At 38.4% G+C, this 980,146-nt stretch overlaps 23 protein-coding genes, 2 long non-coding RNA genes and 7 other non-coding genes across 63 annotated transcripts; 6 read left to right on the top strand and 26 right to left on the bottom strand.

Moving 5' to 3' along the window:
* Window positions 1-6,403: 6,403 nt before the first annotated feature.
* Window positions 6,404-8,641, bottom strand: ccl44 (chemokine (C-C motif) ligand 44). The gene is made up of 5 exons (XM_028445049.1): window positions 8,485-8,641; window positions 7,508-7,637; window positions 6,959-7,103; window positions 6,782-6,860; window positions 6,404-6,699 (listed from the first exon to the last, which is right to left on the bottom strand). Exons 1-4 carry the CDS (start codon window positions 8,546-8,548, stop codon window positions 6,822-6,824), a joined length of 378 nt encoding a protein of 125 aa, XP_028300850.1. The 5' UTR covers window positions 8,549-8,641; the 3' UTR covers window positions 6,404-6,699; window positions 6,782-6,821.
* Window positions 8,642-21,972: 13,331 nt separating this feature from the next.
* pole4 (polymerase (DNA-directed), epsilon 4, accessory subunit) lies at window positions 21,973-24,553 on the bottom strand. The gene is made up of 4 exons (XM_028445048.1): window positions 24,196-24,553; window positions 23,088-23,172; window positions 22,411-22,452; window positions 21,973-22,227 (listed from the first exon to the last, which is right to left on the bottom strand). Exons 1-4 carry the CDS (start codon window positions 24,436-24,438, stop codon window positions 22,214-22,216), a joined length of 384 nt encoding a protein of 127 aa, XP_028300849.1. The 5' UTR covers window positions 24,439-24,553; the 3' UTR covers window positions 21,973-22,213.
* A 3,223-nt stretch (window positions 24,554-27,776) lies between these two features.
* LOC114462311 (serine/threonine-protein kinase NIM1) lies at window positions 27,777-33,098 on the top strand. Its single transcript, XM_028445046.1, has 4 exons — window positions 27,777-27,849; window positions 29,368-29,670; window positions 30,673-30,941; window positions 32,255-33,098. Exons 1-4 carry the CDS (start codon window positions 27,828-27,830, stop codon window positions 33,005-33,007), a joined length of 1,347 nt encoding a protein of 448 aa, XP_028300847.1. The 5' UTR covers window positions 27,777-27,827; the 3' UTR covers window positions 33,008-33,098.
* Window positions 33,099-43,669: 10,571 nt separating this feature from the next.
* On the bottom strand, window positions 43,670-46,029 carry ccl25b (chemokine (C-C motif) ligand 25b). Its single transcript, XM_028444731.1, has 5 exons — window positions 45,956-46,029; window positions 45,658-45,739; window positions 44,520-44,637; window positions 44,284-44,393; window positions 43,670-44,195 (listed from the first exon to the last, which is right to left on the bottom strand). The coding sequence occupies exons 2-5, from the start codon at window positions 45,719-45,721 to the stop codon at window positions 44,188-44,190; spliced, it is 300 nt and encodes a 99-aa protein (XP_028300532.1). The 5' UTR covers window positions 45,722-45,739; window positions 45,956-46,029; the 3' UTR covers window positions 43,670-44,187.
* A 7,877-nt stretch (window positions 46,030-53,906) lies between these two features.
* gclm (glutamate-cysteine ligase, modifier subunit) lies at window positions 53,907-63,077 on the top strand. Of its 2 annotated transcripts, XR_003673900.1 has the most exons (8): window positions 53,907-54,274; window positions 55,362-55,424; window positions 57,363-57,447; window positions 57,680-57,736; window positions 57,831-58,033; window positions 59,908-60,022; window positions 61,978-62,711; window positions 62,789-63,077. XR_003673900.1 is itself a non-coding variant. In XM_028444429.1 (7 exons), the coding sequence occupies exons 1-7, from the start codon at window positions 54,131-54,133 to the stop codon at window positions 62,145-62,147; spliced, it is 837 nt and encodes a 278-aa protein (XP_028300230.1). In that variant the 5' UTR covers window positions 53,907-54,130; the 3' UTR covers window positions 62,148-63,077. The 2 variants fall into 2 exon arrangements, 1 of the variants encoding a protein (XP_028300230.1); XM_028444429.1 differs by having other exon boundaries at window positions 61,978-63,077.
* An 892-nt stretch (window positions 63,078-63,969) lies between these two features.
* Window positions 63,970-74,091, top strand: dnttip2 (deoxynucleotidyltransferase, terminal, interacting protein 2). Its single transcript, XM_028445433.1, has 7 exons — window positions 63,970-64,082; window positions 66,132-68,419; window positions 70,079-70,211; window positions 70,418-70,513; window positions 73,220-73,384; window positions 73,581-73,690; window positions 73,788-74,091. The coding sequence occupies exons 1-7, from the start codon at window positions 64,008-64,010 to the stop codon at window positions 73,882-73,884; spliced, it is 2,964 nt and encodes a 987-aa protein (XP_028301234.1). The 5' UTR covers window positions 63,970-64,007; the 3' UTR covers window positions 73,885-74,091.
* Window positions 74,092-75,939: 1,848 nt separating this feature from the next.
* Window positions 75,940-100,573, bottom strand: spata6 (spermatogenesis associated 6). 3 transcript variants are annotated; one of them, XR_003673921.1, is made up of 13 exons: window positions 100,283-100,573; window positions 100,122-100,216; window positions 97,547-97,684; window positions 97,184-97,232; window positions 96,634-96,675; window positions 96,415-96,527; window positions 93,488-93,568; window positions 83,554-83,994; window positions 82,339-82,441; window positions 81,423-81,463; window positions 80,938-81,068; window positions 77,185-77,340; window positions 75,940-76,628 (listed from the first exon to the last, which is right to left on the bottom strand). XR_003673921.1 is itself a non-coding variant. In XM_028444947.1 (12 exons), exons 2-12 carry the CDS (start codon window positions 100,206-100,208, stop codon window positions 76,532-76,534), a joined length of 1,323 nt encoding a protein of 440 aa, XP_028300748.1. In that variant the 5' UTR covers window positions 100,209-100,237; window positions 100,283-100,573; the 3' UTR covers window positions 75,945-76,531. The 3 variants fall into 3 exon arrangements, 2 of the variants coding, with proteins under 2 accessions (XP_028300748.1, XP_028300747.1); XM_028444947.1 differs by lacking the exon at window positions 77,185-77,340 and having other exon boundaries at window positions 75,945-76,628; window positions 100,122-100,237; XM_028444946.1 differs by lacking the exon at window positions 77,185-77,340 and having other exon boundaries at window positions 75,946-76,628.
* A 1,730-nt stretch (window positions 100,574-102,303) lies between these two features.
* Window positions 102,304-438,928, bottom strand: agbl4 (AGBL carboxypeptidase 4). Its single transcript, XM_028443884.1, has 13 exons — window positions 438,817-438,928; window positions 436,673-436,795; window positions 406,835-406,959; window positions 314,699-314,793; window positions 266,877-267,093; window positions 221,853-221,892; window positions 137,199-137,288; window positions 136,005-136,119; window positions 130,522-130,633; window positions 116,960-117,112; window positions 112,230-112,392; window positions 102,937-103,030; window positions 102,304-102,795 (listed from the first exon to the last, which is right to left on the bottom strand). Exons 1-13 carry the CDS (start codon window positions 438,863-438,865, stop codon window positions 102,666-102,668), a joined length of 1,506 nt encoding a protein of 501 aa, XP_028299685.1. The 5' UTR covers window positions 438,866-438,928; the 3' UTR covers window positions 102,304-102,665.
* On the bottom strand, window positions 182,865-199,985 carry bend5 (BEN domain containing 5). 2 transcript variants are annotated; one of them, XM_028443885.1, is made up of 6 exons: window positions 199,660-199,985; window positions 198,627-198,757; window positions 197,298-197,766; window positions 192,039-192,187; window positions 189,346-189,559; window positions 182,865-189,231 (listed from the first exon to the last, which is right to left on the bottom strand). In XM_028443885.1, exons 1-6 carry the CDS (start codon window positions 199,841-199,843, stop codon window positions 189,035-189,037), a joined length of 1,344 nt encoding a protein of 447 aa, XP_028299686.1. In that variant the 5' UTR covers window positions 199,844-199,985; the 3' UTR covers window positions 182,865-189,034. The 2 variants fall into 2 exon arrangements, with proteins under 2 accessions (XP_028299686.1, XP_028299687.1); XM_028443886.1 differs by lacking the exon at window positions 199,660-199,985 and adding an exon at window positions 199,507-199,614.
* Window positions 391,571-405,007, top strand: LOC114461646 (uncharacterized). Its single transcript, XR_003673858.1, has 3 exons — window positions 391,571-391,659; window positions 394,709-394,711; window positions 404,998-405,007. It is a non-coding gene; the product is annotated as an uncharacterized LOC114461646 (long non-coding RNA).
* An 8,076-nt stretch (window positions 438,929-447,004) lies between the features above and the next one.
* Window positions 447,005-553,880, top strand: elavl4 (ELAV like neuron-specific RNA binding protein 4). 4 transcript variants are annotated; one of them, XM_028443638.1, is made up of 9 exons: window positions 447,005-447,049; window positions 447,350-447,490; window positions 488,068-488,154; window positions 492,562-492,808; window positions 518,776-518,879; window positions 523,402-523,555; window positions 540,882-541,107; window positions 546,634-546,672; window positions 549,361-553,880. In XM_028443638.1, exons 2-9 carry the CDS (start codon window positions 447,365-447,367, stop codon window positions 549,686-549,688), a joined length of 1,311 nt encoding a protein of 436 aa, XP_028299439.1. In that variant the 5' UTR covers window positions 447,005-447,049; window positions 447,350-447,364; the 3' UTR covers window positions 549,689-553,880. The 4 variants fall into 4 exon arrangements, with proteins under 4 accessions (XP_028299439.1, XP_028299442.1, XP_028299440.1 ...); XM_028443639.1 differs by lacking the exons at window positions 447,005-447,049; window positions 447,350-447,490 and adding exons at window positions 447,840-448,467; window positions 494,444-494,503 and having other exon boundaries at window positions 540,873-541,107; XM_028443640.1 differs by lacking the exons at window positions 447,005-447,049; window positions 447,350-447,490 and adding exons at window positions 465,823-466,129; window positions 494,444-494,503 and having other exon boundaries at window positions 540,873-541,107.
* Window positions 553,881-638,191: 84,311 nt separating this feature from the next.
* Window positions 638,192-640,599, bottom strand: dmrta2 (DMRT-like family A2). Its single transcript, XM_028444691.1, has 2 exons — window positions 639,908-640,599; window positions 638,192-639,235 (listed from the first exon to the last, which is right to left on the bottom strand). The coding sequence occupies exons 1-2, from the start codon at window positions 640,350-640,352 to the stop codon at window positions 638,337-638,339; spliced, it is 1,344 nt and encodes a 447-aa protein (XP_028300492.1). The 5' UTR covers window positions 640,353-640,599; the 3' UTR covers window positions 638,192-638,336.
* A 15,641-nt stretch (window positions 640,600-656,240) lies between these two features.
* faf1 (Fas (TNFRSF6) associated factor 1) lies at window positions 656,241-719,754 on the bottom strand. The gene is made up of 19 exons (XM_028445439.1): window positions 719,413-719,754; window positions 715,786-715,854; window positions 713,827-713,873; window positions 711,949-712,214; window positions 711,742-711,833; window positions 711,062-711,153; window positions 703,263-703,368; window positions 698,775-698,861; window positions 689,088-689,177; window positions 688,308-688,431; window positions 688,129-688,192; window positions 687,956-688,037; window positions 683,211-683,365; window positions 677,287-677,423; window positions 677,035-677,123; window positions 669,738-669,818; window positions 669,184-669,261; window positions 665,329-665,544; window positions 656,241-656,459 (listed from the first exon to the last, which is right to left on the bottom strand). Exons 1-19 carry the CDS (start codon window positions 719,470-719,472, stop codon window positions 656,376-656,378), a joined length of 2,019 nt encoding a protein of 672 aa, XP_028301240.1. The 5' UTR covers window positions 719,473-719,754; the 3' UTR covers window positions 656,241-656,375.
* Window positions 719,755-725,002: 5,248 nt separating this feature from the next.
* LOC114462300 (aquaporin-9-like) lies at window positions 725,003-746,011 on the bottom strand. 4 transcript variants are annotated; one of them, XM_028445030.1, is made up of 10 exons: window positions 745,542-746,011; window positions 745,320-745,422; window positions 744,921-745,064; window positions 730,661-730,753; window positions 729,706-729,815; window positions 729,456-729,591; window positions 728,415-728,552; window positions 728,218-728,333; window positions 725,918-726,135; window positions 725,003-725,308 (listed from the first exon to the last, which is right to left on the bottom strand). In XM_028445030.1, exons 5-10 carry the CDS (start codon window positions 729,772-729,774, stop codon window positions 725,209-725,211), a joined length of 777 nt encoding a protein of 258 aa, XP_028300831.1. In that variant the 5' UTR covers window positions 729,775-729,815; window positions 730,661-730,753; window positions 744,921-745,064; window positions 745,320-745,422; window positions 745,542-746,011; the 3' UTR covers window positions 725,003-725,208. The 4 variants fall into 4 exon arrangements, with proteins under 4 accessions (XP_028300831.1, XP_028300829.1, XP_028300832.1 ...); XM_028445028.1 differs by having other exon boundaries at window positions 729,706-729,926; window positions 745,542-746,010; XM_028445031.1 differs by lacking the exon at window positions 730,661-730,753.
* On the top strand, window positions 735,857-741,778 carry cdkn2c (cyclin-dependent kinase inhibitor 2C (p18, inhibits CDK4)). 2 transcript variants are annotated; one of them, XM_028445034.1, is made up of 4 exons: window positions 735,857-735,992; window positions 737,350-737,484; window positions 739,240-739,534; window positions 741,371-741,778. In XM_028445034.1, exons 2-3 carry the CDS (start codon window positions 737,350-737,352, stop codon window positions 739,501-739,503), a joined length of 399 nt encoding a protein of 132 aa, XP_028300835.1. In that variant the 5' UTR covers window positions 735,857-735,992; the 3' UTR covers window positions 739,504-739,534; window positions 741,371-741,778. The 2 variants fall into 2 exon arrangements, with proteins under 2 accessions (XP_028300835.1, XP_028300836.1); XM_028445035.1 differs by having other exon boundaries at window positions 735,930-736,028.
* A 1,659-nt stretch (window positions 746,012-747,670) lies between the features above and the next one.
* rnf11b (ring finger protein 11b) lies at window positions 747,671-768,085 on the bottom strand. Of its 2 annotated transcripts, none has more exons than XM_028445033.1 (3): window positions 767,549-768,085; window positions 748,725-748,894; window positions 747,671-747,898 (listed from the first exon to the last, which is right to left on the bottom strand). In XM_028445033.1, the coding sequence occupies exons 1-3, from the start codon at window positions 767,669-767,671 to the stop codon at window positions 747,727-747,729; spliced, it is 465 nt and encodes a 154-aa protein (XP_028300834.1). In that variant the 5' UTR covers window positions 767,672-768,085; the 3' UTR covers window positions 747,671-747,726. The 2 variants fall into 2 exon arrangements, with proteins under 2 accessions (XP_028300834.1, XP_028300833.1); XM_028445032.1 differs by lacking the exon at window positions 767,549-768,085 and adding an exon at window positions 757,780-757,929.
* A 502-nt stretch (window positions 768,086-768,587) lies between these two features.
* On the bottom strand, window positions 768,588-808,625 carry ttc39a (tetratricopeptide repeat domain 39A). 2 transcript variants are annotated; one of them, XM_028444124.1, is made up of 21 exons: window positions 808,424-808,625; window positions 804,240-804,290; window positions 803,886-803,936; window positions 802,852-802,905; window positions 794,830-794,934; window positions 788,478-788,609; window positions 786,491-786,531; window positions 786,287-786,354; window positions 786,145-786,209; window positions 785,253-785,352; window positions 781,565-781,630; window positions 780,946-781,054; window positions 780,784-780,851; window positions 780,644-780,703; window positions 780,043-780,204; window positions 779,623-779,714; window positions 778,522-778,642; window positions 777,363-777,474; window positions 777,073-777,187; window positions 776,833-776,949; window positions 768,588-770,676 (listed from the first exon to the last, which is right to left on the bottom strand). In XM_028444124.1, exons 1-21 carry the CDS (start codon window positions 808,471-808,473, stop codon window positions 770,559-770,561), a joined length of 1,857 nt encoding a protein of 618 aa, XP_028299925.1. In that variant the 5' UTR covers window positions 808,474-808,625; the 3' UTR covers window positions 768,588-770,558. The 2 variants fall into 2 exon arrangements, with proteins under 2 accessions (XP_028299925.1, XP_028299926.1); XM_028444125.1 differs by lacking the exons at window positions 802,852-802,905; window positions 803,886-803,936; window positions 804,240-804,290; window positions 808,424-808,625 and adding an exon at window positions 798,766-799,125.
* Window positions 808,626-812,826: 4,201 nt separating this feature from the next.
* On the bottom strand, window positions 812,827-840,752 carry eps15 (epidermal growth factor receptor pathway substrate 15). Of its 4 annotated transcripts, none has more exons than XM_028445410.1 (25): window positions 840,594-840,752; window positions 833,796-833,837; window positions 833,139-833,228; window positions 833,004-833,051; window positions 832,814-832,909; window positions 832,622-832,684; window positions 831,451-831,576; window positions 831,243-831,302; window positions 830,104-830,334; window positions 829,688-829,833; window positions 828,994-829,150; window positions 828,291-828,373; window positions 824,640-824,712; window positions 823,662-823,823; window positions 823,338-823,535; window positions 822,368-822,799; window positions 821,087-821,200; window positions 819,973-820,135; window positions 819,791-819,835; window positions 819,329-819,705; window positions 818,989-819,058; window positions 818,836-818,906; window positions 817,040-817,175; window positions 816,734-816,936; window positions 812,827-814,099 (listed from the first exon to the last, which is right to left on the bottom strand). In XM_028445410.1, the coding sequence occupies exons 1-25, from the start codon at window positions 840,639-840,641 to the stop codon at window positions 813,959-813,961; spliced, it is 3,375 nt and encodes a 1,124-aa protein (XP_028301211.1). In that variant the 5' UTR covers window positions 840,642-840,752; the 3' UTR covers window positions 812,827-813,958. The 4 variants fall into 4 exon arrangements, with proteins under 4 accessions (XP_028301211.1, XP_028301212.1, XP_028301210.1 ...); XM_028445411.1 differs by lacking the exon at window positions 840,594-840,752 and adding an exon at window positions 840,150-840,515 and having other exon boundaries at window positions 823,338-823,520; XM_028445409.1 differs by lacking the exon at window positions 840,594-840,752 and adding an exon at window positions 840,150-840,513.
* Window positions 840,753-843,354: 2,602 nt separating this feature from the next.
* LOC114462517 (calreticulin-like) lies at window positions 843,355-850,189 on the bottom strand. The gene is made up of 9 exons (XM_028445413.1): window positions 849,919-850,189; window positions 848,564-848,665; window positions 846,371-846,574; window positions 845,367-845,461; window positions 845,059-845,268; window positions 844,863-844,976; window positions 844,540-844,683; window positions 843,969-844,061; window positions 843,355-843,865 (listed from the first exon to the last, which is right to left on the bottom strand). The coding sequence occupies exons 1-9, from the start codon at window positions 850,010-850,012 to the stop codon at window positions 843,644-843,646; spliced, it is 1,278 nt and encodes a 425-aa protein (XP_028301214.1). The 5' UTR covers window positions 850,013-850,189; the 3' UTR covers window positions 843,355-843,643.
* A 1,255-nt stretch (window positions 850,190-851,444) lies between these two features.
* tor3a (torsin family 3, member A) lies at window positions 851,445-858,129 on the bottom strand. Its single transcript, XM_028444465.1, has 6 exons — window positions 857,813-858,129; window positions 857,567-857,689; window positions 855,533-855,798; window positions 855,216-855,391; window positions 854,177-854,301; window positions 851,445-852,534 (listed from the first exon to the last, which is right to left on the bottom strand). The coding sequence occupies exons 1-6, from the start codon at window positions 857,976-857,978 to the stop codon at window positions 852,287-852,289; spliced, it is 1,104 nt and encodes a 367-aa protein (XP_028300266.1). The 5' UTR covers window positions 857,979-858,129; the 3' UTR covers window positions 851,445-852,286.
* An 839-nt stretch (window positions 858,130-858,968) lies between these two features.
* On the bottom strand, window positions 858,969-863,313 carry LOC114462190 (uncharacterized). Its single transcript, XR_003673920.1, has 12 exons — window positions 863,279-863,313; window positions 862,854-862,895; window positions 861,850-861,900; window positions 861,636-861,674; window positions 860,591-860,629; window positions 860,371-860,414; window positions 860,173-860,197; window positions 859,948-859,987; window positions 859,729-859,780; window positions 859,530-859,559; window positions 859,306-859,330; window positions 858,969-859,125 (listed from the first exon to the last, which is right to left on the bottom strand). It is a non-coding gene; the product is annotated as an uncharacterized LOC114462190 (long non-coding RNA).
* On the bottom strand, window positions 859,197-859,267 carry LOC114462713 (small nucleolar RNA SNORD47). The gene has a single exon (XR_003674018.1). It is a non-coding gene; the product is annotated as a small nucleolar RNA SNORD47 (small nucleolar RNA).
* Window positions 859,409-859,490, bottom strand: LOC114462718 (small nucleolar RNA SNORD78). Its single transcript, XR_003674023.1, has one exon. It is a non-coding gene; the product is annotated as a small nucleolar RNA SNORD78 (small nucleolar RNA).
* On the bottom strand, window positions 860,054-860,129 carry LOC114462716 (small nucleolar RNA snR60/Z15/Z230/Z193/J17). Its single transcript, XR_003674021.1, has one exon. It is a non-coding gene; the product is annotated as a small nucleolar RNA snR60/Z15/Z230/Z193/J17 (small nucleolar RNA).
* Window positions 860,258-860,336, bottom strand: LOC114462715 (small nucleolar RNA snR60/Z15/Z230/Z193/J17). The gene has a single exon (XR_003674020.1). It is a non-coding gene; the product is annotated as a small nucleolar RNA snR60/Z15/Z230/Z193/J17 (small nucleolar RNA).
* LOC114462709 (small nucleolar RNA SNORD79) lies at window positions 860,479-860,556 on the bottom strand. Its single transcript, XR_003674015.1, has one exon. It is a non-coding gene; the product is annotated as a small nucleolar RNA SNORD79 (small nucleolar RNA).
* Window positions 861,739-861,808, bottom strand: LOC114462719 (small nucleolar RNA SNORD75). The gene has a single exon (XR_003674024.1). It is a non-coding gene; the product is annotated as a small nucleolar RNA SNORD75 (small nucleolar RNA).
* On the bottom strand, window positions 862,974-863,055 carry LOC114462714 (small nucleolar RNA SNORD74). Its single transcript, XR_003674019.1, has one exon. It is a non-coding gene; the product is annotated as a small nucleolar RNA SNORD74 (small nucleolar RNA).
* A 3,743-nt stretch (window positions 863,314-867,056) lies between the features above and the next one.
* On the bottom strand, window positions 867,057-904,689 carry osbpl9 (oxysterol binding protein-like 9). 3 transcript variants are annotated; one of them, XM_028444163.1, is made up of 24 exons: window positions 904,535-904,689; window positions 901,521-901,571; window positions 895,263-895,341; window positions 887,551-887,627; window positions 884,613-884,708; window positions 883,584-883,631; window positions 882,395-882,424; window positions 882,264-882,314; window positions 881,680-881,718; window positions 876,953-877,046; window positions 875,977-876,081; window positions 874,245-874,404; window positions 873,907-874,019; window positions 872,910-873,028; window positions 872,659-872,744; window positions 872,364-872,544; window positions 872,132-872,216; window positions 871,073-871,183; window positions 870,918-870,981; window positions 870,697-870,837; window positions 870,523-870,601; window positions 870,336-870,427; window positions 870,112-870,247; window positions 867,057-867,348 (listed from the first exon to the last, which is right to left on the bottom strand). In XM_028444163.1, the coding sequence occupies exons 1-24, from the start codon at window positions 904,643-904,645 to the stop codon at window positions 867,274-867,276; spliced, it is 2,223 nt and encodes a 740-aa protein (XP_028299964.1). In that variant the 5' UTR covers window positions 904,646-904,689; the 3' UTR covers window positions 867,057-867,273. The 3 variants fall into 3 exon arrangements, with proteins under 3 accessions (XP_028299964.1, XP_028299965.1, XP_028299966.1); XM_028444164.1 differs by lacking the exon at window positions 881,680-881,718; XM_028444165.1 differs by lacking the exons at window positions 887,551-887,627; window positions 895,263-895,341; window positions 901,521-901,571; window positions 904,535-904,689 and adding an exon at window positions 886,308-886,753.
* A 2,920-nt stretch (window positions 904,690-907,609) lies between these two features.
* abl2 (c-abl oncogene 2, non-receptor tyrosine kinase) lies at window positions 907,610-934,491 on the bottom strand. Of its 4 annotated transcripts, none has more exons than XM_028444273.1 (11): window positions 934,189-934,491; window positions 917,083-917,214; window positions 915,117-915,412; window positions 914,749-915,021; window positions 914,477-914,561; window positions 914,200-914,377; window positions 913,919-914,103; window positions 913,675-913,827; window positions 913,459-913,548; window positions 912,749-912,931; window positions 907,610-911,217 (listed from the first exon to the last, which is right to left on the bottom strand). In XM_028444273.1, the coding sequence occupies exons 1-11, from the start codon at window positions 934,403-934,405 to the stop codon at window positions 909,440-909,442; spliced, it is 3,570 nt and encodes a 1,189-aa protein (XP_028300074.1). In that variant the 5' UTR covers window positions 934,406-934,491; the 3' UTR covers window positions 907,610-909,439. The 4 variants fall into 4 exon arrangements, with proteins under 4 accessions (XP_028300074.1, XP_028300075.1, XP_028300077.1 ...); XM_028444274.1 differs by having other exon boundaries at window positions 917,083-917,211; XM_028444276.1 differs by lacking the exon at window positions 934,189-934,491 and adding an exon at window positions 917,468-917,694 and having other exon boundaries at window positions 917,083-917,211.
* A 1,785-nt stretch (window positions 934,492-936,276) lies between these two features.
* soat1 (sterol O-acyltransferase 1) lies at window positions 936,277-946,745 on the bottom strand. Of its 4 annotated transcripts, none has more exons than XM_028444501.1 (16): window positions 946,620-946,745; window positions 943,704-943,849; window positions 942,465-942,523; window positions 941,199-941,347; window positions 939,968-940,027; window positions 939,706-939,813; window positions 939,334-939,619; window positions 939,108-939,186; window positions 938,934-939,039; window positions 938,784-938,829; window positions 938,577-938,706; window positions 938,399-938,496; window positions 938,213-938,311; window positions 937,908-938,043; window positions 937,644-937,789; window positions 936,277-937,561 (listed from the first exon to the last, which is right to left on the bottom strand). In XM_028444501.1, coding segments are annotated over exons 1-16 (1,719 nt in total). In that variant the 5' UTR covers window positions 946,622-946,745; the 3' UTR covers window positions 936,277-937,492. The 4 variants fall into 4 exon arrangements, with proteins under 4 accessions (XP_028300302.1, XP_028300303.1, XP_028300304.1 ...); XM_028444502.1 differs by having other exon boundaries at window positions 938,934-939,036; XM_028444503.1 differs by having other exon boundaries at window positions 938,934-939,018.
* A 2,146-nt stretch (window positions 946,746-948,891) lies between these two features.
* Window positions 948,892-976,832, bottom strand: LOC114462472 (collagen alpha-1(III) chain). Of its 8 annotated transcripts, XM_028445333.1 has the most exons (65): window positions 976,746-976,832; window positions 973,049-973,147; window positions 970,959-971,922; window positions 970,789-970,866; window positions 969,619-969,681; window positions 968,829-968,948; window positions 968,122-968,160; window positions 967,355-967,408; window positions 966,716-966,769; window positions 966,416-966,523; window positions 966,276-966,329; window positions 965,858-965,911; window positions 965,732-965,776; window positions 965,483-965,536; window positions 965,345-965,389; window positions 965,194-965,247; window positions 965,083-965,127; window positions 964,460-964,513; window positions 963,192-963,236; window positions 963,039-963,092; window positions 962,546-962,590; window positions 962,297-962,350; window positions 962,104-962,211; window positions 961,978-962,031; window positions 961,819-961,872; window positions 961,376-961,420; window positions 961,233-961,286; window positions 960,800-960,844; window positions 960,626-960,679; window positions 960,398-960,451; window positions 960,259-960,312; window positions 960,107-960,160; window positions 959,942-959,995; window positions 959,793-959,837; window positions 959,632-959,676; window positions 959,277-959,384; window positions 959,143-959,196; window positions 958,992-959,045; window positions 958,747-958,800; window positions 958,523-958,630; window positions 956,480-956,533; window positions 956,293-956,400; window positions 956,071-956,121; window positions 955,738-955,791; window positions 955,410-955,463; window positions 955,258-955,311; window positions 955,032-955,139; window positions 954,899-954,952; window positions 953,967-954,020; window positions 953,747-953,800; window positions 953,609-953,662; window positions 953,478-953,531; window positions 953,237-953,290; window positions 953,092-953,145; window positions 952,900-952,953; window positions 952,766-952,819; window positions 952,631-952,684; window positions 952,492-952,509; window positions 951,415-951,477; window positions 951,013-951,180; window positions 950,748-950,883; window positions 950,534-950,640; window positions 949,742-949,822; window positions 949,441-949,647; window positions 948,892-949,222 (listed from the first exon to the last, which is right to left on the bottom strand). In XM_028445333.1, the coding sequence occupies exons 3-65, from the start codon at window positions 970,992-970,994 to the stop codon at window positions 949,070-949,072; spliced, it is 4,209 nt and encodes a 1,402-aa protein (XP_028301134.1). In that variant the 5' UTR covers window positions 970,995-971,922; window positions 973,049-973,147; window positions 976,746-976,832; the 3' UTR covers window positions 948,892-949,069. The 8 variants fall into 8 exon arrangements, 6 of the variants coding, with proteins under 6 accessions (XP_028301134.1, XP_028301130.1, XP_028301131.1 ...); XM_028445329.1 differs by having other exon boundaries at window positions 970,789-971,922; XM_028445330.1 differs by lacking the exon at window positions 973,049-973,147 and having other exon boundaries at window positions 970,789-971,922; window positions 976,746-976,824.
* Window positions 976,833-980,146: the final 3,314 nt, after the last annotated feature.

Raw genomic sequence — 980,146 nt, 5'->3', positions numbered from 1 at the left:
CTTTAGGGTCACTTTGGGTTTTACAGATTTGCCGACATCCTGTCATTGTGAAACCTTAATAATCTTTGACTGTTTAACACTGGAAAAGAATGACACAGTCTTTTACTGGTTATTATTATTGTTTTTATCATTAGGTGAATTTATTCAAGTGTGATTTTTTTTAAAACTAATTGCTTTCTATTAGATATCTGTGTGCACTTGTATTTATTTGGTAGTTCTGATTGTAAATCTGAACTGCAGCACAGTACATATCAAAAATACTACCAACAACTAAATTTCCTCTTCCCCTTTTGGCTGAAAATCACATGTGTTACACTTTACACTATATATTGTTTTTGAGATTTTAACTCTGACTGGATGTAAATTGATGGAGATGGTTATTAGTAGTATATTGGTGGCTGGCTTCTTGTTAGTTTACAATGGTTTTGTTATAATAACAAAAAAAAGTGCTGTAAAAGAAGTTTGTGAGTGTTTAAAGAACAGTGTTGTGCATAGATTTGAAGGTAAACATGTATGTACAAACTGTGCCCCATTGTTAGGGATTTTTTTTTTAGCTTAATTTTGAGTTATTTTAGTAAAAATATATACTTTTTTTCCTCCCATGCAAAGCAACTAGACAATGGAAATGTGATGAATAAATGTCTCAGGAAGTGAACCGTGATCCTCATTTTTGTGTGTGTGGCTACCCCTTGTGGAGAATATTCTCCTGTTCAGAAAAATCATTTCCACAAAAATACTTTTAAACAGTTAGTCTGTCTTTAAACATGTGAGCTCCTCTGTTGAATTTTGAATAATTGTGAAAGGTGACCTGAAATGTGTGTCAAATCTAGCCTCTACATAATGTTTAAAAATGTCAACAAAAGTATTGAATTTATTTCCCTTTATAAAGTGGTACTAGTGTCCATGGTATCCATCCATCCATCCATCCATCCATCCAACAGCTCTCAGCAGTTCCTTTCAGTTTGATCACTTTTATTCCCTTAGGTCAGAGACAAATGCTCTCTCTTTTTTAATGTAATGTTTGTCTTTTTTTAACTTCTGGTACCACATGGTTCCTCCTGTTCTCGACAAGGGAAACATTTTATATTTGCATAGCTGCCAGTCATTAGATTAAAGATAGACAACTTCCTCTTGAATAAATATTGCAGGGACAGTGCATACACACACGCACACACATGTAAAGATCTCTTAATGGACGTGCTTTTGGACTGTTTAACAAAAACAAAGTTTTTAGGGAACTTTGCATTGAAAAGTTTAATTTGAACCAAAGGCCTTGAAGCAGGGATGCCATGGTTCCCGGTCCGATTGTACATCACATCCGGCCTGTGGTTGGCGGGAAATAATTTTTTCCCTTTTTTTTTAATCTAATGTTTGTTTGTTTTTGTGTGTCCACCAGCACACAAAATGTGAAATAAAACCATCCAGTCGTTTGTTTGTGGTCTGTGTAAGTCATATAACAGAGAAATTTCTTCCGTTTCAAATCTTCTACATTTGTGACATCACACGTGAAATTGGGAATCAGTGTTGCCAGATAAGAGGGACCATTTCCAGCCCAATCACATCTTAAAACAACCCAAACACGAACCGCGAATCTGGCAACACTGTGTTGTGACACAATGCGACACAGCGGTTCGGACAAAACAGCGTTCTATCACCTTGAATGGACTATTCCTGGAATCTCTACATGAGATGATGACAAGAAAGCAACGTAGCAGCTCCGGTAAGTGTTTGAAGCAGCTGACTCAGCTGCTTTTGCTGTTGAAGCGGCTGTTGCTGCACGACGACGCACACACTTCATCAAACAGTGTTTTTCTGACTCACAATCACAATATCTGCTTAAATAGTCATGTGTTTTACTGCAATGTGCAGTTTTTTTGGCTGGAAATAACAACAGGAGTGTGTGAATAGCAGAAGAAAGTCGCTAGTGAACAATTGTTGTGTGAAGTCATTACGTGGAGTCCGCGTCTATAGACACGCCCACTTACACAGGAATTGGTCAGAAAGTGACTTTTCAGAGGCTAAAACTCCAGAAAACAGGCGGGTTTGGGAAAATAAACCTCAAATACTATATTGTCGGGATTCTTATAGCGTAATATGCCCCCTTTAATTTTGATGGAATCCGTCAGTTGGTCTGTTGCTGCTTGAGCTGCAGCTGAGCTAAGCTGGTGCTTGTTTCCACATATATCATGATCCTGTGTGATATGTTCCCACTACAGGGGGAGCTTTTTTTATTCATCAAATATATCTGATTGGCTATCGTAACTGTTTGTGTCCATTCACTGACAGTGGAGGGGAGTCTGCTCCATAGATATAATACACTGTGGTGTAATTGTTTTACATTTGTGCTATTGAACGTACCCTAGAGCTGTTGATAGGATCAGCCAATAGAATGTGTCTTTTTTTACTTTTTATTTTAGAATTTGTATGTCTATGACCTGCTCTGTTCAGTCAAATGACATCACTCACATTGCTGCATCGACAAAGCGAGAGTGCTAAATTCAGATGGAGAGCAGGAAACTTCAGAATCTGCCGTCTGAAATCATCAAAATGCCCATGTTTTGTGGAGTTTACGGCTGCTCCAATCGTTCTAACCGAGTACCGAAAATTGTCGCTCACAAAGGTAAAAAGCCCACAGAACAACGCCGTAAAAAGTGGATTTTAAACCTACGTCTGCGGTCGGGAGGAGCAGAGTCTGCTGACGCCCATGTCTGTAGCGACCACTTCGTCAGAGGTATGTTAGCGAGCTAACTTTGTTTTTGTGGCTGTGTTTATATAGCATTAGGTTGTCGTTGAATGCTCATTTACTATATTACTTGCCTTCTTTTGTTGCAGGGTTGTGCCCCCTGCAGTTTTTTTTAATGCCGCCCCATTTAATACCGCCTGGCACCGTCTCTGGGTTGACTGATGTAGGCTGTACAGTAGGCTAGTGCCATAGGCATGGGTGTGTGGAAATGTGGGTTGGAGTTTACTGGCGATGACTGGCAAAGTTAATGTACCATCTGTTATTGAGCTAATGTAATGTTTTGTGATAGGTCATATTTGGCTCTTTTTTTTCCAAGAACCTTTTTGTTTTACTAATTCCTACTGGATATTCAGTCACTTGGTCTATTGTTGGATTACTTTATTCTGGCACTTACTTTCTGTGACTTGTTTAGGCCTACTTGGCCTGGCCTTCTTTTGATTGGCTTTATTATGCATTGGCATGCTTTTATGTGCAAGCTTTCAATAAATATGATGAAAGTAATTTACAGTTGACACTTATGTTATTTATAGAAAATGTGTTTTGTCAATGTTGTTGCATTTCTAATTTATAAATGTAGGCTACTTGCATGGATAGGACAATGTTAAGTTTTTAGAGGGCAACTTGCTTTAGGCTGCTATGTAATTGTAAGTCTCATTGTGAGGCTATTGTGGTGCCAATAGAGGTGTACCAATCCGATATCGGATATCGATTCGATATTAACCTGAAAACGAATATCGGATATCAGATTAAAAATTCCGGATTTACGATATTTATTTTATTCTTATTTTATTCAATTATAGAATACTGTAGATATTATGTTAAAGGATAAAATGTATGTAACCAATTGGTTAATAATAAATGGGTCAGTTTTTCTCATACCTACTGTTGCTGACTATTGTTCTCTGTTTGAGTGACATCACTTGATCAAGCCTTTTCTAACATTCCACACTACAAAATAAGTAATTATTATTTTTTTATTAAAGAAAAAATGTTTTATTATTCATTACTGCTTTCATCTCAGTAAAATGCTTAATATTTCCTGACTTTAGAGCATGAAACAGGCTAATTTGTCCCATAATATCAAGTGATACAGAAGATATACACAGAATAAAGAGAGTTTCCAGGTAAAGAAGCAGTAATCCCCAGACTGCAGGAAACAGATCCAACTGGATGTAAGAAGGATCAGTGTCTGAGATAATAATTGATGAGCTACTTATTTTAAAATAAATGCCTTATTTGGTGACCGTAGGCAATCAGAAGAGATGGAGAGAGGTAGAAGATCCTCAAAGATGTCAATAGTTATCAGGTGCAGGATACAGAAATTCTGTGAAGATTTCCTAACTGATATAGTTTCAATAGGGATGTAACGATTTACTCAACTCCCGATACGATTCAATTCATGACACTGGGTTCACGATACGATTCTCTCACGATTTATTTTACAAAATAGGACTGTAGACAAATAATGATTGAAAAATATTCCTTTATTTTTTTTGGGAAAAAAACTTAAAAATACTGTACTATTTTCCTTTTATTTTTCATTGTCAAAAGAATCCCTTGATAAACTATTCAGAATAATCCAATTTAACTAAAAATAAATCTAAATCTAAATAAATAAAGGAATAATACAAATGAATTAATTTAAATTCTGGTTCTATAGTAAACAATGTAAAACTGCATAATAGTTCTTTTTCTTTTTAAAAGTGCAACTGAAAATGTATTTTGTGCCTTAACAATTGGACTTTAAAAAAAACCAGTCTGCACTGTATTCACGTCAGATATTTGTTTGAACCAGCAGAGGGCGCTGGTAACCCAGTGGTCAGTTGGCATGCAGCTAATCAGTGAAGAAGAGATGCTATGCTAGCAGACAGAGCTAATAGAAAAACGTGACTTTTACAGATATTCACGTAATATTACAGATATTCTTTCGGTGCGAAAGGGGTAAGGAATCATTTATGAACATGTTTAAGAGTAGAAGGTGGCCAGAAAGAAAGTAGTAGCAGATTCCGCCCGCCGCCTACACTTCTGAATAGCGCCCTCTGCTGGTTGAAAAAGTACTGCAATTCAATTTTCGGAAAATCAATATCAACCGTGATACCTATGAATCGATTTTTCACTGCCTTACGATTAATCATTACATCCCTAATTTTCAATATTAGCTTGCTTTCTTTACATTTGAGACACATTCATTTCAAAGAATGTGTTGCATGTAATTGTCAACAATATGTTTATATGAAGAGTTCTCAGTTTTTATAAATTTTCAGTAAAGAGCTTGAGTCATTCAAAGTTGAGGCTTTGACCAGGGAGAGGATAAGTCAGTAGCCACTCTGATTTGATACTGCATATATATATTAGTGGTAAGGGGAAAATTATGCTTTGTTTCACAATATATAGCATTTTTTTGTGACGATATTGAAAATCAATATTTCTCCACAGAATCAATTCTTTAATTTAAAGATTTATGTATTTTTTTATTCAATTATGTATTTTATCTTTTTTTTTTACCATGTCTGCATATGTCATAATAAGGTAACAGTAGGCCTACATGTAGTGTAGTGCACTCTTATGTACAGTAGACATAAATGTCAGACCGACTGACTGACTTGTGCATTGTTTTGGGGGGCTGTGACTCATCAGATATTGTTTTTAAAAGTATGTAAATTACCTTTTGTTTTTGGATAAGTAAAAAAAGGAAATTAAAATTGCGTAAATCATTAATAATGAATTGCAATGTCAACAAAATCAGCACCGCAGCTTCAGATTTGTTCAAAAGCATATCTTCCCAGCTCTAATACTGTAGATATGTGTGAGTGTGTTTGTGTGCATACATACATATATACATACACACATACGCAAATATATAAGTGAGGAAAAATAAGCTAAATGCAAAGAAAGTGGGCTATATAATTAAACTATATTAGCTAAAAAATCATTACGGAATTTTTACAATTGACACCTCATAGGAGAGACTTTCATTTGACAGTAGATGCAACCTTAAATACTTGATTTAAAAACATATTCCGTTTCCAAGAATGCCATTTTTTAAACACTGCATTATGGGATTCACATAAACACGTGCAAACATGCATGCAACCACACGCACAGAAAAAGAGACGCTCACGGTGTCATTTCAGATCTATTTATAAAATAATTCACTTGTGTAGCTGTGTGTTGATATACAGTCGTTTTTTGAACACACGATATGTGTCCATTCCTTACACACAATTAAGCCCTCTAAGTTTTAACAGCCTGGCCATTCAATGCAAACAATACTTTGGCTTTGTTTAACGTGGGTTCACTGGTGATAGTCATCAGGATCTATTATTAACAGTCGTACTCGGATTTGATACATAGCTCACATAAATCTGATATACCGAGCGAAGAAGTAGTTCACAATATTTTGCTCTTAACGCGGTAAAGAAGATCAAATTCAGGTGAAATCTTTCCTCCGATCTCCACCTTGATTTCATAAACAGTCAACAACAGCCTGAAGAAGGATTTTAAAACGTTGTTACAGCTTCAACTAAAACTGGAAAACAAGATGCCAACAAACATTTAGAGACATTCTGCTACAAAACCTTTACCATGTGAAATGTCAATACACATATAAGGTATACAAAGTCACAAATAAGCATGAGATACCTCAGAGATATACAATAATAGTATCACTGCTTGTTTTATTGTGCCTGACCTACAGCATCTGGTGCTGAGACCCTTTCAGGCAAATAACAGTACAAAGCCATCAAAGAAATATCTTACAAATTAAGTTACACTCGCCAGTCAAGACTCGTCCTGCCACATGTTTCAACCATCAAATGATGTTTAAAATATCTGAAGCTTTTATGTATTGCTGCGCCGGTCCCCAGGAAACGTGGGGTCGAAGGTGAGAGAAGATGACAGGAGAGTCAGCGAGCTTCACTGTGTGAATGAGAGGAGCTGCTGAAAGTGTACTTGGCCTGGAAACATGTGAGAGAGACATGAAACATGTAAGAAAGGCATGTTTAACAGGTGAATTGGACTTCTGTCAAAGAGCCTTACTTATGACTACGAGTTACTCTCCATATTTGCAGACATCGCTTCACTCCACATTGAGAATGGCCCAGTAGTCTTTCTTGTCCTGATAACAGAAACAAAAAAGATCATTAAAGTCACAAACCTTTACCATTGACAGCATCACTGGAAACACTGTTTGTGGCCTAGAGCAGCACGTCTCACCTCTGACATTACAGGCAGGTTATCATGAGGAAGGAGCCAGTTGATTCGGTTCTTGGTTCTCTGTCTCTGGAGGAGCTTCCTCAGCAGCCTCTTCACCTTCCTGTCCCTTGGGTCGGCACATTTCACTGCCTTTTTAGTGTAGAGACTGCAAAGAAGAATAGATAACAGACTTTGATAAACGTATACTGATCTACAGTGAAGGAGAAGGACATAAAGTCTACATTTGTCAATGAAGATGCAAAGAATCCAGAATGTGAGTTGGAATAATCAGACAAACAAACGGTGACTCTCTGAACCCATCATGTCTACAGTATGCTACAGTTTACTTAACGAAACCCTGCTGCTCTGCTGGATCACACAGCGTGTTCACATGGACTGTTATTCCCACATATTTCCTTTCCTACTTCCCCACGATTACCGCTCCAAGCCCGGCCATAACAACATGACCTGGAAAGATGACAATGGCTCTTCCCTCCTTCTAACAAGAGGCATATTTTCCATGCCTGCAGATTGCTGATTTAGCTCCAAGAAGTGAGTTGGAGTACTTGCATGATGGCTTGTATACTGCAGTCGGGCCCCTCTGTTTGCACCTCAAACCGCAGCACATCCTTGGTGCGCACCTTGCCCTGGGAATACAGCATGCAGCACTGAACGTCCCTCTGCATCTGCACGCCATTAGCTTTAAAACAGGGAACACAAACAAACAGAGAAAGTTTGAGCTATCTTTGTCTGTCAGATTATTCTGAGTCACTGCCTCCTGTTTCCCAGCTGCTATACACCGTTACAAAAGTTTTAGACCCAATCAAGCCAAAGTGCAGCTGCTGAAACACACTTCGGTTTGTGAGAAACATAATTTGAAACAGAAAGAAAACTTATATAAACACATGGATTGCCCCTGCAAAAACATTGTCATACCATGAAGTTATAGACACAAATACACACCTGCCTACACACACACGCACACGAGAATATCAGAGGAATTACAATGGCATCCCATTGGGTTGGAAAACACATTCTGGTGCCAAGAAAAATGAGAGAAAGTGGGAGAAAGAAAAGGGGGAGGAGTGCGTGCGTGCATGTGCAAGGCTTGTTGTGATGCAGTTTGATCCAAAGCAAATCTGTAAACAAATCAAAGTGTGACATGAAGCAGCAGGAGCTGAAAAATAGGACAGTGCTGCTTTGTTGTGCCTCCAATGTATCTGAATCCAAAAGCACTTTCAGGGCTTTCACCACAGTATCACACAGCCTCTGTTCATGTGAGAGTGTGTATGTGTGTGTGATTTCAGATGCTCCAGCCTTCTGCCCCTCTGTTTACATCCATGCCTCCCTCCCTGCTGTCTGCTGCTGCTGCTGCTACCTCTCTGTCCCTATTCTGTCTTCGCCATCGCTCTCCATGCTTCACTGTCCACCTGCAGAGAGAATGAAAGCCACACAAAACACACACACACACACACACACAAACACATGCACACAAACACGTGCACACATGCACTTGCACGTAGCCAAAGTGTGGCTGTGTGCCCTACCTTCCACAGATGCCAAGAAGATGACAGTGAGAGAAAGGACAGTGAACATCTGCAGCATGAGCATGATGAGGCCTGGATGAGAGGAGGATGACCGACTCTGTCACTTCTCCCTATGGCTGCCTCTCTTATATCACTCCCTCCCTCTCTTTATACCTCCCTGCCCATCTCTAACTCACTCACTTCCACCACCTCTCTTTTTTTCTGTCACACCGTCCTTCCCTCCCACCCTCGGTTGATCCGTTTGCAGTCATTCTCACGCTCAGCAGAACTCCTCCTCTATATTTTCCAGTTTCTTTCTCATCCATCTCACCTCTCACTCATTTCTCCCTCTTGTCTCCTCAGTCATGATGCCAAGCCTCATTTGTCTCTCATGAGGGTTTAAATTCCTACTTCATCGCCTTAATTCTCCTTTCAAAAGATGATTTTTCTCATTTAAGTCTGGGGAAGATCAAAGTATTGATAGCAAGAAGTTTACATCAATTCCCATGACCTTTCCGCTTTTAGGTGACACTGTTATTTCAAATGTTGTTTCAAATGAACAACATCATATGTTTAAACTTGGTGTGCAGGCTTGTGATTATAATGGGGCAACAGAAGCATCAGATATGGGCCGTTCTTCAACCCTCAGAAAAAGAGTCCAACAGAAGTTTACAAAGTGAAGTTGTGGCATTGGCACAAAAAGTTCAGTAATCTGTAAGTAATCAATGCATTTCCTAAAACCGGTCTAACATGACTGTTTGATTTGAAATACAGTTCATTTTTAAGGCATGTAGAAGTAAACTGTAATGTGTGTGATGATAACAAGTTTCCTACACTTTCGATGTCGCTGGTCCTCAAAAGTTTAAAAAAAAAACTCAAAAATAGTGGCATTGTTAGATTTCAGACAAAGGAAGGCACAACAATAAACTGCCCTGTTGTTACATCTATCCATCCTCTATACCACAGGTTCTCACCTTATAAGGTGGAACCTTTTCAAGGACCCCCACATAGCCCTTGCATCAATAAAACACAATTTACTGCCATTTGTATCCCTAAGGTCCATAGGAATGATCTAATCTTTGAACATTTCAACTTAAGTAGAAATTCACTTCAAAAGTTCCTGTACTGGTTTTACATATAGTGTGAATTCTGTTTATTGTATTATCAATAAACAATATATTTGCACATTCATTTGAAATAAAAACAAAGTATTTTTCAGCTTTTTAAATTATTTCACAGAACCCCAAGCTATAGCTCCAGGACCCCTGGCGGTCCTCGGCCCCCAGTTTGAGAATCAGGTGTGGGCAAAATCTGGCATCCAGTTCAGCCTGATTTTGTTTGCAGTAAGAATTACAGCAAAAACATGAATTAAGTCAAATGAAAAAATTATTGTCATCCTCAAGGCTTTTCATCACTTTATCAGGCCTTTCAGGTGCTTCATTTGTGCTCAGTATTTCCAGGACTGGTGTCATGTGATGAGTCTCCATGGAGGAGAAGGGAGGGACAGAGGTGGGCGTGTGCAGGATGCAGTGACGTGCCGTGAGCACTAGGGTTGGGTAGGCAGGGCGTTGCAAATCGAGACGACCAATGAAAATTCCATATGTTTCTGCTGGCAAGTGTTAATTCAATTCAATTCAACTTTATTTGTATAGCGCAATTTACAAAAAAGTCATCTCAATGTGCTTATCAAAATATGAAATTCATAATAAGAAAGAAAAAAAACCCAACAAGATCCACATGAACAAGTATTTAACCATCTAACAAAATCAACATCATAAACACCATTAAAGAAACATAAACAATTATTTAATATAGCCTCCATACTCTCCCAACAAGATATATCTCATGACACAGCAGCACATCCGTTGATTGTGTTGGAAACACAGAAACACGGAGAAAATGACAACTCAGCCTCTGTGAGGCGCATCCACAAAGCCAATCCTTCCTTTTGTTCCATTCACTGTAGAAAGTATGAAACATGTTCTGACCTTACCTTTGCTGAAGCTCTGGTAGCTCAGGTGTTGGTCTCCATCTTTTAAAATCTGTCGTTTTTCCTCAAAAAAAAGTTTCTCTATCGTCTCTAGCGCTGTCATCCTGACTGTAGTGTTATCCCGCCCACTAGCTAGGGAACGTAGCAGCAGTGGTCACGTGATATCAATTCACTAATGCACTGTGAACGTACGTATAGCATTTAGCATAGCACGGTTACGTCCAAACGCAGCGTAGAGAGCTGCCTTTTTACGTAAATGGTTGTCATCTTGGGGAACTGACTGCGCATGCACAAACACATAAAAACACGCTATGGGAACAGACGCAGAGCAGCAATGTGCTTTTGGGAGTGGGTGTGGCCTCCTTCTGGCTCCTCCTCCTGCCTTACAGCAGAGTGAGACTGTGCAGCGTCTCTGTCGTACCAGGAAATAGAGATGTTTAGTAATATGGGCTATGAAATGCACAAAATGCTGACACTTTAAAACTTACAGGTACTGTAGGCTATCGGAAATGGAAAAATTAATCATTTATAATTATATCATAATTAAAACAAATAATCAAAATATCAATTCCGCCTTGGGTAGGGACTGATTATCTTGCCTACTGCACGTCACTGGCAGGATGAGACATAAAGGCATTTGATTGGTTCTTTCTATCCTGAACGAATGGCAGGGATTGGTCAGAGGTCTAACTCTTCATTCCATTTTCTGAATACATAATGTATTGACGATTTTACCCAGAATATAACTAAGTGTTTCTGGACAGTATTGTGGGCTCCACCTTTAAGTACACATTAGTTTAATTAAAAGCTGGAAAATGGACTACTTTAGATCATCAAATCCAAATAAAAGTGGATGTTTTGTGGCTTTTTTCATTGTGTTTTACAAAATGAAGATGATGGCAATCATTTCAACGTGGAATGAGATCCAAGTTTTGAAGTTTCATGTTACAATAATGAATAGTACATAGTGTAAATCTATATAAAAAACAAAAGTGTACCACTTATAATAAGACACATGACATCTCGTCTTCATGACTATAACCTAACCCAACAAGAAGGAGCTGAATTCCAAACATTTGGCTCACAATGTGACTCCACAGACATAATCTGTATCTTGACTTGTATCTTGATTTTTAAAATAAACATCTCTGGAACAGATATTTGCAAATGTTTTATTCCAAATATTTCTTTGATCTGATCTTAAGGAAGAATTACAAGCACAGATACTGAAACAAAGCAGCCGTCAATGACAGCGAATGCAGAGAATCTTCAAAGGAAAAAGCAATAAATACACTCACAGATGTTCCCATATTGAGGAGAATCACTGAATTTCAGCTCATCGACACTTGGAGTGTTCTGTTTGCTAATGAAAATATTTGTTTCATCGTTGTTTGATATGTATTAGAAGGAGATGCACTTTTATTTATTATTGGAAACACAATAACACTTTTTAACATGTTTTAGTAATGAGTCAGATAGACACTTTGTGTGTGTGTGTGTGTGTGTGTGTGTGTGTGTGTGTGTGTGTCCTGTCTCTTCCGTGTCTTGTACTCTGTTGGCAGGGAAATATTTAACATCCCACAATCCCTGTGTGAGCCGCTGTTGAAAATAGAGGCTTTAGTGGTTTCCTCTGTAGCAGTGATTCAAAATGTACCGTATATACAAATACAGCATGTTTTCACTATGTTACTCATGATCATTCACACTTTAAAGGCCTGGAATATATGCATATCCCCCATTAATAACTGTACAATAGGTCCAAATATAAGGGCACCCTCAATTGTTATGAAAGGTTGTGATTAAATGTGCAGGGCTTATTATTGACATACATCTAACATAACTGAGTCATATTTCATAAAGATCAGTCAATTATCAACCAAGATATGCAATGATTGATTTTTTTTTAACTGATCAATAATCATTGCATTGATCTGGATCCCCTCCAAAGTTGAATGGAATCTTCCATGGCCTAAGGTCTATCTTATATGTTAAGCACTTTAGATGTAATCCTGCTAAAAGACAAACAAATGAATAAAATGCCTGTGAAAATTAGACCTCCCTGGCAAAGGTAAAAACATTAGAGGATGTGTACGACTTCTATGGACATTCTCAGTCACCCAATAACAGGAGTTCTACACTTTTAAATTAACTTGGTTGTCTAGTTTTGAGGTAGTTTGTCCTCGTATAATCCATAACTAAAACAGCATTTTATCTGTAATCGTAATTCTGGGAACCAAAGCCTGCTTTACTCCTCCTTTGAATACATCACATTTCTCATCCAAGAGGCTCTCTGAGTTCTATCACATCTAATGTGCTGCATACTTCTATCACCCCTGAACTTATAACATTTGGCTGACCATCAAAGTCTGACATTTATAGCAGCTTTAAGCCTTTAACATGTGTATTGTTATTTATGCTTTGCTGTTTTGTTGTACGGAGGGCCTGTATAAATCACCAAATAAAGCTGACACAGGAATGTCTGATACATCCTTAAAAGAGGGGTTTTTATATCGTATTTGACAGAAATAAAAAAAATCTCTGCAAAGCTGCAATGGTGGATCCACAGTGAAGCTTTGCATGGGTTAGAAACACAACACAAAATAGACCCTAAAAGACCAAATCACACATTGTTAAAAAATAAATGCTCTGCACAAAATGTACTATGGAGGCAGAATACAAAAAATATTCAGAAACATGAGTCATGATGTGGGACTTGTGTCAGGCTTATTATGGCAGGTTACATCCAAAAAGGCTTTGTCAAAGATCCTGTGGTCGAACAAATCATGACATTAAACAAGTTATTCTTTGGCTTCTGCAAACACACAGGATAAAATGAAGTATTCAGAGAACAAGGCAATGTGTGTGTGTGTGTGTGTGTGTGTGTGCTCATGTGTGTGTATTGGGGGGTGGGTTTGACTGTTGAAGAATGTGACCCGAGAAGTCAGGTTGGAATCTCAGCTGCAAAAACATACCTTCTACATGACCACAGGTCTGCTGGTGAGCCAGATACATTTTGCGCATAACTCTGCAGTGATTAAAATATCTCCTGTCAAGGTGTACGGACCCAAAGACACATGGGAATTTTTTCTCTACAAAAGCAGGGAATGGTGGAAAAAATGCCGGGGAATGTCTTGGAGTTTGGTGGGGGTGAGAAGCTGGAGATGTTTGGATGGTATGGCCTCCTGGAGTTGACGGAGTGCTTCACTCACAAACACTGGACACGATGTCTGAGAGCAGATGAAGCCTACTGTACCTGAGAGGGATTTGTGAGAGATGACATGCAGGGGGTAAATACTTGAAATAATTCTATAAAGTAGGTAAACAGAGGCTCAGGAAACAGTCACGATGCTATGTGGAGAGAATTTTACTGAGACACGCATGCTATAGGCTTTGAATAGTGTCTGTGCTGAAAAAAATAAACAGTTTACATTTTACATTTCTCATGCTGAGGACAAGCTACTAACATAAGGATATATTAATACTGCTATGCATTTGATAGGCATTAACACATTTAACATATGTGCTGACTCCTCCCTGTCAGTAGGTGGCAGTAGGCAGAAAAATAAAGTGACAAATGTAGGGGCCATAAAGACTTCTAATAATAGCAATATTTGAATATTGAGATTTTTTAGAATGACAAGTTTAAGTGTTTCATAATTCATGTGTTTTATATTAGTTTAAAATGCATAATTTAGGGATGTGCTTACTTGTTAAAAATGTTTTTATATTTGCTGACTGTGTTATGACGTCACTCCTAATTCTTTACGGTGATTAGATGCACTGTAACTTACGTCAATGATATTTTGTTAAGCCAAATATGTGATGGAAGCAACACAGTTTTTTGACCGCGCTTCAGACATTGTAACTTTCTTCTATTTTTGCAAGTCAAAAGTTTAAAGACTAGGGATGTAACGATTCACTCAACTCCCGATACGATTCGATTCACGATACTGGGTTCACGATACGATTCTCTCACGATTTATTTTACAAAATGGGACTGTAGACAAATTTTTTTTTTTTGGGGAAAAAAACTAGAAAATACTGTATTATTTTCCTTTTATTTTTCATTGTCAAAAGAATTCCTTGATAAACTATTCAAAACAATGCAATTTAGCTAAAAATAAATCTTCAATGAAATAAATAAAAGAATAATACAAATGAAAATGAAGCCTATTAATTTAAATTCTGGTTCTATAATAAACAATGCAAAACTGCATAATAGTTATTTTTCTTTTAAAAGTGCAACTGAAAATGTATTTTGTGCCTTAACAATTGGACTTCAAAAAAAAAAAAAAAAAAACCGTGATTACACTGATTTACGTCATATTTGTTTGGACCAGCAGAGGGCGCTGGTAACACAGTGGTCGGTTGGCATGCAGATATCTTGCAGTGAAGAAGAGAAGCTATGCTAGCAGACAGAGCTAATAGAAAAACGTGACTTTTACAGATATTCAAGTAATATTACAGATATTCCTTCGGTGCTAAAGGGGTAATGAATCATTTATTAACATATTTAAGAGTAGAAGGCAGCCAGAAAGAAAGTATTAGCAGACTCCGCCCGCCGCCTACACTTGTGGATAGCGCCCTCTGCTGGTTAAAAAAAGTACTGCGATTCAATTTTCAGAAAATCGATATCAACCGTGATACCTATGAATCGATTTTTAACTGCCTTACGATTAATCGTTACATCCCTATTAAAGACAGAAGGAGGTTGTCATGTCTTGTTGCTCGTGTCTGAGACGTGGTGTTAAAGATTCGGTTTACACGGTGTCTTACCAGGGAACTCCGGGGAACTCCCGCTAACACGGGCTGTATTATAAAGTGCTACACAAATGTTCATTGTTGGTGTGTTGATAATGTCATGGACATCGTAGACATTGCATACGTAGACGCCCCATTGCCTGTGCGCAATGTTGTGTTGGGGTTACCTGAGGTAATAATGCTTGTAAAGCAACAGAGATAAGAGGCACTCAACAATCTCAAATTAGAATTATTCACTGAATTTATGGCAGTTTCGAAAAGTTAGATTTTTTAAAATCTTCATATCACAACGACACTGAATCCTCTGATCTTGAATAAAAAATGCCATTTTTTTTATCTTCAAATACAAAATTTACTTGTTCTCTTCTGAAACAAGTTTGGATAAACTACGGCCAGGTCCGCGGAACGTCTCCGCACTGATTAGCACGTACCATGTTCCCGAGAATTCAGTCAAATGACTTGGTTCCATCGAGTAAAACGAGCATTAATGGAGGAGTAGTCATTTAAAAAATGGGGGCCCACTGGCGCCCCCGTGGCACATACGAAGTAATGGGCCCCATTCATATATTGGTATCATTCAGTACCACCAACTGTCGCAATATTTGACTCACAAGTAAATGAGAAAACGACTTTATTGGAAATTGACGAAAATTGGGGGTTCAAATTAAATGAACTTTGAAACAATGTATCACACGACTATGTTCCTATAAATAAGGAAATTACCGGAAATAGGGAGTGGGCCCCCAGGTCCATTTTAAAAAAAGTGCTGGAGTATTCACACCATACTGCATCCCGATCTAACTAGAACTAACGGAGTAGTAGTCATTTTAAAAATAGGGCCCCCGTGACATGTATGGGGTAATGGGCCCCATTTATATATTGGTATGTCTCAATGATTCAGTACCACCAACCGTCGTAATATTTGACTCGCAAATAAATGAGAAATTGACTTTCATTTTTTTTCGAAAATTGGGCTCCGAGCGTCGATGCGTACACATCCATAGATTATACCTACCAAATTTCAGCCCAATCTGTTTAAGAATAACAGAGGAGTAGAGATTTTAACTAGTGTACACAACAACAAGAAGAACAAGAACAAAGTGAGTGGCGTTTTGAGTCCGGTAGCCCAGCCTAAAAACACAGAAATAGATGGCGTTTCAATCAATTGAGCACAACTAGATCCCGTGGAATCACCTTTCACAGGTAGGAATAATGCGGAGTGATCAGGTTCTTCTAGTGTAAAATCAATATAGACAGGAAGAACAAGGCTGCTCTGGATGGAAGCAATCATGATGTATGGCTGTTTTAGGGTTTCCGTAGCTCTGCGTCGAGGTTCTAGCCTTAAAATTGATAGTTGACGTAAAGTATAGCAGCGCTTACTGGTGAAATAGTGAAACTAGTCATGACTCTAAATAAACATTTTCTTGGTTGTTCAGGTTGTCAGTCTGTCTTCCATGTCTGATGTTTGTAACAAACAACTTACGTTAATATATTTCGACCAATGGGTGATTTATGAGCATTTTAATAGGTAATTTATCCATAGACATAATGCACATAATGCAGCATGTAGCTCCGGAGCAAAATGGCGCCACTTAAGCACATTGGCTCCATTCAACAGCATCGGTCAATGAGTTGTCAATGATGTCTATAATGTCCATAATGGACACAAACTGCACTAGCTGTACTGTAATCATTTCACCTGTTTACATTTCTGCTGATGTAGTTTCATGCAGCTTATGGAAAAATCCTCTGAAAAATGAACTGAATCTGATTGATGTCATGTGGGTCCCAGCTGTCGAACATGCTAAACCAGTGGTTCCCAACCCTTTTTCGGGTTGTGACCCCATTTTGATTACACAAATGTCCAGCGACCCCAGAGACGTTTTTTGTTAACCAATTACTAGACATTTCAGGCAACCCCATTTTAATTACAGGTGACCCCACAAAGGGTCTCGACCCCAAGAATGAAAAACTGTGCTGGTGACATGCTGTATCAGTAATAATGTTTATATTGCAATTTTGGCCTGTAGTTAGCTTTCAAAAGCAATGCAGGGCAGCAGTGTAACACAAACACCATTAGTGTAGATGCAGAATATACTGTAGTCATTATCATATTCCTTTGTTCAGCACATCCATCCATCCATCCATCCAAACGACATCCATCCATCCATCCATCCATCCACCTCCTCTTCTGCTGAATCAAATAGCAATTACATGGGAATCAGCTCCTTTGGTTAAGCTCATCACCCTCCGTCATGTTGCTTCATAATGACAATACAGACATAGAAACCAATCCGTCTTCCGTCCTCATCATTAGGCAAGCGAAGGCAACTCATTTTTCACTTTGTCTTCTTTGAGGTTCAAATACAAAGCAGGCACGATTTTCTTTTCCTTTTTTAGCTGCTCTAAATGTTCTAACAGATTTTTCCATTCTGTGTGAAACAGTTTAGCAGTAAAGCAAATTTTTCCAGCATAGTTTCGCAAGTAAAAATTCAACATCAAAGACTTTCTCTCTACAAGTATTTCTTCATCGTGATAAAGCAGAGCATTTGTGCCATCCACTCTCCTCAGCTATTCACTTCATGTTCTGGATGGGAGAACACTCCGCATTTTCTTTTGTCATGAGTTTTCCCTAACGGAATGTCTTTATTGACTGTGGAAACAAAACGATGTCCAATCCATCGGCGTTTGATTGTATTTTATTAAAAAGGAGTACTGCGTGTTCCCCTGTGCCAGTGAGGCATTCCTCAGCAGGGAGTTGACTGGTGCTCCTCTAGAACCAAACATGTGTGCTTCCCACAGCTCGGTTTCATTACCCCCGAAACACTAAACCCAGAAAATCTACTTAAACACACTCAAGAATTTATTTTGAAAATCCCCACTACAAAAACTCAAGGGGTCTCGCTGGAGCCGAGGGTGTGAAACTGAAGCCTTTGGATGTGTTTAACAAATGCTGCCAGGAAGAACAACACACATCCCAGGCTTTCAGAGATTCAGATACATTACTAATGCAAACTCAAAGCGCTGTGTGATTTTTCTTAGTGTCACTGTGTTGAGCAAGAAGGCTGACCTTCAACATTTCACCACTGACTTAAATTGCACTTTTGGTATGTCAAAAATGTGCATCTGCAGCAGCAAAATGGAGTATTATTAAAAACGTGATAACATGACACTGATCCTTTCACCACTTTTCAAGACACTCGCTGGTGGTGAAAAAGAGAAAATAAATGAATATACCGTGCACGTTGTGCATAACTGACCACATTCGGCCACCTGTCAATCGTTTTCTTTGTCTCGACCGAACAACCAAAACAATGTGGGCAGAACTAACGTTACATGTAACCACCAAGAATTCAGACTACACGGAGAATTTGGCAAGTCTGTGGTGTCATTGGGGTATTCATCCCTCTTCTGTTCCTATTAATCCTGCATTCCCTTCATACACAGGTCATTACCCTTAAAACTATCAAACACATGCATATTTTTAGACCAAGTGAGGAAAAAAATGGTACCCATTAAACATGTGTGAAACTGAGTTGCTTTTACTGGCACTTATACTTGTCATTTTACGTGAACATTTTAAAATAAGTGAAGTCATTTCTACACCCAACCGTTACTGAGTAAATTATTGTTTTATTTTTGTTTTAAATGATCATCGTACATTGTGAAACTACAAAAAATGAAGGCAGTGGCTATCCGTACGGGGTACGCAGCACCCATATTTGGCCAGTTTAGGTCATGTGATAGGTCAGTCATTGGTCAGTTTAGGTTGCGTGACTAAGACTAAACCTAACTCTAACCCTAACCCTAAAAATTGTTGCGATATTGGGTTATAACCTAACCCTAAACCTAATCCTAAAACGCTACGAACGTGTACACCGGGGGTTGTCCGTACGACAACTGTACAAATAGACACTTTCAAAAATGAAAGTACAAGACAATAATCAAATGCATCACATCATAACCGACCAACCAGATTAAACATAAAGCACGGCGCCAAAACAGCATTGAATGAAGGTTGTTTTCATAAATGTGGCTCTAATTAGAGCCTGAGAATTTATTTAAATTTTGAATTAAATTTATTGGTGTTATTTTATTTAAAACAAAAAAAATTAAAGAAAAGTACATTTTGACAAACTTTTTATTTTATACAGATGCCTTCATGGAAAATAAATTAATTTCAAATTGGGCAAGATTTGGTCTCTTCCTTTTTAGGTTTATTTATGAGATGTTAACTGTATACATGAGAACCGTGGCAAAATGTATTACAAAAATAAATATGGTGGTTGAAATTAACTAGTTTTACTTTGAGTGCTATTGAACTGAGCTACTTTTTACTTGTACTTAAGTATTTTTTGTACTTGTACTTAGTACAATTTTAATAAAGTAACAGTACTTCTACTTGAGTAGTATATATCAGTATTCTTTACACCTGTGATTAAATTACATCAAGATTTTAGTCGACTAAATCTATTGCAGATACAGTCGACTAAAATACACAGCACAACAGTTTATGCATTCTTTTAAAGATTCAGTTACCATTGATCAACCTGATATGAGATAGTATTAATGTTTGTAAAATTAACTACATACAGATTTGATGTGAACAATGCATAAAACCACATGAATTCTGATTGGATTTCATCCCATGAGACAAAATTTTAGTTTTGTTTTTATTAGTCGAAGATAATATAAAAATGTTTCGATGTAGTTTTTGTTAATGTGGTTTTTTTTTTTTATTAGTTTCATAGTCTAGTTACTGTCTATTTAAACAGGAATTTTAATGTTTGGAAGCAGTGTTGAGGACTGATCTGTGACAGAAGTGAACCATGTATGTCACGTGTGTCAAACTCAAGGCCCGGGGGCCAAAACCGGCACTTTAGAGCATCCAATTTGGCCCGTAGGAGAAAGATTGTTTAAACATCTCTCCATTTTTATAAAATCCTTCTATTTTTCTTAAAATTATTCCACAAAAACATCCCCAAACTAAACACAAATTAGTCATAAAATTAAAGAAGTTTAAAAGAGAACATCCTGCAGGGACTTATATCTGTCATTTATTGCTTGAATAATATTTGTGCCTCACATACTTTATTATTTAAATGTCATTTATATGTAGAAGTGCAAACTAGGGCACATTGATGTTGAAATTTCTCTTTTTTTCCATGGAAATTCTGCAGCTCACTTAAAATCAACAGTATTTGGCCTCTGAACTAAAACGAGTTCGACTCCCCCGATGGAGATTGAAGGAAGGTGCAATCTTTAATAAATAAATACAAGCAGATTAATATATATTCTTTAAATAATCACTGTGTAGGACACTGAGTGGACAAATATGCACATGTAAACAAGGAAAACACCTTCATTTGAAATAAGAGTAACTAAAGCCCTGGAAAAAGATGTGAATAAATAACATTTGCATCATTTACTACCATTATAGGACATCACATTGTGTGGTGTCAAACATAAAACTTAAATGTATTACAATTTTATTTAGGACAGTATATTTTTGATTGGTGCATGCCACTCACACCTCCAGCAGAAGAACAGAATTTACCAGCATGCTTTGCTTTAGGCGTCTGTTAATGTGATTATGTAACAATAAACCTGTTAAAATAAATCACTTAGAACTATTTATCCTACCTCTATGAAAACAACCACAAGAACATCATCGCACCAACGTCCAGTAGGAAATGAGTGTGGTCAAAGACGGTACGCTGGACAGCTCTGATGTGTCATGATTAGAAATAAGTGGATTGTTGAAACTAGATTTAACCTTTACTGTGAGGGTGGCCCGTGTGTGAATGTGAGGTTTTATCACTTGCACATCCAAACTAAGTTGTTACCTGGTAACATCTGCAGTTTGTTTCTGTACTCACTGCCACAGCTGCAGGTAAATCGTAAATTATAATAAACTGAACTCAAGGTCGACCGATATGGGATTGTAAAAGATGCAGATAACGATTTATTTATTTCTTTTTTTTTATTTCAGCCGATGGCCAATATCTAAAGCCGATATACTTTTTTTTCTACAGCACATCGATTATGAAAGACAATTGAAACACTCATGTTATAAATGTATATATTAGAAATTAAATTAAATACACCAATGGAACTCAACATTTATTGAACTTTAAATATACCCGTACACAACCATGTAAATCAAATATCTTTATTCTATTATTGATATAATAGGATAAGGATATTTGATCAGGCACCATTATATTATATCCTATTATATTGGCTTTTTATTTGTAAGCCTATTGGCTTCTACCTCTCCCATGCACATGCTATTACTTTTCTTTTTGTATATTCATACATCCAAATTGATGTTTATGTTCTTTTTTTTGCTTTAATGACTGCTCTAAAATGCCAAATAACAAAAATTGATGGCAATATTGAAAAAAGTCCATATATCGGCCCGATCCCTAGTCTAAACTGATCCACTCATTATTATTATTTCCTGCTGTGGGAAACTCCTCATCGCTCCACCGGACACACTGTTTAGTCTGTAGACAAAAATGACTTTGTCTCCAAGTGATTATTTATTCAGAGGTGAACCAGGTCAGGAGACTCAACACGGCTGCTTGTGAACGTATGGTGAACCATCAGCTTCATTTTTTTAAGACGGCTGTCCGTGACGTTCATGATGAAAAATGTGAACATTGTTTTGAACGTGATCCTGTTTGTCACGGTCGGATCAATGCTGACAAACTGAGAAGGATGGAGTGTTGCAGTGGTTTCATGACATCAAGACCTTTTCTAAAATGTACATTTATTTCATTTTACAGGTATATTTGACATTTATTTACATCAACTGTACACTCACTGCGTTTTTTAAAAGTTTGTATGAAAAACTGAAAAGTTAAACTGTATAAAACTTATAAAGATTCCATTTAGAAGTTTACGTGAAAGAGTAGCCATAATGAAGCCCTGATGGAATAATCCTGGTAGCGCAGCAGTTCAGTTCAGTGATTGGTCTCCTCAAGCAGGGATTCATTAATCCAGAGTACCTGCGGAAAAACAGAGAGACTCAATTATGTTCAATTTTAAAACAAAAAGTCCTTGAATAAAAAAAAAAAAAAACTTAAGTAAATCATGCAAATAAGAGCTAAATATTAACTCAAAACAAGGAGAAACTACGGCAACGGAAACAAGTGTTTATCAAACACTGATACTGGTTCTTATCCTCTTACCTTCAAGAAATGCAAACTCATCAATGGCCTCGATTGCATTGTCTGTGGAGGGAAGAATAAAAATGTATTAGGTTAAAACTTATTAGCATAATCAAAGTGAGTTACATCTAATCAGCGCCGTCTCTGTGGGGGGAAAACCTCCAGCTGAAAATGTGTCAAATTAAAGAAATAGTTGGCAAAACAAACGAGCCAACAAAACACACACAACACAAACTTCCACTTCGAGCCTTTCACAATAAAATTCCTGGATGTATAATTTAGAGTAAATTAATCAACAGCCATGTCTGTGTGTGTGTATATATATATATATATATATATATATATATATATATATATATATATATATATATATATCCTTTATGCTCTAGCTATCCTTTATTTATCCCTCATCCTTTATATTTATCATTATTATTATTATTGTTGCTGGGTTGTTCTTTGTTTTTCGTTTCATGCACCAACTACCACTACCAAGACAAATTCCTTGTTCTGTCCTTAAAACTGTACTTAAAACTTTGTTTTTTTTTTTAACTTGTATTTGTTTTCATTTAAAAAAAAAATTTTTTAAATAAATAAAATGAAAACCTTTTGTTAAACATATTTCTTAGCCAAGAAACTTTGCCAAGACATTTCATTGTTTTCGGACCTTCTATTAAAATGTTGAATGATCGCACTCTTACCTAAATCTTTCCTTTGCAACGTTTTCCTCTTCCCTTGTTGAGCGTATATTAGGGAGTCTTTAGCGATCATCTCAACAAACAACTCCTAAAAAAAGAGACACAGAATCCAAAAACAGATCCTTAATACAAACACTTGGAGCAATGCCGAAAAAACAGTAAGAAAGCCATTCAATTCTGACCCAGATAACAAAATAATAATCATTTTGCCATCAAAACCCTGGTCTCAGTGTTGTTTTATAGAAGGAAACCAATGTTGAGGATCAGTTTCAGTCACTGACAGGTTTTTTCAGAAAAAGCCTTTTTTTTCAGCCTTTTTGTCAGAAACTGGCAATTTGTGTGAAACTTGCCTCTATTCAACTGCTGTTTACGGAAGAACGAAACGAACGTCAGTCTGCCCCAGGGCAGCTGTGGCTACAACAGTAGCTTACCACCACTAAGTGTGGAGTGAAAGAATACTCCCTTAATTCTATAAAGTGACTTTGAGTGTCCAAAAAAGCGCTATATGAAATTGATGCATTATTATTATTATTATTATTATTATTATTAAGCTTTAAAAAAAATAAAAAATTAAATTCTGATCAAAGTAGACTAATCTTTTAGAATCTGGTTTCAGATTGTCATAGTACAAATTATTCTGTGGGTCTTTTAAAAATCAGACACAATGTTGTAAAATGGCTGGCAGTGAATGAGTTAAGTAAAGCTACATTTTATATATGTGTAAAACAGAAAGAAAAAAAAATCACTTAACAAAACCAACATTTTTTTTTATTATTTTCTTAAATATATTTTTTTTATTTATTATATGCCTATTTTGTAGAAAAAAATGCACTACATGGGGTGTTGTCTATATATATATATAATTTAATAAAAAAATAAACGAGGCTTCAAAGCAGCGAAAATCAATCGATTTTTTTTTTTTTTTTTTAATAATCAGAATTACTTTATTTATTTATCCCAGGAGAAAATAACTTACGTCACAAAGGCTCAAGAAATATTACAAATAAAAATCCAGTAAGCAGGCTGAGGTCTGACGTCATAGACTGTTTTTTTGATGATGCTCACATCACTACAGTACACACAGTATGAGATCTACTCTTTAAGGTCCTACCGTGGCTTTAGCGATGATAAACACTGACTCCTGGCTGGCCAGCGCTACGTCTGGGTCGGTCTTCATGAGAGCTTTGATGCGGGAAAGCGGCAGCTTGGAGATCCGGTTGTGGCTCCCTCCGGTCCCGGCCTGGCCTCCGGGCTGCAGAGCTCCATCCTCCGGCCCGCGGCTCTCCTCCTCCCCAGCGGCCCGCTCTGACTCCTGCTCGGTCGCCACCACAGGCGCTGCTACAGCGGCGGCCATTCTCCTGGTTTCTATTCAAACCTCTGATAATAAACAGGATTTATCTGGTGTTACATTAGCAACATGTCGCACATCAACACCAGCGCGCCAACATGTGCTTCCGGTCGGTCAGCGCACGCCCCGCCAACAAATCCTCGCAACTGATTGGATGATTGATAAACACGGCATTCCTATTGGTCAGAGTGAAACGTCACTCAAATTAAGACCCTGTCTACATGACAGACAGGGGTTTTAGCAGAATAGACAGCAGTATTACACATTAAATATATTTATTATTTTAATATAATTATTAATGTAGAAAGTAATTATTTTATAGGCTATTCATTAGTTATTAGTTGGTTATTATGTGCCAGATTATAATGTAATAACCTGTAAAACCACAAGATGGAGATAAAACATCAAAACCATCCAGAAGGACAAATTGTTGGAGTGGAAACGTTGAACTTATATTTACAAAGACTACCAGAGGTGGCAAAAGTATTACTCAAGTAAAAGTATAGATACTTGAACAAAAATGACTGATAAAAGTAAAAGTATTAAAGTTGCTCCTTTACTTGAGTAAAAGTAAAAAAATAAAAATAAAAAAAATAAATAAATACTTGCTACTGAATGTAAAACAAATGTCCCTTTAAGAATATGACAGGGTTTTTAAACCACCAAATTCCATATCTTTTTTATTTATTTATTTTTTAAAGAACTTGCAGAATACTGGTACATGGAAGCAAGGTAAATGTGTTACCTTTGATCACCTGGAGAATTTAGTACTCATAATAAATACAATTTGTAAATAAAATGTGTCAAGAAAAAACAAAAAGTACAAATGCTCAAGAAAACCCAGAGCAGCTTTGGTAAATATCCTCCAGCTTTGTGGTTGTTGGTTTGCGTCTTTATACGCTGTGACGTCATCTTCGAGGGTCTTAAAATTAACATGCTCAAAAGTGTAAAAGTGGCAAAAAAAAATTTTTTTTTTTAAATACAGTAAACACTCAAGTAAAGTACAGATACCACAAAAACTACTTAAGTACAGTAACAGAGTATTTGTACTACAATATATTGATACTGTCAGATTATGGTCACTGAGTTTAGGAGCTAAGGTTCAGTATTGGTAAAATGTTAGCTTATATGTATATACTTAGTAGTTAATTTAGGATGACTTTTTTGAGGGGACGTAGTGTTAGTTTGTAAATGCTTTGATACACAGCTTCACTGAGGGGGTCGACAGAGGTCACAGGAGATAACGCTATGAAATACCACAGGCCCTGAAAATGACCATCATCCTGCCAGTTAATCATTTAGAGGAAGACCAACCAACAGGAGACGAGTAGCCCTAGCCCACCCCACACCCCTGGACTCAGAAGTGTGGATGGAAACACTATAAAACAAGATGGAGTCAGAGCAGAGAATCTGGAGCTTTACATGTATCGGGTTATTGATTATGTTAATAAATCCAGTCAACGAGGTGATGAAAGAAAGAAACTGACTGTTGTTTAGGTCATTTGAAGCACTAGCTGAAAAATACGGATGCGATTTTATGCGATTTTTTTATCAGTAATGTGCCCACAATGAGAAGTATCTGGGGCAGCACAGATGGACAAATGTGTCGGATCCCCTAGAGATGGCAGCAATGCATCAGGTTTTATAGATACAAGCCATACTACCTTACATGTGAGTGAGCGAGTGAGTGACCGTGTGAGGTGTGAGGGGTTATGGAATAAAGGTTAGGGGTTAGGTGTTAGGAGTTAGGGAATAGGGGTTAGGGTTAAGGTTTAGGACCCCTTTATTCTCGAATTAGCCATTTAGTCTAATCTCATTTGGATTAAAATCCTCACGGTGCCAAAAAAATATGTTCACAATTGAAAAAATACAATTAACAATACAATTTTTGTACAGTTAAAACAATATCTAATAATTTTACGAGTTAATGGATTTGAAGGGCTACAAAAAAATTACTCGAATTTGATAACACATGATCATGTCGGCCAACACATGCTAAAATGCTCATTTCTTGCAACATATCAAGCATGCATGTTGGCAGTTAAATACATCTTCCCCCACATAAATACAATCTGTATTTTTTTCCAGAACAATCTTTTTGTTAGTTATCTTACCAGGGACTTAAAACTTAAGGTTAGCCACAGGTGCAAGGAGGTGAAGTAGGAAGCTGGTAGGGTTATTTGAACAATGTGATTTATGTTTAGTTTGTTCTATTTTATCATAATTTTATTTGAAGTTCATGTCATTAATCATCAATACCCTCTGTCAGAAATAACAATTCATTATTTTCATTTTTATTTTAAAGCTATAGGGAGCCATTGCAAAAGAGTCAAAGAGCCACATGGAGCTCTAGAGCCGCAGGTTGCAGATCCCTGGTTTAGGGGTGAGGTGTTAGATTACAGCCTGTGTAGTAAAGCACCAAAGTTGTTCAAATATCGCAGAGCCATAGTTGTCATGAGCTACTTACAGACTACAAAGGACAGGTCGGAAAGTCATAGATTGATTCACATGCACAAGCGAACCGTTCGAACTTAGAATGTATATATGTATATGTATATGTATATATATATATGTATATATATGTATATATGCATGTATGAATGTCAGAAATTTAGCTCGTTATCACGGGAAAACAGACCAAATACAAATATTAATACCTGAAAATCAATCAATCAATTAACGTTTATTGTCATTTTCATTCAAAAAAAGAACGACAACAAAATTTTGTTGGAGCATACAACAGTATATGGTATGTTGTAAGTATTACCTCGTTATCATAGGAAATACAAATATTAATACCTGAAAATTATCTTGTTATCTCAGTGAAACAAACCAAAAAAATATGACTGCATGGCCGCTTAGGGCATCCGTAAATATTAATCCATTAATGTGTTATTAATATATTTGTTTTAACTGATAGAAAAGTGAATGCATTTCATACAATGAAATGAAATCAACAAAAAGAAATGATGCAGTGGGAAGAAAAGCAAACATACAGTCGTGCCCTTTCTTCTGTTCTCCAATAAGAAACCATATCTACTGTAAATCATCCACCATCACACATTGATAAGATATTAAAGTTACATTTACAGACAAAGGTTATTTTATTTCAAGGAAAAACAGATCAATTATACAGTTTTGTTTCACGTCGCACCCAAAGATCATTTTTTAGCACAATAATGGTCAATAGTGCAACTTTATATTTGAATGCTTGATTTGTTTGTAATTGAACTTTTTTTAAAAAATTATTATTGGATTATAGTGTTATTCAATGTTCTGCAGTGTTTGCAGCTTTAACATGGAGTCAGTGTGTCCCTAGGGAAAGGAAAAGCCTACTAATACTGTGTTAATAGGATTTAGAGGAGCTGTACAGTCGACTTCTGAGAGGGACCGACATGAAGGAGCCACATCTAGCAGGTAAAATCCTCAAACTCTTCCCTCTATATCAATAATATTGGGTTTCAGACTCTCTCTATTTATAATATGATGTGATCATTGTTTTTAGTTTTTAGTTCTTTGTTTTTTGCCTTGACAAAAACTTTGTGTTGAAAACCTTTGGCATTACCTGTGATTGTTTTTATTATACAGTTTAAACATGTAATCTATACACATCAAATAACTTATTTTAAGAATAATTTTATAATGTTTTATATCTTACGTATAAGAACAGTTTTCACATTTACTTTATTTATTTTCAATTAGCAAACTTAGATTATTGATACTTTAGTGTGTTTTTTCTGTATTTAATTTATTCTAAATAAATCTGATATCATGTGTTAATTAACATTGGATTTGGTTAATGTTGGATAAACCTATAAATAATTACGAGGCGCTAAAGGCAGTGTTTGGCCAATGCTACCAAGGCACATTCATGTAAATCATTGTTTTTTTTTTTAATCTCAAGTACACATTTCTTTAATTCTACGTTCCACGAGTTGACTTATCCTTCAGTAGTAAACTATAAAAAGATCCCTAAGACTTCAGAAGAAGCAGGTAATCTGGCCATTTCCATGAGGATTAAAGCACACATTGAGCTAAATTTAACACCAGTCTACATGGAAGTGTTGTGGCCTTATATGACTGTGGTTTTACACAAGTTCAACATCAACCTTTCAAAGCAACAGTTCATTTATAATTACACTGTAACTTTTATAACCCACGCGTGCACATAATATATCACAGACGTAATAGTTTATACTTTATTGGACACTGAGTGATGAACACATTTACTGTTCAACATTTGACTCCAATTAATATTTGTTCTTATGGAATGCTGAGATTTTGATCAACGGCGTTGGCCAAAACAGAAGAAGCACCGCTAATGATGAAGTAAAGCACGCATCATTGCTTTGAAGGGAAAAAGTCCAAATATAGTCATTTAAAACATGCAGTTCCATATGAAGCTCATTGGTACAATTTTCCAGAGCAGATTGAAATAGAAAAGGCCATTTTTTTTTTCTGATTAACAACAATTAAAACAAGCGTAATGAAAGTGATTGGATCTTGTCCAGGTTTTTAGCAAAAACAGAAGCTTGAACATTGCTGAAGGGGTCGGGTTTGTTTCATTAAAGAGAAATCTTTAAGATATTTCATAGAAAAACAAAATTCAAAAGCCTTTTTGTATCTCTTTGAAAAACAAAATCAAATTTACAGTGATTAGGACATACTTTAAATCTTAAATCCACACACTAAGTTAATCATGATATTAATCTATCTCCAACCTCTGCATGATTCTAATCAATTATTAACAATAACTATGATCTTAAAGGATACATTCATATCTTTAAGATCAAATGGGATCTCTTCTACAAGCCAGGCTCCACATAGAGTCCAATCTCTGTATTTGTGATAGATCTTGCCTTCTTGCTCCATTTCCTTTGTTCTCTTCACTTGAAACCTGTTATGCTCAAATGCTGTATTCTGAATTTCTTAAAGCCATCAAAACACGCTTGTTTCCAAAGCCGAAGAAGAGCGCAAAACCTAGAGATGACACACCAAAGGTTGAAAAACCAGCCAAGCCTCAGATCCCTGCAGTGACACAGGCTTTTCCTAAGGTGACTGAGATGGAGAGGATGAAGCAATCTCCCTTTGAGAGAGTCGTCTATGACATGGCGCACGATGAAAAGGTCGTCAGTGAGCTGATGGTTGGGAAAAGGGTCGGGTTCTACGAGCTGCGTGGAGAAATCGGGCAAGGGAACTTCTCTACGGTCAAACTGGGAGTCCATGCTCTGACAAATGGTCAGGAACACACACAGTTTGGGAGGTTTTCATTGTTTTTTGTTGCTGTTTGAAAAACCAACATATACATTTTTTTTCTGATGGTTAGTATTTGTGTATGAGAACATGGTTAAAGAGTACTAATATATCCTACTCAAGTAGAAGTACTGTTACTTGATTGAATTTGTAGTCAAGTTCAAGTACAAGTAAATCATACATAAAATACCCAAGTACAAGTAAAAAGTTGCTCCATTAAATAGTACTCAAGGTAACAGTTACTAGTTACTTTCACCTCACACGTTTAGTTTTGGTGATAAATCTTGCCACGGTTTCCTTGCATACAGTAAATATTTCATGTATAAAAAATGTAGAGACCAAATCTTGATTTATTTTCCACAAATATATGTATGAAATAAAAGGTTTGTCAAAATGTACAATTATCTTTTAAATAAAATAACAATTAATTCAATTTGAAATAAAACATATCTCAGTCTCTAAGTATAGCTACATTTATGAGCTCTAAAACTGAGAAAATAACCTCCATTTAATGCTGTTTTGGCGCGGTACATTACGTTTAATCTGATTGGTCGGCTATGGTGTGATGCATTTGATTGTTGTTGATAGTTATTTAGTTTTTAGTAGATTCACAATGTACGTTGATCATTTTAAAACTAAAAATAATAATTTACTCAGTAACGGTTGAGTGTAGAAATGTCCTGAATTACTTAAGTACAAATAAAATGACTGATTTAGAAATATACTCAAAAAAGTACAAGTACCCATAAAAGCAACTCAATGACAGTAACGTTGTAATATGTTACTTTCACCTCAAAAGTTCACGAATGAATCAGGAAGTCTTTGTTCCAATGCATCAGATTAGCAGATGGTGGAAATGTATTCTGTACATTTGCTACAGTGCATCAGTATTTTCTGTAAATCCATCTCTAAATGTTTTCCTATCATTTATTTTCCTTCTTCCTTCACCTTATCTGACTCACAACTTTCCCCCTCTTTCCTTCCCAGAGAGAGTAGCTGTTAAAATTGTGGACAAGCTGCGCCTGGACAAGAAGAGCAAGCCTTTGACCTCTACAGAGATCAGCTGCATGGAGAAGCTGAGTCACCCCAACATAGTGCGTCTGTACGAGGTGATTGAGACCAGCAGGAGGCTGTATCTGGTGATGGAGTATGGAAGTGGAGGAGACCTGTTTACTAGGATCACTACGAGGGGAAAGCTCCATGACGTGGAAACCAAGCTGGTGTTTGCACAAATCCTCTCTGCCATCCAACACATGGTGAGTCTCAGTAAGGGCTGGGCTCAATTGCATTTTTCTGTTACAATTACATTTTCAATTATCCATGTTCTATTACAATTCAATTATGATTACAGTGACCAGCGTTTTTTTTTCCTTTCCCAATTACAATTAAATTACAATTAATTTTTCATCCTCAAAAAGTCAATTACAATTATGTTCTCAATGACCAAAGTTCAATTACAATTAATCGCAATTACTAATAAAAGTTCCTCTTGTGATAGCTTTCTGTTAGCATCTTTTATGATAACATGTCATAAACCAGCTGTAAAATACACTAAAAACCAATATCTATCATCTCATTTCTTTCCTATCTATTGGTCACATTGTTAGACTTCCTTATTAATGAAAATATAGGTTTTAATATTTACGGTGTGGGCGTCTGAGCCTTTTGTCTGTCGGTAAAATGTGGTAAGGCTTGATATGAAACATTATATTATAATAATTAACTACAAATGTGTAGAACTGTACATAGAACTGTAATATGGTTCCCCAGTTTAGCATTAAATTATAAATGACAATTGTTGTAGTATTTTCATGGTAATTTCAATTACAAAGTCAATTATCTAAACTCAATTACAATTGAATTAGGATTGCGGCAGCAAATGACTTTTGAAATTCCAATTATAATTACGCCATAATTGTAATTAATTATCAATTACGCGATTATAATCATAATTGTAACCCTGGTCACAGCAGGAGTCGCTGCCCTGTGTCCGAAACAAACTGAGCTTGTCATCCAAAGCTGTCCTAGATACTGTATATATCCCTGTTAAATTACAGTAACCAGCTTCCAGTGATAATCTCTTATTTTACAGTACATCTACTGTAATGTATCACAACAATATATTACTGTAAAAGAAATGTTTTAAAGAAATGTAGCTTTACAGTGTAACAGTGTTTTGTTTTATTGCATTATGCTGTTATTTTATTGTGCCTACTGTAATATCCAAACATAGTTTATTGGTGTAAAATTAATTTAGGTACTGCAAAATGTGAGCTTTACAGTTCAACGCTGCTAAAACGTAATGATTTAAACATTTTGTTTATCAAAATCAAACAAGAGACGGCCTTACAGTCAGCTTTTATTAACTATTGTCTTTACAAATAAATTCAACCATTTACATTCTGTAAAAACACTATAAAATGTTGAACAGGTTTTAAATTTGCATTTCTCATTGAGAACTTTAAAGACCACAAAAACCACATACATATCTCTTTTCCATTGTGTACTATATATTTCTTGACGTTCAATCCGCTCCTGGTAAAACTTGCCTCTTCCTGTGATATTTCAGCACAACAGCAACATCGTCCACAGAGACCTCAAGGCAGAGAACGTCTTCTACACCACCACTTACTCCATCAAGGTTGGAGACTTTGGCTTTGGTGCTGAGAGCGCTCCCACTGACCTCCTCACCAACTTCTGTGGCTCCCCTCCTTACGTTGCTCCTGAAATCTTTAAAGACCAAGGTTACTGTGGGCGTCATTCAGACATCTGGGCGTTGGGTATACTCCTCTACTTCACAGTGACGGCGACTTTACCATTTCACGGCGACAGCCTGGGGAAGTTGAAGCGCTGCATCCTTCAGGGAGCCTTCAGTATCCCTGCGTTTGTGCCCGATTCATGTCAGATGGTGATCAAGAGCATGCTGAGGCCTGTTCCTGCTGACCGCTCCTCCCTCACACAGGTCATCAACAGCACATGGATGAGAGGGACCGATATCCCACAGCCATTCACCCTGTTGCCACTGTGTCCTGCACACTTTGTTCAGGGGAGCCAGACGTTGTCACAGGAGGAGAGAAAGGTGAAAGACCTGCTTTCAGAGCTGGGAGTCATCGCCATTCATCTCCAAAGTAACCCCTGCTTTGACTCTAGGAGCCCCCTGACAGGGACTTACAGGATCCTCCTCCATCAGGTACAGAAGAGGAATTCAGTGGATGATGCAGGTTATTCTTTACTTAATCCTCAGGATAACTCCAGTTCTTACAAGACGTCAGCAGCGTCTGTAGACAGATACAACCCCTCGGCTGTCTGTGCCATTCTGTAAGGACAATGACTGGCCGTCACTGTGGGATGTTGAGCAAGTCCCTTAACCCCGAACTGCTCCCCAGGCGCCGCAAAATGGCTGCCCACTGCTCCTCAGGGATGGGTTAAATGCAGAGGACGAATTCCATTAATGTACTAACAGTACATGGCCAATTAAAGGCGAAAGCCCCGATTTAATCTTAATCTTAATCTACACCTCACATGCATCAGAAAAGTCCATATTCTGGACAGAATCAAACATATTTAGGGATTCTGGGTATTTTCACCCCGAGGACATTTACGGAACACGTACATGACAAAATCTAAATATTGTTAGTATCCTAATACAATATATTGTCTTCATGAAGTCTATTGGGCCCGTATTTGACCAGATATGGTGCATATCAAAAAAATTCCGGATATGCATCAGAAAAGTCCGTAAAACCGGATATTTTCGATTCTTGCCCTTTTCTCGGTGTCACTCAGCTGGACTGACTCTGACTCTGAGTCCACATCTGCTCATAAAGTTGGAACAAAGTCATTTATTTTGCTTTTTCGTTTAATTTGAAGAAGTGAAAATATTTAACAATCAATCTCTATAGATTAATACCCAAGTAATAATCCCATAAACCCAAATATAGAATCATGGTATGACTTGCTTAGCAGCAAACCTTTTACATTTGCTGTTTGAGTGCTCTGTGTGCCTTAAAGCCAATGACTGGATTCAGAAATATCGTGTCCAGCTGCCTTCAAACGTTTTCCCACAAATTTGTGAAAAATTTTCTACAAGACGAGAAGATTGTTGAATTGCTCATTAGCTCAGGTCTACAGAGTCACTGTAGGAGAAAACCAGTTGGCTGCGAACATGGATGGCAGGGTTGGGGTCAGTTATAATTGTAATCACATAATTGATAATTAACTACAATTATGGCGTAATTGTAATTTGAAAAATATTTTCCTGTCACAATTGTAATTAAATTGTTGTTGAGTTTAGATCATTGTTGACTTTGTAATTGTAATTGCCATGAAAACTCTATAAAAATGGTCAATTATAATTTACCGCAAAACTGGGGAACCAAGTTACAGTTCTATGTACAGTTCAAATTATTCAAATATGTTTCATATCAAGCTTTCCCACATTTTATCATTAAAAAAGAAATTAAAAAATGAAATCAAGGGGTTTACTGACACAAAAAAGCTTAGATGCCCACACCAAAAAAATAAAACCTATATTTTCATTGATTAAAAATCCTAACAAGGTAACCAATAGATATAAATAAATATATATAGATATTTGTTTTTATTGTATTTTACAGTTGATTTAGGAGCCGTTATCATAAGAGATGCTAACAGAAAGCTAACACAGGAAGAAGGTTAACTTTTATTAGGTTATTATTTATTGAGATCCATTGTTGTCTCCCCTCCACCCTCGACACCCACCAATTTGCATATCGGACTAATAGATCTACAGAGGATGCCATCGCCATAGCCCTCCATTCTGCACTCAGCCACCTGGAACACCAGCAGAGCTATGTGAGGATGCTCTTTGTGGACTATAGCTCAGCATTTAACACGATCATCCCAGACATTTTGATCACCAAGCTGAACACCCTGGGCCTCCCCCCTCTCACATGTGCCTGGATAAGAGACTTTCTGACCAACCGGCCCCAGACTGTGAGACTTGGACCCCACCTCTCCTCCACCCGCACACTGAGTACTGGCTCTCCACAGGGCTGCGTGCTGAGTCCCCTCCTGTACTGTCTCTACACCTACGACTGCAGGCCAACCCATGAGAGCAACATCACTGTGAAATTTGCTGATGACACCACAGTGGTTGGTCTGATCTCAAGGGGGGACGAGTCAGCCTACAGAGAGGAGGTCCTGAAGCTGACAGCGTGGTGCTCTGCCAACAACCTGCAGCTTAACATCACAAAGACCAAGGAGTTTGTCGTGGACTTCCGGAGGCACAGAGCAGACCCTGCCCCCCTCTACATCAACGGTGAGTGTGTGGAAAGGGTCCACACCTTCAGGTTCCTCGGTGTCCTCATCTCTGCGGACCTCTCCTGGTCAAACAACATCTCTGCGGTTACCAAGAAGGCCCAACAGAGACTACATTTCCTGAGAGTCCTCAGGAAGCACAACCTGGACTCAAAACTGCTGCTGACCTTTTACCGCTCGACCATCGAGAGCCTGCTCACGTACTGCATAACTGTATGGTACGGGAGCTGCACTGAGGCAGATAGGAGGAGGCTTCAGAGGGTAATAAAAATGGCTCAAAGGATTATTGGCTGCCCTCTCCCCTCCCTGACGGACATCTACACCTCACGCTGCCTCAACAGAGCACATAGCATCATCAAGGACAGTTCACACCCTGGTTTCCACATGTTCAACCTGTTGCCCTCTGGTAGGCGCTACAGATGTATCAAAGCTAGAACAAACAGACTCAAGAACAGTTTCTTTCCGAAAAGCATAACCACTCTGAACTCTCATATGCACTAAATCTACAATACCATTCACTGTTATGCAATATTATTATCTGACGGGTGCAATATACTGGGCAATGTGCAATAGTTCTATGCAATACGCTGGCACAGTATTATGTTAATACTGATGAGTGTATGTGAACTTTTTTTAAAATCTATTTATATTGTATATACATTGTTTATTCTTATGTTTGTATTTTTATGGGGAGCTCTATCTCATTACATGTTATGTAATGACAATAAAAGGCTATTCTATTCTATTCTATTCTATTCTATTGTAATTGAACTTTAGTAATTGAGAACGAAATTGTAATTAACTTTCTGAGGATAAAAAAATTATTGTAATTGAATTGTATTTGGAAAAATTGCGGCTCACTGTAATCCTAGTTTAATTGTGATTGGACATGGGTAATTGAAAACGTAACTGTAATTGAAAAATGTAATTGACCCATACCCTAATCGATGGAGAAGCTTCAGGAAAATTACAAATTAGAAACCTATCATTAGATCATTTATTCACGATATGTTTTATGAATTGATGGGATGTACGGTAATAGATTGGATCTACCTGTTCATGGTAATGTTATGCTGACCCGCCTGATATGAAAGAGCAAGTAAAGCAGCTAAACTGTTTACCTGTGTCTTCAATCATTACATCACTGACAGTAAGCCGACTGACGCATGACATTCATCAATCACTGGATGTTATTAGCATCTTTCAATCCCACTTAGTCAGCACTTTAATCTGCTGAGCTAATCCCAGCCTATGGATAATCCTACAGATGCAGAAACCGAGACCACGACGGTGCAAACTTAAAAATAGCAACATAAAGACGTAGGAGTTCCGATGTTGATCACATTGGTCACAATGTAAAAACAAACAGTGGGTTGAATTAGCTTCTTTTGAACACATTGGGTGGTTTCTACGCCATCACCGGACATGGTAGATTAAACAAAATGTTTGTATGTCTTAGGAAGATAAATATTTAACAAGACTATTTCGACTGATCACCACTGCATACTTTCACCAATGATTGAGGCAAATTACAATAAAATGTTACGTTATTGAGGCTATTTCCTGTTTAGAACGCGTTACGATCACATGATAACTTTATATTTTTCCGTGAACATACACATTTAACTGTTTACAGAGATGTATAAAATGAGATTAAAGCATGTCTTGTTTACCTAATAACTTTGTTTGGCCGTTTGTGATTTTGGTCTCTCTTCAACCCCTTCTGGTAAAACGTGATTGTGAAATTGGAAAACTCCGTGTTTGTTTGTTTTTAGTTTAGTATGTGACACTTCAATTAATCAGAACCAGCTTTGCCTCACATAAAGGCCCCTCAGTTTGCTTGGTTATGTAACATTACCCTGAAGCGGTGCACAGTCTATGAACATCATGATTTTCCTGTGGTTGGCATTTTAATGCCAATCCCATCAACCTGTGCAGGCATCTGCAGGTTTCTGATCAGAGCCTAAGACTAATGAAGTAATGTAGCTTGTTCACACAGGACAGTGAACACATTGTTGTGAAGCCAAGATGTCTCAACTTGTTGTTTACTTAACAGTTAAAGTGTTGTCCCGCTTCATAGCACAGATGAAAAAAATCTTCTTTATACTTCCGCAAGATAAGTTGTTTGAACTCTGTAAGTCAGTGCAAGTGTTTGTTTGAACAAATAGTCTCCAATCTCAAGAGCAGAGACTGCCGTTTGTAGCTGAATCACAATTTCAGTTTATTAATTGTCTGAAATTTTAACATTGAAGCTAAACAAATAATCGTGTCATTTTCCATCCCAATAAACTGCTTTGTACAACAGTGTGAAATAAATCCACCTCACAGAGGCCTCCGCAGTGTGATAGACGAGGAGTTATTTTCCACATACAGGAGCTTCAAAGAAAAAAGTCTCAAAGTAATGAATTAATCCTGAGGACAAGGAGATGGTAGTGAGTGGGTGTATTATGCTCTGATTAGCGGTTCCTTATGGACAAGGCTGGTTTGGTAAAGGATTGCCTGGTAAGGGTTAGTTTTTCAGTTCTCACAAATTGCAGTATTTCATCCCTTTGAATAAGAAAATCATCAAAGGACATTTGATAAAACTTAACCTAATATGTAAAGATTTCGGGCAATGGCTTTTGCACTAAATATACTATAATATAATAGTGCTTAATCACTAACCGTAAAGACGAAGAAGAAGGTATCCCACATTGCTTTGATGTAGGGCTACATCAAAGTAATCATCTCTGAGAAAGACTGGCAGTTGACTCTCAAAACATGTCAGGACATCAAATTTCCTGGAAAAAAAGTTGTCTGAATAAATGAAACCTTAACATATAAGAAGAAGAAGGTATCCCACATTGCTTTGATGTAGGGATACATCAAAGCAATCACCTCTGAGGAAGACTGGCAGTTGACTGTCAAAACATGTCAGTTGTCTGAATAAATGAAACCTTAAAATATGAGAGTAGTCAACACAGTAGCTTCTGTTCTTTATGTAATCTCTGTTTAACTGTCTGAGTACATTTCTTCATGCTTGGATCAACACGACAATCCAAGCTATTAACTGAACAAACAAGCCAGCAGTTGTTTGTAATTGCATCTGGCTGTGAAGAAGCAGCCTTCAGCTCTGGATGGATGACAAGTACTTGCAGCTTATCATAACATGGTGAAGGTGATTGTGAAATAAGGATTTGAATGCACTTATATAGACAAGTAACAGGGAGGAACTTGAAGGTGAAAAGTGCAATCCTGCATGATAGGATCACTGAACCTCCTCCGTGTGGGTGCTTGTGGTAAGGTCATGGTTTATCTGTCACCGAGGGGAAATTAAAGGTGTGTATAGTCATATACAAGCAGGAACCTAATCACATACAGGGATAGGCTACTTTAATGTTAATAATGCTAACTACTTTTTTTTCTTTGTTTCTTTTTTTCAGCACAAAAACATTCCACATCTTGAACTAAGATCAGATTCATCCCCGAGGACAAGAAAACATGAGACATAGTCCACAAACTGGGAGGTAAACACTGGCCGGACATTTCTCTACACACACACAATCAGGGTTTAACAGCCCTTCGCACTCTAATATTGTCCGTCTGCATTTTTCTTTGTGTGATGTAAAAATCTTCAACTCAGTGAGTGACAAATCAGAATGAATTCCCAATAACCTTAACCACTCATTCCTTCCCTTTGTTCACTGTCTATACTGAACTGATTACACAACCCAACAAGCACAATATGCACAACTATAATCATATCTCATTCTCACTATAAAGCAGTTAACTCTTCCCCACCCTTTCAATTTCCTACCCTGACTCCCTCTTCCCTGTTCCCTTCCCCCTCACCGAGGTGTAACACTGCCCTCTCTTTTTATATCCTCCATATAATAAAGTGTTTCTTACCCTTACTTAGGGAGGGCTGGTGATGGTCACAATAATGCAATAAAATAAATTCATCTATCTATAAAGCAAATAATGTCTGTGTGTCGTGTGTGCGTGCGTGGAGCAAATATCTCCCCGACGTGGTGCCTGTTCGACCTGAAACTTTGTCAACGACTTCCATGTTCATCTGTTATATTGATCGACGTGTGTCTGTTACACACGCACACACGTCGATCAGGTGCGCTTCACTATCAATCACCGTCTACGTGACATGCGTGTGAGTGTTGAGCATTTAGTCCGGTTACAGTCTGTGTCATGACATCTGTTCATAGGGTGGTAGTGACTGTAGTGTTACGCTCTGAGTCAGATCTAAGTGTTTACATGTTACGTAGACGGTGCGACATAGTGAAGGTCCACTGATTACTGCAGCTTCACTCACGACACACCTGCCACTACACCTAACTACTGAAAATAGATCAGTTTAGTGAAAGTTAGGCAGGCAGGTACACGTGGATGTACAAAAAAAATATGAAATTTACTCAAAATACACAAAACTAAATATTTATACAAAAATACACAAAAGACAACAGAAATGCAAAAAAACTACACTAAAAAAAGATACAAAATGACTCCAGAATCACACTACTTAAGGCAACAAAAAACAATAATTATATAAAAAAAATGCACGAAATGACGTAAAACAAAAAATTAACAATATTTATATACAGAGTACACCAAACGACAACAAAAATGACTCAAAATGCACTAAACTAAATATTTATACAAAAAATACACGAAACTAAATATTTATACAAAAAATACACTATAATGACAACAGAAATGCACAAAACTACACCAAAAAAAATAAAAAAATAAAATACACAAAATGACTCCAGAATCACACTACAATGGCAACAAAAAACTATTATACAAAAAATGCACAAAAAGACAACAGAAAGATACAAAAATACACATAATGACTCCAAAAAAACATACATTACAGAAAAATACACCAAACAAAAAAAACCAACACATTCATCATGTGCATGTCTCATAGAATTAAACCAGGGAAATCGCACATGCTATTTTACTTTGCACCTGCAAATTTACCCCTTTATAACTACAGAGTATGTTGTTGTTATTATGCCCATAACTGGCAACTCCACATAAGCGCCCACTATATGAATACATACTTCCGACTGTACTAGTTTATTTAATTGCAATACCAAAACATGCATTGTTGTCTTTAAAATATTGCACTTCTTGTAGTGAAGAATTAATTTGTGCAAACCCCCAACATATCAAAATCATGACCTAATGAATTCATATGTTTTTTTAGAGTCCTTTTTAACTTTAATGAACACAAACTGCTGCTGTTATCAAAAATGAAATATAACAAAAAAGAAAACGGCAAATATTGTAGAGGTTGGATAACTGCCAGCATGTATCCAAAGAAGAATTGTAAATTCTATGAAGATATACTCGCTCAACAAGTGCGACATTAGATACATTTGCCGTTATGTGGACTTCACCTGTCATTTTTTCAGTGTATTTCACAACAAACCACAAAGTGCACCTGTTTTAAGGCTTCCAAGTTGGACTATGAAGTCTATGTGGATCTGTTAAGTCCGCTGGGTCCATTAACTCTTTACCCACTCGAGGAAAAGGCATTTTCTTTTGTTACTTCAGAGTGAAAAAGCCTCTGTGTAAGTAGTGCTGTCATCAACATAACTACATAAAGCTTAAAACTGAAAGCCATCATTTGAGGTTCATGTTTAAAAATGTTGAGCAATTACGATGTCGCAGCTGTCGAGAGAGAAAGCAAGTTGCAACATATCTTTATGTGATTATTTTCTCACACCAAATGAGCCTCAGATTTTACGCAAGAGTGATATGATTTCGTAACAGTCCCCTCACCTGCAGGATTTCATTCAGCTCCTGCATCTTAATGTGTCTGTGAGGGTTCTCAGTTATCCTGGTCATTTTACAGACAGGGTTACATTGGAAAGGGCCAAAACCATAGGCAGAGTTTGAGATTCTTGCCAGTGGGAGCAGCAATAAAAATATATATATATATATATATATATATATATATAGAGAGAGAGAGAGAGAGAGAGAGAGAGAGAGAGAAAGAGAGAGATTGTCTCGAGTTTCGCATCACAAATAAGGAATGAAAACAAATTTACCAATCTTACTGTTTTTATTATTGTCATTTCTGTAACATAACTGTATTATGGACCTGCCGAAATAAATCCAAAATGCAGTTTGAAATGTTCAGCCCCCACTGTAACTTACAGAAGGAGAGAGTAAAGTTGCTCAAATTAAGCAATGTTATTATTTATTATGTTCTACATGATATGTCATACAACACTGGATACATGTGCTTTAATATTGGAGATACACTTTAACATGAATTGAGAGACTTGCTGGCAGTTGTAAATCACTAAGTGAAACAACAGGTAGGAGAGAATAAAAGGATCTACATGGATTAAAAGCATTTAAAAGTCCGACAACATAGGTTATGGCATTCAAAGTCTCTAACAATCAGTCTACATTCGCTGATTGTCTATGTGCTTCCGCGGCCGGTCGATGCCGATTTTGTCGAGGGGAGGCGGGCGAGTAGATTATCACAATAACCGCTCAATCTACCGCTCTATATCTATTTTTTTTTTTACCGCTCTATATCTAGACACTGAGCGCAGGGTTTGCTTGTTCTCTGTTCCAGCCAGCTTGTTTTCTCAGTGCATCACTACAAACGACAGACGAGTGAGTCTATGGAGCACTCGTGGTATCTCCCATGTTGTAAACAAAGCTCTGAGCTGCTACGGGAAGCAGGAGGGTCAAATGTCATCAGCTGCTTTGAACTTTATATCGCTGTTTTTGTTATTTACTAGTCACTGTGTCTTTTGGCACTTATTAAATTTTTTGTATATTGTGTAAGTTATATTAAAAATTGGGAAAACTCAGCGTATGGCCAAAACATCTTCAAAGGAACCTGCAAGTGAGCTCAGCTGCCTTTTCTGAGTTTAGCAGATGTAGCTCATTGTGCGTCAGCCTCACTCCATTGACCTGAATCAAAAGAACAATTAACCATGCGTCCCTGGTAACAGCTCTGCCCTGTGATAAACAAGGACCCCTGTGGTGAGGAGTTTTTAACGATCTGTCTTATTGTTCTGGCTTGGATGAGGATTACTTAACCACTGAAGTATGTGACCACATCTGAACCCACTGATTCACAGCGGGACGATACCAACATCCTGGTTGTTAAACATTTGAAACCCTCACAACAGAAAAAATCATGAAGTGCAGGCTTTAACATGTCAGACATACAACAGTCATTTGCGGGCAGAGAATAATCTGTCAAATAGTGGTACATGAAGGACCTGCATAAACAAATACCCCAGATTGATTTTCACATAAATCACAATAGTAATCATAGTAGACATTGAATTTCTTCACGTTCAATGCCCAAATTTGTTTCATCAATGTTTAATAGTTGATTAAAAAGAAAACGTGTTCAATGAAAGAGCCAGGAAACCTTACATTTACCTGGTAAACAGTGTGTTCATCTGACTGTAGTAGTGTGTGATGTTGATGTGGCTTCAAACACACACAAAAAATAGATATTTTAATGCACTTTTGAAACTTTTTGAAAGTGTAAAGTGTGAGAGGGATAACAAAGGGCTCTTGTGCACACAGGTCAGGTATCTGCATTGCACTATTATTGTTTACATCTTTCCAATGACGTTCTAGAACATTACTGTAATGCATTAGTCTCTAACGACTTACATACTGTATTTCTACTTCAAACCAGTCTGTGGCGTTTGCTAACAATTCTTGAACTCCAAAGGTCCCTAAAGCCTGCACTCACCCAGTCCCTCATCAATAATCTGTCTGAAACCCATTTTCTTTTTTTTCTTCAAACAACCGATTGTGAGTGATGGATGATGATCACTGAGATTTGACAAAATAATTCAAACACAACTTTCTGAGGTAATGACCTTCTGCAATCATGATGTTTTCTGTTGTTTACAAGAGTATGATCTTCATCCAGGCTGCTTGTTCTGAAAGGATCGAAGTGGAAGGTTCTGTTTAGCAGAAGCTTTACTGTTTAATCTAATGGAGCCAGTTTCTTTGCTTCATTTCATTTATTTATTTATTTTTTTAATGCAGGATGTTGCGTTTGTAATAAGAATCAGGAGCTTATATTTAGTGGCAGTGAGGATACTGTGTAGCTTGAGTTGACAGGTTGAAAACTGCAGATGAAACACTTTAAAACTCACATTCCTCTGACAGTTATTCTGTAAACACAGATTAAACTGTTCAGAAACAATGCAGTAAGAGGTGGATTTCTTGTCAACGTGTTGGCTTCAGGGTGAACCTTTCTCCAAGAGCTCCACTAAACAAATATGTTGACCTCAACTGTTTAAGAGTCACAAATGAATCATGTCATAAATCAAAAACAAAGTTTGAGACGGCTGAGTTAATCTGCTTTCTTTCTTTGCTATCTGATATCAAACATGTGCTCTGCAGCTCATGCTTTAGTGACTTTAGACTCATATTTTGTAGCTGCTTAACATGATCAGATTCGCAGGATGCTGGAGCCAACCACCTCAATCAGTGTCAATGTAACAACTCCAATTTCAATTTGACCAAATATATCACATGTACGACTGGTCTGTGGGAGAAAAACCCTACACAGCTGAGGAGAACATGCACACTCCTCAGAGAGAATCAAGGCGAGTCAAACCCAAAATCTGTCTTCCTCGCAGCATCAATATCCTTTAATGTTTGTTGTAAATAACACAACTAAACACAGTTTATTTGCTTGTTTTTGGTTTATTTATTCTTATGGAGCAACAGTAATGACATTGGCAGCGCTGACACAAATATGACAAAATATATGTCATAGAAATGCCAAATCAGCTCTTGTATTACAGTTTCTGCATTTGTATATCAGACACACATACATATACATGCACATACACACACATGCACATTCACACACACGCACGCACGCACACACGCACACACGCACACACGCACACACGCACACACACACACACACACACACACACACACACACACACACCTTCATATTAAGAAGCTGCCAGAGAGTGGCTCATTGCTGACAGGGGCTGAACGCAGCAGATGAACAATTTGGCTCTTGCATATGAATAGTGCCAAACTGGCTTTAGTGGGAAGCTTGTGTCATAAAAAAAAACTGGCTACATGATCTACATTCTCTGTCAACAACAGGAAATACACTTCATGGAGGTTAGGGTGATAAATGTTGAAGTGAAGCTGCAGCTCTGCTCTTCGCCTGTATCTTTGTGTTTAGTGGCCTAGACAGATTCACAAAGACAAACATGCAGTGAGCTCATCAGACTTTCAATCGCTGACAGAGAATGTAATGTAAGAGTTTTACCTAACCCTGGTTCCTCCTGTCCACCCTCCTCATTGCCACCTGGACCCAAGGGTCATTTTCATTGGCGCAGACCGTCCTCTGTTTTTTCTGGAAGCGTCTCTTCTTCATGTAAAACCTTCACACATCAGATGTGATCAGTCAGTGTTACCAAAAGCCTTCCAGCCTGCAGCAGGAGCTCCAAACAACACGGGAGAACTGGAATGGCGCAAAGTGAGGGAAATGCACGATTGTTGTTACTCACACAACAGCTCTGATGTTGCAATCTCCATCTGCTTCCTGTATGGTGTAGTTCACAATGTTTCTCTTCGCCTGGATTGGGATGCTGACGACATGCGAGAGGCAACAGTTTCCGTACGAGCCTGAGAGACAAAGTGTTGGTGACACACTGACTTTCCTTTTCTACACAGTGACTTTGACAACATGGCGGCTAAAAATCATCATCTGGTTATCCATTACTACCTTGTGTGAACAACACTTTAATCAAAGAGAAGTAGTAAGATATTGTACTGATGATACTGACATCTGCAAGTCTGTTTCGTCAATTTTTGTGAAGGTTCATTAAAACCCATGAGATTTTAACCCTTAAATACAATCCCTAAAACCCTCTGAAATTCTGAATACACAGAAATACAATAATATTATATTGCCTTTGAATTTGACGTAACTGTTTTGATTTAATTAGTGCTTTCGCAACCCTGAAAAAATGAGCAAGCTGGTTGGAAATTGGCGTGATGGAAATTGATTTAGATGTTTTTTTAATAAGATTTTTTCAGATTTTTTTTTTACCTGATAGTTGCAAAAAAACACCTTCATCGTCATCATAATTTTTTGGACGAGGTGTTATTATTATTTTTATTATTGTGCACATTTGATGCATTAAATTCAATCATATTTCCACCCTCTATATCTTGCAGATTAACCTGTCCTGTAATTCAGTTTGATTTGTTCTAACAACGAGAACAATACAACAAGCAGCCATTAGTCTCTTTTGACTCTGTCAGTATATCATGACTCTTACTATTGTGAAATTACAAAATGAACTCATTGACTCTGACTCTTGCTGATGGAAAAACCCTAAAAATCCTTTAATAAAAACTTTCTTCAATGTTTTTTCAAAACACAAAAAAATGGCCAATAAATCCTGCCAAATAAAAAGTGCGTTAACTTAAGACAGATGTTTGAAACCTTAGTTTTGAAAGAGCAACTACCGCAGAAACCCTGATTTTTTGAAAGCATGAACACGTATTTTTTTCTTTGTAACATCAAAAAAGAAAAAGTTCAATTAAAAATCCTTTTTTTTTTTTTTTTCACCTCATTACCTTTAATGTAAAAATGCTAAAACATCAAGTGAAGACATCTCTGAATCTGTTTCCACTCACCTTGTGCGAGGCTCACATACATGCAGGTGAAGAACAAAATGAAGACAACAGCCTGAAACTTCATCTCTGCTACTTCTGTTCGCTGCAAACAAACCAACAGAGTAAATCAACCATAGAGAGTCACACGTCCCCATCACCCACATGCACCCTACTCTGCCCTGTGCATATTGGACAAAGAAGAAATGTAGTTCTGACAGAAATGACCATTTTTTTTTCTCCTCCTTCATTAAGTTTTCTGACTCCTCTGAAGACACTGACAAAATAAGAGACAAAAAAGGGGGAATTGTTAGAAACCTACCTGATCACATTCAGTATTTCACAAGCTGTCGTGGTGGAAAGTGGTTTGTCCTGTGCAGCTCGTGGTGGCTCCAAACTCTTATAGTACATGAAGCGCCCCCCCATCCCCCCACCCCCCCACCAACCCACAACACACACACACCTCCCACATTGGAGCAATTCCAGATTTATGAACCCTCAGTCAAAGTGAAACTTGATGACTGAATCCCACAGAGGCTGTTTTTGGGGGGGATTTAAGAAAAGTGGGGGAGGATTACAGATAAAGTACTGCAGACTTTGTATATTTATTTTACATTAATAATGTTGCACAACTATCAGATAATGGATGTGGACACATTGACTCAGGTTTGAAGCCTTCCTATAGATTTAGGAATTCAAGTGTCCTGTTTCTGGGGGGGGGGGGTTGGTCACGGTCATTTGATTTCCAGTAACATGCGGTTTGTGTTATTTGAGAGTTAATGTAAACCAGTGCACCTCCATGAAGGAAGACGATCACCGTTGAACTGGTTCTGGATCAGCTTCTCACACAGAGACTAATCCAATAAAAATGTAGTGAAGCCATCCAGATGTGTGTCATCCTTCCAAAGTCTATTTAATCAAAGTCTTGTATTGATCGCACTCATCACTCGTCCTTCCAGCTGCAGCCACTTACAAGACCGTCATCATCGTCAGGAAGGGCTTGAAACTTTAAACATGCGTCCTGTTTCTAATTTGGTTTGTGCCTCCTTCAGTTTACTTTTCTTAGCACACGCGTGAAATTTTATCACAAACTTGTCTCTGATGGGAAATGTGTTTACCAAACTGAGACTGTTTAGTTTGGCATGTCTCGACTGCTGTGGTGAGGTTTCTCGTCCAAAGAAATGTGCTGATAAACAAGCTTTAAAAGTAGAGGTCGTGCTCCCTTTGGCCCCTGAAGGGTTGACGAACTCTTCTTACCTTCTGCATAAACTATTTCACGCTGTTTCCAAGACTTCCTCTAAAGGGGGACGGATTTCTCAGACTGTAGTGATCAGTACTTCCACCACGCTTACTGATATTCATCTTGTTTATCCCTAATCTCTCGTGGCTAAATAACGAGTTGTGAAAACCAAAAACCAATACTTACTCAAAGTTGTATACATAAGGCTGTCATTACGCTGTCATTATCTGTCATTAGCATGAATAAGGTGTCATGAAGGCTGTCATTAAGTGTCGTTCGCTAAATTATGATGCCTTTGAAACTATGTTGGCATTTTTTTGGAGTTAGGTGGAGGAATCTATTGGGGTTAAGTAGAGTTAGGGCTAGGGGTTAGGGTTACGTGGGGTTAGGGTCATGAAAAAAACATAAAACAAACTCTACTCACTGACCTCACTTTGTGCATGAAAACATTCTCATTCTGAAACCAAAACGGACAAAAAAGCAGCCTTACACTCAGTTTAAAACTGTTGGTTAATCCAATTAACAACAGATAAATAAGCTATTTTGATATCAAGCTGTAAACAAGACATTAAAGAGATTTGTATATGTCCATAATCAGTGGGACGTGTGTCTCCCGCTAATACCTGATCACCTTAGAGTCAACAAGACAACTCAAACCTCCACCAAGAGCCAAATTACCTCTGACGGTCATCTAAGAACAAACCCAACATAACTCATAAATCACATTTCATTTAAATTTTTGTATAATTCTTTTGAAATGCAAAAAAATACCTAACTAGTCTTTTACCATGGTCTTCTGCCGGTGGTCATTCATATATCTTAATGTATATAAGTCCCGCCTTCGTCCTATAGACCCCTATACAAATGCAAGAAAGTACCGACTTCACCCAGCCAATAGGCTTCGACTTCCTGGAGCGGGCCACTGTCAATCAAAGTGAATGCACGTGCTCCGTCACAACAGCAAATAGGTATCACTGAGCAGCGGCGCGTCATAGAGGAGCGCTCAGAAACTCCAGTTACCCATTCCACGATTGCCAACGTATAAAGCTTCTACTCAAAAAGAAAAGTCAAGGTAAAAAGCTTGTGGATAAACGTCTTCGTGACCGCAACAGAATTTCTCTCAGAGCTGCTTTTCAAAGGTGGAGAGACTTTCTGCTTTTAAAAGGATTTTAAACGGACCAGGATTTGGAGACATTTTTCATCGACAGGTAATAAACATGTTTTAATCAAAAGTTATGGCACTCTGACAATAAATGTGTAGTTTTTGTAGTTATGTTATATTTTGCATTGTGCGTGCACAAACGTAGAGGCGTAGTTTCTGGTAGATTGGCAGAGGCAGGGGAGGAAGTAGAGCTGTTGAGGGCGGGACATCGAGACGTTCTCTCAGAAACTACAGATAACAGCTTTAAGATCAGTCATGACTAACTGATGTATGAATTTGTAAAATTGTGACAAAGACGAGAGACTGGGATTTTTTAAATCATGAAAACTGATCCAGAATCAGCATATTGTTCCGGATCCCCACCAAAGTGTAATGGAATCTTCCATGGTGTAAGGTCTGTCTTTGGTTAAAGTTTTGTCAAAACCTGTTCAGTACTTTTGACGTTATCGTGTAGAAAAACATACTAAACGTCTGTCACGGTATTATCGCCTTGATGGAGGTAATAAATTGAACCAAGTCTTGTGCATGTTGTAATTCCATAGGTTTTACATGCCTTGAGCCCTACCAGGCTTTCTGCAGAGCTGCATAACAACACCATCATCCGCATCAATCTACAGTAATTTGATTCAACTTTATTCAGGTGTGTTGGAACAAGAAGATGTTGAAATCCTGCAGGATCGTGGCCCTCCAGAACCAAGTTATTTGTAAAATAATCAGTAAACTAATTTCTGAATTCATATAGGTTGCAGTTTTTGTGGATTACATGTTCTTTTCTACAATGGAGAAGAGCTTGTCTCAAATTCTAGAGCAGGGGTCACCAACCTTTTTGAAACCAAGAGCTACTTCTTGGGTACTGATTAATGCGAAGGGCTACCAGTTTGATACACACTTAAATAATAATTAGGGAGATTTTCAAAAGAGCGGGGGGGGGAGTTGTTTGCTTTTTAAAGAGAAAATGAAATAATTCAATTTCACAGTGTTATTTTATTTGAAAAACACATATAAAGTAAAGAACAAATTCCACAATACCCGTGCAAATGGTAAATGGTGGTAGTAGTAGAATAAATAAAATAAATAACATAAAATTAAACAAAAAAGGCAGACATTGCATAAATTATCCATCAATCTATGCAATGTATGCTTGAAATAAAAATAATCAACAAAAGGAAAATTAAACATAGCCTATACAACAACGGCTATAACCATAACAGAAACACTTCCCTACACATGGTTGGATTTGATTTTCTCCCGCTTTCCTCACTGACATTGTCCGGGCGGACCATCCTTCACTGAGCGTCGTTTCCGGCCGGACAATAATAACGATTACACCTCTTCTTATGCGGTGTAATCGTTATTATTATTACAACAATATTATTATTACAATAATATAATTACACCGCATAAGAAGAGGAAGAAGAGTCTTCTTCCTCTTCTTATGCGGTGTAATCGTTATTATTGTCCGGCTGGAAACGACGCTCAGTGAAGGATGGTCCGCCCGGACAATGTCGGGCAGAAATCAGGAGAAAATCGGGAGGGTTGGCAAGTATGTATTAAACACAAAAAACACTTTACATTTTAAGTGTTTATATATTTGTATTGTCATTTCTAAGTTACATGTAAGTGTGATTTAAACAAGAATAGCTAAATAAATAAATCTATATATATAAAAGCTCACTGGTAAGTGCTGCTATTTGAGCTATTTTTAGAACAGGCCAGCGGGCGACTCATCTGGTCCTTACGGGCGACCTGGTGCCCGCGGGCACCGTGTTGGTGACCCCTGTTCTAGAGCAAGAAGGATCCAATTCAGACGACAGGATGATTTTACTAAAAGTAAATATCACAGGAAATATATGAATCACAAGGTAAATTGCAATCATGATTAATGTCAGATATATGTAGTAGGGCTCGGAGATTTGGACCAAAACTCATATCTCAATATTTTTTTCAAAATGACAATATAATTTTATGAATAAAAAAATTTAAAAAAAAGAAATGTAAATCTCGATATTTTTAAGTCAATAAAGTCTGGCCGTGACCAGAGAGACAGTTCTGGGTTAAATTAGCTGATGTAAAATGCCACACAGGCACATTTATTAACAAAAACCTCCACAATATGTTCCACTTTTGCTTTTTGTCCTCTAAGGGACAGCACGTGTGAGTGAGTTCTGTAGTGTGGCTTGTTTAAGGGAAGGTCTGGGTTAGGATGCACTCAGAAATCCATCAAACTGTGTTTTTCATGCTGTTCTGAGAAGTAGTGAAAGCAGCCACTCCTAAAACAAGAATTTTAATATATATATATATATATATATGTAATTTTCTGTATTGGCAAAATAGAAAACTTGATGTATCCAGCCCTAATATGTAACTGATTTTATTACACCTAAACCAGTGATTTAAAAACTGATTTTTACATGGTATGCGCAACTTTTACAAACGGCGCCTCATAGTGGAAGTGTTAAGAAACATGGTCATTTTGAAAGTGTACTTTATTATATTTAAGATGCCAGTTATTGTCCATTTATTCATTTATTTTTACTCCAACTATCTTGAGCTTTTCCCGGATTGTATCTGACCCTAAAATTGGGCTCAGAAATCCACTTTTCGAAACATGATTACACAGAAAAATAAATAAATAATTTTTTTTTTTTTACTTCCACTGCATCAGATCTTTTCAACTACTTCAGACTTATCCATAGATATAAAATGCATTATAATTTTCAAACTGTTTTTTATGTTTGTATGGACTTTTTTTTATCATGAGAACCCCTGATTTAGTAAACAGCAAAAACACCAAATATGCAAAATCTCCAAAAATAAGGCTTAAAGTGAAATATTTTTTGATGAGTATATTACAGCCTAAACCATGACAATAATTGATAGCAGAATTGATTCGAATGCATTATTATTTTTGGCACAAGGACAGTTTTAAAGAAAAAATAACATTTGTACTCTTCATATACACAAACTGTCCATCTCATAAAAGTGCAATAAAAATATACTCCATGAATATTTTTTTTACTTCCACTGCATTAGATATCTTCAACTACCTCAGACTTATTCAAATATATAAAATGTATTGTAATTGTCAAACTGTTTATATGCTTGTATGGACTTTTTATCATGAGAACCTCTGATTTTTCAACAGGAAAAACATTGAACATGCAGTATTTCAAAAATGAGGTGCAAAGTGAAATATATGAAATGTTATTATTACAGCCTTTACCATGACAATAATTGATAGCAGAATTAATTTGAATGCATTATTATTTTTTTGGCACAAGGAGAATTTTAAAAATAACTTACACTCTTTCTCCATGTGTACGCAAACAGTCCATCTCATAGAGGAGCAATGAAAAGGTAAAGACATTGTTCCTTCTCTTTGGCACATAGAACACAGTGGTCTTATTGTGTGTGAAGGCAAACAGAGGAAAGCACCTCCCTACATGTGTTTAGTGTTGAGCAGCTGCATGGACAGCTCAGGTTTGCTGGACCTCAGTGGTCCGACCAGGGCCATCCTCCTCTTCTGCAGCTCATCAGCCAGAGGAACAGATGTAAAGAAGTTGTGTGTAGGGACATGGTGGCCCTCAAGCTCATCCATCAGCTTCAGTACAACGTGCATTTTCTGGTTGCTGAGGCAGATCTCCCCAAATAAACTTGGATTGTCTATACATAGGAGGTCTGAACGTCACACAGAGCCCAAATGTTCAGGCCATAGTTCCCTGGTTTGGAGGGCATGTATTGCCTGAATGAACAGCAAAAAGACTAAAAAGGCCCATTCAGGACTCCTGATCCAGGCCAAAGTGTAGTGAATTAGTGGTATAGGGTCAAAATTGTAGGCTAAAAAAAAAAAAACAGCAGTCGTTTCATGTGAGGGAGACCTCAAGATTTCTCCATTTGGTGACCTCCATTGAGAGGTGTCATATATAGTCCACTGCCTCTACTTCTACCTCCTCCTCCTTCAGGTCATAACACCTGTTCCCCTTTATTTTGAAGGCCTGGGCTTAGATTTGTTCGGTATTAATTGAAAAAGCATGACAATGTGTCATGATTACAGTGTATGGAAAATGTGTGGTTACAATGGGAGTCAAGGGGGAAAATTTGGTCAAGAGGTTACAAGTGTCAGTATGATGCATACAGTATCTCCTTTTCTATACACTTCCAATACACAGGGTTTTGGAATTAAGCAAATAAACATGAAAGAACAATTGTGGAAAATTTTCAAACAGCTAGCCTATAAAATGACCAGAATATTGAGAGGCAAAAAAATAAATACACAAGATATAAATGTATATGTGTATATATATAAAAGCAAATAAGAATAAATAAAGTAATAATAATAATGACAAAAAAAAGCGAAACAACAAAATTATATCAGACAAACAGGTAAACAAAGATAAAATAAAACCAGTGTAAACACATAGATATAATATACTGTACTGTACATATTTAGATATACAAAGGAATTGCGGTGTGTTCCAAGTTGGCCTGTACAAGCCATGAATGTCCTGTTACACAGAACCGTCAAATGTACACTAGTCTTCTAAAGACGACATACTTTTACTAAGGAGAGAAAAGGGCCTGAACAACCTCTTACTGTATATATGGAGGTGGATTTCTGTCTTTTTTGTTCAATCAAAATAAATAAAATAAAGACCTTTTTAATGAAAAAAAAGTTTACTTCAATCAAAAATAAATATTTTCAGAGACAACCATCAACATCCAAACATCACCAATAATAAAACAATCCAGATATTATTAATGTAGACCAGCAATGAGCACAGGCTGGTGTCCTGTTACATCATTGTATGGAATGAGTAGAGCAGAGGTTCTCAACCTTAGGGTTAGGACCCCATTTGTGCTCGCGAGACACTGGGAGAAGGTCGCCAGATGTCTTCAAGGAACTAAGCTTATTTTTGACCCTTTTTTCTGCAACGACACCAAACTTGCCATATTTTAAACTATTTTCGTCATGTTTTCTTGCAATATTTTTGCCCCTTTTAATGCATTTTGCTACATTACTCTCATTTCTGCCACTTCTCCATCAAATTTCAATGCCTTTTCTGCAGACTTTTTTGGTACTTACAAACAATTTCCACTACTGGTACCACCTAATGTCGCATATGTTGACCCATTATTGTCACTTTTAACCATATTTTTTGCCAATTGAACTACATTTACGATTTGTCATGCCCATTATTTGCCAGTTTAAACTAATTGTTTGTACTTTTTGCCACTTTTAAGCCAATATTGACACTCTGAACCCTTCCTACCACTTTTTCTGTGTGTTTTGGCCACTAATTTGCAACATTTAACCAATTTCGCCATTTTTGGTAATTTTTAAGTTTATTTTATTTTGCAGGTTTTGTTTTCATTGAAAGCACACACACGTAGGTGACTGGTGACCAGCAGTTAAATTTTGATGCTCTAAAAAAATTTTTTTAAAGTAATTACTTAAAACACCAAAAAAAAAAAAAAAAAAAAAAAAAACAGATCAATCTCATACCGCACAACCACAAATACACAAAACCCAAGTTACTCAATTAAAAAAAAAAAAAAAAAAAAACTCAATTTTTTTGATTGATTGTTTGAAATGTTTTATTTTTTGAATGAATAATACAACCCAGATCTGGCCTACACACAAAAAATAAAAAAGCCTTTTCAATCAAAGAAAAAAAGTGTCCAAATGCAATTATTTGGGTCTCAAATATTTATTTTTTTTCCTTTTTTATTTGATCTAAAATATATTTTTTTTGATTGAAAAGGTTTTTTGATGAAAGTGATTTTTTTAAATTGAAATACTACACCGCCATCTAGTGGACATCTGTGCCACAGTCCGGTCCAGGGTTTGTAAAGGAACCAGATCCGTAGGTTCCTGACCAGCTTTCATTGATAGCCGGAGTGGGTTTGGCCTGTGGTTTCCCTCCACACACGGTCACTCATCAGCAGCATCAACCCAGCAACCAGTCAGGCTCAGAGTGCAAGTCATCCTGACTCACTGTTTTCTGCTGAGCAGCCCGGACAGCAGACCCACAGACAGCGGCCCTCTGCCCACACCACCACCCTGTTCACTCGAAAACTAGCCTCGGTAAAGCCACATGGAGCCTGCGGACCTCACCAAGAGCACCGGGGCTGGGGAACTGCTACAACACGCCGCCAAGCTCACCTTGCGGCTGCACTACAGGAACCTGGTGAACCGAAGCCGGCTGAAGAAGAAGTGTCCCGGTTCCCCCGGAGAGGAGGTGAGACCCCCCCGACCCCGAGGCAGTCCCTCTGAGAACAGACACGTGTTGCTACTCACCTACTGTGTAGCATGTTAGCTTAGCACAGGAAGTAAACATTAGACAGCCTGATAAACAGAAACACCTCCAACTAACAGCAAATGTTATGTTATGTTTATTTTTTTTATGTCAGCAGAGCAGTTTAAGTCCAAACTAATGAAACCAATACTATAAAAATATTGAATGGTTCACCGTCATTTAACATACTATTCAAATAAGAAGACAAAATGAATCTAACTGGAACTAAGTTTTATTTCACTTCTTTAATCATCTGCTATTTTCCTCAAAAGGACCCACAATGTTCCTTTAACTGTATGTTGTTTCTACATGTTGTAACTTGTAGAGGTTTTAACTTACAATAGGGTGAATAGTTCAATTGAGCAAATCTTTTCACACACCTTGTGTCTACATTCCTGTCGTCATGGATTTTGCAAAGTCATTGTCACACTTTCATTTGTATAAGTAGTTACTGTGTAACTATATACTTATTGTTGCTTTATTAAATCCTTTAGCTTCCTTTTTAACCCATTATTTTATAATGTGTGGAGGTTTTCCATGAATTTTGCCCAAAAGTCACATTTCTAACATTTTTTAGAAGTTATACGTTTTTAAGAAATATTGTTTTTTCAAAACAAACATGATTGCGTTAGTACTCATTGTATATTTGTGTCGTTGACAAGCTTCTCATCCTGCACTCAGATCTCATTGCATTGCTTCAATACGTGCTGAAAGGATGGATTGTTATTCCCATTTCAGTTATTTATTGACTTCTGCTGTCACGTGCTCTTTATGCCTTTCTATCTAACCCCTGAACAAACTTAAGAATAAAATGTTTCTTGGTCTCCGACTCTTGTGGATTTTGAGTTCATTTACAACTTGATCTTTGCAAAGTCTAACTCATATTCTTTGTAATGTATAATCCACTGCAGCTCTGTGTCTGTCTTTAAAGTTTATCTTTCAGCACCAGCAGTGGTGTCACCAATCTACAGCTTTAAAATCACTTTGTCTCATCAACATTCTCTGACTGTTAATCTGTTTGATTTGTCAGCTCAGAGACTGCATTGAAGCCACGCTGAGCGATTGGTTTTCCAAGCCGAGGCCCCCAACTGAGGTAAAGATTATTTTTATTTCAAAGGAGCATTGGAGAAGGATTTAAAGATCAGACTCCATAGTGACACCACGTTGGTTAGTGTAACTGCAGCCATCAGCCAAGCCACCACGGGTGCACAGCTGATACTGTGGATAGAGGATGGACACCCGACAGAACCCGGGCGGGTCGGGTTCTGTCATATTTTCAGAACTGGTGATCGGGTTCATTCACATAGTGTCGTTTGCGCTGGAGCGTTCTTCCTTTCCTGCTGCAGGAATTCAGACTCTGAAAAGCACTACAAAATGTATCACACAATCTTTTTTAGACAATAGGTAGAAATATGTGTTTACTCATTCTCTTTGGTTTAGAGCGCTTCATCACCTATTAGCATTAAAAAAAAACTTAAATGAATGTTTATTTTTTTCTCAAATCCTAAAATCTTTGTCGTTCTCCTAAATTTGGAATGTGGTAGTTGTGATGTGGAGCAACCTGCATAGCAGCCATTGCTCCCAGAGGCTTATGACAAGGAATTCAGTGAGAAAAATGTGGAGATAAACATCAAAGGGAGATGGTATTCTGAGTGAAAGAAGCTGTCAGTTTGGATGATCACACAATACAGGCAAACAAAGGCTTTGTACCCGAGGGCTCCAGCGTCTTCTGACGCTAGGCGGACAGATGGGAGCGTAAAGTATTCAGGGAGGAAGTTTTGCATGAAGAATATTAAACCGTTGTTTGTTTTATTTGTCTCAGGGAGATTCACTGAGAGCTACTCGGCACAGTTTATTTGATCGTTTTATGTCACTCAGCAAATCTGTTTTATAACTCTACTTACTTACCACATTAAGGCGTGGAGCTCTTAGCTTATTATTTACAAGTTGAAGCAACAAGGCCAACACAAAAATGCAAAACAATTCAGCAATAAGTTTGGTCTGTGGGTTTCTTTTGGAATTTCTCTAAATTGCCTGGTCGAAGTAAACAAAGCAGCATAAGATCATTTAAGCAGTTTTCTGACCTTATTTTCATTAACACCTAAAACCTCAAATTTAATTGCAACTTTATTTGCTTGTGCAGCACATAAGGGTGTAAGAAAAAACGATTTAGTGGGAAGATCGCGATATTGCACTGCACGAATATCGTATTAATCCAAAAAATGTCCAAATTGATTTTTTGAATCTAGTTTTTTAATGGAAAAAACATTTATTTGCGCAAATATATACACACCACGTAAACGCCTGGTCACTAGTTGTTAGTGAACCACATCAGAACTTGTTAAACTACCTCACTCCAATACATTTTAGCTTGGAAGTTGATTGCACATCATCCATTCATTTTCTGGCCTGCTTATTCCTGTTTTCGGGGTTGCAGGGGTTTGCCGATTCCTATCTCCGGCTCACACTGGGCGCTAGGCGGGAGTACACACTGGGCAGGATGCCAGTCCATCACAGGGCAACACATACAGACGACCACTCACACTCACATTCACTCCTACGGACAATTTAGAGACTCAAATTAACCTATAGTCATGTTTTTGGATTGCCGGAAACCCACGCAGCACGGAGAGAACATGCAAACTCCACACAGAAAGGACCCAAGTGATGGACTTTATTTTCATAAAACATACTGGGCTTTTTTATTGATGTGGTTACTGTTTTTAAGAACTTAAGAGTCAGAATTTGTTGTAGAATCAAAGGTTCAACTATTTTGAAAAAAGTAATTTCACAGTTTGGTAAACATACCACTTGTTTTTGATATTGGTACTTGAATTAGTTACCACTTTATTTGTTCTTGCAAGTTTAAGAAAAATGAAATAAATGGTACTTCATACCATTTTATACTTGTAAAGATGAAATTTGTAATTATTGATATTTGCAATGTTTATCATATTGTTTATTATCGGGCGCACCCCTAGTTGCATATTATTTATTTATTCTGATGTTATTTTCTTGTCATGTCATGCAGCACTATCCAGAGACGGTTGACTTCTTCATTGATGAGGCAACAGATGCCATCACACCTGAGGAGAGGGAGGAGCTAAAGGTTTCAGGTGGGTTAGGTTTACTTCTGCTTGCATGAGTGCAATCCTTTTGTACAACATCAGCCTTCCTGCTAGGAAGTCACATTATCTGATTATTTTATCCTAATTTACCAAATGGGATTTCTTTATGAGCCTGAAGATGTTCAGTCCAATGTATTTTTGATTCCAGATGTTTGTAATGCAGGTTATTGAACAACCAAATTAATGAGGATAAAAACATTATTTTGTTTTGTTTTCACAGTGAAACTCTTCCTTTGTGAGTCGAGTCAGTCTTCTATCAGAGATGCTGTGCAGTTGGGTAAGTTTGACGTTCAAACTTAAACATTGGATTAATTGTTGTACATCTGGACTAACTCTGTGATTTGTGACGTGATTGTTTCTCTCGTCATCAGCCTGCCACACTCTGGCCGTGTCTCAGCTAGACTCTGTGATCATAGCACCTCCTGGGCCTCAGGAGGGAGAAAGCCAAACTTTGGCAAACCTTCAGCCCTTCTGGGAACAGCTGGAGTCATTGGTCAGAAATCAGCAGATCGCTGCCATCGGAACCTCAGACCTGGACAAAGATCTGCTGGAGCAGCTTTACAACTGGGCTCAGGTCAGAATGCAGACGAGGATCTTTAATATACTGTAGAAGAGTCATGACTTATGATGTTAGCATTTGAGATATATTGGGGAGCCACTCCTGACAAAATGAGAATGAATTAAAACTTTATGAATGTGTTTATTCAGGTAATTCATAAGCCTTGAATAAAGGAGAGGGGTTTGTTTCTAATAATAATAATAATAATACATTTTATTTGATGCCAAACCTGAAAGTGCTACATGATTAAAACAATACAACACAACATACCGGTATATTAAAAAACAGGACTAAAAAGAGGCATTAACTCTTAAAATAAGTTTCTGTAAAAAGATGATATTTAAGTTTTTCTTAAAAGTGTCCACTGTTTGCGGGGCCCTGAGGTGGTCTGGGAGGGCGTTCCACAGGCAGGGGACAGCAGCTTCAAAGGCCCTGTCGCCCATTGTTTTGAGCTGTGTCCTGGGCGTGACCAGACGGTGCTGTTGGCCTGACCGGGTCCTGTTGAGGTGTGTGGTGTGAGCAGATCTTATATTCTATGCGGGACTGAATGGGTAGCCAGTGCAGTGTACGGAGGATGGGGGTGATGTGCTCGTGTTTTTGCACCCTCCTCAGGATCCTGACAGCACTGTTCTGAACATACTGGAGCTTTTGGAGGCTCCTGCCAGGGATCCCTATGAGGAGTGCATTACAGTAGTCCAGCCTGGAGGCGACAAAGCTTCTCTGTAGCAGGAAGGGGGGGGGGGGGGGGGCGCAGTTTGGAAATAATATGGAGGTGAAAGAATGATGAAGCTTGCAGATGGAGGTGACATGACTGTCGAAGGAAAGGTGGGGGTCAAATTTAACCCCCAGGTTTGTGTGAGAGGGAGAAAAAGGAATGGTGTGTCCAGAAAATAAAACACAGGTGATTGGGGAGGAGCAGAGTTGATGAGAGGTTCCAGTTTGAATGGCTTCTGTTTTTGAGCCATTTAGCTGCAGGAAGTTATGACTCCTCCAGGCATGGAGCCGTGGCAGAGGGGGAGCAGGGGGTAGTGACTTTAAGATATAGTTGTGTGTCATCAGCATAGCAATGGAAATTAATTCCATGCCTGCTTACGACACGACCCAGGGAGATCATGTAAATGGTGAAGAGGGTTGGACCGAGTATGGAGCCCTGGGGGACCCCACAGGTGACAGTGTGGTGTCTAGATTTTGCATCCCCCAGAGCTACGCACTCGGCTCTGTCAGTGATGTAGGAGCGAAACCATTGAAGGGCTGTGTTTCTTTTTGTAAACCATCAGTCACCTTTTAAAATGTGTTACATTAAACATGCGGCCAGTGTTGAAGCTGCACAATTACGGCCAAAAATGATAATCGCGATCATTTTGATCAATATTGTAATTGCGACTATAATCACAATTATCATATTAGGGAAAGATCTGTGGTTTTTTTGCGTTGCTTTTCAACAAACAATATGTGTACAGTTTACAGTGCAATGTTAAGCTTTAAAAAAGAATTGTAAATTAAAAATAAACTCTAAGAAAATAGACCCAAAAATGAGTTGGGATGGACTGTTGATCTGTCCAGGGTGTACTCTCGCCTAACGCCCAATGAGAGATGGCGATAGGCACCAGCAGAGCCCCGCAACCCTGAAAAAAGGAACAAACGGGTCAGAAAATTGATGGATGGAACCCAATATTTAAAAATGTACCAAAGGCTAACTGAATAAATACACTATTACAGCTTGCGGAGCCCGTATTTTAAATGTAAATATTGCCGACGATTTGGTTAATTTAATTGTGACAACCAAAAATGTGATCACGATTAAAATTTGATTAATTGTGCAGCCTTAGCCAGTGTAGAAGGGTGAGCTATTAGTTTTATAATACTGTCTGTGTTGTGTGTTGGAGCAGGTGAAGCCCAGCAGTAACCAGGTGAACTTGGCCTCCTGCTGTGTGATGCCTCCTGACCTCACAGCCTTCGCTAAAGAGTTTGACATTCAGCTCCTCACACACAACGACCCGAAAGGTAGAAGTCTCATCTTCTTTGCAGTTGGTCAAGCTCACATTTGTTCTGCATTCATGTTTTCAAGAGGGTAAAGTGCACAATACACAACAAAAGCCTCAATGACTTCAATCCTACAAACATATTAGCATTTTAAAACGTCTCTGTTTACTCTGAATCAGTGATGTAAGGGTTTATTTGTTAGTGTGTATTAATGTTAATGTGTCGCTCAGAGTCTGACTCTCATCCCATCTCAGCCTCTTCAGATAGAAACTGAACAGAAATCATTCACTGAGTTAATCTTCATTTGTATTAATTTTACTGGTACAAAACATTCCTTTCAGCCTTTAGGTTTGTGCAGGGTATTGGGGATCGGTAATGAAATATTTATATTCAGTACTGATAACTGGCAATGATGCTTTTGAAGCCATCAGTTGAAACTGAAATATGCTTTTCTGATTCAAAATAGATGCAGACGTCCTTAAAACAGCTGATTTACCAAAGATGCACACATTGATCTGTCAATGCTCAGCCCCATGTGTGAGAATGTGTGGGTTTCTTTAACGTGAATGAAGTTCAATGTTTGTCTTTTATGCTGTTTATGGGTTGATTACTAGAATTTTATTTGAAATAAAATCTTAAACAGGGGCTTTGAAACCTATAATTCAGACGTTTTATTACATTTTCACATCATTGAAATCCTGTTTTATTTTTATCGTTGTTAGAAATGGATTCATAAAAACCTTTTGATCCCATGAAGATTTTTAATTTCTTGCTTTAATCCCATTAAAGGGAGCTGTTTAAATGGCATCAAAGAGAAGATCTTTGATTTATGCAGCTTTCAATGGCAGGGGCCCCAGAAGTATTTTGATCTTGGTTTAAGATTAGAAATCACATCTCCTTTTGGTCACGAGCAAAGATGTGATGGTGTTCATCACCACAGGAATGATTAGATACGAACACTTAAGTTTATCAAACTATCGAGCAGCTACACAAACACCATCAGAATGTTGCAATGTGGAAGAAAACTTTGAGAGCAGCTCATCTTAGTCTGGTTTTTCCCCGCTGTCCGGTAATCCCCACCAGTTGCGTTTTAAGTGCGCCACGGTGCACTCCGGTTGGACGACTGTGACGTCACGAGACAGAGGAGTTCTCACGATATCTGGCAGAGGACACCGATAGACTGGGATGGAACCCCCGACCTCTTGATCAGAAGACGACCCCTCTACCACCTGAGCCATGGTCACCCAACATTAAAAATACAGGGTTTTATTGTTTTTTTTTAAATGATGATGGAAATGATCTTTATTAGAACATACAAAGATAAAAAAAAAATACAAAGTTCAGTTTTGGTCCAACATCAGGTGGGAGAGGAGCAGAAATGATTAAAAACTGTAGAAATAAATCCATTCAAGAGGCACTAAATAATGTTTCTTTCCACGTATTTACAAATTGAGATTCTTTAAAATGTGTTGTCACTCATTCCATCATTATGCTTAATAGTTGTTTGTGCATAGTATTCTGAGCAAATTGTTGTAGTCGGAGTCAGACAAAGGGGGTACATGGATGGATTCAGAAATTGGAGAAAGGGGGTACTTGAGTCTAAAAACTTTGAGAACCTCTGCAATAGACCATGAAAACTTTAAAAAAAAAAAAGTCCTTCTTTAATAAAGCGGGCAGCTTCTTGTCCATAACATTGTGGATGATATAATATGAGTCAGTAAATCCTGCCAAGCCTCACAGAGAACGTCTCTTCATAAATCATTATGATGGCATGTGAAGGTTCTCAGTCATGTTGATATTTGTAGCATAGTTAGGGCAACATAACCTGAAGTACTCAACAGAGCTACATCCTATTTATTTTTTCAATTGCATAGTAGTCTGAAGAAAATAATTTTTCATTTGAAGATCTAATGTGTCAATCTATGGTTTCTTAGGTTTGTATTCAAACGTCCTTTCTCTGTTACGGTTTCTTACAGAGCTGATGTCGGCAGCCACGTTCCAGGAGGTGCTGCAGGAAGGAGTGCAGGACCCGAACATCGGCGACTGGAGGTTAGACTGGGTCCTACGCTATTCTGTCATCGTCGAGAGCCGAGGCATCATCAAGTCAAAGGGCTACCTCGTCAGTGCAGGGAAAGCCAGCCCTTAGCACCAAAAGGAGAGACACGCAGGACACGGCCATTTCTCAAGGATTACTTTCTCATTCACACAATGTCAAATCAACAGATCTACCTTCCTGTTAAGGAAAAGTCTTTCTTGAAGCAGAAAATAAATTAAATTAATTATTATAGTATAATTTACTGAAGTCTTACTGAGCTCAACAGTAAGTAATGGAAAAACTGACCTCTGTTTCAAACACTGGCACATTAATGGGTTAACTAACCTGGTTTAGGGAATGTTAAACCTCGTATGATTGGCTTTTTAAATGTTTTGTACAGTCCCCAGATATGAAGTGCCTCTTCTGGCTCCTTTCTACAGCTATCCTGTCTACTTTTATACCACAGTGTTTGATAGGGTGTCAGTAAGGAAGAGGAATTGAGCAACATTATTGTAGAGAATTTTTTTTTTTGTGTTGAGGAGGAGGTGAAGAAAATCTTGAAAGATGACTTCGATCTTCCTGGTTCATACACATTCCTTACTTTAGAAGAACAATTCACTTCAAAACCAAACATGTTTGATTGTTGCCGACTGAGTTAGACGTTTCCAGATTCAGGTAAAAAAAAATATATGTGAAATCAAAGTGACTGTAACAGCAACAAACTCATCTTCTTACTCGTGTTTCTTTTACAGCACTGGAAACTCCACACTGATTTCTAAGTGGACTTTATTTTCCAAACAGGGTACTGCAAGCCCCCAAATGATCTGCAATGTACACATATTTATGCTTTCATACTATATCTGTATATTATGAATTGGCTTAATTAAAAACCCTATTTTTTTGTCATTACTGGTGTGAAAAGCTGTTTATTAAAATATTAGCAAAGAAGGCAGGCAGTGTAGAGAATAAGTGACAAAATGTTAAACTTATTACTGCTTTGTGTGTGTGTGATGCCATATTAATACATATATTCTATTTTTATTACAGTTTATATCTCGTGCTTTCTAAAATATTTTGAATGATTCCTTCATGTATTATCCATGTGTTCGCATTCCTATTCTTACAAAAGCAGTGTACAGAGTATATTAGTCAGGCCATTACAATGCTTACACACATGCACTCCTATCTCCCAATAAGAGACTCCAGTTAACCCAGCATATAGATTTAAAAAAAAAACTGGAGTACAAATAGTAGAAAGATCAGATAAGACTAGGCTAGTGACACATCAGATATTACCATGAACTAGGAAAATCATTGTAAAGTGGTAACTCCACTACTGAATATAAAGTCGTCTGTACTTTAATATCCATTGTAGTACCTTCAGGAATGAGGTGTAATTAACAAGTACTCGTGTGCAGGAAACCGTATACAATTAAAGCATTATTGGCTGATTTAAAGGTGGTTCGAGTTTTTCTTTTCTTTTAATGTCAGTCAGAGCTTTACATTCTATTCAGTTGACAATAGCCAGATGTAATCATATCTTATGATAGAAACAAGACTTAAATAATTAGTTTTTTTTATATATGTATTTACTAAAAAGTCAATAGTAGTAATAGTATTACTACAATAGTATTTTGAGTATGTGACCGAGGCAGCACAAGAGAAACTTAATTGCGCATGCGCAATTAAAACCCAAGAAATCGTGAAAAACATTAGATTCCTTTTCTGAAGATATCCTTTGGTGTACGGATACATGTGTCTTTATTTTTATTTATCTTATCTTTGATAATGATCGGTGTTTCTAATGCACCATGTTGTTGTTTGCCAACCGCCAAAAAAACTCCACATAGAGAAGAAGAAGATCGGTGTTTCTGTTCGGTGATCGATTGCTCAAACTGCGCCTCGACACTTCCATTGATTAGTTCCGCCTGTAGACCGGAAGTGGAGGTGAATGAAGACGCGGAGTGCACGATGGTGGCCACGAGGAGAGGAGCTCGCACAACATCCTCGGGTAAAGGGACCCCGGACCGGAGCTCAGAGGTGCAGGTAGGACTACAGAGTCGTCCGGTAGTTCCCTATGATCCAGTGAACGTAGACCGGCTCTTAGATCGCGTGTGTGATCAGGCGTCACGTGGACCTCAGCCTCACGCTCTCAGTTTGTAAACGTGTCCCGAAACAAACAAATCAGTAAAAATACAAGATACTTGTGTATTTACATTAAGGAATACAGACAAATATCATCTAAATCAAAGCGCGTTCTCCTGTTCGTGCTCTGATGGCGCAAACCACAACTGCTAAAAGTTCTGTTTAAACTTACTGTATAATTTTAAATCTTTTTAGCTTGTCTTGGGTTGTTTTTTTTAAAAAATACGTACCCTCCCTCTCTCAAAAATTAAACCTAAGATAATAAACTATCTTTATTGATTAGGGATCACCAGCGTTTCTGAAGCTTCTTCAAAAGTACTAAATAATCCGAAGTGCTACCAGTTTAAAATACACCTCAGAAATACTCAAATCTGTACAATATTTAAACACATTTTACCACAATGTTTCAGTGAAAATGAACATTTAAACATGTTTAATTTTATACAAAAACGTATCAAATGCAGAAATGACTACATTTGTCCTCTGTATCCATCTTTAAGCTTGAAGCCTGGCAACAAATCCATATTTCAGTGACTAGTGCTCCTAATGCTGTGGTATCTGATGTTTACAGTCAAACAACTTCTATAGATGGGAATGTTTATGCATTTGTAACATGGTCCACTCACAGTATATGATTAAATAGTTCCTACTTAACATTTTCAATGATGTCACATAAACCTTTACTCCAACATTGTTCACTGTTACCTGCATCTAACCATTGTTAACACACTAAACCATTTATTAACCATACAAGGTCTTAAATGGAACCTTTAAGGTAGTGGTTCCTCAACCTTTTTGGGGCCGTGACCCCATTTTGATATAAAAAGTTTCTAGCGACCCCGCATTTTTCACACAGAGTAGCTGGGAATAGTTAATTTTATTTGAACTACATTTATATTTGAGAAAGTTTATGTATAGAATTAGGGCTGGGCGATTTTTCCTTTAAAAAAAAAAAAAAAAACAATCTCAGATTTTTTCAATTAAAAAATGATTTGATTTTCGATTTTTTTTTTTTTTATTTTATTTTTTTTTTTAACACACTTAAAAATGACTGCAGACATTAGATTTATTGTCCAAAGTGCAACTTTATTGCTGTGATTATCCTCAAGAGTTAAAATGCATAGAACAATCCCTAAATAAAAAAGTAAATAAGGCTCTGTCATTCAACAATTTCAAGCTTTAACCCAGGTTTAAGCAAAAGTGCAACCAAATCAGATAACTACATATTCTATAACATATAACATTACAATTAAAAAAATACTAAAATTTTCCCTTAGCATCTCAGCATAGTGAGAATAAAAAATTAAACATGCCTGTGGCACACACAGCCTACTCAAAGGGTAAACACATGTAAACAAAGAGGGGCTGGCTCACATCGGAACACGAAAAAGTCAGAAAAAACTGTGGTGGAAAAAATTAATTAAATAAAATTCAATTGTATTTTTTTTTTTTTTTTTTTAAATTTGAATTTGCAAAATAAAAATAGTTTTTATCTACAAATTCGATTAATCAATTAAATCAATTTTTTTGCCCAGCCCTTCATAGAATAGTTATTTATTATGTGGGATGTAATTTGAAAAATATGACAATTTAAAAATATAGTTTTAATCTGTCATTTTTTTTTTTTTTTAAATTACTAGACCTTTCAGTTGATTCGATGGTTGAAATCCCTGCTTTAAGGGATTCTTGTGCAATTGGATCATTTTCTAAGCTGTTATTTTTGGCTTTAAAATAGTTCATTGTCACAGTTTGCATAATTGTATTTTAGTGTCAAATTAAAACTCAATCTGTTCCATTTAGACATTAGTCTGAACGTACTGAGATCTAGAAATCAAAGCAAGTGCACAGATCAGCAAAAATTCTCATATTTGATCCTATATATATATATATATTTATTTTTAGGGGGAATAACAAGTTATTCATGAACTGTGTTTGGTTTATATTCCACAGGCCACTCCCTCTACTCCTCGGCGGTCAAGAAGAGCTGTGAACCAATCGGAGAGCCGCTCCCAGCAGGTCCCTCCAGAGACGTGCTGCCATGTTGAGGAAGCACAGTTAGGATCTCCCTCCAGGAGGAGATGCACCCGAGCCTCCAGACTCCACAGTCCAGAGCAGCCGTCCACACCCATTGGATCCACCCACGATGGCGATGTGTCAGACCTGGAGTCCTGCAGCTCAGTGGTTTCAGCCAACGAAGCTTTACTGACTCGCAGCCGAAGGAAAAGAACGCAGCTTCAGCCTGAAATTCAGGAGAACGAGGAGGTGTCCGAGGTAGAATCCTGCTCTTCTGTATTATCTGCATCAAAAAATAACCAAAGCATCCGCCGGAGCACAAGGAGGAGAGCAGTTGTTAACATTTTTGATGCATCTAATGCTGACTCGGCTGATGGGAAAAAAGAAGCAGAGCATGAGACGGAGTTTGAACTCAAGAGAGTCACCAGGAGTCAGCGTAGACCTCCAAGATCAAGCACAAAGCCACTGGCTGAAGAGTCTGAGCTCTCAGATGCTGACAGCTGTGCTTCCAGCGTCTCAGGAGCTGATGTGTCCAAGTCTGCATCCCATCGAATCACAAGGTCCAGAAGGATGATTTGTCCAATTCCCATTCAGCTGGACGAGCTGACGGAAGGATGTTCTCCTCCTCCCGTCACCACAAGTCGACAAACCAAATCCCCGAGGAGAAAAGCAGCAGCTGTGGATGTCACCGAAACCCAGTCTTGTGACTCTGATGGTTACGAGTCAGGGCCCGCATACCCTGGGGGTCCCCGAAGAAGTGTCCGCACCCGAGCTACAGCTTCTAAAGCTGTGGACTCTGAGTCTCAGTTGTTTGAGGTGCACTCGCCCGTCTCCATGCGGAGCAGAGCGACTCCCTGCAGCAGCCGCACAGGCAGCAGCAGCAGCCGCAACGCCCCCACCTCCACACAGACAGCTGTGTCTGTGGAACCAGCTGAGGAGGAGGACTCTTTCAATGAGTCCAGGTTAGAAACCACAGTGATTGATGATGCAGACTGCACGCTGCAGGAGGAAGAAAAGAGTCACGTGGCAGAAGAACCAGGAGAATATGTAGGAACCACTGATGTAGAGAATGGAGATGATGTCACAACTGAAGTCATCTCCCATGATGAACCTCCTTCAGAGAGAGTAGTTTGTAGCACAGAGGAACCTGCAGTGACCAGCCATCACCAGCAGGAGGAGCCACCTGCAGAAGAGAAATCCTCAGAGGTGGAGAAGCTGCAGGAAAATGTTGAATCATCAGAGCCGGCAAAGCTCTGCCAATCAGTGACGGTAACAAAGTGTGAGGAGGAATCTGAAGTGTTTGAGGAATCAGAGGAGAAGCAGGAGGTCCTTCATCTTGCATTGGAGAAGGAAGAAAAGGAGGAGGCTGTCAATTCTGGGCCCAGGGAGGAGGAGGAGAAGATGGATGTGAGTGTGTGTGGAGTAGACGTTCAGCAGCAGGAGGAGGAGGAGTCCACCGAGGCCTCATCGAGCCAACAAGAAGCCACAGAAGAGCCTGATTCTGACCAACATCCCAAACAAGAAAAGACAATCAGCCTGCTAGACAGCACTGACGATGAAGATGAGGAGGAGGAGGACAAGATGGAGGTGACTGTGTGTGGAGCAGCTGTCCAGCAGGATGAGGAGGAGGAGGAGTCCACCGAGGCCTCTTCGAGCCAACGAGAAGTCACAGAAGAGCCTGATGCAGACCAACATCCCAAACAAGAAAAGACCATCAGCCTGCTAGGTGGCACTGATGATGAAGATGATGAGGAGAAGATGGAGGCGAGTGTGTGTGGAGCAGATGTCCAGCAGGAGGAGGAGGAGTCCAACCAGGCTTCATCCAGCCAGGAAGACGTCACTGAAGAGCCTGATTCTGACCAACATTCCAAACAAGAAAAGACCATCAGCCTGCTGGACAGCACTGACGATGAAGATGATGATCAGGAGGAGGAAAGTGGTGAAGAAGAGCAGGAGGTTCCTGAAGAGGAACCGCAAGGAGAATCTTCTAAACGATCGGATGCAGCTTCATCCGTTGACGGGCTGTTTATGATCGACACCCGACCTGGACAGGAAGCTGATAAGCAGTATTACAAAGAACTGAACCAGGAGGAGACGACGGGTGAGGAAGTGGAGCGACAGAAGAAGAAAGAAGAGGAGGAGGATGAAGAGTTTGTGGACGAGGAAGCTGATGACGATGAGGATGAAGACGCCAACGTCCTGTTCTCGGGGAGAATCCCTCACTTGTAAGTATCTAAAGGCGAACGAGGGAAAAAGAGGATTCAGTCACACACAGTGTAAATAACTTCTGCATTAATGAGGAGAAAAATATTTGCTGTGATATAAATTCCTTTATTAACTCAAGCCAATAGAGCATTTTCACTGTCAGTATCACTGGATCTAGGGCTGAACGATTTTGGGAAATCTAATTGCGTTTTTTTTTTTTTTCAACATTGCGATTTAATATGCAATTATTTTTTCAAGAGTGTCTTGTCATGTATTTTTCAATGAACACAAGTAATAAATCAATTGGTTTCATAATAAAGAGTTTCAGATTTATTTAAACTTTAAATAAATATGAAATGTAAATTTTAAAGCACAGATTACAACAATAAAGCAAACAAATCTGTGGCTTTACCTCTTCAACATTAGGGATGGGTATACTACTATTCTTATCGATACCCTTAGGTGACGTGATGGGTCCACCACGTTACTTAAAGTTCCGTCAGTTTTATTTTAGCTCATTTGTTTTTAGCTACCCCGCTAACCCTTTTATTTTAGCTCTAACTCAGGAAATACCCTAAAATGTTACATTTTTTTGTTAATGTATTTTTAAAGGTGGAATTTGCTGTGTAAAATATGTTAAAATGAAAAAAATATTTTTGACAAAAGTGGGTTTCGAACCCACGTTAGCGGAAAGAAGGATCCTTGAGTGCGGTGCCTTAGACCATTCGGCCATAATGGCATTACGCTTATGTAGAAAAGGTCTGGAAAACGTACGTTTCCGGGCTGTTGATACGTTTCCGTATCAGTAGACACTTCGTTTCATTAAAGAATATACTCAATTGTCGTCTAAAGCAATTTAATTTACAAGAATGAGCAGCAGTCACATGCTAATGTTGGAATGAGTTGCTGATTTTAGGGCTCTCTCATTGCAGACAATTTCATAGATTACCTTCAAGAATTAAATAACGAAATCCCAAAACTACCTTTTTCTGCTGAATACAAATGTATTTGGGTATGACGTAGTGCTGGTTATTGATCCTGGTTCAGCTCTCAACATTTTAGTCAAAGTATTTCAGTTTGGCATATTTTGTTGTAAAATGTCAGTGACTGCCCTCTATGGGTTGAAACCCAGCTATTACAATTGATTTTTGTCATTGGCTGAGAACAAGAACATGTGACGTTTTGGGACCATTTTGCATCACAAACCAGCACTGTTAGCCCCACCCCTTTTATTAAAACTATCACCTGTGGGCTATACGATCTGTGGTGAGTAGGTTGGATGGAGAGAACATTGAATAGAAAGGTATAGTGAGTAATCAGTAGCTAGTTAATATAGCATAGATTGTTCATTGAATATTTTATAGTAAAGACTGGGCGTGTCTTAACTGCTCCAGGAGCCCCGCCCATAATCAGGGCAATTTTTGAATTTCCCTCCTAGTGGCAGGTCAGGAGAAAGCAGGGGTTTAGTTACTTTTTAAGTGCTTTAAAAAGTAAATCTAATATTGCAATAAGGAAGAAAACTTTGCAAATGCTTTAAAATGTAAGATGTGATTGTTGTAGTCCAGGGAAACCAATGAACAGAGCAGTGTTAAACAAGTTTTAATAGGAGTAATTGTTTAATTTGTATTCTAATGTTGAGAGTGAAAGCCCTGCAGCTGCTCATTGTCCTGTTTATTTAGGAAAGACTTGTCCAGTCGCATCGACCCCGGCATCAGCGTGAAGCAGCTCGGAGGCTTATACATCAGCTTTGATGGCAGCAAATCAAAAATCGCTTCGCTGCAAAAACAAAAGGAAAAGAAGATCCAAGAGCAGGTAACAGTGATTGATTGGTTTCTTCTGTGAAGGTGATGTTGCCAGATGAATAATTCACTTCCTAGTTATGCAAGGACGAGTAAATCCAATAACACCTGAGAGTTCTTCATGGATTCCCTGTACTTTCTGCTGACTTTGACCTCTCCGAAGTGCTCCTAAAGTTTGCAGCTGTTCACTGTTATAGTTTGTGCTGTTATTGTCTGCAGCTGATGAAAAAGAGTGTGATTGGACCAGACTTTGAGAAGAAGGATGCGGTTCCTCCGTACAGCGAATCCAAAAGGGCCTTGAAGTTGAAACGGAAGGTACATTTTACAAATGTGGCTTTGATTTGCAGATTCTTTGCTTTTCTTTACATAATTTCTGTCTGTGTTAACTTTATTTATGGCGTTAGTGTGAGTTTCCAGAATCAGACATGATGTTTTCAGCATAGCTACAGAAGGAAGCTTGGCGTTTGTTGCGATGATTAAAGGGACTCGTTGCGTATTAAACTTCAGTAAGCAATAAATAATACAAAACATTGTAATCAGTAACTTACCATCAAAGTAGTGCAATCTTTTCACTGCTTTCTTTCTCAGAATCATTGTCCCATATCACTTCTAGAACTAAAGTGTTAAAATGTAAAAACCAACTGATCTTGTGCCAGTTATCCATGTAACATTAAATATGACTTAAAGCTGCAATGTGTAGAATCGTGAGGCACTCCTCACTCCCCCCTCCCCTCCTGAAGAACTCACCGGTCTTCTGGGGAACGCTTGCGTGCACGCGCACAACTGTGGAACTCTTTGCGACTGTTTTCTCCATAGAGACTAGTAAACTAATGGACTTTATCTGGTATTACTGGAGAGTTTTCTGATGTTTTAGAGACATGAACGCACGTATCATTCACTGCTGTGAGGACAGTAAGAGGCTCAGAGCCGCTCCTCCTCCTGATCCCAGCTGATCAGAGCAGATACACACTCCATACTGCAAATGAAACGTTTCTGTTCTGTCTCTACCTTAGATAATGTTTCTCTTAGTTTTACAAGCGATTTATTCCATCAGTTATCACCATCGCTGTTTGACTCGGCACAGTCCGCCGCATACCGAGTCAGAGGAACCTCCCCGGATTCCGTTCCTCCTGAACACGTTTGTGCCTTTATTCTGTTGCTTCTCCACCTCGGTCTTCCTTTGCCAAAAGCCACATTAGAGACTTCAGCTTGAATATAAGGCCATGGGACTGTCACTACGCTCAGATCATGAACGCGCATCGACTTTTGATGAGCAGCCAATAGTAACACTTAAAACAGTTCATGGGCTCACCCTGTTGCTAGAAAGATATCTGATTGGCTGAAGTCCAGTGTCACGCTCCTGTATAGGGCTGAACAATTTTGGAAAATAATCCAATTGCGATTTTTTTTTTTTTCTTAATATTGCGATTGCAATTTAATATGAAATAATTTTTTCAAGGGCCTCTTGACATGTATTTTTCAATGAACACAAGCAATAAATTCATCTGTTTCATAATAAACAATTTCAGATTATTTAAACTTTAAATAAATATAAAATATACATTTTAAAGCACAGATTTCAACAATAAAGCAAACAAATCTGTGACTTTATCTCTTCAACATATAGAAAGAAAAAAATAAGAAATTGCAGCCTTTGCGATTAGAAAATCGCGTTTTGATATCGCCATAATATCGCAAATGCAATGAATCGTTCAGGCCTCCTCCTGCATTTCTAAAGCTCATTTAGAGGACCAGAGATTCACTGTCCACTCGTAACACTTTGGATTACAATATGCAATATAATATGATGATTATGGATTTTTGACCAAATAAAACAAAAATAAAACCAACATATTGCAGCTTTAAGGCAGTAGCGTCAAATACAAAGCAGTTTTATCTCAAGTGGGCCAAATGTTTTTCGCTTTCAGTTTTGACAATTCCATTTTATACGAAACAATCGTTTTTTTCAGAAAATGTTAGTTTTTATCTCCTGTGAGGAAACAAAAACAAGTACTAATTTAAAAAAAAAAACAAAAAAAAACTTATTAACTCGGTGCCATTGACAAGATAACTCGTCATTTCAAATCCAAACGCTCAGTGCCATTGACGTTTACAGCAGCGCAAACTCGACCAGAGCATGTGTGGAACTCATGGATAGTGTGGCGATGGTGAGATAAAACAATAAAAAAAAACGGGGAACGCAGTGCGGGAGAAAGAGGAAGTTGCGTGTGTGCAGACTGACGGGAGAGAAAGTTGGAGGAATGCCAAAATACAGTAAAATCTATTCAACTCTGACCCAGATAGCAAAATAATAATAATTTTGCCATCAAAAGCCTGGTCTGTGTTTTTTTTTTTTTTTTTTTTTTTGTTTTAATATAAGGAAACAATGTTCAGATGTTAGAGTTGTCGCTAAAGCAAAAAAATTGCTTTGAAGTCATTGACAGTTTTTTTTTTTTAGAAAAAGGCTTTTTTCTCAGCTTTTTGCTCTGAAACTGAAGATTTGTGTAAAACTTGCTCTATTCAACGACTGATAACAAAACGAGCCAGAAACAACTTCTTTTTTTTTTTTGATGAAAGTAGAGGCTTCAATCTTTCAGAATCTGGTGTCATAGTAGAAAATATTTTGTGGGTCTTTAAAAATCAGTTAAAATGCTCAAAAACAGCTGGCACTGAGGGGGGTAGAAAATCTGAAAATGGTTGGCACTGAATGAGTTAAACACAAAAAGCTGTCATTTTTACTTTCTGTTTCTAAATGTATTTTTGTTGTAAATACTAAACATTTGACTTTACTTAAACAATCTGCTTTGCTCTGTCTTTGGTGCTTTAACTGAGTGCAAAGGCACACAGTAACACCTAAATAAACATGAGTTTTATTTAGATAAATGTACTTTTTAATTTGCTATCAAACCTGCTTCAGGCTGGATGTGAAATCAGCATCAACTGTAAGGCTATTTAAAGTGTTTTGTTTCCCCAGCCTGTCGCTGCTTTGCTTCCAAACTCATTGAAGTGTGTTTTTGTCAGACGGAGAGAGAGAAATCAACTGGAGACGCTTGGTTCGATATGAAGGCACCAGAGATGACACAGGAGCTGAAAGGAGACCTTCAAGTCCTGAAGATGAGAGGATCACTGGATCCCAAGAGGTTCTACAAGAAGAACGACAGGGACGGCTTCCCCAAATACTTTCAGGTCTCTTTGCTCAAACAGTTCACTGCAGTAAACAAGCGCTCATACATATTTACAGTCCACTTCATGAATATCTTTAAACTCATCAGGTGTTTTTTGGCGTGTGCAGCATGGGGTTACTGCATAGTCAGCACTTCTCAAAGAATTTATACATTCAGGTCAACAATATTGATTGTGTGTGCATGTGTGTGTGTTACAGGTTGGAACAGTGGTGGATAATCCGGTGGACTTCTATCATTCCCGTATGCCCAAGAAAGCGAGGAAGAGGACGATGGTTGAGGAGCTGCTTTCTGATGCTGATTTCAGACAGTGAGTCACAGCCGTTTAACGCACTTTTTAACATGATTTTGATCAGCAGAAGCTTTGAAGGCACCTGTGTCTAAACTGTAACTACTTTCCTCTCTAGGAAAAACAAAAGGAAGTACATGGACATTATGGCAGAGAAGGCAGCACAGTCAGCTGGGAAGAGGAGGTTTAAGAAGAATACGTTTAATAAAAAGTGACTCCAATGATGTGATATTTTTTAACAGACTGAGAGCCTTTTTTAAAAACACAATAATGATAGAAATGACTGGACATCAGGCAGATATTGTATACATGCTTATATTTATTTATAGGTGAAACAAATCTATTTTGAACCCATCGTTTAACAAAACATAAATATGACTTATGCTAACCTGTTTGCTCATAACGAGAAATAAAAGCTTGGCCTTTGGTAACATCAAACAACTTTTGTCTTTGTGTCCCTAAAACGATCAGTTTAGAAATGGATCAAAGATTGATTTTAAAATACAGACGGTCTTTATAAACATGAAAGTGGGTTGAAATGTCAGCATTGCTTTTTGGGGTTGTTTGGGAGCTCGAAACTAAAGAGGATGAAGTCATAATGTTCACCCTCAGCTAAGTTCACATCAATAATTCATATTCCAGTGAAAAAAATTGAAAACATAATTTACTAAACTCTGACAGGTAAGCAACGGCTTATGCCCTGATCATCTAGAAATAAATATGTTTAAAGCCCACACCTGCTTGTTAGGCTATCTGCACTACATTAATCTAATCTAACCGAAAAGCACAATATACAAGCATTAGTAATCTTATACGACCACACAAACTGATGCACACGTCTGTAATTACATAAAACACAAAGCCTTATTTACATGTGTGCTTGCTACATTAATTTGATAGAAAAAAAATAGTGTGATAACTGACTATAATTACCTACCATTTTTTTATGGTCAGACAATTAACAGTCATTGCCACTAGAATTGAACCCAGTATAAATTATGTTTAGGTTTACCCATTATTGGTAATCTGACACTGGATGGACAGTACGCAGCTAATACCGTGGTTCAGTGGTAGCATGGGTTGTCCAGTAACTGAAGGGTTGGAGGTTCGGATCCCGCTCTATCCAAGTCGTCGTCGTGTCCTTGGGCAAGGCACTTTACCCACATTGCCTTGTATGAATTGTGCATGAATGTTGGTGGTGGTCAGAGGGGCTGGAGGCACAAAATGGCAACCACACCTCTGTCAGTTTGTGGCTACATTGTAGCTTAGCACCACCGGTATGACTGTGTGAATGTATAATGGTTTCTGTCTCTTAAAAAAAGTGCTGTATAAATCCAAGCCATTATTATTAAAGTACCCCGACTACTGGAGAGTCAGAATGTTCTGGTTGTGCTTTACCTTCTAAATTAGGTTTTATATGTATTTTTTTATGAATACTTGAACCTGATTTTAAGAAGTGTTTCCCAGCATTTTGTGAGCAAAGATCAGAATACCCAAATATTTACTAATACTGACAGAGTCGTTGTATACACACTACAGAAATTGATCACTCGGATACTGATTAATCACCAAATGGAAATCAAAGCTAAAAAAAAAACATTTGTAATTAAGTCTAAAGTTTTGTATTTATATTGTGACTAAACAGTCCAATGAGGAGGGGTCATTTTGGACCCATAAGACAACAGAACAGAGCAGCTCTGAGAAAACAAACCTCATTTCTGCTACAACTTCTCCATGTCTCTCTTTAGTTCCTCTGCTCTGTTGATCAGATCTCAGTCTCGGGGGGTTCCTGGCTCAGATCGGCAGCTCTTGGCTACCTTCTTGTCTCTCTATTGTGTTGTGAGAGATGAGCCCTTAACAGCTGCGACTTACATCTACTTCCCACACGGGGAAAATATTGCTTCAGTACTCCCGAGCCAATTTCACACACAGCTTTGCAGCAATACTGGGTTCATCTGAGACATTTTAAAAATGCAGCCCAGCCCGTACGGCATATGGGTGAAGACTCGAGTATAGGTTGAAGTTAAAGTTAGTGTAGAAGATGCTGCAGGTTAAGGTTCACAGTAATCTATGAAGCTAAAGAATGACAAGTTTTTTCTTTATGTCACAATTGGCTTTTTTTTTTTTTTTTTTTCATGCCAGTCACATCAGTATTAGACGAACAAAAACTTTATGAAACGTGTTTGTTTATTCTTTGTTTTGGCTGATGTCACTGTAAGCCTACCAGATGCTGCTGGATGGACACAGTATTGATCTTTTAAAGCAGAAGTACATTAGTTTGTATGTATTATTTGTAAAATAAATTGTGTATATTTCCCTGAGTGAAGCTTCACTACATCCCAAATGGCTCACTGGCATGTTCATTAGGCTTTCAATTATTATATAGGACAGTTTTTTGTGCGTCAGTGAAACAGTATATTGCTTAAACGAGGGTGAGTGAGTTTATTTTAAATGTCCTTTAACTTTATGATGTTAAAGAAGCATTAGTATTATGTCATTTTTCTTAGTGTTATCTAATGTGTTTTACTATGACACAAGTAGATTATAATACAAGTAGTTTCCCCCCTGGGATAAATAAAGGACTTCTCATTCTGATTTAATGATGTATTTGGATGCCAAACACTTTAAAGCTTCGCATTCAACCTTCATTTTGAAACACACTTATAATTAATATTCAGTGAATACTATATCGGCTGTCAGAAATCACCAATATTCATGCTTTTTAACCCACATATTTCATGTGGATTCAGTGGTTTCTTCATCAGTAGCTACTGTTATTGACCAGTAAACAAGTTCTAAGTAAAAGTGGTTTGTAGTGCAGGTCAGTAACTGTGTTTGGTCTCCTTTTCCCTCAAAGCCCAGTCAGTGACCAAGGCTGGTTTTGTGAGTCTGCAGTACTCTTTGGACTCTACTGTGGATCTGCTCCCAGTAAGATGGGCTGGGCTGAAGGCTCTGGATTCTGAGGGAGAGACAAACGGTTATAGCAGATCAATCTCACACATTAATAATGGCAGGTTTAGTGAATACAATGTAGATATAATCACATATTTTGTCAAAGAAAACATTTCTTTAACCCCTAGGTTCCTAAAGTGGGGTACGTGAGTAAAAATAAAAAACAATGTGACAACATTGGGAACTAGCATATAAATAGATGAGCAGTCAGGAGCCTCCATGCATTGCCACAAATTACATATTGGCCTCTGTACGTCGTGACGGAAAACACACAAATAAGAAGAGAGCTACGTTGCTTTGCGCTAGCCAAACGTGCTTGACGCCTTCTGCCACCACGTACTTATGTGGATTTTCAGCTTTGACAAACATGAAAAAACAAAATACAGAAAAAGACTTTGCGTGTAGAACGATTTAAGACTCAGACTCTGTCAAATTCAGCCAAACATTGCAGAGTTCTGTGTCCATCCTCTCAACTTCACGCTTCTCCTTAAAGTTGCAGCGAGTTGTATTTTACAGTTTCAGGGTGATGAATATGTTGTTACTGCGATATAGGCATGTCTCACCTGTGGGGGGTGCGACGCCCTCACTTTCAGAAAAACAAAAAATCATCCCCCTCACTGTTTTCAGAGAGATTTATTGTTGAAATCATATTGTTCCAGTTAGATTATTTGAATGGTGATCAAGCCAATCACAGCCAGCCATTTGACGAAGCTGCCTTTCTGAGAAGGTAAACAAAGAGTTAACAGCAATGAGTGAAGTTTAAGTAAAGTGGCAAAAAAGTGTGAAAAACAAGGTAAGGAAAAGAGGGAAAAGTGACTCAAATGCACCAAAAGCAGTAAAGACTGGCAAAAAGAAAATGACAAAAGAAGTAATGGGTGGACTGTAATGGCCAAAGATAGCTAAATTGTGGCAAACAATAGTGAAAAATGGCAAATTGTGGAACAAAAAGAGGCAAAATGTAGGGAAAAAAGGAAACAAGTGTTATTTATTGGGCAAAAGGTAGCTTCTTTTGATCAAAGGTGGCAAAACAGGGTTAAAGAATTAATAAAAATTGGATAAAAGTGTGAAAAGTCTCAACATACCAAATGTTTGATAGATTTCTTTAAAAAAAAGTTGATTGTTTCTTACTGAAAATACCAGTTGGCTAATTATAAAAATAAATCTAATAATTCTGAATTAGATCTTTTATTGTGTGCCTACAAATTATTATTATTATTTTTAATCATATTATTCCTCAACAGAATTGGTAAAATTCAGAGAAAATTTTTATCACAAAATGTTTGTTGTATTAATGTGCAGGAGTATGGGGTACATGGCTCTAGGGTAAATGTCTGAAGGGGTACGGGACTGTGATGTGTTTGGGAACCACTGCTCTAACTGTTGCTGCACAGGATGTGTTCACAGGTATGACTAGTGTCCACTAGTCTGCGCTCCAACCACACACAACGCTGGGCTGTGTTTAAGGAGCGTCTGCACAATAGAGCTTCCTCCTCCATCCTGGCAATCATTCTTATTCCACCTTCTTTAATTTAATCTTTTTGTTCGAAAAATGTAATTTCACAAGTGTGAGCGATTCCTCTTTGAAGTGGGAGTGTAAATGTGCTTCATCAGGGTTGTATAAATGTGTCTGCCGTGAGGCTGCAGGCGGTTATGAAACAACAGATTGCTGGGACCAATATAAATTCCTGTATTTCCTCTCATCCTGGTCTATTTGGACGGAAAATGAAGCGGTGATGAGTGACAGGCGTCTTGGCCGGGCTTGCAGTATAGGGGAACAGACGCTTTTTCATCTGTAATCAGATAAACTCACTACCTGCTTCAAAAAGTCATCAAGGACAAATCATTGGGGGACATGAATAGACTCAGACTCCGGGGCTTAGGGGGCAAACGCTGCCACTGGCCTCTGTCATTTTCTTTACAGATCAAAGACTGTGGCAAGACGTGACGTTGGCTCTGTCAGAGGGAATCTACAAAGGCCCGCTCTAATCTCTAACCCAACAAAACCAACGCGTTTCCAATCCAAAGGAAAGTATCATTCATTTCCTGCAATTCACTTTTTTCAGTTGAAGATTGTTCATTGATTTTAATGTTTACTCGTGGACTGAGCAGAAGAGGAAGCCGGAACGAACAAACAAACCAACAAACAAAGCGGAACATCGGCCCCGTAGGCGTGTTCAACGCGCAGCTGCCGTGATCGATGACAAGGTCCCTGTGAATGTATTAAAGTGTGCATCAGGTCAAATGCATCAGTCTCAAGCTCAAACACCAATCAATACCATTTTCCTCTTTGTTTTGCCTCCGCTGTCTGTAATGAACAAACATGACAAGACATAAGCTCCTGTAATTTAAAAGATGGAGGGGAATTTATCCTGCATGTCGAGTGTGATTAAAATTAAAGATTGGATGTGTATGCAGACACACACACACACACACAGAGATATATATGGTCAACCCCTCCTTGGGTTTGCGTATATTTGCTATAAACTCATACAGGTATCTCTTTGGATTTTGAGATCTTTTGGGCAAATAAATGAACGACGCAGATGGAGGAGGATCAATTCTGTGCAAACACCCAATAATAGAGGCTTATGTTTGCTGGTGCTGTAGCGTTAAAGTGAGGAGCACAAAGTGTTTTCTGGGAAAAAAAAAAAAAAAGGAGCAGTTTCAGGAAGCAGAGGTGAGCTGAAGCAGATCTAATAAAACCTAGAAAAACACTGATACTTTCTGTTTCTTCTTCCTCTAATACATTTAATACAAATGTCGACCAGTGGATTTCAACCTTTTCCTATGTTTTTGACCGCTCTCTAAAACCAATAATGTGTGATTTATGTGTCAGCAGATGTCAAACGGTAACAAGGCTTTAAAGCAATTCACTCATATTTTCCTTTTAGGCATTTTGGTGTTTTGGTCTCACCTTTAATTTGTCAAAACACAGCTGTGTCACAGACATTATCAGCCAAGTGGAAAGAACAGCAAAAATAAGACTGTAATATATGATCTCCTCAAGTGCTCATGTACCCTTCTTGGTACGCGTACCGATGATTGGGAATCATTGGTGCAAATGTCCATTTGCCTCAAGTCGTAGTACTATAGAATCTCTCTTCTATGGAATCAGATTTGTGTCAAATAGAAACAAACAAAAATTTGTGAATTGCAAACAAAAACATGACTTTGCAAAAGAAAAAAAAAAATGCTAAAATAAAACGTATTACTTACTATTAAATATTCTACCTTAATCAGAGCTTTATTGTTTCCACTTCCTGCCGTTTTGCTTGTGCTTCCTTAAAGCTGATATCTGGAGTTTCTGAGAATGTACGATGTGTGTATGTACGATTCTTTTGAAATGCGAAAAAATACCAAACTAGTTTTTTTACTATGGTCTACTGCCGTTGGTCATTCATATACATTAATGTACTGTATATAAGTCCCTCCTTCTTCCTATAGACCCTTATGTAAACGAGTGCCGTGATCGTTAAAGCTGACTTCCTGTAACGAACTCTGTCAATCAAAGTGAATGCGGAACTGTGCACGGAAACAAGCAGCGAAACAGGTAAATGTGATTTTGGCTCTTACTTCAGAAATGTCCATCGCCAAAACACTATAAACCTATATCAATGTGACCAGATGTGACCTTGTTATGTTCCGCAATGCGCGTGCAGAAAAGTAGAGGCGTGGCTTCTGGTAGATTGGCAGAGGTAGTGGGAGGAAGTGAGGCTTTTAAGGGCGGGACATCAAGACGATTCTCAGAAACTCCGGAGAGCAGCTTTAATTACTCACTCCTAATAAACTCAGTCCACACGAGACATTTGTGTCAAGAATCGCAAGCAAAAGGTAAGGAAGCACAAGCAAAACGGCAGGAAGTGGAAACAATAAAGCTGTGATTAAGGATATTTAATGTACGTAATACGTTTTATTTTTGGCTGTCATATTTTTTGTTTGGAATTCACACATTTTTTGTTTGTTTCTTTTAGACACAAATCTGATTCTATACATTTACTAGTATTTGTAGCGGCTCACTTGAAACGTTTTCTTAACTCTCGTATTATGTTGTGTTGACATTCAAATTCAAATGCAATCAGGATGTTTTTTCATGTTCTACGTGTGTAAATTTACATTTAATGTACTGTATTCTTAGTACATAGCTTCTCTTTTACAATGTGTTTTATGAGATCAGTGACGTCAATATTCTTCATGTACGTTCACAGATTTTTACAGATGTATATTAGGTAAATGAAGTGTGTAGATTTAGGCGATGCATAGTTAAGAATCTGTTTATCTTTGCAGGCTCGTTTGGTTATGAAATACTATAGTTTTACCTTTCTCTGAGAGAGCAGCTGCTGACTTCTAAAGGACTTCCAGGTTTGGACTGAGCTGAGACAGAAGTTCTCACAGCGCTGTGATGTGCAGGACGACACATTTTGTCTGGAGAACCTGATATGGATTCATTCTAGAAAAGACCAAAAAAAGAGCAAAGTAGAAAAGTAGCACAAGTGTGTATTTTTAACAGTGTAAGTACACACACACAAACACAGAGGAGTGTGAAAAAAAAAAATCCTAAAGAAGATTTTGAAGAGTTTTGTGCACAAACAAACGTGTGTTTCCTTCAAATGATCCCACTGTCACTCAGATGACAAGAATACAACCAAATGAGCCAAAACATTCCCTCTATAAGTGTGTGATTCCTTTGTTGCTCTGACTTTGTGTTGAAGCAATCACAATATAACACAATAACCTCTGCTGCACTGATGTGATGTCACATCAAAATCAATTTTCTGGTTGGAATGATTATAATCAGACTTACTCTGGTTTTTGTTGGTCTGTAGCTTCCAAGCAGAGAAGAATCTATAAAAAATCAAATGAAACAATATATATTACTGCTAAGCAGATCAATAATAGTTCATTACCATTAGTAAATAAGTGTCGATTAAACCTGATAATCATGTTTCAGCTGTGCATAAATTAAACATCACTGCAGCTAAAAAAATGGGAGGGGGCTGGGGTTGTCCTATCTGTGTGCAGATTGCATGTTCTCCCTGTGCTTGTGTGGATTTTCTCCCAAACTCCCACAAACATGTCTGTTAGATTGATTTGATTATTATTTCATTTGTTTATTGAAACACATCGAAAAACAACGTTAAACGTACAAGGATGGAACGAAGCCCAAGGGGCTTGTATAAAAGCTCCACCCCTTTCAACAAACACAAACAATTCAAAATAAAGGCTAACAAATTAACACTTAAAAAATCGTGAGACAAAATGCACAATTCAACTTTGATATATGAGGAAGAATAATTTACAAACACAGTACACAAAAATCAATATCGATAGACAAATGAAAATATTGAACAAAAAAATAATTGAAAATCAAAAAAGAAATACAAACTTAAAACATATATACATACACACATACATATTAGAAAGTGTCCATTTGTACGGTTGGCGTACGGACAACACCCGGTGCTATTGGTACGGTTACCAAAGTGCACGTACTGTACGTAGCGTTATAGGGTTAGTGTTAGCTTATAACCCAATATCGCAACAATTTTTAGGGTTAGGGTTAAGTTTAGGGTAAGGTTTAGTCTGAGTCACAAGACCTAAACTGGGCAAATTGGGGCACTGCGTACGGATAGAATGTCGGTATATTGGTACGGCAACCGTACGGATAGCCACTGCCTATATATTACATATGATTGTGTGTGTGTGTGTGTGTGTCTTGCCTGTGTGACCGCTGGACCTTCTGACAGAGCGTTGATGCCTGCTACTGTTTAAAGTGGGGGAGGGAAGAGTTTCCATCTCAAAGGTGTTACTGCGGCGAGAGACCTGCCATAACAGACACAAACTACTGATGTTTACACAAAACACACATACAAGTCCAGCTCTGTGTAGTTTAAATAGATTATTGCTCCCACCCTGTATGTTTAAAATCACACTCTCTTCTTCACTATCCTTGATCACATGTTCAGCTGCGAAGTGCTGAGAATTTCTCGCATTACAATAAAAACAGAAAGGTTTATATTGCTATATTTTTTGTTGATCAAACAAACATCTGGAATCAAAAACACACATTTCTCTCCGCTTGTGAATAATTTAAAAAAAAAAAAAAAAACACCCCCCCCACCCCTTATTTTTAAACCACCCAGCTGAAAGAAGTAGTTTATTTAAGAAGTGAATTTGTCTGTGGAGGCTGTGAAACGTGTGCTGATGATGCATTCACCAGGGGCCTCAACTACTTCATTAACTGCCTATTTGTTAATTGCAGCTTGACTCTCAATTACTAAGGTTAATTAACTGAAAGAAGATTCCCAGAGGACAGCACGCTCCTGGCTCCGACAAAATACTCATTGTATTCTGCTAAACTCTATTTATGTGTTTGACAAAAACAAACATGGAACCCAGTCATGTTCCATAACAAAAGCTCTCCATGGTTTGTGAGATTCACAGTTGTTGATGTAAATTGAGCAGCGGTGGAGGGAGGATGAAGGCGTGTGTTCTTGTCCGTCGACGGTAAACACTCCCCAGGGAGGTCTGATCAGATAATCACTGCCTTTTATATGCAAATGTAGGACAGTCGTGATATGACAATAATTAAAGTGTTAATGACTGTCTGTGTCCCAGCTTTACCACAGGATGTGTGCTATTATAGAGGACAATATTCCACACACACACACATTTTTTCTGACGTCAAAATCCATTAGTGGCTCAGGTAAAGAGATTAACTGTTCTTTTATTATACCCGCCACTTAATCTGCACAGTAGATTAACTAAAAATTTGGGAAGCTCCCATCGAGGTTTGAAGTGCATCAACTCAGGATCCCATTACTCTCAGATCCCCCTGTGCCTGAACACGTGTATTTTTGGCATTAAACAAATCATCGAACCATTAGGAAGTCAGCTGTTTCCAGCTCAGAGGGACACCAGTTAATTTTACCAACCAAGAAAGGCGGCGATCTTTCTTCCGTTTCCTTCCTGAAGTGGTGTGGTCCCAGCTGGAGGTGGCTCAGCCTCTGCCTGGCGTCCTGGGAGAGCTGGCACATCTTACGGTGGGTATACGGAGACAAGGCTCGTGCCCTTGAAGAAACCGTGGGCTGCTGGTAACCCAAGGCATCAGACGCTGTGCTCACACAGCGTTTCTCCTCCTGCTTGTTTCTCTGTCGGCTGCAGCCATTTTGTGACAAAGGAGGTGAGTGTTTGGAAGCTGATGATGGTGCAGAGTTTTTATCTCTGGCCTCAGTGTTGAGCTTTCCCTTTCTATCTTTTAAGGAGACAAAGTTCCTATTATCTCCTTTGGATACATGCCCAGTGAATGTCAGAGACTTTTTTGCTGAACTTTGTCGTGATTGGACTTTGGGTGTCGCAGGCCGAAAACGGCAGATCTGGAGAGAAAAGAGAAAAATGTTGATAAACTTTTTTTTAACACAACTATTTTCCTTATCCTTCTTTTTTAGCTGACACACAACATTTCAGCAGCTTTGATTTTTTTCTTCTTCTGGAGATCCCAATGTGATCCTCTAAAGAAACAATTTCAGCTGTTAGAGCAGCTGCTCTCACTCCCGACATAGACACACTCTCAGTGGACAAAACCATTAAACCATTAGCTAAATTGTTTGGCTTAAGTGATACACCAACAACAGCATTTGCCACAGAGACAAGCACAACAGAATTACTCCAATAACTCTAATGGCTAGTAACATTATTCTCCCGTGCAATATCCCACTTCCTGCTGGTAATGCCAGCCAGGGATAAATAAGTTTAGGTAAAATGTTAATTGCATTTGATGGCCATCTCCAGTCTAATACGATAAAGAGGCATTGCCTGGCTGAAACACAAAGATAATCTAAATGCTAATTAGGGAAACCACAAAACACGAAAAGAATTTTAAAGGAGAAAAAAAAAGATGATGAATAAATCCTTGTAAAAGCCGCCATTTGACAGTGATCTTATTTAATGACATTAGAAGGCAAGTCTTCATTCACCAATCCCCTGTCTTCTCTGACTACTTTAGTTTAGTTTGCATCTTTGAAGGACAGCAGTATTAACCCTCATTACTCAAAACCTCAAGCTTGAATAGTTCACTATCACAACTTTTCACAACTTATCACATTATTAAATACAAATTCAATGGAATAGTTTGGTGTGTTTTGCAGCTTTTCCTTTTCATAAGTGCTGCAATATACATATAATTGAGTTGCAATTGTGATTTTTCTGATACAAGGCTATAGTTAAGCATAAAAAATATATTTTTTATGAGATGAGGTTTTAATAAGGCATAAAAATGGAGGAAAAAGTTTTTTTTTTCTGAGACAAGGCTATAGTAAGACATAAAATTTATGTTTTTGTGTCCATACCAGCCTGTGATTGTCTGATCTCATCAGGTCTCAGAAGCTAAACAAGACTAGGCCTGTATAATACTTGGATGGGGGACCACTGAGAATTCCAGGTTCCTCAGTGGGGCTAAGGCATAAAAATGAAAAAAGAAATTCTGAGATAAGGCTATAGTAAGACACAATTTGAATTTTTTTCTGAGGTAAGGCATAAAAATGAAAAAAAAAAAAAATCTAAATTTATTTACTGAGATAAGGCTATATTAAGGCATACAAAGGGGAAAAAAAAGATTTTATTTTCTGAGATAAGGTAATCATAAGACCCTAAAAACTACTGCAAATATGATGAGCATAAAAGGCTTTAATAAGAAAAATATTGTTTCCCAAGGTAAGGCATAACAATGGAAAAAAGTATTTTTTTCTGATATAAGGCTATAGTAAGACTAAGACATAAAAATTGAATTTTTTTTTCTGAGATAAGGCTTTAAAAGGGAATAAAAATTGAAAAAAATTTTTTTTTCTGAGATAAGGCTTTAAAAAGTAATAAAAATTGAAAAACCTTTTTTTTTCTGAGGTAGGGCTATAATAAGGCATCAAAATGGAAAACCTTTTGATTTTTTTTTTTTGATATAAGGGTATAGTAGGGCATAAAAATTGACACATTTAGATTTTTTTTCTAAGGTAAAACATGAAAATGGAAAAAAAAATATAAGGCTATAGTAAGACATAAAAATTTCAAATAACATTTTTTTCTGAGACCAGGCTTTACTAAGGCATAAAAATGGAATGAAATGTTTTTTTCTGAGATAAGGTTATCACAAGACCTTAAAAAAAGTGTGTATATATACACACCAGCCTGTGATTGTCTGATCTCATCAGAAACTAAGCAACGCTAGGCCTGGACAGTACTTGGATGGGAGACCACTTAGAATTCTAGGTTCCTCAGTGGGGCTTAGGCATAAAATTGAAACATTTGGATTTTTTTTCTGAGATAAGGCATGAAAATGGAAAAAAAAAATAGCATTTTCTGATATAATGGTTATAGTAAGAAATAAAATTGACATTTTTTTTCTGAGGCGTAAAAATGTAAATTCTTTTTTTTTCTGAGATAAGGCAATAGTAAGGGATACAATTTACATTTTTTTTTCTGCGGTAAAGCATACAAATGAAATAAGAAGACATAAAATTTGGATTTTGTTTCCCAAGGAAAGGCATAAAAATGGAAAAAATTTATATATTTTTTTCTGATATAAGGCTATATATAGTAAGGCATACAAATGGAAAACGTTTTGAATTTTTTTTTGATATAAGGCTATAGTATAGCATAAAAAGTGAAACACTTTAGATTTTTTTTCTGAGATGACGCTTTAATAAGGCATAAAAATGGAAATTCCCGAGGCAAGGCATAAAGATTGATTTTTTTTTTCTAAGATAAGAAAAAAGGGATAATTTTTTTTTTTTCCTGAGGTAAGGCATAAAAATGAAAAAAGAAATTCTGAGATAAGGCTATAGTAAGACACAATTTGAATTTTTTTCTGAGGTAAGGCATAAAAATGAAAAACAAAAACTCTGAGATAAGTCTATAGCAAAGCATACAAATTGAAACATTTTGGATTTTTTTTCTGAGGTAGGGCATATAAATTGAATAAAATGATTGTTTTCTGAGATAAGGCTACCATAAGACCCTAAAAAAATATGCAAAGGTGCAAACGCAGTAAGGTGATTGTCTGATCTCATCAGATCTCAGAAGCTATGCAAGGCGAGGCCTGGGTAATGCATGGATGGGAGATCAATGAGAATTCCATGGTCCTCAGTGGGGCTGTTTTCTGAGATAAGGCTATAGTAAAACATAAAAAAATTATTATATTTTTTACAAGATAACGATATATATATATATATATATATATAAAAGAATTATTATTGTTTCTTTCTGAGATAAGGCCATCATAAGACCCTAAAAAGTGGTGCAAATATGACGAGCATAAAAGGCTTTATGGCATAAAAATGGGATTTTTTTTTTCTGAGATAAGACTTCAATAAGGTATAAAAATGGAAACATTTCTGAATTTTTTCTGAGATAAGGCTTATGCTTAAGGCATACAACTAAAAAAGATTTTTTTTAATGAGGTAAGGCATAAAAATAGAAAAAACATTTTTTTTCCTGATATAAGGCTATAGTAAGACAAAAAATGTAGATTTATTTTCTGAAGTAAGGCTTAAAAATGGAAAAAAACAATAATTCTGAAAAAGGGCTATAGTACGGAGCCCCTAAAGGGGCTATGGTAAGGCATGAAAATTGAAAAATATCTTTTTCTGTGATAAGGCTATAGTAATACATAAAATTTTGATTTTTTTTTTGTTGAGGTAAGGCATAAAAATGGAAAGAAAATAATTTTCTGAGATAGGCTATAGTAAAACAAAATTTTGATTTTTTTCTAAGGGAAGGCATGAAAATGAAAAAAAAAAATTCAGAGATAAGGCTAAATGAAAGCATAAAAATTGAAACATTTTGGATTTTTTTTCCTGAGGTAAGGCATAAAAATGGAAAAAATGATTGTTTTCTGAGATAAGGCTATAGAAAGGCATAAAAATAGAAAAATACATTCTGAAAAAAGGCTATAGTAAGATATAAAATTTCATTTTTTTTCTGAGGTAAGGCTATAGTAAGACAAAATTTAGACTTTTTTCTGAGGGAAGGCATGAAAATGAAAAAAAAAAAAATTCGGAGATAAGGCTAAATTAAAGCATAAAAATTGAAACATTTTGGATTTTCTTTCCTGCGGTAAGGCATACAAATGGAAAAAAATGATTGTTTTCTGAGATAAGGCATAAAAGTAGAAAAATACATTCTGAAATAAGGCTATAGTAAGATATAAAATTTCATTTTTTTTCTGAGGTAAGGCTAAAGTAAGACATAAAAAATAGGGGGAAAAAATTCATAAAAATTGAAAAATATATTTTTTTCTGAGATAAGGCTATAGTAAGACAGTAAGACAAAATTTGGATTTTTTTTCTGAAGTAAGGCATACAAATGGAAAAAAAATATTAATTTCTGAGATAAGGCTATAGAAAAGCATAAAAATAGAAAAATACATTCTGAAATAAGGCTATGGTAAGGCATAAAAATTGAAAATATATTTTTTTTCTGAGCTAAGGCTATAGTAAGAAATACGATTTAGTTTCTTTTCTGAGGTAAGGCATACAAATGGAAAAAAGACTATTCTGAAATAAGGCTACAGTAAGGCATCAAAATTGAAAAAAAAAAAAATCTGAGTTAAGGCTATAGTAAGGCATACAAATGGAATCTTTTTTTTCTGAGGAAAGGCATAAAAATTAAAAAAGAAACTCTGAGATAAGGCTATAGTAAGACATGAAATTTAGATTTTTTCTTTGAGGTAAGGCATACAAATGGATTTTTTTTTTTTTTCTGATATAAGGCTATAGTAAGACATCAAATTTAGTTTTCTGAAAAAATCTGAAATAAGGCTATGGTAAGACATGAAAATTGAAAAATATTTTTTTCTGTGATAAGGCTATAGGAAGGCATAAAAATAGAAAAATACATTCTGAAATAAGGCTATGGTAAGGCATAAAAATTGAAAATATAATTTTTTCTGAAATAAGGTTATAGTAAGACGTAAAATTGAGTTTCTTTTCTAAGGTAAGGCATAAAAATGAAAAAAAGACTATTCTGAAATAAGACTATAGTAAGGCATAAAAATTAAAAAAGGAACTCTGAGATCTGGCTATAGTACAGCATGAAAATGGAAAAAATATATATTTTGTTCCTGAAGTAAAGCATAAAAAAAATAATTAAAAAAAAAATCTGAAATAAGGCTATGGTAAGACATGAAAATTTAAAAATATCTTTTTCTGTGATAAGGCTAAAGTAAGACATAAAATTTAATTTTTTTTGTTGAGGTAAGGCATAAAAATAAAAAATAAAAATCTGAGATAGGGCTACATACAGTAAGGAATAAATATTGAAAAACATTTTTTCTTACAGTAGATAAGGCTATAGTCAGGCATAAAAATTAAAAAATATTTTTTTCTGAAATAAGGCTATGGTAAGGCATAAAAATTGAAAATATTTTTTTTCTAAGATAAGGCTATAGTAAGACAAAATTTAGATTTTTTTCTGAGGGAAGGCATGAAAATAAAAAAAAAATAAAAAATCGGAGATAAGGCTAAATTAAAGCATAAAAAATGAAACATTTTGGATTTTTTTTCCTGAGGTAAGGCATACAAATGGAAAAAAAATATTGTTTTCTGAGATAAGGCTATAGAAAGGCATAAAAATAGAAAAATACATTCTGAAAAAAGGCTATAGGACGATATAAAATTTCATTCTTTTTCTGAGGTAAGGCTAAAGTAAGACATAAAAAATAGGGGAAAAAAAGGCATAAAAATTGAAAAATATATATTTTTCTGAGATAAGGCTATAGTAAGACAGTAAGACAAAATTTGGATTTTTTTTTCTGAGGTAAGGCATACAAATGGAAAAGAAATATTAATTTCTGAGATAAGGCTATAGGAAGGCATAAAAATAGAAAAATACATTCTGAAATAAGGCTATGGTAAGGCATAAAAATTGAAAATATATTTTTTTTCTGAGCTAAGGCTATAGTAAGAAATACGATTTAGTTTCTTTTCTGAGGTAAGGCATACAAATGGAAAAAAGACTATTCTGAAATAAGGCTACAGTAAGGCATCAAAATTGAAAAAAAAATTTTCTGAGTTAAGGCTATAGTAAGGCATACAAATGGAATCTTTTTTTTCTGAGGAAAGGCATAAAAATTAAAAAAGAAACTCTGAGATAAGGCTATAGTAAGACATGAAATTTAGATTTTTTCTTTGAGGTAAGGCATACAAATGGATTTTTTTTTTTTGATATAAGACATCAAATTTAGTTTTCTGAAAAAATCTGAAATAAGGCTATGGTAAGACATGAAAATTGAAAAATATTTTTTTCTGTGATAAGGCTATAGTAAGGCATAAAAATAGAAAAATACATTCTGAAATAAGGCTATGGTAAAGCAAAAAAAAAATTAAATAATTTTTTTTCTGAGATAAGGCTATAGTAAGACATGAAATTTGGATATGTTTTTCTGAGGTAAGGCATAAAAATGGAAAAAACATTTTTTTTTCGTGATGTAAGGCATAAAAATGCAATAATTTCGGATATAAGGCTATAGTAAGACATAAAATTTAGATTTTTTTTGAGGTAAGGCATACAAATGGAATTTTTTTTTTTCTGATATAAGGCTATAGTAAGACATCAAATTTAGTTTTCTGAAAAAATCTGAAATAAGGCTATGGTAAGACATGAAAATTGAAAAATATTTTTTTTCTGTGATAAGGCTATAGTAAGACATAAAATTAATTTTTTTTTGTTGAGGTAAGGATAAACATGGAAAAATACCAGATTTTTTCCTGGGATAAAAAGCATAACAATAGAGGTAAGGCATCCTGAGGTAAGGCATCAAATTTTTTTTTTAAAAATGATTTTTTTTCTGATTTAATCAATATACCGGTACGGCAGTAAATAAAAAATGAATATCATAATGAAAATATATACCGGTATTAGGTATGAACTGGTATACCACCAAACCCCTATAATGGTAATAAATATACATATATATCCAAGTCCTCATTGGGAGATAACGTCCAATTCCGATCGAGTCTGAAACCATGTGATCGGGCCCGATTTCTGATCACATGATCAGATCGGGACATCCTTAGTGTCCATACCAGCCTGTGATTGTCTGATCTCATCAGATCTCAGAAACTAAGCAAAGCCAGGCCTCGTTAGAACTTGGATGGAGGACCACTAAGAATTCCAGGTTCCTCAGTGAGGTGGCAGTGCTTAGTGAGGCTCTAGTAAAGTATGGAAAAGGAATAAAACATTTGAAAAAAGCATATTTCAAGCCTCATGACCAAAGATATTAATATAAGCCTTACATATCACCTAGCTGTTTAGCAGGCTGAAGCCTTTTTTGATAAAAAACAACAAAGAAACAGAAATAAACACAAGTAACACAATTTCATGTTATTTACTGGGTGTGATCTCATGAGAGGTTGTCATGGTTTCCTATATTTAACCTTATAGGACAGACAGCTGGGTGGACAGGTGTTAGTGAGGGACATCCTGAGTCTGAGGAGCTATTATGAGAAGAAAATAGAGAATTTATCTGGTGCAACAGCATCAGAGCAGCGCTCTGATCCAGACGTCCTGAGGGACCAGGAGAACTGTCTGACAATCTGCTTCACTGTCACCGACATCCCATTTAAACAAATTGCTAAGCTTAAGTTACTGCACCTGGGAAATGCACAATGGTGTTTTCTGCTCAACAAACCAAAGGCAGTGATAGATCAGGTGTCACCCACAGCAGCTTTTCTTATCCTTATCATGAGAGATGCTCTCACACATTTACACGGGTGAACTTCTCCTTTAACAGCTGTGACATGGCATGGGTAAATAATACCAATTTTGATATTTGTAAAAAAAAATTAAATAAATAAAAAAGAAAGAAAGCTGATTATTGACGAGTCACAATGAAATATTCATAAATGTTTTTGTTGTAATGTGGTTGTTAATACATATACAGGATATTGTTACCAGTAGAAATAAACATTTTGATGACAGATTTTTAATCTATTCCAAGCTAGGCTTTTTGGTTTAAAGGTTAGCCTCTCACACTGGGAGACAATTGGCAGGTTGGTACTTGAAAAACAGAACATATCTGAGTTGTAAACTTACAACTTCTGGTTTTTTTTTGTAAATTATCATGAATCAAGAACTGAGGAATAAAATCTGACTAATTGTCTGAATACATTTTATCTTTAAAAGGGTACTCAACCCAAAGTACAAAGATTAGCTCAACTGAAAGACTATTATATGTAATTTACTATCGGCGATTTAGAATCAGCTGATGCAATAAAAAGCATATTAGACAAACTGATTACTCAATATTTATGTAACGCCAACTGATTTCATGAGGTTAAAGGCAGTGGAGACTTTCCTGTTTTAGGGTGACTTTCTTGTTCCGCTGGAATCATTAGGATCTGTGGATCTATAGTAAGATGGCTGATAGTGGCATCCAAGCGCTGCGCAAACCAACATTTTTAAAGTCCCATTTCTCCTTTCCAGGTAAAAGTAAAATCTTCTTCTTCTTCTTCTTCTTAATAATACTGTCATAACATCCAAGAAACTCAATGGCACCTAACTAAACCGCTAAGAGTGAAGATGTCGGATTTAGTTCACCATAGAGATATATTGATCCAGAAATACATAGGAGTACATATAACATGATATGTAAACACTGATTGGCTCAAATCACCATAATGTTAACGCCCACATATAAAGGGATATTACTAGGTGTATTTGAAAGCTAAAAATTGATTAAAAAAAATGACTCCAAAGACAAATTAGAAACAAAGTTGTATTGTTAAGCTTTACACCAGGGATGGGAAACTGTTCTCACAGAGGGGTTACTAAAATGTGATTGTCTGATCCGAGCCCCACATTATCAACGTTCATGCAAGTATTAAAAATAACGACCAATTTGTTGTCATTTTGTGTGTGTTTGGAGTCATTTTGTGTATTTATTTGTCATTTTGGGAATTTCTGCTGGCATTCTACAAGTCATTATGTGTGTTTTGTTATTTTTCTCTTGTGTTATGTTTTCATTTTGTTTATAGCCAATCAGTTCCCTTTTGTGGTTTTTTAGTGTTTATTGTATCATATGCAGTTGTGTGTTTCTTTAGTGTGAATTTGTATTACGTGCCATTGTTTTGGAAGTTTAGGTGCATTATGAGTCCTTTGTGTGTATTTTTGGATTTATTGTTGCTTTGTGTATTTTTTCCAATGTTTCGTTTGTTTTTGGAGTTTTTTGTATGTGGGCTTCATATTATTTCAAATTTCTTGAATTATAATATTTGGTGGATTTGTACAGAATTGGGCAGCCGCCAGTTGCCTATGTCTGCTTTAGACCGTTTAATCTAAAGTTTATTCCTGTGATGGGTTGCTCATCGCTTTAAGATCCACAACAAAAGACTGTGGGAAAAAGTCAAACGTTTGGTAAGATCTTCTCATCATGGTACCGCAGCAAAATTTACAGATTTGCTTGAAACACAAACAGTATAGAGAAATGAATGTCGTATCCATGGCAACAATAGAGAATGGGTATTCAAGGGGGAAAGAGGGAAATGTGATAGTGAAGGCGACGATGCCACTCTTTGGAGCTAATGTGAGATAAATCATCATCGATGTCTGTGGCCTGATCCCAGTCTGATGATAAGAGTAAAACTGTTTCAAATCCACGTTTTTAGCTTCCTGGGATGTGTTTACACATCAACAACAGACATGTCATCAAAACAAGAGCAAGGGATGAAACATGCAAAGTGACATTTAATACATTATTTGGTGTGTGTGTGTGCGTGCGTGTGTGTGTGTGTGTGTGTGTGTGTGTGTGTGTGTGTGTGTGTGTGTGTGTGTGTGTGTGTGTGTGTGTGTGTGTGTGTGTGTGTGTGTGTGTGTACTTACAGGTGAGACTTCTTGGTCGTCTTCTCCATCACTCTCCTCTATGACGGATGTTGTGGTAAACTCTATTTTAGGGAAAATTCCCTGAAGGGGAGAAGCAAAAAAACACAGACACATCAGCTTTAGTGGAGAAATGAGAACAAAAGACAGATAACGGTTCTGCCTCCAACACCAATTCACAAGCACAAATCTTCAATCTGAGTCTCAGATAAAAGGTCCAGCGATGTTTATATACTAAAGCATTTGGGACAGGCAGTTAAACTGATGTATAGGCCTCAAAAACAAGCACATAGTAGAAACAGTGAGGGTGTTTTGTGCCTAAAGACGTTTGAATATGTCAATTTGATGCACAAAAAAGAGAAGACAAGCCACGGTCAAAAAGACAAGATCAGGAATGACACGACAGTCAGCAGTTTGTTTTCCTTCCCTGTAATACCAATATATACTACGCACACAAAAGGAAAAGTTCATGTACTTTTGTCTGAAGTGATTACTATTGGTGCACTGATACACACTGTTTCCCTTCTAATAAAATTGACAGGGGGGTCAGACACATTTGTCTTTGTTACATGTGAAGTGTGGGAATAGCCACTGGGCTTTCAAAAAAAAAAAAAAAAGGCCAAATTCGATTTCAGGAGTGTTTGTAAAAACTGAAATTGAACAACTTAAAAAAGCTTTGCCAAAGTTGTAAGAAAGCCTTTACTTTCTTCTCTGTGATTGAACCGTAGCCAGTACATGAAGATGAATAGCCTGACATCCACCAACCAGAAACATCTATCAAAATAAAGCCTTACACGAAGAAAAGCGAATGATCGATAGATAAAACACAAAAAACACAAGGCAGAAAAAGTACATCTCAAAGAAGTTAAAATTAATAAAGCTACAATCTGAGATCAATTTTAATGTTTGAATATTGTAATTGCTAAGAATAAGAAGCAGATTAAGGTGTTTTACAGAGGTAATGTGACCACAGTTGCCTATCAAACACCCAGAGGGTGTTTTATTGTCTGTACAACAGCAATAAGCTAGATTTACGTCAATTTAACATTCACCAAATAAAAGTAAATCTGAGAATCCCAACCAGGCTGAGATGGTAATGGTTGTTAATGCAATCAAAACATCATAAAGTATTTATTACCTCTGCCAAGGAGGTCATATTTTCACTGCCGTTTATTTGTTTGTTTGTCTATTAAGGTATGAACAGATTTTGACAAATTTTTAACCAAAGAAAGACCTTACACCATGGAAGATTCCATTACATTTTGAGAGGATCTAGATTAATACTGGTTTAAAAATCCCTGTCCCTCAATAATAAAAAAAATTAAATTAATATCTCGGTTCTTAATTGATTGTGAAATTTGATTCCGTTATGTTGGGTTGGTTCCTCGATTACCCCACTGCGTTTTCTAACAAATACTTACTGTATTGTTATAATGGGGATAGAAATTTTGTTCAAGCCTTTAAAGCAGAACTAAGTAACTTTTTCACCTTAATAAATCCTTCTCGTAGTCCCTGTGAGGGTAATACAAGTGTTTATGGAGTGATTGGGGGGGTCTGTTATCTGGGGGGTGCTGTCTCTGGCCAGAAAACCACAACTTTCCTGCCTCCGACCCGGTGGTATGACGTACTGCTTTACGGCAGCTCAATACAAACTAATGCTAGATTATGACCAGCCCCGTGGTCACACTGAGTTGTGGCAACATGGGCACGCACACACACTCACAACCCTGCGCTCCATCAGGCAGCACACACACAAATATGATATATTCATCCATCCATCCATTTTCAGAGCCGCTTTGTCAGTACACGAACAAACACATCACACACATTTCCACACTCCCTTCCATATTGCTCCCACATCATTCATTTATTTTACTTGTTTCTCTTCCTCATACTGTTCACATGGTCACATGGGACTATATGTGTGAAAGCACCCTTAGTGTCACTGTTGTATTAGGATTTTTCAGTGACTGGTTGCTACTGTCTTGGGAGAGCAAAGGTGTGCATGTAGCTGTGGGGTGGGGCAGGTAGTGGAGTGTGTGGAGTTTTTACAACAGTGACATAACCAAAAGGGACCTTTAGGGGGAGCACTAGCGCAAGTTACTGAGTTCTGCTTTAAAGCAATGTTGGGGTCACCTGGAATTTAAATGGGGTAACCTGACATGTCTAGTAAGTGATAAAAATAAAAAAAAACTAAACTAAACTAACTAACTGACTAAAATTTATTTTATTTTTACATTAATATTGTTATTCAATTATTATTATTATTATTATTATTATTATTATTATTATTATTATTATTCTTTTCAATTATTTTTAAAATAAAAACACAACAAACAATCTTAAACAACTGTATTCTATACGTTCAGTTTTTCAAATATAATACTAGCTCAAATAAAATGCTGTATGAAAATATCTGAGATAGCACAATTTGTCACTAACTCTTTATTTGTAACACTGTAACAAACATGATAAAAAAACAAATCATGGGAAAAAAAATGTTGTTGGGGTAGTCAGAAAATTGTGATATCAAAATGGGGTCAAGATCCAAAAAAGGTTGGGAACCATTGCTTTAAAGTGTGAATGATCATGTACCATGATCAGGATCATTGATCCACATAACTAATATCTGGCAAAGAAGATATTTGGCGCTTGGTGGAAATTTATGATCCGAGTGCTCGTGTTAGGAATGTAACAAAGCATTGCAGTGACATACTGAGGAGTAAAGATGATTTGAAACTCCTAGGCACAGACAGCCTGACTGTATATACAGTACCTTCCTTCTATACATGAAAGCAATCCTGGGATCCTTGTTAGCTGAATTTTATAAAGAGAAATGTTTATGTCTGCCTGCACTCACTGCACAAAAAAAGTAGGTCAGGTGTAGAAAGTGGGAATCAAATCAAAGTGATAAACAGCAAGCAGCTTACTGGAAAGGAAGAGGATCTTTTCATCAGGATTTCTCCTTCAGCAGCTTCTTCAGAAGAACCAGGGTACAGGAAACTTCTGGTGTTTTCCTTCATGGTGGCTAAAATATCGCCGTCTTAAAAAGCATAAACAAAATAACTTAGTCCAAGCCCAAAACAGAAGACTCAGTCCAATTTAAATTTACAGTATAGTAATAAAGCGGCAAAGAAAAAAGTGCTTACCTGGAGGCACAGCCTGGATCAGCTCAAATGATGTTGTGTCAGCTTAAAAAATGAAAAAAAAAAACAAAACAAAATGAAAGCAGGATCAGACAGTGGCTTAAATATGATTCTAATTTATAATAGGGTTAAGGAGCACAAAGAACAATGTTCATCACTAAGAAATGGAAATTAAAGAGTACAAATATCAAGCAATTTAAAAGAAAATAGCTTTACATTGTATGACAGTTGTGAAAAGTGTGTATTGTGTTTTTGTGTGTGTGTATTTAATCAAAATCATATAAAGATGAAACTAAATTAATTGAATAACAGCAGCAAAGGTTGTAAAACAGGACGCTGACAATATATTATGTGTTACTGTAACGTAGGAAAAGGGGTGGAACTAATACGTTTATACTTCTACTCACTCCCTTTCGAATACAAAAAGTGTAGATCTGAAGCCTGCATCAAATGCAAATGTAATAATTGTTTGAAATAAAACAGTATATCTATCTATCTATCTATCTATCTATCTATCTATCTATCTATCTATCTATCTATCTATCTGACCTACCTTCTAGGAGGTGGGCTACATCAGCAGGGTCCACAGCATTGGAGAAGGTCTGGAAAACAACATTTTTCAGATAATATAGAACAGACAGACAGGGAAGCATCTAAAGCTACTTTGAGAACAATCAGATTTGTTCACATCTACAATAGAGTGGACCCAGTAAAGCAGTCCAACAACCTGTTGTCTATGATTACAAACAGGAGCTCAACTGAGCACATTTAAAATACATGTGATAATGTAATGTACTCGTACTATGAAATGCGATTTGATAAAAACAAGTTCCAATGTCACATCCACCGACTAAAGGAGTTATTGTGTCCGAGCTATCGAGCACCCTATTTCTATGATAAATTGTGTTTTTCTCACCCTGACAAAAAACATTTTGTGATGGAACATTAAAGGGAAGGCTGCAGGCAAACAGGGAGTCTTCTTGAATTGGCCCATGATGCACACAGTGAGGTAGATATCGTTCTTCTTAGTAAGCAGCACTCCTGGGCATGTGACCTGCACACACACACACACACACACACACACACAAAGGATAGGTTGAGCCTCCTGCTGCTTCAGTCCTTTCAAAGATTTTACAATAACTTTTAAAAATATTTTTTTCTCATGCACTTCTCAAAAAAACATTTTCCATCCACCTCTGACCTACACGATCACGCCCCCAAATCACCTTTTTCTGCTGAAAACAAATAGGGATGTCCCGAAACAACTTTTTCACTTCCGATACGATACAGATATTGCAGCCTTGTGTATTGGCCGATACCGATATCAATCTGATACGACATCAGCACAAATCATACCTACTTTTATGACTTAATTAATAGATGTGTCCCAATCCGATATTGATATCGGTCCAATATCAGCCACAAAACGAATATTGGATTTTATCGGACTGCATCTAAAATCACCAATATAAGCACATCAATAAATATTTCCACTCCAGCACTTCTACCCATAGGTGACTGTGATTCACACTCTAACAAAGTAACCTACTGTTGCTGACTATTGTTCTCTGTTTGAGTAACATCACTTGATCAAGCCTTTACTAACATTCCACACTACAAAATAAGTCATAAAAGTATGTATGGTTCGTGCTGATATCGTATCGTATCAATATCGGCCGATACGCAAGGCTGCAATATCGGTATCGTATCAGAAGTGAAAAGTTGTATCACAACATCCGTTTTACTTATTTTGTAGTGTGGAATGTAAGAAAAGGTTAGATCAAGTGATGTTACTCAGAGAACAATATTCAGCAACAGTAGGTATGAGAAAAACTGACCCATTTATTATTAACCAATTGGTTACATACATTTTAACCTTCAACATAATATCTACAGTATTTTATTGAATCAAAGTATTTCAACTTGGTGTATTTTGTTGTAAAAATGTAAGAGTGACTGCTTTCTAAGAGTAGAAACCTGGCTATTAAACTCAACTTTTACTATTGGACAAGAATGGAGGTTTGTTATGTTTTGGAGGCGTCATACTTCAGTGTTAGCCCCGCCCCTCCTATAAAAACTCCAGAGTCTGCAATCTGTGGTGAGTAGGTTGAACTGAGATAATTGTAAACAGAGATAAAATGAGTATTGAGAAGCTAGTTAACATAGGTTGCTCTTCTGAGATTTTATAGTATGGACTGGGTGTGTCTTAACTGCTTCAGGAGCCCCGCCCATAACCAAGGCATTATTTGAATTTCCAGCCTAAACGCACAACATCCAAAAACCTTAGGGTTTAGTTAGTCTTTAATGAGACTTAATTAAACCCACATGTAAAACAACTGGATTACGCTAAGCAGGAAAAAAAAAACATGCTAGGGCCGAACATCAACACATCTGCAATATTCTGGATTAAAGGCAAAGTTGCAAACCACCCACCATCAATCTACTATGAATATTATCCGATTACATCCTTATATTTATAGCCTCTTCACTAACTGATCTCTATATAATTAAAAGTATATATACCAAAAAAAACAAAAACACCTGCAAACAATTATTCTTATAATAAAAATGCAATCAATCTCTTTAAAGCCCTTTTTAAATAGAGTTCAGTATAACAAAAGGTTTTTTAAGGTTATCATTACAATTACATACATTTTGCCATTTTATGTGCGACCGTAAGTAACAATAACTAGTTAATAAAGAAGCACTGTTAAGCTGTTCATATCAAAATAAGGCTATAAAAAAAGAGGTAAAATAATGATCATTTTCATTGATTTAGGATAGAAGTCTTCAGATGAGCCAGACTGGGTCCACAACAATCATTAAAGGTGGGAAAAGATATCGAAAAAATAAAACATCACAAGAAGATAAAAGAAAAAAAAAAACAAATAAAAAATCCACACGATCTACAAAACACTAGATTGGTTCTTTTTTATCTTTTAAATTCCTAATGAGTTGACAGGTTCATACCCAGAGTAAAGTTATGCACACGTCTACAGTTAAAATCAAATAATAAGAATGTTTTCCAACTTTAACTTCCTTTGTCTTTTTCTTTTCAAATATATCCTATCATATTGTTATTGCGAGCTTATTATCGTTTGTGTATCTTACCATGATCCATCTCTACTATGCATAGATTGGTATCTCCCAGAAAGGAGGATGGTCGAAAATTGTTTCTGATTTTCTTTATGTGCAGATATTGCAGGTTCTCCCTTAGCATGTTGGTGTTTACTTACAATCCAAAGCATATGGTTGAAGTAACTAAACAATAACATGCTTTAGGAGTAAAAGAGTGTATTTGTGGTACTGTGTGTTGGCCTCTCGTCCAGCTATGACTTCAACCCCGTTGATGGAACATTAAACGCCGGGTAACTACGTGTATATGAAAGCATTTCTAAACATATTCACAGAGTTATATCTCAGTATAATATGAATATCTTATATATATATGCAGTGTTAAACACTAACAGCCCAGCTGATATAAAACTTACTTTAAGGATGTCCAGATAAACGGTGCATTTAAAAGTCCTTCGTCGTGTCTGAGAGACCACCGTGTTCTTCTTCCGTCGAGAAGCCATTCAGACACCTGTAATAGAGTTTTTAAAAACTGTAAAAGCTTTATAAGTTATGACTTTTACAGCTTTTTACCCACCCAGAGCGCTTGTTGCTACCGAGCCGTTACCAGGCGGATGTAGGGTCATGTGACCAGGAGCGAATCAGCGCGAGTCTGTACAATCATAGCGAAACTCTTCACGATTTATTTACGTTTTAAACTTGAATGTTTTTTGTTATTGTTGTCGTCCTGTAGTCTAAAACATACATGTCAGAGCCATACATTTTTATTAAATTGACTGTAGTTGATAACAAATATTTATTCTGTCTGGATGTTTTTGCCCTTTAATAAATAGTCTCCCCAAAACCTTACACACTGTGACCCAGGGTACCAGGATGTGGGGAAGTTTATTTATTTATTTATTTTGCTCTACTATCTTCGAAAAAAAAAATCAATTTTGTCATGGAATGTATTTGTGTAAAAATTATAAACAAAATTCACAAACAAAACAAAACAAAACAAAACAAAAAAAAAAAAAAAAACTTTGTAAATCCAAAAAAACAGGTGAGCTGCAGAGCTTCTTGAATAGGGATTTAAACATGCTTGAAGTGAATAGTTAGCTTTCTCTCTAGCAGGAGAAACACTGTGATGTTCCTACTAAAGTATAGGTACAAACTCTATAATTACAATGATGAGAAAGAAAACAATTACAACATACATGGTGATTCCGTTGGTGAAATGTTTTAATGGCTGCAGTAGGCTACAAATTAACCCAGTAACACCGTCAAAGTCTTTAAAGTGAGGAAGCAGACATTGTTTTCTAAAATGTACTAGTGTAGTGCCTGTAGGAAGTACGTGTTGCTATAGAAAAGTGGGAGGTTATGTAGCTTTTTCATGGATGGTTTACATGGGAGCCTTAATTCCTCTTTAATTCAACGCACGCACGCACGCACGCACACACACACACACACACACACACACACACACACACACACACACACACACACACACACACACACACACACACACACACACACACACACACACACACACATCCTGAGTTACCATGACTACCTGTCAACATTGAGCTATTCTGCAAAGTTGCAGATGACTGCCACCTCTAAGCCTGGTTCTGCCAGAGATTTCTTCCTGTTATATAAAAAAATAAAATAAGGGCATTATTTCTTCCCACTGTCGCTAAATGCTTGTTCATACTTATTATGAATTTTATATTGTTAAGCACTTTGAGGTAAGTTTGTTGTATTTTGCGCTATATAAATAAAGTTGAATTGAATTTAAGACAATTTTATGAAATAATTTATGAACCGAATCATTGCAGTCCAAACAAATCCAACGTTGCACACCCTTGCACCAAGCAGCAGCCATGTTGAAAGTCTCAGCTCAATCTGAGCCTGATTCGCAGAGATATTTGAGGAACAGACAGACAGACAGACAGAGATTCCTTGCTAGTGCAGTGCCTGTAAGTAGTATGTACAGAATATATTTAGCACTGTAATATAGGCTAGCATACATCTGCAGCTTGCTGAGCGAGAGAGAGTGATAGAGAGAGAGAGAGAGAGAGAGAGAGAGAGAGAGAGAGAGACTTAGAACTACAAATGAACTTTCTTCTGTTGATTCTTGTTTTTTATTTTTTTATTTTGCCAATAAAAGAGGCCATTACGTCGCAAAATAACTTCACTAATCAATCGATCTTTATTTGTATAGCGCCAATTCACACGTTATCGAAAGACACTTCACAGAAAGCAGGTAAAAGACCTTACTGTTTGTTATCTAATTACGTCATTACATTGATGCTTTAGACCCACATTACATAATTATGTATTTATTTTTGTTAAATATTAGAATATCAAATTTAATTAAAAGACTGTTGTGTGGGGTGGAATTGCTAGCTAATACATCCAACCCTCCTCCATTATTTGTGCTTGAGACTCTGAAAAAACCTATGACATCATCATCAGCAAAGGAACTTGCTTTATTCAAGAGAACTTGTGACATCATCAACAATTTCTTAACATTGAGCTATTCTGCAAAGCTGCATTTAAGAAATAATTTATTAACAATATCTTTACAGTCCAAACAAATCCAACGTTGTACACCCTTGAACCAAGCAGCAGCCATGTTGAAAGTCTCAGCTCTGTTTCGTAGTGGAACTGCAGAGATATTTAAGCCACAGACAGACACACTGACATAGATTCCTTGCTTTATAGATAGAAGATAGACATGAGCAGATGTTAAACTCAGATGAAAATCCAGGTGATAACCCTATTTCTCTGACATTTGAAGATAAATGGTTTTCTCGTTACTCTGCAGCCCAGGTGGGAATCTGTTCTGAATTCAGTCCTGCAAGCACAATTCATCCCATCGTTGCAAATCTGTGAAATAACTCTTTAAAAGTGGGGAGACTTGAAGCTTTTAAATGCAATGAGGTGTGAAGCAGCATCCTGCCACGGTGCTCTGCATTTTATGCATGCTCAGTCTGTGTCAATCTGTCAGTCTGCCTGATGTTCTGGCTTCTCTCCTCTGTGTCTGTGTCTGTGACAATGCTGTTGCCCTTTGCAGAACTGCCGCTTGTCCGAAACGTCACCTCAGAACTGTAAACAAAAACATTACCATGGATGACTAAGCAGGAGAGTTAGAGATCTGAAAACAACAAAGCAAAAATATCTCTTGTGCTAAAAACTATTATATTAGGATACACATTTATATACGTAGGTATTAAGACAGCATTTTACCTTTGAATATGTGTTGGTCCTTTACATTTGACCAGGTAATTCAGTTTGTAGTAATCCAGAAACGTTCTGGCCACATTCCTGCCCAGCTTCATGTCTGAAAGGACACAGTTAAGATTGGCCAACATGGGTGGAAATATTAGCAGAAAAATTGTTCAGTCCAACACAATTACAAAAAAAGTAATCAATCACAGTGAATGTACAGTATACGTATATAAAAGGGAACAGAAGCAGCTAAACCTAGGCTTTACTCAAAAAGAGGAAGCTTGTGTAGAGCTCCAAGCTGAGGACTCTCTCTGGTTTCCTGCTATGGATGATGATGCAATCATAACAAAAATAGGCGATAAACAGTCCAGGGATCATGTGGTGGCTCTCTGGAGCAGTTTGGATAATGGTGCAGATCTTATTATTTTTCAACAGACAAAAAAAAATATAAGTACTGTTATTAAACTAAGATTATTCAGGTGTCAGTAAAGGAAATGCTCGCGTGATACAGTGTCTGCAAGAAAAAAAAAAATCAGTAAAAGTAAAAAAAAAAAAAGTCAATGTAAACCTTTTTTGTTTATCGAAATTTGATAAACAAAGTCCGTGAGCCGGAAAAAAATCTGTGACCGCAGGGGGCGAAAGTTCCAACTCTGCTGTTTCGTAGGCGGCATGAAGAAGAAAAGAAGAGCTCTGGTTGCATGTAAATGCAGGCAACCACGATCAAACTGCTGCTCTGAGCGCTTGGCGTGACACCATCACTTAGACTGATTTTTAGAGCAACCCAAAGCAGCACAAATGTTGTCATTCTGACTGAAAAAGCTGCTAAATAGCCCTGAATGCCTTCACTTCTATAAAACTCAATGGACTGAAGGGGCGATTTGCGCCATCAATGACGTCATTTCAACATGGCGGTGCACAGACTCGAAAACGATAAAGTAGTCCCATTTTAAACAGTTAATAAAACGAATACGGTTTCGTTGGGCATAGATCTTCTAATGAGGACATTTCAAAGGTTTTAGGCCACATTTGTAAAAACAGTGGAGGATTCCTTTAAAGCAACTTCATTGTAAAAAGATTACACACCTTATAAATTCATTTGCTCCATATCATTGACATAGGATACAATATCTCTGTTTGTTTTCAACACATAGATGTTTAAAAAGCTTCGATAATCACCAATATACCAGAGGGATTACAATAAACAATGTTGAATGCATGATGGATGCATGAATAACATGCATGAATAACAAGCAGTCATTACCTAAACACAGAGGCCTTGATTATATTCAGAGGTGAGTGCAGCCATCACCCTTCTGTCCCTCATCACATTACTGACAATTCAATAATTGCACAGCTTTTACACATTGGATGAGCGTCAAAGAGTGCTGTGGTTAAACCAGCAATCATTAGGCCAAGGCGAGTAATAATGTCAATCAGGTTTGGATGATTAATCATCAACAGTAAACCACTGAAAATCAATCTGAAAGAAGGACATTTAATCGGGGCACCGCAATGAGGACATTAGAAAACATCTGCTAATTTGTCTTTTCCCTCCTAGAGACATATATCTCGCTCCTTCCGTTATCCTTCATCGATACATTCATGTTCACAACGGATGAATCTGGACTCAAAAAATCAAACAGATTCATTTAGGGTTTCCCTCCTTATGGGAATGACGTCCATTCTTCACCAGGCTGATGGAGCAACACACGGCCATAATCTGTCTCTTCCCCCCCCGTCGTTGACACTCAGATACCACCTGTCACCTGCAGAGTGATTTGTCACTGTATTGTGTTTGAAACAACTGACACACGAAATGAAGAATTAAAATAAACAAAGAGAATTGGATATTTGGTCATTTCCCCCTTATGTTGTTTTTCCTTATGATAAAAAATTGCCTTTTGCAATAATCGTCTTTGCTATAAATGTGAAAGGCAATTGGCCAAAAGCTGTTAACTTGTAAACCATCCATCCATGATTTCAGCAGGCAGTCGGGTTGGGGGTGTGTACACCTCTGGCTTTGTAGGCTGTCATTCATCAGGTAACAGACATGCACACACTTCCGTCTTCGGCTGTAAATATGCAAGTAAGCCCCTCTACGGAGAGGGTTTTACCTTTGATGGAGAGATACTGAGTTTAATCAGAAGTGTCATCCTTCACCTTGTAGGCTGATGGCAACAGTCTCCACATGGCTCCAGACTTTCTGTTTAAAGCCCATCTGGTTGTTTGTCTGGGAGTCCCACATTAGGCCATATTGAGTAATACCACCAGTGTATATGAATGTGTGTCTCTCTTTATTTTATAATGACTAAAGTAAATATTTGGCTCTCTTATTCATTTGGGATCCGTGTGATCAAACTGATGTTTAGTTTCACCACCAAGATTCAGCTCCTTTAAAAATCCCTGATCTAATATGTCAGCTCATCAGCTGTGAGATATCAAATGACACGTTTTACGTGTTTATATTACCATGTTATCATCCAGAGCAGAGGGTCACAACTCATGGGTCAGCACCCAAAAGTGGGTCACAACAATTTTAGTGAGTTTCTCAAAACCTATTGTGCTTCTTTTTTGTAGGAAGTGAATAGGCAATAAAACTGAAAATGACACACCATCAATCCTTGTTTTTAATATAAATACTGTTAAATTAGTTACATTTTCTTTTAGAATACAGACAGTTTAAAAATGTCTTAGTTAAATATATTTTCGAATTTAAACATTTACCTGAATTTATGTCACGGCTTTTTCTTCATCAGTTTAGAACCATTGGTCTCAATTGTTTTAAATCTAATTAAATTTGGAGTGGGAAACGGATGTATTTAGTGTGAAAACCTTATTTATGCATTATTTACAACACTGCAAGCCAGAAGCCAGATGAGTGTCTCACTCTGCCCCCTTATAATAGCTTTGTGATCAACATATCTACTTAGACTTGTCTTTGTCTAAGGTCATGTCTTTTTTTTTGTGCTAATGTCAAAATAACATTGCATTCATTTTCATGTTATTTTGCTTGTGTAGAAGCAACTCACCAATCAGACAAGAATACTAATAGTCTCCTACTCACTATGAGCTGCTTTAATGAATAAAAATGGTCCACATGAGTCTATTCTCAGCAGCTATTGGTTATAGTGGGAGATTCATCATTTTTAGAGTCAATTACTGAGGGAGCTTATCACATTAGGGAACATTGTATTGTATTACTGTATTATATATCCTAAAGTTTGGATGCACATCCGTACATCAATGTCATTATGACCTCTAGAAAGTTTTTGGTGTCTTTCATCAGCATTTCTCAGTGCCTGTCCTGAGCTCTTTGGCCTGGCAGGATCAGCGACAGAAATACCTGATAAACCCCATCGCGCAGATGGCTGCTCAGCTTGGCTTGTCACGACTCATCCTCTCTTACATAAAGTTTTGTGATGGACAGCCAGGTCCAGAAGCAGAGTGTATACTGAAGGGTATATAGTTAGAGACAGAGGATATCCTGACTGTCGGCCCAGAAAAAAACCTTTGGCTACCAAGGCAGCAGAAAGTAGCTTGGATTAAAATTTGGTTGGATTTCTGTTGAATTTGGACACAGTATATTGCATAAAAGGTAACACTTTACTTGAAGTTATATATACAGTTTATAAAGGCTGACATAACGCTGTAATCTCTCTATAAAAGCAAGGAATCTCTGTCTGTCTGTGTGTGTGTGTGTGTGTGTGTGTGTGTGTGTGTGTGTGTGTGTGTGTGTGTGTGTTCCTCAAATATCTCTGCTCAAACTGTCCTGAGAGTTTCAACATGGCTGCTGCTTGGTTCAAGGGTGTTCGACGTCGGATTTGTTTGGACTGCAATGATACCGTTAATAAATTATTTTGTAAAGCATTTATGAAATACTTTATTAACGGTATCATTCTCCACAGTGATGATGTCATCAGTCCTACCTCTACAGTGATGATGTCATCAGTCCTACCTCTACAGTGATGATGTCATCAGTCCTACCTCTACAGTGATGATAACATCAATCCTACCCAGAGCCCACCTCCACGCCCCACTCAGTGCCGTTTACAGAGAGAATTATGACATCTCCGTTCAAGTTATTGTTTTGTGTATAAATTATATTATATATACTGTATAGATATAGTTCCTGTCCCCTTCATATTTCTCTATTATTAACTTGTTATTGACTCTTCCCCTCACCCTGTGCAATACCAATATTATAATTATTATATCACATACACACATGCACCCACCCACACAAACACACACACACCACACATGCACGCACACTTTACTGTATACAATTTGTAAATACTGTCTATGCTAACCTGTCAGCATTTTTTCCGTAATTGTCTCTGTCTTTGTGTTTGTATGTGGCAAAAAAAGCATGAATAAATTGTCATGAAGGCTGTCATTAAGTGTTGTCCTAACTCTAACCCTTTGTGACCCTAACCCTAACCCCACTAGATCCCTCCACCTAACCCTAAAAATGCCAACATAGCTCCAAAGGTGTCATAATTTAGCAAACGACACTTAATGACAGCCTTCATTAGCTTGTCTGCTGATGACAGATAAAGACAGCCTAATGTCAGCCTTATGTATAAGACTTCAAGTAAAGTGTTACCGCATAATATCACCAACTGACCGTGGCTCAGAGTTTTACCGTGATGGTTGTGTTGTGTGATGGCTATTCATCTTATAGAGGTCACCAGTGTGTGTGCACGTGTGTGTGTGTACGGCCTTTCACGATCCTGGCTCACTGCAAGGTGTTTTAACATCTCGGTACACACAATGGTCTTGTCTGATCAATAGCAGGTCATTGTCACGGCTCAAGGGCAGGTCGACTTATACGCTGATGAGATATGGGACATATGTGAGACAATGGGGTCTCATGACTTGTTTACTGCAGCCCTATGTTGTCAGCGCTGCATTTAGCGACGTTCACCACCACGTCTCTTGTGACTGGCCCTGACAGACACACAGACAAGGTGACAAACAGACAACAAGGGTCCCAGAGGCAGAACCACCAAGACAATAATGCAGTCTAGATCAGACAGGAGTTAACAAGGAGACAAGCAAGGGGACATTCAAGTCATCAATACAGGCCACTGACAGAGCCTGTCACTGCACTGACACTAAGGGACCTCATTATCAATGCTAATTAAGAGGTCAGTAAACAACAGCAATGCAGAGAGGGACATTTTTGTCCCAATAGCACATCAGCAAACTCAAAGACATGGCGTCCTGTCGCCCAAAGGGAGGAAAGGAAGCTGATTTGAATCCCAGACAAGATGAACTGTCACCGTGAGGGACACGAGCTCTGAAACTTTAGCAGTAAAATGAAATAAACTACAAAAAATGTCTTATATGTGAAGCTTCTTACAGTATAACTAGGTATGAGATGATCCTGGAAAACAATAAAAAAAGATACAATTTTTATGTACTAGTCATTACGCTTTGTGGGGAAAAATTGTTCTCTGTTGAGAAACAATTTGTTTCTAAATCTTTAAAGTAAAAAGTCAAAGTCAATAATAAAAATAAACACAAAAAGTCTCTGTGGTTTTATAGTTCCACATCTATCTTTATGTTCCTTTTTAGGGCCATTGTTATTCTAGTTATTTTATTTGTTTCAGTCTAATGACAAACAAAGAAAAATAAAACTAACTCAATGCCACAAAACAAAGAAAAGAAACAATATGTGTTTGCTTTGTGGCAGATTTGTCACATTTTTAAACAATGAACTCTTCACCTGATTATGTCAGTCATTATTAAGAAGACTAAACACAAATATCAACTAATGACAGCTTGCATTGATTATCTGAAAGTTTTTCGTTATGTGAATTTAGCATGCATTTTAGATTATTCTTGATCATTAAAATAATTAATGTACATAGTATAAGGTCAATACATTATTTATGTATTCTCAAAGTCTAAAGTAAAACAAGCTAAAATATCCACACACTTTCCAAAGGCCAATTTTGTGCTTTATTGTATAAATGAACATTATCTCCACTTTCTGAACGTGTCAATTGGTTTACGAATGGTTTACCCACACTTACAGCCATACTTGGATATGTTCGCTCCATTTTTAACTCAATCTTAAACTGTCTGTTTGGTCCATGTTTAAGTTCCATCTGTTTGTGTTTTGATGGTCACCTCCGCTCCTCTCAGCACATCAAACACTCTGAGATCACATCTTTGACTAAAGCTACGGTCTACATTCAATCTCTCCCAGGCTTCTGTGAACATCAGCCTTATCAACATCCACAAAAACCCCCCTCAACACAGTTGGCGTGCATGTTTGTGGATGCTCACGTGATAACTGTTGTTCATCAGAGCATGACGACAACGTTTCCACCATCAACTGTGTGCACATAATGAGTCGGTGATGAGATGTGAGCACTTGCCAATCTGGGCCTACCTGTGTGATATGACGTGCATGAGGTGAGGAAGTAAAACACATTTGCCTCCGAGCATTCTCATTTGCATGCTTGTCAGAAGCTCGTCCAATGGGTTTGTGTGTCATTGGGTACAGACAGCAGCTCTGGTGGTATTCATGGTGTCCCACTGCTTTGCTGAGACGCAGGAGCTGTTGCTCTGTCAGAGACACATCACGTGTAGATGAAAAGACTGAGGAGTGTCTATCATTGGGGTGAGCAGTGTTTCCACACACACACACACACACGCACACGCACACACACACACACACACACACACACACACACACACACACACACACACACACACACACACACACACAATCCTGCTGAATCACCCAACAGTGTTGCACTTGATTAGATTGTCACTGACTAGCTTTGATGGGAACACTATCAAATGGATTTCTTTGCGAATCTGTGCACTGACAGGAGGCAGCAGAATGTTTAAAGTAAAAAAAATAAATTAAAAAAAAACAGATTTAAAAATCTTTGTGTGCTGGACTGCGACAGGAAAAACTCAACGCAGGAATAACCTGACCGACATCATCCAGGGAAAGAGGCTCAAAGTCATAAAGGTCATTGTAGCTCCACAATAAAAAAAACACACACGTAAGCTATAAAAACACAGATTCTATACACATGCACGCAAGTAGACACACATACACACACACGTCCGCACACACACTAAGTGTCAAGCTGTGTTTTGAACGAGATCCCAGATTCTCTCAACTATGATTCATCCTGCTTCCTGGTAATAATTTCAGAGCCAAAACTGTAAATCAGTGATGTTTTAACCAAATGTACAAAAAACAAACACACTCTTCTTTGCTTCAGAATGTTGTAAGTGATCAATATTGTTTAAGCTCATCTTGCTTTTGTTCAATTGTCATTGATTCATTCATCCTCTGATCCGCTCATTCCTGTACAGGGTCTTGGGGGCTCTGCTGATGCATATCTCCAGCTCTCAATGGGTGTTAGACAGCTTAACACCCTGGACAGGACACCAGTCCATTGCAGATGCCAATTGTCATTTGCCTTTTATAAAAGCAGAGTCCAAAACATTTACAAAGCTTGTGTCAAACTGCTGTGAGGTTTTAGAGAAGACGGAAGAGTAAAGTGATCCAGTGTGGACTTGCTTATTTGCATTATTTGTGAAAGATCATGGTGTTGCCAGAAATTCTTCAACTGCAATAGCATTTAACATTTAAAATAAGATTTACGCAGGTACACATTAGATAGAGACACAGGTGTTGACCGATCAGAGGACAAAAAGTAGAGAGGAACACAAGAGAGGTTGTCCCTGCTGTTTCACAGAAGATGATTCTCAGCTTGACTAGATGATATAATGAGCCGTTATGGTCTGTGATGAGATGAGAGGAAAGGACGGAGCAGAGGACGAAAGCGAGAAGAGAGGAATCACAAACCAAAGGCGACACACACACACACACACACACACACACACACTTTTACACAGCTTAAATTGAGTAATTTTCTATAAGCACTGTGACTAAAGTCATTGCTGTAGGTTAAGATTCTTGATTTAGCGACATTGGCCCACAGCAGTGCAGTGTGGAGAAGGATAATGACTACGGTGTTTTTGAAAGCTGAGACAAGTTAGTGCTCAGGTCATTGTTTATTTGTGATGTATTAGTTTAGAGGACAGAGTATGTGTCAGGTGAGATAAGTGAAAAGAGTGGCAGGTGGATGCCAAAGGTCTCTGTTGATGATTTGCACGCTCCATTGAGTCGACCACTGGGGCGTGAAAACTGACACATTGTGTTTCTTCAACCTGCCTGACCCCAATCACCGCTCTACAGCAGGTCCCAGTGCTGCCCGATTCACCCTGCGGAGCTCCTCCCCTTCAGACTCCTCCCTTATCAAGAGTGCAGCACGCCGACAAACTGTTGGCAAGCAAACAAGAGTCCTTCCAAACCTTTGCTTGCCTTTCTCACTTTGCCTTGAACACAGTTTCACAACCTTCAAGTATAAACAAACATGTGTAGAACTTAAAATAATTCAAAGTTATGTCAAGTGCATCACATACAACCTCAACTTGAAAGTAATAATAGCTTGTAAGCCAAATGTTTTCATGCAATAATGAATGAACACATGGGATACCCTTGGCAAAGCAGAAAGTACCAGCTCGTGGCACTAGAGGGCAGTAGGGCCACATCATCTTTGATTGGCCACCCCTTCACCTGCTATCAGTAGAAGAGCTCACACTTTTCATATGTAGGGTCCTTATCGCTCTCTCTAGATCTCTCAACCTTCCTATTCTCACTCACTCTATCGCCAAGATCAGACCGCCACCACCGGCTCTCAGGAGCCAAGAGGAGGTCATTGGAAGAAAAACCTCCTCACACCCGCCTCCATTAAGTCACCTGTGACCTTCTGTTTCAATGATGTGTGTGTGTGTGTGTGTGAGAGAGACACAGGTATCTTATTTCCATTGTTTCATTCACAAATCAAAGCATCAACTACACACACACACACACACACACACACACACACACACACACACACACACACAAAGTGCACATGCCAACACAAGCCCCCCTTTTGTCCGCTCTCCTTTGTAAATGAAATCAATAGAGGCTGTTATCACATCCAGATTCTGTCACTGCACATCTGTCGCAACAAGAGGCAACAAAAGAGCAACATGTTTTTTTAGTGGGTATGCATGATCTGACACACACAAACAATTATGTGCACACATAAGCAAGTATTTCAACAATGGCTGCAATGATTACTCAATGGTCGGGCTAGATTTAGCCGAGACATCATTGATGCAAGAAGCTGTGAATGTTTTTAGAGCAGTTTAAATGAAGACCTATAACTTCAGAAGCTCTCAACATTTAGTTTTATAGATACTTCCCACACAGTAAAGGATACAGGTCTCCTCGGTGTAGGGCACAGGGGCGGTGCTGCCAGCTGTCATGTAGCTGTAGAAGGACACCTCCAGAGTGTAGCAGTAGGACGTGTCATCAAGGAGACCGCCAAGGAAACGTCGACCTGTCCCAGCCTTCACTACGTCACGGTTAAAGGAAGTGTTGGACTAGAGACACACACAGGGACAACTTGTGAGGGCTTTGTCTGTGTTATATCATGGGAGTTTCTCTTTAAATATGAATATGTAACTGGATGATTGCCGGTTGAAATCCAAATAGATTAAGTTGCTCAACCCTAACTGTTTCTAGGTCGTCATTGCAAATGAGAACTTGTTCTCAATGACTAATCTGTATAAATAAAGGTCAAATGAAAAGAAAATTATAATATTTTATATTATATTCATAATTTAAATTGCATGTATTGTTGTCTTGTGGTTGGCTAAAACCCCGTCACTTTTAAGTAAAGCTTTACATGACCTCACAGCCCACTCTCACAAAGTTTGTGACACTGACTCTATATTGACTGATTAATTTTTCATGTGCACCAACACAATTTCCTCGTATTTCGTATGCGGCAGAGAATGTTATGTATTTGTGATGCGCAGCACGCAATGTTGTGGCATTTGTGATGCATTTCAATGGGAGTTAACACCTTAACCATAAACTTTCTTACCATAACCCTAACCCTAAATGAAGAGTTATAATAAGATGCAACTGCTCAAAATAACTTCGAATCCAATTACGTTGGGTTTGAAAATCGTGTCACGCAGCAACGAAAAAAATGCAGAGATCGCGTTGGACCTCGTCACCTCACTGTGACATGAAACATACACCTCATCAAATAGATTGGGTTAAAGCGAGGGTACGTGATTTCTCCAGATACACTTTTTAAGTTCTTGGTTGAAATTGTCTTTATGTCCTGACAGAAATTAAGATCTTATGTGTTCTGAAAAAGGAACGAAGGACATCTGTCATCTGTAGCAGCTGTAAACCTGTAATAACTTAGACCAATGGAAAAAAACAAACCTTATTTTAAACCAATCACGTCTCCCTGCCTCCCTGCTCGTTCTCGATCCCTCGCATGCATGAGCTCACACTGAAAGCGCGTCACCACTGACAGAGTTCAAACAGTTTTTGATCATGTCTTGAACGTATATAATGGTAAAGTTTATTGTTCACTTACTGCTGAATGAGACATGAGACAACAACGTTTCTACACAATACAAGCGATGAGCTGAGCTCCTCTTCTGCAGCAGCTGTGCGCATGCATGTGAGTGAGACGGAGCACAGAGAGGAGGGGCGAGGGGGGTAAAGGCGGAGCCGTCAGGGAGGCTACACTCAAAATGATGTTAGCTTTTGAAAATCTCCAACCCTTAAATGAAAATTGCATCAAAAGTGTCCATCCATCCATCCATCCATCTATCCATTCATCCATCCATCGTCACCAGTTCAATACAAGGCTAACACACCAAGTCAGACAATTACAGACAGATATATATTCACTAAGACGGTTAAGAGTTTGTTCCCCAAATAGATGGTAACTATAAAATCCACTGTCAGAAGGAATGCCTAAACTCCTTACAGACACCTTAATCGTATAAAAATCACCTTACAGTGTCTACTGTGTCTTTATGTATGACATAATGATTTGCATCCATCATAAGAACAATGCATAGTACATAACATTGTTTTTCTTTTTAAATATCTTAAACTTTTTAAGGAAAATTTGTAAGTGCAATTCTCATTTGCATTGAATCTAAAAACAAAAACCAAATAAAAAACTTGAAGGTTGTGAGTATGAGTCCCTTTCTGAGTTACATTGCAAGCGGGCACTGATTTGGATAAAGTTTAAATCTATTCAAGGTTCAGTAAGGATTCATGAAATAAAACAAATAAAAAGGGCAGACCAGAACAGATTAATATTAGGTCGTAAATCTTGGCTGCACATGTACAATTCATATTTCTTTTAAGAAGAAAGAACAAATGACTATGAGTAATGCAATGTTGGTTATAGTAATAAACCCAACACTGCACTGCTCCTCGCTCCACAAAGCTTTACAACCTTTCTGATCTTTCTGCTGAATGTTATGTTTCCCTACTTTGGTTCACTATCACAACACTGATCAGCATTGTTTACAACCAAAAAAGCTTTTAAAACAAACTTTATGCAACCTGTCAATCATCACATTTAGCTCACAGACCCACAGGGACATTAAGCAGCTAATGATGCTGCTTAAATGATCAGAAAATAAATGCAAATGTAGGTTCAAATGGGCTCGTGTTTAAGACATCAGTCAAATGAACTTTTGTTAAGCTCACGTTAATAAAAAAAAAAAACTGTCGATTTCAACACCCCAAATTTGACCCAAAATAAATGAGTGTTGATGAGTTCTTCTGTTAAGCCAAATAACGAAGCAATATCTATTTTTAATGATCTTTCCAAAACACGTAATTCTCGATCTCAATTGTAGGTTGAAGGAAAATCAACAAAATGACAAGAATATATTTTTTAAAGAATTACACAAAGTACAAAAAAATTGCACACGGCCCTCCCAACTACATTTACACTTCAAAAATTCAAGCCAGACATACACAGTTATCATAAAAACAACATAAGGTACAGGAATAATGTTAGCTAATGTGGCTTTCTTTGATTTTGATCCAAAGAAAAAGAAAAGCTTGATGTGCAAAATCACAGTCTGCAACATTAACTGGTAAACTAAAGGGGTGTGTGTGTGTGTGCGCGCTTTTTAACACTTTGTCATTAGAGGTGTTTGATCTCTTCCGGAAGAAATGTAGAGTTTAGTGTTTTTCTTAGACAGTTTACCTGGTAAAGGGACACAGGCCTGTTCTGGATTCATGACTTAAAAACTCACAGCACAGCGGAACATTACAAGCTGTAAAGCATGTCTCTTAGAAAAACAAGCTGGTCAAAGCAGAACTATTTTCTTGTGTAGGTCCACTGATCTACCCAAATGTTTCACTGCCTTGGGATGGGAAAGTTTCCATCCACTGTCACTCCACTCTGCGTCTGTGAGACTAAGTTTGCTGAAATGCAGACTTGGTGGTCACCAGTGGGACTCTGCTATGATTGTGTTGTACTGCTGCACTGCGCTCTTGGTAGTGCTGAATGGGCAGAGGGACAAAAGCACAGGGAAGGAGATGACCCCTGGGTTGGGCTGTCAAACAAAAAATACAGAGAAAATAGAGCGATTCGCCTGAAATAGTGTTTTTTACTCACTGTACGCAAAGCACGGCGTATGAACAGGGACAATAAATGACATTTCCATACATGTGAGCAGGAACATCTGCCTGCCTTGACTATTCACTGCATCCAGCGTGTCAATGGCCAATAAAGGTTACTCTTTATGATGTGTGTAAGTGACTGTGCTATGAAATGTCACCATGAGTGAGAAAATGAAGGTCAACACAAGGTACACACAACTGAGAGGAAACAGCTCGGTGGATAATGTGTCTGTATGAAAAGACGTTATTAGTGTCAGCATGTGTGGCTGAGGGGCACCGCAGACAAAGACTGGATATCCACTTCCACACCTTGCTCTCTTCTGTTCCTTTTCTATGTCCTCTGTTCTTTTCCAACACTTTATTTCCTTTTCTGTTTCCCCTCGGTGTCCCCTTCGGGTTACACAATCCTTCCTGTCCAAACAAACCCAGATTTAGCCACAGAGGAGAGGACGACGCCTGAGCAGAACACCTGCCGCGTCCATCCAGAATATATCCCAGCCTACTTTTTTAGTTGTCTGTTTCATCACAACACTTTACTTCTATTCAGTGCAAATCTACACAGCAAATTGATTTTTATGATCACTTAAAGGAGAAGTTTCACCAAAAAAAAGTTTTTTTTCCGTTTACGTAACTACTCATGATTGGGATTTTTGCTGATTGAATGGTGATAATAATAATAATGGCTTGGATTTATATAGCACTTTGTTTGTGGAGACTCAAAGCATGTTACAGAAACCATTATTTATTCACACCAGTCATTCACATCAGTCATACTAGTGGGGGTAAGCTACAATGTAGCCACAGTTGCCCCAGGGCATATTGACTGAAGCGTGGCTGCCATTTTGTGCCTACATTGACCACTACCAACATTCATGCACAATTCATACCCATTCATACGAGGCAATGTGGGCAAAGCCTTGACCAAGGACACAAAAAGCAGGATGCGAAGGGTTGGGGGTTTGAATTTGTTATATCTTCACCTTCATTCAGTCATTCATTCATTCCTCTTTTATCTGTTTACCGTCAAGGGATTGTATCCCAGTGGAGTAACTAAAAGCACTGATTTCAAATATTATAATGAAAAAACTATTAATTAAATTGGGGTTATTAGCAGTGTAGATGCTCCACATGAATGGTTTCAAACTTCACCTAAGGAGGTCCACACATACAGTATGTACTGTATGTTTTAGATACCTGCTCTATCAGGTCTTCTGCAAAGCATGTTAACACATTTAATGTATCCTAGTGTGTTTAAGCAGAGAGACATCTTGATTATTAAGGATCATAGGATGTAACCATTTCAACCTAGTTGTTCATTTGAACAAGTTCAGTTCATTACATGTCAGTTCACGTAGTGCAATCTACAACAGAGTCATAACATGACATGGTGTATCTTCAGAAAAACCATTTTCTACAGAAAGAGCATTTAATGTTCTTCTTCACTGAACCCAGAGCACTAAGACCAACTCACTGTCAAGTGTAACTTACAAGAGAGAAGTCGGGAGCGTTTTGGCACAGCAGCCTGGGAAAGACAGCCTGTCTCTGAACACGCTCTTCATTCTCAAACACGTTGCCGTACATAAAGCCGTTCAGCATGGTGGAGTGGGCATGGACATCAATGTAGAACTCCAAGCTTCCTCTCTAATTGAAGAAAGGGATGAAGAAAAGAGAGACACAAACACAAAGAGAACATTTAAAACCAGTTGGAGATCATTTTTCTGTTATCCCACACCAGTTTCTCTACTGAGAAACATCTTTGTTCCCAAAGGGAACGGTGTGAGTCTGAAACCTCCACATACAGAGAGGAGGAAGTTTGTATCAGAAATGAGCAAACCGAGCAGTCGGGCTGTCCTTCAGAAGGTCACACACACACACACACATACACACACACACGCACACACACACACACACACACACACATTCACGCAGTCCTTGTAGATAATCCAGATTCATTACATCCATCAAACTTGTGTTGGAGGTTAATATCGACTTCATATGGAGTGTGTAATGTCTTTTCTCTTAAGCCTATTCCGTGCAAAATGGATTTCATGAGATCCGTATCTCTGGATCGACTCTGCTATGGCTCCCTGTCCTCATCCATACCTTCATCGTGTGGTAAAAATAATTGAAATCAAAGCAGGATTCTGGCTTAGAGAAGAGTAACAGGGTGTTGGACTACTTTCTTCTTTCTCTAAGTTTTATCCTTCCTTTTTCTCATCTCATTCCCTCCCTTCGATACCATCTGCTCATTGATGATTCTGCACCACACCTTGCTCTCCATGGGTCATAAAGTGGAGAAGAGGGTGGGAAAGATGAGAGGACGGGTAATGAGAGGGAGAGATAGTCGGAGAAGAAGGAAGGGGGGAGAGGACGAAGGAACAACAAAGACGGATAAAGGAAAAAAAAGAAAGACCATCACACATTTGTGGTTCTGTGGGTGTGAAAACAGAGTTGGTGATGCAGAAAAGAGAGAAAAGAGGAGAATTAGTGCGTAACAACAAACAGAGAAGAAGGGGAACCCAAAAAAGAGAACATAGAGATGTGTTTGGAGAGATTGGCAGGAGAGAGAGAAGGAGGCAGCGCTTGTGCGAACGCAGCGACGCAGTGTGCTTGTGTTTGAAATTCTGCTCACAGCCAAAGCAATTTCCTGGCCGTGGCTGTGCTGTCAGCTGCTTGGCTGGCTGGCGGTGAAATATGGTGGCTGGGAGTCGGCCGCTAGCAGCCCCCGACAACCTGATGGATGGAGCCCCAGAGGAGAGGAACAGTAGCAAGAGATGGTGGGGAAGGGAGAGAGGAGCTGGAGAAACACCAGGAAAACATGAGAAAAAAGAGCAACATGAGCAACAAAAGAAAAGCTAAATGCAGCCAAGTGAAACATGGCAGAGTGCGGGGGAGAAATACATACTGAGGGAGAAAAAAGGAAAAAAAGAGAGAAAGTGACACTAAAAGAGGCAACAAAAAAAAAAAAACAGGCAGGGTACCGCCAAGGGAAAGCAGCCTAATAATCACCTGGGTCTCCCCCCTCTGGTGGAGATGAATGATGGGAGGATGCATCAGGATAAAGGGGGGAGGAGAGAGAATGGGAAGTAGAAAGACTGTCAGCTGATCAAAAGGGCATCGTGAGAGGGGTTTGATATGAAATCAAATTTACCAGTGTTTTTATTTACACCAAAACTTTAACTCAATAGAAGAAAAAAAAATGACAAAGGTTTCAGCAAAGTAAGCAATAAAAAGTAGAACTGACATTTACTGGGGTTGGAATTAAGTCCTGTCTGTACCTAAGAATACCCTAATTTACCCAAGTGTGGCATTGTACAAAAAAATGGCAACCTTGAGCATACAATCAACAACTGTTTCCATAGCAGCAGGTTGTTTAGCTAGAATGCATGCGTGGATTAGTAGTAAAATGGCCAATGATCTGTATTAAATGCTGCACCGACATTTTTAAATTGTGCTTTCTCATTTCCATCAAAATCTGTTAAGTTTATAATCTTCTTAGCAATAACGGCATAACAACTAAGAAAGCACTTAAACATTGAATTAAAACGCTATTCCCTTATAGATATAGTAAATATGACATGACGACAACAAGATATCCAAATGCTGAAAAGTTGAAATAACCTCAAAGTTATTTCTGACATGGAATAGTAATAAAGTTTTATTATTCTGCTTTAGACCTATCATCTAAAGTGTATTACTGTGATGGGTTGCATTTCATTTTAAGGCTTGGAGGCCAAAATTGGCCTAATAAAGTCTCCCATTCTGAATAAGAATTACATGGAAAGCAATGATAAAAAGGAAGACATCTTATTGTAAAGAGTTCTATATTTGGTCCTAAATGTTTTGGACATAACTTGATTGGAAGCATGATTAATAAAAGAAGTCCATTATCTTTAAATGAGATTATCAGATTTCTACCGGAAAACATCAATTATTTCATCCCAAAGCATCAATGTCACATTGATTCAACAAAAAAGAAATATAGTAGTTGTTTAGGAAGGATGAGACTTAGTAAGGGTCTTATTAACAGTAGGGCACAAAGCCATTGTCCAAAGGTCTCAATTGCTTCCGGAAAACATAGATATGTTTATATTGTTAAAAATAAACTTGTCTATATATGAAATATTTGCTGCGTAAAATGTTCTAGTTATAAAAAACTTATTTTTCCAGTTTCCTAGCCCAGTATCGTCTATCATTATAACTCATGAATATTGTATATCGTCCCACCACTCTTTTTTAGCCGAAGTAAACAATCAGAAGGAGGTTCATGCTTATAATTCTATTTCAATAAAATAATCATTTCCTTTTTCGTTTTTCCCAGTAAACCTTTTTTAAAATGAAATTATTTTAAAACATGTTAAAAAGGGTCTGTTGTATATTTTCTGAATTTTTTGAAAGTCCGACCTTTCAGCACAATGGAAACTAGGTTCAGATTTGATCTTGTTCTGCCCACAGGAAGCTGTGAAGGTCTCCTTCAAGGACGCGAGTGGCTCAGCAGTAACAGGCGTGGAGCAGACACAATGTCATGTTCAGACTGACAACATCGCACCGTTAATGCTCTGTCAATCACACAGAGATGGTTCTGGAGGCCCAACCTCTGTGATTGATGCTTCAATTACCAACCCCGCTCTCGCATCTAGAATTGTTCATTTGAAATTGTAATTAAGCAATTAGGTACAATTAAGAAACAGGGACTGCATGCTGAATGAAAGTCAGAAGATAATTTGACTGAGCGAGAGAGAAAAAGGGAGGTCCAAACTGAACCTCCGTGATGAAAACAAATTCGCAGTAACCCCTGGTTACTCTCAACTTGTGGTGAACTTGCAGTGGCTGCAAACAGTTTAGTGTAAAACTGAGAAGGTCAAACGAATGAATTTTGTCAGACAAGTACTTATCTGCTGCATATTAATTAGAGCAGGGTGCGGTAGGGCGGAGAGAGAGCCATAAACGCTAGGCTTATCTGTACATGGAAAGGAAAAAGGAGTTGATTGAAGCAGGATTACAAGCTCCTGAATAAAGCTTCTTGTATCAGCTGCACACCTTTAAAGTCGAAGGAGAATTGGTGCTTGTTCAGGAATAAAAGTGGAGCCTACTTTTCATATCATGCAACATTAAACACATAAAACATCTAGGATTGTGATAGGTGCTTAAATGTGAGAAATCGTTTTAAAGCAGGCAGTATTATTCTGTTTGAGAGAAAGTTCTCCCGGTGCAGGGAAGTCAAACGACCTCTGCTTGTCAGACCGTTAGGCACATAAAAGGGTCTTGAAATATTAGTTTCATGTTAAAAGAAGGCCAAATATTTACTATTAACGTCTTGAAAAAAAATGTTGGATTGTCGGACAAAAACTGCACTTTACTTTCACAGCTGTGAAAGTAGCTTTTCACAGCTATGTTCACAGCTGATAAGAGAAAAAAAAACTAAAACCATCTGCAGAACAAGACCCATGACAAACATTATGGTATTCTAGACTCTGGTAAACACAACACAATATGAAAATAGCAAACTGCAGCTGTTCACTATCGTTGAGGTTAATAAAGCATATAAGCAAAGCCATTGACTGCAATATTGTCATCATAGAACTTCAAACTCTTCTACGATACAAACAGTGCTGGGACTAACGTGTTACAAGATCACGTGTTACAGTAACGCGTACTGTTACGTAGTGTATGCCATAGACCTCTATTATACCGGACGAAGTTTCCACAGCGTTTCCGTAGTTTGTGCAGTATTTAAAGAATGGGAAACACAGCTGTGTGTGTGAAAAAGATGAAATGTGTTGAAACGTAACAATTCCAGCAAGTTTATTTTGTGTTCTTTTTTGAAATAATAGATTATGGTTTTGTTTATTCTGGCAATTCTATTCAGGAAATTTACTTTGAAATTTACTTTGATCTCCTGACCGTCAGTTTTCTTCAGAGGCATCTACTGATCGCTTTCATGAGCCCTTATTGTGTTATTTCTGGGCGTGGCCAACTTGAGAGTTCTCTCAGACTGGCAACACCCCATTGTCGCCCGATGGTCTCGGGAGAAGACGGACCAATAAACGCCGGATCAAAGAAGCCATGTAGATCAGGAAGTGGAGCTTCAACAGGGATGAAGGAACATTTTTACTCTCACAAACCATATAAATTTATTTTATTTCATTTATTTATTTGCCACATGTTCATAAAACAACATTTAAGATGCAAGGAGGGAACGAAGTCCAAGAGCTCCACCCCTTTCAGTAAACACAAACAATATAAAATAAATGCTAATAAACAAACTCATGACACAAAATGCACAAATGATCTTTGATATATGAGGAAAACTAATAAATGAACCAAGTTCACAAAAAATAATATCAAAAGACAAATGAAGATAATGAACAAAATATTAATTGAAGATCAAAAGAGAAATACAAACTTAAAACATATATACAGTACATATATTCATACACATGCAAATACAAACATACATATTACACGTGGATTGTAATTATAGTGGATGTGAGTTAAATGAGAGAGGGCAAGAAGTAATTAGATGCAATGTGGAAGATTCATGAATGGATGTTTTTTTAACTGCCTTTTAAAGAGTGAGTAGGAGGATATGGATCTTATTTGGGGAGGTAAACTATTCCAAAGCACAGGGCCTCTATAGGATATTCCTTAATCTATTCCTTATTTTTTACAAAACCCAACCAGTGGACACACATTATTCCAACCCTCTAATTCCAACATTAAATGTACAATTCCCAACTGTGCCAAAGGTACTTCGGGAAACAAATTAAACTGAAAATGTATCCCAATTAAAGGCAAGAACTCCAGTTTTCTTCTGCACAACACCGTCTACGTTAGGCTAATTCAAGTTTCTAAAAATGGCCATATTAGTGTTTTTTTAAATTGCTTGTCTAGAATGTAACCTGTCAAGTCTTCTTCTATTACAAGCTTTGTAACCACTAGTTGCCAAACCTTGTATCTTTCGTCTGAGACACATAGGTACCAGTGAAGTCAGTAAAACTTCTGAGTTAATAATAATCCTTTAGCTAAAGAACCATGCTCGGCTAATGAGATACAAGCTCACTGACCCTTCAATGTTGTACCAGAGCCACAGCTTGGCAGATGGTTTGACCTGCTTCATGGATGCCAGTAAATGACACCAAACTCTGCCTCATCTACTTGAGCCTCTCTCTCTCTTTATCCCAGTCTCTGAAATTGATGGTGGTATTTGTCTGTTTATGAACACAGAGGTGACTTGTAATCAAGCTGAACGGATGCAGGCAGCCCTCTGCTTTGGTTGGGTTAATGTTGCACAGTCTGCCACATCTGTGAGAAGGGTTTTTATTGGATTGTGAGAAGAAGAGGGCGATGAGCACAGAGAGGAAGATAAGACAAAAATACAGCAAAAAGAATTTAGGGAGAAACAGTTATGTAAAAAAAAAAAAAATTAGGATAAGAGCCTTTGAACTAAGTTGAGGAAAATGGCATAGAAATTGCCAGAGCATGAGAGTTTCTTGTGAAAAGCAGACAATTTAGCTTCCAATGGAGGGAGAATAAAGAGAGGGATGATAGAAGGATTGAAACGATGCAGGGATGATGGGGAAAAATTGGCCGTAAATCTCAGAAATGGATCAGAAATGGTTGGCTGACACCAGAGGACATTTTAATGAACACAGAGAGAGGCAGGAGATGATGGGAATGCGGAGAAAAAGACTAAAATACCCACAAAAACCACAAGTACAGAGGCTGCCAACTTCACACACAAGGCAAATCTGACCATTGAACAAGAAACGCAGACAGAAAAAGAGAGGAACTGTGGTGTAACACTGTGGAAGCTACACCAGGAGGGCATTAGAGAGGATTTCAAGGTGCAAAATTCATCTATACTGTGGCAGGGTCCAAAATTAATTTTCTAATATATTAAAAAGATTAAATATAAGCCAGGGAAAAATTGACCTCTTTGTCATCCCTAACAAATTATCCAAAACGGCAGTGTCAGATTGGTGGAGATACATCAGCCGGTGATGAATGCCTTTAGTAATCATCCAATCAAAAGGAATTCTTCTTCTGCGTTTGATAAATGAGCTGGAAAAGCAGCGATTTAGGAAGAAGATGGGTCCATTTGTTTCTTTGGTCTCTTTTTTTTTTCTCCTCACTTTTCCATTTCTCTCTTTTCAAAACAAACAACAGGGTAGCTTGGGAACAGATTATGGCTCCTTGCATCACTGACTCTTTCAGCTATTTTCCCTGCTGACCAATGTTCAGCCTGCAGATGGTAAATGATGGAATTCTATAAAACTGTTTGAGCGGCCTCGCCTTCACAATGACAGAGAACAATTCGACATTCTCACAATGGCAGCAGCTCAGTCCCACTTTTTCAATAAGGAGTTCTTAAAAGCCCATTTTAAATTAGGGAGGGATTTAAACACAATACATGTATAGACATAACCATTCCAGAATTAACTACAAGTTGGACTGATCGGCAACCAAAAACTAACATTTAGCCATTTTGAGCCATTGTGAGTATTACATATTGCAAATGAGCTCATTATAATAGTACTGACGCTTGGGTCATCATCTGCTGTAAAATTCATTCATTCATTCATTCATTCATTCATTCATTCATTCATCCATTCATTGTCTGACCCGTTTGTTCCCAAAGGGTGCTTCGCGGAGTGTACACCCTGGAAAGGGCATCAGTCCCTCACAGCTGGTAAAATCAGTGTTTTCCAATCATTTGGTCCAAAAGTGAGTCAATGACTTGTTTGGGTCATGAGATGATGAAGGGAATTACTGTCTACTACATTTCTATATCAAAATGATACGCTAAAGTGTCGACAAATCAATTATTATTATTATTATCAACAACAACAACAACAACAATAATATAAATAATAATAATAATAATTAGCACTCCAGGGCACTGTCCAGTTATCAAACAATGATACATCAAATTATTGTAAAATAGGGGATAAAAGATCATTACAGTATTACAAAATTAAATAAAATGAACAGAGCAGTTAAAGAAAGAATGAGAAAGAACAGAGGTAGAGATTTGGCGCTGTGGATGTTTTTCCGTGGTGGCGAGCGGCGAGGACCATGCGGTGGATGGAGGAAGATGATCTGAGGGATCGGGTGGAAATGGCGATGTGGAGGAGATCAGAAAGGGAGGGGCGAGGTCTTGGCGGGCGTTAATGCATATACAAGAGGTTTTAAAATTCAATGTAGTGTTTAATTGGTCGCCAGTGTGGTTTGTGATGACATTATGTGGTGAAAGGAAGGGGTTTTGGTAATGATGCGTAAAGTGGAGTTCTAAACCAGTTGAAGCTTATGGAGAGATTTATGAGGAAGAGCAAATAGGAGTGAGTTACAGTGATGTATGCGGGAGGTGACAAGGCTGTGCACAAGGATGGAGGTGGTGAGGAAGGGGCGCAGATGGTTCATGTTGCATAGATGGAAGTATGCAGACAGGGTTATTTATAATTTTCTTCGATACAACTAAATCAAATACATGATGTGTTGCATTCCTTATTAATGGTTCATAAATGTAATGATGTTACATTTTAAAACTCAGCTGTCAACAAATTTAGCCATCTTTCATCCTTTTGTTGCATTTATGGGTAAATTACTCTTGTTTTTAGATGATTTATCTTCTATTTCTAGTTTGACAGCAGTCACAATGTAAGTGCTCAATGACTTGGCCAGAAGTTCTCTGAAAACTCCACATTTTGGAGGGGGGGGGGGGGGGGGGTGTTCCTACCCTCCAGTGGTCAGTATAAAGAAGTCCAAGGAAAAGCAGTGGACCTTCAACAAGGTCATTAGTGGTCAAAGCTGAATAATGATCAAAGAGCGTACTCTGTGGACCGTTTGAACAGATGAGCTACTGTAGCTCCGACTCCTGGGGAAATTAATAGCAGTTCTGACAATACGACTACCTCATTTTTATGACACATTTTAGCACTGGGCGACTCAAAGGGCTTTATGCTACTAAACATTAGAAAACTCTGCAAAGACTAAGGTTAGACAGGTATCAACTTGCCAACCTAAACACTTTACTTTAATTTATTGCAAAAATCAATTTTTACTCAATGCAAGCATACTGGTACTGCATCACTATGGATTATCCTACCCTCAGTTTATTTTTTTGAGGCCTAAATATATAATTTTTCCAATAATTTTGTGAAAAAAAAAAATCGAATGACAAACAAGATGGAAACCACACAATCTGATACTAAAAAAAAGAAGTAAAAATAAAGAGATGACGCATCTAACATTGAAAAATGTAGAAATGTACAAGATTAAATATTTGCCTTGTGGGGAAAAAAAGAGAATTAAGATTTCATAGGAAAAATGGTGTCAAAAAGCTGTTGTGTGGTTTTTGTGAGAGCGTAATTGTTTTCTTTGGCTGATAAAGTAGCCATCGGCCTTAAAAACTGTAGATAGGTTGATACAAACCTACAGTCCTGACACAAAACTAAAATGGATCAGGATTGATGGATCCAACTTTGATGTGGCTTTATATGAGATCTAAATTCAAATGCAAATAATTTGTCTAAATCATTTATCAGATTTATAAGTTACAGGGTCTTGAAGTGTAGACTCTAATGCTAATTCTTTCTTGAAAATTTAATTTATTTGTCAGTTAAACGTGTTACAAACTGCAGAAATGTCTTAAAGCAAAGAATAATTCTCCTTTAACGTGTTTGTTTTATTCATAGAAGGCAGCCACACAATGCAGGCAGCCCGTGAAGGGACCACAAATGGTAGCTGTGCTGAACAGCTCTGCCGTGACTCCTGCTGATCTCTGGTTAATGGAGTCCTCCAGCAGAGCTCTCTGTCCCTGGTTGCCTCATTAGACTCCATGCTCGCTGTGTGAGTGGACCATGAATGGAGGGCAGCAGCACAGTTGGCATTGGAACTGGCATCTGGGAGCCCAAGACACGAGCGGTGTGTCTGATGGGATTAACTGGTGAGAGACAGACTGACTAGGTAAGGTTGCCCAAGCCTCTGAATTAACTCTGCAGGACTAAAGGCAATAATCAGGCGCAACAACAGGCAAAAAGCTGCTGGATTGGTTCAGCAGGTGGAGAGGAGGGGAGGGGGGGAGGGCCTCGGACCAGCAGGAGCACAAACATATGGTCCAACATTGTGCTGACTGGGAGCTGCAAGCTCTCTGCCAGACAAGTCAAACTCACTCCAGTGGCACTTTGGGCATTTTATTGGACTGTAAAACAATATTGTAAAAATGCTGCCATTAATTAAACCAACTTGTGTAAATGCAGTGAATGAGTGATCCCCAGCCTCTTTCTCACACATCACCTCTCCATATAGAGCAGTGAGGATTCATAAAATGTGTCTTTTAATATTGAGATTTTAGTTTAAGATGCTCGTAACTTTTAACTTTTGAGAAAAACACTACAATAATAAATACATGAATTGTTTACACTCAGTATGTAAAACAGACATTGTAGATCTTTAATGTTGCACAAAAAAAAAAGAAAAAAATGAAGTTGGTGACAGAATACAATCACTGACACATTATATATCAGGAAGCTTCTGAGTGGGCTGCCTTTGAGCTTCACTCTATCGATTATTGTGTGTTTGTTAATGCTCAACAGCTCTGTGTTATTGATATTGGTAATGAAAATGGCATTCAGGATTCTTATTCGGATGAAATACAAACTCACTTCATTGATCTAGTGAGCCCATGTAGTGCATCTTAGCATTAACTCATATCTCATGGCAATGCAGTGCATTCCTGCCACTTTCACCATGACCTTGTTTGTCACTATGGAAATGTCTCAATTTCTCTCATGTGTACTTTCAACCCGAACTTAAGGGAGAATGTGAAAGTGTCACAAAAATGAAAGTATCAATTGTTCTGTGTGTGACAGCACATTTCAGCATGTTTGTCGTGCTGTAAGACGCTTTTACGTGGTGGAACAAGCGAGTCGTCGTACAAGTACATCGTTGCATGCAAGCGTAGATGTCGCAGTGGTTATGGCGTCTGTGGGCATGTCAACCAAATTCCAACTGAAGTGTATTTTCGTGCCCAGCAGTACGTAAAATCTGAGAAAATCTTGTTTGGAATGTATGAAACAATACATTAAATTATGTATCAATGTCACAAAATTTAGTAAGATTGGGTTGTTATTTTCAATGGGGGAAAACTTAATTGTTGGAAGTCCAACCAATGCAAGGGAGAAACCAGCTCTGTCCTAGAATCAAAGTTAGACCTCTGTGGAGGAATGCGGACACAAAAACTCTTAAAATACTAAGACATTAACATAGATCTGAATGATAAGCTTTCATTGCATGTTTAGGACCAAGAAAACTCCTCTCTGGTTGCAACATGTAAACAAGCAACTACAAACAAAATGGTTTCGTATTCTTTATTATTTCTTTGCTCGGACACTAATGACTAAACCATTTTTATTTATTTTTTGCTACATTTGAAGTTCTTCTAATAGAAAGTTCAAATTACATATTATTTCTGCTAATTATATTTTGGGATGGACTAGTTTCTCAACAGAAGAGGGTTATGGAAACCATGCTGAGTGGAGTTTGCATGCTCGTTTTGTAATAGCGTGGTACTTAGTTGTCCCCAAACCAAAAAAAAAAAAAACATATACAGTATGCTCAACTAACTGCAGTATCCAAGTTGCCCGTAGGCGTGAGTGGGTGTGTAATGTGCTTGGCTGTCTCTAAGTGTTGGCCTGTGACAGACTAGCTTCCTGTCCAATGCCAACAACAGACTCCCATGACACTGTAGAGGAAAATGGCATTGAAAGATAAATTAATTAATGAATAAAATACAAACTAACAACCTCACTCAGAGTGATGCATCTATTGAATGGCTTGTTTGAAAGATGCAGGGTGTAATCTGACAACCAGCACTTAGTCAGTAGGGTGGAGCTTAAGAAATAAGAAAAAATATATATACTGTGTATATTTGTGAAGTTCTTAACCCCTAATTTGTTCCTTATGACACAAATACACTGTATGCAAAGTTTGAACACTTAATCTTTATTTCTAGGGGTAGCTGAAAGTAGCCGCAAAGTTTACAAAAGTTATAAAAATGCAACACATTACACAACATTTATGAGGATCTCTCAATTTTATTTTAAACAACGCAGTAATCAATCTAACAATGTCCAGCCAAGACAGAGTCCATTTCCTGCTATCAGGATACAATCTGCGATGGTCCTCAACAACTTTCAGAAGGAATTGTAGCTGTGTTTCATCACAGGTTATCAATGCACTGTACTCCACGTTCAGCATGGTCATTCACAACTTTAAAAGACTTGACTGCTTCAGTAGCCTGCTTGTAATTAAGTCCGGATCAACCATGATAAATCCATCATGAAGATCCATCATTTGGATCAGTTTCATTGACTTCGCAGTGACAAAGTCTCCTAAGTTCCTGTCCTTGAATGAATACAGAGCAATGGTTATTGGCTTGGAATGATTGTGCTCTTGGTCTTCTTCATTCTGCATGGCACTAACCATCCGTCTCTAGGTTGACGAACTGACGCGACTCTCTCGCCAGTCTGCTGTGGGCATGCCCAGGAGGGCTTCAAACTCAGCCTCCATAGCCACAGTGTAGTGGTCCTGGAGGATGAGCACGGTGGTGTGATCCCAGTTTTTAGCATTCCCAGTAATTCATGTTTGTGTTTTATTACAGGGGCTGGCAGGTTTAAAAAAGGTGGATAAATGATTAGTCAGCCTCTGAATTGTGGGAGGGGGCTTCGAGGTTGAAACATTCTTTAAATGGTGGCCCAGTTTTATTATATTATAAATAACACGCACTTTTACCACAAAGTATGGGTCATCAGACTGGCGTTTATTATCCCTGGTGTTGCGGGGTGTGTGTGTGGTACTTGATGCGCGTGGAGCAGCGCCGTGGCTGCGCGTGTCCGCATTGGCGGCGCACTGTGCGCTCATTAGAGTGATATTTCGGGGCTACAAAGTAGTTCCACAGGTCAAAAAATTGTGGCTAAAAGCCTGGCTCTCTGTAGTCGTGTGTAGAGCGGCGGCCCCCGGTCCGTGTGACAGTCTCATAGGTGCGCCGCTTGCGACGGTTATAGAAGCGGTCTGAGGAGCACGGCGGTGTTTGTCACGGTCCTGAAGGAAGTAGAACATCGTCCACCTGCCCTCCTACCCCGTCTATCCATAACAGGTCCTTAAAAGGACCTTCTTCAGGCAAGGTTGCTTGCTAATACACAAGTAAAAACGTGCAGGAACAGAGTGTAATAGATACATCTCTTGTGAAATATGAGCATGGAGTGAGGAACCATAATCTTTGATTTGAGGGAGAAAGACATTTATTTGAGGGGCGCTGCCCCCTCTTGCCCCTGTATATAGCCGGCCCTGCTGACAACCCCATTTTTGCATGTCCTGCTTTATGAGAGTTTGTATACTTAGGATGTGTGTGTGCCTTTGTGTTTCAGTGCGGGCGGGTTTGTGTGTGAATGACAGCCATGAGTGGATCACCCTGCCATGACAGAATCTATCGATCAGAGTGTCAGCGTCAGAGGAAAAGGTTAATCTGCCCAATGCCAGCCCAGCGTCTCACCCCGTCTCTGGCCTGCCCTGCATCCCACCCCAGCCCGCTCTCTCTCTTATCAGGATTAGAGGAGTGTACAAAAGGGCAGAGTATTCCCAGGACACACACTGACCTTCAGTAATCCCACCAACCTGCCGCTCTGCTTATAATTAACATCAGGAACAAAGAAGGAGAACAACCTATCTGCTTATGGAGCGTTCCTCTGCCTGAGGTCTAAGAGGAGGGAGGAAGTTACAGTAGACCTGACGACCTAAGGCAGGGTGTGCTGAGTGATATGCTTGGCATAGTCAGGAGGAGAAACGAGCTGATCGTCTTAAGGTGCTGATAAACCTCAGCAGTGAGTGTTCAAAGTGCTCACATCATAAACATAGATTGGAGAAACATGCTGAACCAAGCAGAGAGAAGTAGACCAGGGACCAACAAACCATACTGAAGTTTGCAGCACAGCGCAGGGATTAAGTGTGTGTATGTGCATGCGTGCGTGAGTGTGTGTGTTTGTGCTCACCGGGTCTTGGCTCATCTGCACTATGAGCTGCTTAACAGCGTGTAGTGTTGGGTGGGCCCAAGGAGAGGGATCCTGCCAGTGACGATTCAGGTCGAAGCCCATCAGAGAACACCTGTACACACACACACACACACAAAAACTGTAACTCCAGTTATCAAATATTTATTTTAACAGTAGCATCTTAAACTGCTGGTTCTCTTACTGTGAAGTTTGCATGTTCTCCCTGAGCCTACCTGTAAATTATTAAGGTTTTGTTGATGATTTGAATTTTTTTTTTTTTTTTTATTTTGCCGACTTTAATGTTCTTATAGAATTTAGGCTGTTGAATGTTTTCTGTTATACTTTTTGATCATAAAAAGCACATTGCGTTGCCTTGTGTATGAAATGCGCTATACAAGTAAATTTGCCTTGCCTTTCATTCCACAGTACACAGTCTGTAAATTGGGTTCACTGTGGATGTGTGTGTGTGTGACTGCGTGTGTGTTGCCCTGTGATGGACTGGAGTCCCGTCCAGGGTGTACCCCACCTTGTGTCAAAGGTAAACGGTATTGGCTACAAACACCAACACAACTCAGAACAGGAGAAGCTTTTATAGAAGAAAAACTAGTGGGTATACTGTATGTATATTAATGCAGCTCCATGGCACACAGGGTAGACACTGTCTGACAGCATGATTATAGTCCAGCCATGTTCAGGTCTTTCAGTGGGAAATTTACATGTTCTCCCTTGTGGCTTTTATTATTTCTCTGGTTTCTTTGTTTTGTGCACAAAAACAAAACACTGAAGTTACTTGGAGTTACTATTCGAGTAATTTGGGAGTCTGTCTTTGTGTCTGAGCTCTGTGATTGACTGTTGTTCACATACCTTTCTATCTTTTAACTGGGATGTTCTTTAGCCCTGTGATCATGATAAGCAGGTATGCACTCCATGTATGGATGGGTATTAGTATTAGTGTTGATAGCTTTAAGAACCATGCAATGTCCAGGTTTTGGAATTTACATAAGTTTACCTTGTGAATTCCACAATACACCTGTTATTGTTGAGAGCTCAAAATGTTTTTCATATGCAGGTTTGTCTTTTTCCCAATTGTATTTTATTCTGTAAAACTTGTGTACGATACAATTGTGGTGAGCTCAAAATAAACAGATGACCAAATTATTGATATTGTTGCATCAGTTTTATGCTCAGAGGTAAAACTTTACACCGACAAAAAGTCGCAGCAGGAAATGTGACCTATAAAAAGCACACCCTCCATGGACAGATAGGTTTCTTTTTCCCCGTACAAGTTTTTCAAAGGCACTTCACACACTCTACACTTCCGACTCTTAAGTGCAACAATGGAGGATAAATATAATGCCCTACATAGCTGATAGGGACTGAATTTAGGACAATGCCAATGTAGGTCACAAATGTTTCGCAAATATGTCCCCTGCAGACATTTCACAAGTAGAATATACCTTTGGTGGTGGTAGATATTATATACAAGTATGTACAGTATTTGTTGTCTTCAGGGTTGGGGTCAATTATAATTGTAATTGCGTAATTAGTAATTAATTACAATTATGATGTAATCATAATTGTAATCGTAATTGAAAAAACATGTTGCTGTTGTAATCGTCAATGAATTGTAATTGACTTTGTAGTTGTAATCGGCATGAACATTCTATAGAAACTGTCAATTGCAATATAATTAAAAACCAAACTAGGGAACCATGTTACATATAATTATTAAAACATCAAGTGTAACTGTTGTTTATCTTGAGGATCATTTCACTATTTAAAAATAAGTTAAAATCAAAGGGTTTTATGACAATATTAATACAAATATTTTCAATGATAAGGAAGCTTAACAAGGTGAACAAGAGTTGAAAACCAATTCAATGATAGATACTGTAATTGTTTTACTGTATTTTACAGCTGATCTAAGGCATGGGTCAAAACTGACCCATTATCATAAGAGATGCTAACAAAAAGCTAACTCAAGAGGAAGGTTAATCAGAATCAGAATCAGAAGTACTTTGTTTTTTTTGGTTTTTTTTACTTGTCTGCACATGCTGTCAAAGGTCAACACTACAAGAAGTGCAATCATTATGAGACAGCAATGCATATTTTGTTAATTGTGACCATCATCAGCCCTCCCTAAGGAAGTTTAAGAAATATTTTATTATAGGGAGGATATAAAAAGGGAGAGCAGTGTTACTCCTAGGTGTGGGGGGGAGCAGGGAGGAGAGACTCAAGGTAGGTGAGGAAGAATAGATTATTTTACAGTGAGGGTGAGATGTGAAGTTGTAGAACATATTGTGATTATTATTTTTGTGTAATCAAGCCAGTATAGTGACAAGTGTGAAGCTTAGCTATAATGGTGGTGGCTGTGAACAGGGGGAATGAGTGAGTGGTAGTACCTAAAGCAGGTATTTGGGATTAACGTGCCTAAAGTTAAGCCCAGTATGAGTTTTGTCCCACATCCCAAGGCGTGCCAGTGCATCGTAGACCAGTATATGTGCAATAACTGCTACCGCAAACCGAGGAACTGCCCCAGGCCCGCAGATGCAGCCAGGCCAGGAGAAAGAGCCGGGGCCAGGGAGCCCCAGGCCACCCCCCCGAGCAGCCCCCCAGATGCCCCCAAGATCCCAGGCCGAGTGGCAGCCACCGCCCCCCACACACACATCCGAAGAAGCCCCAAGCAGCCAAGCCCCAAGCAGCCGAGCACCCAGCGCATCCCGCCACCATTCTTACCATGTCATGATCTGAGTTTACATCGTACTGAGATCGATGAGCATATAAGCGCATGCGCACTACCGGAAAAAAAAAAATAATTCAGTTTTGTTTATTTTTGTTTTCAAAGTGAACGAACTCGTGTTTTATAAGTTTATTGGATTAGGTTAAGGTTAAGGTTATGGTTGCATGCGCGCGCATGCACATATATGCTTATAATCAATTCCAGTATGAGGTAAACTCAGACCGTCAGGCTTAGTAATAGTGATTAATTGTAATTGAACTTTAGTAATTGACTTTCAGGAGAAAAACAATAATAGTAATTGTAATTGGAAATAAAGGCAGGTCAACGTAATTGAGATAATTGAAGACATAATTGTAATATAAAAATGTAATTGACCCCAACCCTGGATGTCTTACACAGCTGCACAGAAAGAAAAGAACTGTGTTCATGGAAAGATGAAATGTTAAACAAAAACAAGGTATGGATGTGGAGCTGTTGAATCATGTGACCCAACATTAGACACCAGGTGACCCAGCATGTTGCAGGTCACCTTCAAATGCCACATGTGGCTCTTAACATGTGGAGATGGACCCTGATCTACCATATTTGTTGTAATGAGTGCCTTTGACATTTACTAAGGCAGTTGGTAATGATACAGTCACTGATACAGCAGGACATTGGAGCAGATCGGCCAGCCATGAACAGAGTGCTCATCACAGGTTAACTGCCATTGATTGTTGGCTCTCAATGCTCCCATTTCAGCCTGTTCTCCACTGTGTCTCACAGAAACAGCAGTGTGCGTGCATGTGTGTGCGTGCGTGCATGTGTGTGCGTGTGTGTGTGTGTGAGAAGTGAAGACTATCACTATTCACCCTCTGTCAATATGCAACTCATCACTAGTCAATAATAAAGCAAGCTAATAAAAATAACCTTTAAACAACAACCAATCACTGTTGGTAAGTTCCCTGCAGTAGAGTTTTTGAGGCAGTGGAGAAGCACAGTCGCTAGATGGCGTTCACTAATGGAGGCTGAGCTGGTTGCTGACGCTTATCAGTGTGTGCATTAGTATTCTGTACGCTGAGCTTATTAAGTAAAAGGCAATTATGAAGGAGGGAAAGAGAAGAGAGGAACACGGAGAAGAGGAGGATTCCTACAGAGCTTCAGCCAGTGTTTAAAGACAGTGTAGAGGAGGAAGCATGGACACTAGAGAACAGCAGCCACATATTATCTTTAAAAAACATGCTGCTGTGAGAGATGAAAACCATTTAAGAAGAGGGAATAATGCTACGATTTAAAGCTACACAACTGGCTGCTCATATATTTAAGTGAACAGTTTACAAGTAAGGAATGTCTGAATCAGAATGTGTATCAAATTAAGAGTTTATAAGAATGTCTGTTTATCATATGAACAGTCATAATAATAATAATAATAATAAGTAGAATATTTGCATTTCCTGAAGAAAATGCAAGAGAGGATGCAGGTGCATCATACTGCATTAGCTTAGCATTAACATTAGCATTAACTGGCATTCACATTAACTTCAACATCTGCAATAGCTGGCATTAGTTAATATTATCATTAACATTAGCATTAACTAGCATTAGCATTAATTAGCATTAGCATTAGGGTTAACTTTAACATCAGGATTAGCTAGCATTAGTAAGCATTATCATCAACAATAGCATTAGCTAGCAATATCATTAGCATTAACTAACATTAGCATTAATTAGCATTAGCATTAACTTTAACATCAGCATTAGCCATCATTAACATTAGCTCATTAGCAATATAATTAGCATTAGCTAGTATTAGCATTAAACTAATACAATACAATAGCATTAACTAGCATTAGCTAGCAATATCATTAGCATTAACTAACATTAGCATTAATTAGCATTAGCATTAACTTTAATATCAGCATTAGCCAGCATTAGCTAGCAATATCATTAGCATTAACTAACATTAGCATTAATTAGCATTAACATTAACTTTAACATCAGCATTAGCCATCATTAGCATTAGCTAGTATTAGCATTAAACTAATACAATACAATAGCATTAACTAGCATTAGCTAGCAATATCATTAGCATTAGCTAGTATTAGCATTAAACTAATACAATACATTAGCATTAATTAGCATTAGCATTAACTTTAACATCAGCATTAGCCAGCATTAGCTCATTAACATTAGCTCATTAGCAATATCATTAGCATTAGCTAGTATTAGCATTAAGCTAGATTTACCATTAGCCTAGCAATAGTATTAACCTAGTGTTAGCACGAACCTAGCATTGGCATTAGCAATGCAACTTTAACTGGCTAATTCATTTCAGTGAACAGTTTACAGGTGCTGAATCATAGGAATGTGTGTATCAAATTAAGAATTCATGGGAATGTCTGTTTATCACATAAACAGTTATAATAATAATAATAATAATAATAATAATAATAATAATAATAATAATAATAATAATAATTTATTGTCATATTATACTGTACATATAACACAGCCATTCCTGGGGAGCAGTGAGCAGCCACACTAAAGTATAAAAGAGTCTTTTGCTGTTAAGCGCCTTGCTTACTGGCCCACAGTGATGAAGATCAGGATGGGATTCAAACCTGCAACACTCTGACATCCTTTTGTGTAAGCATTCTTAGCCCCCACCCCCCACCGCACCCACTGCTGTGATTTATTGTGTGTATCAAATAAGAAAACTGTACAGTGTGTGCATAAAAGGAATCATTAGCAGGAGCGTCTGTACCTGTAGTTGCCCAGATAGACTCCATCAGGATTCAGCATTGGGACAATTTTGAAGATCACATGATCTCTTAGAATTTGAGCCACAGGGTGCTGGCTTACCAGGAAGTCAATGACACCTGTCAAACACACACACACACACACACGCACGCATGCACAAAAATAGGCTTAAAAGAGAAACCAAAGCTTGCAGTTAATTGAGTTTTGAAACGAAAAAAGAAGAAAGGACAGCAAGGGGGCATCATCAGAGTCAGAGAGGAACAGGAGACATCCAGCATGGATCGATACAAATGAAAGAAAGCTGACGTTGCTGGAAGAACAGACAGCACACAGTTATCTGAGAGCCAACTTATCTAATTCACGATGCACAAACACAGACGGATGAACAAAGAGATAAACAGATTCGGACCATTCGTTAATTAGTTTTTAGGATGTAACGTGTTCATGTCAGTGAAGGTTTTGTTAAATTAAAACAACCTTCCAATAAGTGAATAATCTATTTTTGAGACCTGAGGTTACTGTGGTTTAAGATCAGATGTGCAATGTTTTGCCAATATCTATATTGTGCCAAACTAGATTTACTGTTATAACCAATGCATATTTTCACATTTGTCACATTTATCCTTTCTAATTTTAGGTTACATAATATATCTCTTTATGGAAATAACAGGTAAGGCTACTTTTAATACAATGCCCCTCTGAATGTTTTCTACAAATGAACTTTATCTGTGCAAAATAAGAATAATTATTTAACTTCAGGGATGGAAAAAGTGCCATATTTGTATTTATTATGTCGTCTCAAACAACAGCAAGTATCAGACTTTCAAGATCTGTGGAAAAACCAATTCCAATCTAGAACGGGGTAATATCAGCTGATAATATTGCCCATCTCTATTTAAAAGACCTGGAATGTCAAACCCACGAGGATTGTGTCTAATATGTTGTGCATTTATGAATAGTGTGTTGATAATTCAAAAATAACACAATAAATAATACAATAAATCTAAATTCTTGTAAAAAATATCTTATTGATCAAAACATTATTAAGTATTTGTATATGTAAATCTGAATCATTAAAATTCAAAATAAATGTTGTAATTCAGAATACATATGAATAAGTATGAGCAGTATGTGGTGCGTGAGGGAAATCAGATTTCATTCAGTGTAACAGGCGGTGACCTGAAAACCGAACCTTTACCTTGGCACACAAACGAAGCCGGAGACTCTCCAGGGTGAACACGAGCCGTGAGGAAAACCAGCTTCTTCTCCTTCTCAGGACTGAGGTGGTCTGTGGAGGAAAGGAGCAAAGATGTGAGCGCAGGCTTCAAAGGGAGAGACGACTGTTGTTGATCCATCAAGCGTCGGTAAACAGAAAGTCATCCTAAAACCTCACACTTACTTGGTGGTATTAAGTTATGAGCTTTATACACACACATCCAAGACATGGCTTTCAATTTTTAGTCAGACACACATGAATCAAACATCAAACCAACAGCTTGCGTCGAATATTCACCAGACAGGGTGAATTATACATCTGCAGGCTCAGGACCAGCATGCAATAGGTGAGGCAGAGGACCTCTTTGAGCTGCGTCTTCAAACCTGACAGAGGTCTGTGTGCTGAGCACGTCTACATCTTTGAGAAAGGTGACGGACAGTTGGGTCCCTCTTCCCATCACATCAACAACCATAAAACAAACACATGCCAAACATTATAATATATAATACTAAATGTTGAAATGGTTTGATTTGCTGGATATAAATAAAATAACAAAGTGCTTGTGATAACTCACATTCATGGGTGTAAAGAGTACTAATATATCCTACTCAAGTAGAAGTACTATTACTTGATTGAAATTGTACTCAAATTCAAGTACAAGTAAGTCATACATAAAATACTCAAGTACAAATAAAAAGTAGCTTAATTAAATAGTAATCACAGTAAAAGTAACAAGTTACTTTCACCCCACCACGTATTTTTAGTAATAAATCTTTCCACGGTTCCCTTGCATACAGTAAATACCTCATGTATAAACTTAAAAAGGAACAGACCAAACCTTAATTTATTTTCCACAAATGCATCTGTATGAAATAAAAGGTTTGTGAAAAATGTACAATCATCTAAAAAAAATAAAATAAATAAATAACACCAATTAATTCAATTCAAAATGTAATACATGCTCATGCTGTAAGTAGAGCTACTTTTTATAAACTCTAAAACAGTGCCATGCCAAATGTGCCGTGTTGGTAACAACATAATAGGTAGAAACCTCAACCTCAACCCAAAACAGTGGCTGGGCGTTGATCAGAAATGACACAACTAAAAATAACCAACATTCAATGCTGTTTTGGTGCGGTGCATTACCTTTGATCTGATTGGTCGACTATGATGTGATGCATTTGATTGTTGTCTGGTCATTTCATTTTTGGATCATTTAAAAAAAAAAAAAACAATAAAAAGGTATTTAGTAACGGTTGGGTGTAGAAATGTAACAAATTACTTTACATCTTTTAAAATGTACTAAGTACCCATAAATGCAACTCAATTGCAGTAATGTGAGTACACACATGGTTTATGGTGCATTTGAGGTCAGCACCCACAAAGAACCATGAAACAATGTAAAGAATAAGACTCTGGATCATCCAAAGACTTTCTCATGATTATTTTGGCATTCAAGCTCATATTTAAACACTTCACATTAAAGGGACTGAATACCAGGAAAACACTTTCCTTTCCCAGGCCTGTTGAGATCCATGAAGGTCAAAGTTTTGCTGTTTTCTTGGCCCCGGTTTCTCCACTAATCTGCTGTTGCTAATGGGTGTAAGTGATTGTGTGCCTCATTGCTAAACACAAACTTAATATCTTATTGATTCCTTCAGCCTCTTCTGCTGAGCAGAGAAAATGCTAATTATAGGCTACGCACCTCTCCTCCCCCTTATTTCCAAGTTAACTTAAAGAATAAGAGTGTGTTTTGCGTGTGCGTGTGTGTGCATGTGTGTGTATGCTGCAGTTAAATAGAAGTGAGTTTTTGTTTAAGCGTACATACAGTAAGTAGTTAGGGGGTCGGAAATAAACAACAAAAAAAAAACAACCATTGTTCCATTTTAGCTAGTCTGTCTGTGATTTTATTTGCTTTTCCCTCGCTCTGCCCTTCACAGAGACAAATGGCCGTGCCATTCAGGAGTCTCCATGGAGCGGGGGGCGGCCGTTTGTTGTAAATGTGACTGCTTGCGGTTTGGCTGGTCGCTGTGTGCTCACTGGCTGTGAAATTCCATCACTTATAATTTCTACGCTGGCCTCGACCCCGGGCCAACACACAAGCTCCAGAACAGCACCATGACACACACACACACACGCACACGCACACGCACACACACACACACACACACACACACACACACACACACACACACACACACACACACACACACACACACACACACACAGAGAGAGAATAAAAAAGCTGCACATACAAAGCCACCTCCTCTCCAGAAAGTTGAAAAGCAAATCAGAGGCTGCTAATAAGGTCTGAACTGTTGGAGTGTTCAACCATCAAAGTCATGCTACATTTAATCCCAGTGCTAGTGCAGCTCCATCGTAATAAAATCTTTTCCAGCACATTGTTCTTTGTGAGTCTTTGTGACGATGTCTCCTCGGGGCTTTCACAAACGCTCCCAAAGTTATGTTTATGCATCTATATCTCTAAATTCCTCTCTATAAAGTGCAGCCAAGTATTGCTGCAAAAAATCAGACCCCCAGTATCCAACGTGCAGCCCAGTGAGCACTGGGAAGCTGCAGAGAACCAGTTCAACGGCCATAGGCCATAGATCATGTTTCTTTGACTACATAAAGGTGAGGGTCAACAATGGTGCAGCAGCAGTTCCTGACCTCATGGTGTCACTAGAGCTCAGCAGCAAAGGGGCTGTAGAGAGAGTCACAGCCATATAACAAAGGGAGGAAAAGGAGAGGACGTGTCACTAAGGATGGAAGTAAAGAAAATAATACAGAATTAAACACAAAGGTAGCTTTGTAGAGCAACCTTACACAATAAACTGTTCATTTGTCTTTGCTGATCATTTTCACAAAACATAACCACAGGTCAGGAAAACAAGAAACAATACTTTATATACAGTATGAAACGATAAATAAACGTGATTCCTCCAAGATTGACTTGATACTTTTCATCAATAATAAATAACAACATATTTAAGCTTTGTATGATTAGATTTCCAACCTGCAGATCTATCCAACATTAGAAACCTACAAATATTAAATTAATGATAAAATTCTGGCATTTAAAAAGTTGAATCAATAAAAGGTTAACAAAAATAAGGTGAGTATACTAACACCAGGGGGGAAAACAGAAAAAAAATGTAATTGCCAAACTAAATGTTAAAGCATTATGTGATCAGTTTCAAAGGTAAAGGTTGTGAATGGGGCAAAAATTGACACAATAATTACATTTTCTACCTAACCATATATTTATATCATGGAATAAATAATGAAAGCTTCAGTCACAGAAGTTAAAAAAAAAAGAAACTCAGTTGATTAATTCAGTAGTTGTAATAGATTGTAATACAAATATAATATCTAATAACAAACAGATGTCAGCCTGTTTATCTTATGCACATGATAGCGACTCATTGTATATTCACTGCATGGCATAATGGTCAGCATTTTAATCATTCTAAGGGTAAAACTAGGGGGACATACCATATGATAATATGGTATCATCCCTATATGCACTGTAATTGGGGGGTGTCATGTCATCCCATCCACCCCTCTGAGTCAGCTGTCTGTTTATGCAGCAATTCAACATATTGATTCAACATCATGGTGAAAAATATAGGATAATGTTAATATATCCCTCCTTTTTTTTCTTTACAAAACACTTTTTACACTTTACACTTTTTACACAATTTGGGCACTCAATTAACAAAGCTTTGCACATTTAAGAAAGTAATTACGTGCATTAAAAAAAAAAAAAAAAAATCAAGGATAAACCAAAAAAGTAAAAAATAACAGTAACAATGATAGTAATAGTAGAAATAATAGCAACAATAATGTTGAATAATAGTCAAGCAGCACAATAGATATTAGATAGCCATGTAATTAAAAAGAAGACAAAAAAGAGGTCACACAAAATAAGAATGTACATATATATGTATCAATAAAGTAAACAAAATTAAAAAAATAAATAAAATACATAGAATAAAAATTAAACACAGTGTACTGATATTTAAAATAAAAAATAATAAAATTTAAATGATATAATTTAAAAAATGAAATGATAATAAATAATTTAATTAAATTACATTTTGGATAGGTCATTTGGTAAAGAGAGGTTCATCAGCAACCAAACCAGTCATAATGTACCAATGTGTGCAAAGTTACAAAATAATACATACGATACACATCAATCAAAACATATTAATAAGAACAACTTAAACATCAAAACACGGTCTTCCAAGAGGCACCACGACAGATAGAAAGCTCCAGACACTCAAAGGGCTTAAAAAATAAAGAAGAAAAGAAAAAAAACTATAGTACACTCTGAAACTGCAAATTAGTAACAAGATTAAATAAGAATATAGCCTTCATATTAGTAATAATATTACTTTTTGTATCACCAAAAAGAAAAGAAAGAGGAACAAAATGATAATAAATAAGTCATTAAAGTGATGTCCAAGATGAACCACAGAGAGTAAAAGCAGAGGAAGAGGACTGAGTGTGGATGGGAGGGTACGTATAGCTGACAATGAGTGAATGAAAGCAGCAGAGGCAAAATTTATGCCTGTGCTTCCAAATCAAAATGCTCCCTCAGCATATTTTCCTCCTGCCAAAGTCACGCGCTGCACTGAACGGCACATTACTGCTTGTTGTCTCCACTGCTCACCAAACAGCAAATAAAAAAATTAAAGGGTGTCAAACTCCGATCAGCTCTGATAAATATGTAAATGAGCGTGGAGAGGGAGAGCGCCTGTGATAAAAACAACATAAATCTAATAGATTCTGAAGGTCAGCGCTGACTCTGCTGGTCAGCTCTTTCTTTCACTGCAACACTGAGCAACTCTGAGTTCAAGCTCATATGTTGAAACTTGATCTAATTAACTGAGCTCTTCCTCATCATTCTTCTTCTGGAGCTATGAAGGAAGTCTTGTCAAAACCTTTTGAAAGGTGTGGCATACGATTTAAATACATTTAACCACTTTAATAAAGATAGAGATGTGTGCTTCACTTTGGATTAAGTCTCCCAACCTTAAGATGTGGATGACATCCATATCTGTTGAAATACACAACTATTAATACATGACATGCACAATACAACAATTATATTACATTACAGTGCACTGGGACGGTGTTTTGTTATTCATTGATTTAATTCAGTTTGTAAAGATTTAAAAAAAAAATATATATATATATATATATATATATCAACGCTTTTGGACGTGCATTAAAAAACATTTAGGTTTCAACAATGACAGAAGCAGAAATATCTGTATGCCAAAGAGCAAGGCTACATCTTTCTCATAAACACACAGCATTAACACATGCTAAGACGACAACATGTCATAGTTCCTCTGCTAAGCTTGCATGTAGCGTTGGAACATTAATGCTACTTGAAGCACAAGCGTATAGAGTTTTTGTTAAGTACATTAGAGAAAGGCAAATAAGGTGTTTACAATGTCAGAAAGGATAGGAATGATAAATATTATCATTCCTATTACTTCTGACATTGCATTGAGCTTTTACTTTTTTTTTTGTCTACACATGCTGTCAAAGGTCAACACCTTAGGGAGTGCAAATTTTTCGCGAGAGCATTGCATGTTTTTAAAAATGTTTTTTTTATTGCAATTAAATAAATGAAAAAAATCATAATTGTGCTCGTCACCAGCCCCCCCTAAGGAAGGGTAAGATAAACTTAATTTAAGGGAAAATATAAAAAGAGAGGGCAGTGATACACCCGAGGAGGAAGAGAACAGGGAAGAGGGAGTCAGGGTAGGCAGTGGAAGGGGTGGGGAAGAGTTGACTATTTTAAGGTAAGAGTGCAATGTGATGTTATTGAGCTTATACCTTTTATTAGCTGTTAGCTAGGTCTTAGTCAGGAAGCTTCTCTCTATTCACTGGTTAACTGGACATTTTGCAATTCATACCCAGATCAACACAGAGACTTCTGTCCTCATAGCCTATATCACGTCACACAATCAGCACACTTGTGCCTGTGCACCCTGTCCTCTATTCTTACTTATTACTTTACCCCGTTAAACTATGATGTACTCTGCCTCTTTCCCCTGAAACACCTCACAGTAACATCTGAAGTTGTCCAATTTTATTCCTTTTGGGTATTTTAGCTAACTGACAACAATTGTTCCTGTTTTTAACATTTTAACCTGTTCAGCTTGGCTCATTGACTTTGATTAGATTCTGCTGCACTGAGCTAGACTGTCATTAAGTGCTTGGATAAAACAGTCCGATATTGAGAATGACACCTTGTTTTCTTAATGATAGTATCCATATAAATAAAGGTTATTATCTCTTTCTGAATATTCTTTTTATGGACAAAAAGTAATTATATTAGGTCAACAAAAATGATATTTGTCTGAAATACTGAATTATTCTGTCTTTTAGGCAATTTTCTGAGCATATTTTGTGAACCTGACCTCTGCATCTGCGTGGACAAATGTTGAAACATTTGAAAAATAACAACATCCAGTCTATGAATCAGCAACAAATAAATGAATGAAAACTTCACCATATTCCCAGTTTAATACATTACAGCCAGAGTCCCACACCAAGGCCTCACACTATCTCGGCTTAGTCCCTCTCTTTGCTCTGTGAATTTAACACAGCAATAAATTAGTCTTGCTTTGGCGAGATGGCAACAAGACACGCTTGACGCTCTGCTCAGTGCGTCATATCGAGGATGGGCGTAAACTGTAAATTGTAACTGGCATCGAATTTACACGGAGCCTTGAGACTAGATGCAGTGTGGTGTGTTGCCGAACCAACTGAACCCCAATACGCATCGAACACACGCATGCACACACACACACACACACACACACACACACACTTGCCACTTCAAGGACAAAAAAAAGTCGGGGATCAAAAAGCTGAGAAAGAGAAGCTGTGGGTGTGAGCTGAGAGGAGGTGGGTGTGATGGGGGCAGGGGTTTGGTGGGATGGGGTGTAAAGAGGTTTACGATGCCGTTTTCTTCGACCAAGAATCCCCGACTTAAATTTTCCGCGGTGCGTCTGTAGGTGCTGAAGAGCCCGTGGCCTGTTTCAGATTTATTAAGTTCATCTTATTGTGAGGGACACGACCAAGGCCTCCGCACACATTCATAAAGCATCCTCTGTCACTTCTCTCACCACACATTACACAAGCTGAACGCTCAGAGCAATGAGAAGAGGGAACAGCAGGTTGAACACATATTATTCCAGTATATACTCAACACTGATTGTTATAAAATACCACCCTGGTGTTTTCTCTGAATACAATAATCAAAATCTGATGATTAACGTCAGATGTAAAAACAGACTTTAGAGAAATATCTGGTGTTAATAAAAGCAGAGGAGAACAAAATGAAGGCGGTGGGACAAACACTGAGGTATAAAGTGAAGTGGGAGGAAAGAAACGCAGAACATGTCAAATGTCTCGTTTGAAATTGGGGAGTAGCTACTGCTGCATTTTACATATTATTTAATGTTTAATTACAGGTAGTATTTAATCCAAAGCCATATGTTTACATGTTTGGAGTAATCCCTGGGCAGGTCTAGCTCTCATATACTCATACAACATACTCTGATAACATAGCCTCAACCAATTACATTTTGTCAATTAAAAAGCTTGACTGTGAAATACGTTAAGGTTAGAAAGAGGGACAACACAATGGTACATATATATTAGAAGGTCCATGGAGTGTACATGTACATATTTACTCTGAGCCTTGACCTTGACAACTCAATAGGAAAATGAAAAAAATAAAAACAAATCAAAAGAATCTGGTCTGATGTGTGTGTGTAAAATATAATTTCTCTCCTGAAAATTGTAGTAACTAAACTTTGTAAAACCTAAAATATTAACCCAATCGGTGACAAAAACATGAACCAAAAAAAGCAAATGTAGAACCGTTATTTCAATACGGTGAGCGTCATTCCAACATTCCTCTGCACTTTTTAACAGCCGTCTCTCCCATTCTCCTTCAATTTCTCTCGGTTTCTTCAGCCATCATCATCATCATCATCATCATCAAGGTGGTGCAAGAAGCTCAAGAGCACAATCAAAGGCAGAGATAAAGTGGTCAGAGAGGTGTGTGTGTGTGTGTGTGTGTGAGAGAGAGAGAGAGAGAGAGAGAGAGAGAGAGAGGGAGCGGGAGTGGGTGTGTGTTGGGTAATGATTACAATGACCATGTTAAGACACTCCGATTGGCATCACATCCAGACAGAAAGGGCAGAGACAGAGAAAAGACAATTGGTGGAGTCATAAAAAAATGAAGGTTAGACAGAGAAAGAGACTGAGAAAGAGAGAGAGAGAAAACAACAGAAGAAGCAAAGGGTGCAGAGGAAACCCTTGAGAAGACAGCATGTAAATATGCCAACAGCAGTCCTCTTAAGTGGAGATGAAGAAGCGGCAGGATAAAAAGCTCTGAGCACTGTGTGATTACGGATCAATTTACCGCAATCAAGCCCCTTTACGGCTGGTCCCTGTGAAATCGAGAGATTTCTGTTCCTCAAGGGCGACCGTGATGACAGTGGAGGTCACAGACGATGTGAGGAAGAAAAGCATTGAGTAGGTGGGGAAAGGTACAAGAAGTTAGCTCGGCTTCACGTTAAAACCGGACATGAAGGGATTCCTATAATATTAAGAGGAATGTGGTGAGCAAGACTATAGGTTATTTACATAACCCTGGTTCTCTGAGGAATATGAGTGTGATGTCTCACTATGGGATATACACCTCCGTGTCAAATCTCAAAAGCCTTATCTCATTACGCCAATCCTGATTGGCTGGTGAAATGAATTTATTCGCCGCAGATAGTCCTGCCTACTATAAAAGAGTAGGCGGGGAACACAGCGCCATTCAAATAAGAGACATCTCACTTATATTACTCAGAGAACCGGGGTTATGCAAATAACCTATTGTTCTCTTTCATTTGTTTTGATGTCTCACTATGGGATATAGAAGCTCCTGCATTGCAGACAAGCTTATCAAGCATTACACCAGCCCACAGGCAGGACAGGAGAATCGCTCATGCCCCACACAGAGCGGAGACATCCAGTCGGTAAATCCGGACAAAAGTGAGAGGCGAGGACCAATTCGCCGCCGCGCAAATATCCTGAACAGACACTCCCCTCAACAAGGCCCAGGATGTGGCTAAACCCTGAGTCGAATGTGCACGCAAGCCAACAGGCAGCTGCAGACCCTGACTGGTATAAGCCAAAGCAATCGCCTCCACCATCTGATGTGACAGACGTTGTTTAGTAACAGGCTTCCATCTACGGGGCGGAGCCCAGGAGACGAAGAGCTGATCGCTCTTCCTGAAGCTCCCTGTCATATCCACGTAAGTGCGGACAACAAATGAGGCCGCTGCTTACCCTGTGAGGCAGAGAAGGCCATGAGGTCAATAGAAGAACTTGAGCCCAACAATTTTTGCAAAAACACCGGGTTGGGCTTCAGCACCATCCTCACATTGCTCGGGGAGAACTGAGCACACGATGAGTGAACTGACAGAGCATGGATGTCACTGACACGCTGAGCTGACGCCAAAACCTGCAGCAACACTGCTTTCAGGAACACAAACTTCAAGTTTGCATGTCCCGTCGGTTCAAAAGAAGGACATTTAAGTCCCTCCAGAACCACAGCCAAATCCCACAGCGGCACCAGCAGCCTGGACACAGGGAGGAGTCTGCATGCTCCTTTCATAAAACGAATGATCAGCGGATGCTGACTCGCAGTTTTATCCCCAAAGCCCACGTGATAGGCAGCAATAGCTTCCAGATACACAGCTCCAGCAGGAATGATAAAATCCCTCCCACAGAACAGTGAAAGGGGGTGTGTCCTGTCCGGTGACACCAGTCCTCAAACACCCTCCACTTACAATCGTACAATGACCTAGTGAAAGAAACCTGAGCACTCTGTACGGTGGAAATCACACACTGTGAGAGTCCCACAGCTGACAGACTACGCCACCCAGGGGCCAGGATGAAAAATCTAGCCCCCCGCCTATGACAGTAAGTCCTTCCGCAACAGGAGTCACCAGGGGGAGCACACAGCAGCTGGTAAATCTCTGCCAGCCAGTGCATGGCCAGTCAATGTGGAGCCACAAGGATCAGAGTGTGGACGTGCTCCCTCACCCTGGTAAGGGTGGCAAGTGTCAAGGCCAGCGGGAGGAAGGCGTAGAGCAGCACACGTGTGCTGACGCATCTACCCCGAAGGGAGCCCCCGAGCTGTGAAGGGAGTAAAACAGCACACACTGTGCGTTGTCTTCTGTGGCGAACAGATCCAGATACTCTGCCCCTCTCTACAAGGGCCCAGTTTGGTTTTTGCCTTTTTTACATCTTCTTCTTACCCATTGTTTCATATTTCTCATCTAAGAAACGGAGCGCTGCTCTTGTGGCTGCTCCCCAGTACTCCTGTACCTGACCACCATGTGATGTGTTATTATTTTTCATGTTTTTTGGTCGGGATGTAACTGGAACTGAATTGCCCCTATGGGACAAATAAAATTTTCTGAATCTGAATCCCAGTGACCTCTCACAAACAGCCCTCGTGCACCTCGCTCTTGCTCATCAGGCTGGGGTCTATGGTGACCACTTTCCTGGACTTGGTGGTGCCCATAGGTACCGCTTGTGTCAGGAAATCGGGGTGCGCCAGCGGCACAGAGCTCCAGCACACTCTGGTGTGACCATGACGCACGAGGTTCTCTGGTGTGATCACCATTCTGCGTCATGACGGGGCAGATTACGAGAATGGCAAGCGCCACCCGTTCGAGTAACCGAGGACATAATCTGAATTAAACATATTTTCCCGGTTGGAAAAGCACAAGGCGTCCCCAAAAAAGCTTTCACCCGCCCGCTAAGAGGCGTCACGTAAAAAGCACCAAATGCAGGGTGTACCCAGCATGATTATATCCTGCGGGGGACAACATGCTCTATTCCACATTTATCACAAAACACACTGCCAGACAGGTGACATAACAAAATATGAATGTGCGCTCCAGACGCATGACCAAGCAGATGTCCCGCTGACCCAGCAGGCTGTCATCACTTACGCACAGGTTTCTTTGGAGGATAAATTCAGGATGTGGAAAAAATATACGCCCTACATACCGCAGCATGCTCAAGCATCCTGAACCTCTATTTTCTGAGATAGCTGTTCAGAGCTCATCAAACCAGGATAGGGTAAATCCCGGACCCCCCCCCCCTTTTCTTTTTCGTTTGGGGACCAGCAAATACCTGGAGTGGAAACCGCTCCGATACAGTTTGGGAGATATGACAGAGATTGCCCCTTTGTTTAACTGTGAGAGGATGGGCTCATTCTCCCATGGCCAGTGATGCCAGCAAAACGAGGAAAGACAGCGGCGAATTGCAGCCTTTGGCTTGGGTGCGACAGTGGGGCACACTGAAAACGAGTGTGTGTACATGCTTATGGACAATTTTTAGAGGGGCAACAGCCAAAACCTCCATTGAAAACGCCCGTTCCTCCCGGTAGCCTTCAGGCTGAGCCATGGTTTTAGGGAGGCGGGGATTGGGAGACCCTCAGGTGAATGCTCAAAAGCAAAACAGGTGGAGCTGGAGGACAGAGAACATTCAGCTGCGTCACCGGAGAAGGCGAGAGGAGCGCGTCGGGCTGCTCACCTCTTTTTCATGACCTGGGTGTGCTGCATGGGCTATTCCAGTGAAGCTGCAGCCAAGGCTGAAAACGGAGCTTCCAGCCGCGACACTGGAGGAGAGAGGAGCGATCCGGTCGTTCTTATTTTCTCCCTGACCTGGGTGTGCTACGCGGGGCACACCCGGAGCTGCAGCTGAGGTCAAAGCCTTCCTCGACCAGCCGGACCGACCATGTTAAGACGCCGGGCCGGGCCGTAGCACAGATAGTTTATGCATCTTTAAACTGCAAGTCCTGGGAAGCAACCTTCGTGAACGCTTTTCTTTCTTGGCGCTGCTCAGGTGGGGATGGAGCTGGGATTTTATGAGGGAGACAGAGGCAGAGAGCCTCGTCGTTTTTCTTTTTGGCTCCCATCAATCTCCCTGTGGACTGGATCGCGCGGTGTTGGACATGGAGACACGGGTCGATAACAACCGTCATCTCCACCATCATGGCCGGGTCCGAAGTCGGCCCAAAAACCACGTACAGCTCAGCCTAATAGGCTGTGAGTGGGGGGAGGATTTTGAGCGCTCTGACGATAAATGTTGCCGCCTTGTCAGTCAGGGCTGACCGGAGATGGTCAGACATGGATGGCAGGCTCTGGGAGGTAAGAAAAATATTAGTGGAATACAAAAATAATAATAAATGATAACTGATGGGCGGCAGTTTGTCATTAATTTGAGAAAGAGAAAGAAGAGTAAAAAAGTTAAAACTAAAATCACAGGTCAAGATCTTTCTGTGTAATGTCTTTTGTCTAAATAAGAATCTTTATTTTTTGCCTTTTCTTCTGTTTTGTCAACACTATTTTGATATTCTTGGTGCCTTAGTGAAGAGGTTTGTATCTCGCACAGTCACACATTGTTTTATGAAAGGCCACTAAGTGCTGACAGCAAGTGTGAGAGACAGTTGGTCGAGAGGGCGAGACAGATTTAGTCAGACAGAGACAAAGAGACAGCTCTGTCAAGTATCAAAAGCAATGGGCCCCTTTTAGCCATGTGATACGAACGTTAGCCGCAAAGCCAGAGGCGGAGACCGCTTATGGTTTCAAGGCATTGGTCACAGGCCTTTTTTGAAACCCTGACTTCTCCTCTCTTGCCTTCAGAAAATGATGACAGGGGAAGAGGAACATGAAAAGAAGCAATAGCTGGTCTGTGCGCGGCATGATACTGAATCAGAGGCAGCCAGTAATGGCCTTTTTTGAAGAACGTGTCACTGAACTTTAAGGGGCGTCTTACTTGAAACGACCAGTTACAAATAGGGAGAAAGGCGAGGGAGAAATAATGTCCCAGGGAAGAACCTCCTACTGTGTTGCCCTATCGCTGCCACTACAGGAGTGGGTCGCTGTGCATGTGTGTGTGTACTGTACGTGGTGTGTTTGGAGCACGCACCAATATGCAAAAGCAGAAAGAAGCAATAGTCCATAGACTGTAAGTGTTGTTTATCTTGCATGTGGAGGAGACGGACAGTCTGATGTGAAATTTTTTATTACTTCTTCTCTTCCTGCCTATCAATAATTTCTGACCCACAACAATAACCATCATAGTGCACCATAAGTTTAATAACAGCCGTCATGCCCCTAAGCTATACCACTAGTTGTTTTCTTTCCTCATCACTGCTGTTCCACTGTTTTTCTCACCTTCTTTTTTTTCATAAGACATTAAATATTATCTTTTTTTTTTCACTTGTCTGCACATGCTGTCAAAGGTCAACACTACAAGAAGTGCCATCATTATTAGACAGCAATGCATGTTTTGTTATTGCAATAAAATAAATTGATTTATTTTATTGCTTAATTGTGACAATGTCTAGTAAGTGCAGACCACCACCTAGTGTTACACCTAGGTAGTACCTAAAGCACAGGTATTTGGGATTAACGTGTCTAAAGTTAAGCCCAGTATGAGTTTTATCCCACATCCCAAGGCGTGCCAGTGCATCGTAGACCAGTATATGTGCAAAAGCCGCTACCGCAAACCCAGGAACTTCCCCGGGCCCGCAGATGCAGCCAGGCCAGAAGAAAGAGCGGGGGCCAAGGAGCCCCATGCCACCCCGCCACGGCCGAGCAGCCCCCCAGACGCCCCCGCCCCCCACACACACATCCGAGGAAACCCCAAGCAGCCGAGCACCCAGGGCATTCTGCCACCGACCCCAACAACCAACCCCAAGGCCCCCCGCCAGCATCCTGCCCCACACCCACCCACCCAACCCCCGGGGGGAGGGCCCAGAGAGCCCCCCGTCCGAGACCCCAGCAGAGAAGCCAAAGCCCACGCCCAGCAGACGGCCAGAGCCGCGCCGAATGGGCCCAGAGCCAGCAGGGACCGGACCCCAGGCCAGAAGGACCCGGAACGGAAGCAGCACCAAGAGCAGCGCCCCCAGGGACGACGACCATGCCCATAGTCGCCGTGGGCACCAAGGGGATGCTGCAAGTCACCCCGCCGGCCCCCAGGCGCACCAACCGAGCACCCCAGAGCGCGCCAGATCGCCTTTCCCTGATGCATTAAATATTATCTTGATTTCAGCAACTGTAAGTTAGTCAGGGTTGGGTTCAATTACATTTTCAATTACAATCATTTCTTCAATTATCGATGTTCAATAATTGTTTTTTCCACTGAAAGTCAATTACAATTAGGTTCTCAATTACCAACATTTACAGCTTTCTGTTAGCATCTCTTATGATAACGGGTCAGTTTGACCCACATCTTAAATTAGCTGTAAAATACAATAAAAAATATGATCTTTCATCCAGTTCTTTTTTCATCTCTTGGTTACCTTGTGAAGCTTCCTTATTCATAAAAAATTTGGTATTAATGTCTTTGGTGTGGGTATCAGAGCCTTTTTTTCTGTCACTATACCCCTCGATTTCAATTTACTAAAAAAAAGACAAAATGATACTCAGGAGAACTGAAAGTGGGGAAAACGTTATATAAATGTTTAAATATATTGTAACATTTACAACATAACAATTAAAAAGTCAATCAGCTGAACTCAATTACAATTCAATTATGATTACAACAGTAACATGTGTTTTCAATTACAGTTACAGTTATAACTATGCCATATTTGTAATTATTAATCAATCACGAGATTACAATTGTTATTGACCTCTTCCTTGATGTTAGTCTTACCAAGTACATAAACCATCTCCGCTTTTAAATATTGTTGGGTTTAAACAACTTTCTCGTGTATGTGTGGCTGTGGGATCATGTTCGCTCTGACGGCTTCAGCTCTGCTTGACGGCGGCATCAGTGTCATCCAGCAGTTTAGTAACAGACCATTACCTTGTTAATACCAGTCTAATGGGCAGTCTGTTATTTTCAAAACACAGTCAGGCCGGTCCCATTAACAATCACTTAGCGTTCGACTGAAATCAACAGGCCACTGGGACGCACCAAAACAATAACACAGTGACAAACTCAACACAGCGAGGTCAATCTTTTTGTTAACACAGAGGGCAACTTTGCTTTAGTTTTCTTCTTCCGCACATGATACAGTTTCCTCCTTTGGTTATAGAAAACAGCATTAACTTACTAACGGTTTTTGGCAACAGCTGGTTGAGAAAACATAGATTGACATGTTTATGTGTTGTGTGAAACAGTCAGTGTGTGTTTATACATCGGATTTTCAGTTTAGAAAAATATATTAAAAAACTAAAAATGATTGGTTAATTGATTTAAATGTCTACATTTTTAAATCAAGATTTAAAGGCACACCGCAGACTTTTTGACCTAAAGAGGTGACCCATATGAGTTATTTTAAGTGATTCCACAGGCCAATAAACAGCACTTGACAAATCAATATTCCAAGCGGGGCTTCCCTCTTCAAATACCGCCCATGTAAGTCTGGAGAAGACGGACCATCTTTGGCCAGGTCATATGACCTGGAGAATGCCTGGAGAACGTATCACTTTACAGCAGTCACGTGACCACAGGCTCAGATATACTCATTGGGCTAAGGCTTTTGCCAGTATTTTTCCACCTCTTCGACTCCTGGTTATGGCCGAGGCAAGCAAAAAGTTTGAAACTGCTTCTGAAGAGGCTAAAAAGACGCCACCGAGATATGGCCGACCCGCCTTCCTGGGCCGCCGTGCCAACCCCCAGTGAAGGGGGCCAACGACGGCGGCGAGGCCAGGGAGTAGGGGGGAGCGCCACCGACGCGGCGAGGAGGGCCAAGCGCCGGGCCTCCGGCAGCGGGAAGAGGAGGGTGGCGACGACGACGGCTCAGCCGCAGCCCCGAGCCCAGCCCCGCTTCGCACACCAGCTCGACCGACCCAGCCCTTAGAGCCAATTCTAATCCCGAAGTTACAGGTCAACTACTGTCTGCATACACAATCAAAAGACAAGGGAGGCTGGCCCAACTGACTGAAGTGCTGCTGCGCATGTGGCCACTAGCGGCGCTTGACGTGAAAGTTACAGGTCTAGCACCCCTAGTGGCCAAAAATTACACAGTGTGCCTTTAAATTCAAGGTATTTTTTTCTATCAGGGTCAAGAAAGAATAAAAAAAAAGGTAACATTTTACTTGAAGTTTTATACATAGGCTGGCATTGCGCTGTCATTATTTGTCATTACATAAATAAAGTGTCATGAAGGCTGTCATCAAGTGTCCTTTGCTAAAATATCACACCTTTGGAGCTATGTTGGGATTTTTTGGGTTAGGTGGAGGGTTCTAGTGGGGTTAAGGTCAGGGTTTGGGGTTAGGGTAACGAAGGGTTAGGGTAGCGAATGACACTTAATTACTTAATGACACCTTATTCATGCTAATAACGGGTGTCATGTCATAATAATGACAGCGTAATGACAGCCTTTATGTATAAAACTTCAAGTAAACCAAAAAAAGTAATAAAAAAAAACAGTTGACTTTCATTTTCTGTTTCCCTTCTCGATTGTTAAAAAGCGCTTTGAATTTCAGCTGTTTAATAATATCCTTTTCTGAACCAAAAATCAAAACAAAGACCAAAACATACACTGACATGACTGACACTCAAGGTCATTTTGTTGTTTGTTTGCGTTATCAATTATTGGACGTTTCTGTGTTATGTTTTCAATAGTAGCAACACAGCCCTGTTTCCATTTTTCCAGGTAACTTAAGAACGATGTGGCTCTCGAGGAGTCATTAGCTGTGTGTACATGCAAGAAGGAATGTATGATCCAATCTCCAGTGGCTACAATTAAAACAGAAGCTGCTATGATGTATGTTGGAAATAAAATGCTATAAAGGGTGAAGGGTTTTTTATATTGGGTTAAGGTAAAAAAAAGATTCAATGTTCCTTTTTAAGTAAATACTGTGAAAACACAGTGTGAAATGCTTGAAGCCAACAAACAAGCTATTTTTCTTAACTTGGGGAAATGTTTTGGTGCCTGGAGCGATTCATGTGGATGTGCGTAATAAAAACTAACCTGCAGTCTCCTTCTTTTTTAGTCTTTACCTTTGGCTGTTGTTTCTGCTTCTACTGCAATATAGTCTGTTATTTTAACATGGATAGAATATATAATATAATAATGATTAGATTGGAGTTTTGCATCTAATGTTTAAATGAAATTGTAGTCATTTACATTTAAATAATCCATGCTTATAGCAGTCCTTTATTGTCACACAGATTGAGCCGTTTTTTTTGTCATTTAAGATCACAACACTTTGACTTTTATACATTTTCTGCAGGCACCTGTTATATTATACCGCACCATAAATCACATTCAGAAGGGGAGTGAGTTTTTGTGTCTCAAATGCAGGTTTTGTTCTTGCAGCTTCAATGTCGGGCATTTTTTTTTTTGGTCCCTGACAGTTATGTGTCCCATTTTAGAGTTGCCGTCTGCTCTCCTTGGCTGGTTGATGCCTTTCATATAAAAAGGACCAGTAAGGCAGACAGGCGGTCCAGTTTAACAGAGCTTTAATGCTTTGCTAGGACTCCTCAGATGAAGTATCCTGGCTACTAAAACAAAAGAAAAGGGTTCACCCAATCTTACCAAGTAGGGGTGAAATAATATTTAGTTTTTATATAGAGGCCACTAAAGATTATATTTCCTGGTCGGTTTGACATATAGTTCAGCTCCCATGTCTACTATCTTGACAGGCTCCTTTGTTATCTATTCTTTACACGAGGTGTTAATCTGTTTACACAAAACAAATCCGTGTTTTGTGAACATTTTCTAACACCCACTGTGTATAAAGTCAGATATTTCATTAAACTGTAACTATTGCTCCTTTCTCTTGAATTACCGACAACACCTTAAAGGTAAAAACTGTTTGGACTGAGGACCTTTGTTTTCAACAATCGCACATTTGTCAGCTTAGATACAGCTAGCCTACAGCTAATCTTTGATTTATGCCTGTTCAGTTTCACAGATATTGTGAAAAATATTGTTTCTGAAAAGAAGCACCAATAAGCAGAAATTGCAGATGAGGACTGCATCGAGATTTATTTTGTGTTTGATAGAGAAATGCATTAAAATCCCATCAACAATCCTTGATGTATAATTTTCACATCTCCGGCTTGGTTATTTAAATTAGTGCAGCAAACACAACAAACTCTTGCCTGCAGGTTTTTCTGATTTCATTTTACCATCTCAAAGAGAATCAGCTTTCTATCAGCATCAGCTGCGTCTCTCTGATGTCTGAGAAGAAGTGCCGGCAAGAAGTCCTATAACACAGGCGCGCACCATTTCGGTGCATCAATCGAAAACAGGCTTTGAACTCAGTCGTGGGTATGTTCGGCTCTTTAGTGTTTTCCAAAGCTTTCAGCTAAATATCAGCTCAGGTAATGGACATTTCGTTATTCAGTTTTTTTTTTCCCAGAGGAAAATAAACTCAAGCGGCTGAAATGAGTTTCCTCCGCAGGTGGCCAGGGCTCAGCCTTAGAGATAGGGTGAGGAGCTCGGTCATCCAGGAGAGACTCGGAGTAGAGCCGCTACTCCTCCATGTTGAGAGCAAATGGTAAAGAATGGAAGAGAATAAACGCTTTCCTGTTAAACCACTTTGGTATGCTCAAAACACATGGTATACATTTTAGCTTTCTGAATCTCTTTCTTACGACTATTAGGCTATATGCGTATAGTTTTTCTTTCCTTAGTCACAGTAATCAAGAACAAAAACAGATTTTCCTACTCCCACCCGTAGCTCAAATTTCCAATCCATTACATGGATTTTTAGAGCATCATTTTATTAAGAAAAAAAAATCTAAAAACACAGTTTTGCTCTTTTCATATCAGCACCTGAGGCAGGTTTAGGCTTATTATTGACTTTGTGATATCAGAGATATGATAGTCAGGGGCGATGGTGAGATCAATCAAGCTTTTGCCATTTGTCTAAAGTTTTTTTCTTGTTTTTTTTTTTTTAATCTGTGAGGATGTAAATTTAAAAGCAAAATGTATTTTCTTCTTACAACTGAGAAAATAAATACATTTTGCACTGATGCAACAAAACCTTCCTTTTGTTTGTCTTTCATGGTTCCTGCTTGCTTATATAAACTGATTGCTAAAGCAAAATTACAATTATTGACTGCTGCTGTGTCACAGAAGTGGTGTTAACAGACGTTAGAAAACTATATCGACTAACCCTGCTTCATTTACACATGGGGTAACCAAAATCCACCTTTGTCCATTTTCCTATAATTGCAAAAGCAAAGCGGATGCGTTCAGCTTCAATCTATAGATAAACAATTAGCAACAGAATAATTGAAGGGCTAACTTTGTACAGTAGAAAGCAAGTGCTGACTTCAGCTAAATCTTATCATGGTTAAATTGCACTAATAATTAATTTTACAGTCGAATAAATGCTGAAGTATTGAAAGAAAACAATTGAGTCTACCTTCAGTCCATATATACATTATTTGCCTAGTTTCAATGAATACAGTGTATAAAGTTACACACATTCCTATTCACGCTGAGTTAGCGTTAAAGCATTGTAATGCATGAAGACAGAGGCTTTAATTTGGTTCCAGACTCAGATAATATCTCTGCTTACCTTACTGGAAAAAACTGACTTTTAGACTACTACTGAAAATGTTGAAATTGCTATAAAAATGCTAAAAGATGAGCAGATGGGTAGGGAAGTGTGTTTTCTGTTACTGCTCATAGGCTGGTCGGATTCACCATGGTTGGTATAAAATGAACATGGCGATCATGAAAATCAGTGGAAAACTGTGAGAATCGATACATGCGTGTGTGTGTGTGTGTGTGTGTGTGTGTGTGTGTGTGTGTGTGTGTGTGTGTGTGCAAACTGTGTTTGAAGTGGCAGGCTTTCTCAACTGCTTTGATCAGGAAAGTGTTTGTAGTGGGGCTAAACCTGGAGAACAAACAGGACTTCAGACGTGCATGCGCACACGCACACGCATTGACGAGTAGTCAGTTTTATACTCACATATATAGCACACGTTTCATCAGTTACGGAAGTCATAGGAGTTCTACCTTGACATTCTTCTGTTTCACTCTCTCTACTATATTTCACTCCATCGCTGTTCAAGAAACACATCAAGACAAAAGGTTCAGAGAACAGTCACATGTTCATGTGCCGCTGCGAGTGAGTGAGTTACTTAATTCATGCCAGAAATATCTTTGGAGTCGTTTACGTCAACTTTTAGCCTCAAACACACATAATATCTCTTTTTTAGATTTCAGCTAATCAGCTTTAGCATATCATGATGTTGTCAATTCAGGACTACGCTTCATATTTTAAGTCTCAAAGTTACTTAGTAATGTTCAAAATAACATTGTATTCCTACCTTTTAGTAGAAGTGTGCCAATACAACATATTATATTTATCGTGACCATTCAGAAATGATTCATAAATATTAAAAATTAATTATTTTTCGTAATAACTAAATGACAAATGACTGCTTGTGGAATGAAAATTAAGGTGGCGCATGCCGCCTGGACAGCTAAAGGAACAGACCAGGTGAAGAAGGCATTGAAAAATTGTGATAATTGTTAATATCGCAATTACCGTTGATTAATCGAATCGTAGCACCTTGAATCGTAATCGAATCGTGAGGTTCCTTGGATGGCACACCCCTACCTTTAGCAGTTGTTTATGTGTCATCCTCATTCCTCAGACATTCTGATGTTATTCCTAAGAATAATTTTATAGTAGAGAGGTTTTAATAATAATAATAATAATGCATCAATTTTATATAGCGCTTTACAGAATTCAGGGATTATTTTTTCACTCCACACTTAGTGGTGGTAAACTACTATTGTAGCCACAGCTGCCATGGCGAGGCTGCCATCAACACTCACTCACACACACACGACATTCATACTAGGCAATGTGGGTGAAGTGCCTTGCCCAAGGACACAATGACAGATACCACTGGGGTGACTGCCACCCCACTCATGTTGCAATTACCAGGACGTGAGAAAAGGAACTATGAAATGTCGGTGGGCGTGGCATTTGAAACCATTTGAAATCAGCCATCTTACTGCAGATCCACACATGCCTTCCAGCTGAACAGGAAAGACACCTTAAAACGGGTAAGTCCACACAATCATTAGAACCATTGGACGCATTCAACCTCTTAAAACCAGTTTGAGTTACATGAATAAAACACCTCCCTGGGTAACCACTGCATCAAAGTTTGTAAAACATGTCGACCTCCACAAGCGTGAAGTGCTTTCTATTGCATGTGTAGCTCCTAAATGGCCTCTCATTGCGATTAGTGAAGGTTACATAGAATAGTGCTTGTCATTTGGGTTGGGGACTCCTTTAACTTGTGTCTATCACTGTTTGATAAACGCATAAATGAAAACAGGTATAGTTTGGTTTGCATTGTGTTAAAGTGAAAAAATGAACGGCAAAAACAGCCTCCGATCCTAGAAATGAAAAGTGCATTCACACTAAAGAATCCCAGAGCGTTTAAAACACTTGTGTTTAGGGAGGACGTCTGTTTACACAAATATGGCATTTTAACCGAGAGCAGGGCGATATTTACCCTGCGCCGCGTTTCAGACAGCACCCTTTTCAACGTTGCACTTCTAAATAGAAAGGTAAACAGTAGCGCTCTGGTGTTAGTTACAGTGTAAATCATACGTGTAATGGATCAGAAAGACACAATTGAAAGCTCTGCGTGCCCATGCGTCTGCCACAGGAGAACAACAATCACGGACATGGAGGCACGGTTAGCTTAGCATGATGGCAGTTCGGCAGTAATACATAAAAAAAGAGAGCAAAGGTTTCGCAATTTGCAATTCCAATAATGCGGAAATAAGTCCTGGTGGAGCTGCAAACAAAACGCTACTTTATTCACCATAAGAAACCACCACACCACTGAGTACGCAGCATTTAAAGCTAGAAATCCAGCTAATGCTAAAGCTAAGCTAGCATGAAAAAGAGCCATTGGGCTGCTGTTGCAAACTTGTATTACTACTAGTGTGGAATTATTTTACAATATTCACTCATCATGACAGTAAAATAGACCATCCTAATTCAATCTACTGCAGTCATTCATCTCTCAACCAGTAGAAAATGCTGTCAATACCCGATTATGCATGAAAAAATAAACCGTGAAACTGTTAGAATTTTGAAAAATACCATGATATACATTATTGGTCATACTTCCCAGCCCTATTTTAACCCAATACATTTTAACATTTGATATATTTTATACCTGTCAAGTTTTGGATTTGAAAATAAGGGAAATTTTCTGGCACCCACTACAAGCCAACCCACCCGCTCAACCAAGCTACACTATCCCTTATATTTTAAGATCGATGTACTGTACAAGAAATCTGAAATAGCCACTTGTCAACCACTTACTAAATACGATTATGTGATTAGAATCTGGTCGGTCGAACTTTATTAACATTGAAATGCTGTGAACATTCCTACTAGGACTGGGCATATCTCAATATATTTTCTCAAAATGGTAACGTATGATATAAATCTAGATTATTTTATCAAATAAAGTCTGACCAGAATGACAATTCTGGGTTAAATTTGCTGATGCAAAATGCGACACAGACACATTTATTATAACAGCTGATCAATATGTGCACTCAGAAATCCATCTAACTGAGCTTTACATGTTGTTCTGAGAAGTAAAAGCAGTGACTCCTAAAACTAGTTTTTTGATACATAATAAGCTATAATATATACATATATAGATATATGAAATGTTATCGTTTTCTATATCGCCAAAATAGAAAACTCAATACATCTTGAATCTCGATGTATTGCCCAGCCCCAATTCCAAAATTATAAAACAGCCTAAATTAAAAACATAAATGGATATATTAAGCATATCTTCATTCATCCATCTTTCTTCTGAGTTATTTCCAGGTTTGTTGCCGCTGTTGGCACTAATCTCGCGATAATAGCCACTCAGGCCGTTTCAGGTGGCAGTTCTCGCGAGGCTAGTGACGGCGTTCAGTTTAGTAAGCCATCTTTTAATTATTATTACATTAAAATACAGGATATTTATGGGAAAATACTAATACGGGAAGATGGTGGGAAAGAGGGTTAAAATACGGGAGTTTCCCGGCCAAAACGGGATACTTGACAGGTATGATTTTTTATTCTCGAGTGAAAATAGCTGTCAAATGACTAAACTCTAATATTTGATGTTGACAGAAGAATCGGTGCGTTTCACAGCGATGTTATGACAGATCAAGGTGAGAAAGTAAATACTTGTGCCTAAATTTATGGCTACTCTTTCAACAACTGTGGAAACACTTCTCGTCCAAGCACAGGTACAGCCCTCATGATGGTGCTGAAAGAAACTTTATAGCATCACCAAAGGGAGCGGGCGACAGAATGCCACATTAAAAATGTCACAGCGATCTAACCAATGACTGTTGAAACCTTTTATTCTGACCTGTGGTGGTGGACTGGCCACAAGGCTGTCATTACGATTTGTGAAGTTATGCTGTAAGACTGAAAATCTCAAGTACAAGTTCTACATCACCTCTAATACCACAGGGACTGTAATACTTTGACTTCATGTGAAACCCATCACAAATGAGATCCAGGAATCATTAGCTCAATATGTATAATTATGTTTACCGGTACCTGAAAACCAATTTTAAACTAATATGCATGTCTTTTACCACCTTGATGCCTTTTGTTCCTTGTCAGAATAGAAGTGTGAGTGAGGTCAGGCAACAGTGGCCCAATCAAACCCTCAGAAATGGTCCTGAGAGAGGCCGCCATGAAAACGGCAATGCAATATTAATTTGTGATGGTGCGTGCCAGGGAGTGCAGGGTTGTCTGGGGTTTGTCTCTCTGAGGACAGTCTGTCAGGAGCGGACAGAGAAGGCCGGGTTCAGTCCCTGACCTTGTCTGTCAGCTGCTGGAGCAGAAGAGTGCTGGGACACTCAGATCAACACTACTGCCAGTCTACAGCAAGCCTGCTGGGACACACCCAGACAGATAGAATGAATGTCATCTTCACCACAGGCCAAAACATAAGAAACATGCTGAACTTTTCTGAGATGACAAAAAGAGTCACAGAGCAGTCAGAGAGCAGCATGGAGCAACAAGGCAACCGTCACTAGAATGCGCTTTAGATGATTGATGATAAAGCTGAATAATAAAAATATGTAACTAATTCATGTTAGAAATGTCTGAGGAGTTATTTCTATCAACATTGAACCTCAAACACATTTTAGAAAATTCTGCCAATCAGAATTTACATATTGTTACTCTGTGGTAAAATAGTACGTTTTAGTGTTTTGTTGCGTGTCCTCCAGTTCCTTTGACGTTATGATGTTATTCCTAAAAAGATCAGAAAGATTACAGTGGACAAGTTTAGACCTTAAACTTACAAGTGAAAGAAAAATGGGAATTTAAAACATCAAACTACACAGGACATGTATGGACAATAAGGGAGATTACTCGCCCGGACTCAAATCATCAAATTTTTAAAATTATTATTATCATTAGGGTCCGAAGGTCAGGACTATTTCCCTAATGTAATTGCTTTTATTATTATTATTTCACACTTTGTCTTTGACTAATTTATGCCACATACTGTATATTACTGACCCCAAGATGAGCAAAGTACAGGGGCTTCATCCGATTCGTTTCAAACTCGGCCAGAACACTTAGCACCCACTAAAGGAAAAAAAGAATTTGTGTATCTCTAACAGTTTGACCGTGGCGCTGCCGCAAAGTTGCAATGCTAATTTTTGTTAGCATGCCACAATTTTAAAATCCCTATAACTCTGACAAATAAAGTTCAATCAGCCTCAAATTTCATTTGCCTAAGCCTATTCATGACTGTCTTGAAACATTTCCCATCATGCCTTGTGTTTTCGACTGGCGCCATTTACGGTCATGTTTACTGTTAGCAGCTATAAAATGCCATAATAGAAAAATGCATATAACTCCAATATATAAAGTTCAAACTGCCTCATTTTTGATACACATGATGACTAAAAAATAGTTTATCAAAAATATATTTTAATAACATATTTAATAACAAAGAAAGAAAGAAAGCCAAGGAAAATAATATTAGATTCCTCCTACCATTGGTACAATCGTCAAAATGTACTTGAATTGAAAAAAAAAAACCCACTGAATTCGTGCAAACTGTCATTAGATGTGTACAAACATCAATAGTAATTCCAACAAAAACAAGCACTTTGACTGTGTTCGACCAGGGTGACACACTTTTTGGTCCTGAACAACCAATTCAAAACCTCTGTTTTAAAGTCTCCCCTTGTTCCTTTAATCCAATCAAAAATGGATTAAAACACACGTGCGTGCACATATGTACGCATAAGTAAAAGGCTGAAGTGAAACAATGTTACAGCTGAGGCACTGAGATACAGAAACAGGGTGATGTGGGTGTGAGCTGAGAGCGTGAACGATGCAGCACGAGCATATGGGTGAGAGCCTCATGTCATTCCGGGACACACAAAGACCCGACACATGTCAGCTTCAATTAACCCTCATCCATCTGTCTGTCTCCATCTCACTCTGTGTTCCACTGCAGTCAATCTCATTTAGGTCATGCAGTGCATCAAAGCTCTATGTACAGTACACAGTTCTACAAATAACCCTGTTCCTGCTGAATGACAAACAGTCATCTTGTTTCCACTTGAAGTGAATATTTTTTTTCATACATTTCAATGAATCATCCTGAAAAACAAACACTGTGTTCAATAAACACTTTTTAAATTCAGCGTTCTTGTTGTCGTGTTGCTGGCTGACGGTGTTATGGCGCTCTCTGACACTTTGCGAAGTGATTCCAAAGAAGGCCAAAGTGTTTCTGCTCTGCAGGGAAACACAGGCTCATCCAACATGCCACATAGTTGATGATAACCAATACACATGTAGAGCAGAGGTGTTTAAAGTACTAGTCTTCAGTACTCAAGTAAAAGTACAGATATTGTACTTGAATAAGCAAGTTCTGATGAACTACGGCCGGGCCCGCGGAACGTCTCCGCGCCTAATAGCACGTACCACGTTCCCGAGAATTCAGGGAAATGACTCAGTTCCACCGAGTAAACAAATGAAATTGTGTGACATAAAATGGTAATCTACGTTGAATTGTGTCAATGATTCGGTACCACCAACTGTCGCAATATTTGACTCACAAATAAATGAGAAAAGAACTTTAATGGAAAATGCCTAAAAAAGGGGGTGGGCCCCCTGGCCCCTAATCAAATTGTGCAAGGCATAATAGTAATCTATGTTGAATTACCTTTAAAACGATATATCACATGACTATGTTCCCATAAATTTGGAAATTACCGGAAAAGAGGGGTGGGCCCCCTCAGTAGAATTCAGTAATGCAAAGATTGATAAAGTCTTGTTATTGTTTCAAATAGGAATTCTTTAAAAAATAAACGTAACTTTTTAAGTTCTGGAAATTTTTGACTTTAAAGTTAATCAACAAAAAAAATGAGGCAATCGATTGCCTCAGATTTTTTTTAGTTCTGGTAACTTATTCGGGTTTACAGTGCACTGTATCTCTACTTACAGTTGAATCTCTGCTGATGGTGAACCAACAGACATGTGACACTTTAAATGTGTGTCTAACATTACCGTAAACCATCCTGTATCCTGGAGTAGGAGCTTGTTGACACGAACGTGAAAGACAGAGGAAAACATCTCAACGCGACCTTATTTTATTGAGGCAGCGGCTGCATTCTGGTGTCAGCACTTAACCATGAACGACCCAATCCAATCAGCTTCCCCAACCCGTCTGTCACATGACTTTTCCTTCCATTTGAGGCATGCCACACACTGCCGAGACACGTAAACAGGAATTATGTGTCACAGTTACACCACCTTTCAGAGTTCACATCCTGTGTTCCTCCCCTAGTCTTCTCTAATCCATCCCAAACACTTGGGTGCATCCTTCCCTCTCCTTCCTCATCCGCCTGTCTGCTCACCCTCCTCTTCTTCATCTGAGATCAACACCTTAGCTGTGTGCAGGTGCAAGGCTGCTGGCAAACTGTCAGCTCCAGTCTTCTAAACACACGCCGCCTCCACCCCTCTCTGTGAATCGGTCTCCACACAGCGAGCTAGATTACACTCTCACTGTCAACACAAGAAGGGAGCCTAACAGCGAGTGTGCTAAAGGTTGGAAAACCCTGTTGACAGAGCGCGGAAATAACATGAGAAAGAGGGGAGATAATTGATGTTTGTGTTGTAGCAAAAAAAAATATATATATAAATATAATATTATTATTTCACTGTTGCAGTTAGTAAATAAACAACATTTTGCTCAATTATAATCAGCCCAATTCTGTATAACCTGCATGAAAGAGAAAGCAAATATAACCATGTTTTTTTTAAATCATTCAATGAACATTTTGGGATAGCCCAAACAAACGCCAAAAAACATAGTCCATAAGTAAGGTTTAAATTGAGATAAATGTTTAAAATCAAACTACTAAAGATCAGAGAATAAACATACATTGATATTATGGTATATTATGACTGGCATTCCTATCAACTAGCTCTGATCTCTAGATCTACTGTATGTGAACACTACTCAGCTATCACTGTGTGACCTGAGGTCATCTAACAACTCTAAACAAGAGTCTTATTAACACAATGCCATTAAGAGCATCGGCAGATTGTCTCTGTCTGTGTGTGTGTGTGTGTGTGTGTGTGTGTGTGTGTGTGTGTGTGTGTGTGTGTGTGTGTGTGTGTGTGTGTGTGTGTGTGTGTGTGTGTGTGTGTGTGTGAGACGATGATTAGGATAGACAAGCGTCAGTTCCGTCTTCAGCTCATCCGACGGTAGAGCCACCTGAGAGTTTCTGTGCTGTAGGATGAAGGCGAGCAGACACTCAATTGTATTTTTTGTTGTAAATGTGACGATGATCTGTTTTTATTGATATATTAGGCCGTTTTTTAAATGTATTTTTATGGTGTACAGCACCAGCAACTTTGGTTGTTGTAAAGCGCTTTAGAAATAAAACTTGATTGATTGATTTATTGATTGACACACAGAAACCTCAAAGTTTCTGATTCTTTCTAACTGGTGATGATGCTTAAAAGTTAACGTTCAGACAGCAGGTTTCAATCTACAACTTAGATTTATTGAAGAAATCCAACGTTTTTTGTGTGTGCTCGTTCATATCACGTATGAAATGTGACTTCTATCAGTTTAGATCAGCGATTCTCACTGGTGGGTCGGGACCCAAAAGTGGGTCACGGACCTGTACTGGGTGGGTTGCGGACAGTTGGTCAAAAATTAATACTTAATTTCTCATGTTGGACTTGTTGTTTATTTTGAAAGAAACTTTTGTATTGACAGGAATGCCGTGAGATGCATGTTGCACAGGAAAATATATAGATTTATATAGATTTAACAGCTATTTTTGAAAAACTACATTTGGTTGGTTGAATTCTAAAAAAAAGTGGGTCCCGATTTAATGACCGAGGGGAAATGTGGCCCTGATTTAGATTATGAACGGAATACGACCCTGAAGTGACCCACATGTGCAAAAGAGGTTCCTAAGGAAATACGCACTGTGTTTACAGAAGTAAATATGGTATGTGTGTGGTACTGATATTATGTATAATATATAAATATTTATTCATTCTAAGACCAGACTATTTCCACTGTCCGCTTTCCACTCCGTCCTCTGTCATGGCTGTTTTTTCCAACTGTAACCAAAATTGTGACGTTTATCGGATTTCAATGATGTAAATGTTGGATAAATGTGACCTGGCCTTTACGACAGCAGTTGGATTACAAAATGTCAGATATGTATCTGATTTAGGGCCACAGACTGTATGAAAGTGACCTGGATTGGATTTAAAAAAATCTGATTTATGCTGTTCAAACTGGCTTTAACCAATCGGTTGCATATGGGCAAAAAAACTAAAAACCCAGAGTTGGGTCTACAGTCTGAAGGTAGCCTTAATCTAATCTAAGTTGTTCGAGGTCTGTATTTTTTCCAGTGACTAATAAAACCCCCGTCAGTTCGATGACAGGAAAGTGCTTTCATAGTCAATCACACAATACGAACACTTAACAACAGAAACACTTGGACTGAAATGAACTGATTTTATTTTTTTATTTATTTATTTTTTGCTTGATGTAAGCTCCTTAGCTGCTTTTATGCTCAAAGAGCCATCATTTTGTTTGTGAAGCATAACGGGAGGCTGTTGGAAAAAAACAGAACAAAGCTATTCCTTCAACTATCGGTGACACAACATGAGCTCTAGGAACAGTAAAAATATTTTAGGTGAACAACATATTGTCTCCTGAAAGTTTCCATGTGACATTTAACGTATGTAAAGTTGAATCTGGTATCACTGATATAAATGAGTATATAAAATGCCAAAATAAACACATTTATTGATGCATTTGCACTCAGTTTTCTGCTTTCAACCTGTTTGTGTCAGTGTGTATTGATGTGGCATTTACTCAACACAACCTAAGGGTAACAGTCTGATGACCTTCCAGGTTTGAACACCCACGATATTTCTAAACGCTTCATAATTTTCCAAACTTGAACATAAACTAGCAATTACACAATCATCTTAAAGGTTACATGTATCACACGAACCTGTTCTCTCCGTCCCTGAGTCGAGAGACTTTTTCCATTTTAGCACTTCATGTGAATATCATTTTTGTATCATGAGAATATGACTTTGTTTGCTCACTTTTCATTTTCTGATTGTAGCATTCCCTGATAGCACACATACATCTCGCCGACGTCGGCACGATGAATGAAGTTGCATCGGCGAGACGTATTATGGAGAGCGTTTGCTCATTGGGCAGACGTCGCAGAGACATCGACGTTTGGACGATGTTTGGACGATGGATTAAAGATGCTCAGCGCGGCCTCTGTACAGCTTATATTAACCTTTATTTAGCTCGGATCATTCAATTTGTATAAATATCTCCATATCCATAGTCGAGTATTTACTTAAATCTGATAGGAACGCTATGTGATTCCCAAAGTCTCCCAATCTATGTACCTTGGACTTCTATCATACTCAGCTATACGATCTGAGGATTTGTACCTCTACAAAGTTATGTTGATGGTCAGCAAAAAAAACCATAACAAGAAACTGGCTGAAAAGTCTCACTTTCAGTTTGTCACAATGGGAAGAAATAATGGCAAAAATCTATGCGATGGAAAAAAATCACTCACTACACAAGACTGAACTCTGCTAATTTTGACCAGAAATGTAAGAAATGGACAAGACCCATGTGTGAAAGTGAATCTTTGTAATAATAATAACCTGCTGTTTTGTTCTGTTTTGTTTGATGTACTTGTAAATTGCATAAATAGAGTAAAAAAAAATAAAAAATCTGTTAGGAATATGGCAATATTACAACAACAACAATAACAAAAACAATATACTACCACTAAATAGCGTATTGTGTGGACAAAATAAAAAGAGACACAGTTCATGATCATATGTATTTTCAGCAGCATAGTCAAAAGAGCCTCAGCACAAAAACAGCTTCATAGAAGTGACATTACACAGTTCTACAATTTCATAAGTGGTATCACCGATTTGGGGGAAAAACACACACAAAATGACGCATTAGGAGTAGAATGAATCCGACATCGGTGAGACGTATGCGTGCTATCTGGGTCGTGTGTCTGAGCGTTCTGCATGAGAAAAAAAAAACACCAAGTACACATTGATAGGAAGGTGTAACGCTAAAAAGCTATAATTTATCACTCCTGTTTAATTGTGGTCCGACACAGCGACGACTAATCCTTGTCGCTCAATCAGTTTCAGACTCTCTTTGTCAAACAGCAGGAGAAACACTTTGATGAACTCCCACAGCCTGAAAACACTGCGGCTTATTTTGAAGCTGCTCTCTCGTCTCACTCTGATTCGTCATGCCTGTTTAGCCGGCTTCACATTACCATTTAAATAAAAAGTCTGGCTAAATGACCAATGCCACAATATAAAAAAAGAATCCAAATTGTTTTTCTTACTCAAGGCACTTTATTCCCGTCTCTTTCTAGCTCGAGCTCCGCGTCATTTTTAATTTGTTTAGTCTGAGCGTGGATGGTTGATAAAAAAAAAAAAAATGTGCAGAAGAATCCGAATGCAAAGTGAGCCATTTATCTTTGATTACAAGGCAAGTCTAATCTTTTTAATGGATAACAATTACTCACAAAGCTAAGCAGACTTGAAACAACACAGGTATGTTAATTTCTTGAGAGGAATTGATTATGCAAATGTGAAGAAACAACAATAAGAAAATGGCATGAACGAGCGTGAGGAAGGAAGCTGATTTTAACAAGAACCTGCGGATGAAAATGAAGAGAGAAGAACTACAATAGCACAAAAATCCACTGTATGTGGACGTCATCTCACAACAGTGTGGATAAACAATATGTACTGCTATCTTAAAGACTTTCAGCCTCCATTGGATATAGAAGATAATAAATTAGATATTTGCTTGAAGCTAAAGCAGGAAACTTTTTAGATATGAGGTTGTTCTGCATCTGTGAGCAGAGTGCACTCTGATAAAACAAAATACAGTATGTCCTAATTCTTACATAAAGGTAACTGGCCCAGGAGTTTATGAATCTGAAAGTCTTGTTTATCTATACAGAGAGAAAATGTAGGGGGAATTTCACAAAATCAGGTGGTGCTCACCATACATTGAATGATAACAATAAGCAGATCCGTCTCTGGCTATATGCAGACTATGCAATAGTATGGGGCCCCCATAAAACTTTGCCCTCATTCTCATCTAAGGAGAATGAAATTGATCTGTCGTTATTAATGAAATATAATGCAAAGTAACATAAACTGCTATCGTAAGCTGTGGATAGAGTTTTTTAGTTGTGTTGTTGCTGCTCTTAGAATTTTAAAAACACATTTTATAAAACACTCACAATCAGTTTTGTTCACAAACAGAGGATCAATGTTTTCTTTGTACTGTTATTTTGATCACTTATCTTATTTAAGTGGCTCAATGTAAGATGTGCCCTGTGATAGAATGGTGGCCCTGAAAAGGATCGAGGCTGGTTTGGAAAATAAATGGAATTTAAAGGGCCCATGTTAAGCTAAATCGACTTTTCTGTGCTTTAAACATGATAAAAGTGCTTTATAGGCTTCATACACATGCCTAAAGTGTTTTTTCATTGATTCCCTCAATCGATAGTTAGAGGGTGATTTGCTCCTTTCTTACTGCAGGGTGAGTCCAAACACCTCGCTCCAATTTGATGACGCGTTCCCACTTTGATGACGAATTTGACGCGGCACTGAGCTGGAGAAGCCACGCCTCCAGGAAGCTCTCTGCTGTGATTGACATGTAAACAGACACGCCCTCGAAGGTGAACATGTCAGCGTCCTTCTCACAGTGCTATGTATGTATTTTCTACAGTCTATGTATGTACCGGTGAACGCCCCGCCCCCACGCTCTGTCTCGTGTTCATAAAGCAGCATGAGCTCTGCTAAGGAGTGGGTGGGAGGAGGGCGGGCCGTCCTCTGGCCCTACGTCACCGTGCGGGGAAGAGGAAGTCAGTGTCCCGTCTATAGACACGCCCACTCATGAATATGCATAAGTAGGCCGCAAATCAGCCTGTTTGTGTAGAGTTGCTCAGAAAGTGACTTTTCAGAAGCTAAAACTCTGGAAAACAGAGAAAATAAAACTCAAATACTATGTTTTTGGCGTTCTTAGAACAAACTGAGATGGGTGAAAAATAGCATGACATGTTACCTTTAAGGATGCTTAAAGCTGCTACTCACGGAAAAATAATTATTAGATACATTCATAGTGTAGGCCACATAGATCAATAAATTGAAGATCATTTGCTCAAAAGGTAGAAATTGTTGCTTGACAGTTCAATTTTCATCTACACCTTAAACACTTGGTTTGTTGACTATTTCACGCATTGCATTGTGGGATGTGGAGTCGCAGATACAGGCGCATAACAGTGTTTTTACTTCATTCATTCTGATATCACGGGCAATACTGAGAACAAACTAAAAAAATGTATTGAGTGAATTCCTGTCTTTGTTGTCTGGCAAAAAAACAGAAGAAATCACAATAATTGATTGGGAAACCTCAATTTTTTTGAATCTGGATGACACTTGGTGAGATATGCATTTTTGAAATTTGAAAAATACAGAGATGGAGATTTTTGGCAATGCAATGGAATCTTCCAAGGCGTAAGGTCATTTTCTGGTGAATATTTTGTCAGACTCTGTTAAAGTACTTTTGACATAATGCTGCTAACAGTCAAACAAACAAATAAATAAATGCCAGTGAAAATATGACCTCCTTAGTGGAAGTAATAAATAAACATGTTGAAAGAAAACAAAATGAGCTTTTTTCCATTTTTTTTTTTTTTTTTTAACTCTACTTAAAAATTCAGCTGAAAGAGGAAGAACTAGAACCTTTGTTTTTTGTTTTCTTTTTTTTAAGTTTTTGCATTTTCGTGTTCTATGTAGAAAAACAAAAACGACTGGCATTCAGATGTCTTGGATGTCCTGTTGGGATAAATACATTACGTGCTGTGGGTTTCCCGTCCACAGATGTCATTAGAGTTCCCATGGGTGAAAACACGCTGTTGACACCCCACGCCCGTCATCAAGGAGGTGAGCAGATTGTATCGGACACAGATTGATTGCCCTTGAAATTCAACAAAATTGCTTAGCTTGTAACAAGCTTTATTTACTACATTAAATTATCATTAAAATGCTATTAGAGCAATTAGTTGATTTCCATTATGATTTCTGTGGCAAGGAGGCATTCAAGAAGGGGGGCGGGGGGGGGGGGGGGGGGGGGGGGGGGGGGGGGGGGATATAATAGAAGTGTAGACGGATGAGAGGAAGGAAAAGGGACGGATGAAGAAGGAGAGGTAAGTCAAGGCGAGCAGTGAAAGAGGAATAATAAGCAGCAGCAGTGATTAGGGTGACACTGTGACAGTGACATTGGCTGCCATTGACAGAGGCTGACACGGTGATTCACTGGAACCTGCCTCATTTGGGCTGTAATTAGCTTAAATGTTCAGAGAATGAAAAATTCATCATCACTCTGAATCTTGATAATTGGAGGAGTCATCTGCATTAATAGAGGCCATTTAAATGCTCCGTGTGTGTGTGTGTGTGCATCCACAGGTATGGGGGAAGGCACAGTTTTGCTTCCACTTTCCAGAGGTGGTGACAGGCGCCAAACTTCTACCCTTTTTTTTTTTTTTTTTTTTTTAAATCGTTAAAGCAACAGACTAAGTTCCTTAAACACGATGAGCAAAACCCGAGCGTCGCTGGAAGCAGAAAGGTGTTTGACTACTGGAGACTCCTCTGCATATCAGACTGGACGGTTAACTGACAATGCATGACAACAGGACTGGGTGAGGGTACGCCTGCAACCAGTAATAATAAGAAGAAGAATCAGAGGGAAAGAACTGTCTAACCCTGCAGTTGTTATGATATTCTGGGGACAGAATACATATACAAATGTAATGTGGATAATTTAAACCCACTCAGAGGAGAAAACAGAAACAAGTGTGATTTTGTCCAAATGCAGACGCAGCATGAAGATTAAATTAAGATACAATTTTTCCTCTTTTCGAGTCGTTTCCAATAATGAGTGAGCTTTCTGTGCCTTCAGGGAAATGTCATATTGATAATACACGTTCACCAACCAGTGTTCTGCTTTCAGCTTACTTTACTGCTCACAATGGGTCAGATCAACAGAAGAATTGAGAGAAAAAGAAAATAGGAACTTATTTTTGCTCTTTTGTTGGTTTTGGTTTTAACCACCATAGCATTAGAGTGTTGGAAAAACAAAAAGAATTACATACATAAATACAGGCTATTATTAAATTTAAATAAAACTCCATTTTTGGTTTTTGGAAACAAAATTAAAAAGGAAGTGAAATTGTCTATTGATGGTGCTGAGATTGAGTTTATATTCCTTGAAGTTATTTTGGATGATATATATAAATATATATATAGACGGCTTTTTTGTCGTCGTTAACGTTTTTATTCTTTTATTTTTATCTTTGTTAACGTTTTTATTCTTTTATTTTTGTCTTTGTTAACGTTTTTATTTTTTTTATTTGTGATGTACCCCTGGGATTAATAAAGGAATTCTGATTCTGATTATTGACATCATACATAATCTACAATGTAATTAAAGGACAACTCTGGTGGTGCAAGAGTACAGGTATAAAGAAAAAATAAAAATAAAAACATGTATGAATGTATTTATAGGAGCTAGTAAAAAATGAAATAAAAATAAAATAAAATAAATACAATGTACAATTGGAGAGCATGGTAGCAGCAATGGGAATAAATACGTCGCACAGTGAAGTGTGATTGAAACATTTGAACAGGATGTGATTACTGTGTGTTCATTACCCTGATTGCACTCAGATAAAAAGTCTTAATGAATCTGGAAGTGCTGGCCTTGATGGACCTGTACGTCTTCTCTGAAGGCAGCAGTGAGAACAGGGTGTGCCTGGATCAACTGTCATGGAAAGCTCATATATCATATGTAATATATATATAATAGCAATATTTTACCATTGATTTTGTTACAAAAAAGAATGATCCGAGTTATTTACAAAGTTGGTTTCAGAGATCATACAAATCAAACTTTATTTATTCATAAAATCAGGATTAATGAAATTTAAAGATATAATTGACCTGCAAAAATTAGTTTTTATGTTTAAAGCCAAAAGCAGAACACTGCCAGAGTGTATTCAAAGTATAGCTCGAACTACTTTAAGACTAATGTGCTTGTCTGTTGTCGGTGTAACATTGTGGAATGTTGAACAACAGGATTTGAAGGTTGGTACAAATATTAATAACAAATAAATAAATAAATTATAGTCAGGCCAAACATATTAGACATCAGATTGGATTCACTCCTTCCCAGATGTAATATTCCTTGAATGGAACAACTGTCAAGAATAAGGATGAGAAAAAGATATTACAAACATTCAGTAGCAATAAAGATGGCTACATTATTTAATGGCACACTTTGTAACTTTTGGCCACTAGGGGCACTAGACCTGTAACTTTCACGTCAATTGCCCCTAGTGGCCACAAGCGCTGTAGCACTGTCGCAAAAATCAACAGTCAGTCAGTCGTTCCAGCCTCCCTTGTCTTTTGATTATGCATGCAGACGTTCACATGTAACTTCAGGATAAGGTTAGGCTCTAAGGCAGGGTTGTCCAATTCCGGTCCTCGAGGGCCACTATCCAGCATGTTTTAGATGTTTCCCTCTTCCAACACACCTGATTCAAATGATTAGGATCGTTATCAGGCTTCTGCAGAGCTGGATGAGGAGTTGATCATTTGAATCAGGTGTGTTGGAAGAGGGAAACATCTAAAACATGCTGGATAGTGGCCCTCGAGGACCGGAATTGGACACCCCTGCTCTAAGGGCTGGGTCGGTCGGGCTGGGGTGCGAAGCGGGGCTGGGCTCGCGGCGTGACTGGAGGAGCAGCCGCCGCCACTCTCCTCTCCTCGACTCGACGCTCGGCCCTCCTCACCGCGCCCTACTCCCTGGCCTCGCTGCCGTTGTCGGCCCCCTTTGCCGGGGGTCGGTGTGGTGGCCGGGGTGGACGGGGGACCCAGAGTGTGCGGGGCGGTGTATGGCGCCAGGTGGAAGGTAGGTCGGCGGAGGGGGCCGCATCTCTGCTGCATCTTTTTAGCCTCCTCAGAAGCAGTTTTAAACTTTTTGCTTGCCTCGGCCATAACCAGGAGTCGAACAAACAGAAAAATACTAACAAAAGCTTTAGCCCAATGAGTATATTCAATCTTGTGGTCACGTGACTGCGGTTAAGTGAAACCTTCTCCAGGCATTCTCCAGGTCACATGAACTTACATAGTCGGTATTTCAAGAGGGAAGCCCCGCTCAGAGCATTGCTACTGTCAAACACTGTATATTGGTCTGAGGAATCATTTAAAATAACTCGTATGGTCAACTCTTTAGGTCAAAAAGTCTGTGGTGTGCCTTTAAGCAAAACTTCCTCCCATTAGCGTGAGTCACTTCATAGATGGTATGGAACGTTTCTTTTCCAACATAAAGCTTGACAATGTACATTAAAGGTTTACATAACTTCACCTCCGAGTTGCTCCTCAGCATGCTATCATTCATGCTCACATTCTAGATCTGATCATCTTGGAGGGCTGTGGCCACCAGTTACTGGGAGTCCTTCCAGTAACTGGTGGCCACAGCCATCTCAACTCCTTTTATTAAAGTTTCGTTGTACCTGATGTTGATTTTAAAGTACAATTTATCACCACTGGCAATCATCACAGTCTCACAGGATGTGGGCTCATCTTTGGGGGAGTTTAGATCCATTTTAGATGTTCCTGCAGCTTTAGTATTTGGTATAATGTACAGGCTCCAATAATAAGTCCTTAAAGCCTGATCAATGTTTGCTTTGGGTAAGTCTGAGTTAGTAACAGACTAAAGTAAACACTGATGACAGCTGCCCTGCGGTGTAGTCGATGTCGTGCTGCAAATACAGGCTGTTATATACTGGTTATTTAATGTGAGTCTTTCAATTTCCTGCTGGCTTCCTGATAAGGCAGAATACAATAAAAACAGGACCTGTGTGAATCGTTTGTGTTTGTGTGAGGTGCTGCAAGCTGGAGCTGAGATTATTACCTATTAACCATGAACAGTGAAGAAAACAGGCAAGTGTGAAGACCTGTAATCAAGTTCTCCCCGATAGGTTCTAACATTAGTTTAGTGGCAAGTGTGAGATTAGGGTTAGTTTAGCCTGCGGCTAACTTACTACGTTCTGTGTGATAAATCTATTGCACTATCACAACGTGTCCTATAAACCTTGAGTGTGTGTGTGGGTCTGTGTGGTCTAGGAAACGTATTACTACAAAACTATCAATTTTACAAAAAAGAAGTGTTTCTCAAAGTGTCCACAGTCAAGTCCCAAACTATGTCAATTCTATTTAAAATCCAAATGTTAAGCTATTTAATGAGGGTTTAAAAGTACGGTCAACTGAAGATGGATCGGTGGCTCAGGACAGGGTCTGTTTTAAGAAAAATAAATAAGAACTCTGACACAACGGGAAAAGTTCTTCGTCCTGATGCATGTGATTCAGACGTCTCAAGTGGTTTCACCACAGCAACGAGTGATTCAATGCGCACTGAAACTCAAGCGAACGGTTCGTTGGTGAGCGACAACGTTGTGAAACGTGACATTAACACGGAAAGACCAGCGCTACAGTGAATACTATAGCGACCACATCAAATTTGGATTCCTTTAGACTGGGTATGAGAAAGACCCCAAAATAATCTTCTAAACTAAACAGTATTTTGAGACGTGTATATTTTATTTATATAATTACTAATGATATGATTATTAATATGTATTGTATTATTTTGTAGTATGTTGGAGCAGTTAACAGATTTGTGCAGTTTATTTTATTGGTTAAGTGGTTGTTGGTCTGAAGAAGTTTGAGAAACTCATCACTCTGTCTCCTACACTGCAAATATAAAGACAACATCACTGACATGCACACATCCTGAATTTGTCCATGTTTTAAATCTTATGTTGCCAATTTGGGTTGTTTGGGTGTTTGACATGGAAGTGTGTGTTATACCAATAATAACACCAACAATAATAATACACACAAAACAGCAGAAATATACAAAACAACAACAAAAACACATAAAAATATAACCGCAAGCTGCGATAAATGGCCCTCTTCTTCGCTGTGCCACTATCGATGCACTGCGTCAAGTTCATACAAAGACATAATATAACAGTAAATTTTATACTATCAATGCACTATTTGTCATGATGGGGTTTTATTTTGGAGGGCAGGCAGGAGATCTTGGCCTCCCTCCCAGCAGCCTTCTCCTGCTGATTGGTCTCGAGCTGCAACTGATTAACTGCTGGGTATAAATGGGGAGGCTTTGCTTCAGGAGTGCTGGGACATTACTTTTGTTGCATTCTACTTTCGTTCTGATACCACTTGTGAACTGGGCTCGGTTTTCATGCCAGTAACTCCTGGATCGACAAGTGTTTTTCCCCTGAAGTTAGACATTCTTACCCTCGCTCTGTGTTCTTGGTTTGTGTTTTTGATTTCCTCTGCCTCCCTGGACTGATCATGCCTCAGAAAACAATAAATATCGGAATTATGCACCTGAGCTCCGCCTCCGTCCCTGCATTTGGGTCTGCACCTACACCTGCACGACACTATTATTGATTTGTTTAGACAGAAATGTACTACTGAGATATAAACTTAGACATATTTATGATTTTTGTTGTTGTACTAACACATCAAAGAACATTGGTGGTGGAGTTGTAGTAGAAGTAGTAATACATTACAATTATTAGCCCCCTTTGTTAAATTACAGTAAATAGCTCCGCCCCCTGCATGTTATGTTACAGGAATTAGCTCCGCCCCTTGTGTTATGTTACAGTTATTAGCTCCACCCCTTGTAATATGTTACAATTAATAGCTCCGCCCCAGTGTTAGGTTACAGTAATTAGCTCCGCCCCTTGTGTTATGTTACAATTATTAGCTCCGCCCCCTTATAATGTTACAATTATTAGCTCAGCCCCCTGTATTAAGTTACAGTTAATAGCTCCTCCCCTTGTGTGATGTTACAATTAATAGCTCCGTCCCTTGTGTTACGTTACAGTTATTAGCTCCGCCCCGTGTGTTCTGTTACAATTATTAGCCCCGCCCCGTGTTACGTTACAGTTATTAGCTCCACCTTTTGTTTTACAATACAGTAATTAGCTACGCCTCTTCCGTTATGTTATGTTGGTTATTATCTTTGCCCTTTGTGTTATGTTAGTTATTAGCTCCGCCCTTTGTGTTATATAAAAATTCCAAAGTTTTCAGATTTTTTTTCCCCCCCACATTAAATTCTAAAGTCTTCACTCTGAACGTGGCAATTTCCGTATTTCCACATTGAGCTGGTTTAGGGCCGAGAGTTTAACTGATTTACATTTGATGCAAATCAACGTTTATATGTGCAAATAAGAGCATTTTTTTTAAAAATTGAATTTTCAAAATGTTTTGGCAAAAAGTTATCAAAAATCTATAGATAACTTTTGATGTCTCACTTTTCTAGAGAATCTCCAGTGATTTTAAGCCCGTCAGTGAAACGCCCTAGGAGGAGCGCTTTAAAATAGGACATTTGTGCCATAGTAAATTCTTTTCACTCTGTAGGGGGCGCTAATGCGCCAATGTCCGTTTTTCCACATTGAGCTGGTTTAGGGCCGGGGGTTTAACAACTGATTCACATTTGACGCAAATCAGAGTTTGAATGTGCAAATCTCGTAATGCATTGCTGGCATACTTGGGGGCGCTGGCGCGTCAGATTTTTGCATTTTTTAAATCGGAAATAGCCAGAAATTAGAGAAGCGCACGATTCAATTTTGTTTGAATTTTTGAGACTCTACATAATGGTTCAGTGGGTGAAAAGTAGGTGAGTTGGTTCTGACACCGGGAGGGAAAGAAAGAAAGAAGTACCGTGAACTATACATTTTTGGAAAGCGCGACATGACAAGGGTCCCTGGTCACTGACAGGCACGAAATGTTCGCATAGGCTCCGCCCCTTCCCTCGTAGTGGGCCACTACGAGAGCACTCGTAGCGCTCGGATAAGAATAAACACACCAAAACTACACAAACCTTTGCTGACATTAATGTTTATAATGTGTAGCCACAGTTGTGATAAAAGTCTGTTTCATGTCGGAACAGATTTTTTTCCCAAATATTTATTTTGGGTTTAAAATGAAAGGTTCAATAACATACTGTAGGTGAAAAAACATCCTCATGGATGACAGTCCTGAGGTTTTCTCTAAGGTAATGTATGCTGCAGCCCTCACTCCCAAAAACATCCCCATCAGACAATAACAGTGGTGGCTGTATTGTGCATTCTCCCATTCAAAACACTAACAATGTCACAAGTAGAATTCATTACTGCCACGTATTATGCGTCGCTGCAGTGTGTCGTGTCTGCATGCGTCTCAAAAGGTGAACAAGATATAACAACAGTGTTCCAAGAATCCCCATAAAATCCCTTAAATGACCATATTCATTATGCTGCGACTGTGTGTGAGTGTGTGTGTGACAGAGAGACCGGTGTAGACTATTTTTCCCAATACACTGCGGCGCAGGGAGGACACAGTGTTTATGCGACAGACAGCCAGGCTGCAGCGAGCCTAGACCAGCACGACCCGGCCCAGCTCAGACCAGCTCGACTCAGGCGCTGCTAATAAATCATCAGCAGCACTGAATCATGGCGCTGCCAATAACGGCAGGCAGCAATACATTACAGACATGTGGCAGGCTTTAGCGATAATGACATTGAGAAGTTCCCCTTGGGCGGTAGGAAAAGCCTGACACACTTGCTTACAGAGGCAATAATATATGGAAATGTTTCAGTATGTCGTGTAAGGGAGGGCAAAGAGGGAGTGACACAAGATCAACTTGTTCATGGCAAAAAGCTGTTACCGGCGTTTTAGAACAGTTTCCAATGAGCATCCACATAATCTAACACACACTAATAAAGCTTGTTGTGATCTCTGGTTCTGCAACTAAATCATCCCAAATCCAACATAGATGTGTTACTTTAATCTAAACAATGGGGTTCCCAGAGTGGGGTACGCAACTTGTCATAGGAGGCATGTGAATAGATATTAAAAACATAAAAAAATATAAATAGAGCAGCAGTCAGGAGCCTCCGTGCATTGCCACAAGTTACACATTGGTCTCTAAACTTACCCTCTCGCAGCGACAGGAAAAACAATCTCATTAAAAAGCGTAAATATAACGAGAGCTACATTGCTCTGCGCTAGCCAAATGTGCTTGATGCCCTTTGCTACTACGTACTGGTGTCAAAGGAATTTTCACTTTTGGCAAACATGAAAACACAAGACAGAACAAGACTTTTTGTTGAAAACGATATAAGACTCAGACTCAAATTCAGCCAAATATTCTCTCAACCTTCTCAGTAAAGTTGTATTTCACATTTTCAGTGTGATATGTTATATTACTGCTATATATCAACACATTTTTGATAGATTTCTTTTTCCAAAACAAAGAGATTTGTTCTCACTGAAAATGCCAGGAGGCTAATAATTCTGAACAAGATGTTTTCTTGTGTGCTTTCAGATTGTGAATCTTTTTTTAATTGTATATTATTTCTGAACAGGATAGGTATAAATCAGAGACAAATTTCATTGTAGGGCTACATTGTATCAGACATTACATTATTATGTTTTTTAAGCGTGCAGGAGTAGTGGATACATGGCTTCAGGTTAAATGTCTGAAGAGGTACGGGACTAAAAAGTTTGGGCACATCTGGGCTCTGTGATATCAAATTCTTATTTTCTTGCAAGGTTACTTCTGAGTTTGTCAGCAGAATGGAGGACTCCTGGTAGCTAAGCCAGTTCAGTCAGTTCTACAACCTGTGTTACAGGTTCTGTCACAGTCTGTGAGTTATTTAAAGACACTGGTGTTCTTTGACGTCACTGCGTCTAATGTGTCCTGATGAGTTCCTTTTCTTTAGGTATCTTTTCTTTTCTCCGCCTCCATGTGCCTGGGCAAACCACTGTCGGGTTGGCCTCATTGTGTCACATGTGTCTTGTTTTTTTAGCCCCTTTCTGCTAAATCAGTCGTGTCCATCTGTTTCTCTCAGTGTTCATTTTAGGAGCAAATTAGGGTTTAGACTTCATTTTAGTCTTCCCACAAAATACTTCTTTGGTTTAGGCCTTAATTTAGTCAAAATGTAGAACTTGGATTTAGGATCTACACTAAGTTTAAAGGGCCCATGTTACGCTAAATCAACTGTTCTGTGGTTTAAACGTCATAAAATTGCTATTTGGGCTTCATACAAAGTGGGTTTTTTTCATTGATTCCCTCAATCGTTAGTTAGAGGTTGATTTGCTCCTTTCTTACTGCAGGGTGAGCCCAAACACCTCGCTCCAGTTTGATGCCGCGTTCCCACTTTGATGACGAATTTGACGCGGCACTGAGCTGGAGAAGCCGCGCCTCCAGGAAGCTCTCAGCCTGTTTGTGTAGAGTTGCTCAGAAAGTGACTTTTCAGAGGCTAAAACTCTAGAAAACAGGCGAGTTTGGGGAAAATAAACCTCAAATACTATGTTTTTAGAGTTCTTAGAACAAATGGAGATGGGTGAAAAATAGCATGACATGGGACCTTTAAATGGTAAATGCCTTGACCTAATTTATATAGCGCTTTATTTACCAATGAAATAGTCCCAAAGCACTTCACAATATCAGCTCATTCACCCATTCACGCGCCAGTAGAAACACACCTGCCATGCAAGGCACTAATCTACCAATGGGGACACTTTAGAGGGTTTAGTGTATTGCCCAAGGACACTTTGACACATGGACATTTATACCCCTGGAATCAAACCACCAAGCTCTTGATCGGAGATGACCCCTTCATCTCCTGAGGCACAGTCTCACAGTGGCGACTAAAATCTAAAATGACTTCTATTGATATTTACATCTTGTTTCTGGACGACCACAAAAACTCTGTGTCTAACTTTCCAAACCAACATTACTTCAGAATAGCTCCTCTACCATCATGTCCCACACAAACACATTAGCCTTACTTTACTTCACTTCTTCTTCATTTCACTTACGTTTAAAGACGAAATATAAACTATTATAAACTGATTGGATGATATTGTTGTTTTTATATTCATCTGTTTTCACCTGCTATGTAGATTTGGTCATTTTTATTCTCATGGTGTTGCACAGTTTCAAGCTTTAAACAAACTCCAACAAACACATCCATGAAATTAGTTCCTATCTTAAGTTCAGAATAAAATTGATTTCCACACCAATGATACCTGGTATCTTTTGTTAAATTCAATGTGTTCTAATATTAGAGAGGAAACACTGTCGTTAGTGAACCCATGCATTTCAAAGCATATTGTGGGTTAATTCAGGTGAAAGCCCATCATTGATTAAAGCTTCCTGAAACTTCAGCAAAAGAAAACTTATCTGTTCAATCGGCATGAAACGAAGTGATACATAAAATGTCTGTGTGACGTTACCCAACAGGCTGTGATGTGCTTTCTAAAAAAAATTAACATGATAATATAATACATAATACATAATAGTCACGTAGCCATGTCAGTGCTGCAATGCTTATGCCAACTTTTACTGCTGAGAGGGTTTTTAATGAATGTGACCACTTGTCAGACGCGACCGAACCACAGGACGAGATGTCATTTTGTTGCGTTGCTTTTCATATCTAGAGCTATTACACTTACATAAGTAACTATGTGCTACTTTATCAGTTTTTGACAGATTGCAGTAAGAAATCAACTGGACAAGGCAGGGGCTGTCCTTCATGTTGGAGTACCTGTTTAATCTTTAGTGTTAAAATTCCCAATCAATTTATGACAACAGATTAGACCAGACACAATACAACCATTATCACAATCATGGATTCATAGCCCAAAAAAATGTATCCTTTAAAAAAAAAAAAAAAAGCAACATTATACAGCTGATAATAGCTTGTTTGAAAAGAGAGCTTGTGTCATAATGCATAATGGTTAAACCAAACTCAATATTAGCTATAAGTGTGAATGTCAAAGTCAAAATTACTATTCTCTCTCGCCCCACACGTTTACAAACACAAAACCACAACAATGTAGAATAAATAAATTCTAAAGACAGGACAACACATTCTTTTTTTTTTTTACAATATTTAGTGAGTGCAGATGTGAATATGAAAATAAATATATATAAATATAACTGATATATTACAGTAGTGCAGAGCAGTCTGATGATGCATAAAGCGGCTGGTGTAAACGTGAGTTCAATTGGAGAGTATGTCTGAATTAACCAAATCTGACATCAGAGCAGTTAGAGAAATCTACCTAATGCCCCTCAGTTACTGTATCTATTGTTCTACTCATTGGTGAAATATAGTCACTCTGCAAACGTAGGACAAAAAAAAACTATTCCAACTTTTTAGTTTTTTCAAGTTTACTAAATTTCTTTGGGTAAGAACATTTGCATTAGCCCGCAGGTCATAACATTTTCTGAGACTCATTCAAAGCTCATCGCCACTAGATTAAAACTACAAACTCCTCCTGAATCACTTAATCTTCTCCCGTGCAAAATTGACACAACGCAATTTACCAGTCAGATGTAACCCTGATTTAGTCATTTTGAATTTTACAGATTGAGGTTAAAATGGCACCGGTGAAAGGGAAGTCAGTGCTCACTTGTAAAATTTCTGATTTGCAAAGTCTTTAAGCAAACAACGGAATGTGACACTGTTCATTTGTAGTATTCGAAGCAGTAGAGAAATTGAAATTGTTGCTTCCAGCAAACTGTGGCGATGCTTTGATGCTGAGCATTCCAAAGAAAGTTTGAAATAAAAACACAAGCCCTTTGTTTTGCTTGCAGGAACAAATGATTGTCAGGGGATCACCAAAAGTCTGTGGGATTTTTCCTTCGAGGCCAATAAATGTCTCTTGAATGTTTGGTGTGATATTTTAGTGCGGACCACAGCGGTGGAAAAACTTCCCATTGTTGCATCCTTTGGGGGCAACTGAGCAGAACCAAGACCAAACAATCCACAGGTGAGAAAACACAGTGTTCATGAAAGAATTGACAAAGAAAAACAAGAAGTTTTTGCTGATAGAATAAAAGTCTCAATTTATTTTTGTTCGTCTATACATTAAACAGGTGTTCCTGAATGCAGCAAGAGAAAACACATAACAGGATGCGAAGCATCAGAGTTGCTCGCATAGCAGAGGTGTGGCCGGTTCAGCAAAGACATGTACACTGTCACATAGAACATCGTCTGCAGATGGAGGGTTACCCTCTGAGAGGTTAAAGTAGGGCGAGGAGTGTTTTCTGCAATGATCTTGAAAGTCTTTTCACATTAATTGGAAATGCTCCATAGTGTATTAACCCTGTATTTCCCTAAAGAGCATTGCAATGCATTTCTAACCAGTGCTGACAGGTATTTATACCCAAGCAGCTCTGCGGAGCACAGTCTTACTGATGCTTATACTTGACGAGTATGAAAGTGTAGCAAAATTTTTGCACAGATATGTCATATCGCCATTGTCCCCATTCAATCTCAAAGCTGTGCAGATAACATTCACCTCCCTCTGTTATTCATCTCCATGGATGGCCTGACATTAAACAGTGATGTAGTACCAGGTTAGAAACTCAACTCCTGCATAGGAACTCAGTTGCACACAAACCCTGCAGGGTCGATTCCCTCGACTGGGAAAAAAGCGTATAGAGTTGAACTGTTTGAAAACAGCCCAGTGAATGGCTTCAGTGCTTCCACGAAAACCCACTGCTGTGTATCTGAACACACGCCTCACAGTAGAGAGGTACCAGCACATTTCATTTCCACAAACACAGCTAAAGTAAATGAACCAGAACAAGAACAACAAATTCATCGACCATCCAAACTAAACACAAACACGACTTTGAACACTTTGGCGCAACAAAGATTCCATTGGTGTTGGCGAACTGAAAGACAAACATAAAGCACTTTTCGTAAAAGCCAAGCTCACAGTAAGTTAATTAACAGATTGCTACACTAAAGGAAATTCAGCATTGGAAGATGACCTTTGATTTACTCAAAGTATCTTGGAGTAACTGAAAGAAACAAATAAGGATTCAAGGACTGAAGGAGGTGTAACGACTACAGTAAATCTGCCCTAATGAAAGTACTTGAAACGCTAAAGGCGGGCATACACTGCAATTTTTTTCAATCGTTGTACTCAGCTTCAGCTCAAATTGTGACTCAATTGCCCTCTGAATGTTCTCACATTCTAATGCAACTTGACTGCTCACACTGTACGTCCATACGCGACAGGTCAGGATCTTGTTTCTGGAAATGCAATGTAAAAATGAAAACAAGTATAAGAACTCTGAAGCGTCGCCATTAAAACAGAGAAAGAAGAATAAAAACCTGGAAATGGATAGACACTCGTAAACCGCAGCAAAAAGAGCTTCAAAAAAGAAAGGGTGGCAATGTGTTGGACCAGGAACTGGCTGGACAGATGTGGGAAGTAGGTTCCGTCAATCCTACAGTGGTCCAAAAGTGTTGGCACATGCGCAGTGTGACAGTTTGAGGTAAGCTAGTTTGTAGCATTGCTTCAACAATGCGATACCCTCACAAGGAGTGACCAGGACTTCAAACAAGTTTGATTTTCTTGCGACCATATTATTGCTGACCGGGAGCTGGTCATGAGGTGTTAATTTCTTCTCATGGCCCCATGTATACTACACAATGTACGACACACGATTTAGCAGAGACTCGACCCGATCCCAAAAATAGACGCACAAGTGAAAAATCGAGTCGAAATGGGCCAAAAATTGCAGTGTATGCCTGCCTTTAGTGAGCTCCAGACTTCAGCAGGACTACTGCTGATGGCTGCTAATGACATCGCTCTCCTACTCAACAGATCGTGATGGAGCCTCTTCTCTTAAACTCATTTCATTTATGACAATCTGGCAGGTAACCAGTGTACAGTGGCATCATTTGATCCAATAGTATTCTTCATGTCTGAACCAACAACATAACCTGATCTAACTAGTAAAAATGCATAATTCTGAAAATACACTGCAAATATTTAAATTAATGACTGGTGCAAGAAGCAGATGCATCCACCTAAAATTGATCACTTCTGAGGTACTTCTGAGACACACAGCTGAGGTTATAATCACTATCTACAATATTTGGATGGATAGCATACAAGTTGATACAGTAAAAGCAGGGTTACTTGTTTTGCGCGATACTGTATTTTGGCTTAGAATTTTATAGTTAACTGAGGGAAAAGTGGCGGTTGACGTACCTGAATAAAACATAGCAATGTGACAATAAAAACATAGAAAAACAGCACCGTTTGAGGTCCGATAGATCAGTTTTGAACTGTTTGCTGGTAACATCGTCAACCAGTAAAAAATCTCAGAATGCAATACAGAGATGAAGCACAACCACTGATCAACTGCACAACATAGCAAAGAGCGAAGATATACATATTCAGAGACGAGCCCCTCACACAGACGACCCCCTTTACAGCAGCATCTTTAAGCAGGTAATAAAACAGATTTATCCTAAGAATGATATTTGTGTACCGAGGTGTTTTACAAGTTTTATATGCTATACATGTTGAGATTAACCAGGTATACCGTTTCCTATAGATTATTTTTTTCCCCCAATATACGCACAAGATTTACAGTCACTGACAAACAAACAATGAGGTAGGACGGTGAAGTTACATGAAGTAGAACTGGTTTTGTGGATTGTATACAAAGTTGTGGATATTTTCTGTTAATAAAAATAGACCTAAATGTATTTTTCCCGTTTTTCTCATATTGAAGTGAGGTTACCATTGCATCTTTAAAGTATACCGTTCATATGTCCTGTGCACATATGGCTCTGAAAACTGTAGCAAATTGGTGCTGTCGTTCTTTTTTCACACAGTGAAGGAAAAATAAAAAATAAAAGAGCTGCAGAAAGCTCTTATGAAGCTTCAACATGTGTTGGCAACAAAAGCCTGAACGGCAGGGGGCATGTAGAGGCAGGGATTTAGCTATTATCTGGCAAAAAGTAACATTTTTAAACCCAGTTGGCTTTAAACTTGTCAAGTAAAGATCTAGACTGCTCAAAGGAGAACGACAAATATTGGATCAATGAGCAGAAAAGGTGGCATTTCCTGCTACTTTGAAGTGTGACTGCAGGACTACTGGGAGGTCAAGGTGTCAAAGTCCCAGACTAACCCAAAACATACATCGATGGCTCTGCCCAACTTACTGAATGGTGTTTGCTGCTATTACTGGTGCCTTAGTACTTCCAACACTGACGACTGAGACAGCAGTAACAGAAACAAACAGTGCTTTCATCCAGTGAACACAGTTTTAGTGAAAGGTTTAGTCTTATTCTCACACCAAAAAACCTGCCTTTAAAAACAAGGTAATATCTGAAAAGACAAAATGGCTCCAATACGCTTTTTTTTTTTTTTTAAACCCCCCCTTTTGGCATCAAACAACACAAACAACACACAACAATCTGTCTGAATTCCAGCAAAGTCGCTTTTGCAAAGCATTCATCTTTTCCTTTAAATCACATGTATTTTCAATACACCCCACAACACAAAACCTCACACATTTGTACAAGGAGAGAAAAAAAATGAAAATAAACTATCAACTGATATTTTTCACAGGGATTAACCCTCTAAAACTCTACTTGTGAGTTAAGATTCACTAAGCTCTGTCACCGTGGCATTGGCCTTTTTTTGTGCAAACCCTCAGACAGCATCGTCACGCTTTAGTTTGAACTTAGCATTCAATACTTTGGCTTAGCATTATCACCCTTTTGTAAAAACACACCATTACACCACGTGTTATTCATATATAACCAGCATCTTGCACATTAAGTTAAAGCACATATTCCAGTCAGTTTGCACATTGGTAGAACTGTTTGAAAGGGTAATCATGTCATTTACTGAGTAACTGTTTTGTTGCTTGTAGTTATGCTAAAGTATTTGTTCACTCTTTAATATGTTGAGTTTTAGAATCCAGATTCAGCATAAATAACTTTAAATGATGATTTTATGCATTAATAGCTTGTTTTAAAGTGCTGGCATGTCAAGGACAAATCTGACAGACAGAACAAACCGAGAAGTTCTAAGGTGCTTCATATAAATGTGAGTTTTAGGTTTTACTTTTTGGAGAAACTTATTACAAATACCACATATACATTTAAGATTGACAAAACTGCCCAAAATATTAAAGTGCATTAAATGTGTATAGTCTGCATTCAATCTATTGCATTACAACCGTCATAGCGCATTAAGTTCACCATTGGAGATTATTTACAAACTCCTAAAGTGAAGTCGATCGAATGTTCCACGAGAATGTGAATGTAATGCATGAGACTGAAATCCACCTTTTTTGGGACCATCCTTAAGCCTTGTTGCACAGAGATGACTTTGGCCGAAGTGAATTATGGTTTTTGTAAAACACTAAGCTTAAAGCCAGCAATTCTTATAGTAAAAAAGTCAAAGTAAAAATACACAAAAAGAAACCGTTAACATGGAATTATAACATCAATGATCTAAATTGACATTTTAACAGTACCTTAAACAATAACGTGACAAATAACAATATTTTCATGTTTGATGAAGCAACAAAAAAAGGGATGTCGTTTTGTGTACAATGAAAAATATAACAGAACATTAAATAGCTTAAGAAAAGACTGGTCTGAATGTTTGATATATCAGAGTGAAACCCTGATGGATAAATGGAGTTGCAAGGAGGAGAAGGCTTGATGGGCAGCTATGCAGCAGATTCACAGTCGGCCACAGCTCGGTCACAGTTGAGATTTCTATCTGCAGCATTTAGTTCCAGCCAGCAGACTGCCACACAAACCATTTCAGACCAAAAACAACAAAACGGAAAAAACAAAAACCATACAAGGGACAATTTCCAAAGTTTTGATGGCATAGCTCTAAGGTAGGTGTCACTGGAACAACCTTGTAGTTCCCCACTGGTGTGGCCTGAACTAGAGGGGGTTATTATGGGGTTTCAGCAGGACAATAGGGTTTCCAGACAGCTTTACCCACAGCTAACAGCGCTCCCACAAAAAGACGATCTCAACCGTGCAAAGCTCTGCCTCGATTTTTTATCCCAGCAGCAATCAAACTCACTCAAGCCGATGGAGTGAACGCACAAAGACTTCTCACATTCTCACAGCAAAGTGCAGGTGAAGCTTTATCACTTTAGCTTCCTATACATCTACAATCACAGCTTACTAGAAAACCCAGGGCTGTAGCAGTCCCTGGTGATTGCCAAATCCGTTTAAGGCCGTTCAAGGCATAGAAATGCCCGTAACAGAGATAAGTCAAGGTAAGATTTCCAAGCGTGACTCTCATTGATTAAGAGAAGCGTGTGAACATTCCATCCAAACCCTTCAAGGGCTCGCTTGATGATGGCGAACGGACAGTACCAAAATCACATTTAAACAAATAAAGCTTCGTACAGACCAAACATCAGTCAGGCTTTCTAATAAAGCTCTACAAGTGCATTTTTTAAATAAACTGATGCGTTTGATTTACCAACAGAAAACACACATTCACTGACACACACAAATACACTCAGTTCCTCTCTTTGAGTCACTGAATCGCTGCTGCAAATTCCAATATAGCTGTTACTCATTAAGACTTGTGCATTTGAGAGCCTGCTGTGATTATTGCGCAATGCTTTCTAACAGCAAACATTTAAGACGCCCAGACTACAAGCTGATGGTCAACAAAAACAGTCAAAATCTTAAACACCATATTTCTTCAGCACCATCCTCATCTGTTGGACAGCATCAAAGTGCTTAACAAGGGAACAACCTCCTACTTTGTAAAAGTTCAAAAATTCTGAATTGTGTTCTGACGCAGAACAATAAAATAAATAAAACTCATATCTAATTTGTTTTTTGACATATATGCACAAACCTTAAAACTCTGTTCCAACACCATGGTAAAGCTTATAAAAACACTCACCAGTTCATATCAAACTAACTCCTGTGTACGTTTCTAACCGGTGGGTAAAGCTGTCTGTCAGCCAATCATAACACAGGGGCGGTGGGACAAGGAAGGGTCTTTCTATAGTGGGGAGGGGTGTGAGGATGAGTTTGGTCGGTTTCAAAAACCAACCATCCAATGAGTCAGAGAACTATGCTCGCTCCTAAAACACCGCCATCATCGTCTTCCAGCTTCACGGTAAAGTTGGCTCAGTTTCCTGCAGACCACATGGGCAGCAGGAACAATGACCTATGAGCTCTATATGCCATCGTAGGTAAAGTTCTCCATCTTGACTGTTTGTCTGAAGAGCAGCTTTGACTCTCGCCGTTCCTCGTTCTTGATGGACTTGTTGATGTCCATGATTTTTTCACAAATGTATTTGTTCACTTTGGACAATCTCTGCGTAATCTCTGCACTGTCTGCCGTCTCCTGAGACACTCTGTCGTAGAGACATTCTGGGGGAAAACAACGAGTGTAATTACAATCAGACCTTATATTTTCCATCTGATATTAACTAAGAAAACGCCTTTTTGGATAAAATCTTTAAGTAAATGAAATATTTCTCTCACCTCTGACAATTTTCAGCTTGCTGGGTGACAGCGGAGGTTTGGGTAGGGCATCTTTCTTCTTTTTCGTGGCCACTCCGGTGACACTGCGGTTTTTGAGGGTCTCTGTGCCCCATATCATCACAGCAAGGTTCTTTGTGAACTTGGAGTCTCCCTGGGTTCGCTGTAGCTGATACCACTTCTCCTCCTCCACCCAGATCCCAGCCCCGAGGTGTACCTGCAAATGTAAAACTAACTGTGAATCTAATTTATCATTTAAAACACTGTCAATATTTCACTAGGAAATAGTTATAGAATTTGTGGAAATCTGGAAAGATTAGATAAACCAATAGTATGATTTTTGATCACTGAAAAGTGACGCAGATGCCTGAATTTTATCAGTTTATATTTGATCAACTTCACATCCTCATGGAGATCACAGACATTTGGATTACAGGTAAAGACAACTACTTCAATCAGCCACAGGCAAAGCAGAAGAACAGTGATAAACTGAAGAATGGACAGCAACAACATTTAAAGTTGATGCCAGTTTGATGAATACATGGAAATATTTATTTCTCCTTTTGTATAACAATAGAATTCTGCTCTTTGCAAGCTGGAAGATTTATGTTTAGAACACTTTGAAACAGCAAAAACAAGAAGATAATTTAGTGGCATGAAAATGTATTAATCAGCCCAGTAGCTTATTTCCCGAATGTCCTAAAAGTGGTCTACTTAGATGAGTTTCAGTCAAAGATCCAAGAAGTAAACAAGGCCAAATGACAAAAACTATGCACAAAACATAAATTATTTCTGAAAAATGACAGTAGCTGCACTGAGCTGTTTACAACTTTAACATTTTTAAATTTAAAAGGCTTTCTCTTTGCCAAAGGGCTTGAGAGTGATCCACTGGCTCTCTGCAGTAAACAGCGAAGCAATGGCAAATATTCAATGTAAGATTTTGGCTGTGTCAGAAAATATAGATTTGGTCGACGACATGCTTATAAAATGTTGAACGTCACCAGATGGTTTGACTGGTGCCAAAGTTATTCTGTTGCAGAACTACAACCTTCAACATCTTACAAATACCCTTAAGAATATTATTCAGCCTTAATAAGAACATTAAGGCCTGTAAAGGATGGGTGTGGCCTCCATAAAACCCTGACCACAACATAATAGGTTTAGTTAAAAAAAAATAAAGAATGGGAGGGCTATAACTATGTAAGATATTTTAAAAAATAACTTTTGTATAGGCGAGTGTAAATATAGTATCTTGAAAGCGAAGAGTAGTTTGAAGGTTTATAGGTTTATTTATCACAACATGTGGACCATTACCGTTTTGCCTGTTAAGAAAATAGACACTGAGCTTTTTCGTCAATGCAGCAAATCCAGACCCTCAGAATGCTAGGCGCATCACACCAGCTACTTCCTCACTAGGTAATTTGTCTAAAGGAAAGTGTCACTATAAGCCAACACAGTGCCAGGAAATGTGTTTTCCAGCTCTCACTAAGAGCAAAAGGCAACTCCAAAGATCCACTTTCACCACCAAGCATACTAAAAGCCACTCACTGCTTGAAGCTTGGATTGCCTTCATTATGATCTTAGCCTGTAGTGCTCTACAACACGTCACCTTGCATTGCATAAGCACCCAACACTCCAAGCAGTCTGCCCTGATCTTCTGGCTGGTGCAACAGGAGGCATATGTGTCTGTCTTTTGCTCTTCTATTCTCTTATCTCACCAAAGTCTTTAGGCGAGCATCCAAAAGGCTTTTCCCAGTGCAGCTAATATGATTTAGGCCCTCAGCCAGCAGACAAAGCTTTTACGGCCCTCAAGTACAAAAAAGCGGCTCCTGTTCTCTATCCGTCTTGCTCTCGTTTACATCTTTTATCTCTTCCTCCTCTTCTTTTTCTCCTCCCACCATCATGCTCTCACTGGGGCTAACCTGTCAGTCACTTTAAATTCCTCTCGTGCAAATAATTAATATGGGCTCTCTGATGTAGGAGAGCTCTAATTTGCAAGTGTTCTTCACGCTTCAAGTGGCAGCGGGCCCCAGAGCTTGTAGTACCAATTCCCCCCTTGTCATCAGAGACAGGACGCTGGTTGAGTTACAGCGATGAATAGAGTAAAGAACCCCAACAGGCTAATAAACACTCATGATGCTAGCTAGGCTTGAAGGAACAATAATAATCTTCTCAACCTTGTTTACTTGACCGGGCAGAGAAGAAAAAAAGGAATATAACTGTTTAACTATGACGGCAGGTTCCCAGGTTAGTGAGTGCTCAGAGGAAATAAAGCAGTGCCTAATAAACCAGACTACTACTTTCCACAGTCACATATGATGACACAAACATGAGGATTGGGTACACTTTATAGATTATTAGCTTATTTATCACATAAACCTCTGGTTAAGTCAAATTTATGGTTAAGTAAAATTGTAATTCATTGAAATGATGAAGAAATCAAAAGATAATAATGAAAAAAGCATTTTATGTCAACAGACTATTGACGTAAAACTGAGACGTGTCAATAATTTCGCGGAACTTACTAAACGTTTATTGTAATGAGGGACTTTGGTTTTAAGAAATTAAGTCCAATAATAATTAGAGCATAGTATCTATATATATATATAAATATTTTTTTTTTAATTATTATTATTATTATTTTTTTTTTTTTAAAGCAATAGTATTCAGGCGAGTTAAAGTTGGGCCTCCCATACCTTGCCGTCGTTGCAGGTGTAAACTGTTCTGGGTGAGGGCGAGTAACTGGAGCTGGTGTTGGCTTCTTCTCTGCAAGTCTCCTGGGCATCAACAATTGGTTCAACCACTTCAGCCTTGATTGTCTGAGTGCCATTGTCATGCATTGGCTCTAAAAAACAAAAAGAAATGTTACCATTTCTGACTTACATTAAACAATGTTAACTCACTGCAACAGTAAACAGCCTGTTACTTGTAATGGATTGCCACAACCTCTGATCCCTACAGTACTGCTGTGTGGTATATCGTGTTGTCAACACTGGACTGACGCCCATCAACTTGTTTGCTTGCTTCCCACCTTGAGCCTTGGATTCCCATATGCCCTGTAACCAGTGGTTATTTTAGCCCAGTAGCTAAGCTGGCTTGGTGGCCGGCCACACTAAGCTCCACTGCAGCTGATGAGTTTTAATACCGGTCATTGCGCTCCATCCTATGCCTGACAGCACCCCAGGGTGCTCTAATCTTTAGCCAGTCCATTAAATGGTCTCGCCAGTGGTCAGGCGCCTCTGTTCAGCTGCACCAGGGGAGCTGAAGTTAACATTAGCATCTGGCAAAGCTTGAATTTGAATGATATTGCAGAATGGGATGACATCACTTTTAATTGCACACAAAGCCTGAATATCTTCTTTTAAAGTAAATCATCAATGCCCTATAGATGATAGGTCTAAAGCTGAATAATAAAACATGTTACTAATTTGTGTAAGAAATGTCTTTGGAGTCATTAATATCAACTTTTAGCCTTCACATCATAGCCATTCAACATTTCAGCCAATTAGTATTCCCATATGTTCTTGCCAAGTCACAATTACTCCTACGTATTTTGAGTTCAACATTACCCTATGGTGACATAGCATTTTAAACTGATATTTTAGTGCTTAGTTACACATTATCCAGTTCCTTGGACATTATGACGTTATTCCTAAAAAGACCATGAACATTACGGTAGACGGATTTTGATGTTCTTCTAGGAAATGAGAAATGGGACTTAGAAAATGCCAGTGGGCGGAGCATTTGAATACTTATATTAACCATCTTACTACAGAGCAACACAGGTCTTCCAGCTAAACAGGGAAGATACCTTAAAACAGGGAAGTCTATGGAACCATGGAACCATTTGGAGTTACATGAAAGAAGCATTTCCTTGACTGCTCACTATGTCACACTTTGTCAAATACATCAACCTACACGTGTAATTAAGATGCTTTTTTTGTATATGCAGTTTATAAATAACTTCTAATTCCAACTCGTAAAGTTTTCATTTAATAATCCTTCAGTTGAGTCGTCTTTGTGATTTTGGTCGAGCATCCCTTTAAGTTTGTGTTTTGGCAGCTCTGTCCCACTGGTGTGTGAATGTGAGAGTGAACAGATAAATGTGCTGATAATAATAGTTTGGAACTACTTCGGTGGTATTTAAAGTAATCGACAATCCCATATTACCAGTTTTTATTCACTAAATTATAGTTTATAAGGATTTTCTTTCATGTTTTGGAACACAAATCTGGGTGTAAAACCCTTTCAGTGTTTCTTATTGCCAAGTACCAGGTAGTCGTGTTTTTGCTTTCCCCGCTCTTATATTCATTTACCTTTTAATATTATTTACTTTTTCTTATATTGACACTCATCTGAACAGCTACAAGATAATCTTGCATAGGTCCAGTTCATGTCTCTTAACAGATTTAAACTGTTGACGAATGAACCCTTTGGACCACTAAAGGGAATCTGACATAAGCAGCAGATCCTTTAAGTCCTATGAAGTGAAAGGTGTGCTCCATCTGACATCTTTGTTACAAACGCTCAATCAGATTAACAACTGGGGTTATTGGAACCAAACACTTTGGACTTTTTGTCCAAAGTGTTTTCCTTTGGGCAGTTTTACAACATTTTACCAAACTGGAGCACTTGATCTCATTAAACACTGAATTTAACAGAATGATAATACGTAAGTCAAGGTGAATGTGTAAAAACAAGAGATGAAAGTTTGACAGATTTACTTTCAGTGCCACTTGTTAACCTTCTGTCTATGGAGCTACTTCCTCTTTAGAAAAACAATGCATAGACCTTTACCTGTCAACGTGATGAAAACATAATACGAAGCATCAGAACGATTTACCTTTATCCACGATTTGACAGCCCAGGCAGTCACAGCCATTTTAGCTGCTTCATTTCACAGGGTGGCACAAGCATGGGTACCTTGATCAGCCACAGCTTATTAAGACAGTACGACCCAACGTAGCTGGTGATATTCATTCATAAGCCTTGAACCCAATTACAGTTTTGCTTTATCTAGAAAGCAGCTTGGTCGGTACATAATGTATATAGTAATATTCTACAGAGGCAAACTGCTCTAGAAATGTGATGACCCTGAAATTTAGCCCTCATAATTTAGGCCTTCAAAAAGATGATTGTTCCAAAGCTATTTTAAATGACACACCGTTATTCTCTCTTAGAAGGTTTACTGTTTTGTGAAAAGTAGTCAGTTTTTAAAAATAACGTATCTATTCATTTTTTAAATTATTACGTAGACTTACGTCTTCTAAGTTATTCCTATTCATTATCATTGAACTAGCCCTAAAATGATTTTTTTTTTAGACAGTAATAATTTGATATTTTTATTAATACTCTATCAGATTTTTTAAATGTTACTTTTCTATGGATTTTCTTTTAATCCCATTCTTATAATTCACCAGGTTTTGCCATAGAAAAAAATATTTAAAAAGTGAGTTTCATTCCCTCAACTTATTCACTCATGTATGCTGACCAGTGTGACTTGGATGATTGCAAAGCTTGATAAAAAGAAAATTTAATATAATACTTGTTTTTTTCCCCTTTAACCTTAAATCTTATCGCGTTTTCTAAAAACAACTATTCCCTGTTATTGTCATTTTTAATTTCTGGGATATCAATTTCACATTTCATAAAAGCCCTTATCTAACCTAGACTTTGTAATGATTAGAAATAGCCCAATCTATAGTAAACTGTCTACTTTATCTGAGCAGGACCTGGGTCCTCATTTATAAACGCTGTGCACATAAAAAAGAAAGCGTACGCCACTCATAAGCAATGTTTGTGGCTTATAAAAAAAAAACCTGGTGAGATAATGTGTGCACCTCCACGGTAGCTCTGACTCTGCCGTACGCACAAAATCATGAAAAACTGGAAAATCCGACCCCAACAGGAGAAGAATTAAATTATAAACAGCTCTGTGAAATTGATACATTTGTGTGAAATAATAGAACATTGCACATTTCAAAACACATCATATATGAAGAATATAAAAATTATACTGATGCCCCAGGGAGTGAGTGACGTGCGTGTGCCTACAAATACAGTTTTAATGATAATAAATGCAATCAATGTTACATGATCATTGCACAAAACTGCTGATCAATTGGCTGCAACACCTGTAGCTGTTATAAAAAGGAACGCACTTATCATGTGTAAAGACGCACAGTGGCTTATCTAGCACTGCTGGAGGACGAGGCGCACGGGACACTCCGGAGGGAGAGGATCTTCAGAGATCAGCGAGATATATAAGCAGGACTCCCCCATGGAGGACGAGGTGCTGCGGAGCCCCCATCCTCTCTCACCAGTAAACACCCTGGGACTGATGAAAAATAAGGTTTTACTTGAAATTATATATTTTGAATTACGTATAGTTCCAAAGGCATTTTACTACCTGTTTATCTTCATAATTTCAAACAAGGAAATACAATTTAAACTCATGCTTCTTGCACATATGGTCATCTGTGTCCCCTCCACCTCCATTACAACACAGAGGGATTCCCAATTGATCCTCCAGCTTTTTGTCTGATGCTGAGCTACGCTGCACTCTTTCCTCCACCTGTTGAACAAACCAGTGGGTGTGCACTGTTCCCACTCAATGTTCTTGATTCCAAAATACAGTGCTTAGGGACGCTTCCATCTTACAAATTTGACATCATTTGGAGCCAGAGTCTGCGCAGTAGGGTCCGGCGGGAGGAGCCCTGGTAACACACCCCGCCCATTTAGCGTACTGCCCTGATGACTTACGCAAGCCGAGTTATGTCAAGAACATAAGTATCTTTCCCACTGGAAATTCTACCAACAGCTTGTTCAGATCATAGAGGTTAGTACAAAACCATGATATATTTCAACTCAAATATCTAGGTAAATGGTCTCAACTTTCCTTCACAACATAACTGCTGTTCACAAAGAGAGCTACGCAAGATCCGTGGCTGTCAATCATCGTCATATATGACGTAAAATCCTGTTTTTCAACCTTAAATAACTTATTTAAAACGAACTTCACAGAAAAATGAGCACTTGAACACAATGTAGGGTGCCAATAACTAATGATCAGCAGAGTTTAGGTTTGAAAAAAAATTATGTGACGAGTATTTTAACTTTACAGTCTGACCCACATCCCATCCGTTATCATTGAGGAGGCGGGGTTTATGACCTATACTGCAGCCAGTCAGTAGGGGGAGCTCTAAAAATAAACGCTTCACTCTCCGGGAGCTTGTCCCATCCATTCTTTTTAGAGTCTATGGAACAGACGCTCTTCCTATGGAGAGTGATACACATTTTCTCCTCCGCTTCTTTGTCTGACCATTTCTTTTTCACCTCAGTCACAGTCTGACGCTCTGAGGCAACGCGATCTGCCTTCAATCATTTGTAATGCGCACTGTCACCAAATTATGCTCTCCTGTGTGTGTCCTCCTCAACAATTAATAGCTCCACCTTGCATTGAATGAAATTTGTTTTATTTGCTCGTTTTCCCCCTCAGCCCAACGTGAAATTCGTATTCGTGAATATTCAATAAGGGCGTACACCGGACCATTTATAGGCACAGTATGGGCGGAGCAAGGTGTTTCCTCACGTGCGACAACTTTCAAGTTGATTGTGATTCAAAACGGAAACAGGCGCGGGACGAGCGTGCGCCGAGCGAGTCTTCGAGTTTTTTTTGCGTATGCACTCCCTGGTTTTTAGCGTACGCCAGCTGAAGTGTGCTTACCTAGGCACACTTTTATAAATGACGCCCCTGGACTAAACCAATGAGGAAAACATGGTTTGTGTTTCTGTATATATTTCAACTGCGATGTGGATCATGATAAATTAAATAGGTTTTGAAGACAAATCCCATTTTTTAGAAATCATCTTGTTGTAAGTTAAAGCTTTTGATCAACTATGTGGCATGTGCAATTCTGCTGTTTGTGATGGTGTGTAAGCTCCTGCTCTCTCACCACTGCCCAGTCTCATCAGTAGGACATCCTGCAATCGTCTGTTGAAGTCTCTTAGTTCTTTGACTTCTGTCAGCAAGCTGCCATATTCTTTAAGCTTCTTGGCCTGCTGCACAAGTTGCCTGCGAGTTCTCTCAAGCTCCTGCTGCAGCCTCCTCATCTCCTCCTCCTGTTGCCTGTAGCTGTGAACCAGCTCTTCGTAAAGAACTCGAGGAACTACGGCCGCAGCCACCTCGGACACACAATCTGAGTCCACCGCCAAATGTTGCTGGTGATGATGTCGCTGATGTTCTGCCTCCATATCATCATATTCGTCATCCGCATCCTCTCCCTCCTCAGCTAGCCGGTCTTCATCTAGGTTCTCTTCGCCCTCCATGTAGGAGCTAGCAGCGTTTCGCTCCAAGCGAGCTACGACTGCCGCCAGGCTTTTAGAGGAGTTCGATAGAGGGCGCCCATGATCCTGAGACAGAGCCTAAAAAACATTTGACAGGAGAATGTGAAACTTTCCATCTACTAGTAAAGTTGTATTTTAATACCAAATTTGAAGCATCAGTTGCATTTTTGAAATGACTAAATCTAGTTTAACACAGAGAAAAGCAGATGTAATGTGATGTGTGTGTTTGTTGTGACTGTGTGGATCTGGTCAGGAACTGGGAAGAGAGAAGTCAGTGAGTTCTTTGATGAGCCGCTCAGAGGATTTGTCTGGGAAAGGGCAGCTGTCCAGAGTGCTGAATTTGTGTTAATCCAGCATATGGTAAAAATAGCACGGGGGCTTTCGGGTATCGGCTAGGTTTATGAAAATGTAATTCATTACGAATAACGTTAGGGTAACAGCTATTATTGTCTCTTTTTATCTATCTATCTAGCTGCCAAGGGGTTGGGGGTTCAGTACCAACTTTATCCCAGTTATTATTGTGTGCATACAAATGTCACTTTGCCCACATTTCCTTATATATATATATATGTATATATACAGGTACATATGAATGTTTTCGGTGGTATTTAAAGGGGCGTATATGTGCAGATTGATAGCTCCACCAGACTACCTCAGGAATCTGTAGCTACAGATATAGTTTACCTCAAACCATACAAATAAAAGGTGTTCTTTCATTCCACACACTTTATTAAGGTCCTCTAATTAGCTGTAGTTCATTCAAGACCTTTGTTAAAAACTATTTACGAAAACATAGCTGAGCTATTGGCAGAAAAAAGAATAATATTAAATATACACAACACAGAATGTGATGATTTAAAGAAAAATCATGAATCATCCTGAGGGACAGCGTGTCATTGCAACGCTGCACAGCCCCAGTTTACCTGAGGTCATCCTACCTTTTTATGTCTAAGAGGCATTCTCTCCTCTCCAAAACAGTTTCCAATCGAGTATCCTGCATTCTTGATGGACATCTTGGGAATTTTCATCTTCTTTTGTGTTATGCTGATTTCAAATTCCTCTACTGTGTCTGTAAAGCCAAAAAATAAAGTCAGGAGGAAAGGCATTTAAGTTCCTGAACAGTCACATGAAACTGACATTAAATATTATGGCATTATCTAGAAACTAAAGAGATTTGTGCTATTCTGTCACTGGTTTTAAACCCTGGGGAGTCATGCTTCCCATAGAGCTGCGGTGCACACCGTCCTATAGCAGTGAGTGAAGGTGTCGGCTCCATTGTGTGGATCAGACGGCTCAGACTGGGAGATTAGTGCTGCCGCAGCTCGTCATACGTTGACAAAACTATACCTTGTTTATGCCGTGCTTTGCGAACATACTACATGCATGTTCACTATAGCGTACACATTAGAGAAAGCGCACTGTCATGAAGCAGCCATGACGTTGGCATGTTCCAGACAAGCCGGCTGCTGCCGTACGTGCTGTCTGCAACACCGCGCCGACCGCAGACACACACCATAATAACAAATCCAAACCACAGAAGATAAATCTGAATTACAACTCCGATCCGTCCTAACACAATAGCGCCACCAACACGGACTGTCATGTATGTTTACATTATGTACAGCGAAGTGTAGGCGTTAGCATGCTAACGCAGAACAGGCTAGCAAGCGTTAGCATGCCGTTGTAAACAAGCGACGCGATGTCGCCTGCTACGTATGAAGCTAAACACGAGAGACGGCAACACAGTGGGAGGAAAACAACTTAAAAACACACGGTTGACACTGGGAGGACTTTTAGCTACACTGACAAAAATCATACCTCATCTGCATATGTGGCTAACCGTAGCGGAGGACGAGTCCTGCTGAGCACGTCCACACAGCGGACACAAACACAGGCTGCAACGGCTCCCACTTCCACTGCACTCGGTCACACAAACGGAGAAAACCAGTGCTATGAAGACAAAACACTTACCTGCCAGGGCGAGGATGTGCGCCTGACACGGCGGGCCTGCGCTGCCATTCCGCTGGGCTCTGTAAACCAGATACACCTTCTTATGATCGAAATCTGTCCTGTGCAGAGGTCTGAAATCCTCCACCTCTGATACTGGCAACGCGTAGCACATGTCGTCTTCAAAAAACCTAACAAAAGCATACATTATTTACGCCTCTCTGCGCCCGCACTTTGGATATGGTTGGCAGTTTTCCTGACAAAGTATAAAAAAAAATATACACATAGCATGAGGGGGCTGGGGATTGTGTCTGCGCTCGGCTACTCTTGCCTGGTCCACATCAGCAGGGCAAATCATCAAGGCAGAAGTAATAGACCTCACATGAACTTTGCTGTGAGGATAAAACCTGCTGCAGTCTGCGTGTCAACACCAGACCACGTTATTTGTCTGAAACGCTCATAAATCACAACAATTACTAATTACACAGTAATGTTATTTGTTGTTGTTGAGAATTAATCTGGGTTTTGTAGGAGTTGTATAAAATTATAAAACGTCAATACAGCTTGCAATCTATATATATATATATATATTTTTTTTTCATTTGCAAATATAAAGTCTTAACAAATACATTAGTGATGCTTGTTTTTGTAATAAATCCCAAACTTTTTGAGTGGAAACAATTACAAAAACTAAACACATTTTGCCACATGCATACAAATCAACAACAACAACAAAATTGAACCAATTTCCTTTAATAACTGTAGTCAGTGCAGCATTAAAGAAAAACTTCCTTTATATGGGATTTTTTTTTTTTTTTTTTTTCCCTTGTTACAGTTAGAGCTGGTACAAACATTGTTCAATGGCCCTGTTCAAGTCCCCAACCATAGACTGTAGGCTAATTGTTGATGATGATAGTCCTACAATTGCGGGGGTAATAGACCTGATTAATTCACGCTGTCCTGGTGGTCCACCACATTATCAGGGGCTAATTGAACGGTAATATAGGTGGTAATTAACAAAAAAAAAAGGTGTCATGGGACACTGTCTGGTAATAACACACGTGTGAGAAATTATCATTGAATAATAACTCCTAAACAATAAATACTTCCAATGAGTAATTTCTGCATAAACCCCAATGCAACTGTTGTTTCGAGGAGATTGGACAGGTTCACCTTTATTGTGAACGCCCCCAATTAATCTGTCATTCATTTTTGAATGCATATTAAACATTTCACACCCAAAAGTGCACATGTTCAACATATATGGCACAGCATACAACAGTTAGAAAAAAGAAAATGGCGTCAATTTTATTTTTTAATTGTGTGTGTGTGTGTGTGTGTGTGTGTGTGTGTGTGTGTGTGTGTGTGTGTGTGCACCACTTTAAAGCACCACTTTAGAACTTTCCACACATGTTGGTAGAGGTTTCTATAAAATATTTTAGCATCTGAACAAGTTCTTGTCTGGATTATTGTCATCATTTTTGTCCAATGGCTGCTCTGTTGTCAGACATGGGGTTGTCATCATAAAGTTGCCCTGTTTCCTGATTTATTCATTTTTATCCTTATAGAGACACAACCATATATATTTGTCACATTACATTGAGGTTGTTCTGGTAATGGGACACATTTTGAATGACATTACTGATGAAGTTGGCTGGTTGCAAAAAGTGTAAATATAAACCTCACGCAATCAAGCACACTACAGAGAAAAGATTTTGACTAAGCGTTCATTCCTAAAGACCTGGGATTGGGGCGTGGTAACCTGTTATATTACCTTACCTTTTAACAACACCTAATACACCATTGGAATGGGAACTTGACATTCAAGCTTTTTCCATGGAGTTTTTTTCTCCCATTCTTACTTCATCCCTAAAGGCAACAAGTGCTTTAGTTAGTTGCTGCAGAGAGAGGCACCCAAACTCTTTAGAAAAACCTTGCGTGTACATTACAACTGTGCGTAACAACATAATCTGGTCGTATAAAATCGCATTTTATAACGTTTGCACTCAAGGATGAGAGAAATATTTTCTCAGGGGTGCAGGATTTTGGTTGGGAGGGGCAGAGGAAGTACACACACACTTATCATTGATTAAGAATTTGATTTGATGATTTTATGGTAGCATGCAGTTACAAGTTTGTTTTGTTGTTAACAAAAATGAAATTTTGATAATAATAAATCAAGCCACAGTTTTGTTTCATACCACTTACAATGAAAATATGCTTCGGATGAAAAAAACTCACCTTGGAAATTAAACCCAAGCTGGTAATGCAAAAGACTAGAGGCCTTGACCACTGGACAAACTGGAGTTGAAGACAGTGGTGTGGAACAGCTAATAAAACATGGGTTGGTATTTCATATCACATCAAAAGCTCTACTACACATTCATTATTTGAAAGAGATATATGTAAGTCAGACAAATTTAGTTCATTAACTCTGTTTCTTTGTTATTTTTTTAAAGTGTAATGCAATGGATAGGGACTGGGAGGCTGATGGGGTATGGTGGACGGATGGGGGATGGTGTAATGTAATAAAAATTCCTTGTTGATGTAATGCAGCAAGAATTTAAGTCATTTCTGGTGGCAAAAAGGGGCCAAGGGCTACTTATGAAGTGGGTAACTAAAGGTGGATCTATTTATCGTGCGACAAGATATAAAATGCAACAAGATGTATCATCGAGGGTACGAGTGGTATCGCAAAGAGGGTTAGATAAAAAAAAAAATCCACACCAGATTGTTATAATTAGTTTTTATTTTTTATATTCCTATTGAGTTGAAAATGTCATATCTACTGTAAGCATGTCATTTATTATGTTTTTTTGGTATCACTTTAGATTAGGGAACACCTATTAACCATTAATTAGTTGCTCATTAGCATTAGTAACATATTGGCTCTTAATTAGTCATTATTAAGTACTTATTAATGCCTTATTATACACTTAATGGCAGTGTAGCAGTCCAAACAGGGTGAGGGTTAGCGTTAGGGTTAACATTAACTCTAACTCTAGCATATTGAGAACAACTTCCTTACTTACTACTAATAAGTAATAATTCTGTGGTTATTGAGCGAAAACTCTTAGTTAATGGCTTATTGGTTGTATAATAAGGCCATGCAGAATAAGGCATTAATAAGTACTTAATAATGATTAATCAGGAGTCAATATGTTACAAATGTGCATGCTAATGAGCAACTAATTAATGGTTATAGTTAATAAACTAAAGTGTTACCGGTTTTTTTTTCCCTTTCTAAAAACATTGTATCTTATTGTTGTGTTGAGTCCATTATCGTCTATCGTATCATATCGTATCGTGAACTCAGTATATCGTCCAACACCCCATGGGTAACAAAGAGGAGTCTGTGCGCAGCATAGAAAAGTTATGATTATGCTAATTTGGGCATATTATTTTCTTCCAAATCAAAATAGAATATTAAAATGATTAGTAAAACAATTAAAATAAGAAATATGACAAAAATGACCTATAATAGAACCGTTGATGATGATTGTTAGTTTCCTTTTTGCACACACACACACACACGTTAGTAACAGTGTTATGTTTTTGGCCATATGTGCCTGTTTTTGTCTCCCTCTTGTGGCTCTTTGTTTTTCTTTTAGGCTTGGTCCTGGTGGGGTGAGGACTCCGAGCAGGCACACCTGGTTCCAATTACTCATCACTGCAATACAAAAGCCTCAGACTCACCTCCACTCATCGTTGGATTGTTCCATCTATGCTGCGGTACTTCTGCTCTAGAGATATCCTGAAGTCTATGCCTTTTGCCAAGTTTTATTTTTGATTCTGGACTTTTATTCCCCTAGTACCCGAGCCTGCTCTGGAGCCACTCCCAGGATCAAGCCAAGCCAAGAGGACACTTTTTGTTAAATAAATTCACGTCGACCCACACTTTGGGTGTAGTGTTTGTTTATGGGTCCAACTTAACAACCCTAACAGAACAATCCAACCACTATGGATCCAACCGACCCAGCATCCATTGTCAAGGTCCTTACTGTGCATGGACAGACTCTTGGACGCCATGACCAGGGATTGAAGGAGGTGATTGATGCGTTAGGAGAACTTTCCACGCAAGTAACGCAAGTGCAAACCCAGCTGATCCAAGTCACTGCTCATTTGGCCTCACCTGCTGCCACACCGACCACCTCTAATCCACCTGCTCAGGCCTCTGACTCACCTCAACCTGCTACTCTCCGAACAGCACGTGAGCCATATATTCCTACACCTCAACCATACTCTGGGGAACTTGGTTCCTGTGGGAGCTTTTTGTTAAAGTGTGATCTAGTCTTCGAACAGCAGCACCAGACCAATGCTTCTGACATGCGTGACATGCTGAACAAATTCATTTTTGTATACATCGATGACATACTCATATTCTCCCGGGACATCCAGGAGCACATTCAGCATGTCCGTCTTGTTCTGAGAAGACTTTTGGAGAACAAATTATTTGTCAAAGCGGAGAAGTGTGAGTTTCACAGACCCACTGTTAGTTTTCTGGGCTTCATTATCGAACAGGGCAAATTGAGAGCGGATCCAGCCAAGATTTAGGCTGTGGCTGGGTGGCCTACCCCCACACCCCGAAAGAACTTACAAAGATTCTTGGGCTTTGCTAATTTTTACAGGCGATTTATCAAGGATTTCAGCAGAGTTGCCGCCCCACTCACTCGCCTTACCTCGAGCTCCATTCCCTTCATCTGGACCTCTGATGCTCAGAGTGCGTTTGACCTGCTCAAACGGAGGTTCACCACTGCACCTGTACTCATCCATCCAGACCCCAGTCGACAGTTTGTTGTGGAGGTGGATGCATCCGATCTAGGTGTGGGTGCCATTCTGTCCCAACGCTCTGCTGAGACCAACAAGCACCCATGTGCTTTTTTTTCGAAGAGGCTTTCTGAGGCGGAGAGAAACTATGACATAGGTAACCGTGAGCTATTGGCTGTAGTTTCAACCCTCCAAGAATGGAGACACTGGTTGGAGGGGGCGCAGCAATCTTTTATCATTTGGACTGACCACAAGAACCTTTCTTACCTCCAGTCAGCACAAAGGCTCAACCCCCGCCAAGCACGTTGGGCCCTTTTTTTAAGCAGGTTCAACTTTACTTTGACCTACCGACCAGGCTCAAAGAACGGCAAGCCTGATGCCTTGTCCCGGCAATACACTTCTGACCCTGTTGAATCTGTTCCAGGCACCATACTGCCCCCTTCCTGTGTGGTTGCTGCTGCCCACTGGGAGATTGAAGACACAGTCATGGAGGCCCAACGCTCGGAGCCGGATCCCGGTCAGGGTCCGCCTAATCGCCTTTTTGTCCCAGCCTCAGTTCGTTCTCCAGTGGGGCCACTCCTCCAAGCTCTGCTGCCACCCAGGTATCCAACGCACTATGACCTTCATTAAACAGAGATTTTGGTGGCCCTCTATGGGTTCTGACGTCCGTGAGTTTGTGTCTGCTTGTGATATCTGTGCCCGTAGCAAGTCATCTCACTTGCCTCCTGCCGGTTTGCTGCATCCTCTTCCGGTGCCCTCACGACCCTGGTCTAATATTGCGGTGGACTTTGTTACCGGCCTGCCCCAATCCGAAGGTAATTCAGTTATCCTAACCATTATCGATCGTTTCTCCAAGGAAGTCCATTTTGTCCCCCTTCCCAAACTCCCATCTGCCTTGGAGACGGCTAACTTGTTAGTCCAACATGTTTTTCGTTTACACGGGATCCCTGTGGACATCGTACCGGATCGTGGACCTCAATTCTCTTCACAAGTATGGAGAGCATTCTGTCAGGCCATTGGAGCATCAGCCAGCCTTTCCTCAGATTTTCATCCACAGTTAAACGGTCAGGCAGAGAGGGCAAACCAATGTCTCGAAACTGCCCTTCGTTGTGTGACAGCCCGCCATCCTACTGCTTGGTCCACTTTTCTTCCTTGGGTTGAATATGCACACAATTCCATGTCAAGTTCTGCTACTGGACTCTCTCCTTTCATGGCTTCTCTTGGTTTCCAGCCGCCTCTGTTTCCTGCACAAGAACGGGAGGTGGCTGTCCCATATGTTCAGGCCCATCTTCGTCGGTGCTGAGCCGTTTGGAATACCGTCCGTTCTGTCCTGACACGTTCTGCAGCTCATAGCCAGCAAACTGCCTACCGCCGTCGCACGGCAGCACCGGTCTACCAAACGGGACAGAGGGTGTGGCTCTCTTCCCGTGATCTGCCCCTCCAAGTGGACTGCAAGAAACTGGCTCCGAGGTATGTGGGACCATACGAGATTGAGAAGAGTGTGAACCCCGTCTCTGTCAAACTTAAATTGCCCGCTGCTCTACGAGTTCATCCTGTGTTCCACATTTCCTTGATCAAGCCCGTCATGTCCAGTCCTTTGTGCCCTCCAGCCGTCCCCCCGCCTCCCTCCCGGCTTGTTGAGGGTCACCCTGCCTTCACGGTTAGTCGGATCCTGGATGTGCGCTGCCGGGGGCGTGGTTTCCAATTTCTTGTTGATTGGGAGGGTTATGGCCCTGAGGAGCGGTCATGGGTTTCTCGTCGCCTTATCCTGGACCCTGGTCTACTGAGGGACATCTATCGCCGGTTCCCTGACAGGCCTGGTAGGAGCCCAGGAGGCGTCCGTTGAGGGGGGGTCCTGTTATGTTTTTGGCCATATTTGCCTGTTTTTGTCTCCCTCTTGTGGCTCTTTGTTTTTCTTTTAGGCTTGGTCCTGGTGGGGCGTGGACTCCGAGCAGGCACACCTGGTTCCAATTACTCATCACTGCAATACAAAAGCCTCAGACTCACCTCCACTCATCGTTGGATTGTTCCGTCTATGCTGCGGTACTTCTGCTCTAGAGATATCCTGAAGTCTATGCCTTTTGCCAAGTTTTATTTTTGATTCTGGACTTTTATTCCTCTAGTACCCGAGCCTGCTCTGGAGCCACTCCCTGGATCAAGCCAAGCCAAGAGGACACTTTTTGTTAAATAAATAAATTCACGTCAACCCAAACTTTGGGTGTTGTGTTTGTTTATGGGTCCAACTTAACAACCCTAACAAACAGACTTTTATTAGGTAAAATGAAGCCAGTAATTATTTTTTTTCGCAGTCAAAATCCTATTAAATGAAAACATTTAAGCTGCAGTTGAATGCTGTGCTCATTCTTCAGGGATTAACATTTACAACTGCTATTTTTTAAATCTGAATGGATATTCTATCAGTGATTAGCTCAGCACACAATTTACACTGTGATCCCAAAACTATCAGCATGCTGCCAATGACACTATGGAATCATATTTTAGTCATATCTTCTTTGTGGGGGGAAGTCGATCAGCGAACAATTCTAGCCAGGACAGAAGCCAGACATCATGTCCTACCCATTAGCTCCACACTGCCAGGCTCATCTATCTTTATTGGTCATCCATTAGCCTGCATTAAAGGGAGACACGGGATAATAGCAGTAATGATGCTGATGATGGAATTAGACTGCGGGTACACACATCATCGTTGCAGCGTGCACCTAGAATTATAAAGAGCTCTTGCCGACAAACCAACAGATGAAAAGTCAGTCGAAGTTAAAAACCCTGATCTGTCCAAGTGTGGGAAAGCCACATGCTCTAAAGGGGGGGGGTTGTTGAGAAAAGCATTTTAGAGGTGTTTGTGATGGTGGTCCTGCACAAAATTAGAATACTGATGTTGAGCCTCAAAATGGCGGATTCAGGGCGGCATAAATGTCTATTATGATCAATATGTTTCTGCAATCAATCATTGTGTTTACTGTTTGGGGGGATGGGGGGGGGGGGGGGGGGGGTGAAATTGCATCTCTATTTCATTCCAAGCTCCTCAAAACGATTTCTCACATTATACCTCTTATTTAGCTCTGTGTGAATTACTAATCAACCATGAAGAAGGCATTCACCAATTTAAAAAGTGATAGTCCATGAAATAAACAGTGCTGCCTCATAGAAGCACATCAATTGCAAACCCTCCGGGGCCTGAAAACAGACCTTTGGCTGAATGAGAGACAGAAGGAGGAACAATAACGCACAAACACCCACAGCAGCAAACCTCCATGTGAATAAAATCTTCATTAAGTATTTAAATGAACACATGATCACTACACTGTTTTTACTCACTGATCCACCCTGGAGACATTGATCTTCTTCATAAAAAATATAATGACCACTACAGAAATACTGATCATATTTCTGCACCAGTCAATTCAGTTCATTAGGCTGCTGTGCCTCCTGTTGTGGCTTTGTATTGATCTTACCAGTGTCACCAGGCTGTAATTCTCTGCTAACCTGAAAGGCAACTCACAAATCTGTTATTTATGCAGTTCCACCAGTGAGTTGAACAATAGACCAGAGAGGAAAACACAAATAAAACAATATGAAAGTGTAAAGATTGCCCCAGTGTGTAATAAAAGCATGGACCGTCTGTCTGAATGCCCTTTCTGCTCTGCATCAAATGTCAGACACAACACATGAAATCCTAAAAGTATCAAGGCCGTCCCTGGGTTTTAGAGAAAAAAAAATTCCTCTATATCTAATTCCTTTTCCACCGTCTCCCCTAATCTCCACTTATCTGGCAGCCAGGTGAGCCACAGCACATGGCTGGTGGGCAGGCTTTGGTCTGACGGAAAACAGCTCATCTTAATGGTATTTTTCTCCCTTTTCCCTCTCTTCCCTGTTCTTCCCTTTCCTCTTTCCTCCCGGGCAGCTGTCAGACGGATATGGTGGCAGCTAGAGAACTTCTCATTGCTGCGGTAGCGACAGCAGGGAGCCTCTGGGATTGCACGAGCGACCGCAGCTGCACGTCATGCAGAGGGGCAGCCAGGCTCGCAGGTGCACAGCATCTGACAGATAATAGCAGATAAAACCCAGGCCAAGCAGCGGTATGCGCTCATCACCAGGGGAAGGAAGGCAAGTTTGTTGAGGGGCAAGGTGCTTTGACAACTTACGGCCATTATTTTACCTCCAACCAGCCAGACAGAGACCCACCACCACCACCACCACCACCACCACCACCACCACACGGCAGTGAAGGACAGACAAGGTCACTGATCTTAAATCCTTCTGCAGCGTCTCTGCAACAGCTCTCTGTAAACATGGTGGTTAGAATTGATACTCAGCTACTTACGCAACACATCAACTGCCAATGGCTTCTTTTTTTGTTTTAACGTTGCTGTTTATATTTCATATATTCATTACACTTAATAAAACACCAAATGAAAGAGCAGCAATCTGTTTAAGCTAAAATAAGGTCTAAAATAAGAGATGAATTTATTCATAATCCTTTTGAGGAACACTTTCTCTCAAAGCTGCTGGACGCAATCATTGTTTTATTAGATAAAAACACAGTGTAGGCCTCATAGATCAATAAATCGAAGGTTATTCATTTCATTTTTTATTTGGCACAGTTTAAAAGACAATAAAACGTGATAATATCAACAGCGGACAGACATTAACAAAAGTCAATACACTTTAGAGGCATGCCAGGGAAAACCCAAAAAACCCTCAAGAGGCTCAAAGAACAGGTCTACCGATATAACATTTAAACTTTAACTAAAGAGAAAAAAATAAATAATGATAAAATAAAGTCAAGACATAATAAAAGAATGTCAAGACACCAAAAACATTGAAATGGAGCAAAAAACAGGAAAAACAAAAGTATTAACATCAAAATCAATGGCTCAAAAAAGGTTGTAAAAGGTTGAACTTGTCGCACAAAAGTTTGCTTTTATTCCACTTTAAACATCAGTCTCTTATTGAAATTTTCAGAAAAGTTTCTGACATTGCATTGTGGGATGTGGAGTCCCGTAGAGGGATGTATAGACTACAGAAGTGTTTTTGCTTCATTTTTTAATCAGGATTTCTTGTGTTTCTTTAACAGACACCAGAAATGTGTTGGAAAGCCACTTTGGCGGAAAACACAAGAAATCACAACAATAATGAAGCAATTTCAACCTTTAAACATTTTTGTTCAAGCAAATTATCTATGATGCCTACACTATGTATTTATTTGATTAAAAAAAAAAAAATATATATATATCGTCTCTAGCAGCTTTAAGTACAAACCAATTTTCGGTATCATTTGCATGCCATAAACTTTATATGTGATGAGCTAGTTCATCATACATCATCAACGAGGCCAAAATCCAATTCATTTGCTGGGAACAATTGGCTTTGTGCAAAAATTGACTTAAAACAAAGCAATAAATCAGTCCTTGTGTTACTCAGCCAACACAAAAGCTTAAGAGATGTGAGGAAGAGCATCAGACTCCAGGTATTTCTTTACATCATGACGCCAGCTGACGTCACAGTGGATTTGTACCAACAGCCAATGTGAGTTTCAGCATCAGTGGCTGCCTGGTCTAAAACAGTCAGGCTGACAACACTGGACAACAAATCATTGGACTAGTGTGATGGATGAATATCCATCAGTCACTCACTCAATCTGCAGTATTTCTTATCCCAGCTCACTGAGGGCTGAAAATAGGGTTTTTTTTTTTTGTTTTTTTTGTTGCAAAAATGAGAAAACAGATGAGCAAACTCCAATCAGTAAGAATGGGACTACAATAGTCCAGCTGTGTGACAGCATTGATAAATGTGCTTTTTCTGCTTTGAACCTCAGTGTTGAACACAAAATCCTTCCATCAATTGTCTATAACTGCTAATGTACTTCCTGCACTCTGGGACTGCTGGTGCTTATCTCCAACTCACATCGGACGTAAGGTGAGGACAATGGATTCCATCAACCATTCACACACTTATTCCCTGCTATCAGCAATTCCGAGACTCCAATTAACTAACATAATGGTGTTCAATTGTGAAAGGAAGCAGAAGTACCCAAAGAGAACCCATGCATGGCCAAGGATGTTTCCCCTACCTTGGAATGAACCCAGACATCCTTACTTTAGAAGCTCTGGTCCATGACAAAATACTACAGAAGAGACTCAGCACATCCCATTTTAGCATGTATCTAACGCTAGCTGGGTTTCCATTACCCTTGGAAATGCACAAAATGTTAATAGCACAATATTAACTGGTAATGAAAACACAGGAATTTCGAGAAAACATTCAAATATTGCTAAAAAGTTTTTACGCTTTTTTAAGGAGGAATTTCAGACATTTTGAGATTGAAATGTATTGCAAAAGCCCATTTTCCTAATCTGACTCCCTCTTCCAAATATTCCCTCCCCCCTCACCTAGGTGTAACACTGCCCTCTCTTTTTATATTCTCCCTTTAATAAAATGCTTGTTACGCTTCCTTAGGGAGAGTTGGTGATGGTCACAATTATGCAATAAAATACATTTATTTATTTTATTGCAATAACAAAACATGCGTTGCTGTCTTAAAAAGATTTCACTTCTTGTAGTGTTGACCATCAACAGCATGTACAGACAAAGGAGAAAAAAAATAGAAACACTTTTTCCACAAATGCACGTCACAGAATGTGACGTACCTGGTCACATGACCACTTCTCTCCCAGCAAATATGGCGCAGTATGTGTGGCTCCAAAAACAACCTTCAATGGAAACATTTTCAAAGCGCAATTATATGTCAACATTTAGAAATATAGCTTTTATTTTTCAAAAATCTATAATGCAAAAACAGCTAGTGTCCCTCATTGCCTGTTCCAGATATGATCACCATTATCATTTCCTGTTGCTCCCTAAACATGTGTTTTTATCATGGTGACCTTTTGCTGTAAACAATGTGTGTGCTATCAAAGAGGGTTCTCTCTCTCCAAAAACATGCATGTTAGGCTCACTGGTGTGTCCAAGTTGACCGTAGGGGTGGATGAGTGTGTTTGTGTGTGCTATAGGCTGGTTTGTTGACAAGCAATTGAACCTGTATGGATTTATTTGTAACATTCCTTCTTGGTTTCCAATAAAGGTCATTACAAAGTCATTCACATTGACACGCCGTGAAGTGTGTTAGCTTTGTGGCTTTGCAACGTAAGTGTGAAATGTTTATATTGTGACACCGTAGCGGTTTTTAGAAGCAATGCATGCACACAGACAGACACGCACACACACACACACAGACAGACACGCACACATACACAGTGGAAGAACTCAATCCACCAACTATAACACAGAGACAGAGTGGCATCAACCTCTATTATCTGGTCCCTATGCTGCTAACACAAAAGGCTCCCTGGAACAAAAATCCAATCAATCCTCTCTGGGAGGATTTGCTCCACAGCAGTGCTCTGCAACACTGCTGGTGACAAAGAAATAATCTCAGAGCCCACAGACCACAGACTGTTTACTGCCTCGTCGCGTTGTCCTTTTAGTGGGAGGATAGACGGAGACTTCAATGTTGTCATTTTAGTGTCCGCTGAATCTCTTTCTCTCCTCCTCTGCATGCAGAAACATGAAACACATAACCGACTGTGTGCACTGTGCATGTGAGTCTGGTATTTGGTATTTCGGCATTCCTAATACAGCTATGGTTTAAAAAAGACGCATGCGACAGGTGGTAAATGATTATTTAATGTCATTCATTTTCAAAATATTTTTAAAAAGAGTGCTGCTTTCGTCGCCCCAGCCACATTCCTCCCATCTTTGTCTGGTAAATTATCGCACTCATTTTTTATTTATTAGCAGTCTGCTGCTTAGTTAGCTACGCTGCTGAGAAGCCTTCAACAAAATCAAATGGAAAATACTCTGAAAAAAATGTCAGGCAGCCAGTGCTCCCCTCCTCTCATTTATCCTCCTCTCTTCTTGGTTTAAGCATTTTGTAACCACATCAAAGTTGAAGCATAGTCCCTCATTATGAATAGAAGTAAGATTAAATATGCAAATTCACAAACAAAAAAAGAATATAATTAGGGCTATGAAAGAACATGTTGTTTGCACAGCTGCTCATTTTCACAAAGTCTAATGGTATTTTGGAAGATGATTTTTCACCCCCACCTTTTTTTATGTTTTTTTTTTTTTTTTTTTACTTTTTCATCTCTTTCTTATTTCAAGGAAGGCACATAATCTAGTATCCTATTGAGAGGAATCCAAAATATTTTACTAAGATTCAATCTACCCAGCAGACATCGAATTACTGTTCAATCAACTCAGCTACAATCCAGCAGGTGGTTGCATACATGCAGTCCAAGGACTGTCAGTATGTAAACAAGACTATAGTCAGAGTGAAAACTACAAACCTGAGTAACTGTCAAAAGAGAATGTCACATCCTCATGTTTACTAAACTATTACCAACGAAAAGAGAAATATATGAACATGGTGCGAAACATTATAAAACCTACAATTATTCATTACATTGATCATGTACCTGTTAAAGTTTGTCCTGTTGTGACTTCCAATAAAAATTAGAAATTTTGCAATTCCTAAAGAAAATGCAAGTAAGAATGCATAGGTGAAACACACCACTATTTGGCTGCTGGAGGGAAAAAAAACTGATGTCATCCATTTATCAGAGGCGAGCATTTCACTCTGCTGGCTCCTGATTGGCTGGTGACAAACATCATAGGACCCAGGACCAATTTCTTGTGTAATAAAGCGGATGGCAAAAATGAAAAAGTCGAATAATTCTAAAATTCTAAAATTTATAAAACAGTCAAAACAGCATGATGTCCAGAAATGATCTGCAAGTTTTGATACCTTACTTATCCAAATCGGTTGAAAACTGCGAGACGAGCTAAAGTAAGATGGAAATAGAATAATAATTTGTTCTGGGTTTGTGGTTCATTTTAGGATTTCTGGTTCGAATGAACCGTGGGTTCAAACCTCGAACAAGCCACAAACTAACTGCGTACCACGAAGCATGAATGAAGCATGAAAAAAAAGCACAAACCCTAAACAAAGCACAAACGTACAATGAACAACAAAAAAACCACGAAGCACCAACAAACCACAAATGTACTACAAAGCATGAACGAAGCATGAAAAAGCACGAACCCTGAGTGAAACACAAACCAACCATGAACCACAAACGAATCATGAACCACAAACGAACTGCGAACCCCAAACGAACCTTAAAGCATGAACGAAGCATGAAAAAGCACAAACCCTGAAAGAAACACAAACAAGCAAAGAACCACAAACAAACCACAAAGCACGAACGAACCACAAACACACAAGCGAATCGCAAACCCCCGAAGAGAACCACAAAGCATGAACGAAACACAAACAAACTACGAAGAATGAACGAAGCACAAACGAACCATGAACCACAAAGCACAAACCTCAAACAAACCACAAAACCCGAACGAAGCATGAATCCCGTATTTTACTGCACAAGCCGACATTTCCCTTCACCTTACTTTCAGCTCAAGCACATTTTCTCATGAATATGATTGACCTTTTTTCCACTCTAATGCTGAGAGTGCATAAAAGGGAAAGGTGAAACTAAACAGAGGCTAGGCTAGAGTTAATTTAGAGCAACACATGATTGGTGGCTGAACGCAGATATGGAAAAGGACAATCTAATCAATAAACAACAAAACATTGACAATAGCCTCTCAAATCAATGTCTGGAACTCACTTTCTCACAGGGAAGACAAAGCCTTCAGTGCAGCCGTTTGTGTTGTTCTGTCTTTTGCACCTGCACAGTGTGCACACGTGTGTATTGTGAGAGATTGAGTAGTGGTGGTGGTGGTGGGGGGGGTGTTTTATGTGTACGAGCTCATGAGCATATGTGTGCACCTGGATGCTGTTGCTGATGCTGATGCTGAACAGTTGCCAGGGCTAATTATTATTTAGTTGTGGCGGGCTGTAAAGGTCAGCAATCTGAAATGTCAGGCTGTGTTCAACAGGAGCCTGATGCAGTCGTGCACTGCTCAAGTGTCCAATTAAAGAGGGCCGAGTGAGGCTTGAGTAGGTATGTGTGCGGGAAAAGAGCTTTTCTTATTGCATTTTCCCCTAATGTCTGCAGGTCTTTTGAAATTATGAATATGCTCAAATACTGAAATTGAAACTGGGGGAGTCTTTTAATTGTACCTTCCTTTATATGTACATTATATACAGTGAGTTGCTATGGAATCTGCTTTTTGACCCAATCTGATGAAATAAAATAATAAGATCGTAATATAACAGTAAAATATTTATTTGTGTGTGATGGGCAAAATAAATACACAGAGATGGTGAGTTTGGTGAGTTGACACAGGGATCTGAATATTACATGGTTAACAGTGAAGAAATAAAATGTATGGATTTAATGTAGACTTTTCATGACTTCTAATGGAAGATGTTGTCTAAATGGCAAAACTGTAGGTTTTACCGTTCCAAAAGAAAAGCTGTTAAAAATATCCTTGGGTAAAAAAAAAAAAAAGCTAGATTCTGGATAAGATTTAAAATTCTAATAATCTAATTAATCACATAGTTTTCTAATCCACCAGGATTGTCTTTTTAAATGGCTTTGATTTTGTGACCATTTGTTTAATATGGGGGAATGCTTTTGGCATCATTTGAGGAAAATTGCAGGATTTTTGAAAAAATTAGTCCTTGCAACAATGTGAGCTTTTATTTTGGTTTAAAGAAACGAAATTAAAAACATGTTTTTACAACAAAATGTATCGAAAAGCAACCAAAAAATGAATAGGCTGAAGCCCCAAGGCTTACTAACCTGTACCATCATAGGATTAACTTAATAATTCACAGTAGTAGTACATCGTTACAAAACACAAAATAGGTTAAACTGAACAATCAAAATCAATCAAATTAAATTGTGAACTTTGATAATTTAAAATTTTAAGGTCTTAAAAACTAACGTAGAATTACATGGTTTAGTCCATTCCATCATTTTACACCCAAAAATGAAACATCTGTACCTGGGATTTGTTCTGACTTTGTAAGTGTCAAACATCCGTAATCCCCTTAGGTTATAAATCCCCTGCCGTAGCTTAAACATATTTTGAATACAAACAGGAATTTTCTTATTTACCACTGGAAACATAATTTCTAATGTTTTTGAATATCCTGAAATTTTAAAGTGTGTGATCTTATGAAAAGCTGATTAGAATCACAGTATCCCACAACTGTGGAGTAATTATTGAATTTGTGAATTAGTTGGTAGTTTATACATGATGAATGTTTCCTCTGTCATTTGTACTTTCTCCTGTGGGCCAAAGTGAGCATTAGATTATCTACAGTATGTAGTATCAGTTCAAAAAGCCAACAGATACTCAATGATTTCCTGACTAAAATGAAAATGAGTCCAATCCAGTAAGATTTGGACAGTCTCTTTGCAAAAATGAAGATAATATAAATAATCACATCAATGAAATGATGAAATCTATCGACATAAAAAACATAACTGTTGCATTTAAAAGAGCCCTTTTTCTTACAGTTAAAGACGAGGTGAGATGAGGTGAACACTGAAGGATTTACAAAAAAACAGAACGTTAAAAGTCTCAAGAATTTCAAAGATTTGATCCCATCTTTGTATTTCATTACAATGGTGAGCTAGCGTAGATTTAGGCGTGAATCATTCTTCACAGAAGCTAATGAACACCATTAGAAACAGAGGCCAACAGAGCAGCAGGGCATAAACCTCATCAAATCTTTTTCTGTCTTTCAGACACAGCACGTGATGAAGCTGCTCCAACCTATTAGTTGTTCACACCCTGTGATTACCCCTGCTGTCTGTGCCGTTATGATGTGAGCGAAGGATACGGAGAGCAGGAAGAATTAAAACAAAAAGGGCAAAAGTAACATCAACTGTGCTGATGTCATAAAACAAAATCACTAATAAAATATAGTTGGTAAAAAAGTGCATTAAAGTCAAACTGAAAGGAGGAGGTTAGGGTGAAACATGAGCAGCAGAGATGTAGACAGGGAAGTGACAGGGTTACGATCAATTATAAATGTAATTGCGTAATTGATATATAACAATTATGGCATAATTATAATTGTAACTGTAATTGAAAAAATCTGTTGCTGTTGTAATCAAAATTGAATTGTATTTGAGTTCAGATAATTGACTTTGTAATTGTAATTGGCATGGAAATTCTATAAAAAAACTGCAGTTTAATAAAACACAAAAATGTGTGATCATGTTAGAGTTCTATGGCTTACACATACAGTATGTACAGTATTTAGCAATCAATACAATATGTTTCATATCAAGTGTACCGACTACCTGTCAGTTCTCATGAGTATATACTGTATACATTTTTTTATAATTAAATCGAGGTGTATATTGACAAGAAAAAGGCTCAGACACTCACATCAAATACCAATATTTTCATGGATAAATAAGCCTAACAAGGAAACCAATAAAGGAGAAAGAAATTGGATGAAAAATAAAATGTTTTAGTGTCTTTTATCGGTGATTTAAGACATGGGTGAAAACTCACCCGTTGTCATAAAAGATGGTAACAGAAAGGCTCGCTAACACAAGAGGAAGAATATGTTTTATGCACTGGTGCATTTTTCTCCAGGGGGGGCTACAACTCCGAAATAGTCATACACCAACAACAGTGTTTATGCATAGCTTTGACCAAATAAATAAGGGAAATTGCAGTCAGAATTGCTTTCAAACTAACTAAATGTATTGCCACAGAACCAATAAACAAACAAGAACAAAGTTAGTTTATACAATGGAGGGAGTGAGTGTGTGTACTTTTGAAATGTAATTTGTTTTCAGATTTTTTTTCAAAGTTATTTAACAAGTAATTAAATAAAAATGGGGCTGACAAAGGAGGTGGTAAATGAACATACATGATTTAAGACCAGATCTTTTTCAAGATTTGAAATCATCAAATTTAGTTTGTTCCTAGTTTGTTCATTTATCTTTGCCTTTTCTGAAAAGTGCTTTAAATGTTTAAATGGGTCATACCTGTTTTAATCCATGCTGGGTCTGATCCTGACTTATGAAAAATGTTTTAATTTCTTAATTTTGCTTCTGTCCTTTCGTCTCCAACTCCCACAGCTTCACCTGTTAATCAGCCCCTTTGTGACGGACGACTGTGATTTCGGCCCCTCCCATTGCGGGAGGCGGTGTTGTGTAAGTTATCGGCTGCATTCAACTGTGGATGCAAAAATTTGCGCCCTGAGACAGTCCATTGGCTTGTATTGAAGAGGAGTTACTGCGCATGTACAACTTTCAACGAGCGTTTATGGTAAAGATTAGTGCGCCCCAAAGTGGAAACACGTCACCAATCAGACACAGATAAACAAAACAACTTTACTCATAATCATTATCTACAGTATATAACCATTATTCTGATTATCTAAATACAGATTTACATTTATTTCAAAGTATTTTTAATTCATTATTATCAATTATTATTTTTATATGTCTTAAACAAACATGGTGAGAGGTGGGGCGGTGCCCTAGCGCCCTCTATTGGCCAGCTGCCACTGGTTTTATGGGGTTATTTAATAATTTGTGAATCATTCGTTCATTTGTTTTTCATTATGTAACAAAAACATGAAAAAAAAAAAAAAAAAACAGTCATTATTTGATATTTGTTCCCAAAACCAAAATGAAAAATGGAAAACGCCTTGTTTTTCAAATTCAAGCGAATTCAAAACGAATGATACACAGATTTTTAATAAAGGCTCAGTAATTGTGATTAATTAAATTTGAACTTTAGTAATTGAGAAAGTAATTGTAATTGACTTTCATGGGTAAAATAATGATTGTAATTTTAATTGTAAAAAAAAATGCAGTTCCCTGTCATCATAATCGAGTCGTAATTGTACATGAATCACTGAAGATGTAATTGTAATTGACAAATGTAATTGACTCCGACCCAGGTAAGTGATGACAGTGAGAGGAGGAGCGAATGCAGAGGAAACTCCTTTAATCTGAGGGTGTCCTGTCTGTGTCTCCCTATCAGAGCCACTCATCTGAAAGCAGCACTTGATCTTCACACAGCTTTCATAATAACCTTCACTGTGTTCAGTGTGTGCACACGTCCATTCACCCACTGTGAATAGTAATAAGCAGCAGGGCAGGATAAAATATGTCTACCAAGTTAAGATTATAATAGAATTACCTTCAAGGCCAACAAAAACAACCTGAGCGATGACTGGTGATTATTTATTCAGAGCACTGAGCGCTGCACTGGTCAAGAGATTTGTCAGTGAGGAATAATTGAAATCTGATTCAGTGTGGTGTCCCTTTGTGGGTGTAGACTGACCCTCAAAGAAAGTCTGACCAACACTAGAAGTCCATTAAATAAAGGAGAGCAGGAGGCTCTTTTTTGGATGAAATGGAATGACAGAGCCTGGATATGCTCAACAGGATATTTTAGTGTCACTAGAGTAAAAATTTTATTGCAACATTTACGAGTGAATCCTGTCTTTTTATGATGGTTTAGGATGTGACATGGTGCTTGAGTTAGAAGTTGTAAAGCATCCTTTGGTTTTTCGTGTGAATATTTATGGTGGACATTTCTAGCAGTGAAAGGATCCTGCTTACCAGCAAGTACTAAACAAAATCAACTAATAACTGATTTAAGTTCACGTCAACATATTGAGTTGCTCTCAGTCAACTACAACAGGGCTTTTCAACCATTGTTATTAATTAATCAATTACACCAAACTGCTCTAAAAAATATTTTTGAAACCTAATTGAATATTGTCTGCAAATATGCCATTGTAATATATTTACATATTATTATATAAATATAATATATATCAAAAATACATTACATAAAAAAATAATGATACACAGAATAACATTCATTTGTAGTTTTAATTATATTTAATGTTTTACAAACTTTTATCCCTCCCACGATGTGTGTCAAGTATGAAAAATATGAAAGATGACATACATATTTTTTTTTCATTTGTTTTGTATTCAAGACACTTTGATAAGAAATACATACAAATTGTAATTTGCACTTTTTATTTGAAAAAAAAATGTGAAAAACTATAATATATTTTTGTTGTTGTTGATTTGATTCCTATTAAAAACACTTATCAGAATGATTGCAGATTGTTAATTGCACTTTTTTATCAGAACAATTGTACATTGTTAATATTGGCTACAGCGTTTCATTTTTTTTTTATTTATTTTTTTTTTATGAAAAGATGGCTCAAAAACGGTTGAAATACAGTGAACGAGAGCACTCTGAACACAAATACCCATGATCTGGACAGTGACGTGCCGTGACCACTAGGGTTGGGTAGGCACGTTGCAAATGGAGACCACCAATGACAATTTCATATGTTTCTGCTGTCAAGTGTTAATTCAATTCAAATCATTTTTATTTGTATAAAGCAATTTCCAACAAAGTCATCTCAATGCGCTTATCAAAATATAAAATTCATAATAAAAAAAGAAAAAACCCAACAAGATCCACATGAACAAGTATTTAACCATCTGACAAAATCAACATCATAAACACCATTAAAGAAACATAAACAATTAATTAATATAGCCTCCATACTCTCCCAACAAGATATATCTCATGACATATCTCAGCACATCCATTGTTTGTGTTAGAAACACAGAAACACGGAGAAAATGACAACAACAACAACTCAGAACAGCCTCAGTGAGGAGCATCCACAAAGTCAATCCTTCCTTTTGTACCATTCACTGTGAAAGGTATGAAACATGTTCTGACCTTACCTTTGCTGAAGCTCTGGTAGCTCAGGTGTTGGTCTCCCATCTTTTAAAAGCTGTCGTTCTTCCTCAAAGCAAAGTTTCTCTATTGTCTCTAGCGCTGTCATCATGACTGTAGTGTTATCCCGCCCACTAGCTAGAGAACGTAGCAGCAGCGGTCACGTGTCATCTATTCACTAATGTACTGTGAACTTACGTATAGCATTTGGCATAGCGCGGTTACGTGCAAAGGCAGCGTAGAGAGCTGCCTTTTTACGTAAATGGTTGTCATCTTGGGGACCTGACTGTGCATGCGCAAACACGTAAAAACACACAATGGGAACGGCGGCAGAAGAGCAACTGCCTCTGGGAGGGGGCGTGGCCTCCCTCTGCCTTACAGCGGAGTGAAAAAAAAAAAAAGACTGTGCAGCTGTTCCAGGAAATAGCACTGTTTAGTAATTTGGGCTATGAAACACACAAAATGCGGACACTTTCAAACTTCTAGGTACTGTAGGCTATTGGAAATGGAAAAATAAATAATTTATAATTATATGATAATTAAAAAATAATAATAATAATTAAAACAAATAATCAAAATATCAATTCACCCTTGGGTAGGCACTGCCTACCTTGCTTAACCTGACAGCATGTCACTGGATCTGGATCACGGTACCACTTTAAAAGTCACTGGCGGGAGGTGCTTTAGAACCAGCTCAAAGACCTAAACATACCGTATAGGGAATCATTGATTTTTGTAACTGATCTAGAATCAGTATTGATCCGAATCCCCTCCAAAATGTGATCACTTGTTCCATATCCCATTTCTGATATTTTCTAAAAATTCCATAAAAATCCGTCCATTAGTTTTGGAATTAGACTGTTCACAGACTAACAAAAAACAAACATAAATAAACACAGGCAAAAACATATTCTCCTTAGCGGAGGTAAAAATTTAAGGCTAGGATGAATGTCTCCTCTGTCTGAGAACATCTCTAAGGTAAACCTGTTAAATATGCATCACTTTAATCAAAGCATTATCAGATCACCCTGATACTTACACATATGGGTCTTACACAACATTTCAGTAGATCTCGCTCTTAAACAGCTGCATCTCCAAGCCACATGTGCTTTTATTCACCACAGGAAAAAACGGAAAATGTGGATATCTTGTAGTGACAGGAAGTTAAATTAAAAGCCTGTAAATTAACTGCAACTTTAGAAAATTCACTTCTCCCTAATGTCGTAGACACCAACAATTTCACTGCCCAGAAGCCCTGCGTTTAGATGGTAATTTGTATGTGAAATCCATTGTACCATAAAGTAGATTTACTGGTAATTGGTTATGGACTGGTGGTTGGAAATGCACTTCAAATGACACGCAGCACACAAAGAAAGAATTTGCATTCCTGCTTCAATTAAAGTCATTTGAACACACTACAAAAGCATCAAAGACATTCACCTCTAACACATCAGTCAACAACAACAACATTCATTTACACATGCTTCAGTAAGTGGCCTGCAGCCATCAAATCACCACCGGGTCTGCTGCAAGGGTTTGTGACAGTTTGGTCCCAGTTTGCCACTGCTTAACATGCAACGGCAGCACCCACAGAACACAATACATGTTTAACATCAAGTCGCATAAGGAGAAACTCACATGTTGCACTCATGGTTTAATTCCTCAACCTGAGAACAGTGAGTTGAATTCCTTTACCAGGCACTTACCAGTGTTGGTGATGGTCAACAGGTCCAGCTGTCTTTGTTGCTGTAACAAAAAATAAACAAAAAAATACAGATTATTCTCATCAATCACATCCCTAGTAAACTAAATATGAACCTGTAAGACACATGTGTCAAACTCAAGGCCCGGGGGCCAAATCCAGCCCGTCATTCTCAACCATAGGGCTGCAGCCCATTTGTGGGCCACGGGTGCCATCTACTGGGCTGCGAAAAACTTTCAGTTCTGCACCTGTGGGCCTCGAGGGCCGTGGGGTTGATGTGCAGCTTCTCACCACTTGTTGGCAGTGAGGCGTCATTCAGTTTTTGAACACGCTCCATTAAGCATCAGCAGAAGACGAAGACAGGCGCAAACTTTTGGCTGAAGTTATGGAAAAGTTTTTAAAATGAAAAAGTGAAGATGAAAGTGATGCCACCAACTCCTCAAAGGCAAAATGTATCCGCAAGTACAACCGTGACTTTATTAGGTTTGGCTTTGTGAACGGTGGCAGTGAGGCAGAGCTGAGAGCCCAGTGTGTTGAGTGTGGGATAATAACGCGAGCCAACGAAGCACTGAAGCCTGTGAAATTCATCAGCAGGTTAATATTTTCAATTGCACTTTATTTAAATTCTAATTACAGTTTATTTGTTTAATTTAATACTTTTAATTTTAATGTATTTATTTTATTTCCAAATATGTGTAATTATCAGAATTTTTCTTCAAGTTTTTGTGTATCTAAATCAAAATATTTTGTGATTTCTGTTTTTTTTTGTTAATAATATTGATCCTTTATATTTGTTTTTGTAGCAACTTGATTTGTTCTAATTGCTCACCTGTTCAGTGTTGTTTACATACACAATAAAAAGAAATGTCTTAGATGATCACAGTGTAATCATATCATTTATTTGACCAGGTTTTAGCTTGTTCAACTGTAAGTGGATCAATTGAAATGAAAGTGTTAATATTTAAATGGACCCCAGGCCACTTTGTATTCTGAAAATTGGGTACCGAGGTCAAAAAGGTTCAGAACCCCTGCTTTAGAGCATCTAATTCGGGCCGTGGGAGAAATTTAACCCATGACTTAGCACCACTGACACGTCAATTATATTTAACCACCAAAAAAATTCCCACAATTAAAAAAAAACTTCCTGTCTCTTCAAACACTGCTTTGCTTGCTGTGCACCCCTGTGATGGGCTTCCACACTTTCTAAAGTATTAATAATAATAATAATAATAATAATAATAATAATTTACTCACAATAAAAGATATGATATGAGCAACGGGTGCAGCGATGGAATATATTTAGCTCCACGTTCACTACAGATGCAAAAGCCTTTCCAGTTTTTAAATGACAAAAAAAAATTTTTTAAAAAAATATTCAATTAATTAACAAATGTAATGACAGTGATTAGTGTAAATTGAAGGTTGGTTAAAACCATTCAATTGACACAGAAGTTATCAGTCAAATGAGAAAGTGTAAAAATGTTGGCATGAAGAAAACCAAATACTGTAGTTTTCTGCATCGTTGGAAAGAACTGTTTGAATAAATAATGGTTTATTTTAAGCTTTTTAAAAGTCTAGAAAGGTGAGATAATAATAATTCATTTAAATTCAGTCAGTACTGTTAGTCAGTACTGTTAGTCAGTACTTTTAGTCATTACTCAAACGTTCACGTCCTACACACATTTCTCAGTATACTATAGAACTAGAACATGTGTTTATTCTATCAGACTATAGTGCAAACAACTAAATATGTTATTTTTTTAATCAGAGCTGCAATCAAAAAGTTAGGAATTTCAGCTTTGTAAACGATACATTAAAATAGTGCTTTATAACCACCGAGTTCCAAAGTGCTTAACAATATGAGCTCATTCACACACCAATGGGACAGAGCTGCAATGCAATGCAGATACTGTATATAGCCTGGGATCAAACCCAAACCTGTCAAGTGTCCCGTTTTGGCCGTGAAACTCCCGTATTTTACCCCTCTTTCCCACCATCTTCTTGTATTAGTATTTTCCTGTAAATATCCCGTATTTTAATGTAATAATAATTCAAAGATGCCTTACTAAACTGAACGCCATCACTAGCCTCGCGAGAACTGAAACCTGAAATGGCCTGGCTTGGTGGCAGTTCTCACGAGATCAGTGCCGACAGCGGCAACAAACCCAGAAACAACTCAAAAGAGATGAATGAATGAAGACGTTCTGGCGAAAAAAACAAAGAACTGGTGTAAATACGTTATAAAATGAGACAGAGTTAATCTTCCTAAAGAGCAGCAGGATGGGACACAGTTACACGTTCTGTTAGATTAATAACTGAGATTTTCACATCTACCACGGGGGAAGGAACCACGTAAGTCACCATGAAAAATCACAAGCGCCACAAATATACACTGCTTTAAAAAGTGTTAAATGATGTAAAGTCTGTAACAAATGTGTCTAATAAGTCATTAATGAATACCAGAGAACCACATGAGTGAGCATGAGAAATTAAAAGAAAATATGTAATGAAAATAAAATGTTAATGTCTAACTTAAAGACAAGCAACGTGAAATTAACAGTAAATATGCAACTTGTTGACTTGTATATAAACTTTAAGTATATTAAATAAACACGTGTGCTTCATTTACTCATTTATGTTTTTATTTAGGCTGTTTTATAAATTAGGAATTAGAGCTGGGCGATACATCGAGATTCAAGATGTATCAAGTTTTCTATTTTGGCGATACAGAAAACTATAATATTGCATATATATATATATATATATATGCAATATTATAGTTGTAGCTTATTTGTATAAAAAACTAGTTTTAGGAGTCGCTGCATTTACTTCTCAGAACAACATGTAAAGCTTAGTTAGATGGATTAATGAGTGTTTCCCATAACAAGCTACACTACAGAAGTCACTCACACGTGCTGTCCCTTACAGGTGAAAAAGCCAAAAGTAGCACATATTGATCAGCAATGTTTGTTAATAAATGAGCCTGTGTGGCAACTCAGAATTGTCTTTCTAGTCAGACTTCATTTGAAATAAAATTATCGAGATTCATATCGTATTTCATCATTTTGAGAAAATCTATATTGAGATATGAGTTTTGGTTCATATTGCCCAGCCCTAGTAGGAATGTTCACAGCATTTCAATGTTAATAAAGGTCGACCTACCAGATTCTAATCACATAATTGTATTTAGTAAGAGGTTGATAAGTGGCTATTTTAGATTTATTGTACACCTATATTAAAATATAAGGGATACTGTCTTGGTTGGGGGGTTGGGGGTTATGATCAAACCCCAAGCTCTCCACCAGAAGACGACCCCTCTACCGCTAAATTGTTTAGCATAGATTTTTTTTTTTTTTGTCATTTTGATCATTCAGTCATTTGTTTAAAACCCTCACATGTCCTTCTTACAGGGAGTGAATGGAACAATACCAGTTACAAAGCTCTTTGTGTAAAGGGCGGATCACTGATGCTGTGATCGGTGACTATGCATGCAGTAGAGGTCACTGTGACAACATGAGCCGAGCTGAGATCATATCCTCCACCACTAAATACACACGCACATGCACACAGACACACAACACTGTGAACCACCACCTGCAGAGAACAAAGGGTCACACACTCAGATATAGAGCTGGATTTAGAGAAACATTTATTCATCTAGCTTTATTTCTTATTCTGTAACACATAAATACTACACGATGAACACAAAATATAACATTAATGTATGCTTTTTTTTTTACCCAGAGGTGAATACAGTAACACGTAAATGTACTTTATCTTAAGTCACAAACCACCACGATTGGCCTCGCCCCACCATGGAAAACTAGCACTTGTGTAATCTCACCCCCAACACCCCTCCCCCAGGCTCAACACTCACCGGGCGTGTCTTACTGCATCAGAGGTAACGCCCATAATCAAGGCATTTTTTGACTTACCCCCTAGTGGCAGGTCAGCAGAAAACAGGGGTTTAAATACTTTTTAAAGTCTGTGTAAAGCAGAAATACGTTTGTCACACCACAGAAACATGTCATTGACCACTGAGCCAAATTTGAAAGATGAAAAAAAATCACTAAGTATATGAAATTAGAATTTATTCCAAAATCATGGAAAAACAAGTATTTCTCTTTGCTTTGAGACACTGGGGGCGTGTCAGTAACCACGCCTATGTGCGGGAAGGTGCCGCCTCTGTGTACTGTGTCTATGGCAGAGAGCAATGTGAAAGTGGCTCCAGGGTCGATAGTGCTTCCAAAAGTGCTCGGATCGCACCAAGGTGTCAGCGGAAAGGTCCGAATATGTGCATCTCTCCCGGGTAGAGTCAAAACTGTGCCCGCTAGAAGTGAAAAACAAAACCACGGTGTAAAAAAAGTGCTCATTTCATGGAAAATGTGGCATCGGCGGACGTGTTTTATTCCCCCGAGTCCGAATATGTGGTTTGTTTTCGAGCAGCAGGGACGAGTTTATGCTAATGAGGGCTCCGTTACGTAACGCAGCTATTTCTGACCCGCCCATTAAAACCTGAAAATAGAAATGTCAAACAGTTTGTGACATTCTAAATGGTTGAATGGCTTTGTACATGTTTTAAGGAATACACTGACAACCTATTTAATGTGTTTAGAAGAAAATGTCAGAATTTGCTTTACACGGTCTTTAAGCAGTTTTTTAATGACGCTTTGTATTTACTTTTAATCGAGTACAATTACAAATGTACTTTTACTTTGTCTCTTCAACAGAGCAACCCTCGTTACTTTTCACTATGAAAACATTTTAATATCCAATGATCGTCTGGAATGGGCGTGGTCAAGGAACAATGATGCCCTTGCGATATTAAACAAGAGGTGGATGTGCTACTATGTTGAGCTACATTGCCAATCGTCCCGAAAAAAAAAACTGAAGTCCTACTTGATTTGTTATTTGAACACAGAAATAGCCATCCCTTATTTAACTGGGACCCATTTTGTCCAGTATTCCTTTGAAAAATAAAATAGAATGTAAAAAAAAAAAAGTGTAGATCATTACAAATCAATGTATATGTCTAGGTTTTCCACCTAATGTGTTACCGCTACACTTTAAATTATTGTATGTCCATCTAAATCTGCCGTATATATTGGAAGAAATCCAACAGTTTCTGAAAGCTAAGATGTTGTAATTTATGGTAGAAATGATGTCATCGCTGTAAATTCACCCACACATGTGGAGAAAACCCTTGAAACAGCGGCTTTGTGTGGCGAGTGGCAACAGAACACTGAGAAGATAACAGCAGATTTTGATCAATAATGGCATCAGAAAAATCTGAGTGAGAGGATAGCTGCTTATTTATCTACTATACTGTATATTCATATTACAACACATGTTCTCAAAGAGCTTGGGGCCCAAAATAGGGACACAAATCAATTTTCAGTGGGTCACAGGCAATAACCTAAAAAGTTCAGTTTTATAAACTAATAATAAGAAATTCTGATTTGTATTCACATTTAAATAGTTTATTTTTTTATTTATCTTATATCTTTTTTTAATTGCACCTTTTGATTCATTTATTTAGAATTTAATAAACAGGCATATTCTTTCATTTATTTGGGGGGTTTGTTTAAATTTTAGGGAAATTAGTCTAGTTATGATCGTTATGATAGTGTGACAATCCTTTTTTCTGTTGCCCTGCTGTGATGTTCTTTATTATCTCAGCTATAAATTGCTCCATATTTTCATTTATTCCCATTCAAGTTTTTCCTCAGTTTTTTTTTTGTTGAAGGAAATAGGTAGTTGACAATCACTGTATTATTACATGGTATATTTACTTCACTCTAGGCTTACAAAAACCAATGTAATCAGTTCTGTCAATTCTGAAATGGATACTGGTTAAAGTAAAAGTGAACAGAAGGGACCACTCAATTATCACTGAGGATGATCATTGTGTATCACTCTCTACTGGCACTTTACATTATTGCAGGTGAAACTAAGTCTTGTCTAATAATATGTGACCACATTTATTTTTCGATTTATAATTGAGAAACCATAACCACACTCTTAAGTTCTACCTATTTGCACCAGTAAATCAGAAGTGTGAGGCTTTGTTCTGCCAGCCAGCATTTGAAAAGACAAAGCTTAAGTGCTTCATGCTTTTGTTAGTCCTCAACATGGATGAGCTGCTTGGTTTTTCCATTGGATGGAGAAACAGTGAGTCAGCCGTATTACAGCAAATGCATCAACACCAAACATGATCACAGGTTGGAGGATCAAACACTTGCAAGTCACTCTGTGTCAAACCACACGCACGCACGCACGCACACACACACATACACACACTGCAGATCAATAAACGTAATGTCACTCATTGACCGATTGATTTCATCCTGCTCGCCTGTGTCTATCTCTGTGCTAAGGTAGAAGGAATACAGACGGAAAAAAACTAATTTGTGCTTAAAATATTATCAATTCAAAATCTGACCACACCAGACATAGCAAAACTGATATATTTGATTAAAATATGCATTATTTAATAAAAGCGATCGACTTGAAAGTATGATACATTCACAATAGGTGGATATTCCTAAAACTTGCAATTTAAAGTGGTGTTAAGGCAGATAATGAGGAGAAAAGTGGGAGCCGACAGTAAAAAAAAAACCACTTCAGAAGTCATTGTGTTTGAGAAGAAGATACAAATATACGGATGTGGAATGAGAAGAAAAGGCCCACAAACTGTGATACAACAAAACGCCTCTGTGTTATTCTAGAATGTTTTATGACTGTGGCTCTTAAAAAAGTTTGATCTTACTGCAAAGCGAATTTGATAAGCTCACTAAAAGACAAAACGACACTTGGAAAGAGTTGGACTTACCAAAATAACTGATAACTACATGTTTATTACGTACAGACTTGGACAAACATTTCAGAGTTTTCAAAAAGATTTGATTAAAACATAAGTGGTAGCTTTTAAAATGTATAACATCCCAACATGAGAAGCCTAAATGTCTGAAACACATACAGATAATTAAAATATATCTAACTGTATAAATGACATTTAAAAAACAGCAGGAGGACGTAAAAACCTATGGTATCATGATTAGTAAAAATATGGTCAACAACCAGGAGGGCAAGGGCATCTAAGGAATAAAGAGAAACAGTTGTGAGGAAACCATTCATGTTCTAAACCCATATTTTATGGTTAAATTAAATATTCATGCACAATCTGTCTGAAGCCAATTCCTCCAAAATTTACCGGTACTTTGTTATTAGTTGATTAACAGAAGAAAAAGAGGCAAAAAGGAGGCGGGACTAAAATGTCAGCCATCAGTTTGTAGCTCAATTTAAATTATTCTAAAGTCAATACTGCTAAATCATTCGGACTCAGCTCCAGAGAAACTAATCATACAGACCATTTATCAGAAAACAGCAATGAAATGTACAATCTGGATCAGATCTAGATGAAAGTTGTGGGTTCGAACTTCACAAATATCAGTCAATTACAAACAAAGATAAGAATTTTTGAAATTTCGCCAATGATGAGAAACAGGGATTATTTTATTTTTTAAAGTGATGCAGAATCAGTATATTGTGATGGAATCTTTGATGGCATAAGGCCAGGTGTGGACTGGACATCTGGCATATACCGGGCAATGCCCAGTGGGCCTTCAACCAGAAGTGGGCCGGTGTCATGTACTGAGTGCGCAGCGTACTGAGATTGTATATGTGCATGAGCGCACATGCGCACAACGAATAGAAAGAAATAATAATTCATTTTTGTTTGCAATGTGAACGGACATGTTTTATTTGTTTATTGGATTAGGTTAGGATTAGGATTATGGTTATAATCTCAGTACGGAAGTAAACTCAGTCTGTGACACCGATTTGGTGCGCTACGTTTTTTTTTAATGATTATTTTGAAATGACCCATCAGGCAGCATATGTGGGGCAGTGCAAGTTTCTTCATTTTCTAAATTCCATCCTATTGGGCCACTCATCACTGGCTAGCAGTGTGTGGCCAGAGACCATCAACACATTATTGGTCCATTGTTTGTCATTGTCAACCAATCATTGGCTCAGAGAGCCCTGACAGTGATGTCAATCACTACATGAGCCAGGCGGGGACGGGATCTAATGGGCGCTATGGGCAAACTGTCTGCTAATTTTACCTAGTAGTCAGGAAAAAATGAACCGGAGAAAAAACGTGCGGGGCAACACTGAGAAACAGTGGGCTAAAAAGATAAAGTCACTAAAGTCCCCACCCGGCACTGCTGCTGACGACGCTGCCAGGCAGCACTACTGCTACTGGGCTGAGAGACAAGCGAGGATGGACTGACTCAGCAACGGAGGCTAATGGTGATAAAGTCCGTGACCGGCAATGAGTAAAGTGTAAGTAAAGTGGCAAAAAATAAGTAACAGGTGGCATAAAATGGTCCAAAAGTATCGGTACATTAATCGTATCGTCAGATGCTAGGCAATACACACCCCATTATAGTATAATTTTACATGGATAAATACCGTGGGCACAATTGTGTATTTGAATAAACAGTATATTTCATTAAACACTGAAAAAAACATCTCTCGCAGTGTTCCTTTGACATCCAATTTCAATTCAAGATGGGAATTGTGACACTGTGGTCAGCTCTCCCAAGATAAGCATCTTTATAGTATTGAAATAGCATATGAAACTTTTAACTGGTTACTCTTTTCCATATAGGCTGCTACATCTTATTTTCATTTTTGAAACAATACAATGTGCAGATATATCTTCTTGTATGTTGTGTGCTTTCGCGTATTGTATGGTGGTGGGCCACTATGGCCAAAAATGCCAGGGCCATTTTTTGGTCCCAGTCCAGCCCCGCGTAAGGCCTATCCTTGGTTAATATTTTGGCAAAAATACAAACAGATAATCAATCAATCAATCAATCAATCAATCCATCAATCCATCAATCAATCAATCACTCAATCAATCAATATTTATTTATAAAAACATCCTTAAACTATAAAAACAGCATAAGAATAAGGTAAGATACAATACCAAAATTTAACAAAGTACAATACAATACAATAAATAGAATAAAAAGTCAATAAAAATAATGAAAAATGAAATAAATAATTAATTTAAAGCTAAATTGAACAGGTGGGTCTTGAGTCTGTTCTTAAATAATGAGCGTTCTCTGCAGGTCATAATACCTGTTTTGGAGCGACCATATTATTTATGGTTGTAGTAGTTGTAGTCATAGTAGTAGAAGTAGCCATGGTATCATTATTAGAAGTAGTGGTAGTGGTAGCAATGGGAGTTGTACTTGTGGTAGTAGCAGAATTAAACGTAAAGTCAGTAGTATCAGTAGTAATAAAAATTAGACGTATTAGTAGTAGTAGTAGTTATGGGTTACGTTCTAAAAATAACACGCAATAGGCGAAATCCTTGAAGTAGTCAGCTTTATTTTTTACAATTATTATACATGTTTTAAGGCTGTAAAACCCCTCAATACACACTTTATACACTTTTCTCAAACAGGAATTAACATTTCTCTCTTGTTTAAACACTCTCAAAGTTCAAACCTTTGTAGATTTTAAAACATAAACCTGTTTTCAAACATACAGCACTTCAGAGTCACACTGCAAGTGATTAGACACATTCAGAGTCTTTGTTTGACGATGACTTCACGTCAACACGGACCCCGGTCTGTTCACCCATTCAACCATGGAGTAGAAGCTGTGTGCGACCACCTGGAGCAGTATGACACGGTCTTTATAACCGGGACTGGACTAGGAAGGATTTGGCGTGGAGGAGAATAAGCGAGGAGGTGGCAGTAGCAGGTAAAAGTTATCTCTGTAGCACTGAGCTAGGATAGTATTAGCCGCTAATCACACAGGCTTTTTTCACTGGTGGTTTATGTTTATGAGAGCGGAAAAAGGAGCGCAGCTCCTCGCTTCAGCAGCCAGCGAAATTCACCGAGTTGGATGAGTCGCTGGTGGGTGTACGAGGACGCAGAACACAATGCGAAACACCGGGGCCGTGAAAGGTGAACCGCAATATAGCGAGGGACTACTGTACTACTAGTAGTAGCAATCGGAGATGTACTTGTGGTAGTAGTAGAATTAGACGTAAAGGTAGTAGTAGTAGCAGTAGCATCAGTAGTAATAAGAATTAAAAGTATTAGTTTTAGTAGTAGTAGTAGCATCAGTAGTAGTAAGAATTAGATGTATTAGTAGTAGTAGTAGTAGTAGTAGTGGTAGCATCAGTAGTAGTAAGAATTAGATGTATTAGTAGTAGTAGTAGTAGTACTACTAGTAGTAGTAGTAGTAGTAGTAGTAGTGGTGGTAGCATCAGTAGTAGTAAGAATTAGATGTATTAGTAGTAGTAGTAGTACTACTACTACTAGTAGTAGTAGTAGTAGTAGTAGTAGTAGTAGTAGTAGCATCAGTAGTAGTAAGAATTAGATGTATTAGTAGTAGTAGTAGTAGTAGTAGTAAGAATTAGATGTATTAGTAGTAGTAGAGTAGTAGTAGTAGTAGTAGTAGTAGCATCAGTAGTAGTAAGAATTAGATGTATTAGTAGTAGTAGTACTAGTAGTAGTAGTAGTAGTAAGAATTAGATGTATTAGTAGTAGTAGTACTAGTAGTAGTAGTAGTAGCATCAGTAGTAGTAAGAATTAGATGTATTAGTAGTAGTAGTAGTAGTAGTAGTAGTAGCAGCATCAGTAGTAGTAAGAATTAGATGTAGTCGTAGTAGTAGTAGCAGCAGAATTGGATGTAGTAGGAGTAGTAGTAATAGTAATAGTAGTAATGGTATCAATTCAATAGTAGTATTTGTACCCTATCATCAGTACTGTACTGGTATCTGTAGTAGTAGTAGTAGAAGAGGATGTAGTTGTATCAATAGTAAGACTCAAATCAATAGTACTAGTAGTAGCAGTAGTAGTAACAGAAGTAGTACAATTTTTGCTATTACACTGCCACCCTAGCCTCACCCAAAATCTGGCTGCTTTTCTGAGGTCAAATGCAATAGACAGTTACTTGCACACAACCCACACAGACCAATCCCGTTATTATACATCCAGTGTCAGAATTAATGTTGATGGGTTTGTGAGTGAGAAAATCTACGTCAGGAGCCTCAGTAATCTTCTATCTCCCTCTAGTGCTCTCATCCCAACTCTGCCCTGTTTACCTCATCTGGTGAAACAGCTCCATCACCTCATCTGAGTCACTTTTTTTCCCGTCTGTGCTCACACCAACCTTCACTGGCATGAGGTACTTTAAAGGCAAAAGGGGAACCTGATGGTGCTCCTGTCTGTGTGTTACACTACATCTTACTCATAGCCCCTGAGTATCAAAGAGTGGAGGTGAGGTAAGAATGAGAAAAGAGCGAGAGCTTTTAAAGTTATGTTTGGGTGTGGCTTTCTTGCTCTCAAGGGTATTATGCCGCAAAAGGAATACAAATATTGAGGAGATATGACCCCAATGTATTCAGAACGGCAACACACTGTTGGAGATCATATTTATTCATGAAAATATAAAAAAACAACTTTAAAAGGCTTTTTGTCTCGGCAAGAAAACACATTCCTATTAGTTTGTTTTTTCAGATAAATGCTACTTGACAGTAGAAATTAGATGATGGCTTCACTTGCATGACAGGAGCAGAGAATGTGTGCTGTGAGAGAAGACGGGTGCAGAGGGGATAGAAGGCAGGGCTTTGTTGCGTGACCAGAAGTACCCTGGTTAAAAATACAACAAACCAAATAAAAGATTTATTCCTTCTGAGAGTGGAGAGCAGCTTCCTCCTGAAGGGAAGCAGAGGACAGCTGTGGCCACCTGAACACGGTACACGGTCCTCCTCCACGCTGCCTACTGTGGACCGCCATAATCTGATAATATGCACCGCAGATGGCATGCACATGTAACACATGCTGACATGTGAGGACACTTAAATGCAAGCACATACTGTTAAGTACGGCACATCCTGAATACATCGAATGGTCGTACAGAAATAGGCACAACTTCTGTTGAAAACATGACTCACTTCCATCTCGGTCAATAAATATTAATGAGGAACGATTAAAAGAGCAGCTAAGCTAGCTGTGACAACTACAACCATCACCTCTACATATGCCCTCTATCAGATGAACAGACCTCTTTATTAAGGAGTTTTAACCATGTTTAACTAAGCATGACAATTACCAAATGTATAAATCGGAGCATCTGATTGAAAGAAAAAACCCATTCCTTAATTAATAAAAAACCAAGTTGCGAGATCCATTTGCAAACAGACAACAAAAAACATACTGAAAGTAGCAATGATACATAGGACTAAGTAAGTATAAGACACCATGGAATCTTTCTGCATATCTACTACTTCTAGGAAGTATGCATTTTCTACATACACTATATGTTATTCAACTGTTCAAATTATTTAAACAACATGCACAAAAAGTGGTGTGGATAGTATCTAATGATCAAGACAAAACCAGTGACAAATACACGTTTTAGTGGTTGTTGTTTAATTGTACAATATTTAAAGTCTTGTGCACCTACTTTGTCTACAGATTCATTGAGAAGAGATGCAACAGACACCATAAACTTGGAAATTATGTAGTTCTGATAGAGAAGCCAGTCGACATTGTTAGTCATTTCCCTATTCACCAAAGCTTTATTCATCCAAAGTTTTCTATAATGACTAGCTTTCAACCCCTCCACTTTTTCAGCAAAACATTTTTTCTTGACATATTATTCAGCTATCCATTACTTTACCGTGTATGGTAAGACAAAGACTTTTATTTGAAACTCCAAAGTTTTTATTGTTTTAATTGTTATTTTTCTTTAACTCTGTTTTCTAAATGCTGCACATTAATCATGTATTGCACATTGAATTGCCTTGTACAGTATATGAAATTACAGTTACACAAATAAATTGGCTTCGTTTTGCCTTGCCTAAAGACCCCAAAGATAAAACATCTAATTTGTGTAATCCTGACAGAGTAAAGAAATGACTGATGGACTTATCAAGTCACATTTCAATGGTGCTTCCTAAACTCATGGACAGAAGAACAAATGCAAAGATGGTGGTATGCAGTGAATTGCAGTCAGGGTAGGCAAGGTAGGCAGTGCCTACCCAAGGGTGAATTGATATTTTGATTAATTGTTTTAATTATAATATAATCATAAATGATTTATTTTTCCATTTCCGATAGCCTACAGTACCTATGAGTTTGAAAGTGTCAGCATTTTGTGCTTTTCATAGCCCAAATTACTAAACATTGCTTTTTCCTGGTACGGCTGCACAGTCTCACTCCGCTGTAAGGCAGGAGGCCACGCCCTCTCCCAAAAGCACATTGCTGCTCTGCCTCTGTTCCCATGGCATTTTTTTGTGTGTTTGCGCATTGGCAGTCAGTACCCCAAGATGAAAACCATTTACTTAAAAAGGCAGCTCTCTACGCTGCCTTTGGACGTAACCGCGTAATGCTAATTGCTATACGTAAGTTCAAAGTACAGTGCATTAGTGAATTGATATCACGTGACCGCTGCTGCTATGTTCTCTAGCTAGTGGGCGGGATAACACTACAGGCAGGATGACAGCGCTAGAGACGATAGAGAAACTTTCTTTTGAGGAAAAACAACAGCTTTTAAAAAATGGGAGACCAACACCTGAGCTACCAGACCTTCAGCAAAGGTAAGGTCAGAACATTGTTCATATTATCCACAGTGAAAGGAAGGATTGGCTTTGTGGATGCACCTCACTGTTGTTGTTGTTGTTGTTGTTGTTGTTGTTGTTGTTGTTGTTGTTGTTGTTGTTGTTGTTGTTGTTGTTGTTGTTGTTGTTGTTGTTGTTGTTGTTGTTGTTGTTGTTGTTGTTGTTGTTTTCTCCGTGTTTCTGTGTTTCCAACACAAACAACGGATGTGCTGCCGTGTCATGAGATATATCTTGTTGGGAGAGTATGGAGGCTATATTAAATAATTGTTTATGTTTCTTTAATAGTGTTTTACGATTTTGATTTTGTAAATACTTGTCCATGTGGATCTTGTGGACCTCTTTTTTCTTTCTTATTATGAATTTTATATATTGATAAGCGCATTGAGATTACTTTGTGGTAAATTGCGCTATACAAATAAAGTTGAATTGAATTGAATTAACACTTGCCAGCAGAAACATATGAAATTGTCATTGGTGTTGACATTGGTGGTCTCGATTTGCAACACCCTGCCTACCCAACCCTAGTGCTCACGGCACGTCACTGGTGGTATGCCCCTTGGGCTCACACCTTAGCTAATCCACATTTACCATAATCAGACCAGAAATGGACATATCTGGTAAACCAAATATCCGCGAGTAAGGAAATCATGTTTGCTCTTAAGATCTAGAGTTTTCTAATAATCAGGAAATCGATTGCTAATTAACACTTGGTCAAATAAGCATTTGACAAATAATAGTATTTCACAACAAGCTTGCACCCAGATGCCTCAATCAGATGGACTTCCTTCCTTAGTCATTTTTCTGTTGGACAATGATTGACCCCTTTCTGGGGGAGTAACAACTTAGTATTAACTATAGAACACTGAATCAATGGCCCCCGTCACACATGAGAAAAATAGCTAAACCTTCACTTGGACTTAGTAATGCTCGGACATACCAATGATCTAATAAAACAATTATGGTAAATTGATCTACTTCATCTAATGAACTATTTTTTACATATTTATATTTAACTTAAATTGTGTTTCTGTGCTAATGTTAGGATGTAAAATACTAAATAAAAGTGGTCTGTTCAGCAGTGACCACAGCACAATGCCACAGTCTCCTTCATCAGACATTTCATTCATTTCTCTTACATTATGGTGTGCTGCGTGTTAAAACAATGATATCTTCAGAAAACACTCCAGTGCCAAGTGTGTAGTAGAAAATGCAACTATCTTTCATTATCCTTTTGTTCCCATACTTTTTTTAAGTTCTTCAGTTTGGGAGAGGAAAATGGAGATGGGATTCTCCCAATGGTCTCAGAGCCTAAGCCCTAAGAAACATTAGCCAATTTTTTTCTTTTTACCTCAAACAAAAACTTGTGTCCTCACAACAGTGAACTAAAAATATTGACTTGCTCCTTCCAAACCTACTGCAGTATCAATAGACAAGATGTAAGGTTGAAAAGTTCAGCCATCTCCTGTCTGGGGCATAATTGGACATGAAGGTCAAGAGACCTGTAGGTTTCCATTGGTTTATTGCCTTCATGGATCCAACAAAATGGGTGAATGTTTATGTGGCTCGAGACAATTCAGCTTTTTTTGTTTCCTGTTGCTTTTATTAGTTTCAAACCTAGCTATTTCCTATTTTTCATGATATACCCCCAAACAAATTCAAATAGCTGTTATCTTCAAGCCACCAGACAGTGGGAGACATATTCGAAATAAAATGTTGTGTGACTAAAGCGTTTTCTCCACAACTTGTATATTTAGGATGTTCAATCGTGAATTGTTGAATCAGAATTGAGGGCTGAATAGTTCTTTAAAGCTGATGCAGTCTCGAATGATGTGTTACTGGTAATTATGCAGGACAATAATTAGCTTCGAGCAGAGAACACAAAGGGAGGGGATGGAGTTTGATGGAGATTCACTGAGACACATATACAAGCAAACAAAAACAATACATGCACACACACTTCTGTGTGTCTTCTCCACATGTCAAAACAGCCAACACCCTCTCCAGATGTTAGTGAGTGTAGCAGATGGAGGCATTGTTTGATGTCTAGTAACTTCTAATCATAGCTTCAAGAGAGACTAGGTTTTAGAGAAAGTTGGAGCATGACAATTTAAAAAAACACCCTTTGGATGAAAATGAGAAAGTCGAAAGAAGAAAGGAGAGTTGAAATTCACAAGCAATATAAACATTTGCTGTGCAGTTAGCCTCCCGCCCTCTGTTTGTTCTGTTTGCCACAGGAAATGGCCAACTGCTGTCTACTTTATGCAACTTTAAGACTAGAAATCTCAACTTGTCTCATTATCTGCACCCACTTTTTCCTGTACAGGGTAGCAGGGGATGCTGGAGCCTATCCTAGTGGACATAGGACTTAGACTAGAAATCTATTTATGATATACTAAGTGTCTCGACTAGTGGCGAGCCTCTAGCCATCTCCATTAGCTCTATGAGTTGTGTGCAAAATGAGTGGGTAAAGAATATGGCTGTTGTAAAGCCTGTCTGATCTGTCACTGTGGAATCTGCCCTGCAATAAACCAGAATAGGGACAACAGCCAAAGACAAGCCTGTAGAACGACAGAATGAAGATACTTGGGAAGGATGCATGTGCACACACACACAGACATGCCCACACACACACAGAGTAACTGACGTCATTGGGCTGGGTACATAAAAATGATGGCCCCATGGGATGGGCGCACTAAGCAACTATGAATTGATGGTAATGGCAATGACAGAGGGACACACAAGGCACTTTAGAGTAGTATGTGTATATGTATGACTTATTCTGTAGATGGTGGCATAGGTTGCTGGACCCTATTTCAGCTGACTCAAACCAAGTGTCTGTGACCTCTTTCTAACAAAGTGAGAGCAACCCACTATGTACCATTGGTACCATAGGAAACCAACTTATGGCTGAAATAAGCTGATCGTGGCCAACCAGAAGCAGGTAAGCTCCAGATTAATAAAGGCAACGATCTACCACAGGAGGAAACAACCCAGATGCAAACTCCTGAGACAACAGCTGATTGTAAGATAGTGGTGGCAACACGTCCATGGAGCTCCATAACCAGGTAGTGATCACAGTGTACAAGAACATCTGTGCACATCTGTGAAGTGGAGGTCCCCTGTTCCAGATGGGAAAACCTCCAACATGCATGTGGTGTTTAAGAATTATGTTACTATTTTAGCTGCTTCAATGTACACTATATACATTTATTATGAAGATAAATATTAGTTAGGTGTCACAAATAACTTGCATTTTAATTAAATGCATAAGTTAAAAATATAATTAAATAAATAAATAAAATAAAATAAACATATTTGTACTAATGATTGGGTTTTACTGATGTCAGGATCTGCATTGGGTCTTGGAAGAAATTTGACGCATCTAAAATCACCTTAGCAATGGCCACTGGAAGTGGGGGCTGTTCATTTGCCATGCTTTTAATTTGTTTTCACAGCAGTTTCGAGCAAATTGAATTTGTTAATTAAAAGAGCAAAATGAAATGCTGAGCATTATTGACGAGATGCTAATTGGGTTAGTGTGAAAATTGAAAGTTGAGGTGAAAAAAAGGAAGGTCGTCTAACAAGGTGGTTGAGCGAGAAGAGTTGGGTGTTTTAGGGTATCGATTGTCAGGGGTCAGAACCTAACACTTAAATAAAAAAAGAAAAGCCCACACCAGGTAGATCCATGTTGCTTGTATTATAGTCTGTGTGTGAGAGAGATACATCTCTTCAACCCACAAGTTATGATACAAAAATATTAACTACTTTATGGTTATGTAAAAGTACACAGTGTGGCAAAAAAAGTATTTAGGCAGCCACCAATTGTGCAAGTACTCCCACTTAAAAAGATGAGAGAGGCCTGTAATTTTCATCATAGGTATACCTCAATCTATGAGAGACAAAATGAGAAAAAAAATCCAGAAAATCACATTGTAGGATTTTTAATGAAACAATTGGTAAATCCCTTGGTAAAATAAGTATTTGGTCACCTACAAAAAAGCCAGATTTCTGGCTCTCACAGACCTGTAACTTCTTCTTTAAGATGCTCCTCTGTCCTCCACTCGTTACCTGTATTAATGGCACCTGTTTGAACTTGTTATCAGAATAAAAGACACTTGTCGACAACTTCAAACAGTCACATTCAAAACTCCACAATGGCCAAGACCAAAGAGCTGTCAAAGGACACCAGAAACACAATTGTAGACCTGCACCAGGCTGGGAAGACAATCTGCAATAGGTAAACAGCTTAGTGTGAAGAAATCAACTGTAGGAGCAATTATTAGAAAATGGAAGACATACAAGACCACTGATAATCTCCCTCGATCTGGGGCTCCACGCAAGATATCACCCCGTGGGGTCAAAATGATCACAAGAACAACGAGCAAAAATCCCAGAACCACACGGGGGACCTAGTGAATAACCTGCAGAGAGCTGGTACCAAAGTAACAAAGGCTAGCATCAGTAACACACTACGCCACCGGGAACTCAAACATGTCCCCCTGCTAAAGCCAATACATGTCCGGTCCTGTCTGAAGTTTGCTAGAAAGCATATGAATGATCCAAAAGAGGACTGGGTGAATGTCATATGGTCAGATGAAACCAAAATAGAAGTTTTTGGTAAAAACTCAACGAGTCGTGTTTGGAGGAGAAAGAACACCATACCTACTGTAAAGCATGGGGGTGGTAGCATTATGCTTTGGGGCTGTTTCTCTGCAAAGGGACCAGGACGACTGATCTGTGTAAAGGAAAGAATGAATGGGGCCATGTATCGTGAGATTTTGAGTGAAAACCTCCTTCCATTAGCGAGGACATTGAAGATGAAACGTGGCTGGGTCTTTCAGCACGACAATGATTCCAAACACACCGCCCGGGCAACAGAGGAGTGTCTTTGTAAGAAGCATTTCAAGGTCCTGAAGTGGCCTAGCCAGTCTCCAGATCTCAACCCCATAGAAAATCTTTGGAGGAAGTTGAAAGTCTGTGTTGCCCAGCGACAGTCCCAAAACATCACTGCTCTAGAGGAGATCTGCATGAAGGAATGAGCCAAAACACCAGAAACAGTGTGAAAAACTTGTGAAGACTTACAAAAAAACGTTTGACCGCTGTCATTGCCAACAAAGGGTACATTACAAAGTATTGAGATTAACTTTTGTTAATTATTTTCCACCATAATTTGCAAATTACTTCATTAAAAATCCTACAATGTGATTTTCTGGATTTTTTTCTCTCATTTTGTCTCTCATATTTGAGGTATACCTACGATGAAAATTACAGGCCTCTCATTTTTTTAAGTGGGAGAACTTGCACAATTGGTGGCTGACTAAATACTTTTTTGCCCCACTGTACATACTTTAGGGTCTTGTTCAAGGGCCGACAACAATTTCAAACCCGCGACCCTCCAGTTACATGTCCTTACAGAAAGGACATCCTACCACAGCCCTGGTGGCCTAAATAATCCTAAATCCTACAATCACACACTCACATAGCCAGAAATATCTACACCAGTGAGTCCCACACTTTTTCTGTTGCACCCGCTTTAAAAGAAGAAAAGTTTTCAGGGACCCCACATCGTAACACAATTTCGACAAATTAGGTAAAAAATAGTAACCTAAAAAAAGGTAAAAATTGTGACTACGGTATTCTTCGTCAAAACGTATAAAAAATAACGAATGTGCAATCACTTTTAGAACAGTAATTATAAAGTTTTTATAGAGTGCAAAGGGAAATCATTTTGTTCTAGTATTTTGTATTTTAGCAAGGACATTCTCACGTACATAACATAAACAACAATTCAACTTTGGTTTTGTTTGATGTTGCGATGTTTGCAAGTTCAAAACCTGGAGTCCAATAACTGCAAGAGTAAACCACAGACACTCCCATTATAAGGGTATAAACTAAGGAATATCTTTGTGCTCTTGTGAAAACTAAAAATAGCTATTTCATTGATTGTGATTAACAGTCAATGATCATGGATTCAAATCAAGGAATGACATGAAAAACTAATTTGATTTACCAAATTCCTATACATTTGAAATAAAAATCAATTTAGACGGTGAACATGAAAGCTATTTACAATTTCCAGAAGGTGTTCATGAAAGAGTGCACTAAGAAAAACAAATGAACCTGTGAGAGATTGAACTGTTGGTAACAAATGAATTTTCTGTTGCCAGAAAATACATCTATCTTGTTCATGCAATTTTACAGCTCTGTTTGGTAATCATAAAAAGGATAAGTTTGGGAAAGATATGGGAGCTGTTCTTTTGAGAGCGCTGATTACAGCGCGGGCACCATCTGCCTAGAGCACACAGCTGCCTGCCTCATCAGAATACCTAATACTGCATTGGAGGGGCTCTAAGTATCTAACAAACCCAAGTAGATAGATAACAAAGAGCCTATTAAACATTGGACAAAGTGGCCTGTGAAGCCAAGGGTGGGGGGGGTACGTTGGGTGTGTGGAGGGTGTTAGTCTTTTACCTCCACACTCTCTAAGATGAGATAGCTCCGAGTTCTAATTAAAAATCTCATTCCCATCTAAGGTGGTAATTTTGATCTGAGGAAGAGAAGAAAGTTTGATGTCAAGCAAACAGCCCCCCCCCCCCCCCACCCCCCCCCATACAATTTTCTCATTCTTGATCAAAACCAATGTTATCTGCCCTACCTGGTAATTCTTCCTTGCCCTTGCTCACACTCAAAGTCATGTTGTAGCTGTTTACCTCATCAATAAAACAAAGCAAGCAGGAAGACAGCAAGAAAGAAAGAAAGAAAGAAAGAAAGAAAGAAAGAAAGAAAGCAAGAAAGCAAGAAAGATCTATAAAAAAATATTATCCTTTTACAGCTGATGTTGAGATATGGAATCTTGGAAAAACCAACTCCATTGAATGAGTTAAATGTAATATTTTAAAGGGTCACGAGTGCACTTTAATAAGCTTCATGAGCAATATTGAAATTAAACTCCGGTGAGTTACATATCAATTATCACACTTGAGAATATTAGACTGGAAATCTGGCAACACAAGTCAGACTATTGATTGAAATAAAAGCTTAAAAGATATTGTTTCCCGATACCAAATATGAATCACATTCACCGTTCAATCAAAGGATCACTGAGGTAGAACTACGTTTCTTTTTTTTAATAAATTACTATTTTAATAGACAAATAAAAGCCTCTGGAAAGAATAAATGCCAAAGCATGCCCGATGCAGTCCGAGTTGTCTTACTTCATATAATCGCTTCCATCCCTACAACTTTCTAAATATCTGCAGGTTTTGTTTGTGTCTCTTCCCTGTCAGGATCTGGCCTTGACCTGGTCTGATGTGACTCATTTTACTATCATGTTTGATTTAATGTAACTTTAGTGGGGCTGTTCAGAGGAGAGATGCATATATTCACTGTGATGTCTATTTCCACAGTGCACACACAAACAACAGATACTGCCTTCAGTGTATAAATCATTATCATTACTTTCATTGACAGTAGGGTTACATTTTAGATTAAATACTTTGACAGTTTGCATTTTTACACTGTCTAATAAACAAATCTGTTGATCAACCACTATCAATAAAAGTACAATCAAATATTGCAAGGACCATTTGTCAAATTATTTTTATTTTAACCTGTGATTATGGGAGAGAGATGTGGTAGAGAGAAAAACACCTGCAAATAAACACAAGATAAGGATATAATTTTACTTAATTACAATGAATTCAAACACATTTTTCTCTGGTTGAAGCTTTAAAAATCTTATTTAATTAAATGACAATCAAAGCTCATTTTGTCGTTTTTCCAATTCATTATTTATCAACCGAGGTGGCCAATAACCTAGTCTTGTAGAATCTTGTAAATGACTGATGATATTATGATATTATACTTATTGGATCCTTCTTTTTAACTCTTTATGTTCTGTTCTAATTGTGATGTTATCCAATAGTTGCATGTAAACCAAATTTAAGAGTAACACAATCTTAATATCTGGTCATTAAAGCAGTATATGAAGTATTATAAATGGGTCACCATACAGAACTAGCAAAATAGAAACAATGATTTTAAAGCAGTGGCTAATAGCAATCAATTTAAAATATAGGCAAAAAACAGTATTATTTTATCTATTTATTTATTTATATATGTATTTATTCTGAATACTGATTCTGACTGTGAACACTGTATGAGCTTTTCGAGTTTCAATCTGAATATGAAAAAAAAAGGAAAAGGTATCAATCTTAAATAGTATTTTTGTCAAATGTAATGCACTTTAGTCGTTGTTTTAATCAGGATTGAAAGTATAGTTGAAAACTTTAAATTATTCTTTAATCAAATTAACAGTTTTAAAGAGGCGACAACATTCTAAGCTGTATTAGCTGTAATTAGTTATGGTTCGATCCTTCATTTTACAGTCACTCAGGCTTCAGCCCCGTTTCTTCTTTCTGTCCTTCTTTTCCAGTTCATTACCTCTAAACAATCACATTCAGATGGAAAGCCTCTCAGACGAAACAGTGCAGAGCCAAGGTGATGAATCACAGCGCCAAGTAATCATCAAAGTTATCACCACCTTGCTTGATTTATAACTTCATGGTGCTGTTCTTCTTGTGTTACACTTCACAAAAACACACACAAGAATGAATGGACATGGGCCCTTGCATTATGAAGGTTAACTGAAATGTTCTAAAAACATCCTCATTGAGACTTTAACATCAAACAGTGAAATTCATTTGGAAGCGGAAACATCTGTAGGTTAAAATCCATGTCTTAAAACAGAGGCGTGCAGCAAAGAGGGTTAATGCCTCCATATTCACATTTGCCAGTAAAAATTGGGCGCCGAGACACTGAACTTTCTATGACACCACAGAAAAGACTGTAGAAACTGAAAGTCAAAGCAACTCCCTTTCAGCAGCCTCGGGGTGAAAAGAAACAGAGAAGTAGTTTACCTAAAGCAGTAAAAACATGTGATGATAGCGGTATTCACAGTGGTGCGAGTAAATGATATATTCTCAGGGTCAAGCATTAAAAATTCCTTGTGTTAGTCTCTCTGAGCTGAAAAGCAGGAGATTTAATTGCTATGAATACACACTAATTAACAGTATAAAGCACATGGCATTTTTTTTTTCATGCAAATATATAGCATTTACACAACAGCAAAGTATTTGGTAATTACTTGTAATTAAAGATGAAAATGAAGAGGCAATAGAGCAGCAGATGGCGATACCTCAGGGGTTAAGTTTATTCTTTCCTACCAAACAGTGTTTGCCAATATAGGCAATAGATGAGTCACCCTGGGGTGTTATGAAGACTTTGTCAAGGAGTTAACGTCTTTGCTAGGATCAAACACTCAAATGAGCCATGATGATGGGTCTGCTGATACGTGCAGCTGTCTGCAAGCTACAGCCAGCTTCTCACATCAGCCCACAGGCCACACTGTTTGAACCTAACTTCAGAGGACTGTGACATCTTTATATAGACTTCATAGTGGGCCATATGCATTGGGTTAATTAGTTTTAAATAATTGATTAACTATTAGGGGTGTAACGATTTGTTTTTGGAACAATTCAAATCACAATGCGTTGTTGCCGATTTAAGGACGATATTGGTTAATTTAGAGCAATTTGATTGGAAACGATTCATTGACTTGGAATCGATTGAGTCACTTTTTAGCCTAAATAATTCAACCAATGTGACCTTAATAAATGCCTGGATACCAGACAGTGCAGGTGGGGTTTCATAGATTCCTGACGTAAGTAAACAACATTTAATGGCAAATGTATTCACATATTATTTGAATAAAATCATCATACTGCTCACACTGCTTCACACCATTTACACTGATGTCCACCCCTTTATATCATTACGTGTGACCAGTACAAGATGAAACTTTTTAACATGATGATGAGCCTGAGTCTTCTGCAGAGCTAATGCTAACGAGCTAATGCTACATTCACTGCTGCTGCTGCAGCAGTGAATGCTGCCAGAAGGTCCTGGACAGTCGACACAGTGAGCCACTCCTTTAGAATATCTCCATCTGTGCAAAAGCCATTGTTTCCACACACACCAATTTCTCACTCGCCGGCTTCCCTATTTTGTTTGTTGCCTGCTGGCGCGCGCCACATGACGTCACAGACAGCCAACAGAGTCGGTTGTAATGTCTTTGATGTTAAAAAGAACAACTTAAATCCAATGTGTTATTTTCTTGTATTGATACAATCAATTGATTACCTCCAAAAATGATTTTAGATTGATTAATATCAACCGGATGAACAACTTGCCAAGCACAGATCGATGTAGTTGGATGAAAGGAACATAAATCAAATCATCGATCTAATGGATGAATTGTTACACCCTTACTAAATACAATGCATTCACAATAGACTGGCACCCGGTCTACGGTATATCCCCATCTAGGGCCCGGTGACAGTTGAGATAGGCACCAAACGACCCCTGCAGCCCTTGAAAAGGAGCAAGCAGGTCAGGAAATGGCTGGATGATGCATTCATTGTATGGTTGCAGAAAGCTCTAAAATATCACAACAGGCCAAAAGGCATGAGAGGCCAATAAGAATCCCACACCCAAACAAAACTACTGTATACTCTCAGAGAAAATTAAGAGGCACATGTCCTATTCCTGTATTTTCAGACCTTGTTTGGACAATTAGACATGAGTACAGATGGTGCAAAGAACTACGTGAAAAAACGCAGCCAAAAACAAAAGCTTTTTAACTTGAGCATCAACAGTCTCGTCAGCCAGCCAGCCAAGCAGTCAGTGTCAGAGATGAGACAAGGCCATAATCCAATTCTGGTTTTTACACGGCGTCATACCTTTACCTTTGACAGCATGATTGATGTGTATGTAAATGTGTTTTGAGGAGGGCTGTGAGCAGCTAGTTAGAGCTGATATTTAGGTCTGCCCTGTCAAAGACGAATGAAGGGAAGAAAGGAAGGAAGAAAGAGAGGGAATCCAAAATAAAGACAAGTATTGATCCATAAACGGAGGAAGATGGACACTGGAGCGGCCAAAGACAAGGCGTTGCATTTCTCTTTGAGCGTCAGTCTGAATTCATCGGAGGACTACTTGACAGCTCCACAATGGTGTACTATAGGGAGTCTTTATCAAACACACACACAGCAGACAAAGGTTACTGTCTTTTCAAGTGGCCCCTCTGTCGTCCCCTGCTCATCCTGCGCCTTCCTTTTCATTTACCATTCTGTAAGTCAATTGAGAAATTGTGCTGAACCGTGGGGTCAGTTCACTGAAAAGATGGAAGACTACATTGTGTGTGTGTGTGTGTGTGCACGTGCGTGTGTGTGTTCCTCTGCTTGTGTTCACTTGCCAGGCTCTCACACATAAAGAACCTGCGAGGCTGCCATATGGATACTATAGTTTACAACTTCAGAGGAACAATGGGTGACAAAAACTTCAAATTCGCACATCAGTTTCCACAGCAACCAAAAGAGGAAGGGCAACATAGGTGGAGTTGGGTGTTGGGGGGGAAACCATCTTGTTTCCATCAGTCAATGATGGTGTGCATCACTCATGCACATATCCACTGCTATTTGAAGCCATCTGTCACTGGAGTCAAGTCATTGGAAACTTAGCATGCAACCACGTGTTTGTGATACTGGTGGGGGTTATCCGTCTGGATATTGTCTATCGTTTATCATGAGTAGAGGGTAAATGCATTCATTTTGTGGCCTTGATGATCGACAACTGTGCAGAAGACAAATTCAAACATCTCAACGAACCCAATAGATTACTTTAGGTCTGTGAAACGTGTGAGTAATGGTGCTCATAACTTTTTGAAGCCACAGCGTATAAATGGCTGAGACTAATTCAATTAGATGAATCTTACTAGAAGTGAATTCATTAGGTGAAGCCGAGCAACATGAAATCTAATTTGATAAAATAACTAATGAAAAAGAAAGAGTGACCAAAATGAGATTGTATAATATCGATCGCAACAATGCGTTAACATAAATTTATATTAGGATATAACAAAACGGCTCTTTGGAAAAGACTCCAGTGAATATATTATATTATTCACTAAAATATGAAGTTTTACAATAATCTCTTAAATAATAAAACATCTGATGTTATTTGTCAGATGTGCTCTTTGCCTCCCATGGCTCTTCCTGAAATGTTCTCCAGCTACAATAGATCATTGATAAAAATTTAAAAAAAAAGCAGACAAAATATGCAAGTGTTTTAAATTGCACACCCAATTCCAATAATCACTGACAAATGAAGGGAATCAGTGATCACATCATTATAATCATACCTGAGAGTGGGCGGAATGTAATAAGGCTAAAGTGGATATTTGTCCTCAAAGTTAATGAGTTAGAAGCAGGGAAAATGTAGCCTAAAGAGCTGTGCAGGTGTGATAAAGACCAAGGGCTGCTCATTATAGGCACAATGAGCAATGCTGCTTCACACCCAGAGGGTTGTGAATTCACGCTCTGTCGATAATGTACAGGTATTTCTGCACCAACTTTCAAGGTACACAGATTTTTTGTTGGCCCTCACTTCAAACTAGTGGTAATTGTGTCAGCTAAATTTTGTCATCATAAACAACTGTTTTGTTCTCTGTGAAAAAGAAACTATAGAAACTAGAAAACAACAAAGGCAAGGTGACGAAAACTAGAACATGAATGATATTTTAATCAAAAAAGGAAAATCCTGAAATAATGCTTTTAATGAATACAACTGTATGTTTGTATGATACGGATTAAAAAGGAAAGGCTGGAGTGCCCTACAACCCTTAACAGGGTAAGAATGTACACAGGATGAAGGAGCAACATTGTGACACAAGATTAGGTCTGAATTTTTCTGAGTGCAACTCCTTATCATTTTAGCCCAACTTATCCAAAGGGACATGAGACAAGTTCATGTCGTAAAAAAAAAAAAATCTATTCTATCCCAAACTTTGGCTGGTGACTATAATGCTATCTTACAAAATTATGAATAAAATACATCAAAAGGAGATGGAGCTAATGTACCTCTTTCCTTACTACGAATATAAACCATCGCATGGTAACGAAGAACTGGTTTGATTGGAAAAGGAAAGCAATTTATTTCCCCCAGTGATCAGACCTCATTAAAAAAATGCAGAACCATGGAAAAAGTAATGCCAGTGGTGTCATAACATCCATCCATTTTACGACCTGCTTGCTCCTTTCTTCAGAGTCGCGGAGGTCTGCTGGTGCCTACTTTCAGCTTTCTTCAGGCGTTAGGCAGGGGTGCGCCCTGGACAGGGCGACAACTAGTCACACTCCCATTCACTCCTATGGGTAATCTAGAGATTTCCATCCACCTAATAGTCAGGTTTTTAGATTGTGGGAGGAAGCCAGAGTACCTGGGGAGAGCATGTAAACTCCAACCAGAAAGGACCAAAGTGTCCACCCCAGAGGTTGAACCCAGGACCTTCTTGCTGTGAGACGGACGTGCTAACCACTATTCCACCGTGCACCCCAGTGCCATAACAGTGATTGCCAGAGAAGAAATTGACGATACATCTCTCCTCTGTGCCCCATTGTGCCCTATGGACCTTACCCCCTGCTCTGTGGTGACTCGGAAAAAAACAGGACAGCAATCCCTTTCAATTTGGCCAGTGAGCCCCAGTCCTGTTAAGGGCAATCGACTGGCTGAACAAAAGCACTATATCATAATATGCAGCTGCAGACAAGGCCAGCAGAGAAGAGAGGGGAGACGCACTACCTAAGGGGAAAGAAAGAGACTCTGGCATCCATCTCCCTCACACTTAGAATGATGCTCAACAAGGAATGGGACACACATATACACAGTAAGGCCAGACAGCAGCAGAGAGCAAATGCACCAGAAAGAGAGATATAATATAAAACTAGAGGAAACTTCATATTTTTCCTTTTCACTTCAGGTTGAGGACAAATGCAAGAAGAGAGGGTCGGTAAAGTGAAGTAACGGATTTTAAAAAAAGATGTAAAAAATATTATTTTATCAAACAGTGGTGGAGTGTTTGTTTGAGTTGGATTAATGTCTCTGTTGATGTCCAGCTGTTTGTTATCAAGGGTCTCCAGGCCCCCTGGGTGTGCCAAGCTGCCGGCCCATAACAGAGTGGCCGCGCCTGAGGGAGAGTGAGGTGTCAGAATGCTTGCCTGGGGATTGGTGAGAGGCCAAAAAAGTCGTGAAGAGTTCAGTTTGGGATTTCCACATGGAAGAAATGAGACTTCCATCCAAATGCTATACTTAAAGGAGCATAGGGCAGGATCAAGAAATAAGACTCCATAGCAGTGACGTGCCGTGACCACTAGGGTTGGGTAGGCACGTTGTAAATGGAGACCACCAATGACAATTTCATATGTTTCTGCTGTCAGGTGTTAATTCAATTCAAATCAATTTTATTTGTATAAAGCAATTTAGAACAAAGTCATCTCAATGCGCTTATCAAAATATAAAATTCATAATAAGAAAGAAAAAACCCAATAAGATCCACATGAACAAGTATTTAGCCATCTAACAAAATCAACATCATAAACACCATTAAAGAAATACTCCATACTCTCCCAACAAGATATATCTCATGACACGGCAGCGCATCCATTGTTTTTGTTGGAAACACAGAAACATGGAGAAAATGACAACAACAAAAACTTAGAACAGCCTCAGTGAGGAGCATCCACAAAGCCAATCCTTCCTTTTGTACCATTCACTGTGAAAAGTACGAAAGATTTTCTGGCCTTACCTTTGCTGAAGGTCTGGTAGCTCAGGTGTTGGTCTCCCATCTTTTAAAAGCTGTCGTTTTTCAACAAAAGAAAGTTTCTTTATCGTCTTTAGCGCTGTCATCCTGCCTGTAGCGTTATCCCGCCCACTATCAGAACGTAGCAGCTGTAGCAGCCACGCTGTATCATTTCACTAATGCACTGTGAACTTACGTATAGCATTTAGCATCGCACGGTTACGTCCAAAGGCAGCGTAGAGAGCTGCCTTTTTACGTAAATGGTTTTCACGCAATGGGGCCAGAGGCAGAGCAGCAATGTGGTTTTGGAAGAGGGTGTGGCCTCTTCCTGCCTTACAGCGGAGTGAGCCTGTGCAGCCGTACCGTGAAATAGCGCTGTTTAGTCATTTGGTCTATGAAACGCACAAAATGCTGACACTTTCAAACTTAAGTAACTGTAAGCTATTGGAAAATAAATAATTTATAATTATAATATAATTAAAACAAATAATCAAAATATCAATTCACCCTTGGATAGGCACTGTCTACCATGCCTACCGTGACTGCACGTCACTGCCAACGGGTCAGGTCAGGTTTGGATAGATATAGAACTGGTGGTCGAGTTCGGTCACATAGTGTCCTTGCGCGCAGTGTTCTTTCCATTCCTGCCAGCAGCAGCTGTAGCAGTGAGTGCAGCTTCAGCGTAGTAGGACCATGGAGCAGAAGAGGACAGCCTTGAAGCGTCCACTGATGATACAATCCATTTTCTGAACAAGAACATGGATTATCCTTAGCTTTGATGCATGAATTATGTAAATAGATACACTGTTTGACGTTCGCTTGTTGCCCCGTGGGCTGATCAGATGTTGACATTAACTGTTGTTTGATAAAAGCTGGCTTGCCACTGAAACAAATGTAAACATGTCATTGGTATGAGGAAAAAAAATAGGTTTTAACTGTTGGGTTCGGGTCGGGCTTGGAAATAAATATCTGATTCCCTGTCGGGTTTGGGTCGGACGAAAAAATGCGGCCCGATCTGCACTCCAACTGTAACGCGGTTACTCGTCGTCCATATAACTGTTCACTGCAAGAGCTCCGCATGCATCCATGGAACCAAACCGTAGATTGGTCCACTGCATTTATCTTCTTTCAGTCTCCAAGCTATCTTCTTATTTATTTCTGGCAGAGTGGACGCCTCTCTAAGCCACTGAGAACGTGCATTCACCGTCTTTTGAACCGTCATGTCTGCAGGACTATACGGGAAATTTGTGCCCGGATTTGCTTTATAAAATGTATCACAAATCCTGCTCGATGGTCCTTTAAATGCTAACTTGTCAGTACGTACATGAAGGAACTGAAGGTATTCCTTCAAGGGCCAGAGCTGAGACTCAGGTTAATAATTTATGCCCAGATTCACAAAGATTTTCATTTGCAATAGTTGAGCAACAAGCTTTTTGTTTAACAATAAACCAAGTGCACGTGTTTTGGTAGCCCATCATTACTAAACATACAGTTCCACAAATAATTAACACTGCAACTAAAAACTCAATAAACACAGGCACAAGAAGAGCACACAATGACGAGTGAATCTGAAAAAAAAATGTTCAAGAAAAGAATTTGAATATTTGTTAAGATCTTCTAGAATTTCTAAACACATCAAGCCTACGGATGAAATTAAAACCTGACAATCACAGTGCTGGCCTTCCATAAAACAGCATAACTATCCTTAGTTAAACAATCTATGCAACATGTTTCATCCTCACCATGAACAATCCAAACTAAACTAAAAGGGCGACCGTGGCTCAGGTGGTAGAGGGTCGTCTTCTGATCGAGAGGTTGGGGGTTCGATCCCAGTACCTGACTATGTGTCGAAGTGTCCTTGGGCAAGACACTGAACCCTAAGTTGCTCCCAGTGGTCGACTAGCGCCTTGCATGGCAGTCCTGTCCCACTGGTGTGTGAATGTGAGAGTGAATGGGTGAATGAGCTGATATGTAAAGTGCTTTGAGACTGCTTCAGTGTGGTGATAAAGCGCTATATAAAATCAAGTCCATTTACCATTTACCATAAACAAAATGTGTTTATTATTAATTTCCACAATCCAAACAGGAACTGGATTATTTTACATTAGCAAACACTTTAAAAGCTGTGAAAAGTTTATAATAAAGTTTTCTGCTGCAATTTCTACCACCTGCTGCTGTTTAATTATCAGTTGAGAGAAATTCCACATCATACCTGCCACCTTATACTCTGCCTACGCTTCATTTTCAGCACTTTTACAGATGCCCTTGCCCTTCCTGCCAACAACACTCTGGGAAAGAAAGTGGCTGTGATGCATAGCCTTTCTCTCCATTTTGGCAAACATCAATACCAGACAATAGAGACTGAGCAGAGTCATGCACCACAACTCACTTTCTGCTGACAACTGTTTTCTTTTATCTACAGTTGCAGTTTATGCCTCGCCGCGACAGATTTTGACCCCTTCTTTATGCGTAAGTATTTTGTGTTTTATATGATTTGGACTACAATAGCAGACTGCTTAAAAGTGTACTTTATGTTCTGAACCAAGAGGCTAAACTACCCCACAGTTAATTTGAGATGCATTGTGACTGTACTTTTAGCAGTTAAATTGCTTGATGACATTTAAAAATAGCCATCACAATCCTCCGCTCTGACTGAGCATATCTCCTCTGTATCTCACGAGTTTAATCTTATCTGTAAAGGCCACAATCATAAACTGCCAGATAAGAAAAGTGAAATGCAAGGGTCTGCTTAACAATCTGTGGTTTAAAATAAGGATGGTATGAAAGAGGCAGAGATGAAGTCTTGAACTTTTAGGATTTAAAAAAAAATAAATCATTTATTTCTCTGGAGCTTTGAGAGACTATATAATGTATATAATTATCTATATGCTATAATTGTATGTATTTCTTTAAAGTCAGCAAGCGTTATCATTGATGTGCTCCGAGCTAAAAAAGAATGAAGTTAACAGTTCAGCCTGCTTTCATAACTCCTGATAATTTATTTTAAAAATGAGTAACATTTGTTTCCAGATGTTTCTGGGATTTGTTGATTAAGCAGTGATACAAACTTACCACATCCATTTTCCAAACTGCTTGCTTCTTTTCAGTATTAAAAATGTTGCCATTTTTCTCAGTAAATATGCTTCTAAAGGTGCTATTGACATAACATTTTCACCAGATCTTGGTAACAGCCAGTGTTGGGAACGTTAGTAATTAGTTATAGTTACTCACTACTTGTTCCAAAAAGTAACTGCATTAGTAACTGAATTACTTTATAATAAAAGTAACTCATTACCAAGGAAAGTAACCATAAAAAAAAAAAAAAGTTGCTATATGTCAAAGAATTCACATTTTTTAGATGCGTGTGTCGTGAGGTGCTTCATTAAATTTGAGTTGCTTACAACAGATGTGGACAAAGTCTTCACTCCTGGATATAATGAACACTTCACATACACGTTCTTGCCTTTGACCACAATTAATATAAAGTAGTGTTTGTATCGCCACCTTAAAAATGACAACTTTTCATCAGACTGCTCAACGCTCGCCATCTCTGCTGCTTCATCCAATCTGCTCTGTGTGTGTGTGTGTCACGTGTGCTGCCATGTCACCTTAGCCAATCATAATCGCTCACCTTGTTTTTAACCGCCTCCTCTTGCTGGCACATGTGTAAAAACACAGACTCTGATTGGCTACCATGAAACATGACGCCGCCTAAGCCAATTATAATCGCTCACCTTGTTTTTAACCCACCTCCTCACTACAGCTGAGTCAGAAGATGCTTTCGGATAACTTTTTATTCAATCAATGCATGTAACGCACCGCATTTAACGTTCAGTAACGATAACGGCGTTGTAACGACGTAAAAAGTAATTAGTTAAATTACCCGTTACTGAAAAACAAACGTCGTTATTTTAAACGCCGTTATTCCAAACACTGGTAACAGCCCACATAATTCACATATGCAAAGAAATCAAATCATAAATCTCCATAAATTATGTCACCGGTATGTAGAACTAGCAAAATATTGACACAGGAATGGTTAGTTATGTCCTCCATCATTGATGTAGAATAGTTTTAAAAAGGATCATTTATGGCCAGATGTGGGGTAACATAAGAACACAAACAACACATACACACACAAGCTATTAAACATATGCACATGCCTGAAGTGAATAGGCAAAACTTTACTTTTTTTACAACTTTTGACAAGTTCCCCTCTACATCCTGGAGTAGAGTTCAGATATGCCTGAAGTGAGTGTTGGGGAGCAGTCATGTAGAGAGACAATGCATTTACTGGAGTTATTAACAGGCTCCTGCTTCCCCTCCTCTCAGCTCAGTTATTCAGAGCATAGCGTTCTACGTCTGTCACAAACACACCAACAGACAGATGCACACAGCACACAGACACACAAACCTTCTATGAGCTGTGCTGTAATATGTTTTTTGTCCATTTACAACAAATTAAGTTTCCTTCAAAGTAAATTTCAAGCTTGGCTGGCTTTGGAGGGCGAGCAACTCTCTTTTCATTAATTTTCATTCTCTTCCCCTGAACATATGATCTACTGTACCGCTCATTCGACTTTACTTTCCTGCTCCTGTCTTTTAGTCTTTCTTGATTTTGCCCCTTTTATGCATTATTTTTCATGCTTGCTGTTGGATTTAGGCCAAGCTATGGAAAGCAATCACATTGTCAGAAAGGTGCATTCTGATTTATTAAAAGCCTTGAAAGTTATCGGTCTTGTTCTTCTTTGTGTCCCCCTAGGGAGCTGAAGCATGACACCCAAATGAGACGAAGTGAGTGCCTGCTGCTCAGTGCTCCATCCTGGGAGTCTAGGAAGCAGGGAAAGTAATTATCCATTGCACGAAGAGGACAGATAGAAGTCTATAATGCAGTTACGTTAAAGGGAATAAATTTGTCTTTGAAGCTTGAGAAGGGAACGAGACAAAAAGACAAGCAGATTAAAAAAACTATGCAAATAAACCAGGAGCAGTATTTTTCTTTCCAAATTTCAAAAACCAGGATAGGGGCAATCTATCAGCCTCCAAACTCTTTCGCAGCAAAGCCTCACAGACTTTTAGCCACTGCGAGGCATTTTTATTAATATAAGAACTAATAATTCAAATACAGAGGGAAAATGAGAATCAAGGATAATATAAACGAGAGAGCTTAGCCATTAAAGTGTGAATATATTTCAATTTTCAAAATAAATATTATCTCTGTCTGAGTAAGCCAGAATCTGTGTGCTTTGGTGCCAGATCAACAAAGAGTCAGCGCTACTTGAACGTCACACACAAAACTCACAAAGTTTCACCTGTGATACGGTAATTCTATTTATCACCCATATTTCCACCCACAAACACATAACTGAGAGGCTCTGTGGAAAACATGAAGAGTATAACATACCACACACCTTTACGCACGTGTAAGGCTCCATTAGGTGTGCCTAATGCATTTCCCATTGCTTCCCAAAGTTCAACCTTTTTAATCATTACTCCATTCTTTAACACTCGAGAGATTGAGGAGATGAAAGGGTGGGAAATCTTGTATCCTGGGGTAACTATTGGTAAAAGATAAGAGTCAATGCAGGAGTATAAGAAAAGGACATACATCATAAACCTGCTTATCGTCTGCTCCCTCTTAGCGTAGCGTCCTTGGTAAATGGTTTTTGGCCAAAGGACAGTCGTCGTTCATGCTCTTTTCAACTTCTTGTGATAACCTCTAGATTAGGCAATGTTGATGAGAGAGATCTGATAAAATTATGAAGAAACCCACTAATGAAGGGAAACAGAATGAATACCTAAAACAAGAACTGTTTCCAAGCAACCATAGAAAATACAATGGAGACCTTGCAGGCATTTTACTCTCTGTTGTGATGGTGAAGAGTGGTCTGTGGTGATTAGCATATTATTAGATGTTGAAGAGGAAAACTTTAGATCATTTGCATAACCCTGATTCTCTGAGTAATATGAGTGAGATGTCTCACTATGGGATATCAAATCTCAGAAGCCTAATCTCATCACGTCAATCATGAATGGCTGGTGAAATGTATTCCTCCGCCGCAGGTAGCCCTGCCTACTATAAGTAGAGTGGGCGGAGAATACAGTGCCATTCAAATAAGCAAACCTCTTCTCACTCATTCAGCAAGAAGGGCTGTCTGGTGAGACATCTCAGTCATTATTCAGAGAACCGGGGTTATGCAAATAATCTAAAGTTCTCTTTCGTAACAGTCATTTCAATGTCTCACTACGGGATATGGTAGCTCCCGTATTGCAGACAAGCTTAACGAGCACTACACCAGCCCACAGGCAGATGAAGCACTATCAGGACAGGAGAACCGCTCGTGCCACACACGGAGCGGAGACATCCAGTCGGTAAAACCGGACAAAAGTGAGGGGCGAGGACCGATTTGCCGCTGCACAAATATCCTGAATGGACACTCCCCTGAACAAGGCCCAGGATATGGCCATACCCCGAGGAGAATGTGCATGCAAGCTAACAGGCGGCTGCAGACCCTGACTCGTGTGACAGGCGTCACTTAGTAACAGGCGTCCCCTTATAGGGCAGAGCCATGGAGACAAAGAGCTCTTCCTGAAGCCTCCTGTCATATCCACATAAGCGCGCACAGCAAATGGGGTCGCTGCTCACCCTGTGAGGCAGAGAAGGCCGTGAGGTCAATAGAAGAACTCAAGCACAGCACCTTAGGCACAAATACCGGGTTGGGCTTCATTACCATCCTCAGATCACCCGGTAAGAACTGAGCGCACGATGAGTAAGTTTGCATGACTCATCGGCTCAAAAAAAGGAGATTTTAGTCCCTCCAGAACCACAGCCAAATTCCACAGTGTCACCAGCTACCTAGACACAGGGCGGAGTCTACGTGCTCCTTTTATAAAATGAACAATCAGGGGATGCTGTCTGACAGTTTTATCCCCAAAGCCCATGTGACACTTTCACCGTGGAAAAAGCCTTCTGTTTGTCAATCAGCTCCTGCAGGAATGACAAAATCACTCCCACAGAACACTAGAAGGGGGTGTGTCCTGTCCGGTGACACCAATCCTCAAACATCCTCCACATACAGTCGTACAAAGACCTAGTGGAGGAGGTCCTAGCACACTATATGGTGGAAATCAGAATGAGAAAGGTTTTATTTGCCAAGTACAGTTTTAAAACAGCACAGGAATTTCACTTGGTAGTTAATGCACGGAACAAAAAGCAAAACACAAAACCAGCAACAATAATAATAATAATGATGAATAAAGGATAAGGGATAAATATTGGATAGATAGATGGTAAAGTATAAAGAATAAATATACAGTGCTGCAGGTAATATTGTCTTTAAGGAGGTAGTGATTAAGGGGCGGGGGGGACTGGGGCTGTTTCATGAGGCTGGTGACAGAAAGAAGTTTTTGTGTCTGAAGGTTCTGGTCCTGATGGATCAAAAACCTCACCAGGACATGGTGGCCCGTGAGGAACGGAAGGAAATGCCTCAGTGAAAGAAACACTGCTGAGAGCTCCAAATTGTTGATGTGGGAACGCCACCCAGTGGCCTCTCACAGACCGTCCCTCGTGAACCGCGCCCCAGCCTGTTAGGCTGGCATCCGTGGTGACGACCTTCCTGGACGTGATGTTGCCCATAGGCACTCCCTGCATCAGGAAAGACGGGGCGCGCCAGTGGCGTAGAGCCACTTGTAACCATACCAGCCCAGGACCTCCACATACAGCATGTTCACCTCCATGATCGTCTGACAACAGCCACCCGGACAGCTGCTGCAACAATCGGTTTGCATAACTAAAGAATTTCAGCACAAACTGTCGGAAACCGTCTCAGGAAAGCTTATTTGCATGCTCGTCTTCCTCATCGAGGTCTCGACCTGACTGCAGTTCGTCGTTGTAACTGACTTGAGTGGACAAATGCTCACATTCGACGGCGTCTTGCCTATTGGAGAGGTTGGAATGCTCTGGATCGGCGCATACGACAGCGTGTTCCAGTTCCTGCCAATATTTGCACAGCCATTGGAGAGGAGTGGACCAACATTCCACAAGCCACAATCAACAATCTGATCAACTATATGAGAAGGAGATGTGTTGCACTGGAGGAAAATGGTGGTCACACCCGATACTGACTGGCTTTGTAACAATAAGGTTGAAAAGGTCTTGCAAAAGTTCATAGGCACACACACACATCCCAGAAGATGGAAAATGATGACAAGTTTAATGAAAAGTGTACAGTTTCAGGCTCACTCCTGTCTGATGAAGGACGTGAGCCCGAAATCTTACACTTCTCAATAAACCTGTGTTTTGGAGCTTCTGGTGTGCGGACTCACTTTTGCTACTTTTGAGCTCATAGATTGTTCCTGTCTGACACCTTGGTAATGAGACACTTTCCTATAGGCCATCAGTTGGGACTGAACCAGCTGATATGAATTTGCACTGATAAGGCGCAGGATTGCTTTCTAATTACTGGTTGATTTCAGCTGGTGTTTTTGCACCTGTGTTCAACACTTTTTCCTTTTACTTGGAGAAGAAAGGTGGGTTAAGTTCCTTTGTATTAGGTATGGTTATGTCATTATTTTATTATTTTCAAAACTGCTAAACTATTAAGATCTTCATTAACAACAATTTAATATGTTTGTAGATGATGGTCTGAAAAAAGAACGCAAGTTAGTTTTGTTGGAAAAAATATTCCAAAGTCAGATTTCCTAGAAAAAGCAGTTGTGTTTTCAAGCAGTTTTCAGTTTTTACCAAAAACCAAAAGGTTTATGCTCTCTACTCAGGTGCAATTTAATTGTGAACCCTTATATTATCCTCACAATAAAATGCTAATGACCTATCCAGGCGTTGGCCTTTGAAGCAGGCTTTTTGGTGGATGGAGGACATGGTTCATATCAATCTCAAGGTAATCTGCAGTATAATGTCAAGAAGTTAGAGCCTGCTATCAGACCCAGTTTGCATCAGTTACTGTAACCACATCTGACGTGTGAATCAATAGGATGCGGTCCTAGGAGTAGAGAGCGTAAATGATGTTAAAAAACTCCTGTCAGCTATGATGCCAATTTTATTATAGAATATATATTTACACATTGTTTTCCAAAATATAATGACATAATAATAATATAAAAAAAACATGTATCATGAAAAAGTGTGTGTTTTGAGAGATGCGTCTTTTTTGCATTAAATCTCTTCCTCTTTCAGTGAAGTAATTCCTACTCCCTGTTAAGAACAAGACAGTTTTTTGGGGGGATTTAAACTCAAATTAATGCATGCAGAAACTAAACAATACGATAGTGAACAAATGCCTAAATACTGCAAGCGCAGTAAAGGTTGTCAACCACTTTTAAACAGCAAAAACAACCCTTTCAATAATAGATTCATTTCATGTTGGTCTTTTTTAAATGTATTAAAAATGGCTAAAAACAATAAAAAAAAGTACAGTAGTTTATATTTAAAAAGTTATCATAGTACAATATAATGGTTTTAGAAAACAAGTGTTTGTGAACATGGAACTACCTTAACCTAAGCACATAACAAATGGTTACCTCAATCTCACCTCAGTTAAAATTGATAGTTTTGGGATTAAGATGGGACTGATTTGCAATACAGAGTAAATCTACAGTGAAAGCACAGTCTGCCCATTGCACTGTGAGCTCGTGTGTTTCCATCAGTTTGGTTTTGCCGGCACTTTCAGTTTGGCTGCTGACCTTCTCCTCTTTCCACGTCTGGAGTGGGTATTGATTGGATCTTGGCACACAGTGTACAAACACTGAGATAAGGAGAAGGGTGGAGTGGTGGGGTTCAGGCAGCCAGCCAGATATAGCTGCAGTGCCCACTTCACTCCCCTCCTCTTGCTCCAAGCACAGCAAAGAGAAAAGTCATGTTCTTTGAGACTCCACTGAGCGGACATCTAGACATGGTGCCTGAACACTGATAGCAAACCGGATTATGTCTAAAATTCAATCCCAATGGCCTAAGTAATGTTAAATCACTGCTACAGACAGTGACTACTACTCTTCAACACAAGTGATAGATAATAATTTTGCTTTGATGTTGTGAGATTTAAAGGAGCAGTATTATGAAAATAAAAAAACACTTTATAATGGTTTTGCTACAGTGATATACATTCCTTTAGCCTCATTCAGAGGGCCAAAGCTGAAAAAGTTCTGTTTCCTCCCTTCCTTGTTATTCCACATTTTGTAAAAAGTCAGCTCCAAACAGGCAAGTTAGATTTTTCCCCCCTCATGCGTCATAAAGCGGAAACTCCTCCTCCTGACAATCCTGGCTCCTCCTACCCTACCAGACAATGTGAGCTCCTCTCTCTCAAACTATCTCACAAGTAAAACAAACATAGCGAAGGCAGGTTGATATAACAGTTAATATCACAGTTATTTTCCCATCGGATCTATTTACATAATCCATGTATCAAAGATAAAGACAACCCATGTTATTGTGCAGTAAATGCAATGTTTCAATGGTGTATTCCTTTAAAATTGTCCTCTGCTCCATTCTCCTTGCCCCGTGAATCACAGCTCTCATCAGCTGTAGCTGCTACTGCACTAAATTCAGACCACCAGTTATAAATATCTGTCCGAACCCGACCCGTCTGGTGTCGTCAGGTCCAGTCAGGGTTCGGTCGGGTATCCATCCCCAAAATATCTAATCAGCTGTGCTCCGGTGATAAACAAACATCTGATGCACGTTCGTGCGCTGGCTTGGCTGATGGCTGCAGTTACACTAACCACCGTGGTGTCACTATGGAGTCTAATTTCTAGATCCTACCCTATGCTCCTTTAAGGGGCCCATGTTATGCTAACTCAACTTTTCTGTGCTTTAAACATCATAAAAGTGTTATTAGGGCTTCATACACATGCCCAAAGTGTTTTTTTCATTGATTCCCTCAATCTTTAGTTAGAGGGTGATTTGCTCCTTTCTTACTGCAGGGTGAGCCCAAACACCTCGCTCCAATTTCATGACGCGTCCCCACTATGATGACAAATTTGATGCAGCACTGAACTGGAGAAGCCGCCCCTCCAGGAAGCTCACTGCCGTGATTGACATGTACACAGACACGCCCACGAAGGTGAGCATGTCAGCGTCCTTAGCGCAGCGCTATGTATGTATATTCTACAGTCTGTATGAACCAGCAAACGCCCCGCCCCCACGCTCTGTCTCGTGTTTATAAAGCAGCATGAGCTCAGCTATGGAGTGGGTGGGAGGAGGGTGAGCTGTCCCGTTTATAGACACGCCCACTCATAAATTTGCATACGTAGGCCACAAATCAACTTGTTTGTGTAGAGTTGCTCAGAAAGTGACTTTTCAGAGGCTAAAACTTTGGAAAACTAAACTAAACTAAAATAAACCTCAAATATTATGTTTTTGCGGCTCTTAGAACAAATGGAGATGGGTGAAAAATAGCATGATATAGGACCTTTAAAGAGAAAGATGAGAAAGATGGATCTTCACTGCGATTCTGAGAACTGTACTTATCACTGAAATGTGGCTATGGAAACTAATTCTCAGCCTAATGGTAACTAAGGATATGCCCAGTCAGAGTTATGTGTGTGCTCCCACCTGCAGGTCTCTCTTTTACACTTTATAACATCTGCTCTAGAGGCAGAGGCTACACTGTGTCAGAGGTCAGGTGACTAATATTGTCATAGCCCTGCTCGCCCTGGCAGAAAATACAGTAGAAACGCCTCTAAATGCCCCTTCAATCAGAAAGACGCTGCATACTTTTCAGAAGATTACCAATATTTGAAGAATCCACTAAAAAAACAAAAAACGACAAGCAAGGCTTATTTTTAAGACTTGTTAGAATTAAAGCAAGTGTGTGTCTCTTTCTATGTGACTCAGTGGACAGAGATGCCTCAGGGGGAGAATAAGGATGAATCACTGAGAAACTGACAGTGTGCTTCACAAAAGGATTGTGAGTTGTCAACAGAAGGTTAAGATAAAGGGTTCAGACCACAAGAGCAGACAGACCTTCTTAAACACGACCGCGCGAGGAGAACAGTGAAAAAAAAAGCTTTTACTCCTTAGGGCAAATATGTGCTGTACGTATGTTGAAGCATGTGAATTAAATTAAAGACTAATAAATAATATGATAGTGTATTCACAAATATAGCACTTGTACAGTATATGCATATATGCATCAAGAATTCAATGTTTACTGACCCAACACATTTAAAAGCTGCTAAGCCAGGTCGGCGTGGTCATTGTGACCAAGTGAAGTTCAATCTTTGTAGAAGAATAGGAACGAAAGGTGATTTAAATACGAAAGCAATGTGGCTACACGTCCCAGACAGGCTGTGTGTAAGAACTGCTGAATTACTGAGATCGAGAACGATTTGTAGGATTTAGAGGGAATAGACTGAAGAATTTTCAGCTAGAATTTTTTTTTTTTTTTATGTTGCCAGCGGTCAGTGGAAAAAGACCAGTCTAGACTGATCATAAAGATGGTACTCAAACAACCATGTCTTACAGTTAAAGTGATTAGAACTCAATCTCTTACCACAATAAACATTAAACCTGTTATCTTCAATTAATATTCAGAATATATGGTGCTTTGTTTTTAGTTGTTCAATGTTTTATTGTTTCACTTCATTGAAAATATTTACAATACTTACCTTTTGATGGTGTTTTCTGGGTAAACCATGAAAACCAAAAAAAGCAGCTTGGTGTTCTCAATGCTAACTATTAATGCTAAATATTGCAATTGTTATGGTTGCCCGTTGTGTAGCCTCTTTCTTTCTTCATCAGGCATTCCCACTTATTTAAAAGAGATGTGGTTTCGCAGCATTATGGTATGTTCACACCAAAGGCGTTTCGGGCGTCAAAATCGTGCCTCACGCTCGTAGTTGGACGATTGTGCTCATTGAATCAGTACGCTTGTCACAAGAGTTGAAGATGCTCGTCCAAACAAGTTGGGAAGGGAGCGTGTTTAGGGGAGGGGCTTCTCTGTTGCTGGTGGTGTTCATCCAATGGATGATATTGTGGCGATCAGTCATGTTCATAATTCACCCAGTGACTGTGAAGTGGTGGGGAACATTGTGTTGAGAAGGCGGTGTTTCCGGTCGGATGTATTGTGGCGTGACTCAGTGTGTGCACTGTGATGTTAGAGGGCTATAGAGAAGTGTGGTGAATGGAGAATAAAGTTTGGAGTTCCTTGCTCAACACGCCGCCTCCGACATGCATTAATCGGCTTTACATTATTGAGAGCGTGGCTTAGCTTTATTTGCGCCTCGGCGCCGTTTCTGGATTCAGTGTTTTTTAGTGTTTTTTTTCCCTCATACGTCACAGTTGGTCGACATGCCGCAATATGCCCGAAATGTTCAACAATCCCAACTCCAGCGTCGACGTTGGAGGCGCCGGACGCACGTCAAAAGCTTGAAATCTCAAAACGCACAGCGTCTGCTGCGTGAAAAGCTTCAACACGCGCTGCACAGGAGGCGGGACGCGCAGCGGGACCTCTGACACTCCCTAAAAGCGCGTCCACCATATATTGTCTATGTAAACCTGATGCCGTTGACGCGTTTGGTGTGAACGAGCCATTAGTGGTTTAAAAAGGTTGAACCAGATCAACTGTATCAAAGGAAATAATTGACATACTGTATGTTCACACACTATTGACCTCCAAATACTGTTTAAGAACAACAAAAATTTGATTAACTAATACATCCGTCACTTAATATCAATGCAGTCCAATGTTGGCTCATTGAGTAAAGACTATAGATATATGAAGCGCCAGACCAAGCAAGGTGAAATCCGAGTGGAACGTTCAGTGAGTAATTCCAGATAAGCCTCAACAAACCTAACCATAAGTGATTATAAGCCAGCCCCTCTAGCTCTGACAGCTCACCAGCCAGTTTCCTGAACAGGTGGATTGAACTGTCATTGTAGAGTTTCATTTAGCTGGAGAAAAATCTGGCCAGACGGGAGAGCATTGAGAGGCTGATCTGAAACTTGTGTTTAAATTTATGCAACTTGACCTTTTCATTTAGCTCCCTTACATCTCTCTCCTAGTCTCTTCTCAGGTATTACCTCATTCTCATCCTATTAAAATGAAACATTTAGTCCCTATCAGAGTCAAATATACCTGCCTTAATAATTAGTGAACACTACTTAACTGTTAATCATGAATGGAGCGCGCAGGAAAGATTAAAACATGTTTTTTTAAGATCATCTACAACCGCCCACAAGAAAGAGAAGATTAAATTCCATATAGACAGACAGACATGAATGGAATTGTAAACAGCCCTGGCTTCTTCACTCTCCTTGTGAGATAACTGTTCCCATTTGAAGGTTAAAACTACTGTGGTGTCCAAATTGGTCTTTTTTTCTTCTCCTGAAGCTTCCTAAAACTCTGTCATGGAGATGACAGCAATCCGTCTTTAAACTTTGATGCGGCCAGAAAGCTTCTCTCATCGCTTCTTATCCCTTTCCCTTTGACCTGTGTGTGTGCGTGTGTGTACGTGTGTGTCTGTGCATGTGTGTGTGCTTGTGCGTCTGTGTGTGAAAATAATACCAGCAAAGAGCAAGCAGACAGAAAAAGGAGATATGAGAGGGTGGAGCGAGGCTGTCTGCCACCGGGGCTGAGGGAACATAAAGAGAAAAATACGGCCATAAAAGCTCACTATGACTATGAATACTAATATCAAACTCCTGGAGCCAAATCAGCCGTGGGCCTGTCCTCTCAGTGTTCCCCTCTGCCTGGCTCAGAGAAATGATGGGGCTTAAAATAAAGACGGAATGTGTGCTGCAAAGGCTTTAGACTAGAGCTTAGTAATACAAAAAGCAGTGCAGGTGAAGATAAATGATTATTTAGTAGAGATAACATTCATGTCACCATAATCGTTTTTTTTTTTGCGCGTGTGTCAGCGTAATTTTGAAAGATTTTCTTCATCTGAATACACTTTAAATTGGTTCGTAAATGTATTTAATTTAAATACTGTCCAAAACGCTGTTAGTTCAAATCATTAGTGGTTTCTTATGGGTTTGATGTGTCTAGGTAAGTTTGGACTGTCTAATCTGATTTCTTCATACAGTCCAATGTATATTGGGATAAGAGAGTAGTGCACTTACTGGTTTTGGTTCTAACGTACCATGACCATAATATGGATCTCAAAGTTAAATATATGGATGGACAATCAATAAATAAAAACCTGTGAAATAAATAAATTAGTAAATTACATGCATATGATTAATGCATACATGATCATTTTGGTAGAGCCTGTGTGAGACTGGTTTACACTTCATACCATACATTTAAGGTATTTAAGAACAATATTACAAATTGCAGCCAGTGAAAATGGCTTTATTAGCATAGAACACATTAGAAAGCAGGTTTGTGGCAATAAAAAAAAAAAATATTCAGGCGGGTACACACACATTATGGGGGGCGAATCCATTCTAAATTCATGCGCACCAGTCCAATGAATGCGTACCCTGCGTCTGCACCTCTGATCTAAATTTACCATGACTTAGAATTGGTACATGGGTACAATGCACAAGTCACGCCCGCATGTGGCGTGAGTGAAGCTATTGCGATCATGTGACCTTCACTATCGATCACCGTCTACGTGACGTGTAAACATTCAGAAAAAAAATATTAGGCATGCAGGTGTGTAGGTATGTAAGTGTGTGTGTGAGTGTTAAATGTATAACGGACCACCATTTGGTCCGGTTACAGTCTGTGTCACGACACCCGTCTATAGAGTGGTAGTGACCGCAGTGTTACGCTCTGAGTCAGATCGTTGCTGTGATTGGACAGGATACAACACTCAAGCCTGCACTCGTAAGTGCCAACTATTGTTTTTCTAAGTGTTTACATGTCACGTAGACGGTGATCAATAATGAAGCACGCCTGATTACTGCAGCTTCAGTCACGCCACACCTGCCACTACACCTAACAACTTAAATTAGGAAAGTTTAGTGAAAGTTTGGCAGGCATGTACACGTGTGATGGACTGCTGCGCATTACTTGAGAAGTGATCCACCCCACACCCACACACGCACGCACGCACACACGTTTCCCTCCTGGCTGGCTCTAAATAAAGCAAAAGGTGGGAAACCTGAGGTCCTGTCTGTATGAAATGTTTTGCAAGAGAATCATCTCCACACTACATCATCTCAGCATCCCCTTGAAATGTCTCCTTTTTAGGTAAACTGATGCCTTTTCAACATACTATCAGCCCTCAATTTTCACGGTTTCTACATTTAAGAATCATTTCTACATTTCACGCTCTGGTTCAATGGCGTCGCCCCTTTTACTGCGAGCTTTCCCTGACAAATGTTGGGAGGACAGAAGAAAAAGTGGTAATCTCTCAAGCATTTCTAATGAGTTTTTCTCCTACAATTATTTGATAAGAGCAGAAAAGACTGCAGGCGGTGTGTATGATACACTTGCTGGTACTGCTGAGGTGAGAGCTCTGCTGATTGGACACAAATCCATTTACACATTGAACACACACTTTCATACACATAGAAACACACAAGCACACACGTCGCCAGAGGCCTACAGTTCGTCATCCCACAGTGGAACAATAGTAGAAATAACACAAGAGGTTGGAGTTATGACCAGCAGGCACTTCTCAGTTACCAATCCAGGTTTCCCTAATTTGAAGACATACACTCACACAAATATTCATTCAACATCTGTCTTCTCACACGTTCTGAAATCTAGCCTGAAACGTACCACGCTGAGTCCCAGCTGCTCCCTCTGTAGGTAGGGCAGGTTCCTGCGCTCCAAGCTTGCCAGGTAATGTTGTAGTCTGGAGTAGGTGTATGGGTAGCAGTAGGCAAAGTGGTATGTGTCGTCCTCTCGATCAAAGCAGAAGGCAAACGACATGACATAGTTGCGTCGGTGGTCAGGGCAGCGGTAGTAGTACACGTTTTTGGCGGGAAGCCTCTGCCTGCAACAGTCACAAAAGAACACAATTGGAAATGTATAATAAATGATTTAGTTATGCTTTAGTTTATTCCAAGCCTTCAACACAAAGTACAAAGTCAATGTTTTAAGACAACGTAAGACATTAACAGCCGAAAAGGAACGTTTGCAAGGATTTGGGTAGGTTCTATAAGATATGAAATATAAGAGAGAAAACTAACAAAAAATCTAAAAAGATGTATAAAAAAATTAATTTCTATAGACGTTGTATGAGCTTTGATTACAAAAGCTTACAATTCATGAAATGTTCAGCTTTGGTTTTTGGTGCTTTTTTTTTTTTTTTACTTTCCAAAAGAAGAAAGAAAGGGAATGAATTTCTTTAAAAAAAAAAAAAAAAAATGTTATTTGGAATTATTAGTTGCAACCTCTAATTTATTTTCATTTATTAACTGTTAGGGAGGGGGCTTGTATTTTCAATCTAACCTGGGTCAAAAATGTGGGATGTTGAGCAAGTCCCTTAACCCTACCTGCTTGTGTTTACATCACTTGGGATAAAAGCGTCTGCTTGATGAAATTGTAGATTTGTAGAAAACATGTGAAGGACAGATCATACATCAATATGCAAAACAATGCAATACAATCACAAAGACTCATAATAAAGGAACACTCCATTTTCTTAAGACACTGCATCTAGGTTTGATTCAATTCAACTTTGTTTAGAATCATCCAGCATACTTTACCAACTGTACTTAACAATGTCATATTGAACTTTAATAAATTAATAAATAAAATACTTCCTTTCCTTTCCTATTCTCACATTATATGCAAAATCTATACACAATGGTTTATAACACGCTGAAACAAACAATTTCTTCTACTTTCGTCAATAGTTTCTCTCTAGGTTAGAACTATTTATTTAAGAACAAGTCAAAGTTAGTCATTAAAAACAAAGCAGGTACAGTAACACCTTTCATTGCACGCTCACACCTGTGAGTTTTTATAACACTTTTAATCTTCACTGTCAACCTTAAGTTTCTTTTTTCTTTTAATAAGAGCAGCGCTGTATGTCCCGTAGATAGGAATTGGTCTTCATGTTCGTGCAATCATGTGAAATTCATTATTTTGGGGAGATGGGCCACGGACAACAACAAGACAGCGGACCACTGGTTGAAAAGCCCTGAACTACACCTTAACCATTGGACTGAAAACAATCCAAGGGAAATATTTCCAGTGGAACCAACTTTTCACTTCATTTTACAGCATATTCTTGTTATTGTGTAATGGGTTCTTCAACAGCTAATATAATAATTGATTAAAACTGTATACTGTACACTGCGTTTGAATTGTAACACAGCTTAAGAAAAACCCCCAAAAAATAATGTACAGAAAAGTTACTCTTTTTGATTCATAGGACCTTAAGTTGTACCGCAGTTCAAAGAAAACGACATTTATTAAAAAATAAATCAAGGCTAGTCCAAATATAGATCCATTACATGCACTTGCTTGAACACTTAGTGAATGTAGAAAGCTGAGTGTGTAGTGTTGTCATTTTTGTGTGTTGCAGATGTGAATGTTGCTAAACTGCGCCTTGTGAAAAAAGCTGAGTGATCACTGCACCTGGTGGACGATCGATGGGGCCTAGCACAGCACTCCTACAGTCTACAGACCATCTCTGCTTAGACAACATATTTTACATTCTGTTCGTCTTTGTTTCCTGCCCTCCTTTCCTCTCATTAGGACATGGTGGGAAATGCTGTGTGCATTTGTCAGCATTTGCATCAATTCTGCTTTCCCTTTCTTTTGGTCGTTCAATTTTTCTCCAAATAAGTCCTGTCTGCTTAGACAGTTTTATATAAAATAAAAGGAATAGAGCACAAGAAACAGAAATGCAGTGGCGCTGGCAAACTCCCTTTAGTACTAAGGTTAAAAGAAAAAAAGATGATGCTGATGAATGATTGGTAGGATTCAGGTATTTGGAGCTTGGAGTAAGGTGGAATAAGAAGATAAGAAAAAGGAGGCGAACAATGGCAAAACTGGGACTGACACAACTATATAGGGAGATAAAGGGCAGCTGGTGGCGCAGTAGCTAGGGATGGGTCGCGAGCTAGCTATTCTGGCACTAGATCAGATAAAGATGGTATCATGGCGGTGGCAGTAACAGTATCTGATGATCAACAGGCACAACAAACTGCTCTCCTCTAACTCTTAAAGTGCAAACTTCACCGACTTAGTCCTTAGAACTCCAAGGATTCACGCAAAGACTAGTGTTTTATGTCTTCCTTAAGACACTGCATCAATCCCATTTCACAGATGTGAGATGCAGAGTGAGCACATTGCTTCACCCACTTTGCCAAATAGAGCCAGCTTTCCAGGGTCATCCTACACTCCAACCAGCTGGACACATAAACAAAGTAATGAAACCAGGAAAAAAAGGGTGGATTTCTTTTACAAACTCCTTATTTTCCTCCCCACCGGTCCATTGGACGTCATTATGACGGCGTATCTTTAAAGCAGAACATACTGGGAATTAATATACCTGGCAAGGACAAAACACCAACACAACAATGTACACTTGTACGACCACCTTCACGCACTGGTGCAATGCGTTGGTGCCAGCCCTCCAAGGTGCAGGTTAATTGAAAAATATGACACCTCGCCTTTTTACATACTTTTTCATTTGACTGTACCAACTCATGCAATCCCAAGTCTCTGTTTTTTTTTCTCTCTCTTTCTCTCTAGTGGCCAGTGGCCAATGTGTATGACCTTGCCGGGGACTGGAATAGTCCTAGCTATTGATTTTAATTACTGCTGCTTGTCCCATTGCAGCGGTTAGCAACTGGAGAAAATAGTTCTGTGACTTGTCCTGGAAAATGAATACCGAGAAAGGCAGGAGAACTAACCGAGCTTGTGTCTCTTTACTTTAGCTACCAGTCACACACAAACAAACAGCAGAGGAAAAAAAAACACCAAATCTTCAGCACATGTGGAGCTATGCACATATTCATTTTTATCTGAGCGGTGACTGCTCCTGCTTGGCAGCTGGCAATTTGTTTTATCAAAATGGTGCCTCTTCACTGCCCATCTCTTGGCGTGCAACAGTGCTGTCGCTCCAAAACAGAATTATCAACGTGTGGGAAGAGGAAAATAATGGAGACGCTTCCTCTATATGATAACATGCACACGCACAGTTTTACAAGTCAGTGACTACACTGACACACACAAACAGAGATATGCAAAGAGTCACATACTGAAACGACGCTGAAAACTTCAACCCAATGTAAACTGCATGAAGGTCGTTACCTTCACAACCAGGCATGAGACAATTCAACCACCAGAATGTCTCATCCCAGCCTCACTGAAAGCAAAGTCAGTGAAACAAACAACCATCAAAGGCTGAAATAGGATGAAAAACAGAAAAAAAAGAGACAAGGAAAGAGACAAAGTCAAAGAGAAAGGTACACAGAAACAGACATGAGGGGACTACATAAAGGGATAATATCATACAGCTAGCATGCAACCTTTAGTGAGGAGTCACTTTGCTTGGCAGAGCTTTTCTACTTCTGAGCTGTTGGTAAGCACAACCCCCCCCCCCCCCCCCCCCCCCCGCTCTGATTTTGATGGCATCACGGTTTCTCTGAAGTTTTGAGATGAAGACTCATAAATTGGTAGCTTTCAAGCAGACGACATCTTGTCTATATTTCAAAATCATTCGACCATAGAGGACACGCCAATCATGACGGCTCTGAGCACTCTCAAACAAAGACAAAGGTCCAATGACCAGGCACAAAGACCCACACAGATTCATCGACCCATTTTAATTGACTTTATTGCTGTTGTCACTTTTAGCTTGTCTAACATTTAGACTGTCAAATGTTAGGAAGGTTAAATGTCCTCCAATATGCCTGTACAGCTGTCATGCACATATCCTCAGCAGCTCATTGGAAGTAAGCATTGAGTCCGTTTGGCAAATGTTTTTACATTGAATGCCATATTTCTTCACTCTCTTTTTGTTACTGAGCCAATGACTGAGAAGACAACATTTCCTAGCTCAGGATAATTAGTCCAGATGTTAGATAGGCTTATTGTGGCTGCATATTTTTCATTTTGCATACCAAATAAAGTACAAAACAACCTTTAAATGATCTCTGGACTGTCATACATGTTGTTATATGTATGCATGCAAGTACATTTGTGTGTAAATGATAAAGTGTGTATACTTACAGAATCATCCATCTTTTTTGGATGCAAATCAAGTTGCTACTAAGCTTTCTAGGGACACTGTTACTAGGCAACATGTGCTTGTTGTGAGATTTAGTTGGCTTGCAGTTTATCATACTGTATGAGGCCATGCAGTATATCTATTAGACTGCAGCTTTATAAGATCATGCCCTTTGATCAAGAATAACCTCCACAGCCAGATAACCCAATGCAAAGCAAGACGCTATGGGATGTAATTTGGCCTCTCAACTGTGGCAGACTCAGTAAAGCCCTAATTTTCACCATTTAAGTGGGTAATCAGAATTTCTTGCTGCAGCCTGTAGATGAGCATTGCTGTGAGGGCTGATGAGGTGAAATAAGCAGAGATTAATGCTACTGGTAGAGCCTTCCAGGAAGGAGGCCATAACACTTGTGAGTTATGGACTTTCCTGTAACAAGATGGCTGTGAGTTGCTCACCTGTGGAGACAACAGACTGCTAGCAGCCTTCTCAGGTCAGAAACGGCTCTTTGATGAGGTTGAAACACCACACAATGACACACTCTCACCAGAAGAGCTGCATCAAAAGACCCAGGAGGTGCCCTTCCATCAGGAGGCTTTTTACACAATGACTCCTTTCAAAGACACTGTGAAGAGCAGTGCTATCGCAAACCTCTTTCATAGTCAACAAATACAATTCAGGTTAACCAAATCTGCTCTGTCAATAAAAAATGAACACAGCAAGTCTTCAGTGCTCTGATTACACAGGCAACATATGTAAAGTACAGGTTTTGCTTCATCCAAATAGCTCCCCTTTGCTCTTAATCCAGGCTGTATGCACATATATTTACACTTTGAGCAACAGCCGGGTTCTATTTGTGTGCAAAATATTTTCCTCATTAATTTGTTGCTTTTAAACCCTTTTCTTTAGTAGCTTACATCTCTGCATCAATTCACCATGTACTTTGTGCTTGTGATGTTCTTTTTAACTGTTTTCTTTGAGTGTTCAATAACCTCTTCAAGGAGAAAACAAATCCTTTCATTGCTAAGCAGCAGTGACGTGCAGTCAGGAGAGGCAGGTGCAACAAATGTAAAAAAAAACAAACTATTAATGATCAAATAAAAATATTCTACTGATCTGTGCAATAAATGTAATTTCTGTTTGATTCCAAAACATTTCAATCATTTTTATGCTTAAAATCGCTGAATTAGCAATATTTTCTCTGTGGGAGGCGACTCGCCTGAGGCGAGGACGCAATCCCAGATCCAGATTGTGCAATCCTTTACAAACTGGGTTGAGTGTATGCATTTTTGCTTTCTAACTATTTGTCACCAATGTAATGTTTGTAGACACTTTTATTATACATCCTCACTTTCCATAGAACAGGTAATGTAATTCACGTGTGTTTATTACATATTTGCTCTTGTTGATTTGACATAAAACTGCACTAAAAAAGGATGAGGTGAGGCAGTCAGTACCTCTGCCTCAAATGAAGGGGGTGTGTGTCACGAAGCGTGAGGCTAATAATGCTAAGAGTTTATGAAGAAGAAGAAAAAGTCCAAGTTTGTTTGTTTATCATTTTTTCCTGTGATTGCAAAAAGGAAGGAGGAAGATTTTATATCCCTGGCAGTAATCTCTATTCCAAAAGGCAAAATCAAAGGGGAAAACAAGTGCCATGTTATTTACGAAATATCATGCAACTCCTGCAATAACACATACATCTGGGAAACAGGAAGTCCATTTCACACAAGGAAAAAAGAACATCAGAAGGAATGCGAAAAGGAAACGGCAACACGACTGACAAGATCGCAAAAAGAAACAGCACTACAGGAAAACCTCAAATCTGCAATATCAGACCACTGCAAGAGAAAAATACACATTATGGATTGGGACGGGCTCGCCGCAACGCTGGTTTGGTGTGGGCGTGGCTGGCCCGGTGGATCTGACAGCTCTGCTGGGAGTGGTACACGTGCCAGCTGTCAAAATCTACGGGCTGACACGTCACACACTGTGAGACGCTTCTGAGGAAGGCGAGAGACATTGCCAAAACTGTCAAGAAAAAAGGTAAAGAACAACATCTACTCCTACACTTATGTCTGGAAAAAAGAACCAAAAAACGTCTCTATTGAGACAGAGAGACTTTTAAAACGAAAAGAACACAAGGATGACTTTTACAACAAAGTCACGGAGATTTTTGTCAAGGAGAATAGGCGAATGGACTTAATTTACAAGTAAAGGTAAAACATTGAATACACGACAGTTTTATAGTGTTATTTAGTATGAATTGTGGAACTGCAATGGAAAATGAAGAAAACATTGCCAAATATGTCTGTGTGTGAGTGTCTGTGTAATAATGTTGATATGATATATAAAACACAACCAGTAGTCAATGAGCAACCTGCCAATTGAATGGTGAATTTAAGCTACTCTATAAATGGGTTCATACATTTGTAAATCTGACTCTAAAAAAGTCAGTGCCTCACCAGCTGTGCACAGACCTCAAACCAATAAACTTTCTTTGGCTCACCTTAAATCTTTTAAAATGTGGGAGGATGCTTATTACTTTAACATTCACAGCAGATAGCTACTTATGTTACCCTTTTGGAATAAAAGTGGTGCAAAATATACACAAATACAAATAATGCAGTGAGATAATTTGTATAAGGGAGGTTTATAATAAATAAATTATTACATTCATTTTCTCATTGACGTAATATTTAAGCACTTATGTACTCATTTCTTTAAAATGTAATCACACCTATAAAAGGATAAGTCTGCCAACATAATGTAATGTTACCCTGTCTGTCATTATCAGACCTTACAGTACACATATGTTCTCCTACATATAAATCCATACCAGACATTCTACTGGCATTGCTGTCAATACCGTTTGAGGGCATGAATTTCTTTCATGATTTCATCTTTTGTCAACATAAAACTACATATTGTTTCTCAAAATCAGCACTCTTTTGTGTAAATAATCTAAAAGTATGCAAACAACTAATCTAAAAAAAAAACTATCGCCGTTGCCACAACGTGAGCTACCACTCTCAGCTACAAACTGCACCGTTGTCTCAAACAGACATTATGTAAGATGCAAGAACTTTTTTTAAATGAGCATTTTAGACTGGTCATTGCATTCACACAAGTAATAAGGTGGATAATCAAAGGAATTGTATAAAGATTGTACATGCTGAGTCTGCAGGTAGCTAGCTAGCTAGCCGGCCTCTTTTCGGCAGCTGGGCAATTAGCTGAAAGTATGGTAAGCCAACCCTTACCTTTGGGACGCCAGGTCTCAAATGGGTTAACTTAACTTAACAGCAGGTGCTCCACTGTCTGGAGTGATGAAGAACAAAAAGTGGGAGGACCAAAAGAAAAAGAAAAAAAACAGCAACTGCCAAAAAAATGTGCTATTAAAACTAACAACAAAACAAAACAATATAAGAATGATCTCAGTCTTAAGATAATGGTGAAAGTTAGAGTGACGGCCAGTGAGAGTGCAAAAGGATGGTGGTCAAAAATAGAGATAACACAATACGCCTATAAGTGTGTGATGAAGCATTTTCCAGATTGCAACATGATATTCCCATCTGTGTGTGGACAGTTGTGTGTGGGTCTGCAAGCGTGTGTGCGTGCATGCGTGTGTGTTAAGAAAAAAATAGACCGTCTGGCACCGGGTCAGAACTATGATGTCACACAGAGACACACAGAAGATAAACTACATAGATAGAGTTTATATATTATGGGCATCTACGTAGGTTTCAGTTACTGATAATGTGATCATTAAAACTACTTTTAGCTTTTATTTACCATGTTCAAGACTGAATTCAATGAACGTAAATCTAAGGTGCTCATTGATTTGATTTTTTCTGTTTTATGAAAGAGTTCAAAGTGTATGACTGCTGGTCCAAGTTGTAGTGCTGGAGTTATTCAAACAAATCAAGCAATTGCAATATGCAGAATATACACAATAAAAAAGATATTGGAATAGATCATATTTACTCCTGTTTAAAACTGTTAATTGCCTTTAGGATGAGTAGGTAGGGTAGGGTTAGTTACCAATGAATTAGCAAGTAATTAAGAAGTGAAACAAAACAAATGAAAGCATTACCAATCTATATACAGTATATATTTTTTTCTTTTGAAAATTCTAAAAATGTAATGAGTAAAGGTAAATACTGAGAAGGAACTAAAATATAAGTGATGCAACTGTTCTCTCCTAAATTGAGTCTATCCTAGTCTTCCCGTCTTGGCCCTCTCTGAGGGACCTACTGGCCCTGGCACAGAGATGCCAGCCTGTCTGCCCACATTTCCCTTGGTACATCAAGGCAGCTGTGGAGCTGTCTGCACTGTCCCTTCCTCTAGTATATCACACATGCACACTCACTCACATTGGTTGTAACCATGGTAGTGCTTTGGTGGCAGGGCCCACAGGAGCAGAGGACTGAGGGGAACTGGGAGGTGAAAGCTCACGGTGGTGCGGGGAGAAAAAAAAGAGGAGTGCTTGGGCTCCGAGACAACCAGATGCTGCCAATTAACTTCACCGGTCACCTCAGGGCTGTGGGGACACAGTCTGGCACCTGTGCCACCTTTACCAACCAGCACAAACTCACAGACAAGGAACTCACATTGTCACGTCGTATGGTGGACGGTACAAAGATGGCTGCATGTGCATGAGATGAGACAGGGGCCTATGAGCATGGTGTGCTGTGAATGTTGAACCCTCAGGTACAGTTTCTATTCACCTCAATATCAACCATGCATGGAGTTTATTTGTAAATGTTCCTTGGGGTAAAAAAAAAAAACAGGCTGCAATTATTTAGTTTATTCAGTCTGATTTCCCTACACTTTTATATATTTGCAGCAACCAGAGCAATGCTATCCTTCAAGGATGGTGGACTTAAAACTATACAGAGCACTTTATGCTGCTGTTGTTGACGTAATGGTTTACAAATGTAATTCAGTGGCTGCTACATGATAGTGATGAAAATTAATCCCTCAATATTTTGCACAATCACCATCCAGACCATTACAGCCAACACACAATACACACCTGATCAGAGGTAAAAGCAACAGATTACAAGTACTCACGTTACTGTAATTGAGTTGCTTTTATGGATACTTGTACTTTTTTTTGAGTATATTTCCTAAATCAGTTATTTCACCTGTACTTAAGTATGTTAAACATAAATCATTCATTTGTGTGATTTTATTTAAAAAGGAACATTTTGACAAAATTATTGTACATTTTGACAAAACATTTATTTTATACAGATGCCTTTGTGCAAAATAAATTAAGTTCCAATTATGCAAGATTTGGTCTCTTCCTTTTTAAGTTCATACATGAGATGTTTACTGTAACTATTAACTTTCACTTTGAGTACTATTTCATTGAGCTTCTTTTTACGTGCACGTGAGTATTTTAATATATGACTTACTTGTACTTGTAGTATAATTTCAATCAAGTAATAGTACTTCTATTTGAGTAGGATATATCAGCACTTTTTACACCCCTGCACTTGACAACACATTATTTTACACATTTATACAAACAGACATTTAGGAGTAAATAATCAACAATTATTAATGTTATATGTAATATTAAAGCTCACAAAGAAGATGCATGCAACAGCTGAAACAAATAAAGTGTTTAACGCTGACTCTGGTCTGGTCAGAGTTTTGGGTTTAATTATCCATCAGTGAAAGTGGTATCAGCCGATACCGATCACCACATAAGGATTCCATGATAAATATAAAAATTCTTGTTGAATCAAACTAGACAACACTGTATCCCAAAAATAAGAAGGTATCATACGTTTTCCAACTCTTCTTTATTGGTAGATAACGTTGCACTCTACTCCCTGTGCTTGGATATTGACTAAAGTTTGTAATTCAACAAAGTAGTAGCTTGTCATGTATAACTATTAGGGATGTCCTGATACAACTTTTTAACTTCCAATACGATACCAATATTGCAGCCTTGCGTATTGGCCGATACCGATATTGATCCGATATCAGCACGAATCATACATACTTTTATTATTATTACTTTTATTCGTTTACATTGGTATGTTGACACTTATTTACAGAAATGTTGCACTAAAATAGTGTCACTGTTCATAGGACACTTTTTCCATTTATTGTCTTTCAGAGAATAAAAATTTTATTTTTATTTTTTTTTCCTGTTATGTCAGATTATAGTAGATTGATTTCTGACCAATATGTCGATAATCGCAATATTGCCATATCGTAAGATAATTGTTAGCTTTGCATAATATCGTATCGTGAGGTACCCAGAGGTTCCCACCCCTACTCAGCAACAATAAGATTTTTAAATGAAGATGAAATGATTGAATAAGGCACAAATAAAACGTGTTTTTGTTGGCTACAGTGTTTGACCGCTCTAGAAAAGATTAGTTTTAAAAGTCTGTATGGTACAAAAATAAAACTTTGAGACAAACAGGAAAACATTACCATTGTGTTTCAAAAAGACAAATGTGTAGCTCAAGATATTTAAGACTATCACTTTCATTGAATGACGGATGTCAAATAGGAAAAAAAATCACCAAACAAAAACAAACAATAGTTTCATCACTCATAGTATGCTCTCACACACACGCACACACACTGAGCTCGTTCCTTCACTGCTCTGAGTGTCAGATGACTTGTCATGGAGCTAAATGCGAGAATATTTTAGTGCCAATCGAAAGACGAGGAAAGGGAGAGATGGGTAATAGAGAAAAAAAAATAATGAAATAGAAATTGCTCCATTACACTGGAGGGGTAAATCATCCTGATGCTGAAGATCACACAGTGGCATTTACACTATATTTGTGCACAGATTCTGACGTGATTCACCCAGGTTCTGTCTGTGCTGTTAAATGTACTCTTGTGAGCTGTTACACACACACACGCACACACACACAAACATTGATCATGTGAATTCAGGCATGAGAACAGCTGAGAGGCTGGATCAATGTGGGGCTCTGGTGATTAGCCCTAATTGAGGAAAAAGAGCAATGGGAACAAAGAAACATTATGACCTTTTCCCTGTCTGCACATCCAGCTCGCTAATAAGACACGTTCACAGAATATCATACTGACCAGAAACGTCTAACTACATGAAAAGAGCCTTCTCACTGGAACCGTATGTAAATGGGATGTGAAAAGAGAAAAACAAACCCTGCAGATAATTGACTATCGTTGCATTGTTTTTCTCCTGTGTTGAGTCCCTGCTGATTATATTATCAGAGAGGAAAAGGTTCATGTTTGATGAAAACACTACAGAGATTTAGATCCTGGTGCGGTAGAAAACTTTATCCTTTCATTGTCTTTCAACCTCCGTGACAGCCCGTCTGTACTTGTTCATGTCTGTCTGTCCATCCTCTGAAAGGTCCTCCCACTGTGTGTCCGTAGATGTTTGATCGGCTGTCAGTCTGTCAACCTTTTTCCACACAATTTAAAATGACATTTGAAAAGCCGGTTGACTAAACTGTTGTTCATTGAAATAGATAAACTATTTCCACCAGAGTGCAAAAAAAAAAATACATATATATATATTAATCCAACTATTATAATATTGCAAACAACATTGAGTCTTGCAATTAGGGCTGGGCAATATGAACCAAAAATCTTAACTCTATATTTGTTCTCGAAATGGCAATATATATCAATCATAGGGATGTCCCGATATAACTTTTTCATTTCCAATATGATACCGATATTGCAGCCTTGCGTATCGGCCGATACCAATATTGATCCGATATCAGCATGAATCATACATACTTTTGTAAAATTTTTTCTTTAATAATAAAAAAAAAAAAAATAATACTTATTTTGTAGTGTGGAATGTATGAATCAAGTGATGTTACTCAAACAGAGAACAATAGTCAGCAACAGTAGGTTTGAGAAAAACTGACCCATTTATTATTAACCAATTGGTTACAAACATTTTAACCTTCAACATAATATCTACAGTATTCTACAATTGAATAAAATAAATTAAAAATGAATTGAAAAAAAATAAAAAATCAGAAATTTGAATCCGATATTCGTTTTCAGGCTGATATCGGACCGATATCTGATATCGATATCAGATCAGGACAAACCTACTGAATAAAGTCTTACCAGAAAGACAATTCTAAATTAAATTTGCTAATGAAAAATGTGACAGCATGTGTGAGTGAGTTCTGGATTAGGATGCACTCAGCAATACATCTAACTGTGCTTTTCATGCTGTTCTGAGAAGTAGCAAAAATATAGTGACTCCTAAAACAAGTATTTTAACACAAAATAAAACATAACATAAAAATATATTATAGGTAATATTTGAATTTTCTATATCACCAAAATAGGCAACTCAATATATCTTGAATCTCGATATATTGCCCCGGCCTACTTACTATATCCAGTTTTATGTCCATAAAATCATTGTTTCCAACATTTAATTATTCCTGAGGTTTTGTCCCATTGTCAACTGGAGCTAGAATGTGTTACCTGTACTACAGTAGTTATACTTACAAAATCAAGCTTGTTTAATGTATTGCCATAAACCAAAGGTGTGCACAGACTTTCAAAAGAATTAGGAGCAACAAGCAACTGTTAATAAATGGCTGGTCGACATGAGAATGTTTGTTTACTATTATTTACTTCAGATATATAACAAAAAAAAACAACAGAAAAACAATCAACAAATCATAAACATAAGAACATGAAGGCATAAAAAAAATAATAATGCATTTATTGTATTTTTTTTCCCATTATACATTTGAAAAGGGAGTGGAAAGAAGCTTAAAAACTGTAGAAGTGAAAGTTTATCATCAACATCTAAGAGAAATTGAGCCTTGCTGGAGATGAACACTTACAATTAGAGATGCAGATGGTAAATTATCCTTAAATACCTGAAGAAAATAAAATGCATTAGTTCAGATTGTTTGGAGCTTGCAGTGTAGCGTTTTTTATTGGATTACATTTCTGAGCAAAGCCTATGACTTCTTCATGCCTTACATTTTTATTTTGCCCTCACACAACAATACACACACATATACACACAAAGCGATTATCACCAAAGGTACGCACGCCTGCTTGTAGCTGCTCCCACAGGAAACCTCTCAGTACACCGTCTTCCCTTCTCATTTTTCATTGTCTGCTTATATATGATGCCCCATGTGAGTGCACTGACTTTCATTTAACCCCTTACCAAAGGCATGCACCAACACATACACTTACATGTATGTACCAAGCCCACTCCTCTGTTTTCTCTTCCTCCCGATTCTGCAACACATGCACGTCTACAAAAAGTCCCTGCCTATGTTTCATTGCAGTGGATAACAGGAGGTTATGAAGGTGTGTCGCTTTCATTGAGCATCAACACTGTGAGGAACCAGTGACTGCATAAAGCCATGTCCCTATGCACATAGTACTCTAGGATAGAGAGAATAACTGTTTTATCTTATACTGTCGGTAACGCACACGATTTACAAATAGTTCTTTGCAATGCACGTTGTTATTGATTGATTTGAAGAAACTGTTTTGAAGAAAGAAGAAGCAGCTCTGAGACAATAGTAGACACATGCACACATTCATGTATCTATCTATCTATCTATCTATCTATCTATCTATCTCTATAATGGGATGTAGCGGTTAAGGAAGCAGTATTGTAATTGGCAGAGTTGTAAAGAGTATAGTTATCTCCTATTCAAGTAGAAGTACTGTTACTTGATTGAAATTGTACTAAAGTACAAATACAACTAAGTCATACATAAAATACTCAAGTACAGGTAAAATATATCTCAATTAAATAGCAAAAGTAAAAGTTATTAGTTACTTTCATGTTTATTGTCGGTTCCCTTGCATACAGTGAACATCTCATGTATAAACTTAAAAAGGATAAGACCAAATCTACCACAATTGGAACGTCATTTATTGTCCATAAAGGCATCTGTATTAAATAAAAGGTTTGTCAAAATGTACAATTATTTTTAAAATAAAATAACACCAATTAATTAAATTCAAAATAAATAAATGATCAGGCTCCAAGTATAGCGACATTCATGAACTCTAAAACTGAGAAATTAACCTCCATTCAATGCAGTTTTGGAGAGATGCATTACGTTTATTCTGATTGGTCGGCTATGATGTGATGCATTTGATTGTTGTCTGGTCATTTAATTTTTTTGTAGTTTCGCAATGTGTTGATAATTTTAATACAAAAAATAATAAGTTACACAGTAACGATTGGGTGTAGAAATGTGATGAATTAATGTAATTATTTTAAAATGTACTGAAGTACAAGTGCAATTACTGATTTAGAAATATATTCAAAAAAGCACAAATTCCCATAAAAGCAACTCAATTGCAGTAACGTGAGTACTTGTAATTAGTTACTTTCACCCTTGGTAATCGGAGGGTCACCAGTTCAAATCCAACCTGGTCCATCACTGTGGGATGTTGAACCAGTCTCTTAACCCTAACTGCTTGTGCTGGTCATCGCTTTGGATAAAATTGTCAGCTAAAAGAAATATTATTTGTAAATATGGATGAGAAAATCATGCCGCGATCTGAACAGATTTTAGTTTTACGTATATTGTGATAGTAAAAGATTGCAATGACACACAATTGCATCATTTATCAGTACAAAATATACACAATAAAAGGAGTGTTGTAAAATTTGAAAACACATTTTTCTGATACAATGTCTAGTTGTATTTGCATGCCTATAGAAACAGATGGTGCTATACTTTTCATACCCGTCTCTTACAGTAAGCATGTAATGCTGCATCTATTGCATGCGTGTAAGCGTTTCTGCATGTGTGCACTGATTGATGCCTTTTAGGCGCAGCAGTGATTGAAACAGCTCTTCACCATAAAGCTGTCGTGCATGTGATGGAGTCGCAGGTTCATTTTATGCATCACACCTGTCCCCTTTCCTCCACGCGCTGACACCCAATCAAATAGGAAAATAGGTGTATTTGTTTTCCTGGCCTTGAGAGGATGGTGGGCTGTATCTTTATATTTGAGTGTGTGGTTGGGCGTTGTGTGCATTTTTTGTGTGTGTTGACGAGAAGGGGTTGAAATAAAGAACCAGAAAATGACACATTGGGATGATAGACCTGACAAATATAGAGTCGAGATGGACGACCACTTAGCTATTAGCCATGAACAACCTCAACAGTACAGGATTTTATGGTCTCACTCTTGTACATCACAGAGATACACTCAAGCACACAGTGGTGGAAAAAAATAATTACGTGCAATTACTCAAGTGTTGCACTGAAGAGAAATTTCAGGGTACTTGGTTTAAGTATGTTCATTTTACAGTACTTCATACCTCCAAGAGTCATCTATTCGGCTTTTCACGGGTCATCTAAGCAAGTCAATAACTAAATGTACCTAGTATTAAAAGTCAAGGGAAATATACCAATACAGCAACTCCACACACATACTACCAAGGCTGAAACGTATCTGGTAAAGTTTATTACACCATCCATCTTAAACTTAAACCACGTACCATTGATCCATTGTTTAAGAAAAGATAAGATAAAGCAGGGTACACATATAAAGATTTTCTCAATCTGAAGAGATGTTTTATCTGTTACAGACCCCACACACATAGAACAGTTTTGATGATACTCTGATAATCACAAGTTCCTCTTAATCATGGTTTCCTGTCCTACTTGAAAAAGGTCGGAGCTCCTACTCGGTAGAGTTGGGGAAAAAAAATCTAATATTTGCAATATTTTGACATGCTGCGGCTGAACTCATCTGAACTCGGGGATCGGAATTTTCAACTCGGAAATGCAAGGTTCCAAGTTGTCTTGAACGCAGCATTGCGTGTTTCTTTATTTATTTACTTTCAACCTTGTCTGCACATGCTGTCAGTCTGTTGTGTCTTAATTGGCTACATTCCATTCCACATCACAGGGTCATGAGGCAGAGAGTTGTCGGATTTTCACGAGTTCTGATCGAAAATATTAAACAATATTGAATAAGTCAACACGACTCGTTGAGGAGCCAATGATGGGACAAATTCAGACCACAGGATAATCTTTGATCAGGAAGGGGGACAATCAGGACAAAAACAGTCTGATTGTCTTTATGTGTACTCCGCTAAAGATAATATGGCACAGGTAGGATATAGTAAATCAATCATCATGTCAAAGAGGTGTTGCCACTGCTACTGTTAAATACCAGATAGTTTAACAACCTACAAACATCTATGGCGGGTGTATTTACTTTCCTCCATCATTCCAAGAAGTAAGTACAAATGTGCCAATCGAAAAAAAGAAACAAAAATTAAACCCTTCCCTTAAAAATGTATGGTGCATCCACTGGTTATATAATTGAAGAAGATAACAACACTGTTGCTCAGTCAAAGAAGATATTATGGTTGAATTAAAGTGCGTAATGCTACATAATAGGTTGGTTTTGTTTGGCTCCTTTAATTACCACCTTACTCCTAATTGCACATCTCGGTCTTGGAAGGGTTTTTACTCCTCCAGCATGGGGGAGACGTCCCCTGATGAAGATAATAGGACTTATCCTTGAATGTGTTATCTCTAATCTTCCTAACACAAACACAAATGGTGACTTTTCTCAGATATTCTATTCTACGAAAAGGCTTCAAAACCAAACTTAAACCATCTTTATAAACAGCCAAACTTGCACAAACATATGACACGAGCAAGATGCTGTAGAATCTAAGGCTGGCAAGACAAACGACATTCATTCCTACTCAGTGCCTTTAATCAGCCTGTGATAATTAACGCCACACTCCATTGGCTAAACAAATATCTTTGTCAAGGTGCTTATTGCTGTACAAGGTCTTCTTCTGTTTTCATAGACAGGATAACAAGCACACCTTAATTACCTTAATTTTGCCTAGTTTAATGATAGACTTTACCCTGTGCCACGCATCACATCCCCCCCTACCTCCCTCCCACACACTTCTTTGGTCTGTTTTCCACCTTAGCAATAAGTACAGTATATGAAATATCTTATCACACCTGGTCAGAGGGCAGCAGCACTAACATCAGACTTTAATAAAGTGAACAACCTTGTGGGATAGCAGAAAGGATAGATTAAGTTTGCCTTCCCTACTGGCAGAAGCAGCCACCTCTGTAGGGTTTCTTATCTTCCTATACTTAATTACTGGCTTTAATTCTAACATTCTATAAAATGACCCCTCACCACGATGAGACAAGCTGGTTTAATTAAACAAATGAATGTGTTGCTTATCGAGTCAGATTAGGGCACTCGTTTGTCACGGTAACGGTTAAGGATGCTGCAGGTGATCATGGTATCTAAGGCTCGACCCTTGCTCTGCCACACACAGGCGACAGAGCAACAAATGCTATCAGACCTCTGAATTTGCGGCTGTACAGATAAAGAAGACACAAACAAGGCCATTAGACACAGTAAAGGTGACTACTTAGTCACACTGTAATCAGATGAGCTTCCGAACAGAGTTTATTATAGTGATAAGGTTGATGGAAAAGTAGAGGAGGCAGAAAAGAGACGAGCGTTAGGGGACAAAAAGGAAAACAACCCAAAAATAGCCTCCAAGCTATCCCCAAAGTCACTGACAGTGGCCAGCTTGTTTATGGTAGTTAGTTACATGACAATATTTTAGATTGGGCCGTGAGTTTCTGCGCAGCATTGCATGACCAAATTTAATGGGGGAAGTGTCAGAGAAGCCATTAAATCAGCAGGGGCACACATAGCCTTATTACATATAGCTGTTGGCTGCTAATGTGTATTAGCAGGAGACAAAGAAAGAAAGGTGAAGATAAGTGATTTTGCAGTAACTAGCTAAGTAGGACAGAGGAAGGAGGGAGCGTATTTGGGAGAGCGAGAAAGAGAAAAGAGACCAGGATTGTGTGGAACTTTAAAGTCTGAGGGTGAGAACATTTTAGACATTTCAGAGTTCTCTGTCTTTGCTGTTAAAGGTACCAACTGTAACCTTTACTTATGTTCTTCATCAATCTGTCAAAATGTAAGTCTCAAGCACTGACATTGCTATCCATCTGCAATATGTTTCGATATTGACTTCACTAAAACTGTGTTTAATGAGGGAGTTTGTAAAAGATTGAAACAGAACTGCCGAAGCGTTTCAAAACAGAGAGCACAAAAACAAAGTGACTGCCAGTGTTTTTTGTATCTTAATAATTTAGCGAGGATTGAAGGCTGCTCTTGGCAAAAACATATGAGTATGTTGTGTTTGTGTCTGTCAGCAGGAACATTTTGAAATGTATTTTCTAATGTGAGGGAAACATCTAGCCAAGCCAAAAATTCCAAAATGCACATTAACACAAATTAGCTTTCATTATCTATTTATGATTTTGTAAAACTGTCAATGGCGCTTCAATCAAACAGCAACTCATATTAAGGTCTAACTGACTAAAGTGTGTCACTCTTTGCCAGGCCATGTTTAGCATTTAAAAAGATTAAAGGCATTGAGGCAAGTCTTTGACAGCACTCGTAAACTCTTGGCTTGATGAGTGTTCAAGCTTGTAAACGGCCTACTGTTTCTTGATTGTAAAGACCTTCACAGTGTTTTAGTAGCTGAGTAGTCAAAGTGTTGTGTTGTAAAGTGATTCAGAAGTTTGTGGTGGGTCTAATACTGTATGTTGTGTAGGGTAACCATATTTTCATTTCTAAAAAACTTGCCCAACGTTGGCATTCTCAGCAAGTATTCATCGTTTACTTTGATATACCTTGTGATCAAAATATACAATATACAGTTAATAGATAAATATCAGTAAGTAGTTATCCTATGTAAAGTTTAAATAACTTAACAAAATACTTTCTCTTTATAACAAAGACTTAAAAATAATCTCTATTTCCTCCTTGGAAGAGGTAATATTTTCACCTGCTCTGGTACTTTAAGTACATCAAAATGTATTTAAAGATAGAGGATAATGAGTATTGATCATCAGCCTATCATTTTATTCACAGTGATTGAATTGTATCGCAACTGATTCCACCTATTGCTTGGATGCAATTGAAGTGTGAATCTTAATTAAAGCAAAGGATTTTTTTTAAAACTGCGACTTTCAGGTGGTGCAAGAGGCAATTCAGCTGATTGCACCAACAAATTGGCCAATGATTTGGAAAATAGAATACACGAGAGTACATTGAAAGACATTGTTCACTAAATGACGAGATCTGTCTAACGTCCTGCCTTTTCAATTATCTTCCTCGATTATAATTACACGTGTGAAGGTCCAGGGAATAGTCACTGCTGTGCTGTACTACAGCAGTATGGAAGCAACTTCATGTGAAATTGGATGGAGCTAAAATACAAGTTTTAGTTTAGGGATACAATCTAATCACATTTTTTTGCTTTATATTTAACTGGTTTGGTTTATTAGTGTCGCACTACTAATGCAAATGTTTGTAAAACAACAACAGATATAGGTGTAAGGACAATTGTGATCTTTTTCTCACAATTGTACTATACTGTAAGTTTTGTTCCTGAAGATAATGGGCCTTTTCTGTGATCCGCCTACATAATGTATACTTTAATAATCACCGTAATGAAATTCTTCTCTACATTTTCCCCAAGGGGTAGCAGTGGATACCTGGATATTGAATGAGACAAGGGGCTTGGACTTGTAGTGGAGCCTACCCCAGGTTTCACTGGATGCACAGCAGGCTTCCCATCTGAATAGGATTCTAGTCAATTATACGGATGACAGAAAAGTTACAGGTTACCAGTAAGACCAACATCTACCCCTGTGCATTAATGCAGAAACAATACTGTATTTATGGGAAACTTCTTCAGAAGCAACCAAGAACTTAAATGAAAAAATAAATAAAAATCTTTTGATTTTGTGTTATCGACATTGTTATCTAAAATGAGTTATTTCCTGTCAACAAGCAGCTGGCATCCCGTTGATAACTCCCATGCACGTACCCACTTTCTGCATGTGATCCTAATCTCCTCTAAAACACCTTTCTCCTGTCTGCAGGAGTTGACAGGTAGTGAGGACCACCATTGGACTTTAACTGACTCATACCGTCCTCAACAACTGCTGGGTGTCAGCGTGCTGGCACCCTTCCAGTTTCCTTGGGACAAGTCGTGTTTTATGACGATGATTGCTATGTTTCCTATTATTGTTCTTTTTTCTTCTCCTTCTTACCCTTCAGATGAAGGGGAAGTGCAACTCGCTAAGATCAGACTATGTTGCTCTCTGGACCAGAAAACAAAGAAGCCAGTAATAAAAAAAGAGAACCAATTTCTGTTTTTATTATATTTCCACTGGGAAATCAAGCTGACAGAGGAATAAAAGGGCTATAATAATAAACCTAAAGAAAGGGTGGTATAGCTTTCCATCCCCTTAGCAAACCTTAAGCAGCTGCCACTGTGGACAGTTCGGTGTCCTCCACGTTATTAGACGACGGAGGATATGACGAATTTGTAAAAAAAAAAAAGGCTTATGTTCAGGCTTTTTGTGGTTTCTCTGTGGATTATATTTACAGATACAGGCCTAAATAATGGTTAAAAAAATAAATTAATCAGACATAAATGCATGATTTACACACACTAACATTTGCTATTCAATTTCCATTTTGTATAGCAAATTATTTAAATTTTTCTGGTGTTTAAATAATAATGTTCTGCTTGGGCATCTTTATATTCCTCATTAAATTGGCTCATCATGCAGCTTTTGTACCTGAACATGCAAGATAATGGGGTCACACAAAAAAACACCTCAGTCTTTATTGCATGGCTTATTTTTCTAATAGCCTACTTGGCTTTCCTGCTTGTTGTCTCAAAGGACTCATCTATGTGTTTTCAGTCCTCTTATATTCTCACCACATCCTACTCTGCTGGTTCATGTCCTTTTACATCTATTTTTCCACCTGTATCCTTATCCTTCTCTCAACAATCCTGACAGCCGCAGGCCATCTGAGGTAGCTCAGGGCCTTTTCCTGTGCCTTAGTTTGATTATGAGACCCCAGATGTTTAGCGGCTTACACATTTATGAAGGTCCAAAGCCAACCACCTCCAGATAGGACGCATCTATATTCAGATGAGCTGCTTCTTTACATTTACAGCAATCACACTTTGATGTTCTATAGTGTTGTCTACAAAGTCACTGACAAACACAAAGCAAGTATAAACAGATTCAAACAAACAATGTTTAAATGTTGTGCACATACGCAGGCAAAAGCACATCCACGCAGACACAGACTGGGTTGCACTCTCTCTGGAAAATAAATAAATAAAATAAAATAAAAATAAACAGCGCCAGTACTGCATTTCCTCATATAAGCTTAGGCTTTTTGTCTGGTTTGTGAAATGGAAGCAGTGAAGATGTTTTTTTTTTGTGTCATTATTATTACAAGTGGATAGAGAGTGAGAAAAAAGACAATTTTGAATGCTACGAAAACTAGCTACTGAGACCAAACACAGGTAAAAAGCTGCATGGAGCTAAGGTTATAGAAAGACACAATACAAATTTTTTTTTGTTGTTTTTTTAACAACTACATTTTAAAGGAGAGAAAAACACCAATGTGCACATTATCAAAAAATCAAAACAATTGAGTTAAAAGGTGTTTTTTTTTCATAGGCAGGGAAATTTATTATAAATATATCTTTTTGAATATTTATCCAGCTGTAAATAACAGTTTTAGTTTGTGGCGTAAGCATATTTGACTTGACATAGTATGCAGGGCTGAGCATACTGTTTTTGCTCACAAGACACTGTTGCTAAAGGTTTTTTAAAGACGGAATAAATAGCTTATTAAAAATGATCTAAGGTGGAAAGAAACTACTACGCAGCGGTGCACCCCATTATGTAAGTTCTGAGGAGAGCGGACAGTCCGCGCTGAGTCCGTTGTGCGCGGGGTCTGCCCGGGTATGAGCCTTTACTGTCCTCGCAGCAGCGAGTGATACATGCTTTCATGTGTCTAAAACATCAGAAAATTATCCGATAAAACAAGATAAAGTTTGTACATTTGTTACTAGTTTCTATGGAGAAAACAATCGCAAAGAGTTTCACAGTGTGTGCGTCCTCGCAAGAGTTTTGTTCAGGAGGGAAGGGGGGAGCGTGGAGTGCCTCACGATTCTACAAACTCCAGCTTTAACAATTTACATGGTAACAGTATGTTGATGATTTTTAACTATACTGTAGAAATTAGCAATAGATCATGAAAAAGCTATTAGTAAACTACTTACTAATGACTTGTTAAGTATCAGTTAAAATTTTCTATACGTTATTGGGACGATATTCTTGCAACTATTCCTCATTTACTAACGTATAAAAAGTTGTTTAAGTTGTTCAAGAACTATATGAAATGTCTGACATCTGTAATTGTTAAAGGTTTCTGTACTAAATATTGAATTCCATTTTTCTATTGTATCAAATATTTATTTTATGCAATAAAATGAAAATTAACTATTTGAAAATCATACAATTTTGTTTTTGTGGAATTATTTCTTTTCAGAAGAAATCTCTGTCTCTCACAGTTTAAGTGTACCTATGATAAATGTTACAGACCTCTCCAGTCTTTGGAAGTGTCAAAACTTGCGAAATCGGCAGTGTGCCAAATACTTATTTTCCCGACTGTAGTTATAAATCATTAAAGGGCCAGTATTGTGAAAAATTAACTTTATAATAGTTTTGCTACAGTGATATACATCCCTTTACCCTCATTCAGCGTGGTCAAAGTAGAAAAAGTTTGATTTACCCCCTGCCTTGTTATTCCACATCCTTGGATTTTTCTCTCCAGGTGACGTCACCTAGCGGAAACTCCTCCTCCTGACAATGCTGGCTCCTCCTACCCTATAAGAATATGAGCTCCTCCCTCTCAAACTACCTCACAGGTAAAACTAACACTGCGGGTTAATATAGAAAATACAATACAGTAGTCCCTCGCTATATTGCGGCTCATCTTTTGCGGCCTCGGGGTTTTGCAGATTTTTTTTTACAGTGCAATTTTGGATGCATTTTTTTACAGCGTATGAACGCGCATTGTGTTCTGCGTCCTGATTGGCTAATGCTGCGTTCACCCACCAGTGACACATCCAACTCGGTGAGTTTCACTGCCTGCTGAAGCGAGGAGCTGCGCTCCTTTTTCTCCTCTCATAAACATAAACCACCAGTGAAAAAAGCCGGCATGATTAGTGGCTAATGCTATCCTAGCTCAGTGCTACAAAGAGAACTTTTACCTGCTACTAACACCTCCTCGCTGATTCTCCTCCACGCCAAATCCTTCCTAGTCCGGTCCCGGTTATAAAGGCCGAGTCATACAGCTCCAGGTGGTCACACACAGCTTCTACTCCATGGTTGAATGGGTGAACAGACCGGTGTCCGCGTTGACTTGACGTCATTGTCAACAAAGACTCAATGTCTAATCACTAGCAGTGTGACTCTGAAGTGCTGTATGTTTGAAAACAGGTTTATGTTTTAAAATCTACGAAGGTTTGAACTTTGAGAGTGTTTAAACAAGAGACAAATGTTAATTCCTGTTTGAGAAAAGTGTATAAAGTGTGTGTTGAGGGGTTTTACAGCCTTAAAACATGTGTAATAATTGTAAAAAATAAAGCTGACTACTTTGTGGATTTCGCCTACTGCGGGTTATTTTAGAACATAAACCCAGCGATAAACAAGGGACTTCTGTATACTTTATTGTCATATGTAAAGCTACATACACGCAATGTGTTCTCTGCATTTAACCCCTCTCTGAGAAGCAGTGGGCAGCCATGGTGTTGCACCCAGGGAGAAATTGCAATCAATTCCACTTTTAGTACCTGTTATACCGCCTCGTATCTTCTTTGAGATGATCTGACTTGTTTGTGACCTAATCCGACGCAGCGGTTGGACAAAACAGTGGACTATCATCTTGAATGGACTATTCCTGTAATCAGTAGTGGTGCGGAGGAGAAGAAAGGAACGTAGCAGCTCTGGTGAGGGTTTGAAACAGCAAACTCCGCTGCTGCTGCTGATGGGATAAACACACACCACGGAGCAGCTTTTGTTAGACTCACAATCACAATAACGGCTAAAATAGCCATGTGTCACTGTGATGTGCAGTTTTTTGGCTGAAAACAATAACAATAGTGTGTGGATAGCAAGAAAAAATCGCTAGTGATCAGCTGTTGTGTGGAGTCAGTGTCTATAGACACGCCCACTCATGCATATGCATAAAGGCCCCAAAACAGCCCGTTTTCGGATGCCTCATTAAACTGACTTTTCAGAGGGCTAAAACTCTGGAAAACAGATGAGTTTGGGAGAATAAACCTTCAATACTATGTTTTTGGGGTTCTTAGAACAAATGGAGATGAGTGAAAAATAACAAAATTGGACCTTTAACATACAGTTAACATGTAATTTATAAATTGTTAACAGCTTGTAAGTTAGTAAGTCTATTGGCTATCTATAAGAGACAGTTGTAAATCCGTAACAAACTGTTAGTTCATGAGTTATACATTGCTTGTTGAATATTTGTTAACAGTTTATTAAGGATCTATTAACTACTTCTAACAGATATAAAGTGTTCAAATGTAAAAGGTGGTTGTATCTACCTAAATGCAAATGGCTCACATGATTACACTATATGCAGATTAACAAATAATGTTAAACAAACTGTTAGTAAAATTTGGAGAGTGACATGTCTTATTTAGATGCTGTTGGAGATGCCAACAGTGCCCCAATATGTCCCATGAATTCCTGACTTCACAACTTTGTGGACATGCTGAGATACCCATAATCCTTCAGGTAGAGTCGAGGGGTCATTGCAACATCGTGCTGAGCACACTCAATGAGCTTCAAACAGCCTACAGCAGAAAGCCAATGCATCAAACATCTTAACAGCATTCTGTACAGCAGACAAAATCGGCTACTGCATATGCAACCAGCATGGATTTACATAGGCCACTGAATCAAACCACTCTAGGACAAGTGGTTAAATAATTTATTTGCTGTCACACTGGCCATACAAACCCCAAACTATTTTGGATGTTCATGATATTAGGGGTTTCAAACAGATCTGTTCAGGTGAGGTCTATGGGGCCATTATTGTTTGTGTGTCCGGAATACAATCCGTGTGTCTGTACATTAATCCGTGTGTGTAGAATTAGGATTTGTTAATGGAGTTGTCTGTGCGTAATCTAATCTGTGTGTCTGTACCTTGATCTGTGTGTGCGTGTTTCAATCCATGTGTGTAGAATTAGGATTTGTAAACCAAGTTGTCTGTGTGTAACCCATTCTGTGTGTCTGTATTAACATCCATATGCGTGTGTCATCAAACTGGGACATTCTATTGGCTGTCTATGTGCACAGGACTTTTGGAACACATTTGGCGAATACGATATTTAACTTTTTAATACTTGTATCTTGTGCAATACCGCTAGAAACCAGCAGTTGTCGCTGGTACCAAGTGACAGACCCTCCAATTAGAGAGAAACTTCACAATACACTCTTTTAATACATTTTTTTTTTTTTACATGTCAAACTTTACCCAGATAAGCAGCATTTTTTTCTGTTTCAAATTCAAAATCTTAATGGCGAAATCTTGTTCTTGTTGTGAGATATTTGGATATTTACAGGAAATTAGAGCAAGACCTTCAGCATGTCACATTCTGAGCGAACAGGACCACCTGGTTTCCCTCCGCAGGTCCTGGACCAGGTCTTCACACACACACTGTTTAGTTTCAGCAGTTTTCAGGTTCTGTTCCTGTTTTCATTCAGTCTGTGGATGTTTTTGTAACAAGATGCTCACATTCAGCCGTCAACAGTACACCACAGAAAACCCCTGCTTGTCTAGTTTTTAATTTTTCTGTATTTCTGCTTTGATTTTAAATTAGGAAAACAAAATAACCACACCGTTTATTTGCTACTTTAATTTCGTTTTGAAACAAAATTACCAAAGAACTAACAGTACACGGATTGAGGCAACGATTTATCAAGTCATCATCTAGTATCCAAAGAGACGCCTCATGACTGATCAGCTTTATTAATCTCTTTAAGACAAATAAAGCGGTATTAGTGCATGTAGCAAGTGTTCATTTCCCTTGTTCTTCTTCTTCAGGTTTTTTTAGCTGTAGTTTCCTCTTCCTCTTATTCTGCTTTTTTGGAGGTGGTTTGGTTGACAAACAACGTGTCTTATAAACGCGTGTTTTATTAACAAGTTACGTGACGGAGGTATACAACGTATATGACATATACGTTACAGTTATTAAAATATATATACAAAAAGTGTATTATGAAGTTTGCCTCCGATTGGAGGGTCTGTCACTTGGTACCAGCGACAGTTGCTGGTTTCTAGCGGTATTGCACAATATACAAGTATTAAAAAGTTACAGATCGTATTTGCCAAATGTGTTCCAAAAGTCCCAGCACAGAGACAGCCAATAGAATGTCCCGATTTGATGACACACGCGTACGGATGTTAATACAGACACACACATTGGATTACACACAGACAACTTGATTTACAAATCCTAATATTACACACACAGATCAATGTACAGACACACAGATTGTATTACGCACACATGAATAGTTTTGTTACAATAATGGCCCCATAGAGGTCCTCTGCCTACCATATACCAGCAGTGAGCTACAGTGCAGTAATCAGGGAAGTGTTGGCTCCAGAAAAACTGCAACGCCTCACCTACTTCATTATAAGATGACACAACCAATTTGTACCTCTGCCTACTGCAATCTACCAAATCTCCCCTGACAAAAGCATTTAGATTAGAAGTCTTTGGGACAGGCTGGGTTGTCATGCATACCCAGCCACAAAAAGGATAAATTAAGTGCCTTTTTAAATTCTCCTCCAGGAACACAAAACAGGTAAGTTGTTTTGTAAGGCTGAAAAGGAAGCCCAAACAACGTTGCCCCACTGTCCAAACACCAGGCTTGGGGAGTAACGGATTACAAGTAACGGCGTTAAGTAATCTGGATACAAAAATCATGTAACTGTGTATCATGAACCCGAAGATTTCACTGCATGAAAACTCAATTTTTCATTTAAATCTGAAAAATATCACAGTAAAATCTAAAAGAAGACTGCCTGCTGCTAAAACGTTGTTAACATCCAGGGATTTGACATCCAATCTGAAAAAACCTCTACAGGTAAAATTTGCTGAAACACACAGAAATACAGCAAGAGAAAGTGCAGCTTTGTTAGCTTGCTAACCTGTCATTACTCCCACTTACTACTAAAACAGTACAAAGTAACTAGTATCGGGGGGATTGGACTGTCGGTGCTGAAGTTATTCCATAAAAAGCTTACTCACCCAGTTTATATCATAATATCTGTACGGACGTTGTAAAGAAACTGAGCCGTTATTATCTGGTCACTCTTGGTTGTGATAAAAAAAAAACACCGTAATTCACCGTTCCAGTAAATTACAAAGATTAATCCTAACTTCTGAGCTCCGACAAACCCTCAACACTAACTACCTCTGCCCCTCCTCTCAGTCCCCTCTGCACCCTCATGTTGCCTTCATTGACTGCCAAAACTGTAAAAATTAGGAACATCTATGACAAACACATCCAACAAACAGCATATAGCATACAATAATCATTATTGTATGGTCTGCGTTCTACGTCAATGATTCAACTGAATTAATGAGCAAGTTGATTGATAATCTTTATTTATTTAAACTACTGTGGGTTCTCCCAGTCTGTTAAACTACCATGAAATATTTCCTTTTCCTGTAGTTTGACTGTTAAAGGTGATTTTGTCTAAAATAATACAGTGAGCAGGTTATACGTTTTCTATCCTTTTGTGTCTTTATTTGCATCTTTGGTATTGAAGTAATCCAAAAGTAATTCATAAGTAATCAGTTAAATTACTTTAATATAGTGATACTTAGATTAAGTTTAGGATTGCATTTTTGTAACAGGTAACTTGTAATTGTATCGGATTACTTTTTTTAAAGTAACCCTCCCAACACCCCCTACTTACAGTCACTTGCTCTTGTCCACAGATAAAGACTGAACAGTCACACACGCCCTTACACTCATCCAAAAGATTATTAATCTATTTACTCCCATTATGTCTCTCACATAATCCTCTTTTACTACATCTGGCAGCAAATTGATGAGTTGTACGTGAACAAAGAGGCTGCACGTGCACTTGATTGCTCTGATTGGAGCTTCACCCTCTTCCATTTTCTGTGCTTTGCTGGTTTTTCTTGACCCAGAATAATAAAGACTCCAAAACGGAAGACAAGAGTGCAAATTAAGGCTTTTTTTCAATCTCATTAACCTTTGTTTAACCAGGAGGGTCTCACTGAAACTACGAAAATCCTTTTTTTAGAGATTCTTATACATTTGGCCTTCATTGCCCTATGGATACCCAAAACAAAGACAGCTTAAAGGTCATGCTCCGTTTCCAACAATTAGGTTGAGTGCAAAGTTTACTTTTTACTTGATATCATTATAATTACAAATTGTGAAAGAGAGATTGTCAGCTTCTAACCGATTAATAGTAAACTTTTTTTAAAACCTTATAAATCTACTTTAAAGTTTCATATCCTGACCTTGACACACCCATGTTTACTTAAATGGTCGATGCAAATGACCTCATGAATGGTTTTTGCATCCAAACAACCCTTTTGACCATTAGCATTTTATGCCAAGGAAAAGGAATTTCAGAATGAAATAAAGCACTTCACAGCTGTTGTCAGTCATGTAAATAGCGTGGGTGTCACGGAGCAAAATTTGACAGGAGTGAACAAAAAGCGGTCTGATTTGAATGTGAAGGGCAAGAGGAGAGTCTCATGGCACCGTCAGAGCATTTCTGCTACAACAGAAGGCCATGGCACACCTGAGCCCACACCCCGTGCCTCCTTCCCAGTTGATACCCCTCATGCTGGGAAAGTGTGGGTCCATAACAGGGCGTGCACAAGCGCAGGCAACATAAAGTGCACCTTAAGGGTTGGTTAAGTCAGCTCAAGGTGCATGCTTGCAGTCCGCTCCCAACACTGCTATTCGTCACTATGAATGAATCATGTGTTGCTGCCACCATGCACCTAATGAAAACTTTAACAGTATAGGCCCACATACATTCATTTTACTGGGAGCCTTAAAATGACCATATTTGCACACATGGATCACATGGCTCACTAAAGACAAACATCTATAACACTACAGGCTTTGGTATTTCAATTCCCCACCTCACCATGGGCAATGTCATTTCCCCATGTCTACAAAATGTTTGTATGCAAGGGATAAAACAAATGTACCGGTGCACACATTCTCACTCTGTTTATTTTTAAAAATCCACTTTGCGCGGAAGGTGTCATGCGCGTCTTTCACCTATGTTTTATGCATGCAGAACAATTATAAATGATGCTCAAGGCCTCTAGAAGAAAACTGTTGATGCAAATGATTTTGGATGACTTTAAATATGGCCATAGGAATGTAAGAATTAGGTGAGGTAGAACACTACAATGCTAAATATCAACATGAGGTGTACAGGTAATCAACTAGAGAAGGATTATAATACACTGTGTTTCAGTCAACTAATCAGCCATTCTACCACACCACTGAGACACAAGCTGTATCTAATAATCTTTGCTATTATGTCCCTCAGACACAATGTAGTGGGGGTTTGTGTTTCTTTGCTGTATTTTGGGAGTCGTGCGTAGGAAGCCAGGACATCACAGTTATATGTCCTCTGCGTATATTGCTTTATGCAAATGACATATGATATGGCAGTGAAGGTAAGACGGGAGCTGTAAATGTTTTCAAATAGTAAACTGGGAGTAGGCTAATGTTTTTATGAAGCAAGTCTGTTTGGAAAATCAATTGTTTAATTGCTCTCATTATCCGAGCTGGTCCTTTTCTGCCCTTAATAAACAAGAGCTAAAGTCCCCTCTTAATTAGCTATGCTGTTAGCTATTTTATATCACTCTTAATTTGTCGATAATTAAAAGGTGTACTATCAAATGGCATGTCAAACTATTATTTGAACATGCAGCAATGTAGCAAACAAAGTAGAAAAGCGTAGGCACGAACATGAGTCCACATTAAGGTAGTTGTAACCTTTACAATCCGTCTGTCTTCAGTTGTCTGTTTAACACATTGACCTGGAAGACGGGGCATCCCTCAAACTGCTGTCATATCGGCCCTGAGTTTCATCCTAAATGGACCAGCACACGATTGGATCAGCTCCAGGATGAGAAATACAAAAATCATTCGAAGAGGAATTTTAGATAGAAATATACAGGGTTCTCGCCAGAATTTTTTTACAGCGTAGGGGGATCGCAAAGTGCGCGATTGTTGTAGCCGGGTCCGGGCGCATCCCCCCGCCCCTAGAACATTTTGAAATGTAAAACCCTCTGACAGCCAAATTTTGTGACGTCAAGCTAAAGTTTTTGTATTTTAAAGCCAAACGTTTGGCTTGGTTTGTTGAATTGGTGAAGGGTCATGATGAATGGAGTTAGAATTACTCATGCTTGGTATTGGTCCTCCACTAATAAATACTACAGCATAGCCATGCATGCTGATGAATAGTTGACTTAACTGGCGTACTATAGTTTTGTATGAAGTACAGATTGACAGTGACTCGAGACATGATATTTGCAAAATGCTTTAATGTTTTATAAATGTGTGTTTTTCACAGCTATTTTTGAGAAACTCAATTTGGTTGGTTAAATTTAAAAAAAATAAGGGTCCCAGGGTGAAACCAGTAGAGAACCCCTGATTTAGATCATCTCTGCTCTTCCTCCTCCTCCTCCTCCTCGTGTGTGTGTGTGTGTGTGTGTGTGTGTGTGTGTGTGTGTGTGTGTGTGTGTGTGTGTGTGTGTGTGTGTGTGTGTGTGTGTGTGTGTGTGTGTGTGTGTGTGTGTGTGTGTGTGGTGTGTGTGTGTGTGTGGGTGTGTGTGCGTGTGTGTTTGTTGACTCTCTTTTGTAGTTTTACTGCCTGTGCTAGGATGGCCGGCAGCGGAGGGGACAGACAGACTTAAAGCAGAATTCAGCTTAAACTTTTTCCATTTATTTTTCTTCTTTGGCTGGTGCAATATATTTACAGTGAATCCAAAACCAGTGAACCAAAAACTGAGCAAACACAAAAGAAAAGGGCATTGGGGAGCCAAGCTACATTTTACAAATCTTGACCATATCTACTTCACCCTCCGTTTGTTTTGCCATCAGCTTAATCACTTCTGCTCACTCAGGATTCCTCCCATGAAACTGAGGCTGGGCCTCCATTTATAGGCAGTCACTACTTGTAACTCCTCCCACAGGCAAACCAAACCCAATCAACTATCAATTAACTCAATAACAAAATACATTCTCATAAACAACATACAAAACAACAAAACATGAATTATCCAAGCATCCATAATGTAAATTAACTCACCTCCAATGTTTTGAAAATCCATAACAAACTAAAATTACACAAACACCCCTGTACAAATGGTTTGTCCCAACACCAGCCCATACAACACCCCTATTTACATGACTTGGTATATACTCGCATATACGACCAATATGGACTGTTATGGACACGCCTGCAAGTCCAAGTGTGCAACAATTATTACGACAGTACTGATCAAAAAAGGAAAAAACAAAAGAGAAGCCCCCTATGCTAGCTGGTTGAAACACCCCATAGGGGGCGACATCACACTGTAGGGGATCAAAATTACACAGTAGGGGGCCCTTACGCTCAACAGTTTATATAGAACAGCTTTATAACATCCGTATTCTTCCACTCATGCATGCTCTGTGTATCTAGTCTAAATGAAAATACATTAAAAAAAAGGTCTGCCAAACAGAAGGATTGGTTAAAAAATGAATACATAAACAAAGAGGGAACAAACGGCACAGCAGAGACCATTAAAGAGGGGAAAGGAAAAAAATCCAAAGTGCAGTGTAAAAATAACAGTCTGAGTTATAAAAAAATAAATGAAAAAAAAAATAAAAAAAAGAGGTGAGAAAGCAAACACAAGAAGACAACCAGGCAGGAGGTAAGACTTCAGGAAATAACACGGTGAAGACAGCCAAAGGCGAGAGTGAAGACACACAGAGACGGGTTGAACTATCCTTTCTTTTTCCTCAACCCATCTCACCTTTCCTCACCCCTCACCCTCTCCCAGGACCTAACAGGTGGCAGGGGAAGTAAGCAGGATGGAGCATTGTTGATTGACAGAACAATTACTTCTAACATGCATCCCAATGGAGAGGCAGACACCTCCAAATAGAATTTCACATTGCCGTTGCATCGCTCGTTTACAGAGACAATTTCGGTACGAAAGCAAAATTGCCCTGACTGACAGTGAGACTGACTGACTGTACGCCTGCCTGTGAGAGTGAGAGCTGAACACAGCTGCTGCTGCTGCTAAAGCAGTCCTCTGTTATATTTGTTGACTCCCATGAAAAAGGTGCATGAAAAAGTGCATTTACCCTTGATCAAGGTTGGCTGCTTCTAACTTTAGAGGCAATGTTTGGCAACCCATTTCCTCCAACGTTGACTGTTCATCTGTTAGCTCAGTTGGAGGTGAAGCTATTTTTATCCACCCACATACTGACTGACGAAGAAGTAGAAAGGTAATTAATTCACACAGAGCGCATTGTGAAATGTCCTATAATTTACACACCATAGATTTAACAAGCTGATTTTGTTTTTTTTTTAATCTGGTAACATGTTTCAGGGAGTATTAATGAAACTTGTGATCTTGCTAACATAAAAGCAAAAACAGTCACTTAATTGTTGAATGATTTATTTAAATTCATTAAAAAAAAGAGCTGATCTAATTACAGAGAGAAACCTTTCATTTCTTTGGAAAACATTCAAACATGAAAGTAAATTCTCTAAAACATTCTAAAAAAAACAGAGGTCAGTACCTATTTCTTTATTATTTAATGTAATATTTCTTTATATCCTTTAAGCATTCATTTTTGACCACCATTATAGTTTTGTCCATAATAATACTGAATGTTTTTGGCAATATTTGCACACAAAAATAAAGATGCTTTATTAACATACTGTAAATCAATGGTTCTCAAACCCCTTTCTTTTCTGTTTTAATCCAAGTACCTCGTTAACCTCAAAACATTTTGCTCAGAATACTATGGAAACACAACTATAGAGCGAAATGATGGAATCAATGAGCAATAACACATTTTAAAGAATCTCCTTTTGTAAACAAGTGGAATGAAACAATATTTACTGCCTCCTTTATATACTTTATATTGCCGCTCATCTCCTGCCTGGTGTGGAACCAAGACTGACCCCTATATTTTCAGTTAATGTTCTCATCAAGATAATTTTATTCATCATTATTATGATGATTTTTTAACTAAAAACAAACATTACAAACCCCCATATTTGTAATGCTTTTCTTTGTTAATTTTTCACTCACTCTCTCAAGTACCCCTTTGTGCCATTGCGTACCCCCATTTCAGAAACACTGCTGTATATGATATAAGACAATCATCATAAATATCACACTCTGGCCAATTTTTACTAATGTCCCAAATACCGGTACATGTTTGAAAAGTCAGGGAAAGCATCATGGAATGACAAAACCCACAGAAGTACAGGAATAAAAGCAAATTCTGCAGGCATCTGGTAGACACCTACGATTGAATTCAGGACCCTGCTTTTCTGAGGTCAAAGTTTGAAAGCATATTCCACTATTGTGGGACTTACAGAATGAAGGTTTAATGACTAAACAAGCAGAGGACTACATTCTATACAGAACAAGGAATAATACTGGTGTTTATTGCTTTTCACCACACTAGTCATCTCAAAATTATTCTCACTGTTATCATTGTTTCAACACAGCTTCCATTCAAGGGCTTATATCTCCATCAGGTGGAACTCAGAGTTTAATGTCTTGCTCGGGGACATTAAAGCCACACCGTGGGCTTTTTGACCTAAAGAGTTGACCCATATGAGTTATTCTAAATGATTCCTCAGGCCAATAAACAGCACTTGACAGTATCAATGCACAGAGTGGGGCTTCCCTCTTGAAATACCGACCATGTAAGTTTGAAGAGACGGACCGTCGTTCACCAGGTCATGTGACCTGGTGAATGCCTGGAGAATGTTTCACTTTACTGCAGTCACGTGCCCACAGGCTCGGATATATATAGTTCCCACGTGACATCACAACATACGGGCATTTCCCGACCTGGCGCCATTGCTGTGGGCAGCTGAAACGAGTTAGCCTCTGTTTACAGCCAAAAGAGCACAATATGGTAGTTTCGTGTTGGGATGATGGTGCACTAATCGCCGCGATAGTTCAGTTAAACGTGGATTCTTTAGTAAGGGAAGTCGGCAAGTCAAATCCGTAACTTCAGGATAAGGATTGGCTCTCAGAGCTGGGCTCGTGTCGTGGCTACAGTCTATGGGCTGGAGGAGGAGCCGCCACCACCACACTCTTCTCCTTAGAGCCAATCCTTATCCCAAGTTACAGGTGAACTACTGTCTGCATACACAATCAAAAGACAAGGGAGACTGGCCCGACTGACTGTTTGTTGATTTTTGCAACAGCGCTGCGGCGCTTGTGGCCACTAGGGGCGCTTGTGTGCAAGTTACCGGCCTAGCGCCCCAAGGGGCCAAAAGTTACACAGTGTGCCTTTAAGGCTGATGGAAAGGCATAGGCTGGGAGTCAACCATCAACATTCAGCCGAAAAACATCAGCCAGCATCACCCAAGATGATACCTTTGAGTTTCAATCCCGTTTTTGAGGTAGATGTAACTGAGTTTAAAATGATGCAAAATGCCACAGAAACATAAAGATGTGGTGGCTTGTCAATTTATTATGATGTTGTGAACTTAAAGCCATATTAATGTCAATAAGATTACACTGGAGACTCAAAACAGCACAACATTGCTCATCTACGTAAATTCAGCTCTTTTTTTGAAAAAGAGAGCAAAGGCATCCTATTTTTCAAAAATGTGTAGTGCGATTCTTGTGCAATGACAAATAAAAGGATTCTGATTCTTTATTTTGTGTTTTCCTGGCTCAGTGTGATTTTCAACATGTTTAAATATAGATTACATTGAAAAAGTTAATGCCTGTGGGCCATAATTAGATTAACAAATGAAAAGAAAGTCAATTGTGTGTTGTTGCCTAAAATAACTATGTTAAAAAAGTATCACCCAATGTGTCCTCTCCTCCTGTCTTTATCCATATAAGGCTGAACACAAGGCATCATCTGGTTGATGTAGTCAGTCTCATGTAACAGTGCAGGCCATTACCCAAACCCACAGCTTTCTGGCCTCCAACAGCTGCATTACACCATGCTTTCTGATTTCCTAATTAGCTTATCATGCAAGTCTTTGCTCAAGCAGTCCAACAACTAGCCAACCGCGGGGAGAGTAGTTGGCACCTTAGTGTCACCAAGGGGGCTGTTGTGTTTGACAGACTAGCACTAGAATATACGGTTTACTTTCTGGCTCACAAACACTAACACCTCTTTCCTCCCAAACCCTCAGTTTCAATGAGCTAGATGATATTTTGAAAGTCACATTGAGTCGGAAAATGTTAGAGAAAAAAGTTGTCTTCTACTTAGCACTTTTAATCACACAAAGGTTACAAATGGGAAATTCCAAACATAATGCTCCATAAATTGTTGGATAAACTACATCTTAGTAGTGTCGAATCAGACAAAAAAAAACATAATTAGTTTCGATAAACTAATTTATGACAATGCAATGAGCGATGTTTGAGTATGATGTTATATGGTATATTCCGGTCTGTGTGCTCATGTGTCTTCTGACTAAAAGGAGTTATAGATAAATGTTAAAAAGCGGATCAAGCGTAGTTTGTCAATCTATAGCAGCAAGTTCCCTGCTGGACTGCAATCTGCCAGCTGTCTCTCTATGAGACGTCAAATGGAGCCTCGGGCCTCCGAGGCAAAAAAAAAAAACGACGCTGGAGCCCCAGGACATAATGCACCTGCAAGGGGAGATAAAGGCTTCAACTCCCGAGCTCATACTGGCGATTCTTTTGATAAATACGTACATATGCGTGGGCGGTGCAGAGTTGTGCAGCAATCTTTTCTTGCTTGTTTTTTTCCCTCTTCTATTCTCTTCTCTGTGCCTGTCTGTCTCAGTAATCTCCTCCTTGTACTTTCAGCTTTTTGCTTTTTTCATCAGTTCTGTCTGTTCCTGCACACCCCCCTGTCCTGTGTGAGTTTGGATGAGACAGGCAAAGCTTTCTCCTCACTTTTTCCATATTTTTTAGCTGTCAAAAGAAAGATTTCTACTTTAGGGGCTGCCCATGCTTTGTTGTGTTCATAGAAAGTCGAAAAAAAAAAAAAAAAGAGGAGTTTGTGTTAAAAGCATCTTGACTGCTCTGGAAGCCACGAGCCAGAAATGCCCAGACAGTTGGAAATGGCCTTAAGAGTGCTGAGGACGTGATGTCTCTTCAAAGAAGTGGTTAAAGAACACAGTATTAGCTAGAGTGTCTAAACACCTGCTCTGTTTGCGTCACCTCTTTAACAAAGCTTAGTGACACACAAACATAGCCTGAGTTTGACTTCACTAAGAAGAGACGAGATCTAAAATACCAAACAATACATTTAGTACACATCTGGCTGTCCAGAGTCAGAATCTCCTTATTAAATATGTGAAGATTTATGTCGAGGGTTGGGTGTGATGGCTTATGTCATCCTTATGAGGAGATCATTGTTTGAAATGAAGTGATTACACTCCAGAAGGAGCTGGCACTGTGAAAAAAAAATCTTTTTCCTGCTTCACCATCGAATAAAAATCACCAAAGGTTTTTTTTTCCAATTATCTTTCCTGTAGTATTCATAAGAAGACCCAATAAAGACGATCTTTAGTTTTTAAGTTTTGTGTTTCTTGTAGAAGCTATATAAAATAATAGTCAATGATTTTTCTCTATTTTAACAATAGGCTACTGTATATTTGTTTTTTATTGTATTATTACATTCATAGCTGTTGTAGTATTATCAGGATGGCTTGTTAAACATTTCACATGATGTGCAGAGGGGGGAAAACCAAGACAGTGAAGTAATACATTTTATTGTTTAAATTAGCTTTTCGGCGTTGCACTTTATAGACGGTCCCTGCTCACACTGCTCTCGATCAGCTCTTTGACAGCTTTGGGTCTTTTTCAGATCAGCAGACAGACTCTATTGAAGAAAACAGTTGTGTAGTATGTGCTCTGTGTTACAGTGGGTAGATAGAGGTGCAGATCGTGCTTGTAACACTTTTTTATTGCAAGTTATTGAACTGATGAATCCGAATGTGCCCATGTCTTTTTAACTTTACTGACGACATCAGGTGCACTTAGATTGCGCAGCTCACAAAGCTGAAGCCTTTGCTAACCGTCTTTTTACAGTACGCACACTAATGTGTATATTATCTGTATTAGCAAGGCATAATGCTATTTCAGCCTGTGTCAGACCTTGATTGAAAAGATACCTGAGGTGGTGATCTATATGCTCCTGCTCCTCTGACATTGTTACACTGAACGATGTTTCTTGCAATGATTTTTTATACTACACTATTGTTTCATTTATTATCCCGTTATCTCGGGGAAACAAATTAAATGAAGTCGTTATCACGGGAAAACGGAGGAAATAAAACGTATGAAAGCATGGCTCTTTAGGGCTTCCGTAAATATAGGCTCAACAGGAAGAAAGTAAAAGCAGTGGTGACACCACATGGATTTAAAACACAGCAAAAAGAAGAGGACAAGCTTCATCATGCTGCAATCTACAGTTTTGCAGACAACAATGAAACAAACAATAAGGTTGTGCAATTCCATTATTACACTCAACGATTACAATACATGTGTTTTATTTAATAAATAAAACACACTTCAAAAATTTAAGATATCGGGGGGAGGCGCGAGCGAATGATGGAGTAGGTCGCACAACGAAGAGCTCTTCAGGACATTCGATATTTAAGATAAATTCTGGCATAACACGGACTACAACCACCTTAACCCTGAACCCTGTTTGATAATTAACCGCATGGATAAGTACATCATGGCTAGCAGAAGCAGCAAAAGCCGTAATACCAATGCCGTCTCCACCGGGCCTGCAAAGATCAACGTAGCTTCCCCATCCACGAGCTCGAGTGGTTCGGGTGACCGCAGTACGGCGACCCCGACAACGACGAGTTCAACTGAAATTACGGCATTTAAGGAGGAGCTGATGGCATCACTACGGGCTGATTTCGCAATTGTTTTTAAGGACGAAATCCGGTCTGTGCTTGAAAGTGAAATGTCTATAATAAAGCAAGAAATCCAAGCTGCTAAGACAGAGCTTCTTACTTTAAAACTGCGATAAGAAACGAGGTGGCGGCAGTGGAGAACACGATAAAGGAAATGGAGTCAGGACTTACGGGATGCGCCGATGATGTCGCTGAACTACAGCACACCGTACAACAACTTTCGACGCAGGTGGCAGCTTTGGAGGTCAAATGTGAGGACTTGGAAGGAAGGTCCAGGCGCAGTAACGTCAGAATAATAGGTGTTCCCGAAGGCCAGGGGAGCTGTGGTACCACCGCCGTCTCGGAGTTGCTGAAAGAAGCCTTCCAGCTTGAAAAGGCTCCATTACTGGACAGAGCGCATCGAACACTACAGCCTGCTCCAAAGCAAGGAGCCCCGCTTCCAGGACTGCTCTAACATCCTATATTTGGCCAGAGAGAAACGGCGAGTTAAGGTGAAGGATTTATCCATCTCGGTTTACCCGGACTATACGGCAAAAGTCGCTCGTGCACGCGCAGCATACAACGGTATCAGACAGCAGTTGCGCAAGGTCGAGGGCCTCCGCTTCGGCATCCTTCACCCGGCACGGCTTTGGATAACATACAACGGATTGGACAAAGTATTCTCCTCTCCAGAGGATGCTCAGCGGTACATCTCACAGAACATCAGCAAACCAGTAACTGCTGCCCGTTAGAGACTACACGCCATGGAAGGTTATCATTCACTCTAACTACACAGAAACTTAAAGGGTTTCGTTGGGGTGCAAGTGTTGCTGACAGTATGTTAATGTTAATGTAAGCATGTTTATCTTGACCCATCTTTTACGTTACAATTATTATATTATATTATATTATATTATATAGGTTCAAATTGCTGTAATGTTAATTTATTCTTTAAATCTCATCTCTGAGGATTTTATCCTCAATAATTGAAAATTCCATAAAACTGAAGCAGGATTTGTTGAATCCACCCTTACGTTATTGTTTTCTGATGTTTAAATAGATTGTTTATGTTTAATTAACCATCTCACCATCGACTTTCATATTTTATATGGAGGGTGATATGTGCCACACCAGTTGCAAGTTACTGTCAAAATCAGCCTGTTATAGTTTAATATCTTGTAAATTCTAGTTTTCTAATCAAGAGTTTTGAGTTCTAATATAAATGAAAGAGGCTGGAGTTTTATCTCAAAATAATATTTTATAATCTATGTTTATTTTTGAAATCCTACCTCTTCATCTTTCTATGGAGGGTGAAGTGTGCCACATTATTTTAAAGTAGCAGTCAAGATCAGCCTGTTGTACTATGGGTTATAGTTTGTTTTAAGTTTGAGTTAACTGAACTTTATTGTAGAGGGTTATTCTTGGTTTTACAACTATGCCCAAACAATTTTATGCCTTGTTGAGTTTACGTTTTTGGCTCAGTAGCTTCCCTACCACAAGCACACTGTGTGGATTTTGTTTTGGGGGGAAAAATTTCTGCCCATTTTTAAGATGGGTGAGAAGGGGTGGGGGGGTGGGGGGAGGAAGCATACAGTGTTTTTGTACTCACATTTGTTTTGTTTTTTTATGTTTGTCTTTATTGTTCAGTGTTTTATTTTATTACTATTATTTTACTCCGGTTGCGCCAAAACGTATCAATGCAAAGAGAAATTTATGATCTCTCATTGTGGCGCAACCTGTAATGGCTAGAGGAGCAGTGTCATGCCCAGTTTCATTCGCAAGCTGGAATATTAAAGGCATGAACCACCCTGTGAAACGAAATAGAGTCCTTACGCATCTACATAGGTTAAAAGTTGACATAGCTTTCCTCGCCTCCACACTAGATGGGTTGGTGAAGTTTACCATTCAAAGTTTCAGTCTAAGTGCAGAGGAGCAGTACTCATTATTGGGAAACAAGTACCCTTCATTTCTTCTCAGGTCGATGCAGACCCTTTGGGCCGATACGTCATTGTTACGGGCCCCTAATTGGGACGACACCGGATTTTTCACAAACTTATTCTCCCGACTCCCTGACTTAAATAAACATCATCTGATATTGGGTGGAGATATGAATTGTGTTTTGACCCCTAGTTTAGACCGTAGTTCTATTAAAGCCATCCCAAGCTCCAAAGCAGCCTCTTCAATTCGACAGTTTCTTAATACCTATGGTATTGTTGATGTCTGGCGCACTCTTAATACAACTGCTCGTAAATTTTTTTTTTTTTCGCCTGTTCACAAATCATTCTCGAGAATTGACTACATGGACAAGAGTTTTCTTCCATTGGTTCAGGAATGCGATTACCAAGCAATTGTTATTTCTGACCATGCTCCACACACCCTAAAGCTTAATTTACCCGTTACACAGCCGGTTCATAGGCCCTGGCGGCTCAACTCTTGGTTACTTTCTGAAAAAACATTTTCAGATTTTATCTAAACAATCAAACACCAGGAATGTCATCATCAACAGTGTGGGAAGCACTGAAGGCATACTTAAGAGGCCAGATCATCTCTTACAATGCACAGTTGCTTAAAACTAGAAATAGGCGCATTAATGAATTAACTAAAAATATTTCTAACCTTGATCTGCAATTGGCAACATCCTCGTCAGCTGACGGCATTAAAGAACGCCTCCTTCTCCAGAAAGAATTTGATTTATTAACTACCCAAAAAGCTGAAAACCTCTTAATGAGATCCAAACACACAAACTATGAACACGGTGAAAAAACGGGAAGGCTACTGTCATACCAGCTTCGCCAGAAATCGGCAAGTCAGACAATACAAGAGATTAAGGATGAGTCGGGGGATTTGTGTGGATCACTCTGCGATCAACTCCTGTTTTAGGAGGCTTTATAGTGACCTGTATACATCTGAATCACTAAAAGATGACCATTTAATTAAGTCATTTCTTCAAAAAGTTGAGATCCCGCGCATTGACCCGGAAAAGAAAGCTAAACTGGAATCTCCATTTTCTATTAGAGAAATTGAGCTGGCCATTAAATACATGCAAAGTGGGAAATCCCCTGGGCCTGATGGGTTTCCGACAGAATTTTATAAAATGTTTACTGAAAAATTGGCCCTTATTTTAAACAAGGTATTCAGCGAATCACTTTCAGCTGGCTCACTTCCTGATACACTACGACAGGCCACCATATCACTTCTCTTTAAAAAAGGGAAAAATAGACAGGATTGTGGATCCTATCGCCCTATTTCGCTGCTTAATGTCGATAACAAAATTATCTCAAAATTGATTGCACTCCGCATGGAAACCATAATTTCACCAGACCAAACTGGGTTCATAAAAAATCGACAATTTTCCTCCAATGTTAGGCGTCTATTAAACATAATTTATGGACCATCTCCACCTAACAAATCTGAAGTAGTGATATCATTGGATGCCGAAAAGGCTTTCGACAGGGTGGAATGGGACTATCTATTTTGCACCCTTGATAGATTCGGTTTTGGTCCCAAGTTTTTATCGTGGATAAAAATTTTATATAGCTCTCCGATGGCAGCTGTACGAACTAATAACAATATCTCATCCCCTTTCCCACTAACACGAGGGACGAGACAGGGGTGTCCACTCTCCCCTCTCCTCTTTGCCATTTCAGTTGAACCACTGGCGATAGCCCTGCGCAGCAATGAATACATAACAGGAATTACAAGAACAGGATTGGAACACAAGGTTTCACTTTATGCAGATGATATGTTACTTTTTATATCGAATATTTCTTCATCTCTTCCTGTCGCCCTAAATGTCCTAAAGGAATTTGGTAAAATTTCGGGTTACAAAATAAATGCCTCCAAAAGCGAATTGATGCCCATAAATCAGATGACAAGGGACTCTATCTGTGTGTTCATTGCCATTTAAAGTTTGGAAAAAATGAAATATCTGGGTGTTTGGGTCACACACAAATTTAAAGATCTTTTCAAGGCAAATTTTCCACCATTTTTATCCTCTTTGAAGCAGGATCTCAAGCGCTGGGATTTGTTACCCTTATCTTTGGCAGGTAGAATTAACACCATAAAGATGAATCTATTACCCAAGCTTCTTTATCTGTTCCAGTGTGTACCAGTTTATTTAACCAAAACCTTTTTTATCCCCCTTAACAAAAAGCTCACCTCTTTCATTTGGAATAAAAAGAAACCACGTATAAGCAATGCTATATTACAAAGACCTAAACAGCATGGAGGACTCGGTTTACCAAATTTTCAGTTTTATTATTGGTCTGCGAATATTAAAATGATGTCCTGTTGGATGGCAAATGACAAAACGATGGCTGTACCTGCCTGGCTAACTCTAGAGAAAGACTCCTGTAATAACACCTCACTATCTGCTTTGTTATGTTCTTCTCTACCATATCCAGAGCCTCTAATTAATTATACTTCAAACCCAGTTGTCATTCATTCTTTAAAGATATGGAAACAGTTTAGACGACATTTTGGGATCTGTCAATTATCATTACTTGCTCCTATTGCGAAAAACCTTGCTTTCACCCCACCCTTGACAGATTCTTTGTTTGGTGCCTGGTCGAGACAGGGAATCTGTTCATTTAGAGATATGTTTATGGATGGCCTGTTCTCATCATTTGAACAGATTGTCTTAAAATTTGGAATCCCAAGGTCTCATTTCTTTCGATATTTACAGATCCGAAGTTTTATTTCCTCTAATCTCTCCCTTTAAAGCCCCCAGACACTCTCCTGGACTTGATTTATGATCTCAGATCATCCAAGAGGGGAAAGATAGGTGACATCTACTCGTTACTAATGGGAGAAGGCTCAACCAGTCTAAAGTCTCTTAAAAACATCTGGGAGAAGGACCTCGGTGTGAGCGTTTCAGACATCCTATGGTCAAAGATGATTGATAGAATATACACATCTTCAATATGTATGAAACATACCATCATGCAGTTTAAAATATTTCACCGGCTACACTGGACCAAAGTTAAACTTTCAAGATTTTTAATAAATATACAGTGGTATGAAAAAGTTTGGGCACCCTTGTAAATGTTCATGATTTTCCTTTATAAATAATTGGTTGTTTGGATAACAAATTCCAGTTAAATTTATCATATAGGAGACAAACACAGTGATATTTGAGAAGTGAAATAAAGTTTATATGATTTACAGAAAGTGTGCTAGAATTATTTAAACAGAATTAGGCATGTGCATAAGTTTAGGCACCCTTGCATCTTATTGATTTTAATACTCTTAGCACTAATTATTGGAACTCAAAATTGTTTTGGTAACCTCAGTGATCCTTGATCTTAGGGTCTGGATTCTGGTGGGAGGTATTTTGGACCATTCTTCTCTGCAGATCATCTCTAGTTCAGTCAGGTTTGATGGTTTCCGAGCATGGACCGCCCGTTTTAAAGCACACCATACATTTTCAATAATATTCAGGTCTGGGGACTGAGACGGCCATTCCAGGATGTTGTACTTGTTCCTCTGCATGAATGCCTTAGTAGATTTTGAGCAGTGTTTAGGATCATTGTCTTGTTGAAAGATCCAGCCCCGGCGCAACTTCAACTTTGTCACTGATTCCTGGACATTGTTCTCCAGAATCTGCTGATATTGAGAGGAATCCATGCGCCCCTCAACTTTAACAAGATTCCCAGTGCCTGCACTGGACACACAGCCCCACAGCATGATGGAACCACCACCAAACTTTACTGTAGGTAGCAAGTGCTTTTCTTGGAATGCTGTGTTCTTTTTCCGCCATGCATAACGCCCCTGGTTATGCCCAAATAACTCTATTTTAGTTTCATCAGTCCACAGCACCTTGTTCCAAAATGAAGCTGGCTTGTCCAAATGTGCTTTAGCATACCTCAAGCGACCCCGTTTGTGGCGTGTGCAGAGAAAAGGCTTTTTCCGCATTACTCTTCCATACAGCATCTCCTTGTGTAAAGTGCGCTGAATAGTGGAACGATGCACAGTGACACCATCTGCAGCAAGCTGATGTTGTAGGTCTTTGGAGCTGGTCTGCGGGTTGACTGTGACTGTTCTCACCATCCTGCGCCGCTGCCTTTCGGAGATCTTTCTTGGTCTTCCACTTCGGGCCTTAACTAGAACTGTGCCTGTGGTCTTCCAATTCCTCACAATGTTCCTCACAGTTGAAACTGAAAGCTTAAATCGCTGGGATAGCTTTTTGTATCCCTCCCCTAAACCATGATGTTGAATTATCTTTGTTTTCAGGTCATTTGAGAGGTGTTTTGAGGCTCCCATGTTGCCACTAATCAGAGAAGATGCAAAGAGGAAACACCTAGAATTTTCCTACTTAAATACCCTGACTCATGATTGGATTCACCTGTGTATGGAGATCAAGGATCACTGAGGTTACCAAAACAATTTTGAGTTCCAATAATTAGTGCTAAGAGTATTAAAATCAATAAGATGCAAGGGTGCCTAAACTTATGCACATGCCTAATTCTGTTTAAATAATTCTAGCACACTTTCTGTAAATCGAATAAACTTTATTTCACTTCTCAAATATCACTGTGTTTGTCTCCTATATGATAAATTTAACTGGAATTTGTTATCCAAACAACCAATTATTTATTAAGGAAAATCATGAACATTTACAAGGGTGCCCAAACTTTTGCATACCACTGTAAATCCCATATGTGATCGTTGCAAGCAATTCCCAGCCACTTTAATTCATATGCTTTGGGAATGCCCTGGGTTATCTAATTACTGGAAGTTCATATTTGATACACTTTCCAAAATTATAGGCAAGGACTTAAGACAATCTGCCTTCCTGGCTGTATTTGGTGTGGAGACGACAAACCTGGGCTTGGAACACCACACACAAAGCTGTCTGTCTTTTGCCACTCTTATAGCCAGAAGACAGATTTTGATTAGATGGAAAGAATGTAACCCTCCAACATTTACACAGTGGATTAAAGACATGCTGTCCTTTGTTAAACTAGAAAAGATAAGGTATACAGTCAGAGGGTCAGGTGACAAATTTTTACTGTCATGGCAGCCCTTTCTAAGTCATGTTGAAAGTCTAAGCTCTGATAATTTTATGTGACTGAACCTTAAGTTCTTTCTCTGTAACAGATATTACAAACCCAAACATTAGAAACTTTCTTTGGTCTTTAGGTGCCCCTTTGGTTCACATGTCACTGCTCCTCGCAGCTATGCTTTCCAAAGTCAGTTTGTGACCAAGATGACGTAATGTATAATTTATTGTAACTCACTGGACTGTATTTTGTTTACTCGTCTTTATTTTATGTGTGTATGCATATGTATACATATATTCTTCTTTGTTATTGTTATCATTGTTAGGTATTATCATTATCTTGTTTAATTACTGTATGTTTTTCATTATTATTTTTATTATTATTTTGTAATCTTTTGACTATTGTGGCTTCCTCAATGTTTCTGTGGGAGGGTGGAGGGGGCGGGGTTCCTTGTTTTATTTCAATAATGAGAATGGCTTATTCTGATGACTGTATTGTAAAAATCATAAATAAACCTTGTTAAAAAAAAAAAAAATGAAGATATCTACAAAGAATAACACACGAGAAAAAAACAACTATTATTAGTACTAATAATAGTAGTTAGTACTAACTACTATTATTAGTACTAATAATAGGAGTTAGTACTAACTTCGAGTTGTTTAATACACTTTTATGGTTAAAGGATATATTTTACATTGTTTTGTAGAGAAAAAAAAACTAAACTTGTAGGTTGACAAATAATCGTGTTTTCAATTATGACTAAAACAATCATGATTTTTATTTTCTTGATAATCGAGTAGCCTTATGACAACAGGTAAATATTTTCAGCCTGTGCTATTGTGCTTATTGCTCCCATTAGCTGCCAATAGCATGCTAACAGGAGGGTTGTTGTGGTGCTATGCAGGCAGACGCACTTGGCTCAGGGTGGCAGATGCCTGCTGTTTGTGTGGATGCCCTCCATCAACTGAGGACAGATGTCAGGGCTCCTTTTGGACATCAACACTTCATCATGCCTGCCTGCTCCTCACCCTACTGGATACAACAGTCTGTTTGTCAGGCGCCACACCCAACTGTACTGCAACATTTCCTTTCTCTGCCACACAGATGAATCCCCCCCCCCCCACACACACACACATACACTCACACACCTGCATACATCAGTCAAGCATTATTACATCAGACAGCCATCACACTGGCAACCAATGAATCACATGCTAATGCAGCCTGATGCATCCACAGCGGAAATGTAGAGAATCACTCTTTATCGTATGTGTGTGTGTGTGTGTGTGAGAGTAAGTGAGTGAGTGAGTGAGTGAAAGAGAGAGAGAGAGAGAGGAAACACGATTTAAAAAGAGTAAGTTAGTATAGACAGAGGTAAGTAACAGAAGTGCTCACGTTACTGTAATTTGAGTTGCTTTTAAGGGTACTACTTTTTGAGTATATTTCTAAATCAGTAATTGTACTTAAATGTACTTAAGTATGTTTTAAAAGAAGTAAAGTAATTCATTACATTTCTACACCCAACCATTACTGAGTACACTGTATTTTAGTTTTAAAATGATCAAAAGACATTGTGAAAATACAAACAGTGACCAACCTCATTAAATGTAAAACATTTTTACAGTTTATAAATGTAGCTATAATTAAAGCCTGATAAGATTTTTTTTTTTTTTTTTTTTTAATATTAAATATAATTAATTTGTGTTATTTTATCGTTTTTTAAAAAGAACTACATTTTTACAAACCTTTTATTTTATACAGATGCCTTTGTGGAAAGTAAATTAAGTTCCAATTGTGCAAAATTTGATCTCTTTCTTTTTAAGTTTATACAAGAGATGTTTACTGTATGCAAGAGAACCTTGGCAAGATTTATTACCAAAAATAAACATGGGTGGGGGAAAGTAACTAGTAACTTTCACTTTGAGTACTACTTAATTGAGCTACTTTTTACTTGTACTTGAGTATTTTATGTATGACTTACTTGTACTTGAGTACAATTTTAATCAAGTAACAGCACTTTTACTTCAGTAGGATATATCAGTACTCTTTACACCTCTGGGTATAGAAATATGTAAACCACTGGAAAACGAGGGAATATTTTTTTCAACTTATTCATTTCTTCCAAAAATAGTTAAAAGCATAAAAAAAAACTAACCATTAGAAGAGAAAAGATGTAATTTTTAACATTACTTACTCTTTTTAAATTACAAGCAGCCTGTTTATATGACAATAAAGGCTAATTGTTATTATTATTATTATTATTTTTGGGGACCTTACCAATTATAGGAAATGCTATAACAATAATTGTTTCAAGTTTTCAAACACTTACCATTTAGGTCGACTGGTAGACTTGACTACAGGTGACATGCCGTCTCTGTAGAGACTCTTGGTCTTAGAGAAATTGACCACATTGAAAATCACCCTCTGAAAACACACGTAGAAAAGAAGAAATCATCAAAATAATAGTGTCAACATATGCAGTGTTACATACTGTATATGTAAGGTTTTGAGTCGCGTCTTTTCAGATTTAATGGTAATTCACAAAAAGTTTATTCTCCCCTCCATGTCCACTTATAGTGTCATAGGTTAACACTACATGTAGTGTAATATTTTTGTGACTGTAATAAAAAACCTTTGAAAAATAGGGGGGCCAATGCTCCCCCTGCCCCCGCAAACTCTGCGTTTGGGCGCTGGTACTGTAAATACAATTTGCGGCGGGTCTTGCTTCAACACCAAATCCAATCAAATGCAGTAAAGTGAAGGAGATGTGTGCACAAAATTGGAAGCGGTCATTTTTCAAAAAATAATTATTCAAACATAGTTTAAAATAAAATAAAAAAAAAATAATAATTTTAAACTCGACAGAAAATAAATAAATAATTGTAGCTCGGTATCAAATGGTCTGTGGCCCAGTGGTTGGGCACCACTGCCTTAGAAAAATGGCTGGATATGTGACTCAAATAATGACTTTTTACTATGAAAGTATGCAGTAAATATATTTGATTGTTCAAAACAGCAAAACTTAAAAGTGGACAGGAAGAATTTGCATAAACACCATGAAAGTAGGAACCCATCCTGCCTCGCCCTATCAGTGATTCTCTCTGGTGGTGGGGGTGCAGCATATTTTCTTTACACAATCAATATAAATTGAGTAATGTTTAAACGCCACCTGAGCCTTTTGGCTCACCGTGTCCATTCCTCCATGAACACATGATACCTACCCATCTTGTGATGGCTACATCCGGTACAATGTCACAAAGCTCAAACCATCCCAAACTGCTTCTTTAAACATGACAATAACTGCCACAGCAGAGGACTGCTATGGATATGAGAAGAAGAATAAGAGAACGGCACCTTTTTAATCCCTCCCACCTCCCGGATGATAAGGATGTGTGAAAAGCAAAGAGAAAAATTAGACAATATTCTCTTTTTTTAAGTTAAACGAATGGCAACAGTAATACTGCAGGGAGGTAAATGAATCCTATTGATGGGGCATATCAAATTACCAACTAAGTCCAGGTGGTGGAAGTTAACTGGGTGCAGCTGAAATCCTATTACAGACTCCCCACCCTATTCTCTCTCCCTTTCCCTCCCCTCTACCTCCTCCTCCCCTATTTCTCCCCTTTTCTCCTGCCTAGCATCAGAGGAAAGGGGTTTGTGGATTGTGGCAGGCTGATTCAGACTTAGGTAAAATGACATCTAACTGATGTTGAGACTGGCAGCAGGCTCCTGTAGCAGGGAGATAAGACCATTGCTGCTGGCATTTCAATTACACTTTACTGCCCTGCACATCTGTTGCAAGAGCTACTTTTCAGCCTTTCCCCCTCAGGCAAACACAGCCTCACTCTGACTCCACTGGCTTTCTTTGACTGCACTGCCTTTTTCCTCATTTTCGATACACGGCAAATTCATATTGTCTTCCTTCTTAAATTCCCTGCGCAGGCTGTTTGTAATCGGTTTGGTCGGGGCGTTTAACCCAGTAGGTGTAAAGGCCGGACAGAGGCTTGCAGAGTGGTCTCAGGGAGGACATAAAACATCAAATCGAGGTAGGAGAGAAAAAAAAAGCAAACAGACAAAATATAAAAGAAAATACCAAGCAGATAATTGCACAACAGGAAGAAAGTTACTGTTAGGAGGAATTAAAGACAAGCTGAGCGCTCCTGTTGGTGTGGATTCATGCCGGACACACACAGATGGACTGCATGGATGAAGTCTCTGTCTCTTCTGTGTTTTGTCCTTTATATACAATTAAATATAATATCACACAATATTTAAACAACAATATCTGACGTTTCTTGCTGCAATGTCTTTGGAATTGTTGCAAAACACGACTGGAAAAAAATACTTAACATTACAAAAATATATCTATTGCAGATTTGGAACACCTGTTACCCTCACACAAAAACACTTCCTCCCTATTTTTTTTTTTTTGTAGATAAGAACATATTCAATTAGTTAACCTTTAAAAGTTTGAACTAAATATAGATATTAAGCAATTCATCTCATGCAAGTTCATACTGTATGTAATGAACTACAGTAAATGCATTTTGCAAATAATGAACTACCTCACCAAATAAAGATGCAGAGAACATATTAATGACAAGAGTGACCAAGTTCATTAACATGAATGAAAAAATAAGAGAGCTGAGTAAAGAGCCATGAGGAACACCCTTATATATATTTGTTCAATTATCATTTATTTCAAGTTAGTATTTCATGAAAAAGTATTTATTATTATTATTATTATTAAAAAACTTCATTGAAACTTGTCTTGAACTTATGCGTAGTGCCAAGAGATTACTTGAATGAACTGAATTGATTCAATTCAGTTCATTTATGTAAACTGAATTGATGGGCAAGATGTTTTTGTTATCTTCAAGGTATAAGGTACAAACAAAATGTAATTTAAAAAAAGATTAAAAGTAAGTAAATTATTAATATTTGATGAACATTACATTTTATTTATCATTAATAGACTTTTTGGAGTTTCACTTCTTAACAAAGGCCAAAGCCTGGTCGATTTTAAACCTTGTCCATTTATTTATAAACAGAACGTCCATTCCAGGCTCTAACCTGCCACTCGTGTATGCACACATATCCACTACTAGGTGTTCAACATACTTGATAGCCAAAAGTCAATCCAATTGGTTTTTAACTTACCCATCCACTTTTTAAATTATGCACACAAATCATTCCAATTTAGAAGCCACAATGTGAACATGTTACTATATTTGTGTGCATACTATTTCCACTCTGCAGAATCTAATTAAGCTGGGAGCAGTTAGGAGCGATTTCTATCTGCAGTGTCTGAGATGTCATGTCGACAGAGAGTTTTAAAACTCTGTGCAGGCCCTGTTACTGAAAATAGGTTCCCTGTAAAAGGTGACGCACACACATAAACACACAGACGCATGCGAGCATATGGAGAGCAGACTTTGCTGATACATTACAGATACAAAATGCCACGACGTTAGACACAACCAAGTGTTTGTCATGAAATTTATAAAACGAAATGTTGCATGCAAAAATATTTACAAACTGTGCGCAATGGCACCCGAAGTGGGCCGTTCCGGTGTGCCACTTTTTTTTCATGATTATTTTTTAAATGACCCATATGGGGCAGTGCAAGTTTCTTAATTTTCTAAATTCCATCCTATTGGGCCACTCATCATTGGCTAGCAGTGTGTGGACAGCGGCTATCAACACATATTATTGGTCCATTGTTTGTCATCGTCAATCAATTATTGGCTCAGAGAGCCCAAACAGTGCTGTCAACCACTACATGAGCCAGGCGGGGGCCGGATCTCAATGAACGCGAAGGGCAAACCGTCTGCTAATTTTACCTAGTACGTAGTTAGGAAAAAATGGACGGGAGGAAAAATGCCTGGGGGACACTGAGAAACAGTGGACCAAAAAGATAAAGTCACTAAAGTCCCCACCCGGCACTGCTGCTGACAACGTTGCCAGGCAGCACTACTGCTGCTGGGCTGAGAGACAAGCGAGGAGGGACCGACTCAGCAACGGAGGCTAATGGTGATAAAGTCCATGACCGGCAATAAGTAAAGTGTAAGTAAAGTGGCAAAAAATATTAAGTTTAACTGTATTCAGTCAAACTCAGTCAATACATGCATAATAAAATGAGTCAGAGTTTTATTTACAACCCTGTCTTTGCTGGTTTGGAGGTGGTCACCATGGTGTGTGTGTGTGTGAGAGATAGAATTGAATATTTATTTGTATTTATATTATATATTATCATTTTACATGGATAAATGGTCTTACCGTGGGCACAATTGTGTATTTGAATACCAGTATATTTCTTTAAACACTGAAAAGACATCTTTAGCAGTGTTCCCTTGACATTCACTTTCTACTCACAATGGGAATTGTGACACTACTCTCTCAAGATAAGCATCTTTATAGTATTGAAACAGCATATGAAACTTATAACTGTTTACTCTCTTCCATATAGGCTGCTACATCTTATTTAAATTTTGGAAACAATACAATGTGCAGATATATCTTCTCGTATGTTGTGTGCTTTCGCTTATTGTATGGTGGTGGCCAGGGCCATTTTTTGGTCCCAGCCCAGCCCTGAATTTGCCAGTGTGTGTCATACAAGTTGAAATTCCATTGGATGTCAGATGTTTAAAACATGAACAAGTAAAATGAACTGAATGTTTCAATAAGTAAAACTCTGAATGTTCCACAGCAGTAATCACCTATAATGTGCATGCAAGGACTTAATGCGCTCGATCAAAATCAAATGACAATATGCTAAGCCCAGTGCCAGGGGGATGTCTGCAGCGAGTGTGAGCTATACATTTGTACTAAAGAGAGTAAAAGTTTACAAACTGAATCCAAAATTTCTGACCTTCCTTGGTAATCTTTAAACACACTTGCTAGCCACAGGGTTTGGCACTGAAATATCCTCACTGGAGCTGCTTCAGGATAGGATTGCTTTTAGGACCAAATCGGTCTTTTGATCCTCATCGATCCAGTGTGTGGTCAGATAGCATTGCTTCCAGGAAGGAGTCTGAATGAATTATTAAAGAAACCTTTCCAAAAGTGTATACCGGAATGTCCATACCAAGCAAGAGCACTTTGTCCTTTTCATGTTGAAGACTGAAGTGAATATGAATTAATTCAAACTGAGAAGTCATTACTGAGTCAATTAAACCTTAAATTAAACCCATGCACATTTAATATCAAATTATTAATCTGTGGTATATTAAAAAATCAATTAGAATCACAGTTGTTTTGTTTAAACTGAAGTGTCTTGCTTAATTTTCTTTGGATTTAACTTATTTAATACACGGATGATTCTATTTTTGTTTTGCACAAATATAAATGCCAGGGCTGTCACATCCACTAAAATGCTTTCATACATTATTATAACAGAGCCTATGACTGGATGCTTTTGATGCTTTATGGTAAAGATTTTACTTGCTTGAAGAGGTTTCACTTCTCATCAAGAAAAAAATAATTGTCTTCAAGCTAACTTCAAGTGAGTCCAAGGCCTTGTACTACGAATATGGATTTCCTCTTATCATGCTAACTTCCGGGATTAAGCCTGGGTTGTCTGTACTACGACACTGGTTAACCTCTTAGCGGGGTAAATCATCATGGTAACTTGCTGAACGGCTAACCTGCTATGGGGCAGGTTATGCTCTGGATAAGAGATTAGCAAGTATAAAAGCACCGCCTCCTGGCCAATTAATTCTCTTGGACAATCCTGGTTTGTGCGCGGATTGTGAGGATCGTCCAGAAAACCAGAGCACCGCATGAACCTATGATTTCATTTATTCATTAATTCAATGGTTCCTTTATCCGCACTGTTAGGAACGCTAATAACCTCAACAAGAACTCCTGCTATGCTGCTATATATGTCGAGAGTGCTGACCTAGCTACTTAACGTTTTTGTGTTTTCTCCGGCCACCTGCACGTACATTCAATGAAAGAGATTGATAACAGGTCAGGTAATATAGGCTGTGTAAAATACAAATGATGTACATACTTGTGCATAATTTACAAATGCTTGAAATCCTTACAAATGCTTGACTTCTAACTGCAGAAACACGAACTAATGAGACGTGCAACTTCTCATAATAAAATGTAACTGACTGATCTGAGGGCGTGTCCGTTTATTGTCCAATTAATTATTTTATAATCTCACAAGTTCCTTCCCTCTTGCTTTTGCTGCAACAACGGTGTTGCTTTTGGCCTGGATTGTGGATCTTAATTCTTCATATTTTTTAAAGAATAACTGTCTGTTTCTCCATGTATGCAATTGGTCAGAAGCTGCAAACACCGCCTTTTATGTGAGCATGCACTGATCCAGACTGGAAATAATCTGATGGTTTTTTTTTTGTTGTCATGTCAGATGTTTGCTTTATGTGTTTGCCTAATTCTATGGTGATTTAATGTTTTCTCTCTGGCTATGAAAATCATTCCCTTTCAGGGAGTACAACCATTCCCTCTCTATATCAAGGCACAGCATTTCAAGTAAAATGACTTCAGTCAGTTGTGTCGCCTGTGCTGTAAGCATTTGACCTCCTGGTCATGAGCCTGTTTTGAGCAGTGGATGCTTCAGTAACCTACCACAAACAAGCACTCTGCTACTCCCTCTGATGTTCCCCTGTTGATCTTACCCTGCCTGTATTTTCAATGAACTGTCTGAACTGTGTATTAGGAGTATGAGTCTTTCTGTCAGGGACAATTTTGATCAAGATTACACAACAAAATAGACTACATCACTACTTTTCCAACTTTGTGGCATAGATGTTTTATACAGGAACATAATTTCTTTACTTTACTGATCCGTGATGTTATCCTCCGGCCCTTTTTATAACTCCCAAGTTTGTTATAAAAAACATTTACAGCATAGCAAAGAAGATGGCAAAACAAAGGCATGAGTAGGAAATTCTTTACACAATTGCGTCAAACATAAATTGAAACATTTACAAAACAGTACAGCTAAGGAAAACAGAATCGGGGCGATGTCATCAACTTTAAATTGTGGGTCAGTGAGTTATTTTAGCATCAGAGTGAATTCATTGCAGCAGATTAAAGGAAGCAGATTTGTGAGTCATGAGGGATGGACAGTTGATGTTTGCTGGCAGCTCTGCCTGCTCTTCAATTGGTGTCTTTGATCAGTCTAATCACTGAAGCACAGCATGCCAGTTATCACCAGTAGTGGGAACTAGCAAACAACCACACATCCAGCTAATGCCATAAGCATGTAGAGTCACTCAACTGTATTGGGTATTATTTTGAATGAACAGGTTTTATAAATTTAAAGCTACAAGTCTAATTCATATTCAGGATATAATAAATAATAACAAGTTCACGAGAGTATGATAAGAGTTTGTGCAATTCCTCTAAGAAGCATAGGGCAGGATTTGTGAAAAAATAAACATTAATTTTCAGTATTTTAATGCTAATGAGTGATGAATCATAGACTATTATAATTGTAGAAAAAAAACAAAACAAAAGTGAATAGAAGACCTATGATTGACAATTAAAAACAAAAATAAGATATAGTATTTTGAAGGGTAAGGATGAACTGTAATTGAAAAGAAAAACTAATTACACCTTGACTGTTGCATATTGTCATGGTGTTAAAAGTATAGCATTGTGTTCCAGCAACAAATATTAAATGATTTTGGCAGGTGTAAATTAAAAGTGATACATCAGCAGCAGATACTGAGCCTCAGCCGCTGTCACACACTGCTGTTGGGTAATACGGTAGGTTCATACTGAGCTAAGCCCGCCAACCCATCACACCAACAGATAGTATGGGCTTCAGCAAAAACTCAAAGCCTTTTGCCTTAGAATTTGTCACAGTGACAGGTAGCAATACTGAACTCCTGGAAAATCATTTGAGAAAAACAAAACAGGAAGAAAAAACTAAGCCAAAACTAAAGTGGTGGTAAAAAGTCATATACTGTATCACCTAATAACAAAAGTACAACATATTTCTGAGGCCACTGTCCTATAGCCATAATACAATAAGCAGTTATACACAATCTTTGAATAGATTTGGTTTGTTGGTAAAACCTACATTACAAATGTTTCGTTGTGTGATTTTTGTACTACTGATTGAGTATTTTCTGTACAATGACACCAAAACAATAATGGGCATTTGTTTGTGTTACTGTGATGTAGACACACCTTTCAGAAGACACAGACGTTTGGCATCATTGTACTGGTTAGCAATACTAGTTCTGAAATAGAACATAGGAGTCAGTCAGTAGGGGTGTCCCAATCCGATATCGATATCGGTCCGATATCAGCCTGAAAACAAACATCGGATTAAAATTTCAGATTTAATTTTTTTATTATTCAATAATAGAATACTGTAAATATTATGTTGAAGGTTAAAATGTATGTAACCAATTGGTGAATAATAAAAGAGTCAGTTTTTCTCATACCTCCTGTTGCTGACTATTGTTCTCTGTTTGAGTAACATCACTTGATCAAGCCTTTTCTAACATTCCACACTACAAAATAAGTAATAGTTTTTTTTTTTATAAAAAGAAAAAAAAAGTAATAAGTATCTATGATTCATGCTGATATCGGATCAATATTGGTATCGGCCGATACGCAAGGCTGCAATCTCGGTATCATATCGGAAATGAAAAAGTAGTATCAGGCCATCCCTATCAGTAAGTATTGAAAAAAATAAAATAAATGCACACCATCAATATCACTTTTTTACACATTTGTTTTAACCAACATCCAAATTTATATTTTTTTATGGTCGATTTCTTTGTTATTTTTAAATATTTAATTACTTGTGGTATAGGTGAATATTTAGTTGGTATAACTTTGTCACAATAAAATAACCTTATAATCTGAGTAGGGTTGACTCTCACTGTAAATTAGCAGTGAAGTCAGCCGCAGCAAAGCAGCCAAGAGGCAACAGTTTCCTGAAGTTTGACAGTGAGAAAGGTTAGTGAAGAGCAATAGGTGTGAATAATAGTGGAAGAGAGTTAGATCCACATAACCTTTAGATAATCTGACATACACAACTTGACTAAGGCGTATGACGACAATGTCAACCAATGTCAGTAACGTCACTTACATGTAAGTAGCGAGTAGCCATCAGAGATGCACACACTCGCACCCTTTTTAATCTTTTCTACTTGTCTTCTTTTCTCTTCAGTGGAGTCTTAGTAAGATTACTACTGGAACAACACATCATCAGTAAGGTCTAATCATAGCACAGGTTCCCCATTTCTGAGTGAGCAAATCAACGCTTGGTGGGTTCTGTCTCACAATGATATAAGGAGCCGACATAAAAGGATCAAAAAGTGGCATTGCTATGGACACAGGAAAGTCACGGGTTCTGATGAATACCCCTACACTTTAAAAAGATTATGAATATTATTTACATTGTGAGATGTAATATTTTATAAATAACCCAAGGTGTTATTCGTTACCTATATGCCAATGGCAATAAATGATAAATATGTAAATTAAAGTATAAAGTAATTAAAACAACCCTGAACAGCCTCGTATTTAAAATTGTGTGGATGTGGCTGCTGTACATTTCTTCCTGTTAAAAGATCATCTGCTCTGTCGTCTTTTATGTTAGCTCATGCTAAATGCAATGCAAAGGCTGTGCTTCTATTGTAGGTATTTGTTGGCAGATAAAAAAATAAAAAAACTTAAAGTAGGATCTAGTCTGCTACTTAGTCAGCTCTTTCTCTCTCTGATATATTCACAGTGATATTCCTGAAGCACTAGGGGTTTGTTTGCAGTTAGTTTGAGATGCCCCATAGAGAAATGAGCGAATATGCGGCTAAAGCTGTGAGACACCTAGCTATTGATCCTAAGGGCCATGAGTCCCAGCAGCAGCAACCTTTTAAATGTCAGCTTTTAATTTCAGTCTCTCGTTCACAAAAAAATATATATATATATTTATTCAAAGCAGTGCTTTTTCAGGAAGATATCAGATAGCATGTAGACAGTCTTTTAAAAAGCTTTTGTTTGGTTTAGGCATTCATGCGCTTTGGATCTATTGAAGCAGAGGAGGAGGAAGTTCCAGCTTTGGGCACAGAGTTGAAAGGCAATCTCCCCTCCATTGTGTGGCAACATATAACTGGAACTTCTTTAATTAGGGTTTCTCAAGCACTGACTGACAGCAATGGCCAATACCCTCTAGACAATGATGGAGGTCATACACACACACACAGACGCACGAACACACACTAAATGAAGAGAGCAATACAAAGAACGAGATTAATACACACTCAGTATTGAACACTAAAATGGACAAACAATGTATTTTGTACAATTAAAGGTTATTTACAGCTTGTGCAGTCTGATAAAATGAGGATGCAAAAATTGCCTCACATTGAAAGAACTAATTTATTACCTAGTGGTGCAGAGCACATTCTACAGAAATCGGCTGATACATCCATGTTGTGACTTTATAATGAGCTCACCATGTGTGTGTCAGCATGTGAGTGTGTATTCGTTTTGGACTCCACCTACGCAGGAATATTGTCAGCCTGACACAGGGTGTCAAAAATTTGGAGAATTAATGTCAGTTTAATTGACAGACTGTTTGGTCAGCTTTACGATAATGAGAACCTTTGCTCACTGAACCTATGATTTTTCTTCCTCACGCACATATATTGTGTATACTATATGTACAATATATGGTAATAATCCCGCACAGTATCTCAGCTGTTTTTAGAACTCCACTCTGATATGTCCTTGGAATTTAAATGATTATTTTCTTAAGTGCTTCTATTCCAATCATGTTCCATTGTTGCCATTTCCTTCTACTGTACATCTCTTTTTGCAACTGTTGGTATTGTTCCTGTTCCTCATGGTCAATCACATTCCTGATGTTATATGATTTAATACTGTTGTCTAGTACAACCACTGACTTGGGTTTTATGGTCAGTGTAGATCTGGAAGTCCATACGTATTTTACTTGTTACTTTTAACCAGCTTTGGAGGTACAGTATTTCCAGTCTTGACAGTGGATTTTCCAACATGTATTCTGCAAAGATGTTCCTGTACAGGTTGTTCTGCCCTTGTGTGCCATGCCTGCATGAATTTTACATGCTGTTATTTCCAGTATGGTCTTTGTGGCCTCTTTGCGTCGAGGGTCTTGCTTAGTGTGGTAGAGTTGAGTTAAGTGGTTCTGAGTTGTTTTTCATCTCAGCCTTTGTAAGCCATTGGTGGGTAATATCAATGGCTACGTTTACATGGGAGCTTTAATTCCTCTTTAAAGGGGAATAAAATTTAATTCCTCTTTAACCTGACCTTGCAAACACTTAATTCCTAATGCTAAATTAATTCTGAATGAAACTTAATTCTGAATGAAACTTAATTCTGAATGAAACTTAATTCCGAATTAAACTTAATTCCGAATTAAACTTAATTCCAAATTACGTGGCTGGTTCATTCCATTTTTAATTCTAAATTAAATAATTCCTCTTTCTTGTAAACAGTTAACAACACTTAATTCCGCTTTAAGTTAATTTCTGTCATTCTGCGCATGTGGGACTTGCAGCTGGGTGATGACATAATCCGACACAATTTAATAAGAGCCTTAAAAGACATCGATATAATGAAAAAAAGGGATGGACAGATTCATAAACATGCAGACATTAACAGGGCCACATGGACTTATTACACACATGGAGATAAGCAAACGGAACAGCTTCATCGGACGGGTGAAGCCTGTTCACCCGGAGGCAGAGGAAATGCGTCCCCATACTGCTGCACAGGCAGTAATATCAAGTTTATCATTCTACCAGTTGTTAGAGCTTCTATCTTTACCAGGGAGCAACTATTCATTCCTGGTTACTGTTTTCTGGAGTTTTACTGGGCTTTATTTACCGGTGATTAGGTCCTGTCTCTCTTCCGCTCCGTGGACCAAAGTGTGTTATTGTCGAGCTGTTGCTTCAAAACTACAATCAAAATAAAGGTGAAAACAGTTCTCGTGTGGTCTTCTGTGTTACAGCCGACAATAAAAGGTTTGTTGTGTCTTTTTTCCGATAGACGTGATACGTCATGTTTGCCCCCTGTCCAATGACAGCCTTCCCATCCCCCAGACCTAAAGCGAAATGAACTAAAACCGAATAAATCGGTTTCCCATGTAAACCTCAATTCGGGAATTACTATTTCCATGTAAACACAAAACAGAACACTTTAATTCCAAATGATTTAATTCAGAATAACTCATTCTGAATTAAAAACATCATGTAACCGTGGTCACTGTCAGCCACTCCCGCCTCCTGCTTATGCAACGTACAAGTTGAAAGTTTATTTTTCCAGTATGTTTGCTCCTACAAAGCTGTAGCTGCATGAAGGGTTCACCCTGCAGGACATCCATGATCTCCATCCTGTTCTACTCAGCCTAGTTGTTGCATCTTCAAACTCATTCTCTCTGCACTTGAGTGATGCTTCTCTTGGTAGTTTGCCATCTCTAAATCTCTGAGTCTCTAAATTGCCCATAGGAGTGAATGTGTCTGTGTTGATGTGTATCATCCTCTGTGTCTTGGCCTTGTGGCAAGGCAGGACACTTTGGACAGGACAAGTCAGACCTCTGTACAGGAATGTTTTTGGATCTGGTACTTGGTATTGTTAAACATTATAACAAGGAGTATGTCAAGGGATTCATATGACCCTGTGAAATGAACACCTAAATGAATAAAAGAATAGGAGAGAAAAACCCTGAACTTTTTTTTTCAAGTTAGAGCTCTAATGTTCTTGCTCTGCTAGTTTTATCCTGTCCACCTCCACTTCCTCTGCAACATCCTTACAGCTGCCACGGGCACTCAGTGAGAGAACAGAACGGCTGTAAAAGCCAACTGCAGCACTTCTTTTCCCTTCGTCCCATCCCTTGGCACATTTATCTTCTCACCTTCTTTTTTTCTCGTATGCCTTCTGCTTTAAACATGGAAGAGTTAATTTGCAGCATCTCATACTATTTATCTTTCTGCTTGTGTTTTCTCCTCTTCTTTCTTTTTCTGTCTTGGTCAGGCACGACTGTGCTGTCAGGCCCTTCCAGAGCAGCAGGGTTGTCAGGAGTGATGGATGACTATCAACCTTCTGCTGTCTTCCACTACGCTCCTGGGAGATTTACAGGAGAGCTGACTACCAGGCATGAAAACCAATCTCTCTTTCTCATTCTTTCTACCGTTCCTCGTTCATGCCTGCTTCAATCCTTCCATCTCTCACCCTCTATATCTAGTTCTCGGCAGTTACCGGAAAAACCTTTTGATAATGGCACAAGATGCGGAAACCAACATTGAAATTGGTGTTTGGACAGAAGGAAGCGATTGTCCTTCAGAGGGTTATTGTGGATGTGTCAGTGGGATGCAGCTTGTTCAGGGTTGATATGGCTGGTCTTTGACAGTTGGCTCGCCCATCTTCATCTTCTCTATTGTGTCAAATTAAATGCAAACTTTGTGCACATATATCCATTTGTGTCTCTTGTTGATAGGGATTCTAATTCCAGATAAAGGCTAATTACTGTATGAAAATAGGAATTCACTTTTTTCACAGCCATTTCAGCAATGATTGTTCCAATGCCTTATGCTAATGCATTTAATAGGTTTAATTATAATTATTGCTGTAATAGTTGGCTGTACCAAGACTAAGGATTGTTAATATACAGTAGTTGTATTGAAAAACCCTTGGTTGAAGTATATACAAATAACCTGTGGGTTAAAACTAAAATCAGTATGCTCAGAAATTCTTTGTGGAGAAAATTTACATTTATTAAATCATAATTTCATATTTTAAAAAAATGCTTTTAAAAACAAACAGAAATGAAGTCTGTATAATGGTGAATCAACAAGTCTAGAAAACCTTAATTCTAGAAAATGACTACTATGCCTGTGAATTCTACAACAATTTTTCCTAACTAACACCTTTCAAAAGCTGTCTGGGAAGGAAACCCTGATTTGCATTGATTTGCAAATTTTGTGACTGAACCATGCTGGCAAGTGGAATAAATATGAGCTTTTATATGAACACAGTGCTGATACCCATCTTAAAAAAACAGGTCATAAATGTAAATGACATGTTAATCTTATAAAGAGAGCAAAGCAGTACAGCATCCCAACTTATTGAATACATTAGAATAAATGATGATCTCAAATTGGTCTTTAGTTAGATGTGGTAAAGGAACCAGGGTATATTTGTCAGTGTGCATGCATGTGATCCCATCAACTACTGTAATACATCATCGATAATATAAGAAGCAAACAAAAATGCAATACTCTCATTGAATTTCAATGAGCTTTTAAATATGGACTGTGTCTAAAGAGGGCAGCTGTATGCGTCTTGGAAAATATGCCTGCATGCGTCATTTCTGTCATACAACGCCCTTGCATGTCCTTATGAACACATTAAAAAAAGTGACAAAATAAGTGATGTTTTGGAAATGGCATCTTAGCTGACCATACTTCTGATCTGCAGTAATCTCTGGTTCCGTTCCGTTCCATTGTCTGTTGCTTATTTGAGTCCAGGGTTGGGGTCAATTATAATTATAATTGTGTAATTGGCAATTAATTACAATTATGACATAATTGAAATGTGTTGCTGTTGTAATCATAATTGAATTGTAATTGAGTTCAGATAATTTACTTTGTCATTGTAATTGACATTAAAACTATATAAAAACTGTCATTTAGAATTTAATTCAATGCAAAACTAGGGAACCATGTTACAGTTCTATGGCTTACACATACGTAGAGAACAATTATTAAAATATGTTTCACATCAAGTTTTCCTAATACCTATCAGTTCTCTTGAGGATCATATTACCATTTTTTTTAATTGAAATCTCGGGGTATACTGACACAAAAAAGGCTTAGACACTCACACCAAAAATATTAGAACCAATATTTTCATTAACAGAGAAGCCTAAAGTAACAAGGTAACCTAGAGATGAAAAACTAGTTACATGATTGATAACATTTTTAGAGTATTTTACAGCTGATTTAAGACAAGGGTCAAAACTGATCCGTTATCATAAGAGATGCTAACAGAAAGCTAACAGAAAAGGAAGGTTATGTTTTATGGGCTTATTTATTAAAAGCTCAGTAATTGATTAACTGTATTTTAATAATAATGGTAATTGGAAAAAAAAAAATATGGCCACCACAATCATAATTGCGTTGTAATTGAACATGGATAATTGAAGATGTAATTTTAATTGAAAAATGTAATTGACCCCAACCCTGATTGGGTACGAGTCACGGGGGCAACATCCTCAATATATAGATATAAATGTCAAAAGTGTATTGATACAACATTTACTGGTCATTTGACACCACTTTCCAGGCAGCAACATTTCTCCATGTGTGCTCTGTTTTCTCTGAAGTCATTTTATTACCAGATGTGAATATGCAGAAGTTAAAATGGTGCAGTGCAGAGGGAGGAGCAGAGCAATAAAATCATAAATAAATAGGCGCTTTGAGGGTTCTCCGTCTACTGTAGCTGCTGCCATTTGACCTCAGGCGGTCTGTGGAGAGTAGGGATGATAGATCTGTCCTTCTATGTCCTACAGCTGTTCACACATCAACAGCAGAAGCACCAATTAAAACAGTGAAGTGGCGGCAAATTTATCGCTACTGACACTGGAGGCCCATGTGTCACTACAGGCCTGGATGAGCTGATGAAAAAGGCTTGGTGAAGGGAGAGGTGGCGGTGGCAGGAGTTAATGAGAGTCCAGTCCTGCTATTCTGAGTCTCTACTCAGTGCACTGCTGCCATAGGCCTTCCCTCTGATATAACACATTCAGACTAATTTGAAGTCTTGCTGAAAACAGAGATCCAGAGGTTAAAGGCTGGGGTTTGTGTTTGTTTGCGCTTGTCTTCACACAAATAGGAGTGCTCGGAGGTTGAAGGACACGGGGGCTCATCCTTGACAGCTGTGCTGTGTCAGCAGGAAATGATGTCACAGGTCAATGTTGAGAATGCAGAGGTGGACTGGTGAGAGAATTAACACTTGAGCCCAGCAGGATAAGCACAGACTCCTGAGACACTTCAGTCAAAGATATTGTTATGAATTGCAGACAAAAGTAGAGCATGGCAAATAAAATAGATAGGGCAGACAAGCCTTGTTTCTTGTTATTATAAATAAATGTCATTATGAGGTGCCAGATACCAGAGTTGAATTTACTAGGCATATGATATCATTTTTAGATATAGAACAAGTTTAACTTGTAGATTTGTATGCAAAATATAAAAGTGCACAAAGATTTTTCCAACCACTGGCTTTGTGAGTCTTTCTGTGACTGTAAGTCTTGAAACGTTTGGCACGACCCTGCTTCATGTCCCTTTTGGTTGTGTCTCTGATTGAAAAGCTGTAAAAAAGCAATCGTCTCCAACCTCCAGCTCATCAGCATGCATGAATGGACACACAAACACGCCGCCACACACAACTACATATACTTGCTTTGCTCCCTCACAGAGAGGCTGTTAAAATACAGCACTGTGCTTTATTTTAGCCACTAGAAAAAAAAAGTTCTTTCATTCTTTGTCTGAAAAAGACAGAAAAAAAAGCAGCAAATTGGAGAACAATCCTGCATCTGTGGCTTCACAGAGTCACACATGAGCATGAAGAAAGATACAATAGGGAGAAATAACAGGATGAATGCACGGTCAGAGGATGAACAATGGCTCAAACCTTTTAATGGTCCAAGGGAACACTAGTGTGAGTATTTCCATAAGAAAATGCATCATCACTTCTGGTGTAGGAGAGAAAAAGTGAAAAAGACAAAAACATGTCCAATATCTATTGAATGGCTGATGGAATTAATGTGTAGACTAACTTTTGAATCAGCACGCGTAACAAAAACTGATAGTTTTGGCTCAGTTGACTGATTACAGTCTGATAAGCATGGAAAACACCACACCCATCATCGATTGGAAGCAAAACAGATCAATGAGACACCACCAGCACACATGACAGATAGCGAGCTCTGATCAAAAGAATAATGCACGCAGCATTCTGAAAAATCAACAACTTCACAAAAATTAACTGTTCAATCTTTATTCACTTAATTAATGAAGCTGAAGATTATGGCAGTGAGTACTCAATTACTGAAGTGTTTTGGGGGATGTTGAAAAAAAATGCTGCTGTCGGGCACACAGATGAATAAAAACTGGAGTCTTGGTTTGATGAGATTTTCTATAAAAAATTATCCAAATCAATGGCTCAAATGAAGGCATTTGGAATAACAATAATTAAGTAAAAATTTGTGAACACCAAAACTGAACATTGGACAAAAACATGATGTGCGGTAAAAAAAAATTAAGCCAAGAAATTCAATAAATAAAGCAAAAGTTGATGTTAGATGTGCTTACAGTTGATAAAGTATCAAGTTTGGTAAATAAGCCTAATATATAAAACCAGACAAGCATGTATGATGAATAATTATTTGGCAAATGAAAGGGTCCCAATTCCTAAAACCATTTTTTTTTCTATGGACAACACAATCCATGAAAATATCTAAGAAGGATCAAATGTCATTTATTAAAACTATACTGAGTATAGCAATCGTGACCAGTGGGGGGAAAAGAGGAAAGTATGTCATATGTCTAGCTTTTTAAAGATAACACACAACATAAAACATTACAATCACTCTGTGTTCATGTTACAGTGATACCTAAAGTCAATTCAGAATCAGAATCAGATATACTTTAGGGGGAGATTTTTTATTTATTTTTTAACAGATGCTCCAGAATTTTTTGAATGAAAAGAAGAAACACTAAAACATATAAAAGAAAGAAGAAAAAATGTACATAATGAAATAAAATACTGTTGATTAAATAAGGATTAATTACAAGTTTACACCTCCAGGAAAATATGATACAAATGTACAAATATAATACAGATAAATACAAGTACAGTGTTGTGAGCCATCTACCAACTCCACTGTAAAAATCAAGAGGCTGTCGAGTTAAATTGTGCCTTGAATTTACTAAATATATCCGTTCTCTGAACCGCTTGATCCTTTTTTCAGGGTCGCGGGGGTCTGCTGGTGCCCATCTCCAGCTCTTTTTTGCATTAGGCAGGGATACACCCTGGACAGGATGCTAGTCCATCACAGGGCAACACACACAGACAATCACTCACTCCCATTCACTCCTACGGGCAATTCAGAGACTCCAATCAACCAATAGTCAAGTTTCTGGATTGTGGGAGGAAACCGGAGTAACCGGAGAAAACCCATCTGCACACTCCACCTAGAAAGTGTCCACCCAAGGGCTTAAACTCAGGACCTTCTTGCTGTGAGGCAGACATGCTAACCACTACAATGTTTAAAAAATAATACTTTATTTTATTACCATTTTTTATTTACTGTCTTCAATGCTCTGCATCTGTAATTTCATATTTAATATACCGGTATGTTCATAATACTTAACTTGGGTTTTTCAAAACACGTAATTATCCTGTAGTCTCTAAAGAGAAAAGCATTTGATGTAGTGAATCATAGCATACTCCTGTCAAAGTTGCAATCTTTTAATTTTTCTGACCAAGCCTTAAAATGGATGGCATCATATTTGTCAAACAGAAAACAAGCCACCATGGTCAATGGAGTGACATCATCTTGTTTGGATTGTCCACTAGGGGTCCCCCAAGGATCCATCCTGGGGCCTATTTTATTTTCACTTTTCATTAATGATCTGCCAGATGTTTGCAAGGGTGTGGACATGCAACTATATGCCGACGATGCGGTGATCTATACAAGTGCCAAAACATCTGAGGAAGCAGCTCAAACTCGAACATTAACATTAACTCACATTCAGCATTATCTCATCACTTCCTGTCTCCAGTTAAATACACAGAAAACTGTCTATTTTTTTTCTAAAAAGGCCTACAATATTGCCCGCTCCAAAGTGTATTTTGGAGATGAAGAACTGCAATTAGTGAAGGAATTTAAATATTTAGGAGTGTTGTTAGACTCTACACTCTCCTTCAAGAGTCATGTCAAAATGATAACAAGAATAATTAAATACAATTTGTCTAACTTTAGCCAGATAAGAAGATCAATGACTGATCAAGCTGTTATGATGTTTTTGCACTGTATGATCCTTTCCCATGTAAGCTACTGTATAACCAGCTGGTCTCTGACAGGTGTAACAATTCTAAAACCAATTGAGAGGCTTTATAAAAAAGCTTTGAAAATTGTTGATAAAAAACCATTTACATACCACCATTGCAGTATTCTTTCAAAGTATAATCTACTGAGCTTTGAGAACTTCATAAAATTCAAAAATGTAAGTTTTATTTATAAGAGCTTACATGGGTTGGCTCCACCGCCTCTTAATAATTACATTAAATACAGAAAGAGGACCACTAGGGCCATAAGCAGGAGTGACTGTCAGGTGCCTGCGAGAAAAACTACCTTTGGTCAAAACGTCCTGTCCTACAAAGGCAGCGTTCAGTGGAACAGTTTACCAACCACAGTGAGGGAAGCCCCCAGTTTTAACACTTTTAAAAGTCATTTAAAGGAATGGCTCAGGTCAACCCAGACTTGTGACCACAAGTGATTTGAACTGATATTTTTATGGTGCATCTTAGGGCTACGTGCAATGCACTGTTGCACTTTAAATACAAATATTAGAGAAAGAAGCACCTAAAGGCTATGTACAATACACTATAGCACTTTAAATTAAAAAAAAGAATAATAATAATTAGAGAAAGAAGCAAATTAGGGCTGTGCGCAATACACTATAGCACTTTAAATAAATAAAAAATTTGAGACAAAGCACATTAGGGCTGTGTGCAATGCAGTACAGCACTTTAAATATATACTGTATATACTTTTATTATTATTATTATTATTTTTATTTTTTTTAATTTCTTTTATTAAAAGGCAATTCAGGGCTATTTGCAATGCACAGTGGCACTTTAAATAAATAATTATGATAATGTAAATTTATTTTTGCACTCCTGTGATTGACCAACCCTGATTATGTGGAAGTGAACTGCTTTTCTCTCCCCTGTACATTTCTTGGCCCCACAGCATCCTGTCTTTTCTCTTGAGTGTAGTTGTTCTGGTCCCAGTGTTCCATTTACATGAGATGTTACTGTATTCTATGATCCCTATGTTTTTTGTCCTGTATGTAATGTTTTTATATATTGTTTTGTCTCGCCATGTCTTATTGTTAAGTGTAACATTTTATTACATCAGCCTGTCTAGGGACAACAGATGGAAATTAGCCGTTGGCTACAATCTGGCATATTTACATTTTTTTTTTTTGAATGTTCATTAATATGTATTGTCCCTACTTAAATAAAGAAATAAAAAATAAAAAAAATAAAAAAAATCATTTTTGAAGTATACATTTCTAACTTCAGAGAGTCAAACTACAGAAGTCCTGAAGACTTTTGTTGACAAATTGCATGTTTTTGGGTCAGTAGTGAGCACAAATATTTCAGGTGATACTACGAGAGTATACTGGACAGTCAGTGAAGCTTTAAATCCTGAAGAATAGGTGAAAGTCACCCAGTCCTTATAGCTTAGCAAGGAATGGGATTCGGAGGGCCAAGGCCACAGACCTCACCCCTGAGTTCTCAGAAGAAAAGGTGGTCTGAAAAGAGCAGCTGAGAAATGGACCTTGGCTTGATTAAATGGTTACTGAGTTGGAAAGCAGCTCTGATGCAATCTGTGACCTCGTACTGCCCTAGAAAAAAATTCTTTTGAAAGAAATGATTAAATGACGGCACCTTTAAAAGGAGCCTGGCCAGACTGCAGTGAACTGGTGGATGGGGGGTCGCCACTTAGTACAAAGGTTCAAGGAGGGGAGAAAAGTTTTCAGAGAAGGGTAGGAGAGACAATGTCCCAAACATCAGGGTGAAAGATCCATTGCCAGCACGTTAGTAGACAAGCTAGCAAAAATAGTAGACTGCAAGCTATAGTGGAAGTCTATGATCACAGTCAACTGATTCATTCAAGTTGATTGAAAAACCCCTCTACTTATTGAAAAATCTATTGAAGCAATAAAATGAATGCAATAAAATAAGTTTCAGTTTATTCTATAGGAAACTATACAAATTGTTAAAACATACAGTGGGGCAAAAAAGTATTTAGTCAGCCACCAATTGTGCAAGTTCTCCCACTTAAAATGATGACAGAGGTCTGTAATTTTCATCATAGGTACACTTCAACTGTGAGAGACAGAATGTGAAAAACAAAACCAGGAATTCACATTGAAGGATTTTTAAAGAATTTATTTGTAAATTATGGTGGAAAATAAGTATTTGGTCAATAACAAAAATTCAACTCAATACTTTGTAATATAACCTTTGTTGGCAATAACAGAGGTCAAACGATTACTATAGGTCTTTACCAGGTTTGCACACAGTAGCTGGTATTTTGGCCCATTCCTCCATGCAGATCTTCTCGAGAGCAGTGATGTTTTGGGGCTGTCGCCGAGCAACACGGACTTTCAACTCCCTCCACAGATTTTCTCTGGGGTTGAGGTCTGGAGACTGGCTAGGCCACTCCAGGACTTTCAAATGCTTCTTACGGAGCCACTCCTTCGTTGCCCGGGTGGTGTGTTTGGGATCATTGTCATGCTAGAAGACCCAGCCACGTTTCATCTTCAAAGCTCTCACTGATGGAAGGAGGTTTTGGCTCAAAATCTCACGATACATGGCCCCATTCATTCTTTCCTTAACACGGATCAGTCGTCCTGGCCCCTTAGCAGAAAAACAGCCCCAAAGCATGATGTTTCCACCCCCATGCTTCACAGTAGGTATGGTGTTCTTGGGATGCAACTCAGTATTCTTCTTCCTTCAAACACGACGAGTTGAGTTTATACCAAAAAGTTCTATTTTGGTTTCATCTGACCACATGACATTCTCCCAATCCTCTGCTGTATCATCCATGTGCTCTCTGGCAAACTTCAGACGGGCCTGGACATGCACTGGCTTAAGCAGGGGACACGTCTGGCAAAGCAGGATTTGATTCCCTGTCGGCGTAGTGTGTTACTGATGGTAACCTTTGTTACTTTGGTCCCAGCTCTCTGCAGGTCATTCACCAGGTCCCCCCCGTGTGTTTTGCTCACCGTTCTCATGATCATTTTGACCCCACGGGATGAGATCTTGCGTGGAGCCCCAGATCGAGGGAGATTATCAGTGGTGTTGTATGTCTTCCATTTTCTGATAATTGCTCCCACAGTTGATTTATTCACACCAAGCTGCTTTTATTGTAGATTCACTCTTCCCAGTCTGGTGCAGGTCTACAATTCTTTTCCTGGTGTCCTTTGACAGCTCTTTGGTCTTGACCATAGTGGAGTTTGGAGTGTGACTGTTTGAGGTTGTGGACAGGTGTCTTTTATACAGATAACCAGTTCAAACAGGTTCCATTAATACAGGTAACGAGTGGAGGACAGAAGAGCTTCTTAAAGAAGAAGTTACAGGTCTGTGAGAGCCAGAGATCTTTGTTGTTTGAAGTGACCAAATACTTATTTTCCACCATAATTTACAAATAAATTCTTTAAATTCCTACAATGTGAATTCCTGGATTTTTTTTCACATTCTGTCTCTCACAGTTGAAGTGTACCTATGATGAAAATTACAGACCTCTGTCATCATTATAAGTGGGAGAACTTGCACAATTGGTGGCTGACTAAATACTTTTTTGCCCCACTGTATGCCTACATTTCAGGATGTAAAGTTTTTAAAACCGGGTGAATTTAAGCCTTAAGAAACACCTCAACTTTTTTCCCACTCGTGTTAATTTACCAAGAGCAGCAATTCCTCTTATTTGGAAGTGTGGTATTAATTGATTCAAGCCTGAATATTGTTGGCCATTAAGTTGTTCAATGTAATTCACAATGACATCTCTTGAATTTAGCACAATAATGAAGAGTTAAGGAGAACTCTTAGTTGATTACACAACTTTTGAGCCATTTTGAGGAAAACAACATGTAAGAGCAACAGCTTTAAGCTTGCAAGTCAAGTTATGTAATAAATTATTTGAAAGGGTATTGAAAGTGTGTCAATCAAGCTTTTCAGACAAGGAAAAAAAGCTGTGCTGAAACATTGTTCATCATTGTTCATTCAACCAAGTCATTTAGCAAGAATATACAGACCTGTTAGGTGCATTGTTTGTCTCAGGGTTGCCTACCCTGTCATGTGTACTTTAATTGTTTTGACATTAAGGTATTATTGTGGTACCACTCCAGGGGTTAGCAACCTCAGGCCCATATGCCCACAGCAGCATAACTCACACTAACAAAGGCCTTTTGTTTAAAACCAAAGGTGCAGCATGTTACTTGCTTTTGTGCTGTCCTTTAAACCAAGGAAGCAGGCCACACACTTAACCCACATCCAGTTTGAGTGATAGTTCAAACTCCCACCCACACGATTAACAAAGCAGGTATTGCAAAAGTCCTGAAGCCTGAAGTGTTTGTGCTAATAACACAAACACTTGCCAATCAAGCACTAGGCTGTCTCCAAGCTCGCGTTTTAAGTTCATGAAGCTTAAGTTCTACTGGGCCGTTGTTCTTATCAGCCTTTTCTATGATTGTAAGATGTGGACCCTGTGTAAAAGACACTAGAAACAGCTCAAGAAGTTCTAAATGAGAAGTTGTAGGTATATCCTGAACATTCACTGGCAAGACCATATTAGAAACCTTGAAGTCCTCAACATGGCTGAGATGTCCAGAATCTCATAATGATCCTAAAAAAGTAGCTTCGATGGGTTGGCCACATGATTCGGACAGACAACAACAAACTGCCAAAGCAGTTCATGCTCTGGCAAGCAAAATCAAGGCAGATGAGGGATATTTAGGGACATTGTTTACAGACTACTTAGCTTCACATAAAGCAAGTCATGTAACTAACTCCACGACACACCCGTCCCAGACACATTCATCACTGATATAGATTACATGGGTGGGGAGCCTGACGGAGGAGGAGGGGCGAAGGAGACAAAGCCTGGGAGAAAAGCCAAAGCTCGCTCTCTCCGAATCCCGCATGGTGAAGGAGCTTGGAGCCGGCACCGAAATAGTATCTCACTCACTCGTAAATTGTATCTGTAATAAATGGTATTAAATCCATTCTTTGACTTCATTTTCATTACAAGGGTATGATTATAAAAGTGTGTCTTCCTCCAGCATTAAAGAACCGGGCGGGTTATCAGCTCCGGACGGCTGTGTAGCTCCTCCAGTGACCGGACCGGAGCGTATGTCGGCTCTGGTTGGCAGTGTAGGTCCTCTAGGGTCCAGACCTGAGCACATGTAAAGATATAACCTAACACAGATCACTCAAGACATTCAAAGATTGTGTGCTTTCAAATATCAGAAACTCTGGCATCCCACCCAAACAGCTAAAGCTGCATGTATTGGACGGATGAAGCTGGTATAGAGCGGCTAAGTAGATGTAAGAGAAAGATGTAAGCTGGTCTCGACTGCTGACTCAGACAACTCAAGACCATTCCCCTGCCCCCAATGCATGCCATGTCTGCCACTTGAACGGAGGTCCACACTAAGAGAGGACATTATACATGAGGAATGACGACTGTCATCATTGGACCAATGGACAACCACCGTATATACACGCAAAAATGTGTGTCTGCAATGCTAAACAAGAACTCCAGTAAACACTTCAGATTTATTAACAAAACGTATTTTTAATGTTGGGCTTTTTCAATATCCATAAACTGACAAGTTACACAACCCACATATTTTATTTTTGTTATTACAACTTTGCTATGCTTCTGTTTAGTAGTCTCTGTTTCTCACTTCTTTTTTTTTAATCACCAACAAAAAGATAGGTTGAGGAAGGTTTCTCATTATTACATTGGCATTCACTCAATAATCTCACAGTAATAACAATTTCATTCTGCAAATGTTTCTTCAGTTAAACGCAGCTCACATTTATATGCATACATATAGCTGTATTCAGTGGAACAGGAAACAGAAAGGCCATAAAGAAACAATTAGGCCAAACAAAAGCTGTTTGGTCTTTGCATACAACACATACTGTAAACGGTGGCATTTTTCAACACTGACAAACGTAATAAGCAAAGCAACAGAAACCAAATAATGAGCAGCGTTTTAATTTAACAGTAGACACTAACAATTTAAAAATGTTCCTCTTCATATTATCGTGCTGTTCAAAGAAAAATTGAGAAAGTAGAAAGTAAAGGAGAATCCCTAAAAACCACTGCTAGTTTTAGGTTACTGTGTATTAAAGAGTTACTAATTACAGCCACAATCCATCCACTTCAACTAGTTTTTAAAATCTTCTACACAGTACAAGTGACAGGGCTAGTTATTGATACAGCTTGTTTGAATTCACTTAAGTCGTCTTGTTTTGTTCTACAGAGACACTTTTATGGAGTTAGAGCCGCCCAACCACGGCTCCTATAATCAGAGAGACGTTTTTAGAGCAATCACACTGAGCAGACAAAAAAAAAGCAGAGGAACCTGCACTGCCTTCAAACTTTACTAAAAATCAAGCCTTGATTAAATATATTTACAAAAATAAACACAGCACCTGTGGAGTGTCTTTTACAAAAGTGGGGAAAAACAAGCTGAGCTGTCAAAGTGTTTTGTCCATCACAGATTATTTGGAGAGATTCTTAGTTCCAATGATAATCTCTACCTATCAGTCATGCTCAAAAAAGTGCAAATTTGAATGGACTCTGGAAGATATTTGGCTGAATAGAGAGCTTTCTAACCATGCAGAGGCAAACAGGAGACAAAGTGAGCTTTGAGTATCTCTCTGCCTCTCTCTCTGGCTCAGTGAGCGGTCTTCACAGTGCTCTAGTACCTCTGAGGGTATTTGTTCCTGCTTTGTTGTAAATTAGGCTTCCTCTTTTGAGTTTTTATCCTCTGAACAATATCAAAGTAATCACTAGAGCAACGTTGATAATTCCGCGTATGAACACGACAAATAGCAAGATGTTTACAGTTTATTCTTTTTGATTTTCGCTTCCAGGGGACTAAGGGCACAGTATTGTCTGAGCCAAAAGTTTGATCACCACTTTAGTAAGATTATAAATGATCCATCTTGGTCCCTCTGCTCAAGCTGGTGCCAATTCACTTACTGTAAGCTTTTAACTTTTTTTTAAACATATTTCGGACTAAAAATTACATTAAAAATATTTAGCAAGAAGGAAAATAAAAACGAATAACTAAGCGTATTTGTTTACAGTTTGCAAAACGTCTGACCCCAGTTCACACAACACAATTTGTCAACTTTAGTCACTTTAGTCCCTCAACTTTTAATCGTCATAAAGATATGGATAATTTGTAAATAGAAGTCTAAAGCAGATCCTTCCCTGAGATTAAGGATAAGTGTAAAGACAAGGTAAACATGTACAATCCACTAAACTTTCTCTACATGCTTTTGCGTGCTAGTCTATCTGTTGCCTATTTTAGCCCATGTAGCAGCCAGATAACACTATCTCCTTGACTCAGAGTCGAGTGAACTACCTACCTGCTTCTGCTTTATTAAGTTGGATAAATATAACATGACTCAGTTAATATCTGAGACATAACAGCCCTATTTATCCAACAGGTATGTCCATTAAAGAGATTGCCATGTTGCACACTGCCTGGAGTGATGTGATAAATTAATCTAATGTAATAAAACATAAAGTGCCAGAAAAGTGTCACACTAAACACACCACTCAGTTACTTGACTTCATTGTTGAGTTCAATTTGTTTAGCTTAAGTAAAAAACAGTAGTATAAAGTTTGAGGTAATTGTCTTTTTTCAAAATCACATCCCATTATATGCATATACAGTATATATAATACATATGTTGTATGTGACTGCCGAGTGAACACAAAGTTGTGCAAGAGAAGACAAAAACTATAGTTTGTAGAATCATGTAAGAATAGTTAAATTTATTCTTACAGTTTAAGGTTATGTTGTTAAAAATTAAATATTATATGCTAAAGGAAACAATGAACAGCACAAACCTCTGCCAAGCACCAACTATCCTCTTTGTGAGATATTGGCATTTATCTGGATCAGTGATCGTGATCATTCTACAAAGATCATTCACACTTTAAAGGAAAATATATTTCTTGCATGTGGCTGTGCTGTTGTATGATCAAAACAGAAAGTAAAACAAAACTTGTACTTAAAGTATGTAATGTGCAAAGTCACCAGCAGGAGGTGTTGTGAAACCAGCTGAGAGAGCTGAGTATAGGGATTCAGTATATTGATCCGGATCGTTTTTGCGTTAAACTGTTCACAGACAAATAAACAAGTAAAATAATGCTGGAAAAAACATAACCTCCTTGGCTGAAGTGAAAAAATGAGGAAACATAAGTCAGCGGAATTTTGGGGGCTTGATGTAAAATAGCTGCAACAAAAATGTGTTCACTTTTATTCACTTCATAGATTAACTTAAAAAAACTGACGTTTGTTGTTAGAATATTTATAGTGATGTAAACTATTTGGCAGTTTGTCAATAATGATCCCACTGTTACCATGATTAATGTAGAATGTATAACTCCCTAAACTTCGCTGATGCACTTGGGGATAACAGTCAATGGCATAGTGCTGTCACAGTACACCAATACTTTTTAGGCCAGGCTCTCAAATTCAAAACGGCAATCACTTTGTTGTTGTTCTTCTTCTTCTTGTTGCGTACACTAGTCGTAATTGCTACTTCTCTGTTTTTCATGAATGGATTGGGCTGAAATTTGGTAGATATAATTGCTCTGAGCCAGATTTTTGATTTGGGACCCAGGGAAAAGGAAAAAAAAAAAAGAAATTCAATTTCTCATTTATTTGCAAATCTAATATTATGATGGTTGGTGGTAGCGAATCATTGGCACATACCAACATATAAATGGGGCCCATTACCCCATACATGTCACGGGGCCGCCAGAGGGCCCCGTTTTTCAAATGACTACTCCTCCGTTAGTTCTCGTTAGATTGGAATACAGTTTGGTATGAATACTCTATGAATGAATTTTATGAGACGCTCCAAGCCCTTTTTTTAAAAAAAATCCATTCCCCATTTCCAGTAATTTCTAAATTTATGGGAACATAGTCGTGTGATATATCGTTTCAAAAGTAATTCAACGTAGATTACTATTATGCCTCACACAATTCAATTAGGAGCCTGGGGACCCACCTGCCTTTTTTCAGCAATTTCCATTAAAGTCGTTTTCTTACTTATTTGTGAGTCAAATATTGCGACAGTTGGTGGTACCAAATCATTGACACATACCAATATCTAAATGTGGCGCATTATTCTGCATGTGCTACGGGGCACCAGGGACTGAAATCTCGGGAACGTGGTACGTGTTATTCGGCGCACAGACGTTCTGCGGTCCCAGCCGTGGTTCATCCAAACTTGTTCTCATATCGAATATGAAGAGAAGTCGAATTAGCTAATGTTTTGAAGCAAATAACAGCTCTATATGAGTTGAAATATGTTTTTATTTTGTGTACTAATGGTGCATATAAAGATATTTTTCAGCATTTTTTAAAAGATTATACAAATCATAAAAACTAAGCAGATGCCATTATTGTTATCTTATAAGCAACCTTTAACTGGAGGGAGGAAAAAAGAAAGAGCTCCAAAGAGACAAAGCGGCTGAGCAAGAGGGAGAGGTGAGGGTAAGGCTACTCTCTCCTGCCTCGGTCTCTCTGAGGGGTTGACAGGTAGAGAAATAGATCATTGGCTCGTGACAGCTCAGCATGACCCCGTCCTATCATGCAGCATTCTCACAGTGGAATGGGCTCCCTGATGCAAGTCATAGCCAGTCCATTCACAGCCCAGCTACTTAACTGTGTAAATCCTAAACTCACTCCTAATTCACATACATTTTTCCCGTGACGGCTGTGCACTGTCCTTGACTGCAGTTCATGTTAATGAGGGCATATTACACAAGGACTTATTCCAGCAGTTTAATCACAGGATGAGAATGGCTTTGTTTGTTGACTATGTTGTTTTTATTCTACATTGGAGTTGGCTTCTGTCCTGTTTACACAGGACCTATGAATTAAAAAAGTGGGTCAAGACAAAGAGTTTAGGGAAAATAAAATCATTTATGATGATAATTGGGGAAAGGAGAGAATCGTGGAGCTTTTATCTTGGCAATATGCTGGTTTCAGAGCCCATTGAACTGCCAGTTCATACTGGCGACAAACTTCATCTCCCTCCTTTTTTATTCTCTGTTTACATTAATTTATTATCTCACCACTTTCTCTGTTTTTTACCACTCTCCTCTAGTCTGCCTTCTCATCAGAATGTAGAATCCCTATTAAAGAGTAACTAAACCCTATAACCCCTTTTTTCCCTGCTGAAAACAAATGCATTTGGGTATGAAGTAGTGTTGTTAACTCATTCTTGTCCAACTCTTGACATTTTATTCAAAGTATTTACATTTTGGAAATTGTGTTGTAAATATGTAAGATTGACTGCCCTCTATGGGTTGAAACCTGGTTATTACAATCAAATTTTGCTATTGGCTCAGAATGGTGGTTTGTGACTTTTTGGTGGCTTCTTACATAATGAATCACCACAGTTGGCCCCACCCCTTCTATAAAAACTGGCACCTGTTGAACCTACAATCTGTGGTGAGTATGTTGGACTGAAAGAACTATGAATAGAGAGATACAGTGAGTGTTGAGTACGTCATTTGCAAAGCATAATTTGTTCTTTGAAGATTATATAGTATGGGCTGGGCGTGTCTTAACTGCTTCAGGAGCACTGTCCATAATCAAGGCATTCGTTGAATTTTGAAACCTTGGGGTTGAGTTAGTCTTTAAAGCTGATATCCGGAGTTTCTGAGAAGACATCAATGTCTCGCACTCAACAGCTCCATTTCCTCCCCCTGCCTCTGCAATCTACCAGAAGCCACGCCTCTACTTTCCCGCACACGCATCACGGAACATAACAAGGTCGCATCGGGTCGCATTGATATAGGTCTATGGGTCAGGTAAGAGCCAAAATCATATTTACCTGTTTGCTGTTGTGACGCGCGGCCTCATTTTCGTACACAGTTCCGCATTCACTTTGATTGACAGTGTCAAAAACAGGAAGTCAAAGCCTATTGAATGGGCATATTCGGCGATCGTTTCCATTTGTATAAGGGCCTACAGGACGAAGGCAGGACTTATATACATTAATGTATATGAATAACCACCGGCAATAGACCATAGTAAAAAACTATAGGTATTTTTTCGCATTTCAAAAGATTCATACATAAACATAGATTTCTCAGAAAGATAGCTTTAAAATGAACCTGGTTGCTGGATGTAGATGATTAAATAAAGAGAGAAGGCAGAGGGAGAATACACCAAAAAAAGAGACAGTTTTTCTTTTTTCTTTTGTTTTTTTAAAGTCCCCTGGGTTAGTTCAATGTGTAACACGAGCCTGGTGCTTATTTGTGTTATTTATAAAGCAGTTGCAATACTATCGTCTAAAATCAATAACTAGGCTCGGCTTCTGGAGCTGGTTTAAGTAATTAATAGAAAGAGGCACAAATGGTGATGGTACCTTGTATTATAGTGATTAACAAAAGTATTTACAAAACCAAAAGAAGAAACAGTTTATAATGATAACCCAAACAATATTTACAAAGACTACAGTATTCAGTTTTTATCAATTCATTGAGTCAATGAGGAACCCCAGCAGTTACAGTTAAAAAATAATGACATCCAGGAATCCACAGTGAAAGTTCATTAAAAGGATCCGTAGTTGAGATCCATATGAGTGTCCATGGTTACAAGAACCCTTGTGGAAAACAATGTAGGCCGCAGAGTGGGGGGCAGGCTATGGTAGCCTCGTACCAGACCCGCAGTGTGAAGGTTGATTATTTCAGCACTTTCCAGTAGTTGTAGTCATCGTTTCAGCCACCATCAGTCTCTTTGACAGGCACCTGGCCTGCATTGAACTGCCAGAATTTGAACCAAGGTTTTATGCTAATGTTAAGATAGCATGCTAGCTTAGCATGCAAGCAACAAAGCTGATATCAGCACTCGCTAATTTCTCTACTGATGCTGCATCTTATGATAGCAATGGACTCCAACCCAGACGGGTAGCACACTTTAAAGGTTCAACATAAGGTTACATCAAGCAAGGGATTAGGTATTTAGAATTTGTTTGGAGACAAACCTGCTCAGGGCTGTGGAAGCTTCCTCCCCACACAGGTGTGACTAGGAAGTTGCAAGTGAAATGGTTTCCCAGATGTTACCATTGGCTGAGCAAGGTCACATGACTATTTCTACTAGTTTAAAGAGGTGTTGATGCATGAGTTTAGGTTGTTGAGGCAGTAAATAAATACATAAATTAATTATACATATTTATATAAAAGGTAAGTTCTACCTGTTAAATACTATATATATTAATTAATATTATAGTTATAAATATATACAAAGGTAGAATTTACCTGGGTTACAAATGCATTATGGGATACAAAGAAGGCCATTACTGTTTAGCAGTTGAATACCCAAAAAAGAGAGGTCTATTTCTCTGCCTTTAGTGAGAATGACAGCCAAGGTAGGGAACACCTAATAGATCCATTTCATGTGACGTATGCATACTAAATTAGGTGCATGTGCGCACAGGCTCGGTGCAAAACAACCGGAGAACTGCATTGTACTAGCATCGGCACGCGATTGAAACACTTTTATTTTCTTCTAAAAATGCCATTGTTTTGCGTTGTTGATTGCACAAATAGGAGTACAAACAATCCAGGACTTAAATTTTACAACATACCGGCTGGTGGGAATCCGTGTATCATTCGTTCATTCGTTTTTCATTATGTAACAAAAACATGAAAAACGAAAAAAATACTAATTATTTGATATTTGTTTGCAAAACCAAAATGAAAAAACGGAAAACGCCTTGTTTTTCAAATTCAAGCTCTTTTGCTTCGCTACAGAAAACAAAAAACAGAAAACAAACACCTTTATTCGTTTTCTACATTACCCATTTGCCAAAGTACGTGACCCGGAAGTGTACTTTCGTCCGATGCTAACGGCTATGCTAACGGCAGTTCGGCATGACAAGATCGCTGCTTCCAACTGTGCATCCGAAACATGTCCTATTCGCTTTAGCTGGTGTTGGGCACAGAACCTCCTCACGGACATTTCGGAGGATTTAGAGACTCCTAAGTGTTGCAGAGCTAAAGATATCTCGGAATGTGTAACGCTTCAATTCCGGGTCACGTACTTTAGCAAATCGGTAATGGAGAAAACAAATAAAGGTGTTCGTTTTCCGTTTTTTGTTTTCTGTACCAAAAGAGCTTGAATTTGAAAAACAAGGCGTTTTCCATTTTTTCAGTTTGGTTTTGGAAACGAATATCAAAAAATGAGTGGTTTTTTTTCCGTTTTTCATGTTTTTGTTACATAATGAAAAACGAATGAACGAATGATACACGGATTGGTGGGCACTCTTTTCAGAAGAATAGCCGAGACTTATGGTTGCCTGCTAGCTGACGTGTCTGACACACACACGCAGAGAGAGAGAGAGAGAGAGAGAGAGCGCTGAAACATTCCGGATAAAGTAAAAATCAGCTGGTTTATGACAGAAATAAACAGCATAAAGTTGCCAAATGACACGTTACATTTGTTCAGAAGCGTTTGTGTCATCGTAATCGCTGCCGAGGCGATTGTGCACAGGGAGCGGATTGAGCGCTATCCCAGTCTGCATCCAGTAAAAAGTGACCATAAAAAGCTGGAAATAGACTGATATGCAGACGTGGGACAATGAGGAGGAGACTTAATGTAGAGACGGAAACTCATCCATTGAAACTGATCAGAATACGTGGAAATACACAGAAACCTTTGTTAACAGGAGTACAGCACCCTGCCTACCTGACCGTTCTTAACAAGTAGTTATAAGTATCTAGATAATTTATGCTTTTAGGTTTTCTTTCGTATATACACTGGGTTTTTCAATCAGATATGTATGAATGTCTGGTCATTGAACATCGGGCCAGGAGCCCACATCTGATGACCACTCATTTTTGAGAATGCTGCATGGATCCCACAATCGTTCACCTGTATTTAAAGTGAGTTTCCTTAAATAAGTGGCTGCGTCCCCGGGTGACAAGCTTTCTACATACTTCAAACTATTTTCGAGCCTTAACAGCGGTTCATTCATTGCCATTTTTCCATTTTTCAAGCGTCACATATGGAAACAACACGTTTTCTGCACCGAGTATGCGTGCGCACATCAGTCACTTGTCTCATGTTTGTAGACATTGAAATCAGTCTATTGCTCAGCATTGTGGGGAATAAAAACTAGTCATGATAAGCCTGTCACCCAAATAAGCAGTTTGGGTTTGCAAGTAAACATGTCTGTATAACAAAATATTGGTGTTTTTTGTATTTTTGTTTTCACTGTCTGGTAAATAGAAAATATGTTCTGCTTCAATTGCAGACACCATATTCATTATTTTGACCTCATACACACCCTTAAAGGGGACATATCATGCTAAATCCACTTTTTTTAGCCCTTAAATGCATTTTGTTGTAAACTTAGAGTGCTTAGAAGTACAGAAAAGCTCAAATTAGTCACTTCAGGTGCTCCGTAGATATCTTTATATTCTGTTTTGCTCATATTTTTCAATCTGTTTCGATTTTTCTATTCTCTATTACGTTTTTTGAACTATTACATCACAGTATTTGCAGCGGAACTGCCAAATTAGTACATCAACTCCAGGTCCAACACTTTGAGCAAACCGCCATTTTTATTTCTCGCTTTTATTTTGTAGTCCAAGCTCAAGGATGCCGAAGTTACCAGAGGATAAGTCAAAATGTTCGGTTGTTGGATGTAGTAACCCACACGCTTCATTACACCGTCTCCCAGTATCAGAACCTCTTCAAAGTGCCTGGTGGAGTTTTATTTTTCACAGAAATGTACCCACATCTGTGGGTAAGGTCATTTTTGTGTGCGCGAAGCACTTCAAGGATGACTGCTTCTGCAACCTCCGTCAGTATAAAGAAGGATTTGCCGAAAGACTTTGTCTGATTGAGGGTTCAATTCCTTCTATCTTTGGAGACGACGAACAGAGCACTTCAGTAAGCTGTAAATAACGCTAAAAAGTGTGATGATAAGACGTCCCTCTCATTGTTTTGTTAGCATTAGCAGTTGCACTGTCTTCAGACTTCATATGTTAGCGCTGTGTGCTCGTTATAGATCCTTGATGATATGGCCTACGTGATTTAATTTAAGTCTAAAGTTTTCATTAGTCATTTCATTTTGCCGTTTTTGTCTTTGAAAAGACTGTATTAAAATGCATTTCGTGACGTTAGCTTGGCGCTAGCGTTAGCTCGGTGGTTGTGTTAGCTCACTTGTTAGGGTTCTGCAGGTTCATCATCTTCATTTTCATCTCGCTCCGCCGGGTCAGACTCTGGCTCGAACATGTAAGGCTGGATGGACAACTCTTCTGTTGTTGACATTTTGTAAATAACCTCTGAATAAAAAGTTTATGCGCCGCTACATAGCCGTATCTCTTCTATCAAACTACACAAATGGCCGAGCAGGGTGGAGTTGAACTGAGTGTCACTTGAAGAGGGGGCGGGGTATGGAATGTCTCACTTGCATTTAAAGAGACCGCACCAAAACGAGTTGCTCTCAGAAGCACATCAGAAAAGGGGTAGAAAAGGGGCCTGTGGAGCTATAATAATGAGGAATTCAGACCCAAGCATTGCAGTTCAGTTTTATATAGACCACAACTGTATGATTTATATGTAAAAAGGAAGGATTTAAAACCATATGTCCCCTTTAAACCACATTCTCAAAGACAAACAGTCAAAAGGGGACACTAGAATAAAAAAGGACTCAGACGAAGTCATGGTGTCCTCTAAGGCAGAAGGGGTGATGAAAGGGAATAAAGGAGTAAGAAATAGAAAAACCAATAAATTCTGTCACTGGTGAGTAGGCCTGGCCGATATAACTATAATTCTATTTGAGACAATATATATATATATATATATATATATATATATATATATATATATAAAATAAAAAAAAAAAAAAAAAAAAAACAATAGTAGAACATCGCCTATAACAATATAATTTTATTTTCAAGCTTATTTTGCGATAAAATGACCATTTTGGGAGTCGCTGCTTTTGCTACTTCTCCCATCTGTCTCTCACACAAACAAGAGTGCCCGTGCTGCATTTTGCACCAGTGATTTTGAGCACTCAGAATCATTTTACTTTATTGAGAAAAAAAAAAACTGTCTAGATTAATATTGTGTATCACCATTATGAGAAAAAAGAATGTCGAGTTATGAATTTTTGGTTCATATTGCCAGCTCTACTGGTGAGGTTGGCCGTAAATAACAACAACAAAAACAGAATTTATCCCTTTAAAAGCAGAACTGTGTGTCTGAAAATAATGCTAAATTAATTAGTAAAGTGGTTGAAAAGGGATTTTACAACAGTCTGCCAAGCAGGCTCATAAATCACACGGTGAGGGTGGAGAGAGGCATAATGGTTAAGTCTAACTGTACCGTTTCTCACTGAGTAGACAAGAAGCTGCAGGCAATTGATGCCCTGATACAATAGTGTCATTCCTTCCAGAGCTAAGATAGACAGGGGCTCTTTAATAAAGGCAGGTTCTACCAACATGGATTAAGACGTGGACATTACATTTTTCTTTTTTTACAATTTGTAAAAATATAACAGTGTGCAGTGTTGATGAACAGTAAAACGAGGAGGACAGTCAGATATCAGTAGCCGTTAAGTTGCCACAAGGGGAGCTATTGATGTTTTAGTACTTGTTCTACATGATGTAGCGTGTGTGTGTGTGTGTGCACTGATGTATCTGAGTTGTGTGTGTTTTGGTTCTTTGCCAGAGATGTTAGCCAGAGGTTATTTGGCAAATACAGCAAAGTGCACTCTGTATTTTACTGTTAAATAGGAGCAAACCTTTGAGTCTTCCCAATGGAAATAAAAGATACCCAGCATATTTACGGTGAGAATGATTCTGCACATTGATATATATATATATATATATATATATATATTCTTAGCAAGATGACTGTATCTGCTTAAATTTCACTACTAGTCTGCACCTATCAGGACCTTAACACAGCCCCTGTTGCGATTAATAATCAGTAAGGATGGAACAATATATCGTGTGACAAGATATTACAATATTAAATCGTCATAAGAAGCAAACCTTTCTCAAAAATGTGTGTCTTTCCAACAGCGGGTGAAAATCAATGCCCAAGAATCAATGCCGAAAGGTCTCAATTGCTGCCAGAAAATGTAGACATGCTAATGTTGTTGACAAAGAACATGTCCATATCTAAAATCTGGATTGTTTAAACTGTTCTTGTATGTTATTTAAAAAAAACCTGTTGTGCAAAGCTTATGTATGCATTCAATTATTTTTTATTTTTTTAAAGAATGTCATGATGATGACATGATTATTATTTTTTCTTTTTTTAGACTGGCATGAATTGTCAGTCTCTCTATTTGCAAAGTGGCACTTTTAGAAAAATTGGTTGTATTTATATGAGTCAAGTACAGTATATCTAAGTAGCTCATAGTTAGTCAAATAAAAGTATGTTTACTTTTCTGACATTTGTTTCGCTTTGCAAAAATATCGTCTCGTATTGTTATCGTGAGCCCAGTATCGTCTATTGGCCCTAGAACATTAGATATCGTCTCACCCCTAGGAATCAGTTTACCAGCTGTAACTTTATGTCATGATGCAATCAGCAATGGAAGAAAATAGGAGTTCCCAGGTGAAAATCAACAAATACTATTAAATGGACTGAAGCGTGACCTCAAGGCCACAAAACCATGACCCTCTTACTGTGAGGCAGAGATGCTAACCGCTGCTCCACAAAACAACTATTCAGCCAACAAGAATCACCAGAGAACACAGACATATCTATGGAGTCCTCCTGGGACAAAGAGTGTGTGTTTAACATTTTGTCTCTTCAATGTTTAATGTAGACACTGGGAATCCTCAAGCTTATGGCTCATAAATGTAATTGTAACAGAGTTAATAGAAGGCTTCCTATGGACACTGTTCTAAATTAAGTCTAATAACACATGAGACAAGCTATTTCGATACGGTGCATATTGGGAGTAATTATCACACTTAAAGTGATCACTCTGTTTCGATTGAGAGAGGTGTTTCATCTTCTTGCTTTGACTGTCACCAAACAGTCCTTCAGTAAGTAGACCTAAGCTGACTTATGACCTGCTCTAATAACAGCCAGGCAACTGATGTTGACTGACAGAGAGAGAGAGAGAGAGTGTGTGTGTGTGTGTGTGTGTGTGTGTGTGTGTGTGTGTGTGTGTGTGTGTGTGTGTGTGTGTGTGTGTGTGTGTGTGTGTGTGTGTGTGTGTGTGTGTGTGTGTGTGTGTGTGTGTGTGTGTGTGTGTGTGTGTGTGTGTGTGTGTGTGTGTGTGTGTGTGTGTGTGTGTGCGCGCGCGTGCGTGTTACCAAAGGAAACAAACAACTTCAGGTGCAGGGTGTGCGAGCTGGACATCTGTTGTTAGTAGTGATAGGTAAGTGAGTTTGACAAAGCTGAAATTAAATAGGAGGAGCTCTGCTGTCCCAGTGAGGGCAAAAGCTTCACTAAAAACACAACATGACAGCTAGAGTGTGTTACCCACGTATTAAAAAAAAAAAGAAGTTAAACAATCATCAGATCCTATTGTTGTCAGAAGCCAGTGTACTAATTGTACAATATCTAAACCCCTTGTGCAAGGATTTCTGATGAACTACTAGGAAAGGTTTTGTTGATAAGTTAAAGGGTCCCAGTAGTGGAAATGTGGATAACGTGTTTATTACACTACCAATAAACAAAATGTGTAAGGCAAGGCAAGGCAAATTTATTTGTATAGCGCATTTCATACTCAAGGCAACTCAATGTGCTTTACATGATGAAACATTCAATTGTTTAAAATCAATAAGAACATTTAAAATCATCAGTAAAATCAATTAAAATCATCAGTAAAATCATCAACAAACATTACATCAACAACATAACCAAAAATCTCTCTCAATCATATGCAGTAGAGAAAAAAGTGCCTTTAACTTTGATTTAAAAATGTACATATATTTAAAAAAAACTAAAACACATTTCAAATACTTATTTGAACAATTCTAACAACGAACAATTCTCTTAAAGTTCAATCTATGGGGAGCAGCCGTATTGTGCCGGATGTGATGCCAAGTTGTTGATTTCTGTGCAGTTTTAGACACACAGGCATGTGTGTTCTGACATGTTTGAAGCTTATATTGTGAGATCTTGCAGAGCATCGGAGCAGCCACAGCTGGCAGTCAGATACAATGGTTAGATACAAGATGCAACAAGAGATCGTGCTGCACAACACAAGTGAATAGGAGAGAGAGTTGAATGAGTCTGGGACTTGATTTATATAGGGCTTTATTCTTATACTGAAGTAGTCTCAAAGCGCAACGTACAGACCAGAGCATGTGTGGAACTCATGGATAGTGTGGCGATGGTGAGATAAAATGATAAAAAGAACGGGGAACGCAGTGACACTCTGCATGTCCGGGAGGAAGAAGAAGTTGCGTGTGTACAGACTGACGGGAGAGAAACTTGGAGGAATGCCAAAATACAGTAAGAAATCCATTCAACTCTGACCCAGATAGCAAAATAATAATAATTTTGCAATCAAAAGCCTGGTCTCAGTGTTTTTTTATTTGTTTTTTTTACAAGGAAACAATGTTCAGATGTTAGAGTTGTCACTAAAGCAAAAAAAAAAAAAAATAGATTTAAAGGCCCTGACAGGGTTTTTTTTTTTAGAAAAAGGCTTTTCCAGAAAAAAACAGAAAGCTCATATACAATCGAGCAGTCATTTAATCAATACTGTATCTTCTCCTTATAACTGCATCCCTATACTTAAACACCTCCCCAAAACAATGTATCTCTGAGCATGTCATTTATTGTAAGTATTTCACCCACTATTCATAGACTGCTGATTTGCTGGAAGATGAGTTGTGAAGAACAGCCAGTGGTGCCTCCTCAGTGTTGGCCACTGCTGCTATCTGCTGTGTGCCTGCAGCTACAGTGTGTTCCCTGTTTTATCACTCTCATCTAAATGAACCACACTCACAGCTGGAGAAAGGTGACCCGACTGCTAATCAACCACCAGAGCATCGATGCACCGTGTGTTCCTGTGTGTGTATTTGTGCAGTGAGACAGTTATCCACTCAGACAGTTCCTCCTATCTTCCGTGCTACGCAGGTCTCTACAATCTAGCTCAGAAACCCGCTTTAAAAGGTGGAAAAATTCCCCTGCACACTTTTCTACCACTCCTCTACCCCCCACTTTTTCCCTCCCGCTCTCCAGCTGAGTATTAAATTCAGCAACTGAGAAGGTGACCTGCGTGCTCTGCCATAAAGAGCAAGGGAGCAGAGGAGGAGGGAGGGAGGGAGGGGAGGGGAGGGGAGAGGAGGAGCGGAGTGGAGGCTGCAAGATCAGCAGAATCTGAGCGTTTAGAGACTCACGGGTGAATGTGTGCACACCCACACTCTTAGTTTTGCTTACACACACCTACACATCCACATGCACACATATTGCACCCTCCTCCACAGTAGTGAGGTGTCTGGGGAACCCAAGGGCGAGTGTTTGGCTGTCACCCTCCTCTCCCCCCCCACATCCTTCATGCCTGCCCCCCGGTCCCTCGTGTGAGCCGCACCCCAGAGCCACCACACAGCAAGACACAGACCTGCTGCCAACTATCACTGCAGCACGCACATGCACACACACACACACGCACGCACACGCACACACACGCACACGCACACGCACACACACACACACACACACACACACACACACACACACACACACACACCCACCTCGATTTGCACAAAGCACTTTGATTCTAACACATAAATGTGTTAGAGCCCTCAGTCTCTCTCTCGCTACCTCCACTCTGTCAAATCTCTGCCTTCACACTAAACAGCTCCGTGGGGATTGGCAGGCAGGCGGGCAGAAAGGAAATAAATATGTTTCCTGACGACAGTACAGTTTTTTGACAGCACTCTGGCAATGGGCTGGGCAGCTCTGCTCAGATGCAGGCTAAGGGCATCGTGAGCAGTAAATGAATGTTGGTTCTCATTAAGTTCTACTAAGGTTGCTAACTACTGATTGAAGTTGGGATTTTAATGCCTCCATAATGATTTCACACTTTTATCTTAGAAAGACTTCACTTGATGTGGAACCTCAGATAAACAGTTTTATTATCATTATGAACAAGATGCTGTAACATATACTGTTACATCAAGATATAATTTTTTTTAAAATATATTATATACTGTATGTATTCTTACAATCAATCATACTTGTCTGTAACTCTTATAAAATGTTGAGAAAATGTTCCCTCTTCCATTCTGAACTATAAAGACTATAATGCTAAGGTGTGAGATTTAAGTTTAGTAATTATAAAATTAGTCTGAATAAAAGAGATCATTGCAGAGCCAACTGGTGATGGATTCTCCCTTTCTGTATGAAATTTTCCTCGAAAAGTAAAAATCATTAATGTTTCACTTATGTTCAATTAAGATTGTAAATTGACCATAACCCTCCACTATACTGTAAATGTAACAGTAGGTTGACTGAGTCGAAGTATGTCGTAAATAGTTTTCTGTGATTCGGAACGTTGTGTAAAGGTCATCTCAATTCCTCGATTTGATTTGGATTACTGAGGTCTCGATTCGATTACAATCAGATTTTCGGTTACAAACGATTATCGATTAAATTTTCGATTATTGATCTTCTATTTTAAATTCAGTCACTTGCTGTATTATTTGACTTCTCTTTACAGTAAGACACGCGCACATTCATTTATAATGCAATAACAACAGTGCTGCAATGCAAAATGCTCATCCTCCATTGCAAGGATCATGCAATTTAGGGGCCCTTCTAATGGTCGTTTATTTTTGTTTTTTTCAAATATTATCTATTACCATCTCTTCGTGAGTTACATATTTTTCCTCATTTTAGTGACATAACCTGCCAGCACTAATGGCTCTTGCATTGATTTTGCAGCCCGCTATATATGGAGCCTGTTGCAGAGTTGAGTTAAAGGGTTGACCAGAAACATGATTTTCGAATCCTTCTACCTAGCAAGCAGCAGGTCAGTCCTCATTATCATACAAGGGTCACCTCTATTTGTAAACACTCACCTACACGCATGATGTGCAGGTGAAGTGATTATATTAAACCAAAATACATAAGAATGAAGTTGATTCTGATTAGAACACAAACGAGAGGCAATAATCGATTACTTAAATTTGTGGACAACTTGAAGGGTGATCAAAACAACAGTATCCTTATAAATAGATAGGGTCTTTGCTTTGCTTAATCATGTTAGTACATTTGAACCAATACTTCGTACCTGGGCATCGGTATCGATACGTTTGTGTGTGTTTGTGTGATAATAAATGTTAAATAATAAAATCTTAAATGTTTTTGATTAAACATTTATTTTCCAATTCATTCCTGCCACTGGCCTTGTACTTTGCATTTGAAAAGCGGAGCCCTACTTTCTACGACTTTCTATCAGCCATAAGTACTGAATCCGCAGCTACTGACGTCATTGCGTTCTACGCTGTGAGTAATTCTGTATTTATGTGTGGCACAAAAAAATCACCTACTTTTCCATTCATTCACTGTCACAAGGAGGTTTTTAGGTACAGAAACATGGTATAGTTTGTTTTTGCATGAATTGTTAGCACCGAAGGAGTCTGGTTGGTATCCATAAAAATACCCAATTCAGCACCCATTCCTAATGCCAATCTGGGATGATAAAAACTGAGTTTGCAGAGTAATTTAACAGAAGTGATTCCATCATACATTGACAGACTGAAAGATCTTTGGAGATGGTTGACGGAACATTCACATGCAAAATGCAAGACGGTATTAAGGTTAGTGTATTTTAAAAATGTGTGTGAGTCAAGAGTGTCATAAAGGAAGTAAGTCCAAACAGCGAGTGCAGTTTGCCGATCTAATCACATTACTTAGTGAGGGAGGGGGAGAGAGCCATCTGAGCAACAGATGTAATTTCAGACCTCAAAAAAAGAACCAGCTTAAAATGGTCTCGATCACATTAGCTTACCATCACAAAATAGGATTTCTGCACTGCCACAGTGAATGCCCATTACAAATTACTTAGGCACTGCAGGCCTGTAACTTAATAGGCAGGGAAAAGTGGGGCGGGTGAGGAGGGCAAACATAGGGGCAGGGATGGAGGATCGATACGTATCAGTAATACAGTAATATCTTTCCTTCTACTCTTCCATCCCTCTCACTACTCCTTATCCCCCACCTGTATAGCAAAGCAAACCATATAATAACTGGGACATTTCCATGCTTGATAAGATAATTAACATTATGGTGGTTATAGAAAGTCCTAATGGCCTCCAAGAAAGTCTCTTGCTAAGAAAGGTTGAAGGTAGCACTTGAAAGTTGTGTTTGTTTGGCAACTCATTACAAAAGACAAAAAAATCCCTCTGTTTCACTTTTTCTTAAATCTAAAAAACTTGGTCAGGGTCACTAACGACAAACAAAATTCATGCAATAATCATCTTATGCAGGAGTTTTATCTTGTGCTGAGCTGACATTGAGTGCAAGGCTGGACAAGATGCAAGTTTGTTGCGTTACCCAGACATAGAGATAGATGAACACATTCACACACCCATTCAATCTAAAGAGTAATTTAGACACTTAGAGAAAACCCATGAAAGCACTGGGAGAGCATATTAACTCAACACAGAAATGTCCCAGGTATCTCTGAATTGAACTCAGGACCCAGGGCTTTCTTGCAGATAAAAGCTAAAAGTGATTACCATGATTACAATTTCATTTAGCAGCAGTTTTTATCCAAAGTGACCTACAACACAAGCAATTAGGGTTAAAGTACTTGCCAACATCCTGCAGTGATGGACTAGGTTGGATTAAAACCAGTGACCCTCCTATTACGAGCCGATTTCCTTAACCGTTGGCAAAACACCAAAAACCTAGGTATTGTGAACTATGTACTGTTTTACAAATATTTTTTAAAACATTATTTTATGTAGCTGTCTGTTCAACAAAAGGGAAAACAATACCAATAATTCTTTAGATTTTCTCAAATTTAAGGGGGTGCTAAACCTGCAAAATAAGACGAGGCAGCTTAACGAGTAGAAACTTGTTCCTTGCGCTAAGAAAAATATTTCCAATTTTGAGTGAAAAATAAATGAGAAAAGTTTTATGAAAGAAAATTTCGGCAGGAACGGAAAAAGTATGAGAGAAATAGAGGTTGAAAGAGTCGCAGATTAAATATAAAAGACACCAAACTGCCTTTATTGCTGACAGGACGCTTCACTTTCCCCTACATACACATCCACAGAACACATAAACCAGCTTTGTAGCCCACACATCCACATAAAGCAGCATCTCTGCAATATTAACAGAGAGCTCATCAGAGGTTAATGAGGAGAGGTGGTTTGGAACTAATTTCCTGGTGTTCAGAACACAGGAGTCGTAAGTGCCTGCTGAATGGCCTTTCAGTTGAAAATTAAATCTGACTTAAGCCAAAGTTGCCCTGAAGACTTCTTTCACATTCGCATTGAATAACATGCCAGTAGGCCTACATGGTGGTGATACGAGAAGGTCACTGGTTTAGTGGATTTGGCATGGACAAAGTAAGCTGTAAGAAAAACAAAGAATACTTAACTGCAGCAACTGTTGGCAAGGTGTTATAGTGCAAGACATTAGTTTAGAAAGGAAAGAATTTAAGGAAAGACCATTGGAGGAGACAACAGCTGTGTTTCCATTACCCTTGGAAATGCGCTAAGTCGCAATAAAAGTTGGTAATGGAAAAACCTGTATTTCGGGAAAAAAAAACATTCAAATATCGCTAAAAAGTGTTTACACTTTCATGAGGAGGAATTTCTGACGTTTTGATATTGAAATGTGTCACAAAAGCCCAACGGAAACACTTTTTTTGCAATTACACATTACAGAATGTAACGTATCTGGTCACATGACCACTTCTATCCGAGACAACATGGTGCGGTACGTGTAGACATAAGAGGAGACCAGGACATTTCTTCACATTATACTTACAAATTATTACTGCCACATCAAACAGCAACAACAAAGGAATACAGAGTATTATGTGGAGGTTTGGAGCATCCATCTTCCTGCAGCAAAGTCTCGCGGGATGAGATTTCACAGGCGTTACAAGGCGCCTGCCCAAAACAACCTTCAATAGAAACACGTTCAAAGCACATTGTCAACGTTTAAAAAATATTGCTTTGTGAAAATCTGTAATGGAAACCCAGCTAATAGAGTATGATGTTTCGACAAAAAAAATGACTTACAAAAATCCCCAAGTGATTACATTCTCCTTCTACTAACCCACCAATGACAATCTGGTCAGATAACCAGTTCAGTGCTCCAAAGGGCAACAGGAGGGCAGGAAGGCCAACAATATGACTGACAGCACACATATAGAGTCCACTATTGATCTTCAAGTCAGATATGAGATTTGGGCGAGCAAAACTAAATGGTAATGACAGTGAAGCCATCAATTATATATGATCCCTCCCTGTGGAAAGCTCATCTTCACATACTCTTGAAGTTAAAAGGCAACAATGGCTGGAAGCTATTTTAATTGTTCTGTTTGATGTAGAAAAAGATAGATAATGAAAAGAAAAGCACTGCCAATGAAAAACACCTTTGACATGTAGAGGGCATGAACTGCATTAGGAGGAACATTAAAAATGATGAATGGACTCTTCAAGTTTATTGCCAGCCAGGCATACCAGTATCCCTAAATGTGCATATGTGCACCCTTGACCACATCCACAGAGGATTTTGCCAGATTTGCTGTCGCAAATTATTCAGTATATTGCTTGGTAATAGCATGGGACAGGTGATGGAGAGGGGTGTGATGATGCATCAACAACATCAGCCCTGGGTGGCGCCACCTGTAGAGGTAGCAGATGGCACACATGACTGCAGAGGAGCCACACATTCCCTCAGACCTCCACTCACACCATGCATTCAGACACAGATTTAAAGAGGTACACACGGTGCAAAAAGGAGATTGAACAGTTGTGATTATCTGGAAAAAATGTATTTGTGGCCAAATTGATTTATTTTTTTTTTTCTTTACCCAACGTGGGGTTTATCTTCCCTAAATCATCAGCATTAGTAATTACCAAATAAACAGTGGTATACCTCTGTAATGGTATTCAAACCAGTTTGAAGCAACTGTATAACTTAAAGTCTTAAATATTTTTTTTCCTGCTTTGAAATACTTAAACCAGACCAGCACATGATTAGTTATTGATTGAGATGATGGATTATCATTTACTTACAGTCCTGAAAAATTGCTGAAAATGTTTTGATTGCCATTAAAAAATAATTACGACTTTTAACTACTTTGTGATTTGAAACATTTCTAAAAGTACAGGTATGTTTTTTTTTTTTTTAATTGTTGTTAATGATCTGTTACCTAATAATATATGTAGCATTGTGCTTGTGAAATATTTCCATAGCAATGGAAACTCTGTGGCACCCAAGGTGCAACAATTACTTGGGGCAGTACTTGACTATGACAGTAATTGCAGACCAATTAAATAATCAGCAGGTAATCAAGGGGCACATTTAACAAAGTAGGTTCAGTGGAACCTTATTAAAAGAGAATATAGGTCATAAATTGCCATGTATAAAAACAAAAGAACTGTGGCAGACTATCAAGTTGAAACAGTGTTTTTGGAGATACCATATATTATTATTATGACTAGACAAACAGTGAAAGAGAAAAAGGATATGAGTATGCTGAAATGCCCTGCTAAAGCATCAAATGCAAGTGCCGGTACAGTATACTGATGTACACACCAAACAAAAGAAAAATTGTGATATCTGCAAACTGAAATAGTGTCTACCTGTTTATTTATTTCATTGAAGGGGATTTTCTTTTTTGCTTTAGATTTGTTTGGTTAATGTTCCCCAAAGCACTTGAAAATAAAAACCACATCAAACACCTGCCACTTACCTGAAAACGGTTGTGGTCCAGCATTTTAATAAATCTTTATTTAGCTCACTGAGATGAGAATTATGTTCATTTTTTAAATAAATGTAGAATGATCTATCTACAATTGTCTTGCTTCAATGTAGCACATCTCCTCGAGATAAATTGCCATACAAAAATCCAATATGGCCTACATTTTGCACAAAGAATGAAGCTAAATTGCTGAAAATCTGAATTGATTCCTAAAGCTTCCCTTGCTTTCTTTCCGGCCGACTAAATGCTATTCTCATCTATTCATTCGTATGACTAGTAATTTATTGTAATCTGAAATGATCAGAAGAAAGTATGGCAGTACTTGGTCATATCAACTATCACACAGTTGCTGCATTGCCTTTGTGAGAAAATAACGGGTAGGACGGGAGGCTGGACATGACATTTTCTTGGCTGGAATTAGCATTATCACTCAAATAGGAGAACAATTATAGCGATTGGCACAACAATAGAACTGATTAATGTATTCCAGGAAAAAACTGATCATTATAACCAAGTTACTGAGAGCTATTGTACTTTTTGGTTTTCATTGCAGACAGACAGACACTCAATTTGGCATACTAAGTTTATACATCCATCACCAACTTATATGTAAAAGTATATAGAGAGATATAAGATCAATAGCACAAGATGTTTAGTAAAACAATCCATACTAAAATATATATTATTGATAATGCAACAAACACTATAATAACCTAAAAAGTATTTACCAACAAAAACTCTCGACTTTGAGCCAAAGTCAATTTGATATAGAGAGCTTCAGATTCCCGAGCGCCACATTAAAATCATGAGTTGCTAATCAGAAATGTATACTGCATCAACTAGAGCTCAAGCAGCCACAGCCTGGTGGGAAAGCGAGAGAGGAGAGCGGCAATTATATAGAGGAAATCGTTTCAATTCTCCAGCACCTTCTCTTGTAAATAAAACATTATTTCAGATGTTCAATTAAGATAAGTACCCTTAATTTAAGACCCCAGTCACTGTGCTGCCATTATTATTCTGCCCACAGTGCATCTCAGCTCCAGCTCTGAACCAGCACCCAATCATTCAGGGGCCCTCAGTGAACAGAACAAATCACAGTTGATTCAGAGAGAATTCATTTGCTTAGCATGAATGAAATCACAGAGCACTAAGGTGGACAAAAGAAAAGTAGCGACAAATGAAAAGCAAATATATAAAATTTTCCAGTGTATCAAAAGTTTCTGTTCAAGACCACAAACTCCTCGCATGGAATTGCTGCAAAAACCAAAAACTGGCATTGTAAAGAACTTTGAGAGACATCGGTACATTGAGCCCTTGACAGTGTAAAAAGCTTTTGAGCTCCCATCTGATTGTGTGAGACTCTGTACTTCGTTACGGGCTGATACAAGATTAGATAAACAATGTGGTATCTGTAGCCTGCATCTGTTTGACTCTGCAAAGTGCACTTTCCAATTCCACTGATGACCTTCATAGAGGACTTGTTGGCAATAACTGGAACTCTGGGATACAGAAAAAATGAAGGGTAAACATACCGGAAAAAATACCAATAGAATGTATTCATATGCATACGCAACATGCATATCAAAGATATTGCAACAAAGTATCAATGACTGGAAAGGAAAACAGTATTAAGCAAGCTATTGAATCATCAAAGCAGAGAGCAATGAGAAAAGAGGTGTTTTGCTATTAAAAGATGCTCAAAAAGAATAGATATCAAACAAAAACAGAACAAAACTGTCTGATAGTTCTTTAAATCAAGGTAGGGATGTGCCAATACTGATACCAATATTGGTACTGTGTCCAATCTTGGGGTGTGTAACAACAAGCATTTCATTGTGTGTGGAGCTGTTCATGTGTGAAGAAGAGTCACATACAAAACCAACTTTACTTTAAAGGCCCAAACATCCAGGCGGAATGTACGGAGTGGACTCGACACAGAAGGTCAGTCACAGAAGGTACCACATAGTAGTTTTTAGTAAAATCTTAGAAAATGGAAGGTAAACAATGTCTCAGCACTCGGCTGCTGAGCTCTCGAGACGCAACCGTGTCCATTGCTGTCACTGCATTTGACTATCTTAGACAAACAAATATATGCTGTTTTTATGAAGTCGTCAAGGAGTTTCTATTTAGTACCCAAGCATAAATCCAAGACCTAAAGCTTAGGTCTCTACAGGGCGGTCCAAACAAAAAAATACGTACAGTATGGATTCATGTGTGCAAAGGAACCCGTCCTCAATGCATGATTTGCAATGCCAAGTTGACCAATTCTGGCAAAACTAAATAAACACTTTTATGAAGGGTTTGGGGAATGCACTGATGAAGCAGCATTCAGCAGCTCTAATAAGATAAAAAACCACTGTACTATATGTTAGAGGTATACATACATGTTCAGCTGGAATAAATGGGTGGGAATATGAGCTGGTTAGCCCATCCTCAGACTGGTTAGTTGTACCAACTGATGATATGTCACAATACAATGCAAAAAAAGTATTTATTTCCTAGAAAAATATAGCAGCTGTTTTTATACTGGTACTCTATATTGGTGCGTACACAAATATGAGTAGGTGATGTCGGACATCCCTAGCAGATACTTTTCTGAAAGCTAGCAATGAAATAAGTTCATCTTAGAAACATGTCCTGGAACAAAGTTATTGGTATGCATATCATTTTGTTTTGGTGACCAAATTAGCATTAACAAGGTTGTTATTTAGTGTTTTTATACAATTTTGAATTACCTGAACACCATCTGGTTGAAATATAACAGAAAACATCTTCACCAAGCTCGCTTTAAAGTGTGCACAGTAGCACAGCAAAGAAACGGGAAAAACGTGCAAGACCTCGCACATCTATTCTGAGCAAGAGAATCTCACCTTCGCTACTCCTGCTAGTGTTAATTAGAAATCTCATTAGCAAGTAGTCATGTGAACTCGCTTTGTGCATTTATCTTTCACTTGTTTTCATTTTGTTGAGTGGGAAGATTAACGGTTGAAAGAAAAAAATAAGAAGAAAGCCACATACATTCTTTAAAGGAGCTGAAAACCTAATGCAATTACCTCAGGTTAAGGTACAGAGCTCATTTGCCTTTCCAAGCCACACAGATAGCAAATATATTTTAAATGAAAGCAATTCATGATATCTGCACATCAAACATCAGTGTCATTCCACTTCATAAACAAAGCAGCAACAACAATACCAATTCAACAAACAATGTGAGGCGGGATTTTGAGTGAGGGAGCTGACAACAGGCAGAATGAGTGAGAACATTGACAGTAAACGGCTCTGGCCTCTACCCCAGTCTCCTGAGTGGCAGGGTCTGTGCCAGCCTGTCAAGCCTGTCTGTCATGACGATTGCTTAGTATTCTCCTTAAGACCGTCTTCCTGCTCATTATACACAAGCTCTTGTTCTCGACTGACATGTTTTCTTTACATCTGCATTTTCATTGCAGCTAAAATGTCCAACTTTCACCTCGAAGAAGAGGAGGTCAATATGCCTGGCCATGAGACAAAGCCAGAGATGGAATGATAATTTTAAAGAAAACTTTATTTACCCTTGATGATGTAATATAACGGAAGAAATGCCTTTGTCTATCTTCATTGGGAAAACAAATGAAAACTACAACAGAAGTGTAGGGTTATACTTCTCAATATATTTCACAACAACTTATTTCATTTATTTATTTTACTCCCTGGGCGGGCAACCTCAATAACGTATAATGTGGCTTGGCTAAAACAAGCTAAAAGAAAAAAACAAAATATGCTATTAGCGCTACGGTCTCATTGCGTCCTTGCTAAGATTGAAATTGAGATATCAGAATTTACAGAGAACATTATTTGCTGAAAAAGCATGTGAAAAGAAGATGTCTATTGTTACCTTCATACCTCCTGTAACTGGGCGTGAACATTGTTTTTTTTTTTTTTTTTTTTGCAATAATACACTGCTGAGAAGAAATATTTCCACAGAGCGTGTACTTTCATGTATCCTATTACATGTTATCTGTCAACTTTTCAAAAAGGGCAGGACTGTCAGTGGTGCAAAAGACCCCAGTGCTCAGTATGTCACTCTCATTATAAATCCTAAAAAACAAGACAGATATTCAATTTAGATAAGTCCCCAGACCACACTTGCCTTGCCTGCATCAGACAATGCTCCATTTCTTTTGACCATGCTCCATAGAACATGGATGCCACATTGTCCTTCACTCCGACAGGGCTAAGCAGAGAAATTTTCCAATTATGGATCAAAAAGAAGATTGAGGAGAAACGCAATGAAGTGAGTGAGAATAAAGACTACAGGGGTACCATTAAAAGGGGTCTTACTATTCTTGGCTCTCAATGTATTTTCCTCCATATCTAACAGTAAAGTGGATTTCTTTAGCTTATCAGGCTTCTTGCACCAGTAAAAAAAAGGACATGTGGGAGAGAAATGTGTATATATGAAAGCCAGATATGGGGAAAATGACAGTTTACAAATAAATGTTGAAGGACATAAAGATGCATCCTGGGTTATTTATGACCTCCTGATAGTCGATAAGGAAATAAGTTGGTTAACAACATCTCTAATCCACTGTGGACTTCAGAAAACACAGTGGACTGTCTGTTGCTCAGTAGTCCAAAGTCCTTTTGTCAGATGAAAGAAAATGTTGCATATCATTTGGAAATCAAGGTTTCAGAGTCTGAAGGAAGAGTGGAGAGGCTCAGAATCCACGTTGCTTGAAGTCCAGTGTGAAGTCTGTGATGATTTGGGCTGCCACGTCATCTGCTGGTGTCGGTCCACTGTGTTTTCTGAAGTCCACAGTCAACGCAGCCATCTACCAGGACATTTTAGAGCACTTCATGCTTCCTTCTGCTGACAAGCTTTATGGAGATGCTGATTTCATTTTCCAGCAAGACTTGGCACCTGCCCACATTGCCAAAGGTACCAAAAGCTGGTTCAATGGTCATGGTGTTACTGTGCTTGACTGACCATCAAACTGGCCAGATCTGAACCACATAGAGAATCTATGGAGTATTGTCAAGACGAAGGTGAGAGACACCAGACCCAACAATGCAGATGACCTGACGTCTGCTATCAAAGCAACCTGGGCTTCCATTACGCCTGAGCAGTGCCACAGGTTGATCACCTCCGAGCCACGCCACAATGATGCAGTCATTCATGCAAAAGGAGGTCCAACTAAGTATTGAGTGCATAGGAATGAACATACTTTTCAGAAGCCTTACATTTTTGTTTAAAATCTGCTTTTTTATTGATTTTATGTATTATTCTTATTTTCCGAGACACTGAAATTTGGGTTTTCATTATCTGTAAGCCATAATCATCAACATTTCAAAAAATAAAGGATTGATATATTTCACTCTGTGAGTCATAAGCCTATATCATATATGGGTTTGACATTCTGAAATGAGTGACAAAAAATCTTAAACTTTTTCATGATATTCAATTTTTTTGAAAAATGTGAATAGAAAAATAAAGTATAGTATAAACAATAAGCTTTTTACATATTACACTACTGTAAATATGCAAGTACATATTTACAGGCGTGGGCAAAGATTTTAGTTAATAAATTAAAGGAAAAAAAATTACCAAGTTAACAATCAAACACAATTTACAGGCTTCAGTATTCATGAGGTAGCTTTATCTGCATTCTGCATAAATAAATGATGAGCGTATCGCACGATGTGGTGGTTTGTAAAATCGTTTTCTGAACCATAGATCATCTATCTAAATTTGTCTCCTTGGATAACAGCCTGTTATCCAATCATGCAAACACAGCCTCACACAAAACATACCATCCCCAAAACAAGCTGTTCGCCTGCTAGTAATGAAAAGAGAGTCAACTGCCTTCAGGTGATGCTGTGCTGATGTGTGTTGGCAGGTGCTGCCTTCAACCTGTGTTGAAAACACAGAGAAATCTGCTCTGCTGTCCTGCCTCTCTCAACCATTGAGGACAGCACCGACTGACTGACAGGATTTGGATCAGCGTCTGGAAGCCAAAGCCAAGACCGAGACCCCAGCAGCCTGCGTCTCTGAGAAAAAGAGAAGGACGGCTTTTCACACTCCAGCACGTCCAGATGAGCCACTGAAGTCTGTCAGCACCAGGTGCACAGCTTGTATCAGTGTTAGTGTGTACGTGCTCTTTTACACTGATATCATTTTTGGTCTAAGCTACTTACTATGACTACTACCTTCTAATCTCACAACATAAACAGAGGCAACATGTGGATAAGTGATCATATTGCTCAGTAATCTATTGGGTTTCCCAAAGCATTTTAACAGCCTTAAATGTTTCCTTAAGCTATTGGAAGTGGCTGCATTAATATTCACTGAGTGTGCAGTGGCTTACAAAATTAATCAAGGACATCCACCGGCCCTTTGGTAGATTAGCCAGGCCTATATTTTGCATTTTGGACAGTTCAAAGGGCAGACTGCAACCAAGATTAAACATAAATATTAAGTTCTACCTCTGCTGAATCTGCATGCACTACATGACTTGGCCCTCATGCTGTTATTTCGGTCATTAATATAGTCTTGTTATGCAAGATTTATGCATCCCTTAACACAGTAGTGAACATTTAAAAATAGGCCACCAAACCAATGTGCAGATTTAAGAGCCTCATAATTCTTAAACAATATTCATGAAGGGCTTTCCTACTGTATGGAAAGCCTGTTTTAATATTTATAAGGGATGTGATCATTGTCTGTGGAGAATGCAGAGAGACCCCAAGTAAAGTTTTCTGTTTTAGAAAAAAGACAAGGTTTGAATTTTTCGGACCGGAGACAGTCACCTGATAGCATAGCCACAAAATCAGGATGTAAACCTTTGTAAAGTTAAAAAGTAACTAAAATTTTAAAAAAATAAAATAAATTTTTTTTTTTTTTGGTGACTGAGCTATGATGACAGTTTAATGAAATGTTAATACAAAACTTTGATCACAAGGATCGGGTTTCTTTCTTGAAATGTCTCAAAACAGAGAAAAACAAAAGGGAAAATACTGCATCCAGCATTTATATAGGAAAAAATCATTTATTAAAAACTTCAAAACAATATATCTAAAAATAGGTTGGGGAAAAAAACATAAAATAAAAGCTACCACAAAACTCCAAAATTAAAACAGGCTAGCATCTAGAGACCCTGTCTACTGAGCGAATGGCATGACTAATAAACAAAAACGACCTAAGTGCAGCCACAGGAACATAGGGCCAGCTAAGGGCAGATATCCCAGCACATTGTAAACACTGATAACTTTATCAGGACACTAACAAAACAGCATACGGCACAAAAGCCTACAATATGAAATTAGCTAAACAAGTGGGCCAACAAGTCTATCAGAAAACCAGAGACTTGCTGCAAAGTCCTCCTGTATATGACCTCAAATCCTATACATCACTAACCTTCAGTCAAATATAAATACACTATTTAAGATAGAAATAATTAGTTTAGGCTTTGACTTTTATTTTCAAAGAATGGCTGTTCTATGTTGTTACATACATGTAATAAAAAAGGAAACCTTTTGGGTTTAGTACTATTCCATCCTTTCTCCAGCCAAGACAAAAACACACGCGTACACACCCACGTCCATATGTAAACACTCTGAGACAGGCTGTTCCCCTCTGAGTGAGTGGAGCAGGGCGCAAGCTGCTTAATAACAAGCAATGATGGGCTGCTCAGTCCCAGCCAGAGACCTACCTGAAGTGCTCTGCCCAGGACGTCAACTTTACTCACATCAATTACGACCCACTGCTAGACTGCCTGCACCACAGCATAGACGGACTGAAGGATAGAACTTCTACAACTGTGAGCTTTAGTGACTTTAGATCTGGCTTTACGGTCGTCACAATGTCAAACACCTGCTCCCACAAGGGTTAAGATGCCCTTAAGCAGTAAAGTGGAGTCTTCAGAGCCCCATCCTCCAATGTACATCAGTGAATGTGTGTGTGGGTGTGATTGCCCTTCTCTCCAGACTGGCACCTTGTCCAGAGTGTATTCTGCCTTAGGCCTGTTGGAAGGGCTCAGTAGAAACTTGTGAACTTGTACAGGGATTAGCAGGTACAAAAGATGAATTAATAAATGTGTTTTAAAATTCTTTAAACGCTCTCTTTCTTTGTAAACTGTGACAAGTCACAAGAAACAAGCATAGTATTGGTGATTGTTGGCCTTTTACAGCAAAGATGAACATCTTTTTCCCATCATGCATATGTATAAAGTGATAATAATATTCTGAAAACCCAGAGCATAACAGTTGGTGGAATAAATAGTCGTTTAGATATAGAATGGGCAATACGGTCATTTTGCAAACCCATTCACCCATTACCTCTCAAGATCTTCCCAGTTTATTTCGGCGAGCAAAAAAAAACTTGAAAAAGAAAATACAAATTAAATGAAATAAATTATTCTTAATGATTCAGGGTGCTGGAAAAGGTAATTGTGAATTTTTCGCAATACCTACAGTATAATGTTTTTGCTCTCAAAGATTGTCATTATTGCCTCAATCGTGATATCGTCTAACCTCTAATGTAAAGGAGAATTTTAGATTTTAACTTTACCTATTTTCAAACAGACCTGTGCCTTTAACACTTAAGAAGGATAACTCTGTGAAAGAAAGCTAAAGCACATACAAAATAGAGTAAAGAACATTAACAAAAACATGAGTTATGAATAGATTTTCATTTTTAAAGGCAGGGTTGGCAATTTACAGCTGCTACAGATGACAGATTTTCTTCGTTCCTTTTTCAGAGCTCACAAGATCTTAATTTCTGTCAGGACATAAAGAACATTTCAACCGAAAACTTGTAAAAAGTGTATCTGGAGAAAATTACCTACCCTACATTTAATTGACTTAGAGCTGAAGTGTTTAGTTCCTCTGGATAAAGGAGACTTGCTAAGATCTAAGCTGTGATAGTATACATTTAAACAGCAAGAAATGTCAGCATACAGCATAACCTTGTATAAGAACCTTTTGTCTATGTCACTCTATGGCACTGTTCAGATCTTAAAGTTTCGTGTCTTGTCAGAAAAACTAGCATCAGTTCAATCAATCTGGAGAGGACTCAAGTCAGCTTCCTAAATTAGGAGCTGTCAGATATCATTAACATTGTTAAACCTGAGCCACTGGAGAGCTGTCATTACTACCTTAGTTCCAGTGCTTGAAAGTCTGATGAATAAAATATATTTGTCAAGTATTAGATGAGGTTGATCACAATGACTAAAGAATGACCATGGAACTGTCTCCTTAAATTCACATTAGGGCAGATATAATACATTTCTCTCTGGCATGCTATTCTGTAAGCAGTTTCACTGTTTTGACTTAGCATATATTTTACTCCCATTGATATGTTGTTACTATTGTTCTTATAGTCCTACAATAAGGCTCAATGCTCCAGCTAGGGTTTCGACAAAGTCCATGTCGATCACATCTGCCCTTGCTCAAGCACAAGCCCTTTATGATGGAGAGCAGGAGGGTCTACCATCTCTGCAGACTCTAATATACAAGATCTGCTCCTTTTAAAATTGACTTTGACCTCTACCATACTTGCAATGGACTAGCGCTCTCAATTGTATCGGATTTCTGATCTCCCACAACTCCTGCAGCTCTCTTATCAGCAACGTTCTTTTTTTTTTTTTGCTGGGATTTTAAAGGGTGTGCATTTGCACAACACTCATGGACATATGATGTATACGCAAATGTAGAGGTACGGCAACAAAATGGCATTACGAAAAGGACCACATATTGGCTGCATTCACTCTCATGCGAATAAACATAAATTAAGATTAATTACAGTGCACACACAAATGCACATGCGACAGCTCAAATTTGAATACATTGTGCAAATTAATGTGCTACACACTTATCAGTGTCATGTTTTGGTTTAGCCGTGGTACTTTGTGTGTGCTCCTGAAGGCAAGATTCAGTGTGCATGTCTTAGCATGCCAGCCACAAGGAATATCTTAAAAACTAAAGGTTGGTTTAAGCACAATTCTGTGTGTGCGCATGTGGGTGTGTGTGTGTCTGCATGTGTGCGTGTGTGCTAAAAGGGTAATAAATCATAATCTGAATCTGGACCTGACTGGGTATAAAACCTAACGCTCTTGCTGCCACCTCAGGCAACTACTGCCCTATACCAGCCATCCACCATCATATTTCTCATACACTCTAATCAACAGGGGAAAGTGCAAATGGATTAATATATTTAGGTGGCTAATGCCACAGATTATGGTATACGGCTGCCGGGAAAAAAGTATGTGTTGCTCAAAGAACATGATTGGAAAATGCGTTGATAGATAACATGTTCTATTAAAATCCGGCCATGTTATCAGGGTTTACAAACCTGACCAGGCTGATATATAGAGCAGCTGTGAGGCAGTGGAGCTGGTTTAAGTAAAACAAGTCGTATACCGTATAAATGTCAAAAGAGTGTTGTTCAAACTCTAAGGCTGGAAAAGTTCTGCTTGGCTAATAAATACAGTCATTTTTCACTTTCCTTGTGCATTCAAGTCAGTTTGCTCTTGAAAAACTGACAGGCAGACAGGAGAAAAGACTGTGTACCTGTATTTTCTTTAGGAGACACACAGATGCTTTAAGTAAATAGCTAAACAGATTAGCGCTTCATTACCATTGAAGATTGTTTAACAAAGACACAGAGGGAACAGAGAGGCAGCTGGATCATGCCCAAGCCATGTTTTCCATTTAGATGGGATTACTTGTTCAGACTACACATCTCTCAGTGGGAATATGTCCTAAACTGAGGAAATCCTCGTTCAACCTATTACCTCACAGAACCTAGACTGCAGTTCTAAACATTTTGAGAGAAACTAGTGTAGATTTGACCATTGCCAGCAAACCAAGATGACCTTTACATTAGAAGGTTGGCAAGGTGGAATTGTTGGTAGCAAAAAGGCAGTGCGTCCAATTCCCTTTGTGTGTGGAGCTTGCATTTATACCCCCATGCTGGCACATAGTTTTATCAGACTCTTCCAACTGCACATTGGAGTAAATAGTATTTGTGAAGATTGGTCTTTCTCTGTTTCCCATGCATCCTAGAATGTGAGCTGATTTAGACACCAGCAGACTCTACAAACCTGTACAGAAAAAGCCAGTACAGAAGATTAATGAATAAATCACTGTCATCAGAAGAACAGAAGTGATTAACTCGTGATCATGACATGCTTATGATTCAAGAAAATCCTGCCGAAAGCAACTGCATATGGTAGCCTAAAGCTAATTAGATTTTTAATAAATCTCATTACTCCATTGGTATAAGGTGCTTGTTCTCTTGCTTTTACTCTCTCTTTGAGCTCAGTAAATGTAGTTATTTCATAATCTGGCAATTTTTTAAAATGCTAATACCTTCCTAACCAATCAGAGGGCAAAAGGTCAATTAAAGCGATATGCAACACATCCCATGAATACACTTTAGATGATAGGACTATAGTTGAATAATAAAACTGTGTGTTCGAAATGTCTTTGGAATCATTTATATCAACTTTTAGCCTTCAAATTAATGTATAATCCCGTTAAACATGGGCATAGCCGTTTTGGAAATTTCAGCCAATGTGTACTCTGTGATGTAAATGATTACTGTTTTCCATTCGGTTTTTTTTTTTTGTAAAGAAAGTGAAGTTGTTTGCTCATCCAAACTAATAATATATTTTAAGTTACAACGCACGGATTGTCGGTAGGAAGTGAAGACAAGTTAAATGCAAAAACCTTTGCATTAAACTCAATTTCCGAGCACATAATACACTAAATCTACCTATAGTACATCAAACATAGTTTAGTCACAGCTACAGTCTTTAAATTGTACTGTCAAAGATGTTCACTGGTTGTTGAAGGTTGGATGAGAGCCAACCACTGAAAGTATCTGTGAGCAAAATGCATTAAGCAACAACATGCTTCCCTGGACACACTATAAAGTGGCCTTATTGTACTCTGAGAAAAAAGGAAATAAGAATAGAGATGAGGTTCACAGGCTGTGACAGGAAATGAGTTCTGTTTGTCCTCTGTGGCACGAGGTACTTCATCAAACCAGTGTATGCCAGAAAGATATTACATATGTTCTCTGAGCACTTGGGCACATGTGCATACCTAGAGGAGACAACCTAACATGACAGCAAAAGGCATGTAATTATCCCCTTTCTCGCTGGTGTCCCATCAGTAACACAATAGATCAGACACACATGGTTTGATAGATTTGATCTAAGGTATGCATATGGTTGAGGACATAATACATATGCATATACTACAGATATTCTGTGTAACTATGACATTTACACAGTTGTAAACACAATACTCAAACTCTTATTTTCAGAATGGCTTTTATTGTTTGTAATTTAAATGGATGAGAAATAAATTATTTTAATCTTTTAAAACACCCACATTTTACTTTAACTAATGTTTATCAGAAAAAAATCATAAAACCCCATATTTCATAATATTTAATCATGTGTGTGTGGGTGTGTTTGTGTGTGTGAGAGAGAGTTTTTGTTTATGCACCCCTCCTATTCTTCTTTCATCCTCCGTGTCTCAGAGGACAGAGGAAGAGTGAGGGAGATAGTACTGTTTAAAGTGGGCCATCAGTCAGTCTCCCTGGAGTTTCCCCTCCTGTAGGAATCTCATTATCTACAACCACCGGCACTTCAGAGACAAGGCATCCAAGTACGTTTTGTGGTGTGCATACTCAAAAGAGTATGCATATAATGTGTCGAAGTGTAGAACAAAGAGTGTGACAAAAAGATGGGAAGAGAGGATGTGGGAAAGAACTTCCAATCACAAGGGGCCTTCATTTTGTATAATATCAAGTACAAGCATGTTTACAAGGAGTCATTTACTAAGAATGAATACTACTCAAAGACTACATTTGCAAATATATTATTTTGTCCAGCAGTAGTGTGAATAAAACATCCATCCATACTATAGACTTTCAATTGAAACACACAACATGAGATAATACATGCGGTCATCAATAACCTAAAGATCTAGCTTTTGATGGCACGTTGTATGCATGTTAGTGCAAGAGAGGGAGTTTCAGGGAGATCTTTGCCAATTCAAATACACAGAGTAATAACCATACTGGATAATTTAAAGCCCAGGTTTACAATGACCGCAATTTGGGTTGTTAGCCAACAGGGTACCATTGGAACCTGTGCTGCTGTCAGTTAAAGATGGAGAGGGAGTAGGAGAGTCTGGTCTTATAAGAAACTGAGTCCGAAAGACATAGTGTTAGACTGACAGAGACAAATAACAAGACACAAGTCACAGGACAGTTGTGTCAGAATCAAAGCCCTCAGAGCATCATTCTGAGACAAAGCACACTCCCCTCATCAGAAGAACCAAAGTTGACTTACCTGTGTACTACTTTTTAAAATTCAAAATTACCAAAACAAAATTTCCACATTTAACTATTTAACAAAAACAGCTGACATAAAGGGCTTGTACTACAAAACTGGATAGGTATATCCGGGATATCTTTCCGTTAGCAGGCTTCACCTAACCAAACATCCACTATCACAGAGCAGCTGTACAACAAAGTAGGCTATCAACAACTTACGTCACAATTGAGGAATATTTCTTGAAAAATATGATGAATTAAAAGAGATTATATAATATTAATTCATCAGATCATAAACACCAGTGCTTTGATCAGCCATTTCAACGTTATTACGGCACAGTCGTGTTTCTATTCACGTAGTGAATTTCTTACACACCGGGATGAGATTGCATTGTTTTGACTAAGTGAACCCTGTGAATGGAACAGGCTGCATTCAATACTGTTCAGTCAGCCTACATCATAGGTGGATATTTGTATTTTATATTACCTGTATTATTTCACAGGGCCCTTCACACTTTTTGTACAGCAGTAACTTTGCTCTGATCAGTGCAGGCAAAATAGGCAGATTAGGACAGAAGCCGTCCTATTGATCTATCATTGATCTGAGTTATTACAGCAACACAGTTTGTCAATCAGTCTGCATTCTTTGAAGATGAACTACTGACCATCATCCAGCGCAGGTCTGAGCAACGCTGTGTCAACCACACTCTCATATGTCAATGTTGTGCCATCAGTGAACACACGTAAATTACGCATCTGATCTGTTGATTCTGGCCTGACATCAATACGACACGAGACTTTGACGGTCAACACATGGAGAGAAAAGAGATCAGTGGAGCAGTGATATCAATCCATGGTCATACCCATATATCCATCTCTGCGCACAGTGAACCTCTTTTTCTCTCTCACACACACACACAATTCAACTTTATTTATATAGTGCAAAATACAACAAAGTAATTTAAAGCGCTTAACAAAATATAAAGTCCATAGTAAAAAAGAAAGAACCCAACAATACACACACACACACACACCTGGAGCCTTTTGTTAATCTCTGCTGTGTTTTCTGTCCACATTTACTGCAGCGATGATCTCTGCGTGTTTGCACCTCCTTCTCAGCTGTACTAAAACATCACCGCAAACAGTTCCAGATTTCATGAATCGCATTGCTCTCCCTTCATAACTTTATTTGCATTTCCCTCTCCCGCGTTTTTGCTCCCCCAATTACGCGCTTCTCTCCTATGCGTATTCTCCGGTCCAGGCTGCTGACACACCCCCTGTGCGTAAGGTAGACCAAAAGCGCATTTGTGTGAATGAAGACGGGCTGAATAAAAGGAGGCGGTGATGTCATTTTTTCTGGGCTGTCTAGAAATCACAGAACCTGGAGTTTTCCCAACGCTTGTAAATGTCATTGAAATTCGTGAAAATGATAAAGTTCACTTTTAATTTGAAACGCCTTCATTGATAAACAGTGTAACAGGTTGATTTGATCAGATCATTGATCAGATTATTGCAGTGTGACTGAGTCACAGTTAAAATCTCTTTCCTTGATCATCATCACCATCATCATCACCATCATCGTTGTAAAGCGCGACAGAGTTAGATGCGCTGGAGATATGAGGAAATAACCCAGCCTCAGAGCGTCCTGCTTTAATACAGAGGGATGTTTGCAGTGAAATAGAACTATTGGCTTCCATAAACCGCTATTTTAAATATAAACAGTTTAAAGCGACCTGAGCTGAGCCTCATTAAAATATGTGTGGGAACAGTTTCTGGTCCATCCTCATCTGCATATGACAGCTTGTTTCACTCTGTAGTGGATCAAACTGTGACTTTACGTTGGACATAGTATGAAAATAGTTGAATCACTGTGACCAACATGAACAGAAGTCTGCGTCTGTCAGAGTTTAATTAATCACGCAGTCCGTGTGGCTTCAAATGTAACTAAGTCCATATTTCTAGTGCAATATAATGTTTCACCTTATCGGGCGCTGCACTTTGTCCGGGGTTAGAAGCGCGTAAGAGGAAAAGGACTTAAGCACACCGGAGAATGCGCGTAAAGCCAGATTTGAATGGGAAGACCCACATTTCAGGGCTGCTCCACCCACAGTGCGTAACTGGGATGAAGGCGCGCAGCGACTGACTTAAGTACAGGGGGAGAATAGCACACAGCCAAAAATAGCGCCGCTGTGCGGCTTTTGGACTTACGCACAGTGGAGAATTCATATAAATGAATTGAGGGCACATTGGGAAGCGCAACTCACGCGTATTCCTGATTCCCTGCCCTTTATACTCCTTATTAGTAATAATAAGAAATAATAAACAGCGCTACGTAATACCCAAATACATAAGTATTCAGCAGAAAAAAGTGGGTCTGGGGTTTAGTTACTCTTTAACCTGCTCTAGACAAGGTTAGCCATTAAGCATAAGTTACCATTGTGATTTCCCCCCCGGTAAGAAGTTAACCAGTGTTGTAGTTGAGCACACTCAAGTGCAATAAGAGGAAATCCTATTTCGTAGTACAGGTACTAAAGGATCCATAAACCATGTGGTGACTTACTTGACACCTCCTGATTAAAACCCTAAAGCTCACAAGAATAATAAGACCTTACTGTGTATTTATGGTCAAAATCAAAACAAACAAAAAAAGCTTTTGCTCTCCTGCTTTGTTGAAATTCCAAACTTTGCTAACTCCCTCACTCCTTCTTGAGTTCTTCAGGTGACCAAAATGGCCTTTAAACCTCAATAAAACATAAGTATCAACTTAATGATGAAAAGTCAAAATTATAAAAACAAATGACCCTGACAGCAACAATGACTTCTGAAATTGCTGACAACGGATTTTATATTTCAGCCAAATTTGGTTCATTAACCTGAGAAGGTGAGATCTTAAAGTCAGGATTGGTATGCTGGTCTCAATGAGCGAGTTGCCAAAGGTCACTCTCATAAAGTTGCTGGTGTACTACAGAGAGAAATGTCTTGTCATCACTCTTGGAATAAAACTTTAGACTGAATAAAATCCACAAGGATATTACAAAATAGCAAGTTTTGTGCCCTCTGTTGTAACTATGTATGAGGCACATCCAAAAGCAAGCTGCATTAAACGTATATAAAGGTAAAAATCTGTTGCCTGTATTTCATGGATTCTTGCAGCTGTTCTAGTTGGTATATAAAATGAATGAATGCAGAACATATTTAAACAAATGGAAGATATAAAAGAACACATGGCAGCATACACTAGAGCAGAAAGCTAAAGTTTGGCACCATCCCTGCCAAACAAATCATTATAAAAAAAGGTTAGAAACTCACTTTAGCAGGTAACTTGTCACCTGAGGGCTGAATTTTCTTCCAGTGGGCTGATTTATTTTGTGCTTATATGTAAGGAACCTTCCATCTGGCAGAGCACAAAAACCATCAACACTGTAATTAAAATGCAATTACCACCTCTCTCCTCTTCCAGTTACCCAGTAATCCCTAAGACGTCTTTCCATCTGTGCTGTATATACACACTCACATGCACAAATCACGCACACTCACACACATGCAATCTTTTTTTTTTTCATTCTGTTCCTTTGAACACTTTGTCAGCACTTCATGACAACACAGGCGCCTTACCGCTTCCAAATCTGCTCTTCAACTCAGCTTAAAGTCTAAAGCCTATCTGTTTCAGCACAAATCATCTTCTCATCCTATTGTACATTATTTAACTCTGACTATGGTTCCCTAAGTAATATGCATCATATTTAATAGCAAAATTTGCTTTAAAAAACAAATGAAGTTAAGTTAAATTAAAAAAGAGGGAGAGAATGAGCACTGACATAAATCTTGAGGAAAAACATTTACTAAAGCACACAAATTTTTTTGACAAAAGACAGTCCTTTAGTGTTTGTATTTATATGTTTTTCTTTTTTTTTAATTTTTTTTTTTTTAAATACAACATATGTACAGATATCGGCACTGAAGTAAAAACACGTCATGGCATACAAAACATTAAACATATATACAACATATGTATAAAATGTGTGTGTGTGTTGTTAAATATGAATATATAGTAATGTGTAACTTAACCACAATTTAACCAGAATTTCACATATGGAGAAAACAGGTTCTTCTTCTTCTTCTTCTTCTGTTGAGCTTTCGTATACACCTACGCAGTACGCATGTGCGTGCAGTGGGGGTATGTATTAAGCTGTCCCTCAAGATGTAAAATCTTAATTGCTTCTGACCTAAAACTGTAATTAAAATATATCACAGCTGCAGCTGTACCTGTGTGTGTTTCATCATGTCCATGCACATGTTGGTGTGTGCGTAGTATATATATACCTTTAATTTAAATGTTCTCCTGCACTACTTATCAATGCTCTACTGCACTATTTTCCTTTTATTATTATTATATTTTATTATTATCTTTCTTTTCTATTATTTTTTTTTTCCTTCTTTTTATCTTATTTTTTTTAATTTTTATTTTGTATTTGTTTATTTTTTTTATACTATTATTATTATTATTATTATTATTATTATTATTATTATTATTAACATCTTGTTATTTGCACATTCTAGTCTAACTACTGTTTATATTTATACTTATGTTTATACTTATTATCATCTCTTCTAGTTGATTGTTTATTATTGAATGTTTCACTATTGGAGAGAGCACAGTTGACCGAGTCAAATTCCTCGTGTGTACAACATACACTTGGCCAATAAAGATGATTCTGATTCTGATCTGATTCTGATTCTGATTCTGATATATGTGTCAATGTAAAGGGACCTCAGTCTGTGCCACAGATAAATCACCTCCGCATGTCGTTTACCAGCAATGGAATGTCAGCAGTGGGGGTGGAAGAGAGATTAGGGGGTAAAAAAGAGATTTGCTGTAAGAGGAAATGACACTGAGAAATAAAGATAACAGGACAAAACTTTTTTTATTGAGACATTATATGCATTTGTATAAATAAATTTGCTGTAAATGTGTAATTTGTGACTGTTTACTGAAACAGAAGTAGTGCAATGAGTCAATGCATGTGCCATGCTGTCACTCTTATTGCTGCTGTGCCTCTATTTGAAGGCATGGCGGGAGCCGAGGGAGGAGGAGGTGGAATGACAAATAATGGGCAACTGAAGCCACTGGGGTTAAACACAATTGTTGTTGCAGAAAGAGGACAATATTGGAAATGGCTTTGCCACTGTGGGCACCCCTGTAGAATAGGATTTTCTCTTCTCCCAGGCTAGCAATGACTCCCCCCACACACACACACGACCACACATACTGGTGCAGAAGAAGCAACAATAACCCATGAGTATTAAGTAGGTGTCAGCACAACTCATTGAATCAGGCGTAGCAGGTGAGGTGCTGGTCATAATATTGAAGCAGTGTAATAAGTATGCATTACACTGGCAATCACAATGTGGAAGTGTGTTAAAAGCCAGCCTGGTAATCATCCCGCCAGCGTTTCCCAGCCCATCTTATCAGCGCATGCCCCAATAACAAGACAAAAAGCTATTTGTTTCCTGAGTGCATTCTATACCTGGCTTTGGAGACATGCTGCACTGTTGCTGGTGAATGGAATAGCCTTTCACTGGACTGTATACCCTTTACAGGCTTCTAATCACATACGGCACAATGTGAGCAATCAAACCAGGCTCGCTCAAACCAACAAAAAACATCCCCAATTGAAAGAATAGCCTCCCATTGCCACAGCTGGATGGGATTGAGACAAAAAACTGAGCAAAATGAAAGAATTCCATGAATGACACAAATAAAGAGAGTAATGAAGCATTCAGGACTTATTTGACACCTGCTTTGTACACTTTGATTTTGCAGAACAAACAAGGCTTTTATCTGAATGAACTGCACAGGATGGAGAAAAAACAGACTTTGATTTTTGGGAGGGGGAGATATATTGATTTTTCTGACTTTGGGTTCTCCTTGGCATTAGAGATGCTCTTTCCTCTCAGCTCTGATTACCTTTGTGCAGAGTAAGCTGGGCTTTTTTTATCCTTATCTGTAAAGATAAAATAATGGCGAGAAACCATCTGCTCCTATAAAAAGAGAAGCATCTTCTGCCAGCTATCAAGTTCTTATCAGGATTCTTGGAGAGCACAGCGAAATGTATTGGAATGTCAAGCGGTCAATATAACAACACAATACGAGAGCAATTCCCCCTTTGAAAAAGAAAGCTGGGTGAAAGACATGTGTCTTCTTCTAATTAGATCTCTATCTTGTGCATACAAGAAGCACAACACTCTTGTCCTAATAAGGAATTGCTAAAGAAGAACCTTTAAGGGCCTTAGGTGAAATAAGAGCAAATTTGCAAACACACAAATTAAAGAGAAACTAAACCCCAAAACCACTTTTTTCTGAAGATTACAAAAGTATTTGGGTATGAAGTAGTGTTGCTGATTGATCCTGGTCCAACTCTCATCATTTGAGTCAAAGTATTTCAATTTGGCACATTTTGTTGTAGAATGTCAGAGTGACTGTCCTCTACGGGTTGAAACGCTGCTATTATAAATTGATTTTTGCTATTGGCTGAGAAGAAGATCATGTGAGGTTTTGGGACCCTCTTGCGTCACAAACAAGCACTGTTAGCTCCGTCCCGTTTATAAAAACTAGCACCTGTGGACTCTATAAACTGCAGTGAGTATGTTGGATTGAGGGAAGAGTAAATATTGAGTAATGAGCAGTGACGAGCCGTGAGCACTGGGGTTGGGTAGGCAGGGCGTTTCAAATCGAGACCACCAATGTTAACACCAATGACAATTCCATATGTTTCTGCTGGCAAGTGTTAATTCAATTCAACTTTAATTTGTATAGCGCAATTTACAACAAAGTCATCTCAATGCGCTTATCAAAATATAAAATTCATAATAAGAAAAAACCCAAAAGATCCAAATGAACAAGTATTTAGCCATCAAACAAAATCAATATCATTAAACACCATTAAAGAAACTTAAAAAATTATTCAATAGCAGCCTCCATCCTCTCCCAACAAGATATATCTCATGACACGGCAGCGCATCTTTTGTTTGTGTTGGAAACACAGAAGCAGAGAAAATTACAACAACAACTCGGAAGAGCCTCAGTGAGGCACATCCACAAAGCCAATCCTTTCACTGTGGAAAATACAAACAATGTTCTGACCTTACCTTTGCTGAAGGTCTGGTAGCTCAGGTGTTGGTCTCCCATCTTTTAAAAGCTGTTGTTTTTCCTCAAAAGAAAGATTATTTATCGTCTGTAGCGCTGTCATCCTGCCTGTAGCGTTATCCCGCCCCCTAGCTAGATAACGTAGCAGCTGTAGCTGGATCAATTCAATAATGCACTGTGAATATACGTATAGAATTTAGCATAGCACGGTTACGTAGAGAGCTGCCTTTTTATGTAAAAGGTTTTCATCTTGGGAAACTGACTGCGCATGCGTAAACACAAAAACACGCTATGGAAACAGAGGCAGAGCAGCAATGTGCTTTTGGGAGAGGGTGGGGCCTCCTCCTGCCTTACCGTAGCAGGAAATAGCAATATTTAGTCCTTTGGGCTATGAAAAGCACAAAATGCTGACACTTTCAAATGTATAGGTACTGTAGGCTGTCGGAAATGGAAAAATAAATAATTTATAATTATATTGTAATTAAAAATAATCAAAATATCAATTCACCCTTGGGTAAGCACTGCCTACCTTGCCTACCCTGACTGTACGTCACTGATAATGAGTAGCTAGTTAACATAGCATAGAATGTTAATTGGAGATTTTATAATAAAGACTGGGCATGTCTTAACTGCTCCAGGAGTCCCGCCCATAATCAAGGCATTTTTAAATTTCCCTCCTAGTGGCAGGTTAGGAGAAAGCAGGGGTTTCGTTACTCTAAGTTTTTTTTGTTTTGTCATTCAGCTTCAGTTTAGTTTTTCTGGCCTCAGCCATCGCCGCGCAGATATGTTTGTGGCAGCTGCTGCAACAATTGCCTTCTTTTTCATGCCACTACCTCCATCAGGGTGGAGAAACTGCTGGTGTGTTCTACAGATGAGAGTGTGGGATCATTTGTCAACACGGCAGAAGATGTATAGGGACGCTATTTGTCAAATGCAGTGATGTAGTGTATGGGCTCGTCAGAGAGATGCCTACCAACGTTTTATGGTGAAAAACTTTGTTATGGAGCTGAGCAACACATGGTGCCATCTGAAAATGTGAAAGTGCAAGTCATATTTATAGATATTATTTAATATGAATTTCTTTATGTAGTTCATTAGAACAAATGGATCAAATCAAACTGTGGCTACTTTCATCAGATCTCTGCTTTTGCAGCAGGACTCCTACTCAGTTTAAATCAAGACAGAGCTGCTGTCAGCCAGGTGGAAGGGACAGGGAGTGTTTGCTCAACAAGATTGAATTAGGGTGAATTCCCCAAAGATCCACATCAGGCTGGATTCAGGTCAATGTTGAGATGACAAGCAGCACTGTATTGATTTCTCATAGTTCCCAATCACATTACTCCTCTTCTACCAGTTAATTCTATTCCCTAACAGACAGTTCACAATTCTGTTCATAATTACTGTGAAACCAAACTACAATGTATCTTGGGTGAATTGGATTAGAGGCTTTGAACTGTGACGTTTGATGATATCACATACCTATTGTTGGTGAAGTTGAGGGAAATAAATGCTCACAGAGGAATAAAGCGTCGTATCAACAGAGGAGGAGCACTAATGTAACAACAATGGTTCAACAAATTTTGATTGATGTCATGAATAAATTAAGTTCTGCTTCACAAAGGAGTCCCTTTATCAGTTAATTTTACTCGCACGTGTATTTGAAACTCAATAACCCAATGAAGACTGCTCATACTAAACCTACTTTGATGCTCAAATGAAGTTGTTCGCCGGTTTTCGCCTAAAAGTCGTGGTAAAGGGCATACGGCTCTGTCAGGACAACAGCTCAGCTAGCAGCATTGATTTGTTTACTAATAGCTGATGGAAACCCTAGAGCGCCTCTCTTTTTCACCACCTGCCCTGTAGAGATGAATAATTGATAGCTTTTTATCTTTTTTTTTTTTTAGCTGTACAAGGATTAATGAAAGTCTATTCATTATGCAATAAAAAAAAAACAAAAAAAAAAACACTTCAAAGTTGCCTTTTTAAATCTGAAAAAAAGATTTCACCCCATGTGAAACATTATTTTCTAGTAAGTTTTTGAAATAGTAGCATGAGAAAGCTGTTAATGGCACGCTGGTTTCTTAACCTACTCATAATACGGACTTATTACTACAGTTTACTTTCTCAACTACTGTGCATTTAATAAACTAGAGCACTCGGAGAGCGCAGACCTCCGCCAAGTCCAGTACAAGTACCGGGCGGGACATGCGCACAATGCACTTCCTTACCACTACTACATTATCCATAAGCCACCAAAATGTAATCACCTGTTCCTTGTCCCATTATCAATATTTCCTGAAAATGTCATGCAAATCTGTTAATAACTTTTTAAGTTATCTTACGGATAGACAGATAGACAAACACAGGATAAAACATAACCTCCCACTTTGCTTTTGGCAAAGGTAACAATACAAAACGTTCAACTATTTATTTAATAATACTACTACAACTTCTACTATGACTACATGTCTGATTGTCATTATATAAGGATAAACATGTATTAACAAGCAGACCAAGTAGTCCTTTCAATCACATTGAGGTATATATATTCAACATTATTTTTACATTTTTAACACAATACGATATGAAACACTATCTTAATGCAGTATGATGCAATACCATTTTTCGTTTTAATATGAGTATACAATATATTGCCATATAACTTTTTTGCCCAAACTTGATCTCTGATAATGTGCATTCTGTTTTCTGATTTAGTATTTCAATATTCGGCAGGCTGATCACATTGTAGTGATAACTGAGTTCAGAGACTCTATTCATAAACTATATTTCAAATATGAAAGACACTTGAAAGCTAAAGAGTGCCCTTAGCCTCAGCAAACTGTACTTGTGCATTGAGGAAATGCATTTCAGCCTCTAAAAACAAACAACCCACGAAGAATGATGTTTCTGCTGAAGAAGAGAAATTATGCAAAACATATATAGAGAGAGAGAGAGAGAGAGAGAGAGAGAGAGAGAGAGAGAGAGAGAGAGAGAGAGAGAGAGAGAGAGAGAGAGAGAGAGAGAGAGAGAGAGAGAGAGAGAGAGAGAACAGGGTTGCAGTGTTCTGAATGCCATAGAAACCATTCACCATTTACTCCAATGGTTTCTTCTATAATAAACAAGAATAAATGTTTAGTACAGTGATTCTCAACTGGTGGGTCGGGACCAAAAAGTGGGCCGCGGACCTGTACTGGGTGGGTCGCGGACAGCTGGTCAAAAATAAGTACCTCTCAAATTGGACTTGTCTTTTATTTTGAAAGAAACTTTTCTTTTGACAGATTTGCTGTGAAATGCATGTTACACAGGAAAATATATAGATTTATGTTTTAAAAAAAATTATGTGTGTTTTGGTTGGTTGAATTCCAAAAAAAAAAAAAAGAAAGTGGGTCGCAATTTCAAGACCGTGGCAAAATGTGGGTCTCAGGGTGAGACCAGTTGAGAACCCCTGGTTTAGTATACTCAAGGAAACTGCGGCCTGACAAAATTACTCTCAGGAACAGCCAAACCTTGAATGAACTGGGCCTTGGTGCATTCAAGCATCAAACTTTCAGCAATTGTAATCCCAAATAACTAGTGTCTTATAACACAATGATAATTAAGCTATTATCAAAACAATTAAAATGACAGCAAATGAACTTTATACAAAGAAAAAAAAAGTGCATTATGAAGTCTGATAGTAGAAACAGCACCTAATAGTTTCTCACACATCACTGTTTACACACAATAAAAAACAGACAACGGATGTGAGATACCGTAATCTTTAGATAAAGCCAAAAAGCAGAGACAAAGATCTTGCAGAGAAAACAGAACACTTTAATCTTTGGTCCCTGAAGGCTACTGAGAAGAGACAGACGGGGCAACAGAAAGATGGAGGGACTGCAAACAGACAGGCTGATGGAAATGTTGCTCTAATTAAACATGACTTTTTCCAAGCACCCATCAAGTGGAGAAACAACCAGCTCCCAAGAACTCTGCCAAACTCTCCTCACCAAGTGCTACAAGCACACAAATGGAACATCTGGAGTGTGCACCAGTGGACCTAGCCTAGTGCCAACCTGCCTAATAGCCTATGGAGTCAATTATATAAGGGAGAAATGTTCTGGTTTATCGCTAATGGTCCCATCTGGACTATAGCAAATTTCATAGAGGTGCTTTAGCTTCCTCTTCTTACCTGTTCATCTGGGGATGTCTCATCTGATCATCGACCAGATTGTGGAAAAATTAAGTGGAACCAAACAAAAACATTCTCATATCTTTTTTAAGTATCTTTCATAGAAGGGCAAACTAATGAGCTGTTATAATACATGGTACTTTGTGGAAACCTTTTATATATTTGAAACAACAACCATTACCCCCATTACCATCCTAATCTATGCACTATTTCAACATAAACCACAATAGGGTTGTTTGAGCTCCCTAACAGCCCAATAGACACAGATTATCTTCTTCAAAAACCTTTAAAAGCACAAACAACAAAGATGTTTTCCATTCAAGTTGAAGATGTGATGTTTCTTCTGATTGTGTTTTGGCATTTTAACTCAACATAAAACTCCTTTGCCCAGAGCGCATTGCAGCAGTATCAATTTCCCCCTACATCATGTGATATTTTAACAAATGCGTTCCTGCAACAGTCAAGGGAGCCGAGGGCCAAAGAGGTGTGGGGTTATTTATCGGGACCTGAGAGAAATGATGGCAGCAGCAGTGGGCAGTCAGGTAGCGAGGCATGAAGGCAGGCAAGAGATGAGACAGTGCAGAGATTGTCCTGAAAACACAGGGGGCTGGAGGGAGCCCAGAGATAGGAAGGAGAAGGACAAGAGTGGGGTGGGTGGGGAGTAGATAGATTGAAAAACACATTTACTTAGTTACTGGCATAGCAGTGCTCACAAATCCAACTTGGCATGAAGGACAATATGGAAACAAAATAGGCAGACCCTAAAGTGAAGGACATCCAAGGAAGACTGAAAAAGAATTAGCGAGCTGTGAAAATGTAACAGCAATGGCATAAATTAATCTCAAGAATGTACCATTTCATTTTGCAGATGGAAAACAGCATATAAGGGTAACTATATCAAATATTTGTTTTAATGATTACCCCTGATACAAAATATTATTATATTATACAAAAAATGTTAAACATTTTTACTGCTAAGTTTAATGTTCTTTTGGCTTTTTAAACTGTTAAATGTTTTCTGTTGCACTTTTTAATAATGTAAAGCGCATTGAATTGCCTTGCCTAGTTTATTAAAAAAAAAAAAAAAAAAAAAAAAAAAAAAAACTGATTTGAAGATTTGCCAGAAATGAAAATCAGGTATCGATGACATGTAAAAGCAATGCCCAAATTTTGCTTCAGTTGTATCTGCTATGAAACGTTACATTTTTGGGCATGACTGAATGTGTCCTTTGTGTATTTTAGGACAACACTAAATAATTTTGTCCAACACATCGAATATGATTGCACCTCACATACACAGTCACCAAGCAAAACAAAACAAAATTCATGACGGGAAGATATAGTTGTACAACCAAGTTGAAAAAGACTAATAAGTGAGCATGATTGTATAATTGAAAATGTCATGTGGGTTACCTGCAACCACAAGACAAGTCAATCATTTATTTTGCCATTTTCAGCTTTTAAAAAAAGCAAACCACCATGAGGAAGTAATATCAAATGTTTGATGGAACATTGTCAAGATTCCTGAATGCCACAGCTGCTTCCTAGATGGTAGAGGAAACCAAATGTATCCAAATGAAGGCAGTCCATAAATAGTAGCAATGCCAGCGGTGATATATATATATATATATATGTACACAGTATATAAGAAAGAAATTACAAATAAATATTGTTAACATATAGTTAGAACTTGATAAGCCTTGATGCAATAGGTCATTTATTAAGACTTGAATGCCACAACCAGATAAGATTTCTGAAAACTACCCTGTACAGCAGCACAAAGTGTGAAAATAAAAACGGGACCACAGCTGGTTTCTCGCCCCTACATAACATGTACCACCACTGTAATTGAAAGCTCAACAGTGGTTGGACAGATGTGACTGAGGTAAAACAAATGCACATTTGATTTGTTGTTATTTGTATGGGAAAGCGTTAAAGAAATAAACGTGGGGGCTAATGGCACTCTGACAAATAGAGAACAGGGTATATGAACCATGAAATGAACACTCTCGCAATTGGAAGGCAGGAGGATTTCAGCACCATGGTCAACAAACTGACGGCGACAAGTTGAACGATGGGATTCACAAAAGCTACAAAGTGACCAAAAGCAAAGCTGAATGATTGAAGAGAAAGAGGAGATGCAGACAAAAAAAAAATCAAAGCTGTTTACAACAAGTTGCCAGACGCTTTTTTAAATGTTTGAACGGACTTCAATCAAAGGAAGACAATGTTTAAGCTAGTTTTTCATTGTTAGAGCAGAAGGAGTAATGTACACATATCAGGAACATGCAATGTCTTTTGCTATAAAACACAAAAACAGCAAATTTTCTCAAGCAGCCTTATATGAAACCAAAACTACAGCACAAACTGGCCCGTAAAAAGTGAAGTTAATTTTGTTTTGCTGAAAATAAGGTCAATGTGTTTCTTCCCCAAAAGTCTGTAACAGTCGCTGTCTTTGCAGCTTGTCTGTTTCCAGGTAAGGTATGGGAGAGTTTATCAGGGTAGAGCAGAAGGCAGAGCTTAGATGAAATTCTAAGAAGAAAATAACCACCACCGAGAAACCTCACTGTTTGCGAATATGTCTATTTCACATTAATTGTTGCTGTGGTGCTGTATACAGCCATTAAATGGTAAATAAGTCATTAACTATGCTGGCTGCCGGGTTGCCCTGGGCCAGGACCTGCATTTGTTGTAAAGTAATAGAAGTGCTGGGTCCCACAGGCACAGAGGTTGAGGTTAATTCAGTAGGTTTGCTGATGGAGAGCCAGGGTTTAACTGTGTGTGTGTGGGCATTTTGCAAGTGTGGCTGACGAAACAGCAGACAGTGAAAATGTCTGAATACAACATTTGGAAACTTTTCCAAAGTCAGTTTCAAGTGTGGTTTTTACAATCTGGTGAGATCACTTTTCCCTTTTCTGGGAACTAAGCCATCTTTCTAGTTAAGATCAAAACAAATATTTTTGTATGTCAATCATTAGTCAAACCATTCAAAACACAATTCAAAAGAAATAAACTTGTGAGTTCAGCAATGCCAGAAGACAATGGAAAATAATTGGTGGATGATGAAATTTTTTTTTTTTTTCTCGAAATGATAGGAGTATATTCCTTATTAATAAAGCATAATGTTGCCAATGGAACTGTATCTGTAATATGTATTGATAAGAATGTATTTCACATATTATCAGCTAATAATTCAGCTTTAGAACTTATTTGACACTGTTTTAGAATGCAGACATATCAGAAAGCCTATGAGAAAAGCCACTAAGTAGAAAAACTGTGATGATGATGTTGAAAAAAAAAAACCCCCCACAATCAACAGTTGTCATATAAATAATAAGTAATATAAAATGTTTTGCTTTTGAGTGCAAACCTTTTTATGCTGTACTTCTAATTCCTGGCTGTTTTCACTGACTTATTTTAACGTTTCACAAAGAAAGCGCATTCAGATTAAATCAGGCATTGAGGGGGAAAAAAACACTCCTACTTGCAACCAGGGTCATAAACACAATTCCTTTTGTTTCCTTTTTAGAACATCACTATCTACTTTGTGGCTATCAGGAAAGGTTGGCAGTTGCTTTGGGACCCACACCAGTAGGGAAATCTTCAAGACTGCCACAGTAAATGCTTGTAGCTATGTTTTGCACCAAATATGATGAAGTCCCTCTTGTCAGTTTGGGCTGCTCAGTTTAAGTTATTAAGTGAGAGACACCTATTTGAAGGGAACTGTTATGGTATGTCGTCCGTTCCCTGTACGACCGGTTTCAGAGTTTGTTCCGCATTTCCGGCAGTAAGTCGGACTCATATCTAGTGAGGGTTGGACTCCGCCAGGGCTGTCCTTTGTTAGAGATTCTGTTCATAATCTTTATGAAGACCCAGAACATGAGACTATGTCTCTGGAGCTGGAAGAAGTGGCCGAGTAGAGGGAAGTCTGGGCCAACCTGCTAAGGATGCTGCCTCTTTGACCCAACCACGGATACGCAGCAGGAGATGAATCGATGGATGGATGTTATTGGTATTATTCATGTACTTTAGTTCAGTTTTTATTATAAAGGCTGATTTTTTTCTCTGCGGCTCCAAAAGGCTCTACAAGAGCCCCTGGATCACAACTGACAAGCGCCACTAGAGGGCTTTGGTAATTGTTTATCACACCTCTTTTGTCTATTGTTTTTGGTACTGTAGGTACACTGAAACGGCAACATTGCATGAAAAGTAAGAAGTCCAAATCTCTTCACCATTTGTAAAATGTAAAGAAATGACATTTTTGCCAAGCCACAGTGGATAACACTGCAATTGTACACAGACATTTCAAAACTAGGGATCAAACATATTGGTCGTCACTGATAAAATGACATTTTTTTATTTATTTTTTTGCATTAGCTAGAAAATCAATGTCTTTAAAATCCACATTTTGGCTGAAAAAATATTGTGTCAAATACTTAAGACAAAAACAGGCGACACGCCAGAATGAAAACATCTCATCCTATCACTTGGTATCAGTGAATGATGGGGGCTGGTGTTTTCTAATATGGCTGTAATTAAAGCCTCCATCTCATCTCTCATACTTTCATGCACTCTCTCAAAACACTGACACACAAGCACACACTTACACACACATATGCTGGGAAGCACAAAAATGCTTTGTTCCTCCACCCACCTCGAGTCCATCAAAGTGTGTGTGTGTGTGTGTGTGTGTGTAGTGGGTTATAAAATCATTCTTAATTACACATTTGTCACATGAAAAACATTCTGCCTACTTTGTACGTGCACTTGCAGTCTGATTAATTCAGCCATCTTCGCATTCCAACAGCTCATTATACACCAAACTTCCACTCCTCTGTCTTTTTTATCTACGTCTTACCCCATTTCATTTCCCTCCCTCGTTTCTTTGGTCCTTGACATTTCAGGCTTTTCATTTGAGTGTTCTGATGTGTGTACGGTTGCCAGATACAGTAGCCAAAGAGGCAAGCCTTTCCTTGGGGATTTGGAGTTTGACAGCACACGCAGGCTGTCAGTGTTTTCTGTTGGCTAACAAGGATAGGACAATTAGGGTGGAGAGTACACCTATATTTCTCTGATATTCACATTTCTCTATAGAACCCATTCAGCGTGCTGGTCCCTGTCCTATGAAAGACGTCCAACCTTCCACTTAATAGTTCACACAGTGAGCTTTGGTTGTTTGATTAGGTTTACCCTTATGATATTTATTCATTTTGTCAACTTATTTCCTCTAATATTATACATTACCTGAGCTAATTTAAGCTACATGATATATAGAAAAAGATAATGACATATATAGCAGAACCATAAAATGTGCAGTTACTCTGGAGCTTTTGTAAGGTCTGGAGTTACAGTATTTCTTCCTCTGATTTATTTGCTCTTACAGGAATGCACAGGTCCACTTTATCCCTGGAGCTGGTAAATTGTGGTATCAGCAAACAACATGTGTTTACTCTCAAACACTCAAACTGAGCTGCTGCCACTTTGGAGGAAGCACACAAGTAGGGTGGGCAAAGCACTACATTGTCTTTAATACACTCTGATCTGAATTGTGTTCTTGAGAAGATTCCTGTAAATATTACTAGTCTTAAGATTTGTAACATGGAGGATCTTTGCAGGAAAAAATAGTGAACTCTGTTTTCTCAGAACTACATTTATCCATAACTACAGAGAACACACACATTGAAGCCTTCAATGCACACTAACTGACACAGTTACAATCAAAAACGTGAATGCACACACGCAAACACACAGAATAAGACTATATTCCTGCAGGTACTAAAAAGATAGAGAGCACAAACACACATGTGAGACCACAGCTTGATTTATGGTGGAGCATAGTGTTGACACCATAAAGCCCAGGTGCTAGCAAGAGATAACGCACTGCATGAAGTAACACCAATTCCACATACAGCACATACACATAGATAATATGCCCTGTCTGCTTGGGTATCTTGAAAGGCACTTAAAATAAATCAAATACAATGTATTATTATTATTATTATTATTATTATTAAAATTATATTTGAAGGCCAGCATCTTATATTGTTGCACAAGTGTATTAGTGACTAAGTGTATGCTCACTCATCACTGTGACCACCATAGTCTCTGCCAACAGCATGCTCTTTGAGGCCAGCGACCTACTAACAGTCAGACACCCGTCCAGTATCACTGACAGCACACAAAAAAGCTCAACTGTCTTGACCCGACAATATGAGGTGTGAGCACAGTCCCGACTCCCCAGTGTCTCCCTTCAAAATGCTGCAGCATCGTCTGCCACTCGTTCTCATAGCTTGTCGATTTCTTACCTCCTAAAGTCTACCAAAAACACTGAATAATATGCACTGGTAAATTCATATACTAAAATGCATTGTTAGCAATAAAACTAGCAACAACAAAAACTAATTATGGTTGTAAATAAGCTAAAGACACGTGTTGCAAGAGGAAAGGCCTTATTTTCCTTTTGGCTGTTCTCTTCAGGGGTCACCACAGCGAATCTTTTGCCTCCATCTAACCCTATCCTCTGTATCCTCTTCTCTCACCCCAACTGACATGCAGCCAGGCAGGTTCAAACTCAGCATCCTTCTACCGATATATTCACTGTCCTTCCTCTGTACATGTCCAAACTATCTCAGTCTGGCCTCTCTGACTTTATCTCCAAAACATCTAGTATGTATCGTCTTTCTGATGTACTCATTCCTGATCCCATTTACTGTATCCTCTCTCTGCTACCTTCAGCTCTGCCTTCTGTCTTTTCCTCAGAGCCGCTGTCTCTAAACCATACATCATGGCTGGTCTCACAACAGTCTTGTACACATTTCTTTTCATTCTTGCTGATACTCTTATCACACATCACACCTGATACTTTTCTCAATCCTTTCCAGCCTGCTTTAACATGCTTCTTCACCTCTTTTCCACACTCTATTCTGTTTTGGACTGTTGACCCTAAGAACTTCAAGTCCTCCCCCTTCTTTATCGCTACTCCTTGTAACATCACCACTTCACTTGGATTCCACTCATTCAGATACATGTATTCTGTCTTGCTGCAGCTAACCTTTATTCCTCTCCTTTCCAGGGCATGCCTCCATCTCTCTAGATGTTTGTTCATCCACATGCTTGCTGCTTTCACTACAGATCACAATGTCAGCTGCAAACACCATAATTCATGAAGCTTCCTCTCTAATATCATCTATCAGTCTTTCCGGCACCATAGCAAACAAAAATATGCTCAAAGCTGACACACCTCCACCTTGAACTCCTTCGTCACACCTACAGCACCTCACCACTGTCTTACAGCTCTCATACATGCCCTGCACCAATTTAACCTACTTCTCTGCCACTTCAGACTTCCTCAATCTTTCCAGACTTAACTTGTCTCCTGGACACACAGAATATCCACCTTCCAACTCTGCATCACGTCCGCCAACTTTCTAGCTTTCAGTGTCATTGTGCCAACAGTCTCTACTCTCAGTCCTAGACCCTAGAGTCTTTCCTCTTCTCTTTCTGCCTACGAACACGCCTTCTTCTTCTTCTTCAACCAACAGGAGTCTAATTTCCACCGGTACTCTGTAGGTCAACAGTACCCAGGCCTCAACCAATCTGGTGTGGAAGTCATTTAAGTGATTTGCATGTTTAGTTTGGCATATGTTTTATGTCGGATACGCTTCCTGACACAACCCAGCATATATTCGGGCTTGGGATAAATGGACAAGAAAGACAGGCTTCAAGAAGAAAAGCCAAACTACAATAAACTTGTCAATGGTGTCCCCTTAGCGGGATAAGTCAGCACAAAGATAACCCTTGTGTTTTTAACACAACATAGCTGATTTTAAGCTCTTTTGGCACATATTTGGTGCATAATTTTGGTATGATTACATTAGAAAGTTTTTAGTTTTTGTGGGGTTTGTTTGTATATTAAGTTTCCATACAATGACTCTGGTCATTCGGTTCAGAATTTAGGATTGGAAATGTGCCCAATGTAGAGAACTTTACATTATGCATCATGCAGTTGAGTGGTACGTCTATCCAATGATTTGATTACACAAACATTAATTTAAGCCTGCAGCTTTGAAATCAAATCTGGCTGAGCTTTACAAGGAAGAAAAAAAAAAAATCAGTGACTCACTGGCAAGAAAGTCATAGACAATGTACTAAAGTTAATTAGCAACCGTAAAAGTGCAACAGCAATGAACTAAAAAGACAAAGCATTTTACATTAAAAACAGACTTAATCAAAGTAATCAAAATAATCTCAGACCAATAAGAAACTAAAAGCCTTTTTTTTTTCTTAGCAATAAGCAAGCATTTGAACCAATAATTAAGTGATTTTTTTTTTTTTTTTTAGCTTTATAGTATATACAGCTTTTTGTTGCTGGTGCTGTTGATCTGTTATTCCAGGGGAAAAAGAGGTCATTAATACCTATAATGATGAACTCCAGGAGTTTGGCGCAAACCATGACTAATTGTATTAAGACTCCTACATTAAATAATACAAGAAAATGATTTCCTTTTTCAAAGGTATATTTTTATTTTATTTATAATGTTTAGCTTTTATTTGTAACTGAAATTAGTTGCCTAATCAACATTTTCAAACACACAAACAGACATCCAGTCCAGACAACCGACTATGAAGTTTGCTTAGTCTGGACTTTGGTAGTGGACCCCTAATGCAGAGGAAAAAAATCTCTGAAAACTCGTTCAAAAAACAAGGTGTAGACAAAAGGCTGATTAGAAACCTAAAAAGTAAAATGAAATATTTGTCAAATAAACTAAAACAAATGGATGACTTACAGATACAGATACAAATGCAGACAGGAACAGGCAAGGATGTTTCATCAATATTCTGATAAGCACATGGTCAACAAAGATATTCAAGTAGTGAAGGAAAGTAATCAGAACAATGGGCTTCACCTCAGTGGAGACAGGAGGAACCTACTTACCCAAAAAAAAAAACACTGGGAGTGCAGAAACTCATATATGATTTCTGGCCCACAGAGAAAGACTGTAGATAAACCAAACAGAATTCCAACTAAAAAACAACTCAAAGAAAACTCAAGAACTAAATTAAACAAGACCAACAGAGGCTAAAGGAAAACCCAGGTATAGAGAACCGTTAATAGAATACAGTTAATACTCATAACCTTGGGTGACAACAGAGCGACCAGTGCACCACTTGGCAGCTAAAATACAACAGTAAAAGCAAGCTCAAAGCCCCAAGGAACCAATAGACCAACAATAAAACACAAAAGAACCCCCACCCCAACAACACACATGTTCTCCAAAAACAAGACGCTAAATTGAAAAACCCTAAAGAATGAACATAACAAACCGACCACAATTAAACACCCCTCCTCAAATTTGCTAATTTTTTCAGGGTCGCTGAGGTCTGTTGGTGCCTATCTCCAGCTCTCATTGGGCATTAATTAAAACCAATGGCCAATAAAAACTTTTTTTTTTTTTTTAAATAATCCTTTGGTTATGATACAAAAACAAGGATTAAAAAATGCCAAAAAATAAGGTATTTCAATCTGAGGCAGCTTATTAGAATAGTAAAACGTCAGCAGCCTTCCAACACAATAAAACAGCGGTCGAAAGACAGCTTAGCCCATCAGCACACAGTTAAATTACCGCCATCAGCACCTCCCTCCCCCCTCTGGATCCAAACTCTCATCTCTAGCACCAGGAGAACAATCTGCATGATAATTAGCCTCCGCCAACAGACAGTTGCAGAGACAAGGAGGACGTTTGGCTTGATTAAATTATTAAACCACACAAACAAAAAACAAAAGCACCATCAAAGACGCACTGCGCCTCTCCGTCAAAGCTCCTTGCTGTTCTCTAAATACAGAAAGCAGAGAAGGTCCTCCCAAGCCACTAGTTGGCATAATTAGCTAAATGTGTGCATTTGTGCATAGGCGTGTGTATTTGCTGCAATTGGAACCAATCCTATGACTGCCATCTAAAATAACCAAGTGGTTAATGACAACATGATGCCAGGGACTCAACCCCCATTCTTACATGCACACACATCACAGGATCACGTCAGCACACATGCACATTAAACAATACTCTAATTACAACTTTTATAGCTCCCCCTCGTCTCCTTTGCCTCACCAGCCCCCTGCACACAAATCTGTGAATCTGGAATTGAATTTTGCCCAAGTTGAGGGCTGCGCTGGCATGAAAAGACTATTTGATTAGAACGGCAGTTGTTTCATTTGTGGTGCAGCAGATTGCAGAGCCTCTCTATCCAGTGTGCAATCTGTATTCATTACTCGGTGAAAAAGGATGATCCATGTCCTGACACCAGGCTCATCATTTCATGCAGATGCACAGCAGCTACCAAGTCACTGAAAAGCCTCCTGTTGAAACCACAGCTATGAGCTACTATCTCTTTGACACGCTTCTCCGCCTTGTTTCTCAGCAGTACCTTATCAGGCTAGTTTCACTGATCACTTCTTGACAGAAAAGGTAGTATATAAATATTAAAACATTGCATTAAATATTTAAAATAAGAGCCAATAGGCAGCATTGTTAGCCTTGCACCAAAGAGTGACCCATCAAAAAACACCATCTTTTAAAATGAAATGAAATATATTAATTAACTAATGAGGTTAAGTAGAACTACTGCAAAAAAAACTTTTATCATCCTTATGCAACACAAATTAAAGTGGCAGTATATTCTGTTCTCTTTTTCATCCCCCTGTTAATTTGTCTGTTTCTTTCAATTCTTTACACTGCAATGGCATTTTCTATGCTTCAAATATCATCGGCCCGTTATCTGTATCGGCCATTCCGCTGATATATTAGTTCAATATATTGGCTTCCTTTCTTGATAAACCCTTGATCAAATACAAAATGTAAGTAGGTAATAACTGTTTTAAGCAGGATATTGGAATTGTTTGGTTTAAAAACAATTGTCATGAATAAATAGGGCATGCTTTACAGAACACAAGTTGAAGTGCTTTTCTTACTTTGCAAAAGGGATGATTATCTGACGATGATCTGCGTTTGAATCTTAATTCCACTGCAGAAAGTAGACAATTTCTGCATTATGTGTGAGGGGGTAAAAAAAAAACACTGAAATAGGTTTTAGTAATATGGTCTTCATGTTTTTGTATATATTTTGTTTGTAGTGTTTGTGCATCTTTAGATTACTTTAAATTGTGCATTTTCACAAATGTTGTAACACCATGTAGTAATATGAGGAAGGAAACTGAGCTTTCATTATACCAAAACTGTGATATTGAGTCTTTCTAATCTAAAGTCTACAGGTAAATAGAAATGGTGGAATGCTTTCATAATACCAAAACTCAGATATGAATAATTTATTTTCTAAAGTCTACATGTAAATAGAAATGGTGGAATGCTTTCATAATACCAAAACTGGGATATTATTTATTTATTTTTGTAGTCTAGTCTTTAGAAATTTTGAAATATAACATGTTTACAGTGTAATTAATTTACAGTGTTTCACCATCTGTGCTGAAAACAAGAGCCAATGCTAATTAAATTGCTCATAAACAGTATACCTCGTATCTCGAGATAGGTGTCTTTTGGTTTCACTCTTCTATTTAAAGAGGACCAAGCTGATAATAAGGCAAAAATAATAAAACATTCTATTATCTGAGATAGAGCTACAGAGATGGAGCACAGAGTGAATTAAAATTCACTGAATTAAAATTAACTTTGTGCTGCAGTCAAATCATTTTGTTCCAGTAATTGTGACGTGAGGATCATCAGTGTGAGCAGGTTTACATACGATAAACTACACTACATGCTAGAACTTTTTGATGTCTTTCAAAACCAAAACAAAAGACTTGCCACAACGTTCTCCTTCAGAGATGAAACAAGGATTCTAAACTTTCTGGTTTAGGATGGGATGTGTTTGAAGTGAACTAATCTCCATGGTAGTGTCACATTGAAGCTTGTTTCTCCTTGCGAGACTCTATGAAGCGAAACTTTATAAAAACAAAAGTTACTGCCTATCTCCCCTGCACCATATGCTACGAGTGGGGAAAAAACGCAATGGACTGAAATGGAAAAGAGGTGGAAGAAGACACCAAAAATCTGTTGACAGTTGTGTAAGTGAGTTTCTGTCTTGAAGTTTAATCCTTGAACAAAGTATCTATCTGGCGGTTCTATGAGCAGACTAAATGCGGCCCTACCACATGCACTGTAAACGACCACCAGCTGTGTTCATTGCATGATCATGGCTTACTAGGGTCAGCATGGATAAGCCCACATTACTGGTGCTCACTGGAAACCAGCCTGTGCTACTGTTGCTCTCTAAATACTGATGCAAGAGTGTGAAGGTGCACAGAACAGTTAAGGCCATGCTAAAATAGACGACTGCTGACAGGAAGACAGGAAAGCACAGGGTGTGGGCTCTACATGTTCATCTACAAAGAAACAAAGGAGACAGACTATACCTAAGAACGTTCCCTAAAGTCGATGTTGCAGCAAGCTCAGATGAGAACCCCAGCTAGATGGACTTGCATTGATGTTGAAAACAACCAACAGCCGATGTCCAGTTCCCAGAATTGCTGACATGTTCTACTTATGGTGTGAGGGGGGGTGTACTGCTTACACAAACAAGTCATTTCTCAAAAATACCACATTCCTACTCCTCCTCCTGTACTTTCTTCCAGCGCCTGTCAATGTGTCATCCATTTCAACTCCTTGTGCTGCCGCCTCCCTCATATGCCTCATTTTGTTCATCCCCCTTGATTATATTTCTTACTAATGGTGTGTTTCTTAAATGATAAGTAAATTATATGGTTGGACAATGAAGCAAAGATGTCGAGAATAGGGCATTGTGAGACTTGGCATTTGACTCACCCCCTCAATACTCTTGTACTTGGCAATCAATAAAATACTTAAATAATAAAACTTTTCTCAAAAACTCAGAAAATCTAACTTCTTATTGTATGCAAGATTATAAAACAAAAATTAAAGATCAGTTCATATTTGTATTTATTTTTTTAAAGTAGCATTTAAAAACTTTTGCTTTTAATTTGGTGACAATTTCCTTAGTGGCAGTTATAATTACACTTTTATCTATTGTGATAGTTTCATCAGAATTATATAGTTCTTTAATTTTGTAGCAAAGCAAAGGCAACTTATCGACATCCATTAAAGTGACCAATGTATTGATAGGTCTAGAAAAAAAAGCTACATTCAAAGTGGTTTCACCCCTAGTCCAGGGTGTACCCCCACCTATCGCCCAATGACAGATGGGATAGGCAGCAGCAGACCCCCGCGACCCTTTATAGGAGCAAGCAGGTTGAAAAATGGACGGATGGATACTTGTTAGAGCTGAATAAAGTTTAATATATATTTGACAGGAAAGCTCTTCCTAAAGTTACAAAGTTAGAAATGCAGAGTCACTTATTAACAAATGTATGGGACTGAAGAAAAATAACCAATAAACTGTAACATGTCTATTTTCCTCTCTCTATGCAGGTTACTATTCATAGTAAGTGATCTTTATAATATAAAAATCCTATTTTCATCAATATGGTGTTTTACTTTATTTTTAATGTGTTCCTATTCCACTTCCATTTTTATTACCATGGGCCAGATTGGATGCCCTGACAGGCCTGATTTTCCAGTGCACCTTGAGTTTGACATGTGTGCTTTATAGGGTCACAGAGGTATGCTGGAGCCCATTCCAGGTGACTTACAGCACAAGGCGGAGTAAACCACGCTGTTATTCATTTGTCGTAGGTGTTAATAAAAACATGTAAGCGCCAAGTCAAAGTCGTGATAACAATTAAAGTGATTTTACCTTTATCTGTGTCTTTTACGCTACCAGAGTTTTTTTTTTTTTTTTCCCCTGTGACAACAGCAGTCATTTGCCAAACTGGTTAACATTCAGGCTGAAATAGCAACTGGGACAGCTAAGACTAAATTGGGTACTTTTATAGTGACAGTGTTTCCAAGGGTTACGTAAGTTTTAATAATGATTTATAACTAATACCTTAAAGTGAGTTGGTCATCAAAGTCTCAAAAAGTGATGAAACAAAGAAACTTTAGGGGTTTTATGTAAAACATGGCCTATCATGCTCCTATTCATCATGTCTTTCTTGATTATGGAGAGTAGTTGAACAACTATGGCTTACAAATCACCCTATGCAGCAGTTGAAGGAGTTGAAGGCACTATGTGCAAGGTTTTATTGCCTGTCTTCTATGAATGGTTCCCTGAAGGCTACTATGATAATAGTGCACAGCCATGCCCTTCACAGAGCCTGACACCAAGCACGCTCCTACAGCAGGATGGGAAGGCGTATAAACTCACCCTTTGGGGTGTCATACAGTATCAATTCAACCACTGATTTCTGATTATAACAGAAAAAAACTAGACAAGTATATGCCACTAGCACCTGACATGCCAAGTTGAAAGACATTTGAAAAAAAACTTTTGAAGTCCTTATGCACTGATCGCTTATAGAGAGCCTGCTATTTTCTTTGACATCGGAATGGAATGGGTGGAAATTTAATTTATTTCCCGAAGATGAAATGGCAATATTGTTAATATTATCATCATTATTCTTCAATTAATTTTTGTTATTTTTTGCTCAGGAATAATCAACACATTTTAATGTGACAGAATAAAGCCTCACATTTATGTTTTGGAAAATATCAAGCATTTACACACAATTTGTCTCTAAACAGTTGTTTAGAGAGACTGAAATCTGACATAATATGACGCAATATGAAGGACTTCACCTTCTGAAATGAAAATAGCTATATTACACAGACTAAACACACACCGGGATGTTTTTCGGACAATATCACATGATCATTTTCATCATACAGCGGGAAATCCCTTGTCTAGCTTTAGCAAGTGTAGCAAACGGCTGGACATCAAATCTTGCATGACCTTAGAACATGCTTTTTTCGGGGTATTTCTGCAGTGTATAAAATTGAAAATATTGATGACTCCATTATCTGTAATGACATCTGATAACAGTAATGACATATGTTAAGAGAAAACCGATGAAACACAAATGTCTAAACTGCTACGGAAATGACACAGAAAAGGTTAACCTCAGAAACAGAAAACAGAAAATCAGAGCCTCTACTTTCAACTGTTAGTATCATAACTCTGAATATCATGCCACATGGAACAATCTAACTAAAATTGACTGCCGTCCAAATATTTGTTAAATCAGCAGATTGTAAATAAGAAAAAAGTGCATGAAAACAAATATGCTGTATTTTATCATTTGACTGACACGCAAACATCAATTGAATCATAAGTGAGAAATCCTGGGAATACAGTGAGTGATGTGAAGGTAAAGCTGTGCCGTTAGTACATAAATATTAAACTGTTCCAAGTGTAGGAATCTTAAGAAATATCAATAGCTTCAATATGTAAATAAAAAAACTATACAAAATGTAACAGGAGTAATTTTTCAGAACCATACAAAAAGTCACAGGATAAAAAGAAGTTTGTGCAGGGGAGGTCCTTTACGTCTTTAGGATAGTAAAAATGCAAAAATCATAATTTCTAAAAAGTATAAACCCAATGTAAGAACAGTATTTAAGTTTGCAAAAAGAATACAAATTGTGTTGTCAAGTAATTTTTTTGTTGCGTTAACTTTTAGGCAGTAGCTTGGGGTGATTAGTTTTACTATATCCCCACATTACCTTATAACTGTAAACATACATCTGAATTGGATTGGAAGTACCATGAGCAAAGTTACACTTGTGTCAGATTACCCTGTGGCTACAGATGCAGTTTATCTTCATCAGTGTAACAGTAGTGTAAATGAAAAGTGCTGTAATGCTATTGAGTGTCCAGAAAGGTATAATGTGAATCCAGTTGATAAAATCCCTGTAATAACCTAAACTGTCATCTTCACAGTTAGATATGACAATGACCATGCCCTGAATCATGTAGATGGAGCATGTCTGTGTGGGTTGGCAAAGCTGTGGCCTTATAACAGCCCAACAAGCAAACAAAGCTGGATGACTTCCTAAAGACCGTTTACTAATTGTCCAAAGGACTAAGTCAATTTTTTGTCAGAATTTTTCAACCAACATCAAATTGCCACTTGGCATTGATTATTGCTGCCAACGTAACACAAATTAGTCTTAACTTTGTGAAGTGAGTGGTTCAATACGCACAATAAACGGGAGAGAACACAAAAAACAGAGACATTCATTCAGCATCCATCACAACCAGTGCTACGGTGAAGCCAATTTCCCACAAAGCTGCTAAGCTGATTGAGGCAGACCAAATCTGTTTCACCAGCTTACATTCCTTCAAAATGGCCATCTCACTTCCAATATCACGGGCTTTTACTGTTCCCCATTCCCTTGGCTCTGGCTGAGAGTTAGCAAGGCTTAGCTGGATGAAACACTCCAACAGCCCAGTCCTTTCCTGTAACCCACAGATATCTCTATAGCACAGCCTCCTTCTGACACTGTAGTTACTCTGGCCTTTTATTTACTCACACCATTATTCTATGCTTATTTGAATTTACAGACGATTTTTGTTTGTACCTCAACAAAATACTATTGAACTAAAATGACTCTAGGTACACAGCTACCTAACATCTGTAATTTCATTAACGCATATAGACACACATTCATAGTATAAATATACAAAATCTTTTTGCAGATTCATTTGTAGAACTTGTTCTTACAAACCCTGGAGATTTTGGCACTTTCATGTCTAAGCGCTTCTTTCCATATCTGCTTGATTTTGTCTTCTCCAAAGGTACGAGTCTTCCAGGATCATTAGATGGAGCCAACACTACTACATGTCGTCAGTTGTGACCTCTGTCTCATTGAGTGTTTCCGCCGTTTATTAACACAAGACATTCTCAATTTAGGCAGGCTGATCAAACATGGGTGTGTGTTTCGCTGCCGGCTCCACAATAGTCAGCCAACAGCCTAACTAGGATCTCTCCTCTTCAGCCACAGCCAGAGGCTGCTCTTTTCTGCAGTTCTCTGCATCAAGAGCTACCTAAATGCCTTTCATTGCTCTTGTCCCTTGATGTCAACCTCCCTCAAGAGTTGTAGCATGGAATCAGCAACAAAGCCTCTGAAGCCCATCTCCACTGGACACAACATAACATTAGAGTCACTTTCTGTTGCTTCAGCTGCAAGGTCTGCATATTGCAACTTTTTGCACTCAAATGTCTCTGTTAAAGTGTATTTTCATGGGACAGTCAGCTCTATGATGAAGGCTCACCAACAGGATTTTGACCGCAGGACCATGTCTGTATGCTTGTCAGTTACTGTGATCTCTGGTGAAATTGTGAGCCTCTGGTTCAGGTCAACCCGCATCGCCCAGTCACTGGCTCCAAGGAGTGGTCTGGTATCAGGTGGTCAGAGAATGAGAGCCTGTTTTTCTCCCTCAAAGGAAAGGAAGATAATTGCCAGAGCTTGTTCTGGGCCTTGAGAGGCATATTGTTGACATTTGACTTCTTGCTCAAGAGAGTACTCGATAAACACAGTAATACCTGGCTTTGACGCCAGGTATATCTGCCTTGTGCTAGACTCGTCTTACAGCTTACCAGGATGTCCCTGAGTGTTGCTGGGAGAGAGCACAATGGACAAGCTAGATCTTCTCTGAGCAAGAGATGTAAGTTTGCTGGAGAGGGCAGCACATAATATGTTGCACTGATGGTAAAGCTCAACATATTTGATTCCATGCTCAGCAGTTCTATCCATGTGATTTTCTTCCTTCTTCACAGCACTCCACTTAGTCCAGCAACCTTGTTTGGCTTGGGATATGGCTTCTGGTTTGTCTGGCAGATTCCTCCTGGTGATGTATCTCCTCCATCACCAAGTGTGGGTGTTCAGTTAGTGTAGCCTTTTGCCACATAGATTCAAGCTTTCCCAAGCCATATCCTGCTGTGCCTTGTTGGACTTGGCCTACTATGCCCTGATGTTGGAAGGCAGATTTTGCATCTGAGACGGCAGTAGCTGGGGTCCACTTTTTTCCTGTGGCTTGCTTGGAAGCCACTCCTCTAACCACCGGGTTCCAAAATTCTGTGAAAGCCATCTACAGTCTTGTTTTGGCACATTTATATTCCTCTACATGACTAGAGCTGGGCAGTGACAAGGCTCAGTTTCCATACAGACCTACTCTGCAGAGACATATTGGTAGGATGAGCCATTTCCTAACCTGTGAACTCTCTAGGTGCTCAGCATGAGTCAGTCTTACCTCATAGATGGTTAGTGACCACATGAGTCGAGGCAACAATCCAAAATGGAAACACCAGAACTTCAGCTTTTTGCTGGGAAACCAGCGCTCTTGATACTATGTAAGCCACTGATTGCATCTTGTCTGATCTGCTCCAGCTTGTGATTGTCCTATATGTTAGAGGTGTACCATCTTTCCAAGCTTTTGATGGTCTTCTCCAAGACAGTTGGTATTGTCTCATTATTAGCCTCTCACTACAGGTATGCTGCAGGAGTTGTTGGGTCCCCATTCAAGGCCATGATATGTTTTTTTTGTGGAGATTGTCCAGAAAGTGCTTGGTGCATGCTTTTGTTGTTATTGTTGTCATTAGCGATGTAACGATTAATCGTAAGGCAGTTAAAAATCGATTCATAGGTGCCACGGTTCACATCGATGCTCTGAAAATTGAATCGCAGTACTTTTTTTAAACAGCAGAGGGCGCTATATATTAATCCTTCCAGAAGCGGACGTGACGGGCGGAATCTGCTACTATTTTCTTTCTGGCAGCCATTTACTGTTAAATATGCTCATAAATGATTCATTACCCCTTTAGCACCGAAAGAATATCTGTAATATTATGTGAATATCAGTAAAAGGACGTTTTTCTATTAGCTCTCTCTGCTAGCATAGCTTCTCTTCTTCACTGGTGGAATAACTGCATGCCAACCGACCACTGGGTTACTAGCGCCCTCTGCTGGTCTAAACAAATATCTGACATAAATACAGTAAAATGACTGTTTTTTTTTGTTTTTTTAAGTCCAATTGTTAAGGCACAAAATACATTTTCAGTTGCACTTTTAAAAAGAAAAAGAACTATTATGTAGTTTTGAATTGTTTACTATAGAACCAGAATTTAAATTAATAGGTTTCTTCTTCATTTGTATTATTCCTTTATTTATTTCATTCAAGATTTATTTTTAGTTAAATTGCATAATTTTGAATAGTTTATCAAGGGATTCTTTTGACAATGAAAAATAAAAGGAAAATAGTACAGTATTTTCCCCAAAAAAATAAAGGAATGTTTTTCAGTCATTTGTCAACATTCCCATTTTGTAAAATAAATCGTGAGAAAATCGGATCGGGAACCCAGTATCGTGAATCGAATCGTATCGGGAGTTGAGTGAATCGTTACATCCCTAGTTGTCATATCACCCAATTCCCTAATGTGAGGGAGCCAGAGCCCGCTGATCATTTGTTCCCCTCCATAAACCCACTCTGAAGCTCTGATGATTAGTTCCATTGTCATGGTAAAGACTAGGAGGAAAGATGGTACAGCTGGACAAGTCGGTGGTAATATCTTGCGTAGTCACACAGAACTCGAGGTCCTGGAAGTATGCTCTAACTAGCATTGCTATCTGCTTTGGGCCCTGGAAGTAGTTACTGTATATGTCTCCCACAGGACTTCATGAGGCACTGATGCAAAGGCATTTGCAAGGTCCAAGAAAACCACATGGAGGTTTCTCTTTTGTGTCTTTGTAGACTGAATTTGGTGCCACAAGATATTAGCATATTGCAGACATCCTGAGAAGTCATGGATCCCTGCTTTGTAGGGCTGCCAACTTTGGTCATTTAGTCGACTAATTGGTCGATGCTGTCGTGGTCGACCAATATTTTCATTGCTCGACCAGCAATGGTATCAGTTTCAATATTGTTTAAAAAAGAAATTGCAATGCACTTATATAGGTGATAAGGATTAAATATCAAATATAATTTATTTAACGCCTAAACATGACTCTAATTCTAGCAACAGCTGTGTGAGTGAGTGCTGGCTGCAAAAAAAGTGTTGCGCTTCAGCTCTCAACGCAGTGCGCTGTCCTCAGAGCAGATCAGAGCAGAGAGGGAATGAATTAAGACAGGCTTGAAGCACAAGCATCCACTACTGAATCAATCCTTTTTTTTGCACAAGAACATGGATTATCCTTATATTTGATACATGGATTATGTAAATAGATCCACTGCGGTCTCTGGTGCCGCGGGCACACTGCTCACCTGTGTTTGACGTGCGTTGGTTTCCCCGTGCGCTGATATGATGTTCACAGTTGTTTATTAATAAAAGTAGGCTTACCACTAAAACAAACAAATATGTCATTTGTACGAAGAAAAAAATAGGTTTTAATTGTCGGTTTTAGGTTGGGCACGGATATAAATACCTAGTGTCTGTCAGACCTGTAGGTTTCAGTTTTGCTTTGTCAGGTTCTGGTCAAAGCTTGAATGAGGTTCATATCATAAATGGTCTGTGTTTAAAAGCAAATTGGTACCACAAAAAGCTAAAACAAAATATTTGTCTCTCTTTTTCTTTCTCCTCGTCCTCCTCTGCACCTGCTCATTCATTCATTTATTTTTTCTTTTTGGTTGACTAATCGCTACGTGTGCCATAGTCTTGGTCGACCAACCATTTCCTTGGTTGACTACAGCCCTACTTCTTTAAGAAGAAATGGTGAAAGTCTTTGCTTCAACGTTTAGAAGATTAATCTGCCGGAACTGGTTAAAGTTAGAAGAGTTCTTGTCTTTGGTAATCACTGCCATTCTTGTCTTTGGTAATCCTGCCGTTCGCCAAGCAGGAGTAGCAAGGAACAATGCCGTTTTCCCTAGCTACTTTGAAAAGCTTTGACAGATGTTACAGGACACCAGCTGTGTTTTTGTACAGTTTGTACAAGATGACATTGTGCCCGGTGTTGACGCTGCTCATGCCAGTTTAACTGTGTTCACCACCTAGCTCCATGTGGGGGTCTTGTCTCCATTTCATGTTTAGAAGGGTGGTATTGGCTGGGGCATGATAGGTTTTAATAAATAAAAGGTATTTTCAATAAATGTATTGATCTATAACTTTTTTATACAGACAGTCCTATTGAGACAACAAGGTCTCATTATCAAAAAAGACCTGGTTACATATTGAGAGGTCTAAAGAAAGGCAGACTATGGAGACATATTAGCTGTCAACATTATGTGTAAATCTTTAGTAAATATCATGTACAGTTACTTTTTGTATCACATTCTCTCTGTCTGCCATGTGATGCTTTCTGTCATTTTGCCACAGGAGCAAATTTCCTGTTTGCCCATGCTGCAGGCTGATGGTGCTGGTCTATCTGGCCCTGGGATCAATCCGGCTCCAAGCCGAGGCCTCCCATCCATCTCAGTGCCATAAAATGTGATTAGTGCTGACTACAGCACTGCAGGGAGATGGAGTGATAGGACTGATAGCCTCAGATAGAAGAAGCTGGACACTCCACAGGAACACAGTTGCAACAGCATGCTGTGATTTCATCTTTATGTTCTGTCTTTTTCCTGCCTCTTTGTGTTCTTCTTTATTTTTATATTCTTCAATCTCATACCTCTTAATTTTCCGTAAGCCTCATTCCTTCAAAACAACTTAGTGCAACTTACATTCTGACCATGTTAAACACTACTGGGTGTGCAATAATTTACACCAGCAACAGTTAAAATAAAATATTAAAAAATCAATATTATATGTTTAATCTTCTTTTTGTGCAAAAATAATAGAGCAAGGACACTGAAGGGCATGCCATTTCACTGAAAACTTTAAATCATTTATAACAAATCTGTTATTCATTTATCCAGACCTTGTTTGTTGTATAAGAAAAGAGTTGTTTGGTTCAGTATATAATTTAAACATTCTACTGACTTGGGTTTCCCGGACGTTCTCCACTGTGAAGTTGAACCAGACTCTGAAGCGAGGGTTGCAGGTATCAGGCCGGATGAACAGGTCAAACTCAAAATCACTGATGTAGTCAACACGACCGAGATTCCCTGCACAGAGGATGAATCAAAATAAAACAACACTTGAGAAAACAATGTGAACAATATATAAAAGGAAAAAAAACTTAAGAGTAATGTGACAGTATGTAAAGGCAAAAGGAGTGGTAAAAAAGATGATACATTGAAGGAAGCATCTTTTTAAAGACCATAAAATATGTCTGATTTCTAAAACAACAAACTCTTGAACTCAGTTGGCTTAAAATTCTTGCCACTTCATTCAAAATAAATAGTCATGAATGACCAATTTGCTCCAAGATTCTGTGTCAGTAGTTCATCACTGGTACGGTGGTGTCCTCCCTCATCAAATGTTAGATTTACCTGCACATTCTTTAACACCACTAAGTCCGTTACACCGTTCAATGCCCCCAGAGAGCAGTATGTATGAAGAGCAGACAGACAGCAAGTCATGTTCCAACTGTTTATACCTGACATACAATACGATATTCAGAAAGAAAAAACAGCTAATCAGTCTGATCAGTGGAAGCATAATTAATCCCATGAGAACCATTTTTCTTCTTCCAATTCTCATAGCTGTCAATGGGATGGTTGGTATAAGACTCCTTGACAAGAAAGCTAAAAATAAGCACTGCTTCCTCATTGTCATATGTAGACAGGCCTGAATTTTATGTCTCAGAGTACATAAGCAAATTATTAGTGTGACAAGTGGCCTGTTTGTTAAACTGCAGGGGGAAAAAAAACACTTTGGGGGACTTTTAAAATGACAGTATGTTGGATGGAACCATTGCAGCTACTCACCAACAGCTGGACAAAAGTCAAGTTTGCTGGCAAACTCGTGAATTATAAGACTACCTCCTCCCTCCCTCCACGTTAGTGACCACCTGGAGTCAGGTAGCACCAATCAGAGCAAAACACACGCACACAAACTTATACACAGCTGATCATAAACAGATGGGCTAACTACCACACTGTCAAACTAGATCCCACTCCTTCTGCCACAGAACAGCTAATCTGAAAGTCATCTACACACACACGTGCACGAACACACATACACACACACACACGCATGCACTGACAGGAACAAATCCACACACTTTTCCTATACTGTTCTCAAAAGTGATGTAAAAATACTCATTTAATAACTTATTACGGCTTTTTTTTCTTATTTTAGTAGACAAAGAGACATTGTTGGACATCATTGAGTAACAATAAGCTAGTTTGTGATCCCTATTATTATTTGTTGCCTTTCCATTAACAGCCTTCACTAATAGTGAGTGGTGTCTCATTCCAGCACACTGGTGCCCAAAATAAAAAAAAATACTGGACAGATATACTGTTTAGAACTGCTGTACCTCATCTCCCTATTTTTTTTTAGTCTCTATTGATTTAAATACAGATAAAACTCAACAAATTTACTCTAATTATAATTAGAAAAAGGTTCACCATGGAGTCAGAGACCCATGCACAAAAAAACATTCACAGTAAAAGCTTGAATCAGCTTTTATTCAATTTTATTAAGTCCAGAGTTACAAAATAAACACATTTGTTTAGTCTTTTTCTTCCTTAGCTTTACATTACGTGTGGAATTTTAAAAATGTGTGCATTTATTTCTGATCTATTTACATTAAAAAAAAATTATTTACTTATTTATCTTGCAAAGTTATTTTTTATTTAATTTGTTTTATTTCAGCCACAAAATAAAATGTGTCAAAGCAGATGACATGAAAACTAAAACCATCCCTGTACTCGATTGGGCTATAAATACACTACAAATTATAGGTTAGAAATTCAAAAGGACAGATTTACAAAGAGTAATATAAATGAATTTGATTGAGTCGGCGAGTTGGGAACTAAAGGCAGGCATGCACAGTCCTGCTATCTTGCTGGTTGGCAATGCAATCGAAAATCATTGAACATGGATAAAGCCAAAAGCAGGCAGACGGCAGCCCAAGACCCAGCTGCATTTAGAAAGCATTGACAAAGGCGGGACAGAAATGGTGGAGCAGCATCTGTTCCAAGCAGATGTGGTGGTAAATCGATCATTTCTTACAACATTAAAGCAATTCACAGAAATGACAGCTAAATATGGGGATCTTATGCCCATTTAATACAGACCTATGAAGGTCACCTTCCAGGTCAGTTTGGAAACAGTTTTTCACTATTAGCAGAGAGTCATTTTGTTTGATATATCATTGGCTGCATACAAAGTAACTACTTTATAATTATTTTAAAATGTACTTTAAATGTTTCAAAAGCCAAAACACGTCTGATTTATCAACCATCACTGACATGTATTCTTCGCAAGTAAAGTGCATAATAATGATAATTGTGCTGATCCAGTCCACAGGGCAGCACTAGTTTTGGTCTTGGTCTGGGGAGTTTGCATGCTCTCCTCTGGTTGTGAGTGTACCTTGCAGGATAAAGCAGGCACAGAAGATGAGTCTATGAGAAGTTTTCTTGTGAAAAATGTTTTTAACATCTAATCTTAGTGGAACTGCCTTTTTATGGTGTTCTATTAAGAAACCCTGGCAGTTAATTTCACCTAAAAAAAAAATGTAAGGTGGTTTAGCTAACCTCAAAATATGGTTATGCCCAAATGTATTAACTCATTAATGACTATTTAGTGGTTCCCAAACAACGGCCTTGCTGAACATTGAGCATTAAACATGTTAAAATGGGTTTTTATTTGCACTCAAAAAACTGTAGTATTACTATTCCAAAATATGTGATTGCACATTTTATGTTATTTTTACAAATTTTGATGAAGAATAGTTCATTACCTTTTTTAATGATTGATTGAAATTTTGTTTGCGATGGGGGACGAAACATAATTCATTCTTCAAAGGGGGCGCAACAGAAAAAAGTTTGAGTACCTCGGTGTAGTTCTTTGTCATAACTCAAAAGAAATGTTGCTCTTGTATTTTAGTATAATTCACCTTATCACCAGCCCACCACGAATCATACCTTTTACAACATGTGGGAGATTAGCAGCATTGTAATACTGAAACCAAAACCAGTAATTGCCATAGCAACATGTGACAACATCCCCACAATGAAAGCTGTAACTTTTGAACATAGCAATTCCATTCTATTCTTTATTATTATGAACACAGTTCACCATGCTTATTTTGCTTTTCTGTCTAATCTGAGCATTTAAAAAAAAACTCCCTATTCTCTATAAAACAGATCAATTGCTCATTATTTGTGAAAAGAACTACCTCTGCTTTTAATTAGCATTTAGTAACTAAAATTTCTACTAATATGCAACTAATTAGCTTGTGGATATTTTTTTTAATTGATTGATTCTTGGTAATGTTGAACTGGCTTATAGTTTATTGAAGATGTTTTACATTCACAAATATGAAGAGAATAACTCTTTCAATATGGGAACTCCAACAAAGCTGGTGTTATCTCGGTGCCAAACAGCACGTACCATGTTCCAGAGAATTCAGTCAAATGACTAAGTTTCACAGAGTAAAAAATGGGGCCCCCTGGCGCCCCCATGGCACATACAAAGTAATGGGCCCCATTCATATATTGGTATGTGTCAATGATTCTGTACCACCAACTGTGGCAATATTTGACTCCCAAATAAATGAGAAAACATTTTTTTAAATGAAATTGTTGTCAGGCCTCTAATTGAATTGTGCGAGGCATAATCGCAATCTACGTTGAATCACCTTTAAAACGATATATCGCACGACTACGTTCCCATAAATTTGGAAATTACAGGAAATTTCAAAAAAAGGGCTCCGTCTCATCATATTCATTCATAGAGTATTCATACCAAACTGCATTCTGATCTAACAAGAACTAACGGAGGAGAAGTCATCTGAAAAATGGGTCCCCCGGACACGTACAGGGTAATGGGCCCCATTTATGTATTGGTATGCGCAAATGATTTGGTACCACCAACCGTCGTAATATTTGACTCACAAATAAATGAGAAATCGACTTTTTGGTTTTTTTTTTCTTTCAAAAATCGGCCTCTGAGCGTTGATGCGCACACATCCATAGATTATACCTACCAAATTTCAGCCCGATCCGTTAATAATTAACAGAGGAGTAGTGATTTTAACTAGTGTACACAACAACAACAACAACAAAAAGAACAACAAAGTGAGTGCCGTTTTGAGTCCAGTAGCACGGCCTAAAAAAGGACAAAAAAGATGTAATCACCTTTAATCCGTTATTACCGGCGCAATTTCAAAAGACTGCAGGTCAGAGCAAGGTTTTAGTGCAACAACAGTAGTACACACTAAGCTTTAAAACCTACACCTATCAAAGCATCATCTTTTCAATAATATAACTTGTAAAACAAAATAGTTTATGATAGATTCTGATGGGATCAATGGCAGCAGCATGACAGTGGACTAATGGTGTTTGGCTGTTGCTTGTGAATTTAGTAGCATGGCTAGCATGAGATAGTATCCATGGGCGGCTGCGTTATTGAACCCAACGCGAGAAGGTCTGACATGAGAGATGATTGCAGCCTCGAGGTTAAAATTACACTTTCAGCCCACAGAGCAGCAGGGATATGACACGCCATTGATCTCTGTTTTAATTTTATGGTGCCTACCTTCAGAATCAAACACTTTGATGAGCTGTTAGCCTGACCATTTAAATCAATTTTGTAAAAAATGTTTAAGTTACATAATTTATTAGTTTACCCTCCCACCCCCCTTTATAAACGTGCACAAAATATTAAAAAGGTTGGTTCTAAACATCTATGTGCAGCTAAAGAATAAACCAAAACCACAGTACACCAGATTAATTGAAATAGTAGATCTTAATTAAGAGGACAGAATCTTCAACTGTAACTGAACCCAATGAACTAAATATTGTGTTAAAAAAAAATAAAGAAGAAAAAGTTCTTTTTAGTCCTTAAAACCTTTGGCACAGTTCTTTTTCAGTATCATCTCTCTCCTTATTTTTCATCAATAGTGTCTTGGCAGGTTATGCTGAATATCAATCTTTGTCCTTGAGGGAAAACTAGCCCAGCGTTTAGACATTAATAAATTGGTTTACAATGAACGGTCTATTCCTAATGGTACAGCCCAGCACAACAGAATTGTAAGTTTTAAAAGAGATTTTCCACATGACGGCCATTCCTGGAGGAAAACTCTGTCTTTCCCTATATCTGTCTGCCTTTCTGAGTCTCCTCTGCTCCTGCTTTTCGTACACTTATGGTAGCAAAAAAAGTGATTTTTTTTTTTTTTTTCGAAGAAAGTGTTGCTTCTGAACACATAAGTAGTGTTCAAATTGGTATGAAGCTTGAATCATTACACGGAGCGATAGGGACATAAACAGGGTGCAAATATGAGGTGCCCAAGTGGACAGTCAGTCGCTCACACATGAGCCGTGTGTGTGTGTGTACGTCCGTGTGTGCATGTGTGTGTCTCCACAAAGAAATGGCTGGAGAGAGAGCAGAAGAACCTGGCTAATGTAATCCCATTACGGAGGTACAAGAGGGAGCAGTCACAGTCCTCAGCCCACACAATGGGCCGATCCGCTGCCTGTAGCTATCCACTGGATGGATGGTTTTCACCATGCAGATGGATCATCGTATAGCAGCAGCAGGCTTGCCTGCCTGCCTCAGGCCTAAAGAGGAATTCACACACACGGCCAAGCATTATAACAGTAAATGGCTATTGTTTCAAAATGAATTAGTGGTGGATTTAACACTCTATATGTTCCAGACTTTTTTGGCTATCTTGCATGAAAAAAAAAAATGTTTGATTTTACACACAAGCTAAACTTTTATTCTCCTACAACTTGGGGAAAAAATGTACCTGCACAAGATACTGCGTTATCCATTTGAAGTGTAGTCATTAATAACCAGAGGTGAAAGTAACGGATTACAAGTACTCACATTACTGTATTTGAGTTGCTTTTATGGGTACTTGCACTTTTGTGCATATTTCTAAATCAGTAATTTTACTTGTACTTATAAGTACGTTTTAAAATATGTATAAGTAATTTGTTACATTTCTACACCCAAAAGTTTTTTTTTTTTTTTTTTTGGTTTTAAAATGATTGAAGGACATTATGAAACTACAAAAAATGAAATGACTAGATGACAATCAAATGCATCACACCATAGCCGACCAATCAGCTTAAACGTATATTGCATTGAATGCTGGTTAATTTCTCAGTTTTAGAGCTCATGACTTTAGCTCTACTTAGAGCCTGAGAATTGTTTTATTTTGAAGTGAATTAATTGGCGTTATCTTATTTAAGAAATAATTATACATTTTGACAAACTTTTTTTTATACAGATGGTAAATTAAGTTTAAGAAGAATAATATGCTTACTGTATACAAGGGAACCGTAAAATAAACTAATAATAAACGTGGGGGATGAAAGTATCTAGTAACTTTTACTTTGAGTACTATTTAATTGAGCTACGACTTACTTGTACTTGAGTATTTTATGTACGACTTACTTGTACTTGGGTACAATTTCAATCAATTAAAAGTACTTCTACTTCTTGAGTAGGATGTATCTGTACTATTCACACACCTGTTAATAACTTATAAATACCTTTGAATATTTACAAATGTACACATTGAAATTTCACCCTATCTTCAAGAGCAACTCTCTCACCAAACATTCTGTGCATTCATTCATGAATGTTGAGTAATTGAGCTATTTGGCAAATCGAGGCCACAAGAGCCACAACAAACAATACAACAACATGGAACAGTTAGAAGAGAGAGTGTCACCTTTTTAAACCTCATTTTTTTACTTTGTTCTTTTTTATTACCTGGAGGACACGTGTCCCACCTCCCACCATCCTGATTCCTCGACACATAAGAAGGGGACAGATAAAAGATAGAATTGATTCCAGCCAGCAGCAGATATAGCAATGATGGTGGGGGTTCAGTATTTACCTGCAGCTTAACGTCTGATTTTACTTCTTGACCCCCCCCCCCCCCCCCCCCTTTCTCCCTCCCTCTACCAAAGGAATGCCACCAAAGCAGCATCAATGTCTTGCCTCATGACTTTTGAAAGCATTCCTTCTCCCCTGATGCCTTATCACTTTATCTGCAGGCAATATTAAAGATGTCACCTCCAAGTGACTACACTCTAACTACCTAACAGGTACATTAAACTGCAGTCTATCACAGCAGCTGTGGAGCTATTCTGTGACTGTCACTGCATACAATTCTTGAAGTTACGGGGGCTTTTTAGGAATTTTCAAAAGAAGTTATTATACTGATGTATTTATTATCAGCTGTCACAAGTACACAAACATGATCTGGCATTTTTTTTTCGCATTCCGTCCTCGTGGGTTAACATAGCGCGACGTGAACTAGCCCCTTCTTTGTTTACATGTGTTTACCCTTTGAGTAGGCTACATGTGTGCCACAGGCATGTTTCATTTTTTATTCGCACTATGTTGAGATGCTAAGGGAAGAGTTTATCATTTTTTAATTGTAATGTTATGTTATAAAATATGTAGCTTTCTGATTTCTTAATCAGAAAATTAAGCTACTGTGAAGTTGCTGTTGCACTTTTGCCTAAACCTGGGTTAAAGCTTGAAATTCAAATCAAAACTCAAATGTTTTAGGCAAAATCACCCCGGCCCTACTGTACACTAATGTCATGTCCGGACCTATTGTTTTACTGTTGTTGTGTGCATTTAATGGCTAAGAGGAACACTATTTAGCTTTTTTGTATGGAAATACACTGAAATGACAAATAAGAAACCTGATCCTTAAGTTGACTAATTTTTTTTTGTCTTGAGTTTGTTTATTGCATTTCTGTTGAATAGGAAAATAATACATTTTTGTAAATTAAAAAAATAAAATATGTAAATACAAAATAAAATAAAAGCATAATTTTAATATCAAAGTTATAACTAAATAAAAAGTTTTTGAAGATAATAAAAAAATACAGTAAAGACTGCCGGTTTACTAATGTTTAAAGTAAAGAGGAAATGTATGTATGATTCTTTTGAAATGCAAAAAAAAAATACCCAACTAGTCTTTTACTATGGTCTACTGCCTGTGTTCATTCATATACATTAATGTATATAAGTCCCGCCTTCGTCCTATAGACCCCTATACAAATGGAAACGATCGCCGACTGAGCCCAGCCAATAGGCTTCGACTTCCTTGTTTTGAGACTGTCAATCAAAGTGAATGCGGAACTGTGCACAGAAACAAGGCTGCGCGTCACAACAGCAAACAGGTAAATATGATTTAGGCTCCTACCTGACCCATAGACCTAAATCAATGCGACCCGATGCGACCTTGTTATGTTGTGCATCAAAAAAGTAGAGCTGTGGCTTCTGGTAGATTGACAGAGGCAATGGGAGGAAGTGAGGCTGTTTAGGGCGGGACATTGAGATGTTCTCTCAGAAACTCTGGATAGCAGCTTTAATGTTGATGTGAAATAAGAGAAGTTGGTCAGTTAAAGGGCTGCTCATACTAATTAGTAACTAGGACTGGGTATCACCAGGTGCCTGGCGATACGATACTATCGCGATATTTTCCCCGCGATAACGATTTTATCATGATACAGCGATTCTACAATAATCAATATATTGCAAGAAATTTCATCCACGATACATTACGATATCTGTGTCATAACATAACATAAACACACTGACACCAGCTCAAATGAAGCACCTGTTAAATCAAATAAATATCACTCAAGCAATCTCAAGTTTTACTCACGTTTCACTATGATATTACATAAAGTGTGGGATGAGTGTAACCTTATCAACAATTGTATTGAGTTTTCGTAAACTAGTTAATCCTCAATAGCTAAAAGATGTGACAGATCCTGCCCTCTCTTGCCACTGCAAAGCTCCATCAATACATCACATTAGTAGAAGAAAGTAGAGAAAGATCTCATAGCTCCAAAACACATCTTACATCTTTGACATTGTGCAAAGTGGTTTATATAATCTTTATTTCTCTGCTATTTTCAAATGAGCCTGCATTTTGCAATGCACAACGAAAAGCAAGCTGAATCATTTATTTGTTGACGAGTGTCACAGTTTGATTGTTCATAAGTGAGTGAAAGTTGCAAAAAGTTTCTAAAATTGCAGGATAATCAACAAACATGGAGTTTGCAGCAATTGCAAGTTTGCACATTTCTGGAAGGACTAGGCCCAAAGAACCTAAAAAAAGAACAAACCAAAAAACTATGTCAAACTAAGATCATTGTGTTTTAAAACACCGACTCCTACTGCCTCCTGCAGACTCTGACCCTGAATCTGCTTGCAGTACACAAACTTTGTAAAACAAATTGTGAAATGAGCATTTAAAATCAGTGTACATTACCAATCAATACTTTTTCAAACACTGTTTTTGTAAAATAAATAAACTTTTTTTTTTTTAATCATAAAAAAACTATGTGTAGCATCAAGTTCCTGTTGTGGGAAAGAAACAAATGTTCTGTTTTACATGGTCCTCTATAAACAGGTGGAGAAAGTTGAGTCAGATAGTTTAAATTTCAGAAAGGACCTGTATCATGATACGATTATTCTTGTCTTGGTTTCTTGTGGTACGTACTGTGTACATATCCACTGCATTTGTCAACAATATGTTTCAAATGAAAAGTATTTTTGTTTTAGTGTATTAAATTTAAAATTACTTGTCTTATAGACACCAACATACAGCGAGTAAAATAATATATATACTGTATGTAAATAAGCTGCTATTGACATGAAATTTTCACCAGATGTTGGTAACAACCCATGTAACCCACATATGCAAAGAAATCAAACAATAGATGTCCATAAATTAAGTTATGTGTAATAATGTGAAATTACACAGGGAAAAAGTATTGAACACAGGAAGAAAAGGAGGTGCAAAAAAAAACAAAAAAAAAAACATTGAAAGCCAAGACATAAGCTGAAACCAACCAGTAATTAAAAAGTAATCATTCATATCAGCTGGTTCAGTCCCAACTGATGGCCTATAAGAAAGTGTCTAATTTTTCTATTTTCAGGAATAGTGTTTGAACTGTTCTAATGTTCTTACTCACTTAGTATAAATACAGGGAGAAACTGTAAACACCATACTTACCTTTATAGGTTTCTGTGGAAGTTACTAATTCTTCGGTTGAGCAATAAAATTTTGTTATATTGGCTCAATTTTTGGTACAGATGTTCAAAATGTCAACAGGAACAAGGCAAAATGGTATCTGGCAAAATTTGGAAAACTTTTCTTTTCATACCATGATATTGTGAACCACCTTGAAGGTGGGACTATCATGATGAGGGGCTGTTTTTCAGCAAACAGTAGGCCTACTGGCAAACTTCATATAGTTGAAGGAAGGATGAATGGAAAAATGTACCAAAATACTTTTTAATAAAAATCTGCTGCAATCCAATTGAAAATCTATGGAAAGAACACAAGACCAGAGTTATTGAAAGATGCCTACAGAACCTTCAAGATTTGAAGACTGTTTGCGTGGAAGAATGAGCCAAAATCACACCTGAGCAATTGCATGCAACTAGTTTCTCCATACAGGAGGCATCTTGATGCTGTCATTACCAACAACGGCTTTCACACAAAGTATTAAGGGGTCTATTCTCCCGTCTGGACTTCAGCGTTTTTTTTTTGCGCGCCTGCAGTTAGGTGCTTCACTTCTATGCGTATTCACCAGGCTCCTAACACGCCCACCGCGCGTAAGTAGAGCAAAACCACGTAGTCTGTGAATAAAGGCGGGCTGAAGGAAAAGAGGTGGTGATGTCATTTTTTGGGCAGTCTAGCAGTCACGGAACATGGAGTTTTCCCAATGCTTGTAAATATCATTGAAATCCGTGAAAATGATTAAGTTCACATTTCATTTGAAACGCCTTCATTGATAAACAATGAAACAAGTTGATTTGATCAGATCATTGATCAGATTATTCCAGTGTGACTGAAGATCACTTCGGACTTCTGTCCGAGTCACAGTTAAAATCTCTCTCTTCAAATGTAACTAAGTCCATATTTCTAGTGCAATATAATGTTTCATCTAATCGGGGCGCAACACTTATTCCAGGGTTAGAAGTGCGTAGGAGGAAAAGGACTTATGCACACCGGATAATGCACATTTCAGGGCTGCTCCACCCACTGGGATGAAGGCACGCAGCAACTGACGTGGCTTTTTGGACTTACGCACAGTGGAGAATAGAGCCCTAAATAAATTTCATTAAGTGGGTTAATTACTTTTGTCCCTGTATCATTTCACATTGTTAAACATAACTTAATGTATGGATATCTATTGTGTGATTTCTTTGTATGTGTGGATTGCATGGGTTGTAGGCAACATTTGGTGAAAATCTCATTTGAATTGCACTTTTAAAAATATATTTACTGAGAAAAATAGTGACGTGTTCAATACTTATTTTACCCACTGTACATTGCAGGAACTGAAGATCCTCTTCATATATAACAGACCCAGGATAAGAGCAGACGATAACAAAGGACAATAAGGGAAAAATTGTATTGTTATGAGTTCTTCTATGCTCCAGTGAGCTCCTCGTTTCAATATAGATGGAGGAAGCGGGGCCTGAGGACAGCAGGGAGATATGCAGGCAGCCTGCACATATCTGATGATGTACAGGCCTGCCTGTACACCATCACACATTCAAACTGGCTTTTTATAATTGTATTTTTCCCCTTCCCAAGGCCCTAAAGCCAAGTTCATATGCTCTGTCTGCACGGATGATGTAGTAATGGGTTATAGTGATGTATTCATACTGGAACTGGCTTAATTGTATTATCAAGCTCATACAGGTAGTGCTTTAGTTTCACAGCTTTGGAAATGCCACTGTGAGAGTGTCTCCATTTTAACTGAAAAGTCAACAGTGTGGAATTGAATTCTCCACACTCCTTATCATGTTGGCATGACAAGTTTCTTGAAGATGTTTTATTCATTAACCTTTATTAACTATCAGCCTGTACCAGGGTTGGGGTCAATTACATTTTTCAATTACTACTAAATTATGATTACGGTGACCAGCATTTTTTCCAATTACAAATAAAATTGTAATTATTATTTTTCCACTGAAAGCCAATTACAGTTACATTCTCAATTACTAAAGTTCAATTACAATTCATTAGAATTACTGAGCCTTTAATAAATAACCCCATAAAACTTAACCTTCCTCTCGTTTTAGCTTTCTGTTAGCATCTCTTATGATGACGAATCAGTTTGACCCATGTTTTAAATCAGGTGTAAAATACACAAAAAAAATTATCTATTATCCAATGTGTGTGTGGAAACAAGAGGACATAGTCGTCAACATCCCCCGCCAGTTTGGTTCTCAATATAACTCACAACCTTTTCCTAAATGTCCTAAATCTAAGAACTTAGATGTATACATAAGAAAATATTATCACATTAGAATATAACATTACTAACGACACAAGGGCAATAACTCCAGAAAAAAATAATTGCGCACTTCTCATTTTGGAACTCCATCAAGTTAAATGGTTTCTAAGAAAAGCTGTCCCCTTTGAAGATACCTCAAAGAGAGTAAAGAAAAACAGAACAAGGACAAAATAACACCAAAAAAAAAATTGTGTACTTCTCATTTTCTAACTCCATCAAGGTATTGATACCCTAAAGCCAGACACCAAATTTGGTTATCCTATCTTAAATGATTTCTGAGAAAAGCTGTCCCCTTTGAAGATACCTCAAACAGAGTAAGTTTCGAACTCCATCAAGGCATTGATACCCTGAAGCCACACACCAAATTTGGTTAACTTATCTTAAACAGTTTCTGAGTTTAACTCGGACAGACAGACACACGACGGGACAGAACTCAAACCAATATCCCCCTTCCACTTTGTGGCAGGGGATAATAATTTTTTTGGTATGGGTCAGTATACGCCTCAGTTTCAATTTATTTAAAAAATAAAATAAAATAAAATAAAATGTTACTCAAGAACTGAAATATAGAGGGAAAAGTTGATTTGAAACATATTTTCATAATCGTTAACTACAAATGTGTAAGTCATAGAACTGTAACATGGTTTTGCATTTAATTAAATTGTAGTTTTTATAGAATTTCCATGTCAATTACAATTACAAAGTCAATTATCTGAACTCAATTACAATTAAAATATGAATACAACAGCATCAACTATTATGCCATAATTGTAATGATTAATTATGTGATTACAATTATAATTGACCCCAATCCTGACCTGTACCTTCCTTACCTAACTCTTTATAGCTTTGCCCTATGGTAAATTCCGTGCCCTGGCAATGACCATAAAGATCACACAAGTCTGTTCCAATTAAATTCTATCGTTTAACAACTTAATTATGCTGAACCTAAAGAAGGCTAAAGATAGATGGTTGATATGGCTACAATGGCACAGTGATAACAAGTCAGTTAATCTCTTTGTTGTTTCATCATTCCTTACTTGTTTTATTTTTTTTACTCTTTATTTTCATTCATTCAATACCTCTCTTTCACAATAGCAGCTCCAGTGGTAAGGGAGACTTAAAAGATAAAAGTAGATGGAACTAAGGAGTCATCCACGAGCCTAAGGCAAGGAGAAGGTCAACAGGCTTACTAAGGAGGCTGTTATCTTGGTAACAAGTTATCAGAGAGCCCGCAGTAGTGTTTATTTACAGTTATTGCTCCCTCTGGGTGAACACTTTAAAACCTGTGGCTGATTGTTCTGTAATGAGTTCAGGAACACAGGGAGTCAGCGTGTGAAAAAGGAAACAAGGAAAACAAGAAATCTGCTGCCAATAAACAATAGGTCAACATTGAAAAAAATAAACAGAAGAACCAAAAATCTTCAAAGTATGAAAAACGTCTGCTGGTTTACCAAATGTAGTTTTTACTACTGGTTTTTCTAAAAAATGTGAGAGGCCACATATGACTAAAATCACACTGAAACCTTCCAAATAATTATTCATAATAACAGAAAAGAAAAACACAACAAAACAACATGACTTACTCACAAACAAATGTAGAAGATTGAAATTGACGCTTGAAAGTTGGTTTTCATCTCCACTGCACTCAGTTTGTCAGAAAAGTTTTATGCATTGCATTGTGGCATGTGGAGTAGAATCAACTGAGGGAAAAAAACTTCTTTTCAAGTAGAAGAATCACAATGCATAAGTAATAATTTAGGGGTAATATATAATGACCTGGGGCCTCATTGATAAAACTGTGCATCGGTAAGATCACTTCAGCCAGGAAGTGCATACGCAAAAAAAACTGTCAAACGTATAAACGACGACGCACACTCGTCCCATGCCTGTTTCCGTTTATAAATGACAATCAACGCAAAAGTTGTCGCACGTGAGGAAACCTCTTGCTCCGCCCATACGGTGCCTATAAAACGCCCTTAATGAATATTCACTAATACAAATATCACGGTGGATCAAGAGGGGAAAAAGAGCAAATAAAACAAATTTCACTCAATGCGAGGTGGAGGTATTACTTGTTGAGGTTGACACATGCAGAAGAGCATAATTTGGTGACAGCGCGCATTCCGAATGCCAGAAAGGCAGATTGCGTTGCCTCAGAGCGTCAGACTGTGACTGAGGTGAAAAAGAAAAATGGTCAGACATAGAAGCGGAGGAGAAAATGTGCATTACTCTTTACAGGATGAGCGTCTGTTTAACAGGGCGCACCGGAGTTCAGCCTCACAAAAAAAAAGCTGGAGGATCATTGGGGAACCCCTCTGTTATAACGGAGGCTGACGGGGACACAGATGCACATATGCGGCAGAAGTAAGTAAGTAAGTAAGGTTTGTTTCTATAGCACCTTTCACAGACAGAAGTCACAAAGTGCTTTACATATCAGTTCATTCATACACCAGTGGGACAGAGCTGCCATGCAAGGTGCTAGTCAACCACTGGGAGCAACCTGGGGTTCAGTGTCTTGCCCACGAACACTTCAACACATAGACTGGTATAGACCGGGATCGGACTCCCAACCAGAGGACGACCCCTCTACCACCTGAGCCACTGTTGCACCAGAAGCATGGGATTAAATTGGATTTCCTTGTTTGAACAAATAAAAATAAACAGGTAGTAAAACACCTTTGGAACTAAACATAATTAACAATATTTAATTTCAAGTTAAAACATATTTTTCATCAGTCCCAGGGTGTTTACTGGTCTGTGGTGCTGTGGCTGGGGTGAGTGAGGCCGGGGGCTCCGCAGCACCTCATCCACCCTCCCACAGCACTTCATCCTTACGGGAGAGTCCTGCCTATAGGTCTAGCTGGTTTCCCCAGCAGTGCCTGATAAGCCACTGTGCGTCTTTACGCATTACGAGTGCATTCCTTTTTATAACAGCTACAGGTGTTGCAGCCAATTGATGAGCAGTTTTTACAGAGCTGTCTTTAATTCAATTCTTCTCCTGTTGGGGTCGGAGTTTCCTGTTTCTCATGATTTTGTGCGTATGGCAGAGTCAGAGCTACCATGGAGGTGCGCACATTATCTCGCCAAGTTTGTTTTTTTAAAAATCCCAAATGTTGCTTATAAGTGGCGCATGCTTTCTTTTGTACGTGCGCAGCATTTATAAATGAGGCCCCTGTTGACTGTATTTTCTTTAAAGAACCACTACTCGGATAAAAACCTTTCATTTTCAGATTGTAATGTTCTGATTCCTTTGTGAAATTTGGTTGAATTTTTTTTTCAAATCTTCATAGTGTTGCTGATTAGCATTTCTAACAGGATTAAAGTTCATATACTGAAAGTCAGTCAGAGTTTGTAAAATGGGAATTCAGGCAATTCCAGCACGGTAATTGAACATGAACTGTTAATACTGTCAAAAAGAGCATGCATTAAAAAAAATCCCAGCATGGGGAGTGTTGAATGCTGTTCAAAATGTTTGGCAGAAGATCAAGGCGATTCCAGCAACCATTTTGCCAGGCACTTCCTAATCATTGTGCAATGAAGATACATTAAGCAAAAAGCTGTAACTACATGGCAAAAACACAACGTACAAATATAATTCCCCCTTCTGTTCTAATGTAGAATATACCATAAAAGCTAAATTATCCAATGACAGTTTAATCCCTTTTCATACCATCAGACATGGAAGATTATGAAACATAATTAGGTAATTCAATTTAGACATCATTTATCAAAAAAAGAAGAGCGTGGGGAGTGATTGAAATGAAGTTTCATCACGGCAGGAGATTTTTAATGATAAGGTAATTTGATTTAGCATGAAATAACTTTATTGTTGTATTGGTATTCAAGTACTTCATTTTGGTTACAGCAAATGTATATTGCAAATTTGTTTAAATTAGATGGAATTTGTTTCAACAAAGTATTATGCATAACTATATTACATGACCACTGACATTTTCACAAAATTCCTTTTCACTGTGAATCAATGTCAGGTATGTGTATCCTCCTACAAAGTGTCTGTATTAAATTTCAGCATCCGTTTTTAGTTCTTTGTGTTAGTCTTAAAATTCACCGGAGTCAACATGCACCATGCCTTACACCAGTGGTCCCTAACCACCAGGCCAAGGATGAATATTGGGCCCAAAAGAAAGAAAAAAAAAATATATATATATTGTTTTTTTTTACTTTCATGAGTATTTTGGATACTTTACTTTGAAAATGTTCTACTTCCACTTTTGGGAATGTAACTTCTTCAGTTGAACACCACCAGTGCCCTTCCCCCACCAAACTATTTCACTTTATAATAGGTTACAAAGCCCAAACCATAAATCATGTTAAAAGTATAGCAAAGACAAAGAATATGTGTCTGTGAAAAACTATTTATAATTCATAGGGGAAGATTTTTGGCATCCAAAAGTAAGACAAACTCTTGTTTATTTTTTTAAGGACTATTTTCTAATTCAGCTGTGGTCTCCAATGTTATTCAAGTGTAGTGTGTTTTCAATATAAGGGCAGATACTGATTGAGATCTAGACTCTACATAGATACTTATATATATATATATATACGTATATATATATATATATTTTTTTTTTTTTTTTTTTTTAAAAAAAAGCTATTCTCATCACATTTTTATTCAGAAACACTTGGTGGTTAATGATATATTACATAATCAGCCACTTTTTGTTATATTTAGGCTGTTTTCTTCTTTTTTGTTTTTTTGGGTGTGGTTATAAATGTTTGAAAAAAAAAAAATCCAGATACCAGCAGTGAATTTTAGTAATATTTACCTTATACAGACCATTAGCTAACCAACCTTACTGTATGCTTAAAAATCATGTAATATTCTGCATATTAATTTTACTATCCAACAGTCACTGGCACATCAGTGAAGCTCATGTCAAAGAGAGGTTTTCTAAATAAGCAAGCAGCATAAACATAAGCAGATTGAAAAACAAAAGCCACTAAAGCATTACCAATATTCTTCATTTAACCAACTCCACATATTTTTTTTAATGAATCTGCTCTGAAACTGTGTTTATAAATTGAATTGGAAATGAACTACAGGATGAATCACAGAGGCTTTTTTTTACAAGCACTGCATAAATCTGGATCCTGAAGTCTGCACTTATGATGCACTTCAATGCTGATAATATTAATGCACAATTGTACATAAAGTACACCAAATAGCATACATCTATTTTTGATAAAGAACTACTTTGAAAACTACGAGCAAAACATCCTTCAGACAATTTACCAACAACACAATGTTCTATGTCGAAGATGAACTTCTGCATATCTGTAACTTTAAACATTTCCAAATCTCTTAGAACACAGCATTTTCAATCACTCAATATAATAAAATGCTTACCAATGCCAACATTTGATGACCTTCTGAGAAGATGCAGCCCTGGATGACTCTCCTATCTATAGCTCATACTCCATCAAAGCCATCATCAATTAATTTATACAACACTGAGTATGTTTGTACTCCTTCCAGGCATCTCTGACTAGCACTTCTGAGCCAATGGGTTTACTCAGTGATTAGATGCGACCATTTGCAACACTTCCAAATGTCAGATTGAATTATCACTTCACATTTTGTGCAGTGCGAATGATTTTGCTTCTCACTTTGCACATCACTCAGTCCAGGAAAAAGGGTACCTGCAGTAGAAACTAAGCTTCCACTAGTGAAACTAAATTTAAAAAATCTCTACAACAAAGACACCCTTCAAAGTGGGTCGCATTGCAAATCCCGCAAAATCTTACAGGAGAAGCAGCTATAGAAAAGATGAATGATAGATAAATGAAAAAAACCAATTGACAAAAAGATTGAATAAACCGATTCAGTGGCAAAAAGCTACTCCTTTTCATACACCGGCTGTTGTAGCTACATGTCACAAACCTTTTAAAACTGCAAGCAAGTTTTTAGATCTAGCAACTACCATGAGCAACACTTCCCGAAGTGTCAGGTTTATATACAGCAATCTAAGTCACATAATAAAAAACAACATAAAAGTGGCAAGGTATGTTGGAAGAAAGTCACAAATGGGTTACGATGAAAAAGAAAAGGACTATAGTAATAAAAAGCAATCTCTTATATAAACAAATGGCCAATATATTGAATAAATCAAAAGGCAATGGTCTCACAATCCCGAAAACAACCAAAATTGATCTGTGTACTCTGCCCCAGACTTAAAAGAAAGAGAGAGGAGAGAAAACTGCTAAAAGGGAAAACTGGAGAGGCCATTTAGTGATTTGAGCAGTGAAGCTTCTTTGCTGCCAAGGACACGTAAGAGAGACAGAGAGACTGGTAGTGCCTCTCAATACATCAGATGTCACAAGTGCTGCATCCCACACGGACATAGAGAACTTTAGAAAAACCAATAAAAGGCAGTATTTTCAGTTTGTTGAATCAAAAATCAAAGCAATAAAAGGCTATTTGAGGTTGCAATGCACAGGTGTAAAAAAGAAAAAGATCACAACATTTCAATCAAACAAAAGCAACCACAAAAGCTTATTTTCACAGTCATTGACTACCTCTTCGCGAACTATTTGAACACCAAGGCGAGGCAGAGAGCCGTACAATACAGCAAGCCCAGGCCTCTCAAAACCACTGGTTCTATGCATCAGGCCTGATTGCAAAATGTTTCCCACCGTCTTTAATCAATTCATTGGGCACTCTGTAGTATATAAATATCTTCTGACAACTTGCACTAAGTACACTCCCAACCACCTTCAATGCATCATCCACCCCAACCTTGAGTCCATGCATTATTATTATTATTATTATAGTTATTATTACTTTGTTTTAGCAGTACTAAAGCTTATTTAAAGCAGTTCATAATACTATGACCATGATGCTGTTAGTTGCTCCATTTAATCTCGATATTCAGGCTTTCAACATCCCCAAAGGGTTGTTGTGTTTTTTTGTTTTGTTTTGTTTTTGCATGGCACATTGCAGTTTCTCATCCCAAAGGAACACAGGGGATGAAAAGACAAAGGTTTTAAAACCAGAAAACTGAGTGTCATACTGCCTTCATTATCTTTTCATCCTCTTACCCTTAAAGAGTAACTAAACCTCAAAACAATTTTTTTCTGCTGAATACATATGTATTTGGTATTAAGTAGTGCTGTTTATTGATCCTAGTCCAACTCTTAACATTTTAGGTGACATATTTCAATTTGGCATATTTTGTGGTGAAATGGCAATTACAATTGAATTATGCTATTGGCTGATAACAAGATTCTGTGATGTTTTGGGGCCATCTTGTATCACAAATGACTACAGTTAGCCCCGCCCCTCCTATAAAAACTAGCACCTGGGGAGTCTGCAAGTGGTGAGTATTGAGTAGGTAGTTAGCATAGCATAGAATGTTCTTTGGATATTTCATAGTATGTCTTATCTGCTCCAGGAGCACCGCCCATAAGCAAGGCATTTTTTTAATTTCTCCTTAGTGGTAGGTCAGCAAAAACCTGGGGGTTTAGTTACACTTTAATTCTAGTGCCATGTTATACCTAGGGCTTCGGTTTTCCGTGATCGCAAAAAATGACATGCATGTTTTAGGACAATACTGAGCAATGTATACAGTATTTTTCATTGGGAAACAGGTGACTGAATGTCCAGAAAATGTCATAAATGGACAAATATGTGCAATTCAGCCCATAATCACGTTCAAACTCTTGTGCTATGTGGTGGGGTTCGAGTAGTGATCATGTTATCCTTTTATGGAAAATGCATGCCGAGCCTCATCTTTAGTGTGGTTTTAATGTGTTGTGATGAACAAGCAATTCAGATTATTATTACTGAAATCTGAAAAGGCACAGGTAAAAAGAAATGTTTAGCTGCTGGTGTATTGCTACAAATGGTGATGAGTTGGTGGTAATTTTCATGTTCGGCTGCAAGTGATGAGTTTGTTGGTTTATAATGAAATAATGATGTTATATCCATTGTGATGCCTTCATTTTATGTTTTAGACAGTTTGTTTTAGTAACTGACATAATCTACCCTAATATTGTTGTTGTTGGTAATGACCAACATGGGCTTTGCATTGAAATATGTGTCTACTAGCTGTCAGTCATACAGATTTGCAAGATGGAATATATCTTGTAAAACATTGTCTAATAGAAGATGGCTTTGTTTGATAAGATTGTAGTAGTTAATCAGTGAATAGTGCTGATACCATACAATTTTTAACATCTCTGATTAGATACACAAAACAAGTTCAGTAAAACAAAACAAAATTGATCTCTAACTGTGTGTGCATCATTTTTTACTATGACTAAAACATAGCTGGAGGCATATAATGGGTCAGTAGTCTGCACTGTAGTTGCATTATATTGAGTGAATCGACTCAAAAGCGAGATGAGTCCATGAGTTGTGCTTATCAATAAATCCCCATTAAACACTTGTCACCCCTGGGGAATTTCTTTGACCATGCAAGTCATTGTCAGCACAGAGCACTGGGACTAATCAATGACTGCTTAATTACATCTGGTTCTTAGTTCAGAGGTGCAGTAAACCAATACGTCTGCACAGTTGGTGACATCCTCTGTACAGACAGATAAGGCTTTGGTCAGCAAATGTGCCAGAACACCTGACAAAAAAATTCAGAGCCTTACTTTAAAATGGTGTACATAAAATCCTTCAAGACAAGATAAAAATGTAATTTGGATTCATCGCTTGAAACTCTGCTCTTTGACACAATACATAACAGGGTAGCCTCTAGTGGTGCCTAAAAAAGAATGGTAAGGATGAAATACTGAAGAATGATTGTAGGTTTGAGAACCTGTTGGCTGAGATATCTACTGCATGTAAATCTGTCGACCATCACCGGTTTGATCAGCAGAAGGCTGACAACAAAGTGAATAAAGCCTCATCTAAATGTAAATGAGGTTTCATACCTCCAGCAAACATCTTACATAACCACTGTCTATCTTAATGTACTAATTAGATTTTATCCTGCATCTTACTCAAACAAAATAAAAAAATGCACTAAGAAAATGCATATGTCGTGTAAATCGTATAAACGGTCATGCAAAAATTTCTGTAACTCAAAAGGGGGGTATTGTGTAAAAATCACTTATTCAAGCTTTATATTATGTTAGTGTGTCATTCCGTCCTGAAAAACATACCTCCAGTGTTTCTCAGAATGAGTCACATATTTTTGAATAATCTTTAAATCTCCAGCTAGCAGCCAACTTCCTGCTGTTGTGCTCGAGGGGACGAGGCTCCGCCTTGGGGACAGGCCTCCGCCTTAGGGACGAGGCCCCTCCTATGTTCTCTTCCTTAGTTCAGCCCACAGCACCCGCCTCTGCAGATATAGCTTTTAATTTACTTATTTTAAATACTTTGGTAAGAAACCCACAGCTTATGTTGTCTGTACTCATTAATGTACACATTAAAATAAAAAAATAAAATAAAATAAAAATGTAAATACAACCCGCACCCCAGCTCCGTCAAAACAGCTGCAGTCACAGCAAACAGCTGAGAGATAACTGCGTGTCGATCGGTTTACTCTGCTCACCATAATAGCTACCTGCCCTTAGTTTTTAAAAATGCCTTCAGCAAGAAAATTTCTTTTTCGAATGCAAAGAAAACAGACCTCTTTTGGATGAAACAATTTGTCAACAATGGTTGGAGTTCATCTTTGGAAGCGGCCCTCATCCCAAAAAGATCTGCTATGTTTGTTCTAGGCACTTTTCAGACGACTGCTTTAAAACAAGAGCTTATTTGAAAGTGGATTAATAAGTACATTGACACTAAACAATGTGATCCCTACTCGTAAAATGTACTACTTCTTCAGGGCCAGCAGCAGCACGGGTAAGCGTGTGTGTGTGTGTGTGTGTGTGTGTGTGTGTGTGCACATGCGTGTGAGCCAGTGGCAGGGGAGAGATCACTTCTCCTCCAACCGTAGGTTAGCATTCCTCACTTTCATAACCTTTCAAAAAAGTAGAAAGTAGTCAAATACAGTGCACAGAAAAACAGAAGTAAACAACGTCCCCGAATGTTTGTATGAGTACTGAAGGGGGAGCGCTCATGGGCGCGTCAGACCAGCTTGGAGTTTCTTAAAGAGACAGAGGCAAAATTGACGGGTCATGAACCGTGCGCTGCAGAGGGAAATTTCTTTTAAGTATTTTTTTTAATATTTGCTGCATTTTCCCAAAATATTTGGGTAGCATAGTTATTTGAGTATGCTATAGAATGGTACTAAGTGCCTGAAAAAAAACACGATACCCCCCTTTAAAGGTTTACATTCATTTCCAATGTAAATGTCAGCTTGAAATACCATTTCTGTTATTTAATTTGCTCTGTGAAGCAAAGTAGACATAGCCCACATAAAAGACTAATTCAATAGCTCTGAGATATAAAGGTGTGACAGGAGCTACCGCAACACTTGTCTCCAATTTCCTCCCTGTCATTGGTGACATATCAAACTGCACGTGTGCGGCTCATTTCACATGCCTTACTCATTTTATGTATACTGCCTTAGCAAGTATCTGTATTAGGACTAAATTTACTGTGGTACCATTATGCACCGGGTTAGGTGAATCTATACATTGTGGACGTGCAGCTGTCGCCACTACATTTTGTGAATATTAAGTAAGGAATTGTTACACAAAGATAACAAAGATCCTCTTAGGAAAGAAAGAATCATCTTAGGAAATGTTGATTTGGGCTCTTTACTTAGGTTTGTTCTGAACATAGTGGGAGGGCATTACTATGACCCAGATATTGCCGTTCTGGCCAAAAAGATAAATTAATTAGATTATTGTGGTTTGTGGTAGTCTTGTTTTGTGTGCTCTTAATTGGACTTAGGTTTCTACTATTTTCTAGTTTCTAAGGTAGTTGGATCATATAGGAACATTGCTGGGTTGGTTTGAGCATCATCGTCATCAAGTTGTGCCAGATTTGCAACTGTCCATTCCATTTGTCTCTTTTATTTGATAACGTTTCTTTGTTGTATAAAATTTATTCTTCCAAACGGTTTTTCCATTGTATAGTTTCAATCATATATAATGGTTTTCTATTAATGCTGCACTTTTAATCCAATTGCAATCACGATATGAGAACGTGATTATATAACTGCATGAAAAGCTGCAATTTTGGATTTGAAGAGGTGCTGGTCTGTCCTCTGGAGTCTGTTTCATCACAGCTATCACTGATCTGAAAGTCCCTGTGTGTTTATTTTTTCGAGGGGTGTGCGTGCGCAACCTGTTTGGTCACGTGACCTTCCAGCTAGCCAAAGGGGATGGGGAGAGTGACCAATATGGATAACAAGCAGCAGGAGCAAACAAATGAAGAAGTAGTGCCGAAAAACAGGCAACATCAACAATATGGAAATATTTTGAATTCAGGTACAAAAGAAGCGCTGTGCCAAATTTGCAAAGTTAAAGTTGCTACCTCACATGGAAACGCGACCAATTTGTTTAAACACCCGAAACAACATGGAGAATAATACAATGAATGCATGAAATACGGTTGAAAAAGAGTGATTTCGGAGAGTGATCCAAACGCTGGATAAAAGGTATCAGCTGTCCTCCCAAAAAAATTTTCCTCTGTTGCTATCCCTGAACTTTACAAAAAACTCCGCAGTGAGGTTCAAGCAGAAATGGCAGCAGTGAAGTTCTTTGCCAATACAACGAACAAGTGGTCAAGAAGAACCACTGAGCCGTACATTACTCGTTAACTGTGCAATTTATTGATGAGGACTTTGTGTTTAAAAGCCGCTGCTTGCAAACCTTGTTCTTCCCCTATGACCACATCGGAGGAAACATAGCCTCTGGTTTGAAGGAGGCTTTGGTTGTGTGGGAACTGTGTGACAGGCATCAGGTTGCCGTGACTAGCCAACGCCAGTATCATAATAAAGGCAATGCATTTAAATGACTAGCAAAGATTCCACTGTTCTGGGCATAATCTTCATCTTGCTCTCTGAAAGTTAATAATATTCTTACTACTTTGCAGATAAAAGAACACTTTTTGCCACTATGTATTAACATTTCCATTTCCCTATTACACTTTATAATACTATCAAAGCCTACTATCTTTTTTCAGAGGTTGACTGTATTTTGTAATAATATTAACTCAAATAAAGCTCTTTTAAACTTGTATTTTTTTCATTTAACTTTTGGTGATGTTTATTTTTAGTAGTAAGTATTACATTTTGTACAATTGTACATAAGGATGTCCCAATACAACTTTTTCACTTCCGATACAAAACCAATATTGCAGCCTTGAGTATTGGCCAATACGATAACAGCACAAATCATACATACTTTTATTACTTATTTTGTGGTGTGGAATGTTAGAAAATGTTTGCTCAAGTGATGTCACTCAAACAGAGAACAATAGTCAGCAACAGTAGGTATGAGAAAAACTGACCCATTTATTATTAACCAACTGGTTACGTATATTTCAACCTTCAACATAATATCTACAGTACTTTACAATTGAATAAATATTATATTGGATATTTTACATGCAGTCCGATAAAATCCGATATTCGTTTTCTGGCGGATGTCGGACCGATATCCGATATCAATATCGGATCGGGACACCCCTAATTGTATACACACACAAATTTAAAAATTATTTGGCACTATAATATTTTAATTTCTTCTCTAGTTGCTGCTTCAGATAATCCTACATATTTCTATCAACCCCAACACGAAATATTGAAGTTAGTGAAGAAGACAATTTATCAAATCGCAATCGCAAAATTGTTTACCATAAATGCAATCGCAAAACTTCCCCAAATTGTGAAGCACTATTTTCTTTGCTTGTAAAGTCTGGTTTGCGGACTATAACAGAGCAGGGTTATAGGGTTGGCGACTCCGACGTGTATTTTAACCAGCGTAGGGGGCTTTTCTGTAGTTCTTTTCCTTTTTTAATCGGCACCGTCATAATAATTGTTGTTGCATACTTAAACACAAAAGGGACTTCCTGGCATGCATGGGTTGTTTTAACTCTATTTAATAAAGGCATTTGCTCGGATGCTCCCATCTTCACCTGACGACCCCGAGGACCCCTTATTCGTTGAGGGCCTCTACCAAGTATGAATAACTCTAACTACATTCATCATGACCCTTCACCAATTCAAATATCACTTATGGGTTTAAAGTAAGGCTGTAACAAAGATTAAATAAAATAAAAATAAAAACTTTAGCTTTACTTCATAAAATGTGGCCCTCAAAATGCAGGACATAGTGTTTCAGAGGATTATAAATTTCAAAATTTTATTTCAATTCAATTGAACTTTATTTGTATAGCACAAATTACAACAAAGTCATCTCGATGTGCTTATCAAAACATAAAATAGTTTTCTGTGAGACTTACTTTAATTCTGTGGGTCTTCTTTCTTTTCTTTTTGTGTTTCCAGGTATTCCTGCTCGCACCTCCCAGTGCGTGTTGGGTTGTGAGTGATTAGCTGCCTCATGTTTTGCACTCAGGTGTGGCCCGTTCCCAATCAAGCCTCCTTCACTCTTTAGCTGAGTGTTTGGACATTGTCACTATTCACTGCTTGGACCCAATGATTGTTGGTTCATTGTTGCTGTTAAACTCCTCGTGTGCTGCAGTGTTCTGTCCCCTGCTCCCAGTTTTCCTTGTGCCTCTTTTGGATTTGGGTTTTTGTAGTTTGAGAAATAAACATAGACAGGTTCTATGAACACTGACCCTGGATTTCCACTGGATGCGTATCTGCACCGAAACTGCTCCGCTGCGTGACTTTTGCGCAATCTACAGTCCAGCAATCCCCACCGACTCCGTTTGCTGCTCATCTGTTGCAGCAAGCAGAGGGCAGCAAGGACTCAGGAGATCTCGCTAATTCACATGTGATCGCGCGATACATATGTGTGATTCAACCATGAAAAAATGCAATAGTTATGTGAAATACGATTTTAAAAGTGCTCGGATCAGGCCAACCATGGTATCAACAGAAAGGCCTGGTCACCCTGAGTTGGAATATGTACTTGGTTTTTGGGTAGAGTCCGAATTAGATACGCTAGAGCCGAAATGCACAAATTTATTGCAGAAAAAAAGTGTTCATTTTTTCAAAAATCTGGATCAGCGGACAGGTTTTATTCCCCTGAGTCTGAATATGTGCTCGGTTTTTGGATTGAGTCCGAAATGGGCCCGTTGGAGGTCCCGGAAGGTCAGTGTTTTCCCCCTTGGACACGTAGTATTTTATTTTGAAAATAATCTGGATATTTTATTCTGTGCCTATGTCCTACTTCCTGTCCCGCACGGGTTGATTTTTGTTAGCTCGCTGCAGCACAGCTCCAGTATCCAGCAGAAATAAAAGTGCCGCAAATTTGCAGCTGAGGGCAACAGCATGACTCAGCAGTGACGGTGCTGATTTGCATGCGGTGGAAAATGACACATTGACTTTAATGGAAACCTATCAGCTGCGTTGCTGTTTCGGTGCAGTTACGCATGCAGTGGAAATCCAGGGTAAGCCTGTGTGCTGCCTCCATCGTTTGGGTCCTCCACCACCACTACCACCTGGTGTGACATTAAGTGCTTGCCATATATGTTTTGTCTTCATAATATAGAAAATTACACATCCACAGAACAATTCATGGTCTGTAGGAAATAGCTAAAAATATTGCTTTTTTTGGTTTAATATTTCAAAACAAACACCTTTTTTCTGTCTTATTCTACCAGCTGATTTAAAGCTAAGTTTGGACAGCAAAATCTGCACTGAGTACTCTTCTATGATGATTAAAAAACATGCAACAGGGTATGTTTTTTTAATTAGCAGGCAAACAGTAATTTATCCCCTATGGTAACTTCAGAAATGCATTTCCTGAAAGTAAATCTCAATTCAATGTATCATTTACAAGTTATAGCCAAGAAAGAGACACTCTGAGCCTATGTTAGCTGATCTCAGCATACATTAATCGATGCAAGCACTCCTCTATGACTCAAAACTATGCAGTCAGTGACAAAAAAAGATATTGTGTGTGTGCGTGCACGCTTTTGTGTTTAAAACAAACAAATATTTTCAAATATATAAAGAGATGGACATTCCACAAACCACCAATTTCACTCAACAGACAATGAACACAGAACACAGCTTTCAGCCCAGAAAGCAGAAACAAAACAGTCTTATCTGTAAAAATATAAAATCTGAGTCCCATTAGAAGCTAATCTCCACAGTTTCCAAGAGACGTGCTGATTCACTGTTTACCCTTGGCTAGATCTATCCAGCCAACCTTGACAATGCTGAACACAGTTTATTATCAGTGTCATGGCTTTCTGCTGGTACAAAACAAGGGCCATTACATGATAACACCTAACCATTAGGGGTGTCCCGATCCAATATTGATATCGGATATCGGTCCAATATCAGCCAGAAAACAAATATCGGATTTTATCGAACTGCATCTAAAATCTCTGACATAATCGCTCCGATAAGTTTTTGTTGTTTTTGTCCCTGTCCTCAGTTGTTCCCACCATATGCTGACAGTAAACTATTTATTGTTAACATTCCACACTATAAAATAAGTAATAAAAGTATGTATGATTTGTGCTGCTATCGTATCAGATCGATATCAGTATGGGCCAATACTCAAGGCTGCAATATCGGTATGTGAAAAAGTTGTATCGAGACATACCTACTAATCATGTTAGCCTAATTTGACAAATTGCTTAGCTTTAACAAAGTCTGACAAGGCAGTATTTCTTCAGGTTTGCTTGTTATATTTCTCATATTGTTTTTGATGTGTCGTGGCTCGAGAAACTAAAAAGGTGTACTGTCTGGTTTGCAATGTTTTTTTGCCAGCTTTTGTAAAATACACTAAATTGTCCAATCAGAATGTTTTTTTTTTTTTAAATGAATACATAATGTGGGACAGTAATGAAGAGTCAAGGAGTGCATGTACTGGATTAAAACAGAATTTTTGTCTGTTTGTGCACCTCAAAATTACTTAATGGTGATAATTAATTATCAAATAAGGATATGGTTACACATCCCAAATAGTTTGACTCGTGTGCAGATTTCTGATTCAAAAGCAAACAAGAATAAATGTTGATGACAGCCTACGCCCCTTGCCAAAAATATTCTAGTAAAATCGTACTAAAATAAGTGTAGATTATAAATCAAAATACAATTTTTATATAAAGCGGAACTGCAATGCTTGGGTCTGAATTCCTCATTATTATAGCTCCACAGACCCCTTTTCTACCCCTTTTCTGATGTGCTTCTAAGAGCAACTCGTTTTGGTGCAGTCTCTTTAAATGCAAATGAGACACTTCATACCCCGCCCCCTCTCCAGGTTGCAGAGGTGACACTCAGTTCAACTCCACCCTGTTCGGCCATTTTTGTAGTTTGATAGAAGAGATACAATTGTATAGCGGCGCAGAAAATGTTTATTCACACGTTATTTACAAAATGTCAACAACAGAAGACTTGTCCATCCAGCCTTACATGTTCGAGCCAGAGTCTGACCCGGCGGAGCGAGATGAAAATGAAGATGATGAACCTGCAGAACCCTAACAAGTGAGCTAACACAAGCACCGAGCTAACGCTAGCGCCAAGCTAACGCTAGCGCCAAGCTATTGCTAGCACCAAGCTAACGTCACGAAATGCATTTTAATAGTCTTTTCAAAGACAAAAACGGCAAAATGAAATGACTAATGATAACTTTAGACTTAAATTAAATCATGTAGGCCATATCATCAAGGATCTAAAACGAGCACACAGCGCTAACATATGAAGACGGTGCAACTGCTAAGCAACTGCTAATGCTAACAAAACAATGACAGGGACGTCTTATCATCACACTTTTTAGCGTTATTTACAGCTTACCGAAGTGCTCTGTTCGTCGTCTCCAAATATAGAAGGAATTGACCCCTCAATCAGACAAAGTCTTTCGGCAAATCCTTCTTTATACTGGCGGAGGTTGTTGAAGCAGTCATCCTTGAAGTGCTTCGCGCACACAAAAATGACCTTACCCACAGATGTGGGTACATTTCCGTGAAAAATAAAACTCCACCAGGCACTTTGAAAAGGTTCTGATACTGGGAGACGGTGTAATGAAGCGTGTGGGTTACTACATCCAACAACCGAACATTTTGACTTATCCTCTGGTAACTTCGGCATCCTTGAGCTTGGACTACAAAATAAAAGTGAGAAATAAAAATGGCGGATTGCCTGGAGTCGATGTCCTAATTTGGCAGTTCCGCTGCAAATACTGTGACGTTGTTGTTCAAAAAACGTAATAGAGAATCAAAAAATCAAAACAGATTGAAAAACAGAATATAAAGATATCAACGGAGCACCCGAAGAGACTAATTTGAACTTTTCTGTACTTCTAAACACTCTAAATATACAACAAAATGCATTTAAGTGCTAAAAAAGTGGATTTAGCATATGCCCCCTTTAAAACTAAGTTTGATACTCACCACTTTCAAAGCAAGCATCAAACACGAGGTGGCCTTTTCGTGGAGCTCCTGCGTATCCTGGTGGACTCACCATCAGCTTGTTTACATTCCCTACTAAGGCATCCTCTCCTGCTGTTTCAGCCCCTAAAATGTCAAAGAGGAATGAAAGTGTTTAGAATATGCAAAATGTTGCTGAATATCCGAAAAGTGTTTCATGCTGTTTAAAATTTTACTCATGACAGGTCCGATGAGCTGTGTAACTCTGCCTGTGAGTTTAATACACTGGAAATGTATTTATACTAACCTTACAGTGAAATCCTCACATAAAGACGCGTTATTGAGAATCCACTTTTTTTAATATATATAAACTAAGCATTTACCAGAGGACAACAATATAAAGGTCTGAGGTTTTTAAATGTTAATTATTTTAATTATTTTTTCATATCTAAAATATATGTATATATATATCAGTCACTACCATTTATGGACAACAAAAATGTATTCTGGGTTTTATATGATTTTTTTTACAGTGGATAAACATGCATAAGCAAAAAAGACTTTGGGCAAAACATCGGGAAAAAAACATGGAAAAAAAGTGTTATATATAAAGGCTGACATTACGCTGTCATTAACATGACATGACACCTGTCATTAGCATGAATAAGGTGTAATGAAGACTGTCATTAAGTGTTGCTCATTACCCTAACCTTAACTAGGGTTGTGAAAAAAATCGATTTCACAATATATCCCAATTTTTTTATTTAAAAAAAAATTTGATTTTTTTTTTTTGATATTTGGCAGTGTGTAATGCCTGCAATATTCATGTATAAACACATTTTATTTTCATGTAATCTATTCAGATCAGTGCTTAAACTGATAGAATAGGATCAATTATTTTTTCTTATTTTTGTGCATTGTCAGTAACTCAGGGTGCTTTATCCTTAATGTTCTCACTTACAGTTGTTACTGTACAATGCTGCCATTATGTTGTCATGGTTACTTTGAGACTTCTACACAGTAGTTTCCGTGAAAAGAAAATTGTTGCACTTTGTTTTTTGATGGCAGCGTTTAACACTGCATTTTCTTTTTTTTAAAGTGAAAATGTGCAAAAACACTAATAATAAATAATAAATGGGATGTTTTGAAGCAAATAGTTTTGACTCAATTTGTCCCCTGAATGATCTATATCTTCTGATGAACATATACAGCAACTTGATTTTTCATCTCTACGTTTAATTTTGATATTAACTGGGTGGAATATATCGCAATACTATCGTATCGTGACCCACGTGTCGCGATATGTATCGTAGTGCAACATCCTTGCCAATACTCACCCCTAACCTGAACCCTAACCCTACCTAACCCCACTAGATCCCTCCACCTAACCCAAAAAAAAGCCAACATAGCTTCAAAGGTGTCATAATTTAATGAAAAGTGTATCATTTAGCCAACGGCACTTAATGACAGCCTTCATGACACTTTATTCATGCTAATGACAGAGAATGACAGCGTAATTTCAGGCTTATGTATAAAAGTTATAGTGTTACTGTTTATAAGGCGAAGCAAGGCAAATGTATTTGTGTAACACATTTCATACACAAGGCAATTCAATGTGCTTTACATGAATAAAAACTGCAACAGATAACATTTTACAGTTTCAAAATCAATAAAAAACATTAAATCAGCAGTAAAAACATGTAAAATATATTATTAGTATTATTATTAATGTTATTGTTTATGTATTTATTTAAAAATAAATGAATAACAATGTGTAGGTATGTGACTGCTGTGAGTACTATGGCAGGCTGCATGCACAGCTAGCAAGCTTAAACGCACCTGCTCTGGTTCTTGTACAGAATAAGGGGAAAGGGGATCATAATAACTGCTGTATATCTTTTAATTAGCCACACTATACAAATGCGGTTCAATATGTAGCGGTAGTGCCGTCGAAATGAGAAACACCGTCCGATATTTCCAGGCGACTTCGCTGTTGTTTACATTGCATCCCTCTTCCTGCTAGCTTGCTATAATGTTAGCACACCTTGCGTTAGCCCCCGTTCAAAGACGCCCAGCAGAGCGAGCACACGCACGCAGGACAACCATGCACATGCTTCTGCTTGGCTATCAATGATAAGGATTCCATGCAGGGGCTCCTGTATACACACCAGTCTCGACGTCCCTCGCTGGGCTTTCCACCTCCATCTTCCTCTCCATCTGTTTCCAGAGTAGCACGACGCTCTGTGGGTGTTACCATGGTAACGGAGCAGTGCGAGCAGGGAGGTGTAGTCAGCATGGATGGATGGACAATCAGGAAGAATTGATTCAGAGATGGTCACTAAAAGTTTACAATTCAAATTCACCTTTATGTTTCAACAACAACAAAGACAAAAAATAATAAAATAAAGAAAAATAACAAGCCAGTCTGTTTAATAAATAGTTTTACCCAAAGTTTCTCATTCATTAAAAATATAGTTATTCTTTTAAACATTACATTAAACTATTATCCATGTGAATAATTTATAAGCACAGGGTCAAAAGGGCTCTGAACTAGGGGGGTGTATTGCCTGGCATCTGGCAGTACGATTCGTATCCCGATACATATGACACAATACGCTACAATACGATACGATATATCCCGATATTGAAGTATAGGGCGATTATTGTGATTTTTCTTTTGTTTTTGTTTTTATATATATGACTAAAGAAACAACTAATCTGTAAATGTGTACACCTTCATGTATGAAATATATTTTATTGTCATATTTTACACTCCAAACATTGGCTTTAACATGTCATGTGCCAACAACTTAAATTTAAAAAAAATAACATGCCTGTGGCTTTTAAACCAACTTTGACTTTAGTGCAACATGGCTTTAGTGCAAGTTAGTACTTTCTTTTTAGATTTTATTGGAAAAAAACAAGCTGATCAACATGCCCAGGTTTCAGCGCACTTCTTTGTGCAGTTACAATGTCTCCTGCAGTGGAAAAGATTTTCCTGGTTATATAAAGGTACAAAAAAATAATAATAATAATTTTTAAAAAAAATCAAAATGGATGTATTTTGAATCGATCCAAAAATCGCAATATATCGCCGAATCAATTTTTTCAACACCCCCTACTCTGTGTCATAGCACTCTACTTCTGAAGCAGAACTTCCATCCACTGCTCTTTCTGCAAATAATAATATGATAATAAATTATAATAACCATAATTAGGGATGTCCCAACTTTTTGTCTTGCAATACAATATGTGGCCTTGAGTATTGGCCGATACCGGTATCAGCCCTGTACAATGTCAGCACCAATCAATAGAGAGCAATATGGCGACATTAAATTAATGGAAAAAAACTTACATTTTATTATTATTATTTTTACTATTATCGGACTAATAACCAATAACAATACTATATCTGGAAACCTTTAACCATAATAATTATCACCATTTTAACTGAAGTAAAATCATTAGTATTGTATAATTATAATTAGGGTTAAAACCCCAAGGATTAATTTGATTTTAGTTAAATAAATTCTGGATTATCTGTTTTCTGTCTGAAAAGGTGGATAATTTTTTATTGCTGTAAGTTGTCACGGTAACGTACACTTAATCATGTTTAAGATAGGTGCAGATGTAACAGGCTGACCAATGAGTTCTCTGAAAATCATCTACTAATTTCTGATTATCCTGTGATTAACCTAAAGCATAAATGACAAAAAAAAAAAATACACTTGTAAGACAAAATATCAGAAATTAATCCAGGGCCACACCTTGTGGTATAGCTGTTTAGATTTTGCTCCCAGGTTCTGTATGTCCATAAAATGTAGATAATAATAATGTAAAAAAAAAAAAAAAAAAAATCCTCATGAATGTTCTTGTTTACAATTTTTCAGTTCTTGCTATTACACCATTGCAAAATATTTATATTGATAGTATATTCAACCATATTAATAAATATTTGGCATAAAAAGTGGAAAAAAAAAAATTATGTAAAAAAAATCCCACACTAAATGAATCAAAAAATGAATTTTAAAAGAATTTAATATTTTACTATCATATTTTAATACTTAATAAATATATTAACCTCGTGACCCTGAAAAACAGGAACAGGCAAGTCTGAAAATGGATGGATGGATATTATTTATTTATTTATTTATTTTATGAGTTGTTTTTTTTTTGTTTTGTTATTCCTGTTCAAAATGAAGTTTAAAATGAAATACCTAAAACCAGAGCTATCAATCACTAAAACACAGTTTATAACAACAAAGTAATAGTTGTACACTGCATATCTACTCTATTACTAAAGTGTTACCACTAAGAAACAGCTATTTTAATCAGAGCAATTTATAAGAAAACATGGTTAGAGCTGTGAATAATATTTCTACTGCACCACCTGTATACAGCTGTATACAGAGCATATACACTTGATGCATCATAGCATGCAAAAAAAAAAACAAAAACAAAAAAGCCTATCTTAATGCTAGCACTAGAGGAAAAAAGGCAATCATGAAGACAGCAGCCGTCAGTGATTCTACATTATCCTGCAGACTGATTAAAGCTGAAGATTTTCTAGACAATTGGAGCATAGATGTCGTCAAGGCTAATCAAGCCTGGTCCTATTCTGTTCCCATTACAAAGGTGGCACCTGATTAAGTACATCAAATGAGCAGCCGTACAACTCCAGGAGCAAAAAACAGACAGGCTGTTGCTAATTTCCAAGTTATAAGCTAAGTGTAAGAGGACCAAAACAAAAAGACAAGGCACTGTTTTTCTTTTTGTTTTGTTTTTTCCTCTTTTTTTTATGGTTGTGTGATCTGTATTTGATGGTGGATATCAACAGGTCGCTGAGTAGACAGGTCAGACTGTATATTTCTCAGAATACAATGCAGCTGTGCAACATTTTGTTAAAATTGAAAATTGAATTGCTGTCTTCCATGCCATATCATTACTTTACCACCATGACAATTAAAGATCCAGATGGTGGTAAAATCATTCATTTTCAAGAGAGAGATTGAAACTGAATTATGAAGCATGAGAAGAATGAATTAGATACACCACATGTTCTCTTCTTTCTTTGCTCATATATGAAGAAAAAAGTGGCTGCACTAAAGTGAGTAAATTTGCGATTTTGTTTATTGTTTATCAGGATCTGCGTTAGTTTTTATCAAGACAAATGCTGGTCTTCCTGGGGTCCGACATGCACAAATATAAACATTACCTAAACATTAATTCACTGATTACACAGTTATTAGTTTTCAAAGTAATCAAATAACATAGGAGAAAAGATGCTACAAGTAAATGGAAAAAATAAATAAAATCAATTCCAAATAAACCAGAAACATATAGATGACCTTTTGTGCCTTTGATGATTAGTGCAGGGTTATTGAAGTACCCCTGCCCGCAGTCCGCAGTTCGGGGCAGAGCTCAACGCTGCACAACGCCGGCATGCTATTGGCTTTCAGTCAACAGATCGGAACGGCGGTCAATGCAGCATGCTGTTGTGCTGTATGATTCTTATACAGTTAAAAATAATCAACCTCAAAATAAATAAATAGTGCCATATAAATAATTGTATATGTTACATAATTCTATAGGCATACAAAATAGATATGGGTTAGGGTTAGGGTAAGTCTGAACGCAATTGGTTTATTGAACGTTGAGCGCAGCCCCGAAAGTTTTGCGCTTATTTGCATGAAGTGTTGTTTTAACTTTTTCTTGAAATTAAAATTTTTACTAATATTATTGATATAACTATAGGCATGTGTTTCGATTGGAAGTTATCTTGTGTAATTGCATCGTTTTACACTTCATTCAGGATTTCAGTTATGGTTAGGGTAAGAAGGGTTATGGTTAAGGTGATAGCTGCTAATAACCAACTTTGATTTGCAATCCTCATGAGGAAGTGCAACAACACTTATCACCCACAGCACAAATGAAAAATGTTACGCATCACGTAAACAACATTGTGCCCTGCAGCGCTTAAAATAAATAAAAAATCTTGTCTGTGTCACAAATTTCATGAGAGTAATCTGGTTGACCAGGTAAGGGTTTATTTCACAGCACACAGACAGGTTTGCAGGCTTTTCGTAGCTAATTTTGTCCATTGCAAATAGTTTAGTTGAGGTATCTCCAGTTAGTTCTGTAGGTTCTCCTAACAGGAGTGTTGTAAAGCCATTCTACTCCAGCCACTCACTGCAATGTAAAGGCTTGATTGGTTAAAGAGTAACTAAATCCAAAACCCACCTTTTTCTGCTGAATACATATGTATATGGGTATTAAGTAGTGCTGTTTATTAGTCCCACTCTTCACATTTTAGTAAAAGTATTTTAATTTTGCATATTTAGTTGTAAAATGTCAGAGTTACTGGCCACTAAGGGTTGAACGCTGGCTATTACAATTAAATTTTTCTATTGGCTGAAATGGATCCTTTAAATTGCCCTGCATCACCAACGTTCACTGTTGCCCCCCCCCCCCCCCCCCCTATAAAACGTGAGAGGAGGGCGGAGGGTTTCCTCCAATTACAGCCCTCAGTGAGCATTGACTGAGAGCCAAAATGAGGAAGTTCACTGTGTTCCAAACAGCAGTGATGTTTTTGACTCTGTGCTTCTATAAAGAGCAGATTCCGCGCTAATCAGAGGGTTCATCGAGCTATGTGTGTCTATTCCCGTCTGTCTCTGCGTGTGCGCGGACGGGTGTGTACGTCTTCGCTGTGCGCGCGAGGTGGAGGGAGAGGAGTGCCGTTTGCCCCTGAGTGGTGTCTGTAAGGCTGTGTGTGAGCTTCACGTTGTGATTGTGTGTGCCTGTAGTGGTAGTGACAAATCTCAGCAGTAAACTGGCTATGTGTGAGTACAGACACATCATTGTGTGTAATACCGTCTGTCTCTGTGCACAGCGCTGTGGGCTGACTGAGTGGGCGTGTCTTACCGCTATAATGCCCAAAGTCAAGGCAGTTATTTTTTTTTGAATCTCCCTCCTAGTGGCAGGTCAACAGAAAGCAGGGGTTTAGTTACTCTTTAAGTGGCCACACCTGCACTAATCAACCTGACCTACATTTACCTACTGATTCTCTCTCCTTGCTAAACAACACATCACATAGCTGTTGTGCCAGGGTCACCAGTTACCTGGTAAGTTCTAGTTTTTTTTAAATTGAAACTTCTTTTTTTGGAAAAAAAAAAGATGAATGCAAAGTCCTTAAGAAACTGAAAGTCCCATAGCACTGGGTGCCATCTTTTAGATTATAAAGCATAGTTCTCTTATGGCCCAAATACTCAGCTATATAGTATTTTACTATTGTATTTGTATGTGCTTTTTAATATAATGGCACTACATATTATTTTGATAGTCTAGTAAGAGTTTGAGCAAATTTTTGCTTGTTTTTACCATTTTTCTGCAACTACACCAACCTTGCCATATTTTAATTTATTTTCATTACTTTTTCTTGCCATATTTTTGCTACATTACTCCCATTTCTGCCACAAAATTACAATGCCTTTTTGGCATATTTTTTCTACTTTCAAGACTTTGTCAGCACTAAAAAACCCATTCCACCCCTTTTCCCACCGAGTGTCGACCCATTTTTGTCACCTTTAACCTTTTTCACCATATTTCATGCTTATTTTTGCCAATTTAATCGCATTCACGATTTGTCATGCCCATACTTTGCCAGTTTAAACTAATTCTTCTAATTTTTCTGCCACTTTCCAGTTAATATTGACACTTTAAACCATTTTTACTACTTTTTCTGTATGTTGTGGCCACTCTAATTTGCAACTTTTTTACCAATTTCTGTGGTTTCACTAAATTTGAAACCATTTTTGGGCACTTTCAATTTTTTATTTTTATTTTTGATTAAAACAAGGATTTATGCCTTTAAAATGATTATATGCTATGGCACAAATAATAAACTTCCTTGATAATAGTGGATATTATTCATATCAATAAATAAATGTGGTTATCACAGATTCATCCACTTTATGGATGGGCCCCAAAAAACTCTCCCCTTTTATTCCCCCTTATAGAGGGCCTTGTCTCAACATGACTGTTCTTCAATGTTCATATGTGTTCAACCACCTACAGGTACAGTGGGGGTCACCGGTCTCTGGTACCTTTATTTTGGGGGTTGCGGGCTGAAAAGATTGAGAACCACTATTATAGATAAATTAAAAAATATGAAGTGTTAATAGATACTATAACATAGCTATAATAATCCAAGAGGTAAATTAAGTAATATTTTACCATGCACTGATGCACTTTACCGTACTGCTAACTTCACCAATTCCATAGGGTCTATAAAACCAAAAAATCTTTGATACTATAAAAGTTGGTATAGCGCCATCAACTTCATTTTGATAGAAGTTGTTTGACAGCTGTTCATCACAGTACATCAGAACAATTTGTTTACACAGGTATGGACAAATCTAGAGCTGTCCCTAACTTTTTTGCACAATGCTCTAAACTAGTCTGCGTACAAGCCAACTGATAAAAATGTGGAGTAAATATAGCAACAGTCACCACTGTTCCAAACTGATCTTATACCTTAAATATGAATATTATGTGTTTTGTCACAGTATCAGCAAAGTTGTTACACTCAGCCTAGGAGCCACTGAACGGCACATGAACACGTCATCCGACACCAGCCTCAAGCAGCTCACCAACACATCTTTTCCAAAATCAGGGCTATTTATTTGAGCCACATAAGAAAAATAATAATTACCAAACTGGGTTACGCAGAACCCAAAAATAAAAGAACATAGGTTTTCTAGCCAACTGGGCCAAACTGAAGAAAACGTATCACACAACCGCGTCGGTCTCACTGTCAAACTGTCAGCTGTCAAAGGTCGGAAGGACAGAAGGACGTGATACGTGCTGGTTGGAGCATGGGTAGGATAACCCACCCTCTGAACCACCTCTGGCCCCATCAGACGTCATCTGGGTCTTTTTGTAGCCGCCGTCCACCGAAGGTCAGCCAATCTGAAGTGGACCCGTTACTTCCACAGACCACATAGGTTGGGCTGTTAATAGAGAGACACACCCCCCAGCGCACAACACAGAAACACAGGTAGAACACAAACAAAACTGACATACGACAACAGTCGTAACAAAAGTGCATTCAAGATTCAATGGATATTTCCATCATGTGAAAACTGGTAAAGAATCAAAGAGTTGTACATTCAACATAGGATTTCTCAAATTTTAATTATCTCTCAAGAGGGTGTAATTTTATACAGGTATGAAGACTTTTTTTGACCTTCCAGGATTTGTGAACATATGATTGTCTTACATGTCGACATCACCACATGCAGGATATACAGTAAGTTTAATCAATGGTAGCTATTTTAAGCTGAGATTCTTGTGATCAGAGGACGTTCAACACAATCCCATGAAGGACTTGTCAGAAACCCCTTGGGAAAGCAGCAGCTTTGGCACAGCAAAGGCATTTTCAAGCGTTGCGCTTCATTCTCTCAGAAAGACTCTTTGCTTTTAAAACCTAAAATGATCAAACAAGTCAGTCCTTTCAGTGCTGTACAGCAGCTGAAAGGGGGAAAAAAAAACATACTGACACGAAGATTTTCTTGTTTATGTTCCCATTGAGGCGTGGGCACGTGTGTGTGTGTGTGTGTCTATGAAGGTAGAATATCTTTGTGTTCATTTGTTTTCCAACAAGTTCAGGGAAATCCTCTTTTCTCTGGCCAGAAGAGGTTTTCCACACATGTAGCCAATCTCCAATGAGCAAACAAGTCATGCAAAAATCTAAACACCACCCATAAGTGGCAAAGAGTTGGAGACGAGCAGTTGTGTGAGAGGTAGTACTGGGGTGGCAGGTTTTAAAGAGTAGAAGAAAGTACTCAGAGAATCACTATGGTGACAGCTATCAGGGGGCTCAGGGGAGTGAGCCTGGGTCAAAGAGGAAGGTTTGAGAGGCAGCTGACTGAGGAATCAGCTCTAACTCTGGATGATTCGACTGACAGCTCCCCCTGGGGCTGTGCCGGTCCAGCTGTCCACAGAGATGCTGGGCATTAAAGAACGGGGAGGTGGGCAGCAGCCAGTCTAGAATCAAAGCCAAGACACTTAAAACCGTGCCGTATACCACTTAGAAGATGCTAATGATACCTTCACACATCTTGGCAAAAACCAAAACATATGATTAAGGAAAATCAATGTGCTAATTTAAAATATGTAAACAATATTGCGTGTCACATTTTTGACAAGTGTTAGTCTCGCTACATAATGTCTCTTCCCTTGTAGACGTAAACAATTTTTAAAACTAATAATTTGCCTCTTTTCTCCTTTCTCCAACAGGCTGAACAGCGTTCACCTAAACAGATGGTCCACTGTCAATAGGCTGCTATTAAAGGAATGCTTTAGCCAGCCTGATCTGAAACAGCAAAAAGCAAGCATGAATGCGTGGGTATAATTTCACAATTCAAGCCATTAGCAATGCACTATTGACATTTTATTAGTTTAGAAGACTGTCATAACGCTCCAAATTAGCATTGTAAGATCCCTTTTGGAAAATATACTGCTTCTCTTTGAAGGCTAAAAAACAAACTGTGTTTGTTTGTGTTTTGTTTTTTTCAGAGCAGATGCAGATACAATGAGTCACTACTTAAAAATTCATTAACTGGGAAGGAATTCAAAGAGATAATGATTCATCCTTGGCTCATCTTTCTACCGACGCTTATTTTTGGCTTGCTCATTTCATAGTTGGGGTTTCCTGCTATGCCTGTGACTGGCTGCTTCGTCATTTCGCTGCCACACCCTGCAGAGGAAAAGGACAACCACCTGACCTTGATGCTCACATCAATCCAACCCTCACGCCCTCCCTCTGTTGGATTCTACAGAGAGGTACCTCTAATTTCCTCTCTGTTCCGATACACTACGAATGTGGCACATTCTGTGACATATATACTGTGCTTTGCAAGTGTTTTTACTCTGAATGAGTTTTGACAGTATACTTTTGACTTTGACGCACCTTTTTCTTAAAAGCCACAAGCTAAATCCACAAGCTTTTTATTAACAATCTCAGAGTTTTGAGTAAAAATCATCAATAAATTACATTGATGTGTTATTTAAACACCTTCTATCCAAAATGGAGAGAAAAAGGGAAAATCTAGGAGTGGCAGCTGGATGAAAGCAGTCACAGCTGCTAGAACAGTCTTCCCACCTTGTGGTAGCAGGGTGAACAGTCACTGCCTCAATGCGTAAGCAATAGGGGAAGAGAGAGTGATTCAGAGAGAGATGGAGTGAGAGAGCTCGAGGGAGAGAGAGAACAAGAGAGAGAGAGAGAGAGGAAAAAAGGGAGGGGAGTTTAAACTAAGTGCTATGTTTTGGGACCGGCTAATCTGCTAGCGAGCAGTGTGAGGATCGGAGCGTTTTGTGCAAGCCAGTGTGCGGGGGACAGATAAGGGAGGAAGCCAGCGCGCCAACCCGACCCACTGACTGCCTGCTTTAATGTGCTGACTCTGGGGAGATTTTTAAAGACAGTATATTGACTGCTTAGACGCGTGCGGAGATCCTGGGCAAAAAACGCCATCGCTACAGTTACAGCCAGAAGTGCATCGGCAGACAGAAGAAAGAAAGAGAGAGAAAACGCGGGACTGAGAAATCAAAATCTACATAATAAGAAAGATACAGAGGATTTTTTTTTTCATCTCTTTTTTAAAAACAATTTTAATTTTCTTTCTTTTTTTTTTGACTTCTCGGGACTGACTCCCAAACAGAAACAGAGAATCTAAATATTACAGGACAGACTGAAAGAAACAACCAATCTGAACATGTTTGAAATAAGCCGAACACTCAACGCTGCTTTGTTGAGCAATGAGGTAAAGAGATTTGCCTTTTTTCTCCACGCCTCACCTGTCTGTCTGTTGCCAACCATTCTGTCATGTGTGTTATCGTATGTCCATGCGCGTGCATGTCTGTACGCTCCAGCTGGCTCACAGAGAGAATGATTGATAACACGAGTTGTTTTATTAAAGCACCACAGCTGAATGCTCGGTAAGAGGACTGCTACTTCTCATCCTGCCTTGTGATAATAAAAGCAGAGCCAGTGCCTAGACTTTATGTCCACCTATTGTAACAAAACAAAGGTAGCTATCAAACCTTTCAAACGCAATCTCGCTTTTGAAATTGCACACCTGGGGCTAAAATTGTACATGCGTCTTCCTGGGAACATGTAGTATGTGTATATATTCTTAAGTGTGTACCAGCATGTGCGTACACTCACATGTATCTGAGTGAGGGTAACGTTACCTATAATTTCAGTTCTACCTTCTTTTTTTTCCCCTCATCCTTTTGCCTATACTCCCTCGTCAGACTTTTACTGCCCTCCCTGTGCTTCCTCCCTGCTGGTATCTGCGCTGCTTTCCTTCTCTCACGCTCATTTCTCCAATCGTTCTTCTTCCTCTGCGTCTCTTTCTCTTCCCTTCTTCTTCCGTGTCTGTATGAGTGTGTCGGTGCTGTAAGAAGTATATGAAGATCATGGCAAGGTACAGGCAGCTCTCAGCAGTAGCAGCCAGTAATGTGGGTTCCGTGCCTGAAACACGTTTGCCTCTATTTCCAAGGGGTCACCTGTCATTGCCAGCCCAGAAGGGCTCCGGGTCTCTTCTGGTAAGAAGATATAGACAATTAAATTCTATTTTATTAATGTACTAAAGCAGGAAGAATATGCAAGTGAAAAGAAGAGATGGTGATTGTCCATTAAAACAGCAAAAGTGAGCAACACACTAGTTTAGGGATCTCATCTGTATCCCCAAGGGTATAGTACTGGTAAATATTTACAATGTTGTGTGCAGTCATCTTTGAATGTGTGCAATTCAGATTGGTATCGAGGGACTTTTTGGTGTTTGTGTGTATGCGTACGTGTGAGCTTGTGTGTTTGCAGTGTATTTTTCTTTGTTGAATTCTAGTAGACTACGGCATCTATTATTTTTTTGTAATGTGTTGATTTGTTGTGTTTTTGGACCATGTACTGTTTATGCAGAAGTTTGGTAAATATCAAGCGTTACATCCCAGCTGAGGAAAAGGAAGCTGATGTGGACTTCTTAGAAATGACATATTTTACAGCATATTATATTCTGATTTGACTTTTAAAAGTGGGTGGATGGCAATCATCATTTGCAAAACACTGTTGATAGATGGGACATTTTACTCTGAAGTCACCCGGACTCAAATCTAAATGAAAAAAGCTAAAAGGCAAAAAAAAAAAAAAAAAGAAGAGGGAAATGTGAGTGAAAGAAGGGCATGAAAAAACCCTGAGCGTTTAGGCAAGTGTTGTAAGAAAATCCCTGACTCGCTGCATTAAAGCAACATGAAGCTGTGGGTGTCTAATCTGCTGTGGGCTCTTCATTGGTTCGGCTCCCCTTCAAACTGGCTTAGATCCACACCCCAGAGCCTCCCGGAAGCTTTCAAAACCCACTGTCATGCTGCTGACTGTACCCAGGGGTTTCCGTCAAGTGTATGCAAATGCACACTGAGGATAAGAAGTAAAATGTGGCCATGTGACTTTAAGCTTCAAATAAATACTTTGACTTTTATTTCATTTGTTGCTACTATTTCTTAATTCAGTTCAAAGACATCGGCCCGGTGTTTCATCATGAGTACAGAACGCTGCTCATTTTGATTCTGTGTGTAATCAGATGTTTGCGTGAAGCTGCTGGTGCCAAATCAGTCAGTGACAGGAGAGCTGAGAATTATTTGTATGGAGACATGATCAACTTATTGAAATATTTTCCCCTTTTAGTTCTATAATGTGATTTAGTGAAACAACTTCAACGTAAAACATGAAAATACAATTATTTGATTTGGTGCCCACAGTGTGAAGCAGTTGAAGTCTAAATTTTCTGTTTTGTAAAATACCTGTTTGTCTTTGAGGTAAAGAAAAATATTTTCTATTGCTGGGAAACAATTCTTACTTTGGAAATATTTTTACAATCTTTAGTGACAATTTGTTTTTAGTTGGTGTGCGTGTGTGAGCACTTAAGGTTGTACAAGTGTGAAATCATGCTTTAAAAAAAAAAAAAAAAAAAAAAGGCCATCGTTATAGTGATTAATGATGCCTTCATGAGGCATAGCCAGATCATTAGCATGCATTAGATTAATGTAGTGGAAGATTCTGGTGGCTCTGATGTGTAAATCCTCAATAGGAGCTCTGCATTTCAGCATTTTTATTTTGACAGCTGTTTTATTATGCACAAATGTTTATATTTGACTCCTAAAAATGTAAATTATGTTCCCTTATTCATACATTTAGTGCTTAGCTCAGAGGAAAGGTTGGCTTGATTACTGTTATCTACCTCCAACATGACCTATGCAGCACCGAGCTTTGTATTGTCTGCTATTGTACAGTGGTATTGTGGAAGTATATGGTCGTAGAAAACATAACTGTCTGGGCGTGTACATCCTCAAAGTCAAACGTCTTGTATTTCAAGCTGTGGTGGCGGTGCGTCAGCGAGAACTTAAGCAGGGTTTGAATTCAAATAGAGCCTATTACCAAGTAAAAAAAAACCAAAAAACCAAACAACATTCATGGTATCTCTCTCGTTAAGATGCTTAAAATAACCTTCAAGTGGGTAAAAATGCGAATGGCATGCACAAAAACTTAACAGCAATTTATTTCCTTTTTCAGTCAGTGAGATCTCATCTTCAGAAGCCTGTATGTAAAAGCCTGCAGTAAACCGTGCTTCAGAGCTGAATGCCGGTAATTTGTAGAAAGCTTCACTCACTGATTACCCACTGCAGGCAGCTGCCGTTCTCCGTGTGACACCGGGCTTTGTTTGACAACTCCAATCTTTTCTATTTTAACATTTCAAAAAGGAGAGTTTCATTCATTTAGACCTATACCCAAAAACATCATCTCCACAACAACAAAAGCAGCAGTCTATAAGAACAAGTAGATGGCAGTTGTGTGCAGCCATGGTTTATTAGCAGCTTGGAGATAGTTAGAGGTCATCTCTATTTCATAACAATGATTAGCTTCCATCTGCCGCTCACCACATTTCCCCTCGCCTTGATTGCAGTATTCTCCTTATCCAGGAAATTAGTTCATTTATGCTCCACAACCCTGCTGCCATTGAGGCACAAACAGGTGCAGCAGACTGAGAAACGCCACAGAGGGAAAGATGCTCAGAGAAAGAGACCGAGGTAGAGATCAGTGCAAAAACGTAACCAGGAGTAATAATCAGGCCACGAGTACAATGAAGGTTGATTAACAGGGCGTGTGTGTGTGTAAAAACCAATGACATATTTAGGATTTGTGACAATTTGTTTTTAAGGCGTAAAGTTGTGAAATGTAAAGATAAGCAGATAGCCAATGCATCTTTAGGTTTATTTTATCCTTTACCTCAGAACCCAAAGCTTTATCTACCACAGCAAGAAGACTAATAAAAAAAATTAAACCACGTCATCCTTATATATAGCTTATTTTATATTAGCACAAGTTATGACTATGCTGTGACATATTTACAGGCAACATAATGCCGTGTGTGTGTGCGTGTGTATGTGGGTGAGAGAGAGAGAGAGAGCGTGCTGGCCACCAGTGCTGCAGGGAGGGCCTAGTGATCAGCAGCTGAGCCTGAGCCCCGCTGGGAGCCATCACTGCAGAATGGAGCAGGTGTCTGCTAGCGGACACGCACACACACACACACTAACACGTTTGCTCTCGCAGACCCTGCTAAACAATGTGTTTGGTGATCTTGTATGCTTTCAGTAAACAACGCATAGCGGGTGTTAAATGTCACAATAAGACATATCGCTTCTTAGATAATTAACTATTATTCATTTATACGAATCAGCTTCAAATATAAAACATGACAATAATTATCTGACTTTTTTTTTATCCACAATGGTAACGGACGTCCAGGCCTATTCAATAGTCTCATGTATTTCCTCTTAAAAGAAGGCAGCTCCATGCTAATAAAGATTATTTCCTCACAAACTAACACTAAACTTTTTGTTTTTTTTAAAGAAAAAGCACAAGTACAATTATAAATCAAAATATAACAAACTAAAAAGGTTTAGAAAAAAAAAGCCCCGCTCCAAAAAAGCAAAGCAGGAAATAATTGAGAAGTTGTTTTTTTTCCCCCTGAAAAATAAAGTAAAATACAGTAACGTCTAAAACAACTTAGGTCATATTCATTTATTTCTTTTTATTGAGTATGCTTCCTTTCCTTGTTTGCACCTTTACTTGTACTGTCTTGGCTGATTTGTTGTTGTTTGTATGTGTTAATTTAATCTGACTCTGGGACATGCACAGGAATTCTGTTATACTTGTTCTTTTTTGGCATGTGCATATAGTAATAACCTTTATTCTATTTAATCTATTCTAACAAAGTGTTAGTTCATATTGTGTTTATCACTTTTCTTAATCTATTTATCCAAAAGGACAATCACAATTCTGTAGAATTTACCTCACATCTGTAATTCCACTTGTACAGGTCAGTCAGTAAAAAAAATAATGGAAAAAAAAAAAATTCTTTCATTCAGGAGGAAAATCCCAGAGCTGTGCAAAAGAGAATCCTTCACACGGAAATACAAAAGATTTCATTTCCAAACTAAATGTCCTCCCTCTTCGAGATAATGTGTTTGCATTCAGTTGCCGCTACTTTGTTTGGATTGAGAGGATTAATTTGACAAAAATAATAGAAGAATCGAGCGAGACTGCAGACAAAGTAGCATTGTGTCCTCAAATCTGGTGATTTTGGTTTGTTTTTTGAAAGCAATTATCGAGGAAGATTTAGGAACCGTTGGTGATTGACAAAGAAGTCTAATTTGAATTTAAGGCGAAGAAAATCAGTTTCATTGTGTATGATGCAATCATTTGATCACTTGGGTAAAAATGTAAGGGAATTATGTCAATTTTAAAGAAACCAACGTAAGACGTCGACGATTTTATCAAATCAATGCAGCTCCGAATGCACATTTTCATACAAACAAAAGAAACAAAACTAGAGACAGTTTTGTCTATTGAAAGTCTTTGCCATACAATAACTACCGGTCATTTTGACATTAACAATTAGAGGACAAACGTCTTTTGTTGACGGCTCAGCGCCTGAAGTAACTGAAGCTGACAAACATTGTCGGTACTTGAGCGATTGTCCACCTCTGGGATTCTGGCATGTTGATGAAGAGCGCTATCTTTTTCTCCACTTCTCAGAATGGACTGCTTCAAAGCCAATGTGTTTTTATTGATTTACTAATTGCTGAGGATGAGGCAAAGTATCTGCTGTCACCATGAATAAATAATGTATGGCTGACTTGTGCATTAGTGTATAGGTGAAAGTTCCAGTATTGCACCATTAGACTTGCTTCAATGTGCACTGATTTCAACTGTATCTACAAAATATACATATACGGTAATAATTTTAACGTGTTGCTTTTAGCCATTTGAAAAGGCCCAGTAAATAGACATCGATGATGTATATCCTCCTGTTATTTTTGTCTAGGAGGAGTCCGACACTACCCAGAGATACAACAGCAGCATCAATATCTGCTCACCTCTCACTTCCATTAATAATAAATGTCTTCTAACAGCAGCTTTTTGCTGAGGAGTATGTCTTGAACCTATACATTAATGACAAGATAATAAAGAAAAGTGAATCTATTTATAGGAATACACCCATATCTACCATGAAATCTCAATAAATGTTTAATTTAAATGTTATCTTCACATTTGTTTTTGCAGGTTTGCATTCATATGATATTCCTAAAGCTATATTTAAGAGCCCGACTGATGGGAACATGATGAACACTTTTTCAGCACTAAGTTAGTCCACAAGATAACTCAAACATGTCTCTCAGCATGTGGGCATTTATACTAAAACCCAGTGGGGTTTTTTTCTCGTGCGTTACATACTTGCTTCTCTTCAAGCATGAGGGAGTTTAAGCATGAAGTGACATTTGAAGAGCTGGATTTGTGCAGTGTGTGTGTACGCTACGGTCCACAGCACCGATGGCCAGCCCGATGAAGTATAGGGCTATGTGAACTGTGGATGTGTCTAATTTATGAAAGGTTATTTTTTTATTAAGAACCACAGTGAATTCATTTATGAAGACCTGGTGGTGTGAGATTTTTCATAAGGCTCTGAAATTCACAAAAGACCGTAGGTCGCACATTCTCCCGCATGTAATAGAAGGAAACGGGGACTCACTGGCTCAGAAAGTGAAAATGAAAATCTGACAAAAGGCTGATAGTGAGATGTAATGAAAGGAACTGAAGGAAGCTCTCTGAGCGGTATTGTGTGTGTGTGTGTGTGCGCGTGCGTGTGTGTGGGAGGGAAGATATGATTAAGCCTTTACCAGATGGACCACAGCAGTTTGCCCTTTGAGCACGGATGTACTCCGACCACGATCAAACACAAAAACGTCACAGCTCCAAAGCCCATCGCTAAAATCCCCATGATCCACCGACCCACCACACTCCAAAGAAGTCGCTGCACAAAACCACACCCTGGCTTCAAATGACAAGATTAGTCATCAAGCGAAAGTCAATCACAGTTTTTCTCCTCACTCTTGATTCCATTCTTCCAAACAGACTAATATGTCTTCACACTGATTGAATAACACTGATGGTTACTCTACACTAGGATCAGTGTGGCAGCGGCTACCCCGCTGAAGTTGAATGTCACCTCAAGCTGTGGGCCGCTCTGTTGTCCAAATGGACACTAATCCACCAGAGTCCTGTTGAGAATACACTCTCAGTGCCAGAGCACATGCCAGACTCAACAGAGACTGCATAGTTGAGCCTTTTCTGGGCACCTACGCAAACCTTCTCATATTTGAGTTTTAACATTTTGAAATGATTTCAAATACAATAATGATCAGGATCCTGTCATGAGAAAGGTCAAAAGACATTCTGATCAAAGTACTTAGCAACTCTAAGCTTCCATTTTCTTTAATTAACACATTTGAGAAAATGTGACCAGTTGAAACAACACCCGAGCACTGTTTGTGGAGTTTACACAGTGACTCCACAAGGACTCGCTCTATATTCTACCAAGGTATTTAAACAGCACCGTGTCACATCTCTGTAGGGCAAAGCTCCAGCCATGCTAAACAACTTTACGTCTAAGTTAAACAAAGTGTCTGTGAGAAATGTAGCAAAACCTTGTTGTGGGATCAACATGATTGATTTCGCGTGTGTGTGTGTGTGCGTGTGCGTGTGCATGTGTGTGTGTGTGTGTGTGTGTGTGTGTGTGCCCATCCCATGGACACAGAATAAAGTGGTTGATGAGTGGAAAAACTAGACTTCTTCTGGTTTTCCATTGAATAGACTTGGGAATCCAACACTAACTGGTAGGGCCAGATAGCTTTCACCGATTAATCGATATCGGACAATCGCCCAGCTGATTAATCGATCAAGCTATAATATGTAACTGATTAGCTTCTTTGCTGTGTGGAATTTCTGTGGCTCAGTGCTGTGCTTTCTGCATTATAAGCTGCCACCTTTGAATCGACAGGAATCGTTACAAAATCACACACTGGGAGAAGCTACTAGTTCATTGTTTACACTTACATTTTGCCTGTTTTGATTAATACATATTATTGAATATTTGTTTAACATTGTATTCAGGAAATATAGTTTGCACAAGTATGAATTTACATATTTATCAATGGCTTTAGAGGCCTTATGTTGACAGTGATACAAATTATTTAAAGTTCCTTATTTTCATTTAGTAAGTTTTGCTTCTTTGTCTTGAATCATATTCTGGGTAAAATAAGAAGAATTTTGGTTTATGTACAGTATAAATCCTGTATATATCAATGTTTCAATTTAATATACTGTATGAGCCAATATATCCGTTATCCAAGGATACATTGGATATCGGCTTTTCAAAACTCCAAATACCGGCGTTGGCAATAAAAGTCCCGTTTTGGCCGCGCTCTATTACCTAGGGATGTTCAGGTGTCACATATTGTAAAATGGCAGGGCAAGGCCATATTTATTCAATAAGAGTATCCTTTAATCTCTGTTAATTTATTGCATTAAATTCTAATGATGTGCTTTGACTGCATCCCACTCAGTATAAGTAATGTCAAATAATATAACTGCCTAAAGCCATTAAGTTTGATTAGAATATCTCAACAAAACAACCATAGATATAATATTAATATCCCAAATTCATTTAATTGAAGGGACATTGAAGCTGTCTCATCATGTGTAAAACTCAACACCTGGAGCAATTTTCATTACACCGATGTTCTTTTCAAGCTTTCCTATGAACAGATTATATCCAAATCTGTACACTTTTTTCATTTGAAGAGCTGTGATCTTGACGGTGTTCCTGAGCTTTAAAATGTTATTATCTAAAGGACAACAGATTCCTTTTAGGCAATACTACACTGACATTATCTCTACAACACAGAGTTACTGAAAAGCAGTCAGTCCTGTTTTGAATTGAGGAAAATATCCAGCGACTACATATGAAACAGTGCAGGTGCATGTGTCTCCCATCATCGTGAAATTCCCAAAACAACTGTCACACCTCATGATACCCAACCTCCCCACTCCCCCTGCAGCAGCATCTCAATAAATGTACAGTATCTCCTTTCAAACTGATCCTTGAAATGCACCCAATGTTGTGTTAATGACTGTCTGGTATCTTTGGTTCAGTGGAGCTGACTGTGGAAAGATGGGAGATTCCTATTTGTTGATTATTACTGGCAGTATGTGGACACCTGCCAGAACAGAGGCAGACTATACTCTGAGCAGCACAGTAAAATGTCCCTCCTTCCACAGGGCGTCTCTGTGCATCCTTCAAGGGCAAATCAAAGTACTTCATGATTCTAGGTGCAAGGAATGAAGTTGTATTTCTAGATAAATCTAACTATTGAATGTATCATAGCAAGGATTTCATCAAGTAAATGTTTAGAATGATTCAGCAGTGGAGATGCTATTTGCTTTCCTATTTGCTTCAACACTACAAGTTTTGAACTAAGCACGCTTTTTTTGCTTGAGGGTATTTTCTGAGGTCACACGTTTTGTCATTTTCACTTCCCTGCTTTTATATAGCAGCCTTGTTATGCAGAGTGAAACCCAAGAAAGGTGTTGAAACACAACGTCTGACAGGTAACAAGGCTCTAAACAAGAACAGGCACAATTATCACTTATCTGCACACTGCATATTGACCTGCTATACAGCAAACGCTCTTCCTTGCTTCCTTTTTTTTACCACGCCTGCTGTATTTGGAATGTATAGACCAGGGGGGTATTTCATCAAACCCATTAATCCGTTAAGCCGGGTTCTAACCGGAACGACCGTTTCGTCAACAAGAAAACACCTTAGTTACCATAGTAACAAAGTCCGTGGGTCAAACCTGCTCCCGACCAGGTTTAAGCATGTAAAAGTCATTTAGTGATGCTTTAAGATGTTCAACAAAGGAAAAAAAGTCAAACAGACTTCAGTTATACTTTAAATATCATTGTAACACAGTATTTAAAAAGGAAATTCAAGGATATCATGGTCAATGTCTAAATATCATTTTAAATCTATACAAATGACGATAGAAACATTGCCTTATTAGGTGTTTAATGTGTCCTGTCTCTATGTGTTTAAACCATCAGTAATAATATGTCTGTATGCGTTTCCATCGCCTCCGTTTACTGCACAGTATAAATGTCCATTTATTGAGGATCTAGAGGTTAATAATGAGAAAGCTGTGAATACACAGGGAGGGAGAGGCTGTTCAGAGACAGTCAGGGAAGAGCACTAAGGCTCCCCGATGACAAAAATACACCATCGCTATTTGAGAGGAATAAAAGTAGGTATGATAAATGCATCGAAAATGAAGCAATTGCATAAATAAGGAAAAATAAATAGTTTTCTGTTAAAACCTCAACATTCCCACCTTTTAAAGTTAGTGCTAGTCTTTTTCTGAATTATTTTAGCCTCTAAATAAATTGAAACGTCAACATTTAGTATTTAAAAAAAGTGCTTTTCAAACCGGTAGCCCTTCAGGTTATTCAGTGCCTATGAAGTTGCTCACATTTTCAGAAAGGTTGGTGACCCCCGGTATAGACGATTTACCATTTGCAGGCTGACATGTTCAGACTTTGAGATGTAAAAATAAATAAGTCGTATTTTCAGGGCGTGGCAGTGGCTTTAGTTTGTGCAGAGAACCACAGTAAGGAGGCAGATGCAGTTAATCCATTAGCGTCTATAGCTGGGAGGGGTTTAGGGAGGAGAAGCCTGGCAGAATGGAGGGCAGGAGGAGTTCATGCAGGCTATTAGAAAGCTCTTTGCTTTAAGAATTAGCAGATTGGAAGTCACATGCTAGGACCACTCTTGGGGTACAGGAAACATCAGCGTGCAATAAGTCACCAGTGTCTGTGCAAATGCAACATCTGTAAATGTAACAGCTTGAAAGGGAATTGAGAGGATGTCTATGTACATGTAAAAATCTTAGTACATGCTTGTGTGAGTTCATGGATATGAGCCAAAGACAATAAGTGACAGTGCTGCTCAGTTTCTTGGTTTACAGCCACAAAAGCTTTTTACTTAAACGCTATGAGAGGAGAGAAAAATCTTGCCTTGTGTACCTTTTTAAAAAAAAAAAGTGCAGTCATTAGCTGAAAAGCCATATATTGCATGGAATTTGAACAAGGTACTTGCAAAATGGAAATATCTATGTATTCAATATGAGGTAAGCATATCTTCCCTCTGACCTGAATATTCTGTTTACACGTGCATAAACACTAAACAGTAAGTACAGAAGATTATACAAATACATTTGCCTTACATTGCCTATAAGTTAAAATGCAATATTTTCTGTAACTGAATGCCTGACTGTTATAGATATTTAGGTTTCATATAGTCTTACGAACTGTGTATCTTCAGTGAATACAAGTAAGCAAAATGACTCCATCAAATAATTTTCTGGTACAATACAGCTGCACCTCCCTAATAGAAAAAAAAAATGGTGTTTATAGTGAATTTATTTGTTATTATTTCAGCCCAGAAGGCAGATACAGCTCAATTTATTCTCAATAGGGCCAGATAAAAAAATTAAAAAAAATTCTACAATTTACTATAAACATGTAGTATTTGATGTGAATAATCTGCAACAAAAACTAACAAATTCAATGCAAACTATTTCTGGTGACCAGATTGAATGCTCAGACGGCCCTGATTTGGCCCCCAAGCCTTAAGTTTGGAAAGCTGTTAATCCCTGTGGCTTTAGTTTTGTGTAGCTTGTGAGCATTTTGCTTGTTCCGTATAATTGTTTAGCATTTGTGCCAATTTTTCTTAGCGTTTCCTTTATATTTCCTCAGAGTTGTGTCACCATAGTATATTTGTCATTTTGGGGACCATTTGTAATTTCTAGAACTAATGTTTCCCTTCACAACCACGCAGTACAATTGTGTATCCCTTATTAGAAATCACTGCTATAGATAAATGTATGTCATCAACTCAGGCTCTCATACACCCACAAATTTCTCTAGATAGTTTGAATCAGAGCTGCTCACTGCATCAGTGTGTCACAGCTGCTACAAACGGCTAAAAGGCTGAGGGTGTGTGTGTGTCCGAGCAGATTAGACTCTAATTTGACTGGAGGAGTAAATGTGTGGGTGTCCGAGTGTTGGCCCTACAATGGCCACCTTTACGTGGGAGCTTTAATTCCTCTTTAAAGCAGAATAAAATTTAATTCCTCTTTAACCTGACCTTGTAAACACTTAATTCCTAATGCTAATTTAATTCCGAATTAAACTTAATTCCGAATTAGGTGGCTGGTTTACTCTGTTTTTAATTCCGAACTAAATAATTCCTCATTCTTGTAAACAGTCAACAACACTTAATTTTGCTTTAAGTTAATTCCGGTTGTTTTGCGCATGTGCGACTTGCGGCGATGACGTGCCGTGTGACGATATAATCCAACATGACAGCCCGGAATAGAGCCGACACTATTTAATAAGAGCCTTAAAAGACATGGATATAATAAAACAAGTGGATGGACGGATTGATAAATATGCAGACATTAACACGGACACATGGACTTATCACACACACGGAGATGAGCAAATGGAACGGCTTCACCTGATGGGTGATACTAAGACCGTAGACGGAGTAAATGCGTCCCCATACTGCTGCACAGGCTTTAATATCACCAAGTTTATCATTGTAGTGGTTGTTAGAGCTTCTACCTTTACCAGGGAGTAACTATTTATTCCTGGTTGTTGCTTTCCGGAGTTTTACTAGGCTTTATTTACCGGTAAATAGTTCACATCTCTTTCGCTCCGTGGACCAAAGTGGGTTATTGTCAGGCTGTTGCTTCTAAACTACAATCAAAATAAAGGTGAAGTTCTCATGTGGTCTTCTGTGTTTTTAGAGCCGACAATAAAAGGTTTGTTGAGTGTTTCTCCTGATCGATATGTTATACGTCACGTTCGCCCCCTGTCCAATCAGAGCCTTCCCAACCCCCACACCTAAAGCGGAATTATCTAAAGTCGAAAAAAACGGTTTTCCGGTTAAATTAAAACACTTTAATTACAAATGATATAATTCAGAATAACTATTTTCGAATTAAAAAAAAAAAACATCCTGTAACTGTTGCCATTGTAATTGTGTCCAGTGTGTACCTTCCCTCTGGCCATGAGTAAGCTGGGCCAGGCTCTTCCTTTCAGTAAACGGACTGATTAATCACATGATAGAGCAAAAATATTTAGCAATAACAGCACTACATATGCACTAACACTACAAAACGGTCAATTTGTGGTTTCTCCGCATTTGTATAACTCAGCAGACAAGAGGTGTGTCCTTTTTAAGTGGATCTGAATTTTCATTCTTCACTGTATAAATCATTAAAAAGCTATAATTAAACATTGCCTTGGCGGAAATCTCATTGACTGTGGGTGGAGAAAGTCTCTTCCTGGTTCCAACCCTAACTCTAACTCTTTATTAGACTCCAAGGTCAGAGCAGCAGGACTAGAGACACATGAAGACTGATGTTGTGTTGCCTGAATCCATTCAACTGCAAATGTAGCTTCTCTCTCTGCTGTTTGGCAGAAAAGATAAAGAAGGGAATAACAAAGATCTATTTAAATTCATGTTCATTGTGTTTCATTCAATAGTCCTCTTTATGTTTAGTTATGTAAAGTGAAAACGTCTCCAGAATGCAAGCGACGGCACATTTTACTCAGTAGGATACAATAGCAGCCATGGTCCGCCTGTGTTTCCCTTTGTGTTTGTACGTGTGCGTTTACTTTACTCAGGTTTAATTAAGGGTTTTATCTCATTAGTATTTCAGGCACAAGGTTGACTACTAACTGTAGATAACTATAATGGTGGAGAGGTCAATGAAAACACACTGAGGTTCAGTGCTGGTCTTATCTGTCAGACTGGTCCAATCATTCCTCCTCCTTTAGGTGTTGGTAGTCCACCTTCTTATTACTGTTATTCTCCCCTATGTTTGTGTAGGAGTTAATGTGTGTGTAAGGGACTTATGTGCTATCTGTGCTTTTCTCTGTTTACTGGGGTTGGGAAATTTAATTACATGAGCATTATCAATCCGATCGATTATTGTATGAGACCAATTAACTTAATAATCTTGTAATACGTGAGTGTTGACGCTAATAATATTTTCGTTTAAAACGAGATGAATTTCTTTGATATTCATTAGTTCAATTTGTCTGCTGAATCTTTGTTAAAGATGGTAACATTTTTCTTCCTGCTCCGAATGAAAACACATCTGTACAACAGTGTAAACAAAACACCTGGCGATTAATATCTGGTACAAATAATGAGTTGCGATGGATGGGGCAACAAGGGTCCTGTGTGTTTTTCTTAGTGTTTGGTAATGGATAGCCTAATTTAAAGGGCGTGGGAACATTGAGCAGATGCTTTCCAGGAAACAGTGTTAAAGGAAACAATAGCAACAATGTGAGACTGAGGTCAGGTGGACAAAATAAACCAATTGTGAGGCACTTGATTTATATTAAGATTCAAAATTTGGTGCAATTTGTTTATTTTAGTTTTTTGTTTTTTTTAATACTTTTTATTGAATTTTACACTAATGACATGACAATAATGAATAATAACAATACAAATAATGACAGTCAAACAGATAACACAACACCCCCCTCCCTCCCCCAGACAGTCAACACAATTAAAGAGCACAAAATTACAGAGGTAATAATAAAAATAATTACAGTTTGAAGCGGCATGTAAAGAAATAAAGCAAAAATAAAGAATAATGAAAATAATAATAATGATGATAAACTGTTAGCCTAGAGAGTGCAAATATATTTCCAGCCCATATATGTACATTTTAGGGTAACCAGTCATCAGAACCATCATGTAAAGGTCATTGGAAGGGACTTCCACTTAGGGAAGTCTCCTCCCTTGAGAAGCAAATTCTTCAGGTCTGCAGGTAAATAATCTAGAAAAGGTGTCCAGATCTTTAGAAACAGATCATCTTTCCCCTTTAAGACAGCCTGTAATCTTTCATGAGGGAAGGTGCCAAAAACCTCTCTGTACCAAAGGGTGACACTCGGTGGAGAATCTCTAATCCAATTGTGCAAAATGCATTTCCGGGCAATTACAAGGAGCTTCTCAAGCAGTTTGTAAGTTTATTTTAGATGAACGAGAGTAAAGCCATCATGACTGAAATAAAGTAAATAAATTCTTTCCAGAATTTGAAAGACTAGATTTGAGCAAAAGTGATTATTTCTAGCAATGTGCACGTTTCAGGCAGCACCAGCCCTGACCAAAACGCATTTATTAAACTAGCTTTACAAAATAAAATACAAATCTAATAAACTATAAGTTCTCAAGTTTTAGCATGTGGGATCACACCAGTGTTTTGCAACCTTTGGGTGGGGACCCTATGTGGGGTCTTTTTGAATTTCTTCATTTCTGAAAAATTAGAATAGATTTTTGAAACTTATTTATTTATTTTTTTAAATGAAAACTACAGAGTCTTAAACAGCTGTATTCTATACTTTTACTTTGTCAAATATAAATCTAGTTCAACTAAAATGCAGCAAAAGAAATATCTGAGCTGGCACAACTTGTCACTAATCCTGGCTTCTCTGTATTTGTAATACAGTATAACAAACTAAAAAAAATCCAAAAAAGGCTGGATTACACAATTGTAAAGTTAGCCTACGCCAATGTTATTATAATGAATGCTATATTTCCTGTTATTGTTTACTTATTCAGACAATTCATTTTTAATTATTTGTGGCTATATCTGTTGAGTTTTCCATTACTGGCCTAGAGAGAGCAGCCAGCACCCACTCATCAGACAGAGAAGGGTAAAAGGACCATTTTAAGTCATTATCTCCACCAAGGAGGTAATGTTTTTGCTGGTGCTTTATTAATTAATTAATTAGTTTGTTTGTCTTTGAACAGACTAACTCAAAGACTATGACATTTTCAGGAAATATCCAAAATGAGATAAGGAACACGTAATTATATTTTGGAGGGGATCAATATACTGATTCAGCATATGTTTAAAAAAAAATCAATGATTCCCTATGTTCGGCTCTTTCAGTTGGTTCAACAGCACCTCCTGCTGGTGACTTTGCACCTTTAACGTGTGAATGATTACAGTACCATATGATCAGGATCACCGTTTCATATTTAGAGAGGTTTACATTCTTTAAGTGCTCTCGTTGCTATAGCTGTGTTTGTGACTTTATATTTGTTGATTTGCGATATAAATTATATTGGGTTTATTTTTATTTATTTTTTAAATGAAAGAAATTTGCATTGATTATTTAAAGAAAACGGGGAACGTGAATATTTTCATTCTGACTGCAGGTGTTAAACAGTTTTTACTGAAACACGCTTTTAACAGAAGATGGGATGTCCTTTGTCACACACGCGCACACACACACACCACACACCACACGCACACACACACACACTGCAGTAGCAGTATTGAACATCTCGTCGTTTCCTGCTTAAGGGTAACTCACCTGAACAAAGAGACGCCTGCTCAATGGGCGCTTAGATCTCATGTATAATCATTACCAGTCCGATGACACATAATTATGTGCATATAATTACCTTAACTGCTTTCTGGCATCGCACTCCTCTGCACCACACACACACACACACACACACACACACACACACACACACACACACACACACACACACACACACACACACACACACACACACACACACACGCAGCGTACCGCCCCGCCCCTGTAGCCAATCAGAGGCATCCTTAGGGTCACCGGACATTCCATAAATGGCTTTTTAGGGCAAGGTAGACGGGTGATGAATCTCTTTAGTTATTTTTTTATTTAATATGAAGTGGATTCCCCCTCATTCTGATGTGTTCATAGTGTTTGGTAAAGACTAGAGCGTGCACAGAGCTCCAGGTGTCCTATGCGCACACGTTACTTTGTGGCTGTGCTTCACACATCGGTTCCTTCTTACCCCCCGATCCGATCCGATCTCTGCTCTGCGCTGACCGGCTTCTACCTTTAGTCCACCGAGGACCAGATACCTGCTGGGAGTCCGACAGTTTTAGACACGAAAATATGGTCATGGTGAGTAGATGTATAATATTCTGGAGGCTGGGTTTCTTTATCATAACTGTTCATTATTTTCTTCCTGATTTTGTTTTCATAGTGCAAGTAAAGTATATGGACCGAGTAACACTTTTTACAGCACCTTTATATCTTTCTGGCATACTCTGCGTATTTAGGAATGCGCTGCTTTGGAAAGGTGTGCGCTGGTGTGTGCGTTTTACGTTGTGAATTAAATACATGTACACATTTAAGAACAGACAACACTTTATTCTCTTAATTTTCTTTTTTCAGATTTTCTTTCATAGTCATGATTTATTTATTTATGAATTCTTCATTGTATGCGTAAACGTCTGCACGCGGCGCAAGGTATGAAGGCTTACAGACTGTGATACACGCACAACAAATGTTCGTGCATGTGCACAGCATCACCTCAGCAGCGATTGATCGCTTTGCTGGGATTCAGACTCGAGTCTTTTCTCAGCCAACGCAGGCTGAGGCTGGCGTGCGCCGTCAGAGGCTCGGAGCCAGCCAGAGAGCGAAGGTGTTAACACCGGGAGGGAGGGAGGGAGGGTGAGGACCAGGGGCTGACGGACAAGCCGTGAAGCCAATCAGAGCATCTCATGAGTTTGTGAGGTGGGGAGTGGGCGGGCTCTGACCTTCCAGCTGAGCGAGTGACTGGGCGGGTGGTTACAGGGAGGATGGAGAGAGAGAGAGCCTTTGCTGCATCCCATCTCTCATCCAGACTCCACATCATCCTCATCCACCTCTGAACGTCTCTGGAAGGAGGCGATGCTCCTCTGCTTCGCTCTGCCAAACGCTGAGGTAGGAAGAGCAGGAGAGACTGAGTGAAAAGAAGAGGAAAAACCACTAGAAGACAGAACTAAGAGTTAAAGAAAGCAGGGACATTTTCTCCTCTGAGGCGCTGCAGCCCCTGGTGTGTGAAGGGAGAGTGAACGTGAACAGCAGCCGGCATCTCCCAAATGGAGTGGAATGGGTTTAAGATGGTAAGACATCCTATACCTACAGACCCTCATTACATTACACACCAATGCACGTTTCCAACCAGTGAGAGTTTACAGCTGCTTGAGTGGGTTTAGTTGTACATTTACCGTATCTCACATGTTCTCCTGCACTCTTCCTACACAGGCAGGGCTGAACTATTAGCTGTGCAGAATATTAAGTTCCTCTTCCATTGGGGGGGGCTACAGAGGGAGGGGGCTCAGCTGTGGAGACTGGTGGGAAGGATGAGCAGTGGAGAATGACTGAGCCAGTTATCATGCTAATGGAAACTCTGTCGGAAGACAGTGGAGAAACTGATGGGTTAACGTAGAGCTCCAGGTGTGGACCCCCCCCACCCCCACCTTTGCACCAATGTGAAATATTCTGCAGCAGAGTTAGGTTGAATTTTGTTAACAAAACAATGCATTTTTTGGATCAAGGGGATTGGGGTGGACTATTAAAATTCATGTCTGCGGAGTAAAGCATGTATGTGGTCGTGTCATCCCTAATTCTGCTCTGTGTGCTCAGTCCTAGAGTGTGTAGACCATGTGCTCCATGGAGGGAGACGGAGTAGGTGTGTTGGAGTTGTGCGCATGCTTGAATTACAATGAGAATGTGCATTGTCTCAGCCTCAAGTTTTGTGCTGGAGAAAAAGGAGATGCATGCATGTTTATTGATAATAAATCAGTTTGGCTTATTAGGGAGACTTACCTTACAAATACATCAACTCATCACATCTGTGATAATCAGAGCAGGCATATGACAGGAATTTAGAAACTAACCAAGCACTATTTTTTTTTTTTTCTTCCTGTTCTTTCACTTTTCTTCTGTAATATTGAGCAGTTTTTCATTCCTCATGCATCATCATCTTGACTATAAAATCAATACCATTAGTCTGCATCCTGAATGCAGTTGCAGTGCTCTCCTCATCTGCAAAGTTGCCTAACTGCTCTTCATTATGTATGATTTCAGCTAGGCATTTGGTTTTAGATGTGGTCATCTATAACTCACGGCCTGTGGGGTTCGATAAATAAACTCTTCTGACTGTACAATGAGCTGATTGGAGACACACTGTTGGGAAGCTGCAGAAAGCGAATGTGCGTTATGAGTACCCACACGCAGAGCATTGAAGAGATGAAAAGATGAGGAGAAAGCGACGGAAGGGAGGGAGCCGTTCGAATACTCATCAGCACATTGAAGGTAGTAGATGAGTGTGTGCTCGCCTCCTGATGCGAGCCAGTGGGAGACCTGATGGAGAGACAGGGCATCATATTCACGCACACACACAGATGCACACAAGTATGCAGTGGCTCTATTAGCCTCAGGCAGAACACCATGAGCTCCAAGGTTACACATCAGTGCTAATAGGGTGGTTGTGCAAGGAATTATTCACCAGAGTTCACCGACCATGTGCTTAGAGTTTAAACATAACTGAGCATCAGAGAATATTAGGAGCATGATAGATACCCAGGAATTAGGTAATTATGGCTTTTAAAAAGCACCAGAGCTGATCTATAGGAATTAAACTAGTTCAAAACAGAAGAAGTTATCAAATGACGAACAACCATATTTCCACGAGTTGATTTACATGACAGCCAGGGCTGTGTTTTGCATGCATGCGTTATTGGATCTGTTTGGTATTTGAGTGGATGTGCATATCAGAGCGTTGAGTGATGCTCGTCAAGATGCAGAGTGACATGGTTAACTTGAACCTGATTAAACACAAGCAAGTACACAGAGTGAAAGCTGGAGAGCACAGAGAGGAGCAGCTGCTTCCTATTCCTCTATAAAACATTTACCATCATAAGATCCACCTCCGTATTATTTACTAGACGGTTCATATCGATTCCATAATCAGGTTCTCCTTGATTTGCAGGATGCTTTACATAATGAAATTATTCTCTGTGTTGTATTAATGTAAACTGATTGGCAAGCGCACAAATATGAATATTACAGCATCCATCCATCCATTTTCCATTTTCAGGGTCACAGGGGTCTACTGGTGCCTATCGCCAGCTGGCATTAGTGCTAGATGGGGACACGCGCCAGTCCATCGCAGTACAGATGAATATCTTGCTGACCACCGCCCCCAAAAAAACCCCACCTTTCTTATATGTAAATATAAATATTAGACTAAATAATTGTCATCTTTTGAGGACTTAACCAGCTAATGTGCACACGCCATTGATTTTTGTGCACTGCTTACATATTTATTAAGGAAAAAGAAAATCTTTACGTTGGTTTGCTTGCTTGAACTATGTGTGTTGTGCAGATCTATAACCAAAAAAATCAGTTTCTACCTTAATGAAATGCTATGCTACAAAAATACTCATTCAATGTCTAACATAGTTCACATTGTCTAGTTTAAGCTGTGCTCTGTTTCTCAGCATGTATTAATATCATATAAAACATGTTTGTCATGTAGACAAACTAGCAAGGAGAAGGCTTTTAGTCTTCAATGGGCCTTTTTATAGTTTATATTTTTACTACTTTTACACTTCCTCATACTCAAAGCGATTCATTGAAAGAGATTTTTTTCTCAAACTGGGAAATCAATTATTAGCTTTGGGAAGATGACAAAACATGATCATTGATCCTATTGGTGGTTTAAATCTTCTGTGCATCAACAGTACACTGAAAATTTTAAACATTTGGATCAACTTATATGAATTGTTTCAATATTTTAACGTTTAAATTAGTTCTTTGAAATTAAGCTAGAAGATGAACACAATTGATATCATTGACATATTAGATCTCAAATAAACTTAAAGTTTTCACTTCTTCCAACTCAATTTTTCTAACGTAAAAGTTGAATATGTCTCCTTTCTAAGCTGATACTATCTTCTTACCATTGAACACCCAGAGAGTAAACAAGTGTAGCAATATATCACCACTTAAAGTGGGATTAATTCAAGTAAATATACGTAAAAATTAAATAAATACAAAGGAACAACAAAGGCATCCATATCAATCTGTAGCACTCTTGTCACTTAAAAGCAGAGTATAGCCTATGTAGTCTCATCCATATATTGTTTTGCATATTTTTCCCACTAATTCCAGTGCTTAACAAGATCTGCATCTGTTTCCATAACCATAAGCTACCACTCCGCTTTGTAGTAACCTTAAAATTAAATTTTAGCATGCTTCAACACTAAAATGACAATTTTAGTTATCAAGTTGGCAGAAAACTTAAAAACACAAAATCAGATTTTTTGAATCCCAATTACAGATTCACTGAAATGGGAATAGCAGGTTGTAGACTGCCTTCACTAAAGCATAAATCTGAATGAAACGCACTCAGAACTTTGAGTTACTTCAACAAGTGCTGAAATACAATTTCTAAAATGACTGTTACCAAGTGTGCTCGGTACACTTTATCTTCTCTTCTACCCACTATATCGAGCCTACGTTGGACATTTTCATCCTATTACCCATCCAAACCATTTAAAGATACAGGGATAGTTCCATGTTACACGCTTGAAAACGAATAAGCCTTGAAATTGACCTCAGGAGTAAATGTATATGCCTGTCCATGTCTACTTCTTTATGTTCGCCGTACATTGTCGACTCTCCTTGAAATACTTTCCTCTGCAGAGTTTACCAGCTAGGCTAGGCTTTACTGCTCAGGCTTTACTGTGTGTGTAGAAGCTGATTGTATGAATAAATCTTATTCATTTTCTTAGTTTAAAGTCTGTGGTAAGTCGCCGTTCTCAATACAACATTTGTTGCAAAGTCAAGATGTTCACAGTTTTTGAGATGACACCCCTAAAGTGCATACTGGTAGCTTGTTTTTCCACTTACATTTGAAGGAAAAGGATTTGCCATTGCATTGCTTTATTTCCTGTGAGCCCCTCACACGTCACAACGATACGCTGGTGATACAGCATCGGTATAAATATTGCAAAATATTTTGTTATAATGTCTTTCCCACTTTCCTTTAAACAAAGACGGGATGGAAGCAGTTAATGAGCCTAAAGCCTGTTTGAATAAGAAGCTGCTGTTACAATCTCTGTCCCAATTAGCACGCTTTGGTCTTTAAATATTCCTTTTGTGTGATGCCTAAATACACATGAAGACTCACAAAGTGGTCACGTTGAAAATTTAATGGGCTTCACAGTGATTTCTTTCATTTATTTAAAATGTTTTTTAAAAAGCTGGGAATCTGGGAGGCATGGTGAGGCTTTCTGCCGTGAAGGGAGCAGCGTTCACATATACAAACCTAATTCCTTTGGCAGCAGCTCAAACAGCTACAGACAGACACATTATCAGCTGGGGAGTGTTAGCGCCTCAGCCCACTAGCAAACACAGGACCGAGCCCTTGTTGTGCGTCGTTGCTTCAGAGAATAAATATCCCGATTGAAAATACAGTGGGAGGAAGAAGACATTACTGTGTGTGTGGTTCTTTGTTCTGACAAAACTACAGAAGGAACGACGAACGCGGCTTTCTGAGCTACTTTAACGCTCATTTCTTCTCCGTCCGCTCTTTCCTTCGTCTTTTCTTATAGTCTCTCGCCCTCTTTATACCCACCTCTTTCTCTCATCCTCCACTGTACCCTGTGTTTTGGTATTCGTACAGATGTTTGGATTTGACTGGCAGTTTCTCCTGAGACTGTGCACAAGCGGCTGGCTCTTCTCATCTGCATTTTGCATCCAAGGGAAAAAAAAAAGGGAACAAAAATTGTCGGAAAGCATCGCGCGCGCGTGTGTGTGTGTGTGTGTGAGTGTGTGTGTGTGTGAGTGCAAGTGAAAGCACGCTGCCTGTTGTTTGGCTTTTGCAGCTTAGGCAGCCCCGCTGCTGTTGCCGTCTGATGTTTTTAAGGACATTTCAAGGTCATGCTTTTGACAGGCTTCGCTGCCTCTGACATATTAAACATTTATGCTTTTCTGTAGCCAAATACATTATTGATTGAACATGCAACTGAACATGATACAAAATGGCACCATTTTGCTTGGTAATACACATATTAGAGCCTACAAACAGAAACCATTGTAGCATCCTTGAGACTGATTGGCATCAGTAGTAATTTAAAGAGTAACTAAACCCCTGCTTTCTGCTGAGTTGCCACTAGGAGGGACATTTTTTAAAAAAATTATTGATTATGGGCGTTACTCCTGTAGCAGTAAGACACGCCCAGCTACTTTCAGTGGCCGCCCCCTCCCCTTCGTCCCCGCACACACGGAATCAAAACCCATCACAACTGCTGGCTAATGAGCTAAACATAAGCGGGTCCGACAGTGCGGACACTTTTGCCACAGAGAGGTCATTTGAGGTGGCGGACTTTTCGCAACCTACGTCAATCCAACCTACACGCTTCAGTTTGCAAGAAGGCAGGTGTCAGGTTTTATAGGAGAGGCGGGGCCAACAGTTAAAGTGATGACGCAAGGGTTAAGGGGTCAAGAGCTTACCATTCAACCAATAGCAAAATTCAATTGCAATAGCTGGCGTTCAACACTTAGTGGCCAGTATATCGGACATTTTACAGCTAAATACGCCAAATTCAAATACTTTTACTAAAATATGAAGAGTGGGACTAGGATCAATCAACAGAACTACTTGATATTCTCATATATTCAGCAGAAAAAAGTTGGTTTGGGGTGTACTTAATCTTTAAAGAGTAACTAAACCCCTGTTTTCTGCTGACCTGTCACTAGGAGGGAAATTCAAAAACTGCCTTCATTATAGGCTTTACTCCTGACACGCCCACTCACAACGCACAGTAACATCTGTGATCAAATACACACACACACACACACACACAATACCCACGTGAAGCTGGACCCACGCACACACAACACTACACATACTATCACTGGCGTTCCAGCCTCTGTTCATGGCTCAGCAGAGGCTGAAACGCTGCTTGCGCACACACGCAGGAAGACGCACACACGCAACAAGAACGTCTGCGCACGCGCAGAGACAGACGGGAATACACACAAGATGTCTGTAAATATACAAACCTCGATAAACCCTCTGATTAGTGCAGAATCTGGTCTTTATAGTTCTTCATTGGAACTGTCAATCAAGGCTCACTGAGGGCTGTGATTGGAAGAAGCCCTCCTCCCTCCTCTCAGCTTTTATAGGAGGGGCGGGGTCAACAGTGAAAGTTGATAACGCAGAGGAATCTTAAAGAATCCGTTTCAGCCAATAGCAAAATGCACTTGTAATAGCTGGCGTTCAACCCTTAGAGGTCAGTATATCTGACAATTTACAACTAAATACACAAAATTAAAATACTTTTACTAAAATTTTAAAAGTTGGAGTAGGATCAATCAACAGCACTACTTAATACCCAAATACATATGTATTCAGCAGGAAAAAGTGGGTTTGGGGTTTAGTTACTCTTTAAAGCAAACATGGGAACCAAAAATCAGAATCATTCCTCATTGAGAAAAACAGGAGACACTAGGATGTAGGAGTAATGAAACAGTTGTGAAACTTGACTCCCCCATTTTATTAATTATAGTCAAATGCCACTTAAAGTGCTTCCACCAAAACAAACATGAACAGTAATCTAAATGAATGTGGAAATCTGTTTTGTCAATAAACAAATACTCTTTACTGTTTGACTGAATTTAATCCTTAACATTTTTGCCCACAAGTATACCCTGTAACTGTTGTTGTGATAATGTGCTAAACCAAACGCAGTATTGTAAAATATCCCATGGGCCAGTTCTTTGTTAGCTGGGCTGTACAATGTGCACAGCGTGGAATCCGCAGTGATTTGATAACTAAAGATTTGCTCAGATCTAGTCTTGTCATTGTTGAAGTGTGGACAATTGTATATTCCCTGACCTACGTCTGTCCTCTGATGGCTAATGTTTTTGTCAATTCATGGACGTGTTTTAGGGGAAAAATAGGTATAAAAGGCAAAGAATTTTGGACAAACAGCCGTATATCAAATTCATCTTTTTTGAGGACCCATAGTCAGGAAAGGCAAACCTTTTCTGTTGTTTTACAAATAAAACCACCCAACTGCAGTTTCCTAGTGTCTCTCTTAATGATAATACAGTCCCATGTTTCTGTTTATATTTCTGTTCTTGGATCACTTAATCATCAGTCCATGTAGTATAAACATGGTTTACAGTCTTTTGCCATGTCAAACCGGTAGTGTGACGACCAATACTCTTACACCACATTTTAAGAAACATTGTGTCCATTTTACATCCTTCTGCACTTCAGATTGTAAAACACAATGACCTGAGTGCAGGAGCCACAATAGGCAAATGAGATCATAAAATATATGAAGCCGAAAAACTATATGTAGATAAGGCTATTCATAATTTGTAAACAGGAAATGGAGGTCGAGAGGATGGATAATCTATTTTGTAATTTGTAAAATTTTAGGCTTGAATCGCCTTGACATGGCAAAAGAGACTTAGCATTGGAATTAGCCTACATTGATATGAGAAGGCAAAATGCACTGTATCGAGAGTGTCACTAAAGCAAGTCGATTTATCACATTCACCTCTTTTCTCTCGCCCTTAGAACTGTTTTCCTAGGAAAGAAAAAAGAAAACTAAATGGAAATAAAGGCCGAGCTAATGTTTATCACACACCAGCAGCAGACATGATCAGTGCCTGTCAATTTAGTATTGGGTGTTGGGAGCAAAAAAATGAAATAAATAATAGATACTGGAATAAGATTGATGTGTTCTTTTTGTTCGACGTATAGCTTTCTGGCACCTGCTGTTTTAAATGAAAGGCTGTTGCAGAGTTTTTCTAATGGCAAACAGCCCCCACTTTCTATATGTTTTCTCTCTGCCATACGCCACCGTATATGATCAGAGATAGTCTCCTGTGGGCATTTTCAATTACTCTGCACTGTTTCAGCAGTAGGGGGATTAATCTGCTCGTTTGAATGCACGCCACACTTAATGGTTTAGCTAGTGTGCCGCAGGCCTCATCTGTTAGCTGTGCTGCTATACATACAAAGGGTATTGTCTCACTCTCCTCTCTTCCTGCTGCAGAAGAAGCCATTTTCTGATTGCACCACTCTCACATCAAGTTACCCTTTGATTTGGTTTTTTTTAGGCAAAATTGACAAATCAAATTCATGAGTGACAGTGCAATCGTAACAATTAAGACGTTCGTAGACTTTGAAAATCAATTAGTGTCTCCAATTATGAGACATTTAGGTGAGGGACATTTTCAAGACATAAATCTATGTATATTACCTATATTCTTTAGTAGTAATAACTATAACATCCTCAAAATCCATATGTAGCTTTAAGTTTTGCTCAATGAAACTCATTAGGGCGGATGATGGACGGCTGTCCTTTCCTTGTAGCTATTAGATCGGAGCTCTAGCTCTCAGCAGAATCGGTAATCAAATTAGTGAGGCATGCACACACACACACACACACACACACACTAACAAACATGCACATTGTCCAAAGGCTGTGGAATAATTTCTGGAGTTGAACGGTCATGTAATGTAGCTCTTTGCCCTTGCTGCAAGGATGTCGCACATACAAGCATGTGTGCTATCACTTACACACACACTGCAGAATGAATGCAGAAAGCTTCTATTCCCAGCATAATGGCAGAAGAGGCACGCTCAAAATATATGTAACCACCACTTGCTGGCTATGTCTGCGATGCTACTGATGGGGGAAATGATGATTAGATTAGGAAAAAGCTCTTTCCGCCTCTCCTTCCAGTAGAAATGTTGCCATCTGACTATGTTCATTGCAGACTACGTTGAGGTTTCCTTATCGACTCGTCGGCTAGCGTATTAAACAAGCTTTTTTAAACCAGTTAAATTCAAGCACAAACTATTCTACTCCAAAACGATGCTTTTAATAATACTGTATTTATTTTCTCAATATCTCTGCTGAACGTCAAAGTATCTCTCCAGTGAGTTACACTAAAAAGAAACCAATGACCACTGGAATAATTGTGGCATTAAAAATAATTTCTTTAGTTTAAAGCACTGAACAACAAACATTTGAGCAATTAACAGTCCAAGATGCCAACATGCTGAAGCAATATTATTTAACAATCACATTAAACAGTGGTAACTCTACAAAAGGGAATAAAATACAATACAGATATAAAATACAATAAAGAATAAATCCATCAGCAGAATTAGAGTTAAAGGTAGGTAGGCGATTTTTGAAAGCTAGCATGATTTTGAATGTAGCTTTTCTGATTCCGATTCTCAATTTAGATTTCTGTTCTGAACGATTCTCGATTCCGATTCTTTGAGTTATGCAGGTGAACAGGTCACAGATTTCACAGGATAATTTCTTAATTTGAAAAAGCCTTTACACAGGCCATTTTTTTTTAAATTCACTTAGTTGATGCAGTTTAATTTGGTTGCTGAACTGTAACTCCGGTAATCAATTCCAAAGGTCCCCAACTGTAACTGTAAAAGTGAAACTTGCTGAAATAACATTACAAACAAGTTGTCAGCAGTCTAAAAAACAAAGAGCTACAGGTAGATGTGAAACTAAATAAAACAAACAAACCCTGAAACAGTCATGTGACAAATCACTCAACAGTTCTTGTTGAGAAAGATTATTATTATTTTGGATACAGTGGAAATAGAAACAATAAAAATAATTATATTGTGAACCTGTTTATATTATAGGGAACATATTATATACAAATATGTAATTGGAATCCAAAGCCACAAAAAAACACCACTTTAAAAAGAAAATAGACTAATAAAAGACCTCTTTACAGTTATTTGGGTCATTCTGCGCTTGCGCGTCTTGCGGCGATGACGCGCTGGTGACGACATAATCCAAGATGGCGGCGACCCGGACTACAGCCGACACTATTTAATAAGAGCCTTAAAAGACATGGATATAATGAAAAGAGTGGATGGACAGAGGCATAAACATGCAGACTTTCACACGGACACACACGGACTTATTAAACACACACGGACCTCGGTAAACGGAACAGGCTTCATCGATTGGCTGGCACTAGGACCCAGAGGCGGAGTAAATGCGTCCTTGTACTGCATTCACAGGCTGTAATATCATCAGTTTATCATTTTACTTGTTGTTAGAGCTACTGTCTTTACCAGGGAGCAAATATTTATTCATGGCGATTGTTTTACGGAGTTTTACTGGGCTTTTTACTGGTGATTAGTTCATATCTCCCTTCTGCTCCGCGGTCCAAACTGAAACCGTAGCCAGACACACACACACACACACACACCCACACGCTGCAGTTATACAAACCCCATGTAAACAAACAAAGCAAGCCGCGGAAACAAACTAGTGCAGACATTTAGGAATAAAAAAAAAAGAATCGAAATGCAAACATCTTCGTAACGGTTCTGGAACTGGACGTTTGGAACCGGTTCCTTTTTGGAACCTACCCTAGCTTTAAGTTCTCAAAAATAATAACATATTCAGGCCTCACATTGAGCATTAAACAGGAAACAGGGAGATGGAGAAAGAGCTAAAAGTGAGATATTCTCCTTTTTCCAAAAACAAAGTAGTGAAGCTTTGAGTAATCATACAAACAAAGAATCGTAGGTACATACATTCACAGTAGATTTAAAAATACCTTCTACGCACTCACTTTTAATCTCTCACACACTCACTCTCATACTTTTTTACATGTGCACACACATGAACACGTACCTACACACACAGCTCGGACCGTCATCTCTTCAATTAGCTGAGTTATCTATAGATAAACCATCTGTGTCATAAAATCATTACATTGTTCTAAAAAAACAATGACACGCCGATGTTAGCTTGTAAGTTGCGCCGTCTTTGCTAATGTCAGGTGAAACACAAAGGCTGATGTCCAGGTTCTCTTCAATGAGTTCCTGCTTTGACCTCCGATTGAATTCTAGTATTAAAGTTTTATGTTGTGCAGTTTGCATAAAGCCTTTGTAAAACATTTATTTTTCAGATGTAACATTTCTCTCTAGCTGTCTCACTCACTCACTTCAAAAATGCTCCTGCATTTTTCATCTGTTGTTTTGATGCGTATGTAAAGCATATACATGGTCTACGTTGCACTTTAAAGTTATTACGTTACTAGAAAATTGACAGAAAAATGACTTACTTTGTTTTTGCAGCCGACTAGAATGTTGTCAACGTTTACATGCCGACATCCTTACTCTCTAGTCTTCTCCATATAAGTTCTGTGCTGTATTTCTTTGTGATCGTATAACTGCAGGCTGTTTATACCTGCTCAACAGTCATTTATGTCTTCTAGCCTTGAATACATTTTAATTAGGACTCCTGTTGTGACTTATTCTAAAAATCAAGTTCAGTCAGAAAACTGCAAAACTTTTTTTTTCTCCAGGGTTCTTTAAGCAGAAATACTGCAAGCTTTGTGTGTGAGTGTGCAGTTGTTTATAGCTGCTTACAAAAGAAAGCCATTGTAAAATTGCTATTTCTGACCTGACATGAGCGGTTGGGCACAGTTACTGAGACACTACCGTCGGGAAGTTGAGTTGAGTGAATTTTTGTGCAGCTTTTCAAGTGTTTGTTCATGTTTGCATAAAGTTGTCTTTGTGTGGGTTGCTGAAGATAGAAAGCAGCTTCACTACAAAAGGTTGGTTGGTTTCACAGGTGCACAACCATCCTCACCTGCCAGCTACTTGTAGGGGTGGTGTCCTTGCTCGTGACACATAGTGCTGACTCTGTAGCATCAGCACTGCTGTGTTATCCGCTTTCACATCCTCAGTCTAGCAAAAATCACCTTTAGCTCAACACCAAAGGGCGGCACTGCACGAAAACACCAGCAGTAGCCTAGAACAGTGGTTCTCAACCTTTTCAGCTCGTGACCCCCACAATAAAGGTCCCAGAGATTGGGGACCCCCAACACAGACATGCACAATGAAGAATAGTCATGTAGACAGGGCCATCTATAAAGGGGAGAGGTTTTTAGGGCTCATCCATAAAGTCAGCAAAATGATGGTCCATTGTTCTATGAATCTGTGATAACCACATTTATTTTTTGAATAATATCCACTGTTATCCAGCAAGTTTAGTATTATTTTAGGTCTAAATCCTTGTTTTAATCAGAAATGGTGGACAAAGTGGTGGTGAAATGAGATTTTAAAAAGAAGTTGGTTAAATGTTGCAAATTAGAGTGGACTGAAAAAGTGGTAAAAAGGGTTCAAGTTGTCAATATTGGCCTAAAAGTGGCAGAAATGGGGAAAGGAGTGTTGGGGTAATGTAATCTAAAAAGTAGGAACACTTAGTTTAAACTGGCAAGTAATGAGCAGAAAAAAATCTTGAATGTGGTTAAATTGGCAAAAAATAAGCATGAAATATGGTGAAAAGATGTTAAAAGTGACAATAATGTCACAAAATATGCAACATTATTTGGGAAAAGTAATGAAAAGGGCTGAAGTGCTGAAAATGCCTTGAAAGGAAAAAAAAATTTGCAGAAAAGGCATTGAAATTTGTAGCAAAAATTCATGAAAAGGAGCAAAATGGGTTAAAATATGGCAAGTTTGGTGTAGATGCAGAAAAATGGTAAAAAAAATTAAGCAAAAATGGGCTCAAATTGTTAGTTTTTTTTAAGGCATCTGGCATCCTCCTCCCAGTGTCTCACGACCCCAATTGGAGTCCTGAACCCAAGGTTGAGAACCCCTGGCCTAGAGTACCTTAAGGTTCACTTTTCATTGCCACAGGACAACAGTGAGCTCATCAATTTAACAATCACATGAAGGACAATAACCTTTAACTTCATAAAGATCATTCTTTCATTGTAACTGAGATTAGAGTTGACATTGAGAAGCTGATGAGATGTTTGGCTTTTATCCACCTAACCAAGGTTACTGAATTAGCTGTACATGTTAAACAATTTAATATACACCCTAAATGTTTGACTATGTTTTTGTTAAATTGAAAGATAGATGAAGGAATGTGAAAATAGTTTAACTTTGATACTCATTGTACTCGCTAAGGGCCTCAACTCACCTTTGATTACTTCCATCCATCACAAGCAGAAACTGGCAGCAACCCCCAGTGGAGACATTTCACTGATTTGCCTGAGCTGGAAGCCAGCAGCCGCAGCCACCAGAGGTTGAACAAAGGATTGCCGAGTGATGAATGGCATTTGATACTGTTCAACCAATGATGGACCACATTGTCTCGCAGCCGAGGACTGCATGGAGAAATGGCAGTCAGAGGTATCAAGTGGTTGGAGCAGGAATGATTCATAGAGGAATGTGATGAGGTCCAAAGATGCCATGCCAGTGTTGGAGCAAAAAGACATGGGCTTGGACTGACAGGCAAGGCCAGGCTTTCAATTCCGAGCCTCAGTCCCCTATGCTCCAGGCTCTAGCCAAACAGCTAGGCAGGTGTCCACCCGTTCTCACACCCCCACAAGAGAGGAACTCCAGTGCCCCAATCACTGAAGCTAGACAAATTGAAGTGTCATCTCCAGAGTCAAGATGCTCACCAATTTTCTGCTTGCATTGTTGCAGAGTTGGGTTTCAGCCAGTGGACAAATGGCTCCGCGCACACCTAGAAAGACTCAGAGAATATTTCTGAGCACACTATGTATGAAGCACAGTGAGTTCTCACAGTTTATAACTGGGGTGTCAAATTCATTTTAGTTCAGGGGCCAAATAAGGACAAGTGGGCCACACATTTTATTTGTGTGTGAAAACGAGTATCTTCAACCTTTTTGTGCCCTAGTATGTATGTACTGTACGTATACATACAATACTCAATATGTAAGAAACCGACAATATCCAAGCAATGATAGATATCGGTCCCAAAAGGACATTCCTTCTAAAATTCCTAGATTTTGTTACCAATTTATTTTTAATTAAGGAAAATATTATGCAATAATTTAAGTAAAATGTAAGGATTTAAGAGTTTTTTTTAACTGTTTAACATGAAAAATTACTGCAATCGTGTGATATAAGCACTGGGAAAACTGTGAGACCCTGTAAATTATTGTCGAGTTTCATTTTTAAAATGATTCATGTTTTCTCTGTCATTTTTACTTTTCATGTGGGCCGAATTGGATGCTCAAAAGGGCCGTATTTGGCCCCCAAGCCATGAGTTTGACACATGTGGTTTGTAAACTCTTAGGCTGGTCTGTAGTTTGATTGCTCACAAAGGGACAGGAAATAATTAAAAAAAAGTCAGAAAAAAGCAAAACAACATCAAACAGACATCTGGAAACATTGCATTAAATTAAATAGATTTGAATCATTTTACCCTACTAAAAATGTGGATATTTAAAATTTGCCACTGTTTTCTCACTTGAGGATTCAACAATTTGCCCTTTCTTGTTGTTTCCTAACCTTTGACTTTACACTAGTACCTGCCGATTACCTAGAAGCCCTTAAGGGACTGTGTGAGAAAGCTGCATCGATCCCTCGCAGGTCTGAAACATCACAAAGAAAGAAGAGAGGGGAGAGAAAAAAAAAGTCAACCAAAGTTAAATGAAAAATTGCCTACGTACACGTCTCGCGGCGTGGTCTGGAACATTTATTATTCTGAGTCACACAGAGAGAAAAGAGGTGGAGGAGGAGAGAAGAGAGGAATCCATTTGGTAAAGTAGATGCTGATCGATAAGACTGGAGGCAGGCAGGCCAGAGTGCAACAGAGGAAGGGTGTGTGTGTGCGAGTGAGTCTGTGATGTGTCCGTGTGTGTACTTGTGTGGATGAGCGTCCCAGATTACTTTCCCTGATTGATCTCGTCGTGCATCCGTCTGACCTGTAAGACTTTGGAACGGAGGAGAGGATGAGAGATGTCAAGGAAAAAAGAGAGATAAAGCTGGAAAAAAGGAGAGAATAAAAATCAATAGCACACAGAGCATTACATATGACTTGGCTAAAATAGTAAAGTCTTTTTAATCAGTCCCACGAGGATTTCACGGGCATTTTTTGTGATTGTTGCAGGCTGAAATGACATTTCGCGGGCCATTTTTCCAAATGTTGTGGTAAGAAGTTGTGATTTCTTTCACCCCTAAAACAAACTATTGAAATATTGAAGTCAATGAAATTATCACTGTAAACAACGACAGAACTTGTCATGAGTGTCACAAGTAATCTATGCTTAATATATTTACTCTTCCATATCCTTCATGCCGTTCAAAGGCCCCACTCGTGATAGAAAAACTAGTGCTTTGAAGTGACTGTTTGAGATTGATCTTCTCTGACTGGACAGCCCGAGCTTGTACATGCTGTTACTTGATCACTGCATCTTTGTAATGCTTGGCCAAAGAACTTAGCTTAGGGAGTCTTTCCTGCAGCCCATCCCATAAGACATCCAGATTCATGAACTCACAGGATGAAACTTTAAGGGCGGGCGGACCCAGCTGAGTAAAGTATGCACTAGGGCTGCAAAATTAATCAAAATTCGATTACGATTTTGATTATTACACCCAACGATTACAAAAATAACATAATCGAGAAAAAACAATTATTTAAAAAATAAATACATTAACATGTTTTATTTGCTAAATAAAACAAACCCACTATTTCAGACATCTACAAAAAATAAAGCTTAGCACACACGTTATTAATACTCCTCCCCTCCGCCCCACCCCTCTCAATGCTAAAGCTAGGTAAACATCAAGGCAAGTCAAATTCGCTTATATGGGAACACTTTAAGTTAGTAATTAGTTATAGTTAATCACTACTTGTTCCAAAAAGTAACTGAGTTAGTAATTGAATTACTCTATCATAAAAGTAACTCATTACCAGGGAAAGTAACTATTTGCGTTACTGTTAAAAAAAAAAAAAAAAAATGTCAAAGAATTCAGATTTTTTTAGATGCGTGCGCTTTGAGGTGCTTCATTAAATTTGAGTTGCTTACAACGGATTTCGATTTCGCTCCTGGATACAATGAACACTTCACATGTACGTTCTTGCCTTTGACCACAATTAATTTAAAGTAGTGTTTGTATCGCCACCTTAAAAATGACAACTTTTCATGCTTCATCCAATCTGTAGTGGTTGTGTGTGTGGCGCGTGTGCTGGCACATTACCCCGTTACTGAAAAAAAAAAAAAAACGTTGTTACCTAACACCGTTATTCCAAACACTGCCCATCAGACATGTGTTTTGAGAGTTTTTCCTCTGCATTGTCGTATCCCTGCTCAGCAGTGTTAAGTATGTCCTCCTTTGTGGCTAATGACAAGTCCAGACCCTCAAAGCACTGTGTGCGTGCCTCGTACTGTAGTTCTTTGTTTGCCGCAAAGTTCACCTACAGATCTTCCAAGTAGTTAAACAGCTTGGTGGCTGCAGAGAATCTGCTCTAAAAAATGTCGAGGAGCTGAAGGATTATTTTTGCACTTGTCAGCCATTATGTCGATCTGGACCTGCAGTCTCTGCGCTGCATCATTGTGGTGCAACATTTCATGCAGTTTCTCTACAGACAGAGGTGCATTCTTGCCACGTTTAAATATAAAAGTAACAGATTCATTTAGGTTTTCCAATATATTTGAATCTACAAAATTCTGTGTGCATGACACTTACCTGCACTTCCATCTCAGTGAAATCTTTGGACCATGGGAAGTGTTCAGAGTGGTACTGCACAGCACTAAACCACGAGTTCTACATCTTGTCACACATGGATTTAGAGCTACGGTTGCTTTCTTTTCTGGGGGAGTTTTTCCGACATAAAGTGAAGGTAAACATGAACGCATTAACTTTCTCAAAAGGTCTACGGAAGACGTTTCCAATGAGATTCATGATGTGTGCCATACATGTTATGTGAACTGAATTTGGGAATAAGGACTGCAAAGTGGCTGTGTATGATGTTTTCATATAGGCTGCATTGTCTGTGTCAAACACTGATATTTTCATTTGCGATTGAGTACTCATGAAGACACTGAACCACTGCCTGTGATACAGTTGAATGGTTGCATTCCTTTAGAAAAACAGTGTTAGCGAGATAGGTTCGAATCCTCCCTGAAATATCCTTCTCAATTAGATCAATGAGAATATTTAGGACATATCTCAAACAGGTTTTTTTGGCGACATGGATCATAAGTGCTTCTTTTTCTTTTTGATAGACTGCATCCAAATATTTCTCCTGAAGCTAATGATAACCCGGAATGGCTCCTTCATTGATTACTTTGTCCCTGGAGATCGTTGCTTGGTTGGGTGGTTACTGACTGACAGAGGAATGTTGACCGCAGTGCAGGTTGAAACCCAATCTCCACAGATCTTAAAATAAAACACATTTTAAAATAAACATGATTCAGGAATGACCATCATGATTGATTAAAGTAGTTAATAATGTGAGTGTTATAAAATGCTATATAAATCCAATCATGAATTATTAATTTACCATAACTGTTCTCAGTTTAAATGTGGTGAAACACACTTTTAATCCGTAATTAGACTGCAATGTTTCCATACATTTTTTTTGGTCTTTTAAATCTCAGTATAATTCTTAACTCCTCCACTAACATTGCTCAACTAGATACATTTTCACGTGTGGTGTGAGTGCAAGAGAAAATAAATCTCACTTATTTGACATTTATATAAAATAGATATTTGTCTTTTAATTTGACTCACCTTGATTCGCTCTGTGCTTGCAATTGTTCTTGACTGTGATTTGTCGAGTGGGTTGTGCACTGGCTTGCATTCTCTTAACGTGCTGTGCATAAGCAAAATGCTTGTCCATCGACGACTTCCGCTTGTGCTCAATGATGACAGTGCATTTTGAACAAAAAAGTTTACCTGCGCACTCATGAAGCAACGTTGGGTATTGTTTTGCACGGTCCTTAGCCGATATTTTTGTTGGCAAATGTGAGGTATTTCTAGACTCCATCAAGACTCCATTGAATGCGTTCTCCCGGCACTGGCTGAAAACAGGATGTGACGTAGGCATTTTATTCTTCGTAGGTTCCTTTTAAACAGCTCAAAGCCCGTAGTACATCCTCCGCTGCTTCCATAGCAACTACAAGCGCTAAAATGCCAAAAATAATGACAAGCGGCCGCATATTTGTTTTTTCAGCGAAGTTGCAGGAAAGTTGTGGCCTTTTGGAAAAGTTGCAATGCTGCGTTGATTTCGCGGAGTTTGCTTGATTTTGGGTTAATAGTTGCGATCGCAACATCGCGAATAATCCCTTTGTGTCTCAGCCAGTTTGATAGGAAGTTTTAACTTTGGGAGGTGGGAGAAAGTTTGTGATTCCAATAAAAGATTGTAGGATACATTTTGTCTAATGTCAGCTGACAGATAATTTAATATTGAGGTACTGCCTTTTCGTTGAAAAGCCAAATATAATTCTAATCTGAGAAAGACAGATAAACATAAACGCTAAGAAATAAACTGATATCAGAAGCAGAAAGGTACTAGACATTCTAACACGTTGCTGTGGACTTAGTTTAGTTGCTTAAACAGCGATGTGTCAATCCAGGGATAGATCTAGCAGCATACTGTCTAGTCTGCGGTCTCTACAGGCCTCATCTGTTCTGGCCAAGTCCTGGTGAATTGATCGTCTAACCCTGTAAGACGCCGGAAAGGAGGCGTGGATCAGCCCAATAATGTAAATTGAACTATGTGTGGTAAAAGTAAATGCACCGACAGAAGCTATAGATTTATCAAATCCCATATTAGCTGTTCATTTAAATTGTGAACACAGGTACAGGTAGATAACTAATGCATGTCTAATCCAAGATCAAACATGCATTTAAAGAGAACACACTGTTCACATTCAATGTTTCCACAGATGAATTCTCCCTTGTCTTTCTTTGGCTGGATATAGTTCGTCCTTTTAGAACTAAAGTACCCAGATACCGGAGCCCAAGGAGACAGGAAGCACTTTGGGGGCATCAAATATTAATGGCTTTATAGAGTGTATTGATTATATAATAACATTTCCCATCATCTGAGCACCAACTGAAATATATTCCCTGAATAATTGAAATAGTATCCATGAGCGTTTTCTCATCTCAATTGTTGGTGTGTGTAATTGTATAGCACCCTTTTTCTAATGTTATTTGAGATTTTCTCAGAGTGCACACGTGTGTGTTCACGTGATAAAATGAAGGGCGGTGGGAATAAGATAGGAAATCTAGATGTGTATGTGTGTTTATGTGTTAGCTTTGCTCCATCGACTGGGTAGTAATTAGAGAACGGGATGACGCAATTCAAGCACATTACAAAGAAACAAAGATTTTAGAGTTTGAAAGTATTACTTTCCAGGGGATCATTCTTTCGTGCACCTTATCTTAGCTGTTGAAAGTGTGACTCATGCACATCTGCTTGCTGCTTCTCATATTTGCAAATGCTACAGTAGCACTATGTTTTTTGCTTTCATCCACTTTCACTCTTACCATTATATGAGTTCGCCCAGTGGGTGAAGCATTACGTTATTGTTTCAGTCTTGCCTAACATTTTCTTTTTTCAGGTTAAGATTGTAACATGTAGACGATGTGACAAAGTCTTGTAACAGGCCGACTGTACACTATGCATTATACAGTACAGTCATCTACACACAGAGACACACACCTGCACATGTATTACTGGTAATAAGCCATGGCCAAGGGTGGACTGGGACAAAAATTAGGCATTTTCTGTACAGACCATCCCAAATCATTTTCAGCAGACACCACGTAGAAACCGTTATTGAGTCAGTTTTTCTCAACATGTGGCTCTTTTTGTCTTAATTTAAATTATTGCCCCAGAAAATCTTAAAGGGGGAAACTTTTTAACCCCTTTTTACCTATTTATTTGGCCATTTTGCAACTTAATTTGTCCTGTTTTTGCCCCTTTTCAAAAAGGTTAGACTTTTTTCTGACTTTAGCTACTTTTTACCAATAAATAGCCCTTTTTCCTATTTTTTTGTCCATTTTTGCAAGTTCTTTTTGACACTTTGATCTAATTTTTGTCCTTTCTTTAAATGTTTGGGCCACTTTTCATCCAAATAAGCTACCTTTTGCCCAATAAACCCCACTTGCTTCCTTTTTTCCCTACATATTGCCTCTTTTCGTTCCACTTTTTCACTATTGTTTGCCACATTTTGCCCATTTAAGCTATCACATACCACCTGTTTCCTCATTATTTGCCTATTTTTTGCCACTCTTGACTGCTTTTGGCCCATTTTAGTCATTTTTACTCTTTTCTTGCCACATTTTTGCCACTTTTTGACATTTTTTGCCACCTGTTACCTTGTCTGCCTCCACTCGCACATAAAAAAAAAACCCAGAAGCAGACCGGACCGGCTCACTGCCGGTCGACGACCCAGAATACCCCCAGTATGCCAGATGGCCAGTTCACCCCTGGCCATGGCCTGATCTCACCCTGTACAGCCGGTGCACTGCTGTCTTCGATCACTGTTGAAAGATATTTCTCACTGTAGTCTCTTGTATGGAATAAGAATATACTTTATTATATTGATCATGTCTTTACTGCATCAGTTAGGTATATTTATATGTAATATTCATTGGTGTTATTCTGGCAATAGACAATGTTTTGGTTATAGAGGAGCACCTTCGAAGTTTCTTTAGGTTGTGATTATCGCAAGAAACACCAAAACGTAAAGCTGCTACCCCCAAAAATGTTTTATTACCGTAGATAAAATCATTGTGTATGCCGTCATAGAACAATGAATCACCTTCAATACTCAGTTTGTTGATATTTTTGAGCATTGCACTGTGGGATATGGAGTCCTGCAGACGGATGCATAGAAGTGTTTTCACCGTTATTTATTGTGTTTTTTTGGACAGATAAGGACAGTGATTAGCTTGAAACCATTTTTGCTCTCGTTTGTTCCCTGTATTCCCATGTGATATTAAGTGAATACACTTGCATCAGTACTGCCGCTCCACATCCCACAATGCAATGCGTGAAAATTGTTTACGGTGGAAATAAAAAACATTCAAGCAGCAATTTTGACCTTTTTCCTTTGTTTTTGAAGTAAATGATGTGATTCATTGATCTGAGGCATACCCTATGATTTTATCTAATAATAAAAAGTATCTGGGGTAGCAGCTTTAATTCCCAAAGAAAGGTCATTTAAATGTTGATGGTGTCACTTTATTCCTTCTTAAATAAATAGAATAACTTCTCTAAAACTAAAAGCATCCCTTTAGTCTTTTATTTGGACTTACTGAGAATATATCTGTGTTTATTGCTACCTGTCAGTGGGGAGAAGCAACATTCTTAGTCCTCTTCTACTCTGACCTCTGTGCCCAACGTATCTTCTCTTTCCCTTTCAAGCTGACAGTTCACTCTCATTTAGACCTCCATTATGCATTCCTACCTAAGTTTACAAGACACATTGACAAAAGAACATGTACCGACTCCCTCACCTTCCCTGCCTCCCTCTTTCTTTATTTGAAGCGTTGCACGTGTCTTCCCCATTGCTCAGTGCTCTCACCTTTCCTTTCCTCCCCCCCCCATCTGATCCCTCACTCTGGGCTCATCTCTCTGAAGGAGTAAATGAAGGCAGAGGTCATACCTCCTCTCTTTCTCCTCTCCTGCTAAATTGGCTGTTGTAGCATCCGTAGATAGCTGCAGGCATTTAAGCCCCCTACTCTGGAGAGCCAGTGAACAGACTTCCTGCTCATTTGTGGCACTTCAGTCTCCTCAACCACTGGCTTGTTTACCCAATGAGAGCAAGAGGGAAGCCATCATTATAAACTTTGCCAAGGTCATTGCACTCTTTTTTTATTATATATATATATATATATATGTAATCTATAAGGGAACAATTAAAACACGGTAAGGGACTATGTTTGGCTTATATTTCTATACACCACTAGGTGAGCTGTCCTAGTTTTAGTTAAAAAAACCCCCACAAATGATGAGGTAACAAATAGATATTGCTCATTTTAACCAGCTCCACCTAAACCCATACCTGTTTGATGTTATCCTGACTGGTGGTGTGTTGTTCTAGTGAGCTGCAGTTTCCCCATCTGACACCCTCAACCCCCTCCACTCCCCAAATCCCACAGCAACGCTAACCTTGTAAAAGTGTATGATGCTGACGGTGGGCTGTGCGTCCCTCCCTCCCTCCCTCCCTGTGCTCCGCTCCATAGGGGTCGACAGAGACACAGTGGCGTCAGGCAGAGCTCCCACAGCTCCAGGGCTGGGCAGAGAAGGGATTGCTGACACAGCCAAAGATGGTAAGGAGACTACGGCTGCCAAATAGATGGCCCCCGCCATTTTACACACCCATGAAGTATCATCATCTGATATTGTTCTGTGCTTACACAAATGCGCGCTGGTTGGCTGATGCTGCTGTCTACGACAGTTGGAAAATGTAAGGGGAGCTGAGATTGATGGATGGGCCAATAGCAATGAGGACATGGAGTTAGCAGTGCAGACATGAACATGTTGGATACAGTTCACTTGACCATTTGTAAACCTTTCAAAAAGCTAATTATTCCACGAGACGGATTTATTAAATTTTTGTTTTTATGTTCATATGTATGTTTTAATATTTAAAAATAAATCAGTATCTATAATGTATTTTATTGTTTTTCCCTTCAAAATCAGGGTTCCTGCGGATCCTTAAAAATTCCTAAAATGCATTAAATTCATAAATTTAAAAATTAAGTCTTGAACTTTGTTAATTTTGTTTACATTTACAACTCAATTGATAGTGTTAATTTTTATTTAGTGTATAGTTTTAGCATAGTCTTTTGACAAAAACGCAAATCACTTTTAGTCAAAACTTAGTTGTCAAACCTATTTCAGTTATAGTCTAGTTTCAGTCAACTAAATACCGTTAAGATTTTAGTCGACTTTATCTGTTACATATATAGTCGACTAAAACGTACAGGATACAAGTTTATAATTATTTTTCAAGATTTATTTTCCATTGATCAACCTGATAGGGGATGTTATTAATGTTTAGAAATACACACAGATTACGTGATTAAAGCTTAAGGTCACATGATCATGAGCTCTGACTGGATTTATTATATTATAGTTTTGTTTTTATTAGTCAATGAAAATTTAAATATATTTTGATATAGTTTTTGTTAACATGCATTTTATATTTTATTTATATTAGTCATGGTGTAATTATTGTCACTTTAAAAAAAATGAACGAAAAACTGAAACTATCTTACCTTTGACAGTAAAAAAGCTTGCATATTGCTTGTTTAGGTAGCAGGTCATAAAAACATGTGGTTAAACGCTGCAATGCTAATGCAAGAACCTGTAATTCAGATAAATATGAGGGTATGTGGAAAGACACAAGTATAATTTTCAACATGCATTGTCTTAAACACAGAGGTCTTACCTCACATTATTTACAGTCACTGTAGATTAAATTAGATTAATACTCCTTTAAATATAGATCAAATTAATTCACATGTGAACAGATGGTTACAACTGCTCTGCTGTCATATTTGGTCAGTCATTTATTAAAAACTGCTAAAGTAAGTGTTGAATGAATGAACACATTTTGTGTTTAAAGTTTCACTTATTTCATTGAATTGGAATAACTGAGCATGTGTTCATGGCGCCACCTCCAACACGACTAGCATCATAGCTCCAGAGAGGTCGTATCTTGGGGCTGAGAGCTTCTGTGTTCTACTTAGTCAGCAGGACATGCAGCGAGCCCTGTCCTCAGCACTGGGCTGCACACTGGGAGAGCAGGAACAGGCAGAGCATTCAAAACCATCATGAAGTGGACTGCTGAGCAGCAAAAATGCTGTTGGGTAGAGACAGGGAGAGAAATATAATTGGCCACAGGGACTCGGCAGGTCCCTGTTAATTAGAGGCAGCCTTTTTGGAGTAAAAAAACTCCTTAGAAAATGTCCCATGGAGTTGAAAGTCTCTCTGACAGAATGAAGCCCAGCAGGGAATGTAAACAGATTTAATAAGGCCTTCTCCAATCAACTCTATTTTGGCTACATAGTACGCCCGCCTCCCTCTCTCTTCCCCGTCAGACTTGGTCTCGCTCAGCATCTCTGTTGTAGTAGAGTGGAGAGTGAGCGGGGAAGGATACTGTCAAAAGAACAATTTGCATTCGGCTCTCATCTTGAGAGCTTTCAGACATCTCCCTGTCTGTTTGTTTTCGGTTGTAGGCTTGAGCCATTGTTCTCTCGCTGCATGTGTGATTGTGCTGAGCCTTTGAATATCTGCTCTTCCACTCTCTGCAGATGCCACGGACTGTGAATGCATGAAAGTATGCGCTTGAATGTGGGAATTTAAAAAAGAGAAATAGTGGACAAATCGAGGATGGCTTTTTGTTGTTTAGAAGGAGAAGAGGAAAATAGCCAATAGTAAGCAAAGCAGCTGCATTTTAAAGAACTTCTACATTTAGGGGAAGATTTAGTCTACCTCTAAGAGTGTAAACGTATTTGATCAAGCCTCTGAAAACAAAAAAAATCACATTCTCATGTACTTGGATGGATGTTTATAGCTTTCTCTTAAGTTTTCTTGCATGTACAATAGCATATTTGAGTTTACAGATAAATGGATGAATCTATGGATGGAAGGACAGTAAATAAAGGTTAAACATACGGTAAACAGCTACTTTTATATATAAATCTATTTTAGACTAAATAAGAATTTCTTTAATTCTGCTCTGAACTATATTATTAGAACACAGGTCCAGTCTTTTGATGATCCAGAAATAGAGCAAAAATAAACGACTTTCGTGTCATATCTGCTTTGCTAAAACCAGCCCACTTCCAAGTGCAAGCTGTCTCCATGTACTTTCAAAAAGTTAAAAATAGACTGGAAGCTGAATGGTTGAACAGGCAAAGGAAGAGATCAGAGAGATGGCTTTAAAAATTTGATTGAATACGATTAAAGAACATTCTCATCTTAATTTTGGGTTCCAGCTTGTTAGGTCATCACCAGTTCTTCGAAGCAAATATTATGGGATCAGGTCAATTAAGCATGAAGATAAGCAGACCTTTCTAACTGGTGTAGCGTGCTATTTTTGTGTCCCTTTGTGCAAAAAGCCAGCCTGACAAATGACTTTATAACACAAAGATAATGTTACCATCAAATGCTTAGTCCTTCTGAGCAGTGCATCGTGTTTTGGGGGTTTTGCAAACCTAAAATACATCCTTTTCTCTGTCTCAGCAGCAGCATCAGCATCAGCAGCCATATGGTCAGTTGTGTCGGCTCCATTTGTTTCCCACAGACCTCAGCAGCAGGAGGCCTTTATCCTCATTTGGAATGTTTAACACTGTTTATTCTCTTCATATGTATGTTGTTTTTCTAAATGTGGGGAATTGGGTTTATTATGTCTTCTTATGTTAAGCTTAATACTTTGTACAAGTCTTAACATTGGAATAATATGATAAACATATGAATTATTATGATCTCCTTAATAAAAACAGTTTTGAAGAATATTCAATTTAAATATTAAATATGATTCAATTCAGGTGAGGGTTAGTAGTTTTTTGTTGAAAGTTAACAGCAAGTACTAAAGAGACACACATTACAAACGCCATAGAGATTGACTTGGGCCATTAAACCCATTTTCATTGGCACTATGGCCACATTTTGTTGAGGTATTTGTGATGTAGTAATTGAAGAAAGTGGGGAAATTGTATTTTACCCATCAAAAAAAAAAAAGAAACACAGCTACACGAAACATTGATATCATTTCAAGGACAGTTATCCCTAATGCATTATAATTAGGGATGTAACGATTCACTCAACTCGATTCATGATACTGGGTTCACGATACGATTCTCTCACGATTTATTTTACAAAATGAGACTGTAGACAAATTGACTGAATTTTTTTTTACTATACTGTACTATTTTCTTTTATTGTCAAAAGAATACCTTGATAAACTATGCAAAACAATGCAATTTAATTAAAAATAACTCCTGAATGAAATAAATAAAGAAATAGTACAAATGAAGAAGAAGCGTATTCATTTAAATTCTGGCAACTGAAAATGTTTTTTGTGCCTTAACAATTGGACTTTAAAACAAATCCCATATCAAAGAAATAATATAAACAAACTGTGGCTTTTATTCTCTCTGTCTTGTTTCTCCCTTTCCTCTCTGTGCCCCTCTGACCTTGGATTTCACATGTTCTTTCCTTTCATTTTGTCTTGGGGAAGCCAAAATGCTTCCACATTTCTGATTTAAAACACGGTGGTGCGTCCTGAATTTCAAATTCTAAATAAATAGCGCCCTCTGCTGTTAAATAAATATTTTTTTTTTAAAGTACTGAGATTCAATTTCAGAGTATCGATGTGAACCGTGACACTTTTGAATCAATTTTTAACTGCCTCACGATTAATCTTTACATCCCTAATTATAATGCTTTGGTTTAATCAAATACTGTAAATATATCAATCACTGTAAATATATATATATATATATATATATTATCACTAGGTTCAAGTGTAATACATTTAGATGTTATGTTAGTGTGTTTGATTAAAACCGATTGAGTAACGCAAGTATAAAAAACTAACAACTTACAATATTACTTCCCAAAAATCTGAGTTTCCTGTTCTAAGCAATGCCATATCTTTCTTCTTTTTCCCTACCCTTACTCATGTGCACATCCACCCTGTCTTCCTACGTCTCGTCCTTCTCCAGATCATCAGTAACATGGAGAATCAAGTGACAAACGGCCCCAGCGGAGGAGGCAATACAGCCAACGGTCCGTCCAACAACAGCCGTGGATGCCCTTCACCCATGCAAGCAGGCATGACAAATGACGACAGCAAGACTAACCTCATTGTCAACTACCTGCCCCAAAACATGACCCAGGAGGAGTTCCGCAGCCTGTTCGGAAGCATTGGCGAGATTGAATCCTGCAAGTTGGTCCGCGACAAGATCACAGGTACAGAACTTTATTTTTAAACACCATATGATTGTTATTATTCTACCTCCAATAATATAGCAAATGAAAGTCTTTAAAGTTTCACTTATCTTGTAACAACATTTTAGAAAATGAAATGATGTAATAGAAAAACAACAACCAAAGTACTAGGTTACCAAGTATTAGGGTGTTCAGGATTACCAGAGTACAGATTAGAAAAGTTTGTTTGTGTGACTGCTTTAAAACTGGAATTCTATTGGTTTGTCCCCTGGTTTTCTGTTTGAATTGTTGGTTGTAGTAAATGTGTGGGATTGTACTTTGAGTAGCATGTACGACCCCAGCAACAACAATACTAAGAATAAATATAAAAAGTATAGAAGACGAACGGCATGGATGGATGGATCGAAGGGTAGATTGATCAAGATTTTTTTAAATAACACTTTATCATAGACTGTCAAAGCGCTTTACAGAATTAAGGTATTACTCTTTCACTCCACACTTAGTGGTGGTAAGCTACTATTGTCCCTCCGACCACCACCAACACTCACTCACACACTACATTCATACTAGGCAATGTGGGTGAAGTGTCTTGCCCAAGGACACAGTGACAGATACTATTGGGGTGACTATTAGTATATCTACTTATGTATAAACTCCAATATAAAGAATGTAGTACAAAAGCCCCGTTTCCACCAAGTGCCCTCATAAGTAAGAGCCTTGTGATAGACATAGTCATGTTAGTACAAACATTCTGTTTGGGCAATTGTTCATATCCAATCATCAGACGTTTCTCTCACTTTCCAAATGCACATCTTTTACTCAAGCAGCCAGTATGTAATATATTTTAACTAAGAAGTGGCATAGTTTGCAAACAACATAATTGTTTTAAAAATAAGACATTTTTGTTAAGCATTATGACCTAACTTAATAATATTATTATTCATTCACAACACAGTTATAGACCAGGGGTAGGCCAACATTTGGATTTGTGGGCTATGGGGTTCTAAAACTTGGCAGAGCTCGTCGTTTGTCTGTCCATCCGTCCGTCCATCTGTCTGTTAATGTGGATGTTTGTTATCAACTATTCTGAATGGATTAAAGTGAAATTTGTCAAGCTGATAGACTATGTCAAAAGTAAGATTTTGGAGATAGTAGGTACAGTAGATACAGTATTTAGAATAAGTTTTTGAACAAGGTTTTTTCAAAAAGTTATGAACTGATAGAGAATCTCAAAAGAAAGAAATACTTTGGTTTTTGAGATGATCTGGCAGGTATTGTGGATACAGTATCCAGAACAAGTTTTGGTGACTTTGCGCCTCTTAACTTGGCGGAGGTTTGCGCTCTCTGGGTGCTCATGTTTCACTGGTAATAGTATTTGTAGTCCTTTGTTTCAGTGCATTAAAGTCAAGAACTAATTTAATCTCAGGATAGATCTGAGGTGTGGATCAGGCCATTTGGATCCCTAACAAGCTTTGTTGGTGTTCATAATCATAATGCTAAACATCTGGTCACACATGTAGGTCGAGCCAAGCAAGAGCTTCATCTAGAGATTTAGGACTTGACTTCCTTTAAGTGATGCATAAGTCATTTAGTTTAAAAGTAAAAATTCTCATTTAAGACAAAGTCAGACTGAAGATCGATCTATTCCAACTGCAGCTCCTGGTGTGCTGTTTCGGGGTTCTGAGACAGGGGAAAGGACACCATCTCAAGTGACTGGTAAATTCTTTTAAGCTCAGAGAAGCGACGGCAGAATTCTCCAGCCCAGTAATTTTCTGCTGTTTTTTTCTCACATTTCGGCTGGACTATTTCTGCATGGCTAATGTGGAAAAATGTGGAAAATGATTTGTTAGGAAATGAAATGAATGTCAGCTAGGATTTGAAGGCTCTCACACTTGTTTGCATGTCATGCACAAACTGATCCTTTTGTAGTTGCTTCAGCTTAGTCGTGTGATAATATGTCTACAGCAAACACAAGGTCTCTTAGGTCAGAAAATGTGTTGGATTTCCCCAGCAACTGCAAAAATGTGCTTTGGTCCACTTTGAACTCCCACACTAGCTAAAAACTCTGCCCAAACATGAAAGTTGTAAAGTACCAACTAGTGATCAACCCTGGTTTCCTCCAGGAATGTAATAAACTGACAACACTGAAGTCCTTTTGCTTGTAATAAGTAAACAAGTTTACTGGACTGGATTCACAACATAATGAAAATGTAAGACAAACATACACAGTGATGAATGCAAAGAACAAATATAACATCACTCTATCTTAGATTTTTTATTTTACAGTTAAACTGGGCAATTAGTGTATAATGATGTTAACAGGTTTACTTCAAGGTACCTCCCTAGTGGATATAACTTAAAGGCTCCGCCCCTTTTTTCAGCTATAGGCTAAAAACAACTGTGAGTCACTGTCCTCCTTTGCTCGCCAGACTCAAGAGACCTGTGCTTTCCACGATGCATTTTTTAACAACTTGCAGCAAAGAAAACTTCACTAGTCTTTGCTAATTTCAGTGCCAGTTAAAAAAAACCTGCCTTGGTATTCCTGAAACACAAAATCTACTATAGAAAGCAGTCAAGAATGGGCAAAGCGATAGCTGATGTTGTATTATCTGAAAATAGCAACAGTCTCGGCATATCAGACGTATAGCCGTTAATCTGACTTCAGTATAGGAATAGTGAGTTGTTCGTTTCTTATTAAACGCTGGGTACGTGCTGACGCTATTTTCCTTGGTCCACTCGTTTTTACAGGACTCAAAGGGCAGAGTGGAAAAGTGAAGTACACCACGCTCCACAAAGGTCAATGTGTTTGAAGATTCCATCTATTGAGTAAAAGCAGGTCTTGCAGGAAAGTAGCTAAACAAATTGGTAAGGGAGATAGTTTAAAAGTATTTCATTTATGATTAATATAAAAAAGCGGACAAGTTTGGATTAAAAAGCCTAACGGGCCATTAATGGTCAATGGGCTGTAGTTTTCTCATGCCTGGGTGAGACTGTTTATTCTTAAATTAAAGAAAGAGCTTGCATCAATTTAATGGCATTGGAAAACCTGTTGATTAACAATATAAAACTAATAACTGTTTCTTCAATTGTCCTTATCATCTGGCTCATTTGTCTTTAACACTGATACAGTAAATGTATAATGTTAATTTAAAGCCATACAGTATGTGTAGTAACTGCATTTGGGATGTGATGGTGCCACAACTGAAAGGCACATTAAGCACTGGACTAAATGAAAGGTGTTGTGGTGTTGGACAACATTCATTGTCTCTGTTTGAGATGATGATAATACCCAGCATGCCGTAGGGGACAGATCTTTGTGACAGAGAACATAAGGGATAAATGCACTAATTGAAGTCATGCCTCAGGTTCGGCCTGCCACTGGGGGCTGTACCAAAAGATTATGGGAACACCAGTAAAAGCATTCATTTATTCACATTTATATTGGCCAATGTAATTAAATTAAAGTGTCTTGCCCAAGGACTGAAAAACAGTGCCTCGAATGGATCAGATTTGAACCATCAAATCCCATGTTTTATGAATATTGATTTATTTTTGTGATACTGTGAGAGAAATGTATAAACAAATTAGGGATACTAAATGAAGCGTTAACCAATAACAAACTCTTAAACCCGATAATTCTCACCATTAAGTTTTTGAATTAGGTACTTGTGTCAAACAACTCATGGGGGCGTGTCAACATGTGCAACACATACGTAAAGGTGCAACAGGTGGCCACTGCAGTGATCAAGTGAGCAAAACGTAGCTCTGTGTGGGACAATTCCACCTGAAAAGATGATGAGGTAATTTGCAAAATATTACGTACAGCCAGGGACGGTTTTCTAGACTACCGCTCACTGCCGCGTTAAATGTACGTACACAGGAGCAGGTGACGTAACCTAAATCTGTGTCCGAACCCGGCCCGACCCGTTTGGTTCTGTCGGGTCCGTCTGGCTTGAGTCTCACATCCTGTGTAAGAGAGTCTGAGGAAAAAGAAAGAACGAGAGGAGAGGGATAGACTGATGTGTGGATGATGGATCCCCGTTTTGTTTCTGCTTCTTTCTACCTTCAGAATTCCAGCCAAAAGTAGCTGAAGCGGAGAGGTGGGTCATAAGGTTAACAAACTGTGCACCAGGCTTTCCCCAGAGATTGTCAACATGTTGCTTTTTTCTTTATGAAATAAATTAAGAGAAATTCTATCCCTGTTTAATGCCATTAGCAGCACTACAGGTGTGTGATTTGAAAAATCCTAATATTCTGTTATTAATCAACGATTATTACGATATTAACGCAATAATCGTAATCAAGGTATATGTATCAGTATCCATAAATTTAACTAACCAAACAGATGTATCACCATTATCTTTACTTATGTCATATCACCAAATCCAACAGTAATCAAAATAAATACAAATAAAATAAAGACAATAAATACAAATTAAAGCTGCAAGCAGCGTTGAACAGGCCCTCGCAACCACACTCATGTTGGGACGTGGCAGAAAATTTAAAGTGTTGAGATGTAGCTGACCATTTTCAAGGATTATATCACAAACTTTCCTGCAATGTTCTGTGCAAATATAATGTCTATGATTTCCTTTTTCCAATAGGTGGCATTATGACTAAGAATGTCGGTTGGGTTAAACCATAACTCATTTTTTTGGCATACAAATGAAAGCTGCTATAATTAATTTGCATCTACTTAGCTCTACAAATGCTTAATAACTAATAAGCGTAGCACATCATCTAAGTGAACAGGCTGCTGGGAGGAATATTTTAATCTATAACGCTTCAACTTTATTGACCAATCCCCTGTTGGCTCTGTCATGGTCGCCATGGTAGCCGTAGTAACCATGAGTATGGTCTAATGACAACAGGGGGTGAAATAGGGGAAGGGGGGCCAGGGGGGCTTTGGGCTCGGAGGTGGGCCCCGGCCACCTCTGCTACGGCCCTGGAGTCAGCCTAAACGTGCACCTCAGCCCTGGTGGAGATAGTAGGACATGATGGGGCTATGGACACACACACACACACACCCCAACACATGGAGATCATCTCCAAACCAGCAAAGACAAGGGTGTGTGTGTGTCCGTGTCTGTGTCTGTTTGGTCTGTGGGATTTCATGTGGGGGCTAATATTTAAAAATACTGCAGGGGGCGCTATAGCACATGCACTCCTGAGACGTGTACAGTTTCGTTGTACGTGTCAATTGTGATGTGTGTGCCAGTTTTGGTGACTGTTTGAGCTTCCAAAGCAGTCAAAAAGTACTTTTTGTTTTGCATCAAGAATGTATCACCAGGAGGTGGCGCTATGACTGTGAATGGATATTGACATATGGATGTGATCAGAACAGGACTCTGATCAAACATGTAAAGTTTGACGCAGCTTGGCGCATGCTGCTCAAATTTCTTGTTACCAATAGGTGGCGCTATGACTATGAATACATTGTAAAATGTGCATGTGTTCAGACCCGGACTCTTGTGCAGCATATACATTTTGGGCCAGACTCCATCATGTTCAGCTGAGATACAAACACTTTAGTAGTCATGGCGACACATCGACAAGGTGTTTGACAATAGGTCACAGTTTTCTGCATGAATCATCATTAATGCCTTAAGGCTTATGTCAAATTGTAGGTGTTTTAGAGTTACGCTGCTTGTTTAAATGTATCTTGAAAATGAACAAAATCTTCACATTTCATTCAAAATGGCAGCTTCTTGTTGCATTTTGGGTAAAGGGTTGATATGGCAATTTTGTTCATCTTGTCGTGATGCACGTCTATCAAATTTTGTAGCTGTACGCGAAACTAACTGTATTAAATCCACTAAAGGCCAGTTTTCAAGGTGGCCCTATTGAGTCATTTTGCCACTCACATGTGTAATTCCCCCAAAATGTCAAATTTTTTGCCAGTTCTATTATGGGTTCAAATTTTCATGAGTTTTTGAACATGTTTAGGCCCTCAAAAATGCAATCGCCTTTTTGTAAATAAAATAATAAAAATGAGGTGCAGTACAATAGGGTGCTTGGGCCCTAAAAACAATTTAAAAACTAAAATTGTGTTCCTGTCATTTATTTGTTGTGAAAAACAATCGATTTTTAACATTTATGAATCGTTATCAAATCGTCACGTGTCGAATCGCAATTAAAAGAGAAATTTACCTTCATCCTCTGGATGTGTCCAAGTGCGGCAACCCAGCAATGCACCAAAGTGCCACATGTTCTCCAGAGGTGTTTAAATTAAGCAGCACTTTGCAGAGCTAATCGTGGCTGTAATCTGGGTGGTAGTGGCTGTGTGGGTGGCCATACAGCAGATGGATAACAGGAGGGGGGGTGGTGGTGGTGTAGCACTGTGATAATGCTGTGTAATGGCTTTCATTTTAGATCCTACTTACTAACACTCTTCTCCTGATAATCTCATTAAAGAGGACCAGGCAGGCAGTAGAGATCACCAAGCTTTTCTCGGCGGGCGTGTGTAGAGAGTAAACACGCGCGCGCGCACACACACACACACACACACAGGCACACTGTCAAGCACAGGAACACAATCACTGAATCCGATTGCGGTTATAGATGAAGGACACATATAGAGCTGATAATGAGAGTGTGCACTGGAGATGGCCACTGGCTCAAGCACTGCTTCCTCCTTTGAAGTATATCTGCTTGATGGCGCCTATTTAGGACCATTTTCCTCTTCCGGAGTAATGGGCCAAAAAATAAAGCTTCAGAGTCAGATACACCACGATAATGGAGGATGATGTGTACAAAAATAACACAGAATCAACCTATGTTATCATCATTACTATTACCAAGTTCTTACACCACCTAGTTTTTTTTTTTCCACTTTAAAGTGCAATTTCCCAAGCTGTTAGGAAGCGTACAGAGAGCAGACACCTAGAGAGACTCAGAGAAATACAGGATTGCTGTAAACATGTTAAAGAGTCACTGAAGTCACCGAGTGAGGCCGAAAAGTTTGTTTCTTTACTACTGAGCTATTTAAGGTAGCTCTTTACTGCAAGCTCGAGATAAGAATAAACAGTGTCCTCCCTTTATCCATCCCAGTGGTTAAGGCTCATTTTGCACTCTCAAGGGTGCAATTTTGATGTCCAAATTCATAAGGAGCAAAGTATCCGAGGTTTGTGTGAGGAGAAGAGAATTAATAAAAAGCCAGCTCACTCATACACCTGTGCCAAGTCTCCATCAATAGTTACTCAACATCTCGACTTGAGTATATGGATGGAAGTTGAATTTGTGCATTTTAGCATTAAGAAGTTTCAGATTGAATTTCGAAATCATTTCTTTTGTTGGGTAAAAAGGGAATATCAAATGGAATAATGGGGCCTGTCTGCCTCCTTTTTTTTCTATTATTCTGTATGAAGAACAGGGGCTGAAATAAATTCACTGAAACATTGAACATTTACTTTGATAGCAGCATCAATATTTTAGACTGACAAGTATAAAAGCAGATTTTTAATGTAGACATTGACAATATAACTGGTTGTGTTATGTGCCGTTTCAGTACAAGCTTTATCATTAACAAATGCAACGAAAAATAAACACTTATTAGCGCTTCATTGTTTTCACACATCTTGATCTGAGCAGTGTTTACGTGTTGGTTAACCTGTGACTGTTGCGAGCACTTGAGCCTCTCAGAGGTATGAGAGACAGACAGGTCCCCAGCGTCCTTTCTGCTTCCTGTGAACTTGCTCCTGTCAGCTCCAATGGCGCCGTTGTATTTTGACGCTCAGACGAGCCCAAGCAGGCGCAGACAGTTCAGCTCCGTCTGTCATCCCAGCTGACTTCAGTTGGTGGAAAAAAAAAAAAAAAAAAAAAAAACGAGCTTGGAGTGCCTTCCTTGATCCCAACACGCCTGCCTTCTTGCTGAACTTCCTTTACGCCCACCTGCTTGCACTTCTACCTCTGCCCGATGCTCTCATAGCACATCAAGGACACTCAGGCTAATCTTTTATTTAAGACTGGCTCACACGCACCTAACTGCAGCCACACACCCCCACACATCCCTCCCCACCCCACCCCACCACACCTGTAAATAAACCTTATTTCGTCTAAAATAGACGACATCTTAAGTTCAGCTTTGTTTTCCTAATTAAATTTACATGTTGGATTTAATACGTCTTTGCCGCCTTTTCCAGAAATTGCATCATACTGCACTGCACTTTAATTTTCCAACTCACTGCACTGAACTTTGTGTTCAGGCTTGTGTTTTACTTAAAGGAAGAGGGGAGGGTCTGTTATGGCCTCTGAAACGTCTGAAACACACAAGCTTAGAGCAAGAGAAAAAAATACCTGGAGTTTCTGTATATTTAATGAGTACCCTGAACATTTGCTAACGCACACTGAAAATTAAATTCAACTTTTTTCCCCACTTGCCACTGTGGCAGGTAAATTCTAACATTTTGTACAAGACATGCACATAGTTTTTCCCAATCAGTAATAGCTCAGAGCAGAATATTCAGTAATTATGTGATGCCAGTGAAGGTATACAGGGTTAAACTATCCAGGGATCATCTAATAGCTTTGTGAAATAACATGAAATTAAGTGGGAATAGACAAACTAAGTGGTTCAAAGAAGGTTAAGAATCTATATTATTATATCCCTGCAACTAGAGGAATTCACAGCAGGCCAACTTCTACTTATTTCATATGTTCATATGCTGTAGCGTGGGAGTTTCCCCACTGTGGGATAAAATAAAGGATAATCTATAATCTTATCTAATCTAATGTTCAGACGGCACTAGACCCACACAAAAGAAATAGAAATTGCATCATTAGGTGATCAGAAGGTTTGTAATATCTAGTAATATGTGCATGCAAGTATAGAATGTATTATTCTTTATTATTTTTTGTGTTTAATTGCACTGGAAGCACTTAAAGAAAGAGGAAATTGTTCTAGAAAAGTCTGCCAGAATTAAGGAGAGAAGTTACCACAGGTCAGCTACTAGTTACTGTAAACACCAAGAGTACTGACCAAATACCCACTTAACCTTAAAGTCCCAATTCCATGTGCCAGTGGCTGCATGTCGCACCCCTTAACGGCTTGAAACCCTCCCCCCCCTCGCCCTGCCACTGCCCCCTACATCCCTTTCCCAGAACCACCACCCGCCCCCACCTGCCCACGTGCTATGGTTTTGTGACTGTGAATGTTGTCTGTTGGTTTCTGTCGCAATGTTGCTGAAGAGTTTTTTCATGATCCCAAACTCTGCCCCTCCCTACAAGGGCCTAGTTTGGTTTTTGCTTTTTTTTTTTTTTTACCTCTTCCTTTTACCCATTGTTCTTATCCCACTTCTCATCTAAACACGATGGCTCCGAAAACGGCAGCCACGGTGTGTTCTTAACTACCAAGTTAAATTCCTTGTACTGTTCTAAACTGTACCTGACGAATAAAATCCTTTCTGATTCTGATGTGTTGCACTATAACTCCGAATCAGCAACATCATGAAAGGATCTATCATTTCAGTCAGGTTGATTTAACATTTAATTCATATTCATTAAAGTAATAAAAACACACTTAGTCTGTGTAAAGCAGAAATAAATTTGTGTTATGAGTTTATCACACCACAGAAACATGTCATTGACCACTGAACCAAATTTGAAAGATGAAAAAAAATTGCTAAGTACATATAATTAGGTCTCAAAATCATGGAAAAATAAGCATTTTTCTCTGCTCTGAGACGCTGGGGGGGTGTCAATTAGAGGCGCTGGAACCGCGCCCATGCACGGGAATGGCACCCGCCTCCTTACTGTGTCTATGGGAGAGTGCAATGTGAAAGGGGCTCCAAAAGTGGAAAAGGTCTGCTCCACCCGAGTCTAAAAATGTGCATCCCTCCTGGGTAGAGTCAAAACTGCGCCCGCTAGAGGCGAAAAACAAAATTGCGGTGTATAAACGTGCTCATTTCATGGCAAATGTGGCACCAGCGGACGTGTTCTATTCCTGAGTCCGGGTCGCGTTACGTAATGCGTCCCTAATTTCTGACCCGCCCATTAAATCCGGAACACAGAAATTGGAAATGCAGTTTTTGAAGCCTAGCTGCACAATTAAATTATAAATGGTTGAATGGCTTTGTACATGTGTTAAGGAATACATTTATGACCCATTTAATGTGTTTAGAAGAAACTGTCAGAATTTGCTTTACGTGGTCTTTAAAGACAAAATATAACACTTTTATCAGAATAAAAAGCAGACAGATCAAATTTACAACATGCGGTACTGGAGATTATGTGGGGCATAAATTATCAAAGTAACCATTTGGATATGCAAACAACAGCAGAACTGATTGACATTGTGCTCATGGGTAACATTCCTGACAGTTTTCTGCTGAGAAGCTTATGCTTTTATTTGTCCCTGTTTCAGCCAATAAACACAAAATATATATAGACCATGGTTTCACCCATACATAATCAGGCTGAACAGTAGACATTATCAAAATGAACAAAGACAATTATTCTAAGGTACCAGAGACGCACTCTTCAGGTTTCTTCTTCTCCTTCATAAAATCAGGTTTTTGAGCCTGATGCTCACCTGATGACACAGCCATAAAACGGTTCAGTTTCTGAGTCATATTGAAGGCATCGTAGTGTCATTTTGCACTATGGTGCATTATGGGAAGTGGAGCCATAATAACTTGTCTCTTTTACTTTTAGGAAGTGTAGTTTTTGTTGTTCTTCCCGGCGCTCTCTCGCTGCGATGCGATGGAGTGCGTGCACTATGGCCGTTGTTAAATGCTACCATCCAGTGTGTGTCAGAGAAGAGAAATAAATGACTATTGTCCAGGTCTCCCTCAGTCTAGCTTCACACACAGAATTAGCCTGAGTAACAGCTTGTAGTTACTCGCAAACACGAGCCACGACTGAGTGCGATTCATTGATAAACAAGGCCTCCCAACAATGGTTTGGACTTATAACTTAGCGGAAGGTAACATAAGCTATTACCAGCATGACCCACTCACTGCTGTTTAAATTTTTCTATAAAAACATTCTCTACTTCCCCTTTACCTCCACGTTCTCCTTCACCCTCTCCTCAGCGGTTCTTTTAACTCTTATGATTGTAACGCCACATTTTATTTACTGTACTTTGGATTTTTTAAACTGACTAAAAAGTAGCACCCCTTACCTGTTTTTGTGCTCCACAATAAAATAATTGCAACTTTGAGTCGATGGTTGCCAGGCAACAGGGTTGCCGTGTCCATAGTCGTATACAGCCGGCGCAGCTGGAGCGCAGCGTAATAATTATTAACAGTGAAGAGTACAAGTGAAGGTTTACTTGTGAAGTCCAACTGACACTTTGGTCTGTTCAGAAACATATAATCTGACAGGATCTAACTCTAGGATTGTGGAAAGCGCACTGTCATGCCTAGAGAATGAACCCACCATAGTGGCTGTGGTACACTGATTCAATTTATTTATTTATTTTTATTTATTTATTTATTCAGTTTATTTCCGACATGGTTACATTCACTTTTTTTTTTTTTTTTCTTTTTTTTTTTTTCTTTTTTGTACATGCCGAAAAAGGAGACGAGAGAAGCAGTTTGCTTATCCGGGTCCCGTCCCCTGTTTTACCATCGCAAATTTACATGGGTTTACATGTCTCTCTGGTCAAACATTCTTGAGTTGTTGAACAGTCCTTTTTTGTGTATTCTCATCTGTGTTGTCCTCCTCCTCTCTATCGTTGTTCGTGTTGGCCTTGTTCCCTGCCAGACGTTGTTAGCATTCCTCCAGTTCAAGAACAGTTCCTCTTTCGAAGGTGTTTGGAAGGTATTTTCCCTTTTCATCCATGACGTCACCACTCGGGAATGTCTCTTTTGGACACACAAGTCATTGCAAGCTCACAAATTTGTCTGCATTTGGCGGCTGGCGTAGCTAATTTTCATCCCCAACACACACACACACACACACACACACACACACACACACACACACATATTGACTGGTCCGTGTCAATAGGTCATTTTTCAGGATCATTTTCTGCAATAGCTTCATTTGTTTTCATAATACCAAGAAACAGAAAATAGCTTTTCATCCAGGAACAAGAATTGATTGCATTAAGGAAGTTGTGATGGGTGCAAGGGGCGTTTAGACATTTGCTCCCATTCTTGCTCTGGGTGCAGTCAAAAGGCCAATTATTCAAACTTAAGTGTCCACAGAGATGTTCAATGAAGGATGAAAGAAAAAAATACAATATTGTGCAACTAAATGCCTCTGTCTTCTGTGTTGGACAGTGTTTGGAATAACGGAGTTTAAAAGAATGGCGTTACGTAACAGTGTTTGTTTTTCAGTAACGGGGTAATCTAACTTATTACTTTTTACGCCGTTACCGTTACTGAACGTTAAATGCGGTGCGTTACATGTATTGATTAAATAAACTGTGATCCAAAAGCATCCCTGGCTTCTTACTCAATGTTGTGAGGAGGCTGGTTAAAAACAAGGTGAGCGATTATGATTGGCTAAGGTGACGTCATGTTTCATGGTAGCCAATCAGAGCCAGTCTTTTTACACATGTGCCAGCAAGAGGAGGCGGGTTAAAAACACGGTGAGCGATTATGATTGGCTAAGGCGACGTGCCAGCACACGCGACACACACACACACACACACACACACACACACACACACTGTTGATTGGATGAGGCAGCAGAGATGGTGAGCGTTGAGCAGTCTGATGAAAAGTTGTCATTTTTAAGGCGATACAAACACTACTTTATATTAATTGTGGTCAAAGGCAAGAACGTGCATGTGAAGTGTTCATTATATCCAGGAGTGAAGACTTTGTCCACATCCGTTATAAGCAACTCAAATTTAATGAAGCACCTCACGACACACGCATCTAAAAAATCTGAATTCTTTGACATGGAGCAACTTTTTTTTTTTTTTTCACAGTAACGCAAATGGTTACTTTCCTTGGTGATGAGTTACTTTTATTATAGAGTAATTCAGTTACTAATGCAGTTACTTTTTGGAACAAGTAGTGAGTAACTATAACTAATTACTTTTTTAAAGTAATGTTCCCAACACTGGTGTTGGAATAAAAGCTGTTATCACAAAGCAGAGGAGCATTATTATATATTTTTCTACAGTAACATGCAGTAAGATTCATAACTATTGAGGCACTGACTATATATAAATATATACAGAGTATATGTACATGTATATATAGTCAATGCATATAAATATATATCTTAGCTTAAATTCCCTAGAACAAAACTGCTGGACAAAAATGTACATTACATTTTTTTTGAAGTCTCTCTGTGTCATTGGAGAAAACTGCCAGTGAGAAATTAGTAGCTGATGAGTTCTGTTTGTTTTGAGTTTTTTCCATCAACTATTCTAAAAACATTTTTAGATTTAGAAAATATTTATCTAAAATGACCCCACACTAGAAGATTAGACATTTGGACCATACTGTGTGTTGTTTGTTTCACTAGACTCATCACAGCACACCACACACACACACAACCATTGTGTCTAACCACCACTCCTCCTCCAAGCCAGACATCCTGGCATGATTAAACAAGATCTAACAATGTGACCTGATGCTGCATTCGAAGCAATTCGAAACTCAAGATTTTTCGACTTCCTACTTGAAAGAGTGACATGGAACGCCACCTGAAGTCGGAGCTCCTACTCGGTAGTCAGAAAAAAAATGTGACATTATAGGGATGAGCCATGTTTGAGATATTGATCTCAGATCGGAATTTTCAACTCTGAAATGCAGCATTCCGAGTTGTCTGGAACGCAGTGATACGTGTTTCTCAGGCAGCTTACTCCTTGAATGGAGCGCCATGTTCTACTTCACACATCACGGGGTCATGAGTTGGGAGTTTCCCCACAAACACAAGTTTCATATTTACAATTGCCCTGTTGCAGAGCCGATTATGTGGACAAATTCACTCTTAACACACCTCAGACCACAGGATAATCCTATAGGATAATAGTAAATGGACGTGATTTATACAGCGCTTTTATGCCTACATTGAAGTAGTCCCACAGTGCTTTACAATATCAACTTATTCACCCATTTACACACCAGTGGAAGGCGCCACTGGGACTGAGCTGCCATGCAAGGCGCTAGTCGACCACGTGGAGCAACTTAGGGTTCAGTGTCTTGCCCAAGGACACTTCGATGCATAAGCAACCTTCTTGATCAGAAGACCACCCCTCTACCACCTCAGCCACAGTCGCCCAATGTTATTAACCATTAAATAATCTGGTGTTTACAATCCTTGGTATGGAAGGGGGACAGTCGGGACTAAAACAGGCCAATTGACTTTATTTATGTACCCTGTCTTTGGGCTCTCAAGCGCCCCCAACATAAGGCCAGAGTACTCTCTGCCTGACTTCATGCCTTCTCACTGCTCTTTTATGATCAATCAGCAAATCAATCAACATGACACAACATGAACTTGTCTTTAAACCCAACCACGCTGATGAAGGCCAGTTTTGCACACTTTCTTGCTCTGTGGAAGAGTTCTACATTTAGTCAGGTACTTATCCAGCATGGAACGTGATGGCATGGCCCTCACAAAGCCCAAGGAAATAGTCTGACTGAGATTACATTGAGATATGAATGAATGAGTGATATATGAAGGCCAATATCCAAAGACGATTACTGTACTTCTTGATGAGACTACAGCACAACATCAGTAAGACCTGAAAAATCACAAGAGCTTTGTTTATCTGCTGTAGGAAATCCTTTGTGTTTATCTGAAATGGACTGGAGAACAAAGGTGACGGGGTAGAGGTGAGAAGAAGGGTTCACATCTCCAGAAAAGCTTCCAGCAGGCCCAGGAGTGCATACAAACACAGACAGACACACATAAAAGTTTCAGAATCCAAGGTCCACATTGTATACTGTTTCTCTTCAGCATCCTGTGCCCATGAATGACTTTCCTTCTGCTATCTGGGAATGGATGTCCCCAAGTTGCTCCCTAGCTTGCTCTGCTTCTCTTGTGACCCTCTCAAACAGACTAGTGCAACCCCCTACAAAATCACACTCTGAGTGCACTTCTTGGACTTTGAATGTCCCTAGAGCTGTCCTTAGGTGATTCTACCTCCAGACTGACCCACAATCCTCTCATCTGTATTCTATATTTACTCAAAGCAGAGTGAAACTGGGCCAGGCTCCAGTTGGTCAATATGACTGTGTAGAACATACATAAGCAACTGGAGGCCCAGGGGCCGATTGGGCCGTCACTCTAATTTTTAGTGGCCCGTAAATTAAAAGCACAAAGTTACAAAATTACAGAAATATACACTAGACAACATAAATACACAAAATGCCTCCAAAAGGACACAAAACGAAAACAAAACATAAAACAGCAACACAAAATTAGAATAAAATGAAAACGAATACATAAAAAGTTTCTCCAAAATGACAACAAAAATTCACAAATTGACTCATAACACACAAAACGGCAACAGCAAAAGACAAAAAAGAGAAAAAATATGCAAAAGGAATTCAAAAACACACAAAGTGACTGTAAAAGCACATTTTTTTTGGATAACTTTGTTTTAAATGCGTTACCAGGCTGAAAACACACTCCAAAATGAACTCCACAGAGCTGGGAACCATCCACCTTCAGACTGACTGGTGTCACTGCTAACCGTCTCTCCACTGTGCTGCCTGTCCTTCACTTTTAAGTGCAGTGTGCTCGAAAGATGCCTGAGAAGATGCTGATCTAACAGGGTTATCCAAAACTGAGAGGGGGCTTCTCTGTTCGAGAGCCTGGCTTTCATTTTGCAGTTGCTCAACTACCCGACCAACCCACTCACAGCATGCTACAGTCCACTGGCCCCAAAGCTCAGAAAGCCACCATGAGGGGGTGGTTTACATGTGTGTGTGCAGGGCCTTGGAAGCAGAGTGTGGGAGCCTCCTGACAGCAACAGTGGCTGCTACCTTGGCAACCTAGGAGGGAAAGATATGTTGAATGAGTGAGTGGGAGAGGGATCCACTGTAGATGCGTGTGTGCGGGGGACGCCGCTCTGTTTGTGAATTCAGTTATTTAAATTGTCTGAATACATGCCACTTCATTTGCACTCACACTGTTTCAAATATCTAAAACACTGTTGTGTGTTTGTTTCCTTTCAAGAAGCATTTTATGTTTGGCCTGAAGTTCAGTCTTTGAGGAAAGTATAGTCTGATGACACAGCACCTTTCAGAGGGCTAGTCCATCAAAAGTACCTTAAGTTGCTGTCACAGCGAGGATGGGGTATGTCAGGAGATGTAGAAGATGGAAGTGACATATTTATTTTAACATCCTAAAAAGGATTTTTTCCCTACCTTTTCAGAATGTCTCTAAATGTATGTCTGACCAAACTGATTTGTTTCTGTGGTTTGAAAAAGGAGCAGATCCTCTCAAGGTGTGTTATCGTCAGAAGCTCAAAGGCACTGACGGCTCCCTCGTAGTGAAACTCCCCCACGCATTTCCAAATGCTTCTGTTCTTTTGAGTGACATTGAAACTCAACAGCTGTCGACACATAAGAGTATGGGAACAACTGGAAAGACATAAATGTAATCTAAATATTTAATAACATTTTTTGCTTTTAACATTTTTAGCATTTTTACAATGAACAGAGGACAAAAGGAAAGCTAGTATTAGGGAGTATTTAAAACCTGCTTAATGATGACATGCTGCCAGCAGTGCAGTGTTAATTTTGTTGACTAAAAGTTTCTGCCATAGTTTTTGTTGACTACATTTTTTTAAGTTAAAATATCAACACTAGAATTACTCTATTTTCCGGACTATTTAACGCTCTGCTGTATTGGCCACATTCCAATAATTTAGCAATTTTCCAAGAAAAATTCACATAAAGGTCGCTCCGTGACATAGGCCACACCCTATTGGCTGACGAGGGTGCTCTTCTAACGACTCAGCCAATCAGAACGGGAAGGTAGGCGGGCTGCTTTTCTTTCGCTGAGGTTTTCGTGTAATTTCAGGTATTATGATCAGTTTCAACAGACACATTTCCATCTCCACGTGAAGTTCTCGCCTCACTGCCCTGTGTCTACATATCGGTACATTTACAGCTTTTTATGGTCACTTTTTACTGGATCAAGGCTGATATATCGCTCCCTCCGCTCCCGTGCACCATCACCAGCGATCATGTTCAGTCAGAGTCCGCATCCAGACACGATCGCTTCTGAACAAACGCAGTGTGGTTATTTGGAAACTTAATGCTCTTTATTGTTTCATTTTATCATAAACAAGTTGATTTTTACTTTATCCGGAGTGTTCCAGCGCTCTCTCTCTCTCTCTCTCTTTCCCTCTGTGTGTGTGTGCGTGACGTCAGCCTCAGAGTCCAGTGTGCGATCGCTCCTGATTTGACAACTTTATGCCATTTATTAACTGATTAAAAACTGGCTGACATCTTTAAAACCTTTTTGTACTTTTTTATACACTATTTGCACCGTAAATGCATACAAGCCAGCACCACTCCCCAAACTTCAATTTACTACTGGTATTTGATTTGTATTTAAACAATTAGCGATCTTATTTTATATATAAATGCAAATATATGAATATAAACAAATATTCATCAGATGTATGACTTCTGCTGTCACTCGTCCTCACGCAATTTTCCTCCACGATCAGACACTGTCCTGCATGTGGACCATGACGCCTCCGTCCTGAGTTATTAAAGCTGTGTGACTTTTCACTTTAGCACATTATCCGAAGCTGGTTTCTGAACGTTCAGTTCACCGTGATGTTCAGTGACTTTTACAGTTCATTCGTTCTGCAGCAGGGGTGACACACCTGTTTTCACTGGACACATGTGACTGACTGAAAAATCCAGACATACCGTAAAGCGCACCGTCACATTGACCGCACCCTCAATTTTAAAGAACAAAAAATAGCGTCACATGCATTTAAAAAAATACATGTGAACAATATCAATCTAATAAAAATGGCACTATAATATTCACATGGGACGGAGTATCTTTTTTTGGAAACTATCCAATCAAAGCTACTTTTGTTGCTTGTCGAAAAAGCCAGTAAGTGATCCAATAGGAAGTAAACTGACTTGTTTGTGCACTCAAAGACGGTTCATGTGGTCTTACGCATCGATCACATGAAATCTGTCTGTGTGCTTACAAACATTAATACCATCCCATATCAGGTTAATAAATGGTAATTTATTTATTTATTTTTTTAATGCATAAACTCTTGTGCAATATGTTTTAGTCAGCTATATCCGTAACTGATTTAGTCGATTAAAATCTTAATGTCATTTAGCTGACTAAAACTAGACAATTACTCAAATAGTCCTGATGATGCATTTTAGTCAAAACTCAATGACTAAAACTTGATCAAAATGAATACTGCAGCAGTCACAATGAGGTTTTTTGGTTATTAGCACTAGCATTTCGTTGTGGATGTCTTACAGTTGTGTGTTTTATTTCAGAGCTACTACTTTAGATCAAAGAGTCTATGGAACATTATGTGAGACTCGCCTGATGATTACTGAAGATGGCTATGCTTTCATGTTTGCAGTCTCGGGCTCTTAGAACGATAATACAACAAAAGGCACACAGTAATGGCAGGCAGTATACATAGAAGTCTCTTCTATGGATTCATATTCTTGTCGTCTCTCTCTGGGTCCAATAAGAAAGTTTAAATAGAGGTGAATTTTGCATTGTTTATTTTTTGTGTTGATTCTGTTTTCATAAATGGAATATTAGTGTAGAGTCCCACGTGTTTGTATGTATATGTTGTGCATGATGAAATCACATGGCAGCAGGCTGCGCTTATTTTCTCATCCCACACATTGAGTTACCTGCTGCTGCTCAGGAAACAAATAAAGGCTTAGTCATAACTCCACACCAATACACTAAAGAGCACCGCTCCAAAAATAGCTGTGATTTTTAGTTTACCACTGAAAAAAAAATGCTCACCTCTCCGTACAATTTGTGTCAACATTTACAAAGTGTCTGTCAAAAGATGAGGTACGTTCAAATTAGACCCCCCCCCATTCCTAACTCCCACCTCCCATGTGGTTATTATGTTATTCAACGCTGGCAGGTGACATTATGTGATAAAGCATCACAGCGTAGAGTGAATTCAGTGTGGAATTTTCATGGATACACATAGAAGTATATGCGCATGTATTTTAGGACTGACACACATAGATAGCAATGTATGCCCTTATTTCCTAAAAAAAAAAAAGAAAACAAGTTACCAATACTTGGATCCAAAGTACTTTACTAGCTAAAAAAGAAATTACTATAAAACTGACATTTCAAAACATTTTCTGTAAAAATAGGTACCCCCCCCTCCCTTGCGGCCAATCCCAGTATCGGCCAGATACCAGTATCGGTATAGGTGCATCCTTAGTTTTCCTGGTTGTTTGTCAATCCCTTAAATAAAAGTCCTCAGGATTATCAAAAGAGAAAAGTCAAACAGGTAAATCACCACTGGGATATATCATTGGATGGCTGCTCTCTGGGACATTTGCAGTCTTGTAGGTTCTTTTCTTATTATTTCTGCCAAAGAGGTAATATTTTCACTGGCATTTTTTTTTGTTTATTAGCAGGATGACATCAAAAGTACAAGATTTTGACACATTTCTAACAAAAGATAGACCTTGATATTCCAAGGAAGATTCCATTAAATTTTGGAAGGCATCGGGATCAATTTAAGATTAATCAATTAATTATAATCTTTTTTAAAAAATGGGAGCTGCCCATACATTTGGACATACTGTATGGTTAATAACGAGGATATACATTTCTTCCAAGCTTTTAAAGTGCGAATGATCATGGTACCATGATCAGGATCACTGAACAGGTGCTAAGAAAGAACATGCAAACTGTAAAGAAAGGCCGAAGAAAAAAGGGATTTTGTTTTCGGTCCCTTTTTCAATGGTTGACAAGTTGCATAGTCCACTACGCTGCTGTATCTTTGTTTTTGAAAAAGGGCTGTTCATAACATGAATTAAATGTGTGCAACGGTACCAAGTTTTTACATCAAACATACCTGAAGATCTGTTAGCTAATAGTACTTTTTTTTCACTGGCTCACAAGCCAAGAGTGATGGAAAATGTGTTATTATTCACCAGAATAATTTATGAGTAAATACTAAAGTCATCATTGCCAAAGGCGTAAATGCACACTGCCCACTTTGGAGACACGTCTGAAGATCCTGCAGCAGGTGTTTATTAGACTCAGAGGAAATACTCCTACAAACAGCTTGAGGCAACAAACACAAGTTTGGCTTCTGATAAGAATTTTTGTTCGTAACAAGCTGAGGGTGAGGAAGTTGTGAGCAGATGTGCTCTGGACTTTGTTATTAATGATAACTAAGTGTGATTGATAGTCATTGTCTTAAAAGTTCAATGTTCATTTACGCACGAGCACACCGACTTTAAGAATCCAAACTTGAAGAAACACATGCTGGGGTTTTGGTTGGAATTTTGACAATACAAACATAATGTTGGTAAAGAGTCCAAAGACACAACAACAAGCCCTGGGATGGAATGGGATTCAAACCTCTAACATTCCAGCTTTGGTACTACAGGTGTCTTTCCTGATCCAAAGCCAACCTTAAAAATGCCTTAATCTTTAATATTTTAGAAAGGACATTTTACGTTGGTGCTACTGACCAATAAAACCTTTTCTAAACAGGTTCACAGGAATTCATTCTGTATCAATGCAAGGATAAAGTGATGAGCAGCAAGAATCATGCAATCTCTAGAAATAATTTCTGGGTGATTGCAGAACTGACAGACCTGAGGAAGGGATTAGTTTCTTATGATGGCATCATCGGCGTAAATTCAGTAGTTTGGCCTTGTGTTCAACATGGACACTAAAGTATCCATGTGGTGTCAATGTGTGGATCTAAGAAGATGTAATCAAGCAGCGTTCACTGATAATTCTGCTGATAAATATAATCATAAAGTACAATTGCTAACAACTGCTTACAACATTAGCTTTGCAAATGTCTTTATAGAATATCTCAATAGAGGGTTTTTTTTTTGTGTTTTCTGAGCTGTTGTTGTTTAAACTGTGCAGACCCACTTCCTTACACAACAAAGACTAACACTCCTACTGGCGAGCCACCAACTACAGCTCACAGTCCTGCTGTGAGGACATACTTTGTTGTTTGTGTAAGTCTTTTTGATTGAGTTATTATGTGCATGCCTCTGTACATCTGCCAGCTTAGTGCGTTGGCGTTGTGTCCAAGCAGTCTGCTGGTGGCTCCCTGCTGTTAGCTACTCCACAGCGAGCTGGGAATAGTGGGTGGAATCCCCTCCTGGAGCTTCAACTCATGCTGTAGCCAGATGTCTTCCTCTGTCTACCCTCAGCGACTCACTCACCTGGGAAACAATTCCAGCCCGGAAGCTTCACTTCCACCTTCCTCGGAGGCTCTTAGTGTAGCCAAAGAGGAAGTGAAGATGAGAATTGGAGTGAGAAGCTTTACCAGTGCCAGGCAACATAGGCCCAAATGTTAGTTACATTTATTAGCTGCTGAATACCACAAACCTCTCAGCTGTGATCACGGAAAATACAGCAATATGTTTTCTGTATGACTGTTATTTACAGCTATGCCCACATATGTTCAGAGGTGTAAAGAGTACTGATATATCATACTCGAGTAGAAGTACGGTTACTTGATAGAAATTGTACTCAAGTACAAGTAAGTCATACATAAAATACTCAAGTACAAGTATAAAGTGGCTCAATTAAATAGTACTTAAAGCTGATATCTGGAGTTTCTGAGAAATCTATGTTTATGTATGATTCTTTATTATTCTAGTATTTTACTACATACCTGTCAAGTATCCCGTATTGGCCGGGAAACTCCCGTATTTTACTCCTCTTTTCCGCCATCTTCTCGTATTAGTATTTTCTCGTAAATATCCCGTATTTTATTGTAATAATAATTCAAACATGCCTTACTAAACTGAACGCCGTCACAAGCCTCGCGAGAACTGCCACCTGAAATGGCCTGGGTGGTAGTTCCCGCGGTATTAGTGACGACAGCGGCAACAAACCCGGAAACAACTCGAAACAGACGAATGAATGAAGACGTTCTGGCGAAAAAAACAAAGAACTGGTGTAAATACGTTATAAAATGAGACAGAGTTAATCTTCCTAAAGAGCAGCAGGATGGGACACAGTTACACGTTCTGTTAGATTAATAACTGAGATTTTAACATCTACCACGGGGGAAGGAACCACGTAAGTCACCATGAGAAATCAGCCAATCACAAGCGCCACAAATATATACTGCTTTCAAAAAAGTGTTAAAGAATTTAATGTCTCCAACAAATGTGTCTAATAAGTCATTACCAGAGAACCACATGAGTGAGCATGAGAAATTAAAAGAAAATATGTAATGAAAATAAAATGTTAATGTCTAACTTAAAGACAAGCAAAGTGAAATTAACAGTAAATGTGTTAACTTGTTTATTAACTGTAAGTATATTAAATAAACACATTTGTATCAAAATACTAGTTTTAGGAGTCGCTGCTTTTACTTCTCAGAGTGCACATATTGTGCAACTGTTTGTTAATAAATGTCCCTGTGTGACATTTTGCATCAGCAAATTTAACCCAGAATTGTCTTTCTGGTCAGACCTTATTTGATAAAATTATCAAGATTTATATCATATTTCACCATTTTGAGAAAATATATTGAGATATGAGTTTTGTCCATATTGCCCAGCCCTAGTAGGAATGTTCACAGCATTTCAATGTTAATAAAGGTCGACCTACCAGATTCTAATCACATAATTGTATTTAGTAAGTGGTCGATAAGTGGGTATTTTAGATTTCACCTATATTAAAATATAAGGAATACTGGAGCTTGGTTGGGCGGGTGGGACGGCTTGTAGTGGGCGCCAGAAAATTTCCCTTATTTTCAAATCCAAAGCTTGACAGTTATGTTTTACTATGGTCTACTGCCAGTGGTCATTCATATACATTAATGTATACAAGTCCCTCCTTCGTACTATACATATGGAATACAAATGGAAACGATTGCCGAGTGCACCCAACCAATAGGCTTCGACTTGCTGTTTTTGAGACTGTCGAAGCTTTTCTGCATGCTCATCGCGGAACATAACAAGGTCGCATCGGGTCGCGTATATGGGTCGGGTAAGAGCCAAAATCATATTTAGCTGTTTGCTGTTGTAACGTGCGGCTTTGTTTCCGTGCACAGTTCCACATTCACTTTGATTGACAGTCTCAAAAACATAAAGACGAAGCCTATTGGCTGGGTGCACTCGGCGATTGTTTCCATTTGTATAGGGGTCTATAGGATGAAGCAGGGACCTTTTTACATTAATGTATATGAGTGACCACCGGAAGTAGACCATAGTAAAAGACTAGTTAGGTATTTTTTTGCATTTCTAAAGAATTATACATAAACATAGATTTCTCAGGAACCCCGGATATCAGCTTTAAATACAATTAGAATAACTGATTTAGAAATATACTCAAGAAAGTACAAGTATCCATAAAAGCAATTCAATTACAGTAATGTGTGTACTTGTAATCCATTGCTTTTACCTCTGCATATGTGTATGTGTGTAACTCACAAACGTAAAATAAGCTGGGCCTATCATTTGGTCCCAACTTATTGAATACTGAGTTATGATGCACTATCCAGTCCCTCATTGGGATCCCTTTGCACTTCTTGGTGGTTTTCAAACTTCTCATGTCATGATACGATTGGGAGAAAGCAGAAAGAAGGAGCTAAAAAAAATAGAGGTATTGGTAGAGTAGTATCAAGAGTAGGATGTGTGCTGCACCTGAAACATTATTGCAACATTAGCAATAATTTTAAGCAGCGTGCTTTGTTAAAGTAATGAATCTCACCACATGTCCTCTGTTTCCTCATTAAGCGTGGTCTCTTTTGTGTGTTAACTTTAAACAATAAGCCACAAAAGTGAATTTACGACTTGCATTCAAACGGAGCACCTGATGTCAGCTGAGAGTCAGGGAAGAACAAAGGGAAGAGAGGATGGTTTGTTATAAATAGCAGAAGTCTCTCCAGGATGGCAGGTTTTTAATTAACAATAGAGTGTCTGATAATCCACAGTTAATCCAATGGAGAAGAGGAGAGAAGAAGGGGAAACATCGTCAGCTGTTTGATGTCAGGACTACAAGTCCCTGCTGGCTCTTCCACTACTTGCCTCTGTGCTGCGATATCCACAGCCGCAATGTATTTATTTTGTGAAACAGCCATGCCTCATATCTTGTGATTCACTTTGTCTCTGACTAACCGCTGTCTGTTCCCATTAGTGTAAAAATGTGCTCTGCGCTTTGTACTAGACTGGCTGGGATATTTTGTGCTCGTGTGTGGTGTCGTTGGAAGGAGAGGTTTTTTGTTTTCAACTAACCGACTAAAGGCCACAATGGCATGATGCGTCTACTCTTAGTCCTAAAACTGTGGAAAGGCTCAGTCTGTTGGGGAAACACTGGGAGTTACTAACTTAAACACTAAGTGGAGGAAGTGGGGAAATTCATTTATTTTCTGCCAAGACGAGCAAATATTTGGTCTATATTTACTTGGATAATATTTTATACTACAGCTAAGTTGTACCCTCTGGTTAACACTTTTATCTTAAGTTCTTTGAAATACCTGTATCGGGGTGAAAGTGCTTAAACTCCAAAATTTTGAAACACCAAAGTTAATACAACTTAAAAGATGTGTATAAAGACTACTCATAATACTAAGAAGCTTTGATTTTTTTTAACATGTATTTTATTTGTTTATTTAAAGCCACACCGTGGAGTTTTTGACCTAAAGAGTTGACCCATATGAGTTATTTTAAATGATTCTTCAGGCCAATATACAGCGTTTGACAGTATCAATGCACAGAGCGGGGCTTCCCTCTTGAAATACCGACTATGTAAGTTTGGAGGAGACGACCGTCGTTGACCAGGTCATGGGACCTAGAAAATACCTGGAGAAGTTTCACTTCACGGCAGTCACGTGACCACAGGCTCGGATATATATAGTTCCCACATGACGTCATAACATACGGGCATTTCCCGACCCGGCGCCATTGCTGTGGGCAGCTGAAACGAGTTAGCTTCTGTTTACAGCCAAAAGAGCACAATATGGTAGTTTCGTGTTGGGTTGATGGTGCAGTAGCCATCGCGATAGTTGAGTTAAATGACAAGTGGCTATTTTAGATTTCTTGTACACCTATATTAAAATATAAGGAATACTGGAGCTTGTTTGAGCGGGTGGGACGGCTCGTAGCGGGCGCCAGAAAATTTCCCTTATTTTCAAATCCAAAGCTTGGCAGGTATGATTTACATAGCGCTACAAAAACCATTATTCATTCACACCAGTCACTCACATCTGTCATACCAGTGGTGGTAAGCTACAATGTAGCTACAGCTGCCCTGAGGCATACTGATGAAAGCGTGGCTGCCATTTTGCACCTACGGCCCCTCTGACCACCACCGACATTCATGCACAATTCAAACCCATTCATACGAGGCAATGTGGCTAAAGTGCCTTGCCCAAGGACACAATGACTTGGACAGTGCAGGATTCGAACCCCCAACCCTTCGGTTTCTGGATGACCCACTCTAATACTATTTAATGTGTTCAGAAGAAAATTTGCTTTACACGGACTTTAAATAAAATATTGGGAAAATAAATATAAATATATAATATTCTAATACTACTCAGCACACTATATACATTATCATAACCGGCAATATAAAAATATAAACTGACCTGTTGGTGAGATATGGCACAGATAGTAGATTGCTCTAGGTTTTGTGATCGCTTTCACACAATGCATTTGTGTTCACGGGGAGGATGGGTGGTCTTTTCATGATGAAGATATGTTCATTTTCATTGTCTAATATAAATGGTCTTACTTTTACAGCATCAAATGGAACTAAGTTTAATCATTTTCTTGGGGTTCCTTGTCAAAATTTTGAATAAAGGACAATGTAAAAAAAAAAAAAAAAGTGAATGAAGTGAAGAGTTGTAAACTTCTTTTTTTTTTCTGACATTTCAGGACAAAGTCTGGGCTACGGTTTCGTCAACTACATTGATCCAAAAGATGCAGAGAAAGCCATCAACACATTAAATGGACTCAGACTTCAGACCAAAACAATCAAGGTAAAGGACACCACTCACTGCTTCACGGTCCTTCACTAAAAACTCTTTATCGAGAAGTGTAGAAGATAAAAATTCTCATTTCTAATAATTTGTTGTTGAAAGTTTTAAAGGTCATGTTAAATTTAAACTAAAAGTCAGCTTACTATGCCTTTTTCAGCTTTGTGGATTGTGATAGTGTTAGTGACTCAGATACAGTTTGAGATGAGAATACCACTGCGAACATTAGAAGCAATCAGGCATATTCAAAAGCCCCCGACGAAAGACGATGTGCTAATTACTTCCAAATGCCAAATTGTAAAGGTGAAATTATATACTGTAGATATCGCTGAAGAAAAAAGGAAATAAATCATCAATCAACACATTTTCCCCAAATAATAGGGAGCTGTGATAGTGTTTAAATGGCTAATGACTAATATGCAGGCTTGGTTGTGGATGTCACAAAGGTACAATAGATTAATCAGATACGCTGCTGCAGAGGACGAAAAATCAAACCTCACCATTCCTTGTTTTGGTTTATATTTTACAACACACCAATTTCCCCTGCAGGTCTATTTCCTCCTTTCCATCATCTTCCCTTCACTGCTGAAATGTTGTTGCCTGTAAAACGGGCAGTAATCTGTTGCTGTACAGTAATCCCTGGGTTCTCGCTTTCCGTCATTGGATCTAATCTGATATAATCTATCCTAATGTAATCTAATAGGATGGGATTAGCTCGTTTGCAAATGAGGATTCTCATAGAATATCCCTGACTTCTGTCAACAGCATTCCCATCTGGTCTGGTACAGTACCCCACCACACCTAACCAAACTAGGATTATGGTAATGAGAGGTGTGTAAGCAGTTGGGACTTCAATATATCAAATTCACTACACAAATCAGCTTCACACTAGGACTATTCTTGAATTTTAAAAGAATATCTTCAGCCCTGTAGATAAGTAACACACACAAGGAGTCATTTATAGCTGTAGCAGCAACACAAGGTTAAGGTATTGTTTAATTGAAACTATCTTTGTAAGGATTCTACGCTGCTTACAGGTAAACTTAGGGATACAATACGGACAACTATTGCATTGTTCTTCTAACCCGCCTAAGGACGCTATAATACCAATGTATTTGTACAATAAACAGATCACATTATGAGCTGATGATAATTTCAATTTTATTTTATACTGTGGCAGCTTTACTTTTCTGTTACGAAACAAGTTGTCAAGAGTTTTGTGAATTATTAAATTGTATGATCACACTTCATTTGAAGTTTTATACATAAGGCTGACATTGTGCTGTCATTATCTGTCATTAGCATGAATAAGGTTTCATGAAGGCTGTCATTAAGTGTTGTTTGCTAAAATATGAAACCTTTGGAGCTATGTTGGCCTTTTTAGGTGTTGATATCTAGTGGGGTTAGGTAGGGTTAGGGCAGGGGTCTGCCACCTGCAGCTCTGGAGCCTAATGTGGCTCCTTGACTCTTATGCAATGTCTCTTCAAATAAAAACTATTGAAATAGTTTTTTTTATTTTATTTTTTTTTTTTTTTATACAGAGGCTATTAATGATTAATGACAAATAAAATCAAGATATAACAGATTGTTAACCTAAAATAAATCACGTTTTGCAATGACTCAGCACCTTCCTTCTTCACCTCCTGCAACATCTACAGATGATTAACTTTCCTGCATCTGTGGCTAACCTTAAGTTATAAATCCCTGGTAAGATAACTAAACCAACAAAAACACTATTCTGGAAGAAAATAGATTTTAATTGTGTGGCAACAGATTAATTTAACCACCGATGTGCTGGTTAAATATGCATACTTTATGTGTGGCAAGAAATGAGCAATTAGCATGTGTTGACCACATGATCATGTGTTAGCAAATTCAAGTTACTTTTTGTAGTCTTTCAAATACATTAACTAAAAAAAAAAAAATCTTCTTTATATAGCATTGTGTTCATGTAAACTGAGATGCCTAAGAATTTGAAGATGCAAGATACTGTTTAATTTTTCTATTTCAATTTATTTTATTTTATTTAAAACAGTTTTTAAGTTGCCATTTACATGATCAATAAAAATCAAGTCAAATTAAATCAAACATTATTCTATATCATTTTAAATATGTAGAATTTCGGGAGGACTTTAATCCAGGTGAGATGAGGCAAAATGGCTCCTTTGAGAGTAAAGGTTGCAGACCCCTGGGTTACGGTTAGGGTAACAAACGACAATTAATGACAGCCTTCATGACACCATATTAATGCTAATGACAGGTGTAATGTCATAATAATGATGACGTAATGTCAGCCTTACGTAATTAATTATGTTCCAATTATGCTTCCATGGAAGGCGTTTTTCTGAATGCAGATCCTCTAATAGCTATAATTCAAGCATTTACGCCAACATTTATAAAAACAGTGGATGACCACTTTGAATTAAATGCCAAAAATGACATTATATAAAAGGTTTTTATTGAAGCAAGACTTGGCATGACCCTGAACTCTAAAGGTAGCTTCAGTTTAGAGATAATGTTCTTGAAAGAAATGTACTGTACTCCTCTGTTTCAGGCCCAAGGAGCTCGCACAAACACACACAGGCAAACACAAGCCAAGTTGAAGGTTGTTTGTGTTGTAAAATGTTTATGGTTTTTACAGTTTCTGGCAGAGTGAGTTCATTGATTGTCACCCTCACACTCTAATGACACGAGCAATAGCCTGCAGTTGTTTCTGAGATATTGACCGTTTGCACAATGACAGGAGAAAACTCTGCATTTCTGGTGCTGTCCCTCTTTCACACTCCATTTCCCCCCTCCGACGACCCCTCTTGCCTCCTATTCTGTCTCCAACAACACCCAGCACACCCCGAAGGTAACAAGGTGAATTAAAAGGCAGCGTGGTAGTCCTGAAATTAAATTTGTCGCTCCCTCATGTCACACCCTTCCCACTCTCTGCCACCACAGCAGTGAGGAAACACTTGGCCCAGAGATTTGCATGCTCTCAGGCAATTTGTCTCTCTGAAGTCTCTTTGTTGGTTTTGCTGCTGCAGTTTCTTCCACCATGAAACCGCCGATTTTTTTTTTTTTTTTGTGGTACGTCCGATGCAGTTTCCCCACTGAGGTGTTAGGGGAAGCAGTGTGCCAAAGGTGAAAGCAGCTCACAATGACACAGGGGCAAGATTATCTGAGACATATTTATGCAGCTTGATGCTTGTGATCGTTTTAATCTTCATACTTAGTTTTTCCAACTTTTCTCTCTCTCGTTCACACACACACACACATGCACTCAACTGTTTCACACATGCACCGCACCAAACACTTGTACGCAATACTGCTCACAGCTTGAGGAGGTGTTGATGGATTAGACATCTGGAGTTGGCTGACAAGGGGAGAAAATGAGGGAGAGCAGCACGGGGATAAAAAGAGGAGCAAAAAAAGAAGGCACACTGGAAGAGAGAGCGGTTTAGTGAGGCAGCTCGCAGGAAGGAAGCAGACAGAAGAAATCCAGGCTGCACAAATGAAGAGAGATGCAGAAAGGGAAGTGGGAGACAGCGATGCCGAGCAGAGAGGCTAAAGAGGAAGATATGTGAAAGAAAGGAGACACAAGAACAGCCAGCTGTTCCCAATCCTACCCTCTCTTACTGTTAGAAGCTCAACACATTTCCAGGCTGTTGCTAAGGGACATGTCCACCATCTTTGCCTGAATTTAACCCTATTTGATGGCTCATGTCCCCACATGTCAGTAGTAATGAAAGTGCAGCAAAGAAAGCTGCTTCAATCTGCAGCAGTGGTAACAAAATCCAAACCAATTTGGCCTGCACCAAATTGTAAATGCTAAAACGCTAAAAGCAAACCAAATCCTACTTTTTTTTATCTTGTTCTTATTCCCCCTTAACCCTCTTTTCTCCCTGAGTTGTGTTTTTTTTTTTTTTTTAACTTGCTTTTTCATTGTTTAATCATCTATAAACATACATATACAAACAATCAAATGAACTGTTCTGGACAAAAATATAACAATACAGTTAGATGTTCAAGATGGGGTTCCAGTAGTGCCTCCATGAAGGATTTTGTTGGAGGCAGTCCATTTATTCCACCTGTGGCTAAATACGTTGTTGTAATCTTACAGTATATGTAAGTTTTTTTCATACCATAGATGTTTTCAACAATTTCCCACCATTGTCCCAGGGTGGGAGGTTCCTCTTTGTACCATCTTCTGGTGATTGTCTTTTTTGTTGCTGCAAGCAATATCTTGACCAAGTGTACATCTTGTCTTTGAATATTTACACTATTCAGGTTTCCTATTTTTCTCCAGTTCTTTATGTTTATATTGTGTTTTTCCTATTGTCAAATTTTCTTTCTTTTTTCTTTTTCTTTTAAAGAAAAAAGATGCATATTTCCCACAATATTTGTCTTGTCAGGACATCTTTGGCCATCCTTGAAAACAACATTAAACTTAATGTTCAGAATATTAGTTTCCCTTCACTGAGTAACATTATAGCAGAACCATTTTGACTCAACCAAATTCTTTCTTATTTTCCTCCAGGTGTCATACGCTCGACCCAGTTCAGCCTCCATCCGTGACGCCAACCTGTACGTGAGCGGCCTACCCAAGACCATGACCCAGAAGGAACTGGAGCAGCTCTTCTCCCAGTACGGACGTATTATCACCTCCCGCATCCTGGTCGACCAGGTCACAGGTATCCATGGGGCAGCACTTCTTCTTGATTTCCATTTTTTACAAGTGAAACGCACGATAAGACAAGTTGACACTAGCGTGAGCCATTTGATTACATTTTTTGTTGTTTACGTGGGTGATATGATACCAGCCAATGGTATCTTAAGATGGTTGTGATAGTTAATAAGGGTTTTCAATCTACCAGCAGTTTAAAAAAAAGTAATAAACACCCTCGCAAAAGCATCAAAAATAAGGATTAAAGTTTTTTCCACCAGTAAATAAAATACCAAACCAACACAGACATAATATATAGGAGATATAGCTGAGGATACGTTAAACTTTGTTGAGTTTTTGTGCAGGAGGAATCTAGATGTCATACACTTGTGTGCAGTTCAACAAAATCATTAAACACTTGCAAAGGAATGGTGATTAAAAAAAAAAAAAAAAAAATGACCTGAAATAATCATACAAATAGTTGCGTGAGGAGCATTTTTAAATCATTTAGATTCTGTCGATCGATACTGTTGATTGATTGCATGCAAACTTGTGTTATGTCTTTAAAAATGATATGCTAAGTCAGTCAGTTTACTTAAATATAAGTCATTTACAACCTTAATTTGAGCCACAGACTAATGAAATGTGATGATGACTACATGCACGTCATCAGAGTCTTTCTATGCATGCTCAATTACCCATTTCACTACGTCTAAAACACAGAGATGAATCACACCAGTCTGTTGTAATGCAGATGAAACCCCTGCAGCATGTCTCTTAGATCCATTTCAGAGGTTGTGTGAGTACCCATGAGCTCCAACCCATTCCAGTGCTGTGTGAAATGTGTACTGATGAAGCAGAAAGAGAGCAGTATGCTGTAAGCCACACTCATTTGCCTAAGCAGAATAAATCACTTCTGGCAGTGAAGTGCATGTCTGTCTGTGCAGACAGAAGCAGAGAGAATGAGGATGATGAGGAGAGAACAAACAAGAACAGATAAGTGGAAAGAGAAGAGGAAGGAGAAAATGCTGAGAGTAGGTTAAGGTGGAAAGAACAGCCCGTACACATACAGTCATAGAGGAAAGGAACGTCTTCTGTTGATGTGTTTTGACCGACAGATCTGTCATTGTTAGTGCGCAGCTTAAACCAAATGGACTGCCAGCAGGTCAGCAAAACACACAGCATGGAATGATGTGTTCAACCACAGCCATGTTCCACTATCAGGCCGCGTGACATTAATAAGACGATGCTGAAAACAGGCAGTTCTAGTTATGAAGAAAAACTGGTCCAATGCTCCCGTCGGAGGAGGCCTTTAGAAGTGCTTCAGTCATTTATTGTAGTCACTCCTGAAAGGCTGTGGATCATTTAGTGCTCTGCATGTCCTGACCAAAATGATGCAATACTTCATTTACACAACTGTGATAAAACAGGAACAAATTATATTGAAGAAAAATGTCATGAGAAGAAAACAGGCCAAAAGCAAGTTCAGTCATTTTAAATAGACCATGTTTGCCAGTAAAACCTTCCCAGAACAATAAAACACATTTTTTTTATTCAATTAGTAGTATTGTTATAACAGGTCGATACAATTTATAATTAATATTAATAAATATTAATAATTAATAAGATTAATTATTAATTGTCTAGACCTGTTCATTTTATTAAGCGTCCTCAAACCGAGCAATACTTCTTATACTTTCCAGAGATTTTCCTCAGAGGAGCTAACAAGTTAACGTTAGTCCGACAGCAACATCACAGTAATATAGTAATATGCTTTTAACAAAGCATATTACTTCTCTCAATGTGCACACACCTTAGCAGCAGCAGCAACAACACAGTGTCACTTACAGCAGCTCACATGGAGGCTGCTGTGCGCTGCGCACACATAATAACACATGCACCACAGAGTTTTCGTGTAACAATTACAAATCAAACCAAGTCACCAATTCCATCTTCTCCTCCTCCAGACCATACACTGTAAAAAAGGCGGCGCTCTAGCTTCGGGAAAGGGGTGGGGCCTGTGAGCAACAGCTGCCAGACAGTCCATCAAACACAATCCTGGCTCTGATTCGTTCTTTTTGCTCGGTCGTGGTGCATTCTGGCAATCTGCCAAAGGCTGCAGGAGCAGCAGGGGCCTCAATTTTTTTCTTGCAAACTACTAGTTCGATGTAAAGCTGTCCTTACATAGTGACAGCTTTAGCAAATATGACAAAAAGTCACTTTTATGAGAGTTGCAGACTGCACCTTTAAGCGGCCTCAAACCGAACAAGTATCAATAGAAACTGTTTCTATCTTAATGTATTAATACATTAACTAATGTCAGATTTTGCTCAGCAGACACTGGGAGTTATCATTAGGGATATTTTGGAAAGTAGGCACTGATGTAAACATTTTACTGATGCTCACAGCCCATCCTTTCTCCATCTGAGAGAAGGAATGAGTTTTTAGACAAAAAAATGGTGGTAAAGGCAAAAAATTAAACAAATTAAAAAAAGTTTCTCATTCATCCAAAGTGTCCCAACCACAATACCTTCAACCCTAGCCCTGTGACATAGAGTCATAGCCTTTATCATTCACAATCCCAATTACACCACTGGTCAACTCAATGACAACTGAGATAACATTAGCATATAGAAGCATGCATTAGTCAATGATTGTCTGTTTGCTAAATCATTTACACTACTCATACACCTTTTGTGTATGAACCAACATTGGTAATGCTAAGTAGCTTGTATATGGAATAGAATAGAAATTATTGCCATATGTACAAGTTAAAAAGAACAGGTACAATGGAATTCTTGGGCATGTCCCAAAGTCAGATTGAAAAAATCCCCTACATGTACATGTTTATTTGAAACCCACTAGTTTTTCACGAACCTCCTGTGCCCTAAAAGGTTTGTACATAACCAGTGAAGAAATACAGAAACATACAGCACACCTGTGATTAACTCATTGAATGCCAAAGACGTCTAAAGTCTTTTGTGTTTTTTGGCTGAGGTTGCTAGGAGACAGTGTGACAAAGGTCTCCCGTGAATATCAAGCTTGTACAATGCAATGATGTAGTGACCAACTGGTGACATGTAGGTGGCAGCATTGCACCTTTGGATGAGAGATCACCCGTGATGGGCAGAGCTCAGAGGGAGAGGAAAGGAGTTTATGAGACAGAAAATGGCGCTACGAGAGTTGATGCTGAACTAAATGGACTATTGAGTGTCGAAATTTTGAGAGAAAACAATCCAAAAAACGGGGCAAGCGGTAACATTTGACATGTCCGGGGGAAGGAGGAAGTTGCGTGTGGGGAGAATGACGGGGGAGAGACATGGAGGAACGCCAAAATGTTGTTTTTGTAGTTTTATAGAATGAAACCAATGTTGAGGTGTCCATAAAGCAAAAAAAAAATCATCAAAAAACGCCCAGCAATATGGGGTTGGCTGCTCTGAAAATGGCTGTCAGTGAAGGAGTTACCTAGAAGCACGCGTCACATCGTAAATTGCTGATACTTAGCGCTGAGTTGGTTAAGCTAACATGGATTTGCACTCGAACTAAACTTATTTTTAGTTTGTAAAAAAAAAAAAACTTAGTAAAAGTTTGCTACATAAAAACGTAATTTACTAGTGAAGTAGTAAACAAAGCAGTAGCTTGAGAAATGTACATTAAACAACTTATAATTATTACATTGTATGCAAATACACACATAAATAGATAATGCTGCAATGATGTTCTGCAAGGTAAACCCCGAGGCTTAGGAATTAGCAGGAGAGCTGCTAATGATTAATTAGCTTTTAGAGTTGCCAGTGATTAAAAATATGGAGGACTTTAGAAGCACCTTGAGAGTAGCACTCTGGTGCCATTGATTCCTCTTTGTCTTCTCACTGCCACTGTACACAGTGAAATAGGCCAGACATGGAGACACCCGCCCACACACGCACACACACTGCCATTAGGAAGGAAATGGGCTGCAAATTAAAAGTCTGCTGTATGTAAATGTAAGCACCGCAGAAGAGTAAGGAGGAGAGAGCTTTGAAAGAAGAGATGTGTTGGAAGTTTTTGTGGCCCAATTAATGATGCACGTTTACAACTTTTAGTTGCGATTGATTTTATTTATTTATTTATTTTATTTATTAAGTTTATTTCCGAGATGGTTGCATTCACAGAAGTTTTTTCATTTCTTTTTTTTGTTTGGTACATATCGAAAAAGGAGACGAGAGAAGCAGTTTGCTTATCTAGGTCCCATCCCCTGTTTAAAACACAGAAAATTTACATCAAAGCTTGATACACGTTTGTATCTTACTGTCTTTTTGGATTTCCAAAAAACTAAAAAATGTCATTCAGTTTGAAAATGACAAAAATATAAAAAAAAATTAAAATTAATAGCAAAAAAATATTGTGGTGGTTTCTTATCTTCCTGGGGTTCATTTAAAAAAAAAAAATATATATATATATATATATATACTGTATATATATATATATATATATATATATATATATATATATATATATATATATATATATATATATATATTCTAGTACATGTAAGAACAGAAAAAAATTAAAGGTAGTTAAAAATATACAGAAACATTACATAAAAAGGTACATCAAGAGACATTTTTTATTTCACTAACAAATACATTTAAAAAATACATGATATATATGTTAACATTGGTAAAAAAAAATATGATTTGAAAGCATTTTTAAATATACGTAAAGTTGAGATGTCTTTCAGGTCCCTAGGCAAATTGTTCCATAAGTGAAAAACTCTATAAAAAAAAGACAGACATTTGTAAATAGTTTGTATTAGGACAATATTATCATGTACAGAAGGAAATGCAATTTGATTTTTCTGATAACCAGAGGTCTCACACGTCTGCTACTTTTCATTGATGAGCACAACTCTCCCAGTGACAAAAATGAACAAAGAAATTAGCTTTGTTTTGTAAAACACTCCACTCTGTTACATACACGCACACCCACCCACACACTGCTATGTTGAAAACATGATTATAGACACACACACACATTCATTCATTTCATTTCATTTTTTATTAACTATAATAAATATGTTCCACCTAAAGCAGGAGAGATGCACAAGCAAAACAAGAGTGTTTCCTCACAAACTACTGCTGAAATGGTTTTGATGGTTCACTAAATTGGGAACATAAAATATGTTTTGGGGGAATTGTGTAACATTGCTGTTGGCATAAGTTGCAGCTGGAAGCAGCAAATACTAAATCCAATAAAACTACCAAATAGCTCAGAATGCGAACAGAACATTGACTTGACAAGGTTATCTCTCCATCTTTCCCTCAGCCTGCTGCTCTGTCTATTGATTCACTGTGAATGGATAAGCATATTTTATATCTTTATCAGGACAAGTAAAGCCAGATTCCTTCTTTTGCCTTTCCATCTAACCTTCAGATAAGACAATCAGGTCAGGATGTTGCTTAGTTAGCCCTAATTTCCAGCAGAAACAATATCAAAACCCGCTTTGGATTGATACTGGGCTATTCCTAGTTTTCCATTTGAAGACCTGAACACAAACTCAGATCAATGCTTACCTTATTAATGTGTGCAAATGCAATTGATTGACAGTAATGACCCCTACAAACATTCACCCTCATGTTACAGTAAGTCTGACTGTAAAAAGGCTGATGCCATGATCTCATCATCCAAGACAGAAGGTGACGACGGGTGTCATTCTACAAGCTGCAAGCTTTCAGCCCATCATACGACATCATGCTGGTGGTTGCCAGTATTACTAATTATTTTATTTTGCACACAAAATGATAAATGATCTGATATTGAGCTGCAGTTGAAGGAAAGGCAGAGCAGTTTCTGATCAAAGCAACACCGCATTAAGGATTGGATATCTCTGCTGATGTTCAGCATTCATGTCTGCCACTTCAGGGCAATTTCCTGCTGAGATTATGATTGGCCTTTGAGTTGGAAAAACATCTCAGATTAGCTTCATTAAGACAGCAGAATTTACTGTTCTAAAGAGCTTAAACCAGGAAGTGGCTCATACCAGTAGTGTCTACATCTATAAAGATCATATGACTAAATCATGCCACATTAGAAACTAACCTGTACTCTTTATGCCATGTCATTAACAATAAAATGGCATCGCTTGCCTTTGTTTTCTTAGTCCCACTGCAACAAAGACTTGTATTTTCCTAATTGCAAGTAATTCTTGATCATAAAATGATCATTACAATATTTTTTTTCTGAGTTTGTTGCCTTTGTTTCTGTGTTTAGTGCTAAAACAACAAATCTTTTAAAGATTAAGTTATGTTAAGTTTCTGCACCTGCAACACTTTTTTTATGCGCCAGTTTAGCAGTTTACACCAACACATTCTCACTCCCAACTCGTCACATATTGACATTTGGGAGGGTCCCTTTGGCGTCACATACTGACCCCTGCAAGGGTCGGCCTGTGGCAAATTGCCTTATTTCAAGATAAATTGTTTTTATTACATTTCTAATGAGAAATGTACCCATGACTTATGGTTAGGTAAAGGAATGTGTTTTCTCGATAAGACCCCCTGGGGGGATTCAGGGACCCCCCCAGTTGAATAGGGAATCAAAGGCAGGCACGGGCCGACTCTTGTTATTCATGTTCCTCTCTTCCTTGTGCTACCCATCAAAAAGATTTTGTGAGTTTGTATCAGTATAATGCGGTGTCAGTGCAGGGTTGTAAATATGGGACAAGGAACAGCGTGGGGGGGATGGTTGCACCCTCTCCATTCTGTGTCTGTTTGGACACCCTGTCGTCAATTCATGTGTCGTGTGGTGTGGTATGAGGGTTCACAAAACTGTTAGCCGAGGGACAGAAGCAGGAACCTGTCTGGGCTTCACCACAACTGGGTCTGTATGGACCTCGTCCCAGCTTCCAGCCTCCGCCCCATTACCTGTTATAAGGAATGGGGTGGAGGTGGAAGTGTTTTGGTCCATTCCTGCCTGATTTTTCTTGGTTAATTTTAATTTAGGTGTTGGGTTTTGTGTAAATTTAAGGTCCCTCAAACTAATTCTAGGATAAGGGTTAGGTTTCAGTTGCAGAATTCTCCAATTTTTGGTCATCAGGTTAGGGTTAGGGTCCTTTGAGTGGAGGCAGTAGAGGTTGAATTTAGGGCCAGTGGGTGGGGGCGGTAGCGGTTAGGTTTAGTATCAGGGCGACTACGAGCGTGGTTGTTGTCCCTGGGAGCGCTGCTCTCGGTGCTGCTTCCGTTACGGGTGCTTCTGACCTGGGGTCCAGTCCCTGCTGGCTCTGGGCCCACCGGCGGGCACCCGCCGGCTGCCCATTCGGCGCGGCTCTGACCGTCTTCTGGGCGTAGGCCTTGGCTCTTCTGCTGGGGTGTCGGGCGGGGGTTCTCTGGGCCCTCCCCTCGGGGGGTTGGGTGTTTGGGTGTGGGTGGGAGGATACTGGCGGGGGGCCTTGGGGTTGGGGGTTGGGGTCTTTGGCGGGATGCGCTGGGTGCTCGGCTGCTTGGAGCTTCCTCGGATGTGTGTGTGTGGGGGGCGGTGGCTGCCTCCTGGCCTGGGATCTTGGGGTGTCTGGGGGGCTACTCGGCCGTGGGGGGGTGGCCTGGGGCTCCCTGGCCCCCGCTCTTTCTGCTGGCCTGGCCGACCCGGGGAAGTTCCTGGGTTTGCGGTAGCGGTTTTTGCACATATACTGGTCTACGATGCACTGGCACGCCTTGGGATGTGGGATAAAACTCATACTGGGCTTAACTTTAGACACTTTAATCCCAAATACCTGGTTTAGGTACTACCATTCACTCATTGCCCCTGTCCACAGCCACTAACTTTATAGCTAAGCTTCACACTTGTCACTATACTGGCTTGATTACACAACATGTTAAGCACAATACGTTCTACAACTTCACATCTCACCCTCACTGTAAAATAATCTATTCTTCCCCACCCTTTCTAGTTCCTACCTTGAGACTCTCCTCCCTGCTCCCCCCCTCCACCTAGGTGTAACATTGCTCTCTCTTTTTATATCCTACCTATAATAAAATATTTCTTAAACTTCCTTAGGGAGGGCTGGTGATGGTCACAATTAATAACAAAACATGCATTGCTGTCTCATAATGATTGCACTTCTTGTAGTGTTGACCTTTGACAGCATGTGCAGACAAAGGAAAAAAAAAAGTTTTAGTTTAGGGTAGGGGTTAGGTTTAGGTTTTAGGGTTCAGGTCGGGTCATTTGAGTGGAGGCGGTAGCAGTTGGGTTTAGGGCTATTAGGTGGGGGCAGTAGCGGTTCGGTTTAGGGTTAGGATATAGGGTAGGTTTAGGTTTTAAGGTTCGGGTCATTTGAGTGGAAGCAGTAGCAGTTGAGTTTAGGGCCATTAGCAGAATGTCAGCAAAACCAGGTAGATGGTGGTAACCTACTTCAACAACCAAAGAGAACTTGTTGTGGCTATCGCCACCATGATCCATGGTTCACTGGTTGAGTCTGTTAAGGAATATAAATGTCTGGGTTCCATCCTTGACAACCAGCTGAACTTCTCCTCCAACACTGAGGGGATCCTGAGGATGTACCTTCTCAGGAAACCAAACTCCTTTTCTGTCAGCAAGAACATCTTACTGACATTTTACTATACATTCATTAATAGAGTTTTAGCTTTCTCCATCGACAGCTGGAGGAACCGCCTGCACCACATTGTAAAAGTGTGTTCGATGATTATTGGACTTCCTGCTTGCCACTTGAGCACTGTGTACGAGCAGCAGGCATGTGGCCTAGCTCATCGCATTCTCAGTGACTCATCACATGCTCTGTTCTGTAACAGATTCCGCTCTCCAGCCTGTTTTTATTCATTTATTACTTTTTTTTAAAAATTTTTGTAATTTTTTAACTTATACATTTGATACTCACATGGCCATCATTGCACCTCATCATTCATGTGCACATTAATGTGTACCTTGCCATCCAGTTTGCCTTACAACCTCTTTGTGTAGTCTTGCCGCTTGTTTTTGGCGTGTGTGTGTATTATTGCTGTTTTGAATATGCCGCTCTGGGTAAATAAAAGGAGTTCATCTACCCGTTCTTTCTCTCCTGTCAGATCCAATACACGCAGCAACGTGTTTAGAGAATGACTGGCCCATTTTCCAAGAGAAATGATTGGTCAGGTTTAATTGTTTTTTATATTTGCTGAGATCTTATCCTAGCCCTTAACCTACTCTCAACAAGATTAGCCTTTCTGCCTAAATTATCATGGTGATTTAAGTTAGCGCAATAAGAGGAAATCCGGCTTCAGGCCCTTCAGAACTAAAGTTGGCCAAATGTGATATTTATTGTATTTCCTCCCATATCAAACTTTTACTGCAATGCTTTTTCAATTATATTCATATAATTTGTTTTTAAAAGAAGGACAAGTGCTTTGTAAAGTTTGTGTTCTCTTGAGCCTGACTTTACACCAATCTGCCCAGTTTGCAGAGCGATCTAGTCGAAGTATGAGCTCCATGTACTCCTACTTCTTCCTTATTGGCGTGTTGCAACCAACTTGAATCGGTGCATATTGCCACCTATTGTTTGTGTTTTATTTCATTATTTTAAAGCTCTTCTTTCCCACATCCTCTTGAGCTTCAGCTCTCTGTATTTATTTTTATTTAAAAAAATTTAGTCTTTATTTTTGATCTTGTCTTGTTTTCTTTGCAAATGATGTTGATTGTATGAAATCCATCTTTGTTTAAATATAAGGTTGTTGAAAAATGCTAAAAAAATAAATAAAAAAATATCTCCCCCTCTTTCTCTCCCTTTTAACTTGTAATCTTTCCAGAGCACATTTTATCTCTGTGATAACCAAAGCCCATGCACACACAAACCACACACTGATAAGATGATACATCAATACAAGCGAGCGCACACACTGGACAGATGGTTGGAGTTTTGCTTTGACAGAGGCTAAAGCACCGAGCACATCCGCTCTTCAAAGTCTCCTCGTCCCTCCTCGCGCTGCTTTTTCAAATGCCATCTGTAGCCCGGCTCACAAATGTCACTTAAAACAAGGACGGGGAAATATTCGCTGCTTCTAATTAGAAACCAGTCATACTAGCATTTCTCTTTGGCTCTGCCATGTTGTTAAGATTTTTGAAGGGGGGGTGAGTATTGGAGCAGACGATGCCAACAAGAAACAATAAGACAATGTACCTTCATGTTGGTGGCTGTGCCCGTTTGAGTGAGTCTTAAAATGTGTGTGAGAGAGATGGAGGAACAACATGGGAGTGTGTGTCTGCATTGTTACCTCTCCTCCTCCTGGTCTCTCAGAGTTATTTCTCTCTGTCAGTCAGTGTTTGGAGAAATAATTGTTGGTGTGAGAGAAAGAGCAGCTTTGTTTAGGACAGTTTCCTTTCATCATCACCCTTTTACTTTCACCTCCTAACATTCTTCTCACTCACCTTCTCTTCTTTTGTCCTTTACTTCTGTATTCCTCATCCCAACCTTGTCCCATATATCCTTTTCATTTTGAACCTGCCCATCCCTTTCCTTCCTCTGTGTACCCCTTCCTCCCCACTTGGAGACGGCGTGTTATTAGTAGGGCAGCCAATGTGCCTGTCGGTGTGTGTTAGAGAGAGATAAGCACAGGTAGAGAGAGTTACATAAGCCTCTGTTGATTACTGTGGTGGAGAAGGAGACCAGAATAAGAGAGTGAGAAGCAGAAAGCAGGGGTAGAAAAGACAGATTGCTGTATCTTTGTAAGTAGATTGTGCTCTAATGATGCCTTTATGGCTGGCTGCTGGTTGATAACTAGACCGTGGCTTCTGGGAATGGTTGAAAGGACCGTCATAGTTAGTTTGCTTCATAGATGACAAATGTGTTTTATTACCATGTTTACCAGGAGATAAATAAACCACTCTATGATTGTTACATTAATACAGTGTGACAGGGCAGGGTTAAATAAACACACTTTTTTTTCCCCATAAGAAATCAAATTATCAGTGGTTGAAAGTATTGGATGAGTTTGTGTAGCTGACAATACAGTACATCAGGTTTGTCGTTCTTAAAGATTGTACAAATGAACAGGAGCAAGTCGACCTCAAACAAGCCAAGAAAACACACCAAAACCTGGCAAATTGTGATTAAAAAAAAAAAAAAAAATACAAGTTTAAGTTATAAAGACAGCACTCCATGCTTCTAATAACTGTATTGGATGTTTTAAAATAGTAAACTTTGTGTTTGCAAATGGCTTGTTTATAGTGCAGAGTTTCAGGAGGAGGATTCACAGCTGATTAAAGTACCGGCTTTCTTTGGCTATTTATATGTTTTTGTTATTGGTTTGGATTGTATTGGTTGAAGTAAAACATATGGCTAAATAAGCATCTATTCTCGTTATGAGTTGGGACAAATGCTGCTCCAGGAAGTGTGTTTTTATCGTAGCAGCAGCAGCGTAATTAGTAACTACAGTCAGCTGTAGGAGTCGCTCGCTACAGACACATGAATTATTTTATTCACCATCTCTCCCTTTTCAGACCACAGAAATACTCCGATTAAGGTGGTAACCCATTGTTTTTCTACTGCAGTGGCACATTTAATCAAAAACAAGACAAGCACACGTCCGCTCCTCCAATACTGGAGTAGCTGTTTCTGAATAATCACTTCTGCTGCGCTTTGATTCAACACTACGGAAGGCAAAGGCATTTATGTATGCATTTTTGATGTCAACTACATTAAAACGGTTAAAACACCTAATGACAGCCATTGCTGGAGGGTTGGGTTAATACTAAGTAATGTAAATACACAGCTTGAGGGTGAATTTCTGACGGAGACAGCTAACATTCAAATGGCCATAACTTCTTAAAATGTTCTTTGATTACCATGTGTATGACATCATTGGAAAGCTTGGAAACCACTCATTCAGAATCTATTAATAACTCAAAACACCCCCGTGCCGACTTGTTTCTGATGGAGCGTCACATCTATAAACTATTATTGATTCAGATCTCGTCCTAATTCTTCCATTTGGTGAATAATATATTCAATATTTGTGGTTAAAATATATACCCTGATTGGCCTGTGCACTTTAAAATGCATGGCCACTGGGTATTTATTATTCCTCCATGCTGGCAGGAGGCGGTCGATAGCAGAATCTACCTAATAAATCAAGGAAGGTCTGCATGTGTGTGTGGGAAACGGATCTCTGCCTGACGGGGTGTGTGATGGAGCTGAAACTTTTTTAACAGCTTCCACATACCCCAAGTGTGTGCATTCATTATTTTGGACTGATTTGGTGATTATGTTTCAAAACGTTTATTTTAATTTTATTTTGAAGTCACTGCGGAATCAACGCGAGTTGGAGGGTTAGACCAGAAAGGGGGGGGGGGGGGGGGGGGTGGCGTCTGAGCAGCCGCACTCACACTGATATACTAGCAAAGCTCTCAAGTCTCACGCATTGGGTGTGAGTTACAGCGCGTGCATGCGCAGCTGATGCGCGTGCATGCGCAGCTGATGCGCGTGCGTGTGTGAGAGTGCGGTATTACAAAGAGGCAAGGTTTTAACAGCACCTTAACACTTACAATAAACAGCACTAACCATAATACCACACCATGTTTCCTCTGGAAGTGTGAGCCGCACACATGATTTATAGATGAAGTTATTCTCAGTCTGCTCACTAAGTTACATCTGTTTGTATATTATTTACTAACCTTGGATGATAATCACTCTTGCAATAAGAAATGTTAAATGCTAAATAAATAATTTTGTTTGTACAAATGTATGTCTTATCAGATTCTACCTAAACCGCAGCATTGGTGCAAATTTTATTTATCAATTTATCAAGCGCGTGTCCCATAGAATTAAACCAGGGAATATTCACACGCTGTTTTACTTTGCACCCGCACATAAACCCCTTTATAACTCTACAGAGTATGTACACCTCTTTGTACATTCAACCTTCAAACACATACTCATTATGCCATAATTGACAACTCTACTTAAGCTCCCACTATATGAATACATACTTTCGACAGGGACTGCACTAGTAAGCCTAAAAAGGATTACTTACCTTTTTTCATCAATGGTATGCAGCCTCAAGTGACTAAAAAGTCCAAACATCAGTAAAGATAAAAGAGTATTTTCTCCTTAACTGTGTAAACAGTTTATTCCTTAAATCCTACAAGGGTTACTAACTTCTCAAGCCCTCCTTTCACTATCTCCTTTAACAGCAGCTCTTTATCGCTCTGTGCGTGTGTGCATGCTTGTGTGTTTGCATTTGTTCTGGACCTTCATTTGTATGCCAAGCATTTGGCCAGAGGCCTTCCAGCAAGAACCAGCTTAGGAGGAGCTCAAGGCCAAACAAGTGTAGGGATTAGAGGACGAATTGCGTCCTCACTCAACAAGAGAATAAGCAGTGCTCGCCTTGTTTTTCTACTACCACTGATGTGCCCTTGAGCAAGGTTCTAAGATTTTTTTACGTGTCCTATCACTGTTGTCAGTTGCAAAACTTCGCTGTCCTCAATTATCACGGTGACAGACTATGTTGGCAAAGTTTGCATTGAGCAATCATGCCAATTACTGTGTACACGCAGTCACACATTGGAGACTCAGCAGTGACCATTGTTTTGATTTGCAAATGGCACACGTGGTGTTGATAGTATTAAATGCGAAAACCAAAAATGCCTGAGCTGTGGCATTTGTTGTTTCCACTGTTTGGATCCCATTAGAATTCTTATTTTTCGGTTTTTGACAACCTAATTACAATGTACGAGTACAGAATTGGCAGAAAAAGAAATTAGGGAAGGAAATTGTGAAATATCAGGGGAGAAAAAAATCAGAGAGCTAAAATGGGAATATTTGGCACTAAGTTAGAGTTAATAAGTTTAATATGAGATTCCGGTAGGGACAGGGGAGTGCCTGTGCGTGCGTGCGTGTGTGTGTGTGTGACTGGTCAGTAAAGGTTGAGACAAAAACAATATTATGTAGAGTTGAATTTCTCTTCTAAAAAGAAAAAAAGTGTTTTCTATAAATTTTTTCTATATTGATTTTTGTGCTTCAGAAGGACAAAAATCCCCCCAGTTTATTGTATAGTAGCACAATAGTGGTCCACAGACTGGTACTGAGCCGCAGAAAAATAACAAATGTTTAAAATCAGATTTACATTTCCTTTCATTAGTTAGTTTCATTTCTTTTGAGTATCTTATTTTGAAGAGACCACAGCCATTGTCTCATTGATTTGCGTGCCTGCTTGCGGCATCGCTTCCATTCATCAGGGACACAAGGTTTCCCTCGCGAAATGAGCAAAAACGTGAGACCTTTTTCGGAAAGGGGAGTAAAAGTAAAAGTGTCACAGACTGTCAGCAAATATAAAATGTTAAGTTACCGTTTAATCACAACAGGTGCTTCAGAAGCTCCACTCCCATTCTGCAGCACATATATCATGAATAAAGTCAGCAGATTTAAAAAAATAAAATAAAAACAAATCAGGATGAAGAGTCTGAAAACTACAGATTGGCAAAAATAAAAGACTATTTAACAGATTGGATCAAAAAAAATGTCAAAATGTGAGATTAAAACAACCAAGAAATATGTTAATTTGATTTATACAAACACATAAAACTACAGAAAGTTAATCTAAATCTTTTTAATAAAAAAAAGTAAAACAGGTATTTAAAAAAAAAAAACCCAAAACAATCAGAGTAGAAACACGCAACACACAACATGTGCTAAATGCCCTTTACCATTTGCTGTGTTTGTAAACATACCAAATTATAAAGTTATTTTCTTTGAAACACATGTTGTGAAGCTCAGCCCATCATGAAACCGCTGGTGTGGTCAATTTACAATGGACTAACAATGTGTTTTCTGTCGTTCTTCAAATGCAAATGGATAGATGGATGGATGGAGTCAAGATTTTTAGTTTTGTGTATTCATGTGGCTAAAATCAGATTGTATCGTTGCGTTTCCGAGTTGTCAATGTGAAGATTCAGTAAATGATTTGCTTTCAAAGCCTGTTTTCATGCAGCTGCTGGTGCTCTTTGTCCTTTTGAGTAAAAAAGAACAAAAGAGGAGGTTGGTCAAGGTGCTCCTTCAAATCAGAATTCAGGAGATGTTGTACCACAAAAACAGGAAGCATAAAAAAGAGACGGGCTGAGGGATGGCATGTACAAAAATGTGGAATAACAAGGAAGGTATTTTAAGTGTGAGAAAGAGACTCAACATAGCATTCCCCTCTGTCTTGCTGGCTCTTTTTTTTTCCACTTCCAGAGCCACACACAGACATGCCTGTGTGCACACAGTATTATGTAAATAGTCTCTTCTGCAGAGTACTGCTGTCACTGAGCGAACATCCTCTGGGCCATCGAGGCTGCCTCATTAAAACAAAGAAGAGCATCCAATAATAGACACCGGCACATATGTACAGGTATACATTCACACACATACGTGTCAATATGAAGTCAGTAACGCACATTTGCAGACACATTAAAGGACCTCGTGAAAGCACGTTTCTAAATGTTCTTTTCAGGTGACAGTCACATCTCTAAGGAAACGACTGTGATGGCACTAAGACGAATGCTTGGACTGTTTGTATGAGAGCGAGCGTCGAGAAGGAATGGACTGTGTGGCTTTGAACAGACTTCACTATAACAGCCTCACACTCTCAGCCTATAACTGGCATGTACAACGATTGTGTGTGTGCGTGTGTGTGTGTGTGTGTCACTATAATGATATTCCTCTCAGCCCTTTGACTAACAGGAGTATTTACAACATACACACTTTTTACGCTATGAGGTACTTTTATGATGTATTCTAACATTCAAGTCACATATCTTATATAATATCACCATGCTTTATTACACTCACTGGTATAGTTACTTTTCCACACTCCCTTGGAAACTAGCGGCCCAGGGACCATACGCTCAGGCCCCGAAAGTAAATGCACAAAACTGATTCCAAAAGTCCAAGAGGACAACAAAAACACAAATAATGATTTAAAAAATAGACAAAAGAACAACAAAAATACACCAGAGTGATTCCAAAAACCTAAAACAACATCAGGAATGCACAAAATTAGTTCAAAAACATATTTGCAGGAAAAATACACAAAAGGATAACAAACATTCATTAAAAATTACTCCGAAAACCCAAAACTACAGAAATATCAACAACAAAGCACACAAAATGAGAGGAAAATATAGACTATATAGAATATATAAATGGTAAATTGACTTGATTTATATTGCACTTTATCCCCACTGAAATAGTATCAAAGCACAACAAAAATAAAATAAAAAATGTCTTCCAAAAGTACACAAAACATTTGTTCTTTCCTGTCATTATTCAAAATGCTGAAATTAATGTTGGTAATGACGCCCTCAGATCAGATAATCACCTTTTTGTGGCCCTTAGCTGTGGTTGCCCGTCTCTGATCTAGCCGACCTAAGTCCGAGTTGAAGGACACTGAAGCCTATCCAAGCTTAAAGATAAAGGTGCTTTATCGCTATACAGTGGACAGTGACATCACAAGTCAGATCATAAGTAACAATATACGATTGAGCACTCTCCCCTACTGGCCACACATAGAAAATACCCCTACTATCGTCTTTTTGGTTGGAACACCATAATCACCTGGAGAACATACAAACTACTGAGAAAGGTTACAGGTCCAGTACAGTAATGAAGCTCTTGACCTTCTTGCTGTGAGGCCAAAGTGCCACTCATTAAATCACCACAGGGAAAAAAGTCTCAACTAGATGAAAGCGTTTCTGTCCTCTGCGGAGGAACACTGGTGGTCTTTTAGAGAAAAACTGTCTTCAACTTCCTAAAATGTCTGTTCAGTCTAACCAGTTCTATAAAACATTTCTTAACAGTCAGATTATGGTGAGTTTGAATTGAATACATCCCAGCAGACATTGTAAACAGGTCATCAGTCTGTTCGGAACCTTTTACAAGAAAAAAGAAACATGTAACAGTATGTTTACCTCCGCCAAGGACGATTACGTCAAAAGTGTTTAACAGATTTTACCTAAAGATAGACCTTACGCAATAGAAGTTTCCATTACATTTTAGAGGAGATCTGGATTGATAGACTGATTCTGGAGCAGTTTGAAAAATTCCTATCCCTCATCAATGGCAAAATTTCAATAATTCATATCTTGATTTGTAACTGCTTGATCTTGATGAAATTTAACTCGGGGACTGATGGAGCACATGTTATTCCAATCTTTCGAAAAGATGGGGTTTCCCCCACTGTATCGTTAACAATGGGGATAGACATTTCTTCTAAGCCTGTCAGTTCTTTATTGAATTGAAAACATTCAACCAAACCAATTAAGCAATGTGTAATACACATACAGTCAAAGCTGTGTCTTGAACCTGTCAGGTAAAGGAGGCTCCTGTCTTTTGTGATCTGCTGGCCCCGCAGGTGGCTCCCGAGGTGTGGGATTCATCCGCTTTGATAAGAGGATAGAGGCTGAGGAGGCCATCAAGGGCCTCAATGGCCAGAAACCATCAGGAGCGGCCGAACCAATCACAGTCAAGTTCGCCAACAACCCCAGCCAGAAGACCAGCCAAGCTCTTCTGTCACAACTCTACCAGTCCCCCAACCGCCGATACCCAGGGCCCCTTCACCACCAGGCTCAGAGGTTCAGGTGAGTTCCATGGCAACCACAACCAAAGTCATCAAAGGCAACCATAGACAACATAATCTGGAGCTTTATTCCTTCATGAAGTCACTACATGAATGTACTGCAGGCATCTCTCTTTCTATTGTAAGTACATTACGCTATCGGAGGGATCGTTTACTCGCATATGACGACAAGTAGCAAAAAACACACATGCCGCATCAGTGTGTTAACCTCTTTCACACCTGCTCAAGTATATGATTGCACTTGAGTTGAAGGTTAGTTTCTCAACAGTTGCAAGCATTAGGTAGCGTTATTTACACAGGAAAAATGTTCAACTAAAAGCATTTTGAGACAAATAAAACGCCTGTCGTTAGCATTAGACACAAAATCACAATTACTGTTCAATTGGAATGTAATCCAGGCACCAGTGTAAGTTTGTTGATTAAGAATGATGGTCATAGTTTTCGTCTACTGCATTTCTTAAATTTACAAAAACAAGACTGTGACTAATTAAAAAAATCATGAGAATGAGCACTGTACTGTATCTGTTGATATTTTTCCCAACCAATACAAACTCAACTATGGGACAAAATCCACTCCGAACTTGCGTGATCATGTGGTCTTGCACATTGATCACATCAAATCTGTATGTATGTATTTACAAATATTAGTACCATCCCATATCAGGTTGATTATTTGTAATTAAATCTCTCCAAAATGCAGAAATTCTTATGCTTTATATTGCAGTCGACTATATATCTGTAACAGTTTTAGTCAAGTCAAAACTACAATATATTACTGAAAGAGTCATGATAACTATGTTTTGACTAAAAGACATAGTGAAAAGACAATGAAAAAAACGAAATCAAAGTTTGCTGTCAAAATTAACACTGGCAGGCACACACACACACACACAGTATTAAACAAAGCAGTGTCTATGTGGCAAGAATAATGGACCGTTTCATCTTTGAAAAAATCCCTGCGTCGAGCATATCCGCCGTTTGAAAAGCAGGTGTTAGCTCTGCACATACTGCAGGTCAGTGAGTGCTCGGCGAGGGTCTGCCCACTTCAGAGAGGAACTGTTCACAAGAGACTGTGGGGTTCTGTCCTTTACAACTATGTATTTCCACTCATTTCATCATGCCTCCCGAAACATTCCCTGTGAGGCCTGGGCAAAAACGTGCTTTGGGAGAGACTTTTTTTATATATATCAAAAGAAAAAAATGAAAATTGATTGGCACTTTTTGACTTAAAGTCTTTAAATCTGCATGAGGTATCCTGCTTTCTGATACAACTGCATTTTTTTTGAAGACATAAACTCTCTGGAATACTGCACAAATCCCTGCCGTACAAGACAAACTTCTTTAGCGCACACTAATACCTTTTATCCAACTAACACTGCTAGTTAACACCGACGTTTAAAAAGGAGCATTTCACACAAAGATTTGTTATTTCCCCATGTATCAATTCAGCTATAACACATTAGCTTTGCTTCAAGCTACCTTCTTTGCCGTTTTACGCAGGTCATCACAACATATATACAGTAAAAAGTTGCTGTACTGTATATATTGTTTTTATCTCACTCATTTATGTTTATCTCTAGAGCCTCCCTGTCTGATTTTATTATTTTGAGATCATGCTACATTTTACCTAAACAGGCAAACACAAGCTCAAAACAGTTGCGAGTATATTACACTCTTTACACCAGATTCAACAAGGACACTTTGTCTCAAACTGAAAGCAGAATTTATGCTTATACAATTTTCTCTTTTTCAATGCCACTAAGCCTGTCGTGCTGTTTACTCTCCATCAAAGTCAGAGCTTGGATGGTATTTTTCTTGTGGAACGGGTTTCCTGGTGTGACACCTGAGCGATGTAGCGTGGCTGTGTGTCTGTGATACGCCAAGCCAATTTACGGGCTCGGCAGGAGAGCTGTCGCTTCTCATCACAATTCACAACCACAGGACACTTCCTCACTGCGCCCTTGTGCTCCAGCTCCTCATTCCCAAGCCCTTCACCGAGACCTCAAAACACTGAAAGTTGGAAAAAAGCTTGATGTGCTCTGCCTATAGAAGTCTTTTAAGGACAATATATATTACAGAGAAGTTAGTAGATAGATAGATAGATAGATAGATAGATAGATAGATAGATAGAGCCATCTATCGATAGATAGTCCATTCCAAACCATTTATTTTCTAATGCCCATATGCTTTTACACACCATTTGGTTGGTATGAATGCTACATTATTCATTAACTCAGGGGCTGCTCTAGAGGTAACAGTTCATGGTAACCAATGCTGTTGCAACAAGTGGAAAAAAAAACATTTTCTGTTGAAGCAACAGTAAAAATGTGAGTAATGAGGAGGAAAACAATATTTACTGAAATATTTTTGCATGAACATTTCTATTTAAACCACACAATAACTATTAATTAACATTCTGATTTTTTTTTTTTCAATGCCAATGCCAATCCCCAGTTGTATAGTATCGGCCGATACCGATACATGTAGATACTACCGTGTTTAAAAACAGTTTGTGGAACGTTTTTAGTTTTTTCCCGCAACATGGAAACGCAGCCCCGTGATTGGTTCAGAGTGCCAATAGCAAGAGATCAGGAGTCAGGGCAGCAGTGAGAGTCGGGAGAGAGAAAAACACAATGCGCTGCATTTTAGGAAGCGTTTGATGCCGTAAATGGCATTGGCGTGTTAATAGTTAGTATTTGTTGATACCGATGCCAGCCTTTTAGGGCTGTATCGTGGCCCTTCGCGATACTAATATTGGTTACTGCTGGTACTGCACTGTTTGCTCCATATCTGTAAGCTTTGTTATTAGTCAGAAATAGGGACACGTTAACATTGACTCTTATCCTGTGCTGTTGAGTAACGACACTAATTAGCAAATTAGCGTCATTACATTCAGAGCAGAATCCAATTTCAACTGAGCAGGTTTTTCTTTTTCAAAAATGAAGGCCAAAATCACCCGTTCTTCCATTAAAATGAATTGACAAGAGCACAAAAGGCTCTATTGTTTATACCAAGCTAGAAGAGGCAGTGTGAAAAGCTGCCAGCGGTGAGCTTGAATCAGCGTGCATTCATACATGTGTGAGAGTGGAGGAAAGCAAGCGGCTGCATTTGCAGTAGGTTGTTCTGTTCTAACCCAACGGCCAGCAGATGTCTTCATGCTCTCAGGGTCGGAGCACCTTTCTTCTGGTCCTCCTCTGCAGTCGACTCATTTACCAACAGAGCACACTGCTTGTTCCCTTCCCACGTAATAGGTTAATTACTGTTTTAATGACTCCATGCATCCTTCCTCCACCATTTGTTTCAGGGCTGTGCTAAAAGCAGCTTTTGGATTTTTTAAAGTGAGCAAAAAGAAAGTGTATAGACACTGTGTGAGTCCAGATAATAAGTTAATCTGCAATTCACTGCTAATACTTTAAAAATGTTTTGTAAATCCCCTCCACTGGGAACATTTGTCCCATCATCAGCCCCACAAGGATCTTGCTGCCTTTCTTCATGATTATTTAGTCGATGTTGTAGGGTTTTAGAAAAATTGCACATTATAACAAACAATATTATCTGGCCCCCAGCTCTGTACTGGGCTGTGACCTGCTGTGGAGTATTTGTCCATTCCTTCTGTTAAATATAATAGACCATTTTCTACACGGCTGCACTGTCAACTTGGACTGACTGTAAAATAGTAATAACAAATTTCCATTTCTCTTGATTATTCGTTCTGTTTGCAGTCATTCTGGTGGAGGTAAGCTCAATCTGTAGCCACAGCTGCCCTGGAACTGACTGGTGAAGGCATGGCTACAATAACAAATGCTTTTGAGCTACATTGACTTGTTATTTAAGGCAAAAGTGTCTGGTTCAAGGACACGAGGACAATGACTTGTGGATCAGGGTTTCCCTTTATCTCTCAAACTGCTGTCACTCTAGTAGCGACCGATGCTCACTGCCTATGCTCACTGCTGGCCCAAATTAGATTAGATTAAATTACATTAGATCAGATTAGATTTAGCAATATTAATATCATGACAAATTAGGCATATGCAGAATAAACACGAAAGAACGAAAGGCCCAAAAACATTTGTATTTTAATTATTCCTGTCTCGCTTATTAAAAATGAGCCAAATTAGATTTTATTGCTTCTAATGGAAACTGTTGAGTTTATGCTTTTATAACTTTAATTGTATGTTGATTTATTTTTTAATTTTTTTTAATCTTATTCTTGTTACTGCTACAAATTTACATATGATTCTTGGTATTTAATTATCCATGAAATAATATTTTTTTCTATTGCTAATAGGCAATATTAATCAAATTGAAGGTAGTAATACCAATGTTAAGAGGAGGATATTTAAAGGCTGCTAACAGCATACTCAACTTGATTTTGTATGGAAATCAAGGGGGGGTGTGTTGTTTTTTAAAATGTGTTTTATACTGTGTGATTAATATGCACAAGTGTTTGTGTGCAAGAAAGAAAAACAATAAATGAGTGAAATAGAAGAGAAGAAACAACCCTGATAGTTGGATGAAAGTCAGAGAGTTTGTTGTGTTTTCAAGAGGCAGAGGCGTCACTGGCCAGCTGTTGCTCAATAAGCCATGGCTGCTGTCCATTAGGCCAGAGGAGTTAATAAGACATGAGACAGGCCAGACCCAAGTGAGGAATGAAGGTCATTGAGTCACCAAACAGACCGCAGAGCCAATGTTGTCACAGCCCACAGACAAATGTGCCGAAAACAGCCTGTCTTAAAAAAAAACTAAAAAAAAACAACAAAACACTGACTTGCACTTCGTCATTCCCGCTGACCTGTTCACGCTTCAAATCTGATCTCAACCACAAAAGGAAATATGTTCATGATCTCAAAGCCTGTTTAACATTCCATTTTGTTTTTGTTGCTTTTACTCATCATCACCTCCCTCATTCACTATTATTGAAATGTCAAACCATTACACTGACAGAACTCTCTGGATCACCACCCCAATACCATCTGAGCTCTTCTCTCAATGGAGGAAAAAAACAACTGAAAGACTATTATATCACTATTATATGAAGTGAATGTCCATGTACTTTCATCATTATAATCCATTAGTCTGGGGGCATTAATTGCATGATACCAACTTGCAATTCACTGCTATGATACGGCAGTAATTGGTTATATTGTTCTTCAGAGTATGATGGTATTATTTTAAGGTATTATATTGAAATAATGTTGTAAAACGTTGGTACTTATTTAACAGTAAAACGGACCTATTCACCCCTGTCCAATGATCAAACAGTCGTACAGTACAGCACCCACAGTAATGTCAATGTGCATTAGCAGAGTTGCACCAGTGCTGACTTTTCTGACTGTACTGTAGATTCATCACCTGATGATAGCTGTTTCTGCTGGGGCTCCTCAGTGTAATGGACCAACTATGGATGGGTTTGTTTGTTTTTGAGTGAGGAGGATCATGCAGTTCCTACAGGGACATAACATTAGTTCCATTGAGTGAGTCCACCATCTGCCCACCATTAACCCCAGAACCCTCCTTCTCTTTACAGGCTGGACAATTTGCTTAATATGGCCTATGGCGTAAAGAGGTAATTAAAAACTTCACCCGATGCCAGATGTCCATGTTGACTTTTTTTAAGTAGATTTTTTATTGTTGGTTTTTCTTTCTTTCATTGTTAGTTTATTTTACTTGTATTTTTGCAGTCACTTTGCGTTTGATGATTTGTTCAAGATCAACTACATTTTTGTTTTATTTTTTCACATAAGCTTGAGTTGGCTTTAAATTCTACCAACAACATAAGGTGTTATAGAAATCAGAACGCAATCAGTCTTTGTTTTGTTTTTTTCTTTTGTTTTTTTTTTGTTTTTATTGGTGGTGGATTTGATTTCCTTTGATAATGAAGTGCTGGTGTTGTTTGGATTATTTTTGGGTTGTTTCTGTGTATTGAACAGATTTTGCTGTTTGGTATAAACCTTCTAGATGTGTCTGCTTGTGTGTATGTGTTATTTTTTACTGGATTCAGGTTCTCCGGCCTTGTCACTCAGCAGCTAAAGCATGGGAACACTCCTAGTTTTGGAGAAAAATGTGACGATATTATATGCAAAAACTATTCTCACTCACCTTTTAACAAATCATTTCGTTCTTATATGAAATCAGCGTTCAATGTACACAAACTGCCTTATGGTCTACCTCTATTTTGTAACGTGAAAAACAAAAATATTGTGAACAGGCTATACATACCTTTACTATGTTGGCAGTTTTACCAGTGGTTCACCAATGTTTCAAAACTAACCAGAGATAAGGCTGGATGAACCTGGATCCCTGCTGGAAACCGGAATTGCTGTGTCATTGCAGACAGCACCAAGTTTGCGCTTGCTCTGCTCAAATTTGTTTCTCTCACCTTTCATTTTGCTTAGGTGTTTTGCAACCCAGAGTAGCCGCCTCTGTGCTGAAAGATGTTTCATGTTTTTGCTCAGACACGGGGGGCAACATCCCTCTGTGAGTTTAAGAACTCAAACAGAGCCAAAGTTTCAGCTCCAAACAAATGTCTTCGTAAAGCTACAGACTCTTTTACAGCTGAAAGTGTTGATGATGTTGCTTTGCTGTCTTTACCTGACACTCCATTTAGCGTTTAGGTTTGTGTGTAATCATTTAATTTTTTCTGGCTCAGATTTTAATGGATGTTGTTAATGTTAAATGTGTTTTTTGTGTGCTTTGGATTTAGTTTGGAAGAAGAACAAGTGCCGGTAATACACTTGAAATGGTTGAGCTTTACGAGGCACAGAATACATATCTGGTCCGCGACACTGTTGCTATGCAACCCCCCAGTCCTGCCTGTAACACTTGGTTAGTGTTTGGTCCCGCTCTGGTGGTTGCGCTCGCATAACACATGACTCTATATAAAGGTCCGTGCATATAAACAGGTTCACTTCACCCACATCCAAACCACAATGCACTCCCGTCATCAGCCACAGTTATACTTGTGAGCTAATACTTCAGGTTTATTCACACACAGCATTAGGTCTTTGAATCTTTGTTTGATCCTAAAATAATCTATCTTGACTAAAACCAATGTTATCTTTCATATATTGTTTTTAATCTAATTTAATGGAAAAATACCATATACAAATATAACCCCTGGAAATAAGCCATGCAATCACTGAGAAACACACCTCAAGCTCTCGTGTCAGCATTTACTACAACCACAAAGACCTGCAGCAGACTGCACGACCAAAGTCACACAGAGAGGTCGTAGTGATTGTCGACCAGTCACTGGAGAGAGATGGCTGGAGGGCTGGACACAGCAAGCAGTGCTATCGATCAGCGCCACGAGTCTCACAATGAAACAGAACAGAACCCCCTGTAGGTCCAGCGGTGGGGAGGTGGTGTAGCTCCGGACCTTAATGCCACTGGCCTGTAAATTGCCTTCATTTTTCTTTTAGTTCCTCAGCTCTTGCGCTCCTTTTTTCTCTTGTGGGGGGGGAAAAAAAACAGCCATTTTTAAGATAGCTCCAGCGAAGCGGAAACCTCAATTAAAGCATTCCCAATAATGCTTCAAGTCCTTTCTTAGAGAAAGAAGTGGCATAAGAAATGAACCTTTTATCTCATTTTACCTTTCATTTAAAGCTGGAGGGTTTCCTCTTTTTCCTTTCCTTTGAGTGGAAAAGGCAATTAAGTGAAAACAACTGAGGCTTCAAATCTGTTGCATCACAAGAAAAGGAGAAGATTACGCTGCGAATAAAAACAGATTCAACCAGCTGCTGATCTTTGATGAATCTTGTGCAATGGTTTCATTTAACAACGTAGCCTCTCAAGGTCGCAGCTTGCATTTCCTAGAGAAGCATCCAAAGAAAACCCCTCACCCCACCCCACAACACACACCAACCATCAACAGTTCTGACAGTAGACCTTTCAGCACAGAGGAGCTCTCAGTTGACAAAGCCGCCGGGATGCAAGAACTCAAAGTCAGGTTTAAGACATTCATCACAGGTGTTCTCACTGCAATGTGAATGATATAGAGTTGTTTGGTTTGGCTTGGAAATCAATGTCTTTTTGGTTAGAGGAGCGAAATGACTTGTAACAAGAACACATCACTATGTTCTGGCAACTCTGTTTGTATCTCATTGAACATTTGGATTTGGAGGACATTTATAAAGATATCTAAGAAATGCTTTTTAGAGGTTTGAGGCCATTTGTTGTTGAATTCAATTCCCAAACCTGTATTTGCTGACAGCTCCTTGTTCTCTCCTCCCTCCCACTCTACCTCTTCTTTCAGGTTTTCTCCCATCACCATTGACAGCATGACCAGTCTGGTTGGCATGAACATCCCTGGGCACACTGGCACAGGGTGGTGCATCTTTGTGTACAACCTGTCCCCAGATTCAGATGAGAGTGTGCTTTGGCAGCTGTTCGGGCCGTTTGGAGCAGTCAACAATGTCAAGGTGATCCGTGACTTCAACACTAACAAGTGCAAAGGCTTCGGCTTCGTCACCATGACGAATTACGACGAGGCCGCCATGGCAATCGCCAGTCTCAATGGCTACAGGTTGGGTGATCGTGTCTTGCAAGTCTCCTTCAAGACTAACAAGACACACAAGTCCTGAACTCTTAGTAGAAGCAGTTGCCCCACAACTTGTCTGCTCCATAAATGCCCTTTTAGTCGCCCCTCCCCCAAACTCCATCTGACCCATAAGCCCTTCAGTCCCAACCAACACCACCCTAATGCAGCCATCCAACAGAAATCTCCAACTGGAACACAAATCAACCAACAAACCAACAAAGAAATTGAACTAAGAATGGCTTATACTATAACTTTGGACCTATAAGCCAACGTTGCCTAAGTATTACAAAAGTGAAATAATGACAAGTTTTTGGAAGCCCTGTGAAAACGCAGGCTTCTTGTTGTTGTATTTCTTTCTATTCGTTGTGGTTGTTAAAAATATTTTTCTCTTTGGTGTAAACAGTAGCAAATCCCTGTAACCCCTTCTGTTAGAGAAGAGTGTTCTTTTTAGATTGGAGTATTTTCTTTGTCTTGATTCAGGATTCATTTTTCCTTTGTAAATCCGGATCCACTGTCGTTAGTATTATACACCTCCCGGTCAGTGAAAGGGAGGGGGCTCTTTTTTAAATTGGTGAACCATTCATTCATTTCTTTGGCGTCTTTTAAAATTCCCAGTAATTACTTCTAAATGGAGTCTCAAGACCCTGGAGACTCACACAGAAAAAAAAGATATTTCTACCATTCTTTTTGTTTTGTATCCCAAACAAAACATAAATGTTTATCCTCACTGGGGTTAAGGGAGATGGGGTGAGGGAGGGGATGGGTTAGCTATCCTGATGACACGTTCAGTAATTTAAGAAAAAAAAATATCACTGTTGCCAAAGAGACGATCTCTTTGAAAAAAAAATGTGTTTAGAAAAAGAATACAATAAATAGAAAGAAGATCTATTTTTATAAATGATGATTAAAATAATAATTATTGAAGAATTTTTACATGAATCGGGATTTGAAAAAAAAAAGAGAAAAATATTTTGACTGGCTAACTAAGGGGGGCCGGGGCGGGTGGGAGGGGGCACCACTTTGTCTTGTTGTTCTGCCGCGGTTCTTTCTGGGATCGGAGATTGTTTGTTTAACGAAGAATTCATGATGGCGAGGATTTTGTAGACGGAAGGTTTTGTGAAAAGTGATGCAAACTAAGGCAGGTAACTTTTTAACATATGTGCTCGTGCGTAATTATTCAACAGCGATACCCAAAAGGGAAGGGAGAGGGGGGGTCTTTCTGAGGCCTATTCATCCTTATTGTCCAGAGCCCAAAGCAGGAACACCCTTTGTCCAATTGAGTTCTTGTTTGGTTGGTCATCAGTCAATGTTGGATATCAGTATATAAATATATACACATTTATCCATTTAGAAAGCATACTCTTCATTATCTATATCATTTCTTCACTCTGCGTTTGTGACCTTACATTTGAAATGAGCTTACTTTTAGCGATCAACAGTAGGTGCTATAATACATTATTCACATATCTTAAATATTCAAGTTTGTTGTTCTATGTGTTGTTTAGAGAAAAAAAATACTTCGATGTTGGCATTGAATTGAGCTGCTGTTCTTTATTCAATATTTGTTTAATGTTGGCCCAGATGTCTGGTTGGGTTTTTTTCCTTAGTAACCAGATTCAATGACTTTGGGTCTTGTGCGAATCACTGAACAAATATATTTGTTTACCAGTATTTTTTTTGGTTTGGCTTGCTGACTTTTCTGTTACTTGCTAAGCGTGAAACGTTTGTCAAAACTTAAATGATGATTAGCTAGTTCTGTTAGTCTAGATATTTGTTTCCTTAAAAAGGATCTATGACAACTGTGTATTTATTTGCTGTGTACAAATAGATGATATATATAAATATATATATAGTCTACATTTGTTTTACAATATGGACTGTACTATCTGAGTTGTCACTGTTCTTTTGTTTGAGCTTGTCTTTTTCATATGATGATTTATTATGAAGTGGTGGTTCAGTTATTTAGAAAAAAAATTGTGAGGAAAACTGTTCAATTGTTGTCATGTTGCTTGTGGAGAAAAAAAAAAGTTGATTACCTTTCCGTTACCTACAGCGGCAAAAGAAACCGAACAAGAGTTTAGAACTTAACTGTATTTGCTTATTTATTTTTGTGTTTGTTTAAATATTTATTTTTGTATTTATTTGTATTTATTATGTATTTATTGATTGAATAATTTATCTGTGTATTTATGTATTTATTTGTTTCATTGTCTGTGTATTTACGTGATTCTGGTACAGGGAGGGGGCGTTTCTGAGCAAAAGGGAACAAAGCGACTAGTGGAGAGGCTCTTCCAGTAGTCCACTGCACAGAGAGAACTTTTAGTACATTTGTGCTTTGTACCAATATATCAAAATTACAATATAAAAAAATCTAAAAGTGAAGAAAACTGAAAAAAATGTCCAGAGGGTTGGGGAACGCTCTTCCCTTATTACTAGAAACAGTTACTCGCTATGCATAACCTAGTTAATAGTTCAATTTGCTATTGCTTTTTTCTTGTCTTGTTAAAATAAAAATCTTTAGATCTTTTTCAATAAAGTTTAGTCTTAATAGAATGTTATAAACAGTCTTTCTGGTTCAATATAACCTGTGATAAGTTTGTGTAGTTCTTAAAAGCCACTCCGTCCACACTCTCCCTCCACTAACTACCGCTTTGTGATGAAACCTTATGCAAAAATGTGGGTCTGATAGCATAGTTTTCCGTTTTCAGTGAACATTTTATACGAGATTCAGCTCTTGGACGCTTGGGCAGACAAATTTTTATGGAGAAAAAAAAAAAAAAGTGTTTGAGGGTCATTCATTGCACTGGACTCAATCGGTCACTAAAGAACTTATTTTTAAGAATATTCATCCTGTTTTCAAACAACATACCAACAAATTGTTAAAACTGACAAAATGTTATCATTGCACACCAACTGTACTTTACAGCAGTTGTTGCTATACGTAAGAAGTACTCTGGAGGTATAAAAGGGATTGTACCAATTTATATATTTTATATACTCTGACATGATATATAGGCTATTATATATTTTGAAAGTTTAGAGGTAAGGGAGAGGTTCCAGAAGTATAAATATAAGGAATTGGAGTATTTGTTTGTTGTTCAAACATGAAGGAGGTGTGTGTGGAGAGCATGTGAAGCACTCGGACGGATGCTCACTTCACACAACCTTCTCCCTAAGACCTCGCTCATCTGACAAGCCGTGTCATTGAAGCTCATTGCTCATCATTCACTCATCATCCACACCATCCGACTGCATAGTATTCTGTCCCACGACACCATACAACAAACACCCAGCACACCAGACCCTTCCATGTGTCCCGTCGTCGTCGGGAGCTTGAATTATGCAACGACCCCAGTAGAATGTTCTGATGTGAGACCTGATTTCCTGAGCTGTGTGACCTTTGAACTCTCACGATGTGTGCCTGCATTACACCTTGGCCCTGTGTGCATGTGTGTGTTTGTGTCTGTGTGCGAGTGAAAGGTTGGATCTTTGTGTGCTTGTGTTCCCTTTGTGTGTGTGTGTGTGTGTTGTGTGTGTTTGTAGTGCAATTCAGCGTGCATAGCTTTTATACACATATACAGAAACATGTGTACGTCTTTCCGGGTGCATGTGCGCATGCAAAAAAAAAAAATCTGTGTGCTTGTGTGTGTGTGTGCGCGCGTGTCTGTGTGCGTGCATGTGAGGGTGTTTGAAACATGGGGCCGCGTCACCTCGCTCTATGCTCAAACCCTACGGCTCACACCACCCCCTGTAGCGCCTTATAGTGGCAGCCTGCCAGTAGGATCAACGCAGCCAGTAGTGGAGGAGGGAAGGTGAACAGAGGAACTCGGCTCTTCTTGTCAGTTTTCATTTTTCCTCCTGAGACGTGTTTGTTTACTATCTGAAAAATCTATAAATGAAATCTTTAAAGACAAAAAAGACGAAAAAATGTTCACAGGGCCCCCTGACAGCGGCTCTCTCTACTCTCTCCTGCTTATGTTATTACTTAAAAATGATCAATGATGATTATTATGATTATTATTGCTATTATTCTGAGTATTCTTATTCTTATTATTAATCCAATTACTGCGATGAATGACTTCATGTTATCCTTGCTAGTTTAGGTCATTTCTGAAACTGGAAACAAAAATAAAAATCTTGCTGTAAATGTTTGTTTTTTCTTTTTCATAAAACTGTTGTGTTTGAATTATTTGTACTTTTGAATGTTGGGACAATAAAATGAGGTGTTAAGAGCTCTGATGTCTCTTGTTGTGAGAAATTAACACTTGGCTAGTTTACACATGTACACTTTAGTGTTGTGCGTCATAACCTTTTCATTGTTTACTCCTGATTAGAGAAATTAGACAGACTAAAATGTGTAATTATAAGCCAGTAATATAGTGGCAATTCTGTTTTTAAAAATAATACATGGAAAGGGAGGGTGTGAAAAGTTGTAGATATACTGTATTGATGAACTAACTATAATACTTGCAGATACTGTCAGTTCATTTCTTTTTTACTTTGTGTTATCATGAATACTAAAATATTCTTAATAAATTACAATAATCACTTCTTAAATCACAATAGGAAAATAAATGTAACCATGTCTTGTTACAAGCTTAACGCTTTAATTTTAACCTCCGTGCTTCCACTTGACTTCAACTAAAGTAGTATGAAAGAAGACTAGAAAAGTAACCAAATTCCTCACATTTATTTTTTGCTCACTGTGACCTTTAAGCTTCTGACGAACAGTTAATAGTACGACGCAGAAACACTGAACATAGAATGTTGTGTGCGCTGCTCTCCACCACTAAAGCAGCAATGCAATTACATTATCATTCAAGTGCACTAACATCATTTCTTTAGTAAAATGAAAAAACGATGGTGTGTTGTGGCACTTTCTGTTCCTGCACAGGGTGTACAGTAGCTCACAGATCAAAGAAGTTCCTCCAAAGGATAACAGGTGGGCTTCCCTTGCTTTCCCTTTCTGCAGAACGCTAGTGTGCGATATTTTTGCTTTACAAGATAAGAGTCAATGAACTTCGATACAATTCACAGCAGAACAAAAGACACCCTGATGCACAGCACTTTAGCGTGACTGCACTTACACAATGTGCTCCAATCAAGCTAATATACATGTTTTTTTTTTAGGAAGTTGCTGAAACAGCACAATTTGCCCAGTTCTCCTCATCCAAGGAACTCTAGGATCAACTTGTACAAGCTCACACAACCAAGAAGGGCACTTTTCAATGAGCTCTTCAGTTATAAGTGCCAGAAGTGCTTCAGTTCACTTCCCAGCAATCACAGCTTTCCCTGGTACAACCTAAGCGGAGAACTGTGTATGACTGAACAAGATTTACATACATCCTATATATCCTAGATTTAGTAAATGCAGGTGAACTGTGAAGAGACACACACCTGCTAAGGCTATGTTCACACTGCAGGTCTTAATGCACCATTCAGATTTTTTCATGATTGTTCATATTACATTGTATTACATACAATGTGTCTTCAATCAGTTTGGAGTACGGATGGAATACAACACTGAAGTGACCCGCATGTGCAGAAGAGGTCCTAAGGTGACCCATGAACCCGCTGGCTTGTACAGTGTCTACAGAAGTAAATATGGAGGCGTCCAGTGTAGGACTGTGACGTGATAAGAAATTTTCTTTCAAGTCATTGAAGTCAGCACGACATAAATGAGTGAAAAAAGAAGAGAACCAGGTTTATCACTATCCGTTTGCTGTGATGGCTGCTACATTTTTACAACAGTGTTTGGATGATGATTTCATAGGAGTGGGACAGAAAGCGCTTTGGCCGTCCAGACTGCAGTCGCATTGCAAAAAATCAGATACGTGTCGGATTTAGGACCACATATGAAAGTGACCTGAGTTGGATTTGAAAAAAGCACTGTCTTTAACAGATCGGATACAGGTCGGACATGGGCAAAAAGATCGGATTTGGATCGCATTTGCATGCAGTGTGAACATAGCCTTATGTTGCGTTTACGCCGGATGCGTCACGAAATGTCCGTACGTCCAGATTACATACAAAGTCAATGGATAGATGCGTCCCAGATGCAAAATCTTTCCTGTGCGGCGGTGCGGTCCGATCCACGCGTCAAGAGCGTTAGCCGTGCAAGCACGCTCCCAATTTTACGCATATCCGCACATTCGCAAGAGTTAAAAATACTGAACTCCTGAGACAGTTTCGCATGACGAAAACCAATCAGAGTCTTTGTTGATTATGACGTCAGGCCGTCAACACGAACACCGGTCTGTTCACCCATTCAACCATGGAGTAGAAGCTGTGTGTGACCACTTGGAGCTGTATGACACGGCCTTTATAACCGGAACCAGACAAAGGAGGATTTGGCAAGGAGGAGAATCAGCGAGGAGGTGGTAGTAGCAGGTAAAAGTTCTCTCTGTAGTTTTCATCTTTGAAAGTCGGCACTGAGCTAAGATATCATTAGCCGCTAATCACATCGGCTTTTTTCATTGGTGGTTTATGTTTATGAGAGGAGAAAAAGGAGCACAGCTCCTCGCTTCAGCAGGCAGTGAAACTCACTGAGTTGGATGTCTCGCTGGTGGACGGGGCTTCGCTTCCGACATGAGTATGAAGCAAATTGGGGATATTTTTTTATCCTGCGGACCCTGCGGTACGTTTCGTACGGCAGATGCGTCCGGTGCCGCAGAAGACGCATTCGGTGTGAACGCAGCATAAGACTTCTGATCAGATCTGCACCTGATGAGCTGGTGGATAAAGAAAATAAACATTATTTTATCACTAGAGTGTGTGATCTTCAGCTAACAACAGCACATTCTATTGATTGTCACAGTGACCATGAAGGAGATGATTGTTAGATTGTTTTGTTGAGCCACTCTTCACTTACTTTTTGTTGTTGTTAGCTATTTACTGATCCTCTGCTCTCATCATAGTTGATGAATTGAAGAAGGAGCAGGCCGTGTTCTCTTAGCGTTCCTCTGAAGTGGCTGCTTGAGTCAAACACCTTTGACATATGATTATTGCTTCAGTGCACAAGTTCATAGTCGACAGTTTTACTCTACATTTAGTTAGATAAAACAAAAGTGTGACTGAAGATATGTGACGCAAACAAAATAATTACATTTCAAAGAAAGCAAAAAGTGCTTGCAGTCGTTGGGTTTATTTTGGTTCCGTTTGTACCTCAATCTGTCACCAGGTGCTACCATATGATACGGCCTCTCAGTTTCTATAAAAAACACTTTTCATCATCCCGAGCGAGAGCAGATCGCACTCATTCTATGGTGTGAATGTCAGCAACACGCTGCGCCATGAAGAAGAAGGCAGCTCAGCCAAATGACAAGCGTGAGTCTACTAACAGTCAGAGGCAAATTTTATTTCACAAGGAACTACTTATCTTTGACAAAGCCTCTGTAGTGAAATCTGTGCAGCAGGAGAGCCTTTGTTGCCCTCAGGCTCTCCTTGGAGCAAATCCTCACCACTTTGTCTGTATCCTTTATTGTTGAAAGAAACAATTTGACCCCCCCCCCCCCTTCTCAAATCTTGCGTAATGTTAAATAGCATGAAAATCTAACAAATCAACTGTTAACACTTGATTTCAACAATTGGATGGAATACAAACCAGTCTCCTTGTAGAGGTACCTTTGTGTGCAACTACAGCTCTGACAATGTCACAAGCTCTGCCTTATATTTGTTTTACTTTAGCAACAATCTTTACAATAAGAGATTTTGCTTCTAATTGGAGTGAAATCTGCAATTTTTTAGCCATTTACTGGACAGTTGCTTTTCAAAAACAAATCAATTTTATCAAAACTTGATCACTGAGTAGATTTAGTGAATGAATTAACAAAACCTGTAACAAAAATGTATTAGGTTGAATAATAATAATAATAATAATAGATCAATTTAAATACTAATAAAAACAACAACCCAGTAATTAGGTTGGAAATGTGTGCCAGTATAACCTGTCAAAGAAAACTGATAAAAACAGACGGAGAATGCATTCAAGTCAAATTCCTGTAAGTTAATAGAATCCAGTTTAAAACGATCTGTTTTAATATTAAATTAATTTCATCACATTATTTTTTTAAGCTAACATAATGTTCAGTGTTTGATTAAAACAGCACAAAGTTTACCAATGAACAGTGTTGGGAGTAACTAGTTATTTTTGTAATATATTACAACTGAAGTAACTCAGTTGTGTAACTCATGACAAAAGTGAAAAGTGGTAATATATTACTAGTTACAATTAAAGTAACTCAAGTTACGTGCATATTGAATTTAAGTGCATATTTGTTTTCTCACTGTTTGCAATTATTTGAGGAAAAAAAGATGATCACTAAAGTTAAATATAACTTATAGGGAACAGGAAAAAGAGCTTTCTGCTCCTGAAACAGCAGAAGTATTTGAAACAAAACTTAGACCGATGTTATTCGAACACTATCAGTGTGACATAATTAGTGTTCTGGACCAAAAGTAACTTAAAGTAGTGTAACTCAGTTACATTTTAAAAAACTGTAATATTGTAATACAAATATATTGAATTTTTATCCCACTAACTAAAGTGATATAAATATATTACAAGTTTAGAGTAACTTACCCAACACTGCCAATGAATTAAATAGAAACAAATGAATTAAGTAAAACCATGTTGTTAAGACAGAGGTGAGGAAACCTTCTGTGCAGTGCAACACATCCTATCACTAAAATTTATTTATTTTTTATGGTCTAATGTCGTAGGATTTAATACAGCTCATACATTATGTTGGTAAATTTTCCTTCCCTGAGGGCTCTGCTAGCATCCTCGTCACCTGTGAAGTTTTTCATTTTCAGGGCTTAACCAGGTTTCCAACCCTGTGGTGTCCCACTGTTCATGCTCAGCAGCAGCAATTCTCTGTATCTCTGTGTTCCCACCATCATGAGTTAACACAATAAAAACAATGTTTCCAAACATTTATTCCTGTTGGTTGGTTATCCTGGTGGCAGGGCATGGCAGCCTTTCTCCGCTGACCCAGAGTGTAAAGTGATGTAGACCCTCAACAGGATATAATCGGACCCATAAAGACATGACTACAGGCGTAGTTATGGTTGATAGTGGTCAAAATTCTCACAGAAAGCCAGAGATACAGGGTTAAAACCCTAAACCTTCATCAATAAACCATGGGTCAAACATATGTACAGAACCAGCAGTGAATCACACAGGTACAGTATGTGATCATAATCATAAAAGTAACAATGTTCAGCACTTTACAATAGAATGGGACGTGGAGCACATTGTAACTTAGTTTTTGAAGGATCTATTTTAGGAAGTCATTACTCATTCCTTACTTAGCTCCAGGGTGTTCTGCATGTCACAACATAAAAGTGATGAGCTCAATTGTTGTATCCACATCCACAAACAAAATGTGCAATGATTTCCCTGCTATAGCTGCACTGATGCAGAGTAGACGTGATACGTTTTATTGGTTTAATTTCCCTAAGTTTAAAGTAAAGCTGCGATAAACACATTTTCACTAAACTACGACTGAACTGCTCATTCTGACTCTTGGCTCAATGTTTCTTCCGTGATTTACAGCCATTTACATTTATATCAATGTTTGTTTCTTATGGTAAATGGTAAATGGACTTGATTTTATACAGCGCTTTATCACCACACTGAAGCAGTCTCAAAGCACTTTACATATCAGCTCATTCACCCAATCACTCTCACATTCACACAACAGTGGGACAGGACTGCCATGCAAGGCGCTAGTCGACCACTGGGAGCAACTTAGGGTTCAGTGTCTTGCCCAAGGACACTTCGACACATAGTCAATACTGGGATCGAACCCCCAACCTCTCGATCAGAAGACGTTCCACTACCACCTGCGCCATGGTCGCCCTTATGAGTGATATAAATAGTGATTATTCCTATGGGTTGCCGATTCTAAAGTTGCGCATGCTTAAAAAAACAATAACTTTTTGCCATATTTAGCAACAAAACATGTTTAAAAAACATTTGTGAATTTTTTTATGTTACTTTTGACCAGATTTACAGCAATATTTGTGAAATTTGTGATATTTTTTTTTTCTCTTAAAAACATGTCAATGTTAAAGCTAAATATTAAATGTAAATCTAAATGTCAACTCTAAATCTTACATTTAAATATAAATCTTAAATGTGAAATTTAAATCCAAATGTTAAATCTAAATATTAAATGTGAGCTTTCATTTTGTAGTTCTGGGGAATTTGCATTTAGATAAATATTTAGTTTCAACTGTGACATTTAGATTAAACATTTCAATTTAGATTTAACATTTAGATTTAGATTTAACAGTAAGATTTAGATTTAACAGCAAGATCTAAATTTCACATATAGATTTACATTTAACATTTAGAGTTAGATTTAACATTTAGATTTACATGTATTATTTAACATTTAGATTTAGATTTAACATTGACATTATGTTTTTGAGAGAGAAAAATCACAAATTTCACAAATATTGCTTTAAATCTGGTCAAAATAAACATAAAAAATTTCATACACATTTTTTAAACATGTTTTGCTGCTAAATGTTGCAAAAAGTTGCTGTTTATTTTAGCGTGCACAACTTTACAATCGGCGTCTCATATATATTCCCTCAGTTTAAGACTGATTTAAAATTTTTGAATTGGAAGTCTGGACATAAACCGATAGGTGCTCCCTCTAATTGTACTAAGGAAATGCCGACTGCAGTAAGGCTAACGTAGCGTTACATTAGTAGAAACTCTGCCCTCTAATGGCAAATAGTGAATGAGTTGTGAGCACTTATTATTCAGTACACTGGAGTTTTAAAGTAGAATCTGAATGCTTTCAATACATTTTAATTATTGCGCATCATGCAGTTTAGCAATTTACAACTTAAATTTGAATCAGACACTTAAAAAAAAAAAATGTCAGGAAATGAAACACAGAACAGCAGTGTAATAGATATATTTTGAGCCTTCTTTTTTGAAACACTAAAACAGCAGCATCAGAAGTAGGTTCTTTGTCTCTCAGTGGTGATCTGTCAAGGTCGGTGCAGCCAACCGAGATCAGAATCACTGAATTGCAACAGGCTCACCAAGACTTCAGGGGAGCCGCTGTGGATCCACGGGTGAGTGAACAAGCATGTAGAAAACTGAGATCCACAAAAAGAAGTTAAAAACCAAAGTGGAGAAGTAATATATACAAAAAAATAGGTTTTTTTTCTATACATTTGATTTAAGTTTGATTATTACTTTTATTATTTTGAAATATTACAGAAGAAAACAAAGAATTTATGGATTTTGTCAATGTGAGAAAAATAGTTCAGTGAACAGGAGCAGGTGAGATACATGTTTAGGGTACTTTGCATGAATAGAGTAACACAGCTTATTTATTTGATGTTTATGTTTTATGTAGGTCAGGTAATTGCTTGTTATAATATTGCTACTTACACTACCCATCTGTTATTGTGCCCATGGTTGTAAAAACATTTTTTGTTTGGGTCTGTTTTACTTAATACAAGCTATTTATATACGCTCATTTGATTGTCCAATCAATACATTTAATAATTTATATTTTACTACATATGAACAGTGGCAAAAGATGTATTTTTTTCATACCGCTGCTCTATTCTAAAGGGAACACATAGGGAGCCTTTATAAAATATGATCTTGTCTTTTGGATTATGCACTAGTCAGCCATAACATTAGAGCCTCTGGCAGGTAAAGTGAACACTGTTTATATCGTGGTATGAGGGATGTATTAGACAGTCGTTAAATATTTGCCTTATTTTCAAGACGGAGGAAATACCCCCATGTTAGGGAATGTGTGAGAATGGCAAAGAGATAAAATCCTCATATCAGAGCATCTTTAAAACCTCAGTGCAGGCTGGGTGTCCTTGGTCTACTGTGGCAGGTATCAATCAAGTACCAAGTCTAAGGAAGGAGTAGTGATGGGGCAGTGACAGGGTCATGGAGTCCAAGAATATTTGATAGATTTGTTCAAACAACTGAACTGTTGTAGCTCACGTCACTAGTTATGAGTCCAATATTAGGTTGATAGATTACACATTGCACCACAGATGAGTCACTGTGTCCTTATAAAACCCTGCATGCATTGAGACTGGACCATGATGGAGACTGTTTGATGCTTTGGGTCAGAGATTTTGGGAAACCTTGAAACTATTTTAATAGCTTGTATAATGTTAATCTCATTGCTATGGTTGATATGGAATCCAGTAACAAAGCCAATTTGGTTCAGGACACTAGTGGGAACAAATCAGAGCCGGGCCGGGGGCGGAGCAAATGATCAGGCCCTTTAAATCCAAATAATACAGCTCATGATGACATCATTTTACAACATACACATGCCCGCATAAGCGGGGCTTACAAGCTTCAGCACCACGGAGAGCGACTATGTCATTTTGAAGTCCATCAAACGGACATGAAGTATAAGAAAACAAGAGAACAACAAAAACATTAAGCTCCATGGTTACTAATATCAAAAAAACACAAATTCAAAGCAGTTCAGCACCACGGATAGTGACCGCATCATTTTGACACCCACTTTAACTATTTCAACTCAGAGCCTGTATCAGTAGCTATAAAGTTAAGAAAAACTGAGACAGCGGCCCACATGTTCACTATTTATAGGGCATACGACGAGCCTTGAGCTCTGCAAACTCGTCCACGATGCTCTGTTCGTCCATTTTCTTTACCTTCTCATTCTCTATGGACAACACAGCAAGTCCACTCAGTCTCTCCTATCCCACTGTGCACCTCAAGTGGTTTTTAATAAGTTTTAACTTGGAGAATGAGCGGGGCAACCTATAGACTTATTTCAATGTGTACAAACATGAGACAAGTGACTGACTCGATGCAGAAACCATGTTGTTTCCATATGTGACGCTTGAAAAATGGCAATGACTGAACCACTGTTAAGGCTTGAAAATAGCTTGCAGTATGTAGAAAGCTTGTCACCTGAGGACGCGGCCACTTATTTAAGGAAACTCACTTTAAGTACAGGTGAACGATTGCGGGACCCATGCAGCATTCCAGAAAATGAGCGATCATCAGATGTGGGCTCCTGGCCCGATGTTCAATGACCAGACATTTATACATATCTGATAGAAAAACCCAGTGTATATACGAAAGAAAACCTAAAAGCATACAAGTCTCCTGATGCTAATACAGTAACTACTTGTTATGAATGGGCAGGTAGGCAGGCTGCTGTACTCCTGTTAACAAAGGTTTTCGTGTATTTCTGTGTATTCTGATCAGTTTCAACGGTTGAGTTTCCATCTCTACATCAAGTTTCCTCCTCACTGTCCCACGTCTGCATATCAGTCAACTTATAACTTTTTATGGTCACTTTTTACTAGATCCAGACTGAGATAGCGTTCCATCCCCGTGCACCATCGCCTCAGCAGTTCTCTGGTTGTTTTGCACCGAGTCTGCTTTAGTATGCATACGTCACACAAAATGGGTCTATATAACCGCTGTATATATCTGATGATGGGTGACTGCCTATACTCTGGGCGCCTCTAGGCACAAGTCATGGGAGGGTCCGCCTTCTCCAGCTCCCCTGAGGTGGTAGAGGCCCTACTCGAGCCGGGGGCGTGCCGCTCTCCTAGCCCCCCCTGAAGCCCCGCCCCTGGTTCAGGAATGTAAGTAAGTAAGTAGTTTATTTATAAAGTGCTTTTTGCAGATAAAATCACAAAGTGGTGTACAGAGTTGTGGTAAAAGTACAAGTGCAACACAATAGAATAATAAAACAAGAGTGCATAAACATAAGAACAGCAACATTAAAGGATAAATAAAAATTAAAATCCAGTTAACTAAAAGCTTAAATGTTTTTTGGAGCACAACTTTAAGGTGTTTACTGAGCCTCTGAATGCCACAAATCTTACTGCCATCATACTAGAAACATACCTGTGTTGTTCAAACCTGATTAGGAAGCACTAAATGAGACCTACGTAATGATTGGCTGATACTGTCACACACACGCACAGGCATACAAAACATATAGGGACTGGTTTTTAATTTAACATGCCTGAGGTTTTCTGTTCTCTGTGTCGCTAGCAACGCCTAGATGTTTGGTTTTGGCTTTGATAGCAGCGTGCACTTTATGGCAGGCAAAGTGGTGTTATTTGTTGCTACGATGCTGATGGCTGTGATGATGGTGGCATTGACAGTGAGGGCTGTATTGGCTAGCAGGAGCAGCAGGCACCAGATTCCCTCCTGTTTGTTCAGAAGGGCACACAGCAAAGCTTTATTGTGTTCAACTCAAGGCTGCAAACCCCCAGTAAAACCAAAACACTGGCAGCGGTTACACCACATATTGTTTTCGTGCCATTTTTCAAATTTATGCCCATCTGCCTGAGTGTTTGTCTGTGCATCTGTCTGTCTAGCTGCATGTTTGTTTATTTGCCTCCTTTTAGATTCATTATTCTACGTTCATGTACTAGAAAGCTTTTGTACAGTACATACATACATACATCCACACGGATACACATTTGCTCATTTCTACACAATCGATGCTCAACTTATGCTTCCTGTGTGTGTGAGTGTGTGCGTGCGTGCGTGTGTGAGTGTGAGTGGGTGGGTGGTTTTAGCCAAGCACCAAACCATCTGTCACAAAGGGTCCATCACGTTCTGAAGCCAATCATCTCCTTCCAACAGCTCTTGGGATTCTCGCTCTGCTTTCCAATGATGGTCCACCATGCCAAATGCACATTCACACATAAACATTGTCTGAACTCCTGCTTCTGTCTACAGGTGCACAAACACACACACACACATGCGAAAAACTTCATAGCACATACTGTGTATCCACAGGGCTGTGTTTTTTTTCCCTTTTTTTGTTGTTGTTTTTCTTCTTTTTTTCTCTCTCTCACTTATGTATTTGAGAAACTATTCATTTATTGCATAATTCAATTCTGAATATTATTTGTTGCAGTCCCAGATATAAGTGCATAAGTGCAAAATCATTAGTAAAAAAGGAAAACAAAAGCGGTCCAATATAACTGCCCTGGGGACCTCCACGACTCATTCCCTCAACCTCAGAATAGCTACTGTTGAAATAAACGTTATATTCTTGATTACCAAGATAACTTTCTGTCCATTTTAAGGCAGATGATTCAAATCCGTAAACAGCTCCATTTATTTAACAAAATATTATGATCTAAAACTTCAAAAGCAGATCTAAAAATATGGTACCAACTATTTTTTGTTATCAATTCCCTGTAGCCAGTCATCTGTGAAATGAGTGAATGCTATTGTCATAGAGCATTGGTTCCCAAACTGTCCACAGTACTGCACCCCTTCAGACATTTAAACTGAACCAATGTACCCCCTACTGCTGCACACTTCAAAGACATCAAAGCAAGGAATCTCTGTCTGTGTGAGTGTGGCTCAAATAACTCTGTGGTTCAGGGACAGACAGAGCTGAGACTTTCAACATGCCTGCTGCTTGGTTCAAGGGTGTGTAAAATTATCCACTGTTGGACAATTTTTATGAAATTTCATAAAATTTCATACAAATTTTATGAAATTTTTGAACTGATGACATCACTGTGGAACAGTGTTGAGTGTATAACAGACCACCATTTAGTCCAGTTACAGTCTGTGCCACGACACCCGTCCATAGAGTGGTAGTGACTGTAGTGTTACGCACTGAGTCAGATCGTTGCTGTGATTGGACAGGATACAACACTCACGCGTATATTTTGCGTCAACGTATTCTTTGCGTCGACGACATCGATCACGTTGACGCGTTGTCCCGGCACTAATTGGTTTGTTAGCTCTGTTAGCGCTGGTTAGCTCTACTAGCATTGAGTAGCTCTCCCCTGCAGGAATGTAAACCAGTCTTCTGGTCGTCCCAACCAGGTTAGGTGTTCTGCCCAAGTTACCATGGTGATTTGGCCCAGTAAGAAGTAAGCTAGCGTCGTAGTACACCACACACCAAATGAATCCCAGAATTTAGCACAATAAGAGGAAATCCAGCTTCTTAGTACAGGCCCTTGATATGAATGAAATTCCTCTATATAAGCTCAAAGCAGTTCATTTCTCAAATTGGACTACGGATTGGTTTGAACCTTATCTTGAAACAATGGGTCGGATCTGAATTTACCCTGACAACTATAGAGTCCTGTCAAATTATTTTTCAACAAAGTTCAATTTTGGGCTCTTACTCTGTGGCTTATATACTAATGATTTACCCAGGATATGCTTAAGAGGTAGTTGCCAAATGTATACAGATAACACAATTTTATTTATCTGTAAAAAGCCTTCAAATAACATAAAATACTGTGGGATGAAATAGCTGGTGTGGTACAGTGGCTTTAAAATAATCACGTCATTGTTTGATCAAGAGAAAAGTCAGAATTCCAATCAAATTTACAATTATAACCCCCCGACACAGTAGAGCTGTGTAATTTTACGTTCCTCTCCCTTCTTCGGTATAAAACTATCTTCTTCTCTCTCACTCGTGTTTACAGTCCATGTCTGCTTGGCTGTGTGCGCAGCGATTGGCTCTGGCTGCACACGTGACTCTTGCTCATGTGAGGAAATAGATATAGATGGTGCACTAGCGCCCCCTCACACCCTGAGGTCAAAAGCCGAATAGGTTTCATTTCGGGGCCGTCCAGAAGTGAAATAAAATTAAAATAAACATTTTGAAATGACCAAATTACTCCAAAATAACAGATACACACACTCGGGGTATTTGGAACCCGTCGACCGAGTTTTAGGTCGAACTCGCAACGCGTCGGGGAGATATTTGCTCCACACACACACATACACACAGACCTCCCTTGCTTTTACAGGTAGATTGTATAACCTTTTGAAGCCAAGCTAACTGGCACAACTTGTGCCCATTAAGTATGATTTAAACAGGCTACAAAATAGTGTTTCAGGAACCTGTCAGATGGCGCTAACGTTGTGTTCAAGACCACACTATCCGAGACCAAGACTTGCCCGAGACCAGAATGCACCGAGAAGTGAATTAGCGAGATCTCCTGAGTCCTTGCTGCCCTCTGCTTGCTGCAACAGATGAGCAGCAAACAGAGGCATTGGGGATTGCTGGACTGCAGATTGCGCTGAAGTCACGCTGGGTGCATGTGCCGCTCCAAGCGCATGCCGGCACGCTCTGATACTGCTCCGTGTACGTGCGTAATTCTCCACGGCGCACCTCAACAGGTGAGACAAACATTAAGTACAGTATTTATTTGTTTTTGACTAGCTGTCCGCGATCCACCCACTACAGGTCCGCAAACCACTTTTGGGTCCCAACCCACCTGTTGAGAATCTCTGCTCTATACCTAAAAACAATTCTTTAAAAAAAAAAAAAAGAACGCAATTCTGATTCTGATTCTGATTCTGATTCTAAAAGGAAATGTTCAATGTCTTTGCCCCTAGGGGTGGGAACCTCTGGGTACCTCACGATACGATATGCGATACGAAGCTCACGATAACGATTATCTCGCAATATACTGCGATTATCGATATATTGGTGAGAAATCAATCTACGATAATCTATGACATAACAAGAAAAAAAAAAAGATTAAGTGAAAAAATAAATTAGTTTTATGTTATATCTCTGAAAGACAATAAATTGAAAAAGTGTCCTATGAACAGTGACACTATTTTAGTGCAACATTTCTGTAAATAAGTGTTAACATACCAATGTAAACGAATAAGTATCTCTAATAGTTCTTTCCGTAAACAAAAAAGGGTCTTTCTTACCAGTGACACCAGTATAATGCAAACAATATATTGGTTCCTTCAGCAAACAGTGACAAAAATTCTGTGTAGACCAAACTGCATATTTTAGTGAAAAAGCAGAAAAAAATTAAATATAAAAAAATTTGATACTTAGCGTGAGCATATCGATAATCGATAGTGCGAAAAAAAATAATGTGATGTATTGCCGTATCGAGATATCGTCACACTCCTATTTGCCCCTGTTCAATAATCATTTAAATATATGATTTAATGTTTGACTCTTAGCCCTGGGATAAACCTCATAGTGTCCTGTCCTGTGACATTGTCACCATGTCTCTGTTGCGACTGTTTTTTCTTTTTTTAAGCATTTGACCTCTTCAATGATCTAGTGTTAACAAGCTGGTGTACGATTGCAGTTTTAAAACTCTACAGAGCTGTTACAGCACATCAGCACTGATCCTTTAGCCATTCAAATACAGCAACTTCATCAAAGCTTTTCATTTTGTTCCTCCAAGTGCTGGGTAATTGATGGAAGAATTTTGTCTCACTGCATGAGTCTTTGTCAAAGAAAGAAAGAGCACTTATTTTCCATGTGCATATTCCCTCCAAAAAATGAGGGCAACCAGTCCCACCTGCACTCCCCTTGGTATTTCTCCCCTCAAAGTAGTGCAGAGGGGGTTAGGTTACCTCTGCCACAGTTGTGTTATGTCTGTTTTTTTTTTTTTTTTTTCTCAAAGAGCTCTGAGTAGTTCAGGGTCAGTCAGGGACACAGAAAGGAAAAGAATGACAGAGTAACCTCAGATGGCTCTCGCAGATCCCAAATTGGATCCTCACAGTACAAAAGCTAGTTTGTCCTTCCAAAACTTTTTAGTTTTAAAAAAAAAAGGTCACTCGGATATTTGTTATTAGACTGATTTTGAGAGTTACAAAAACACGTGGGCCTTTTCTTCTCTAACTTTCAGGTAAATTCAGTATATTTTCAGCTGGTGACGGATTGTATTACGCACACACAAATAGCTTTGTTACAATAATAGCTCCATAGTCAATGCCTCGGCAGTGTAACAGTGTAACTTAAAATTCAAACAAGGTAAATTGAGGTTTAGATTTTAAAACATTTACTTTAAAAAAATGTTCATTCGCCCTTTTTCTATGATGGTCTCCAGCATATTCTGTTTTTTTTGTTTTTTTTTTGTTTTACAGTTGAATCAAAGTAAAGCATGAAACTTAATGTTGATAGGTTTTGCTATAGGCTGATGTCATTTGGTCATCATGGGTTTCTGGGTGTTACAACCCCTTCTAGGATGTAAGTCAAAGGCTTGAGGGGCTACAACATAAAGACGATGCCAAAAAGACATGTTTAAACAAAGTACCTGAAAAGTAGCAACTGAAACGTAATTAACTCAAAGAAACAAAGGTATTGGAGACCCTAGCCAAACTGTATTGAAGTAGGGAGGACATTGGGCCAACATCATACATTCCACAGTGTCCTATACTGTACCTCTAAACTACAGAAAGTACAAAAGACTAAGACTACAGCAAAATAAGCACAACATACAACCAGTAATTTCCAGTCTAGACTAAAAAAGAAAAACCACAAATTGTCAAGTGGGGAGTAGGAAAACTTGTCCCCCCCATGTCTGCTGCTGGTCAATGTTGCCCTTCTTTCTTCTGGTCCTTTCAGTCCTTTTATACACTTCGGCTGTTTTTTAAATTGTATACTAATGTGCTACTTGTTCTCAATCTGACGTCAAAATTAGTATGTCGTGCGTTCATATTAGAACACGTGTGTCAAACTCAAGGCCCTTTAACGCTCTCAATTCGACCCACAGGAGAAAGTAAAAATTATAGCAAAAACCTGACTCATTGTGTAAATCACCAACTAATTCAGTTGTAGATAGCTCAGTACCCCAAAATATACAAATTCAATTAAACTGCACATTTGTCCCCGGGCGCACATGTTTCCCACGACCCAGATCACATGATAGCAGTCATTGTTCATCTCAATTTATAGTAAGTACTCTCAATTTTTTCAAAATTCTAAAATTTTCCTCAAATTATTCCCCAAATTAAATAAAAAATTGCTCACACAATCTAGGAAATGTAAGATCCTGCAGAGACTGCAATTGGTCATTCATTGTCAGATATTGTCAACGCTTTACTTATTTTAGATACTAATATAAGCGGAAGGTCAAACTAGGGTCTTTGAAAGATAAAATTTATCATTTTACCGCCTATAATCTGTGGCCCACTTGAGATTAAACTGGTTTGTATTTGGCCCCTGAACTAAAATGAGTTTGACAACCCTGCATTAGATAGTATGGAAAGACTGAGTACCCAGATGTATACTTTATCTGGACATTTTTAATTTTTAGTCATACTCAACTGCCCCAAGATGCATTGCGAGCAGAACGCAAAATCGTGCTGGGACCGGCTTCAAGCTAAAAGTCTTAAATTACTTTTTCACTATTTTGTAAATAGGGCTCTTGTTTTGAAGTTAACCAGAAGCTTTGTCTGCAGCATAATGGCGTGTCTTCGAGAATCTCCCAAATGTCGGCAAGAAATGTGTTTCTGCTAGTTTTATGGATCAAATGACCACATGTTGATATTCTACTTGGTTCTGTCGCTTAAAATGCTTTCAGAAATTTCAAAGGTGGGGAATCGACTGACATTTACCCTCAGTGCGCATCTAGCTTTTGTCTTTGTAGGTTCAAAATGCATCTTGGGAAACTTGAAAGTATACTTCAGTAGACAGCATATACTCATTGAGTTTGTAGTGCATAGTACGGAGTGTGCCATTTCGAACACAGCCTTCCTCTTCCCTCTCCACCTGATTACTAATCTGGATCAGGTGTTTAGGAGCCACCAGCTGTAACACTGCGTATTGTGTAGTGAAACCATAAAAGCATTGTGAAAGGAGGAATTTCCAGATGTCTTTCATCTCACTTCCAGTTCTATAATTCAATGTTATTTGTATTTGTTTGCCCTTCATTTTAACTCATCTTCTCTACAAATTGGCCTCTTATCGACCATTAATTTTAATCAATAAAATGAAATTGAATTGCTTTAAATACTCAAGCGTCCTCCATATTTCTAAATAATGTTTGGTTAATTAACGTGGATGTGAGCTGGGATAGGCACTCGAGTCATTGTACGCAATATAACAGGTTCCGAAGATGAATGATTGAATTATTGTATAATTGAATTTGAATTTAATTAAGAACTGGCAAGTTCCAATATTGAATTAATTTAAGTTGAAATAGATTTGACACATTTAAGTTGGTCATGAATAGTGCTTCTCATTTATCATTGTGATTTTTTTTTTTTAATTATTGTAACTAAACCTGCTTTTGATGTGGTGACAGAAAGAAATTATATTAGTTTCTATTTTATTTATTCAGGCCTGATTTAGACTAATTATAAATCTTCTACTTTTCACCCTGTGTGCTGTTGGCTCTCCACTGTACTGTGAAAGATGGTGGTTGGTCTAAAGCCATCTGATTTCATTTGGTCAGGTAAAAGAAGTAGTTTTACAATAACAGCTTAATTTATTTTGCTACAGAATTGTTCTTTGGCCTTCATCTTTCAAAAGTCCTGACATCACTACCAGCGTCTAAGGTGAGCATGATGGTGGTCACCGTGTCTCACTGACAGTTTTACAGTTTTTTTCTCCTCATGGCTGCTCTGCAAGGACATGTAAAGAAAATAACCTGATTAAACTTTGAGGATGATATGATCTTTTGATAGAGCTTACAGTTAAAATTCAAGACAAGTACCTTTTCATTGATTACAGTGCATCCTTACATAATTTACTAATGGCAATCATATAAATTTGTACTCCATACCCATGAGTTTGATCCTTCAGATTTAGGAATAGTCTAACTACCTCTTTTACTTTAAAAACACAACATATTGTGTTTTTAAAGGAGGGGGTGAAGAGGGCTATAGTGATGAGAAAAAGTATTTCTCCTTTTTTTTTGTATAATTTGTTTGTTTATTTGTTTGTTTATTTTTCTTATTACGAATATGAGTTTACTTTTTATTTTATTCATCCTCCTCATTTTTCTATTTATCTCTCTCTTTTTTTTTTTAGAATCTACATGTTCTGCAGCTTCGCTTTGGTGCTTGGGGATGTGGGGGGCTTGGCCCGGAGGTGGGCGGGGCACTCGAGGTGTCCTCTTCCTTCGGGCCCCCTCACATTGTTAATACAGCTGTGGACCTCCACTGTCTGGGTTAACCATAAAGGAGGGAAAGCTTCCTCCCAAAAGGTTCTGGAATCTACCCCCCACATGGGACTTTATCAGCTCTGGGTTAACCTTCTCCTGATTAGGTCTGGTGGTGGCTCAGTGCCTGAATTCGAGACCTGGACAGGGAGGGAAAGAGGTAAAAAAGAAAGAAAGGGGAAAAAACCCTTGTGTCTGCTGGGTTTTTGTTATTATAGTTTATTTTGTTATTAATATAAATTTTTCCTCTCTTCATCCCTTCCCTCCTATTTATCTCTCACACACACACACACACACACACACACACATGCACGCACATGCACACAACTACTGTAAGAAATTGTAAATACTGTTCTCCGGGTGTTTGCTGTTGGGTTATCACATTGCTGTTTGTTCCTGTCTATTGTCTTGTATGTTGCAAAGTAAAATTTTAAAAAAGAGTATAAAAAAAAAAAAAAGCCACAACATATTCACATAAGTCAGTATTCTACATTTAATCTTGCTGTGTTTTCTTAGAAGGTTTTTTATTTAAATAAATGTAAGTGATGCCTGTGTTGTTGGCTGTGTTGTCAGCTGATGTTGACCACGTACACATTTTCTGACCTTTCCTTTGCTGAAGGTCTGGTAGCTTAGGTTTGGTCTCCCATCTTTTAAAAGCTGTCGTTTTTCCTCAAAAGAAAGTTTCTTTATTGTCTCTAGCGCTGTCATCCTGCCTGTAGTGTTATCCCACCCACGAGCTAGAGAACGTAGCAGCTGTAGCAGCCACGCTGGATCGATTCACTAATGCACTGTGGACGTACATACAGCATTTAGCATAGCACGGTTACGTCCAAAAGCAGCGTAAAGAGCTGCCTTTTTACGTAAAAGGTTTTCATCTTGGGGAACTGGCTGCGCATGCGCAAACACATAAAAACACGCTATGGGAACAGAGGCAGAGCAGCAATGTGCTTTTGGCAGAGGGTGTGGCCTCCTGATGCCTTACAATGTGAGTGAGACTGTGCAGCGTCTCTGCCGTACCAGGAAATAGCGATGTTTAGTCATTTGGGCTAGGAAAAGCACAAAATGTTGACACTTTCAAACTTATAGGTACTGTAGGCTATCGGAAATGAAATAATAAATTATTTATAATTATATTATAATTGAAACAAATAATCAAAATGTCAATTCGCCTTTGGGTAGGCACTGCCTACCTTGCCTACCATGACTGCACGTCACTGGGCATTACCTATGTGCAACATACTCTATGTATTTACACACTCACGTAAAACTTTTCGGTGCTCACTTAAAACTGTGTACGTGCTAACATAGAAATTTTAAGTGAGCGCGTAAACGTTTTTTAAAAAGATATATATATTCATATATTTGATAAAAGGTTTAGTATTTCCATTAATTACAAGCATTAAATGTATATGTTGATTTTCTGTTAGTTTATGGCTTGTGAGATTATTAATAAATGTATGTTCTGGAAATCTGAGAAGAAATAAAAATCTATTTTAACAGCTTTCTCTTCTGGTGGATTTAGCAATTAGTGGTTATTACTTTTCACAGACAAAGGTCTAACTTGTCCACTTCTTCTACTGTGGGTCAATTAGAAACCAACTGAGTGGTGCACTTCACCAATGAAGCACACTAAAATCTTTGACCCTTCTGATCGCACTGTAGTCACTAACAGTATGATAGGCTAAAAGGGCTGAACTACTCATCTACAGTGAGTGCCAACCATTAAAAGTTAGAGGGACCGATGTGATCTGAGAGAATAGCCACTCAACATTTAGATTCATTCACAGCACAGCTCATTGCCGTGATTGATTTTTACAAAGTGTTGTGCAGCAGAAAAATGTGCAGCCTTTACTCTGGATATCGCTTTGGTTTTATTTTGTAATCTATCAAAATTTGAGTTGTTTTTCGTTGCTCAAACAAGAAATACAGCATCAGCAAAATGCTGTAAATATTTAAATTCATGATTCATTTATAGAAACGTGTGTAAAGAAAGAAGGCGTTGAGCTGCTCGACCTCCTGTAGCATAATACGTATCTACTTTGCAACAAAAGCTGCTCCTCCCTCTCAGACGAAAATCGACGAGCTGCCATTTGCAGGAGTCAGCTCTTCTGTTCGCTTCCAGGATTCTCAAATTCCTTAAACACATTCACAGAGACAAGGCTTCCTCAGCAATCCGCCTGGATAGCAGACCAGCTCAGCTCTGCCCTCAAAGCTGTGCTGCTATATTGAACCGCTATCTGATTCACTGACCTTCTCGCTGCCTCATGCCTTGCTAATGTAATCTAGTGCTGCTGCTGGCTCATGTCTCTACGCCTGCAGCAGTACACCCCCACTTCTCTTTTTCTGTTGTTCTTCTGTATGAAGCAAACTCACACACACACACTTGGTCCTGTCTAGTTATTCTCAGATAGTGTTGTATTAACCCGTTAACCATTTTTATCATTCTGTGAACATTTCAAATATCTGCAACTCAGCTCGGTGAAATGAGTATCTTCAGCCATCAATAACCCCCCCCCACCCGCCCAGAAATTCAATATTTATACAAAATATTTATTAAAACTTTGGTTTTTAATAATAAAACTATCAGACTTTGGCCATTGTTTAACATCAGTGACGTGCAGTCAGGGTAGGCAAGGTAGGCAGTGCCTACGCAAGGGTGAATTGATATTTTGATTATTTGTTTCAATTAGAATATAATTATACTGTAAATGATTTATTTTTTCATTTCCGATAGCCTACAGTACCTATAAGTTTGAAAGTGTCAGCATTTTGTGCATTTCATAGCCCAAATGACTAAACATCGCTATTTCCTGGTACGGCAGAGACGCTGCGCAGATTCACTCCGCTGTAAGGCAGGAGGAGCCACACACCCTCTGCCAAAAGCACATTGCTGCTCTGCGTCTGGCCCCATAGCATGTTTTTATGTGTTTGTGCATGCGCAGTCAGTTCCCCAAAATGAAAACCATTTACGTAAAAAGGCAGCTTTCTACTCTGCGCTTTGGCTGTAACCGTGCTATGCTAAATGCTATACGCACGTTCACAGTGCATTAGTGAATTGAAATCACGTGGCCGCTGCTGCTACGTTCTCTAGCGAGTGGGCGGGATAACACTACAGTCAGGATGACAGCGCTAGACAAGAAAAAGAAACTTTTTTTGAGGAAAACGACAGCTTTTAAAAGTTGGGAGACCAACACCTGAGTTACCAGACCTTCAGCAAAGGTAAGGTCAGAACATTGTTTCTTTAATGATGTTTTACGATCTTGATTTTGTTAGATGGCTAAATGCTTGTTCATGTGGATCTTGTTGGGTTTTTCTTTCTTATTATGAATTTTATATTTTGATAAGCGCAATGAGATGACTAAAATTGCACTATACAAATAAAGTTGAAATGAATTGAATTGAATTGAATTAACACTTGCCAGCAGAAACATGTGGAATTGTCATTGAGGTTGACATTGGTCTCGATTTGCAACGCCCTGCCTACTCAACCCTAGTGCTCACGGCACGTCACTGGTGTGCTGAGTAAATACACAACTGTCTCCACTCAGGTGAGCCTGATCTCCTGATTACCTTTCTGTAATATTTAAGATCTGCTTAAACACAAAGTGAGTGCCCAGTCGTCGTAATGTCTTTCCCACCCTGCCTGTATGTGTGGTTCTACCTATTTTCAGTTGCAGGTACTTTGGGTCCAGGTTACACTTGTGTTTGTACGTTTGATTATATTTTGGCTCTTCCCATGGCACGACCTCTGCCAATCATCATCCTCAACCATACAAAGCCCTGACAAAAAAAATTCACTTTAACGTAAAATATGTATATTCTAATAATTAAATAATAATAATAATAATAATAGTGTTGATACTGAAATAACAACCACACTCACTGAGTTCTCACACAGTTTTGCATCAAATTAATTCATTCACAATGTTTGCACAGTACTGTATTTATTCCCAGCCTTGATCTGACTCAACAACTAACACAAAAAAGGGCTGAAACACCCTGCAACATTCAAATGTTGATGCTTTAACTTTGTTTCTCTCTTTCTGCAGTCTGTGCTCTCTCTTTTCTCCTTTTCCTTTCTCGGTTCTTTCCTCTCTAAGTGTGCTGGCATTGGAGCTGACGGTTTCTGTCGGCTTATTCCCAGTATAACCAGCATGTGATACTTTGACGTTCTTTCACTCTATCCTGTTCTGTTCTCCTCTTCCTGTCCACTAACCCCAACCGGTCTGGCAGATGGATACCACCTCTGTGTCTGGTTCTGCTAAAGGTGTTTCTCTCCAACGCCACTGAAACTTACTCGTGATTTTTTTTCATTCATAATAATATAACTTTATTATTTTTGATAAGTGCCAGGAGGTTATTTTATTTTATTTAGCGCTATACAAATCAAGTTCATTTTAATATAAATTGATCAAATACTGTATGAAAAAAGACACAACATCTGATTTTATATTTCAGTAGATGTCCAGGTGGTTTGCAGTTGATTTACTCCAACTCTCTTTCTCTCCCCTGCTCTCTCACTCTCAATTCTCTTTGTCTTTTGGGGAATGTGTATCATGATTTCTGCTGGAAGCTATCCAGCAGTTCAATCTAAAAGAAAGGTAGACCTTAAGGAGCAAAGACCCTTACTACGTAGGCCAGAGAGCAATGTGCAGCGGTCTGACAATAAAGCAGGTTCTGTCTGTTGGATGGTTTTGAAAGAGTCTCAACACATCGTCAGTTTATTAGATGAAGAGAAAAGATATCGTTTGGCCAAATATTCTGTGATATGTTCAACCTGAATATATAGAAATACATCTCCACACAAAGACACACACGCAACAAAGCCACTAAAATTTTGCATGCATGGCTGCTTTTTTCTTTCGCTGTGGCTATGGTTGCTAGGCTACCAGGGATTCAAGTCTTTGGAGGGACCTGACATTAGGGAGAGCAAATTGACCACAGGAGGCTTTAATCTGCCATGAAACAGCAGCTGGAACACATACACATACACGCAAACCCACACAAAGCAAACATATCTTACTGCCATTATTACTTTCAGCCCTGTTATTGATATTAATTTCCAAATAAAAGCCTTTCCTCTTACACCTGTTAACATCTGTCGTGTGAAACATATAAGATTACGCAAGTCACAGCATAATGAGAGCACAAACGTTAAAAGTTAAAGGGTACCTGTAGTAGAAAGGTATGTAACAAAAAATGTATTTAATGTATTACCAATGAAGAAAATATGTGATCCTTTTTATTAAAAAAAAAAAAAAAAACACACACACATTAAAAGGAATTTTTTGAATGATTTTATACCTTGGGGCAAAAACTATGGAGAGCTGCCACTTTCGTCAGGATATGACGCACTATCGTTGATTCAGCAAAGCCTGTCGCTTTAAAGAAATGGTGCCTTGTGTTAGAAATGGTGCATTGTGGGAGGTAGAGGCAGTGCAGCGCCCCGGTAAGGTAAAAAATTACAGTGCACTAGAAATATCTACTTTGTTACATTTATAGACACACGGACTCGTGCGTGAGCTGCGCGATGAATTAAAACTCTAATGAGGCTCAGCTCAGGTCGCTTTAAACTATTTATATTTAAAATAGCTTATTATGGAAGCCAATAGTTGTGTTTCACTGCAAACATCCCTCTGTATTAAAGCAGGACGCTCTGAGGTCGGCTTATTTCCTCATATCTCCAGCGCATCTAACTCTGTCACCCTTTACAACGATGATGATGATGATGATGATGATGATGATCAAGGAAAGAGATTTTGACTGTGACTCAGTCACACTGCAATAATCTGATCAATGATCTGATCAAATCAACCTGTTACACTGTTAATCAATGAAGGCGTTTCAAATTAAAAGTGAACTTTATCATTTTCACAGATTTCAATGACATTTACAAGTGTTGGGAAAACTCCAGGTTCCATGATTTCTAGACAGCCCCAAAAAAATGACATCACCGCCTCCTTTCCTTCAGCCCACTTTCATTCACACACATGCGCTTTTGGACTACCTTACGAGCGATGGGCGTGTCAGCAGCCTGGGCCGGAGAATACGCATAGGAGAGAAGCGCGTAACTGCAGGCGTCCAAAAAAGCGCTTAAATCCAGATGTAAGAATAGACCCCTTAAACGATCACTCACAAACTAACACTATAATGTATATCCTCCTCAACATCCAATCTATGTGAGTCAAAAAGGTTGATTTCACCCCTCCATAAATAATGCATCTATGTTACAGGCAGTTTGAGACACACTTACATGTTTAGGTCACTAGGGAGCCTTGAGGTGAGATCAATGGCCACCTAAAGACTATGAACCACACTTTGAGAATAGCATATTTTCATTCTAACAGATCTATGTAGATAATAAAACCTGCACAAATCTAATCTTTTTTCGATCTTCTAATTCTATATTTTAATCAAGCCATCTAGTTCTATTTTAGGAATGTGAAAACTAAACGAGGAGCCTTAATGTTCTAAGGTTAATGAAGTTAGTACAGCTTCTGTGCTTCTTCTGCTCCAGACAAAGACTGCACTCCTTTGATAATGCCTTCAATCTATTCATTGTCAAACTCTTGGATTTAATGCAATTACAATGCATTTGACCATTTTCTCCATGCCTGCATTATCTATGAATCTCTTAAATTAACCTGTAATACTATCTTATTTAATTGCATATGACTCTGCTTTATGAGCAATAACCCATTCACCCCAGAATAATACATCTATTAAAGTCTTTCTATGACGTTAGTAGCTTCAGTCACTCAGTTTTTATCCATGTCTGGAACAAAATACAAAACATGAATAGAGACGTGCCGCGGTTAATGTCTGCTGCCACCACAAATTATTCACCACTAATGTGCATGACTGATGTTAAATGCATGTGTGTTTTCTCTTTAGGCTTTTTTGTCTTTGAGGGTTAAAGCAGATGGTGTCACTGTAGTTACATGATGAATCATGAGAGGAGGTTGCTGTTGTTTGTTGTATGCACAAGTTTAGTCGGTCGTCATTTGGCTTTTTACGGCTGAGGATTTGCTTTGACACAATCATTTAGAAGTTGTTTGTGGCTGTGACTCAGCACCAGCGTCTCCTGTCAGCGTTGGAGAACAATGACTTTCTAACTGCATCAAGTTGTGCAAAGAAAAACCCTTTGCAATCAACAATTGAACAGCAGCTTTCACAACAGTGGAACTTACCCTTTCACCTGACGGCCAGATGGTTGCTGGATTAACAACCCCACCAAGTGGTTAAGTGTGTAATATCTAACTTTGCACCGACATTAGCCCCTTGCTGTTTTACCCTTCCTGTCTAAACTACACATGTATTAGCACATTAATATCAGAAGGTTATGTGATAAACCGCGACAGTTAAAATTGTGGCAGTGCTCTTCGAATGGCTTGCCAAAAATGATTAATACTCGTATTTTTTACCCTAAATGTGGCTGTTGATCCTTGCTCATGTTTTGAGGCTAGACCAAAAATACTGTGTAGTGAACCTCCTTTGACCAGAACAGTCTCTCACAAAGTTTGTAAGACATTTAATACATTTACAATGTCTATGACAAAGAAAGCACGATTTTCCTTGGGGAAAGGGGGAGAACCTTTTTCCCAGTATTATATATTCATTTTAATATCTAACATTTGCCTAAAAAGAATAATAGAGCCTGATCTCATGAATTATTCACGCCAGTGGTTATTCCCTTCACTTACAGTTAGTCATTTCCTTTGGATGTTCGTCTTACAGTGACTATGCACTACTCCCAGCTCACTTAAAAACACTACACAGAATGTTTTCCTTTGGAGGATCTATTCAGGGATCGTGTTGTCCTGTTGAATATTCAAGGAAATTATGCTCTAAAGCATGGGATCTCAACTCATGGGTCAGAACCCAAAAGTAGGCCATAAGCTTTTCTGTAGGGGCCCTATGCTTTTATTTTAAAGGTGACCTACTTGTAGATATTTTTTTTTTTTTTGCATTAGCAGGTGGAAACAATTTGGTAATAAATGTTTTATTGTAATATTGAATCACTGGTGTTGTGATCTGAATATGTGTAGTTTTTGTCTCTTTGAACAACACCCTTTATCTGGGGACTCTGGCACAATGTTACATTTCCTTCAGTGATATGCACAGCAGAATCTACTTAGTTTGAGTCTGTCAAGCTTTGAAATCTAACCTGCTGACGTTATTCCATCATTAACTACAGTTTTTTGCAATAATTTATTCAATTAATGTTGTTGTTATCATCTGAAAAAGCTAATTACAAGAGAAAGATAAAGGACTTTTGGTTTTAGAATCAAAAATTGAAAATCAACCAATTTTTAAATGTTTGCTTATTGCTTTTTGACCCTGATGAAGAAATATGCCTTGAATTTGAAAAACAGATAAATAACCACTCGTATTTTTTTTTTTTTTCAATTTCCTTTTCTGAACGGAAAATTCAATGACCAAAACATTCACTGACTTACCGGTAGTGACTCTGTAGCTAATGTTTCTAGCTAATGTTGGTAGGTTACAAAAGTAAATAAAAAAAAATAAAAAAAAGGAGTTAGTCATACACTGTTAGAACCGTGACAAAATGCAGTCTTTTTTATCATAAAGGGCGACAGATTAATGTTTGATTAACAATTTATTTTATGTTTAAATAAAAAACATAAATAAATAAATAAAAATCGGGAAAATTTGGATCCTGATGTGTCCGGCTAACAACAAGCTAACGTTATGTTGAATGTTTGACACTGCACACAAACATTGGCGTATTTATAACATTAAATCCCAAACTCAGAGAAATAAATCATTTGCCTTCGAGGACCACTTACCTGATCCAAAATGAAGACTGCAAAGCTGTGTATGTTTAGTTGAAAGCCAAACACCGCCATCAGCGTTTTGCCTGTTTATTGCCGCCAGCCACTTGCTTCTCTGTTTTGTTTCTTTTGGGATACGGTATAAAGATATTCCTTTAGTAGGATCACAAATCTGATAGCTTTCAACAACACAATATTGCTCCGGCATGATAATGACTACCTGTAGACCGTCAAAATGGTGTGACGTTAAAAGGGATGTCCCTATAGACACGTCGTCAGTCCGTTTCATCAGCTTTACAAGTCATGGAGTCATTTTACACACTTTAAAAAATATATATATTTATCTCCAACCAATAGTTCAAGATTCTGAGATGTGAGCTAAATGATACATTAATATAATTTAATTGACATTTTAAAAGTATACACAGTCAATACCAACAGTATCATTTTAAAAAGTTTGCATCAGTTAAAGTTGACCTCAAGAAGAAAACAAGGAAGCCAAGTTAGAGTAAAATCCCTCCAGGCTTCGGAAAGAGTCTAAACTTGAGTAATATTTGAGAACAGCAGAAATTATCAGAAGATAAATGTCTAATATTCTGTTTTTGGGAAACTGATGCTTTAAACTCACTGTGGTTATCCTATGATCTTATGATCGTATTGATTACCTCCATGGGTCACATATTTTCACACTAGTTCCCATGTGAAGTTGGAGGTGAAAAACAAACATTGTGGAAAAATGACCTTCCTCTTTATGACTCCAGTCCATATCCTCTGGCACATTCTTTTCAGATTGAGTCTCTACCAGAATGAGACCAGCTTCCTTATGACCTTATGGGAGTCAGTGGAGAGGGACCGCTTGTTTGTAGTGTAACCACACGGCCCCATTATAAAAGGAACTACACTGTGTGTGTGTGTGTGTGTGCGTGCGTGTGTGCGTGTGTGTGTGTGTGTGTGTGCGTGTCTGTGTGTGTGTATGTGTGTGTGTGCCCAAAATGACCTTGGAGACGCACCAGAGCACTTAACACTGCCCTCAGTGGCCACTTACACAGATGAAGCTTCTCAACGCATCATTTAGCCTAAAACCACTGCTTAACAGTACTCTGTGTGTGAGACATGCTCATGCTGGTCTTTATGTGCACACCCTCATGCATAGTATATTAGCAGAGACAGAAACCTTTGCCACAACGCTCAGGGGTCAGATAGATAGATAGATAGATAGATAGATAGATAGATAGATAGATAGATAGATAGATAATTAAAGCTGCTTATTTTCTATAAAATCATAGTATATGCCTCATGGATCAATGAATCAAACATCGTTTAAGCCAAAAGAAAATTAAAAAGGTCAAAATTGCCTTTAGAAAGTGTGTTTTGGTCTCCACCATTAACTTTCTCTTTTTGACATTTTCAGAAAAGTTTCGCGCATTGCATTGTGGGATGTGAAGTCCTGTAAACAGATGGATAGATGTGTTTTCTTACTGTGATTTTTTGTGTTTGTCCCCAAAAGCTCTACCAAAGTGACTTTTCAATACATTTCTGGTGTTGTGAAACAAACCAATGGCAGATGTAAATTGTTAGGTTTACACAAAAAGATCCCAAATTGAGTGTCTTGTGGAGTGAGATGATACCATGGGTAGCGTTGGGTACCGAAACGCGGTACCAATATGGCACCGGTTCCGACTTAAAAGGTTTAAGTGAGTCCCGTTCCCAGCGCTGCCAGTGTGGCGGACATCATCACAGATGATGACAGCAGCCTGTCCTCTTTGGGTCAGTCTCGTAATTTAATGCCAGCTAATGGCAAGCTAGCAAACACCGTTGCCATTCAACGTGTGTCAACAACATATGAGCTACAGTATGTCTATACTTCAACTCAGTGTCCGCTGACTTTCTGTTTAATGCTAAGCTCATAACAAGTTGTGTTTGTAGACAAAATGTTGAACCTAAGCTTTAACAGCAGATTTAGAAGGCAGAGTTTTGCATTTACTCAGTAATGCAACAGATTGGCTAGCTCAGGGGTTTACTGCAAACTGCGGCTCAGGAGCCACATGTGGCTCTTTGACTCTTTTATAATGGCTCCCTATAGCTTTAAAAAATATATTGAAATGAAGAGGTTTTTTTTTCTTTTGTTTTTTTTTTTTTTTACAAAGGCTATTAATGATTATTGACAAATAAAACCATGACAACAGTATTATATAGTTTAATACAATGTTGTTTTATTTGATATAATTTCAATGTTTTTGTTTATTTATTATTTCCATATGTCCACTTGTATAGATATTATTTCAGGCAATATTGTGTTCAATTGGATATTGTATTATGACAACGTGTATGCAGTTTAATATTTTTTAAAAGTACCGGTTTAAGCAATTAAAAAATACCTGGTAGGCACCGGTATCGGATACAACCCAACCGATACCCAACCCTAATCACGGGGAATAACAAGAACAGACTGAGAAATTGTGTCAAGTGAATCACTGTCCTCCTTGTCTGGTGAAGAAACACAAGTAAACAAGGTATCAAGGTACTTCATTAACAATGATGCCAAACTCTTCTATGCATCTGTCTATAAGACTCACTTCCCACAATGCAATGAGCTGAAGTTTTCTGAAAATGTCAATAGGAGAGTGCTAATGGTGGAGACCAAAACAAACTTTCTAAAGGCAATTTCGAGTAAATACTGTTTGATTCATTGATCCATGAGGCATACACTATGATTTTCTCTAGAAGATAATTATCGTGAGTAGCAGCTTTAACTATTGGTTACAAACTCATTATTCATTGTTTCACAGTTTCTGAAAGCTTAAATGCAGAGTGAAAACCACTCTTTTTCCATTATTTTGGCATAAATTTTGATCCATGATTAATACACGATTGTATTGAATAAAAACATATTGTGACCAGCAGCTTTAATGATTCAGATACTAGCCTGTGGTGTTTGGCTGTAGATGAAGATGATGGTTACAGTTTGACAAGCACTCACTCAGAAACACATCCTGGAGCCTCACAGCATCAAACTCTATCTAAATCAAACACAATTAAAAGAATCAATTTGTGAAAAGATGTTCGAGTCACCACCGAGACAAATAAATACCTATAATTTTACGTCTGCTGTTTACTCTGTTGGAGTTCCCTTTTTATTTCCGGAGTGCAGTTTTATACGTCACACTGTGTTTCCAGTGTTCGCTGGCTTCATCACTTGTGTCAGTTATTTTCCTTCGAACGCGAACAGCTAATTAATTCCATGCAAATTCTTTCTGCCGCTGCGTTGGAGTCAAACCAGTGACCAGCTGGTCTGTATTTTTTGATGTTCATTTCCATTTTTTTTTTTTTTTTTTTTTAATCAAATGTTTTTCTGCTTCACTATCTTTCTCTCTCCATCAAAACCTTCTGGGTACCAATTAGGTCTCAATGCTACTGTGTGTGTGGTGCGTGCGTGCGTGTGTGCGTGCGTGTGATGTGTGAGGTGATGCCAGCTCACACTAGAAGCTATAAGCTACCTGTCAACAAGCACTTTAATGCCCACCATCTGCTCCGACCGCAAAAACCATCTTCATTTAGCCGTCGCTCACAAAACAACGCTACAGCCCATAGAAAAGCAGAGAGAATCGAGTGATTGTAATGTGTATTATTTTGCCTGCTGAGGCTCAAAGTGATGAAAATGAATCTTATGAAAGATCGAGAGCTTTTATCTGTGCTTAATCAACTATCATGGGATTAAGGCAAAAAGTAAGTGCCTTTAAACGTCATCCCCCTTTGTAGTAATAGATGAACTGATATCTATTTACCAGTATTGATGGAGCTCTACAAGTAAAGACATCAATCAATCAATATTTTATTTATAAAGCGTTTTCATAGAGAAAAAAAATTCAATTTAAAGCGCTTTACAAGATTAAAAAACTCCCAAACAGACACACATGTCCCATGGACACACACACACAAACACATGGGGACACATGACTCTTAGAAAATGTCTTTATTTATATATTACTCTATTTTAATGTAATGCAAATTCCCTAATATGGTATAGTTATAATATAGCCTGTGATTTAGCGACCGCTGCACTGTTTAGGTATATTATCCTTGTATAAAAGATGAATAGCTACTTCAGAATGCTAAATTGCTTCCATCTTTCCTGTTGTAATCAATAATAAATTGTGCTTTTATTTAGAGGCCAATCCTATGAGGCTGTGTATTAGAAAATAATTAACCCCACAGGTATGTGTCGGACATTCAATGTCATCTAAAATGCTTTCCTGAAAAAAAGCACAATATTTATTCGCTACACTGCAAAGTGTTTGTAGTATGTGAACGCCTGCAGGTGATGATAGTGTTTTTAAAACAGCAGGTAGCTTCAGAAGTGGCATGTGTTTCTCTTACTGTTGGAAGACTTCCCATCAGGCTGTAATTGTGGCTGCAGTAACAATCAAACTTGAAGAGCTTGGCTTTAAACATATCAACAGATAAAAAAAAATGTTTTGACTGACCAAGTTTCCAGGCTGGACAAAGAGATAATGGCATCATTATGAAATAACTCTTTGTAAACTGTAAAGTTGCATGTATACAGTCTGTCTAAAAGCATGATTTTAGATCTACGCTGTAGTTCAAACTGTACTGCAGTTATAGTGTATTCAAACACATTGAACACTATAAATGTCTTTCACATGTTTAACAGTCCTTGCTCTTTTTCTACTTAATATTTTTGCTGATAGCCTTTAGGCCACAGGGATACGCAGCTGATATTTATAGAGGGCATTCTGTTCAAACATATGCTCCCCCTAACAAAGTCATCAGTGTCAAACTAGGGCTTCTCTGGGGCTTTGCTAATGCTACATTTAGCTTGGCTTGCAAAAAAAATTAAAAAATTAAAATTAAAGGCAGCTGGGCAGAACTATGGGATTCAGAGTGAAAGCTAAGCTTTTGTTGATGTTTCCTTCCCCTAATATTCACTTCATTAAAGCATTATTGAAGGGTGCACTTTAGAAGAAGTGGGATTGTGTGGATGTTGCAAAAAATTTGAAAACAGAAAAAACTTAAACTAAACTAAAGTAGTTTCATGCTAGTTTGTTTGTTTTCTACAAATGTATGGCAACTCTGATGTATTTATGAAATACGGGATATTATAACAACTTCAAATTTTCTTACATTTCCTTTTTTTTATTGTATTATCAAACAAACACTTAACATTTTCCCAATAACACACACTGTCACTTGCCAGTACAGTTAACATCAGTGACGTGCAGTCAGGGTAGGCAAGGTAGGCAGTGCCTACGCAAGGGTGAATTTATATTTTGATTATTTGTTTTAATTAGAATATACTTATAAATTATTTATTTTTCCATCTCCGATAGCTTACAGTACCTATAAGTGTGAAAGTGTCAGCATCTTGTGCTTTTCATAGCCCAAATGACTAAATAGCGCTATTTCCTGGTATGGCAAAGACGCTGCACAGTCTCACTCCATTGTAAGGCAGGAGGAGGCCACACCCCCTCCCAAGAGCACATTGCTGCTCTACCTCTGGCCCCACAGTGTGTTTTTATGTTTGCGCATGCGTAGTCAGTTCCCCAAGATGAAAACCATTTACGTAAAAAGGCAGCTCTCTACGCTGCCTTTGGACGTAACCGTGCTATGCTAAATGCTATACGCACGTTCACAGTGCATTAGTGAATTGATACAGCGTGGCTGCTACAGCTGCTATGTTCTCTAGCTAGTGGGCGGGATAACACTGCAGGAAGGATGACAGCGCTAAAGACAATATAGAAACTTTCTTTTGAGGAAAACAACAGCTTTTAAAAGATGGGAAACCAACACCTGAGCTACCAGACCTTCAGCAAAGGTAAGGTCAGAAAATTGTTTGTATTTTCCACAATGAATGGTAGGATTGGCTTTGTGGATGCTCCTCACTGAGGCTGTTCTGAGTTGTGGTTGTTGTCATTTTCTCCGTGTTTCTGTTTCCAACACAAACAACAGATGTCATGAGATATATCTTGTTGGGAGAGTATGGAGGCTATATCAAATAATAGTTTATGTTTCTTTAATTGTGTTCTACGATGTTGATTTTGTTAGATGGTTAAATGCTTGTTCATGTGGATCTTGTTGAGTTCTTATTATGAATTTAATATTTTGATAAGCGCATTGAGATGACTTTGTTGTAAATTGCACTATACAAATAAAGTTGAATTGAATTGAATTAGCACTTGCCAGCAGAAACATATGGAATTGTCATTGGTGTTGACATTGGTGGCCTTGATTTGCAACACCCTGCCTACCCAACCCTAGTGCTCACGGCACGTCACTGGTTAACATGTTGAGCACAGTGGCCTTTAATTAGAGGCATGGTATGACAAAGTTTCAGAAATAGTGCTAAGGTCACTTAAGCATATGATTGCAACCTACCAAGTCCTGAGTCACAGCTTTTCACAATAAAGTCTACACAACTGTATTAAACAAAACGCACAAGGCTAATTCTGTGTTCGAGGACAAATCAAAATGTGGCAAGGAAACTCTTTTATTTAGGGTTAGAAACAAACCTTTGTCAGAAGAAAAAAATCTACTCTGAAAGCCATTAAACTTTGAATAGTGAACATTCATTTGTAATTATTTCTTTTTCAAGTTGTGCTGTTGGGCAATCAACAAAAATGAACATTTCTGATGTTTCCTTGTAATTGAAAACTAGCAAATGACACCTGTGTCAAGTTTGTTTCATGTCATTTACATTTTACAAAATAGAATTTGAAACCTTTACTCAAGATCAAAATGTCTGGAAAACTTGTTAATTCTTAAATAACTGCAGATTATTTTTTTCAGATGGCTCATCACATGGAGTTGTTACTAACAATAATGAGACAAGTTCATCAAACTTTTCAGTGTGATGAATTTTCAACTTTATGTCGATTTTATTTTTTTAAACAGTCTAGTTTCTGACCTGAAAACACCTCCAGTAATTCAAACACATCAACCGAGAGCTAGGAGCAAGACGGGGAAGGAAGCCAGGCCAGTGGGGACACGGTTCATTTATCTCCACCACCAGATAAACACTTAGCATACAAAGTGAAAGCTGAGGTTGAAGACAAAAACAGAAGCAAAGAGAGCAAAAGATGAGGTCTAGATTGGGCATAGAAATGGAAATTAGACATTTTGAGAGACAAATAGTGAGGCAGACAGATAAATAGATGGAGATGGACTCATTTTAAAGGTCGATCGACTCGCTTTAATTGTTGTGTCGAATCTGACAGCACTTTATGATGCTGACTAACACACCTACTGTTATCATACCAGCTTTGTAGAAGAATCGTGGACACTTCTGAATGGTTATTAAACAATGAATTATACACACTATAAAATCCAATTGTGTTCAGATCAAGAATTGCTAATCAAAAGGATATCAGTCTGAAGATTACAATCAGTTTTACAACTTTTATATTTATAATCCTAATGAATGGTTAGCACATCTGCCTAACAGCAAGATGGGCCTAGGTTCAAGCTCTGGGGTGGACACTTGGGTCCTTTGTGTGTGGAGTTTGCATGTTCTCCCCATGTGTGCGTGGGTTTTCTTTGGATTCTCTGGACTGGCGCCCTGCCTAGGGTGTACCCCCTGCCATGTACCAGATGAGAAGTAAAGGTGATATTTTTTATAAATTGGACCATAAATTAGCTGATGAAACTAATACAGTAATTAGGCCCAATTAACAGCTTCTGTATATTTGACAAGAGTTTTTAAAGGACACAGATCATGGCTTAGCTACATGATGTGTCATATCAGTAAACAAATGTTTTAACTTCAGCTATAAGACAAAAGATTACAGAAACCAATAAAACTGGGATTAGTGTGCAAGGCTTTGAGCAACAAAGCACAACAGCGAAAGAAGGATGCAACCATTCTAAACATCAATTATGATTGGTTAGCTGCTTCCTATCTATCTATCTATCTATCTATCTATCTATCTATCTATCTATCTATCTATCTATCTATCTATCTATTTTCCAGGTCACCTGTATACCAATTTACCAACAGGACTTGTGGAACTACCTGCATATAAGGTTTTCCTCTGCAAGACAAGTTGTGTGCTTGACAGTTTGTTTGCATTCCACAAGGCTGTAAAACGTTGATAGTGACACCAGGTATAATGCTCTTACTGTAAAGAAGGCTGCTTTTACAGCTGATCAACACGTGCTCAAAGGCACAAAGTAGAAACAAAGTACAGTGAAAACCTAAACTCATGCTGGGTTGATGTGATTTTAACTAGTCTTTTGTTGTTGTTTTTATCATCCTGCTTCAAAATCCTCTCATTTTTTTTTTTTTTTACCGTGAAAATATGTATTGTTCTTTACAGTAATTGGCTTGACCTTATATATAAGGTGGCCTTTCTACAGTAACATTCCAGCAAATTTATCAATAGTGCTTTCTAAAGACAGTTTATAAATACCGTTTCCTGGTGCATTACGTGACCTTTATCTAAAAAGTTCCGGCTCATCCAAACTATTATCAACCCTATTTTTCTGTAGTTTAATGTCAGCAGACATTTTACCACTTATTTACAATAACAATGTTTACTCTCATAAAGTTTTTCATTTTTCATATTTATATGGCAAGACTATTATCGGGTTTTATTCTGTTGATACATTTTTACTTGCTGCTTTTTTGCCCCGTCACTGCACTCCTCCATAGCCAGTGCAGTCCAGCTCGCAGGAAAAGTAGTTGTTCTGTATAACTATGTGCTCAACCAGAAATGTTCTGCCCATATAGTTAACTTGCTTATTTACATGCCTCAAGAACAGGGGTTTTCAAAGTGTGAGGTGCGCCTCCCTTGGAGGACGACAGAGTTCTTAAGGGGAAGTATGGCGTGCGAGAAAACAATAAACCAGAAGAAATTGCGGTAAACATTATCACATAAAGGAGAAGAAGAAAGGTGGAAGTGTGTGACAGCCTCCGTCCAGGTATTTATGAGGCTTTCTGCCTCTTTCTCCTCAGCTCAGTTGGTTAAGGTGACGTGTCTATGGCTCTCTCAAGCATCTGACCACAGGTGTAAGCGTGCATAGGTGTATGGGAGTGTGATCATTATGGTGTGTCTCACACATGGTGTGTCGCAAGTGTGGGCATTGAACAATGTACACACAAAAATAAATTAAAGAAGCATAATTTACACAGCACAACAAATACTGTATATATATTATATATTATATTATATAATAGCAACATTTATGTTGAAACATTTATATCTCCCTGTCTGTCTTTGTTTCTCTGTGTTCAAGCTCTGGGGTGCCTCAGCGTCCCTGTCTCTGTCTGTCTCTGGTCTGTGTCACCCTGTGTCTGAAAGCGTGTGTGTTAGTTGTTGTGCTTGTAGTTCATCATTCAAGTTCGTCAGTAAGTCTGTCCTTCATGTTCCGCTGTCGCCCCTCCTCCCCCAGTAATCATCTAAGTTTGGTTTGTCTGTGAATTGGTGTCAGTTTGGTGCTGTTAAAAGATACAGCGTGTGTTTCAGTTGTCTTTGTTTTGACGTAATTGGTGTCGTGGCCGAGACTTTGTCTGTTACCTGAAAATAACTCTTTATATGGTTTCTGAGGGGGGCTCATATGCCCACACTTTGAAAAGTCCTGCTCAAGGATACATTTCTCTGCATGAAAACACATTTTAGAGGCTTGGTAATCAATGATATTACCATGGATCCCTCGATTCACAAACCTTGCTGAGAGTCTGCTGTAAAACTTTGTCTTTCCAAGGACTGTCACTCATTCTCTCAGTGTCTGTTAACAGCTTTCGTTCAACTGTCCAAGCATGATCACGGTGAAACAGTTCTACTCTGTGTCTACCAGTGGCAACTCCATGAATTATGTACAAATCTCTGTGTGGATAAGGTGCTTTAAAATGCCCCCTGCCTGCCCTTGTTGTTGGAAACCTTCTTACAATGAATAACGATGGACATCAAGGTGTCAAATGTCCCATGCAGGACACCATAGGCATTTTTCTGCTAACAGCAGGAAAATAACATCTGTTTAGCTGCTGAATGCAGAGCTTAATCATCAGTCTTACCAACACATCTTGTCTTAAAGTCACAGTCAGCTGTTTCAGAGACAGACGTGTTGAGGTGGGAATTCATGGCAATGACAAACATACAGAATGATCTCTGGCAGCAGAAATGATTGCACTCATGACTATGTATCCAAAAAAAGTTTTAGAAAATATATTTGAGATGAGAAGGAATGCAAACAATGCAGGTTGTTATCATCTTCAGCTAATAAAGTGATGTTAAGGATACACGGCTAGAGGTTTGAGCAATGAGTAAACTACATGATGATCCAATCCCCACAGTATCTGAACAGCCAATCAAAAGCCTCGGAAGGTGCTACAACGCAAGCCTGAAGGACAGGTACCAGGTGCAACAGCTGCTCAAATACATCAGCGCTGGCCTACAGTTCATCGATAACATCCAGCTACCTGGGAAGTTAAAGATTTGTCTTCAATTCCATCACCCTGGCTGGCCTCCTCTGGGGAGGATGTATAGTGAATGACCGAAGCACCCTATGATCCGGAGAAACAATACTGATGATGCGTCCTAGGCCCTTGCTTGCCCTGTGGAGGGGGGGGGGGGGGGGGGGGTCTCCTGATCCCTGGGTCGGACCCTTTCATCAACTTTTGTTTGTGCTCGCACAAAAAGGATATTAACATCTTGTCCTGTATTTTGGAATCTGCTGTTTAAAGGCCTAATAGTGTCATCTTGAGGAGTCTTCGAGGATCAGTTTCTATTATTTGTTTACTGCTTCTTACAGATTGCAGTGCATGTGTTAGTCACAAGACTACTCTCATGAATGTTCAAAGCTGCAGGTATGGCTGTCACCTCCACTAGTTTTCGCAACCTTTGCTCGGAATGACGGCATATAATCCGAGTTAAGACTTTTCCGGGAGTCATTTTGCATTGCTGAATAAATCCGCTGACAAGTGGAGAAGTCAGTTCCTTCCTTGTGTGAACAAACTGACACCTGGATGTAGGGGAGAGAATGTGTACCTGTGAGAGCTACAAAGAGATAAAGAACAGAGATATGAAGGCACAAACAAGCACAAGTCATTTGAAGAAGTATTCCCTGCTCCAAAGGAGCAATCGCTTCCCTCTGACAGGTAATGATAGTACTGCTTTCAGCCATGTCACCCTCAACCCTCAGACACCATAGATTTCCACTTCTCTAACAAGAGTCCACCACAATAGAGTCTGAAGGTTTTGTGTCAGGTCAAACAACAACGCACAAGACAGAAGACATGCAGGAGATGTTCTCAAGACAGACAAAGCTCCAAAAGCAGGAACTTCTGTAAATAAATCAAAAAGAAACTGTAAAAAATGGAAATATCACCCACACATTCTCTATATTTCAGTTCTTGGATTTATTTACAACAATCTCTGTCTGCCCAGCCTTTGTCTGGTCTAAGGATGAGACTCATTATCAACAGTAATGAATATATGCATATAGCTGCAGGGTAAATCATGCAGTCAGAGTAAGTCAGACATGTGAGGCCGATGAAGTAAAAATAAATTACATTTTAGACGGCAACCACATGCAGCAATATCATGCTTCAATAGACTTTAATAGACTGTGTGACTTTAAGATCTGCAAATTTTAAGGGTGTAAACTTTACCTAAGCAATTGTAACCATAACTGCAAGTGCACATCTTTAGACCAAACAAGTACAATTGAAGTTTTACAGTGTGTGTACCACAATACAGTAGAATAATATCACAATACTACACACATTGTAATTGTAATGATTAATGATTTCAGCACTTAAATCATGACGAAACACCAAAGAGTTCAAAAATACAGTTCAGGTGTTTTCAGTTTTTTATATATTGTACAGCACATTTGAAATAAGCAAATACCTGATAATGCCATGATGAGTACAATTTTACACACGTCGCTTTCTTATGAATGAGCATAAGGGTACTTTTTTATTTTGCTGATTGTTTTTCCAGGAGATTGATCATTTCTGACAAAAAAACAGAAACATGAAGATTTAAATATGTACAGGTTGCTATACATGAATTCTGAGAGCAAATACAGGCAGGGAATTGTACAACGTTTCTTTCCTCCACAGCATTGTTAAATCCTCATCATCCTGTGGGTCAGCAATCTTTTCTCCACATACAGACTGTCAAAGGGAGGTGTTTATTCTCACCTGTCTGCTGGTACTTCAGCTCAAAGTCGAATGAAGGAAGTTTTGTTATCGTTCTGGCAGCTAGTCATAAATTTTGACCAAAAAACCCTGTAACCCAAAGATTACTTCATCACCGTGCATACAGGGAACCGGTTGGCCCAAAACCTTCAGATATTCAGCTCCAGCCTTGGAGGAGTGGTTGAGCTTATAAATCTTGGTGCCTCTGAGGACAGCTCTTCTTCTGAGAGAGGCTTCTGTTGAGCTCTCCTACTGCATCTCTCGCTCATTAAACCCAACAAACTCTGACCACTGACTCATGTGAAGGCAACAACGTGTACCAATTTGGAAAACTTGTCTAACTACATCAGCTTTTGTATGTTTTTGTGTCTCTCTTGCACCGTCTCTCTCATCTCTCCGTGGCTGTCTAATGCCGCCCCTCCCACTCTTTCCCTTTAGCCCAATTGTTTCTGTCCAGAATGCAGGCTTCTGAAAGCACACTGAGAAATGTCATTGGAGCAAAATGAAACAATGAGTGGGAGTCCATGGAAAAGAGTGAAGGAATATCCAGGAAATGACATATCTTAGAATCATTGGACATTGGTTGTCTTTACATAACATTCCAAAGGGTACCTGTTGTCAATTTTGTCTTGTAAGCTCTACCAAAAGATCATATATATAATAGTAGAGCTTTAGTTAGGTTATTGTCTTTAAAAGTCCTTGTAGTTCAGCCAGGACAACAAGTTCAGACACATCAGAAGTAGCTCCCACGCACATCCTTACGTTGTCCGGAGATATAAAGAAAATGATATTAAAGAAAATGTGGAGAAAAGCACTACAAAAACCTAAAAGAAAAGTAGGAAATCAAAGAAACCAGGTGGGACTTAATGTAAGCACTGCACCAGAATTAACAAGGTAGCGTCACATCCGTCTGCTCCACGTGTTTTCAAGTATAAAATCGTTCAAAAAAGGTACTTTCAATGCATTTTTTTTCAATCAATATGCACATATTTTGTTCACTGATATTAAATTGAAGACATTTCATGTCATTTACATTTCCACCAAAGACCCTTTAACAAATATTAAACGGACCATCAGCCCCGCTGTGCTGGTTTGCATTCCTTCACCCTGCTTTAGAATGTCATCTTATTCAAGGTATTCCTCGTTCCAATAATCACGACATATTACATTTTGGAAATCTGCGTTTTCTTTTCCCTCCGTTCATCCAGAATGTAACATTTGTGGGGTTGCAGACACCTGTGCCCTTTCATTTACCACATTAGCATCACAAAGCTTAAAGCACATCTGCATAGGCAACTCTTTCCTGCGGAGTGTCACACTCATAGTGTAGAATGGTTTCCACTGATGCATCCAAGCACTCACACCATCACCTAATGGCTCTCCTTTTTCCTCTGCCTTTTATAGCTAAGATTTTTTAAGAGGCTGTTTTCCAGAATTACAGCACATGGAGGTGGTGGAGGATCAGGATGAGAGCTCTCAGGCGTTTTAGGGGGGCAGGTGTTTTATGTTGGTGTGTGTGTGTGTGTGTGTGTGTGTGTGTGTGTGTGTGTGTGTGTGTGTGTGTGTGTGTGTGTGTGTGTGTGTGTGTGTGTGTGTGTGTGTGTGTGTGTGTGTGCGTGCGTGCGTGCGTGTGCGTGTGCGCTGACAAGTTAAAGAGCGTATGTGTGCAACTGCCTGTTTTTTGTGTGTGTTTGCTGGGTGTGTTGCCAGCCTGGCAGAGGGGATCACTCAGTGAGATGGAGAGGCTTTAAACTGTGTTTTAGGCTGTGCTGCATAATCAAATGTTTTGTGTGCTCACAGGCTAAAAAGGTGTTGTCCTTTTATTCTCAGCTTAAGGAAAGAAACAGATTTTTTAAATTTTTTTTTTTTTAATCTATCAGAGATGCATGCTTATCCTTTTTTCCTTCCTATGATTAGAAACTGCATGTCCTTTGAATATTTGTGCTGCATTCCCACGCAGGGGGCTGTGGGAATGACACGTTTTACTGTCCCTGCAAAGTCTTGGTATTTACCAGCCTCAGTTCTTTTTGACTGTGTTAATAATCCTACTGCATTGGTGTAATGGATTTAGCCAAACCCCTGCTTTAGTCCAAGTATCTTCCTTTTGTTCACAAAATCCAAATATTATTACTGAAAAATACATTTTCTCACTCATGATGGTACTGTCAAATTAGTGCACTTTTTGCATCGCAGCCATTTAGAGGAATTAGAGGAGTTATTTGGTCTTTTCTGAATACAGGATAATCACCGATTTACTGTAGGGTTTCTGACTTTAAGGTTTTTAAATTGCAGCTCAATTTAGCTTCTACTTTTTCTTTTCCAGTCTATCTCTTCAAGCATATATTCTCACCTATTTTCACAGATTGATCCTGTAGGTAGGGGTCAAGTCTTGGATTGGGTTCATGTCGAAAGAAGCCCGAAAAAAGCCGACCAAGCACTTCCTTCAGGTCCTCTGGCAGAATCAAGAGACGTTTTCACACCTTCAAAGGTAAATAAATCCTCCTGTATGTCCTTGGTTCCGCGTGGTACACATTTACTGTAAATATTAAAAAAAGCTGATTTAGTGAGTCTGAATATACAGAAAATACCTGGGCTCAAGCAAGGCTAGTTTTTTTCTCAAGGTCTCAGTAGTAAAGACAAGCATAGCAAGCTAAATGCAAGTATAGTAACCTGTGAAAGAATCAAGCACCAAGACAAAAGTTAACAAGTTTAGGCTCATAAAACTAATGGATAGAAGGGTCAACATAAAGCACAAGCCTAATAAAACCTCAGAAGTGAATAACAACAGAGCATAAAATGTTAATGTGCATAAAAGTGTGAAGGGGGTGGCAGTGCATTACATCTGTGAGGTGAGACACTTTAAAACTGGATCAAAATAAATCTTCTCATAGATTAAAACTGACAAGTGATAAGCCTCCGAGGCAGATGGCAGCTCAACTCTTAGACATATCTGAAATTTGTTTCTGTTCAAAGTGAGTGTTGATTCTGAGATTGTCATGACTGCAACAAAAGAATTAATGAACCAATAAATATTATTTGGAAGTATTATTTTTTTTACTTTTTTTCCCACTATAAGTTCTTCTTCGTCGTCTCATCTACATTGCAAAGACTATCCTAACAAATTATACCGGAATTGTCAAATTGTTGTGTTAATTTTTTGGGCTGTCTCTTGTGACAACCACTAGCACATTTTGTCTGCCCTTTAATTTGCAGTACCTTTCCACTCACTTTCACATAAATGTGAGATATGTGGTGCCTTTCCATCTTTTTCTCTTCAATCTATCCATCAAAGTACTCATTTATCTCTGCAAAGCAGTTTCTGATAACTTGCCACCACCACAGCGTCTTGCTAAGGCAGCCAAGGTCTATAGACGTGTGATGGAGTGCTCTGCTCCGCAACCTGGCAGCGACATGGAGAAATTGATTTTCTGACAGATTAAAAAAGATTAAACCAGCCATAAAAACAAGCAGGAAAGTGCTTAATGGACCATATGTGCACAATAAGCTTTCATATGTATTCTTTTCCTGTTTCTCCTCCAGCAATCTATCTTATTTAGACTGACAGGTCGCAGGCCATGCTAACGTGACTGTCATAACAACTTGACTGTGTCCTTCATGTTGTTTTAAAAAAGAACAAATTCTTTATTCATGCCAAAGCAGACTGTAAACACATATTTTCTTTGTTTTTGTTCTTGCTGTTCTTAACAGGTGAATTCAGTTGAAAACACAACTCAATGACCTTCATGCGATCCACATCACTGTACAGTTATTATCATCAAAACAAATACAGCATATCTAAAGTGATGAGCCAGAACCTGAATTGTTTGTTCTTCTCACTGCTACTGACTCAGGAAGTGTTAACACACATGTCAAACTCAAGGCCCGCGGCCCAAGTTCGGTCCGCCAGAGCATCTAGTCCGGCCTACAGGAAGATTTTGTTTAAAATAAAAAAAAAAAAATACAGCAAAAACAGAACCTTTTTTAAATTCTCATATAAGTTGTAGATAAAATATGATGAGGGGTGCAGTGCTACATTATTTGCAGTAATATCAAATTGTAGGTATTTTCAAAAACCTGGAAAATTCTCGCAACAGACATCTGGCAAATAACATTGCAAATTTACAGAAAATGAGTTGCAAAGTCAAGGAATTTTGACCAATTGCTTAACATTCAGGATTCTGTTTGAATTTGTGGCTTTTTCCTTCACAAAAACATTTTAAAAAATGTTGAGGTCAAACTGGGTCGTATGTAGCCCTTGAACTAAAATGAGTTTGACCCCCTTAGGTTAACAACTCTGATCAAACCCTGCGGGGTCACGCACCAACAGTGATAGACTCTTACAGGGCCAGTGGACAGCTCACATTGACCAACAAGAAGAGAAATAAATGAATAAGAGCAACCAGACATCTTGTGTAACCCCTTCATTTTTAAAAGAATGCCTTCGAGCCAAATTAGTTTGTTTGTAGAGGTTTCACAAGCGATAGACAATGATCCAAATTATACTGCAAAAGTCTCTGAAAGTAAAGAAAGTGAATGGAGAATCTAAAAGGGTGAGTCGTTCACCTTTCCTGAATCCAACTGAGCATGCCTTTCACTTGATGAAAACAATGCTGAAGGGAAAATATGTAAAGGTCAGGCAGAAACAGCGTCTCGTAACATATATGATTTTAACCAAAATGTTTAAAAAAAAAAGGAAAATCCAGAGACTTTAAAACAATTACAGAAGCAGACACTATTTAGTCTTTGGGGAAAAAAACTCAACATTTAGTCAGAACATATGAGTTGCAATGTGTCTGCTATAAAAGCCCTTCCACAAAGTCATGGTAAACAGCTTATAGTTCTTTTAGTTCAACAACTGAGGACCAATAACAACAGGCTAATGCTGGGTGTTCCTCTTCCCTGCACAAAATCATATAAAACTGTTGTATTGAGCAGACAAGTTACTATGCTCCGTAACTGTTGGTGTGTCAGCATAAAAGTTTTTCATGTGAGACAGTAGAGTGTCTGCAATTTAACTGCAGCTTCTTTCATTGACTTTTAATGGCTCTGTCGCCAGGAGATCAGAAAAACTAATCTTCTCCAGAAAAGGAGAGGAACAGAAAAATACTGGGGCAGTTTTCCTCTCGTGTTAAGACTGGATGGCCAATCTGTTGAGAGGGTATTAAATTGGTAGACTTTGAAGTGACAGTAGAAATGCCCTTTAATTGGCATACACAGGCATGGCCACTGGCACAAAACAGACACCAAGAAATCAAAACAAATGAAACTTATTTGAAAGTGTAATGAAGTAGCAAAGGCCATGCTTGTGCTCAGTCCAGTCAAAGAAGATATTTTTAAGGCTTGTTGCTAAAGCTCTGCCTATGACCCACAACTGAGAATGTAATTAGACAGTAATTATGCAGGGTGAGAGTCATTGTCACTTCTGATTGAGTTCACCTAAATTTCACACGTATTTACATTTGGTGTCAGAGTAATCATAGAGAACGAAATGTTATGACTATAACTTCTGTTCCCTGATGGAGAGGAATGAGGTACAACACATATAGCATTGTATATCTTGCCCCCGTGCGGCTGTCATCGCAATCATCCTTCAGTTTAGTAGCCGCTCTTCACCGAGCCCAGCTGTTCAGTAGGGCAAAGAAGTATTGTACCTTGTTCCTCTCCTTCAGAGAACAGAAGTTATAGGCATAACATTTTGTTACCTTTCAATCAATTCACTCGGTACAACACACATAGTATGGGATACATATTTATGCCCCGCAGAGCAGCTATGAACCAGAACCAAACCCCCAGCACTCTATTGCATGCTAGATCCAGTAGAAAGAACCGAATGGGCCACTGAAGGGGCCGTTACATCTAGACTGTAAAACTGAACAAAAATGTGCAGTGATGACCAACGGGTGGCGCATCAGATGTCACTTAAAAATACCCCTTTAAACAAAGCCCATGATGCAGACATGCCCCTGGTTGAATGTGCCCTCACACCATGAGGTAACTGAAGACCCCTGCTGTTGTAGGCCAGGGACATAGCCTCCACAATCCAGTGAGAAAGCCGCTGTTTAGACAGGGCTTTACCCTTTGCTGGATTAGCAAAGCAAACAAACAGCTGGTCATACAAAAGCACACTCTGAGTGCAGTGTATGTATTTACATAGAGTACGTACAGGACACAAGGAATGTAACCTCCTTTGCTCCTCAGACGCAAAAGGAGGAGGGCAAAAGCTCATTAGCTCAAAAGCCAGGGAACAATGGGCTGAAGATATTACCATAGGCATATACACCGCATTTGGGTGTAATCTGACGTGAACTGGGTACAAGAGGGATGCACTGATAAAGCATGAAGGTCCCCCACTCGCTTCATGGAGGTCAAAGCGAGGAGTAATGCAGTCTTATATGAAATACATTTCATATCCACTGACTTGGTGAGTTGAGCAGCGAGCCGACTGACCTGCAGCACTGTAGGTGAAGTGCTGCTGCCCTCTAGCAGGCTAGAGGGGAGCGGCCTCACCTGACCAATCAGGTTTATTTGATTTGCAGGTTTTTGAATACAAAATTCACTGTTTATTGAACCTGGAAGGCGCCTTTTTGGTGGCAGCAATAGAGGGATAGCAGTGTCTCCCTGCTGCTGAGGTCCACGTCCACTCAGTCCCAGAGCTAAGCGTGTGGTTTCTTTCGCCTATGCGCTGAAGCCTTTTGGACGCTCTGAGGCGGCCCTTTGCTCCAAGCTGAGTCGCATGGGGTCTGCAGCGCAAGAGGCTGCACCTTCACCGGTTGTGAACCCGAACCCAATGGCGAAGCAGCCCTCTTGTGGGGTGGTGGTAGTGGTGCTGCAGGCCTGCGGACACTTGCAGGCGGCTTAGGTTTTGTGTCACCCCTGGAAATTATGTTACGCAAGGCTTTAGTCTACTTCTTCCCCAACTCAAACTGTGCCTGAATGGCGTCGAACGATTGTCCAAACAAACCTACGGCAGATACCAGCTCATCTAAATAAACAGCCCGGTCTCTCTCCTGAGCATCCGACAGAGTCAGCCACAGATGTCTCGGTGCCACCATGGTAGACGCCATACCCCTGCCGAGGGAGAGTGCTGCACAGCGGGATGCACGAAGAATATAGTTTGTGGTGATTCTGACCTTGTTAAGGAGAGAAGCCAGTGAGCTGTCGGGAAGAAGCAGCGAACCGAGCTCTGCCAGACGCATTGGCCTGATAGGTCTGCAACATGGTGACAAAGCTCAGTGCCTGCCTGTGCTCTGTAAATCTTGGCCAACTGCAAGGAGGAGAATCTACAGTGCTTGCATGTCAATGTTAACTCTGAGAGAAAATCTGGGAACATGGGCGGACTATTTTTAACCATCGTATGCTCGGGCGGAGGAAATATCCTGTGAATCGCGACGGTTTCTCAGCAGGCGGAGGAGAGGGCCACTCTACCTCCAGTCTCTCAGCTGCATGGCGGTACAGCAAGATGAAGGATGTATCATCCTGGTTAACCGGCACAGCAGCGGCGGCACACTGACCAGGCAACAAAGCCTCCTGCTCACCCTTCGACAAACCATGAACGTCCAAGCCAATGTCCAGTATGTCATCGTCCTCATGGTTAGCGTCCAGCTCTACCAGAGGCAGGCTAGCGCTCCCGGAGAACTCGGGCTTGACCTCGGCCGACCCGTGCACATACTCCATGTGGTCAGCCCAGCTAACAGAGGGGACTTCGACAAAAGGCTCCTCGTCATCAGACTCGGACAAAGCTGGGTCCCTTGACTAGAAGTGGAGAGGGTCGTGCGGTACAATCGCAGCCTTTCCCAGCACTTTCTCCACGAAAGTAACCCGCCTTTCCAGGGTTGAATGCCAGAGCTGGCAACAAAACGCACAGGGCTCGGGCTAAATACGAAAGCTAGAAACTCAGAATTAGCGCTCCGCAGGCAGCAGCAGCTGCTAACACCAAGAGGGGCAGTTAAACACATTCCAAATAGGCAGTAACCAAAGCAAAGACAGTGCTAACTAGCAGCAGCTTGTTAGCTCCACTCGGTAGAGGTGTTCTCAGTGAGGTGAAGAGCGTAAGAACTGAAGGATGATTGTGATGACAGCCATATTTATTATGCAGGTGGAGCCTCGCATACATCATTGCAGATCATCTGCCTTAAAGGCGTGATTAGAGGTGTCTTCAGTTGGCCACGCGGGGCGAGATATCCCATACTATATGTGGTGTACCGAATGAATCGACTGAAAGGGAACAACACAGCCATCTCAAACACGTCTGGTGGATTACTAAAAGTCAGCATTAGAAGGCTATGTAACTAAAAAAACAAAAACTCTTATACCCATTGCATTGCAAATGTGCCATAGCAACACCATGTAGTCAATGTCCTGGTTTTCATGCCTAACCCTAAACAAACCCAAACCCTAATGCTTATCTGTGTGTAAGTGCAGATCATTTGTGTAGATTTCCTTCTTGTCACCTCACAGGTGAAGCCCATCTTCCTGATTACCTTCTGCCCTATATAAGGAGGTTTTGTCTGTGGACTGGTCTGTTATTGTGTTTCCCGTTTACTACTTGTGTCCAAGCTCTTCATTTTTAAAGGTTTGTTTCTTTGTGTTGTTTTGATTTTCCCAGTGGTTACTTTGGTTTTATGAGCTCTATTAACTTTTAACTGTTTGGATTTTGAGTTTTATTAAATATGGATTGGATTATGAAACGATACTCTTGCCTGCCTCCCTCTCTGTGCTTTGATCGTCCACACACATCAACACCTCACCTCCCTTCTTTGTATCCTTGATATCAAGGATGCATAATACATACTAACTTGGCTTTCCATAACTTAGGACCTAGAATGGTTTCATCAGCAGCCTGTTGGTACAAGTCCACAGTCTACACAGCCAGGAGGCAGTCCAACCTAAATTTATCTAGTTTTTATCTCTTTGAGCAATGCGGCATAAATAGTGTTAAAATGAGGAAGTTCAAGAGTCAAAAAACTTGTTTAGTCATTTTGCTGCCAGAGGGTTTTAGCAGATGTCCAGTTTGTGGTAAAATTTACTCAGATCAAAATACACACACGCGCGCACACACGCGCGCGCACACACACGCACACACACACGCACACACATTGCCTTGGCTGGTCCACAGTGACATGCAGTGTGAGCTCCACACTCTGTCACTTTGCTGCGCTGGCAAGCAGCCTATCAAAATTCAGCAGCCCTGAACCTGTTCCGCCTTTTTATGTTTTACACTTAAACACAATAATGTGTGTGTGCGTGTTTTTCAATTTACTTTGTTGTTGTAATGAAGAAATAGCCTATAAAGCTGTCCGCAAAACCCATGTCAGAAATTTCTCTAACTGATTATCTGTCTATTCGTGAAAACCTTGACGTCAATTGGCTCAGAAAAATGTTAACGTATTAGACCATGTGTGCTTTTGTCTTTTAAGCAAATTTTTGGCAGTCACACATCCTCACATTGTAATAGGATTTACTGACAATGAAATGCAAATGACTAATCTCTCTTTGAAGTGTTAATTAGTAAAGGTAAATAGTACCCATACCAGCTACAGTTCATTAGGCTACAGCAACAAAGCAAGTCAGTCAGTACGCAGTCCATCACATGATCACATGAATGCACTTTAGATGATAGGTCTTAAGCTAAATACCAAAACTTTGTTACTAATTCGTGTGAATTTTCACTACAGGTAAAGTATCTGGGAATGTGGCTGGACCCTGAATTAAACTTCAAACCACATATTGATTAGATATTAAAACTCACATATTCTTGTTTAATGCCTCTCTATTGGTCCTCAAATTGTTTCACACAACAAGTAAAAAAGAAAAGAATTTCTCAGCTTATTCTGCCCATAATTGACTATGCAGATGTAGTTTATCAAAATACATATAACATCCATCCCAATTTACTTAATGTTTTGTTTGACGCTTTGTGTAGATTTATTTTAAAATGTTCAGAACTCATCATTGTGAACTCTATGATAAACTTAACTGGCTACAGCCCAAGAAAAGACAACAGTATCACTGGTTTCAATTTATTTTTAAATGTATTCATTTTATTTTACCACCATATTTGAAATGTTATTTTGTTCAATTTTCCTCAACTTATCAATTGAGACGCTCTCAGTATTTAACTTTTATTGTTCCTCCCATCCGTAAAGAGGTTGGTCGGTCGTCCTTCTATTTTACCTCAGACTGGAACCATCTGCCTCCATCACTGAGGTCACTTACCACCTTAGGCTCCTTTAGAACAGCTCTATTTACTTCATTAAAAACAGATTGTCAATGTTTTTAATGATAAAATGCTGGTTCCCGTCTTTGTTTTTGTTTTTTATTTAATTCTCACAGTTAATAAAAAAAGGAAAAAGAAACAACTATCAATGTGTATTATATAGTATAGGATGTATATGTATATAAGTTTTATATGTATGTTGATCTATATACTGTTAACATTTACGTGTAGATCTAGTATATCTATATATTTACTCTGAGATGTGGGGCAGTGGGAGATTGTGGGTTGTGAGCAAAATTGTCTTTTTGTCAGTATTGGTTGTTTTATGTTTCGTAATTTGCTGTACGTGAAATGTTATATGGTCTTGGTCCCCCTCAAAAACGAGATGTTACATCTCATTGTGCTTTCCACAAATACATTTCAAATTTACATAAAATAGTCTTTCAGTTGAGCTGTCTTTGTCATGTGGGTTGAATATCCCTTTAAGGCGACAATCATTAACCTTTTAGGGATTCACGATAAGGCTTTGGAGGGAATGAGCACTGTGTCTTCTAAAGCAGTCCTTCTTAGTCTTCTTTATGTTGTGTAAACTCCCTAACTATTCTCATACGACTTGTTTGTTTGACACCCTTGTGTTCATGTGTGTTGCAATATGTCAACAGGCTTGCATGAATGCAAAACTATTACTCATACAAATATCTGCCATAGTCAACGTAGGATGTTTGTTCAGGGTTTCCTGACTTTTTGGATCTGACTTTACCTCATCATGTGTCTGTTCAGCAATGGGCTGTGAACTGTTTTAAACTACTTTTATGACACATGTTGTTAAATTAGGCTTACGAATTGACAGGTAAATGAGATTTAATCATCGCATGACTATACTAATGTTTCTACATACAGTACATCCTGCTCAGTGCTCATCCTTAAAGGGGAATTGTTGCTCTATCGATGGGATATTTAAGTTGTGGAGGGAGTGACACTTTTGGTTCCCACAATCTTATATCCTAAGTCTTCCTCAGCAGTTTCAACTGTAAGGCACTCGAGATAATAACATCAACTGCAGTCCATAAAATGGAAAACACAATTTTGTCTCTGATGATTTCATTAATTTCTCAGAGCAGGGGATTAAAGTGAATTTAGTCCAAATCAGGTGTTGGGTTTTCTGTAAGTGGTCCCTCAAGGCAATACCATTAGTGGTTGAGTTTGTTGGACAGTCTGCCTTCCTCTGTGCTGAAGTCATACATCCAAAAAAAAAAAAAGAAAAGTTCTTGTCCTTGACTCCGAAATTACATTCCCAAACCCTCTTTGCTTCTGGCTTTTCAAAGTGTTTCTATCAAAACAATGCTGCAGGTGAGGAGTAAATGAAGAACAAATGGTTGTTCTAACAATCAGTAGTGCCCTCTTCTGGATGATTAAAGTAACTCTGTAGCATCTCCTGCACTACATTCCCACACCAACCTTGTTTAAATAAGCAGGGCTGATTGAAGGTTTTCTTACACTATAAAAATAAACTGATGGACTGATGTTTCCCAGATTAAGTCTTAACGAATTTTGACAATTTTTTCCCCAAAGACAGACCTTACACCATGGAAGTTTCTATTAAATTTTGGAGGAGAGCTCAATATACTGATTCTGGATTAGTTAAAAATCATATGTCGTTCGTAATTGAGCGACTGATGTTCATGAAATTTGACTCTGACATGTGGAGTTGGTCCCTCTATCCCAGGGATGTCGAAATCATTATAATTCAGGGGCCAAATACGAATCAGTTTGATCTCAAGTGAGCCACAGATTTTTTTAAATGATTTGATTTGCTGTCCAGTAACTGTATTCAAATAAAACTTTTAACTCGGAAATATAAGGAATCATCATAGATGAAAAACAATCAAATCAATTTTAACTTGATTACTTTTACAGTAAAGATTTTGCATTATCTGTGTGTGTATGTGTGTGTGTGTGCGTGTGTGTGTGTGTCCTCTCTGTCTCAGGTGTTGCAGGTCAGGTCTATCACCCCAGTGTCTATTTAAAGAGTGCTTGTTGCTTGGTGCTTGTTGTGTCAGTTCTTCTCATTTGTTGTTGACTTAGTGTCCCTTTGTGCAGACAATAGTTAGTTTACTGTTAGGGAACCGGGTTTTACACAATTTATTATTGTCTTTTTTATGTTTATCATAACCTGATAAAAAAAAAAAAAAGCAGAGAGTACCTGCAGAACAATGAACATGGTTAAAGAAGTAAGTCTGGGCTGTGTAGACTGTTGTAGTTGATGTATTAAAAAAACCAAAAAACTCTTAATGCAAACTTTATACACAGGAAGAATCATTTTTTGAAGAATTTAATAATGTTGACATGATTTGGTTTTATTTTAAAATGCATGAACTGTCAGATTCTGTTTTTGAATTATATTGGCAGAGTGGCACTTTCTGCACTTTAAACAGAAAACTTAAGATAGAATTAAAGTCAAACCACTTTTTTAGTCTTTTCTCCCCTCTCCATAATATCATATTGTATCATAATTGTGAGCCCTGTATCACATATTGCAAAGGTAGGGCCACATGATCAACATTCATGTCAGCATTTAGAGTAAACATTTTTATAGCAATTTTATGTGTTTTTCTGTCATTCTGTTTTTTGTGGTCTTGCTCGTTGTGAGGCATTTTGTGCATTTCTGTAGTCCTTTGGTGTATTTTTCCTTTAAAATATATGTTTTTTGGAGTAATATTGTGTATTTGTGATGCTATTTTGCATTTTTGGACACATTTTTGTGTATTTCTGTTGTCATTTTGCTTGTTCGTTAGTACTGTTGGTTTGCAGAGTAATTTTTTGTGTTTGTCTTGTCTTTTGGTGTACTTTTGTTGTCATGTTCTGTAGTTTTGTATATTTTTCTGAGTAATTCTGTGTACGGTATTACTGTTGTTGTTTTGTTCATTTTTGTAGTACTTTTTTGTGTGTTTTTGTTGTATTTTCTGTGTTTTCCTCTTGTCTTTTAATGTATTTTCCTGTAATGTTGTAATTCTTTGTATTTTTCTATGTATTCTTGCTTTTGTTCTGTGTATTTTTCTGTCATTTTGTACATTACTTTGGGGGCCGCATAAAATTAGACCGAGAGTAACTGGTGGCCCCCCATGTCTGACATATAGTATCATATTGTGAACTTTTCTATATCATCTCACACCTATTCTATAGCTCACCATGAGTATGTAGCGGCAGCAACAAGAAGAAACCTGTAAATTAAGTTTTTTTTAAAAACTTTGTGCTTTACAATGCCTTCACTCAACACACCCATCCAATCTCAACCCAACTTTATTTATAAAGAAAAGAAAAAAAAGCGCTGCACATAGTGATATAAAAACAAATATAACAAAATTAATAATTTCACATAAAAGTCATTGATTTAAATTTTTTAAAATTAAAAATACAAATAAATATAAAAAATACAGAAGAAGTTGTATGCAAACCATAAACACACGCAAAAAAAAACTAACACAAATGTGCATTAGAATAAAATGTCGGCTATATTGTGTTAAAGGATTTGGTGGGTTTTTTAAATTTAAAAAGAGAAAGTGATGAAGTATGACTAATGTGCAGCATCTATGCATTCCACAGTTTACAACCAGGATCTGCAAAGTGATTTCAGTGCAAGACCCTCCATAAATATAATAAAAACAAATACAATAGTTTAATAATTGATCCTAAAATGAACGGGCAGTCTATGAAGAGAGCTCAAGACTGTTAGAAAAGAAAAGAAAACGAGCAGCTACATTTTGGATCATCTGCAGATGGAAGATTGAGGACTCACTTTAACAGCACATATTTTTTTACTCCAGGTTGTCCATGCATTTGAGTTTATTGAATCCACTTCATCTTTTTTATTTCTGGATGGTTTGTGTATAAAGTGTGGAGCTTGCACTAACGTTCTGCAGTTGAACATGGCAATTATTCAGACCAAATACTTGCTTTGTGTTTGGCAGAGAGTAATATTAAGCTGAAGTCCCTCTACACCCTACACAGACAAGTTCATCTCATAGCTAACATAGCCACGTGGTTACTTACACATACAGGCATTCAAATATTACAACTAATTGTCAATGATTGGCCCATAAGTAACATCATCTTGAGAATGGGAGGAAATCACAATACCCAGAACAAATTTTAAAAAAAATAATATATAAAGTAATTTGTTTTTAGTGCCCAACTTGGATTATAATATCATCCCAACATACACATCTCTGCAACAGGTAGACCTGTTTTTAGCTTTTTCTAAAGAATCCAGATTTGCCTGCTCTATATACAGACCTGCTCACACACACACACACACACACACACACACACACACACACACACAGACATGTGCACCAGGCATTCAGCAAGCATGTCTTTCTGCAGGATTCTCCTCCGGGTGCTGTGTCCAAGGTGAGTCTGTAGCTGGCAGCTCCTGAGGAGTTGGTAGGGAGAGATAGCTGAAGGAAGCTATTAAAATACGGGTAGGAATTTTCCTTATCTCTCCCACCGAGGCAGCTCGCTCCGCTTTGTGCTATTATGGAGATAAAATGCACAGAGGCTTGGAATGAGGGAAGACGAGGAGGGGAGGACAAGGTTGGGGAGGGAATGCGTTGAACGTCAGATTTATGAAGCTAGGGAAGCTTAAGGTTATTAAATCGGAAGATTACTCGACTGCGAAATTGTTAAAGTTTTTACGAGAAGTTGGGGGATTTAGAACAGTATTACCTAACAGCAAAGCATTTGGAGGCCAGTAATATACATTATTTACAGTTCATTCTTACCCATTTCCTTCTATTCTAATCACCTTCATTATTGTTGCCTTTCTCTTTCCTCTGCTCCTCAACCTCAATAACAAAAATAAGCTCTGTCTGGATTTTTTTTTTTTGCTGAATGATGTGTTGATAAAACCCTATTGGTGCAGAATGTCAGGCAAATGAAATCATCAAGTTTAGGAATTACTTACTGATGGCATCATGAGTTTCCTGAATTGCATTATTGTGTCAGGCACAATGTCCTGATGACATCACAGGGTTTCATAATGACTTTTTCAAATGATTTGGTCTGTAATGGATGGACTATGACATCGTACATTTCAAAATGCAATGCCAGCTACACAATAATGTGTTCAACATCTGGATTAGACTAAAAGATGCCAGAATTATGTTTGATATACTGCACAGTAAATGTTGATCACAATAGAGGGTTTTCACAGTGCGTCATCAACACGGAAGTCACCATTTTGGAGATAAGCAGAAGGTCTACAAACAACACACAAATGAGCAAATCCCGAATTTTGAGAGGAAATGGTGAACTATTGCCGTGTTTTTGGCTGTAATTATCGGTTAGACCGTGAAAAACGTGGAGTTTTATAGACTGCCAAAAGTTATAACAGATCAGGGAGAACAATGTCTGCATTTTATAGTCAGTAGTTCTACATTAGAAGAGCAGTGACATGAGACTAACTCACCGTTGTTGCACCAGTTGTTATTGGTGTATATGCAAACACTCCCGCCCTCATCTCCCATCTTGCTTTTAAATCCAGCTTCGGGTAGTCCAGTTTGTTCTCCAGGGAGCGGACATTAGAACGCAGGATGGAAGGAAGCAACGCTCTCTGAGGATTAGCTTTTAGCTTGGTTGCTAGCCCCACTCCTGCATCGGTTCACACCGCTTACGTCTCCTCCACTGGTGGACACCGCTGGTACGAGGCTCCGCTGCTTCACAGGTCGCTGGATGTAGCCGGCGTAGCAATTCGAGGCTCGAGATCCAGAGTAGTCACATCTAACGGATTATAACTGCTTGATTTGCCTAAATCTAAGATTGCGTGACGGTTGTAAACTATTTTAGAGGAACTACACTGCAGGTTCACTGTGAAATTATTAGAACTGACTGAGTTATCTGCTGATATACAGTATATCCGTTGCTAACGCAAGCCTCTGCAGCCGGAGCCAACCTCCTAACTTCTATAAGGTCTTCCGCTGTGTATGGGCTTAAGGAAATCCAGGTAGTTGACGATATCATGATACATAATAGACGGAAGAGGAAGCCGACTCTTATGGATCTGTACCACCATTAAACCACATTTTATTCCAAATATCATGGCCTTTCCTGCGGACCAGGTGCTTCACTGTATGCTTTTGCTACTCTAATGCTTTTTGTGGAGCCTTTCTGTGATTTATCGCAGAGTACAGTACACCTCTGTGAGCCTCCAACATGTAGTGTCAACATCCGCTTACTGTACCTCCAACATGGCGGCGCATCCAGGTTACTGCCCAGAAAGTGTTTTCTGTGAAAACCATCTATAAATGTATCATTAGAGGGTATTCCTGTACAAGTGTTTACAACATCTGAACCACTTTATGCCTTAAAACACAACTAATGTGGAGCAGCCATGTTTTGTGTTACCTTCAACTTTCTTTCTTTGATTTTTTCATCTTTATGTACCTTTTTGTAGTGCTTTTCTCCACATTTCAATTCTAACTAACACAACAATGTGTGTTGGAGATACTTTTGACGTGTCTGGAGAGGTTAATGCAACTTATTTTGGGCTAAGCCTCTCATGAATGCACATACATGAGAAATACAGTAGATGATCCTTTCCAATATTATTTTTTCTCACTTTACTCACTCTTGATATTTTAGTTTTGTGTGCATTTAAACTGAAGTAGGCACTGTTAATAATTGTTTAACTCCAATTCACTATTGCATTCCATCTCCTCTTCTTTCCTTCACTTAATTTATACAATGTTTCTACATGCCTAATTAAATTGTGGAGAACTTTTCACCCCCAGCTGTGATCTGACAGATCCTATTTTTAGTCTGTGTGCATTTATGAATGAGCTGCTAATATTCATGGATGTGTATTATTTTTTCCTGGTAAAGCTCTTGTGGATGTTTATGTTGAGACGTGTGAATATACAGTCTTTTATTTTCCTTTACATGCATCGTCAGACATGCATTTTCACCATTGCTGTTTAGACAGAGGCATGATATACAGTAGCTTGGTATGTTTATGACCTGCTATATTTGTCACTAATTCTGTCCCAGACTGTTTGTTGATGCCTCTTACAGAGAGTCTGACATCTCCTGCTTCACTGGCTGATTCTCCACTGTGGCAGAGCGAGAAGAAACTTCATTAACCTCGCTAACACGCAGCCAATTCTGGAAATGTGCTGCTGCAGTATGATGGCTGAAAGCAGCCTTTTAACACTGGCTGAAAATTAAAATGTATTAAACACTTTAGCTAAATCGACAGAGGCTGATCCACCAGCTTGTATTTCATGATCTGTGTCTGGCTTTTAAAATGATGCAATGAAAACAACATGGTTATGAGTTTGTGCTTTCAAAAAGGCACTCACACTTGGGTGTTGTTTTTATACGGACAGATTTTATATTTTCTTTTGTGCTGGAATACATGTTTAAAGTCATTATAATGTAACACACATGATGATAAAATACAAGTTGTTTATGTACCATGTGTGAAGCTCTCTTCTTTCATTACAATACTGATAAAAACTAGGGATGCACCGAAATGAAAATTTGTGGCCGAAGCCGAATAAAATATAAACGCTTGGCCGAATACTGAATATCGAATGTGGTTGTTAAGTTTTTCACTATTTTTTTTAATCGTGCATAAATAGCCTAGAATACATTTTTAGACATGTTTTTTAAAGAAAGTACATGTTTATTGAATATTCTGCCATTTTTTAAATATTTCAATAGCCTTTGCTTTTCAAAAAAAGCACAACAAAGTTTTTCATTTATATTAGCCCTCAAATAAAACAAAACATGCATTCCTAAAAAACCTAAAGTGCATTAAAGGGGAGGTATGATGAAAAAATCACTTGATAATGGTTTTGCTACATTGATTTATGTCCCTATAGCCTCATTCAGAGGACCAAGTTGAAAAAGTTCTGTTTCCTACTCCCTTGTTATTCCACATTTTATAAAAAGTCAGCTTTAAACGGGCGAGTTGGATTTAGCCCACGTTGGCAGGTGATGTCACCTAACACGCCTCCTAGAATGTGAGCTCCTCCCTCTCCAACTATTTAACAGCTAAAACAAACACTGCGGTTTAATATAGAATATATATTATACTTTATTGCCATATATGTAAATGCAGACTGCACTACTGGACGCCCAAACTGCACTACTTTTTCTGCTGCCGATCGTGTTGGGAGTCACTGCTTGTAGCCACGGACCCATTGTTTACACACATCAGCTGTTAGCACTCCATGCTAATGCTACACCAGCAGCCAGACCCGACATCCCTTGTGAACTGAGGAAACGATTGGGATGTTTACGGATTCGTGGCTCACAACAAACTCGGTTGTGAAATTGGACGGGTTCCAACATTTACGCAGTGACGGACGACTGAGAGCGGAAAGGAGCGAGTCTGGCTATGTTTGTGTGCGGAAAGGAGGAGCTGCTGCTGCTGCTGCTGGTTCTGCAGCAACGCACACACACTTTCCAGACTCAAAATCACTGCACTTTGTTTGATTGTGTCATTGCGTCACATGCTACTATTCGGCCTTGCTTTTAACTCACTAAACAAAGGCTTATTTGGTTACCGAATATTTTGTGCATCCCTAATAAAAACTTTGTGTATTATAGCACTTACGATATGTTACAGATAGGGTTCAGAGCTGTGATATAGGTTTTGTGTCAGCTGTTCCAAGGCTGACCTCTGATTGGTCACTTCAACATTGCACATTGACTTGTAGGTTCTTATTTTATTTATTTTAAGGAGATAGGACATTGTTATTGTTGTAATTTATTACTGAAAGTAAGGAAGAGTCAGGAGTAGATAAGCTTTTGCTTTTGCTTTTTCGTGTTGATTTTTAAACTGTGCGCTATGAGTGAGTGTTACAAAAGCACATTCATGTTCAACTTATTCTATTTGGCTACCTTTACTGTGACAAAAGGCTGTTAACAGGTGCATAATGTATATTACTTTTGCTTCTATCGTTTTGTTTTTGGTTTGTTTTTAACCTTCAGATGAATAAAGAAAAATGAATGAAAACAGATATCATCATTAGCCCCATAAAAATGAGAAATTTAAAGGAGGAATTTAAAACCTATTTCTATTATTTCTGTTTTAATGAATGAATGTATGAATGCATTGGTTGATCAGTGAAAAACTGACAGGGTGAAGGTGAGACATGGGACACCCAGGAGGACCACATGGTAGTTGGTGGTGCACATAGATAGACAATCACAGTCACGCCCAGTACTTCTAATGGTTAGTTCAAAGCTTTGAATCTGACAGATATGTTTGATGATGTGAATAAAATCAGTGAACAAGGGGGGAAAAAAGAAATTGGCTTCAGGGGAAATATTTTCAATATGTGACCAATTAAAATGTCTTGCAGTAGAATTTCTAAAGAAGCCAATCATCGATGTAAACATTTGTAAAGGGACACTGGGACACTTTTGTTGAAGGTGAGGCTGTATTTCATCATCAAAGCAGATGTACTTTTTCCTGTTGCCTAATTGAGTTTTGGGGGAAAATGACTAAATAATGCCTTTAGGGAGAAACTATGCCAAGCGAGCACCATATATTCCTCCCACTCTCAGACAGAAGCCCAAAAAGGATTACTCCTCCTGGAATACAACACCCACTCTGCCTGGGGGCTGAAGGACATATGGAAGAAATCTGAAATGACAGCAGAATAAAGTTGTGCAATAACCTGCAGTTTGTACTTTGTAGGATAATAACCGTATACTATACTGTTCTAAACAGTGAGTTGTTTACGTCAAATTAGAGTTATTGTATGTCAGTGTTTCTCAAATGGCCGTACGCAATGGCATTACAGGGTTTACTTGAGAGAGAGTGGAAAAATAATAAATGTGCACATGAAAAATATGGGTTTTATAATGTTTATTTTCAGTTAAAAATGATAATCATAATAATGATGATCGAAATGATCTTGATTTAACTGAACATACAATAGTCAGTATTGATCCCACACCAGGCGGGAGATGACCGGAAAATTACAAAAGCTATAGAAACAAATATTTATTATATTATGGAGCCACTAAATCAGTATTTTTCAACCTTGGGGTTGTGGTCACATGTAGGGTTGTCCAGAATTGAAATGGGTTAGCAATTGATGTATAGTAATTGATTAAAAAAAAAAAAAAAAATTAAAAATACATTATTTAAATTTATAACAACACTGGCTGCTGTGTATTTGTAACAGAGTATAAAACAGACATGATCAAAAGCTATTTTTAGAAGAAAAAGTGTCTTTGGTGCCTCCAGGAATTTTTGATATCAAAATTGGGTCACGATCCAAAAAAGGTTGGGAACCACTTTGCTAAATACTGTTGAATTCCACTTATTTACAAAATTATATTTTTCAAAAATGTTATCACTATTACTGGTATTAATTGGATTTAGTAATAAGAGAAACGGGGTACTTGAGCCAAAAAAGTTTGAGAACCACTGCGGTATATAATGGCTTTTCTGAGTGTATAATTCACCCCCATTATAGCTATGCTGTGTAAACTTTGAGCTGGGCAGCCACCCGCACACTTTTGATTTTTTTCCTACCGTATCTGCCTCCAGCACACACATGCACACCAGCCAACAGGCACCTTCTGTTCCTTTATCATGCACTCTGATATTCACACACAGGAGGGCAAGGCGACTCAATGAACACACACACACACACACACAGAGAGACAGACAGAGAGGATGAAAGCTAAGACAACTAAAGGGGGCAAAGAGGAAGGCGAGCGAGACAGTGGAGATTGCAGCTGAAACACTTGGCTTTGCTGTGAAGCAGCTCTCCCTCTCAGGAGCCTTATGATAGCCATCTGTCCAGCCATGAGAAAGCTTTCCCTACACATCAGCTCACAGACACAAGGCCATGCCCTCTCCGATTTAGAAAGAACAAGAGAAAGTACTTTTATGAAAGTAAAAGGTTAAAATATTTTTTATTTCCACTGCACACCCAGTCACAATGTACACTTCGTTTATACTTTAACACAAAGTTAAAGTGGAAAATATGCAGCATCTGCTCCCATTGATAAGGTTAACATCTTTTTTAAAGCAAAGCAAAGAAAAGTCATTGACATAAAAAAAAAAAAAAAACGAGTTTTTTCTTTGGAGATCCTGAACAGAATGAAAAACACTTCAAGTTTTGGTGATAAATCTGGAACTGAGTCAATAGCTCCCTCTTAAGGTGAAGGCTAGGCAGAAAAACCTTATGCTGCTCCCACATTCTCATCACACACACACACTTGTTTGTCTCATCATCCAGCCATCCTTTAGCCTCACTCTTAAACTATAAATTCCGTGAAATCCTCCTACTTTTCCACTTCTGCCTCAACTCTCAACTCACTCCTCCATGTCCTCTCCACCCCTCGATCCATCTTTGTCCTCCTGATCAATAATCAATCTGCCCGGGCCAAGGCCAAGGACCCTGGACCATCTGTCTCCATTGGCAGACCTGTAAGGGAGAGGGAGGACAGCGTGAATGAGAGAGAAAGGCGAAAAGTAGAGAGGAAGAGGCCTCAGAGTTCAATCTATCTCCATTTATCTCTATCCATGGTCAGCTCCACTAAGCTGATATAGATCATAATTTGGAGAGGTGTAATTGCTGGTCTGAGAGTTGTGGGGAGGGGGGGGGGCACTAAAGGACTGGGAGTGTGGACGTAAAGAGGTTGTCAATAATGTTTCCACAGTGCAGTTCTCCCTTCTGCCCCACCTTCCCACTCTGTTCCCTGACCCAGTTTCCTGTGTCTTCTTTCTCATCACATCTTCTGTCTTCTCTCTTTTCATTCCTTTTGCCTGCGCTTTCTCAGTTCAATTTACAAAAGATCCACAGACCAAAACAACATAATTCATCACTTTTCTACTTCCACTCTGCGTTGGTGTGCTGATGTGGGTGCATGCTGCGACGCTTTTTACATACGGTTTGTGTCGAAGTTTGTTTTTCACACTAATCCTGCAGCAACAACTCCTACCCGCGCCGTCTGTGCTGCATGTTAATGCGTCAGTAGAGGATGTTTTGATAATCATCTCACTAGTAACTACAGCCACAAAAAGACCCTCAGACACACAGATACACATGGTCTGTCTGTGGAGCAGTGGGAAGCAAAGCGGCCTCACAACTCTATGAAGAGTTTGCATGTTTTCTCTGTGCATCCTTGTTTAAATGCTCTTTAAATGATAAACACCTCACTGAGGTCTCTATATTGGCCAAAAGTGGTTTATACATGTTGAAAGGATGGATAAATGGATGTGTGTCCTTTTAAAAAAATTTGATGAATATACGCTGATTGCACAAGTTTGTTCATGAGAAATTAGGATATTGTTGTTATTGTTGTTGGCTGACATCCGATATGCCCAATATTTTAAAACTCATCTAGCCGATCGCAATACACCACAATTCATTGTCGTGAAAGAGTGCAGCAGAGTTTAGCTCTCCCTGTGAGAGTCGCATATTCACTAAGATCTCAAATAAAGGGTGGTAAACCACTTGCTTCCCTAAATCCTCTAGTGTCCCAGTTTCCTCACCTGCTGAGCGGAATTCACTAAAATTGCAGCAATGATTAGTGCACGTGCAGAACTGGTGCACATCGCCCTTATTTAAATGAGCATTTTATACATGGTGTGTTGAACAAGGAGGGTAAACAGGAGTCCGCGGAAGTGAAAATAAAAATGTGAAGCACAAGAATTAGAAGTGTTAGTAGAGGAAATGAATAAAAAATGGATGAATTACAAAAGATCGATAGATTTTCTTTATTCTTCTCGCAGTGGTGTAATGGATAGGTGGATGCGCGCGACTGGTCGCGTGCATGTGTATGAGACAGTAACCCACGGAGGAGAGATGGACGCACATCCAGCTTTTTTCTCTCTCACACACACAGACACACACACAACTGGAGCCTTTTTTTAATCTCTGCTGTGTTTTCTGTCCACATTTATCCACGTGTATGTTTGCACCTGTTTTTCAGTCGTACTATTTTCTGGTACTAAAACTATCACCGCAAAAAGTTCCAGATTTCATGAATCACATTGCTCCCCCTGCATGGATTTATTTGCATTTCCTCCACTCATATTTCTGCTCCCCCTGGGAAATCCACCTAAAATGCATTAGGGGGAAACCCGCTAAATGCGCATTGGGATACGCAGCAGCGGCTCACTTCTGATTTCCTTGGCTTTGTACTCCTTATTAGCACGTGAAGTGACGTTTGCACACGTTTTAATACTACCAAATCACTGAACCCCATAGTGTGGTGGATAAGCATTTGCTGCAGTATACATTTGTTCATTTGAAAGAATTGGAGTTGGATCCCTTGATGATTCACTCTGCAGAAATTTTTATGCCTTACTATAGCCTAGCATCTGATTTTGGTTGTTACTTTTTATTTTTCAATTTTTTTCTAATTTTTGGTTACCAAATCTGTGGATGTAGCTCAGTGGTAGAGTGCATGCTTAGCATGAATGAGGTCCCAGATTCACTCTCTGCCATCTCCAAGAAGCAAAAGTTGACAGGTATCCAATGTGTATGCTGTACTGTAGCCTTATTTTTTAATTGAGCATTTGTCACTTTTTTCTCATTTTTCATGCCTTACTGCATTTTTGTCCCAGTTTAAACGCGTGCATCATATTTGCACTACTTTTTAGGGCCTTGTGATAGTCTTATCTCAGAAAAAAAAAATCCAATGTTTTAAAATTTTTTCATGCCTTACTTGTAGTCTTACCTCTGATATTGGTTGTTTTTCACTTTTCATGCCTTACTGCATTTTGACCCACGTTTAAGTTTGTGCAGCATATTTACACTAGTTTTTAGGGTTTTGTGATAACCTTGTCTCAAGAAAATAATAAAAATATTTTTCTATTAATATGTTTTACCTCTGATTTTGGGTATTTGCCAATTTCTTTCTGAATTTTAGACACAAAATCTGTGGAAGTAGCTCAGTTGTGGAGTGCATGCTTAGCATGTATGAGGGCCCAGGTTCATTCTCTGCTATCTCCAAGAAACAGAAGTTGACAGTTATCCAATGTTTATGCTGTACTGTAGCATTGTTTATGAATTGGGTGTTTGTCACTTTTTTCTCATTTTTCATGCCTTACTGCATTTTCATCGTTGTTTAAATGGGTGCAGCACATTTGCACTAGTTTTATGGTCTTGTGTCAGCCTTATCTAAGGAAACAAAATTCTGAAAAAAAAAAAAATTTTGTTTTTCATTTTTTTATGCCTTACCATAGCCTTACCTCTGATTTGTTTTCTCATTTTTCATGCCTGAATGCATTTTTATCCCAGTTTAAGTGTGTGCATCATATTTGCACTCCTTATTAGGGCCTCGTGATAATCTTATCTCAGAAAAAAAAATCCAATGTTTTTCATTTTATTATGCCTTGCTATAGTCTTTCCTCTGATTTTGGTTGTTTTCCACTTTTTTCTAATTTTTCATGCCTTACAGCATTTTCACCCTTGTTTAAATGGGTGCAGCATATGTGCACTTGTTTTTAGGGTCTTGTGATAACCTTATCTCAGGAAAGAAAATTCTAAAAAAAAAAAATCTATTGTTTTTCATTTTTTATGCCTTAACTCTGATTTTGGTTGTTTTCCACTTTTTTCTCTATTTTCATGCGTTACTGCATTTTCACCCGAATTTAATTGTGTGCAACATTATTACACTAGTTTTAGGGGCTTGTGATAACCTTATCTCAGAAAAAAAAAATCTAAAGTTTTTCACATTTTATGCCTTGCTATAGTCTTTCCTCTGTTTCGGGTGTTTGTCACTTTTTTCTAATTTTTTGTTTTTTTCAATTTTTCCATGCCTTACTGCATTTTTACCCCAGTTTAAGGATGTGCATCATATTTACACTAGTTTTGAGGGTAGTGTGATATTCTTATCTCAGAAAAAAAAAAAAAAAAAAAAAATTAATTTTATGCCTTACTTCTGATTTTGGGTTTTTGTCTCTTTTTTCTCATTTTTCATGCCTTACTGCATTTTCATCCGAGTTTAAGTGTGTGCATCATATTTGCACTACTTTTTAGGGTCTTGTGATAACCTTATCTCAGAAAAAAAGATCAAAAGTTTTTGAATTTTTTTGCCTCACTATAGCCAACATCTGAATGTGGGTTTTACTTTTATTTTTTTCCAATTTGTTTCAAAAATTTAGTCTCTATATCTGTGGCTGTAGCTCAGTGGTAGAGTGCATGCTTAGCATGATTGAGGGCCCAGGTTCAAGCTCTGTCATTGCCAAACAAAAATGTGTATGCTGTACTGTAACCTTTTTTTTGAATTGAGTGTTTGTCACTTTTTTCTGATTTTTCATGCCTTACTGCATTTTTACCCCAGTTTAAGTATGTGCATCATATTTACACTAGTTTTTAGGGTCTTGAGATATTCTTATCTCAGAAAAAAAAAAAAAGAAAAATTAAATTTTTATGCCTTGCTATAGCCTTACCTCTCATTTTGGGAGTTTGTCACTTTTTTCAATTTTTTCATGCCTTACTGCATTTTTACCCCAGTTTAAGTATGTGCATCATATTGCCACTAGTTTTGAGGGTATTGTGATATTCTTATCTCAGAAAAAAAAAAAAAAAAAAAAAGAGAAAATGAATTTTTAAACCTTACTATAGCCTTACCTCTCATTTTGGGTGTTTTTCACTTTTTTCAATTTTTTCATGCCTTACTGCATTTTTACCCCAATTTAAGTATGTGCATCATATTTACACTAGTTTTTAGGGTATTGTGATATTCTTATCTCAGAAAAAAAAATAATTATTATTTTTATGCCTTACTATAGCCTTACCTCTGATTTTGGGTGTCAATTTTTTCTCATTTTGCAATTTTTCCATGCCTTACTGCATTTTTACCCCAGTTTAAGTATGTGCATTATATTTACACTAGTTTTGAGGGTATTGTGATATTTTAATCTCAGAAAAAAAAAAAAAAGAGAGAGAAAATGAATTTTTATGCCTTGCTATAGCCTTACCTCTCATTTTGGGTGTTTTTCACTTTTTTCAATTTTTTCATGCCTTACTGCATTTTCATCCGAGTTTAAGTGTGTGCATCATATTTGCAGTAATTTTTAAGGTCTTGTGATAACCTTATCTCAAAAAAAAAAAATTCTAAAGTTTTTTATTTTTATTTTCATGCCTTACTATAGTCTTACCTCTGATTTTGGGTGTTTGTCACTTTTTTCTGATTCTTCATGCCTTACTGCATTTTCACCCAAGTTTAAGTGTGTGCATCATATTTACACCAGTTTTTAGGGTCTTGTGATAACTTAATCTCAGGAAAAAAAATCCAAAGTTTTTTAAAATTTTTTATGCCATACTAAAGCCTTACCTCTGATTTGGGGTGATTGTCTTTTTTTTCAAATTTTTCATGCCTTACTGCATTTTCATCCGAGTTTAAGTGTGTGCATCATATTTGCACTACTTTTTAGGGTCTTGTGATAATCTTATCTCAGAAAAAAAAAATATATATATATTTTTATGCCATCCTATAGCCTTACCTCTGATATTGGGTGTTTGTCACTTTTTTCAATTTTTTTATGCCTTACTGCATTTTTACCCCAGTTTAAGTATGTGCATCATATTTACACTAGTTTTTAAGGTGTTGATATGTTCTTAACTCAAAAAAAAAAAAAGAAAAATTTAATTTTCATGCCTTACTATAACCTTACCTCTGATTTTGGGTGTCAATTTTTTCTCATTTTGCAATTTTTCCATGCCTTACTGCATTTTTACCCCAGTTTAAGTATGTGCATCATATTTACACTAGTTTTGAGGGTATTGTGATATTCTTATCTCAGAAAAAAAAAAAAAAAAAAAAAAGAGAAAATGAATTTTTAAACCTTGCTATAGCCTTACCTCTCATTTTGGGTGTTTTTCATTTTTTTCAATTTTTTCATGCCTTACTGCATTTTTACCCCAGTTTAAGTATGTGCATCATATTTACACTAGTTTTTAGGGTATTGTGATATTCTTATCTCAGAAAAAAAAATAATTATTATTTTTATGCCTTACTATAGCCTTACCTCTGATTTTGGGTGTCAATTTTTTCTCATTTTGCAATTTTTCCATGCCTTACTGCATTTTTACCCCAGTTTAAGTATGTGCATTATATTTACACTAGTTTTGAGGGTATTGTGATATTTTAATCTCAGAAAAAAAAAAAAAGAGAGAGAAAATGAATTTTTATGCCTTGCTATAGCCTTACCTCTCATTTTGGGTGTTTTTCACTTTTTTCAATTTTTTCATGCCTTACTGTTTTTTTACCCCAGTTTAAGTATGTGCATCATATTTACACTAGTTTTTAGGGTATTGTGATATTCTTATCTCAGAAAAATTTATATATATATATATTTTTATGCCTTCCTATAGTCTTACCTCTGATTTTGGGTGTCAATTTTTTCTCATTTTGCAATTTTTCCATGCCTTACTGCATTTTTACCCCAGTTTAAGGATGTGCATCATATTTACACTAGTTTTGAGGGTAGTGTGATATTCTTATCTCAGAAAAAAAAAAAAAAAAAAAAAATTAATTTTATGCCTTACTTCTAATTTTGGGTTTTTGTCTCTTTTTTCTCATTTTTCATGCCTTACTGCATTTTCATCCGAGTTTAAGTGTGTGCATCATATTTGCACTACTTTTTAGGGTCTTGTGATAACCTTATCTCAGAAAAAAAGATCAAAAGTTTTTGAATTTTTTTGCCTCACTATAGCCAACATCTGAATGTGGGTTTTACTTTTATTTTTTTCCAATTTGTTTCAAAAATTTAGTCTCTATATCTGTGGCTGTAGCTCAGTGGTAGAGTGCATGCTTAGCATGATTGAGGGCCCAGGTTCAAGATCTGTCATTGCCAAACAAAAATGTGTATGCTGTACTGTAACCTTTTTTTTGAATTGAGTGTTTGTCACTTTTTTCTGATTTTTCATGCCTTACTGCATTTTTACCCCAGTTTAAGTATGTGCATCATATTTACACTAGTTTTTAGGGTCTTGAGATATTCTTATCTCAGAAAAAAAAAAAAAGAAAAATTGAATTTTTATGCCTTGCTATAGCCTTACCTCTCATTTTCGGTGTTTTTCACTTTTTTCAATTTTTTCATGCCTTACTGCATTTTTACCCCAGTTTAAGTATGTGCATCATATTTACACTAGTTTTTAGGGTATTGTGATATTCTTATCTCAGAAAAAAAAAATTATTATTTTTATGCCTTACTATAGCCTTACCTCTGATTTTGGGTGTCAATTTTTTCTCATTTTGCAATTTTTCCATGCCTTACTGCATTTTTACCCCAGTTTAAGTATGTGCATCATATTTACACTAGTTTTGAGGGTATTGTGATATTCTTATCTCGGAAAAAAAAAAAAAAAAAAAGTGAAAATGAATTTTTATGCCTTGCTATAGCCTTACCTCTGATTTTGGGTGTCAATTTTTTCTCATTTTGAAATTTTTCATGTCTTACTGCATTTTTATGCCAGTTTAAGTATGTGCATTATATTTACACTAGTTTTTAGGGTCTTGAGATATTCTTATCTCAGAAAAAAAAAAAAGAAAAATTGAATTTTTGTGCCTTGCTATAGCCTTACCTATCATTTTGGGTGTTTTTCACTTTTTTCAATTTTTTCATGCCTTACTGCATTTTTACCCCAGTTTAAGTATGTGCATCATATTTACACTAGTTTTTAGGGTATTGTGATATTCTTATCTCAGGAAAAAAAAAAAAAAATATTTTTATGCCTTACTATAGCCTTACCTCTGATTTTGGGTGTCAATTTTTTCTCATTTTGCAATTTTTCCATGCCTTACTGCATTTTTACCCCAGTTTAAGTATGTGCATCATATTTACACTAGTTTTGAGGGTATTGTGATATTCTTATCTCAGAAAAAAAAAAAAAAAAAGTGAAAATGAATTTTTATGCCTTGCTATAGCCTTACCTCTCATTTTGGGTGTTTTTCACTTTTTTCAATTTTTTCATGCCTTACTGCATTTTTACCCCAGTTTAAGTATGTGCATCATATTTACACTAGTTTTTAGGGTATTGTGATATTCTTATCTCAGAAGAAAAAAAAAAAAAAAAATATTTTTATGCCTTCCTATAGCCTTACCTCTGATATTGGGTGTTTGTCACTTTTTTCAATTTTTTTATGCCTTACTGCATTTTTACCCCAGTTTAAGTATGTGCATCATATTGACACTAGTTTTTAAGGTGTTGATATGTTCTTAACTCAAAAAAAAAAAAAAGAAAAATTAAATTTTTATGCCTTACTATAGCCTTACCTCTGATTTTGGGTGTCAATTTTTTCTCATTTTGCAATTTTTCCATGCCTTACTGCATTTTTACCCCAGTTTAAGTATGTGCATTATATTTACACTAGTTTTGAGGGTATTGTGATATTTTAATCTCAGAAAAAAAAGAAAAAAAAAGAGAGAAAATGAATTTTTATGCCTTACTATAGTCTTACCTCTGATTTGGGGTGTTTGTCACTTTTTTCTGATTCTTCATGCCTTACTGCATTTTCACCCAAGTTTAAGTGTGTGCATCATATTTACACCAGTTTTTAGGGTCTTGTGATAACTTAATCTCAGGAAAAAAAATCCAAAGTTTTTTAAAAAAATTTTATGCCATACTAAAGCCTTACCTCTGATTTGGGGTGATTGTCTTTTTTTTCAAATTTTTCATGCCTTACTGCATTTTCATCCGAGTTCAAGTGTGTGCATCATATTTGCACTAGATTTTAAGGTCTTGTGATAGCCTTATCTCAAAAAAAAAATATTCTAAAGTTTTTTTTTTTTTTTATGCCTTACTATAGTCTTACCTCTGATTTGGGGTGTTTGTCACTTTTTTTGATTTTTCATGCCTTACTGCATTTTCATCCGAGTTTAAGTGTGTGCATCATATTTGCACTACTTTTTAGGGTCTTGTGATAATCTTATCTCAGAAAAAAAAAAAGAAAAATTTAATTTTCATGCCTTACTATAGCCTTACCTCTGATTTTGGGTGTCAATTTTTTCTCATTTTGCAATTTTTCCATGCCTTACTGCATTTTTACCACAGTTTAAGGATGTGCATCATATTTACACTAGTTTTGAGGGTATTGTGATATTCTTATCTCAGAAAAAAAAAAAATAATAATAATAATTTTATGCCTTACTTCTGATTTTGGGTTTTTGTCTCTTTTTTCTCATTTTTCATGCCTTACTGCATTTTCATCCGAGTTTAAGTGTGTGCATCATATTTGCACTAGTTTTTAAGGTCTTGTGATAACCTTATCTCAGAAAAAAAGATCAAAAGTTTTTGAATTTTTTTGCCTCACTATAGCCTAACATCTGATTGTGGCTTTTTTTTTCCAATTTGTTTCAAAAATTTAGTCTCAAAATCTGTGGCTGTAGCTCAGTGGTAGAGTGCATGCTTAGCATGACTGAGGGCCCAGGTTCAAGCTCTGGCATCTCCAAAAAAAAATGTGTATGCTGTACTGTAGCCTTGTTTTTGAATTGAGTGTTTGTCACTTTTTTCTGATTTTTCATGCCTTACTGCATTTTTACCCCAGTTTAAGTATGTGCATCATATTTACACTAGTTTTTAGGGTCTTGAGATATTCTTATCTCAGAAAAAAAAAAAAAGAAAAATTAATTTTTTATGCCTTGCTATAGCCTTACCTCTCATTTTGGGAGTTTGTCACTTTTTTCAATTTTTTCATGCATTATTGCATTTTTACCCCAGTTTAAGTATGTGCATCATATTGCCACTAGTTTTTACGGTCTTGTGATATTCTTATCTCAGAAAAAAAAAAAGAAAGAGAAAATTAATTTTTATGCCTTGCTATAGCCTTACCTCTCATTTTGGGTGTTTTTCACTTTTTTCAATTTTTTCATGCCTTACTGCATTTTCATCCGAGTTTAAGTGTGTGCATCATATTTGCAGTAATTTTTAAGGTCTTGTGATAGCCTTATCTCAAAAAAAAAATATTCTAAAGTTTTTTTTTTTTTTTTTATGCCTTACTATAGTCTTACCTCTGATTTGGGGTGTTTGTCACTTTTTTTTGATTTTTCATGCCTTACTGCATTTTCATCCAAGTTTAAGTGTGTGCATCATATTTGCACTACTTTTTATGGTCTTGTGATAACCTTATCTCAGAAAAAAATTTAAAAAAATAAAAAATCCAATGTTTTTTTTTTTTCATGCCTTACTATAGTCTTACCTCTGATTTTGGGTGTTTGTCAATTTTTTCAAATTTTTCATGCCTTACTGCATTTTTATCTTAGTTTAAGTGTGTATCATATTTGCACTACTTATTAAGGCCTCGTGATAGTCCTATCTCAGAAAAAAAAAACAATGTTTTTCATTTTTTTTTTTTTGCCTTACTATAGCCTTTCTTCTGATTTTGGGTTTTTGTCACTTTTTTCTAATTTTTCATGCCTTACTGCATTTTTATCTTAGTTTAAGTGTGTGCATCATATTTGCACTACTTATTAGGGTCTTGTGATAACCTTATCTCAGAAAAAAAAATTAAAAAATAAAAATCCAATATTTTTATTTTATTTTAATGCCTTACTATAGCCTTCCTTCTGATTTTGGGTTTTTGTCACTTTTTTCTAATTTTTCATGCCTTACTGCATTTTTATCTTAGTTTAAGTGTGTGCATAATATTTGCACTACTTATTAGGGTCTTGTGATAACCTTATCTCAGAAAAAAAAATTAAAAAATAAAAATCCAATATTTTTATTTTATTTTAATGCCTTACTATAGCCTTCCTTCTGATTTTGGGTTTTTGTCACTTTTTTCTCATTTTTCATGCCTTACTGCATTTTCATCCGAGTTTAAGTGTGTGCATCTTATTTACACTAGTTTTTAGGGTCTTGTGATAACCTTATCTCAGAAATTCTTTTTTTTTTAAAAAAAACAATGTTTTTCATTTTTTTTTTTTTTTTGCCTTCTGATTTTGGGTTTTTGTCACTTTTTTCTTATTTTTCATGCCATACTGCATTTTCTTCTGAGTTTAAGTGTGTGCATCATATTTGCAGTAATTTTTAAGGTCTTGTGATAACCTTATCTCAAAAAAAAAAATTCTAAAGTTTTTTTTTTTATTTTTATGCCTTACTATAGTCTTACCTCTGATTTGGGGTGTTTGTCACCTTTTTCTGATTTTTCATGCCTTACTGCATTTTCATCCGAGTTTAAGTGTGTGCATCATATTTGCAGTACTTTTTAGGGTCTTGTTATAATCTTGTCTCAAAAAAAAATTGTAATTTTTTTTATTTTCATGCCTTACTATAGTCTTTCCTCTGATTTTGGGTGTTTGTCACTTTTTTCTCATTTTTCATGCCTTTCTGCATTTTTATCTTAGTTTAAGTGTGTGCATCATATTTGCACTACTTTTTATGGTCTTGTGATAACCTTATCTCAGAAAAAAATTTAAAAAAATAAAAAATCCAATGTTTTTTTTTTTTTTTGCCTTACTATAGCCTTTCCTCTGATTTTGGGTTTTTGTCACTTTTTTCTAATTTTTCATGCCTTACTGCATTTTTATCTTAGTTTAAGTGTGTGCATCATATTTGCACTACTTATTAGGGTCTTGTGATAACCTTATCTCAGAAAAAAAAATTAAAAAATAAAAATCCAATATTTTTATTTTATTTTAATGCCTTACTATAGCCTTCCTTCTGATTTTGGGTTTTTGTCACTTTTTTCTAATTTTTCATGCCTTACTGCATTTTCATCCGAGTTTAAGTGTGTGCATCTTATTTACACTAGTTTTTAGGGTCTTGTGATAACCTTATCTCAAAAAAAAAAATTCTAAAGTTTTTTATTTTATTTTTATGCCTTACTATAGTCTTACCTCTGATTTGGGGTGTTTGTCACTTTTTTCTGATTTTTCATGCCTTACTGCATTTTCATCCGAGTTTAAGTGTGTGCATCATATTTGCAGTAATTTTTAGGGTCTTGTTATAATCTTGTCTCAAAAAAAAATTGTAATTTTTTTTTTTTTTCATGCCTTTCTATAGTCTTACCTCTGATTTATTGGTGTTTGTCACTTTTTTCTCATTTTCCATGCCTTACTGCATTTTTATCTTAGTTTAAGTGTGTGCATTATATTTGCACTACTTATTAGGGCCTCGTGATAGTCTTATCTCAGAAGAAAAAAAATCCAATGTTTTTCATTTTTTTTGCCTTACGATAGTCCTACCTCTGATTTTGATTGCTTTCCACTTCATTCTGACTTTTCATACCTTACTACATTTTCACCCGAGTTTATGTGCGCACATCATCTTTGCACTACTTTTTAGGGCCTTGTGATTGTCTTATCAGAAAAAAATTCCAATTTTTTTTTTCATTTTTCTTCCTTACTGTAACCTTACTGCTGATTTTGGGTGTTTGTCACTTTTTTCTCATTTTTCATGCCTTACTGCATTTTTATCCCAGTTTAAGTGTGAGCATCATATTTGCACAACTTATTAGGGCCTTGTGATAGTCTTATCTCAGAAAAAAAAAAAAATCCAATGTTTTTCATTTTTTTATGCCTAACAAAATCTTACTTCTGATTTTGGTTGTTTTTCTGTTTTTTCTCATTTTTCATGCCTTACTGCATTTTGACCCAAGTTTAAGTGTGTGCATCATATTTACACTATTTTTTATGCCATTGTGATGACCTTATCTCAGAAAAAATTTCAACAGTTTTTTTTCAAGGTTTTTTGCTTTACTATAGCCTTACCTCTGATTTGTGGTGTTTGTCACTTTTTTCTCATTTTTCTTATGATAGCCTTATCCCAAGAAAAAAAAATCTAAAGTTTTTTTTAAGCCTTACTATAGCTTTACCTCCGATTTGGGGTGTTTCCCTGTTTTTATCATATTTGCACTAGCTTTTAGGGTCTTGTTATGGCATTCGCAGAAAATTCTATTTTTTTGCCTTACTATCGCCCTGTCCATGGTGTACCCCTGCTTAACGCCCATTTTGAGTCAGACATAGGCACTGGCAGACCCCTGCAATGATGAAAAACAGGAACAGGCCCGTCAGAAAATTGATGGATGTTTGATGCCTTACTATAGCTTTACCTCTGATTTTAGGTTAATGTCCCTCATTTCTTCATTTTCCACTTTTTCTTTTTTAATTTTTCTTGCCTTATTGCATTTTCACGCCAGTTTCAGTGTGCGCTAGTTTTCTTGTGATAGCCTCTCTCAGAAAAAAAAAATCTAAAGTTTTTCCATTTTGATGCCCTACTAAATATCCTTTCCTGTGATTTAGGTAAATCAGAAGGAATTCTGTATCTTAGCTACTGTATTTATGATGGGAAAAAAAATCAAACCATTTGGATATCTGTAAATTCAGTGAATTTGAGATTCACTGAATTTTTGAGATTGTTGAGCACTTCATACCTCCATTTTTTTACAAGCACTCCTGCATTCTGCTCCCCACACACAAGATGGCCTCCATCACTCCTTTCCACGGGCTAAGACGCATCTACATATATGATGTCTATGGGTTGATCAAGGATCAATGTGTTATTTAATCATTTAATTATATGAGCAGAATAACCAACGTCCAATACTTCATTTAAAAGCCATGCTGATCATATTGTGCATCATTATTCAAGTGTGTATTTGTAGTGTCTACTTTACTCATATCAAAGTAAACAGGCATTCAGCTGCTCTTTCAGTCTGTAGATTTAACAGAACCTGTTGCAAGAGTTGGTTATCTTCAATCCATTGGTTTATTACACAAAATTTTACATTGAAAAATATGAACAGGAAAATTAAAATAAATCAGCAATTAAGATTAGATACAGTAAATCCAGAGTGAAGCATGCAGTAGGCCACATTATGTGATGAAAATGATCATATCAAAGGCAACAAAGCACAGATACAAAACATATTCTACAAATATCTGGACTTACACAGCTGGATGGGGAAGCTTCTTGTTGTCATATATTGTACTTTCCTGTTTATAAATCTGAGTTCATTTAAACCTCTGTCTGTGGTTTATATCGTTGTTTTAAAGCTAACAGCTAGCCTCTCTCTATTCCTGGGAGTGCTACAACATTACCTCCTTCACCTGGTTAGAAATCAGCTCCACTGAGCTTCGTTAACCGATCAAACCCCCATTTTCAATTAAAACTCCAGCATGAAACAATGAACTAATTTAAGACTGTGTGTATGACAATAGACTGCACGTCTTTCTTCCCTGTTTCATCTTTCTGCTCATCGCATATTTGTTTTCTCTCTTATGTAATTTCTCTAAATGTGTGTCATCCATCGTTCTTACTCATTTTCCATCACTTCTTTGTTTCTCCTTTTGGTCCTCATGCTGTTTGCTGCATCTCTGCTCAGAGTGACAGCCATCAAATGGAGATTAAAGACATAATACTCACAAACACATATTTCACATAACTGTACAGGCTCCAGCTATGCGCACACACACATACACACACACACACAAACATACTGAAGTTAGCATTCAAAATGTTCCTCGTCTGCACACACTTTGACGCACGCACATACATGCCCCCTCGGGAAAAGTTACACAATTATAGTTTGAATGGGATTCATACTCAGCCTTCAACAACTCATTAACTGCATATTGCAAATAGTACGTTTCAGCAGAAAGCATTGATGGGGAACAGCGAGAATGGGAGCTCTGGGAGAGGCAGGCAAGGGTTTAATGTGTGTTCAGAATTTATTAGCATACCACATATAGTGCATTAGATTTATATTTTATATGATGAGGAACAGGAAAATGAAGCCAAGATTGTGAAAGTCTTTTTTTTTTTTTCAGTCAGCACGAATTAACCGACACAGTAGGGGAGCTTGTGTGACAAGTATAACCAACAATGTCATTGATATGTCCTCATAGAGTGTTTGAATCACGAAATTCATACCCAGACATAGAAGAGGTGTGCTTTGCGTCTTGATTGCAGGTGCTGAAATTGCTGAAATTGCATACTTGAGTTGATATGTAACCACCACATTGATGTCTCACCAGCTTTTTGAGTCCTCTGTTCGTTATCCCACTCTGCCGTACTTAGAAGAGCCTTTTCACTGCCAACTTTTCTAATGTGGAGATTATGCGTTCAAAAATATCCTCAACAGCATGTTTGTACTTTTTTCCTTTAGCTGAATTCTTTAAGATTCCTGGAGGTTTCTGCATTTTCTGACAGGCAAAGCTTGTAGCTCTCAGGCTTGCATCTAATAGTTGTCCGTTTCATCCTTAACATGTGTTATCAGACCTGAAAACTCCACTTAATCTGCTGTTAGATAGGGAGATGGAGAGGTAACAAACCATTTACATGTTCTGAACAAAACCAACACACACTTTGTGAGGAAGTTTCTCAATTTGCTCAAAATCTCCCTATAAGCAGCCATTGGAGGAACTCTGTGTAGGAGGATGAGAGGAGAGCTGTTTCCACTATGGTTGAGTAATGGTTGGTGTAAAGGTGCCAAACTCATTTCAATTCATGGAAATATACAGCTCAATGCTAATGCCCGGGGCTCAGACCGTAAAGATCTAAAGTAATAAACCATGTCACAGCTGATCAGATGTTTGCACAGGATGCCAGTTCACTACAAGTGCAGCGACCCAGACAAACTGGCACATACCAGTAATCCTTTCTATAAAACCTGTTGGAAACTGCTTAAAGTTTTCGTATCATGAACAAAAGCACTCAGAGTGCAAAGCTTGGACAAGCACCAAATCTCCTCTTTGCCAGATATTTACAGCTATCTGAATCAGTGATCCTGATCATGGTGCCATGATCATTCACACTTTAAGAACTTGGAAAAAATGTCCATCCCCATTAATAACTGAGCCCATTCACTTGGACTGTAGGTCCAATTGAATGCCCAGATAGCACGCATACGTCTCGCCGATGTCGGCCTCAGATCGTGCATCGGTATTCTACTCCTAATGTGTCATTTTGTGTGTTTTTACCCCCAAATCGGTGATACCACTTATGAAATTGTAGAACTGTAAAATGTCACTTCCATGAAGCTGTTTTTGTGCTGGGGCTCTTTTGGCTATGCTGCTGAAAATACATTTATGCTACTTAGTGGTAGTATATTGTTTGTTGTTGTGATATTGCCATATTCATCAGATTTAAGTAAATACTCGACTATTGATATGGAGATATTTATACTAATTGAATGATCTGAGCTAAATAAAGGTTAATATAAGCTGTAGTGAGGCCACGCTGAGCATCTTTAATCCATCGTCCAAACATCGTCCAAACGCTGATGTCTCCACAACGTCTAACCAGTCTAGCAAGTCGCCGATACAACTTCATTCATCGTGCCGATGTAGGCGAGATGTATTTGTACTATCGGGGTAGGTATCCCCATTTTTCTGAAATAAATTGCAATAAAACTCCCTATTTGGGTCCGATCTAGATGAAACTCGGTAGGGTAAAAGAGGAACCAACCCAAGATAACTGAGTTAAATTTCATAAAGATCGGTTAATTACGAAAAGAGATATGAATTTGAAATGTTTTGCCAATGATGACAGATTGGGCTTCTGTTATTTTTCAAACTGATCCAGAATCAGTATATTGATCCGTATCTACTCCAAAAATGTAATGGAATCTTCCTTGGCGTAAGGTCTGTCTTTGGTTAAAATGTTGTCAAAATCTGTTTTTTTTAGGTAATTCTGCAAAAAGACAAACAAAAAAATAAATGTCAGTAAAAAATATTACCTCTTTGGTGGATGTAATAATTGCACTTTGTACCAACCAGACGTTGATTTATTCCTGACAGACCCGGTACCAACTCACAACCTTAACACCTTTGCTTTACCAAGTGGCCTGCATTGACACAAAAAGCTTCTGCGTCTAGGTAGAGGTACTAAAAATATAAAAGAGTGGCCTTGGAAACTTCTGCTTCCCACTTGATGCAGTGGGCAGCGGGTAGAAGGAGCCTTTGGTCGGCACGGCAACAAAATCTCCAGGTGATATTCTTATTGTCATTGACTGAAGACAGGTGAAAAAGACAGCAGTCGAAAGCTGACACAGAAGACTGTGAAAATGTCACACCTGGAGAAGTATAACACAAGATGATGATGGAGGATGTACGCTCCCTGTCTACATGAGAACACTCTGGAGCAAACTACAAAGTTATCGGGAAGGTATAACAAAAGATATGATAGGAAAATACATCAACTCTCTTTGGGATGAAGCCAAAGTGGACATCAACAAGCTTCGGGGTGAACTCATACAAAAAATGAATCTGATACTGAAACCTTATTGAACAACGTAGACACACAGAAAGAAATGGAAAAATCTCTTTGTGACACCTCTGACAGGATAATATCACTGGAAAAAACACAGATCACACTAAAGCAGGAGTCAGCAACCATTAGCATCATAAGAGCCAAACACCAAGCAAACAGGAGGCTGAGTGTCACATATCATTCACTATTCACAGACTGTAATAAACCACACATATATAGTAAAGAAGTATGATGCATTCTATGCACTTTATTAGATGTTTGTTTCTCTTGCATTTAGATCATTTTCATTTCTACTAGCCTATCTCTCTCTATATATATATATATAGTATCAGTTTTTATTTTCCGTCCTCACCACAAAGACTTACATCGTGTAAATCTTTTTTCTTTCACTTCTCGCCCTGTTTGATAAATGATGAATTGGATATTGCATTTAATTCTCATAATCTCAATATCTTTATAAACATCTTCCCCTGTTTGTGCTAAAGATATTCCTTAGATAGCAATAATAAATGTCCTCGTGGGACAGCAAGCAGCGCTTCTCATTGCAGTAGACATTCATCACTAGTTGTGTGGGTTTGACACAACATTTAGATAGAAATGTATCATTCTGCTTCTCTGGATTTAAGCCTTCAGTCACTGCAGGAACTGCTGCTTGTATATTCCATAACCCCTGGACTTGTTTGTTTGAGATGCATTTCAATAAAAGTGCATTTATTTATATGATAAGAGTACACTATATATGGTGTGTAGAAACAGGCCTTATGGAAACCCATTCCATGAAGTTTACCATTATGTGATATCTATATGAGTTTTTAAAGTTTGTAATGATTTATTTTGTCAAAACATGGAAACTGCTTCACACTTTTTCTCCACAGCTTCTGCTGATCAGGCTCTGTGATTTGACCTGGCTCGCCACGTTGTAGATAAGTTGCTGTCAATTCCCAAACGCTGCAACTTTTGTGTTGATACCATTGCAGTTGACTGTTGAATATTGAGGGGAAGTTTCCCGAGCTGAACCTTATTTCACTGTGGGTTTTAAAAGCAGTCTGCATGCAGAGTTGTTGTTTTCATACACCTGTATCCAATGATTTGGATGGTTGAATGAATATAGTTGGCAAAGTAGTGTATGTGTAGATATGTGCAAAATAATAATAATAATAATAATAATTCTAAGTAAGAAATAATCTGCTTGGTTGAAGATGTTACTTTGAAGAAATGCTCCCAACATATGATGAATCTCATTCCAGCACCTGAATTACAGGGTTCAAAAATGTATGATTTCAAACATTGCAGAAATCACTAATGTCTGTATGCATAACTATAACAATAAACATATTATCCATGGTGTCAAACTGAAGGCCTGCGGGCCAGTTCTGGCCGCCAGCGCTTTCAATTTGGTCCACGAAGGGATTAGAAAAAACTGCAATTTCTCACAAAAAGTTACACAAATCTCTACAAATAAATTCAACAATTCCTAAAGTCAAATCATAAACACTGATCTAAATGCACTTTATCCCTAAGAAATATCTGTATTTTTCTGGTTCGGCCCACCTGAGATCAAACTGGGTTGTAGATGGCCCCTGAATTTAAGTGGTTTTGACAAGCCCTCCTTTACATATTATATCAAAACTCAACGTAATAATTCAATCATTGAATGTTTGTTATTTGTTCATGTACAGTATGTATGAAACACTTTTTCTGTGACTCTACTGCTCTTATAGAGAAACTAAATTCAATCCACAGTTGGAACAATGGTTTTTGTAGTCATGTTGGTTTGTTTACACTGTAATCTGTTTGTTATTGTGAATCAGGCAGCGCCTGTAAAGGCAAATGGTTTATTATGTATGGAGAATTAACATAAACGGATCCTCTCTCTCTCTCTCTCTCTCTTATATATCAGCCTGTGTGTGATTATTTATTAGTGAGCTGAGAGGAAATATAGATGTTCAGTGACTAGAGCAGACCGAGCTAATGCTTGTGTTCTTCTCTCCATCGGCTGTGACTCACTGACTGAATATGAGCAGCTGTTTCACAACAATGACAGTGATAGACACAGTGTGTCCAGCTCTGATACTGCAGATGCTCTGCACTATAATAGGATTGTCACTGACACAACTGCACATGAGCTGTCAGCACAGGCACATTTTACATCTGAAAACACAACGTAAACTGCATGTCAATGTAAAGAGTCAGTGATCAAATTTAGTAATTGACTTCAGAAATGATAATTATTATTAGTGAGCATGAATGGCAACCCAATTTTTAAAAAAACTTTTTTTTCTACCTTTTTTACAACTTTATTGTTTTTTTTCTTCTATTGATGACTTTATTACCCTCTTGCACTTTTTCCCACTTTTTACAACTTTACTTAGAATATTTTTGCTATTTTAATCCATTTCAACATGTTTTAGCTTTTTTTTTAAAAAAAACCTTTTTTCGACTTTTTTAAACTTGTGAACTTTTTTGTAATTTTGTTTTGATTTTTTTCAACTATTTCAACCCATTCAACTTTTTTGTTTAACTTATTTTAACCTTCTTTAACTTATATTTGAACTATCTTTGCTTTTAATAATTCGTTTTTCAACATGTTATACTGTGTTACAAATACAAAGTAGTCAGGAATAGGGCACAAAGTAACAAGTTACAAGATGCGCTTGCGCAGATATTTTTATAATGTACTTTGTTTTAATTGGATTTATATTTGAAAAAGTGAAAGTACGGAATACTGTTGTTTGACATTGTGAGCGGTGTTTTATATTGGAAAAGAATAATAATACAAATTAAAACATATATTTTATATATATGTGGGGTTCATCTTAAGCATCCTGATGCATTTTTGGGGGGAAATGCATCTCGTGTTGTTGCTGTAATAAAATGATGATGAAAATAGCTTGGAGGGCTCAGATATCTATAACAAAGGGTCAAGAGTTTGGGCTTTTATTATAGGTATCTATGACTCTGGGCTCACGTCGGTAATTTTCTCGCGAGATTAGAGCTGCTCGATTCTCACAAAGAAAACTCCACGTGTCCAGCCTGCAGAGGGCGCTGTGTGCTGTCTGCAGATGTTCATTTAAAAACATGAAAATAGAGTTGCACCATTTTTTTTGATTTCATATGAAAGTTATTCATCATGTTTGATAGTCTAGTATATAGTATATCAGTATATATTATATCATTATATCAGTATATCAGAGCTTCAAAACGCTGCATCGCATCGATCTTTACTAAAACCTAACCAAAGGCCACAAATGCTGGAGATGCTGTTTGTTGGACAACACTGCCATCTAGTGGTGTAGTTAGTCACACACAACACAACATGCATTACGTTTGAGTTGAGGTCATTTTTTTAATTCAAGTATATGATTCGGCTTTGAAACTGATATAATATAGAGTTATTTATAGATTATTAAAATGTTTTTTTTCAAGAATGTTATACAAATGCTGTGACATTTCTGCCATTGAGTTTAGAGATGCCTAAACATCTGTAAAGATAATACTGTACAATTCTAATGAACAGTGGTCAAAACAGGTCATATTAGAAAAAAAATGCAGATTCAGTGGCGTTTATTTGAGCTAAATTAGGACAGTTTAATGATGTTTCTGTTGCTTATGGTTGAGATCTCTAATCCAGTGGTTCCCAAACGGTGTGCCGTGATTTTGTGAATTTATTGCACTATATACAACTACACAAAAAAATAATATTTTTTTAATTTACTACTTTTTTATGCACTCATTTCACAATACAGAGGCAAACATATATATATATATATATATATAGTTAATAAATATTTAATGAGTAATATAGTTGTCTGTCACATTTTATTTGGCATTAGTAAATAATATGCACATTTACAGATATTGTACATGATGAGTTATAAAGAGTATTTTGCATAATAGGTGTGCCTTCACATTTTTACTTGTCCTTTGGTGTACCTTGGGCACAAAAAGTTTGTGAACCACTGCTCTAATCCATTGATCATATCGAGTCCAATGTGATCAAGTAGTGAAATACACAATCCAATTATTTATGTTATTTATGGACCTAAGTCTTTACGTGGTCGAACCCAGGCTTTATTCAAAATAAGCCCTGGGGACTCATTGAATTTGTTGAGCCTTTTAAATGAAAAGGGGGGTGTAAGAAATAGCCTATATTATTTCAAAAACGAATGTTATGGTGTCGGCTACACAATTAAATTATTAAAAAAAAAAATCTACACCTAAACATGATCTTAATGCTCGTCCTATTTTAGTTTTGCATATCTTTTGTCACTTCCTGGTTGTGTTTTTTGCTCAATGAATACTTACATTTATGCACATCATTCAGTGATGCAAAGTTTTAGAAATTCTCAAGTTTAATGGTAATCCACATAAACGAATCTTTGTTTCTTTTTTTGGAATAAATATAACTAAATTTAGAAGTATTGAAATCTTAGTCAATTCCAGACATTATTATTTTGCATTTTTGAACTCACATTATTGGATATTTGTCATTCACCTCTGATTTATTTGGGTTTTAGTTTTGGATTTTTTCTGTTCAGATCTTGATTGTCAAAAAAAGACTCATTTAGAAACACATATAGTGAACTGACGTAACAAAAAACGTGGATGACGTCATCGGAACTGACGAACACTGCAGCTTCCATTCATGTTCCTCGAGATGGCGCTATTGATCTTTCTGATACTTGGATGCTTGAGATGAGTTCAATTTCTAACCATGTGTTAAATGCGGTGATTGCGGAGCTCATTGGATCTCGATACGATGAAAACCGATTCGGGTCTACGCTACTCACTTTTACCATTCAATTATTATTTTTATCATTAAGAGGTGATTTGTAGTTTTTCTTCAAAAACTTCTGAAATGTAGACTTTGGTTTAGTTTAATTTGACATTTTCAAATGTACTGGTATATTCTATTACATATTTTTTTTTTTTTTTTTTTTTTTTTTAGGTGTTTAGATACAATTAAGTAAAAAAAATGCGGCACACAAATCCTTTAAATTGTTTATTCTTTAAATTTGTCGCATAACTGGGATTCTTTTGTGGCCTTCTTTATTTATTTATTTATTTATTTATTTGTAAATGGGGGGAGGGGATTTGTGATTGTATTTATATTCTGATAATATGATACTCCGATTTTATGGAGAAAATTAGTTAAACAAATGTTTAAATAATTAAGTAGAAGCTATTTGGAATGATATTTAAATATTTTTAAGAGCTATGTTGGCATATGGGCAATGACAATTTGTGCTGTTATTGTTAAAACATGTTTTTAATCCGTTTTAATATAAAAATGTGTCTGTAGGTAATCAACGCTAGCTTTCTCAGTGCGTGTGTAGAAACGTTGCGAATATGAAACATCTAGTAAATCATGTTCAGACACAAAGACGTCACAAAATCCACAATAGTGCTGTTGATATTGGCTTTATTAGAATCTATTGAATAATTTGCAGTATTGTAGTCCATCCATGTGATCAAAAAATGCCAATATCTTTACACAATGTTGCTTTTTACATGCTCATTCCGACTTGATTTAGCTAATGAACTAAAAAAAAAATGCATTATAATAATTATTATTTTACTATCAATTATTAATCAATTATTGATATATCAATAATATTTCTTATACTCATATATATGTTTATTTATATAAAACATTTAAAATAATATGTGAAATAGATTCATTCTTATCGGCGGTTGTTTTTTTTGTTTTGTTTTTTAAGAATCGCTTAAATCACTAAAAAGTGAGACTTGAAAAAGATTCACATGCATTTGAAAGACTTTTTAAAATTGTTTTAGAAATACTATACAAAATTCTTGTATTTCTAAACAATGTTTTGAATATACAAAACTACGGAAAAAAACACGCACACACGGACACACACTTATTTCCTTTTCCTTTCTTTTGTCGTCGTCTTCTTCTTTTTTTTTTTTTTTTTAACAAAAAACAACAATGTAAAAATTACATGCCTTTAAAATTATTATTTCAGCTGTTGTAAGTCTGTCTGCAACCATTTATAAACTAAAATGTGTTACTGTGATGTATAATTGGGTGTTCTGTTATTAAAAAATAAATAAAAATAATTTTTTTTCGTTTAATAGCCTTTCAGAAGTATATATTTTGTATAGCCAACACAATATAATTTAAATAAATGCCTTGTTAAATTACGTATTAATAATCTGTATTTGAATGCTTAACTTTTTATGTTTCACATGATTAATTGAAAATATGTTCCTTTACGCTTGTCTCACCAATACTTTATATTTGTTTCCCTTTAAAAATTCAAATAAATGCAATAATTTGACCCAATCCAGACATAATTACCTCTAATTAATATTATCAAATATTGCGGGGATTAGAGGCCCTAAACCCCGCAATATTTGATAATGTATTAATAAACCAATAGTTCAAATAAAATATATTTGAATATAATTTATCTGCAAAGTTAGTTCAGTCAAATCAGTTAAGACATTGGTTTAAAATAACGTTTATTTGCAGCACATCCATACAGTGTGACAGCACAGCGTGTAACATCTGACTCCATTCAGCACTTTGTCACTATATATTGGAGCTATAAAGAAAAGTCCAACATAATGAAGCATCTCCAGAGGCCAAAGGAGACTTAATACAGACCGCTGGAAACGGAGCTAATAAAAGTGACACAAGAGAAATAATACAAAGGGAGGGAAAAGAAAGGCCATACATCATTAATTCTTTGAAATTTACAGCATAAAGTGGAGTTAATATGTGTAAGCTACACCATTTAATAACTTAATTATGTTCTCTTTACAGTGGGCGGGAAACCGTGTATAAATTTTGATTGTTTTTTTTCTTCTTCTTTTTTTGTTTTTTGTGACAACCCTTTCTTTGATAAATACTTTGAATTTTGCTCACATTTTACATTAAAGTAATGCAATGCAATGAAATCAATCGTTTGTATCTGATTTAAGGGTGTATAAATATAATTTCTATGTTTCCTTTATTGTGTGGGTGTGGCGGTTCCCACGTGAATGTCATCCAAACTGTAGCTTTCTGAAATATATAAAATTGTTTTGTGCAGATTACACAAAGTTTATTTTTTTATTTTTTATTTTTTTATCCACACTTTCAGGTCATTTGTATGAAAGCCCATTCCCGCCAGTAAAAAAAAAAAAAACAACAAAAACCCAGAAGTAAAATAATAACTAAAAAAAAAAAAAAAAGTTATAATTATGAGATCCTGTCATAATTCTGAGATAGTATTTTTATTTTTTTAATTTACTTTTCGTAGTGCTTCGTTTTTTTTTTTGTTTTTTACTAGCAGGAATGGGTTTCCATACCTTTTACTTTAAGTCAGATAATCCTATTATGTACAGCAGCCTGCAGCCTAAACACATCACAGATTTTCCAACACTTGTGGCTACAAACAGCGGAATGTTTCTCACTGCTTGTCCGGGGTGTTGTTGACCAAAGGCCCGTAAAGGCCCCCAGCGTAGCCCTGCTCTTTGTGCAACATCGTCCTGTCTCTGATCAAGTCGCTGAACGCGTAGTCCATCGGGGGCCTGAAGCCCAGGGTGGGCATGAGGCCGGTGGTGGAGTAGGGGGTCATGAAAGCCAGTCCCCGGCTGTGCGCAGAGTAGGCCAGCCGCAGAGGGTTCAGTCCCAGGTGGGCGCCCAGAGGGTAGGTGCTGGGGTCTGCTCCGAAGTGAGGAGAGTTGGGCTGCAGCGGCGAGAACGCTGAGCGGTTACTCAGCGTCATGGCCCCCGGTAGAAGAGGCCTGCTGGGCCCGGTGCTGGTGGTAGAGGAGGCTGATGGATGCTGCTGCTGCTGCTGGGCGCTTTGGAGAAGCCTCTCCGCCGTCCACGTCTCCTCTGCCCCCGGCTTGTTGGTGCCCTGAGCCCCGCTGTTGTTGAGGATCTGCTCGATGGCCTGAACCACATCTTTACCACAGCCCTGCAGGACGAGCTCCAGGACGCTGCGCTTGTGGCTCGGAAAGACCCGCGTTAGGATGTCGATGGCGTTCATCTGGCGGGAGGCCGCGGAGGAAGGAGACGGTTCTTGTTCGTCTTTGTCCGTCTCAGACCCGGAGTCAGAACCGAGGGAGCTGATGGAGCCCGGGGTTTCTCCTCCTTCTTTCAGAGGCTTGGACACCGGGGAGCCGATGAACGACTCGCTGTCTCCGTTCTCTGAGCCCGAGCCTCCGTGACGTCCGTCCGGTGAGGATAGGCCCGGGGCTGAGTCACTCTCTGTGGATGCGGGTTTACCCACAGACTGCTGCGGGGTGGTGGACCGTGACAGCTGGGTCTTCTGGAACAGCTCGTACTTCTGCAGCCCGGAATCTGTGTATGACACAACCACAACAGAACCATGCGTTACATTTAATATACAGTCAAAACATTTTAGACAAATAGATGTGACTGATTCAACGCAACTTGTGCATGAACATATATTTTCTTCATTTATTTTTAATTTATTTTTTTTATTTTTTTTTTATTTTTTTATTCGGCACAGTTTAAAATACAACGAAACCAACAGAGGACAGACAGAAATCAATACACTAGGCATGTCATGAAAGAAAAAAAACCCTAAAAAGCTTAAGGGGCTTGAAGAAGAGGACCCCCGATATAACACTAAAGAGAGAGAAAATAATATAATGTAATAAAGGAACGTCAAAACAGAAAAACTTTGATACGGAGCAGAAAATACACCTTGATTAATTAAGGTTACTAGGGGGTCAAACATGGTACCGCGGGCCAAAACCAACACACAAGGGGAGCCAACACGGCCCGTAAAAGTAGTGGGCTTTAAAAAAAAAAGTTACATAATTCATAAAGTAAATTGCTGTCTATAGCTTAACTTTGCAAGATTGTCAAAACTTTATTATTGTTTTTTATTTTGAAAATCACAGTTGTCTTAAAAAAAAAAAAAAAAAAAAAAAATGCCCATAAGTACATGTTTAAAGGTTTTAAAATAATCTATATCTCTGCCATGTTCTGCATGTATTCACTCACCTGAGCTGCTGTCGTTGTTGGCCGAGCCGAACACCTCATAGCTGGGTCGTGGGGGGATGATCCCGTTGGCGGCTGCCAGAGCCAGACCCTCCGCGGTACCGTAGAGCAGCTGCAGCTCCCGTGCCTCGTTCTCCTCCTGGGCCTGCTGCCTCCTCAGAGCCACCTGAGCCGCCATCACCCGCTGCCTCTCCGCTATCAGTGTGCACTTTGCGCACATGCAGTCCTTCCAGCGGCAGTAGCGCTTATGGCCTTTGAGCGCAGACACCACACCATGGTTCCTGCAGCGGGCGCACTTCGGGGTGCGGGGATACTTATCGGCCGCTCTGAGGAGGATCGGCGGCCCGCGGAGCAGGCTACTGGCCATGGACACCGGGATGGAAGCCGAGGCTCCGGGGTGCACCTGAGAGGCGGTGGAGACTGAAGGGAGATCCGCTCTGAGGTCCATTTCTCGCTGATATGAGAGAACTCTGAAGTAGAAGAATGAGTTGAAGAGAGCAATCTGTTACAGTCAAAGCACAGGTGAGATGATCACATCTGCCCTGCAGGTCTGAACATTTTAGATAAAGTCAGAGGAAAAATCACGAAAACTGTCCAAAAGTGGTGTAAAAAGCACAAAGGTGTACTTTAAACTCCAGGACGAGCTGAGCTTGGTTCCCTCTGCGCTGCCTGAGACACTAACTTCCTCCAGAGATCGTCAGTGATACAGATCTCTCTCTCCTCTCTCTATTGTTGCTCCTAGGTTTTCATTAGACAAATTTGACAACAATGTGGCGTCTGTCATTGGCCAAAGGGGGAAGGAGCGTTCTGATTGGCTTGCTTCTTTTTTTCAACTGTGTCCACCTGAGCTCCTTTTTTCCAAATATCAAGTGTTGGGAATCTAAAGGGAATTCACGGGAAGCTTAAATCGATGCTGTGTATTTATTCCCAAAAACGATTTGATAGATTTAAACATTAGATCACACAGATATTAATTTGAGCCAAGATGCGGTCAGCAAGGATTTTTAAATGACGAAGCAATATAAACACTTTTAAACAAGAGTTCATTTTGATCATTTTATTAATACTTTATTTCGGTTCATTTTTTTTTAAAGTAAATACGTTTTGGCATTATGTTTGGATGTGCTATAATGCCATCCGTCCGTCGTTACAGACCATTTAAATGATTCAAACTAAAGATGAAGCACGACCGTAAACTCTGCATTAAGGTAAGTATTGTTGGTTTTATCTGAATAAATTGTTCTGCTAAAGCAGAAAGTCTAAAATGAGAAAAAGCCGATAAACCTATGATTTGTTTGTTTAGAATATTTGGATTTATTTTTTTTTGACAGTAATTATAGCGCTAAATTAATTAAAACATATGACGTTGGTTGCTTGAATTATTTATGGTTGTTTACTATTGTTTTGATGATTGAAATATTAAATATTATTTTTTTTAACATTTATACTCATTGGAACATTGCTTTTTTTAAGCAGAATTATTTTAAAAGTCGTTTAGTTCTTAGTTTGTTGAACCGTAGTATTTTTTGTTTTACTTTTTTTTTTTCTTTAAATAAAAACCCTTCAACAAATGCAATATGATTTATAAATAATGCAACAGAAAAATCTCATTTAGGACGTCAATGGCGCTGTTGTGTATTTTCAAATAGGCGTTTCCTTTAATTATGAAGGTCACATCATAATCTAATATTAGTTAATTTTAATGTTGTTTTTTTATTTCAGGTCTACTACTACCACTACTAATATAATAATTATAATCATATCTGAAATAATAACAATATAGCCTATATATTGTTGTTATTATTATTATTATTATTATTATTATTATTGATAAACAATAATTTCAGGTTGTTATTAAAAATTGTTTTTTCGGTACTTGTAAGTGGAATTTTATTTTTTTTAATTTTTTTTTTATTTTTCTCATTTAATTGTGTCACAGATTCTTAATGACTTTTGCTGCCTCCTTCTATATAATGAGTGTGAAATGAGCTCTGCTTTCTTTGCTCATAAACGATGCTGCAGTGATGGAAAGAACGAAAAAGAACGAAAGGGCAGCGCATCGCTCACCACCTGCTTCCTCACCTGTTCCTGCACAGCATCCACGCAGAGATTTTTTTTTTTTTTTTTTTTAGGCAGCAGATTAAAAACGCGGGGGTTTTTTTTTCCCCTCTTAAAAACCAACACTTGTCTGCACCTTGGAGGATGATGACAGCTCTCTGTGATCTGACAGAAACGTGTGCATATGTACAGCCCAGCCTCTCCCTCTCTCTCTCTCTCTCTCTCTCTCTTTCTCTCTCATTGTTTACTTTCTGAATCACTGTAAGCAAATGCCATCTGTTTCCCTCACTACTGTCATCTGCACCTTAATTACCTAGCCAACAGGCTAATAGAGACGATATTAAAATACATCTTTTTGACATTCAAAGTAATTATCTGCACAGGAGACGCGAGGCCCTGCCTCTGGGATGGAGAGAACCTACGTGTCTCATCAGTGTTAGTTTGAAATACATATAACAGAGGAAGGAGTTTCACCTCAGGATGGAAGATTTACACAGAAAACTGCTTCAAAAGCTTAAAGGCTCACATCTAATGTGTGGATGGGGAATTTATTGACCACCATTTAAAATGACGTTTGATTTTTAAGCCATTAAATAAAGAGTTGGATTTCACTTTGCAAAGACTTTATGGTTCATTTGAGAGTTCATTTAACGAAATATGCATTTTGACAGGGATTAGTTGACCATTATTCCTCCCAGCCAATTAAAAATGCCCCCCGCGCCATTAAAAGTGACTGTGCGCACTTAGAAAATCCAACATTCCTTTAACCACTTCATTAGGCCTATGCATCAAAAACCGTGCCGTGCTTTCATTTCTTTCACCAAAGCTACAGCCGAGTGGGTTTTTAACACCCTTTTAAGTTCTCCACAAAGGCCATGCTTGACCCAACATATGTAGCAGCATGTTTCCGCTGCCCCCGCACCCCCAGCGGCTTCCAGCGGCCTCTCCCAAAAGCTGTGCCCCGCCTGAGGGCCGCCCGGGCCCGGATCCCCCTCCCAGGATCCCCCGCTGCATGAAGCCCGGCCCCGTTCACTGAGGCAGATAGTTTACTAGATAGAGTAGCACTTAGGACAGAAAAAGAAGCACATGGGGCTTTAATTCACTCAACTATTGACGGACACATGCAGGATATCAGCCTGTTAACCTGATATCATAATGACAACATCCACACACTGTCAATACATTATCTATAGTTTGACTTTGATTCATCTATTACAAATCCTAAAAACATATATATATTTGTTATAATAATTCCTATAAATGAATTAACCGCTTTAATATGACATAAACCTCTTTTTCTTTCTTTGCTTTGACCTTTTTTTTAATACCAATATTTACTATATTTCTAAAGATCCTTAATTGGAAACAATGGCCCTGAGTGGGTTTGGTCATTAAAGTTGCATTTATTGTAACATGGCCTATTACTGTATGTTTTAATTTCCCCTTGAGGTTTTATTTAATTGTTCTATCTAATAATGAGCTTCTTCTATTTTTTAAATGCTTTCACATAATCGTCCTTTTAAGTGAATGCCATCCTGCCTCATGGGGAGGATCATAATTCTCACCTAAGAATAAAAAAAATCCACACAAGAGGTCTGCAAACAGGTCTAAAGAGCTGAGACATACTGTCGGTAATGCAACTGGCGGCCCGGGGGCCACATGTAGCCCTCAGACTAATTTTGTGCGGCCCCCAAAGTAAATGCACAAAATTGTTTTAAAAATACACAAAATGACTATTTAAAAAAAAAAAAAACTACAGAATAATCTAATTACTTAAAAAAACAACAAAAAACAAGATGAGAAAAAAAATACACAAAACAATAAATTGTGCAAAACAACACAAACAAATTGACTAATATAAATAAAACAGACATAAAAACCAAAAATACACAAAAGGAGAAATAATGAAAAATAAAATGCAAAGACACCAAAAATAAACAAAAATTCCAAAAAAAAAAAAGGAAAAAAACGCAAAGTCTTTGCTCTTTCTTGTGTTAATTTTCAAATCGGCCATTATTCTATAAATATAGACATTAATTTTGATGAAGAGCCCCTTGAATCAGACAATCACATTTTTGCTAAAAGTTGTCCGTTCATTGTCCAACATTTAATTTATGTTTTAGTTATTTGCTCTTGACAAATCTACACAAATAGAGTTTTTATAGATCTCTGTAATCACTGAGGCATATTGCTCTGAATCCAACTGGTGTAAATAACACATTCAAATCCTACATTTTCTTAACGCATATGAATTTCCAGACTTAGAGGCGTGTTTATCCCTGTGATGGAATTAAAAAATTCGGATTGATAAAGGAGCAGTATTAAAAAAAAAGATTATTTTTTATTTATTTATTTATTTATTTTTTAAGATTTTTAAATGGGAACACGGTAATGGAGAATTAACTGTGCCCTGAAGTGAGAGGTTTCCTATGTCATAGAGATGAAGAGGTACTTGAGCTGAAGAAGCTGAGGTCCTCAAGTGTGACTCTTCACTATAGAATAACGCTTAACACTAGAATAACACTAAACACTAGAATAACACTTAACACTAGAATAACCCTTATTAGTAAATGGAGGAGAAGAGATGAACCCTTGCCTGCTCTGTCCATATGAATATTTAAACCATTTGAAGCGTCCCCTGTCTGACACACACACACACACACCCCCACACACACACACACACACACACACACACACACACACACACACACACACACACACACACACACACACACACACACACACACACACACAGCCCTGGGGTAGGTTGGCAGGGATTATCTTTGTTTAATGAATGGGCTACAAGTATTCATCAACACGGAGAGATTATTGGGGCCTATCGTAGCATAAAACTCTAGTATGACTGTGTGTATGTGTGACATGTGACACACACACACACACACACACACTCTGCAGCCAATTAAAACGCACTCTCTCCTGCTCTATCCCTCCACATCTGCCTTCTTTTCTCCACCGTCGAATGGCGCAGAAAAGAAGGAAGCTGATGAATAGGCGCTCATTGAGATCACAGATGGAGTATGGCTTTCTTTTTGCAAGAAATTTGAGAAACACCATTGTCCCTAATCAAAACTCAATGTGTTGCTTGACAATGGTGCGGGCTTTGAGCTGCGCCGCTTCAATTGGCCTTGTTTTTGAAACTTGAAGTGTTCCATACAAAGACACGGCCCTCCTAGATGTCACCACCACCGCTTCTCTGTGTGTGTGTGTGTGTGTGTGTGTGTGTGTGTGTGTGTGTGTGTGTGTGTGTGTGTGTGTGTGTGTGTGTGTGTGTGTGTGTGTGTGTGTGTGTGTGTGTAAAATGAGTTTGGGGGGGGGGGGGGGGAACACAATTAAAATGAAGCTGTAATTACTCCCCTTCACACCACTGCACCCATTGAAGACCCCACTGGTCTATTTATTGCATTTTCCCGTGCGGTTGGTAATCCGAATACCACATGTTTCTATGAGGCCTCAGTGAAGAGCAGAAATAAACTGAGCAGCACAGACTCAGGGACCTGCACTTTGTTACATTATACTATTTACTTTTCATCTTTGGTGGAAGAAATACAGATTAATAAGTGGCTTGTGTGGCCACATTTATTGACTGCATCCATAAGGTGACTTATTTCAATCATAAAATGACGCTATTAACAAAAATACGCACAAAAATAACAATGAAACAATTAAAATATCAAATTATTAATGAACAAATAGATGACAACAATTAAGGGAAACATATATATAAATGACTTTCTTATAAGTGGAAATAGTTAGGTCTATGTTAATACAATAACTTAAAACCTTAAAAAAAAAAAAAGTCCTCTAAAAAAAAAATGTACTAATATATGTATATCATGCAAATAAAAACATCCATGGAACATACAATGATATATGTAATTGTTTTGTTTTTGTTTTGTTATTTTCTGGAGGGAAGCCATCTGCATCAAATCTTTTTTTTATTGTAATATTGTTTTTGTTTTTTTTGTATTGTTGCATTTGTTCAAAACAAAACAGTATATCAGTACAAAACAATATATTTTCCAAAGGGATGAAAACACTATCATTATCTTCTCAGGCAAAATGTAATTGATCTTCAAAAAGTCACTGATCACCAGCAATAATGTAAATATGTAAAGAAATACCGGCGTTATTCCAAAATCTCTTGAGTTAAAGTTCAATCCTATTGTGTTGTCTAATTATGAATATATCAATCCAACTTCATTTTCACACACATTAAAAACTGGAAAAAGTACTAAATAGGCATTTTACAACAAATCCTCACCCTGAAAGTGAACAATAAAACATTAGTGTGATTGTAAACATAACTCTGAAGATGTATTTAACAGTTTGCTAAATTATGAGCTTCGTTGTCACCTTTATTTTCCTCCTGTTGATTGGCAGAGAATAAAAGCAGATGACATTTCCCTCAAGATCAATGAAGCGTTATCTTTTCTTGATCTTTACTTGTCAAATACTTTATCAAATTCTGCTCAAATATTGTTTTTGATTTCAACAAACAAAGGTTCTAAAGAAAAATGGTGGTAAAGAGATGAAAAGCCTTAGAATTGATTTCTTTTAAAGACCTAAAACTCATTTTAAATCACAAATCTTATAACAAGATTGGTAACATGGCTGTAAAGATCACGAGGGAACCCAAAGTCTCTCTCTGTGTCTTTTGTGTCATTGACAAGCAGGAGGGTGAGCAGATTCTCCTTTTGTGGCCACCCAACAGTTTAAGCTGCTAGATTCTGTTTCTCTCTTTGGAGTCTCTGAGAAAGTAAACTGAGCGTGACCTTCCAGGTTAGGCCAGTCTGGGATAGGAGAGAAGACCTGCGACTCAAGAAGCCTGCACCATGCTCTGAGATCAGGGCTCCCCACTTCAAAAGAGGGGAGGAGAGATCACTTGTGTCAGGAATTCTGTTCCCTAGCCAGTGGGCTGCATTCTTGACCCTGGCGGAGCTGGTTAAACATCACCGATGCGTTCTCTCTTTTGTGGTCCAGAATATCAAGACAGCAACCTGATGTTACCACTGAGTCTGTGGAGGGAGACGTGGACAGAGTAAAGCTCATTAGCACACAGACACTTTCTTCTGTGTCAGATTTAGGGGTCTGCAGCTTAGACAGACACTGATTGAGACATCCAGCCCAAACCTGACCAAAGAGTAAACACTAGATTTTACCATAAACACTCGTCTCTTTTCTCATGCAATGCAAAAACATGATGCAGGCAGAATTTTAAGTGGAAACCCATGAAAAAAAAAAAACATCTCATTTTCTCTTGATGTGACAATAGCTACCAATTAACCTTACAATGATCTAAAACCATACAACAATCAAAACAAAGATGATATAATATTACTAAAACTCCTTAAACTTAGAATGTGGTGGATTGGTGCTTGATTGGCCCAGTTTCCCCAATTTATGTTGATTCCAATCATTGAAGTTTCAATTTTAACACAAACTATCTGATCGATTACATATCAATTATTGCTGATTGTTCCATTTCCAAGTAATACCTCACATTACCTTTAATACTGTTTAGCATAATTGAAATATCCAAATTGGTTTGCATTGGTATTTGAAAAATGTAAGTAATCGATTTGAAAAATATAAGTAATCGATCTTCGGACAGAATAATATTCAGAAATCATAAAATTGTGATGAATTGATTATTATTTATTATTTTCCCTATAGCCCTATAGTTACTATTACTGTAATGTTAATGACAAAGGATTTCTAAAAATCAACTAAGTGTAAAGATGTGGATTTTTCTAAAGTATAAGTTTAGAAAATATTCCAATTAGATCAATGCCTGGAATAAATAGAGGGCAAGGAAGGAATAATCATCAAAAACCAAAACCCACTGTGACCCATTTGTTTAATGAAATACGAAACATTATGATGGATATTGTTTTTTATCAAAAGGAAAGTTATTGTTTGCTTCTAAGTGAAAAATATGATACAAAAAACAATGAAAACATGTTATTAGCAGAGCTTGAATAATTAATATAAAGGAGGTTGACTGAGGTTCAGAGTTGCCTTTGGGTCCAGGTCGGTCTCTCTAATCGGTCCATTCATCTTTCTAACTGTCCATCAATGAAGATTCATTGAGGAATGAAAGACCTGGAGCTCCCAGGAAACGTGACACTGTTGGAAAAATAAATGTTTCTATTTTCATGTGTTCCGACACGACTTCCGCATTTTTTCATGCTGCTTAATACGACTTTCAAGCTCATGTATTTCAATTGGAAGCTATTCTGTGTAATTACAATTTATAAGAACATTTCATTTACAATTAGGGTTATGGTGATAATCCCATTGACATACATAGGTTTAAAATTTGTTCCAAGCAGCTTGACACAAGTTTGTGCTGCACAGCATGAATATAAATCATGTCACAGCATGAAAAATCTGAGGAAATCATGTCATCGCGAAAAACTACATCCAGACATTTCCATGACAGTTTCTCAATCCCCTTGAAACTGGACTGCTTTATGGTTCTTTTGGGACCTCCTAGAAGAGTCTCCATCCTTTTTGAATGTCTACAGATTAGGACATTATCATAACATAACATTATCATATTAAAAAAAAACCTCCAGGTTTGCGCACGTAGCAGTTACGCATCACAGACCGAGGCGGTGGGGATTGACAAACAGCGGATTACGCTGCAGTTAAGCAGCAGAGACGTTAAGGAGTAGTTCACGCATCCAGTGGAAATCCAATATAAGAGTCAGCACACGTTTCACAGAGATCCTCTGTAATTCATTGTGATTGTACTTGGTCCGCTGAAGTAAAAGACGCCATGGAGAATGCTGAGAGAGTAGAAATAACTACAAACAGCTGGACCTCACGTGCTACTCAAAGCAAAACTTTAAAGCCTACATTGAGACCAATGATTTGGAAATGAAAAGCTACATGCTCCAAATAGAAGTGATATTAGAATCACACATAGAGGCAGCTACTGAATAGAAAGATGAAAGCATAAAGGCCCTGAGACAAAAACTTTCAAAACTTTCATGCTTGAGAAATGAGAATATTTTTTAAATTGGTAAAGATTGGTGAATTTCTTTTGATTTTTACATTTGTGAAGCAAATAACTCCTACACATTTTCAACTTTTAAAGTCAAATTGTTTTTCACCAAAATGTGTTACACATTTGTTACTGTTCTTTTGGATTTTATAAGTTACTATTTTGGATTGTGAGTATTTTGTATCCTGAGAGTGAATCGTATTTCGTATGGCGTCGTGAGTTGACTATTTCATTACACAAATTGTTTTTGTTAAAAAAGGCTAGATATTGTTTTGAATAACTTTTGTTTTGTGTTTAATTTCAAAACTGCACTCTGTAGTTTGTATCTTTGTATTTACTCCAACTTCCAACACTGGCATTTGAAAAAAGAAGAAAACCAGAATAAATGTAGAAAAGTGACGAATGCTATCACATAGTTAGACTTGTTAATCTCACACATTTTAAAGGCAGCTGACTTTTGCCTGTGAAACAGAAATAATTGTTGGCAAGCGTGGGCAGGTTGGAGAGAGAAAACATCATTAAGTCTCATCGACGATTCCGACTGTATCACCGTCATCAGTGCAGTGGTACAAATGAGCCATCATGTGCACTTCACATGCAAAAGTGTGCACGATAGAAACTGTAATCTCACAGCTGAGAGGAGCTGCACTATGTGTGTGAACCAGTGAGGATGACACGCTCTGACAGAATGGCAGATTCACCCGTCTGTCTCCTTCATGAACACATACTCTCCACACCTTCGCCCCAAGCTGCACGTGTCCATACAACCGACACACACCACTGCAGCAACGCCAGACATCCAAGTTCCCCCTAGATGTACACATCACTAATTTAACCCCAATTAATTCACAATCCTTACCTGTCACACCATACAGGTAAGGATCGTAAAAGTCCTCAAGACACAAGATGACCGCTTGTGTTTCGTTTGATAGTTACTATAGCAACAATTTAGCAAGCAACTAACTATCCCATACATGGTTCACCTCAGGATCAAGGCGGGACAACCCTGGACAAGACACCACTTTTAAAAAGGGTGACAAACACATTCATAAACCCTTCACTACAATGGTCTAGTGAGTCTCCATTTATATTCATTAAATGTTCATAGACTGTGGAAGGAAATGTGGAAGAAAACATGGGGAGAACATGCAAACACCACAGAAGAAGGTCCCAGCTCCAACCCAGGAGCTGAAACTAAAAGTGCTAATCACTTCTCCAACGTGTCAACTGTTTTTCGGACTATAAGGCGCACCTAAAATCCTTTAATTTTCTCAAAAATTGATAGTGCGCCTTATAATCAGGTGCGTCTTATATGTGAAATTAACTACTGTGTTTCAACATACTGAACTGAAAAAGTGAGTGTATTGTTCTGTATTTTATGTGTTAAACCTGAACAATGTTGAGAGTTATTGTTAATGAGTTGAATAAAGTTTGACTTATGTGACTATTTTATTTCACTTAATGCATCTTAATAATAATAATAATAATAATAGTAATAATAATAATAATAATAATAATAATAATAACAACAAACCGGTGCGCCTTATGTATGAAAATTGACCCAGTCAGACCCATTCATTGATAGTGCGCCTTATAATCCGGTGTGCCTTATAGTCCGAAAAATACGGTAAACTGTTTTTCTTCATTTTTCATCCATTCATCTTCTAATGAAACTAATCCGTTTTAAAAGTTACTTTTTTGTAGAACTACAGTTAGCCTTGCTGTTTAGTCTAGATTCTCTGTTATTTTTGTTCAGTTCCATCTCTGTGTCTTTGCTGCAGTGGGCTGGTGTCGTTTCTCGAGCGTGATCAATTTAAGATACAGAAGCATTTCATCAGAGTAGACAGTTTGTTGCATCCGATACCTCATCATATTTATGCAACAAAGTACATTTTGCATTCTGCAGAATAAATTTTTATCTAAACAGTTTTTACACTACATCTTAACCCTGCATGTGTGCGTATGTGTATGTGTGTGTTTCAAACCTTCCAGATCAAGAATAATATCACTAAGTTTAATTTGTTTTTCTTAATTGCTTGAAGGAGTCTCAACTTGGTCGTTTCTCCCAATCGTACTCAGCTTCAGCTCAAATTACACGAATCAATTGCAGAATCCGAATGTTTGCAGCTCACGATTTAGGTTTACTCTGACTCGACCTGACTGCTCACACTGTATGTACATACATGACACGTCAAAGTCTTGTATCCGGAAATGCAACGTAGAAATGAGAAGAACAACTCTGAAGCATCGCTATTAAAACAGAAGACGAAGAAGAAGAAATAAAATGGAGAACTCCAACAGATGAACTGAGGATAGTTTGAACAGACGTGTTCTTGAATATTCTCACCCTGCTCAAAATGGAGATACATACTCTCTTGTACTGTTTGCATTTAACTCCAGCAAAATCTGAGCAGGTAACATATTGCTGAATATCGCCACAAGTCATTTTAAAAAGACTTTGATTTAAATTCCTAAAAATGATTTCCACATACTGTAAGCAGGAAAAAAAATGGAAAAACTCCCTTTTAACAGGAAGAAACCTCCAGCAGAACCAGACACATTTGATTCAACTGGTTGAGGTTTGTGGACAGGTTGAAGAGAAGAGAAAAGGAAACACAGACCACGTCACTAAGAAAATCCTAAATCAATAGCCATCAGCTCCAAAGTCAAGATGCCTGTAAGAAATCTCATAAAAACAGTAGACATCAGACTGTATGGATGGGAATATAGGGCAACAAAACCATACAGCAACTCATGGATTTGAAGATCTACAACCAAGAAAAGACGAGAAAAAATTTGGACAAATATTTTAGATGACAGCCATGTTTCCTGGCTGGTACTGCGCTACTATGACAACCTGGTTCGCATGCTCAAAGCAATCGATCAGTTCAATCACCGCTTGGGTATCGCCATGGAAAGCACCGCCTGCTTCACTCAGGATCATCACCCCTTTTATTTCATCATAAACCTCACCATTTCTTTCCACCAATTTGTAGAGAGAGGCATTGTCGAGGTTAATGGGCTTTATCACCACCTGTTCAAAGTCACCATGGAGCAGTCCATTATGAACTGTGCTGAAACCAGCTTTATTTAAAGAAAAAAATCTCAGAAGTCGTCTCGTTTGGTCTGGGTGATGAAGAAGATGCTGCCGTACGGTTACATTGGAGTCTACAGACGACGGAGAGGCGAGGGAAGGATTTGTCAGAGGACAGGGTCAAGATAGCTGAGTGAGACTCCTTTTGTCATGGTATGGTAGAAGAGTGGTTGGACTTTAGATCCTCTAGATCTATAGTTTGAGGAGTAAGAAGAACAGGAGTAGGGAGGGACCACAGGTGGTTTGGGGGTTTCTTCCTTTTTCTGCTTTGATAGAATTTATCTGAACCAGGCTGCACAGGATGAATTTTAATGCTTTTGAAGATTTTTTTCAAGAGCTGATACTTATTCTACGATTGCTTCTTAGCATTCCTCCCAGCTTTTTTTGTAGTTCTAGTTTTTTCGTGGTTTGGCTGTTGTTCTTCCTGATTTTGGAAAAGTTCCTTTTCCTGATAAAAACCTGTGTTTGGGTATGATTTGTTTGTTTCATCACCTCTTTCTTCAGGTCCTGATTCTATTCTCCACCTTCTGTCAAGAGTCGCAGAAATACTTTCCTTCTGCTGCCTGATCTGAATTTGGAGGTCCATGATCTTCTGAGAGCTGTGGCTGTTTTTATGAGTTCTCTGCTTCCCAAAGCGTATCCATCTTGCCATGTTCTTCTTTCTTGGAGATCTATAGCCGTGTTTCCATTTCATCGTATGCTTTTCTGTTGGTGCTCTATGTTGACGATCACCTGTCTCAGATTGGTAATGGTTGTTTGCTGAGCCGTGACGGACTCTGTGAGTCCTTTTGAACTCTCAGCCAACAAAAGCTCAGCTACCTTCCTGAGCTGCTTCTTGTAGATTCCTTTTTCATGGAGAGCAAACGGAGCGTTTGCATTTCATTACAGTTTTGCAGTAGGCAGTCAATAATGAGAAGCTTATCTGTCAGAGTTGTTTGATAAGCCATGATTAACTCTGCAGAATTGGATGCTGTGATCCGCCTTGTACTTTGCAAGGTCTGTTCATGCAAATCGTTAAATGTACATGCATGATGCCCTAATATACTGGTTCCCAACCACGGGTCAATGTCTCAGATCACTCTTTCATTTTTGTATGGATGCTGAATTGGCCTGCAGAAAATATGTAGAATCTTTCAATAACTAAGAGTTCCAAAAAAAAAAAAAAAAAAACATTTAAACTAAATATTTTTGTTTTTTAAATTTTGGATATGTAAAGACAAAATAAATACCTAGGACAAAGTATATATATATGTGGACATAAAAAAAATGAAAACAACTGGTATGATTGTAAATGGGAATCAGCATGAACTAATTCACTCATCCACTTTTCCTAAAAAGACTTTCACTCCAATTTTAACAATCGTATACTCCCAAAATGTAAATATTTAGGAGTATCCATGCTTGGTGTGGGAATATTTGTAATCTTTTTACTTATCAATTGAAATTGTTCCACAAATAGTTTGTTCTGTTGTCATGACAATGGTACACGTCCTTTATTTGTCCCATTTTCTCTGTAAAGCCAGTTTTCATACTTTAAGCTTGTTTATTCATTTTTAGTTTTTCTATGAGGTAAAACATAAGTGAGAACAATGGTAGTTTATAAAAGCACTGCTTTTGAAGGTACTTGTAGTTCTTACACAAATAATAGAAGAAACTTGGGTTTGTAATGACAGAACTGACACTACATCAGTACAAAGGAGTTTGATCCTCTTTAGCCTCCATAAACATTTTCCACCCTTTATTTTAAACCATCACTCGAGCACAAGTCACGTCAACAGATTTGTTCAACTCCATCCCTCCATTTCTTAGCGTTAGTGTTAACTTCAGACAATTGTGTATTCGACTGAACTCATGTCCAGGTTCTTTTGTGTCTTCCTTAATTGCGCATGTGTCATTGTAATCCAGGCCTGATGGTTTATTTAGAAGCCGCCTTTCTTCGGTGGGGTTCTCAAACTTTGCCTTTAGCTGTCAGAGGAGCCCTGCTGCAGATGGAGGGCTAAGCCAGCATGATCTCCTCTCACTGCCGGCAGGAAATTAGTGGCGGTGCTGCTGATATAACCAGGTGGTGCGAGAGTGGGGATATTAAAACATTTGTTAAGAGAAGCACTCAAAAGGTCTGCCAGCAGCAGCAGCAGCAGAGACGTGATGACACAGAGAAAACTTAGTATCGTTAAAAAGTGATAGTATGAAATGAAGGCTACTAAACGTTACAAAAACAAAACTATGAAACCCAAATTATTGACAACACTGACGAATGATGTCAGGAGCATCTTGATGTTTTTAGGTAGTCTTGTCCCAGGAAACAGTTCTTTTTAAGTAAACTCAAAGCTTTAATCATTAAACTCCGGATTTTACCGGTTCAGTATTATATTATTAAAGACAGTGGTTTGACCTTTTTTGTGTTGGACTCGTCTATAAAAACATCAGGTAGTAGACTAATCACTAGTGGATAAAGACATCAGTATAATCAACAAGGATAATAATTGGTTAGCAACTTCCCTAATCTCTTATTAATGTGCAGTTAGTTACAGACATACTGTCTACAGTTAGTGCTAGGCTACTTTCTCTGTTTCCTTACATACCAAGTCATTTATGATGTGGTAACATTATTTGCTATAATACTAGTAGACTTCACACAATACATTTAAAACAGATGATTATTATGTTATTACTGTGAAGTATAATGTCACCATCAGCATTTATAGAGGATGTTGTATTTATCCAATCCAATTTAATGTGGATGTAATCCAAGTAATCAGATTACACTACTCAAATTAATTCACGTAAGAAATGACTTTACAAATGACATTTTTGGCCATGTGACCTTCCCAACACTGCTCACCCCAGAAAACAAGTTTAGAAACACATTTTTTGTGTGATCGTAAATACATTTTTCAACTGAAAGTTACTGAAAACCCAGCAACTTCAAAGGTTAGTAGACGTCTCTCATCCTATTTTATTTGCTCCACTGATATATAACCTAGTAAAATAAATGAATAAATTAGACTTCCCAGTTTAGAATTCACTAGGGTTAACTTAGCATCCCGTCCTCACTCTGAATAATGACAAGATTTGAAAACATCAAACATATAAATACTGTTCCGATGTCTGTGTACACTGTATGCTTTGATAGCTGAAGAATCCCAACTTTAAAGTGTTATTGAAATAACCAGTATTTCTTTACATATAAAAAAAAGTGTGTTTAACAGATTTGTCTCAGACAAATGGATGTTCATAGTTATATATTTTATATAATGTATATCAAACTAAAACTAATACAGCATCAAACTTAAAAAGGATTCAAAGGGGTGAATGAAAACTTCAGTGGAGGTTAAAACAGAAAGCAGGGGAAACTGATGGGATGACTCAAGGTGTCCCATTAAGTCCCGCCCCCTCAGTGGGCGGGGGTGGAAGACGTGAGTTCAGGACAGGGAAGGGTAAAGCATGGACTTTGAGAGAAGTTTTGAGGGGCAAATACAGGTATTGGTGAGAACTCCGTTCTGAACTCTTATGACGTTTATTTTTTATTTCAAACACAAAAACCATCTCCTAAAAAAGCAGCCTGTGTGTGTTTAATGAGGAAACACAAGAAACGAGTCCACACTTCAGTTTTTTTTTTCCTCCATTTGTTTTTTTTTTTTTTGTGATAAATATTTGTCCACTCGGTCTTTTGATGAACTTATTGAACTGTTTTTGTCATGAGAAAGAAAACAATGACAGCAGTCGGGCAATGTGAGTTTGTGTGTGTGTGTGTGTGAGAGAGAGAGAGAGAGAGAGAGAGAGAGAGAGAGAGAGAGAGAGAGAGAGAGAGAGAGAGAGAGAGAGAGAGAGAGAAAGAGAGAGAGAGAGAGAGAGAGAGAGAGAGAGAGAGAGAGAGAGAGAGAGAGAGAGAGAGAGAGAGAGAGAGAGAGAGAGAAAGAAGAGAGAGAGAAAGCGAGAACGAGAGGAGGCATAGAAAGGAGAGAGGAAAGAGAGAGTTGGGGTTGCGAATGTTTGGCTGTGTGCTTGTGATACTGTCTTCGCTCGTCTGTGCAACACGTGAACACACAATGCTTTGATGTACCAGGAACCGGCCGAGGGCGGACAAGCTTATTTTCACTTGGGTTTCACTGGATGTGCATGCCAGTGTGTTAAAATACATCTGAGAGGATACCTTTTCTTTGTGTGTGTGTGTGTGTGTGTGTGTGTGTGTGTGTGTGTGTGTGTGTGTGTGTGTGTTTGTTGAAGGCCCACTCTCTGTGATTAGTGTGCATCCAACAAGTTTATCAGTCAGTCTCTCAGTCAGCTTCTTATTCTTTAGCTTCCAGGAATAGCGTCTCCTGTGGAAACAGCTTGGCCTCCAGCAGAGTCGACTCAGCATCCAACTGGGTGATCTGAGGAGAAACAAAGAGAGGTGATCTTCAACCAAAAGCACAAAAAAAAAAAATGGATATACTATGATCACAATTTAGATACAGAAAAACGTCAGAGCACACATAATGAATTCCTCAAATAAATGTAATAATTAAAGTGACAGCTTTTGGATATAAAGGTAATGTAAAATGAGAGGGTGAAGCTATGTATGCCTAACCCTAACTACAAAAACTCCACTTAAAGCAGCATCTCACGTGAACTCATTTCCAGAGGTGTAAAGAGTACTAATATATCCTACTCAAGTAGAAGTACTGTTACTTGATTGAAATTGTACTGAAGTACAAGTAAATCATACATAAAATACTCAAGTACAAGTAAAAAGTAGCTCAATTAAACAGTACTCAAGGTAAAAGTTACTAGTTACTTTAACCCCCATGTTTATTCTTGGTAATAAATCTTGCCACGGTTCCCTTGCATACAGTAAACATCTCATGTATAAACTTAAAAAGGAACAGACCAAATCTGGCATCTGTATAAAATAAAAGGTTTGTCAAAATGTACAATTCTTTAAAAAATAAAATAAAACCAATGAATTCAATAAAAAAAAAAATAAATTCTCAGGCTCTATAAGTAAAGCTACATTTACGAACTCTAAAACTGAGAAAATAACCGACATTCAATGCTGTTTTGGCGCCATGCTTTATGTTTAATCTGGGTCGGTTATGATGTAATGCATTTGATTGTTGTCTGGTCATTTCAATTTTTCGTAGTTTCACACAATTTACTCAGTAATGGTTGGGTGTAGAAATGTAACAAATTGCTTTACTTCTTTTAAAACATACTTTAGTACAAGTAAATTACTTATTGAGAAATATACTCAAAAAAGTACAAGTACCCATAACAGTAACGTGAGTTTTAAAAGAGCATTGATTAGAGATGTTTTGTTAACTGACAAACTTTGTCTCAAAATTCAATAAATGAAAGCAACACAAAACGTATCAAGCACAATGAACAAACTGTTTTTTTCTTCTGAAATCAAAACTTTCATAGACGCAAATGACATTCATGTCAATCATGTGGCCTCTGCTTCTCCATCTTAAACCAACCTCCTAGACCTAAACCAATCTTCTAAACGGGAACTTAAAGTCATCAAAAAACATTTACACAACCAGTTCCGATGACTCTTGGAGAGCAGTGTAGCTTTAGGTCTGCATTCATTAAAGGTGTTTGTTTGTGACCTTGTGTGTATTATTTCAACATAGTGTTTTTAAAGCGTCTAAACTGTAATTTGACCAAAAAGAGCTTTGTTTTCCAAGGTGGACTATAATGTTTGTTTTTATATAAGGGCTCCACACTGATGGAGCTAATGGCAGAGATTAGTGGGACCTCAGAGATAAGCTGTATGACTTTTGGATAGATGGACATTAACTCAATGATCAACCAGGACAATCAGTAATGCTGTAAAAATTAGACAGTTGCCGACATAACAGCATTTGTCTTGAAACAGGAAAACACTGCAGTGCCACCCACAACGAAGCTGATGGAGTTAGTCGACACATCAGGGGGGTCTGACCAATGTTTTTTTCAAAACGGGACAATCCGACTCTCTCTCTGACTCCCATTAGCCCTGTGGGCCTCTTAACTTATGTGAGCTAATCACAGGAGGGGTTGTGTTACATCGGGCCAATCTAACACCTGGGCTGAATGGACGAGGTGCTGTGACACTGAGATGTGTCCAGGGCTTATCCCATGACTGCTACATCAGCCCCTCTGATTAGGGATCCCATTCAAAGTCACAGTGGGATAATTAGTCCGCTCCCTGTACGCGCTGTAGAAGGTCGAAGGACACGATGAATGTCGGTAAAGGTCGGCCTCACAATACGCAGAGCAACAGGGCTACAACACAGCCACATGTTCACTGGACATATACATCACCTCACTCACTATGAGGAGGAGCCAACTGTGAAGTCCTTACTAGTAGCCTTTTATTTTTAGATAACCCCCCCACTGCCCCACTTTTTTTAAAGAGACAAATGTCTAGTTTTTAATTGTTTTAAAAACATATTGTTTTTCTACTTTTTTTCTGGCTTCTATGCTACAACAATCACATTTTTAGTTCACAAAGTAAAAGCAGCTTGTTTATTAAAGGAAATAAAAAAAAAAAAGGAAAGAAAAGCACTCAGAGCGTAAATCTCTGTCAGTTATCTAGACCATTGATCCTGATCATGGTGCTATGATCACTCACACTTAAAATGCTCGTTAGAAATGTCTATTGTCATTATTAACTATTAACTAGGTCCAAAAAGCACAATTTTTCAGAAAAATTGCGATATAACGCACAATCCGGATCCGATCCAGATGAAACTGGGTGGAGTCATTTAGGAACCAACCCAACATAATCGAACAATTTCAAACTGAAATGTGAATTTTTGAAATTTTGCCAATGATGAGACAAAGGGATTATTATTTTTATTATTTTTAAACTGATCCAGTTGGTCTGGATCTTCTCTAAAATGTAATGGGAATTTCCATGGTGTGAGGGCTATCCTTGGTTAAAAATGTGTACAAATATTTAGACATAATCCTGCAAACAGACAAACAGCAGTAAAATATTGCCTCTATAATTGGCAGAGTAGGCCTAGGCAACATATAAAGATTCAAGATATAGAAAATTACAATATCGCTTACGTTGAAATATTTTTATTTTATGACTTATTTTGTATAAAAAGACTTGTTTTAGGAGTCACTGCTTTCACTACTTCTTAGAACAGGATAATAAGCACAGTCAGATGGATAGATGAGTGCGTCCTAAAGCAAAACTCACTCACACATGCTGTCCCTTAGGGGTGTTGAAAAAAATTGATTCGGTGATATATCGCGATATTACGTTGCGTAGTTTTTTTGGGTTTTTTTTTTGTACCTTTATTTAACTAGAAAAGTCTTTTCCACTGCAGGAGACATTGTAACTGCACAAAGAAGTGCACTGAAACCTGGGCATGTTGACCAGCTTGTGTTTTTTAAATAAAATCTATAAAGAAAGTACTAACTTTCTGCATTTATTTGTTGCTCTAGGCATATACCTCAGTTAAGTTGCACTTAAGTCAAAGTTGGTTTAAAAGCCACAGGCAGATTGTATGTTTTTTTTATTTGTTTTAAGTTGTTGGCACTTGGCATGTTAAAGCCAATGTTTTGAGTGTAAAATATGCCAATAAAATATATTTCATACTTAATGTTCTCATGAAGGTGTACAAATTTACAGATTAGTTGTTTCTTAAGTCGTATATAAAAACAATCGCAATAATTGCCTAATACTTTAATATCAAAATATACCGTATCGTGACCTATGTATCGGGATATGAATCATATCGCCAGATGCCAGGTAATACACACCCCTACTGTCCCTTATTGGAGAAATAGCCAAAAGTAGCACATATCGTGCAGATGTTTGTTAGTAAATGTGCCTGTGGCATTTTTCTTCAGCAAATATAACCTATAGTATAAGCGTCTTTCTGGTAAGAGATTCATATAGTATATCAATATGGAGATCGCCCCACCCCATGGCTTTTTTTTTTTTTTTTTACTATTTAATATTTCAAGTAACATTATATTATTAAAACATTTCGACATGTGTCAACAATGAAATCAGTTATATTGGAAAAGGTAGAGAGAAAATGTGAAAGGGGATCAGCTTTACATAACCTATATGCCTCCCATGGGTGTTTAGGAAGTGTAACACCACATGCACGAAGGGGTCAGCAGCAGCTTCACGTCTTTTTCCTCCTTGGCCTCATTTCAACGTGTCATTTAGACTCTTGACTTTACAGTGGGGTGCTGTGGGCTCCCCTCAGGGGGCTGCCACATCAGCATCACCTCTTCAGCACTGCTCATAGCACAGCAGGGAGAGGGATGCTAGAACCCAAAGAGTGTGCAAGTGTGTGTGTGTGTGTGTGTCCCTCCTATGCACATTTTCCATCCCAGCAGTTGAGAAAAACACCAACAGGGCTGCCGTGCCCCTGTTCCCACCTCAGGAGCCGTGTGTCGCAAATGGCTGCCATGCTAATGAACCCGACAGGCTGTTATGACACCACAGCATCAGGTAGGAGCAAATGAGGCTTTGGGGTGGAGCAGGTGTGCCTGTGTGTGTGTGTGTGTGTGTGTGCGTGTCGGCAGCATATAAATGTGTGTTTTGAGTGAAATGGAGAGGAGTGTTTGTGCTCGCTGTGCACCAGGGAGAGGCGACGAGGAGAGAGCAGCATCTGACTCTGAGAAAGAAAGTGGGGAAACAAGATGCCACACTGACACAGGAGAGACGGGCGCCATCGGTGATTGTTTACATTGTTATCCAATTAACAGACCATAAGCATGGAGGCATCTGTCAACAAACAAAGCTGTTGTTTTTCCTCTGCTCTGCCTAAGCCATACTCTGCCTTTGCATTCACAGCCATGCATACACGCATACATACACACATACATAAATCAGACACAATCTAGCTCTGTGCTTTGCCAGTTTTTCTTTTAACCTTGAGTCAATAGAACTTTCATCAGCCAATTAAATCAAATCTAGCAGACAAATTCTCTGACTGACATTATTTCCTGGAGATTGTTTTTATGCAACTGAATGATGGGAAAATAATTTCACCAGTTTAATCATTAGTCAAGTCAACTTATCTCGCCATTGGAGCAACAGAAAATAAAAAAGGTTGCTTTAGTTTCATCTTGTTCGAAGCAAATTAAACTTTGGAGCTTTGTGTTAAAACACCTTTTAAAGCTGAACACAAACTCTTTGATCATTTGCCTCTCATTCCCTATAAAAAGCAATGGCATCAATGATAATAAAAAAAAAAAACCTGCGATAAAGACTTCTGTGTTCGCTAATATCTCACCCAATATTTCAACACAATTCAAACAGCATTTTTATCTCATTGTAAAGTTTAAAATAAACACCACAATAGTTATTTTTACTTAATATGACAAAAAAGGCCACACATTGCATCTCACAGCCATGAAAGCAAAGACCTGGAACACATTCATGAAGCCTCAAAATATCAATTTCCGCACTTCCGTACTTCAAATGTGCAGCTGAAATAACGTATTTTTAATGAAACCATTACAGGCCCCGGCTATGTTAATTAAAACCAAATCACTTGTCTGTTTTAAGCTCGTGTTGTCAAGTGTTTATTTGACCAATTACAAAAGCAGTGGGAGATCATTATCTGCTGCCAGCAGCGTTGACAACACGTAGTGCGGGTGCGTTAGCAGAAAAAAGCCGACTATGACACTTCAAAGGCAGAACTGTGCCTCACAGATTCGGGGGGGGGGGATGATTCACCAAGAAAAAAAAGCCCAAAAACAAATAACCAATGGGACAGAAAATTAGGGTGCAAATAATGAGAGAAAAATGGAGACTATTAGGATTTGGTGTGAACTTTTCAAAGTCTTTAAACCTGGAAACATGGGATTTCTGGAATGGTTGGAAATGACAGTAAATACTGTAATGATAAAACATGGGGACTATGAGCAGAAGAGAAAGGGGATGTAGCTGCAAAAGAAAGAAAAGAGGAGGGAAATGGGAGAGAGGAAAACACTGCGTGATGAAAGGCCTGAGATCCCGAGGGTAAGATCAACTTTTGGCTCCAAATTTCCAACAGACTGACATTAGAAACATCCAAAAATGGTCCAGATTCAGTATTAAGAGATGTTTTTTCCCCTTAAATAGTTTAATAAACTGATGCAACTAACTATTTTAAGATTGATTTAGTCTTGAGTCCAACACGACACAAAAAAAAGTACCTTTGTGAATACATCTAAAAATGGCAGTAACTAAAAGGTTTTGATTGGGTATATTCAATTGACTCTAGTAATAAAAAAATTGTTGTTTAATTACATAAATGTGAATTCTTTAACCAAACTTTCCTGAAAAACTTGCCACAGTCCTTAAGTAATTCAGTGTTTCCCAATGCTGCTTCATGTAATCCTAGGCTGGCAAGATGGGAGTTGAGATCAGAGCTCTGTGAAGGTCACGCCATCTGCTGCTGGTCCCCTTGTCCTGGTTGTGACTGAAAATGGTTTTTCTAAATGAGCCCTGCATGTCCTGTTCCTGGTGCCTTCCCAATGGATGAGAATCTGCTTCAATTATTTTCCATAAATGTCAAAAACCGGTGAGTGTGAAAATCTTAGCATGGTTTTACATTAGGAATTGTTTAAAAAAACATCTATATGATCTATACACAAGCAGATTATGGCTTGGTTTTATTAAATTTGCAATAAAAGCAGCCAAGGGGAACTTGAACAAACTATATATGTATTAAAAACATGCAACAGGAGAGGGAAAGTAAAACATGCCACAGAACAGATGTAAAATCTATTTCAGCACAATGTAAAGCTTCTTCTTCTGCCTTTGTTTATTTTTTCTGCTTCTCGGGTTTTGTCTGAGACTCGTTTAAGCACATTCACGAACAGACCTGCAGGAAAGACTGGGAATAGGTGAACAGTATAAAGTGAAAACACCAAAACGCTGCTTTGACTGTGTTGGAGCAGCTGTTCGCTGCCAGGCAGAAAGAGCCTAATGCAAATGATAATAACAGGAGTTGAAACACAGTCACAGAAGATTCAAGGCTCTGAAGCTCTCAAAAGGAAAAGTTTGTGTTCAACAAGTTTCAAAATAAAAAAAGACAAATTGTGGAATGAAAAACAAAAAAACAAGAAACACTAAAAATCCCCCTCCTTTCCCTCAAACTCACAAACAGTCATTGAAACGGAGGAAGGGTTAGTTCCCTGAGCACGGCTAAGCCTCGTACAAATGATGCCAGTGTAAGGCCTGCTGTAGTGCTGAAGAGATAAGCCACTGATACCAAATGCTGAGGAAGAGGCTGAGCCCAAAAAGTGGAGACTAATAGAAAACAATTGGCTAAGCTACAGGAAGGTGCAAAGAGCATCAAACAAAATCCATTTTTCAAAGATAGAGTACAGTGGATAGAGTAAATCCTCGACATTGTGTTGAACGAAAAGAGGCGGAGAGAAAGAAAAGGCAGGAAAAGTAGAAGCAAAAGTAAGAGTGACACTACACAAATACGCTGAAAACTAGAGAAGAGGAAAAAGGTTTCAACAGTTGTGCGGTATTACAAATGCAATAGTGGTCTATCCTCTATCCTCTGATCCTGGCAGAGAAACAGTGAAAGCGTCTGGACGGGGCGGAGGTTTTCTATGCTCTCTCTCATTTAATTACAACACAGAGCTGCAGGATTAGGCAGAGGCCTGTGTTCACAGCCCTACACTGGCATTCTCTCCCATCTTCCCCCAAATCTCCAGCCTTTCAGTTCTCTTGAATTATCTCCCATCCTCTTCTTCTTTTTTTTATATCTTACCCACTTGTCTTCTCCATCCTTTCCTTCTTCCAACAGTTTCTGTGATTAAATCTTTCCTTTGTTTAAGCTTTTGCTTCTGCACTCACTCTGCAGTCACCATCCTCTGCTCTCCTCTCTCCTCCTCTAATCCTCCCATCCTGTTTTTGCCGGAATTTCATCTGCGATGCAGACACATCTTTATCTCTGTCTCAAACACATGTTTACTCTTGATTATAAAAGAGACAACTGTGAATCCTTTAAGTGACAAAGTTGTGAGCGGGGCATGTGTTTGCTTGAAAATATTTGTGCATGTGTTGAAGTGTGTGTGATTGTGACGAAGTGGCGAGTGTGAGCTACTCGTTAATGTGTGTGTGTGTTACTCTGAGGTGTTTGTGCCCCGGCGGTCTCTGCAGACTACGATGGCACACTGCCTGGGCAAGCCTACAAACACACACACACACACACACACGCGCACACTACACAACCAACCAACACCACCTCTCTACTCCTCTCCTGATTATTGGAAATACCGTTTTTTGTTTCCAGCAGCATGGCTAATTAAAGCGGTAGTTAAAACAGTGCTCATTAGCTAGCTACCACGGCGTGTGGCCAAGCCCTCTAATGAGTGGTTGTAGCTAGCTGCGTGCTGCTGGGCGTCAGCAGTGAAACCATAGAGAATACTTCTGTTAGTGCTGACAACTGTATCCTCGCACAATCATAGTGTACTGTATTCACAATGGACTGATACTAATTAATATTCACTGAATAATACAGCAGCGCAGGTGGATGGATAAACATAAGGCTTTACTCTCTCCATCACAGGTGTGGGCAAACAAAAGCAGAGACGCTTCAGCTCTACTGCAAGCAAATAAACACGTAAACAAAGTGAAAGCGATAGCAAGAAAAAGAGAAAGAAGAACTAAACTATCAATCAGTCACAACAGATTGTCTTCAACTATTACACCTGCTGCTTCCCATTTATAGGACCAAAACTAGAAATCCAATTACAGCTGTGGAAGTATCCAGCAGAGATGTTAGCTGTGGCCGAAAATACTTGGTAACCTGCTGCTGCTTTCCAGCAGGAATAATGTAACACTTAGTGTAGACAAAGACGGATTGTTGAGAAATCAAACTGGACTTGATTCTTTTCGTCTAACTCTTTAACTCAGAGAGGTCTCTGAAACATTTTCCCTGATGATACGTGTTTATTGCACAGAGACTACTGAAATAACAGGATGACATAGAAAGATGTTTGCAAAAAAAAAAAAAAAAATGCGACAGGATGTTAAACGCAGCTAACACGCAAACACAAAAAATAAGAAGCCATAAAAAGAACAGAAATTCCATTTACACAAATAAATAAATTACAAACCACACTAAAACGTTTAAGCCGTAAGGTTTATGAAGTTTGGAAGATAAAAAAGCATCTGTTCAGATTTATTAATTTAAAAACACAGATTTTTGGTGTTGAAATAAATCCATTTCAAAAGAACATTTTAGCATTTATGTTTTGATGACTGAGTTATGGAACACGTTTGCCACTCACATTTCTACGAGGGAAGGTGGTGAGAAGCTTGAACTCTTCAAAGGGGAATCCTTTTGAAGCCACAAAGTCAAAGAGGACCTGGAGCTTACAGCTGCCCAGGAAACGCCTTTCCAAAAACTCGCCACTTGGGGTGCGGATTCTCAGCTTGCTGATTTGCTCTCCTGCCTCTTCTTCTGGCTCTGGGGGTAGGGCCTGCTCCAATGACAAGCGTATTGCCTGAAGGGAAAAACAGGTACATGTTTATCAGTTTTGTGCCTTTTCTCGCTTTAAACCTACTGCAAAATGACCTGAAACATAATATTTTGTCTCAATTGAAAAGGCTTGTTGACTGACTTGGAGATCGTTATCCTCCTGGTGTTTGTGTTTGTAATTCTAGGTATTTTATTGTTCTTTTATTGTCTCGTGTATAGCTTCATACCATTAAAGTGAAACTAATTTGTTAGTCTCTGCCTATTTTGGTCAAGACACTCCTGGAGGAAATCTGATGAAAATTATTTTAATTTTTTTAGATTTTGTACCTAAACAGCTAAATTAGCTGAAGGAATAAAAATGAAGGAATATGCTTTCTCAACTTAGTAATTGAAATTGATTAGGCATTTTCAAACCCACTAAACAAATATTCAGATAATTACATGTTTCAAACACACTTGGCATTGAAACAGTGAAAGAGTTAAGAAAACAAAGACGAAATTCAATAAGGCCACTTTACTCCGTCTGTCTTTAACATACTTTCCATTTCCGTGTGACTGTTATACAAAACAATGACACGCGATCTGAGCATGTATGAACAACAAACCCAGAAGTTGCTCTTGCTGCAGTGTTGTTCACAGTAATTAAGCACTCATCCTGTCCTAAGAATGTTATTAAATTAGTTGCCCTGTGTCTCACCCTGTTCCCTAAAGCCTTGTAAAGCTCTCAAGGTTGCCATGTAGGATTTGAGGATGATAAAAACAACAGACTGCATTCATATTTAACACTGACTTACAGAACGTGAGCTTAAGCTTGTTGAACATCCCGGCAGTAGAGTTAATTGGGTGACTGTTAATGGTCTGTTCTTCGAATTCTCTTTTTCTTTGGTAGTTGAACTATTTACACCACTCAGTGAACGTGGTTTATCTAACACAAAGACAACCGTCAACTGTCACCTTCTCGAGCAAAGCTAATCAACGCCCCAGAGCTCCTAAAAACAGGCTTCAGCTGCTCCCCTGAGCCTGGTCTCCTCTCCTGCCCCTCACCACCACCACCTCCACCACCACCTCCTCCTCCTCCTCCTCCTCCTCCTCCTCCTCAGGCTTGTTGTTCCTGTTTGGCCAGCCGGGGAGCATATGCTGTGACAACACGCCCGGTTTTATTTGCACACCATAATGCAATTATATTTCATAAGAGTGTACAACAGTAGCTCATTAGCAGCTTCTGGTGTTGGGTGGGCAGAGCGAGCTCGTGCCGCTCCACCATCAGCTCCCTCAGGTATCAGAGCTGATGCTGACTGAGTTAAAAGGGCCCCGGGGGACAGAGCAATACACAAACACCTACACACTTATAAGGAGTCAGGAGCGCGTGGAGCTAGCAAACAGAGAAATACGGTTAACCACAGACACAAGCACAAACATCTACACAAGTGAGACACAGAGTCCCTACAGAAACCACAGGATGTACAACGAGTTGGGCCCTAGACCCACAGAGCTGGGCACAAATAATCAGGAGCATCCACTCATCCACCTCCAGCTCTGATCTGCTAAGCACAGAAAACAAACAGATGAGGACTACTGATGGAGTTGGCACCCAACAGCCACACTACTGCATGCTAAGGCCTCTTTGAAGGAGGTAAATATTAAAGCCAGGAAACCTGTGCACACTGCCCCTCTACCCCTACCCACAATTCACCTGCTCCTACTGTCATCTGCCTTTTCTTTGTACAAGAACACAAAATCACACAGAATGAATTGCTACGAGCATTTTGTCTGCAGTTTCTAACACACATGACAGGTCACTGCTTAAAAAGACCTAATCACACTATAAACATACAGATCTGCTGTAGCATGTCTTCTTCCTGGAGCTACAAACAACACATTAGCTTTTTAAAAAAAAAAAAATCTTAATAGTACTCAATTTACTTTATGGTAGGAAACACATTTATTAATAAAAATAACAACAATATTTATTCTACGATTATACTCTTAACACTTGTTTACAGGTTAGGGTGTGAGGAAATGTACACATACATTTTAATACACATTACACTGCTATTATCCATTTATTTAACAAGGACACAGTAATATTAATGTTGTGACATTTTATTACCGGGGCGACCGTGGCTCAGGTGGTAGTGGGTCGTCTACTGATCGAGAGGTTGGGGGTTCGTTCCCAGTACCTGACTATGTGTCGAAGTGTCCTTGGGCAAGACACTGAACCCTAAGTTGCTCCCAGTGGTCGACTAGCGCCTTGCATGGCAGTCCTGTCCCACTGGTGTGTGAATGTGAGAGTGATTGGGTGAATGAGCTGATATGTAAAGCGCTTTGAGACTGCTTCAGTGTGGTGATAAAGCGCTATATAAAATCAAGTCCATTTAGTCCATTTACCATTATGAGGTCAGGTATGTGTCATGGTAGATTTGCATATTATAGTTTACATTTTACATTCATTTTTAAAAACAGATAAGTGTCATTTTGGAAAGATTATGAGCTTGTCATTTTCTTGTATACTTTGCAAAGTGCACTGTTTCCATAGCCCAAACCCATTTTGTTGTAATTCTCGATACATTCTGTTAGAAACAGGGTCTAAGTTCATGTTTTGAGGCAGAAATAGATAAATATCGTTGTTTTCTAACAGATGCTGACATATTCAGAGAAGCAAAATAGCAATGGAAAATCTGACTAAATGGAAGAGGGTGTTGTCTTATTGCCAAATAAAGAAGATGCTAACTTGACAAACACATAAGTTGATTCATACAACATATTCTATGTATTTAATCCATTTCGAGGAGCAGTAGGCACCCACTGTCACCTAAGGAGCATGAACACAAGTGTGTTTGTGTGCGCACTAGCCCAGTAAAATCCATAGACAACACTCATCATTTGTAGGAGGGAAATTAATATAAGCATAGAACACAAAGCCATAAGAGCTATTGTTGTTTGAAACACACACGCGTGCACACAGTTTGGTGGGTGGACTACAGTGATATAATTAAGAGTGCCAGCTGTGGGGCTCCTTTGTTGGAGTTTGTTTGACTTAAGTGACAAATTATCAAAGTGAGCCGGGTCACCCAATACTTACCACTGCCCTCAGGCTTCCCACTGTTAAATAAACACATTTCAGCTCGACCTACACTGTGTTACTATAGACTGTAATACAGCATCGGTGCTTTCCTTACAGACTATTATTGTTTTGCGTGACATTGTGTCTGCTTGTGCGTGTCTGTGTTTGTCTCCGCTTTGATGACAATAATTGTTTTCGAGTGAATGTGTGTGTTTGCTTAGGTTGTGTGCATGTTTGTGCATCGGCCTGTGTGCATGATTGGCTTTTGTTCACTTGCATTTGGTGAGCTGTACGAGAATAAAGCAGTTGAACTGAACAATGACTGTGTGTATGGAGGGTGACATAAGCGGGGATGGGCTTTACTGTAATTAGTGAGTTCAGCTTTGCACTGGGAGCTCCAGCATTGCACAGGCTGCCCTGAATGACAGGGAATTACCCCAGCCACAATATAATTGACTCAATATTTTGGAGAGAAATCATTACAGATAGCATGGCTGTTGCGGACAAGAACTGCACTTTACTGTTGAGCGCTGCATTGGCAACAACGGATTACCGACAAGAATTCCTTGCAGGATGTAAATATGAGGCTGCTGCTCTCACCTCTTTCTCCTCTTCCTGCTCTTTTCTCATTCGTTCCAGGCGAACCTGCTCAGCCTCTTCTTTCTCCTGGGCTTCTCGCTGGAAAAGCCAAAATTGTTAAAGTCATTAAAAATACAAACATCATCAATAAAACAAAAAATATTGAACACTGTCATAGTTTTTCTTTTACTAAAATGCATGGCTAATATTTTAATACAGGTTTGTTCACCCTGTTGACATTGGTTTCAAGAATGTACACAGAGGTACACTATAAGATAACCATTGCATTAATTTATTCCATCAGATTATTCAGTAATTTGTGTCAACTGTCCGTTTGCTTACATATACTGTTAAGGAATGTTTTGGTATTCAATGCCATTAAATCCTACAATCATTTGTTAGTTGATCTTTCTATTCTTGTGTTGTAGCAGCCTTGAATAGGACATGGTTTCAAAATTTGCTTACAAGGCTTTGATCTATCAGAATCATAATCAAATACTTTATTTATCCCAGCGTGGTACAGCAATTAAAAGCAGGAACAATTTTTTTACTTTTTTTCAAATTTCCACTCATACCTTCTTTCGGTCAGCCTCTAAGGACAAACGATAGGCTTCATCCTGCTCTCGCTTCACCATCTCCCTCGCTTCGCGTTCATCCTAAAGAGAGAGAGAGGAGGAGAGAGAGGGTGGGAGAGAGAGGAAAAAGTCGGGCCATTAAACTAACAACAAAATAAAGGAAACAGAAGCACAAAACATCTGAGCCGAGGTGGAAACCACAGATAATCAGCCTTAAGAAAATGCAGCATGTCAAGTGTGGTTATGTACAAACATCAGGTATGAAAGAGTTGCAGCAGAGGGGCATTCATTGTGACCGGGCCGTCCTTTACCAGACCCCGAGCCTTTTATGTTTCCTCATCTCACTTTCACCCTCCCTCTCTCTTTCATTCATGCTGCCTCTCTCTTCCTGTTTGTACAGAGGAAAGGGGACGGGCGGCCTTTCCCTTTCTACCTGCTGTGGCTACAAAGTGTTTTTATAAAGACGGGGACTAAATACGAGTGTCCATTGTGTTAACAGTGCACGACCATTAGCTTTGTATTTTCTGAAGGCCCATGCTGTGTGCCAGGCCGGATATATCAAAGTAACCGTATTGTGTCGACCACAGGGCTACTGTGGAGCTAGACAGTGGCTCAGCAGTGACAGTGTGTTTTGTTGTATTGAATGAAAAATGCAAAGATACATTTGGGCCTTTCTCCCATACAACCGACAAATGCTGAAAGGAAACTGTAAAAGAATGGACCAAAAGCACAAAAACATCAAAAGTTGGTTCCTTGAATGGAGCTACCCGAGTCACGCAAACTTCAAACATGACAGTGGATGTTTTAAAACTTTGACCATTACATCAAATGCGCTGAATGGTCAAATCTGAATAGAAAAAGGGAAGCATTCCCACATGTATCCATTTGTCGAATTTCAAGAACTTCAACTCTAAAGGGAGAAAAAAAAAAGAAACTGATTTTTTACAACTAGCTCTTGGCTTCTGTTCAAGTTGGCTCGATGAGCGTAGTATTCTTGTCGAGACGAGGAAACGGCACACATTTTCTCATCAAGCTGTCAACACATTCTAGTGTTTGTTCACAAATACAAAATAATGAAAAGAGCTGTAAATGGCTCTGCTTTAATTTTCTGTTTAATTCTAGGACCAAGTGGCTTAGTGATCTTTTAACAAGGGCAACTTTTGTATATAATTATTTGCCATTTCATAGCCAGAATGCCCAAATATAAATATGTGGACTCATTTTGGCAGGTCTTATGAGCTACTCTGATAATGGAATAGAACCATTAGGAACCTATATTGCGCTAGTACTTTTAGTAAAAGTTAAATGCTAAAATAGTTGAAGATTTTGTAGTTTGAGCTATTCATGTGAATGACTAAGGGTGATGAGGCAACTGTGGATCAGTGGTAGAGTGGGTCATATAAGAATAACGAAGGGTTGGGGGTTCAAATCCCGCTCTATCCAAATCATTGTCCTCCTTGGGCAAGGCACTTTACCCACACTGTCTTGCATGAAGGAGTAGAAATTGTGCATGAATGTTGGTGGTGGTCAGAGGGGTCGTAGGCTTCTGTCAATGTGCCCCAGGGCAGCTGTGGCTACAATGCAGCTTACCACAACCGGTATTATGAGTGTGAATTAATAAAAGTTTCTGAAACACACCGAGTCTCCTTGAAAGAAGCGCTATATAATCCAGTTATTATTTATATAAAGACCTTGTGCTTTCTCATTGGAAATAATCACAGACCTGTTTTTGGACTCCCTGCAGTTCATCTACAGAACCAATTGGTCTGTAGACGATGCAGTGAACATGGCCCATCACTTCATCCTTCACCATCTGGACTCCTCAGGAACCTACGTGAGGATTCTGTTTGTGGACCTCATCCTCGGACTGCTACAAGAGAAGCTGAGCTAGCTGAATGTGCCTGACTCCATCTACAGGTACAGTATATCACTGACTTCTTGTCAGGCAGGAGACAGCAAGTGAGTAAAAACTTCTCTGATTCTGAGTCTTTTCTTTACATGAAAACCACAAAAATATGATTGGGAGAACCTAAATGTCTGTGTTACTACTTGATGCAAACTAATAGAAATTATTAAGCTAAAAAAAAAGGCTATGGGAAAAACTGGCAGGTGAGTGAGTGAGTGGTGGTTGAAGTCACAATGTGGCTGTCCAGCTGCTCCATTTCCAGACAGGCTCTAAAGTCACTGTCAGAGAGGAATGTCTGGGTTGGGTGGGAGTCTGTGTTTGTGTCTAAGTTTGCCATATGAAAGGTGAGGTGGCGAAAGAAAAAAAAAAAAAAAAAACAGATTTAATAAAAGAAGCTAAAAAAAAAAGCTTCTTTTTTTTTTTTTTTTTTTTTTTTAAACAAAAAAGAAAAAAGGAAAATATCCACTGAAACCTTAGTGCTGAGATTATTGAGTTCAAGGTCAAAATCACCTTAGATCAACAACAGTATCAAGAGGTTACACCGTTAGTAGTGAGATTAATTCCAATAATAACATTACTTTCTGAGGATCTTTGTTTTGTTGTTTCATTCCCATTATTAATATTGCCTCAGAACTGCTTTCCGAGTCTCTTAAATGATAATCTTATCTTTCTGATGATTATCAAGTCTGATTTAGCAGAGGACGCTGAGGACAAGGCAGTGGATCCGGTGGTTGAGTGAGTTGTCTTCTGAGGGGAAAGTTGGCAGTTCAGCCAGGCTATGTGTCCTTGATACATCACCCAGCAAAGCATTGTTGTATGAGTGAGTGTGTTGTGATTGTGACTAAGTTTCAAATGACCTTGAGGCAAATCATGTTTTAGACTTTAACTTTAAATGGGGTTCTTGTAAACAATTTGAGTTCACTGTGGTCATTACTTGAACCCATACATTTCACTTGTATTAAAATGTTTCCTTCACAGAATGGGTTCTTGGTGTGCGCTGTTAGAGTTCACTGTGGTTCGTGCGTAAAAAAACGTTCTCAGGATCCAAGGTGGGAACCGACATTCCATTTCGTGCCATACAGTCCTTCTGACGTCTAATCACAAGTGTTTATTTGAAGCATGAGCAAGAGTGACAAATCAACAAAAGAAGCTGAGTGTTGTTGTCATTATAACAACCACACAGGATGAATAGCTGTCACTCACTCACCTGAGGAAGTCTAACCCTCAGGGCTTGTGTGTGACAAGACTGAGTGCTTTACAGAGATTCACATTCCCACAAAAATGTTGTTGAAGAGGTTGTTTGGATGAATGACTTATTAACTGTTAAAAAGATAATACAGCCTGACATGTGTCATTTATAGACACTGTATTCAAAAAAGAGGTGCAGCACCATTAGAAGTGCTGCCAAGAAAAGCAGGGTGGTGGCAACTATTAAAAATATCGCTGAAAAGGCAAGCTAAAACATCTGAATGTGACTTATGTACACGTACCGCTTTACTGGGCAAACCTTTTAAACTATTTGTTAATGAAGAAGAAAAAAACAGCAGGGTTAAGGTGACCTTCTCAAATAGAAAGCAAAAAACATGAAAATAAAGAGAAGTGATTTAAGAGCTAAAAAAAAAAAATCTAACATCTCGGTAAACTAAGGTAACTGTTGACTAAAAAAAGGACGCCAAGAACTCAAGGAAATGGAAGAAGGAAAAATAACTCCACGTTGATTATGAAGCGGTGCTGCAACATTCTGATTGTAGAGTCAAAATCTGTCATGAATATATTTAAGCATTGCTTCCTCCTACCTCATATTATTCGGTTCAGGCTGATGCATTGTAGGGATGCGCATCGTTAACCGGTTTCGTTTGGGAACCGGTTGTTAGTCAAAAGGTTCTTTGGAATCACTGACAGAAACCCTTTACGATTCTGCTATTTGTTGTTCCGGGCTGCGACGACACTGTAAACAAATGCACCCCACTCGCAAATTTACGATGAAGTCACAAACACACACACACACAAGCTGAGCTGCTTCAAGCGATGCTGTAAAAAAGGCCCCAAAGTTAAAGATAAATAAGTACTGTTGTGTAGGGAGGTCTCTTTTATCTATGTATCTATGACTGATGTGTGAAGAATATGTTCATCACCGCTGTTGATGCCAGAGGTGAGCTTACTCAAGTGAGATCAGATCAGTATGATATTCCAAATGAGTGTTAGGCAGAAAGCTTCGGCGTTTGAGTGATAACTTAACTAGAAGTTATGTGTGCGTAAATGAAAGCATGATCTCATATAGTTTGTCATATTGTTGGTATTTGGTAATTTTGATGTAGTTTGGTTAGTTAATGTGAATGAAAGCCAGAGCCTGTGTGCTCGTGTTATGTGTGTGTTCATGATAGCACACCTCAGTACGTCAGTTCTACATACGTCATGTCTAGTTAAAAGCATGTTTCTTTATGCACTTATAACTTAGTGTTAGGATGGTTCATGTTTGAGCAGTAATTCATAGTGGTTAGTGTGTAGTGTTATCACTCAGGCTGCTTTTCATTTAAGCTAATTCGGTGACAGAATGTAGTAGCATACCGACAGTATATATTTCACAATAAAAGCAGCCTGCTGGTTTCGGCAGTTAAGGGATTTATATATCATACTGTATTTTTCGGACTATAAGGCGCACTTAAAAACCTTTAATTTTCTCAAAAATAAACAGTGCGCCTTATAATAAGAGACATGCATACTTTGGTGGATTTGTGGAAGAGGACTGAACTGAAAAAGTGAGTGTATTGTTCTGTAATTTATGTGTTAAACCATGAGTTGAATAAAGTTTGACTTATCTGACTATTTCGTTTCGCTTAATGAGCCTTAATAATAATAATAATAATAATTATTATTATAATAAACCCGTGCGCCTTATAGTCCGCTGTGCAGTATGTATGAAAATAGACCCAGTCATTGATATTGTGCCTTATAATCCGGTGCGCCTTATAGTCCGAAAAATACGGTACTGGCTAACGTTGTGTGATAAGGATAAAAATGAGGTTAATTTATTATCCTAAGCCAATATCCACTTGACTTGTGGACTCATTTTACTCATTTGAGTATTGTTTATTTGTTTATTGAGGACTCAATTGAGTATTGTTTATTGTCAGCGGTGAATAATTAAGATTTATAATAATAAACCTGATATTTATATTAATAAACCAGGTTAAATTATTTTCTGTACTCATGCACTACTTGTTTTTCAGCCTATTTGGAGATCGATAATAGAATCGATAAAAAAACGGATCGATAAGCAGGAATCGATAACGCATCAGAATCGCTAAATCCTCATCAATATACATCCCTAATGCATTGATGAAAGAGATATTCTTTTGACACATTTTGGGACCTTTAATATAAGTGGAGCATTATTTAAAAACAGACGCCGTAAACAGTATCTCATTCATGTGTTAACAATGCGATCAAATCTAGGGCCCCTTTAAACACCATCAGTGACGGTGAGGTCCTCCCCTTCGTAGTGTCTCAGGTACAGGTCTATGACAAACATGAAAGGCTAGGGCCATTTTGTCATCATTGTCCTTTAGGCATTCAGACCATTGATGGTGTTTGCCCATTTTGCATGGGACTGAAAGAGCTCGTCGACAGACATTTTGCAGCTCAGTGTGACCGGCAGAATAACTTGAATGGGACATGAATCAGAATCCAGTACCCATTCAAGGACAAGAGACTATAGATAAAGGGAAAAAACAAGTAAAGGAAAAATGAACTCTCAAGCTCTGCTAGTTATTACTTGTTTGCTTGGGTTTAGTACTACCCTCTGGTTGGTCCAAACATGCTGCAGTTAGTTTCTTAAGCAGGAGAATGAAAAGTATGTCAGCTGCCTCATTAATGGCATTGGGGTACTCAAAACCAAGAAAAGCTTTGAATGTTCCTCAGCTTACAGAAGAAACTATTACTGATAAAGAGTGTGAGCACATTAGTTTCAATTCCAATGGAGGCCCATGTTTTATGTATTCATTATCATCAAAGCATGCATCCATGTATAATATGTCAAGGTTTACCAAAATACAGTGTCATGCAGATCACATGTTCCACACTGCCCAACTCTCCATTCCAACCTGTAATTTTGTTGATCTTATGGTGTAATACCAATAAAAGCATGTTTAAATGCACAATTATCTTCAGCCTTATTTGGACTTTATCTGATGATATTGTGTTTTTTGAATAATAAACAAACTTTGATTAAATTTCAATTAGAAGAGGCTGTCATAAGAAAAAAAATAAAATTTAGCTGAAAAGTTAATATAACTATACTAAGGAAGGCTGAAATGATTTGTCAATTGAAATGACCAAACCAATTCAGATTCTTATTCATTGCGTCATTTAATTCACGTTACCGAAGCCACTAGGTCTGTTTTAGTGCATGAACAGGTAATCTAAGTTTACTAAAAAAGAAAGACAGCTACTGAAAGTGTCGATCATTACACACTGAACAAAAAAATAGCACTGTGCAGTGTGTTTATTGAAATGTAGTTTAAGCATTTCACTTTGTGCAGCAACAGTTCAACAAGAGGATCTACTTAAAGCCGCAGACTTATCAAAGGGTAACGACGACAGGTCAGGTTTTTCACTTTTCTTTGCAAAACACTGTTTTCTAAATTAAGACAGATAAATATGTAAATATGGGTCAAAAACTGTAAGTCAATTTAATTTCTTAGGAAAAATAAAGCAACCGGAAATGGGATGCTGCGTGGCATTGAATCACATGTACCCTTTGAAATGTTATGGGTAACTGCATAAATTATGAAATAAAACATGATTTTCTGTTATTTTGTTTAATGTTTGATGGAAGATGCATTTGCTATTGAATTATTTTGCAGTTGGACACGCCCAAAAAGACATTAGTGTTAAAACATATCCACTTGCACTATATTACTATACAGCTATGTTGTCACTTTTCGTGGCTAGTTGCAGCAGCAACAGCAGATTTTGCAAATAGGTCGACGTCACTACCCTGACCTCTTGACGCCTTGTTGATTATTCTTCTGTACAATCATATTCACATGTGATAAGTGTGTGAAGCTCTTTTTGTGCGGACACGTCATATCCAAAACACTGCACTAAAAGCAGTGTTTGTGTGTGTCATAATGTTTGTATGTTTTTGGTTTTGGATCGTTTTTATGTCTGGAGCGTTTGTTGCCCATTCGCCCTCGTCATCTACCATAGATACAATATCAGATTTCCTGGTCAATGAAAAATGCGGGGGGGGGGGGGCGGGTTCCTCAGTGCAGCAGAGGGAAAGTCTATTATGCTTAAGGACAAAATAAAATAAAAAAATAAAAACCTTAATAGCCACCTTATTATCTTTTCTCAATACTTTCAAAAGGTTAATATACTCTTATTTACCTCATCTTTAATATCCTCTTGTTGTTGTGCGGTAAATATCTCCACAGCTCCCATTAGCCTCATCATCAACTCATCCAGCGTCGTATTGCCTGGAAAAAAACAAAACAGTCATTCAACATCAATAACAAGTAAGAAAAACATTTAAAAGAAATAAATAGATGAATCATTGTAGATAACGTTGCTACCAAAAACTTGAAGTAAATTAAAGATTAATAAAATGTTTTATTTTTGTTTTGTTTTTTTTTTTTTTACCTTGAATGACATTTAGAACTTCATTGGATGTTCGTTTTCCCATTACTATAAGGAGCAGGGGGAACTGGTCTATCTTGTATGTCCGTATGGTTTGTGTTACAACACTGCCAAAGTGCCTTGTACACATAGTGAGTAGTCTGCAAGAGAAATAAATTCATTTAAGGATAACATTTATCAGACCTGCAATAGATTAATTCTGTTGTGAATAAATAATGAACAATAAAAGCAGTAAGAAGTCACAGATATTATGTATATTGTACACAAAGGTATGGTGCATGACAATACTGAGCCCAAGAAGCATTTGATGAATGGAAAAAACCACCATTGTCTAATTTTTCTGTGAAAAGAATCATACACAGTCATAGCATTAAGGACTTTAAAACCAAATCTGCATTTTTCCATCAGAGAGACATGCTATTCAACTGGAAGTCTTGATGAATTAGTATTCCTCACCAGATACCGAGAAATGATAGGGCAAGGAAGGATTTCTTATTCCATTACAAAGACAGAACTTTTTAAATTAACATTTCAGAGAGGGAAAAGGGTAGCAGGCAGTCGGAGCCCCGCCAAGCTCCCTGTAAATGTCATAATATTAATGAATTGCTATAGACTGAATGCAAATATAGATTAGTTTTTTTTCTCACGCCTTTTAATAAGATCTACTTTATAAACTGGCTGGTAAAATTGAGGAGTGATATAATGGATCAAGGAACAGGAGGTCAGAGAGAAGACGGACTGGCTGCTGCGTGAAAAGGGCTTTAACTCATTAAAAAACAGCCAAAGCTGAGAGAATACCTGCAGGCTTTTCAAACCGGGAAACAGAGTACCGGTATTTGTGGTAATTTTTAAAAATATATTATATTCTACAATACATACTAGAAATTGTGGATCCTCTGTTAAACACTGAAAACAAAACTGATCCAAACATTGAACTTTTGGTGACCCACAAAGTGAGAAAAGTGGGGTACCTAAAATCTTCAGATCATTTTGTTCACGCATTTGGTCCCCATTTAGACTTTGACCCTTCTACACCATAACAACAGTCCACAGGGAAACTCTATCTTGTAATGAAAGGCCAGAGAACAATGGACACTAGCTTAAAAGGTAACCAAATCTTAAAACGATCATCAGGTCTAAGTAAAACTGCTTTAGTTGCCATCTCAAACCTTAGAAACTTTGCTCACTACAATAATTTTCAAAAAGGAGAAAAATCCAAATTTTACATCCTAGACCTACTATGTCTGCATATACATAAAGCAGTGATCATTTAAAAAAAACAAAAAAAAAAAAACAAGTATGGACACACAGCTGAGAGGAGGAAGTCAAGTTACTTCAGGACCATCATCAGTTTCACCCAGCCAGAAGATAACATGGTAAAGAATGCACCAAATACACTAGAGCCATGGCCTTTTAAAAAAAAAACCCTCAGGGATAAACAAGATGCAGAGAAACACCTGCAACCCACAATTTGATGCCTGTTTCGGGAGCTGCCTTAGCGGTTAATTTGATTGACAGCTTCTAATTTGTCGCCAAATTTGCCATTTCTCAGGACGGACCAAGACAGCTAAAAACAGTTAATGTTTCCCCGCACTGTCAGCCTGCATTTCTTCACCTCAGTGAAGTGTGTGACGGTAAGAATTGACTGGGATCGACGTGACATTTGCTCCACTGAACAGCTGATTTGTCCGGCATGCACAGTAGCACTGCAGGGGATGCTTTTGCAAGCCACCTGTATGGGAGTCGTTTGGGAACCGGATGTTGCTGTGATAGCTCACTGTGTCACACACCATTTGTTTCACAGCAAAAATTCACATGTTTTGACTGGAAAGGGACATTTTGTTCTCCCTCCCTGTTTAGCACTTAAGTTTTCAGTGCTGAGTACATCAAGATAAGAAGTCAAGTGGACAGAACAGGTTTTAATAATAATCAGTCTCTGATCCGTTACCTATTTAGACATCATTTACATTAACTATGCGATTTTTGGCCCATTTTGAGCCAATTTTTCACTCATGCGACTATTATTGAGATCGAGCCAAGTCTCGGCTAACTTATGTGTCATGCATCGTGTAGTATAAATGGGGTCACGAAAAGCGATCAACACCTCAAGACCAGCTCCCGATCAGCAATTGTAGGTTTGCAAAAAAATCAAACCTGCTTGAAATTCTGGTCCGCCCCTCGTGAGAGTATCGCACTGTTGAAGCAGTGCCACGGACCAGCTTACCTCAAACTCTCACACTGCGAATGTGCGAACACTGTAGGACCGCTGTAGAATTGACAGACCGTACTGCCCACATCTGCCCAGCCAATCCCTGGTCCACACACATTGCCGCCTTTTTGTTTTTGAAGCTTCTTTGCCGAGAATTGCACAAATTGCCAAGGCAGCGCGTTTCTTCTTGCATATCTGTTCTCATTCTATTGGATCTAAGTGCTACATTTGACACTGTAGATCATACAATTTTGTTGCACAGATTGCAAACGTGGGTTGGACTAAATGAAAATGCAATGGTTTAAGTCCTACTTGGAGGAGCAAAGTTATTTTGTAAGCATTGGAAACTTTGAATCTGACAGATTACCAATGTCCTGTGGGGTTCCTAAGGGATCTGTTCTTGGACCTCTTCTGTTTAGCCTTTATATGCTTCCTTTAGGACAAATTTTACAGAACTGTAAGGTTGATTATCAGAGCTACGCAGATGACACACAACTATATCTATCACTGAACCCAGATGACTATGGTCCCATTGAGGTGTTGTGTGCTTAGAAAAAGTAAACTGATGGATGAGTGAAAACTTCCTTCAACTAAACCATGACAAGATGGAGGTGATTGTCTTTGGTAACAAGGAAAAGAAAACTGCTATCAGCAAGTATCTTGAGTCTCGATCTTTAAAAGCTAAAGACCAAGTCAAAAACCTTGGTGTTCTGATTAACTCAGATCTTGCATTCAGCAGTCAGATCAAATCTATTACAAAAACAGCCTTCTACCACCTAAAGAACATCTCCAGAGTGAAAGGTTTAATGACTCAGAAAGATCAGGAGAAACTGGTCCATGCTTCTATCTCCAGCAGACTGGACTATTGTAATGGTCTTCTGACAGAAATCCCCCAAAAGAGCATCAAAACAGCTACAGCTGGACGAACGCTGCAGCTCTGGTCAGAACACATTACTCCAGTTTTAAAATCTTTACACTGGCTCCCAGTCAGCCTCAGAATAGACTTTAAAGTTCTGCTGCTGGTGTATAAATCTGCGAATGGGTTTGGTCCAATACAACGATTGAAAAAAATTGCAGTGTATGTCCGACTTTATACCAGGATGGCATTGCTATGACAGACGGGGATTCAAAATATGATGTTCTTACATAGTGTTTCTCTACATTAGGAGCACTAACTTAAAATGTCCCGAGTTTGCCTTTGACAAAAAGCTTGTAAAGGCATGTTAAAGTCCTATATAAAGTGTAATGCGATAGACGAGGCGCAATGCACACATTCAGTAATTGTTTCAATATTTGCCCAAAGCAATAACAGAATGGCGCCTGCATGATTGCTCATGATTATTTTCCATGAGTGAGAACTACACTGGCAGCCAATCATCCATACTGTATTCATGCATAATTAATCTTTTAACTTGGGCGTCTGTGAGAATACATTGAGCAAAGCAACAGGCACATTCTTACATCAGCAGGTAAAAAACAAACACACACACACTGGGGATGCCTCTCTAACAACCTGTGTGACTGATGCCAATCATCAGTCACTTTGGATCAACTAGAGAGCGTGAGAATGCAGAATGGCAGTCTGTGTGTGAGCGTGTTAGTGTGCACATGTGCATGCATGCGTTAGCAGCAAAGCTGTGACTGGCTGTGTGCGATGAAAAGCTCCAGATGTTGCCTCCCTTTTTAATGTGCAATAAAAAGGCTCAGCTGGGGCAAAAAGCAACGGAGCCCAAATGTAGGAGAATGGAGAGAAGAAAGAAGGAAGGAGGTTATTTCCTTAAAAGAAATAATGGAGGGGTGAGATCGGGGTGTGAGTCTTTCTTAAATGGTGACTACAAGAGGCCAGGCTTATCTCTGCAGGCTCACTGAGGAGCGAGAGGGTTGAGGTGTGGAAATAAACTCAAGAGAAATAAAGAAAGCTCTAAATAGAAAGAAAAGGTGGAACATTTTTACCTCAAGTGAAATAAATGTAGAGGGAATGGAAGCTTGCACTGCAAGCAACAGCTGACTTATCACTTGTCCATCATTTTCTTAAGTGTTCAATTCGTTAATGTGAAGTGGATGAAATTAACTATGTAATGAACGTTTCAAGTCTATTTCCCCTTATTTAGTCCCTTTACCAGTGAAATAAAAAAGAAATCACAATAGCTTTTACATTACGTCATCTACAAACACAGCACACCACAATAATCTTGGTGGTTGTTACCTTACACAATGTTACACCATCTAACATCTAAAAATAAGCACAAGGATGGAGATGTTTGGACTCCGAGGGAATCCTTCATCTCCCACTGACAATCTATTCAGACAGCTTAGTCAAGACTGCCCAATCAGGGGCCTCACCATGCAAACACAACGCCTTTTGTGAGCATGCAAACTCTGAGCTTCAAAAAGAGAATAGAGCTGAGAAGAGAATGAGAAGACGGCGATACAGGGTGTGAGCAGTGGAACCGAGGGATGAATGCCAGCAATTAGGGGCATGCCAAATAGATTCCAAATCTTTGTTCCTGTGTCAAATGAGGTTTTAAATGCACACATATTTAGATTCATTTTTAAAATACTTTGATTTCACATTAAATCAACACAACTAAATGCATATGAAAGGCTTTTACTTTTTTGTTCATTAATAGGGAAGAAGAGCACAGAGCAGCAGTGGGGCAGTGAACTTGAGGGGGGGGGTGCTACATACCAGCAAGATATGCAATAAAACCACTGACACTTTAGTATAGTTTTACATACAAAGTAAACAGCTTAGCATCAGACCACTGTCCTTCAGAAATACATTCAATACACTCTTTATTAGATACATCAGTGTATTTATGCAAACAGTCCACTCCTCCAGACAGTAAGCCACATATAAATAAAACATAAGGATAAAGCGAATGGCCTGGGCTTTGAGCTTCAGTTATTGAACCTCTAAACTTTACATTTAACAAAATGAAATATTAAATGCAATATGTTCCTCATGACTGACCCAGTCTCTAGAATAATTGCATCAAAGCCTAATACTTAAAGTAAACTTGACATCAGGTTTTCATATTATTGGATTATGTCAATTATTTTCCTATTCAAGCATGAGCTCTATAGAACAAGATAGATGGAACAATCTTGATTATATGCTTACATTTGTTTTATTTTGATATTAAATTGGATCAGGGGGTTTCCTCAAAGGTTAGCAGCAGGAAATTTCTTGGAAATATAATCAGAAAAGCAAGGAATAATTTGTAATGTAAATTGCAATCTCATTGGCACATATATTTGTTTTAAAAAGTGAAACGGCAGCTCTATAAAAGAGTAATACCCAAAGAGAAGAGTTAGAGTTTCCAAAGGGTTTGTGTGTATAAAAACATAATATTTCAGAAAGCAGAAATTCACAGAACCCTCAATGGTGGAATACGTTTGATCATGTAAGAATAATGAGGTATACTGAAATTAGTTGTCTGATGTTTCGTAATTTTGTGAGGTACAAAAATGTGCTTTGACGTACTTGTTCTGTGGTATGTGAAGGAATAGTGAGTAAGTTCTCAGTAAAGAAAGTCTACTTGTTATCATTTCACCCTGATATTATTTTCATGAACCGCCATTAAGACCTTAGGGCTTGGACACAAGAATGAGGGATAAATGATTGAAATTACTGATTTGATTGACAAGGAGGATATAGTGGACAAATTCTAAGTTGTGAGTGTGAGGTGAAAGTGTGTCTGATGTTAAACTGTACCTCGCTTTGTTGGCTTCTTTAGTGACATCCCAGGCCCATGTGATGAAGTTCTGACTCAGGTAGGAGACAATAGATTCAGCGCACATCATTTGGGAGCAGAAGACATTGCCAAGGACACTGTCGTCATTGTGGAGGTAGATAGCGAGAAGCTTTCTCTGTGGGAAGGAAGAGAAAACGCAACAGTGTACACCTGTAAATGAACAAAATTTTCCAACTGAACACACAAGAATTAAAGGGTTTCTAGGGCTATAAAATTATTGTGTCCTATCCAGTCCACATTACACGGGCATAAAAAGCACATGACAGACAACCAGATGCAGTGACATCTACACAACTGCAGCAAGGCCACAGCTGGCAAAAAAGCAAATACCACACAAAATCAAATGGAGATCGGTGTAAATAAAACTTCTCTTGAAGGCGATGAAGATATGGAGAGAACAAAAACAGACAAATCACTCTATTTATTTTACACCAAATGCCAGCAGCCTGTTCAGGTTAGTAGCGGCAGGGCCAGACAATATTGACGAAGCTCCAAATCTAAGGATATTGACACCATCATATAAGCCTGGTAGATTCTCCCTCCTGACAATCTAATTAAAAAACAAACACACCCACAAACATAAAAGGTTCCCGGGGACATTGTCGGAAATAATGCTCTTTAAATTGCATGTCACTTTTTCTGCTATAAAGGAAGAAATAGAAGAAATTCTCCACTCAGTTCATTCTTAACCATGGCTATGAGCTGGGAGCCATGGGGTCGGTTTCTCAGGAGTAGTAATCTCAGCTACATGCGCCAAAAAGTAGAGAGACAAAAAAATTTCATGCAGGGCATAAAATGTGCGGGGAAGTAAAAGAAGAAGTTCAGCTATACTGTGGCCTGTGTAAAATGGGAAAGAGAGAGCACTGCTGTGTTTGCTCAACGATTAGTGCTTTAGAATAATCTCCAGGGCTCCTAGAGAGAAGGAGCGGGGGACTCATTCACCAGGCCGATTCAACAGCCTGAAAAGATTAAACACTCATGCTGAGAAGACAAGCAAATTCAGTCTTGAGAGAGGAATGAGTGTGAGGACAGGGAGACTTTTACAGCAAGCACACACACACAAAAACAACACGCCTGATACACAATTGAACACTGATGCCCCAACACACACTAGCAGATGCTCAAACTTTGTACCTGCAAGTAAAGGACTTATACTTGGACAAATGCACGCTCAATTAGAGTAAGTGTAAGGAATAATCGGAGTGGGCTTTGTGGCCAACTGAACTCCTTCATCTTAGTTAAACTGTCCGTACCCCTCTGTTCCATCTCCACTTTCAAGTGAGATCTTTTGTATTGCCCGTCTTAGCAGGGAGGAGCAAATCCCTCAGTTCAGCTAAATTACAAGGTCCAACCTGAGCAAGATAGTGACCCCATAGCCTTTGCACACACCTGTTCACCTAAATCCAAGCTTTTTTGTGTGTGTTTTTTTCAAAGAGAGATTGACTCAAACTTTGACAAGCATTGTTCTTTCACAAAACAGATTTACGGCACATGTGATCACTTTGTAAAATGAACTGTTTTACACCATGGTTACTCTCCATTAAAATACATTAATTAGTGTTGAAGGGAAAACCATAATGTTTTTTCTTTCACATCCTCAATAGATTTGATGAAAAACTCAGTTTAAAAGATTTGTTATTGAAAATGATTAAAACTAAATTCATAGGCTTTTAAAGAGAGAAACCCATCAAAACCGTGTGTGTGTGTGTGTATAGATATACATTTGTGAATAATTATGACTGACTTTGTAATAAACACTGATAAATGAAGTAGTCCTTGCACATGGCTTCAACTTCTCTTGTTTCTTACATTATGTTTAAAATAATCTCTGAATAAAAGGGTAAACCAAAAAGTCCAAACCACTTCACATACATTCACTTTGATCCTAATTTTTGTATTGGTTGTCATAACTCTAGGAGTAAGAAAGGTAAAATTATTCTCCACCAAAATGTTGTATTACTGTATAATATATATTACTATCACTTATATTACAATCATCCTCCTCCTCCTCCCTGATCACAAGCCCAACTACTTCCATTCATTCACTTTTCTTTGCCTACTTTGTTGTTTTTCTAATTTATGTATGTCCTACATTTTGCACTATTATCCTATGTTAGTATTCATTTTTGTTCTTACTCTGCTGTTATGTTGTGTTGCTGCCAATTTCCCCTCTGGGGATTAATAAAGGTGTATTCTACTCTACTCTATTCTATTATATTGTTGGTCACACGGCAGTGTACACCATGGACAGGTCACTTACTGCATCACTGGGCTTACAATACAAATGCACTGATAATCACACACACACATGCACGCAAAAACATTTACACATACAGCCAATTAGGAAGCTAAAACTAAACAAATACTGGCTCAGTGACTTTAGTTCCTTCAGTAATAACACTAGATTGCATGTTGATAAGTGATGTGCTTTCTAACATTCCAGACAATCACTCCTTTGGTTGAAACCATGTGGCTTTACTTGAATTCTTACATCAGTAATCATTCAACCAATTTGTTCTCACTTTATTGCTTTACAAATGTGGTTACACATACATAAATAATGCAAAATTGATAACAATGTGGCTCTCAGTAATTTATTAAACATTAATTCAAAAACCACAGTATGTAAAATCCCTAACATTTGACAGTCTTAGTGGTATATTTAAGCTTTGCCTGTTGCTTAACCTTAGAAGCGTGGTTGATTGAAGAGATGCCAGACAAGTTCATAAATGCAGAAAAATATCAATAAATTAGATGATGAGTTGCATCACATTTAGAGTAAATCCTAAGAGACAAAAATCTGTTTACCGCCGACATGACACTAACCACTTCATCTGCACAGACTCAGTCATTCTCCTCATAGTTCCCACCCACTCCCAGAGATGCGTCAAATACCCCTTTCTGATTGACTGGTGCTTGACGCTCTTGACTCTAAGAAGCTGATGCTGGGTTTAAAAAGGATACTTGGCACTGGCAGTAATAAATCCCTAAACTCTCCTCTTCAGCCAGGCTATGAATTTTGATGTGTTTTTGTGAGTGGCGAACAGGCTAGAGGAGTGGAGAGTGAAGGAGAGCAGGGTTAGAGTGATTAACCACGGCGTTGATGGGGATTTAGTGAGGATCCTGGCTAGTGATGGGTGGCCCATCTCTCTGTGCGCTCTGACTAACCACTGATCCCCGAGAGAGTTCAGCTCAGCTCTGCAGCCCAAAGCATTTTCATTAAGGATGGATTGAGTCAATCTCAACAGACCCCCAACACACACCTTCAGAAACACTTCATCAAATGTAGTGTTTTGCTTAGTGATTAGCCTCTCCCAGGCTATGAGAGAGTGAGACTGATTCCTCTGTTTAGAAACCCACCACACGTCTCCCTTTGGTCAGACCTTGCCTATTCCAATATCCCCCTTATTAAAGTACTTTTTTAGCAATAAGGACACAAACATCACATTTCTCTCCAAGTGGCAGCAAAAAGCCAATATTGGGCTTTCTTGATGGTTGGAAGAAGGCAGTGCGTAACAGTGCACATACGCTACTGTGTAACAAAACTACCAAAAACAGCATGTTTTGGCCTGTTGTCAGGGATGCTGTGACAAAACAGGACAAACACAGAGCAGATCAAATAGCTTCTGTTTTCGCGCAACATCTCTGCACATATCGAGCATCTCTAAAGCCATTTTAACCACAGCACAGTTGGCAGGCTAAATCGAGCTCAACCAGAATAAAATAAAAAAACTGGAAAATGAATACTATTTCACCCCTTCGCTGTGTACAGCACAGTGGTGCAGTACAGAGAGTGTGAACAATTAAGACATTGGCCATATTGTGCTGGATTAGGGGAGGCGATCAGCTGAGAAACATAGAAAAGCTGCTCTTTAGGGCATTTTGCATCTCTGTTTTTACACACTCATGCACACAACCATCTACTATATATAAATCATTTCCTCTACCTCAGTTTTATGTTTTTTTATTTTCATTTTTTCTCTTAATGTTCACAGCACAACCTTCATTTCTGCATATTTTTCCTCCGTCTATTTGTGTTCGGTGATCTGAACCCCCATAACATCTTGCCATGTCCTCACAGTCTAATAAGTCTTTAATCCACACAAGCTGTCCATTGATACAAGGATCCCAAATGGGACAAAAGCTGAAAATGAGTAGAATGTGACATGCTTAAAAAAATAGGGAGGGGGTCTTTTATATTCCTATTGAGTTGAAAAGGTCATACCGAGAGTAAGCATGTACTGTCGGTATATCCAGAGTTAAAGTAAAAAAAAAAGCATGGTTATTTTTCCAACTGCAATTCTTTTTCTTTTCTAAAAAGAAATATTGTATGGTAACGTTATTGTTCATGTCTATTGAAACGTTAACTGTATCGTCCCACCCCTATGTTGTACTTGCCCAAATTATAAATTATAGATGTAAACACCTATAAGGCTTTTAGCTTTTGCAATTTTCATTTGATATGTTACACACTTTATTTTGAAGTTTTGCGTCATGTGACTAAAGCAAAGTAATCTTTCCTCACAGTGGCAAAAGAAAAGGATTTTTTACTTGAACCTGGATTTGTTTTTCCCCCCTACACAGAGTAAAAATGAGTGTTTAAATGATAAAAGTGCCAGGAAAAACAAGGTTTGTTATTCATCATAGAATCTCAGCAAATTAAAAATGTTCCTGTGAGGCCACATCAGTCCTACAGCTTACTTACATCTCTGGCTTTGCCATAAAAGGCCTCTTGGGATGCTGCCTCCAAAGACCCAATGAAAAACATTGGGTGGCTCTCGCCATACCTGTGAGGGTTGCACACATGCAACAGTTTATTAAAACACTACAACTTTTAAAACTTAAATAATTTGGTTTAGGGGAGGACATGTGGCTTACCTTGAAGAAAATTCTGCAGTGAAGTGAAGTAAGGCGTCTGCTTCATTCTCACTGTTTTCTGGCACTGATGGAGAGATTAAAGAAGTTATATGAACAAACTTTGGAAGCGGATTTTTCTGAAATGTTACAACTCTACTGTCTCATCGCTTCCAGGACACAAACTTCATTTCTTCACGTACTCATGGGTGATTTCCGACAACTTGAGGAGCCCACTCCAAACATCTCTGAATCATCAACACCAAATTCTGAGGCGTCCTCAAAGTCATCGCCTTCGCTGTCGCTGATCATATGAACATCTGAACACTGCAAACAAAAATCACATTCTAGTTTTATTAAGGGATCTTTATTTACTGCCAACATTAGTTGGCATCAGTGATTCCATATGTGTACACAAAGTACAGAAGCTTTTCTACTTTAAACACAAAGTCTGAGGCACAAACTTTAAAAGTGATAATAATATAAAAATGACAATAAGTACTTTGTGAAAATCATGCTTTGTTTTTCTTTGTTTTTTTAAAAGTTATGAAACATGACAATACAAACCAAGAAGAGTGGTGTATGTAGCGATTTAAACACACAAACGTGGTTGGGCACAAATAACCCTTCTGTAGCAGATGCCAACATAATGGGATAACAGTAGTTCATAAACATTTTTTGTTTCACCTCTATCTGAAGAATGCAATATTTTCAAGTCCACCCCTCATTGCAAAAAACAGGAAAAAATTTAACCTTCATTGAAAAAGGTAAAACATTTCAGTATTCTTCTTCAAAATTAGCAAAAATAGGATAAATTGTGTAATAACATACTTTAAAATCATACTACTACTACTACTACTACTACTACTAATAATAATAATGTTATTTGAGAGCAAACAAAAAAACTAAATTTTGATTTCTCATGCTCAGCAAGGCCGACTTTGAAGCCTTTGATTTCAATGTTAAAGAACAAAACTCTGTACCTCTTCTGTGGGTTCTGTGGCTGGTGAGGACCTTCGACAAACACTGAGGTGATGGCAGGGATAGCTGATCCCAGATAGAGCTAGCGTCATCTAAAGACAAAAAGCACAACAGGGAGCAACATTAGATTTTACTACTGAATCAGCATGAACACATTAATTATGGGACTGTTGGCTTAAACCAAATATTCATATATTAAATCCTATTAGACAGGCTGATGTTAAGCCTGTTCTTCCGAGAGAGTAGGATATATGTCAATAATAATATCAAATCAAAGTCTTAACAGAAATAAAGCAAACCCCAGAACACAGCTGCATGTGTCATGAATAGACTTATGGCTTTCAAACAAAAGCCTGCTTATATCTCTAATGGCAGGAGACAGTGATGAGGTTTCAGTACACCTGCAGTGGCAGCTAGTTAGTCTTGTGGTGGTTTGTAGAAAAAGATCACCTGACTAATGAGCTCCTGAATCCAAAGCCAGGACTGAAAATGTCAGCGTCCCCCAGGGACTCATTACAGCGAGTGTCTCCTTGGTCAGGCCCCACAGGACATCAACAAAATAGACAAGGCCATAGCAGGAAATAAAAGGGGAACTAATGTGGCCTTTTTGATTAAAAAATAAAATGTAATTACATCTAAATGTATTTTTTGGTTTTATCATGCAATACTTAAAAAAACTAACTGTTGATTTCTGTTAACAAAACGCATTAAATGCTCGACTGAACGTCATTTAGCCGTGACTGGATACATCAATGGATCACACAACTAACGATTTATGGGAGAGTGAGCCTCTAAACAGCAGGGCTGGGACAGGTCAAGCAAGCTGGGTATGATAAGAGGCAGAGGAGCTGCTCGTTCCCTGCAGAGGTCCTGTGATCTGCTCCATTGTCAGGTGCGACTCCACACAAAGAGCAGCTGGATATGGTTGAATTAAAAAGATGATTACACGTAACGCCAATTGAGTTTGAAAAGGCTACAAAGGCTTAGGAGACTTTCTCTTTAAGTTGATCGGTTCCACAGCACTGAAGAGTGCAACAGCTGAAACATGTCAAGTGCGTAGATTCTACTGACAACTTCTTCAGGTATTCTTTTGAGTCTTTAAACATAAAAACAACACTTTCTATTTAAGTAAGATTGCTAATCAAAACATATGTGCTCATTTGGCTCACTTGTATGCAAGTAAACTGACAAATGATAAGCCCACTGCAGCTGAGACTCAATCCGTCTAATGTTAGATATTTATTTTTACTAGATTACATGTTCATATAAAGTGTTACAAAACAGGATTCATGACTTCGTGCACAATCTGTTTTCTGTGTAATTTTAAAAAAAAATATCAAAGTATTTTCTCATTAAGCCAAAAATGTTATTTAAAAAATATACACCATCTAATTTGATCACGAAAGATCTTTTCAAAAACATTTGAAAGAATGCTCTGTATGACCAGCAGTTACAACCACTTGTAAAAAGTGTTCCAACAATATAAGTTGTTTACATTTTGATTTATTTCTCAACTGAGAGGATTAACTCTGTTTATCTGCTCCTTGATAGGCAAAGAACAGTATATTGCAGCTTTTGCAGGTAATGCCGGATGTACTGAAACCGGTTTGTAATATTGAACACTGTGTTTCAAATTTCAACAACCCCAGTCACAAAGGGGAGGATATATGACAAACACAATTTCTTCCCAGACAGAACCTAGAAGAAGGATATCCCCGATGAGCATTCCTCTTTTGTTGTCTTAGACAAAGAAAAACAGCTTTAAAAAAGCAGCGGGTAGACGGCCATAATATACTAAAACTGAACAAATGAAGAATGACATCACCACCAAAGAAGACTCATCAGCTTTGTCAGACCAAACTGTGGAGGAAAAAATACTTTAAAGGGGCAAGGACTCATTTCTCAGGAAGGTAATGCTTTGGACAGTCATGTTACCACCAGACAGAAAGACTAAAAGAACTGCATTCACACTGAGGTGAAGCATTTTTCTCTGTTGTGTAAAGCAGTAACAGACAATCAAGCTGTTTTTGTCCCGATTTTCACCCTTCCCAACCAAGGATGGCAAATACCAGATTATCTTATGTTTTATAAGATTATTCTGTTTTCTGAGATGTGTTAAGAGTACATATGTCCCGATAATTACATAGTAGGAGCTATGATTTCAGGTGGCAATCCAGCTCAGAAAATCCCAAGTTTCAAGTAGCTTGGAACGCAATTAGATCACGTTGTTCGATCACGTTTTATCACGCAAGGTTTCTGGCTTGGAGTAAGATCGGTGGTTGGACAAAATCTTTAAACGTGTGCTGTGCTGTATTGAAATTTTCGTAGCAAACCACACACAGTATGATCAGAAGTGTTTTATGCCTGTTTTTTATTTTAATTTTAATGTGTGGTGTCTGTCCAGAAGAAAACAATCTCTTCAGATTGAGAAAATCTGAAGAGATTGTTAAGTATACCCTGCTTAACACTCCTGTGTCTACAATTATTGCAAAAAAAACAAAACACTGCAGTAATTATTTTTGCATTATACAGTATGTGGCACTCCATTAATGCTAATGCAAACTTCCAAATGGGGGAAAATTGGTTAAAAATAGAAAGTGGATGAATAAGGTGAGTGCAATGATAGACACATTACACAGTTCATCAACAACTCTAGGTTGTCTCATAATAGATTGGATATTTAGGTAGGTGTGTGTCATGGACAGTTGGGTTACAATGAGCAGTCTGGTTTAAAAAACTAATCAGTGTTTAAGTGTTGAGTGTTTCAGGGCATTTTGCGGGCCTTTCAAAAGTTATAGGACTGCCGTAGCACTGGTCAGGAAGTATGCAGTGCTTGATGAGAAAGAACAAAAAGCGTTTCTTAATGGCTACAAATTTGGGAGCAAGCATATTTTGACAGAGAAAGAGTCCGAGTAAGGCCAGCTCAGTAACGAGGAACACCTACGAAGAAACACTTACCTGAATTACCTCGTCTATGTTTAGGTAACTCAACTCTAACCCATTTACTGCAGCTATAGTGTTGTCTGATAAATGTGTTGCATTGACATATTGGAGGATCAGAGTTTCTTAAGGTATTGGGTTGAGAGTATAAGGTTTTCTGAGTGTAAAAATGTCCGTAAAAATGCAACAGAAAGACATACTGGAGCCTGTCCTAAAACTTGAATTTGTACAGGGAGAGCTGTAGCTATTGAGCCAAAGAATGATACACAAGAGTCTGAGCCTTAGGGGTGTGAATTAATGGGTTCAAGACATGTTCTGCCATTTCTGCAATGGAGTGGCAATCAAACGTGAGAATCTTAAAGACAATTGTTGAAGGAATCCAAAGAAACCCTTTACTCCCACTATTCACAATGAGAGGCTTTTGTCTGAGGACCTTATAAGTGTATAAATAAAGTTGATCACTTCCCCTGTCAAAGTCGGCCTGGATGGTTTGCGCTGATGACATGGATGCAAGGAGGGGAGATGAAAAGAATCGCGGGAGAGAGAAAGAGTTGAGAGCATCTCGGTTCTCTTCCTCGCTTTGACCTAATGGCTTCTGCCAATGTTGAGGTACACAAGTGCAGCTTGGCAGCGCAGTTGTAAAATGTGGAAACAAGGTTGAAGCGCCGCAGGGCATGAGGTCTGGGGGAATTAGGTTAACCCCCTCAAATGACCCTCTCCCACATCCCCACACAAAAGGAACTGGCTCCTCTTTTTTGGATTCTTTTAATTAACACTTGCATTGAGGTTTTCGGCATTCAGGGGCCGATACAGGGAAGAATTTTCTCTCTCCTCCACCCTCCCTCTCCCCTTCAAGCCTTTTTCCCTTTCTCTATCCTTCTTTTACTCTCTTCCTCTCCGTTCACTCTGTGTTTCATTTTTTCTTTTCTGGTGGAGGCAGTGTTTGGATTAGGTGTCTGGCTGTGAGTGTGAGATAATTACCACTGACAGCTGCACTGAAGGCAAGCGCAACTAGAGTATACCAACTGAATCCACTATGCCATTTAATGGAAAGAAAGCGGGAGAGTTAGAGCAGTAAAATGAGAAAATAAAGAGATAAAAATGAATAGAGGAGACAAAGAAGGTGACAAACACAGCATATATGGCAATCTTGATGGAAAATAAAAGAGGAAAACAGACAAAGTAACACCTAGCCTATAGAGTGGCTGATTTTTGTTATCTTTAAGCTACTCCAGCCCTAGCTGTGGATATATGTAAAGTCAGACAAAATTTGTTAAATGGTTAGACCAGAAAGCCCTAAACTAGGGCTGGCTCGCACCAGAACACAAAAAAATCTGAAAAAACTGTAGTGGGAAAAAATAAAATTATTTATTTATTTTTAACTCAAATTTACAAAATAAAAATTGTTTTTAAAATTAAAAATTTTCAAAATTAAACTAGTTGCAGTAGGAATACTTTTCAAACTTTTCTAAAGAAAAAAAATGCTCGTACTACAATGTGTTTAATAAATAATAATGTCCAGCTGTTCTGGCTGTAAAGCCAACAACTTCAACAACTCAGGCATGTGTGTTGTTGCTATTAGGGTACTCTCCTTCCATTTATTTTTATTTATTCTTTTTATTTAAGTAGGGACAGTACATATCAATGAACATTAAAACATTTTTTTAATATGTCAGATTATAGCCATCGGCTAATTTCTGTTGTCTGTTGTCCCTAGAAAGGCTGATGTAAGAATTGTCACACTTAACAATAAAACAAGGGCTGAAAGTATTATTTTCTATTTGTATTTGTAACCCAATAAAAGTCATCAGTGGCACCTGATTCTTTCTGTATTTAATTCCAGATATAAGAATGTAAAAAATTGATGCTTCAACTCATGGTGGAAAAAGAGAATCGGCTCCAGATGATGTCATAAGTGTCATCAGAATCATTCTGGGCTTTTCCAAACAAAATTTTGGGAGGAAAGGGGGCTGGCTATTTCAGAACTTATGGATTTGATACATTTTCTTTGTTTTTTTGTCAGTGCTTTGAAACAGTTGCATTAATATAATGGGGTTAGAATGGAGACCTACGTGAGGATACAGTTGCAGTAATCAAGCTGGCTGTAGATAAAGGCATAAATACAAAAAAACAAAAGCCCAAAGACATCAACATGAAAATCCAACTGCACCTTATTTTATTTTTTTTAACAAAAGTTGTCAAAGCCTATACTTTCTGATAGATATCAAGTAAATCAATAGAATTAGAGAATCCTCAAAAACCTTACCTAATTTATTAATAGTAACTTAACCCAGTAATCTGTCTTTGGCAGGAGATGTTAATATTTTGGTTGGACCAACTCGCGTACTTTAGAATATAGATTGGCAATATTACTGGCCCACCATTATTATTGGTAACTAACATCGGTATTTAAGCATACACCTTATTTTAGGAATATAGAATGAAAACAAATATATAACTGATGTATTAGATCTGCAGTCAATCGCAATTTCCCTCCACTCGGACAAGGTCCTAAACACGGAGGTCGTCTCATCCATCCAAGGTTTTGAAAGCTGTGCATGTTTTCAATTTTCCGACACGTTCTGAAGCTTGTTTTTTAACGTTCAGTTCACAGAGATGTTCAGTGGCAAGTTCAGTCATCTTGCCTCTGACAGCCGCTTTCACTGGACACGTGTGCCGACTGGCTGAAAAAAAATCCACACAGAGTGCACTACTGTATTGGCTGCCTCCTCAAATATAAATGAAAAAAATAGCGGCCTATACGGTGGACAATACGGTATAAATCAGTATCATTGGCCCAAATTGGTATATCAAATATCAGAAAACAGGTAATATCAAAGATCCCTACTTTAATCTCTTCGGCCTCTAGAGCTCTCTCCAAGGACATCATACCCAACTCCTGTTTTTCTTGAACTAATTATTTGTTACTCCGGCTTCAGGAAGTGACTAGAAACTAACTCTTTATTAAAATGTCACTGAGTGAGAAGCTTTGAATGAAAATAATGAAAAAAAATTTAAAAAAACAGACTCAGTTTTGAATGTAACCTGAAAATGGCAGGTTGCACACCGGAGGAGATCGGCCTGAGATTTACAGCAAAGCCCTGTTTCTAAGGAAACCACCAGCCCCCGCCTCCATATACCCTTGGATCCAAAAGCCCCTATCAGGTATAGGATGATTCCATTAATACCAGCTGGGAAATGGTGGGAGGTGCTGCCCTACACGGCAATGCACCTCAGAGGCACTGCAGCATTAATACATTAGCAAACACCATGAAACACTGCATAAATGTCAGCAATTACTGGGTAGGAGAAAATGCGGGGGTGGTAAGGGAAGAAGAGCTGAGGGGGATGCAATAAGGAAGTCCCTCTGCCTGCCAATCACTCTAACAGGTGTGGAGGAAGGACAGCAAATCAAAATGGCTCCAATAAGAAACAAAAGAAACTCCATCATCCACATTAGGTTCATGCTGTCGAGTGTTGCGAAACCTGTCCCAGGGTTACTCAGAATGTGTAGCAGAGGTTCACCCTGTATTGCCCATCACAATACAAGCACAAAGAGAGACAATGGCTGGAGCACACACACACATTCAGTCCAATGACCTGTTCAGAAACTCCAACCAACATCATGATTTAGACTGTGGAGAACCGGCAAAAACCACATTTGAGAGCGAGCATTTTTAGAAAGGTATCGTTATCCGATGACACCAAACATACACATACAGTACAAGACAGATGACAGTGCCAGCTTACCCAATCAACAAACTATTACCAAGTATTTGTCCGATCGTAATTACACAGTTCAAGTTGCTTACTGTCATTTCAGCATTATACATCCTTAGACTTGGAATCATTCATGAACAATAAACAAAGAAAAGAATTGAGTGCAGAGTATTATTTTTCTGAAAGGTGAGAAAGTTTTTTCTCTCATTCCAACAACAAATAACATGATAAACTTAACTCAACTTAAAAATAAATCATTTTCAGAAAACAAGAACATCTGAAGGGAAACTAATAATGTGAGCAAAGTAATCAATTCATGGTACTACAAATCAACTGTGTGCATAGACAATAATTTGGCTGCCATAGCTATTAAAGCATATTCTACTACAGCAAGACATCAGACAGAGTCACAGAACCAAGATTAAGCCTATTAATCTGGACTATTTTCAAATACGCAATTGTTTCTTTTAAAAAACATATAAGTGCACTGGTAAGGGATAGTGATATTCCATAGGTGAACTGCATTTAAACCTTCATCGATTCCACTGAGAGTAGGATAGTGTGCGGACCTAAACGTAATCTAAAGCTTCAGGCTGCTATGTTTATTGGCTCAAACCCCAAGAGATGAGAAGAGGCTGATGAGCCAGGCACTCCCAGTGGCTTCCTACCCGCCTACGTGGCCGGCCAAGCCAAGGGCTCTTTCCTTTAATACTTTCCGACGTTTCAATGAAAGGTCTATAGCAAGTGCAGAGGCCATTATTACACTTCGGTTTCTTCTAAAAACTTTTTATATCATCTCACTACAGAAACAAAAGCACTTCAGATGTGACATAAAAGAGCCGACTGAGATTATGATATTGCAATGAATCTACAATGACTGAAGAAGGTGAGCTAAGGCCGGCTAATAAAAAATTTGACCACTTAAATTGAACCAACTATTTGCTTTTAAAAACTTTGGCAATAATTAAGGTTAGATTATTATTATGATATATTTTTTATCAGAAGGATTCCGACAATGCTGCACTGCTAGAGCTAGTGTTAATTCACAATGTTGTGAATCAATAGTCAAATCCTCAAAACTACAATACAGATTTTTTTTGCTTGTTAAAAAAATGATATGAATGTAATAAAAAAAAATAAATAAGCTCCTTTTAATAACTAATCAACCATATTCGAAAAACAACTTTTTCTATCATAAAAACCGCATAATACCCATTTAATTCACAGAAGATCACCACTACTTATATAAACAACACCGTTTCCTGCTTGTTCCTTTAATAGTCGGAACCGCAATGTCAAATTTCTGGAACAGCAAATTATTTTCTTTAAGAATACTGAAAAACTGCGATCAGTCATTGTACCACAACATTGCTGATTCATGTTTGCTTTAAGATTTGTCTTTTTGTTTCAATCCCTTGCCATTTACTGATATATACAGTATATGATAATGCCTCCAATGGTAAATGGTAGACGGTGTTACAACTAGCTGCTCTGAGCTGCCGAGGGACAAAATCAAGCAGACAATCCTCTGTAAGTGTAATCATGACCTTTTATGATGAGAAAGAAATAATGGATACATTGAATTTGCTTTTACTGTTAACACTTCACACAAAAAACTAAGAGCTGATTATTCGATCTCAAGCAGAAACATACAGAAACACAGTGATGACTCACTGCACATGTGGCTAGTGCCATGTGATAGACGATATGAAACTGAATTCAATATCAATACTTCTAAACAACAACAATCTCATTGATCAAAAAAGAAAACATTTGCTTTTGGTTCTCGAGAAATCTGTGTGCACAACAGCTCCCTAAAGTAGCACGATAAACCGTACCAAACAATTAGCATGGGAACATGTATGCCGTCAAAGAAAGTGTGAGACAAAAAAGGTCAGAGGTTCCTCAGGGTTCTGTAGGAGAGCCGCCTCTGATCAGCTTGACTGTGTGCAGGGTGAATGGCTGGAAAGTGCAGCCCTAAAACAGGAGAGGTCAGCTGGACTCAATGATGTGAGCTTTAATGTCCACAGATAGAGGATGCCGGATGGGAGCCGGCTTTGACGTTTTAATTAGCTTGAATATCCTGCTCTCATGCTTCTGATTGGTTTTGCTTGAATCAAAGGGTGTGTAATAGTACGGATGACAACTTAATAACATTATGTATATCATACAAATGCTATAGAATATCTTGTACATGTCTTTAGAATTACAGTCTTTCGTTTTTTAAATGATCCAGGTAAATAAATAGGCAGTATTTACAACACAAATGTGAAGACAGACTGTTGGTTTAAATCTTAAGGGGTGGTATTATGAAAAAAATCACTTTATAATGTTTTTGCTACAGTGATATACATCTATTTAGCCTCATTCAGAGGGCCAAATGTGAAAATGTTGTGTTTCCTCCCTCCCTTGTTATTCCACATTTAGTAAAAAGTCAGCTCCAAACGGCCGAGTTGGATTTTTCCCGTCCCGTGACGTCACATCAGGAACTCTTCCATGTTTCGCCTTTGAGATTTGCTGTCTTTGTGACACTGTTGGACATAACAGTGGACTATCACCTTGAATGGACTATTCCTGTAATCACTAGAGGAGATGATGACATGAAAGCGACTTAGCAGCTTTGGTAAGCGTCTGCTTCTGCTGCTCTGGTTCTGCAGACATATAATGCTGGCGCACGGCACACACACTTCATGAAACAGTGTTTTTCTGATTCACAATCACAATAGCTGCTTAAATAGCCATGTGTTTTACTGTAATGTGTAGTTCTTGGGCTGAAAGCAATAACAACAGTGTGTGGATAGCGTCTACAGACACGCCTACTCATGAATATGCATAAGTAAGACCCAAATCAGCCCGTTTCTAGAATTGCTCAGACTGTCACTTTTCAGAGGGTTAAAACTCCAGAAAACAGGAGAGTTTGGGAAAATAAACCTCAAATACTATGTTGTTGGAGTTCTTAGAACAAATGGAGACGGCTGATAAATCGCATATTACTGGACCTTTAACTTTTGATGCCATAAGTCACTTACAGAGTCGTCTGATGCAGATGTTGGCCATCCCTCCCACTGCTGATATCTCACTGGGATATTGGTCAAGTCTGAAATGTTTCTCTTTACCTGCAAACAAAAAAAGTTTAAATTAGTACAAAACTTTGGGTGAATTCTCTCTTTTTGCAAAAATGACCTTTCAGGACATTGAATATAACTTAGATTGCTTCAGTCACAGACCATCCTAAATTCAGCAGCACAAAGTGAGAAACCAGGACACAGGCAGAGGGAAGAAAGACATTTATCCAAAAAAAAAAAAAAAACTGAGAAGACAGCCAGTGTTATCAGCATTCTTCAGATGCCACAGCTAATTCCCTGCAACAACAACTCCACAATCTAAAATGAACAGTATTTCTCTTCTTCCATTCATGTGCTGACGCTGGATCTGCATCACTTAATAACATTCCTCGCTTTTAAACAGTTTGCAGCCAGCAGCGCCCGTCAAACCAAAGCCTGTGTTACACCGTCCAGTGGGTTGTTGGTTTAAAGCCCCAACGCCAGCCTGATGTGCGCCAGTCCGGGATGATCAAAGCCCCATCGCTGTCTGAGCACTGGCGGTTGCGGATTTTCGTGCGTTTGTTTGGCAGAGTTTTGTCATTCAGGTCCGCAGAGCTGGACACTGATGCTGAAAAAACTATCTATTGTGGAGTAGAGATCCTTTCATATACTGGACAAATCCTGCTCTTTGTAAAACGCACTGAAAAGAGATAGATCCTTACGCATTTTCAGGGTACCTGATCAGGCAGGTGGAAACTTAAAGAATGCTACAAACACAGAAGCCAATCAAAAGATAGGACAGAGGCTGCAAAACACTAAATTATACATCTAATTGAGGGGGGGCTCTGTATTTAACATAAGCACTTGTGTTGTCATATAGAAGGCACAATCACATTTTATGAGAAGCTAAATGTAAATATTTATTATTTGAGTCATTAGTCCATCAGAAAAAAAATATTTTATTTCTTCTGGGACCAACAGAACAGAGCAATTCACAATACAAATAAGTAGGTAAAAAAAAGGTAAACTAATAAATGAGCGGCACAATTCTTCCTTTGTCTCTCTAGCAAAAATCCCCCACCATACTGCTCAGCGTCTTTCTTTATAAAGAGAAGCTTTGGAAAAGGAAAGCAGGCCAGGGTCAAAGCGGGTGGCCAGTGTTATTACAGAGTGTAATATCTATGTTTGACCAGCCAGACTACAGGGATTTGACTGACCGGCTGGCCAGCCGATGAATAGAGGGGAAAAGGGAGGAAAAGAGAGGCATAAACACTAGTAATGAAGACGCTGCAGTCAGAGGTTAAAGCAGCATCAGAGAAACAACAAACTAACGCCTGCCACACAGAAAGACGGAAGGTAAGACGTGGAGGAGGAGGCGATTGGAGACAGTGAGGAACACCTGGCAGAAGACAATGTGATCTCACCACTAAAAGAAAACAGAGCTACACAGCGTGCCTGCCCACCTGAAACTGCATCACCAAAATCTGTGAGCATGCACCCAGCTCTCCAAAGCATGACGGACATGGAGCCTTTATCACTGTGAAAAACCAATAAACTAATTTACAGCATTAATGAGTGTGAACCCTGGATGACATAATACCCTACAATAACTTTTCCATGTACCAGATTATTTTCTTTTAAAGATTTGTCTGAATTATATGAGTAAGTCACAGCAGATGTAACACTGTCTAATGCTGCCCCCTGTCTACCACAACAAACATCTCACCACCCTGACTGAAACAACTTAATAAACCTAACCTTTGAAAATATTACAATTAAATTCATACTTAATATGTCAAAGCCACTGATTCCGCTCAAATGAATTAAACTAGCTTAAAAAAAAATAGTGAGTAATGACTACTCTAATCAACTGATGAAGTATAAAGAAACGATCTATGGCAGAGAAAAATGTGATTCCAGACTTTAATACACTGATGTTGTCGTGCATGTGGTCGTCTTGTGTTGAACTGATATACAGCTAATTTTAATGCAGCATAATATATACTAGGAGTTTCTGGATGCTGGGCAGTAAGCCTGATAGCAAAATTAATGATCTAATCATTGTGAATGCCGATGGCCTGTAATCCCTGTCTGGAAGCGAATCAAAAGAAAGGAAAGTTTTCCGTTAAACAGTCACAAGCACTCTCTGCTGTTCCCTTTCTTCCTCTCCACTAGGCACCAGATGCCCCGCTTTCATTCCCTTTTCGATCCAACCTTCTTTTTCTCAGCTCTGTAGCTGTCTGCATTTGGGTCCTGTATGTCACCCAGCTGCAGAGCCATGATGGGGCCCACACCCTACCCTGGGAGGGGGCAGCAGATGAGAGAAATCCCCAGGACAACTGGTCTGGTCACGGACAACTCGAGACCCAGCAGCCATCCCTATTCTACCTGCTACTTCCCTGGCAAACATTTGCTCTCCAGCTTAGCTGCGAAGCTAGCCAGCAACTTACCCCCACACTCATGTCTAGTAATGCCAATCAGAGTCTACACGGCCTTGAGCTCTACAGACAGGGAAGAAAGAAGGTGGAAAAATAACACTGGGAGAGGAGATTCAGAAAATGGGAATAAAAAGAGAGGGGTGAGGGCAGTTTTCTTAGAGGCACAAGGCAAAGCCAGAGAGTTTGGCAAAGATAAACACTAAGACAAGACTCTATCCTATTGATATGCACAAGCAGGACCCATTGAATCTTCTTCAGCTAAGACAAAAGAAAGAATGGGTGAGAAAGATGCTCTGTAGTGCAATTCATCGGTGTGACTGGACACAGTCAGAACAGAAAGGAGGAGCTGAATATGGTCCGAGTCCTTTTATGATGAAAGAAATACATTTCTTTTGTCCAAGTGTTGCTTATTATTGTTTTTATGTCCGACTGTCTAATCTAGCTCATATTCACTAAGCAACATGACTAAAGCCATCCCGAACAAATATTTTACTCACGCTAAATGATTGCACTTGCACCTGTAACAGGCTATTGAACTTTTCTGAGACAGCCACAGCGTGGTGGTAAACACAAGAGATTGGCAGGTTAAAGTTGTGGGTCTCATTTTCACCACAGGGGGTTTTAAGATGCCTCAAGACAAGCATGTGTAAAGGAAAGACCAAGACACGGAGGCCTGTTTAAGCCCATATTGTCCTTTTTCTATCCCTTATCGCCTCTTACGGCACCCCCACCAAGCCGACAGTTCTTTGCCTCCTGTCTGTGTTCATGGCTCCCCCCTCCCACACTGCAGGGACCCCTCCCCAGTGTTTGTAATCCCTGCAGAAACACTTAAGGTTCACAGTGGGTGCTCATCAAAACCATCTGTCTGAGAAGAAAGTGAGGGAAAGAAAGAGGGACGAAGGAGAGAGGAGAGAGAAAAAGAGAAAGCTTGCAGGGAGAAATCAAGTGAAGCAAGCCGCCTCCAGTTCAGATGTTGGAACCACTAATCTGTTCAATTAGCACCATTACAAGCCCTGCTAGTAGCCTGATGATTATTAGTGTAATCTTCATCCACATCAAGGACTCAGATCTGAATCAAGGTGCCTACAGCAGGGCAGCAATGATTACAGTTTTTACAGTTTCATGGGCATAAATATTTAGTCTGAATTACATATACAGAAAAAATAGAGCTCAACAAATCGGGAAATAAGGCGAAATCAGACATACAGATGGATATTTATAACTGATTTCTATGTTTTTACCACTGAGTGTAGTACTTAACAATCCTCCTTCATCAGTCTTTTGGGAGTGCACTTCCACTCACCTGTGACAGCAGGCTACACATAATGCATAATAAATGATACAGACTCAGGTCCACTTGCATGGGTGGGGGATGTGGGCAGTAATAAATGTTTCTCGGTGTGGGTGCTTGCAGGATTAAACTCATATGGGCACAAACATTGACGCAGATACACAAAAATCCGTCAGAATATCAAAGCAAACACAAACATGTTTTTTCCAGCTTCTTAACCTTTTATCCATTTGCACCTGCGTTAATGATGACCTATGAATAAAGGTGTGCTCTGTAATCATACTAGAGTCAGGAGGAGAAACTATGAATTTTTTATAGACAGCCAAATCTGTTTAGTTTCAAATAAAGGAAATAAATGGGACTGTCTCTTTCCATTGCTTCCCTATGCCTAATTCAAACAATGTTCAGTCATTTAAAACTGCTGAGCGAAGGAGAGAAAGACAGAACACAGAGGGAGATGGGGGGGGAAAAAAAGAAGGGGCTGTGCCAAACCGCAGCTGTGAGAGTAATTATGTGCTCTGAAATGTGATCATTCGTGATGAATAATAAATCGATGGCTCAGATAGACTAGCAATGTTTGGCAAATGGAATGAAAACTGTTCTGGTTGAAGTGGAATCAACTGCAATAATATCTCTGTGAGAAGCCGGGAGTGCATTATTGAGAACATTTGAAGTGTCTGTGCATAAAAAGGTGCCTCTTGATGTTCTATATGGTTCAAGTCTATGTTCAATAAATTGACATACCTCCTGGATGGTTCTGGAGCCAGGGAAGTTGAGGTTGTAGTCCCTCTGAGCTTCGCGATGGTTAATGACCAGCAGGAAATTCTGGTTTAAAGAGTCTTGGAGTGCACTAAAAGAGGAGAACATTTGAAAAACATAAAGACAATACGTTAATGGAAGCTAAAATTAAAACCCACAGAACACAGCATAACAAATACATAAAAAATAAAAACAATCCACATTTTAAAAGCATTTTTTTTTTTTTTTTTAGAATTAGTAAAAAGATAGTCCAGTCATTACGAAGTCAAGTATAGGGCAAGTCAAAACTTGTCATCTAGTAGCAGCCTAATGGTCCACAGGGAGCTAGGTGTCTCTTCAGGAGGCCAGACACCTATTTTACTGGTTGTGTCTTAACAAGCCTGACCAAAGCATTTGTTTATTAAACACAGCAGGATCCTGCATCTATGACCGCCTACACTTTAAAAGCATCCAGTAACAGATGCAATGCCAACAACACAACAAATACACCCACAAAAAACTGTTGGAAAATAAGATTTTAATTGTTGACCTGAAAGCATCGCCCCATCCATCATGATTCGTACATCAAAAAAAGTAAAAAAGCATACTACTATTACACAGGTCGAGGACCGCAAACCACCATTTCCGGTTGTCAGAGCAGTATCTCAGTGACAAACTTAGATCAATGCCACACATGCAGTTGAAGAGAAGAGGCGATGAGAGGGATCGACTTTTGGAGGCTTCATTTACAATAAGCTGTGAGGTTAAGTAGCATTTTGAGCAAACGCTGGGCCTGTGAGGCTGAATAGCAATGGGAGGCTTAAAGGCCGAAACAGCCACTAAATCAGGGCTCAGAACCCGGGGAGTGGAGGAAGAGTTGAGAGAAAAAGAGGGATGAGGGAATTAATATGTAGCCCACACATTAATTATGCAATCACACCCTTAATCTGCACAGATCTGGACGAGCTTATGTTAACAGAAGCTCAAATTTACTGTAATGACAGCATATTTACATTGACTAAAACTATGAAATCAATATGTAAATGTAATGTTTGTTGTAGCTAACTGGAGAAGATTGGAAATGTGCGAAGTGGGGAGGATGAATGCATGCATATGTAATATTGCAGAGCAGAAGGCTGAAAGAGGTGTGTGTGTGTGTGATGGAGAGATAGAGAAAGAGCGATAGAGAGCGAGAGAGAGAGAGAGAGAAGGGATAGAAGGGGTAGGGACACATAAATAAGGATCTGGCTAATATCACAATTATGTTTGGGCACAGTCCCGAGTTGCTGCTGGCAGGCAGCGAGGCTTCTAAATAGGCAGAGATAGAGGGTAAACTGAGCAGAAGTGATACTCTGTTCTTCCAAGCAAAGAGGGAACATCTTATCAGTCATTTATGGCTGGAAGATGAGCCATTTGGTGTGTGCGTGTGTGTGGGTGGAATTCTGTTCAAGATTTACTTTGAGAAATCATTGCTGATTGGGCTCTAATGTACAAATAAATTGTCTTAGTATAAATAAATAGGACATGCATTCATTTCCTGTCAAAGAAACCTGCTGGTTCATAAATTCAACATAAAACCCATGTTTCAGGTCTAATATTCCACTGCCTTGACTGCTGTCGCCACTGATGTTTTCAAAGCTGTTGTCTTCTGATAGATGCGGACCCTTCCTGCTGCACAGGGTTGAAATGTGAATGTCTTTGTGTTTGCCGCAGCCTTCAGAGGTCTCCTTCTCACTCAACACACACACAGTGGCATCTAGGTCGGCCTGAGACATCTCTGGAGGCACTTGACATTGCATAAGGGTGCTGGAGGAAAATGTCATTTAACTTTATGGACAGCAAAAATGGAGCATTTTGCAGAGGGAGAGGAACAGGCTAAGCAGATTGGTTTCATTCAGAGGTAAGCCCACCGCCAAAGCTGCCAGTCCCCACGGCACAGAGCAGACTCTAGACCTTATTAAACCAGCACTGCCAGACACAGAGACGCACACAGACCCCCAGAGTGACAGCAAAAAAAATAAAAATACCAATACACACACACACACACGCAAACACGAGTGCACATCCTGTGTGCATTTTCCTCAACCTCTCACTTGCATGAAACAAAACGCTTAGGAGTGTTTCCACTACCGTACATTTAAAAAACACACACAAGTGCAGAGGAGGTCAGGAAGCCCACACAGTCTTCTTACCTCCTCCAAATTTTGCATCCACAACAAAGCAGAAAAATGGGAAACCTTTCAGACTTTGCTCCATTTTGCTCTGCCATCCCGCCCAATAGTTAATCAGCATGATAGCTGTTGGATACCTTCAATAAAAGACGCTTTGGCTAGCCAACGATCTCCCAAGCTCATTTGTGTGCATGTGCCCGCTACATGATAGGTGGCACACAAACACACGCACATAGAGCAGAAAACCGCACTACAAGAAGGAAAATCCTAATGAATCCTTCTTCTTTTTTTCTTCTTCAAATTCAAACTACTTTGAGAGTTCAAATTCAAATAACCTTCCAATAGCAAACACTTGCTGAGAGCAGAGGAAAATAAACAAGAAAGGAAACAGGCCAGCCTGAAATATTCATTGGCCTTTCATCATTTATGCAAGAGATTAGCTCCTCAACACCCCCCTCCCCTCCCCGCTGTATTCACAGGCAGTCATCAACGTGGCCACAGGAAGAAAAAAAAGCAGCTCCCTCAGACCTGTCTTTAACAACGCAGTGCACATCACTAACTAAATAACTACCTGAGACCAACTGGTGCTGAGAGGAAAATCTCCCCAAAGCCTAAAGATTTATTTCTAATCAAACAAGACAACCAAGAGGAGTTTGCTCAGCGAGATCATAACGACAGTGCAGCACTATTTAATCAGTCCGTTTGGTTTAGGACTGTGCACTGCATGAGCCAAACTCTACAAAGTAATTGCCAGGGATATTACCATTTATTGGACATTTGCATTTTTACTCAGCAACAATTTGAATCAAATAAACAATGCGAAATTAAATTTGGGTGGAAAACTGTCTTTCTAATCTGAGACCACAAACTCCCAATAAAGCCTTGAAGATTGGGGATAGTTTATTATCCTCTCGACAGCTGAATAAAAACATTACTCATTAAATTTAAAAAGACCAAAGTGTAGCAGCATCAAAGACAAATAATGTTTTTTTTTAATGTGTCTCTAGAAGAAAAAATAAATGAGTAGACTTATCTATAATTTTCTTTCCGGTGTCCTTGAACAACACTGACCTTTGCTTTCACTGCGTCACGTCCAATGATGTACAGGTATATTTAAAAAGATTAGAATATCATGAAAAAGTTCTATATTTCTGTCACTCATTGCAGAAAGTGAAACCCATACATGATATAGACTTATGACACATAGTGAAATATTTCAAGCCTTTATTTAATAAAATCTTGATGATTATGGCTTACGGTTAATGAAAGCTTAAAATTCAGTGTCTATTACATAAGATCCATTAAAAAGGATATTTTAAACAGAAATGTAAGGCTTCTGAAAAGTGTGTTCATTTCTATGCACTCAATACTTGGTTGGGCCTCCTTTTGCATGAATTACTGCATCAATGTAGCGTGGCATGGAGGTGATCAACCTGTAGTTCTGCTCAGGTGTAATTGCTCAATGGTCATGGTGTTACTGTGCTTGACTGACCAGCAAACTCTGACCTGAACCACATAGAGAATCTATGGGGTATTGTCAAGAGGAAGGTGAGAGACACCAGACCCAACAATGCAGATGACCTGAAGTCTGCTATCAAAGCAACCTGGGCTTCCATTACACCTGAGCAGTGCTACAGGTTGATCACCTCCATGCCACGCCACATTGATGCAGTCATTCATGCAAAAGGAGGCCCAACCAAGTAATGAGTGCCTAGAAATGAACATACTTTTCAGAAGCTTTACATTTTTGTTTAAAATATCCTTTTTTCTTTTTAATTGATCTAATGTAATCTAAATTTGAGACACTGAATTCTGGAGTTTTCATTATCCGTAAGCCTTAATCAAAAATTTTATAATCAAGGCTTGAAATATTTCACCATATGTTTTATGAGTCTACATCATAAATGGGTTTCACTTCCTGAAATGAAAAATAATGAACTTTTTCAAGATATTCTAATTTTTATAGATGTACCTGTACATTGATACCACACAGAAAACCGACTTAAACGACTGATCAAATGGTAGCAAGATTGCAGAACTAAACATATTTAATCAGGCATTTTTCAATCTTTTCTCAGTGTACCATTATTTTTTATTCAGATAAGTGTAATCGGATAGTTCATTTATATTCATCTTTAGAGTTGTTTTGGGTTTTGTTTTTAGTTTTCATTCATGCAGTAGCCATTTGTTTCCGAAAGGAGTGTATGTGCACATGTGAACTATAGTTTCAGATATATTTGCAAATGTTAGCAGCCCCTTTATTGTGCACACCCGAGCAGAGAAACATCCATCAACTACAACTAAGGCGTGCCAATTATTTTCAGAAATGTAATCTACCTTTAAAGCCTGTTCACAACCACTTTTATGCACATTCTAAGTCATAAACGAAGACTAAAATTGACACCATGCCACAACTAAATAATACAAACTTAATGAAGGAAGAAATGCTAGAGGAGCTGTCAAACTGAATTGCGTGAGATTACACAAGTGCATCTAAAAAGAGGCAACTGTCTGTGTGTGTGGATATCTGAAGCAAACACTGTTGCCGGATGCATGTTTGAATGCGGCTTTGGAGGGTGCAACATCCATCCAAGTTTAGAAAGACAAGTGGAAAATGAGATACATTGTTTTATCAAGCACCATTAATGATATTCTTTTACCTGTTTGGAATATTTATGGTTTTATCAGATCAGACGCTCGGGTGGAGAGGTGGAGATTATAGGGTCACATTCCTCTCTGGCAGAGAACATACTGTATATTAGCTATAGATGAACACTGAAGCCTATGGAAAATATGTGCAGGTAAGTCAAATGCAACAGTTCGTCAATATAAAGAAAATGAATTAATAAAAATGCCAATGTCCTATTAAAAACATAACATTACATTCATCCGGTAATTTAGCAAATAGCGGTTTCGATAATGTCTGAACAATCCCAGATGGTTTTAAGCTAGAGAGAAGGATCTATCGATGATAGGGGTGTAACGATACACTCAACCAATGATTCGAATCCCAAATTTTAAAATTTAAAAAAAACTCAAATCAAATCCTTTAAATTTGAATATATAGACATCAGACGAACAAATGGATGCTGACTCGCCTTGGATAATTCATGCGCGCATGGACATGAATAGTGTCTGGTTGAACAGGTTCGGGCTTAAAGTAACATCAACATTCGGGTCGGACGTGTTCGAGCCGTCTTTGTCGGGCTCCGGCCGGGGCAGGTCTTCTTTTACCGGCCTGATTAAAGCTCTTCTCCCACCGCTTCTCTTGGTTCAGCCCCGAGTGTGCGGCTGAACCGAGAAAGACCCCGATGTCAAAACAAGCAGCACTAAAATAGTCACAGCACCCCTATTGTTTAAGCAGAGTATCGATGCACTTACTGTGCTGTATCGATTTTAATCCGCCTTAGTTTAATCGATTTTTAGCCAATTTAGGAAATATCTTTACATCCCTAATTGATGCTGGTTGATGTCTGAAGATTGGAGGTCAAAGATTAGTGTTGTGACTTTTCTGAAAAACAGCCAACGTGAATAAAATCTGATTAGATTATTGACGTATATATAGACTTTCGTGGCTTTGAATAACATTAAAGATGATCATGAAAACTTACTGACACAAAGCATACCATTAAGACTGCTTTCCATTTTTCACACCTTTCGTCTCCCAGCGTGACAGCGGGGTCACACACATACACATGTGCACACTGAACACCCACCCACTCCTTTCAGTGCCAACTGTCCACCACTAAAATAGCTGACACAGGATAATGACCTCCTGACGCCAGAAATGATATCCATAACACTTGAGCAACGGCAACGGTGCTGCTAAAAAGACACAGCAGTTAGTGCGAGAGTGAGAATAAGTGAAAGGAAGAGCAAAGGGATGCCTGGGGGACGGGGGCCATTAGCTGCCAACACAATATAACCACCACTTAGCTCAACTAACAGGAAAAGCTGCCCAATTACTCAGTTTCTCATCTGACATATATAAGTTAGGGCGCAGAGCTCCAGTTCTGTTTGTATTTCATGAAAAAAAAAAAAAGTGTTGCGTAAATTATATGTAGGGATTTGTGTAAGACTTGAAAAAAGTAGAATATTTAAGAAATGTGTAAACAGCAAACTATACTGTATCACCATGCTATATCATGTAATTTAGTCATACAACAGCCCGTCCTAAAAGTGAATTTAAACATTAATTTCAGGCTACCTTGGGGGTGTCCCTATCCGATATTGATATCGGCTATCGGTCCGATATCAGCCAGAAAAACGAATATCGGATTTTATTGGACTGCAGCTAAAATCGCCAATATAATATATATTGGTCTTTTTTTAATTATTTTTATTCAATTTCTTCTATTGTATTTTTTTTATTTATTTTATTCAATCATAGAATAATTTTATTCTAAAAGGTTAATTGTATATAATTCATTGGTTTATAATAAATGGGTCTGTTTTTTTAATAATCACGCCTTTCCTAACATTCCACACTACAAAATAAGTAATAAAAGTATGTATGATATGTGCCGTTATCGTATCGGATTGATATCAGTATCGACCAATACTCAAGGCTGCAATATCTGCATCATATTGGAAGTGAAAAAGCTGTATCGGGACATCCCTAATGTCTTAAAAAAAAAATTTTTTGAAGATATTAATTTTTCAACAATTAAGTGAGGAGCAACACATATCTTTACTATATACAAAATATTCCTGAAATCTATTGATTTAAAAAAATTGGCATCAAACCACATCAAGATTGCAGCAAATAACTAAGTGACTCAAAAATATTAATGTTCCAGTTAATTCTACGGCTAAAGTGAAATAAGAGCCGTGCCACTTGGATGGTGAGAACCTAATACACCAAGAAAGAAGAAGAAAAAGAAAAAAGAGAAAGAGAACAAAAAAAAAAAAAAAGAGAACCTAATACAGCCGCAAAAACCATCTCAGTGTTGATTCACCACCTGTGATGGCGGAAACTATACAATGAGCTGCCTGACACTTCAGAGAGGAAAGCAGCTAATACCATCTACCCACAGAATAAAAACACAATCTAACAGGATTACTCATTAAATGGCTAAAGTTAATCAGAGTTAGCAGTATTGTGGTAAACAGCTATGGTTTGGAAACCACCAATTAATAATCCATCGTGTGTAGACATATCGTATTCGTTACAGCCAGTGAGCAGTCATTTCCATACCAACAACCAGGCCCAGGAGGCAACAATATCAGGGAGAAAACACAAATAAGGGAGAGAAATGTATTATTTGCACAACATAAAGAGAATGTGGCAGCAGAAGCTCCTCTGGAAATGTCAAAATAAACTTGAGAAAATGAATGGGTGCCAGCAGTTCGAATATCTCCTCAAAAAACAAATAAAATGAGTATTATTGATGAACACGGTCTAGTTACATTTTCACTCTAAGTAGACAGAGGGCACCCCCTGCTGTTTATTTATTAGTACTGCATGTAAGTCAGTAGTCCACACGTCACCAAAATCAGACCTTTAAAATATTTACTTAAGCAAGCTTTTGTAGTGTTAAGGAAATGAAAAAAGAAGTACATTTGTGTGTTTGTGTAAATGTAGGATTTGGCCTGAAACACCAAAGAGCTAAAGGAGGACAGTAGACTGGTTACCTGTTTGTACTGGTGCTGGCGGTCGATGCTAAGTCTGGAGTCAGGACATAGAGGCTGTTGTTCTTGGGCAAGTGTAAACTTCTGAGCAGCGTCTGATTTTGTACACACACCCACAGACACATATGAAAAAGAGTTATCCTCCAGCACAAAATACACAATCATCTGAAAAGCAAGTGAAAATATGTCAAGGAGAAACATTTGTCACTTACGTTTTTTTTGGCAATAAATCATACAGTAAATATTAATGCAAATCATTTAGGACATTTTTTATTGAATTTCAACACTTCAAAGCTAAAGCTCAACGTGCTGCTTCTATGACACCATGACAGTGATCTGCAGATATGCAATTGTGGTAAAAAAGTGAAATCATGAGGTAACTAACTCATGAATAAAAACCAAAACAAAACACTGCAAATAAAGATAAAGAATCAAATGTTAACTTTTTATCTTTTTTTTAAGGTTTAGTCATGAATAATGTACACTGATCTACAGTAATATAATTTTGTAGTGGTTCACCTATTTCCCTACCCATCTCGTTTATAATAATTCTATACTGGTTGTGATGAAGTCCAAATATCTGCAATGGCAAACATTGAAAAATAAATAAAAAGGTACATTATGAATATATAAAGAAACACAGATTTTTTTAATCAAATACACAGGATGATAAAATGACTCACACTGTCAGACACATCTCCGCTCTTCCAACCCTTCAACTGCATTTTGGACACTGGAACAGCAAGTTCTGTCTCGAGGATTCGTTTGATCTCGCCTGTGAGTTGAAACCACACAAATACATTTGTCTTACTTAAAATTATAATAGGTAACTGTTAACATAACCGGAGTTACAGAAAGAGTGTAGATCAGTTATAGAACGTGCTTCTCACCTACTGTACTGCCCTCCTCTAACACCAGCTCTACAGTGCGCTGTCGGTACTCCACCCTAAAGTTCAGCATCCGGGGCTGCCGCTCAACAATGTGTCGGGATGAGGCATTGACGGGGCAGAACGCAGAAGTAGAGGATGATGGGGGAGAGGAGGATGAAGCGGTGGAAGGAGGTGGAGGAACTGGACCACCTGCTGCTGCATCGGCCGCCTCCGAGTGGCTGGGAGGTCTGTAGATGACAGGCTGGCTCGCCTCGCTGGAAAAGTTACTGCACAAAGGTCATGAGTTCATTATCAACATAAAAGACAGACAATGTTAAACTTAAAAAAGGGTCTTAAGTTAGGACTTAAAATTGGTCGGGAACTGAACTTTTGGTTGTGAGTTAGCATTAAAAACAACTCTGTGGATATACAGTAACCTCTAAACTGACTAAGTGATAATACTTACACAATCTAAATAATTAGATAGCAGTTTATTATGGACATGTAAAAATAAATTAGAAAACAATACAGCTATGAACAGACAAAAAATAAATACTTTACAAAAGACAACACTTGAAAAATAAAAACAAAACATGATTGGATTTTTCATTTCCAAAACTTACTCCCACCCCTTAACTATCTATTATACCTGTACTTATAATCTATACAATAATGAATTTACTGGACTAACTTTAAATAATCTTTATCTCACATATACACATAAATACAGGCACATACATATACAAAGACAATCTCAAGGTGATACCAACAAACAGTAAATAATAATTATAAAATTAAATAAGTTCAAGAGAGTAAAGTTCTGTTCTTTATTAATAATCAGGGACTACCAGCAAGTCCCTGAAATTCTGTTTAGGAACCAGTGCTCTAGGACACAGTCCGTATCCAAAACATAACTTAAAGAAAGAAGAAGAAAAATACACTGCAAGACAATCATTATTTTATACCACTTTTACCTAAATTGGCTCTGTGTCAGAGAATGTATTAACTTGAAAATGGACTTTTGACCTGCTTTTGCTTTTGACCACTAACAGAGTGACCTTTTGTTCCTGAAGTGTAAGCAGAGCCCATCCTGTGAAAACACAATGTCAGACTCATAACAGCTGATGAACAGCAGTAGGATACGTTTCCTTTTTCACTTTTCCTTCAGGGGAGAATAGCTGAGCAAGAGTTTCAGCCTACAATGTCTAACATTTCAAGACAGTAAATCCAAAGGTTTATTGTCATTAAAGGGTTTTCTCATGAATGAGAATAAAAATAAAAAATAAAAAAGTTTAAATATCTGAATTCTTCCATCTGACAGATTGATAAGGTTTTTGTTCTGATAGATAACCATTTATAATGAAGAATCTGTTTTGTTGTAATTCCTGATGGTTTTGTGCATGACGTGAGAATGAGGGTGTGGTGTGTGCGTTAGCAGGCAGGGACCAGCAGAGGGAAAGTCAGTCAGGTTGATTAGTTCAGCTGTGACGACTTAACTAATCCATCTTCTGCCTTTATTTGCAGCGAGTGGCTGGTAATGGAGACGGTGCGTTCAGGCGCGGAGGAGCAAACACACCAGAAGGAAATAGCAGGAGGCAGACTGCAGACTACAAGGGCGGAGTACAGCTATATGTGTGTGTGTATATACACACACACACACACACATATATATATGCAGTATATATATATATATGTATAGATAAGAAAGAGTAAACAATCTAGCTGTCTGTGCATCTATGTTGATGGTATGCTTACCTGGTCAGCTGACATGCTACAGAGTGTCAAGTATATTTGTAGATTGTATGTCCATACCAAGACATTATCAATTTAAAACACTTTTATGCTGGCAATGATCTAATGTTGATTGTCACACAGATACATCACAGTATTAGTGAATACCTTTGTAAGATACCGTTCTCCTGTGGTATCACCCCATTGATGGCTGCCTGTAATAAATGCACAAATAAAAAAAAATTAATTCAGCAAAAGTACAGGTCATGTCTAACCAGCTCCAAAATAAAACCTAACAAAGCACATGCAACTACAAATAAAACTTACAAGCACAGGCAAAGTTTTTACAAAAGCTTTGTTTTAACATTAAAAAAAATAAATCCTTTCATTAAAAACAGGATTGGACAAGTCCCGTAGGTATGTTTACACCTGATATACACATATTACTCCAGTGAGAAATAATAAAACCTATCCTAAAAAAAAATAGTCTAAAGTTCAACTTATCTCCCCCTTCATTGTGATGTAATACAGAGACTTTGGTCATGTTCAAACAATGACAGCACAAATAACTGTTTGGACAAACAAGAAAAAGCCTGCTGTGTTTTCAGTTAGTATATTCTGGAACATGAAATAAATGAAATTGGTTTATATACGCGCTGAATGTTTTTAACAAAGCTTGGCAGTGAGTCCGCCTATTCAGACAGTGGATCACTCTGGAACGTTCACAATACAAAGCCTTACAAAACAAAGCCTCTGCTGTCATGTTCTCGTGTCTTCAACTGTTCTTGTATAGGACGGAGAGGAACAGTCAGGACTAAAGCATAACTATTACTAAGCAGAGGTTATTTTAATAATAGTACCCAACATGTCTGTAAGTTGTTGAAAACATTTCATGTCTGACGTGCTGTGTCATCTTTATGATTATTGCCACTTGTTGTCATTATCAGGCCCAAACATTGTTCAGTGCCCTTATTAACAACTTCATCAAAATTTAAAAAAAAAAAAAAAACAGGAAAATGTTATTACAATTTTATGTAAGCAGATTGATCTAGGTTATAAATTACAGATCTGAATAAATCAATATATATCTATATTCTATTGAAGGTAAATCTTACAATATTTCTATTCTCTTGGATTTTAGCGTGCATAATCAGCACACTTAAAAAATGAATGTGTAAATGGACCATTTACACAGTAATGAGTTAGTATTGGTTGTACATCAGCTATAAAGCTGTAAAAAAGTAATATGTTGACATCTTGATGACTAGTTAAACAAACTAAATCTTGGAATTACCTCAAACCATAAGAGTTCTTTGTAGCATTATTCAGCAAAAACAGTCACATGGTGATTAATGCATACCAGCTAAACAATGGGAGAATGATCACACACAGCGGGAACTACCGGTAAATCATGTGGCTGATATGGAGCACACTGACCAATAAGTAATAACTTTAGTGAACTATTTCAAATTTCAAATAAATTCTGTGAGGTTTGAGTTTTAAATGTATTGTCTTATTAAAAAAAAAAAAAATGTATTGTATGAAAAAAAAAAACTGCTTGGTATTTAGTAAAGGAAACAAACAGACAGCACTGCAGATGATCTTAAGTCAAGGAAGTCTTTCTTCAATTCTTTCGCCCTTTTCTAATTATTTTCCAACTAACAAACACACCTACGAGCAACATTGACTTTACAAAAACTAACACCCAGAGCAGAGAAACTGCAGTGAGCCCAGTCCTTCCCGTGAGTCCTGCTGCCATCGCCTGCGCTGAACTGCTGCCAGCATCAGGCTAATTATAGACTGACCCCTTGCTACATGCTCTCTGCAGTGATGGCGCTCATTGCTAATTAACACTGGCAGACCTTTCTGACACAGTCTCTCCACTGGATGTTCACTGTGCCACACATGACAGGACACACAAAAAACAATCAAAAATGCAAAAGTGACCTTTCTGCTGAGATGCGCTGTGTTACAAATTAATAAATGTCAATAAGCAAAAGAACGATTGGAAGTAATTTCTCATACGTCAAGTCACTTCCAAAACTGATGAGCTTCTTTTTGTTTGTTGTTTTTATGAGGCATGTATGTCCATGTGTAATGTCCAAAACATAAAAATAATGCACTCACCACTAAATCCCAGTTATTCAGCTCTAGGAGAGTGATTGCCTCCGCAATGTTGTCAATTCCAGTGCAAGCCTACAAAAAGAAATGTGGTTAGGGAACGGTGCTTTGTATTATCATTTTTGTGATTTTAAATGGTAAATTGTGAAACTATTTATTTCAAAAAATGAGTGAATACATAAGTAAAAAAATGAAATACTTTTTTTGTTTTTGTTTTTTTAAACACATTATTAGATCTCATCTAGATTAGAATGTCTAGGAGTGATCTTCACAGTAAAGTCACAAAGAGCTGTTTACAAAAAATGGACCACCAAACAAAATACGAAGTACAAAAAAGATTAACACTTTAGTTTCACAGTTTTGTAATGAAACCAGCAAAACAGGATCAGCTAAAGGATCTTGTTCAAAGAAAGAAAGTCTTGCATCACCCAGAATGTAGGGTACAATGAACTAGTGGCACTGCCATCTTAATTGTAAATACATGTATTTATAAAACAGGAAAATGAATGGTTGTTTATTAATTCTTTGTGGAATGATGTGTACATATTTCAGAAGAACCCTGTAAAAGAAGTGAAATTAAGACATTTGCAGATTTTAGCTTGAGCGAAACATGCTTGGTCAATTCAACAGAGTCTTTAGTGCAATACCACTACAATGTACTTAAGAACTATCATAAGAAACAAATAACAAAAAGCTGTGCACTGGATGACCCAGGACCAGGAGTGTAAAAAAAAAAGTGTAAGTTGAAAAATCGGTGCATCTTATTTAGAAGCTGAAAAGAAAAAACAACTATCAGACTCACAGTCCTTCATGCAAATGAGCAGATAAAGATCATAATCCTAGACATTGGAAAAAGTGAAGCCTTGTCAGCCTAACAGCCTTTACTGATTTTCTAAGATATTACATGACAATGTAATATCTTGTATCAATTTAATTTCATTGATTTAATTCTAAGGGCAAACTGCTAGAGCTCCCAAAAAAGTCTGAAATGTTCAGTTTATGCTTCTGTAGACATAGCCAAGGACAGTCTTAATAGGAAAGCCTGTGTAATTACTATTATTTAACAAGTATGAAGGTAGCACTTCAGGACTAGCCCTAGATATAGTCAGCCTTCAGGGGGTTATTGCGCAAAACCAGGATAGAAGACAAAGCCTGGAAAAATTGACTATCCTGGATAAACTTATCCCCAAGTCAGTTGATTGTGTAGCTTGGCGTAACAAAGCTGAGCGTCCGTGATCCATACTGTATTACCCACTTATCGCAAACATCCACAGCCGGCTTCACTAAGCCTCGTCTCTTTATCCTGACTCGGCAAACATGCAACCAATCTATCCTAGATAGTGTCAACCAGACTTTGTCTAACCACGCATTGTCCTTTATCCTGGATGTATTTATCCGACTTTTGTGCATTATCCCCCTGGTAAGGGAAGAATTAGAGGTGCAGAATTGCAAAACAGAAAATTGTTGGATAAATTTATCTAGGGGTGTCCCGATCCAATATTGATATCGGTCCGATATCAGCCAGAAAACTAATATAGGATTTTATCACACTGCATCTGATATATATTATATTTATTCAATTGTAGATATTATGTTGAAGGTTAAAATGTATGTAACCATTTGGTCATAAATGGGTCAGTTTTTGTCATACCTACTGTTGCTGACTATTGTTCTCTTTAGGGATGCACCAAATATTCGGTGGCCAAATATGTTCGGCCGAATATTGCAAAAAAAGCCACATTCGGCCTTCGGTTAAGTGAGTTAAAAGCAAGCAAAACAACGTGCAGTAATTTTGAGTCGGAAGTGTGTGCGCTGCTGCAGAACTAGCAGCAGCAGGTCCTCCTTTTCGCACACAAACACAGCCAGACTCTCTCCTTTCCGCTTACCGTTCTCCATCGTCCGCGTAATAGTTAGAAGCTGTCCAATTCCACAACCGAGTCCGTTGTTAGCGCTGTGAGCCATAAATCCGTAAACATCCCAATCATTTCCTCCTTACACTACACCGGGTGTTGCTGCATAGATTGGTGTAGCATTAGCACGGAGTGCTAACAGCTGATGTGTGTAAACAATGGGTCCGTGGCTCCAAGCGGTGACTCCCAACACGATCGGCAGCAAAGAAAGTAGTGCAGTCTGCATTTACATATATGGCAATAAAGTATAATATATATTCTATATTAAACCGCAGTGTTTGTTTTAGCTGTTAAATAGTTGGAATGGGAGGAGCTCACATTCTAGGAGGTGTATTAGGTGACGTCATCTGCCAACGTGGGCAAAATCCAACTCGCCCATTTAAAGCTGACTTTTTATAAAATGTGGAATAACAAGGGAGGAGGAAACAGAACTTTTTCAACTTTGGTCCTCTGAATGAGGCTATAGGGACGTAAATCACTGTAGCAAAACCATTATAAAGTGATTTTTTTTCTCCATCATACCTCCCCTTTAATGCACTGAAGTTTTTTTTATATGTATGTTTTGTTTTATTTGAGGGCTAATATAAATTAAAAACTTTGCTGTGCTTTTTTTGAAAAGCAAAAGCTACTGGAATATTTAAAAAATGTCAGAATATTCAATAAACATTTACTTTCTTTAAAAAACATGTCTAAAAATGTATTCTAGGCTATTTATGCACTATTAAAAAAAATAGTGAAAAACTTCACAACCGCATTCAATATTCGGCATTCGGTCAAGTGTTTATATTTTATTCGGCTTCGGCCACTAATTTTCATTTCGGTGCATCCCTAGTTGTCTGTTTGAGTAACATCACTTGATGGAGCCTTTTCTAACATTCCACATTACAAAATAAGTAATAAAAGTATGAATGATTTGTGCTGATATGGTATCGGACAATACTCAAGGATGCAATATTGGTATCTGAAGTGGAAAAAGTTGTATCGGGACATCCCTAGATATAACAGCATTAGAATATTCAACCTAAAACTCAGAGTAGAGAAAAACAATATCAAAGTCGACTCCTGATGCTAATAGCGCTTTTTTTTTTAATGCTTATTTGTTGTCATATTTTATCATTAGTCGTCATATTATGAATAAGGACAATGATGTTTATTTATTTTTTACATGTAAAGCCTTTTGCTGCCCTTTGTGTGTGGAAAATACAGTTTGAATAAATATTGCTGATGATCTTTTTAAGCATAAAGATGCTTGGATTTATTTGAACAACAACAAATGTGTAGGGCAAACTACACTTTTCATATAGTGCATTTTACGACCATTGTTGTTTTGGTTGTATGGATCACTGGAATGTTTCCAAAATGAAACCCTGGAAGCAGAGACGTTAAAGGACTGACAGAGATGCCGTCCATGTAAACAAGGAAAAACTCTATCTCTCCTGACTACCTCAACCACAGACAATAGCACTGCAAACAAACAAACACAAACATTCTATTACAAATACACACTTTAACCAACGATAATCACGGTTTTGTTAAACCAGCCGTCATGTTTGTAATGAGGTTATTTACTACAGACTGGGGCAGTTAGCTCGGAGTGCTAACGGGCTGAGCTCAGATCTGCAGTTTATCGGCTCGTGTTGTTGACAACAAACACACCGTTTAACGACCGCAGACGGATTTGTATCCACCGCCAGTGGTGTTATTGACAAAATGGGACACGTACCTGAAAGTCGGCCAGGATCATCTCTCTGTCCATGTTGCTCTCGCCGCTTTCTAAGGCCATGACAATGACTGGCTAAAAGCGAGCCTTCTTCCAGCAGCCCGTCGCTCCGTGGCCTCACACACAGGGACACTGACGACTAACAACTGTAAGCTCACACCGAGACAACGGTGAGACTAAATTAGCCAGGGAATGCGTCACTTTAATGCAATCTAACGGCGTCAGAAAGATACATTAATGGAAAGTAACGTTACAGTGTTCAGCTTTATCATTATTATCAGCTATTCCGTTCAGCTTTACGGCTGACGTAAAGATTCTCACTCTGTTTGCAGTAGAAGCTAAACTGACAGGAAACACGTGCGTTACCGCCACCTACCGGAAGGGCGCGTGGCGAATCGGAGTCAGGGTTGGGGACATTTTTTTTTAAATTTTTTACATTTTTCAATTACAATTACGTTTTCGGTTACCCATGTTCAATTAAAATTAAACTACAATTACAGTGAACGGCATTTTTTAAAATTACAATTCAATTATGATCATTTTGTATCCGTTCTCAATTACTGAAGTTCATTACAATTCATCACAATTACTGACTTTGGAATAAATTACCCTATAAAACTTATGGGTCAGTTTTGACACGTGTCTTAAATCAAAAATAAAAAAAAAACACTAAAAATAATATCTTTCATCTAATTTGTTTTTCATCCCAAGTTGTGCATTAAATTAAATTATAATTGACAGATTTGAAAGAACTTTCATGCCAATTACAATTACAAAGTCAATTATATAAGCTCAGTTACAATTCAATTCTGATTACAACAGCAACAGATTTTTTAAATTACAATTATAATTACGCCATAATTGTAATGAATTATCAATTCCGTGATGACAATTACCCCAACCCTGACAAGAGTAGATAAATAAACATGTCTTTATCCAAATGCCGTTTTTTTCAACCTTGGAATCCCACGTGGGGTCACCTTAAATTTAAATGGGGTCACCTGAAATGTCTATTAATTGATAAAAAAAAAAAAAAAAATACTGATTAAATAAAATTTCTTGCCACATGTCTTCCCTCTTTCTCTCTGTACTGTGTACAGTTCTATGTGTGTATATATCTTGCTTTTTTTGTTTTTTTCATTATGCTGTTTTATTTTATTTTTTATTTTATTTATCTGCCACTGAAACTGTACAAATGTCCCCTTTGTGGGACTAATAAAGGTTATCTTTGTCTTTATCTTTATATATTTTCGACAACTAAACTCTAGTATCTCAAATATAAATGTAGTTCAAAATGCAGTCACTTTGTGCACTAATCCTGGCTACTCTGTGTTTGTTACACAGTATAACAAACAACGTGATCAAAAGAAGTCATTGGGGTCACCAAAAACTTGTGACACAAAAAGGGGTCACAATCCATAAACAGTAACAATTGATTATTCATCTCATTTTGTGGTTTAGGCATTTGGGCTTTATTATTATTCATTCAATGTGGATTGTTTGTTATTGTTTAAAACAGACTCAAAAATGAATAGAACATAAAATATGTTTAATATAAAACAAATAAACATGGCATTATTGTGCAAATATATCTTCACAATGATACAGAACAATGTCGTGTCCAGTATCAATATACTGTGCATGTAGAGTGTATGTTTTTTTATTGCTGCTTTGGTCCCCACATGTAGTTATATACTTTTGTAATGATACAACATAAAATATAGTGTTGGGGTTTTTATTATTAAACTGTCAGAGCAGCTCCAGAGCCATAACTTGGGGGTTCTCCAAGTTTGAGAACCACTGCGCTCGACCATCTTATTTGTTCCACAGAAAGATTTTTGCTCAAAATTGAATATATATATAAATTCCTGAAGTGTCAAACTAATTTTATCCCAGGGCCACCATTCAACCCAGTTTTATATCCAACGGTGCAAAACAGATTAATCCAAGCATTTTACAAAGGAGATAATAAGAATTTTACCACCACAAGTTGTACCTAAGTTGACATTAATCAATGTAAATGACTGCTTATAGATAAAAAGAAATTGCTTAAAGCAAAACTGTGCTAAACAAACATCTAAATCATTACTATTTAGAGTTTTACTTAATCATCCCTGTTTTTCCAGTAATTATTTCTTTCAAATTAGCATATTTCAATACTTGGATGGGTCAAAAATGAACCGCAGGGCTTAATAGGCTCAGTTCCAAACATCTATAACGACATTCATTACACGTAAATGTATAGATACAGTTGTTTACATATTAAAGTGTTAAAAAGAGGGTATGTGGTCCCTGAACTAAAATTAGTTTAACAGTAGATTAAGTCCAAGTCAACTTGTTGGTTTCTATATTTCTTACAAGACTTTACAATTTGTTAAGCGCATTGAGATGACTTTGTTGTAATTTGCGCTATATAAATAAAGTTGAATTGAATGACAACTGTCATATAAACATTTTTATTGTCATCGACCAAGCCTGGACTTGCCATTGGATTCCAGTGAGTTGATGAATCACATGAGAACATCCCCACTCTAAATGCCTGTATCATTGTGTTGTGAATCATTGCATCATTTGTTACCTTAATTGAATCTGATCATGTAAAGCTTGGACGGCAGCGGCTCAGAACTTAGAAACCCATTCACAAAGTACACAGTGACCTGTGCTTTAGTTTATATAAAGCTTTTCAAAGTATAGACATCTGTAGCTCTGCAGAAAGACGGGGATTCTTGCACGACGTGCACCATCTGCTGACCCCGTTCTGTGAGGATTTTACGAGGTTAACCACCTAACACTAACAGTTAAGCATGGAACATGAGTTGGGTATAAGGGGATTTTTAATTTTCAGTTTTATCTTTAATAATGTACTAATTACTGCAGATGTGTTTAAACCAAATTAATACAAAACAAATAATGTAATAAATGTATAATATTCATAAATGATGCAAAGTAACCAAAATCTTCACTATGATTTTTATTACATCATATCTTGTTTCCTGGGTAGCATAGTGATTTAGAGCATGTGTGTCAAACTTAAGGCCCGGTGGCCAAATCCGGCCTTTCAGAGGATTCAAAGCGGCCCGCTTGTAGAAAGTGAAAATGACAGAGAAAACATTAATCATTGTGTTGTAAAGAAAGAAAAACTTTATAAAAGGGAGAATATAAAAACAGAGGGCAGTGTTACACCTTGGTGAGGGGGAAGGGAACAAGGAAGAGGGAGTCAGGGTAGGACAATGTAAGGGGTGAGGAAGAGTAGACTTTTATGGTGAGAGTGAAATGTGATGCTACAGTGTTACATATTGTGCTTATTGTGTTGTGTAATCAGTTCAGCCAGTCTGGTGACAAGTGTGGAGAAATTAAAGTTTAAGTATCATGGTTGCGGCTGTGAACAGAGGCAAAGAGTCAGTGGTTATACCTAAAACTGGTATTTGGGATCAATGTGTCTAAGGTTAAGCCCAATATGAGCTTATTCCACAGCCTAAGGCATTCCAGTGCATCCACGACCAATGTGTGCGCAAAAGCCACTTCTGTGAACCCAGGCGCTGCCCCGGGCCCAAAGATGCAGCTAGGCTGCCAGCAACAACGAGGGCTAACGGGCCCCGGCCACCTCCCCACAACCGAGCAGCCACCCCAGACACCTCAGAGACCCCAACCTGAGAGAGCCCCAAGGAGCCGAGAACCGTGTGCTAACACCCACTGCCCTGTTGTAGCTTCCCTAACCCCTGCGCGAAGGTGTGTGGTTGGTGAATGTATAAGGTGCAATTAAAAGAAAAGGGATGGGAGGGCCGGTGCTCTCTACCCAACCCTCGTGGATATATGTGTATATGGTGCATTAGCTCCGGAGGGAAGAGGACACGTCGTCCCCTCCGGTGGGTGGTCTTGAAGTGTGTTTGAAATTGGAGGGATTGACAGGGCATTTTGAGAGGGGAGTGCCGCCCCCGTGCCACTACATGGGAGCACAAGCAATGACCCCCCCTACTCTCAGCCCCGACATCCAGCCCCCCAAGAGTTGGAATGGAGTGTGGTGCATGTAAGTGTGAGCCAGACCGGCTGGGAGTGAGGAGGAGGGTAGTGTCATGTAAGATGACACTACACTGTTCATATAGCGCTGCGGACTCCAGGGACGCGCCAAGCAATGCAGCAGAAAACCCACCCTGCGGCACACCCCGAACCAAACTGGTCTCACAGAGCACAGTGGTAAGCCCCCCCCCCAGAACAGTGGGGCACCAGCCACACCCCGTAGCGGTTCAGGAGGCGACCCCTCAACCCCGCAACACAGACACAAGCTCCTGCACCGAGACTAACACGGGCCTGCACAGCCCCACAATACAAAATTGGAATAGAGGGCAACTAACAAAAATGCTGAATCAAAGAGGCTGTCGACATCAGGAAGCAGAGTTTTAACACCATCAACCGGAGCAAAGGAGCATTTTCACTCTCCTGTACCTGGGCTAACTTCTTATAAGGACACGGCAATCGACTGACGCCTCTGAAGAAGACTGCAGACGACTGGCATATATGTCATGTAACAACAGCTAATATAAAAGCTTGTCTGAAAAACAAAACCATAACATATCATTCAAAAAAAGAAGACAACATGAACTTGTTGGATTTGTTTAATCCTTGAATGTGACAATCCTACGTCTCTCCCTCAGGTAAGCGCTTTATCCCGACACTGAAGTAGTCTCGAAGGGTTTTATAACATCAGCTCATTCACCTATTCACACTCACATTCACAAACCAATGGGACTGAGCTGCCATGCAAGGCGCTAGTCGACCACTGGTGTTGTGGCGGTTTTGAATGAAGTGAGACGGAGTCATGTTGAAGGGTTTTTGTATGTTGCTGATAGCCCTAAGCATAACAATTACAGAGTCTCTGAGAAAAACCTTGGTAAGTGTTATCAGTACAATAGTGTCTGGCCTGCTTAGGGCAGTTTGACCATAACTGACCAGGAGAGATTCTGTAATCACATATCAACTGGGAGCAACTTAGGGTTCAGTGTCTTGCCCAGTTTAGGACCTGCCTTTTATCCTCTAGCCCTGGGGTGGTCACCTGGGTCCTTTCTGTGTGGAGTTTGCATGTTCTCCCCGTGCTGTGTGGGTTTCCTCTGTGTACTCCAGCTTCCTCCCACAATCCAAAAATATGACTGTAAGGTTGATTGGGGTCTCATAGGCCCATAGGAGTGAATGGTTGTTTGTCTGTGTTGCCCTGGGTGTACCGCCGCCCAGTAACCAATGAGAGCCGGAGACCCCCGCGACCCTGTAAAACAGGAGCAAGTGGATGGATGGATGGATGGATGCACTTGAGGGACAGAGCTGCAAGTTGGGTTCTTTGTCATTGTTTGTTGAAATCACATGGTTGGGTTTGTTTGGTGTAAGAACTCAGTGGGTGAGGGCTGAGCTCATTCCTTTCCATCAACCTGTGTTGAGCTGCTGAGAAGCTTTGTTTGTAAGTTTATATCATTTATTTCATATATTTGTTCATGTTTATGAATATGCTGTGTATAGATGTTTATGTATCTTTCTCTGTGCACTTATGTTTAGTTTCACAGAGCTTCTGGGTCACATTGTCAGAAAACTGAAAGACAAAGATGTCAACAGTTAAAACTTCTACGTCGGAGTCTTTATTCAACTCTTTCAAGTACCTGAAAATCTGTTTAGCTATCTGTCACAAAGTTCATCTTTACAGACGGAGGGGACAGAATAACAGGTGGTATCAAACCCTCAACCTCTCGATCAGGAGACAACACCTCTACCACTACTACCTGAGCCCAGTCTTCAGCTATGTTCTCTTCCTCCACCTTATAGATCCAGCATGATGACCAGTTCGTAGAGAAAAGCAGCGATCAGACCCCCGATCATGGGCCCTACCACAGGGATCCACCACCAGTTGTTCCCAGCGCTGCATGGAAAAGAAAAATAGCATGTTCAAATGTCAGTGTAAAACGCTGGAGCTGTTACGTGATCCTTTAACTGCATCGAATGCATCTGTGTGGTGAATGTGACAATATATAACTGCCGCTCAGGCTCACATGTAAACATAGTATCAATATAGGCTCGTATTTAAAAACACTAGAACACAATTCAATGATCAAACCATTTTCTGGTGTTATGCTGCTTCAGGTTTAAACTGCTATGGAAAATTCTTTGAATAATTTCCTTATTATTATATTTTATATTATTATTATTATGGATATTATTATATTAAATTGACATATTCTAGCCTAAAATGAGATAAGTTAATTAATTCAGTCGTTTACGTTTCAGCACTGAACATAGAAAAACACCTTCACTTCACGCAGAAGGAATTAAAACCTCTCTTTTTGTTGTCACAGTCTGTATGCTTATCCCTTTGGCCAAATTGCGTGAACCTACTTAACATATCACAAGTATGATCTCACCTGCTGCAAGTACAAAAACTCATGCCTGTATTAGTCATTTGGAATATTTCAATGGCCTGTTGATCTTTTAAATTGACAGCGGCCTGAGAACAAAAACGAGAGTGGCTTACCTGAACACCGACGTCCCCCATCCCGCAACAGCGGAGAAGAGTCGTGGTCCCAGGTCTCTGGCAGGATTCAGCGTGCTTTCACAGTCCATTCCCAATGACTGAGATATGGTCTCCATGACCAAAGCAATGGTTAGAAGAACCTTCCAAAAGCTCAGGGCTCCAAAGATTCTTCGATCCGTGACGAGGACGAGCATAATCCAAAAAGCTGTGCCCACCACCTTGAGTAGTTCAAATGTTTTTTTTTTTTAAAAAAAAAGGATTATTATTTTTTTAGATGTCTACTGAAAAACCAAAATGGCAGAAGTTTGAAATATGCATATTTTACGGGACACAAAGAAAAAAAAAATAAATAAATAAATCATCTGATTCAGATTATTAACTCGTCAAATATGCAAACTTCGCTCAAGCTGTAAACAAAAGTTTGTTGTTAAAGACCAATCAGAATCATCTTGTCGTATAAACCTGCCAATGAAATGTCCCAAAGGTTTATAAAAGCCTTCGTATGGTCTATCAGCAGGTACCTTTTTTAACAACAATTTGAGAGAGGAAATAGGTCAAGGGTCAACTAGGGCTGTTCTTAATATTAAAAAAAGACAATAAATTGTACTTTAGTCCCATCTGGCAGACTTTGGAGTATTTGGAGCAAACTGCTGCTCAGTGGGCCACTTCCGGCCTTCTTCATGAATTAAGTTATTTCACGTATTTTACAAAGAAGTATAGCTTTTACGGGCCTTCAGGCAAAATGCACATGAGACGTACTATAGGCTAAAAGAGGCCCTGATTTAAGCAATAACACCATGACTAATTTTACAAGAATTTGGGTGTATTATGGTAAGGTTGGAAACAACATACCTTTACACTTTGTGTCCACAAAGTTCCTCTTTGAGTAATAAATCTTAAGGCTCTGGAGGTACCCAAGTTGATACTAACGGGATGTGTACATCTTTTGGGGCAATGAGAATGTTAACACCAGTGTTGGGAACATTACTTTAAAAAAGTAATTAGTTATAGTTACTCACTACTTGTTCCAAAAAGTAACTGCGTTAGTAACTGAATTACTCTATAATAAAAGTAACTCATTACCAAGGAAAGTAACCATTTGCGTTACTGTTAAAAAAAAAAAAGTTGCTCTATGTCAAAGAATTCACATTTTTTAGATGCGTGTGTCGTGAGGTGCTTCATTAAATTTGAGTTGCTTACAACGGATGTGGACAAAGTCTTTACTCCTGGATATAATGAACACTTCACATGCACGTTCTTGCCTTTGACCACAATTAATATAAAGTAGTGTTTGTATCGCCACCTTAAAAATGACAACTTTTCATCAGACTGCTCAACGCTCGCCATCTCTGCTGCTTCATCCAATCTGCAGTGTGTGTGTGTGTGTGTGTGTGTGTGTGTCTGTGTGTGTGTGTGTGTGTGTGTGTGTGTGTGTGTGCTGGCACATGTGTAAAAACACTGGCTCTGATTGGCTACCATGAAACATGACGTTGCCTTAGCCAATCATAATCGCTCACCTTGTTTTTAACCCACCTCCTCACTACATTGTGTCAGAAGCCGGGGATGCTTTTGGATCACAGTTTATTCAATCAATGCATGTAACGCACCGCATTTAACGTTCAGTAACGATAACTGCGTTGTAACGGCGTAAAAAGTAATTAGTTAGATTACCTCGTTACTGAAAAACAAACACTGTTCCATAACGCCGTTATTTTAAACGCCGTTATTCCAAACACTGGTTGACAGTGATTCTGAGACTTGAGAAACCTTGAATGATTTCAGATGTAATACTTGTTTTCCACAAGTCTGTGTATTACTGTGCCTGTTGGGAGGTGACAGGCTCACACTCCTGTCTTAAGTTTCCATTTGATTGATAGACTGTTTTCCCCTTATGTTGGTACCCAGAACTGAGTTAATTCCTTATATGGTGATGAGCTAAGGTTAAAGACATACCCCAAAGATAAATACCTCCCCTTTCCTGCTACGAGGTCAGAGTTTGCAATGATCCGGCCAGCAGCTCTCTGCAGGTCACATTTTTGTTTCTTGTTTAGGACTTTTCCTTGTATTAATAAACTGCCTATTATTTACAAGTCACTGGTCCCGAAGGCTTTTTCCACACCACCTCTTTTTGTCATCACCATCCACACCACAAGAAACAACACTGAGGTTTTTTTTTCCTTACTAACTGTAGTGTAAGAAATCAATTTGCTAGAAAGTTATGACAATCTCTGACTAATGCTGCAAGTGGCCCCAGTGTGGGACTCCAAAGCACTTAATAGAGGGGTGGTCACAAAGCTCACCTGACAATATAAGCCGTCCAGGATCGACAGGGGTCTTATTGGATAGGAGGCAAAAAATCGACTTGATACAAGCTTTCCGCAGGTGGGCAAGGACCAGATGAAAGCCATTAATGCATCTGTATGGATGATAAAGGCACATCTGCATTAGCGCACATGGGAAAGCCCCCCTGAAAACGTGTAACACTCTCAACATTTACCGTAATATATGCCATAGAATAGAGCAGCGCCTAAGAAAGCACCAATGAACTGAGCAATGACGTAGAATAGAAAGTTCTTCCACTTCAGTCTTCCCACACAGGCCATAGCCAGAGAAACAGCAGGGTTCGCATGACATCCTGACAGAGTTCAGACACACAGGCACAGGGGGTTAAATTCAACTAATAACACATCAATGACAACAAAAGTAAAATACCATATTGTGTCATGTATTTTCAGATATTATTGTGTTTACTTTGTTCTTTAAGTTTTAGTTTAGCCAAACCTTTTCCTTGAGTTTTATTCATAATTTTTGTCCAGTATTTATTTCTCCTCATATTTTAGTTCTTTGACGAGTTTAATAAAGGCAGTGGCTATCCGTACAGTTGCCGTATCAATATACCGACATTCTATCTATACGCAGTGCCCCTCATTGGCCAGTTTAGGTCACGTGACTTAGACAAAATAAAACCAAAAACCTAACCCTAAACTTAACCCTCACCCTAAAAATTGTTGCGATATAGGGTTATAACCTAACCTTAACCCTAAGACGCGTACGTGTACTTCGGTAAACAACCGCGGGGGTTGTCCATATGGCAACCGTACGAATAGATCATTAATCAATCATTTTAGTTGACTAAAACAACATCTATTTGTAACATTTAGATTTAACATTTAGATTTAACATTTACATTTAACATTTACATTTTACATTTTACATTTTACATTTTACATTTTACATTTTACATTTTCATTTACATTTACATTTACCATTTACATAACATTTTACGAGAAAAGTAAATATCACAAATATTGCTGTAAATCTGGTCAAAATTAACAAAAAAAAATTCCCATACATATTTTTAAATGTGGTTTGTTCCTAAATATTGCAAAAAGTTGCTGTTTATTTTAATATGTGCAACTTTTCAGACGGCGCCCCATACAAAGCCTCCCTAAAAATCTTAGGTGGAGTATGCACATAAACTAAATAGATGTTCTAAAAGCCCTTTCAAGTAGATGTGAGTATAGTTTTTGGTGCTTACCTGAAATTCCTCTGACCACGCACCCAGCCACCCAAAGGCTCAGGTTGGATCCGATGACCAACATCAGAGAGTTTATTTCCTCGTTTAGACACAATTCAGTCAGGGTACGTCGAACCACAGCCCCACAGCCAAACAACTATGGACACATGAAGGATAGCACACTCAGTGACCAAGCAGCAACAGTGATTAAAAAAAAAAAAAAAAAAAAAAAAAAAAAACATAAATTAAAAAAAGCAAAAGTTTAACTTACAGTCAAGACGAAAGTTGCTAGCATTTCTGCCAGGCATTCCCTGACTAGTGGTTTTGTGACAGATTTCATAATGAAGTCCTTGGTTTTCCTTGATGTTCTCCTACGATTTCCTGCCATTGCATCAATGAGTGTGCATATGAGAGTGAATTTTCTTCTTCTTCTGTGTAGTTTTACGGCGGTTGGCAACCAAGGCAAGCTGAGTGAATATCTGCGACTGATCACTGTATATAGAAAGTGTTGGTATATTGATACGGCAACCGTACAGATAACCACTGCCCTGTATATATGATCAAAGTCATGTTTTGTCAGACGGGTTCTCTAACGTATCATGACGTCAGAGAAGTTCTCCAGTCTAATGTATAATGACTTTCATCTTTATTCCCATCATTGTTTATTAACCCTTTAAAGCACCTTTAAAAAAATGACTTTTTCAGCTTATATAAGATGGTACCCCTCATAAAATTGTCATAAAACTGTCAAATATATATTTTTTTCCCTCTTTTAATTTCAGATCTGTTCAACAACTTCAGACCTAACCATAAATATAAAATTGTTATAAAAATATTTTTAAAATGTTTTTTTTTTTATCACTCTTTTGTCCTAAAAACACATTTTTTCAAAAAATAAGGTGCAAAGTGAAATATTTGGTATGCATTTAATACATCCTTGAGTAGGCCAATAATTGATAGAAACATTGATTTTGAAACATTGACTTTTAGAGCGATGAGCATTTATTGAGGAAAAAAAAAACATTATTTGAGCTTAGGTACCAAAACAGTACTGTTCAAAAAGTGTAATAAAAATTTCATATAGGCCTATAAATAAAGGGGTAAAACAAATATGTGATTTCACTGTCAAAGCAGATGCAGGTCCATGCCTTTACTTGAAAAGTGTATCTATTTCTGTGTGTAAATGGATCAGTTTGTGTCAATCCAGTGTCTTTTTGACTTTTTACCTCTCAAGTATTTTGGAAGTTAGACAGTGCAGTGCACAATGCATCCTTCGCTCCCCCTTGAATCACCCCATCGGAGGCTGGGATACAATGCATCTGAAATACAGTAACATGAGTTTATTTTTTTGCATTGTTGTCTTTTCAATTAAAATGATGTATTGATCTCAACCATTATAATTTTGTTTATTTATTTCGTTTATGCTTTTTACAGTTGAAAAGAATGTCTGTCTCGAGGATATTCTTGCTTTCTTCATTGGATGTGACAGCAGCCCAACCCTGGGTTTCTCTCCAAAACCAAGCCCGCCACTTTTTAAGTGACACAACACAGCATTTTGGATAGGATGTTGCTTCTGGTCCGGACCCCAAACCTGGCTATAGTTCTGGCACTTCCTGTGCGCATGCGCAGTAAGACGAATGCCGGTAGTTCCATCACTGCCGGACCCGTCTCCTTCTAGCTATAGTTCCATCCGTTTTATTTTAGCACTAACCATAACCCTATTTACCAGGGTAGGAATGTGAACTGAACCTGACTGTTATCCCGGTAGTGCTTACTGCGCATGTACACAGGAAGTTCTGAAACTATAGTCCGATTTGTCAGAGGTCCGGGTCCCGTTAAGTGGTTTCAATCCTATTTCCACGGCCGCACTCAGTTCATCCAGCTCAAATCGTTTAAATCAACCCCCTCCCCCGTCACTACAGGTGCGCCCCAGGGCTCACTCCTGGGGCCCCTACTCCATTATTTATCTCCATCCCCTATAGGCAATATCGTTCGTAAATGTGGTATTCCTTTTCACTGTTACGCGGATGACACCCAGCTCTACCTCACCAGTAAACCATCTTCTACCCCACCCGCACCCCCCATCCCTTACCGACTGTATAACAGAAGTTAAATCATAATCTCCTAAAACTCACCAGTGACAAAACAGAGGTTCAAATAAGATGTATTATTATGTCCTTATCCGAAATTTTTCAACCTTGAGGTATGACCCCATGTGGGGTCGCCTGAAATTTAATTTTGGTCTTGGGACCTGAAATGTCTATTAATTGATAAAAATAAATAAACTACTGATTAAATTAAATTTCTTGCCACATATCTTCCCTCTTTCTCTCTGTAGTGTGTGAAGTTCCATGTGTTTATATATCTTCCTTTTTTCATTTTTTTTTTTTTTATTGTGCTGTTTTATTTTTTTTTTTCATTTTATTTATCTGCTGCTGAAACTGTACAAATGTCCCCTTTAGGGGACTAATAAAGGTTATCTTTGTCTTTATCTTTATTTATTTTCAATATATGTTTTCATATTTCTAATTTTGTAATCTTTTTGTTTATCAAAACCAAACACACAATCTAAAACAACTGTATTCTAGTATCTCAAATATAAATGCAGTTCAATAAAATGCAGTCACTTTGTGCACTAATCCTGGCTACTCTGTTTGTTACACAGTATAACAAACAACGTGATCAAAAGAAGTCATTGGGGTCACAAGAAATTTGTGTTATCAAAAAGGGGTCACGATCCATAAAAAGTTGAAAACCACTGTGACTGTCCTAATGCAACAGTAACAAGGGATTATTCAGCTAGTTATGTGGTTTAAGCATTTTGGCTTTTTTTTATTATTATTTATTCAATGTGGGTTGTTTGTTATTGTTTAAAACAAACTCAGAAAATGACAGAAATATTTGTCTAGTATTGGATATTAATTGATACATTTGATGATGTTTCTCTGGTTGGGCAGTCATCGCTCTGACGAGTCTAATTTGCCCCGTGATTTTGACTTATTGATATTGAATATAACATAAAATGTGTTTAATATAAAACAAATAAACATAGTATGATTGTGCAAACGTATGTTTAAAAAAATGTCACTTCACAATGATACAGCACAGCGTCATGTCCAGTATCAATATACTGTGCATGTAGAGTATGTTTATTTAATTGGTGCTTTGGTCCCCATATGTAGTTATACACTTTTGTAATGATACAACATCAAATATAGTGTTGGGGTTTTTATTATTGATTGATAATTGAAATTATATTAAAATTCCTGAAGTGTCAAACTCATTTTATCCCAGGGATTAATCCAAGCATTTTATAAAGGAAATAAGCATTTTACCACCACAAGTTGTACCTATATATTGACATTAATCAATGTAAATGACTGCTTATAGATAAAAAAGAAATAGCTTAAAGCAAAACTGTGGTAAACAAACATTTAAATCATTGCTATTTAGAGTTTTACTTAATCATCCCTGTTTTCCCAGTAATTATTTCTTTCAAATTAGCATATTTCAATACTTGGATGGGTCAAAAATGAACTGCAGGCCTTAAATAGCTCAGTTCCAAACATCTATAACAACATTCATTACACTTTATAAATGTATAGATACAGTTGTTTACATATTAAAGTGTTATAAAGAGGGTATGTGGTCCCTGAGCTAAAACAAGTTTAACAGTACATTAAGTCCAGTGGTCAACATTATGTCATGTACGGTAAATGTTCATTTTGTCATCTAACAAGCCTAGACTTGCACTTTGGATTATTAATTAATCACTTGAGAATGTGTTGAGGAACATTGCATCAACCATGTTAACTGAATCTGATTACGTAAAGCTTGGCAGCCACTCAGAACTTAAAAACCCATTCACAAAGTACACAGTGACCTGTGCTTTAGTTCAGGGGTTCTCAGCTTGTCTCACCCTGGGACCCACGTTTTGTCACGGTCATTAAATCCCGACCCACTTTTTTTTTGTAGAATTCAACCAAACAAATTTAGTTTTTCAAAAATAGCAGTTGAAAACAAGATCTTCAGGGTTCTCACGGATCCTTAAAAAGTCTTAAAAGGCATTAAATTAATGAATCTCAAAATAAGGCCTTTATTGTCAATAAAATGACTTAAATCAATGTTTCAAAAGTCTTAAATTGTAACACATAAGTATGAATTTATGATTGTATTTAGTTTTTTTTGTTTTAGTTTTTTTTTTAAAATAAGATTTTTCTTAATGGCTTTCCTTAATAGTTTTTATTTTTTGTATTTTTGTTGTTCTTTTATACATTTCAGGCTACTTTTTTGTGTCATCTTCTGTGTTTTTGGAGTAATTTTGATTATTTTAGTCATTTATATATATATATATATATTTTACTGGCATTTTTGCACGCCTGCACTAGACACTGGAAAAAAGTGACCCTAACCTATGTAATTGATGTGGCGCTTTTTCCCCCTAATTGTGTTTACTGTGAAGATAGTCTGACATTTAAATTCAAATGGCATTAAAACGTCTTGAATTTGATTTGATTGATGCTGTAGGAACCATAAAAACATATATATATATATATATATATATATACTGTATATATATTCCTGTCCTGCAGCAACATGCATTTCACAGCATTCCTGTCAATAGAAAAGTTTCTTTCAAAATAAAAGACAAGTCCAACATGAGAGACATTAAGTACTTATTTATTTTTGACAAGCTGTCCGCGACCCACCCAGTACAGGTCTGTGACCCACTTTTGCGTACCGACCCACCAGTTGAGAATCACTGCTTTAGTTGAAAAAAGCTATTCAAAGTATAGACATCTGTAGCTCTGCAGAAAGACGGGGATTCTTACACGACGTGCACCATCTGCTGACCCCGTTCTGTGAGGATTTTATGAGGTTAACCACCTAACATTAACAGTTAAGCATGGAACATGGGTTATAAGGGGATTTTCAGTTTTATCTTTAATTGTGTATTATTCACTTCAAATTAGTTTAAACTAAATTAATACAACATACATAATTTCATAAACTTATAATATTCATAATTGATGTGAAGTAACTCTTGACTATGATTTTTAATTCATCGTATCTTGTTTCCTGCGAGCATGTGTCAAACTCAAGGACCGGTGACCCAATCGGGCCCTTCAGGGCATTGGATTCGGCCCGTTAGAGAAAGTGAAAATGACAGAGAAAGCATTAATCATTGTGTAAATACCAAATAATTCAGGTGTAAATTGTTGTCAAAAGAATGATAAATATTTCCATCCATCCATTTTCAGACCCACTTATTCCTGCTTGTCAGGGTCGCGGGGGTCTGCCGGTGCCAATCTCCGGCTCTCATTGGGCGCTGGGCGGGGGTACACCCTGGACTGGGCGCCAGTCCATCGCAGGGCTATACAGACAGGCAACCACTCACTTTTAAATATTTCCAAAATCATGTAATTTTCCTCAATTTATTCCACAAAATCTCCCCAAATTACATAAAAATTGGTCCAAAAATAAATAAATCAAAGGACATTTAAGTGTCTATCACTTATTTATTATAGATATTGTTGATGCCTTCCATACTTTATGTCTAATTTCTAACTGGAAGTGCAAACTTGGGCCATCAATGTTGAAATAGTTCATTTTTGGTCTGTATTTGGCCCTTGAACCAAAATGAGTTTGACACCCCTGATGTAGGGCCTTAACTCCCAGAGTGGAGACATGAATATTCCTATAGGGAGTTTGCATGTTCTCACCACATTTTTCCTGGGCACCAGTTTCCTCCCTGTGAAAACATGTGTTTGGTTAGTGTGAGTGAATGGTGAGTTAATGATATATTGTCAACGTCAGTCGTTTCGTCTTCTTTCTTCTTCTTAATAATTAATAATATATATGTCCCTTCAATAAGTCATCCTATATCCAATAAGCATTTACATATACAGTAAGCTAACATTCTAACAATACTTAACCTTTGCTTCTAAAAATCAGGGTCCACAATCTGACAATACTGTTGGTTGCTGATTCTGTTACAGACTGTACATTATTCAGTCACAAATATCTTGAAATTAACTGACATTTCTTTTATTTTCACTGTATTTAACGTTATAAATTATACAGATGCTTAGAAAAGCCAAATCTGGCCGTGCAGCGCTTTCAAAATAAAACACCACTAGAGGGCGCCAGGGAACTGTTCATTATCCCGATTTGATTATGAATGAAATTCGGCTAAAGTTGGATTTAATCACTGTTCTGAATCGTAAAAAATGACCAAAGTATAAAGAGTGAAGTGACAGACACGTCCATCTCAGTTTAGGCTCAGATTAAGCTTCAGTTCCTGTTTTTCACACTACAGTGAGTACCCGCCCTTTTTTTTGGAGCTCTTATCCAATCACACATCTCATTTCAGATTTTTGATAGAGTTTAAAAAATAACAAAGGTAGGAAGGAAAAGCATGACGGCGCCTAAACTGCCGCATTAGTAACCAGTGATCTGCTGTTTATGGGGGATACTTTTCTTTATATTTCCGCAGTCTTAACTGGTTGCAGTGGGTAAAATGAGGAGATCTGTTGGGATGGACTTTGAGAATGAGCGGTGAGTTCCGTACGGCACGTAAACAAGTAAACAAAGGTTCGTGACCTTCATTATACGAGCACGTTTATGAATGTATACGGTTTCCCCGTTAAACGGCGACAATGTTCTATCAGCAACCTCACTGAATTATGATCTGCTTTAGATTTTATGATATAATGCGCGTTTTATACATTTATAGACACAGTTAAATCAAATATATCTTCTGTTAAAACACTACTGCTTTACTACAGCGGACCATGTTTAATTTAACATCAGAAATGGCAGTTTTTGAAAGTGAAAGGACGATATATATATATATATATATATATATATATATATATATATATATATATATATATATATATATATAGAAAACATTTTTACAGATAATTCAAATGTAGTTTTGATAATGATAATGAACAAAAAAGGATTGTTTTAGCCAGCAGCAACCAACGCCCAAGTTTTGACATATTATTTAACAAAAGGGAACATCTACAATATGAAGCCCTGGGGTAATATTTGGATTTCATTTGAGGTAAATTTGCTCTTTAAGAGTAAAACAAATTAAAAAAAAAACAAAAAACAAAAAAAAAACACACACACGTGTTTATGGTAACATGCATGCATGCAGACCACCACTGGATAATTGAATGTGCTGGGAAAAATAAAAGCTAACATGCTGACATAACACTTTATTCAAAGGTATTTTTGAATGCTAAGTAAATTTAGACATAAATTCTGAAGACGTGGCACCTTCAATTGTAACAAGAAAACTGAATGAAAAAATGTGGGTGGAAGATAATAAGTGTTACTTCATCCCACTCCCCATCAAACAGTTATGTTATCTACAGTATTTATCTTAATACATATCATGTCATTAGCCATGTTGGCTACAAATGTAAACATGTATGTTGACATTACAAAAGCTTTTTCTGCTCGAAATAAACCAATAAATAAATTGTACCATCTGTATTGAATGTTTAATTACAAAGAACTTGGGAAAATTTGCCATAAATGTTATATCCTATACTCAGGTAAGATAAAGGAAAATCTTTATTATCATTTAATTATAGCTAAGATTTTTTTTAGGTCAAGCGAAATGTAATAAAGTCCTATCTTTGCTCTGTCATTTCACTAAATTATTATTATTTTACAAAATGTAATACCTCTCATTTCATTTGAAATATTGAAACAATTAGAAATGTTTGTCTGAGCCACGTGTGCATATGGTTTCTGTGGGAGAGAGGGAGGAGTCCTCTTTACTTTGCATGTGGAAGGGTTAGTTTACTTTTTTATGTTTTCTTCACAAACTCTGTTGGACTCTCTGGATCCATATCGGCGTCTCTAAGAGTTAGTATTTTCAACTTCTTTTTAAAAGATGGCTAACAAGGATGATTCTGTGGACCGGCTCTGCAATGCCTCTGCCAGAGGAGACCTATCTGAGGTGTTATCTCTGCTACAAAGTGGAGTAGATGTCAATGGGTACAATAGGTTCAACAGAACTCCTCTACAAGTAGGTATTAAACCTTTTCCTACACATATTTCCTCATCTCACAGGTCATTTTTAGCCTTTTGTGCTGTTGGCCATGCAGCTTGAGTTTACTTCCTTTTTTGGAAGTGTGTGTGTGTGTGTTTGTTACTCAGCAGGATTAGAGGCCTGATCACACTTTATCAGAATTATTGTCTTGATTGTTGCTGTTTTTCATCAGTCATCCGATCAGATATTTATTGATTCAGTATCCGAATGTGGATGTTTGTACAGAGATCATGAGTTTGGATTATATATACTGTAGCACATTCATGTAAAAGAGAAATAAACTAACATAAAGATATACCGTATACTATCTAGCGATATAATTTCTCAATAATATAAAACAGTTTTTTTAATTATGAATAAATGTCTTTTTCCTGCATATATAAATACAATTTGATCACTCAGCAAGCCATAATAAATGTACCAATAGATCATCACCTGCATAGTTTTTACACACAAGTTTGAGAAAGTTGTTAATTCAAAAAAAAAGAATATCATTGAAAATCCACTTGTACATAGAGGAAAAATAGCTCTTGTGATGCCACATGGAGTCTTTTAAGGTGCTGCAGGGTCACATGATGGTGGTGGACCATCAAAATGGTGCCTTGAGTTTCCCAATGATTGCAGAATAACATGTTTCTGCATGAATATAGCCAGTAGCTGAATTTTTTTAAATCTGAACAAAGTCCCTGTGTTTGTGAGATTTGCCTATACTTGTTTTAGATTTTTTTTTTCTTTTTTTCTGCTGAATTTTGAGCCTTTATGCCTTGAATGTGTGGATTTCACAACATATTTAGGATTATACTATTAGATTAGATTAGGTTGATAAGCATAATATGTGATTGTATTTTTTTCAATTGTATATAGTCAATATTTTGTTATATATACAGTATATATATATGCCAACTCTGAGCATTTAAAGAAGTGTGAGGATGGTTTCTTTTAGGCTGTGAATCACTTTCACTTTCATTCTATATCGGCAACTGTTTTTGTTCATAATCTTCAGCTACAACGTGTTTTTTGTGTAATAATAGGTAAAAAAAAAAGAAAAGTAAGTCTTTGTCTTTTTTTTCCTAGAAATAAGTGTGTTCTTGTGTTAAATCAGATGCTGGAAGGTTCAAAGCATTCACCTCGAATTCATGTTGATGCTATTTATAAAATAATCTATATTATTAAAAACATTTACTAATAATGAAATCGCACAGCTAATATAATTTAATATTTCGTTGAAAACGGCACGTATGTATCATATTATTTCTAAAAGGTATAGCCTATATACCCGCTTATAGGCGCAAACCATGCAGACGCAGAGTGTCATTTATTCATAACCGAGGCTGAACTGTAAAACAAACAAACAAAAAAGGCCGTGAAGTTACAAGTAGGCTTTTATATCTTAGTTAACGTCACCATAACACCCCCCAAAATGGAAAAATGCATTAAATCATTCAAAAAAAAGCCCCGTAGCGCACATTTTAGGAACCCTGTGGCCTAAAGTTTATAGGCCTATATTATATATAAACTAAAACCATCAACAAAAACTCACATTTCAACCATTAACTAACCTTAAACATTTAAATATTCATGTGACAGCGCAGAATGAGTGTCAATGGCGTTAGTAATTATCGATAGTTACCATATTATTATAATTATTATGGTAGATCTTACGCACAAGCAGTAATATCAGAGAATCAGGCCGTTACACACATTTATTTGTGTGTGTGTGTGTGTGTGTAGGTGGTGAAGTTGGGGAGCATTTCCGTGGTGAAGGCCCTGCTGGACGCCGGTGCTGACCCTAACGTACGTGATCCGGTCCGTAACCTCACCGTGATGCACGACATGGCGCGCGGCGGACACGACGACACGCTGCAGATTCTGCTGGCTTACGGAGCTGACGTCAACGCCCGGGACGATGAAGGAAACCTGCCCCTGCATCTGGCCACCATGGAGGGCCACCTTAAGGTGGTCCAGCTGTTGATCGGAATCACTGACGGACTCTGAGGCCGTGGTGCGTCGGACACATTGAACTTAAGTAAGTGTTGGCCACGGGTGTAAAAATACTGATATATACATACTCAAGTAGAATTACTGTTACTTGATTGAAATTGTGCTAAAGTACAAATAAGTCAGACAAAAAATTCTCAAGTACAAGAGGAAAGTACAGCTCAGTTAAATAACTTAGGTAAAGTTAGAAAGATATTCACAGATTCAGCTTTTCCGGACCAATAACTCATCAACGGAACATTGTTTTTACAAAACCGATGCCTCGTTGCAATCACAGCAAGGTGGACTGCAAACTACAATCGGATTTTCCTCAAAACAAGCATTTTTTTTATACTTATTTAATGAAAAAAAAATCACTAACATTTTATAAAAACATATTTATTAAAACTAAGTGTTGTAGTATAATCATGAAGTGTTAATCTATGTGTGCTGTGAGTTTGATGACACTACAACATGTTATAGTACAGTTATTGCATATTTTAGTACTTATTTAATGGAGAAAAAAATCACTAAAATTACATGAATGCACTTTTTTTAAAACGTAAAAAGTGTTGTAGTATAACCAAGAGAAGTTAATCGATGTGTGCTGAGTATGATGACACTACCACTTTCTGTGTTAAGTTATTGTTTTTATTTATTTATTTTCCGGTGGTGTAGTTTACAGTCCACCTTGCTGTGATTGCAACGAGGCATTGTTTTCTAAAAACAATGTCCCGTTGATGAGTTATTGGTCCGGAAAAGCTGAATCTGTGAATATCTTTCTAACTTCACCTAACTAGTTAAATAGTACTAAAAATAAAAGTTATAGTTACATTCACAAAAAAAGTACATAAAAGCAACTCAATTACAGTAACGTGAGTACTTGTAATCAGTGACTTTGACCTCTGGTATTACCTCACATTAGCTGTTTCCTGTTATTTTAAAGTAAAAATTATTCTGAAAGCCTCATAGCTCACTTAATTAATATTGATCAAATCCATAAATTCACAATTACTCTTACTTATACTATAGTTTTTGTCCATTTTTGCAAAGAGTTAATGCAGGGATCTATTTGCATGCACTTACTTGCAACTGAATTCTAACCAGAGCCCAGAGCAGATACACGTGTGTGACGTGGAGCTGAGAGCCCGCCCTTTGGGGCCCTGTGGGGGCGTCTCACATGTGGTTGGCAGGAAGATCAGGAATAAGTAGCCATATATGGATTTATTGGGGAATTGTGCCGTGACGTCACAGCAGTGTAAGGTTTTGATTGGCTATTGAGTGAGGAAGGCGTCCGCAGGCCTAAAACGTTGGTTGCTCTCGTTCACTAAGCAGCATTTCTTTGGAAACGTGTAGAATATATAACAAGGCACGTGGATGTCATATACAACGATCAAAAGAACAATAGTTATATAGCATATTAACGTCAAAACCACAAGTTCAATCTATACACAGAGGAACAAAATAGAGACAAAAACACACAAATGACGAAACATAAAATAAAAACAAACAATACATACATAAGGGCTTTTAAAGGGGATAATTCAATGGAACAGTAGAATTCAAATTTAAAGATTTAAAGAGGGCTATGGTTTTTCTGTCAGTGCAAATTCTTCAATCATGTTGCTTTATTATTATTGCATTAAAATGAGGTTTGATTTTTTTTTTTTGAGTATCTTGCTTTGTGTATAAAAAATTGTCCAAGTATAATAATATTGTTGATAAGGAAGTTCATGGTGTGACTTCAGTGTTTTGAGCACAAACTAGTTTTAATGAAGTGAAATTATAATTATTTCAGCACATTTGTTTTAAAAAATGTTTTCAAAAAACAATTGTGTTAACGGTGTTGCTAAATACTAATGTGATTGTCACTTTTCTTTTACAGTCTTGAGTCGGTGAATGAAGCAAAATGGAGTTTTTCCTGCCTCTCAGCTTTTCAATGTTGCTGCTATCTTTATGTTTTATTCATTAGTGCCAAGAACTATTAAATGAAGTAGCCTACATGCGGGCCTACTAACTTCACCCAACCATACACAAAAAACAAGTGTTTTACATTGAAACATTTTACATTTGGATCTTAAAATTTACATTAGCTGGAAAAGTGGCTGATTTATTGTGATATACAATATTGGATTATTTAATAATATTACACGGTTGCCCCTAAAAACAGAATTAAATGTTTGTTTACCTTTCTCTTGAAATGAATGCAATTGCAAGATTTATTCCTTACTAAAGAGCATTTTAGTTCTCACATGAAAAGTAAACTTGTTAAAAATTTCCGTTTTCCACATTCAAGGCCTTTCTTTATCAGGGTCAAGAATGGATAAACAAACATTTAAAAATTGGTTGATTTTCAATTTTTGTTTCTAAAACCAAAAAACAGAAATACCAGAAGACAAAAAAAAAACCGCAGATTTTTATGGTGAGATCAGAAGTTTTTCTTTTCAAAATAAGAGCACATATGGTGCCAAAATATATGAATTATCTCTGCTTTGCTTATCTGCTTTCAAGGCGAAAAAAAATGTGAAACTACTGTGAGAGTTATCAGATGACACAATAAAAGAGATTGAAGAATCATAATGACTTTCTTCATTTTCCTCAGTATATGAGATTTAAATGATGCCATTGTTGTTCCACTCATGAACACAACTTAAATTATATGAGACTGCTGAATCATTGTTTTTGCATTGCTGAGAAACTAAAGTTGTAACAGGTAAGTGTCCTTGTGCTGTTTAATAAACCGATATGAAAGTATTTTTGGTTGTTATTGGATCCCTGAAATGATCAACTCTGCTTCAAGGTAATTCTATAGCCAGTTCAGAAAAGTAAAAATAAAATAAAAAACATGAAATTGATACAAGCATCAGATAAATAAAGTCTTTCGTTGTACTTAACTCAGTGCCCAGGACACCTGTCTACTATTTATTGATCTTCCTTATTTACAGGCAAATCATCAATACGTTTAAATGTATAAGAAAGCAACATTTTAAAACACACTGTGCTCTAATCCCCAAAAAATTATAATTCCATTTAACTTTACGACTTCTATCAGAATAAAATACATAAAACATTGATAAAAAGGTTGCCAAAAATACAACCACTATGTGCCTATAGTCCTACAAATATGATGTGCAGAGTTGTTTTTCTTTTTAAACATTAATTTTAAAACTAAAAAGCTTGTGTTCATTTAGTTTAACACCAATGGTAAGGAGTTCCATGTCTCTATTGCTCTTACTGTACATTTTAGGAAACTGGTGTTTACTTTTGGTAGTGAAAACCTATGGGGTGCCAAGTGTAAAAATTTAGTATAAAAGTTGTAGCTAACACATTTTCATTATTTATCTCACTTTTCTCATATTTAGCACATTCTCCTAATTTAAATGTTGTGTTAAATCCCATTTAACATTTAACTGCTCCCCAGGCGCCACAAAATGGCTGCCCACTGCTCCTCAGGGATGGGTTAAATGCAGAGGACAAATTCCATTAATGTTACATTACATGGCCAATTAAAGGCGAAAGCCCCGACTTAATCTTTAATCTTAACCACATATATAGAGGTTAAAAAAAAACATTAAATCGAAATATTTAAATCTAAATGGTATATGTTATATCTAAATGTTAAATCTAAATGTAAATATTACATGTTAAATCTAAATGTTTAAATCTAAATGTTATATATCATATCTAAATGCTAAATCTTATATCTAAATATTAAATATACATGTTTAAATCTAAATGTAAATACATGTTAAATCTAAATGTAAATACATGTTAAATCTAAATGTTATATATCATATCTAAATGCTTAATCTTATATTTAAATGTTAAATCTAAATATTAAATCTCAATGTTAAATATTAAATCTAAAAGTTTAAATCTAAATGTTCAATCTAAATCTAAAAATTTAAATCTAAATATTGAACCTAAATGTTTTGCACATATGCTAATTGACCCTGCCCCTTGTAACCCCAACCAATACACAAGCAGAGACACACACAGCCGCTCCCACCCACCTCTTCACCGATACATGCCTGGGTGATATGTATGGCTGGTTCTCTCCCGGCAGCGGAGATCGAGCGATGTTATATATAAATATATAACATTTCGATTTAACATATAATATTTACATTTAGATTTAAACATTTAGATTTAACATACTGTATACCATTTAGATTTAAATATTTAAATTTTTTCCTTTTTTTTTTAACCTCTGTATATGTGGTTAAATGTAGGAAAATGTGCTAAACATGAGAAAAGTGAGATAAATAATGAAAATGTGTTAGCTACAACTATTATACAAATTTTTTACACTTGGCACCCCATAAAAAACATCTAGTAAATGTTTTCTGTTGTACTTTTTAAATCATGCAAAGAACATTGAATTGCCTCAAGTATGAAATGTACTACAACAATAAATGTGCCTTGCCGAGAGTTGTATTGATATGATTCTAAATGCAGTCTTAGTTTCTTGTACTGGTTAATAGGTGTTTTAAATGGAAAACATTTCCATAATGAGCCTTTTCACACTCTGGAAGTGCGCATGAGCGACCGGCGATGGGTCATAGGTCAAGAGGGATACAAATGTAAACAACGCTGTTTGTACGATGCACTGAGATTTTCAGCAGACTTTTCGTAGCTATTGGTAAGTGATTAGAGTTAGTGTTCGAGAGTCCTCTGTATATTTTTGAGTTTTTTTATTGAGATTTTCTTCATACATATATAGCCAGTTCGAGGTTGTAAGCCAGGTAATTTGAGCTACAGGAGTGTTTTTCTCGATTGTTTCTGTTACTTGTAAGTACTGTAAAAAAATATATATTTTTATTCATATTGAATGTTTGGGTTAGGTTGTTGTATGTCCTGAGCTTGTCATTTTTGAAGAGGTCTTGGAGATGAGTGATTCCACTTTCTTCCCATGTCTTCAGATAGAGCAGTATTTTTCTATTTCTAAAGTCGGGGTTGTGCCAGATTGGAGACAACATGCTAGTTTTTAATTGAATATTCGTTATGTCCAGGGCTTTTCACCACACAGTCAGGGTGGAGGCAGTCAGTGGGTTTTTTAAAGCAGTTGTGACGTTTAAGGTTCGTAGTGATAAAGGGAGATCAGAGAGTTTAACATGTTTGCAGTCTAATTGTTCTATTTCGAGCCAAGTGTTGTAGTATTCTTTTGGTTTTAGCCATTCTGTTAAATAAAACATTTGGTTTTCTAAGTAATAATGCATGAAATTAGGGGCTTCTAAACCACCCTCGCTTTTATTTTTTTGTAGGGTTGAAAGGCTTATTTTAGGTTTTTTTATTCCTCGCATAGAATTTTGTAATTTCAGAATCTAATCTTTGGAACCATTGTGTTGGTAAAGTATAAAGTTAAAGTATTTTCTGATTCTGATTAAGTGAAACAGCACTGATCAGCTGATTCATGTTTACAAAATTTGACTAACCTTGGTCACTGTTGAAATGTCAGGCAAAACCAGAATTTTCAGCTCGTGTGCAGCATAAGCTTTAACAGCTAACTCAGTCTTTCTGCCTTTTGGAGACTCATGCCATGTTTGCGCAAAACATCTTTTAAGGAATCAACGCTCCAACTGCAAAAATAATCAAAATCTCTGTCAGACTCGCTTCCTACACCTTCAGCCATGACGAGTTTGTCCCTCTTGACCTTTGACCTAATGCAAAAGAACTGAACCATAACGAGAGTACGAAAAGGCTTATTGTACAGACAGGCATCCAATGATAATCAGTCATACACATGTTTAATCCTCTAGAGCCAATTTAACAGTTTCAACAGCATTAAGGAAATAGCAACATAAAGGTCTTTGGCGTAGTAAAACTGTAATTACCACTGTCAAATGGATGGTCTGCTAGTTCCACCCAGTATTAGGTCATGTGAGCGTGGTAATCTTCCTCTGTCACTGTATCTCTCAGAGGGCAGAGCAATGATCTCTATAACAGGAAATAGACAGTGTCAAGACAAAAACCCATTTCAAAAACTAGAATGTTCCGACTGTTCATTTATTAGTTTTGTGACAATGTAAAGCAGGACAGTTTTCTTCATACACCACCTGTGTTCTTCAGAACATGTACAGTGACTCAGCGCATCAGTAATCAAATAAAGCTCTGACTGCCTTGTTTGTTCAGAGCTTTTCATTCAGCAGTGGATTCCAAACCCTCCTCCTCCTCCTCTTCCTCTTTTCAGATAAAGTCAAGTACACTGATGTCACTCGCCTGTATTAACACACACGTAGTTTTTCAGCCTCCAACAAACACAGATGAGCAGGATTATATATACACATATGAAGGTCACTATACGTATGTATTCACAATGTTGGATTTTTTTTTTTGTCATGCCAGCTAATAACGGGGGATTGAATAATCACGTCCTGCATTCACTGACACATCAACATGCCAACTGTTGACAGGTGACGACGACAATATGGTTCAGCACCTGCATATTGTGCTTTTACACTGAACTGCTTGTTCTGGCTGCTACACACTTTCAACTTTAGATTGAGGTTTCAAGCTGGAGGAAAGAATGTGAGCCAAAAAAAAAAAAACCCAAAAAAAAAAAACATTTGCAAGAATGTGCAACATATTTAATACCTGCAATTACATGGTTACAGCTGTATAATTGATTATTGTGACCAAAATACGCAAAAAAAAAAAAAAGAGGATCTTTATTAATAAACACCCATCCAATTGAATTATTTTTTCTTTATACAGTCAAGACACATCACAGAAGCACAGCCCTTAAATTGAGCCGTTCTGTGCGATTTAACCTTCCTTTAAAATAAATTTTATATTAGGGTAATCTAAACATAATCTATAATAAATTAAGCAGCACGCGCGCACACACACACAATGGTTCAAATGGAAAAATAGCATGAGGGTAATAAAGACAATAATAAAATAATGGATTAAGATTGATTCATACAGCCTCACAACTCAAGTGATATTATCCAGTTTTATCTGTAGTTTGTTGAAAGGTCATCATCAACCCTTTACTAAAGTTACTAAATAAACCCAGTGTTGGTCCCAGTATGGTACAAAGTGTTAAACATGCTCCCTTTAAATGAATGGGTTAGACATCTCACTGTTGAACTAAAAATAGAAGAAAAGCATCTCTGCCACAGATGCTACGGAAGTTTAAAAATAAAAGCCTGCACTGATACACCAGTAACAGAGTAATGCTATATGATGGACAGTAAGCTATATGCTGTTCTGTTCCCCTTAGTGACTAAAATCACACAAAAATAGTGACTCCTGTCTGAGAATACAATCTGAAGCAGCTCACAAACTTCCTGTGGTTAAGTAGTGGAAAGGTCAACCTAGTTTTCCTTTCCTCACGTCTGTCTTGTTGGCAAACACTGAGCCCTTATATTGACTTTTAAAAAAAAATTAAAATAAATCACAAAGCACATATTTTAGGAATTGACCAGTTTCCTTATTTTCAGGGAATATTTATACAAAAGGAAAACTGAAGGTGATTGTACCAAAGGGAGGCCAATAAAAAGATCCTTAAGTCTGTAGTAGTGATTATGATCTGTGTACAACAGCAGATTATTGTATTATTGTATCAGACGTGAGTCACATACTTACATCTGGAAGCTCGTCTACAGGAGATTTTCTGTTCCCCACTGTGTTAAGGTATGCCTTTACGTCACCAGTCCAAAAACCACAATTTGCAGCGTGTTGCTGAAATCCAGGAATTTTTTTCGCCCCCAGATTTCTATCAAGAACTTGTTTTAACAAGGGGTCCTCAATAACTATGACTGTGAACTTGAGTGCAGGTATCATAGATATAAATTGCAGATAATAAAAAAATGTCACTAAACCATAATCAGCTAAGCCTCATCCATTCCCAGTAAACGTCACTGAACCCTTTTCTGTCCACACTCTGTTTTTGTCTTCTGTCCTGCTTCTTTATTTATTATTTATTCTATCTTCATCAAACGCTTCAATCCATGACTCCTTTCCCAGATGCAATCCTGTCCAGCAGGCCAGCTGAGGAAACCTTACACACACACGCGCGCAAACGTAAATATATACAAACACACACGCACGCACAAAGTTATCATTCTAAATCTTTTGCATGATTACTGCTTTTAGATCACAATCTTACAAATCCAGGATATATAAGTTAGCAAGATGGGACATGTGTTTTGTATATTTTTTGTGTGTGTGTACGTGTGTGTGTGTGTGTGTGTGTGTGTGTGTGTGTCCCATCTAGTCCATGGGTGTGTGTTCGTGTCAGTTGGTCTCATAAGAAGAAAGCAGTGCAGCGTCCACAGGCTCCATGCAGGAGGGGCAGGTGAAGGACCTCATCAGCCAGTCGTCTATACAGTCCATGTGGTAGATGTGCATGCAGGGTAGGAACCGGATGGGATCCCCATATACAAAGTCCATCATACAGATGACGCACCTGTAATGGGAAAATGCAGAGTTCACAATTCTCTCAACTAAAGCATGTCATTGGTTTGGATTGGTAGATCCAGCAAGATTCAGAAAAGGTTTTTCAAGAAATGTTTTATCTTATGACATGTTTCTTCACTTCAAAGGAAGCATCAAAGGCAGCTCTTGTGTTTCAGTGCATCGTTTTTGGACAGTGTTCTTAACCCTCCCATGATCCTTGGGGACAATTTGACCCCATTCAATGATTATCATTCAAAAAATAATAGTTGACTTTTTTTTTTTTTTGGCTTCATATCTAATAACTTTTCCTAATTTGATGGGTACAATTGATTAAATATAAAAATTATCATGACATTTTTTCAATGGGCTGAACACAATGGGCCCTGCGAATGATTGTTGAAAAATCCTAATGGTTCATTTTGTCTTCTTTTTTTAAAATATATGTTAAGGTTTCATTTATTCACACAAGGTTTTTCAGGAAATTTCTAAACATGTCAGGAGATCAAATTTCCTGAAAAACCTTGTCTGAATAAACAAAACCTTAACATATAATTGTTGATTAGCTTACCAGCTAAGTTCAACTTCCTGTGTCACAATTATATCAATAGCGGCAGGAAGTAAAATTAGCAAAGTGTGCTCAGAAGGGTCTGACTACAGCTCTTTCTCTTTCTCTACTTCCTGCTTCCTTAGAAATAAAACGGATCCCAGTGTCTTGTGTGCTAGCTGAGGTAGCTGATAATGTGTTAACGGCTGCAGCTCTTTTGATTTGATTTTAGCAACTGTATTACTGAATCTGATACACTATTGACACAAAAGCAGAAGCAGTTTGTACTTACTCTCTGATCTTTTTCTCAGATCCATCTCGACCCGGGTCGTACACACCCTTTGGGAGGTGCTGGATGAGGCCAATACGTTGCGCTATGCGGACCTGCTCTTCCTCTGTCAGCTGAGTGGCAAGTCGGGCCTGGCTGGGGGTTGGGTGGTAGACAGGCACATGGATCTGCTCCTGAATAAAAATATGAGACCCCGTTAGTCAGAGGACATGCATCATAGTCGTCAGTCATTATTGGTTCATTAGTCACATTCATTCATTATTGACACTTAAATATCTGTGCACAATAAAGAAATATACAAGATGTTATTTAGAATAGATGTGAGAGTCTTTTGTTTTATTGGTGTTTGTGTATCTATTGATAGACAAATACCAATTTGAATACTGTGCTTTACATTTCCACATAACAAAACGTTACGGCAGATGTAAAAAAAACAACAACATCTGTAAACCAAGAATGAAGATCTGAAACCTTCTCATTCAATTCATGTGTTTTTTCATCTGCTGCCAGCTCATTGAAACAATGTTAAAACCATAGTCTAACAAATCTGTCAACACAAGACTGGCAACAGTCACACACATCCTCATTGTGTTAGCAGAGTCTGTTTAGTTAATGGTGGTTAACCACCCACATGAGAGCTTGATCATCTTAAGCACCTGCTGCTTTACTTGATTTGGTTTTTAACTATTGACGATAATTCTACAAGACCCAAGACCTTATGTAAGTAGAGTCGTAAAGACAAATATTGACTAATATAAATATTTGGGACTTCTGTATTTGTGAAGCAGCATTTTGTTGCAAACATAATTAGAAAATATAAAATAGTAACATTGTATATCGATTACTGAACCTGTACCTTGTATTTGGACTTTCTCTGAAATGGTTTTCTGTTACATCTGTTGTTAATTTGGAGATGAAAATAGATAATGTTAAAATTAGTCAAGTCTTCAGAAACATCCAAGTTTTTAATAAAGTCAATTACGGGCCTCCAAATCTTTTTGAATATTTGTTGCTTTGACTTATGGATGTATGTATGGTATGAACATTTAATAAAAAAAAGTATTACACATGAAAATGATTAGTACTACCAACCTTTTGCACTTAATATAAAAGATCTGTAAGATTGAAACAATTGAACATTTAATCAAGCCAACAGTCAATGGAACATGGTCAGTCAGTAGATGGTGGTGTTTGCACTCACAGTGTAGTTGTAGTGAGACAAAGCACACAACACTGGTCATCATCACATGTTCCTAAACAGACACACAGATGTGAAATGAACTCTACACGTTTTATTTAATTAACGCATTAAAGACCAGATTACTGTAACTTTATCCTTTTCACTTTCTCTTAACTTTACATTTTTTCCTCTGGGGCTGGACATCAGCAGTTTAAAGTGAAAATTTAAGATGAGACGACGCTGATCTGTGAAGTCATTTTACTCTGATCTACAAAGAATGAGAAATTGATATTGATCTAACTTCAATGCCCCTAAAGCCTATGTGTTGCTTTCGGAGTGAAAATAAACGTGAACTGAATCTGAATGCTCAAAGTCTTTTTCTACGCCTGTGTGGGATTTACAGCTTAGCAAAAACAAAAAAAATGACATGTTGTGAAAGTAGCGTAAAAATAATACAAAGTCAATAGCAGGATTTCAGTGTGTAACAGTTATGAGTCAGTACAAAAGGTCAATATAGGCTCACAGTATGCCAGTGTGCTTGTGTGAATAGATAGTACTACAATTAGTGCAGGTCATTACTCTTTGTCGAATAACTGCTACTTCCATCTAGGCCCAGGTAGATATAAGTCATGATGAATGCTAAAAAATGCAAATATTACATTATAGGAGACCTTGACCACTAAAAATAAGTATAGCATCAATCAAATGGTAAGCTATTTTGTAGCTTTGAAAAACATTTTTTTGTGATATTGATAATGATGTTTGAAAACAAAGGAGTCTACTGTGTCAGCAAGCTCAGTTTCGTCTCTGGAACCAAAAATCTTGCTAAGATACTATTAACTCTTTCTTCATGAGGACAAAGTTTCCAACAATGACTAATAATAAACACACGTTAACTGTGGATATTTTCTTTGCTATTAAAGGTAATTTGTGCCACATTTATATGACTTTCTTACAGCTTATATTCCAATTTTCATTCAGTTCTACGTCTCAGGAAAAGCCTTTCCGACATGCTCTTCTTTTTGCACCACTTCCTGTTCCTTCATGATGCGATTGCGTGGTGATGAAGCTGGCGTTAAGTTTCAAGTGCCAAGCTTGACAGGCAGAGAGCATTTAAAGAAACAACATAAAACACTGTAGATTGAGTTTTATAGATATATTCTGGCATTCTGGCAAATAACTGATCTTTACCCATATTAATAAACAGTGTTTCCCAGAATGAGCAAAGAGTTAGTCTGTAAACAACCTAATGGAATATTAGCAAGTTTACCTCGCAGCCCAAAACCTACATGCTGCAATCCTTCCTCTCTTCTGACATCTACATGTGGTACCTACTGCCCTCTCCTGGCCAGGATAAGTATTTAAGTAACAGCATTCACACATGCAGGCACAGACGCACAACAACCAACTCATTTGGGCAGTGATGGCCAATGGTTAAGGAAGCGTAAGTAACCAGGGCGTAAATAATCATGGGTTTGACTCATCCACTTTGGGCCATCACTGTGAGACATTGAGCAAGTCCTTTAAACCTAACTGATTCCAGGTCGTCGATGCAAAGGAGAAGTTTTTCTAAATGATTTATCTGGGTAAATAAGAAAATAGACATAATGCTGTAAGAATATTTTTGACCTATTGACAATCTCCCACCAAACACCCAACATCCTCTCACAGCTCACTGGTGTGGGGCAGCAGAAAGGCTGAAAAGCACTGCTATAGAGCATTAGATGAGCAAAAGAGAATGACAAAAACAGAAATGACTTACTTTTGATTTTTTTTTTTTTCTTCTTTAAATTAAGCCACACCTAAAGAAATTAGCCCTCCATTGCCCTAACTATTTTGACATTTGAATCCAATATTTGCTAGGATAACTAAATGCTCAACCAAGGCAATAAACAGACATTCACAAAACGAACTCTTCAGATAGCAAGGAATTATTAAATGAATGAATAAAATAATAAATGGCTCAATGAATGAAGCACAAAAAGACCCAAAAGTACTCAAAATCAGTTTAACTCAGCTAGCAGACAGCACGCTTTACCTGAGTCAGCACATTTCCAGGGAGCAGCTGGGATTTTGCACGTGTGTGTGCGTGTGAGATTCAGACGTGCCTAGGTCAGCAGTGAAATTGTTGTCGTTTGCCTCTCCTATTTAACGCCGACCACGTCAACTGGGCTGTAACAAGTGATCATTAGGTGACCTCAGTGTCCAGAATAACGAGAGTAAGCGAGACGGAGACAGTGAGGGAGGGTGAAAAAGAGAATGGGCAGGGTGAAAGGAGCACTAAAAAGGGTGGGATGAAGGGACTTGCTGAGTTAAAAAAAAAAAAAAAAACAATCTTTGCTCGGTAAGTTGTTGAAACAGAGAAACGTATAGCCTGCAGGTCCAAAGGCTGCCAACGTTGAGCAGAAAAGGAGGTGAAAATTACACATAATAATGAGGGAAAAGCTGATGCAGCCAACTAAAGTGAAAAAAAACAAAAAGAAGGGAGGTGTTCATTTTTCCCCTCCCTTCATTCTTCACTAATTGAAAGAAATCAGCAAAAAGTCGAGTGGACAAATAAAACATTGAGGCACTCTCAAACCACAAATTCAATAACAAGTAAAATGTTGAGTTACAGCAAACACCATTTACCTGCCAGGATCAGAACAAATGCCTCTCTTACTGCCAACTTTATAGACCTGATTACCAACAGCAATAATGCTACAGCTTTTATAAAAGGACTGTTACAAACATAGGTGGGATGTTTCTTTTTCCCATATCAGAAAAATAACAGATAATTTATAGATTGCGCCTCTTGTTTTACTGCCAACAGTGTAAAACAATACTACATTAACAACTAAATGTTCTTGCCTGTGTCGCAGATAAAGCAAAGCAGTCAGAGTAGTCACATACTCTATGCACATGGGACTCAAGCTCCAGACGGCCTGTTTTAGGACCTGCACACTGCAGTGTCCACACAAAAATTAACAAAGAAAACCCTAAAAATGCATTAGTAAAACAATTTCAATTGTCTCTTTTTTCCCCAAAAGAAAATAACACTTCCCAAATCTTCATAATAAAGATAATTGTATTAATTGTTGAACATTTTCTTCCCTGTACTCTGCACTTGAATACAAGAAATACTCGAGTGATGGATTCACAGCACACAATCTAGTAAAATGAAGCGTGCAGACACCACACATTTTTGCACTTTAAATATGTAAAGTAGTTCAATTTACCTTACTAAATGTCATTGCTACTTTTATTCTAGTGATGGAAGTCTAAGATAAGGCTCAAACTATTTGCTGTCAGCTGAGCTAGGACTTGTCTCTCATTGGAATCATTACATAAATGGCATTTGTTATTCAGTTTTGGTTAAGGTAAAATTCTGCATTTTAACACATGCGAATGTTAATATGTTTGCTTTAAAATAGAAATATATAAGGTATTAGGTCAGTTGTAGATTATTGGATAAAGAAGCAGCTGTAAAAAAAGACTGAGAAATGAACAAATAAGATGATTACATAAAGAAAACAGAACTGAACAAACAATACTGTACAAAAGCCATCTCCTCAGAATGTCAGTCGACAGCTCTACATCTGACACTGAGATCTGATTATTTATGATAACCGTTTGGCAAAATGAGCAACTAAAAAGTAAAAACTGAGCTATTAACTCATGAGACTGAAAAAAACATTTGTTGGTGGTTAAATGTGTGTGTATGTGAAAGGGAAATCCCATGGACTATGCCACTGACCTGTAGAACAACGACTTGTTTGTTAGCACTGCACACACTCTGCCCCCTCCAGTTGGTTTCTTACCATATTAGGACATGATGGTAAGTAATCTGTCACAAGGAGCTTTCAAGATCATTAGCAGTGCTGCTGTACAAGGATACAAATGCAATCTGAATGTTTTTGTCAGATACCTGCAGTTGTAACAGAATCAAATCTCAATGATCTACTTCCAGCATGGACAACTGGAGGCCAAGGACCTTAGTCTAGTTTTGTGGGGCCCATTAAAGTAAATACACAAATTGACTCCCAGAACACACAAAATGACAGAAAAATGCAGAAAATGACAACAAAAATGTGTAAAAGGACAACAAATTACACAAGAATGACTCCAAAAACACAAGCACAATATTATTCAAACAAAAGCACACAAAATGACTACAATAATGCACAAATCCTTTGTTCTTTCCTGTATTAATGCCCAGAGGGATCATTATTCTAAATGCCAACGTGTTGATAATGTGGCCCTCGGATCAGACAATCACATTTTTGTGGCCCCTGCTGTGATAAATGTTGCCCATCTCTCATCTACTACAATGAATCCATGACTGTATTGCGCGATATTATCTACATCAGAGATTCTTAACTGGTGTGTCGGGGCGCAAAAGTGGGTTGCGGACAGCTGGTCAAAAAAAAAAAAATACTTAATTTCTCTCATGTTGATGACTGTCATTTATTTTGAAATATACTTTTCTTTTGACAGGCCTGCTGTGAAATGCATGTTGCACAGGAAAAATATATAGATTTATGTTTAAAAAATATATTATGTGTGTGTGTGTTTTTGACAGCTATTTTTGAAAAACTGAATTAAAGTTGGTTAAACTCTTAAAAAAAAAAAAACGCGGGTCCCAGGGTGAGACCAGTTGAGAACTTCTGATCTACATCATATAACCTAATGTGCATGTTTTGTGTAAGGCAAGGGGTGCTCATTTTAAAGTGTTTACTTTGTTTACCCACTACAGCACCGGCCATTGAGGAAAAAAAGCTCAAACCCCATTATTCTGTTCTTGTATCTTCCCATGAGGACATTTCAAGTCTGACAGCTAATTAGAAAAACCCTCTCAAGAAACGTTTTTCTGGCTGAGCTCACTGAGCTTTAAGCAAAGTGCTGACAGCAAGCTGTCGTATTCATAGAGTAGTGCAGGGCCTTGGCAGACTGTGCTTCTTACTTGTGTGATTCAGTGCATCGATAACAGTCAGTAGAGCCTATAGCGTAGTCCACTAAACTTTAAAGGGGTATGGAAATCTTTTTTGACCATTGCTTATCAGTGATGTTGAAGTAAAAAATTGCTCATGTTCAAACAAATGTAAATTATTTAGTAAAAAAAAACAAAAAGAGTTAAGATGTCCTTAATAATGACATTTTAGAGCTTTGGCCAACAAAATTTGCTCACCATAAGATAAATGCAGAAGAAAATGGGATTGATTAAATTTGTAATCTGACCATCTCTATTAAAGGAATTCGAGATTTACCACCATGGAACCAAACACGCACACACACACAAACGCACTCTTTGTCGGATATAAATACACACGGGTCTTATCTCCCTTGGACCAACCACAACGTAATGAGTCAGCAAACCCTTTTCGTGCCATGGTGAAAAATTACTGGGCTGAACACACATTGCCTACTTTGCATATGATTGCACAAAAAATAAAATTTAAATTGAAAAAGTGACAAGGAATGATCATTTTGAAATCGGCAGGGACAAGCATCTAATGCAGACATGGGCAAAATGGAGGCCCCGGGGCCACATGTGGCCCTCGGTTTAATTCTGTGTGGCCCCCAAAACAAATCCCCCAAAATTGTAGTACAAAGTACACAAACAATTCCCAAAATACACAAAATGACAGACACAGCAACCACAAACAAAATTACTACATGAAACACAAATGTACAAAAATGGCAGGAAAACACAGAAAACAAGAACAAAAATACAGGAAGTGAACCCAAAAATGTACAAATCGACAACAAAAATGCAGAAAATGACAGAAAAATACACATAATTACAACAAGAACACAAAAAATAAGAAAACAGACAAAAAATAAGAAAAACACACAATGACAAAAGGACAAAAAACAAACACCTTTCCCCCCCCCATTCTAATGCTCTAATTAGTCATTATTCTAAATCCCCACATGAATGTTGATAATGTGGCCCTTGGATCAGAATCAATAGCATTTTTATGGCCCCCGCTGTGATAAAGTTGCCCATCCCTGATCTAATGTAAACCAATGTAGTAAAAGCTAAAGCTTACCCATACATTTTCTTCTTTGTTAGTTCTGATGGGTTTTGCCAATATTGCTGCAGACTGAGGTACAGTATGTATTCTGCCATAATCAATAAAGATAAGCACCTACCACTGAATCGAAGCATTATATTCTCTTTGAATACAATTTAGGATGCTAACCTTTTTCTTACAGTCATAAATAAATTACCAAAAAACTTGCACTATTGCACTTTAATCGTTCATTTGCCAATCAAAGAGATTTCAAGCTTTTGACGTGCATCCGGCGCCTCCAACGTGGCCGACGCTGGAGTTGAACTTTTGGGGCATATTGCAGCGCGTCGACCAATCAGGAGCTGGACAGGCGCGCTTCTGCTGGAATAGAGCGCCTGTAGTTGGTGTCTTGGTAGGCGATGCGAGCGCCGATGCGAGTCCCTTCCCAACTTGTGTGGACGCTTCGACGCTGGTGACAAGCGTACTGATTCAACGATTACAAGCATCCAACTACGGGCGTGAGGCACGATTTTGACACCCGAAATACGTTTGGTGTGAACGCAGCATAAGCGCAATGATCACATTGTTTTGGACACAGTCAATGAAACTTAACTTTAAGCAGTGTACAGTGGACAATATTGTGTTGTTGTTCCCAGTTGTTCCCACCATATACTGAGAGTAAAAAATAACTGTAGTGAACGTGAATTTTTTTGCACTTTAAAAGTATAATTTCTTTTTATTGGATTTATTTAAGTTTTTTTCAGGGTTTATCATTTATTTTTATTTATTTTATTCAATTGTAGAATACTGTAGATATTATGTTGAAGGTTAAAATTTATGTAACAATTGGTTAATAATAAATGGGTCAGTTTTTCTCATACCTACTGTTGCTGACTATTGTTCTCGGTTTGAGTAACATCACCTGATTAAACCTCCAATTCCACACTACAAAATAAGTAATATCGTATCGGATCGATATCGGCCAATACTCAAGGCTGCAATATCGGTCTCATATTGGAAGTGAAAAAGTTGTATCGGGACATCCCTATTCGTTACTATTAAAGTTTTCCACAAAGGATGTTTTTTACTCTGTATGAAGGACAGTATCTATTACAGAGCATACTGGGCATTTCAAACTGTATTCAACTGCTTTTAACCACACCAATTTTAATTTAAACTATAGGATAGCAGGGAAATTCATCCCTTCTCTTCTACACACAGGATTCATTTAGCGTGGTAAGCTGACCCCTCAAGCCCACAAAAAATGTGAGCTGTGTTCAGACAGTGAAGGTGGTGATTACTGTGGTCACCAGGGAGAGGCTGGCAAATCTGAAAGAGTCTTTTATAAGTAGGTTTTAACTAGTTAGTTAACCCTTCTTGCGAAAGTAAGATGGGAACAGAGTTTTGTGAACTTATGCAAAGCATGCACTCATTTATCTTCTATAACTACTTCTCCATCAGGGGTCAGCAATTATTTTCTTTAAGAGCCTCATGTTGGCATACATATCATATAAAGAGTTATGATGCAAGAACGTAAATATGTTCATTGAAAGCACATGCGTATAAATTCCCCTTTTGTTTATAAATCAGATAATTGGTGTGAAAATAAACAGAGAAAATATATATCGATTCATCACTGTTTGATAAAAACGAACATTTGGGGCTTTTTTTCTTACTCAAGTCTTCTGACCGAATATCATCACGTGCTTCCCATGCTTTAGACAGTTATCTTAAATCTACAGATAAAACCTGGCTTGACCTAGTAACAGGGAACCTTGCCTTTCTGCCAAAAACTTGCATTACACAAACCAGTCCACCTCGACATAGAAAAACACACAAAGCATAAGTAAACAAGAGTTCACTTCTCCAGTGCATGACCTACCGTGTTGAGTCGATTTAACTCCATGTGCGAGCTTATAAGACAAAGAAAGTAGCTGCATGTGTTTGTGTCCATCACAATGACCAATAAAAAATATTTTAAAATTAAATTCTTTAGAACTAATAAACTTCCTTCAACAAAATGAGGCATAGTTGCTTTGAGTCTATTGAGAAATAAGCAGTAGGTTGTTTAGTACCAGTCCACCCCTATTTTCAGTAGTGACAATCACTTCCATAGCTACACCCAAGTGAGTCACAAATACTCATCTGTCTGGAAATCTATTGTACAATTCTTGGCCTCAAATGATTTGTCGCTTAAACCGACTAAACCGATTAAGGCAAATGGTTGATGAGAATTATCAGTCTTCAGCATCGACCTGTTTTTCTTGAAGCACTGCCGCCCTTACTTCTGCTATTATACTGTTACCGTGGGCACCCAAAGAAACATGGATCAGCCAGCGGAGTGTGGCGTAACTAGTGGCTAAAGTTTACCAAAAAGACAAAGACAGTGAGTGTCTAAGTACTAACCACTACACACAGGTTTATTTTCTTTGCAAAACGTTTTTATACAAGTAAACGATACACCTGTAATTATGTATCCAAAACAACATTATAACTTTGTTGATATATATGCATGAGGAAATAGAGGGAACATGTGACGAGTGCATTTATAGGACCATTTCAGCTGTGTTTGGCTCAGAGACATAAAATCACACGTACCGTCTGTAAATTGAAGTGTTTCAAATAATATTTTATATGTTGATACATAAAAAACAATTAAAAATTGTAACATGAAAACTTGATTGTACAATTATTGATAAAACACTTAACCAATAACAATTATAACCTAAAAAAGAATGCACTGTTATTTTGCTTGAGGTTTAAAGGAAGCTGTATTTGTTAGTGAATCATTTGTGGTTGGACACGCCCCTAATTGATTAATAGATGTTGGTGTTAAAACATACTGTAGCCACAATAACTGCACACTATCACAGCTAAACTCAATTTAATTTGTTATTTACTTTTTAAGTTAAATATTAATATTATGTTTTTTAATTGCTTAACTGGGGGGAGGGACTTTTGTTTTACCTCAGTTTATTACTATTCGGCTTTATTTAGTTAAAACCTAAATAAAACTAATAGTCATGTGAAATCATGTTTTTTTTTTTGTAACTAATTTTTTTAAGATTAAAGTCTCTCCTTTCATCAAAAAAAGTTTTTTGCTTGTAGCTTGTTTTGTTCATCCATAAAATAGAGCAAGTTTAACACAAATCACCAGTTTCAGAGCAACAGGCTTTTTCTAAAAAGAAAAAAATCTGTCAGTGACTCTGAAGCAATTATTTTTGCTTTATTGAAAACTATAACATCTGAACATTGGTTTCCTTCTAAAAAAAAAAAAAAACAACAACACTGAGATAAGGCTTTTGATGGCAACAATATTATTATTTTGCTATTTGGCTCACAGTTGAATGTTTTACTTACTGTATTTTGTATCTCCTCCCCCCGTCAATTAAGGATGGGCGATATTGCCAAAAAATTTATCCCGATAATTTCTGGTATTTATCACTAATGATAACAATCACGATAAATAAAAACAATTTAAAAAAAAAATTCACAACTTAATGTAAACAGGTTCCTTACAAACAAATAAATCTGAATACATCAACTCTAAACACATTTAAAAAGGCTACAATAGCTGCTGACTCAAAGAGTTCATGAGCTGATATTTTATGGAATATTTGTCCATGTGGATCACTATTAGTGTTATTGTATGTAATTCATTTATTTCCTCACTTGAAATAAATAAAATTAAAGAAAAAAACCACACACATGAAAAGCACAAATAACAATAACAATAGTTTTTACTGCTGATGAATCTTGTTTATTTCATATTTGATAATGAGTTACATAAAGTTATGATTGATAAATATATATCTTTCCTATAATTCATCCAAATCAAGCTTGATGATTTAATCATTCAGTATATTTAGGTGTAATAATCTCAATAAATTAGTCTAATGGGACCAGCTTTGTCTTGTGAATACGTGAAATATAATTAAAAAATATCGCATTTCATGCTAACATTTACTTCATACAACATGTGACATGTTTAGCTTTTATCCTTCCATACATGTGTTAAATCTGTCCATAAACAAATCAGTGAATATCTGTGGCTTTAGGAAAGTAAGAAGTGTTCTTTTTACTATTCCTTATATTTAGTGGTTAGTGTTAGTGATTAGCCCAGTCTGTGTGTCGTGTGTTAGCTTAGCATAGTTAGCTTTAGTTGAATTTCCAGTTCATAATCGTTGCTGCGGGTTCATCTCTGTACCCATGTTTGTGGAACGTTGGGTGGATCTGACGGAGGAACGATTCGGTTCCCTTTGTTGGATGGTTGTCTGGTCTTAACCAAGTACCGGTCCATGATGTATCGCAGCACAACAGCTTCAGGTAGCCATGACCTCACACACACAGATGGCGGTGTGTGTGGGGGGCGGTGGCAGTGCACACCGTGCAGAGCTTCCGTAAACAGCATTCTGCTCCAGAGAATAATACGTTTTTGACCACAAACAGGGGCAGTTTTGGCCCGTGGAACACGGTTTTTTGGGGGCATTCTTGGCTAAATTGAGGGACAAACAGCCCGTGGCCCTCGCTAATTTCCAACATGGGAATTTATCGTTTATATCATGGAATGACATACTGTATTCTTACCAGTGAGAATGTTTTTGACGATAAATCATAATCGATAAAATATCTCACATTCCTACCGTCAATCACACAGACGTAATTTCCTCTTCCTCCCGACACGCAGGAATGACCCGTTTGGTCGCGTTAGTTGATGGTTTTATCTCACGACCGCGACATTATCAATAATCCACTCAGGTCCACATAAGTTCTGTTAGTATGGGGAGCTGTGAGCTGCTGGATGCTTCACAATACCATTTCATAGCCCCATAATCTCCCTCGTCCTTGCTTCTCCCTCCTTAGCTAATGGTTGCATCAGTGGCTAATTTCTCATGCCAAGGTGCACTGCTGCCACCTTCAGGGCACCAGTTGGTCACTACATCACACTACATCTTAGATATTGATGAGGGACTTCCACCAGGGTGTATTCTAGTAATCTCCGTGAAAAAACGTAATTGACGTAATATTACGTCAATGGCACTGAGCTTATGGATTTGAAATGACGTAAGCTTACGTCAATGGCACTGAAAGAGTTAACATAAAAGCTGATGCGCCCACCCCCTAACCCCAAGGTAACAGCATATATAAGGTTACAGTAAAAATAAATCTGAAAAACAAATATCTTTAGGTTGAACTGGGGTTACAAAAGTATCCTAAAGTTCTATTTCTTGTGATGCCTCATTATTGTATATGGAAATTCTATTAGTGTAGACATGCTTATAGAATGGCACCAGCCTTCAGGGCAGAAGTCTGGTTACATGCACGGGGCGGATAATGTGAGGGGCGAAAACCAGCTCGCGGCTACACAGATGTCCTGAACAGATACTCCCCTGAACAAAGCCCAGGATGAAGCAAGACCCAGAGTTGAGTGTGCACGCAGACCTGTAAGTGGCTGCAGACCCTGACTCGAGTAAGCCAAAACAACAGCCTCCACCACCCAGTGTGCCAAGCGTTGCTTAGTGACAGGCATCCCCTTACGGGGATTGGCCCAGGACAAGTACAGCTGATCGCTCCTCCTGAGGCACCTTGTCCTGCTCATATAAGTGCGATTCGCATGAACAGGGCACAACAAATGAGGCCGCTGCTCACCCTATGAGGCAGAAAAAGCCAACAGGTCAATGGGAGTATGAGCTCACCACCTTCGGCACAAAAGCCAGGTTGGGCCTCAGAATGATTCTCTCATCACCTGGGAAAAGCTGAGCAAGACGGGTGAACCGAGAGTGCATGAATGTCGCTGACCCTCTTGGCTGAAGTCAGAGCCAGCAAAAAGACAGCCTTAAAAGAGACAAACTTCAGGTCCGTCTAACCCATTGGTTCAAATGAGGGACCTTAAGTCCCTCCAGAACCACCGCCCATCGTGGAACCATCGGTCTGGACACGGGGAGGAGCATGCGCGCACCCATCATAAACAGGCAGACCAGTGGGTACTGACTCGCCGGTTTGTCCCCAAACCCCAGGGGACAGGCGGCGATCGCTGCCAAATACACTTTCACAGCTGAAAAGGCTTTGTGTTTGTCAATCAGACCCTACAAGAATGACAGAATCACACCCACCGGGCACTGAAAGGGAATGTGGCCTCCCTAGGGAAAATCATTCCTCAAACCACTCCACTTGCAATCATAATGAGCTCTAGTAGAGGGGGTCTGGGCGCTCTGTATGGTAGATATCACACTGTGATAACCCTACGGCCAACAGATTGCACCACTCAGGGGCCAAGCCCACAGCACCAGACGCTCATGGGCATGGATGAAAAACTGTGCCTCTCATCCTGCACAGGGTGGGGGGGGGAAATCAGAACCAATGGTGGAAATGCATAGAGAAGCACGCGCGGCTAATCGCCAAGGGGAGCCCCCAAGTTGCTCAGGGACAACAACATCGCATACTGCGCCTTTTCTACCTCGGCAAACAGGTCCACCTTGGCCCGTCTGTAACGAGCGCACAGCTGTTGTGCTCAATCTGGGTGCAACATCCATTCCCCGTAAATTGGCACGACCCTGGACAGCAGGCCTGCACCCACGTTTATGATATCTGGGACGTGCGTCACCCTCAGCGAGAGGAGAAGTCCCACACCCCACAGGATAAGACTGCGTGCCAGTGACCGCAACTAACGGGAGCATAAACTGCCCTGGCGTGGTGTTGTCCGTCCTGACCAGGACATGATGTCCCCTGAGAGACGGAAGGAAGTGGATCAGCGAGCAGAACAGAGGCAAAGGTACAGAGCGCAGAGATAAACCCAGAAAGACTATTTACTCCGTAGGGACACACTCTCTTCTTTGTATTCACCATGAATCCCAGATCAGACAGGTGATGCAGCAGAATACACATATGCATCCTGGCGTCCATCTCCGACTGGGCCAGGAGCAGCCAACCGTCCAGACATATGGCCAAGCGAATGCCCCACATCCATAGCGGGGCGATCACTGCATCTGTGCAGTGCAGAAATACCCTCTGACTCAAAGAGAGGCCGAACTGGAGTACATGATATTCGTAGCAAACAAAAAGTACTTTCTGTGAGGGGGATATATTCGAACGTGGAAATACGCATCTTTGAGGTCGACAGATGTGAACCAGTCGCTCTGTTGCACCAGACACAAAAGGGAGGAATGTGTGAGCATCTTGAACATGTATTTCCTGAGGCACCTGTTCAGGGCCAATAAATCCAGGATAGTCTCCTTCGTTTGGGGACCAAAAAATACCTGGAAAAGAACCCCTCCCGGGACCGAGTGGGAGGGACCACCGAGATATCCCCCTTGCGCAACAGAGAGGCAATCTCCTCTTGTAACACAAGGGCCAAATCTCCTCGAGCCTGTGAGTGTATTATGCCAGCAAACTGCGGGGGAACAGATGCATACTGCAGCCTGAGTCCCTTCAATATCGTCTGTAACACCCAGGGAGGAGCTATAAGCGCTCTCCACCTGTCTATCCTCAGGGAAAGAGAGGTCAAGCGCTCTGGTCTCCTCACCGTGAGAGGCGTCATCAGCAATGCGGTGGCACCCTCTCCCGGAGGCAAGCTGCATGCAGCCGAAGGGCCCGAGAGTGGCGTGATGGCACCCTCTGCCAGAGGCGGTTGGCACCGCCCGAGAAGCGGGAGCGGGCTCTATGTGACAAGAGGGCCCACCTACAGAGCGGTGGATCACCTTGTTGGCGGCCGACCGCTCAACAGAGGGACATACCATGCTCGTTCCAGGAGACAAAGTGACAAGGGAGAGCCACTACACCTGACCAGGAGCCAGAACGTCGAAGACAGCGTTGAATTATTGAACAGCAGCTGGGTCGCTGGAGTTCGGAAGCCTGAGTACCGTGGTACAGAGCTAGAGCCGGGCTGTACACCGTAGTAAGGGGCCAGGAGGGAGATCGACGTGCGCAGGAGACCGGGGGCATCGAGGGCAGGGGTTGAGGATGACAGCTAGGTGTGCTGAGGTCCGTGAGCTCTGGCCTTGCAGCACAAAGCTAGCAGCAGGGCTGTCACTGGAATGAGAGGCCGCTGGGATCAACGCGTGTGCCAAAACAGCAGCGTCGGAGAGAGCAGTCAGCCAGAGCTGAGGCTCGGAGGTTCCATGTGCCTTGCAGCAGTGAAGAACAGCACTCACCGAGCAGAACAAGGTAAGAGCTGTTTAACCACTTTTCGACCTAGTGTGGTCTTGGGTAGGAAATAGTCCTGCCAGCGTCCGTCAACTGAGAAAATAGAAAATCCCGTCTGTGGACAGTTAAACTGGACAGAACTAAGACACGCGAGATAACTGAGAGAAGAAGAGGTTTCTGAATGTGCGTACCTGTCCGGGTCCTCCTTTATAGGAGGTGAGCGGGTCTCCCAGCGGACTGTCGTGCTATTTCACTATGCCAATCAGGTTTGGCATAGTGAAATAGAGGAATGTAGACCGAGGTCACATTCCATAGTGAGACATCTCACAAGATAGAACTGCAATGAGCTGGGACAATTAAGAAATGTGGAAAATTCAGAACAATTAATTGCACTGCAAGCAACACAGAGGCTTTACACAACACTTATATCAGCTTTGATAGAGTCCCAAAAGCCATTCCAATAAGTGTCGCTGTCCCCTTTTTAACTTGTTGAGCATGACCTCATAGGACGCTGTGTCTGCCATTGATTTGATCCAGGTGTCTTAAAAATGATCCTGGACGCTTTCACAAGGCCGACCATTATGATTGAAAAGACTCCTTTAGAGACATTCGCCATTTGAGATATGTCCCCCAAAAGACACAGTTCTAGAGTCTGAGGGACTTCTGTCTCAGACCAGGCACTTATAACCTCCAAGACTTTATTCCAAAAAGGTGGAACCAGAGAACATTCCCAAAGCCAGTGTAAATATGTCTCCACCTCATTTTTACATTTCCAACACAAATTGTCTGCCATTAGTTTCATCCTGTGCAGTCTGGTCGGAGTATGATCATATATATGTAAGAGCTTATACTGTATGATTTTACTTCTGACTTCCATTACATATTTGCCACTATCTGATAAACTTGCTAACCATTTCTCATTTGCATACTCTGTTTTCAGATCCTTCTGCCAAAAAAGTTTCATGTTTGACGATTCACCACTGAAACTATAATTGAACAATTTATAAATCTTAGAAGCCATGTGGCATTCACGTGGCATCCTAATATAATCTAAAATATATTTTTCAACTGTTTCCTTAAATTTAGAAGTCGATGCCTTAACTGTAAATATTTCCAAAAATGTTTTCTACCTTCCAAATTAAATGTCCAGGTTAGGTCCTCGTAGGACAAATGCCACGTGAATGCCACTGTGCCCAAAAAACAGCTGTTTTACCAATACAAATAGCAGGTATTCCAGAGAGATATATATTTCTGTAAATAATGTGACAGCTTTAACATTTTATGTACTTTTTACCAAATCTCAAAATAATGAATCCAAACCAGGATGGTTGTATCAGGCTTTTGAGATAACTTGGATCTTGGATCAGATGGTGAACAAATATCTACCTCAATGTTGTTCAGCCAATCTTGTCCACTCTATTCCTCCCAATATTTGACAACTTTAGTCATTTCAAATGACAAGGAGTAAAGCTTTGAATCTGCAAGTCCCATACCTCCTTTTTCTCTAGGGGCATATAATTTTTCTAATTTTATTCTCACCTTTTTACCTCCCCGCAGGAAATGTTTAATCAAAATGTCCTACTTTGTAAAGACATCAAGTGGAATTGTAATTGGCAACATCATAACCACAAAGTTAAAAATGAGGGTCTGTAATGATATTAATCTTGCCCCACAATGTTAGTTTGAGTTTTTCCCACTTTTCTAAATTTGTTTTAATTTTAGCTAACAATAAATTAAAATGTAGTAGGGGAAATTCATCCACTGAGTCTAACCCCTAAATATTTCACACCTTTAGGTGTCCATTTGATTTAAAATTTTTCCACCATATGTGACTAGCAGAGAGCAGATAAAGGCATGGCCTCAGACTTGTTCCTATTTATTGTGTAACCTGAAACCTTCGAATAAGACTGTATAGTGTCCATCAGATGTGTAAGGAAGTAAGTGGATCTGTGACCAGTGCCAAAATGTCATCCGCGTAAAGAAGCAGTTTTTGTTCTAGTTTACCCATGAGTATCCCTTTAATGTCCTTATTTGTTCAAAATTTCAATGCTAAAGTTTCTATAAAAATAATAAATAACAGGGGACTGAGTGCACAGCCCTGACGGGTACCACGTGAAAGATCAAAATATAATGCTATTGGTCACCACTGCAGCCTTTGGTTCTTTATACAATAATTTGACCCATTTAGTAAAGTGGGGTCCACTCCAAATCCAAAATGCGATAAATCTGAAAAAAGAAATCCCCACTCAGCTTTATCAAATGCATTTTCTGCGTCTAGGGAGAAGGCAGCTACTGGCTCATCTTTTGACTAGCTCAGCCACATTAAGTGCAATAATTTTCTGATGTTATCAGAGGAAGAGTGCTTTTTCATAAAACTGGTCTGATTGGGATGTATGATACTGGAAAGGACTCGTAAGCATAGGGCCAGCACCTTAGTTAGTATTTTACAGTCCCAATTCAGCAAACTTATTGGCCTATAATTTTATAGATCTGTGCTATTATGTTTTTTTTTGGAATCAGAGATTCTTGGATGTTTTTTTTTTTTTTTTGGTGCAATAAAAAGAGCTCAAAGGATTTTTGTGTCCCGTAAATCTCTTAATCATGGAATAAGAAGCATTATAAAACATGCAATGTAGCTTGTATGATTGATAGATTATTATTTATATATATATATATATATATATATATATATATATATTAATTGATAACTAAAATAATTGTTTGGCTGTTGGCAAAGTAAACAGTACTCGCTTGGTCATTTTGTGCCAAGATCATATTTAGTACAGAATTGTGAGATCACAATATGGATTGTTGTATAGTAGGGTGATTTTAGTCTCTTAATCCCAGTGAAAAAAACAACTGGACAATGTCATGCTTCCTTTTGAGAGTTCTGCTTGGGAAATGACCCAGTCTAACATCCCAGCCCACTATTTCACAAAGAAAGACATGTCCGAGCAAGTTTCACAGTGGAGAGACTTGACTGGCCTTAACTGAGTCATCAACATAACAATCAATCTATTAATAAAAAATAACCTTTTTGTGGTGAATGTGAGCAGAGAGAGCAAAACCAGAATCAAGTGGCTGTCTTAAAAATACACCTCGGGAAAGATTTTTCAAGATTTCCATAACTGCACTCCTTTTCCAGAATAGTTAAAGATGCACAGGGTGAACAAACTCCTTATCAAACAGATCAGAGATGTATAAAGGCAGACGTCCCAATACTTTCGGCAACCTATTGTAAAACGATGAAGACAAACATAGGAGATATAATAAACCAGGTCAAGTTTCTGTGATTTTAGTGGAGAACAAAGCAAACTTTAAAAAAAAAAAAAAAAAAAAAAAAACAGAACTTGATGGTATGACAAAGCGATTTATTGTGTGAGCTCTCAAACAGCAGAGAAAGCTCAGAGTCAGTGTTTGTTTAAAGGAGCAAAGCAGTCTAGCCTTACGTCACCCGACACTCGTTTAAAAGATTGATTTAATTTTAGTATAAACAGCTGTTAGGGTACCTGGTAGGGGGGCGGCGGCTCCTGGTCGGGGTCAGCACCGTCTCCGTAGCTAGCCCGGTCAGACTGGGATTCGTGCAGCAGGGAAATATCATCGGAGGTGGGAGATTTTAGACAATTTCCCATCTCCTTACTCTTCTTCAGTCCAACTCTCACTTTACCTCAGCTTTGCTTCACAAACTGTGGTGACCTTGATGGGCAAAAGACGGCGAACGAGAAGACGTCTTGGCGGTTTTCCCATGCACAGCTGACGGGCTCTCCTCTCCCAGACGACGGGGAGAGCAGCTCAACAACAACAAAACATCCAGCTAGCAGCTAGCACACAAAGAACTAGCCTGCTAGCATTCATAGAGCACCATTTAGTCGCCTAAAAGAGTTGGACCACACCCTCGAAAGGAGAATATTTCGACACACGCCTCAAATTGACTGATATACTAATGTCATTCATTCAAAAATGACTCGGTTTATGAGCAGTATCCCGTCTGCTTGTCAGAGACTTTCCAGTTTGCAGGGTGACAAAGCTAGTGATGTAGCAAACCTAAGGTCCCGCCCTCTGGCCAATCAGCTTACACCTTTTTTATATCAGCGTTCCTGTTAGCCAATTAGATTCATGATCACGTTGCCCTTCGCTAAAACATAAACAGAGCCAGACGTCAATAAACGAGCCTTTGTGACAGTCATGTCACAGACATAGATGCCCAGTTTTAGTGTTGGACTGCTGGCTATTGTGTATTATTATGGCATCCCTCGGTTTGTACACGATACTACTGCAGTTTATTTGTAGAGTTTCACCGAATATTATTTTTTTTCTCATTGCCATTCCTAATAGACGAGATGGTCTCAAGCACTCATAGCATTTATAGTGCAGGGATTTTATTGGAACTTTCATATCAACACCTTCAAATAATATTTAATGTGTTTAAAACAGTGCAACATTGTGGGTGGAATGGAGGCTGTAGTATATACATAAAAATACGATTCTGGAGAAATGAGTGCAATTTTCTCATAGGATGAGATGATTTTCCTCGACAACAGAGACGTGTTTCAAAGACTTCAGCTTTAATTTGAGGGTATTTACATTATACAACACATCCTCTACTTATAAATGGGCTTTCAGAAATTAAACAAATGCCATTTCAGCAATTCCAAGGCCATGTGTGTGGTATTCCCACAATGTTTAACAGTTGCACATTCATAAGGCCAAATCCTTAATATAAATTACAGAATGCAGTCACTGCCAGCCAAGCAAGATTTCATTCATTAATTTCATTTGAGAAGGTAACCAAGTACAGTCATTGTTGAACACCAAAAATAGTTTGCTAAGAGTTAAAAAAAAAAAAAAAAGCCTACAGTTTTGGAGCCACATTCTATTGATAGATTGGACATTGTTGATAACATTTGTTGGCAATGTTATTGATTCAAACAGTGCATTGCTTTGTAATGTAGAGGGACAATGACCCAAAGCATAAACTGCGAAAAATAACAAAAGAGTCTCTGATGGCACATGTTCTTCACTGGTTATTAATGCCTTCACCAAATCTGAAACTATGCACACAATTTACTGAACAAGCAGTAACAGCTACCTCGGAACTGACAAGCATGAACAATCCAACATGTGTTACAAATATTTTTTGTAATTCTGATTTGGGGGGCAAATGTCATTGACATATAGCTAAAAGTAGCAACATCTCAATTGCTTGTGTTCAAATCCTTTGTAGAATTTGTGTGCAGATTGTTAGTCAAATACAGTTTACAGAGCATATATAAGTAGTATCAGTCGGTAGCAGTACTTTTTTTCTCAGGTAAACAGTCACTTTTTACCTTGCATATTAAAATATATAAGTAAGCAGACACGAGCAATAACACTTCACTTATTCCCCAACAAGGTAGTGTATAGAAGTACACATATGAGTTGTAGTATAGGTAAGTATGGCTCGCACAGAAGCAGCAGATGATGTTCACACAGTAGGAAGATGGTTAGTGGTTTAGAGATTCTGCTGAGAAAGTGGACTGGCTTGCAGTCCTTCACTGCTGTTCTTGACTGGCCCTTTTGTTTGGACTCAAGTGCTGCTGGAGCCTATCCCAAACCCCAGGAAGAGAAAAGAACAGAGTCTGCCTTTCTAAAAGACACATTCATCTGTCGCCTTAAAACGGGACAACTTGTCTGAAAGGTGCAATAGACAGTATTTAAAACAACTCTCACTGACAGTTTTGCTTTTTTCATGACACTGGAGGATTTGCAGGATTTACTTTCTTACAAAGCTGAGAGAAAAATCTATAAACGTAACTGCGAATTCACAACAATTTCAGGTTTGATCATGTCCTTGACAGGAGACTGGAGTTAGGAAAAATATTTCATAATTTCGTTGTTATAGTCCATTTCAAGGGAAAAACAAACAAGTTAAGTACAATCTTAATGCAAACTTAGTTTCAAAGAACACATTGAACCAAGTATTAATTGGTGTAACAGGTTAATTCCTCAGATATGCACTTTTGGTTCTTCATTTTGATTTTCACCAATGACACATTACTAAAGTCATGACTGGGCTGGTTTTACGTAACATGAGATAAACAATGGATGTCATCTTCGTAACTCTTTGTAGCAACAAAGTCAAACTTTGCTCTTGGGTGGGTGGTTTGTGTCAGTCACTAGAACTGGGCTTAAACTGGCACAGTCAGTGCAAACATCTGACCTTGTTTTCTGCTTGAGTCACTTAAGGGTGACCAAAGAGTGACAGAAATAAGCCTGCAGGAAGTAATGCTTCACAAAGATAGGCACATTTAAAAAATATGTCTCTGTTTTATATCACACAGAGAAGTGATGGTTTGTCCTAAGATAAATCTGGAGAAGTAAATTCACTTACACCAGTCATAGCCAGAAGGAGTTTCAGTTCACCACTAAAGTGGTGCATTCTGGGAGTCACTCTCCTTTATAAAGGCTATGCTCATTATGTTCTACTGTTGCATTATGGGAGTGAAGAAACAAGGTGCAGTCTTTGCCCTCCTCTGTTCGCTATGGGCTGGGGGCTACATAGATGCCATTCTCTCCAGTAGTGCCCTTAGCCTTGAGTAGAGCAGCCTGTATACGGAAATGTGTCCGAGACTCCATCGAGTAGTTCTTGTAATTTTGTCTGTAACAAAGAAAAAGCCATTGACAGTCACATAGAAAGTAAAACCAAACTGTACATAACAAATAACTAAAAACACAAATAAAACATGTATTCTGGTCTGGTCTGTACATCTACAATAATCAGATGGGTAATAATTAAGATTAAGAAAATATTTCTTTGTGATCATAAACTGTGTATACACAAGCTCACACATGGGATTTATTCTTTATATTTTTCCCAGGTGTGCAGTGAGTCAGCACTGGAACCAGTGGTGGTATAAAGTTTAAAAAGCTCACAGTGGTAGTGATCTGCCAGAAGTTATTGCATATCATCATTATTTCATCACTTTTGATGTTCAATATATTAAACAATATCTTAACATTTCAGTGTTTCTTATGTTGCATGTTTTCATTTGATTGCAGTTGATTACACTACAGCAGAGGCTGTCAAACTCATTTTAGTTCAGGGGCGAAAATAAGAGCCGTTTTATCGCAAGTGGGCCACAGATTTTATGCGGGAAACAAGTTCTATTTCATAATATTTTGTGAAATGTCTCACTAAAGGATGTGACCTCTGTTTACATTCCTGAGAAAAACTCTATTTCACTATGCCAATCCTGATTGGCCGGTGAAGCGCGTCAGTCTGGGAGTCTGGGAGACCCTCCCCCCTCCTATAAAAGGAGGATACGGACAGGTGTGCACCACTCAAAAACCTCTTCTCCTCCCCTTGTTTTCTCACGTGTTAGTTCTGACCAGTTTAACTGTCCACAGACAGGATTTTCTTTTTTTCCAGTTGACGGACGCTGGCAGGACTACTGCCTGCTTAAGACCACACAAGGTCGAGAAGGTAGGTATAACAGCTCTTACTTTGCTCTGTTCCGTGAGTGCTGTCCTTCACTGACACAAGGCACGTGAAGCCTCCGAGCCTCAGCTCCGGCTGACTGCTCCTTCCGATGCTGCCGCTTTGGCGCGCTTGTTGGTCTCCAGCAGCCTCTCACTACGGTGACAGCCCCGCTGCTAGCTCCGTGCCGCAAGACCAGAGCTCAGAGACCTCAGCACACCGAGATGTCATTTCTGACCACGGCCCTTGACGCCTCCGAGCTCCAGTGCACGTGGGTCTCTCTCCTGGACTCTCAGGATAGGATGTGGCTTGCCTTTGTCCATGTGGTGGCAGAATCTCCAACAAGGAGGGGCACAAAGCCTGCTCGAGCTGCCTGGGTGTCGAACATGCCCAAATGGCAGTTGAATCCCAGGGTTTTTGTCAGCACTTTGCGGTGTTCAACACCCAGTGCCTCCACAGGAGACTGGCACGTCTTTTGGGCAGGCCCGAATAGGGCCCCTTTCCCTCCAGACACATTGCTCCTGCCGCGGTGGATTCGGAAAAGGGGACTCCTCTGACGCTGCTGCTGCTCAAGACCCAGCTGGGGCTCTCAGCTGAACCTGGCGGATATCTTCTCACTTGATGAGGACACCCTTGTTATAGACTGTAAGAGTATGATTCTTACAGTGATTCGGCTTGGTCGCCTGCACATGAGAGAATTTCAGCTGTGGGTGGCCTCATATGGGCTCAGAGTTTTGGTTATGTCAGAGTGCAGCGCTGCGGCACTGGCAGGCCCCCGGTTTCCTGATGGAGGGGGTGCCTATATGGTGCCATGGACGCCAGTCTATTAAGCTGGGGTGGGATCCACAAGGGCAGGTCTGTAAGGGGCCGCTGGGATGCGGTGTTCCACTTGCTGATCCACTTCCTTTCGCCTCTCAGGAGACATCATGTCTTGGTGAGGATGGACAACATCACGGTCGTGGCGTACATCAACCGCCAGGGTGGTTTACGCTCCCGTCGGTTGCTGTCACTGGCACGCAGACTGATCCTGTGGAGTGTGGGACGTCTTCTCTTGCTGAGGACGACGCACGTCCCCTCAGCAAGAGGTGGTGACAACATGATGGGTCCCGTCACCACTCTACTTACTGAGGCAGATTTTGCTTTCATAAGATGTGCCCCAGGCCTTTGGCCTAGGGGCATGGGTGATGAACCCACCACTGTTGTTTGAACAGGTGTGTGAGTGCGTGCTTGTGGACATGCAGTGAGGGGCAACAGCCAAATGTTCTGTGGAACATGTCCATCTCTTCCAATCATCAGAGGGCCGAGCCTTGATAGAGGGGAGGATGGAGCGTGAGACACCCGTGGGAGGACGTGTGAAAGCGGAAAAGTCAAAGCTGGCAAACGGGAAACAGACAGCTTTAACGCAGGCAAGGGGCACAGTTTTTCATCCACGCCCAGAGCCCCTGGTGCTGTGGGCTTGGCCCCTGAGTGGCGCAATCTGTCGACCGTAGGGTTATCACAGAGTGTGATCTCTACCATACAGAACGCCCGGGCCCCCTCCACTAAATCATTTTATGATTGCAAGTAGAGGGTGTTTGAGGAATGGTGTATCCAGGGAGGCAATATTACTTTTCAGTGCCCGGTGGGTGTGATTCTGTCATTCCTGCAGTAAGTAAGTAAGTAATATTTATTTATATAGCACCTTTTACAGACAGGAGTCACAAAGTGCTTCACAATACATACAGTGCATACAATACAATACAAATTACAGTTACAGTCACAAAAATATGATGGTCATAAAACAACCCTTTATCACTGGAATTTTAAAATGCTTTCTGAAACAAATAGGTTTTCAGTTGGCTCTTAAAAGCATCAACAGAATCAAGCAAATGCAAGGAAAACGGAAGATCGTTCCAGAGCGTTGGCGCGACCGCCTGGAAGGAGCGATCTCCTCTGGTCTTGTAACGGGTACGGGGGACCATGAGCAGGTTCTGATCCTGGGACCTCAGCCTCCGGGAGGGGGTATAAGGACACAACAAATCTCTAATGTAGGAGGGAGCCTGACCATGCAAGGCTCTGAAGGTCAGCACCAGAATTTTAAAATTGAAACGAAAAGTGACTGGGAGCCAATGAAGGGCTTTTAGAATGGGAGTAATATGGGCCCTTTTGTTTGTGCGAGTCAGTAACCTCGCCGCAGAGTTTTGTACCTGCTGAAGACGAGACAGCGCCTTTTTGTTTAGACAAGAAAATAAGCTGTTACAATAGTCTAAACGGGAAGACACAAAGGCGTGGATAATCATCTCAAGATCATCTCTGGACACAAGTGAACGTAGTTTAGAGATTTTCCTCAGTTGGTAAAAACAGTTCCTTGTCAGCAGTTTAGAGTGGTGCTCTAATGACATTGCTTTGTCAAAGATAATGCCAAGATTTCTAAGGCTTGTTTTAGCAGACAAACTCAGGTCGCCCAAATACTGGTGAATCCCTGGCATAGCGTCATCAGGGGCAAACACCAGCACCTCCGTTTTGTCTGGGTTTTGTTGTAGGGAATTTGCACCGAGCCATTGTTTAACTTGCGCAAGACATTTCAGCAGAGAGCTTAATTTCTGGATCTCAGAGGGCTTAAAAGAGCAGTAAAGCTGAATATCATCCACAAACAAATGGTAGGAAACATCATCAAAGGTCTGGATAATTTTCCCTAATGGAAGGATATAGAGTAAAAACAAAATCGGGCCCAAAACAGAGCCCTGGGGAACCCCACACAGCAAATCAGCAGGGTCAGACAGGAACTCATTTGCATAGACACTAAAACTCCTCCCCGACAAATACGAGGAGAACCACTCCAAGACTGGTCCAGACATTCCAACCAGGTCACGCAGTCTTGTCAACATGGTTTGATGATTCACAGTGTCAAATGCTGACGAGAGATCTAACAACACAAGAACAGCACATTTTCCAGAGTCCGCGGACATCATAATATCACTGGACACTTTAAGCAGGGCGGTTTCCATGGAGTGATTCTTACGGAAACCGGACTGAAAAGTGTCGAAAATGTTGTGTTTCTCCAAGAAGGGTACCAACTGATCAGAGACCACCTTCTCCAACACTTTGGACAAAAACGGAAGTTTAGAAATGGGCCTGAAGTTTTTTAAATCTGCTGGGTCCAGATTGGGCTTTTTGAGAAGTGGTTCTACAGTTGCGTGTTTGAAAGAACTGGGGAAAACACCAGTTGACAGGGAAAGGTTGATCAGATCGGTAACCCAGGGGCCAATGACATCAAAGACTTTTACAAAAAATCTACAGGGCAGAACATCAGACACACAGAAAGAGGGCTTCATTTTGGTTACCATAGATGAGACATCGGCCTGTGTTACAAGGCTAAAAGAGGACCACTCGTGGGAAACAAGCTCAACAGCACCAGGTGTGCAGAATGAGAGCAAAGGAAGATTATCATTGATATCCTGGAGTTTATCAATAAAATAGTTTAGGAAATCATTGCTGTCAGCTTTACAGAACACAGGTGTAAGAGGAGCAGCAGGACATACAATAGAGTTGATGGTATCAAACAATACTTGAGGTTTTTTTTTTGTTCAAAGTGACGAAAGTAGTCAGATCTGGCATTTTTTATAATTTCAGCAGGGCCTGATTGACAAACACAAAGCCTTTTCCACTGTGAAAGTGTATTTGGCGGCGATTGCCTCCTGTCATGTGGACTTTCGGGACAGACCGGCGAGTCAGAACCCGCTGGTCTGCCAGTTTATGAAGGGTGCACACAGGTTCCTCCCCGTGTCAAGACCAATATTTCCACCATGGGATCTGGCGGTGGTTCTGGAGGGTCTTAAGGGTCCCCCATTCGAACCAATGGGTAAGACGGACCTGAAGTTCGCCTCTCTTAAAGCTGTTTTGTGGCTGGCTCTGACATCAGCCAAGAGGGTTAGCGACATTCATACGCCCTCGGTTCACCCGTTGTGCGCTCAACTTTTCCCGGGTGATGAGAGAATCATTCTGAGGCCCAACCTGGCTTTTGTGCCGAAGGTGGTGGGCTCATGTTCTCCCATCAACCTGCTGGCCTTTTCTGCCTCTCTGGGTGAGCAGCGGCCTCAGTTGTTATGCCCTGTTTGTGCGATCCGCACTTATATGGGCAGGACAAGGTGCCTCAGGAAGAGCGATCAGCTGTTCGTCTACTTGGCCAATCTCCTTAAGGGGATGCCTGTCACTAAGCAATGCCTGTCACGCTGGGTGGTGGAGGCTATTGCTTTAGCTTACTCGAGTCATGGTCTGCAGCCTCTTGCGGGTCTGTGAGCACACTCGGCTTGGGGTCTTGCCACATCCTGGGCTTTGTTCAGGGGAGTGTTTGTTCAGGACATCTGTGCGGCAGTGAGCTGGTCCTCGCCCCTCATGTTTGTCCATTTTTACATGCTGGACGTATCCGCCCTGTGCGTGGCATGGGTGGTTTTATTATCCTGATGTAATCAGACTTCTGCCCTGAAGGCTGGTGCCGCTCGATAAGCATGTCTACACTACTGGAGTTTCCATATCCCATAGCGAGACATCTCACAAAATATTATAAATTAGAACTTTAGATTTATCTAGAAACCCCGGTTGTATGAGTAATATGAGTGAGATGTCTCACCAGACTTCCCTTCTTTCTCGAACGAGGAGAAGAGGTTTGCTTATGTAAATGGTGCGCACCTTTCCGTGTCCTCCTTTTATAGGAGGTGGGAGGGTCTCTCAGCGGACTGTAACGCCTCACCAGCGAAATAGAGTGCTTCTGAGAAATGTAGACAGAGGTCACATCCCATATCGAGACAACTCACAAAATATTACTCATAGAACTGGGGTTACGAGAGTAACCTAAAGTTATTATTGTGCCCTAGTTTACACTACAACGTATACATAAATTACAAAATATGTAAGAAACAGACAATATCCAAGCAATAAGTGATAGATATTCTTAGATTTTGTGACCAATTTCTATTTAATTAATGGATATATTATGTCATGGTTTGAGGAAAATTGAAGGATTTTGTAAGAGTTCTGAGTTTTTTCAACATTTTAACATTAAAAATGAGTGCAATAATGCAATATAAGCACCGGAAAAAACTGTGAGTCCCTGCAAATATTGTTAAGTTTCATTAACACAATGATTCATGTTTTCTGTGGGGTTTTTTTTTCATTTTTACCTGCGGGCCAAAATGGATGCTCTAAAGGACTGGATTTGGCCCCTGGTCCATGAGTTTGACACTTGTTCACTAAAGGTTCATAACGTGACTCAATATGTTCACATCGCCAACAGGTTGGCATTCATTCATTACTTTCCAAATGCAGATGGTTTGATTCCAGGTATTTAATAAGACTTACTTTGCTGATTCTAGGAGTTTGATAGCTTCGTCTCTTCTGCCCTGTTCCAGACACAGCAGGCCGTGCTCCAACAGAGCGTTAGGAACCAGGTAGTGGTCATACTTGATTTGAGTCTCGCTGCAGCAAAAGACAAAAGCAGAAACCATGAATTTCATCAAAACCCAATCCACCTGTTTCCTGCAGCAAATTGAATTTGAAAGAAGCAGCTTGTAAAGGGCTGCTGGTGGTCCTGAGGCTTACTTGCAGAGGACGAGGGTGAAGTAGTGTTCAGCCTCATCTCTGTGTCCAAGGTGTTTGAGACACAGTCCCTTCAAGAGGCTGATCAAACACTGGTCGTCGATGGAGAACTCTGTTCCTGCAAACCACCAAAAACCATCAGTAACTAAATGGGAAAAAGTAAAAAAAACTGTCCAAACCACATTAATGAATTTAGTAATCTGAAATAACATTAGATGTACTTTAAAAAATGTTTGACTTAATTTGTGTTTGACTGATTTGATTTTATTTGTAACCTCATCATTTCATCATACTTGGGCCATCTTCTAGTTTAGCTTGCGCCTCGCCCAGGGTTTTCAGCATGCCTTCAGTGAGGTCCTTGTGTTTGCCAATGACCGTGTAGCCATTCCAGATGTACATCATCTCCTACACAAACAAACAGACAATAATAAACTACAGTTTTTATTTTAAAAACCAAAACTGGCAATGTTTAATCAGTGTTTGCATCGTATGGTTGTCAGGCTATAATTCTGTACATTCATTTTATTTGAGAACTTTGACTTGTGTTTTCCCATCCTAGATTTAAAACTTACTCATGAGATGTGTTTCGATGTTCAAAGATGAAACCAGAGAACCAAAAGAAGTGTGTGCTATACTACCAGATCAGCAACAAATGAAATAGCATGAATTATGTTGGAAAGAGTTAGTTGAAGGTATTTTTTGGATTTTAAGATCCACCCTCAGGACATCACTTTTATAAAAGGTCAGAAAATTAAAAACATCATAACTGCTTACTTTCCACATTGTCAAAGCACAATTGCAGCTTGTTTATTAAATAAGTCTAAGTTGCTTGATTGGATTTAAGATTTCCCAATGAATGCCACCATCTTCAATTAAAAGAAAGATATAAAGTCCCAAAATGCAAAAGCAAAACCATTTTATTCCTGCTGCCATTGGTTCAATCCAAAAGACTACAGTATATATTGTGATTCAATTTCCTCATTTAAGAGTTTATCATCTGCTATCCCTTTGCTTTTTGAATTATTGTAGCTAGTTAGTATTTCATTTTTACTGTATCATTCTACTTCCTTGTTTTACATACTTTTAATGTTTCATGGTTGAGGTGGAAGCTTTCAACTACAGCATTAATCAACAGTTTTATTTCTTATTTTATCTGCGGGGGTTGCTTTTTTCTAATTAAGTAATGAGTAATAAGTGTGACGAGACAGCTGGTGCATTCTTAAGTCCAGGTTCTACCTACGGGTGCAAATAAGGATATCTTGACCTTGGTAGCGATGAAAGCATTTCATTTTATGTTACATTTATATAAACCAAAATAACTTGGTAGTTTGTGAGCATAAATGTACATATTTAAGGCTAAACATAGCACAAAGTAAAAAAAAAAAAAAAAGCACCATCTTACATTTCTTTGTACAACTGATAGGGAAGTTATGTGACTTGTTGAGTACTGACCAGTGGAGGGGCTGGAAGAGGAGCAGGATTTTCTGCAAAGTAGCGGCGTGCTTTCCTGATGGCAAACTTCTCCGTTGGTAAAGATTTTCCTGCTATTTTCTGCTTTAGCGTTGAGACCTGCCTGAAAATATAAAACAGAAAAAGCAGATCTTTAAAAATGTTTGGAGGAACCCTCAACTTTAAGACTTAAAAACATCATGAACTTTATCCGCGGCATGGAGAAAATTACTTTTAGACTGAGGTTTCAAAATAATTAAGGGGATAAGTACTGGAAAAAATGGGATTGCCACAAACAAAGACACTGAACAATATCTTTATAAAGAAAAACTGGAGCGTGCTATCGAACTTTTGCGTGTATTTTTATTGATTATTGCGCCTTTTTTGTATAACCCAGTCCCCTGTTTAGAACAAAGGCAAGGTGTTTAGCTGCTCAACAGTGTTTAAAGTTTAACAGTTTTGGGTGCTCTTGGAAAAACAGGGGGAAAAATCATTAAAAAGCCAACATGTTTCGACAAAGCATGGTCTTCGTCAGGACTAACAAAGTTCCATATTTTGTTCCATATTATAAAATAAAAATAATAAAGTTTGTTTTTTTGTTTATTTATTTATTTGAGCAACATAAAAAAACAAATTTTATGTACAATACATAACACGTATTCAAAGGAGAAAGTGCTCAAAAGAAGCGGACAGAAGTTCAAGGAACTTATAGGTGCCTACCCCTCCTTCACACAATAACATTGTAATTGGAACTACAAATTTGGTTTTTCATTATGTAAGAATACTATACAAACATATACAGTGCATATACATACATATTTTTTTTTATCGTTTATGTTCGTTTGTAACAAAAGTAATGGAAAAAGTAAGAACCAAACAAACAAAAAAGGTTTGGAGTCGGTAAACACCTAATTGTGAGTAAGATGCACAACCTTGTCTGAGTTTAGACATTTTCTGTAAATAATTCCAATCCCTCTTTTGAAAATCTAAGAATATTTTGTAGGAGAATGACATTATAAAGTCATCAAATAGCCTTTCGTGTTGCAAAGCTCAGCATGTTTCACTCTCACAACTGACCAATTTAACAGATGCTTCAGTTCTCACCTGAAGAGAGTCAATGCAGTCTCCCCGAAGGTTAAGCAATCATCCTTAGTCAGCATGCTGAGGTAGGCTGCTTTCATATAAGAATAGGTAGCCTGAAGAAGGAAAATATGGTCACAACTGCAATCCTGTATTGAGGCTAAGAAAGTCAATATTTTGGGGGGAGTGAAAACAAAAACAAGCTTTATTTTTCCAGATCAAACCACAAACGATATCATTATACTAATAAAAAATCTTAGATAAAAACTGATGATTCACTCTCAAGATCTTGTTACAATACTGACCTCTTATGGCTGTTTGATATCATTGCATTTATAAGGCAGTAACAGAAGGACGACAACTCTTAGGAAAACTATTCCACCATTGACACCACTTTTTCTTAACTTGCATTAATTATCCATTCCAGACAGATTGATTACTCACCTTGGACCAAGCGTTTTCCTTGCTGAGCAGGTCAGCGTAGAAGTAGGCCATCTTCCAGTGCCTTTTGTATGTGAAGCACCACATCAGCTCCCAGTAGCACATGTGATGGAACTGCTTCCACTGCTGCTGAGCCTCACAGCACTCCTGAAAACGAGTGATGGCCTGGCAGGGACACAAATAAACCACAGTCCAATACTTTACACATCCGGTCAGAACAAGCGTCATGAAGGCCATATAAAACATAGACCAGCTTCAGTTATAAATCCCTTTTGCACCAAAATAAAATAAAGGTATAGATACAGGTTTTTGTTTTTTTATTATTAAGCTTTTATTTTATTTTTTAAATACTACCACTTTATCCACACCCCAAAGTGACAGATCCACACAGTTATATCCAATAAATAAATTGTTTATTAAATAGGTGCAAATGTTTTAAAATATTCTGTAAAAAAACATTTATTGAGTCAGTTTTATTTAGCTTTCTCTGTAACTGTGTTGTGATGTGTACTTGTTAAAAATCAAGATTTTTGTCTCAGAATGACATACAGTTTTAATAAAAAATGAATAAATACACAATAATAAAACATAATGAAGACCTTACAGCATCCAGGTTGCCTTTGATCTCTTCTATGCGCCCAGCAAAGAACAAAAAGATCGATCCCTTCAAATAGAAAAAACACAGAGCTTTATGAAGAAGAAGTGGAAATTTACAACAACACACAGAATTTTCTCGAGACACACCTTGGGATACTTTTTCAAAAAAGGCTGCAGAAGTTTCTCTGCATCGTCAACGTCTCCCTCCCCAGTTCCTGCATAACGGTCGAGGCAGAACAACATAAAACTATTGTTGTTTGCGGTGGGAAAGAGTTTTCTGGTAAAGCACTGTGAGCAGTTCTTGCTTACCTAGTATGAAACTCATGAATGTGTGATAGCAAAGCAGTAGCATGTTGCACAAGAAGGACCTAATTGTGGTTTCTGCAGAACCATCCTGAAGCTGCTGGAGACCAAACTCCTGCACGCACACAATCCAAAAACTACTTTATATTTTACATAATCTAAACTGACTGTGAGGTTAGTTAGTTGATTAGAAACTAGCACAACAAACAAATTAGTGCATTAACATCCTGTGTCCAGTTGGTGTACACTGGAATAAAATCATGTTTAATTATTCCTTTTATTGAAAACAACAAGCACAGGGTAAAAGATGTAGACAAATCAGTTCTGAAATATTCTGAAATATTTACAAATATCTACTGTTTGTGTTGTGATACCTGAAATAAAACAACAGTGACTAATTTGTAAAGCCCAATAGTTATTGTGGTCAAAAAAACAGTCATAGGACAAGTAAGTACTCGTGTCTTCTGCTAAATCCGAGAAAAGCTTCCACAATAATCACTCATCTACAGTACCTCATGGTGAAACCACACACGTTTGTTACCCAGCCCGTACAGTATGTGTCAAAACATCTTCAACTAAATGACAACTTGTCAGACATAACAAGCTGGTACTTCCGTATACTCACTTTATTACCAGAGAAACCAACAAACTCCAGAAGCTTCAGCGTTCGTGTGGGCAACATGGAAATCATCTGAGGGAAGTAAAGAAGCAGCAGAGTTAAAAAAAAAACTATGAGCAGGATCTAAAGAGCATAACCATTAAGCAAAACCAGGAACCTCTATGTTTACAATAGCATTGAAGTACAAACGTTAAAAAAAAAAAAAAAAAAAATATATATATATATATATATATATATATAAAAACCAAAGTAAGTGGGTGGTTAAACTATATTTTTAAAGGTAGGGTGACATTCTCTAAAGCACATGTGTCAAACTCATGGCCCGGTAGCCAAATCTGGCCCTTAGGAGCATCAAATTCGGCCCACAGGAGAAAGTGAAAATGTGAATATAATATAATATAATATAATTCAGATATATTATCACTTCTGTAACCCCAGGGACTTATGCAGACTAAATGTATTATTCATTGATGCCACAGTCATACTGGTGGAGGCAAACTACAACTGTGACCACAGCTGCCCTGTTGTAGCCTGATTAAATCAATTTATACCAGTACATGACCAGCAACAACTACATTAAAAGTTATAAAGAGATTTTGGGAAAATTTCTTGTTGAGAGACACAACAAATCCTGGGACACACGCAGCTGTATTTAAATGTAAACTTCCTATTTTAAATCACAATCTCCTATTTCAAAGCTCAAAAAAGTGAACAGGATACAACTCCTGCCCCCAGATCAACCCAGCAAACTAAGGACTGTATAAGGATAAAACGAAGAGTTACAAATATATCTATGGTTCTATGAATCCCGAATGACCACCAGAGGCGGTGCTTTAAGCACTGAATATTCCCCTTCGCGCATGCGCAGTGCAAGTATGTAGACCAACAATGTCACCCGTGACCCCTGGATGACCCAGAGGAAGTTTATATCTTCCGGTATCACTCCAGGGTACTTTCCTACAGAATCTTCTCGCGAGCACACGAGGGTTCTGAGTGACAAAGAGCTCTGGCGGTCATTCAGGATTCATAGAACCATAGTTAAATTCGTAACTCTTCGTTCTATTTCATCCCTGCTGACCGCCAGAGGCGGTGCTTTAAGCACTGAATGACTTATACCAGAAAAGTTACGAAGAATCCTGCTTACCACCCCTCAGTGTCTAGGATCAGAGGACTCTGTACGAAGGACCACAGCCAATGGATGGGGTGTGGCTACATTCACCCAGTAGAATCTGGAGAAAGTGTCCGGCGATGCCCATGAGGCCGCAGCACAGATGTCCTCCAGGGGCACTCCCCTCAGGGCAGCCCATGACGTAGCAACACTCCTGGTAGTACACCAGATGGGATGAGACGGTTACTTGCCCGATATGCATGGGCAATCACATCGACAATCCAGTTGGACAGGCGCTGCTTGGAGACAGCACCACCCCTGTTAGGGCCACCATAACAAAGAAAGAGCTGATCAGACCCCCGAAAACCTACAGAAGCTGCAATGTAGGCTTCCAGGGCGCGCACTGGGCACAACAAGTCAGACTGAACCTCTGGCTCCACGGAAGAAGGGTTGAACCGTGCCAGCCGAATGGGCTGGTTGAGGTGAGCGCGAGACAGCACTTTAGGGAGAACAGCTGTGTTTGGCCACAGAGTGACTCCCGAGCCCTCCGAATTCCACCTCAGACATGTGTCGCTGATTGAAAGGGCGTGCAGCTCACTGACACGCTTCGCGGAGGAAATCGCCAGAAGGAATGCAGTCTTAAGGGTAACTCACTTCAGCATTGCTTGTGCCAAGGGCTCAAACAGTAGAAGGCGCAATGCCTCCAGCACCAGAGGAAGATCCCATGCTGGAGTCCTTGTGGCTCTCGGAGGATGCAACCTCCAAGCTCCTCTCAAGAAAAGGGACACCAGCTTGTGGCTACTAATCGTGCCATTGTCGACCATTACATGTCGGCAAGATATTGCTGCGACATAGATTCTCAGCGTTGAATGAGAAAGCCCTTTGTCCAAAAGGGACTGGAGGAAGTCCAGAATTGTTGGCACAGGGCAGTGCACAGGGTCCACCTCCCGCCTTATACACCAGTCGGAAAACAGTTTCCATCTGTTCTCATACTGGAGGCGAGTAGACGGCACTCTTGCATTTATTATATTATATCTAACTGGGTCGGCACAGATGCTCAGGAGCATCTCGGGCCCCCCAGTGGCCAAATGCATAGTTGAAGGAGTTGCAGATTGGGGTGCCAAATCCGCCCAGCCAGTTGGGACAGGAGATCCCTCCTGTCGGGAAGGTGCCACGGTGCGACCGTTGATCTGCCAAATAAGCGACTACTTACCTTGTCAGCGTGTGTCGTCGGGACCAAACACAGACCATATGCTGGGGGAGGCGGCGCTAACGCGGCCTGTGCCAACAGAGGTTGCTAATGGGTGAAGCTACCCAAACACTCACCGTCGCAGCTTCTGGAGGGCGAATGCACGCTGCTCCGACCAACCATGGTCACGGAGCTACTAGCGACGGCAGCTGTATGCACAATATTCCAGCAACTGCGTGCGAGAAGAAAAAAAGGAAAGTACTCTGGAGTGATACCGGAAGATATACAGTATAACTTCCTCTGGGTCATCCAGGGGTCACGGGTGACATTGTTGGTATACATACTCGCACTGCGCATGCGTGAAGGAGAATATTCAGTGCTTAAAGCACCGCCTCTGGCGGTCAGCAGGGATGAAATAGAACCTGCTCACCTCTCAGTCTAGCTGCTCCCAACTCATCTCTCTTTTTTAGCAATGGGATGAACACATTTATCCTTTAAAGGTGCAGTCTGCAACTCTTATAAAAGGGACTTTTTGTCATATTTGCTAAAGCTGTCATTATGTAAGAAAAGCTTCACATCAAACTAGTAGTTTGTGTGAAAAAAACAGGCTCATTGAGTCCCTCCTGCTGCTCCTGCAGCCTTTGGCAGACTGCCAGAATGCACCGCGACCAAGCAAAAAGAACCAATCAGAACCAGGATTGTGTTTGATGGGCTGACTGACAGCTGTTGCTCACAGTCCCTGCCCATTTCCCCGAAGGTAGAGCACCCGTCTTTTTTACAGTGTATGGTCTGGAGGAGTGGAAGATGGAATTGGTGACTTTTCTGCTTAAAAGGTAATTACTTCTGCTTGATTTACATTATGTTTGATTTGTAATTGTTACACCAGAACTCTGTCGAGCATGTGTTCATGTGTGCGCAGCAGCTTCCGTGTAGGTTGCTGTAAGTGACACTGTGTTGTTGCTGCTGCTGCTGATAAATTGGTGTGTGCACATTGAGAGAGAGAAGTGCTGAAATAATATGCTTTTAACAGAGCATGTTATATTACTGTGATGTTGCTGTCGGGTTAACGTTAGCTTTTTAGCTAATCTGAGGGAGGGACTTTAGAAAGTTTGGAGGCAGGGCAAGAGAGCAGCAGGGAGGGAGGGGGAGCAAGGGATCTGAGAGTTGCGGACTGCACCTTTAATCCACAGATTTCACATTTCATTATCCTTTTAAATTAAAGATTTGCTTTTTGCTGCACAGCCCTTTGCATTATTTCATAGTTCAATGACTCAAATTACACTAAGACTAAATTCAAACAAAAGCAAGATGACTAAAGTTTTTTGTTAAAAATTAAAACTTGGAAAAAATATGGTAGTTCTCATAAAGATATATCCCTCAATCTCACTATTACTTACAAGATTGAAGGCTCCCACTCCTAGCTTGACACCTCCTTCAAAATGTCCATGGTTATCACCATGAGTGTATCCAGAGGACCGCAGGACAGAATGAAGCTCTCTGAAAGTGTAGAAAAAAGAAATGTCATTAGAAAACCTGTAAATTGGAAAAAAAAAGTCAAATAAAGCACAAAAACAGGTATGGATGTAACCAGGGTTGGGGTCAATTATAATTGTAATCACAAAATCAATACAACTATGACGTAATTATAATTGTAATCAGAATTTAGTTCAGATAATTGACTTTGTAATTGGCATGAGCATTGTATAAAAACTGTAAATCAATATGTAATTAAACACAAACCTGGGGAACCATGTTACACTTCTATGACCTACACATATGTAGTTACAATTAATAAAATATGTTTTATATTAACTTTCCCCACTACCTGTCAGTTCTCTTGTGGATCATTCTTAAATCTAGGGGCATACTGACACCAAAAAGACTCAGACGCCCACACCAAAAATATTAATACCAAGGAAGCCTAACAAGGTAACCAGTAATGTGTTTTTGTGTATTTTACAGCTGATTTAAGAAAAGGGTTAAAACTGACCCGTTATCATAAGAGATGCTAACAAAAAGCTAACACAAGTTTTATGAGGTTGTTCATTTCAGGCTGTGATTATGATTAATTCAATTTGAACTTTAGTCACTGAGAACATATTTGTAGTAACTGACTTTCAGAAGACATAATAATTGTAATTTTATTTTGTAATTGGAAAAAATGGTGATCACCGTAGTCATAAATGAGTTGTAAATGAACATGGATAATTGAAGACACGTAATTGTAACTGAAAAATTGTAATGGAGCCCAACCCTGGATGTAACCGTATGTTTGATCTTGAGTCTTACTTGTAAGTCTGATAGCTGTTCCTCACTTTGATTCCCCCTTTGATGAAGCTAATCATGTTTTCATCCTGAGCACACACAGAGATTAAGGGTCAAGTCAAGTTTGTTCCATCTTTGCAGACTGTGATTTAGTATTCAAACTGACCTGAAGGAAGGTGAGCGCTGCCCTCTGCAGGAGACACTCAGCATAGCAAACCTCAGCGTGAAGTTCCTCTGTGAAGAAATGAAAGGTAAAAACAGTCACCTCTTAAACTCAGCCAATGAGTAACCCCCCCACCCCCCCACACACACACAGACTCAGATTCACATCATCCCACTGTATTCTTCCTGTTGTAACGGATCTACTGACCTTCTGTGAAGCTTTTGGAGAAGCTCGACTTCTTGCGGTGCCTGATGTTGAAAGCACAAAATAACATAAAACCATTAGCAGCTAAATCATTACAACAACATGATTCTGCTAGACGCTGCTTCACCCTACATTTCCTCTCTTATTCCTTATTCACATGCAAATCAGGTGACCTCAGCCTCACCCTGGTAAAAACAGGATGTTGTTACCACTGCTGCCACAACTTTACCAAGAAGCACAGCGACCACTTCTCTCACACAGATCTATGTGGCACAAAGCTAAGAAGAAGTCTGAGTCATGATGGATTCCCAGAAGGGCTTCATGACAAATGCACACAGATGTCCATGACATTTCTTAAACCAACAGATGACATAGGTTACTAACAGTGCCCAGTGTTCAAATAGTGCTACACTATGTGCTGTTGGATTAAATATTGATGCTCTTCGCATGAATTATTTATAATAATCAATTTTCTGTAGTCTGTTTGTTCTGTTTTGGGACACAGAGGAAGAATCAAAATATGTCAATTACTAACATATTATCTAATTTCTAATACATTTCATAAAGAGAGGAAAAAAAAGACCAAAAATACATAATAAGGTCATGAGAATACTGTATTGCTCTCTTTGTTACTGTGTGGAAATATGTACATAAGCAACATAAAACCATTATTTTTATTACAAAATAAGAGCAGTAAGAATTATTCACAAGCCAGATTATAGAAAGCACACAAGCAGTCTGTTTATTAAGTCAGGATTGTTAAAACCTAAAAAAAAACTTGATTGAGCTGCATTTACAGTTTTGTTTGTAGCTAAAAAAAAAAATAGAGAACTACTAGGACATTTACAAAAGTTTGTTTGTTTTTAGTTTAGAGGATGGGAACCACTGAAGGAAATTTAATTTCAAACATCAATTTGCATAAACAACCTTAAAGAAGATATGCATTTCTGTTGTTGGAGTCAAAATGTGGAATTCTTTACATAGCGAGATAAAAAGCAGTTTAAATGTATTTCAATTTAAAATAATGTACAAAAAGACACTCTGCAGACAATATGAACCTATTGTCTTAGAAGACTCTTCTTGTACATAGGCACATAAGTCCTTGAATTTGTTAATGCATTTATTCTTTTTTTTTTTTCAACGCTGTAATATCTTTCATATCAAATCAAATCAAGTTTTATTTCTAAAGCGCTTTACAACAACCAAAGTTGACCAAAGCGCTCTACACAATAATAAATACAATTTAAAAACAGCATAATATATGATTAAAAACAGACCATTATCACATGTAAAACAAGTGCCACAGAACTATATATCAAATGCCTTCCTAAACAGGTGAGTCTTTAGTTTTGCTTTGAACAGGGGCAGGTCTTTGATGGCATGTAACTCAAGCGGCAACGAGTTCAGGAGTTTTGGACCTTATCTCAGTGTGAACTTAGCAGACCAATTGTTTAATATTTGTGATTGAGTAAGGGGCAAGCAATATAAGAATGTTTTCTTCTTCCTGCTCCTTTCTGGACAGCAAATGTAACAAAGTTCAATATTCCTGGTGAAAAAAAATGTGATCTTTACCATGACAGATTAAAAATAAATGAAATCAAATGAAACAAATAAATGTGTGTAAGTGCATCTGAACACCGTTTTAAACTATTAACTATTTGAAAGTAGTTTGGTCTCTGGTGATATCTGAGAGATGTTGCAGCAGTTTACATGTATAAATAAGGGGAATACTATATCCTGTCCTTGAGTCAGGTGTTAAATTCCAACACAAATCAATAAAAAAATCTACAATGACAAAGACCATTGACGAAAATGCATGGTGGCCTCTGGGATGACCAATGACGATACGTTTGGCCTCATCTTGGACAAGCTCCTGCTACAGGCACAGTACAAAGTCATTGGTCACGCCATATTGCCAAATTGTATTTATCAAAGTGTTTATCTGAGATAGACAAAATCAGACCAGGTTGAAGGGACGGAGGAGACTCACCGCTGACAGACAACCTGTGCTTCCTTCATGGTATTTCCCGCAGTCATAATGTGTTGGGGGTCAAAGGTCATCATGGCCTGCATTTCTAGAATAGTGGCATAAGTGAGAGCGTGGTACATGCTGTCTTTGGCCCTGTGGAAAAAACAACAAAGGAGACAACACGCAATAGTTGTAAATTCTACTGGAGATTAAAAAAAAGTCGCTTTTGTCTGTTGACAGAACAAAACACTTTAAGGTGATTTAGAGAGGACAATAAATCCACACATTGGACACACTCAGAAAAAAAGAAGAAGTGATCACCAAACATTGGCAAGTATCCCTTGTCATGAAAATAAAAACACACTGTCACATGTAAAAACAAACAGAATGTGCGTCTGGTATTTGGTGTGTCACGTCACACCCTCTGTTTAAATAGAGCTGTGCTCTAATGGCTTTGAATGTGATAAGGCCAGATGAGCTCTGTGTGACAAATCTGTGCACCAGATGTTCTCGTTGAACCAGTTTTAAAAAATTAAAAGCTTGTCATTCCACTTTTAAAGCATTCTGCCAGCTAAGGATTCAACACTAGTGAACTCACAATAAAATATCCTATTAAAAGTCTTACTTCATATTACTACCAGCTAATGAATTGGTTTGAACTATTTGTAATGTTTTTTGTGTAATATTTGGATACAAAAATACATGCATACAAAAGCATATTTTTAGGTACATAAAGGCAGGGGTGTGTGCAGACAGGAATGCCATGTGTCAGCATGACTGGTATTTCAGTGCTGCTGCTGCTCACCATAGACCAGCTCATGTGATCGACCTCTGCAATCCTCCACTAACATTAAGCTGGGTGTCTTTCACAGCATTCACTGACCATTATTGTCTAAACATATTTCCTCAGTCAAATGAAAACAGAACACGCATTAAACTGACATAGAATTTTAAAGGATATTATGTGAGAAATGAGAATGCGTCACAAAACTGAGATCAGAAGAAGAGTAGCAGACACAGTTTGCATAAAGTCAATGTTTTTAATCTCTCGTTTCCTGTAATTCATTCTTAAAGGTCCCACGTCACGCTATTTTTCACCCATCTCCATTTTAGAACAAATGCAGATGGGAAGAACCCCAAAAACATAGTATTTGAGGTTTATTTTCCCAAACTCACCTGTTTTCTAGAGTTTTAGCCGCTGAAAAGTCACTTTCTGAGCAACTCTACACAAACAGGCTGATTTGTGGCCTACTTATGCATATTCATGAGTGGCCGTGTCTATAGACAGGATACTGACTTCTTCATCCCCGCACAGTGACGTAGGGCCAGAGGACGGCCCACCCTCCTCCCACCCAGTCCGTAGCTGAGCTCATGCTGCTTCATAAACACGAGACAGAGCGTGGGGGCGGGGCGTTCAGCGGTACATACATAGACTGTAGGAAATACATACATAGCACTGTGCGAAAGACACTGAAATGCTCACCTTCGTGGGCGTGTGTGTTTACATGTCAATAACGGCAGAGAGCTTCCCGGAGACATGGCTTCTCCAGCTCAGTGCCGCGTCAAATTCGTCGTAAAAGTGGGAACGCGTCATCAAATTGGAGCGAGGTGTTTGGGCTCACCCTGCAGTAAGAAAGGAGCAAATCACCCTCTAACTAACGATTGAGGGAATCAATGAAAAAAAACACTTTAGGCATGTGTATGAAGCCCAAAAAGCACTTTTGTGATGTTTAAAGCACAGAAAAGTCAGTTTAGAAATAATACAGACAATGAATCAGACCTAATCGTAGGGTGCCAAACTAATTAGTTTTAGCTGTGTTTAAGAATGATGGGCGTTTCAAATAGTTAAATACAGAAAGTGAGTCAGATCTCACTGATACAAACCCATAGCACATCACATTTCCCTCACTGCCCTATATATAAAGCAAAAGAGGAGCGGCTGAGTAATTTCATTAAGTGTAGCTCTTTATGAAATTACAGAGGAGTTGAGAAAATATGTCTGAAAGTACTTTATCAGATATTTGGAGGAAAGTTGTGTTCTCATCAAACATCAAGTTTGAGCCATTGCAATGTAAGGTTTGTTTCTACCCTCTTCCCGATCTTTTAATTGAACAGCTTCGAGGAAAGATGACAAGAGTAATTCTATTTCTGTGTATATTTATTCTGTTAGTCACAAGTAAAATTTTGCAGCAGGCCTGCCAACAAACAAATCCAAATGGTCCCAAATTTCTGATTTTAATTTTTAAAAAAAGGCCTGGCTTTAACTACACTCACACAACGAATGATGTCACCTATGTAAGATGAAGAAACTACTAGCACAATACATGAATTTACTGTAATTTAGCTACTTTTGTACCTTGTGTTTGAAATAAGTAACACTGTTACAGCTAATGAAATCTAACCTAATTAGATACTGGTGTTTTTACTTTATAAGCCTAAATGGTTTATTTATAAGTTTTACAATAAAATGCACAAACAACTGTAACTTTAGCTGTAATTGATCATTGAAATTAACCACAGAGTGGTAACAGCTCGAGGATATGTCACAACACTTAAGAACACAAGCCACACAGATTCAGAGAGAACATGCAAATCTCACATAAAAAGGACTCTGCCCTGTTCCACGGCTTGCTTGTGTGCAGCATTTTTTTAAAGTAGGCTGTTGTGTGATTGTTGATGGGATGGAAATTGGTTACAGTGTCGTGTTTCCTATTGTGTAATCGTTCTCACAGCACACACCTCTGCTGATGTGGCTTTAGTTGCTTGAAGTGGCTCTTCATAGGGATCTTTCTTCATTTGGTTTACTCAAGGCTTTGTGTTTCTGATCACACCTTTACACACTTCACTCCCTCACTCTCTGTGTTTTAATAATAGCAATACCAACTGGTGGAGAGGTTTGCTTTAAGTTGAATTACTTTTCAACCTAATCAAACCAATGACTGGTGACATTTCTTTGGATGTGTGTGTTCAAGTTTGTTAAAATAAGCCGACACCTTAAGACAGTGGTCCGCTAATGGTTTTTAAGAAAATAAATATCAACTTGCTGTAATACATAAAATGTCATTTTAAGCTATTACTGGTACGCAAAACAACTTGGTTGGAGTACCGTGAATTTGTGTCTTCTTCAAAGCTGTTTGATTTGAAAGTGAAAGTAAACTTTAACAAAAATGCAGAAATGATTTGAGTCAACTTCCTCTTCTTAGAGATTAGTAACATAACGTCTTCGTGTGGGCTGCCCTACTCAGAGTTCCTCCCTTGTGACAGAGCTTTTCACCCTATCACTAAGGTCCTGCCAACCTGCAGAGGAAACTCATTTTGGTCGTATTTGAGACCTTGTTCTTTTGGTCATGATTCACATTTAATGACCATAGGTGAGGGTGGGAACGAAGACTGTCTGGTAAATTGAGAGCAAACCACCTCTTTTTGGTCAAGAACCATGGCCTTAGATTTAGAGGTGGTGATTCTCAACCCAGTCGCTTCACAGTGAGCTGCAAACTGCCCCAATGCATGCTGAAGTTCCTGGCTTAAAGGAACCAACAGGACAACATCATCTGCAAAAATCAGAGACGATATGCTGTGATACCCAAACCAGACACACTATGGTCCTTGGCTACGCCTATAGATTAACTTTATAAAAATAATCAACAATAGCAGTAACAAAGGGTAGCAACATGCCAACAAACCTACAAAGCTATGTGAAGCAAAGAATGCACCATGTGGAAGGATTTACAACTAAAAAAATCAAGTTAAATGACACATACCTCTGTAAATATGAATAACTTTAGGCCAGCAGAGGCTTTGTTGGCCTTCACTGTCCACTGCTGTCTAAAACACAGTTCAGTTTAGACCACTTGTTTAAAACTGGGGTACTCCTAGGGATACATGAGCATATTAAGGGGGTACTCAGACAGATTTAACAAATAATTAAAAACCGATGGGAAATGTTGCTCGTTCGTTTTTGGCTTTTTTTTAATTTATTTTTTTTAGCAAAGTCACCACAAACTACCAGTAATATTGCTATATAAATTACTATATTTTCCTGTCATTTATTTAAACAGGATTATTTTATGCTGTAGAGGCCATTTTATCACACTTCTGGCGATATGAGACAATAATTACAGTAGCTACATTTCACAAAAGAAACCCTATTTATTTACAATTGAAGTAATCAAATATAAGTTGCATGATACATTCTTTTAATATAATTTACACTTTGCACACATTGTTTTGAATTTGTAGATTAAGCCTTAGGAAACCAATGTTTGAGACACATTTATGGGGTTTATGAGAGCCCGCTGTTCCACATATAAAAAAGCATATGAAATTATGGAAATGACACTTATGATATGAAGATGGGGTACACATGATTTGACAAAAATGCAAAGGAGGTACATGGGACAAAAAAGATTGGGAACCACTGGTTTAGATGCCACACTCATCTCATTTGTATGCTTCAGCTTATCACTTCAAAGTCAAAACAAAGACTTTAAGTTCCACATTTCTAAAGCTGATGGCTTTTAGTAAACTAACAAATTAAAATTAACAATCACTCCTTCATTAGATGGATTAGGTCATTTGATGGCAATATTTATTAGATGTTTTTGCATTAGAGGTTAAAGACTGTAATTTTGAATCCTATTTTGTATTACAAAAAATACATTAATCTATTTTCCTCCATTTATTCATCAAAAGGTTGTTTTTTTTAATGATTTTGGCCCAGCAAGATAAATGAGCACCGGTTATCTTTCGAGGAACAAAGACAAAGACTAACTTTTCTACTCTTATTGCACAAAAAGACATTGTATCTGAAGATTATGAACAAAAGAGTTGAAGCAGACAGGAGCCTCTTATACTTGAACCTGAATTTACAGCAACTGTGGACAGAATGAAATGGGGCAAGAATGTGATCCACAGCCCAAAAGAAAACATCCAGAGGGTTTAAAAAAGCAACAGTGTGATGATACTTCTGATAATAGAGCAATATTATGTAGTAGACAAAAGATTAACCTGATGACATCGTGTTGGAGTACAATGCTGTAGGTAACATGAAAAACTAAAGCAGGTCAGAAACAACCTAAACCTGCCCTGAAGGAGAAACAGGCATTCTGCTCTGATCTGTTACTGTACCAGAGACTGAATCTTATGATCTGAAATTAACTGTTTTTTTTTTGTTTTGTTTTTTAGAAACTTTATTTCCCACAGTGATGGCCCAGAGATTTGAACCAGAAACCCTCCAATTACAAGCTTGATTCTTTAACCACTAGGCCACCACTACCCTAAAGAATATTGTGAGGTTAATCATAGCAGAAACCTGGTTATTCTAGCCTCGGATTAGACACGTTGTGTTGCATTGGTGCCATTCCCAAGCTTGGATAAATACGTATGGAGGGATACATCAAAAAAGATATCCAGGATAAACATTTTAGATCATTCTAAAATGTGGACGATGAATACAATAAAAAAAAAAACAACCTGATTTTAAACAACAAAAAGTTTCACACTCCTTAAAAGTTACTGATGGATTCCTACAACAAGATCAAAAGACTTTTCTTTTGAATGAGAAATAATCAAAACAATATTTAAAAGGAAAATGTATGATCATAATTTTGACATGTTTTTTTTCTCCATTGAACCATAGAATAAACCCTGTTCAGTAGGCATTATATTTGTTCAATTTCATTTCAGGGTAATTATTTCCTCAACAATAAAATCTACATGTTAAAGCTTTGACTATTATCTGTGGAAAATGACCAATGTTTTTACACATTCTGCAAAAACGTGCACAGGAAATGCAGTGCAGATATTGAGCACACGTATGCACACGTTCACAACTACAATAATCATTGTTTTTGCAACTACTCAAGCTGCAACAAATCTACGATCTTTGATTTTGGGTATTTGAAAGAAACTGGATTGACTTCAAAGACACTTTGAGAAAAGATGCAAACTGTATTGAAATCTTTTGGAGCTTAAACCCACAACCTTCTAACTGTGAGGCAGCTACATTACAGAGATCACCGGCCTCTTCAGTGCCCCTCATTAACCAGTGGAAAACATCTCAAACAAAATAAGTAAAAACCATGGTTCCTGATCATTTTAACTATATTAAAATGTAAAGTTGAATAAAAGGCCATTTTATGTTGTCTAAAAAAAACAACAAATACCAACTGGCCACACAGTTAAACCTTTCTCAGCTAAACTTTGACATCATACACAGAAACTTCCTGCCACAGAACAAAGACAAAACAAAGTAGAGCAGCTCCTACGCCGACAGGCAGGCGAGGTGTTTGCATCATTACATAAATACATTGAAAGCATAAATCCGGGTGAGGACAGCAGCCGGATCTGCCCAAGATGCAGATTGTGTTCTTACTTGCTCCTGAGTCGAGACTGCGCCTCTTCAAAATCATTTTGGAGGAACAGATCCAAGGCGGCCATGCAGTCCTCCAGATCCACAGACAGGTTGGAGCGTGAGCACCTGCAGGACAAACAGGACATGAATGTCTTACTTTATGGTGGGATGGCTCTCACGGTGTTTGCATATTAGTTTTTAATTCAGGCATTGCAGGGCATTGAAGAAGCCTATGTGTTCTAACATCATTTATCTTGTTTATCTTTAACAAAAGCCAAAATGTGGTTTCATGATTAATTTATAAAAGCAAAAAAAGGAGAAACATATAAAGGGGGAAGGCTTATAACATTTTTAAAAGATGAAACCAACAAAAAAAGTCCTCACAAAAGTAGGCTACTATTTCCAAATAAAAATACAGGTTTGAGTACGAGACGTGGTCTTAGCAATTGTTAAAATCTGTTCACTTTCATTCACCCAACAAACAATTTAACATAAAATGTTCAACTGATTACTTTCAAACCAATCATATGAGCTAATTCAGCTAAATTCAGCTCTCACAAGCTCCCACATGTGAAATCCTAAAGTCAAATTAAGAGTGGAGTCGTCTGCTACCAAAAGAAAACTAACACCCATACTAACAAACATTCAGAGAGAACTTTCAAAATCCATTCAGAAAGAACCAAACCTGGATCACACTCAAAAACTTTTCACTGAGAGTTAGTAATATGTTTCACCTAAAAGCCTCTGACTACACACTCTTTTCTTTATATATATATATATATATATATATATATATATATATATATATATATACACACACACAGGACCTCTGCTCCTTTTCTTGGCTCTGTATAAGAGCTTTAGAAATCCATGAGTGTGACGCAACTTTTCAGCCAAACAGAGATCATTTTATAGAGTAAAAACATCAGAAACATCAGAAAAATCTCCAGTAACACAAGATAAAGTCCCTACATTTCTCATAAGTCTCTATTGAGAAAAATGTCACTATGGGCTCCACAGTTGTGCTCATTCATGAGGATACCGTTTTCTATACAAGTCTCACAATTCTACATACTGCGGCTTTAAGAAAGGAAAGGAAGCCTGCATAACAAATTACATGAAATACTGCATTGTTCATATACAGATACCTTTAACATGTTGCTTGTTTTATAGATCCAATGGTCTGTAAGCTATTGTATCAGTTTAACAAAGATTTATTACTATCTGAGATTGTTCTTCCCTCTTTGTAAAATGAAAGAGCTGACGTGGACTTTTGTCTAGCTGCACTACAGAGCACATAAACAGGTAATAAATAGAAAGCTGAAGCTGGTCAGAAAGACTCTGACATTTATTAAAGATTCTGAGCAATTACACATCCCATCCCCCAACAATTTTATGAAAAACACAAGCACTGCATTACAGATAAAGAACAAATAGGCCTGGTGTGTGACCATAACATGGTTTTGTCTTCATTATATGGTGCACATGACCCTCACGTGTTGCGTGGGTATAGTGAATTGAGTCATGTCTGAGGATTTTTCCATTGGTAGAAGTTTGATTTCACTGCATTGTTGTGGAAAACTGTGTTGTATAGCAGTGTGAGAAAACCTATCAGCGTGGGCAGTTTGAGTGTTCATGAATGTTTCACACCATTACGTAGAGTACCTTATTTTTACTGGTTGTACAATGAGTTGCATGGGTTATGATTCATGTACAATTAGACAAATGCTTTTTCTATGTTTCAGCACAGTTTTAGTGCTTTAAAGTTGGACAGATTTAAAAACAACCAGGCAGGTTGCAAATAAATGTTGAACTTTCAGGTCAAATTGATTTCCCATCATGTACAAATATTTAAAGATGATCCATGATATAATATAATATATATATATATATATATATATATATATATATATATATATATATATATATATATATTTCTAGACAATGGAGAGCAATTGGAGCATGGATTTAATGTCATGCCACATCACCAGCAGTCAGCAGCAAACACTCAGCAGACACAGACGTATAGAGAAACCCCAGGAATGTGTGTAACTGTGCTGACTTATAGAGCTGACATTCCTATCATTAGAAACACAGTGGAGCTGTAAGATCATCCCATAGCCATCATCTCTATGTCCAAAGAGCACACACAGAGCTCTGCAGTTCTGGCTATAATGACATGCAGGTGACCGTCCCGTTAGCATATGACCAGCAGCGTGCTGAACTGCACAACAACAGCAGAAGAAAGAAAAAACACAATAACACACACATTATTATCATTCTGTGTGTGTCGCCTAACACAAGTGTGAATAGGACTGTTCTTCTATCTATAAATTAGTTTCTACAGAATATCAGGAAAGCAGCACATCCATATTCCAGTCAATGAAACTTCCTGGAGGAAGTTTTGCGGGGTAAAAAAATAAAAACTGTGTAAACCTTTGTGTCATTGATTTCAAGGTCAGTGTTGTGGAGTCATGTGTCCTCCCTCAGTGGACACCGACAGCACAAAACCAGTCCAACCAGAGATTGAGCTACTGTTTCACTCCACTTTTCTCTTTGTCTGGGTTAAGGTGCAGTGACAGTCCATTACTGTCCCACAGGAAAACACGTCAACACAGACATTAACAGAGGTTTAATCTTTACAGTCAACAGTAATCCCACCAATGACACCAATGACATTAGGTTTAGAGTTAAAAAGTCATCAACAGATCACCAGAGGCTATTTGAAAGTTGGTCTTTCTTTGTAATAACACTGTAACTGCATACAGTGCTTCATCAGAGCATATTATTACTCCCATGTTATAGTGTCCTTTTAAATATAGAAAGCTATTTAGGACACATTGATAAAAACACTGCTCACCACTCAGAGACCACCTTTACCGTATTAATGTAAAGCTAATCCCATTGTTTGCATTTAATAACTTATCCTTGGGTTGGTGGTTTATACTGGAATTTCCAAACTGGTGTAAAGATGATGAGCATTATCTAAATCACAACATGAAGAAGAAAAAAGAACAACCGATAAATATATCTTTTACAGATCTTTACGTGAAAGCTTCCTATAAGCTGTGCAGATACATTTTGCTGGAACTTTAACTGTGCATCTGATTGATTTTAAACCCAAATTTCAAGATTTGCACCCAATGCTTCTTCTTTTTCTTCTTGAATTCTGAGCGGAATCACCTGTTGCTTACTGAATGTTAAACGCTAAATATAAATGACTGTAAGGCTATACCAAAAGTTGCAGATTTGATTTACATTGTTATTCATTTGTATCTAAATGTCTTTTGCTGACAGAAAAAAACTGGAGTTCACATGGTTGACATCATACACAAAGAAAAGGAAACAAAGCAAATCTCTTGCGTGTCTTCTAAACAGGAGGGAAGGTTGACAACTGTGAGGTTTAGTAGAATCCTGTATGTTGGGCCAACAAGTTCAATGAGTTTCCAGTCAGTAAGTATAAAATTGTGTTCTTGATTTCTCCAGAGAACCACAGGTATAATGATGCTCACTATCGGCCAATTACACACACACACACACACACACACACACACACACACACACACACACACACACACACACACACACACACACACACACACACACACACACACACACACACACACACACACACACACACACACACACACACACACACACACACACACACACACACACACACACACACACGTGAAACCACTTACAACATAAGCACAGTTTACACTCACACCGTTCACTAAGAGTGACGAAGCATACTGAGTTTTTAGCAGAATGTGACTAAACAGGTATATGAAGTTCTGGAGTCAGGTTGAAACACAAAGAGAGCAAGTTTGCCCACATGCCTGAAAAAAAAAAAAAAAAAAAAAAAAAAAAAACACAGACACATCTGTCCTCATATTATGCACCAAACAGAGAAACGGCAAAGCTCGTCGTCACAACCTGCAGCCAGGCTCTTACCCGTTTGACAGAGTCTCGTCTTCTCCAGACATTTTCATTTGCCAAAGTGTTTGTGAGGGGGAAAAAAAGCGAGAGGAAAAACACACACTGACGATTTAGTGAAGCGTCCGTGAGCCCCAGGCCTCTCAGAAGTGCAGTGTAATGGTCTGTGTCTCGTTTTGGTAGCTGCAGAAAAGAGAAGATAAGCAGCAGCAGTAGCAGCAGGGTGGCCTGGTGAAAGGGGCGAGAGACAGAGAGAAAGTGAAGGGAGAGAGAGAGAGAGAGCGATAGAGAGGGGAAAGGATGACTGAGAGAGAGGGAGAGAGGGAGGATGCAGCAGCAACAGCCCTTAATGAGATTGGGATGACTATCACACATTAGGAGGAAACACACACATGCACACACACACTCATACACACGCACACACACACTGCCCAACCTCTTCTGATAGTCACCCTCATGCTTCACACTGCAGTCTCTGCTACCATTGGTTTAAGGTAACCAGGGGTGGAGCTAACATGTTCTTCATAATGTCAAAGTCCAAAAAGCAAGCAAGAACAAGAGAAAACAAAGGCTACATGACTTACATACTTGTTTTTATGGCTTCTATCGAAATGCATCGATGCCGCATTTGTGAATGGACGTGAGGTTTAATAGAAGCATCAAGCGAGTGCTATTAAGTAACCAGGGGATACAGCATTTGATCTAAGTAAACAAACTGTCACACAGACACAAACGTGAAGTGTGTGACAAAGAACAATGTCAGAAAATGACAACATAGAGGACTCTACTGGCACTGACATAAGATGTGCCGTGAGATAAATATGTCTTATACAAGGAAGTCAATGTTAAAAGGCATATAGAATGACAAATATTACTGGATTATAGCCATTAAAACCAGTGGCCTCATATATTTCAGTAAAACCATTACTATCAGCTGATATAATGATCAGAGCAACTGAGAGCCTTAACAGTCACACCCTGACAGTTTTTACCTTCAACAGTGAAATAAGTCCCATTGCCCAAAGTCGCATCATTTTCTAAAAGCCATCACTGATAAAAACACAAACAAACATGGACTGGAAATAATCACATTATCCACAAGTCATAAAGTGTTGTAACAAAATAAACTGGGTTTCCTGTTTTGAGCTGATAAGGATCTTTTACTCTCATAGCAGAGTCTGTATAAAACAAACATACAACAACTCATTGGATCATGAAATTGTTTGATCTGTAAAGGCATTTTGATTTTGCTCCCTCTGGCTGTCCAAATACCACCTCGTAACCCAAAGATCTCATGACTCACTACTTTGTGTGGCCAATAAAATTGAAGCATTGATGTCAAAAGAGATGTTTTTTTAATGAGAGGACTATTTATTGTACTGCATAAATGTCCTTTGGTGGGTCACTTGTAATAGTTAGCTGAGCTCAGAGAGCCGAGTCATGCTCACTCTGCTTGTTCTTCCTGAATCTGTGTGGGTTTGAAACACAGTCCAAACACATGATGGTGAGGAGTTCACGTGTGTCTCTGGGTTTTCACACTAGAAAAGCTCAGCCTGACTTTTTTAGACAAAATAAACAGGCTGTAATAAGGAACACACATACGCACATGGAGATGGTGTGACGGTAACGGTCATGTGACCGCATCTAAGTGCCTTACACGTATGATATGTTCGTTTCTCCTGTTAAAAGTCACAAAAGTGATTCACTGTGAAACAGCACAGACACACGAGGAGAAATCCATCCAGATTTAGAGAGCTAGAAATAAGAGAATAAGAGTTTTATATTTAAAGACAATTAAAGTTTTTTTTTTACACTGTCCAACCTGATTTATGAACATAACTGAGCCTGATCCTTGCAGTGAAACAACTACAAACATTTATTAATACATGCAGGGTTTATTGAACCTATAACCTATTAACAAAGCAACATTTTGCCTTAGATTATTGATTATTGTCCCAATTGTCCCATACTTCACATATTGTATTGAGATCTGGGGCAATGCATGCAAAAGTTTCACTGATCAAGTTTTCCTTCTCCAAAAGAAAGCCATAAGAATCATAAATCACAAAGGTCTAAGAGACCACACGAATGAGCTTTTCATTAAAGGTAATATTTTGAAATTTGTAGATTTTGTCCAATTAAAAATTGTATTGACAAGGTGGAAAATCAAAAATGAATTAGTTCCAGAGCACATTTATAATAAATGTATACTAATCACATAAAATAAAAACTATTTACAACAATGACGAGAAGCATATTGATCCTTATATTGACCAGTTTATTTAGATTCATCATTCATTTCAACTTTACAGAGCTTTTCAATTAGCAAATGAAGAACAGTTACTTTCTAGGTTTATTAATATAGTGATGGTTTTGTGGGCGGACCCTTAGCTGGAGGAAAGCCATGACTAAAATGCAAAACATTTTAATTAAAAACTATGAAATTCCAGAACAAACAGTTTCAAAGACTGAAATAAATGTTGAATTATTTCCGTCCAATCAGACAGTGGCCAAAGGGCCTGCTGCTAGTGTGAAGAGGCGAGACTTGGTCCTAAATGATCCAATCAGAAATAATCACTCAGTGGGAACTTTAAAAGTTACAGTAAATCATTTAAGTAGAAAAAATGCTTTGGATTCAAGTGACTGAACCTAGACTAAAACTAATAAAGAAGACTAAAACATAATAATTAGTGGATTAACTTTCGTCTGAAGAATAAAACTAAGCATAAAATCCAAAAGTATATAAACATTTAAGTTTTCTATAAAAGCAGGAAATACCAAAAAATGTTTTCAAAATAAAAGCTTTACTCCAAGGTAAAGGGATGGATTAAAAGCGATGGTGATGATGTTTGAAATGTGAGGTGTTAATTGGCCTTTAAAGGGGCAGTATTGTGAAAAATGAACTTTATAATGGTTTTGCTGTAGTAATATACATCTTTTAGCCTCATTGCCCGATCCCTTGTTATTCCGCATTTTGTAAAAAGCTTCAAACGGGCGAGTTGGATTTTTCTCGCCTTGTGACGTCACATGGCAGAAACTCCTCCTCCGGACAATCCTGACTCCTCCTACCCTATAAGAATGTGAGCTCCTCCCTCTCAAACTACCTCAAATGTGAAACTAACACTGTGGTTTAATATAGAATATACATTATACTTTATTGTCATATAAGCATAGCTACGTACACAAAATGTGTTCTCTGCATTTAACCCCTCCCTGAGGAGCAGAAGGCACTAGGCAGCCATGAAGTAGCACCCAGGGAGCAATTACAATCAGTTCCACTTTTAGTAACCGTTATACCGCCTCGTGTCTCCTTTGACATGATCTGACGTGTTTGTGACAATGCGACGCAGCGGTTGGACAAAACAATGGACTATCTTCTTCAATGGTAAATAATAGGTGTGAGGATGACAAGAAAGCGACATAGCAGCTCCTGTGAGTGTTTGAAGCAGCTGACTGAGTTGACTGCTTAAATAGCCATGTGTTTTACTGTAATGTGCAGTTTTTTTTGGCTGAAAACAATAACAAGAGTGTGTGGATAGAAAAAGAAAATTGCTATAGTAATAAAGCTGTGGCATGGATTTGGCGTCTACAAACACGCCCACTCATGCATATGCATGAAGGCCCCAAAACAGCCTGTTTTAGAAGCGTCATTAAATTCACTTTTCAAAGGGCTAAAATTCTGGAAAACAGGTGAGTTTGGGGAAAATAAACCTCAAATGCTATACTGCAAATGTAGATGTGTGAAAAATAACATAATACTGGACCTTTAATGCTAATGGTTTCATGCTCGCTGGTATTTTAGTGGAGTTTTTGTCTTTAATGTCCTAATGCACACAGTGTTGCTGGGCCTCTTTCTCCCTGAGGAGTGACGTTTGATCTCTTCCCACACAGCTTTCTCCCTCCTCACCAATCCTTCATCATACAATGAACAAGCTGCAGGATTCTTATTGTCAACACACATTGTTGAAATATGATTATCAGGTTCCCTTAGTATCAAATACTGATGTGACAAGCAGCAGTTACACTTCCTCCTTTAATAAACAGAGCTGTGTGTATCGGACTGTATTGCTGACGTTTTGCCGTGTGTTTAGTGTGTGCTCTCACCCATTCGATGCATTAGTTGATTCTAGGGCGTCTTCACTGACTGGTAGGTGTAACCTGAAACACATAAGCAAAAGGATCCAGGCTGCTTAGAGAGAAAAGGGGAATCACAAGGGATGAAAAACCAGCTAACCAACCCGATGAGGCACAGCCATAGAAACTTGGACACTGATACATGTTGGACACTCCCTGGCAACTCAACTCCTGACCTGTTAAAAACTGTCTTTGGAAAAAAATATTATGTGCAAACCCACCGCCAGCAGATAATAATGCATAAATAACACCAAAAAAAGCACAAGAAACACGTCTTTTAACACAAAATACAAAAAAATGTATTCAACACTATCCACTTTTAAATGCAAATAAAGTAATAATTTGAAAACACTTGATGAGTAATAGAGCTGGCCGATATAAACCAATACTAATATCTCAATATTTTTTCTTATCTCAAAATTTCTAACTCAATAAAGTCTTTTTTTCCTCTCACTTTAAATTTCTTTCTTTTCCACTTTTTTTTCCTTTTTTTCTTTAAAAAACAAACAAACAAACAAAAAAACTCAATAAAGTCTGACCATAAAGACATTTCTGGGGTAAATTTACATATACAAAATGCCACACAGGCACATTTATTAACAAACAGCTGCACAATATGTGTAACCTTTGGCTTTATGTCCTGTAAGGGACAACACGTGTGAGTGAGTTCTGTTTAGGGGAAGATCTGAGTTATTACGCACTTATTCTGAAAAATATCGAAAGCAGAGACTCCTCAAACAAGTATTTGAATGCAAAACAAGCTAAAAAATATATAAAGATATGTTGTTATAGGCAATATTGTAATTTTATATTACACCAAAAAATAACTCTTGATTTATCTTGAATCTCAATATATTGCCCAGGCCTATGTGCCACAAATGTATGTGTAAGCTGTGCAGACAATCCAAGTATGTGTATTACAGTCAGTATATTCTATAATCACAATCACATCATGAAAGTTTCACAAAGAAAGATTAGATGGATTTCAATTTAAACTCCATTACCTGAAGTTATTAATAACAGGATCCAAGTCTGGACTGTTGATGACGGATAACCTGAGATAAGACACAAACAACTCATATTATAACTAAAATAATATACAGATGAAGTGAGAACACAAAGAACTGCATAATGTGTATGTTATTACACACACACACACACACACATACACACACACACACACACACACACACACACACACACACACACACACACACACACACACACACACACACACACACACACACACACACACACACAGAGACACACACACACACACACAAACCACACACACACACACACACACACACACACACACACACACCCCTGTTTGTTTTAAGTGCACAGTGCAAACGTACGGGCTTGGAGAATCCGGACTATCAGGGGTGTCCTGTGCCTGCACAGCATCCCTGTGAGAAGAACAAAAGTCATCAGAGAGGTTGAATCTGAAAGTATTTGAATTACAATCACTACCAGTACAGAAAAACACACATATTAAAGAAAGGGTCATTCATGCACAATTAAGTGACAACAGCTGACATCAGACGAGCCTGAGATGACTCTACAGCAGTGGTTTTATGGCTTTTTCTGTTGTTCAGTCAGGGATGATCTACCTGTAGTTTACAGCAGAGTTTATGTCAATTACATTTTTTAAATTACAATTATGTCTTAATTTATCCATGTTTACTTGCAACTCAATTGTGATTACAGTGACTGGCATGTTTTCCAATTACAATTAAAATTACAATTATCATTTTACACTGAAAGCCAATTACAACATAACCTTTCCCTTGTGTTAGCTTTCTGTTAACATCTCTTATGACAGTGGTTTCCAAACGGTGTCCCGCGGCACACTAGTGAGCCGTGAGGCAAGTGCGGGTGTGCCGTGAGATTTTGTAATTTATTGTAAGATACAACTACACAAAAATAATCTCTTTTGATTTATGACTTTGTATGCACTCATTTCATAGTACAGAGGCAGACTCTATACCGATTTTTTTTTAAATTAAATATTTCACGAGTAATATAGTTGTCTTTGTTACATTTTATTTGGCATTAATAAATAATTATGCACATTTACAGATAATGTACATGATATGAGTGATAACACGTGTTATAAAGACTATTATGCACAGATTGTTACTTGTCCTTTGGTGTGCTTTGGGCACAAAAAGTTTGGGAACCACTGTCTTATGATAACTGGTTAGTTTTGACTCATGTCTTAAATTAGCTGTAAAAGACACAAAAAAAAAATTTAACTATCATCCAGTTAGTTTTTCATCTCTTGTTTGCCTAATGAAACTGCCTTATCCATGACAATATTGGTATTAATATTTGGTGTGTCCGTCAGAGCCTTTTTTATGTCACTATAGCCTTCAATTTATTACATATATGTTTTTAATTTTTTGGTAAAATGATCCTCAAGAGAACTACGAGGTAAACTTGCTATGAAACATATTTCATTGATTGGTAACTACGTATGTGTAAGCCACAGAACTGTATCATGGTTCCCCAGGTTTGCATTTAATTACATTATAATTGGCAGTTTTTATAGAATTTACAATCACAAAGTCAATTATTTACTGCTTCATGTAAAGCGTCTTTGAGTTTTATTTTGAAAAGCGCTATATAAAACCAACTCATTATCATTATATTAATATTATCTAAACTCAATTACAGTTCAATTACAATTACATTTATAATTACGTCATAATTTTAATTAATTACCAATTGCACTGTTACAATTATAAATGACCACAACCCTGGTCTACAGGTCCTCCTGGGGTGACACTACACTACTTGCTGCTTACAGTCATGTTATGTCCTGGGATTCCTGAATAAAATGCTATTAACTGAAAGACAATCAGCGTTTTAATATCACACAATATTTCCAAAAGTACTGGGTCACCTGCTTTTGACTGGATTTTAAATAACAAACATTAAGGATTTTAGATTACCTGCTTTACCTACTGCATAATAATAAAAAATAATACATTTTTTTTGTAATGCACTTTACATTTGATGCCAAATCTCAAAGTGCTACGGGATTATAAATAAATAAATAAATAAATAAATAAATAAATAAATAAAACACAACATATATTAAAAGACAGGACTAAGAGAGGCATTAACTGTTAAAATAAGTTTCTGTAAAAAGGTGATATTTAAGTTTTTTCTTAAAAATGTCCACCATTTGCGGGGCCCTGAGGTGGTCAGGGAGGGCGTTCCACAGTCGGGGGGCAGCGGCTTCAAAGGCCCCGTCGCCCATTGTTTTGAGCTGTGTCCTGGGTGTGACCAGACGGTGCTGTTGGCCTGACCGGGTCCTGGTTGAGGTGTGTGGTGTGAACGTTTATGACATTCCTATTCCAAAGTGTTAATTACAAAGTTGTTCCACCTGTTCCTGTTTCAGTCATACCAGCTTCAGCTCTTCAGGAAAAAACTGTACATAATGTGTGTTAATGGGCTCTATCAGGCACTGATGTTGGATGAGAAGGACAAGTTAACAATCTTCCTTTAATTTAATCGATAAGCTATTCTATGAAGTGAATGTTAAAGTCTTTAATCATTAGGACTGTTTCAATTATAGCCTAGTTTTAGTCAACTAAATGACATTAAGATTAGAGTCGACGAAATCTGTTGCAGATATCGTCGACTAAAATATAAAGCGTAAGAATTTATGTTCTTTTTTTTTTTTAAGTTTCTTGTTATGGGATGATATTAGGGCCTGTTACGCCTTCCAAAAGTAATTTAGATTGTTTTTTTCACCTTGCGTGAACATTATAGTTTAGTTGTTATCAGTCCGTGAAAATATTAATATAATATATTGTATCGTTTAGCTCAACGATTCTTAACTGGTGGTTCAGGACCCAAAGGTGGGTCTGTACTGGGTGGGTCACGGACAGCTGGTCAAAAATAAAGAAATATTTAAGAAAGTGTCTATTTGTACAGTTGCCGTATGGACAACCCCCGGTGCTATTGGTACTGTCACCGAAGTACACAGAAGTAGCGTCTTAGGGTAAGGGTTAGGTTTAGAGTAAGGGTTAGGTTTAGAGTAAGGGTTAGGTTTAGAGTAAGGGTTAGGTTTAGAGTTAGGGTTAGGTTTAGAGTTAGGGTTAGGTTTAGAGTAAGGGTTAGGTTTAGAGTAAGGGTTAGGTTTAGAGTAAGGGTTAGGTTTAGAGTAAGGGTTAGGATTAGAGTAAGGGTTAGGTTTAGAGTAAGGGTTAGGTTTAGAGTAAGGGTTAGGTTTAGAGTTAGGGTTAGGTTTAGAGTTAGGGTTAGGTTTAGAGTAAGGGTTAGGTTTAGAGTAAGGGTTAGGTTTAGAGTAAGGGTTAGGTTTAGAGTAAGGGTTAGGTTTAGAGTTAAGGTTAGGTTTAGAGTTAAGGTTAGGTTTAGAGTTAAGGTTAGGTTTAGAGTTAAGGTTAGGTTTAGAGTTAAGGTTAGATTTAGAGTAAGGGTTAGGTTTAGAGCTAGGGTTAGGTTTAGAGTTAAGGTTAGGTTTAGAGTTAAGGTTAGATTTAGAGTAAGGGTTAGGTTTAGAGTAAGGGTTAGGTTTAGAGTTAAGGTTAGGTTTAGAGTTAAGGTTAGGTTTAGAGTTAAGGTTAGATTTAGAGTAAGGGTTAGGTTTAGAGCTAGGGTTAGGTTTAGAGTTAAGGTTAGGTTTAGAGTTAAGGTTAGATTTAGAGTAAGGGTTAGGTTTAGAGTAAGGGTTAGGTTTTAACCCAATATTGCAACAGTTTTTCGGGTTAGGGTTAGGTTTCGGGTAAGGTTTTGTCTTAGTCATGCAACCTAAACCGGCCAATGACTGACCTATCACGTGATCTAAACTGGCCAAATAGCGGCCCTGCGTACAGATAAAATGTCAATATATTGATACGGCAACCATAGGGAGCGGTTACTGAAGTACACGTACGTCGCGTCTTAGGGTTAGGATTAGATTTAGGTTGTCCCCCAATATCGCAACATTTTTTAGGGTTAGGGTAAGGTTTAGTCTTAGTCACGCAACCTAAACTGACCAATGACTAATCTATCACGTGACCTAAACTGGCCAAATAGCGTACGGATAGAATGCCGGTATATTGATACGGCAACCGTACGGATAACCACTGCCAATATTTAATGTCTCTTATATTGGACTTGTCTTTTATTTTGAAATAATTTTTTTTTTTTTTTGACAGGCACGCTGTGAAATGCATGTTGCACAGGAAAATATATATTTATGTTTTTAAAAAAAAGATTATATATGTGTGTGTGTGTGGTTTCAACAGCTATTTTTGAGAACACCTGGTTTAGTTTTGTCATTTATACAAAAAAAAAAACATTGTCGACGAAAACTATGACCGAAATGAACACTGCATAGAAGATGATATCCCAATACCTTTGGCAGTGAATTGTATTTACATGTTAAACTAATTATATACTTTCACAGTCTGAAGTAATGCAGTCTAACTTGCTCCAGTTCCTTTAATGCAATCATGTGATCCAGACGTTCAAGAAATTAAACACACGCACGCACGCACAGGTAGAACTTTCCTCATCTACTCACCTCCCGCGGTCCTCTTTCTTCTGGCTTCGCCTCCAGACGCTAAAACTCATCCCACCGGTGGTTCCGGTACCGGACACTGGTCCACACTGGTTTACTCTCACTGACACGGACTCACCGACCGCACTGAGGGACAGACGGACAGACCAGCTGCTCCTGCTGAGTCTGTACCTGACGTGGAAAGGTGTGTTGAAGTTTTCCTCCTCCTCATCACAATCAGACTCTGCTGTCAGTTTGCCGCGGTCCTAACGCCCTCCATGTTACAGACACTGTGCTCAGCTAGCATCACTGCTCTCTTACATAAAATATTATAATAAAGAGAAAACTGAGCAAATTTATTTCCCACATTTACTCAAAAAAAATTATCTAACTGAAATAATGCAATCTACATTCAAACATAGTACAGTATTAATTATTAGGATCACGTTATTATGAAAGTGACATTTGTTAATATTTTATTTTGTCTGTTATGTAAGCAGTGAAAAGGCCCCTTTACTGTTTATAGAAATAGGATTAGTCTTCATTGGTCATTTTGACTGGACTACATGTGCCTTCTAAACTACAGTGAGTTCATGAAGTTATATGATATAGATCATATATAACTTATATTCATCTGAGTTCCTTCAGATCAGACATAGCCAGCTTTTATCACATCAGGGGCCTCAAAAATGTGATTGTCTGTTTCAAGAGCCACATTATCTACATTTTTCACCAATCTGTGCATTACAGGAAAAAACAAAGATGTGTTTTTGTTGATTTTATTTTATTTTTGTGCGCTCATTTTGTGTATTTTGACATTTTGGAAGTTATTTTGTATATTTTTCTTGTCATTTTGTGTGATTTTGGAGTCACTTTTTTGTAGTCAGTCTTCTTATTTTGTGTATACTATTTTTGTCGTCTTGTGTGTTTTTGAAGAAAATGTGTGTATTTTTGTTGCCCTTTTTTTGTATTTACTTTGTGCAGTTACTTTGAGGGCTGCCAGTTGCCCATGTACTGTATCTTCTCTATAAATTGTTGCTTCAGTTTCCACAAAAGTCAAATTAAACCTACTAAGATTACATGTCATTTCTGTGACAAAATTTCATTCAGGCTAAATATTAACTTTGTGAGGAAACTCATGTGTTTCTGGGGGAAACGAGTGCAGGAAAGGAAAGGGTTTTTGTTCAGACTAGAAACTACCTCGTTCAACCAAAAAATCCCGACGAGATAAATAAAATAACTCCGCAATTATATACATTATTGTTTTTTTAAGAGGAGTTCTGCTATACTACTAGTCTCTACAGTTGTAAATGCCCCTCACCCCATCTTTAAGTCTAAATGCTGCCACCCTGTGGAGGAAACTCCTTAGATCGTTTCAGTTCAGAAAGACCAACACAGATATATGAATATGTATAATGGTCAGAGTAACATTTTACATTTAAATATTTCAATTAACTCAACATAAACTGGAGCACTTCAGAAAAATCCAGTGGTTCCCAAACGTTCCACAGCCCCGTACCCCTTTACACCTTTAACCTGAAGCCATGTACCCCCTACTCCTGCAATAAACATATACAATGTAGAACTGGAATAATAATAATTAGACTACAGTATTTGCATTTCCTGAAGAAAATGCAAGTGAGGGTGCAGTTTATCCTACCTTAGCTTAGCATTAACTAGCATTGACCTAACATTAACATTAGCCTTGCAATTGCACTAACCTCATATTAACATTCACCTCGCATTAGCTTTAACATAGCATTACCATTAGCTTAGCAATAATATTAACCTAGCATTAGCTTAACAATATCAATAACCTAGCATTAGCTTTAACACAGCATTACTATTAACATAGCAATAACATTAACATAGCATGAGCAATAACCTAGCATTAGCCTAACATTAAGATTGACTTAGCATTAACTTTAACCTAGCATTAACATTAACCTAGCATTAGCCAAGCAAAAGCAATATACTAGCATTAGCCTAACATTAAGATTGACTTAGCATTAGCTTTAACCTATCGTTAACATTAACCTAACATTAGCTTAGCAATAACATTAATCTAACATTAGCATTCACTTTGCATTAGCTTTTATCTAGCATTAGCCTTGCAATAACATTAACCTAACATTAGCATTAACCTAGCATTAGCTTAGCAATAGCATTAATCTAACATTAGCATTGACTTTGCATTAGCTTTAATCTAGCATTAGCCTTGCAATAACATTAACCTAACATTAACATTAACCTAGCATTAGCTTAGCAATAGCATTAATCTAACATTAGCATTGACTTTGCATTAGCTTTAATCTAGCATTAGCCTTGCAATAGCATTAACCTAACATTAGCATTAACCTAGCATTAGTTTAGCAATAGCATTAATCTAACATTAGCATTGACTTTGCATTAGCTTTAATCTAGCATTAGCCTTGCAATAGCATTAACCTAACATTAGCGTTAACCTAGCTTTAGCTGCTCTATTTATAGTCTAGTTTCTAATGTCAGTGTTTTTAATTTTCATTCACGTACCCCCTATGACAATGTTGTGTACCCTGGGGGTACCCGTACCCCACTTTGGGAACCTAGGATCTAGGCCATTATGTAGAGCATATGCTCAGCTCAAACAGAAAATATCCATCCAAAAAGCCTTATTGCTGTGAAGTCCAAGTGCAAACCACCATTAATTAATCATTACTTTTCACTGATATCGTATCTTAATAATGATTAAACCACAGGGCTGTTTTGTGACATCTCACATTCTACTGCACAATTTATTACTACTCAGATTTTTCCTGACACTTAGAATGCAGTTTTTTGTTGTTGTTCCGAGTTCAATTCCAGTAAGATCATGCTAAACCGTTGTGCAACTTTATTCATGCTCAATTTTTCAAATTGTAATTGTCTGCAATGGACGGTAATTCAAAGGAAAAATAAAGCACATTTACATTCCCCTGTGCAATATTTGAATCCAGTGTGCACAAAGGGAATGTGACCAAAGGTTGTCCTGCCATCATTCCAGCAGCAAAACGTACCATGAAACACATACATAGAAAAAAGTTTTTTCAATTTGCCCTTTTTTTTTTTCTAAGATCCATTTATTAAACAGAGCCGTTTATGGCTATAGGTAGTGAGCAACTACGAGTCTATCTGTAACTATCCCCAATATGTTGGATATAACAATTAAAATGCAATCATAAACAGTGTCTTGTGTGTGTTTTTAATTTTCTCCTTGCTCTTAAAAAACCTTTTAAAACAGCCAATGTAATTTTTTTTTATTGTTGATACAATTTCTTTTTCCTTGTATTCATTTGAGACAAAAAGGGGAAAAATTATTTTAAAATGCTCAAATAAATTTCACTCACTGTTTTGTTTTTATCCATTTCTATCTTTTCACCTTAAATAAATAAACATTTCCATGCCATTAAAATCCTGAAAATTCAACCTTGTTCTGTTTAAAACAATAATAAAAAAAAAAGAGTCAGAAAAATTAGTTATTTTAATATTTATTCTGTTTTAATTGAATGCATTACATGTTCGCCAACCCTCCTGTTAATGATTTATTTTCTTACAAGTTAGAAAATACACAATAAAATATAATGAGCTTGAGTTTTAAAAAGACTTTATGGGTAAGCCTATAGAAGTGGTTCTGGTTTTGTTAAATCTGCATCATCAGAACAGATGGCAGTAACACGACCTCCTCAGGGTTAAATCAGAGTTTTTACACAGTGTACATTATATAGTCTACATGTTGTCTATATGGTCAATGAAGTTGATGTCTAGGCAGTAGAGAGTGAGAAGGTGGAAACTATCAACTGTCATGAGACATGCAACTCCAGTTCTCTTGTATTTACAACTAATAGAAGTTTGGTAATGTACAATGTGCTACGCAGAATGATTTGTACAAACCAATGAAAGTAACTGGTCAGCCACAAAAAACAGAAACACAGACAGCCCCAGCAAGCAGGAAAAACTAACACGTGGTGCTACATTTTTTTTGTCACAAATGAACAGAAAAAAAGAAAAAGAAAAAAAAAAGAAAAAAAAAAAGAAAGAAATCTCTGGCTCTTCAGTGGTGCCGTCTAACTCTAAACCTTCATTCACGTAGCTGCTGGATATGCAAGATGTTTTTGTTTTCTGTTAGTTTCCTTGAAAATAAATCACATCCGAGGGTGAAATAATGGGCACCAGCATCAGAAACAATGAGTTACTCACAGCGTCTGCAGATATTTTGCAAGTTAAATCCACTCAAAGCTCACCGGCTCTACTGAAAAGCAGCGACACGGAACGGAAGCGCAACATCTGAGCAAGGTTAGCAGAGAAGCTTTCTGGAAACTCAGTGAAACCTCGAGCTTAGACAAACTGTCAAAAACCATCCAATGTGGCACACGGTAACAGACAGAAACATTACAATTCCAGAGTTTTATAAATGCGTTGAAAACGTTGCTTAACTTAAATTAAAGTAGCTGTTTATCCAAGAGTGTCGTAGTGATTTGTGACCATTTGTTGCTTTTAAGTATAATTTACAGACTGCTTTGGAGGGGGGATACTATCCAGTTAGTTTTGAGCTTAATATTAATATAATAATGGAATTACATTCCTTCATGTCAGGATACAATTACAGAAAGAAACAATTACTTAAAATGGTAACTGTAATAGACAATAACAACAGGCAGATTTTTACAATTGCCATTTTTTTTTGCTCTGGAGCAGAAAAGTAGAGCGCTCAAACGTCCAACGGTCATTGAAGTGGCTCCTGTAGTTTTGTTCATGATCTCCTCTGATAATAATTGACACTAAAGTACAGAGATTTAAATACCTAAAGTTTGGAAATGCTGTGTTTACTGAAACATGTTGGTAAACAATGTTAAAGTGAAGCCAATCTTGGAACTTTCAAGTAAAAAAAACAAAAAAAAAAAAAAAAAAAAACACAAGCAGTAGGTTTCGAGACTACTACCTTAAAGGCTCCTCATTTCAAAAACAGCACAGAGATCCACGGATACCGTAGTATTGTTTCAGATCATCAACAAAGAACAACTAAACCTTTAGGTTATTTCTGTACTTTGCTAACATTTCTTGAAAGTGATGTATAAGTTATAAAGATCTAAAACAAACGAGTGTGAGTGTAGTGAGTTGGGTTAGTGGCTAAAAATGGAACTTTAGTCTAAAGGCATTTTGAGTGCAGGTTTAAATAAATTATAGTGGGGAGAGTTATTGCAGCACAAGCAGACGGTTTGAAATCAACAAAACACGACAATCCTAAGACTTGAAAACTCTTTGAACCAATTTTAACTGCAATTGAACTGTCGTCGCGGTTCCACTCGTCCAGTCGGGACCAACAGGATGGGGAACGCGATGCTGCCGTGGATGTTGGTGAACAGTGAGTCGTCGAGGGACAGAAAGGGAGAGTTTTTATTTTTAGTCTCTTCATGGGGCCAGCAGGTGCTGCTGATTGAGTCCTGTACAATCCCCACGTTGCTTTGGTGCTTTCTGAGCCGGACCAGGCTGTGCTGTGCCAGGTCGGACCAGGGTAAGGGATGGAGAGGGGGAGGGGATTCCTCAGGAGAGTTCAGACTTGCTGAGAGCAATGGCCAGCTCCAGGTCTTCTTGTTCCTGCTGGGTGAGCCTTGCAAGGCGCTCCTTTTCCTCTCGCTCGCTCTCGCGCTTTGCCCACTCTATCATGTCTTCCTCGGTTGGATACTGCGCAATGGAAACAGAAAAAAAACAAACTTTCTGGAAACTCGATGATGGCTTTTCTGTGTGTTAATGTGAACCTAAAGATTTATATTCAGCCCATCCTGGATCCTTAATCAATATACTGATGAGAAGGGGTAGCGTCTTTTTGAAACTAGCAGCTTTTTGGCCATGATGTGCATTAAAACCATGCTCGAAGTCTTGTGTTGTGATGCTGTTACCGTTTGTTAATCATCAACAAACATCCATAGGCTATGTTATTCTCTCAGTGTGTGAGGGACAGAGGAAGAAAAGAACAACCAGGCGGTTCAGACATGCAGAAAGCAAACAATGTTCACTACTGAGGATCAGGAACCATCGGGCAACATGCAGAACATGCAAACAAGAAGATTTGAATAACATGAGAAATTTAATGAGATCCTTCAAGGCACTATTATACGACTGTAACCAGAATTAGACTCCAGTGTGGTTTCAGCTTTTCACAGATGTTCTTCTTTCTTTTAGATGACTGCGTTTAAATACTTGAAAGGACCAACATGGCATTTTTGAATGTTATAGATCAGGGGTGTCAAACTAATTTTAGTTCAGTGGTCAAATACGGACAGGTTTGATCTGAAGTGGGCCGCAGAGGTGGGGAATGGATTTGCATTTTCATATATTATAAATGATATAAAAGCATGTATGTACAATATATAAGGCACAGACAATATCCAAGCAATAGGTGAAAGTAATTTTGTCAAATAATTAGAGGATTGAGCAGGATTTTAGAAAAACAAGGTTTGTTTCAACAATTCAAGAGTAAAAATGACTTCCATAATGTTGTACAAGCAAGGGAAAACTGGAATCCCCTGCAAATGTTGTTGAGTTCCAAATAAATCTGTTGAAATGTTGTGTTTTTTAAAGTTTTAAAGTTATTTTGCAAGGACGCCAATATCTATGTTTGGATATGATGCAGTGATGTAAAATGACTCCTAATTTCTGGTTAATTTCAATAAATAATTTGCATAAAAAGTTTCCTTTTCTAAATATTGTCAAAATTCCCGAGCTTAAGTTCCTGTGGAAATTTGCCAGATATTTTACACCCCTTTGCAAACCAACTGAGATATCCACAACTAAATTATTTGGTAATATACACAATGATTTATGTTTTCTCAGCCATCTTTACTCTACCCTGCGAGCCAGATTTGGCCCCCGGGCCTCGAGTTTGACACGTGTTAGCAGATAATTCTGGTATCAAAACAAAACACATTACAATAACATTTATGGTAAACATTTGTTTGGCATTAAATTGTACATTAGTCCAAGTTTAGCAACTGTCTGTCCTAAAGTGCACAATTATACATATTTGCAATATTGTATGGCTCTATTATGAATTACACACCAAAGATTTACCTAAACAAACTCAAAATACCAAAACATTTGGTCTTTTCAAGCTCAAAAAGTTCACACTGACGTCATGGATGCACATAGAAGCTGAGATAGTAGCCTTCATTTAACATTTTATTGAACATATTCCACAACAAAAACAAAGACAAAACGGAAATGGAAAGAAAATGAAGACAACGTGCTTCAGGGGTAGACACATAAAAGGACAGATAAAATGATGAACAGGACATGGCGTGTAATGAATAAATAGTAACAGACTAAAGGAACAGGAACTAACGATGGCGTATAAAGGGGCAGAAGCATCAGTGGATGAGTGCTAATCACACAGTATGAAGATTAAAGAGTAGGAGCATGCAGGCGCTGTCCAGTGACAGGAAAGGAATGATAGCAGTGGAGGATAACTGTAAAAACAACATTATGACTCCGGCTGATTTAAAGTACAGTCGTAAAAAACCTCTGCTTATTGGACATGATTTCAATAACTTTTCCATACCTGGAAAGCCAAAGAAGGAACAACTATTCATCCTAAATAAATTGATGCTGTCACAGCAGCATCCTGTAGACTCTCATACTTCTTTATCCTGTTTCATATCATCCTTTTCAACAACCAGTGTGGCGTCATGAAACGTAATGATTTGAAATGGTAATCAAACTCTGCAGCTGAGGTGTTTCTGAAACAATCTGCCACTAGTGAGGGCAAATCTCTTAGACCACGACTAAACATACGCTGAGGAAAAAGCAGTGTGGCGAAAGGCAGTAAAAATATCCCATCAACCTAATGTTAGTGTCAGTCACTCATAAAACATGCACGAGCATAGAATTCATTGTTAGTGCGTTGAGCTGGAGAGGAGAAAGGTTGACTATAAGCTCCATTCACTGTGAAATGTGTTTAAATTATTAAATGTGTTTGTATATTAAACTGTAACTGTAAACACACTCAGACTTTATATATTAAGGCACCTATCATCTTACAATTCTGTACATTAGCTTTTATCAGTGAAGACAGTGAGGTTTAATCTCGTTTGGCAGGAAAAAGCATGGGCGATGTAGAAAAAAAGAGCTAAAATACACACAATAAGCAGAAAGGTGGAAAATTAACTAACAAACCATTAAGCTGGCAGTGGATGGAGCAATTAGAAGAGGTGTTCAGCTTTTCTAAATCATACTGAACATCTTCATATGGATTAAGGAGAGGAGGAGGAGGAGGAGGTCTAACTACTGACATTCAGGAGGAGGGGAGGGAGAAGTGCTCACTTTGTCAAAGCTGGCGAATCGGTCAGCTTCCCGTACGTTGTGACGAGGAGGGGAGGAAGGGGCGAAGGGGTCAGCTAAAGGATCCTTAGCAGGTAAGGAGGAAGAAGAGGAGGAGGAGAAGTCTCCCGGGGTCTGAGGAACCAAGTGTCCTCGTCGGTGGAAGGAGTCCGAGGACTCGGTTCTAGAGATGGACGACCTCTTACCTGGGAAGGCGCACACAGGCAATTCAAACCGCTGACACTCTGAGGACAATCGGCCTCCAGCAGGTGACTGACATGTTTATTATTCTAATGTACCACTACTGACCTGGAGGTGGGGGAGGGGGTCTTGTGGGCGTACCGGTTTTTGGTGGCAGGGCTGGGGGAACGTCCGCAGTGGGAGACTTACTCTCATCCTGGAACAGGTTCTTGTTGTTGATGCCAAACTGATCTGCACCATTCGACTGAAACGTAAGTCAAACAAGAACCATGGATAAAGCATCACATCAAAACAGGTGATGTCATCAAGTGTGTCATCACAAGTGTGTCACAGAATATGATAAACGTCCTCCTTCCATGCACGATACAATAATTGATATGATGGCGCTAAATATGAATTTTCTACTTTAACTACTGTATGTCTGCATGCAGTGCAATCTTTGAGACAACTGTGCATGCTCTGTCTTTCAAAAAATAAATGATAAACTATGGTTCGTGTGTCCCTGTCATTGCAACAATAAACCCTTTGTGTCCCCTTTCATCAAAAACCACCACAACAAACATTTCATAATTCTGACAGTTATGCACTTTTTGCAATTATATTAAATTCTGTGAAACTGAAACTAATTTGCTGTAAATAAACTGAAACTCTGCACTTGACAGTATCGCAGCTCTTTTTTTATCTTTGAGAAAGACACTGTAATTGTAATGTATCATGTGATTTTCTTGCAATACATCGATTAATGCAGAATTAGTATAACATCGGTATTCCAATCCATGCATCATCTATTGCATGTCTCAAATTCAAGGCCCGGGGGCCAATTCTGGCCCTTTAGACCATCCAATCCAGCCCACAGGAGAAAGTTAAAAAGTAATAATTGATTTTCCAAATTACCAAATAGTTAATTTGTAGACACCTCAAACCTTCTAAATACACAAATTCAGTGAAACAATATTTGGAGGATTGCAATTTTCCCAATGTTTTTATCACCTGACTGCAGTCATTTTAAATCTCAAATTGTTCAAAGCACTCAATTTTCCCAAAATTATTTCACATAATTTCCCCCAAATTAAATAAAAATTGGTCACAAAATCAATGTAATTTAAAAGACAAAATCCTGCAGGGACAGATATCTGTCACTAATTGTCTGGAAATTGTCTGTGCCTTATGTAATGTATGCATCATCTATACGTATTAAGTAGGGCTGAAAGATTAATTGCATTTGTGATATTACCGCAATATCACATATATCTTGTACTGTATCACAAATATCTTGTACTGTCCTGTTAAGTTCAGAGAGTGTTTCAGAAGTGCAGTCCACATGTTTACATGTTTCATGAAACGTGAAGTTAGCTAGATATGTTGAAGAGGTAAAGCCACAGATTTGTTTGCTTTATTGTTGTAATCTGTGCTTTAAAATGTATATTTTATATCTATTTAAAGTTTAAATAAATCTGAAATGGTTTATTATGAAACAGATTGATTTAATGCTTAAAAATAAATGCATATTAAATCGCAATCGCAAAATTGAGGAAAAAAAAAAAATCGCAATAATTTTATTTTCCAAAATTGTTCAGCCCTAGTATTAAGTGCAAAATTGAGAACAGTGATGTTGAAATGACTAGTTTTGCTCCCTAAAAACTGTGGCCCACTTAAAATGAAACTACTTTGTATTTGGCCCCTGAACTAAAATGAGTGACACTCTGATCTATTGCATCGTGAGGTTCCCTCCTAATGGAGAATATAAGGCTTGTGTAGTAACAAATGTGAAGAAAAAAGCAGAAGAGATGTAGAATAAAAATATATTTAGAAAGTTTTCAGGCATAATTTCTACTTTATGGAAGAGCAAAATGAACACCTTCACATGAACACAGCTTTGGATCAGAAATATCTCAATAAATTACCTTTGCCAAGGCAGTGAAATCAGCAAATCCCCCTCCAAACGATTCATTCCCAAACACGGCAGCAAATGGATCTAAAAACATGAACATGAAGTTAATCAACAATTATCAAACCACAGTAAAGAATACTCAGTGATGTAAATCACCACGTCTTACCTGAATCTGTGTTGGCGTTCACTGTTGTACCGCCTGGAGCAAAAGGATCATTACCTGCTGCAGAATCCTTCTGAAAAAATAAAATATATATTTAGAATGTGGTAGAAATTAACTCTACTGTAGATGGTACACACATCTAATGAACACAAGTTGGAGTCACACAAACTATGCTTCATGTGTAATCATCACACAGTGTAATCATTGTATCACGCAGATCCGAAGCAGGAAGTTAGTGAAATTTTTTATTTTTCAGGTTAATTATAGATTATAGAGATCAGTGGAGGTAGATGATGAATAAATACTCCAACTAATGGAAGCATCAGCTCAGTAGCTGACTCACCACTGCCAGGTCAGAGGTTGGAGGAGAGCAGCTGAATGGATCCAGCCCTGCATCTTTAGACTTGAATGGATCTGCATCTGCTGTGGTGTTCATTTTGCCCCCAAAGGGGTCTGAATCTGCCGTGTCATTCCCTACAGAGCTGAAAACATTGATGGGAGCTGGAGTAGGGTTGGAAGGTTTAGAAGTATCTGGAGCTGCCGCGTCATCCAGCTGGGCTGCAAACAAGTCTGGGTTCTGCACACCTGGGGTGGCACTGAATGGGTCTGCTGAACCAGAGAAAGGGTCCTCTGAGGAAAACGTGGCTTTGGAGGTCTGTGTGAAGAAAGCATCTGCAGCAAACGGGTCTGTGCCTTTGAACGGGTCTCCATCAAAAGGATCTACGGCAACAGGAAGAGAAATAGGACAGAAACACTCTACATCATACACAGTATTGCAATAGTTTTGGTTGTGTGGGGGTTTTACCAGTAACACCTGCTCTCCCAAAGAGATCTTCCTTGAAAGGATCATCTGCAGAAAAAATACAAACACCTGTTTGTTTAAACTTGGAGGTCTGAATATTCACTTGCTTTATTTCATACTAAGGCAAGATGAACAAAAAATAACTGAGTCGATGTTCTTGAAGGTGAAACCTGTGGCTGACTCACGGTTGGTAAAGGGGTCTGAATGGAAAAAGTCCATGTCAGGAAGGGAAGGAGGGTTTGTTGGCACGGGTGCGTTGCGAGGACCAGGTTGAGGTGGAGACAAGGAGGACGCCGTCTCTGAGGATTCTGTCGTATCCTGTTTGCTTTCCGGCTCTGGCGAGGAGACCTGTTGAGCAGCCACAGAGCTCTGATGACAAAGCGAGTGTGTGTGTGTGTGTGTGTGTGTACAGAGCTCATTCAACCAACTAATCAGCAAAATCCTGTTAAAAATAACCTCATATCAGCTGTTAACATTTTAATATATCATCCTAGAGGATGAAAGAAAACCAATTTTATAGGCAAATATAAATGGGAAACTTATAATGAAATGCATGGACAACGTGTTACGCAAATGTTATTTCAGGAAATGAAAAAGGAGGCTTAATAATCCTCTTTATATTCATAAAAACCTCTTATATACCCTGATTGAGAAACATAGCAGTATTTGTTATAAAAATGTAAGTGGAATCTTAACAAAAAACACAGTAAACCAAAGCAGACAAATTCATCTACATAAACTAAAGCTCTTTAATATTTTAACATTATAAAACACTATCACATACAGAAAACAGCCTTCATTCTCTCAGACTCTGCAGTTCCACTCACTCACTGTGATCAGTCAATAGAATGCGGATCTCTCTCCTGATGGAGCCTAATACTATAGAGTAGGGTGTTGGCTCCTGTTATTAGACAATACTGGCTCCAAGAAGAAGCTCAACTGTGAACAGCACAACGTACTGCTCTGTCCTTCTATTTGGACCACAACGTTTACTGAGCAAACAATGATCCATAACCTTATGGATTGAGGAGTGAAAAATTGGAATTAACCTAGCTAATTCTAAGATCTACAGTAAGTTTGGTGAAATAAGCCCCTGGTCTAAAGGTTTTAAAATATAAACAGAAAACATACATTTTTCTTCTCCCGTCTGTCACTGAAAGCAAAAGTCAACTACATAAATTTGACCATTTGGGGAGTTCTTTTAAATTTCTTTCTACATATCTTCAGCTCTGCAAACATTTAAAGAAAGAACCTTTGAATTAAAAATAAGCAGCAGAACTGTTCCCACTAGCACCATACCTTTGATGGACTCTCCTTTGATGAACTGTCTTTTGATGACTCATCATCATCATCATCCTCCTCCTCCTCCTCTTCAACCTCAGCAGAGCTGTTGGGTGTGGGGCTGCTGTGATCCTGGGGGTTTAAAAAACAAGCATTAATGATAAGCAAAGATAGCAGAGACCCGTGTTGCATAGTTTAGTTTCTAGGTTTCTACAGTCATCATCACATCCAATCTAAGGGCTCTATTCTCCCATGCGCGCAAGTCCAAAAAGCCACGCAACGACGCTGTTTTTGGCTGCACGCTATTCTCCCCCTGTACTTGGGTTAGTTGCTGCGCGCCTTTATCTCAGTAGCGCACTGTGGGTGGAGCAGCCCTGAAATGCTAGTTAGATTTGAAGCCACACGGACTCGTGTGTCACACAGCAGCAGCTGTGATCACTCAACTGCTGCTGCTCGATTAATTCAAACTGACAGACGCAGATTTCTGTCCACGTTGGTCACAGTGATTAAACTATTTTCATACTATGTCCAACGTAAAGTCACAGTTTGATCCACTACAGAGTGTAACAAACTGTCATGTGAATGAGGATGGACCAGAAACTGTTCCCACACATATTTTAATGAGGCTCAGCTCAGGTCGCTTTAAATAATTTATATTTAAAACAGCGTATTATGGAAGCCAATAGTTCTATTTCACTGCAAACATCCGTCTGTATTAACTCGGTCATGCTTTACAGCAATAATGATGATGATGTTCAAGGAGAGAGACTAACTGTGACTCGGACAGAAGAATGCGGCCGATCCTCAGTCACGTTGCAATAATCTGATCAATGATCTGATCAAATCAACCTATTACACTGTTCAATGAAGGCGTTTCAAATTAAAAGTGAACTTTATCATTTTCATGGATTTTAATGACATGTGCAAGCGTTGGGAAAACTCTCATGTTCCATGATTTCTAGATAGCCCAAAAAAATGACATCACCGCCTCCTTTCCTTCAGCCCGCCTTCATTCACAGACTACGCGGTTTTGCTCTACTTACGTGTGGTGGGCGTGTCAGCGGCCTGGACCGGAGAATACGCGTAGGAGAAAAGCACGTAACTGCAAGCGTGCAAAAAAGCACTTAAGTGCAGACGGGAAAATAGATCCCTAAATGACTGTGTGTGTGTGTAGCCTGTGCTGTGCTGTTTTATCACTGTTGCCTAAAACCAATGTCGTATAACAGATGATAAAGGCTTTGAAAATGCTTCATGCTCCAAATAAAAATACCAGAGAGGAATAATTACTGCTAAATTTACCTGAACACTGCCATCTCGTTGCTTGTTGAGGGTGGACAGACTATTATACAGATCAGACACTGCCAGACTCGTATAGAGATTATCCAGGGGATCAAGTTTAGATTTTCCCTCCTTAGGGGTACTTGGACTTTCCTCTTCCTTCTCTTCACTTTCCTCTTCTTTCACACTCACTCCTTTGTCTTTTCGATCTGGATGATCCTGCTGAAGGCCACAGACGGACTCCAGTTCTTCTTCTTCTTCCACCTTCAGCTCATTAGGAGGATCCTCCTGGAAAAGATCCTGACTGAACGGGTCCCCGAGGTGCGCCTCTGCAGCGCTGCCTGCTGATCCGTTGACCATGATGGGGGAGCTGTCCTCCAGAGCTCTCTTCCAGCTTAGCTGAGCCGTGACTGACCTCTCCTCCACCTGAAGGTCATTTAACTTCTGCTGAACCTGTTTGGAAAGCAAAAATAAAAGCAAAAATCCTTTACAACATGGGTATAAAACTAATATTAGTTCAGGGGCCAAATATAAAGTAGTTTGATCTTAAGAGGGCCACAAATTTTAGGCAGGAAAATGAGCCATTTCAACAATAATTTCCCCAAGTTGACGTATAAATGATACATAAAGTATGTAAGGTACAGACAATATCCAAGCAATAAGTTACGGATATCAGTCCCCGAAGAATTTTCTCTTTTAAATTTCAAATTATGAGAAATAATTTCAGCAAAATTGAGTCATTTGCCCTATTTGAGATTTAAAATGACTGCATGGGAAAATTGCCACCCTCCAAATACTGTGGAGTTTCATTGGATTTGTGTAATTAGAAGGGCTGAGAGGATAAAGGTCTGGATTTGGCCCCCGGGCCTTGAGTTTGGAACATGTGCTTTACAACTTTGAGATACAGACCATATAAAAAATATTAATAAAGCTCCAAAACATTAAAATTCAGCTTCACAGGATCTTCACTCACTGTTTTTGAGTTTCAAACCTGAGCCACTTGTGTGAAGGAGTCTCTCACAGAGTCCTTCAGAGGGGTGAGCTGCTCCTGGGCTGCTTGGACCATCTCCTGTAGTCTCCTGCTCTCTTTCTGCAGAGCCAGGAGCTCCTCCCGAGCCTGGACCAGCTCCTCCTCATACTGACAGATCTGTTGTTCCTGATCCTCATGCTCTGACTGCAGGGATGAAATCTAGATAAAAGTATTGATATTTTGCTGTGGTTATATCGCTTTAAAAATGATGTAAGCTGAAGAAAATGTCGTGCATTAATACTTTGCGACATTGTCTTTAATGCGTTTGCAAAGAGTTTGACCTACGAGTTGTGTCTCTTGGTTGGTTTGCTTCCGAATGTGTGAAAGCTGCTCCTCTAGGGACGCTTTCTGTTGGTCCAACTCCTCCAGAACATCTTTGATCTTCTGACGCTGAACCTGAAGTTGATGCAGGCCCCCATTTTCCCTGGCTACCTCATCCTGAAGGTCCTGTCAACAGGATGGGAACAAAGACAGGAAGTTTATTCAAGTACATTTGTAAAAAAATAAAACCTACGCAGAAAAAAAAATTAAAGAAACAAAAACGGGTCGCCTCGGCCTCTAAATTATTAACTGATTTTCGAACAGAGTATCAGGAGGTATGGGCTGGACAAACAAGTTTAGTCCGTGAAGACTACACCTCAAAATGTCAAGGACCTTAAACATCTGGTGCTGATGTGTAAGGTCCTGCTGAATGTCAGGCATTCAGCAGCATCGTATGGATTTGTAAAGTTCTTCTGAATAAACTGAGGCACACTGCACAATTGTGAAAAACAATGGTTTAAAAAAATGGAGCATGAGACTCCTTTAAGACCCACCCACACTTTCTAACATTAAACTGCACTCCAAAATTCACCGTGGACTAGCAGGTGAAGCCTTTGATTCCCAAAATAGATCCCATTACTCAAGCTTAGAGACGGGAGACGCATCAGGACACCTAAACTGTAATTCTCAGACTACCCAACAAATGTACTATTGATTTTCTCCTAAAGAACATTAATCAGAAAACAAATGATCGACTGCTTTAACACCTCTGGCTTGTAGTGAGCTGAACTGTTACCTAAAAAGGGCAACGCTAGAAAAACGAACACCATCGTGAATCATCATCAACATTAATATGCAGAAGCTCGGGAGCAGCAAGCCATTAATTATACCAAGATAGAAGCAAAACGCCCCTTTGTCTTCAGTCTACTTATGAATCTCTTTGTCTCCAGGGTGCTCTGTGCTGAGATCAGACTCAAACTCTCTCAGACATACAGATCTTACCTTCACCTCAGTGCTGCGCTGTCGGATGGCCTCCTCCTTTTCCTTGACCTCCTCCTCCACGGTGCTCTTCTCTCTGGGGGTCCAGCAGAAAACACACGAGTATTTAGAAACCATAGAAAGACAGCTTAGGCTCGCTGCTTGAAGATCGCCGAAGCCAAGCCGTCTATCCACCAGACACGCCTTCAGCTGCTTCTGAACCACCACCACTGCCTCCTGTCCCTGAGCTACCATGATCCAGTCCTGAAAACTCAACTTCACAGCACTGAGAGCTACAGCTGGAGGAGGAGTGTGAAGATGGGGGGGAAAAGCAAAGTATGCAAGTTTTCAGGATGTAGAAGAATTAGTGTTGGTGAAAGTGAGCGTGTGTTTGCTCAAGTGAGTGTGTGGGAGAGAAAGAGTGAGGAGCAGATGGCTGTGTGTGGAATGAGGAAGAAAGGGAGGAGTGATGATGAGCCATCCTCCAACATCTATCAGAGTCATCCTTATTCTTCGCCTGTGTTTAATGCATCCAGCAGAAGAGAGAGAGAGAGAGAGAGAGAGAAATTGTAAGGCTGTAAAATGGAACCAAGAGTTATTATATGTGCACAGTGCAGGAGTGCGTGTTATTATTCACAGATTCCAGAAACATCTACCATCATTCAAAACCACCCTAAGATGTCAACCCTGTTTGTGTAATCAATCAAATGTCCACAAATCATTTGTGCTTACTTTATCATTACCTAGAATGATTATATAACCTAATTAAAAATTTAGTGCGCAGTCATAAAGTTATAATGTGTTGTTCAGCCAGATACAGGAAGACATTTAAGAGCGAGATGTCTGACAATATCAGATGACGTGTGAAAAAAGTACCAGAGTGAGCACAGCTTCACAGACAAAGCTGAAAGAAAGACAACAGCATCATCATGTTTGAGTCACAGAAATAGCTCAGTGCAGGTCTGTGTAGAAAGTTATTGTCTGTAAATCATCATCTGTACCTGTAAACATACAAGAACTGTTCACAGACGGACAGGAAAGTTATCATTTTAGAAAGAAACTAAACTTGAAACAACATTATGCTCAGACCACTTTAAAAAGTATCTATATTTCCATTTGTGGGGTGGTTTTGCAGAACAGCCTTGATGAAACAATTAAAGTATGAATATGATGCAGTTTAATTTTTTTTCCTTTTTTTTTTTCAAAATATACCTTTGAAAAGTAGAGAAATGAAGGAGAATGTAAACCTCACAGATGATTATGTATTTATTTGTATTGTCCATTTAGTTTAGTTTATTGGATTTTGCTTTTATTAATGGTGAAAAATGGGGGTAGGACATGACAAGCTTCTTCCTATCCATTGCTGAACGAGTCAAAAGTGCATTACAATGAAAGTGACTTTTTTTTTTTTTTTTAAATAGAGATTTCTGTTGAGATTTGTTTATTCATTTTCATCTCTTTTTTTAATTATTTGTTTGTTCGAAATAAATAAGTAAATAAATCTGCTGTTACCCAAAAAATAAAAATACCCCCTAGCATTATTGTATTGAAAGCTTTTGACTAAAACATCCTAACGTGCCGGGCTGCGACGCCTAAATAGAGACCTGTATATCACTGGTGATTCATATAGTTGGATGTAGAGCTGAACGATTAATTCCATTGGCGATATTATCGCAATATCATGAAACGCGATTTTCTAATTGCAAAGGCTGCAATTTAGTTTTTTTCTTGTCCTGTCTTGTACTGTCCTGTTCACAGAGTGTTTCAGAAGTTCAGTCCACATATTTACATGATGTTTCATGAAACGTGAAGTAAGTTAGATACAGTATGTTGAAGAGGTAAAGCCACAGATTTGTTTTCTTTATTGTTGTAATCTGTGCTTTAAAATGCATATTTTATATCTATTTAAAGTTTAAATAAATCAGAAATCTTTTATTATGAAACAGATTGATTTATTGCTTGTGTTCATTGAAAAATTCACAAGAGGCCCTTGAAAAAATAATTGCATATTAAATCACAATCGCAATATTGAGGGAAAAAAAAAAATTGCAATTAGATTATTTTCCTAAATCGTTCCGAGATGCATGAATCTGGTTTCACAGAGATTCTCTGCGCTTCATTACGACTGTACTTGGTCCGCGTTATAAAAATCGTTACTTGGATTAAAGCAGCTTGCACAATAAATGATCCACGCTGCAATGCAGAGGACATTCATGGAGAGCAGGAAAGGAGAGGAGATGCTCACACAAACACTGTAATAAATCAGATAAGCTGCTCTTCATCAAGAACTTCAATGGACTGTGTTGTAATTAGAGAACAAATTTAATTTGACACTCTGTCCAGAGGTAGAGGCCTGTACAATATTATTTAATGTATGAGTGGGGTCAAGTTAAACTTTATTTTATATTGTGCATTGTTGAAATGTCAGTGCAAAAGACATATTTACATATTCTTAATTGATTTATTCTTTGAAGCATTAAAGCAGAACTCAGTAACTTGCGCTTAGTGCTCCCCCTAAAGGTCTCTTTTGGTTAAGTCACTGTTGTAAAAACTCCACACACTCCACTAACTGCCCCACCTCACAGCTACATGCACACCTTTGCTCTCCCAAGACAGTAGCAACCAATCACTGAAAAACCCTAGTACAACAGTGACACTAAGGGTGCTTTAAGACATACAGTCCCGTGTGACCATGTGAACAGTATGAGGAAGAGAAACAAGTAAAATAAATGAATGATGTGGGAGTAATATGGAAGGGAGTGTGGAAATGTGTGTGATGTGTTTGTTTGTGTGCTGACAAAGCGGCTCTGAAAATGGATGGATAGATGGATGGATGATGGATATTTGTGTGTGTGCTGCATGATGAAGCGCTGGGTTGTGAGTGTGTGCGTGTGCCTGTTGCCATGACAACAGTGTGTGTGGTTGCTGTGTGTTGCTGCTGAGCCGTCACTGCATGGAGTTGCTTTGTTCCTCAGACAAAGGTCTTCTCTGCCTTTTTTTGTTGGCTCTGCCATGATATAAGTTTGAGAAAAGTTAATTAATTTGTAGACAACCATGCGCAGCCACAGAGCTGGTCATAATCCAGCATTAGTTTGTATTGGAATGTTTTAATTTTAGTGACGTTAGTACACATTTATACACAAACGCAAAGGTACTAATAATTTCTATAATGATTTTTTTGAGTGTTTGGGTCTTTGTTTTCTCATTTAAGGTTTTGGACAAAAAATTTCATTTCAGTACATCCCAAATGTTTTTTCCTTTCAGTGTCAATTTCCTAGGATACCTTTTTGTCTATTAAATCTATTAAAAGTCCTGCCAATTATTACATCTCACGTGTTAAGATGTTGCCAAAAGTAGTTACTGGTAATCATTTCAGGAGAAAGTGCTTCCTTAAAAAAAATTTCTTTGTGCTCTTTATCTGCAATGTACAATCTCTAGTTGGTAGAAATACCTGTGCCATATAGTGGTACAATTTAAATACTCAACAAGGAAAACATAATAGCAAATATCTTGTATCAAAACCTAAAACCTAAATAGGGGGTTTGTCACCCATGAGCTAGGAAATGGGGCTTATGTGATTTTGTGGAAACAGTGCCTTCTGGTGGTGGCTACGTACAGTTTAGTCCTATGTTAATGTCTTCAGGGAATAAAATCATTCTGATGAGATGAGTTTACCTTTGTAGTTCAACGATCTCATTACTGAGCGAGTCCAGCTCTTTGATGGCAGAGAAGTCAGCCGCCAGGTTGGTCACATTGTTCTACCCAAGAGACAAGCAAAGAGGACGTTAACTCACAGGAAGCAAAAAGAAAACATACAGAGTTAAAGGGTGGAACTATCGATAAGGGTGTGGGGCTGTTAATGTTGATGAGCAGCAATCTTTGCACCTGTGTCTTCCCACAACTGTTGACAAAAGTCATGAACTAAAACACTGCATTTAAAGACAGTAGATGCAGACTTTCAACAAGTTATTAAATTCACTCAAGGATGTCCCAATAGTTCGTCAAGTAGACAAGATGTCAACACAAAGGGACAACGGCACTTTACTGACGAAAGAGGAAATGAGACAAATGCAGTCGTAAACTAAAGTTACACACATCAACCAAGATCTCAACTTTATACCATTTATTACCAGACTTTTAGTGACTTAATACATTTTAAAAGTGTTTCTCCAATTGTCTCTAACATACATGTCTTTTAACTCCTTTGTGAATTGTGATTGGCGTCTTTCGGGGATATTCATTCACAGGTTTTGTGAGTGGGGTATGTTTATTAGAGAAATTCGTCTCTAAACCTAAAAAAATACTGACATTTTATCCATACACATAAAAGTCTTGAATAAGAAGAAAATGTGAGCCTTGTGTGCTTAATGCTTCTTACCAGTTTGAGGTTTTGTCTGTCAGAGGGAGGAATCATCTCAGGTGAGAGACTCTGAGGGGGGTCGAGGCCTTTAGTTAGCTTCAAATTGATCAGGAACAGTGCCAGGGCAAACTGTTCTCGGGTCAGTTTTCCGATGTCTCCAATGTCACAAAGCTCCCTGAGAACACAGACACACGAGTTACATAAAGCGGGAAATGATTTTCACCTCGAGCGACGGCTATTTTTGATCGTCACATCCAGCGCTTGGGATGCCAAAAGTCACAACAGGACGGAAACTAATCAATCACACGGAGAGAGAAATCCATACAAAATGATACTCATCCACACAATAGCGCAAACGTATTGCTTTTACTAACAAAGGACAGCAAAAAAAAAGTACATTTGTTGAATGTTCATCAAAATTCATACGATTATAATAAAATCAATATAGGAAAATGGGACTAAGTTTATATCATCACAAAGAAGAAACAATGAAACTAAATGAAAAATATGCTTTTTTCTCTCATAAACTTCTAGAGTACGTTGCATAACTTTCTTCTACTGCAACTCTTTCTTAAGCTGCTGCTGCTGCTTCTTCTTCAACCTTCCTCATTTTTAAATGTAAATGAAACTCATGAAGAGAAAAAGTCTCACTAACATTAGGCCCCGTACAGGACTGTGTAATCTAAACATCATACTCCAGGACTCTGCTTACCAAATACGAGCCAGAGTGGCCGAGGGCAGTCCAGTTTTGAGGAATATGTCTCTGACCTCAGGTCCAGATACCAGGCCGTCCATGTCCCCGTCTGTCTTGCTGAACAGCTCGTCGTATTTAGCTTTGTCTGATGGGGAGACCACCCACTGACAGAAAGAAAAATAAACAGTCTGTTTAGTATGTACTCCCAACCTACAGAGTAACATCCATCAGCACAAACCTCATAGCTTCCTTACCCTTCCCTTAGCATTCCCCCTTGGCTTTTTCTTTTGAAAAACACACTGAACTAGCCAATTTGAGATCATGTCTAACTCTGTGTGTGTTTGTGTGTGTGTGTGTGTGTGTGTGTGTGTGTGTGTCTGCAGCTAAACCAAAGACACTAGAGCAGCTCAGGTACTGACGGAGGCTGTACTCACAGGGGTAGCTGCTGGTGTCGGGGCAGGAGCTGGGGTGGGTTTAGGAGGAGGATGGGGCATGGTCTTAGCAGAGTGGGAGGAGCGACTGTCTTTGACAGAGGGAGGTGAAGGTAACAGGGGCATCACAGGAGGAGCAGAAGGTTTTTTCCTCTTGGAGGGAGGAATCAGGGGTGGTGGCAGGGACATGGGAACAGGCTCGCCCTCCAGAGCTCTGTACACCAGATACATAGCCTGTGGCACAGTGACAACAAAGGCAATCAATGCTAAAGCAACAGCACAGCAGCACATGTTTACAAGTGTTTTCCTTTTACTTCTACACAAACTGCTTCCAGAGTCTGGAAAAACATCGGTAAACATTAAATGCATTAGTTTAATATTTCATAAGTTGTTTTTCTAGGTCAGAGGTTTTCAACCAATGTGCCGCGGCATAAATGTGTGCCATGGGAAATTATTACATTTCAAGATTTGGGTCATATATTATATAAATAGAATCCAAAATTATACAATGTCAAAAAATTCATTATATAAATCAAAACAATATTTAACCGAATAAAGTTCAAATGAAGTTCTGATCATATATATATATATATATCTTTTTAAACTTACTTTTATCCCTCCTACAGCGTGTATCAAGTATGCAAAATATCAAAGATGATCAAATATTTTTTTGTTTTGTTTGATTTGTATTCAAGGCACTTTGATAAGTATTAATATAGATTGTTAATTGCACTTTGTTTGGAAAAAAAATAAAAAATTCTGTTGCTGTTCATTTAATTCCTATTAAAAACACTTATAAGAATGACTGCAGATTGTTAATTGCACTTTTTATTAGAAATATGAAAGATAATAAAAACACATTTCTTTAAGTTAATATGATTCCTATTCAAGACACTTTGATAAGAATAACTGCATATTGCTACAAAGTTACATTTTTAACATCTTGGGTTGGTGGTGTGACTTGGGATTTTTTTTTTTTTTTACAATGAAAAGATGTACATTGGCTTAAAAACGGTTGAAAAACACTGTTCTACATTATAAAATCCTTGTTACACATGCAAGCAAAAATTATTTATTCAGGAGTAGTCACAACTAAACTGAACTTTAAAATAAAACATAAAAAATGATAACTCGTGTCGTACCACCGAAAATTCATCTCTGTCCAACATGCCGTCTCTGTCGAGATCACTGAGCTCCCAAACCTTCAAAATAAAGCAATTGTTAGACTTCAGTCAAGGCTTGGTAAACAGAAACTGTATAATGCATAATAACATGCAGCCCTGACTGCTTCCACCACAAAACAACACTAGATGATCTCAGATGATTGAACACTTTGCGTGAGATTCGTACCCGGCCCAGGATGTCGACCGGCAGTTTGGAGTTGAGCAGGACGGGTTTGACCTTCTCTCCTGTCAGCATTCCTCCGACTGGGAGCAGGCTCTCAAAGACAGAGTCAAACTTCATCTTCTCCTCAGGCTGAGAGAAAAAAAACACATGTGAAATGGTTAATACCACAATGTACAAGCTGTGGGTGTGTTTGTTTACTCTCAGCAGCTTCAATTGAAAACGTGCATTTATTCATCTTGGACTATTAACCAGTAAATTTACAACGACAACGTCCAACAAGTGTTTTATTCAAGTATTTACAAATATTGAGGAAGCAAAATATTGATAAAATGTTAGGATGCTGTTTACATTCTATGGTACTCTAATACAAATATCCAGTTATTAAAAAAGAATAATGTTAGGGTCTTTTAGTTGAATTGTTTAAATTGCAATCACAATATTGAGGGAAAAAAAAAAAAAAAAATCACAATTAGATTATTTTTCCAAAATCGTTCAGCGCTAGTTTCTAGCAGCGATTCTCAACTAGTGGGTCTGTACCCGAAAGTGGGTCGCGGACAGCTGTTTAAAAATAAATAAATACTTAATGTCTTATGTTGGACTTGTCTTTTATTTTGCAAAATACTTTTTTTTTTGACATGCATGTTGCACAAAAAAATATATAGATTTGTTTTAAAGTGTGTTTTCAACACACTTATATTTGAAGGTTAAGGTAGGGGTGTCCCGATTTGATATTGATATCGGATATTGGTCAACGAATATCGGATTTTATCGGACTGCAACAAAAAATCTCTGATATATATTATATTTATTCAATTGTAGAATACTGTAGATATTATGTTGAAGTTTAAAATGTATGTAAACAATTGGTTAATAATAAATGGGTCAGTTGTTGCTGACTTTTGATCAAGCCTTTTCTAACAATCCATACAACAAAATAAGTAATAAAAGTATGAATGATTTGTGCTGATATCGTATCGGATCAATATCGGTATCGACCAATACCCAAGGCTGCAATTTTGGTATCGGAATTGAAAAAGTTGTATTGGGACATCCCTAGGTTAAAGGCAGACAAATATTTCTGCGTTTTGTTAAACAACTAACTATACTAAACTAACTAAATGTAATACAATTAATAAAAAACTAACTCCTATCCTTCAGCTGTTAAATGTCTCACCTTGACAACCCAGGAATTGTCAGCAGTCACACCTCCTACTGACAGTGGACTACTCGTGTCATGCTGAGAAAAAAAAAGAAAAAAAACAGAGCAGTGTCTGCATCAGAAATCAAGTGTGAAGCATCTGGATAATTTTCCAAAAATTCAAAGACAGCATCTTGGTAGAGTTTACATTCCCAGCATCAGACTTACAAATTTAGGAGGAGGAACAGCTACATTAAGACTCTTGAGTGCCACCTCCAGGCCATTTTGAGCACAAGCAACCAAACGTAGAGCTATAAAAAATTGCTGAAAGGAAAACGACAGCCACACAAGCCTTGTGATGATTACATTACATTTGTGTGGAGAGTCAAAAATACAAGACGGCAACGTGCCTTCATACCTGCTTGTTAAGTGAGCCTTTTCGTTCAGAGTCTGCTAAATCCCAGATCTGTGAAGATATTTGCAATTCTCTCATTTAATCCCAACATTATAATCTCTAAAACCAACAGTGGGATGTTTTGGAGTGTCTGCGCACCTTTCCCAGCACCAGGTCAGGTAAACCGGACCTCTTCAGGAACAAAGCTGCATCGGCTGCTGCTACCCGTCCGCTGCTGGTTGGATCCACCTGCTCACATCCAAACACTTGTTAGATTATCTTCATATATAAACAGCTAGAGACCAACGGCAATGAATGAATTACACAGTTTGAATGTTGGAAAATGCTAATATTTTATCTTTCATTTAAATATCTTTGTCTTAAATAAATATAAAGGCAGAGAGAATGACTTTGCTGAGCACTGAGTCCATGAGAAACTTGAATTGCTGGTAAAAATTAATAATAACGACTTTAGTTCTCTGCAGTTCATTTCCTTGTGTTCATGAGACTCACAGTGGGCTCCTCAGGCACTTTGGGCAAAAGCAGACATTACTAATTCATCAAGCTACGGTACTTTGTTTATTGGACACAGAAGCAGAATAAGAGAGATACGTGCTCACCAAAATACTGCTGTGAAAGCTATGCTACAACCTTTGGATTTAAGCATTTATCTTGCATAAACATTCATTATATTAACTCAGAAATGTTATGAAATATTGATTTATTTCTATTGAACGATGATAAAACTGTCAAAAACACTGGGTTTCACATGACAACACCACATAGAAAAAGAGCTTTAACACTGGGTGTATATACCTGTCTGTAGTATTTGTCATAAATGGGATTTCCACTGGAGAGCTGTTCAAAAAGAGAAACAAAGCTTTATTAATACCCAGGAAACAAGGACAATCACTTTGCTTTATCTCTTAGTTTTTGCTCTTATTGGATTAGATTACACTTAATTTACCATATGTGGCTCAAATATTCAGAAAATGTTGAAACTGAAAAACATTACCCACAGATTTACAGCAATTGTCAAAATAATTAAATTAATTGATGGCACATGCTAAACATTTAAGGGTGAAAAATCTGCATTATTAATTAATTTTTTTACTATTGACCAACAGGTAATATCTACAAGAGACATGACTTATTAGAGCTGTTCATGAGTAGTGGACTGAAGTGTAAACAGTTTTGTGTCATGTGTAAGACGAGACCGTCTCTAACAACCTGCAACCCTAAACCTTAGAGGATATAGAATGTGTTTTAGCGATAAATATCACAATAATCCAGAGACAAAGGGTGAAAATATTCAAGATACAATGATACAACAAAAGTAAACTCGTCTCATACATATCTGAACAAATCTGATCTAGAGGTCGACGATATATGGACTTTTTTCCGGATTGGCCATTAAAAAATTTTTTTTTTTTTGGACCATCACCAACTCTCCCTAAGGAAGGGTAAGAAACACTTTAATATAGGGAGTAAATAAAAAGAGAGGGCAGTGTTACCCCTATGTGAGGGGGAAGGGAAGAGGGAGGAGAGACTCAAGGTAGAAAATACAAAGGGTTGGGAGGAGTTAATTATTTTAAAGTGAGAGTAAGATGTGATGTAGTAGTTGTGCATATGATGACAAGTGTGAAGCTTAGGTTTAATGGTAGTGCCTGTGAACAGAGGGAAGGAGTGAGTGGTTATACCTAAAACAGGTATTCAGTTTAAAACCACTACTTGCACACTGTATATTGTTGTTGTGCTTTACTGCTACTTACCCGTCCTGTACTTTTTGTTTTACTTGGTTGTGTACGAGTGTATTTAAAGTTCAATAAATGTTAAGAGTTCAATTGGTGTATTTAATTTCATTTTTAATATATACATTAATATCATATGAGCGTTCCAATTGTCTTTCATAATCAGTGTGCTTTAAAAGAAAGTATAAAAGCCTCAGCTGAATTATTTTTTTTCGAAATCGGTATCAGCATTGGCCTTTGAAAATCCCATATCGGTCGACCTCTAATCTGAACATATCTGAACCTAGCCATCACTGGCCAATACTTTCTGTCAAAACCCAACTCAGTCATTAACTCCTAAAGCTGATGTTTGTTTGCTAGTCTGATCATCATGATCAATGAACAAAAGCTTTGTGCTTTGATCTGGGATTTCTGTCAGTTTGTACATTTTATCTGAACTACATTCGGAGGTGCTTGGCCTCAGGATACAACGTACACTTCCTTTGGCAACAGGACGTCACTCCTCAGGAGACACTCAGCTGTGTTCACTGGTCACATCCTCCCAGAAAACACTCTTTCCTTTGCTCATACAATTATTTTAAGCAGAGCAGAACAGGAAACAAATCACTGTGTGTGTGTGTGTGTGTGTGTGTGTGTGTGTGTGTGTGTGTGTGTGTGTGTGTGTGTGTGTGTGTGTGTGTGTGTGTGTGTGTGTGTGTGTGTGTGTGTGTGTGTGTGTGTGTGTGTGTGTGTGTGTGTGTGTGTGTGTGTGTGTGTGTGTGTGTGTGTTGGAGTTGAAAGTTGTAACGTGCAGGTGCAGCACAAAACACAGGAGTGACAACAACAACACACCCATAGCATTTTAAAACAATTTACAATGAGAAAAAGTTGACACTAGCACTAAATAACATCCTAAATCTAAGCTGGTTGGTAGGTTTTACATTGCCACAGGAGAGCTAATTTAAGAGCTCAGTGTTGTAACTGACACACAGGCACAAGGCATGACCAGCCCCGTGGCTGCACACTGTTGTCTACAAACTCATTTTCAAACTTATATCATGGCGGAGCCAGCAAAAAAAAAAAGGCAGAAAAGACCTTTGTCCGAGGAATGGAGCAACTCCATGCAGTGACAGCAGCAGCACATAGCAATCACGTTCCATCGTCACGGCAACAGGCACGCGCACACACTCGCAACCCAGAGTTCCATCAGGCAGCACACACACAAATATCCATCCATCCATTTTCAGAGCCACTTTGTCAGCACACAAACAAACACATCACACACTGCATGTAGCTGTGGGGTGGGGCAGGCAGCGGAGTGTGTGGAAGTTTTTACGACAGCGACATAACCAAAAGAGACTTTTAGGGGGAGCGCTAAGCGCAAGTTACTTAGTTCTGCTTTAAGCTGAGAGTTCTTTTTGGTGCGTTTCCATCCGCTGGTCCGATGAACTATCATTACAATAAAAATAGATCATCTGTGAGAAGGAGGCATGATCACTGCTTCCAATGGTAATAACAAGTCTGAGATAGTAACCTACTTATTGGACCTGGCAGACACCTGCCAAATAACTAACACTTGGTGCAAACTCACACAAGCACAAGCTCTTCGTTTATGGATTGTGTCTTATTATGATCAGAAAATCAACAAAGATGACTTTATATTAGCAGAGATATATTTCAAATTCTGTGTATAAAAAACGAGAACAGGGATTTTATCTATTTTATCGTCAGGCAGGTCTACTACACATTTTATTTTAAATTAGAGAATAATTACAATTTAAAAGTGTGCAAATCTTCAAATACTAGTAGAAAACTTATTTGCACATCCAAGCATTCAAGAACAAGTTTTTATTTACAAAAGTAACCTGATAAACAAAGTCTGTAGTTCCAAATACTACATCATAATGAGAGCTTTATGACGAAGTTATTCCTCAGCTACAGTAGATGGTGGAAGCCAAACAGAACAGAAATGGTTTATTCCATTCAGCAAATACATGAGTTTCTCTCTGTTATCCAATTAGCCCATAAAAATGAATCAAGATCATTGAAGTCCTAGGGTGAATGTGATTGTATGTCCACATAAAGATAGGATAGTACAAAAGTTGATATAAAAATGATGCCAGTTTTGATGAAAGCATTTGATTTAGCATTAATAATTAGGGATGTAACGATTAATCGTAAGGCAGTTAAAAATTGATTAATAGGTATCACGATTGACATCGATACTTTGAAAATTGAATCGCAGTACTTTTTTTAAACATGTTTATCCCTTCTCTTGTCCAGCAGTGTACGCGGTGGGCGGAATCTGCTACTACTTTCTTTCTGGCCGCATTCTACTCTTAAACATGTTAATAAATGATTCCTTACCCCTTTAGCACCGAAAGAATATCTGTATTATTACGTGAATATCTGTAAAAGTCACGTTTTTCTATTAGTTCTGTCTGCTAGCATAGCATCTCTTCTTCACTGCATGAATTTCTGCATGCCAACCGACCACTGGGTTACCAGTGCCCTCTGCTGGTCCAAACAAATATCTGATGTATATCAGTGAAATGACTGTTTTTTTTTTTTTTTTAAAGTCCAATTGTTAAGGCACAAAATACATTTTCAGTTGCACTTTTAAAAAGAAAAAGAACTATTATGCAGTTTTGCATTGTTTACTATAGAACCAGAATTTAAAGTAATAGGCTTCTTCTTCATTTGTATTATTCCTTTATTTATTTAATTCAAGATTTATTTTTAGTTAAATTGCATTGTTTTGAATAGTTTATCAAGGGATTCTTTTGACAATGAAAAATAAAAGGACAATAATAGAGTATTTTCTAGTTTTTTTCCCAAAAAAAATAAAGGAATATTTTTCAGTCATTAGGTTGTAAAATAAATCGTGAGAGAATCGTATCGTGAACCCAGTATCGGGAATCGTATCGGGAGTTGAGTGAATCGTTAAATCCCTATTAATAATCAAGAAATAGTACATTTCCCATTACAGTTTAAAATCTATTGATATGGAATTACAAAACATTGAGATGCATTTCCTAGTAGCTGCTTAAACATGAATTAACCCAGGGTTGGTGATGGTGATGGTGAGTTAAAGCATTTTGAGCTACAAACATAGTCGGGTCACATGACAGAGACAGAAAGTGTCTCCTTTAGTTTACTTCCTCTCACTGATTGCAACACCAATATGTTGTGATGTGTTTAAACTCATCCATCCACTTTCTGAGCTGCTTGCTCCTCCTTTCAGGGTGTTTAAAATGATTGTTTGTTTATTACAATGCAGACACCAAGTAATTCTGCAATATTATTCATTTGCAGCCCAGTTATTTATACTGTCCTGTCACTACAGGACATACTGTATGAAAGTGGCTTTTTGGCCAGTTCTGTTGCTTACATCTGTAATCATCATATTAACTGACTGACATTACATTTATGTAAGCATGATTGATAATCATCAAGTGTGCAGGAAATACAGCTAAACCATGGTAACCCTAATGACAAGAAATTAAAATAAAGCATTCATTGCAAAGAATCTACAGCCCTTTGCTCTAGATTTAAACCAAACTAGTCAACTTCTGTAGAAGACCAACAGATGCTTTACCTCTCTATTGCAAAATAGAGGAAGCAACGGATGCAAGGCAATTGCACAATCTTACAGCAGCTGCCTTTATTACGTATACAGCTTGTTTATTTGCTTTTCAATTAAAAAATTGGATTTTTTGATTGAAAAAAAAATAAATGGACCAGAGCAGCACACGCTTATCATGCACAAATATAAAACAGATTTTTTTTTTTCATTAATAAAGTATAAACTGCATAGCTGTTATTGTTATCACTTCATTGTCATTTCAGTATGAATTTGTGTATGACAATTTAGAGCCACAAAATCAATGCATGAAACTGATTTAATGGAGCTCTGCCACCATGATATAAAAATTATATTACCTGTAGCATATACTTGCATACATTTATCTTTCATATTTATCACTATTATTATTGTTTCTGGTTTGTTTTTTCTTCTTTTTCTGTTCTACGCACCACCTACCAAGTTAAATTCCGCGTACTGTTTTTAAACTGTGCTTGGTTTCTGATATACTGTAAATGTAAATGACAAGATTACAATAATCAAACCCAAGGAATGGCCACAATGCACATCTCTTACAATAATAATGCACTAATAAATAGTGTAACAAATCTACCGGCGGTTTCCTTATTAGGTGATGACTGGCTTAAGTTAAACTAGACTTCTTATGTTGCACTTTAAGCTTAGGCGTAGTAATGTATAGCATAAGAAATTAATAATGTTTAGTAGGGGTGTCCCGATACGATATTGATATCGGTCCAATATCAACCAGAAAACGAATATCGGATTGCGTTTGAAATCTCTGATTAAAGCACTCCGATAAGTTTTTGTTGTTTTTGTCCCCATCATATACTGACAGTAAAAAATAACTGAAGTGAACTTGAATTGTTGACTATTGTTCTCTGTTTCAGTAACATCATATGATCAAACATTTTCTAACATTCCACACTACAAAATAGGTAATAAAAGTATGTATGATTTGTGCTGATATCGTATCGGATTAATTCTTGGTATCTGTCGATACTCAAGGCGGCAATATCGGTATTGTATCGGAAGTGAAAAAGATGTATCAGGACATCACTGATGTTTAGTCAACCATCTGTTGCGTAACTGTTTACGTTTCAAATTTTATTAGTACAAAATCGTATCAAAATAAAGGAATGGATTAGTTTTATGTTTTAATAACATTTTGAGTGCAAACTATGATGTATTACTGTGATAACCTTCTTCTTGTTTATAAAAGACGCGTTGACCAAAGTCGGAAGTTGATCATCAGTTAACTGTAAAACCAGTAGATCCGTAACACCGGAGCCTCGGGCATGTTTACTTCCACCTACAGCAGTAAACGGGATGGTTTCCCAGTCTAACCATATTAAAAGCTACCCTGGCTGCATGGGAAACCCTTACAGTGGCACGTTTAATGTATTTGTTGAGTTTGTAAAGAAGGAAACAACAAAATGTGAGAGTTACATGCTAAACTTGAGTATGTGTTTTCATTCTGTAGCTTAAAGCCAAACTCTGCGACAATATGATGACACCAACAAGGCAATGACCAGCAGTGACAAGGTTCATGTGAAGTTTAACAAAGCAGCTCCAAGCAGCCCTAGTCCCATTCAACACTCAGATACACTCACTGGCTGTTAGCATCGATGCTAGCAGGCTAGCTACGCCCTTGCGCAGAGACAGAAACTTTTCCCAGTCAGAACGGGACCAAACTACACCCATAGAGGAAAGCACCGGGAAAGGCCGCCGGTCCACTCGCCCACACCCACCAGCTCTACCAAAATAAACCCCCGACAGAGGCAGAGCGACGACATGGAGCCGTGGAGCCGCTGTGCAAGAGTTAAGAAGCAGAGTTACCTGAGTGAGAGACAGAGAGGCAGCCATAGTGTTTCTGTTCCCCGCTGCCTTCATGCTGCGCTGCGTCCAGGCGCAGACAGAGGCCGCTCTAAAACATGGAAGTGGATCCACAGCTGCAGGAATCAAACCTGTGACTGCTTCTCATCAGCCAAACCACCACCGGCTCCACAACAACAATATTGAGGATAAAATTCACATTTGCACGTTATTTCTCCTTACTGGTGTTCATAAACTCTTTAAGCAGTAGAATCTACCCGATAGTTAGGAAACGTGTGTTGTCTTCGCCTTAAAGTCCGAGTAAAGCAAAAATAAATTTGTGTTATGAGTTTGTCACACCATAAAAACAGTTGTCATTGATCACTGAGCCAAATTTGAAAGATGAAACAAATCGCTAAGTATATAAAGTATCTATTGATACTGTAGTGGCAACACACAAAGTTTTACCACTTCCTTGCAGGACGTGAAGTTTTCTGACTCGTCTGTTCCAAACATAATCCAATAAAAAATGAAGAAAAAAGAGGCAAGCGTAGGATGAATCAATCTGTCTTTAATCCACAAAAAATAGAAAAAAATAAAATAAAAGTTCCAAAATCAAAGTGTCCTTATATTTAAAGCTCAGCTTCAAATTCCCAAAAAATAATAAATCCTTACGTAAAGACCACACTGACGTCCGACCGCGACAATGACGTTTCCGATGGCGATGACGTCATTGACGGTGATGACGACGATGACGTCACTGACGCTGGCGCTGACGATGTTGACCACTTTGACTGATTAGGTTGACAGTTTGAACAGCTTCTACGGTCAGAAACACCGTTCCTCCTCGTCCTGTTTCACTAAACTGCTGACCTTTGACCGCATGGGCTTCACCAGGCGGTGTTTTACTTCGCTTTTCAACACTAACCCACACTTTACGGCAGAAAACCAGGTTCACAGCAGCAAGTCAAAACCAATGGAGCACAGAAACTCTGACCAACATAAATCAATATTTAAACAATATTACCTTTAAAACTATTTCAAAATTACCTATTCCAAACATATTAATATTTAAACATAAAAATACTATGACATAATAATGATATGGCTTTAACAGATACTTTAAATGTATCAATAGACTGCCACTCTATGCATATACAGCGCCCCTCATTGGCCAGTTTAGGTTACGTGGTAGGTGCACCACGTGACTTAAAGTTCTGTCAGTCTTATTTTAGCTCATATTTATTTTTAGCTACCCCGCTAACCCTTTTATTTTAGCCCTCAGGAACTGTAGGAATTATCCAAAATGGGATAAAGAACAGTTTGAAAAATAAATAAATCCCTATGTTCAGCTTTTTTGAGCTGGTCCTACAACACCTCCTGCTGGTGACTTTGCACATTACATGCTCAAATCATTCTGTTTTGAGCATACAACACAGCCGTGTGCTAGAAATTTCTTACAAGCCTTTGCATATATTGGAGAGGTACTACATTTTACTTTTTAACGGAAAGAAATGCTGTTGGACAGAAAATGTAGGTGTCACATGACTAATGTCCTTGACCCCAATACAATTGAACAACAGTGAGGTTTATCCATCCATCTATTCTCTGACCTGCTTGTTCCTTTTCTCAGGGTGGTGGGGGTCTGCTGGTTCATATCTCCAGCTCTCAATGGGCGCTAGGCGAGGGGGTTAATAGACCTTAAATCAACATAGGCTGCACCTTGCAACTTTCAGAACTGAACAGATCTGCAATGATGCATGATTGGGCTTCGTCATTGAGAATCAAGATATATCGTGATTTCTGTCTTGGCGACATAGAAAATTACAATATCGCCTGCATCAAAATATTTTTATTTTCTAGGTTATTTTTTAATGAAATACTCATTTTAGTAGTTACTGCTTTCGCTACTTCCCAGAACAGATGGATTGCTGAAAGCGCCCTAACCCAGACCTTCCCCTAAACAAGCCACACTACAGTACTCACTCACACGTGCTGTCCCTTAGAGGAAGAAAAATCTTATAGTGGCACATATTGCACAGATGTTTTTCAAGAAATGTGCCTGTGTGGCATTCTCTATCAGAAAATTTAACCCAAAATCGTCTTTCTGGCAATACAAGTTAAAAATATTGAGATCAATATCGTATATTGCCATTTTGAGCAAAAATATTGAGATATGAATTTTGGTTCTGCTATCTATGTTTTTTTGGGTGTTTATGTGCTACAATATGAACATGAATCCTGTTCCAGCAAATTGCCTGCAGTCCCCAATCAAAAGTAAACACTTCAAATCCCAAAAGCACAATTTAGATCTGTTTATCGGTTCAGTATTGATAAATGTGGACGATAACGATTCAACCTAATCTCAGGTTTGAGATGTATGGATATGTTGTTGCATATGGTGAGAACGAAATGTGGTCATACTGTGCAAGATACATTTTTTTCCTTTGATTAAATGTTTGAACATTAGCAACTAACTCCCTGTTTAAGTTAAAAGTCTCTATATGAAGTTATAAATTATTTATGCACTAAAATTAATGAAACTTCTTGGAGCTGTTTTTACTCTGGTTACTTTATTCATACAGAACATCTATCTTTAAACATTTTCCCCTTAATTCACTACCATTGGTACAAAAGGTGTCTTTTCTTACAAAAAGAGCCTCTTTCAGACGGTTTGGGACAGTGTGTTGAAGTACCAACGTACAAATACAGAAAGGTTGAACGCAATCAAAAATAAGGTTTTTTTCTACATTATTCATGAGCAATTTAAACAAGCAGATATCCTGCAAATGTATTGAGTGTAATGTACTTTTAAGTTTTGGAAGGAGTTTATTTAAACGCATAAGAAAACCACAGTATGTGCACTGAAGTGACGATGTGTTAGTAAACACCACAAGAACCTTATGTATTGAAGAACTTCATGCTACCAACCTAATGGTAGACAGCGTGCTTACACAGGTTGACAAAGACAATTCAAAATTTCCATCATCCCTTTACAGCTTTTTAAGTTTACTTTAAATAATTTAACCTGCGCCACAAATAAACCAAACCTGTCCTTCTAAATCAACAGATGATTGTAAAAACACATACTAAACCCCAAACCAATTCATGAGGCACACAATAAGTTTAAACTAAAGAAATGGCATTACCCACATACCAAACACACAGTGTAATGTCACCACAAAGTTTGTTGACTTAAAAAAAAAAAAAAAAAAAAAAAAAAAAAAGGTAAAACAGTTTTTTTTGTTGGTGTAACCTGCAGTTTAGTCACTTCTGGCCTTAACATTTGCTTTGATGTTTTAGATCCAGTTACTACCTTCTGATTAAAGATCAAAACAGAAACACAATGAAGTTAGAGGATGTGAAGCAGTATCAGACCCTTTTTGACCATTTCCCCCATGTTTTGTAAACAAAAACAACAAGTCCGTCCCACACAGCCCGGCTCAGGGTGTCGGTTACCAGAGTCTCATGTTTCAGTCACTGCCATAGAGCCGACAGCACTGAGCCGCTACCTTACTTTATAACTCATCCTTTAGATTAGAGTCATCCTCGTCATCCTCCTCTTCTTCATCCTCATGTTCTTCCCCTTCCTCTTCTTCCTCCTCCTCATTCTCTTCCTTATCCTCCTCCTCCTCCTCCTCGTCTTCCTCCTTGGTCTCTGCTTTCCTCTGTTTGTCCTCCTCCTCGCGTTTCTTTCTCTCCTCTTCATCCTGGCTGTCTTTCATCTTCTTCTCAGCATCCTGGAGGCAAAGCCCATGAGATTAACCAACCATCTTGATGTGATGAATGCATTAAATCAACAAATAACCATTTAACATGCAGATATTACTGGAAGAGCCAAACCTTGGTTTTGCCCCAAGTGTCATTGCCTACTTCCTCTGCCAGCTTTGGATCATTAGTGATCAGGAAGTTGTCGAAGATGGTCCCAGATTTCACCTGAAAAAACAAAATGAGGAATGTAAACTAGTGTTTATTATGACCAAATGTTATCTATAATTTCAGCTAATCCAGGGGTGTCAAACTCATTTTAGTTCAGGGGCCAAATATGAACCAGTTTGACTTCAAGTGGGCAAAAAAAAAAAAATAACGACTTTAACATTATTGTGCACTAGTTATTTCAGTTCAATTCACCTCAGAAATCATTGATTTCAGTACCAATTTTTGTATAATTTAGAGGAAACTGAGTTTGTGGTCAATGTGTCTAAAAAAAAAAAAAAAAAATCCTAAAAAGTAAGAAGGAACATTTCCCTATTATTTTTAAATTAATTGTTAAATATTTCTGAGTACCCCCTGCAATGTGCTCCTGTGCCCTTAGGGCCTGTTTGGGAACCACTGCCCTAAAGGGCCATATTTGGCACCCAGGCCTTGAGTTTGATATGTGAGCTAATGGCTGTCACAGTCAGTTTCCTCCCACCTGCCACAAGTCGAGGCCGATCACGCCAATGCTGTTGTATTTATAGATCTCACTATCAGGTGTGTACTCTGGGTTGTCGATCTCAGGGTGGACCCACTTGCCCTTGTAGGCAGGGTTGTCGATCTCGCTGGGCTTCCATTCACCCTGGAAGCAGCACAGACACACACAAGAGAACATATTGGAGCCAGAGCTCACTGCAAATGTGACACTTTACTGATAAGAACTAAAGACAAAACTACAGCACTTCTGTGCTTCCGCTGAGGATTATTAAAGCAATGGTTTCATGTACAGATGACTGTGTGCTGTATTTACGTGTTGCACACCTTGTATTCAGGGTTAGTGACCATAGGCGGCTCCCATTCTCCGTCCATCTCTTCGTCCCAGTCATCGGGCTTCTTTGCATCAGGATCTGGAATGTTCTCAGGTTTATCCCAGTCCTGCAGCAACAAGAAAACCCAAACGTGTTTTCAATTAACAGAATAAAACCTGTGTACAGATGTGTCATCCGAGCACACTGACCTCTGGTTTCTTATCATCGGGGTCAGGAATCTTCTCCCTTTCGTCCCAATCCTCTGGCTTTTTAGCCTCGGGGTCCTTTATTTTCTTGGGAGGCAAGAAGTCCCAGTCGTCTTCTAGATTCCCAGATTCAACCTTCTTATTGTCTATCTTGACCACATACGTGTTGTCAGGGTTGACAACCAAAGTATACAGGTGAGTAAGTTCATCATCCTGCAAAGAGAGGCAAAAATGTGCAGGTTTTTCCATTAAATACAACATTGGTTTGTTGGAATTTTACAAGTTTATTGCAGAAACACTGAAGGTTGTACCTTACACCTGATATCCTTATTAATCAGGTGGTTTTTGCCTTTGTAGTTGAAGATTACGTGAACCTTTTTGGTGCCGGGGCCACAGATATCAGGACCTATGTGATTACATGAGCAGAAACCATACGTGTTAAAACATAATTTAACATCATTTGACTGAAAAATAGTCACAAACCAGGGCAAAAAACAGCCGTAATGAGTGTAGGGTAAAAATGTTTGCACTCCTGATAGTAATTGTATGCTTAAAGGTGCAGTCTGAAACTCTTATCAAAGTGACTTTTTGTCATATTTACTAAACCTGTCACTATGTAAGGATAGCTTTACATCAAACTAGTAGTTTGTGTAAAAAAAACAGACTCATTGACCCCCCCCTGTTGCTCCTGCTGCCTTTGACAGATTGCCAGAATGCACCGCGACCAAGCAAAAAGAACCAATCAGAGCCAGGATTGTGTTTGATGGGCTGTCTGACAGCAGTTTCTCACAGGGCCCGCCCCTTTCCCGGAGCAAGAGCGCCGTCTTTTTTATAGTGTATGGTCTGGAGGAGTATAAGATGGAATTGGTGACTTTTTTGCTTGAAAGGTATTTACTGCTGCTTGATTTACATTATGTTTGATTTGTAATTGCTACACTAGAACTCTGTAGTGCATGTGTTTATGTGCGCGCATCAGCCTCCGTTTGCGCTGCTGTAAGTGACACTGTGTTGCTGCCAAGGTGTGTGTACAAAGAGAGAGAGAGAAGCACTGCAGGAATACGCTTTTAACAGAGCATGTTATATTACTATGATGTTGCTGTCGGACTAATGTTAGCTTATTAGCTCCTCTGAGGGAGGGACTTTGGAAAGTTTGGAGGCAGGGCAAGAGAGCCGCGGGGAGGGAGCGGGAGAGAGGGATCTGAAAGTCGCGGACTGCACCTTTAATGAAAAGGTAAAACACCATTTTTAAAAATAACAAATTAAAAAAGGTCAATAATTAGTTAAAATGTTTAAGACTTTGGTAACGATAACGTACCAAACATGATGTTGTAGACGGAGTCTCCATGCATCTCCTCCTGGTTGAGCTCAGAAGGGAACAGCTTGATGTAGCCACCGCCACAGTCGATGCTCTGTTCATGCTTCACAGTGAATTGGATGACGAGAGGCTGGCCTTGGTTGTTGAAGTCAGCAAAACGTGTCGACATGGCATAAAAGCGAGCGTCTTGGCTCGTCTGCAGACCTGCAGTAAAGACAGTGTCACTGCAGGGGGATCCTTTCCAGCTGCACTTTCATATTTCTGTTTAACACAGGTGTTAAAATACTTGGTTTTGACAATTGCACTTAATCTTTCAAATGACATTTTAATTGAGTAGTTTGTTTTTCCTTTTCTTAAAAAGGATCATGAATGGACAACATGCTACAGCTTAGAATCAGATTCACCATCAACAGTGGGACAATATATATCGTGCGACAAGATATCGCGATAAAACGCCAAAGATGTATCGTTGAGGGTAGTGGTGTGCCAAAAAAAATGGATGCGATATATCGCGATATTTTGGTACGTTATCAATACACTGGCGTCAAATATCTTTTTTTTTAAAAATCATTTTTACACAAGTTACGTACTAAACACAAGTTGAATTTGCACTGAAATGTACTGTATGTGCAGTCTGAAAGCAGGTTTAAGTTCAACTTTACACATGGTGGTAAGTATAAGTTAAAATTTGTGCCCAGGTTTCCATAGAACCACCCAGTTGTTTATATTATAATGCACTGACTGAAATGTTCCAGTTTTCATAAAACAAGTTCATTCTGCTTGTTAAGCACCACTGACATGTGTCCATGTTTACAGAGAAGTTGATAATACGAGCAATTAAATTAGTATTTTCTGCATTAATTTTGTTTTTAATGATTTAAAGCTAATTTGCACAAACATCATTGACAATATTTTGGTGAAGCATTACTTTCTGTCAGTCTTTCCCTTAAAGACTTAAACATAACACAAGGACATTGGACTAGTTGTGGTCAGTGTGTGTGTGTGAAGAAAAGCCACTGTTGAGTATACACTTTGATTTATGTGGCTGTCATTCATGAGTGCAGTCAAATTCTGAATTTCTTCAGTGACACAGATATCGTGATATATCAATTACCACGATGAATATCGTTATTGTGGGCAAGATAAAAGAAAAAAGTCCACATGATCTACTACACACCAGATTATTACCTCCATTTTATTTATTCAGTGAAATGTTTAACTCAAAAAGTAACAAGACAAATTTTAATGACATTTTTGGGAAATACCTAAAATAGGATATGGAACAAGCGATTATACTTTGGAGATAATCCGGATCAATACACGGACTCTGGATCACTTCTGAAAAATGTCCAAATCCCTATCCTGAGCTGTTGGACTAGTTTGACAACACCTTCTACTGGTGACTTAGTGCATTATACATGCTCTATTCATGAGTTCACTTTCACTTTTGCTTTTACAGCACAGCCACGTGCAACAAATTTGTTACAATAACTGCCATAATGTTTGTTTTTCCACTGTAATGTCTTTTTTCCTTCCTAAAACTGTTGTAACGTTATCGGCTATTGTTTTGCAAACTCAGTGCATCATCCCACTCCAAGTAAATATGTTTTGTGGATTAGGCCTTGATGAACTGATACAGTAAATACAGTAATTCTTTATTATGACTGACTCAGGATCTCCGTCTTGGGGATACAATTTTTTTAGGGGGGGGTTTAAAGGTTTTTAATGTTACACAGTCGGCCAATCTCATAGTATACAACCCAGCAACTGGAAAATAAAAGTGTGGATTTCAGCTTTCACTGTTCACAACTCAGAATTTGCCTATTAAATCAGGTAATATAAATATACAAAAGCGCCGACGCTGGTATGACGACATTTGCAAAGTGCTGGATAACCCAGTAATTTTAAAAAATCTGCAAATGACACACGGCGACCTGCTGTCACTACAAATGATCTGTGCAAATAATTCCACACACCTGAAAAACAAGACAATGTCAATAACACAACTACCTTGGATTCAAACAGTCAACCGTTTAAGTTGTTAAACTAGCAGCTCATCCTTCTCAGTTACTCCCAGTCCTGTCGGACGACTTGGATCCAGTAAAAAGTAACCAGGTACTGTTACAAGGTAATAATATAATCCACCCCAACCGGCTTTAAGTTTGTGACATCATGAACCTCCTTCCTGCTCACCTTTGTCCTTCTCCGCGTCTCCATAAAACTTTCCAGCAGTCAGAACAAACTTGCCGTAGTCCGACTTGTGTTTGGATTCCACCCATCGACTGGTCCAGGCATCTGCACACACACACACGCACGCACACACACACACACACCAAAGTTTACATTAATCTGCATAATAACCACCAGGAAGAGACCAGTGGTGATGAAGTCGATAATGACAGGGTAGATGATTCTCCAGTGCAGGTGCAGGACAGTGGGGTGATGGTCTGTGGGGACTGAGCAGGACAGCTGGGTGGGGGGGGGGACACCAGGTGGAGGGGGTAATAGAGGCTCAGTTGGGGAAGCAAGAAGGGGTGGGAGTGTTGGTTCTCAACTCATGGTAGAGTTGAGAACCAACTCTCAACTGCAGTGGCTGTAAATAAGTAACACGTATCATTATACCAGCATTTTATCCGTACGCAACGCCCCTCATTGGCCAGTTTAGATAATGTAGTAGGTGACCACATGACCTAAACTGGCCAATGAGGGGCTACGCACTTGTACTTCCGTTTGTATTAATACGTCAACTATGTTACAGACTAACTATCCCCAACAGTGACCTTAACCTACGTTAGACTAACCCTAACCACACTGAATGGTCACGTGACTTCCGGTAACGTCATCTTTCGTACGAATAGAATGCCAGTATATGGATACGTTTTACGTACTTTTTTTTTTTTTTTTTTTTTTTAAAAACATTAGTTACGAGGTAATAGATAAATTGTTACTATTTCCAGCTACCAAAAACAAGAGTTATGAATTTAATCTAAAATTTTAGCCAATCATAAGTAAAACATTTATCTCAAGATACACAATCTTTTGTTTTGCACAGTTTTCTTTAGTTTGGATGGTGGCTCACATTAAATAAGCTGCAATTTGTTCTGAAGAGACAAAAATTGCCTTTTTTTTTTTTTTTTTTTTCAAGCCATTAGTTACGAGGTAATAGATACGTTTTCATTGTACTTTGTTATTATTTGTGAACATCATCCAAAGATAAGAGTTATGGATTTAATTTATAAAATGTTGCCAATCACAAGTAAAACATTGCTCTCAGGTGCTACAATCTTTTGATTTTCACATTTTCTTTCATTTGGATGGTGGGTCGCATTAAATGCAAGGACTAATGTCGAATCCCGAAGAGGACCAGTTAAGAACCATTGCTGTAGAATTCACAGATGTCAGCAATATGGTCCATCTGCACCCTGAAGAAAATTGGTCGATGTGCAATGAATAAACTGGTTTTAAAACACACACATGTATCGGTTCAAATCCTAAACAGAATAGAAAATCAGTCGTAAACGCGTTCAAGATGTGATGTAGAACCTCACCCCCATCTTCAAATTGCTCTCGGAAATAGACAGTGGACTCGGACAGTGCGGATGCGACGGACACGGCCACGAGCAGGAGCGACAGTGTAGCCATGGTGACGAGAGACAGCAACCCGTCCACAAGCAGGAGGCAGATTTACGGAGTCTAAACGGTGTTTAAATAGTAATTATGGTAAAATGTGCAGCGGGTTACTCCGATGTCTGACCACAGACACGCCGACTCTCTCCTCTCCGCTCCGCACAGATGTCTGCTCCGGATTGGACCAGAGCTGTGATCCTTAACGAGGAAGAGCCGCCTCTCTCAGCCAATCAAAAGACAAATCGCGTCAAAATGACAATGACAACAGCCAATGGCAGCTGACCACGCGTTGGCCTGGTACACGCCCAGAGGAGAGCTGAATCACAGGCTGCGTTGCCAGTTTGGGTGGTTTTTCAGCCTTTAAAGTATCAAATAACCTCCCGTCGTTTCTGAGATTCATCAAAGCACTAAATAGCTACTTTATGTTTCATAAAAAATGAGCATAACGTCGAAGATTTGTTGATAGGTCTTGTTTCAAACCATTTTGAGCAGGAATGTTATCACATGACGCTGATCACAAGACGGGAAAAAAAAAAACCAACGTGGAGGAAATTAGCAACACAAGCACAAGTGCATCAGTGATCTGATGCTGTGAGAATACTGAGAATCATCTATAACTAGTCACGACAACAGTTCAAAATGAGAGACGATAATGTATTATACATTAAAAATAAAATAAAATAAAAAAAACAAATATTACAAAATTGTCGTAAGTGGAATATGCCATTGTCATTCATTCAAGTTTTTAAAATGGGAAAAAAAAGTGAGAAGAATTAGACAACATAAAATAACACTGGGAAAATATATGGTGTTATTGACAATAAAATAAGTTATTCATTTCTTTCTATTCAAAATTGAGTTGTTGGTATTTGTTTTTGATGATTTGAGGTGATAAAATAAGTTTATTTTCCCTTTGGTTTACTATGTGATGAAAACCTGTGTAAATAGAATCAAACCATTTACATGCACCAAAACCACTTATTCTTTTTTGCCTGAATAAACTTACCAGTCATGTCTCTTCACTCGTAAAATTATTAGATTTAAAAGACCTCAAGAGATATAAAAAGAATAATAAAATGTAAGTATTTTGTTTGTTTAATTCAAAATCTATTTCTTTTTTTTTTACCTAAATGTACTGTTGAAATCCTTTTCACAATTATTTTAAGAAATGAAATTCAACACTAAGTCTGTTCTGTGGAAGCTCTAAATCATGTCAGTGGCATTTAAAAAATAATATTTGTATGTACTTTTAATGTCATGTTGTGGACTGTATGTGTAAAACCGTGCAACTTGGTGGAAAATGAGTTTCCCCATTGGGGATTAACACATTTTCTTTAATCTAATCCAGCCTCTAAAATGTAGGCTGTCGTAAAAAAAAATATAAGTTGACAGTAAATAACAGACATCACACACCTGTGCTCAGATTAACTGCTCACTGGATTTATAATATGCATCTTAGAGAGCGGATTTATTCTAAACATCCAAGCAAATCTTCCGTTAAACATTCCCGTTAGGCATTTCCCTTTGAGAGCTCAGTCACAAAAAGGAGAAACCTCATGTGTTCTCTGTTGGCTGCCAACAGTCATATGGCACGCAGGTGGAGAAGCAGCTGCTTTCGAGTGTTGACTAGTTGCGGACAGTTCAGACAGAGCTGAAAAACAAATAAAACTGTATTTGAGTTGAGTGTTTATTCATTAAACCGTGTTCACATCTTTTCTTTCCATATTCTGACTGTGATCAGACACGCAGCTTTTTGCAGCGTAAATGAAAATGTCGCTAAGTGATAACAATGCTGATAAAATAATAACCCTTCGGCAATTATTCAACATATAAACATTGATGCACAATATCAAACTTAAAACTTCAGGTAACACTACATTTCTTTTTCTCCACATCACTCAATAAAAATTAAAAAAAACTGTAACTTAAGCCTACATACAGTACAATGTTCAAATAAGACATACAGTAAATAGCCTGCATCAATTATTTTTGTCAATAAAAGCACAGTAACAGTACCACAAAAAGGATTGACAACTCAATTAAAAGAAATAGTGCAAAAACAGAAAATGGATAAAGAATAATTCCCTGTAAAGAAGCCTCCTCTGCACAGGTTACAGTCTGGTCACTGAGAGGAGGCCCAGTCCTCACGCTGACCTCTGCAGGATGGATCTCACTGCTGGAGGTACGGGGTCAGATGCATCTGTACTATGCATCATCATCCACCAACCAGAGCGCAAACTCGTCGTGTCTGCGTGCAGGTGATTCATCCGTTTCGTTGCTCTCTGCTTTTCAGGGCAGAAAGAAGTTGATTCTCTGCGGTACAGACTTGCATCCCTGGGCTGAGAACAGTCGCTCCTCTTTGGGAAAGTACAGCATCGCCTTGGCCACTTCGTCCAGAGTGGCTTCGTCCGACTCCAGGCCTCGCGCTGCGTAGGCGTCGCGTGCACAGAGCTTGACATGACGGTATTCCAGAGGCAGGAAGGGCACAAAGAAGTCAATCAGGTGACCAGACATCAGTTCACTCTGAGCAAATCCACCTGAGGCAGGGAAACAAAACCTCTTCATTTACATGTGCAAGTGTTAAAACAAACACTGTTAAAATTGTGCCCTCATAAAATGTTAGTGTATGCCTCGTTCATCAATGAATCCAACATCATTTACTCCAAAAACAAAAGAAAAAAGGTTGAAATTGACGCAAGTTGTTTAGTTGTTTTTCATCTACACCGTGAACACATTTGTTGAAATCTTAACGCATTGCATTGTGGGATAATAATAATAATAATAGTAATAATAATAATAATAATAATAATAATAAACTTAATTCATTCCATTCCAAGGAATCTCAAAGTACTACATTTAAAAACACAATAAAACTACACCAGATTTAACACAAAGCTTTCCTGAATAAATAAATATGTCTTTAGTTCAGCTTTAAATGAGTCCAGACTCGGCACTCTTCTGACCTCCACAGGGAGGCTATTCCAGAGCCGGGGTGCAACTGAACAAAAGACTCTATCCCCTATGGTTCGGAGCTCAGTGGAGGGGATCTGGAGGAGCCGGCCGCTGGATGATCTCAGGGTGCGGGTGGAGCTTTGGAGAGGGATGAGTTCTTGTAGGTATGATGGACCATGGCCGCTGATACATTTATGGGTGAAAAAGAGAGTTTTGTATTGAATACGGAAGGGGACTGGGAGCCAGTGGAGGGAGTATAGAATGGGAGTAATATGCTCATACTTGCGTACTTGCATTAGGATTCTTGCGGCACTGTTCTGAATGTACTGTAATCTTTGAATGTTTTTGGAGGTGATCCCAGTAAAAAGTCCATTACAGTAATCCAGTCTTGAGGAAACAAAGGCATGGACAAGTTTTTCAGCGTCAAAGAGGGTGAGGAGTGAACGGATCTCGGAGATCTTTTGTTAGTGGTAGAACGAGGTCTTAGAGCGGTTTCTTATGTGGTCGTCGAAGGTGCGTTGTTGGTCAAACCTGACGCCAAGGTTGGTTATAGAGGAGGAGAGAACAATGACCTGGCCATCGACGGACAGCTGGGATATGGAGGAGTTGGTGATCTGGTGAGGGGTGCCAACAAGTAGTGCCTCAGTTTTACAACTGTTGAGCTGGAGGAAGTTCTTGCTCATCCATGCCTTTATCTCCTCAAGACAAGCAGCAACACATGAAAGGGCCGTGGAGGAGTTGGGGGGGCAGTTCGGATGTACAGCTGTGTGTCATCAGTATAACAATGAAATGACAAGTTGTGTCTGCTGATGCCACGTCCGAGTGTAAGCATATATGTTGTAAAAAAAGGATAGGGCCCAGGACTGATCCCTGAGGAACACCGCACGTAACAGGGAGTGATCTTGACTTGCAGGCTCCCAGAGAAACACATTCGGTCCTGTCGGAGGGGTAAGATCTAAACCACTCCAGGGCTCTGCCTGACAAACCAACAGTATCGCGGAGGCGGTCGAGGAGGAAAGTATTCTCTACGGTGTCGAAAGCCGCTGATAGGTCGAGGAGAATCAGAAGTGATGATGATTATATGTCAGCTGCCATCAGCAATGATGTGGAAATTGTATTTGTTTTTTTACACCAGATAAGGAGGACAAACTTTCCAGCGCCAATTTCAACATTTTTCCTTTCTTTTCATTGGAAATTATGTTTGTTTTATTGATCTATGATGTTTACCTTGTGACTCCATGGTCTCTGTTCTGAGTCGATGCTCAAGGTCTTCCATACCGATGTCCTCTCGATTCTGACCGGAGTGCCAAAAGTCCAGAGCCACGTCAGTAATGGTTGCTCCACCAATATTACTGCACGACCAACAGCCAGAGCAGGAGCATGATGTCAGAGCAGTCACACAATAATGCAACATAGAGCTGGACGATAATGACCAAAACTCACATGTCGATATTGTTTCTCACATCAGGGTTAAATTTAGTGATGCAAAATGCCACACAGGCACATTTAGTAATAAGCAGCTGCACAATATGTGCCACTTTTGGCTTTTTCTTCTTTAAAAGACAGCATGTGTGAGTGAGTTCTGTAGTACTCAGAAATCCATCTAACTGTGCTTTTCACGCTGTTCTGAGAAGTAGTGAAAGGAGCGACTCGTAAAACAAGACCTTTAAAAGAAAATAAGCTATAAAATAAATATATCAATATAGGCAATCTCCTCTAAGGGACAGCACGTGTGAGTGAGTTCTGTAGTGTGGATTGTTCAGAAAAAAGTCTGGGTTAGAACGCAGAAATCCACCTAACTATGCTTTTAATGCTGTTCAGAGAAAAAGCAGTGCCTCATAAAATGAGTATTTTATTACAAAATAATGATAATAATAATAATAATAATAATAATAATAATAATAATAATAATAATAATAATAATAATAATAACATAGCAAATAGGTGATATTGTAATTTTCTATATCACCAAAATAGAAAACTCGATATATCTTGAATCTCGATATATCGCCCAGCCCTAATGCAACATTTAGAAAATAACATGATAAACAGCCATTAGGTGCTTGAAAGCTACATTTTTCACACCAACTAATAAAACACTGAAGAGCTAAGCATTGCTGAATATTACATATTCAATACAAATATATGTATTTATTTATTGTGCATTTCATACACGAAGCACATTGCAGTTCCTTGCTTATTTTAAATCAAGTTGAATTAACCTTTTGCAATGATAAAGAGAATGTGACCAAAATAATTCCCAAACCTGAGGAAGAGGAAGATAGATCTACGGTAGCTGACTCCGTCTACGTTGTCATAGTGATCCATGTAGGGCTTGATAGCATCAATGAGACCAGGATGGAGCTTCTCAGCCTCATCGAAGATGAACAGAGTCTGAGGGCAGCGCAGAACCATGTCCCGGATCGCCTCCCGCAGCTGCCCCTGAACACAAGGAGGAGAGACGGACATCAGTGAGAAAGTATCATATTAATCATCTATTACCGACTCATCGGCTCCAGAAATCCAAACCTGAATAGATACGATAATAACTGACTGTGACCCAGCACAGTTTGTGTGTGTCACCTTGTATGTGTCCACCAGTCTGGCGTGCGGGAAGTGGAACGGTGCAATGAACAGACGCACACACTCGCTCTTCACCCCGTCCCTGTAAAGGTGGTCAGCGATCATTCGCGCCACAAAGTTTTTGCCGGTGCCGGACCATCCGTGGAAGGAGAGCGTCAGAGGTTTGTTGGACTCAGGGTTGTTGATGAAACCCTGTATGGCCTTGAGAACCACAGACTGGGCCAGGTGCTGTCCATGGAGCTTGGTTTGAAGGTCAAAGGCCAAACCTGCAGAGAAGCAGGAAAAATGCAGTACACACTGTATTCTTGCTTTGTAGCTCATGTGTTTCATCTTTTAAGTGTTGTACACTAGCGCATGTGCTACATCAATCAAGTAATATCTATATATTTGATTTTTCCAACCTAATTTTGATCTACACATGATCAAATAAACAATAAATCATACCAAAATGATTAAGCCAGCGCTCCCTGATTGAAAGGTAGGAACGATACCTCTGAGATCAGCCTCTCTAGTGTGGGCCGTGTTCTGACAGCTGACATGGTTGTCACGGCAAATTTACAGTTGTCCTCATTTGAAACCAGTTGTAAATGCTCTGTGTTGAATGATTAGGTCCAGACAAGAACGTGATGAATTAATAAAAAAAAAAGATTAATTCTAAACTACATAAAGGAGAACAAAAAGCAGTCCTTCCCGTGGGAAGAAGGCAAGCAACTAACTGGAAAGTTTTCTGAACTAAAACTTTTACAGATAGAGAAAACCCCACCCTAAGAGACGTGGGAGACGTGATAGTGTGTGTGTCCGTTTGCCGGTGGCCTTTGAGATTGGAGGACCATCTGCTGTCTTATCTTGTGTGTGTGTGTGGAGGTGAAAGAATGTGAGTTTGCCATCTAACCCTCTCTTAAAAATTATTATAAGTAGGCACACAAATTATGAATAAGATATATAAATGACTATGATATATTAATTTTGCCATATCAGTTATTAGTCTCAGTTTTTAAGCTTGTTTGTGTTTTCTTCCAAATGTGAGTAAAAACGTATTTACTGTGTTGGACTTGTATACGAATTGTTTTAAACTAAGGATATATGGAAAGTAGAACGCACTTTGGGACACACTAAGAAAGTAGGGATCTAGGGCTAGATTTGTACAACCAAGTACCAGATATTTAATAACCCATTTGAACAGTTAGTTCCGACCAAGTCATTTGATTGGACAAAAGACATTCAATGAGTGCTGATATAGAGCAACAGCAGCACTGGGACGTTTTACAGACATTATCACTCTGCTGTACAGGCGTTATAATCAAATATTACTCAACTTTCAGTGAGGAAATGTTGGCACCGGCCTCGTCTCCCTTCCAGCTGTGAACCTATTTGTTTTGGCAGAGCCAAATAAGTGATAAAATAAACAAATTTGCTTTGTAATGTTGACTGTGGAATTCTGTAGTGTTGCTTATTTAGGGCAGTGTTGCTCAAATGGGGGTAAGTGTACCCCTAGGGGTACACAATGGCACTACAAGAAGGGGGGACATAGAGAAAGAGTGGAAAATTAACAAATAAAGAGTCAGTCTTTTAACTGAAAAAAAGAGTTAAAAGAGTTCAGAAGGGAGACGAAGAGAAATAGGAAATGGAAAAAAGTGTCACAGACGCAAAGCGAGCAGCTCAGGATCAGAGAGAGAGTAAACTGATAGTGGAAAGATGATTGTATTTTGAACATGAGGGAGCTGTCATAGGAGGAGGTGAAAAATATGTTGGAGAATGACAGAAAAGCTAGTGGAGTGGGGGGGGAGGAGAATAATTATTTATTTTATTATTATTTAACTCCTTTTGCAAGTTATGGTCCTCTTAAACTCTGATCCCCTCAGTAGATGGTGGTAATGCACCTTTTTAGTTTGTGAACTGCCATAAAACCCCAATAAAGAAGAAGAAGGAGGCTTTGGCTGTATTTTACTTGAAACCAGGTGTGATTGTGGCCATAGACCCTGAGCAGATAGAGATGGAGTGAGGATGATGGATGGATGGATGGAGGACTGATACCTGTAATGTTGTTGGTTATCCTGCAGTCTCCAGACTCACAGCACTGGCCCAGGTTACAGTACCACTGGTGCAGCAGGCTGATGTAGTCCTGAGAAAATCCTGCCCACAGGTCTCTGCTGGGAACTGTACACACACACACACACACACACACACACGCGGCTGATGGGGGCAGCGTGGTTCAGGCCTCTGGCTGCCTCAGGACCACAGCAGGTCTACATCACATACCGGATGTGGAGCGATCCTTACCCTGCTGTGTGTCATCGTCCTGGTGGGGCTGGCAGTCGCCCTCCCAGATGTTGCAGTAGATGTAGTTGAAGTAGTAGGTGGACACATTACCGAGGCTGTCCAACTGGAAGAAGTGAGCCTCGGCCGACAGAGAGCAGAGCAGCAGCAGCAGCCAGGGAGCGAACATCAGGGACGGAGATCACCGGAGCCTCGCACCAGCCATGAACCCGGGTCCTCTCGGTCTCTATCAGGACCTCTCCTGCATGGCTGCTCCCAGAGCGGATGCTAGGTTTGGGAGGTGGCAAAAAGGAGCGCTCGTTTTTGCTACCGAGAAGGACGGGTTTGTCAGGCTCCGCCCATCTCGGTGGTGGGCGGAGCCTAGTTCTGAAATACTATTTTGAAATATTTTTTTTTTTTAAACTTTAGTCAAACATAAACCAGTACAATCACAGCCGCCAGGAGAAAACAGAGGTAACGCTTCAAAGTAAAATATTAAAAACATTGAAGAGAACACAAATCATAAGTGTTGATGGTTTTCATATTAGTCAAGTGTTTGGTTTGTAACATTGACTTAATTTTCAAAAATAGAAAGCAGTGGTTTCGGTTTTGTATAACGACACTTGTGAATGTGCCATTTAGCTTAAAGTATAACGTTAATATATAGAATTGCTTATTTCTCCTTTTAAAAAAATAAAAGGAAAATAACTCGTGTACAACCCAGTGGCAAATAGAACATACCACAGTAGTTGAACATTAAATTAGACCAATTCAAAAACAAAAAAAAAGGATATGAAAATGGTACTTTTAGCCCAGGTCAACTTTGTTTTTCCCATAAATCAGTTTTTTGCTCTTTGATCTAATAGATGCAAAGTTTCAACTGCTGTAGTTAAAAAGTCCAAATCCATGCGCTAATACATACCTTGCTCAATATTTTATCAAGATTCAAGAACTTCTTCCAAAAATCAGATGGTGCCACACCCTTGCCCCCCCCACGCATTTTAAGTGCTGTAGGTCACATGTGGCAATATGTAATTAGTCAGTAACTGGCAAAGGACAGTTGATTAACAGGAATGTAGCTCTGAACGGTGTACACAAAAATCTTAAACCATAAATGATATATACTAAATCATTGGGATACCAGTTTGATAAACCAAGCAAAATAGTATTGTCAGACAACTGAGAGTTCAGAATTTTATTATAAGATAATTGCAGTATATAAGCAAATACGTACATGCAGCGTTTGTATACAGAAACATCAGGACATTAATACAAATGGACATTTCAAGATAATCTTCTCATGTCGTCCTTCAGTGAGTGAGATTCATTCAACGGTGCTGTAAAGGAAGGACAACTATTAAATTTAACTGGTTAATAAATATAAATAAAACCAGTTTTTAAACCACTACACCTCAGAAAGAATGGAACGGTATGGGTTATAATCAGAGGTCATTTGGCAGAATCTTTTCATCACAGGCAGTGGTTAATGTGTTCTACATCACAGAAACAAAGCTTACCAGCAGAGGGTGTAGGACATTCTTCCTAAGAAGAAAAAAAAAAAAAAACCCCAAACTTTATTATGCATCAGTGTTGGGGCTCATTTAAACACAAAGTCATGGGTTGCTCAGGAACACATTTTTCAACTTTATTAATTCAGGTCAGACATTTGTTTCAAACATCACAGAACCCAACATCATATCAAACTATTAACACGTGTTTACCATTTTCTAAATGCCTTTACCTTTCATATGCATGCCCATGTAACTGCAACCTAGAAAGAAAAAAAAATTGGATCAAAGTCATTTAAAATTAGGCTTTATAAAGTTGTTGCACAACCAGGTCAGTTAGAGCTAATAAAGACTCCATGGTTTAGTCAACTTTATGTTTGGTCATCACACTGGTCAGAATAAAGCAGTGTAGTGCATGTAAAATACACAAACCTTTAAGAAGGAGTCAGTGTGTTCATTGAGAGAGGTGATGGTGTTGTCCATTCTGTAAACAAATATCAGGTGAATTATGACAAACTTATGGTTAATAATCCAATATTGCATAACTTCAGATCAGATTTCACGACAAATTTCTTCAATGGGATCAGTGACCTGATTCATAATCATCATATCTGAAGGAACTCATTAATGCACCAAAAAAGAAATGCTTACCATTTGAACCAGGAAGTGCTGTTCAGCATGACATCCAGACCTGTTAAAGAGAGACTTAAAATCAATAAAGGGTTTTACATATTTAATCACGCTTTAATCTTTATATAAGATACGTCAGATAGGAGCGAAAGATTATTCGTCATTGTTTAATCTGTTGAACTATGAAATCATCACTGTATCATGCCTAAAAAAAAAATTGGTTCTTTAATTTAGTTATATGCTTACCTTCATTGGTTTGAAGGGATCTGTCCTGTAAAGGAAACTAAAATTAAAACCAGGGAAGTCATTACATCATCTGAGCTAATGAAGGTAGATGCATCAGTTAGGAGCGAAAGACACTTTTCTTCGTCACAGTAGTCAGCTGAACTATGCACTCATCACCGCATCAGAATTTAAGCTTTAAGTCATGTTACGAGAACTTACCTTGAACTAACACAAGATCATGATGGGTCAATGGTGAAGAGCATCTGTAAGACAAAGGGCTTCATTAGCATTTTAAATTTGACATACCAAACACTTTCCTATGACTTGAACTGCGTCAGAAAACAGTTTGTCTTTCATGTTTTTCAGAGAGATTCCCATTGTTTTAAACAAGTCATCATAACAGTTTTAAAGGATAAGAGAATACTGGACTTAAAGTTACCTTTTCAGGATGTCATCAGAGCCAGTAACACTAAGTCACCTGCAGGTGGGAAGAAGAAAATTTATGAATGCCAAAAATATTTTTTGAAACAAATTAAATGCAGTCAATGCAGCTGCCTCAGACACACAAAAGGTGGTTGTTTATATCGTCATACAGTAAGTCGAGAGTAGCAAATAAAATGTCATCACTGCAGCAAAGGGATAACGGCTGAACAGATTGATGCTTCTTTGAGGTTAAACAGTAACAGACCATAAACTAATCCAAAAGGGATTTAACAAAGTCCTACATTGAACTGCAGATATATATATATGGGATGTAACATTTCATTCAATTCTGATACAATTCTCTCACAATTAATTTTACAAAACGGGACTGTAGACAGACGACCCTTTTTTGGGTTCAAAACTACTAGAAACTGTACAGTTTTCCTTTTATTTTTCATTGTCAAAATAATGTTTTGATAAACATTTAAAACAATGCAATTTAACTAAAAATAAATCTTGAATGAAACAAGGGAATACTACAAATGAAGAAGAAGCCTATTAATTTAAATTATGGTTCTAAAGTAAACAATGCAAAACTGCATAAGTCAGATATTTGTTTGGACCAGCAGAGGGCGCTGTAACCCAGTGGTCAGTTGGCATGCAGATGTGTTGTAGTTAAGAGATGCTCTGCTAGCAGAGAGCTAATAGAAAAACGTGACTTACAGATATTCATGTAATGTTACAGATTATTTTGGTGCTAAAGGGGTAAGGAATCATTTGTGAATATGTTTAAGAATAGAAGGCGACCAGAAAGAAAGTAGTAGCAGATTCCGCCCGCTGCCAACACTTCTGGATAGATTAAAAAAAGTACTGCGATTCAATTTTCACAGTATCTAGGTGAACAGTGATATCCATGAATCCATTTTTAACTGCCTTACGATTAATCGTTAGATCCCCAATATGAATATAGTGCATAATGTAAACTAGTATATATGAGAACCCAGGCAACCTCAAAGAAGCATCTCTGTGGCTCTAAAAACATTAATATCACCAATTCATACCTGGACATTGTCCTTCATGCTTCTGGATCATCCCACCATCTGTAAAAGAGCACTAATTAACACTATGTACACTAAATAAAGGAGTGAAATGTTACAAAATACAAGTCTCAGTGGTAGATTTACTCAGAAATGACTTCTGTCCACTACTCTTATATTTTAAATCATCATTAACTTCCAGTTTTCAAAAGATGTCAAAAAAACAAAAGGAACTTACCAGGTTATTGAATCCTGGCCATCAGAAGATGATGTTTGAGGAGACACTAGCCTACAAATAGAAGAAACTTTAAAATTCTATACACTGAACAAATGTAAATAGTTCTGTAGCTAAACCCTTTATTTATAGACTTGTAACTAGGGGTGTCCTGATATTGATCAAGTCAGAAAATATTGCATCTAAAATCTCCTATATGCATTTAATTTTAGAATACTGTAGCTATTATATTGAAGGTTAAATTGTATGTAACCAATTGCTTAATACATTAATCAGTTTCTCATATCTACTGTTGCAAGGCTGCAATATCTGTATCTCATCAGAAATTAAAAAGTTGTATCAGGACATCCCTACTTTTAACAGTAATGTTGATGACCAAGGACACAAGTGTTGTGGTTGTACAATAAATCTACTTAACAGTGACTTAATTACTAAGAGTAATAACCATGGGTCAGGTTTATCATTTATTAAAACACTTGTATTGGTTAAGGCAGATTAACCTGCTATGTTTAGTTGCATATAACAATAAAGCAACCGTGAGTAAAGACAATCACCTGTACCGTCTAGTAATTTTATGTTGATGTAGGAAAAGCAATTGTAACCACATAAAAGTAGTGATTTTCTGTTCTTTTGCATCATATTTAGAGAAATTTTACTGATATATAAAGTTGTTAGTTTTTGGTATGATCGCTAACAATTTTAATTTAAGCAACCGTCAATCTTTATTGTAGACTCTTAGTCCAGAATTTGAAAAAGTTATGTTAACTTTGTTTAACTCTTTGCTTTACAGTGGGAAAAAGTACAAGCATAAAGCCTGCAAAACGTGTGATTTGACTTCCATGATTAATGAGTCACAAATATCAGTTTACTGCATTACAGCCTAGCAAAAGTGGCTGCAATGCAGTATTTGATATAATTGCTGCTGATCTAACACTGTAAATAAGCTTTATTGTTGATAAAATACTAATTTAAAGATAATTCTAAACCCATTAGACTATATTCCTCACCATTCCTCCTGTAGAGTGATAGCAGACATCCTCAGCACCAGCCTGTAAACAGAGCACATGTTAGAGGCCATTATAAGTCCAGGGTGTGTTCCTTCTGTCCAGGCCTGAGGCTGACACCGTCCTCTATGGTCAGAGCTGTTGGCGCTTCTTCATTTTAACTCAGATGTCCCTACCAACATTAACCTCATCATTCAACCACAGGACGGAAAACCAGAGTTAACATAAACAGGAAGTAGCAGCACTAGAGAAAAGCTGCGCACGTGGCTGAGGCCTGCTCATACTTCCGTCCAAAGCGTTATTAAAACTGATAAAGCATCACCTGCTGCTGCTGTACTTACACTACAGTAATGCACAGCTACAATATTTAATAAACATGCTTGAATGTAAAAGTCTAAGTCATTAAAAGAAGTAAAGTGTTCACCTACCAGAGAGTAGAGGACTGAGAGCGAGGAACGGGAGGGCTGCCGTTTTATACAGTGAATCGCAATGCATGCTGGGAAATTAAAAGTTGGTCCATTGCTACCCTCTGCTGGACAAATTGAGAAATACAACGATAGATCACATTTCAAGGCTAAAGTTCAATTGATATGCTAAAGCAGGTGTTCTCAACCATGGGGTCGGGACCCCATTTGGGGTCGTGAGTCACTGTGATGGGGTCGCCAGATGCTTATAAGAAACTGAACAATGTGAGCCCATTTGTGCTTATTTTTTATGAATAATAATGCATTGGATTTTATAGAACACTTCATCATACACTCTCAAAGCACTTTACAGAATGAAGGCATTATTTTTTCACTCCACACCTAGTGGTGGTAAGGTACTACTGTAGCCATAGCTGCCCTGGGGAAGACTGACAGAAGTGAGACTGGCCCAGACCTGCTTATCAAACCAGATGACAATCTAGTATGGACACACCCCTTTTCTCCCAATTACACCCATCTTGTTATATTTTTTTACATATTTTTGTCACTTTTTCTTCTAATATTTTTGCTCCATTAAATGCCCTTTTGCTACATTACTCCAATTTCTGCCACTTCTCCATCAAAATTCAATGTCTTTTCTGCACATTTCTGACATTTTCAGCACTTATAAACACTTTTATCCTCTTTTCACCATATTTCATGCTTATTTTTGCCAATGTGCACATTCCCGATTTGTCATGCCCATTCTTTGACAGTTTAAACTAATTGTTCCTACTTTTTTAATGCATGATTTATTTATATATATTTTTCAAATAGGAAGACACACATAAACAGAAATTACAAGTAATATACCGGCCAATATAAATAAGTCAGCCTAGATTATCAAGAAAAAAAAATAATAAAAAAAAAATTCTGCCACTCTTAAGCAAATACTAATACTTTGAACCCTTTTCACCACTTTTTTCTGTTTCTGACCAATTTCTGTGGTTTTTAAAATCCATTTTCACCACCTTTTCCAACACGTGTACAACCACCCTCAGGTACAGTGGGGGGTCTCCAGTCTCTGGCACCGTCATTTTGGGGGTCGGGGGCTGAAAAGGTTGAGAATAATTGTTCTAGAACAGGCTGTCAAACTCATTTTAGTTCAGGGGCCACATACGGAGTAGTTTGCTCTCAAGAGGGCCACAGAGTTTATGCAGGAAAACGAGTCATTTCAACATCATTTTGCCCTCGTTTGCATTTCTACGTCTACATAAAATACTAAATATGTAAGAAACCGACAATATCAAAGCAATAAGTGTTTCTATATCAGTCCCAACTTTAAATTTCCTTGATTTTGTCACCATTTTCTATTTAATTAAGGGAAACAATACGTAATACTTTAAGTAAAATTTGTATTTTGAGTGTTTTGGAAGAATTTTGAGTTTTTTAAACAGTTTAACATTAAAAATGATCAAAAAAATTAAAAAAAACTGCAAGATGCTCACAAGATAAGAGTTATGACACTTTTTGAAGAACTGGGCCCAGATCAATAATGAAATGTGGTTAGTATTGATGGTGTCCTTGATGCTGATATTAGAAAATATCAAATACAGTAGCACATTTTTCTATCGCTCCAACGTATGTACACAAAAGGCCAAATGAAACTCAATCATTGTGATTTTTCAGCCTTTTATTGTTTTTGTGCTGGATAGAGCTACACAAACATTTGTTAATGGTCTCATTTGTTATAAAGGGAAAACTTCATCTGTGCGCAAACTTGAATAATAATAAAAGAGAGATTATCTAATGATTTTAATGTGGCTATTTTATTTGATTCTTGTGGTTGAAATAGTTTTTTACATAATAGAGAAATTACAGTGTCAAGTTTAGAAAAATGAATAAAATTACCAAACGGCATATATTGAAAGTATCAAAAATGTGCAGAATCATGAATGGAAAACTAAGATAAGAACATATTGGCCATTGGTTTATCCGTTGATCAATAAATATGAAAGTGCTGCATGTTCATCATTTAAGTTTCTTGTCTTCGACTATAAGCAGTAGTGATTTATGTTTGATAGGCCTGTAAAAACATGTAAAACCTAAAACTATGCCTGGTTTAGGCCTAGAGTGGCATAGAGCTTAGATTTAGTGTTAAATAAAACATGAATGTGGATGCGTTTTGTCGCTCCAGAACCACAAAAAGCTCTCACAAATCAACTCATCGCAGTTTTTAATATAATGCATCAATAAACAGGAGAATCAGATACAATCAATGGTTATGATGAGTAGGAAATAAAATTAAAAAAAAAAAAAATAATTTGCTTTGATTGCTCTATCAGGCAATACTGAGTGACACTGAAATAAGTGGCAAGGCCTCGAATCAACAGAGCTTATAAACAACACACGAGAGGAGGATAGACAAACAAACGCGGACATTTATTCGATTGGCTTATTTCTGAGGTCTTCATCTGCATTTACGAGTAAATGTACGAGAGCAACAGTTAGCGTTCAACAATTTGTTCATCAGTACCTTCACAAAATCAATTAAATCTTTAACTCTTGGACACTAGAATCATCCACCTATGTGAACAAATGAGAATTTCTAAATCATAACCGCACAAGGACAAACAAAAAAGGGGGATTGTTGGAACCTTTAGAACTTAAGTGTTGCATTTGGATTCAGCCCGAGCAGCTGTAAACTGGAGAATAAATGGTGGTTTAACAGACCAGAGTGCAGCAGGTGAGACTGCGCTTCATGTGGTGGTTTGTTTAACCAATAAACCAGTATAAAACACAATGAAGAACTGTGACCGTGGCAGCATCATGAAATCAGATGGAGTCCAGGTGACGCTGAGGAATCAAAAATGGGATGTTGTGCAAAACACAGGATGAAACGAGACGTAACCTACTCTGTCAGAACATTTTATCGCCTCAACAACAACAAGACACAAACATGTAAACAATCATTTGTTCATAAATGCCTTCACAAGACCCTCTCAACTGTTTGTTCTCTGCTGGATTCAAAGTCTGCTTTCGTGTTTTTCACTCAACCACTTTGGCTAAAGTGGACATCGGGTGTTGCCCTTTGACTAGCATGTGTTAAATATCACTAACTGTATTGCATATTCTTCTTCTTCCCTCCCTAATGGTGCGTTTCGAAGCTATGGCTTATGCAGGGCTTTGCCTCGGGGTCTGAAGACAACACGATGAGCAACAGAAAGATGAAAAAGTTTACTTTTTTTCAAAAAACATGGGAAGATGCAAAAAAAAAAAAAAAAAAAAAAAAAAAAAAAGACTAAAATGGAATGATTTGTAAAGACCTAAAGGCCATCAAGTTCATATCCTCAAATATGTCATACTATTGCCAGAAAGAAAAAATAAACAAAAAAAAGCATTAAAAATAAAAAGAATATATATTTATATATCCATCGTATGTATATTTATTTATAAACAGTATAACCAGTAGCAGGCGACCAGAGGACTTTTGTCCCGTCTCTTCAGGGTTCATCCATGCCACCGTAATAAGGCTGTCAGACTCTGGGAGGATGCAGCAGCTTTCTGTTCGCAGTCAACTGATTCCCTGAGATGTGGACCGCTGTTCTCTACGTCAACACCATCAACCGCACACACTTCCTACACCCCAACAATAAAAGCACACACGAGGAAGAATGGGCGCTGCTCTGACATGGGGGGGGGGTGTGTGTTGGGGATCCTCCCACTTCCACCTTGGGCTGCAGAGTCTCACGTTAGCCGGTGGAAGAACGATTGCCCGAAATAAAGAGGAGCTTTACAAATATTCATGTTTCATCTTTGATGCTTTTCATTCATTTCCATATTGATTTACAGTCAAAAGCAAAGCAGTGTACAGGTTCAATCGTCAGTCATTCCAAGGCTTGGATAAAGAAGTGGGTTTTTTTGTTTTTGCAAAAGAGTTCTTATGAAGACTCTGGCTGGTGTGCATTTGTGTATGCACAGAGACGTGTGTTTACTGTTATGTGGCTAAGGCTTCTTCTTCACTGCCTTTGGGAGGCTATTCTCTTTAAAAGCGGCTCATCGTAGACCCAACATTCCCCGTCCTCATGGAACAGCTGCAGAAGAACCAAGAAATACACGTTATTAAACATTATCTATGTAGAGAAACCAGTACCTACAACACTTTGAAAAATTATAATGAATATTAAGTCTTATAATTTTATCAAATATTGGTACAACATACGAAATGGTTTCTGTGATTTGTTTGTTTGTTATTGCTCTAAAAAAGGAATGTAAAGTTTAAAACATTTCTATCTGATTATTCTCTAATGCTGGCAAGTTTTGGAGTCAGAAAAATTTAACAATTTAACAATTTACGGTAGGTAGAATAATGTAACTAAGTGATAAATTAGATGCTCACATGGAATAAAAAATATGCTGTAAAATTAAAAAAGGTGAAAAAAAAAAAAATAACCTTGAGACCGCAGGGATCAGTTTATGGTGAGAGGCAAGAGAAAAAGCTGCTTTCTAAAGAAATGGTGTCAAACTTCACTCATAAGTGCTTTTGATGAATTTTGGAAGCAGATGCACAGGTTTTTATAATGGTTTGCTGAGGGCTGTTAATGCTTATTTCAGCTCGTAACAAACTACATTATTTACCGCTGACACCTCATCTCATCTATCTAAAGTAGAGGTGAGACTCAATTAAAAAAAACATCTAATTAGAGACTTTGTAATTAATTAATCCTGATTCATCTCAATTATTTCTTAACAACATTTGACGCGAGAGGCTACATTTTACAATTTAAATAGATTTTGGTATATGACTGAATCAATGAAAACAATAAATGAGCTTAAACACCAAAATTGTGCTTTATAATTTTCATCACTGAGTGCTAACATAATGAGCAATATGAATAAAGAATATTATGATGGCATTGTTGCCAAAGCACAAACCTAAATTTAAGTAAGCTATATTCATGCTTTTCTGAATTTTTTCTCAAGGTCCGGTGATCGGCAAACTCTTTCTTGCTCAATTTGCACACAACTGGGCTTAACGCCTATGAAACAGAGCAATGACTGTTTTACTCTTGTTGTCTGTGCATCAGTAATACTAGTGCAGTGCACGTAGGAAATACGTCCTTGCAATAGAAAAGTGGGAGGTTAAGTAGCTTTTTAACGGATGGTTTACATGGGAGCTTTAATTCCTCTTTAATTAAGGGTTGTTTTTTTTTTTAGGATATTAGGCCCACTTTAGTCATTTTTAAAAGCACTTTGTACCATGACTACCTGTCAACGTTGAGCTGTTCTGCAAAATTGCATTTAAAATCATTTTATGAAATAATTAATGAAAGGTATCATTGCAGTCCAAACAAATCCGACGTTGCACACCCTTTGAACCAAGCAGCAGCCATGTTGAAAGTCTCAGGTCAATTTGAGCCTGATGTGCTGAGATATTTGAGCCACAGACACAAACACACACACACACACACACAGACAAAGGTTTCACGCTTTATAGATAGATGGTATACCGGAAACTCATCAATGAGAGAGGTTTCGTACTGTTTGGAGTGGGGAAAAAAAAAAGCGATTAACTGCGTTATTTTATTTAAGTGTGTTATTTTTCTGTAATTAATGAATTGCAAATAATGTGATAAAATCCCAGCACTAATCTAAATCAAAACAAAGAGGGTCCCTAATGAGTAGGGATGGGAATCGAAAACCGGTTCTTTCTGAGAACCGGCTCCCAGTAATCCAATTCCTAAGAATCTTTTGCTTGTATTTCAATTCCGCTTATAGGTTCCTCTAACGTTGCAAATACTATCGATAAACTCCCCCAGGTCCTGTATATTGTGTGTTTATGCTAGCATCAAGTGAAGCTCCTTCCACCATATTGTTGTATGCCGTCCAACACAGAGAATCCACCTCCTCCACCCACAGCAGCGCTGCCCTCTGAGCTCTGTTTGTAGCGTCTCTGTTGCTACGCTAGTCAATTCCGGGTTCTGTACACTCGTGCTAAAGTTGCTTCTTGCAAAGATTTTTCTTCCAAAAAAACTTCCACGAGAACACACACCTTGGCAGCAGTTTATGTCCTCATGACAAGTAATCAGACATGGGAGGCGAACTGGCACTGATCGTTGTCTTTAGTTTGCTCTGTCACACGTTTACACACAAGGCTGATGACGTCACACGTAACAACGGGGACGGCGTCTCTGAAGGTCCATTTATAGAAATGTAAACAAAGGCTAAACAAAAGCTTTACCATTTAAATACATAACAATAAGTGCAGCTGTACTTTTGGTTAATATGTTCTTTTTTACAGAAAAATTATTTGTTTTATGTCTGAATTAGTTGGATCAAATTGTTCAAGTTCAAAAAGAGCACTGTAAATATTCTCAAATGTTTGTAGCCAAAATGTGTCATTTGTTGTAATAATAATAATTTATCAATATTATATGTATATATTATTATTTAGTAAAAACAATCTATACCTGGTGGATTAAAAGAGAGCTGATATCCCTGCAGGAAATTACAGAGATAGAGATAATATTATAAAGAGTTAAAGCAAACAAATCCATTTGTATTATTTCATTCCTTCATCCAATGAGAATTGATAAGAGAATTGGTAAGGAATCAAATTGATAAACAGTATCATAATGGAATCAGAATCGTTAAATTCTTATCTAAATTCTTATCCCTACTAATGAGTTGCTTTTGGAGCAGAACATATTCATATATGACACACGTTTCTGCACTTGTTTTTCAACTCTGATCATTTGTTGCAGATCAAACAGGATACCGTAGTGATTATAGTTCACGTTGCAGTATTTTAGCGATGTGCTACTTTGTTCCTCTGACTGAAAACCCGAGAGTCTCACCCTCGTCTCCCACTGCTGTTCGTTCTCCTTCCTTTCCCGGGCTTCGGCTCGTTGTTTCTCCTCCAGTCGATGTTTTGCTTCCGTTGCTTGATCGATGTCCCTTAGTTTCAGGTTTACTGTCACATCTCTCCAAAGTCTGAAGGACAAAGGCAGTTAAGCACCGTAAATTACAGCAAAGCCTGACACATAGATGTTAAAAACTGACAGTGAACTTTGTTGACTACCTTCTGGATTCATATTCCAGCTGGTCCTCTAACTTCCTGACCTTCTTCTTGATGATGCCCATCCTCTTTGTGTCTATAAAAGTTGTGTTCTCCTAGAGAAGTGTTAAAATGTCAGCCATGTAGTGCATTCTGCTATAACACGACACTTTTACTACATATTTAAAATGTAATGTGGTTAGAGACGCACTCCGCTTGCCCACTTGGCGTACATCACTCCGTTCCATTCTCCTTCGATGGAGCAGAAAGACTTCTTGTCATTTGGTGGACTGCAAAACAAACAGAGGACAATGATGAGCTGATTTCCATTTCACAAGTTCAGATCCTTTCCCGCTAGTTTTTTGATGCCATTTGAGCCTCTTACAAAATCTCGGCGGTGACCCTGTGCTTCTTTCCACCGTAGAAAGGTTTGGTGTGAAAAACGATGTTTGCACTGTAACCCGACTTGGAGCAGGAGATGTTGCATTCTCCACCCAGCTCCACCCACGGCACAGTCAGAATGGATCTGTACAGAAAACACAAAGAGCCACAAACTGGAGCTTTAAACATACCTCCAGTACCAACTAGGATGACTCGTACCCTTACCTGCCATATCCATTAGGGAAGGTGAGGATGTAATGCTCGTCATGTTCCAAACATGATACACAGCCTGAGTGAAGTTCAGACATTTGTTAGTCACACGGCATGTAAACAGAGAGTAAAATGTCACATTTGAAATGACAAACAGAAATGGAGAGTACCTTGTCCAATGTTATGGACTCCTATGGACATGCCGAGGAACTTAGACTTCGTCCAGATGTGTGCGTTGAACTGGATCTTCTTATTTAAACACTCTGCGTAGAATGCAGAAACTACACAAAGATCAGAAACAACAATCAATACACAATAGGTTGTGATGGATTCAGCCGTAATTAAACTCCTAAATCAAAGATCCCCACCTGTATTGAAAATCATATTTCAGTAATTTTAAGCATTTGAAACAACATGCAGAACAATTGGAGATAATCTTAGCTGATTTTTTTGCGGGAAATATATTGTCTGTCCATGTATGAAGGTTTCCCTGCTCCAGCTGCCAACATCTGGATCAGGCAGTTATTGTTTGTTTTACCACAGACAATATTGGAACTAAAACAAAATGTCCATCTGTTTCAGGGGTTAAATTGTGGAATAATGTGGATAAAGAAATTCAAATGAGTGACACTATTTCATTTCAAAAAGAAAATGTCAATATATTTTTGAAAGTTATGTAACGCAGTAGAAATGTGTGGGCGGCAGTGGCTCAGTAACATAGGGACATGGGTTGGGAACCAGAGGGTCACCAGTTCAAGTTCCTGTGCGGACCAAAAAAAAAAGAAAAAAAACGCAAGTTGTTCTGGAGCTGGAAAGGCACTTCTTGAGCACTGCCGAGGTGCCCTTGAGCAAGGCACTGAACCCCAACACTGCTCCCTTCATTGTAAAGCGATTTCGAGTACCCAGAAAAGCACTATAAAAAAATTGATGCATAATTCTTTTACATAATTTGTAAAAGGCAACTCAAATGTAATTTGTTGAATGATTGAATTTCTTGTGTGTATTATTTGAGAAAGGTAACTTGAATGTAATGATTTATGTTGCTTCTGCCTGTTTCAGTCTTGTTATATACTATACTGTATATTTTTAAATTTGATTTATGTTTGAAGATTTTAGTGAGACTGAAACAAACAAACTGAAGATCACTGAGAATTTAAACTTAACCCTCAGAGAAAACAAAACTATTGGTTGCTGTGCTGTCAGTCAGAAGAGGGGCTTTTAACACTCACTGGGTGGGTGGTGAGAGACCTGCTCTGCCACAAAACACACACTGTTGAGGGAGGACCAAGGAACTGGACCCTCAGAAACTGTCTCCTGAATGGATATACACAAAAAAAGAAGAATGTCGTAAAAACAGCAACCATTGTGCAGTTGTTTTAGTTTCTACACAAAGAAAACATTAAAATCTTCCTGCACAATGTTTTTTTAATTCCTAAAAACACATGATGATTGTGGCCTCACCGTATGTGGCGAAGGCTCCTCCGTCTCCACGGGAAGATCCCAGTGGCAGTAGAAAACCTCTCCCAGGATCGGGTTGTACGGTTTCTTTGCCACTGAGCCTTTCCTTCCGGCGTGGAAAGCTGACAGGTACCACTTCACCACCTGAACCATGCGGTCTTTTGGCTCCGGCTGCTCGGCGATACTGGGAGAAATCACAGAGATAGTATTTGGATGCATTAAACGTCTCAATCATTTTCAAATGCATTTCCCTTGGGAGGAAAACGGAAAAACTGATTGTTGCAGAAATGGTACACACCTTACAAATAAGTCAGGATGTGCAAAGAAGTCTGCGTACATTTCCAACAAGGACCTCCTCTCCAGAATGAAAGTAGGCAGGACAACCTGTGAATAATAACTGTTATTAAAGTTCTGAATTCTTAAAATAACTACTGTATAAAATAAAGCAGTGCCAATAGAATGATAATCAATTGTGGACCTGCAGGGCTGAAAACCACTGCTCTAATGAGAATTAACTGGAGAACAGCTGAGCTCTACTCAGAGCTTCACCTTTGTAAGATCCATTCCCAAACGAACTTGAGAAAGCAGATGCATGATGACGCTCTTGTGTTCTTCCACAGACTCTCCCTCACCATCGTCATCGCGATCATCTTGACAATCAAACGTTTCTAAAGTTGAAAGTAAAAACAACCTTAAAAACTGGCAGCTTTGTAGGGTAATATGTTACAATTCATTTATTTAGACAACTTTTTTCAGGAAATTCACTTTGATTTCCTGACATGTTTTGACTGAGAGGCATCTGCCTATTGCTTTGATGTGTCCTCATGAGTTTTTTCTGGGGGTGGCCAAAGACACACGCATCAGAACACGTCAAAGTAAATTTTCTTTAAAAAGTTGCCTGAATAAATGAGACGTTAAAGGAGCATAGGGAAGGATATGTGAAACAAAAAAACGTTCATTTTACGGTAAGTCTTTTAATGCTAATGGATGATGAAGTGTTCAAAACCAAGAAGAATGAACCCACACAAATATCTCCCTATTGCCTCGAACAGACTTTGTGATGCATGATGTACTGCAATTAGGGGTCTAAATTTCCCACACAGTGCTCCGGACATGATGTCAAATGATGCTGAATGTGTGTCCTCGATCCAGGAGAAGATGTTTGGTTCCTTCTACAGAGGCATGCGTAAGGTTTTGCAGTAAACAGTCACGTGAACGAGGAGTAAATTAATACTCCAGCTTGGCTGATGGCTGCTGTTAACCTAGCACTAGCACCATTGTGACACTATGGAGTCTTATTTACTGATCCTGAACTATGCTCTTTTAACATATTTAAAAAAATAAGACAAATTGAACTTGCTAGAATTAGGTTTGTAGGTTTTGGGTGTTTTCAATGTAAAGATTATTTCATCAGGATAAAGTAAACTAAGTGAATTAATAACTTGGGGAAAACACCTGTTGTAAGCAGATGCTTTTCACACAGATGAATATTGCTTCTGTAACACACTGGCTTGTTTGCTGTGTGCAACTATTTTTGCTTTATTACCTGCTTCAGTGGTCCCGTTGGACATGGATGAGTTGATGGACTCGGTGGTGTCAGGCCGTTTTAATACCGCGTCTTCATTAGCATGGGGCGAGGCCACCTGGGGCCCTGAGGGACTGAAAGGGTGGGAGAGGAAGCAGCGGAGCAAAAAAAGATAAAGCATTAGCACAAAGTCAAGGGCATTGTCTTCTTACTTCCCCTGATTAAAACCAACCTGAACTAATGTTTATTCAACACAATGAAATATTTTCCTTTTAAATACGTAAGCTAAACCAAACTTTAATAGTTGCTTTCGTGATGATGAATGGATGATGTGAATGTGTGGAGTGTACTGTACTCACTCTATGCAGTGCTTCGGTGAAGCACTGCTATGGTAAAACTCGTCTGCGTCATAAAACTCATCCTCACTGGAAGAGTAGGAGAAGTCTGGCACCGAGTGAGAGGGGATGGAAATGTGAGCCGGGGAGGCGACGCCACTGCTGGGGCCTGAAGGGCCACTCCCTGAGTAACAAGACCAACAAAATCAGCACAAACTACTGAGTGATAAAACATTGTCTGACATTGAGTGTTGCACTCTAGCAAGCTGCTGAACTACATTAGGCTGCCTTTCTCTGCAGTGCATATTGACAGGACTCTTTGGGCTTCCTTAGTGCACGGTGCAGTGTTTACATTCTGCTGCATCAGCTCAAAAAACAAACAGGCTGCATACTCTTCTTCCCCTCAGTTTTGGCATTTCAATTCCCTTTACCTCTACATCGACTGACAGTGAATTATATAAAGCGATGAAGCCCTCCCTGTAAAGGCTTTGCACTGCTTGTAAAGATTAGTATGTACAAATGGGAACAAGCTTACTCCTATGAGAAGACGGGTCTTTTATCTTTGGGGTAGCACAAAATGTCCATGACCCTGAACAAGTGCAGTGAAGATTTAAAATTTCAAGCTTTTTGCTGACTGTGCAATCCAGTGCGAGTGAACGACTAAGCCATATTCAGAATCAGCTACTTTGTAGACAATGTTTTAAATGTGCAATTATTCTATAACTAGGCCACATGTGTTGAAACAACTCTTCTCTAACACAGTCTGGGGTGAGCCACAGATTGTAAAAGGATGCAGGTGAGCAGAAACGACAATGTTTTAGGGCAGTAACAAAAAAAAAAAAAAAAAAAAAAATACACACACACACACAGACTTGGACTTAGTTCTAGGGATATTTACACAAAAGTGCTGATGGAAAAACAACCCAAGTTTGCTTTGGGTTATCATTTGCTCTTATGATTCACATCGATACTCTGAACATACAAGTTATCATCAAAGACAACAAATGTAACCAAATCCCTCAGAGCCGTTATAATAAACTGGTTTCTTTCTTATTTTTGGCCACCAGGAGGCAATATAAACGACTTTGATGATTGATAACCCTAAGATTTATTTATACATCCTAATTCTACTATATAATTCACTTTAAACTCCACAAATCCTTGAGAGGAGTATGCAGCATTTGAGTATCTTTGTTTTGGTACAAAAATTATGCACTTTTTCATGAGTCCATGTTCAACTTGCTTCTTTGCAGTGAATGCTTTAATGGGGATCTAAACCCCCCCAAAAAACCCCAAAAAGTGAAATCAATTGAAACAAAGAATAAGAGCTTAAAATTCAAAATAGAATATTGAAGATTTGACCAATAATGACTGATAAATGGACTTCATGTTTTCACACTTTTCATTTTTCAAAGCTCTCTGCCCATTCATACACAGCGATGGTAAAGTAGCAATGCACGGTGCTCATTCCTCATTGGGAGCTTTGAGATTCTACGTATTGCCCAAGGACTCTAAGACAGTTACAGCTAGAGAGCTAACCAGAAAGCACTGAGGACATCTCCCCCAGGCTATACACGCTGGGTTTCTCCATCATTGGACACAATTTTCTACATTCCACATGAGCACACGGTTTTTAAAGATTGTTATATTAAAATTCTGAGCATTTTAAAAAACCTTTAAGAGGATACAAAAGACATGCAAACAAATTATTAAGAAATGCAAATCATCCTGCTCAATAAACAAAGGCAGCATTCACCTGTGCTGTTGGGAGTCGGGGTTTGAAGGGTGCCCATCACCGTGACAACAGGGCCAACAGGTAATGTCGAAGGACGTTGGTCTGACTTACACACCTGAGACATGTCTTAATAAAAGAAAAGAGAGCAGGTCATTCACTAATGAGGTGAAAGTTGACAGCAACGACTTCCATCCATTTGATCCACATACAAAATATTTTACTTGCATTTAACAAATCCGTAGCTGATGAACGTCTACACCTCTATTGGATAGAAACCTTCACTAATTATGAGCAGATAGTGCATGTACAGGAGTTTTTTTAAAGATCAATCTGCAGAATTAATATAAAATGAAATATAGAACTCTATATATATATATATATATAAGCACGAAAGGTCTGTGTGCGTGTGTGTTTCTGTTCTTGATAGTGATGTCACCAGAGTTCCAATCAGGAAGTTCTAACTGATGATGTCATGATTAAAGCGGGTTAAACCGAACAGGACATGAGGAGCATCTGAGCCGCACTCCATGCCAAGAAATCAACGTGCAGAGAAAGAGTGGAAACGTGAGGCAATGCGACAGGTGCGCGATACTGAGACACCTGAAGTCCGAAATGCCCGCCTGGCAAGCAACGCTGCATGCGTGACAAGATGCCGTGCAGCTCCAATGGGTGAAGAACAGAGTAATTGCCTGGCCAGCAACGCTGCGGTACAAACTTTATTTATCAATTTGTCTTGTGCATGTCCCATAGAATTAAACCAGGGAAATCGCACACGCTTTTTAACTTTGCACCCGCAAATATACCCGTTTATAACACTACAGAGTATGTACACCTCTTTGCACATCCAACCTACATACTCATTTGGCCATAACTGACAACTCTACTTAAGCTCCCACATGAATACATACTTACGACAGGCACTGTAATAGTTACATTTTATTACACAATATAAATCAGGCTGCTTGCGGATACAAGGCGATGTTCAGGTGCGGCGTACCTGTAGGTAGGGTGGTCTGTGTTGGCATTGTGTTGTCGGCTACAGGGGGGTCCACAGGGGGCTGGTAGATCCCATCCACTGGGTTGATCGTGCTCTGGAACAATGACACCAAAAACAGCACTGCTGTCAACTAAGGCACGATTTTAGCTCAAAACAAATTCAATTATTTTACTTTGAAAACTCGATTTTCGATTTCAATTTTTTTTCCCCCTTTAAAAAAAACAAAAAAAACAAAAACACATTGGATTTTTGATAAAATAACCTGCCCAACCAAAAACGAATTCCTTAAAAAGAGAACCTTGCATTACAAAAAACCTCACACAAAATTCACATTTACAAAAGAAGAGGTTGTAGCTCGGGTCGATCATGTTAAAAATGCGTTTGAAACTTGTTTTTCAAGAGTTTGTAAAGAGAGAACAATCCTTGTCGTGATTACACGATTAAACGGGAAAATACATTTTCCAATTTTGACTTTTTAAAAATCCCCATCAATAAGTAATCCAATTTTGATTTTATATTGATTAATCGTGCAGCCTTACTGTCAACATTTTAAGCATCTGCTTCAAAGGCAGCAAAATGTCCAGTCTTTCTTTAGTCATAAAAAAAAACAATTTTAACAGCCTCTAAAAACACAGCATGAAACCCAGAGTGAAATTCCAGCTCATCTAACATTACACACTGATGTACTAGACCTTGACTGCTGTGCAGAGTTTCAGAGCAGACTGATGCTACACTGATGCAATTGCAGAGAGTTAAACTACTGCATCGGCTGGTCCAAACGCATTAATGTGCCTTCACTTCATTTCCTGGAAACGGTGACATGACCGGGTTTAATTTGTGTAATCAATACAAAACCAGCAACCCTGCTCCAAATCCAAACAGCAACTGTGGCTTCACACAGTAAAAAGCAACACTTTTCCTTTTAAATAGGGAACAATCTCCCAGTTTAAAAGGCAGTAATTCACACCATACAGGTGCCAATTATCCAGTAATACAAATCGCTGGGGAGCCATTGGCTTTTACCAGTGACACCTTTGCACTCCTGCAAACCACACTCATGCATTAGAACAAATACAAAACTGCTGTGTTATTCTATGTTGATGTGGTGTAATATGGCCTTTTAAACGCCATCATGTAGCGGACATCAACACTGAGCAACATGAGCAGAACATTGTGTATTGACCCTTAGGGCTCTTCCTACAACTGAAAAAAACATCTAGTCATTCAAATCTATTCACTTACTCAAACTTGACTTGCAAGCTGTTTCTCAACAGTCTCTCTCTCCACATGTTTTGAGGTAATTTGAAATTAACAAAGCTGGGCACAGTGTCTAAGTTGTGAAAGTCACCAGATAAAGTCACACTGAGGGTTGCTTAGAGCTTTCAGTTCCTGTAGTCCTTCTAATGTGATTTCACAAAAGTAATTAGGGATATTATTTGCAATCAACCACACACACTGGTCTGTCATGATGTTATCAAGGTACGCATAAAAGAGCTTTAAACATTGCAGCATGAAACTTTTGCAGCAGAGCAACCAAAAACCAATTGTAGCACACGCATTATTTTGATAGATTAACTAGGGGTGGGAACCTATGGGTACCTCACGATACACGGCTCACGATAACGATTATCTCACGATATGACGATACTGCAATTATCAATATATTGGTCAGAAATCAATCTCCGATAATCTATGACATAACAAGAAAAAAAAAAGATTAAGTGAAAAAAATGTCCTATGAACAGTGACACTATTTTAGTGCAACATTTCTGTAAATAAGTGTCAACATACCAATGTAAACTAATAAGTATCTCCAATAGTGCTTTCTGTAAACAAAGAATAGGTTCTTTCTTACCAGTGACACCATCATAGTGCAATATTCCAGTAAACAATATATTGGTTCCTTCAACAAACAGTGACAAAATTTCTGTGAAGATGTATCTGCACATTTTAGTGAAAAAGCAGAAAAGGGTTTGGAAAAAAAAAAAAAAGATACTTAGCGTGAGCATATCAATAATCGATCGTGCGGGAAAATATCGCGATATATCGCCGTATTGAGATATCGTCACACTCCTAAGATTAACAGTGAAAAACTCAATTGAAACAATTCCTGCGGTATAATATTCACTAACAAAGACCTACGAAGCATTCATTGTTTGCCTACCATTAAAAAACACAGCCAACGTGAAAGGCATCTTGAGCACAAAAGCTTATAGCATATCAACACACGTGTGTATAGACAGAGCTTATGCTGTGCTATTTATACAACGTAATGCTGTGCTTAATGTCTGTGAGATTAAGCCATCTATTAGAGCAGTGGGACGTTATCAGCTGTGGGATTCCTGCCCCTAAGAGGCACATGGTCATTTTCTGCTGGCAAAATTAATCATGAATACTTACAAAAGAGACGTGTCATCAATCCTGCCCATTAGATGTTTTTTTTGTTTTTTTTTTTTACACCAATTAACGTTGACTATTATAGACAATCAGAATCTTCTATAGTAGCATGTATTTCCATGGATATATGATACTGATCCATTTCCCTTATTTGAATTGCCTTAATAACAAAATAATAGGTGTAATTGAATCCAACTGAAACATTGGCAACTCACATAGTTTAGTTAAAATATAGTTCATGGGCAGAAGTCTTTAGGCAAAAAACATCTGTGCCCCCCCTCAATTGCAGGAAAAATGTTACAATGTGGTCGCTGTCATGTATATTTTTAATTAGGGCTTGCTCCATCACACCTGAGTGCACAGAGGGGCTTGGAGTGCAGCTTTATGACACATTCTTTAGAATCTTGGTTTTCAAAGCAAAATACCTCAAACATATGCCGAAAAGGCCATCCTCTATTTAAAAAATTAAAACAAGAGGTAACATCACTTGAAGTTTTATACATCAAGACTGACAAAACGCTGTCATTATCATGACATGACACCTGTAATTAGCATGAATAAGGTGTCATGAAGGCTGTCTTTAAGTGTTGTTCGTTACGCTAACCCTAACCCTTCGTTACCCTAACCCCCCTAGATCCCTCCACCTAACCTAAAATACCAATATAACTCTAAAGGTGTCATAATTTAGCAAACGACGCTTAATGACAGCCTTCATGTCACCGTATTCATGCTAATGACAGCGTAATGTCAGCCTTATGTATAAAACTTAAAATAAAGTGTGACTATTCCGAGTTGAATTTGGCTTGGAAATGTTTAAAAAGTAACAATAAATTCTTTGTAAAAACAAACAAAAAACAGGTAAATATAAGGAGTCTGCACAACTCATGATTGTGCGGCTTCTTCTGACTCCAATTTGATCATCAAATATGCTGATGATACCATTATTATTGATCTCATCAGTGAGAATGATGAATCATCTTACAGAGCAGAAATTGAAAATGTTCAGTGGAGTGAAAAAACACAACCTCCTGCTGAACACATCTAAAACAACTTGTTTTTGATTTTTGTCGTGGAACCTCTCACTCGCCTGTTGTCATTGATAACTCCTAAGTGCAAATTGATGACGAGTGCAAGTTTCTGGGTTTAACTTGTCTAATGACTTGAGATGGGACAAAAACACTAATCACATTGTTAAGAAAGCTTGTCAGCATCTCTTCTTTCTGCGGAAACAGGGAATTTGCAAAAAACTCTAAGATTCTGCTTAACTTTTATCGCTGCACCATAGTAAATCTGCTTGTTAGCTCTATGACTGTGTGGTTCGGTAACATCACAGCCAAAGAAAGGAGAGCCCTGAACAAAACAGGTTTGCTCTGCAAAAAGGACTGTGAGCTGCCTGTTCTGGATGCTCTTTATGATTGCAGACAAGTAATCCGAGCTCCGAGAACCATCAACGACTCTTCTGGTACTGGCCACCCTGGTAAAGCCATGTTCCAGCTCCTTCCCTCCTGGAGAAGCTATTGTTCGTTGCGATGCAGGACATCTCGCCATGTTAACATCTTCTTCTCGCAAGCTGTTATTAGGCTGAACAAAGCACTTCGAAGGCTAGTCTTGCACTTTTATTGTTTTATTGCTTTATTGTTGTATTGCTTTAAGTAGGCTAAATGTGTGTTTCTATTGCCTCGCTTCATAGTATCAAATGTTTCCCTTTGTACTTTTACCGTGTTAATTATATTTATCTACTTTGGTGTTTGTTGTTGCTGTCTCTGGTGCATACTGGTGTATTTATGCTCAAATATTCCAATGTGGTTTTTTCACTGCAAATGGCAAATAAATTGAACTTGAACTTCCTTTGTGTCCCCAGCATTTACACAGAGCACCTACAATCCTACAGCCAGTGTGGCCTCACAGCTTGTTGTGCCCTGGAGCTGAATGAGGAGTGCAGTGTGTGGTGATTAATCAATGATCAATTAGTTGACTCTAATTAGTAGCTCAGGAGAAACAATTCCTCTCACACATGACATGCAAACTCACACGTAAACAGATATTCAGCAACAATGTGCACTATGTGGAAAACATTTCCATTGCACACAGATATTTGGTGCACGGTTAGTTTAGTTTAAAAAAAAATCAAAGCTCTGATGAATATTGACTGAAGAAGACTGCAGTGGGAGACTTGAGCGGAAAGAGCCCGATGTGGAGCTAATCTCCAATCGAGATGGCATGCACTGAAAGGTTTTGATTCATTTGCTTTTCTACAGGAGATTAAATTAGAAGAGAAAGGAAAGTTAGCATGATGGATTTCAGTTTTTGTCAGGAAGGGTTAAACTTACGATAAGTCCGTTTGCGTGTTGTTGTTCGTTACTTTGGTCCTTCAAATTTCAAGAAGACAGTGTTAGACTGCTTGTGTAAAACGGTTCAGGAATCATTTCACAAAGCATTTTGAGCATAGGAGGTGTTGGGACAATCAGGGGGTCATCAACCTTTTCACCCAGACCCTCACAAAATCCCTCAGCTTGATAAATGCAGTAATTGTTTCATCACATGGCAGAATCTCTCTCTCGTTTTTTGCCAGTGTCATCTTATTTAAGCTACAACGGCTTATTGATGTCTGATGTGTTTCTGTGGTAATGTTACTCAAGAGCAAATCAGTCCTTTGTTTATGAAAATGTGAGTGTTTTCAACAGCCCAATGAAGCAAAAATGATTGCTCCACTTCCTTTGGAGCACTGCATGGAACATGTGATGAAACGAACAGTAGGCTGCACCCTCATCAACCACCAACCCAAACAGTAAGTGAGAGCAGGAAACCACCCAGGGATGCAGTGCAACAGCAACAGTCTCACAAGTGAAGGGGGATATGATGGAATGAGTTCCAAAGAAGTGAAATGTAGCTTGAAACCGTTCTGCGTTTTTACCTTGGCAATTTGCAGCAGTACAATGCAGTGCTTGATGGACTCTACCATATTCTGAAAGAGAAAAGAGAGACTCATTCAAACTCGTCCTTAATAGGTAAAGACAGAAAAATGTGCTCCGTGTTCTCACTTACACAAGTAGTCTCCTTCAAATTCTCAATTTTCTGTCAGCAAAACAAGGAAGAAACACATTGTAAGAGCAGATAATTCAACAAAAGTAACAAGGCTGAAGCACCCAAACTAGCCCACGGTAAATGTCAAAAAGTCAAAGTATTGGAGAAAAATGGCAGCCCAATGTGACAAAGAACAGGCAAGTAAAATGTTCAAAATGCTAAAATGTTGAGGAAGGGTTCTCGATCTTTGATCCTTCAGACATGCAGCACATTACTGAGATAAAAGCTCATAACCTATAAGTCTTACTAAAAATTAGATTATACTTTATTTCATCACACAGTGGGTAAATTAATATGTAACAGCAGCCAAAGACACAAAGAGCAAGCAAGAAGCCTAAATGCAAATACAGAAAGAAAAATTAAGGAAAAAAGAAATTAGCCAAGATAACAGTACAGAAGAAAATATATAAATACAGAAAAAAATATAAATAAGGGGTATTGCACATATTGCACTTAGTAAGGCAATGTCTCTTAATGGGATCTACTGCAAGACACAATTATTTTAGTCGTTTTTAAAAGCCCTTTGTGCAGTCACTCATGTATATTCTACGGAGCTTTCAATGCATCCTTAGTTACCATGACTACCTGTCAACATTGAGCTGTCCCGGTGGACAATTTTATGAAATTATTTCTGAACAATATTGTTGCAGTTCAAACAAATACAACGTTGCACACCTTTGAACCAAGCAGCAGCCATGTTGAAAGTCTCAGGTCATCCTGAGCCTGATTCGCAGAGATATTTGAGGAACAGACAGACAGCGATTTCTTGCTTTATAGATAGATTACAGAGGTTTGTAATTACTATCCGATTACCTTATTTGTTGATTGATAGAAAAATGTTAATCAATTACACTCTGTGTGTGTGTGTGTGTGTGAACTAATTTCCAATCAGCTGTGTTCTGATGATTGTACAAACATAATAAAGCAGTCAGGACAATATAGTATACAGTAAATAGTTTAAGACTTAGCATGCTGGCACGTGCACTTGAATCAGAATTGTCAACACGTTTGTGTGTTTACCAAAAACAAGTAGGAATTAATTAAATAAATGTTCATGCTGCAGCCCAACAAACCATTTACACTCAACAAATGAGACCAACAAAGCAAATAGAAGCATATGTGAGAACAGTGAAGTGATGCTTTCACTCACTCTGAGTGATTCATCCTCTTTGCAGTCCTTGATCTTCTCATCAAACAGCTGTGAGAGAGACAGAGGGACCAAACAGATGGAACATGAGTTCAGATGCTTCACAGTCAGAGTCGTCAAACAGTCACAAGATGAATTCCTAGAGATGATGCGGTCTGTGGTGTGTACAGAGGAGAATTTTGCTTTGTCTGCACATTTCCCATGAGCTCATATCAGAAAACTTCTGCTTTCACAATAAAGGAAAGACACAGCTTTAAGAAGATGTTTTGTATGATTACTAAAGGTAAAACATCAAATTGCATTAGCACTCAGAAGCAAAAGAGTTATTCCTGGATTATCAAAACCATTACAGTACAGCCTATAGATCCAGTATGCTCATTTTAACAACATTTATCAATCTGTAAAGGTAGGGCTGTGATCAAGGAGGGGATTGATCATGGATGAGTCTCAAATGTTCTTCCTGAAAAAAAAAAATCCTCCATGTAATTGTAATAAGATAAGTGACTGGTTAATAGGCCGTCTGCAGAACAGAAGGATAAAAGATTGAGAAAGGAAAGATAAGAAACAGTCGAAAACATCTAAACCATGCGAAGCTGCGGACCTTCAGGAATTTAGCTCAATTCCCCTGTTCGAGTGTCATGCAGCCAGAGTTTGCCATTGTCAAATGAAGCATAGTCACATACAGGTCCTACTGCTGCTATCTGTGTTACAGTCTACTCTACTTTTTCCCTAATAACCTAAAAACATTTACAGTGAAAAATTAATTCCTTCACTGCAAACGAAGAAAGAGTTTTCAATCATAAATCATAATTGCATCAGTGGAGCTGCTTCTTAGCACTAAAAAAAAATATAATACATCTACTCGTCTATCCTGAAATTTGTGCTTTTAAAAGTCTTTATTTATTCATTGAGAAGACACAGCAAAAAAAAAAAAAAAAGGTCCTTTAACACTTTTGGAAGGGAGTTTTATTCTATTCTATAAATATAAAAGTAAGAAAAACCAAAAGTGCAAGAGCACATGTCAAGTCATACCTTTAACTGGTCGATCAGTATTTGTAGGTAGGCGTCTGCTTCAGCTAGCTTCTTGTCAAAATCTTGGACACTTGGAACCAATCCGGTCTCTGCCTCCTAAAGATGAGGGAAAATGCATTACAAAAACATTAAACTTCAATATACAGTAACTGCCAGTGGCTTAGGACTATTAAATCATTGTCTTTTGGTTCAAAAAATAAGGCTCTGGTTCTTGATGCGGTGGATGATATACACAAACCAAATAAAAAAAGTGGACAGAAATATTTACAGCTCGGGAGCATCTTCAATACACAGTCCAGAGGGACACATGAATAATAATGTTAAAGGCTAGCCTGTTTAAAATATCCACATTGGTTTCTGCTTGACTGGAAGCCAGTTCACATCAGGACACAAAAAGACTATATCGGTCAACTCAAGACTGGAAAACATTTTGCTACTGACAGAGAACTCTGTATAAACTGCAGTGCAATTAAATTAACAATGTTTCAGTCATATTTGTACCCTGACAACTCTCCAACTGTTTACATACACAATTAAGCTAGCGTACAACAGCTTTAGCAATTACATAATAGCTATTAAAGGGCAACGACTACAAAAATTTTGGCTGTAGCTATGAGCATCTGTTGCTTTCTGTTTGAGCTTCCCCAAAACAATAGAGAAATTCAGTTGGCTGTGACACAAAGCCCCGTTACAGGAAAAAATACAGATGTTTATGTAAATTGTACACAGAGACATTTCAAAAAAAGTTGAAAATGTGAGGAAAACCATAGCAAAGACAACATAAGAACAAAAGGTTTAACATCGAGTCAGCTGATTACAAAGAAAACAGAACGTGAGGAGAGCATTACAGTTTACAGTTACGCAGCAGCTGCTCTGAGATAAACAGCAAAAGACATTATAAAAGCAGGTGACACTCGTAAAGTTATAAATCATTTGTGTTCAAGTTAAGCTCTTATCAGACCATGCTAGGCGTCAGTGCAGTTTTTCTGCTTGGCACAAGTTTTTTGCGTCCTGAGGTCGAGGTCCGTTTTCCTCCTTTGGAAGATGATCTCAGAGGAATGTGAAGAAAAGCCATTAAGACCAAACTAAACAGTGTCGGCAACTGCTTCGTCTAGCAACGTGTAAAAAGTCTGTAAAAAACCCTCCTCGCTTTATAGGGAACAAAGTCTGTGGCTGCTCTGTTGCCATGAAGATTGCCAAACTTCCTTAAAGGATCAAAGGTGCAGTTTCTCCTTGAATTGATTCAATAATCTTCAATAACTGTGAGACTAATATCAATGTCTTATTTCTCTTTAGAGGTGGAAGGTTCGAGTCCTGTTTACAAACAGTCACGGTGCTGCTACGTAACACTCCAAGCTTCTTCACACTACCTTAAATATTCCCCTCGGCCGCAGGCTTTTCCCACGATACCAGGCACAAACAAGCACTGTGCTCCACTGATGCACACTGGGAATATTTTGAAGCAGCCGGCAACGTTTTGTCGACTAACAAACAGACAAACCCATCAGACCTCTCTAGACTCTACAAACAACGCTGCCCTCGCAGCCACCCCCTCACCTCTGCTTTATTTGTCTTTCCACACAGTGTGACCCACTTTAAAATGCTCCCCCCCTCCTTAGAGCAGTGCAGCTGTTAAACTTTTCCTTGCTGTAGTGCAAAACTGTAATTTTTTTTGTTTGCGTGTGCTCTACTTACAGGCCGTGTTGCTCCAATGAACATGCTGAATCACACCTTGTACAAGTCTATGGCCAATTGGCCCAACACGTGACTGTTTTCTCTGTCGATAGGTTGCATTTCCAGTGTTTTTACTCTTCCCACAGAAACTAATCACCAACTCTGATAAATTGTGGCATTATTTTACCCCCACTCTCCTGCACTCTCGTCTCTTGAGCAGGAACAGAGAAAGATTCTCCTCCTCTAGCTCTGCATTGCAGTCAGCCAAAAAAAAAAAACAAAACGTAGGGAGCCTTTTAAACAGAGTCCATCGGGCAGCCAGGCTGGCAGCAGCAGCAGATCCTTTAGCAGCACGCATTTGCTTTACAGCAGACAGAGACAAATTAATCCAGGACCCTCCCCTCGCCGGAAAAATAACACTTCCTCTTTCATAGGCAGAGGAGGGAACGCACAAAGCAGCAGCAAGTGCTGACAGGAACAAGCATTATCAGCCCCTGAGATTGGCTGAGGCAGCATACGCAGATGCTTGGTTGATCAGGCAGTGGAGGACTAGGGTTGGTTTGAACTGGGTCACATGATGCCATGACAGCAGCGCGCTACACTGCACAAGTGCGTGTGTGCGTCTGTTTTCCTCCGTGTGCGCACATTTAGCAGCAGAGCACATATAGTGCATCAGAAGGATTTGCCAACGAGAGACAGAGGGGGAGAGAGAATAAGAAAGGGAGGAGGGAGGGTGAGCTTAAGGGAAGGTTATAAGTATAAAAAGGAGGAGGAGGTAGAACTGAGAAAGAACAGCAGATAGAGAGGAAGGAACAAGCAGGAAGATTTGTTTTATGGGAGGACAGCAGCGAATGGAAGAATTAGTGTGGACGGGTGTTTCCTTTAACATGTTTCACTTCCAAGTTTCAGATAATTCAGCCTTTATCAGTTTTGCAGCAGAAGTTACTAAAACTGAAGATCCTTTTTTAGGAAACAGGTGAAACGTTATGACAGCCAACTCCCAGATACACCTTGACCTGAACAGGGAACTGACATCTGAGAACTAATATCCAGGTTCCACCCATAGTTTGCCAAAGTTTGTCATGTAGCCAAAACAGGAGTTTATTTCCATTTATGCAAAAGGCCATCTGTTTTGCTGTCAAGCCAACTTATTTTTTAGGAAGATACAACCAAACTTGTTTTCCCGACCAAACAAAATGTTTTCTTTTGTAATCAGATAGTCAACAAATACACAGAGCAATAAACACACACACGTGTTACAGACCCGGGGTGTGAGGGTGTGACGGAGGATGGTTCCCTCTAAGGCTTGGATCCACTTCTCTCGCTCATCTGCATCTCGGGCTGAGGGCAGAAGCACAAGGACACACCCAGTGAGTCAAGTTTTCCATACACACACACAACGTCAGGAGTCCTTCAACTGGTGCTACACATACCCATGGCTTCACAACACACACCGGTGATACACAAATGAAATGGACACACACACAGAACGTATTTCTTAATTTGTGATGAGAACCAACAACTGAATGAAAGCATATTTTATAGTTTTAATGTGGTTGCAAATACATACCAAACTAATTTATTCAGCTAGTCATCGTATTTTGAGTGTTTCTTCTTCTCTTCTTGCATTTTACTCTGCAGACCTGTGGTCACATTTGGAAATGTTTTTCCACAGACAGGAATAGAAACATCTGGACTCAAACACTAATAGCAACCTAAATAGGTTTTTGAAGTAGCTTAACCAATCCTGCTTTCCATAGAGCGTACAGGTATACAATACCGGTCAAAGGTTTTCCAGTTTTTTACTGAAAATGATTCAGTTTATTGTGTCAATGCACTCTGAAATGAAAGCATAGAACAAATAAGCAATTTTAGTTGAAAAAGAAATCATGGAATCCATGGAAAATACTGTTCACCTGATGCTCATGAGGGTCTGGTACCACAGTGTGTTCCAACACTGCTTTAATGCAGACAGAGGGGGTTGGAAGTAACCAAGAAACGTTGGAACACATGTAGGAATTAGTAGCACCAGCTTTCAAGGCTGATTCAACCTTCATTGCTGCAGAACAGCTTTAAATTGTTAACCCACTTCGTGTTCCCTGAAAAAGGCCTATTTGTATAATTCTAAAATGTACATTATTTTTCAGTTTTAGGTAACCAAAACATTTTTTTTAACCTCTGGCTGTTCAGTACTTACCTTTGTACCATTTCAAGCTATTCATTGGACTTGCACGACTTGAATTTCAATAAATAACTGGAAAAATTAAGGTATTCTAAAACTTTTGACCGGTAGTGTACATATGACTTAAACTTTGATGCCAACATTTTGAATCATCCATGATGACATGTTTCGACTGCTGGCTGCCCGTCTTCCTCCGAGAATAAACAGGGAAATTAAACAGCCACTCGGTTAAGTCTCTGGTATTCACAACACATGCTTTACACACTGCAAATGGCTTCTGCACATGAGGGGACGTCAGTAGCAGAAAAACGTGTAAATCACTTCCCCGTGTCTTTTCACAAGACACTCATGTGCATGATGTGATCAAGTGGAAGCACATTTTAATGCATACATAAAACATGCTGTAAAGTAACATAACTGGGTGCTTGTGAACTGTGGATCCTCAATATATAACACTATTCTTCAAGTTGCAAAAGAAAGGCAAAAATTTGTTCTCGACTTAGGTTGCCATGGAATATGTTCTGCGTCACTCATTTTTCATTGAGTTGGAAACAAGATGGTAGAGAAGATAAATGGCTGCGCTAGCACAGAGGCTGAGCAGCGCTACAGCAGAGAGGCTTTTAAAGACATTAAGAGGCAGCTGAGGCTCAGACCAATCTACTCAGACAGTGCCTCGCTGCCCTCTCACTTTTCCCTCTGCAAAGCAGACTCTCCAGAGAACTGGTTTACAGCAGCTAATGTTGTTTAGCACCATTCATGAAGGGAAAAGATGAGAGCAACACTATTTACGACAACAAATAAATACAGTAACCACACATACTTTGTCAACAGTTAGACCTTTGTCCTCCTCTGTAATTAAAATCTTTCTGGAGAAATGTTTCCATGCTGGAGTAAATACTTAGTGGATTCAATTCAAACTCAGCCTGTCAATAAAACATAACAGAAGCTCTAGATAATCTTGTGTAGACGACAGGATAATTAACTTTATATATATAGTTTGTGTGATCCAAAGAAATTGAGGACGAGCCAAACATTTTCCTTCTGACTAGTGTTGCACTGAAGTACATGCTAGTGTTACGGATGCAGGATATTGGATTGTTGGTTGATATGCTGATATTTTACACACACAAGACGGCAGCGATTAGTCACGCCCCTCCACAGGCGATGAGGTGACTACAAATATGATGTCTCTGGGTTGATCAAGGAGGCCAAGCCTGTTATTAGATTGATTAATAACATCAATGTCCGACACTTAACTTTAAAGCCGATACTGAGCCGATACCAAGAATGGGCCGATAATATTGTGCATCACTAATGAGTCTGTGTTGACGAGAATTAAAGCTGAGTAAAAAAAATGGATTTAATCGATCTTGATTCATACGTGCTTGAAAGTAAAAAATTTTAACCCATCGTCTCCAACTATAGTCAGGAGTTTGCAAAGTCAAATACTGCTCCTGCTCAACATGAAAGTGTATTCATTTCAGTGCAAACATGGCAGATGAAGCTCCACTGGGTAAGCTGCTCCAACTTAAGTCAGAAGTTTGGAACCATGTTATTAACATCCCAAAAAATTTGAAAGATCAATACTGAATCAAAATCGAATCATGATTAACGGAAGTACTGAAACTGAAGTACTGCAGTTATCATGATTGTAAACTATTCCCACTACAGTTCCCTCTGAGGAAATAGGACATTTTGAGCTCCCAGCAATACTCTACACAGGAGCTGTTAATCAGAAAGGATAACATTCTATAGAGCATGCTGAAAAAGAGTCCACTACAAATTCTGTTGTAATTTCATCCCAGTAAAAGTCTGACAGTCCCTCAATGCAGCTGACAAGTACTCATAACAAAAGTGGGTCTGCTGGCTAAACTCTCATACTGTTGTAGTGAGCTTTTCAGGGAGAGGCCACTGCAGCAAAGGCTGTCAGCACAGTGAGAACACACAGGAAGCTTAGAGTCTGCAGCTCCTACACACACACAGTTTATATTAGAGCTGCATGCAGAACCTATAGTAGGGCCCTATAGAATCCGTGTTAATGGAATCGCGGACGGAATCACAAAATCGACCAATGAAAACGGTTAAATGCGGAAATGGACAGAATCGGCATGAAATGCCGTCAACGTGAGGAAAGGAATGTTTTTTATGGGGAAATGTTTCCGGGGAGCACTCATTAGGTGCACCGCCCTCCCCCCTCTTGTCCTGGCTGCATTAAGCACCTCCTAAACCACAACAAACACCGTCTAAACTGCCGAAAAACAACGCAAATCATCAATGACTCCTAAATACAGAGCCACCTGTTTAACTTTGCTGTGCCTGTGAAGCTCGGTCCGTTTCTCGTGTAGTGCAGCGGCGCTCTGTGAAAACATGATCAGCTTTAATCAGCTTCATCTGCTCAGAGCGTTTGAACAACATCTCATCAGAGCTACAGAAGATCTGTGGGAAAAGCTGTTCTGTTGTTGTGGACGAGACCATCAATGCCAGGGATTATAGAGTCTGAAACATTGTAGTTTATTGATAACTTCTGATACTGTAAAATATTCTGGCCCTTAGTTGTGAAATAACTGATGCTTCTGTGTCCATTTATTTTTGTCTACCCATATTTTTCGGACTATAAGGCGCACTGGATTATAAGGCGCACTATCAATGAATGGGTCTGACTGGGTCTATTTTCATACATAAGGCGCACCGGACTATAGGACGCACCGGTTTGTTATTATTATTATTATTATTATTATTATTATTATTATTAAAACGCATTAAGAGAAACAAAACAGTCAGATAAGTCAAACTTTTCTCTACTCATAAACAATAACTCTCAACATTGTTCAGGTTTAACACATAAAATACAGAATACACTCACTTTTTCAGTTCAGTATGTTGAAGCACAGTACAGGTACATATTACTCCACGAGGCGCCTGACTACAGTAGCCCTAAAGTGCCAAAAATCCATCAAGCAGTGCAGCTTCATAGTTTACCAAAGTTGTACTTTCATACATAAGGCGCAAATGATTATAAGGCGCACTGTCGTTTTTTGAGAAAATTAAAGGATTTTAAGTGCGCCTTATAGTCCGAAAAATACGGTAATCATTACGGTCTGGAATGATGTCATCAGGATCATTTAATTAAACTTGATCAAAACTTAAACAATAAACCTGCTCAGTAAACCATTGAACCCTGAGGGGAAATATGGTGACATTAATGCTGTTTTCATACATCTTTATATGACATATAAATAATTAAAACGGAGCAGTCAGAATAATCCATGTCAGTACAACTTATATCTACCTTTTAATTGTATCTTACTTTATTTTTTACATACATTTTTGTTTAATTATGTTTTTATGTTTTTATTTGTTTATTAGTATTTATTTTGTTTCCTCACAGGAGTTAAAAACTAATACTTTCTGAAAAAAATTATTCATATTTCTAAGAAACAAGGAATTTTAAAAGATTAAAGTGGAAAACACGGAATTTGGGAAAAAATAAAAACAAATTTGGAAAAAAAACCCTGATTTTATAGGGCCCTACTATGGTCCACAAATACCTGCATACCTGCAAAACATCGTGGCTAAAAAATAAGATCTGCATTCTGATGTCAAAGAAAACATTGAGTTTCCACATGCTGAGTAATAGTGACGCTCTGCGTATAGTTCAGTATATTGACACACACTGACAGGATGGGCGACCTCGTATCCAGTATGGGTGACTTACAGAGGCAATCAAGGTTAGGGGTTTACGTCAATTGCCACCACTGCTAAAGGGTAACTTTCTATGTGGAATAAGCTCGATGGACAAATAACATCAAGGTTGAACTGGATAAATAAGTTATCCATGTAATGTTAGAGATGTTTAGCTCAGGGAGTTCATCTGAGTCACTGATTTTGTTTTAATCTCACTGCAATTTTTAACATTTGTTTTTCAGTTGTTTCATGAAGTCATTCAAACATTTTTAGGGGAAGATGTTTCAATCTTTATCAACAAATTGCCTTTTTCCCCCATTAATATTTCAAGTGATTGATTTTAGTGTTGAATATTTTTGCTTTTATTTTTCTTTTGGGATTTTGTTTGTTACAAACTCAGTTTCAATGTAATCAACTTCAGCTAACTGTTCATCAAGAGAAACAGTGGAGGCTGCATGTGTGTTATACTAAGTGTCTCTTTAGAAGACTAAAAGTCTGCCTGACAATATTCAAGGTTTGGACAATGTTATCTGCTTCAATCAAGAACTATGGAGATAAAGGCATTTAATACATTTATAAACTTTAGTTACCAGTGTTGTTAAACTCACAACTACAATGTATTTTCAGCTTCATGTCAACACAAACGTACTGATCCAGAATGGTAAAACAGACTACAATAGGCCAACAGCACCAGTGATGTATCATTAACTCCAGCATTTCTTCCAAGGGGTCAAAGTATCCATCTCACTCATTTCACTCACAGTGTTCAGCCTCTCCCATAATGCTGATCCTCCTCTCTCCTTAAGACATGTAAATTATTCATCCCTCCTCTGTTTTTTCTCTTCCTGCCATCATGTGATGAATGCAATGTTATGCAGTTCCACTGGACAGTGTCTTCTGGCTGAGAGTTAAATACTAGAGTGCAAAACACAGCGTTACACTACTCATAGCTACTCGTGTGTTCATTTAAAGTTAAACTTCTGAAGTTCTGTAGAGTTAATTTTTTTCAAGGCTTTACAGGGACACGTAAATGAATGACCAGATCAAATCTGAAAGACTAACCCATTTTAAATCTTTGCAAGGTAAAACATTTGTGGTAACAAGGTCAGGGAAGACACTGAAAAGTGAAGACGACAAAGTGGACATAAGAGGATCTCTCAATGAGCTGATGCTGTGAAGAAGTGGCCTGATGGGGAGTGAGGAGTGAAAATTTGATCTTGATAGCCTTTGCAGATCAAGGAAGTTGAGAATGGAGAAAGGGAAAGAGAAAAAGGGCTCTCAGTCAACTATTATGCACCATTGGGGAAGGGGGCTGTTGAATAATGAATGTCTCTCTAAATAGAAAGAGTGAGGGCAGCGCTGCAATATAACCTCACACGATGGCAAGAAAAACTACCATAGGTCTGACCCATAGGATGCTGGATATTGTTGGTTCACAAATAAGCACTTTCAACAATTTATAATTAAGCAGCATTAGTTTTGAAAAAGCATGCACTTCATTGTTTATTAAATCATTGCGGTATCAAACTCCTAATTTCCACTATGTTACTCCAACACATCTTGCCAAAATTAATCCATGAGATCCTTGTTTATCAACACCAAAACCCAGCCCTACCCAACATCCTGGATTCCTGGGCATCCCATGGTAACTCAATTAGAGTTAGTTTACCACACGGCCAGCTTCTCGGCTCAGTTTCTACTCTTTCCTTTAGAAATGACATGATTAAAAAAAATGCAATGTGTTTTAAGACAACAGAATTGATTCCTTATCATATTCAACTATATTTTCACAGACACACAAAAATAACTTGAAATAACATTACCATCCTGAATGCTTAGGTAAAGACAGTGCCAACCGATATAGAATTGAAGCACTAAAGAGCAGGGCAAACACAAGTAAGCCCAAACATCCTTTTTTAAATAACACACCTACTTTATACAAACATTAGATTCAGGACTCTGTAAACACTGATCTCTCATGAATGGTTCCTTACAGCCGTCAGTTACTTTGCTCTGTCCTGAGCCATCTTTGGACAATAGAACAACTGCTCCACCCTCACTGTAAATCTAACTTGACAAATAAAAACCTCCTGGTCACCTCCGACTTAGCTCTGGTGCTGACATGCATACGGACTGTAAGGCGTACACAGTTTTCTTCTTACCCTTGCGTTTGTAGAACCACACCATACAGCTTCGGAACACAGACATGGGACAGGGCATGGAGGAGGTGAGGGGGGCGGGGGGCCCATGGACTGTGGTTAGAATCCCTCGGGAAGAGGTGGTAAAGAGGTATGCTGGTGTTTGATGTGAGTGGGGGAAGGTTTGGCGGTGACACAAAACGAAAATGAATGGACAAATGGAAAGAGAAGTTAGGAAAAATTACAGGAGGTGAAGACCTGGAGGAGAGAGTGTGAAAAAAGGATGTCTGCTCCTTGTCAAAAAAGGATTTGACAGGATGGGTGGAGAGAGGGGGGGGGGCGATGCTGTATCTGGGATCCAATACTGTCCCTACGGTGTGCCGTGCCTGGATGCTAAATATTTAGCGGTGTGGTAGGCTTGCAGAGAAAGGCGAACAGCAGCAGCAATCAGATGAGACCTGAGTTCAGCTTTAAGCTCAGCAGTATTCCCTTGATAATCCCAGAGGCACTGCAGAGACTAAGCAGCAATCGTCCTCCTCAGCCAAAGGCACAAGAGGACGAATGAGAAAAAAAAACAAAAAAAAAACAAGAAGCCTTACTTTCGCACTTTGTTTCAGTGAAATCTCTTTCTTGAAGTGGAACAAATCCTGTTTATCTATTGAAAAACATGTGTATCCGTCCGACTTCACACAAAATAATCCATTGCAAGGAATAGGCAGCTTAGAATCATGCTGTGTGGACGCCTGTTCACATGTGGTGCCCGATATCAGAGCAAACCAACACAAGCAAGAGAGAGAGAGAGAGAGAGAGAGAGAGAGAGAGAGAGAGAGAGAGAGCGAGAGAGAGCGAGAGAGAGAGAGAGCGAGAGAAACTTAAAGGATGCCTGAAGGAAAAATGAGGTGGCATCTAATGTGAAATCAAAACAGACCTAGCTGTAAAATCAAACAAAATGTAACAAGTTAGACGCATTACCTTGGAAATGGAAAGTCTTTTGGTCTACAGTGATGGTAAACGTGCTGTCGTCTTCGTCATCAATGCCGATCACCGCTCCCTAGGCGGGGAGAGAGAGCGGAAAGCATGTCAGACAGCCCCACACGTCATACACAACACTTTCCATCTTCATGCCGACCACAATGTCCCAGTGATCCAAACCAACCATCCTTTTGTAAACCTACCACAGCTCATTTTTCTCAACTCTTAGCTTGTAATTTGTTGAACACTGCGTTTGTTACACACACAAGGAAAGAAGGGAGGGAAGCAGGCAAGATTTGGGAGTCAGCCATAGAAGAAAGGCGGGGAAGGGAAGGCAGGGACATCCAGGAGTAGACTGAAGCAGCCCACAGGGGGAAAAAAAAAAAAAGTACTGCAGCGAACCAGCCTACTGTGCTGGCTAGTGGGGGCTTTAGCTCCCAGCAATAGTTTGTGATTTAGAGCTTTCCTATCCTGAAACCTGCAATTACAAATCCAGACTCGACTGTACTCTTGTGGAAATAAGTGACATTGTTTTTCTTTCCAATTCTTATTGTTAGTATTTTGTTAACCTTGAAAAATATATACTTTTTGAAAGTCTGCATTATCAAGGAAGTTACTTATTTCAAGTGATACATTTTAACTGTTACTAACTAATTAAATATATATATATATATATATAGTACACGATCGATGTGTAAGCATTTTAAATGCCATCAAAGTTACAGCAAATCAAGAAAAAGCCTCTGAACACTCTCGAGGCAAAAAAAAGGATTTATCTAATTAATACTAAACTAATTGTTGTGCTAAAAAAAAAATAAAAAAATTTGAACCTCAATTTTTTTTCATTGGAACAAGGATAATTCATACTTTTAGTTGAAAATCCATTTGGTACTTCTTTAAATTCACTTATAGAATATGAGATAAATATCAATCCATCAGGATGCAAATCTCTTATTTGCTAAACAAACTGCTAGAAAATATAATTACACAAAGAAATTAAACTGTTTTATGACTAACATCTTTACTTGGGTTTATTGTCTTCTACTACTACACCTTTTAATATATTGTATTTTTCTTTTAAGTTAAAAAAATATAAATAAATAAAATGAAGAATTACTCACAAACATGTATTTGTAACAAAAAGAATATCATTAATTTAATTCCAAAACAAGCATTAGAAATGTAAATCAACATATAAACAAAGTTACCTTTAGTTATTTCATTTTCCAGTCTTCATTTTCATTATAACACATGGTTTCTTTTTACAAGCTTTGATAGCTCTGAACACATCCCATTTATACACTTATGGCTCAAATATCCATGGCAAATTACATTCAAATCAATTATAACCTGGAATATTTCTGTTTTACAAAACAACACTGTGTTGTTTGACAAAGGAACTGCAATGAAAGTGTTGTCTGCTTTTTTTGTCCACCATAGTTTCATCTAAAACCACCTCCACAGGGAGAAAGAGCTATTCCACAATTTAGATCGACACACTCGTAGCTTTAATTATTGTCATCTGACCTGCTTTAGAGTTTAAACAAGAAATAGTTAAACATCCCCCGCCAGATTGGTTATAACTCACAACCTTTTCCAAAATGTCCTAAATCTAAGAAGTTACATGTATACATAAAAAAAACATTATCACATAAGAATATGAAATTACTAACTATTCTTAAACGGTTTCTAAGAAAAGCTGTCCCCTTTGAAGATTCTTCGAACAGAGTAAAAAAACAGCACAAGCACTCCGGAAAAAATATCTGCGCACTTCTCATTTTCGAACTCCATCAAGGTATTGATACCCTGAAGCCCCACACCGATTTGGTTATCCTATCTTGAACGATTTCTAGGAAAAGACGTCCCCTTTGAAGATACCTCGAACAGAGTCCAAAAAATTAAATAAGCGCAATAACTCTAAAACAAATAATTGGGAGCTTCTCATTTTCGAACTCCATCAAGGTATTGATATCCTGAAGCAACACATCGAATTTAGTTATCCTATCTTAAACAGTTTCTGAGAAAAGCTGTCCCCTTTAACTCGGATGGACGAACGCATGGACGGACGGAGCTCAAACCTATATACCCCCTCCACACTTTGTGGTGGGGGATAATAATACTTTAGTGTATAAATTCCATGTTTGTCTGGAGCGTTTCCATTTGGTGCTTTGATTCTGCTGCAGATGGGCAGGCTTTACAGAGTTATATGAGTAAGAGAAAACACCTAAATGCATCTGTAGTACATTACAAGAGTGTTTATGTTTAAGAGTGTGTGCTCAGTGAGTGAAGCAGCAGCTTATAGCGGGTTGGGTTGAATCAACTCTTAAGCACAAACCTTCTGCCTAGTAAAAAACCCATGCAATGATGAAGAAAATAGTTTTGTTAATTAAGAAATAAATGCTTTCACATGACACTGTCTCTAATAAGCCTTTTCACACTCTAGAACTGCGCATGCACAACCTGCACGGTCATAGGTCAAGGGGGATATAAACATCAACAAGCTTGGTCGGTCTGTTGACATTTTCAACATAACGGCGTTTGTAATTTTAGTCCAGAGTTTTTCATTGTTTCAATAGTGTTTATATTATTAATATTACACATATTTGGACTTGAGGAGGGGACCAGAGCTTTCCGCTGATGCATCTTTCGGCCGATACGAGCACTTTTACAAACCGATGGGAGCAGCCAGCAGTATGGAAGCAAAGGCAGTCCCCTTGCTTCTACACAGGTCACCCCTGTTTGACGAAAATACCTACTACCTGGGTCTCCAGTGGGCACTATTCGGACTCTACCCAGAAACGACGTACATATTCAGACTCCGGTGGGCCATGACTTTCCGCTGATCCGAGCGCTTTTGAAAACCGATAGGGGAAGCAGTATCAAAGCGACAGACCTCCTCTGCTTCCTCACTCCTCTCCTAAGCTTTTAACTTGTGATTGTTATGTATTTTCTGTATTTACCTTTATTGTTGTTAGATTCTTTTTTGATTTGTGTAGTTGTTTTAACAACTGTAACAAGCAAGATTTCTGAGTGTGAAAATGACAGTATGAGTTTTCACTTTAAAAAGGTACATTTATGAGCGACACCATTCACTAACTAGGTCCATGATTATTCTTATTACACTATTATTTTAATTAAATTTATACATTTAGAGGAAGTGAACAAGATGGACAGGCGATAAGTGAAACAGCACTGATCAGCTCAATGTTTGAAAAGCAGGAAAAACCTGAATTTTCAGCTCGTGTGCAGCATTAGTTTTAGCAGCTAACTCAGTCTTTCTACCTTGGAGACCAGTACAACGTTAATGCAGAAAATCTTTCAAAAAAAAATTCAACGCTACAACAGTAAAAAAAATAGCTAAACCTCTGTCAGACTCGTAGCTTACACCGTCAGATATGAAGAATTTATCCCTCTTGACCGTTGACCTCAAGCGCGAGAACTGAACGAGAGCGAGTTTCCGAGAGTGTGAAACGGCTTATTGGAAATGGTTTACATCCATCTACTCATTAAAACTGATGTTAACTTCTCAAATGTTAGTATTTATCTTTCAAAATCACAAGCATAACATTTAGCAAAGCCTTTTTAAAAAGCTTTGCTGTGGCCTTTCCCAAAGATGACCTGAAAAAAATCACTCTAAATCCTGGGAAAAACTTTTAATCTCCCAAGGATTTGGTGCAGGTGTGTCCAAAGTCTTTCTGACGAGAGAATCTGATGAAACCTAGTAATGATGAGCAACTCTTAACAATTAGGTGTATTGGAGCAGGGAGTGCTTAAGAGTGTGTGTGAACGGATGAATAAGACCTACATTGCTGGTACTTCAAAACTATTAAAGAAGCTGTAAAAATAACTTCATAATTTAAAGTAATTTACCATTAAGCACACTAACAGTAATTATTCAGTAATGGGTATCCTTTAGTTTTTGAGTAGAAAAAAAAACCAAGGATAGGTGAGATTGCAGTAAAACACTTTAGTAAACCTTGAAAGATGGGAGACCATAACTTTGCCTTAAAGTAACAATAAATGAATCAATCTTACATATTTATTTGGCTTTCAGCACCTTCTGCAACTAATGCCGTATAATGGATACATTTTTGAAAACTGAACAAGGCTCAGTTCCATTCACATTTAACAGAATTAGAAACAATAACTTCCATGCACTTGTACCAGCAGTACAACAGGCAGAGCCACTGCTGCCATCTAGAGGAAAAAGCTTATTACTAATAATAAACCAAGAATAAAACCCGAGTGAGGAAAAACTAATAGAAATGTGGTTAACGCAGCAGAAAGAAACCTAAAAAACAGAGGCAACAAACCATAAAGTTAGAATAACATGTACCTGCCACTATAAAAGCTGTAGTAAAATTTTAAAAAAAACACAATGCATTATAAATTTGTAATACAAAATGCAAATCGTGCTAAATAGGGACACAAGTATGACTTTAATAAAAAGTGATGCATCACATATTTATACGTACTTGGTTGATTGACCTGAGGTGTATTCCAGAAACGAGGTTCAACAAACCCTGAGACTATCCATAAACTCTGGGTCAACATACCCCGCGATGGGAAACTCTGGGTATCTGATTAAGCTGGTATGAAGAGGGTCAATCAAGCCTGAGTATGTAAACCTTGGCTTTTTAAATCGCGCTCGTCCATGTAAGCAACCCATCATCAATTGAGCAAAAATCACACGAACTACCATGGCAACCACCCGGAAGAGAGCAATTTATTGCACCCCGATGGTTGAAATAAGCAGGTGTTTGTGGAATATGAGCCTGTTTTAAAGGTGCGTTCACACAGGGTGCCACTTCAGCAACTATAGTCGCCTAAATTGATTAGTTTAGCTTTTTGGTCGCTTCATCACGCCAGTTAAGTGACGACCGGGGAATAATATGAAAAAAATGTGTCTGTGGAGGCGGGGCTGCATTGCTGGGAGGGCTGCTGCACTGAGAGGGCTAATTACCGTAGGATTACAGCACTTATCATAAACAGCTCCACTTGTACTTATGGTTTAACTTATCAACTTACGGAGTTTGTAAAGGATGAGTTCACTCAAAACGTAATTATAATTTAAAAGGTGTAATTCACTTTCTTTTGGCCCCAGCGTCATTTATATTGATTTTTAATGTAATGTAGTCGCCAGAGTCGCCTGGATGTTCAAAAAAGACGTCAAAATATATGACTGAGCTTGGATTCAAACCCCCGACCCTACGCTCTCAAACGCACCTCCTTACCCGCTGCGCCACCGTAACTTTCAATATATGGTGACAAATGTCAGGCCTTAAAAGTGTATTCATTGCCATGTCCAAAAAGACAATCCCCCATTTCTGCATTGCATTGTATACCTATTACACTGCTCACACACCATTTACACTGATGTCCACCCCATACTCATTCCACTCTCATCCCGTAACATGTTTTTCTGCAGTCTGTGCCTTCTCCTCACCCTTCACTCTCTTTTCTGTTTCAGGTGTCTTGAAGCTAGAATTGACAATTCCCAATCTGTGGTTCACGGCTCAACTAGTCTGGGAAATTCTGATGTTCTCTCGAACCTGTCCTGTTGGTCCTTCTGTCCACTAACCCCAACCAGTCGCAGCAGGTGGCTGCCACCTCTGAACCTGGTTCTGCTGGAGATTTCTTCCTGTTAAAAGGGAGTTGTTTCTTCTCACTGTCGCTAAATGCTTGTTCATGTGGATCTTGTTGGTTTTATCTTTCTTAGTATGAATTTTATATTTTGATGAGCGCATTGAGATGACTGTCATAATTTGCGCTATACAAATAAAGCTGAATTGAAGTGAATTTATATTGACATTTCCCCTTTACATTTGCCACAGGTTTGTATCCAGGGAACTTTATAAAAGATGTCAGTCGTCCTTTTAATGCGGATCAACCTCTCAGTGTCTTTCACAAAGTTATAAAGAAAACTACCATTTGCAAAAAAAAAAAATGTAAAGTGGCATAACATTGGTAATGATGTGAACCATGTCTGTGGTGTGTGATTTTACTAATGTGTGTCAGAGAAATGTGTCAAGGTAAATTTCAGTGTTCCTTGATAAGCGGTGTTTATGTGGGCGTAGCCAGGTAGAAACCCAGGGTATCTTAGACAAAACCTCGAGCAGGTTCAGTTCACAGAGAATGTTATCATGGTGACATATTCAGAGAAGAACATACTTTGCTTTCAGGAATGGGATACTCAGAGTTTCCCTCAATTGAGCCTGAACATACCGTTACATAGCCATACAGTTTAACAGATCTTACCCTGAGACGCACACAGCCTCTTCTGGATCCTCGCATCATCTTGTCTTTTGACTGTAAATAATAAAAACAATAAAAATCAAAGATCATAACTGTGTGCGCACACACCCAGTACAGACAGCTCAGTCAATTAGTAGCTACTGCATGATGTCATACATTTACATTGTAAGAAAGACCTTGGGTAAATAAAAGAAATAAAACAAAAATAATCCTTAGCTTTAAGTAATACCCCACCCTGTGCTTTGGGTGAGCCGTAATGTAATCTGATACTCAACAAGGCCCAACAGAAACAAACAGGAATGAAAGCATGGACGAATTGCGTTTTAAACCCTTTCATTGTTCATGCTTGCTGAGTCGCTGCAATGACTCACACAGTCACTTAAGGTCAACACTAGACAAGGAAAGTGCTATCACATGGCTGTTATGAAAATACCTTCGCTAAGAATTAATAACAGAGGTTTTGGCCATATGTAGCCTCCTGTCATTGGGGTTGAGGATATTTATCATTCATAATAACTATGCAAATATTACCGACTGTCAGCTGTACAGTAAAAACTCTTCTGCTGCCAAGTAGGCCATTGTAATATATTATCATTAGCACTGACAATAGGCTCCATCGGTCCACCTTCATCCTGTTTACTGTAATGCTTCCAGATGATTTTAACAGCTATACAGTGTTTTTTTTGTTTTTGCAATAAGTTAATAAACTCAACACCACTATGTTATTGATGCCTTCATACAGGATAACACTAACGTTAGTAAAATAACAAAGTTATACAAGGTTGAAAAATTACAAGGAAATAGCAGAAAGTACAAAGAAGCAGAAAAAGAAATAGTTCCAAAGTTCAATCAGATCTAAAAATGGATCATGATTGTTTCTTGTTTGAGATCCTGGTTAGATCAATCTGAAAACCAGTTTTTGACAGCTGCAGTCAGTGCCTCCCTGCTCAAACAAACCCGAAACCAACTGATGTCTTAGCATCCGGCTATGCAGGGTCACTCAAAACTCTGTTGTTGAAGCAGAGAGAATGAGCAGAAATGCACACCTCCAGGATCAGAGCTGGCTTAATAGGATTTAGTACAGCAGCAAAATGACTGCATAATGGTAATTTAAACAATATTTTACTGCACTCTGGCAAGAGGTGCCTTAGGTAGACTGTACAGAGGGTTTTTAAGGCACGTAAAACTGGAAGTTGCCATATTGGAGGTACTCGGCAAGTAAATAAAGCAGGTTTCGAACGTCGAACAAAATGAAATGGTGAATTATTGCCATGTTTTTCACTGTACCAATCAGTCAGACCATAAAAAACATTTGGAGTTTTGTAGACTGCCAACTGGATCTGTACCACAACTAAACCGTAACTTTTCCAAATATCTCGCCCTTTCCTGTGGACCAAGTCCTTCCCTGTATGTCTTTGCATCTGTAACGCATTTTGAGGAGCTTTTCTTTGGTTTCGGACATTCAGAATCTCCAATATGGCCGCGCATCTGGGTTACTGCCCAGAACATGATGTACGTGAAAACCCTCAATCTATAGTCTATTTAAGTTTCATTGATAAGTATGTTCTAAGTAGTACTTAATAGGTTTTTTAAATATGTATATTTTCATCACAATGTGGGAAATTGAAAGTGTTTGTTAAAGGAGGAAAAATCCTAAATTGTGAGAAGTTCAGGCTTCTTTCAATTTTCCCAGATCTCAATCCAACCAGGTGTTGGCTAGAGCAATCTATGAAGGCCTCCCTTCACAATTTACACAGGCATTGAATTATCTGCAGCTGAGATTTTGGTGTAAGATAATCGAAGTGTCGAGTGATACAAAAACGTATCAATAGCCTCCAGGACTATGGGTATATTTTCCGGACCTTTTCCACATAAGCAGGGCGGAATGGTCGAATGGTCTAAGGCAATGCACTCAAGAAGCCTGATATAATCAACACAGCAAAGTCCATCATTAAAAATACATATATGACGAAAAATAAACATTTTAGGGTATTTTCTGGGATAGGGCTAAAATAAAAGGGTTAGCGAGGTAGCTACAAATAAATATGAGCTAAAATAAAACTAACGGAACTTTAAGTCACGTGGTGCACCTATCACGTCACCTAAACCGGCCAATGAGGGGCGCTGCGTATGAATAGCCACGGCCTAAGATAATATTGGCCAACATCAGAGATTTTGTTTATGTTATCAAATAATGTTACTTTGGTCTAATTCTGTGTTTTTGCCCCTCGTGTGCTTCATTTTGTTTTTCTTATCTTCACAGATGACTTAAGTGAAGGATTGATTCATAAAATGCATATCATCCAGTTTTGGTTAAGAGGCATTCATCTCCTCAATTTTCATGATTATCAGCAAGTTCGACATCCCTCAATAAAGTGAATAGATACATCTCTGATGACTTATCTTTAATTTGATACAGAATAAACTGTTCAACCATGCCGTCAGTCAATTGACCTGCAATCAGCGTGTGATTGTGGGCGTGGTTAGGAAATGAAGCCAGAATTAGGTGAATTGGGACGGCCAGTGTACTTCTTTATTTATTTAAAAATAAACAAAAATCTGTTTTTAACACTCCACATTAAGTATCTTACTGTATTCTTTAACAGTTAGTTTCGTTGACAGCAAGCAAAGGCAGATTAAATTAGAGTCCCTGTGTCCAGCCGCGGTGTATTTACTATTATATGAAAAGTAGTGTATGCATATTGACCACATTTAATAACAGGACAACCTCGTTTCGACGTATTTTTGCCCTCATTCTCCTGACATTTAAACTTTTTACAATGTCGCGACTACTTTAGCTTTTTAGCTGTCAGCTAGCTGCTGTAAACGGAAGTGTTGACACACAGCCGCCACGCTATTGGCCAGGCAGGACTTTCAAGCTGCTGCTATTGGCCAGTTTGTTAGTCGGTCATGAAAGAGCCCGCCCTCCCACTGCCAGCTGAGTCCTTACAAACAGTAGGCCTTTTCTCACTCTGACCACCGGCTCTCACAACGCCCCAGTGTCCACAAAAACCTACCGTGTAGTAGGACAGCAGCCCGGCGTTATAGTCCAGAACAAACCAGCGATATTGCCAGCCTTTCATGACGTTAGTCCACTTGCTGAGTGGCCCCTCCATGATGGACGCCATCTTTACACCAGGCTACGGCCGGGGAGGAGCCGGATGTGGTTCGTCACGAGCTGGAATGCTGCTTGTGGTGCGAGTCATAATGATGAAGAATCTACAAGTTTTTCCTCAGCCAAAGCTCACAAAGACACTTTAACTGAAATGTCCCATCGCCCCAGATTTATTAGTTTTTGTTTACTGACTGACCAATTGTTGCTATATTTACCCCTGATTTCCTCCTGAGGGGACACGGGTTATGCTCAAACTCTGAGTACGTTCGGGCTCAAATGAGGGAAACGCTGAGTATCACATTCCTGATAGCCAGGTAAGTTATATTATGACTATGTCACCATGGTAACACTCATTAAACTGAACCTGCTCGCTGGCAGGTTTTGTTTTCTACCTGGCTCCGCCCACTTGAACACCGCTTCAACACTTTCATTTACCATGACACTCTTCTCTGACACACATTGGTAACATCACATCGTTACAAATGTTGTGTGCTGCTTTACGTGTTTTTGCAAACTGTAGTTTTTTCTTTATAACATTGTGGATGCAGAGCATTTAGTAAAAGGCACTGTATGCAGAGCAATCACAAAGGTTGATCTGCATTAAAACGCCTACTGACGTCTATAGTAAAATCCCATGTATACAAACCTGTGGCAAATGTAAAGGGGGTATGTCAATTTAAAGGAAAGATCGAGAGCAATATATGAATATTACTAAAATACGACTAGATTTATAATTATTATTTAACCCTAAAGTGGAAATTAGCTTTTATTTTTTAATCTTGGACGTCCTTCCTCTACTTACTGGAACTAAATGAAAGTGGAATACTCCTTGAATAAACCTTTTAAATTCTAAGTGTATTGTGAGTGAACTCATCCTTTAGTAATCCGTAAGTTGATCATTTAAACTGTAAATTACAAGTGGAGCTTTCTATGAAAAGTGCTGTAAACGTACGGCCGGAGAAGAAGTGATCAGCCCTCTCTGTGCAGCACTGTCGTCACTGGCGCTATGAAGTGATGAAGCGTCCTAGTGCAGCAGATTATTTCCATATTTCAAGAGAATCGTTCACGTGAAATTTAGCACAGATACTCTCTAAGGGCCACTAATTTGGAAAAAGGCGTTGGCCGCTCAAAAATTCAATATGGCGGCAATTTTTCAAGATGATCGTTGGTAGGAGTCGAGGTAAAATAAATTGCTTTGAAACTGGACCAGAAATTCCACCTCCTTTAACGTTAAGGTTGTGTCTTCATCTTGTGTTGTTTTCTTCAATCACTGCAACAGTTTGTCAATAATTTTCTACAGCTCAATTAAAATTGTAAAACAGCATTTCTTGCCTCACAATCGTTGTGCCTAATTCCCTAGCTATGCCGTTGTGTTGCGTACACACTAATGATTTGTCATTCTAGTCAACGGTTCAGTAATGGTTAGCCTGATTGCTTTCTAACATTACTTACCTTGATACTTATGGAAACATTCTTTGTGGAAAAATTTGTATCCTTTATCCAGTTTCTTCTGTTGTTGACGGAGTTTTCCTCCATGACTCTTGTCATGTTGGCAAAGCTAATTTTTGGTAAATCCGTGAGGGAAGTTGTGTACACTGCGTTGACATTTTACCAGAAGTCTGCATACACTACGATTGGTGTATTTCCGGTTATTTTGTGAAAGGTCTATTGGATATTGTCTTATTTCTGTGTACAGTGTCATCACCAAACAATTTAGAATCTTATGGCGACTCACTTAAGTCAGAAGAAATGTCAAAAAGCAGTAACCTTTAAGTGCACGTTTAAAGTCCAAAGTTATATGGACACAGACATCAACTCATTGTGTTGTCTTTTCTTTTTTGACTCCATCGAAAAATAAGATTTACATTTTATAAATGTGACAAACATGGAACAGCTGCTTAGCTGACATATTTAGTAAGTCTATTAGTTACTGTGTAATGATTGGAAAAGATGCAGAAGCTTAGCTTACTCAACCAGATTGTCTGCAACATTTTGAAAGGCGTGGCACAAAATTGGTAACTTCATTAGGTATAAGGCTGCTCAATCTTGATTTTTTAAATTTTTTTTTACCATTCTGTGCAACAGGCAGAAGAATACCACCTGCATCAGATGTAGAGCTTTATGGGAATGATTCCCCCACTTTTAACAGATTGAAAATCCAATCTTTGCCCTGAATATGCTAAGACTTTTTCATGAGAGAACATCAGGAAGGCTCATTGTTACAATCAGATAATGTGAGATGTAGGCAGAACCAAAAACCGTATTCATCAACATCTTTATTAATTACAATAGGTTTAATACTGATAAGCAAAACTTCACAGTAATAAAAAAATTCAAAAACAAAATAGATTTTCTACAATAAAAAAAGTTACTGTTTTACTGTTACTTTTTTTAAATTCACATATTTCGAGTTGTGGGAAGTTTTTGTTACATTGCACTCATACATGTGAAGAAGTGGCATTTGGTATAGTAATGTGTACGCATTCTCTACAAAAGTGAGACATGAGAGAAAGAAAACAGAATGAATGCAGGCAACATGAACACAAATAAATAGTGTTTGGAAAACATTGATTTCTATATTAGTTTTTGTACCAATACAGAACAACATAACACTAAAAGTAAATGGTAACCTAAATTTCTTATTGTGTGATGATGCTTTTGGAAAACATGTCCTGCACTAACACATGCCATGCAATTACAAAACGTCCAGAATGGTGCTTGTCCATCATAAGAACACTTTTGACTGAAATTTAGAAACTCCCTTGGCTTAAATGCAGCAGAGTGATGCATCACTTGATTGTGTGATAAACAACTTTCACACCAGGCATTCAAATACAAACACATCTGCACCATATTATAAATTAAAAATGAATACATGAATGTTGAAATGGAGGACCTGCACATTATTACACTATAACTTACTGTGGCTGTGTCGTACTGTTAATGAAGCATTAGTCTCAGAAAAAGGCACCAAGAATCATTAAAAAAGATGGCATTTTTTATTCCTTGTTACTCAAAATGCACAGTGAGGTGAAATAGACAGTTTGTCTCAATTTGGCAAAAATGGGTTCTTCGTACTGACACAATCACATGAAATCATCTGAAATGCACCACGAAAACAGACCAAACAGCCTTTTAATTAAGTGTTAGTTTGCAGAGTCTTCTGCCAAATGTCAATGAACCAATGTCCGTAGCTTTATCCAGTGTACATTAAAATGTGAACCAAAAAAAAAAAAAAAATGTAAAAAGCTGTGTGCCTGTTGTGTGTTGTGCGGGGGAAAAAAGCAGCTTTTTTGGACCAAATTTTAACAATGGGTTTGAAATTATATTCAAAATAAGAATAAATTAAAATATATGGCACCTTTCGCGACAAACTTTTAACCTGGGTTCAGAACACAAAATTATTACATTCATGATGCAGATATACAGATCTGGGTGGATGGGCTTCAGTCTCACAATACATCTCTTCAGTCAAATACATTGCTCTTTAAGCTGTGACCACACATAAATCTTTTGTTTCTTAGATACGAATAAAAATCACATATTTACATAACCATTCTCACAAAATAGGCCTGTGCTTTAAAAAAAAAACGAGAATAATTTAAAGTTCAAGTTCATACATTGACATTCTGAAAAGGATTCTAACCAAATATTGTACAAATCACTCATGTGCTGAAGACATACTGCAGTTTGTTTGCTCTGAGATCAGTACTGTGTGATTAAACTGAAGTAGGTCTCTGCGTGTCGCGTGTACTCTGAAGAATTAGAGGCACTGAGGCCAAGGCTACAGGGAACTCAGTACTGTCCAGTCACTAAAGGACACTTAAAAAAACGTTTCCAGTTCACCTGTGTACTTCCTCTGCTATGCTCCATCATGCAGGGAAGAAATGTGGTGTGCAAGGACAACCGGAGTTACTTTTGAAACACTTTAACAAACTAAAGATATTTCCCATTCATGTGGTATCATGTGAAGGTGTGAACATCAGTGTAGGCAAGAACAATGAGGTGCAGATGAGGAAGCTTCCCACATTTATCATTACAGTCAATACTGAAACAATTTTAGCTCAACCTTTTAGTTTTTTTTTTCAGTCACTAACATTTCATTCAATTTTACGGACACATTTTCTAACGTTTACAGTCATGCCATCTATGGGTATGGGGTAAAGTGGCTAAACAGAAGCAGCTTTTTTCATTCATAATTTAAAAAGATCCAATATTAACAAAATAACAAATAATTTTGGTAACAAACAAAACAAAAGATCTAAAACAAAGACCTCTAGACCTGAAACGAATCAATATTTTTGATGCTGACCCAAATCCTTTGAATTGAAATAGCACTGGACCTTAATAATGATTGCCTAGGCCCGTAGGCTAATTCTGCCGAGACACACACAAAATGCTTCCATTTGTTTCTGCTATTCTAGTAAGAAAGGGCTTGATCATTTTTAGGCTTTGAACATATGACATATGCAGAGGGAGCTTTACAGACTGGCACCACACAGCTGATACACTTAACATTCAAAGAGCAGAGACTCAACTGCAGCTCGCTGGAGACATTTAATGAAACACTAAGTTTGGTATAATTCTCCTCAAAATGCACGGATTCGAGCAAAGTTTGTGTCCACACTTGAGTTGTATAAAACTGGTACTTGTAAACAATAAAAAGATCTCTTGTAAAGATTTCTGTGAGTTCCATCTGATTTTGTTCCCTAAAAAAAGCTGTTGATAAAAACAGAAACACCCTCCTTCCCTGATGTTTTGAGTGATTTGGGTTGTGAAAGGGTGAATATCAGTGGTGTCATAGTGGCTACCTCTGTACAACGTCGCTGATTTCTTTAACACAGCAGTGTAGGTTGTCCAGTACAGTGTTTGACCCGACACTGCTCAGCCCACCTCCTCCTGACGACAAGGCCCTTAGTTCCTGCAGGCCCAGCTCCAGCTTTCCCACCGCCTCTCGAAACGCAAACTTGTTCCTCATCTGTGGGATGCAGTCCACGTAACCTGAGCAGTAGTCCAGCAGCTGGTGGCCAGCGTCCAGCACCTGGCTGCTGGAGGAGCTTTCAGAGCTGCCATGGAGTGCAATGCTCAGGCATTCGGCGCATTCCAGCAAGGCCTCGCGGCTCACCCGCTCCAGAGGCACTCTGTCTACCTGCTGCCTGGTTCGTCGTAGGGCCACTTTAGAACCAGCAGACGGTGTTGCGTGTGATGAAGCAATGGTGGAGGCTCCGTTGGCCATTTTGATGGGAGTTGTGTTCGTTGAGGAAGATGCAGGAGGCACTTGTGGTGGTGGCACTAATGGTCTGCCTGTAGTTGCTCCTGCTGATGTTTGCCCTGACCTGTGACCTTTTATCACATCGCCATTTACTTCCACCGGTGCTCCCCCAACTTGCTCCTCTCCGTCTCCACTATAGGAGTGAGACAGACTGCGGAGAGTGGGAGGTGGAGGAGGAGCACACTTGGGTTTGACAAGCCTTGGCCTGTCCCTGTCTGCCTGGTGCTCAGACAGAAGCTTAAAGCGGTTCCCCTGAGAGTCTAGGCCAACGAGATGCACGTCAGCCTGGCTATGCTTCAGTGTGGGGGAGATCAGGACAGGAACTTTGTGGTTGTGGGTTGGTGCAGCAGATGACATGCTTGAACTAGAAGTCTTAGAGGGAGATGACCAACTTTGTTGCTTATCCAGGACACCACTCTCCTCTCTACTCTCCCGTACTCGAGACAAGGCTTCCCTTTCCTCTAATTCCCCACCAACCCCTGGCCCCCTCACCCCACCAGCTGTGCCCCGGGGTAGTATCTTGGCTTTGGGCCTTTCCCTGATCTGTGCAGTGCCCTCATCCATCCTCCTCAGCAGAGTCTCTGCGGGCCGCGTAGTCCCATTCTCAGGCTGGGAGGTGGTGGACGCCGTCCTTTCCAGGGGGGGTTTGGCACCGCGGTTCCTGGGTAAAGTCAGAGCCATGCGTTCCAGATCAGGTAGCCCAGCTGACATTGAGGAGGTAGAATTGGACCTCGGAAAAGGTTTTGGCCCACCTACCAAACTTCCTCCGTCCTCTGAAGAGGCTGTCTTTCCTGTCCGTAAACCCAGGGTCTTTTTGATTAAACGTGGAGTAAAGAACCCAGCCAGTCCACTCCAACTGCTGCCACTTGTCACTTGTGAACTAAAGCCTCCACCAGATGGTTTCTGTCCAAACGCAGCACCACAGCAACGTGATGGCACCTGGGTGGGCTCCCCATGGGAGTGGGAAGGCGAGGCAGAAAAGCCTCCCAAACTGTCCGACTGAGGAAGCGGAACACAGAAATCAGCCGTGGGCTCGTATTTCTTGTGAGGTTGAGTCTCCATCTCACGAAACGAACTGCTCCTTTTGGGTGGGGTTGGTAGATTCTGTTGAAGATGAGAAGGTGAAGAGGAGGATGATTTCTTCTTAATGAAGGAGCTGAAGAAACCAGTCTTGCGGTCTCTTGAAAATGTGCCAATATCTTGTGCCTCCTCTAAAAGACTGCAGGGAGATTTATCGCGTGACTGTTGTTTTCTTGGGATGGCTGGAGAACAGCCCATTCGAACGTCTCCTCTGAGCAAAGATGACGCCCAGCCTGGAAAGTTAAGAAGACTGGGTTATAATCATGAAAGAGACCGAAAATGTAGATTATCATTTAGGCCATTTTAAAGAAATGCACTCATTCACCCATTTTCAAGATGTTTAGACAATTATAGGATTTAGAATTTGTCTCTTTCTCAAGAGACTTCACAGGGCAAACTATATAAATGGTATTTAAGCTGAATTACATGTTTTAATTATTCTACATTTTCATATAACTTCAGTTTTTAGAGAAGAATTGTAAAATTGAATCATTTATTATGTGCAAAATGTTTTGCACTCCTAAATGTAAAAAAATAAAATATGTAGAGGGAAAACAGAAAAATGTTAAATTATTGATTGTAATAGGTGTCTATAGCCAATAAAAACAAAATCAACTATTCATATCATGGTCATCCCTACACATTAAAAACCAAACGCATACAGAGCCCCATTCAAAATGATTTGAACAGTAAGGTAATGTCCAATATCTTTAACGTTAGATTAAAAACCTAAGTGATACATAAGGATATTTGATCAGTCTGTCTCCTATTATTTGCTTGGATTAACACCTAATGAAGCCCTTTCATTTTTAAGTGAGCCATGATGTTGGTGCTTGTGATTGCACACGGTTTACTTTCAGCTTCAGGTTTTGCATGTGTAGACTGTTTTTCGAGCTTAAAAGCTTGTAATCAAAATGAAGATCAGTGAGGTGTTATGGCCTGTCTTTCTCAAAGTGTGGAACCCAATGATTGTCAATGAGATGACATGGAAGCTTATTATTTAAAAGCCTTGCTTGTGACATTGATGAACTAATTGATTAAAATATATATGTTCTATTACAACTCATGCACTTCTCAGCTGTTGGAAAACTGTAGTAACTACAGTAATCTGTTGAGTATATAAATACACGTATTACATTTTTTCAATGCAAAATTTACATCTTATTGTATTGGTCTAATGTATTAGACTCACTCTTCCATCTGATTTGGAGAGGACTTTAGATTCATAGGGGTTTCAGTCAGTAATGACAAAAGAAAGTTTCAAATACATATGAAATCTTGTGCTTTTGGACTTCAAAATCTTTTACATGATACAATTATCCATCAATCATATAAAGATGTGAAATATAAAAGAAAAACATATTGTTCTTTTATTAGAGAAAAGGCTTGGAAAACAAAACTGTTAAAAAAAGCAGACAAGACAAGAGACAAAACATTTTGACCGAGAAAAAAAATAAATAAAAAAGACTCACTACATGTTACAAACGAGTAAAACTTAAAACACTGTAAATTAATTAATAAGTTAAGACACACAATAGAATACATGCATTTTTATTACATGGGTTAGCAAACATGACTTTAAAATACTGAATTAACAGATGGATCCTGGCACTGATGATTACTTGGAAGGAAAAATCATGGCTCTTCTTTTCAGGCGGTGAGCTCGGCGTCGTTTCAGTGTACCCTGTGAGTCGGGGGCTTCAGGCACACCTACAGAACCACCAAGTGATGGATCAACAGTGAGTTGGGCAGGACTAGCTGTACCTGAGTGACTGTGTGTGCCGTGGTCGGCACGCCTGTCCAGTCCGCCTTCGATGTTTTCCTTGTTCTCCGTGTGCTTGTGTATTGTGCGTGATTTGGAGGGCAACAGAGGCATGTCGTGGCTGAAAGACTGCAAAGGTCCACACTGACCCGAAGAGGCCGTCTTACACAGTTCCTCTGCTACCTCTGCAACATGAGGACGGAAAGGTCACAATTCAAGTTATCTGGGTGTTAAAAGATATTTACACAAATATTTTTTCTGTCATTCTTTTTTCAAAGGTAAAAAAAAAACAATTATTGCATAGTTTCTATGTGACTATTATATTGCAGTGATTGTTTATTCACATTAAAGTTTTCAAACTGTTAGTAAATTGAGACTGTTAACATTTAAGTTAAGAAATCTAGAAACAATTAAAAAGGTAGGATTAGATAAGTTTATGCTTCTTCCTACTCCTTTTAATTCATGTAAAATGAGATTGGGAAGATACTGTTTCGATATGTTATTTCTTGATGTTAACTTATTTTATTTTAAACTGCTTTTAAGCGGTCATTTACATGATCGAAATAAATAAATAAATCAAACTGTTGAATATTTATCTCCTGTTTTTAACTGTTTCAGAACAAGCACCGGAATCTTCTGAATGGGCTCTTATTTAACTGAATGAAATCAGATTTAAAGCTAAATAAAAGTTCCTCTGTGGAAGTTACAGTACCTTCAGAAATGCTGGAGTCGTGAAACATTGTTTCAAAGGCTTGGTGAATCTCTGCAAACGAAGGCCGATCTAATGGACTCCACTGCCAGCCTTGCAAAACGAGAAAAACAAAAAAAAAAAAAGAATTTCAATACAAGTACAGAATGAAACAAAAAAGTCTGCATTTTTCCAACCATTGTTTCAAAGATTAAAAGAAAAGTAATAAAAAATACTTACATGCTCGCATGAGCTCATAAACTTTGGGTGGACAACCCTCAGGTTGTTCCATGCGATAGCCTTTTTCCAGGAGATCGTAAACCTGAGACAAATCGATGCCTGGGTACGGAGACATGCCATAAGTGGCAATTTCCCACAGCAAGACCCCAAAAGCTGCGAAAAACAAGAGTTTAGACGTGAGCACACTGGAGTCATTAAGAAAATGAGTCAAACTGAAGCAAAGCTTCAAAGCATAAAGACGTACCCCAGACATCAGACTTGATAGAAAAAGTGTTGTAGGCAAGGCTCTCAGGTGCAGTCCATTTAATGGGAAACTTGGCCCCAGCATGGGCGGTGTAGGTGTCACCAGTCATCAGCCGACTTAGGCCAAAATCTGCAACCTTTACTACATGGTTTTCGCCAACAAGGCAGTTTCTAGCTGCGAGATCCCTGAGATTTAGAAAGAGGACAGAGGCAGATAGCAAGTGAATATTTAGGTATAAAAGTGAAAATTAACTGATTCAACTGAACCAACTAATCCCCTACCTATGAATGAAGTTCTTTTTCTCCAGGTACTCCATGGCAGAGGATATCTGCGTGGCCATGTAAAGCAGCACCACAGCATTTACTTCCTCTTTGTCACAATCTCTCAGGTAGTCCAGTAGATTGCCATGTGGCATGTACTCGGTCACAATGTAAAAAGGAGGCTCCAATGTGCACACACCTATATGTGAAGCACATAAGTCGTCAAGACACAAAACAAAGGCACAGTTTGAACTGTTCACAACATGAAAGCGGATGTTTAACGCCAATATACACTCACCAAGCAGCTGAACGAGGTTTGGGTGTTTCACCTCTTTCATGACAGCAGCCTCTTTCAGAAACTCTTCAACTTCCATAGTGTCTTCCTGTGATTGCAGACAGACAAATGATGAAAAAGCAGAAGATTACAAAAGGAGGAATATAACGCAGTGCCCTGTAATTCAAAATTCAACCTGCAGATGGAGACCCAGTATAATTTTTCTCTAACCACACAATAAAAAATGAGGTACAGTCCTCATTTATTAAAATAAAACTTCATTCACAAGTTCTTACCTTGAGTGTCTTGACAGCCACTGTGAGGCTGTACTTTTTCCACACTCCCACGTACACCTCTCCATACTGGCCTCCCCCCAACTTGTGCTTCATGGTGATGTCTGTGCGCTCCATCTCCCACTTATCATGGATTGGTGACACACCATACACTGTAGGTTTGTTACATTTGGGTGCAGGGTAGTGGAGTGTGGTCACCAGTCCATCAGCCACAGTGGAGTGGTGGTGGACGAGCTCGGCTAACGTCGCAAAACGGCTCTCTGATGTCACATATACCTGATGAGTGAAACGAAAAGGCAAGTGTTCAACTTCTCCACACATCAGTGCTGTTTATTTTCCTGAATACATAGATGATGCTACTCATCTGCTACCTTTGCATCAGTGGACGTGTTGATCCTGTAGTGGTACACCCTGCCCTCATAGCGCAGAGATATGGACAGTTGTCCAGGGCTGCTCTCGCTTTCTCGAACAAGAAAACTGCCATTGATAAGGGATGAGAGCAGGTATTCAGCAGCACTGCGTGACACTGGTCCATGGTACCAGCTATGCTTCTCCAAACTGTTGACAGGTGTGATGTAGTTGGAGGGCACCCAACCCTGGCCGTTTTTAGACCGCACCTCACTCCACTCCCCATTCTGGTTGTAGCCGAGCACGCGCAGCTTTTCACCTAGAAAAGGCAAATCAGAAGCAAAAGAAACATGATTTAAGTCAATGTTTCAACTGAAGGGCCTTTAACTAAAAAAAACTAGATTAAAAAACTACTTTTGAGATGGAACACCTCATCAAAAAAAAAAAAAAAATACTATTATAGTTTTGTTTTAGAAAAAACAAAATGCAATTGTTGCGTAATAGATGTGAAAAAACTCGCCTCTGGCTGCCACTACATGAAAAAACTAGAGAACAATGAGAGGGTTGGGTGAACCACATATCTGTCTGTTTGGGCATGTAGCAACAAAGTCAGCATTACATTTCTAACGTCAGTGCCAAGACGGATACTGAGTGACGAAGCTAGGGAACAGGAAAGAGTCATCAACACGAGGATGAATGGAGCAACAGTTTCTCCATGAGTTAGATGGCAAAGTGGAACTCAAAGGGTTAAAAAAAAAAGAGGAAAGATAAGTGTGATGACCAATTCTGAGAAAAGAGATTCAACAAAAAAAAAAAAAAAAAAAAAAGCAGAAGCTTTAGTTATGCAAAAATAGGCCACAGTTATACATTATAGATGAGAGTGAACCCTGGAAAATACTGAGAGGATGTGTTAGGCCTGTTATTTAATGGCGTGGTGACGGATTTTAAGGGCACCTTGATAGGAGATGAAGTCAAGGTTAAAGAAACTATTTGCATACTGGTGAAAAAAATAAGAAAAAGTAAGGGAAAAATAAGCAGAAAAAACATATATATATATATATTTTTGCCTTATAATCATTTATCAAGTCATTAATAAATTAATGTAGGGCTCTATAACGGAATCGCGGAATCTATCAATGAAAACATAATCCACTGTTGAAAGCGGAAATTGACAGAATGTGAATAAAACACCATCATTGTGTGGTAAAGGACATTTTTATGAGTAAATGTTTCGGGGTACCACTCGTTCAGTGCACCGCCCGCCCCCATTCATATAAGATGATTATAAATAATTAAAAAGAAGCAGTCAGAATACACCATGTCATTACAATTTATATCTACCTTTGAATTAGAGGTTACACATGGTTTTTTAAAATTATTATTTATTTTGTTTCCTCACAGGAGTTAAAAACGAGTACTTTCTGAAAAAAATGAAAGTAGGCTATTTCTAAAAAAACTGAATTTAAGAAAATTAATGCAGAATTTGGAAATAAAATCGATTTTTTTAGGGCCCTACTAATGTAGTAAATAGTACCCAAATTTCTGAGTAGTTAACATTTTGAGTACAGGGACAACTGTTGGTGGGCTACCAGCTTATGTCACCAGGTGAGCCCTGCAGATGAAAGGCACTCCTCGAGGATAGTTGTATAGTTACTCATAGCAACCACACTAAGCAACACATCAAAAACATTTCAACTTCCAATTAATCAGACTTAATTGCTCTTTTACAATAACGTCAATTCTTAAGACAGCAAAAAAACTTAACTGAGCTACAACATTACGTTGCTAAGGAGTAACCTCCCACTGATGATTAATGAAGAATGCACTTCGGGGCAAGTCTGTCACGTTTTTCTAGTGCACATAAAAATATATTTTATATCGACGCTTTAGGGAAAATGTATTTTAGCCCAAGTGTCAGCTAAGTGCTAAATATAAATCAACAAGTCGTCGATGATTTTTCCTGATGTTTAGTCCTGTGCAGTTATTTACCTTTGGTGATGCTGAGTGTGTTGTCTCCACTGGCGACAAAGTCGTAAAGTGCAACAAATAGGTTCGGGTCGCTCTCGGCCGCCCCAAGAAGATTCTCTTTGGAACTCCAGCGCACTGCTTCTGTGAGAGCTTCTGAAAGGAGAGCACAGTTAGAATTATGACACAAACTAAATGAAAACACAAGTGGAGTTAGCTACAGCACCAGCATGTCCTAACTGGTACAGTGTGTGGTATGTAGCGTACCACAAAACATATCAGATACTTCTCTCAAAATAAGAAATCACTGCGAAAATAAAGTAAAAGCCTAAATGTGTTTAACGGTAATGGGCTGCAGGGCAGTCAAAAAACACATCTAATAATCTCTTCAGCTTCTCCAACTATCTACCTGCATGTCTGGGCCCAGTCTCCAGTCTGACCCCAGTGTGGAGATGATGGCCACTCAGGGCCACCCATTCATCTTCAAAACTGCTGTTTGCCTGCAGGCACCTCAAAGGCATCACTTGTATCAATCCGATCTTATAAGAGCTCAGTGATCACTAGTCCCACTCGGATTCCCTCTGTGACTGTCTCACTCTAACCAGGTGAGTTCTGAGGTGGACCCACTTTAGAAACGTGGAGAGAAAAGGGGGAGGAGTCCCAGAAGCACAGCGATGGAACAATGTAGACATGATGGTACACGACACAAACGGTAACACATTTGGTGCCTGTAGTTAACACGCACACGCACACGCACACGCACACGCACACGCACACGCACACGCACACGCACACGCACACGCACACGCACACGCACACACACACACACACACACACACACACACACACACACACACACACAGCTGCCAAAATGAGTGGGAGTGAAATGTGTTGAAATAATAGAGGAATGGAAGAAGTATTACAAAACAAAGAAATATCCTGCCACACACATTTGTTGGAAATATGGTAGTGATTAAGAGTGTGACAATATCTCAATAAGATACGGCAATTTATCGCGATATTTTTTTGGCACGATTTATTATTGATATGCTTGTGCTAAGTAACGATTTTCTTTTCTTTTTTTTTTTAAATGTCTTTTTTTTTTTTTTTTCAAAACCTTTTTCACTAAAATGTGCAGGTACGTCTTCACAGAAATGTTGTCACTGTTTGTTGAAGGAACCAATATATTGTTTACTGGAATATTGCACTATAATGATGTCACTGGTAAGAAAGACCCTATTTTTTGTTTACAGAAAGCACTATTGAAGATACTTATTCATTTACATTGGTAAGTTGACACTTATTTATAGAAATGTTGCACTAAAATAGTGTCACTGTTCATAGGACACTTTTTCAATGTATTGTCTTTCAGAGATATAAAATACAATTTTTTTTTGTTGTTATGTCGTAGATTATCGTAGATTGATTTCTGACCAATATATCGATAATTGCGGTATCGTCATATCGTGAGATAATTGTTACCGTGAGCTTTGAATCGCGTATTGTGAGGTACCCAGAGGTTCCCACCCCTAGTAGTGATCCTATTTAAATAGTTATAAGTTACACTATTTATTCATATTCCTTCAATAAATAAGACTACAAAGTTATTTTTAACATTTATCTACGGCCACATTTTTACACATTGTGTTAAGTAAAAATTTTACTTGCACATTACAGTCTAACATTAACAATGACCAAAACAATTTCAGACATTGTTTAGGGATACGGCTAAACATAGTTTCAAAATAAAAGAATAAAGCATAATGTAAACTAATGGATTGGTACCCAATTGGCAAGGAATGAGATTCCCCAACAATTAATACAAGTATCTTGCCTCCATTGGTGCTTCCCAGGTATTAAAAACAAGACAAAGTCTTTAACATCCCCCGCCAAAAACCTCCCCCAAAAACAACGGAACAAGGGCAATAACTCCGGAAAAAAAAATCGCGCGCTTCTCATTTTCGAACTCCATCAAGGTATTGCTACCTTGAAGCCACACACAGAATTTGGTTATCCTATCTTAAACAGTTTCTGAGGAAAGCGGTCCCCTTTAACTTGCACGGATGCACAGAGCTCAAACCTATATCCCCCTTCCACTTTGTGGTGGGGGATAAAAAATACCATTATAAAAAAAGTCCTGTAGCTTCATGCTAACGTCTATGGGAAAACCAATGTATATGCTCATGCTAACATTTACTGCTATTGGCAGCGATTTATATAACACACCATTTATGCTTAACTTTGACAAACAGTCTTAGGAGTGTTATCAAACAGTACATTTATACATACTCACAAGCATAAGTTTTTTCAAGCCGAAAATACAAGAACTTAGTTAGTAGAGATCAGTAGACCATGGGCTTTCAAGATGGCAACTTTGGACTACTGCAGCAAAAGTGGTAGGTCAAAACACACAAACTCACCCAGAGTAAAGAAAAAATGAAACAAGGGCAATAACTTCGAAAAAATTCATTGCGCACTTCTCATTTTCGAACTCCATCAAGGTATTGATACCCCAAAGCCACACCAAACAAATTTGGTTATCCTATCTTAAACAGTTTCTGAGAAAAGCTTTAACTCGGACGGAAGGATGTACTGAGCCCAAATGGGGGATAATAATATAAAAAAATGAAAGGCAGGTGGACCCTTAAGTGTTGATCTGCATCTCCAAAACAAAATACACTTTCTAGTTCTACAAACCTTCACTCAGTTCATTGTGACTTTAAATATTTAGGAAATAGTGTATTTAGTTTTCTTCAACCTTAGTCCAGCATGTTGTGTTAAAATTGTTATTCAGGGTCTAACGATCATGCTTAAAAAAGCTTATTTAAAAAATAAAAAAAAAAAGGAAAAAAGAACAAAGCCTTAAAGCCAAAAATAGATTAGAAAAAGAAAAACATTGAAATGTCAAACATATAAACACCTTGCCCACCTTTGTCTTTGTTCTGGGCCAGCATGCACTGCCTCGCAGCACTGGCAGTTAACTGGCTTAACCACAGTTCCCAGTACATCGTCAGCTCTGGTCGGGCCAATTACCAATATTCACAAAATGGCTTGGTCGACCACAACACTGAGTTAGATAAAATGTTTTAAAGCCATTGTGTCCATGTTGACTTTAAAAAAACGCACAGTGGAGTTTCAAAAAGCACCAGCTAAACCCTCCCACTGTGGATCAGAGGTCACCGTCACATGCAAACGCTTTAGTCAGACTATCCTTGAAACCAAGAGATGCCACAGCAGTGATGAACAGCGTCCGTTTGAAAGCTTTCCTTTCGCTTTGATGTGGCTTGAAGGAGTCAAGTTTTCCAAAGTTGATTCTGACCACATTGGTAACTGCTGTTCTCTGGGGTTTACAGCTCTTCAATGAGAGGTTGGCAGAGAGAGCACAGTGACCAGCGTGTGGGTAGCAGCACGTGTGGATCGCTTATTGTATAGAAAGGAGTGTATGGTATGGTGAAAAAATGAGCCGTGTGTGTGTGTGTGTGTGTGTGTGTGTGTGTGTGTGTGTGTGTGTGTGCGTGTGTGTGTGTGTGTGTGTGTGTGTGTGTGGCGTGAGAGCATGTGATCACTTGATGAGCCCCGTAGGGAACAACAGATGGCTGGTCTTATCCCTCGAGGACAGAAGGGGTCCAATTGACCCTTGCTTTTTTTCTCCGTGTGTGTGTGTGTGTGTGTGTGTGTGTGTGTGTGTGTGTGTGTGTGTGTGTGTGTGTGTGTAGGACTGCAACTGCTGTAGAGCCAACTGTCCAAGCCGTTCCTCTTACACTGCTACACACAGAGCACTGTTCTCAAAAATGGTTTTAATGAATTTGGGATATTAGGGTGTAAACATTGCCTAAACTTTAGGAATCGTAGTTCCCGTCACCACAAACACTAAACAAGGCTTATAAGTAACTTGATTCATGAATGGTTCATTATTTTGACAATACATACACTACAACAAACAGTTGTAGTTTTAAATGTGGTCACATTTAAAACTTTCCCAAAACAAGACATGGATGTTAAAATACCGGTAAATGGATTTTAACTAAGCTTAAACCACTTGAGCTGTAATGTTTGAGTGAAAGGGCAGTTGGCCTTCATAGGGTATGTCGTGTGTCCTGCCGGGTGCCTGAGTGTGCGAGTGTGTGTACATGCGCAGCACATGTGCACTGAGAAGAAACTACGGCTTTGTGTTCAACGTAGCACAGAGTGTTGGCGAGTCTGAAGGGCACGTCAGGCCTGCAGCCCTGAAGACAGCTGCAGCAGAGGTGACCCTTCTCCTAAGCACACACCACAACACATCCACACACACACAAAGGCACACACTCGCTGCACCAGCAGTTGGATTGACTGTTAGGAGTCAATAATCCAATCACTTAATCAGATGACCACTTTAGTTTTCAGTATTAATCAAGGCAACAAAACAGTTTACTTACATGCTCTAAAAAACATATTAATACTGATTGTTTGTGTTGCCCCTGGTCCGCAAGGTAAGATTATGTATTTGGCTGCTGAAGAACAAAACATAACACCATGAGGGACAGAAATAACTCTAAAGAACACACACATGGGAACACTGTTGACAGGATAGATGCCTCACTACCTAAAGGAAGCCCTTCAAAAACAAAAGAATACAGAGGTTATGAAACCTGAGTAAACTGGAAGGAAAGAGGCTAGACCAGATCCTGTGGACCCAAGGCAAATAAACCCAAGCTTTGTGTTAATGTTTGTGAAATACATCACTTGCATTTATCTTTGGTTATCATTCATTCAAATTACTCTGCAATCATTTCACCTTTGCAGCACAGCTGTCATCCTAAGAACTAGGGGTGAGTATTGGCAAGGATGTCGCAATATGATACGTATCATGATACGATATCGTGATATATTGCGATACATTACCATATTCTACCCAGTTAATATCAAAATGAAACGTAGAGATGAAAAACCAAGTTGCCGTATATGTTCATCAGAAGATATTGTTCATTCAGACAAATTGAGTCAAAAATATTTGCTTCAAAACATTCTATTTATTTTTATTATATCTATGGCGCCATCTACCGGAGTGGAGGTGCGGAAGTGGCATCATTTTCAAGGTTTTTGTAGGAACAGGAGCTGGTCAACATGCCCAGTAGTTAGACTGCTCTGCTTAGAAGTGACTATGTCTCCAGCAGTAGAAAACACACATCTTCGAAAATGTGATTTTTTAAATTAATTTTTTATTTATTTATATATATATATATATTTTTTTTAAATTGATTACATTTTTTTTTAATCTATTTAAAATCGGCACCCAAGTAAATCGCGATATATCGTGAAATCGATTTTTTTCTCCACACCCCTACTAAGAACGTGGGTGCATACATGTGCAACAAAATATATGGAGACAGGCCGCCACATTGTATCTACAAAATACACAAAACTAACATAATTATTCAACTCATCTGTTGCATTCATCAGGTATCCCTATTTAAACACAGATGACATTTGGATTATAGTTTGCAAGATCACAATACGGCAACATGGAAGAAAACTAAATATTTGATTGAAATTATATTAACATAAATTAATATAAATCATACATTTTGTATAAAGTCAAACTTTGTTTTTAAAAATGTTATTAGGGTTGAAGCTGCTCTGAACAGGTTTTTTTTTTTTGCATTTTGCATAAAAAAAACCATATAGGATTTAAATAATCTCTCTAGTCCCTATAATTATGAATAACATTTAAAGGGGCTTTAATTTGAAATACCATGATGGAACTGTTTTATATTCAAAAATGGCAACTTTTTGATATTATAATAAATTATATTTAATTAACAATATTTTACAAAACCAAGCTATTCTAAACCTAAGGTATGACAGTTTTTTCCCAATGTTTTTGAATGAATGTGTCTTGTTTAAATAAGTAAAAGTCTATATTAATTAACTCATACGTATTCGTCATGAAGTGAAGAAAAAAAGTTTCAATAATCCTCGTCTTAAAGGCGAGTGTCCATGATGAGTAGGCAATAATCTACCAATTTTGAAATGTTTGTCAGCTACCAGTGTAAAGAAATCTTAGCTTAGCTCTCTCAGAACAAATTTCAACACAGCTTTGAATGTTAACAGTTAATCTGTTATGTCTACGTGAGAAAACAACAATAAGGGTGGGAACAAACACCTCCCTGAGTCCTGAGGAGGCAGTGGAGGATCTAGAGATGGAGAATAAGGAGCTCTAACCTTCGACTCATCCAGCAACGCCCCTCTCAGGACACGCTATAGGTTTATAATGGGCTCTAAGTGCTTCCAGCATGGTGCGCAGGCAATAAGGCTAAGTGCTGTTTTATGTGACAGCAGAGAAAAAGAGCAGCATAGATGCTCCTTTTTCACACTGAACACTGTACGTATACCCAACGAGAACCAGTTTTAATAGGGATGTGAATCTTTCGGTGTCTCACGATTCGATTCGATTCAAAATTGATTCTCGTTTTAACCGTGATTAAAAAATTGATACAATGCATAGTGTGTTATGGTAAATTATGGGGCTGCCGGCTACCGGCTGAGTCAATGTAGAATTTTTATTATTATTATATCTTATTTCATTATTAATATATATTTTTCCTCTCTTCATTCCATTGTTCTCTGGGTGTATGCTGTCAGTTTATCACATTGTTGTTTGTCTCTGTCTTTTGTCTTGTATGTTGCAAAGGGAAAAAAATAAATATATATATATATATATATATATATTTTTTTTTTATCGATTTTTTAAGTTTAGAATTGATTCACAATCGCGGATGATTACAATCGCGATTCTGATGTAAATCTATTTTTTCCGTCACCCTTTTTTAACGTTATTAAAATCATTTTGAAGAAGTTTAATATTAACACTATAAAGCAAATTCCATCATATCCAAAACCTCTAAAAGCCCCCTAAAGTTCCCCCTGTGTTTTATTTTAGCTCAAAAGTACCTTATACAAGGCAAAAATGTGGTAAACTCCACATTTTTATGAATGCCAATGGAAGATATGAAGATGATATAATAGGTCTCTGCATTGCCCCACAGGTAAAGGTGTGTTCACAACTACCTGATCCTTGTTAAGCCTGGAGTAGAGTCTTTCAGGCTCTTTGAGGTTTTTTTTTTTCCTTTTAGGTTTACAGAGGATCCTGCGGTCTAACCCTGGAGTCTGAAGTGCTAATCCATGAGTGGTGTGGTCAAACTACCGTGTTTAAGATCTCTAAACTAATATAACTCTTGTTATAAAATCTACAAGAGCAAAAGAGAAGATTTTCTTGAGTACCGAATCTACTGATATTTAGATAGCCGAGATGCCAATGACTGGAAAAGATACTGCATTATTACCACCATGAGTTCTGAAGGTTCCTTGTTTATTTTAATTCAAATTAATGATATTGTACCTAATGCATTACATGATGTAGTTTTTTTTTTTTTATTGAGGGCTGGGCGATATATTGAGATTCAAGATATAATGTGTTTTCTATTTTGGCAATATAGTGAATTACAATTTCGCCTTTATCAATATATACACTACTCGTCAAAAGTTTTAGTTACCACACTTTTTACAGTTTTTTACTGAAAATTATACAGTTGATTGCATCATTGCACTTCAAATGAAAGCATAGAACAAATAAAAGAAATAATGGAATCAATTTATTATAAACCAAAATGTTCTAAACTTTTGACTTATCAAAATAGTGTTCCAACACTGCTTTTATGCAGACAGAGGGGTTGGTAAGTAAGAACATTTAGAACACCTGTAGGAATTAGTAGCACCAGCTTTCAAGGCTGATTCAACCTTCACAGCTTTAAATTGTTAACCCACTTCATGTTCCCTGAAAAAGTATAATTCTGAAATGTACGTTATTTTTCAGTTTTGGGTAACCAAACCTTTTTTTTTTTACTTCTGGCTGTTCAGTACTTAATTTTGTACCATTTCAAGCAATTCATTGGACATGCACGACTTGAACTGCAATAAATAACTGGAAAAGTAAGGGTGTTCTAAAACTTTTGACTGGTAGTGCATATATATATATATTATTTTATATCCTATTTTGTTTTAAAACACTTGTTTTAGGAGTTGCTGCTTTCACTACTTCTCAGAACAGCATGAAAAGCTCAGTAAAATGGATTGCTGAGTGCTTCCTAACCTAGATTTACCACTTAACAAGCCACACTACATAACTCACTCACACACGCTGTCCCTTTAGAGGAGAAAAAGCCAAAAGTGGCACATTTTGTGCATAATTAATAAATCTGCTCGTGTGGCATTTTTTATCAGCAAACTTGACTCTGATACGTCTTTCTGGTCAGACTTAATTTGAATTTAAATTATCAAGCTTTATATCGTATATCGCCATTTTGAGAGAAAATAGTGAGATATGCATTTTGGGTCCATGTCACCCAACCTTAGGTTTACTTATATGAAATGTTTCCAGTAAAGCTTGACTGTTGAACAAATAGACTTCAGTATTTTCTTACACAGTGATGATCACATGCATCTCTGTGTCTTAGGGTGTTCTGGGCGAAAGGCTTCTGACTGACGAGTCAGCTGGTGAGCAATTACACTGTAGGAGGAGGGTGTGCTAGATCAGTGTCACTGTGGGTTGCGTCACACTCACAGCTACAGTGGCGAGAACAAACAAGAGCGAACCAGTGTGTGTGTGACGGCATGTATCAATGTACACAGCGCCTACAGCGAAAGTGTACAAGACAAGTTTACATTTTCAGGCAAGCCCCTGGCCTGCATCCCAGATAAGCAGCAGCAGTAATGCAAGCAACAGCAAAGAATGCAAACTACAGCTTGGCAAAGACTCGGCCTCCTACGCTCTCCTCTTAGCCTTAATCTAAATTCACTCATCGTTCCTCCAGCATGATAGCTTAAGAGACAAAAACTGATGAAAACCTTTAGTGTTGTTTATTTGAATCTGACAGATGCATGATGAGACAGCGTCACCATCTGTCCAACCAATCCCTCACTGCTCTGATTAATCCTCACCCTCCCACAACAAACACAATAAAGAACTAAGAAGGCCAAAGGGTGACAAATTAGACTGTGGTCTAGAGGATTTAAAAACATAGTCTGATAACAGAAGTTAAACTAAAGCTTATGGCTATTGGCAAGAATGGGATGCATATCATTAAGCCATTACAACAACAAAAAACGTCTCAAAAACACCTTTGAAATTGCATTTGATTGTTTGAAAAATAGAGTACGGATGTCTGAATTGAACATCAGGTGATCCCAGTCATCTGTGATATGTGATAAAAAACGACGTAACATGCTTTCCTTTTCCAAGCTTGGTTTGAAACCTAGTGCAACAGCGATGGCTCTACCACAACCACATGTCGTCAAGTCAACTGCAGTTACATTAAAGTTAGTTGTGGGAGGACACAGAGATTTTCCAGTTTAAGCCCAGCAGCAGTGAAATGTTAACAGAAAGCCAGCAGTACATCAATAATTTAATACTTATGCATTAGCAAGTGAACACGGGTACTTGCAATGCCCTGAATGCAAACCATGTTTGTCCAAGTTGAAATAATCACTTTCAGGTGGTGATTTTGCATCTAGAATGCATTAAGAACACACTTTTTAGCCACACATTCAGCTTTTCCTAATTCTTAGTCAGTCTTAAGCACAAAAGCTAAAACCATGGCTCCTCCTAGTGGTCATTACTGGTTAATAGTCACTCAACCTACAGATAATCTTCTTCAAACATTATACTTGTTCAAAATCTCTCTCAGAGCTACTGAAGTGTTTTAAACATCTTTCCACAGACACTGTGGTGTCTGCTGAGAGAATTATCTCTGTTGCAGAGGTTTTAATGCTTTATGTCCACGGAAAAGGGGATTTGTCTCTAATCTAATTTCAACCTTGATGCAAATCAGCTTAAGTCCATGAATACTGCAACCAGGAATCAGTCTTTGCCGCTGGGCAGCTTTGACAGTGCTGCGAGCTAGTTACAAGTGGCTCTGCACGCATCATGGGTACCTCTGCCAGAAACTTTCTAAATCAATTCATCTGTCCCACTTTCTGTAAGCTGTTGAAAGCAAAAAATACAAAAATTAAAATAAAAAATAGATGAGCTGCCACAGTGGGGATTAGTTTGGACAATGCAGTAAATTCAAGCCACCACGCGATTATTTAGCCAGTAATAATCATGTTTTATTGGTAAGAAACAATTAATATGACATTTCATGAAAAGTGGTTCATTTCAACACAATTCCCAGGATGGGAATCACTCCTTATCAGATAAACTGCCTTTCTCTGTTGAAAAACTGGGTTTTTGCAGTTTCATTAATCACTAATCTCCAAACACAGCTAAACAAGACAGACCATCGGTATGTTGCAGCCACTGATTCAACAATACTACATGAGAGCCAATCCTGTGAGAGGTTGTTGTCTGGCCAGCTCCTTCCTCATCCTCGCTTAGCTCAGTGGGTTTAAACCCATCAGCCTGTCCAATGGGGTTAGAACACAGACATGCCATGATCAAAATGAGAAGGAAAAAACAGACAGACCTCATTAGTTTCGTACAGGTTGGTTCTACATGATTTTAGAGGAATAGAAATTCAACCATAGATAAACCTTAAACCACATTCAAATTTTTGAGACACAAACTGCTGGAGAAATATATGAGGATAGGGATCTCGAAAAATCTTCTTTATATAACATTGTGTTGATGTAAACTGAGATGCGTAAGAATTTGAAGATGCAAGATTGTTTTATTTCTTGATGTCAATTTATTTTATTTTAAACTGTTATTAAGTTTCCATTTACATGATCAATATCAATCAAATCAAACATTATTCTATATAATTTTACTTGTATATAATTTAATACACTATTGTCTTCATTGACAAGGTATTTTTTCGGCTTTGGGAGGACTTTAATCCAGGTGAGATGAGGTAAAATGGCTCCTTGTAAAGTAAAGGTTGCAGACCCCTGACCAGGGGAAGAGGGTTAGGAGACCCCACTATAAGAGCTGGACCCTCTGAATTTAATTCCATGGGGTGAAACAATGCAGATGCTAAGTTGGTTATGCTACTGTTAACTTAATTCAAGTACAGCCAGTTAAATCAACTATTCATCATCAGCATGCATGGCTTGAAAAAAAAAAAAAAAAAAAGGGTGCGACCAAATTCTGTGCTGGTGCGACCAACTGAGAAAGTTAGTCGCACCAGTGCCGTGCCACCACTGGAAAAGTTAGTGTAGAGCCCAGTAGGGAAATCAACAATAAACTCAAACAGCTTAGGGCAGGGGTCTGCAACCTGCGGCCCTGGAGCCTCATGTGGCTCTTTGACTCTTTTGCAATGGCTCCCTATAGCTTTAAAAGAATAAAAAATAATTAATTGTTATTTTTCTTACACAGGGTATAGATGATTGATGACATTAACTTCAAATACAATTATGATAAAACAATTTGTTTAGCTAAAAAATAAATCACATTGTGCAATAACTCTGCCATCTTCCTACTTCATCAACCAACAACTTTCCTGCACCTGTGGCTAACCATACATTTTAAGATAACTAAACTAACAAAAACACTGTTCTGGAAGAAAATAGAGATTTTATTTGTTTGGGGAAAGATTTATTTAATTGCCAACATGTCGGCTTAATATGCATGCTTGATATGTTGCAAGAAATGAGCAATTGGCATGTGACATCACATGATCATGTGTTATCAAATTCAAGTTATTTTTTGTAACCCTTTCAATCCATTAACTCACAACATTATTCTATACTATTTTAAGTGTTTAGAATTTTAAACACTGTATTTTCTTCATTGAGAAGGTATTTTTTCGGCTCCAGAAGGATTTTAATCCAGGTGAGATTAGACAAAATGGCTCCTTTCAGAGTAAAGGTTGCAGACCCCTGGCTTAGGGTCATATTGGTCTATCAATAGATGAAAACACATAGCGAAGTAAAACAAAGGATGCACATTGTGTACACACACACATTGGGCATAAGAGAGGCTGGATCATGGACTCATGAGGTCATCAGCATTCCTTTTTGAGCTGGCACCTTTCAATTACATGACAAGAGCTGTCATTAAACCCAATGAGTATGTTTACCTTTTATAAAGCAGGCATGAACCTGAATCAATGAAACTCGCTTTGGCCTGTTTATCTTCATGTCTTTCTCTAATTTCATACCTCTTTCCTCTGGTTGATCACATAAATCACTGCAAGCATTCTTGAGCTTTATCTTGTATTGTTTACAGTGTTCGAGCCATTCTTCTTACAAGTTATTGAACTCCAGAAAAAGGTCAAACGACAACATCCAACTTCTGCATATGCTTATCCTGTTCAAAGTTGCAGGAACCTTTTAAAGCTTACACTGGCCAGTTCATCCCAGGGCTCATGGACAAATTAAAAAACATAGGTAAGGAAGCCCGATTAATCTAAACGTATGATTTTTGGACAAGGAGATGACACCATTGTATTCTTGTACTACAACTTGAGAAAACTAAATAAATTGTTCATGTAAACATGTTAGTTAGGCTGGAATTGTACAAGATGTAGATCGATAAACATACATAGATATAACAAAATTAATAATCAAGATATTAGTGCATGTAGACCAGTTAACTTCATTGAGCATTCTGCGCATTCACCACTTTCTCTCACAGGACTGTCTCAGAAGAAGCCGGAGAACAATGGAGGGCGACAAGCAGGAGAAGCACTTTTGGACGGATGAGAAAACCAATTTCATGCTGCTACAGCTAAAGAAACTGAACATCCTGAAATAGATGGATGGAAGGAAAATACTGACAAAAACTGTGAATGCCCACTCGTCTGTACAAGATACAGCACCATCTATTGAGGTGGTTTACTTAGACGAGAGATCCTTAATCGACTTGTGAGCACAGCTCGATAGCCGTGTGAATGTAAATGTCCTAATGTTACAGCTTTGGTTTTAGATTAGAAAATTTAGCTATGAACAAGTTCGTGTATAAAGTCAGTTTATGCCTCCGGTGTTACAAATCGCAGAACTACAGCAGTACACAACAAGACCACAACAGATTTCCATGTCTTGTTTATTCAGAAACTTCATAGAGCAGGTTAATGAAAAGTTTGGCCCACTCAAAAGGTTTATTAAATCAATGGAAAACTAAAGAGTTTCATTCACTCACAAAGCAGACAGACACTGTATTATTTCTGTAAAGACTGACTTGAAGAAAATAGATGTTTTTTTACTCAGCAGCAGTCGAAGAGAACAGCTCCAAGCGTCTCCACTTAGGAGCCTTTGTTCCATTAAGAAAAGCTTTGAAGTGAAGTATCCCTTCACAGAGATACTGCAAGACTGCATCCTGGATGCTATAAAAAGGCTACCCATGCACCAACACCAGAAACTTAACAACAGGGCTGACAGCAGAGTGACGTGCTCTTAGTGTTCCTTCCTTCTGTGCAACCACTGGTATTAGCAGACTGTTACTTTTTAGATTGCAAAGCCAAGAATTGAAAATGCTTTCCATTCCCCAAAGGTTGCACCTTTCACTAGTCCTTGATCACGTCAACAGTCCGAGGGAGGTGAGTCTGGGACATTAGTGGAAACTACGTGAGTTATGCCAGCTCGATCTACACAGCCCATATGTGGTAACCATTCATTTAAGGACCCATGAGAGAACCCACACTGGCAGCAGGTCGACTGACCTTAAACAGCTCATTAAATAATTCAAGAAAAATCCACACGAGGCAGACACCATGAAGAAAATTGCAGTGGCACTTACTTGTATTAAAATGATTCATGGTGAGCTCAGTCACACTTTGGTCTGATGAGTTGTGAAAAATGTCCCTGATGCTGGAACTCACTGGAAATTGTTGCAGTAAAATTCTATCCTTTTATCTAAGGACTCTCTCTCACTATCATAAAAATCTGTTTCCTGAAACAAATATAGCAAACTATTGTCATTTCCAAATACTTCAATAATGTTCAAATGTTGGAAATCGTTTTCAGGTTTTGATTTGTACCCATTTATCCATCTAGTGATTTTCCATACCTACTTACAGAGATCAAGGTTAGAGGAGTCATCCCCAGCTATCCAACCTGAGTCAGCATGCATAGCAGGGTGGTGAACTCTACACAGGCTGCCAGTCCAAAACAGCCATAGCCACACAAAAATCGCAAAACTATAAGGAATGCAAATCCATTGTTCGATAGCAAATGAAACCCTAAATAACTTGTTTTGATTTTAAAAAAGATGGAGAAAACCTTTCTAAAATCAACTTTAATCTCCCAGCAAAGCTGAATTTACAATGAAACGCCACGAACAAATACACAGCATCATATGATACTACAATCTTTGTATTAACCCAAGAATGATAAACATTTGTTCTTTTCTTTTTCCCCTAATCCACTCATTCAGTCACCTAATCATGCAAGACGCCTGGGTAAATGGAGGCACACCAATGTATCTATGCTTCAAAGAACCACTGCGTGAATATATCAATGCACAATGTTTGCTGGAGGCAGAAGTGTGGATGATGGGAGCAATGGTGCTGAGTCAGGTGGCTGACACTACTTCTGCTTCGTCGCTTCCTTATTTTCCCTCACTATTGCCAAGCTAAATCTAGGACATTGGGTTATTAAAATATAATCACAGGAGAGCTCAAACTGTTATGTCTGCAGGAGGTTAATCATATAATGACAGAAGGTGACCTAAATAATTCACATAGATTTTTCCCAGCGGATGAGATGGTGCCATCATCTTTGCTGTGTGTGTTGTAACTGTAGATATTAGACAAAGGATGTAAGTGAGCATGAAAAACCCACAAGGCATTGTAATGTGAGCCTGTGGTGGCTGCCTTCCTATAAGGATGGTGAGGAATTTCTCCTCAACCTCAACAAATCAGGTGTTCAAGTGGAAAGACTGCCAGTTTACACTGTGGTACGGGCAGTTGTGATATTGAGCACTATTTTTGGAGCAGTTCTCCACAAGGGGATAATCCTAGGTGACCTCAGATACTACAGCTTGTGGGACACACAAGCCAAAAGAGGTCTTCCTAGCACAACCCAAACCCTAAAACCCTCTGGATTAAGACAAGGAAGCTTTGTTTGCTTTTAGGTCTGTGGTTGTACTGTACCGCAAATAACAAAACAAACACACCAGATGAGGCGAATAATCGCATAATCAAACAGTAGAGAGAGCGCAAACCTCCGCCAAGTTTAGAGACGCAAAGTCACCAACAGGTAGTTCTGTATGACCAGCCAAACATCCACATTATGCTCCAAAACTTGTTCTGTATGTTCTGGATACTGTATCCACAATACCTGCTGGATCATCTCAGAAATCAAACTTGTTCTTTCTTCAGCTTACCAAATTTAATTTAAAGGTCCAATATTATGCAATTTTTCACCCATCTCCATTTGTTCTAAGAACTCCAACAACATAGTGGTTAATTATTCCAAATTCACCTGTTTTCTGGGGTTTTAACCATCTGAAAAGTGACTTCCTGAGCAATTCTAAAAACAAAATACTTCTGCATATTCATGAGTAGGTGTGTCTTTAGATGCTATCTATACACTCTTGTTATAGTTTTCAGCCAAAAACTTCACATTACAGTAAAACATGTGGCTATTTAAGTGGCTATTGTGATTGTGAGTCAGAAAAACACTGTTTCATGAAGTGTGCGCGCCATGCGCCGGCATTATGTCTGCAGAACCAGCAGACGCAGCAGCAGCAGAAGCAGAGAAGTTCAAACACTTCAAACGCTTGCCGGAGCTGCTAAGTCGCTCGTCATCATCTCGTCTCGTAATTACAGGAATAGTAAGGTAAATAAGATGTGGTTGGCCCATTGTTTCTGTCCTGTTTGTGTGTGTGTGTGTGTGGATTTACTTCAGGTGCTCTGTTTTCAGTATGAACTTCAAGACTTATCGCATATCAACCAATAAGTCAATGCCACCTGATTAAACTACCATAGTTTGCTGAGACACACCGATACATTTGTTCTGGTAATTCTAATGTCAATATTCATAATTTATTTTTTTAAAAACTAGGGGAGACTGCCCAGACCTTCAATAGATGATCCAAATATATGGAGGCAATGGCTCTCCTACAAGAACGATTGTTCCGCCTACTTTTCTTGTGAGGCATGATTTCTTGAGTGTGGTATTACAATTGTCTGTGGTGCTGCTCAGGGGAAAAGACTCGTGATGATGCCTGAGGTAGGAGAGAGGGGAGGCTTAAATGTACCTGATCTTAAGTATTTTCTTCCAAACGTAGGTGTGTTTTCTTGAGAAGCCTTGTTTTAATTGTGTATTTTAAATGCACAATTCAAATACATGTTTTTGGTACAATAAAGTGATTTCCAAACAACATAACTCCACCAAGTGACCTTGACTCTACACTTTGGTAAACCAGGTACTGTTTTCGGGGTCAATCACAACCAGAGGAGGGCATCTATTTGAGCTGTGGTGTCCACAACAGCCACAAGGTTAGGAGTTACAATGAACATATGATTTTCCATCCGTAAAACTGCCATCGGTAACCATGTCAAATTATCTTCCAAATACATGTTCGGCAATTGCGTAAAGCCACGATAGCAGGTACAAAGTAGGTGAGGGCAATTCTTTCATAAGAAAACAGAAAAGGTGAGTTAGAGAAGAAAAGGCAGAACAATGATGTGAAAATGTGCAAACTGACCATGGAAAAAAATGCAAAAGTGACTGATTGTCTGCTTTCATGCAGTCTGTTTATCCTGCAGCATAAGGTGGATAGATAGATAGATAAATAGATAGATAGATAGAAAGCAATGATTTTTGTCAACTCATGTCTCCAAAACGATGGCAGGTCGGACAACAGGAAAACAGAGACATTTAGCAGCAGCAGTTTAGAACCAGCCCTATGCTTGTTTTCGGTGGAAATGGGTTATGGGTCACATGCAGCTCACACTATAATAAACCTAATATATGTAACATATCAGAACGTTTGATTATTCCTCTCACTGCCTGGACTCTCACAGAGTGGTGAAATGGACAGTGACAGAGAATGGATGAGGTATGAACAGGCAGTGTGGGCTGGCACGATTATTTCCGCTAACGCGTCGTTGTTTAACAGCACGGACTGTTAGCGGAGCTAATCAGCACACAACACATGATCAAAGTAATGGCAGACGTCCTTTTCACACACACAATGTGTGTTTTATTTACCCGAATGAAGCGTGAATATGTTGATAGCTGGATCGGGTGCGTTCACAGCCACTGCTCTTCCTGGCGGTGTCGCGGTGCAGCTGCCGGGTTCTTTGGGTCTTCGCCCAGCAGCGTTTCCCCGGTTCCCCTTTCCTTGGTGCGGCTGGGAAACGTGAGGCTGCGGCGGCGGCAGTCCGGTGGATGTTCCGTCGCCGACGCGACCTACCTGCTGTCCCATCCCGTTGGTTTTGTCTAAGGGCGTTCGGGACAAAGCAAGCTACCTCCAGCTCTGCTCTGGTTCACATCCCCCCCAAAAAAAGCTGAGCGGCCTGGCCCTGATCCCCCACCCTCCCCGCGGCTCTCCGCAGAGCTAACTAGCCCCGTTAGCTCACCGGTTGGCTAATGTTAGCGGCTACCACTGAAACCCACCCACCCTGCAGCTAACAATAAAACCACGGCCCAAGCCGTGACAGCTGTGCTCACTGTCCGTATGATCCAAGTGGTTTCCAAGCGGGAAACTGGTCACCCAGTGAGCTGGGGTGCTCTAACCAGAGCTGTTCAAAGTCTTCTTTCCGTTGTCCAGCCGCTGCGCGCCCCCTCTGAGGCCGCCATCTTTACCGCAGATCAGGAGATCTGTTGCACTCAGGGTGGGGGTTTCTCCTCGGTCCGCTGTCAGCCACTGCCTCCACCTCTGCACCACCGATCCAAGTCATGTTTTAAATGTCTTAAAACCCAACTTCAAGTCATATATTAATCATGATTGAATAAAAACTATTACTCATTCGTATAACTGTAAAGATTTTTCTTAAAGCGGTTTTAATTTCTGTCCCAAATTAGACTATAATAAAAGTTCACTCACATAATCACACTGTACTGGTTTTATTTTCCATGAAATAACTCAATCTTTTTACCACATAGAAAAGAAAAACATGCATTAAATCCTGCAAATTAAGAGTTTTAGTCAAAGTTTATTAGCTTGGTCCAAGTAGTTATTTAAATTAATTCAATTACTTTCATTGCCATGAATAGAATGGACAAGCACAGACCTGGAGAAGTTAGTATTTATTACACTCTTAATTTTAATCGATTTAAAAGTTTAGCAGTTTGAAATGTATTGTATGATAATTCGGTGTCGTCCAATCATCATTCATCTTGGCTGTAAGTAATGTGTAATTATTGGGGTTTACAAACTAATCCAAACATAATTCCTAATCAGAATGGCAGGATTTGACTTTTGACAAATACTGGTTGAAGGATGAGAATGACATGCCATCCCACAGCAGTGTTGACAATGAGGAGTAGGTGATGGTTCTTCCAAATGTATCTGAGGTTCTTTTTAAAATTATAATCCACCAAACAAGAATTAACAGCATAGTTGCATGCATGCTCTTTATGAATGGGATACCTTGATGAAAATAAAGCAGTTTTCAATCGGATTTATCAAGGACAATGTCAATATCTACCTGAATTTGTTATTTTTGTACATAAGTTAGTTTTTCCAACGAAAAACAATGCAATGGTAATATCCATTGAGTTTTTGAGCATTCATTGTATAAAATGCTCTTTACTTGGTCAAAGTGATTTTGTTAACCACATATTGTAAATAATGTTTACAGAGAAAAAACAAACAAAACCTGTTAGGGGTTGCCAGATCCTATAGACACCTGATTTATATTAAAAGACAGGACACACCCTGGACAAGCTGCCAGTGTTATTCACTGGTATTGTTATTCAAAACATTTCAATAATTTTTTGACTGTGGGGGGGGAAACCTATCTGTGCGCAATATTAGATTCAAAGCCAGTACATCACAAGTACCTGTAATAAGGATGTGTGAATAAAACATACTTAGTCTAAATATGCTGAGTGAGGAATACTTTTTTTTTTTTTTAACTTTTGTTTAGCAATTAGTTTCCAGCCATTTTCCTCACATCTTGAAAATTTTAATTGTAATTTACAGAAGAAATGTGTAATAACTGAGAGGCAGGAAAATCCCACATTGAGCACAAATTAGACCAACATTTGACATATTTGCTTGTAGAACACTGTTCATAAGCAGTGGTTGGGTCTATATAGCTATAAATATATAAATAAAAAGTACTGAGGCAATGAAGGGAAAAGAAACTTTCATTAAAGTTTAGCATTCAGAAAAACTCTTATTTTTACATCAATATGCACATATCCAAAACAGCCAGTATACAATGTTCAATACAATTTTCAGTCGTTTCAAAAACACTTCACACTAGATAACTTTTGTAATACAGCGCCGCCTTGTGGTACAATCTTCTAAAGTGCTAAATCTCCCTGCTGTTAGTATTTTACTTGAAATATCAGAATTAGCAACTATGTGCATGATCTTTACTAATTGTAATACAAAAATAACTTGGGCACACAAGTACTAAAAGCTGGTGGAGTGTATAAAATACCTGAATTCATTACTGTTCACAATTCTTATTTCTTACCATTAATATCAGCCTTATTGAAAGGGCATAAGGCATTTTTATTGCTGCACTTAGTATCTGGTGATAAACTGTAGCCCTTACATCGTTTTAATAACCCAATTATTATACAACAGTAAATTCCAGCCTACAATAGCAGAATTCACGCTCCGAGGTATTCTGCAGTGAATTCATGTCATAATATATATACAGTCTGCTATGTCCAGCTGTTAACTTGCATTTTACGTACAGTACTTCACCGTTTAGTGCAAATCTCTAAATTCCAAAAATACTCATTTGGATGTGCTGCTTGATTATGATATAACAGAAATAACTTTCTCACTAAAAAAAAAAAAGAAAAACCTATCCTTCTACCATAAAGTTTGAGGATTGCTGTTGCTCTCATTCACACAAAACATTAGTCACTTATCAAACAGTTTCACTGTTACTGAACTTAACCAATGCTATGACTTTCCAAACAATATTCAAACAGTCTAATAATAAAGAGCAGCAACTCCGAATTTTGTTAAATATTAACCACAGAAATCTGTTTGCTTTAGCTGCCATGTCATTGTTGCCACAAGGTGTGGTTTCATAGTTGATCGAGGCTAAAGTAAAGAGGATGTATTTGGAGATAAAAATTAGGAATTCCAAAATAAATTGTAATTTCAGTTTACCTTAAACTTAAATAAGATCAGGCGTTGTTGTGATGGCAATGTGTTAGGCATTTTGGCAGATGCTCCATAATACATTCATAATCAGATTGACATTTGTAACCTTTGTGAATGCAGAAAAGGAAAATATTTTTAAAAAAAATAAACAAAAAGGGACATTTTGTCATCTGCATCGCTTCTTTTTCAACAGTTCAAACCGTCGGTAGTGGCCAGTCAGACTTCTAACGACAGGTTCCTCTGACAGCTCCAGGACAGAGGCTTCAGGAACTCAAAGAAGGAGGGCTGAAATAAAAACAGTGCAGTTGATTAACTTGTGGATACACAGTTATATCTGTTAAGCATAGATGTGAGCTAGCAGTAATACCTCTTTCACAGGACAGTAGAGCCGGGCATACCACTCCTTAGAGTAAAGACAAATGATTACTCCCTGACCCAAGAACAGAGCTGTCCACATGATTATATTCCAGATGGGACCTTTTCGTTGGTCATGTAGAATGAAGTTAAACATCACTGTGTGGAGAACAGAAAATGTTAGCGTCAAAAATGCACAAAAAACCCAACATAACATCATTAATATTCTGGACTGTGCAAGGAGGCTAAGCTATTAATTAGGACTTTTTTCCCTTACTTCCAAAGCACATAAAGAGGCAGAAGAGTACAGGGTAGAAGAAGCCAAAGCATATGGCAAGTATGTACTCATGAACAACTGCAGACACCGTAAAAACCAAGAGCATGGCAGCCGTTCGGAAACGCTTCCGAGACATCTGCAGAGAGAGTGGGAGAAAACCAACATGTCTGAAAAAGTACATCATTACAGAACAACTGAATGATAACGACATACCAGAGAAACCTGCCAGGTTGTAAATCCAAAATCATGAGAATAATGGAAAGAAGTAAACGTATGACAAAACCAAGTACTTGAAGTGCACTCACAAAAAGAATGTCCCTGTAAACATAGTAATACAGCCAGTCATGGACCACCACGTTCCAAGTGCGATAGTAATTGGCAAAAGAGGTTGAATTCCACCAATCCTGTAGTATTCAATGCGCAATGGTCAAAAACTGAATTAGGACCACATTAAAATTAGGTTCTAACATCTCAGTGAGTGAAATCAGCACCTTATAGAACATCCTGTCAGCAAAGCGAAGCATTTCAGCAAAAGCATTGAGCCAACAGTGAAGGAAGGCAAAAAACCCAAGGAAGAGGATCAACACTCCTGCAAGAGAAGGAGATTAATCATAAAAAAAGATGTATGTATTTCTCTTTTTGTGACATAAACAGATGAGAGATGTTTACCTGGCAGGATGGAGTTAAAGACACAGAGGACCATTCCACGCAAGTCAAACTGCTGCAGACTGATGCTGCGGAACTGAGGTATGCAGAGCCGCACAAAGATGTAATAGGCATAAAAGAGACAGCCAAGAACCTGTGGGGCAGCAGCAATGAGGAGAGTCAGAGATTCGCATACATTTTTCAGGATACCTGTGTAAAACAAATCTGTACCTGAAGTAACTTTGTAGCCACGTAACCCCATCTGATTACAGGATTTCTACATAAAGTGAAGAAAAAAAAGTTATGAAAAACACCCGAGTCTTACCACTGAAAAACAAAAGATTTAAGACAAAAAACAAATAAAAAAGTGGATCTTTTAACCTGGGGTACTTGTCTCTGTAGATCAGAGTAGGTGCAAACAAGAAGTAGAGATACTGAGAAACTTGAGGAACCACTGGGCCAGGACCTGTAGATGACGGCGCCACTGCTTAAAAAAAAAAAAAAGTAGAAACTGTAAAAATATTAAAAAATGCAGAAAATTTGACAATCACGTACTGGTGTTGTCTTTAGACCAGGTGATGACTCTTGGAGCGTTCTCCCTAACAAAGGAGTGAGTTTTCATCATCAGACGTACCTGGAATTAGAAAAACAATCAGAAGTCCTTGTATGACCTATATTGTTTTTTAAACCATGATACTTAAATTACCCTTCTGGCAAAACATGAGCCACCTGTAAAAGCTAATATAAGACAAAGTGAAAGCCAACGCCCTGATTATCTAACCTGTTCCAGGATGATGATAAAGCAGGATGCAGGTGGGAAATTGTTTGTCACGACCACATACGTAGGCAGATATCCCAGTCCCAGAGCTTGGTACAGCAGGAACACTGAGCCAAAAAGCAGTCTGTACGTTGTGGAGTGACCTGAAGATGCACACTGGTTCTGTGACCACAGGTGGAACAGGGTGTAGGGAACCAGTAAAGCAGATAAGAACATGCAGATCCAGGTGCACACCACCAGAGGGAACTGTCCAAATGCATAGACGAGCAGATCAAAATCCAACACCAGCCTGTACAGGAGGAGTACAGTAGAGTTAAAACACAGGGCTGATTATTAAACAAAAAAAAACAATCAGCAGTCAAAGGTTGACATTACCTGCCTTCATCTATAAAATCCACAACAAATGTACTGAGGATGAAGAGAATGAGCAGGGCGATAAACATATGGTAGATTGTCCGGATGTGGTTTACTTCAAACAGCTCACTGTAAAAAAAAAATACAAATTAAATTAAAATGTCCATGTCTGCATTGCTACACAAAAGCTTTTAAACAAAAGCTTTTATCAGTAATAAAAATAAAATAAAACAAAATAAACACAATATACCACTATTGTCTAGTAGATTTAAAATCAACTTACTCCAGGAGGGACCTGCGGCTTACAAACTGCTTTCCCAGGCCATGAGGTGGTTGAAAATGCCTACAAAAAAGCCAAAAACACACAAGACACCTTCCTATCACAGTTGGCTGTGGGGTGTTTAATTCTCAAGTGCAACCAAGTTATTTTAGCGACTAATATAATGTGACCAAGGATTACTTCTATATAGATGATTGTTTTTGGGTTCTTCATATTTATTTCACTCTCTAATATATTTCTCCATCATCTATGTAATAACGTGTGGAATTAAAAAAAAGTAGCCAAAAACAAACACACCGATAGAACAATTATACACTTATTTAGACAACACTTGTCTGTTAAATCTTTTAAAATGCATGTTGCCTTTTTCTTTGCATCAAAAACGAAAACAAGTAATCATAAAAAGTAATATTTCTTTGCCTAAAGTATGCATTACAAAATGGTAGGCTAATAATAGCCTCAAAACACAGAAAAATATTTTAACACAAATCTCAATGAACCCATCAGTTATCCTTTGTGACAATCGTGTGTTTGAAAAAAAAAAAAAACTATTGTTTTTTAATGTGCAATATCATAGATAAGGTTTAGATATAGTAATAGAAATAGTAATAATTATATGGCTGAACTATCTGAAACATGTAACTATATGTTGGTAACACACACATTTGATACTTCTACCTGCAGGCACATCTTGGTCTACTTAATGTGCCACAGGTACAGGATAGACTTCATGGTTTGATTCTATATCAGAGTGGAGTGGTTTAACATCTCATAGATATGATCTACACTGTCTGATGCCGACTCATCTCCATCATTGGAGCTATTTTTATCCTTTCTCTAGGCATAAAGAATCTGTCTAAATGCTTTTGCAGCTGTAAATCTTGCAATTTTAGGTCTATTGACCATGCTTCCCAGCAAAATAGTAAAATATTCTGATTACAGTTGGCAAATTATTATACCATCTGAAGCTGTTATGTCGAAAATCTCATAGATCTTCCCGAGGTCACAAGATTTGGAATGTACTTGCCACACGGATCAAACGATCCTTGCAAAATTCTACGAACAAATGCAGGACAAATTGATTGACAAATTAATGGTAGGAAACTTTGTTCCCATTAAAATGTATGCCTGGGGTTATTAATGATCCCACTCGGTTGCTTGAGGGTCAAACGCAGTGCAAAGCAACATTTCACAGCATTCGTCACAGTAACACAGAGAATGCGAAGTGAAAAACCTCAGTTTGTTCCTTTCCTTGTCCGACAGCAGAGGCGAGAAGACAGCAGGCATTGGTGCAGGCTCGAGGGTAGCAGATTCTTCAATAAGGCTGTTCATGAAGTCATTCACCTGACTGTCAAACTGACGAATCAGGTCATTCTTCAAGTACTGAGCAGTAGGAAAAGACACAGGAATTATCATTTACCTTCTACTTGAACTCTTACAAAGCATTAGAAAAGATGGTACATATTCTAATGCAGTATCCTATCAATTAATGGTAATAATTTATTTATTTTTTTACTTTAAAGCAAGGCAAATTTATTTGTATTGCACATTTCATACACAAGTCAACTCAATGTGCTTTACATGATCAAAAAGTGCAACAGAAAATATTCAACAGCTTAAAAATCAATAACATTAAAATCAGCAGCAAAAACATCTAAAATGAGCAGTAAAACATTTAAAATCATCAACAAACATGACGAAAAATCTCCCTCTTATTCATACGCAGTAGAGAACAATAGTGCCTTTAACATTGGATTCTGACTTTAGCTCTGCTAGCAGTTTGTTCCACTTCTTTGCAGCATAACAACTTAAAGCAGAAACTTCATTCACTTATGATCAGCGTGAAGCTGCTTCCCAATACACGTCATTAAAACTTCTCATTTAAGTTGCGCCGATCATATTGGATTTCACTGAACTGCTGACTACACTGTGAAGCCAGCAGTCTGATGCAAAGAGTTAGCCCGTGTTAGCAAAACACAGACACCTACTCTTTGAGTGGTTGGATAAAAATTATTTTCAACTTTTTCAATCAGGCTGGTAATTTGTCATGAATATTGAATGAGTCTTTTGTGAAACAACTCTGTGCTAATCATTCATACTCTGACAAGGTTACATGGAACATTAACTTTCTTTTTTTTAAGTTAGGATGATTCCTGGGGCAAAAATCATGATATAAATGCATTGTACAAATTAACAAAATATGCCGTTGTCAGGGTTTTTTGGTCATTAGGCCATATACCAAAGATTTTCAGCTGAGCATCTTTCTCAGTGGATCAGGATCTTAAACAGACAAAACTTTTTTTATGTAAATCATATTTTCAAGTGACAGAATGTGCCTTGGATAATAAAAGTAAAATTCTTAATATATAATGAAGTATACATGATTGATAGATAACATGGAATTAAAACTGATTTGGAAGATTTAGAAATCATTAGTGTAGTGAAATGAGAGAAATGCTGGAAACTCATTTAATGTCTTTTTTAAAAATTGTGTACCGACCTCTGCTTTCTTTTTCAGTTGCAGCTTTTTGCTAATCATGTGCTCCACTTCCATTTTACCTGTAAATGACACATTTGTGATCAAATATTAAGCGGACTCAGAACATGCACACATCGTGCTTGATGAACCTGAAAAAAAGGATAATAAAAACACAAGTATGTATATGCTTTGGACACACTTAGACACCAGATCCATGATGCACTGGTTAATTCAAGGGGATTAAATCCTACATGGCATTCACATGGATATGTTCATAGACTTAGACTTTCTTTATTGTCATTCAAACTTGAACATTACAGTACAGATAAGAACTAAATTTCATTGCATTGGCTCATATTGCAGGATAAGAAACAGCAGCAAGTATTTACATAAGGTAGGTAGTATTTAAAAAAAAAAAAGTAAGGTGGAGATATACATAGATAAAGAGGAAAAGCCATTTGTAAGATTACTATACAGATAAGTATACAGTAGTCTCAGAAACTAATTTCCTGACCTTGAAAAACCCTTAATGACTGTTCAGGATACAGTGGGAAATCAAATTACATCACTTATTTGAGTGTTACATACAAAATCATTCCTGCCTGTGATGATCAAACTTTACAATTCATCACTGTAACTTGACAGCTTTGATTATTGTATATATCTGTATTATAATTGTACATTTGTATTATTATTAATGTTATTTCTTGTACTGTAATGTGTGCACTTGAATTTAATCAACAGTCTTTTGTGTTTTTCTTTCTCTCTTTGTTTAACGCTTATTCTTTTTATTCATAATGCCTCTGTAACAAAAGTAATTTCCCCTCTGAAATAAATAAACAATTTCTGATTCTGATTGTGAAAATACCAAAGGATGCAGTCCTTTGATGAGTGAAGCAAGCACATTTTTTTTTAAGTTGAAAGGTTTTAGTCCTAATAGCTTAATGAGCATGTTTAACACTGACCACACAACCATTCTAAGCGAGAGTAGCATAACAATTACTGAGCAAGACTAAAGGCAAAAATGCACTATTGTTTGTTTAATCAACTAACAATATTTTCTTATTGATGTAACCCAATTTTGCCTAAGATGTGAGTATTTTAGTTTCGTTTAATTTCAGAAGTTACAAACTAAAAATAAGGATAGCATTGATGTGGATATCATTAAAAATGAAAATAAAATCAAACAATACATTGGGGAAAAATAAGAGAGCATTAGAACAAAAAAAAAAAAAAAAGGATTTCAGGAATTGTTCTCACCATTGCTGCTGATGTGGTGGTCTCCAGTGCCATTCTGCTGTTGTCCTGGACTACCTTCACCCTCCAAAGACCCATCTGAGTTAGGAAAGGTGGGCATCTTGGGAATGTTTCGAGAACGGAAGACAAAGCCATTGTCACTCTCCATCCTAAGGAGACAAACATAGACATAGAAGACAGTTGTTAGATCATTTCAGCCACATACTCTCAAAGTCAGGTCTGTAGACATCAGGGGGTCAGTGAGCATCTTTTAGTGCGTCGTGAGTAGGTGACAACCGATAACAGACATGGGCAACTGGTAGCGCTTTGTGCAGCCCCCAAAGTAAATGCACAAAATTACAGTAAGTCTTTTTGTTTAATACATAAAATGACTCCAAAAACATGCAAAATTACAGAAAAATATACAAAATAACAAAACAATAAGACAAAATAGCACCTTAAACACAAATGTCTCAAAAAATTCCATATATGTTGTATGCAATATATACCAAACATTTGTCATTTTTTTAATGCACAAAGTGAGAAAATGCTATACTGCATTTTATTTTAACTGGATTTTTATTTGAGAAAGTTAAAGTATAGAACACCGTTGTTGAAGATTGTGTTTTCATTTGAGAATTAATAATAATTAAAACATTTTAAAATACATTTTTAATCTGTGTTTTTTTCTTGTTATCAATTAATTGGCATTTGAGGCGATCCCATTTGACTTCAAGGCGAACCCACATGAGGTCACGACCCCAAGGTTGAAAAACCCTAATCTAAATGCTGACATGAATGTCAATAACGTGGCCGTCGGATCAGACAATTACATTTTGGAGGCCCCCATTGTGATAGATGATGCCCAACTCTGACCTATAACATAAGAGAAAATCTCAGACTGCCTGTAACACACATGTTGATATACATAAAATGGTCAATATTTAAAATCAAATCTAAAAACAAAACAAAAAAAACTTCCTGACATTGGTGGAGGGGGGTTGGAACATTTTGGCAATTACGTTTGTGACAAATTCCAGTCTTTTCATTGGTCAATAAATGTTGTTCAATTACAAATAAAGCACCTTGAATACCATGATCATTAAATCATGCATGATAGAACTGATTGAAAGAGACTTTAAATCACGTGTCAAACTCAAGGCCAGGGGGCCAAATCGGACCCTTTAGAGCATACAATTCGGCCCACAGGAGAAAGAAAAAAGACAGAAAAAAAACATTATTGTGTAAATTACCAAATAATCCAGTTGTAGAAATCTCAAATAGAGATGTCCCAATACAACTTTTTCACTTCCGATACGATACCAATATTGCAGCCTTGGTTATTGGCCGATACCCAATATTGATTGGATATCAGCCAACCATACATGCTATTATGACTTATTTTGTAGTGTGGATTGTTAGAAAAGGTTTGATCAAGTGATGTTACTCAAACAGAGAACAATAGTCAGCAACAGTAGATATGACAAAAACGGACCCATTTAATATTAGCCAATTGGTTAAATAAATTTTAACCTTCAACATAATATCTACAGTATTCTACAATTCAATAAATATAATATTGCATGCGCAGTTCTGTCACTGCCAGACATTTTCTACATAACCGTAATATGCAATGACTTAAGGACGTTTCTTTCCGCTGACGTGGGTTTGAATCCCACTTCTGACATTTTTTTTTTTCATTTTAACATATTTAACACGGCAAATTCCACCCTTAAAAATACATATATAAAAAGAAACATTTTAGGGCATTTCCTGGGTTAGGGATAAAGTTAGGTTAGGGTTAAAATAAAACTGACAAAACTATAACTAGAAGAACACGGGTCCAGCAGTGACGGAACTACCGGCATTCGGCTTACTGCGCATGCGCACAGGAAGTGCCGGAACTATAGTCAGGATTGTCTGAAGTTCAGGTCTGGACCAATAGCAACAGCAACAGCCTATAATATATATCAGAGATTTTAGATACAGTCCGATAAAATCAGATATTCGTTTTCTGGCTGATATCGGACCGATATCTGATATCAATATCGGATCGGGACACCCCTAATTTAAAATTCCGTAACTCCACAATATTTTTAGGGTATTGCATTTTTCCTTTCATATCACATGAATGCAGGCATTTTTAATTGCAAAATGTGGGGAAAAAATATTTCCACAAATCTTGCAATTTCTCATAAAGAATTCCACAAAATTCCTCTAAATTACACACAATATATATATATATATATATATATATATATATATATATATATATATATATATATATCTTTTTTAAGTGAATTGAACTGATAATGAAAACTAGGGCACAATCATGTTAAAGTTGTTCCTTTCCTCCCAACCTGAAATTTATGAACCACTTGAGATCAAACGGGTCCATATTTGGCCCCTGAACTAAAATGAGTTTGACACCCCTGCCTTTATGGATTTATTCCTAACTGGGACAACGTGTCATATTAGTCAGCAGCACAACACCAGAATTGTGACTACATTTTTTTCATGGGCTACTATGTATTGAAGGAATAAATTAGAAAATACAACAGGTGAACAATAGTGGAGTGAAAACACCAGGTAAAAGGAGGGGGGGAAAAGAGGCAAATGTGAGGTTAAAAGTTGAGTATCCTGGCGGTCAGCTGATAATCAAATTAGTTTCATCATGAGTCATGACGAGGATAAAAACACAGCTGGTGAATGGGCAACATGTCCGCCAATCTGTCTGTCTGTCTGCCAGTGTCTTTATTGGACCTCAGAGGGACAGACAGCCTCACCTCTCCCTGCCTCAGGTACCGACACAGCTAGTCCATTAGCCCCCCCGGTGTCTGTCCGACAGTGGTTAAAGAAGTGGCTTTGACAGACAGCAGAGCTCAGAGAAACACAAACATGTCGACAGAGAGACTCCAACACACTCTAGTATCTACTCACATGGTTCTGCGGGGAAGTGTCTCACCGGAGTGACAGAGCAGATTACCCTGCTGTAAAGACTCGACCCGGTGAACACACACAGCTGTTTGTCTTCACTGTTGAATACAAATTGGAGGAAGATGGTGTGACGCAGGCCGCTGCTGATTGGTCCAGCGTCTCTCCTCCTTTTGACGTCACAGTAGCCCAAATTATCCCACACATCATCAAAATAATATAATGAAAGAAAAAACAACACAATAATCAATTCAAAAAATGAATTCATCCACAAATACCTAAGAGAGTCTACATATGTACTCAGAAAATGTGTGTTTAAGACACAGAACCTTTTAACCCTCATATTAGCCTCAAATATTACTCACATATTTGATTCTTGGAGTCAGTCTTGAACTCAGTGGTACTGTATTTGCCTTCAGAAAATTATTTTCAGAAATTTGTTGACCCAGATTTTGTGTCAGACACTGTTTATTTGTTGAATACGTAAATAAGCTGACCAGTTTTCATCCAAATCTTTTCAAATGTATTGACAACATTAAAGGTGCAGTCCGCAACCCCCTCCCTCCCCGCTAATCTCTTGTCTTGCCTCCAAACTTTCCAAAGTCCCTCCCTCAGAGGAGCTATCAAGCTAACGTTAGTCCGACAGCAACATCACAGTAATATAACATTCTCTGTTAAAAGCATATTCCTGCAATACTTCTCTCTCTCAATGTGCACACACCTCAGCAACAGCAGCAGCAACACAGTGTCACTTATAGCAGCCACACGGAGGCTGCTGTGCGCGCACAAACAACGCATGCACTACAGAGTTCTAGTGTAACAATATATCAAATATAATGTAAATCAAGCAGCAGTAAATACCTTTCAAGCAGAAAAGTCACCAATTCCATCTTCTACTCGTCCAGACCATACACTGTAATAAAGACGGCACTCTAGCTCCGGGAAAGGGGCGGGGCCTATGAGCAACAGCTATCAGACAGTCCATCAAACACAATCCTAGCTCTGATTGGTTCTTTTTGCTCGGTCGCGTTGCATTCTGGCAATCTGCCAAAGGCAGCAGGAGCAGCAGGGGGGACTCAATGAGCCTTGCATAGTGACAGCTTTAGCAAATATGACAAAAAGCCACTTTTGTGAGAGTTGCAGACTGTACCTTTAATGACCACAACTTATTTTAGTAACATGGGTCCTCCTTAATACAATCATCTGCCTCGCACATTCTCCTCTACGTCTTTCACTGTGAAAGAGCTGTTCCAAAACCTCATTTACAGTAAACCTTTTTCAAGATGATATTTTTTGAGAGAGAGAGAAAGAGAGAGAGAGAGAGAGAGAGAAATACAATACATACAGAGCACAATGAGGAATGGTTTGGATGCCATGCAAGAAAATATATCATGAAATGTAAAGAAAAAAAGTCAACTATTATTTTTTAAATGATAATAATTGAATGAGGGTCAAAATGAACCCAAGGATAATTAGGAGGTTTAACAGCAACTTTTCATGGGTGTATGTGAAACCACAAACAGATGCAGTTATCAAACATAGTGATTGTAGTTATGAAACCGAATGAATGCTCGATTGTTCATGAGCATATCTGAAATGAAAAAATGGAATCGGTGATATTGTGGACACTAAATGAAGGTATGTGGGCACCAATTTCTAAGCTCATTGGGATTTAAGAATTCAGGAATTTTTGCTTCAATTTGTCAAACATCTGTGCACAAAGATTGGATGGAAGGATGTTTAGTGGCCTGCAAAGACATGACACTGATTCAATCAGATTTGGATTCATTACAAAAGAGATCACCTTGTCCAACATCAGTGCTCAATATCATAGACATTATTTTTCCAGAAAATAAAAAAAAGTATTAAAAGTTCAACGTGTGTGTAAAGGCTAGCACCCTTTTTATTTTTGGCACTTTATTGTACATCACTAATTCACTATGAAGCAAACCTTAAACCATTTAGCAGTATAAAACTATGGTATATAGTGATATTAACACATTATGCTGCAACAATGTTCACCAGATAAAACATTAATCAGAAGGAAAAAAAAAACCTGAGACATTAGAACATTGATTAAATGTTGACGTCAACTTTTTATTGTAAAAAATTCTCAGTTCATAGGAAAAAATGAATCGACTAAATGCAAATTCCTGTTAAAAATTGATGTTTTATTTTGATAATGGTGTTCACTGGAAATTACACCGGGCACAACGAGGCATGTTGAAATCATTAGCATTATAAAAACCTTCAGAAATAGTATAAAAGTACTGGTTCAAACATAAGATCTGACAACTTTACAATCCAATAGATATTAAACAAAAACTGCATCATACGACAATGCTCAAGTTAACACGTTCAAACATTGCTAAGGCCAATTAAAAAACAAACAAACAAACAAAAAACATAAACAAAAACTCTCCAGACGCTTAAAAAACAAAAAAAAACTATATCGGTTACAAAAAGCAAAGCGGCCCCAAAACTACAGTGAGTTCACAGACAGTGTGTGATGAGTTACTGGTTTCTAGACCCAAATCCCTGACTGGGAGGAACTCCATGTCACCTCGATGCAACTCAGTGCTTCCACGAACCCTCACGGTTACCTCCACCTGCAGAAAAAAACATAAAATACATGAAAAAGACATTTGTAATCCTTGTTTCATCATCCATTCCTCTGGCAAAAACCTTATTTAGCGTGTGAATAGGATACTTCTTTTTTCTCCTGAAAAGTGATTAAATCATAAAATATCATCAATATGGCTGAATGTCAAAGTTATTGGATAGGAAACAAGTTGGTAAATAATAGTTACTAAATCTGAAGTTATACCCGACTGTCTTGTCTGAACAACATGACATTGTGTGAGTCAATTTTTTTGCCGCAGTCTCCCATTAGGTGAATATTCACGCTATTCAAATCAGCGCCTGCAGCGTTGGGCTGGTTTAGGGCGTAGCTAAGCCTGATGTGTTGGAAAGACATGTGGCTGTGCAGCCGTAGAAACCTCAGCTGGACCACGTCTAAGCCAGTGTACTCCATCTATATGGTATAGACAGAAAAGGAATAGAGGTATGCAAAAGGATTTGATTTGTTTTATTAAGCTAATTTAAACCTGAATGTGTGGCTGTCTGACCTTATTTTTACTTTGCTGCTGTGTAAACCATTGCATAGATGTATTCCAGTTCTTCACATCTGCTTCCCACATCATTTTTTCCTAATGAATAGGGAAATACATGTTATTAATAATATTGTCAAAAAAAAAATGCATGGTCCATACATAAGAGCAGACATAGGCAACAGGCGGCCCAGGGGCCAACATGCAGCCCTCGGGTCTAATTTTGTGCGGCCCCCAAAACAAAATTGTAATTCACGAGGTTGGAAGTTATATGAAGCCCAGCAATATAGCACACAAAACGACAGCAAAATGCACAAAATGTCATCAAAAGTACACAAAATGAGAAAGACACACTAAACAACCACTTGAACACAACGACTGCAGAAACATACACAAATTGACTTCGAAGACTCACAAAATGCCAACAAGATTGCACAGAATGACGACAATGACACACAAATATAACAAAAACACACAAAGCCACACAAATTCACCATATTCACAAGAAAATAGACAAAATCAATTCAAAAACTCACGAAATGTCTAAAAACTCAACAACAAAAAACAAGAAAACCCACACAAAAGGGCTACAAAGACCAAAGCCTTTGTTCTTTCCTGTGTTAATTAATGCTCAGATTGGTCTTTATTCTAAATGCAAACATGAATGTTGATAATGTGGCTCTCGGATCAGACAATCACATTTTTGTGGCCCCGCTCTGTTAGAAGTTGCCCATCCATGCATGAGAGTCAAAGATAGCATTCCTGACTGATGCTTTTGTTTTGTGGTCTTAAGCATTCATGTTAGATTACCTGTGGATGTACAGGATCAATGCATGTTGTTCCTCCTGCAGTGAAGTTACAGAAAACCCTCAGAGCATCATAGGGACATCCTTGGTTGGGGTCCATGTAGAAGTAACCTGGAGTGTAATGGACTTTAATACTGTGATTGATTTGGTACATATGACGAATGGCAACAACAGAAAGACTGGTATCTGGTATATGAGCTGATTTTAAACCGATTCACCATCCATCAGATGTGGATTTATGAGTTTCAGCTCATAGCAGGTGGTGCCCGGATCATCTTTGGTTCCCCGAGGCCAGCTGAAGTCTTCCATAGCTTCATCTTTTTCAGACCATCTTCGAACCACTGCCCTCAGTGTCTGTGGAGAACATCAGGAAGTTACACACACACGGACAACTATCCAAATTTAAAAACATATACTCAAACTTGTGAATTAAAAAAACTGTGTAGCTATTAGTATGCATAGATCAGGGAAATGTATACCAGCCTTTTGCTGTTCTTTCTTCTGCTTGAGGAGACCAGAGGCTTGCCTCGTCTCCAGACCATATCCCGATCTTATTTTGTGTCCATATTCATTTCTCAGTCCATGTCTTGATCCAGGTTTTGAAACTTTTTTTTGTTTTAGCCTGATTTTTCCTGGCACACCAGGACGACCCTAAATAAAGGTGTAACTTGTGAGTTTAACCTGTTTATACTATGAAGCTGAACTCTGCATAGATGACAACAAAATAGCATACCATTAGCATTATATAGTTATAAAACTCATAATTTCATTTCATTCAAGGTTTTCTGTATTTTTAGTTTTTTAATCATGTCAACAGCATTAATACATGCACAACTGTAGCAACTAGGCAATGAGACTAACTGAATGGTTAAGTTCAGGTCTTACTGGTGGCCCATGATTGCCCTTTATTCCTTTTGGTCCTCTGGTGCCATTAAAACCTTTCATTCCCTGTAAAGACAAAAACAAACATCCATAACATAAAATCAGGATTATATATTCATTCATGCTGTAGATAAGGGATGGGCAACTCTATCACAGCAGGGGCCACAAAAATATGATTTTATCTCATCGGGGGGCCACATGATCAACATTTATGTCAGCATTTAGAATAATAACCAATATAAGCATTAATATTGTCTGTGGTTTTTATGTTTTGTCAGTTTTTAGTCATTTTGTGTGTTATTGGAATTATTACATGTTTTTTTTGTGTGTGTTTTTGATGTAATTTTTCATATTTTTCTTTCATTTTTGGCAGTTTTGTTGTCGATTTGTGTGTTTTTGTGATCACTTTCTGTATTTTTGTTGTTGTTTTCTGTATTTTCCTGTCATTTTGTTAACAGCTTGTGTGTCATTGGAGCTATTCTGTAGTGTGTTGTTCTTTTGTGTGTTTGTTGTAATTTTGTTTATTTAAGTGGTTGTTGTGTCTGTCTTTGTTGTCATTTTTGTTTTATGAGTCATTTTGTGTATTTTTTTTATTTTTTTTTTTAGTGTCTTTGTGCATTTGTGTACTTTGTGTATTATGTTGGGCTTCATATTCCTTCCAACTTCTTGAATTACAGTTTTTGGTGTTTTTGCTCTGGGGGTCACAAAAAATAGACTGAGGGCCAGATGTGGCCCCCAGGCCACCAGTTGCCCATGTCTGCTGTAGATGAAGTAGATTTTACACAATTTTCTAATTTTGTTTTGCAGATTAAGCTACAAGTATGAGCTCTGTGTGTGGCTTACTGTTGTCGTTCGAAGTTTTACACATGAAAAGCATGAAATGTTTCTTTCTACACCAATGACACATATTCTAAGTATATCAAAACAGGGAATAAATTTAGACTAGAAATGCACTATGGATAATAGCAGTTTGACAAATGTGTAGGGGGCTTTAGGTCAATCTTTCATTAAAGAGGGTTTTCAAAATATTATCACACTCCCAAATGCCTAACCTTATGGGTAATGCTAATAAAATGGTACCTTTTTTCCTGGGAGTCCCTGTAAAGAAGAACAGAACATGTCAAATTAATCACTTTTTAGGTGTATTAGGTTTATTAAACACAACCAATTCACATCGTGCAGCAAATCATTTTAAACAACAGAGTATAATGTAACATACACGTATCCCATTGAAGCCTTGATGACCACCTGGACCACGAGGACCAGTGTCCCCCTGTAGAATAAAAAAAAAATCAAAAGTCGTTGGCTTAAATAAATAAGTCAATGCATATTTAAAACACAATGCTAGTTTTACCGGTTTTCCCTTAAGGCCTGTTTCACCATTTAGTCCCAGCAAACCAGGATTTCCCTGTGATTAATGAAATAGAAACGATGCAGAACATCTAAAGTTAGGCATTTGCCTTTTTATTATTTATTATTTTAACAGACCTTTATCCCTTGTGGCCCAGTGGGTCCCTGTATCCCAGGGTCACCAGGTAGACCCTGCAACCACAAAAATAGGATTATTTACTTTATTATACAATAAAAAATAAAAAATAAAATGTTGACAGATTGATCAGTATTCATAGTGGTGGATTATTGTTCATATTTGAGTTAAAATGTACTGTGTTATATAATTACCATCAAGCCATGATGTCCAGATTCACCATACAGCCCAATCAGTCCTGTAATACCCTGTTTAAAGTCAGAATAATGTTCACATGACCTAAACATTTTACAAAATTAGGTGGTGAGTGTATTTTTCCCATTAATGAAATAAGGAAACCTTTGGTCCAATTGGTCCACGAGGTCCCTTTGTACCTTCTGTTCCAGTTTCACCCTAATAGGTACAAATAGATTACACCAACACCTATTTCCTTTATTTCCTGTCAAGCAGCTTTGAATCAAATTAAACATACAACAGTTTCCCAGTGTTAATAAAATGAATATGGATTGTAAAGGTAATATAGATTTTTTTTTTCTTTTAATGAAATTAAAAGTAACTATCTGTAATGTGTGATTCATACCTTTATACCACCCGTTCCAGTGTGGCCTCTCACCCCAGGAGGCCCAGATTCTCCCTATAACACATTTTACTTAATTACTAAACAATGATGCAACAAAACTATATCATTTAGCATTTATATTCTAACATTACCGTATTGCCAGGTCTGCCTGGGGATCCTGGAGCTCCTCTAAAGCCATTATCCCCCTTTAAAATAAACATGTAAAATGATTTATTTAGAATTATATCTTGAGCGTTGCATCATTTGAAATGATATGAATACTGACATACCGGATCTCCTTCATTGCCCTCAACACCCAGCAAACCATCTAAACCACTCAGACCCTATAAATAAGATAGCAAAACAATAAACATGCAATCAGAAAAAACACATTCCCGCATTTCTACTTACTCTAAATTTCACTTAATGTAACGTTTTGGTTGACTTCTTACAGTTGAATATTTGATAATGATTTGTTTGGGAGGTTTATCTGTTAGAACGGATACTTGCAGGTTTTCCGCGTGGCCCAGCAGGTCCTGGTTTCCCTGACATGCCTTCAGCTCCCTGTGACAAAATTATCAGGACAAGTTTAAGGACCAGATACAACTTGTGGTCTAGGGTTTAGACAGAATGAAACTTGCATTTTTATTGAATTTTTTTTTTTACAAAGATGGTGAGCAAAATTAATGTAAACTTAATGGAAGATGGATCCCACGTCTGGGACTGATTCTGTTGGAAGTTTTGTCCCCCAAAAGGTAAATTTTTTTTTTCTCCATTCCTATGAACAATTACTTTTTAAATTTTAATGATTTATTCTTTTGCTGTGATGAGTGTCATAGTTGATACAGTATTATAGTTGTATTTTATAAACAACAATGAATGAAAAATAAAGTGTTTAATAAAGATAAGGTTAAAAAAATAAAATAGGGTCACTATCTTTTGAGAGAATGGCTCCTAAAATCTTTGTTTAGTGTCTTTTTGTCCTATCATATGAGAGTTTTTAAATATGTGATTATATAATATTAATGTGTAAAAATAAATTCAATTTACCCTCCATTTTACAATTTGGCCTTCATTTTAAGTGTTTCTTATAGTTTATTTAAATATGGGTTTAAAATAAATACAATCTAAAATATTATTTTCCAAAAATAATAGGGGGAAAAAAAAAACATAATTTATTTAATGTTATTTTAAAATAAATTTATTATTTTAGAATTTTTTTAATTAATTATTTTGGAAATAATCTGAGAAAAGTTTTCACATTTTCTATCACTGTGGTCACGTATAGTAGGCCAATACTTTGCCATATTGTCCAATTGGAGGTGGAAAAAATACTTAGAATTGAAATCCTCAAGGGCTTTTAGTTTTTTGGCTGGAGTTGTCTGCGTCAGAATAAATGTATCTGATATACAAACTAACAAAACAAAAATACAACAACTTACAGTTTTCCCAGCTCCTCCTTTGGCCCCTTTCTTTCCACGCTGGGCTTGTTTTCCCTTTAAGAGTTATGAAGACAATTATACCAAAGTGTCATTTATGAAAATTAAATAAGTTCATATTTCACCAAGCATTCACCTTTGACCCTTTTACCCCTTTACTTCCATTAGGACCAGGTGGACCAGCAGGTCCAGGCACGCCTTTGGGCCCTGGTGAGCCAATTATTCCCATTTCTCCATCTGAGCCCTAAGAGTTGAAAAGACAAGTTAGAACATAATAAATATTCATATATACAATAAATAATCACCTTAATAAGCTAGAAATCAACAATTTTGAAGGGTTTGAATTGAAACTGTTTTCTTACCACAAGACCTTGTGTCCCAAGTTCCCCCATAATGCCTTTCTGACCACCCGTTCCCTTGAACAAAATAGTTATATACAAACCCTAACATTGCTGATGTTTCATACCACATACCAATCAACAGCCTGGGGGTGAATCAGATAATCAAATCTCACCATGTCTCCTGTACTGCCCGAAGGGCCGTGCTTGCCTTTTAAACCATGACTGCCCTGGAAAATAGAAACACACACATATAGTAAGATATAGTTACATATTTCTACAACTTTGTATATAGTTTTCACAAGGAGTGTTCAGATTACAAACATTCTAGTTACCAAACTTGATCAAACTTTTTATTTTGTTGCATTACTTTTAGTAAAACACAGAAAAAAGCAGAATATTCATCAATTAATAAATCAAACACTGTTTTTCAACAATCACAATTTTACATAGCAGAATGCAATCTGAGTGACAGCCTCTCAGTGAATGACCAGGACACCCCACCTTTGCTCCAGTTTGTCCAATGTTGCCATCAACTCCCTTTAGACCTGGTAAACCCTGAAAAAGCCATTTGTGTTGTAATGTTTATGATAATTCATGTTTTTACAGGCAAACACAGAAACACAGTGACAGGACATATTTTTGGACATGATATAGATTATAAGTGGCTTTGGGCATTTTACATAGGGTTTATTTGTTGCTTTCTTGTTCAATATCAATTATCAATCATTGCAATAGAATTTTATAGTTCACTGCTTTTAAGTTCCTTTTCCCATAGCTCAACAGCTCCAATATGATTCAAATTCCAAGGTAAAAAAAATTCTAAAATGGACATACTGGTAATGATAATCCAATCATTCCTGGTGGACCCTTAGTTCCAGGAGGGCCCTGAAATTTGAAAAAACACGCTGATGTAAATCAAATAATATCGAGCATGACATAGAGATTACAGTATAGTGTATGTCACCATGACAAATATCTTTTAAGCATTGCATGTTTTTCGGTGAAAAACATAAGGTTTGACAGCGTTTAATTAAAAAGTCTAATTTGTTTACTGACTGCTTGTCCCTGACGCCCTTTTTTGCCTTTAACTCCTGTTACACCAGTGTCACCTCCAGGTCCAAAATTCCCAGGGTTGCCAGACAGACCTTTGGGACCAAGTTCACCCTGTGAATGATACATCTTCATGAAAAAGTGTTAAAATGTTTCCAAGTTTAAATTGATCCCGGAAGTTAGGATGACCAACCTTAAGTCCTGGAGAGGCGTGCGTTCCTCTGTCTCCTGGTACACCCCTATATCCCTGAGAAAGGGTGTTGGAACAGGGGTTCTATTTCATAATATTTTTTCGTGAGATGAATCTCATCTGAAGCCCTCAAAAGCATTTTTCTCAATCTGCCATTCCTGATGGGATGGTGAAACATGTCCGTCCGCCAGGGACACTCCCACCTCCTATAAAAGGAGGAGGCGGACGGGCACACATCATTCAAACACCTCTTCTCATTCTCAATTCTACCAGCTCATTTGTCCACAGATGAATCTTCTTTTAGCCTTCGTTGACGGACACTGATAGGACTGGAGGCACTTGTTTTGTGGACCACACCAGGTCAAAAAGAAGCCAGCCTTGATTACCTTGCCTCCGCTTGGTCAGCGCTGTCCCCGTTTGACGCCACACCACGGTCTCGAACATCTGGGCGTTGGCACACCAGGCGACGGCTCGGCTACAACACTTCTCTCAACGTTCCTGACGGTCTGGCGCACGTTGGCCACCTTGCGGGCGGTCACACTCCAGTGACTGTCCAGCTCCACGCTTGACACCACACCATGGTCCCGAGCTTCCAGACGCCGGTACTCCAGCTGTTGTCTTGAGCCCAACGCTGTCCTCGACGTCCTTCGATGCCCTGGTGCACGTTGGCTTGCACACCTGCTAGCCGTCACGTGGTAGCATTGGGCTATCCACCTGTTCTCCCTGCCTGCGCCAACGCAAAAATGGAGTGCCAAGGCCCCTCTCACCAACGGGCCGGGAAGCTCTGAGGCACGCCTCTGCCAATGCGTAAATAAAATCTCCAGCAAGGACAGCCACCATGTCTGCTCGAGTTGTCTGGGGCTGGAACATGCCCGGCTGGCTGTCAACGTCCCCTGCTCATGTCGGCACTGTGCGGCATTCAACACCAAGAGCCTCCGCAGGAGGCTAGCGCATCAGGGGAGCCAGTACAAGCAGGACCTCTTCCTTCCTCCTCACGGCGTCCCTGCGACAGCGAGAGAAGAGGTGGGCATCTTCATTGACACCACGGCGGCACACGGGTCCAGTGGGGGTTCCAAGCTCGACCTAGCTGCTATCTCCCCGCACAAAGAGGATGTCCTCGTGCTGGACTGTGGAGAGGATGACGGATCCTCCTCTGACCTCCTGTTATCGGGAGAAGATGAGGAAGATGACACTTTCATTACTCCAACCCGGGGTGAGCTGCCCGCCACCTCTGTGGAAGATGAGGGTTCCCCACCTGTCTCCCCTCTCCAAAGCCTGGATATGGTGGACATGTGTAAACATGATGCTGCCCGGCTGGCCATTCCGTGGCCCACCGTTGTGACAAATACCACCAGGTCCAGTTATGAGGGGACAAAGGCTCCCCACATCCAGGGGCGCGCTGAGACAACTTCTCCCCCTCTTTTTTTGAGCTGCTGGTTGAGGTAGCATGTTCCTGGCAGGACCGCCCCTTCAGCAGCATGACCCCGGTGGCCGGTGCCTCATCCCTCGACTGCGAGGTGATGGAGAGCCTCGGAGTACTCCGGATGCCTCCGGTAGAGCCACTCGTCGTGGCACACCAGCTCCCACGGCAGCCTAAAGTGTCTCCCCGCATACCGACATTGCCGCCAAGAGTGGACCGTCTCCAGTCAGACCAGCTTATGCAGCAGCTGCGCTCTCGGTCAGGGCGCTGAATGTCCTCTCTCTGCTTACGCTTCCTTCCATCTCTCATGGGACATTATGTCCTGGTGAGGATGGACAATATAATACACATTTCCCCAGCCAATCAGGATTGGCAAATTGAGAAAAATGCTTCTGAGGGCTGCAGATGAGAGTGTATTCCATAGTCTCACGAAATATTATGAAATAGAACCGGGGTTATGTAAATAACCAAAAATATCTTTATGCCTTTCACTTTGAAGGGAATTACATATTAATTCTACACACCAACAAATCTGTCTGAACTTTGGGCATGTTGGTAACATTACACACCTTGATCCAGAAAGCTAATATGCAGTAAATTAAATGCTAAAAATCACAGGTCCCCACCTGTTTTCCAAATGGCCCCACTGGTCCATGGGGCCCAGGATTTCCTCTTTCCCCTTCTGCTCCTTTTGGCCCTTTTAGTCCAAGAGGTCCGATGTTTCCTTTCTCACCCTAAAAGGTGAATTAAAAAATATTTTTTGCTAACATTTTATAAAATACTGTAACGTTCTCAGATTAGGCTAAAGTCCTTTGATCTAATGATTTCAACTGTATTCATAATTACTCACAGTCTTGCCTTTTAGTCCAGAAGGCCCTTCAGGTCCTCTCATGCCAACTGGACCCTATACACCAAAGATGTTAGCTACTCCTAGAAAAAGCCAGGCTATGGACACAAACCTGCACTAACTCATTACTTTATTAGTCACACCTTGATGGTAATTGTTTGACCACCATTTTTTTATTTAGAATTGTCTGAACACTGATTAAAAAAAGGTGCTAGAACTGTGCTCAGAGCACAGTGTGATCTATCTACCTCCTCACCATCGAGACCAGTTGCTCCCTCCTCTCCAACAGCTCCTCTGGTTCCCTGAGATACAACAAAAGTGAAAAAGTGTACAAGACAACCAATTAAATGTATTTTCAATGCCTTTATCATTTCCACACATATGCATGCTGAGCTTCACCTTTTCTCCTTTATGACCAGTTGATCCAGTCTGTCCTTGAGTACCATCTTTGCCCTGAGTGATCAAAGAATATAAAAATGGTCAATTTTTGTTATCAATCAATGACTTCCTAAAATTAGTTACAAAGGTCTTACAGGGTAACCAGAAACACCATTTGGTCCATTTCCCCCCTGTGGACCAGTGTCACCAGCTTGACCACGAGGTCCTACTTCACCAAATGCCCCAGTGTTCCCTGGTAGACCCTATTGGAAAAATACATTCACATAAACTGCTACTCCTTTGCCAGAGCTTGATTATGATGGAAAGTTATAATTTCAAGAAATAACATTTAGTACATGTCATTTGGCATTATTTGGCATTCTTTTATTTTGCATTAGAAACTTATAATCACATAATGTATTTAACAAGTTTAATAACTGGATATGTGTACTTGGGTTTGATAAAATAAATAAATATATATGCATGGAAGAATCACTGAAATCTTCTTACAGGAAGTCCTTTGTGTCCGTGAGATCCAGGCATCCCCATCTCACCCTGTACATGGTTAAATAATGGCAGTAGTGGAGTTTATTAAAATAATTCCAAGCAACCAGAGAAGGAGTTAACAAAACATATAGAAAACAATCTGTTACGGAAAATAATGAACTCACCTGGGGACCTTGTTTTCCTTTAGGTCCTCTGACACCATTCTTTCCCTTCACACCAGTCAGAATTATATTAGAAACAAAACTGATGTGTTTATGAGGAATGAATGAGTGAATCACAATGTCAGAATAAAGAAAGTTTATGACAGACCTACCTTTAATCCATCTTTCCCTTTTAGTCCATTGTGGCCGTCTTTACCTTGACCTCCCTGAGGAAAACCCATTTAGATGTCCATTCACAAAGATTAAGCACTCTGTATATGTGCTCTACTCTGTAGTGTTTTTTTTTTTTTAATTACTTTTTCTTCTTGATAACTTACTTTCTCTCCAGGTTTTCCTGTTTTTCCCTTCATTCCCCAGCCTCCAGGCTCACCCTGGAAATACACAAAATATTAAAAATGTCACAAATCATATCACATCATATTAAAAAGTCTTTGGACAATTCTACACTAGCTCCCAATCGAACACTCACACTTCCTCCAACAGATCCTTGAAGACCAGGAGACCCCACCTTTCCAGGCAAACCCTGTAAAAGTTCATTGTATTGTAAAATGTTCCCACCAAAGCCAATGAGTTTTAAATCAGTATTTAAACTGAATAAACACACTTACATCTTTGCCAGGAGGTCCAATATCTCCATATCTTCCATTTTCACCGATAGGGCCCTGCAAGAAAATACACATTATATTTTCTATCCCCGCTATTCTGAATTCAAAGGACTCGCTCTTTTTTTTAACATAAAAAATCTGTAATTGAGGGTGATTAGCTTGTCCTGGGCCTTCAAACTTCATGGGATGAGACATGTTTGGACAAATTCTAACAGTGATGGTCATGCTCACCAGAGCTCCACCTGACCCCTCCTGTCCTTTGGCCCCCAAATGGCCTTGAAACCCCTGAAATACATACAAAAAATTGGTAATCTCTCAGCCTCTTAAAAATAACTTTAAAATTTAATAACAATAGAATTGTTTTGTTGAAAGGTCACATGATGCAAAGTAAAGTACATTTTTTACCTTCAGTCCTTTAAGTCCAGTTATCCCGGGTATTCCAGTTCTGCCCTAGTCCAACAGTAAACAGGTGTAAAACAAAGGACCCCCAAACCAGCTAACAATACTTCATAGCCATTGAGAATATCCAAACTGTCAGTGAAATTTGAATCTTTAAATTATTTTAAACACAAATCCCTTTATTTCAAGCTTGTTATACATTAATAGTGATCACAATAATGAATTGGGTTTGGACACATTCAATCTAATGCACAGATCTTTAAAGGCCTCTATTAAATAACTTCAAATGACATATATAGTATGTTTAAAGTCAAATTGTCTTTAAAATCTCCCAAATTACCAAAATACAAATCGTAAATTGTATATGATTCAGTTCATTGCAGATTAATAAATCTGGATCGTCTGGTTAGAGAATAAAAAATAGTAGCCATGCAAGAACCTTAATACCAGGTTCTCCATCGGGTCCCCTTTCTCCAGATTTTCCCATCACTCCCTGCCAGTGGCAAACCAAACATATTGTGGTTAGAGTAGTAACAGAATAAGCATCTGAACTAGGTTTCTTCACCCCTCCCTCATACTCACAAAAGGACCAGGCAGCCCAGAAAACCCTACTCGACCTTCTCGACCCTGTGATGATGGGGAAAATGTCTGTCAATGGCTATTCAACTAATTTATCTCAGTGCAGTGTGGATTTCTATAGAATAATAACTGTGGGACTACTATGTACTTTTTGTGTAAAACAGGCTAAAAAAGCTGATATGTCAACCTCATTTTTTACAATAGGTGTACATAATGAAAGCCTGGTCAAATTATCACTGCCATAAGAAAAAGAGACAACAACAACAAAAATATCATCAATAATAATAACTTGGGATGTGAGGTTGAGAATCCCTGGCCTGTATACAATCACGGTTTAAGGCAAAAATGTAAATACAATTTTATTCTGGTGGAACATTTACAGTATTCGGAAACATACATTCACTGACATTAACAGACTTTGTCAGTCCAGAATGTTTCTCCATTACCTTATCACCTCGAGGTCCAGGAGTCCCTTGAATACCAGTTAGTCCTCGATATCCCTACATCAATATATGTGCAGTAGATCAAAAAGGGGGACATTTACATTTAGTGCATACACTACAGTCTGCGAAACCCTAAATAACCTGAAAGTTAATTGAACCTACCTTAAGTCCGTCTCTTCCCTGCCTCCCTTCCTCTCCCATGATGCCATCAATCCCCTGTAGTGAAGAAAGTGCCAACATGCTCACTATCCTTTGAGTACAACTTTATTCACCCAGTTTGTTTCTCACTTTTGCTCCAGGATTTCCTGCAGACCCCGATGGTCCACTGACTCCCTCAAATCCCCTTAAGCCAAGACACCCTTTTGGTCCCCATTCACCTGGAGTCCCTGGAGGGCCCTGCACTCATACATAACAAGCTAATTAACTGATGGACTAATTCAATAAATCAAGATGAAAAGTTCAAGAAGAACACAAAACTCACCATGTCACCTCTAAACCCTAAATCCCCTTTTTTACCACTGCTGGCTTTGGCTCCCTAATGGTGAGACACACACACACACACACACACACACACACACACACACACGCTCATGAGCAACAGATAGAAACTCATTCAATGCAGCACAAGTCAAGAACACCATGAATAGTACAGCACGGAGAGATTGGCTTTCATTAATCCATCATTAATTGTAACAACAGTCATGGGTGAAATTGCTTTAAGTAATCTTACGGGATCACCTAAGGGTCCTGTCTTTCCTGGATTTCCATTGGCCCCCTGAGATAAGAGAGAGAAAAAACACAGTAGAATGGCATGTTCTCTTTACTCAAACAAATTTTCATATTTCTATTTTCCTGTTTAATCAATGAAAACCACATTTGCAAAGTGTACATTTTCAGTGTCTCTATTAATTGTTGTTTAAGTGATAAACATAGTGTGTGAAAAAAAATGATTGTCTCACATGATGATCTGGTAAACACGCTGATTACTGTCAGCCTAGTAAGTTTCCCAGATCATTTACAGCTTAAATAACCCCAACCCATCAAATGTGATCATTCCTGCTAAACAGATAAATAAGATAGACTGATGCTGATATGATATTGCTTACAAAAGGTGTACATGTGACCAAAAATAGCCTTTTGACCTATTACATGAGCTTCATATTTTAACTAATGTGTGATATTGTTGCCTCTGCTAAGATTTTGGTTTTGATTTAATATCTTACAGGGAGTCCAGGTGGTCCATGTTCACCTATATCTCCTTCATCTCCAAAATTCCCCTGTAGAAACAATGAAAACCCTCAAACTGATGTTTACATATTTTTTTTTTTTTTTTTACTACTACACAGAAACAAACTCTCGACCTATAGAATACTCACTGGGTCACCTTTAGGACCAGCAGGCCCAACTTCTCCTTGTTTTCCCTGGAAAAGGTGGGACATTGGAGGTGATTTTTCTATTCATGACTTACTGTTATAATGTGATTATTTTCTCCATCAGCTCAAGATGTACATTTAACTCTATGATTTAAAGCTGTGTTTTCCTTTTTTTTTCCTTCATAGTAATTACTGAGTACCTTTTACTAGTATAACTCAGCTTCTACTGCCACCTATTGAAACTAGGGATGTAACGATTCACTCAACTCCCGATACGATTCACGATACTGGGTTCACGATACGATTCTCTCACGATTTATTTTACAAAATGAGACTGTAGACAAATTTTTTTTTTTTGGGAAAAAAACTAGAAAATGGTGTACTATTTTCCTTTTATTTTTCATTGTCAAAAGAATTCCTTGATAAACTATTCAAAACAATGCAATTTAACTAAAAATAAATCTTGAATGAAATAAATAAAGGAATAATACAAATGAAAATGAAGCCTATTAATTTAAATTCTGGTTCTATAATAAACAATGCAAAACTGTATAATAGTTCTTTTTCTTTTAAAAGTGCAACTGAAAATGTATTTTGTGCCTTAACAATTGGGCTTTAAAAAAAAAAAAAACTCGATTGCACTGATTTACGTCATATTTGTTTGGACCAGCAGAGGGCGCTGGTAACACAATGGTCAGTTGGCATGCAGATATCTTGCAGTGAAGAAGAGAAGCAATGCTAGCAGACAGAGCTAATAGAAAAACGTGACTTTTACAGATATTCAAGTAATATTACAGATATTCTTTCAGTGCTAAAGGGGTAATGAATCATTTATTAACATATTTAAGAGTAGAAGGCAGCCAGAAAGAAAGTATTAGCAGACTCCGCCCGCCGCCTACACTTGTGGCTTACGATTAATCGTTACATCCCTAATTGAAACTGAGGAATAATTCATTACGCTAGCATGATTACTGAAGGCACGATTCAAAGCAAAATACGTGCTTTAGGTATTTTCAACAACACTTTTTTGGACCAGCTGACTGAAATAGAAGTTTCGTTTAGTTTTTTTAATGTAGTTGGCTACACTTATTGTCTCACAGCACACTAGTGTGAGTGAGTGACACTACAAGGGTGGAAAGATTCACTGAATCTGTGTTCTGTACTTTTCCTCCATCTTTGAAATTGCAATACATGTTTCAGTTTTGTCCAAATTCTATTTTTTGTATTTTCAGTTAGTGACCTACTCATAGTCATAATGTCATTTGTCATACCTGGGGACCATTGATACCAGGAGGCCCAATAGTTCCATCTGGACCAAGTTCTCCCTATAAACAAACAAACAAAAAATTCAAAAAGTTAAATAAATTATTTAAAAACAGCCAACAAACTTTTACAGGGTTGCTGGAAAAAGTGATACAAAAAATAATAATAATAATTATTGATGATTTTTTTTTAAAAATCATTATTTACAGTAAAACAATGTTCTTTTTTGCTTAGGCTTTTAAAATTCCCAACCACAAGTTAGTGGTGTCATTTGTATAGGCAACTTTTTTTATGATTTTGATTCATTTATATCATTAAATCACAAGTCATTAATTCCCACACTTTGGGGAAAAAAGGACTTTGGTAAATGGGCACACAAACTCTGAGTTGAACCAAAGACCTCAACATTGCATCTAACCTTAGTTAGTTTAAGTTCTTTCAACCATTTTCTTGCCAATTGGCGTTGAGAAAATAACAGCAACACAAAAACCAGGCGCCATGATGCCCTAATCTGTTGTAATGCCAGTGTTTCAAGAAGATGTAGAAATAAACAGACTTTACGCTTAGAGAAACAAAACAAACAAACAAACAGAAAAAAGCACTCCCAGCAAACGTCCCATAGCACAATCACCTGTGGTCCAGCTTCTCCTCTCTGACCAAGTCCACCTTGATGTCCCTGATGGAATAAATATTGTTTTAAAATTCATATTTTTTTTCCTTCCCTCATTATAAGTTCACTTACTGGAGGCCCCTTAACTCCTAGGAACCCTTTGGTCCCCCTGGGGCCCATTTTGCCCTGGAAAGAAAAGACAAAAAGGTGTACTTATTTCAAAGTGATAGTAGCTCAATAGTAACTGTAAGCCATCATTAATTTGTGCTGTAATTTCACTTACAGCAGGACCTGGTGCGCCAGTAAAACCTGTAGACCCTATATCTCCCTGAAGGATTTTTTGAAAGCAAAAATGACAGATTTAAACAATGTGACAAGACAGCTACTGAAATTCACAAAACAAGAAGCGTGTGCATAAGACCTTTGGTCCTGGTGGTCCGACTAGACCAGTAGGACCTCTAACTCCAGCTACTCCCTGCAATACAGTGGACAGTCAAGATTTTGGGGTTTAGTTGGAATTACTTTGTACTGCTTTTTTCAGTTTTTAACCACCTGTGAGTATTAATGAATTTAAGTCTACTGTGATGTGCTGATGTGATAACTCAGCAAAAATCAAAAAATCAAGGGGCCATCAATGAACTGCTTTAAAGCCTCTGTAGCCTATACTTACAATGTACCCAGGTACACCAACATGACCTGTGACACCTTTGTTTCCCTGTTTACAGCACAACACAGACATTAGAGACAGGTGAATCACTAAACTTTGGTAAAAGGTAGTTTGGATGCTTCATCTAACCGTATCTCCTTTCCTTCCTCTGTTTCCCTGTGGCCCAATCTCTCCCTGATAGCCCTAGAACAGAAAAAAAGAGCTGTTTGTACACATTCAAGGACACTGAGAAACCTTCACTAACATATACACGAATACGAGCTGCTTGAAATAAGACAATAAATAAGAGAAGTATCAGTATTCTTGAACATCTAAATTTAAACATATGTAAAGAATGTTATTACATTGTCTTTGGTGTGTTTGTCATGTGTCAAAACTAAGACTAGTTTCATTACATTAAAACTAACCACCGTAAAGGTTAGCCCATATGGGTCTGAGGCACTGTGTGTGCGCGTGTGTGTGCTGTCTATCACTGTGTGTTCATCAGTTGTACTTCACCTCCTATTTAGATAAAATGTACACCGTTAGAAGTCCAGGTTACTCTTACCCACTCACCCAGGTCCCCTTTCCTGCCTTTCTCTCCTCTGTATCCCCTCAGGCCCTGGAGAGTGAAGCAGCTAATTAATTAAACAGCTTTTAACATGCAGGAAACCCTGATGTATGAGAGAAAATAGTCAGACTGTTTACCTGTTTGCCAGGATAGCCTTGAGGGCCAGGGTCACCATTCAGTCCCGAGTTACCAGTTATTCCAGGTTCCCCCGGAAGGCCTGGGAACCCTTGAGTTCCTGGACTACCCTGGAGTACGACATATATAAAACATCTTGTTGGTATTCATCTATCCGTCCTTCCTTCCTACCTTTCATCCATCCATCCCTCCTGTAGTTCATATAATTCCTATATTATTTATTAATGCTTTTCAAAGTATTTTACACGCCATAAAACTTTGGTCTAAAGCTGATAGAAATAGAGAAAAGGAAAGATACCTACTAGATTGCCTTGAACTCCTTTTGTTCCTTGCTTTCCACTAATTCCAGGAAGGCCCTATGCAAAATAATAATTCATATTAATAATAATCAGTATACTAGGACAGCCTAGTTTGGAGATCAATTATCCATTTTGATCCATCCTCTTCTTTATACTGCCCCCTTGTGGGCTAGGTTTCAAAAGGCTAGCTCCAAGTTGCCTATAACAACTTCATGAGGATGGTGTTTAAAAAGCTTCAATGGACCAGTGCAAGTGAGTTATTTTGTTATGTAAAAGTGAACCCTTTTCATGATGAAACTTGATACATAGATGTATCTGTCGGTTGCGGAATTCTCAGAATTCCATAATCCAGCTTTTGATAAATCCGAGTCAAAGCCGCGTCATCTTTGTGGCGACATTGGTACAGTTGTCTTTCATAATAACTGTTTTCATCTGTTTTGTACGTATGTGCTTTTATCTTGTGAATACTAATTGTGTCTTTGTGTTTAAAATGAACTCCTGAGTCTGAAATAAAGGATGAATGAATGAATAACAATTATTATTAAATGCAATACAAATAGTGTTTCATGAGCATTTCTTTACTTTGGTTGACTGAAAAACTTTAAATGACTTTTAATGACGTTCATTGTCATATTTACTCACAGTTGGTCCAATATTTCCAGGAATTCCCTGCTTTCCTTGTAGCCCTTTGACTTTCTGAGAATTGAAAAAAATGGTTTTATGGGTGATTTATAAACTTATAAATGAAATGCATTGTCTCTTAAAAACAGCCAAAGAGTACATGATGGTTAATAGCACGGATGTCCCCAGAAAACTTTTTCCACTTCTGATCCGATACCAATATTGCAACCTTGAGTGTTGGCCGATACCGATATTGATCCGATACGATATCAGCACGAATCATACATACTTTTATTACTTATTTTGTAGTGTGGAATGTTAGAAAAGGCTTGATCAAGTGATGTCACTCAAACAGAGAACAGTAGTCAGCAACAGTAGGTATGAGAAAAACTGACCCATTTATTATTAACCAACTGGTTACGTATATTTTAACCTTCAACATAATATCTACAGTATTCTACAATTGAATAAAATAAATTAAAAAATTCTATCATTTTATCGGTTACGATATCGGAGATTTTAGATGCAGTCCGATAAAATCCGATATTTGTTTTCCGGCTGATATCCGACTGATATCGGATATCAATATCGGATCGGGACACCCCTAGTTAAAAAGTTTTATAAACCAAGTCACAGGTGGGACATAAAAGTTTGAGGATCGCTGGTTACTATACAAAAAATGTTAATGTAATAGAATAGAATAAATGCATATATTTATCACGTATAAATCAATCAATCAACCAAAGCATTTCGATAAGAACATTGTGCAAATAAATTAAACATTTTACCGGCCAGGATGAAATCAGCTTCTTGTAGATTGTCTTTTTCTGCAGAGAAAGGGAAATTCAATGAATGTATTGAATGTGTGAATAGATTCAGGGACATACCAACTTCAATGAAATATTTCTTACCTTTTATTTGATTAGTTTACATTAGTTTAATTTCAAATAATCTCATTTTTAGGATCTTTACTATAGGCTTCTGATCTGTGTGAGTTGCATCAGGTTTGCGTTTATTTGTTTTTTAATTTCTGCTTTAATCTGCATATTACCCAGCTTCATCATGAGAGACCCTTACCTGTAAGTTATGAAAAATAATAAGCAGTTTACAAAAAATATCATTCAGCGTTTCTTCTCCTGCAGTAGGATTAGATGCTGAACTGTTGACATTGCTCTGTACATAAATATTATAGTCTTAATTTGCCATCATAAAGTTCATGTTTCTACATCATCAGTAAAGCCATATGTTTACCATAGTACTCACTGGGTTGCATATTTTTCAGACCAATGAGGTTAAAAAAATCAACTTCATGGGAACTGTTCCCAGCGTTAACATTTTTAAAACTTGACTTTGTTGGTTAACAAACCCCTTAACTGTTATATTGGACCACCAGTTTTTTTCTTCTCAGGAACACACTATGAGAAAGGCTGTTTGATCCCACAAACACTCACAAACTCAAATGAAGGATTACAAAAAAAGATACAGCAGTGATTACCTTGAATGCTTCCCATTCTTCTTCTGAGGTTTTCAACACAACAATGGCAGGCATGCCAAATGGACCAATGGGTCCTCTATATCCAGTCTCTCCAGTTCTTCCCATAATGCCCTGATAGCCCTTAGAAGATGATAAAATAAGATAATATATCACTAGTCTGACAATGGGTCATTACAGCATCAACAAATATGCAAAATATGGTAAAGATCAGATTGGTCACAGCGCATCTTAAATTTAAAAAGACAAATTAACATGGGAAACTGACACGCAAACCCATCTTTCATTTGGGAATGGACAAATACGTTGTATTTAAAGTTAAAGTTAAACTGGAGGATGTTAGAGGGTTTTGTACATAGTGTGTACCTGTTGATTTCTGTAGTTTAAATGTATAATGGGTTGTGGGTGTTCTGACAGTGAGACCAGTTTAATAAAAACACAATCCCACACCAACCATCAAATGGGATAAGCTATACCAGTAATGTCCAAACTTGGTCGTTGAGGATTTCCAAATATCAGTTTTTACCATAAATGTTTCCAGATTAATGTGTTGGAGCAGGGATACATTTAAAAGCTACATCTCCACAGTCCAGTAATCCTGGTGAAATCTGTATTTGTGGAGGGTCTTCTTTCATTGTAGAAGTGCATTAATTATAAAGGTAGACATTAGGATCATAGATGGAATAGGGTTTTTAAGTGTGATTCATTTGTTTTATAGCAAGGTCATTTAAGCACAAAAAGCTTCCTAAATACATGCAGCATACATCAAAAAGGAATTCAACTAAACACCAACTTTGTCTCCTTTAAATCCTGGTAGTCCTGGTGGACCTGGTGGTCCTGGCAAACCAGGCAATCCCTAAAGAAAATGTAAAGCATTGTATCTATTTTTGCATTTTCTACAGAAAAAAACACAATTATTTTTGCTTAGGAACAGAGGCAAAGCAAAGTGAGCCATGTCTGAAGGGATCCGTGGGTAAGTGGTGAACTTTTCTTTCATTAAAAACTACATGTCAATAGACATGCCCATAAAACTAGATTACACAGCATTACTCGAGCTCTTTAGCCAAAAAGAGACAATGCATTTTATTTATAAGTTCATAAATCACCCACAATCCCATTCACCATACTTCCTTGCATAAATACACTTGCGCGGCTTTCTAAGAACTAAAGTTGACACAAATGTATGTTACCATTGACGCTGATATCTGGAGTTTCTGAGGAAATTATGTTTATGTATGATTCTTTTGAAATGCGAAAAAACACCTCACTAGTCTTTTACTATGGTCTACTGCCGGAGGTCATTCATATACATTCATGTATATAAGTCCCTCCTTCGTCCTATACAAATGGAAACGATTGCTGAGTGCGCCCAGCCAAGAAGAGTGTCAATCAAAGTGAATGCGCATGCTGCGTAAACTGTGCCTGAAAACAAGGCGGCGCGTCTCAAATGGGTATAACTCTAAGCAGCAGAGTGTCATAGAGGAGCGCCCATTCCCATTCCATGATTGACAACGTATAAAGGTGGCAATCGTGGTGGAGAGACTTTCTGCTTTTAAAAGGATTCAGAACGGACCAGGATTTGGCGACATTTCTCATGGACAGGTGACAAACATGTTTTAATCAAAAGTTATTCCACTCTAACAATAAATGTGTAGTTTTTGTAGTTATGTGACTTATGTTTTTCAATGTGCGTGCACAAACGTAGAGGCGTAGCTTCTGGTAATTTAGCAGAAGCAGGGGAGGAAGTAGAGCTGTTGAGGGCGGGACATCGAGACGTTCTTTCAGAAACTCCAGATAGCAGCTTTAAAATCAAGCTTATGGCAGAATGAGAGAATTTCACACATTGGATAAACATTTCTATTGAGATTGCTTATGTATTTATGACATCATGAAGAGCCTCTGAATGAATAAACAAATATAACAAGGCCCTTGAGCAGTTACTGGACAATGTTAAAAGTCTTACCCTTGGACCTTTGACCCCAGACACTTGTCCCATCTCATGGTCCGTCTCTGAGTAGTTGATAGAATCTAAAGTGTTCACCTGAGGTACAAAATCGAGTGAGGTATGTGTATCCTCTTCATGCACTTCTGTCTTAGAGTGTATCTCAACTTCACCCTCTGCCTCTACCCCACCTTTATCCATCTCTGTCCCACTTCCTTCTTTTGCATCTGGAAAGACTTTGACCTTTGCCTTGGGTGTGATAGTGTCACCCCTTACATTAAAAACCTTTGTGTCATTAGCTGGTATTATGATGGTTGTACTCCTCATTTCAAGGGGACTTGCAGCTGTTCCAGCAGATGCTGTGGACACTGAAACAGTCAGGTTTAGTGCCACCCTACCAGTTTCTGATCTTTGTGGTGACACATCACCTTCTGCCATCTCATTAGCTTCAAAGGAGCGATTGCCTACGACTGAAACCTTTGGTGTCGATGACAACCTCAGGTTCTCACCTTGAATTTCTACCTCTTCTGATGGGTGATCCTCATACTGGGATTCTGATGGTGAATCTAAAAAGACCCCTGATGCTTTGATCTGTGGTTCAGTTAAAAAAGTTGTTTCTGTACTGGTTTTGCTGACATGGGGTTCTGCATTGTTTGCAGACTGAATGCTGGAAACATTTATCTGAAAACTGCCTGAGTCAGTCACACTCATTTTTGAGGAATCCCTCAGGAAGGCTGTCCTGGATGACTGATGAGTTTTTCCTGACCTCTGAGTAGGATGTAGGACACTGACTGGAGGATGCTCGGTTATGATATCCTCCAGTATTTTCATTGTGCCCAATGTGTTATTGACTGCCTCACAAAGCTGCTTGTTTAATGAACAACTAAGATCTTGGTTTTCTCTTCCTTGATTCCTTTTCTTACTTGAAGTCTTTAATTGGTTTTTACCTGGCCTTGCATGTTTGGTTTCTTTGCCAGTTTGGGTTTTTAATAGAGCTACGCTGACACTGTTATGCCTGTGTTGGGCAGGCTGTATGCTCAGAGTGGAAAGGCTCCTTGCTGGATCTGGTTGCTGATTAATTTCAGTGGGATGATTTTGTGCTTTGGATAAAACTGTGATTTCAGGTTGAGAGATCACCTCCTCCATTGATCCAATCTGAAGAAAGAGCGAAACAGCAAAAGCCCCAGTTAATGGACCAATCAAAAGTTGCTGAAAGTTGTATACAATATTGGTCATATCAAAGCATCTTCAATGAGGTCATCTTTTAATGAGAGTTTGTGCACATATAATAAATTAAACCTTTATAGCTATAACTATAGAACTTGTTCAAACCTGACATACCTCTTTCAGGTGGTGCTTTTTTGTTTTACATATATTACAAAACTATAACAATGACTATATACGTACAATAATCATTGTTGCATGGTCTGTGGTCTAGGTCAATGATTCAACTGAATTGTTGATAATTAATGAGTAAATGGATTGATAATCTTTCAACACCTTATTTATTTAGACTACTGGAGGTTCTCCCAATCTGTGTTAAAGTGAAACATCATTTCTTGATGCAGTGTGACTGCAAAAGGTGATATTATGTTTGTCTAAATAAAATAATACAGTGAGCAAGTAACACGTAATCTATCCTTTTGTGTCTTCATTTACATGTTTAGTGCTGAAGGAATCCAAAAGTAACTAAAAGTAATCAGTTACATTACTTGCCTATAGTGATACTTAGAGTAAGCTACTGATTCCATTTTTTTTAACAGTTAATTTGCAGTTGTAGCAAATAACTTTTTTTTTAAAGTAATCCTCCCAACCCTGCAAGTCAAATATATTACGCTTCTAGAAAAGCTCCTGTTGAAGCTTGGGTTAGTAAAGAGCATGAGAGCTATGAGACAATCACAACCTCTCCAAATACTTAACTCAATGACACAAGTGTGTTTTAATTTCTTCTGTAGTATTAAGCTGCTTTTAATGATCGTGTGTGGGTGTGTACAGTTTAAGCCTAATTGATATAATCTCAATGAGAGGCCTGGTAGCTCTGCTGTTGGATAAGCTCAGATCAACCTTTTCACAGTTAAAAGTAGATTTTTACGTCATATCAGCTTTTAGTTGCAGCCATCACAGATGTTTTTATAGTGTCATACGTTTTCAACATTGTGCAAAACATTGAAAACTGTTGAATAGCCAATTACTTTTATAAAGGACCTAATGCTGACTAAATTCTCATGATTGATGAGAAACAACAATGTCCAGGCGAGGTTTCAGTGTTGGATGTTTGCACCTGTTTGTCCGCATTAGGTGAGCCCGAGCTGCTGTTCCAGTTTTGCTCTCCATAGTGCTCTGTGGCTGCTGCTGATGGATCTCCAAGAATAAACATCATCTGTTCACAGTACACACCAAAAACAGAGTAACACCCTCACAATGATGTTTCCAGGAAAGGGACATCCCACCAAACACCCAACGTCATTTAGATGTTCTTTTTTGGGCTAATACTGGTCGGTCCATCTAAACGTGCGTTCACACCGAACGCGACTGTTTTGCGTTTTGGTCACTCCATCACTTCATCACTCCGGTGACACGATCACCAGGGAACAATGTGTGTGTGTGTGTGTGTGTGCGTGTGTGTGTGTGTGTGTGTGTGTGTGTGTGATGAGCCGGTGACAGGGTAGAGAAAAAGAGAGAGAAGGTTGATCACTTCCTTTTAGAGATGTAACGATTAATCGTAAGGCATTTAAAAAATCGATTCATAGGTACCACGGTTCACATCGATGCTCTGAAAATTGAATCGCAGTACTTTTTTTAAACAGCAGAGGGCGCTATATATTAATCCTTCCAGAAGCGGACGTGACGGGCGGAATCTGCTACTATTTTCTTTCTGGCCGCCATTTACTGTTAAACATGCTCATAAATGATTCTTTACTCCTTTAGCACCGAAAGAATATCTGTAATATTACGTGAATATCTGTAAAAGTCCCGTTTTTCTATTAGCTCTGCCTGCTAGCATAGCTTCTCTTCTTCACTGGTGGAATAACTGCATGCCAACCGACCACTGGGTTACCAGCGCCCTCTGCTGGTCTAAACAAATATCTGACGTAAATACAGTAAAATGACTGTTTTTTTTTTTTTTTTTAAAGTCCAATTGTTAAGGCACAAAATACATTTTCAGTTGCACTTTTAAAAAGAAAACGAACTATTTTGCAGTTTTGAATTGTTTACTATAGAACCAGAATTTAAATTAATAGGTTTCTTCTTCATTTGTATTATTCCTTTATTTATTTCATTCAAGATTTATTTTTAGTTAAATTGCATCATTTTGCATAGTTTATCAAGGGATTCTTTTGACAATGAAAAATAAAAGGAAAATAGTACAGTATTTTCCCCCAAAAAATAAAGGAATATTTTTCAGTCATTTGTCAACATTCCCATTTTGTAAAATAAATCGTGAGAAAATCGTATCGTGAACCCAGTATTGTGAATCGAATTGTATCGGGAGTTGAGTGAATCGTTACATCCCTACTTCCTTTCCATCTTGCTCTGCTTTTACGGTTTAAATGATCAACTTACGGAGTTATTAAAGGATACAGTCACTCAGAATGTGTTATGATAAGTAGTTACTGTGGTTTTCAAGACTTTAACCACTTTAATTTTGGAAGTTGAATTGAGGAAGTTGTACAGCTTTCTGCACTGTAGCGGGAGGAAGCAGGGAGCAGCTGCAGCCTCCGCTCTACAGACAGTGAAGGACGGGAGAGTCGTCGCTTAAAGTCACTTAAAAAATTTAAATTTTTCAACTTTGAGCGACGAGGTCGCGCTTGACCTTGTCGCTCAAAACACGCAAGTCATGTCTCTTGAGGGAGGATAACTTGAGGTGAACGCACCTTAAGGCTCGATTTTTTGGACTGTCAAAACTGGTCAAAATTTTGTACCATTATAGTCGTTGAAATTAGGCTAAAATTGGAACGTCCAACTTGGTCCAATTTTAGCCCAATTATGTTGAAGTTGGGTTGTTATTAAACCTTTCAACACAGTCCAAATTTAGCCCAAATATTGTCATAGAAATTGAGTTGTTATTGGACCGTCCAGCTTGGTCCAGATTTAGCACATATGGTCCAAGTTTGGCCCAAAAATTCTCGTTTGTGGATAAATAGCTCAACAATTTTATGCCTTTTATTTGAGCTAATTTGGAGCAAATCAGCCAAAAAAAAATTGAAGAAAAAGTATTATAGCAACTTCAAACATAACAGCCCTCAAACATAAACCAAAAATACAAATCTGATCCTGGTACAAGTTGACCACAAACGTGTCCACAATTATGTATTACATTTTGGTAACCTAAGATGTAACGCTTTTAATCAATTCATTAACTAATGAACAAAATTCTACCAAAATACATCTTGAGTGCATAGTACTACAACGAGAGTAAAATGACTTTTCACCTTTCACTTTTATACCAAATTTTGACGTTGTTTAGACGTATGGCAAAGACGTCTTTTCAATGGCTTTTCAACCATATTTTGCTGGGTGAGACTAAGTCAAGTAAGTCACTTTTCACGCGTTACTAAAATTGTTACATAGAATACATTAGTCTCATTCAATTACCTTAAACTTCAAGTATTGCCGATGTGCTTTGCTGTTTTTGAAGTTAGAGAACATACCATCACCATCTCATACATGTTATATTAGTTTCAAGTTTCTGTCTCTGTTTTTGGGTCAGAATTTTGTGTGTGTCTCTGCAGATGTAAACCTGAGTTGTTTTCCTGCCTCCCTGAGGTCTCCACTCAGGTGTTCCCAATCTTTCTAATTATCTTCCTAGCACTGATAAAAGCCTTCTTTCACTTTTTGTATAAATTATAGTTTCTGTTTGACACTATTCCTGGCAGCAGAATTGTAATGAAAGGGAAAACCAATCATCTTTATATTAGACGTCAGCAGTTGGGCTTGGTGTACTTCCCACCAATGGACTAAAAATATTAGATGTAGTTGCATGTACAGTATATAGACTGAATAAGAATAAGATGAATTAATTGGAACACAAGTTCAAAAATTATTCCAATAAAATAAATGTCTTCTCAAGTAAAATCAAGAGAAAACTCAAATTATACTGCAAGTATGCTGTTAAAAAGCCACCATGTCTGAAACTGTGGGGGTTTTTTTAAACAATGACCACTAGGGTTCATCAGAGTCAACCATAAATTGTTCCAATTTTGATTTCACAATATTCCCTATTCTGAGGATTTTGAATATTTATGAGTTTTCTGCAATGCACCTGGGAAATCGGGAAACTGGAGTGGGAAATCTTAAACCTCAATACTTTGACAACAACAAATGCAGTAGAGAGAATGTTTTTTTTTTTTTTGTTTTTTTTTCCATTAATCAACAACAACGAAACAGCAGCAGCACAACAACAACAACGGTCATCCTTAGAGCTGCATATCATTTCACATTAATCAGAAATGTGACTTGAATATTTTCAATGGGTAATTTAAAAAGAAAATCTGTAATGTGTTGGAGAAAAAAAAAACACTTTCTTTTGCGCTCATTTTCTCCATATAACACACACATATAAATGGGAAAAACCTGATGCTGAAATTTCAAAACTGCACTATGCAACAAAAAGTGTTGTTGTATACTCAAAAAAACAAGAGGATTCCCCGCACATTATTATTATTATCAGTAAGATATTTTTTTCACTGCTGATTAAAAAAAAGGTGTACTCAAACATTTACCCTTGATTTTTTTTTCATATTCACCTGTGGCTCTATTGAGTCAATTCTATGAGGTGTTTTCACAAAAACAACAAAACAAACTGAACCCAAAAAGTAGTAACAGTTTTGTGAACCAATGTTGCTTAAAAGCTTTTTTTTCCCCCTAACCCACTTGGTTAAAACCAAAACAAGAAAGAAAAAAACAGCAATATAAAATCAGAATATGATTATATCCATCTGAAAATGTTTGTAATAAAGATGACTTGCGTAACTTACGTTGTTTAGTAGGAAAAGCACCACAACAGAGCCCTGCATGATTTCAGGTAAAGGTAAAGGTAACTCCTGGACTCATCTGTCTCAAGATTCTCCCAAAAGCTTCCACCGTGAGTCCCGCCCCCTTTCTTAATACCTGAACACCACATGTTAAAAACCAACAGATCTGACCCCCACACACGTGAAGCCTGAGACGTGTCGCTCAAGTCTTGCAAAAATGTCCGACGTGTTTTTGTTACTGTGGCAAAGCGGTGTCAGACTTGGTCACTACTTCTAACCTTGGGAACGACAACACACAATGGAGTGAGTTGTCTACTCTCTTTGCTGCTTTCTAGAAAGTCTAAAACATCTGGTTCTCATGTGACAGTGACTATTAGGTGACTAAAGGTCAGACTCTAAAAGAGAGCCAATGTCTCTCATGCTAGTGCCGTGGGATAAAAAAAATACCTCATTTGTTTTTTTAACATCTTAAAAATGACTATCTGTACATGATCGCTTTCAGTTTTGTCTTATCTATTGCCAAAATTCACAAGAACCTGCTCCAGCCCTATTAAACCAGGGTCAGAAAGGGGAGGACTGTGGCTCAGTTGAGGAATGTATCATCAGGATCAGAAGAGTGGGAAGGACAGGGCAGAGCTATAGTGATGCTGGGAAGTTATGGTAAAGGGTGTGTGTTGAGGCTGATAGGCTCCACCCAGCAGCATCGTTCCTAAAGAAAGTATGGACGTCATGAAGTCTCAGACTGGGCTTTCCCATGTAGATGATAGTCCAGGTAGAAGTGCGTGCGTGCATGTGTGTGGTTTCTAATACTGGGGACGATGAAGAGATTTAACTACAGCTCCTCCCACCTCTGACCTTGACCTACCAGTGATGTTCTGTCCTTTAGTGCAGTGGTTCTCAACCTATTCAGCCCACGACTCCAAAAATAAAGGTGCTAGAGACAGGGGACCCCCCCGCTGTACCTGAAGGTGGTTGAACACAGACATGAACATTGAAGAACAAGGCCATCTATAGGGGGGAATAAAGGGGAGAGCTTGTTGGGGCCCATCCATAAAGTCAGCAAAATGATGGTCCACTGTTCTATTGATCTGTGATAACCACATTTATATATTGATCTGAATAATATCTACTGTTATCCAGGAAGTTTATTCATATTTGGGCCATAGTATATAGTAATCCTAAAGATTTAAATCATTGTTTTAATCAGAAATAAAATGGATTAAAAGTGAACACAAATGGTGGAAAAGTGGTGAAATGGGATTTTAAAAACCACAGAAATTTGTTAAAAGTTGAAAATTGGAGTGGCCAAAACAGACAGCAAAAGTGGTAAAAAAAAGGGTTCAAAGTCTCAATATTAGAACAATTAATTTAAACTGGGGAATAATGATCGTGACAAATTGTGAATGTGGTTAAGTTGGCAAAATTAAGCATCAAATATGGCAAAAAGAGGTTAAAAGTGACAGTAATGGGTCAACATATCTGACATTAGGTGGGAAAAGTGGTGAAAATGGTTTATAAGTGCAAAAAAATCCTTAAAAGTGGGAAAAAAATGCGCGGAAAAGGCGTTGAAATTTGATGGAAAATGGTATAAATGGGAGTAATGTAGCAAAAATGCATTAAAAGGAACAAAAATGTCAAGAAAAAGTGTTGAAAATTGGGTAAAACATGGCAATTTTGGTGCAGTTGTAGAAAAAGGTAAAAATAAGCAAAATATTCTGTTTCTTAAAGGCATCTGGTGACCCTTTCCCAGTGTCTTGCCACCCCAAGGTTGAGAACCCCTGCTCTAAGTCAGTGTTGAAACAGATGCAAATGCAAAATCAGCATGGCCGGCTCACCTGGAAATCTAACACGTACCTGTTGAGCAAACAAATCATGAGGAGGCTCTTCATCACACTTTTTAATCTCCTTCCATGGAAACCCTGATAGTGAACAGAAAATGGCTGAAATGTCAACGTTCCTCATATTTTACGGAGTAAAAAAAGTTTGTGTTCACTCTAATGAAACAAATCTTGTAAAAAATTAGAATATCATGAAAAAGTTTAATTCACATTGAAAACTGAAATAAACAATTATAAACAAATATATTAAAATTCATTTTCCGATATACAATCTCAGTACGATGCGCACTCAGTACATGACACCGGTATAACCTGCGTTGATTTAAAAATAAAACGAAAATAAATACTTTAAATGTAATCACCAAAAAAGTCAAACATAATGGATGCACACCCTTGGGCCATGCACAATCTGTGTATCACATTTCAGGTCAATCAGACACAGCGTCAGGGAGATATGTGCTCCACACACCCACCCACACACACAGACCTTCCTTGTATTTATAGATAGATGATGATAAACCGCAGTTAAATGTTTTTAAGTGGAAAGTTTTGTAGCATTTTTTACAACAAGTTTGTAATTAAAAATGTCTCGGGCTCTGAAATTTTGAAAATAGTTTTTTTGGTCCATTTCTGGCAACCGCAGCTGCCAGACATTTACCGTAAAATCAACAATTTCTTTTTAAAGTGCAAACTGATCTTTCAGAAATGAGATGGACTTGAGTTTCTTCTGAAATGTGTTTATGATATGAACAAGATGCAAGTCAAACTCTCAGATATTTATAAACAAACCCTTCTTTATTGGAAACTTATAGTAATATTTAAACTGTATATTTGTGTATGTGTGTGTGTGCTTTTATTGAGCTCACCAGGGCCTGGAACAGGATCCCCAACGGCTATTGTTGAGACCACTAGTGACGGACACTGTAGCCTCACAGTGTGTTCCTCCTTTTGTGTGTGCCCGTATGTTTGTGTAGCGTTGAGCTGACGCTGAATGCTGTGTTTGTGTATTCTGCAGAGCAGGAACCTGCTGAAAATCAGTTTGTACTGAGCCAGGCCTGATTTTGTTTTAAATCTTTCCTGCTTAATAAATAAAATGAAGTGAAATGAAATAATTCTACTATGTTAGTTTTGAAACCCGGACAAGCCCCCATTATTATTATTATTATTATTGTTTTACCGCTGGCTTAACATCGGACATAGTAATGGACACAGAACCAGGAAAACAGTTTCTATGTTTAAGTTTATTGGAGTAAAAAGACAGATGTTCATCAACAAAACTACTGTTGCTGCTTGAGAGAGAGAGAGAGAGAGAGAGAGAGAGAGAGAGCGAGAGAGAGAGAGAGAGAGCGAGAGAGAGAGAGAGAGAGAGAGAGAGAGCGAGAGAGAGAGAGAGAGAGCTGGAATGCTGGTCTAAGTTTCAACCTTCCTTGCCAGCACGTGTGCGTGTGTGTCAATGGGAGCAACACAAAAGACAAAATAAACTATACACAGGATGTAACACTCGTACAAACTAATGGTGGAGAGGGTTTTTGTTGTCACATGACTATGACGGCCTATTACAGAGCA

This window comes from Gouania willdenowi, chromosome 4, assembly GCF_900634775.1.
Source record: "Gouania willdenowi chromosome 4, fGouWil2.1, whole genome shotgun sequence".
In the NCBI taxonomy this organism is placed as follows: domain Eukaryota; kingdom Metazoa; phylum Chordata; class Actinopteri; order Blenniiformes; family Gobiesocidae; genus Gouania; species Gouania willdenowi.
The sequence above is the reverse complement of the archived record's forward strand: the minus strand, read 5'-3'. Positions and strand labels throughout refer to the sequence as shown.

Bases quoted from the DNA above. Each gene is read 5' to 3' on its own strand.
- ccl44 (XM_028445049.1), bottom strand. From the start codon at position 8,548: ATGCTCATGCTGCAGATGTTCACTGTCCTTTCTCTCACTGTCATCTTC. The intron at 7,638-8,484 runs GTAGGGCACACA...CCTGTTTTAAAG, and splicing joins CTTCTTGGCATCTGTGGAAG to CTAATGGCGTGCAGATGCAG. The intron at 6,861-6,958 runs GTGAGACGTGCT...TTCTGTTATCAG, and splicing joins ACCTGCCTGTAATGTCAGAG to GACAAGAAAGACTACTGGGC.
- pole4 (XM_028445048.1), bottom strand. From the start codon at position 24,438: ATGGCCGCCGCTGTAGCAGCGCCTGTGGTGGCGACCGAGCAGGAGTCA. The intron at 23,173-24,195 runs GTAGGACCTTAA...CTCTTTTTTTAG, and splicing joins TTATCATCGCTAAAGCCACG to GAGTTGTTTGTTGAGATGAT. The intron at 22,453-23,087 runs GTAAGAGTGCGA...TTCCCTCCACAG, and splicing joins GTTGCAAAGGAAAGATTTAG to ACAATGCAATCGAGGCCATT.
- LOC114462311 (XM_028445046.1), top strand. From the start codon at position 27,828: ATGAAGGAGCCACATCTAGCAG. The intron at 27,850-29,367 runs GTAAAATCCTCA...AATTTCTTAAAG, and splicing joins GAAGGAGCCACATCTAGCAG to CCATCAAAACACGCTTGTTT. The intron at 29,671-30,672 runs GTCAGGAACACA...TTTCCTTCCCAG, and splicing joins AGTCCATGCTCTGACAAATG to AGAGAGTAGCTGTTAAAATT.
- ccl25b (XM_028444731.1), bottom strand. From the start codon at position 45,721: ATGAAGTTTCAGGCTGTTGTCTTCATTTTGTTCTTCACCTGCATGTAT. The intron at 44,638-45,657 runs GTGAGTGGAAAC...TTTGTCTCTCAG, and splicing joins GTATGTGAGCCTCGCACAAG to GCTCGTACGGAAACTGTTGC. The intron at 44,394-44,519 runs GTGAGTAACAAC...TGATGTGTGAAG, and splicing joins TGCAACATCAGAGCTGTTGT to GTTTTACATGAAGAAGAGAC.
- gclm (XM_028444429.1), top strand. From the start codon at position 54,131: ATGGAGCCTGCGGACCTCACCAAGAGCACCGGGGCTGGGGAACTGCTA. The intron at 54,275-55,361 runs GTGAGACCCCCC...TTGATTTGTCAG, and splicing joins CCGGTTCCCCCGGAGAGGAG to CTCAGAGACTGCATTGAAGC. The intron at 57,737-57,830 runs GTAAGTTTGACG...TCTCGTCATCAG, and splicing joins CAGAGATGCTGTGCAGTTGG to CCTGCCACACTCTGGCCGTG.
- dnttip2 (XM_028445433.1), top strand. From the start codon at position 64,008: ATGGTGGCCACGAGGAGAGGAGCTCGCACAACATCCTCGGGTAAAGGG. The intron at 68,420-70,078 runs GTAAGTATCTAA...CTGTTTATTTAG, and splicing joins TCGGGGAGAATCCCTCACTT to GAAAGACTTGTCCAGTCGCA. The intron at 73,385-73,580 runs GTCTCTTTGCTC...TGTGTGTTACAG, and splicing joins GCTTCCCCAAATACTTTCAG to GTTGGAACAGTGGTGGATAA.
- spata6 (XM_028444947.1), bottom strand. From the start codon at position 100,208: ATGGCTTCTCGACGGAAGAAGAACACGGTGGTCTCTCAGACACGACGA. The intron at 97,233-97,546 runs GTGAGAAAAACA...GTTGTTTTCCAG, and splicing joins ACAAAATGTTTTTTGTCAGG to ACCTTCTCCAATGCTGTGGA. The intron at 82,442-83,553 runs GTTGGTAAAATT...CTGTTATGGCAG, and splicing joins AAAGATCGCCGCCTTTCTTG to GTCTCTCGCCGCAGTAACAC.
- bend5 (XM_028443885.1), bottom strand. From the start codon at position 199,843: ATGTATGCTTTTGTTAGGTTTTTTGAAGACGACATGTGCTACGCGTTG. The intron at 198,758-199,659 runs GTAAGTGTTTTG...TTGGCTTTACAG, and splicing joins GCACATCCTCGCCCTGGCAG to ACACAGTAGAGGAATTTGAA. The intron at 192,188-197,297 runs GTGAGAGAGCAG...TTTGTTTTTTAG, and splicing joins ACTGATGAGACTGGGCAGTG to AGCCAATGCATGACAATGGC.
- agbl4 (XM_028443884.1), bottom strand. From the start codon at position 438,865: ATGGAGAGGAAGATGGAGGTGGAAAGCCCAGCGAGGGACGTCGAGACT. The intron at 221,893-266,876 runs GTACGTTTCAGG...TTTTTGTTACAG, and splicing joins AGCAGCTGGGACTCAGCGTG to CAACAAAGACAGCTGGACCT. The intron at 103,031-112,229 runs GTATCCTTTACT...GTGTCCTTTCAG, and splicing joins GCCCTACACCGAGGAGACCT to ACATGAAGCTGGGCAGGAAT.
- elavl4 (XM_028443638.1), top strand. From the start codon at position 447,365: ATGCCTGTGACTGGCTGCTTCGTCATTTCGCTGCCACACCCTGCAGAG. The intron at 488,155-492,561 runs GTAAGGAGACTA...GTCCTTCTCCAG, and splicing joins TGCTGACACAGCCAAAGATG to ATCATCAGTAACATGGAGAA. The intron at 523,556-540,881 runs GTATCCATGGGG...CTGGCCCCGCAG, and splicing joins CCTGGTCGACCAGGTCACAG to GTGGCTCCCGAGGTGTGGGA.
- dmrta2 (XM_028444691.1), bottom strand. From the start codon at position 640,352: ATGGACCTCAGAGCGGATCTCCCTTCAGTCTCCACCGCCTCTCAGGTG. The intron at 639,236-639,907 runs GTGAGTGAATAC...TGTCATACACAG, and splicing joins CAACAACGACAGCAGCTCAG to ATTCCGGGCTGCAGAAGTAC.
- faf1 (XM_028445439.1), bottom strand. From the start codon at position 719,472: ATGGCCTTAGAAAGCGGCGAGAGCAACATGGACAGAGAGATGATCCTG. The intron at 711,834-711,948 runs GTGAGAAGCACG...TTCAACTCACAG, and splicing joins AGAGGAGGGCAGTACAGTAG to GCGAGATCAAACGAATCCTC. The intron at 688,193-688,307 runs GTACGTGAAGAA...TCTCTCCATCAG, and splicing joins TTGTCGGAAATCACCCATGA to TGCCAGAAAACAGTGAGAAT.
- LOC114462300 (XM_028445028.1), bottom strand. From the start codon at position 729,822: ATGGCAGGAAATCGTAGGAGAACATCAAGGAAAACCAAGGACTTCATT. The intron at 728,553-729,455 runs GTAAGCACCAAA...GAACTCTGTCAG, and splicing joins CGTGGTCAGAGGAATTTCAG to GATGTCATGCGAACCCTGCT. The intron at 726,136-728,217 runs GTGAGCTTTGTG...GAACTACTCAAG, and splicing joins TGGACGGCTTATATTGTCAG to GTGGTGGGCACAGCTTTTTG.
- cdkn2c (XM_028445034.1), top strand. From the start codon at position 737,350: ATGGCTAACAAGGATGATTCTGTGGACCGGCTCTGCAATGCCTCTGCC. The intron at 737,485-739,239 runs GTAGGTATTAAA...GTGTGTGTGTAG, and splicing joins TCAACAGAACTCCTCTACAA to GTGGTGAAGTTGGGGAGCAT.
- rnf11b (XM_028445032.1), bottom strand. From the start codon at position 757,926: ATGCCTCATTTTGTTGAAGGAAGTTTATTAGTTCTAAAGAATTTAATT. The intron at 748,895-757,779 runs GTAGGTCATGCA...ATTTTTATTCAG, and splicing joins AGTTAAATCGACTCAACACG to GAGCAGATCCATGTGCCTGT. The intron at 747,899-748,724 runs GTAAGTACAAAC...TTCCCATTACAG, and splicing joins TCTGAGAAAAAGATCAGAGA to GTGCGTCATCTGTATGATGG.
- ttc39a (XM_028444124.1), bottom strand. From the start codon at position 808,473: ATGAGTTTTAGCGTCTGGAGGCGAAGCCAGAAGAAAGAGGACCGCGGG. The intron at 786,532-788,477 runs GTGAGTCTCCTC...TTTCAACATCAG, and splicing joins GCACAGGTTGTCTGTCAGCG to GCACCGCAAGAAGTCGAGCT. The intron at 781,631-785,252 runs GTAAGTAATAGT...TACTTCCCTCAG, and splicing joins GAGTGGGAGCCTTCAATCTT to ATGATTTCCATGTTGCCCAC.
- eps15 (XM_028445409.1), bottom strand. From the start codon at position 840,203: ATGAAGGCAGCGGGGAACAGAAACACTATGGCTGCCTCTCTGTCTCTC. The intron at 833,229-833,795 runs GTATATACACCC...GGATGTGAGCAG, and splicing joins ATGACAAATACTACAGACAG to GTGGATCCAACCAGCAGCGG. The intron at 820,136-821,086 runs GTATGGTGCTAG...GCTGCTCAACAG, and splicing joins CAAAGGAGAGTCCATCAAAG to GTCTCCTCGCCAGAGCCGGA.
- LOC114462517 (XM_028445413.1), bottom strand. From the start codon at position 850,012: ATGGCTACACTGTCGCTCCTGCTCGTGGCCGTGTCCGTCGCATCCGCA. The intron at 845,462-846,370 runs GTACGTTATCGT...GTAATCACATAG, and splicing joins CGTCTACAACATCATGTTTG to GTCCTGATATCTGTGGCCCC. The intron at 844,062-844,539 runs GTGGGAGGAAAC...TTGTTTTTTCAG, and splicing joins TCGGCCTCGACTTGTGGCAG to GTGAAATCTGGGACCATCTT.
- tor3a (XM_028444465.1), bottom strand. From the start codon at position 857,978: ATGTTCGCTCCCTGGCTGCTGCTGCTGCTCTGCTCTCTGTCGGCCGAG. The intron at 854,302-855,215 runs GTTTGGGAATTA...TTGGTCGTGCAG, and splicing joins TCTATCTTCCTCTTCCTCAG to TAATATTGGTGGAGCAACCA. The intron at 852,535-854,176 runs GTAAACATCATA...TCCCTGCCTCAG, and splicing joins AGAGACCATGGAGTCACAAG to GTGGATTTGCTCAGAGTGAA.
- osbpl9 (XM_028444163.1), bottom strand. From the start codon at position 904,645: ATGGCGTCCATCATGGAGGGGCCACTCAGCAAGTGGACTAACGTCATG. The intron at 895,342-901,520 runs GTAAGATCTGTT...CTCCCCGCCTAG, and splicing joins GAGGCTGTGTGCGTCTCAGG to GGAGCGGTGATCGGCATTGA. The intron at 877,047-881,679 runs GTAAGTTTAACC...TCATTGTTCCAG, and splicing joins AACACGCAAACGGACTTATC to AGCACGATCAACCCAGTGGA.
- abl2 (XM_028444273.1), bottom strand. From the start codon at position 934,405: ATGGGACAGCAGGTAGGTCGCGTCGGCGACGGAACATCCACCGGACTG. The intron at 914,104-914,199 runs GTAGGGGATTAG...TCTAAATCTCAG, and splicing joins AAAAAGAACTTCATTCATAG to GGATCTCGCAGCTAGAAACT. The intron at 912,932-913,458 runs GTACTGTAACTT...CTCATGTTGCAG, and splicing joins CGACTCCAGCATTTCTGAAG to AGGTAGCAGAGGAACTGTGT.
- soat1 (XM_028444501.1), bottom strand. The intron at 940,028-941,198 runs GTTTTTCACTTC...GCTTTTTTGTAG, and splicing joins AAGGAAAGGAACAAACTGAG to GCATTTTCAACCACCTCATG. The intron at 939,814-939,967 runs GTAAGTTGATTT...TTTTTTTTACAG, and splicing joins AGCCGCAGGTCCCTCCTGGA to TGAGCTGTTTGAAGTAAACC.
- LOC114462472 (XM_028445329.1), bottom strand. From the start codon at position 976,784: ATGCAGGGCTCTGTTGTGGTGCTTTTCCTACTAAACAAC. The intron at 963,093-963,191 runs GTGAGTATTCTA...TTGTTTCTACAG, and splicing joins CTGGTCCTAAAGGTGACCCA to GGGAATTTTGGAGATGAAGG. The intron at 961,421-961,818 runs GTAATGGAGAAA...CCATCATCACAG, and splicing joins CTGGACCTCGAGGTGATAAG to GGTCGAGAAGGTCGAGTAGG.